The following is a 997,341-nucleotide window of genomic DNA, read 5'->3' on the forward strand; positions in this document are numbered from 1 at the left end:
AATTCAAATATTGCGCCAGTTGAAACTCCTCTACAGGAGAAAGCCTGAACTTTAGCAAACTGTATTAACTCACCAGTTTTTCCGAAGATGGCTCTGTGTGAATTTTGATGTGTTTGGTGGGTAACTGATCAAGAAGTGTGGACGTTCTCTACCAGATGTCTCTACTAAAAACTATGATTACGCACTCTGGTGCGAAGGAATGAACTTTCTTGAATAAATTTCGAATTCATAAGTTTTGTTTTTACTATATTTTGTTCTGTGGTTCGTGGGTTGGCAATATAAATCCTTTCGTTCCGCCTGTTTTGAATTTAGCCAATCCCAAATTTCTTTAATTTATTTCCAACCAATCATGTATGTCTTCTCCGACATAGATATGTTGCTCTAAGGTATCCAATAAAGAGGAGGGGGTGTGTCTACTCATTCTTGAAAGGTCTCGAATGTTCCACGAGGGTATATAAACTGCTGATTTTCTTGTCTTGGTGCCACTTCAGTAACATCTCTCTTACCTTTTAAAATGTAAATTCTCTTCTGTGTATGTAAAATATGTAAATTTCTTTTGCTGTAAAGCGGGGATAGAGAGTGCTTTACCCTCTCGAACTCCCCTTCATTTGGAAATTGAGGTGACTACGTTCTCATAACCGTTTTTTTCTCTTCCTTAAAATATTAAAGTTTTCTCATACGTGTCACCTCCCTAGCTTGAGATTAGCCCTTGTATGATCGGCCTAGTGCCTCTTAGGTTTTAATAACTTTGTGTAGGAGTGCAGGTTGTCGCCTCCTTTCAATTTGGGATTTTGGGCCATTTAATTAACCCAGTGTTTTGTTTTCTTCATGTGAAGACCCTGTAGGTTGGGTACAAGATACCCCTGTTTCACTGTATGTGTGCCTTGAGGGCAGTTAGGAGTGAAGTTTGTTGTGGCCTTTGATAGGCTTGTAAAATTGAGAGCGGGACTGCTCTTTCCTAATTTTATCTCTGCGTGCCTCTAGGAAGCTTAACCTTGTAAGTGCTCCTTGGTATGAAGGGGTTTTCTGCCCTTTGGTAATTTGTGGTTGTGAGCTGAGGGCTCCAGGAATGTAAAACGGGGCTCGAAGCCTAAAACTCGTAACGACTGTAATCTATAATTTCTTAATTTGTTGATTTGCTACTTGGTACCTGTTACACTTTTGTTATTTGTTGTCATTTGTTGATTTTGAAAAGAAAATATAACCTTTGTTAAAGTTTTAAATTAACTTTAATTTGGTAGTTGAGACCTATTCCAGCCCGCACCTTCTTTTACCTCTGCTGTTCCACAGATACCTCGGAATAATAATAATAAATAATAATAAATAATAATAATTCTTCATGAGCTATGTAGCTGAAATTAGTTGCTGACAAATAACTTATCTTAAAATTACACTATATAAATTCCTAAGCATCAAACAAATTGGTTTTCCATAGAAGAAGAAAAAAGAAGGTCTCAAGATTGCTTATTACCGAGCTCGATAGCTGCAGTCGCTTAAGTGCGGCCAGTATCCAGTAATCGGGAGATAGTGGGTTCGAGCCCCACTGTCGGCAGCCCAGAAGAGGGTTTTCCGTGGTTTCCCATTTTCATCCTTCCAATTCCTAGGCCTTTCCTATCCCATCGTCGCCGTAAAGCATATCGGTGTCGGTGCGACGTAAAGCAAAAAAAAAAAAAAAAAAAAAAAAAAAAAAGATAGATTGCTTATCGTTCACTACGTCTGCTTTCAATTCCACATTTTGGCTTAAGTGGCCTCTACTTTCCACAAAACGGCATTCATATTCTTGGAAAATATCTAGGATCTTCCTGTTCTCGTGTATCAAAATTTAAACGCTAACATCAAAATGAAAATTAATCCTTAAACTTAGTCAATATATATCGTGGTGAAAAATCCAAGTCGTATTCTAAGAGAATAAAACTAGTGAAGGACGGTATTTCTCATGATGGAAGTGTGAGAGGATGTTCACGCAGAGTCTTTCTGTTCCAAGCACTGTTCTTAGTATGAAGAGTTTTCACTGACGTAATGAACAACTCAGAGAGGAGAACTTTGCACAGCGTCACTAAATAACATGCAGCCTCCTCTGAAGAAGACCGAAAGAACTAATAGCCGTGTTTTCCGTGTCGCTCCACCACGCTATCTTTAATTGCTCTAAATGGCAGCTCTTGGCAGAGAATTCTGAAAGACCTCCATGTTCTTAATGCAGGTTAAGGTCCTAGCATGCAATTTAAGGAGATAATTGGAGCCAGATGTCTTTCTCTAGTTAAATTTAGACTGTGACTTCCACTGCAAAACGTTCTGGGAACCTCACGGAGTCAGTTTGTTCTATTATTATTATTATTATTATTATTATTATTATTATTAAATGCTATTCTGTTTTCCAAGTAGAGAAAGCTTTCCGAACACGAGTTACAGTATACAGAGTGTCTCAAGCTGTCTTTCTTTGCGTGTACGTACAACTGAAAGTGTCTTGCAAAGGACTGTGCTCTTTAGTTAGATCAAATATCGGAACGATTCAGCCCACAATGCCAACATTCACCTTTTTTTTAATCATTAGCACGTGAAATGGCAAATGAAGTCTAGCACACACCAACCTACAGTATCAAAAAGTCCTCCCATCTCGGGCAATAGAACAGTGTTATGGGACTAAGCGACACACACACACACACACACACACACACACACGCGCGCGCGCCTTGAAACACGTGTAGATGAGACTAATCAGCAATCCTCCTTCGCACTATTTTTCTGTTATGCGACCAATTGCATTGCGGACTGGTTAGGCGCTCGCCATCTGTACTCACAGGTGCAAGACTGAATCTTTGTGCAATCGGTTGGAGTTTCTTTCCTGGTTTCTCAGTCCGAGGAATGGCGGGCAATGATTTTTTTAACAATTAATTATTAATGTTATTTGATTTACGTCCCACCAACTACTTTTGCGGTTTTCGGAGACGCCGAGGTGCCGAAATTTCGTCCCGCGGGAGATCTTTTACGTGCCAGTAAATCTACCGACACGAGGCTGACGTATTTGAGCACCTTCAAATACCACCGGACTGAGCCAGGATCGAACCTGCCAAGTTGGGGTCAGAGGGCCTGCGCCTCAACAGTCTGAGCCACTCAGCCCGGCCAGTGATTTCCCCCCCCCCCACTTTCTTTCTTTCTTTCTTCTAGTTTCATTATTCCCACATGCGATTTCACGTTCATTTCTTCAATGATTTGATTATTGAATTGTAATTTTTGGCCTTCCTCCTCCCCGTCTCCTTTTTTACTCTCCAAAACATTAGCAAAGGCATTGTACCTGTACAAGGGCCCAATAAAACAAACTAATTATCAGCTTTTATCGACGGACCTGAATACTGTATGTCAACAGCAACCTCAAGAAGAATTTTAATACCAAGTTTTACTGTATCATCTCATGCGTATAATTTTAAGTTTGTTCATCAACAACTTTTGAATGTTTGTGCTCGGAACAATCTAGAACAGCCTCACTATTTTAATTGACGTATTCGGCAACCCAATTTATTTCAATGTGTTATTCTGTCCTTGTCTTTTTTGTGCTTTTTCTTGAATATTTTACGGCTGATGATGTCTACAAGTTAGACGAAACATGTCCCGTCATTTTTTTAAATAATGTTGTTATATAATTAGACAATAAACTTTTGGTATTGTAAAGGTGGATTATTGACTTACCCTTAAAGTATACGCACGACAATACGGACATTACGATGAAATTTATTTTATGTAAAACTCTGAAGAGTCTTCCAAAAACTTCTCTTCACCAACTCTAGTACGCAAATCCTCAATAAGTTTTGCCATTAAGGGCATTCTTCCCGTAGGTTTTTGGTGGTTATAATGGTAGTTTTGTTTAGTATCACCTTGGCTTGGGTTTCTGTTCTTTATATAAATTATGTTGTAATATTTTTGCGTCCTAGATATATAGACTATAAGTTTCCTTGCGGACTATAAATATACTGTATACACGGTCTCACTTGTTTTAGTCCTTTCGAGTACTTGAATACCAGCGAAGCGTGTTAATAAACCTGACAACTGACTGAATTGCCCTTTTAGAGACAAAAATTCTAGCGTTCTGACCCCTGTTAAAATCAAGAGCAATTGGGAGACATTAAATTCATAACCTTATTATATTTCTGTTTGTAGCGTACTGAGTGATTATTCTACGAATGTAATATTGTACTATACGGAGAGTATGCAAAATATCACAAATTTGCTGTGATTTTATGTCGCAGTGGCTACTGAAAGTCTAAACGACGCTGGGGTATCAGAATGTTTCTTTAAAATATGTCGGAAAATCTACAGGCACATATCTCTCATAAAAACATCTATTATCGATCGTTTTTATAAAGGTACAATATCACAATTACACTGGCAATGAGAGTCCGAAACCAGTTTGATTAAAAAACGTAATGAATTGCCAACTTTCCGATACTTCCGTACTAAAACTGTGGCTGATGCGTTCGAGCGACATGAAACAACTGTAAGACGACACCCATTACGTGCACATTCCTCGAGTTCACATTCCACGTTCACTCTCTATTGTGCAAACACGGACAAGGCCGTGTAAATCTTCTCTGCGTGGCCTCATGAAAGGCAGAGTCACGGAAACCATTTCGACAGGCTTACCGGGCTGAACCAATGTTAAATGTATGACATATAAAATGAACATATTTCCTTTCCCGTATACTTTATTTGGTGTGTGTGTCTAGCCTGTGTAAGCGGTATGTTTACCAGTGCATTCGTTTTTAATGGGCGTTAGGAATGGAACAGAAGTGCCCATGGGACTGCCTTGCTCATCCTAAGTTGAAGTAGAAAACTCCATGAAAAGTACTTCTAGGATGGCAAAAAGCGAGATTTTAACCCACTTCTACAATCATTTTAAACGTACAATTGTAAATGAACTTTAACTTTTAATTTTTATTAAGCGATGAAACGGGGAATAGAAGTAGCGGGGAGCTAAAGCAAAACTATGTAATATTAAAGGAATGAGGGGGAAAATCTAGGGAAGGGGAAAACTGAAAAGATGCATCTATAATAGAATAAATTTTCTAGCATTTTGTTAGTTGGAATATCTTGGTATTTTTTGTATTATTGACTTCCTCTTACTATTTGTTTTACGCTGCATCGTCACAGACAGGTCTTATGGCAACGATGGAATAGCACAGGACTAGATCTGAGAAGAAAGCGACCGTGGCCTTAAGGTACAGCCCCGGTGCTGGCCTGGTGTGAAAGCAGGAAACCTTAGAAAACCATATTCAGGGCAACCGACAGTGGTGTTCAAACCCTTTATCTTCCGCATGCAAGCTGACAGCATTGCCTCAAATTGTGTAGGTAACTCGCATGGTTGTATTATAAACAGGTAACTGCATGTTGCCTGTTAGTAATGATTATAATAAATGCATACTCTCTCCCCAATTTCTGTTCATACGTAACAGAGGGAAGAGAATTCTATTCATTCATTCACTGCAAAAAGTGTGACCGGATTCTGAGTGCAGCTCGCTCTTTTCTTGCAAGTCAGTCTCAAATCCGTGGGACTGGGAAAATAATATATGGATCAAAGTAAGGGTGTATTCTTCCCGAACGCAGGTCCGAACCTCCGCAGAGGCGTGCCTGAGCCGGAGTGTACGTACTGTACGGTGGCCAGTTCCTTTCCGCTTCTCCATTCCCTTACCTCCCACCAACAGCGCGTGGCAACCCATCGAAATCTTGACCACACCCAATGTTGCTTAACTTCGGAGATCTCACGGGATCCGGTGTTTCAACACGGCTACGGCCGTTGGCATATATGGATCAAGCAGGCAATAATTGCGTATGGCCTCTGGAAAGGCCTGCTGCGGATATCTCCAGTTGACAGCCGTGCGACCTCCACGTCTGTGAGGATGGGGCCTGTAGGCAGAAGACAACAGGAGATTCAAATTCCCACCCGGTCCGGAATCGAACCCGGTAACCCTTGGACCAAATGCCAGCATGCTAACCAGTCAGTCATGAAACCGGACACCAAGCGAATGAGAAAGGAGAATGTGAACACCTAGACAATAGAGGTGGAAACGAGGGTCTGAATATCTTTAACCGAGATAAAAGAAAACATAATCCGATAACTGCGATGCTACATGCCATAAAACTGCCAAAGCAGCGATACTGGGTGGGCAAAATGAAAATGGTCCGCAACCGATTCTTGTTAATGAACGTCACAGAAGATGCTGGAAATGGCTTCGTCTGAAGAAATTAAAAACTGAGGATCCCGAAGTCCTTACTCCACTTGACTCAAAAACCACCGGCAGAACTCAACACGCGAAGATTCGTTTGGACGGTTTAACGCATGTACAACAGTATATTTGTAAGGATACAGATGCAGTTCCTTTTTCATAATGCATCAACACGACAATCTCTTAATTCCCACTTGCACAGATAAATGGCGTTGAGAATTTGTCGGACTTCGTTCCAGGCTTTCCTTCACTCGAGCAACGTTTTCTGATGTTCGAACTCTCGTCGAACAGTTACGGTCTTTATTCGCTACAGAGCCCGCTTCAGGGCATTTTACTAAACTTTAGTGGAGGTTTTCCAAAATACTTCCAGTCTTAAACTTATAAGCAAACAGTTCCTCACAGCTTTTCCACGAATCGTGCTTTCCATAACAGTCGAGCAATGAATACGCGCCGTTTCATCTCGAGAACCATTTTGTGTTGCATTCAACTGGTCGCTAAACACGTCTGTTCCCCTCACTCACTCGCTCATGATGACACGTGCTCGGGAGATGCGCACGCGCACACATGTGACAGCAACCGATTTGTGCATCGAAATCACGGTTTCCAGCATTTCCTCTTCAATAACAAGGCTCAAATCCACGTCAGTCTTACAAATATTTTCTGGGCCAGTTTTATCTTGCCTACCTTGTAAATCACAAAGAAAAAGTTTACTGGAGCTTTAATTACACCAGTAAAACGTAACTGTGAAGCTGTTTTAATCAGTAAAGCCAAATTCCAAAAAAACGTCACACCCAGTATCCGATAATGGATTCCAAACATATCTCATTAAGTACGGTACATGTTAGGAGGACACCGGCCGGGGAAAACCCACACTCTATGGCACTACAATACTGTAGTAGGGACCTAAGTACTGTATTCTACGTCTTAATTCAGAGACTAATTAAAGATAAATTTGAGAACAAATTAACTTCAGGACTCTAAAGTTGATTAAAAAAAATGTTCTGCGTCATCATGAGCAGCATTATGATGACTTGAAAAGCATCACAGTTCTTCAAGGTCAGTCGGAATATTTACCATCATTTAAAGGTGTTTGACATGACTTTGAAATTTGAAAACCCTGCCCGAAACCTCACTGACGGAAGAATAATTTTTCACTGGAGACAGGAGAAGCAATATATTTTTCGATTTCTTCTTCCTGACAGCTGGCGGGCTTTAGGTCTTGTTTACTCAACGAGGTCTAAGCCTGAACATTAAAATAGGCCACCATCAAATGACAGCAAGCTCCAGAAATATGGCTTCAAAGAATAATGCTCAGAATCTTGTGGGTTGAACGAGCTTCTAATCAACAGGCATTTGCGTTTGACGAGAATTCGCGGCAGCTTGTAGTTTCGGCAGGAGTAACAGATACTTGGCTACAAACATCAGTCGTGACAGACAATACGAGCTCTCTGAATCAATGCGTGTTCATTATTTAACTGTTCATTATGCAGTATATAAAATAAATGTGTAATTAAGGCACAATTGCTCTACCACTTTGAAACTTCACGACAGCAGCTCAATTCTCATGAGTCATCGCGGACGAACAGATGTCTATTGTCAGGCCTTGAGACTAGAGATAGGCGCATGTGCGTCAGCCATACTTACCTCTCACACCTCTTACCCTGCATCCACTAGTCTTATCGTCAGACGACCGTAGTATTATAGAGACCAGACTGGAAAAGAACTGCTGGTAGCCGTCAAATGCAGAAAATTGCATATCTGGGGCATATGGTCAAATATATGCAGTTTTATCAATAGTAATTCTGAAGGCAAAATTGAAGAGTGCAGAGGAGTGGCTTCAGAATATTCATGACTGGACGAGCATGAAAGCGCTGAAAAACTGCAGTATATCACGTTAATGAAGATCGAAGAAGACACTCCATATCGATCGATGACGTCCGGACGATTGGACAAGCAGGTAGAAGAAATGGAGAAAATGGAGATTTGAGACAATCAATTATCTACTGTCAATTGTTGTAATATATTACTAGCGTGAATAACCAGACCACATGACCTCAACGAGAAAATGCTGTTATCAAGTATGAATGGAAACGCACTTTGAACAGCAATCTTGTAGTCGTGATATACTCAAGCCTTGAGTACTAGAGCGGAAAGAAACTATCAAGTGAAAGTTCGAAAAATGAGAAGTTACTGTGATTTCTAGTATAAATGTTCTTAAGAGGCCCTTTATTCGTATGATCGAAGGTGAAGATAAAAAAATCAAACACTTCTGAAAACAATCGACGAAAAGACATACGTCTAGTAACAATCACATTTTGAAAGCTCCCTCTGTGGATCAGTGGTGGAGTATCGGCATCTGTATCCTAAAATCGCGGGTTCAAACCCGGCAGAGGTAAAACGATTCTTGCAGAGAAGAAAAAAATCCATTTGGCACTCCATGTCGTATGATGCTGTTCTTGCGGGCCTTTCCCTCTAATAATTAGGATGGGCAATTGATGATTTGGACCAGTTTTACGACCGGAGGCCCTTCATGGGTCCTACCCTATGTGGAGGGATAAATTCACGAGCCCCTGTCCTGGCTGGCAGTGTGATGTATTTGTATGTATAGTTCCCTCAATGTCCTTGCTCGTTAACGACCGGCGACTCGAACGTTAAGCCGTACCACCCCCGACAGTAATCAGATTTATGACTGTCTTACATTCGCCTCTGCTGTGACCAATAGCAAATGCCTCTTAACGAACAACATGCTTCCTTTGTCAGTGACAGTCCACGTGGAGTACTTCAAAAGCGTGCCGGTCCTGAAGCCGGCTTGCTTGTCAGGTCTCCAGTGTTGCACAGCTGCACGCAGTTCTGTCCAGTCTTACTGCTCGCTCTCACTGGCTATTTAGTTAAAACGGAGAGTTGACAACGTTGTGTCTCGAGTTGGGGAAATATTGGCACTTCGCAGACAAGGATGTAAACACAGCCAGCTAGCTATGTTTCAAAAGCGTGCCGGTCGTTAACGACGAAATTGCAAAAACTATACGTAGGAGATGAGCCGTAGGAATTAAACATATGCAGTTAAAATCGCCGGCCCGGCCGGAAACCAAAGTCACGGTCCACTGAACCTCAAGTGCGCTGACCATTCAGCCAAAGAGCTGGACACTTCACGTCGTACATGTCAGCATGTTAAACATCTCTGGTGACACATTTGGCGTGTACACGACAAAATTAATTAAAACTAAGCCATAAATTACCTAACAGATTAGTTTCTTCGCCATCTGGTAGAGTAAAACGGGGAGTCTAAATTGACATGCAGGCAGCCTAAATGACGCCAAATCAGAATGCTTGCACACAGTAAGTAGCTGAGGTCATGCTAGTATTATTTACCACATTTACGCGTAGGCTACATTTATATCTTCAAACTATGCATCGGTTCACGGGCTGAAACTCACTGGCTATTGCTCATTTTGTTTGAAAGGAATTTGAATCAAGCCATCAATTCTGTAGGAGAGTAACATATACTGACCTTGGAAAGGTCAGAGCACGGCTCTTCGTGAGAACCGCCTATCAGGCGTATTCTTGCACTTTAGTGAGTAGATTAATGAACGATTGTATTGATTCCCGCCAATTACCACAGAGCACTACAGTATGACACGACATAGCTCAATTTCTGAACCAGAAAGCTGATTTCAGAAGGAAAACATGAACTCAATACAGGGCAGAAGGCAATACCAGTTAGAGGCTGCAATATCCAGAAAAAACTAGTGTACAATTTTAGTTTTATTTACCATCAAATATACAGGTTGTAAAAATATCACCGAACGAGTAAGCCACGTGGTTAGGGGCGCGCAGCTGAGAGCTTGCATAGTGAGTTCGTACCTATCTGTGTCGGCGAGACGTAAAGTCAATTGGAAATATTGTAAAAATAAATAAAAAACATTTTAAAACATTATTGTGGTCGGGTCTTTCTCAAAGAATCCTAGGATGTTGGCTAACTCAAGAACTGAATTCGGTTGTAGAAATCAAAATCAAAGTTGGCATTGGAAGAAGTTGCTGTTGTTTCTTCTTCTTCTGCTGACACTTTTCCCACTGCGTCGCACATGTGGATTTGGTCCTGTTTTACGGCAGGATGCCCTTCCTCGCGCCAAACCTATGTGGAGGGATGTAATCACTATTGCGTGTTTCTGTGGTGGTTGGTAGTGTGCTATGTTGTCTGAAAATGATGATGAGAGTGTTGGAACGGACACATACACCCAGCCCCCGAGCCAGAATAATTAATCAGAAGCGATATAAAACCCCAACCCAGCCGGGAATCGAACCCGAGACCCTCTGAATCGAAGGCCAGTACGCTGACCATTCAGTCAACGAGTCGGACTTAAACTATACACGGTGGTTGGAAACAACGTGAACCCAGCACATCAGCACTAAAGAGCTGGTCATGCTGATAGATAATCTGAAAGACATAATTCGATACCCCCCCCCCCCCCACGGGTGTTATTTCATCAGCTACTGAAGTTAGCCAATCAGATCACTTCGCGGATGAATTCATATGGGCTTTGCGCGACTCTGTTGCTAATGTTCACGTGACCCAAGACCGGTTTGGGAGCCGTATTTGCTTCGGCGCGATCTTAGCTCGGAGGTCTGGGGAAGTTTTATTCTTCAACTCGTCTTCTCATGCCGGTCTTAAGCCACATGCAGATTTAGCAACAGCGCCTCACAAAGCAAATTTGAATTCACCCGCGAAGTGATCTGATTGGCTAACTTCAACAGCTGATAAAATGACAACGGTGCGTGGTATCTAATTATTTCTTTCAAATTATTTATCAGCATGGCCAACTTTGAACGCTGATATACCCGGTTCAAGTTATTTCCGACCGTGACTAAACTAATTGATGACAAGTTTATTAATTTTACGTCCCTCTAACTTACTACTTTTCGGAGGCACTAAAGTGCCGAAATTTTGTCCCGCGTGAGTTCTTTTACGAATCGAAACTCATTGGTGTGTCGTTATATGTTTCCGGTTTTACATGAACAATGCCGAAACACGGGCGCTTAATGGCTTCGTCACGGGCGCTTAATGGCTTCGTCAACAGACCGACAACAAGCCTTTGAAATGTACATTAATAACTGAATGTCGAAGATTCTTGAGTACTCGACGCCACCAACAAGGAGTTTCCGTAGTTCCGGGAAATACTGCTAACTCCTAACCCTTGTAAACGCAGGAAAACAGCCTATTTCGACGGCATCTTCCAAAATGAGAAATCAGCCTGACTTTACAAAGGTGAAAAATGAGAGTATCCTCCTAATTCAATACAATAAATATTCCGTCATTAGACGGAGTAAACAAATTCAAACATGTTTCGGCTCGTTTGCGCCATCTTCAGTGAAAAATGAGGGAAGTTTGAAATAATTTACATAATATAAGTTGAAAAAATGCTAAAAAAATGAAGGAGCAAATGAAAAAACAAACAAAAGATAATATCTTGTAATAATAATAAATCAGCTTGATGTAAATGATCGCAGAAGGCAAGGTAGAGGAGATTATATTGTTTGTTTGAAGAGACAAAGTGGTGGTATTAGATGCTAATAACGGCCATTTAGAGTAAACGCGAACCAAGAAAAACATTCGTAATTCCTAAAAGGAACCAACAACAAACAGTTCATGGGCGTGTGATTGCCGAGGTATCCTCCCATCACTTGTGTTGATTACCAAGAGTTCGCGTGTTCCAAATGAGGTCGTTGAGAAGTACAGTGTCTGAGGACATGTGACATAAGGATTGGTGACGCACCTTGACGGGGCCGGAAGGAGGAAGGGCGTCATCGCCAGTCAGCTAGTCGCGTGGAAAATTAAACTCGTCTCGGTTTGCGCAAATAAACTCCGAGAAAGGGGCTAACGTGGGCGCGAACAACATACAGATACAGGAGAGGGACATGGTTTCTCTCATCGACCCGACGGAACTCGCACTGCTTATTTTTGAGACAGTAAACATGATAGTACCTATAACGTGCTTCCAACTCGAAAAATAAATGTAATTTCGAATCTGAACAAATTTCAAGATGTTCCCATGTGCATGTAAACATTACAAACATAATGGAACCTCGATATCTCGATATTTCGAGTTATCGAAATTTCGAGATAGAGAATACCCTTTCTGAGCATGTATAGCACATAATTGAATAATACCTATCTACGGGCTTATGCAGTATTTCCAAAAGTATTTGAAAATATAAAAACGAACTTATTTTACGGCATCACTTACAGTAACTCCATTCGAATGAATGAGACAAACGAATAGTGAATGCTTTCGAAATAATCGAATGAAAAGTGATGTTATTAAGCGAGTTAATTCACTCGCTTATTTTCAACATTTGAAGATACGTTTGGAAAAGGGCGTATTTCTATTTTTAGCTTATTTCAATCGATTATCCATCCGACACACTTAAACCGAAAAACTGATTCATGACACATCCGAATCTTCTACGCGATACAACTGAATGATATTTGAAACTCATTCGATTATTTAAGTAATCGGATCGAGGTTATTCGATTATTGAAAGTATTCGATTATCCCATCACTAGTCTGGATGTTATGTCATAGGAATGGTCGTGCTGCAAAATCACTTTCTGACTCAGTGAGGAAAGTAGTGGCATACTATCTCACTCCTCATGGCTTGTACGCCTCATTATGGTATCGCCATCACTTTTTTGCGGTTATGTTTGAGGTTCCAACGAGCCTTTGCGCTTAAGACTTATCAGAATTATTCAATGAAAACTTTCACTAATTTTGTCTTTCAGGGTTAGCATATCGGAGAAAGGAGAGAAAAATACGGATGCTCGCATAATAACATGCAAAATTTCCCTCACAGTTACACCGTAGGGCCAGAGGAATGTCCTCTAGTACCATGGTGACTGCAACGGGTTTAGGAACAGAGCTGTCTTTCACCATTTCAGCATAGCTGCTCTCGTCACGGGATATTACCCGTGTCAACAAAGCAATTTCCAAGTTTACAAGAGCGTACCGGGTAGTGTTTACTTTATCTGTGGATATCCTGAGGTTCTTATACGGTACATACGGTAGCATCACATCTCCACGTCAAAGTCTGGTTCCCACACAATATTGAGCTAGGAAATGGCTCGTTACCCTTTTCTGTAATAGTAATGTTTCATGAACTGATTGACCTACACAATCGCTTGCATGTTGTTACATTAAGACCAATTATCTTACTATGTTACGGCTGTTTAGCTGCCATCATTTTATGAAGTTACTTCAGTGCTATACAGAGTTGACTTCGCTTTACAATCTACAGTCATTTACCTAATTTATCGTTCTACTTGCAATGCATCCAAGGCTATGGGACTGGAGCATGACCGGAGTGATTGATACAGGCATAATACAAATGGAAAGAACGGTACCGAACCTCATTTTAACGTACTTATCGAGAGCACAAAGTGTGTCTCACCAAACTATTTTGTGTATATATATGGAAAAGTAAGACTACCGGTATTCCAAAATATTTCCATACATCACTGATGAAATTGACTTCAGATAGCTCATTGGTAACTTTGGCTTAGCTGCAGAAGACAGCTGAGTCAGTTAACCAGGATCCGAGAGAAGGAACCAAACGGCGATTATGAAAAGCAGCTTAACACGCCGGGCCCATTTTAATAAACATACTGATTCTGTATTGACCCATGTAGATTCAAGTTTAAATTATTTCTGGTGAAGGCTACAGTCTATAGTCTACGCATAACCTACCCACATCTTGGCACGCGGATTATTATTATTATTATTATTATTATTATTATTATTATTATTATTATTATTATTACAATAATTTGTTGTACGTCGCACCGACACACACAGGTCTTATGGTGAAGATGGGACAGGAAAGGACTAGAAGTGTGAAGGAAGCATCCGTGGCCTAAAGGTACAGCCCGGGCGTTTGCTTTGTGTGAAAATGGGAAACATGGAAAACCATCTTCAAGGTTGCCGACAGTGGGGATCGAAACCACTATCTCCTGAATGAATTCTCACGGCTGCGCGACACTAACTGCACGGCCAACTCGCTACGTGGATTTTGTTGCTTACTTTTAGTAACTTCAACTGCTCAAGAATGAATTTTAATGAGACACCATTCTACAGCACTGTACTCATTTTTATCAACATCTCTGGACTCCAATTTGTGTAGAAGATAGTAAAAAGCAGACTAGGGGATTCCAGCTGGCGACCCGCGAGATCTTTTGTGGCTTGAGAAGTATTTTTTAAACATCTAGTTTAATATATATATGTCGTTGCTGAAGAAACAGCAAGTTCAGATTAGAGAAAGTAAAATTATGAATTGATTTGATTTTGGAGCCAGTAATACAATCAACTGAATTATGTTTCTGGAATACTTGGTATCATCGCATTATCCCTGTATCAGTCCACTTCATCGCTAGGTACACCCTCGCTATGGAATTCCTTTTTATTGTTTAAATTTTATGCATATTTTCCATAATGCTATTCGCTACTTTACTGAAATAAATTTTAAGTTTCCAATTTTAATTTGAATTGCAAGTTTTTCTACATAATTCCTATTGACTTAATAATTTTAGGAATTTGGGTCAAGCTAAAATTGTCACCCCCAGTTTAGAAAACGTGAACAGTGATACTATCTTGGGAAAACTGACTGTACATGATGAATGCAAAACTAATTACTATACTTCCAATTTTTTAAAGGTGTTGAATTGATAAATGTGTTTATACATTTTCAGTTTAAGTTTTGTTCATAATTTTACCATAATTTCTCAGTTTTTAAAAGTTACTTTACGTCGCACCGACACAGACAGGTTTATGGCAACGATGGGATAGGGAAGGATTAGGAGGCCCTAACCGCACGATCAACTCGCTCGTATATTATTATTATTATTATTATTATTATTATTATTATTATTAGAGGAGCAAAAAGTTGCGGCATGGAAGAGAGATTCAAACGTACTCAGTTCCCTCCTGAGTGATTTTGCTGTAGTATAGAATGGTAACTATTTACTGCAAAAACTCAGTCATGCACTCGCGGCACTGTCAACGCCCTAAAGACGCCGGCGGAACCACGGGTCAGCGCGGTCAATGCGTCACGCTTCGTATCCCACCCAAGACGTCGCGTGATCTCCACTTTCAGGCGATAATGAAGCTATCATCTTCATTAATGCCTGGGCAATCCGAGTTAATAACTCCTAAGGCGAGATAATCCTAGTTATTTTATGAACCTCTGCGTATCATATTATCCCCCTGGGCTCCATTATTTAGCAACCAGACCACACTATTAAGTTAGGACACAAACAAAACGTTCAGTGTAGTATTTTAAGACCAGTATCAGGCGTAACTAATAAACGGTCAGCTGGAAATGCTAGAGGACAAACTGTAGGAGGTGAAAAGAAATGATTCTGAATTGTTAGTTTCTGGTCAGTGGAACATTCTGAACACAGTGGAGATGAAAATTAAAACCACACCAAAAGCTCGATCCGCAACTCTTCCTGGTGACATGACAGGTGCGATGGTAAAGTCACTTTTTCAGCCGATTGATTGTTAATAATGCTGAAGGTTTTGCGTCCCATTAACTACTCTTTCGGTTTTCGAAGATACCCCTACGTCGGTTCTTTTACATTTTGGTGCATCTGCCGACTCAAGGCTAGCGCATTTGAACTCATTTAAATACCGCTGGATCAAAGATGATGAAGATCAAACCAGCACTCTAACGTCTAAGCCACTCACAGCCTGGCATGAAGATGCCGATTGTGATTGTTATCTTCATGGTCTCTCAGTATGTATTGATATTTTAGTTCCGAAGGTCACACTTTCGATTCCTAGGCCTGACAGAGATTTAAAATCTTACTTGGAAGTATTTCTCCTTATATTATAATAAAATAATAATGACCGGGCGAGTTGGCCGTGCGCGTAGAGGCGCGCGGCTGTGAGCGTGCATCCGGGAGATAGGTTCGAGTCCCACTATCGGCAGCCCTGAAAATGGTTTTCCGTGGTTTCCCATTTTCACACCAGGCAAATGCTGGGGCTGTACCTTAATTAAGGCCACGGCCGCTTCCTTCCAACTCCTAAGCCTTTCCTATCCCATCGTCGCCATAAGACCTATCTGTGTCGGTGCGACGTAAAGCCCCTAGCAAAAAAAAATAATAATAATGGAAATCCTCAGCTATTCCCAGTCATTCCAGGAATGGAATGAAGCCCTCATCCAGCGGCGAGGATAGGAATTGTGCCGCTTGACTAGACGTGAATTGAAATCCTCATCCTTGGATTGGTGTGCCTCCCCCACACCCCTCCAGGAAAATACTGGGAAGGTACCTAATTTTAAGCCACAACCGCTTCCTTCAAACTCACATACCTGTCCTTTCCTGATTTTCGTCCATGGACGGTTCCCATTCGATCTTAAGGGCTGAGTCACTTGCGTGAAGGGACAATCCCACCTCCCAAGTGACCCCTGCCCCTATGAATCCGGGAGGAGGGGGTGTCAGAATCCGAAGGGAAGAAGACTAATTGTATTTTAGGGACTTAGCATACATTCTGCAATTTTGCAAGATTGGAAAATCGGAACAGATGACACCGTGATACTTGCTGAATATTTAAACGATCTCCAATTCCTTCTGCATGGCATCAAAAAAGCAAGCAGGGAGCTCAGCATTAATATAAACTGTATCGGGCGGTACACCTCTACGACGCAAGTTCAAATCTTGCGCCAATTGAAACTCCTCTACAGGAGAAGCTCTGAACTTTAAAAACTGAACTAACTCTACTGGTTATCAGAAGATGTCACTGTGTTTTTGATTTGCTTTTGTCTTTCATTGATCAAGAAGTGTGGACATTCTCTAACAGATGTCTCGACCAAAAACTATGATAATGCGCTCTGGTGTCAAGGAATGAACCTTCTTGGAGAAATTTTGTGTTCATAAGTTTTCTCTTTACTAAATTTTGTTCTGTCATTTGTGGGTTGGCAATATTAATCCTCTCTTTCCGCCTATTTTGAATGTAGCCAATCAGGAATTTCTGTAATTAATTTTCGGCCAATCAGGGCTTTCTTCTCCAATTTTGTATGTAACTGTGTACTGTAGCCATTAAAAGTTTGAGGGCGGGTTGTTATCATTCTTGAAAGGTCTCGAATTTTCCACGAGGGTATAAAAACTGCTGATTTTCTTGTCTCGGGGCCACTAGTATAACATCTAACTCAGTGCGTGAATATGTAGCAGGGGGCGGGAAGCGCCTCGTTCTTCAGACAGCAGATCTCCAAGAAGGTAATGGCCTTTTAACATCTTTATTTCGCGCTAGCTCAGCAGTTTAACTCTCGGGGAGGGTTCGAAACCTTTCATATGTAAACCATTAAACATGTAAACCTTTTTTTTTTGGTAAACTTCAGTTTTCTTGAACTTTAATTCGGGGATAGAGAGTGCTTTACCCTCTCGAGCTCCCCTTCATTTGAAATTGAGTTGACTACGTTTTCATAACCTTTTCTTCTCTTCCTTAAATGTATTAAAGTTTTCTCATACGAGTCACCTCCCTAGCTTGGGATTAGCCCCTGTGTATCGGCCTAGCGCCACTTAGGTTTTAAAATGTAGATTCAGGAGGGCAAATTCACGCCTCCATCCTTTTGTTTTGGGCCATTTAAATTAACCTGGTTTTTGCACACTAAGGCCCAGTAGATTGGGTACGAGATACCCCTGTTTCTTTATTATACCTTGATGGCAGTTTGCGTAAAAGTTTGTTATTGCCTTTATAGGCTTGAAAGTTCGAGAGCGGGTCAGCTCTTTATGGTGTTGTGGTAAAAGTGCCTTAGAGAGGCTTGAAATGTAAAGTTGGGAGCTAATGTTCCATGTTATTAAGGGTTTTCTGCCCTTTGGTGTTTTGTGATTCTGAGCTGAGAGCTCAAGGATTGATGAATTTGGGCCCGTAGCCCGGAATTTGTAAAGACCACTTAACTGGTGCTTTCTTGTAAAGCGGCATTGTACCTGATCTTGTTATTTCCCCCTAGTGGAAACTGTTTAAATTTTTCTCTTGGTTATGTACCTGATTTAACTTCTTGTTATTTGTTGTACGCCCAAAAGTCTATGTCACCATTGTTAAGTTTTGAAAATATAACCTTGTTGAAATTTTAATTCATTTTTCGAACTTGTAGTTAGACCCATTCCAGCCCGCACCTTCTTTCACCACTGACTTCCACGGATAACTCCGTAACATAAGCATTCATAAAAAACCATTGAAAAGGTGTCACATGTGAACTTTTGAAGTTCTTAGCATGCCAATATAAGAATAAGATCCGGATGTAGAAATCAAAACCACTATAGGTATCACGCGAAATCAGTTTCTGAAATTAAAATATCTTACGTGACCATCGGTTCGAAACACGCTGATTTGTGGAAGTATTGTGTATTATAGGCGTTACTTGACGGTATCGAAGGCTGACCATCAAGGATTAAGTCTGTGAAACGGCTGCGAACTTCTTCAAATGTGGATGTTATGTAGTGCAGAGTGTTCAAGATTCCAGGGTGACTATGTGACCATCAAGAAGGTACTCCGTCGGACAGGGAAATCATAGGAAGTCTTAACCTTCGCAAAACGCAGGAGAGCAACCTATTTCGCTCAAATCTTTCGAAATGACAAATACAGTCTGATACAAGTGATCGCAGAAGGAAAGGCAGAAGAGGGACATGAACAAGACTGAGAAGATTTTTCTTCAACTAGTTCGTTATCCACGATGTGACAACCTTGATACGGAAAACGCAAATAGGGGGAAGAATCCTCCATGATAGTCGCCAACGTTTTGTGAGAATAATAATAATAATAATAATAATAATAATAATAATAATAATAATAATAATAATAATAATAATAATAATAAAACTCCACTGTCAGCAACCCTGAATATCGTTTTCCATGGTTTCCCGTTCTCACACCAGAAAAATGCTGGACCTGTATCTTAAGGCTAAAACTGATTCCTTTCCTGCACTAAGCCGATCGTCCTCCTGTAGGTGGGAGAGGTAGAATACTATCCACGGCATACAATGCCTATCGTAAGAGGCGATTAAAAGGGGCTCTTAACTTGGGAGAGTGGCATGGTGTCCACGTGGACCTTAGCTGAGTCATGGCATGGCTTCCACTTCTGTCAGACTCCTCACTTTCATCTATCCTATCCGACCTCTCTTGGTCAATACTTCTTTTTTTCAGACCCGACGGTGTTAGGTTACGAGGCCTAGGGAATCTTTCTTTTTCACGCCCTTCGTGGCTCTTTTCTTTCTGTGACTGGTAACTTCATTTTTTGAGGTGTTCATGAAGGATGGTTACCTAGTTGTACTTTCTCTTAAAACCATGATCTGTGCGATAAAATAAAATGAAGCGAACTGGCCATGCGGTTAGGGTCGCGTAACTGTGAGATTGCATTCGGGAGATAAGGTATTCGAATCCTACCGTCAGCAGCTCTGAAGATGGTTTTCCGTGGTTTCCCATTTTCGTACCAGGCAAATGCTGCGGCTGTACCTTTAAGGCCACGAATGCTTCCTTCCCACTCCAAGCCCTTTCCTATCCCATCGTCACCATGAGAACTGTGTGTCGGTGCGACGTACAACAAAACGTAATAATAATAATAATAATAATAATAATAATAATAATAATAATAATAATAATAATAATAAGTGGGTTATGTGTGGACTTACTTCCCAACGTATCCATTCCTAAAGCCTTGCGTCGCTGAAAATCTTAGATGTGTTAATGCGACGTTAAACCACTAGCAAATAAATAATAATGTAATAATTGGTATATTTTATAAGAACGCAATAATGGGAACACTATATATAAAAAGAATACCACTTACATTACCTTAGTCTCACTTGAGGCAATTCTCTGAGCATTCTTAATCCCTGCGCAGTCAGAAGGTATCCCACCCCGTTAACACTTCACAAGAATGAACGTTCAGTGTTAGGAATACAAGGATCCTCCTCTCTCCATGTTTTTGTCACTGTCAAGATGACAAAATCATGTTTGCAGCAGCTGCCCGAGTTGCCCTCGAGACTTGTATTTGAATGCCACGGCCGTGCTCTGAAGGTAGCTCCTCCCCTTCGTGGTAGTAAACTGTAATTTGCTCATGCTCGCAATGAATGTCACGGCGCAGTGCGAATAAATTAAATGGAGATACGGACCTCGCCGTGTTGATCTCTGAACTCGCAGAATACTAATAAGGTAGTTCTTTTATTTCATTCTGTCTGGGCATGTCTGATGTTCTTAGAAATGATCGATATGATATAGGAACATTCAAATTTTACTTTTTACAAAGTAATACGTATTTGGTTGAATGATCTACGTCATAGCCTTCTGTTCCGATGACCAAAGGACCGATTCCCACTGAACCGGACGAACCGGAGAATTTAGCCGCATCTACTCTAGCTCAGGGACTGGGTGTTTATGTTAGTCTTAAGAGGGGAAGCCGCCACAACCCGATTATCCCAGAAACTTCGCTCAGCGAAGGAGGGGTCGAAATTAGCGAGTACATGTTTCGACTTATCCGTAGACACTCGATCATTTCCGAGAAAATGACGGTTGAAGTTTCCAGTGTGCTTTATGTGCCTTTTAGAGCGTAACGAGTTGAACTAACGGGGTGGCGCAGCGGCTATCGCCGTGACTTCACATGTTTACACTCCGCGTTCAAATCCCGATGATTTTTTCGTTTCATTTTTCTATTATGTCCATTGACGATTACTACACGAAATGTTATCAAATTAGGAAGTCACCAGTGCTATATTTTAAAAGATAAAACTGTCTAGATCAGGGCCTCTCAGGGTGCATGCGCTCATGCACTGTGCACGGTGCAAAAGACGTCTTCGCTTGGTTGACCAGAGTGCAGACCCCCACTTCTCGATTTGGAGCTATAGCGCGGTCTCTCTCTTTCCCCACGCCTGTCTCGCTCGCTCCCCCTGTCTCCCTCTTCCTCACTTGCTGCGTAGCGCTCCAAATCCGAGACGAATCGATCCGAGTTGAGCCGAGCTTAGCCGAGTAGCCCAGAGACGAAGCATTGGTACGAGCCGTGCCGAGCGGGAGCGATGCACAGTGCACGGAGCTCTTGCACCTCGATTTGCACGCGTGAGATTTTGGGCGTTTGAGAGGCCCTGGTTTAGATGAAATATCTTCCGAGGGCTCTTCTTGTTCACGTCTATTTATGTTGCAAACAGAGCGCTTAAATAACCTCGATTTCGTTTCAAGACTGCATGGAGTTTCTTAGAAACTTTGACCAATGAATGGCACCTAGCCATCCCAGATTAGGATTAGTTCTTTTTTATGCAGTTGAGATACCTACTCGGAACGAATTTGACAGACAAAGCGCTAGAAATTGCTATTTTAAAGGAATGATAAAGCCACCTTTAGCAATTAAAATATCTTCTGTATGAGATGAATTGGGCCAATTATTTTAGTATAGTCCAAAAATTAACTTATCAAACGAATCCCTCAAGCTAGAGCCCAGACTTAACAGATCGCAGCGTGGCAACTGCTCTGCCGAGTACAACACCCCACCCGGTACCTAAGTCACTGTTTGGAGCCTTTCGACTCACGGGACTCACCGAGAGACACCGTTACCAACATTGGCTAGAAAGGATTCGACCTTAGAGGCATTCAGGCTTAATTCCATGGATGGTAGCTTAGCATCACCGGCCGTTCGACAGAGTGCGTGAACCAAATGTCCGAACCTGCGGTTCCTCTCGTACTGAGCAGGATTACTATAGCAACGACCAGTCAGTCATCAGTAGCGTTAAACTAATCCGTACAAGGGCGTTTTGTTGATTGTGAAATTACAACTGAGTTTCACAGTAAGTGTTATGCATTTACTATATATGGGGTCTATATGGTATTTTTCAGGGATTATAATGTTTTATAAGTTCACTCTCATATTAACGTTTCAGGGTGATACTGTTCATTCCCTTGGATACCGATCGTAGAAACATTCGAATCATAAATTTCGCATGCCACGAGCATCGCGCGAATGCATGTTTGCCACACTTACATTTTTGGGTGGGAATGTCATTCCTGAAAGAAACGTCGTTAACATTATTGAAGATTTCACGTGTTATTAAATAGGTTGCGACAAACCACGCACGAAGGATCATCTTTCCAAGAACTGGCGCTTGCAATTTATTATGAATAAATGCGTAGATTTTTATTGTGTAGCGTCTAGTCGTGATATCCGTCTGCTATGCAATGTGTGTAGAACAACTGAGGTTTTAGAATTCATTTCCCAGGCAGAACATTAATAGACGAAAAAAGCATAACGACATTTCAAAATGAATTGAACAAAACCATTCGTGTAGTAATAGTCAATGAACAAAAATAAATAAGTGGAAAAACCCCACGATTCATCGGGATTTGAAGACAGGGCGCAACAGTGTAAAGATGCGGCGATTGTGCCATCGCGTCGGTTGAATTTACTGCGCGCTAATAGGCACATGAAGCACATCGGAAATTTCGACAGTCATTTTCTCGGAAACGGTTGAGTGTCTATGGAGAAGTCGCAACATTCCCCTCCTTCACTGAGCGAAGTTTCTGGCAAATGTGGCTGTAACACTTGTTGGGTTCCCCTTGTATGTAAATGAAGAGTACTAACAACATCTCACACTACCGACCACGCCATACATACGAAACAGCGAATATATCCCTCCGCAACCTCACTTTCGGCAGCCCCGAAGGTAATTTTCAGTGGTTTCACATTTTCAAGCCAGGCAAAAGCTGGGGCTGTATCAATGAAGGCCATAGCCGTCACCTTCTCACTCCTAGCCTTTGTAATCCCACCGTCGCCGTAAGACCTATCTGAGTCGTGAAGCAATTTTTAAAAAATAAGACCTCCGTGCTGGTCTCGCGGTCTACAGGTAGCGAACTTTACTCTTACCCATAAGATCCCGGTTTAGTTCCCGACCAGGTCAGGGATTCTAATAATATAATGCTACTTGCTTTACGTCCCACTAACTACTTTTACGGTTTTCGGAGACGCCGAGGTGCCGGAATTTTGTCCTGCAGAAGTTCTTTTACGTGCCAGTAAATCTACCGACACGAGGCTGACATATTTGAACACCTTCAAATATCACCGGACTGAGCCAGGATCGAACCTGCCAAGTTGGGGTCAGAAGGCCAGCGCCTCAACCGTCTGAGCCACTCAGCCCGGCGGTCAGGGATTCTTACCTAGATGTGAATGTTAGTTCGAGGTCCACTTTAAGACTACGTGAGGACAAATGAGAAGCTTTCTGACGGTGAGGTCGCAACTTCGGTCAAGAAAGCCAAGAATAACGGCCTAGAAAAATCGTCGGGCTATCAAAAGTCTGTTGCATCTGTCTCTTGGTAAAGACCAGAGCAAAAAATGTACCTTCCACCAAAGTCCCAGTCTCATCCCTGGCTGTGACAATATGGAAGCTGCTGGGGTATGGGTGATGCTGAGTAATGACATTCGGAGCACGATCACTGCGTCCGATTGTTATGAAAAGTGTTGCTCATAGGGTCAGTCGTGCTGAAATAGCACTTTCTGGCGCAGTGAGGAAGGCAATAGCAAACTACCTATAACCTCAAACTTCGGTCGTGCAATCTGATGATCCAGCCAGCCTTTGGGGTGATGACCTAATCATGAGCCATTTTATTTACAATTTGCTTCACGTCGCACCGACACACCGGCGACGAGGGGATAGTAAAGGGAAGGAAGTGACCGTGGCTTTAATAAGGTACAGCACCAGCATTTGCCTGGTGTGAAAATGGGGCCGAGCAGAAGTTGCTTTGTAGCTAAGGCTCATCAAGGCTGTAACGCGATATTCGTGGTTTTTTGTGAATATATCCCTCCACATACGGTTGGCGTCAGGAAATGTATTTGGGAGTGAAATTGGGCTTAATTAACAGCTAATGTCGATTCCAAGCTATTGGGAAAAGGCCAGGAATAATAATATTAATATTAATAATTTTTATGTTATTGCATCATGAACTAATAACGTTATTTGCTTTACGTCCCACTAACTACTTTTACGGAGACGCTAAGGTGCCGGAATTTAGTCCAGCAGGAATTTTTACGTGCTAGTAAATCTACCGATACGAGGCTGACGTATTTGAGCACCTTCAAATACCACCGGAATGAGCCAGGATCGAACCTGCCAAGTCTAAATGCAAGTCTGCGTAGGATAGTAAAATTTGATGAATGACACGTTTATCTATATTGTTTATATTTAAATTATTTATATCGGTAAGTTATTGGCACTAATAGGTCAGAATGCAAACGTATTAAACGAAGGCGCAAGTATGTACTACCCGCACAACGGTTCTGCAATGAGATTTGCCTAAATATTAGCGATCTGAAGTATCAGAACCCCTAACATTTATGCAACTCACCTACATAACTGTAGAGCGGCCATATAATACTTGCGCCTTGTTCAAATACGTTTGCATTCTAACCTATTAGTGCCTAAAAATCCTTTCCCTAGCTATAATTTAGATCAAAAGTGTGAGTTGTTCAGTTTTATTTTGTTAACCCCTTCAATCACGAAAAATATGTACCAATTTTAAAAGACATCTCTTACAAGATTATTGAAATAGCCATAGGGGAGTGTTCCTCAAACATTTTTGATGAAATCCGATGGCTTACTTCTGACATACGGAGTAACTCTAAAAATGAAAAAAATGAAATGGCGCATTGCTTTTAGTGCCAGGAGTGTCCGTGGAAATGTTCGGCTCGCCAGGTGCAGGTCTTTCGATTTGACTCCCGTAGGCGATCTGCGCGTCATGAGGATGAAATGATGATGAAGACGACACATACACCCAGTCCCCGTGTCAGAGAAATTAACCAATGATGGTTAAAATTCCTGACCCTGCCGGGAATCGAACCCGAGACTCCTGTGACCAAAGGCCAGCACGCTAACCATTTAGCCATGGAGCCGGACACTCTAAAAATGATATAATGCATTTCATTTTGATATTTCCCCTGAACATACCACTACGCGAACTATTTTGTACATGTATATTTACTGTATGTATCTTAATGTAATATTACAATATAGTCGAACTTACCACTATTGAATAACAATGTCCATGATCATCGACATTACGTATCTCAGAAGAGTTTATTCAAAAATTTAAGGATACTTTTTCCTATGACTATTTCAATAGTCCTGCAAGATATTTTTTGAATTTACACAAATTAATTCGCGACTGAAAGGCTATCTGTTCTACGTTTATTTATCATGTTCAATCACAAATTAATTTAGGCTATTTCTAAAGCAGCTCATAAGGTCCCTCTGTGGATCAATGATAGAGTGTCTGTCTCCGTATCCCAAGATACCGCGTCCAAATCCGGCAGAGGTAGTCGGATTTTTGAAGGGCGGAAAGGAAGTCCACTTGACACTCCATGTCGTCCGATGTCGGCATGTGAAAGATCTCTGGTGACACATTTGGTGTGTACCCAACAAATTCGTTAAAACAGCCATACATGCCCAAAACAATTCGATTTACTTTGACATCTAGTAGAACTGGAGTAAAATGGAACGTCGAATTTGATGAACCGGTAGCCGCTAGATTGCGTCTAGTATGCTTAAACACGGTAGCTGAGCCCACACTATTCTTCTCGTTACGTATAGGCCGACTAATGAACATGATGTTCAACTATTGCGTTAGGGGTGCGTTTCGATGTTTGCCAAGAAATTGCGCATCCTCTGGCTGTGTTGTTCTGTTGAAAACTGTGTTACAACCTAATCGTGTTACTACCGAGGTTGTCAGCTCCAGTAACTTTGATTTCAGGGTTTACTCCCTTAAATTAGTTGCCTTCGCGGGCTGGTGAGACCAATCTTCCCCATAGTGGTTCTTCCGCCTTCCTTACCGTTGATATTATATTTTATAGGATTATTGAAATAGAGTCTGAAGAAATCCTAAGGTTCATTTCTGAGATACGTTTGGGAAATATGTCAATCATGGTGAACATGAAGAAGAGGGTTGACCAAGACCTGTCGTTAACTTTGTAGACTCCACTGACAACATTACAAAAGAAACTATGGTTGACATTCCTTTTTAAGGCCAGACTGTTTCTTCATTCCAGTTTTGAACAGGATTTGTTACAGAGACAAGGAAATTAAGTTATCATTGGAGAACGAGTTTCCCAATCCGTCTGTTCATCACTTACCTACCTAGTGGTCCAGAATTCTTGATATCCAGAGAAGCCAACTTAAATCTAGTCACTCATGCACAGAAGCTGACACAAAATAATTTCTACCCATGATCAATAGAAGGAAGGAAGGAAGGAAGGAAGGAAGGAAGGAAGGAAGGAAGGAAGGAAGGAACTTAACAGAACAACATCTCTGGTCTCAGCTGAATTCAAACCGAGTTTGACTTGACTAGAAGAACTTTGTCCATCCTTAATAGGATTCGTTGTAGGCAAAGTTTCTGCACTTCTGTTCTGTTAAAGTGGGGGTAAGATACAGGTTCCCCAAGTTTGACCTTTTCAAGCTATCGAACACATTGTGTTCATCTATTCAGAAAGGATTTTGAAATTAAAACAGCTTAATTTTTTAACATTTACAATTGATGAAATTAAATTATGTTTCCTTCTGCTAACTACATTTTTGAAGTAATTACCATATACTACAAGAATATTCCAGGGAACAGATTATCCAAGACGTGACTGTGGGCGGAGAAGAATATCGTGACTATAATTTAAGCCAATGGTTTGAACTAAATACGGTTTCATTGCTTGGAACAACAGCGAATAAGAAACTTCCCATGCTAGTGATCGCCAACGTTCATGGAGGACAAGTCACGTGAAGATGATTACAGTAATAACAAAGTTCTAATTGCATGTGAGAAAATTTGCTAAATAAGCTCACCGGACAAAAAATTAGTCACCCCAGAGCGCACGTACAGATGGATGAATGAGTCCTGTGATCAACCGCACGCGCACTGCCTCTACGCGAGTGTAAGGCAGTAGCGATCGGTGAGACAGTTGACAGCGGACAGTGTACGTCAACATGGGTAGGTGTAAGGATGAGACAGAGTGGCGAAAAGAAACATTCGCGTTTGGACGTGCCCATTTCTATACGGAGCTTGAACTTGCTGGATTTGTTGGACTGTTCAAAAATCAGTGGTGTTCTACACGTGGCCACGAAACATGACGTTATAAATGTTTTCGGGAAAAGATCCTGACAGACGGACCGGTGACGCGTTTCACGACTTGGGAAGCAAAATCACTTCCAAACCCGACAGGAATTGCTGCAGTCATTTAATGAAGGTCCATCCCAACCTGTTAGCGAGAGAACATTACGATGGGAACTGCATGCAATGAACATTTGGAGCCAGTCACCTCGCAGGAGGCTATTGATCACACAGGCACATAAAGCTGCGCGTCTTCAATGGGCTAGAAATCATCGAACATGGACAGTGGTCTGAGGAATCACGTTTTTGCCTGTATACCAATGATGCACGTCGTCGAGTGAACCCAAGACCAAATGAAGCATTTCATCCTGGATGTGTGCAAATTCAGGTTCAAGTCGGAGGCGGGTCTGTGATGTTTTAGGGGTGATTTTCGCTCACTGAGGCAACCAATAACATGAACCAGCATGTTAATTTAAACATTCTGGATGATTAGGTGTTGCCTTTCAGTCAACATCTGCATGATGAGTGTGCTATTGAAACACCGATTTTTCAAGAAGATAACAGAACGTTCATCGGACTAGACGCATATGCGACTGGTTTTATGAACACTCCACCAACCCTATTACATCTCGACTGGCCTCCAAAATCACCTGACTTGAACACCATTGAAAATCTGTGAGACATGTTGGAACAGAGAGTAAAACGCCGACATCAGCTTCCCCGCTATTTGGAAGTGCGTGATTAAATCCTCTGCGTGTGGCTTAACCTGGATGCGACGTACCTTTACAACCTTGTAGACTCGCTTCCTAACCGAATCCAGGCGGTTTTCAAGTCCGGAGGCGTAGTTACACGGTATTAAACGAAGCTTGTAATGTTTTCTCCAGGGGTGAGTAATATTTTGTCCGGTGAGCTTATGTTGTTGTATTCCTTTGTTTTATATTCGTCAGTGGGCATTACGGAGGAGCAACAACTCTCTCCTCTAAACAGCGTAGGCAAAACTAAAACGGGGCAAGTGTTTAATAAAGGTATGGACTGTATTTCTGGAGATGAAGAAAGCCTTGAAGCCTAAAGGTTCTTTCAGTAAAACAGAGCTGTCCGAGATGAAACACAGAATTGACGTACGTTATCTTTACCCTTGCCCGTAAGAGCTCCTGGTTTCTGTTTGAGTAACAAGCCACGCTGCATACACAGATATGCCAGACACTGGACAGGATTCGTAGAAAGACGCCAGGCATCGTGCATAAAGTAACCTTGAGACTCAAGAGGCGCTTGAAGTGATTGTACATGTAACTTTTTACCCACGCTCCAGGATAAAAGTTAACAGGTCAGATAGAGTATCTCAAGGTTACTTTTATTGGCATGATTAGAATATTCAGGCAACCTTACTGTATGCAATAAATGCACTTAAAACACCGAGTAAAAACGTTTTGTGCACCTAATTACCTAATTACTTAAGTAGCTCGCTCTGTGGGTCAGTGGTAGTGTGTCGACATCCTGAGTTCATATTCGCGGGTTTGAACCCGGCAGAGGTAGTATGAATTTTCAAGGGCAGGAAAGTGTGTCTCTGGTAAGACCCCAACTAGAGTATGGTTCCAGTGTGTGCGTAGGATCAGTCAATCAATACTGATCTGCATTTAGGACAGTCGCCCAGGTGGCAGATTCCGTACTTGTTGTTTTCCTAGCCATTTCCTAAATGATTTCAAAGAAATTGGAAATTTATTGAACGTCTCCCTTCGTAAGTTATTCCAATCCCTAACTCCCCTTCCTACAAATGAATATTTGCCCCAGTTTGTCCTCTTGAATTCCAACTTTATATTCATATTGTGATCTTTCCTACTTTTATAAACGCCACTCAAACTTATTCGTCTACTAATGTCATTCCACGCCATCTCTCCGCTGACAGCTCGGAACATACCACTTAGTCGAGCAGCTCTCCTTCTTTCTCTCAATTCTACCAAGCCCAAACTTTGCAACATTTTTGTAACACTACTCTTTTGTCGCAAATCACCCAGAACAAATCGAGCTGATTTTCTTTGGATTTTTCCATTTCTTGAATCAGGTATCCTGGTGAGGGTCCCATACACTGGAACCATACTCTAGTTGGGGGTCTTACCAGAGATTTATATGCCCTCTCCCTTACATCCTTACTGCAACCCCTAAATACCCTCATAACCATGTTCAGAGATCCGTACCCTTTATTTACAATCCAATGTATGTGATTACCTCAATGAAGATATTTCCTTATATTAACACCTAGATACTTACAATGATCCCCAAAACGAACTTTCACCCCATCAACGCAGTAATTAAAACTGAGAGGACTTTTCCTATTTGTGATACTCACAACCTGACTTTTAACCCCGTTTATCAACATTGCCTGCTGTCCATCTCAACATTTTCGAGATCACGTTGCAGTTGCTCACAATCTTGTAACTTATTTATTACTCTATAGAGAATATCATCCGCACAAAGCCTTACCTCTGATTCCACTCCTTTACTCATATCATTTACATATATATATAAGAAAACAAAGGTCCGATAATACTCCATTGAGTAATTCCCCTCGTAATTATTACAGGGTTAGATAAAGCTTCACCTACTCTAATTCTCCGAGATCTATTTTCTAGAAATATAGCAACCCATTCAGCCACTTTTGTCTAGTCCAATTGCACTCATTTTTGCCAGTAGTCTCCCATGATCCACCCTATCAAATGCTTTAGACAGGTCAATCGCGATACAGTAAATTTGACCTCCTGAATCCAAGATATCTGCTATATCTTGCTGGAATCCTACAAGTTGAGCTTCAGTGGAATAACCTTTCCTAAATCCGAACTGCCTTCTATAGAACCAGCTATTAATTTCACGAACATGTCTAATATAATCAGAAAGAATGCCTTCCCAAAGCTTACATACAATGCATGCCAAACTTACTGGCCTGTAATTTTCAGCTTTATGTCTATCACCCTTTCCTTTATACACAGGGGCTACTATAGCAATTCTCCATTCATCTGGTTTAGCTCCTCCGACCAAACAATAATCAAATAAGTACTTCAGATATGGTACTATATCCCAACCCGTTGTCTTTAGTATATCCCCAGAAATCTTATCAATTCCAGCCGCTTTTCTAGTTTTCAACTTTTGTATCTTATTGTAAATGTCATTGTTATCATATGCAAATTGTAATACTTCTTTAGCCTTAGTCTCCCCCTCTATCTGGAAATTATTCTTGTAACCAACAATGTTTACATACTGCTGACTGAATACTTCTGCCTTTTGAAGATCCTCACATACACACTCCCCTTGTTCAATAATTATTCCTGGAATGTCCTTCTTGGAACCTGTTTCTGCCTTAAAATACCTATACATACCCTTCAATTTTCACTAAAATTTGTATGACTGCCAATTATGCTTGCCATCATGTTATCCTTAGCTGCTTTCTTTGCTAGATTCAATTTTCTATTAAGTTCCTTCAATTTCTCCTTATTTCCACAGCCATTTCTAACTATCTCTTTCCAGTCTGCACCTCCTTCTTAGTCTCTTTATAATTCTGAATCCGTGTCAGTGCTACCCTTTCCCGGTCTGTACACTCCAAATATATCAGGTTGCCTATTATCTTTAGAAATGAGCCTTACACCTAGAATTTCATGTGTCTCATCTTTAACTTTTTCGTAGCTAACAAATTCTTCTTTCACCAGAATGAATACTACCCCTCCCACCATTCCTATCCTATCTCTACGATACACACTCCAGTGCCGTGAGAAAATTTCTGTATCCATTACATCAGTTCTCAGTCATGATTCAACTCCTATTACAATATCTGGTAAATATATATCTATTAAATTACTTAATTCTATTCGTTTCTTTACAATACTTCTATAGTTCAACACTAACAATTTTATGTCATCCCTACTTGATTTCCAGTTCCCTGTTCTCTTATCACCGCTCCCTAGGCAACCCCGTTTCCCTGAATGTACCTCCCTATTACCATTCCAAACAAATTTCCTAACTTATACGTACCACTGCGGTTTAAGTGAAGGCTATCTGAGCGCAGATTCCTATCTCCTACCCACCCATTAGGATCTAGAAATTCCACTCCAGTTCCCCACGTACATACTCCATAGTCTCATTTAAATCCCCAATCACCCTCCAGTCAGTATCCCTCCTTTTGAAGGCACCGATTGTTTCGACGGTCACTAGTCCCTCATTTACATTTCTTGTGGCAATATGAGCTGTGTTATAACATTGTTCTGTTGGGGAGTTGGGATTTTTAATAGGTGTAAGGAGGAAGGATTTACACGGATAACCTCCATCTCGCAAAAGATAACCATTAGCTACTTCTTTCGTCTCGAGACTCTCTCTCAGCTGAGACTCGTGAAATATAGTGCTATCGTGAGTAGAATCTGGGCATCTCGCTACTACCTCTTATCACGAGGTTCGAATCGCTCACAGTTTGCACGTTTAGAGAGAAATAAACTTCCCCGTTTCTAAATGCCTCCCCATTTTCACCTCCGGGAGAATGTTCTCACATGAGTGCAGTCCAGTGCACTTATTACACCAGAGAACCCAGCTATTCTGTGAAAGCCTTCCATATTCTCTCTTTGTTCCCGTTGCGTAAGTGGGTGGGAGTTGAATTAACTTTGCGATAACGAGGAAACTAGATCAGAAATCTTATGTATTATGCGGCATGCTGCTATTCTGTTAACTTAACAAACGTCACCGATCACTCCCTGAAATGTTCCAGTTACATACAACAGAAGTGTTATTAGGTGATTTCTGCGCGATATCGGACATTTTCTCCCAGTAGTGAATTCCAATTGTTCACCTATTATATCTAAAATATAACTCGCTTTTTCCTTTCGTAATCGAAATAATCTCTGAAACGAAGCATCACCGAGTTCTTCAAATAAATCCCGCCTCTTCTATAACTCTCCTTTCATACCTTTCAAACTGATTAAGATACTGGAGATATAACCATTAGTTGTTAAGCTCCATTTTGGAATCTTTACCACAGAACACAAATAAACGAAACTTTACCACGGTTTTCTTAGATAACCGCTCCTTGATAGGCGGTAAACATTATACCGCGGTAAAACGTCGATAAACTCGAAATCGAGTTTGGTGCAACAGAAATAAGACTTTATTCTGGTATATTATGAAGTTTACCGCGGTATTCTCTTTACCGAGGTTGGTGCACTCGGGTCTGAGGGTATTCGGCACTCCATGTCGTACGATGTATGCATGTAATGTATCTTCAGTGATGTATTTGGCGCTTAACCGATACAATTAAAACTCAACCATAGATCACCCAGCAGAGTTCACTTTCTCTGCTATCTGGTGGAGTAAACCAGTACGTCGAAATTGACACGCAGGCAGCCAAGGATGTGCTAAATAGAAATGCGTGCACACAGCAGCTGAGTAGTAGTAATAGTAGTAGTACATTTTTACTTTTCGAATTCTCAGGTAAATTCCCACCCGTCACAGTGCAAAGGGGAAAAAAAGCAAAAGGGAATCAAGACGTAAGTGTGAAGACTGCGACATAGCTTACTTTAATGTATATAAGACGACAACAAACATTTGAAAAGTGATTTATGCAGATCCACGACAGAAAACCTCATTTTTCATAAAATATTTAAATTATAAAATATATTTTATCGTTGTAATTTTTATCAGAATCACTAAACATTTTTGATGATCATTTATTGTGCACGAAATATTTACTGCTGAAAGCAATTTACAGAATTTAGACTTTACTTTAACACCATCGAATAGTATTCGAGCTGTAGAGGTTTAACAAAAACCGAACATTTGTGAATGATTTTTGAAGATTATGATTTTCCTTGATCTACATTTATAGTAATTAAATTTTACCACCTGTTGCCATTTCTTGATGGATGCAGTACTTTTGTATCAGTCTTTTGGCACAGGCCAGAGCAAATCCCAGTCTCATCCATGGCTGTGACAATATGGAAGTTGCTGAGGTATGAGTGGTGCTGAATAATGACATTCGGAGCACAAACAGTGTCTGAGTGTTTTGAAAGGTGTTGCTCATAGGGTCAGTCGTGCTGCAGTGGCACTTTCTGGCCCAGTGAGGAAAGCAATGGTGAACTACCTCACTCCTCATCTTGCCTAGTACGCCTCATTTGGGCTCTAACATTGGTTTTTGCTGTTTTGCTATAACTGCATAAACTTTGGTGGTGCTATTTGAGGATCCAACCAGCCTCTGGGCTGATGACCTAACAGATTAAATTTTAGCAAAAAAGATGGAAATGACCAAATCAACATACATTAAGATATTCAATAAAGAATAAATGTGCGTAGGCCTATGTATCTTTAGCTTAATTATCTGCGTTGCGGATTGTATTCCTGACCGATCCGCGGATTTTAGTCGCGTCTGATATAATAATAATAATAATAATAATAATAATGGCGTGTGGCCTTCGGAGATGCCGAGGTGACGCTCTATAGACGAGCTGCGCGTCTGTGAGGATAGGGCCCTACCGATGATGAATTCTCATGATGAACACAGCACGAATATCCAAGCACCCGAGCCAAAGCATCCCTGTCACTAAGCTGGTGCTGAGTTTATTTTCTGAAAATACGGTAAGCTAAAATTGTCAATTATCACACTAGAAATTATAAAGAATTTCCAGCGAGTAGATTGAGAATCCATACTGAAATGAAATGTCGTATGGCTTTTAGTGCCGGTTTATCCCACGACGGGTTCGGCTCGCCAGTTGCAGGTCTTTCTATTTGACTCCAGTAGGCGACCTGCGCGTCGTGATGAGGATGAAATGATGATGAATACAACACATACAACCAGCCCCCGTGCCGTAGGAATTAACCAATTAAGGTTAAAATCCCCGACCCGGCCGGGAATCGAACCCGGGACCCTCTGAACCGAAGGCCAGTATGCTGACCGTTCAGCCAACGAGTCGGACGTACTGAAATTCATTGTAATAAAAAATGGCCTCTGGTAACAAAACTTTCGGCCCATCAAGGGTTGATTTCATTGAAATAAACCATATTTGTGTTCATAGCACTTTTTCCTTTCTCAAAGAAAGCCGCAAGTAATATTGGGACTTCAGTGAGCTAAAATTCAGCAAAAAGAAATCCACGCCCATCTTCACTTCAAAGTAACGAACACGGGGAGAATTCTAAATAAGGTTTCCATAAATAAATTTTTATAAAAGTTCACTTGTATACCTAAGATTCCATTACTTAATGTATGAAAACGGATTAGTGCATTCATTTTGCTATCTGTCACTTCATATTGTTGAAGATTTCTCACCCACTATTGTAACACCTTTCAGTCTGTCTTCCATCTCTGATTAATGTACCGATATTTGGTATTGTAACAAATTTGACAGTCAAGTCCCACAGAAATTGAAATTAACTCCATATGCAATTATCGCTAACTAGTACAGACGTTACAACTAATTACATTCCTTTGTCCATATATATTTATATAGTTAAGCGGAAATTCAGAATTGTTGAAGCTACCCTCCCCGTATGAATCTTAAAATGCTAGTGCTGATTTTGATCTTACATTAACTCAATATATATGGAATTACAAAGTCCTTAGTGGGAATGTGGAGACAGTAACAAATTTTAATATCAATGGTGTACACGGGATGGGATCAAAGGTTTTGCAAACATGTTTACAAGTGCGACTGAACTCTACTGTATACAAAAGCTACATTTGTCTTGTTAGAAATGAAAAGGAAGTAAGACTGATAGTAGCCGTTGTTAACATATTATGAAACACTTCTAAACATTCTAGTTTTAAAAAGTAAATATATTTCTTTTCCACATTTTCTGTAATCCTTCTTGGGTACATCCATCAAATTAAGGAACATATACATATCTTGAATTAGAGCAGATTTAAGTTCATTGAAGAGGACATTGCAATACAACATTTTTGAAAATAGATAATAATTATCAAGTCATTCAGAATAATTCAACACAAATGTAAATCATTAAGGTGAAAGAAAGCATATATAGAGTCACACACCACAAAGCAGGAGAGAAAGTCCATTAAGATCACCAAAGATCTAAAATTAATCGTGCACAAATCAAACAGATATTGTGATCGTAAACACAAGAGCAAAGAAGCGGGAGCAGTTTGTAGTGAATAAAACAGAACAGGGAGAACGCTTGCTTGGTCGACACACAAACAGGGAACCACGCCAAAGCCAGTTCCTCCAATAGCTCATGGTAACATCGCTATGGGCGTTATGGATTTTAGTAATTACATGTAACCTACTCAGATATATTCATAACCGATAAAACAATATAAAACTCTGCAGTTCATGCCCTTCAGGCAAGCAACTTGATGTAGAAAACATCCCAGGGATACGAGCTACGAATTTTAGGTAAATAAAATATAATAACAAATGAGAATATATTCTTACTTCTAAAAGTTACAATCCTTTTCTTAATCATCGTTATCTGCTCGATTAGATTATCAGTTAGCTTTTTTCTACCACTACGAGCGCTAATGTGAGTCAATGCATTGTTTCACTTAAACCCTTGTAACTACACAGTTCAAAAAATTAGGGAAACATGTTTTTGAACGTATGCCATGCTACACAAAACAATACCTCAAACCCACCTATATTACCAAATAAACCTTTATTCTTTACCGTTGAAGTATACAAAAGAACATAGATGGATTCGCGTTCATTTTCAGGAAACAAATAGGGGCGAAAACAAAGTGAAAGCAGTCCTCCAGGGTGGATTTTTATCACACTTGGAGAGCTTCAGTACGGTGTATATCCTCTACGAGCATTTATCAGAACTTGGCATATACGTGGCATGCTCCGTATAAATTGATGGAGGTCACGTTGCGGTATCAGGCCCCATTCTTCAATGAGAGTCTGTTCGACATCTTGGAGAGTCTGTGGTGGAACAGGATTCCCGCGAACACTTCTGTCAAGCCTAATCACACACATGCTTGATGGAATTAAGGTTGAGACTCACTGAATGTCCAGTTCTCGCAAAACAGCTACATGAGCCCTGGCACTGTCGTGCATGAGTAGGAATTCAGGGCCAACACCGTATGCAGCAACCAACACATGCTGTAGCAGTATTTGCTCGATGTAGTCCGCAGCGGTAAGATTAGCACGGACTACGACAGGATCCGTACGGCCATCAATACTGATGCCACCCCACATCACAGAACCTTGTCCGAATCGGTCGCCTTCCTGGACAAATTTGGCATGTACTGCTCACCACGGCGTCTCCACACATTTGATGTCCATCACGCTGTGTCAGGGGAAATCTGGACTCGTCTGAACAACACAGGTCACCATTAGCGAAGGTGCCAGTTGACGTGGGTACGAGCAAACAGAAGGCGAGCTGCGCGATGTTGCTGCGTTAAACGGGGCACTCGAATAGGGCGTCTGGGTCGTAAGGACACTTCTCTTATCCTGTTCCTTACTGTCTCGTCAGACACCATGATTCTAGTGACCCTCCTGAAGTCTTGTTGCAGTTGCTGAACGACACCGCAACGCACAGATGGTCAGATATCGGTCATCTTGTGGGGTTGTCATGCGTCCACGACCTTTTCTAACCATTCTTGTGAACTGGCCTCTCTCAGTGTAGCGATTTCACAAGCGTTAAATACGTAGGTGCTTTGAAAAGTTCTCGGAATGTACTAGAATTAAGTATCTTACCTCGGTGGAACTGCTTTTATTTTTCAACATAGTCTTCCTGTAGACTAATGCATTTGGTCCAGCGATGTTCCAATGCCTTGATCCCATCTCGAAAATGAGATTCCTCCAGGCCTGCAAAATACCTCTCCAGTTCGGCTGTCAGTTCCTCCCTTGTAGAAAATCTCCGTCCACCGAGGAACATTTTCAGCTTGGGGAATAGATGAAAGTCTGATGGTGCCAAATCAGGTGAATAAGGTGGATGTGGCAACAATTCGTACCCCAGTTCATAAAGTTTTGCCATGGCAGTAACACTTGTGTGTGGCGGAGCGTTGTCCTGATGAAAGATGACCTTTTTCCTTGCCAAACCAGGCCTTGTTTCGCGTTATCTTTTCCTGTAGTTGGTCTAGGAGGTTTGCATAGTATTTCCCCGTAATTGTTTGGCCAGTATGAAAATAATCTATCAGTAGAATGCCTTTTGCATCCCAGAAAACTGAGGCCATGACCTTTCCGGCCGAACGCACTGCTTTTGCTTTCTTTGGTGGTGGTGAATCAGCATGTTTCCACTGCTCTGACTGCTGTTTTGTCTCTGGGGTATAGTAGTGGACCCAAGTTTCATCTGTAGTTACAAACCGACGCAATAAATCTTGTTGGTTGCACTGAAAACGGGCCAGACTTTGTTCGGACATTTCCAATCGGGTGCGTTTATAGTCCAATGTCAAGAGCCGCGGCACCCATCTTGCGGATAATTTTTTCATACCCAATTCTTCGCTTAAAATATAATATACCCGTTCAGAATATATCCCTACAGCTTTAGCAATCTCCCGTACTTTCAGTCGACGGTCCTCTATGACCTTTTCATGCACTTTTGCGATTAATTCTGGGGTCGTAACACTTTTTGGCCGTTCACTACGCGGATCATCATCCAAGCTCTCCCGACCGAATTTAAACTCGCTGGTCCACTTAGCAACAGTTGAAAATGAAGGAGCAGAGTCCCCGTGTGTTCTGAAAGTCGGCAAGAATTTCCTTTGCTTTCATACCTTTCTTTACAAAGTATTTAATCACTGCTCGAATCTCAGTTTTTTCCATTGTCACAAATCATTTCGCGGGAACAACAGAGAGTCGTCACTACCACACTCCTGCAGCTAGAGCACTGACGCGCCACGTGTTCACTCACAAAGGATGTGTGATTATTGCGCGGGAACCTCGTTGCTCTAGCACTGACATCTAGCGGTGATTCAACTTTTCAAACCGTCCTCGTAACTGACGGAAAGACATTGAGATCCACAGCAACACGACGAAAAGTCCATCCTTCTTTGATGCGACTTGCACCTCGTTAAGATGTCTCATGGGATGTGCTGGTTTACGTACAACGTGCTTAAATGACCGCAGTAGTCTGTGTATTTTGAGGGATCACCTGACAGTTTAATGCATGGCTACGCCTACAGGTGGAGTATAACTTCGATTTGACATACCCTGAGTAGCTAAGGTCTCAAGGTATGCTATACAACCATTGGAACCCATCTACCAAATTAATGTTCACATACCAGACGTTACAAAACATGTTCCCCTCATTTTTTGAACTATGTACATTCGGCGAAGAAATTTTTCAAAAAATCAAAAAGCCAAGGAACGCATTACAGGAAGATTTGTGTAAATAAGTTATTTTGGCTAGGATTTGAATAAAAAAGGAAACGAGTAAAGAAAAACGCTATTTTAGCCTGTTTTTCTGAAACTGCATTTAGACCGGGTAGAGCTATCCGAGACTCTCAATTTGAAACATTTCCGGGCCATTCCGTCCTTCAACTTTCGGCATGACTGGGAAAATTGCTTAATTGTTATATTTTTCTTAGTATTGGGACCCCTACTTCGTCTGCTAAGAAATGTTTTCAACATTAAACCAATTTCTGAAACAACTGTTAAAATAACGCAACTTATTCAGTCTTGTTGCCTGCTGCCATTTCTTGATGGATACAGTACTTTTGTATCCATCTCTTGGCACAGGCCAGAGTAAAGTGTAGCTTTCACTGAAGTCCCAGTCTAATCCATGGCTGTGACAATATGGAAGCTGCTGGGGTATGGGTGGTGCTGAGTAATGGCATTCAGAGCACGACTAGTGCATCTGCGTGTTATGAAAGGTGTTGCTCATAGGGTCAGTTGTGCTGCAATAGCACTTTCTGACCCAGTGAGGAAAGCAATGGCAAACTACCTCGCTCCTCGTCTTGCCTAGTACGCCTCATTTTGGTGCTGCCATTGGTTTTTGCGGTTTCCTTATAACCGCATAACCTTTGGTGGTGCTATTTGAGGATCCAACCAGCCTCTGGGCTGATGACCTAACAGACAGACATTCAGTCTTGCTCAATTCTTAATACAAACGTAGTAGCGAATGTACAATAATAATTGTAAATAATACTGCACCGTCTATCAATATTACATCAGGGATATACTTTCCGATAGAGATTTTCAAATGCAGTAAGCTTATCCAATTTTCTTAACAACGGAACTAATAAACTCATTTTAGATGTTTAAAAAACTACGAGCATTAGAACATGCCGCATCTTAAAAATCGGACTTAACAAGAATTCAGTCTTGTCACGAGAACAGTCCAACGGTTTAGAGATTCAAATGTGAGCTGAAAAGTTTCCTAACAGCTACCAATTAATTAATGAAAAATTGTATAATGTAGTGTTACTATGTCACACGCACGGCAGTTTAGGTATGTTTTATATGGTTAATGTGTAATAGTGTATTATGTAAGAGTCCGACTAATTGGCTGAATGGACAGCGTTGAGCAATTAGGTTTATAGGGTCCCGGGTTCGATTCCCCCGGCCGGTTCGGGGATTTTAATCCCCTCTGAATTATTCTTCTGGACCGGGGACTGGGTGTTTGTGTTTGTCCCAACAACTTTCCTCTTCATACTCAGACAACACACACCACTACCAACCACCACAGAAACACGCAATAGTAATTGCATCCCTCAGCATAGGGTTGGCGTCAGGAAGGGCATCCGGCCGCAAAACAGGGCCAATCCCACATGTGTGACACTGTTCGCACCCGCGACCCCACAGGTATGGGAAATAACGGTAGAAAAAGATGAAAGAAGAGAGTAATGTGTAGGAAAATATCGAGGCAATTGTATTATCATGATATAATTAATTTCTAGCGTTATTACGTAAATATCTGCGTTATAAGCAAGGAGTTTCGTATAATTATACATTAAAACTATGTATGTATGTATGTATGTATGTATGTATGTATGTATGTGGTAAGAATCAGACCACTGTTTTCTAGGTTACGTCTCAAAACTCACGGGCTAAAATTAGTGACAAATAGTATCAAAAATAACGACTACAAACTGGTATCTAAAGTAAACATGCTAACGAGTCTCAAAATTCACGACTCCGGACAGCAGGTGCTTGCGATGACCGCAGGAGGGATGAGGCAGCAGCAGGACCGTCTCATTGGTGCAGGTAGGGCCTGCACCGTGAGTATTTTAGCCCATCAGCCTATTGAGGCTTTGAGTGCTATTTCATGAAAAAATATTGGTTTCGAACTGGATTGTTTTGGTTTTGATGGCCGGCTTATTTACATTAGTGACTGGTCAGGGTATGACCTGTGGGAGGGATGATGTGCGCTGTGACTCACGCTTCCCTTTATAGTTGCCTCTTACGACAGGCAGGGGATACTGTGGACGTTATTCTGCCACCCCAACCCACAGGGGAAAAATAATGGCTGATGAATGAAAGAGACGGAGGATTATTATTAGTCTTATTATTGTGTAAATATTTTGCTCTTGTGTTAAAGCAAATATAATGCATTTTTTACCTTTCACATAAATTTATAATAATGGCATATGGCCTTCGAGGAGGTCTGGTGCAGGTCTTTAGAGTAGACGCCGTAAAGGTGACCTGCACGTCTGTGAGGATGAGGCCCTACCTAACGTAAAGGCCAATGCTGAAGATGGCCTGTACACCCAGTTCCCAAGCCATAGAAATTAACTCATTAAAGTTAAAATCTCCGACCCAACCGGAAATCAAACCCGGGACCCCCTGGACCCCTTGGACGAAAGGCCAGCATTTTAACGATTTAGGCATGCAGCAGGACGGCATAAAATTAATGTAGGTATATTGCCCGCTGCTAGTTGAAAGAAATTGCCAGTTGGTGGTGCTGGGGCTTAGTTCCATTATGTGGCCAGAAGGCGGCATTTACTTGAATAAGGAATTGTTTTTATTTTTTTGCTAGTGGCTTTACATCGCACCGACACAGATAGGTCTTATGGCGACGATGGGATAGGAAAGGCCTAGGAGTTCGAAGGAAGCGGCTGTGGCCTTAAAGTACAGTCCCAGCATTTGCCTGGTGTGAATATGGGAAACCAAGGAAAACCATCTTCAGGGCTGCCGACGGTGGGATTCGAACCCACTATCTCCCGGATGCAAACTCACAGGCGCGCGGCCCTAACCGCATGGCCAACTCGCCCGGTGAATTTTATTTAGAGATATTTAAGATCAAGTCAGTTAATTCACTCATTTAGTTTCAACACTTGGAGATTCATTAAAAAAAAAAAAACGTATTTTTATTTTTCGTAAGAGTTCATCTATTCGCTTATTTCAATAGATTGGCAGATGCCGCCCACCCTCATCGGAGGGTCTGCCTTACAAAGGCTGCACTCAGCTAGAAATAGCCACACGAAATTATTATATTTCAATAGATTGTCTACCCGACACAATTAAACCGAAAAAAAAATATTCATGATGCATCCGATTATTCTGTGCGATATCTGAAACTCGTTCGATTATTTAAATAATCGGATGGAAGTTATTCATTTATAAAAATTATTCCATTATCCTATCACTAGAAGGGTAGAAATCCATTCAAAGAAGAACTGGCCCTGGTCGTAAGTTTTGAGACTGGCCCAGGTGGAGAAACCTGTTCTTACTAATCCTCTTCCTGGAATTCGTGAGTTTTGAGACGACACGGTTTTCTAGGACGTTTCTACTCAGCCTATTTGTGTTCAAAGGGGCTGGCTGTAATCTTCGGAAAAACCATGGTCAAGAAAATCCAGGTAAACACATTGGAGTTCATGTGCACTGAGGTGAAAAGTAGATAGAAAAATGCGAAGATCCCCAGAACGGAAAGTTGTGAACCTGCGTTTATTCAAGTAACTGGGTAGGAAAACTTGGAATGATGGAATAGAACGGAAATTTCGATTTGAGTTAAGCCGGAAAGTGAATAAGAAAGAATGTTAGAACTTATACACGTAGGGTATTAGACGACCTTTTTTCTGATTCAGAGGACTCATGATGTTACTTATTATGTTTGGTTATGGATTATGTGGATACTTATTCTGATTGAGACTCTCATACTGTACTCATACTGACTGGACTATGTCCATGACTTGTCAGTGTGTCGTGCTGCCAGTCCTATATTTCTGAAGTTTGAGCGAATATATTTTATTGTGCTAGTGGTATAAGTGAAGGATAGACTGAATTTTCAGTTCGGTCGCACACGAACTATCGTCAGTCTTTTGGGCTGGGTTGATATACCTCTAATTATCATAAAGTGAATTGGGTTGGACGGCACTTTGCAACAGCAGAGACTATGCTTATAACGCACGGAAAAGTGCAACGTGCTACTATATGAGAGAGATGGTTATATGCGCGCTGGCATAACAGCACGAGTTGGGACATAAGTCGTCCACAAGGAGGTCAAACCTAGGACAGCTCTGGAGTTCCAGGATGTGAGGCTTCAAATTCAATTACTGAAGTACTTTTTTTTTTTTTTTTTTTTTTTTTTTTTTTTTTTTTTTTTTTTTGCTAGCTGCTTTACGTCGCACCGACACAGATAGGTCTTATGGCGACGATAGGACAGGGAAGGGCTAGGAGTGGGAAGGAAGCGGCCGTGGCCTTAATTAAGGTACAGCCCCAGCATTTGCCTGGTGTGAAAATGATTACGGAAGTACTAGTCTACCAGAGCGAGTAACAATCCATCACAAAGGTGGGAAGTAAATGGAAATTAATGTGTGTTTGTGATTCACAAATATTGTAAATTCTAATTGGTAAAATGTTCATATGTTTCTGTTTTGTTGATATATATATATATATATATTCCAGTCAAGTATTTAAAGTTATTTATGGAAGCCCTGTTAGCATGCTCCTACCATTTTCTAATGTTTGCAGGGGTTATTACGTAACGCCCAGTCAACACAGTACGACCCGACACTAATATTTTATGCTCTACCATTAATAATAATAATAATAATAATAATAATAATGATAATAATAATAATAATAATAATAATAATAATAATAATAATAATAATAATAATCTAAATTGCGGTATCTTATGGCGACCTCTGGCGCCCATTTACCTGCATTTTCGGCAAATTAAAAATAAGATATAATACGAATATATAATACGATATTATTATTACATATTTTTAATGTAGGCTACACATTGACGCTCAATAGTGGAGCAAGAATTTTTTAATTAAGTTACAATTGTTCCATGTAAAATTACGAAAAAAGGAAATAAATGAGAAAATTCACTTTCGTCTTATATGATCATATAGAAACACTGGTGTGTGTGTGTGTAAAATAGTATTCATTCAATAAAATATCAAATATATACCTATCTAAGAATTTCACTGGTTCCATGAAAAAAAAAAAAAAAAAAAGCCATTTATATTCTGAAATAATCTGAGAGCAAAAGAAACTGCTTGTACAAGCAAATTGTTACTTATATCATCAGCCACTTTCTCATTACAACGTAGTTCTGAACGAACATGCTATCGTATTCTGAATTTTTAATTCAACTAAAATATTGTCAAGCTTTATGTAGGCCTAGCAACGTGCGCCCATAGCGAAGTTTACTGTAAGCCGGAGGAACGGCTCGAGCTACCTGGTGGCTTTCGCTGCAACTGCTTGCTGAGGCGCACTTTACTGGTGGAGAGATTTTGCACTTGAAGGGATCGTGCCTGTTGCCTCTTCGGGCCGCTTGGAGCAGCACCAGCCTTCCCTTGTTCTCGGATACGCTCCCTCACGTAGTAGCCTGAAGTTACGAGAAGAGACTGTCAGAGTCTGGTGGCGCTAAAGGTGGGAATAGGGGAAACTATGTTGTCTCTTGAAATCTGGAGCCGTTTCACCTGCAAGGATCCTCCTAAGGGAAGGATTTAGGGAGCAGTGCTGTGGTACGGCTATTCTCGAAAAGAATGGGTGGGTGAGGGAAGTGCATCGAAGGAACAAATAAACAAAATGTGTAACATAAAGAATAAATAATAAAACACTGAAAAATTACAAAAATAAAGCATTAAGATCAAACTGAAAGATAAACAAGCAGAAAATATAAAAATAAGCAACAGTGGCAGTAGAAGTTTCCTTCCAGGTTATTGACGATTCATATTCAATAACTGTTTTTAAATCCCGTATAACTTCTTGACAAGAACAATAAATATGCATTTTTTATATCCGCTTCAGATTGTAGTTTGTTACATCTGATTGGTGTAACTGTACTAGTTAGCTTTGTAGATGTTTGAAGTTTAACGAGGCACGTACCTATTCTTTGGCGGTGAGCGATGAAAACCGATTTAATTCCTTCACCACCGTTATCAAACTAGCGAACCGTACTACTACTACTACTACTACTACTTTTTTTTTTTGCTAGGGGCTTTACGTCGCACCGACACAGATAGGTCTTATGGCGACGAACTACTACTACTACTACTACTACTACTACTACTACTACTACTACTACTACTATCACCACCTTTGAAATAGCTAAATATGGTAGCAATTATGTTCTTAAAAATGTGAATACATGGCTCAATAACTGATAGAAATATCCCAAATATTACTGTCAATGGTTATGCTTCAATTCAAGGAAATAACTTAATTTCCGACACACAGTCGAAACCGTTTATTGCGACATCGGTTTTAACGACGTACTGGCTGTTACGGCGATCTCTAACGGTCCCGTCTAAATCCTATCCTATAAATCGCTTAGAACGACGTCGCTTACTTAGACATATTTTGACCACATTTTTTGATAAATGTATCGGCTATTACGTCCAACGTTGATTTTTGTTTGTTACGTATTTGGGCACTGCCTTCGTGATGTACAGGCCGTATTGTAGCTACATCCGACTCGTTGGCTGAACGGTCAGCATACTGGCCATCGGTTCAGAGGGTCCCGGGTTCGATTCCCGGCCGAGTCGGGGATTTTAACCTTAATTGGTTAATTCCAATGGCACGGGGGCTGGGTGTATGTGTTGTCTTCATCATAATTTCATCCTCATCACGACGCGCAGGTCGCCTACGGGAGTCAAATAGAAAGACCTGCATCTGGCGAGCCGAACCCGTCCTGGGATATCCCGGCACTATAAAAGCCATACGACGTTTCATTTTCATTGTAGCTACGATGACGTCACGCAAAGAGGCGAACTGTTTCCTCCGTCCGTCCCGTGCAATGCAAGGACATGATGCCTCTGTACCTTGTAATTATGAAATATTAACAAATGTTGTATTAATATTACAAGCGAGATAACTAACAACTGTAACTGCATCGTAACTCGTAAGTCAGGTCTATGTCATTTTAGGAGAAGCAGGTTGAAGTGCGATCTACGCGGTCAAAACTTTAGTGTTTTAATCGTCAATGTACCCAACACATAATTATGCTTTGAAACAAATATGGGAGACAACAAACTATTATTATTATTATTATTATTATTATTATTATTATTATTATTATTATTACTATTATTATTATTATTATTATTTCCTTCACAAAAACAGATGAACACGCACAGGAATTATGTGCAGAGAGCAATGAAGACGAAATATGGCGAAGTAAAGGTCACAAAGCAGTTTAAATACCTGGGAGAGGTAATCAGCAGCAAGGGGATGGATGAAAAGACCATAGAAAATAGGAGACTTAAGTTGGAAAGGCTAAATACTGCCAGCGAAGCCATTTACAACAAAAAGAATCTTTCCATTAATGCCAAATTAAGACATTATGTTGCTGTGGTAAAACCAGTGATTCTGTATGGGGTGGAAACAGCAACACTAACGAACCTGGAAAAAACTACTAAAGATTGAAACGAGAATATTGAGGACGATTTACGGCCCAAGGGTGGTAGAGGGAAACTACAGATTACGATCAAATAAGGAGATATACAAAAGAACAGAAGACCTGGAAACAACAATAAGGAAAAGACAGCTGCGATTCTATGGACACATGGTCAGAATGAATCCAGCAAGGTTAAATAAATTTTTAATAAAATATACTACTTGAAGAGCCAGGGGGGATATGAGAAGCAGATTAATGAAGAAGTCATGAGGTTAGGAATTGCAGATGAAGAATGTCGTGATAGAGACCAATTCAGGAAAAGACTTTCCAAGATAAAAAATCTTCTCGAAGAAAAGAAAGAGCGCAGAGGGGAAAGATGGACTGCAGAGAGAAAAGCGCAACATTCTGAAATAACGAAGGCTCTGTGTAGAAAGAGGAAGGAAGAAGGGGTGTTAAGAAGGAAGTGAAGTGGTATTGGCGTGGTCCTAAGTTTGGCCGGTTCGCAAGAAATAATAATAATAATAATAATAATAATAATAATAATAATAATAATAATAATAATAATAATAATAATAATAATAATAGACTCTCCGTGCCTCTCGATTGAAATAAATACAGTAGCTTTTTTTCTGGACACTTCTGGCACTATTTTTCGAAGACTTTCTTGAGACCCTTTTCTTCCACACAAACATTTGTATCACTTTTTGTTTAGAAATAGCCCATGTTTCCCCGAATATTAATGCACTGACCAGCAGATCTGCTAGTTCTTTCCCACATTCACGGAAACTGCCGAGGAATGTTTTTACTCGCATTAATTTTGAACAGAAAAGGCAGCGCGTACTCAAAATTACTAACCGAAGAAATAACCACATGCGTGTTCAATTGGTTACTGTCCACTTTTATGATTGTTCTGTATGAACAATAAAACGTCCTGCTGTAAATCTTTGTAACAAGAAAGTCAAAAGCAGAACTCATGATCAGCTCTGGAAAATACTCCTTTATTCTTCATAACAGGTATTTTTTCGGTTGGATTTTCGTTTTCCATGTAGGTAACTTACCCTTATACGAAGGAAATGAAAATATTAATGTGTACTTACTTGTATAGTTGTATTTTTGCCGTGGTACGCGCAAGTTATTAGCACTGTGGCAATTGCAAACTTTCACACGCTGTATTTAAATTTGCAGCAAATTATATTTCCACAAAAACGTGTTATACTATAACAATTACATGAATGAATTCCACGAGAAGTATTACGTCCCTTGAATTTATATTACTCGCCACGTGAAGATACAATACCTAACCTAAACTATGAGGTCTCATTATCTTAGTAACAGCTGTTTGCGAAAATTCTGATGTGATACATTTGAAGAACAAATATGCAGTATACTTAAACAAATTTCTGTCTTTCCACAGCCAAAATTCTGTTCGTTAAATAGTCAAGGTAAGCATCGCTGCGAGGATGTCGCAAAAGAGAGGGAAAGTGTTTAATATTGAAGAAAAGTCACACATAATATGGCGATTAGAATATGAAGAAATATGAGAGAAGGAATTGGGAGCATCACACTAAACGATTTCTGAAATTTACAAGGACAGAGAGAAAATACAGTCTCTCTACGAAGAAAATTCTTGAAAAATCAAGCGGGACATATCATCTGAGCACAAAGATATTGAAGAATCTTTACTTAGATGGTTTAACCAGCAAAAAAACGAACAGTGTGCCGCCCATTGGACCTATTCTTCAAGCGAAAGCCAATGAAATTACTCGCAGTCCCACTTCAGTAATACTATACCGTAAATACAGTACTTATTTCAGTTACGTTTCCTAAGTTTAAACTTAATTATTTTAATTGACCACGTAAGTGTGCAGCCTAAAACATACAAATTACATTTTTTTGCAAAAAAAAAAAATTACAATAAAACATAGAAGTAATCGGTTTGTACAACTAAAAAACGACCATTGATTGACGGTCCCTTCGGGGTCGTTATAACCTATGTCGGTTGTATTTTAATTTCGTGATCTGATGATATTTTTGCCGAGCAATTAAACTGATGATAGCCTTAATCAGCCTCAGTATATCCTAGTTCGAAGCGAAAAATATGAATAAATGAAAAGAGAGAGAGAGAATCCACAAAGGATAGCTGCCGTAGAACAAGGGGCACCGTATGGTAACAGTATCAGATTCATAGTATTCTTTGCATCGGACGAGTTGGCCGTGAGGTTAGGGGCGCGCAGCTGTGAGTTTACATCCGGGAGATAGTGGGTTCGAACCCCACTGTCGGCAGCCCTGACAATGGTTTTCCTTAGTTTCCCATTTTCTCACCAGGCAAATTCTGGGGCTGTGCCTTAAGGTCACGATCACTTTCCTCCCACTCCTAGCCCTTTCCTATCCCGTCGTCGGTTTGTATTCTTTGCATATACTGTATAAATGGTGATGTACTATTTACAATGAATTACGTAAAATATCTGAAAGAAATACCTTTTAGAAACAAAAGAGGAATAGCAAAACGAAGGAAGAAATTAACTGAACATTTTTATGATAGATCCTCGCGCACCGAAGAGCAACTCAATCACCTCCCAGCACGGATTACCAACTCGGGAAGGAGTATTCCTTTATTATAATCGTGAATGATACATGCGCTTTGTTTATAATATAAAATACGAAAGTTATGTAAGGAAAATTACAAGGAGTAACTAAAGCATAATTTTTTAACAAACGCACTTTCTAGCCCAGTGAGGAAAGCAGTGGAAAAATACCAATCTCCTCATCCTGCCTCTAACACCTCAATTTTAGCGCCGCATAACCTTTGGTGGTGCCGTTGAAGGATCCAACCAGGTTTCGGGATGATGACCTACCAGACAATATATATCGTCTATTATAATCTAACGATAACACTGTTCAGACTCCTGACACAGAGACTTGTACTACTACGAATTAATAGGGGTGAGATACATGTTATCCAAGACTATATAACAATGTTAACGTCCAGGACAAAAATAAATAATAAACATCTTAGAAACTACAATTTAGGCATGAAGTGTAAGTAGTGAGTACGCGTAATTGTAATATTTAAGGTATCAACAAATTAATTAGTTGTAACAAAATCATGCCTGTATCAAAATAATTTGGACTGCAATAAATTATTACTCTCTCCCCAGTTCCTGGCGTTTCAGAACTAGGAGATGGGAGTATTCTTTTCTAATATATCGCATAAATACTACTTCGATGTAGCTAATTATTGGACAAACTTAGACCTTAAGTTACAGGTCCTACGATACCACATACCTTCATTATTTTATGCATTCATATTTTTCGTTTCAAACTACGATATGCTTAAGCAGATTGAAGTTATCATCAACAGTTTAATCACTCGGTAAAAGTGATCAGATGAACAAATTAAAATATGCAGGAAATAACTATTTCCTTGAACTGAAGCACATTTTGAATAATCACATTTTTTACTTTCTTAAGATTATTTTTCGCTGATATTATGTAATTTTACTGTTCTTTCTAGTTTCTTTCATTCTGTAACAGTTTAACGAGGGTGTAAAGTTCAGGTTCTTTTTCAATATTAATTATTTTTTACCCATACAAACAAGAAATATCTTTTCACACCAGGCAAATGCTGGGCGTACAATATATAATTATATATATGACATTTGTTTTCTATATATATATAATGATTCGTCCTTAATATCACTGGGTTTGATTATTTTACTAATACTATTATTGTTAACATGTTTTTTTTCATCTTGTCATCATTTTCTGCATCAAGAGTATACGAAAGGGAGTACATCCCTAATTTTGTCCGAACAAACAAACAAACAAACAAACAAACAAATAAATAATATTTCTTGAAGAGAGATTACCATACAAATTCAGGGAAGATGAAGAGCGTATAGAATTTCTCTCGAAATGCCTGGGTTCGTCGAAATTTAAGATGATACCAAGGTTATACTTTTTTGTCCTGTGACATGAACTAGCATCAAAGAAGAAGAAAGAAACCAGTTCCTCGTAACTTAGGGACTGATAACTACCTCAATCAGTTCAGCATGTCGGAATGTCTGTGGGATAATGAGAAGAAAGATACCATGGAAGCACTTCGGCATGCCTGGTAGTGAAGTAGAGAAATTCCTCAGAGCATCTACGTAGATGGCATTTTGTTTCAACGACTAATGAGGAGGCAACCCTACCAGTCAAACTGTGGACAAATGAGTGAATTTAAGTCCATCATCATTCAGTCTTCAAATCGGCGGCTTTTGACCGAGGTATTCCATTGTAAAGTAGTGAATCTTTCTTAACATACTGGGGCAGTTTCTGAACGAACGGATGCCTGAATCGAGACCGCCAAGTGCTGAAGGGCGTTAGTTCGTATGCTCTAGCTGGTGCAGGCTATTTCTCATACGAAGACATTTATTCCATATCAATCAATCAATCAATCAATCAATCAATCAATCAATCAATCAATCAATCAATCAATCAATCAATCAATCAATCAATCAATCAATCAATCAATCAATCAATCAATCAATCAATCAATCAATCAATCAATCAATCAATCAATCAATCAATCGCCGTCGCCCAGGTGGCAGATTCCCATATCAATTGTTTACTTAACTTTCTCTTAAATTTATCAATAAAGTTGGAAATGTATCTCACATTTCCCTTGATGATTTATTCCTGTAAATTAACATTTTCCCCCCAATTTGTCCCCTTGAGTTCTTTGTATTATGCTCATACCTACTTTTAAAAGCTCCGCTCAAGCTTATTGGCCTACTAATATCATTCCAAGCCTTTACATCCTTACTACAAACCCTAAATACTTTCATAACCATGTGAAGATATCTGTAACCGTTCTTAAACTCCCCAACGAAGATCATTCCTTATATTAACACATAGGTACTTGCACCAGTGTTTCCCATGAGGCAGACAGTAATTAAAACAGAGGACGGTTTCCTGTTGGTGAAACTTACAGCTTTACTTTTCATTCCATTTACTCTCATGCCATTGTCCGCTGTCCATCGCAGAACATTGCTCAGGTCCCTCTGCATTCACACACAATCGTGCAAGTCATTTACTACTCTGTATCATCTGAGATTCCAGATATGAGTAAGTATCATTTAGGTATACAATGAAGACCAAGATCCAATAACACTGCCCTACATCACCTCTCATTCATTACAGGATCAGATAACACTTCACTTACTCTAATTCTCCGAGTACTATTTTCTAAAAATTTAGCCACCCATTTAACCACTCTTCTATTTAGTCCAATAGCCCTCGTTTTTGTTGGAGACCCAAGGAGGGCAAATGACACGATTGTGCATATGCCTTTCTTCGTTTTTCGACGGGAATTATAGATACTGTACAGGCACCTGACAACACCCAAAATAAACTTTTTGAGCAGTTGGAAAAAATCTTAGTTTGAGTTGGAACAAATTCAGAGTGTTGCTAACGAATGTTAATTTACTTTGGAAAGACATGTATCTTTTCCTCAATATCTCGCCGCTTCAATACTCTGCTCAATAGTTATTATCGACTCCCTTGAGTTAGCGGGATAAAATACATCCACGGTATCCTTGCCTCTCGTAAAAAGCAGTTGAAAGGAGCAGCCCGACAGAGGCTCTAAACTTGGAAGTTTGCTCAAAATTCTCCAGGTTTTCGATAGTCAACTGATCTAGAATACAGTATGACGTCTTCGACAATGTGTGCGACTTAATATCGTCATTACAGCAGGTAGCAGCAGCCAGCACGCTTATCGCGGTGTATTCTTTCCAGCCGAAACTCTACTCTGTAAAGTGTAAAAGGCAGCAGAGCTAAAGCAATCCTCAACGTAAATGACGAGTCAAGGAAAGTGGGAACATCAATTCAATAGCGAACGGCCTTGACAAGCAGCATGCACGTTCAATTAGGGGAATTTCCTCGCTGAATCCGAATAATACATTACGTAAGAAGAAAAAAACTATTATAGGTTATCTGTTATTTCGGGAGATGCCATCATGTTTATGCAAAAAGCATACATATAATCAGACACGCTAAGAAAGAGTGAAACCATCAATTTCAGAATAATTTTATTTGCATAGACCAAGTGGTTCATCGTGCATTGTGAGAGGTCTGTAAGCCAAATGCTAAGTGGAAAATATTTGGTTCATTTTCAATATTTTTCGTACAGGTCTTGGCATCTTGGTCAGTTCGATCATTTGATTACATCGCCCTGTTTATTTTAATAAAGAACTCTCAAGCAGAAAGCTTTCTTATAGTATTCTTAGTAGCTCCCTCAAATAACTTCTTAGAAGCCAGGAATAAGATGAGAAAATAGTAACTAAAGCTATTTAAGAGAGAGAGAAAGAGAGAGAAATATTAGGACTTTCATTAGCAACAATCCATCCCAACTTTTATTTTATAGAAAACTAGCAGTCACCCACGGCTTCGCTTGCGTGGATTTCGTAATTTGATAACAAAAGTAATTTGAGTAAGTGAGGCATCATCTGAAAATCCCTAAAGTATAAAAACTCACCGAAAAATTTGAGTTTCATTTACGCCACAAACTCTTTGTAAACCACGTTTGTGGTAGTGCCTTTTGGGCTAAGATGACCATGCGACATAGAACTGTACATGTGAGAAACAGTCTTCTCTCAAGTCGAAAAAAAAGTTTTATTTTTAAAGGAGATTCCAAATACCAATTTTCACGCCTGTAGCATCTTCAGTTTGAGATATCAGTATCCTAAGAATTAAACACGCTTTTCAGTCCTTTTTAACCCCCTTAAGTGTTTTCTTCCGAACATATAAAAAAATCATATTTTTACAAGACTGAAAATACCAATTTTCACGTCTGTAACATGTGAAGTTTGAGATATACTGTAGATATGCTCATTTTAAAAATTCACCCCATTTTGTCACTCCTGTTCATCCCCCATGAATTGAATTTTCCAAGAAAAAAAGGAGCTTTTCTTCATTTTTGAAGGATATTCCAAATACGAATTATCACGTCTGTAAACTTTAAAGTTTTGAGATATGGTACTCATTTAAACAATCCATCCCCTCAGTGGCGGAATATCCAAAAATCCTCCCTTAGTGAGCACCTACATTCTAATGTAAATGTATTCCAAAAATTTCATTTCGTTATGTCCAGTAGTTTTGGCTCGGCGATGATGAATCAGTCAGTCAGTCACTCAGGACACGTTATTATACATATAGATGATCTGATACAGGACTTCAGACGTCAGCTTCTAGATTTGTGATATCACCATTAAGAGTGTGCACCCGCTTATCTCCCCACTAACATATTTCACCCAAGGGTTGCATAATTTCCTTAATTAACATGTGGGAAGAGGGGAGGGACTAACCTGGGGCGTGAATGAGAACTGCTGTGGCACGCGAGAGGACGTGTTTAAAAGTGCACGTAAATTAATATCTTCTAGAAACTCTCCGGTTACTTATAATACGAGACTGAACACTCCAATACTGTATCTGAATGGAAATACGACCCACTCCGTCAAAAGGAAAACAATACAGTCAAGGGAGGGGCGTGATATTTGGTCATCGTCGCTTACTTCTCACCGAGGTGGCCACGGTTCTAATCCTATCCAGCAAGTGAGAGATTTTTGAAATTCCCGATAAAGTCGAGATTCCATGGCGTTATCAACAGTTTCGAAAAACATCTTATCCACCTGCGCTAATGAGATATCTAACTAGAAAACTGAGAGCAGTAGCTTTAGGGAGTTAATTTCTTGCGGCAGTTTCACCAGCTTCGCGAGAACCAATTCTGTTTTGATATAGGCTATAGGATGTACACAAAATGCCAACCATTAATCAAAACAATGTTCATTACTGGTGAAATGCCGGGAACTCCATCCAATGGTTCGAGACTATCTGCTGCATCCCATTGCACACGAGACTTGCTACGATATTAAGATAGTTTCCAGGACGATTATTAGCTACGGAAAAGAGACTGTCAGCTGAACAAGCATCCGGAGTTTTTTTTTTTTGCTATGGGCTTTACGTCTTATGGCCTAGGAGTTGGAAGGAAGCGGCCGTGGCCTTAATTAAGGTACAGCCCCAGCATTTGCCTGGTGTGAAAATGGGAAACCACGGAAAACCATCTTCAGGGCTGCCGATAGTGGGATTCGAACCTACTCTCTCCCGGATGCCAGCTCACAGCCGCGCGCCTCTACGCGCACGGCCAACTCGCCCGGTAGCATCCGGAGTAATATTGCCGAATGTCATGACTGAGTTCAAAGAGGAACTGCCATATCATCAATTACTCTCCTTTGAACTCTGTTGAAAGCACTTCTTATTTCAACACTGCTTAGTTACGGAAGTTAAACCTTCATAAAAAATGACACCTTTTACACGTGGAACTACACGATGTTTCTCAAGTACACGGAAGCTAACAGACCAATGATTACAGATTCCCTTTAAAGTGAATATCCAGATCATAAGCCTCATGGTTGAATGAGAAGGAAGAAACTTTCCAAAATCTGAAACAATGGAAAATGGAAGGTTTCTGAAAGGACTGAATATGAGATATAACCAATTTCTCGCCAGATAAATACTGTAAGAGTTTGAAAAGAACGAAATATAGGCAAGAAAAGTCAGAAGAAACTTTGCCGAACTTGGCTGGGATTTACGATTGCATTATGCGACTTACAGGCTTCGAGTATCTGAAAGCACATACGAGTTCCGACGAGTTTAACTGATTTTTCAGTTCGATGGTCAACTGTCCTTAACTGAAAAAGGCAGATATATTACCCACCGAAGAAGAAAGCATTTGTTTAAAAAAGGGAAATGCCGTGAGAGGTTGGATTGTGAAGGATTAGTTCACACACGCTCACGGCGTGAAGTCACAGATTGGACAGTAACACCGCAAGTAATTGAAAGTGAAGCTAGACACGATCAAGATTTAATTTAATTGCTTTACCTATGAAACTCAGTAAACATCTCGGTAACTAACCACGTATAGTAGCTATTTCTTCTAACATATTTTCAGGAATTATAATAGAAATAAACATGCATACATACAGCACAATATCGTCGCTGCCGGGGCAAAACCTATGTGAAATATTTTAGCTTAGAACTTTGGCCAGTAAGGTTCTGTCATCTAAGGTGCAATATTGTGTGAATATTGTCAAGGCATTCTCGCTCTTCATAATGTATGTGCTGCGGGTCAGTATATCTCCAAAAATGTTATCACATAGAAGGTTTTGTCCCGGCAACGACGGTATGCTATAATATTATTATAGTTTTCGCTATAGCTATGAAACATTGACTCGGAAGAAAGCTGACAGGAGAAGGGTCGATCCATTTGCCACATCTGCTGATAATACCATGGGCAGCCAGAATTAGTAATAAAATTATCTTGGACCAGGTCAAGCCAAATCTCTCTGTGGAGTGTAGTGCGACCAAAGCTATCAAACTTTAGTCACGTAATAGAGCTACCTGTCTGGCAAAGGATGTTAGGCTCGGAAAGGTGGGTGGTAAAAGAGGAACTGGAAGGCCAGGATCACATTGGTTAGATGGCGTCTAAGGAGATACTGGTAAGGGCATCGCTAAACTGAAAGCAGTTTCCTGGAATAGAGCTGTATGGAGACCAATAAAATGACCGAAAGCCGTACTCGATAGAAGGGATGAAGAGAAAGGGATACAGTATTAGTACACTCATACTTTTCAGTGTCTCTTTAAAGCTGACACGAAAGAGCGAAGGCGAAAAGAGTCATTAATGGAGAATGCCAGTAGTGAACATAGTGAATTACATATTTATTTATTTAAACCATCCTCAGGGCTAATGATGGTTGCGGTTCGAACCCACCATTTCCCGAATGTAAGCTTACATCTGGGAGTACCTGAAAGACTCTCATTGTGACCACTTAGCTCTGTCTCTCATGATCATGGACGAGGGCGAATGCCTGTCGCCTAAAAGCGAGATTAAAGTACAGTCCTTATTCCTGCAAGTTGAGCGTAAGGCCAAGAATTGTTCCCCAAACATGTACGTAATAAATATGCCGAGTGGAAATATCTGATCTTCACACGTGACAGTGAACGACAATCAACGAGGCAATCAACTGTAATTTAAACTTCTTTTAACTGAATTAAAGTAGCTTAAAGCGCAGCGCGCGAGCGTACTTTTCACACCATGGACTGTTTTTCATCTTCTCTTCTTTCCCCTCTTTCTACTATTATAAAGGGTGCAGGTGGTAAGAACAAACACAAGCACAGTTTACGACGAGCTACATCCTGGTTTTAATTTGGAGACACGCATTTTATTTTCGTACCTCATTTTACACCCAGCCACGCTCCTACACTTGGTGGAGGTCAACAACCGGTTAGAAAAATATCGCCCACCTCCCAAGAAGAGCTACTGAAATTTATGTCTCCAACCGCGTTGTCAAAACGAATGGTTTAAATCTCATTTAAGTCACCCATATGCAGGGATTAAATCTTTACCTACTTCTGCGATGTTCTAAAACGCCTCGGTCGTACTTTAGACACTTCACATGCATCTTTGACTGCTGTTAGCTAGGCTTAGTGTTTAAGATGTTTGGGCGATAATGAAGATCCTCGAGGAAGACGTTTCAGTTTCTGATGGAAGCAAAGTAAACTCCCGATTATTCTTACGCAGGCTTGCGGGTTACTCGCTCAGCCGAAAACATAATTAAAACGAAAAGCATATAAGTAATGAAAGATTTACTGAAGAAGTGTAGGCCTACATTATTATTTCCCGTTTTGAACTAGAATTTATGTAGTCGAGTTAAGAAATGTAACATATAATAGCAATAATCCCCGCACTTCTAAGTTTTCTATCATTAATGTACTGTATATCGTCTTCAGGTTTCTCTCGTCACGGCAAAAAAAGAGAGGCTAGAAAACTGTTGTCGCCATAAAACAAAAGTTGTGGAAAAGAAAATTTAAAAAAATGGGGAATTAAGTGTCCGCTGCTAAGTTGACGGCAAATTATGGGATAATTTAGTGTGGAACTGTGATAATGACGGTGGATCTTCAAAATGTAAAACAATCCTAAAAAAAATGAGTTAGATGACGCACTTCTACAATGGTTCAGCCAAGAAAAAAAACTGATTTATCACCACCACCACCACCACCACCACCACCACCACCACCACCACCACCAACATGTGTACAGAGAAAGCCAAAATGCTTCACGATTTTTTATTGAATATAATATCCGGATCCCTCGCTAAGTGGTTAACATGCTGGCCTTTGGCAAAAGGGGTCCCGGGTTCAATTACTGGGTGGTTAGGGGGATTTTAACTATCATTATTAAATTCCCATGGCTCGGGGGATAGCTGTTTGTGTCGCCTTCAGCATTGGTGTTCATCTTAGGTAAGGCTCACTCTTCACAGATGCGCAGGTCGCCTATACCGCGTTAACTCGAAAGATTGCAGCAGGCCTCTAATGCAGGCTACACGCCATTAATTGTATCAAAGTGGATTATTTGATTTTTTCATTTTCGGTTCATGTTTTCCCCTTCATTAGCCCGAATAACAAGTAGGTTACTGTACAATTAAACTGCGAAGGAATTATTCATAAAAAGTTTTACATCTAGCATTGCGATTATTAACAGTTAATGCCAATTTTCGTTCCGAATGCCAGTGCAACTAGATAAAGAAGGCTGAAGGAGGGCACAATTTCGAAGCTCAGAGGATTTATTCCTGAAAAGGAGCATTTATAATATAAATCTCTTTTCATTACCAACCAAGGGAGGTCAGCATTTTCAGAAGCTCGTGCCATGAACTTCCAGTGAGTTTAAACTCCACGGCCACTGAGTATTTTCCGTAGTTTCGTCATTTCAAAGGACAAGAAAATACCATGTAAGAAATAATTAACAGATCACAACCTTCCAATCCTAACCCCCAATTAGTTGGGAAAACAGTAACACAGAATATCATGCGGTAACCATTACAGAAGAATTCCAGAGATAGAAGAAATTCATCTTATTTCCATACTTAATTTGCATTTATTGCCCTATACGTTACTGTTACAGACTTTACGGCATCGAGTTGAACACAAGTTTAGCAAGAAATTCTGCAGTGTTTATAATTTTACGAGCTATTTTTTGGCGGTTTTTGTTTAATAAATACAAATCGTGCAGTCAGCAGTATAGAAGTAAGGAAGCTGTCTCACTTATTTGGCAGAACGCTATCGTCACCCAGGAGCCTACCGCTTGAAGAAGAGCTTCTCTGAACATGTCTAACTTTCACTTCAAGGTGAAGAGGCCAAATATCCGGAAACGCTGATCAACTCACGGGCTCGTAGAACCTACGCTCCTACGCGACAACATCCACTAGAGGACCTTTACTTTGTAGACATCAATACAGCAACGGACTGTTGAACATATTAAGCTTCATATGTTCAAAAACGTTTTGCATATTCTGGTTTAGAGTAATTTTCATTTTGCTATGTTATGCAACAACATGCCGTCAACAAAAGCACGAAGCTGGCCGTTGGGATTTTGGACATAAAATTATCGTTCACTGTCTGGCACTGGCAGAACAGTACCGTGTATAGCCACGTCGGGCGCTGAGGTGTGCTTGAGATAATCCCACTCTTGGATAGCATCAGTCACTTGTTGAATGTTAACAGGAGGATTAGGACGTCTTGAGTTCGCGCCATGCATATTCAACACAGTTCATATCCGCACAATATGTCGACCACACTATTCGCTGTATGCCATGCGTCTCAGGGAAGTGATTGATCACTGGCTCTAAGGGCACGAGCACTATCATTCTCTCGCCCACAGTGGCAGCAGATCCCGTCAGTACAGGTTGATGGATGTCTCTGTATGCCAGACCAATCGTGTTACCCTGGATAGGAATTAGAGGCGTACGTCCACCAGACATGATCCCACCCCAAAACATGACGGAACGCCCTTGTTTTTGATGGCGCTCCAGGAGGAAGGGCTCGTTCCATCTCTCATCGGATCGTCTCTATACTCTTAAGACCGGGCGCACATTGGAACGCAGGCGAAGCGTGTTACGGCATCATGGTGTCTTTGGTTGGGAAAATGTTCCCAGTACATTCATCCTGCCCTTGTTCTGTTCTATTACCTTTTGCCTCTCCATAAATTAAAATTATATCATACATTCCATGATTTAATAAAGCCATTTCACATGTACTCAGAGCTTGTCTGCAGGTCGCAGTCAATTGACCTACATTGCACAGCCTTGGACGGGAGGGTGACCTGGAAGATCACAGCTGTGTTGACGTTCTGTTAAGCAGAGTAGAAATTCCAGTACCTATTGACTGCTCAAAAACATTGACTGAATTTTTAAAATTTATTTTGCCCTACACTATTTAAGACAGAAGTAACATTTTTGTTGAAGATGTTTGCTTAGAATATCATCTTTCACCAGTGGTTCAAATGATGTACCTTATTTCATCCTGTATAGTATGAAATCTTGGTCATTTATATAAAAATATGCATACTACTACCATGGCAATTTACTAGCACAAACACTGAAAGAGTTGACTGGGTCACATAGCTGTGAGCTGTGAGCTTGCATTCATGAGATGGTGGGTTTGAATCCCACTGTCGGCAGCCCTGATAGTGGTTTTCCATATTTTATAAAGGAACAAGGAAGTGTGCTGTCACTACTCTGATTCATAACTTATGGATGAAATTGTGAAGGCAGATGTTATTGTTATTGTTATTGTGGTGTGGGGAGCAAACAGAAGAAGTACAGTACAATTAGACATGTTGAGAGATTATTTATGGAATGAAAATTAGAGTGGAAAAGAGTATGGTGTTGACTACAGGAGAAAAGGAAGGGAAAGAAATTATAAAAATAAAAGGATAAAACATTGAAATTGTGGAGAGCTTTGAGTACTTGGGAAGTGAACTGATGCAGGGTTAGACATGGAGATCATCCAAAGGATTCAACAGGGAAATGCATTCTACCAGAATGTGGAAAACCTGGTGTGGAGGAAGTACCAATGAAGTGTAAAGAGATGATGTATAAGATGTACTACTACCCAATACTGACGTACAGTATATGGCAGAGACTTCAACACTGACAAAAGGATAGGAGAATAAAATGCAGGCCAGTGAAATGAAATTTTAAAGAAGTATGATAGGAAAAACAAGAAAATACAGAGTAAGAAATGTGGACATAAGGAAGGAAATCATAGTGGAAAAGCTTTATAACAATGTTGCTGTTGCCCACATCACACAAGTTGCCCTACGGTGTCGTGCACAGGCCTCCTTGATATCAGTCCTCCATCGCGCAGCCGATTTCACACAGTCTGATCTTACGAAGAGCTGAGAGCAACAAATACCGATCCTTCCTGCGAATTGTTTCGCATTGGCATTCCGTCCGTTGTAGCAACTGTGTGAGTCATCCTGAACTTCTTTCAAACTCTGGAGACATTCCTGCAACAATGTTACGATTCGAATCCGGCCAATAGCAGAAATGAGTTCTCTTGTCGTTTACCTCAGTCTTACACGTGCTATCTATACACCGTCGACCTTACAAGTGGTGAAAAACTGACCGACACGACAAATGCCTCTTATCGGACAAATACAGAACTTGATCTGGGTTCAGCGTCACTATATGTGCGAGACATTGGCCAATAGTATACTGCAAACGTGTTCGGGGTACCGTGAAATGGTAATATGCGAAACTAATTTTGAGCCCTGAAAATAAAATAAGAATTGAGCGTGTACTTTGGTCGGAATTCGAAAGAAAATATGTATGTCAGTAAAGACCAGAATATGCCAGAAATGCAACTTGTAAATTTTAATCAGACCTGTGTCTGTCTGAACGGTACATACATCACAAGAAAACAGACAGAATTGAATGAAAAATCGGCATTTGAGATTCCGGGAGAGGCTCTTCAGTCTAGCCTACAAATAATTTTATTCAAGCTGGGTGAAAGTAGTTCAGGGGAAGGCCTAAAAGTTACATTCTCAGATATGTCTTAATACTGTTCCTTTCGATCAATGGCGACTTCTTGTAGTGCTTTCTCCATTACTGAAGGTTGGCCACAATCACAGCGAAGTCTGTACGATGTTCGGCTGTCTTCGTTCGTCTACCAGTAGACTGATCAATGAAGCGTAACAAAAATTATTGAAAATACAATTTTCTGACCTTAAACGCAATACAAATTTACCCTACGACAAATGTTTACGGTTTTATTTTTTTACTCATTTCTTTTCTGTTAATGCTTGTCTCGCCGAACAATCCTTTGCAAGAAAAAGAGGAGTAGTAAATTCTGATCTTCTGTGCTTCACACATTAATATTGTCCTATAAAGGTTATTGGTCTCGACTCGAATGCATTGTCTGACCCAAAGCGGGCCGTGAGCTGACGTCCGCATGCATCTTTATTTTACTGATTTATCGTCCGGCTCCATGGCTAAATGGTTAGCATGCTGGCCTTTGGTCACAGGGATCCCGGGTTCGATTCCCGGCAGGGTCGGGAATTTTAACCTTAATTGGTTCATTTCTCTGGCACGGGGACTGGGTGTGTGTGTCGTCTTCTTCTTCATCATTTCATCCTCATCATGACGCGCAGGTCGCCTACGGGAATCAAATCAAAAGATCTGCACCTGGCGAGCCGAACATGTCCTCTGACACTCCCGGCACTAAAAGCCATACGCCATTTCATTTTTTTAAACTGATTTATTTTAATTGTTAACGAATTTCAAGAGGCCGGTGTGTCGAAGTTTACTTCCAGCCGAGTTCTCCGTGAGAAGCCAACAACACGGAGTTATCATATGGGAAATCCCTCAAAATACCAACTACGTTAGCTGTTTACACATTTTTCACAGACAATATTGCACCATTGAAGATTTTGTATTACGTTCAGATTGTTCTCGTGACCAGTTCACCAACTGTAAAGATCTCTTCAGTCTCTGATGTCTCGTGTGATTTCTGTTCATTTACGTTCGTTTATTAATTTCACCGATCCATTTCATAATATTCACGTTTTCATGAATGCTTTAAAATAAAATTTAACGAAGTAACTGAACCAAAATCACAGTAACATTTTTTCGCTAAATTGAATATATTACTATTTTTTTGCACCTAAAATTAATGTAGGTAAAAATATCAAATCATGTTCAAAATTCACTTGCGGCCATTTCAGTGAACTTTTAGTAGATACCGAAAGAAGATCAATAAAGGCAAAAGTTCTGGTTGCAGAAGATTCAGAGATTCACGAATATAAATTTAGCAATTTTAATTTTGACGAGAAAGAACACTACAAATAAAGGCCATGAAAGCCCTTGGAGGGGTGGAAGGTACAGATTAGTTCTTCGTCCAGCCAGTTTTGCCCCTAAGAATCAACCTGGTACTCATTTTTGGTGTAGGCTGAGAACCTCAGGACCATATGCACCTCCGGAATCGAACCCACGTCCTTTCATGTGAACTGAGCACGTCTTTACCGCCTCGGCAACGCAGCGCCTACAACTAACCTTAACGAACGTGATTTAGATCCGTATTCACCAACAACATTATCTCGGTATAAAACTTTACCGGGGAAAGGTTGGCCAATAAAACGGGAAATCTTCAAGGTGGCAGCTCGTAGAGAGCTGGAATATTTAACTGAAAGAGAAAATCACACAGCGACTAGGAATATGATGAAGATAAAAATAACGCGTTACATACTTTGAGGAGTACTATGACACTGATTTTGAAACACGTTTTAGTTTATGTAAAACTTCGACATTGTCAGTGTTATCCATGAACGAACATAACCTGGAATTTCAAACACATAGGTAAGCCTAATACGAATTCTCCATTATATCTTGTACGGTACACTATATGATTTAATGAAGAATCAAGGAATACTGACCGTTTTATTTTTTATTTTGAGTGAAATATACAATGTGTTGACTATCATTTGTTTTCTTAATCTCTATTATGTTAATGGGTTCTGCCACCAAATTCAGTGACAATTCATTTTGTTGGAAAGACATAAGGCTTCTTTCCCCGGATGGAATTAAACGAGTTTTCGGGCATCAGTATGAAAAACTTAAGTTTCAAATTCAGATTGAAACGAAAACTTAGTTTTGATAAACAGAGATGATACATTCTGTGGTTATTACAGAAGTGAGCGTTATCGGAGATAATGACATTATGCGAGTTATGGAAATATAAGAGAGCAGTTAAAGTAACTGACGCTGGTGAATACGGGCCTTAGAAGTGAATGATCTGTGAGGTAAGGATGTGCATTAATCACTGAAAACTATCTTATACATTACAGGAAAGCTATAATTTCGAAGTCATTCTCTTGGTCTCGTAGGGGTAATTTTCATTATGTCATCGCCAGTGTCGTAAATTAAAGGTAAATTGGGCCAACTTCCGTTGAGGATTCTTTCAACTGGAGTGTTAAATGTAGTCTCTAAGCAACATATGGGGTTGGGGTGGAGATATTTTTGTTCTCCCTCTGCACAGTATTTTGAAGTGATGAACCATTTACCAGATAGAGACATTGAAGAATCACACAATTCTACCAGTAATAGACTATGCTAATTAGAGCTTTATGGATTCAGAATTCTTCTAGCTCTAAATTTAGCTAGTAGGTTGAAACAATTCTGAGTACCTTCATGACTTCCCTCGATTATAATAATTCGATCCGGCTGGGAATCAAACGCAGGGCCCGCGGAACGAAGGCCAAGATGCTGACCACTCCAACACGGAACGAGACAGTATGTGTAGATTTAAACGGAAATAGACAACAATGGTTTTCATGGTTTAAGGCACATCATGTTACTCTAGAGGTTCAGGGAAACGCTTTGAATACCTTCCCTTTACAATCTAAAACTTATCTTTGTAATTTTACGTGATTTTACAAGACAGTGATTATAACGAACGAGATTTTAAGTTCAATGTTATTTTTGAACCATACAAGGGTGATTTCTCATTTCGAAATAAAAAATGATTATGTAGAAGATTTTAAAGGAAGCTGTTGGATGTTCATTCAGAGCTACGGTGTTTCTCACATTTATCATGAGCAAAGCATCAACGCATTTATATAACATGTAATACGGCATTCCTTCCCACTGTTCCCATCATTGAAATTCAGTAACTCTGCTATGATGAATTACCCAGACGTGAAGAAGGTTAGCCGATTGATGATGTGTGTACGAACCCTGTTCTTTGTTCACAGATTCCTCCCATTGGAAATTGTCTATCCTTATCCCATCTGTAGTACAGAAGAAATATCCAAGGAGAAAACGTTATGCTCGAGAATAAATCATATTCTACTTCGTCTCGGACACATTTTTCACGGAGACGAACTAAAGGGCTAACTACGGGAAACATATCTTCGCTAAATTAAATATAATGTAGATCTAAATCATTCCTAGTCACGTTACTTCCTATAGTGCCTATGATATACTACTCCCTTTACCAAGAAGAATTCAACTGCAGCGTCTCGCACAAATATTTTGCTTAGTTTTTACTGCTAGCTTGGTTTCCTGCAGCAAAAAACAGAGACACGCACATGCAGGGACTTGGGCGGGATTCTAACATTTACGAATGGGAACTCCCAACACCCTTGTGCTCCCAGTTACATTCTGGAGAAATATTCTAAAGAAACAATACATTCTTAGATTGAGAGAATCCTACTTGTTTTGAGTCCCTTTCATAGGTATAGATTTTAGACATCAGTGTGAGATTTCGGCCCTCCGGAGTTCTCGATACTAACGATACGGAGTTCTCGTATTTAAACATCCTAAGACAGTACCGACCTCAGCTAGGATCGCACCCGCTATCTTGGGAACTAAGGAACACCGACTAACCGACTCTCACAGAGGTCTGTCGAAGTGACAAGAATGGGTTAAGGATTCCAGTAACCTTTATTACGCGAGTGTGGAGTATTTTTATTTTTAACAGCTTTTCATGGTTACAAAAATTATTATTAATAATATTATTGTACCGGGAGGTACACCCCAACGCCGCGCATTCAAATTCAGCGCCTAAAGAACTCCTCTATCGGTAAAACTGTGAAACTGAAACTACAAAAACTTAGAACTTTACTCAGAAGATTTTGTTATTGTGAAGTTTCCTGAACTGACTGTATTTCTACTAGTTTTGTTTGCTATCCATCAAGAAGTTTGGACATTCTTACACAGATGTCACTACTAACAACTGTGATCATGCACCCTGATGCGAGGTATAAGAACTTATTATACAATGAAGTTTTGTATTCATAAGTTGTTTTTTTACTGATTGATGTTCATTTATTTTTGGCTTGGCAATATTTCCTTTTTATTTCCGCCAGTTTTGAATCTAGCCAATCCCTAATTTCTGTAATTAATTGTCTACCAATCACAGGCTGCTTCTCCGATTCTGAGTGTTACTTTTGAAACCTACCAATAATATTCTGTGGATGTGTCTTGATTATTCATGAATGATCTCGAACCTTCCCTGAGGGTTTATAAACTGCGGCTTTGCACGTCTCTTGGCCTATTGATCGTCATCTTACTGAGTGTGTGTATCAAGCAGGAGGCGGGCGGCCTCTTCGTCAGCTGCTAGAACTTCTACAAGGTAATAGCCACGTAACACCTTTCTTTCCTGCTAACTTCATATCCACTGATTGTCATTCTTATTCTTGTAAACATGATTACAAATTTGTTTTGCGAGTCTGGCATTATCTGTCCTCATTACGTGACCAAAGAAATTAACTCGCATCTTCCTGATCGTATTCAGACATTCTTTCAGTTTCTTTATTTTTGTAGAGGTCAGCGTCATTCTTATATGTCTGAACTTCCCATTTTCAATTTTTAATGAGCCTCAGATTTTTCTTAGAATTTGTCTTTCCTTTCTAGCTCTTCTATTTCTTCTGTTTTCATGGAGAACATACACTCTAAAGCATAAATGAATTCTGGTTTACTTACCTGTGCCTGATTTTGGTTTTTATGGCGACTTCTTATTATAGGTATTCTTGGTCAGTTGGTAAGCTTGTTTTAATTTCCTTGCTCTTTATTTATTTGCTTTTTGTCTAGACCATTAATTTCTGCCCTGCCAATTTTTCCATATTTTGTTATTATCACTATACGTTAGGGCCTCTCAAACGCCCAACATCTCACGCGTGCAAATTGAGGCGCAGATTTCCTTTGCACAGTGCATCGGTCCCATTCGGCTCGGCTCGGAACAACGCTTCGTCTCTGGGCTACTCAGCTAAGCTCGGCTCAACTCGGCTCAGATTTGGAGCGCTACGGAGCAAGTGAGGAAGAGGGAGAGAGGCGAAGCGAGCGAGACAGGCGTGGAGAAAGAGAGAGACAGCGCTATTGCTCCAAATCGAGGAGTGGGGTTCTGCACTCTGGTCAACCAAGCGAAGTCGTCTTTTGCACCGTGCACAGTGCATGCACTCTGAGAGGCCCTGCTGTACGTGAATCTCCAGTGTTAGAGATAAATTTGGTCTTCGCAAGAGATATCTGCAGTCCAACTTTTTTTGCAATTTCTCTCAATAGGTTTACCTACAAAGTGCTGTTTGTAAATTCTCAGAAAGGATTGCAATATAGACATTATCATCATCTACATCATCATCATCATCATCATCAATATATGCATATTTTACCTTCATATCAAACTTCAACAGTTGTACAATTTCAGTCCACTTGAAGCTCTTTCCGTTGTTGCAAATTGGAGTTACGTTCAGCAATTAAGTTTTATAGCCCTAAGCTGAGAGTCAACCGTAGTTAGAAGTGTGAAGTGAAGATGTCTCTGTATATGGAACGGGAATGGGTCTAATCACAGAAGAGTGGGAGGGACGCTCTCACTATCTGACAACGCGTCATTTCCCACGACAGAGCTTAGAGTGCGTGTTCGGAGGGAGAGAAGTTTGGATAGAGGACGCTTCAAGTTTCTAAGAATGTTGTTTCCTTTATCTCTGTTTACATTCTTAGCAGTGCATTGCTAAGGTGTTACGTTACACTAGGAAACAAAAAAAAAAGGATAGTTTGCATTTTTACATGATAACGACATGATAAAAAGCAACAGCAAACGCTATAGTTTTGCGTAAACTCCGAACCACAAGGACTTAAGTTTTCATTTCAAAAGACCCAGGATTTGAACCATGTCCAATCTTGTGAAGAGCAAGTAACGATATCCCGCATAAAGATGCATTTTTCTACCCTCATAGATTACAGGTTCCCGACTGAATCCGGCACATATCCTTTATCGTCACCAACTTTCATTCGTCTGCTCTTTCCTTCCGATCCCAAAATATGAGGTTTATGAGGGATAGACAGTCCCTACCTCTCCCGTCTATGTTAGGCTCATAAAGTAACTGGAATATTATTCTTCGATAGGTCGAAGCTTATTTATTGCTATAGGCGGTTGTTAATATTAAAATAAAAACATCCACAACTAGCACAACAGACATTTCAGGATACCTAGCCTCAATCTCTAGAAATTACTCCTGAAGGATAATTCACATCATACATTTATTTTCTTACATTAATTATTTCCTTTCTTTTCTAACCGTTCCTCAGAGTGTTTTAATAATATTGTTTCATTGTGAAAACAATCTTAAATGTACAATATGCTTACAGCCAACTTAATAGTTGTAATTAGCAGTTACATAATTAATAATACAAAAGTATTTGACAGTAGGGAGAATGATTTCTGGTACATACAAGTGAGAATGACTGAAGGGTGCTCAGTGTCAGGAGATACATTTTATGGATGAAGCTGTACGCACAGACCGGTGTGTGTGTGGTAGGGTCATGTGAGGCGAATGGAGGAGAATAGGTATCTAGGAGAAAAATGGACTGTCATGGACAGTAAGAGAAGTAGCTGGGGACCAAAGTAGCGATAGGTAAAAGTTTGTTTATTTATTTATTTATTTATTTATTTATTTATTTAATGATAAAGAGGTGGGGAAAACTAAACGGGACCACAGAACTAGTTACACACAGAATATTGTTAAGGTCCTCGGTTAATTCGCTGAGGCGTGTAGACGGAACACTGAAAGGCGTAATCGTTTATAGCAGAGACGTAGGGCTATGTATGAATACTATTTATTCATTTGTTTAATTTCATTTATCTGATCAAAGCGAGTTTACTGAAGTGAAATGGAGTAACTAGTAAGTGATTTGTAATAATAATAATAATAATAATAATAATAATAATAATAATTGCTCTACGTCCCATTACCTAATACGGTTTTCAGAGACGCCGAGATGCCGGAATTTAGTCCAGCTGGAGTTATTTTACATGCCAGTAAATCTACCGACACGAGGCTGACGTATTTGAGCACCTTCAAATACTACCGGACTGAACCAGGATCGAACCTGCCAAGTTTGTTTTACCATATAAAACCATTACTAGATTTCGTTCTAAGAAACTCGTATAAATGATTTCTAAAAATGGCTACGGAAAAAGATGAAATGTCGTATGGCTTTTAGTGCCGTAGGCGACCTGCGCGTCGTGATGAGGATGAAATGATGAAGACAACACATACACTCAGCCCCCCTGCCATTGGAATTAACCAATTAAGGTTAAAATCCCCGACCCGGCCGGGAATCGAACCCGGGACCCTCCGAACCGAAGGCCAGTACGCTGACCGTTCAGCCAACGAGTCGGACACAGAAAATATTATAATGTTATGATAATGTCTTGAACACATATCTAATTTATAGAATATTCTCCAGCTTAAAAATAATCTGAAGTTTTTTTCTTCGAGAAGAGAAGTAGACCAGTCACCATGAAAGTATACGGTTCTATTACTGAGCGGTTAGGGTCTTTGCCTTCGCTCTTAGTGTCTGGTTCGATTTCCGGTCGGGTCAATTATATTTAATCTTGAAACGGGACTGTGTGTTTGTTCTGTCCCAAATATTTCTCTTTCTCTCTCCTTACCCGACAGAAGCCACCCACCCTCGTTGGAGGGTTTGCTTTGTAATGACTAACTGGCAATAACCACATTTCTGGAAACCTGATTATATTTCGAGCCAATGACATGTAGTTTACAGACCGAGTTGAATAGACGCATTCGTGCTGAATGTGGGCCAGTATTGATAGAGCACATGGTGGTAATAGGCCCGGAGCCAAGTATTGTTTGTTTGGTCCTCTGCTTGCTTCGTATTTATAGCAGCGTATAACCGGACACACACTCGCAGCTGCAATGCGTGCTGCCCCTTCCTCTTCCTACCTCGTGCTGAATCATATAAATGAGGTGGTTTGAGTCAGCTGTTTGAGAGTGAATCATGAAGAGACGTACACGAGGGCACTTACCTGGCCACTGAAAGGGAAACACGGTAAACACTGCATCAAGTCATCCTCACTAATGTACGTATGTCCGACGCGAGGCGACGGCCTAAATTTTAATATATCCCCTGGTCAAAACGATATAAATATGTAAATGAATAAATGAACGAATGAAATAATAATAATAACAACGTTTTTACGTCTCACTAACTCATTTTACGGTTTTCGGAGACTGCCGAGGTGCCGGAATTTAGTCCAGCAGAAGTTCTTTTACGTGCCAGTAAATTTACCGACACGAGGCTGACGTATTTGAGCACCTTCAAACATTACCGGACTGAGCCAGGATCGAACCTGCCAAGTTGGGGTCAGAAGGCCAGCGCCCCACCCGTCTGAGCCACTCAGCCCGATAAATAAATAAATAAATAAATAAATAAATAAATAAATAAATAAATAAATAAATAAATAAATAAATAAATAAAGCGAAGGTCAAGACCTCCCATTAATTTCCCGGCTCGACGGAGTGCTCCTCGTTGGTTGCATGGTCTACCCATGGATCTTTAACATTCTACATACAACCACATTTCAAAGACCTACAGCCGGTTAATTGACGAAGGCATAGTTTGACACTGTAAAGCAGCACCGGGGTTAACACTAATACTTTATTACACGTCAACGAGTTTCGAATCTGAAATTACGGTTGAACACACGATGTTTTATTTTCAGGACTTTTTTTTTTTTTTTTTTTTTTTTTTTTACAAGTTGCTTTACGTCGCACCGACACATAGGTCTTGTGGTGACGATGGGATAGAAAAGGGCTAGGAGTGGGAAGGAAACGACTGAGGCCTTAATTAAGGTACAGCCCCAGCATTTGCCTGGTGTGAAAATGGAAAACCACGTAAAAACATCAGGGCTACCGACAGTGGGGTACGAACCCTATATCTCCATAATACTGGATACTGGCCGCACTTAAGCGACTGTAGCTCTTGAGCTCGGTCAGAAGAACACCTCTCGCAAAGAAAATTCTGGTTTTAAATTCTGCATCCAGATCCCATACTTGTGTTGGGCAGCATCGTAGGTACTTCAAATGTGACACCCTTTCAAAACGATGCATAAATACGTAGGAAAGTGAGAAGTAATGGTGTATTTATTTATATATTTATACCCCCTTTGAAATACTACAGATTTTAAAGAAGACCAGGGTATCGGGGCTTCGATTCACAAGAGTTCATTAATGTGGAACGCAAAAACACAGTTGTCACTTTTAAGTACCTTTAAATGCCCTGATCTAAGCTCGAGATCCGTTCCTGAACCTAGGAAACAGAAGACCAATGATTGGGAATGTCAAGAAGTAGAAGACATATTTAATTATTTCTAAAGCAAGGCACGAACTTCTCTGCTAGCGTAGACAGACCTTCAGTTCAGAGGGTGTCGAGTTCCATTCCCGGCCGGCCTCTACCTCGGGAGCTGGGTATTTTTGTATACGACTTAATACACATCTTCAAATACACACGACAAACCGTCATAGAAACATGCAATACATCCCTCTATATAGGGTTAGTATCTGGAAAGGCATTCGGCCGTAGAACTAGGCTAAATCCATTCAAAGTTAATTGAAAAAAAGCCAGGAAGAAGGAAAGTGTAGATGGTATTGTGTACAGCAAATGCCAAGAATCGTGCGATTACCCTGATGAGAGGAACGGAGCATAACCGTAGAAAAATAATTTCCCAAGTTTTTAATAAATGCTCGAATCAAGTTTCTATAGCTAAACAAACATTGCAATAGGAAGACAGCTCAGCTGTATTCATTAGCAACTTTTCATTGTTGAGATCTTTAAATATTGAAGCATTTCTGTATGGTGATAGGAGAAAAAGTCATCGTCTGTTACTGGTGGTGTTATCTGGCAGAGTATTAGTACTGATACGTGGGAGAGGAAATGTGTGTTTGATTATAAGCGTTATATGAAGTTCACATCATCCCTATAGATCTGATTGGACCAGACAGAGACTTGTACGGCAGAACGCTCGCCTTCTCACCTCAAGTTGGTGGGATTCTATCTCTACTCAGTCCAATTGTATTTGAGGTGCTCAAGTATGCCGGTCTCGTACAGGTTGATTTACCGGCGTATAAAAGAACTCCTGTGGGAGAAAATTCCGGCACCTCAGTATCTTTAAAAACCGTAAATAGTGGGGCGTAAAACAAATATCGTTAGTATATTAATTGTATGTCTTGCACAATTTAGTGTATAGCTGCCTTTATATGGTGAGCATGGTTGGAGGCCATGGAGTTAACAACAATGTAATTAAGAAAGCAATTAATGAGCTTATGAAAGTAATTATGTATTGCGTAATGCTTCCTTAGAGATAATGAGATATTACGATATAATTTTATAATGGAATGTTTTTGAAATCTCAGTTTAACTCTTGTTACTAAGCGATAAGGAAGGGCCTCAAACTTGATTCCGTGTATTGTGAGCTCAGTATTTCAGTCACTGCGTGGATTCTTGCGATATGTTCCTTTTTTGATGATACAGGAGTCTCGTACACTATACCCTTGATAACAATAAGGTGTTTGACCATTTGCAGCGATCTCTTCACTGACGATCTGGAAGTCGACAGTTCGAGCCTATTTCGTAACTTAATGCGCGTTCTGACACTCTTGTCGGGTTAGTGGAAGTTCGTTGACAAAATACAGGGTCACCGAGAAAATTAACAATTCTTAATGTGTGTTTTTATTCATGACATATCACATTAAGTGATCAAATAATTCCAATTTTAGCTTAAGATGACCACAAAAGGACAGAAACGTATCCTAGATGTTTAAGATGATTTTTTAAAATTATAATCATTTGATTAAGTATTCCATAGGTGGAACTTTATTATAAATTCTTTTTCAAGAACGTAATTCATCAAGGTTATACGTTAATACTGAACGAAAAATGAAATTTACAAGCCGCAATATTTACGTAATATTAATCCCTCTGAGTCTGATAAAGTTCCTCTAAAAAGGAGTGAATGAAGTCTTATCTTCTTCCTGGCCTTTTTCTAGTAACCCGGGGTCGGCACTATAAAGTTACATTACATATATACTATAAATAAACATTTACATATTAGTTTTTTTTGTTTTCTTATTTGCTAGTGGCTGTACGTCGCGCCGACACATATAGGTCTTATGGCGACGATGGGACAGGAAGGAGCTAGGAGTGGGAAGGAAGCGGCCGTGGCCTTAATTAAGGTACAGCCCCAGCATTTGTCTGGTGTGAAAATGGGAAACCACGGAAAACCAACTTCAGGGCTGCCGACAGTGGGATTCGAATCCACTATCTCCCGGATGCAAGCTCACAGCCGTGCGCCTCTAACCGCACGGCCAACTCGCCCGGTAATAATTATTAACAAAAGCGTTCTTCACATTATGTTTTCACGAAAACTCTTTAAAAATTCTCCGGTACACAAGAGAAAAAGTTTAATAAAAATCCCTCTTGCGATGAACGGAGAAAAACCCGCTAATTCTAAACGGTCACGAAAGTTTGTGTTACAACTGAGGACCGTATTTACCAACAGCAGTTACTTTTGCTGTTATCTTAGATTTCCAAAACTGTGATAATGTCATCTCGGACAACACTCACTTCTGTATTCTAGGTTATGTTCGATCGTGGATAACAGTGACAGTGTCGAAGATTTAGATAACCTAAAATGTGTTTCAAAATCAGTGTCATCGTAGTCTTCACGTTCTTTTTATCAGCCTTGGACGCTTTATAGCATAATCTTGGTTATATTCCTCGTAGCTGTGATTTTCTCTTTCAGTTGAATTTTCCAGGTGTCTACAAGCTGCCATGTTGAAAGGTTTCCTGTTTTACCAGCCAAACTTTCTCCGGTAAAATTTTAAACCGAGATAATACCCGTGTCCGTCTCTTTGGTGTAGTGGTTAGTGCGATTAGCTGCCATCCCCGGAGGCCCGGGTTTGATTCCCGGCTCTGCCACGAAATTTGAAAATTTGTACGAGGGCTGAAACAAGGTCCACTCAGCCTCACGAGGTCAACTGAGTAGAGGGGGGGGGGGAGGGGTCGATATCCACCTCAGCCATCCTCGAAGGGGTTTTCTGTGGTTTCCCCACTTTTCCAGGCTAATACCGGGATGATATCTAACTTAAGGCTACGGCCGCTTTCTTCCCTTTTCCTCGTCTATCCCTTGCAATATCCCCCCTCCCCCACAAGGCAAGGCCCCTGTTCATCATACATGAGACCGCCGGGGCGAGGTACTGGTCCTCCTTCCCAGTTTATCCCCCGACCCAAAGTCTCACGCTCCAGGAGCGTAAACGGATTAAGAAAGAAAGAAAGAAAGAAAGAAAGAAAGAAAGAAAGAAAGATATAATGTTGAAAAGATTACAAATATAACTGTAATCTTGGTTTTCTTAGCTTTGAACCAAGATAAAAGCTTTTACTCGTGTTGGTGAATAGGAGCCTTAGTCTTGCCTAATCACTGGTCGGATACAAGCCACGGAGGATAATCTATCCTTTCTCTGACTCCATTCTATTCTCTCGTATATCCTAGTTAATGCTCTGCAGTCCACCACCTTGTACTTTCATTTACTACGAGCAATTGCTAAGCTTATAGCTCGAGTTCTCTTATATTTTCATTCACCCTACGATATAATTATAGAAATAAATATTAGTTACACCCCCGTGGTCAATGTGGCAGCCACGCCAAGCTAGATCGTGCCAAGCAGACAGCCAGGAATCCTGGGTGCAGAACGAATAACAAAGCAAGGTCCTCCGTAGTAGGGTTGGCGAGCTCGCGCCATATGACTCGAGGCTGAAAGGGGGAACATTTTTTATTACCAGTTCCCCTTCCCTGTTCCTTGCTTTTTACAGCTCACTTGTTTGTGAATGAGTTTACCGTAGGGCGCTGAGTTTTGTTAGCAATACAGAAGGCGCGAGACAAAAGGCGGAAACTTCCATTATACTGTATATGGTAGAGGTTTTCAAGCCTTCCTCGATTGTAATAAGTTATTGTGGTAAAACTTCAAAAACGAATAAAACGTAGAACATTCTATCAACGGAATTCAACAACCACTACTTCTCACACAACCACCCAATTAATTTCAACGTTTTAACTTTAACTAGCGTTCAGTGTTTTAGATTTACCAACACTTCTTAAGTGGGGCTAATAACTGAATTGTATGTGATGTGATTTGCTATAATGGAACATCTATACCATTTGTCGCGATTTTACGCTAAGCTTTTAACATTCAAAGACCGATCATGGCTTACTGGTCGTGGGTACGGAAAATAAACGTGGTTGGTACGCGTGGATGTTGACGGGGTGGAAGAAGTACCTTTGGTTGTAGGGCTGTTTTGTCGGGTGTTACGTAACAAAAAAAAAAAAAAAAAAAAAGAGAGAGGGGCGCCACTAGCATATGTCTTTGACTATACAATTGAAGCTGTGCCGCAAAATTACTTCTAGGCAGTAACAGGTTAAAGCAGCAAGCTAGATTAAAATATGAAATACTATGCACTTTGGGGCTAAATATAAATCAATATAAAATCAACAATTGGATGCAGGCAAGAAAAGCTGTTTTAAATTTTAGCCTCACATTCTCTTGAGCTTCATAACAAGCCGAATTTTTTACGACTATGATCACCCAGTAATGCAAAAATGTTTGAAAAGTTTACAACAACATTTCCCCCAAATATCAGATGAAATAACTTGGTATACAGATCAATGAATCAATACTTTTGAAGTGAGTGCTCCGTTGGAAATTGTTAATTGTTTAACCTGCGTTAAAATGTTGAACTGTGTAAGATAAACATTTATACTCCACATAATTAAACGTAGAATAAAATAAGCTACATTTTGTTGCAGCTTTTTCCTGTGTGGGACAAAGGATAAACATTTTAATAACGTATTAATTCGGGTGTCCATACTTTTTTTCCACGACATCAAATCGAAGTGGCGTTGAAGGCGAAGTCCCTTAGTAGACCCTGCGAGATTGTGGGTATAAATGAAGTGTTAGATTAATCTCAATTTTTTTTTTGGAGATTTTACCTACCGTACAGTTCATTCCTGTTCCTTTTTCGTTTGTTTGTAAGGGAATTGGGATATCGTAGCTAATAGACCTAGACAGAAATACAGAATGAAATATTGGACGGGAGAAATAGCGTCAGACTTTGTACATCTCGACATCTCGTCTTTTGTAATCAAATATTTCTGATATGTTACTTTTTTCATAGGCATTTGTCCAAAACCCACTTCGCCAACACATTTGCATAGTTCGTTTTGTTGAGAAAGTGCCGAGTAGCGATTAAGATCATTTTTAGCAAATTTCCTCATTTAAAATCTTGCTAAAAGCATAATTAAGTGTAGAAAACTCCCGTGTTTTATCCAGCCAAGAAATCTCTATGATAATGTGATCTTTCCTTTCTGTCGTGCCTGTACTCAAGGACTTAGCCATCTTCACCCGATCAGTTTTTGTTCAGTAAGTGTAGGGTACTTCATGATCGTGAAGCCTAAAGGCAGGCAAACCAGATTTTAGTTTTACATGATCGTGAGTAACGTGGTCATAGACACGAGGCAGATACGTCGAATCCGAACTAATGTTGTGTGAATTTTCATTTCAGAAATGTATTGGTCGGATGTGAACCACGGCTGCGCCCTGAGAAGCCAGTGACGATGTAAACCGGTAATCACACTCCCCAGCTCAGAATAGAACCCACAAAGTTTATTGGAAGATAGACAGACTACGTCATCTCCACGTAGCCATTCAGTTCTCTTAATTGTACTTGCTCGGAATAACAATCATCAGACACGTATAGGAAAAAACACGCTGTGTATGTGGAAAATTACTTTACGAGCTTGCAATATCTTAGGTCATCAGTTATGGCCACTAGCTAGTACATAGAAACTGAGTAAAAACCTGTGTTATTATTGGTAAGAATCAATAAGACATTACTACGTAGTAAGTGTTGATGAAAAGGAGGTCTCTTTAAAAGCAGTTTTTTTGAGAAAGTATCAGACACTTTTAGAAAAAGACGACTGAAATTTTATGGCCATATTCAAAGAATGGGCAATGAAAACTTACTAAAAGGATATTTAATTATGCCTCCTGATTAAAATTCAAAAGTAATTAGATAATATAAATTGAAAAAGACCTTCAAGAAATCAGCATAACACGTGGAATTATATGGGACAGGCCTAGCTTTAGAACATTGGTGAACGAACATTTTGCTGAAAACCCCAAGATGAGAACGACCGCTGCATCGATGGAAGAATGGAAGAAAAAGCATAGCGAGAGAATGAAGAGATTCCAGGAAGAGAAGAAAGTAAATTCATCTGCTAAGTAAGTTCAATCGCGCTCCTTAGTTGGGCAGAACTCAGTACAATGCTTTTATTTTCTTCCCAATTCCTGTTCAGTCGTTCACTGAGTGGGATTATGCGTTCTTTTGTCCATTCTGTACATTTTTTAAATATGTTTCAGTGCAAATTTATGTTTGTTTACCAAGCTTCTAAATTTTGATCTATCTTGAATAGTTTCCTCTGCAATACCGATTTCTTCTAGTTCGTTGTTTATGTATTTTAACTAACCAACTGTTGCGGTTTTTCAGGGATAGTGCTAGGTTTAGAAGTTCCTTTGTCAGCCTGTTATCCATTTTATGTAGGTGCCCATGGAATTTGAATCGCCTTTTTATAATTGTATCTGATTTTTTCGGCGAAGTAATACTTTTCCTGTGATAATTTTTTTTTCAACTTGCTTTACGTCGTACCGACATAGATAGGTCTTATGGCGACGAATTTCTTTTCACTCAAATTCCATTTTTGTATTTTGGTCAGCTGTTAGTTTTTCGTTACATAGGTGTTTTGTGTATCAATTCTAACACTTCATTCTCGCTAATAGATTGTGCCATGCTATGGAACTTCCCCTTCTTCAAACTTTCACCAACTTTGGCCAGGTTTGAATCCAGGATATTATGTACAAGAAGTTAGAATGCTATCCATTCTGAGCATCCACGTACAATTGTTTGACGAAATGTAGACGTAGATTTGTTGTTGAAGCTGTATGTACAATACCTATTGCAATAAGTATGGTCACATGGACTTGTTACTATGTATAACTTCGTATTGTATTGTCCACGGGTGTTCAAGTAGCACAAAAACTGTTCTTATGGAGCGATTCTAAGATTAACGGAATCTCGTATGACCTTCTGTCCTTTATCACAACCGCCACTCGCCTCATAAAACAGTATGCCAAACAGAGGTGCGGAGAGAGGGGGATTTTATTTTTTACGACTTTGCCAGAATGACTTAGCTTTCCACGAGCTTCTAGAATAACAGGCAAGTTTATATCAAAGAGTGAAAGCATATGACGAGGGAAATTTCGTTACTCATGGACTATAAATAAGCTACTCCTTGGCTACGTGTGGACCGAGGATTCAACTGTCGTAAACCAACACAGCGGGGATGACTTGGAAGGGGAGATAAAGACCTGAGGAAATATTCATAACGAAGAAAGTAACTCAAAATCATGTACCTATCTGTTTCTGAGGTAAGCGTGGCTATAGATCGGCATTTTAATTATGTGATTTGTTTTACATCCCGAGTACCAAAGTTTGTACCGAAGGAGTTCTTTTACGTGCCAGTAAATCTACCGACACGAGGCTGGCGTATATAAGCACGTTGAAATATCACCTTACTGACCTGGGATCGAACCCACCAACGCAATAAACAAACCAGAAAACTGCACTGGTAGTAGACAGGCTTCAACCCGTATCTCCTTGAACTGGCTATTTCATATTTAATTGTTTGGAAGCATTCACTGTATGGCCTTAAACAAAGCAAACAAGCTTATGTATTTACATGACTGTTCATACCGTGATCATAACAACGGGCCTTCCAGTTTTACGTGGAATCTGAACCACAAGGATGTGACTGTTCGTTTCAAAAATCCCAATGCATTGGCCGGGATTCAAACCACAGCCGCCTCTGTGAAAAGCCAGTCTAGTTAACTACAATTAGTTAATACATTTTAATGTTTTTTAACGTCTCACTAACTACATACTTTTGACGGTTTTCGGAGACTCCGAAATGCCAGAATTTTGTCCCCCAAGAGTTATTTTGCATGCCAATAAATCTACCGACACGAAGAGGAAGTATTTGAGCAGCTTCAAATATCACCGGAATGAGCCAGGAACGAACCTGCCACGTTGGGGTTAGAAGGCCAGCACCTCAACCGTCCGAGCCACTCAGCCAGGCTACATTTGGTTAACTGCTCTGGTTCGGGGACTGTGCATTTGTATTCGTTTTAGTATACCTTTATTGTCGCACAGCACATCATACTACGAACGCAGAAACGTACAATAGGGAATACACCCCTCCTCATAGTGCTGGAGCCAGGAAGGAAATATGATCTTAAAACTAGACAAAATTCACATCCAATGCCGATCCTGATAAATTGAGAAAAAAGGAGGAAGACGATAGCACGGCAGTACATGGGGCTATCTGACAATTCACACACACATCGGGACTCTGAAACATGATACACTTCGGGTCCAACCAAAAAGCAAAAAGAGAAAAAGGAAATATAATCACATTGATGGTGTAGACTGTTCGATGTAATTTATTTAACTTAATGAATTATTGCAAAAGGTTGGGTGGACTTGGCTGTCCCTTACTTAAGTTTCGAGGAAATGGATAATGGCCACACGTGTTGCCAATTGTCCAGTACATCATAGGCACGGTCTTCGCAAACGTATTCACCTGGCATTGAAATAATCATGTTTTACTTCCGTTAAGTGCAATGAAAATAACTGAACATTGAAAAAAATACCAAATTTACATTCTGACAAGTTGCCTTAAAAAAATTAAAAGTACGCATCATTTACAGTAAACTGAATATCGGATTGATATCAAGAGAATACTTTCTTTCATGCAGTTCTGGAAGCAGTTTGTCTTGCTTTACGTCGCATCGACACAGGTACTATAGCGACGATGGAATAGGAAGGGGGTAGGAGTGGGAATGAAACGGCCGCGGCCTTATTAAGGTATAGCCCCAGCATTTTGCCTGGTATGAAAATGGGAAACTACGGAAAACCACATTCAGGGTTGGGTTCGAACCTACTATCTCCCGGAGGCAAACCCACTATTTGTTATTTTAGATACCGTTGAACAGTTTTTTATACAAGTTAAGCCATATTTTTGGGTCATTGACCCTCCCTACACACACCATAGAAAGTTGTGTAATCATTTTTGTTTTTACGTTCCACTAATTACTTTTACGGTTTACGGAGACGGCGAGGTGCCGGAATTTATTCCCCCAGGAGTTCTTTTACGTTCCAGTAAATCTACCGACATGAGGTTGACGTATTTTAGCATCTTTAAATACCACTGGACTGAGCCGGGATCGTTCATGCCAAGTAGGAGTCAGAAGGCCAGTGTCTCAACCGCCTGAGCCACTCAGCCCAGCAGGAAGAAGTTTTATGGACAACGGTCAGATCGATACCTGCGTTAACCGGTATTTCTGGTATTTTAGTATTTTCAGTTTTGAACTGAAACAGTAACTTCTACATACTTAGTCCCATGGCCAAAGCCAACCAGAAAGACACTAGTCCAGGAAAGGTGGTTATTTTCCACTGTGGAACATGAAATTAATTTATAATGTTTTAGATTGCCCTTACTCGACTTGTACGTAATTGGACTTACGTGTGCCTTGTCTATGGAGTTAACAGGAATCACTAAAAGTCGATTCCATTGCTCACTGGGAGCAACCAAGCTGCCGAGTTGTGCACTTGTAGGATTGGTGCAGAGGTTACGAATTTAATAAATTTAACAAGCTTGGGAGAACTCTAATCTGGAATAGAAGCAATGAGTGGTAACTAGTTCTGCAATTTTCAATCCACGGTCAGCAACAATGAACTGAAAAGTTGTAATTAGTTAGCCTGGATGTTCGCACGGTGTACACGCATAGCGCATATCAACCAGATGGCGGGCGCCATCGGAACCTTATTTTCTTAACCAGTGACCAAGAACCTCGTCTGCTGTTGCAACGCGGCCATCCGTAAACAATACAAGTCTTGGCGCCGCATTCGTCTTGTGGATGAACCGTGAAAAAAACCGTTCCACATCGTTAATAAGCTGATCACAGGACGTACCACTTCGTCTACAGATAAATAATCACTGGACTCTTACTGGAAATATAGAACTGATGTTAACGATTGTGATATCACAGATAACCCTGAGGTATGCATTATTTATTTCATATGTTAAGTTGAAAGGTTTTCTGTACTGAATATTGTTTGTATATATGTGTACTGTACTCTGAAATCGAAATTATTTATGGATATTAACGGAACATTCACTGAATCACCAGTGATGACAACACCGAGAAATTGGGCGAACAAAGTCTTGGGGAAGGAGTACAAGATGAAAAATAAGTTCAAAACGAAAGTAATGGATTGCAATCCAAGAAAGTTAGGTGACGCAGGAAATATTAGATTAGGAATTGACATTTTAAATAAAGTACATGAATATTGTTACTTGGATAGTAAACTAACTCTTGTATGGAAGTAAAACATGGGCGATAACTCAAAGAAAGAGAATATAAGCGTTTGAAATATGATATTACAGAAGAATGCTGAAGGTGAGATTGGTAGGTCGAATCACAAATGAAGAGGTACTGAATCGAATTGAGAGAGGAGACAGACTTGGCTATTTGACGATAAGAAGGGAAAGAATGATAGGACGTATCTTGAGACACCCAGAACTTGTTCAGTCAGTTTTTGAAGGGAGTGTAGGCGGTAAAATGTGTAGGGGAAGACCAAGGTGTGAATATGACCAACAGATTAGAGCAGTTGTAGAATGTAGTAGTTACGCAGAAATGAAAAGACTAACACAATATAGGACGATATGGAAGCTGCATCAAACAAGTCTATGGACTAATGAATAAACCAACAAAAAATCTACATAAAGGAGCGAGGCTATGTGATTGGATGACTATGAAAGGTTATCCACTAGGCATTGGTTAAGCGCAGGAAGCTGCCTGTTGTCCAGTGTCTACAGGAACTTACTGTCTATGGTCCAATAGTGTTTGTCTATTGTCGACTGCACGTGAACAGCAGTGTTAACACCTGTTTGTTCTCAAGAATGTGTTCTTGGACTGCTATGCTTCTTAAAAATATAGGTCTGCTTTTATGGCCAAGACGAGATCTGAGGAAAATAAAACTTATGTTCTGCAAAGTAAACAATACTTAAACCAGTGTTTATATCAGTGTTGTGACGGAAAGGTACAGTATTGGAGAAATTTTATCGATCAGGATACAGTGCACCAGTCTCTCAGACTTTTGTATGGTTGCACAAATTCAGGGAAGTGCGTCACTTTTGAACTATAATGCAGTTTTGTAACCACAGTTTAGCAAGTTGGAGTATTCCCAGTCGTTCTGCTTTGTCTGTGAAACAATCACTAAAAGGGGCTCTCAACTTGGGAGCGTGGTTTAGCGATCTCACGGCCCTAATCTGAGTCCTAGCATTGCTTCCACTTACTTGTGCCAAGCTCCTCCCATCTATACAATCGGACCTCCCTTGGTCAACTCTTGTTTTTCTTTTCGATCCCAACGGAAGCTCCCTTATACAAAGTGGACCTACCAAGATTTTTTAAGGGCGGAAGAAGTCCAGTCGACACTACGTCGAACGATATCGGCACGTAAAAGGTTTCTGGCAACGAATTTGGTGTTTACCCAATAAAATCAATGAAACTCGACCAGAGAAGTAAGAGAAAACCATTTCTCCGCCATCTGGTGGAGTGAAATTGATGGGCAGGCATCCTAAATGGTGTCAGGTATGTCTTCACATGTCCGGCCCCGTGGAGAAGGCCGGGTGACAGGCGGACGCGGGTTCGATTCCTGGCAGGGTCAGAGTTTTTAATTGTAATGATTAATATCCCTGGCCTGGGGACTGGGTGTTTGTGACGTCCTTAATATGTCATAAATTTAGTTTTTTCTCATGAGATTTTAAGTCCTATTTTTTCTGCTTGCTCTACCAGTATAGCAATCTGCTTCTATGCATCAGAGATGTCTTTGGCAATTAGTGCCATATCAGCAGACGCTAGATAGTCTATTGTTTATTTACTTATTTATACTTTCCTTCACCGAAGGATTGTAAATTACATTCTTCTTCAGAATATTACCTATTAAATTCGTGACCGTTTTTCACGAAGTACGGACTTTCATATAGAAATCCATTCTGCTCATGCATGGCAGATAACGAGAGTATTAGAAAACAGTGAAATACATTTCTACTCTCATTCACTTTTTTATTATCTTCTATACTCTTCTCGAAAGATTGCAATAACGTTGATAAAAGGTTTCGTTGAAAACTCGACCGACTTTCATTTCCTAGCTAAATAAATATACGACAGAATTTGATGGGTTCATAAGATCCTTGACCGCAGAAAACTCTTATTTTCTGAGCCAGAAATACACTCCAGTGTTTACGTTATTATTGCATAGAGTAACAGAAATACATCCACACAGAGAACTTCGAAGATTTCTAAATGTAAACTCGATCTTTGCTCCGCTAACTTCGAAGAAACATCCAGATATCGGATTCTGCATTTGAAGTTACATGGCATAGTTACGCGTATCAACGTTTCACAGCAGACTTAGATAACTGAAGCGTTTTACGTAAAAGAAAAAATGAAATAGGCTATGTGAATACGCCAAAATATAGTAGTTTCTATCAATTACGTATAATTTCAATATCATAGTATTACATTATTTGTCCAGTTTTAATACATAAACTTTGAGTTCTGCTTGTATAGCCTAGATTCGTCATATACCTCTATATTGTCGACCACAAAATGACTTATTTTACTTAAATCGGTTAAGGTGTATATTTACTATGCACGAACGTTCGAGAAGAGCGTCGATTCATCATGGCCTAGAATATTTACCAAAACCGTTCTGATTGGTGGACACATAATTTTCTGCCCTACACTTGCGTGTACGCAACCAGACTGTTTGCGGTTTACATTTATAACGTTTTATTATTTTCATCAACAATCAGAAAATATGAATAGAATGGAGAGAGAGAGAGAGAGAGAGAGAGAGAGAGAGAGAGAGAGAGTTGGGGTGGGGATAAGATAGCCTCATCTGTTAAGGGGAGTTCGAATGCCCTATCTCACATATGTTAAAAGTGTCAAACTTACATAGTCCTCTAATTTTCTTCAGCTACACTTTTAAAATATTTATATTGCTTTTACCAGTTCGAATGAAATGTCATTTATAACTCTTATTACATTTGACAGGACATTTTCCGTCAACGGAAACCGTGAGGAAACGGCTGAAGGGATTTCAATGAGCGACCTCACTTTTTAAATTTTATAATATTAAGGTTCTGCGAAAAGAAGCAATTTTTATAGCATTGTCAATTTCATACGTAATTTTGCGATTTTCTTCAAGTAGCTTCATGGTCTTCCACTCTGTACCGTGCGGCACCTGGCGTACTTCCAATGCCCTACACAACGTACCGTGTGGCATCTGGTATCACGAGTAGTACTAGAGCGGGAGAATCGCCAGTTTGAAGCAGAAACGTGTTAGAATACTGCTAAGACAGTAGCTGTGGCTTGAGGCTTTAGTGTTAAAAACTTACGGATTTGTCTTCACTACAGACAAAATTTTCATAAATGTGTTAGGTTATTACCCTGATATTACTTTAAGTGCCATATTTCATTATATTGAAAGCAAGATTTTTCTAGTATTTGCTGCACTAGCTAGTGGACAATTTCAATTACATTATTATTATTATTATTATTATTATTATTATTATTATTATTATTATTATAAGGGCCTAATATCCAGGTCATCAGTCCATTTCCATTAAAGATAATTTTGAAAGGAACAAATATCAAATGCCAAAAACCGACAAAAATAACGTATAAATTATGCAATTAAGTACTGAATAACAAACTAAGCATCCCACTTTAGGCAGTCACATTTTTATGGCATCCTAACAAAGTAAATAACGACGTTGTTTCTACCAATTCCTGCAGACTGAAGCCTTCTCTATCACTTGTTTTCAGAATGGGACGTTTCAAGTGAAGCATAACGTATGAAAACCGGAGTAATATTGGTAGTCCAAAGGTTTATGAGATTTGTTAAGGGAACCAGATATATGGCTGCCTGGTAGTAGAAAGAAATTAGTCTTCACCGTAGACGGTTAATCAAAGAATTAACTGCAGGCATTTCAAATGTGGATGTATCGCAATAATTTTCCAAGATCCCATAGGTAGACCATGTCACTAACGAGGATGTACTCCGTCGTACTGGGAAAACGTGAGAAGTCTTACCCCTCCTTCAGCAGGCTATTTCGGAAGTCTAAGAAGAAGGGAAAGAAAAATAAGAAAAAGAAGGCCCAACGATTCACCCTAATAATATGGTGAAGATCCAGTCAACGATGACTTAATCACGAAACAGCGTCCTTACTAATATTTTTGAATTGAAGTCCACGCAGCATCTGACAACTGATTGCACTACATCTTTAATTTGTTATACAGTCGGAATGTACACTGTATTTATACAGAGAGAGTCTCTTAGAACGTGAAAGTACAAGAAGGTGATTCGGAAAGTGATATGGAGTATAACAAAGCCAAGATGTACAGTCTAATAAACAACAGATTTTGGGACCACAACTGTACGTTGTTAAGACAAATTGCGCATCCAGGTCTGAACCGAATGTCACTAGAGCAACTGCCAATCCTTAGGAACACTCGCAACACCCAGTTTAACCATAAACGCGAACAGCGAGTGTGTACGAGACCTCCGTACCGTAATCTGCGGGTAGACTTGAGTGTGCCTGTGTAGCGCTGAGAAACTGATCGAGGTAGCTTCCACCGTAGTCAACATTGAGTAGACCCACTTCGCTTGCCAGAGGCAACGCAACACGATACGCACTGTCCTCCAATTTTGATAAACTGTAATTAACAAACGGTAACAGTGCACTGGACCATACTTCTTACTTTACTATCCTCATCATCGCCCTAGCCAAATCCCTGCGTTTTGCCATGGAGGAGAGATTTTCCCTGTAGTATTCTGAAGCACTGGATACATTTACTTACATATCGCGAACTTCATACCTTGCAAAAGACTAAACATAATTCCCTATTTTGTACAGAGAAAAATGGTACGAAGCATAGTACCACTGATCTATGGCGTGTTATAGTGTCAACAACACGAGAAACTTTTCAGTTAATTGGAACAATTTGTGTAGTCTTTACCATGAAACACATTATCTCATTTCTACACTACACCATAGACTTATGGAGACAGGTCGTCAAGAGGCCAGCTACACTATGCCACTACATCCTTACGGAGAGTTAGAATAAGACACATGTTCCATCATAAGAAACACGCTAACCACGAATAACGCAAAGAGCAAAACTGGTACTTACGTCCGGACTGGTGAGGCAGGTGGTTGTTGACGGGGCGTGTCATTACGTGGGATGTGGCCGAGTTGGTCGAACCGTCACTCAAGGGACTAGCGGAACGGCCTGCATCCCGCTGCTTCTTTGAGGACCCTGCAATAAGAGAAACAATACATCGATACCATAGGCTTACCTAAAATATATTACATTAAAGTACAATACACTATCAAAGAAAAAGGGGTAGAAAAACTGAGCGATAGCATGGAGAAGAATCAATTGAGATGGTTTGGACATGTTATGAGGATGGAGGAGAGAAGGATACTAAATAGAAAGTGTTGGAGGCTAAATATAGAGGGACCGGGCGAGTTGGCCGTGCGCGTAGAGGCGCGCGGCTGTGAGCTTGCATCCGGGAGATAGTAGGTTCGAATCCCACTATCGGCAGCCCTGAAAATGGTTTTCCGTGGTTTCCCATTTTCACACCAGGCAAATGCTGGGGCTGTACCTTAATTAAGGCCACGGCCGCTTCCTTCCAACTCCTAGGCCTTTCCTATACCATCGTCGCCATAAGACCTATCTGTGTCGGTGCGACGTAAAGCCCCTAGCAAAAAAATATATATATAGAGGGAAAGAGGGCAAGAGGGAGACCCGGAGCAAGATGGATGGACACTGTCAAGAACAGTGCAAGAAAAAGAAGACTGAACTGGCATAAAATTACTAAAGAGGAGTGGTGGAAGAAAAGGCAGCGGTGGAGGAGTACCATAAACACCGCGACCTGACAGGAGGTGGACAAGGGGAAATAAAAATGATGAGGATGACAATATCAAAATTCAGATGCTTGTAACCTTTAAAACTGATATCAGATAAGGAAAGCGAGTTCCTAGGGAACATTCTTATATGAAAATCTGTAGTAAGTACCTCTTATACTCATGTTTTGAAAAATCTTGATCAAGAAGAGGAATCTGAACCGTATCATTACGTTGAAAACAAGCATTACTATAATTTAGCCAGCATGGTACAGTGTACAGAAATGCTGGATGACTGTTACCGAAAATAATTATGAATGTACACCGGATCATTATATGGAGTTGATCTTGGATTAGGATGAGAAGTTCAATAAGTAGAATTAATTATAGCCATAGTCGAATGGGAAGCAGTTCCAGTTGCGGTCCTTTTTTTTCTTAATGAAATACAAATGTTGGCTTGGCGCTAGTGATTTAACGCAGTGGAAATTTCCGCGGAGTGCAGCGCATCGAGTGGGCGGGATGCCATGACAACACAGTAGCCACTTTGTTGGACAATTCTGCGTAGCGTCTCGAAGCCAAAAACTTTTCCATTTGACACAGACTAATGGAGGAGTGCGTGTTCAAAATGCCCTATTTCCACCCTAAGAAAGTTGTGGAATAACTCAAGGAGACTTACAATAAAATGCACATGGAACGTACTCATGAGCGGGTAATATCCTATTCTGGTCTGGATTGCTCACGACATTCGATAGTATTCAACTACTGCAATGCATGTGGACGAAATACTATAAAAAATTGAAGTTGAAAAGCACCCTTTAAACAGACACTCCACTACTGTGTTTAAAGTTTCCCCAAACGTCATCTTACGGTAGTCCGACTCGTTGGCTGGTCGGTCAGAGGGCCATGGGTTCGATTTCCGGCCGGGTGGGGGATTTTAACCTTCATTGGTTAATTATAATCGCCCGGGGGCTGGGGTTTATGCTGTCCCCAACATCCCTGCAACTCACACACTACACATAACACTATCTTCCACCACAATAACACGCAGTTACCTACACACGGCAGATGCCGCCCACCCTCATCGGAGGGTCTGCCTTACAAGGACTGCACTCTGCTATAAATAGCCACACAAAATTATTATCTTATGGTAAACCAGAAGCCGATCGAACGTGATCACAGATGTATAGTCCGAAAATGAGTACATAGTATTCTGTGTTCCTCGTATTCAATACATCACAATTATGAAAATGCAGTCGAATCCCGATATCTCGAATCACCTCGGGAGCTAAATATTATTTCGAGTCATCGAAATTTCAAGATAAAGAATTCTCGGTTTTGAAAATACATAACCAAATTATCCGTATCTACGAGTTCATACAATATTATTTAACCACAATAAAAATGCACTCGAAGAATTTTAAGACTTGAATTACAACACTTATTATAGCAACTCGAAGACTCATTACATAAGAAACAAACATTCTACCATTAACACATTGAAAAAAAAGTTTGTTTTTTTCTTTTTTCTTTTTACGACAGCAGTTACTGTTACGGAAACAATTTAATTTACATTTGACTGTCTGTGTGTAGGTTTGATCAACCCACCAGGGGTGGACAGATGTAAACATGCAGAGGTCGGACGGAAGATGTACTATAGCCTGTAGTATGTTAAGGAATAATAACACAAACCTTAGATGTTGTATTGCACAGTCATTTTGGTACAACATTCGATTTGCTGAATATTTTCAGTTTTTGGGGAAGAAACCTTTGCTTCGGGAAATAGAGAAATTCGTAATACAGAAATGCACGGGAAGAATAGGACAAACTGTCAGGAAACTGAAGTTACTACGAGAAAGAAAATTTGAGAAATGGAGTTTCGAGATATCGAGGTTTGACTGTAAGTCTCCTATGTACATCTAAACCCTCTTGATACCCATAACAAACATCTATAGATTCAATTGTTCCTAAGGAAAGTGCACCTGCGAGGAACTTATACAATACCAAAAGATCTCACATATTTTGAGTGACTGTAGATAGACCTACTTCGGACACTGATAGAAGTATCATCTTCAAAAGCCATGTGATTATAATGAATACAAACGTGAGAATGCTTTGCTGTTATGTAGTCGCTGTTCGTCTTCCGTAGCGTTGAAACGTGGACATTTGAAAGAGGCAGTTAGCAAGATCTTCAGATATCACTGTTAATCACTGATTTGTCTGCCCCATCCAGATTCATCTGAGGACGTGTATAGATGACAAGAAGTGAACTTTTCTGATCCAAGAATGCCAATTATTTGCTTTATCCAGAGGTAATAACTCCTCCCAAGTTAAAATTCTGAGCCAGGTATCATGGAAGATTAATTTTGCAACAGTTCCTACTGGTTCAAAAAGTCCTGATGATCACAGAACTGGTATTGTGAGCCAACAATGTGAGCGAAATTCTACGGAGAATGAAGGAGACGAAGTATCGACCACTGTCAAGGTAACAAGATTAAGAGAAAAGAAAAAAGAAAATAAAGCTCAGATATATCGGTCGTATCATGAGGAATAGAAACATATTGGTTACTTTAGTCCATTCCGAAAGAAATTTGTTAGGAAGAGGATCCCATGGTTAAAATATCTGAGAATCTGGACATCGAAAACTACAGAAACTATTCAGAGCAGCGTCAGCAAGAAGGACACAGCTGGGACGGTTGCCAACATCTGGAATGGATAGGGATCGGAAGAAGGAAAGTTTCAGCAGAGCTTTGACTACATTCTCCTCTATGTCGCTCCTGAGTATATACTGACAATGAGTCTGCGTGAAAAATTATGGCTAGAATAGGAGAATGGTATCCTGAGACCTCCGGATATTCAGCATATTGTTCGTCTATAATGTGTAGAAATTAGCTGGGGAAAATATCAGTTCCCAGATATGAAACAACGTATTAAAATGAAACATCTCGCGCTCGCATTGTTCGGAACTTTTTCTGGTCAAAATGAGTACCTGCATATAAATTATCGTCCAAGTAAAGGCAACTTTTCTGTGAAAATACATTGCTTGAAGAAAAGGCACCCAAAATTTATCGTAATATTTTATGAACTAACATTATTGGGTAAATCTAATCAATACTTTACACAACAAAGTGAATCTGCAAATCATATGTATTTCTATGATATCTACAGCGAAGCATTTTTCTGCTATTTGGTTTAATGTCTCACTAACTCAGGTCAAATATTTGTAAAGATGGCATTGGAAAGGGCTAGGACTGGGAACAGCCGTGGTCTTAATTCATGGACCTTAAACTACATTTGCCTGGTGTGAAAATGTGAAAACAAGGAGATTCATCTACAGGGCTGTCAACTGATGGTTTCGAACCCAATATCTCGTATATGCAAGCTTACAGTTACGCGCGCTGTACCAGAGTCAGTTCAAAGTAATTATGTTAAAATTTAATATGCACAATAATAAGAATGTCGATTTCTTAGACATGACTAAAAGGTAGTTTTTACCGCACTGTAGCGGAATGTGACGAACTCATCCTACCTTAATCACAAAATTGCTCGAGGTAAACCGAAAAAGTAGCTAGTATTATTAGTAATATGAACAGGATGAAAGACAGTGGTGTATTCATCATAGGGTATGAAAGAAATTAATTAGGAATAAACACTTTGGGGAAGGGAGAAGAGGTTACAAAGGAGTCTAACAGAGAGACTCCTCTTAAAGTAAGCAGCAGGGAAGTAGCGGAGAATAAAGTGTTATGTGCTAACAAAGGATTACGGGGGAGCTTGGTTCATTCACGGAAGCTTGCATACTGATAGCGAAAAGTGTCTAAGATCCAGGATCTTGTGCGCCGTGACTTAAACTGGATAGTCAACTTGTCGAGCAGTGTTGTTTGGCGGGTTGCGTATTGTAAAATGCGCCGACGAGTGCACCATTGGACGTCGACCGAGCAGATCGATAGGGCTAATTCTGTGTAGTAGGTTATGGCGGAGAGAAGGGGAGTGACATGAATGAAGGAGGGGAAGTTAATGTAGGGGAGCGAATCGAAATCGTGGCGAAAGGGAGGAGAGTACAAGATAAGGAGTCTTGGAGACACTAGTTATGTTTCATTCTGAAATTATATTCGGAAAATGAGACTATTTAGACGAATCGGCACTTCTTTATGTTTGTTCATTGCTGTGTTCAGCAATATGAAATGGAGGAATTTTATAAATACTTTAACTTTTCTTTTGTAGTGATAAATAATTTAACTGGTTTTAAATCCTACTGAATACTACTCCGAATCTTGGAGAAGCCGACGTGCAGGGATTTTGTCCCGTAGATCTCTTACACGTGATAGCATACTGAAATATTTCAGCACTTGTAACTACTACCGGAATGAGTCAAGATAGAATCCGGTAAGTTAGGCTCAGAAGGCAGGGATTTAACGTGTTAGTCACTCAGCCCGGCATAGAAGTCAGTGAAGACCATGGATTTGTATGGACCTTGAATGAATTTTTTGTGCATTACCGTCTTTCACATTGATTCCTGCCCCTATTCTAATAGTCTTTCAATACATACATAGGAAGTGACAATGATTTTCCTAAATAAAGATCTTAATATCTTTCAGGATACTGTTTCTGGATTACTAACAGTTTTTGGAATTTGCTACACCAATGCTCTCCCAAATTGAAACCACAGACGAAATAAGACCTCTATGTGGACATGGATGTTTGTGAAAGGAACATTTTATGAGTTTTCGCGGTATTTTCTACAAATGAGACTTGAGAAAATGGTTCAGATTACACCTCAGAATACAGTACTTGGATTGTGGACTGGATAAGCCCTACATTCTTAAACTGTAATTCGTTTTTATATTATGTAGTTTCTAAATAGAAATTGCAGTCCGTTATTTTCATCATGAAGTAAACTACTGGATATTTTCAAATGCAAATTTTCCGAAAATATGAACCTGAATGTTGTGCATGCTAACTTTGTGTAATAAGTTAAACATACTAGAATACTCCGTACTTCGTTCATTGTTTCATTACGATAGGTTAAGGCACTATAACGAATATCCTGTTCTCTTCAACGCTTTCATCTTGAAAGAGGCAAGTGAAAACAAGAAGAAACTGATTTTTCAACCTCTACGTGGGGTCAGCTTTAAACTTTCTTCAGCTTATCCGAGTTATTTCTGGAATCATTGGAGTCACCCTGGCTCATTTATGGTTTGGCCGGGGGTTTAAAGCCGGATGCCCCTTCTGACGCCACGTGATCGAGATGGAAATCTCAACCTAGGATCGACGAGAATTCGACCTTCAGCTGTCGAGGTGGGAAGCCAGCAGCAAGTCACTGAGCTATCACGTCCCCAATAACAACTTACTTTCTCTAAATTGGCTGTACCAAGCAAGTTAATTGCTCTGAACTAACATTCTGGAGATAGTAGGGTAGTTTGTTTTGCTCATGGTTTAACGTCGCACTAATACATCCACGGTTTATCGGCAACGGAAGGATGGGAAAGGGCCAGGACTGACAAGATAGCGTCCGTGGCCTTTAAGGTACAACCCCAGAATTTACCTGGCAAGAGAATGGAAAGCCACGGAAAGTCATCTTAAGGGTTGTCATTGGTGTGACTCGAACCCACCATCTTCCGAATGTTAACAGAGAGTTGTAACCCTCCTTTCCCGTCCCATTGTCACCAGAAACCTGCGTACGTTATTGTTACGTTAAACTACGAGAGGAAAAGAACTTGCTGCGTAGAATAGTCAGGGGCTGTTCTATGCTCAAGGTTGTGAGATCGAGTTACCCTGCAGTTGATTGGCTTTTAAGAATTTTTAACAGTAAGAAACTCTTGCCAGTTTTGTAGCTCGTTAAAGAACTTCGTTGCTAGGCAAAATGAGGAGTAACTGAGAGGATATTAAAATTATAACATTATTACTTCTATTCTGAAGCCGGAAATATATAGCTTAAGAATCTGAGAAACCAGAACATTCTTTAAGAAAAGAGATCCGGTCAATTCAAAGACGAAGCATAACATCCCAAGTTAGACATATTATTCTCTAGAAAACGAAGAGAGATAAATCAGCTCTAGATCTACAATATAATTCCAATTATATAATAGAAACTAGAAATGCGAACTACGTTAGTTTTTTTAATCGTTTGAAAAGTTGAATTATTTAAATAGGGATTTTAATGGAATGTTTCTCCAATTTGAACACTGGATTCCTGAGCATCATCCTTCTTCAAGAAATTTAGACCATTTCATATTTCTTCTGCCATACAGCTCTTATCCTCTGTTTATTCACTTAGAACGGAGATATCACTTAATCTTCCGTAGTTAATATAGATTAGGTTAGTTTCAAATCAGTCCATGCGTATAATTCTATGAATATCCAATTCTCCTGCGTTTGTCATGGTATACAGAGCGCCGACTCTGATATGGAGACACAAGTAATCAATAACTCATCAGAGTCAGATCGCAATAAACACGGAAGCGTGCTTCTTATTTGATTGTATCTCAGGGTTCTCTTGGGAATCTCGCGATGTCTAAAGGATCGATGTTAACCATGGGTTATAAAGCATCACGACGACACAGGAAACAATGCTTTTACACAGATATTGTGCACATTCCTATAAAATACTAAATGGTAACCAAGGTAAAACTTTAATTTACCGTTTATGGAAACCTTCCAAAAGAAAATATACTGCGGCCTCTTTGAAATTACGTATGTATTCTATAGATTCGAAGCGTGTCAAATAATGAGAATCGCTGGTATTCCATATGAGATATTATTATTATTAATAATATTAATAATAATAATAATAATAATCATCATCATCATCATCATCATAATAATAATAATAATAATAATAATAATAATAATAATAATAATAATAATAATAATCATCATCATCATCATCATCATCATCATGATAGACCGTTGTGCCTTTCAGCGTTCGGTCTTCAAGCCTCTGAATTTAGTAAATTTCGCCACAATCCTCTACTTGCAAATAGTGCTGTGTTCCATTTAGTTCTATACCTCTTATATTTAAATCGTTAGAAACTGAGTAACCATCATCGTCTTGGTCTCCCTCTACTTCTATTACCCTCCATAACAGAGTCCATTATTCTCCTAGGTAACCTGTCCTCCTCGATTCTCCTCACATGACCCCACCACCGAAGCCGGTTTATGCGTACAGCCTCATTCATCGAGTTAATTCCTAACTTAGCCTTTATCTCCTAATTCCGAATACCCTCCTACTATTGTTCCCACCTGATTGTACCAGCAATAATTCTTGCTACATTCATGTCTGTTACTTGTAACTTATTCATAAGATATTCGGAGTCCACCCAGCCTTCGCTCAGGTAAAACAAAGTTGGTTTGAAAACAGACCGATGTAAAGCTAGCTTCGTCCGGAGCCAACTCCCTTCTTACAGAATACTGTTGATCGCAACTGTGAGCTCACTGTATTCTAATTACTACACCTTGATTCAATCTCACTGTATTACCATCCTGGGAGAACCCAACCTAAATACTTGAAATTATCTACCTCTTCCAGCTTTGTGTCACCTGACATTCAATTCTGTTGAACGTCTTACTTACCGACATCAATTTAGTCTTCGAAAGGCTAATTTTAACACCATACTTATTGCACCTATTTTCAAGTTCAAAGATATTAGACTACAAGCTTTCGGCACAATCTGCCACTAAGACAAGTCGTCAGCATAGGCCAGACTTATTACTACTACATTTCCACCTAACTGAATCCTTCCCTGTCACTTTATACCTTTCAGCAGATGATCCATGTAAACTACGAAAAGCACAGGTGAAAGATTACAGCTTTGTCTAACCCCTGTAAGTACCCTGAACCAAGAACTCAATCTACCATCAATTCTCACTGCAGCCCAATTGTTAACATAAATGCCTTTGATTGATTTTAATAATCTACCCGTAATTCCATAGTCCCACAGTATGGCGAACATCTTTCCCCTCGGTACCCTGTCATATGCATTCTCTAGATCTATGTAACAAAACACAACTGTCTATTCCTCTCGTAACTTTTTCAATAACCTGGTACATACTGAAAATCTGATCCTGACAGCCTCTCTGTGGTCTGAAACCACACTGGTTTTCATCCAACTTCCTCTCAACCACTGATCGCACCCTCCCTTCCAAGATGCCAGTGAATACTTTGCCTGATATACTAATCACTGATATACCTCGATATACCTCGATGATAATAATAATAACAATAATAATAATTTATTATTACATCATTGTTCTGCAAGGATGACGTGTGCGCCCAGACGAAATTATCCTTGTATCGGCCTGTTTTCAGATACTTCACTGTACGAGAGTGGAAGAAGGGTGGACTCAGGATAACTTAGTAGTTGGAATTAACAGATAAGAAAGTAGTGAAAAATAGTTCTGGCATAAAAAGGCGGGAAGAATGGCAGGACAGTATTTGTAATGAGGAGATAAAGGCTAAGTTAGAAATAAACTCAATGGATGAAGCTGTATGTATAAATCAGGATTCGGTGTGGAGTCATGTAAGGCGAATGTACGGGGATAGGTTACCTCGGAAAATAAGGGACTCGGCCCATCGAGAGGAAGACAAGTAGAGGAAGACCAAGCCGTCGATGGTCAGATTAGGTTTTTAATGATTTAGAGGTAGGAAGTATGTAAATGAACGACGCCACAAAGCTAGTTACAAATCTAGGACTGTGAAGACGCTTAGGTAATTCGCAGGAGCTTGCATAATAACGTAGAAAAGCATAACAGTCTATAACGAAAATTATTTCCTAGCGTTTAGTCCCGCATTGGTGCAGGGTCCACTTTTAAACATGCCATCCTGAACTTCCTGCGATCAAGGGCTCAGTTTTAGTGATATCTACAAGACGCACGTCTTCCTTGTTGCAGTCGAATCACCGCTTCTTGGGACGACCTCGGGTTCAAGAACCTCTGGATCAATTTCGAGGGCTGTGTGTATCACTGATCTGCAGGGCCTTAGACGACTTGACCATGACATCTAAGTCGTGCTTCTCGTATCTTCTCTAGGATAGGTGCCACTTCCAATCGCCTTCGGACGTCTTCATTTCTTGCATGGTCCAATATTGTAAGTCCCAGTGACCAACGTAACATTTTCATCTCCATACCTTGCAGAACCTGCTCATGCGTTTTAATTGTAGGCCAGCATTCCGACCCAAATTGTGCAACTGGTCGGACCAAGGATTTATTATTATTATTATTATTATTCTATTATTATTTCTGTTTAACGAGATCGGTCTTCAAGATAATTGGCCTCGTAACTTATTTAACTTCTCATTCACAGACAGTAAACACCCGTAGCCGATGCCTACTAAGTTCAAAGTCTCTAAAATCAAGTTATAGTAACCGTTTCATTTCTTTCGAATGAACAGCTTGCGGAACAGATATTCTGTAACACTATTCAAAAGCTTTGAATTAAAAACTGTGTTAATGAAATTTATTCTTTTTACTTTGGAGCTAATTTCAAAATTTCAAATTTATGGAAAGTTAGTATCATCTGCCACATACGAAGGAAACCAGCACGATTTGTTCCGACAAGAAAATAAGTGTTTCGGAAATGTTGCAAACTTTGGGCTGTGAAGCCTTAAAAGCAAGGAGACGAGCTGCTCGACTAAGCAGTATGTTACGAGCTTCAATGGAGAAATGGAGTGGAATGACATTAGAAGAAAAAAAAGCTTGAAGAGAGTTTTTAAAAATAGGAAAGTGCATAAAACGAAGGCAAAGTTGGAATAAAAAAGGACACACTGGGGCAAATATTTGTTTATAAGAAGAGGAATTAAGGATTGTAATAAATAATTTATCAATAATTAATTATTTCATTAATAATTATTAATAGCAATAACAAATAATTTATCAATTTATCGCTGAATTTCAGTATTTGAAATCATTTAAGAAAATACTAGGTGAATAATTGATAAGGAAAATGTCAGATGGAGAGTCCTAAATGCAGATCAGTGGTAATCGGTAGAGTAATATCAAACTACTGTTTGCAAAACTCTCCATAGCGTATTGATTACCGTTCCTTGCTACAGTGGAATACGTCATGCAGTACCATTGCCTACTACGTAACGTGCTGCATTAACCATTATTTATTTAGGTACTTCAATTATTCGTGCGGACTAACAGGGAGCGCTTGTACCGCAACCGAAACAGTGGAACGGGCTGAGATTTATAATGCACCGCTCCGTAACAGTCACCTCTCGTGTAGCAGTTTCAGATAGTTTACTACCGACCTAATCTTCCTCTTGCAGTCTTATATTTGCAATATTGAGTTAGGAAAGAAACTATGGATATTTCTAAATATCAGGAGAAATCAAAAGTTTTACATAATTCCTTTAAACGATCAGGTTCAAACTAACCAATAGTGTGTATGTTGAATTCTAAGGCTAATTGAATCTCCAACAAATCTACGAACAATAAGCTGTCAGCGGGGATGTTGTGATTTCTCTCTTGCTATTGGTTTTACGTCGTGCTAACTCAGGTAGGCTTCTGGCAGCCATGGCACAGGACAGTACTAAGACTGGAAAGGACGCAGCCGTGGTCTTCATTAAGGGTGCAGTCTCAAAATATCCGAACATCAAATTGACAGAAAACAATATCAAAATATCCGCAAGAAATATGTAGCCGATATAAATAACGCAATGAGTCTCAAAATATCGGAGAAGTGTATATAGCTGCATAGGTGACAGGGACTTAAAGAAAAAAGATTTTTAAGGTTACTAGCTGGGTGAACGTACTTTGCAACGTTGAGGGTGTATTTTGTATTATTATTCACTTTATTTTAAAGATTCTTTCAACTATTTCGACGACCAGTGGCTGGACAATCTACAAATGGCACTTCAACTGTGGAATCGTCATGAAAAACTACATCGAACAATCAATTCCGTTGAAGAATGGTATTCTGAGTTCAACCGTCTGATAAAATACCTCGTCCCGCTTCAGCGAGTTGATATCTTGTCTGAATTAAAAAAAATAATTGGAAAATATGATTTTCAAATAGGCAGGATGTACATGAATCTCGAAGGTTTGAGAGGAAGAAAGAAATTTTGCATTTTAGACAAAAATAAAAGGGCTGCAGTTAAATAGGAGCAAAGTGGGAACATCACTTTTTTCCAGAATAATCTCTTACGTCATCAAAATGGGCATTCGGACAAAACGTAAACATTTTCATAGTAAAATTTGTAAATGATCATTGTTGTTCATATCTAACAAAGCAATCGCTGCATTTAATAAAAAAGGGACTAGGGCTAACTTCGTGCGGATTCGTTGCGTCCGTGTGTCTACTGACCCGTGTCGTGCTTGTGTGACGTTATACGGCAGGCCCACCTCAAGATTGAGGTAGCAGTCCCGGCTGGGTTAACAATGAACATCTTCACACCTTTTTGTATTACTTTATGTTTATTATAATATTATATACGTGCAGAGAGTTTTGAAACAGTACCACTATTGGAAATTCGGATAATTTTAAGACTGATATTTTGAGACGAGGAGCCTCCGTGGCTCAGACGGCAGCGCGTCGGCCTCTCACCGCTGGATACCGTGGTTCAAATCCCGGTGACTCCATGTGAGATTTGTGCTGGACAAAGCGGAGGCGGGACAGGTTTTTCTCCGGGTACTCCGGTTTTCCCTGTCATCTTTCATTCCAGCAACACTCTCCATTATCATTTCATAGCATTTATCACTCATTAATAAATCACCTTGGGAGTGGCGACCCCATTGTAGTAACAACCTATATAGTTTCATTCATTACATCCCTGACCCGGTCAATGACTGGAAAACAGGTTGTAGGTTTTCATTTTCATTTTGAGACGACATGTTCATTAAGGCACAGCTTATTGTGAAAATGGGAATCCACAGAAAATTATCTTCAAGGCTGTCAACGTGGGGGGAGTGGGGGTGGGGTTTCGAACCCACCATATGCAAGCTTACAGCTACACGGCCTTACCACGCACCCAACTTTCTCGGGGTACTACGACAATAGGGTAATGAGGAGTGAGGTAGTTTCCCATTGTTCTCATCTTCCAGCAGTGTTACATATTGAAGTGCAAGCCCATTCTAATGTATACACCAACTGACCACATGAGCGAAATTTTCACACGATTTACCACAGAGACTGGGTGCCAAAGGAATCTTGTTTACTAGTATATTTCATGTTTTACTTGTGGTTTAACGTCGCACTATACGTCGAACGATTTTGGAGAGGCAAGGATGGGGAAGTAATAGGATTGGGAAGGTAACGGTCATCGCATTAATTACGGTACATCCCGGACATTTTTTGGCGTGAAAATTGAAAGCCATAGCAAACAATTCTCATGGCTGACGACGGTGGAATTCAAACCCACCATCTCCCGAATGCAAGCTCACAGCTGCGCTCCCCTAACGGCACGGCCAACTCTCTCGGAATTATTATTATTATTATTATTATTATTATTATTATTATTATTATTACGATTTTCCATAGATATATTTATAAAGGTTCACACTAGCAGAAAGTGAATAGGACAAACATTTGTAATAGTATGTATTTTAGTACAACTGGTATTCAGAGGTTATCTTTCTCTGATCAATCAATAGTAACAAAAGAAAGTTTCCTCTTTGCTATAGGAACTAACTTAATATAGTCAGCAGTACACAACTGTAAACGCGTTCTCCAATAAATACCACTAAAGTTTTTCCCACTCGTTCGTCTCTCATTACGCAGAAATTTTGAAATTTAAGTTTTTTATTGATAGCCTTTAAATTTACCAATTATAACTGGTCTCAGTAAATTGTATCAAATAGTAGTAATTATACGAAGGCTGGTGAGTTATTATGTACAGAGGAACTTAATATGTTCCTCAACAGTTTCGGAGAAGGTACGTGCACTCTCTCTTAAAGCGGTGTAATCATGTGGAGACCGCCCAAGAGGGGATATAATTGTGTGTGAATTACGAGGCTGAACACTTAATTTGTACTGATCGCCGTCGAAGGTCAACTCTGGACCAGCGTGGTTTATAGCCGCTTGTTTTGTTAGAAAATTACACACACGCCTGTTAAATGCATTTGTTTATTCTATAGTCAGGAAGCATCTTTGGAGGTCAAAGACAAAATTACAGTATTTTAGTCACTGACAAATTATCGACAGGCGTGGTTTCAGTGGAGTGTTCACCTTCCTATTGTTGGTGTTCCGGAAACTCTGAAAATGTCTATATTTTTACAATGATTTTTCAATTATATGAAAAATTCTGTCAACATGACAGTGGTAACTTGAAAATTATTTAAACGTTGACGTGACAAAGCCTCACTTTGCAGGCTTGCATGAACGGACGATAGTCGGCGTTACGAAAATCAGCCTGTTCATCACAGACTATAAGGGATACATTCTATATTTCGGTATGGCTAGGCCTCAGCTAATTGCCACAACAATAGAGACTTAATACTAATAACAGAAAAATGGGAGATTTACACCTTTTAGTCAGCTCTTATAACATGCAGGGTATATTGTAGATGTACTCTATGACCGCACCCAGAGAGGGAGGACAGTAAGAGACGCGAACGGAGACCTAGACGGTGCTTAGATTCATTTTGAAAATGACTTCAAGGTAAGAGGTGTAAAACTAGAGAAGGCCACAGTGCGTGTTGTGTGTATGTTCAGTCTTCAGCCCTAAGGCTGGTCGAATCCTCAATAGTTCCACCATCGGCTGTCATAGATGGCCTTGGCATCACTGAAGAGGCGTACTAGGGAAATGAGGAGTGAGGTAGTTTCCCGTTGTTTTCCTCATGCGTGTCGCAAAAATATAATTAGGAAATCAGGCTGTTTACTAACAGAGACGTGCAGAGTGAAAGTTGAAAGATCTGGCAGTCTGGAATGAAGATTACGCTATGTTCTAACATTGATCTCCTGAACTATGGGGTATATTAACCAAATTTTTTTTTTTTTTTTTTTTGCTATTTGTTTTACGTCGCACCGACACAGATAGGTCTTACGGCGACAACGGGACAGGATAGTGCTAGGAGTGGGAAAGAAGCGGCCGTGGCCTTAAGGTACAGCCCCAGCATTTGCCTGGTGTGAAAATGGGAAACCACGGAAAACCATTTTCAGGGCTGCCGGCAGTGAGATTCGAACCTACCATCGCCCGAATACTGGATACTGACCGCACTTAAGCGACTGCAGCTATCGAGCTCGGTAACCAAAATCTTCATCCGCCCCTTTTGTACACGATGAGTTATTATACCTGAGGATATTTTGGACTTACCTTGTAAACATAGCCACAGGACCGGTTATGCATGAAATGTAAACTGCAAGAAGTGACTTCTTTTTTCTAAAGTCTCAAATACTAGTTATACGAAAAATTACGTCCGATAATTTTAGGTCGCCATGAAGAACCAGATGTCGAATTTTTGCATGAATACCATATTCCTTTCACTCCATCGCTCGAAAGTGAAGAATCGAACTGAGGCAAAGTAGAACGACCGCGGAAATTACCACCTGATAAATTATGGTTGCAAAACATTCCTTGGTTTACTTGACTCTAGATGAAAATTGCGAGTTAGAGGGTCTAATCTCTTGTATCACCACCAGCGATTATTGGACAGCAGTGTTCCTACATACTGACGAATATCGACCTGGATTTGAACTGAGGCCGCATTGTCGAGAAGCTGGAATGACACCGCAGCTAACATGTTTCCGCACTGATCGTAAACTGTTTAAGGCCAATTCACATCGGAGATGGTGATGGAGGGAATAGGGAAAGCCGAATGGGGAAGATGAAGAGCGCGACCGGGCCTTTCAAGTCATCACAAAGGAAGATGTTTAAAATTCCACAAACGTGTCTCTCCCCCCGGCTGTATTCATTTACAGGCCCTAACGAGGCAGTGGAGCGAGGCGAGATGACAACGGTTAAGGGCCAAGGAAGACGCCACGCTTCAGAAACGCCGGCGCCCTTCGCTTGCACAACAGGCGGCGTCTCGTCTACCCTCCTCAGCATGCCAAAGGGGAGTGGAGCAAGCTAGAGAATAATAAACGGGCTATTTACAACCAGCACCGTAAGTGCCAACAGGATAATAATAATAATAATAATAATAATAATAATACCGGGAGATACACCCCAATGCCGCGCATTCAAATTCAGCGCCTAAATGAACTCCTCTATTGGTAAAACAGTGAAGCTGGAACTACACCAACTTAGAACTTTACTCAGAAGATGTCACCACAGAAATAGGATGTAATTTTGTTATTGTGCAGTTGCCAAAACTGACAATTTCTACTTGACATTTATCAAGAAGTTTGGACATTTTTTCACAGAGAACACCACTAAAAACTACGATCATGCACCCTGATGCGAGTTGTAAGAAGTTATAATTAAAAGAAGTTTTGTATTTCTAGGTTTTTGTAACTGAATGATGTCCATTTATTTTTGGGTTGGGAATATTTCCTTTTTCTTTCAGCCAGTTTTGAATCTAGCCAATTCCTAATTTCTGTAATTAATTTTCTACCTATCACAGGCCTTTTGTTCGATCCTGAAGTGTAACTTTGAATTTGACCAATTAAATTGAGAGGGTGTGGCTGCTTTATTACTGAATGATCTCGAACCTTCCCTGAGGGTTTATAAACTGCGGCTTTTCACGTTTCTTGGCCTATTGATCGTCATCTTACTGAGTGCGCGTGTCAAAGCAGGAGGCGGGCGGCCTCTTTCATCGGTCAAAAGAACATCTACAAGGTAATGGCCACATAACTTAATTAATGCGAAGGAAAGGTCCGAATCGTTAACTATGTAACCTTCTTTTCTAAAATGTAACTTTCTTCCGGCTGATGTAAAAATTTCATAAATCTTTAACTGTAAATCGAGGATAGAGAGTGATGTACCCTCTCGAGCTCCCCTTCATCTTGGTTTAAGGTGACTACGTTTCATAAATGTGGTAATTATAATTTCTATACGAGTCACCTCAGTAGTTCGGGAATAGCCCCTGTTTCGTCGGCCGAGAGCCCTTTAGGTTTTTAATGTTTATTATCTTGGAGTGCAGGGTACGCCTCCATTCATTTTGTGTTTGGGCCAGTGATTTAACCTGTTCCTTTTCTATGAAGGCCCCCGTAGGTTGGGTATTAAATACCCCTGTTAAATCAAATTTCATATCGCAAGTTGTGCCTTGAGAGGCCATTGTTTGTAAGTTGAGGTTGCCTTAAGTAAGCAGTAAGAAACAGAGCCTGTTGGCTCTTTTCCAAGTTTTGTAACTGTAAGATGTGCCTCTGGGAGGCTAGATATTGTGATTGAGGGAGCAAGTGCTCTTGAATTAGGGGATTTCTGCCCCTCATTAAATAATGGCTCGTCCTTTCGTAAAATTGTAAAATTAGGGGCTTAAAGCCCAAAGAGTTAAGGTTCTGAAACTTGGATTTTCCCTAATCTTGTTTAATGATTGCTACTTGTACCTGTATTATTGTCATAAAATATTGTTAAGTTTGAAGTTATGAAAATATAGCCTTCAGTTTAAGTTTTAAATTTGATTCTTGACATTGTGGTTAGACCCATTCACCCCGGCACCTTCTTTAACCTCTGCTTTCCACGGATACCCCGGAACAACAACAATAATAATAATAATAATAATAATAATAATAATAATAATAATAATAATAATATGGAACAAGAGTTCAACGACAGCCTTAAGTTATGAAGTAAAGGAAGATTTTGAAAGAAACAGTATACGGGAATAAGCAGCGAGAGAGAGAGAGAGAGAGAGAGAGAGAGTTAGATTTTTAGAAAAGTACCTCATCCAGAACTGGCGGAGCTACTGGTTGTGCTGTATTAGAATTGAAAAAGTTATAATTTATTTTTAAATATTTCTGCTTCCGCGCGAATTAGATCAATTATTAGAATGCTAACTACCGGTATTATTTTATTGCAAGAAGTAAATTAAGAGTAAAAATTACATTTTGTAAAAGGTAACGATTAGAAGTAAAAACTACTAGAAATGTAATCGTTACAAGTAATTCGATTAACCTTATTCAATTCCTTCCCCACTGTGCTCATTGTAAAGAGGATGGACCAAGATATCCAGCAACTAGTCTTTCTTACCTTGGTGATGCAGTATTGCGCCATCGTAAGGTACTAAGAATCGCCATGCCAGGCAGCTAACAATTAGTGTAGCTCTGGACTCCGGCCTTGAGGTGTCGTATGACTTTTCTCATACTTCTACAAGTGTACCATTAAAACGAATTGAACAGAGAATATCTGAGGAAACTGTGGTGCGAAGAATTGCGAAACGTTCCTTTCACTGAATGCCACAACGTATGGAGAATGAATTGTTTCAAAATGATCGAAAATGCATCCGAGAAAATGGAGTTCGAGAATTCCGAAAAGAGGCAAATAAATTCCGACCGTTGAAAGGCTTAGCGTACGAGTATCAAAATAAAGGCGGTCGAACGTCGTGAGACGATTTACGCGCTACCGGTACCTCATCCGAGCACATACTGCTTCACATGAGGCGATTTACGCGCTACCGTTACCTCAGCCGAGCACATACTGCTCTACGTGAGACGATTTACGCGCTACCGGTACCTCAGCCGAGCATATACTGCTCCACGTGAGACAATTCACGCTCTACCGGTACCTCATCCGAGCACATACTGCACTACGTGAGACGATTTACGCGCTACCGGTACCTCATCCGAGCATATACTGCTCCACGTGAGACAATTCACGCTCTACCGGTACCTCATCCGAGCACATACTGCTTCACATGAGGCAATTTACGCGCTACCGGTACCTCATCCGAGCACATACTGCTCCACTTGAGACAATTCACGCGCTACCGGTACCTCATCCGAGCACATACTGCTTCACATGAGGCGATTTACGCGCTACCGGTACCTCATCCGAGCACATACTGCACTACGTGAGACGATTTACGCGCTACCGGTACCTCATCCGAGCACATACTGCTCCACTGTGGAACGACTTGGTCTTTAAGATGTGTACATTTTGTTTGTCAGCAATAACATTCCAAACAAATACTGACTAGGTACTTCATTTCGACAATACCAATTACGAGGTACGTATTCTATGTCAAAACTTGACGTTGTGACTTAACACAGCCTCGTGGTGGAGGTTATGGTGATTGTTTTAAGAAGTACAACTAGGCAACCCATTCTCTATACAACACTAATAAGAGAAAAGACATGTAACAGATCCGATACTTCGAAAAATGAAGACTTCTACCAAAGAAAGACAAGAACCACAAAGGGGGTGAAAATGAAAGACTCCTTAGCCCTCGAATGCTCTAATAGCGTCAGGTCGGAAAAGAACAAGAGTTGACCGAAGGAGGTTGGATAGGATAAAGTGAGAAGCCTGGCACAAGTTAGAGGAAACAATGCCACGACTCAGCTAAGGGCCCCGTGGTCGTGGTCCCAAGTTAAGACAGGCAGGGGATACCGTTTGTAAAATAATATCCAAAAAGAATAACGCAATCACGGAATGCAGAGAAATTATTACGAAGACTCATTTTATCCAGGTCGGCTCCTAAAGATAAAAATTCTGTTACGCGGAGTGGAATTCTGTTATAGTTGAACTGGAGAGCTTTTAGGAGCTGACAAGAGTCTTGTGATCAATGGGGTTTTCAGCGAGATGTGTTCCGAATCTGAAATTGTCATTACTGAGAATAAAAATGGCTTTAAGGTTTTAGATATTTACTGAACCAAAGGGATAAAGCTCATTAGCACTCTGTAGGTGCGAAAAAGCGCTTTCGTATGCTCATGTAGACTCATTCGGACTATTAGTATGCTATATAAATTATTATTCACCATCATCGCCGACCATGGGAAAGAGGTTCGATTTCAGTAATTATATTACTATAACTAATCTTCGATCTACTTGGATGTCTTTAAAAAGATATTTTTACCTGAGGCCTGAATGCAGCCCTCCGTAGAAAGTTGGTGTCGTCTGCCGCGTGAGGTATTGTACGTACTGTAGTTGCGGTGGGAAATTTGTTATATGTGAGTCGACTGTACCAACTATCAGTTTCAAAGCTAATGGATTTGATCAAATCCACAATTCGGGCTTGAACAGAATTCACGCCTCCTCCGACCGAAGCCTAGCACACTACCACTCGGCCAGGGAGGTGAATATTTTAATTAAGAATTGTATTTTTTTACGAGTTTGAAAGATAAACTCAGATTTTTGAAATTATTTTTGCTAAGGGTTTAGCATAGCAGTACTTCAGCATACAGGTCGGCGGTGATATGATATTGGGGTGAGAAAATGCTAAGTTGAGAAGGTAGCGGCCGTGGGCTTTTTTAACGTATAGGTATGAAAATGGGGAATCAATGACAACCGTGTTGAGGACTGTCGACGAAGGTTGTCCATCTCCAACCTCAGCTATACGACCTGTACCATGCAGCTAATTCGCCCGGTTGCCATGAAGAAGCTATTGTAGGTACGTGCTTTTAAGTAGGTGAAATTAGTTTTTTACAGAGCGTTCATTTTTTAACGTTTAAAGCAAAATCACGAAACGGAAGTTTCATTTATTCCATTTACTGATTTTTTATGCGATACTTACCGTCTGACACTGTAACCCGAGATTCAGGTTGCAAAAATACAATATATAGCCTAGCATTTACGAATGCACCAAAGCGTATACCAGTTAGGTTTGGAATATCTCCAGCCGTTTTATGTTTCGGTGAAAGAAATCTATGAACGAACTTTGCTCCATCGAGCAAGTTAGTCACGTGGTTTGAAGCACATAGCTGTGAGCTTGCATTCGGGAGATGGCAGCCCTGAAGATGGCTTCCTGCGGTTTACAATTTTCACACCAGTCAAATGCTGGAGCGGCTAACTTACTTAAAGCTACGGTCGCTTCCTTCCCAATCCTAGGCCTGCCTTATTCCATCATACGACCTGTGTCAGTGCAACGTAAGACAAACACCTTCGCTCGCACTTGTTTTATTACAAATACAGATCAAAAAACTAATTTCACTCGTTGTCAACATGTTTAACACCCCATGAGTGAAATCACTCCAGATGAAAGTTTTAGAAATATTACTGGAATTAAGTAAAATATCAATGATTCCCTTTGACAGCTGAATACATCTTCGGCTCCACTATAACACGCAGGCTACTAATCACTTTGAATTCAAACCACATAGAGTTGTTTCTCCCCCTTATTCCCCTCCCCAAGAAGAAGCCCTTCCCCCATTTATATGCAAATTTGTGGATTTAACACTCGGTCGCCGAGCAGCATTATCCAAACCATCCCAACAGGCTGTTCTCACTCCGCCTGCTTCCTAGGGACTAATATACGATGGAGGACGGTGCTCTCTGATATCCGCCTTATGTGCTTCACACAAATAACTCCTATTTACTGTATACCATTGTTCTGCAGTTTCAGAAGAGCAGTTCTCCAACTTTATTAAATGATATAGTATTCCGCCATTATCTATATCCTCCATGTACTGCACTGCATACTTCCTGATACAGAAACTAAGTGGACGGAAGATTCAGCACCCAACTGTGTATATCTCACTGCTATGGTATTTTGTGATTAAATATTTATTGTCTCACTCTTTAATATACATTTTCCAACTATACAGTACACTTTTCCAGTGCGTAGCTCTATTTTTTTAATAAAAGAACTTAATTTGCAGCTAATGCCATCTAAACTCATTCTGAAAGCATAGAAGTACACGCTTTTATTGGCCAAGTGTAGGCAAATGTTTGTTTATTAACGAGTCAAGAAATGTATAAGATAATGTGCTCTTTCTTTCGGTTAATACCTGAAACAATTTTAGCTAGAAATAATAATAATAATAATAATAATAATAATAATAATAATAATAATAATTTAATTTTCTTGTTGCAATTTGTTTTACATCGCACCAACAGGCAGGTGTATGGTGACAATGCGATAGGAAAGGACTAAGAAAGGGAAGGAAGTAACCAAGGTCTTAAGGTACACCAGGTAGGCCTACATGGTGTGCAAATGGGGAAAAAAACGGAAAACCATCTTTAGGACTGCCGACAGTGGGTTTTTTAAATGCTATTTGTTCGGGGCGTCGACCTATAGAGAGAGACCTTTTGCCCCTACTTGCACCATATGATATGAACCTGCGTGTAATTGGAATTGCGGAAGTGTAGAAGGAAGACACAAACACCCAGTCCACAGGCCAGCGATATTAATCACAATTAAAAACCCCCTGACCCGGCCTGGAATCGAACCCGGGGCCGCCGGGTGACAGACAGACGCGTTGCCCCCTACACCGCGGGGCCGGACGACAGTGGGGTTAGAACACATTATCTTCCGTATGAAAGTTAGCTACGTGACCGAAACCGCGAGGTTTTTTGCCTTTGTTCACCTGCTTATAAGAATCGAGAGTTAGTTTTGGTATGTGCAAGTGCAGAAGTATGGGTCTAGAATTGGATAAGGTCTCCAAGAGTCTACACTAAGTAATATCCCACCATTTACTTGATGATACAGTGGCGTAGAACTTGTGGCGAACGAAACACCACTTAGATCAATCTATGTCTGCGCCCAGATTCGGAATAGCGCACCTTCCTCTTGCCTTTCCAGCCAATGAGTGAAGCGTATTTTCTTCCCCGCATCTCACGAGCTACTCGTTGTACACATCTCAACGAAAACTTGGAATATTCTATTCTGTTAAATGTGCTCGTTCGTATTTTTACAGAATTAAGATTAAGGCCTCTCTTCACCACTTACCAAAATATCAACTCCACTGATCAGAAAAAAACAAGCTAATGGGAATCGCTCAGTCTGAAAATGGTATTCAAAATTCTTGTTGAATTAAGTATAATTGACAACGTAAGAATGTTCTGTGAGTCAGCTTTCGTGAACTAGAGGTCAGCATACGAGCTACTTACGGGCTCCGCTTATTTTAAGGGTGGTTGTATAGTGAGTGCTTTCAGCAGCACGTAAGCCAAGAAAGAAGTGTGTTAAAAATCTCTGTCAGCGCCTTATCAGAGCCTTCCTGTTGATAACTCTTTTCATCTCTACGAGACTGTCAAGGTGATATTCATAGTGCAGACGGGGGTCGCTTCCTTTCAATTCCTTTGCTCAATTTATTACTAAATCACAACGCAAAGCCACCCAAGTTAGACATACCGTAAGTACTAAGTAGTTTATTTTATAATTTGCTGTACGTCGCACCGACACAGATAGGTCTTCTGGAGACATTAGGATAGGAAAGGCTTAGGAATGGGGAGGATGCGTCCGTGGCCTTAAGGCAATATCCCAGCATTTGCCTGGTGAGAAAATAGGCAACCACGGAAAATCACTTTCAAGGTTGCCGACAGTGGGGTTAGAACAGTAAATGGTATTTATCAATAGGCCTACTGAATTTTCACGACCACATTGTAATCGAAAAAGACTTTCAACCTCAGTACGTAATACGACCTAATAGGTTGAAAGTAGATTTCGAGTAAATGGTTTTATTGACCGCGGTATTTACTCATTCAGGACAAATATTTCAGGTTCCCTGTGAGAATCAGTACCTGTGCCATCTGATGGCCTAACCAGGCATCGATTTTTGTAAAAGGGACCAAGTGTCTCATATTGCATTGCCACTGCCTGTGGCTCCAAGTAACCTACGCAGTGGCCTCTTCTACCTGGCCAGAGAGAAGGCGTTACCTATGTACTATGTGGCCCGCACCTCCCCTTCAGGGAGGGGAATGAAACCTTTGATGATGCCTCCACTATATGAACTAGCCATACGACTTTGTAGGTATGCTAGTTACAAACTGATGGGCCCAAATTGGCACAATACGTTGCAACGCTGGCAACCAAGAATGACTTAGCTGGAACATATTTATAATTTCCAATAACGGACCATTTATATTGGAATTACGGTATTCTTGGGATGAAGTAGAATTTATTTTTTTCTAATTCCAACAAATCCTACATTTCCTGTATTCCACGCCAGACACCACCTATGAATGCCACTGATTTCCGAAACCCCCTTGCTATATCAAATCACAACGCAACTTACCAGCAGCTAAATTCGCCCCCTCGCCAGGTTTGTTCCCTATGACATCCCCACAGTATGCGGACGCTGTTCATAATAAATGCGAAGGGCTGGTGTAACCTCGCGAAACGTGAATTCACCCGTGCGCGTGCTCACGACAGTCACGGCACATCAAACAGCAGCTGCTTGCCGGTCCAACACACGCCACATTTGGGGTCTGTATTCTGAGCTAAGGTACTAAAGCTCCTCTTAAATTGAATGGATTAAGAGCACTTCCCCTTTAGAAAAAAATAATAAACGATGCTAGCGATTTTTGTCGTTCCATAGGAGGGTTTGGGACATATGAGTTGTAAATACAAAGGAGGAACTAAAAAAAAAATGCATGTTTTGAGAGGGAAAATATAAATTATTTCATTCAGGCGAAATCAAAAATGCTTATAAATGTTATGGATATTTTCAGATAAAAATATTTATTCAAAAAACGTACAAGGGAGTTATTTTCTATTTTAGGCATTGCATATTTTAAAAATACTTTTAAAAGGCCGAATATCTATCATCGAACAAATTAGGAAGCTACAATAGTTTCCTCCAGCCAAATAATCTATTATAAGAAACAAATGTCGCTTATTCGTAGCCAATTACGTCGTCAATCATGCTCTTTCTTCCCGTGTTATACGAGTTTGGGCGTCGATGATTTCGGCAAAGAGCTTATTCCACGCTAGAGATACATGCAAAAATAACTAACCTATTTTCTTTAGTTTTGTAGGAAGTGTGGTGATTAGATATACCGTACAATTTTTTTCAGATTATTTTCATTTGCTAAACAGAATTGTTGAGTCGTAATTTTTGTCGTTTCATTTTTGAAGTTTAACTGGGGTTTTCAGTTACAAAAGCTTACGTGGTCACGTGAACGAATCATACCCATGAAATTCCATAATTTGTCCTAAATGGAAGATAATTGCTTTTACGCATATCAAGAGTAAATTTACCGGTAAATTAATAATATCATTATAACTATCGAAATACGTACATACGTACTTTGTTACTTTACGACTATGAATTCTACCACGTCACAGCGCTTCAGTATGCCTTTTGTTCATGTAACACTTTCGTGTTAAGTCTTTGCTCATTTCTTCGAACTTTTTTGCTTTGTTTCGCTTGAATTTACAAGGTTGAGAGAGTTGTTGACTTGTTCCCAAAACTCGTTAATTAATATAATTAATATAATCATTTTTGTTTTACGATATAATTATCGTCTCCATTTTTCCGTTTGAACTGCCCGTGCTAGTCATGATGGACAAGGATATTAAGAATTCGCAGACATAGCACTCTTATTCGTCGCTGCTAGCCCTGGACCTAGAGAAGGAAACAAAAGCCCGCACGATGAGCTGGACCACACAATGCTTGGTGACATTAACGATGTTGGCAGTCGCTCCGCCGCGAGATTTAGAGCCCCATAATCACATTAACATGAATATCTTCCACAGGGTTCTAATTTTGAATAGCACTCTTATTCGTCAGTGCTAGCCATGGACCTCAGGAAGGAAACAATAGACGGCACGATGAAGCGGAAAGCTACAGAAAAGTCGTGTCTACAGCGAAACCGTCGCCGTAGGTACCTATGCATGTTTTCTAGTAATAATGGAATTTATTAATTTATCGCTAATTTTACTGTTGATTTGAGTGAAAGTGAACATTATCCTCAATTCAGTACAAAAATTACAAATAAATTTCATGGATACGATTGGTTCACGTAACCAGCTTACGTAAACAAGGAGAGCGGCTCTTGATTCGCCCGTCCTACTCGCAACTATATCGCTCATAATCTCTGCTCGGTTTTCTTCAATGCTTAATTATCAAAAAGGAAGAAATGTGAGACAACTTTATTAAATTTACATTACTGTTCTCCATGCCGCATTATGAACAAAATTAAATGAAGGGACTTCTCGCACCGTGTTGAGTTCATCCTTTATCTTCTCAGGGTCTCACTGTCAAGAACTTTGTGTAATATGTCTTATTACCTGTTGAGTCTGCTCTATACTGATATGTGTTTATGTATACTAAGAAATGGCAAGGAGTGAAAGGATAACAATTAAGAAAGCCAACAGACTTGCCTCTGCACATCTTCACTAGAGAGAAAATTGCTGGCAGATTCCAACTGCCGCGCACGATGTGGACGAGACTGAACAGGACCAGGATATGTGCAAGGATTCCCTCTACAAATGGAATATCGTGCCATCTCCATGAAGTGGTTGTTGGCCCCCTTCGGTAAACTATTCCCCACACTGCAAGCGAATGTCAACTTCAGGCTTATCCAGGTAGATAATAGACTCCCTACTTTAGTTGGATATCCAGATATAACGCACTAATGCCCCATGTGAATTCATGTTTGTTATTTTATACACTGCTCAAAGAAATTAGAGAGACAAGAAGTTGATCGCGTGCACCATGTAAGTAGTCCGTGATTAAGATGTATACTGTTGCTCTTATTCTTCCGAAGTGTTTTACGAATGAGAGGAATCCTCCGCCATGGTTTTGTGGCAATAGTCAAATGTATCGTGCTATGCCTGAGTTAAATAAAGGTTTCATTTTCCAAATAAAATATATGTTTCACTCCAACCATTCCTGAAAAAAAATCCAAGTGTTCAAAATGTCTCTACATTTTTTTTTTTGAGCAGTGTATACTGTATATAGTGCAAATAATGTCCTTACAATCAACATAACCATAATCGAAGTACACACAGCTAGGAAAGAAAAGAAAACTGACGAATTAATCAGGTTCCAGTGACCCTAGACAGTAAAAATTTGGAACGATAGAACTTGATGCCCTCTAAAGATCCGCAGAAAAATCGGAAATTCCCAGTACTCTCCGAGAAGATAGAGTTTGGGGTTCGAAATTAGGGCTCAGTCTAAGTACTGCAGTGCAAGCATTTTGTGAACAGTGCAACATATTTTTTTTCCAAAGTGATGACACAGATTTCCTGAAAGCCCAATTAAAAAATATACGCTGAGAAAGTGCTTAGGAAAAAATTGGAGGTATTATGTAGGTAAGGACACAATCTAATAATAAATGGAAGTCTAAATATAGCGATGCATGATCGTAGGTGAAAATAAGAAAATAGATTTGAGTTAATGAGATTTTTAGGCACCTTAGAAGCTTTTAATTCCTAGAAAAGTCCCGAATTCTCAGGAGGCAACCTAAGTAGTTCACAGCTGAGGTTCAGAAGCAAAACAGCATACAGTAAGTATAAAAGAATTTTCTTTTTCCAATGGTATAAGGTACATGGAAAACATCTTAGGAACTAGTGTATTTATACAGTAATACAAATGTTATAATACTTCTGTAAGAAATAAAGTATAAGCACATTTTACTGAATGTATGGTACTAATACAGAAGTTGAGATGCACAAGATTCACGGCACAATAATAAGGGGGACATCAGCATCTCTTAACAACGAAGAAAAATATAAATAATATCAAAAGAAAAAATGTGTGTCTCTCGTCGAAGAACGAAGGTTAAAAGAATATTACCATGAAATGCGGGAAAATGAAATATTCCTGAAGTCATACAAACCTGATAGAGTAGGAAGGTAACGAATAGACCAAAGGAGGTGGAAAAAAATATGGATTCCGTGATTCGAATCCCATGTGAGATTTTTGCTGGACAAAGCGGAGGCGGGACAGGATTTTCTCCGGATACTCCGGTTTCCCCTGTCATCTTACATTCCAGCAACACTCCAATATTATTTCATTTCACTTGTCAGAAAATCACTGCCCCAGAGGAGTAAGACACGCTTCGGCAGCCGGCACAATCCCTATCCTCGCCGCTAGATGGGACTTCATTTATTCCATTTCTGACTCGGTCAAATGACTGGAAACAGGCTAAGGATTTTCATTTTGATCATATTCTTCTGGAGTACCGCGGTTACGCACGTTTGAGAAAATTATGTGCCCCTGCAGGAGTCTTCTCAAATCTAGGAGCAATATAGGCCTACTAGTTTCCAAATAGTTCGTAGAACAGATGTATGACCAAATACGTTTTTAGTCGCTGAAGAGATTCAAAATTAACAGCCATCACACACTAAGTAGCACGTAAAGCATATTTCATTGTTACGTAGTGAGCAACTCATGTTTTGACGAGGTTTCGCAACTGTACGTAATCCACAAGGAAGGTAACCATGATCTTGAATGTAGCCTCCCCTATGCTTCACCATGCGGGTATGTTCAGGGACTGTTTGTATTCTCAAGACGAGGTGAGCTTAAAACAGAACGAACTTATGTAGTCCTGAATTCATTTACTTCGTTCACAATAATTCGAGAAAACTTGCTTCAAGCACTTGAGGTTTTGACATTAGCTCTGTGTGCGGGTGTGTGTGTGTGTGTTACACAGAGAGAGATTGATATTTATCTGATAACCCGTATGGCTACTGGGGGGGGTGTTATTAATTGGAACTAAACTCTGTAATAAAAGGGCTGTGACTTGTATGCAAGGTCCACTTCCTGACGGAGAAATTGAGCGCAGAGGAATTATCGTTAAATGAAAATCCTCAGCCTGTTTCAACGATGTCGGGAATAAAATGAATGGAGAAATCCCCATCTGGTGGCGAGGATAGAAATTGTGCCAGCTGCCGAAGCCTGTCGCACTGTTCTGGGGCAATGATTTATGTCTCGACAGATGAAATTATATTGTATTCGAGAGAGTCGCTAAAATGAAAGATGATAGGGAAAACCTGAGTTTTTTTGGTACAAGTTGCATTAGGTCGCACCGAGCTCGACAGCTGCAGTCGCTTAAGTGCGGCCAGTATCCAGTAATCGGGAGATAGTGGGTTCGAGCCCCACTGTCGGCAGCCCTGAAGATGGTTTTCCGTGGTTTCCCATTTTCACACCAGGCAAATGCTGGGGCTGTATCTTAATTAAGGCCACGGCCGCTTCCTCCCACTTCGTAGGCCTTTCCTATCCCATCGTCGCCATAAGACCTATCTGAGTCGGTGCGACGTAAAGCAAATAGCATTAGGTCGCACCGACACAGGTATGTCTTATGGCGACGATGGGACAGGAAAGGGCTAGGAGTTCAAAGGAAGCGCCCGTTGCCTTAAGATACAGCTCCAGCATTTGCCTGGTGCGAAAATGGGAAACTACAGGACACCATCTTCAGGGCTGCCGACAGTGGAGTTCGAACCCACTATCTCCCTAATACTGGAAACTTTCGGCACTTAAGCGACTGCAGCTATCGAGCTCAGTGAAAACCGAAGTATCCGGAGATAAACCTGTCCTGCCTCCGCTTTGTCTAGCGAAAATCTCACATGGAATGGCCGAGATTTGAACACGGGACACAGCGGTGAGAGGCCGCCGCGCTGTCGCCTGGGCCACGGACGTTCTAAAAGAATCAGCGTTAAATTTCTATAAATTATTTTTAAACACAAAGCCCAATCCCCAAGCTAGAGGGATTAACTAAACGCGGCTAAAATATTCGGCCTGACTGGAATCGAACTCGGGTCCCCATAAACAGATGGCCATTACGCATACCATTCAGCCACAGACAACGTCAGTCATTATATATTACTGTAAAATATACCCGTCTTATGCTTTAATATACAGTTGTTAGATTAACCTTTTTCAATGAAGTTGCGTCATGCATTTATGTTAGAAAAGTAACGAGCAGTGTTTAGAGCAATTTGCAGCGAAGGCTGTCTCAAAGTCGTCCTTATAACGTACACACGAGTCCTTTTATTGGTGAGTGTAAATAACCTCCATGTATTAAATAATCGAGAAATCTTTACGACAATTATGCTCCTTTTGTTGAGTCATGCCTGCAGCCAGGGATATTATATATTTTCATTTGATTACTTTTGTGTGTCAGAAAGTGAAATATCCCGGCAACCATCTGGAGTGAAATGAAAAGCACTGAATTATACTGCTAAGGTGGCAGAGATGAACATTTTTAACAACTTCTGTTCATACCAGCGTCAGCATGGAGTACGTGGGCTGCTTCACGGCTCATTCTCAATCTTACATGTCAGAGGACGACTGAAGTTATGTATGCTGCCGAGTGTTAAACAGTAGAGCAACACGTGATGTAACATACCACCTATAAGCAAGCGTGATCGTAATTTTAGATTACTTTTCATATCGTGATCAGAGGAGGGCTGTAAATAGTGGCAACGTAGTCCAGACACTCGCAGAAGATCGGGCAAGCGCAAATAAGATACCGGAGCGGTCAGGTGGCGCAGTTGTCGATGTCTAGTGTGCATTTGAAGGGCATCCAGCTGGGAGTGTACTGTAGTTGAGTGTTTATTTCTCCGCTCTAAAGCATGTTTTCAACCGGTGATCAGCGTTCAGTCGTTGACTTCCTGTTGTCGGCTGAGGTCTGTGGAATGTAAGAATGTTGGCAGCTCCATGATGTTTGCATCTGGCATTTTAAAGAACTGCCGAAGAACAAAATTTCGACATTTCGACATCTAGCTGGACGATTAATAGTTAGAATTAATGTATAATAATAATAATAATAATAATCATAATAATAATAATAATCATAATAATAATAATAATAATAATAATAATAATAATAATAGGGGGAGATAGTGGGTTCGAACCCCCCTGTCGGCATCCCTGGAGATGGTTTTCGGTGATTTCTCATTTTACACCAGGCACGCCTTAATTAAGGCTACGGACGTTTTCTTCCCACTCCTAGCCTTTTCCTATCCCATCGTCACCGTAAGACCTATCTGTGTTGGTGCGACGTAAAGCAAACTGAAAAAAAAAATCAAACAATTCCTATTCTTATAAACCTCCGATCGAACAGCATCACGGTTTGAACTTCGTTTTGTAGAGTATTTCAAACATTATATATTCTATGTAACAGTATTGGCCTTAAGAGTCTTACAAGACGTGCATGTTTTTAACTTCGAGTTTCTAAATATATTGATATTAGACAGCGCTGAAAAGCTTTGGCTTTTCTTTTTTCATTGTGTTGCAGTTTATATTTCACTAAAATGAACAAAGCATGCTTTGCTGCAAGAAATTATTTGACTAAAACCGACGAATACCTCAAGTTTTCTCCCCCATTTTCTAATTTATTAGACGATTCCTAGTTTTCTGCTATGTAAGTTGTTAAAAATTGATTTTCATATTACCATAAACAATCATAGTTTAGGGGTTAGAATACTAGCTTCTAACCCAGTAGATTAATTTTCAGTTCCTGACTCTGACATGGAAGATTTAGATCAGGGCCTCTCAAACGCCCAAAATCTCACGCGTGCAAACAGCGGCGCAGAGTTGCTGTGCACAGTGCATCGGTCCCGCTCGGCTCTGCTCGCACCAACGCTTCGTCTCAGGGCTACTCGGCTAAGCTCGGCTCAACTCAGCTCGGTTTTGGAGCGCTACGGAGCAAGTGAGAAAGAGGGAGACAGGGGGAGCGAGCGAGACAGGCATGGGGATAGAGAGAGATAGCGCTATTGCTTCAAATCGAGGAGTGGGGGTCTGCACTCTGGTCAACCAAGCGAAGTCGTCTTTTGCACCGTGCACAGTGCATGCACCAGGCGCATGCACCTTGAGAGGCCCTGATTTAGATCGTAGTAAGACAATTGGGAAAGGACGAGCTAAGACTCGCGAGGTCAACAGAAATTAGATGTGGGCTTTAATTCAAGTATTGGCAGCTCTCTTAAACTCATGACAGTTAAAGTGGTAGGTAGTTCTATATACGCCACAGTCGCGTTCTTCTCAATGCTATCGAAATTAAAGATATTCCAGAACATTCATTAGTCACAATTATATGGGAGCAACAGACAGACGACTGAGAGGAACTCATTTTGAGAACTAAAACGTTACCAGTATGTATTTATTTATTCGTATCAGTAGAATCATATGTAACATTTGTAAAAAAAAAAGTTAAACATATTTCCATTACGTCAGCTTAGTTCGTGGCCTATAATCAAAACAGTTGACTTCACTCGCCCACATGACTCAGTGTAGCTATCTGGTAGATATCTAAGTATCTCTTTTGTACGTAAATGAAAAAGGTTCTGATGGTCAGCTTTCACATTTGTAGTAAAGTGTCGTAACCAGAGTATGACAAAGATCCACTTTCAACATTAATTTGAAGAACACAAAACATACGAAATTCAACATAGTATGAAAATTGCTTAAGAGCCTCCGTGGCTCAGGCGGTAGCGCGCCGGCCTCTCACCGCTGGCTTCCGTGGTTCGAATCACGGTCACTATGTGAGATTTGTGCTGGACAAAGCTTAGGCGGGACAGATTTTTCTCTGAGTACTCCGGTTTTCCCTGTCATCTTTCATTGCAGCAACACACTCCAATATAATATTTCATCTGCCAGTCAATCATTACCCCAGAGGAGTCCGACAGGCTTCCGCAGCCGGCACAATTCCTATCCTCGCTGCTAGATGGAGACTTCATTCAATTCCTGACCGGTCGAATGACAAGAAACAGGCTGTGGATTTCCATTTCAAGAAAACTCCTTACGAAAGACTATAGCACAGGATGTATACCTGTAGCTGTGCATTAATTAGTTCTGAGGCTTTCTCGAATTTCAGCTTACATCTTAATTTAAACCAATGTCCACTCCTTTGTGATAGACACCTAATAACGCCGAAGGTCCACGTTATCGTTTATTATCGAAGCAACGACAAAGGTACGAAGAGAGTTTTACCTGCAGATATGATCTGGTACAAACTCTTACTGATAAGTAGGCCTACCTAGCTTATGTTATTGCCCATGCGTGCTTAAAACGGAGAGATGTCTTTGACAGGTGCTTCCAGATGAGATATCACGCTGAGAACTGAATGTGTAAATAGATGTGATTCCATGCGAACATGACACGTTCATACATTCCTTTACAACCTGGACGAACTGTGTTTTTCTCCAACTTCATTCTCGAGAATAGCGTCTACGGGGAGTTTGTGAAAGCTTAGCTTAGCGCGAGTTCATCGAAGGTTTTGCTACACAGTATATTTACAGGCTGACATGGATCCCATTTGTGCTTAATGCTGATTGGGGTGTGCATTCCCTCATTTATAGATGCAAAATATCGAATAATACGTTAGTTTCATCAGTATGAGCCAAAAACCAAGTGGAGTGGACATGCAGCATGCCTCGACGGCACATTCGACAAGCCTTTGACCAGCTAGACGAGTTTTAAAGAGGCCGTATCGTTGGGCTAAGAGCCAAGTTCTTCGCCGCTTGAACCGTCCTGACTGCACTGTGCGTCGATGCTGGACGCAGCGCATACACGCGTCGAGAAAGCTCCAGTCGACCCCGGCGAACTACCAGCAGGGAGGATCTTTTATCATGTAACAGGCTTTCAGCACTCCACAAGCGTCTCTGCTCATCATCTAGAGCAGGGCCTCTTATACTCCCAAAATCTCACGGGTGCAAACTGTTCTGTTTACCTGGCATCGGACCGACTCGGCTCGATTAGGACCAGCGTTTTGTCTCGGGGCGACTCGGCTGAACTCTGCTCAGATGATGGAGCGCTGCAGAGTAAGTGAGAGGAAGGGGGAGACAGGTGGAGTGAGCGAGACATGCCTATCTACGTACTTACGTGCACCTGCGGTGGCTCCTTCATGGTGTGCAATTTTTTTCAAAAATAGCACAGGCCATGGTGGCCCTTGGAGGTGTGGAAGGTAAATGTTTCCACTATCCGTAACCTCGGAACTAGATGGGATACAAAGGTTTGGCATGAATGCGGCCACCTTACCCCAAAAGAAGTTATCTGGTACTAGTTTCTGGTGTGAGCTGGGTAAACCTCTGGGTCATGTGGCACTCAAGAAGTAGAAATATCGTTTCTGAATGTTCCGACTTGCTGACGGGGAATCAAACCTACATCTTCCGTGTGAACTGAGCACGTCTTTAAGACTTCGGATAGGCAACCCCTCATACATATATTAGTTTAACAATATATTTTGCTTTACGTCCCACTAACTACTTTTACATTTTTTCGGAGACGCCGAGGTGCCGGAATTTAGTCCCGCAGGAGTTCTCTTACGTGCCAGTAAATCTACCGACACGGGGCAGAGTATTTGAGCACTTTCAAATACCACCGGACTGAGCTAGGATCGAATCTGCAAGTTGGAGTCAGAAGACTAGCCTCCTATGTTATAATAATAATTATTGAAGTTTAAGTGTTTGACAGTCTTCAGCAGTGAAGTTTGAGGCATTTATGCTTAATAGAAATAAAGAAAGTTAATATGAAGTTTTTGGACAAAATATTCAATATTAGACATTTTATGAGAGTTTAGCCAAGTCTCAAACTATGAAGTATCTATATTGATACAAATAAAATAAATAATAAAAGTCTTCTAGCGAGTTCTTGATAAAACTAATAGTTTAAACTATTGATGTGAAAACGTCGAGACTATTGTTCTATTAGAAATAAAACGAGTTCTTTCACTGATTTCTGCCACCTCATCAGCAGGATAAACCGCGGTTAACGATGGGGTACGAGTATTATAAGCATCATTCGTGGATCTAAACAGTTCTAAAAATAATAACTAGGACCGACTCTCAGAATGCAGTGATATTAAAAGCAGTACAGAATATAGTAGCGATCACCTAACTTAAAAACGTGTCAGCTTCAATAACAGGAAATATCACAATGCATGCTGAATACAGAGCCGGCGGTATAAATAGCGTCATTGTTCTCCACGTGACGCCATATACAATCAGAAAATAAACCCGCCTACAATCTTATCGCAAATTAAAACTTTATGAGGTGAAACAGTCATACCTGTACGATCTTTACGAGCATTCTCTTAATGTTCAGCGTGTTAGTTCGCTGCTGTAGCTCAGCCTATTGACAGCCGTCGCCAAGAATAGCAGTAAAGCAGCAGGGATGAAAAAACTCAACAGCAGTACGTTTACGAAGAAAGAAAATTAGTTCCTGGTATTTTTTCTAGACAACAGAATACGTATTTGGTTGGTACAATGATCAGAAAGAATATCTATAACTCTTGATCTACGCAGATTGCTGCTTTGTGTGACTGCATTGTATGTTTTATCTGCCAACATGCACGCCTGTGAAGTGTGCACAGCTTATTTGAAATGTATTTGGACTAGGGATGAAGAGCCTGCCTCTTACCTGTAGTCCCCGGGTTCGGTTCCCGCTCAGATCAGGTTTTCTAAAACCAGGATCCGAGGGCAGGTGAGGAACCATCTCAGTCTAGAAAGCGAAGTTTTTGGCTGAAAGAATTCGTCGCGTTAATCACGCGTTACCTCGTAATTAATAGGCCTCTGGGATAAGCAGCGGTCGCTTGGTACGCCAACGGCCATCACGGCTGTATCACAGTGGAGTTGGTTCGTTTTCTTTCCTGACTGAGACCTATCTACATTCGCCAAGAAATGAAGAGCAATGTCAGGGTAAAACACTTCTACGATGATCAAGAGAGACCTTTAACCCATTCCTCTCTTGAATAATACTGTACCATTTCCTAGACCGTGAAAGTACATACCTTCGAGGTACAAACAGCAAGTTTCTATTCGACAATTACGGTGGCTTTATTTAGGAAAATAAAATCACATTTACATATAACTTTACGTCTGCACACGTCTATTATTTGTAAATTGTCTTTCTGCCTGTATTACTCAGATATGATTTCAACGACATTTATATTCAGACCTACTAATAGAAGATCAGATTCAGATTGTTTCATTACTTCGGACTTCGAAATTTTTTCTTTAATTAAAGAAGTACGAGTATGGTACATATATGTATATCTCTTCATGAAACCGCAGTGCTGAATTCAAGCCTGGCTATATGCAACCGAATCTGAAACACTCACTCTCTCTCTCTCTACCTTTCACATGTATGCACATGTATGCCGATGACTTACAAGCTTACTTCCACTTTAATCATGACATCTCTCGATTGATAGAATGCAGCGCAAATCATAATCTCCAATTAAATGCGGTTAAGACCTAACTTATTTGCATAGGTTATACAAAACTCCTGAACACTGTTGATCTCAAACTCTCAGCAATATAGATTCTAGATACAGATATCCGTTACAGTTACACCGTTAACAATCAAGGTGTAATTTTCGACGATGGGATAGGAAAGGCCTAGGATTTGGAAGGAAGCGGCCGTTGCATGAATTAAGGTACATCCCAAGCATTTGCCTGGTGTGAAAACGGGAAACCACGGAAAAATATCTTCAGAGCTTCTAACCCACTATTTCCCGGATGCAAGTTCACAGCCACGCGCCCCTAACCGCACTGCCAACTCGCCCGGTAAATCCCTGAAATTAAAAAAAAATACCGAGCTCCGAGAATTTTCGGTCAGTCGTTTTCCCGTGATGTCTGTACAAACAAAAACTAACCGACAAAAAGTTAACCAAACCTAATTTAGACTTCTGTATACTTAATTTGATAGAAACAAAATATGAAGCAAAAGTAGGTAGTCAAATTCTTCTTGTTTGGTTCTTCCTAAAAATTGCTGATCTTGTGTCGAGTTGTGTAAGCAAGCGAGCTATACAGGTGATGAAATGTTAATGCAGTTGGGCGTTACATCATCAGATTAACAGGTAAGACACGGCAGAAGAGATGTAGAGAACTGATGCGGAACAGCAGACGCCGAGAGGCGGAAAGGTGACCTATTAGAACCGGTTCGCTCAGTCACGACGCAACAGATTGGTTAAATTCACAAGTCAATCATTTTGTTAAGCGTCAACAGTATTCTTCACAATGCTGCAGAACAAGCACCAAATCAAGTCATGAAATAGACAGTATTAAATTATGGGCACCTTAAACAGATTTTTTAAAAACAAACGTTATTACTTTTTGAAACTAAACATCCATATATGTTTTCAGTATTACACTTCGGAACCACTTTTCGACACTACATTTTAAGAATTATACAGTGATCCTCTGACCATATTTATCAAATGCTGCAGTCACATAAAACCTATCGGGGGGATAAAGGAGATATCATCCTTCGCATAAATAAGTTTCAAAGAACTGAACTCCGAGTCGGAAAATTACTGCTGGACTTTTCACGGGTTTACTGTCATTTTATGTGTTATGAGCCCAGATCAGTCTGATAATATGGGCTGTTCAGAGTGAACTACGTCTTCTGATAAAGGGTAAATTACACGTGTTCTTTCATTTATCCGTCCCAGTTTCATTCTTGGCTTTCACAATATGAAAATGACTGAGGTATGAGTGCAGTCAGTAGTCCCTATGTTGAATAACGTCGAAGTGTCACTCCTACGTTCGGCTAGTATATGTAGCCTGACCCGCAAAATTAATGGAACACTTGCATTTTCGAAGAAAAAAAACCACATTAAATTGTGAAATATTTGTTTAATTATTTGCACTGATTATTTTCATAAAAATAATGTTTAACCAAAGGTAGCAATAACAGATAGATCACTTCGATAATAAAACAAATGTTTCACAATTTAACATGTTATTTCCTCTGAAAATTCAAGTGATCCATTAATTTTGCCGGTCAGTGTATTTCAGCGAGCTTGACTCAGCATCTCCTGGCATGGTAACTAGGATGGATCTAATCAGCCTTTGAGCTAAGAACTCGAAGTACGAAGTACATAAAAAATGGGTTCGGTTTTTGTTTTTTGCTAGTGGTTTAACGTCGCTCTACGTTTTCGGCGTCGCAAAGATGGGGAAAAGGCTAGGATTGGGAAGGAAGCGGTCGTGCCTTAAGGTACAGCTCCAACATTTGCCTGGTGTGAAAATGAAAAACCACGGAAAACCATCTTCAGGGCTGCCTACGCAGGAATTTGAATCCACCATCTGCCGAATGCAAGCTCACAGCTATACGAGCCTAACCGCACGGCCAACTCGCTCTACATGGAGCCAGGGACCGAAACCTGGGCATACAATATTTCATAGGACACAAATTTGCTTCTTGGTAAAAAAAGAAAAAAGAAAAGAAGTATAGTTAAGGGAATTCAGAATATTCCTGGCAGGGTGGCCTACGCCAAGACATGAAAACTGACGCAGTCTGTTTCCAGTTATTCGACCGGGTCAGGAATGGAATTAATTAAGCCCCATCTAGCGGCGAGGATAAGAATTGTGCCAGCTGCCGAAGCATGTCGCACTCCTCTTGGGCAATGATTAATGACTGACAGATGAAACGAAATAATATGAGTGTCGCTGGTATGAAAGGAGACATGAAAAACCGGAGTACCCGGAGAAAAATCTGGCCCGCCTCCGCTTTGTCCAGCACAAATCTGACTTGGAGTGACAGGGAATTGAACTACGGAACCCAAGCGGTAAGAGGTAAGGGCGCTACCGCATGAGCCACGGAAGCTCTCCTAAAAACTTCTAACTCATGAAAAAACCTCTCCATATGTTTGGTATGTTCACACTATCTCTTACTAGCAAGAGAAAATTATTCCCTACTGTAGGCATTATTATTATTATTATTATTATTATTATTATTATTATTATTATTATTATTATTATTATATTTGTTTCACGTCATTGACTTCCATTCTTTTGCCGAGGTGGTGGAATTTTGTGCCGCAGGAATTTTTATCTACTAACAAGAGGGTACGAGATGTGGCATCTTCAAATACCACCACGGACCGAACACACCAACTTAGGCTCAGAAGCCTAGCGCTCTGAGCAACTTCGCCATGTAAAAACGATTTTCAAGATGTCTACTTTTGAAGACACAAGCTGCGAATGTTCACATCAACAGCTCATTATCTGAACTAAGGTAGTGGGCATAAAGAATTGCTGCTGCTAGTTCTTTGGCCAACTCATTCTTCCATTCCAGTACGGATACCGCCTTCTGCGGACTACAACATTCTATCGGCGATAAAGGAACTAGGGGACCTTCCTCTTCGGCTACTACATGTTAATATCTCCAAGACGCGCACATGACTAAGTAAATATTTCATCTCTGAATCTAGTGTTCACGACGGATGGCTGCCCCAAGCTCCTTGTTGTGGTATCTATTCTACGCAAAGCAGACTGACAAAAATCACACATAGAGTTTGAAGGGACCTAAACAAACTACTGGTTGCCAGACTGAACAAACAGCCATCTGTCAAGGGTTTCATAATAGGGAAGGAAAACAACTAAGGGATCCTACTGGAGGAAACTATAGACACAGTTCGACACACACCTTACAGTGACCTGGAGGAGTTCAGGTTGAGAGTTTTAGAACGGACGCACAGCCGAATATATTATACCTTATGTAATATCTAACAGTTGCACATGAACTGAAGTGCCATATACAGGTGTCGAAGTGCAACAACTTCCGAACAGGAATGTACAGTCTAACACGAAACTCTTCGTAAGGACAAGCCGGGAAATATCACGAACGACACAATGGACAATTTATTTTCCCTAAATACTGTCTAACTCTGAATGAGGAGATACATACTGTAAGGGAAAAACTTGATGAAGATGTGGGTATACATTTGTTTCGATGCTGGGGTCATGTGAGGGGAATGGAACAGGATTGATTGCCTAGGAGAATAATGGAATCGGCCATGAAGGTTAAGAGCAGTAGACGTAGAAACGAAGTCTTCGATGGGTGGACTTAGTTTTAAATGTTTTAATGATTAGCGTAGGGAAATAAACGTGACCACAAAGCTATTTGAAAACAGGATTATGGAGGTACTTAATTCACTGTGAATGTTGAAAATTATAATAGTGTATAATGAAGATTAAATAAAGGAACAATAGGAAAAATGAGATAGCTATTTTTTGGACATATCTATAGAATGGATAAGAGATTGACAAAACAGATATTGAGTACCTTTGGGAGAAAAAGTAAACAACGAGCTAGATAAAAGAGGTCAAGAATGATTTAGAAAGAAATAACATAAGAGGAAACTATGGAAATATATTTTTAAAAAGAAATTTTTAAGAATGGAAGGATTCTAAGGAAGAATGAAAAGAAAACCCGATCCAAAATGGTACGAGGAGAGAAGAATAAAGCATAGTGCAATGATGAAGGAATGCTGGAAAGAACGGAAGAGGAAACAAGGAAGGATGAATTGAAATTTACACGTGATCCCTAGCAGGCCTCATCGTAAAAACGAAGACGAATGTACAACATTTTCTACATTATGTTAATGGATAAACGAATGAATGGTCTTTGTTAGTGGTTTAATGTATTACTAAAACAAGGAATGAAAGGGACTAGCCGTGCGCTTAGGGTCGCGCAGTTGTGAGCTTGCATTCGGGAGATAGTGGGTTGGAACGCCACCGTCGGCAGCCCTGAAGATGGTTTTCTGTGGTTTCCCATTTTCACACCAGGCAAATGCTGCGGCTGTACCTTGATTAAGGCCAAGGCCGCTAACTTCACAGTAGCCTACTAGCCCTTTCCCATCCCTCCGTCGTCGGAAACCTTCGATGTGTTAGCGAGATGTTAAACAAGTAGCAAAAAGTAAATCAAATATGAAAGGGTCTAAAATTTTTTAAGGTAGCGGCCGTGGCCTTCATTAAGGTACAGCAACTGCATTTGTCTGGAGTGGAAATGGCAGACCCACCAACTCCCGAATGCAAGCTAACAGCTACACGTCTTGTACCACGCTGCGAACTCGCTCGGTTTACTGAATTTCAGGAAACAGAAGATGTACAGTACTTCCTCACTACTTGACGGGAACAACGTGTAAATCATCTGTGTTGCCAACAAATTTTCACCATCGTGTACCCCCACCGTCTGTTGTGCGCCAGTGAAGCGAAGAACTCGAGAGGTACTGATGTATGGATTGAACACAGGTTCCGCTTCACCGATTACTCTACTCTACAAATGGCTAATTGTTCTTTTATTTCCTATTCCTGAGGCAAGGTCAGGCCAATGAACTTGTCTGCCTGACGTGCTACAACCGGTTATCAACATCTCCAGATTGTAGATATCCGTGAGAAAGATGATGCGCCATATCCTCAGGAAAATTAACCGTTCGGTTTCGGAATAAACAACCTCTCTGGGTGCAGCATAGGGATTATAACTGTCGGAGTAACGAATTCGGACGTTAAAGAAAACAAGCCTGATGGACGTGTTAATTTTGTATGTTGGACCGTTAAGTTCAAAACATACTTTTTTTTAAAGGGTTAACATCACGACCGTCAGCAAAAATGATCATAAGTTCTAATAATATGTTTTTTACAATTGGCTTTACGTCGCACCGACACAGATAGGTCCTATGGCGACGAAGGAATAGGAAAGGCCTAGGAATGGGAAGGAAGCGGCCGCAGCCTTAATTAAGGTACAGGCCCAACATTTGCCTGGTGTGAAAATGGGAAATCACGGAAAACCATCTTCAGGGCTGCCGACAGTGGGGTTCGAACCCGCAATCTTCCGGATGCAAGCTCTCAGCCGCGCGCCCCTAACCGCATGGCCAACTCGCCCGGTGATATAATAATAATAATAATAATAATAATAATAATAATAATAATAATAATAATAATAATAATAATAATGTTTAGTATGTTCTGATAAATTTCGTTATTACTTCTTAATTTCCAAAATTCTGTAGTTTTTAGAGGGCCTAATATTTTTCTTATAATTCTTCTTTCTAGTATTTCCAATCTTTCAAGTTTATAATTGAGTCTTAAGCATTCACTGGCATATAAGCATTCTGGTTTCACAACTGTGCTGCAGTGCTTTATTTTAACATTTTTAGATAAACATTTTTTGTTATACCATATGCTCTTTCTATTTTGTGTATCCTTGCCTCTATAGCAGACTTTTGCAAAACAATTCTTGGATTGTTTCCCCCAAATATTTGAATTGTTTTACCTTTCGATTCAACCAACATCTGCTCCTAGCAATTTTTGAGCATTTTTTATATTCGTCATTAATTTTGTTTTCTCTGCCAAAATTCTTAACGCTGCATGTTGGCTGTCTCTTCCAGAAGACTTGGAAGGAAACATCAGAGGAGAAGAAGAAGTAATGGAAAGATAAATTTTCAGAAAGAAAGTTTTAAAGATGGAAGGATTCCAAGGGATGGAGGCAAAGAAAACCGGCGCAAAGTGATCTGAAGAAAGAAAAAGAAACAGTGGAACAATGAAGGAATATTGGAAGAAAATAAAGGAACGACAACAAAGGATGAAGAATTGAAATTGGAACGTGGTCCCTAGTAGGCCCTAACGCAAGAAGAGTAGCGGCGTCTGACATGAATGGTAAACTGCGTATTAATCGTGGTGGAGGGTATTGTGTATGGTGTGTGAGATGCAGAGGTGTTGGGGACTTCACTAACACTCACTCCCCGAGCTGAGGGAATTAACCGTTCAAGACTGAAAAAGAAAATATTAGTTGCTTTACGTTGCACCGATACAGACATGTCATATGGCGACGATGGGATAGGAAAGGGCTAGGAGTGGGAAAGAAGCGACCGTGACCTTAATTAAGGCACAGCCCCAACATTTGCCTGGAGTGTAAATGGGGAAACCACGGAAGACTTTCAAGGGCTGCCGACAGTGGGGTTCGAACCTACATTCTCGCGAATGGAAGCTCACAGCTGCGCGCCCCTAACCGCACGGCCACCTCACTCGGTCAATATTGAAATCCCACGACCGGCCAGGATTCAAACCCGGGGATCCAGGACGCAAAGGCCAAGAAACTAACCACTAACCTATTTAGGCTACTTTACTAACTGAGAATATTTTGCTATGATTTTTAGTGAATTAACTCATCAATCAGCTGATTCATTTATGAGATTTAAAGGAGAATAGTTCTAACACGGTCGAGGAATGAGGGTATACTTTTGAAAAAAATAGAGTGATAGTGGAAAGTTTATTAAGGCAAGCAAAACTATTTTTTTTTTTTCCGATTAGAAGAAAGGAGTTGATTTATGGAGGTCGAATAGCAATAATGAAATAGCCTGGTACAAGCAAATAGCAGCAATAGGCTACATTCTCATGATGTTCACCCTCACACTTAGAGCTAATATGGAAGAAAGAACTTTCGTAAGACGCAGGGTGTAGGATCTGAGCCTGTTAAATGGAGCGGAAGTAGTAAAAGTTCATGGTAGTTGCGGGTAAAGAAACCGTTACCACCTCATGTTACTGCGGCCTCTGTTGTGACGTGATGTCTCAGAAGGGAGGGAGATGTAAGGTAGCCGTTAACAACTGGAATTAGGAAGTACCCCATCACCCTACATTATAAGATAATTTAGTCTCTCCCTTCAAACGCGTGGGCTGTCCACGGCTGGTGGAGGTGAAACACATACAACCTTCTTTCAAGTTGTAAAATACGAGTGTGCTGTCAGCTAATATGGTGTCCTTGTATAGTCTTCGACAGGAAATAAAACATTAATTTTCATTTTGAGGAACTGAAAAGACTTATGAGGCACACACACTGTATACAATAGACTACTACTGCTACTACTACTAATAACAACGAAAACCAAACCCCATGATGCAACAGCCCCGAACGGCCATACCTACCAAGCGACCGCTACTCAGCTCGAAGGCCTGCAGATTACGAGGTGACGTTTGGTCGGCACGACGAATCCTCTCGGCCGTTATTCTTGGCTCTCTAGACTGGGGTCGATATCTCGCAGTCAGAAATTTCCTCAATTGTGATCATGTAGGCTGAGCGGACCTCGAACCAACCCTCAGATCCAGGTAAAAGTCCCTCACCTGGTCGGGAATCGAACCCGGGACTTTCAGATAAGAGGAAGTCACGTTATCCCTACACCGCGGGCCCGGCATTAAATAATAATAATAATAATAATAATAATAATAATAATAATAATAATAATAATATGAAACTTTTATGCCCTTGCTGCCGAAATGTAGTGTTTACAGTGCATTATGTCTTCTGTTATGGGCTAGAGCAATTTGTTACTTTCATTGACCTGTCTCAGTCTTATACTTGGCTTTGACAATATGAAAGTGACCGAGGTATGAGCGATGCTAGTAATACCATTTCTTATACAGCCAGTCCCTGTTATGAATGGTGTGAAAATATCGCTCATAGGGTCCGTTGGTGCATGCGTTTCAGTGGGCTTGGCAGACTGATGTGCAATAGCAACTTCTGGCTCGGTGAGGAAAGCAACGGGAAACTATCTCACTCTTCATTTCCCTAGCATGCCTCTTCAATGACGCCTGGGCTATCTGTCATAGTTTTTGATGGAGCTGTGGAGGATCTAATCAGCCTTCGGGCTGAATACCCAACATACAACATACAATAATAATAATTTGATGGCTTTTTCACCACTCTTACCGGTTTAAGAAAGAGAAAGTTGGCCGCGCGGTTACAGTCACGTAGCTGTGAGTTTGCATTCGGAGGATGGCGAGTTCGAATCCCACTGTCGGCAACCCTGAAGATGGTTTTCCGTGGTTTCCTTTTTCACACCAGGCTGTACCTTAATTAGGGCCGCTTCCTTCCCACTCCTAGCCCTTTCCAATCCCATCGTCTTAAGACCTGTGTGGGTGTGAAGTACAGCAAAATTAATTGTAAGGTTTTCAGAGACGTCGAGGTGCCGGAATTTCGTCCCATAATTATCTTTGTATGTCATTAAATCTACTCACGTGAGGCTGACGTATTTGAGCATCTTCAAATATTACTGGACTACGTCGGGATTGAAACCGCTTATTTGGGTTCAGAAAGAGCACTCTACAGTCTGAATCATACAGACCTACGAGGACAAGAGACAATAGTCTCGACTAAGTGACCGTCACAGCATTTACGCGAGTCTGAGAGGGCAATCATTATGAAGGTAGGTATTGTAACTTAACAGGACAATACGAAGCATAAGTACCGGTAACATGATAGTAGGCCACAGGCTATAAATTACATACATTGTGAGGTGCTATATAGAGCCAAAAATGTACTTCCGAGTTCTTAGCAGACAAATAGTTGTACCGCATACTAGTTCAACAGAAATTGAATTAGAAGGTTCTGTACAGTTTTGGATACGAAATTTATTCTGTAGAATAAGTCTTACTGACAGTTCAAGCAAGGTAATATTAATCGAAATGACTGTAGTAAGTCCGTGGTCCAAATCTCTAGCATACTGACAGCACCAACGTCCTCACCAACTGATGACTGTCGTTGAGTAAAGCTGCGAAATCTGTCCGAGTCTTGACCTACCCAACAGGCCAGGAACTCGCTACTAACAGAAAACACCGTACTGTCAACAGCTTGGTGAGTGTTGTGAAGTAGCCTATGGAATGAAATGGCGTATGGCTTTTAGTGCCGGGAGTGTCCGAGGACAAGTTCGGCTCGCCAGATGCAGGTCTTTTGATTTGACGCCCGTGGTGACCTGCGCGTCGTGATGAAGAGGAAATGACGATGAAGACGACACATACACCCCGCCCCAGTGTCAGCGAAATTAACCAATTATAGTTAAAATTCTCGACCCTGCCGGGAATCGGACCCGAGACCCCTGTGACCAAAGGTCAGTACGCTAACCATTTAGCCATGGAGTCGCCTATCAAAGTGGGATTTTAAACTGTTCTAGTACGGCTACTCAAGGTGTGATGTAGTATGGCATGAGACAAGTGATTTAAGTTCAGGTTCCTTCTACATGTACTAGTTTATCGTGGGGATAGTGTGTGCGTGTAAGCATAATGTTTCGGATAGTTTCGAGTTACAGAAACAGTTTTACATCTGGGCTTAAAATATTATTTGAGGTATCGAAAAATCGACTAATAGAACGTCGAGTTGTAGGAAGTATATAACAAGTAAAGCATACAAGATTTTGTTGGGAAACTTAAATCCTTTCGGGTTATGGATAATTCGATTTATAGGAGTTTGGCTGTACAACGTAGGAACCATAGCTCTGCGATGATTAGTTTCCGCTGTTTACGCGCTTGAAGATTTAAGACTGACTGTTCGAGCGTAAACCTTTTTGTGTACATTTCATTTGCAGACGACGAAGAGAGAAACGGACAGAAGAAAAGATCACGCGCACATCACCTCAGTAAAATTAGTATGGCTTATCTACGCTCGAGCGTCAGAAGATACGGAGCCGAAGCCAATCACCGCATACCTATGGTTCCTATGTTCTGGCATATTCACAATACTTGTACTTTATTTGCACCCAGCAACACTCCTTTAATTTACGAAATAAAGTTTTTCCGTATTCTGTATTTGGGAAAATATGTTTTGTGTCCATAAGTGTACTTTAAACGTGACAGAAGATTTTCACACCATTAGGTTATCTGAACATTCGCGCGAAGTGGAATCGTTAACTACAAAGTATGGTGGCGTACACAACTTTCTACTGGTTATCTGAATCTGCAGAACGTCTCTTTGGTGAAAGATTATGCAAACGTGATGTTGTAAAATGACTATTAACATAATAAGCAGAAAATTGCTTTTAACATCTTCCAATTTATATAACGGCGAATAATAACGCCCAAAGCTGCTTGGGCATTCTGTAGAGAAATAAGCTCGAGAAGAGAAACTATCCTGTAAAATCACTTCTCAATTTAAAACAAAACTAGTTCCTGGCATGGCCAATAGAAAGTACTTTTGATATCGTGAAGTAGTTCTTGACAGGCAAATTTCTCCATTTCAACATGAAAGAGTTGAGTGTGCTGCTGTCATGCATTGACAGTCCGAGTGGAATCCGTTAATGCTCTAATCTGGTGAGTGGGATTATTACTAAATGCATTACCAATTGGAGGTATCCTGGTGGATATGTCTGCTTACAGTAATTGTAACGAAATTAAACGAAAACAAAATATTGTTGAATGTTACAGGTTTTAAGTCTCACTAACTACTTTTACGGATTTCGCCGAGGTGTTGGGATTTTGTCCAGTAGAAGATCATTTTACGTGCCGGAAAGTCTACAGACACGAGGCTGTATTTGAGCACCTTCAAGAACCACCGGACTGAGCCGGAATCGAACTCGCGAACTTCGGCTTAGGAAGACAGCACTCTGACCATCTGAGTCACTTAGCCTTGCAAAACAAGAAATCATGCCAAAGCTAGATTACATAAGAAAGCACAACGAATGCGAAAAGAAGGACTTAACTCTTTAAAGCCCAGCCTAATTATACTGCAGTATAAAAATGTCTTTTTAAACTTCCTATAACCATAGCTTACTCTGTAATGACCACATGAATGTGCTTTTAACGGCCGATCCTTTACCAAACTATCCCCGGTTAATTAATAATGCAGACACCATATCCCGAAGGTTATATGAAAGTATTAACATAACTTAGCTCAGTGAGCTGATAACTGTGTTGTCCCAAGCACATATATGAAGTCACAACAAGTTCAAAGTCGCATCTGGTCAGTTCCTTCGGTTCGAGACAGAGCGCATGTCATCGTTTTAGTTCACGTCTCTTCATATACAAACGCCACATCATACCACCAACCACCACAGAAGCACAGAACAGTCAATACATTCCTCCAAATAGGGTGCGTCAATAAGGGCATCGGCCGTAAAACAGGGACAATTCCTCACGTGCGACACTGTTTGCGTCCGTGACACCCACCGGGATGTGAGAAAAACGGCAGAGGAAAAAGAAATGCTGGGATTTTAATAGTATTTACTATCAAAGCAGATTTTCAGGTTTACACGACTGTTGACATCGTGTTTTTAGTCACGGATCGTCCAGTTTAACGCGGATTGGTGATGGTAATTAATGTTTTAAGCGGAAGTATAACTGGGTAACCATCATCTATTAACACTAATTAGAGCGAAAATATAAGAGGCCCGACACTTCGAAAAATGAAGGTATCGGCAAAAGAAAGACGATGGCCACGAAAATGAAAGACTCACTAGCTCTCGAAATCCTAATTACGTCGGGGTCGGAAAAGAACAAGAGTTGGCGAAGGGAGGTTCAATAGGATAGATGAAAGTGAGGAGCCTGGCACAAGGAAGGGGAAGCAATGCCAGGACTCTGGTAAGTGCCCAGTGGTCGCCAACCCACGCTCCCCAAGTTAAAAGCCCATGGGGCCCCTTTTAGTCACCTCTAACGACAGGCGGGAGATACCGTGGATGCTATTCTACTGCTCCCACTCATTCATAGGGACGTGCCTTTTCATGACGAATCTTGCATGAATTAACCAAGATTCGAGCCATCGACGTCTTTGTAAGAAACTAGCGACGATCTCACTCTGCTATTACGCCCTCAGTACTCTTCCTGTCCTCCATGGTGTTATTTGAAGAGCTAACACCTTTAAGCTCGTGTGCTACAAATACCCATTGAGTACTCGAACCGCCCGGAAATGAATTGACATAGCAACATATCCAGTTACCATAGGAGAAACAATTTTATGACCTTGTAACACATTTCTACTAAAAGAGTTCCGCTTTGCGAAACATGCAGGCAGGTACTGTGCCTGGGAACTGTGTGAACAACTTCGTAACATTGCAATTCGTGATGAACATTGTTAGCCCAGGCTGTATATAAGCGTGCCTTCTACTTCTTTACATGAGCGTATTTTACAAAAAGTTCACTGGTCGAATTACTCTTCACATGTTCTCGGTTCGGAACAAAGGACAACGACTGCACCACTGAACTCGTAAATGAAAGAACAACTCTATAACTTGAACTTATTCTTAATAAAAATATGTGTGTCACCAAATCATTGCAGCTTTCCATTCACACAGTACACATGGAATTATTGGAGTTCTCTTCCCCCAAAATTGTTAAAAACATATTCAAAATAGTTTTTTTTTTCAGAAAACCATCCATGATACAATTTTCGATGATTATGTTGACCATGATATATTTTTACTACTCTCAGGAAACCGTACGTATAGTATCAGGAAGTAATTTTGAAGGCAGACCACACATTTCGACACACTAGTGCGTAGACTGTTGTAATCTGACCTCTTTCCTGAAATCTATTGGAGCCGTGGGTTTGTGCGAGCCTTCATATGGAATCGTTTGTGTGGTTCGTAGGTCACGAATTGCGTAAACTGGAAATGTGTTCCTAAATATTGCCACACCAATTCCATCCGGTATCAAGCCAAGTCTTCTCTGGAATTTCATTTTACATCTGGTGCCAGAAGAGTTTTCTTTCATTCTCAACTAGACATAGCTATTTTTTTCTCTTAATGACAACTGCAAACGTTCTCCAGCTGATCTGCATTTTTATTTCCATACAGAAGTTTCCGTGATCTATCAATGAACACACACATACTTTCCGTTCGGGTTGGACTGCGTGGAAAAGCAGGTATTTATGGCAAAGAATAATGTTTGCATCAATAAAAACGTGAACATAGAGTTCAGGAAAATTAAAATATTCTTTGAACAGAGCACACTGCTTTATGGAAGTGAAAGCTGGACAGCAGGAAATCAGGAGAGAAGAACCACCTTCAAGTGGTAGAAATGCAGGCATGGGGTAAATTTACAAGAAAGAGATGGACTGAGAGAAAAGCAAATCGAGAACTATTCAGAGAACTAAAGAAGGAAAGATGATCGTTGAAAGAAATGGAAAATAGGAAAATTAAATTTGTTGGGTGTATCACTAGACAGAACATCTTCGCCGGTAATATTTTACGAATGCAAAAGGTAAGGGAAGAGAGGTAGGGATCGGCCTAGGACAAGCTAACCGTAGGACATCAGAAGGTAAATGTGAGGTGAAATTACATGACGTAGAAACTAGCAGCAGAAAATAATCGAGTTGTATCGACAAGGCGTGGAATTTTCAAAATGAATGAATGAATGAATGAATGAATGAATGAATGAATAAGTTTTAGTTTTTTTACAAGTGGATTTAATCCGCACCGACACAGATAGGTCTGATGGCGACGATGGGATAGGAGAGGGCTAGGAGTGGGAAGGAAATGACCGTAGTCTTAATTAAGGTACAGCCCCAGCACTTGCTCGGTGTAAAACTGGGAAACTACACGGAAAACCATCTTCAGGGCTACCGACAGTGGGGTTCGAACCCACTATCTCCCGAATGCAAGCTCACAGCTGTGCGTCTCTAACCGCATGGCCAACTCGCTCGGTGTCGTTACGTCGATTGCGTATAATAATAATAATAATAATAATAATAATAATAATAATAATAATAATAATAATAATAATGTTTACGTCCAGATATCTACTTTGATCGTCAGAGATATCGAGGTGTCGGAATTTTGTCTCGCGGGGGTTCTTTCACGTGCCGGTGAATGTACCGGCACGAGGTGGCACCTTCAAATACCATCGGACTGAGCTGGGATTAAAGCCGCGAACTTAGGCGCAGAAGGCCAGTACTTCTACCATCTGAGCCAGTCAGACCAGTAGATACTACAGTAGGTCTGAAAATTATTCGCATTAATAATAGCCTACATTTTTTTTCCTAGTGAACCGTTCGATCATTATGTAAATTATACAACAGACCCAAAACGGAACCTTGTAACATCAACATTCTTTAAGCACGCCGAAAGTATCATGGAAAGACGCCTGTGTCCTTGGCTGATCCCACAACCAACCTGCTGCCACGCGAACAGCTGTTCACATATTAGGCTGCGTAAAATGTTTACTGCTCCACGCAAAGTGCGAGCTTCCGACGTAGGAAGTGGCTCGTATTTTAAATCAACAAACACTCACTGTGTGTGTTCTGAGCTCTTGTTCGTGTGTTGCTTCAGTTTCGGGTTTAGGTCATTGTTATCAACAGTTTAGTGAGAGTAGAATTCATCTGTACAAAGCCAAAACCAAACCCCACGGCGCAACAGCCTCGAAGTGTCATGGCCTACCAAACCACCACTGCTCAGCCCGAAGGCCTGCGTCGCGTGGTTAGTACGAATCCTCCCGGCCGTCACTCTTTGCTTTCTAGATCGGGGCCGCCATCTCACCGTCAGATAGTAGCTCCTCATTGTGATCTAGTAGGCTGAGTAAACCTAGAACCAGCCCTGAAATCCAGGTAAGAAACCCCGGCCTGGCCAAGAATCGAACCTGGGGCCTCCGGGTAAGAGCCAGGAACTACCCCTACACCGTGAGACCGTCAATTCGTCTGTACAATTGCGTGGAATTAGGGCTAGGACTGCGGTGGAAGAAACCTTGTAAATTTGTGGGGAAACCACGCAAGACTTTTTAGGATGGCCTAGAGGAATTCTTAATCCATTTTCCCTTCGATTATCCTCGCCAGTATGAGTTCGAAATTCCAACTCTCATGCTAGGGCTGAGAATTGAAGGCGGGTCAACAGGACAGATACGATCAATTTAATGTTTTAAAAGTAAAATACGTTCACACTTTCGGAAGCGTACTAGAACCGGTGAGCGTTACAAAGTCTATCTGGTACAGAGTGTCTTTACCTCAGTATGATGCAGTACCGCCATCTTACGATATTAAAATCGTCGTGCCGCGCGGATAAAAAATAATGTAGTTCTGGACTCCGGCGCAGTAGAACGTCATGTATGACAGATGGACAATGTGTGTGTGTGTGTGTGTGTGTGCGCGCGCGTCTCAAGGCTTTACGTTCCCATCCAGCGAACGCATCACGTCAACAGCGTCATATACCCTCACTCCATTTGAGCACTGTGGAGAGGTTTGGAATTTAATTCAGGCTTTTGGCACGCAGTGTAGAGATTCGAAGAGGCAGGCAGGCAGGCAGGCACGCACGCACAATTTTTCAACCTACAGGATTCGAACCGGCTAAACCACGCTATCATAATATGCGGAATTGACTCTTTAACGATCATGCCCACCAGACGGGTGGGCCTCCGGGAAAGAGACAGGGACGCTACCCCTACAACGCGGAGCCGGGAAAGATGAAAATATACCGCATCTATAAAGAAATATCAACAGACGAAACACCTGAGAGTAATGATCCAGAATGTTCCAGGCCTCGATTATGAATCCTCGTCATCTTTAACGTATTTCCACCTAATTTTTCGTTCAGGTGGACGTAAGGGATACAATAAGACTGTCTGCCGCAAATTTGAAACTTCGATCTTTTCTTCCTTTCTCTTCGTTTATTTTCTTTTTTCTTTCTTTGCATGAATCTTCGTTACTGCCAGCATCTTTTCTCCTAACAATAGGTTACTTTTTCGCGACGTACTCTGGAGCTAATTTAGCCTGTCCGGTTCTGGTGCGCAGCGAGCCTCAGCACTCCTTTTTTTAAATGTGGAGTGTCAGAGATACAAGACAGATTTACTGGAAGTCGATGACTTGCTGCTCACAACAGGCACACTGACTGTTAGCTGGTTCTCCTGTTGTTCAGATAACAATCGAACTCGTGTAAAACTACAAGTAACAGGGCTTTGTCATGTCACAGCATGTGTGTGTGAAGAGGCGACTGAACAATAGGTTTTGAACTAAGAAGTAGTGAGAAAATTAAAACCGCTACTCTCTGTAAAACCTAGCTCAGTGGTTGGTCCGACAAACCTCGTTCTCTTTGTCGCTCCGTTCAACATACAATAATATTGGAGTGTGGAGCAACGACTCCTTTTACAAAAGATTACTGAACACGCAAGCTTCACTAGAATTCCGGAACAGTACTTGCGGGAACTGGAGTCCCCCTCCTGAGTCGTTACATTCATGATCCTTTGAATCTGCGTCTTGTAAAATGAAATTTTGGCTTTGTATTTCACGAACCTTTTCCGAAACACTGAGAAAATATTAATGTCCGTTCAAACTGCTATGTCTTAGCAACCTGATCAAGAGTAAAAACAAATGTCATCGAACAGCTTTTCATGTCCATCAGGATTTCACTGTAGGATTAAGCGCCTGCATTCAAGATCGCCACCAGTTGAGGGGACTCAGATGTTCATCAACAGAAATTATAATAGAGCGGCAGAATGGAAATCTGAATGAGTGGCAGACATTAACAATCAGCATCCTGCTGGTTTTGATCGCCCGTGAAGAACTTGGGTTACCCTGAGCAGACTCCGGACTGCAGTGCAACGAATCGAACTATACCCAACATCGTAGCAGAATATTAGAGGAAAGAATACTCTCGATCACTGCAGGACTTCGTAGGGACATGTACACAAACCATACAGTGGCTATACAAATTCCGTCGTGTTAAGCTAATAGTTTCAATGGTTCGCTCCAATCCTTTTATGTATGTGTAAATAGTGTATCAATTTTGCGTATAATGCCCTACTACTACTCGCCAATATGTGTTTTTTTTGTCCCACAGGAGTTATTTTATGTACCAGGAAAAAAGAGACACGAAGCCGTCACATTTCCATACTTCTATAATGTTCACCAACGTCTGCCGAGGTCGAATTCGCCATTTTGAAAACAGAAGGACGAACCATTGATTCAGCCACAGCACTGCAGATTCTTGTTGCTACTGGTCTGGATTTGTACTTTAATAGGTGTAGGAATTGGGGTTGGACGCACCCTTGGGGCTAATGGCTTACGTTGCACCATTTCAGATAGGTTTTTGGCGATGGTAAGATGAGAAAGGGAGAAAATTGGGAAAGAAGTGGCCGTTTGTCTGGTACGACTACGGAAAACCACAAACCAGTCTTAAGGCTTTCCGATAACTAGGTTTGAACCCTCAATCTACCGATTGTAAGCTAACAGCCACACATCTCGAACCGTGTAGCAAACTCGCTCGATAGGTAGCCCACAGCCTAGTTGGATCCTCAAAAAGTTCTACCAAATTGCTATGCAGGTGCAAGGAAACCACAAAAGCCCATAGTGATGCCATAATGAGGACGAAGAGTAAGGTACCTGTAGTTTGCTATAAATTTCCTCACTGATCCATGAAGTGCTGTCGCAACATGACTGGCCATCTGAGCAACACCTTTCATAACATCTAGACGCACTCGTCGTGCTCTGAATGTGATTACTCAGCACCACCCATACCTGAGCAGCTTTACACTGCCACAGTCTTAAATGAAATAGAATTCAGAGGAAGCTAAGTTTTGTTCTGCTCTATGCTACGAAACAGTCAAAGATTGTACCTATCCATCAAGAAACAGTAAGTGGTACGGTGCATAAGGTACCAGTCAGATATTTGGTACTGAAGTAGGAAAAACAGGACACCGCTTATAAATTGACGAAGAGAGTTCCTGAGGATGAAAACGTTCACAACGGTCCCTACAACCAGTCTTGAATTTGTAGCGAAGCTAATATTTCACCGCGCTGAGAACAACACGTTCTCTGTACCGTTTAACTAATATTCTTGTGCAGCGATTAACCCTGTTTATAGGATATCATCACATGCCGATTAATATTTGGAACTTAATCAAAACATAGAATTTCCACCGTTCACGACGGAATTTTCCGCCCGAGACACGAAGTCAATGTCACCTTGTAATTGGTGACGACAGTAATAGTTTTGGAAGAGTACAATTGCCTAGGGAAAGCTGAAACATGCATCTGTCATTAATAGCGAGAACATACTGAACAATCTAAACTTGCGTGGGAGACAATTATTGAATACCCTACATTTCCAGGACGGAAACTTACCGGATTCTTGTACAGAAGAATCGAGTCAGTGTCAAACTGTGCATACATCATCCCGTACAATGGTATCTCTTAATAAAATATTTGTCTTCAGCGTTACTAATATATAAACCTGAATGTTGGTCATATTTTTCCTTCTGTCTTTCTTTTACTCAAAAACTACTAGAGCGCTCAAGTTAAAAATTTGACATTCCTCTCGCTGGCAAATTCAGTAGCATATAGGCTACTTACTACCACGCTTTCTCTTTTAAGGAGACCATTCACTGAAAGAAAATGTGCGCCTGGGACTTTTAAACGTGCATACGCTGCCTAAACGGTTAGTTCTATTGAAAATGGGCCTACCAAGTTTAACTAGCATTTAACTTTCAATTCAGTTTTCTTCCCAAGTCTACAGTTTTCGTATGCTTTTCTATGTTTCGGCGCAGGATCGTAATACGTGTCGCTTCCGCCAGATGCGCTCACACTGACAAGCTTAACATACCGTTAGCATGGAGCACTGAAGCGCTGCTGTTGTCCCACTAGAAAACAAGCGCAAGCTACTATTGACTGAAATTCCTATCAAACTGGAAAGTATTCAACATAGTGCAAAGCCGCGGGTAAACTAGTCCTGAATATACTTTTGTCGAATACACGTTTTAACAGTAAATTTCCTTACTTTAATTTTATTAAAAACCGTAAAGGCAGATACTACCTAGCTGATCATTTAAAATTTCTCTGAAACACAAAAATACGCCATTTGGCTAAGTGTAGATAAACCTTTGATCGTTAAGGTGCCTAGTCTATATTATATGATATCGTGATTCGAGTCGCGTTGGTCGAAAATATGTCACCATCAGAATGTTTGCCGACAGGGTAGAAGAGGTGATAGTATAAAATACAAAAGCCTGGATTAAATTCCAAACCTCTCCGCAGTGCTCATAAGGGGCGAGGACATGTGACGCCGTGATGGTGATTCGTCTGTCGGATGGAGACGTAAAGCTTTGAGCAGACCCCCTGGTGCTATTCGACAGGAGTCATTCATTTCACCTCATCAACGCCTCTGATGAGGTTGACGTCAAAAAGGGCTACGAAGATTCATCTCACTTATATCCGATCCCGTAGAGAAAAGAGACAAGGGTTTAACATACATACATTCATTCATTCGAAGAAATCTCTGATATATCCCCTTCTTTTGACTGTTTTAGTGATCGTGACTTTAGAAATTTTGCCTTTCAAACACCCTGCAATAAAAATATTAGCTAGTAGTGCAATTCCCATGGTTTAACATCAAGAATGAGAAATCCCCCCCCCCCCGCCGCCCCCTGTGTAATACACTCCTTCTCAAATCTGTTCTCAGTGCGTTTCACCATTTGAAGATTAGTTTCTCTTTCTGGTTCCTCTTCACCCGTGAAAGACCAAAACTTTGTTCCGGGCGCATTTTAACGTTAATTTAGAGAGGCACTCGGTTGATGATCATCAGCTAGCTCAATTTTAAATGAAATTAGAATGGGACGTAGCTTATTGATTGAAATTCTAGTATGAATTTCAGTTCTTGCTGTGTAGTATTTTGTAAACCTGTAAATAGTGGTTTGAAAAACTATACACCAGGACTGAACAGTTCAATTCATTACTGAATTTAATTAACAAGACTTTCTCGTGATGCGGAAGTAAATTTCATGAGGGTTGACCCATTTTATTTGAACTCCTGTATTGTTTCCAATATGTTAGTTCGTTTCAGATAACCAACCCATGAGATCTTAATACTGTATTATAATACAGATGTAACGTTCTGGAATTAAGCGGCTCATTAATATGAATGTCCCTGACACGATTTTACTTTGAGTGATGCTCTAAATTAATGCCTAATTTGTTATTGAAGAATTAATTCTATAGAATAAAACAAATGCCTCAAGTTTTATAAACGTTTCCTTCAAAAGAACTGTGCCAGTTTGTCTTATTTTTGGAACGACAAACATGAAATATGTCAAGACGATGGTGAGAAGATTGATCTTGGGTGTAAGACAAGGTAGGCTCTCATATAATTTTATAAATGGTGTTATAATTTACGGTATTCAGTATTTCACTTCTTAAGATATTTTTACAGAAAGTGAAGAAATCTGAAGAGAAATTACTATTTGCTGGAAATATTTCGTAGTATTTATCACGGTGCTACACGGAAGAGTACTTTGTCGTCTCAGGAAACTAAACAGTCTATAATAATAATAATAATAATAATAATAATAATAATAATAATAATAATAATAATAATAATAATAATTACATTTTCCAGCGAGTTTATTATCAGTCAGTAGGAATATACCGGATGATCTAGAGCCGATTCTAGTAATACTTTTATTCATCCTACATTTCTTCATCTTTCTGGAAGTCTTCTCTTGGAAAACAGCTGTTTCCTTGCAAGTATAATGCTGTTTAGGCTTGCCGGGGCCCGAATGTTGCGCTCTCCCAAACTTTCAATGCTCTCCTCTTTCTCAACCAGTTATTTCTTGAGCCATCATAAATTAAGGCCTACTCTAGTGGGATTTTCAAATTAAATTCCAACCACGTTATGAGAGAATGGTCAAGACATCGTTCCGGTCATTCGTTTGAAATGCTTTATGTAAGAAGAGAGCCGAGGAAGTACTGAATAACTTAGTATACTCTGTTAAAGCACTCTTCCATAATACAGCCGATTTAAGTTCGATTCTTGACTACTGTCACATGTAAAACTCCTTCCTCTTACATGACACCTTGAAGATTTTATCCTATTATCCTGTTAATGAGATTCTAAAATTGGCCGTGCGCGTAGAGCCGCGCGGCTGTGAGCTTGCATCCGGGAGATAGTAGGTTCGAATCCCACTATCGCCAGCCCTGAAGACGGTTTTCCGTGGTTTCCCATTTTCACACCAGGCAAATGCTGGGGTTGTACCTTAATTAAGGCCACGGCCACTTCCTTCCAACTCCTAGGCCTTTCCTATCCCATCGTCGCCATAAGACCTATCTGTGTCGGTGCGACGTAAAGCCCCTAGCAAAATTCTAAAATATTTTGTTTGTATCCGTGTCTTTGGCGCACCTATCTTCATACATTGTTTTCTATGATCAGTGTGTAGTACGGCAATACAATCGGTGAACAGGTAATTGCTGATGTAATAAGCTAGAAATATGGGCACGGCTCGAGACTGTCAGGGGCCTCAGCAAGGGCTACTTAGTGGCACACCCGCGCTTCGGTTCTGTGTAAGATATCCGTAATGTTGTAAGTTAATGTGTTGGCCTGCTGCCAAGTAGATATCCAAATAAAGTCCAGGATATTCTCTTATTAGCTAGAATTGGCTCTAGATGCTCTGGTACACTCCTATCGACCAGAGATCGTTTACATATCTACATCTTACGATATGGAGTGTCGAATGCCCTTTTCTACGTCCTTCAAAAATTCGACTACGTCTTCCGTGTTTGAACCCGTGAACATGGGATACGGATGCCTGCACTTTGCCACTAATCCGGTGGGTTTATTATTGTTATTATTGTGTGAATGGTCCCTTTCGGAACACACGAAGCTTTATTTATGATTTCGTTTGCGGAGGATCCAGGATGCTTTCATCTGTTGACTAAAGATCCTCTTCCTTTCTTCCGTCCACTTGGCACCTGCTCTTTTGGTACTTCATTCTCTGGAGTAATAATAATAATAATAATAATAATAATAATAATAATAATAATAATAATAATAATTGTTTGAATAAAGTGTTGGTTGCGTGTGAGATATCAATGATAACTCCCTAGCAATCTTTAATTATTATTTACACAGCATGGTATAATTTAGAAAGCTCAAAAAAACAACTGTTTTACTGATAGGTTCAATCAATCAGGGATATGCATTTAGGAGTACCACACACGTGGCAGATTTCAGTTTGTTTACCAAGTATTTTATGAAATGATATCAAAGAAGTTGGAAATTTATCAAACATTTCCCTCGGTAAATTATTCCAATACCTAAAAAACTAGCATTTCCCCAATCTGTCCTCTTGAATTTCAAATTTATCCTCATTTTTCTACATTATAACAACTGAATATAAAAGCAGTTAGTAAAATTACCCATCATCTGAAAGTTCTGAGAGGTTCTATTATTTAGACAAACTAGCAAGACGCAGAGAGGAATTAACTCTCTATTCTGATGTCCTTATCTTCGCCCAATAGCTTGATGACAAATACTTCTAATAATGAATGCTAATTGAAGTTCTTAACTGGTGTATAAATTACTCCTCTCCTTACATACACTAATCTAGGGAGTGGAGGTTTGATGCGTTAAAAGGCTTTATTCTAAATTGCTGGAATGAGATCATAGGGTCCTGTACGCCATACTCCTGTTTTGTAGAAATACATGATGGTGATGTAATGCTGGTGATGGCGGTAGATGTTGTTTTAAGGAGACGCTAACCATAACCACAACAGAATGAGGAAAAGATACGATCCTTCGAAGGAGGGAGATTTGAGCAAAGGAAGAAGTTTGCAGGCTTCCGTAAATGTACTGTAATACCGTCAAGGCCGGAAGTGAACACGAGGGCGTTAGGAGGTCGGAGGAGTGAGTGAGAAGCAATGCCAGACGACAGGGAGTGACCATCCCCTTAATTTACTGGAATGAAAATGTGAAATTACGGGCTTCAGGGCTGACAGTGGGGATTGAACCTACCATCTCCCAATGTAAACTTAAAAAGTTATTTTCGAAGAGCTTAAAACAGGTACGCCGTTCTTCATTAACGATTTCACCACCCTTCAAGTTTCTTCATACAACCTTTTCAATGTCAGTGCTAATCACTTATAGACTGAAGGTGAAAGGAGATCTAATATTAACTTATGTATAATGTACCATGCGAATAATGATCTCGATACCTCTAGTAAGGGCTAAATTATCTGATAGACTATACTCAGCTTAAAACAGGAAATTACTTATGGCTCTTTCGTGACGCTGGCTTTGTTCATTTTGTGAAGTGATGAGCTCTACACGGTCGTGCTAGAAGAACATGCAAAACACGTTACAGATTAGTCGTCTGATTTTGTTTGTTGGCTAGGGTGTCCTTCATGCTTCATCTAACACATCCAACAGATTTATTTAAAGAACAGGCCTACATGATCACTAGAATAAGAATGGAATCTAAGAAATGAGTTACTGAAATTTAAGTATCCTGTGTGCAACTGTGACTTCGGAATAAGAAATAGTTGGCGTTTGGTGAAGCGGTATTGATGTGCTCTACCGTGTCGTATGATTTAAAAATATCTAAAAGGTCCTCTAATTATTATTATGATGATTATAATGGCCTCAGCTACCGTGTGCAGGCTCTCTGCCCGTTAATTTCGACGCTCCGTTTTACTCTTTCAGATGGCAGAGTAAAGCGAATTTCGTCCGGCCCCGCGGTGTAGTGGGCAACGCGTCCCGTTCGATTCCCGGCCGGGTCAGGGGTTTTTAATTGTAAATGATTAATATCCCTGGGCTGGGAACTGGGTGTTTGTGTCGTCCTTAACGTTCCTTTCCTCATTTACAACACTTTACACTTCCGCAATTCCAATTACACGCAGGTTCATATCATATGGTGCAAGTAGGGGCAAAAAATCTCTATAGGTCGACGCCCCGAAGGAATAGCATTAAAAAAAAGCGGATCTCTTGGGCGATGTTTGACATTTAATGAATTTTGTCTATTAATAGTAAATGTCTCTCCAGAGCTCTTCAACATGCAGACAACGTACGACATGGAATGTCGAATCAACTTCTTTCCATCTTTCAAAAATACACCTACCTCTGCTGGGTTTGAACCCACCATATTGGGATTCAAAGGCAGACATTCTACCACTTATCCTCAGATGGAGCTAAAGTACACTGAATATTAAGTAAAATGTATACATTATAAGTACATTTACACAGTGCAGCAATGAACTTCAAGAAACATTTTCAAAAGGAAGTGACAACATGGCATTAACTCTCACTTGGCGGAGGCTTATGATTTAAAATTTCTTTTTGATTTAAAATTAAACGGAACGTTTCATATTATCTATGATTATCTTTGAATCACTGAAAACTGATTGAGAACTTATTTAACTGTCGTGGTAACTTTCGGCTGTGGGAACGAATGGAATGATATAGAATCGACTATAGTTTATTAGTTGTGCAGCTCCAATCACCACTCTATGCCTCCGTAATAACGGATTGTATCACCCATCCGTTGTAAAGCTAAGTCATCTTTTATCTCAACGCCCATGGAGGAGTTTATTTGCTTTCTTGGACTTAAAAAAAATATTGATTTACCACACGACAATATTATATACAAATTATAACAATTATTTGCACCGACATATGACAAGAAGAGCCTGAGACCGTTTCTTAATTATTCATGTTGTTATCTGTGTAGTTCTTCATTATTTAGTACAATAGCGGGTTATATTTCCCAAGATATTTAGGTTTTGAGGACGATAAAACTTCACCAATACCTACTATCTCGGATGTCCGGACACAAACTATGGTGTCGAGAGTTGGATATTCCATGGGATTTTAACACTTTCTGCACGTACACTGCAATCACTAATGCTGTCACGGGTGTAAAATGACCTGAAGTCGTCCCAAAAGTGGGGCGTACAATCCATCCCGGTGGTATTTTAAAGTGGCGGGATCGAGCAGTCCGTTTGATGATGTACGTCACGTATCGCCAGTCTTGTGTATTGGAAGATAAAGGATCCCACTGTCCGTAACCTCGGCACTAAATGTGATGGAGAGGTTAAATCTTTGCCCGACCACCTTTACCGCCAGGAATTAACCTGTTAGTTTTGATTCCGGCTAAGTGAATCTCAGGCCATTTACCGCCTCGGAAGCGGAAATCCTACTTTCTAAAATTTTCAGCTTTCTGACGGGTAATCGAACCCATGTCTTTTCAGGTGAACCGAGCACGCCATTACTGCCTCGGATAGGTAGCCCTATAACACATCACGTAATATTTTCGAGTCCACAAGTAATCCTCGAAGCAGTTTAATTGTTCGTCTCCGTTGACGAGATGGACTCCCCTGCTGTAGCGTGATTAGCTACGATACACCCACCTACTCCGACACTCCCACGAACAGTAAATTGTTAACTTTAAGAGCAGGAAGAGCAGCAAGGGAGTTCCGTAATTGGATGTCTAGGCATTTCACTGGTGATAGAGATTCAGATGGCGTCCTACCCGGTAATATTGTCCAGGTGTGTCTTGTGTGTGTCTCTCTCTCTCTCTCTCTCTCTCTGTCTAGAAGTCCAAATGACGCTGTGTAGGTTTTAAGAGAGCTCATTAAATCACCATGGCTTTACGAGGGAAAGTAACTTACAGGTGCAACTGTCCACTCGAAATCCTTTCTGTTCTTCTTGAAGCTTGTATCTGTAGTTTATGTGGTTCTCTTGGGTAGCCCTATCTCATTAAGAATGTTCCAATCGCTCTCCCAATATATCCGCTGAATGCTCCTGAGAGAATTTTTCACATAAAATGGAAGCTAGAACAGCTATTTTCTGTTGAAATGAAGTAGTCTCCTAGTAAGCTTTATTCTCAGCGTGACTAGTACAGTTCCAATCCCTTAGCTTAAGCAAAAGCGTGCAAAAATTAAAAGCCTAAATTCAGGCATGATATCTGGGTAAGAGTTTCTGCCACACCCATTTAAATATCCCTGGCATGTTTCGTATTAAATCACATGCGACTGAAATTCTGGCAACTAATTCCAAAAACAAAACTTAATTAACATAAAAATGAGCTGTAAATGAAATAACTGTAAATAATATGAATACTAAATGTAAATACGTATGTGTATAATTTAATGAGTAAATAACCTAAAAACTAAATGTAAAATGCATGTAAAATTAGCTGTAAATAATCCGAAAAACAGTAATGAGTGACATATGCTTCTCAGATCCTAGGTTTCCTGACTCAAAATGTTCAGTAGTGCATCCCTTATTTCCTGTACAGATTTGCGTGTTTTTACTGAAACAGCCTATATACAGTATGTATACTACCTGGGGCTACCAACATTGCCAAAAGTAATTTATATTCAATTATTCTGCATATCGATGTGCCGAAGTTTATATATTTTTTTAAACGCGAAGGAAGTGTACTGAGAAAATCTGTCCCAACTTTACATTGTCCAGTTCAAATTCCACATGACCTGGGGAGATATGAATTTGGCACACAGCGGTCAAGGACCGGTGATTAACCACCTCAACCATGGAGGGACTGGTAGTCGTGGTGTAGTCCTCAAATCCTGGTTACGGTAAATCAGGTCAACTCGTTGATCCAGTGACAAGGGTGGATATTCCGAACATGTACTGGTAAAAGCGCTTAGGGGTGCGCATGCAGAAACGCGCTGAAGGAGATATTAACCAATCAAGTGAGGACTGAGAATTTAGAAGGACCAACAGGCGGATAATTAGTCTCTCCTGATCACGTAATACTTAACGAGAAAATGAGATTCATGTTCTTAGGGAGGGGTGTGTGATACAAACGTCGTATATTGAAAGCGGCGTGTGCCTTAAAAAAGTGTTCATGTTCCTTTGGACTTCTGAGTTTGGTTTAGAGCGTCGAGATTCTCAGAGTAAGCTCTGTTCGGGCCTAAGCTCAATTAGCTACTTTCCTGTGCCGAGGAAACAGACAAGCAGCCGTGCTGAGTGTCAAACCGTCGAGCACTGGCTCCCTGAACCCAAATTGTCGTGTTCTATCACGGCTCAATCCAGTGGTAGTTCAAGGCGCTCAAATACGCCAGTCACGTGCTGGTAGTTTTACCGGCACTTAAAAAAACACTTCCGCGGGACATAATTTCCGGCACATTGACGTCTTCGAAAACCGTAAACATAGTTAGTGGGACGTAGAAACCATAACAATTATGACGCGTATCAGCCCCAACGAATGATAGTATCAGCACCGACTGGACTGGGAAGTCTAAAAATAGTCCATTTGGAACTTACGGAAAGCTGTACACTGTAACTCAGGAAATTGCTAACCTTTTAAGCTGAGTACGTGCTATCCACTAGGAGAAAGAAGAATAGGACACTCAACAAGCTGCAGACACTTTGTCAAGATAATTCAGATCAGTTAATTGTTTTATAGCCCTCGTGTTCCAAGTCCTGTAGTTTCACGCGATAATGGTATCCATTTCCATTTTTCGAGGTTTAATCAAATTGTTGGAAGTACGTCTCTCTAATTAAACAACGATCGTCATAAATAAATTATTGCTGTACACCGCAGTGAGAGCGCTTACACGTACCAGTTAAAGCAGTTTTCAAACTACAGTATGTTCGTATCCTAGCACTTCTACCAATTGCACGATTGATATTAATCCTGCCTCCGGCGTAATGCTTCAGCCCACCTAAAAAAATCGTTTTTATATACACTACCACCTACGCTCATTATAGGCCTCTGATCCTGGAGAGAATGCCAACGAAGTGCTGAATAGCTGTCACTGCTGTCCTTCCGTATGATCACTCGCAATGCTCTCATGTCGTCATGATGAGAAGTGCTAATAGTATTCTCACCTGTTTGTCCTGTAACTACACTTAACACTGCTTAGTACAGATTACTGAGCAAGTGGAACGACAAGCGAAGTTAGCAACTTTACACAGAGCTCACATTACACGTATGTTTCACACTTGTTAGGTGGTTGTGATACGTTGTTTCTAGCAGAACACCAGAATAAAGCTAATATAAGCAACAGGCAGAATGCACAATAACATATGTTATGATACGATTTGATAAAATAATAGGAGTATAGAGCATAATAGCCACATGTCCGACTCGTTGGCTGAATGGTCAGCGCACTGGCCCTAGGTTCAGAGGGTCCCGGGTTCGATTCCTAGCCGGGTCGGGGATTTTAACCGGCATTGGTTAATTCCAATGGCTCGGGGCTGGGTGTTTGTACTGTCCCCAACATTCCTGCAACCTACACACCATATATAACACCATCATCTACCACAATACCACGCAGTTACCTACACATGGCAGATGCCGCCCACCCTCATCGAAGGGTCTGCCTTACAAGGGCTGCACCCGGCTAGCAATAGCCACACGAAATTATTATTGTAGCCGGATAATAGTCGCTCCAGAACTAGCAGGAACCTCGCTCGAACTTGGCAAGCACGTTCTTGATTGTCTTCTTCCAATTCAATCTATTTTGAGCTGCTTTCTTCAGTTGTTCCATTGCTGACCTCAGGTGCTTGACCTCTGCTTCTACTTGGCCGCTCCAAGTTTTCCTCGCGTACAATTTTCCAACCGTAAGGACGGCAACGCTCCAACAACAATAATAATAATACTTATTTATTTCCCACAAATTGTAGGTACGACTTAGGGATAATGAATGGAGAAAGAGCATAGCCGCACATACACCAACGTGCCTCATCCCCACTTAAAATTACAATATTAAATTATACAATTATATTCAACATAGTGTACTTATATACAGTTACCGTATTTACATAGACACATTTACATAATATTCACCAGATCTGTTGAAAATTCAAGTACAGTAATTTGACTCTCTCTCTCTCTCTCTCTCTCTCGAATCCCTACTTGGTGATTTGGAAGTCGGAATTACTCCATTCTGCAGATGAGTCCAAACCAACGGAATTGTGACTAACTTTATCCTTGATGACCGGTTGAATAGAACATGTCTTTCTAATCTACGAGTTACACCAGCGGTCTAAATAAAAAATGTCAAGAATTTTACGTAAATATCACATTCGAAAACTTCCGGTTCGTGCAGGTCTGCACCTCACAATGTTCAGGTTCTGGAACGATACAGAAGATTTGGAAGAACTGCACCATTATAAACCGTAATTTTGGTTTTCAGGCGGATAGATTTATTTTTCCACAAGCACCACTTTAAGCTAGTAAATACTTTTAATTACGAATGAAATTGTTAGTATGATAAATTTGATGATACTGTACATTCACTCGCATTTATCATATTAATGTATTCCATTTACCGGGTATTATGAATAGCCAATTCCAGTCTCTTGATGGCTAGTACGATAAATGTGATTATTTATATGGTTACATCATATTCATTGGATATTAAGAATAACTGCTGTGTCTCTTTATGGTACAAATAGTTATAAGTAGATGTCATATTTTCCTTCATTTTGTCAGTTTTAGGCATATTTTCACTTATTTAAAATGTTTATTTTATACTGAAAGATTATAAGTTTATAAGATTATTAGTTATTATACTTTAAATGAGCCTTTCTTTTTATTATTTTCAACAAGACATGCATTAAATAAAACAAATTCATTTTGCAAATAATCATCGGTAAAAATGAATAGCTTATCTTTACAGTACTTATCAAACCTCAAAATATCACTGATGATTATATGTACTGTGCATAAATTTCAAACATATTTGCCATTGCGGCTAAAACCAGGTAGTTCTCCCAGAGCCATCGAAGCATGCAAGCAAGAATGCAGTAAAGGATGATCTCGTCTTCTGAGAGTGAAAGTTAACTCACGTGTTAGAGAGGAAGGGCCTCTTGCTTTGTTTGAAATTTCAGATTTTCACCCTCCCAACATCTGCTTTGCTGGAACCCGCGTGCTTATTTTTGGTTCAGAGGGTCTTGGGTTAGATTCCCGGAAGGCCCGGAGATTTTAGCCGTATCTAATTGATTTCTCTAGTTCACTAATCTCTTCATTTGATCACATCACACAACCAACCACGACAGAAAAACATAATAGTCGAATAAAATCTTCCATATAGAATTGGCATTATTAAGGGTCTTGCAGACCTTAAAACAGGGCTGTTTGCATGTTCAATTCAGATTACATTCACGAATCCATTACGGTAGGAAACAGCGACAGAGGAAGAAGATCGAATGACTAATAAAATGCAAACTGAACACCGAAGGTAAGAAGGCCTAACTCACGTTTATTAGCACTGACACACGCAGTATGTACAAGGAGATTATAAGAACATATTACAGTGAGTTTCAGGGGAATGTTTCTTTACTCTAGTCAAAAGTGATGTTCACCACGGCCATGTACGGCCTTCACCTTGCGACATTCTATCTGGCGTTAGTAACACTAGCCTACTTTCTCAGAAGAGTATCAAAGTCCACATCACAGACACAAAAGTCTTCATTCTGCGCTGATAAAGATGAGTCATACTGTTGTTTAAGCTAGTAGCGGCAACCTACTCGTTCGATAGCGAGTAATCTGTTATGTTTCTCTGCCTCTTAAAAGGATCACCAGTCTCATACCATGCATGTATGTACTTGTTAGTCCCATTTACTTATTTTTGCAATTTACTTCACGTCGCACCGACACAGATAGGTCTTATGGCGACGATGGTATGGGAAAGGGCTAGCGCTGGGAAGTAAGCGGCCATGGCTTTAATTACGGCACAGCCCCAGCATTTCCCTGGCGTGAAAATGGGAAACCACGGAAAACCATTTTCAGGGCTGCCGACAGTGGGATTCGAACTCGCTATCTCCTGGATGCAAGCTCAGAGCTCGCCAACTCGCCCGGTAGTCCAATTTATTGATACGGGGTTGGGGACGAGGTGGCTTGTTATTACGACCGAATGTCATTCATGACGCCAACCTTACTTGAAGAGTTAATGGGGATAAAGTGAATGATGGTGAATTAAACTGGATAAAGAGGTGGAAGGAATCGGCTGTGACCTATGAATAGAAACTGTCGCGGCATTTACTTGGAAGTGAATATTGGAAACCACATAAAACCTTTCTCAGAAAAGCCGACAGTGGGATTCGAACCACGCGTCCTCCGAACGCAGAGCTTTGCCCTGCAGCCGTAGCGCGGTAAAACGCATGCCACTCCGCCAGATCAATCTCATACCATAAATCTCTGCAATAAATGCAACATCGCTTAAGGGCGAAAGCACACGTTTCGTTAGTTTACATTTAGTAAAATTAATATTTTAGAGTTCAGAAACTACAAGTATTACTTACAAATGTTAAAATTAAAAAGAAAATGAAGTAGTAAGACGGACTAATTATCTCATTCTTTTTCCTTTTAGAACCACCACCTACCGGGAGAGTTGGCCATGCGGTTGGGGGCGCGCAGCTGTGTGCTTGCATCCGGCAGAAAGTGGGTTCGAACCCTTTATCCCCACTGTCGGTAGCTCTGAAAATGGTTTTCCGTGGTTTCCCATTTTCACACCAGTCAAATGCTGGGGCTGTACCTTAATTAAGGCTACGGGTGCTTCCTTCCCATTCGTAAGCCTTTCCTATCCCATCGTTGCCATATGACCTGTGTCGGAGCGACGTAAAGCAAAATAATAATAATAATAATAATAATAATAATAATAATAATAATAATAATAATGAACCACCACCGCCATAAGTTAGTAACAGTAATCGAATTATTTTTAACGATTACATTCTTAGCAATTTTTTTTTAAACGTCACTTTTTTACAAAAGTATTTCCTTTATTTGCAACTTACTACTTGAAGTAAAATTGTAATCCTTACATTGTAGTAATTGATATACATCGAGAAAGAAATGCATAATGATGACTATAACGTTTTCAGTTCTATTGCAGTGGAATCAGTAGTTCTGGATGAAATACTTTCATATCTCTTCAGGTTTTTCAAATACATCCAACTTATCCCAATGATGTTCTGAAAATTAAATACAGGTCTCCTAAAAGTGCTCCTGTAAATGCGAAGATGTATTCCCGCAAACAGCTCACAGCTTAACATTGAACATTTTAAGAATTATTTTACTTCAAATGTAAATTGGAATTATATGAAACGCCACAAGTCATTAAAGAAAATAAAAATGATGGGAAATGATCATTTCAAAAGTTGCAGGCTATTATGCTTAGTCTTATTTAGTGATGATAGCCACTTAATATCTCTATGTCAAACAAACGACACAAAATAATACGAGGGCAAGTCAAAAAGTATCTGAAATTTTGCTCTAATTGTATTTAGGTTGGCTCTATGGCGTTGTGTGCTCACCAGCCGCTAGATGGCACCGTTGTCTACGTCTGTGGTAGGTTTCAGCGTTATCAGATCAGTACAGCTTGCGCTGTTGCGAAATAAAGATGGCCGCGCCACACTCTGTTTGCACTGAGAAAGAACATCGTTCCGTAATCCGTTTTCTGTGGTCTGAGGGTGTAACAGGAGCGGAAATTCACAGAACAGTCACTTACCTGTTATTCAGGATCATATCACGCACTTGTTCAATATCGGCATCAGTTACGGTTGCTCATGGACGCCCGGACATTTCCTTATCCTTCACGCTCGTGTGACCCCTTTTGAACCGTTCAATCCACTGGTAAGCACTTCGCTGTGGCAAAACATTGTCCCATATTGTGCTGAAAGTCTTCTATGAATTTCAGCTCCTGGTACACCCTCAGACAATAAAAAGCAGATTACGGAACACTGCTCTTCCTTGATGCAAACAGAGAGTGGCGCGGCCATCTTTACGTCGCAACAGCGCAAGCTGTATTGATCTGACAACGCCGAAACCTACTACAGACGTAGACAACGGTACCATGTAGCGGCTGGTGAGCACACAACGCCATAGAGCGAATATAAAAGACAATTCGAGCAAAATTCCAGATACTCATTGACTTGCCTATAGTACGCGAACCTTTTCTTGTTACCAAGTTCCGATTCAGCACTAGGAAGCTCAGGTATCAAGAAAATGTTCGCGTACCTTACGTATATTTTCCTTGCAAATTCTGGCATTGTTACAGCCCCTTGTGAAAAAAATAATCGGGCGTTTCCTTGAGACTAGTGCTCTGTAAGGTACGAGGGGCTTTCAATATATGTGACATTTTGTTTCTCGGCCAATCTTAGTTTTAAAAAGTTTGAATTTTGTTTGGGACATCTTTGAATACTCCCGCTTCGTCTTGCAGAGATTCATTAATTTCAGACAGGAGGCCACGCAATAACTAACCTTCAAAATGCGTACCGAACAGAGTGCAGTTACTTTCTTTTGACGGAAAACAACGGCATCACAGATATTCATAGACACTTGGAGAATGCCTACGGAGACCTGGCAGTGGACAAAAGAACGGTGAGTCGTTGGGGGACGCGTGTTTCATCGTCATAACAACGTCGAGCAAACCTGTCTGATCTGGACTGTTCTTCCTCATCCACCTTACAGCCCGGATCTCGCGCCTGTTTACTTCCATCTGCTTGGCCCAAAGAAGGATGCACTCTGAGGGAAGCAGTACGTGGATGGTGGGGAAGTTATCGATGCAGCACGACGTTGGCTCCGACATCGACCAGTCGAGTGGTACCATGCAGGCATACAGACCCTCACATTACGGCGGCGTAAGGCCGTAGCATTAAACGGAGATTATGTTGAAAAATAGGATATTATATCAAAAGGATTGGGGAATAATATGGTGTATTTGAATCCTCAATAAAACTAACCTACTTTTAGAAAAAGTGCGTCATATATTGAACTTCCTTCGTAACTGTAATCATATTTTTACTGATTCCTAGTGGAAAAAGTAATTTGTAATTCTAAATTAGTACAATATTGTTATAACTGTAATTCAGCCCAGTTACCTTTTCCTTGTACTCTTCCCATCACTGGGGAGTACTTAGTAAGGGAAGGGATAGTTTATGAGAGGTAGGAAAGACTCTAGAGACTCACAAACTCTATACAGCTGCGTTCTGTAAAGAATACGGTTTGGGAGTTCAGCCAGGATGAAGAAAGAGAGGAACCAGGAAAAGGTAAGGGGAAGAGATTCGGGCCTCAATTAGGGCCCTCAGATCTTTATGCTTTTCTTGTACACTACTAGCTTTTTGCTCGCGGCTTCACATACGTAGAAATTAATTTTGTGGCCATTTATAGAACTGATTAACATTGAAAAATTCTCAATACCTTTTCAGTAATGCTGGGACATGCTAGTTTCTGTTGATTTATTGATAGAAGTTAAATAATTTCTAGACAGACGTGTCTAGAAACCACCAACCCATAGAAAAAAGCTGGAAGTAGGGATGAAACACAGTGATCTGTAAGAAAATGGCGTCTCCGAGTGGTACTCCCACTTTAAACCGAGGTCTCTAAATGACATGTGTGGTGCAAAAATAAAGTCATCCTGATGAATATCGATTCCACGCAGGGAGCAGAAGGTAGGAAAGTATACAAAAATCACAACAGCAAGATCCCATCCATGGTATCGATGCCCCGAGATGGAAGTCTGACTCACTGTTCGCTTGTCTCTAGTTGGAAGGCGGTATTCTCAAATTTAAATGTTATTTCTTAGCTCCTACTTAACGAATTGAGATTAACCAAAGAGCAAAAATTCGATGTTTACTTAAATACAACAGGACCGCGATAATCCGGCATGCATCAGAGATCAATTTTCCCTCGTGATTTTCCCGTAAACTCGTACCTCATGGGCTGACGGTTCGCAAACCTTCAACACCTTTGTGAAATTCGCAGAGAAGAGCCAACAATACGACGTTGATGAAATTACGAAGCTGATCATACAAAATACTTTTTGTCAAGAAAAGAGCTCAATCCAGTCAGACATGTTCCACGCCCTGGACATCGGGCACCTACGCAAGGGCCATAAACAGTGATTGGTATTTACATTTTTTATTTGATTTAACTTTTTTTTCCAAACCTCATTTGGCTATTCTGTTTCATAATAAGCCTACAAAACTTATTTACACTTAACTATGCTAAACTTTTAGCCTTAAAGGTTTTAACAGTGCAGGACATTATTTGATTAATTCAATTTGATTTGTACGGCTCAGTACTACATCCTTTTAATTTTAATACTATAATATCTTCTGTTGTGTTAAGTAAAAATTAGCCTGTTCGTTTTTGTACGTTAAAACTGTAGTTTAATTTATATCCCGTTGCTTAAACCAGGTTTTAAAAATGACCTTGAGATTCCGGCATATTTGATAATCCGGCATTGGCAGATCCCGAACATGCCGGATTATCGCCGTTCTACTGTACTGGTAAGTTCCATGAAAAATGGGTTGGCAGTTTTTGCATTTATTCAATCCAAACTGAATGACTGACGGACAGAGCTGAACAAATAGGACTGACTAGCGGCCAAACGAAAAAAAAGTCTATGGACAGACTATATTCTTACATAAGTAAGATGAACCCAGGACAGAGAGATCACTTTATTTACATATTGGTATTGTTCTCCTTCTAAAGTTTCTACATTTTCAATCCTACACACTTTTTACCCATTCTTTGTCTGCGTGGACGTTTGAAAACGTACAGTAGCTCAAGGAATGAGCGCATCACATTTTATGGAACTATCAGGCTTAATGATCAAAATACACTACAATTCACCTCACGTGCAGATATGAACCACAAACATATCTAAGTTCACTTCATTCACTACTGATCTGCATTTAGGGCAGTCGCCCAGGTGGCGGATTCCCTATCTGTTTTCCTAAACTTTTCTTAAACGGTTGCATAGACATTGGAAATTTATTAAACATCTCCCTTGTTAAATTATTCCAATCCATAACTACCCTTCCTATAAACTAATATTTGCCCCAGTTTGTCGCCTTGAATTCCGACTTTATCTTCATATTGTGATCTTTCGTACTTTTAAAGATACCACTCAAACTTATTCGTCTACTAATGTCATTCCACGACATCTCTCCACTGACAGCTCGGAACATACCACTTAGTCGAGCAACTCGTCTCCTTTCTCCCAAGTCTTCCCAGTCCAATCCTTGCAACATTTTTGTAACGCTACTCTTGTCGGAAATCTATGTTGGGAGTGTTTAAGCGAAAGATCTCATCGATATTAATCTACGGCCTGACACTAATCTGGGAGCAACTGCAAAAGAAAGAGATTTAAAAAAAAACTGAAAAGGTAAAAGATAGATTTCTGAAAAAGGCACTGGGGGTCTCTAAGTTTACCCCATCACGAGTGGTTTACCTGCTCGCCAGAGAACCCTTCTATATTGAAGATCTAAGGCTTGAATTATTTATCATTGCCCACGCCAGTAGCATGCCAGAGCCTATTACAGGAACTTCAGGACAAAAGAAAAGATATAGGGCTAGATTTCTTCTCCACAAGCGCGATGATCAACAGGGAATGGATAACGGCTAACTATGAACTGAGGCACACAATGGCTCACTTTGCGGTCCATGGTTTCCACTACAAAATCTGCAAGACACACCTACCAAGATCCAACTGAACTGTGCTAGTGTAAACTCTGTGGTGACCAATGTGATAGATACCACGTGATACAATGCAAACGCAGACAAATCTCGCTAACAAAATTCTGTAATAGTGAAGTGCTATATAAACTATGGAACTATACAATGACCATTATGACTGTAACTGTATTATTGTATGGCCATTGGCTGCATTAAATATTATTATTTTGTCGGAAATCACCCAGAACAAACCGAGCTGTTTCTCTTTGGAATTTTTCCGGTTCTTGAACTAAGTGATCCTGGTGAGGGTCCAATACACTGGAACCATACACTAGTTGGGGTTTTACCAGATACTTTTATGCCCTCTCCTTTACATCCTTACTAACCCCTAAATACCCTCATAACTATATGCGGAGATCTCTACCCGTTATTTACAATCCCATTTAGGCGATTGCCCCAATGAAGAACTTTCCTTATATTAACACCTAGGTACTTACAATGATCCCTATAAGGAACTCCCCTCCCCCCCATCAACCCAGTAATTAAAATTGAGAGGCCTTATGCTATTTGTGAAATTCACAAACTGACATTTAACCCCGTTTATCACCATACCGTTGTCTGCTGTCCATCTCAACATTATCGATGTCATTTTGCAGTTGCTCACAATCTTGTAACTTATTTATCATTCAGCACAGAAGAACATCTGCAAAAAACTTTATCTCTGATTCCACTTCTTAACTCATATCATTTGTATGTATAAGAAAACAAAAAGTCCAATAATTCTGCTTTGAGGAATTATCCTCTTAATTATTACAGGTTCAGATAAAGCTTCGCCTATTCTAAAACCGAGTTCTATTTTCTAGAAATATAGCCACCCATTCAATACTGAGAAAAGTGAACCTGTGAGGATCTTGCACAATAACATGCGTTCATTCTTATTTTCAGAGACTATACTTCTACTTTCGTGAGAAAAAATGTTATGAGCTTGGGAGGAGGGGATATGAAATTTCAATATACCAAAGTGAGTGTCGAGCTAAGTGTTCGCGGGTGAGTGCGGAGGTCAGTCTCACTGAGAAATGAGCGCCGCGACGGTTGTGGACGCTGATCAATATGTGAGACACGCCGTGTCTTGATCGTTACATTCCGTGGCCGACCCGCCCTGTTTGTTTTCTGCCGCATCCGCACAGGATTATAGCACTGCAGGCTGCGTGGCTCTCTGTCAACAATCGTGTACAACCTGTGCGGTGCAGTGAACACAGATACGATAGCTGTTGCCTGCCGAGATTAGCGATTTCCCTTGCATTTAGTCATTAGAAAAAAGTCCATCACAAAAGTTTCATAAGTGAGTGGTATGAAATTTGTCCAGGTGCAGTCGGAAAAATGCATACATACACAAAACCAAAGAAATCCCATGGCGCAACAGCCCGAAGGGCCATGGTCTACCAAGCAACCGCTGCTCAACCCGAAGGCCTGCAGATTATCAGGTGTCGTGTGGTCAGTATGACGAATCCTCTCGGCCGTTATTATTGGTTCCCTAGACCGGGGCCGCCATCTCATCGTCAGATTGCTCCTCGGTTGTAATCACGTAGGCTGAGTGGACCTCGAACCAGCCCTCAGATCCACGTAAAATTCCCTGACCTGGCCGGGAATCGAACCCGGGGCCCTGGGTAAGAGGCAGACAGGCACGCTACCCGTAAACTGCGGGGTGTAAGGAACCCGTGGTCTCCGATGGCTCATTACAGCGTAATAATGTAATTACAACTTATTCGGTTTGTTACCCTAGTCATCCTTGTTTCTGCGAAAATACCTTCATACTATCAGTGAAAAAATCTAACATGCAATTACCAAAAACTTACAACACGAAACACGGAATAACGCTAAGCCTGTAAAATGCAATAGCCAAACCGTATAACACAAAACACAGAGTGATGCAACAACCCTAAGATGAAACACATTTGTCACAGTGTGGTGTTCAATCTGTTTTGACAGTATATTGTGACGCAAGTGTGATGATTAGGTAACTTAAAAACAATATTCTCTCACCCATGGGTAACTAATGCAAATATAGAGCTCGAATTATTATTATTATTATTATTATTATTATTATTATTATTATTATTATTATTATTATTATTATTATTTGTATGTATGACTATGAAGTGATGTACATCCATTTAGTATAAGTATTTTTACGTAGTCGAATGATCGTATTGCGTGCGAGGTTATGTCACGAAACATGTGCTGTGCATAGACATTTATGTCAGATCGAACCTGTATACTGTATAATTCATTCTTACCTGTAATTATAATTTGTAATCCATAATTGTGAAACAAACTGTAACTTTCAGAATGGCAATAGGCACTAGAACGATGGAGAATATTCTGTACATTATAATCTATGTATTAGGCACACTAGAATTTTCAAGAAGGTAGTTTTTGGTAACGTAGCTTTCTGGAAGGCTGGCCAGGACATATATAAGGAGACGATCTTGACTGTGACAGGGGAGTTATTGGTTGACGAGTTATTGGTTAGAGAGTTATTGTTCTGTAGAGTTATGGTGTACCAAGAATATTTATCTCGTGTGACATGCATAGTTGCAGTCTCCATATTGAAGTGACAGTCAGTTGTTTTTAAAATGGCGACTTTGTGATGTGTTTGTGACAACAGTGATTAAGGTTGTGTGTGCGTTAATTTGTATATAGATGTGAATAAAATAATTGTACCAGCTGAAAGCATCTCGTGTGCGTCTTTGTGGATACGTTAACTGTACAGCACAGGGCGTAAAAATGCAGACCTTTTTCCATACTGGTATTGTTCAAATTATAGACCACCATGAACACGGCATCGTTTACTTCAGGAACGTTAAAGAATTCCTGCGGGATAGAATTTCGACACCCGGCGTTTGTCAAGAACTAATATGTTATCTGTGCAATTCAGGCAACAATGCAAACGAAATGCAATTACTCTGTAAGGAGCCACCGGACACCACGGGTCCGTTATACCAATATACTCGTTAGATAATGTTATTTGTTTGACATTCTTTCAATTTGTTCATATTTTAAAAGATGCCGGGATACCGAATTTCGACCATACGAGTTCCTGTTACTGTCTGTTTCGAAAATATGGATACCCGGGTTTAAACATCAAGAAACAAAAGGAACGGGTAAACGAAACCTAATCATACAAAATTACATCTGCATTCTATCTGCGTTTACCACCGTTCTTCAGCATATTTAGACTTTACTCCGACTTCCCATTGCAGAGAAACCCGTTCAACATTAAATTTTAGCAATGTAAATAAAAGTCAGTTATTTTGTAAACCTCTTAAGTACTCTTAGGCCTATAATATTAAAATGTTAACATTGATCATATGATTCGTTTTAATTTTAAGGAGTTTAAAATTCGAGGTTTGTTACAGAAGGCCAAATAGGTTATTTTACCGTTCCGATTAAGATAAGTACAGCAGTGAACATGCCGAAGAACAGAGTATGCCGTTCATTAATGCAGAAATAAAGCAGCTATAATTTGGTGTAATTAGACGAGATCAGTTCATTCGTTCGTTATGCACTGAGGTTTAAATTCAAGCAGCCACACTTTTGAACCCGACAATAAGGAGTTTTTTTCATTTAGACATTTTCAAATTACAGCTTCGGCCGGGATCGAACTCTATTTCAGGATAAGGCCGACAACTAATCGACTTACATTTTGACTATACATTTCAATATCAATCGAGTCAAGTTTTGTTACTATTTTTAGGAGTGATTTCATGCACATTGTGAGGTTAGTAACGTCAAGAATTACTGATGCAATACGACCTCTAAGTCTCGTACGCATACCACAGCGTATCGCTATTCCGAACAGGTTGCAGTCACCTGGCTGTGCAATGCACTGCCTACAGCGACCTCCATACACAGTTATTACGATACGGCACATACCTTCAAAGGTAACTTTACACTTCGACCTTTTCATACATCCTCGATTAAGAGTTCACAAGTGGAGGAATCTGGTAAAATGCAACGTTCGATTAATTTACAGTAGACCCTCGATTATCCTCAGGCGGATTATTCGCTTTGCGGATTAATCGAGGTGGTCAAGCACTAAAACTTGGTGGACTTGACTGAATCACAACATTGACCTTCAACCTTTTACCTCAAGAACAGTTGAATGGCCTTCACAGTGTTGTTCAATCCATTGTATCATCATTATTATCATTCGCTTTACGTCCCACTAACTACTTTTACGGTTTTCGGAGATGCCGAAATGCCGGAATTTAGTCTCACAGGAGTTCTTATCCGTGCCAGTAAATCTATCCACACGAGGCTGACGTTATTCGAGCACATTCAAATACCACCGGACTGAGCCAGGATTGAACCTGCCAAGTTGGAGTCAGAAAGCCAGCACCTCAACCGTCTGAGTGACTCAGTCCGGCAATAAGTGTGTCTATATAGTAGACCGAACTATTCAATGGTCTCAGTGCCGATTAATGTCCGAAAAACGTACACTTCAGTGTTAATTATACTAATGACATGACACTCCATATTTCCACGTTTCACTTATAATATTCCGAAATATCCAAGTCTCGTAAGTCCTCCTACAGCTGTATTTAATGGTTACCATCCTCATATTTTATATTACAAATATGTCCCTGTGTGGATAAGTGGTAGAGTGTCTGTTTCTGAATTCTAATACCGCGGATTCAAACCCGGCAAGGGTAGTTTTATTCTCGAAGTGTGGAAACAGTCCATTCGACACCCTACAGTATGTGGCATGCGAATTATTTCTGATAACAGATTTGGTGTCCACCCGACAACATTAATTAAAAACGAATCAATAGATCACTCAACGTCGAAACTGATACGCAGGTAGCCTAAATGGCGTTAAAAACTCCGCAGGTCTGTGGGGTTCGAACCTCACCGTCGGCTGTACTGAGAATTGTTTTCTGTGGTTTCCCATTTTCACTTTCAGGCAAATGCCTGAACAGTTCGTATTCTTTAGGCCACGGACGATTCCTTCCAACTCCTTACCAAATTCATCCACCTTTATTTATTTCATATTTAGTAATTCATCGCCTACCCCATATCACTTGACAGATACATTTCTGTAGATTGTGATTAACTCTGATGCTTTTCAGTCTCCTCTTCTTTTGCTATTTGTTTTTACGTCGCACCGACACAGACAGGTCTTACGGCTAGGATACGAAAGGGCTAGGGGTGAAAAAGAAGTGACCGTGGTCTTAGGATAAAGTCCCAGCATTTGCCTGATGTAGAAACCACGGAAAAGATCCTCAGGGCTGCCGACAGGGGGGTTCGAACCCACTCCCGAATGTAAGTCCTCAGCTGTGCGCCCCTAACCGCACGGCCAACTCACTCAGTCGGACGATTTAACATTTCTGCTACCTCTCTGACCCCCACCCCCTCACACACACACCTATGTTATCAGCTGCCATGTGGAAGCATTGTGATGTGAGCCATTTAGTCGAATTCTTTGTCAATATCGCTGTTTAGTCTTATTGTACTACATGGCAGTCCGGCTCCTTGGCTGAATGGTCCGCATTGTGGCTTTCGGTTTAGAGGGATCCAAGTTCGATCCATACTCGGGTTGGGCATTTTAAACTTACATGGTTAATTCCCTTGACGCGGGGACTGGGTGTTAGTGCTGTCCCCAACATCCGTACAACTGGTATACAAGAACAAAACTTCAATATTACGCAGTTTCCTCATACACGGCAAAGTGCCACCCGCCTCCGTTGCCGTGTCAGCATCACGAGGCCTGCACCAATCATATTGAATTATAACTACTAGTACCATAACAGAAAAAACGGTTTTTAATCCGAAGCCTATTCCCGAGCTTTTATTCATTTTGTCGCATACGGACCGAACGTGCCTCTACAGATGTCGACATCGTACGTATAGACTTTCTGTCCGTCAAAAGTCTGACTACTACCTTCGAGTTTGAACCAAAGATCGTGGGATCCACCAGACACCACTGAAATGAGAACGGAACTCTAGGAATCCTTATCAGTTGTATATTGCTACTATTACGAGATATGAAATATAGTCAATCACCACTGATCTGCATTTAGAGCAGTCGCCCAGGTGGGAGATTCCCTATCTGTTGTTTTCCTAGTCTTTTCTTAAATAACTACAAAGAATTTGGAAGTTTATTAAACATCTCCCTTGGTAAATTAAACTAATCCCTAACTCATATTCCTATAAACGAATATTTGCCCCATTTTGTCCTCATTTGTCACCATTAGTCTGCATTACCAACTCTGAATCCTTCAATTAATGCACGAAGGAAGTGGAAAAAAATAAATGAAATGTTCGATCCTCTACGAGCTCCAACTTAGGATCGTAAATATTTTGGTAGAGGTCTGTATCAATACGTTATTGTACGGCGAAATTAACGATACAGCTCATATGCTTTTATCATAACTTTTATAGATAGCAATTCTTGATTTTTTTTTGCTTAAGATGATATTCTTCTGCTTTTACAAGCAGGTTTATCTGGCACACTAAGTCTTACAAAGCAGGTCTCTGTCCTCCAGAATGGTGCCCTCTATCAACCTCTCTGCAGAAGAACGCCCACATTCTTCGCTCAAATGCCCCTGGGTGTTACGCTCCATCTCCCGTAAGAAGGCTACTGATGCAACCACTATCTGCATTCCTCGATAGGGCACGCCGTTAAAGCAACGCGTCACGTTATGCGAGGCAGAAATCTGCACCACCTTAAGTCAATACGTATCTCGAGATCTTAGGATCAGTGATAGGCGTGTGTACCTCCGGATCCCAATATGGCAGGTCAAACCCGGTAGAGTGTCTGATTTTTGAAGAGTATACAAACATTCTTTTTGGTCCTCCATGCCATAAAACTTCGGCGTATGCAAGGTCTCTGAGGAGTGGTGATACATTTGGAATTTCTTCTTATTCTTCTTCTTAGCATGCCTGTCCGCCTCGGACGTTGGCGATCAACATGGCTATTCTGGCTTTATCCATTGCAATTCGGAACAGTTCTGCAGATGTTTTGTTGAGCCAGGTTTTGAGGTTGTCGAGCCAGGAAATTCTTCGCCCAGGAGATCTTTTTTACACGACAAAATTAATTAAAAGCCGAAGATCACCCAATTTAACTGATTTACACAGAACGTCGCAATTGACATGCACACAGCCCTAATGGCGTCAACTTAAAATACCTACACACAGTACTGCCGTCCTAAACTAATTCATCGCATGCGAAAAACACTTTTTTTTTTGAGATCACTGACATTTTAATCTGTTTTTATCTCGCTGCTCTGTTGGATAATCTGTAATTTGTTCAGCACACGTATACTCGTATTCACCAACGCGAGTAAAAGCTTTTATCTTCGTTTTAAGCTAAGAAAATCGAGATAGCCGTTACATTTGTATTCAGCAACAATATCACCTCGGATTATGGTTACCACGATTTACATTTTTACCGAAAAACAATTGGCCGGTAAAAAATGACATCTAATATAATAGCTCTTCAAGACGGCAATTCGTAGAAGGCTGGAATATTTAACTGAAAGAGAAAAATCACAGCGACGAGGAATATAACCAAGATCATGCAATAAAAAGTCCCAGGTGGATAAAAAGAACGCGCTACATACTTCGAAGACAACGATGACACTGATTTTGAAACACATTTTAAAGCTTCGACACTCAGCGTTATCCTTGATCGAACATAGCCTAGAATACCGAACACATGGGTAGACCTGAGATGAATTCTCGATTATAGATTATAACTTGGAAGGTACACGAATGGATGTGTTAATGAATTAAGGAATACTGCCTTAATTTTTGAATGAAATATACAATGTGTAGGCTATAATTGGTTTTCTTTTCGATGATAATGATTTCCGTCACCAAATTCAATAACAGTTCATTCTCTTGGAAAGTCATATTAGGCTTCCTTCTTCGTTTCTGGTCAATAGCGGACATAATTTATGATGAATTATTTCAAACCCCAAATGAAATCAAAATTTGTTTACATTTCGATAGTGGCGGCAGCACGTAGTCATTTATTTTCTGTGCGTTAGTATGAAATATTTAAGGTTCAAATTCAGACTGAAACGAAAACTTAGTTTTGGTAAACCGAGATAATACATTTTGTGTTTAATACCCTGACCGTTATGCGAGATAACATTATCACAGTTTTGGAAATCTAAGATAAGAGCAAAATTAACCGACGTTGGTGAATACGGGCCTTACTGCATCTACCACATACGTTGGTTAACCCACACAAATGCAAGATATCCCATTTCGGCTGTAACATACGTCAAACGAAATAGGCTAATATTTCGAGTTTGGTTGTAGACACAATTTGGCTGTGAAAAGTCGTGGAAACCACGAACACACAGGGTACACTTACCTCAAAAACTGTAATTTTGCAGATACGGTGAATTCACTTAAGATGGCAGAGTAGCCGAGGGATGATTATTATTATTATTATTATTATTATTATTATTATTATTATTATTATTATTGTACCGGGAGGTACACCTCTACGCCGCACATTTAAATCTTGCGCCAATAAAACCTCCTCTACAGGAGAAGCACTGAACTTTAAACTAGACCTACTTAAACATTTACTCAGAAGATGTCACCACCTTAATTTTGTGATTGTGAAGTTTCCAGTACTGTATGAAATTCTACGTGTTTTGTTTACCATTTATCAAGAAGTTTGGACTTACTGCAACAGATGTCACTACAAAAACTATGATCATGCACCCTGGTGCGAAATGAAGGAACTTTATTTGAAGAAATTTTGTATTCATAAGTTTGTTCTTTACTAAATTATGTTCATTCAATTTTGGGTCGGCAATATTGACCTTTTCTTTCCGCCAGTTTTGAATTCCCTAATTTCTGTAATTAATTTTCGGCCTATCACAAGCTGCTTCTTCGATTTGGTGTGTAACCTTACGCTAGCCAATAAAAGTAAGAGGGTGTGGCTTGATTATTCATGAAAGGTCTCGAACTTTTCCCGAGGGTTTATAAAATGCGGATTTTCACGGCTCTTGGCCACTTGATCAACATCTGAGTGTGTGTATGTGAAGCAGGAGGCGGGAGGTGCCTCTCATCAGACAGCAGTCCTTCAGCAAGGTAATGGCCGCTTAACATCTTTATTTTTTGGTTGCTCTACAGTTTAATGTAAGTTTCTGCCGGCTAATGTGAAAATTTTCTAAAATCTGCAATTGTAATTCGGGGATAGAGAGTGATTTACCCTCTCGAGCTCCCCTCCATATTGGTTTGAGGTGACTACGTTTTGTAACTGGTTTTCTTCCTTTCCGTAATGTCGGAAATTATACTGATACGAGTCACCTCCGTAGTCTGGGAATAGCCCCTGTTTCATCGGCCTAGTGCCTTTTAGGTTTTAGAATGCATATCTAGGAGTGCAAGTACTCGCCTCCATTCAATTTGGTGTTCTTTTTCTGCTAAGGCCCAGTAGGTTGGGTACAAGATACCGCTGTTTCATTTCTGTAAGATATGCTTGATGGCAAGTAATTGTAAGGTTCTGATATTGCCTTGAATAAGCTTGAAAAACTGAGAGCGGGTCAGCTCTTTTCTAGTGTTGTAAAAGTGCCTCTGGGAGGCTCGATATTGTAATTAGGAGCAAGTGCTCCATGTTTTAGGGGATTTCTATCCTTTGAACAAATTAGTGTGTTGTAATGTCGAGCTAGGAGCTCAAAATTGTAAAACTAGGGGCTTGTAGCCCAAGAGTGTTAAAATTCTGAAATCTTGGATCCTTCTAAATCTTGTTTCCAAATTGTAATTTCACTCAGTGAAACGTTTTTATCATTCTGTTGTTTCTTCTGAAAATATAACCTTTGTTAAAATTTTTAAATTAACTTTGACCTTGTAGTTAGACCCATTCATCCCGGCACCTTCTTTCGCCTTTGCGTTCCACAGATACCACGGAACAATTATTATTATTATTATTATTATTATTATAATAATTATTATTATTATTATTACAGCTTCATTCCAATGGGGTTAATGTCTTCAATTAGCATTGTCCTAATTAGCATAAGCCCTGTATATATTTTTCGAAGAATGAACTATTTTACAATGGCCGTTTAACGGGGCAACACTATTCAGTGTCTTGAATCTTTAAGAACTGAAGGACGTGAATAATTGACAGCCATTTATACCGAGTGGTCCACCAGCCCCTTGCGATCCAGTTTTATGCATCCCTTCACATTTTCTACAAATCTGAAATACATCGGCCCCTCTCCCTAAGCGAGATGTGTGTTCACCGGCTAGAAGGCAGCAGGAATCGTGAGCGCAACTATTAATTCATTATGGGTACCTCGAATGAACTCGTAAAACGAATACAGATCTCCACATCCTCGTCCAACCCAGCACCATACCCAATGCAACTATACATACGGTACGATCTTTTACAGGGTCAAATAAACAAATCAGTCCTGGGAAGCTATCAAGTATGGAACCTTACCGCATCCCAGGCATCTGTGTGTTAAACATTTTTAAATGTGAGATTCGAACGTGCAACCTCGAGCACTGTCCACTATCACATATCTCCCCCCCCCCCGCTTGTGATGTGAGCTACTGAGCCACTTGACCTACTGTGCCCACTTCCCAGCCTGTACAGTACCGTGCTCCCGGTCTGTGTGTCCACCTCCTGTTTTAAAGTACGTGCTCGGCGTATCTGTACTAGTTTTACGGGTTCATTCGAGGTACGTATAATGAATTAATAGTGCACTCACGATTCCTGCTGTCTGCTAGCCCGTAAACAAACATCTCGTTATGTTACCCCAGTTTAGTGAGAGGGACCGGTGTCTTTCAGAATTGTAGTAAATGTGAAGGGATGCATAAAACTGGATTGCAAGGAGCTGGTGGACCACCCGGTATATAGGCAATAGGTTCTGAAAGATCAGTATATTGCTAGTACAATCACTTCAATGAGCAAGTGAAATACTGTATGTCATTAGTTTGTGGCGATACTATGCTTTGCATTAATATTCAACCCACCAGTCACCAAAGTCATGTTAATGAAGACAACAGAACATGCGATTTATACACAATGCACTTGGTAACAAATTCATCCCAGTAAAATAATTGAAGGAGTGCCGCAAATAATATCGGGCGTTCGTTCCGAGCTCTGTTTTCATTGATAGGCTCATGGAAAACAAAATGCGGGAATCCAGTATCATGCAAAACACGAAATTAAAATCACATTAAACATACTCTTATGGAACGGGTATTGCATCCCGACTATTATTACATATGACAACAGAAAAATGCACATTTTAATTCATCCCGAGTAAAAGACAGGAATAAAATTTATAGAAGCAAGAAAACACACAAGGTAACTGTAGATCAAGTCACTAAGATATTACGGTGAATGGAGGGCGTCATACGGAATGAACAAATACATCTTACGAACGAACCGCTAGCCACTGAAGAAAAGCAGAAACATCCCGAACAATTCTATTTATGTTTGACTCTTATTTGTGGAAAACGATTTTGTGGTTAGTTATACTGATTTTTCATCACATATCCTCAGTTCTCTTGTTACAGTCTCTATGTTAAATTAGTCACCGCTTTATAAATAAGACAAAAAATCTGTACAAGCTGCTGGTTCTGTTACCCGTAGAGTTTTAGACTGCTTCTGATTTACAAAAGGCCATTAAAGTGGCAAGGAGATCACTATCTGATTCTTCCGGCAAAGGAAATTACCGTACCTTATCTTGCCCCTGAAGAGCACGATTAAGAACAGAGTACCAGATGCAAATGGATTCTCCACTTATAGTACGAGTGGAACGAGATGGGAGATAAAGAAGAGAAAATTGAAGATTTCGAAATAATAAGCTCAACTGCTTGCTGGACCGCATCTTTTGCTACAAATTCACTGACATTTAATCATTTCTCTCTCTAGATCCATATTCTACCCTTAATTATTCATATTGTTTACTATTATCATATCACTTTTCTATTCGTTCTAAATTGGGAAATTTATTCTGACCTGTTTACTTCAAACATATATGAAGCTTTTATGTTAATTTATTCACGGTTAGGCAATTTAAGAAATTTTAAGATGTATGGATCCCCGAAGTTCCAAGTACACGACTTTCTTTTCGGATCGAGTGGAACAGTTTCAGATGCTGACCGTCAGTTATTTAAGAAATCTATGTATGAGAGAGAACTGGTACCGGTTTGTAAAGGTATGGATCAAAATTATCACCACATTTACTATAATTTATGTAATAACTTCCTTTTCGTTATAATTTTGTAACCGATGAGTAGAACAACATCTCCCGCATAAAAGAGCTTCGCGGTATTTGCTTATATTCTAAACAAAACTGTGTTCGATCTTTACGAAGATTTCCTAAACCGCATAGCGAAGTTCATTATTTCATCCTTCGATGAATCATAAGTGACTCTAATCGCTTTTGATTTTATATACCGCTTAGGCATGAGTAAATGCCGGAACAGTGTTGAATATGTTTCTGTTTGGAATCGCAGCATTATAAAAGAACAAGAATTTACTAATTATTGCTAATTATGAAACTTCCAGTTTTACTGGAGTCGAGAAGCAGGACTGGAGGTTGCGGGAAATATGGTTCTGAAGAAGAATGTCCAGGACAAGTTGGAGGGAGAGAAAGTCAAATGACCTCGTTTTAAAAGAAATAACGAAGTAAAACGTTGCCTAATGAACACGATCAAGTAGGAGAAAACTAAGTTTATTGGTCACATACTCAGGTTCAAACCCGGCAGAGGTAGTCGGATTTTTGAAGGGCGGAAAAAAGTCCAATCGACACTCCATGTCGTACGATGTCGGCATGTAAAAGATCTCTGGTGATACATTTGGTATTTACCCGACAAAATTAATTAAAATCTCAGCCATAGACGCCCAAGAGAGATCCGGTTTACTCTAGGTCCGCTAGATGGTAGACAGAGTAAACCGGAACGTCGAAATTGACGAGCAGACAGCCAGATGGCGTCAAATCGAAATGTCTGCAAACGGTAGCTGAGGCCATACGATTATTATTATTATTATTATTATTATTATTATTATTATTATTATTATTATTATTATTATTGAAGGTGAAGTTCTGGGGAAGAGTGCACATAGACGAACAGGAAAATCCTTTGTTAAGAACACCGGTTGCGATTCGTATTCCGATATGAAAAGGATGGCAGTGGAACGACAGATATAGTTGCAGCGACAAGATCTTCTTGCCTTTAGATGATGACGATGAAACTATTTCGAGATAGATTGTATCAGTAATTATGCTAATCACTAACTGAATAATCATCCTCATCTTCCGGTTTGTTGTTTAAGACTTAGCATCGTTGTTACCGGCAAAGGACACGTGGTTTTTACGAATAGTTTCCCCTAGAGATTTACCGACGACGTCGAATTCTCCACAACTTGCGACTGATTGGAAAATTCTGCACTCAGTATAAAACTGAACATTCTGAGCCGAATCCTCACTGTTCCTCCACTCACGAAACCACCAGTTGTGTACACGAGACTGAAAAAATCTGCACCTCACTGACCTAAAAAAAAAAATCAGTGAAGTTTCCTAATCAGCAGATTTTGCTCAAACATTCGTCACCGAATTTTCAGCAAGCAAGCAAGCAAGCAGCGAGGATCAGTGTCACGTAATATTACCTTTAAGGGTCGGTGGCAGAATGTCGATATGTATGTGTTGTGCAAGTGCAGCAAGCGTTGTACTTTCAGAGATTTTGAGGCGGAAGGCGGGGCCAATGAAAAGATGGACCAAGCCAAAGGAAATGCGCGCCTCGAATGGTGAAAAGAGAATAAAATACTTAATTCGTAAGAACTACACATTCTGGAAAAAGAAATTGTCGAGGGGAAATATGAAATTTTACTAAGGGCAGTAGCAGTGTTACTGGAATCTTCACTGTAGTTACCAACAGTGCAATAATCTACCTCTGACATCAACGCGGGCGGAGTAGCGGAAACTTAAGTTATTAACAATGTTATTTGTTAGAAGCCAGGTAACTTGCTATACATCATAACGAACGAGGATGTCAATGTTGTCTGGGAGTTTAACTTCTCGGAAGCAAACGACACGATTTTTTTTGCATTTAAATACTTTCAAATGTCTCCAAACTCGACCAGGATCTCACTGTCTTGGGAACAGAAGAACGAATAGTCATCGACTGTGCCCCTGCCATCACTATTTTTTTATTATTATTATTATTATTATTATTTTTTTTTTTTTACTATTTGACCTCTACTTCAGTATGTCAAATAAATGCGAAATACGAGAACAAGCTTGAAATTAAACATATTGGAGAACATCTGAGAAACCGGAAATATAGTTGAAATTTTTTGTTACGGTTGTGCAAGGACTTCTAAGAAATGGACTGATCTTTAACAGCCGAAACAAATATGAGTTCATGGAAAATACATCAAGAGCTCAGTGCAGTGTCAACACGTAACGCCGTACGCAAAGCATCTCCTGCCGTTTACGACCGGGGAGCAACCACCGTCCATAAACTGTACAGCAGATGAGTCCAGTCGTGCACAGATATACAAATGTGAGCAACATAGCTACAGCCAGAGTTCATTCAGTTCTCAGGGTAGAAATATACAAAATTAATGCTTCTTTCTAGTGGTCCACAAGGCTGATTTTAACAAATGTCGTTTAATATCTCTAGCCGAGTATACAGTTTTAAAATGGTATATTTCCATGAAAAACCCACCTCAAAATGAAAAATCCTGTATCTTCTTAACCATTAAAGATATCGAGCTGGGCCTTTTTAATTCGATTTTCCGATCCAGAAAACTTAAGAGAATTTTTGTGTCAAAACGTAAATTCTGTAAAATTTTTACCTCGTTGCTGTTTGAAAAACACAGTGGATCGATAATGGTCAATTTGAAGAAAGCTGCTAAACGCGCTCCTGTTGTCGGTTGGCAGTGGAGCAGGGCAGCACGAGAGTCGTGTCCAGTGACATAACATGTTTGTTAGGTAACATCACGTGCTAGCGACAAAAATGATTTAGTATGGTTTGAGCTGTGCTCAGGGGAGAATGCTACTTTCATGCGTTTAAGTTCAAAGAGTTGAGACAATAAAAAGTCATAAAAATCATGTAAACTACTTTAAAATTCGAAAAATGGAATATCACAAAGCTCGAAAGGTGATCTACACCGCTGTATTAGAAAAACCTATAACCTAACGCATTTTCTTTTTTTATTTAAATTGCCAAGAAGATTTCTTTCCAAAGCCCGTTGTTTTCCTCTTCCTAATGGCCCTTGTTGCTTGTAGTTACATAATACTTGATATGCTAATATGAGTAGGCTTGTGCTGGTTTCTCTGTCCAGTTCTCTCAATGAAGAAAGTTATACGTCCCACAAGCTACTCTTATGGACTTCAGAGGCCGAGGGGCGGAAATGTACTTATAGAGTTTTTATTTGCCGATAAATCTACCGATACAAGGCAGGCGTATTTGAGCACGTTTAAACACTTCTGGGCTGGACCTCCATCGAACCGCCGATTTGGGTTCAGAGAGTCAGTGCTTTACCATCACAGAAGAGGCGTTGGTGGTGACGATTACTGTTTGAGAGGAAGTACAACTGGGCAACCATCCTCTCAACACTAATCAGTGGAAAAGTAGGTCTTACCTTTCGAAAGCTCAGCGTATCGTCAAAAGGAAATGCCAAGAAGGGCGTGAAAATGACCGACACACACGCGGCAACGCACTGAAAGCGCACCAAAACCTACTAATGAGAAACGCACAAGATTTCAGGTCTGCACGTACACATTTCCTATCTTCCTACATGATGCTGCCAGTTCGTCAGAAAGGAGTTAATTAGTAAGAACGGTAACTAATGAAGGCAACGACTGAATCGCGTATTTCAGTTTATTCATACAGGAAGTTCTGTATGTTTGCTACTGGTGACATTTCATGGAGGCGCACTTCAAGAAAGTGGAGACGGATGATGATAATGCTTGTTTAAAGGACCCTAACATCTAGGTCACTGGCCCCTAATGGCACGAAGTGCAAAGAAAAGAAACGATAATTTAAACTTCAAAATGTATCCTTTGACAAATATAAAACGAATGATGAAAAAAATGACCATGAATCCAATGCAATCAGTGGATCCAATTCACTACCCCTTCTGAGATGATGCTTGTTATAAAAAAAGGGGGCTCTAAAATTCAGGTCAATGGCCCCTCATAATAGTACTAATCACTAGTACGTGTAATAATTTAGCCCCGGCCGTATAATCTAAATCAACTGCTTCTTATGATTAGATATCGAGAATGATTTACTCTTTGGCCAGTTTGCTTCCGACCGTGAAATTTTAGGGGACAATTGCACATGTAAAAACAAAACTGGGATTTCCTTCTATCATGTTTCAGTACTGCCAATTTCCACACCTAGTGCTAACGCTATACTCTGTTTAACACGCTATCGTACAGACTTTGTTACTTGAATTTTTCATTCTTTCGCTTGTAGTCTGTTGACAGTAGACAATCTTAAGTTTGTAAAACAGAGAAGGAAAAATTTAGTGAAGTGCATTTACAAAGTACTTCTTATAGTTATTCTGATGAACTTTCGATTGAAAAATGCAACTGTGTATGTGCTTTAAATATGCATTGAGCATCGCAAAACCTAATGCCGCCGGGGTCAGAAGAGAAGAGTTGATGAAGTAAGGTCTGCTACAAAACGTTACAGTAGACTTAGACAGGGTCTGTGACCCCCGTTAAGAGACAAAGAAGAAAAACAGAGTAACCCTCATTTAAGACTCAGAGCCTTCGGCGTTCCTTTTCACTCTTCCCTTACGACAGGTAGGGGATACCATGGATTTATTCAAACACCCACACTCACACGTTGCAAAAGAAAAGGTTATGGTTATCTACCATATAATAGTTTTATTTACATTTAAAGCAATAAACCGTCAGAACATTTTTACATTTATGACATTTTAGTGCAGTATTTTCTATGTTTCCACCTAATCAGCTACCCTCACAAAAGGATTGATTTGTGAAAGCACTACAAATATGGATTTAAAATAATATGGAGATCTCAATGCAGCGTTTACATCTTGCTTAACAAGCAAATCATTTCCTAACTTGGTTTTGTCAGAGGAATGTACGAAATATTAGGCTTAGCGACCAGAAGCTGTACAAAATTATTAGTTCATGCTGTATGCGCATTGCGGATATCGGTATTTACTACTTGTTTGCGAGCTTGCTTGTCCCGCCCCTCCTTTTGTACGCCACCCACATTAATGAAAAAACCGATTAGATAATGTTCTACGTTTTAATTGTAGCCTTGGTTTGACATCACCTATTGTAACAGATGAGCTAACTCGTTCGTCCCTGGTGAGGCCTACATGGGAGCCCACGGTTCGACTTGTTCTTTTTTTATTATTACATATGACCCATACGGGTCCTACGGGATTACGTCAGTAACACCTCATGGCTTATTTTTGGTCTGGTAATTGCATGCGAGTATTTCCAGATTAAAATGACAAATGTATGTGGTGACGTGAAGTGGGTGAGACATGTTATATATTCAGCAATATTTCACTATTGATCTCGGATGTAAACAATGCAGAGAACGGTTGTAAAACATACTTTAAAATGGAAATTTTGCCCACATAAAATGGAAACGTGTTTTCTAGTAAGGGAATTGTCACAAAATTAATGACAAAACCTACTTTCGAACATAACCGTTGTGCTATGAGAATAAAATATACGAAAAATTAAAAGTCTATTTTCACTGAAAGGCCCCGAAATATACTCCTGAATTACACATATAAGCAATTGAAAAGTCATACAGTTACCACTGACTGGATTGTATAGCCCTCACTGTGGGCAGGTCAGCAGTAGAGCGGGGAGCAGAAAACCGCGAGTTGAAGTTCGTACAGCTTACCTCTGCAACTGCACCGTGTGGCCACACAGGATTCTAGATTCGATTCTCCAATTGTGCGGGAACAGTTGAGACTCTCTGGCGGTGAAATATCAGTCCTCGTCTAGAAAGACACCTCCTTCCCACAAAAAGGCCAAGAAGATTCGTCACGCTGACCAGGCGTCAGCTCATAATATGCAGGTCTTCACTCTGACAGCGGCCAATTATTAGGCGGAGATCCATCAGAATCGTAGCACTACGGTTTTATGTAAAACAGTTACTTATTTACCAGATAGCTACACTACATCATCTTTTCGAGTCAATACATCCATCGACTGACTCTTCAATGATATAGATTGTTTAATGGATGACGTCGACTATTTCAATGGTGGACTCCGAACTGAGCGTAATGTGTACATCTTAGTATTATTTAAATAGAAACAGACATATGACATACTGTAAAATAAATTGCTGTATGTTGAGCACACGAAAGTGGTTCGCGTATTCGTTTCGCAACATCTGAACTCATACGTAAAACAAAACAAAAAAAAAACACCTCACATTCGGTCTGTGTGATATAAATTATCATTACATGAATGTAAAACTCTTCAGTCATTCAGATAGCCTCGTGGTGTGGCGTTACTTAGATGCTCTGGGTTCGATTCTTGGCTAGTCCAAGGCATTTTTATCTTTATCTGAAGGCTGGGACAGAGTCCAGCTGTCTGATAATTAGGGGCAAAGAGGACCCGATCAAGAGAGCCAAACAATAAGGTCGACATAACGACCACGTGGCTCCAATAATCTGCTTGACATCTCAATGGAAAGTAGTCGTGTTGGCAGACCAAAGCCCTTAATGAGCTGTATACGCCATAAAGTCAAGGGTCTAAGACTTAAGTCTTGTACTAGCTCTCCAGAAATTGAGTGGCTCAGAGTTTAGCGCTGGCTTTCTAAGGCCCTGTTGGCGAGTCTGGCCCTGGCTCAGATCAGTGGTATTTGAAGGTGCTCAAGCAGGCTATGCCACGGTCGTGCCGGTATTATCAGCAGGTAAAGTAACTTCGGTATAAAATTCCTGCCATTGACGCAGGAGGTGAATGTCAGCTACCAAGGTGCATAAAGGGCTGATCGACGGTTCAATGGAGCAGCTCACCTTCAAAATGAACCAGTTATACGAAGGTGCCAACCTACCACCACGTTAGTTACTCCAGCCCGTCTAACTGTTCTCTCTGCTGTACTTAGACACACGGCGGTTTACTCTCAATATTACCTGGTGGTCCATACTAGTGTGAGTCAGTTGTGTAATAATCTCGAGGTTTACCTCCCTAAAATAACAACCACAGCCATGGCTGAGAGCATCCAAATTCAGATTCTGGAACCAGTCATCCTAGGACCAACCGGATACTACCACAGTGCCGGTTAAATATTTTAACGTAGTCTAAAGTCTATTGCTCACGGTAAAATGTTTCGTAAAATTTGTTGCACAATTAATTTTATAAAAATTTGGTGAAAACAAGTTGTGTTGCTCACGGTAAAATTATTTTATAAAATCCACTGAAGAATCAGGATGGCTATCTATCGATAAACTTTTAAACCAAGAATCAGCTGTTCAACTTACAGTGTGTTTGAGAGTATTGCTCCAACAAACAAAACAAAACTTGCTGCTTTAGTTGCAATTATATGTTGTACAGTGGTAAAAATGAAGAAAAGAAATGCCAGGAAATGCTGGACTTGGGTTGGATCAAAAGAAGAGAAGGTAGAGGACTGCTGTCCTTGGTCGAAAATTAGTTGAGGTTAGAAGACCAGCATTCATATAAGAATTCGGCGCTTGTGTTTTCTGCCCCTCTTCTTGCATTTCTGTTGTGGTAAAGTGGCGTTTTAACTTCGCACAAACAAGGATATTTCTGGTATTCGTCCAGTAAAACACTAACAGCTTCCTTAGTCCACACGGATCCTGCCATTTTAGAAAGAAGTGTTCGTTTACAATCGAGCTTCACAATCTTCTCACGACGTAGCGCCAGTATCATCGTGATGTCAGCGTCGCTGATTGGTTCGTTTCATAAAATTAATTTTACGGAATAGAACATGTCTTATGTTACTAAAAGTTTTATGAAAGGTTTTTATAAAACTTAAATTTGACCGTGAGCAACAGAAAATTTATAAAATTAAATTATTGTACAATAAATTTGACAGAAAATTTTACAGTGAGCAACAGGCATTACATTCCTCGACAACGAGTACATGGAAATAAACAAATTAAGACGCTTTTAATGTTTGAGTAGACGTGTATATCGCCGAGAGTATTTAACTTACGATTATGTTTAATGTCTCAGTTGACAGATAAAAGAGGAGGCTACCCGTTAAAAAAAATTTACATCTGAAACGTAGTTTTCATGAAATTAGGTAAAATTTGTGCTAAATATGTGAAGTCACATGCAAACCCTGTTATACATGGCGCTGTGTTGACTTGCGCGTTTGCGAATACATAGTCGTCAGTTGTATAGAACACATTCAATAATATTTTTTTACAAGTTGTTTTACGTCGCACCGACACAGATAGGTCTTATGGCGACGATAGGACAGGAAAGGACCAGTAGTTGGAAGGAAGCTGCCGTGGCCTTTAGGTTACAGCCCCAGCATTTGCCTGGCGTGAAAAAGGGAAACCACGGAAAACCATCTTCAGGGCTGCCGACAGTGGGGTTCGAACCTACTATCTCCCGAATACTGGCCGCACTTAAGCGATTGCAACTATTGAGCTCGGTCATTCAATAATAGAAAAGTAAGATTTGATTAGGATTCGGTAAAAACGTGCAAAAGAAAGGGCTGAAACAAGAAAAGTGAATGAAGAACGAATAGCAGAAATGAAACGAAGAGAGGGTAATGAGAGTTACTATGAGAAATTTAAACAGCGAAAACAATTTACAATAAGTAACTGCTTGGAAGTAAATGAAGGTGCATCTACATTTCTAAAAAGTATGTCTACGAAATCCTCAAAACCCTGTGGCCGTTACATTAGTGAACTTACCGCCAATTTTGTAACACATTCGAGAACCATGATAAGTCACTTAAAAACTAGGGACGCTTGTTTTTTTTTTTTAACATACAGTAAATGTGTTATGTCCGCAAATTTGTGTAACGTGTCACGACAAAATGTGCGACGGAATTTTAACCATGGCAACCGTCTTATGGCTGGTTGCCACCTGCAATTAGCGGCCGTTGATGGATATATATGACCGAGAGCAATATTTATGATCATTTGATTTTCGGGAAGGGAAAAGTGATTTGAGTCCGAATACAGTTTCTTAACTGTTTCTCTAAGGACATATCACCGGATTTCATTGGTTTTGGCCTTATATTGTTGGAGATATGAATTTTTAAGTACTAGCGAAAAGCAAAGCCATGATGGACCTCGGAGGAGCGGAAAGTAAATGCTTCCGCTATCCGTAACCTCGGCACTAAGTGGCATAGAGTGGTTAGTTTTATACCCCCATGAATTAACCTAGTCCTCATTTGTCATGTAGGCAGAGTATATGCCGCTCCAGAAGTAGAAATCTCGTTTCTTCAGTTTCTGAACTTTTTCGCAAGGAATCTAATCAACGACCTTCCGTGTGAACCGAACATACCTTTACCGCCTGACCTAGGCAGCTCCTAAAACCAAACCCCATGGCGCAAGAGCCCCATAGGGTCATGATCTACCAAGAGACCGCTCCTCAGCCCGAAGACCTGCAGATTACGAGGTGTCGTGTGGTCAGCACGTCGGATCCTCTCGGCCGTTATTCTTGGCTTTCTAGACCGGGGCCGCCATCTCACTATCAGGTAGTTCCTCAATTGTAATCACGTAGGCTGAGTGGACCTCGAACCAGTCCTCAGATGCAGGTAAAAATCCCTGACATGGCCATGAATCGAACCCGGGTACGCTACCCGAACACCACGCGACCGGCTAGGCAGCTCCTAAGCTTCTCCACAACATTGGCATTTTAGAGAGGAATTTTATTTTGTGTTGTAAGTCTTAAGTATTATCACCAAGAACTGTTCGCCACATGTACAAATGTACTGGACTCTCTTCGAGATAAATAAGCAAAAGTGGCGTACCAGATTTTCTTTGTGTTTTTATGTATTTCAAAGGTTGCCACAAATGGATTACTTTCCCTCGTCGTCCTCACATTAACTGTGAAGTCACTGAGTGAGTGTCGCTGCCGGCTTATTTCTCAAGTGTAATTCTAATTTTGCTCTCAAGAATAACATTAAAATTTCTCACTTAAGTCGCATTAGACTTAGTCTGGAGATTCATCGGTTGCCAACAGAGCATGACAACAAGAAAGTATTAAGTTCATTGTGTATACTTTGGGGGAAAAGAGTCTGTTAAAGATAATTGTGAAATCATGGCCGGTACCAAGAATTGTATTAGTCTCATGGAGGGCGATAGAACAGTGAAATGTGAATAAGTCGTTTTTCAAGTAAACCGCTGATAATAACACGGCATTCTTAGGTATCGCGAGAGCTACAAATCCATGCCCTATTTGAACCATTGTCATGATTTCTTAACGATATTACAGCTATTTTTTTTATTTATTTACACCAAAGGAAAATTATGGCAGTTAAGTACTGTGTAAATAAAATTTCGGTCATTTTACAATAGCTTTACATTCCACTAACTACTCTTTCATTGTTTACGGAGACACCCAGGTGCCAGAGTTTTGTCCCACGGGAGTTCATTTACGTCCCGATAAATCTATTGACACTAGGCTGACATCCTTGAGCACCTTTAAAAATCACCGAACTGAGCCAGGATCGAACCTGCCAACTTGTGCTCAGAAAGCCTGCGCCTTAATCAGCTGAGCCATTCGGCCCGGCTATGTAATTTAAAATTATAATCGGTACTATATGCCAAGCCCCGTTCACCGTGACTGACAAAATTCTGTGGGAAATTGTATTTACGCGTTTCTTGTTAGAATACAACACTAGAAGTGTGGAAATAAGCAAGCGAGGGAGTGGAAGAGAAAACAACAGTATCCCATCCGTAGGAGTCTTATCTAAAATTCAACAGTTCAACACAGAACAGGTCGGGAGATATGGTAATAGCTAATAGTGTGCTTCGTAATAATTAGGATCCACGCATTTCATCCTTGAAAGCCCTCATCCTGACGGAAGTAATTTACCGCCAACATCGATTAAAGATTAATTAGCATGAAAGTCGGCATCTGTCAAGTGAAAATCTGCGTCGGAACTAACCTCTTATTAAAGAGCAAGGTCAGAAAATCCTTGAACCTATGCACTTACACGACGGTAGTTATTAGCGTGGGAACGCTTCAGAACATCTGGATCTCCCACTTCTATAAACCTTGCCAACAACACTGTGTGAATGGCGTGGCTGTACTGATAGTTTACGGCTCCTTGGGCAAGGAGTCTTGAGCACATTCTGCACCAGCTTCCAGCCTTGAGTTATCGTGCACTGCGGGATCACTGAAAGGGAAGTTCGGGGTGGGGTTGAAAATCACGAATATTGGAACACGATACAGGCCAAGTAACTTTTCTAGGTTACGGTTCGGTTAGGTTTAGATTCTGCTAGACGCTGTTCTATTGTTAAATTGGGCGGAGCCGGTTCACGAATATAGCCTTTCCAAAATAACTCTTCAGCAATATGGATACTGTTTAATCTCTAACAACCAGAGCCAGATTGCAGAGGTCAAAATTCTTGAACCCATTACTCCTCAAATTGTATTTTATTACTTTATACGAAGTTTTTAATTAAAATATATCTATGGGCAACTCTTCAGAATGGTTGGAAAGTGATTGACAAAACGAATCTTTCAGATTTGTGACAGTGGACCTGAAGTTTCTGACGTGTGGTTCCAGGGGTTGAGAAAGGACTTCAACAAGGCTGGACTAAGGCGAGAGGACATCTAAAATCGAACACAGTACCGGTTACAAATCAACAACTTCAAGGGCTCCCACGAAGAACAAAAGCAGAACAGTGGTTGGCCGATTGAAACACTGCAGGCTGCCAATGAAAGAATGCAGCGATTCTGGGCTGCCCCAAACGGAAAAATATAAGTATAAAAATACAAAATATAAACAAAAAATGTAATATCCATGTAAGGGAACTGTTAGGGTTGGATTAAACTGACTACAATTAAACTACGTGGCAGGATGATGAATCAAGACATCACGAACTTAATAGTAGTCGTCATTCTGCTGTAAAATAAAATTCACGTACTTAAGTCATTTTTGGTGTAGTTTTGAATGGAAGGTGGTGAATCGAAGACATCGTTAGCAGCGAAATTTGGTACGGCGATCAATTAAGACATAATGCGTACTCTATACACGAGAACAGTAACTGAATTTGGGTTGAAAAAGCATTGGATAAGTAGCAGGGAAATGAACGGCACTATCTTATTAGCAAGTTTATAAAAAATATGAATACCGTACTTATAACAAACACTGTTTTTGATAAAGAGGCATTAGAACATTTTATGTTTTATGCTTCAGCAATACATTTTCGAATCGAGATCTTTATTCTTTGAAAATATGATAGCGCCGTCTACAGAACGAAACACAGGACTTAAAAGGGCAAAACAAAGTCTATATTCATGCGTATACCTGTACTGAAAGTATTTTTCTCAATTGTTAATGTACACAGTTCAAAAAATTAGAACATGTTTTGTAACGTCTCGTATGTGAACGTTTAGTAGATGGGGTTCCAATGGTCGTACAGCATACCTTGAGACCTTATGTACTCAAGGTATGTCAAATCGAAGTTATACTCCATCTGTAGGCGTAGCCATGCATTAAACTGTCAGGTGACCCCTCAAAACAAAGTGAATAGCGGTGCGTCCGTGTGTCGTCGTGAGGTACACAGACTACTGCGGTCATTTGAGCGCGTTGTACGTAAACAAGCACATCCCAGAAGACATCTTAACGAGGTTCCTGTCACAAGGGCCGTCACTTTGATCCAGGAAGGATGGACTTTTCGTCGTGTTGCTGTGGATCTCATTGTCTCTCCGTCAGTTATTTACCGCTTGTGGAATCGATACAATGAGACAGGCCAGTTCACAAGGAGGGTTGGACAAGTTCGTGGACGCATGACAACCCCACAGGATGACCAGTATCTGACCATCTGTGCGTTGCGGCGTCGTTCAGCAACTGCCAGAGAACTCCAACAAGGCCACAGCAGGGTCACTGGAGTCACAGTGTCTTGACCAGACAGTAAGGGACAGTTTAAGAGAAGTGTCCTTACGACCCAGACGTCCTGTTCGAGTGCCCCGGTTAACGCAGCAACGTCGCGCAGCTCTCCTGTTTGCCCATACCACGTCGACTGGCAACTTCGCCAAAGGATATCTTTGTTGTTCACAGACGAGTCCAGATTTCCCCAGATACAGTGTGATGGACGTCAACGTGTATGGAGACGGCGTGGTGAGCAGTAAATGCCAAATGTTGTCCTGTTCTCCATAGACTCACGAAGACCTCTAATAGGCTCTGATTGAAGAATGGGACATGATACCGCAACGTGACCTCCGTCGACTTATACGGAGCATGACACGTAAGTGCCAAGCTGTGATAAATGCTTTCAGAGGACATACACCATACTGCAGCTCTCCAAATGTGATAAAAGTTCACCCTGGACGACTTTAATCACTTTGTTTTCACCCCTATTTGTTTTCCGAAATAGAACGCGAATCCATCGATGTTATTTTGTATACTTCAACGGTAAAGAATAAAAGACCGAGCGAGTTGGCCGTGTGCGTAGAGGCGCGCGGCTGTGCGCTTGCATCCGGGAGATAGTAGGTTCGAATCCCACTGTCGGCAGCCCTGAAAATGGTTTTCCGTGGTTTCCCATTTTCACACCAGGCAAATGCTGGGGCTGTACCTTAATTAAGGCCACGGCCGCTTCCTTCCAACTCCTAGGCCTTTCCTATCCCATCGTCGCCATAAGACCTATCTGTGTCGGAGCGACGTAAAGCCCCTAGCAAAAAAAAAAAAAGTTTAGTTGGCAATATACCTGGGTGTGAGGTATTGTTTTGTGGAGCATGGCATATGTTCAAAAACATGTTTCCCTAATTTTTTTTTGAACTGTGTATAACATTCTCATTCTTTTGTATCTTCTATCGCTTAGTATGGCTAAGAGTCCTGGACGAGAAATGCTGCACATCTTAGGAGAATCGAGGCCTTCGAGATGACGTGCTATCGAAGAATGCTACGAATACTATGAGTATAATCGTTTCTATAGTCCTCATTCGAGTGTAAAGAACGATTTTCTTTTTACGTGTGGCTTCCGGAAAGGCCTGCTGTAAGCCTTACGAGTTTACGTCAATGGGCCACCTACGCATTTGTGAGGATGTGAGCCTACCTAAGATTACACTTCATACTGATGACTGAATAAATTTCCAATCCCCGAGCCAGAGGATATAACCAATGAAATTATAATCCCCGACACGGCTGAGACCCCTTGGATCAAGGCCAACATGTTACCCAAATAGCCACTTCCATACGATGGTTAATATAAAGGTAAGCCTATAAATATTGACAAAAATTACCGAGTTAACTGAAAATAGAACTTTCAGGACGAGCTGATGTTATATGTTAACGCGAAATATTAAAATAATCTTTTAAACAACATAATGGATATACCTTCAATTTACGTATTTATCAAAATGATCATTTTATAAAATAAAATCACGATTGTTTGTTGATCCCAAATTACTTCATATTCGTCCACAGTTCAACAACAATAAATGTTACTACATTTAGTACTCACCACAGTACAACCCGTCAGAGTCAGAAGTGGTACTTACCTGGAAAGAAAATAACAGTATTAGTGAATGAATGGAATATCGGATTGAGCAACAATTATGAACCTAATTCTAAATAAAGATAGAAAAAGTGGTTAAAAAAATCCATGCGTTCTCCTCAGAACGAACTTCTTAAAGATATTAGCAACCCTTATCGTAACTAGTCATTTGTTATGAATTACTTTACTATTAAAGCAGTAGTTATTAATTGGGAATAACTGGTAACTATTGATAACCTTAGGGGTCCTTGCTCGTCTGGAGCTTGTAATAATAGTTTCGCTAAATAGGCCTATTAGAGCGAAACTTAGCATAGACGAAATACTTGTAATTCCTAGAAAAATATACAAGCTTGGAGCTTTACGTTCCGGCCTAGAAAGCCAAAAATAACGGCCGAGAGGATTAGTCGTCGTGCGGACCACACGACATCTCAATCTGCAGGCCTTTGGGCTGAGCAGCAGTCGCGTGGTAGGACATTGGTGAATGTTGATACCGTGAGGTTTGGTTTCGTCAGAAGGGTCAGTTCCTTTCGTCAGCCAGTTTTCACAGAGCGTTCACTACATTTGAAATATAACTCAAGTCTCCTCCCTTGGTTGCCTGGTGTTCTAATGCATCAATACGACACAGTAATTCCAGTTGGTTTCTTCGGCCTTTGAAAGCGTTAATGTACTTCTTATGTGCAGAAGTCGCATCATACATCGCACCTCGACATTCGACCCTTCTTTCGCAAGTCGCGTCATCTTAAACACATGTTTAAAGAGATGAAGTGTCAAAAATTAATGCCATCTTGTAAACGGAATATGAATTTGTGTCAGTATACTGCAATATAATAATCTGAATAGTCAGTAAAATTAATATGCACCCAGCAAGTTCGCCGTGCGGTTAGGAGCGTGCTCCCGAGAGCTTGCATTCTGGAGATAGTGGTTTCGAACCCCACTGACGGCCGTTCTTAAGATTGTTTTCGTTGGTTTCCCATTTTTTCCACCAGTCAAATGCTGGAGCTGTACCTTAATTAAGGCCACGGCAGCTTCCTTCCCACTCCTAGCCCTTTCCCTTTCCATCGTCGCCGTAAGACCTGCCTGTGTCGGTGCGACGTAGAACGGATTGTAAAACAGATAAAAAATACAATTAACTCCTGTAAACTGTAGTTTGTTCATGGGGTCCACATCTTACTACTAAAGTACGCGGGCAGAGAAGGGGTGAGGGACGGAACTACAAATAAATCAGTGTTCACAATTGACATGGCCTACTACTGGTCCGGGTCGACTGGCTCAGCCAGTAGTATGCTAGCTTTTTAGTCTGAATTAGCGGGTTCGACCGCGGTTCAGTTCGGTAGTATTTGAAGGTGCTCAAATATGCCAGCCCCATGTCGATAGATAAACCGGCATAGTCCCGCGGGTTGTAAGCTCGGCATCTCAGTGTCTACGAAAATCGTTAAGGTAATAGGACGTACAAACAATAATATTATTCAATACCGCTTGATCTGGTCAATGACCCTAACTTTCTGTCGACAAGGAAAAGAATCTGTATCTTATTTTGGAAGTTTATGAGGCTAAGTACTCGCGAGAGAATGGTGAATGTCGATCCTGTTGTAAGGCACGGTATTCCATGCCTGTCGTCAGAGGCGATTGAAATTTCGACCCTTAGGGGCTCTCAACTTCGAAGCATGGGTTGACAATTGATCCCTAAGGAGAGACTTGCATTGCTTCCACTTGGGACAGGCTCCTAGCTTTAATATATTCTACGTCTCCTCCTTTGGTTAAATTGTTTTCCTCTGAATCCCTATGGCATTAGACTTTCGATTCCTAGGGAGCATTTGACGTCCTCTCCCTTCCCGTTCTTTTGCCACGTTATGTTCGAGGAGTTTGACTACTGCTTTTTAATTTTCAGAGTTAAACGGAGATAAAACAATCACCAAGATTTGTGGTTCGAGTCGCGTAGTTTTGAGTTTGCTTTCGGGAGATAGTGGGTTTGAATCCCACAATCGGCGTCCTGAAGGTCGTCTTCCGTAGTTTCCTATTTTCACACGAGGCAAATATTAGGATTGTACCTAAATTAAAGTCATGGCCTCTTAACTTTTCACTGAAAACCTTTGTTGTGTTAGTATACCGGTCCACTAGCAAATAAATGACCACTACGTGGAATGCTTTCGCAAGGTAGCCTATCGATGGCAGAGGGGATCTTATAATGATGGGAACATTTTACCTTGTTCAAGAAAACAGAACTTACTATAGATGTGGAAATTATTTTCTCAATTTCCGGAATAATTTTCGAAGTGTAATTAAGGGAGTGGTATGTCAGCCATATTTACCACCTGTGGGTGGGTGGGGGAGCGGTAGAATAACACCCACGGTATCCCCTGCCTCTTGTAAGAGTCTACTAATAGCAGCCCAAGGGGATTGCAACTTGGGAGCGTGGGTTGGCGACCACGGGGCCCTCAGATGAGTCCTCATTGCTTCCACTTGTGTCAGGCTCCTCACTTTCATCTGTCCTATCCGACCTCCCTTGGTCAATTTGTTCTTTCCCGATCCCGACGGTATTATTATGTATGGAGACCTAGGGACTCTCATTTTCACGCCCTTGTTAGCCCTTTTATTTCTTTGGCTAAAACGTTCATTTTTCGAAGTGTTGGATCCCTTCCATTCCCCCCACCCTCTCCCCGATTAGTATTGATAGAGGATGGTTGTCCAGTTGTACTTCTTTTTAACACAATAATCACCACCACTAGCCTTACTTATGACTTCACAAACCACGTAGTTAACATACGTATATGAAAGAATGGCAGCCATTTTGTTCTATGACGTTACACTTAAATTAGTAAAATGTTAATATTAAATACCGAATGTAACACAGGGTAAAGGCGTTTTAAAGCAATGAAATCTCGCACGTAACCCTCGCAAATAATATCGTGATATACAGAAATACTGAACACTTTCAAAACAGACCAATTTTTAGCATCTTCAATCATGGAACATTACTAATGATTTTCGTACGTAGCACACTCATACGTCTCGAGCTTAAGAATAACAATTCCAAATCACTTAGTAAAACGAATTAAACTGTAATACAATACTCAAATTTCAATGAACGTTTAAGTTCTTCCATACTTTGTGTTGAAAATAATATTGCCTAATTTTCGGCTCCCAGTAGAGAATCACACATGTAGCATTTATTTTAATTTCATATGCACTCTAAATAGATTATGTCACACGAAGATACGTATTTACACAGTTCTAAACACCGAACATCGACTAACTACGTCGTCGAACTGTTAAAGCTTGAAGTGACAAACTGGCATGCGTAAACGAGCATCGACAGTTACAGCGACAGTGCTCAACAACACACCACCGGTTTTCACCGTACTTCAGTGCTCGTTAACGACCCTGTTTACGACTCAAATACAACTTGCCAACTGCCGAGTTTGAAAAAGTTTGTAAAATGCTTATGATGTCAATAAGAGCTTTTCCTTTCTCAGCGAACTGCTAAATAACAAAATTTGACGCTTTTGCTCAGCAGCGAAAATTCCGACGTTTTTTGGACATTCTCTCTCTCTCTCTCTCTCTCGAAGACATTCTCTGTCTCTACCACTGTGACATCACTCCTAACTCACCCTGTGAACAAGGTTGAATGTACTCTTTGTGTAATGTAGGGCGCTCTATTGAACGTTTTGTATATGAGCTAATTATACAAGAACGCAGTATTTTCGCACCGTAACTCGTTCCTCCTACGTAATAAATATATAGCTTTCAAGAGCGCCTATTAGTAAATAGGCAACGATCTCCTTCTCTACCGAAACCCGTAGAATGTGAGCCTACGTAGATTGTCAAAAGTGAAAATTACATAATGCAGTTATTTACTGATGAAAATTTAAACCTTAATCGCTTGGGCTAAAAGAGGGTTCAAAATAAATCCTATGGCACTATATTCATAATGGGCCTTTGTTTCAGTTCTTAGGAATATTAATTTTCGGGTCCACCTTTCAATATTTGATAGACTAACACTCACAATTTAACAGGTAAATTACTGAGCTCGATAGCTGCAGTTGCTTAAGTGCGGCCAGTATCCAGTATTCGGGAGATAGTAGGTGCGAACCCCACTGTCGTCAGCCCTGAAAATGGTTTTCCGTGGTTTCCCATTTTCACACCAGGCAAATGCTGGGGCTGTACCTTAATTAAGGCCACGGCCGCTTCCTTCCCACTCCTAGCCCTTTCCTGTCCCATCGTCGCCGTAAGACCTATCTGTGTCGGTGCGACGTAAAACAACTAGCAAAACAAAACAAAACAAAAAAAAAAACAAATAGGTAAATTAAGTAATTTTCTCGGGTATATGTTTCAACCTATCATGATGAGTATAATTCTGTTACTATCATATGTTTTCCTTTTTCAGGTAGTTTATAAATGTATTTACTCAACATTAGTTTCGTCGGACTGAAGAAAATAATAATAATAATAATAATAATAATAATAATAATAATAATAATAATAATATCATCATTTATAAAACACTCAGTAAAGTGTATCAAAATCTTGCTTCTGTCCTCGTTGACGTAGTTTTAAACAACTACATTGTGAAATGTTTTCACCCGTGCATGATACTCGTTTTATTTATTCACAGATTTTAAGATGTTACTCCAATGTTTTTGTTAATTGTATTTGATAACAACAATAGATCGGAACATGTAACAAAGGGAATATGACTAAATTTGTCTCAAATTGTAGTGGTAGTCTATCAAGTATTGAAAGGTGGACCCGAAAATTAAAATTCTTAAGTATTAAAACCAAGAGTTCGTAACTCAATACGGAGCCGTAATGAATTTCATTGTTTGCAATAATTAGCCTTCGCCTACGAGATTCACGTGGTCATCGTAACGAATCCTCTCAGCCGTTATTGTTTGTTTTTAAACCGGGAACGCTATTTTAGCATAATATAGTTCCTCTATCGTTTTCACGAAGGATGAGTGAACCTTGAACCACCTCAGATCCAGGTAAAATCCATTACTTGGCCGGAAATCGATCCCAAAGCTTCCGATTAAGAGCTGGTCTCAAGTACTCAAGGATTTTACGAGGCTCAACCCTCTAATTTTCATCAATACTCCAGCTCACTATCTAAACGTTTATTAAATCGACAGTCTACGATTAACAGGAGCAATGAATAAGGATAAATAAATTGTCCCAGACAATAAAGAGGATTAAAACGCCTCTTGTATCACGAAGAATTTCCCAATGTAAAGTTCTCACGAACTCTTAATGGCAGAGCAAAGCTTCTTTAATGAAAATTTAGGGATTTCATCAAGTAGTCACCTGGTTTACGGTGGAATGTATTGAGCGCGAAGCTTGCCCTTGAACTCCTACAATCTGACCTCGAAGGCACATTTCCAACACGAACACCCGCAACTCTGTGTGTGTGTGTGTTACGGTGTCTGGTGCCAACACAGGTCATCACTTACATAATTTATATGTAAGTGGGAAGCACCGAACGAATTAAACACGCCGTGTGTAAGAAGAGACTAATAATAGGTACTAGAATAAAGTCCTGTCTGGGATTAAAGAGAGGTTTACCAGATCGGTCATGTGAAATGAAAGTATATTTTTCAACGATTCGCAGGAACATGATCAGATTTAAAACTGGAGGTTGGGTTGGGGGTGGTGGTGGTGGCATTAGTATAGGTCTAATCCTAATCATGTTATGAATAAGAAAAGAAAAGAAAATCATAAATAAAATGGCAAGCCCTACCCTCATACTATTAGCGATTTTCTAATCTTAATCTTATCTTTATTTGCATTTTTAACAACTTCTACTGTTATGAAGTAGCTCTTTGTCCTTTGAACAACATTTATAAACCTGGTTTTTGAAATTGAATGGAGTCAACGATACGTTTTCATTGAATCTGCTGATAACCTAGTATTTTTTGGCGCCCACTGTGTTTTCATTAAACTAAGAAAAATCTTTCCACCTCGAAAGCAGGTATAGCACAAAAAAACTCCTATCTTGAGAAATTCAGAACTAAGTGATATTTCAGTACCACTGAAATTGTTCACCCACTTCTCATTATACAATGCTTCATTGAACTCCTTTTATCATCATAATTTCCTCAGGAAAGATTTCAGGTTTCAAAATCGATCAAACAAAAAGGTTTCTTGAATAATAAGTATTTTCTACTGCATTAATTCTACCAACACTTCCCAGTATTTAAATGAACATGATGAAATGAGCCCCGTAAGAATGACTTACAAACAGTAACAACGCTAATTTTGCTGGCCGTGTGCTGGCTAAAGTTCCGACCTTAGAACTGTCCTACATCCTACTCATTTTTTTTTTTTTTAAAAATGCTTTTTGTTCTAGGCGTCGACCTATAGAGATCTTTTGCCCCTACTTGCACCATGTGATATGTACCTGCGTGTAATTGGAATGGAAGAAGTGTATAGTGTTGAACGTGAGGAAAGGAACGTTAGGGACGACACAAACACCCAGTCCCTATGCCAGGGGTATAAATCATTTACAATTAAAACCCCTGACCCAGCCGGGAATCGAACCCGGGGCCGCTAGGTGACAGGCGGACGCGTCGCCACCTACACCGCGGGGATGGACACTCAATTTTAATTTGTTGGTTAGTGAAAATGCTTAGTGCAACAAAACAGTACAAAGAAATACTCTATTGAAAAAAGAAAGGGAGTACAAAAGAAGACCACCCCAATAGAGTACGTGTAGGCCCACCCTTAAGAGAGTAGGTCCGGTATCCGAAGTACAGTTCTTTTACATTAGGGGTTTGAGACATCAAGATTAACAAGCTGTGTACTTTGGCCAGGCGATGTCAATCTGGTAACATGTGTATCTGTTGGGAGGAAGTTTCTCCTTCCTGATGAGTATCAGGCCCAGTGATATGTTTTGCCTTAAATCCGTCTTTTCCTTTTTCTTCGAACATATCTCTTGCCATACGGGCGGTACTGATACGCAGTTCTGACATGTCTGTCTGGGTTTACACGTTCTACATTATCTTTCCGTTTTATCCCATTTTTATCCAATTTACTCCAGTATAGGAGTTCTAACAGGATATCGTCATTCCACATCCTGTCTATTTGCGAACATCCCTTAATAATTCCTCGTAATAATTTTTTCGGATGATTTAATTTGTGTCTATTTTCAGAGCCCACGTTTCACATCAATAGAGCAGAATCGGTACGGCGAGGGTTTAGTTTGCACAGAATTTCCCGGGTCGGATTGCCGCCTCTTTGGTGACGCGATCTCGCCATGGGATCTTCGACATTCTGTATTCATTCACATTTCAAAATGTCTGCAGTCAGTTCATAGTGAAAGCCTTTTGTAGCCATCTTTCGACAGTGCAAAAGAACACTCAACACACCTCCACGCAACTGGTTTCGAATCTGAAGACACGTTTACATAGAAGTTTAAATTTCAGATACACATTTCTTGCAATTTTCGGATCCTGGATTTGATTTCTACATCCAGATCGCGTTCCTGCGTTACACACCACCATGTTTACTGCCTTTTCAGTAGGGTTTCCGTCTAGGGTTAGAACAGCGTTGTTGATTATTGTTTGCTGATAACTAGACCAGGATTTTTAGGCAGTATTAAGTTAGGTTAATAGTGAGTAGCAAGTATACACACGTGTACAACAGCCTGCACGGTCCGTCAGAACCCCTACATTTATGTTACTCTCGCTACATTTGGGATTAACGGGCTAGACGACACTCCCTAATCGAATTAGTTTACATCTAACCTATTACAACCTCAAAATCTGGGGTATACTGATAATTGATTGTTTCCGAATGTTTATTTTAACGCCAAATCCCTTGCTTACTTCGGTGATGATCAAATGGAACTGAAGGTCTTTTAAATATCAATTACTGTGCACCTACATAGCTCCGCCTTTGCTGGCAGGACCTAATGTTTACAGTGCACTATGTCTTTTGTCTATGTCTATGTCTTCTGTAGTTACGCAGAAATGAAAAGGTTAGCACAGCATAGGGTGGCATGGAGGCTGCATCAAACCAGTCTATGGACTGATGACTCAAACACAACAAAACATGTCTTCTGGTATAGGCTAGAGCAATTTTGTTACTTTCATAAATCTGTCTGTCTTCGTCTTATCCTTGGCTTTGACAATATGAAAGTGACTGATGTATGAGCGATGCTAGTAATGCCAATCCTTATGCAGCCAGTCCCTGCTATAAATGGTGTGAAAATGTTGCTTATATGGTCGGTTGCTGTATGCATTTCAGTGGGCTTGGCAGACTGATATGTAATAGCAACTCTGGCTTGGTGAGGAAAGCAACGGGAAACTACCTCACTCCTCATTTCCCTAGTACGCCTCTTCAGTGATGCCTAGGCCATCTATGACAGCTGATGGCAGAGCTATTGAGGATACCACCAGCGCCATCGCTGACGGACTGAACATACATACATACATACATACATAGCAGATGTTTATTTTCTCATCGTTGATATGATTCATTTACAACGTTTATCAACGGCAAGTCGAAAAACAGCTTTAGAGTATATATTAGCTAGTAGATCTACTGACACTAAACTCTCGCAGTCAAGCTTAAATCATAATAAACTGCAATGAGATTGGAACCAGTAACCTTGACTGAGCATTGCGATTTCTTTTCCAGGTTTTTTTTTTACGTCGCACCGACACACATAGGTCTTAGGGCGACTATGGGACAAGAAGGGGATAGCAGTGGGAAGGGAGCGTCCGTGGCCTTAAGGTACAGCTCCAGCATTTGCCTGGTGTGAAAATGGGAAACCACGGAAAACAATCTTCAGGGCTGCCGACAGTTGGGTTCGAACCCACTATCTCCCGAATACTGGACACTGGCCGCACTTAAGCGACTGCAGCTATCGAGCTCTGTAGCATTGCGATCCCCAAAATAAAATATTATCCAGGATTGGGCAAGCCAAAAATTTGTTCAACAGTATGAGGGCCCTATTCACCAGTAGAGATCTCAACTTTCAGCTCCGAGTTCGGATGTTACGATGCCACGATTTCCGTACGCTACTGTATGGTTTTGAAGGCTGGACGTTCAGTCCTTTGCTGGATAGACGGACTTTAGCTTTAGAGATGTACTTTTACTGGGTAGAAAAGAAGACCAATGAGGAAGTCCTCAACTTGTTAAATAAGAAAAAAAGCTAATAACTGTCAAAAAGCGAAAGCTCAGGTATATCATGAGACGAACTCATCATCGAGGGAAAAATTGAAGGAAAATTATCTGTGGGCAGAGGGAGAAATGTCTGGCTTAAGGACCTGCGCCGTTGGTTTGGACGAACTTCCATCGAAATCTTTCGAGTGCTGTTTCGCGAGTTATCACTTGGATCACCAACCATCGTAGGGAGACTGTGTCTTAAGAAGAACAATCTTGACGACAGGAAACTAGTACTTGGTTAACTAACTGTACTAAATAGCTAGTTCGGTGGGAAGTTATTATACAGCCGTAGCTGAATTTCAATCTTCTGAATAAATAAAATATGGTCAACTAAACCTAGAGGAGTTCCAATAAGGTTCCCTTTATACGGGGTGTAATCTCCCACGTCAGCGGTTTTATCTACTGGCATTATAAAAGTAAAGGTTAACACGGACGTTAAGAGGATAGCTACTACCACGATCTATTTAAACGCGTCGTAAGCGACACACCCAGTTCTACAAATGTAGAGAAAAATTACGAACTCTTCCATTAATCTGCTCTACAGGGAGTATTTTAAAAATCTCATCAACACAAGCATATTAAACTCCGAGCAATAAGCTGGCAGTGAGTGTTAATTCAGTTTCAGAGCCGTAGTATTAAATAGAAAATTAAAAAAAAAAGATTAACAAGATCCATAGTAAGGGAAACTATTCATACCACTTGATGAGCAATAATCATTATCTCTGGCCTCTCCTATACTGTACAGGCATTTTAATTTAACGCCATTTATGCCACCTGCGTGTCTGTTTCGACATTCCATTTTAGTTCGCCGAATGGCAGAGAAACGAATCTCAGTTGGATGATCAATGGCTGACATTTCATAAATTGTACCAGGCAAACGCCAAATATTTCAACAGAGTTCTGTTATGTGACGACATGGTACGACATTAACGAGTCAAATGTACTATTTAATTGTCCCCCTCGGTCAAATTTCAGTCCGCGATCTTGGGATCTGAAGGTCGACGCTACCACTGGTACAGAGAATTCTTGACATTTCTAGGAAAGAACAGCTGTAAATGTTGATATTAAACTTACTATGCTAGTGACCAAGACTCCCGTTGGTTTGTCCGGCTTCATGGCTAAATGGTTAGCGTGCTGGCCTTTGGTCACAAGGTCCCGGGTTCGATTTCCGGCAGGGTCGGGAATTTTAACCTTAATTGGTTAATTTCGCTGGCACGGGGGCTGGGTGTATGTGTCGTCTTCATCATCATCACGACGCGCGGGTCGCCTACGGGTGTCAAATCAAAAGACCTGCATCTGGCGAGCCGAACTTGTCCTCTGACACTCCCGGCACTAAAAGCCATACGCCATTTCATTTCATTTCATTTCATTTCCGTTGGTTTATGTAAGTAACTTGAGAACAAACATGTCTGACACATCTTATATTTCATTGGTGAATATCGCCTCTCAATTGTAAAAGTCTGTTAGAAAATGAAATGAAGTGGCATACCTCTAACAGTTCACTTGACACAAACTGAACATATTTTCTTTAACGATAAAGTCACTTTGTATACTTCGTCCCGTGTTATGGATTTTCGAATAAATACATTTATTTTCTTACTCTTTAATATACGTTTGACAAATACACACACTGCCAATCAAGGTGTGCAGTTCTATCATGTTAGGAAATTGACGAGTAGCGTCTAGGTCAATTTGTAGCAAATAGTATCTAAACTAACTATACAAGCTGCACAGCCAACTCACCCAGTGTGAGCTGTGAGCCCTCATCCGGGAGATAGTGGGTTCGAACCCCACTGTCGGCAGGCCTGAAGATGGTTTTCCGTGGTTTCCCCATTTTCACACCAGGCAAATGCTGGGACTGTACCTTAATTAAGGCCACGGCCTCTTCCTTTCCATTCCTAGGCCTTTCCTGTCCCATCGTCGCCATAAGACCCATCTGTGTCTGTGCGACGTAAAGCAAATAGAAAAAAAACCTATAAAAGCATATAAGTGCACCATTTTATCCTACACCTTATAAACCTACTCGGCATTATTCACACACTCCCATATGTGTATTTCCATTTGACTGGTAGCTCCCACATTCGTGCGAAAAAAAGTAATTATGATTATGCCACAACCATCGTAAATTTCCATGTGTTAAGATAGTGACTGGTGAGGAAGGATTACTCGACGCAACTTGGGAGAACCGACGGAGGATCTTGCAGTGAGGTGTCAGTATTATGCTTAAAATATCGTGAGGACCGGATTTTTCTTCATCTGGAACGCTCCGAGATGTATTCCGGTAAACTTTAAGACTTATTATTCCTGAACACATTTGTGCGTTTTCTAACGCTTAATATAAGCAATTTCCTGGCTCCTGCACGTAAGACATACAGAAATAGATACGAAGAGTACGGAACGATTTCGCCCAGATGGCAACACCAGTGTGATGAGCGCTGGTTGATAACCATTGTGAAAACTGACGCATTTTACAAAATTTTATCTTTGCATTCATGTATAATGTTTCATTTCAATTTCATATATACAATATCCAACTGTCAAAATTAAAAAGAATGAGAGATTCTTGCGTCATGAAATGACGTGGTAGAGTTCTGGTGAACTAATTTAGAAAGAAGGCCTGCTATGTACGATTGGAGAAACTTCACATAATATAAGGTGATGGAATATAGCTCATTGTATTAACATACATTTTACTTCGAACAGATGCATTCGCAGTTCTTGATCGCGACAAATTTATATTTTTAGTTGTTCTTGGATAATTTCATTTAAAGAAAAGTAAGGACATTCATACGGATTACTGGCGTCAAGTTATACTGAGTGTGAAGTCTATTCTCCAAGTATAAAGAAAATCAGAAAAAATCATTTGAATTTTAATCAGAACATCAAAAACATCTACTCGAGAATTGTGCTGGTAAAGACCTTACCAGTTACCCTTGTTATATACACAAATAAATTGACGATTCATTTTTATTGTATCCCTAGTCTTTTCTCATTGGAGTGTTTCCACAACGCTGAGTGCGACAAAGTTGCAATTGTTGCCTCCTCCTCTCCTGTATTCGTGCCAGCGTGAGGACGTGTTATCACACAAATCACTACGAAGTGTTTATAGTGTCCATCTCACGACACATTAGGATCAGCGGTACCGGTAGTTACTAGCTGCGAGTCAAAGGAGATTTACAATAGTATCATAATTAGAAGTGCGAAATTTAAATCAACTTGCGGATATGTAAAACAGATCAGTATAGACTAATTGGTAACTGGTAACATCAGTGATTTTCGATTAATATGACAAACACCTTAAAAGAAAAATGGAATGCATCTTGTTTATATATTAGAATTTATTTTGGTTTTTACGTCGCACCGACTCAAGACTTACGGCGACAATGGGAAAGGACAATGCTAGAATTAGAAAGGAAACGACCACGGTCTATTTCGTTACAGCCTCAGAATTTCCCCAGATGTGAAAGTGGGGAACCTCGGAAAACCATCCTCTGGGCTACCGGCAGGGGTGTTCGAAATCATTATCTCCCGAATACAAAAGTAGCTACACGGCCTTAACAGAGCAGCGAATTATCTCCATATCCGAATTGTATATCATTTTAAGCAATAATATACTCAGTGGCTTGATTGCTGGCCATTATTTTATCGGCGCTCATCCTGAATGAGGTTTTGTTTGATTTTACGACGTTGGAATCACAAATGGCACCCTATTTCATGTAAGAAGGCATTTTAGTAAAACTATTTCGAAATTATTTGCATATTCAGGAGAATGAATATACAACACCACACGGGTCAGAGAGAGAGAGAGAGAGAGAGAGAGAGAGAGAGAAAGCAGAATTTATAACCACAACACCCCAAGCATAAATGAAGCAACTAACATAGTATTTAACATATCATAATGAAAATCTTACTATCTACCGATACTTACCAGTTTTCAATTTTTGATTCGAACAGAGAAATCCAGAAAACAGATTTTTAAGTTTGTTCATGTTTACACGACCGCCTAACACCACCACCTGCTGGTACTCGCTAGTTCAATATGGATTTTACTACCCCCGACGATGTCTAGAAACAGAGTCATCACTTGTGCTATACACGTCGTCACTGTCGTCTAGAGACTTACATTGTCCGCTTTCAACCCCAGCTAGCACATGCGCACAATTCCCTCCGGTTCAACTCCACGAGATAGGAAGTAATCAACTTCCACCGGTACACGGTAATCTAGACACTACAGGCTGTATGAATCAATGTCAGGGTTAAGTACTACCAACTGAACCTTACGAGGAAGAATGAGTCCCAGTACACTAGGAACATTAATTCATTCCGCGCACACGATATATGGAAGTTACAGCAACTTGTAGATGGTTGACTAGCAAGACCAAAGTAAGCGTAATTTTAGACTAGTTTTAGTACAAAATTGGATGAAAATTGGATACGTATGTTTTAACGTATGCTACAGATGTTTCATATACTCGCAATTCTTATGTAACCTAATGGTACTTCACTAATACGGAGGCAACGCTCTAATAGATTTCTGGATGACCTTATTGACGAGAATAGTCACACCCAGCTGATGACAATAATAATAATAATAATAATAATAATAATAATAATAATAATAATAATAATAATAATAATGTCCGCCTCCATGGCTAAATGGTTAGCGTGATTACCTTTGGTCAGAGGGTTTCCGGGTTCGATCCCCGGCAGGGTCGAAAATTTTATCCATCATTCGTTAATTCCGCTGGCCCAGAGCTGGGTGTATGCGTCGTCTTCATAATTTCATCCTCAACACGACGCGCAGATCGCCTACGGGCGTCAAATAAAAATACCTGCACCTGGCGACCCGAACATGTCCTCTGACACTCCCGGCACTAAAAGCCATACGCCATTTCATTTCAATAATAATAATAATAATAATAATAATAATAATAATAATAATAATAATAATAATAATAATGGCTGTGCGGTTAGGGTCGCGCACCTGTAAGCTTGCATTCGGGAGATAGTAGGTTCGAATCCCACTATCGACAGCCCTGAAAATGGTTTTCCGTGGTTTCCCATTTTCACACCAGGCAAATGTTGGGGCTGTACCTTAACTAAGGCCACGGCCGCTTCCTTCCAACTCCTAGGCCTTTCCTATCCCATCGTCGCCATACGACCTATCTGTGTCTGTGTCGGTGCGACGTAAAGCAAATATTAAAAAAAAAAAACAACAGTCGACGCCCGGCAGATTGTTTTCCATAGTTTTCCATTTTCACACCTGGCAAATGCTAGGGCTGTACGTTAAAGCAAAGGACTCTTCTCTCCCACTCCTAGCCCTTTCGCATACCATCGACGCCATACGACGTATCTGTGTTGGTACGAAGTTAAGCCAATTGTAAAAAAATTAATAAATGCATAGCTTCAGTTGCCGAGTGCAGCAGTACAGTTTCCGCCATTTAGGCTATCCGGCGTTAATTTCGACGTTCGGTTTTTCCACTAGGAGGGGGAGTAAATCAAATCTCTATTGTGTGATCTATGACCACGTTTTGCCACAAACACCAAATGTATCGCCAGAGATGTTTTGCATGCCGACACGTACGCCATGGAGTATCGAATGGACGTTTTATTCCGCTCTTCAAAAATTTGAGTACGTCTGCCGGGTTTGAACCCGCTATTTGGGCACCAGATGTTAATTTTCAACCACTGATCTGCAGAGGGAGCTACAATAATAATCATAATAATTTTAAAGATATACCAGAATGCAAGAATTGTGCCTTGGATAGAGATTCATTAAGGTACCAGTAAACTAAGTTGGGTTGTACAAATTTACGTACTCAGTCTGATATGAAGAAAAGCCAAAACGATATCGCCAACTGGGAGGATACATGGCCTGAAAGGTCGATGTGACTATGTATTTTCTACTAGTGTTCAAAACATTTTGAGCAACATGGACGAAGATATGAGTCCAATAAAGGAGATCGTAGAATAGAAGGAAACTAGGAAAGAAACAGTCGGCAGTCTCTGCAACAAGGAGCTTTGGTAGATTTGATATACTAGCAGAGCTTGTGGTTGTACGGTTGGTCCCTTCAGCCAACGAAGAAACCATAATCCGCAACATGAATGCACTCTGAAGTCAATTTCTATACTTGTCAGCAAGTGAATGCCTATAATGGTCATGCCATTCTAACACTAAACAAACCTGAGCACAGGAGGGTGAAAACCTGACTACGCTACGGAGTAAAATTAAGTGACAAATTAACTGACAATTTTTTGTCGTTTGATAGAAATAGTGGGATGTTTTAATTCGAAGAGAAACCTAATATTTGGGCGGTCTACAGTTTATAATGAGTACAGCTTAAGGAAAATATTATTACAAGTTGGTTTCGGAACAAACTGCTTATTCTGTATAGTAAACATACTTTTTTCTCAAATCGTGGTTTAGAAACACTATTCCTCTCGAGAGGGTGTTGGAATTTTAAGATCTTATCAATTTTTTTAAATACTGTGATGTTTTACTAGCAAGTATGGCGACATCTGTCACGTAAAATGCTATCACAATAATTCGTGTATCAAACAAACGCTACTGGTACTTGGAACTCACTCAGAAATAATGGATCATCGTTTTGAAGATTGTACCACTGTACTCGCTGGGAAAACGTCAGTAAAATTAAAATTTTCTACGCACCATAACAACCCGAACACTCGCCCAAGGGATAACTTAGATGGCCACGAAAGCCAAAATTAACACAGAATGTAGGTCAACATGTAGAAGATAGATAGTAAAATTCTTCACTCAATATTAAGGGTGGAAGGTAAAGAGATGATACCGAAAAAATTCCAATCTATTGGCTTTGCGTTTACCAATTTGAAATGTCTTTTGTGTGGAAAGGTGGTCATTGCATACCACTTCACTGAGTGTGCATACTCAGGAAGACATCCCGTTTGTTTCCATGGCTCTAAATCTGGTGGGACCATCAGTTGCAACAGTAAGGTCTGAAGAGGTGATTAAGTCCATATATCATAGGGATAATAAGGTGGCGAGTTGCTAACTACGTACCTCAGGTGTTAATGGCTGAATACGCTCAAGTTCTCATGACACAGATGTAGAGTCAAATTACGTCTCGTCTTAGGAAGCTGTAGTCATCAGCCGAGCCTTTTACAAGAGAAATAAATCTGATATAGGCTACCATTCTATTAGTTCGTATTTAGTGTGTGTGCGATATACATTTATACCGGCTGTGGCTATTTCTTGATGGAAAAGTCTTTTTGCATCGGTCTCTTGCCACAGGCCAGAACAAGATGTGGCTTTCACTGGAGTCTCAATCTCATTTTTGGGTGTGACGACAGGGTGCTGAGAATCTCTCTGATAGTCCACGTGACCAATATCGTAGTCCTGCTGCGGATCGGGCACGATAAAGAGCTGATCTAAATCGCGAAGAAAGAGAAATTAGAATATTTCGGACACGTCTAGCGCAACGATGAGAAATATCAAAATAATGCAAGGCAAGATAATAGCGAAAAGAGGTACTGGATGCCGTCAGATCTGCTAGGTGAAAATTCTCCGCCAGTGGTTTGAACCGAGATCTGCAGACTTATTCCTAAGATCTATGAAGAAAACTACAATAAGCTTGTGATCGTCAACATCTGAACAAGATAAGGCACGAAAGAAAACAAATGCAGTATTGGAGGTGCTGAGTTATGATATTCATACACAACTTGAGCGACTGGATATTGTGAATGTTAGTCGTGTCTGGCCAAGTGAGGAAAGCAATGGAAAATATCTCCTCATCTTGCTTAGTACGCCTCATTATGTCACCGCCATCGGTTTTTGCGGTTTTCTTATAACTGCACACACATCCGTGGTGCTCTTTGAGGATTCAACCAGCCTCCAGGGTCATGGCACGACTGACAGATTTATTTATTTATTTATTTATTCTTTATTTATTTATCTATCTATTTATTTATTTATTTATTTATTTATTTTATCAACCGTGAGAGTTTCCTATAGTACCGGTAGTTGAAGGAATATCCAGAACATATTCCATTACTCAGTATCGTTCCTCTAAGAGGTGGTTCAGATAACTGGAGAAATGCGATATGATCTCCGGCTGTAAACTCTCATTCACATGAACACCTACGCAAAATGGATTGAATAGCTTGACTACTATGAGGGACCAGTGTTTGAAGTACCAGTATTTATCAGTATTATGCATGCTTTAGAGAAATGGTTAGAAGAAGAAAGTTATCTAACTCCCCAGTTACATCCTTCCGGTATTCAAAGCAAGCCTTTTTCACTGGCGAGGTAAGTATCCTAGATCGTGCTTCATGTTCACGACACGCTTTGGGACAGACAATGCACTCGAGTATCCGGACCGGTAACCATTCTACTACGGTAGAACTGTATGAAGCGTAAAGGATCCGAGTTTATTACTCTTCCTCTTTTTGTTACAAAAGATCAACATTAACAATCGTAGGACACAGAAAAGAATATAAAACATCGTAATTTTTGCTCATTCATCGTTGGATCAGCATTGGGAATTCCCTTACTAAACTATTATTTCACCCAGCATGAAGACAATTTCTTATGGCCTTCATTGCAGTGCCTTCACTCTTGGCTTTAAATTCTATTAAGCTGTTTTCTGGTAATGCGAGTACGTAATTTCCTTCTTATGCTGGACATAACTGGTAAACATATACCAATGTTTTAAAATTCTGACTTAAGTACAATTCTTATTTTTAACACATGAAACGGGGCCAGGATGTAGAAGAAAGCGGCCGTGGTCCATCATAGCATCGTGCAAATTTTTGAATCGGAGTTTATGGAAAAGGAATTGTTAACGATTGATTGAAAATTGTCTATCTCACAACACAAAGACGCCATCGACTATGGCTTCAGTCCTTATGTACTGAGCACCGTAATTGGTCTCCAGCCAACGAGGCGTCTATCAACAGGACGACGCGACGGCGTCAGTGAGAAAGAGGAAGAAATGAAGCATGACGAACTGACCAGAGTAGTTCATTAAGTTGAAGAGTGGTGGGTGGCATCCTATGACGTTGGGAGACACGGAGTGTTAATATTCTTTGAAACAATGTTTCCAAAATTTTCCACTTCATTTCCGGTTACTTTTAATTATAGAATATTTAAATCAATTCTCATACACTTAACTAACATGAGTTATCGAAATTCAAATATGCAGTTAGTACAAGAAGGCTTATGAGTATGAAATGTTCAGTCCTTAAATAAAGCTACGCCAGGATACGATGGATAAACGAAACGAAAGAACGATTGATTGCCAGGAAATGAAGTAAAAATGCCTTTCGGTAACCCTTAAATGTGTATCTCCTTAAATTTTAAAATTGAACAGGAAAATGGAAGGTTCATCTTCCAAAGAAACTGAAAATTGTCAACCGTCCAATAAGTTTTGTAGATAAACTGCTCTAAAGTCCGCCTTTCACCTTAAGTGATATGAAGCTAAGCCGTGAAAAACGTAGAGTTATTAGGCCCTATTCAAAATTTTCACTCTAACTCCAAGTCTAGTGTCCTATTTCGCTGTTGAGCAGTCTCTAGAATCCCAGTTGCGTCTTTTAATTTTAATTTTTCTATCATCCCCTTACAGAGATGTTATTAATACACAGGATTGTACTACCATTTGCTTTACGTCGCACCTACACAGATAGGTCTTATGGGGACGTTGGGATAGGAAAAGGGTAGGAGTGAGAAGTAGCGGCCGTGGGCTGAATTAAGGTACAGCCCCAGCATTTTCCTGGTGTGAAAATGCGGAACCATGGAAAAAGATCTTCAGGGTTGCCGACAGTGGGGTTCAAACCCGCTATTTCCCGAATGAAAGCTCAGAGCTGCGCGACCTTAATCGCACGGCAAACTTGCTCGGTCGGACTGAACTACTGAATCGAATTCATGTCCACTCAAATTTCCTTCCTGTCCGTATACCATATTGCAATGTCTCGAAATTTTAGTGTAAACACAGATTTTTTTTAAAAAAAATGTCAAATATATTAGTATTCTCGTAATGTCTCAATGTTCTAGTAGAAAAGATCCATGCAGATTGGATGCCTACCGTGTTGTGATGTAAGTCATCTCTTAACAGGTAAGTACACAACATGTTGCGAACTGCTCTACGTGTTATGATTCAGCTACCGAGCTAATTGGCCGTGCAGTTAGGGTCTCGTAGCTATGAGCATTCATTCGGCAAGTGGTAAGTTTCAAATCTCACCGTCAGCAGTTCTGAATGTTTTCCGTTATTTCCCATTTTCACACCAAGCTGACGCTGTACCCTAAGGCCACGGCCGCTTTCTTCCCAATCCTAACCCTTTCCTAACATTTCATCGCCGACAAACCTTCCGTACGTTGGTGCGACGTTAACTATTAACAAAACAAAAGTTGAGGCCACAGCGCTATGTGGCCTCAAAATTGAATGCGAGTCTATCATCAGACTGTCTGTTTCTTTAGATCTCTACGGTCGATTACATTACCTTCCTGGAAAACCTGTTTTCTATTCGTCCCACATCACAGCGTCATTCAAGCCGATTCATACATACCACTTCATTCAATATGTTCATTTTTTTTCTTTTTTGTACAAGTTGCTCTACGTCGCGCCGATACAGGTAAGTCTTATGGCGACGACGGGACAGGAAAGAACTGAAGTGGAAAGACGGATAGGCAGCGACCGTGGCATGATGGTACATTCAAAGCATTTGCCTGATCTGAAAATCGGATCGGAAACCACAGAAAATAATCTGCAGGGCTGCCGACAGTGGGGTTCATGATAATATTTTTACGTCCCACTAACTACCTTTTTAAAGTTTTCAGAGGCAGTGAGGTTCGAACCCACCATCTCCCGAATGCAAGCTCACTGCTGTGCGGCCCTAACCGCACGGACAACTCGCTCAGTATGTTTATTTCTGAATGTCCGGTTCCATGGCTAAATGGTTCGTGCTGGCCTTTGGTCACAGGGGTCCCGGGTTCGATTCCCGACAGGGTCGGGAATTTTAACCTTGATTGGTTAATTTCGCTGGCACGGGGGCTGGGTGTATGTGTCGTATTCATCATCATTTCATCCTCATCACGATGCGAAGGTCACTTACGGGTGTCAAATAGAAAGACCTGCATCTGGCGAGCCAAACTTGTCCTCGGACACTCCCGGCACTAAAAGCCATATTGTACGCCATTTCATTGCCATACGACATTTTTTTTAAATTCCAGAATGAAGTTTTATATTTCCAGTAGGGGAATAGCCCGTTCGCACGGATTTTTTTCTTAATACAGCTTTGGTTTCATTAAATATATAACAAAAGTCTTCGTTAGTTGTACCCCGTCAATACATACACAGCTCACAGTCACATTAATAAATAATGGAGTATCACATTTTTGTTTGGTGGGGGAAGATTAAAAACAAACAGATTCCTTAACTTTCAACAAAATAAGAAGCAGAAAAGCCGATCCCTTCATCTCATAATGCAGTGTCTCGCAACAAAAAAGCTACAGGAAGAGAGAGATACGTGCTTACAAGCAAAATTATAGCAGTCCTTGACCAAACTGTATAAAAGTTAACGATCATAGCAGCGTGCGACATACCGCTCCCGAATACTGCCTATTTTACCGAGCTCGATAGCTGCAGTCGCTTAAGTGCGGCCAGTATTCAGTATTCGGGAGATAGTGGGTTCGAACCCCACTGTCGACAGCCCTGAAGATGGTTTTCCGTGGTTTCCCATTTTCATACCACGCAAATGCCGGGGCTGTACCTTAATTAAGGCCGCGGCCACTTCCTTCCCACTCCTAGCCCTTCCCTGTCCCATCGTCGCCATAAGACCTATCTGTGTCGGTGCGACGTAAAGCAACTAGCAAAAAAGACCTAGGAATTGGAAGGAAGCGGCCGTGGCCTTAAGGTACAACCCCGGCATTTGCCTGGTGTGAAAATGGGGAAACCACGGAAAACCATCTTCAGGGCTACCGACAGTGGGGCTCGAACCCATTATCTCCCGTTTACTGGATACTGGCCGCACTTAAGCGACTGCAGCTATCGAGCTCGGTTCCGTCTTTTTTTGACGTCAGGAAGGGCATCCGGTCGTAAAATCTCGCTACGAATACTGATCTCGCTTCATACCTGATCCTGTAGAGAAACGGAACAAGGGTTGGTTACTTACGCCATGAATAGCCAACTGCCACCGTTTTGTTATGTATGAATGTATGTAGTCAGTCCGAAGGCTGAGATTATTTCCAGCTGAGGATTCAGCTGTCTAAGACCTTTTATTGCTAATGTTTTACGCAGCAATAACCCACCAAAGGTTTTTGACAACGCATGTATGGGAAAGGGCTAGTTGCTATACGTCTGTCAATACATGTTTTTTTGCGTTGCGGACAAGAGCACTACGTTCAGTTCAGACATGTTGAGAACAGAGTTAACTCAAGTAAAGTCTGTGAGGTTGGTAAGAATACTGTATTTTGAGATCAATATCCTAATGCCGTGCGAGGAGACGGAGTCTGGGAAGCCCCGTGACGAGATCTTCGTGCTGCGCCCTAGTTCGGTGCCCACGTGAGCGGACTGTCGTCGTTCGGCTTATAAAGCCGGCAAGCGAAGCGACTTAGCCTGTTCATTAGAACAAAGCCATGAGGCGTGATCCCTAGCTAATGTAGTTTGCAGTATCACAATACGCCCACGCGCTGTCCTGCTCTACGACTTCATAAACTGGCCGTAATCCAACCAATTGTAAAAGAGCAGCAGCAGCAGCAGCAGCAATATGGTATAACACTATACCTGCATAGTGTCATTTGTATCCAAATATCATGAAATATGAAATACACAAATGTTTCTCACGCACAAAAAGATAAAACTGAACATGTCAGAAACGCTTACACATTTATAGACATCAATTAACGGATTCTTAACACATACTCAATGACGAAATTGAGAATAATATTTGAGATTTGAGGATAACACTTAGTGACCGATATTGATCCAAAAAATCACCACTGATCTGCATTTAGGGCAGTCGCCTAGGTGGCAGATTCCCTACCTGTTTATCTAGTCTTTTCTTAAATAATTGCAAAGAAATTGGAAATGTATTTAATTTATTTATGGTAAATTATTCCAACCCGTAACTCCTCTTATTACAGAGAAATATTTGCCCATATTTGTCCTCTTGAATTCCAACTTAACCTTGATATTCTGATCTTTCCCACTTAAGCTTATTCGTCTACTAATGTAATTCCACGACAACTCTCCACTGACAACTCGGAACAAACCACTTAGTTCAGCAGCTCATCTCCTTTCTCCCAAGTCTTCCCAGTCCAAACGTAGGATCATTTTCATAACGCTAATTTTATGTCTGAAATTACCCAGAACAAATAGAGCTGCTCTTTTTTTTTCAGTTCTCGAATGAAGTAATCCTGGCGAGGGTCCCATCCCATACACTGGAACCATACTCCAGTTGAGATCTTTCCAGAGACTTATATGCTCTGTCCTGTACACCCTTACTACAACGCATAAATGCCCTCATTGTGCAGAGATCTGCACCCTGTATTTAGAATCCCGTTTATGTGATCACTCCAATGAAGATATTCCCTTATATTAACACCTAGGTACTTACAGTGATCCCCGTAAGGAACTTTCACCTTGTCAATGCAGTAATTAAAACAGGTCTGTTTCTATTAGTGAAACTCTCAACCTGGCTTAACCATTGTCTGTTGTCCATCACACAACACTGTCGATGTCTCTTTGCAGTCGTTCACAATCTTGTAACCTATTTATTATTCTATACAGTATATCAACCGCAAAAGCATTTCCAGTTCTTTTCATATCTTTGGCCGTCTATTAAGGAATTAAACAGTTTGATGTAGATACACAGTGCGAAGTCTTCTACATAGTGTATACAATGACTGTAACTGTACAAAATATTGTGGGTCATTCTCATTACCAATCCTACAATGCTATGCATTGCACATCTACATTAAATAACGGCGGCAGCAATCTGGAATAAACACCATAACGTACACAAGTACATACAAGGAAATGCACAAACATATATTACGCGCAATACGATAAAGTAGAACTGGCGACATAACGGAGATAAACCCTTATATCATAGAACAAACAACTCTTGAAATCTGGTTGAATATTTCTTCAGTAGGAAATGGACCAACACAAACTTCTGTGATAACTTGTGTAAATAATTTTCCATTTGTTTGTTCCCTACTTCAGTCTCATTCGGGTAATACAGATACGGACGTTTTAGGCTTTGTGTAGTTACTTTCCGATTTTCGAACTATGGTCAATTTTGAGGTCCACAGTTGTGCACAATTTTTAGGTAGAACTAATATTTCCAGATATACCGGTACCAGTATTAGTAAGTTCGTGAGAAAGAAAATCATCGCGAATATCTCCGTTGTTATTCTTCAGTATGGCATAAGCTCATAAAACATTAGAGTTCGGGAATTATATTTTTCTGAATTTTTATTATTTACAGTTTTTTGATACAGCTAATAATAGAGAAAAGTGACATTCCCTATTTCGGTCCCATTAATATTGCTATGCCACTGTATTAATGAAGTAGTGTAAAGTCTAGTGCTTAACTCGGTCAGCTCTGAATTTAAATACAGAGTTACGAGAAATTATATTCACCCGTTTTTCCGTGATGACAAAAAATTGAACATATTTTCGACTTCTGTATACCTAATTAGCTCAGAAAGGTACAATTGCAGAGGTGGTGATGAACGGACAACAGACCGCTCCAAGGGATCTTTGTGGAGATGAATCAAGCTTGTAACTTTCTATGAATACTCATGTTATCCATTAATTTGATCTGTATCTTACTCGACTGAAGAGTTCTCTTTATTGAGAATGGCATTGATACAGACACATTCTGCCTTTGTGTAGATAAACCCTGCACTCGCTCGAGGCAAGATCTGAGATTTATAACTCTGTATATGGTACAGTTCATGTCTGGGATTTTGTTCTCAGCTAGTTGCATTTTCTTGAAGCCATCGCCAGCTTTTCACACTTCGTTTGAGGTGAAAGTGAGCAAACCCTTAAGACAGAATTTGGTGAGTAGAATGTAGGGACAGAATGAGCGAGGGTTAGAGAACAAGGAGTCGAAGAGAAGAGGGAACAGCAGTCCGAGCAATGTCGTAGACGAGACTTAATTGCTTTCTTTAAGCGGTAAGGAATCTCTCATATCGGACACAGAAGTAAAAGAATGATCGGAATCACCGAACAGTGCGGCTGTGGATCCAACTCTGCATTGAACCCCACCATCGGTTGTCCTTGGAATGCTTTTCTGTGGATTTCCGATTCTCACTTCCAAGTAGACCCCAGAACAGTTCCTATTCACTGGCCAAAGCCGATCGCTTCCTAGCCTTCACCTCACCTGAAATAATTACCACACATCTCTTGGCCAGAGGAGGATTCAGTCTCTTAGGTATGGAGGGTATGGAATGTAAACTAGTAATACTGTATCTATGAATATGACATATTTCAAAGAACGGTATTTGAAGACAAATTAAGATGAAGGGAGGGAAAAGTAAGGGAAATGATTGCTAATGGTGGAGAACATATATGAATCACGGGGCGTACAATATTAAGGGTTATATGCTACTGGTTTAACATCGCACTAACGTGTCGAAGGATGGAAAAAGGCTAGGATAGACAAACTTACGGCTGTGGCCTTAAGATACTGCACCAGCGTTTATTTCAGGGATATGTAAGGCATATACAACTAAACCATGGCCCTTGACCTGCTAAGACTGCCTAGTCAAATGTCCCAGAGCTATCTGAGTGTCACGTGGTGAGCGAAACAACTTCATACGTACTGCTTGGCTTTCTTAACCGATACGCAGGCTCCCGTATCAAACAGCTCCTTGGTAGGTTCCATGGTGCTGAATGAACCCTATTCCAGCCCAGCCAGAATATGCCCAAAAATCGAAACCGAGGCCTTCGGGTAAGACATAGGCACACTACTCCAACAGCAATGGGGTTGGCTTCTTAAGCATATATGGTTAATCAAAATTCCTACTACACCCTTTGAGGGCGTGTAAGGGGAAACGAGTAGATAACGTTTTGAATAGAGACTGGTATCCAGAAACTTACAATTCCGCGCTTGCAGCATTATTATTTGCGCAAGATTATTTCCGGAAGAATCGGATTTACCAGACTCCGGCAGAGTATAAGAAAGATCTGCTTGCGCAGGTTATGGCAGCAGGTGTTTGTGAGCGAGTGTACGAGAATATGATACACAGGTACCATTGCAACAACGTACACTGCTCCACTCATTGACGCAGCAGACATGGGACATTTAAACGCGTAATGGTGTTTTGCTTACAGCGGGGAAATGGTACGTTTTCGGTTCCCCCCACAAGCACCTGAAGAACGTAAAAGGAATTCAGATATACCCTCATGACCAATTTATATACCCAATTACTGGAACTCTGAAATATTTGTATTTTAACGCATTCGGGCCGAAAAGTTCATGCAGGACATTGGTTCGATTTCACGTTACGATGCCGAAAAATTAATAACGAGACATCTACATCTGGAGAGGGACATGGCCCTGGGATTTAGTCAGCATACAACATACATTAATACCATCTTGATGTCTCGGGATACAGGCGGTTGAACATACGCTTAGTTATTCAATGTTACTCAGTACCAAATTTACGAATTGTGGGGGAATTCTATTCCTCTGCAGACTTTCATAACTTGTACAGGAATAACCACTTCTACCACATTGCTGCGCTAAGCCCTATGAAGTTTTCAGAACACTGTTTCAGCTGTTTCAGTAACATGGTATTGAATGTAGCAAGGATATAAAATGAGGGACCTAGAAGTTGAATTAACTAGTTACGTGCAACGATACTGAAATATTCGAACGAGCGCTTCATGAGCAAGACCAATTCTTACATTATTTTGTAGGAATAGTGGGATCCCCATTATAATTTCAAGTTTTCAAGAAAACGTAACTTTTGTTCCATATACGAGGAGAGAAGAGTATTTTTGTGTACAGTTCCGTCGTTAGAACAGGTTTTAAAGCTATTCATGAGGAGAGTTTATGTCTAGTTTTGGGCAACACTGAAAGTGGGACTCAAAATTAAATAATGAACCCCTCAATTTTAACAGTGTGTTTCAAAAATGCTGAGTCACTACGCCAAGAAAGTAACAACTAGCAGTTTCCCCACTGGCTCCGTCCGCAATGTACAAAGTATGGTGTTGTTCGTTACTATCCTCACGGATGTATTTACAAAGTTTCGAATTAATGATATTAAGTACATGATCTGATGTGGTGATATAATGTAATATTATGTCAACAAAACACTTGAAAATACATCACACAAAGAAATTGAATTAAACGTTCCTTAGAACAACACTACGTGCCAAACTGTTAAAAAGTCATTCAAAGATCTTCGTCATGGAGACAAATGTACTCATAACTTTTCTCAGAATCTACCCATTTAAGTAGTTATTATCTCAAATGAAAGCGCTGGATCCACTGACTGTTTTTAGACCAAAATGAACTGCGTATATCAATTAGAACGAAAGATATGATTGCTTTAATGAGAAAAAATGTTGAAGAAATGAGACGTCAAATTGAATGTGCACTCATAACTTTCCTCAGAATCAACCAATTTGAATAGTTAAGAGCTAAAATGAAAGAGCTTGATCCACTGAGTGCTCTTAGGCCAAAACAAACTCCATACCTTATTTAGAACCAAAGATATGATTGCTTCAAAGAGACAAAAAAATTGAAATAATAAAGTAATTTGAGGAAGGCGGAAGTTAAGTCATTTATAGTACCTGATGACAAATCTGTGCATAAATACCTTTCAGTTTTAAAAAAATGAAGGAAATCGACCGGATAGAATGGCCGGAGTGACTAACTTTAGTTTTTATAAATATTTTTATAAGTAACAATATCTGTCAGAAGTAAGACACTGCCTTAGGACCTACGTAATAAATAAACATTTACAAAGATCCTAAACGGTACAAAGCCAGTATAGCATTAAGAAAGCATTTGCAGTGCTGGTTATTGTTTTGAAATGAAGAACGAGACTAGCAACCTATCTCAACATCAACTGAATAAGGAATAATTACGAACCCTGACAAGAGTGTTTGTGGTGGTGGATTTCCTTTGCTTGTGGGTAACGTCGCACCGACAGACTTTTTTTTTTCAGTGACGATGGGAAAGGGAAGAACTAGGAGTGAGAAGGAAACCACCATAAATCGAAGTAAGGTAGAGTTTGTCTGGTGTGAAAATTAAAAAAACACTCAAAATCAACTTCAGGAAAAATTACAGCAAAGCTTGACCCCTGAATGCAAGCTAACAGTGGTGGTTATTGTTTTGAGGGGAACTAGAACTAGATAATCATCTCCTGCCTTGGGAGAATGGAATCATCCAGAACCCAAACGGAAAGGTCATGAAAGACGAGAAAGTAAAAAAGAGGATTCCCAAAAATTAGCAGTTAAAATGTGCTGACCATGAATTAATAGCTACCACTAACTTCGAAAGGTAAGTCCCTCCATTTCTTGGATTGATTTCTTAAACATAAATAGCTGAAAGAGTACGATATATCGTTGTTGTTCTTGTAAAATCCACGATGTTAAATATTTCAGCTTAGAGCTTTGGTCAGTAATATTCTGTCATCTAAGGTTCAATATAGTGCGACAAATTGTCAAGGAATTCTCGCTCTTCCTAGTATGTGCTGCGGGTCAGTAGTTTTCCAAAAATATTATCACATAGCGGTTTTCGCAGGCGCAACGACGATATATATATGGAATAAAATAGGATTTAGTCCCCTTGCAGGAGCTGCCTAGTCGAGGCGGTAAAGGCGTACTTGGTTCACTCGGTTCGATTCCCTGTCAAGAAAGCAAAACATAAAATAAAAATATCTCCCTGATGTTCACTCCCTGTGTGGGTGGAGGCTACCCCTGTGGTTGGGGACAGTAGAATAACACCCACTGTATCCCCTGCATGTCGTAAGACACTAAAAGGGGCCCCAGAGGCTCTTGGGAGCGCGGGTTGGCGACCTCGGGGTCCTTAGCTGAGATTTGGTATTGCTTCGACTTGTGCTAGGCCCCTCACTTTCATCTATCCTGTCCGACCTCCCTTTGAAAACTTTTGTTATTTTGCGACCCCGACGCAATTACAGCATTCGAGGGCTAGGGAGCCTTTCTTTAGCCGATACCTTCATTTCAATGTTTTCCTTTTGATTAGCATTAATAGAGGAGGGTTGCTCAAGTGTATTTTCTCTTAAAACGACCACCACCACCACCACCACCACCACCACCACACTCAGCCTACATTAGAAATAAGTACAGAGCTCGATAGCGGTAGACGCTTAAATGCGGCCAGTATCCAGTATTCGGGAGATAGTGAGTTCGAACCCCACTGTCGGCTGCCCTGAAAATGGTTTTCCGTGGTTTACCATTTCCACAATAGGAAAATGCTAGGGCTGTAGGCTACCCTAATTAAGGCCACGTACACTTCTTTCCCACTCCTAGCCCTTTCCTGCCGCATCGTCGCCATAAGACCTATTTGTGCCTGTGCGACATAAATCAGGTTATAAAAAATAAATAAAAAGTAAATAAATAAGCAGCAGGTTAATTCCTGAGGAAAAGGTGGCCGGACAGAGCTAAAGAACTCTATCCGCTGCCCAACCCAAGCATTTACCTTCCACTCCTTAAAAGGCCTTCATGCCCTGTACTGAGATTGCTTTGGTCTTTGCTACAGACCCCATAGTCCAAGTCAGGAATGTTCAGTTTGAAAGAGGAAATATGAATATTGTTTTAATCTCTATATGAGTATCGACATTAACAAAATAAATGTTGCAAACGGAACTAATTACCATCTGTTCCAGAAGATAACAGCTTTCGATTAGCTTATCTCCTGTTAGCACGTAAGACAAACTAGATGGTGAACAATGAGTAGTAAACACGTAGTGAGAAATGACCTCCACACACTATAATAGGTCAACACTACCAGGTTCTCACACCTCAAACTACGGTGGGAACCAACACCTGACGGAAGCCCCGTTAACTTCCTACAGAATGAACTTACTCGTTTTAATAGCCTTGCTCCGTATTACGACGAGTTATGAGGAAGGGAAATGGGTCGTTACAGATAGTGGCTTATACAAAAAGAAAGTATCATTTTGCCAAGTTACCCACTTGCCTCTTTTTAATAAAAAATGCATAGTTTTTACTTTTGGGCTACCTCTTGGTGATTTCTATATCACGAATGGATATTAGGGTGGGTAGTGGTTAACACCCTGTGGGTGGGGGAAGTAGTACATCCACGGTATTCTCTACCTGTCGTAAGATGTGACTAAAATTGGCAAGTGCAAGGTCTCAAGTTGAGAATGTAGGTCAGTAACAGGCTGGTCTCTAGTTGAGCCTGGCATTTCTTCCTAACCCGAAGGCATCGGGGAAACTCATTTTCATTCCTTTCGTGGCCCTTTTCTTTCTATTGCAGATGCCTTCATTCTTCCTTGGTTCGGCCCTGTTCTCTTCCGCCATACTCTCTCATAAATAATAATAATAATAATAATAATAATAATAATAATAATAATAACCTGGGTTTAAACAGATGCGACTGAAATCCCTGACCGGGCCAGGCATCAAACCCGGGACCTTCTGAACCGAAGACCTCAACGCTGACCATTCTTGCAAGGAATCTGACAATTTTGAGACATTGATTTCAAAGAAATTTGCATGGACCGGCCACGTTGCCCACGTGTCCAAAACTTTCGAAGCAAGCGACGTATCCACAACTGAAGAATAGGCTTCATAATCAGAGAGAACAAAAACGACAACTAAATTCTGAAATCTAACCTCAAGCAGTGCCCAATTTACATCGTCGATAGGGAGGATGCAACGTCTGATCGGCCGATGCGGCGACGTATTATGAATGAGAGCTCACATGTGTAACAGCTGTAACGAAGGCACGACAGGAGATGGTAGGCAAGAACAAGAAAATCAAAGAAATGAGTGCCAGGCTCTATATCAACAAGGAACTTTGTCGATTTTAACGTGCTACATTGCGACTGAGCTAGCGCTTACCTAAGAACCTTAATCGGCTAAACTGATGCAATCGAAAAACAACCGTTATATTCGTCAACGAGCAAATGCCTACAATGATGAAGCCTCGATTTAAAACACGTTAATATTCACATTGAAGAGTTACTGTATTAAGAGAAGAAACTTGTCAGAGTTAAATACTGTACACAAGATGCTCTCATTACTAGCAACGTATTAATTTACAAGTATCTGGTATTTTTACAGCTTTTTACATATAGAGGTAAATGTCGCTCTTGTCAGCATCTTCCCGTGTATAACTTACGTGATAATTTGAAATAAAAAATTATCATCAATATCCCAATTTTTGCTGGCAGTCAAATGGAAATTGCCAGTAACAAGGTGATCAATAGGCGACTTAAAGTATTGTAAGTATCATCGACCAGAGAGTCATTACCCATGTGAACGCAGAAATTTAAATCAGTTTCGTTATGCATACAATAAGGAAATAACCTTCAGTATTCTGAACTCTACTGATGATGACTAGAAATTTACTGTTGCGATCTCTATGCAATGAAAAACGAATAATGGAACGAGTATCATTGACTCTACTCAGTTGAAGAAAGAAGTAAATGTTAGTGTCCAGAATTTTAGTAAGTACTGTGGCATTGAAATACAGTATTACCGACTCTAATGTTTACCTGAAGAAAGCGTGTAACACTGCATAGAAAAATTACGGTAGAGGTAGTTGTTGAAAGTTGCTAAGACCCACTTCAGCACACTGTCTCCCAATTGCACCATAATCATTCTTATGAATAGCCCTGTGACTTCGTCGCTGTTGTCCTCAATGATGCTGCATTCCAATCTCAATCTAAGTATCCGAAATGTTTAACATCAAAATTCTGTTTACGTTTGAACTGGACGTGTGTTTTTCGAACAAGTTAATTACTGAAAATATTTAACACATGGCTAACCTATAAGTATCGGATATGCAAATTAAAATACACAATTATTCGAGGGGAGGAATATGAATAAATAATTATATAGTCTACTAAAAACTACGTACAAGGAAATAATAATGGAAATTAACGAAGTTATAGTGAGACCGATTCTCAGTCATGGTTATAAAGCTTAAACCATTAATGGAACTAGCTGAATAAAGATGAGAATTTTTAGGAGGATCACAGTACAGCTTACTAGATCGCAACAAAAATGAACTAATTTTTTAAGAACTGGAAATAGTTCTAACAGACTATAGGCTATGCATAATTTTCGGAAGAACTTTCTTCAGCATGTTCAGAATGGAGAAGTCCAGAATATCGTGTCAAATCATTTACTATACAAACAAACCCGTGGCACAACAACTCATTAGGGATTTTGTATTCCGGGACGACTGTTGCCCATCCAAATGGCCTTCAGGTACTAGAGTCCCACGTGATTAGCGTGACATCCTCGAACTTGTTGACCGGGCCCGCTATTTCTCGCATGAGACAGCTCCTCAAATGTGTGTCAAGAGACTGACTGAATACCCTTCCGGTTTTCGGTCCTGAATTAAAATTTCAGGACTGGCTGGGAATCGAATGCGGAGCCTCCGGGTAAGAGGCAGGCACCTACCCTTACGCCACGAGGCTTTCATTTACTATATAAAGGGGATAGATAACTATGGATATAACCACCAGCACGAATTATACCATAGAGACAGAAAGACGAAGGTGGTATGGTCATGCTCACCGCAGGGATGAAGATTGTTGGCCAGAGATGACGTGCGATATCGTAGGGACGAAAAAAATACATAAATGAAAGGCTAGAAGAACATTGATATCTACTAAGACATGGATTAAAGGAGACTGCAATAAGGAATAGCAACACTGCCAACTCTGGGAGCTGGGATGCGATAAATGACTATGTTATAACTGAACTGAATGCGATCCTTATAGACCTGCCACAAACCACGGAATAATTTTAACGTAGACTTACGTTCTTCGATAACAAGTAAATTATAAGAAGGTTTTAGTGTTTGGGTAGAACGCGTATATCGCCCGGAGTATTTAACTTATGATTATGTTTAATGTATCCTTTTTTTTAATTCTTTTTAATTTTGCAAGTTGCTTTACGTCGCACCGACACAGTTAGGTCTTATGGCGACGATGGGAGAGGAAAGGGCTAGGAATGGGAAGGAAGCGGCCGTGGCCTTAATTAGGGTACAGTCCCCAGCATTTTCCTGGTGTGAAAATGGTAAACCATGGAAAACCATCTTCAGGGCTGCCGACATTGGGGTTCGAACCCACTATCTCCCGAATACTGGATACTGGCCGCACTTAAGCGACTGCAGCTATCGAGCTCTGTGTTTAATGTATCAATAGCGCTTCAGAGTAAGGCTAAATATGTGACGTCATACGCATACACTCTTATAAGATGGCGCTATGTTGACTCGCGCGCTCCGTTGGATGTTAGCTGAAACAGCGAAAACAATTTAATAAGCAAGTCTACGAAACCCTGAAAAACCTTCGTCCTTTACATTCATGACAGCCTAGCGCCAATTTTTCTTTTAAATCTTTGGAAAGTCCTAGAAAAGGTTTGATGAGACCATACCAGTTCATTGGTACGACGGTCACATTTGCAGTTAGGATTTCACATCACACTGAAAGCCACCTCAGAGTTCCGGAAGTTTGTCAGCTTATAATGGGCTACCGACTAGCTCGCCTCTTCATCTCACTGTGAATAAATCATGAACTACACTCAAAGTTAACTTACAAGATTTAGTCCGCACCCGACAGCCTTAGAGAAGGGAATGGAATGCATCTCAATTACAAGCCCTAATTGGTTGTAACGACAAGAGGCGTGTTGCAATAATAGGAAAAATTGAAACTTCCATTCAGCCTCGGCATTATTCAAATTGTAGAAAATATATTTACATACAAAGTACACCATTTTAATAAACAAGCATACGAACCATTAACTTAGGTAATGAACTAGCGGGATATCGTATGTAGTAACAGCTGCGGACAATGCTGAGCGTTGGGTGGTCTACAAAGTACTGCATTTGTAATCTTACAGCCACCAATAGTGTACCGTACTCCGTGAAGAAAGGTTTGATTAAAAAACTAATGTATTGTTAGCTAAGTCTCATTACCCTATTATGTACTCTTATTCTAAATTATGTTAACTCCAATGGAAACAGATTACATTCATCGCCTTAGCAATCATACTCTCAAAGTCCATTCTCCATCGAGTCCACGCCTACATTTAAAGCAGGCTTCATAGATACAGCTTTCGAAATTTGGCTTCGACAATTGTAACTGTAGAGTAACTAGGTATAGGTAAATTACGAATTGATTCTACTTCTCTCTCCACTCAACCGTTCGTGTGTGATAAAATATTTTACACGATAAGAATCTGATTGTTAAAAATTGATATGCAGCACATATGATCGAACATTTAAGAGGAAATTGACTAGTAACGTAGGATATGAAACATATAGGTAACATAGAAATATTAGAAGTAAGTTTCCCATTTTCACACCAAGCTAATGTCAGGATTATACCTTAACAAAACCCATGGGCGAAATTGAAAATTGGCGGTGGAAAACACACACACACACACACACACACACACACACACACACACACACACACACACACACACACACACTCACACTCTCTCTCTCTCTCTCTCTCTCTCTCTCTCTCTCCACCAACTATTCAAAGCTTGCTTAATTTGAACTCACCAGGTAAGTGTAGTTTTAACCCGGGATGCAGGATGAAAAGTCACATTCCTCTGATTCGGATACCACAAAAATCTCAATATCGTGATCGTAGCCACGGGGTTTTAACAGTTACGTCAAACTACATTACTTCAGTTAAATGGACACGTGGGAGTTTAGTTTGACGAGTACTTAATTTTAGCATTAAAAATTGTAATACTGAACTACGTTCCTGATGAAAGATTTGATCGCTGTTGCCAATGGCAAATCATCTACTTCAGAAACTCTATACTTGTTAATGAATGTGCGCAGTAAGAACTATATTCCAAAAATGTAAGAGCTTTGTCTACGTGGAGTCTCATTTAAAAATCAATGAGTAGACAAATACATCGAAACGATGGTTGAATAATTCGTACCTTATTTGACTGTTAAGGAAAGTCAATTATTAATGAGTTTGTATTAGGCAAGAACCTTTTGGTACCTCTCTTTGATATATTTATAATTCTCTAAAGTTCGAATGCGCATATATTATTATATTCTGTATTGATTCCCAAGCATACACAGCAATAGCTGATGCAAGTTCCAGAGGCCTATTCAGAAAGTCTTGCAAGTCATTTCAGTGAAGATGAGATACCTAATATTAAGCGAAAGTGAAGTCAGCAAGCCAAGATGTGCATTCAGTTTCATATTTAACCATGAAGTAAACAACCCACAGTATCACAGCAGATCCGTAATGACTTAAGAAGAAAAACTACTTCATCACCCGTGTCTAATGTGCAACAATGCGAATAAGAAGTAATTTACGTGACTTTTTCATTACTTCTTATGTTCATTCTAGGAATTCCCCACCATAAACAACCTATTCAGGAACGGGAACTGCAGTGCTCTTGCATAATACAAACTCATTAATCTGACGCCAAATGTTGTCGCCTTGCCCCTGGCTACAGGAATGATGATAACACTACCAGACAGCCAAGACTGTTGGCGGCTTACAGAAAAACAAACACGTTTCATGAAAAATAATCTTCAAGGCCAAATATCTAAGATCAATGTTTTGGAAGCAGTTTAAGAAAATCGGGGAGAAAAGCATGCTTCGCTATATTTTCAGGGTGTGGAATAGGATGCATTCAACCTGTGAAACAAGTGGGAGGAGAAAGGGGTAAATCCACGAGGACGCATGGTTTTAAGTCAGACTACCGTAATCTCTGTTGAACTAGGTTTTTACGCACGGTATTTTCAAGACAAATACCAGAAACTGCGAGTAAATAGGAGCAAGAGTAAACTCAGATTCAGTTCGGCCCCGCGGAGTAGGGGGCAACGCATCCGCCTGTCACCCCGCGGCCCCGGGTTTGATTCCCGGCAGGGTCAGGGGTTTTAATTGTAAATCATTAATGTACCGGGCGGTACACCTCCACGCCGCTAATTTAAAAATTGCGCCAGGTAAAACTCCTCTGCTGGAGGAAGTCTGAACTTTATCTACGCTGTTAATTCTTTACCTTCTCAGAAGATGTCACCACGTGGAAAATTTTGAGTTTTTGAACTGTGTCATTTTTGATGTGTTTTTGTTTCGCTTGAAGTAAGAAGTGTAAACTTTCTCTCCTAGAGGACACTACTGAAGATCAACAATAGTGCACCCTAGTGCGGAGTCAAAGAACTATTTTGTTGGAGAAATTTTTATTTCAAATGTTTGTTTCTTGTTAAATTTCCTTCTGTTATTGTTTAAGTTGGCTGTATACCCCTCTTTTTCCCCTTGTTTTAGGTTTATCCAATCCCGAATTTCTTTTAGTAATTTCCGACCAATCCGATGTATTTTCCCCCAACTTGGATATGTTTCTGTACCCTAGCCAATAAAATTATTGTGGGCGGGTGTTTTCATTCCCCTAACGCCTAGAACCTTCCGCGAGAGGATATAAACTGCTGATTTTTGGGTCTCTGCGCCACTTCTGTTCCATCTTTCAGTGTATTAAGTACATAGCAGGGGGCGGGAAGCGCCTCTTTCTTCGGCAGCGGTCAACAACAAGGTAATGGCCGATTTATAACTTCTTTCTTTGCTAGCTCAGCAGTTTAACTTTCGGGGCGGGTTCTAAGCGTTCAACCATGTAACCTTTTCCTAAAATGTAACTACTCTTTTCATATATTCTCTTTTAAAGCTTCATACTGGGATAGAGAGTGCTAACCCTCTCGAGCTCCCACTCATATTGTTGTGAGGTGAACTTAGTTTTCTCAACCTATTCTTCGTTAACGTAAAACAAATTGTTCTCTTCTTAAGTCACCTCTTTAGTATGGGATTAGCCCTTGTATTAACGGCCTAGGGCCAAGTAGGTCTTAAGCAAAGTGTATTGGGAGTGCAAGTTCGCCTCCTCTCAAATTGTATTTTAGAGGTCATGCATTAACCTTCTTGTCATTTAACAGACCTCAGTAGGTTGGGTATTTTACCCCTGTGTATATGTCCTTGGAGGACAGCTTAAAGGTGGAGTTCGGAGTGGCCTATGATAGGCTTGTATTTTAGGGGGAAGTTGCCCTTTCTTGAAAATTGTGTTTCTGCCTCAAGGAGGTTTTTGGGTGTAATTGGAAGCAAATGTTTCTGGCATGTTTGGGGGTTTTCGGCCCCTTTGTTGTATGGTGTTCATTGTAAGGTTGGGCTCATTGCTCAAGAATTATGTTTCTGACTTTTGAAGCCCCAAATGGGGTACCTATGTAAATGTATTTTTCAATCGTGTTTCGGCTACTAAGTACCTGTTCTATTTGTTGTTACCTAATTTTGAAAAAAAAATATAACCTTGTTAAATTTTAAAATTAATTTCACTTTAGTAGCTTGAGACCTATTCACCACCCAGCACCTTCTTTCATGCATAACTACCACAAAAACACGGTAACAATTAATATCCCTGGCCTGGGGACTGGGTGTTTGTGTCGTCCCTAATGTTCCTCACATTCAGCACTTCACACTTCCGCCATTTACAAAATACACGCAGGTTCCTCCCATATTGTGCAAGTAGGGGCACAAGATCTTTCTAGGTCGACGCCCCGAATAAATAGCATTTAAAAAAACTTAGATTCATATTAATAAATTATTTTATTGGTCTTGCACCCCTCTTAACTACTTAACTACTTAATGACACCGTGGTGCAGGAATTTTGTTCAAGAATTCGTTTGCGTATTAGTATATCTATCGACACAAGAATGGAATATTTGAGAATTTTCAAATTCATCTGGAATGAGCCTGGATCGTACACCACAAATGTTCACAAGACCAGCGCGCTACCATGCAAGGCACTCAACACGCAGACTCTAAATTTACAACTATCTTCATCATCTTCATCGAAAAATTGTTTGCGATGAACACCAAATTCAAACTTAATCTTCATTGGATAACTTATGCTTTTCGACACTTCAGTAACTCTCCGATTCGTTCCTCCTCTCCAGATCGTTCATTTTACAAGTTAACTCTACATCAAGATGGTCACAAAGCAGAAAATCGTGAATTCTTTGACAGTACGCGCAAGCTGGAACGGACTGTACCAATGAACAATACCACTGTAATCGGACATGAAAGCAATTGTGTCCGGAGGTCAAATTCTTCAAAATCAACTTACAATAATTATAGCTATTAATAGCGGGTGAATTCACTGGAAGACGGTTATACCACAGATGAAACACCATTACGCAATAGTTGAAAGCTTACCGTACTCTGTTGACAGTGAGCTCAAGTGTCAACATCCCACTCTCACTCATATTAAAAGCAGCTTTCCGATTTCTCTGCTTCAGCTCTATACAATTATGGCACCTAATATATCAAGGCATGTTCGTTTCATTCCTAAACCTACTCGCACACATGTGAGTATCGCTGACTTTAGATACATTTGGAAACTAGTATTCTCAACGAAGTGTGAATAGCACGAAGTAAAGTATTTGGAATACCGATCTCGGTGGGTGTGCGGTACTCGAGTTACTTCGTCACTGCCTTCACATCAAGGTGGTCGAACCCTGACCAGTGGGTGTGAAATATCTAAATCAGAACTCTCTTCCCTTATTGTTTGCAAAACTCAGTCCCATGGCTAAGATAACTATATCAAATATCTTAAGACGAACTTGCTTACCATCCTCAGAGGTCATAAATTATTGGGGTCATGTTAGCCGAGTGACATTGTCGCTGGTTTCTCCTCAATGAACCTGCGTTTTTAATCCCGGCCAACACACGTGGGACTTAAAAAATGGAAATTCATGGCACAACGAAGAAATGGAGGTAACGGTATGAACGATATGAACAGTCACCCAAAACTACGTTTTCTAAAGAGACTTAAAATATTTTACTTTGTTGAATAATTAATTTAATAATGAATGTGTGTTAATACTGTAGGTAGATCCAGCTGTGTCTGGTGTTCCTTAATCAAAGAGACACTGGAAGAATATTCTGAATGCCTCGCTAACCGCATATGGTCTCCTTGGCCAAGATCCAAGTGTCCAACTACCCGTATACAATTTAAGACGCCATGAACGGATCATTCTGAATCATTTTATGAAAACTAAGGGAAGATTTGTCTACTTAATATATACATGGGTATTGGCCAATTCTCCAGCATGTGATTGTGGAGCAGCTCAGCAGGACGACTCGCAGAACTTTATTTTGTTACTTAAGGAGCTGAAGAATCTTGCAGCATTTCGTTACTGTACGACACCATTTTTTTTAATTACAAAATAACCACTCCTTTTCCGCACAGAACACTATACGCCTCATTTTTGCTTTTAATCGTTTCATTTCTTTGTACTTGTACGAAAATATTCGCTCACGTACAAATAAATTAAGAAATTGTAAACAAAAGTTTCTTCCACGATCGGGACGCGATCCCAGAGCAGCAAAAATCAAGGACGGAGGCAAGAACGTTATCACTAGACTCTCGTTGATGAGCTGGCTGTGAGTATTTTAAAACAATTGCTTCATGCCATTCACTTTTGACTATTTTAATTATTAATATCTTGCTAATGAAAGGGATGTACGATTTATTACTTAAACATCTCGCTATACACAATATCCGCTATTAATACACCACGCAGGAACCGAGCGAAGTGGCCACGCGGGTTAACGCGCTAGAGCTATGAGTCAAGCTCTGCTTTCGGGGGTTCCAACTTCACCATCGGATTTTCTGTGGTTTCCCCATTTTCACTTCCATGCAAATGCCGGGACGGTTATTATTCATGGGCCACATCCGATTCTTTACCAAATTTAATTCATCAACATTCATTTGATCATTAGCTCCTCAACTGAGATTGGCGTTAGGAAGGGCACCCGGTCGTAAAAAATGTCAATTTCATTTTTACCTCATCCCCGATCCGTAAACAGGACCGAATTAAATGGGAGTTTTATAGAAGGTTTTATTTAACCGGAGTTTCAAAACTATAATCGACAGACCTAAGTTTTCTTCAGCATTATTCCAAGTTAGTTTCCTCATGACATCTTCATAAGGAGGACTGAAAAATTGTTTGCTTTCTCTGTTTTACAAAAATAAAAATTCCCCACTGGAGCCATCCTGACAACGTCGCGTAACTTTGGGCGAAACGGAAGACACGTCAAGTAATCATTTCAATACTATTTTATTTTTCAAATGGCAGATAACTACAGTAGGCTGTGATCTTCTCTCTTGCGAAATAACTTAATTGTTAGTCACCTAGCAACATGGATGGTTAATTATACAGCCTGAGCATTTTGCGAACCATACCACTCCGCATCATTCCGTACCAGTCAACACGTGCAGTTATGTAAGTCTTACGAGCCCGTGCTGATATCACTTGAAAAATTGAAGTCAGAATAATGTCAAAGGGTTTTTTTTTTTTGCTTCACGTCGCACCGACACAGATAGGTCTTATGGCGATGATAAGTTCAATCCTATTCGAAGACACTTTTCCCTGTGATACCAAATACAGTAGTGTATGTCTACACCTTATTCCACTTTCCTGACATGGGGTTGGAGATTAGGTCGGTTGCACTTCCTGACGTCAGCCTCAACTGAGAAGCCAATGGAGGTTAAATGAATGTGAATTACATTTGGTGAGGAAGTGGAGGGAATCCGCTGTGGCCTATGAATAGGAACTGTTCCAGCATTTGTCCGTGGAAAACTACAGACAACTATTGTTAGTAGCGCGTCGACTCGCGCAGCCACTCCACTAGAAACCAAACACGGCAGTGCTTCAAACTATTAGGCAATTTTCGAAACTTTTTATACCATGTAGACTAACTTTTGCCCTACTTATGTCTACCGCAACGGTGCCGTCATGTCTGGCGATAATGTAAGTTGTGTGTCTGAATTCATAATCAAAAGTCAGTATGAAGTAAATTATGAAATTATCACATTTTCGACCCCCGCATAACTTCGTCTCTATGAATCACAAGGCAACTATTGTGACACGATCATCTAAGACTCACAAGAGTTTTGTAACGGTATCCATCATGGGTCTGAATTCATATTAACAGAGTCAATCGTCGATTTTTAAGAAAAAAAAACATTTCTAACTCACTTGCTGTGGCATTCTTTCGGTATTAGAATTATTTTGTTACGCAAATGTAAGACATATGTTCTATATTCGGACATCTTGATCCTCTTCGAATGTATTTTTTTAAAGTTTCAGAATTGTTAATCGCTTGCCTTTTCTGGCAAGACCTAGTGTTTACAATGCACTATGTCTTCTGGTATCGGGTAGAGCAATTTTGTTACTTTCATTGACCTGTATCCGTCCCATCCTTGGCTATGACACTGTGGAATTGACAGGTATGAGCGATGCTAGTAATACCATTCCTCATACAGCCAGAATGATGTGAAAATATTGCACATAGGATCGGTTTGTGGATGCATTTCAGTGGGCTTGGAAGATTGACATGTGACAGCAAATTCTGGCTCAATGACGAAAGAAACGGAAACTACTCATTTCCCTAGTACGCCTTTTCAGTGATGCCTAGGCCATCTATGGCAGAAAATGGTAGAGCTGTTGAGGATCCAACCAGCCCTCGGGCTGAGGACTGAACATGTACATTGTTAAATCTCAAATCAAATCATACACCTCAGAAACGTCCCTTTCTTTTAAACCTTCCTCAGTCCTCACCAACTATCCTTTCTTCCATATCCTACATTTCCAGTTAAATGGTACCTCAACAATTCGGATCAGCTCTTCAGTTTCTGAGCTCTAAGCTAGACGTATGCCGTTAAAATAAGCCTTATTTTAAGACTTTGTGTCGTCAAAAAAAGAATGTGAGCCCTCTAAAGAGTGGGTTCACCGTTACCTTAAAACGGTCCTGGTCCCAGCCTTTCACTTCTGCCATACATTGAGAAATGAATTATGACCAAATTAGAACTGAGGATAAGACATTCTCTCACACAGGGTTAATAAGTTTAATTATAGCGTATGACCTGTTAATTGTCGAGTACAGACGAGTTTTATCGTAGCAGAGGCGACACAGAGACGGCGACATATTGCATGCGGTTATATCCTAGTACCAGTGATTCACTTCCGTTCAAAGCCACTGACTGTGATAAGAAAGCTGGAATTTCCTTGTACTGAGACAGTGCCGTACCACTACAAACTACACCACGTCATAATCGATATTTCAGGAGTTTCAGGTGAGAAATTGCATGAAATGAGTTACTCTGCGCACACTGTAGGTCGAGTCATGAAAGAAGGGTTTTGACGTTTATGGGTTGCAGGAGCAAGGTCTTCGTAACAAGTCCTCATTTTGATAAAAATATTTGTCATTTATAATCTCTGCAACAGTAACTTTTCATTAAAAGTTTGAGGATTCCTTCCATTTATTTGCGCCAGGTTCTCCTATATTGAACCCCTGTGGGTGGGAGCGGTAGATTATCGCCCCTGCCTATCGTAAGAAGCGACTAAAAGGGGCTCCGGAGCTCTCAACTTTGGAGCGTGGGCTAGCGACCACGGGGCCCTTAGCCACTTGTGCCATCTATCCTGTCCCATCACCCTTGATCAACTCTTGTCCTTTTGCGACCCCGACGCTATTAGAGCATTCAAGTGCTAGAAAGTCATTATCACGCCCTTCGCGGTCCTCTTCTTTCTTTGGCCTATATGTTCATTTTTTGAAGTATCTTATCCCTTCCATTTTTTCACACTGATTAGTGTAATATATGTGACCTTGCCGCGGTGGGGAGGCTTGCGGGTCCCATTGATGCAGATAGCCGAGCCGCAGGTGCAACCATATCGGATGGGTATCTGTTGAGAGACCAGACTAACGAATGGTTCATCGAAAGGGGGGTAGCAGCCTTTCGGTTGTTGCAAGGGCGGCAGTCTAGATGATTGACTGATACGGCCTTGTAATAATACTCAACATGGCTTAGCTGTGTTGATACTGCTACACGGCTGAAAGCAACGGGAAACTACAGCCGTAACCACCTCCCGAGGACATGCAGCTCTCTCTGTATGAAAGATGTACTGATGATGGCTTCCTCCCGGGTAAAATATTCCGGAGGTAAACTAGTCCCCCATTCGGATCTCCGGGTGGGGACTACACGAGAGGGGGCGATCATCAGGAAGATGGATACTGACATTCTGCGAGTCGGAGCGTGGAATGTTAGGAGTTTGAATCGTTGTGGTAGGTTAGAGAATCTGAAAAGGGAGATGGATAGGCTAAAGTTAGATGTAGTTGGTATAAGTGAAGTACGTTGGCAGGAAGAACAGGATTTTTGGTCAGGCGACTACCGAATTATCAACACGAAATCAAACAGGGGTAATGCAGGAGTTGGTTTAATAATGAATAAGAAAATAGGGCAGCGGATAAGCTACTACGACCAGCATAGTGAAAGAATTATTGTCGCCAAGATAGACACCAAACCAATGCCCACCACAATAGTGCAGGTCTATATGCCTACTAGTTCAGCGGATGATGAAGAAATTGAAAGAATATATGAGGAGATAGAAGATTTAATACAATATGTCAAAGGTGACGAGAATCTAATTGTGATGGGAGACTGGAACGCAGTGGTAGGCCAAGGAAGAGAAGGTAGCACAGTAGGAGAATTTGGATTGGGACAAAGGAACGAAAGAGGAAGTCGGCTGGTTGAATTCTGCACTGACCATAATTTAGTCCTCGCCAATACTTGGTTCAAACACCACAAACGACGGCTGTATACGTGGACGAGACCTGGAGACACTGGAAGGTATCAAATAGACTTCATTATGATTAGGCAGAGATTCAGAAACCAGGTGTTGGATTGCAAAACTTTCCCAGGAGCAGACGTGGACTCTGACCACAATTTGTTGGTCATGAAATGCCATCTGAAGTTGAAGAAATTGAAGAAAGGAAAGAATGCAAAAAGATGGGATCTAGACAAGTTGAAAGAAAAGAGTGTGATGGATCGTTTCAAGGAACATGTTGCACAAGGACTAAATGAAAAGGCCGAAAGAAACCCAGTAGAGGAAGAGTGGAGAGTCATGAAAAATGAAGTCAGTAGGGCTGCTGAAGAAATGTTAGGAAGGAAGAAAAGATCAACTAAGAATCAGTGGATAACTCAGGAGATACTAGACCTGATTGATGAACGACGAAAATACAAGAATGCTAGAAATGAAGAGGGCAGAAAAGAATACAGGCGATTAAAGAATCAAGTGGATAGAAAGTGCAAGGTAGCTAAGGAAGAATGGCTGAAGGAGAAGTGCAAGGATGTCGAAGGCTGTATGGTCCTGGGAAAGGTAGATGCTGCATACAGGAAAATCAAGGAAACCTTTGGGGAAAGGAAATCTAGGTGCATGAATATTAAGAGCTCAGATGGAAAGCCACTTCTAGGGAAAGAAGACAAAGCAGAAAGATGGCAGGAGCATATCCAACAGTTGTATCAAGGTAACGATTTAGATAATTTCGTTCTGGAACATGAAGAGGCTGTTAATGCTGATGAAATGGGAGACCCAATTTTGAGGTCAGAGTTTAACAGAGCTGTGAGTGACCTAAATAGGAACAAGGCACCTGGAATTGATGATATTCCCTCTGAATTACTGACTGCCTTAGGAGAAACCAGCATGGTAAGGTTATTTCATTTAGTGTGCAAGATGTATGAGACAGGAGAAGTCCCATCCGATTTTCGGCAGAATGTTGTTATACCTATTCCCAAGAAAGCCGGTGCTGACAGGTGTGAAAACTACCGCACTATTAGTTTAGTATCTCATGCCTGCAAAATTTTAACACGTATTATTTACAGAAGAATGGAAAAACAAGTTGAAGCTGAGTTGGGGGAAGATCAATTTGGCTTCAGAAGAAATGTAGGAACACGTGAAGCAATCCTGACTTTACGTCTGATCTTAGAGGATCGAATCAAGGACAAGCCCACGTACATGGCATTTGTAGATCTAGAAAAGGCATTCGATAATGTTGATTGGACCAGGCTATTTATGATTCTGAAGATGATAGGGATCAGATACCGAGAACGAAGAATTATCTACAACCTGTATAAAAATCAGTCTGCAGTGATAAGAATCGAGGGCTTTGAAAAAGCAGCAATCCAGAAAGGAGTGAGGCAAGGCTGCAGTTTGTCCCCTCTCCTTTTCAATGTTTACATAGAACAGGCAGTAAAGGAAATCAAAGAGAAATTTGGAAAGGGAATCACAGTCCAAGGAGAGGAAATCAAAACCTTGAGATTTGCCGATGATATTGTTATTTTATCTGAGACTGCAGAAGATCTCGAGAAGTTGCTGAATGGTATGGATGAAGTCTTAGGTAAGGAGTACAAGATGAAAATAAGTAAGTCCAAAACAAAAGTAATGGAGTGCAGTCGAACGAAGGCAGGTGATATAGGAAATATTAGATTAGGAAACGAAGTCTTAAAGGAAGTAGATGAATATTGTTACTTGGGTAGTAAAATAACCAACGATGGCAGAAGTAAGGAGGACATAAAATGCAGACTAGCACAAGCAAGGAAGAGCTTTCTTAAGAAAAGAAATTTGCTCACTTCAAACATTGATATCGGAATTAGAAAGATGTTTTTGAAGACTTTTGTGTGGAGCGTGGCATTGTATGGAAGTGAAACATGGACGATAACTAGCTCAGAAAGAAAGAGAATAGAAGCTTTTGAAATGTGGTGTTATAGAAGAATGCTGAAGGTGAGATGGATAGATCGAATCACGAATGAAGAGATACTGAATCGAATTGGTGAGAGGAGATCGATTTGGCTAAATTTGACGAGAAGAAGAGATAGAATGATAGGACACATCTTAAGACACCCAGGACTTGTTCAGTTGGTTTTTGAAGGAAGTGTAGGTGGCAAGAACGGTAGGGGTAGACCAAGGTATGAATATGACAAACAGATTAGAGCAGATGTAGGATGCAATAGTTACGTAGAAATGAAAAGGTTAGCACAGGATAGGGTGGCATGGAGAGCTGCATCAAAACAGTCTATGGACTGATGACTCAAACAACACAAGAGGATAGTTAAGAACTAACCCGATGACACTACAGCCCTGAAGGGCCTTGGCTTACCTAGCGACCCCTGTTCAGTCCTAAGGCCTTCAGATTACGAGGTGTCGTTATTCTTGGCTTTCGAGACCGGGGCCGCTATCTCACTGTCAGATGGCTCCTCAATTCTAATCACGTAGGCTGAGTGGACGTCGAACGAGCCCTCACATGCAGGTAAACATCCCAGACCTGGCCGGGAATCGAACCCGGGGCCTCCGGGTAAGAGGCAGACACGCTCCCCTACACCGCGGGGCCGGCACAAAGGATAGATGCCTAGTAGTAATTACTCTTAAAACAATCACTACCACCACCTTTTATATCGTCTTTTCCTCTCATTTGGTCAATTATTGTTTTCGTTTCCTGCCCCGACTGCTGAGTTTCTTTTCCCGTCTTTCGTGGTCATTTCTTTCCTTCAGCCTGCACCGTCATTCGTTGGGAAGTTCTTTCCCCTCTCAATTACGATAAGTGTTGTAAGAGTCTTGCATTTTTCTCGCAATTACCTTCTCATCACCTCATCAGTCCCAAGGTCATTGCGGCCAATCGTCATTAACTTCTACGTAATGTCTAGTATTGGGATATTTGGACGTGCCGTAGGCAGAATGTAACTTGTTTGTCGTCCTCAGAAGTCCCAATGAAAAGGTGTAGTAGTTTCTGTACTGTTCCACATTTTGAATAGGACTGGGATTAATATGGAAAAGGCCATGATCTATAGGTTATGTAGCCTCTTGGCATTCACCTGGAGGAGAAGAGAGCAAGCATAAATAAACAACGTCAACATCACCCGAAGGAGATGTTTATCTACTTCTGTTTTCCCCCACGAGGCTGAAAGGTTTCCATTCCAACCTAATGCTAGGAAATGAACTTTCATAGACAGTTCAGTTCCCTAATGAGCACCATTTTTTTTTTTTTTTTTGCTAGTGGCTTTACGTCGCACCGACACGATGGATAGGAGGCCTAGGAGTTGGAAGGAATCGGCCGTGGCCTTAATTATGGTACAGCCTCAGCATTTGCCTGATGTGAAAACGGGAAACCACAGAAAACCATCTTAAGGGCTGCCGACAGTGGGATTCGAACCCCACTATCTCCCAGATGCAACTCCCAGCCGTGCGCCCCTAACCGCACGGCCACTCGCCCGGTATTATTTTTATCGGAACCAACTCGCCGAAGCGTCCAGCCAAACTCACTGGCGTAGTCGGTCAGCCGTTGACCTAATCACAAAAGTGTGTGAACCCGAGTAAGATCGGAGATGTTTAAACGCGGCAATTTCGTGTCGTTTGCTTCCGGCATGTTCAAAAAGCTCCTGCGAGACAAGAATCCCACTTTCAGGCGTCTGGTTTGACCGTTGGCAGTTATAAATGACGTCTGACAAATAGCATTAATCACCGTTATCAATAAAATTGACCACGCCATAGTTGTGCCGGTTAATAATGGATAGCAAGTGGATATGAAAGAAACAGTATGAAGATCGCCATTAGGCTAATGGGGAATTATTACGTCAGGAGATGCCTAGCCGAGGCCGTAAAGACATACTCTGTTCATTCGGAAAGACATTAATTCCGATTCTGCGTCAGGAAGTCAAAAGATTTAGAAACTGGTTTTCCCCTGGAGAGGTACACGCCCCAGAGTTCACTCAGCCTACACCCAGAATGAGTACCAGGTTAATTCCTGTAGGCAAAAGTACCCGGGCATAAAATTTACCACTATCAGAGTCGAGGTTATGAACTGTCATCTTCACTACTTCAAGCGCCTTCATGGCCTGTCATAGAGCATAACTACTTTCACATCGATTTTTCTACTTTAAGGGCTGGAGATGCATTTGATTCTATTAGTCCCATGCAGTGGCGGCGCGTTATGCATGTTCAGTGGTTCAGTGAACGCCTAGAAATATGGTAGACAACTTTTAGTAAAATCGTTAATCAAGAGCCTATTCCTTTAATTAGCTCATTATATTCGCTCCCGTAGCGGTGATTTCGACACCAGCATTGGTTGCTCTCCGGAACCAGCGAAGAGGTTCAATTTCAGTACTGTTGGCGCGGGGCTGTGGGATGTAAGGAGGGTGCGCTTGGCGAGGGGCTTTGAGGAGCGAGGAAAACATAGCCCAGGAACCGCTGGCGAGTGGACCAGCGATAGACACGAGCAGCCCCGAAATTAGCCGAAGCACTGTAACAGCGCGCGGTTAAAATTTGCAGTAAGTGGTAGGTTTTGAAGGGATTTTAAGGTCATGATTTTACGATTCTGAGGTAATTAACCGCAATGAGCCAGAATATTTTGGTAATAACGGTTTGTACAGCATCAACAGGCGTGCGTAGCCTAAGTTTGTACAATTCAATTAAACTTGATATTAGTAATACGCGTTTATTGAAAGGTAAATAGCAAAGCACGTTAACACACACATAACAGTAGTCTGCCTAACACACTCTTGAAGCAGTTATTCCTACGCAAGCAACTCTTCAAAATCAGAGGAATTTGGGTCAGCTTAAAGTAATTGCACCTTATATTCCCTGTCTTTCATTCTTCATTGTTTGGTAACTTCTTCGAGCTGAAGCTGTGTGCCTTCAAAGGAAAGTCGTGCTGCCAATCAAGCAATTTTATACCTGTGTAACTATCAAGTGACAATAAATCTGAACACGTTATTTTCCACAGCAGTGAACCCCCAGACGTTTCATCCACGCGCCGCCACTGCTCCCATGTAACTTTACGTGAGTGATAGGAACCAGCTAGCGTATGTAACTTCATTGACTTGGCTCTAGGCAAGGTGGTATATGTGGAGATTTGAAATAAATTACCAGCCCGCAATGTCTAGAATTAGCGTGGAAAAATAAATGACAATTTTCACTCAGTCTACCGAATGAACGAAAGGGGTTCGCATATTTTGAGAAGTGCTGCTGGGGCTACACTTCCAATTTTATCTTCTTTCCTTTATATCCAACCCCGCTTGGAACTCATACGGTACTTTTCCTATTTCGATGGAAAATAGTTTTTATGGTCCAGAGATATCATTTTTACCATTTCTTTACAGGGTTCCTTCATTTTTAGACGGATCGGGAATTTCATTCTTCCTTATACAGAATAAATATCTGGATGCTGATGACCCTTATGTACATGCCTCTTATAATCGAAAATCAACTGCTTTCGGAGTTTAGCTTTGGAATGTGTACGGGTCAGATTAAGGTGTGTGAACGACATTTGTGGTCCAGTACAAATTCTAAGCTATTAATACGACTCGTTTCGACGTGTGTTGACCACACTTAATGTCATGCGGAAGTGGCATTGTTATAAAACCGCTCACTGCAGAAAAATACGGAGAAAATCTCGCCCAAGTTCAACCGCTAGAAGAGTAGATCCTTTTATGGAATGGAATGAATGCAGAGCACCATTATTTAATCCACATCCGCGTGACTTGCTCGTACATTTTCTCACACTCTGTAGACCCAATAGTTGGTTTCTGCAGCATGTTAATATTTCTTCTTCTCACAGCTTGATGAAGTTAGTCACGATTCTTGTTTAAGAGGTTAGCGAATATTTAGTAGACATTTTGGCTTACTTCTAACACTTAAATTAATGACAAATTCTATCGAAAACGGACGAAATAATATTCAAGCACTTGGTAACGCTGAATTTCATATCATGCTTGATATAGTTCCTACCAAGTGTTGATTGGAAATAAACGTGAGAAGACAATGCCAGGGAGGGAATATGTCCCAGCAGGTGCGCCTTTTATTGTCTGTTTTATCCTAAGATGTAACAGGAAATAAATTAAACCTAGGTACAGCTAAGTCAATGCTGTGAGATTGTAGTAGCGATAAACATAATTCTGTTAGAAGGGAGCGAGTTCGTAGATGAAACTCCGCGGTATCTCAGACACTTCTGTACAATGAGGGCCAAGTTAGAGGCCTAACTTCAGAAGTTTTAGCATTTGTCAAAGATTGCTTAGGACTAGCAATCATCTTCCTCATAGTGGAGACTTGAAATCTGGAAAGGTATATGCCCAGAAATTCCACGTCCTTTCATCGAATGAGTTTTCTTTAGCTTCTGCTTCTGACCACAGGTTGAGAAATGTCATTCCACAAATCTTTGGAAGTTGCTGCTCCCTTTCACATATAGGAAGAGGATTACGTGAAGGTTACTGAGAATGATCCCAAGGCAGATCTATGGATGAGTGATAGGACAGATTCCTCGTTTTTGCCTCTACAATATATATCAGCAGTGAGTGCTGTTCTGGGGTTTCACAAACACGACGACTTAATCACTCAGTATGCGAAGAATTGTTGATTCTGCGTTGCGTTACTAGTCCAATGTTTTTATTGTTCTCGCGTGGACAAGATTTTCTATTAGCGAATATTTTGCAAGCAAACTAGGCGTTCTATGGGCCTTTCAACGACATCCACCATATTGTGAATCCTTGGCACTTAAACGGAATGGTGTCCTCTCAAGGAAGTATAAAACACGCATTCTAAACGCTTTTGAAAAATTTCGTAATTCTTGGTAATGATTTGTATTGTGTATCACGAATCTAGCATTCCAGTACAACTAACAGCTGTAATCTGAATGCTATTTCAGTTCGAAAGAAGCAAAGGAACTTTTCTTAGGACTGCGCTGGGGCATCGTTTGATAAGAAATGTAATTCACTTGACTCTTGTTAAACTCTGTGAATCTTAGGGAACCGATGTGAAAATGATTTTTTTCTGGTATATTATGTCGCCTAGCAGAAACAGCAAAGGCGTGCCCAATGCGAGCTCTACTCAAACGTAAACTTTTCACTGTTCTCGTGTGGACAAGATTTCCGGTTCAATCGCAAGGATGTGGGTTCGATTCACGGCCAGCAAGTCGAAAAAAATGTAAATACGCGATATCCACCCCTAGAGAAATACACGACACTCAGGGTCACTGAACTTACACCCAAAATGAGTACCAGGTTTGTTCCTGAAGAAGCAAAGGCAGTTGAGCTTAGAGCTAACGACTATCTCACTTTGTGTCAAAATTATTAAGTGGTAGAAGCCTTCATCTTCTACTCCTCCGAGGACCTTAATGATAATAACGTCTGCCAGGATGAGTGTTTCAGAGGTTAGAGTGCTGGTTTTCTGAGCCCAGGCTAGCAGTTTCGATCCCAGATTGTCAGTCTGGTTGTACAGGTAGACCTCATACGCGATAGTTACGGCCCGCAAAATTGCCGCGCATAAGAAATTCGCGTAATTCGAGAGTAATTTTATATGTAAAATATAGGGTTAAGTTTCCGTTTACTCACATATTAAGTTTAAAATATAAGAGATTCTTAGTATTTTACAAAAATAACCATTATCATGTTTCTGGAAGGAATTTAAATGCAAAATGTATACACTTACAAATGTAAAAATGAAACACACAATAATAATCTTAACTCTGCATACAAGCTCTTGGCTTTAGCTTGAATAGCAGCTCCAAAGAGACGCATCTGTTGGTTGTGATGCTCAGTCCAATGGCTTAGCATTTTTTTTTCTTTTTTCATTCTTTCCATCGCTTCCGAGCGAGATTTGGTCACTCTAGTCACATTTATGTTAGTAGACGATTAAGCTGTTTTTTGAATTGATTGCGCGTAGTCACGAATAGTTCTTGCAGTGGGTTCAGTAAGTCTCAAAGCACGCTGAATGTCAACAATACACTGGCCTTTCTCACAGCGATCCAAGACTGTGTTTTTAACGAATAGACTTTCATACACACTTCTTTCCTTTTATCCAGTATTTTAAATACGAAACCTGCCAAGTGTAACTTCACAGCTCCAAAGAGATTGAGTGCATGGGATTTGTGGTATCCTAGGGTGGCAGTATGTGATAATTATCAACCCTGTGTATTGTCAATGCAATCCATCACATTGTAGTAGAAATATACTCCAGTTGCCGAAAATATTTTTTGTAAACACAGCTCTACTGACCGGAACTGACGATTCACGTCTCGACAAACACGACAGAAGATGCGCGTGCCCCGTTTAACGTTGGCGCGCGACGGAGTGTACGTTACAGAGTTCGGAACGCATGTCTGTACCCGCCTTAAGGCATTACAGTTTTCACGTACTGTTAACAGATGGCAGCACTAGACTTAGAACCAAAATCGCGTATATGCGAAATCGCGGATAACGAATCCGCGTATAACGGAGTTTAGCTGTATTTGAAGGTATTCATATATGGCAGCCTGTGTCGGTAGATTTACTGACCCGCAAGGGTCCCAAAGACTTCCGGCACCTCGCGTCTCTTAAAATCGTTCAAGTACTTTGTAAGGTGTAAAATTACATTTATATTTTCTTCACATTCATCGCCTTCTAGCCGGCCCCGCCGTATAGGGGTAGCGTGCCTGCTTCTTACTTGGAGGCAGTGGGTACAATTCCCGGCCAGTTCAAGGAATTTTACCTGGATCAGAGGGCCGGTTCGAGGTCCACTCAGCCTACGTGATTACAATTGAACTATCTGGCGGTGAGATGGCGACCCCGGTCTAGGAAGCCAAAAATAACGATGATGGTGATTGTTGTTTAAAGGGGCTCTAAGAGCTAGATCATCGGCCCTTAATGGTACGAGGCGTAACGAAATGAAATTTAAAACTTCAAAATGTATCCACTGACTAGAATCTAAAATGAATGAAGAAATGATCGTAAAACAAAAACCATCATTGGTTCCAATTCACAATATCTTAATCATTGGGATGATTCTTATTATCTAAAGGGGTCAGCAATCCAGGTCACCGGCCCTTCATAATGGAAAATAATTACTGACAAAGCAGAACCATGGTGTTCCCCCTATAGTGGAACTAATCAGAGGCCTCATATACTCATGGTGTTGCTCACATAGTGGTACTAATCATATACAATGTAGGCCCCACGGTGTATTGCACATTATGGCACCATCCAGAAGCACACAGACCCATGGTGTTCTTCATAATATAATGGTAGTACTCCCGTAGTAATTCTCTACCGTTGATACTTATCACAGAACTAGCTGGAGGCCGTAACGGTCCGAGTTCCTCGGGTAGTAGTGATTATTGCTCTCAAAGGGAGTTTAAACAGGCACATGTAGCAGTGCTAATCGCAAGTCGATCCATGTTGTTAATTGCATAATGGTAGTAATCACAGATTGTCACATGGTTCCAAACGTATCATCTCTTGGTCACGCCTTACGACAGGCAGGAAATACCGTGGATGTATTCTTTATGTGCATCTCCCACCCAGAGGGAGCCAAAACTAACGGCCGAGAAGATTCGTGTTGCTGACCACAGGACACCTCAATCTGCAGGTCTTCGGGCTGACTAGCAGTCGCTTGGTAGACCATGGCCCTTCGGGTCTGTTGCGCGATGGGACTTTGTTTTTTAAATGCTCCTGTAACTCCTATGGGTTTTAAGACACGCTTCAGAATGAATCAAAAATGGCACTTTCACATAGTTTTGTAAATTAATTAGGCTGAGAATTGATCTAGGAGAATAACAACGTTTCTCGCGATGTCTGGACTTTCGCAAGCCATCTTTAAGATTCAGTCGATACCTTCCGACGAGTATCTAGTGGCTACTTCCGCTTTACGTTCTCGACTGGGCGGGGCCGGCAGTCAGTGACCAACGAGGCCAGGTCCTTCGCAGTACGGCGAGTGAAGGGGGTCTTTGAAACAAGATGATATCTGAACATTACAGCATGTGTTTGCACTGCACCGTTCCAGGCATCGGTATGTTATGGGACTACTAATTACATCCTGAAGCTTGACTGGCAAGATGCCAAACGTCTGATTGTTTTGGTGTTCTGTTTTATGTTTCAGATGCTGACGTGGTTCTATTGCAGTGCATATCATAACTCATCCCTCGACGGGTATTTTTGTCGATGGGTAATGGGTTACTTGCAGAAGATTTAAATTTGAAGTTACGAGTGTGGAACTGGATACTTACGAAAATAAAACCATGATTCAGACTAGCTTTCCTCAACCTTTCTATGCTTTAAGAACATTGAAATAATGTCTGGATATCAAGGAACTGATTTTAAAAAATGAGTCTTATATACAGAGTGACTTGAGAATTTACCGCCACTTACGGAGCTGATATGTGAAGACATTTTGGGCAAAACATTCGTAGGAGCTTTTTTACGATTTTCAGTACCAATATAGTTACAATTTGAAAGTTGCTCGTAAAACACATTTGTCCTATTTTGAACGGTAAAATGAAAATGAAATGAACACTTCACAAATGATTCTTTATTTAATTGGATAATATAATACTGGCTTTACGTCCCTCTAACTACATTTTGGGTTTTCGGAGACGCCGAGGTGCGGGAATTTTGTCCCGAACGAGTTTTTACATGCCAGTAAATGTACAGACACGAGGCTGACGTATTTGAGCACCTTCAAATGCCACCGGACTGATCCAGGATCGAACCTGCCAAGTTGGGGTCAGAAGGCCAGCACCTCAGCCGTCTGACCACTCACCCCGGCTTAATTGGCTCGCGTTCTGAACCTGAAAATGTGATGATTTCTTTAAGCGTGCCATAGGAGTATGGAAGTGCAAGGAGACATTTATAAAAATGTTATATAAACATGTACTGTAATTGTAAAATTGAAATGAAATATTTATGAAGCAGTAAAGGAATTCAGAATGCATGTTGAGTTTTATGTAACTTTAAAGTTGATCTGTCGAAAACTCAAATTATAACATACTTGTAAAAATACACAGGTATGTTTTAGTGTTGTGTGTTATAATTAGACTTCCAGTTACATTATTTAAGTCGACACTAAAAGTACGGCTTCCTTCTTAACAAAAAAATAAGTAAAATGTTAAGAAAATAGTTTAAGTAACTGTAAGCTTGCATCGTGAGAAGAGATTCCAACCTCACTATCGGCAACTACTTCAAATAGATTTCCGTTTCTAATTTTCACACCAGGAAAATTTCGGGGCGTTATGTTAAACAAGACCACGGACGCTTTCTTTCTAGTCCTAGTCCTTTCCCCGGGACGTAATTTGGGAGTGTGCGTTGGCAATCACGAGCCCACAGCTTAGTCTGGTATTGTTTCCACTTGTGCCAGGCTCTTCACTCTCGGATTTCCTATCCGACCTCCCTCGGTCAACTCTTGTTCTCTTCCAACCACGATGGTATTATGTTTGCGAGGCCTAGGGTGTCTCATTCGCATACCCTTCGTGGGCCTTCAACTTTCGTTTGCCAATACCCTCATTCTTCGAAGGGTCGGACCTCGCCCTTCCTTTCTGATTAGAAGGAAGAGGGAGGGGTATTTCCCATTAAAACAAGAAACATCAGCATATTCTGGCCCCCTCTCATCGTCGTGTCACCGAAAATGTACCTACGCCAGTGCAAGTGGGGAAAGACTGCAAAAAATATGGGATATTTTAAGAGACAATGCAGTAGCAATATTCCACCTTTTCAATTCTTTAATGAGCCGGCAAATCTACTGACTTGGTCTTGCACATTTTATTCTCAACCGACTGCACCAGGATTCGATCCCGCAATCTGGAGTACAGAGTGAATGTGATTAGCCAACTACGCAGGCGGTCGAAGAAGTTTTCTGGCGATTGCTCAGGACAGGCTAGGGACAAGGAAGACGACGTGCTGCGCTTTCCCTTCACGTGCCTGAACTTTCAGAGTAGGGGTGGCTGAATTATTCATTCGGTTGGGACGACCTTTCTCCGATCTCAACAACAGGATTGTGAAACTGCGTTATTCTGAGATTCAGGTTCACATCTAAGCGTTGACTATACTAGCTGTGATTCTTTATCCAGATATCCCACACTGTAAAGCAAAGATAGGGATGCGATGGTATCCTTTTTCCAAATGAAGACATTATCTCAATCGTGAACTTATTACAGTTACACCGTCATATAACTCACAAGACTTTTTTGTTCGTATACTGGTAAGTTTTTTTTTTTTGCTAGTTGTTTTACGTCGCACCGACACAGATAGGTCTTACGGCGACGATGGGACAGGAAAGGGCTAGGAGTGGGAAGGAAGCGGCCGTGGCCTTAAGGTACAGCCCCAGCATTTGCCTGGTGTGAAAATGGGAAACCACGAAAAATCATTTTCAGGGCTGCCGACAGTGGGGTTCGAACCTACTATCTCCCGAATACTGGATACTGGCCGCACTTAAGCGACTGCAGCTATCGAGCTCGGTATACTGGTAAGTACGGAGGGTTAAAATTGTACAAAGTACATAATAATAATAAGCAAGAACTATCGTAACAAGCGTCGAACGTAACAGATATTTGTTATCAAGCACGAGTCAGTAGATTACGTAGACCTACTGTGCAGTGTACCGATTGGTTTGAGATATTACGTGCACTACGTTATTAAAATAGTGAACTATAGTTCCACATTTCTTGTTAACAGCCTGGAATGGATTCTAGTGTTACATCGGCTTATAATTACCCGATTTTGCCTCCTGTCAGCTTTCCTGTCTCATCTTCTATGATCAACGCTCATGCTTTTCCGACTTACAAGGATTTCCAGGGAAATCCAGCTTTCATTCGCCCGTCTGTCATAGTATTTCCCTTCCCTTACGCCTTGGAGAAGTCAGACCTCTTCCTCTTAATGTCGAAAAGCTGATGCGTTATTTTCCTATGATAACAACGATAGGAAATACACACGATCCCCGGTTGACAGTTTCCAGTCGACTAAACAGACATGCATATTTTAGATTAAAGTGACTTAATATTTTGGCATTACCCTCGGTATCTCCAATTTTACGTGGTATCTAAACCACAAGGATGTGACGTGATTAGAAATCGCCATATGAATAGGCCGGGATAAGAACAGTGGCTCTCATAAAACGTGGGACGTAAACCAGTTTCATTACTGTCAAGAAGGTATGCGGTTACTTAGAATGGGAGCTGCCTCTGTGGATCCGTGGTCGAGTGTCGGCCTCCGGATCCCAAGATAGCGGGTTCAAACCCGGCAGAGGTAGTCGGATTTTTGAAGGGCGGAAAAAAGTCCATTCGACACTCCATGTCGTATGATGTCGGCATGTAAAAGATCTCTGGTGATACATTTGATGTTTACCCGACAAAATTAATTAAATCTCAGCCATAGACGCCCAAGAGAGATCCGGTTTAGTCTGTCTGCCATCTAACGGACCTAGAGGAAAACGGAACGTCAAAATTGACAAGCAGAGAGCCAGATGGCGTCAAATCGAAATGTCTGCACACGGTAGCTGAGGCCATACGATTATTATTATTATTATTATTATTACTTAGAATGGAAATGAAGACTTAACTATCTTCGTTTTGCGTTAAACGTTCCCTCAAAATCAGTCTGCCGGAATATTGTCACAATGAAGCCAGTAAACCTACACACAGGGGCTTTCCTCATTTAAAACGTCCTTATTCTATTAACAGATATCGTGATCAGACCTACACGACCTTCAGTTTTACATGGCATCAAAAACCACAGAAACGTTTTCAGTTTTTCACAATCTCTCGCGCACTGGTCGGGACACTGTGACACTGAGCCACTCTGCCGTTACCCCCTTAACCAAAGGAGAATGGAGCCATTTTATTAAGCACCTTCGTACTACGAGTAATGGGATTTTACGACCCTTCAGAATCAATCTTCAGAAACGCTGGTGTGTTCGAATCTTGCCTTGATAAGAGGTTTTCTAACGAGATAATATATCTACTGACACAAGTGTCTCATTAAGCACTAGGGATTCAGCACAGAAGCCGAGTGAGAAACCAATTTTCTTTGCTTGTTAAAACTACTGCATTATATCACAGTTCAAAATTATTCTATTATCTCGGCTACGTTTTAAAGCGCGAAAGATATTCAACAGATAGATAAATCTTGCTGTAGTGCACTTCTCTTATGGTGAGATATGAAACATTTATGGCACGGCGTGGCAGAGATATTTCCGGCCGCTAAAGCTCGGCAAGCTCCCGTTCCGCATGTCTCGAGCTTCATAGAAGGGTTAAAATATGTAAGAGGAGAGGATGTTCCTCTCCATCGACAAAATAAGTGATCGAGCTGAGAGATGCACGCGACACACGACCAATGTGAAGAGCGCTTGTTACTGGCAAATGAAAAGTGCAGCAAATCCGAAAGCCTTTCATATTTACCTACGACCTGACAGAGCTAAACCCTGTAAGGAAGAAACGAAAGTAAGATCGTAGGAGAGCGGCACATCCAACGTTCCTTTGTTTCCTTAATAGACTGTTGAGTAGTGGGGAATTTAATCCATTTATCTGTCTGAGCAGGTACAACATTGCATACTGTTCGTGACACTGGTTGATGAACACCAAGTTTTCTCTCACTCCTTTCTGGAAACAAGGATCAGCTAAATATCTTAAACATACCTCTATCTTGTGAACAGAAGAGAGAGAATAACCTAGTGCTTCGTTAGCAGTGCCAATAGTCGGTAGATGCAGAGTTGGTCTCGGCCCATAAGCGGTCACGGCTGGTCCGTGGTCCAACAGCTCTGCACTCTGACGGGCAACCGAGCAGAGGAGGGTTGGCCACGGCTGTACGCCTCTGCATTCGGGAGAAGGAACAGAGCTGGACCTCACGGCTGGCCCCAACCGTCGGCTGTCCTGAGAACGGTTTTCCGTGATTTTCCATTCTCCTGCACTAAGGCGAATGCCAGGAGAGTTCCTAATATACGCCACGGCCGTCAACCCCCTCACCTTCTCCGAGCATCTCCTTCACCGTAACAAATCTCCCGGCCTGAGAGACAGCGTCACCGCTTAAGAGGCCCGCTTCCCTCTTCAGGGGAGGCATGAAAACATTTTAGTAGTAGTAGTACCTAAGAAATGATTAACTAATCTAAATTTCCTTCCTCAAATGTGAATAAACATTTGAAGCACTAGTTTGTGATGATGAACGGGGGCCTATAAACTTTCCCAAAATGCACTGCTTCCCCCATTTTAAATGGATGAGTACTTATAAACACTGTACATACAACGCTTGATAATACCACAGCAAGCTTACTTCCCGCACGTGAGTCTAGTCCCTTTGATTGCATCCACTCACCAAGGCATTTATAAACTTATGGATACGGTTTATTGATCCATATTCGGTATTCAGTTGAGTCATGTTATCTTTGATGTTTTCTATTGCTTCCGTATTTTCAAAGGATGTGTTTATTTATTTATTTATTTATTTATTTATTTATTTATTTATTTATTTATTTATTTATTTATTTGCCAATTGGCCACTTAGGATCATGCTAAAATTATTTCTTTCTTTGTCTAAAGTGCAGTTTTTCGACTTGAAACCCTTCCAAACTTTGAATCATAGTCCGAAATATTTTTCTGTCAAACATCCTGGATGTTGGACTTCTCGAGATCTTCCTCAATCCATGCCGAAGTTGTCTTATTCAACTGGTAGTCGTATAACATTTTGGTTAGTATGGTTTTGTCCATTCTGTTCAAATGTTCGAGAAGTGACAACCTCCTTTTCATGGTTGAAATTTTGTCCAGATTTTTTTAGATTGCATAGTTGTTTCCGAGGGGAGCCTCCGTGGCTCAGACGGCAGCGCGTCGGCCTCTCACCGCTGGATACCGTGGTTCAAATCCCGGTCACTCCATGTGAGATTTGTGCTGGACAAAGCGGAGGCGGGACAGGTTTTTCTCCGGGTACTCCGGTTTTCCCTATCATCTACCATTCCAGCAACACTCTCCATTATCATTTCATTGCATCTATCAGTCGTTAATAATCACCTGGGAGTGGCGACCCCATTGTAATACTAGCCTATATATGTTTCATTCAGTACATTCCTGACCCGGTTTAAGACTGGAAAACAGGTTGTAGGTTTTCATTTTCAGTTGTTTCCGAAGTTCTCAGTTGGTTTCAATCTGAATTGAGCCCAAGATTTTCCGTAGTATTCTTAGTCTATTATTACTACTGAAAACAGGCATGAGTTACATTTGGGCAATCGTTATTAACACTGTTACTTGGACTGATATGTATGAGAAAGTTTAATGTATCTTGACGCTATAGTATCAATATTACAGAGCCACAGAAGATAATGAGATAAATTGCATTATTTTACGTATTGTGGTGCAAGAATAATAGCAATGCCGTACAGAGATGATCGAACTGTTCATGGCAGAACGAAAAGCAAGCATCATAGCACACACACACTTTGATACGTGGCAACAAGATTGAGAACACGCCCTGCAGCCGGAAGAAATCACAGCTCAACCGAAACCGATTAAACGGGTGGAGCGTGGTGAACACGACATGTACAGCAGAGAGGAAGAATATGGAATAAATGGAGGACGGGACCTGCAGTCTTATGTGAAGTCTAAATAACAAGGAGATTTGTAACTTCAATAATCTCATACATTGGCCAGGATTCTAACAAATACCACCTTGCTGGGAAGCTAGTGACAATTGGACTTTTTAGAAGAGCAGCAAATGACAGTATTTAATGTGATATTAAAATCCTAACAGACTCCGTAGACTATAGGAGAATATAATCCAACGTGTAGACCTTCAGAAATAGTGATGTCTTCTCCTACGAGGGATGATCAAAAAGTAAGGTTATAAGGTCGATGTTCCTGGAGATACTCTGTTATAGAGAAATTGGTAGTGCGCGGTAGTTTTAATGCATGCCGTTGGCAGATGTGCAGAGTTTCAGCCACCCACCACCTACAGCGCTAGTTCTAGGTAAACAAATGGCGACTCCTTTGGAAAACTGGTGTCGCGAGGAAATCCGCTCAGTTATACGATTTCCGTGGGCTCAACATGTTACAGCGGGTGAAATTCACCGGTGTAATGTATCAGCATGTCGCAGAAAGATGTCGATAGTTCGCGTCCGGTAGAGAAAGGACAGCGACAAGGATCGCAGTGGTCGACCCACCACGGCATCAACAGATTTTAACACAGCCGTCGTGGAGGAGCTGATTCAGGGCAACGGGAGGATCACGTTACGGCATATGACGAGGTGAAACACTGCGCGACAACGTGGCAAGGACAGGATACTTTGTCGCAAGGCAGCCTCTGCATGAGAAGAAGTATTTCATAAAATAAAAATATCGACAGGGAATATTCAAATTCATTCCACGAAGCGACAAGTGCGTTAACCGATATGGAGACTTACGTCGCAAAATAACCTAATGTATGTACCTGCCATCACTAACCTGTATTGGTTGCGTGAAAAATTGTACACGTTTCGCTGTAGGCTTTGCAACCTGAGTTTTTGATTAACCTTCGAATAACAGGCCTAAGTAGGGGTAGCTCAATTTGAAAGTATATGATTTAAATAAAGCTGGACCACTACATGCCTATTCGAATCCTAATCTTTTCTTTCCCCTCCTCTTATGTACTGTCGAAAAACAGTACGAACAATGGCTTTCTTGTTTTACAATACCTGCAAGAGATCGGAGGCCGAAAGATCCTTGAACTATGCTTCCTAAGTTTATCTTGAAGTCCCGCTAGGAAGCAAGGTTTAACAACACTAGCAGACTCAAATGTGAGGGTGGACAGAACAGAAATGCACCATAAAGTGCAGTGAATTTTAGCTCCTTGGCAGGACAAGAGATCACAGAAGGGGGACCGACCCCTCTTCCTGTAAGTCGCCATGGAGACCGCTCAACTCGAGAATCCACTCACTGAAGTTCCCTGTACCATTTCCGAATGGAATAATGCAGGAAAGACGCACAACACAACGGTGAAGTAATTTATTCACACAATAATGAAGGCGATTTTCTTCACTCTGAAGAGGTCTATTTAGAAACAGCTTACACCCGGCTAGAGTGAGGTAATTAGCAAAGTTCGTGAATGTTTGTCACTTTAATATAACCCAGCATCCTTAATCTCATGACAAAATCATCACCTACGTTCCTCAATCTGAAGATTGATGGATAGCGGTTCTTCTATACTCTTATCTTCTATTAGTAGTTTCATTTGAACACAAGATTTTGCATTCACATCCTTAATGAGTTAATGAACTGTATCTTGTGTAGCATCTCCCTCCTTTCCCTCCCGGAAACATTAACCATTAAGGCGTTGTGCCTGTACAAGTGTCAAACAAAACTACACCGAGCTCGATAGCTGCAGTCGCTGAAGTGCGGCCAGTATCCTGTAATCGGGAGATAGTGGGTTCGAGCCCCACTGTCGGCAGCCCTGAAGATGGTTTCCCGTGGTTTCCCATTTTCACACCAGGCAAATGCCGGGGCTGTACCTTAATTAAAGCCATGGCCGCTTCCTTACAATTCCTAGGCCTTTCCTATCCCATCGTCGCCGTAAGACATATCTGTGTCGGTGAACCGTAAAGCAAATAGCGAACAAAACTACCTGTTTAAAACATTGAAGTTCTTTCTGCCTTTTCAATCGTGAATTTACCAGCGTTTCGCCCCGGTGTAGCAGTGGGCTCATCACTGTATTGTCCTACATAAGACGCTTGTAGTAGTGTCTCAACGGCGCACTAGCCGCCAGCGTCTTGGAAAGGTGTAGCACAATCCAACTTATGAGCCCACTGCTGCACTGAGGCGAAACGCTGGTAATTTCACGATTGAAAAGGCCTAAGGATCTTAAATATTTTCAACATTTGCAATCGATGAAATTAAATTATTGTTTCCTTCTGAGAACTTAACTTTGAAAACCACCTCTTACTTTTACTAGCTCCTTCCAAAGGGTTCTCTTTTCTTGAACTCTGGCAAGCACGTTCTCAGTTATTTTTGCCATCCAGGGCATTCTTTCCGCTCTTTTCCAATCCCGTAGCTCGAATGCAGCTATTCTCCTCTGTTCACTTCTTCCAACGGTCTATGTTTCCGAGATATACAGAGCAACGACACTCCAGATATATCAAGAGAATATCAGGTAATGATTTAAGAGTGACATTTATAAAAACGTCCCTACCACATGAAGAGACACTTACCGAGTTGCACGATAATGCAAATGCTGAAAATCACAGATACGTTTTAAAGATCTGTAAAGAAAATATGAAATACCGGGAAGTATTTGGACAATATCTCATAGTTAACATATATTTTGCAGCTTTCCTGAACAATGTTTTCATTGTTAACCTGCTTTCAAACATAGGTTTACTTAGGATAGACTACTATTCAAGAAATGCGTTTCTCACAAACATGTCTCTACCATTTCAAATAGGAAGAGCATGGGGATGAAATGTGTTGACAGCTTTCCGATGCTTTCTTCATAGAGCAAGAAATTTTTGTATATCAGTCTGCCAAGCCCACTGAAATGCACACACAGCAACTGATCCTATACGCAATAACTTCACACCATTTATAGCAGGGGCTACTGTATAAGAATGACATTACTAGCATCGCTCATACCTCAGTCACTTCCATATCGTCAAAATCAAGGGCAAGACTAGGACAGGTCAATGAATGTAACATTTGTTCTAGCTCAGACTATAAGATATACAACAGAGCACTGTGAACTCTATCTCGCCACCAAAAGCATAGTTGCCGTTAAGCAGAGCATAAACTTGAACGATGAGAAAATACAGAATGTATCGAAAGTAATCGGCATCCTCTTTTTGATGTGCAAACATTCGATTAATTCATTAACAAAATTATGAATAATACTAAGTAATAATTGACAGTGAGGAAGTGCTGACACCAAAAACATGTTATAAAAAAAAAGCAGTCTCATAATGGTGTTATTTTACTTCTATGAAAGGGCAAGCAACAGAACTGGTTGTGAAAGTGAATTGGTAACTTATCTGACTAGCCTTGGATACGTACCACCTGGGTTTGGACTGGAGTCTGCCATAAGTGTTCTCAAGGTGACCTTAACGAACAACTACAGACCAGATCTAGACAACGGCAAGAGCTCAAAAAAAAAAAAAACTATTTTCCATGGAACAATTTTAGAATGGTAACATACGCACGTGAGCTTCACAAGGGAACATTTCGGGTTGGACCAAACTGATTTCAATGAAACTTGGCTGAACGATCATTTGACATACCCTATTAATATTGCCATAACATCAACGGTTGTGTTATAATTGCTGAAAAATAGCTGGGAGAATCGGAGCAGATAGCTGATGATTACCTTGCATACGCACAATAGAAATATATACAGATAGTTCTAAATTATAGAAAACACTTTATACCGAAAACGAGATTTTGATAATACGATAAGAATTTTACACTCTACTAACATATATTAGTAACACGTATAGTACTTGAATATATGCAAATATTAGGGTTTTAATACTTCAGTATCGTTTACAATGGAAGCTAAAGTAGTTTGTGTAATCTTTGTCATCCATATATAAACGTCTAGGGTATTAATTTAGCCTTTCATTACCACAAACGAAAAACTGCCGCATTCCTATTCGGAAACACTGTTGCTGCGGACCACCTACAGTATGAAACGAAGGCAGGAGTGCAGTGAAGTTTTGCTGTCGTAATTTATCATCCTGCAGAGTTTTACTGCAATAAGTACCCTCAATACACTACGTTCCATTTAAAACTAAAGAAAACAAAGCCACTGTTTAAGTACGTAATAATTATTTACTATATAAATACCTTAACGTTCATATTACAATACGAATATTTTAATAATAATCACACACACAGAGCCATTGGAATTAACCAATGAAGGTTAAAATCCCCGACCCGGGCGGGATTCGAACCCGGGACCCACTGCAGCAAAGGCCAGCACGCTAACCATTTAGCCATGGAGCTGGATTATTTTAATACGATTCTACGGTATTCATATCGTACAACGATTTATCTGCTTTGAAGACAGATGTGACAAAATTAAACACTGAAATGTCATTATATTTGAGTGCCAGCTGTGCTCTGTGTCCACGAATATGGCTGCTTTGTATTCATTAATGACAATTTGTTTTCCGATATGTGGTCTCTTGGTTACAAAAAATGACAGTGCTGTAAAGCAAGCAATTGTAGCATTTTTTGTCGTAATGCGTAACATTACGACATTAAAGTAGATACATAGTATTTTAAGGCAGATTGACGATTATTAACTTTATGATGTAAAAATTGATCATAATTACCTAGTGTCATTCTAATAGGTCTAGTCCAATCCAAACAGATGTTCCTTTGCCAGTCTGGCGGAATTTCACGTGAATATGTCCCAATGAAATACCTATCAATGAAGGAGTTCACGGAGATTGTAAAGGCTCTTTAGTACAGTTAAATGTATACATAGACGAAGTACTAGAAGATGGAAGTAAACTGTGCTTTTTAGGATAAACTACCTACATGATAATCTATAGTAATCTTATAAAGAGAGAAAATTTGCCAGTTTCTTCATTTGTGGAGGGTAATCTCAGAAATCACTAACGATTTCAGAAATTATTTCACTAATAGAACGCTTGATTCTTCCGGATTATTATAGGCTATACATTATACTAGGGGCTGCCTGGCCGAGGCGGTAAAGGCGTGCTCGGTTCGCCCGGAAGGACGCGGGTTCGAATCCGTCAGCAAGTAGCAAAATTTAAGAAACGAGATTTCCACTTCCGGAGGTGCATATGGCCCTACACCAAAAATGAGTACCAGGTTAATTCCTGGGGGCAAAGGCGGCCGGGCGTAGAGCTAACCACTCTGCCTCATCAAGTGCCGAGGTTAACAATGGTGGAAGCCTTTACCTTCCACTCCTCCAAGGGCCTTCATAGCCTGTACGGAAGTGACTTTGCTTTGCTTTGCTATATATTATACTACAGTAGCTTGTAAGGGAAACATATATATAATATTAAAAACTACAGGTAGTCACAAAACTGCGTGCCCGTGTCCCTTGAAAGTTAATAAGCTATTTGAATTATTTATTAGTCCTATCAAATAATGAAATCCACCCAGATCTATTTAGAAGTCAGTTGTAAAAAATGTAGTTCATTTTCTTCCTAAGTCTGGCAATTTTCCTTCAACAAAATACCGTTCTGTGTTTTGGTGAATACTTTATCCGATAAAAATAAATAACGAGTAAACTGTTGGTTATATTGAAAAAAAGGAGCATATATGCTGGATTTAGAAGTAAGCCATTCATCATACCAGCTGAGATTTTGCATGGTGTATATTAATAAACTGTACGCTATAACCAATTCTCATCTCGATATCTGAGGTGTGATTGGGAGGAGTTCCTTGTCAAATCAGATGTGTGTGTTTAAAAGGAGGGTGAGGTGTAAGAAGCCACTCCAAAATATCAATCTTTTTTTCGAACTATATAACATTTGAAATCTCTCAGCTTTGAAGAATAGGAAATCATGACAATATAACAATACGCATTGTGCTGGTATCTACCGAGATTACGTACATCTTAAAATTTCAAATTTCATATAAGAATCTTATTTTACAGACACTTATTATAATAAATAATATTATTCATTTTTAACTGGCATTATAATTTTTAACGATACAGACAGGTCTTATGGCGACGATGGTATAGGAAAGGGCTAGGAGTTGGAAGGAAGCAGCCATGGCCTTAAAGGTACAGCCCCAGCCTGGAGTGAGAATAAGAATACATCAGCTTATTTTCTAGTAAATTTATGAGCATGAGACTGTTGAACTTTTCTTCTTTCGTGCAGCAATAATCTGAAAACATTTGACGACACATTGCGTGGTAGTGCAGTATGTTTTTGTGTCATAGAAGCTGCTGCTGATTGAAAGAGAAAACCGTCTTACGTAACCCATTAAGGCTGTGTAGACAGTACACATACAAGCTGCGAGTCCTTGAAACCCAGTTCATCCATGCACATTTGTTACTGGGCTAACAGTTTAGCTTAGGAATGCAGTGAACAGGTACCTGTTCTCTAGGCCGCCGAGTTCGATCGTCCCTGAACCATCAATAGGCGCCATAGTAGCGATAAACAAGGCATACTGCGCACAAAACCTGAATATAGTTACGCAGTCCATACGAAAGGCTAAAAGCCGAAACAAGTTTTCTTACAAAGACTGGGATTCCGATACTCCCGAAGTCTTTAACTTAGAGGTGTAACACAAAAGGGATTAGACAGGTGAAATTAGAAGTGTGATAGCCGAGTGGCATTAGTAGCTTCTTATGGAGGTGGCCACCGTTCGAATCCAATGCATGTGTGGAATTCTTGAAATTAAATGCCAAACTCTTGTGGTTCGGTTCGGATATAAAATCGGCTACCGCAGCTACTAATATATCGACTATCTAAGACCAAGCTTGCTTGTTTACATACAGGGTGGTCGGTAACAATCTGGGTATATGAGCGTTCGAGGATTGGTCATGCTGATAAATAATTTGAAAGAAACAATTCGATATCTCTCACCGTTGTAATTTAATCAGCTGCTTAAATTAGCCAATCAGATCGCTTTACGGGCGAATTGAAATGGGCTTTGCGCAGTACTGTTTCTGAATCTGCACGTGATTTAAGAACGGCTTGAGAGAAATGCTGAGAAATCAGCATCAAACACACACACACACACACACACACACACACACACACACAGCCAGTGTCACCGGTGCGTAGTTACTTTGGCGCGATCCTGTGAGCTCGGAGGCCTGTACTCAAACCCACCCCTGACGAAGTTTTATCTTCGACTGGTGTTCTCATGTCGGTCTTAGGCTATGTACCGATTTAGCAACACCGCCGCGCAAAGACCATTTGAATTCGCCCGCGAAGTAATCTGGTTGGCTAACTCCAGCAGCTGATGAAATGACGTGCGAGTTATTATTTATACGTATGACCAATCTTCTGCCTCTCATATACCCGGTTCACATTGTTTCCGACCATCCGGTATAGCAATGAATAGAGACTCGAACATCACAAGGTTCTCCAGATGTGGCTCTGAAGATTCGCCTTGCTCCTCGAAGCGCCTTATCAGGATGTTTTGTCGACTGTATGGTTTTGTACGAAGACTCTCCTTTAATTTTGAATGTACAGTGTGTAAACTTAAACCGCATAAAAATTGGTCAGGAATGAAAATATTTTATCTGAATTAATTCTATACATTCCCGAAACGCGAGGATATTCGTAAACTGTACATACCCGGTGACCGAAGAGATGATAGTGGGAATCCTACGACCTGCACAATTAAGTTCATCCTATTTCAAACAAGATTTTGAAAGACTCTTCTGCGACGGCCAGTTTTTGTGCTGTTGAGTGCACATTGTTGAAGTTTAATGCCTCAATGAAATAATTCCCCTCAGCCTCACCTCAGAAGGCTGGTAAGGAGTAATTGTTCTAATCACATAATTTCCGTATCAGGTCACCGTATCGTGGATATTTAACTATTGACGGAGGCTCCCGTCTTTCTCGTCCTCTGTAAACAGTTGTATGGGGGCTCTGTTGGTCATTTTGGAACATATGACAGATTTTCTGCGTTTTGCGAGGTTTAATGCTTCTCGTGATTTCCCGGGACTAAGGTATGCATCTCGTTAGTGACGGGCTTCATCCATAAGATCAACATTCAGCAATGAACCCACATTTCCAAAGCAGTCATGGAATACAAGGTAAATAGCTAAGGTTCTTTAAAGGAATAAAACAAAATTAAAAGCACAACCAAATCCCCAGGAAAGAAAGAGAACCGACAAATATGATAACATAAGGTTAAGAAAAAATTCTTACATTTTGCGAAGTTACTATTACAGTTCGAGAGTAAACTTCGAAGTTTATGAGAGAAACACGCTCGAAAATCAAATGATATACAACGAAAATTTCTCCACATCCGTTAGTGTACTATAGGGGTCAGTCAAATTAAAACCCTTCAAATAGCTGCAAATATCAACACACCGCATGGCACTCTGTACAAACTCCATAAGTACAGAGGGAGAGAATAAATTATTGCTAAAATGCAGACCCGACACACGCGAGAAAATTATTATTATTATTATTATTATTATTATTATTATTATTATTATTATTATTATTATTATTATTATTATTATTATTATTATTATTCTCACCGCTGGATACCGTGGTTCAAATCCCGGTCGTTCCATGTGAGATTTGTGCTGGACAAAGTGGAGGCGGGACAGGTTTTTCTCCGGGTACTCCGGTTTTCCCCGTCATCTTTCATTCCAGCAACACTCTCCATTCTCATTTCATAGCATCTATCAGTCATTAATAAATCACTTTGGGAGTGGCGACCCCATCGTACTAATAGCCTACATCTGCTTCATTCATTCCATCCCTGGCCCGGTCAATGACTGGAAAACAGGTTGTAGGTTTTCATTTTCATTATTATTATTATTCTATAGATTTAACATCCCTTGAACTGAAGGTATTAAGAAATACGAACTGTAGCGGCATAATTTTATTCTGCTAAGTTTTTCAATAATCAGAAAATATAACAAATCTCTCATTTACACACTGAAATGCCGACTGAGCAGAGATTCAATTTAGCAACAAAAAGAATGGGTCACGATCTCATTCCAGACAATGATGCCGTAAGGATACCTTTAACCAAAGGAATTTCAATTGTGCTGGACAGATGGAATGCAGTTATTATATGAGCTACTTTCTATATAATGTTTCAGCAAGTTAGTGTCGTGACGATTGTGCCGACATCATATGTACAATACTGTAATGACCACACAGGTGCTCACCGTGTCCTCAATACGTGTTGTGAATTAACTAGCAAGCTGTTCTCGTAAGAAGACATTTACAATTCAAGTTCGACAAGTCGATGGAGCCCATCCCACATCTCTCCGGGCGAGGAGCAAGTGGGTGCTGCATTCCTATCAAGGTCTGGGTATCTGCACCATCTGCTGAAGTAGCATAACACACATTTCCTATTCCAAATACCTGCGGGGGGGGGGGGGAGTAGCTAACGTTCTTAACACGAACCCATATCCAAACGAATGGCAAGGTAACGAAGAAAAAAAAAGATCGTTGTAGGCTTCTGCTGGGTCTCAAAGATCTAGGTAAAAAGAAGACGTTCAATTTCTCAAAACTAATTCACGACATTTTTTAATGTGTGTTGATCCTGCAGGAGTGGTAGATTTAAATACTTTATTTTATTCTGTTTTATTTCTAGTATGACACGTTTCAAGCATGGTTTCTATTCAAAACTATCTCACAAGTGAACAGTTTGGATTAAACCAGACCGATTGCAATGAAGATTCGCATAATCAGTTTAAATACCACAATAGCGCTGCACGTTTGCCGCCGTTACATAGGCTCCCTGTCTCCTCTTCTTTGAGTAATTCAGTCTAAGGAATGGTTTGCCCCTGCGATGAGTCTTTAACTGGGTCGATCCTGTGCAGTAAGTATTGTGTCTGCATAGCTCCTGCATCCTGAGTTCATACAAAAAAGAAATCATCATGAATGTCTTTCTTGGTCTTCTACGAGGGCGTTTCCGTAGTATTTTACCTTCCAGAATTTCTATGAACACATTCCTACGTCGAAGTCCATGTCCCATCCAAGGAAGTCGTTTCTTCCTAACCTGACTCAACAGCTGTCTTTTCTTGGACAATGATCAGTACCGCAGTGTTGATCTCCACTCACCATATCCGTTGCAGCCGACGCCAACACCACACCTCAAAGGCCCCTTAATATATCACTCTTCGTTAACGTCCAGATCTCAGCTCAATACAGCACAACAGATCAAACATAAGATTTCATTGTTCTTGTACGTAAGGTGAGGGACATTGTTTTCTGACATAGAAGGGACTGTTTGGGTTTACCTCTGAAGGTTTCTTGTTATGATCTGCTAGCCAAGGTATTTTAACTATGCTACCTGCTGTACAAACTCACCACCTATCACGTGTAATGGACGTGGGTTCCTACTGAACATCATGACTTATTTTCATACCCAATTCCTTAGCTTTTTCATTCAGCTTTAGCAACATTTTGGATAAAGTTGTTGGACTACCCGCAACTACAGCTTGATCATCGGCAAATTTGATGGTCTGCATTAGTCTTCCTCTTATTTTCACCCCAGGCTTGTTTTTGTTATATATACATTGATTTTCTCAGCAAAGACACTAAACAGGATCGGTGAGAGCAGACAGCCTTGTCTCACTCCTCTCAGTATCTGTACAGGGGCTGTTAGTTCGTTGCCAAACCTGATAACTGGATTTTGATGTTCATGTAAATTGTATAACAGTTGTATCATGCGATGTGGGCAACCTATCTCGACGAGAAGTGGAAACAGTTTGCTCCATGTCTGTAGCATGACAAAATTGATAATTCTGAACAGGAATAAAACTGTTTCCTCGTTTGGGTTAGTAATACTAATAGCATGCACATTCATATACATAAATGACCAAGATTTCACAGTGCATAATATTTCAGCTTCCATTATCAACACTACACAAGTATCAAAACCTTAACACTTTAATGTCTTCATCCACTGTACCTATTACTGTAACACAGTAGGTTTGTAAATCGTGAAATTCAGTTCGTGTTGTCAAAATATTTTCATCATGGGGTTTTCTGCACTATAACTTTAAAAGATAACTATCTGTAGGCCTATATTTCTACAATGTACAAACGATGTCATTCTAAGTAGTCATCAGTTAACTGCTCTGAGTCGCCTAGTACTTTTCATAAATTGCTTGTACCACTGCCGTTGATTTCACGGCCAAATGATTTATTACCACTAAATTGTCTTTCGTAACGTAACGGTTAGCGCTATTAGCTGTCGTCCAGGGAGACCCAGTTTCGATTCCCGGTGCTGCTAGATATTTAAGAATGGCAGGGGGTCTGGAATATGGTTAAAATGGTACATGCAGCTCACCGCCTTTGGGAGTGTGTCAAAAGAGTACCACTACCTCGCGATGAGGATACGAGTTTACTTTGTCCTGCCTTACCACTAAATTTACGATAACACGTCGTGGGAGGTATCATTTGATTCGACTCACAAGGAAACCCTTTCATCTGTAAGTCTCCGATCTGATTGAGATTTGGTATGACGTCAAATCTTCGACACCCCGAAACAGGTGCTATATACACACGACTGAGCATCTAATTTTGACATGGCTATATAACAACATTCCTATTGAAGTCGTACCAAATCTCAATCAGATCAAAGACTTACAGATGAAAAGGATTCCCTTGTTAGGTTCTACACGCATACATAAAAATATAAAATAGTGAACACTTGAGGACTGTCTGGCGGAAATGAATCCGAAAAAACTCTCGTAAATTGTCGCGTCATGTGGCCAATAATCTGTTTCAAAATGATCGAAAACTCACTGAAAGAGCAAAGTCGCTTGTCAGAATTCCATTTAGTTCAAAATTACCCAAGTTTTTCCTGAAAAGCCTTATCGGGTGTGGATCAACGTTAAGGTAATGAAATGGCGAATGGCTTTTAGTGCCGGGAGTGTCCGAGAACATGTTCGGCTCGCCAGGTGCAGGTCTTTTGATTTGACTCCCGTAGGCGACCTGCGCGTCGTGATGATGAAATTATGATTAAGACTACACATACACCCAGCCTCCGTGCCAGCGAAATTAACCAATGATGGTTAAAGTTCCCGACCCTGCCGGGAATCGAACCCGGGACCCCTGTGACCAAAGTTAAGGTGGTGCATCGTGACACGAGTTTCGCGCAGATTTAGCCTCCAGCCGAGCACATCTGCTCCAGTGATGCAGAATGATTTGGAACTCATGGTCCTAAAGATGCAAATTTGTTAGGATTAGGAAACGAAATGTCAATAATAGAATTTCAAACCCACACCGACTAGGTATTTGACCGACAGTAACCCCTCACACGGTACCGGTATGTAGGCCTATTCCACGTCAAAACTTGCAGCCTGAACCCAACACAGCACCGTTCAGGGATAGATACCATACTTTCGGATAGTAGAAGTCTACTAGTGCGTATGTTCTTTTAAGGTGCACCGCACAGAACTGACTGAATAATATTCTCTGCTTGTGCAGTCCAGCTCTTCCGCTTAAAGACTTGCAAACGCACGACATTGCTACAATAGCGGAACTGATGGATGGCTTAATTGGTATGACCAGCTGGTTCACTACGTCATGCGTATTGATCGGCGCATGCTAGACGCGTCTTTCGATTGATGGCTTGGCCGCAGTGTCTGCACTCCATTCGGAAATCCAGCCATTCACTGCGGCTTGCGAACTCAGACGTGGAGGGAGCATCAATTATTTAATGCTTTCATGAATGCCAACATTACTATTATTATTATTATTATTATTATTATTAATACCATTTAACATCCCTTTAGTTGATATAGTGTTATATTTTTGCCGTCAATAGTTCTTCAGCGTAGCAGTTAACATTCTGACACAGCTCTCTCGCATGCATGCACTCAAATGCCAGAAAAATGCGGTTGGATTCGACCCCGCAACCTTGGTTATAGAAAGGGAAAGCCTAATCAATCACGCTACGAAGCCGATCTGTGAAAATTCATTCCAACGATTACGAAGCAATGTAGCCAACGTTCCTCGTGAAGTAGGGTCGTAGGGCCGAATTTCTCAATCTACCCAAAAAGTAGGGAGTTTTGGACAAATAATGAGCCCACAAATTATGATAAATAAAAAATAAACAAATAAGCACCTCACTGTACAAGTCCGACTACATTTTGTATTTCTCTGGGTAAGTTGGTAGAAATTAAATTTACAGAGATGTGTGCAAGACGAAACCTCTCGCTTTTTCTTCCTGCCAAAAGTCTTTACCATAATTATTGGCCTACCAGTCAGGAAGTAAATAAATACATAAATGGGAAAGGAAACAATTTAAATGGTGTATAATTAAATTCCTTAAATTCATTGTTTTACATGCTCCGTGTGTGTCACATTGGTGACCGGGTCAGAACGGAGGCTGCTACCCCCTGTTGACCGGACAGTTCAAGCCTGCAGGAACAAAACTGAATTGCTGCACTGAAACTAATGTAACGCGAAACGTATTCCAGATAATTACCTCAAACTTCTATATTACTAACTGGATTATCACTTGAAAATCCGCCAACTCTATCTGTACCTACTACGTACTACAAGTGCTATCTATACTTTACTTGTGTGGAACTGAGTCACTGCTGTACCGGCATTCTAAAACACGAGATTGTTGCCTACGATGTGACATAGGACCAAAATCATTGTAAGATTCACTCACATGATTAGAAATATCTAATTCACTGTCTCTAGGTACATCTGATGACTGGTCTACACATAATTCTTCACAAATATCCATATCTGTTAGCAACTGCATGCACCGCACCATGTTGACAGCTGCCCTGAAGAACCAAGGAACAACTCTACATTTTCCGATATTATTTTGTTAACTAGATGAAGGTTTAAAGAAAAGAAAATCCTGGAGCAATAGCTGCCTTATACCATTTATTCCATGACTGCACTGTTTAAAAATTTAATTTCTCTACCAGTTTGTAGCAGCGATCAAGGAAGTACGAGATCCACAAAAACGAGCATTCTTGTAGCCCGATACCAATATATTCAAGGCTTTTGCCTTCAAATGTATCAATTTCCTATGGGTAATTGCTCGATTTAATAATAATAATAATAATAATAATAATAATACCTAAAATTGCATTTTCTTGCATTTTTATTTTTACCTGAGAGGGGGCTTTTAGAGTGAATTTTTTTTAATGAGCTATAGGGACGAAGTGAAAAATGAGTTGGCAACACTGAAATGAAGGTGAAATTACCGTAATTAGCACTAATACATCTTACTCTCTGGGGTTTGATAGAGAAAGCTCGTTTCAAGCTCCTTGGAGAAGAGGTTGGTGTAAGTGATGCAATCCGATTCGACGAAACTGATCCCTTCAGAATAATTATTGTGAAAGGCAGCGGAAAGGTGTCTGCAGACGAGTGTAGTGTCAATAGTTCACGAAAGATTTTAATTGTTTAAGAAACTAGGCACGATAGGGAACATTTGAGCTTACTTCAAAAGGGAGAGAATTTAACGAGGCCTCCCCCACTTGTCTAAATAGTAGTTCAAAGCGATTGAGTCTGCAAACGTACGAATGATCCGCAATTAACAGAACGAAACTTTTCATAGAAAATGTATGTAAATGAAGGTTATTGAGTTCTTTAACAAGTGTATGTACACATTCACTGATGCTTGGGACCGATTACAACCTTATTGTGTATTTTAGATTAATAAGTTGGTCGGGAACTAAACGAGGAATCCAGGGAGAGCCGATTCCTTTATTTTTTTATTTTTTTTTGCTGTTTGCTTTACGTCGCGCCGGCACAGATAGGTCTTATGGCGACGGTGGAATAGGAAAGGGCTAGGAATGGGAAGGAAGCGGCCGTGGCCTTAAGGTGTGAAAATGGGAAACCACGGATAACCATCTTCAGGGCTGCCGACAGTGGGGTTCGAACCCACCCTCTCCCGGGTGCGAGATCACAGCCTTTCCAAACGCCTCAAACCTATCTTCAATTCGTGCCAGAGCCGGGAATTGAACCCAAAACAAGCAGGTATGTTAACAGACCTAGGCGGTCGAACACAATGTGACTAGGCTGAAATAAATGAAGGACTGTAAGTTACAAGATCAATGGATTCTTCATAGAAACTTTTATGATAGAGAGAATATTAATTCCTCTCTTGGAATGGTATTATTATAAGAGTACGAAAGTAATGCATCCTCTATTTTCCCTTTCAAACCTGGCATTTCCTCATGTTACGCATACTACTGTACATGTGTCTAGCTTCATCGTACAAAATGGCTATGTGACAGATCCCGTTTAATGTTCCCAGTAGTATTCCAAAATGACGAAAGTTTCAGTTACCCGTACAATTGCAAGAATAGCGATTGAATTCATCACAGAAATTAGTAAAACTCAAATCCACAGTCGATTTATTGTACATAACATGCTCGTTACTTTTGTTCTTCATCTTACTTGAGAGGTAACTTTCACCCTGAGTTATCCGATCTCACATGTAATAATATACAGCATTTCTACTGCATGTTGCTTTCACCGCAGCTATTGGAGATCGTGGTGATATGCATCATTTAGCCATCCACCAATATTTATTGGACAGTTAACATCCTTAAAGATATGTTGTTACAACTCTCTATAGATCTCAGCATGGCCATTACACTCCTGCATGCTACTCGAGAGTACAACATTTACCACGAAACGATGCATTGACATAGAAACATCCGATGAAACACATCGATAGGAGCGTGAGAATTTGAGTTGTTCTTCAAACTCGTAGTGCTATCTCCGTTACTACTGCAAAACAAATTGTGCCTCTAGCTCCAGAAAAACTTACCAGTTTCATAGTATAATCGTTTTCACAAACCACTTTAAATATTACTAAGGAAACCACTCTTACAGGAGAGAAAGGAAAGATTGTTAGTCAGGCTTAAGACATGCTGGGAACAAAAGCAGCATTGCCAACTCAGCGGATTTTCCGCTAAATTTGACGGAATTTTAAATGGAACGGCGGAGACATTTTCCATTTAGCGGACAGCGGATTTTTGACGGATTTTCAAACTTATATTGACGGATTTAAGCGGATTGGTTCTGTAACAGAATCACCTTTATTCGTAAGGAGAAAATTACTAACCCGTCAGTTAAATGAACTTATGCTGCATATATGCACTTAAGAAAAATATGACCGATGAGTCTTCTTTGCTCATCACTATCAACGACTGGCGGAAGACTTGCCAGCTTTGAAGAAAGCTGAAAGTTGTTCCGCCATGTTCTCTGGTGGCAGAAAGGAACAAATAATCGCTTATAAAACGATATATTTCTTCTTGTATTCCCTCTATTCGTGCATTTAATTGCAGAACACGTCCTAGGCGTGTTTCCTTGTTGACAACTAACAGCTGAAGAGTGCCCCCCAGGAAACATGGCGGACGTGCTGCAACTTTCCTCAGCTAGGAGCGCTGTATGAGCACTTCCAGTCAGTCTATGCAGTATAATATAGGTCGTTGGTCATTATTCATCACGAAAAGCCAGTGATGCTCCTCACCAGTTCTGAAACCGCAGGATCTCAACCCCGCATATCCGCTTCAGAGGACATAACTTACTACTGAAAGGAGAAGATGGTGTTGAATTTATTTTCCCTATAAAAATATGCTATTTTGTTTCAATTCGGAATTCAGCGGAATTTAGCGGATTTTCAACTAAAATTTAGTGGAGAAAAGATTTTTGGGTTGGCAACACTGAACAAAAGCGAAACTCCAAAAGGGACTAGTCATACGCGCTCCCTATTTTGCTTAAAATGATTTTAAATACCGAAGTAAAAATAAGTTAACTGAAATAAGAAAACCCTGTTGAAATGTTCAGGAAGTGGGGATTCTTTTCCTAACCAAACAATCTGTCTGTGGATAAACGTCGGGAATAGTGTGAATTAAATATACTTCCCGACATATTTTTCATGAGTTTTAGTTTACCCAGAAACTGACCATTAAATTTCACCGAGGTCGTTCTCATGCGCTAGCACAGGGCATGGTATTTTCCCTTTCCAACATACTCGGTATCAGTTTTATTGACGTATTGAAAGAACATGATTGTTTGAAGTGGCATAACAACGAGGTTTTCACGTCCTTGAGTTGGTTATTAAAATGGATTCAATTGAAGAATTAAGGCTAAAATGAGGTGACTCAAAAATGGTAGAGGACCCAACGATTATGAGATTCTTGCATACATTTAAAATTTATAAGCTTAAAAATGTGTTAAGTGAGGAAGTACCCTCTAGTGGCTACAGAACCTACTTAAGTACGCGTCAATATTTTTAGACAGACACGTATTCAAGCACGATCTCCGCACCGTACATCATCCCAACGCTGCGTTGCAACAGCTAGATGCAGAGGTAGCTGCCAAGATCTGTACTCTCCGCATATAGTAGAACCTGTGCGGATATACAAAGTATTATCCACATCCGCGAATGGTTATCCGCGGGTACTGCAACTATTTGACTATAATACACCGGAAGTATTGAAACGGATAGATCTGTTGACATAATACAATAGGCCTGATACCTGGCAACAGCCCTCTACAGTGACACGTTTATTAGGGATGAAATTAAATGGCGTATGTCTTAGTGCCGGGAGTGTCCGAGGACAAGTTCGGCTCGCCAGATGCAGGTCATTAGATTCGACTCCCGTAGGCGACCTGCACGTCGTGATGACGAAATTATGAAGACGATACATACACTGAGCCCCCGTACCAGCGGAATTAATTATGGTTAAAATTCCTTACCCTGCCGGGGATCGAACCCGGTACTCCTGTGACCAAAGGCCAGCATGAGAAACATTTAGCCATGAAACCGGACTTGAGGGATTTCCTTTTGCGACAACCTTGACATATTGAGTGGTTCTCTTTCGGAACCTTTGTCCATTCCTTTCACTAATTACAGGCAGGAGCCAATTAGGCTTAGGTCATATTTCGGGCGTTATGGTTCTTGATATATCACCATTTTTCCATATTGTCAGCAGTCTCCCCACCACAAGCAAAAATAACTGCATGAAATGTATGCAAGAGTCACTTCTCGAGATTTCTAGAACAAGCTAACCGAGTGAAAATCAGTGAACAATTATTTAGAAATTATCAGCGAAATTATCCTCACTTGCATCCGCCAAGACAGTAACTTCGCGGATATCCGCATTCGTGCAGAGCTATACTAACAGCTTCGCGAATTGTCTAAAGTCTTAACATCTACACATTCTAAATAATAATAATTTGTGAAGTTCCAAACTGGAACAGACTTTCGGCACTTAATTACAACGCGAAGCAATTCCGACCATTGAAAGTAATGGTGAGATCGCCGGATAACTGGTACGGATGTTCCTGTACACAACAACTTCTACAGTGAGCGCCTTGCCAGTAGATTCCATGTACCGCGCAAGTCGTAAGATGTAGACACTAACCATAAAATAGCCCTGGGAGGTTTATAAAGATTGGGTTGAGACTCCCAGACCACACTGGATAGAGTCAGGGCAAACCATGGAAAATTCAAGGACTCAAAGTCTAAGTGTGTTTCAGCACCCAGAATGGGACTGTGGCGCCCAACAACAAATTTCTCATCGTGAGAGACTACATTTATCCAGGTAGGTGCTTTCTCAGACCAACAAATTAAGCAATATGGTGGTCTTAATATGATGTGTCACTCACAGAGATTTATGTTTCTTGTTCATGTTTCTTCTTCTTTACGATGAGGCCTGCTAGGGACCTAATGTTAATTTAAATTCATCCTCTATTTCCTCTTCCATTCTTTCCAGTATTACTTCAACATTGCACTATGCCTTATTCTTCTCTCCTTAGATCACTTTGGTCCGGATTTCCTTTCCATTCTTCCTTGGAATCCTTCCATTCTTAAAACATTTGTAAAATCTCTCTTTCTATAGTTTTCTCTTCCCTTATAGCTGCCTCTGTGGATCAGTGGTAGTGTCGGCCTCCGGATCCCAAGATACTGGGTTCAAACCCGGCAGAGGAAGTCGGATTTTTGAAGGGCGGAAAATGGTCCATTCCACAATCCATGTCGAACAAAGTCAGCATGTACAAGATCTCGTGACCCATTTGGTGTTTACCCGACAAAATTCATTAAATCTTTGCCATAGACGCCCAAGAGAGTTTCGGTTTGCTCACTCTGCCATCTAGTAGGCCTAGAGTAAAACGGAACGTCGAAATTGACGAGCAGGCAGTCAGATGGCGTCAAATTGAAATGTCTGCAGACGGTAGCTGAGGTCATACAATTATTATTCCTCTTATTTCGTTTCTCTCTAAATCTTTCGTGACCTCTTGCTTGTTCATGTTTGTGATAAATATGTACAGTATTTATGTACCACACTTTGACATACGATAGATAAATGATAACGCGAGGTAGACCTTATCTAATGAAAACAACGGGCTACTGGTAATTACGAGCATCTTGTATGATACAGAGTTATTTTTACTAAAACAGAATGTTGATATCTTTACACATACCATGAGCAACGAGATCTAATGCAGAAAAGAAGGATGTACAGCTCGCTATGTTCTTGAAAGTACAGAGAACGCTCTGTTGTACTTGTGCACATTCAGGTTGCTCCCCATTATCGCAGTCCAGTTCTGCTAGTTATTACAGCAGAGCACACACTTTTTCATTTATCTCGAGGACTCTCATTCCTACTTTACTTGCCAAGTAATTGCGTTTCTCCTCTTTGACTAGCCTGCAATGGGCACTGCATTTCAACTCAACATACTTTATATTTACACTTTCACACAGCCTCGTTATGCAGGGTGAGAAAAAACTACCCACTGCATATAACCACCCACGTAGTATGCTTTATTATTATTATTATTATTATTATTATTATTTTTAACAATCTGCTTTACGTCACACCGACACGTAGGTCTTATGGCGACTATGGTATAGGAAAGGGTTAGGAGTGGAAAGGAAGCTACCGTCGCCTGACTTGTGGTACAGCACCAGCATTTGCCTAGTGTGAAAATGGGGAAAGCATGAAAATCATCTTCAGGGCTGCCGACAGTGGGGTTCGAACCCGCTATCTCCCGAATGCAAGCTGATAACTACGCGACTCAAACTACGTGGCCACTTGCTGCGTGCTTTTATTCATGAATGGGTGAAAGGAAATGCAGATAAACTTTAGTATTTGTTCAGTAATCACCTATATTTGGCGATAATCGTCTGGAATCACACAGTTATTGGGAAGGACTACAAGAATGTTCAAGAAATCACGACCATCAAATTTTAGCACTTCGGTTTTTGTTTATGAAAGTAATCTTATGTGCAAATCAGTCAATATTAATATATAATATTTTACGAATTTCTTCAGAAGATTCTTATCGCACTTAAGCATAACACAGAAAAAGGCTTTAAGAAGAAGAATTTTAATGAGGCTGTAGATATACTGAATATACACGGGACCTCCAGTTTATCGTGAAATTTGCGAGAGGATCTAATTTTCTTTTTCTTTTTTTAAATCAGACCCATACACCTCTCTCTCTCTCTCTCTCTCTCTCTCTGTGTGTGTGTGTGTGTGTGTGTGTGTGTGTGTGTGTGTGTGTGTGTGTGTGTGTTTTTCTGCTGCCGAGACACTTTGATACCAGCACAATGGTCATGCAGATTGCTTTCTTTATTTATTTATTCGTGTGCAGCATCTTTATAAAGGAGTTATTCCTTGTCTCAGATACGAAGATCACTACGTGAGTGTACGTGTTTTTAGGTGAAGGGTGATGACTGCATGTTGTAGAACTAGGTTGTATGTTGTGTACAGGGCTCGGGATTATCGGTGTACACGATTAAACGTGTTTACTTGCCATAAGCTACCCGTTTCTCTGTTACGTGTACCCGTATGATTTAGGGTATACGGATGTCAACGGTTTCATTGTTAGTTTTACACATGTAGTCGCGGTTTGAAAAACTTTTATCCATTAGACGTTTATACAGGTCTAACTGTTACTGAGCCCTTTTCTTCCTACACCTTTGTATTTAGGTTAGAACTAATCTTTCCAGAGTTTCTAATCTCTATAGTTGCTACAAAAATTAATCCAGGTCTGAAAAAAAAAATACTACGGTCGGTCATATCACGCTTTAAATGAGAGAAATAAGTATTCTAAATCAGGCTATTAGTGGGGTAGTCACAGCGAAGTGTTAAAGGTCTATGCTGAGATATCTATAGGTTCCCTGGAAGTCACCTGAAAGTCATCATTAGGTGCCAGTTTAATAGTTTCTCAAGAATTTCATTAATATAAAATTAAATTGTTCACGTATCCGATATTCTTCGTTCAGCTTCACTAACAGCTCGTCTTGTAATCTGATAAAATGAGACTTCGGCCCGTATTGTATTTAGCGAAGTCGAGAAAATGGCAGAATGTTCGAAAAATTAATTTATTTGGGAAAATCATTGCTGATAGCGGGAAACTAAGCCCCAGTCACCTGTCTAAGAAGTCTTTAGTGCCAGCTCGCATTTTCCGTATATACACGTTTGTAACTGCCTATGCGTAAGTTCAAAACGTATTGTTGTTCGCATTTACATGTTCACCGTATATCTGTGTTCATTCTTGTACACGCGTTTGAGCAACGGATTCCGTGTATTTGGGAATCAAAAACACTGGTCACATCCTGTGTAGTGTATGATAATGACGTAGGGAGAGAGAGAAATTCGGTATCGAATAAAACTAAGGGATCTACTCGAAGTCTAACATCCCCATCCAACGGACAAATCACCAACAGCGTCATATAGCCTCACTTCATTTGAGCACCGTGGAGAAGTCTGTAACTAAACCTAGGCTTTCGGCACTCAATCTAGTGATTAGAAGAGGGTGGTGGTATGAAATTCCTAAAGGTGGGGTACACACACGCGCCGAAAAGCGAATTCGCAAGTATGGACGAAGTTTCGTAACATGCTCACCCGTAGGCCGAGGCGCGGTATTATCCATGCTCGTGTCGGTTTTCTGCTGAAACATGACACGATGTTACGCCCTGCAATGGCAAAAGCAGTGGACGGGACTGTAAACATTCTACAGAGCACGCAGTTGACTGTTGGCCGCTTCTCATTGAACAATGGACTGGAAAGAAGGAAAGACCCTACAACTTGCTGAATTTTGTGGGAAGAAAGATTATTCCGGGTTCCTAATCATCCCATGCTCTACAAGTTTCACGAAAACGATGCCTGGCTTCTGAGATGGGAACCACGGTGGAAAAATACCCCAAGAAAATGAAGCGTCTATTCCTTAAAGGTCTCTATAACAAACTAACATACTTCTGGAACAACGGTACCGATTGCTTGCTTAGAAATATTGAAGACTGATATATGTATCCTTGGTCACCATAAAATCTTAACGTTACCGCTAGTCTTTCTTGGACTGAGACAGCTACTCTGCAAATGGTATTCACTTTGGTAATCTTAGGACTAATTAAATCTGTGAGTAGTTGATTAACCATGTTATGCATTTTGTTTGGCGTGACATTCAGCGCAAAGGTGTACCTACCGTAACTTGCTCTGCTGGCCAATGTACATTGCCCGAAATTCAAACCGTGACTACCTAGGTGAGAAGCCATTGACGATGTCTTTCGGCTGCAATGTTCACTTCAACAATATTCATTACCTTTATTGCATAGAAAAAAATTCATTTCGAGAAAGAGACGAGAAATAGTGTGTCTAAGAAGAGCGTTTGACTGAAAGCAGAAACTGTATCAGCGCTGCAACTGTTGAGACATACTAATACTCTGACGAACCTCAGGAACACAAAAAAACGCATGCAACATGTGAAAGTACAATACGCAGAGTGAGAAGTTCCCCGTCGCATGATTTAAAGCTATTACTAACGACCTGCTACTTCAAGAAACTTCTGCAGTTTCTATCACGACATCCCCCAAGGTTCGTTCATTACCAAGTCCATTAATGTAATACATAATTAGCGTAACAGTGGCATTGAGCATAATTTACTACTGTGTCCACATCATAGCTACACAATATTTTATCTTCAATGCTCGGCATTTATTTCCTGACGAAGAGACTATATTGGTATTAATAATTCTGGACCTCAGACATAAGTAATATTCCTCTAAATTTACAAGAGAACAGAAAGAAGCTGCTAAGCAGCATATTTTGCTGCCTTATAAAGGAGGTCGAATCCACAGTCCTGACCTTGGTAAGAGCCAATACGATAAGGAGTGTGGCGGACGGCATTAAGTTGAACTGTTGTATGATGACGTATCATTGTTTGGTGCCGAGTTCAGCTTGCACATACGATAGAAACACAGAGCTTATCTTTATTTACGAAACATACATAATACAATAGTGTACTCATAACATGAGACGACCAAAACAAGTCACATACGATAAATACATTAAAATCGGCGTTTCTGTATTTGACGTTCAGAACTGTATTTTCAGTCTGTGACTGAATACTATGATGTCATTAATAACTGTTGGGCGATATTCTAAACGCACAAATTAATCTTTAACTGTAAGTTGTCGTTTTTTTCGTAAAATGTGCTATTTTAACATGTGATGGACAGGGTGGGAGGAGAAAGAATAAAAACCATCAAATACGCTGATGACATGTCTGTGCTAGCAAAAACGGAAGAAGAGCTCCAGGTAATGGAGAATATTAAAAATGTGGGTAAAGAATTTGAAATGAAACTGAACATTGGCAAGACCGAAATGATGAATATAGGAAAAAGAGACGACAACTAATATATCAACAGATGGAACAGTATTAGAACGGGCTCAATCATTCCAGTATTTGGGAAGTCATACAGAGGAAGCGAGACGCAGAATATCCACGAGAAAGAGGGCTTTTGGGAGAGTGAAAGGTTTGCTGACAGCTAGAAGCACACCAATCAAACTTAGCAAGAGGTTTGCCAAATTTTTGTGTGTGGAGTGTGGTGTCTTATGTTTCTGAAACTTTGTCAGCTAGAAAGAACAAAAAGTATTCAGAAAGTTTCGAAATGTGGTTATGGAGAAGAATGGAGAAAGTGAAATGGACCGATAGAGTGAGAAATGAGGAGGTGCTGAGCAGGGAGGAGAGGAGAGGAGAGGAGAGGAGAGGAGAGGAACTTCATGATTATTATATTATTATTATTATTATTATTATTATTATTCAGAAGAGGAAAACATCTTGGATTGGCCACATATTGCGTAGAAATTGTCTACTACGGAGAATCAAGGTAGCAAAATTTGAAGGAAAAAGAGGGAGAAGACGCAGAAAGTTTGGAATGCTGACAGATGTGAAGAGAGGAAAAAAGTTACAAGCACATGAAGGAAGATGTTCAGGACAGAGATAAATAGAGGACATCCAGTTGATACCTATCTAAGGAGAGATTAATGCAAGAAGAAGGAAAGGGTTATTCATATGCATTTAAGTACACTATGTACAGTGACTGAGCAAATGTCATGGGATAGCGGAGCACTGATGCGCAGGTGTGTTTTCTGCGCACCACACGCCCCCTGTGCCAGCGGCAGTTGTATAGGAGACCTTGCGAGCAGTGGCTGTGCATGTGACAGGTGTAACATGGAACGTCGTCGTGAGCTGACTCCGTTCGAACGGAGTATGATGGTCGGTGCCCGACGGATGGGAAGTGCGATTTCGGAAGTGGTGCGGGGATTCGGCTTCACACGATCAACCGTGTCCAGAGTGTATCGTGAATGGTTGAATGCGGGTGTCACCATCCAACAACAGACGAACGACCGGCCGTCCAGCCACTCTCGATGACCGTGACCGGCGACATCTGAAACGGATTGTCAATAGTGACAGACGGGTAACCGTGCAATAAATCACCACTCAATTCAACACAGGCCGTGCTAGACACGTCTCCAAGTGGACAATCCGTAGGAACATGGGTTCTATGGGGTATGGGAGCCGGCGCCGCACACGGGTGCCACTGTTAACCCAACGTCATCGGGCACAACGACGCGCATTTGTCGCCAGTCACCAGGGATGGACCCTGGAACAATGGCATAACGTGATATGGTCGGACGAATCACGATTTCAACTGCACCATGCCAATGGGAGGCACCGTGTATGGCGCAGACCACATGAAGCGATGGATCCCGCCTGCCTTGAAGGTGTGGTCCAGAGCGCTGGTGTCTCTGAATTTTCCTGGTATGGAATGGGGCCCCTAGTTGTTCTGGAAGGGACTTTGAATGGTACGCGGTATGTTGAGCTGCTCGGAGACCATCTCCACCCATTTTTGGCCTTCAAGCGCCCAGACGGTTCTGCGGTGTTTCAAGATGATAACGCGCCGCCACATCGCTCCCACGTCACCCGGGAATGGTTCCAGGAACATGCAGCGGAAGTCCAACGACTGCCATGGCCACCCAGGAGTCCCGATATGAACCCTATCGAGCATATCTGGGATGTTCTGGAACGCAGGCTCCGTGCCATGGATCATGCACCCACGAACAGACCAGCATTGGCGGCCGCTCTGCAAACGACTTGGTGTCAGCTGCGTCCAGAGGACTACCAGGGACTTGTCAACTCACTTCCACGTCGTCTCACTGCAGTTCGCAGGGCCAGAGGAGGTCCCACACGCTATTATGTGACTATCCCATGACATTTGCTAAGTCAGTGTAGGTTCTACAAACTCGAACAACCGAACGAGTTGGCCGTGTGGTGAGGAGCGCGTAGCTGTGAGTTTGCATTCCAGAGATACTGGATTCGAAACGATGCCTGGGAGGAAGTGGCTTCTGAAATGGAAACCACGTTGCAAAAATTGCCACAAGAAAAGCGACCGTGGCCTTAAGGTACAGCCCCAGCATTTGCCTGGTGTGAAAATGGGAAACTACGGAAAACCATCATCTGTCGACAGTCCTAAAGATGGTTTTCCGTGGTTTGACATTTTCATACCAGGCAAATTCTGGAGCTGTGCCTTTATTAAGGCCACGGTTGCTTCCTTTCCACTTCTAGTCCTTTCCTGCCCCATCGTCACTGTAAGACCAATCTGTGTCGGTGCGACGTAAAGCCAATTGTAAAAAGTAACCCTAATATTTTAGGTGAAAAGATAAACATAGAATATATACACTTGTCAACATAACGCATACCATATTTGAAAAGTTGGTGGTAGGCTGTCACTACTCTTACGACGGCAGGGTTTTGAGGGTTTCGTAGACTTATTAGAAACTGACCACAATGTATTCACAACGATAGCTACCCTTCCACCATCTGAGCGCGCGAGTCAACACAGCGCCATCTTGTAACAGTATGCGTGTGACGTCACATTTAGCACTAATTTTGCCGTAATTTGCAGGGCTATTTAATGAAAACTACGTTTCAGATTTTTTCGCAACAGATAGCCTACTCTTATCTTGCAACTGAGACGAAAATAATTGTAAATTAAATACTCTCGGCGAGCTGCGCATTCTACCCAAACCTAAAAGCGTCTTAACATTTTTTCCCATGTGCCCATTGTCAAGGAACGTAAATCTACGTAAAAAATACAATTAACTGACTCGTAAAAAGGGGATCCCAATATTAGTTCACATCAGTTGGGGGTAATCTAAGTTAGCACCAAATCAGAGTTCCCCATGAGAGAAAATGAAGCTCCTAGATTATATGAATTAGTCTGACGCCCAGCTATATCGGCAAATACGCCAAACGTTTCCTTTATAAACTATAGTACGATTTGAGTACGACATACCTGACGGAGTATGCTTACAGTATGTTCGGTCATGTCTGTGTGTGAAATTTGCCCCTTCTGGTTTTCCTTAACTGAAGTAATTATGTTTGTAAACACAAGGAGAATCCTATGAGAACACGAAATACTGTATTTAAACCATGCAGAACAAGAATAGATCCCCTGCTTATACCATTAATCTTACGGTTATGGGATTCAAAGTGCAACTGCCTGTGGATACAATCTATATCGCCACTTAGGAATCGGTAGCACTTAAGGATAAAATCCAATTTTTACACCAGAAGGAAAAGAAAACAACATAAACCACATACAAAATTGTAAAAATGATCCAGACGTCTTAGGGATTGGTTTCTTACAATGAAATACCTTGGCTAATGTTTGAGTAAGATAAAGTACATAATGCCTGAACCGCTGCATTTTACTACTGTATTGTATTCGCTACGCGGTGCTGTTTTTCAAGATACGGTACTCGAAGGGGCAAGATCGGTCAGCTATGAAATTTCGGCCAAGTACAATCGTCGCATCATGTTCGCAGGGCGGTCGAAGTATAAGTCAAAGCCATTTTCTGAACGACTATGAGCCTTCAAGCAGTAAACACCTTTCCTTAGCGTGGGAGCATCCTCAAATCAAGCGCAAGTATAGATTTGGAAATCCAATTTAAAATCAACAATGCTGGAGCATCCTTTGCCAAACTACGACCCCGAGTATTTGACAATCATGATGTGAATGTTGTAACAAAGATCCTCGTATACAATTCAGTTGTAGTTCCCATCTTACTATATGGATTTGAATCCCGGACATTTTACAGATTGCATATTAAAATGTTGGAACAATAACACCAGCGATGTTTAAGGAGAATTATGCATATAATAAAATATAATAAACGCACAAATGTCAGCGTACTTTAAGGGGCACACACCATCAATACAGAAGCCATGGTTTTCAGACGTCAGCTACGATGGACAAAATACGCATGCCCGATAATCGCATTCCCAAGCAAGTGTTTTACTCGGAGTTAACAGTGGGTAAACGTTGTTTGGGAAGTCAAGAAAGCGATTTAAGTATATAATTAAGGCAACATGAAGATGTGCCACATTTATGTCAACAACTGGGAGATTAGTTGATCGCGGCACACTACTTTTTGAATAAAACCATACGCGAATAACGAACGATAAGAGGCAACTTAGAAAGGAGAAAAACAAAACTAAATAGGACAATGGCTGCTCCACCTAGGATTACCTGCCATCTCTGCGGGATATTGTGTGCCTCTCGTATTGGGCTGTACAGTCACCTACGGACTCACAGATGAAGAGGAGTTCTGTTTGGAAGAAGAAACTACTCGCTTTCGAGTGTTTGCTATTGTCTGTATTGTATTACCAATACGCATGTCTTGATAGCCAGTAATCAAACTATTTTTCTTTATCTTTTTTTTTCACAAGAAAATCAGCACACATTCTGTGTGTAACCGAAAGGATCATGAATTTTACAAAAAAACTCTTGTAGACTTAATATTATAACTTAAATAAAGAAAAAAATCGTCTGTACAAATAAAAAATACTGCTTGGACTCTTCCCTTACGAAAGGAATATGCAACATATTCATAGGGAATTATCACATGAAGTGGGCTAGATTGACAAAAGATGGTAGTGCGGACTACTTAACGAGTCATTGATAGTACCTATTATGATGTTTGATGTACTTCTGTGATACCTAACCCTTTCAAAATGTTCCAGGAGTATATTGTACTTCCCCTGATACCAAACAACAATCCTTTAACTGACCAATGTTCAAGTCGGATGTTGTAATATTCGCTTAAATATGAGAGGCATGGTTCATACATCTCTTATCTGTGTCAACCTCAATCGCCTGCTCAATGTCTCTTCCAAAACGTATATAGTGGGATCCAGCACTAAAGTAGCGTGCTTTTTTTTTATTTTTATGAATGGCAATGGTTCTTCGAAACAAAAATCGTAGCCACTTTCATTGTTGTCCACACTAAGTGGCATTTGTGTGCAGACTATAGCTAATTGCAACACGATTTAGTATTCATGTTATAGTAGAACGTAAATAAGTTTCTAAGCGGGGAAGTACACGAACACGCCTGTTTCACAGCTTGAATACCCTGAAAAGAACAGTTTTAGAAGGGTATCCGCAATTTAAACTAATGATCCTTCTAAGCTCATCTCGCAGAAAGTAAGCAATGCGTCTTTAATGTAGACTATACTTTTACTCTTCAGGAACCATTTCAACTCTGAATATGCAGATGCTATGTCTGTCTCCGGATATAACCGGAGATAACCACAGTCACCCTTCTGTAACATTTTCCAACGCAGTTAGTGCAGCAGTGCAAGTGCAGAGTGCTAGCTCAACATTGTTTCAACCTATCACTCTGTATCTCCATTTAACGATCCTCAATAACTGAAAAGCCTTACCTCCTTGCTCGATGTAAGCATGCATTCCGTTCCATTACATGCTTTGTTTTAAGAGTTTGTGATTCATCCAATCTACATTTAGCACTACAGAAGAAATGAAATATCGATATGACAAGACGTAGAAAATTACTGGGTGGGGAAGATTCCACCTGTGCCCTCTCCACCCCTCTAACGACACCGGCGATCATTCCTATATTACATCTGATCTGCACTAAATCTTTCATGATGGAATTTTCGTACTAGAACATGTGAAAGCACAGGACACTGATAGTAATGCTACTACGCGGTTAATAACCCTTGCTATCTGTCCTAAGGGACGTCGGAGTGCGGGGATAATTTCCTGCCGCTGCCGGTCAACGACCATCCTCATAGTATCTTTTCAACTCTATGTATTTGTCCATCGGTACAATAGCATCACGTATAACATTTCAGGATATTTAAAGTTATAGCTAATTTGAGGGACTTGGGACGGTTGGTAAAAGGGTAGCCTCATGATGAAGAATCTAAAAGGCAAAGTAACGAAAAACGAAGTATACTTAACAGTGAAAGAATAGTATGGGCTAGGAAGGGAGGAAATTTCTTTAGAACTTTAAAAACGTACAGTAGATCAAAAAGTACCAAGTAAGAAAGAGATTAGAGGTGGTGGTGGTGGTTATCGGTTTAAGAGTGCAAATAGACACTCGCCCTCTGTTGGTGCTGGGTACAACTAGACAACCGTCTTCTATTAACACTAATCAGAAGCAAAATGTCCAACACTTCGAAAAATGAAGGTGTCGACAAAAGAAAGACAAGGTCCACGTGAAAACGAAAGACTCCCTAGGCCTCGAAAACCCAATACCGTAGTGATCGGAGAAGAACCAGAGTTGACCAAGGGAGGTCGCATAGGATAGATGAAAGTAAGGAACCCGGAAGAAGTGGAAGCAATGCCAATAATCAGGTAAGGGCCTCGTGGTCACCCAAGTTAAGAGCCCTGGGGACCCTTTCAGTTCTCTTACGACACGAAGGGGATACCATGGATGTTATTTTACCACCCTCATCCACGGTATTACAGGTTCAGTCGGTAAGTCATTGAAACAGATATGTAATCCGCCGTGATAGGGAGTTCATATTAAAAGGAGTAGAGTTTTATCTAGAATGCATCATATGGAGGCAAGTTAAAAGCAATTGCCCTCTCAAGTCACCCATAGCAAGTAGGAGATAATATACTCTATGTATTTAGCCAGGAGTGTAAAAAGGCTGCACAGTAGCATGCCTTGACTAACGTGGTTCATACTCGAGAGAGCAGGCCACCCTGTGCTGTACTGATTACATGCTAACTACTTTCCTACTTTCGAAACGAAATTTCTTTCACTTTAGAAACCAACGTAGCGCTATAGGCTATAAATTAAATATTAACTACTGAATAAAAATATATTCACAAAATAGTATTTTAAGCACATTACTATTGCTGCGTGTGCAGTTTTTGAAACTATTTTCCGGAGTCCTGATTTGTAATTATTGTACTTATCAATAAATTCCGTGAATATTTCGAGCCTTCGTTACCAAGAGACAAAGCAAGAGCACTGTAAAACTGTTCTTTAGGTTCAATAATTCAATGTATTTCCAGTTTGCCTGAACGAATACTGCGAAAAGGAAGGGAAAATGACCGTCAAATGTGCGTATGGTGAGGCTTCCTCTGAATCTCGCAGAGTGTCTAATCAATATCATTCAAGCAACATGTATTGAACTTACAATATAAGAAACTGAAAACTCGAAACATTCTTCAGAAACTGTGCGGGACAACTTTAGGATCTACTGCAAGCATTCGACATTCTTCCCTTGGTCTATTTTTTTTGTTTGCTATTTGTTTTACGTCGCACCGACACAGATAGGTCATATTGCGACGATGGGATAGGAAAGGCCTAGGAAGTGGAAGGAAGCGGCCGTGGCCTTAATTAAGGTACAGCCCCGGCATTTGTCTGGTGTGAAAATGAGAAACCACGGAAAACCATCTTCAGGGCTGCCGACAGTGGGGCTCGAACCCACTATCTCCCGATTACTGGATACTGGCCGCACTTAAGCGACTGCAGCTGTCGAGCTCGGTTGGTCTGGTTTATTCCAGCGTAGAGTGTTGTTCTCATGCATGGCTTCAATAGCCCATATAGCCGATATGTTGATGCTGAACAACAGCATGCGCCTTATTTCGGGCACAATCAGATGCACGCCAATCTATTGGCTCCAGTTGCTCACGGTAATAATGCCACCTGATCTGCGCAGATCGAACGCTCTCTTAAGAGAGTACTGTAAAATCTGCATAAACCCCGAACTACCGGTACAAGAAGACATCCCTGCGTTCAATCTTCAAAGGTTGAAGTCACGCCATCCACCTTTCCGTGATGCTGCTGACATAGCTCGCAACAACTTTAACGCTGTGAAAGTTTGGAAAGACCGCTGGGAATCTTCAATTGACTTGTCCCTTCACAACATGTTTTCTGGTGCGCAAGTTGCTAGTGGATCACTCTTTAAACAGTTCGGACAGGCCATGGAAGATGCAGGGACTCAGTCTACAAGTGGAACTGCATAACGTCACCGGAATGCGACGGTGGTGTCCCACGGCAAACTATTGCTCACACCATCGGCAGCTGCAAGCTGCGTGCTAACCCGGGTAGCTGGGCTGATTCCTTGATTCCATCAGAGGCAGTGTTAGAGTGGATGGAAGGGCTGGACATCCTGATATGATTTTTTTCTTGTTATTGTAATATATTCAATTGTAATGTACATTTTATGCTATACGCTAAATAATACATTTCCTGGACTCCACATCTCAGCGCCAATGTCTTACTTTCTTCTGCACAGAGGAGTGTACATGTCTAATAGCACAGGCTTTACTATCTCATAAAAAAAAAAAAAATTGGTGATATTGGACTTGGGATGTCGTGTTCAACAAACCGGTGCTTCTCTGCATTGCTTAGCAATGTGTACGATTGTAACATTTTGGGTCAATAGTTTGAATAAAAGCCACGAAAACTGAAGCAAGATTTTTGACTGGAGTATAGATGAACTGGCCGAAAACTACACCCAACAGAAGCATTACTCTAGAGATTTTAGATTCGAACCGTATCGACAGTAGACCTAGATCTGGTTTTTCAATTCTCACAAAAAACAAATCTGGAGTTTTAGTTTAATTAAAACCACGGCCGCTAACTTCCTTCTTTTCAGCTCTTCCCTTCGCGATCATTGATGAAATCCCACATAACTTATAAGTCATTTGACACATAGGGAAGGGAAGCAGCAGCGCGATCCCAACAGTGGATTTTCGAAGAGTGTACAGTTTACTACTACTACTACTACTACTACTACTACTAAAGTGAACTCATTCGCATCTCGGCAGAAATACGTTAATAAAATTTACTTTTCTACACTAAAGAGCCCGCTCGTACTGCTACTTCTTCATGGATGCAGTACTTTTGCTTCTATCTTTTTGCACAGGCCAGAGCAAGATGTAGCTTTCACCGAAGTCCCAGTGTCATCCCTGGCTGTGTCAATATGGGAAGGATCGTAGTGAGTAATGACATTAAGGGCACGAGAATTGCGTCTGATTGTTATAAAAGGTGTTGCTCATAGGAGTCATTCTGCAATAACACTTTCTGGCCCAGTGAGGAGAGCAATGGCAAACTACCTCACTCACCTTGCCTAGTACGCCTCATTTCGGCGCTGTCATGGGTTGGTGCAGTTTATCCCGTAACTGCATAACCTTTGGTGGTGCTATTTGAGGATCCAACCAGCCTCTGGTCTGATGACCTAACGGACAGAGCAAAGAGTAGGTAGAATTACAAATGCATATGATTGTATAATTGCTACACCTGACTCTTGGGTTATTAGTATTGGAGGAGTGCGTATTCTAAGCTATACATTAATTTACCAAATGTAAGCGCTAGAACTTTTGATCGAAATACAGCTTTGATCATGTCAGTCTAAACATAAAATACCGTTTCGTATTTGAATCCCTAGGGAGACTCATTTGCAATATAATATTTTATAAACCATATTGCGTAAGTGCTTTATTTTCATACCTAATTGCCCTAAACACTTAAACAATTTCAGGAATGTTCCCCTGGAGGGTTCTCACAGCAGACGGTGACTCCCACACAACGCTGCAGTATTTTACTACCCACCCACAGTACCGCACAAAGGATCATAAACTATTCTCCACACCGACTCAGACGCTGTGAGATCTCTCCAAATGGCCATAGTCAGTCTGTTAATCATGAAGAATATAAACACTAGAATTCTCACATCTAGGGTGGAAATGTTGCTGTGAATGAGCTCCCGCTTTGTGTATTCCCTCAGGAAAATAGCGCCCATCATTAGCGCTCAAATCTCGTGTTGAGCCGTAGTGAGTAGTAGTCTCACTTACAAAGACAGAAATAATTATAGCTCTCAACATTTCTTTGTCAGGTACACTGGCACGCGAACATGGGTAGTCATGACAGCACCAAAAGCTACCAACGATGGGAAAAAAGTGGAGAAATTTCTGATTGCGGTACACAGTATCCACGATGGAAAATAACAATTGAAAACAAAGTAACTTTCCTCCAAGTAAACAAGAATTCAATTCCTGGCTGTAACAGTTCAATGCATTAATCTGAAGAATTAATTTAATAAGTTCAGGTTCATTTTCGATTTTAACCATCTCCTTCTCACCTATATATTTCTCCGATCTTTCTTGTTTCATTAAAGTCTATTTGCAGGGCCACCACTTCCATATCTATTGCAGAAAATACATAGATTTTATTTTATTTGTCTTACAGATGTATTCTTATATACTCACATCAGCCTCCAAATTGAAACGGGCGGTCTAATCACTTCCGGTTGAAATTACTGGAAACTGAAGATGACAGTAGTCATAATAAGGCAAGATAGAAATGAAACTTGGACGGTGAAGAAGATTAGGCACTGTAAAATACGACTAATTACTTCACGATATTCACCAGCCTTAGAAGAAAATAGTCGAGATCTCAGTCTTATGCCTAGAATAAGAACTGTTCGTTCAAGATGTAAAGCGTAGTGGTCACTGGAACTTTAGAGGAGCCAGCAGTCCAAACCCTCCTCGGACTGAAAAATATTGATTCAGATCAGCTTTTGGAATAGTGAATTTAGTATTTTCACTGAACAGTTTAGTAATGGATGGAGACGAGAAAAGAGGGGAAAATGTGGTTGCTACGGAAGTTTGAAGGAAACTTCTTTATTTCTCTCCTAAAACAGAGACCTTGCTTAACTGGAAATATTGTGGCGTATAGATAGTAAGAAGAGAGGGGGATAGCCTAAACTACAAACTTACGCCTACATAAAAAGGAATATCTATTCAATGACCTTCGAACGTGGAAGTGTGATACCGAGACATTTTCTTTCGCCTTTAATCTTCAGTATATTCTCTTTCAGCTAATACACTTAAAATTTGTCTTATGTAAATAACGTGGATGTTCCAGTTAATATTTAGGACTTTCAAAAAAAAAAAAAAAATTTGGAGAGTGGACTTCTAGAACGGTTCAGGGACGACCGCAGTCAGCTTGCTTTCATTCATTGTGTTTACTATTGAAGGATGATATCCGTTACCGTTCATAAATTGAAAATATTCGATACCCTATTGAAAATATTGAAAATTTTGGAAATTTCCTATTATCCTCCTAATCGATTTCTAAGGTGACAAGTCTACTGACATGCATACAACAGCAGAACCTGCATAAAAAACTTTACGCCATTCATTACAGGGACCGTCTGATTAAGACTGGTAATACCTTGGTTACTTGTTAAAGACGAAGAGCACAACGTGGAAGAAGAAAAAGTGCTCTGTGAAAACTAAGAGATAGATCTGGAGGAAACATATCAGGGTAGCAGCCGAAAAGTAACTGGGGCCCCATGATCGAACCACATCTTCGATTTCAAGGTCTTATAAAATAGAGTTATTCTTTGAACGCAGGAAGGATAACGATACACCCAACAGGTACCAGTTAAAAATCATGCTCCTTATTAAGTCACCGCACGCACTGCGGCTAGACGATGTCAAGGAGTACTGTATACATAGCCAAGAGTGAGGAATGCCGATAAACGTGAAGAGAATCCGTTTATTTCTCTTCTGCCCTCCCACGGCGAGGTCAAAAGGTGTCTCTCAAACGATGTTCTTAATGAACCTCCCGGGAAGGTAAAAAAAAAAAAAAAAAAAAAAAGTATGTTCACCTTGTCTCGTCTTTCTCCAGTAGTTCTTTCAAGGAATTATTTCTGTTATTTGTGAATTATCTGGACAAGTTAATGGGCAGACACTGTGCTGTGTTCCAGCAATCATTAACGTTTTCTACGAGATTCGCTTCCTCGCTAACCAACCAAGGATTAGATTTTTGTCTCTGTAAATCTGCTGAGGTCAACACTTCGCTTTCCCAAACATCCTGAAAGGATGAAGTACTATTCGGAGCAACACTAAGAACTAAAGGCTACGAAGAACGAAAGAAAATAATAATAATAATAATAATAATAATAATAATAATAATAATAATAATAAAGCGCCAGAGAGCCTGTGCATGAATCGAAAAGGCAAAGTCAATCAGCTGCTTAGAGAACGCAGGCTACTACGGAAGATCTCGGGCAACAGACGAGTTGACGGGCAGGTTCGACTGAAATGCAGTAAAGAAATATACAGCAAGATGGAACAGAAAACAATTAGAGAAGATTTTTTGCTGTTTTATGGGAACATCTTCCATATGAATAATGACCGGCTCAGAAAGAAAATCTGGAATTTTCTAAAACCAAAGGCATCTACGTTGAGATGGACCCACGAGTGTAGGAAAGATCTCAGAGAGGTGGGCATTAAAATCAGTGACGGGATTAGTTTCAGAAAGATGGTGGAAAGCTATCGGAGTGTTATGGTTGAGACAGAACCCCGAGGACGGACAGACACTTTACCAGAGGAGCGGAAAAAAGCTCCGATCGACTGGTTCAAGAGATACTGGCAGGATGTTAAAGGCGGCAGACGAACAAGACACAGACACTGAAAACGACATTAGTTAACACGCAGTCCATAGAGGCTCAATTCTAAAAACAACAACAGTGATCTTATAGCCTCAGCCATCATATGCAGGAATTTCAACTGGACGCCATTTAATCTGCCTGCACGTCAATTTTGACGTTCCGTTTCACTCGACCGGACGGCAGGGTACACCGGATTTCTCTTGGCCGACCTATGGTCGAATTTTGATTTAATTTTGTCGGGCGAAACCCAATGTATCATCAGAGGTATTTTACATGCCAGTATCATACGACATGGAGTGTCTGAGTTTTTCCTGCACTTCAAAATTCTGGGTATGAACCCGCGATGTTGGAATCTACACTACCAAAGGCACGTACAGAGCATTTCCAATATAAAACTTCAAGTTTTGAGACAATGACGACGTGACCCAGTATAGGTACATGTTATTCAACAGTACACACCTACACGTTCCTGGCATCACAATGTAGGGCACGTGAACTATAATTACGTACGAAGAAAGCGGTCCTCAGCAGGTGACTAGTACAACGACATGACTTTTAGACTCTTGACTGACAGTCGTAAGCAAAATTCACATGGTGCAAGAGGACGCCTTATGAAGTCTTTAATAGATGTTCAACCGAACGAGTTGGCCGTGCAGGTAGGGTCGCGTGGCTGTGAGCTTGCATTCAGGAGATAGTGGGTTCGAACCCCACTGTTGGCAGCCGTGAAGATGATTTCCCATGTTTTCCCAATTTCACACCTTAAGGACACGGTCGCTTTCTTCCTACTCCTAGCCCTTTCATATCTATCGCCGCCGCAAGACCTATCTGTTTCGGTGTGACGTTTAAAAAAATTATGTTCAGGAAATAACCAGTCTGAAGGGCTCAGTCGGTGGAGCGCTGGACTCTAGTAACGCCAGTAACACTCAGCTTTGATGAGCGACATTTGTTTGTAACGTCACGTTACTACTTTCGACTTTTTTTTTACTAGTTTTACGTCGCACCGACACAGATAGGTCTTATGCCGAGGATGCAATAGGAAAGGCTAGGACTGGAAAGGAAGTGGAAGTGGCCTTAAGGTACAGCCCCAGCATTTGCCTAGTGCGAAAATGGTAAACCACGGAAAACCGCTATTGCTATTTGCTTTACGGCGCACCGACACAGATATGTCTTACGGTGACGATGGGATAGGAAAGGCCTAGGAAATGGAAGGAAGCGGCCGTGGCCTTAAGGTACAGCCCCGGCATTTGACTGGTGTGAAAATGGGAAACCACGGAAAACCATCTTCACGGCTGCCGACAGTGGGGTTCGAACACACCATCTCCCGAATACTCGATACCGGCCGCACTTAAGCGACTGAAGCTAACGAGTTCGGTGGTTTCGACTTTGAGACCAAATTTCAGCACAACATGGAGTTTTATGAATTAATCTACCGACAGAGTTCTTCTGCATCAAGCACGATGTTTGGATGCAATTCCACAACCCTGACACTCCAGTATCTGTTGGCAGTCATCTTCGAAGATCAAGGTCTTTAATGATTAGTTAGTGTTCGGCTCAATGGCTAAATGGTTAGCGTGCTGGCCTTTGGTCCATGGGATACCGGGTTCGATTATTGGTCGGGTCGGGTATTTTAATCTTCATTGGTTAATTCCAATGGCTCGGAGGTTGAGTGTGTGTGTGCCATCCTCGTCATTAAAATCCATCTTCACAGGTGCTCAGGTTGTCTAAGGCGTCAACTCGAAAGATCTGCACCAAGCCTATCCGAGGACTACATGCCACCATTATTATTATTATTATTATTATTATTATTATTATTATTATTATTATTATTAGTCAACACAAGCGGAGCTAATTCGCCTGCAAGAAAGATCAAACGTCAATCACAGGATATGGAACGCCCATGTCGAATCAGGAACCTGAAAGCTGGCTGGATTACTATAAAACATTGGTAAGGGGTATACTGTTACACAAATTCCTAACCGAGCGAGTTAGCTATGTGGTATGCGCTATGTAGCTATAAGCTTGCATTCGGGAGATGGTGGGTTTGAACCCCACCATCGGCAGCTCTAAGGATAGTTTTCCATAGTTTCTCATTTTTTCACTTCAGACAAATGTTGGGGATGTACCATGTCCACTTACCGCTCAGTCCTACCTCTTCCTTACTCTATCGTCGCCGTAAACCTATTCGAGTTAGTGGGACGTTGAATGGTTAGCAAAAAATTAGGCCGTGCTAAAAACGCGTACTAAACGAATTAAGTGATGGAAAGTTCCTCTTCCACTCTATTGTACACAGTACTCAAGTAATAGTTAAGAAATGCAAATCAATATAATAAATAAGTACAACTAAAATTAGGCAGTTAATAACAAAATCTCCTGGCGCAACAGCCCATTAAGGACCTTAGCCTGCTAAGACCTCTACAGCGCAGTCAGATACTGGAGACTTCGTGGTGGGTGTAAATAAATCTTCCATGTATTGACATAAATGAACTAAGTGGATTAAAGCCACTTATATATACTTAAAGCCAAGCTTTCCGCCAAATTGTATTGGCCCTGATAAAGGACAATGCGTCTCCAGGTAAGATGCAGGCACGGATAAACCACTGAGTTATCAATTGGACATTTGTTCTCGAGCAATGTTTACGTAACATGCTGTAGGAGACATACGCCTGATAAATCAATAGAAGTGGAACTGGGTAATTTTCTCATTTGCATTAATTCAAAGTGCATTTACCGAACCTATTTGCATTAACTGAAAGTGAATTTACCGAACTGAAACTAACTTGCCTTTGATAACAATGAGAAGGATGAATTTAAATCTCTAGATTAGGGTCAATTAGGATCCATGTAAGGTCCTTTGACATTGTGATTAATAGTCTTTCACGTGACTTTTTAACTACTTCATAATATCATCCATTCATAATGAGTGACAAGATTACACAACGTATGCATTCTTCTACATATACGAGTGAAACTCGCACCCCAAATATTTCTGAAATTGAAGGTGCTGTTGAGTTGATGTGTTCACAGAAATTATAGATAGATAGATAGATATATAAATGTCTTTATTGGCGTACTTAAGGCCATTAGGCCTTCTCTTACACTAAACTGAAGTGTATCCACGGGTTTATAATTGTAGTCCATACACAGATTTTAATAATTATTAGAACGTGTATTATTTTGGAAAGAATAGCGAACAATGCCTATTGGTATTAACCAAATCAGAGTAAATTAACGTGTCAATGGTATTCTTTTTAGGACTCTAGTACAAGTAATTAACGAGCTACCGTCGTTTTAAAATTGTAAAGGCAGATAGCCATGAAGCTATTATGTTCTTATGTTAGTTTCATTTACAGTACACTGACTGCATTGTCACTTATCAGCTGTTTTAAGATAGTTCTAGAAGTGGAACGTGGGAGAAGATGGTATTTACAAAAACTGAAAATGCCGACATGTTGATAGTGTATGGAGAATGCTATTTGTTCTTGTGTCCTGTAGGCGGAACGATATTCCAATAGGCGTCACCAATCTGTACTTTTCCTTGGTCAACTCGTTCCCCATATTTGACCCATTTAGATTTTTTTCTGGGGAGAGCTAAGAGGCACTGTTTATAAGGACATACCGACTACACCAGATATGAAACGACGTATTATTGATGCCTGCGCTGTAATTTCTGATGAAATGCTAGAACATGTGCATCAGTATTAACATGGCAGACTGGAAACTTGAAAGTGGTAGTCATTCTGAACACCATATTTTAAGGCCAATTCTTTTTCACAATCCAAATAAATTGTTAATTCATTTTTTCTTAAGTTAATGCTGGCACATAGAGTAGACAATCAATGAATCAATAGGATCAATCAATATGGATCTGCATTTATGACGGTCACGCAGGTGACAGATTCCCTATCTGTTGTTTTCTTAGCCTTTTCTTAAATGATTGCAAATAAATCGGGAATTTATTGAACATCTCCCTTGGTAAGTTATTCCAATACATAACTCCCCTTCCTATAAACGGATATTTGCCCTAATTTTTCGTCTTGAATTCCAACTTTATCTTCATATTGTGACCTTTCCTACTTTCCAAGACACCACTCAAACTTATTCGTCTACGAATGTCATTCCATGCCACTCTCCACAGACTCTCTACAGCTCGTCTTCTTTCTCCCAACTTAGCAACATTTTTGTAACGCTACTCTTTTGTCGGAAATCACCCAGAACAAATCGAGCTGCTTTTCTTTGGATTTTTTTCCAGTTCCTGAATCAAGTAATCCTGGTGAGGGGATTCCACACACTGGAACTATACTCTAGTTGGAATCTTACCAGAGACTTATATGCCCTCTCCTTTACATCTTTACAACCACCACTAAACAACCGTATAACCATGTGCAGAGATCTGTACCCTTTATTTACAATCCGACTTATGTGATTACTCCAATGAAGATCTTTCCTTATATTAACACCTAGGTACTTTCAGTGATCCCCATGAGGAACTTTCAACCTATCAACGCAGTAATTAAAACCGAGAGGCCTTTTCCTATTTGTGAAACTCACAACCTGCCTTTTTAACCCCATTTATCATTATACCACTGCCTGATGTACATTTTACAACATTATCCAGGTCATTTTGCAGTTGCTCACAATCTTGTAACTTATTTATTATTCTGTACAGAATAACATCGTCTGCAAAGAGCCTTATCTCTGATTCCACTTCTTTACTCTTATTTATATATATGAGAAAACAAAGGTCTAATAATACTGCCTTGAGGAATTCCCCTTTTAATTATTACAGGGTCAGAAAGCTTCGCCTACCGTAATTCTCCGAGATCTCTTTTCTAGAAATATGGCAACTCATTCAGTCACTCTTGTCTAGCCCAATTGCACTCATTTTTTTGCCAGTAGTCTCCATGATCCACCCTATCAAATGCTTTAGACAGGTCAACCGTGATACAGTCCATTTGACCTCCTGAATCCACGATATCTGCACCTTCCGGTATTTACAGTTTTCAAATTAAGATGGCTCGAAAACTATGTCTACAGTACTAGAATCCTGAAAAAAAAAAGAAAAAATCGATATTCTAATTTATTTTGTTAATGTCAGTAGGGCCTATGTATTGTTCATTTTGAAAATTGTAACTGTCTAAAATAAACACTATTAACATCTGCGCATAGGCTACAATTACGAGTCCTTGGTTACACTCTGTTTATGTGAAAACTGCACAGCATTAGCACCTTCCATTTCAGAAATATTTGGGGTGCAAGTTTTAGGCGATTCACTCTGTATACGCATTCAATGCAAGTTAATGGCAAGTACCTGAGGATGATCTTATAGAATGAGACGTATGATTGTCCCATCGGTAAGCTCTACGTTTTCCAGGTATGAACTACTGTAGTGTTATATAAATATTCATATTCTATTCGACCAAACTATGCCTGTAATATTAAAAGAAACATTGACAGTTAGGGCTGTATCAGGAGCATTGCACGTGCCATTGCACGGTGTTGCTACATTCCTGCATTCCATTCTCCTTCCCCTCGTTTCTGGCTCGTTTGATCGTCAGACCGCTCAGAAGTGAGAGGTTTGGCAACTCCAAGCAACTCGACCCCTGCCAGCAGGCCTATCTGTTGTTTTCTTAGCCTTTTCTTAAATGATTGCAAATAAATTGGGAATTTATTAAACATCTCCCTTGAACATCTCTCCATGACAACCGCAGTTGGCACGCTCACGTTTCCATGGCAACCATGGCAGAGGAGGGGGTACTCTCTTCTTCCCACCCAGGTAGGCAGTGAACTGACCTCTCTCCAAGAACAGTCAGAACGCATCTTTCGATATTACGATCATAAACACAAAGGTTATTTTATTTTAACTATGTGGATACAGAAAAAGGCATAATTTCCACCTTATAAAAATGAAAATGGCCCTTATTCATGAAATGAACTTGTTTCATAAACATCGCTTTACCTCTCCATGTTCATACGGATATTTATAACTATAAGGAATTACTACATTGCACCACGTTTCAAATTATATTTAAGGGAATTATGACTTAAGTGCTGAACACAACGAATATAATAATACGTCCAATGAACAATAATTGTGTTCTCTCAATGCAAGCTCTAGGATCTGCATTCGTGTTGAACACCGCAGCGCGTTACCGGTAATAGCTTTGCGACCTAATAGTTCCTGTATTTGCAACTGAATATTAACACAATTAAAGAGAGAGAGAGTGTTTAAGTGAGCAATGAGAAACAGTTCTTCACATGCTTGTCATTCTATGGAGACTTCCTTCGGAAGTGGTAGATTTCAATGCACTCAACCATCATGTCATGAAATCAATGTCTTCTGATAAGAAGTAAAACTTTACAGCTGTTAAATTAAAACTAGAATATCGAATTCACGACAGTGAGCGAACTCAAAACTTTCGTTTTAATTAGGTCCAAACGACACCGTAATCATAAGAATTGTTCACCCACCGTGTATCCGATATCAATTCGATATCCTGTATTTTTATTTAAAAAATTACATAAACGGCGAATGTGTCGGTCACACGAGGAAATTAGTAGTAACGCGGAGGTGGATTATAACAAAGACAATACCAGCAGGAAAGTGAAATCGGAAACGGTAGAAAACACGACTTCGAAGATGACGATGAAGAAATAAAGATATATCACAAGAAGAAATAAAAGCTGAACTTCGTTAATTTCGAAAATAAAATTTTACGATGGACCATAAACACTAAACAATTCTTCTTCTTCTCCTACCGCTTTGCGCACATCTGCGGGGTCGCGGGTGCGAACTGTGTCGCACATGTGGATTTGGCCGTGTTTTACGTTCGGATGCCCTTCCTGACGCAACCCTATATGGAGGGATGTTATCACTATTGCGTGTTTCTGTGGTGGTAGTGTAGTGCGTTGTCTGAATATGAAGATGAAAGTGTTGGGACAAACACAAACACCAAGTCCCCAAGCCAGAAGAATTAATCACACGCTCCGAACCGGCCGGGAATCGAACCCGGGACCCTTAACCGAAGGTCTCAATGCTGAACATTCAGCCAGCGAGTCGGACAAACACAAAACAATGTATACAGTATATTTGCCAGGATTTACATCGCAGTATCTTTGGCGAGAAGCCAAGAGCGAGTATTATTCCACAAGGAAGCAAAATAATGTGTTGAACTACGAAATATACTTTTGCATTTTTTCTTTCATAATCATCAGTAACTATATTCACGAAAAAGAAAATGGTTCTTTAGTCTCCTACAATTCAACTTGAAACATATTCTTTTCCTTTTAAGTCTACCGTCCGCCTCCTATGGATGCCTTTGGATCGCAAACTAACTTTGAGTGAACATATTGCTTACATCCAGACACGGGCACCTGCGTGCACTGAACGTCTTTCGTTTCTTAATCCGCACTTGGTTGGGCGCTGCTACAGCCTCTTTGCCAATTCTTTACCGCTCCTTGGTACGGACCGTTACTGACTATGAGAGTATGTTGTACAGCAACGCTCGGAAGTATGTTCTGGAGAAACTGAATATCCTGCAATTTTGTGCTCTCAGTATGTCTTGGTGCTATGTCGTCAACGACTACAAACGCTTTACAGGTCGAAGCTCATGAACTATCCCTGCACTTCAGAAGGAATCTAATGGCAACAAAATTGCTCCTTCAACATTCTACTCTGGAGGATCACCCGTTATTCAAGAGCCTACACCTTCTGCATAACCAGTCCAGAGAACACCATGGAAAACATCCACTTCTACTTCTAGAATGTTTCAGAGAACTGAAGTTCTGTATACCCTCGACTTTGAAGTCCCACACAACTCCGACATTCCAGTTTAGCTACGTCTGTTCGATATCTCCAGCTCCCACATATGTCCCGAGGTACCTACCAGAAAAAACTGCTCCAAATCAACACGTAATTGATTTTATTTAATCTACCTGATCAGACTACATCCACATTTATACTGACGGTGCTAAGTTTACAGTTTCAGTTGGTTTTGCATATTTTTGCGTGCAAACACAGGAATATGGTCATTTTTCTATTCCTGTTGAAGCATCCGCCTACACTGCTGAACTTGTCACCAGCCGGGAGACGCTGTATTACTCACCATCAAGAAATTTTGATAAAGATACTTACTTCAGATTCTCAAAGTGCTATTAAGAAATTGGGACATTCTCGAAGAAACAACACTCCTGCATCTATGAAATATTATAATTACGGTCTGTCATGAAATCGCGCGGAAAATGTATCTGTTATGGGTGAAAGGACACTCAGGATTTCCATACCATGATCTGGTTAACAGTCTGGCCAAACAAGGCGCACCCACTGGCTTATTTCATTACGCTTTCCCGGTACTGATTTTTATGTAACTAGCAGAAGGAAAACGTATGTTGAATGGACAGCTCTGTGGAGCAGGACTACTCAACATAGGGCGATGCTATGCCTGCATTCAGCCAGCTATCCCACACAAACCATGGTATCAAGACGTCAGATGGGCCAGAGGTCACGTAACTACCATCATTTGGATGAGATTTAACCATGATTCATTCCCCGCTCACCTCAACAGGATTGGAGTCCTCCAATCAGCACAATGTCCGTGAAGCGCAAGAAACGCGGGAGATGTGAACCACATAATCTCGGAGTGCAGTAGAACTGTATCCTTTCGCAGAGAATTGTTCACTGCCCTTGTGTACCTTCGCATTCCCTTACCCACACATATTCAGCTATTACTGTCAAATGGAGACTTACGTGTGTACAGTGCCTTTGGAACATACTTTACAAAAACTGGTATAAACATCTAAAGAAACAAGCGTCTTTATTTCAAGTGTGTTTTGATTTCTTTTTTTACTCTGGTCTAGGTCCTTTGTTATTTTGTATGTCTCAACTTCTTGTCCGTTTTTTCGTTCCATTTTCTGTAACATTTCATCATTGTACATTGTTGATAATAAATAAATAAATAAATAAATAAATAAATAAGTAAATAAATAAATAAGTAAATAAATAAGTAAATAAATAAGTAAATAAATAAGTAAATAAATAAATAAATATACTTTCCAGGATGGCTGATGTTAAAGAAGTTATTTAACAATAAAATTAATCCTTGTTTGCCACCTTATGAATCGATTGCTCAGGGAAAGTTCTAAAAATATTTGTAAGATACTCAAAATGCTCTCAGATCCTAGGAAGTATGGCAGCGTGAATAGGTGCATTGTCCAAAGTGATCCACAGTAATTCTGTTCTTGTCAGTTGGGGCATTTACCTACTTAGACACTACTACTGAACGGTATCGAGGAAGTGGCTACGCGATTGAGGTCACGTAGCAATCACCTTGCATTCATGAGATAGTGGGTTCGAATCCTACTGTCGGCAGTCTTGAAAATAGTTTTCCGTGCCCACCAGGCACATTAAGGCCACCGTCGCTTCTCACTCCTAGCCGTTTCCTATCCCATTGTTGCCATAAGACCTCTATGTGTCGGTACGACGTAAATCAAATTGTAAAAAAAACTTCTTTCACAAAGAACAACTCTGTCACAACTCTTACAGCAAAAGTTACATGTAATTAAATATCAGAAACTATAATATCCCTCTCAATTACGCAGTTCGTTCCTATAAGAAATATTGTAGATAGAATTATTGTGAAGTTTTCTAAGACAGTGCCTAACGCAACAATCACTGTACTTCTCCCGACGATACACGATCGATTCAAGGTGTAGACGATTAGAATTTTTAAAAAGCGCCAGACACCCGTGTCCTGGCACGTAAAGAAATCCATTTCGTGTCAAAATTCCGGCATTCCTATGTTTAAAAACCGAAAGCAATTGAAGTACGGAGTATGTTTACTATTAATGGAATTTAATAATAATTTGTTAATCTGTTGTTATTGAAATACTAAATTCATACGACATAGCCAAGTTTCTTTTCAAAGTTTTAGTCCTGGCTTATGTAAGACTATAGAGTCGCGAGGCTCCACATATAGAACCGGAACATATGTAATATCTTGTGCACTGTGACGTAGTACTTCCGATGATTTGCTGCAAACGAGGCAGTTGGTTGCACAGTCCAGGAACATCGCGTCAATGTGCGATATTATCAAGGAAAGTCAGCTAATGCAGGAATATGGAAAATAACGTAGGATTATTCATTCCCTTTCTCAGCGAGTTATAACGCCCATTCCTCACCTACAACACGTCTACACAGGCTTACTAAAACGGAGATTACTTTTATCGTAAGTAGGGTTTTGTACGAATTTGCTTCGTTCTTACTAGTCCAGATCTACACTAGTATTCGTCTCGGGAACCATTCCATCGATTTCAGTTATTTTCCACCAGTAGAAAGCTTACTTATTCTAGATTATCAGATAATCAGAGGAGCAGGTACTTTTTCAAGAACCGAACAAGTCGGAAAAATTATTCGTTCAGGACCATTAAAAGTGAATTTACTACCTGAACGATTAGTCATTAAAAAGTCCGCTTAAATTTCAACTATCTAAAATAAAGTTTCTATACATACAAACTGTTTTCTGGAAAAGATACCGTCCTCCGTTTTGGCACAATTTGTCCGTTAAAAATCAAAATAATAGGATAACTGGTAAACGTACTGAAAAAAGGAACAAACAGAGGATTTAAAATTAAACCATATGCGTTTCCTTCGTAACAGTTTTCCAGATGCTTTGCGTTTTCGTGTTAAAGGAGCATTGTGAGTCGAGTGTGATGCAGATGGGTAATTGAGGGTTAGAATCGTTAATGGTATCCGTTAGCGGTGTAAGTTCAACAGTCTTTATACTCTGTGAGGTAAACATTGTTAAGGTTGATGTTGGGAGTCGATGAAACACAATGTGGAGGAATCTGAAGTAAATTTACGTTTGATTGTCTTAAGAGAACTAACTGCCTAATCTGATAAAAGTATAAGTAATGCGAGAATTGAGGGCAACTGATGAGTTTGAGGAGGCAGATGAATCGTGACAAGAAATTTTGGTCAGGGGTACAGTAAGTTATCCGACCAACAGTGTTCAAAACCAGATTTCTAATTCTGACTTAAATTCAAACAAAACCGCTGCAACTGTTCGTATCATTAAAAAAATCTAAATAATGAACGAATTATTAATTTGCTACAGTGGTCCATTCATTTTTCATATTATCTCTATCGAATGATAAATTAATATTCGCGAAATTCATATTAAATTGTTTAATAACATTCTTGACCCAACAATAGGATATGAAACGATCTCTCAAGCTGAAAATGTCCAGGGAAAAAGAGACGTCTGTGAAAGCTGTATCCGTTTTTGAAGGAGAAATGTCGTGGAAGTTACGGTTAATTCGGTGCGAGGGTAATATTTATCGATTGGTGAGAAACTGACTTCAGTTTACACCTTAGCGGAAAATACTATCGCTTAAACTATAGCGATTACTCATCATCATATTTATATAAAGAATTAATAAATTTTAGGATTTGGTAAGCTGTGTCTGGTATCTTGTAGCAAAACAAGCAGCAGCATTTTACAATGTATGTATTCTTTTTTTATTATTATTATTATTATTATTATTATTATTATCATCATCATCATTTCTTTACAATGTTTTTCTACACTAGTTATGATTGTTTTGGCATAAAATCGAGCTACATAGCACTGGTGTCTGTACACGGAAGAGTTCAAAATATAATTAATCATATGTTTCTTTGAAAACAACTGACTGAAGATTGTTTTGTACCCAAGGGAGAGGTGATACAAGAAAATGGTCAATTCAATTTTGGAGCATGAATTAAAACTTATTACACAGCAGTTATTACAATATTTTGTTTGGAAGACCGACATTTATGTGTGTTCGTGTACGAGTTTCCTTTGAGGAGGATTGTAATACGGGGTAATTCATGTTTGGACTGAGAATCAATCCAGGAAAATATTCCTTTTAAAATGGCCACGTGCAATCATCGACGTATCACGATTTGAAATACAAATCAGGAGATTAGCACTAGAAGCCATTGCTGCAGAGCTGTATCCAAGGCAGAGCAGCTGAAACTCGTTAAAAGTCTGCTTCGGATCAGTTCCACATTTTATGTCAGGGAAATGCAATTAAACTGTTAATGCAGGACGTGATAGTGTACGCGTCTGGCGTCGTTTATTGCAAGCTCGTTCTCGCGTATTTAAATATCAGGCTAAGTTCTCGTCCTCTGTAAAAGAAGGAAAATTACGTTAGAACGTGAAGAATAGATTTTCAATAGGTCGAATGTAATTTATAATATACTAACGGACAAGTTAAGGCATAAAAGACTAAACACAAAGCAAAGAAAAACACGTTTCATCAAATCAAGTGAATATCTGGTTCTTTAACCAGACATCTTGAACTGTAAACTTGTCACAGTGCTTGAAGACCAAACATGGGTTGTTAATTGATGTGATTCAAGGAATCAGTTGACGTCGAATTCAATGAACGAAACAAGTCAATCCTTAAGAACATTTAAGCTCTTTAGCCTTTTTAATCGTGAAATTATCAACGTTTCGCCCCAGTGTAGCAGTGGGCTCACCAGTTGGATTGCTACACCTGCATTTACAATCGATGAAATTAAATTATGGTTTCCTTCTACGGACCTTATTTTTTTCACAAGTCCATCCTTGTATAGCATTTATGTTTCAGACGTAATAATATGTTTGGTGAATTATAAGTTGTGTTGGTGTTAGTGGATTTGAAAATCCTTCATGGGAGCCTTATTTCTAACTATTTCAAATTTCACATGTTTACGTTCTTCAAAATAATGTGAAAAATAGAATGTAACTAATTACTTAATGCACTCAATTTCAAATATGAAAAAAAAAAATCAAACGTTTTTCAGTACATGCAGAACTGTTACTTAGATACTTATCAGATGGTTACACTGTGCTGTGTCAAGTGGTCCAAGTCAGTACATCTATCGTCTGTTGTTTCTAAGATATCGATTCCATCATGGCGTTGTCTGTCTGTGTTCACATCAATATTATTTAAATAAAACTGAAGATATTGTACGTTACAAGAACGAAAGAACTTCAAGTAGTCTATGCATATTCTAGCAGAGTCGTTCCTCGCCCAGCACGTGAAAACTCATTTTCGGTCTTTATAATCAAAGTCACTCCTACATGCCCACATTCTATGGCATGTGTCAGATGAACCCTTCTTCACCTTCTAAAACTTCGACATGTGGGTTTCAAGACCAATACTACTGAACGGCTGGAGCTATTTGTAAATACAAAGTGAAAATAACATCTATTTAAGAATAGATGGTCGGTAAAAGTGTTTAAATGATTTGTTTCTCTAAGAACAAAATATAATTTATGGAGTCTGAATTCAAAACTGGTCGAACATCTAGGGATTTCCTAATCTGATCTTATACTGTATTGCATATAGAATTACTGCAAAACTAGAAGGTGCTTTATTGATATCAAGAGATATTCCATTACGAGTTACAATATAATTCTCCTTTCATATCAGTTTTCCGTGCCGATATATTCTACGGAATGACCTACAGAAATAGGCAGTAGGCCTATAAGCTATAGATGTCGTCAAGGACAATTATTCATACAGGATTTTAATTTGCATAATTACAAGATTAATAGCGTGAATGAAGGCGTCGTAAATTTAAGCGTTATATTGTAGCTATAAAAATGATTTAAGGTATATTTTTGTTGTCGGCAATCTTGTTCATCAAGGCAATCTTGCCTCCATAGAATACAAATGAAAGATTTTCTTTTCGTTGTTTTGTCTTCACTGGTAGTCAAGGAACAACGGACTGTAGTTCTTGTTTTAAATCAAGTGTACATTTACTATTTGTGTGTGTTCTTTTTAATCTGTGCGACACACTGGCGAAGAGGGTTTATTTTGCTAGTTGTTTAACGTCGTACTAATATATTGAAGGTTCTCGCGATTCAAGGATGGGAAAGGGGTAAGATTATGTTCCCATCATTTGGATTGTGTGACTATGTGGAAAGTACGGAAAAATCTTTAGGGCCGCAGACGGTGGGATCCGAACCCACCATTTTCTAAATGCAAGGTCACAGATTCGCGACAAACCTTCAGCTCCTTCGGTTTTATTTCTCTTTTCAGCTGTGTTCTCGAGGTTTTGTAATTATAATAGCCCGCCAGATGGCCATGATCGTTAAGGCGTCAAGTCTGACAACGTGGTTAGCCGGTTCGAGTCTAGTCGGTGGGGAAAATGTTCACCATCAGAATGTTAGCCGGTAGGCTAGGAGAGGTGGTGGGATGCAATTTCTAATCACTAGATTGTGTCCCAAAATCCTGGGTTCTATTTCAAACCTCCCAGCAGTCTTCATATGAACTGAAGGCTTTTGATGGTGATTTGTCCGCCGGATGGGGACGTTAAGCCTTCAGTAGACCTCTTGGTGCTATTCGAGAGGTGTAGGTTACGAACCGGCACCGGGTTTCACCCTCTCCCTACTATCATACGTCACGCGATTCCTTTCATCTCATTAACTCTTCTGATGAGGTTGACGCCAGGAAGGATCGTTAAAACTCACTAAGAGTATTCGCTTCATTTCATACCCTACCCCGTGGAGAAACGGGACAAGGGTTGGGCAGTAATAATAGCTGAAGGCAACGGGTAATGCTATCAAGGAGGCAAAAGCCTTAGAAGCCATAATTGCCACCAAATCGTGGTGATGGAGGTACTTGTTTTAAGGGGAAGTTCAACTGGATAATCGTCCCGATTTATTTAGAAGAGAAAAAATACAATCCGATCTTTCGAATAACGATGTTATGTGCAAACGAAACAGAAGGGCCTCGAATGGCGTGAAAATGAAAGACCACCCAGGCCACACATACCTAATACGATGGGAGTCTGAAGAGAATAGAGGTTTAAAAGAAGACTAGGTAAACAACTGATAAGAAATCTGCCACCTGGGCGAAAGTCCTAAATGCAGATCAGTGGCGACTGATAGATTGATGAAAGGGAGATGAGTGGCGTTAAGTGGAAACAATGCCAGATTCTTCTAGGGGCTCCGTCATTGGCTGACCACACTCCCATGTTGAGAGTCTCTGCTGAGTTACTCTCCTTTCAGTCGTGTCTTACAACAGGAAAGGGATACCGCGGACGTATTCTACGCTCCCAACGACAGGAGTATCTAAATTATAGGAACGTGCTGGCTGATTAGGCCTCACGCACACTCCGGAGGCGAGGGCAAGACTGCGAACTGACAAGGCAATGTCAGTTTCACATAGCGTTAGATTTAAATCCATAATCCAGCAGCAAAAGAGCAACAACTAATCGAGTAAGTCACGGAGCTATCAGTCTTCATTTATATAGACTTGTTACGAAGATCCACTTCGACCTTGACCAAGGTCATGGAAAGTGCAATAACACTTTCCCTCGTTCTCATTCTTTCACTAGTTGGCAGCTCGCAATAGGGAACATGCATGATCCGGGGTTTTAATTAAAAATATGCCAATCTGATTCAAAATTTCGTGCAGAATTCAAAAATGTGATCAGAATGTACAAATAATAACTCCAAACATGATAAAAATCTACGAAAATGTCACGTCACGCAAGTACGCGATCTCATTGGTCTGACGTCATCGTACAGGTTGACTGAATTAGCAGACGAAATAACACATAGTGCGCTGTGAGAAGCAGGATACACTTCGCGTATTTCTACTTTACGTTAGTGTCTAGTATGATTAAATTCGAGGTCTATACATCGGATAATAATCTGAGTGGTATATTTTAGACTTAAAATGAATCCTGCGCAGACAGTGAGGCAGAAAACTTATAAATGGTGTAGCGTTCCGATGTGCAATAGCACATCGCATACCATACCAAACAAATTGTTTATACATGTTCCAAAGACGCTAAAACTAGGGAGAAATGGATTTTGGCGAGCCGGAAAAATGCTGGTGATATATCGGAAAAGTCTACAGTTTATTTTTTTTGAAGATTTTAACGTAAGATGAATTTGTTTGAATTTTCAAATCATTTTTCCATGTCAGCTGTTCTAGTGGTAAAACTTTAAATTTTAATGTATGATGCTTTATTTAAATGCTTCAATTACATCTTGGAATATGAAAGTAATAAACAGTGCATTAAATAATGCTGATTATTAAAGTATTCTCCAAACCTAACCTATGTTTTGGGTGATCCATGTCAAGATAATAAATCAAAGGGGTTATGAACCATTTTGACAGCTCTAATTCTACCAATATATCTTGGCATGGGACAGTTATGTATGTCTTTATTGAAGAGCTTAATTGGTAAAGAACCGGGCGAGTTGGCCGTGCGCGTAGAGGCGCGCGGCTGTGAGCTTGCATCCGGGAGATAGTAGGTTCGAATTCCACTATCGGCAGCCCTGAAGATGGTTTTCCGTGGTTTCCCATTTTCACACCAGGCAAATGCTGAGGCTGTACCTAAGGCCACGGCCGCTTTGTTCCCATTCCTAGGCCTTTCCTGTCCCATCGTCGCCATAAGACCTATATGTGACGGTGTGACGTAAAGCAAACAGCAAAAACAAAACAAAAGTAAAAGTCACAGCACCCAAAGTCATTCCTGTATTTAGCGACTAAAATGTCACCAGGACACTTTTCTTTCCTGATATGCTCAGCTTGTTAAAAGCCAAATGTAATTAATGTTATTGGCTTCACGCCCCGCTAACTACTTCCACGATTTTCGGAGACGCCGATGTGCAGGAATTTAGTCCTGCAAGAGTTCTTTTACGTGCCAGTAAATCTACCGACACGAGGCTGACGTATTTGAGCACCTTCAACTACTACCGGACTGAACCAGGATCGAACCTGCCAAGTTGGGGTCAGAAGGCCAGCACCTCAACCGTCTGAACCACTCAGCCCAACTTGTGAAAACTAGATGAAGTCATATTTATCTTTATCATGTTTAACTTTTTCCCTCCACAAAGATATTTAATTCTCTTTCATGGGCCCCGGAAGTGGGTAGGCCAGTTGCCCCAACCATAAATATATATTTTTTTAGAAATGATAGGTTATAGACCTATAGTACTATGATCTTTCTTTCTTTCTTTCTTTCTTTCTTTCTTTCTTTCTTTCTTAATCAGTTTATCCTTCAGGGCTGGTTTTCTCTCGGACTCAGCGAGGGATTTCACCTCTACCACTTCAAGGGCAGTGTCCTGGAACGTGAGACTTTGAGTATGGTGATGAAACTGGTGAGGAGGGCCATTACCTCGCCCAGGCGGCCTCACCTGTTATGCTCAACAGGGGCCTTGTTGGAGGATGGGAGGATCGCAAGGGATAGACAAGGAAGAGGGAAGGAAACGGCCGTGGCCTTAGGTGCCTGGAGGAGAAGTAGGAAAATACGAAAAACCACTTCGAGGATGGCTGAGGTGGGATTCGAAACCCTTCTACTCAGTTGACCTCCCGAGGCTGAGTAGACCCCGTTCCAGCCCTCGTACTATTTGTTTTCAACTTTCATGGCAGAGCCGGGAATCGAAACAGGGCCTCCGGAAGTGGCACACATTAACCACTACACCACAGAAGCGGACTAGTACTATAATGCTACCTATATGTTTATGTTAGTGCTGAAATCTGATTTCTTACTTTACTAATGCTGAAAGCCCGAAAATGTAATGTTATTCTTTAATAGGGGAATCAGTCCAGAAGGAAATATTGAAAGTGATGTGATATCTATCCAGGTTCGTTGTTATCCTAATACTATGGGTTACAGTACATTGCACATATATAAAAGACGCCACTTACAAACTTGCTTGTTATCCGCTAATTTCTGCGGCCACAAAAGTCACATTTTTCAAGAATGATGACATCTACACATGATACATTGTCTGACTGCGCTGTTTTGAACCTTTCTTCTGTCATTTCGAAGTTATTCGCGATCATGAATAATAAACGATCGGCTTTTAGCAACGGCTGATGCACAACGGCTGGTAGAGCTCCATGCGGTACTGGATCGTGACGTCACAGCGCGCCGCTTACGTCAGAGGCCGTTTCACTCGCCTTGCGGAAAGGCACTATTAAATATTTTTTTAATGGTAGAAAACAAGGCAACATACCACAATGTAATACGTTTACGTACTATTTCATTGGTGTACTTTTCAAAAAAAATATTTTTGAAAATGATGCATGTTCCCAATTCTGTACTGCCTATCGTTACGTAAGTCAGTTGTTATTGTTTTCTTTTGCATTTTAGGACCTCTGGGCGCGAGTGAGTGACAATAATACGATAACTTGATTTATTGTGAAGTCTCTAGCAGCAAACGTACTGTAATTAGTTTATCAGTTGCCGGATACGAGTTTTCTTGTCTTAAAACTATCTTAGCATTTGTATTGATTTACCGAGCGGTTTGGCTTCTTGATATGAACTGTGTGGCTGTAAGCTAACATTCGGGAGATTGAGAGTTCGAGCCCCGCCATCCACATCCCTACAGATGGTTTTCAGTAGTTTCTAATTTTTTTCACTCGGAAAATGCTGGGGCTGTACATTAAGACCACAGCCTACCGAGCTCGCTAGTGCGGTCAGTATCCAGTATTCGGGAGCTAGTGGGTTCGAACCCCACTGACGGCAGCCCTGAAGATGGTTTTCCGTGGTTTCCCATTTTCACACCAGGCAAATGTTGTGGCTGTACCTTAATTAAGGCCACGGCCGTTTCCTTTCCACTCCTAGCCCTTTCCTGGCCCTTTGTATATCGGGGGGACGTAAAGCAACTTGTAAAAAAGACCGCGGCCGCTTTTTACTCCCAGCCCTAGCTCTTTTCTAACCCACCGTCGAGGAAAAATTATCCTGGTCAGTGTGATATTAAACCGCTAGCAAAAACAATTTTTAGAATTGTATGACGAACTAGAGAAGAGATGAGGGTTGCTTTCATTCCTTGAAAGAATAGAAACTCAGTATTACGTTAGTGTTTTAGTCATCATTGTCACGATACCGTCTGTTTCACGTGCAATCCGAAACTACAGCAACATGAATAATAGGGTTATTGACTATGTCCCGCTAACTATTTTTACAGTTTTCAGAGACTCAGATGCAGGAATTTTGTTCCACTGGAGTTCTTTACCTATCGATAAGACTAACACGAGACTGGTGTATTTGAGCATCTTCAAATACAGTACTACCGGAATGAATGAGAACTGAACCCGCTAACATGAGCTCAGAAGGCCAGTGTCCTACAGTCTGAACAACGTATCCCGGGTGCCTTGAACAAAAGCCTGCTAATATACTGTTGTTGTTGTTGTTGTTGTTGTTGTTGTTGTTAGTCGTTTAGTCGCTTTCGACTCTCCGTGACCCCATAGACCAAAGTGCGCCATTTCTTCCTGTCGTATACAATTTTCCGAAGTCTTTCTAAATTGAGAGCCGTGGCTTCCTTGATGTCATCAATCCACCTCATCCGTTGTCGCCCTCTTCTCCTGTTACCATCAGTCTTCCCCAGCATTAAGGTCTTTTCCAGTGAATCATGTTTTCTCATGATATGACCGAAGTACTTTAGTTTTTGCCTGAGTATTTGACCTTCCAGTGAACAGCCTGGGTTGATTTCCTGTAATATGGACTTATTAGATCTCTTCGCAGTCCACGGAACTCTAAAGAGTTTTCTCCAACACCATAGTTCAAATGCATCTATTCTTCGGCGCTCAGCCTTTCTTACTGTCCAGGTTTCGCTTCCGTACATTGCTACTGGGAAGACCATAGCCTTCACTATACGAATCTTCGTTCTTAAAGTTACGTCTCTACTCTTGAAAACGTTACCAAGGTTGGCCATTGCCTTCCTCCCAAGGAGCAAGCGTCTCTTAATTTCATGGCTGCAATCGCCATCAGCAGTTATTTTGGAGCCCAAGTAGATGAAACTAGGAACAACCTCCATTGTTTCACCATTTATATGCCAGGAGGTGATAGGTTTAGTTGCCATGATCTTTCTTTTCTTGACATTCAACCTTAGTCCAGCTTTTGCACTTTCTTCTTTCACCTTCATTAGTAGATACTTAAGTTGTTCTTCACTTTCTGCCAACAGGGTGGTGTCATCAGCATATCTAAGGTTATTTATGTGTATCCCACCAATTTTAGCTCCAGTTTCTGTTTCATCTAATTTGGCATTCCTCATCACATACTCTGCATATAAGTTGAATAAGTAAGGTGACAATATGCAGCCTTGACGTACACCTTTCTCAATCTTGACCCATTCAGTTGTTCCATATAGGGTTCTCACCGTAGCTTCCTGATCAGAGTAGAGATTTCTCATAAGGCAAATAAGATGATCTGGTACTCCCATAGTCTTGAGTACTTGCCACAATTTATTGTGGTCGACACAGTCAAAGGCTTGAGCATAGTCAATAAAGCATAAGTACAGGTCTTTCTGGAATTCTCTTGCTTTTTCCATAATCCAGCGAATATTAGCAATTTGATCTCTGGTTCCTCTGCCTTTGCGGAAACCGGCTTGTTCTTCAGGTAGTTCTCGATCTACATACTGCCGAAGCCTATTTTGCAGGATCTTGAGCATAACCTTACTAGCATGCGATATAAGTGCGATTGTTCGGTAGTTTGAACATTCTTTAGCGCTGCCCTTCTTTGGAATTGGGATGAACACTGAGTTTTTCCAATCTTTTGGCCACTGCTGGGTTTTCCATATTTGCTGACATATTGAATGTAGCACTTTCACAGCATCCTCTCCTAGGATTTTGAACAGTTCTGCAGGGATTCCGTCATAACCACTTGCCTTATTGTTTGCAATACTCTCTAGGGCCCACTTGACCTCACTTTCTAAGATATCTGGTTCTGGCTCTGACAACAGAGTAACTTCATCATCAGGAGTATTCCCATCTTTCCTATACAAATTGCCTACATATTCCCTCCACCTTTCTTTAATCTCCTCTGCTTCAGTAAGATCTTTTCCATTTTTATCTTTTATCATTCCAATCTTAGCCTGGAATTTCCCTCTGATGTCTCCAATTCTTATGTAAAGATCTCTTGTCTTACCCAGTCTGTTATTTTCCTCAACTTCCTTGCACTGTTCATTCAAAAAGGCATTCTTATCTCTTCTAGCTAGTTTCTGAAACTCTGCATTTAATTTAGACATTTTCGATCTTTCCCCTTTGATTTTTGCATTCCTTCTTTCTTCTGCTATTTGTAGTGCTTCACCCGATAACCATGTGGCCTTCTTCTTTTTCTTTTTCTTGGGAATATGCTTTTCCGCTGTCTCCTTAACAACACAACGTACTTCTGACCATAGCTCTTCTGGGACTCTATCTCTTAAATCTAATCCATTAAATCTGTTTCTAACCTTTACTGTATATTCAAGAGGTATGCTATTTAGGTCATATCTGCTTGATGGTTTAGCTCTGTCAATCCTCTTTAATTTGAGCCGGAATTTGGAAATTAAGAGCTCGTGATCTGATCCACAATCAGCACCACGCCCCATAACATTGCATGCATTTAAATCTCGGATTTTTCTACAGTGCATTGCGAATTGACAAGTAATACGAGTGTTCAAGAAAACTTGTAGTTACAGGTAACAGTTAATCTTGCGACATTAAACACGGGACATACAGTTTTACACAGAATTTGCATCACGCAGACGTAACATTAATTTTGGAAATCTCGCTTGTGATGACAAAATAAAACCGCGGCAATCTTGCTGAGAAGTCTGTGGCAATCCCGTTAAATCATTACGTCTGCGATATTCGTGACTTCGACTTCTAGAGGTAGAATAAAATAGAGTAGAATTTCAATAATGGGAATGCTTAAGTGTTTGCGATTTACCTTGCAAACTGTGGAGGTAAGTTGCACCGGGGTCACCAACGCCAAAGTTGGACCGGGAGGATGTTCATGGAAGGTCCATAAAAAGGAGATTTTGGGACGGGTTACATAGCGAAATCTAGAGGATCATTAGGAGGTACGCAATGCATTATTCATTCTAGCGGCACGAGGCTGGCAATTGACAGACAGAGGGACATTACCACATAATAGAATAGCTAAGGCCCCACAACTATGCTAGCAAGAATTGTAGAAGGGGAGTTAAATCTCTGCAGGGTCAGGTTACAGGGCTGTCAGCTGCAGACGAAATGCCCTCCCACGTTTAAATCAAAAGCCCTAATCCAATATGGACCCTACGTGGAGTCTGTATTTTATGAGCATTCCCTGGTAACTTCCAGAGTCCTACCCCACATCATTCGATATTATTTCTGTCTCAATGTATCTTTTAATCCGCTTATCCTTTGAAGAGAATTCGTTATAACATATGAGGCGTTCCAGCTAGTGGCCCCGTCAGAGTTAACTCCTCAAAGGTTTGTTTGAAGGAAACTCAATTTGAAATATTTTTGTGTATTGGCCGAACTCTACTCAAGTTCCATTATTATTATTATTATTATTATTATTATTATTATTATTATTATTATTTGATACCTTAATGTACTGTTCCTTGGCTGAATGGTCAGCGGTATAGCCTTCGGTTCATAGGGTCCGGGCATTTTAAATGCGTATGGTTAACTCCTCCAGCTCGGGGAATTTGTTTATGCTCGTCTTAATTCGGATACAATGTTATTTGCTTAAAGCCCCACTAACTACTTTTACTGTTTTCGGAGACAAAGAGATGCCGGAATTTAGTCCCGCAGGAGTTTTTACGAGCCAGTAAGTCTACTGCCACGAGCCTGGCGTATTTGAGCACCTTCAAATACCACCGGACTGAGCCAGGATTGAACCTGCCAGGATGGGTCAGAAGGTCAGCGCCGCAATCGTCAACCACACAGCAAGGCTCTTAATTCAGAGTAACTTCATCTACAGACATCACGTCACATTGCTAACCACCAAAGAAACATGTAATAGTGAATATGCCACTAAAGAATGTCAAAGAGCATCCAGTCGTAAAACTGGACCAAATTTAGAGGAAGTACCGACCCTAATTAGGAAAAAGCAAGCAAAAAGAAAATTCCTAGAGGTTTCAATCTACGATAAACGAGAGAGATTTGGAATTAACATAAAGGAACCTGAGACACCTTTTGTTTGAAAATTGACACATCCAAATCTCGAGAGAATTTCCAGATAAGTATTGATTTTGCACCTATGTTGACAAAATTTGAGTTCGAGAATCCCCTTGTTTTTGCTGGAGTTGCGGATAGTGGAAGCCTTTAACTTCTACTCCTCAACGACCTTTCATGGTCTGAGACTTTGTGATTAAAACTTGACAGGAAGCTGACACACATTCCGATTTCTATGCAGTCCAGGAAGTCAAATCACGAACAGTAAATCATGTTAACACAGCGGCTCTTTCAAGTCAAAGTGCTAATGATGCAGGTGAGACACGTGGCGTTTGGAATATCTCCATTTCTATGTTTATCCCAGACGCTCTTCCGAAGCCTGTTAGTTGTTCCATCTTTCGATTTCTCGCCTCTTAACGCCATCTGCTAGGTGTTCATAGCGGTTGTTAAATTTATTTCCTGAAGCTTTAAAAAGAGCCGGACTTCAAATGTTTCAGATATCTCGTAAGCTGCTAACAGATCACACGGTGAATCTACAGTATGTTTGTTTTACGGGCCATCTAAGAAAAGATGTAATCAGGATCCTTTATATCCGAATACAACACGAAGTTTTGACTGAAATGTGATTTTGAATTAAATTTACGATGATACATCAATCTTAAGCAGAGTCCGACGCACATCCAGCAAACACTGAAAATTCAATATACACTGCCTACAATCAGAGGCGTGGTCAGGTACGAACTGCATCATACGTGGTCTAGGCAAGTTGCACTTCCCGACGCCAATGCTAACTGAAGGGATGATTTTACAATTGCATGTTACTATGGGGTTGGTAGGGTGGGATGTTGTGAGTAAATTGAGAGGTGTTTAACGTGACAAAACACAAACACCCAGTTCGCCGCGAGCCACAGGAATGAACCACACACGGCTAAAATCTCGACACGACCAATAATCGAGTCTACGACCCTCTGAACATACAGCCGCGATGATGAACATTGAGCTAAGAAATAGGAAAACATCCCTTTTTTATAATAAATTTTAGGGACAGAGATCGAAATTTTGCTGTGAGAAGGGGATCTTTTAATGTGCTAATAAATTTACTGACCGACTGTCTTGCAATTTAACAGAAATAATTGCAACATAATTGCATGTCCGGCTCTGTGGTTAACTTGTTAGAGTGCTGGCTTTTGGTCCAAGAGCCCCCAGTTCGATTCTCGATGGGGTCGGGGATTTTCATCTTCACTGATTATCCCCTCAGGCTAGGGGACTGGGTATTTGTGCCGCTTCCAATATTAGAATTCATCCTAGGTAGGGCCTTATCCTAACACACGATGAAGTCAACCATGTTTCTCAAGTGGACACACGCCATTATTATTATTATTATTATTATTATTATTATTATTATTATTATTATTATTATTATTATTATTATTATTATACCAGAATTTGATCTCGCTAATTTGATCATTGAAGGGGAGTGCTCCAGCCAACTACAATAGGCAGCCGGTCACTGATAAGGGAAATATTTAGTATTAGCACCTAGTCTTTAACGTAAATACCACGCCAAATGCATTCGCGTGTGGCTGATGATAAAAGAAAAATCTGACTTCTTTCAGAATTAATGAAGTAGTAAATACTGTATGAAAGCTACTCCTACCGAACACAGAGCAACGTGAATCAGAAAGACGCTTTGCAATGTAAATCGTGTCTAACCAGAAACATTATCAATTCAGTGAAAGGGTTTTAAAACCTTTCCCTTCAGAACCTCGTATTCATGAGCTGCCAATATATTAACAGAAACTACACCTGGTGTCCTACTTAGAACACTTTCCTTCCTCCTAGACACGGTTCTAGCATCGAGGATCGATCCACGACCTCAAATGCCTTCTCCACCCTGAAGCAACACGGGATGGGCGTTACCCAAGCCAGGCGAGACGGATTGGATCTATTGCATCAGAGATGGGATTTTATACGTAGAATGCAGAGAGATTCTATGAAGCTCTCGAAAATCCATAATGCTAGATTACCACAATGAGGTTCTACACGGGCATAATAAGAACTTTTTTAGAAACTCCACAAAATAACAATATACCGGTAATGTATGAGTCATATACTTGATCAATATCACCATAACAAAACCTATTTCGATATTGTGTTCCCTATTAGTTACAGTCAATAAAATATTGGTAAGAAGGAAGACGAGCGTCTCAAGTGAAATAACGTCCTAGTGTTGGAAGAATAGAAGATTATTCGAGTTCGACTTCGGATAGTCTTCCTATCTTCAAATTTTCTTTGTTTTGAAACGAATGAACTTTATTTTCCTTAAAGTGATTTAATGTTGCACTAAAATTGAATAGAATACCCCATCCCCTAGGAACTGGGTAGAGAGTAATTATTTATTGTAGTCCTAATTATTTTTGGATACATACATAATTTTCCTTGCTGCAATTAGTTTATCTACTTCGAGCTGTTTGCTAGGTCTGCTTGGAACAAACCTCTCCGTCTCCCTTTGTCTTCGCACTTCACTCTTTCCCTGTCCTCTCCTCTTCCCTGTACACACTCTACCAATCCCTTTATCCACCTGTCTTGGTCTTTCTCTTGGTCGTTTTCCTCCATTTCATGCATCCTCCTAGTTAACCTTACCTCTAATTCTCATCATGTGTTCATACCATCTAAGTATAGATGCCTCTATCCCATTCTGTAGCGGCTCTTCTTTTATCATATCTCTAACCTTCTCATTTCTCATCTTATCCATTCTTGTCACTCCTATTCTTGTCCGACTCGTTGGCTGAATGGTCAGCGTACTGGCCTTCGGTTCAGAGGGTCCCGGGTTCGATTCCCGGCCGGGTCGGGGATTTTAACCTTAATTGATTAATTCCAGTGGCCCGGGGGCTGGGTGTTTGTGCTGTCCCCAACATCCCTGCAACTCACACACCACACATAACACTATCCTCCACCACAATAACACGTAGTTACTTACACATGGCAGATGCCGCCCACCCTCATCGGAGGGTCTGCCTTACAAGGGCTGCACTCGGCTAGTAATAGCCACTCGAAATTATTATACTCCTATTCTGCTTCTCAGAAATTTCATTTCACTTCGCTTGCCTGTCACTACCTCATTACATTTTTTTTGCTAGGGGCTTTACGTCGCACCGACACAGATAGGTCTTATGGCGACGATGGGATAGGAAAGGCCTAGGAGTTGGAAGGAAGCGGCCGTGGCCTTAATTAAGGTACAGCCCCAGCATTTGCCTGGTGTGAAAATAGGAAACCACGGAAAACCATCTTCAGGGCTGCCGATAGTGGGATTCGAACCTACTATCTCCCGGATGCAAGCTCACAGCCACGCGCCTCTACGCGCACGGCCAACTCGCCCGGTACCTCATTACTAGAGCCCGGATTATATGTAATATAAACGTGAGAAATATGTAACTAAAATTGACAAAATATGTAATAAATAAAATATGTAATTTAATATCTAAGATTTATTTAATGTATTCTTATACACACAAAAAAGGAAACAAAACCGAAAAATGTTAGAAGTGCAGATATTATTTAACCTCTAATTTCCATTTGGAGGTGCAATTAATAACTAAATATTTTTCCAAATTTTCTGCGGTCATCGAATGCCTTCTGCCTGTTAGGATGTTATTATATATAGAAAAAGAACTTTCAACTTCACATGAAGTCAGTGTGTCAAATTGCCACCAAAGCAATATTTGATTGTAGACTTGCTCAAGCAAGGAAGAAGAAATTTGATCTCATGGAAAACGGATATAATTATTAGAAAAAAGTTTCTGAAGACTTGTGTTTGGAGTGTAGCCCTTTATGGAAGTGAAACATGAGCAATAACTGAAGAAAGAAAGAAAGAAAGAAAGAAAGAGAAAAGGTGCTTTTGACGCATGGCATTAAAGCGATGATTGCCGGAAAGGTCACAAAGATGAGTCACTAAATCTGAGGGGAGAACAATGTGACAATTTGAACAAGGGAAGACTCATAGTCACAGCTCGACACACGGAAGACTTGCACCGTCAACATAACTAAGGAATGCGATTCTTTGACAGAATACCTCACTTTAAATTATTATATTTTTGGATGTTAGAGTTGCACAGGCTTTTTAAACTATGTTCAAATGTTTAATTCTTCTTTTAGCGCCTTCTCCACTACTGAAGGTTAACCACAATCACAGCGAAGTAAAATTGGCGAAGAAAAGAATCGTTTTTTCTTTCAAATGCGTAACATCCTTCAACATATTTGAAATATGTGCTATTTATCAAAATATTTATTATGCGTCGAAATATGTAAAAATGTGCAACTTTCAACTCCTGGAATAATGGCTTTTTTAGTGTGATGCGCCGACATTTCAGCTTTTCTTTCAGCTACATGCATGGGAACAGAATATGTAATTACATATAATCCGGGCTCTACTCATTACCCAAGTTTCTGCTACATACCTCAGAATAGGTACATATTACGTCGTGTATATCACACTTTTGCTTCTCTTGAGGGACATCATTGCTCCAGACAAGGCTTCTGACACGTCAGAGACGCTCCTGCATGTCTTCCACGCAGAATTATTTCCTTATTTCTTCCATTTTCCTCTGTGATACAATCTCCGAATTGTAATTTATAACATTTTATTTATTTTTGTCCTAGACGTTAACAGCGTTCGTTATATAGTCTACTACTACGTCTATCTTAGCCTTATTAAGTCGTATTAGTACAAGTATTTATTTATGTCAAGTCTGAACAAAATTATCCTCGACTTGTAATAGGCATTATGAATGAACTAAATTACAGCATAAATGAATAATGCATGAATGACTGAACGAATGAACACTCATCTCTCCCAGTCACGGATAATCACCACCCAGGGAGAGATAATTCATGATTGAATGAGTGATTGAATGATTGAATGGACTGAATGCTTTCAGTCTACATCTACGGAACCCTAATGTCGGACCAGCACATCGAAACATCGAAGATTTTCGGCAGCGCAAGGACTGGGAAGGAAGCGGCCGTGGCCTTAACTAAGGCACAGCTCCAGCATTTACCGTGAAAATGAGAAACCACCGAAAACTATCTTCAGGGCTGCCAACATAGGAGTTCGAACCCATTATCTCCCGAATACAATCTTACAGCTCGGTGACGCAAACCGCGTAATCAACTCGCTCCGTGCGAAAAGGTTTTGTTTGAAACTAAAAAAGAGGAATTCAAGTTGCCTAATCCCCATTCATTCGTAACGTATTTCAGAAGGACATTTAAGGAGTTAAGTTTCGAAAACTCAAGGAGTATAACTGAGCCGGTCATAATTAAGTCCTGTATGTTAAATCAGCGATAAATCGCTTAACACAGATATGGTTCCTCTGACATCTGGAAGACCTAGAGAAAACTTCAAAATCTACATGCAGTCAGCCTAAATAACTTTAAATCAAAATACCTAGACACGGTAGCTGAAACATTATTATTATTATTATTATTATTATTATTATTATTATTATTATTATTATTATTATTATTATTAGCTTATTATTAGCTATAACGTTGATCATTACTGGTGTTCGCACGCGCAGTTTGCCGGAAGTTGAATGTATCGAGTAGCATAGGTGTAACTATGAGGATTGTAACATACATTCCATTTAAGAAAGACTTCTGCCAAGCCAGAGGCCTGCAGTTAAACGAGTGGCACGTTATCCGCGTACGATATTCTCAACCTTACTGCTAAGATTCCATGAGCTGGTTCGCTGCCTCTAATATCAGTTAGCCCTTGCGTTGTCTTCAGGAGACTGCATGAAGAAATATTATTATTATTATTATTATTATTATTATTATTATTATTATTATTATTAATACTCATCCAAGGTCAATTCCGTGAAGGAGTAGCGTGTCTACCTCCTACCTGGCGACCCTGGGTTCAATTCCTAACCAGTCTAAGAATTTCAATTCCGGACTGCGGGGTGGAACGAGTTTCCTTCAGCCTTGCGAGGCCAACAGAAGAGATACAGACACAAAAAGCCGTGAACATGGTCGAAGAAGCCAAGGAACACAGCTGAGAATGTCACGCTGATCAGGTGACTCCAATACCTGCAGGCTATCTGCATGGGCAGCAGTTTCTTTGGAAGATCAAGGGCCATAACGGACTGTACTGTACAACGGAATGGATGAATAAGAAAACTAAATAAAAGGATCTAGTGGCTGATTTCCTTGTTCCATGCCACGATTTCACTATACCAGAAGAATATCACGAGCTCGCACTGAAAGAACTTTCTGGCCTATGAGAAACTGCTGTTGTGCTTTACGAAGGAACCACCTGCCGCTTGCCTGCCAGGCTTCCCGTCACATTCAAGTCTCCACACAAACATACGGTATCGTCTGCTCTGCAGTACGGTCTAACGAGGGGAAACGTTCCCATTCCTTATGTTAATGGTATATTATTTACAGTCTAGATCATCCCTAAGTTCCCACAGCATTCATGGGAAACAAAGTTTTGAATAATTTACTTCCTTCGTACCTGATCTTCGAGCTAAATAGCTGCCTCGGTAGATCAGTAATAAGTATGTCCGATTCATGATCCAAAATTCGTGGGTTCAGCCCCGAACGAAGTAGTGTACGTTTGAAGGACGGTCAAAAGTATTGACGCACTGTGTCACCCGACAAAACTGAATTAATTTAACCATACAGCAGAATCCGTTCCAATAAAAATCCGTTTTCCTTGCTAGATAACAGCACGATCGGAATGTCGAAATTGGTAGCAGGCACCACTTCAGAAGACCTGCACCGCAGTAGTCAAGGCATTAATTATCATCATTATCATAAACATAATAATAATAATAATAATAATAATAATAATAATAATAATAATAATAGACTACGTCCGATTCGTCCATGTACGCCTACAATTTTTTGCTGAAATGGCAATTATAGGGAGGCTCCTTTCATATTTTCTGTAATACTCCATTATTTTACAATTATGTAATGTTAAAATTCGTATAGCTTATGGCTCAAGTAATTTTTTCTTTATTATTTCGGTCATACATCCCTCCACATACGGTTCGCGTCAGGAAGGGCACGTGGCCATAAAACACGGCCAAATCCACATGTGCGACACATTTCGCACCCACGACCCCACTAGTGTGGGAAAAGCGTTTTAAATACGGTACACGTAAAGTAACTTCATATTTTTGTCTCCTTTCTTGATTTTCCGTCTCTCCAGTACTATTACATCCTTTCCTTATGTTATTTCCTTCTTTCATCCGTCCAGACAGTTGCTCTCTTTCTGCTGTTTCCTGAAAACCCACGGACTTTCTGACCCTGTTGCGAAATGTAAGTCTATCTAGAATTTCAGCTTTCGTAATCCTTATTTCTGCCAAACCCATTTTCACTTCAACGACCCAATTTGTGTTTTGAGATTTTTGTCAAAATGGTCAAATAGTTTTTGTCTGTCTTTCTGGGTTCTTTCGGAACAAGTGAAAATAAAAATGAACTTCACTTTTCCTAGTGGCAATTTTTTTCAGTTTGGCTATACATTTCTGATTACTACTTCTCATCCAAATACTTCCACCGTTTCTTTGTCCAAGTACCTTCCTTAGTTATTATTATTATTATTATTATTGTTATTATTAGAGCTAAATTAATCGGTAATCATTTTCAGTGCTGCTCTGTAAGTCCTCAAATGTTTTCCTGCTATCTTAACCGAATACTACGCCACAGACTGTCTGTTGCTATTTCTTGATGGATACTGTATTTTTGCATCTGTTTCTTGGTTCAGGGCAGAGAAAAATATAACTCCCACTAAAGTCCCAGTCTCATTTATGGCTGTGACACTACGGAATCTGCTGAATTATGAGTGGGCGGGGTAGTGATATTCAGAGCACAATATTTGCGTGTCAGTGTTATTAAAGATGAGAGAGAGAGAGAGAGAGAGAGAGAGAGAGAGAGAGAGAGAGAGAGAGAGAGAGAGAGAGAGAGTGTGTGTAAAGCAATGGCGAACTACCTCACCTCATCTTGCCTGGTTTGCCTGATTTTAACCGCCACCATCGGTTTTTGCCGTTTCTCACAGCCACATAACCTCTGATGCTGCTATTTGATAATCCAACCAGCCTCTGGGCTGATAACCCAACAGACCGACTCCAAAGATGGACAGTGAGGCAGGGGATGACCTTCAACAGAATGGTGTATTAACTTGAGGCGGGATGTGGGATGAGTTTGGGTGGGTAAGGCCTGCATGTGACAGACTAATCTGGAAAGAGTTGGATTAGTCCTTTGCCTCAGGACGGGACTGGATAAGCTATAAGCAGCTTCCACCTTCGGTGGCCCGAGTTCAATTCTGGCTCTACACGGGAGGATTCAAAATATGGTGTCTGTGTTGGAAGAACAAGTCTTAAGTCAGGTATGATCAAGCTTGATTCATTCATGACCCTGAAACTATGACGTGAAGCGTCCGTCACATAGCGCGTGGAATACCTGTCTGTATTTAGTTGTGTTCACTGCCTCAGCGTCGGAATGTACTCAACGTTAATCATGGCACAGCCAAGCTCTGACTCCGTCTTTTCGCTGGAAGACGTGGAGAGGATTCTGACGATATTTAACGAAGTGGCCCACCCTTTCTTTTACAGATACCTTCATTCTTCGAAATGTCGTGCCTCTTCCATTTTCCTTCTGATTACTGTTAATTGAGGACGGTTCCCTAGTTGTACTTTCACTTGAAACAATAATCACCACAACCTTTACGTAACAAGTGTGGTTACGTAGATGCAACTTTAAAAATAAAATCGTATCACCTCTCGCAAAGCAAAATTTTCCAAATCTATTAAAACTTAATTTCGTTTTAAATTCGTTTCCCTTCTACGTAGAGGTGCAACTTTGAACTATATTACCGTATAGTACTATACATGATGGGCTATTAGTGACAGCTTTTTCTGTAGAAATTTACGTTTGTTAGTAGAAATATTATGTTTGCAACCCATTGCAATAAGCGAAACAAGTTTACTACACTTTAAGATTACTGCCCAACTTCATAAAAAGGTCAACATTTTCGTAACGAATTAGGGAAGCGAGTTCTAGCAAAATGTCACCTGACTATTTTCCTTTCTAGTTGTGGAGCCCCAAGGGCTCTTAACTTGGAAGCGAAGGATGGCGACCACGAGGCCCTTAGCTGAGTCTTGGCACTGCTTACACTTACTCGTGCCAGGCTCCTCACTTTCACCTATCATATTCGACCCCCTTTCTCAAATTTTTCTTTACCGACCCCAACGTTATTAGGTCTTTCATCTTCATGCCCTTCGTGGTGCTTGTCTTTCTTTGGCCGAATCTTTATTTTTCGAAGTGTCGGACCCCTTCCTTTTTTTCTGTTTGATTAGTATTAACAAGGGATGGTTGATCAGTTGTACTTACTCTTAAAACTATAATCACCACCACCACCACCACCACCACCACCACCACCACTGTTGCCGTTTTCAAATTCTTAAGTAATCGACTGAATTTGAAGAAAAATGTTAAATTATTTACAGTGTCTAATTATGCGAAATTAGGCAAGTTTCAGGTTGTATTTTGCGAATGCTTTCATTGTTTACTGAAATGAAATCCAATTACTTTGTTAGTCCTTTATACGAGAAGCATTGCCACTAATACCTTCTCGAAAGTGACAGGTATGAGCAATGCTAGTAACACCACATCTTAGGCAGCCAGTCTGATACGTAACAACACTTTCTGGCGCAGTGAGAAAAGCAACGATGAAGCTACCTCACTCCTAAATTCTCTAGTATACCTCTTCAGTGACACACAGGCTATTTACGCCAGCCAACTGTGGAGCTGCTGGGGATCCAACCAACCTTTAGGGTGACGACTCAACATACACACACAGATTTAGCTGGGTTGATAGAAATTCACTCATTTATATCTAAAGCAAAACAGAAACTGAAATTTCTTCAAACAAAATATTTAATCTACTATTATTTACTAATAAAGTAAAGATCAACGAATAATTACCAAATTGCCATTGTGCTGATGGTTGTAGAAAAATTATATCAAGTAAAGGAATTCAAATATCCAGACAGACTGATAACATCTGACGGAAAGTGTACGAGAGGAGTTAACGCCAGGATTGCATAGGCGAAAAAAAGGCTAGTAACATCTAAAACCATCTGCACAGAGGTACGAGAACACTTAGTGAAAAGTTTTGTATGGAGCGTTGTAAGATATGGCTCAGAAACATGGACCCTGCTAAAAGCTGAAGAGATGAAACTCAAGGCCTTTGAGATGTGGTGCTGGCATTGACTTTAAAATACCTTGGACTGATAGAGTCAAACTAGAACGTTATCAAAAGAGCTTCGTTTGTCACTTGTTTTGTTATTCTTAATGAAGCAGGGAAAATGGAAAGTAGGACACAAGGAAGACCTAGAGTGTAATTTATCGAGAATATTAAAGGTAGGCACACCTATTGCCACTTCAAGCTGCTGGCCAAAGAACGGAATCGCTTGGAAAGCATTTATGTTACCCACCAACCTCAGGGAGGAGGAGAATTGACTCTCATTGAAGGCATGAAAGTCGGCAATGAAAACTTATATTGGATGGTTTTAACGCATCAGAGAATTTAAATGATCTCAAAATTCCTATGAACAGAAAAAAACGGGATTGGGGCATTTGAAGCTCTACCGTTTTAACTTCATCACGAGAAGATCTTCAAAGAGATTACTTATGCCTTGCGGCCTTATGATATTACAATTCATTAATATGCTGAGTTCATAAGAGAAATTGTAGATGAGATAGATACCGGTAGTCAGGGGACCTTTAGCACGAATAATTCATTAGTATTCTACTCACCTCGCCTGAAGCTGGAGAGCTTCATCCTGCCGTTCGGAGTGTTGACCCCCGCGAGGGCAGGGCGCTCTTTCGACCCGTGAGCACCCATTTCTCCCCTTCTTTATGGAATGCTCAAAAGAATGAAAACATATTCTTTCTCTTGGCTAAAAGAAACCAACACTCGTTGTGTCCGCACTGAAACACTATTACATCACTCAACACGGAACAGAAATAACTGTCACTGCTGAAGAACGTCTAAAATAAACAATGCACCACTCTCGCACTATAAATTTTCAGCGTCAAATTACATTCAGAAAGAAAACTTTAGGCATTAACACAAGTGTTTAATTTTACCCTGTCACCATTCTTAATAACACCAGGCACTTTCTCAACTCTTCGACAAATTTGTGATCCAAGGAATAACCTTAATTTTTTCCTTTTTTGCACTGAAGAAAAAGTCATAATATTGGCTGGAATTTATTAGTCATTACTTCAATATTTGCTCTGGATCCAGTTATGAAGCAATTAACTGGATTTGAAGAAAAATACTAATTATTTAGACTAATCAGGCTTTCCTTTGCGAATATTTGCTTTCTTTACCAATATCTAGTTTGTGTCCTAAATGTGAAGAACACTCACTAATAATTTGATTATATAGTCTAATCTAATGTTTTTAATAACTAATGTTTAGTCTCGCAGTAGTTTGATAAGACACCAGAGTTATCTTGACAAACTGATTTATTAGGAACCTGCAATTTGAAGAAAGTAATCCATAATATATGTGGAGATAAATTTTAACACTAGAACCATTCACCGTTTTGAAAGAAGAATAAAACTTGTATTTTGAAATTCACTATTCTTATCTCTATATCCAGTAAGCCTTAATGGAACAGTACTGTTAAAAATTACAGACCATTACTTCATGTGCTTATGTAATGTGGTTAAACTTTGTATTTCGGATCACTATTCACAATTAAAAACAGAATAGAGATTATGTTCGGAGAATCAGCTGTTTCTATCCTTGACCGTGGAAGTGCATCACACGACTTGTCTTGCCATGTCCATAACAGGAACAACTGTTCGCCTTGACCCACAACAACTTCACTAGCAAGAGCATGAACTCTGACGTAATAAAACACACTATCAGATAGTTCACGCATATAGTATTTACAGTGTAAACGTTCCGATGATTGAACTATTAAGGGAAGAAACTGGAATGTAGTTCACTTGCGGCCACTATTACAGCAGACAAAATTTACTACGGCGTACGGGAGCAGATCTGCCGGTAGTAACTCAATCCGACACGTGTTTATTTTAACACGTCGGAGATTCTCAGTGTCACGTGCCTCGCTGCCTCGTAATGTCTTTAGTGTGTTTCTACACGAGGCTGGAAATAGTCGACTCCGGAACCAGACTTTTGCTTCGTCGTTGGAAACTCATTAACAGCGAAACAATAACTTCAGACAAAAACAGCTTCAGTTCTTCCCATATGTTTCGCTAGCGAATCATTTAGAAATTACTTTCACCGTTATGATAGTTAAATGTTGTTATTTAAATGTAAGACACTTCTCTTCAGTCTTCAAAATTACCAATATTTTTTTTAAAATTAAGAAATATGAAGTGATCTCACACTAAAATTATTTTTAAAAAATTATATAGTGAGATTCACACGCAGGTTGCTGGTGGTAAACACGTCTAACAATTTCATTTGTGTAAATGAAACTGTAGAGTGGTGGCTTGTGGTTCTCTTCGGACTGCGGTCTAGGGTAAGCTATAACGAGGCAAGAAGCCCCTTCGCGCGTTGAGAGTTCATGCCGCACTGAGCTGCTGTCTGTGCAAGTCTGTCACTACCACACACTTGCCGAGCGTTAGTTCGCCAGCTTCTCACCGGGAGCGCCTAGGAAGCCGGCAACAGCTGCAGTAGCAACCTGAGCTCACGAGAGATCTCCTAAGATGAAGAGAGATCCTCCATGCAAAAACTCAGCACAACCATTACTATTCCAAGCCACTGAAGGAATGGGAAGTAAATATTCCTTTTATTCATAACCTGGGACGGAGTAAATAGTACTATACCCGCATTCGACCCCAGTAGTTAACCTCGTACTTCTTTTCGTGTTAAGACGGGCGAATTTAGCCATTTGGCGACCCTAGGCAGATAAATATATATCTGTCCCTTGTTTTGATATGAATGTACCACCAAATAAACTACATCACTACTACAACAAATAATAATAATAATAATAATAATAATAATAATAATAATAATAATAATAACAAAAAGTCCCTCTAGAACGGTAAATTCTGACACTATACTACTGTAATCAAACTCCAAGATCCCTGCGCATCAGAAACTCTCATTTTCCAACACAAAACACTATAAATAACGTAAAATAATGAGAAAAATCCCAGGAATGAGAATTAAAGATGGAGTAGGCTACGTTTTCCGAAATCAGATGCGGAATTATATTAAAAGAAACTTCAAAACTGTAGACAATGCGCATGTGAAGAATACATACAATTCATGGGGCACTTAGAATGGACTCAGACTGACTCGAATTTACACATTCTTAAAGAATAAGACCACCAGATCAAATTGGTACTAACAGACTGAGAAAGATCTGAAGGAATTAGGATCCCCAAATCTATTGGGCCGAGATATCAGAAAAATCACACTCGCATGGGGTTTTGAGGATGTGAAGAAGACTAATCGACATGTAGCCTACAATCCCTGAAACGAAAACACACCCATTCACTACTTATTAAGGAATACTGAGGTAAAAGAAAAAACCAACAGAGGTTGATTCTGCGTGGTCCTAAGTGACCCATTCGCAAAGATGAAGAAATATACTCATATTGAACTCTCCGTCAGTCGGGCAACGAGTTGTTGACGGCATGCTTTCTTTGTTGTGAATTCGTTGACCAAATCTTCATTTAGTGGCTGAGTAATGTCATACTGTTTTTCATGGAGAGGACGGCAAGAGTGTAGACGATCGCAAATAATTCTTTAGAATTTAGAAGGCTGAGAAAGGGTGCTCGGACGAACAATAGGTTGCAGCAGTCGACAAGAATAATTATAATGCAGCTTGCAATGTAGGAAACAGTTCCTGGATGTGGTATCCAAGCAATAATCATCTCATTTCTCAAAGATTGTTCCAAGTCTTACTTTTTTAATGCTCTTTGGTGTCATGGCAAAACTCTGATTTGCTATAAAACTCTTCTAATGTTTTCTTTTCTTTTCTCTAAATCAGAGATCAATTTGTCTATAATAACCAGAAATGTATTCACCCGAAAATCTTCCTTTTCTTCAATGGTCCTGTCATGGTTTTTTCATCCAGTTTCAGTGGCTTCTTGTGGCTGTTTTGTACAGCCTTACCTTACATTTTGATTGATGTGATTGTTGCGACTAAGTATGTTTCAAATATGTTATTCACAGCCACTCCATTGTGTGTTATTATTCGTATTCTCCTTTTAAACAGCTTGAAAGCCACTCTTTCAAATATGCCGTCCTAGGGAGCTGCCTAGTCTGCCCAGGGCTAAATAGCCGCTGTGTTAGGGTAAGTGAATTCCGGGGCCCACATTGTTGCTCACGTTCTCGACAACCCGCTGTGTGGATGAGTAGTATAGAGTGCCAGCCTCCGGACCAAATGATCGCGAGTTCAAACCTAGCAGAGGTAGTCCGATTTTTTAAAGGCGGATGGAAGCCTAGTCACCACTCGCATGTCTTACGATGTCAACATGTATAACAGATCTGGGGACACATTCGGTTTTTACCTTTTTAAATTAATTATAACTCAGCAATAGATTGCCTGGCAGAGATCCGATTTAGTCTGCCATCTGATTGAGTAAATCGGAATGTGGAAATTGTCACGCAGGCAGGCTAGATGGTATAATATCAAATGCCTGCTGGTCTGAGTGGCTCAGACGGTAGAGCACAGGCTTCATAGGCCCCAGTTGTCAGTTTCGATCCTGGTTCAGTCTTGTGGTATTTGAGGTGCTCAAGTACATTAGTCTTGTATCACTATATTTACTGGCATGGACAAAATTTCGGTACACCGGCGTCTCCGAAAACCGTGAAAGTAGTTATTCGGACGTGAAACTACTACTACTACTACTACTACTACAATCAACAATTTATTTTTCTAGCAATAATAGTGTGTCCTTAAAGTCGCTTCAACTGAGAGATGTTACATACTGTAGTGTTTTTCTTCTATTTGCTTTGCGTCGCACCGACACGGATAGGTCTTACGGCGACGATAGGACATGGAAGGGATAGGAGTAGGAATGAAGCGTCCGTGGCCTTAAGGTACAGCCCCGGCATCTACCTGGTGTGAAAATGGGAAACCACGGAATACCATCTTTGGGGCTGCCGACAGTGAGGATCGAACCCACTATCTTCTGAATGCGAGCTCACACCTGCGCGCCACTAACCGTACGGGCAACTCGCTCGGTCTCTACTACAGTTGTACTTCAAAGCATCACTTCTATGTCAATCAACTTAACCAATATTTAATTTCACTGCTTTGAGCATAGAAGATGAGCTCTTAACCAACTACGCTACGCAGCTGTCTTCCTCATTACTTCGTGAAAAATTTTGAGGCATCATGAACAATAATTCTGTTTACATTTGTAGTCTATAGTGTGGCGGACGCCGATTTTGTCGAATTTTGGTTAGAGTTCTTGAACAGATTTCTGAATTAAGGTATCCTGTGATAATATTTGGCTTTATTTGGATGGATATTTTTTGCAAATTATGACCGTTTACGAAGAAGAAATTAATTCTGCCTCTTCTGTTGAATTTCGTTTATTATGAAGCGGTGAAGAAATAGACGTTGTATGAAAGAATAATGTAAGACACGTAAAAATCACAATGTAGAAATTTCTTCCGTAATACCATATCATACAGATGTATTTTATCGTTGAAATGAAGTGGCCTTAAATAAATAAGAATGTTACTGGTTTTACGATTACAGTTTCCGGAGACTCCGAAGTGCCAGAATTTTGTGCATAAGTTTTTTTATGTCCTTAACTTGAGCTCAGAAGACCAACGCTTATATCGACCGAGCCTCTCAGCCCGGCTCACTTAATCTAGTTCTCAGTTTACGTTTTCTGAACACTCACACTTCAGGTTTCCTTAACTAAAATAAAATACACAATACGTGTTAAAAGTAAATTACGTGTGGAATAACGCAAAATTTCTTTCTGGGATAATCTTATCAGAACTATTTATTTTTTGTATTACGAGGGAAATATTACCCTTGAAGTACAGCACTGAATTATACATAAAATCACCTCCACTTTTTGCATCATTGCTGATCAGAGTACTCTCTTGAAATTAAAATAGATTTATACCTGAGGAGTGTTTTAACTTGATGTACGAAGAAAGTTGCTTAGTTTATGCCAAGAGGATCATAATCTGAGCACTAAAAGACAAAGTCCAAAATTAAAATATACGTCATAATGCTTTATGGGTGTAACTGAAAATTAAGTTTTCGCCGTTACTGTCTAATGGTTCTACAAGGATTTTCCTACTACTGTAATAATAATAATAATAATAATAATAATAATAATAATAATAATAATAATAATAATAATAATAATAATAATAATAATAATAATAATAATAATAATAATCTTATAGCCTCAGCTATCGCGTGAAAGCACATATTTGATGTTATCGAGGTTGCCTGCGTGTCAATTTCGACTTTCGTTTTACTCTGCCAGGTGGTTGAGTTTTTATTGTGTCGGGCAAATACAAAATGTATCGCCAGACATCTTTTACATGCCCTCATCGCATGGGAGCGATTGCCGAACCGACTTTTTCCGCCCTTCAAAAATTCGACTACCGCTGCCAGGTTTCAAACCGTGCACTTGGGATTCGGAATCTAGCACTATCAACAATACACGAAGGAGCAAGCAACATAATACAAAACCTTAAAACGCTTTTCAAATTTGCGTCTGTAGATTCCACCATTCTCTACGTTTCGTATTTTCAAGCACAGTGGAAAGTCGTTCATATTTGTAAGTAATCCTGAACACGGAAAATACTCGACAGTTTTTGACAGTGTTGCGGAAAGTCTCACTTGAGGAAATTACGAGATTCAGACAAGCTCCGTGGTGTGTGAAATACCTATCTTTTGTTACCAAGTGTTACACTTCAAGTCTATGAGTCCCACTTGCAGATTTCCCGGCACATTTTCTGTAGTTGGGAAAAATGGCGTTGTACAGCAAAGTACGCTTATAAGCAGAACATATTTTCCCTATCCTTGCCCTGGCAGCCCCATACTGGCAGAATGGTTGACACGTGTGCACAATTTGAGCAGCCCTGTGTAATGGATGATCCACGGTGGTAAGAAGTGCATTCGTACCCGATGCTTTTACAGAATTTTCCTGTCGAATACGATGATTTGATTGTGAAACACATGGCCTGTGCTAAGACGTAAAGATTGTCTGTTAACCTTCTCATAATAGCTGTCACTTCGTAAGGTGTAATGTCGAAAGAAGTACGCAGCAAAATATAAAGTCAACAGAGTATCTTAACAGCTGTGTATGTAACAGGTACCGAATGCGAGTGTTTCATGCACACGATTTCATAATCGAATCATACATCTAGTGCGTGACACTTTTCGGACTCTTAGCATAAACAGTTTTCTAAAGAGCCGAGATATACTGTTTATTTCAGCGAAGACAACTTATCAGTTTTTGTTCCGAAGTTATTAAAATAGAAACGTTTCTAATGAAAACTGTTACGATGGACTCGGTGGTTGTGGTTTTACGAGAAGTGCAAGTGGGCAACAATGCTCTGGACTTGTTTTGAGTAAACTGATGTGTTTAGTGCTCTTACTATTCAAACTTAAGCTTGATGATTGTCATTTAAAGTACCCTAACGGGTAGGTCATCGGCCCCTAATGGTACGAGGTGTAATAAAATGAAACCGTAATTATAACTTCAAAATATATCCAGTGATTAGAATCTAAAACGAATGATGAAAAATGATCATGACTCCAAAACATTCAGTGGATCCAATTCGCAATGCCTTATTTTTTGAGATGCTCGTCCAAACACTAATCACAGACCCATGGTCGTACTAATCGCAAGTAACTTCGACCCATGGTGTTCTTCACGTAATGGTACTAATCACAGGTAATCTCATGGTTCCGAATCCATCATCCCTTGGTCGCTCCCTTTACGCCTCTTACGACAGTCAATGGATACCGTGGGTGTGTTCATCTGCGTCCTCCACCCACAGGGGGTCAACTTAAGCTTGTACGAAGACAAAGAAATATGAAGATTGTTGCTTGTTGTTAAATGGGCCTAACGTCTTAGTCATCGGCCCAATATGAAGATTCTGATGAATAACGAGGGAATCCGGAAAGTTCGCTATAGTTGTAAGCAAGAGTACATAACATAATTTACGCACTAAGTAGTAATCGAATCACAGTAACCGAAGATAAAACAGACGAAGTCACGAATTTTGAGCAAGACTTTTGTTTCAATTCTTCCATTTCCCTATAGCCACAGCCTTGATAAGTTTTGGAACTTGGGGTTATTCCCTTGCACAGCTAGCACCCCAGGGGGGAGGAATATAGATTTATGATTAGTGGGTGGAGCGGAACAAGGGGGATCCCTAGCGCTATCGTCAGCTTCATGAATGATAAAAAAAGATATTTATGGGCGAGGGAAGCTTAAATTTCACACATTAGAAAATTTATGATTTTAGGAAATTAATCGGTAACAAATGAAAATAGTAAATTTGGACGCCAATGCATATACCGTCAATTATATAGCAACCAACATAACTGCTGTAAGCTCACTGTAGGGGAGTGTATAGTTGTACTCCCTCATCTCTCTAAACTGTAACTAAAACGAACTGGAAAGCTCTACGTAACAAATTATTTATTGAAAAACGAAACAAGGTACCACAAATTATGAAGTATTTTATTGTAATACAGACTTCCCAGAATATCGTGGTAACGAATGGTAGTGTTCAGCAGTTCATATTCGCTGGTAAGTGATATTAATAACACAAAGGAACTGGCCACTGCAATGCTTTACATATATTTACATAGAAGCTTTTGTACGGTGAGCACAGTATTCGCTGTCAATGCTGCGATTTGGGGCAAGTAGGAGAGAGTGATATTCCAAGAATATTTAATGTAAAAATGTGAATATTGAACAATGGGTAATATGTAAATTGGAATGGAGACGAAAATGATTCGACTGGAAAAAAAAAAAACCCGTTCACACTTATCTTTATGTCCTGACTTCCCATCGAATATGCAAGCCAGTCCTAATTTCTGTATAATCCAATACAAGCAGAATCATTCATCTCAAACCATCGCCAACACATGAATGGACCAACAGTAAATGCTTAGTGTCAGTCTTGCAATTGAGCTGCACACAATATAACTTCACATTTCTCGGCCTTTTCCTTTCACCAATTCGTCACCACAAAGTCTTGTAATGTAGACATCCTTGTAACTTCCAATTAGCCTCCTTTAAAACTTCTAGTGTCATTCAGTCCTATTTTTAACTTTCCACTTCAAAATAATGATTACCGTACTACTATTATCTTAGACCCGTTCGAGAACCGAGGCTTCAGATGGCATGTATAGTTCTCGGGCTGTGGATGTTTCCGGGAACAGTACGTCGAGATCCATGGGAGGAACCTCGTGTCGAAGCAATCAAGCTTGTAGTTAACGAGGCTATTGACACAGACCACAGTGACAACCTCATTATACTGAGAAACAGGAGGTAATATGATCCGCCTTGTCAATACTATACAAAAGCTGTTTAATGGATACTATTTAATGGAACATTTTTTGAGAAAAATGTTCGGTGAAAAGAAATTACCATAATAAAATGACTTGATTTGAATGACAGTCGGATTCAATTAATTTTCATTCAAATCAAGTCATTGGAATATGGTAAATATTTTTCCGCTTAAGAGAATGTTTTTACAAAAAAACTGTGATTAAATAGTACGTATTAAAAAAAATTTGTTTAGTATTAACAAGGCGGAGCCTCCGTTGCTCAGGCCGCAGCGCGCTGGCCACTCAACTCTGGGTTCCGTGGTTCAAATCTAAGTCACTCCATGCGAGATGTGTGCTGGACAAAGCGAAGGTGGGACTGGTTTTCTTCGGGTACTCCGGTTTTCCCTGTCATTCTCACTCTCCGGCAGCCGGCAGAGTTCCTATCCTCGCCGCTGGATGGGAGCTTCACTCATTCATTCAATTCCTGACCCTGTCGAATGACTAGAAACAGGCTGTGGATTTTCATTTTCAACGCGGATCATATCTCCTGTCTTTTCAGTGTAGTGAGATTAACAGTAACTAGTCAATACGGACTATTATAGGTCATTAATATGGGGTTTATAGATCTAGACCACAGTCACAAAACCTCTAGTTTTGGATTCAATCCGAGTCACAGACACGACTTCTCCGCGTTTCGTCATTGAATTCATTTGTTTAGGCCTCGTACCTGATATAACAAAGTTAATAAGTTAATAAATGAACAGATTGAACATGTTAAACGAATTAATGACGGAAGAGACCATTTCAGTGGCGTAGCTTATCAGTCCTCATCCTTCAGTCCCAAGATGGCGAGTTTGATCTCAGATAAGGTCTGTGGCATCTGAAGGCGCTAAATGCGACAACTCGTCTCTTAAAATTTATAGCAATTCAAAGGAGGTTATCCAAGTATTATTATAATGTTTCCAGTTTTACGACCTAATTAATTTTAAGGTTTAAGAGATACCGATATGCCGGGATTTTGTCCCACAAGAATTCATGTATTATTCGCACACGTTTTAGTGATAGAGTTTTGTACCGGGTTGAGTACGGAGGGAGCGCTGCCGGTTCCGGTAATACTGCCAACTGAATGGAGATGAAATCTGAATTGAAACGATAATTATGATCGATCGATATTAATTTTCTAAACCTTTATTATCTTACGCCAACAACTGTGCCCCACACACAGTATATAATATTATATAACATTTCTCGATGCGAAACTTGTTCCTAGCATGAATTCTATAGTTTGACTTTGCTGTGTAAGCAACAACAGTACGAGTACGTGAAGTGTACGCCAGATGTCGCACAGCGATCATAAGTGGTTCTTAGTTTGTGTTTGAAAGGCTGCCAATACGATTCTCGATGATAACCGAGGTCGACCCATTCATCACTAGGGTGTAAATCTATCACTGAAAAGTGCGCGTACAATACATACTATTAGAACTACAGACATGAGGTTGGCATATCTGAGCAATTCTGAAAACCTCCGCACTAAGCTGGGGTCGAACGCGCCAACTTTGACTCAGAAGGTCAGCACTCTAGGGTATGAACCAATCATCCCAGACGAGATTAAACAATTGATATAATAAAATTTAGAAATCAAATTATGTAATCATAGATGAAAGAAATGGAGACCGAAGAAATCCCGGATTTTGAGAGACCATCTTTGTTAAGAACAACGAAACCAGGACTAGAAAGAGTAGTTGGTAATTTTGTCGTGGTCTGCCTACATCTGGATAAGGAAAAAGTACTACTATTATTAGCCAACACCTTGCAAAATAACGCTGTATTTAACATACTTAAAAATCTTCAAGTACTATCCCGCCACCACACGATATTTTTTTCGAGACTCTCTCGTCACCCACCCAAGAACCTTGAATTATTGCTACAATCAATTTTAGATAGTCCGTCCAGTTTTATTTCTAAGAGCTAGATTATACATATACAAGGTGCTAGTGTTATAAGATAAGGCTCAATCACATCCTCTCGCGTTCTACACGCATGGTTCTAGTGAATTCAACTATTAAGTTATGGATACAAGAGATTAGTTTTGTTTTCATCGAAGTCCTTCGTCGCAGTAGTTCTTAGGCTCGTACAATATGATTTATTTCTCACAGACAGGACCTAGAGAGAAAATCGGACTGAGTCCATAAAAATGCATTTTTTCGTGTAACGCTTATAATGACGCAACTTTAATTTCTTAATCTCGTTGGGGCTAGGGAAGCAAAATATTAAGTTACTCATGTGAATACACACATTACTTATATTTGCTTTCTGCAGAATTTATTAAAAAACTAAAGAAAGAACCCTTCCCCTATAACTGTACTTGCTTCTATCAATCTCACGGGAGGGATTAAAATGTATCCATCCCTTTAAAGGAATACATTTCAGTCATTCTCTCCCAAGAGTTCTGTAACTTCATGAAGCTTCTATAAATGCCGTTTCAAAGGCCAGCTGTATGAGGGGAGGATATTCGTAATATTTTCTCAAGTGAAGTAAGATGTATGCCATTATACGCAATAGAAAAATTCAGTTTACAAGAGACCTGTGTAAGATTTTTCATATGAAATATAAACGAAACTGAATGATGGGTTTTGACCGTAGCTTTTATTACTAATTACTCCATTTTAGTAACTCTCGTTTCAACTGTAATTGTAAGTCACCTTCAGCCCATAAATCAACAGAAATAACAAGGTAGATTTCGATAAAAAAAAAAACTTCAGGTTAAAGAAAGTGTTGTGAATAACGATTGCAGGATGAACCTCATTGGCAAATGAGCAACACGAAAACCGAAGAAATTAAACATGATTTCAGTGTACTCATCATTCCAAGAAAAGAAATCAAGGGCAGTTCTACTATACTACATCCCAGCTTCTGGTAAACTAGGAACTCTGCTAAGAAAAGACGAGGTTATTCTGTAGCATTTAAATGTAGTTCTGATGCGTATTTTTGAAAATTATCGAAAATAGTAAATAAAATAAAAGTGATGTAGGCCTATATAAATTACAGTGTGATGACCAACTCATTTTACGTCGGTCAAATAGGTCGAAACTATTATTATTATTATTATTATTATTATTACTTTACAAGTTGCTTTACATAGCACCGACACAGATAGGTGTTATGGCGGTGATAGGAGAGGCAAGGGCTAGGAGTGGAAAGTAAGCGTCCGTGGCCTTAATTAAGGAACAGCTCCAGCATGTGTCTGGTGTGAAAATGGAAAACCACGGAGAACCACCTTCAGGGCTGCCGAGAGTAGGATTCGAACCCACGAAACTTTAAAATAAGGACATAACGTATCAGATCATGAAAATTACGTAAGCCCATAGAGTTGCAGTTCTCTAAACACTTCATAACAATCATTCCTTCAATCCAGATCAGCATGTCAAAACTCTTCACATTGAAACCAAGGGCTTCGTATTAAATCATTTGGAAATTATAAAAGTACAGAAAAAGTATGTCACAAGTAATTAAAAGACACGCATAAATTAACAAACTTTATTCTCTGAACACACTGTTATTAATAAATTTAACAGTTCTGCCCTAGAACTTATTTCCGTTACCCGATTCTGATTTGTCTGTAACTTGAGTTTGCGTCTAACGTTCACACCACAGAAGGTTTGTCCAGCGGTTTAAAAAAAATACGTTTCATAACTTATGCTTAATATTTATATGCACCTTAGTTCTACGACAGACCTATACAGTGTGTACTTACGTAACAAATCTTAGCATATTATTTCTTTTATTTTTTATTTTTTTTATTAGGGTTGTTTATAGTCGCTTGAACTCCAAGGTCTTATCGCGACTCTTACATATATTTCTGTTTTATTTATAGCATGACGGTGACTTTGAATAAAGCTGAAACTCTAGTTCCTAAAATAGAGTAATTATCTCTGAAAAATACATCTGAAACCCAACACTATGAATATATTCCAAAACATCCCGACTACAACCATTAAGTATTTAAGCCAGACTGTTTAGACTGTCTCGGAAGGAGAGTTGGAATGACAATAATACGCCTTTCTGTGTCATGCTCTACACAATATTTCACTCTCATTTCCTAACCAAAATCAGTAACTGGAACACACGAAAGGAAAAGGACATCTTAGGTATAATGAACAGTGTTTTTGACGCCATTAAAGACGTAAAGCGTTGCACATGTCGTGGATCAAAAGTCACGTTGGCGTGGTTAATAACGACACGGTCCTTAGCGAAACGAAGTGTAACACAGAGCCTATATCAAGTACTCCAACTTCCATTCACAGACTTCACCCGTGCCAGCGGAGAGCACTTTCAACTCAGAACGGAAAACATCACAACTCATGAAAAGCAAACATTACATCACTATTCAGCCCACCAACACTCAGAAACCGTGCTACATCAATGTCTCGGACCAGACGACATGTAACATCCATCATCAGAATGAAACTCGGGCACAGTTGTTACCCAAGTCACTTGCACAGGACTGAAGATCTTGAATCACCAACCTTCACCGTTGACCTTGGTAAGGCAGCAGACTTTAATCACTTGCTAATTAACTGCGGAAAGTATACTCAGTATTAGACGCAGTTTTACGGAACACTCCTAGTTAAACACCTCTCTACCAATCAGAAAGGGAACTTTATTAGCGTACTAGGATAATCGAACACATCTAGCCATAATGCATTTTCTATCCGCGACCAATATAATTATACGAACATATCCGTTCTGCTTATTTTGAAGAGCCGTGGACATCACCTTGCTTTTCTCTTCCGAAGCCTACCAGCCAGTAAGAAGCATGCCATTACGGGCCCCACGGCGAGAAGATACAGTACTCCACCCCTCCCACAATCACAGACAGAGCTGGCTGTATGGTCTGTCGGGTCGAATACAACAACAAACATCCTTTCTTAACCGAGCAGACGAGTAGTATTGGAAGAGGTTTGACCCTTTCTGAAGGTACTGGAAAAATCTGAAGGTTCACCAAATGCGCGAAAATGAAAGATTCTCTATCCCTCAAACATAACAGCATATGGCTAGGAAGAGGATAATGAGATGACCAAGAGCGGTTAGATTGGGAAGAGGAAATTAAGGAGATTAGCACAAGTAAGAAGAACCAATTGCAGACTCAGCTATAGGCCCAGGGGTTTTACAAATTGCACATATAGTCGTACTGTAGAATGATAATCTTAACAGATCTCATGAACAGCAGTCTCTGACTACGCAGAAATCCCAGCATCACACAAATCTCATATCCTTTATCCTCATGTTGGACGTTCGGCTTTAAATAAAAACCAAACCCCATGGTGCAACAACCCCGAGGGGCCATTACCTACCATGCGACCGCTGCTCAGCCCGAAGATCTGCAGATTATGAGGTATCGTGTGGTCAGAACTAGTACTCTCAGTCGTTAGCCTTCAATTTCTAGGCCTGTGTCCGCTTTAAATGGCGGGAGTAATATAGATATGCAAAGTACAACGTTATGAACTGACGCCTGTAATTCATCACATCTACTCAACCTTGTATTACTTACTACTTTTATTTGACGCCCTAACTCTAATCCTCCTTCGTTATTCTCAAAGAATTGTGGACTCTATTCTTTACTGCCATTTATATAAGATTCCTAGCACAGTTGATTGTTTTAGGAGTGTATATACCTAGACTGTCACCGCTAGTGATTAGGATTGTGAAATCTGATCCTGGTGGAGTTGACAGGCATTTAAGTGCATAAATGTGTGACGTGTCTCAGCCGATTTACTAGTACGTAAAATAGAACTTTTCACGCCAATATTCCTGCACTCTCGAGTCTGAAATTATATATAAATTAACAATGCATTAAGTAAATATCACCATAATGTTAATCTCAGGCTTGCGAAGTGTATCTGATATCCTGTGGCGTGCATGTAGAAATATACGTATATTTTTGTGAATTATTCTGACATAATGTGCCATCCATCATGGAGACAGTGTACCGTGACACGAGATGATTATCGTACATTAAATTCAACATTCACAGATTAACACTGAGGTATGGGCAATTGTTGTATTTCGAACAATGTGTAATGATACCACAGCATGTAGGAGTTTTATCTGAACGTTCTGATAAGAGTACCTCCGTACATTCGTTTTAATGTAAATCAAACTCGTTGGAGAAATCAACCGGTTTGCAGAAGTTCTCAAATAAGGAATGGTCCTTCTGGTACCAATCAAACCGAATATCTTAATAGTTTTCAGATGGAATTTTCAGTTTTTTTTTCTATTTGCTTTACGTCGCACCGACACAGATATGTCTTATGGCGACGATGGGATTGGAAAAAGCTAGGAAGTGGAAGGAAGCGGCCGTGGCCTTAATTAAGGTACAGCCCCGGCATTTGCCTGGTGTGAAAATGGGAAACCACGGAAAATCATCTTCAGGGCTGACGACAGTGGGGCTCGAACCCACTATCTCCCGATTACTGGATACTGGCCGCACTTAAGCGACTGCAGCTATCGAGTTCGGTAATTTTCCTTTTCTATCGTTGACAGAGTTCACATATGTTCCTATTTTCTCCTGACAACCCATCAAACAGGCCTGATCAAAGTAGCACAGTGAAAATTGGACTTCATCCTTTCGGAGAGTACAGGTGCTGATCCCAGTACAACAGGAGTTTCTTTCTAGTGTACTTGGAAGTGGTTTTAACTTCAACTTACTGCAATTTCCCGTACAGTACTGTCATTTCCAGGCCAGTTACACGGACATGACTAATTTTTCATGAAAGTGGCATTCCTTTCACAACAAGAGAACTACGTAACTACTTACAATCGAAGACATATATGGCCCGTAACTCTCTACTTTGATGATAAATGGTCCATAACCAGAAACAGAAAAAGTTGTAAAAATGTCGAACTTCGCTATAACTCAGTAAAACGTTATTCCCATTTTCACAGAATGGTAATATTACAACGCGTCTCGAGTATATTTACTTGTTCTGTGCTTCAGATTGCACGGTATTTGTGGAGAAACATATCACCGTTTGGTCCTGCTTGTCCATGACAAAGAATGAGATGCACTACTGCAAATATTGAGGAAAGATAAGATTTGAAACATGCAGTCAAAGTAAATGGAACAGTGAGCAGTAATAATTAACAGTGTGTGCTCTGGGAATGCGTATGCTGTGCGTGGCACAGAAATAGAGAGTACTAGAAAGAAGAGCAAAACAGTCTCTCGTGTGTTAACATGGTAAGGTAAGGGTGTATTGTGCCCGAAGGCAGGTCCGAACCTCCGAAGAGGTGTGCCTGAGCCGGAGTTTACGTACGGTAGGGTGGCCGGTTTCTTTCCGCTCCTCCATTCCCTTAACCCCCACCAACAGCGCGTGGCAACCCATCCAAATCTTGACCACGCCCAATGTTGCTTAACTTCTGAGATCTCACGGGATACGGTGTTTCAACACGGCTACGGCCGTTGGCGGTGTTAACATGCGAAGTAACAAAAAAAAGTTACAAAAACTGTTATTTCTTCTTGTTCCTGGTTCGTTTAGCACAACTAAGGAGCGCGTTTGTACTTATCACTTTTTCTTCCCAATATATTTTCAGCCTATCACTGTGTTCCTTTTTTACGTTGTTCAATCCATCCTGTATTTAGTCGGGTGGTCTTTACAGAGCATTTGGATTGGTGAATTAAGTTTTTCTTAACAAGTTGTTTTACGTCGCACCGACACATATGTCTTATGGCGACGATCGGACAGGAAAGCGGTAGGGGTGGGAAGGACGTGGCCGTGCCTTAATTAAGATACAGCCCCAGCATTTGTCTGGTGTAAAAATAGGAAACCACGGAAAGCCATTTTCAGGGCTGCCAACAGTGGGGTTCGAACCCACTATTTCCCGGATGCAAGCTCACAGCTGCACACCCCTAACCACACAGCCAACTCGCCTGGTAAATGGTACGATAAAGAGGCGAGTAACAACTGTATAATCTACCACGGACAACAGTTTTGCTATGAGGACTGCATAGGGTCCGGTTTGTTAGAGCCCCTGTAAGTTATGTTACTCTCCCTAGAATACGAAAGAGCGGGCTTCTAACATGCTAATATCTATACATCGGGACTCCTCACACGTACTACAGTAATTCTTGAACCACCTGTGTAACAATTAAATTGTTCTGCTGATATTATTAACTGCTATTAATCTTAAAGAGTAGTATAATTCTTATATAAGGGGAAAGTGCCTCGAACATCGGAACGATTTTTTTCCTTTAAATTTCGGTGAATGCAGAAAATAAATAAATTTCGCAATTCAGCTAAAAACCATTAAGGTTAATTGTGAATGAAATTTTACTACGCAACTCGGCGATGTTCATGATAAAATGCTACCAATGATAGTCATGTGAATTTGTGAACTCCGAGTATTCGGAGCCAGTCTAGAATTTGTGACGTTGAAATCAAATGCAGGGCTTTCCAAATAAAAGCTTGAAAACTTAACCGCCTGATCCTAGAGGTGATCAGTTAAAGTGAATATGGACTATTAAATAAAGCCTTGGGCAATAGTAGGAGTGCTTAAGGTTTGTTTCTGGAAGATTATGATTGAAATTTGTAATTTTAAAAGGGACAAGCACAATATTATTAGACTCTCTCAGCATTAACTAGACGGAAAAGTGCCGACTCCTCGAACAATCAGAGTATGGGATAAGGAAGAGAAAAGAAAGGAACGGAAGAGCCATTTAAGGCCAAAAAGAAGTAAAAGTAGATCAAACGAGGATGGACAGGAGAAACAGAAAAAAGGAGAAATGCCAGATTTATCTGTGTACCTTTAGTTACCATCCACGTCTCACAATGGTGAACGAAACGAAAGTAACTTTAAGACGTACGGATATCTTCCTTATCACTTTCGAGTATTTACTGCACCTAAATGGTTACGTATCTTTCATATTAGTCTTTTGGTGAGAACCATTACAAATATTAATAGTCTTTTTTTTTTTTTTTTTTTTGCTAGGGGCTTTACGTCGCACCGACACAGATAGGTCTTATGGCGACGATGGGATGGGAAAGGCCTAGGAGTTGGAAGGAAGCGGCCGTGGCCTTAAGGTACAGCCCCAGCATTTGCCTCGTGTGAAAATGGGAAACCACGGAAAGCCATCTTCAGGGCTGCCGATAGTGGGATTCGAACCTACTATCTCCCGGATGCACGCTCACAGCCGCGCGCCTCTACGCGCACGGCCAACTCGCCCGGTAATAGTCATTTTAGCGTCCATTCAACTATCATTAACCTCAAGAGTACTTTATTACTCTTAAGGTTAGTGGGCGAACTAGTAATTCACGTCTCTTACAAAATAATACGTCTAGCCACTGAAAGCCAGTTCTTCATAAAAGTAATTAACTGAGAAAAACAATTGTTTGGAATATATTTGGTGGTCGTGGTTTTTGTTTTAAGAGGAAGTACACCAATACTACTCAAAAAGTAATAAATTGGCCACGCCTTTAGACGTTCCTGACTACATTGCACTGTATGAATGTATAGTGCGATGGGATTAGACTATTACGGCAATAACATGTTTTATTTACATAACAAAGGGCTCCACTGTTATCCGGATGTTTGGGAGGTGTGATTGTCACTTGAAAGTGTATGTGCCTCAATTCAAAATGTGCGAACTTTTGTGTGGCGTGCGGTGTTTACAAGCCATGGACCGAGGTAGGCAGCAGTTGTGGAATGAAGCCACTCATGCTTTCAACAAGGCTACACGTAGAACAAACGCCTGAAATCTCACGCGTGCAAACAGCGGCGCAGAGTTCCTGTGCACAGTACATCGGTCCGCTCGGCTTGGGTCGGACCAACGCTTCGTCTCTGGGCTGCTCGGCTCAACTCAGCTCGGATTGGAGCGCTACGGAGCAAGTGAGGAGACGGAGACAGAGGGAGCGAGCGAGATAGGCGTGGGAAAAGAGAGAGACAGCGCTACTGCTCCAAATCGACGAGTGGGGGGTCTGCACTCTGGTCAACCAAGCGAAGTCGTCTTTTGCACCGTGCACAGTGCATGCACCCTGAGAGGCCCTGACGTAGAGGCACGTTGCCAGAATGCTAGAGGTTACTCAGAATAAGATTTGGTATCTGTGGAAAAGTTTACGGGAGCCTGGAAGTTTTACCAGGCGCCTTGGCACGGGCTATCAAAGTAGAATCAGCCCAGGACCAGATCGGTTTTTTGTGTCTAGAAGTTTTCCGAAACCACCGAGTTACAGCACGAGCACATCAGGTGACCAGATGTCATGCTTCTGGAGTACGGGTTAGTGATCCGAGAGTCAGAGAGAGCCTTCGAGAGGCCAATTTAAGATCTCAACGACCCTCTCAAGTATCTGCACTGGCAACTAAGACACTGAAGTCCTGTGCTGTTCTTAGATGAATCCCGTTTCACATTATATCGTTCAGATGGTCGTCTGCGAGTTTGAAGACGACGTGGGGAGCAATTTCATCGACTTTACTTAAGGAGGTGGATATGTTATGGTGTGGGCAGACATTAAGTCTTAACATGGAAACCGCTCTCCTAATCATTCGCAATGGATCGTTAACCGCTCGACGAGATCTTAGTGCCACATGTGATTCCTCACGTGAGGCAACTTGGAGAAAACTCTGTATTCATGGATGATAATGGTAGAGCGCACGATGCTAATATCGTTTGAAGATTGCAGCAAGAGCACCAGGTGCAAAGAATGGAGTAGCCATCCAGAAATACAGTCTTTAATCCGATCGAACATGTCTGGGACCAAGTTGAGCAAGGCATCGCAACGAGGAATCCACCACCCCGAATATTACAAGCCCTTTCAGATACCTGTGCGGAAGAGTGGCGACTGTCTCAACAACGTGCGGTGCCTTATCAGAAGCATAAAAAGAATAATTTTGAAGCTGTTATACATGCGAAAGGTGACACTACTCGTTATTAAGACGCTCAATTAGCACGTAGACATTTTGGTGTGTGATCAGGGATAACTTTGTTTATGCCACGTTGTGCATTGACGTGTATTTAGTGTCGAAAGGACGCCTTTCATTTTAATTCGTAATTGTTGCAAAGGAGGTAGCTTGTTTCACTGCACGTGTTTTTATGTAAATATGTTTGCGTATCATGTAGGTATAAACATATACAAAGTGAAAAAAAAATCCCTTTTCGAGCAGTGTACTTCAGAAGAGGAAATTTTATGAACTTACTTTTACACCAACTGAAAGATCATTTTCTAACCCTGGTTGCTGGAGATACCCGTTTCGAACTGATCTATCTATAGAGTGTTACGGAGAAGAGCACAAATTACCTTATGGATGGCAAGGGTGAATGCCCACAATTCGTAAAATATGATTCAGAAATAAGCAGATTGTTTGTCCGAGGGACGGGCTAAAAATAACCTCCTGAGACCCGGGACTTGGATTTTTGCAAGATTTGACTTAAACTAGGTTCTGGGGTTAAGGAAAGAGTTAAAGCATATTCTGATTTTTTCTGCACTGATAGTTCCCACAGACGTCACCATGTGCTAGAAATGCAGCAAGTGACAATACAAGAGGCCACATCATGCCTCAAACCTAAGGTATAGTATACTATACCGGGGGTCTCAGGAGGGTAACGTACTATGTTTGTGAATTACGTACTAGCTTCGTTTGCACAGCGTCATATACCACCCGCCGTACAATGCTTCAGGCAATCTGCAGGCGTAAAGTTGTGTTAAAGCGTTCTACACTGTAATTGCTTTCGTTGACGTAAATTGTCCAAGTAATGCTAATAGAATATCTCTTGACTGGTGATAAAGCACGTCACCGCATGCTGCCCATTCTGTCACATGCGACGCCAATGCAAAAGGATGAACGAGATAATTTAGTTGTGTGTTGTAAGCGAATTTGATAATTTGATAGTTTTAAAAATAACAGGACATCTTATTTCCAAAATTCTACAGATGACTTTTTAAAAATTGTATAGGTAGTACATAGGAATGGAATACACATCTCACTAAAATGATGCGTGTGCACTAACCGCTCATTTACAGCGGTTTCTGGAATTTACAGTGCGTTCAATAACACCGGGGAATTGTCACAAACAGATACTCTACGGGCAAAGCCGTGCCACGTTGTTAGTCTATGTGTGTTTTCATAATAGAGCAACTCGTCTAACAAATAATAATTTTTCTTTTATAAGTCTTTGGCAGAAGTACTGAGCGGTTGGGTTCTTTTCACACAGTTCATTAGATGGTATCGTGAACAGGGCATACCACAGAGTTGGCAGATAGTCCTTCCTCGGAGCGTGGAATCTGCTAGTTTGATAGTACCAAATATAATTATATATATTTGGTATATAATTATATATATAATTATATATATTTGGTATATAATTATATATATAATTATATATATTTGGTATCTGTTGGAGTTTGTCTCTCCTGTCTTTCAGAACAGCAATCGATGCGGCAGTATCAGGTAGTACAAATGTAGACTTCATGTCCAAGAAAAGCGGCTCATTGGTAGTTATGTACAGTATGTCATTGGGTTATCTGTACATTTTAAAATGTGGGGGATTTGTATCAGGTATCTAGCCTCAATGTTTTCCAGTTTTCTTTGGTTTGCTACAGACCGTACTAATTACTTGCAAATGAGACCGTGTATATAAGATAATGTTAGCAGTGATAATATCTTGCATGACAAGATAAGTTCTGCGAATAAAGCAATCAGTGGTATCCGCTAGACTAGTTGAAATCGATTGGACGCAGGGTCTGACCCATCCTTGTAAAATCTGTAAGTAACTGCTGCACTGGAGAGATTGGTAAGTTGCAATCTGTTGGAAACTAACCTATATCGTCTAGTAGGTACCTTGTTCAATATGGCTTCGGTAATTAGGAATCTTTCTTCTGACAACTCTAAAAGGTCGTTATTTCTTAGTATGGGTCGTCCTTTGCCTTCTTCAGTTTATAAATAGTCCTCATACAGCAGTAAAGCTTCAAACTTACGTCTTCTACATGTCTCCATTTTGAAATTTTAGCAACTGTTAAGAGGTTTAACACAGGGGTCTGCTAGGTTAATTTAACCGTTGCCTACGTGATCGTAGGCAACAATTTAACACAAGATTTAACATTGTTAGAGTTAACAATTCTTGATGAGACGACCAATTTGTTAAATTGTGTGTTAAGTCTCCTTAACAGCAGTGTTAACACTTAACATTCGTTTAAGAAACAGGGCCTCAGCGTAGACAACCAGTAGTATTGTCTATTTGGCTTAGTTCAAGACAGTACCTATCTCAGTGTTGACCGACATGCAATCACTACTCGCCAACACTGGGCGATATTCACTTCTATTGGCTTGCGATGGAACACACTTCTGTGTAGATTAGAAGGCTGGTCTTGCATGACTAGAGACAGAAGGGAAGGAGAGAGTTATCCGAAGTGCACATTATTTGCGGGGTTTCAGTTTGAGTTGCCGGGCTATACGTAGGGCCTACAGCCTTTATGGTGAGCGACCCAGCAGTAGAACGGCGAACAGAAAACCCTTGAGCCAACAACTCCACTTAGCTCGCCAAGAATTTCGAAAACTAGTAGTTGCCGGCTAATTTCTTTGCCCTTTAACAAGCGCGGCAAAACTCAATCTATTTATGAGATGGCAAAGACAATGGTTTCATAAAATGTCAATTTCGTATAGTTGTTTCAATCTTCTTAAATGTTCGTAATCTTTTGAAGTATATATAAAGACCAGTTTATATCTTATTTGTGTGAAATCTTGCTTATCTTAAAGAGATCAGTCCTCTTTATTCAGGTTAATGAACTAGCATTGAATACATTTTGAGTAATACATTGTTTACTTCAAAAAATGCGATGAAAATGAAGTTGATTCCCGGGGAATCTACACTTATTACTTTTGATCTAAATGTCTTAATTATTTTCGTTCAGTTCTATTCTTTTTGTTAGGAGTCGACTTGTATTTTTGTGGTGGGTGGTAATAGGAATTAATTCTTTTGTCAATATCTAATTCAAAGTATACATGAACACTGAATTATTTTGAATTTTAGAATTAGTTAAACTAAAAACTAAGAGAATATGTAGACTATTAAGAAATACTACTAATTTTTATGAGTTGACTATATTACCCTACCGAATTTTCAATTATGGAAAGTAAGATCTCGCAAACGTGTAAAGCTAGAAGTGGTGGGATTTTGTTAATGAAATGAAAGGAAGAAGTCCCAGTTTTGAAATGTACATATTCTTATCCATACATAATTCATAACTACGGCATTCTTTAATACAGTACATTATTTACACAGTCTATATCAAAAGGAATTTCTATTACACCATATGTAGATTTCAGTAACACTCGCACAGATGCGTACGCAAAATCCAGTGCATCAACGCTTGGAACTCAATGTTGTTCTACAGCTTTTCCCATACCTGTGGGATTGCACATGTGGATCTGTCCCTATTTTACGGCTGTATGCGTGTTCTGACGCCAACCATGTGAGGAGGAATGTAATCACTATTGCGTGTTTCTATGGCATTTGGTAGTGAGGTGTGTTGTCTGAATATGAATGTGTTGGGACAAACTAACGTCCAATCGCCGAGCTAGATTTTTTTTTTACAATTTGCTTTACGTTGCACTGACACAGATAGGTCTTATGGCGACGATGGGATATGAAAGGCCTGGGAGTGCGAAGGAAGAGGCCGTGCCCTTAAGGCACAGCCCCAACATTTGTCTGGTATGAAAACTGGAAACCACGGAAAACCATTATCAGGGCCGCCGACAGTGGGGTTCGAACCCACTATCTCTCGGATGAAAGCTCACAGCTGCGCGCCCCTAACCGCACGGCCATCTCCCTCGGACCAGAAGAATTAAATGCGATTAAAATCCTCCTCCTGGCCGGGAATCGAACCCGCGACTCTCTAAATCGAAATCCTCAACGCTGACCATTCAGCGAAGGTTGGAACTCATTACGACAGTTTAAATAAAAATTGGTTAACTTTCGGTTTTGTCTGTAATGTGGTACGGAAATTAGCATTGCAAAATAGTTACCAAGGATTTATGACAGATATATAGTGTGGTAAAAGGAAAAAGAAAGTCCTTGGAAGAATGGAGTATTGATTATAGGTGTAGCATAACATATGGAACCCTTTAAATATAGTTTACAAGATGATCTTCACACTTTCGCCTTGATGTTATGACTGGACGTATATGAAAGAGCATATCGACAGAGGGTATTGAAAATGCATTGTCACACGTCAACATACTTCAACTGACTGTTCCGCTTGGCTGTTGAGTGCTTTAGTACCAACTGCTAACAGCTATTGAATAGCACTGCGCGGCGAAGAGATGGGATAAAGATCCTTGCCGAAGACCTGCACAGCAGCGCGTTCATGCGGCCATGCACTGCATTAATATACGAACGAGTTCACATATACACCACTAGATCGCAGTACTACACAAGACCGTTTCAATACAGTTACAGTTCTTTGAGTTACGTATGGAGAACGCAAGGTATACTGTAGGGAAGAGTAGCAACCGGACACGTCCGCTTCTGTGGTGTAGTGGTTAAGTGTGATTAGCTGCCACCCCCGGAGGCCCGGTTTCGATTCCCGGCTCTGCCACGAAATTTGAAAAAGTGGTACGAGGGCTGGAACGGGGTCCACTCAGCCTCGGGAGGTCAACTGAGTAGAGATGGGTTCGATTCCCACCTCAGCCATCCCCGAAGTAGTTTTTCGTGTTTTCCCACTTCTCCTCCAGGCAAATGCCGGGATGGTACCTAACTTAAGGCCACGGCCGCTTCCTTCCCTCTTCCTTGTCTATCCCTTCCAGTCTTCCCATCCACCCCCCCCCCCCCCCGCAAGGCCCATGTTCAGAATAGCAGGCGAGGCCGCCTGGGCAAGGTACTGCTCATCCTTCCCAGTTGTATCCCCCGACCCAATGTCTCACGCTCCAGGACACTGCCCTTGAGGCGGTAGAGTTGGGATCCCTCGTTGAGTCCGAGGAGAAAAGCCAAACCTGGAGGGTTAGCAGATTAAGTAAGTAACCGGACAATATTTATAGTTACTGGACTATTTTCACTTTAAAAAAATTGGACAAATTAAGAGTTTTCCCTCGCAGCTGCTCACGAAAACCATAGTTACAGTAAATCTATTTTAAATGAAAGACGAACATGTTATTGTCAGACTCATCTGTAAGATTCCATCATGATAATTCCGCTGAGTTTCGGACTTGAATGCTGTTTATTTTTAGGCATGTCCAAAGTAAGTTTATTAATTTCATCAATCTGTCTGTTTCATATTTAACTTCGACAACATAAAATATATCAGCTATGATAGTAACGTTCTAGTCTGCGATAACTGATCTGAAAGTATAGCTAGTAGGGTCAGTTGTATTTTCGTATCAGTGAGCTCTGTAGACATATGCACTTGTCTGGTGAGAAAACAATGTGAAATTAACTGCCTTTTCATTTTCATAAACGCCCAGTCTTTCTATGAAACTAACGAGGGATTCAACCAGCCTTTGAACTAATCAGAGTTAACCATTACACCGAATTAATAATATAAAAAATCAAACGTTATCAAATGTTGGATTCATTGTAAGTATTCTAGACGGACCATTCCCTGGTCCTAGCTATGCGACTGCAGAGAAAAGAACCCTAAATTACTGGCCCAAACGCATGGAAACCACTTTTCACCTCAATGAACTCGCTTAAACAGTCCAGGTACATTTCATGATAAACCGAATACCGTAACAACACAGTAGAATGTTCTGAAACCTTACATGCTGCCATCGTAGGTTGAAGAGGATTTAAATACAATTAATTCCTACGAAAGACCGTCGGCCCACGTAAAAGTTGCGAGGGTGAATATCGGCTGAAAGCTAATACAGAGTTGTATTTGGCAGGCTCTCACTTTCTGCGATATTTTACGATCATCTCTCTCGATGAACTAACACCACAGCATCACAGAAAATTCTTGATTTTTTTCATGAGTTAGAATTGTACCACTCCATCGGAAACTGCAATGAAAGAGGATCTGGCCGATGTATCCGAACCAATGGTTCAAGACAGAAGTAAGTTCACATCGTGGGTACAAAAGTGATAAGATTTTTCCGCAAAGAGGGAGAAACGGAGCGAGGTGGTCTGAAGAGCGAAGGACGATATTCTGCACTAACAGGAAGGAGTAGTGGAAATCTAGAAAGGCTCACAAGTGTTAAACAAACAAACAAACAAACAAACAAACAAAGTAAACTTTATTATAGTAGATGGCTATGTATCTTACCGTTATACTAAATCATATTTCAGTACATGGTCCTAATGTTGAGTTCAAGAGGCCTGAAGATCACGGCACTAGATCAAGACAGATTCATGTTATTCGTTTTTTGTATTACGTGAATAGAAAGATATCATTTGTTTATAAATATCTTACGTAAATCCACCGTTTTAAAGCATTACTAGCAATTTAGATAATATTCATTTCGCAATAATAAACGCGTCGTATCTTCTGTGATTTAAAACTAATACCACTCCACTTTAAAACTGTTCGGTTCTTCAATCTGCCGAAAATAATGTTGAGTAATAAATTTATGAACTACCTGAAAAAAATATTAAAACAGTAATATACTTAAAGTAACGAACAAGAAACAGAAAAAGAATTCCACTCCAGACACATTCTTTGAAATATATTCGGGTTGCTTATGTCTCACTTTCAGCTAAAATTACATTTCAAGAACGTACTGTATGGTGGTACATACAAATGATTTGTTGTATGTGCTACTGTGATGAATGAAAACTTGAAGGGTGAGGCAATGGTCGTCGTCTGAGCAAGACGTCCAGCATCATCAAATTAATCGCTCTTCTACTGATACAGGTACATGTTTCCTGAACAGTGCTACAGACGTATTTAGTGTACATTTTGGTTTAGAGATAAATTACCAAACTAATGGTAATCCATCGATGAATTAGGGTTTGTAAAGGGCTTGTAAGCAGTCACAGTGAGTTTGGGAGTGTTTACGACGTAACAGATCCGACAAAGGCTGCCTGACTGAAGTGGAGATCCTTGTCGCGTGTACTCAGCAATCCCAAAATGTCAATAACTAAAAAAAGGTTTATAAAACCACATTTAGACCTGTTATGATGTGGAGCAGAATGCTGGATCACTAGAAAGGTGCGTGCACAGTGAATGTACGTAAATTAAATGGTAATTCTTAGATGGGCAGGATATGTCAGACTCTATAAGATCCGGAATGAATTCATAGAAGGTTCCTTTAAAGTCACCTAGATTACAGAAAAACTCAATAGCATTTCAATTTGACGCATTATAGGCAGCCTGTACGTCAATTTCGACGTTCCGTAGCAGATGTCAGAATAAAACAGATCTCTAAAACTGAGTTTTAATTAATTTTGTCGGGTAATCACCAAACACCAATCACCAAACACCAGAGATCCTGAACATACGAACATCGTATGATATATAAAGTTTCCGATGGACTTTTTCTCTCTTGAAAAATTCAACTACCTCTGTCGGATTTGAATCCACGATCTTGGGATCCACAGAAATACTGCATGAAATGGTATGGTCACATAATGAGGAAGGAAGATCCATACATGTCAAAGAAGTACTTAGCATACCGCACCAAATGCACACCGCTGAGCAGTGAGCATAACGACTGACAATTAACGTCTAGATTCAGTCTCACTGCTTGCTTACGGAACATACTATACCTCTACGTACATGTTATTTCACTGGAATATTCGAAACAAAACAAAAAACTTTAAGTCTCGTTCCTCGCTCGATGGGAGCCACAGATATACGTAATGCGCCTGAAAGTTATCGCTGGGGGAAGGATAGAGAGTTAAAATGATCAAAACTGTCCTCTAGGGAGGGGGCCAGAGGATTCAATTGAGTGTAGGGCGTGGCGTCTCAGGTGGTCCATTTAATGCGAGCTCCCACTTCTCCCAAGACACACATTCATGAAGTACCATAAAACGCAATGCCTACTGGCACTGAGGGTTCCAGAACAGTGATTTGTGTGCCTAAATTGAAACGTATATCTCTAAGTAGCCGCATCTTTAAACCTCCAGTTACAATGGGTAATGTTTTAATAATGAAATAGTAGTATCATGGGGCGCTAACCTATTACCTCTGGGGTTGTCATATGACCGTGGTACACATCCTTACGGAGTGCGCGAACCTGGCCGATCTGCGCCATCGGTTGGGAACATTTTCGTAACACTTCTCCTTTGTCAGTAACCACCCAGAACAGATCGTGCTGCTTTCCTTTTGGATCTTTTTCAGTTCTCGTATCAAGTAATCATGGCAAGAGTTCTATATACTGGAACCAATTCTAATTGGGTCTATACGAGAGACTTACAAGCCATATAGTGATGATGACTGGCAACAGAAGGGGTACAAAGCACACATTAACTACAATAGTAATACTAGTCTGCCAGGGCAATATTTTTTGTTGAAAACGTTTAGGGCCGTAATACATCGTAGACCAGCTAGGCTTTCACTCATTCGAGAGATTGTTCCTTCACGTTCTTCCCACTTCGGTGGTCATCTTTATTATCTTCCTGATAAACAGAAGTAAATGACCACGCTGTGGTTTTTCTCATACATAAAGTCACAACAACCACTACCATCATCAACAAGCTTGTTACCATGACGACTCAACAATACTTCTACGTCAGCTATAAGGCTGATGACTTATGATACACGGAGCGGTTACTGCCGAGTCGACGCATGTTTCTATTGTATTAGATGGGATGAAACAGACACAGCGGTGCTCGCCGGCAGGCGGCAGACTCTGGGGCCGACTCGGTCTGTCGTTTGCTGACGGTGCAGCGAGTGTTGTGAAGACTTGGTGCATGCTCTAGCGCCATATATTGAATACATACATTCAGCTGAATTTATGTGGCATCATTGGTAAGTTTCAATTATACATAACTAGGTTACTCCTCGTCAGTTTTGGCGCGGTATGGCAGCCATATTTTTTTTGTAGAGTGGTCTGAAAAATGTAGTTTTCTGGCCTCATCTAACGTCGCGCTCGCTCGTGTGTTTTGTCACAGTCGGAAGAAACCGCTGTGTGTATCAGTCACAGGCGGCGGCAGACTCGGCGGCCGACTCGACCAAAACCGCTCAGTGTGTGATCAGCCTGATTGCCGTTGGCAGACTTGATAAATACAAACCTACGTTTGTGAACAACAAGTTAAAAGTATACTTTAAAGTCTTTGATTACACTATTTGGATAGGAAACCTGCTTTACCATCGCGGACAAAGCATGTAGGCTACGACCACGATACAAACAGGCTCGTAAAATTGCATGCTTGCTTATTTTTCCACATACAAGAAAACCCTTCCAACTGTAAGTCTCCGATTTGAGATTTGGTACAACGACTTCAATACGAATGCTTTGTTCAGTCATATCAAAATTAGATGCCCAGTCGTATATTTAGTAATGTGTGTGTGCGAACGAGAAAGAGTGAGCTTGACATGAACTGGCCGGCCGCCCCGTCTCTACCTGCTTCCCACTGCTCACTCCTGTCTGTGCTTAAATAAGCAAATTATGACACCTCAAAACAGGTGCTAAATAGACGACCGGGCATCTAATTTTGATATGAATGAATAAAGCAGTCCTACTGAAGTCATTGAACCAAATCTAAATCAGGTCGGAGACTTACAGTCGAAAGAGTTTCCTTGTTAGTCATAATTGTCAAGTATTAAGACAACTTCTGGGGGGTCGTAACCTGAATTTTGTTTGCAAAGAGGAAAGCTAATGGGGTGGTGCTCAGACAAATTGTTGTATGTTGGAGAGTCTGTAAAATGTACTTACAGGATTTGACTAAAAAATAAAATTTCTTCTCAGGACAGCTCCCTTTGGGTTTCTCATAACTAACCAATATTTTATGTATGTTTGTTTCCCTTTTAACTAATTATTGGACTATATCTCATCACGGTGCTTTAATAAAGGCAGTTGCTCTTCAAGGATTCTCTCTTGCCATCTAAAAACAGTTTTCCTCACCGCAACATCGCACTTTATTATCCTGCGTTTGCAGTGGTGGACCTAAATTACTACTGTGTACGTAAGACAGCTTTAAGATCACAAGCACTCTGCTGTTTGTAATCTTAGTGGTCTGTTCCCGGAAGCGATTCGCGAATAGGAAATGGGTCAACTGGTCGATGAGAGAGAGAGAGAGAGAGAGAGAGAGAGAGAGAGAGAGAGAGAGAGATATTACAGTGTACACATTCCTTCACATAGGACTGGCGTCAGGAAAGGTATTTGGCCGAAAAATAGCGTCTTATCCACATGTGCGACGCAGTTGCACCCGCGACCCTACCAGAGCGTGAGGAATGCGGCGAAAGAAGATTAATATCATTATCGTGATATTAAAAACTCAGCTGTCTAGTTTTTTAAAACATTCCTGTTTTCAATAATTTTTTACATCTATGAAAACAACTTGTTCCATACATAAGCCTGTACTACATATGCAATAACGGAATTGATTGTGTTTATTGGGAAACAGACTGCCGGAAGGTATTTACTGCGCTCGAAGCTTCCCTAATTAATCTTCATCAGCGTTACGTCAATCTAGCCAACAGCGGCACGGTTGATGCACACCCCATAGGGTGTGTCCAGCTCAACAAACCAAAACACAATTTACGCTTATAACACACTCGCTTTTATTCAGAGTTTTACCTGAAATAGGATTATTATGTGACCATTCAGTCGGTGAAAAATGAAATGGCGTATGGCTTTTAGTGCCGGGAGTGTCCGAGGACAAGTTCGGCACGCCAGATGCACGTCTTTTGATTTGATTCCCGTAGGCGACCTGCGCGTAGTGATCAGGATGAAATTACGAAGACGACACATACAACCAGCCCCATGCCAGCGAAATGAACCAATTATGGTTAAAATTCCCGACCCCACCTGGAATCGAACCCGGGGCTCCTGTGACCAAAGGCCAGCACGCTAACCATTTAGCCATGGAGCCGAACATTCATTCAGTAAGATAAGGACACAAAATAATGCTATAAATGAAACCTAATACCATTGTTTTCTTCATGTCGTCTCAAAAATTACGTACACAAGAACTCAAAATGATCACCTCTTAACTGAAAGTCCAGCTTCTTGGTTGAATGGTCAGTGTAGTGGCCTTCAGTTCAGAGGGGCATGTGTTCGATTTCCGGCCGGATCGGGGATTTTACCCTTGGTTTATTCTTCATGCTCGGGGAGTGGGCGTTTGTGTTGGTCTTAATACGTATCTTCATTTACATACAACGCATCGCACTACAAACCACCTCAGGAACACGTAATAGTGAAAACATCCCTCCATATAGGATTCAATCAATCAATCAACCAACCAACCAATCAATCAATCTGCATTCAGGGCTGGCACTCATATGGCAGGGTACTTATCGTATGGGGTCAGGGAAGGCATTCGGCTGTAAAAATGGCCTAAATCTATACAAAATGCTGACCGCAGGTAACTGGGGAAAAGGCGAAGAAGAAGAAGAAGAAGAAGAAGAAGAAGAAGAAGAAGAAGAAGAAGAAGAAGACGAACTCCAACTTGGAAGAATAGAGATTTCATCATCCTGTCTCTTCCTGGATAACGTAGAAAGGTCTATATCAGCGTTCTATGACGATTTCCTGCGATTAGAATCGTCTATTCCTCATTCATACGTAACTAGCTGACCAGCTGCATGAAAAATTGCCTATCTTCCACTTTCCTGCATTCAACTGTAATGCTTGTACTACGCAGAGCATTTGGTTGTTCGCTAGCTTTTTATTCGCGAGATCGTGGTTCAGTACGTGTCTAGATGCGTAGTATTTTAAACGCAGTACCGGTATCTCCCCTTCGTCGACTTTCAGAAGTTTTAAGAACTACAAGGCAAGATTCCGACACCCGTACGAATATAGGCTCATTTACGTACATTCCAGTTCTACCACGGGGTATACCCCTGTATTTCATTTATGTTTATAACATTAATGCACTATTGTACACCTTGACAAGTGGCAACGTGAATAGATTTCCGCAAAGATCAGGCCATTAATATCTTGGTCCTGGAGACAGGGTGAGGTTCCACCTTAAAGCCATTCCATGGAAAGGTATCATTAAAGAATCCTACATATCTTCCAGTCCATTTCGATTCTGTGTTCTATTGGTGGTGGTCCTTTTGGAGTAACTGGAGTGTTTAGAGAAATCCAGATTTTTATAATAATAATAATAATAATAATAATAATAATAATAATAATAATAATAATAATAATAATAATAATAATTTGCTTTACGGCGCACTAACTACATTTACGGTTTTTGGAAACGCCGAGGTGCCAGAATTTCGTCCCGCGGGATTTCTTTTACATGCCAGGAAACCCACCGACACGAGGCTGACGTATTTGAGAACCTTCAAATACCACCGAACTAAGCCAGGATCGAACCTGCCAAGTTGGGGTCAGAAGGCCAGCGCCTCAAACATATTAGCCACTCAACCCGGCCAGAATTTTTCAAATTTGGGAAGTCTACGCTGTAACGAGGTGACGAGATCTGGAAAAGAAATCGGACAGTGTGAATAGCGGTTTCCCTTTCCTGATTCGAAGGTCGGATCGACTTCTGTTGAGCCCTTAAGTGGTTGAAAAGTGTTTTTCCTTTTAAATTTGCATGCTTAAATAGGTTGCATATTTTAATTCCAAGTATCGTATGGCCTGAGAATTATACGGGAGAACATTCGATACAGATTACTATATCGGAGCTAACCCTGCGTCTTATGTAAAAATTTCTACGGGAGTTAAGGTAGTAGTGTTGAGTTATGGGCACGGCGAGCACAAATCCTCCTGTGAATGACATGTGGCGCGAGCGTCTCTCTCGGTTCAATCAATACCCACCCGCACCGCGCAGACGGGATGACTCATCTGGTACAGTCTGCTGTGCTGGACCACTGATGCTGCTGTGTACTCCATGCATAGTGAAACGCAACCCCTCAATTAGATTCTTCCACGTGGAAATACCGATGGTGCAGAATGCAAACCATGTCAAAAGCGTCAGCTTCATTGTAGACAGGAAAAACAGATCATATATTGTATACAGTGGCATAGGAATTTTGAAATAAATATCTAGTATGAGACAGTATTAATCTCCTATTGTGGATCAGTGGTAGAGTGTCTGCCTTTGCATTCCAAGATTGTGAGATCAAATCTAGTAAAGGTAGTTGAATTTTTGAAGGGCGGAAAGAAGCGCATTGCCACTCGATGCCGTACGATGTCACCATGTAAAATATCTCTGGTGACATTTAGTGCTTATTCTGCCCATGTGGCCTTTGGGCGACTATCCCAGAGTCTTCAGGAATAAAAACCTTACAATTCGCACAAAACTAATGGTGTACCAGGCTGTAGTCTGTTCTACACTTCTCTATGGCTGCGAAACGTGGACCTAATATCGCCGTGACATCAACAAGCTGGAGCACTTTCACCAGCAAAAACTACGCTCCATCATGAACATCAAGTGGGAAAACTACGTCTCTAATGTTGAAGTTCTCGAGAAAGCATGTGCTAAGATTGTAGATGCATTGGTCGTTGACCATTGCCTCAGTTGGGGAGGACATGTGAGCCGTATGAATGACACCAGACTACCGCACCAGATCCTCTATGGCGAACTTAGCTCCGGTTCAAGACCACAGGGTGCACCCTCCCCCCCCCCCCCCGATAAGTTTCAAAGACCAACTGAAACAAACCTTAAAGATGGCAGAAATAAACCCACAAATCTGGGAAACACTTGCCGAGGACCGTTTACTTTGGTGGCAAAGTGTCTGTGCCTCAGTTCAATACTTCGAAGAAGAATGCCGCAGACATGAAGATATTAAGCGACAGGAACGCAAACTTCGGCAAACCCAACCAAGATCTCCCCCGTCCCTCAGCTGCGCGATATGTGGACGTATGTTCTACCCGAGAATTGACCTGTACAGTCACCGGAAAAACAAACTGCTGCGAATTGAAGTGAGCTATTAGCCAGGAAATCTGTAAACTCGGAAACAAGTAACTGCTGACGATAACGACGACAACAACGACAAAATTAAATCTTATCCATAGGTGGCCAACAGAGATCCGTTTATCTGCCATCCCGTGCAGAAATGAAACTTCGAAATTGACGCGCAGCCAGCCAGATGACATCGAATCAAAGGGCATGCACATTGAAGCTAAAGCCAAGCGATTATTATTATTATTATTATTATTATTATTATTATTATTATTATTATTCCGGGACGTACACCTCAACGCCGCGTATTCAAATAAGCGCCTTAATTAACTACTCTATCGGTCAAAAAGTGAAACTGATAACACAACAAGTTGGAACTTAATCAGAAGATGTCAACACTGAAATATTAAGTAACTTTCGCTGTGAAGTTTCCTAAACTGACTGAATTTCTCTTTGTTTTGTTTTGATATACATAAAGAAGTCTGGAAATTTTCTACAGATGACACTACTAAAAACTATGATCATGCACTCTGGTTCAAGGTGGAAGAACTTGAAATTTAAAAAGTTTCATATTCCTAGGTTTTCCATAACTGATCTATGTTCATTTATTTTTGGGTTGGCAATACTTCCTTTTCTTTCCGCCAGTTTTGAATCTAGCCAATCACGAATTTTGGTAATTAATTTTCAACCAATCCCGCATTTCTTGTTCACTTTGAATCTGCCAATGAAAATTAAGAGGGTGTGTCCTGATTAATCTTGAACGATCTCGAACCTTCCCTAAGGGTATATAAACTGCGGCTTTTCATGTTTCCTTGTCATTGATCTCCGTCTTGATAAGTGTGTGTGGCCGCCTCTTTCTTCAGTCAGCAGAACATCTATAAGGTAATGGCCACATAACTTCATTCTTTTTTGCTACCTCCGCAGCTTTATTTGAGGGGAAGGTCCGAATCTTTAATTATCTAAACATACTTTTCTAAAATGTAACTTTTCTTTCGGCTAATGTAAAAATTTCATAAAATCTTTAACTGTAAATCGGTGATAGAGAGTGAGTTACCCTCTCGAGCTCCCCTTAATCTTGCTTTGAGGTGACTACGTTTTGCAACATTTCTGTAATATGTTAAAGTAATTTATATGCGAGCCGCCTCAGTAGTTTGGGAATAGCCCCTGCTTCATCGGCCGAGAGCCCTATACTTTTAATATTTCATTATCTGGAGCGCAGTGTATGCCTCCATTCAGTTTGTGTTCGGGCCGTTTATTTAACCTGTTCTTTTGCGCAAAGGCCCTGTAGGTTGGGTACTAGATACCCCTGCATTAAACTATTGCTATTTGTAATTAAGAGAGTAACATTTTGAGGTAATATTGCCTTGTGCGGGCTGAAAGAAACTGAGAGCCTGTTTGCTCTTTTTAAGGTTTTTGGAATAGTAGAGAGTGCCTCTGGGAGTCTTGATATTGTATTTAGGGAGCAACTGCTCTTGAATTAAGGGGATTTCTGCCCTTGAATAAATGATTCCTTAATATGAATTAAAGTTTTCGTAAACTGGATCCGGTATCTCTGACATTGTAAAACTAGGGGCTTGAAGCCCAAAAAAGGTTGAAGTTCTGAATCTTGGATTTCTCCTTGTTTCAAGATTGCTAAGTGTACCTGTTATTTGTCGAGTTGTTTCTTGAAGAAATATAACCTTCAGTTCAAGTTTTAAATTACTTTTGATAGTGTAGATAGACCCATTCACCCCGGCACCTACTTTAACCTCTTTTTGCTCCACGGGTATCCCCGGAATAATAATAATAATAATAATAATAATAATATGACTTAATTATGCCGACAGGGAACTAAATACCCTCTTATGATTATGAGTAATGGAAAATGAACCTTAAATATACTATACTGTAGGAGTGCTTAAATAGGTCATGCACACATACATTCCTCCAGTGTGGTACGGTAAGGTTCATTGTCCTTTACGTGAGCATAGGAAAATGAACACAACGAAAATTGTTCTGATGGACTGCAATATCCATATGTGGCTGGGAGGCGTGACCAGTCTTTAAGGAAAATAATGGAAAGGAAGAGCATTGTCAGATACGTATTAGAACTAGGCTATCAACATGCAAACATTTTCCTCCAATGAGAAGGTTAGATAGCAAATGTCTGAGATCATGATCTTCGCCGACGTATCCCCAAGAAGAGGGGGCAGAAATGTCTAAGGTTCATATACTTACCATAAGACTCAAGTAGAACTGATGCGATTTTGGCAGATATCAGCTCGAAAAAGTGATTGAATGGGGGAATCATTTAGCTGAGTAGTTTTAAGTTATGCTCTAGGAGAATCTCTATACTCCGGCCGAGCACTATTTCTTTAGATGTTCAAAATATATATTTAAATACAGAGTATTACATCCTGAAGAACTCTTCCTACTGATTAATGGAGGAAATAATATACGAGTCTTGCGATATAAAAACCAAGAGTCGAGATGAATTTGTCAGAATTTACAGTTGAACTTACTGTAGAATATGCATGAAATTAGTATTTTTGTAAACAATTTGTACTTTTTTGACGATCTTACTGTCGAAGTGAATAATATTACAGATCTACGTCAAATTCGCAACAGTTACTACATAATTTTCTCTTCTACTTCGTGGGATACAAAGAAAACGCAAGGTCATCATACTCTGATGGTATCTTCCTATAAGCATCAAAAAATAACATTTCACAAATCCTCTGTAACATACTTGAAAAAATACTAACTTTTGTCTGTGGTGTTCTTTGACAATACTCTAATACCCACTTCTTGGTAATCCCTCATTAGACTCTTCCTCCAGAGAGCAAGCTGAGTGCAAACAAACGTGACAGCAAAGAAATACAGTGTGCAGGCTTTACAAACAAAATTCTCACTTAAGAAACTACAATTCTATTATTGCACTACTTATATTGACAGTTTCCAACTATATGTTTGTTCAAGATAACATATGAACAGGGAGTATATGAGATCCCTTTACTTATGTTTAATATTAATGTTTATATAATTTGAAAATAAATTTGACAACGAAGCAAATAAATACTAAGCGCATATACTGTATATATACTGATCCGAATGTTAATCTTCCCTTCACGTTATACGACGAGTTCAGTCGACAGTTGAGATATGAGGCAGTTTTAATTAAATGTTTGGCGATTTCTACTTTTCTTTAATATTAACTGTTTGCTGCAATGTCTAACAGTACGTATAGTTTAGTACTCACGAGGTGTTGATAGCGGTTGGTTCTGCGGCGCACTCGTGCTCACGTCACTCATGGAACTCCGAGGAGTACTGTTCGGTGATCCTGCAGTCCCAGTTTGTTGCTGCTGCTGTTGCTGCTTCTGTTGTTGCTGCAGCGAAGATGAAGATGTCCTTGTGCGTGTTCTTCGGCTGTAAAACACATACAAAAAATCAAATATAAAACCTAGGATGCAAAGGAAAAAATATATCTAACACCTATCCAGTTACTCTACCTGGATCTATTATTGCTTTCACTTTAGTTAAACTCCTACTGCTGGACTGATAACCAGTAAAAAAACGAAAATGAGCTTACTATTTTATGACTACCAGATGGAAAATATTAACTCTTTGTATCTTGGCAACATTGTCACCACAGATCAAGAGGCAGAGGAAGAGAGTAAGGAAAGGAAACAGCATTTGTTCAGCTGCACCTTGCGAGGAGGTATCGAAATATACAGAAGAAAATCAAACTAACTTTCAATAAAAATATGAACTCAGTACTTCTTTAAGACGGCAACATATTTAAAGTTACCCATGAACAAAGCAACTACAATCTTCATAAACCGCTGTCTACGACAAATTATCAGCAGAGGATGGCTGGATTTAAATCTAATGAACTATGGTTACAGAACGAAAGCCTATGTAAGTCGAAATAAAGGACAGAAAAAGGCAATGGATGGAGAACATTCCAAGAAAGCCCATGGGAGCCGTCGAAAGATGGCCATTCCATTAGAACCCGCAGGTACTTTAAGACCTGGAATAGAACTGTAGAGAAAGAATGCCATTTGCTTTACGTCCCAGTAACTACTTTTACGGTATTTGGAGACAGGAAGAATGAAAACGGAAAGACCTAAAGCGAGGTAAATAAATTGGCCAGGAATAGAACTCTATGGAGGTGCTTCACGGTTGCCCTTTACTCCGATATAAGTAACAGGAAGAAAGTTAACTACCTTGACGAGCTGTTACTTCTTCGGCTCTGGCGGTTTTAGGTTTGCAAGAGTATGAGCGCGGTTGGCGCAAGGGTATGAGCGCAGTTGGCTAGATGTTCGCGTCTTGTGCTTGCGAGTGAAAGCGGACATTTAAAAGTGCCTAAATTGAAGAAACTTCTAGACTGATTTACTGGCACATTAAAGAACCCTTTTTTCTGGGAAAAAATACGGATTTCCACCTTTACATCGAAAGCAGTTCGAAGAACAGCAGCAGCAGCAGCAGCAGCAGCAGCAGCAGCAGCAGCAGCAACAACAACAAACAGGCACTGCAGGATCATCTAACAATCCTCTTCGGAGATCTGTCGTAATCATAAAAGCTTTTCTCGCAGCCGAAAATCGCTGCATTCGTTCTCTGCCAGTGTATTTCATTCCTGTGTCCATCTGCTGCGGTGTTTTTGTTCTTCATGGAAGCCGTTGCAGTCATTAGTCTGATTTCTTAAAATTTTAAACGTCTTCAGATCTTAACCCTTTTCTCTTAAGGTCTTTGTCCTCCTTGAAACACTTATCACTGGGTTGAGTGGCTCAGACAGTTGAGGCAATAGCCTTCTGACCTCAACTCGCAGGTTCGTCTTGGCTCAGTCTGGTGGTATTTGAAGCTGCTCAAAAACATCAGCCTCGTGCCGGTAGATTTACTGGCACGTAGAAGAACTCCTGTGGGACTAATATACGGCACCTCGGCGTCTCAATAAACCGTACAAGTAGTTAGTGGGACGTAAAGCCAATAACATTATTATTATTACTATTATTATTATTATTATTATTAATCACTTGTATGAAACCTTAAATATATTGCCTACTATTTTTTTTAAAAAAATTCGGTATGATGTTTATCATTTACAGCCTGCGTGGCTCAGGCGGCAGCGCGTCGGCCTCTCACCGCTGGGTTCCGTGTTTCAAATGGCGGTGACTCCATGTGAGATTTGTGCTGGACAAAGTGGAGGTGGGACAGGTTTTTCTCCGGGTACTCCGGTTTTCCCCGTCATATTTCATTCCAGCAACATTCTCCAATATAATTTCATTTGTCATTCATTAATCATTGCCCCAGAGGAGTGAGACAGGCTTCAGCAGCCGGCACAATTCCTATCCTCGCCGCTAGATGGGGGCTTCATTCATTCCATTCCTGACCCGGTCGAATGACTGGAAACAGGATGTGGATTTTCATTTTCTTTTTTGATCATTTATGAACAGATGCTCGTCGAATTTATCATCAACTATCAGTCGTTTCTCATTAAATGCTTTCTCTCCCTACTAAACTTATACTGTCCATCCACAATTATTGGGGCAATATTTTGTGAGGGATCTTTCTTTCTCTCAAATCACTTCATTATTAATTTACTAAATTAATTCCATTAACAATTACAATTAATCCTTAAAATAACTCTATACATATATTATAACGAGTACTCTAGCTGCGAATATTTCGAATGAAATAATTCAGAGAAGAAGATTGTTAAAGATTTTAACTAGTTAATTTACAATTTGATTTATGTCGCACCGGCATTGATAGGTCTCATGGCGACGATGGGATAGGAAAGGGCTAGGAGCGCTAAGGAAGCAACCGTGTCCTTAAGTACAGCCCCAGTATTTACCTGGTGTGGAAATGAACTACAGAAAATCTTCAGGACTGCTGACAATGGGGTTCGAACCCACCATCTCCCGAATGCAAGCTGATAGCTACGTGACTCAAACCGCGTAGCCACTCGCTCGGTGTGTACGTAAAATTAGTATTTACTGTATTCATTTCTATTTTATGATCTCAGTTTTATTCATTAGGTACAGTATACTGTACACACAGTATATACAGTAAACATTTTTATAAGTTACTGAAAAAAGGAAACCTAACATGACCACCTCTATTACGTTGACGACGTTCGACCGGAATGAAAGGTCAACTTACACGGATTTTATTCTATATGGATTTGAAAGCAGTAGTATAGCATTTTCATTTATTTATGTATCCTATGGTTTTTACTGCCGGAAGTGTCCGAGGACAAGTTCGGCTCGCCTTGTGAGGGTTTGTCTACTTTAAGTCTATGAACGATCTGCGCGTCTGAATGCAGGATGATTATTATGGTAGTGATATATGGAGAGGGTGAAAAGCAGTGTCGGCACTTAGTCTACTCCGGCCGAATAACACCAAGGAATCTGCTCAAGGCTTACCGTCTCCATCCGACAAACGAACATCAACAGTCTCATATGCCCCCACACCGTATGAGCACTGCTGAAAGGTTTGGAATTTAATACTGGCTTTTGGCATGCAATCTCGTTATTAGAAATATTGTAACACCATCTCTCCTACCCTGCCGGCCAACATTCTGCTGGTGACAATTTTTCAACCAACAGGACTCGAACCACGCTGCCAGACCATAAACACTTAACGCGTTAAAGATCATGGTCACCAGGCGGGCATATGTTTCACAAGGATGTTGCTCTGAGGCAAATCTCAGTCATATTACACTGCACCTAGAATCATATTTTGAAGACCATCCTGTAACAGCGTAGCCTCGTATGACACTGCAACTGATGACATTTTATTTACCACTACCACTCACCTTTTAGTTTTGTTGATTGTCGCGTTGCTAACAGTGCTCGAGGATCTACGTGGCATATCTATCTGCTGATTCGTCTGACTTCCTCCAGACCCGATGTTTGTATACACTTTGCTCTTCACTTCCTTCAGGCGACTGGGTTTCAGCTTCTGTTCCGCCTGGCCTTGTGCGATTTTGTTCATCACAGCATCCCATTTCCCCATTTTGCGCGCTGGTTTTGGTGGACGCGTTGGCCGCCAGTTCTCTTGATTCTCATCCTCTGTGCTGGCATTTCCACCGCCACCACCACCTGCAGTCCTATTGAGTGTACTGCTCGAAGATTCAATCATTGTTTTTATTTTGGACACCACATTACGTTTCGGCATCTTATACTTCTTCAGTTGGTGGTGATTTTCGTCTTTGTTCGTAGGCGTCTTAAGTGAAGAAGTTGTTAAATTATGATTAGTTTTACCCGAGGTTTTCATTGCACTCCGGATCTTTTGATCTGGAAGACTTTGTTTCGATAAATTCAACTCTATGATTTCTGAAGGAGAATTGGTTACAAGAGTCGGACCATCGACTGGAGAGGCAGACAAATTCTGTTGCTGGTTCTTGAGGTTGTTTTCCTCTTCATTTACAGTTGAGTCTGGTTCTTGCATGTCATTTTCATTGTTGTTATTGTTATTATTAATAATATTGTTTGACAGTTCTGCTTCTTTGACTTGGCTCTGTTCTGATTTTGAAGAGAGTGTTTTAGTGGAGCCATCAGGTGAGAAGTCTCCTGCAAGAGTGACTACCTCTTCTTCCGGAAAATTCTTTCCTCCATCAGAGGAGGTCGCCTCTTCAGTACGCCTTTCCAGATCCGAGTACACGCCGCTGGACACCATCTCTTCATTGATAGAAGCAGTAAAACTAGGACATCGCTGATGCTGGTTGGTGGGCATGCTGCTACCGTACAAAGTGCCGTCGATCACTTGCGCTCGACGGTCTCCTCCACGACGTACTGCTGCAGGAACTTCTTCGTGAGGGTCTGCGTCGCTTTCGGTGAAGAAATCAGAGTCTGTCATGGGGTCCACAGGGATCGGCGCTGGGGGTGGAGCAGTCTTAGCGTGAGGTGCGCTGCCCGTTGGGGACTGATCTGCTCCACGACTTGCCGGCCGACTCCACTCGCCGTCTCCTTGGTAGCCGTTATCCAGGCTAGTGATGCTCGTCACGCTGGTTACGAAACTGCTCGGTGGTGGCAGTGGTAGCTGCGGAACAGGAGCAGTTGAAGACCTTGAAGATGGACCAGCGGACGATGAACCTGCAAACAGTAACACCATTAAATTTCTGTGTAGCAGGACACTTCCAGAGGGAATACAACAACGACAAGACAAAATCATTTGAAAAGTTAAAAGTAAGCAAGCTCGTGTTTTTTAGTGAGGGCTATAATAATAATTTCGTGTGGCTATTTCTAGCCGAGTGCAGCCCTTGTAAGGTAGACCCTCCTATGAGAGTGGGCGGCATCTGCCATGTGTAGGTAACTGCGTGTTATTGTGGTGGAGGATAGTGTTATGTTGGGTGTGTGAGTAGCAGGGATGTTGGAGACAGCACGAACACCCAGCCCCCGGGCCACTAGAATTAACGAATGAAGGTTAAAATCCCTGACCCGGCCGGGAATCGAACCCGGGACCCTCTGAACCGAAGGCCAGTACGTTGACCATTCAGCCAACGAGTCGGACTTCGTGAGGGCTGATGTGATCTTAGCCACGGGTCCTTCAGTTGTGTGAACTACAGCTACATGAATTTTCATGTTTAAAAATCATTAGTATGGATTCGAGCCGCGGCAACCTTGGTGATAAACTAGTGAACATGCCACTTGGTTAGCACATGCCCGAATTGAAGTATATTCCTCACTATCTACAAAATAGCTATACTTACTGGTCATACGGAACACCCTGTGTTTACAAAACGTTTTCATATGTCATGTATTTTTGTATGCTCTTTATCTGATGTAAATAGTCTTCGCAGTTTTGTCTTTTAGAAATTTCCCCCTTCCTAATTTAACCTCCAGAATAAAATATTTTTCTTACTCCATTTGTATGCAATTCTTGGAAATTCTATGAACGTGTATGATAAAATTTACTGGCACTGAAGATATACTATATTGGTAATGTTTTACATTTTACATAATGATATATCTGCTGTACCTTATTTAGACCGTTTAGTTTCCTGGTTGCTGAAAACTTCCCAGCCCTAACAAGCAAACTCCATTTCAACGCAAGACTCCAAGTATTCGTTGTTTAACGACATCCAGTTAAAAGGAATCTATGTTTCATTCGAAGGTGCAGAATTCTTTTACGGATCTGAGAAAAACCATGAGTGAAAACTCAAACAGAGGCTTCTATATATCTAATTTCTCCTGTATACCTCTTTACCGTGCACTTATTACATCAGTCCACCTGTGATTTGTTGTATATATATATATATCATGGTTACTGTAAATACGAATAGCTCGTAACTGCCTGCAATACCCTTGACTCTACTGTAATTACATCACTCTTCTGTTTAGTGTCAAATTTGATTCTATTTCTGAGTTCGCAGCAGAGACATAAAAAATAATTTTGCTACTTGTTTTACGTCGCACCGACACAGATAGGTCTTATGGCGACGATGGGACAGGTGAGGGCTAGGAGTGGGAAGGAAGCAGCCGGGGCCTTAATTAAGGTACAGCCCCAGCATTTGCCTGGTGTGAAAATGGGAAACCACGGAAAACCATTTTCAGGGCTGCCGACAGTGGGGTTCGAACCTACTATCTCCCGAATACTGGACACTGGCCGCACTTAAGCGACTGCAGCTATCAAGCTCGGTCATAAAAAATAAAAGCTCAAATAATTATTTGATGAAGTACATGCATTAGCTGCCGTGATACGAAGAATATTAGAATGAATTAAACATAAACATATCCGAATAAGGAGAAATATGCACCATCAAAGAACGTTCTTCTTAGAGTAATTCAGTCTAATAACTGGTTTGCCCCTGCGACGAGTGTTCAACTGGGTCGATCCTGTGCAGTGCGTTTTGCGTCTGCATAGCTCCTGCATCGTGAGTTTACAAAAAATATTATGAATGTCTTCCACGTTATGAATACAAAAAAGGAAGTAACGCATTTAAGAACTAGCATTAGATGTAAACGACAAAGGAAATTTGTATTAACGTAGGGAAATAACGGTTCACACAGTACAGAAGCGACTTGAGAACTGATCACCAAAACGTCCATTAATTTCTAGATGAATTTTGGACATCGTAGACGTTTGCCTCATTTATGTGTTTTAAAATGAGCAAATCAGACTGCTGTTGGGTCATCAGTCCATGGACTGGTTTGATGCAGCTGAAACGGCTCAAAACGTTGTTTTTATTTATTTATTTATTTTATTTTTAATAACTTTGGTTCTATTGAGTGCATTGCTTGGAACAAGATGAAAATAGCGAATATCTTCTTGAAGGCGGTGAAGCGTTTCTTAGGCAGATCACGAGGCCTATTTCCAGATGATGTGATGCAAAGTGCCGTCTTTACAATAGAAGTACCTTCTCTATGTATTACGTGGCTATACCACCAAAAATAGGGCTTAAGCATCTCAAAATTGTGATAATTTGTGAAGCAGGTGTGTTAGATGACTTGCATGGGATTTGTGACCTCAAGAGGTATACATGTTGCCAATCTATATATAGGGCGGAAATTTTTAAATGCACTAGAAAGAAAATTCTTCTATTACCTCCTTTCAGTTCCAATTTCCAAAACACTAAACCCCCAAAAGGTTAAGTTCATATTTTAAATTACTCTCCATTACTTGCATTGAAGTACCCTTCGTATGATCTCTTAAAAACATCCCGTTTTCGAACTGTTAAGTTTATTGTTTCAAGAAGCAATGTGCAATTATAAGTTTCTTCCTAAAATTTTGAAAGTAATAACTTTTGAGCTATTTCACAATTACAGTATCCCCCTTGTATCAAAATAATTTTACTGTAAAGTAAATTATTACCTAATTAACAGAAAAATGAAATAGAAAGTATGACAGGCAGCAAATAAAAGTGACTGAAAACTGTAATCTTAAAATTTTTCTGACACTAAGTGATCAGGAATCAGTTTTTATCGTAGTTATAAAAATGCGATAGAAAATAAAGTTGTGAAAATTAGAATATTAGACAATACGATAGGTTTGATAAGAGAGGCTTAGAATAGTTTAAAAAGTAATTATCAGTGAAAATATGTGGGTAATCTTAACCTATGGGATGGATTTAAAGCAATCTTTGAGGAATGTGAAAACCGGCATGTATCTCTTAAGGTGGTAGGTAATGGGAAAGACTCACTACAGTATAGCAGAAATAGAGATATTAAGGAGGTGTGCAGGTTAGAGAGAAACTGAGTTAGGGATGGTTGTATAAGTAAGGAAACATTTGAGAAACTTACTAGGGAAGTTTAGAAAAAAAAATGTCAGCTGAAGATAACATGATGGCAAGCATTTAGTGAAAAATGGAAGGGTATGTACGAGTATTTTCAGGCAAAAAGAGATTCCAGAAATGACATGAACAAGGTGAGTGTATTTGCGAGAATTTTCCGAAGGCAAAAGTATCTAGTCAACAGTGTGTAAAGATATTTGGACAGAAGGTGGAGGAGGTGAATAATACCTATGATATTTACAAAACAATGCTACATTTGAAAGCTAGGAAAGTATAGTAGCTGGAATTGATAAGATTTCTGGGGATATCCTCAAGATAATGGGCTGGGATACAGTACCATATCTGAAGTACTTACCGGGTTACCGTTTGCATGAAGGTGATTTACCAAATGATAATTGCTATAGTAGCCCCTCTGTGTCGTAGCCCCTCTGTGTCAAAGGAAGGGTAAAAAAATAAAGCGGATAATTGCAGGCCAGTCAGATTGACATGTGTTGCGTACAAGCTCTGGGAAAGCATTTTCTGATTACATTAGACATGTTTGTAGAAGTAAGTAGTTTGATAGAAGGCAGTTCGGGTTTAGGGAAAGTTATTTTAGTGGGAATCAACTTGCAGAATTCTATGAAGTCAAATACACTATATCGCTACTGACCTATCCCAAGGCTTTTGATAGAGTAGAGTATGGGAGGCTACTGACGAAATGAGCGCTATTGGATTAGACAAAGAGTGATTAACTGGGTGGCTACATTTCTAGAACATGTGACTCCGAGATTTAGAGAAGGTAAAACATTATCTGATTGAAGGAACTTACTAGAGAAGTAAAGAATTGAAATCACATAAGTCTTTTGTGAAATATACTGTATAGAGAAGGGCCTCTCAAACGCCCTGAAATCTGACGCGTGCAAACATAGGCGCAGAGGCTCCGTGCACTGTACATCGGTCCCACTCGGCTCAAATCGGCTTGACTCGGATGGTATAGTGTGCTGAAAGCCACGAAGCGTTCGGTGATAGACGGCTTGTGAATCAGTGAAATAGATACCCGCAAGACAAACATATTAATGGAGCAACCCATTTCGAAGAAAGCAAAGACTTCCGAAAATTCATTTCAATCGAACTGGGAACCTGCGTATTTTTTTCTCAAACATGACGATAATGCGAAATGCTTAACATGTGGGACAATAATTACGTGATCATCAAAAAGATCTGTTTTTCAATACAAAACCTTGCTCGTATTCTACGATTATTTGTCGAAGGTAGATTTTTTGTAAGCTGCATCGAGAAGCAGCTAAGATTATCTGTATGTTTGATTCCACATGCATATGTGAAAGCTTCTTTTTCTGTTTTGAATAGTACGAAAACTAGATTTCGTGCGAGTATTTCTGATTGTAATTTAAGAAAACGCTCTCAGAATTGCTCTCACTCGACCCCTTTTTCGAGATATTACTGGTATAATTGCAAAGAAACAGAAGAGCTAAAGAAGATAAATTGCGTGCTCAAACCAAACTGAAAGTGTTTAAACCCCTGTAACAATGCCCCATACAACAGACTGCCTCCGCTCACCGCACATAAACATTTCGCAGTGAAGGAAGAATCAGCGAGGAAGGTGAAGGCAGAGACAGGCCGAACGGGTGAGACAGATGTAGGGAAAGAGGAGTGGGGGTTTGCACTCTGGTCAACCTAGCGAAGTCGTCGTCTCCACCTTGCGCCGTGCAGTGCACTGGCGCATGCACGCTGAGAGGCCCTGGTATAGAGTAATGAACAAGTTACAGGACTGTAAGCAATTCCAAAAAGACCTCAACAAAGTTGTGAGATGAACGGCAGAAAATTGTATGCTGATAAATGGGATGAACAGTCCCTTCAGTTTTAATTACTGTACTGGAATAAATGTACCTCACGAAAACTGCTTTAATATAACAAAATATTTTCATTGGGGTAATCACATTGAGGTTGTAAATACAGATTATAGATCTCTATATGGTTATAATGGTATTTAGTGGGGTGGTTGTTGTAAGGATGAAAAGGAGAAGGCGTATAATTCACTGCTAAGACTCCAATTAGGGTATGACTCCAGTATGTGGGACCTATCACCAGGATTACTCAATTTGAGAACTGGAAACAATCCAAAGTAAATAATCATGATATTTTTTCTGAGCAATTTCAGACAAACTAGTAGAGTTATGAAAATGTTACAGACTTTGGGCTAGAAAATTTGGGAGTAAAGAGACAAAATGCCAGAATATGTGGTATGTTCTGGGCTGTCAGTGGAGGGATCACTTGGAATGACATTACATGAATAAGCTTGTGTATAGCTTTTAAAAGTAGGAGGGATCATAGAAGATAAAGCTGAAATTCAGGGCCTAATGTTCGTTCAAAGGAAGAGGAATTAGGGATTGGAATAATTTATGAAGGGAGATGTTCGATGAAATTCCAACTTCTTCTAAATCATTTAAGAATATACTACTTAAACGACAGACAGGGAATCTGCCACTTGAGCAACAACACTAAAAACATATCAGTCTTTAAACATATTTTATATACATGGAGTAATTTCGAAGCTGCAATAAAAATCTTTACACTTTAAATGTTAAAAGAGTGCGCAAAATTTCATACCTCTGCAGTATACGTGTACCTAAAAGTGAAGAAAATTAGTTTGTGGGGAACTGAACTTCGCGTGTGTTTTATGCTCATCCGAATCTCAGAACGATGATTCATATTTTCTTAATATTTATTGAATTGTCATGTACAGGTAACTACTTATAGAAATCTATATACTTGTTCAACGAGGCAGGCTTTCCAAAATAAAAGGCAAAAACACCTAAATTTCAGTCTTTTCACGAACATTTGCCCTTAAAACAATAGTTGGCATCATCTGTTCGATATTGGGTAAGCTTAGTCAGAACAACGCCACGTGAATTTAATTAGCAAGATATTTTTAACATAGTTATTCAACTTGCCTGTCATTTCCGAAACTTCATCGGTCTTCTCGGCGTCTGTCAGCGGACGAGCGTCTTCCTGGAGTGGAGTATCAACAGGCAGGTCCTCAGGTGAGAGGGTACGTTCCGAGAAGTCCATTCTTGGGCTAGGAGGAGTGTAATCTGGCTCTGATCCCGCCTTGACGACAGCCACATCAATGAGATCGGGAGACTTCAGCCCGTAGCTGTCATCAACCAGGGAGTCGAGTAGGTTAGCCTCCAAACCAGAGAAGGAGATCTGGTCCAGAAGAGTTGCTTCGCTTGCCATTGCGAGATACTTCGCCTTCCACTCTGCGTCACTCATAGCTGAAGAACGAACACAACAATCGTTTATTAACTACATTTAATAAAGATAAAGTATTAATGCACAGAAATTTTTGTCTGCCACCTGGACAGACTCATAATTTAATTTAATCGACTCTCCTGAACATGAAGATGAGTAAAAACTTTGTGAGACATAATGCAAGCAAGCCTCTGTGAATTTATAAAATGTCGCCACAAACCTCTAACTAGCGCTGTGGCCTCATTTGATGATAATTGGTGTTGTTTAAAGGGGCCTAACAGCTAGGTCATCGGCCCCTGATGGTACGATGTGCAACGAAATGAAAATTAAAACTTCAAAATATATCCACTGAATAGAATCTAAAACGAATAATGAAAAAAATTGATCGTGAAACAAAAACAATCAGTGGACTCAATTTACAATATCTTATTACTAGGATCATACTTATTGTATAATGGGGTCCAAAATTCAGGTTACCGGCCCCTCATACCGGTCCTAATCACTAGTAAAGCAGAACCACGGTGTTCTTTTTATAGTGATACTAATCACAGGTAACGAATTTATGCTGCTTCTCGCATGGTGGTAATCACAGGTAATGTAGACCTATGGTATGTCAAACAAAAGGGCACCACTCACATGCAACGCAGACCCATGGTGTTCCTCATATAATGGGACTACTCAGGTAACGTAGGGCTATGGTTTTCCTCACATTGTGGTATAAATCACAGACAAAGTAGACCCATGAAATTTCTTAACACAGACCCATTGTGAACACAGAGGAACCAACACATTCCAGCGCAGCGTACGGCACCTTTTCTTGCATGGACATTAGTCCGCGCAGCCGAGTGCCCACTCCCCTCCACCCCCCTCGGTAGGATACACACGATGGAACTAACCACAAACAACGCCCAAACCCGTGGCGTTCTTCATAAAATGGCACTGTTCCTAGGTAACGTAGATCCATGGTGTTCCTCACATGGCGGTACTTATCGTAAGTAACGCCGACACACGGTGTTCCGCACGTAATGATACTAATCACAAGTAGTCTCAAGGTTCTAATTTCATCATCCCTTGGTCACCCCTTTTAGTCTCATCTTACGACAGTCAGAAGATACCGTGGGAGTATTCTTCGTCTGTATCCTCCACTCACAGGGGGTGTGGCCTGATTTAGTTCCATACCGCTTATATTTAAATAATTAGAATCTGAGTAACCATCGTCTCCTTGGTATACTACTGCTTCTCTTACCCTTCACGGCCGAGTCCATTATTCTCCAAGGAAACCTACCCTCCTCCGTTCGCCTCACATGACCCCGCCATCGAAGCTGGTTATTGCGTACAGATTCAGTAAATGAGTTTATTCCTAACAGTCTCTCTCTTCATTCCGAGTACCCTCCTACTATTGTTCCCAACTTTTTGTATCAGCTATTATTTTCACTCCTTTTGTGTCTTACTTCCAGCTTATGAGTAAGATATCTGGAGTCCACCCAGCTTTCACTCCCGTATATCAAAGTTCTGCAAAATCCAAACCAAATCTCATGGCATAACATGCTCCAAGAGCCATGTCCTACCAAGCGACCGCTGCTCAGCTCGAAGGCCTGCAGATTACGAGGCGTCTTGTGGTCAGAACGACGAATCTCCTCTGACGTTTTTCTTAGCTTTCTTGACCGTCATATAGCTTAATTGTAATTGCGTAGGATGATTGGACCTCAAACCACCACTCAGATCCAGGTAAAAATCCCTGACCTGGCCGGGAATCGAACCCAGGGCGTCCAGGTAAGAAGCAGACATGCTGCCTCTACACCGCGGGGCTGGGTGGTCTGAAAACAGACCGGTGTAAAGGTAGCGTCATTCGGGAGCTGACTTCTTTCTTACAGAATACTGTTGATCGCAACTGCGAGCTCAACCTCACTTACTATAGTGTCATCCTGAGGGAACACAATCCTAAATACTTGAAATTATCTATTTGTTCCAGCTTCGTATTCCCGACCTGGCATTAAATTGTCTTAGGTTTCTTGCCTACTCACATGAAAATCAGCCTTTCCCAAATTAAAGTGATATTTTGAAGTACTAAGATATTAGACTGCAGGCTTTCAGTACGAGTACAATCTGCCATTAACACCTAGTTATCGGCAGAGGTTAAACTGCTCAGTACATTTCCAGCTAATTCCTGCCACTTTACACCTTTCAATGGATCATTTATGTAATCTATGAACAACGAAGGTGAAAAATGACGCTTGTTTAAAGGGGCCTAATATCTGGTCATCGGCTCCTAAAGGTAAGAAATGAGACGAAATATGACAATTTAAAAAACCAGAATCATCCACTGACCAGAATTCAAAACGTAATGATGAAGAATGAATGGATGAATATGAATTTAAAACTATCAGTGGATCCGACCCGCAATGCCCAACATTCCCAGAAACTAACGGTAAATTATAGTATTACCGACCATGGGACTGCATCTAAAGCACAATCTTGAATTGATGATGCTTGTAGTCTCTAGGAGTCCAATATCCAGGTCATCGGCCCCTCATAATTTTAGTTATCGCTAGGAAAGTAGAACCATGGTATTTGTCATTTTGCAGTAATAATCAAAAGTAGCGTAGACTCGCGATATTCCACACATTATGGTACTGCTCACAGGTAACGTAATGCGAACATGTAACACAGACCTATGGTGTTTCTCACATTGCGGCGCCATTTACAGGCATCGCAAACCTATGGTGCTTCTCACCTACGTGTACTAAACACAGGGACTCTTACTATCCCGTGGTGTTCCTCGCATAGTGGGTATTAATCACAAGTACTGTAAAACGCACGCGGGTTCACACACTGTTGCTACTGATCATACACCTATTGTATACCTAAAATAGTGGTACTGCGCGCAAGTAAAAGCGACCTATGGTATTCCCTGCGTCATAGTACAAATTACAAGTAGTCACATGGTTCTAATTCGATCATCCCTTGGTCGCCTCTTTTACTCTCCTCTTACGACAGGCAGGGGATGCCGTGGGCGTATTTTTCGTCTGCATCCCCCACCGAAATGGGGTGAAGGAGAAAAACAATTCTGGTAATAGCGACAAAATACCAATAGAGTAACAAGGGATTTTTTTGGGTGGGATCGATCAGACTGATTACAATGGAACTTCGTAGCATGATAAATTGGAACATAATAAACTTGATGGCAACAGCCACTTTGGTGTAAAAATATTTACCTACTTAAACATAGCATTTTTGGTACTGATATAAATGGAGCGTTGTTTATTGAGAATCTCTTCCTACGAACCCTGAGAAGATTATCAATTAAGATATCGGAACATCGCTGCACACCGGTCGTTTTCAGGTAGGCTATTCACAGCATGACAGAAGTGCGAGATTCTAAATACAGGGTCTCTCGTATAAACTCAGACCGAACGCACGGTGCTTGTACTCTGCGTTACGGCAGCTGTCGTATGGGAGGTGCGGGCATAGTTCTTGACCTTGCAAGCATCAGTCGCCAGTCAATCTCAGCTGTTAACATGGTGCCCAAGGCTTAACGTCTCCATCCGATGGACGAATCCCCATGAACAGCATCACATGCTCACACTCCATATAAACACTGCGGGGAGGTTTGGAATTAAATCCAGGCTTTTGGCACGCAATCTGGTGATTAGACCTTTTATACCACCACCTCGCTTACCCTGCCGACCATGCGATTGTGAAAATGTTTTGACCAACGGTGTTCGAACCGGCTAACCACGGGGTCAGACCATACAGAATTGATACGTTAAGGATTATAGCCAACAGGCGGACTGCTGATGAACTCAAATATGCAGCTCTAATACAATATATTTAAAAATGAGGAATATTTCTAAGACTTACATTTGTTTTCTTTTTGTTGTAGTGCAATTTTGTATTTACTTTTTCAGAATTTTCAGTATATTTACATTTTGTTAAAAGACAGAAGATGAAGGAATATTTTCTAGTCTATATTCGTTAATTTACATAAATATGAGGTTTGTCTGTACTTTAGTCAGAATTGTTAAAAATAGACACTTGTATTAAGTCCAGAATAAGGAGGAAATACAATTTTTAAATTTTTGAAGTCACGGGGGCGTGGAAGACACTGAAGTCTGGGTTCTATTTGATTTTATTCAAGGTGGGTGAAATAGTTTAGGAGCAGGTATACTGTAGAAATTCTCAAATATTTCCGTAAATACGGGTCCTTTCACCGTATGTTGCGTAACATTACAATCTTAGGCGTAGCATAAATTGGTCTTAAGACAAATAATGGATATTTACGACTTGATATTCTTATTTCATGCTTACTACTATTATTAATGTAAATCTTACCAAAGAATCCTTTCTAACAAAGGAGGAACAGTTTTCCATGTCTCACATATGTTACTATAGCGGCCACCGAGCGGAGAGACGGCACTATTATGGAGCTATTAGGCGAAGCTTTATCTGACGGTGTAATAATTAAGAGAGGAATTTCTCAAGGCAGTATTGTTCCTTTATGTTTTCTTATATATATATAATTTATTTATTATTATTTACATATTTTACGCCCACATTGGAGCACTGAAATCAATACATTTGAGTTAATTTCTTCTTCTTCTTCTCCCAGAACTTTTTCATCCTCTCCGACCTGGAAGCCCTTTGTGTGTCCGATATAGTATATTGTTTCCGTTCAACTGCTTTTAGTTTGAGACTTATGCTTTTGTTCTTCAAAATCCTCTTCTCTTTTCTGTCTTTGATTTGTTGCCGAGTTATACCCAATTCTTCCAAATCGTCCTGAACTTCTTTGAACCAATTATTATTGATTTTATTCTTCAAAAAGTAATCGAACAGTTGTTTCAATATCCTGGTGTCTGCTAATCTTGATATGTGACAGAAAAAGGAAATTCTTCTTTTACGCATTGTAGATATTATTGATTCACATTCACGATAGACAATGTTGTTAGGCAACAATCTCCACTGTCCATCAACTTGGTGTTTTTTATTAATAATTGTTCTAAGAATTCTTCTCTCAGTTTTCTGTAATTTGTCTGTTGTAGATTTTACATTTAATTTGAATAAAGTTTCACTAGCATAGGTTGCCTCTGGTTTAACTATGGAATTATAGTGTTTCAGCTTAGCGTTTATCGAAAGAGATTTTTTTTTATAGGTTGGCCAGGTAAGTCTTTGTGCTTGTTTAAATTTAGTTGTTCTGTGTTCTATTGCTTCTTTTTCATTTGTGTTCCATGTTATTATTTCCCCAAGATATTTGAATTTCTGAACAATTTTAATCTCTTTATTACTGTTCAGCTGAATAACTGGTAAATCAACTTTAAAAGTTGGCATCATTTCTGTTTTTTCAAATGAAATTTGTAATCCCATTTTTTTAGCTATAATTTCTAGTTGTTCAATTTGAAATTTAGCCTCTTCTATTGTATTTGCAAGTAATGCTAAATCGTCCGCAAAAGCAAGGCAGTTGAGTTTAATATTTCTACCTATCTTGATAGTTGGTTGGCATTTCTTGTTCCATTCACGCATAACCTTCTCCAATGCACAATTAAATAACAATGGTGAAAGTCCGTCTCCTTGTCGAAGTCCAGTTCTTATAGTGAATGATTCTGATAATTCACCTCTAAATTTAACTTTTGCCTTCGTATTTTTAAAAGTCATATTAATGAGGTTAACAAGTTTTTGATGTAAGCCAAATTCTTTAAGGCTTTTTAATAATGAGTCACGATGAATACTGTCGTATGCTTTTTTAAAATCTACAAACGTGATGACCAGACCCTTACTTCGAACTCTTTGGTGCTTCATTATCCATTTTAAACTAATGATTTGATCTGGACAGCTTCTACCTGGTCGAAATCCTCCCTGATATTCTCCAAGTTCTTGGTCGAGTTGTTCTTGGATTCTTGTGTATATAATCTTGGATAAAATCTTGTATGTAATATCAAGTAAGGATATCCCCCGATAATTATTTGGATCGGAGCGATCACCTTTCTTGTGCAGCGGGTGGATTATCGCTGTATTCCATTCCTCAGGAAGCTTCTCCGTGTTCCAAATATCAATGATGTATTTATGTAGGTTTTGAATAGTCTGATCATTAGCATTCTTCCATATTTCTGCTACTATTTGATTCTCTCCTGCTGCTTTGTAGTTTTTAAGTGCATTAATTGCCGTTTTCACTTCATTGTAAACTGGTGGTATAATCTTTTGTAATGGAGTTTTATTTTTTGGGTTAGGATCAAATTCTAAATGTTCCACAGGATCCTCACAATTAAGTAACTCTTTAAAGTATTCTGCAAGAATGTTAGCATTATCCTGATTATTGTGTGCCATTTTACCATTTTTATTTCTTAACATAAGTGTGGGAGGGGTAAATTTAGATTGATATTGCTTGAATGTTTTGTAATAGTCTCTTGTTTTATGCTGATTGAATGTTTCTTCTATAGTGCTAAGCATTTCCTTTTGATAATTCCTTTTAATTGTCCTAATTTCTTTAGCTGTTTGTCTTCTGGCATTAATTAGTTCTTCTCGAGATTTTTCCGTTTTCCTCTGTTGATCATTTATCCATGCCTTGTGTCTTGCTTGAATTGCTTTGTCACATTCCTCGTTCCACCACGCATGTTTCTTTCTCCTTTTGATTGGGGCAATTTCTTCAGCTATGGTTTTAAGTTTGTTGATCATTGTCTCTAATTTGTCATTTAAAGGTGTTTTGGATCTCTCTAAATATATTTTATTATTTATTAAGTAACTGGGATCATAATTTCTCCTTGCTTTGAGATGATTATGTTTGTGTTTCCTTTTTGGTGTTAACTTGATTTTTATTTTTGAGATATAATGATCCGAGTCAATGTCTACCCCACGGAGGACTCTGACATTATAAATTTCTTTATGATATAAGTAAAGAAGTGGAATCAGAGATAAGACCTTTTGCGGATGATATCTATATACATATAAAATAACATGTCCCGACTGACATTCATCATCGCCGAGCCAAAACTACTAGACATAAAGAAATAAAATTTTGGGGGGTACATTTATATCGCAATGCACGTTCTCAATAAGGGAGGATTTTTGAATATTCCATGGTTAAGGAGATGAAAAGGTGGGGTGAGCGAATATTTAAAATGAGTGCATCTCCTTCGCAAAATTTAAGAGTTTTAAGACGTGAAAATTGGTATTTGTAATCTCCTTTAAAAATAAGCACGTATTTTTTGTTTTTGGAAAAGGTACTTATGTGGGGTGGCGGTGAACAGGAGTGACAAAGGGGGTGAATTTTAAAATTATATCTACAGTATTTCTAAAAAACTTAGTATGTTGCAGACGTGAAAATTGAATAACACATTTTGTTTTCGGGAAAAACGATTAAGGGGAGGGTTAATGAATTGAAGAACGAGTTGAATTCTTTGTATGTGGATACTTATATCTGAATAATTAGGTGTGTTACAGACGTGAAAATTGGTTTTCGGAATCTCCCTTCAAAGACGCACGTATTTGATTTGAGGGGGGAATCAATTTAAGGGGTTGTAGAGGATTTGAATTATTTTTACGAGGGTACAAATAAGTAGTGGACTTAAAATATATACCCCAAAGGGGGTTTTGGTTGGGGGGAGGTGAAGAATGACAAAAATATTCATTTATATGAAACCGTTTGAATTACGAAGTTAAAATTTCAAGTGATATCTGATATCCTAGATGTTAAATAACAGAATGTTTGAAACGAATTTAACCCCTCAGAGGGTTAAGATCCGAAAACGAATATATTCATTCCTTCCTCCGAAACAGAAGAAAAATTCCGGATAGCGGTATATATTTTAAATCCTAGGTGTGAAATAGGAATTTTTTTTAAACGTTCCGCCCTTAAAGTGTTAAATGAGGTTAGCTCCGTAAACGAAATTATTCATCCTTCCAAAACCATTTGCCGTACTAAGTTGTAATTTTACGAGAAGTTCTATTATGTCCTAGGTATAAAATATCGTAAACTTCAAAATATTTCTGCCCTAAGGGTTTAGATGGCGGCTGACTCTCAAGGACACACTATCCATTGTTCCGAAACCGTTTCAGGCACGAATTTAGGGTGGTCTTCTATATCCGAGATGTTAAATAAATATTCACCCCTTAAAAAGTCTTCATTCCTCCATTACTGTTCGACGTACAAAATCAAAATTTCACAGGTTGGTCGCTTTTACATCCTAGACGCTAAATATGATAGGGTTTTAAACATTCAAATTATTCCATATGGAGTGCAAATGAGTGTTAGATCAGAAAATAAATAATCATTCCCCTAAAACTGTTTGTTGTACGAACTGAGGGCGTATTTTACAGGACCGAGCGAGTTGGCCGTGCGATTAGAGGCGCGCGGCTGTGAGCTTGCATGCGGGAGATAGTGGGTTCCAATCCCACAGTCGACAGCCCTGAAGATGGTTTTCCGTGGTTTCTCCACTTTCACACCAGGCAAATGCTGGGGATGTACCTTAATTAAGGCCACGGCCACTTCCAACTGCTAGGCCCTTCCTATCCCATCGTCGCCATAAGACCTATCTGTGTCGGTGTGACGTAAAGCCACTAGCAAAACAAAAAAACAAAAAAAAAAAAGAGTATTTTACAGACTCAGCTGACAGTGGACTCTCCAAAATGTAACATTTTAAATAATAACTCTCAGTTTAAAACCGTAGCGAAGCACGGGTACCTTGCTAGTTCTGTATAAAGTTACAAGATTGTGAGCAACTGCAAAATGACCTCTGTACTGTTGTGAGATGGACAGCAGGCAATGGTATGACGATAAACGGGGTTGAAAATCAGGTTACGAGTTTCTCAAATAGGAGAAGTCCTCCCAGTTTTAATTACTGCGTTGGTTGGGGTAAAAGTTCCTTATAGGGATCACTAAATACCTAGGTGTTAATATAAGCAAAGATCTTCACTGGGGTAATCACATAAATGAGATTTTAAATAAAGGGTACAGATCTCTGCACATGGTTATGAGGGTGTTTAGTGGTTGTGGTAAGGATTAAAGGAGAGGACATGCACGTCTCTGGTAAGACCCCAAATAGAGTATGATGCCGGTGTATGGGACCCTCACTACTAGGATTACTTGATTCAAGAACTACAAAAAAAAATAATTTAAAAAAATCCAAAAAGCAGCTCCATTTGTTCTGGGTGATTTCCGACAAAAGAGTAGCGTTACAAAAATGTTGCTAAGTTTGGGCTGGGGAAGACTTAGGAGAAAGGAGACAAGCTATCAACTAAGTAGTATGTTCCGAGCTGTCAGTGGAGAGATGGCGTGGAATGACATTTGTAGACGAATAAGTTTGAGTGGTGTCTTTGAAAGTAGGAAAGATCACAATATGAAGATAGTTGGAATTCAATAGGACAAATTGGCGCAAATATTCGTTTATAGGATGAGAAGTTAGGGATTGGAATAACTTACGAAGGGATACGTTCAATAAAGTTTCAATTTCTTTGCGATCATTTAAGAAAAGGCTAGGAGAAAAACAGATAGGGCATCTGCCACCTGGGCGATTGCCCTATATACAGATCAGTAGTGATTGATTGTGATTGAGCCAAACTGTGCAATTCGGTGTGGGTTAGAACCCCGTCGTCGGCTGTTCTGGTTTCCCATTTTCACTTTCAGGCAAATGCCGGGACAGTTCCAATTCACAGGCCATAGGAAAAATCCTTCTAGGGTTTTACCAAATTTCACTCACCATCATTGATCTTTATTAGCTCATCTCCCTGTTTCCGCCTTGTATCTATCTACAACATACATATTCTGACTACTAACAGTATTTGACACGATCCATCACAGTATTCGAGCAATTCCATCCATGCTATGGATGAAGTCGATAGGGGAATTTATACACTGAACGGAACAAAGCGGAGTAGGTTTCCGTCTGTGGGCAGGTCATTTCAACTCAAACTCAGCATTGGTAGATCGTAGGTAAGTTACTCAGTAGGAACCAGAACTTATTTCGCAACTTCTACACGATTATCATGTTAAAGTTTTGGCTTTCTAACCGAGAAGCCTGTCCTATTACAGTCAGTTCGCCATATTCATACCTTAACTCCAGCAACGAATCAGATGAGTTTTCTATATTTACCTAAACCATCAACATGGCTGACCTGTTGAAAACTGGTAAAAATTGTCAGTAGCTCATGAAACTTGACTAATTGTGCATATCGTAACATACGTGGCAAAAGTCTCGTTAGTGTAATATGGCACTTCTTTAATCATTTTCTTACCTTTAACAGCATCCAGTTTTGCAACGGGAGGAGGAAAGTCTCTTTCTGTACCTGCCCTAACAGGAGGTTCATCAGTTAAATCAGGGGACTTCAATCCATGGAAATCATCTAGAAGAGGATCCTGCATTGCATTCTCAAAACCAGAGAATGTGATGTGGTCCAAAAAGGTCACATCATTTCCCATCGTAATGTATTTCTCCAAGGCAGCTAAAAGAAGAACATACAGATTATGTATTAATATACCGATATTCTTTTTGCTTGAATCTGTAACTATTTGAAAACTACTCCTTCCCAGTACAACATTCAGCCTCGTACTGGAGTTAATGATCAACCAGTAAACGCTCATACACATTTTTATTTCAGAGAGAAAAATATCGTATTACTTTCCAGATACAAATATCCTTAAGACAATAATTCGGAAACTATAGTACTCCTGAAGTAAGGACAAAATGACTAGTATTAACGATTTAAAATGGCATGTACTTGGTATATCTTGTCAATACACTTTTATAATTGAAAATCATTTATTCAGACATTTTTCAGGAACATAGTACATTTCCTTCATCAGTGAAGTCCAAGTACTGACATGTTCCTGAAACATGTCTGAATAAATGATTTTCAATTATAAAAGTGTACTGATAAGGTGTTACAAGTACATACTATTTTAAATAGTTAGCTTTAGACAAGTCAGTACACGAAAAAATGCAAGTACCTATTACGGTTAAATTTATCAGCAGTGTTAACGAATCATTATCTCTAGTTACTTTATTGGAACCTACATACATTATCGAGAAAGATATTACTTTTTTCAGCGTTCAGTTATTTTTTTATTTACAAAACTGCTTTCCCAGGGAGGTAGTCCCAAAGAACTCAGTATACGCAAATGAAAATAATAAATAATATTACAGTTATAAACACAGTATTAAAATAAAATGATATATATTTCAAACGACACCGACAGGTTTGGATTAAGATGGGGATTCATAATGTGCAAATTTGCATAACTGTCTCCACAAGCCCTTATTTACAGCTAATTTCACACTACTACATCATCTGAACTTTCCAGCTGTTGGCCAGGTCTGCTTGGAACATAAGCCTCTCCATCTCCTCTTGTCTTGCAACCACTTCTCCCTCTTCACTCCCGCCCAGTCCTCTCGTTCTCTGTATACCCTCTTCAGTCCCGAGCTTGTTTTTGCATTCGATGGATAATATTTTTCTCAAATGAATTTAAAAAATTCACCAAAGAACGTAGTATGTTTCACTAAGTTCTTTAATGACGTGTAGCATATATGCTACATCAGGACTCAGAGTTGACTTTCCTACCATTATTATTTTTGCTTTAAATTGTTTTGTATTATTATAAGTAAAGAAAACCACATGTAGAGCATACGCTACATACGGACGTTTTTTACAGGGTTGTTTTATGTCGCACTGACACAGGTCTTATGGCGACGATAGGGCAGGAAAAGGCTAGGAGTGGGAAGGAAGCGGCAGTGGCCTTAAGGTACATCCCCAGAATTTGCCTGGTGTAAAAATGGGAAACAGCGGAAAACCATTTTCAGGGCTGCCGACAGTGGGGTTCGAACCCATTCTCTCCCAAATACTAGATACTGGCCTCACTTCGACTGCAGTTAACAAGCTCGGTACTCCTTTTATCCACCTGTCTCTTGGTCGTTTTCCTGTTATCTCCATTTCGTGCATCCTCCTGGTATCCTTTCCTCTGTCATTCTCTTCATGTATTCATACTGTCTAAGTCTAAATGCATCTATCCTGTTCTGCAGTGGCTTTTCTTTTACTATATATCTCAAACTTTTTCATTTCTCATCTCATCCTTTGTCACTCCTATCCTGCTTCTCAGAAATTTCATTTCACTTGCCTGTATCCTAATCACAGTTCTTTACCTCATTGCCAAACTTTCTGCTGCATACGTCAGAACAGGTACAAAGTAGTCTTGTATATCACTTTTGTTTCTCTTACTTTTAAATCATCAAATCCCGAGTATACCCATCGTCGCCTTTTGTCTTCCTCTTCTCTTCTTACCTTCTACTATTCTCGTAGGTAACTTATCCTCCTCCATTCATCCCGCAGGACTCCAAGATCGAGGCCCGTCCAGACTCACTGCCTCATCGATCATGTGACTTGACATCTATTTCTTCAGGTCGAGTACCCTCCTGCTATTGTCCCACCAGGAATCATTATTGCTACCTTCGTGTCTGTAACTTTCCGAAGTCTACTCAGCTTTCACTCTCATACAACGAAGTATGTCTGACAACAGAGCGATATGAAGATATTTTCACCCGAGACCTAGCTCATTCCTTACAGAACGCAGTTGATCACCACTACGGGCTCATTGTATTTCCTATTTGCCACTAGCTGAATCATCCTTAGTTCCACACCCCCACCCTGTTTTTTTTGTTTTTTTTAGTAATTAAATATGTGTAACGTGTAAAGTATACGTTTATTTATCTACCTGAAACCAGTATTTCAAAAGAGAATAATCTCTAGGCACTACACACCACGAATGATCTAACAGCACTGAATAACATAATTAGTCCACCGCTGATACTCTTCTATACTGAGTGGTAGAACACAGGTGCCCAGTGCGGTCGGGCAGGCCTGACGTAAAAATGTGAACAGCTTACGTAGCATGCATACATCACAGTGAAGCGAAAGAGCGAACACACTTGGCAAGAAAGTGAAGCAGTGCCGTTCTCTTACCTCCATGGCAGTGTCCATTATTCCCCTAGACAACCTATCCTCCGTTGTATCACATAACCCCATCACCGCAGCCGGTTTATGCGTACAACTTCAACCTTCGAGTTGATTCCCAAATTAGCCTTTATCTCCTCATTCTGAGTACCTTCCTAGTAATTTTCCCGTCCCTTTCTATCGACAATCATTCTCGCTTGTGTCTTAACTTTAACTTTTGAATAATATATACTGAATCCATTCAACTTTAACCCGTACAGAAAAGTTGGTCTGAAAACAGATCGATGTTAAGATAATTTTGTCTAAGAAATTACTTCTTTCTTGCAGAACACTGTTGATTGCAACTGCGAACTCGCTGCTTATGAATTCAATTTCACTTACCATACTAACATCCGGGAAGAACGTACACATCCTGAATACATCAGTTCCAGTTTTCTATTCTCGGCCTGACATTGTTTTATTTTGAAGTTCTAAGGTAATAGATTTCAGGCTTTCAGGATAGCTGTAACTGGGACAAAGTCGTTGGCATGGGCCAAACTGCCAAATGCATTTTTACCCAACTGAATCTGTCATCTTATACCTTTCGGTAAATGTTCCATGCATTGTCGCAAAATGTCACAATGTAATTACTTGCAGTGAATACTACCCGAACGACACAGAATGAATTCTAGGTGGGGATCGTTGGTCGTCGTGTACACGCAGGCACAGAAATGGTGTCCAGACAAACAGACAGACAATCAGCATTGCCCTACTTCAGTACTGAAAAGGAGGAGGGGGAGTGAAGGGGGTAGTGTTGAGGGCCTCTCCAGTATCAAAAGGAGGGAAAGGGAGTGAACGGGTAGTGCTGAAGGTACACCGTGTCTTGCTATACATCTACCACTGTGTCCATTTTAGTCACAATAGACTTGTAGCGGGCTATCTATCTGCAGCAATGCGTTAAGCGAGGAGGTGGGGGGACGTCATGCTTTGTTTATATTGGAACACCATTTCAGTGCTTGCGAGTACGAGAACGCAAAGATGGACACTAGCGGTGTTCGCAACGAAGAAATAAGAGAAAGAAGTAGCTGACATCTATTTAGTACTAGGTCTATTCGTTTCACGTGTGCTAATTTTTTTTCATGTAATTTTCTAATTACAGTCATTCTCTCACTGGAAAATGATTACTTCACAAAGCTTCCGGGATTAGTAGTTCGCTCATAAGAAGACACAGCATTAATTGCGCATGAAGGCCGACATCTATTAAGCGCGTTCTCCTTCATGATTTTAGGATTTCCTTCTTTGAAAATTACTCCTCAAATGCAAATCGACCCGAAGAAAACAGCGATTCTAGCAGCAAGTTACTTGAGAAGTAGGCATTTAGAAGTCAATATTTCAGAAAAATAGAATATTTATACTTTCCTTACACAGATGTAGTTTTTCAGGCGAACAGTTACAATAGTATGTTAAGTCAAAATTTACTATGCTTGTAATAAAAATATTCGCAAAATGCAAGAAGTTATTCTCCATTTGATTTAAGTCACTATATCGTCCAAGTTCTGTAACTAAACTTTCCAGGAAGTCCAAGTATACGTTTATTTATCTACCTGAAACCAGTATTTCAAAAGAGAATAATCTCTAGGCACTACACACCACGAATGATCTAACAGCACTGAATAACATAATTAGTCCACCGCTGATACTCTTCTATACTGAGTGGTAGAACACAGGTGCCCAGTGCGGTCGGGCAGGCCTGACGTAAAAATGTGAACAGCTTACGTAGCATGGATACATCACAGTGAAGCGAAAGAGCGAACACACTTGGCAAGAAAGTGAAGCAGTGCCGTTCGATTGTGACTGCGAAAGTCTCCACTACTCAACGTAATGTTGATTCGGGTCCTTCTTTTCCTACCGCTTTCCCCACATCTAAGGGGTCGCAGGTGCGAGCTGCGTGGCAGATGTGGATTTGAGGCTGTTTTACGGCCGGATGCCCTTCCTGACGCCAACCCTATATGGAGGGATGTAATCACTATTGCGTGTTTCTGTGGTGGTTTGTTGTCTGCATATGATGAGAGTGTTGGGACGGACACATACACCAAATCCACGCGCCAAAAGAATTAATCAGAAGAGATTAAAATCCCCGACCCGGCCGCGAATCGATCCCGGGACCTTCTGATCCGAAGACCAGTACGCTGACCATTCAGCCGGACGAAATGTTGATTCAGGTACAATATTAAGAATAAATAACACGCTATAATCGCAAGAAAACAGACCTTTTCAACATTTTCGGTCTGATTTATACTCCGTTTGATATTAACAGTTCATTTTATTTTCTCGTATTTATACATTCAAAGAAAACTTACACGTTATCATTTCTGTGTTACTAATTACATAGATACAACACCTCTTAAATGTAATATTGAAAATAGTAATTTATTACGTACAGTACAAAAATATTTGAGTTTGTTGGCCTACCTCTTCATTGTATCCGCACAAAATACGTAAACTGCAAAGAACATAAAGAACTTATTTCTTACAACGTAAAGTGAAAACGACGTGGATTTCTGCCCTCTTTCTTTCATTATTTTCTGCCTCCATTTCAAACTCTGTTATCGCAGCAGTGACAGAGTGACCAGAAGAACTTCCCTCAACCTTCACGGCTTGTCACGGAACTACAACGCCACTGTGTGAAAAGCATACGATCATCGCCTGCCTCCCCGCCCATTTACAGTGCTGTGTGCCGGCGGGACGAAATGGCCAGCATGAGCACCTCAGTAGTAAATCAATCAATCAATCAATCAATCAATCAATCAATCAATCAATCAATCAATCAATCAATCAATCAATCAATCAATCAATCAATCAATCAATCAATATCTGCATTTAGGGGAGTCGCCCAGGTGGCAGATTCCCTATACGTTGTTTCCCTAGCCTTTTCTTAAATTATTTCAAAGAAACTGGATATTTGAAATCCAAACAGACTTTCAACGTATTAGGTCGTGTTACGTATATGTAGTACGTGTTGAAGAGATGTTAAGTACAGAACAAAAATGGCCAGCCGGACACCAGTGGGATCCGAACCTACAACCTCCCGATTTCGCGTCGGTTGCTCTACCAATTGAGCTATAGTGGCCTAGGCCATCTTTGTCCTGTTTGAAAGGATCTGAGCTACAGATCTGGCACTGCTGCTAGCACACTGTAGAGTGCGTTTAAGTCGCCCGTTTTGGGGCATGTCAATGAATATTGAATTTTCACGACCGCATTGTAATCGAAACAGACTTTCAACGTAGAGCAACCGACGCCAAATCGGGAGGTTGTGGGTTCGGATCCCACTGGTGTCCGGCTGGCCATTTTTGTTCTGTACTTAACATCTCTTCAACACGTACTACATTTGCGTAACACGACCTAATACGTTGAAAGTCTGTTTCGATTACAATGCGGTCGTGAAAATTCAATATTCATAAACTGGATATTTATTGAACATCTCCCTTGGTAAGTTATTCCAATCTCTAACTCCCCTTCCTATAAACGAATATTTGTCCCAATTTGTCCTCTTGAATTCCAACTTTATCTTCATATTTTGATCTCTCCTTATTTTAAAGACGCCACTCGAACTTATTCGTCTACTTATGTCATTCCACGCCATCTCTCCGCTGACAGCTCGGAACATAACACTTAATCGAGCAGTTCGTCTTCTTTCTCCTAAGTCTTCCCAACCCAAACTTGGGAACATTTTTGTAACGCTACTCTTTTATCGGAAATCAACCAGAACAAATCGAGCTGCTTTTCTTTGGATATTTTACAGTTCTTGAATCAAGTAATTTTGTGAGGGTCCCATACACTGAAACCATACTCTAGTTGGGGTCTTACCAGAGACTTACATGCCCTCTCTTTTACATCCTTACTACAACCTCTAAACACCCTCATAATCATGCGCAGAAATCTATACCCTTTATTTACAAACCCATTTATGTGATTACCCCAATGAAGATCTTTCCTTATATTAACACCTAGATACTTACAATGATCCCCAAAAAGGAACTTTCACCCCATCAACGCAGTAATTAAAACTGAGGACTTTTCCTATTTTTGAAACTCACAACCTGGCTTTTAACCACGTTTATCATCATACCATTGTCTGCTGTCCATCTCACAACATTATCGAGGTCATGTTGCAGTTGCTCACCATCTTGTAACTTATTTATTACTCTATAGAGAATAGCATCATCCGCAAAAAGCCGTACCTCGGATTCCACGTCTTTACTTATATCATTTATATATATATATATATATATATATATATATATATATATACACACACGCACACATCATATATCATTATGGAAGGGTATGTAGTGACGTAGTGATTTGTGTACAGAGTCGTCTTTTGGTAGACCACATTTTACGACCGCTGATGTTCACCATGCACAATTGAAGTGAAAACTTACGGTAAGTAAATCTAGACGGCAATCCTTCACAGAAAAGAAATCCTAAAATAATTTCACAATATATCATTAAACTATTACCTCCTGGGCCTATGGCTTGAGCCCCAGTGTCTCCTCTCTCATTTCCTGTTCCACTGCGGTTAAGGACAGACTCGTGTGAGGTGCCATTCGACACCAGAGTATCTCCAGCAGCACCGTCCTGATCTAGTCCGGCAAACAGAGTCTTGGGACTGCAGTTGTACCCAGTGAAGTCCATGGTCATTTGATCTGGAGTGAGGATCCCCAGACTCTCGTCCTGCTCGATGGAACTCTGCTTGCTAAGCTGCGGATCAGCCCAGTCAGTCATCGTCTGAGCGCTACCCGGCGTCTGCACCTGAAAATAAATTTTCATTAACGTATTTGCCACATTTACTGTATGATCATTAAAAGCATTAGTCATCAGTGAGCCACAGCTTCCAACAACTGAAGAGAATTTTTTTTTTTTACAATTTCCTTTACGTCGTCATACAGACACAGACAAACCTTATGGCAACGATGGGATAGGAAAGGTCGAAGTGGGAAGGAAGCGGCCGTGGCCTTAAGGTACAGCGCCAGCATTTACATGGTGTGAAAATAGGAAACCATGGAATGCCATCTTCAGGGCTTCTTAAGCGCTGACAGTGGACACTTAATAAACATATAAAGAAATGTGTGTTCCGCAGCACCGCACGCACACACATCACTTTCAAGACATTTCTCGCTTTTACATCATACAGCGGCGATGCCTGCCGTGGTGTGTTCCGATCTGGTTGAGTTTTGATCATTCGTGTCGAAGATTGAAACCCGGCACTTTATTTAATGGACCCTTGATCAGAAAGTCGCTGTCTCCATTCTGCTGTTAGATTGAGTTCACGTTTTGGAACAGACGATACGAAGTAGGAACAGTCACAAAAACAATGGCTTGTTAAGAATTGCCATTTTACATATCTTTTACATAATTATAAGCAATAACACTTATTATCCAAAAATAGTGTTACATGGTGTACTTTATGCTATCTTATTGACAGTGAGGCTGGTTAGATGCTGGACATCAGAAAGTTGTGATAAGTTTTGTTAAACAAGTGCAAAGTAGTCTGTGTACTCTAACGGATTACCTCGTAGTCTGCGCACTAATTTCTATGCAAGTTACGAGTGAGAATCCTTGTCCAATAGTTAAGTCATGTTCGTGCTGTAGACTCTCCTCACTTAGTCACGACCAGTTGGGAGTGTGAATGATCACGACAGTGTAGAACTAGTTTAATCAGAGTGACCAGCGGTCGTGTTTCACAATGATTACCTCTTAATTAACAACAGGCTGCACATTTCAAACACCGCTACATTTAGTCTCTGCTAATGTTGTTCCATAATAATACTCCAAAATTCTCCCGGGTCTCATTCGAAGTGACGGAAGACTTAATGCGCGATTTCACTTCAGTAGATGGTTAACCCAATGGCTTTACGGTAGTTATTGAAGACGTATCGTTGAATGCAGTTATTTGTTATATTTGATATTATGAATATTGCAATGAACAACATTGGATTTGCATATGAGACTCCTATCTTGAACTGAACTCTTAGAATTACGATGCACTTTTGACCACTGACAATTTAAAGGAAAGATAATTCGTGATATATCTCGAGGGCTAACGCGTCCTGAACTCCCTTTGTCTCATGAACAAAATAGTGAAAACAAGTGTTAGGATATGACAAGTTTTGGAAACAACTCTGAATATCGCGCGTTAATAGTTTGTTTTTTGTAAAATAAAAGTTTTGTGTAGCCGAGTTTCAGGTGGATAAGGATGGTTTTCTATTTCAACTTCAGGATAGTCCGGAGATACCTTTCTCAAGGTGATCGTGGTGGTGGTGGTGGTGGTAATTGTTTTCAGAGGAAGTAAAACTATGCAACGATCCTCTATATATCACTAATCAGACCAATCTCGATAATTTCAGCCACTTAAATGCGGCCAATATCCATTATTCGGGAGATAGTTGATTTTAGCACCAATGTCGGCAACCCTGAAGATTGTTTTCCGTGGTTTCCAATTTTCACTCCGGGAAAATGCTAGGCTGTACCTTAAATAACGCCAAGGCCGCTATCCTTCTCACTCCTACCCCTTTCCTGACCCATCATCGCCATAAGACCTATCTGTGGCGGTGTGACGTAAAAAAATCTAATCAGAGAGAAAATTATGGAAGGGATCCGGCACTTCGAAAAACGAAGTTATCTGCCAAAGAAAGACAAGGGCCACGGCTGGCGTGAAAATGAAAGACTCCCTAAGCCTCGAATGCTGTTATACCGTCGGCGTCGTAAAGGAACAAGAGTTCACCAAGGGATGTCGGATAGGATAGATGAAAGTTAGGAGCCTAGCACAAGCAAGTGGAAGCAATGCCAGGACTCAGCCAAGGACCCCGTGGTGACTAACCCACGCTCCGAAGTTAAGAGCCCTTGGGCAGGGAATACTGTGGGTGTTATTCTACCGCTCACAACCACAGGGGGTCCTTTTCCAAAGCCACGACCGCTTCCTTTCAATTTATATCTCGTACAAATCCATCTACAGTAAACCCACAGACAACACCCTCACACAGCGGTACATGTAGCTCACCGCCGGTGGGGTGTACCATTAAAAGCAGCTACAGAACTCGCGAACTAAACATGTTCTCTGACACTCCCGGCGCTAAAAAGCATACGCTGAGAAAGAAAAAAAAAAAGGAAAAAGAAAAAAAAAGGTGGATTGAGCAAGATTTACTGTTAATCTATGACTGGATAAGACAGTTTCTGCAACTAAGCGTGATTTTTAAATCTAAAAATCTAATTTTAATGGATATTTGAAACTAACCCCATGGCACTACAGTCCTGAAGAGCCTTGGCCTACCAAACGACCTCCGTTTAGCCCGAAAGCCTGCAGATTACGAGGGGTCGTGTGGTCAGCACGACGAATCCTCTCAGCCGTTATTCTTGGCTTTCTAGACCGATAGAAACATTTGCCAAAGAATATTAGAACTACAGGAAGGAGTACAGACTTTATTAAATACAGCACCATTTCAAATTTTGTTACTTTTGGATAAGGAAGATTTTTATCTCAGCACCTCACTTAAATCCAATCATATGCGTATGTATGCAAGGTGATTATGCAGAAAATGAAGTTTTCTACATTCTTAAACAATTCAGAACTGATGGCATCTCCAAAACCCGTAAAAGTAGTCAGTGCAATGTAAAGCCAATAACATTATTAATATTGCACCCATAAGCGAATTTGCCTAATTTAATTCACAATTAAGATTGAATATTTCGCATATGAGATACTACAGTGAGGCTGTGAAACTAGCAGTCACAAAGGAACTTTCTGGCGCCAGCCTGACGGCGAGGAGAATCCATGAAACTCTTCTCTAAGCACGACCAACTTGTAAACCATCCTTAGGGTTCCTTCCAATAAATTTTATGACACCGCCTAGGAGCGGCGACTTGCTGTTCGTTCTCACGAGAAAAGCACGCGTTGAAGCCTGACCTACTTAGCTAGGACAATAGGGGACAACGACAATAACCGCCAATCCTTGGGAGGAAATGGAAGCACCACGTTTGGATGGGCGCGAAAGTCTCAGCGAATCAGAAAATTCTAAATTTGAATGAACTGTCACAGCGGGAAATCTACAGTCAGTATCTCGCGATCTGGAGCCCGGTGTGGTAGTGGAAAACAGTGTCCTGATTTCTTTATAATATTTGGTGAATTATCAGTGCCCATCTGTGGTAAATTAGTGCCTAATTGATAAAATTTAACTTCACACGGAGGAGTAATAGGACCCGGAAGGAGGAGCTGTCATGGCGGGATAGAGCCATCCACCGGAAGAAAATAACACCAGAGACGCGCGCCGTCGTGTGGATTATCCTGTGATCATTTCCCGCGGCGCATTATCACATGTGAGTCGGACAAAATTTAGGAAGTTTTGCATATGAATTTTGAAAACTATAACCTACGGATGTACGAGAAAGCGCTCCCGAGGACTAGATCATTACGCCACATCCCTTCCACGGAACTATTTTCCAGGTGGTGGGAGGAATCTTTACAAGAACCAGCGACCAGAGGGTCGAATTCTCAGTTGTTTTGAGTATTCTCAGTCGTTCTCAGTGTCTTCAGAGTTCTCAGTTGTTTTGTTGAGTCTTGGCAGTGATTCTGTAAGTCTCAGTGTTTATGAATTCTCAGTTGTTGGCTTGAGTATTGACAGTGTGTCTTGACTAATTCGCAGTGATTCTGTAATAATCTCAGTGTATCTACGTTTGACAGAGTGACAGAGTGTGTCAGCTAATTTTATCAGTTAGATTTGCTTTTGGCTGGTAAGAAAGCGATTAGACACTTGTAGGCACTTTAGAAAGCCTTGTATTATTTACTTGGGAGAGTAGCATTTTCAGAAAATGAACACTTTAACAGACTTTTACTGTAAATGCAGGGAGAGTAGGCAAGAGCTACACTTTCAACTTAAATGAACTCACATTACTAGTCGAGAGGAACAAGTCCATGTTTTCAGCATATTTACATAAAAACATTTCTAACCAACTGGTAGTTTCACATGTGTTATCAGCATAAAGTTTCCTCCACAACATAAACTGTATTTTAGCTTGCTTCTACCATTCTATAAACTGTTTTGGCAAGCGAGATATTTACGGGCAGAAACTAGTAAAGACAGACAGGGAAGAGAGTGGCTTTTCTTCAATGAAGGCCGCAGTAGTCAACCTTGAGGAAACAGTTATGTCCCGTGGGGTTAATGTTCTGTAAGCTGGCAAGGTAAACAAAGCCGAGAGAGGCGAGCAGACCAACAGGTGATTTCCAGGTAGATAGCGAGGCGACCGTCCAGCTTCACGGCAGGAGTCTGCAGTGGCATCTTCTAACTTTCACTGGAGTGAGAGAAATGAGTGTGTTTTGTGCTAATATAAACGTGTGTCACGGCATGGCAAGAATGTGTCAAATTTGCGTGTGTAAAAATCTGGAATACCACATCAGCTTGAAGATGGAATTCTAATTTCCAACATGACCGGGGCCGGAGGGTGAGCCGACCTGCCTCCACCACACAGGTATGAGCATCATTAAATAATGTAAATAAATATGTAGGACCGTGGCAAATCGATGATCAATGTAGTTTAGAGTACTAGGTAGGGTTGTAAATAATTCACAGTTTTATAATACTGCTAATAATAATAATAATAATAATAATAATAATAATAATAATAATATTTATGTTGCACTTTCAGATAGGCTTATTTGTGCACTGTGTTTAGGTAGATGTTTGTTTGCGTGTTTTTATGGTTATTTCTGTAGTATGTCATTTTGACAGATAGGCAGCTATGATATTTGATCTACGAGTGTAATGCCGTTTTATTATTATTATTCAGCATGTTTTTAGATCGTTGGTTTTTTCTGTGAGTCATAAATTGTTGGAATTTTGATGTTGTAGACGCCGCCGCGATGTTTTCAATGTTTATTTCACTATTTTTGCGCATTCAGTTTGTTTTGTGTCGCGGAATCATCCTTCAGATGACCGGTTTTGATGGTACTGATCCCGCGTATTTTTGCGACGATTTTGGGTAGACGCGAGTATTTAGTTCTGTGTAGTTGCGGTTACGCATGTTTCAACATCTGTGTTTTGAGAGGCAATCTCGTCATTTTTTTTTTTAGAAACAGTGAGCGCCATTGATGAGTCAGCTCTGAGATTTTTGTGATATGTTAAGCAGTGAATGATCGAGAGATCGAGCTAGAGGATTAATATCCCTGATGATCTACGTTGATGATGGAAATATGATATTTGGACCATGTCTTGAATTGTCGTAAGAAGCCTTAAGGTGCACGACAGATACTTTTGCTCGCCGGATACGAGCGAGGCTGATTGTGAGAATAATGAATAATAATGACGTCGAGAATTAATGAGTAAATAGAATTGTGAAATGAAGAATTTAACCACGAGTGTTAAATGTGTTACGACATGGGTTATGATAGTAGGCAGAAGCCTGTATTTGTTTAAATAATTCCAGGGAAAGTAGATGCTCGGCAAATAATGCTAGCCAGTGTACAATGTGAACAGAGCGACGAGTCAATGTGTTTTGAATAATTATGTAGAGTCACGGATGACGTGAAATAACAGTAATTTGTCCATCAAGGTTAAATAGTATCATGTCCAGACATTTATCGTCTGAGGTGAGAGATTGCCGTCAAATTCGCAATATTTTGCTACTCGCAGCGGGGTATATTTTTCTGGAGACTCCGAGTTCATTTTTGCGCATTCCATCCTTATTAATTTCCAGTAGGCCGCGATGGTGGGATCTAGTTTTGCTTAATTGTTTTCCTTTCTGATTGTATTTTCTTACCGTTTATTTGTAGGACTTAAGCGTATGTGAATTATTTATATTTGATTTGTTGTAAATAGATAGGAATAGTTAGGCTAGTTTGTTTTGATCCCTGTATTTTCTTTGTCGGAGCAGTGTTTCTCCGTTAATTAATGTAATGTTGTTAATAAGATTTCAGATGTTAGGTTTATGAATCATCGATTATGTCACGGTCGAAACAATAGTAGTGGTATGCTCATACCAGGCATTTAAGTCATTACCAAACTTTCCTTTTTAAAATCCACTACATTTTTATTTTGAAATGAAGCGATCTTTAAATAAACCAATTGTATAAAACTGCCGCAATGAATGGTAAACAAGATAGTGTCTGCCTCCATCTAGTGGTGGTACCACAAAATCTATGAGTTGATAATGAAATGCAGTTAGCGGCAAAGTCAATAGAAATTTTATTGTACAAGGATCGCTATCATTCGATAATGTTAACATCAGGCACTTGGCCTAATTTTTGGTTTAGTCTTAAGAAGTCCAGTCTATCACAGACATGCAAATGAAGTTTAAAATTTAGATGAGTGGTTGGATACACTCAGAGTGATGTTTCGATAATTAACTTTGTTTAACCATAGGTGTTTGAACAAGACAATGGTTATGTCGGAAATGAAGTGTGATGTTCATGGCTGTTCTGTTTTCTTCGAATTATTCTTTATGTGATACACTTGCTTAGTGCAGTCCATGATTATTTAAATTTGGGTATTTTACCAAATGACCTACATGTGATAAACGTTTGATAACTCCTATGAGTCAGTGGTTTGATGGCATAACAATTTAATTTACTTTATTGTGATTCAACTACTTTAAATTTATTTTGAGAGATAGTTTCTCCGTAATGTAATTCTGTATTTCAAGAAGGTGGTCTTCCTGACCAGAGTTTTAAACTGAGTCATGTTATTTAACTTGAAGACAGTGTCATGATAGTCTGGTATATTTTAATTAAGGTGTTTGACTTTCAGTCAGTTATTTAGGCAGATTATGATTGTTTTGTAAGGCAGATCCTCAATCTTAATTTTATTAGTCTCATTTATTTATTTCATCTTGTTTACATTTTTCACTAGTTCAGTTTACGTTTTTTTTTTTGCATTTTGCATTTTATTTAATAAATCAGTCCTTTATTTTAAATTTTAATTCAGTCTTGGGTACCGTCATTTTAGTTAGTTTACCCCTTTCTTTTCATTTCCTCACTCCTTGATCAGCGGGTGGCCTCTCCGGGGATAACGGACGGGCACGACTGAGAAAGAAGAGTCTACATGCAGCGGTGAGTATGATTTACATGTCATTTATTACAGGAGCAGCCGGCGCACAGAAGAAAGAAGAGATCACCGCAGTTCTCGCCTTGAAAAGGGCACAATACTGATAATTATCAATATGATTATCATTTGTGCACACACCGAAGTTTCACATTAAATGTTATTCACAAAGCCAGTTTGAATTGTCACCCACACGACATTCCCCATGTTCCCCAAACGCAGAGATTTCCGTCATAGACTATCCGTTCCTATTCGAAGGTTGTCAACCTTCTACGAGCTACTTCTGTTTCTGCGCAACTTATTGAATCTCCCAGTATATCTGAATAAATAGATCTGCCATTATCATATTTAGTAATATTTCGAACTATTGAATATCCAATGGCCCCAAACAGCGTCCTGCAAGACGCTGATGAAAGTAGTAATATTGGCAATCCCCTATATACATACAAACACATATCTTAGTACCTCTCCTATAAGACCAATGCCTGGCTAGCAAGTGCCAGACCTAGAATTATCAGTGCGAAAGTAGAGCCAAACCACGCTGTGCAAAGTGAGGTATCTACCTGCACCTCTCCAAGGAAACCGACTATTTTAAGCTATTACACACACGTATGTGATGTGGAAAACATTAAATGAAACTTCTGATGAATCTCATATATACAAATTGCTCATATTGTGTGGAAAAGTACAACCTGTCAATGGTATAATTTACAGTCATTATTTGGTATTCTATTCCGAAGGAAATTGTTACGAGACGTTTAGAATATATTTAAAGTTAAAAACTTCATGATTGTTCCGTATTGAATAGAGAAATAAGAAGATGTACAACCAACTAGTTTAAGCCGTTATAAATTTATCTATGAATCGAACAGAATATCTTCATAGTCTACACTTATGTCTGGCCCGGCCCCATGGCTAGTATGCTGACCGGTCCAGGGGATCCCGGGTTCGATTCTAGGCCACGCCGGGGATTTTAACCTCCAATGGTTAATTCTGGTGACTCAGGGCCTGGGTTTGTGTGCAGTCTTCATATGTAGATTTCACCATAATAGGGCCCCATCCTCACAGACACGCAGGTCACCTGTACGGCGTCAGCTCGGAAGACCTGTACTAGGCCTCTTCGGAGGGCATACGCCATTATTATCCCAATGTCTGTATAATAAGCTAGCTAGTATTCTCGATTTGAGAGAGAATTGTCTAGAACTTACAAGAGTATGAACAGGTAGCTTGACCTTGATGATGACAGGAAAACATGAAGTCACTAGACTAGTGGTAGTTCCCAAAGGTACAGCTCTACCTTTTTTTTTTCAAGTATAGCATAGATAGTTGGAGTAGTACTCGAAACTAGTTCAAACTTATGAGGAACCCTACGTTTGTTTAATGGAACTTCATCATATATTAAACATGATATTGCTCTCGTATTACCATAAACTAAGTTACAAGTGCAACTACATTCTCCATGTGAATAATGCCAGTTTTAAATTGAGAGTCCGATATGTACTCCGGCACTGAGCTCTATATCTTAAGAATTTATATACAACATAGACTAGTCATTTATCTCAACGTAATTAAAAAATTAATTCTAGAAAACTGAAAATGTAAAACTAAATACTTCAAAAAATGACCGTATAGCTGTAGGAATCATTTTGAAGTTCATAAATTTCTCTTACACCTGCGAGCAGCTTAAATGCACACATTTATACGGGAATGCTATGCTGGTTGTATACGTCGCAGGCGATAGCAATTGTATTAGCTTTTCGTTTCGACGGAAGTGAAGAGTGAAGTAAAGAGTGTACGAAAAAGGACGTAACATGGCTTCCATCTCACTTGGTTTGTTTGTGGGAAATAATTAACCAAACTTAAGTATTTCTTTGTAAGTAAGCAAGCAAGCAAGCAAGCAAGCGAGTGGCCCCTCAGCTTACTAGACTAAGGATCAAGATCGGAGAACGGTTCATTATGCCTTGTGTTCACCGTGCAACTGTGAGTACTACAGTTCAGTTCTTTTGAGTTTCGACTTGATATTCCAGCGCTGCCTTTTGGCGAAAGCTAAGTGACTTAACAACCCGCCAATCATAGGCAGCCGATCACTCCGATAGAGCGCGTTAGACTAATTCCGGATGCCAGTGTTGTCTATTTGTTTACTGAAACCACGTGCTATCAGCTGTGTGTTGCATTGTGCTCAATTCTTTCCGCACCGAGCTCCATAACTGCAGTCTCTTAGGTGCGGCCAGTATCTAGTATTTGGGAGACAGTGGGTTCAAACCCCCACTCTCGGCAGCCCTGAAGATGGTTTTCTGTGGTTTCCCATTTTCACACCACGCAAATGCTGGGGTTGTACCTTAGAGCCACGGCCGCTTCCTTCCCACTCCTAGCCTCTTTCTCTCCCATCGTCGCCATAAAACTTATCAGTGCCGGTGCGACGTAAAGCAACTTGTAAAAAAAATAGAAGTTCTTTCCGCGGTCTTTGTCAGTTCACTAGGTCACTCTTGAAAAAGCACCAATACTGACGGCTAGAAATATTGAGTTGATTGAGTGGTTGAAGGAGCTCATTATTTCGGTTCGCGATAAAGGGCGAACTCACGCACCTAGTGAAACAAAAAGCCCTAGTACCCAGTTTACCAGTTTACGCGGTGGATGAAATAGCTAGGAGAGTGAAATCTCAATAGACGATGGCAGTGCCGATAGTGACTCGGAAATGAGTAGTGTATCCCCTTTGTAGGAATTTTTTCCTTCCTTAGGAGAAATTGAATCTACCAGCAACGCGAACTCTTCTAGATAGCGAGTAGAAATTTAATTTCAATTTCTCGCGTTTCGTCTGTTGCTGCAAGTATGCAAGAGTAAGAAGGAAGCTGAAGCTTGAGAAGGCTGGTCTATTGAACATTTCATTTTTTTCTTATGGCGACGATGGGACAGGGAAGGGCTAGGAGTGGGAAGGAAGCGGCCGTGGCCTTAAGTAAGGTACAGCCCCAGCATTTGCCTGGTGTGAAAATGGGAAACCACGGAAAACCATTTTCAGGGCTGCCGACAGTGGAGTTCGAACCTACTATCTCCCGAATACTGGATACTGACCGCACTTAAGCTCGGTAAACATTTCATTACCAACTAAGTAGCCTTTTCTGTGTAGGCCATATTTCCTGCACGCAAGTGCACATAAAACCACCATATTCAATCCAAATAACTGTAAATTCCAGTTTACCTAATATGATTTTTAAAAGTCAATTCGATACATCGTAACTATTTTTACTAATGATACTCTATATCAATGAAGCTGTAGTGGGCCCGCTGTCTCGTTTAGTTTATTTTGCTAATTTTTCAGATAGGCTATTTATCCATTTTAGGTCAACTCAAGTACGTATCAGTGGGTTTTCAGATTTCGTGTCTGTTCCACCATCACGGCAAAACGGCTGGACAGATCTCGACCAAACTTCATATTTAGAGTATACTTATCCAGGAGCAGGTTTTGATGTGCATATATAATTTAAAAATAACGGAAAAGACTGAGGTTAATAGGGAGATCAAACGATTTATTTGATATTTTCTCATACACTTTGCTGCAAAATCTGTAGATTATACGTGAAACGTCGCTTCATTTAAAATACTTTATTACATAATTTCGCTTACTCTTCGAATGACGGAGAGAATTACTATTTTCTGCGGGTTTGGTTCTCTCCGTTGGATGACAGACATCTTCGCAGACCACATACCGGTTACTATGGCAACGTCTCTGGCTGCTTGCCAGCACGGAAGTAGCGTAATGACATTTTCGTCATCAATCCTGTAAACTGGTGGTTGGTTGTTAGTTGGGTAGGAGGCGAGAGAGAAGACAAGCTGCCATTCTGCGGGATATTTGCGGAATACCGTTGGAGCTTACAATCGTCTTCGAATAGCTTTAAGGGTGCCTGACAATATTTCAAGAGAATCGCAGAGTGTAGCCCATTATTTCACACCGTAATGTGTTTTCTGGCATTTGCTACAGTTTTCAGTGTATTTCTATTCTAGTTCCGTTTTCTGCTTTAATTTCTTGCCTCTGTCTTGCCTCTTTAGGCTTACATAATAACAGCTAAGTCGTCATACCTGATTACCTAAGAATCACTGCGCCTAAAATGTTCCTGTTACCGCTTTCTTAAATCGATAACTCAAAAACAATTCAGTGAGGAGCATTTCATTTTCCAGTACATCCACTTGATATTAACGAATTTGTCCTATCCGTCTGTCCTCAGTTATTATTCTATCTCCAATTAATGTCGTCTTTCTCAACTGTCTTACTTTTTTCCTTAATTTCTCAGTATACGAGTGCTAATCCTGAAACCTGAATACTTTACTTTGAGGAAACATTCCAAGATGGTCAAATGTGTAACTTATTTGACCCCGAAAAATGTCGAAATATGGAGGCAATTTTAATGACTGTGCAGACGTTCGTTTCGGGGTAATTGGTGGCTAAACAGTAAGTCGAATCACAAAAAAGACTGCACAATCGACGCTCAATTTGGAGAGATCCTGTAACTTTTTGTCGTATCTCGTTGTTCGTGCTCTTACTCGCACTAAACACTACAGGTCTAGGATTATACGGGAAGCTGTGGAAATACGTCAAAATCTTAACTATTTCAGCAGGGACACTGGCTATGAAATAATACATGGTTGCCAGCGATTAAGGATTGCAAGCCATTAAGTTCTTTTCCCTCTCCTTTCACTATTGTTATTCATTTTCAGTGTTTGCCAAATTCGTACTCGCCTCGTCACGAGATGGTTCACAGTGCATACAGGGAGCCATCTAGTGACGGACAAGAGTACCACTTACTATAGACCAACAATAAAGTCATCTCTGTACAGATCATGAAAGCCTTGGGAGTGCTGGAAGGTACAGGCATCCGCTATTCGTAACCTTGGCACTTAATGGGGGTAGAGTGGTTAGCTTTACGCCCGAAGACCAACAATAAAGCATTCTTAAATTCAAAACGTTGTTATTACAGAAGTATTGCTCGTGAAGAGATTAGAGTTTATTCTGAAGCCGCGGAAAAAAGTTCACTGCGAAACGTAAAGTGTTTTACATTGTTTTCTGACAAGGTAAAAGCTTATTATCATATCTACAAAAAGCTATTATTACCTAGGTTATGTCATCATTGATTGTGCAAAATTTGTATCACCAGTACATTCCACGGAAAGTATGTTTTTGGTGGTTACACTAAGACGTGTATTTCATACACATCACCCTTTAGTTGGCCAGTTTCATTTATAAATGGAAGGAATGTAGGTTATCAAGTTCCTATTGTTTAAACAGAAAGTGCAACTGAGCAACCATCCTCTATTAGAACTAAGCAGAGGGAAAATTAGAAGAGGTTCGACAACTCTACGAATGAAGGTATCGACCAAAGAAAGACAAAGGATACAGAGCATTAAAATTAAGAGACTACCTACGCCTCAAATGCTCTAATACCGCTGGGGCCGGGAAAGAATAAGAGTTGACCAAGAGAGGTCGGATATGAAAGACGAAGGCGAGGGGCCCGACACAAATTGAAGCAATGCCAGGCTCAGCTAAAGCACCTGTGGTCGCCAACCCCTGCTCCTAAAATGAGAGCCCCTGGGTCCCGTTTTATTTCACCTTTTATGACAGGCTTTGGATACCGCAAATGCATTCTACCGACCCACCCACAGTGGGGAAGTAACATAATAATAAATTATTATTATTATTATTATTATTATTATTATTATTATTATTATTATTATTATTATATTAACTTTTACACTCACTGTGATGGTTCACCGATCAGGAGACGGACTGTTAAGTTCTCTAGACCTCTACTGCTGTGATAGGAGGGTTCTCGCCATGCGGCAGGTGTTCAGAATGACAGACTTCAGCATTTGTACAAGTACAAAGGCGATGTCCAGATTAAAACTACTGGGCAATTCGGAAAGAAAACTTATCGAAGAAATACCAGAAAACGATTGAAGTAGTCCAATGACATAATAATCTATCTATAGGCTATAAATAATATCGTAACGACCGTGTGTCTGTACATTGACTATTCGGCGAAATTTTCATTCAGTTGTCCGTTTCAGGTGTAATTATGACCATCTACATATTTTTTAGCTTTGGTGACCGTTGGTCTGACATCTTATAACTTGAAAACTACTGGATATATTTCCACCAAACTTCATATATAGAATCCACCTGTCATTGGGTAATTTTTAGAACAAATATTGTTTCTAAATCTCTGAATTGACTGGGGGTTTATACGAAACCGAAACCTTGATATTGCACTCCCACAAAATATACAAAACCAAGCTTTATGGAAATCTACCTGCCTTAATGGAAATCAATTTCTAAAACTTCTTTTTAATGTGCATCATTTCGATACAAGGATTAATAAGAGAGAGAGATCATTAACGGACCGTTTTTCTGTCTAACTTCGTGCGACTTTTTTTCTTTTTCTCAAGCTTTTCTGTCGATTTGTCTGTTCATCCGTTTGTTGAGTTCTTTTAACTGGGAAACTGCTGTATATATTTCTACTAAACTTTATGTCCGTCCTTGGGTAGGTATTAGGGTCAATAAGATTTTTAAATCCCGGATTACTTTGGGGATTTATTGTTAGTCGAAACAGTGATTTTACTCTCCCACAACTTATACATGACTAATCTTAATGGAGAACTGCCAGACTAAAGGGAAATACACTTCTAAAATGTTTTTTTCTCATGTGCACGTTTTCTACAGAGGGAAAACAGAGTTATCATTAATGGACTGTTTTATAAGCTGTCATGTAATTTCAAGTTAGGTTAAATAGTTTAACTTAAGAGCCATTTTACTCTGTTCGATAGAACAGGTAAGGGAGGTTATCGTCAACGATTAGTTTCATGATTCTTCAGCCACAGTGCCACTCCCGGTTTCAGATGAACAACAATATGTAACTGAGAAACAGGGAGAATTACGCACAACTTCGGACCAGGAACTGTATCGTTCAATAAACTCTGATCTTCCCCATTCTGTCCCCACTTTGCTCAGCTTTATCGTACTTCACGTTACCGCAACGTGCTTTCGTACATGAGTATCAGTTAAACATGCCGTATTAGTTTGAATACAGGCATGTAACTTCACATAAATTCATTAAGGAATCGTGAAATCGATTACTAATTCCCGTGCGAAAAACGGGTACATATGGCAATAATAATAATAATAATAATAATAATAATAATAATAATACCACGAAAAGCAAATAGTATGAAACAATGTATTTCTCTATAATTTCTACATTTTTTCTCCAACCTGTCTCTTTTCCTTCTCCTGTGGTAGACTATTTTTATTTATTTATTTATTTATTTATTTATTTATTTATTTATTTATTTATTTATTTATTTATTAGTAATTAGATACAGGTCCGAACTACATTTTACACTTGACTATGTAACTATGTAAAATATTGACAGTAAGAGAACAAAATTTAACTAAGAGGGGACTTAATTTTAAACAAATTCTTTAGAAAATAAGTAAAAGAAAAAAGGGAAAAAACCAGATGTAATCTTGTCCATGTCATTATTCGTCTGGCCGAGTTATCAACGGGGAATCGAGAGCTTATTCTTGTAGAATAAATTTAAGTTTGTTTTGAAGAGAAGATACGGAATGAAGATTTCAGTTTTTTGCTGTTATATTTGCTGTTATGGGAAGGCCATAATATGGAGCATAGATGCAGTGTTAGACGCATACGAAGAACATGGAATAGTGGTCTATTTCGGATCATAAGCCGGCTTAAAAGCCGAAAGATTAAATAATCATAGGATCGTTCTCTCTGGGAAGGTTCTCTTTGAAATGTACCATTTAAATAATAAGAACTAACACCGTATTTAGAAATGCATAAAAAATCTTTGGAATGAGCTGGAATCACCGAACTTGCACTCGCCACGTAGTACAGGCTTTGCTCAACAGATCGCAGTGGTCGTTATGTTGCATATTGATAATTATCGCGGATTGGCGTCTTATCTTTGAGGTTACAGCGACCATCCACACTGGGAAGCGAGTGTCGTGAAAAATGTAGAAAAACGACCTTTTGATACATTTATCTTTCGGATTTTACGAAAATATACACTACTGGAAGGGTATTTCGAAAAAGAAGGTGGCCATAATACCTGCTGTAGTTTAGTGAAGAGGATTGTTTCTACACTAAAATATGGGGTACTTTTATATATTTTCAAGATGTTTCAAAAATTATAACTCAAACTTCACTAGATATGTCAATGGTTCTTTTTCGTAAGTTGTATGTCAACACATAAGCAAAAAAAACATTTGCACACCAATTCGAATATATGACAAGGAGTTCATTAACTGATTTTCGCTGGTGGTCTTTAACTTCTGTTAGGTACTGTCGTAGGGTTTGATGATGATAATTGTGATGATTGTTGTTTAAATGGGCCTAACAGCTAGGTTATCGTCCCCTAATGGTACGAGGTGCAACGAAATTAAAACTTAAACTTCAAAATTTATCCACCGACTAGAATCTAAACGAATAATGAAATAAATTGTTGTCAAACATAAACAATTAGTGGATCCAATTCACAATGCCTTCATTACTGGGATTATGCTTATTACTCAAAGGGTCCAAAATTCATGTCACCGGTCCCTCATAATGGTACTAATCACTGGTAAAGCAGAACCATGGCGTTCCCCCTGCAGTGGTACTAAACACACGGAACGTAGACTCAGTGTTTCTTGCATGGTGGTACTAATCACAGGTAATGTATACCCATGGTATGGCACACACAATAGTAGAGTTTTGTTTAGTGTGGATAAAATGATGGGTTTGGTAGGTATAACAAAATGTTGATGACGCTCCTGCTTTAGAAGTAATTGAAGACAGAGGACCTACCTTATTTTCATCGTCAGTCTCTGTACTAGTAGACAGCGAGCCAGGCTGCTGCTGTTGTTGTTGTTGCAGCCCAGCTAGTAGGCTGAAAGGTCCCGAGTTGACTGTGTGTGATACCGTGAATGTACCCCGTCGCAGACTTCGGCGAGTGTTTCGGGCAGGTGTTATTTTGGCGATGGGAGCGAACACCCCGTGCTGGGCCCGACACTGGAAATAGCGAGTTCCTCTCACCGACCCGTCATTGAGTCCTGCGGGCTCGTCCAATTCGACCCCGCACCACACACCCGGCTCCCCATGGAGTGGGCCCAGGTACCGCAATACTCCCACCTTGGCCTGGCCCACACATACTTTCTGGCCCAGGTGCAGAGAAGACGAGTGATCCTCATTCATCTCTGGGGTAGATGTCTCCTTTGGCTTCCACAAGTCGAGTTCCTGCAATACACAATACATGTCACAGACCACTCCAATAATTTTCCTATAACCTAGTAACAGGTCGGTGTGGTGATATTTCGCTAGAGATATTAAGCGAAATTCTTTTAAAGGTTGTACTTTGGCATTTTCATTTATCACATTCTATTAACTAATTTTTAAGGTATTTTCAAGGGGAAACGTGCACGAAAATTCTTGATTTTCCAAATTCTCTGCAACCTGGACAGTCAGAATCATGAAACTTTGCACACTGATTTGAAGTACATTGGTATTAGCTGTAAACAATCAGTTAATTTAGATAAAATATTTTTGAAAAAAAGATTTCTTAAAAATTTACATTTTTGTCATATTGATGTACCTTTTCCTCAGCAACGCCGAGGTCCTGGAGCTTGTATTTTTTAAAAAGTGACTTATAAGAATTTGATGATTTAATTGTTGCATGCATTTTTAATTCAATGCTTATTCAAATTTTTTAAATAAATTAAATTTCTAATTTGAAAACTTCACAAACATTATATACATTACATTCGTAAGTCCATAAAATGACATTTTGTAATTTCCTTGCAGAAAAATGTGTGGAAGTATTTAGGTTACCTATCCAACTTAGAGATTGATACCTTCAGTAGCTCCAGAGAAAGGTACATTTGTCACGGAAAAGGAAGTCTAGGCAATTGGAAAGGATTCAATTTCACAACATGAAACCTCGCACTGTACGTTTCAAATCAAAATTTCTGCGGTGATCGCCGTGGTTGACCAACAGGAAATGACGCTTCACAGCCTTCTTCAATACTCCTAAATGTGATACCATCAACTGCTTGTCAAAACAGACTTAAAGAGTTCAGTGAAGATGAAAAGCAATGCATGAATAAATGGGGCGTTAAACCAGACGCGCATGTGTTAGGAATTTCGTGCAATTAGGTACTGAATGTTCAACTAAATCCGTTTGGGACTAGATTTCTTACATAATAAGCTAGCAATTTCAGCAACAAAAAATCTTTAAGGTTTGAAGGATTTCGTTCACGTGTCCCCTTAAAGAGAGATAAAATATGAGATGTACGCAAAGAGCGAAATTTATATATATAAAAAAAAGCTGTATAAATCGCTCGTGGGCTACAATAGTGGCAGAAATAAAAAAAAGTTCTGAAATAAATGAATAAAGTTTCTGACTGACCTCAGACAATGACATTCTTCTGCAGCACTGGCACAACATACAATGTGTCACTATTGATTAACATAATACACTCCGCGACTGCAGAGCTCCAGATGCAAACAGAGGCGCCAGTAATGCAGGTAATGTAAAAAACGAAGCAGAGAATGCAACAGCGGCACTTATGCCATTTGTTGGTGGAATATATTGAACTGTAAAATATACCGGTGTTGCTGCCGGAAGGTAGAGAAATATTCAATCCTGGAGAGTGCATTAACTCCAAATTCGTACTTTTTGAGTCCTGCCACTATTGCACAAGCGAAATGTGAAGCAGACTTGTTTTTCAAAAATGTCTTATTCTTCTCGAAACTCAAACCGAGGAGTTAGTGCCGTCCCAAAACATCCGAGTCTCAAAACATCCGAATTCCAAAGTATAGTTCAACAAACCAGTTTGCTACCTAGACGAGTCTCAAAATATCCGAATTTCCAATGGTGGTACTCCTTCAGAACATCCTGCAAATATACAGTATTACAAGTATATAGTAATACAAAAAGGAGCGTAAAGGATCATTGTTAGCACAAGATGGGACTACGTGCACTCTTCTAACAATGGTACCTCAATTTCAGGTGTGCCTGACGTATAGCCTCTCACAAACACATACGACAGGGGTCAATAGAGCCACGGACGCCATGAACCCGCGCAAAGTTAGACTTAGTCCAATTGTTTAAAATGCAACTATTGCTTTGTCAGATATGGACAAACGTGACAATTTACAAATTTTACTATGATTCGTCAGAATGTTGCCACAGGTTTTAGTCCATTTTGATGATGTAAGACGAGATTATTGAAAAATCGATGTCTCCATTTTCCTCATAGCTCTTGATTCTTTCGTCTAAAATGCAGTATTTCTTTCTTCTCTTCGACCCTTCGAGATTCATATCCGTACTGGCTGTTTGAAAATCAGATGTTCCAGATTCTTTTTTTGCAAACAAGGTACCAACTCCTTGAAGTGGGGTTGAGGTACTTTTATCAGACGGTTGAACTTAGAATACCATCCTTCAACGACATTGTTTGTTCAGTGTCGTTTTCAATGACAATTCCACAGCTCAAGTGGCATTTGTAGGTAGTCCAGCCACTGGTCATCGGAGAAGTCGAAAAAAATGTTTCAAATAACGTGAAAAATAAATTCACCCTCAACGTAAGAAAGTACGACACCCAACTAGTAAGCTTAGGAACTTTGTTTCAAGACCCTGTCACTTGTGCAGCTGCCTGAACTTCTTGGAATTTTTGGGACTCATAGCTTATTTATCTTGGCTGCATATTTCTTGCGGATACTTCGAGACTTATCTGCCAATTTCAAGTTAGGATATTTTGAGACTGCACCAGTGCACCTTGAACTGCGCGTAAAATGCTGTTGTCTGTTAAGATGAGACACCCAAAATTTTCCCACGCAGCTCTGGAATGTGCCGGGTGGTTAAAATTAAACTTTCCCTACTTAATCGTCTGCATGTGGGAAACGAGCCATATCCTGAACAGGAAGATCAAAATGAACATTGCCAAGGACACGAAGAGAAGCAATGAATAAGAAGTTCCAATAAAACACCCAGTCCCTGGTTTTTGTGATAGCGTCCGTCACGGTACAAAAGCGTACTCGAAATGGTTGTGTTCGGGACAGTATGAAAGCGTAGGGCAGTCTCCTGCATGGCTGCACGAAGCATCTCCATGGGTATGTGAACCTTTCAATTCTCCCTGTCCGGAGTGGGTTGTTAAGTAAGGAAAGTTTAACTGTAAACACCCGACACTTGGGATTGAACCCAAGATTGCAGATGTTTGAAAAATATTTCAATGAACACAATTATGAAAGGCGTAACAGTCAATTTATATACGTATGGATGTAGGAAGTGTGTGTCCAGGTTTATTTTACATTCTGTGAATAAATCTTGAGGAAGAAAAAGTATCTATGCTATGAAAACCATTAAGTTTAGAAGGACAATAAAGAAGAAGAGGACCAACAAGATAAGCAGAAGGGGAATAAATGTGGACGGAATTTTCAAAATTTCCTCTCCACAAACTTCACACTGGAAGGAAGATCGAATTGCTGCTGCTCTTAGCAATGAAAAATATCGTTCTGAGTCCTGTAGTTTTATATTACTTTCCTGCTCACACTACCAAACCTTGCCATCCTGAAGTACCTAACTTAAAATATAATCTTAGTGAAATGATAACTAAAGCACTATTTTAACAAGAAATGATTACCAAAGAACAAAAAAAAAAAAAAAAAAAAAAATTAACACTACGCGCCAACAGCCACGCTCTTCTGTAATAGATCAAAGCAAGCCTGTCGAATAAGTAAACATGACAGCCATCTCGAATCTGCTGAATAGCAGTCCACCTGTCCAATTCTCCTAAAAATTTAACGAAGGGAAATGGCATTTCACGGTACAGGGACATGGCTCCTGCAAGACCTAGACTATTAATCCGTAAATATTTTAGGCATGAACTTTGAAAATGTGTCCTCTAAGGATAGACCCTCCATTGACAGGTTTTCCTAGCGCGGTTACGGCGCGTAATTGCAAGGCCCGCTTTTCTGCACTTCACATTCCATAATTTTGGATCTTTCGCGCCAACTGGAGTGATGCGCACCAAGTACGCGTCTAGAGTGCGACAAGCTATCTTCTCGGGACGCAATATGGTCGAAGCCCTCGGGGTTAAAATCCAGCGCCATCTTCGCAACTGAGATACTGCAACTGCGTAGTACATGGCCATACCATCTCAAGCGAATTTTCCGCATTTTATCAGTAACTGGAACCACTTAAAATGTCGTTCTGACGTCCTGAAAGGAATCTCTCATACGGCTACACCTTAATCAGTAGCTGTCTGTTGCAGTCTACAAATATTCATAATCCCTGTCATGCATCCTCCATTTGCAAGAAATTTTCAACAGATCTGAAGTTTCTTTGAAGCGAGAACTTTTATAAGCTTTAAGCTATGGGTACACCATTAAATAAAGTATATGCCAAAATGGATTGCAAGAATGTTGAAAGAAAATATGCTATCTTCTACCGCTAAGCTGTTATCTTGACATTTATCGAGAAAAATGTTTGTCATTGATAATACAAAGTTCCAGATATAGTCATGTGTGTACATCATAAATAACTATATAATTCTTTCCACTTCGACTATAGAAGGTATGCTTTTATTACATTCTTTCTAGGGAAGCTAGTCTGTTTTTAATCATATGTTTTGGTTGCTATAGACGACGGGCCTCCTAGAGAAGCAGGTAACAAAGATGGTTTAAAATCAATAATGTCTGTTTCATACAAACAAACCAATACGGAAACTGCTCGTATTCACCGATAATAACTTATGTAAAATTCAAGGTCATTTTTTTAAAAGTTAACTTTTGTTACATGGAATGTGGAAGTGGAAAGATATACGCAACTCATGACGTAAGGGGAATTGACCAATAAAGGGAACATTGTGCCAAATCATCCTCGACTGATATCTCACTTATGGCATAATTATAATCCAAGTCTAGAACAGAGTTTAGGGATCTCAATGGCTCGAAAATGCTTACTTATCTAATTATATGCATGTATTACTTACCTCAATTGGACTGTTTATTGTACTAGGTGTTCTCGGTCGTTGGGTTGTCACTTGTTTGACACCCTTCGGATTCGGCGACTCATTTTCACTGAAGAGAATTAAATTTCTAGGTCGTTTTTGTGTCTCATGTGGCGAAATTAAAACTCTACGAGGTTTCATACAAGAATACCTCTGAGGCGTGCCCCACGTGTGTATTTCTGAAGTCCGTTGTTCATTGTGGGAAGAAAGATCTGCAATATTATACGAGGCATTGTTTATTTTTGCATCATCACTTGTACTGTTGTATCCCGATTTCGTTGGCCGGTACACGCGAGATAATACACAAGATTCGTTTGCATTATTTGGTTCACACTGACCAGATAGAGACTCTATGACGGGAATTTGGTGACCAGCAACCGAGTCACCAGTCACAGAGTCATCATTAGCGTCCAACTCGGCTTTGTGACCATGTTGGACGCCATAAGTTATATTATGTGCTTGCAATATTGTGTTTGGTGTGCTAGACACGGAAGAATCACTTCCAGGTATTACTGTTGTATCACTGGGAACACTTTTTGATTTTGGTGTGCGAGACACGATAGAATCATTTCGAAGTATTACCGTTGTATCACTGGGAACACTTTTTGATTTTGGTGTGCGAGACACGATAGAATCATTTCCAAGTATTACCGTTGTATCACTGGGAACACTTTTCGATTTTGGTGTGCGAGACACGGCAGAATTACTTCCAATTATTACTGTTGTATCGCTGGGTACACTTTGACCAGAGTGTAATGTGAAACCAGTCCCTCCAATGCCACAGGCTATGATCGTAGAATCACACTGATCAGCGTCACACGAATCATTCGCAGATGCTCGCCCATGGAGTACAGACCGATCAGCAATTTCGTAAGTGATATTGTAACTGGGTTGGCTAAGGACTACGGTAGTGTTCGAAGAACCCTGAGTACTCTGCTGGGGGTTTTGTTGCACACTCTCATTGTTGTCTGATGCAACTGTAAACGTTCTATTTTCAATGTCGAATTTACTCTCAGGTTCGGGGAGTTTCTGCTGACAAGAACCATCTCTGCTTGCGTCGACTTCTCGATGTTTGGCGTTTCTGGAACTTTGAATCTTTGCAGGGATCCTCAGGCCCGTTCGTGACGTTGGTAATTCCCTTTGAGATGTAACTCCTGGCCTGATCGAGAACACAGGAATGCGGCTTTGGCCCGACGACTGAAACAAACAAAATTACATATTTAGAATGCTACAACGTTAAACTAATAAGTTGAGTTAACATCTTGATAAATGTATTTTTGGAGCGGAAGAATCTATGAGTTACAAAGAATGTCCTATGAAATGCAAAGAAAAACTGTACAATCAGTATTATGCACCAACACGGTTATACACTAAAGAAGATACAGACATTTACAGAAGGACAAAAGAGCAATATCCATGCTGTAGCAATGAGGTTTCTCGGAAGCATGGTGGATAAAACAAGGAGAGAGTATTTAGAATGAAGTCAGGAATGCTATAGGAGTGCAAATAATTCAAAACATGATAGATTTAACCGAACTAAGATGGCTGATGATTCCAGAAGCGACTACAAAATAGAACCTTAACTGAGAAGATAGGATAGATGCCCAGAAAGGGCTGCAAAACCTCAGCTGTGGCGAGTATTTATGAGTTACAGAGATGCACATGGAGTCCTCGAAGGTGAGTGGCGGGGAGACAGGCGTATATGGAGAGTCCTGATACACCACCCAACTCAGAATAAACCTGGAAATGGGATTTGAAGATGTAAATTAAAATGTTAACATGAAACAGAATGGCATGTTTTAAAAATATTTTGTCACATATCAGCTGCGATATTCTACTAATTTTACGTTTGATGAAGTTTCCTTCCACTTTCATAACGAAATGCTTATATACATAGGTCTACTGCCACCTGTCTTTCCGATTCTAATCCCAACGTAAAAAAAAAGTTTATGACAGTTCAATTCAACACAAGATGTTCAGTGAAAAGTGGAGATCCCCGCAGGACCTTCCTGTAATAAATTAACTGTGTTAATGTAATTGTGTGCGTGATCTAGGCTACGTTTACGCCAATGCTTTGAAACTTATTTCTACATTAAGAAAATAATACTACAGTGTAATAATGACATCACAAAAGAGTACTTACGGTAAGCTTTTGCGTTTATGAATATGCCGTATTTTTTTTGGAAATAAATATTTTGCAATCAGACGATAAAATTTCTAAGTGCGTTTAACATCATAGTTTTTTCCCTTCCATTTTATGAGTAATTATCTGTGGCATTCGTCACTGACATGTTATGTTGATGAAATGAGCATTACGTTTGGTAATAAACTGTTCATTCCATTCTATTCCTGACCCAGTCAAATGACTGGAAACAGGCTGTGGATTTTCATTTTCAATAAACAGTTTGGCAATTAGAAACGCGCATAGGAACAATTTCCCAGCAATTCGAAGCTATTAACCTCAATTGTTCACCGAGGCGAAGTAAATCAAATCAAAATAACTATTTGCAAATGGAGTGTACTGGGCGAGTTGGCCGTGCAGTTAGGGTCGCGCAGCTATGAGCTTGCATCCGGAAGATAGTGTGTTTGAACCCCACTGACGGCAGCCCTAAATATGGCTTCCCGTGGTTTCCCATTTTCACATCAGGTGAATGCTGGGGATGTACCTCAATTAAAGGCACGGTCTCTTCCTTCCCACTCCTAAGCCTTACGTATCCCAATGTCACCATAAGACCTATCTGTGTCCGTGCGACGTAAAGCAAATAGTAAAGCCAAACCCCATGGCACTACAGCTCTTTACGGGCCTTGGCCTACCCAGCGACCGCTGCTCAGCCCGAAGGCATGCAGATAATGAGGTGTCGTGTGGTCAGCACGACGAATCCTCTGGGCCGTTATTCTTGGCTTCCTAGACCAGGGCCGCTATCTCACCGTCAGATAGCTTCTCAGTTCGAATCATGTAGGCTGAGTGGACCTCGAACCTGCCTTCAGATCCAGGTAAAAATCCCTAACCTGGCCGGGATTTGAACCCGGGGCCTCCGGGTAAGAGGCTGGCACACTACCCCTACACCACGAGGCCGGCACGTAAATCGTAAAAAAAAAATGAGGTGCCTACCTCGGTGGCAAATGATTCACAAAAATAGATTATTGTCGCTAAAATTTAAATTTAAAAGGAAAAGAATAATATTTCCTAAAATACAGTACTATACAATTTACACCAACAATTTTTCTATTAAACACACAGCTCCTCCTTAATAAATTTATCTTATGTACAAAATTCTATTCATATCTTCGGTACTTACACAATCATCTCGTTGCCACTGTATTTCTTCCCTACAGGCAGTCCCCTACTTCCCCTGTTCAATCTCCATACTAGGTGTATGATAAGTTTTTCCGGTTTTTGTGGTATTGAAAACGCGTAAATTTCAAGGGAAATGTATTTTTTAAAATTCGAAATACTGGCCATCGGCTTCTACACTCTTCGCTCATTTTTCAGGTAAGTTATAAATATCATGCCATAAAAACTGCTTCTCTTTTGCGGCAAACCATTCGTCGAGCCATTTTCCAACTTCCTCAAAATTGCTGAAGTGCTACTCCGCGAGAGCGTGCCCCCTTGTTGCGAAGAGGCGCCAGGTCGGGGAAGTACGGCGGGTGCGGAAGCACGTCGCATCCAAGCGATTTCAAGGTGTCTCACTGGTTTTGCAGTGTGAGACGCCGCATTGTCGTGTAACAAAATTACTTTGCCATATCTTCTGGCCCATTCCGATCGTCTTTCGATCAATGCATGATTTAAATTAATCATTTGTTGGCGATAGCGTTGTGGATTAACGGTTTCGCCGGACTTCATGAGTTCAAAATATCATGTGGTCTACCAGAGCGCGCATTATCTCACACTGAAATCACCACGTTGAAATTGTAGAAACCAAGTCTCACATGCTCTAATCGTTGAAGCGTGTTCACCATATGTTTCTATGGGCAAACGATGACTTCCCACAGCCTTTTCCTTTCGATTAAATAAGAAAAGCAATGCATTCCGCAAAATGTTATTTTTCAGGCACAAACGTCGATATGATCACTGAACGATACAACGCAGACGCTAGTGTTTGCCTGACTTGGGTGTGATGGTAGGTTGTCAGACGAACAAATTGACGTATGTGTCAAATTCATACGCTGCGTACCGTTCACGGGCGCCATCTTTTAGTAAAATCGGGAAAGACGTATGCATACACCTGGTAGACAAGTGGATGGAATTACTTTATTCGCACACATTATTTGTATACAATAGCACAGGTCGAATGCCCTGTATTTCATTTCTTCTCTCTGTTGCTGTTTATTTTTTCTACAAAATCTGTACGGATTTTGGAAAAGGCCCAGACACTTACCCTAGAAAACTGATCCTCTCCTTCACGCCCTTTCCAATGAATGAAAATTTACTGCTAACATCCTGTCTAATTTTAGACTTGAGGTTAGCCCTGCCGATATAATTATTTTACAACTTAAGTTTCTCACGGACCCCCCCTCTCCCCATGCTTCCTCTCCTGTGTAGGCTCTATATAATATTGTAAGTCTAATTTTCTCCCTTCTCTTACTTAAGGGGAGTATCTAAGGCCTATCCTGGTAATGTTAAATTGAACATATTTACATCCCGGTTTCTCTGGGACTGTCCAAGCTAACAAAGAAATTTTGACAGGATACAGATTCATATCAAATATTTACTGATCTACTATTTTGGTTCTACCTTTATTACAAATCAAGATATGGCATTTTTAAATCAAGTTCTTAATTTTTAATGTTATTTTTTAAAAATATTTATGATCAAACTATGTGTGGTACCTCTACGATTGTAGATCCATATAAAAACAATAGCGCTGTGCATGAGAGGTAAAAATTTCAGAGCTCTACCTCAAGTCGTTTCTGAGAAAAGGGAACAAAAAGTATGTAGTTTTTCACAAATCACACTTGAAACAAGTGTAATTTCATTTACAAAACGAGGCTACTACCGTGTATCTTACTACATACAGTATATACAAGATAGGAAGTGTGAAGATAAAGTTGGAATTCAAGAGGACGAATTGGGCCAAGTATTCATTTATAGGAAGGGGAGTTAGGGATTGGAATAACTTGCCAACGGAGATGTTCAATAAATTTCCAATTTCTTTGAAATCATTTAAGAAAAGGCTAGGAAAACAGAAGATAGGGAATCTACCACCTGGGCGACTGCCCTAAATGCAGATCAGTATTGATGGATTGATTGATTGATTGATTGATATAGCAACCAATGTAGCCAACTTATGCAGCAGGATGTTTACTATAAATCAACATAAATCACTGCCTTATAGAGCAAATAGTTCCCGAGATATCTTGTCATAATTGAACAAGTGTTCACGCAATCTGGAGAAAAGGCTTGTGTAGTAAATTTTGTTTAAATTTATGAATACTTTCAGTCGTTCAAAACCAATGAAACATACATAAAATTAAAGAGAAAGCTCCAAATAATAGTTTTCCACACACACACACACACACAAAAAAACTAAAAATAGACTTTTAAAAATCAATACCAACTTTTGTACTCCCCTTAAAGCTTCCCACAGAAGTTCCTCTAACATTTCCGATACACTACTTGTTCTCCTGAAATCCCCTATTTGGCCTACAAATCTTGCTGCTTTCCTCTGCACACCATCTCTACTCATGTTCATATAAACCAGAACACCATGAAAGACTAGGAAGTTCACATTCACAGGACATGTTCATTAGTATGTTCTGCAGAAAAGATAAGCATTTCAGTCACCTAGGATCAGCATGTGTCCTCTTGCCTAGTAGGCAATGGGTCCTCCATGGGCACTGATAACTTGTTCTATGCTTGATTACATCGACGCGTATAGCGTCCTGGGGGTATAGCCATCCGTGCTGCATTCACCTGGTTCAACAGTTCGTCTCTGGTGGCTGGCATTGGGTCACAGCGCCACATCCGTCGTGTCGCCATATCCCACACATTTTTGATTGGCGACAAGCCCGATGATCGGGCGGGCCAGGGCGACAATCTGACATCCTGTGACAAGAAGGCACGTGTTCGTGCAGCAACATGTAGTTGCGCATGGTCCTGCTGAAATATGGCGTCCGGGGTGTCGTGCAGAATGGTTATGGCTACGGGTCACAGGATATCATTCACGTACAGCGGCTCAAAAAAGTATTGGTCTGTCGAGATATGTTACATGTGAGGAGGAATCGAAGGGAATGATTATAAAAATTGACATATACTATAATCCTTTATTATTTATCATCTTCTGTAACATGTACATTATAAAAAGAACATAACATAATTCTTCCAGCTCCATATAACTAAAAAAATAATTTAAAACAATCATTTTCCCTTGTCCCCCAAAAAGTATTGGTCTGAATTAACACAATGCAGTTTCTTGATCATTCGTGAACGTTTCAGTACTTGATAGGTCCTCCTTTCCTCTTTATAATCTCATCTAACCTATTCGGCATCGATCGTACCAAGGTTTCCGTTGTTTCCTTTGGTATGTTATTCCATTCGGTAAGTAAGGCTTCTTTAAGGTCAGCTTTGTTTGATATTTCATGTTTTCTCAAGTTTTTCTCCAAATAATGCCACCAAATTCTCGATGGGGGTTGATGTCGGGAGATGGTTGTGGAGTTTCCATCCAACGCGGTATATTATTCAACAGCCATAACTTCATGTTCAGGGCTGTGAGTCTGGGTAGTTATCTTGCGTAAACTTATACTTTGCTGAGAATCATATTTTTTGTACACTTGATGCGAGATGTGTCTTGAGGATGCTTATCTACGCTTTGTGATCCATAGCTCCTTCAATAAACGCTAATTCACCTACACCATTCGCACTCATGCAACCCCAGACCATCAGGGAACCGCCTTTATGCTTCACAGTAACTGCAGGTTCTTCTCTAAGTTCAGAATTCGTCTTTCTTCATACAGTCACTCGTCTGTCTGGCCTGAAGAGGGTAAATTTACTCTCATCGATAAAAACGACTCTCTTCCCATCCTCATAGTTGCCATGTCTGTGCTCTTTAGCGTATGCAAGTCTCTTTTTTCTGTTAGCCTTACTGATGTACGCCTTTCTACGGGCTATTCTGCACCATATCCTCTTTCGCGTAGCACATTTAGAATGATTTCAGATGACACTTGCACTCCATCTTGTTGTAATGCAGCTGCTATCTTCGGCGCACTTACATGAAGATTTTGGACCACTTTATGCACAATTTGCCGTTTGTCTTGTACTGGTAACTTTGAGGGGCGGACACTTCTTGGTCTATTTTCTAGGGGCCGCCACGTCTTGGTCTATTTTCTATTATATTTGATTTTTGTACTTGTACACAATATTTTTAACAGTTGTAACAGCTCTTCCAATAATTTTACTTATATCCTTGAAAGTTTACCTCTTTGAAATAGTCTCACTGCAATCCTCCTTTCTTTCACGATTGTTTCTTTCATTTTCCTACCGATTGCTGGATGAGCACGGAAACTTTGTTGAATATTACCTTCCAAAGTGTCAGCAGAGACACAATGAGCCCGAGTTGCGACAGACAGCAGGATGTCACGATGATATAGTTTACTAGACCAATACTTGTTTGGCATGTAATGACGCACACCGTTGTTTTACGGGTCCGTTTGCAAACATGAATCCCCTTGGCTCCATATTAAATCTACCTATGTACTTGACTGTCCTGCATATCTACATACGTGTAATTCCATTACATCCACCATTATTTGTACTATGCTGTTCCGTTCATACCACGGCTATGGGCCGACCAATACTTTTTTGAGCCCCAGTGGGTCAAACTCGTCACAATGCCCTGGACACGCACCAACACTGATGCGTGGTTGTACCCAATAGCATCCCACACCATAACGCCTTGAGTTGGTGCTGTATGTCTTGTGCGAATGCAGTGAATGTGATGCCTCTCCCCCTGTCTGCGGCGAACTAAAATGCGGCCATCATTGCCAAATAAACAGAACCTGGATTCGTCCGAAAACACTATCTGCTGCCATTCCTGTCCCCAGCGACGTCGTTTCATACACCACTGCAGTCCAGCATGTTTATGCATATAAATCTACATTAGACTGAAGTGGACGACGCGCCGGTAACCCAGACCTTAATAAACGGCGAAGGACTCGCTCCTGATAGTGTACGATGTGTTACACTGTTTCACTCTTGCGCCAGAGCCGAGGAGGACGCAGATCTGTCCTGCAATGCCATTCGGATGAGGTCTTCTCGGTAGTGGGGAAGTGGGTGGGGGGAGGGTCTGGGTGGTGCGACCAGACCCATCTCGTCGTGTTCTACGGCCTTCTGTGAACCATTCTGTACACACCCGTTGCACTGCCGACACACTTTGTCCAACACGAGCAGCAATTTCCCAGATGGATGCATCACGTTCTGTCATGCCAATAATGCGCCCTCTTTCAAACTCACTCATCTGGCGGTAAGGTTCTCGCATACGTCTGCGAGACATCTTGCAGGTCTGCTAAAGTCACACTGATCCATTACCTTCGGTTTATAGCGATAACGAGAGCCACAGGCACATTTTACCAGTCGGTGGTGGTGCGCCGAGATGGTCCTTGAACCTGAGGGTCAGCATGGTTCAAATGCCAATCATTTCTTCAGAACATACTAATGCACACGTCCTGTGAATATGAACTTCCTATAGCTAGTCTTTCAAGATGTTATGGTTTTTATGAACAGAAGTGTATTTATTGTATTAGGTAATTCCTGGTGCGGATCCCAAACACTCTTTGCATATTCCAATAATGGACGAACCATACTGATTCCATACTGGTGTGAAAAATATGCGATATTTACAACGATCCAGTCCAAAATAATATTTTATCCTAAATCGAACCTGATACCGTTAAGTTACTGTAAAGAATCATTACATTTATAACAGCCTCAGTTCTGTCCATACTTGATTCTCAGGACGACGTTAATCGTAACCTACTCCTACATCGGGGCTTCCCCGTTCCCTTTAATATCGTCGTTACACCTGCAAAAACCGCTATATGATAATATTTTTGGAGAAGTACTGACCCGCAACACAATTACGAAGAGCGAGAATTCCTTGACAATATCCGTACAACATTGAACATTAGGCGACGGGTCGTTACCGGCCAAAGTTCTAAGCTTAAATATTTCAGGCGCAACTACAATTTGTTTGTAACCTCTAGAATTAAACAATAGTTCAAATTTAGAGCTAAAACTCCTGGAATACAAAAACTGGACAGAACTAAATACCTAAAATTATAAGTATAACCATCGTACGTTACACCAATATAGAATGACAGATGGAAAATTACTCATACTCTACAGCCGAGATGAATTATGTTAATGGTTTTACGCTTCGCAAACTACTTCACGGTTTTCAGAGTCGCTGAGTAACCAGAATTATTTCTCGCAGTATTTCTTTACGTACCAGTAAATCTTCCAGTACGAGAAGTCAGCTTATTGACCACTTTCAAATATCAAACCCGCTAATTAGAAGCCCAGAAGGCTAGCACTTCTACCATCTAAGCTACTATCATGGTTTTACCAGGACTATCGGCGGGTTCAAGGTAACTTATTCAGCTATGAAGAAGGCAAAATAATTCTTAATACCTCCGTCTACTGCTGACCGTTTGCTTTGTACTTATAAATCACGCGTAATTAATAGTTTTCACTTTGTGACAATCTCTCTTCCCAAGTGATGTGATTCACACCTTAATGGCAAGCAATTATCACTCATTCTAAACGATGATGATTATGATGATGATGGTGGTCGTTGTTTTAAGGAGCCTAACATCGAAGGTCATCGGCCCCCAATGGAACAAATTGAAATGACAAATTAAAAGTTCAAAATCATCCAATGACCAAAATAAAAAATGTCATGAAGAATGAATGGATGGATATGAATTCAAAACAATCAGTGGATCCGACCGCAAAACTATCATACAAATAGTATTACTGACCAAGGAACCACTTCTAAAGCAGAATCCTGATGATTATGATGATGACGCTTGTTGTCTAAAGGGGTCCAAAATCCAGGTCAACGACCCCTCATAATGGTACATGTCGCTAGTAAAGCAGAACCATGGTATTCGTCATGTTGGGGTACTAATCAAAAGTAGCGTAGACTCACGATGTTCCACATATGATGGTACAACTCACAAGTATTGTACGTCGCACAGGTAACGCGGACATATGGTTTTTCTCACATAATGGCGCCACTCACAGGCAACGCAAACCGATGATGTTCCTCACCTACGTGCACTAATCACGGGCGCCGGTTTTTGCGTGGTGTTCCTCACATAGTGTGTACTAATCGCAGGCAACGCCCAGACCCGAAGTTTTTCCCACAATGGTACTAATCACGGGTACTGAAAACCTGCAGTGAACCACTCTCTGCTGCTACCAACCACAAACCTATTGTGTTCCTAATATAGTGGTACTACTCGCAAGTAAAGGCGACCCATGGTGTTCCCCGCGTGACGGTACTAATCAAAAGTAGTTTCATGGTACTAGTTTGATCATCCCTTGGTCGCCCCTTTTAGTCACCTCTTACGACAGGCAGGGGATACTGTGCGTGTATTCGTCTGCGTCCCCCACCCACAGGGGGTCATTCTAAGCGGGCATATCCTTGACCTATGGTCACACACATGGCCGTGACATGTAATCTCCCCACATCTACATAACACAAAGTTGTGGCCAATGTGACAAAGACCGTGAGCCCCACGACTGGAATTTGGCCAAACGCCAGATTATCAAGACTAGCTCGATCGTCCCTCTATCGCTATCCTCTCTCGAAAAGATCTTCAATCATATTCTCAATCAGATTCTCGCCAAGTGGTCTGTTCAGAAACAGCTGGTATGGAGGTATAGGATCTTACAGATCGACGAGGACTATTGCACATTCTAGAATGAACAGTAGTAGATGATGGAAACCACGATATTTTTCGTATCTTTGTTTGATATTTACGGGCAATACGTGATTACAGCCTTAGAGGGACAAAACGGATGAACAACAGTAGGTGGTAGGAAAGGTTCACCGATGAAACATTTCTTATTGCGGTATCTTAGACCGCGGTACCAGCTTGTAAATGTAAGGCTTGAGATACAGTCCGAAGTGTACAACACTGAACAGGGCCTGTAAGACTGTAAAATACATTCATGCATTCTATGATGAAGGAAAAGTAAGGGTCGTGAAAGAGTACTATATTTTAATCTATTTAATTTGTAAGATCTTTGACTTAAGCGGACCTCCATACAACCCTATCCTGAAATAAAATGTCCATCACATCTACAGTTCCTCTACGTGATTTCCCGAGAAACTAAGAGTCCTGCATTTCTCAAGACATGGTCAATTACCATAGATCTCACATTCTGGCTAATTGTTCACTTGTTAGAGACTGACATTAAGAGATAAGTTAAAAATAAGGCTAGACGCGTTTGAGATGTGCATGCGAATGGAGAGAATAAGCTGGATGGAAAGAATGAGAAATTGAAGTATTAGGAAGTGTTGGTGATAAGGGAAGATTGGTGCAAATTATAAGAGAAAGAAGAACTGGATGGAACACTTGTTGAGGTGGGAGTGTTTTAACGGGAGCACTGGAAGTATTAGTTTGCGGAAGGAGACAGGGGAAGGAGAAGGTACAAGACGACATATGACATTAAGGAAGGACGAACTCGCGAGATTCTGAAGAGGATTGCAGAAGACAGCAGAGCATCGATAGCTGCTGCATGAAAACCTGCCTGTGGGCAGAACACATGAACATTTTACTACTCCCATTTATGAACCGATCTGCCTATTATTCCGTCAGCTGACTTCAATTACACATTTCAAAGGCTCTTATTATCCGTGTATCTTACATTAAAACAATACACCATATACCAGGCAGCCTCTTACACAATGATTTCTTTGTGTGTGTAGGAATGTTTGAAGTGAGAAAATCTCTCATTTCGAGAAAGCTTTTTTTTCTTGATCTAGCCTACATTGTGTCATACGACGGGAACCCGCGAAATCTAACAACACGATTTGTCAGAAACTTTGCTCATTGAAAGATGGGGAGAAATAAGCGAATACTTGTTTCGGCTTATCCGTAGACACTATAGTTTCCGACAAAACGGCGGTCCAAGTTTCCATCGTGCTTTACATGCCTTTTAGAGTGTAACAAGTTCAACCGACACGGTGGCGCAGCGGCTATAGCCGCAGCTTCAAACGTTTGTGTTTGTTTGTTTCATTTTTCCACTTATGTCTATTGACGATTACTACATTCGTGTTTATCAAGTTAGTGGATACAAGGGCGTTATGCTGATTGTAAAATTACAACTGTGCTCCATATCTGGTCACTCTGGACAGTAGCAAGACTGTTGTCAAACAGACATTAAGACGTTTACATGAAGTAGTGATCTGATAACTCATTACGGAACGCATAGCTAAAGGAGGACATCCACATGTAAAGTATGTCAGAGAATTTCCAACGGAGGATAAGCTCAAGAACTTAAAAGAAGCGTCTACAACATTCGGAGGAGAAGCTATGGAAGAACTAAGCGTGCAAGCAAGAAGCTATGTCAATCCTCCCTGGGGAAAAAGTGTACACGTGTTGACAATCTAACAGTGCTTTTTCGCGAATTGTTGATCTCGACAAACACAATTGCACCCACTCGGAGGTGAGACTATACAAATGCACAATATGCAGTAGTAAGTTTTCTCGAAACAAACTAGAAAATAATCAATATAATAATGCTCTTCAGGACCGGCTCACCTGATGATTTAAACTGAGCACTGTCCCTGCATTGCAGGAGGCCATAGCCTTTAGGGGATTCTCAAGGCTATTTATTTTATTTACTTACTTATATATACTATATATACGAGGCGTGTTTAAGTAAGGGCCGTTTGAAAATAACTACACAACGGAAGACGATTTCAAACACCACATTTCTTTGCAGATTCTACGAACTTTACTCCATTTTTGAACATAGCCGCCAAGTTTGTTTAAACACTTTTCATACCTTACACCCAAGTTTCGAATACCCTCTTCGAAGACACTTGCCGCCTGCTCCGATAACCAGGAGTTCTTGATCTTGCTTTTGCGCTCGGACAGAGTCTGTTTGGCCTAATGTGTGTGTCTCCATTCCATGCTCTGTTGCTTCAATTCGGGCGTGATAAGCGAAACCCATGTTTCGTCCCTCGTTACGATCTGACTCAACAGGTCGTCTTCTTCGGCATAACGAGTGTTAAACGTCATCGAACACTCAAATCTGTCGTCTTTTGTTATGTAGTTATTTGCAAACGGCCCTTATTTTAAAAACACGCCTGGTATATGGTATTTTTTGGGGATTACAATGTTTTGTAAATTCATCAGTACATTAAAGCTTCATGAAGATAGGGTGCATTCGCTTGGATGATACCGATCGTAGAGACGGTCAAAACATAGAACATTCGCACACCACGAGCATCGCGCGAAAGCAGGGTTGCCACAATTATATATCTGGGTGGGAATGTCACTCGGGAAAGAAACTTCGTTAACATTAGTAAAGATTTCATGCGTTGGCAGTAAGTTCCGTAATTTATAAGCTTTCACAACCATGAAAGTGTTCTATGCATATGTTGCTTTATCTCATGTATACTTATAAGTTACTTTTAATTTTAATAATATTCACTTTTCTCAGATGCATAATTTGACGAATGCCCTACTCATGTTACCATCACAAGACATTCCTTTCTAAATAGGGTAATGTTTAGAACTGTACGATAAGTATGTCCAGCTGAAGATGACCCGTTAGGGACGAAACCGGTCCTGTATTATTAATAATAAGTATTGATTAGGTGGAGTTCTTATCCTCTTTACATTTGTTTGGCAGTAAGTTTGCAAAAACCACACAAAACTGATCATTTTTCCATAAACTGGCGCTTGCAGTTGATTATGAATGCGTGGATTTTTATTGCATTCCATCTACTCGTGACATCCCCTTGCTGTGGAATAAGTATAGAACAATTGGCGTTTTAAAATTCATTTAACAGACAGAACATTAATAGATGAAAAAGGTGGATATTTCAAAATACACTGAACAAAACCATTCGTGTAGTCATCGTCAATGGACAAAAGTAAATAAATGAAACAAAAAACCAATTAATCGGGATTTGATATTAGCTTTACGTCCCACTAACTAATTTTAAGGTTTCCGGAGCATCGGGATTTGACCACGGGGCGCAAATGTGAGAGGTCGCGACGAGAGCCACTCCGCCACCGTGTCGATTAAACTTTTTACTCGCTAACAGGCACGTAAAGCACGACGGAAATTTCGCAGTCATTTTCGCGGAAACCGTCGGGTGTCTACGGATAAGCCGAAACAAGTGTTCGCTTATTTCGACCCCTATTTCAGTGACCGAAATTTCTGGCAAATCGGGTTGTTATACTTGGTGGGTTTCTCTTGTTAGTTCTGCTACTGCAGGTATTTTTGACAAAATACTGAGAAACATTTTTTTTCTTCAGGTAGACCTATTTCTTCAAATGATGCAGACTTTCATGCCACCGTCGCGCTCTAGGGGTAGCGAGCCTGCCCTTACCCGCAGGCCCCGGGTTCGATTCTTGTATCTGGGAGCTGGTTCGAGATCCACAACTGAGGAGGTAGCGGTGCCGGTCTAGAAAGCCAAGACTAACGCACGAGAGGATTAGTCTCCCTAACCACGTAATCTGTAGGCCTTCGTGGTGAGCAGCGATCGTTTGGTAAGACAAGGCCCTTCAGTGTATGGGACCCTCATCAGGATGACTTGATTCAAGAACTGGAAAAAATCCAAAGAAAAGCGGCTTGATTTGTTCTGGGTGATTTCCGGAAAAATTGTAGCGTTACAAAAATGTTGCAAAGTTTGGGGTGGGAAGACTTGTGAGAAAGGAGACGAGCTGCTCGACTAAGTGGTATGTTCCGAGATGTCAGTGGAGGGATGGTGTGTAATGACATCAGTAGACGAATACGTTCGAGTGGTGTATTTAAAAGCAGGAATATCACAATATGAAGGTAAAGCTGGAATTTAAGAGGACAAATTAGGGCAAATATTCGTTTTTAGGAAGGGGAGTTAAAGATTGAAATCACTTACCAAAGGAGATGTTCAGTAAATTTCCAATTTCTTTGCAGTCATTAGAAACGGCTAGGAAAATAAACAGTAGGGAATCAGCTACCCGGGCAACTAACCTAAATGCAGGTCAGTAGTGACTGATTGGCTCCTTCACCATGGGGTTTGGTGTAATGTAGACTTACTCTTCACCCGACTCTCTATTTCATTGAAAATACGAAGACTGTTTCCAGTCATTCGACTGGGTCACGAATGGAATGAATGAAGCCGACATTTAGCGGCGAGGATAGGAATTGTGTCGGCTGCCAAAGCCTTTCGCACTCCTCTGAGGTAATGATTAATGAATGACTGATGACATGATATTGGAGAGTTGTTAAAATGAAATATGACAGGGAAAACCGGAGTCCCGGGAGAAAAACTTGTCCCACCTCCGCTTTGTCCAGCACAAATCTCACGTGGAGTGAACCACGGAACCCAGCGCACAGTGGGTAATTTCTAGCATCCAGCCGGCCAAAAATAAGATTTTCAACCCTTGTCTTCGGTGCGCATTTTCTGTGAGTCGTGTTTATAAGACTCTTGGGTACAGTAATTATTGAAAAGTCGTGCTGTCTGATTATCTAATCTCACCGAAGGCCTAAAGTGGCTCTCCTCCGTTAGGGCATCCTATTCTGGCGAGGCGAGCGCGCAGTTATTATTATGTGAGGGCTCAGTAAGGACGTCAGAACTAAATATTTCTTTAGTTTGCAATGTGATTACGTTAAATGAAGGTATGCATTTTATATAGTATGTAGCATTTTCTGAAAGTTACTATAATTTTGTCCGGAATATGCACTTAAAATTCAGGTACAGGATGTCCAGTAGCTATCTAATCATATAAATTTGAGCTGACTTTCAAAATGGATTGCCTTTGATTTCCGCAATGAAAGTATTTGGAGGAGTTATCTATACTTTAATGAATAGAAAACTGTGACTTTTTGCTGCGACCAGGCGCGACCATGAGAGTAATTAACTTTTTTCAGAAGCCATGTACTCTCTAACCCGGAGGTCGATTTTCGAGCTGTTGAGGAACAGCAGGGAATATAAGCGGAACGAAGATATTGCGAATGTTGTAATTGAACATGTAGGCTTTGAGGATTGTTGCGAGGATATATCCAAATCAATAAGGAAGTTTATCAATATTTTGTGTGCTAAAATTCGATCACGCTGGACAAAATATAGTAGAAAAAGGGACAAATTGCTGAAGTACAATAAAAGTTGGTTCGACCGGAGAATCAGCTTTGCAGAAGGACGTGCACCACAGCAATGTCAGGATGAGCCTGCCACTACTATAGCTCATTCCATGTTAAGAAAACAGTATTGCTCTTATGACAACAGGGTTGCCATATAAAAAGGCTTTTTTTCAACGCCATCACGGGAAAACGGCAGCACATAAATTTGTGAAATTCGGTATTTAAGTTCAAGACAAAAAGCTGAAGAACCTACGTTACAAATTATTTTTATGAACTAAAGGGGACGCGGGGTTTACAGGGACCACTTTTGGTTTGTACAGAATCAGACGAAAACTACGGCACATAAGAAACCTCAGCACTGAAATATAAGGCAAATTGAGGGAGAAAATAGACAAATAATTTTATGGGCTCGAGGAACGGGGGAAGTATTTAATTGCATTTAATAAATGTATCCAGACAATAAAAGCTAGAAGAAAGACGCAATAAATAAATAAATACTGCAGATGACTATAAAAGATATCAGTATTAATATTAAAGAAAGAAATCGTACACGTAGGCTTATCGCATAACTCTCAACACAATACAATTACGCACTGATTTAAATCCTAAAATACACACGCAATGCATAAATACTGTAGATGACTTCACTACAGAAGTGAGCTGTCAGCGGTTCACAGGGCGGTTGAACAGGAGCTACATTTCACTGTGGTGGAAGGAAAAGTCTGCAGTGCATTGTCTTCCTATCAGTCTTATCAAAGGTGCTAGATATGTGGCGCGTCCCCGAAAGGGATGAACAATATTCCTGAAGTGACTGAAAGAGTAATTAACCCAACACCACTTATGTTTGGGTTATGACCACTTCATGCATGGATTCGAAGTTTCGAAAGCCTTTTACATACAGCGTACACACTTGACGTAAGAAAGTAGCAAATAAGAGATGGCGAGGAGAAGAAACTGGTTGAAGAAAGAAGAATATACAGGTTCGGTTCAGGGAGGAAACGGGTCTATTAGTTGATATCCGAAGCAAAGTGCTGGCAATACTAATGATGGAAACCGCTAGAATATTCTTCAGAGAGGCATCCACTGCTGCGGATATTATTGGAGTAGATTAACTTTAATGAACCATCTACGTGTCATCTTAGAAACTCTTTCGTGTGGGTATGCCATTGATAAAGTGACATTTGGAATGTACTAAAGGAAACTATACAATTTTACTTACAAAAATACAAATCGCACTACATGCCTGTAACTTTGCACAAACTCTTGGTTCATGGAGATGAGGTAATTAGGCACTGTATTATACCTATTGGACAACTCTCCGTGGAAGCCCGGGAGACCAGGAATAAAGATAACAGTAAACCTTCCAGAAAGGACACAAGTACTGACCTTTTCCATAGGCTGCTTATATCATCGGACCCTATTTACCAGATTAAGGAAATCAGGGAGGAGGAAGTTGATTCCGCTTTCACGAGATGTGCTCAACTTACTGAGTCCCCTGTATCTGGTTCTGCCGAAGGAGATAATGACAGTGAAGTTAGCGATTCTGATGTTACTGCATCTAATAACTATGTACATGTATTCCTATATCTGTTTTTAAACATTCTAAACAGCATGTCCCATCTGTTTAATTTCTTAAAGCTATAACGAAAAATGATTAAAATTACAAAGATTACTAATTCTATTCCTGGCGTAGTAATTTGTTCTTTGTACTTGATTGACCGCACACTTAATTATCTCCAATAATAGCAGTTACATACTAAGTTTCGTGTAAATCGGTCCATTAGTTTCCGAGATACGATTTTTGGCTGGCTAGATTCCTGAAATTACACACTGTGCAGCGGTGAGCTGCCGCCTGAGCCACGGGGTTCTACAGTCTACATTCTCGATTTCGTTACGTTCTTCAAATCCTTTAGACCTGCAGACCTCACAGAGAAATATAAGACCAGACTTAGCCCGTTACCAAAGTTCGAAAGTTCGAAGAACAAGATGAGAATAGTATAGCCACTTCTAAGGCGTATAGTCTCGTGTACTCAACTCTAAGCATACATTAATATACGTTCACAAAGCCAGCAATAAAAGCCGCTTTTACCGCGAGGTTGCTTGGTACTTAGGTCTGAAGTCTTGCCTTCAGTGCCATGAATTATATAAACATTTGCGAGCTGAAAGTACTCATGAACGGATATCTTAACGATTGCAAGAACTGTTTTTTAAATGATTAACGCTTTGCTTTCTGGCCTCCATGACTCGTGATAGGAATGCAAGGAAGCGTAATTGCTCATAAACTACATGATAGTTCTCTCCCGCTACCGTAGACCTACCTTCATCACCACGGTGGCATGTCTCCAGGCGACCAATTAAAGAAGAAACGAACTTCCCGATACAGTATGCAGCAATGAGTTATTACTCTGAGGAATTCTTGCTCGCTGGCAAGGGATCGATTCTGTCCTCGGTCAGTCTAGGGTCGGCGGCCGTTCCATGGCCTCGAGAGGTCAATCGATAGTACCTTGTGACTTGTAAAAGAGCTCGGCTTGAGCAATGAACTCTTAGTTTAATTGTTATATTCACGAGAGATGATCTGATTTTCTTCCGATATGGATTCTTCAAATCCCTTCAATTTCCCCACAGTGCTATAGGTTTCTGAAACCACTATCTCTTACAGCATAGTGGAAATGTCCTTGAAGTATATGTATAGGCCTATACTAATCATAGTGAAGGAATCTTCAGGTTTTGTTAAAAGTTAAAAGTACAGGTGGTGGTAGTGATTGCTGTTTAAAAGGGCCTAACATGTAGGTCATCGGCCCCTAATGGTACGAGACGAGATGTAATACATTCCAAAATTCATCTACCGATCAGAATTCAAAACATCGTGCGGGAAGAAGGAATGAATATGAACTTAAAATTATCAGCGGGTGCAAATAATAATAATAATAATAATAATAATAATAATAATAATAATAATAATAATAATAATAATAATAATAATAATAATAATAAAATCCACCGTCTAGAATTCAAAAATACGACGAGCAATGATTATGAACTTAAAACAATAGTGGATCCAACCTGCAATGCCCCACCTTCTCATAAAACAAAGGTATAAGATAAACACAATATCCTAAATCGATGATGCTTGTTTAAAATGGTCCAAAATCCAGATCACCTGCCACTCAATATTACTAATTGCTGGTAAAGTAGAACCATGACGTTCTTCATAGCGACGTGATTCTTCACTTCAAATGCGTTGGAATTCGAGCTCTTATAGCACTTAAAGAGGAGTCCACACGCAACGACTTGTCTGTGCAAACCAGATTGTTGCAAACAAGACTGTGCTAACCAAATTTTTGTTCATTTGGCACAGTTTTCAGCAGTCCGGATCGTCGGCTGAATGGTCAGCGTACTGGCCTTCGGTTCAGAGGGTCCCGGGTTCGATTCCCGGCCAGGTCGGGGATTTTAACCTTAATTGGTTAATTCCAATGGCTCGGGGGCTGGGTGTGTGTGGCGCATTCAACACTAGAAATCATCCTAGGTAGGGCAATCATTTTCATAGACATGCAGGCAGGGCTGGATTAAAGGGGGGGCTAAAGGGGCTGCAGCCCCGGGCCCCGCGTGCCAAGGGGCCCCGGCCCTTGGCCGAACCTAAAATTGTATAAAAAGGTCTGCTGCTCCACCTCCGTGCATGTTTATGAATATTTACGCTCGCAAAATATCGAACACGCACTCTTCCTTCCTTCTTATCAGCTGTCCGCGTTAGTATTTCATCACTGCTAGGATCAGTTACCGTCCGGAGATACGAATCCTCGCTATTTACGCACTGTAATTATTGTAAAGGTTACTGTTGACGAAAATTTAAATCTGGCTGCTTGGCTTACGGGCAGAGGGGGAAGGGGGGGGGGAGAGGTTTAGGAAGTGAGCGGGAGGGGACAGGGGAAGCACTAGTCTATTTTAAATTTATCGGAATAACAGAAAATGACCTGTGTTCCTTTAGACGTCATTGCGAACTGTACAATCATTCATTTCATTTCAATACCCGCCACAAGCGAAGATTCATGCGTCACTGACGGCAACGGCAGTATTGTTAACTACGTCGGAGTAAAAAAAATAGGTAAGATTTGGATGAAAAGAGTTATGCCTGTTACTCACGGTAAAATTTTCTGTCAAATTTATTGTACAATAATTTAATTTTATGAAATTTATGTTGCTCACGGTCAAATTCAAGTTTTATAAAACCTTTTAATAAAACTTTTCATAAAATAGGACATGTTCTATTCCGTAAAATTAATTTTACGAAACGAACCAATCAGCGAAGCTGACATCACGATGATGCTGGCGCTACGTCGTGAGAAGATTGTGAAGCTCGATTGTAAACAAACACTTCTTTCTAACATGGCAGGATCCGGGTGGACTAAGGAAGCTGTTAGTATTTTACTGGATGAATACCAGAAATAACCTTGTTTGTACGAAGTTACGAAGTTATCACAACAGAAATGCAAGAAGAGAGGCAGAAAACACAATCGCCGAATTCCAATATGAATGCTGGTCTAACCTCAACTAATTTTCGACCAAGGACAGCAATCCTCCACCTTCTTCTCTTCTTTTGACCCAAGCCTGAGTCCAGCATTTCCTGGCATTTCTTTTCTTCCAGTTTACCACTGTACAACATAAAATTGCAGCTAAAGCAGAAAGTTCTGCTTTGTTTGTTGGAGCCATACTCTCAAATACACTATAAGTTGAACAGCTGATTCTTGGTTTAAAAGTTTATCGATAGATGGCAGCACAGACAAACCTTAGTTCAAAAGTGAGTTCATAGATGGCCATCCTGATGCTTCCACGGATTTTATAAAATAATTTTACCGTGAGGAACACAACTTGTTTTCACCAAATTTTTATAAAATTAATTGTACAACAAATTTGACGAAACATTTTACCGTGAGCAATGGCCATTACAATTGGCTGAAATGGACCTAGATTACAATTATAATATATTTTAACGATATTTCTGCATTTTTGGATGCGAGGCTACTGACGTAGGAAGGAGAAAACGTTACTTTGTCACAGCACTTGCGGATATACATAACGCAGATATTTCAATCTCCTGACTGGGACACTTTCTTTTAGCCGATATTTCTATTGATCGACATTCGGATAATCGATACTTTACTGCAGGCAGGAATGAGTTTGCCAATGAGATAACGAAGGACATTGTAGTATTATGACTTGTAAAGAAGTAGTACAAGTCATAATATTACAATGTCCTTCGTTATCTCATAATACCACTTGTGCTAGCTTTTTACATGTTGATTTAGTTTTAAATTTTAGATTTTAAATTCATGTAATGCCAATAAGATATTGGGAATGAGAACGTAGTAAGTTCCGTTTTGTATGCCGATTTGATAGTGATGAGACAAATGTAAAATATGTTTCGGCATTATGAAATATTAACATGAAAAATAGAGAAAAATTGTAGTATATTCCAGCACTTCCGTATTCATCAATTTAAGTGGAAGTAGTTCTATAACGACTCCAGTATGCTAGTCTTACGTGATGTTATTAAGAAGGGGCCCCACATTTTTAAATAGCCCAGGGCCCCCAAACACCTTAATCCGGCACTGCATGCAGGTCACCTAATAGGCCGTCTACTACAAAAGACCTGCACCAGGCCTCTCCGGTGGCCATACGCGATTTATTTTAGTTACAGTTTTCAGCACAAATTTTGCCACTCAGTTTCGTGGAAATAATCGTGGAGGAAGTTTTACTGTGGTCAATTTTCGCAGTTTGTTTTGCAAGAAAACGGCGAATTAAACTTCATCCATAGTATTGTAGACTCCCTTTGAGTTTAATGATCACATAATCGAAATACCAAAAGGTCGGCTGGTAAACTTCCTCGTTTCCAGCGAATTTACTTATTTAATTTTCCCAATCCTTTTCGGTGGACAGTCCTTTTTTCGTGACAGTTTCTGTTGGCCGCTTGGTCACTTTGTACCTTAGTACGAAAGCGTCATACACCTGATTCTTTATGTCCCTGTCAATCTATTCTTTTGATTTAACACGCCACAAGCATGGAAATATATTGTATAAATCAATGTATTCAGAAATAAACCCACGTGTATAACGAAGAACTGCCACAGTTAAACTGTAATGTGACAGTATTAATAAAAATTAAAAAAAAAAAAAAAAAGGCAAAGTGAACAAGGTTTGTGGCGATGTTTGAAATGGAGCGTCTACATGCGACATGTAGATATTTATGCTCTTCGTCTCCAACTTCAAACCTCTACTCCAATCTGTGACCTGTTCTCGGTTTTCTGATCCACACACAAGGACTGTCTGCAACGATTTAATTTGCAGCAGACATTTGCAGAGAGAAGTCGTTGCATGTGGACCGGCCTTTTAAGAAAATCACGAGCAATGAGCATCAGCGTTTGTAATGACGGCAAAGACACGAGACAGGGGATTTTAATAAAACCGCTAGAACTGTCAAAACCGGGGTGGTTAGGGGAGCGCAGCTGTGTGCTTTTATCCGGGAGACAGTGGGTTCGAACCCCACTGCCTGCAGCCCTGAAGGTGCTTTTCCGTGGTTTCTGATTTTCACACCAGACAAATGCTGGGGCTGTACATTAAGGACATGGCTGTTTCCTTCCCACTCCTAGGCCTTTCCTATCCCATCGTCGCCATAAGACCTGTATCGGTGTGACGTAAAACAAATTGTACAAAAACTGTCAAACGATCGATATACTGTACCTGTAGCATAGTAATGCTATCAGTATACCACGATTTACTGGAAACCTAGGAATGTAATCATGTCGAACTGGTATGAATTCCATTAGTCTATGGTCTCATGGGGTTGTCGCATTCTTTTGTTCGAAGGTCATTTAAATAACTCTACACAACCACGTAAAATTAATAAAGCAATCAGAGTTGTATAACTGTTTATTTAGTGATCATAGCCATGGGATCTTCAGCTTGCGGTGGAATCCAAACTGCACGGACCTGACCCTTCATTGAGATGAGCTGGGATTTAAACTGCAGCACCTTTGTGCGAAGCGCAGCCGCAATTCTCAACGGTGCCGTGAGGTCCCTGTACCATATGAGTAATTCTAGCCCGTCGATACAATTAGGGCCTTGAGTGCTTGATGCTTAATAATTTTCTAATTAGGAACTGCAATACTGTGGATAGTTTGTGGATTGTTACTATAGAATCGCACTGACCAGGATATGGCCTGCACCTCCTACAGAGGGGTGGGGGTGGGGGTTATTTTACAAGAGGATATCCTTAGTTCTCCGGTATCGAAGACCTATGGTATCGCAATTGCCTATTTTCATGACCAGTGGATTTAAAGGTGCGATGCCAGTGAACATGTTACCCTTTTATCACTCCACCTTCCGAAGCGAATGGGTGAATTTACTTTCTCAATTTATGGTAGCTGTCTTAAGGAGACAAACATCGAGGTCATCAGCCCTTGTTTCCCTTTATGAACTGCATATTAGTACACTGAACTGAATTCAACATTTAGTGCCCCATTTCGGAGTAACGAGAAATCGGGTGAAAAGGATTGGTCAATAAGTGTATACTACCGTCAATATACCCCCCCCCAACCCTCTCATTTCAATAAAGTATTATGTAATATAAGGGCTCACGTTTACTGCATAACGGGATTCATAACGGAGAACCAGGACATCTTGAGATCTCATGCGATCTACTAGGCTTCAAAGATAACTTATATTTTGCATGGAAATAGACCGGCTACTGTAGTTACTTCAGATTAAATAAATCGTTAATGCCAAACTCCATGGCACTCCAGTTTGCCTACCAAGTGACGGCTACACAGCCCGAAAACCAGCAGATTACGGGGCGACGCGAGGTTAATGCGATGAATCCCCTCGGCCGTTATTCTTGGCTTTCTAAACTTGGGTGTATCTCACAATCAGATAGCTCCTCAATATTTCTCACGTAGGCCCAGTGGATTCGAACGAGCCCTCATATCCAGATAGGCACGCTACCCGTATAACGATGGTGTCTCCTTTCCTACCCGTCGAAGACGCACTAAAAATTTTTATTTTCGTGACGACCACAATTTTTCGCGATTTTGAGAATTATTACTACTATTTCTACTATTATTATTATCATCATTATTAAAAAAAAATACTACACTTCGGCTCAGTAGAGAAGTGTGATGTGTGTGAACTAACGAGATCAACTTATTGCGAAATAATAATAATAATAATCATCATAATAATCATAATAATCATAATAATCATAATAATCATACAAAAATAAAATACAGATTAGATAAAGTTGAGGTACTAGAAAGGAGAATCATGATAAAAATCTTTGGCCCTGTGAAAACAACAGAAGTATGGAAATTAAGATTTAATGATGAAATATACAGGAACACAGAAAACATAACAGAAACCATAACGAAAAGTTGATTGCAATTTTTGGACATATCTACGGAGTGGGTTATTCCAGATATAAGAGAAGAAACTATGGACAGATATTTTTAGAAAGAGCGTAGTAAGTATGGAAGGATTCCAAAGAAGACTGAAAAAGAAACATGGTGCGAATTAGTCTGAGGACAGAAAGAAACAGCTTTGTGAAAGGATGAAAGAATATTGTAAGGAACTGAAGAGAAAACTAAGTATGAAGAATTGAATTGAAATTGGCACGTGGTCTTTAGCAGACCTCATCGGAAATAACAATAATAATAACAATAATAATAATAAGGAAAAATGAAAATGGCGTATGGATTTTAGTGCCTGGAGTGTCCGAGGATGTCTGGCTCGGCAGGTACAGGCCTCTTGATTTAATAGCCGTGGGCGAGCTGCGCGTCGTGATGATGATTATGATGATTAAGACGACACGAACACCCAGCCTCCGTGCCAGCGGAATTAAGCAATGATGGTTAAAATTTCCTACCCTGCCGGGAATCGAACCCGTGACCCCTGTGACCAAAGGCCAGCACGCTAACCATTTAGCCATGGAGCCGGACAGGGAAACTAAATATTCCTGAGATCTTGAAAACATCATACCATCAGAGTTTGGAAAAGAGCACGAGTTGACCTATAGACGTAAGACTGGAAATATGAGGGGAGAGGTGGTGGGTGGTGGTGGTTGTTACGATGTATAACCTCCGGAGCGACCTGGTTCAGGTCCTTCAGTTAGACGCCAAATGGGTGACCTGCGCGTCTGTGAGGATAAAGTCCCAAGAACATTTGTAATGTTGAAGATAGCACTAACACCCAAACTAAGCAATTAAGGTTAAAATCCTCTACCTTGCTGCCGGGAACCCTTGGCTAGCATGCTAACCGTTTAACCATGGAGCCGAAGAGCCTGCTTACTATTTTTTTTTATTTTTTTTTATGTCAGCTTGTAATACTTGTAATGAATTGTTTTGTTTCAGCTCCTTGTCCAATAGTGTTATCATATGATATAGTTTCTAATGATCATTGCTACCAGTACAAAGGTACCCATGCAGAAAGCACCGGTAACTACGTCCTAGAAACAGGCAGGAAGTAATGCTTATTTCAGTGCAGCGTGACCTTTCACCCAGTTGAACGTGGAAACAATGGCGTTATTGCGTTATATTCCACTGCAGCACGCAAATTGCGAACATGCTACAGAAATGCTGTAGCACGTCATTAGGTTAAGTATACGCAATGAACAGTATTAAAAATGTACTAATTCTATCATTAGAATCCACACAAACGGTAGAGATGAAAGCGCTTCCCTTAAGGCTAAGTAATCTGCCTGGTAAAGCAGAACCATGGTGTTCCTCTTATAGTGATACTAATCACAGGTAACGTAGACTCTTGGCGCTCTTGGAATGGTGGTACTAAACACAGGTAATGTAGACCCATGGTATGTCACACACAATGGCACCACTCACTCACAGGTAAAACAAACCCATGGTAGCCTATTTGGTACATAAGGGTAATCCCAAGCAACGCAGACCCGTGGTGTTCCTCACATCGTGGGATTAATCGCGGGCCACGTATACTCATGGTGTTGCTGACGTTGTGGTACTAATCATAGGCAATGCACGCGCACGGTGTATCACACATTATGGTAACACTCACAGGCGACACATACCATGGTGTTCCTCACATAATGGTACTAACCATAGGCAACGCGGACCCTTGGTGTTGCTCATGAAATGGCGTATGGCTTTTTTCTTTTAATTTTTTTTACGTCGCACCGACACAGATAGGTCTTATGGCGACGATGGGACAGGAAAGGCCTAAGAATGGGAAGGAAGCGGCCGTGGCCTTAAGGTACAGCCCGAGCATTTGCCGAATGACTTAGTGCCGGGATGTGTCAGCGGACTTCGGCTTGCCAGGTGCATGGAATTATCTTTAACTCGCAGTATTGCGAGTTGGAACCGCTAATTATTTTAAATTCATACATTCATTCCTCATCATCTAGTTTTGAATTCTGGTCAGTTGATGAGTTTTGGACCTTTAAATTGACATTACATTTCGTCTCATTTAGTACCATTAGAGGTCGATGACCTAGATGTTAGGCCCCTTTAAACAAGCATCATCAGCATTCTGATTATGAAAATTACTTCGACCAACGGGACTCGAGCCGGTTAACCACGGCCTCTGACCATATAGACGTTACGCCTTAATTATCATGACGACCAGCTGGGTTCAAGTTCCCACGAGGCCATAGTTAAATTTCACCGGTTGTGAATAGAAACTCGTTGGGATTTTTCAATCGTGAAATTACCAAGAGTCTTATTTAGATTTGTTTATATAATACCATAGGAACAGGCCTTTGCTAACTGTCCTGTCGGCAGAGTAGGATAGATGGTTGCGTGCCAAAAACCTGGATTCATTTCCACACTTTTCCGCATATTTCATACGGAGCGAGGGCACATGACGCTGCTGATGATTGTGATTCGTCCGCCGGGTGGAGTTGTTAAGCATTCAGGAGACCCTTTTGTGCTATTCGACACGAATAGGTTATGTACCGGCACTGGGTTTCATCCTTGCCTTTTCTACCATCATATATCCCGTCATTTATTTAATCTCATCCTATTAACTCCTCTGATGAATACATCAGGAAGGGGCACCTGGCTGTAAAAAAATCACTACGAAATTTCATTTCAATTCACACTCGACTCCGTACAGAAACCGCACAAGAGTTGGACACACTTCTGATGATTTTTGTTTAAAGGGGCCTAACAGCTAGGTCATCGGACCCTAATAGTAAGAGATGGAACAGAAGGACATGATAATTTAAAATTTAAAATATATCAACCGACTGGAGTTTAAAATAAATGATGAAAAATGATATCAGACAATTAGTGGATCTAATTAGCAATGCCTTACACTTCTGGTAACGTAATTTTTGAAATAAACGCGCTTAAAATTATTGATCATTAGTCTCTTAGGGATGCAATCATTGCCGGTGAGCGATAACTTGCGCAGCTGCCGTATTTGTAGTATTGTGTGTGATTAAGCACCTAAACTTGAAACCAGCTATTATCCTGGCCGTTTTCCGAGAAAGAGGTGAAGCTACTTCCAGGATAGTCTCCATCGATTAAAAAAAAACCATTTGAATTTCAGATCTTCAGACAGAGCGGGCATAAACATTTCGGCTAGGACATAAGATAAATCAAGGAACGTTTTTGATAAATGCTATGGAATTTTGAGGATGGATAGAAGAAAAGCTAAACAACAAACTATTCTATGTACGAACGATTTTAGGAACTCGTCCTCCTACTCTTTCTCAATTATAGGTATCGGCAAACGATTTGAACATCTAGGTCTGTACATTTCAGGATCACATACCTTTGTTCAGCACCTGCGAGTTCTAGAATGTTCAGGAATACCGAAGTCTTTTTTTACAACTGTCTTCGCGTCGCACCGACACAGGTCTTACGGCGACGATGGGATAGGAAAGGGCTAGGAGTGTGAAGGAAGCGGCCAATGCCTTAAGGTACAGCCCCAGCATTTACCCGGTGTGAAAAATGGGAAACCACGGAAAATCATCTTCAGGGCTGCCGACAGTGGGGTACGAACCCACGATCTCCCGTGATTGTTTTAGATCTTTTCAACTCAACGGTGCATTTTGGTGGTTGCCCTGACGTCCAGTTTCAAGAATTTGGGCAGGGAGGTTGTCAGTCCTGTGATCTTATTATTCAAACTCGGGATATCACAGTATTTGTCCTTTAATACGCATTAGTTCGTAAGTGGGAGAGGGGAGAGGAAAGGAGATGAAGGCTGAGAAAATACCGCCCGAAAAATTGAGAAATGCACCATCGCTGAAGTTCCTGGAGCTGAAAGGGTGAGAAAACCACGAACAAAGTTTCGAGGATGGCCACGTTGGAATAAAGGTTCCCTATCACCTCCAGGTGAGATCGAGCGTGAAAGTACAGTTATGTTCTGTCTTCGCGGACTTTATTAGATATTCCTGGGCTGTAGCTGGATGTAATTTTACCGACAGACCAGAGAGGTTTCAGACACCATCCGAGTGGTGGTTTGACGCTGAAAAGCACTATGATTCGGAAGACTGCCCGCAGCAAGTGTTCATGAAGTTCATCTACTGTGATTGGGAACTACTTTTAGGATTCTATACTGCTTGGATATATGCAGTCTCATCTTTTTTATAAGCCAACAGCAACCCATTTTTTAACTTTGCGAGTAAACATGCATATTCTTTTGAAGTACTTCGTAATTGACGATTACACATTATGTACGCATATTCATCATCTAAACGCTAATATTGTCCTCGTAAACAGCAACAACTTCGCAAATCACGATCACAACTTGCACTAACTCCCTCGTATGTTCAAGATTGATAATCACCTTGCTTTACCCTTTTAAACAAAATACGTCCCCAGCAATCACATTCATCACGATTCTGTACGTAGGCGACTGCATGCATATGGAAATGTTGAAGTTTTTACACTATCTTACAGTTGTGAGAATGAATGGCAAAAGGAGGATCAAAAGTGTGCCGGTGGGCAGAGTAACGCGAGCTTGCATTGTGTGCTAATGATAAGACGTATTTTTCTCTCTGTCAAGAACATTGAACTTTAGATTCGTGTTAGCATTAACACACCTTCCTGAAGTACTACTAAAGATAATCGATACTAGAAGAGTCGTAAGATTTAGCGTGCTTTATCTTTTTAGTTTTAATAATTAAAAAGAGACCATTCCCCCATATCCCCCATATCTGTGAAGTCAAGGGTGCGAACTGTATTGAATTTATTGATTTGGCTCTGTTTTACGGCCAGATGCCCTTCCTAACGCCAACCCTACGTGGAGGAATGTAATCACAATTGCGTGTTTCTATAATGGTTGGTGGTATGGTGTGTTGTATGAATATGAAGAGGAAAATGTTGGAACAAACACCAACTCTTGGTCCGCGAGCCAGAAGAATCAGCCGCGATTAAAATCCCCAACTCTGCCGGGAACCGCACTCGGGACCCTCTGAACTAAAGGCCTCAACGCTGACAATTCAGCCTAGGAGTCGTAAACACGTCATTAAACCCGAAAAATCTAACGCAGTGTCTCTTGGAATACTCAAGGTCCATTGTATGAAACGTGAATAACAATTAGTTCTCAGGAGAGTAATATTACGTGTTGATTGCTCGACTCTAAACCTTACACCGTATAATCCTCCTCATCCAGTACTACATCGCTGACGGGTTATTGGTATTCTGACAAAGTAGAATGCAGGGCGGCCGGCAATAATGCCAGCGACAATATGAACGGAGCCAGCAGGCAGGAAAATAGCGATGGCGACTTGAGGCTCGCGATAAGGAAGCCCCTAGAAGAAGCTGGAAGCTGATTACAGGGCTTGGATTCTGATGACATGTCATCTTCTAAAATGGTTCACCACAGACATTGTTAACTTACATACAAATCCTGTCCATGGCCCCCATATTACAGAAATGCATATTTATTCATTTTTCGTCATTTTTCTAAGTATTTTATTTTTAGATCATTTTCTCTTTTTTCTCGTCATTATTATGTCATTTTATGGAATTTATTTTCTCACATTCTTAATGGTTTATGATGCATATTTTGCGTATGGTACTGAATATTAACGGAACTGAAAGTGAAGATGAATACGAAACATGAGAATCTTAACTTTGTTCAACCCTTATTTCTTGGAATACCACATTCCAAGAGACACGCCTGCGCTTGCAGCTAATCCGGAAGCGATGTTGAAATCGAGGGGGAGGAAGACAGACAATAGAATATAATATATTTATCACCTACAGGATGTTCCAATTACAGATGATGTAATAGAAAAATTAAATAAAAAATTAAATTAAATAATGAAAAAAAAATATACATACAAATATACACATATATACAAGCAGATTTAAATCTTCACATGTTTTATACAGATTATTCACATAATTTACAAAATTATCACGTTCCTTCCTTGAGAAGAACATTACGAATTGCAGTGGAAGGGTGGTGAAAAATGTCGAGTGACCCTTCCAGCTGATTTATTGTCCTAAAAGCTTGCATGAGTCAAGAATTTTCATGCGCAATCGTCCTACATTTGGGTAGGTGGAATGTACAGTTCTGCCTTGTTCGTCTGCTTGGAACATGAAGTGGGATCAACCCCAGTATAGCCGGACTGTCCACTTTACTTTTCAAGCATTTAATCGCTAACATTGCGTTCGCACACTTTCGGCGCGTTGCTAGCGTATTAATTCCAAGAATGTTTACAAACTCTTCATACCTGCTTGAAGAGAGTGGCATGCACAGGAATACGAAACTAATCCACTTCATGAACCTTATCTGTACTCTTTCGAGATGGTGTATGTGGCCTTTCTGATACGGGAGCCACACCTCACAATCATACTAGAGACAGGGTCTCACCAGGGAACAAAACAGTGTTTTGACACATGAAAAATTAGTGAAATCTTTACAATTCCTCTTAAACCCCAGGAGTCTGAAAGATTTCTTTATAATACCATCGATGAGTTTCTCGAAGGATAAGCCATTCCTGTTACTAAGAAATACACCTAGACAACAGTAGACCTAGTAATGCCAGTCTGATTAAGTACCTCAGTGCAACCATACGTGTGCTAAGTGGATTTGTGTTACCGGCCGCGATTGTTTTTTCGAGTGTATTTAAAGTGCCAAAGTTAAAGCAATCTAGGGTTGTTCATTTCAAACAAATAATTTCGGAATTTGGCGAGGATACTTTTACCACCGATGGTGAAATTCTTTTCTGCAAAATATGTGAAGTGAAAGTGGCAGGAAATAGATTTACCGTTCAGCAACATATCGGTCGAGAGCACATACGTGGAGTCCAAAATAGTAGCAAATGGAAAGTTTCTCAACTGTTACTCTCACAGTCATCCTCCGATGACGGTACTTCCTCTGTGTTTTGTAAAGACTAGTGTGAAACTTCGGTTTCTTCGAAGATTCCACCCTGGAAACTGAACAATACAAACAGATTTGTCAGAATGGTATACGGGCCGTGTAATTCCGGATGAGTCTAACCCTGAGAACGAACCATGTATCCCAATGCCCTGACGACACAATAAGGAATATCAGAGAAGTCTGCGGAAACAAAATATTCGTTTCAATCGATGAACTCAGTGGCGTAGAGGGCCGTTACATTGCCAATGTTATCGTGGGTACGTTATAAGTAGATAGGCCTGGAAAAATATTCTTGCTCACGACCGAAGTTTTGCAATCTGTGAACCATTCTATGATATATATCCTCTTCGATAAATCGATGGGACTGCTATGGCCTGAGGGTATAAGGTATGACGTTCTGCTCTTTGTGACTGATGCAGAGCCTTACATAGTTAAAGCTACCAATGTAATCAAAACATTTTACTAAAAAATAGCACATAACCTGACTAGCTCACGCTTTTCACAGAGTGGCCGAAGAAGTCGGATCAAATTTCACTGAAGTTGACAAGCTTGTGTCCCTAGCTAAGAAGGTATTTACTAAGAGTAAATCACGCAGGAAACTTTTCAGATCCCAAGCACCCAACATTCCATTACCACACGGTGGGGTACGTGGATCGACGCCTGTATTTAGTATTTACTTTCAGACAGTTAAGTATGCAGATTCTTTCGACGTACAAGATGCCAAACCATTCAGATGGCTCAAGAATTGTTTTCGGATACGGAAATGGAGGGAAAACTAGCGTGCATCAAAGCAAATTTCAGTTCCTTGTCAATTATTACAAGTCTCCAGGAGAGAGGCGCGGCTCTAAAAAATAATTATCAATTTAGTCAGAACGGCCACAGACGAATTAAAATGCATTCTGGCGTGGCAGTGTCGACAAAATGAAGTGTTCTTGACAAGAAATCTAGTTTTAATGTTTTGTGCTCCATCTCTCGGATTTTGGCGGGTGCTGATGTCAGCATTATTGGCAGAGAAGAACTTACATCCAGTGATTTAGTGCACATCAGTTATTCTCCAAAAGAATCCGTTGACGTTGAAAGGAGCTCTTCAAAGTACAAAAACGTGATGGTCGACAATCTTAGTCGTTTTTCCAGTGAGAATCTACGAATGGTCACATTCATCTACGGTAACGTGTAGTGAGGTAAGCCTGTATAGCCAGTCATGATTTTAAGTGCATATTTGTCTTATCTCCAATACGATAAAGAATTCTAGTACCCATCTGCTAAATTCTGCTTTTTGTTCTTCAGATGTTGCAGCCTTAAAGTTCCACATACCATGAAGTGTTATTTTTCTTGAAGAAAATAACACAGAACTTAGAGTGCCAAACAATAGACTGAAATAATAACCAGTATGTGTGCAAATAATTCATATTTGTCAAATAAGAATTAAATTATTATATTAGGTACCCATTAAAATCATTTCAGCATATAATGACGTAGTCTTATTTTTGTGTGATGAAATTATGTCAGTTTCATTCAAATTTTAGGTCATTTTTTAAACAATTTTAGGTCATCAAAATCCGGGACCTGCTGATTAACAACGGACCAAGCAGAAATGGGAACTATTTGAATCTACAGACTTTCATAAGGAGTGCAACTGGCCTAGAAGCTGAGCAGGTGTAAAACCCGAGAATATTGCACAAGTCTCCTTTAAGATGAATAGTGACAGTTTAGAGGTATGAAAATAGTATTTCTAATTACATTAGAACACATTATTACATAAAGAAACGCTATAATATTAAGATTATTCGTATGTAGATCAGTGATAGAAAAGTAAACATTGTTCACAAGATCTAAATTTAGAGGAACTGCGGTTATTAAACGATTCTCTCGACCTTCTCGACAGTCTGGGCAGTTTATAATCGAATGAAGTCGGATTCAAATTTGTATTGGATGACGTTCTGGCATGGTTTCATAGTAAACCAATCTTCAGAAGGTTGAGAAGTGGCGTAGTCACCGGCTCTTCACCAAGATAGTCCTGGATCGAATCTCTGATAATGCGTACGAAACTTATGAAATAAAGTCACTTCCCTGTGGTGGCGAACCAACGTAAATTCGGAGGTTCCATCGTTTGGATCACTGTATCAACAGTCATGTAAAACTATAACCTTGCTTTTTAATCCAGACTTTGTCCAGCAGATGTTTCTCAAGACAGTCATTTCAACACCAAAGAGGAGAGCGTGTCGTTCTTATGCGTTTGATCGTCGTAGTGCAAACAATGTACCCGACCAAAGAACGAGGGATTTAGATTCGAGTCCCAATAGTGTCTAAGAATAATTCTGTGCCTGATGTGCATTTAATTGCTAATGAACTTCAGGTACGTCGAGTTTAGTTAATGGACAACACGCTGGCTCTCACGGCAAGCTTGGCAGCTATAGCCGTCATAATGTGACGAAAGTGTATTGAAGTGTCAGATATATATTTCAATGGAACAATCCCATGTCATACGCTAACTGGGCATTGTGGGTTGAGAGGAGAGTATCTCTAGAACGGAGAACACAAGGTGAATTGTGGTAGATAATGGGCCCAAACATGCCACGCAGTCCGTGCTAATTTCCGGGGAAGCTGAGCTCTGTTCCCTTGTGGCGTGCAGAGAGGAAGCCTGCACGAAGTGTACATAACAGAATGACGAATAGAAGAAACCGCCCATAATTTTAGGAGTGTGTCACTGCCATAAATAATGAAGAACATTCGGGAAGTGTTTTTCGTTCAGGATTAACAAGTAAATTTCAATTCCCATTCGTTTTGGCACGAAAAATAGTATAAAGCGAGGTGACGCTACAAAGACTTAAGACTGGGACAGAGAGTCGTTTAAGATCAAACTTTCAAAATAAAGAACAAAAATGTTATCAGTTTCTCTGCCTTATAACAGAAGGATTTGCGTTCGAGTTCTGCCCCATCTGAGTATAAGAATGTCGATTTAGGTCTACCGATATGTTCTCAGGTGCGTTCCACCCAGGAAGTCTTCGGGACATTTACGTCCCGAGATGGGTAGTGGTGGAATTCCGCCCCTACAACCCCCGCACCCAAAACCACCTCCCCTACCCGCATTTTGCAGACTGAGTAGTATCTGCATCTTATTGTGTAAATTACTTTAATTTTATTCTTACGAACAAGAAATACATAGGTGAATCACCTAAAATTTGCGTCCCATATATGTCTGAAGTGGAAGGTGCTACTGAAGTGATGTTTGAATAGAAATGAAGCATAACAAAGGGCTCATAATTGTAGCCCACACACAGATTTTAATAATTATTCGAAAATTTAATTTATTTTAGAAAGTTACACTTTTCAAATGGAAAAATGCCTATTGACATTAGTGAAATGAAACTAGATTAAATTATAATGCCAATGGTGCTTTTTTCTTTAGCATATATCAGAAGAAAACGGACGTAAATATTTAATTTAAATAGATTCTTCACCGTTGTAAGTTACATATACATCGAGCTGTAGTACCATATTACACATTTAATTTGAAAACTAATCCAATATGAGAAAAAATAAATAGAAGAGGCTCGACACTTCAAAGAATGATGGTTATTTGCTTTACGTCCCACAAACTACTTTTACGGTTTTTGGAGACGCGGAGGAGCCGGAATTTTGTCCCGCAGGAGTTCTTTTACTTGATAGTAAATCTACCGGCACGAGGATGACGTATTTGAGCACCTTCAAATACCACCGGACTGAGCCAGGATCGAACCTGCCAAGTTGTGGTCAGAAGGCCAGCGCTTCAACCGTCTGAGCCACTCAGCCCAGCTCGCAAAAAAAAAAGTGAAGGGTCATGAAGAGCATGAAGATGAAATAAAACATCGCAAACCTGGTACTTTCGGGGTTCGAAGACAGTAGGAGTTAAGCAAGGGATATTCGATGGAAAAAAAGAAGATAAGGAGCCTGACAAGCAAGTGAAAGCAAGTGCTTCACTCAGCTAGGGAATCTATGGTCATCAACCCACGCTCCCATGTTGAAAGCCCCTAGCGGTGTGGTGGTGTTTAATTCCCGTTTCAGTTACCTCTTAAGACTGGCAGGAAATACCGTGAATGCATTGTAAGTCGTCTTCTCCACCCCGAGAACACATTACCAGTTTACAAGGAAGCATGCCTCTTGTTTGTAGGTCTTGTTGTAGGGACTCCGCAGAAGGTGAACGACAATAAGACTACTCCAAATCAAAGTATGATCTACACTGTTCCACATACCAGGCCGTTATCCTATCATAAACTGATGATTTTTCTTTAAAGGGACTAACAACTAGGTCATCGGCCCCTAATGGTACGAGATGCAACGAAATGAAACTTCAAAAAGGAATCCACTGACTAGAATCTAACACTAATGATGAAAAGACGGCTATGAATCCAAAACGATCAGTGGATCCAATTCACAATGTCTTATTTTTTGAGATGATGCTTGTTCAAAGGGATCCAAAAGCCAGGCCACCGGCCCTTCGTAATAGTACTAATCACAGGCAACACTCAAACCCGTAGTGTTCCTCACGTATCGGTACGCACACCCATTCTGAAGACAGTGGAACCAACGCATTCGAGCACAGCGCTCGGCACCTCGTGCTAGACACTAGCCTTTGTAGCCGAGTGCCGCTTTCCTGCACTGCTCCTAGGTAACGTACACTCATGGTGTTCCTCACGTAGCCTAATGGTACTAATCACAAGTAGTCTCATGGTTCTAAGTCCATCCCTTCGTCGTCCCTTTAGTCGCCTCTTACAACAGGCAGGGGATACCATGGGTGTATTCGTATGCATCCCCCACCTACAGGATGTCTACCAGAAACTGGGAGAATCATTACTGAGGAACTTATGGAAGCTATCTTTTAATTAAAAAAGGAAATAAAACAAGAATTAAAATCATCTTAGGCCTACTAGTATTTCTCTTAATCACCAGGGGTCGGCACCAATGTGGACTAGGACCAGTCTTACGGTCGGATGCCCTTGAGGGATGTTTTCATTGGTGCGTGTTTCCATGGGGGTTTGTAGTGTGAAGGGCAGTACGAAAATGAAGACTTCTAAACACGATCAACACCCAGCCCTCGAGCTACAGATATGACAATTCCCGGCCTGGCCGGAAATCGAACTCTGGGCTTTCTGAACTGTTCGCCACAATGCTAACTATTTATGTACGAAACTCGTACCCGCGTTAATTTCTAAAATAAATATGCGCACACTTTCCATGTGATTTATGAATCATGTAGCAAGCTGACTGCCAATCTTGTCGTAGATCGACAGCTGAAAACTTGACTACACAATGCCGCGTCATCAGTGCATATGAAATATTTATCAATGTTGTTTGAACGAAGTCTCAAGTTACACGATGTATGTATTTAAGCACAATGAGAATGATAGTCTGTAACGAATGTAGGCCGTCTCCAAGTCCTCTGCCACTTGCCAACCCAATAATTACTAGACAATGTGCGAGTGTTTGACCTCATTGAGCGGCTTGTAGCCTATATCCTTGGTAACGCGCAGTGAACAGACATTACTTCTGCCAAATCATGAATATTCATTCTCTTTGATTTCCGTTTTACATAATAATGGAGAATGACTACAATACTCGACTTGCTCATCTCACTGGTTTTGTTGGTGACCACACGACTTTACAGGAAATTAAAAAAAGGGGGAAAATGATCCAAATAATAGCTGGACTTTCCTATTCCATTCAACACCACACGGATACTTTGTGTATTATCGATCCATTTTAGGAACTCTTAATTGCTTTGCTTTTGAGCCCCATGTACTAATTTGTATCCATTATAGCGGTGATAGTGATGATTGGCAGATAGTATATATATTCACGATATTCCTCACAATTCGTAATCCCCCCTGTGGGTGGGGGCGGTAGAATAAAACCCACGGTATCCCCTACCTGTGGTGAGAGGAGACTAAAAGGGGCTCCAGGGGCTCTTAACTCGGGAGCGTGGGTTGCGACCGCGGTGGGTGGTGGTGGTGATTGTTGTAACAGGAAATACAACTAGGCAACCATCGTCCATAACCGAAACAGAAAAATATGGAAGGGACCCTATACTTCGAAATACGATGATATCGGCCAACGACAAGAAGCACAAAGGGCGTGAAAATTAAAGACTCCCTAGCCCTCGAATGCTCTAAGAGCGTCGGGGTCGGAAAAGAACAAGAGTTGACCAACGGAGGTCGGAGAGGATAGATGAAAGTGAGGAGACTGGCACAAGTGGAAACAATGTCAGGACTCTGCTAAAGGCCGCGTGGTCAACAGCCCACGCTCCCAAGTTGAGCCCCCCTTGGGACCCTTTTAGTCGTCTCTTACGACAGACAAGGGATACCGTGGGTGTCATTCTACCGCCTCCAACCACAATGACTGAGCTCTTAGCTGCTTGAACTTTTGCTAGCCTCCTCCTCTTTTTTTTTAAAAAAAATGCTATTTGTTCGGGGCGTCGACCTTTGTGGATCTTTTGCCCTTACTGGCAACATGTTGTATGGACCTGTATGTTATTGGAATGGCGGAAGTGTGGAGTGTTGTCTGTGAGGAAGGAAACATTAAATACGACACAAACACGCAGTCCCCAGGCGAGGGATATTAATCATTACAATTGAAAACCCCTGACCCGGCCGGGAATTGAACCCGGTGCCGCCGGGTGACAGGCGGACGCGTTGCCCCCTATACCGCGTGGCCGGAGAGCCTCCTCCGTACTTCCATCCTTTATATATCTAATCTCCCTTTATCGACACTTATTATTATTATTATTATTATTATTATTATTATTATTATTATTATTATTATTATTATTATTAGTATTATTATTATTATTTTTAAAACGCAAGAGTCTAATTTTTATGTCTTTAGTTGTTCTTATTTATTTTCTAATACCTTAATTATTTTTCCTTTTCTTCCTATTGCAGCTCTAAAAAAACGTGTTGATGGGGTGGTAGAATACTTGTATAATTTTTCCTACTTGTAGTAAAAGGCAACACTACGACGGAACCTCGACCTGCAGGAGACACGAACTCATACTAGTCGATGACGAAATAATGCTGATCGTTATTCGCTTTGTGTGTTAGGGTGGATAAATCAAGAGCGCATACATTTCAATAATCATGTTACTCAGGGAACTTAGAAACTCTTGATGAGTATTTCTTTCAGCTTAAAATGTTTTCTTAAATTCTGAAATTCATTTTCCAATTCCAGTTGAACAATGTGTTTATCTATTATTTTACTTTAATTTTTGTTTCTGTTTAATTGCTTCAGAGATTTGCTCTCCTAGTTGTACTTCCTGTTAAAACACAATCGTAAGAGGAGACTAAAAGACGATCCCATACGCTCTCGACTCGAAAATTGGGTGGGAACTACGGGGTGCCCTAGTTGAAATTCTCACCGTTTCTCGTTGCTTGTGGCAGGTTCCTCACTGCCGTCCTGCTTTGGTCAACTCGCGTTCTCTTCCGACACATTGTTAGGTTTCAACCTTTCATTCTCACCCACTTCCCGTGACCGTTCCGTTTCTTTTTCTGATCACTTCATTTTTCGAAGAGTGTGACATCATCTAGTCTTTCCTATGATTAATGTTGAGGTGGGATGGTCACCCAGTTAAAATTCCTCTTATAACCATCGCGTCAGTACCCGGATGGTTATCGTCTATATTATCCTTTATAGTCAAATTTCTCTTTTAAAATTAGAACAATATAGAAACTACGTGGCAGTATTAAACTTTCGAATATCCGACGAGAATATCCCATACTACTTATCTTCATGACTACTTTCTTATCCTCTTTCCACCAGCGTAACACTCGCTGCGGTAGCAGCCTTTCTGTTCATCTCAGCAAATCAGCAGCATATAGTCGTTCCTTTGTTGTGAATGGAGCTAGAATATGGAACTCTCCCCCATAACATTCAGGCCATAAAAAGCTTAAATTCCGTTAAGTCGTCTTGACGTTAGCATCTTCTCGATGTGCGTCTCCAGAAGAATGAATCGTGGAGACAGAGAGAGAGAGAGAGAGAGAGAGAGAGAGAGAGAGAGAGAGAGAGAGAGAGAGAGAGAGAGAGAGAGAGAGAGAGAGAGAGAGAGAGAGAGATAGTACCGTAGTTAGTAACCATTGTTTTTAAGATAAGACTATGAATATTTTTCTCAGATGAACACTGCTGAAGTGTGGTTAAGTGTAGGAGAGAACCACGAGTGCTAACTTTGCCATTTATACTATAAGCAGGAGCGTAACTTTAGGGCCTGCAAAGTAGGCGGGCCCGGGCTTTCATGGGGGCCCGCAGACTCTTGGAATTTTTTTTTTTTTTGAAAAGTATCTAGCCTAATGTCACTCTGCAGGGATATGGTCAGGCTACTTTTGTAGAGTGAGTCGAAATAGTTTGCTTCACAATTTTTACGTAGAGGAATTGCCATTTGGCTCCACGTAACGGCAGTTATTATAATTTTGTTGAGTGAAACACGCCACAGCCGCAAACAGTGCTTGCCCTTGCCGTCTCTCGCAACACCGTGGCACGTCCTGAACCAAATTATTTAAAAATAATTACAGCTATGAAAATTGATACCAAAATTATACTTGATGTGTAGTGCACCTAAGATCGTATCATGCACAAATTTTCCTGAACTTATTTTTTCGACAACGATGTATAATGCTAATGAGAAGTCAGTAAAGTCAGGTGTACTCAGTCAATTCAGTTTCGAAAGCTTATAAGTTGTGCCGTTTGATATTATTCAAACTTCATTTGAACAGTTTTTGAATTAATTTTGTTTGTGTATTTTTCTGTGTTGTAATCGAATAAATTGTTTTAAAAGACTTCGGTATCTGTTACAGAGTATAGTTGCGTAGTTACTAGAAAATGAAACCAATTTTAAGTACGAAGAACTAAGTGGTGTACAGCGCAGCTGCACGGAGGCGGCCAAATAAAACATTTTACACGTTTTGTTAAATAAGCTTACAATCAGTGGCAAAGCGTGAACTCAGTAAGGACGACGTGCCACGGTGTTGCGAGAGACGTGTTTCACTCAACACAATTATAATAACTGCAGTTACGTGGAAACACATGGCAATTCCTCTACGTACAAATTGTGAAGCAAACTATTTTAATCATATTATATATTGAATTTTGTTTTCGACGCATACTGATCGATATTTAATATTATATTAATGACAAACTAAGACAAATCCGATAACAAATTATAACCCTACGTGCACTCGTTTTATTTTAAACAGACTAAATAGGCAGCGGTAGTTGTCAAATAACATACTTTTAGAATAAAAAATGGCAATACATTTCATTGCTATGGAGATTAAGTAAGAGAACTAAAAAATAAATAGGTTTTCGTATAAGTCACCTTAAACAATATTCTTGTAAATTAGTTCAATCCGTCTGTCCCTCATTTCAGCAAATGTATCTATTACTCTAGTTTTGAAGTCAGACGTCTTGCTAAGATGCTACAGCAGATCCTTCTCCATATATAAAGAGAGTTTTCAAGTTAGACAGTCTCTGGTTGGTCATCAAATTCCCTAAATAGGTTTTAATTCGTTTGAAGGCACTCTTAGCGCGATCGCTAGAAACTGACGCCAACGGAATGTACGGCATCAAATTAAGCAATTTTGTTGTTTCCGTATGTACACTCTGGAGTTCATTATTGAGAATGTAAGCCAATAGTTACTGGGGTTATAATACCGTAACTAATATTTGCGGGCAAGGAAACTAATGCACTTGAAAGGTTTTCATTCTGTCTGTCATTTATTAGCTGTAAGTTTGCTATAACTTATTTAGTATTTGAATATTTTTATTTTATTTTGAGACGTGTCTTATAGTTCAGTAGGCCTACATTCAAATTAATTACATTAAAAGCATGTCTTAGATGGTAGCCAATAAGAGCACCTTTATATCAGAGATCCAAATACTAGCCAATGAGAACAAGAAGAGACCCTGGTTTGTCTACTGGGCGGAGAAATCTCGCTATAGGAAAGTCACAGTTGCACAGTCAGCGCCTACAGATAGCGTTAGTGTTTCTCTATCTGAAAACTGAAAATCAAAGGGAACATTCACAGAATGGATAGCGTCTACTTTCGCCTTCGTGCAACTGACGCGAGCCCTAGTACTGCCGAAGTTTGACGAAAATAAGTAAAGCGGGGAATAAAATAATGTCATGAATGTGGAAATAATTATTCTAAAAAAATAACTAGACAATATTTCGTTCACAAAATGGTAAGGGTACACGCTGTCTACCCTGTCTCCCTTAACGCTTCGCCCCTGCTTACAATAGTGAATAATCCGCTTGTTTACGCTATACAATTTGATAATATATTGCATATTAACTACCTGCTGTAATTAAATTTACATTACTTTGTTATTCGTAGATTTTGCCTGTTACTTGACGGGCCCGAACGTTTATTTTGGCAGACGGGCCCGTATCACATTATTTACGCCCCTGATTATTAGCTGGGGGTACGGATCGGGAAAGAAGAGGCCATCCTATGGCACATAGCCTAATGAAAGCTTCCTTGCAAGTGACATCCCGAAAGAGTCAGTTGTGATATGGACCGAGTCGTGCAATGGTGATTTTGTTTGAGGTCACTGTAACAGGCAGTGGCGGAGAAGTAATGAATGTGACAAAGCGTTATCCCGAGTCAAGAAACTGTGTAATTAGAACTGACAGTCGACGCTGAAGGACAAGCTTTCAGAAACCAGCAGCATCTGCTGTAGACAGTGACTGATGGGGATAATCTTCTCGACGTCTTTATTGAGAACGCTCCCTTTAAAAGTTTCAGAGTAACTCTAAAAGGAAAAAACAACAAAAATATACAACACACGAAAGACATGCACAATTAGAATTATCTTTATTGGCAAACTTCCTTTTTATCCACTGAATTTGTAATCACGTGGTTAAAGGCTTCGGACATAATTTAATTTCACTTCACTTCGCTTGAAAATGAATTCTTTTATTTATTTTGCTGTTTGCTTTACGTCGCACCGACACAGATATGTCTTATGGCGATGATGGGATAAGAAAGGCCTAGGAATTGGAAGGAAGCGGCCGTGGCCTTAAGGTACAGCCACGGCATTTGCCTGGTGTGAAAATGGGAAAGCACGGAAAACCATCTTCAGGGCTGCCGACAGTGGGGCTCAAACCCACTATCTCCCGATTACTGGACAATGACTGCACTTAAGCGACTGCAGCTATCGAGCTCGGTTGAATTCTTTTAAAACGTTATTGCTTTAAAATTCAAAGTACTCTCGAATATTAGAGTAATAGACGATAGACATAAGAGAAACTCTTAAGTAAATTAAGCTTACAAATAAATTAAATCTGTACATATTTAATTGCTATAGCCTACTGGATACTTGATCTGAGGGTGGGGGACAGTAAATATGTTCATGAGATCCCGAGCCTGCCGAACGAGGCGACTAAACGGGATATATCGTAGGGGCTCCCCTACTGGTGAGGGTAGTAGAAACAGTAACCTCATCCTGTGGTAAGAGGCGACTAAAAGGGAGCCCTGTCCCTCAACTTGCGAGCGTGGGTTAGCGGCCACTGTTTCACCTATCACAGTCTGGCATTGCTTCCAGTTTCTTGTGCCAGTCTCGTAGTTGGCATCTTTCCTATCTGACCTCTCTTGGTCAAATTCTTTTCTCTTCCGACCCCGACGGCACTTTGTTTGCGAGGCCTAGTTAGTCTAACCATTTTCACGCCCTTCGTGGCTCTTTCCTTTCTTCCATTTTCCCTCTCATTAGCGTTAATAGATTATGATTGCAATTCCCCTTAACAATCACCAATACCACGTCCGTCACGGTGTACGCATTCGATGTTATTGTTGAACATCTCTATACCCGCACTCTATGCGTGAGACAAGGTTAAAAATGTGCATGTTTTTAAAACCCCCATTGTATCTCCTTCACATGAGTACTTACTAGATCTATTACAAAGCATCGTTCTCCTACGCCAATGAATACTGGAACGTCCTCGGCCACATCCTGATTGCTTCAACTCCACTCTTGTGTAGAGTGTCTAGTGTATCATGGGTGGAGGCTGTCGCTTAACAGTTGCGACCGGACAAAAGGCTAACAACAAAGGCCAACAGATAGCATCCGTAAGCACTACACTCACGAAGAGACAAAGTTAAAAAGAAAGAAAGAAAGTCCATCTTCTTAGACCGTGTACCCATGGAATAGAGGAACAGCCGGACTGAGTATCACATGGGGTAAAGCGCCGGCCTTCTGAGCTGAAGTTCCTGGGTTCCATTCCGGCTCAGTCCCATGGTATTTGAAGGTAATCAAGTACGCTATCCTCCTTTCTGTAGATTAAGTGGCTTGCTTTTTACAACTCCTTTAAGACAAAATTCCGGCACCTCGCAGTCTCCGAAAATCATAGATTTTTATGATTAATAGTGGAAGACAAAGGCTCTTATTCCCCTAATTACTCTGAAAGAGGTAGAATAGCGACGTTTTACATACGGCTGCCTTTGTTTCTAGGAATTAATCTCTGGTGCTCATTTCTGTTGTAAATCTGTAGGTTGAGATGGCAGAATACATCCACGGAATCCACTGCCTAGAAAAAGAGGTGACTAAATTGGGTAACTTTAAGCAGCTCTCAATTTGCGAGAATGGAGGAGCGAATACTGGACCCCTAGCAGAGCAACTTTATACACATCGGAACCTCTGTGAGTGGGAACGGTAGAATAACACCCCTGGTATCTCCTGCTTGTAGTAATAGGCGACTAAAAGAGGCCCCAAGAACTCTTAACATGGGAGCGTAGGTTGGCGATCACAGGGCCCTTAGCTGAGTCCTGGAATTGCTTCCACGTGTGCCAGGTCCCTCACTTTCACCTATCCTATCCGACCTCCTTGGTTAACTCTTGTTTTATTTCGACGCCAATGGTATTAGTGCATTCGAGGCCTAGGGAGTCTCATTTTCACGCCCTTCATGGCCCTTGTCTTTCCTTGGCCGATACCTTCATATTTCGAAGTGTCGGACCTCTTCCATTTTCTCTCTCTGATTGGTCTTAATAGAGGATGGTTGTCCACTGGTACTACCTCTTAAAACTATGATCACCACCACCACTAAATACACCGGACCGAGACGGGATCTAACACACAAACCTGTGTTCGATAAGCCAACGCTGCACCATCTGAGTCACTCAAACCTGCAAACTGATGGAATACTGTGGACTGGAGAGAAGGAGAAATAGAAGCTAACTCAGGAAACTTTGTTGAAAGACGAGATGCCAACAGCCAATTAGCTGGAAATATAGCACGAATCGAAAGGTTTCGTTCCCCAACCTCAAAGGGGTGGGGCGGGCAACCAGCATGGGAACACACTCTCTGGCCAGGATATTTGGGAGTGTTGTGGAAGAGGTGATGATAGAAATTTTTAATAAAAGTGAAATCTGGAGAGGGTGAGATTGTCTTGGCCAAGTTTATTCTCTTATTTTAGGACTGCACGCTGAACTATGTAGCCTATACTTCCTCCTTCATGTACGGGGCTTTGGACTATTAATTATCAGTCTCGTGTATCGAGCTCAGACATTGGCCGGCAGTGTATACCAGTGGTTATCAAACTGTGGTACTCGTAAGCTACGCCTAGGTGTATGCCTGGGAAAAAAAAAATGAAGAAAAATAGAAATATGGTAATAAATAAGTTAAATGTGTATACACAGCCACGCTTTGCTTGAAAGTTTCATCTGAACTACGACACATCAGAAAACTGTCACGCCATTCAGGCAATCGTTCCATTGACATTTTGGTAGTTCGCAGTATCAATTCCAGAATTAAGATCGAAAAAATTATCATCGTTATTTGATATTCAGGCTAAAATCTAGAGTTTTGTGAAACTTTCATACAAACAGGGTATCTTGGGTTACTCTATTATCACTGTATTACACTTGATAGACAAACTATTTTTTGTTTATAATGAATTAAACATGCCTTAATAATTAACCAGGTACTAATTTTTTAAACCTATCATTTAGGAATGTTTTCGTGGAGGTACACTGAACTTTTAGCCATGAGTGAGGGTTACAATCTCCTAGTAGTTTGACTTTGGTGTATACTGTAAAGCTTTTTGAGGTGCCACACACGTTTTGAGTACTGTATTAACGCATTACTATGTTTAACTTAAAACATTGATGAGTATTATCGACAAGGTTGTGGTGAATGTGTTAAGAAGTATCACTGGGCAACTATCCTCTAACACTGGTCATAATGGAAAACAAAGGAAGATGCCCGAACCTTCAAAGAATGATTGGCATCGCCAGAAAAAGAGAGAAGGGCCACGGGTGGCATGAAAAATACTCGCAAAAGATGGTAGTGTACAATGGCAATTATAATTTTATTTATAGACGTATGCTGTAAACCTTGCTACAACTTTTCTGAATAGGTTCTAAATTACGTCACTTTGATATTTGCTACTCTTAAAATCTAGGCTAACCAAAAATCTTTGCGGCAAGTGAACCTCGGTGTTCGTAACAGCTCTATCTGTTGTTTGCAATACGTGGTAACAGTAAAATACAGTAGCTGTGGAGAACTCTTGGGGACTTGTGAGAAATACCTGAAGGATGAGTTTACCTCCTGAAAGATGCATGACGGAGTAAATATTCAACACACAGGCGTGAACACTTCGCGGAGAGATTCGTTTCCACACAAGCAGTAGGTTGGAGATTGATATTCAAAGTAATATCTCATCAGCAGAGTGCGTTGAATGTGTGCACTATCTTCTCTCCCCCGACATCCTTTATTGTATTCCAACTGAAGATAATCTAACACCAGAGCGAGCTGGCTTGCGCGGTACGGGTCACGTAGCTGCGAGTTTCGCATTCAGGAGGAGATGGTGAGTTTGAAATCCACTGTCGACAGCTCTGGAACTGGTTTTCCGTGGTTACCCATTTTCACACTAGGCTGTACCTTAATTATGGCCTTAGTCGCTCCTTGCTTAGTACTGTCCCTTTTTCTAACCCATCGTCGCCGCAAGACCCGAATCAGTAAGACATACAACCAATAGAAAAAAAGGGAGTCCTCCTTGGTGTTGTGGTTAGTGAGATTAGCTGCCACCCCCGGAGGCCCGGGTTCGATTCCAGGCTCTGCCACAAAATTTCAAAAGTGGTAACAGGGCTGAAACGGGGTACACTCAGCCTCGGGAAGTCAACCGAGTAGTGGCGGTGGGAGGGGGGGGGGGTTGGATTTTATTTTTGTGATTAGATTCTTATTCGTATAATTTCTTTTGTGTTTATAGCCTAGTCTTTTTTAAGGATAACAGCAACGTACCCCTTGTCTGCTTTTGTTACAAGCAAATTTTTAAGTTTTAGATTTAAGGTTAGTTATTGATATTTTTCTGTACCGTTTTCCTTGTTTACTTTGGTTGATTAATTTTTAATTCTCGATTTCATTTGCTAGTAAGTTTTACCTTTTGTTGTCAGGTATTTTTAGGATTGCTGTTCCACTTTCTGTTAACTGTTTTAGTGTAATATTACATTTGTGTTTGAAATTGTGTTTGGGGCCTAGTTTCAGTAGGTTGGTTTCACCTTGATTTAATGATTTGTCCGAAATATGGACGATAGTTTCACAAAATCTTTATCCTACTAAATTTTCAAAATTATCACAATTTTGTTCGTTCCTAAGTTTAGTTAATTTATTTTGAATAATTTCTTATATATTTATGAATATGAGTACTAAGTCCATTCTAGTTTGTTGTATGTATCCTCCACAAGCTATACTTGAAGGTGGAAAAGCTTCCCTATTTAACAGGTCCTTTTTGGCGTGTAGGGCATCTTTATTTCTCACTTAACCAAGTTGTTCATGATGTTTTTACAGGACGTTGAATATTTAGCCGGCCCCGTGGTGTAGGGGTAGCGTGCTTGCCTCTTATCCGGAGGTCCCGGGTTAGATTCCCGGCCAGGACAGGGATTTTTACCTGGACCTGGGGGCAAGTTCGAGGTCCACTCAGCCTACGTGATTAGAATTGAGGAGCTATCTGACGGTGAGATGGCGGCCCCGGTCTAAAAAGCCAAGAATAACGGCCGAGAGGATTCGTCGTGCTGACCACACGACACCTCGTAATCTGCAGGCCTTCGGGCTGAGCAGCGGTCGCTTGGTAGGCCAAGGCCCTTCAAGGGCTGTAGTGCCATTGGGTTTGGTTTGGTTTACGTTTTAAATTAATGAAATTGAGATGTAAATTATACTTTAAATATTCGTGATTGAATCCGATATCTTCATGAACAGTATTTTCAGTTCTACGTTCCTAAATGTGAAGGCTTTGGATGTTTCTCGACCTATATAAGTCGAGTTATAACCATAAATTATCAAAGCTATAATTTTAAAACAGTTCTAATTGTATTATCTAATTATATTATTATTTTGATTATTATTATTATTATTAATATTATTATTAAAATCAAGCGGTAATGTTAGCACACAAACTTTTAGTTTATAACTGGTGGTTTAACCACTAAAATCCACCATAGTGTTAAAGCATTTAAAGCATGTTAATCCACACGGGTGTGTCGTTCAGAAAAATGCAGCCCATATGAAACAAACATAAAAGGGAAAAACGAATGACAGAACATAAGAACCTAACCACTAGACCTCAAAAATTGATGTTTCATGATGTAACACACCTTTACAAGGATTGTCTGCTTCGACATGTTCTTACGGCCGTTCAGCTGGTACTGAACCACACGTTCAGCTTTGAACCTAATGTGCTAGAAGCACGTGACACTGCGTCACCTCAAGGTTGAAAACAATATATTACTAATAGCAGTTTCAGTCAAAATCTTATGACGTTCAATATTTAAATAAATCTAAACATAGTTACCTCTAAAAATTAACTTCTCAATGTTTGAATATTATGGTTATTATTGTAAACATGTTCTGCGAAATGTGTGTTCTACTAAATTTCCAAAATTAAAATTTTGTTCATTATTAAGTTTTCTTAATTTCTTTTGAATAGTTTTTCGTTTTTTTGCAAGACTTATTCTTAAGTCCTCATGAACGTGTGTTCCAAAATAAATGATTCTAGTTTGTTTTATGAATCCATAAGGTGTCCTTGAAGGTGGAAAGCTTCTCTATTTAACAGGTCCTGTTTGGCGTGTAGGCTCTTGATTTCGCTCTTTAGCAAAGTTGTTCGTGATATATTCAGAGCACATTGACTGGATATTGAAATTGAGTTAAATTATACTCTAAACATTCGTGATTGAATCTGATGTTCTCATTAATAGTATCTTCAGTTTCACATATCTGAATTTGAAGACTTTGGATTTCTAGACCTGTTAAAGTTGCGTTATAATAATAAAATATAAGGCTATAATACTTAAAACTGTTCTCATGCTTTTATTATTATTACTATTACTATTATTATTATTATTATTATTATTATTAAAATCAAACTGACTTATCAGCACACAAATTTTAGATCATAACCGGTTTTTAGACTTTAAGATCCATCATCAGCAATTAAAATGAAAATGAAAACCTAAAGCCTGTTTTACAGTCATTGACCGGGTCAGGGATGTAATGCATGAATCATATATAGGCTATTAGTACGATGGGGTCGCCACTCCCAAAGCGATTTATTAATGACTGATAGATGCTATGAAATGAGAATGGAGAGTGTTGCCATCAGCAATTAAAATAGCATGAAAATCATGTTAATCCATATGGGTGTGTCATGGAGATAAAATGCAGCCTATTGAAGTAAACTTTCAAATAAATGAAAAAAAAAAAAAACGAATGAGGGAACATATAAACCTAACACTGGACCTCAAAAATTGTTTTATGATGTAACATACCTCTACGAGGACTGTCTGCTTTGACATGTTCTTACGGCCGTTCGGCTAGTACTGAACCAGACGTTTAGTTTGAACCGGAATGTGCTAGTAACACGTGACAATACGTCATCTCAAGTTTGAAAACCATATATATAACTAATAGCAGTTTCATTCAAAATCTTATCAGATTATTTTTCTGTGCCGTAAGTACTGCAATACTTTTACAGGTATTTAAATATAAACCGTAGTGACCTTTACAAATTAACACCATGTCTTTTTTGCTAGTTGTTTTACGTCGCACCGACACAGATAGGTCTTATGGCGACGATGGGACAGGAAAGGGCTAGGAGTGGGAAGGAAGTGGCCGTGGTCTTAAGGTACAGCATTTGCCTGGTGTGAAAACGGGAAAGCCGGCCCCGTGGTGTAGGGGTAGCGTGCCTGCCTCTTACCCGGAGGCCTCGGGTTCGATTCCCGGCCAGGACAGGGATTTTTACCTGTACCTGAGGGCTGGTTCGAGGTCCACTCAGCCTACGTGATTAGAATTGAGGAGCTATCTGACGGTGAGATGGCGGTCCCGGTCTAGAAAGCCAAGAATAACGGCCGAGAGGATTCGTCGTGCTGACCACACGACCCCTCGTAATCTGCAGGCCTTCGGGCTGAGCAGCGGTCGCTTGGTAGGCCAAGGCCCTTCAAGGGCTGTAGTGCCATGGGGTTTGGTTTGATTTGGTTTGGAAAACGGGAAACCACGGAAAAACATTTTCAGGGCTGCCGACAGTGGGGTTCGAACCTACTATCTCCCGAATACTGGATACTGGCCGCACTTAAGCGACTGCAGCTATCGAGCTCGGTACTCCATGTCTTTCTCACAGCCTTAAAAGTTATGGTTATTATTGTAAATACGTTTAATTCTGAAACATATGAATGTTACGTAATGATTAGAATCAATTTTTTTCTTATTTTCATAATTTTCTTTACATCTTTTTCTGTTTTACAAATATCTTCAAGACATTTAAGTTAAAACAAAAACAAACATGTTTATACCAATTCGGGCATAAATAGGCTCACAACGATTGTAAAATGATTTACATAGGAAGGACTGGGCGGACACTAATTCAGCGGTACGAAGAACATTTCAACCAGGTGAGTTGGCCGTGCAGTTCGGGGCGTGGAGCTATGAGCTTGCATCCGGGAGATACTGGGTTCAAACCACATTGTCGGCAGCCCTAAAGATGGTTTAAGTGGTTTCCAATTTTCACACCAGGAAAATGCTGGGGCTATACCTTCATTAAGGACACGGCCGCTTCCTTCCCACTCTTAGGCCTTTCCTATCCCATCGTCGCAATAAGACCTGTCAGTGCGACTTAAAGCAAATTTAAATTAATTAAGCATATTTTAAGGCTATAAAATACATCAGATATTCAGTTCTTGCGTTTATTTCCTCTGGGCTGCAATTTACCTTGACGACACACCCATGTGGATTAAACTGTTTTAAATAATATTGTTATAACTGATGATGGACCTTTGTGACTGAAAACTGGTTGAATGAAAAATGAAAATGTGTGATATGTTACGACTGTTTAATTATAATAATAATAATAATAATAATAATAATAATAATACAATCAGGACTGTTTTAATATTATGGCCTTGATATTTTGTGATTTTTATACTTATTGTAACTTCCTATAACGATTTAAAATTTAATTAAAAACTGTAACTGTTCTGAATACAATATCCCTCTATGAGTTATTTATAAGTTTACGTCAGGTATTGTGACCAAGAACATTCGTTTTACTATTATTTTATATCCAATGCTTTCGAGGTGTAAAATATTTTATCAATTGCTGTAATTTCAATTAAAATGTATCTTCTACTGCCCACTTTTCAGTTGTGTGTCATCTAACACGATGCTGAAGATAACATCAGTCTTCCAAGGGTCTGTATCTTACAGCCCTGTGTAGCCCTGATTGTGCCCCAAGTGAGTGTTCCAGTAATTACTTCTGTTATTCATTTCAAGACCGGTGGTGGTTGAGGAGGAGGTGGTGGTGGTGGAGATGATTATTGTTCTAAGAGTACGAGCAACTAGGCAAGCATCCTCGATATAACACTAACCAGAGAGAAAAATGGAAGGTATTCGACACTTCGAAAAATCAAGCTGTCTGCCCAAGGTAGTTTAGAGTAAGAGGTAGGAATCACGCGCAGGTCTCTCCATCACGCTTGGCAGTCTGTGACGTCATCGAGCACCCTAAGCACCTTGTTTTCTGTATGAGGTAATGCACTGCTGTGAGCTATTCTGTTTCAGCCACAAGTTAGAGATGAGATAACTTAATTTATATTTTAATATCTTCTCAGGAAAGACATTTCACTTCACTATTCCATTAGAATAATAATAGAAGATCAAGTACAGAATAATAATAGAAGATCAAGTACAGTGTGAATCAAGCAGTGTTTCCGAAGTTTTTCGATCTGTATAAAAGGTTGTAACAATGCTAAGACTGTGATCGCAGTGGAATGGCCATTCCATGTGTTCAATAACAAGGGGACTCTAATTATTACAGACTCGAACATTAAAACTTGGTGACTGCAAGAAGTATGTCCGTTGTTACAAACAATATTAGGAAACTATATACACTGTCAACAACACAAACAGCAAATTTTAGGAACTATAGCCCTGCGCGGATATACAAAATATCCGCATCCGCGAATGGTTAATCGCATCCGCAAAGTGGTTATCCGTGGATATTGTAAATATTGAACTACAGTATATTAACACAAGATGTTGAAACAGATAGACCTGTTAACTAAATACAAGAGGCCTGACACCTGGCACTAGAACCCCTACAGTCTAGGTTCTTGAGGGACTTCCTCTTGCGAAAACTACCGACGTATCGACATTTGTTCCTTACTTCCATTAATTGAGGACAGGAGCCAGCTAGGATTAGGTCAGATCTTCGGCTTCATGGTCCCAAGGTTATTTATATATCACCATTCTCCCATACCACTGTCAAGGGTTGCCTAACCACAAGCAGAAATAAGAGTATACCAGAGTGAAAAATCAGTAAACGTCATTATTTAGAAATTATCAACAAAATTATCCGCACTGCCATACAGTGTGTATCCGCCAAGACACTAACTTCGAGGGCTCTAACTATAACTGTCCACAACACAAACAGTACAGTAAATGTTCTCCTCCAAGTGCCAGGAAATGGCAAATTCCACGTTAACATTAGATAGGCTGTATAACAATGAGCCTGTATGTTAACATTCTTAGCACTGGTTTCATATACAACATAATAAACTGCCCTTTATTAAAAATTAACAAGTGTGTTACCGGTATACACGAAGAATAATGCTGATATTTTAAGCGTATTATCAAACATGATTATCTATACCATCAGTGGAATTCCTTTTTGTTTTTCTTTCTCGTTATTTTCTTAACTGAAACCCGGTCTCATGAATGTCTTTTGTTTAAAGTGTTCATTCGAATAGAAGAACGGCTTCTCACGACACTCATAAATTTCGGGGAATTTCTTCTTCAGGATATATGTAAGATTTGTGGTGATTTTAGAACCCTCTTTCAGTTCTCTCCCGTGGTAAAATTTGAACTCTTTTTCCATCTGCACTACCGTGGTGTAGGCTGCACCAAACTGTCCCTAGACGTCCTCGAAATCTAATTTCCACCCCTTGTAGGTTAACGTAATCGCTTTCTATTTCGAAGCTATATAGCCAGTGAAGTCTTCAAGCAGCTCATCACGATACTTGGTTTCGCGACTGTCCCCGAGCTGTTCCACTAAGCTCTTCAAAGGCTTTAACGAACCCTTACTCATCCTCCGGTAAAGAATAGGCAGTGATTTAGTTGGAACGAAATATTTACAGGAACTCACCTTAGCAATTTACAAATGGACTCGTATTGGGTGTCAAAATCAGCGGCCTCATGTTTCCGACAAGTTGTTTCATCAGCTGAACGTCTCCCCTTTCGTAGCCATGACTTGACATATGGATGTGGGTTAAATATATGCACAGGAGGTCCAACGCTGCTTATGAAAATAAGTCCGCTTGATCTTGCATCCAGCAGCCTATTTCTCTTTTCGGTGAGGATCTCATTCATGGTACTGAAAGCTCCTTCAGCTTCTGTTGAAGATATGGGAATGGTCTGTACAGTCCTGATTAAAGGCATCAGCTCCACTGGAATTTCCTTGGTCTCGACATACTTTCTAAAAGCATTAATGTACCTCGTCTTGTCAAACACGTGGAAAAAGTCACAAAGGTTGCCAACACGCTCATCACCATAGTATATATCCAAAGTAGAAGTGGAGGGCCAGTTATTTTTGTATAGTATCTTTGAATCACTGATACCTTTTGTCATTCTCGCATGGCTCTGCTGACTAGAGCTGGAACCAAGATGAGATGATGTGGACACATTTCCCATAAGCCTGTTGTTTAAATTGTTCACAAGACTTCTGAAAAACTGCTTTCTGTCAATTTTTACAACTTTTTTTTAGAATCATGTAATCTTATGTTTCTAAACATTTTGTTTTCTGCTGCTTTAAGAACTGTTCTGTAGTATTCTCCAGGAGCTGAGTTACACATAGATTCAAACACTTTTATAGCGTGCTTGATTGCATTTTGAGCCTCTGTCAGACTTGTCTCTCTTTTCTGCAACTCTAATGACAAATCAGCTAACTCAACAAGAGCATCACACATAACTGCCATATTTTCTAGGAATTCTACACATATTAACATATTTTCTAGGCCTTGGAATTTTGCCCTTTCTTTGGAGTCTCTCTGGTGGTCACTTTTGGGCTCACTAAAATGTTTTAATAGTGCACTATAGTTTTCCCAGACAGCTTTTACAGTTCTCTGGCTCGATGCGACCCATCTTGTTGTAAATATTCTGGATTCACTTGGATTCACACAAACATAACAAGTGGAAGAAGGTTGTTGTGCTTACTTCCCACTCTCCGAATCCAATAGCAGTGTATCCAACATTAGAGAACCAGAAAACCACCCAGGAGTGTAAAATCGACCTATCTTATGAACATAAAACCGTAAGTCTCGAGATTAGTCCGCTGAAGTGCACTCATGACGTTTCAGTGCTATGTATAGATTATAAGATTTTCTTACTGAATGTAAAAATCTTATGACATTGTAAAGCGGGAAAATATTTTCCGGAACGGCGTTCCGGCCCGTTCCGGTCCAACTAAACCACTGAGAATAGGATGCAGTAGGCTAATCGCTGGCCTTAAACTGGTACACGATATCCGAGTTTTATCGACTTTATCCAGACGTAATGTTTCATAATCTTCCAGAGAACAGTTGGAATTAATTATCGCCTCGGAAACATTGAGGCTGAGAAGCAATGATTTCACCCTTTGCGTCACAGCTGTCGGAAGAGGATGGTCATAACATTTTCCGAACCCTCGAATCTTTCAATAATGTCCTGATTACTTCTTACCGCCACATTTTATTTAGGTCAGTGGCTTTAGGGAATACATGAAAGTGTATGTTTCGTTCCTTCACGTGCCTGGTATGATTTGTGCAGCCTGCAGTGACACAACAAACCATGCTGAAAAGTGTACACTATTACTGCTTTTTACGTTTTATCACATAAAATAAACACGCACGGTTTCTTATACACCACAGGTATGTTACTACCGTGCATTATTAGCTCCTAGCTTCTGCGTGCACAGCGATTTTTATTCAAAGAACCTCTACCTCATTCTGAGCAGCTTCAACGCGAGGGTCCTGCGTGACGTCACAGCTCTGCTTTGCTACTGCGCATCTCTCCCGTGATCCCTACCTTGTATTCTACGTACCTTGCTATCGGCCAAAGAAAGACGAGGGCCACGAAGGGCGTGAAAATGGAAGATTCCCTAGGCTTCGAATGCTCCAATACCGTCGGGGTCGTAAAAGAACAAGAGCTGACCAAGGAAGGTCTGATAGGATAGACGAAAGTGAGAAACCTGGCACAAATAAGTGGAAGTACTGCGAAAACTCAGCTAAGAGCCCCTTGGTCGCCAATCCACACTCCAAAGTTAAGAGCCCCTGGGGCTCTCATTTCAAGATGTTCCTATGATACGTCACCGTAAACTCTAGAACCCTTTGTTCAACTTTGTTCACTTCCGACATTCGTTGTATTGGATTTAGAAGGTCTGGTGCAGTTCTTTCTATTTGAGCCCCATCGGCAACCTGCGTGTGAGATGAGGTAGAGATGTTTGTTGTTTTAAGGGAGCTAACATCGAAGGTGTTGGCACATAGCCTACTCCTGTCGAATAACACCAATGGGATATGCTCAAGACTTAACGTTTCCATTCGACGGACGAATCACCATACGTGATATGCCCTCACTCCATGTCAACACTGCGGAAAGGTCACACCAGAATTGAGTAGCACATTCATCTCTGGGACAGAGGCAGTCAGGCATAGCGTTAACCACTCTACCGCACGTAAGTGTCAAGTTTGCGGTTAGTGGAAGTCTTTACCTGCCCCTCCTCCAAGGACCTTCATGGTCTGTATGGAGATGGCTTTGCTTCATTCTTGGAAGAATCGGACCTCTTCGTTTCATCATTCCTGCGTGTATCTAAGAAAGGATGGTTGAATAATAATAATAATAATAATAATACTAATAATACTAATAATAATAATACTAATAATACTAATAATAATAATAATACTAATAATAATAATAATAATAGTACTAATAACGCCCATCAACTATTTTACGGTTTTCGGAAACGCCAAGGTGCCGGAATCTAGTTCCACAGAAGGTTTTACATGCCAGTAAATCTACCGACACGAGGCTGACGTATTTGAGCACCTTCAAATACCACCGGACTGAGCCAGGATCCAACTTGCCAAGATGGGGTCGGAAGATCAGCGCCTCAACCGTCTGAACCACTCAGCCCGGCATTAATTAGTTTGCCTTTCTCACAGCTTAATTTTGGTACGAAATGCTAGCTGGATAGTGGTGGTTGTTACCATATGCTCCATTACCCTACATCATTTTAGTTGGTGGAGTATTGACCTGAGTCACCAGGACTGTCTCCAATCACAGGCCCACTCAATTATTTACATCTCCCTCCATCTCACTCCATCTTCATTAGGCTCCTTATCTTCTCTGAGCGTACATTACACTCTCCAAACTCAAGAATAAAAATTACCTTCTTTATTTCCCCCGTGAGACTACATAATTTACGCCAGGTCTATAATTACACGACGGTAGAAGTTAAAAAAATGTGTTGGCACGTCATCAAGCGAGATAACAATATTTCGGTTCCTGCCTCGCACGATACTCAGAGATGCCTGTACGGTATCAAAGATTTAAAAAAAAAAAAATTAGTTTTGCGTGGACCTCCAGTTTTAAATATGATTGAACTGCAGAGATGTGATTTTTCTTTCAAAAATTCCACATGTATTGGGCAGACGCAAAGAGAGTTCTTTCTGTTCTCTTGTATTATGAGTCGTTCTAAGGGATTCGAGTGGGGTTTGGAAGATTTTTTATTTTATAATTTTGCTTTACGTTTCAGCGACGCAGATAGGTCTCATGGCGACGATATGATAGGAAAGGGCTAGGAGAGGGAAGGAAGCGATAGTGGCCTGGTGTGAAAATGGGAAACCATGGAAAACCACAATCAGGGCTGCTGGCAGTGGGATTCGAACCCAGTATCTTCTGAATTCAAGGTGATAGCTACGTGACCGAAACAGCGCGGCCACTTGCTCAGTGAGTTTGGAAGACGGCCATATTTCAAATCCTTTTTAGAACATCAGGTAACGACTACAATGTTTGTTAGTTTGTCCAACCCTTGTCCCGTTTCTCTATGGGGTCTGGTATGACGTGAGATGAATCTGTCATAGCGGGGTTTTATGACCGGATGCCCTTCCTGACGCAAACCTCATCAGAGGAGTTAATGAGATGAATGTGATATATGATATTAGGGAGAGGTTGAAACCCGGTGTCGGCACATAGTCTCCTGTTGAATAGCACCAAGGGGTCTACTCAAAGCTTAACGTCCCCATCTGACGGACGAATCAGCATCCAACGGCACCATACGTTCTCACTCCGTATGAGCACTGCTGAGAGGTTTGGAATTCAATCCAGAGTTTTGGCACACAATCTAGTGATTAGAAATTGTATACCACCACCACCACTACCCTGCCGGCCAACATTCTTTTTTCGATCAATGGGACTCAAACCGGTTAACCACGGTGTCAGACCGTTTATGATGATGATGATGATGATGATAATGATGTTTTTTGTTTAAAGGGGCCTAACATGTAGGTCATAGACCCCTAATGGTACGAAATGAGACGAAATGTAATAATTTAAAAGCCCAGAATTCAAAGTGTGATGAAGAAGAATGAATGGATGGATATGAATTTAAAACAATCAGTAGATCCGACCCGCAATGCCTCACATTCACAGAAACTAGCGCTAAACAACAGTATTACTGACCAAGGGACTGCTTCTAAAGCACAATCCTGAATTGATTATGCTTATAGTGTAAAGGGGTCCAAAATCCAGGTCATCGGCCTCTCATAATGGCACTGATCGCCAGGAAAGTAGAACCATGGCATTTGTCATGTTGTGGTACTAATAAAAAGTAGCATAGACTCGGGGCATTCCACACATTATGGTACTATTCACAGGTAACATAATGCGCACATGAAACACAGACTTAGGGCGTTTCTCACATTGCGGCGCCAATTACAGGCAACTCAAACGTATGGTGTTCCTCACGTACAGTAGGTGTACTAATCACAGGAACTCGTACTATCCCGTGGTGTTCCTCGCATAGTGGGTACTAATCACAGGTACTGTATAACCCACCCTGTACACACACTCTCTCTACTAATGAAAAACCGATTGTGTACGTAACATAGTGGTACTACTCGCAAGTAAAGGTGTTCCCCGCGTAATGGTACTAACTACAAGTAGTCTCATGGTTCTAACTGGATCATCCCTTTGTCGCCGCTTTTAGTTGCCTCTTACGACAGGCAGAGGATACCGTGGGTGTATTCTTTACCTGCGTCCCCCAGCCACAGGGGGATCAGACCGTTTGGACTTCAGCGCCGTAACGATCATGGCCACCAGGCGGGCTAGGTAATACAGCTCCATTAATTAAACTATATCCGCTACAACGTTGCAGAAACTCAAAGAATTTTCACAAAGTTGTTACGAAATCAATATTTCTTTTAATTTCTGACATTGTTATAATTAGAGGCTGGATGTTGATGACCTAAAAGAATCACTGAAAATTATCAATAAATGCCCTTATATTTATGGAGAATTGCTGTGAAGTAAATTAAATATGACTTAAATCTTTGACCGAACTGAATTTTGGTGACTCTGCAGCAATGGTTTTACAATAAATATATCTCTGTTCTATTCACTGCACAGTTCTTGTTTTAACAGAACTAATTGTCTGCTCATTTACTGTACAATTCATCTATTGTAAACACGTCCATTCCAAATTCATTCACTAGCTGAATTAAAAATATACTTTGCGGTGGTTTCACTTTTGACGTTTGTCTGCACAGAGCACTTGGGAAGATAATTATGTACGGAAACGGAAAGTTAACTGTTTCCTAGCCGTCCTTCACCTTTCCATTCTTTCTAGGCCTTGATATACGCGGGGATGAATGACTGGCTGTAGGGGCGGATGCGAAGGCTGGCGAATAGCTTGAGACTAACGAATATTCTCCTTATCGGAATTTTATAATGTGTTCCTGCACATATCTCGGAAACACAAGACTATTGTAGGTATATAAATACTTTCGTTATTTCTTAGTTCACCAACCACTGCTGGTCAGTTTTCTTGGCGTGAAAAATATTTACCAACAACTTCAATCACATGCAAGAAAAATGTATAATTTTATAGTTTTTGAGGGATTTTATGACTGACAAAGAATGCATGCATGAATTTATAAAAACATATTTAATGATAAAAAATACTCCAAAATACTATATATTGAACTAAAACCACATCAAGTCGGCAAAAATGCACACAAGGAAAGCAAAATTAAAACATGTGATTTCTTGCGTTATATCGTAGAATGAATTTCTATCTAACTGAGCAACGTTCTAATGGAAATGGGAAATAAAACGTAATATTTCAACAATTTCCGCCCCATAGTAATAATCCTCGTCTACTTTTCACACGTATTCGTAGAGAATCGCACAACAGGCTCGACACATCTCAGATTCATACATTTGATGAGTTAAAACAAAATTCAAGTTATATCGTATCTCAGAAGTTTCCGTTTGCTTCGCTGGCGAATTCCAGTTAGTACAGATTCTTGTTTTGGTATGGTAAGTGAACATAACTAAGTAAAAATTGTCATGAGCGATGTTCCTGTAAAACTAACCGTACGATAGATACATCGAGTTTTATGTCTGATTCCCCTTCAGGAGGGGGCCTTGCACCAAGTGCTTCGTTACCGAATGGCGAAATGTAGTGAAATAGACAATTCTCAATAGTAACAATGTCCTTGGTGAATATGGTTCTTAAACTACAATAGAATGAATTAAAAAATACTACTTATTATACTTGAAGGCGTCTGTTCGGTTACTTGTTTGAATGGTCAGCGCATTCCTTCGTTTCATAACACCCCGGGCTCAATTCCCGGACGGTTATTTTCTGACTCTGGAGCTGAGTGTTCATTTTAAGTGTTCATTTTAATGCATACATCTTCACAGACATACAACACATCGCACTATCACAAAATCTCAATAATAAACACATCCCTCCATATAGCGTTAACGTCAGGAGGAGTACATGGTCGTAAATCTGTGTCAATAATAATATATAATAGTAACATATAATTTAATTCAACATGACGTAAATTTCACGAATTTTTGCTAACGGAAAGTTTGCGAACTTGTCGTGTAGCTTGTACGTAGCTGCACGGCACGTTAAACGATGTGTAGGAAGGTCCGTGTCATTCAGGACACGTGCGTGACAGCGGCGTTGTTTGTCCTGCACGCCAGGTCAAGTCAGTGGGACGTGCTTCTTATTGCTAATTACATCATCTCACATCACACATCCGCATCTAAAACGCAGTGTTATTTATCCACCACATTCTGAACATACGTTTCTTCTACTTCCTGCAAGAGATTAGGCCTATTGACCTGTTCCAGTTTGAATCCATCTTTTCCTCGGACTTGTGGTGGCTCCATCTACATCAAAACAACTCCAAAGACTTAGTGACCAATCTTTACATTCTCTCTTTGCTCCTTTTAAGTTTGTATAACCTCCTTGTGGAATGTATGTTTATGTGGATTTGTTTATATCTGGTTGTTAATTTGTGTGGTGCTGTGTTAACAATAAATCACTGCTTTTTACAGTTTTCATTCTTGAATAGCATTTTAAGAGCACAAATCAAGTTAGCTTAGTCTAACAGACTTCTCATGTCTCTTTGCTAGAAGAGCAGTACTACTGACATGTAGTGTTACCGTATCTACTAGTAGGCTATTCTTACATTCTACACGGTTCGCCTTCTGAAAAAATTTGAAAGACAACCTAGCGAGTGAACTGTTCCGCGATTTAACTCTTTATAGGTCTTTGGTATATTATCTTCCCACCTCGTATGTACATAACGTGTTGTAACGGTTCAAATCCCGTTACAAGATGATATCTGTATTTTTATTATTGTATGATTTTATCTGTATTTTATTATTATTATTATTATTATTATTATTATTATTATTATTATGTCAGTATTATTATTTTATCTGTGATATTATTACTATTATTGTAATTATCAGTCTTATTCAATTCTATTTTGCAATGCCTGTTGCTTGCAAGATTGTACTTAGATGTATGCTTATTTACGTATGTGTAGAATAACACTCAATACCTGTACAGTGAGAATTGTTGTATATATCAGAGATTGGAAGTGACGTTGTTATATTGCTATACCACTGGCGATTCTGCCAAGTCATCGCCGCGCCATGGCTACGTCATCGTATTTATTTTGCAATGCGCTCACGGAGTCAGCCGCCTCCGGGCTATTTCACCACTGGATGTAATATCTGTCGCGTAGGTGGGAGTATGTCATTGTTATTTCTGGAGATTACGTAGCTGTGTCAACCAACGTCTATATAAGGTGGATGCACATTGTAGCGTCAGTCATTAGTAATACGGATGCAGTACAGTGAAGAAGTCTACTAGATCAAGAGGCCTTAGTTGGTCAGTCAACCAGTGTGAACGAGAGATGGTGAAGACTCAGTGAGCCAGTAATTATTGGTCATTGAGAGAGTGAGACCAAATGGTTGGTCCGTCACTTAGTGGAAGACACGGACGCAAGGGCTTACCATGAAGTCAGAGAGGGCAACCCAGGACCTACCAAGAGGTAATACCATATTGACTTACAAAGAAGTCAGATGATATGGAGAAGAAGCAGTCACAAGGATGTATCACCAAGTTAGGCGTGACACATCTACAGTAAACACCAGATCAAAGGAATACGTCGTAATTACACTAAAAGTGTTGAAGGTACAGTCAAGTGAATCAGTGAGGGAAGTATTTTGTATAAATTGTTAAATGTCCGGTCAAGAAGAATTCGAATTCATGCCTAGTTTCTTTCAGTTGCAATGTCATAATTTCATATTCTCATCTGTTTTATCGCAACAAGACTCACTATTTTTTGATATATTATTTAAAGAATATATATTGTTCTATCAAACGAATTCATAGTTTTATTTCAATGACAGTAAAATATCTTAACCTCAAAATTAATGGGAAACCGAACGCCAATGTCCTTTTCCCAGAACTTATATGGTATGTTGTCAAAAGTAAGCTTATTACCCCATACCCTAGAGATAGTCAAGAGTCTCATTCTATTATTGCTGTACTGAGTGACAGCTGGCGCCCTTCAAATAACGTATGTGTAAGTAAGCAGGTAACAAGTAAGTGTGAGTACAAGGTTCGACGAGTGTGTATTTTATTTAATGAATGTTAATTTTCATAATTTCCATTTTAAATGCAGATATTCAGATTTTTCAAGTTAAATGCAGTTTTATATGTTTGTAAATTTAGTCAGTGAGTTAGGAAAATAACAATGTTTAGGGAGATTATCTCTCCAGTTGTTTCAGAGCATGCAGTTCCACTTGCTAGTGTAAGAAGGCTTCACAGTTTCATTTCAAACTTAATAACCTGATCGCTACTGCGACCTAATCACTAGGTGGGAAGTATATATCCCAGTGGTTCCTAACAAGCGTACAGTGGCAGTCACTTTGTGTTCAGCTGCAGTAAAACGGTGTTAGTAGGAAGAAGGTATGGAATACTCAAGACAGAAGATTTCTAAAGGTTAGTATATACTTCAGAGATACAGTTTATTATGTTTTATTCAAGGAGCAAATATATTTGTGCCACGAATATGATCATGATCCATGCGTTGTGTCATTCGGAATACGAATAACAGAATCAATGATAAATTCATAGTTTCTCTGCAACTTAGTAAGATGCTATTTCAAAATTATTTACATATTTTTCAAACTTACTGCAATTCGTTATTCTAAAACTGTTTTAAGTTTCCCCTTATGACGACAGACAAAGATGTTATAGTAATTTGCACTTAGTCAGTACTTGGATTTTATGCATGATCTAGGCCTAATTTTGATTGGACTGTATTTGTACCATTTAGTTCTTCTAATAAATGGTTTTAAATCATGAACATAGGTAAAGCATGTTTCCTCTAATACTAGCTTGGTAATAATAATAATAATAATAATAATAATAATAATAATAATAATACATTTTAATACATTTTAATACAGTATTATATTGGAACTAATTGTGGGCTGATTACTACTCCTCTGAATATGGAAGTAAAGATTGAAGTCTGGCTGGATGAAATATTGGAAGAACAAGCTGTGGACTCGGAGGAAGGTGGAGACTCTGATGCTGAAGATCGTGTCCAGTACTCTGGTAAGAAAAAACAATGTTCAACCCACGCAACCTACTATGATTGGAATTCCTATACATAGTGTCTTATAGGTTCATGTTATCTTTTATTGGCAGATCAAGAAGTCGAGAAGATTGTGGCTCAAGATTTTTATACTTCCTGGAGAGTATGATTGTCAATTCATACATCGTGTACAAAGCGGAAATGAGAGAAGACAAAAGGCACGTCACACCTGAAGTTTAGGTCACAACTAATAAATGAACTGGTACAGTCATTTTCGAGCAAGGATCGAATATACGATGAGATTATCAGATATCGGCAGCCATCCACCTGAGCTAATAAAAACATATCGTCGCTTTGTACAGTGTAGTATCGAGCAGAAGGAGTAATATGAAATGTAATGTTGCATTATGTAAATCATGCTTTGAACCATTTCACAAATCATAGACAGAATTTTCAAATTTTTCTACAACCGAAGTAAATTAGGTTTGAGAGATTTCATTATCATTTTTTAATCCATAGGCCATGAAGTATGTCATGTTATTGTATTATATTGATGCCAATAAAGTAATTAATACTTAATGAGCGCATTATCATAAATATTTTTAAGTGGGAAATTATTATCCCACTGCCCACACACAGACATCACCTATCTGGAACGGCCAGTGGGATAATAATTTCCCACCCCATATTTTATGAAATAAGGTGTAAATCCATAAACTAGTTGTACATCCATAGTCATACATATATTTCATTTACAAATTAACCATAAAATATACTTTTTAATAACCCCAGTCTTTTGCCCTATAAAGGGTATATAAGATTTACCCTCTGGCAAAGTCTCGCATCTGCAGCCCGTTCTGTATGGCTGGCGCACTAAGTCGAGCACTTTTTTACCACCTCGAGTAGCCAGCCCCTTAAATGGGCATGGATGCTCGAATTTCGCGCTGAAATCCTCGTACATGAAGAAAAGAGTATCTATTCATATCTTAATTAAGTCTTAGTGTTTGGTGTAACTTAGTTGTTCCACATCTAAACACTGAAGTGGAATGTTGTGTTTTCATTGATAATAAAATATTGTTTTAGGCAGAAAGAAGCATTTATTTATTTATTTATTTTGAAGAAGATTAATGTCAATAAACTATTTCCTGAAAGAGCATAAAGCTTCCGTGGCTCAGGCGGCAGCGCGCCGGCCTCTCACCGCTGGGTTCCGCGGTTCAAATCCCGGCCACTCGACGTGAGATTTATGCTGGACAAAGCGGAGGCGGGACAGGTTTATTTCCGGATCTCCAATTTTCCCTATCATCTTTCATTCCAGCAACACACTCCAATATGATTTCATTTCATCTGTCCGTCATTAACCATTGCCCCAAAGGAGTGTGACAGGCTTCGGCAGCCGGCACAATTCCTATCCTCGCCGTTAGATGGGGGCTTCATTCATTCCATTCCTGACCCGGTAAAATGACTGGAAACAGGCTGTGGATTTTCATTTTCTCCTCAAAGAACTCGTGATCTGAGGGAGGCTGCCATATTTTACGAGAGATTTTTAAATTGTAAACGTAAATATCACAGCGCGACGAATTATACGTTATTTATTTTCAGATCCGGTCAGGTCATCATTAAACAGCAGTGCACATTTGTTAAAATTCAGAACAAATTTAGCTGCTCCAATCGAACTCCTATTAATGTCTCCATCCGACGGACGAGTCACCATTAATAGGGTCATGTCATCCTTCCGAGTGAACACTGTGGAGAGGTTTCTAATCGAATTCAGGTTTCTGGCACGCAATCTAGTGATCAGAAATTGTAAACCACCATCTCAGACCCCTTTACGCCCTCAGGGGTTCTAAATATTGGAGTGTAAGCTGCCATTCACTTTCTTGTGCCAGGCTCCTCACTTGTCTTTCCTATCTAAACTCCTTTCGTCATTTTTCCCTTTTCCGACCCCGACTATTTTATTTTTACGAGGGCTACTGAATTTTATTTCCACGCACACTTTAGCGTTTCCCTTTTTCTCCGGCACCTTCCCTACTGGAAAGGTTGGACCTCTTCCATTTTTCTTCTATGATTAGTGCCCAGGTGTACTTGCTCTAAAAAAAACCACCACCACAACCACAACCATCATCATCATCATCGTCGTCACTTCCATAAATGAGATGGAGAATTCAGTCCAAACTACTTTTTGCCCTGAACTTGACCAAGAAAAAGACGCAAAAATAATGTATTCATCAAGAAATAGAAGCAGGCGAAGATGACTCGATAGGTCTTATATTTTAGTTTTGATTTTTGTTGGGTTTAATATATTTACTGTAAACTATACTAGAAAAAATAAGCGTTATAATATTCGAAGGTGGAGGGCAGCAGAGTATTGCGAGTATATAATCTACTCCAAGGTCTAGAAATCTTCAGCAATGAGAGTTCGGGATAAAGCATGAAATCATTGATATTTCTAGTCATCAAGGACTTAAAACAATCACTTTTACAGTGACGAAAGACAAACTGGCATTTCAAGTATCAACAGGTAATTATCCTTCAAAAGAGAGCGTAATGTTGCCTCACTAAATGAACATTGTAGATGACCCTACAACAGAACAGATATTTTATATTGAAACACGCAGTTCATTTCGTAACTCTGAACTTATTAGTTGAAGAAAATTGTCTTAATGTCACAGAATAATCTGTAAATAAGACAGAAAAAAAAAAATGCTTTGTAGAAGAAATCGATACTCTGAATTGCTACAAAAACACAACTTAGAGACCTAGACTGCAAAATTTAAATTTAACATATCAATTTCTCTTATCCATTGCCAAACATATAGTTATTATGAACGTACAATAACATCCACAGTATCCCCTGCCTGCCGTAAGAGATGACCAAAAGGGGCCCCAGGGGATCCTAACTTGATAATGTTATTGGCTTTACGTCCCACTAACTACATTTACGGTTTTCGAAGAAGCCGAGGTGCCGGAATTTAGTCCCGCAGGAGTTGTTTTACGTGCGAATAAATATACCAACACGAAGCTGACGCATTTGAGCACCTTCGAAGACCACCGGACTGAGCCAAGTTGGGGTCAGAAGGCCAGAGCCTCAACCGTCTGAGCCACTCAGCCCGGCGATCCTAACTTGACAGCGTGGGTTGGCGACTACGGGATCCTTATCTGAGTCCTGGCATTGCTTCCATCTTCCCTATCCGATCTCACTTTGTCAACTCTTGTTTTCTTCTGACCCGACTGTATTGGGGCCCCGAGGCCTACGGAGGTTTTCATTTTCATGCCCTTCGGGGTCCTTGACTTTCTTTGGCCGATACCTTCATTTTTAGTAGTGTTGCATTTCTTCCACTTTGTCTCCTCTGAGTAGTGTTAAGAGGATGTTTGCCCAGTTGTCCTTCCTCTAAAACAGTAACATCAATCACCACCACCATAATAAATGATAATTACCACTGCCATTCAATGACTGGCTCTTTGGCTGAATGATCAGCCTAAAGGACTTCGGTTTAGAGAGCCCCACGTTCTATCCCTGGGCGGATCAGAGATTTTAACCGTATATGGTTAACTTCCTCTTACTCGGAAACTCTGTTTTTGTGCTTATCTCAACCATCTGTTCTTCATATTACACAACACATCATACCACCGACAGCACAGTGGCATGCAATAGTTAACAGTTTCCCTGGCACAGGGGAAAGGGCATCAGGAAGGGCATCCGGCCGCAGAACAGGGCCAAATTTACATGTGCAACAGTTTGCAGCCGCGATCCGACTAGGTTGAGGTAAAAGCGAATTAATAATAATAATAATAATAATAATAATAATAATAATAATAATAATAATAATAATAATAATAATAATAATAATAATAATTAAAAATCAATGAAAGTCAAGAACAACTGGTTTAGTGAAATAGAAAAGGATCTTCAGGAAATTGGCACCCCACAGGAAATTATTCAAGATCTACTCCAATTCAAAAAAGCAGTCAACAAGAAACATTTTGCTGAGAAAATGAATACCAGGACCAATTAATCATAGTTCGAAGATCGGAGGATAACGTTCAGTGCCCAGATGAAGAGATTTTGGGAGAAGAAAAAATCAACATCATCTAAGTAAGTCCTATCACGCTCCACAGAGGGGCATAACCTGTAAAAAAAAAGTAATCCGAATGTATTTATGGGTCATAAACGCTAATTTTGAACAGAATAGCAGACATTGAAAACATTGAGAAAATGCAAAGTCATAAGAAAATTCTAGGCCCAAAACTCGCCGACAGACAAAACCGATTCAGAGGCAGACAGGAAATCAAACAATTCACAAATACTCAGTGACATTAGAAAACGCAGTTTAAAATTCTATGGACATACTAAAAGAATGCATCAGTAGAATTCTACGTAAACAGGAGTAGAAACAAAAAAAGATTATGTAATGGATTGGCGAAATCAAAACTGATTTGAAACAGGCAGGAGTTACATCAGCAGGTGTCCAAAACAGGGTAATCTTCAGATCCAAAATTCACAAAGGGCAAATTGACCAAGAGGAAAGGTCGAAGATGACTGCAACAACATGGTCTGAAGGTTCACAATAAAATAATGAAAGAAATTTAGGCACAAAGGAAGGCAAATGCACTCCTCTTAGTACTTTGCGTAGTCCCAATGAGTTTACTCGCATATAATAATAATAATAATAATAATAATAATAATAATAATAATAATAATAATAATAATAATAATAATAATAATCATAATCATTTGTCATTCAATATCATTGTCAAATAGCAAATTTCATGGCAGATGATGCTGTTGCAACTGCTGCTGCTGCTATTCTTCAGGAAGTTAGATTAAGTGAGAAATCGTTCTCCCCCCCCCCACAGTTTTCCGAACTTCGACGGCAGATTTTCTGAAAATTGTAGTGCATATTTGTTAGTAGATTGTTTCTAAACGGGAGGATGGAAATTTATTGAACTTCCTGTCGCCAGAAGTTCCCAGTAGACAAAGCATGATAATACTTACCACACATTGCAAGTATAAATTGCAACATTAAGCAGCGTGATGATTCCTCGCTAATGTCGGTGTAAGTGGTATGATATCGAACCTTTCATTGTAGTCTTATTTATATCTGATATTAAATTTACCGTAGATTAATTTTGTACAGTTTAAAAGTATCCACTAAAGGTTTCGGAATAGTCCCTCTGGTACCTATCTCGATATTCCTATTGACACCGTATTTTAAACATTTGTAGCTCCGTTCTTTAACCGCCAATTTGTACTTCATATATTAATTACAATAATTAATAATGTGTGATTATTACTATCATGCAGTAGTTCAGGCTGTAAGATTGAATTCCGGGAAGTCTGTTGGTATTAACGGTCTTTCACTGCTTGACGCCAGAGCCTTCGTGGCTCAGGCGGTAGCGTGCCGGTCTTTCACCGCTAGGTTCCGTGGCTCAAATCCCAGTCACTCCATGTGAGATTTGTGGTGGACAAAGTGGAAGCGGGACAGGTTTTTCTCCGGGTACTCCGGTATTTCCTGTCGTCTCTCGTTCCAAGAACAATTAATTTCATTTCATCTTTCAGTCAATCATTGCCCCTGAGGTGTGCGACAGGATCAGGCAGCCGGCACTATTCCTATCCTGACCGCTAGATGGGGGCTTCATTCATTCCATTCCTGACCCGGTCGAATGACTGGAAACAGGCTATGGATTATTATCATCATGAATTGCATGACATCCATTTATGTACATTTTATGCGGTGTCAGTACCTTTTTAAAGAACAAGAATCTTTATTGTAACATCTGTCGAAATTAACAGCATTTTTTAGATGTTGCCCAAGTAATGACTATAGTGCTTGTACTTCCTTGGATATTAAATGTATCTAGTGAACCAAAATGTGACCACTTCTCGCAGTAGTCCCTCACTTTGTAAACATCAGAGCTGTACTGTACTGTACTATATTGTACAGTAGAATCACATCTGTGAAGCCGAGTCCATTATTCCTCTGTACCAAACTACAGCCTCCATTATCCATATCGTAACTCGAGCCAGGTCCTTATTCTGCGGCATGCTTTTCCCCTCTCTCACTCTTCCCTCCGGAATGCAATTTAATGCCTATATCACAAAGCCATATTAATAATTCATATCGGAAGAAAGGCCGTGAAGGCGCTCTTGATGGGACAATAAATATTCCATGGTGTAAAGCTCGGTAGAATTGAATGCATGCGAAATGTAGTCTACAGTAACCGAGTCCTATTTCATTTATGTTTCCTTGTCTGATTTTCCGGGCCTGAGATGGAAAGCTGATATGAAAGTAAAAGCTACCTTTTACAGACTTTAGAATGCTAATTTCAGTACAAGTAATTTTAAGATGTATATGATTCACCATTCTTTACGCAAAATATTTGTAATTTTAGTATCCGTCGGATCCCTGAGTAATGTTAACGAAGCAAAATGTTACTACATCCACTTCAAATATTTTAAACATTTGGAACAGTGTATTATTTAGATATATTAATGGCATTAGTACAGCAATATTTAGGGTACGTCACAATCCTTTGGTAGAATACACAGATATACATGATGCTTGCTGATTCTTGTCGTTTAAAGGGGCCTAATATCTAAGTCATCGGTCCCTTAAAGATATACTTCACTGAGAAACAAACCCCCCGGAAGTTTTTTCTCTCATGTTACTGGCAGCCCTTCACTTTCTGTTTTCCTAACAATGAAAGAGTCGATCTCAACCTACAACAAAATGGATTAAAGGAACAATTAGAAATTATAGAACGAAAAATCACGAAAAAAAATCTTAAGACCAAGAATCATAAACGGAACTCATTACCTTAAACCTAATAGTGAAATATACAGGCACATTTCCAAAATTACAGATGCAATTCGAATGCAACGAATCCAATTTGCACGGCATTTGGAACGAATGAACCCTACCAGACTTTCACATCAAATTCACAAATTTCTACAAAACAAGTGCACTAGACCAAAGTGGTACAAATTATTAGAGAAAGGCCTCACTCTATTAGGATCTCCAAATCTACAAGATCGAAAGGAAATACAAAACATCACTAACACACGGGGATTTGAGGAACAAGAAAGGAAACCCACACGATCAGCATGGTCGGAGGACCGGAGACGTGCACAATCAATGAAGATGAACTACTGTGTAAAAAAAAAGAAGGCCGAAAAATATTGATTCCGCGTGGTCCTAGGTGACCCGTTAGATAAGAAGAATAAGAAGTAGTAGTAATAGAAGAAGAAAAAGAAGAAGGCGACGAAAGAGTCGATACTTTGTATACTGCATTGTTGCTTTACATCTTCAGTTTCATATTTTAGGTTTAATTAGACTTAAAACATTGCAATGTACATGTCTCAGGGAGTGATTTTTTTCCGTTTCCAAGAAAGCTACAAGGGGTTTTCATAATTTGAAATAATAATGTTAACTAATGAAAGAGAAGCTCGAAGGACTTTCTTATACGCTGTGCAGTAATTTTCTTAGGGATTTCTGGTACCCGAATTCCAAGAGTAGGTAGAAAACATGCTAGTATGATATGAAGATTTGAGTGGTTCAATGACACTGAATATATATTACTTGAATTCGTAGAAAGACAATCTCCCAATAAATCATGGTGTTGTCAATGAAGAAAGAGCAGGGTGAAAGATTTCACCAAGGCGTCAAGGAATGGGAATACAGTTATCAGGGCATATGGAACGTCTGCGTGATTGCAGGCTACTCTTGGATGCTACACGAGGGACTGCCACAGGATACTTACAAGAAGATAAATACGAGGAGCATTGAGAAGAAAAAAAGAGGACATTATTGCGACTTATAAAAAAGCAAAGCAAAGCCACCTCCGCACAGGCCATGAAGGCCCTTGGAGGAGTGGAAGGTAAAGGCTTCCACCATTGTTAATCTCGGCATGTGATTGGGTAGAGTGGTTAGCTGTACGCCCGGCCGCCTTTGCCCCCAGGAATTAACCAGGTACTCATTTTTGGTGTAGGCTGAGTGAACCTCAGGGCCATCTGCACCTCCGGAAGTGGAAATCTCGTTTCTTAAATTATACGATTTCCTGACGGGGATTCGAACCCACGTCCTTCCGAGCGAACCGAGCACGCCTTTACCGCCTCGGCCAGGCATTGAGACTTATAAAGGTAATTAAATGTGAGGGATGGTTTTCTGCCAAGAAAAATGGACACAACAATCAATTTTGTGTTTGATTTTAGGCTTGTGGCCACCTTAGAATGTGTATACTATGAGTATGTAATATTGCAGTCCTTTCCCATACTTTCATATTAAGTTTTGTTATACATTTCTGTCTAATGGAGAATATTTTTGAACATATTTGAAATTAATCATCAAGTTATGTAAAATTCGAAATACTTCTCTCATACCTGGAATGGTACCGCCACCAGGGTCCAAAGTCATATTACCCATTCGTATTCCTACAGTAACCGAGTGACTCAAAGGTGTACGATTTAAGTCATATAAAAAAGTACATTCCCGAAATATCTTTTTACATAACATTTTATAACTTGCCGAAGGATTTGACCATGATGTTTGTTGGGAAACAATAATTCTTCGTAACAGATATCCATAGTCATTAGAAGTCGTCAAGTTAGACATAAATCTGTAGCGAAAGTGGAGTGTATTGCATACGGCAACGGTAAATGTAAGCTTAGCCTCTATCACTCCAGCTAAATACTATATAAGTAAATAAAAACCCAAACGTATTCCTTCCGGTTGAAATCTACTGAGTTGGAACTGATTAAGGGAAATTACTAGGTAAACATCCTCCCAATTGCAGGCCCAACGATGAAGGACAAGCTACGTACACTAGTCTCTCTTGTTGCTTTTTTTAATGACTATAAAATTTTTGGCTGCCTCTCGGCACAGATCAGAGTAAAATGTAACTTTCCACCAAAGTCTCAGTCTCATTTATGTCTGCCAGTATGGAAGCTGCTGAGCTATGGATGGTGCTGAGCCCAAGTGACCGACCGACCGACCGACCGACCGACATTTTTGTCTCTTTCTACGTATTTACGGTATATCGGATCAGGGATACATAATTTTATAGTGGTTCACTACGTGAACAGGGTTCGTGTTGTCAGTATCTGAAGTAGAACCACTGTACTGATTAAAATGCAGTCAACATATTATGGAAACGTGTGTGGCGCTATAAATTGTCGGCACGTAGAACTCCCGTGGGACGAAATTACGGCACCTCGAGTCTCAGAAAACCGTAAATGTTAGCGAGACGTAAAACAAATAACATTTTTATTATTTTGCATATTATAAAGACAATAACGACAACAAGCACCATAGCCAGTTAGTTTGCTACTGTGACGGCATAACAATACTTCCTCGTATTGCTTGGTTGTTGACACACTTTGTAATAAATTCTTGAATATTTCCATTATAGAGCTCGTACGGTTAAAATGTGTCAGATATAAATGACAATGAAACTGAGTAGCAACTCAAATGGTAGAGCGCTGGCCTTTTTAGCCGAACTTGGCAGGTTCGATCCTGTCTTAGTCCGGTGGTGAGGTGTTCAATTACATAGTGGGACGTAAAATCCAATAATATTAACATTATTATGTGCTAATAACTTATATTTCTGAATATATTTCGAAGCTCGTGAAATAATACAGTATCCGTGATTCGATATACAGTAAATACGAAGAAATAGACAAAAATGACGTGCGAGAAGAGACCTGTTACTGGATCTCGGTTATTTCAAAGGGGGGCCTCACACATCCCAGTCATGAGTGGTTTAAAAACACAGCCCAGTTCGAAATTTCATTTGGTGTGTTTCACGGTAAGACTGTATCCAGATGTAAAAACGTAATGGAAACTCTTATTTCTATTATTAAGTTAAAATTTCCAGTATTCCATGACAAAATAATTTGTCTCTACGTAAGGACCAGGACATTTATTAGGATATGGCATTTTAATGCAAAGAGTAAGGAGCTAGCACTGAGAAAATACGCCAATAAGAAGGCTAAGATTTGGGCTGGTTCATCAAGTAATTATAAGTCTCCTGACACGTACGTTTTAATAATTTAATAGAATTCCATGAAGATGTCGATATGATGTATATTTTCCTATGCCATTTGATATAAATATTTACTTCATCAGGAAATAAATTAATTATTTTGAGTTGCATGGCAATATTTTATTTCTTATCGTATTATATGTCATGTATTTGATAGTTGATGCTCAGCATGTGAAGAAATATAACGCATTTTCACGTTTTTAAATCTATTGGAAGTGCCGTTACTTATCGAATCGGACTAAACCAAACTGTTATTTGATGAAAGATTGAAAAGATGTTTCACAGGCTCGCTATCGTTCATATCGCGTGACGTCATGGCGCTCCAGCCAATGGAAGCTTCAACCGCCGGAGTAGCCTACATTTTATTCTAGTTACCTTGGTGCTGAGCAGTGACATTCGGAGCAGGGATAGTGCGTCTGAATATTATGAAAGGTGCCATTCATACGACCGGTCTTGCTATGGTAGAATTTCTGATACAGCGAGGAAAGCAACAGCATAGTACCTTACACCTTAACATACCGCGTACGCCTTGTAATTGCACTACCATCGGTTTTTGTGGTTGCCTTATAACGACATACAAACTTTTGGTGCTTCTATTTGAGGACAAAACCAGGCTGCAGACTTGCCAAGCTTACATGCAATAGTAAAAAAAAAAAAAAAAAAAAGAACCTTTCATACTCCTCTCCTAAGTCTGCTCTGTCATTTTTTCTTTTTTTTCCCTACAGGTTAAACGTCGCACGAACACAAAAGTTTTCGGCTACTTAAGGATGAGAAAGGGCTAGAATTGGGAAGGTAACTGTCGTGGCCTTAAGGTACAGCCCCAGCATTTTTCTGATGTGGAGATAGGAAACCACGGATTATTAGCTTCAGGGCTGCTGAGGGTGAGATTCCAGGCCCCCATCTCCCGAATGCAAGCTCACAGCTGCGCAACCCTAACCGCACGGCCAACTCGGTACTTACTATGTTTATCCTAAGCTATGATTGAGTTCATTCTTACCCTTATTAAAACCCATTCTTAAGTCAGTTTCATTTCGGTACTTCAACGCACTGTGATCTCTCAGTTGGGATGAAAATATTCTCTTATCTCCGCACAGTCCACATGATTCCGGATTGGGCATAAATATTGCAGATTGGGTTTCGGACGGCTGAGAGATTTCAGCAGTGTAATTGCTCCATCGGCAGTAATTGCTCTGCAGTAATGCAACCTCCCCAGGCAAGCTTTCACACGAATCGATTAAAATCAGCAGATGTGACAGCATTTACCACAGCAGTCAATGCCGCACACACTGCTCTCATGTCTAGATAAATAAACAATGTGTTGTCATGAGAATATAAGCAAATGAGGACAATGCGATCACCCTGTCTATTATCAGACACGTAATGTTGTGTTGCATATTGCAAAACACACTAGTGTTTTCCATTTATTAGTTCATCATAAAAGAAAATAAATACTGAAACCAGAAAATAAATAAATGATAACATGTTTGAAGTACTGTAGTAGAGTAATGGGTAATGTGCATACATAACTAACGGGGACGTGCTATGGTCATGAAAACATTTCATTTAGAACAGAATACTCCCTTCCACTGGTTTCCCATCATTAGAAACCCAAATTGTTGTTATCAATGAGGCTCATTATGAATTGTATCTCACTAGTGTTGTAGTGTTTTATATCTTCCGGAAGACACACATCCCACCTTTCATTAGTGAATGTTCTCTTTTCATTAGACTAAATTGTATTGTCCTTCCGGTTCCGATACGCCTTTTTCGTTAAGTAACAATCACGTGGAATACATTCTTTTTCTCTATTATGATTTTGTATTCACCACCAATATATTTGATTTTAAATGATTCCGTCTCCCTACAGACTCTAACAGATGTGCCTCTTATTGTTTCATCTCTTAGCAAAGAACGATTGCTCTCTTTGATAAAAAGAGGAAATTTTATTTGCCATATCACAGATTTAAAGAGAAAAGTCACTTTCCTGACCAAAATCAGGCTCGGGATGTGGACCTAGAAGACCAAGAAGCTATTTATGTACCGTGCTTGCCTTACCTGTCAGCAAAATATAAAATACCTATCGATCGGTGGATTGTCAAGAGGACTGCTCTTTTCGGAGCAAGAGGCACTTTCCCTAGTCAGACATCGACCTCACTACAAAATTTGAAAGTTCCATTCTACGTAATAGAAAAAGTAGTAAGCCTAATACAGATACTGAGGGACTGACTACAAATCATTAATTTCCATCTATACTTGAGAACGTGACGGACATTCCTTTCCCACTTCCCCTGGAATAAAGAAGAGCACAGCATTAACAATTAAAATTTTAGTTTTTTTAAATGTTTAAACTCTATTGAGATTGTAACCTGACTGTATTCTGTATCTGAATGGTCACCCTCACTGGAGGACGGACGATTTATTTTTTAAATAAACCTCTATCACTGCTTTATAAACAATGAGAATGACTAGTCTCATTTCATAATAATTTCTCCGTTCTCATGGGCTGTTTTAGAGAAGAAGACCACCAAGAAGCTGATTTCGAATTAACGTGATCCTGAATCGGCCAAAACGATAATACTAATAATAATAATAATAATAATAATAATAATAATAATATCATAAGTAGATCTTAAGGCTCAGTATCCGTGGTCTCTCATATAAATTCAGACCGAACTCACGGTGTTTGTTCTCTGCGCTACGACAGCTGCAGTACGGGAGGCGCGTGTGTAGTTTTTGACCTCGCAAGCAGCCTGCACGTGTTCGACCAGGCAAGCATGAATCGCCAGTCTGAATCTTAGCTGTTTTCATGGTGAGACAGTTATACTTTCAACACCGTATTTTCGTATGTAAAAGTTCTGGTTTCATCTTAATGGTCGTGTGAACAGAGATTACTCTTAATGAATCTTTCATTATGATAGGAAGATTGGTGTTTGGTGTGCTGTTAGTGCAAGACGGATAATTGGGCCTATTTTTTCGAGACGACAGTAAATGCAGAGAGGTATCAAGATCACCTTTTGACGCCGTTCTTCCATCAGTTAACGGAAGAAGATTCAGCCCCTGCTCATAAAGCAGAAGATTCCCTTCTTATAGTCTCGGAAGTGTTTGCAGACAGAGTAATCAGTGCTGGTCTATTTACCCCTCCTTCTTCAGATCTGACAGTGTGTAATTTTGACTTGTGGAGTAAACGGAAAGAAAAGGTTTATCGAACAAATCCTCACACATTGGAGGAACTGAAATAAAACATTACGAATGAAATCGGAAAGATTACAGTGGCAGGAATCACTCGCGAGAGCCAGAAGGCGATTACCAGAAGAAATACCTGTATAACCCAAGATGTACGACACTTCCAGCAACTTTTATAAGGCAAGATGTCATATGAGACTGTATACACGCTTAAAGCAGGGCGGCCGCGCGCGACATAACTTCGGCTGAGTCAGCTGCCGTAGCGCAGAGTACAAACACCGTGCATTCGGTCTGAGTTTATAAGAGACCCTGTTCTTGCGTCCATACTGTTAACCGCATTTACAACAATGATAAACAAAGTGCCTTGTGCAAACCTGTGCCCCGCTGCTAGACATAGAGCCAGTGATTAGGCACCCGGGCCGGGGTTAACCAGATGTAGGATGGCCAGTTGCCTTCCGCTTCTCCTCAAGCCAACAACAGGTGGCTACCCATGCAAGGGCCGATCACATCCACTATTGCTTAACCTATTTGATCCACGAGATCTAGTGTTTCAACAAGGCCACGCCGTTGACACAATAATGATGACGCGGTTAAACGTACGTACAATGAAGAGTGAATAGCTCAGCGAGATGTCGTTTGTGGGTGGGAACCGAAGTGATTGAAAAATCTGTCAAAACCCAAAGAAATCTTATAGTATTTTGTTCCCGATATGTTTATATAACCTCATGCGGTTAGAGGTGCACAGCTGTGAGCTTGCATTCGGGAGATAGTGGTTTCAAACCCAACTGTCGGAAGCCCCAAAGGTAATTTTCGGCGATTTTACATTTACACACCAGGCAAATATTGGGACTGTACCTTAATTAAGGCTTCCTCCCCACTCCTAGCTCTTTCCTATCCCATCGTCTTCGTAAGACCTATTGTGTCTGTACGACGTAAACAAACTTGTGATATATATATAAGCGCGCACTTATTGAAATGTTGATGCAATTAGTCTTGCAGTATTCGGTTTTATTCTGGAGAGGGATATAGTGAACCAAAATGTTTTGACACCTCTGTTATATTTATCTCTACCACCCCCTTAACCCTGTTTCTTGATACGGTCGGGGACGAGGCGAGATTAAATACATGTCATGTTTTTTTTGATAGCCGGATGCCATTTCTGACGCGAACCTCAGTTGAGGAGCTAATGGAGATGAAATTAATAACTGTGAATGAAACTGGATAAGAATGGGGAAGTAATCGGCTGTGGCGTATGAATAGGAACTGTCCCGATATTTGCCTGGAAGAGAAAATCGGAAAACACATAAAACTATTCTCAGTATAGCCGACGATGAGGTTCTAACCCACTCGTATTCCCAATGCAGAGTTTAGCTCCGTTGATACTCCGCTCAAACACCTCTATGATATTAAAAACATTAAATGGCAAAGAGGAAGAATGCATCAGGAATACCCCGTATGCAAGCGACGACCAATCACAGATATGAATGGATTTAAAGAAAAAGATAATATAGAAGACAGCAAGCCTGTCATTTTATGTGACTGCCGATATTGTGACCACCAATTTTACATAGAATCCGGACGTGACTTAGATTCAAATTATCCTTTGCCGCACTTATAGGACACGACCACCAGATGCAGCTGTCTCTCCTGTCCTTCGATTTTGGAATTAAAATTTAGTCCGCTTTTAGATTTCTGACTGATGCACGTTGGCCAAAAGTGTACATCATTTACGATAGTGAACAGAACTAGTAAAGCACAGCGCCTCGCTTTTTTGCAGCTAAACACATCCTTCAAAGGAACAAAGAAAGAAAGAAAGAAAGAAAGAAAGAAAGAAATACACTTTTTTTACTAGTGGCTTTACGTCGCACCGACATAGATAGGTCTTACGGCGACGTTGGGATAGGCAAGGGCTAGGAGTTGGAAGGAAGCGGCCGTAGCCTTAATTAATTGGGAGTGGCGACTATCCCAGAGAAGATGCGAGAAGCACGACTTACATGGTATGGTCATGTCGTCCGAATTGCTGCGAACTCAATAATACATATAGCATTTGCCTGGTGTGAAAATGGGAAACCACGGAAAACCATCTCCAGGGCTGCCGACAGTGGGATTCGAACCCACTATCTCCCGGATGCAAGCTCACAGCAGCGCGCAGCACATACACTTTTAAGGATCGTCGTGTTTATGGTATGGGGCCTTCAATTTAATTTAGAATACAAACATAGGGAAGTGACTTTACATTCTAAATATCCCACGTGACCAAGATTCGAACCAAAGTTTCGTAAAAAGAAGTCAGTGACTATAACGATCAACTACTATTACGGACAGCAATGACGATATGGAAAACGTATCCACCATTTTCTAGTGACCACTGGATCAAGATTCGTTGTTTTCCCGTTCTTTCACTGCACTTGTGTATGAAAGGCATTTTAAATGCCGGATAGAGCTGGTGCTATATTAAAATAATTGGCTAGCAAACCTGACTAACAATGATGTGAATTCAGGAGGCTAACACTGAATAATTTTCATATTTATGAATATGTAAAAGTAGAAGCTACAGCTCAATTAAAATAGTTTGAAATATCATGAGGTTATATTCTTACACAATCGAGATGAAAATGTTGCGTTGGTCACTAAGTCTTACAAGATTGGACCATGTCAGAAATGAAGATGTCCGAAGACTATTGGGAGTGGCGAGAAGCACGACTTAGATGGTATAGTCATGCGTCCGGATCGCTGCGGACTCAATGGTACATATAGCTCTCCAGTTTGATGCTGGAGATTCTCGATCCCGAGGTCGTCCCAAGAAGCGATGGTTCGACTGCATCAAGGGAGACATGCGTCTAGTAGGCATCATTGAAGCTGACGCCCTTGACCGCAGAAAGTGGAGGATGGCATGTTTAAAAGCGGACCCTGCACCAATGCGGGACTAAACGCTAGGAAAGAAAAAAACATTCTGACAAATCATCTTAACGTATTTGAAAATCTTCATTAAAGTTCGAAGAGAAAATGGAACTATACAATGTTAGAATACCTTTAAAATATCTATCTAGCCGGTGTTTATAAAATCGACATCACATTTTTATTATTGAAATTTTGGGACATGTCTGGAGGTAAATCATAGCACTGCATAAATTAGCGCCGAAATATGAAGACAAATATGCCTTGTCCAGAGATTAGGCGTTCCGCACAAAGTGGCCGCCTGTGCTCCTGGAAGTGGACAATGATATTTTGTAGATATATAGTTGTATACTCCATATTTATTGGTATAATGTCCGCCTCGTTGGCTGAATGGTCAGCGTACTGGCCTTCGGTTCAGAGGGTCCCGGGTTCGATTCCCGGCCGGGTCGGGGATTTTAACCTTCATTGGTTAATTCCAATGGCCCGGGGGCTGGGTGTTTGTGCTGTCCCCAACATCCCTGCAACTCACACATCACACATAACACTATCCTTCCCCACAATAATACGCAGTTACCTACACATGGCAAGATGCCGCCCACTCTCATCGGAGGGTCTGCCTTACAAGGGCTGCACTCGGCTAGAAACAGCCAGACGAAATTATATTGGTATAATGTTGTAGTGAAATGCAAGGAATGCATTTCTTCTGAAGGCTCAACAGTTTTCTTCGTAATCCTAGACTGTAAACAATATTGATCTCATGACAGACAACGCAGTAACGCAGGTCATCGGACAATTGATACATTCAGAAAGTGAAGTATGAGAAAACCACTACTATTCCTCTTAAAGAACACAATAATAATTCTAAGAACCTTGGAAAGAAAAGAGGAAGTGTTTGAATACTACATCCTACACACGGGCTGAACGCCAAAATATGGCCTGTCTAGTAGGGTCAAGTCCTTCGGCCTCGGTGGACCGAGCCATTGGCCCTCGTCCAGAACTGTAATATACAATGTGTGTAAAATTTAGGAGTGTTCAGATACTGCAACCCGGTGCCAACAATTTAGGTGCGTGTAGACATGTAACATGGTTGTCCTTCCAATAGTGCCCTTAAATCAGAAGCAAATACGCAACACACCCACACTTCAGGACAATGCTACCGTTTCTCTTATGCTGGGTGTTCTTCACTGGCTCGGGACATCACGGTCATTGGTATAAGAGAATATACTTCGTGTGGTACTTTCTTTTCACCTATATCAAGCAAGGCGTGCAGGTATCAGAACAGGGTCGATGACCTAGATGCTAGGCCTCTGTAAGTGATCATCATCATAAGAAGAAAACATACCGCACATTCTGCATGTTTGTGGCTACCGCCGTAATAACAACGTATGACCACAGCCATAGAGCAAAGAAATGTTGATTTTACGCTATTTAGGCTGCCTGCGAGACAATCTCGACGTTTCAGTGTACTATGCAGATGGCAGAGAAACCAGAACTCTGTTGGTTGATCTACGGATGAATTGTAACTGCTAAATACTGTAAATACGAAATGTGTCAGCACAGGTCTTTTACATGCAACATCGTACGGCATGAATGTGGAACGGACTTTTCTTTCAAAAATCGGACACTCTGCTTTGTTTATGACCCATCTTCTTGGAAACCGCGGGAGCCGGAGGCCGAACATTTCCACTTATCTACAAAGGGAGGTAAAATGTGAGTATTGCAAAGCAACTATTAAAACCATACTCGAGTATCTGAAATGAGGTTTCCATGAGGCGTTAAGGGATGCTCGGAAATAGACAGGATTCGCAAGGAGAGCTTTCCCCTAGAAGTACAGGTATAATCTACGTATATCTGCTCCTCAACCCCGTTTCTTGATACGAGGTCGAGGATGAGGTGAAATGAAATTATATGGCGTGTTTTTATGGCCGGATACCCTTCTTGACGCCAACCTCAGTTGTGGAGTTAATGAAGATAACAGGAATTATTATGAATACATCTGGGTAAGGAGATCTCAATAGGTGGGGCTATCTTGTGGCATGGCATGGGAATGTTGTTTGCTGGATCAGCTGTCTTACTGTTGGACGTAGATGATGATCCTACGTATTTCTTTCGATTTATTGGAACTTATGGGTGGAATGAAAGGATGCGTTATCTGTACCCCATACATGTCGTAAGAGGCTACTAAGAGGGGAACTCGCTCTCTCGGCTCCTAAGCCCAAAGACATATCTATGATTTTATGCTTTTCCGTGTAGCGGACAAATTTACATATATATCTGTAAGTAGTTAACTTTCTCACTTTTTAAAAATAACCAGATTTTAATACTTGAATATTACTGTTTATTTCTGGACGCAGAAATGAAGAAAGAGATAGTGTTATTTGCTGTACGTCCCACTAACTACTTTCATGATTTTCGGAGACGCCGAGGTACCGGAATTGAATCCCGCAGGAGTCCTTTTACCTGCCAGTAAATCTACCGACACGAAGCTGATGTATTTGAGCACTTTCAAATACCACCGGACTGAACCAGGATCGAACCTACCAAGTTGGAGTCAGAAGGCCAGCGCCTCAACCGTCTGAGCCACTCAGTCCGGTAAAAAAAAATCAGCATGACAAGAAGTGCGTTACAACAGAACTAGTGGGAGAAAACCTTTACTTCCCAATTTGTTCGTTGGAGATATGCAGTCCTTGAACATATTTTAAAAATGTACTGTACAGAAAATAGGAAGTGATTCAATTATACTTTTTCTGAATAGAGATTGAATCTGAAAAAGTGCATACAATTTATAAATCCTCTTGCCGAGTTTACCGCAATGAAATAATTTCAAATGGCTTTTCCCGAAAACTTGCATTTATTGAGTTCGCCCTCTTTATTCACTACGTCTCGTATGTTCTTTCTTTCTTTCTAAACGATTTTTAATAAACTTCGTGAACTGGAGATACAGTTTGAAGGAGAACACAATGTTGTTCACAGATAGACTATCTAAAACCAAACAAACCCAATGGTACTACAGCCCTGATGGACCTTGGCCTACCAAGCGACCGCTGCTCAGCCCGAAGGCCTGCAGATTACAAAGTGACGCGTGGTCAGTGTGACGAATGCTCTCGGTCGTTATTCTTGGCCTTCTAGGCCGGGTCCACAACGTCACCGTCAGATAGTTTCTCATTTGTCATCATGTAGGCTGAGTACACCTCAAACCGACCTGACCAGCGTACGAGAGGCAATCATGCTACCCCTAGACCACGGGGCCAGCTATGAGATAGTGTATCTTGGACTTACTATCTTCATTTACGATAATCGTTTTACTAGTATGGTTTGATACACATTGAGCCCATAACATAAAAGCGCCTGCAGAAACCTTTCACCCCAGAACCAATGGCTTTCCAACTGATCCACGCTCGGTCATAGTACCCAATACAGTATTTATGGCGACTAGGGATTTGCTTCCCCTGCTACTGTCGGCCCTGTATCCTGCATTGTTCACCAGCTCGTTGGAGCTTGCTAGGCCAGGTATACTAGATTACAGTGCATTTCCGTGTAATATTACACACAGCCATTCTGGAACAAAATAATCTTTCCCATGCTCCATATACTACCCTCAACTCAGGTCAATGTCTGTTGTTTCTGTAATAAATTCAAACTTTACCAGTTAGCTGGCAAAATATTTCTAGCTCTTCGTTGTAAGCACAAATAAGGTAGTGTTGGTGTTGAGGGGTATCTTGGTCACCTACCTCGTGAACTTCTGTGCTCGATCTTAAAATTACCATCATCAGCAGCACCGCCGCCGCAATTTAATAATAATAATAATAATAATAATAATAATAATAATAATAATAATAATAATAATAATAATTGTACCGGGAGGTACACCTCCATGCCGCAAGTTTAAATATTGCGCCAATTGGAACTCAATCTACAGGAGAAACTCTGAACTTTAAAAACTGTATCAACTCATAAGTTTTCTCAGAAGATGTCACTACCGTAAATGTTGTGATTACGAAGTTGTCAGTACTGTGTGGAGTTCAACTTGTTTTGTTTTCTATTGATAAAGAAGTGTGGACATTCTCTGATAGATGTCTACACAAAAAACTATGATCATGCACCCTGGTGCGAAGTTAAGGAACCTTTTGAAGAAATTTTGTATTCATAAGTTTTCTCTTTACTAAATTTCGTTCTTTCATTTGTGGGTTGGCAATATTAATATTTTCTTTCCGCCAGTTTTGAATTGAGCCAATCCAGAATTTCTGTAATTATTTTTTTTCCAATCATGTATTTCTTCTTCGACTTTGAGTGTATTTTCAAGACGGACCAATAAAGAAAGAGGGTGTGGCTTGATTATTCATGAAAGGTCTCGAATCTTCCACGAGGGTATAAAAACTGCTGATTTTCTTGTCTCTCGGCCACTTCATCAACATTTAACTTAGTGTATGGACATGCAGCAGGAGGCGGGAAGCGCCCCTTTCATCAGGCAGCAGCTCTTCAATAATGTAATGGCCATCTTTATTTCTTGCTAGCTCAGCAGTTTAACCCGCGGGGAAGGTCCGAAACCTTTTACAAATGTAACCTATCTTTTCAAAATGTAAATTCTGCCGGCTTATGTAAAACTTAAATCTGTAACTGTAATTCGGGGATAGAAGAGTGCTTTACCCTCTCGAGCTCCCCTTCATTTTTCCTTGAGGCGACTACGTTTTATACGAGTCACGTCCATAGTTTGGGAATAGCCCCTGGTTCATCGGCCTAGTGCTTCTTAGGTTTTAAAAAGCTTTCATGTAGGAGTGCAAGTATACGCCTCTATTCTACTTGGTGTTGCGGGCCATTTACTTAACCTTTTCTTGTCGGCTAAGGCCCAGTAGGTTGGGTACAAGATACCCCTGTTTCATTGTAAGTTGTGCCTTGATGGCAATCATGTGTATAAATCTGGTATTGTCTTTAATAAGCTTGAAAAAGTGAGAACGGGTCAGCTCTTTCTAGTATTTGGATATGTGCCTCTAGGAGGGCTGACATTGCTACGTGGGAGCAAGTGCTCCATGTTATTAGGGGTTTTCTGCCCTTTGGTAAATATGTGGTTGTGAGCTGAGAGCTCAGAAATTGTAAAAAGTGGGGCTTGAAGCCCAGATCGTTAATTTGTCTCTAAATCTTGACTTTCCTGGTCTTGTACCTGATTATTTGTTGACTTCTTGTTATTTGTTGAATGTTCAAATTCTAGGTGAAAATTGTTAAGTTTTGCTATTTTCGAAAATATAACCTTAATGAAATTTTAATTCATATCTCGGCTTTGTGGATAGACCCATTCCAGCCCCCACATTCTTTCACCTCTGCATTCCACGGGTAGCACGGTAATAATAATAATAATAACAATAACAATAACAATAACAATAACAATATTATTATTATTATTATTATTATTATTATTATTATTATTATTTCACGTGTCTTTAATTGCTGCATCTTGTAACAGATTCCAGTTTTCGAAATATCTTCTCACATGAATTCGACATTCACGTGGCAACAACAGTTTGAATCAAATGTTAAGAAAATAAAATGAAAGAATTTTGAATGTATTCTAGTTTCTTTGTAGGGTACGGGGTTATGCAGTAATTTACATCATACATAGCAATTAGCTTACTAGAATGTGTTTTCACTTAACGGGCTTAATATCAAGTTCGAAAGACATGTACCCTCTAAATTTTCCGCGTGGGCGAGATTTGTACAATCCTATGTTTCTAAACAATTGTTTAGGTACTGTACATGAATTTGTAGTCAACAAGAGGAGCCGATTGGAGAAGATGGGGCTGTATCCTTGAGGAATGTATTAAAGAAAACAACGAAGTAAGCAGTATTTTGCATTTGAAATCTTGTTGCCGTGTCACTTCAACATGAATTTTCAAATTAAAGAGACTGCTTATTTCGTGATCATAGTAAGGAAAGTCTAGTTTTACATGGAATCAAAACTACTATACAGGAACGGGACATTTCACTTCCCCACTCTCGGCAGCCCTGAAGATGGTTTTCCGTGGTTTCCCCATTTTCACACCAGGCAAAAACTGGGGCTGTACCTTAATTAAGGCCACGGCCGCTTCCTTCCAATATCTAGACCTTTCCTATCCCATCGTCGCCATAAGACCTGTGTCAGTGCGACGTAAAGCAAGTAGCAAAAAAAAAAAAACCAACCAAAAAACAAACATTTCACTTCAAATAAAAAAAATTCTACATGCATTTATAAGAATCACATAGACACTGGTCATGATTAAAAACAATGGCCACCCTCTCTGGGTGGGGGTGGTAGAATACATCCACGATATTACCAGCCTGTCGTAAGAGGTGACTCAAAGGGGAACCCAGGAACTGTCAACTTGGAAACGTTGTATAGTGAACACGTCGGCCCTGGCTAAGTCTTGTTTCCACTTGTGCATGGATCCCCACTTTCATCTTTCCTAACTAGCCTTTCCTAGTCAACTCTTGCGCCTTTCAGACACAGGTTGGTATTAGGTTCCCGAGGTATATAGAGTCCATTTTCAAGCTCTTCGTGGCCCTTTTCTTTCTTTGGCCGAAACCTTCATTTTTCGAAGTGTCGGACCCCTCCCATTTTTTTCTTTCTGATTAGTGTTATATAGAGGATGGTTGCCTAGTCGTACTTCCTCTTAAAACAATAACCACCACTACCAGTGAACCAGGATCGAACCTGCCAAGTTAGGGTCAGAAGGCCAGCGCCTCAACTGTCTGAGCCACTCAGCCCGGCTAATTCGAACATGTTCCAGAATATAATACGCCATGGTATATATATTGCTGGAGGTTTAACGTCGCACGCAAGGATAGGGAAGGGCTAGGATTGGAGAGGTGGAGGCTGTGGCTTTATTTAAAGGCATGATTCTGGTGTGAAAATGAGAAGCTGCAGATAACCATATTCAGGGCTGCCGATATCATTTGGTTTTACGTCGCACTAAGCAGACAGGTCTTACGGTTACGATGGGATAGAAAGGGCAAGGACTGGGAAGGAAGCGACAATGATCTTAATTAAGGTGTGAAATTGGGAAACCACGCAAAACCATTTTTAAGGCGGTGTCGTCCCATTTGCGATCAGTCTCATTTGCGATCAGTCCCACTTGCGTCAGGTAGAATACAAGACTAATTTATTTTTGACGGGTTAAGCATTGTCCCATTTGCGATCACTCTTATCACCCTTATCAGTGACATACAGTCAGGTTGCTGTGAGGGAATTTCCTACCGAAGGACTGGTACAGGAAGACATCCCTGGAGTAACTGGCAAAACGAATCGTATGTCGAAACTCATTAAATTACTTATATTTACCGTTTGAGACTGATGAGTTAATATCGGGACTGACAGAACAAACAGGACTCAAATGAACTTTTATTTAGAGTTACTACATGGTTGTGGGTGTAAAGGCGGTTAAATGATTTTTTAGAAGTAGGACAAAAGATGGGCGTATTAAAACCGTTGAATTTTACACTTTCCAATTTCAAAACAAAGGATTTTGCTGTAACACTTTGCTTCTTCGATAATGCTACCCTTTTTGAAGCAATTGTTGCTGATCTCAAACTTAACAGTTAACCTACACTTTCTTATACAATAGGGGACACTATTAAATTACTGATTAAATAATGCTCACACTGTTCAAACATTCATAGTGACACGTTCAGTAAGCAGCTGCTCAAACAGGGTTGCCAATCTGGTGATTTTGTCACCAGATCTGGTGTTTTCAGGAAGGCGTATGGTGACAAAATTTGAATTTTGCGACAAGTCGAAAATATGGTGTTTTTCTTTAAAATTTGGTGACATATTTGGTAATTTTAATAAAATGTCAATTTAAAAAAGAACTACGGTCATGAGACGTATAACTTAGTAAAATATTATGACCTATCATATAAAATATGATCTTAACATGTTTACGTAAGCGACTCCCTTAAATAAAACCAGCGCCATTGTCGCGCGTGAGCAAGAGCGCTGGATTTTTAACAGCATCAATGTTGTATCTTAATTTATGTTAAATGTGTTAATTACAGAGTTAGTGTAGTTGGGAACCATGGGGAAGCCTCAGTATAAACAGCGATTTAGAGACGAATGGCTTAAGGATGATAGGTATAATAAGTGGTTACTAAAAGTAGAAGGAAATGACACAAAAGGCTTTTGCAAATACTGTAAAACTCAACTAGCTGCTAAATTAGGAGATATTGAAAAACATAGGAACACTGCTAAACACCTCAAGGCAGCCGAACCCTTTAGTTCTAATAGGCAGGAAACTTTAAATTTTAAACCAGTTAATATTGAGACAAATTTAGTGGAAGGAAGAACGGCACTTTTCATAGCAGAACATTGCTCGGTTCAAGTGGTTGACCATCTTAGCGAGTTGTGTAAAGTGAATTTTCCCGATAGCAAAGGGATTAATAATTTGAAGTTGCATCGTACAAAATGCACTGTTATAATACAAAACGTGTTAGCTCCTCATTTTGAAAAAGACTTGATAGATGATTTACGTGAAAGTGAAAACGGTTATAGTTTGTTGTTGGATGAAACGAATGATATTTCAGTTACCAAGTTACTAGGCATTGTTATAAGATACTATTCAAAAAGAAAAAGAGAGATTGTCGTGACATATCTACAGTTAGTAGAGTTGTCAGAATGTACAGCTGATGCTATAGTTGAGGCTTTGGAGAAATGTCTGTGTAATAAAGGTTTGGATTTGACTAAATTAAAAGCAATATGAACAGACAATGCGTCTGTTATGGTAGGCATAAATCATGGCGTGTATGTAAAGTTAAAGGCTAAAGTGCCAAATCTACAATTAATCAGATGCGTTTGTCACTCTCTACAATTGGCAGTTTCACATGCATCAGGGTGTTTACCGAGGAACTTAGATTTCCTCATAAGGGAAAGTTATAGTTGGTTTTCACAATCATCTCTACGGCAGGTTGTATACAAAGAACTATACGAGACAATAAATGAAGGCGACTCTTCCCTGAAATTAGTACAGTTAAGCCAAACTCGGTGGCTGTCCATCGGAAGTGCAGTGACAAGAATAATGCAACAGTGGACCGAGTTAAAAACACACTTTGAAATCGCTCGTCTTAAAGATCGCTGTTATACAGCCGATATTTTATATTCAATGTATAGCGACCCTCAGAATTACTTGTACTTGTCTTTTCTGAAGCCAATTTTGGTTGAAGTGCAGACCGTAAATAAGAAGTTCGAAAGTCGAAACCAAGATCCTACAAAATTATTAGGTGACCTAATCCTTCTCATTAAGTCATTATGCACCAAGGTTCTACTGCCCACTGTCAAAGTATATGTCCTGAAAACAGAAATTAATAATCATCTGGACCCAAAGCCCTATCTAGGTTATGATTTCGAAACTAAAGTATCATCGTCCTCGCTTTCTGAAGACCAACAGAAACAACTACGCGATAGATGCGTGCAATTCAATGCTGAACTTATCCAACAATTGAGGCAAAGATTACCTGAAAATATAGGGATCCTTGAAAAAATGTCTCTCTTTTCACCCGAAAATTGTTTAAGGCATTTTAAGTTGCAAATTATTGATATAGCACAACTCTTTTATGCTGACAATAATGTTATTGCGAAAGTAGAAAACCAGTGGAGAAATCTGCATCATATCCAGTGGACTGAAGTTAAGGACACTGTGAAATTTTGGGTAGAAGTTGATATGTATAGGGATTCAACTGGTGAAAACCCTTTCAGCGAACTTGCAAATTTAGCTATATCGACTCTCGTACTTCCTCATTCTAATGCGGATGTACAACGAGTGTTCAGCCAAGTCAATATAACTAAAAATAAACTGAGACATAGAATGTCAGTACAAACTCTCCAGTTTGCAATTAAATACACTTATGTTAGGATTACGACAATTGATAACACGCAGTGAACATTTTATTATTATAATAGTGCTAGTGTTTGAGTGTGACTTGTATTCAATTGATCATATGGCTATAATATAGGCTAGACCTAACTTTACAACAGGACACCATTAGACTTACTAAACTTTAGAGGCAGAACAGCACAACTGAAAGGAGGTAAGTGTAAATTTAATGCATTATCTTACTACATCTGGAGAATTTATAGTTTTCAAATCCAGATCTGGAGATTTCTGGTGTTTTTCAAATCCATATCTGGTGATAATGAGTATCTAGGAGTTGGCAACCCTGTGCTCAAAATATAATTAGTCTACTTTCATCTTTCTGTATGTATGTCTACCCCTTAGTCTCGTTTCTTGATACGGGCTCGGGATGAGATGAGATTGATTTATACGGGATGTTTCTACGGCCGGATGCCCTTCCTGGCACCAACCTCAATCGAGGAGCTAATGAAGATGAAATGTGTTATGGTGAATGAAATTGGGTAAGGGGTGGGAGGACTCAGTTCTGGCATATGAATAGGAACTGTACCGGCATTTGCCTGGAAGTGAAATTATTAAAACACTCTGAGAACATCCGACGGTGGGGTTCGAAATCAGAGAGCTTGGCTCCATAGCCGTAGCGCGTTAAAACGCTCGGCCACTCAGCCTACTTTCACCTATATCTATATAAATAAAATTGTTTCTGTTTGTCTGTTTGTCTGTCTGTTTGTCTGTTCCACCATCACGTCGAAACGGCTGGATAGATCTCAACCAAACTTCATATTTAGGGTATACTCATCCCGGAGAAGGTTTTGATATGCATATCATTTTAAAATCCTTGAATAGACAGGGGGTTTATAGGAAAACCAGAATGGTTTTTCCACCATCACGTCGAAACGGCTGGATAGATCTCAACCAAACTTCATATTTAGAGGATACTCATCGCGGGGAAGTTTTCCATATGCATATCATTTTAAAATATTTGAATATATGGGGGGTTTATAGGAAAATCAGAATGGTTTTTCCACCATCACGTCGAAACGGCTGGATGGATCTCAACCAAACATTGTATTTAGAGTATACTAATCCCGGGGAAGGTTTAGATATGCATATCATTTTAAAATCCTTGAATAGACGGGGTGTTTATAGGAAAACCACAGTGGTTTTCCCCTATTTTCTCTTATACTATTGATTTTCTGTAAACTTCGTTTACCGTACGTGAAACGTCTCTTCATTATAAACAACTTTCGTTATGTTCATAATTTACCTTACTCTTCACATGACGGAGAAATTTACAATTTTCTGCTGGTATCATGCTCTGCATTTAGTGACCGACAGACCGACAACGAACCTACAGGTTACCATGGCAACGTCTCTGACTGCATGCCAGTAGGGAAGTAACGTATTGCCATTTTCCTCATCATGCTTTTAAATTCGTGGTTGTTCCTTGGGTAGATGGCAAGAGAGGCGTCAATCGGCTCATCTGCGGGATATTGGCGGAATATCGTTGGAGGTTATAACCGCCCTCGAATAGATTAAGTAATAACACCATTAGTCATCTTCATATTTGTTTACCTAAGAATCACTGAACCTAAATTTCTCCTCTGTTAGCGCTTTATTATATCCATAACTCACGGCATTTATTTATTTGTCGTTATCCGGCTGTCCTCAGTTATAATCCATTTTCTATTAGTTTCAACATTCTTAACTGTATTATTTTCTTCCTTAATTACGCCGTATGTACGTGAATGCTAGAAACTACTGGATGCATTTCCACCAAGATTCGTATTTAGAATACACCTGTCCTTGATAGGTTTCAGGGCAAATATTGTTTCTAAATCCCTGAACTAACTGGGGGTTTATACGAAACCGAAACAGTGATTTTGCACTTCCAAAAAATATACACAACAAAAGTTTATGGAAGTCTACCTACCTTGGTAGAAATTAATGTCTAAATCTTTTTTTCTCATGTGCATCATTTCGATACGAGGATCAATAAGGGAGATATCATTAAAGGACCGTTTTTCTGTACAAGTCCCATCGGACTTAACTCACGAGCGGGTGCGTGTAAAGCGTATTCCTTACAACTTGAAAACTACTGAAGACATTCGAAACAAAATTTATATTTAGCATCCACCTGTCCAAAGGTAGGTTTTAAACGTAAATAACATTTCATGTTCCGGAATGGACTGGCGGTCTATAAGGAACCGAAATGGTGATTTTACTCTTCCACAATATATACAGAACAAGACCAACCTGACTGGAAATCGACCAAACCTGATGGAATTCCACCTCTAAACCTTTTTTTTTCATGTGCATTTTTTCGTCAGGAGGATTAATAAGGGAGATATCATGAATGGTCACTTTTGCAGGTTAAGTCCAGCGGACATAGCCCAAAAGGTGTTTTACATGGAGCAGATTCCTTATCTATATAAATCAAATCGTAACGACTGTGTACCTCTACACTGACTATTTTGGCGAAATTTTCGTACAGCTTTCCGTTTAAGGGGTAATAATAACAATCTCCATAATTTTTGATTTCCTGAAAGTCCTAATTTTTACCCGCCTCGCCCAAAATCCACATTGTGGCATAATCTGCCAGAAGAATAAGAAGATAATTGAAATTTGACAAAATTATACGTTTTAGCCTGTAACGAATGAAAAATCCTATATCATTAAATTTTTCATTTTTTATCCCCGAAGAATATCGAAATATGCAGGCAATTTTAATGATGGTGCAGACCTTCGGAAATTCCTATCACGTAACGGATTGCACAATCTCCGTTCAATTTGGAATGATCTACAACCTTGGTCTTATGACTTTATGCCGTATCTGTATCCCTTTTACGTTTGATTTTTCTCTATTAATCGATGTTAAGTCAATTTGGAATTTTCACATGCATTATTCATACTTTCAATTACTTATATGAAATACAGAATCATCAAACTCTTCACGAAAATTGGCCCACTCAGTAGCCATATGTGAGCCAAATGCTACGTATGTAGCTGTCACATTATTATCCGAAAAGTAATGTAATGAGAGATGATCTTACAAAACCTTTACCCTGTTCCACGTTTCTAAATCTGACCCAAGAATAGATGACATATCATTGGACCAGCCATTTAGGCCACTAAATCCGGCGTGTCTTATGGTATAATCCTTTGTCGATATGACGTACGTTTAGTAGCAGTTAATCTGTAAATGAAGGTCTTCAATATTGTAAACACGCATATACTTTCGTATGTCGATCTATATATATTCACTGATGTCGATTTAGCGATCGAGAAAGGGTCGGTCTGCTATTGTAATCAGTACTCCCCACACCGACTTTGACTGGCAGTAGGAAAGGGTTCCTTCTCCAACTCCTGTGTAACTGTCATTAGTAAGGAAGGCCTACAATTGTAATGAATAGTTCCCTTCTCGATTTGACTTGCAGAAGGTAAGTGAGCATGCAGTTTTGTTTAAAACTCCCCTACCAGATTGTGTTTGGCAGTAGGCAAGGGTGCCCGCCATTATAAAGAAATGTACTCATCTAAAATGTGACTGGCATTAGGCATAGTGGCCTGCTATTTTGATGGAAACTCACCAACTTGGTGTGACTGGCAGTACGCTGGCTGGCAGTAGGAAAAGGGGCCTGTCATTATAATGATAACTGCACAACTCAATTTCGAGTGATAGTAGGGTAATTGCCTGCTATTATAATAAAAACTGTAATCTGTCTGGAGGTAGGAAAGGGGGGCTGCCATTTTAACGAAAACTCCCCAAATCGATTCTGTCCGCATAGTAGGCAATGGGGCCTGCAATTATAATGTAAACTTCCCAACCTGATTGTGAATGCCAGTAGGCAAGTGAGCCTGCCGTTATATCACAAATCCGTAACAAACACTTTACATTGGAAACGTACGGGGACCTCCCCATGCTCTTTCTCGGATAACGCTAAGAGACATGCAATTTTAAAACTATCTTATTTACTGCATGTACACTATTTACTTCGATATTCGAATACAATGTAGAATACCGTTGCGAAGCACGGGTACATTCGCTAGTAAATAAAATAATCATTTTTGTCTGTACGCTTGGATTAGATGTACAAGATTCTAGAACTTATTGTCAAGAAAATATTTAGATTAAAATTAGTTGAAGAAATGATAATTCTATAATGATTGCGCTAGAAGATGAAATTGCATTCGGGAAATAGTGGGTTCGAATCCCATTGTCAGTAGCCCTGAAGATGGTTTTCCGCGGGGCTGTACCTTAATTAAGGCCACGGCCGCTTCCTTCCCACTCCTAGCCATTTCGTATCCAATTGTCGCCGTAAGACCTATTTGTATCGGTGCGATGTGAAGCCGGCGATGAAAAATTTCACTAAATATCCCTGACTTTTCCGTAAATTTCTGTAAGAGTATCCATTATATAATGCACAAGGCTTGCCATTATTCGTCTCAATGACCTGCATGTCGTAAGCAAGCACGCAGATAACATAACAAAAGCTACATCAACGATGGATGTCTACAGCTGGAATAATTACAGTATGTTAAAAACTATAGAGTAATATTTCAAAAAACCTTCATGAGAGAGGTTGTGTGAAGTACGCCCTAATTAGCAGTTCCCCTGCTGCATGGACGTTGGAAAACGCTGATAGGCTGCTGATAATTTTACAGTGGTCGCAAATGAGACACAAACTGGTCTTTCTTCACATTCTTGTTTTCCACTGCAATGGGACTGATCGCAAATGGGACACAACCTTTAAGGCTGCCATCAGCGGGGTTATAACCCACCATCTCCCGAATGCAAACTCGCAGTACATGATCCAAACCACGTAGCCATCTCGCTCTGTATGGAATTTATTACACTCCCCAGTTTTCACCACACATTCAAAAAGAAAAAGGAGGCGCGTGTTATGATCGTGTAAATATGGTACAGAATATGAATTGTTTTATTATTCGACAAACTTGTCTGAATTAGGGTTAATTGATAAACGCAAGAATTTCAATTTTCAGCCAGAATATCTCCAGCACCGATATTGAGCTATGAATAACTACTATATAGAAATTGCAAGTAGTAAACATAGAAGTTATTTGCAAGTTAGACATATGCGTGAAAAACCTTCGGAAGTCATGTTGCATAATATTCACTGAAACTAGTATCATCTAAAGGAAATTCTTAATTTAATTTTTTCTCGTTAACAATGCACAACAGCGCAATAATTGTATTGAGAACAAGTTTCCTGAACGGGTTTGCGTGTTAATGGTACAAGTTTCCAATTACAGAGGAGTTTAGAGGTTAAGGTTACTCGCTCGATATTACATGTAAGTTAAAATAAATTGCATACGGATTTGAATACTAAGCATTTACAATTAGATCATTTCGAAAAATTGTGTCAATCTGATCCTAACATTGAATACATTCATGTCATAGCAGGTATTTGAGTTTCAGGCCAAAAGCCGCCTGGTCGTCAGCTCTATACAGTCTGTGCAGAATCTTAAATGAGTGGAAGTTAAAGATTTGAATTGTAGTACAGCTATCAAGTGGAACGGTTACTGCTCTGTCTGGCCAACTTTCACTGGCAATAGATCCCTCTGTGGAACAGTGGAAGTGTCTGTTCCATTGAAATTGAAGATCGCGGGTTCAAAGGTGGTGGTGGTGGTGGTGGTGGTAATTGTTTTAAGAGGAAGTACAACTAAGCAACCATCCTCGATATAACACTAATCAGAAAGAAAAAAATGGGAGGGGTCCGACACTTCGAAAAATGAAGGTTTCGGCCAACGGAAGACAAGGGCATGAAAATGAAAGACTCCCTGTGCGTCCATACGTAATACCGTCGGGGTCTGAAAAGAACAAGAATTGACCAAGGGAGGACGGATAGGATAGATGAAAGTGAGGAGCCTGGCACAGGTAAGTGGAAGCAATACCAGGATTCAGCTTAGGGCCCCGTGGTCACCAACCCACGCTCCAAAGTTCAGAGCCCCTGAGGCCCCTTTTAGTCGCCTCTTACGACAGGCAGGGGATACCGTGGGTGTTATTCTACCGCCCCCACCCACAGGGGGTTGTGGGTTCAAACCCGACAGAGGAAGTCGACTTTTTGAAGGGCAGGGAAAGAAGTCTAGTCGACGCCCTACGTTGTTCGATTTCGGCATGTAAATTATTTATGGGGACAAAAGATAGTTAATAACTTAGCAATAGGTCGCCGTAGAGAGATCCGCTTTACTGTGCCATCTGGTAGAGTAAAACGGAACGTCAAAACTGAGGTGCAGGCAGCCTCAAATGCTGTGACATCAAAATTACTGCACACGGTAACTGAGGCCATATCATTATTATTATTATTATTATTATTATTATTATTATTATTATTATTATTATTATTATCATCACCTAAACGTTTACGGCCATAAGAGACCACAATAAATAACATTTACACATTTTTAGAGGCTTTCTTTGCAGCTCAGTGTCGTTGCATTCTCTCCCTGGCAGCCTGTCTCTTCTGCAGTCCACCCGCTGTTCTGATGTTCTGCACGAAAGCCCTTGAAGTTATTGATCTGGTGTCGTTACTTTCTTCTGTTAACAATGTCTTCAAGGTTTAGACCAATTTCTTTTTCCAGATCCTCCTGCCCTCCCTGAACCACTTGTCACACGTGTTGGGTCTAATATCGAGTATGGTAAATATCATCTTAGTCAACCGCTTGTCTTCCATTCTAAATAGGTGGTCATAGAACTTGAGTCGTCGCTTCTTGATGAATTCCATCAGACGTTCGGTTTTCTGATATAGTTCCTCCCGTCCTCGCAACCTGTATTGTCCGGCCACGATCTTTGGACCCATTATCTTCCGAAGGATCATCCTCTCAAGCTTCTCAGCTTCTCTCAGGCCAGCCTTTCCAGTAACTCGGAGGCGTTCACTTCCATAGTGGCATTGGAATTGCCTTTTTTTTTTTATAGGTAGTGTGTTCTGCGAAACACTGCGCCCATCCTATTTCGTTTACTGTTGCTAGATTCTCTTTAATTAGATCCCATCTGCACAAACTGTTAACTCTTTCAATCTTACCATACTTTGTGTCCGGCTCCATGGCTAAGTGGTTAGCGTGCTGGCCTTTGGTCACAGGGGTCCCGGGTTCGATTCCCAGCAGGGTCGGGAACTTAAACCACCATTGGTTAATTTCTCTGGCACGGGGGCTGGGTGTATGTGTCGTCTTCATCATCATTTCATCCTCATCATGATGCACAGGTCACCTAAGGGCGTCAGATCGAAAGACCTGCACCTGCCGAGCCGAACCTGTCCTCAGACACTCCCGGCACTAAAAGCCATACGCCATTTCATTCACCATACTTTGTCGTAAGTTGTTGGGGAGCTGTGGAGATATTAGTCAAGTACTTTGTTTTCTCAAAGGAGATCCTAAATCCAGCCTTTTCAGCTTGTTTCAAAAGATTTATCTGTTCTACAGCTGTATCTGTGTTTCTAAAAAGGATAGCTAAATCATCAGCAAAAGCTAGACAGTTGATCTTGGCACCGTTCTTTGAACCTTCAATGTATACATGGTTCAGTAAACCTTTCTTGTTAAGTCCCTTTTCTCATTCACGTAAAATCTTCTCCAACACGCAGTTAAAGAGCGTTGGTGACAGTCCATCACCCTGCCTCACTCCTGCTTTACTTTCAAACTCCTTGGAAAATTCACCCATGAATTTTGCTTTAGAGCGGATGAGAATTAGGGTCTGCCTAATCATTTTCGTCAGTGTATGTTCAGTGTTTAGGCCTGATTCAGATAAGACTTTTTCACCAATATTATCGCACTTTTTCATCCAGGTCGTGGTGCTCTTCCTTTTTTTTTTTACTGTAATCTCAGATCATCTTAGACAATCTATCGTTACGCATCCGATGGGTGTGCCCAGCGAACTTCAGACACCTTTTTCTCATTTCTTCGGTCATTTCATTCATCTGTGTCTAAAATTCTTATTTCCTTCTTTCCTTCCTTCCAGATGTCACTTACACGCAAATGTAAGAAGGCATTTTACGCCAGAGGGTTAGTAGTGATTTACAGCAGTCCGTTTCCACGTTTCCATGACATAGAGACTGTTCATGTTGGCAACTACATACACAATTTTGTTTGCTTTCTGCATTTTGCCAGAGTCATTAAATTGCGCGTCTGCCTGAGTGAAGGTGGTTTATCTGGCCAGAAAACTGGTAGTTTCACTGCTACGCTATTGACATCGTACTAACCTGTGTAGATGCTGACAGAGGTCTTGGCCGGAGGTTTAAGACCGGATGGCCTTCCTGACGCCATGTTATTCTCGAGATAAAAAAATCTCAAACCTGAATCGATTGCGATTTGAACCTTAGCCTTCTGGGTGGAAACCGGCAGTTAAGCTACTGAGGTAATCACGCCCCCGTTATCTGTAATAGTAGTAATACGACCTCAGGTACTTTAATTTGATGCCCTTCAGACTGCCTGTTCGTCAGTTTCGAAGTTCCGCTTTAATCTATCAGGGTAACACTGATCTCTCTTGAGTGACCTATGTCTGAGTCTTAGGATTAATTTCATTTGGTGATCACCAAATGCACTAACAGAGATCTTTTACATGCCGACAGCTTACAACACTGAGTATCGAAAAAGACTTCTTAGCGCCTTTCAAAATCTGACTACCTCGCCTAGACTGGGTTTGAACTCGTGTGAAGTTGGGATGAGAAGACCGATACTCCACCTCTGATCCATAGAGGCAGCTTGTGACTTGAATGATAGATACATTTTAATAAGAAATGGGATCGGTTTCAAAATTTACCATATATAATGACAACTGGGCAAGAGTTAAACTTCAATCAGGAGATCTGTAAGATTTAATGCACACAGTAGGTTGAAATACACAGAATATTACTCATTAAAGGTTCATTTAATAATAATAATAATAATAATAATAATAATAATAATAATAATAATAATAATAATAATAATAATAATAATGTAGCAGTTTTGATGTGCCAGCATTCCAGCAGAGCTCGTGGTTCTGGAATTAGTTTTTCAACCATCTAAGAATCCACAGTCAGCGACCTTGGTGCACTCGGGATGATACACTAAATCTGCTAGCGAGTGAACACCGACGATGATTATGGTGATGGTATCAGAATGACAGTACCGAACAGGTTAGCTCAGTGAGTTACGGAATGACCAGTTATGTCTGCTAGCTCTGTACTCGGGAGACAGGTAGGTTAGAGTGCCTCGTCCTCGGAAAGGTTTTCCGTGGTTTACCATTATCAACTCCAGGTACATGCCGGGATACTCATTTTCTTTCCATTCCCAGCCCATAAAATTACATCCTCACACATGTAGTTTCCGTCACCATCCGCTTCAGGACAAGAGTGTAATGTACCTAGTTAGCGTCAACCTCTAGCAGTTCCAGGACTGAAAAAATTGGTCAAGAGTGTTAGAGGAATGGCTAGCACCATCGTAACTTGGCAGGAAAGTTAAGGCAAAGGTGAATTCCCTCAAAGACAGAGCATTCATGTCCGCACTAAATCGATGCCTGGCAATCGCTTAAGACTGCCAACATCCATCTTCACCGTTCAAAGACAGGAACAATGGGGCACGGCGTGAGACTGGAACTCTCCCGTAAATTGAAGTCTAAATAAACGAAAGAGAAAGAAGTAGGTTTCACTATCAATGGAAGATTCATTTTATTTCCTGCTTCATTGTTCGTTACCAGGGAACAGAACGTGCGGGGAGGCAACATCAGTCACTACGAACTAAAACTTCCTATAGTTGATCACTTCACTTGTGAGAAGAAGTGAGAATTACCTCTATAATCACTTTGTCTCGCAATTAGTGTAAAATGGCGCTGTTACCGAGGTTCTGAGTTCAATCCTTTTTTGTTCTTATTTTTCAAGTTGCTTTACGTCGCACCGATACGGATAGGTCTTATGGCAACGATGGGATAGAACTTGGAAAAGAGGTGGCCAGGTATAGCCTGCTGTGAAAATGCGAAACCTCGAAAAGCTTTGAAGACCAGTTACATTCTACCACTACACATGTTTAATGTGACAATTATCAGTTGAGCACTTCGTCTTATCTTGCTCGTGTTTCACGAAGTTTTACGAGCCGCAGCGAGTAACGTCGTCACGAGGCACGTGGCTCCACGTATTCAACACAACTAGCAATCCCTTCACCTTGACAATATCCAGACAACTCGTAAAATTATTGTTCTTCATTACTGAATGTAACGCAGAAACTGGCCGAGAAAACGACCCCTATGTTCGGTATAGCAAAAAAGAGACATGCCAGTTATTAGCCATAGTATCAAGTTTTTTTTTTTTTTTTTTTTTTTTTTGCAAGTTGCTTTACGTCGTACCGACACAGACAGGTCTTATGGCGACGATGGGACAGGAAGGAGCTAGGAGTGGGAAGGAAGCGGCCGTGACCTTAATTAGGTACAGCCCCAGCATTTGCCTGGTGTGAAAATGGGAAACCACGGAAAACCATCTTCAGGGCTGCCGACAGTGGGGCTCGAACCCACTATCTCCCGAATACTGGATACTAGCCGCAATTAAGCGACTGCAGCTATCGAGCTCGGTTCAAAAAGATTTAATCGCGTTACAATATTGATAACACTCAACCACGATTACGTTCTAATAATTTCTAGAGTGTCAGTTTCGATTTACTCAGCATCGCTAAGAAATATCAGAAACTAATTATTGTTTTACACTCTTCTTGTCCAACTCATTGGATGAATGGTCAGCGTTGAGACCCTTCGGTTCAGAGAGTCCCGGGGTTCGATTCTCGGGTGGGTCGGGGATTTTAATCCCGTCTGATTAATTCTTCTGGCACGGGGAATGGGTGTTTGTGTTTGTCCCAACACACTCCTCTTCATGTTCACATAACACACCACACTACCAACCACCACAGAAACACGCAGTAGTGACTACATCCCTCTATATAGGGTTGGCGTCAGGAAGGGCATCCAGTCGTAAAACATTGCCAAATTCACGTGTGGACACAGTTCACACCTGCGACCCCACAAGGTGTGGGAAAAGCGGTAGAAGAAGAAGACTATTCTATAATGCACTTCTTTCTCTCCTGTTATCTTGTTATGTTAATTTTAAGTTGTGTTTCACTATCAACTTGTCTACATCAGTCGTGTAGTGTGTTAGTAGTTGTCTTTTAGTTCTCAAGGTCCAAATTCGATCCTGGCTGAGTGAAAAAATTCCGACATCCTAATGTCGGAAAATTCACAGTAACTGACATTGAATTATTTTTATTATTATTATTATTATTATTATTATTATTATTATTCAGCAACACTTCCTTAATTTATAGGTCGTCTAAAAGGCATAGTATAGGCTACTTAATAGCAACTAATATTGCGTAATGGAAAAGTAAACATAAGTCTATTGAATTTTTGAAGAAAATCACCGAAGATGGTTTCTTGAAATACCTATTGACGATTTCAAGATAGAAAGCGCAACGTCATTAATAGAAGAGTTTTCCAGGTAGAATGTCTTGCAGAACTCAACGAATTTTTCAGGTATCGTGCCCCTACGTCCGATTAGCAACCGGATTGCTTCGATAAGGGTCTGGTCTGGTGTTATCTCCTGATCGATCGATCAATCAATCAATCAATCAATCAATCAATCCAAAATTGATCTGCATTTAGGGCAGTCGCCCAGGTAACAGATTTCCTATCTGTTGTTTACCTAGTCTTATCTTAAATAATTGCAAATAATGTGTAAATTTATTGAACATCTCCATTGGTAAATTATTCCAATTCCTAACTCCTAGTCTTATATTCGAATATTATCTCAAATTTGTCCTCTTAAATTGCAACTTTATCTTCACAGAAGGTTGGCAAATATCATTGAGACCGGGCGAGTTAGTCGTGCGGTTAGGGGCGCGCAGCTGTGAGCCTGCATCCGGGAGATAGTGGGTTCGAACCCCACAGTCGGCAGCCCCTAAAAGGGTTTTCCGTGGTTTCCCATTTTCACACCAGACAAATGCTGGGGCTGTAGCTTAATTAAGGCCACGGCCGCTTCCTTCCCACTCCTAGCCCTTTCCTATCCCATCGTCGCCATAAGACCTATCTGTGTCGGTGCGACGTAAAGCAACTAGCAATATATATATATAGGGTGTACCAGAACTCGATGGCAAAACTTTAGGAATGGATTCCTCACATAGAGAGAAGAAAAGAAGTTTATGACAACATGGGTCCGGAGACGTATACTTACAGATTTATTCAAACTTTTGTACATTTACACCGTACGTCTGTAACGGCAGCTGAAACACTTTGAGCACGTATCAGAGTAAATGTTCAAAGCGACGACTTTCAGCTTGAATACAAGCCTCCTCTCGTCGTCGCACAGAGTTACACACGCGATCAAAAAATCCTGGTGTAGCGAGTACTGCCTGAGAGGTTGTCACAATGCGCTCACATAAAGTTGCTTCATCAGGGACAGGAGTCGCATACACGAGAGACTTAACGTGTCCCCACCGGTAAAAGTCCAAGGGGTTCAAGTCAGGAGAGCGTGCTGGTGGCCAAGCAATCGGTCCTCCTCTACATATCCAGCGCTCAGGAAAATGGGTACTCAGGTATCTGCGGGCAGCAGACTGAAATGTGCGGGAGCACATCATGCATGAAAAACATTTGTCGACGGGATGCAAGTGGCATGTCTTCCAAGTAATCAGGCAATGCAGTAAGCAAGAAATTCGTATAGTTCTGTCCAGTAAGCCTATTCGGAAGAACCTAGGGTCACAAAAAGGAATTGCCAACAATGACTGCCCAGATGTTAATGGCGAACCTCTGTTGATGGGACGATTGAATGATTGCATGAGGACATGTAAATTATTACTAAAATTAACTTGTGTCACAAAGTTTGAATAAATCTGTAAGTATAGGTTTCCGGACACATGTTGTCATACCCTTTTTTTCTTTTCTCTATGTGAGGAATCCATTCCTAAATTTTTGCCGTCGAGTTTTGGTACATCCTGTATATATCATTGAGTATTTTTTCGTATTTTGTAGTTCCCTAGTTGTCCTATCGTGGATGTCAAACCACTGCCGGAGGTTTCACGACCGGGATAATCTCTGCTCACGTCCACGTTTCATTTCTGTGATCAGTTGTATCAGGATGTATTTGTCATTTCAGGAGACTAGACCGAAATAGGCTGTTTTCTTGCGTTTTACGACAATTAAGCTCTTATGTTATATTCCGGCACGACAGAACACCTCTTTGTTGCTGCCGTGGTCTTCCCATGGGATCTTGAGCATTCTGAAACATCCAAATCTCAAAGACCTGCAGACTGTTTACTGACGAAGTCTTTATGTCATGGGTGTATAACCTTCTCCAACGTAAGGACAGTACCCGTGCTAGAAATACCTGTACATGTCGACGAAAAATCTCTTCCCCTCAGTCGGCTTGTATATCTCCACGTTGTTGACTCAGGGTTGTGCACGCCTACTAGGCTCGACTTACCCGTTTTGGTCTACAACTAATGGTTGTAACATTCAGCTACATAAACTGAGGCATAAAGATTGACACAGTAACTTGTTAGTGTGTTTCAATTTGTGTACTTTTGTATCAACGCGGTTACTTAGGGAGATGCTAGTTTTATCGGAACCCATTTTCCTTTGTTTAAGTTTATAAAAACATGACTTTTGCTATAGAAACGATAAAGAAACGGCATAGTATTCGGCATTATTCTGCTTCATAATTAATTGATCGTAGGAGAGTTCAGTATGTTAAGCTCAAAAAAGAAGTAAATGCCTTTTATTTTGCACTTCACACTTTATGACAACCTTTGAAGTAATTGTTTATTTTCCTAGTACACGGTGATTACAAAGCATGGTGTTTCACGGATTTTATGCAAACGTCGTGCTGAACATATTTAATTATGTAAGTCCTTATATGAAAGAATATATACAGGTGGCCCAAACAAATGTTCTCGCTCTTCGACTGTCAGTAACTCATGTCTCCCTTCTTACTGACAAACACAATGTCCTCTAGCGTATATGGAATGATTTCAATTGAAGAACACAAATTAACTGCACCGCTCTTCTTCGCAAACGTTCAGACTGATTCACCATCATTATCCAGACGGAGCTGATAACGTGCAGGAATGGAATCAAACTGTTTAAAGACATTGTCTCTCTCTATAATAATGTGATCATGAAAGTTCCGTTCAGTAATATTCTAGGTTCCTTTTAAGATAACGTGAAATCACTGATTCACTTGAGAAGTTTTAATGTTTTCCTAACATTCTAGTTCCAATTGAGAAAATACAAGTCCTGATGCACCGTTTAAGATTTTAAGTTTGCTATCAGCAGAAATACTTCAATCAGCATGAGATATTTAAAGTATAGCACTTCTCGATTTTTCGACTGATTTCTCATATTGTCTTTTAATTTCCTGTTGCAATACACGGAGTGTAGCTGGTTTTATGACAAAACTTATATTTGACGTTGCCTCATAAGAGGAAGTCCTTGGGCATCAAGTCGGGTGAACGCGGGGGGTATTCGACACCGGAAAAGTTGCGTCGAGTTAGGCCTGTACTAGATTATGGTAGTGGGGAGGTGCTCCATCTTGATGGAGTTACTGAGAGTCGAACAGTGAGTACTTTTTCTGGGATACCCTGTGCATGTATTGCACGGAGTACCGTAGTAATGAAAGTGTAATGTACACCCATCCAGGCTTGCGCTATCTGATAACGTCCTGGGCTAGCGCTCGTAACAGCTGTTTCTCATGCACGCTTCACGAGAATTAGTTTCCAATCAGAGTGGATTGACGCAAGACTCATACTGGTACTGATTTTAACATCCAGATCCCATTCTTGTGTTAGCCATCCCAAGTACCTGCAATTTTCCAATTTTGGTTGTGATAACCATGAATTTTGTTTTGACAAAAAATGTTTTATAGCAGGGTTTCAACTGAAAAGTTACGTGACGAAATTAGCGATACAAAATGTGTGTCACGGTGTTACTTAGCAACCGTGTAGAGACATATGGCTCTTATCAAAGAGGCCTGATCTCATCATGCTCTACAGAACTGACTATTTCATTCGTTGTAGTTTGATAAGTCCTGCGTCAGTTCACCCATTTCGATGCACTGAATACTACGCCAAATTCCATACAGATGTCTCTCTCTCGAAAACAATTCGTTAGATGTAAATTAATCTTCATCAATTTGAGATTCATTTACTTAAAGACATATTTACATTATTTTATTTTTCCCAAGGGAAATTTAAAACCAAGGACGTGTTGAAAGGTTTCGATCTCACTGTGGTAACACCGACAATGGTTACCGTCCACACTTCTCCCCGGCACAGTTCGGTCTGAAGCAACACTACACGTAATTTTGATGGCACCCTTCCATTCAGAGCAACGTTGTGGCGCCAGATGCAACCTGTACAGTTACCATACTGCCACAGCTTTGGTGGAAGTTACATTTTTCCTAGCCTGTCCCAAGAGACCGATGCAATAATCCATTAAGGCATAGCTTCAGGCGGCTACTAGACATATTGAATTGAAATGAGAAAGTTATGCCTTCTGACTTTTAGAGCCTGGAATATTTGATTTTTGCTAGAGGTTTAACGACGCACTGAGAAACAGGCAAGCCACTCGAAAGTTGAAGATATTACGGTCAGGGATCGAACTGGAACACTGCGACACTCCAAAATATCTAGGAGGGACGCTCGACAGATCTCTTACTTTCAAGAAGCACTGCATGAACTGCAAGTCAAAGCTGTCCAGCAGGAACAATCTCCTCAAGAAATTAGTCGCATCACAATGGGGAAGTCATCCTGATAGTATCCTAACTTCTGCAATGGCGCTATGTTAATTTGCAGCAGAGTATGCCTGTCCTGTTTGGTACAGTTTCACGCAAGCCAAACAGGTAGATGTAGCTGTTAACATTTTTTTTTTTTTTGCTTTACGTAACACCGACACAGATAGGTCTTATGGCACAGGAAATGCCTAAGAGTGGGGAGGAAGCGGCCGTGGCCTTTAAGGTACAGCCCCAGCATTTGCCTGGTGTGAAAATGGGAAACCACGGAAAACCATCTTCAGGGCTGCCGACAGCGGGGTTCGAACCCACTATCTTCCGGATGCAAGCTCACAACTGCGCGACCATAACCGCACGGCCAACTCGCCAGCTCTTAACGAAACATGTAGAATTATAACAGGCTGCTTGAAATCCAACTTTTTCACGGGTACAAACCACATCCGCAACGACTGAAATCAAGAGCATCAAAGGAACTTGCAACCACCGCCGAAAAAACTAGACTATAACTATGGAAGAACCATCTTCCCACTGGTTGGAGATTTTCAGAAACTTTGCATGATGAGGAACGGATGCTCTGGAAGTCCTTGAATAGACTGACATCTGAAGTGGGCATATCAAAGGTTAATTTAGCCAGAAGAGGCTACTGTGGTAAGAATGCTCTTCAGTGTGAATGTGCATCTGCTGCAATGTCCACTGTGTCCAGCCTCCTGTACTCAAGAAGACCTTCATTACTCTGCAGTAAATGCACTGGAAGTAGCCAAGTTTTGGTCACAAATATAATATTTGAACTGTGCCTGATATGTATATGTTTGACATGAGAATAAATAAATAAACCGAAGGATGTAAGAATGGGAAAGTAGCGGCTGTGGCATTAGCCTGGTGTGATAACTGGGAAATCATGGAGCCCTGGAATAAAAATAAACAAAAGCTTGTATATAATACAGGAGCTTATTTAGGCCACAAGTATTTTATATGATGTTTGTTTGAAGAACAATGAATTCAAGGGAATGATATAAACCACAGCGCGTGTGAACGGTTCCCGCCCGGCTCTTAGCCCCGGCAGTAAACTGTCACCGAGCAGCGGATCGATCTATGGAACTTTTGGGGAGGGAGCAGTCTGCGGCTTAATCAATGAGCCTAGCAGTCTGCTCTGGACGGTAGCACACAGCTGTCGGGCCTCGCCTTGCTTCGCTGGTAATTGTGTTTTGATTACTTTTTAACAAATGAATGAATATATCTAGGTTCGATTGTTGACGGGCCTCCTCGGAGGTTCCAAACTCTATTCCCGGCCAGGTCAGGAATTTTTGCCTAGATCTGAGGAATGCTTCGAGGTCCACACAGCCTAGATGAAAATAATTTAGGACAAAGACGGGCACAATACGGTTCAATGAGCTGCGCTCTGACGGAAGGCGCAGCCTAGCAGCTGCTTACACGGCTCTCAGTTACAACTAGTGAAGGGGCGCCTGCCAACAGATTTAAACTTTCACAGTCTTATTTTGCCCATTGTCTCGTCCTATACAGCGCATTAGATTACAGTGAGGAAACAAAAAGTTATTTTGTATACAAATACCGTATGCTTTAAATGAGTTTAATTATATTCATTTCGTAAGGTTATGCGTACGAAACAAAATTAATTAGCAGGGCTGAGTGGCTCATGCAGTTAAGGCGTTGGCTTCCTGAGCCCAATTTGGCAGTTGGCTCAATGCGGTGGTATTTGTAGGTCCTGAAATATGTCAGCCTCGAGTCGATATATTTACCGGCACGTAGAAGAACTGTGGGACACAGTTTCGGCATCTCGGCGTACAAGAAAACAGTAAAAGTAGTTAGTGGGACGTAAAAAACAACAACAACAACAACCATCATCATCATCATCATCATCATCATCATCCGTGGTAGAGTGTCGGCTTCCGGATCCCAAGATAGCGGGTTCAAACCCGGCAGAGGTAGTCGGATTTTTGAAGGGCGGAAAAAAGTCCATTCGACACTCCATGTCGTACGATGTCGGCATGTAAAAGATCTCTGGTGATACATTTGGTATTTACCCGACAAAATTAATTAAATCTCAGCCATAGACGCCCAAGAGAGATCCGGTTTACTCTGTCTGCCATCTAGCGGACCTAGAGTAAAACGGAACGTCGAAATTGACGAGCAGACAGCCAGATGGCGTCAAATCGAAATGTCTGCACACGGTAGCTGAGGCCATACGATTATTATTATTATTATTTATTTTATTATCATTATTATAAGGGCCTAACATCCAGGTTATCGGCCCCTTCGACAGTTCGAATAGCTTTCGTAAACAACCTTCTCAGTCCAGTGCCTTTCTCCACTGTGTGCACAAACGACTGGATTGTTTAGCTACAGTATGTAGAGAATTTTGAAAAAATATACCAGTTTGGATTCGTTCACGACCTGTGATGTACTTCATACGCTAGCCTACTGTATGAAAAATCTTACATCTTCACATGTAATCAGATCAGATAAAATCAGATCAGATCAGGAGAATGTCTATCACAGCGTTACTGGATATATTTCTTAGGCCGTCCTTTGGGAGCAAAACATAAGAGATGTATGAGAGTATGGAAGTCAAATTCTTCCATGTCCAGTCAATATGGAGAGCGTAGTTCGATACTCCAGACAGTATCGTTTAACTGTTTAAGGATGACAGAAGACATCCCTTGTGGAAAATAATTTTCCAATCGTCGATTTGAATCTGTTCTGCGGCGATTTCTTCAAAAAATCCGTATTTCTGCAAAACACCTCCGAATTGATCGTGTGAAAGTAGTTAATACCCATCTCAAAATAAGGTGTGACGGCCCCTGAAGTATTGAAAGGTAAAGCCTTCTTATCTCGAAACTAGTGAAGGGTTAGCCTTACACCCAACCACACTTGTCAGGTTATTAATATGGGATTCATTTCTGTTGTAGGCTGAGTGGATCCCACGCCCGGTAACGTGAACAGAGAACGTATTTATACATCATACAGAGCCCCGAGGCTTTTTAAATCTTATCAGTCAATATTTTGGCAATGTATCGAAGTAGGCAGACAAATTATGGGAAGACAATGGATGACGTTCCTGAGAAGAGAACAATTCAGTAAAAAATTAATCAGAAGAGACAAGCTAACAAGTATCTTTGGGCGTTAGGGATTCGCTCTATTACTTCTGAAGAAAATTGAGAGATCATATTGCAATCAGAAGATAATGGGTTCGAACCCCACTGTCAGCAGCCTTGAACATGGTTTGTCGTGGTTTCCAAATTTCACACCATGAAGATGCTGGAGATGTGCCTTAATTAAGGCCACTGTTTCCTTCACCCTCTGAGACTTTTCCTATTCCATTGCTGCCATAAGACCTATCTGCAGACTATAAAAAAAGTGAGAGAGTTGAAAATGGAAGTTTGCAGTCCAAGAAACCACATTGAGTACACCAATATTTACGAGATCGGAAGTTACATGCATTCTTATCTGTCGAAGAATACAAAATCTGCCATTTCTCGAACCTGTCGAGGGGGACAATTTTTCTTCTGTAAGATTCTGTCACGTTCTACAAAGGACACATTTGCGTATGCCAAGCTGAACAGCTCATACGGTAGAACGCTGGCCTTCCGAGTCTTCAATCAGGTGGTGTTCGTAGATGCTGAAATACATCACCCTCGTGTCGGTCGATTTACTGGCACGTAAAATAACTGGTGCGGGACACAATTCCGGAACATCGTCGCCTCTCAAAGTAATCGGCTCCTAGTTGTCGGAACTGGCGACAAAAGTGGGGACTCTCAGGGACATTCAATTTGGGACTGTGGATTGCGATTGCGAGACCCATAGCCAGGGTCCGACATTGCTTACACTTGTGCCACTTGACATCCCTCCGTCAAATCTTGCTCTCTTCCATCCGCGGCGGTATTAGGTTTTCGAGGCATAGAGAGTCTCATTTTGAAGTCCTTGGCACCCTTTCCTCCTCCTTACCAATTCATTCATTGTTTGAATGCTCAGTACTCATCCATTTTTTCCTCTGATTAGTGTAAAAAAAAAAAAAAAAAGCTGGTTTCCTAAATGCACTTCCTCTTAAAACAATAATCACCACGACCAGCAACATTTCGAAATATTTCGCAGTGGAGCTCTGGCAGAAGCTGAAAGACCTAAGAAGCTAAAGATTTCGTCTTACTCTAGCAAGCGCTCCAAACACAGCCGTCTACATCATGACTTGGAAGTGTGATATGATGGCAGTTATGATAAAATTAATAGCATAGCGCCTGTGTATAAAACGAAGTTCAAATTCCTAGGATACGCAAATGTGTAACTTGCCTTTACGTGGGAATGCAGAAACATTGTGTATGTACAGAGTGAGATGGCTGTGTTTGTTAAAATTTGTTCGACCATACAATAACACACTCATCACATATGACGTCACCGTATCTTATTAACATATTCTGTAAAGTAGGCCTATTGTTATTCCAGGAATCTGTTTCCAATTACCCATATCTGATACCGATTAATATTGTACGCGGAACAACGCTCAAGCTTGAAAGCAGAAATCGTAGCAATCCAAAATGGCATGCAGTAATTTTTAACTGACACTGATGTCAAATAAAGAACACCGCCGGAAATTGTGACAGAAGCGATGAATGTTAATAATTTACTGGCACAAAAGTCGAAGAGCATGCGTGAAACATATGCGCAGATGAAGGACTGCAGGGAAAATAGAGTTCATTTCCTGTGTTTTAATGTTTGTTGCTTTAAGGTTAAATCTCCAAACCAAAGTCCTGCTTCATACATGCCATCTGTTGAACTAGTCGGGAATACCCATGGTCAATACATATGCCTGCGATCTGTCGTAATAGTCGAGAACACGTTCTGTGGTCACCGTTTGATTATCAATATCGTAACAAGGTAAAAACTAAAAATGTTGGCATTTTCTATTATGGCCGAAGAGAAACAGGCATATGCGTCTTGCCTATAATAGTAATAAAGACCCTCGAATAAAAGTTACTAAACTCGCTTACGCTCGTTTCATATACATACTCGCGTCTTAATGCCATTATATGCTCCTTGCATAATGTATGTACTGTTATACTGTATGTTAGCTATGAGAAATAAATCACTGTCCACATTTAAATAAGTGGTGCATCAGCATAGTGAAGAGTCTTCACTGAAAAGGCAAAAAGAACACCCAACATTTAATATTTTCTAGGATAGTAAAAAGGAAGAACAAACAAATGAGCTTTCAAAATTACAAACTATGTGTAAAGATAAGCTCTTCCTTAATAAGCCTTTTCTTCACTACTCTCTGCCGTAGAAGTGGGAAGGAAATAAAACTCGAGCTCCCGGTCATTAGACATTCAGAGCGAGAACACTGCAGAGTTCAAGTTCGTTTCAACTTCATTTACAGTAAAGTTTCTCGTGTCTTCACGAACAAAAAGCTGTTGAAAATGGAGAATAGAATTATTTTGTATGCCGCAGCGTAAAGTAATTGGAGTTTTACTCAGAGCAGCTAGCTGCTCAGGAATCTACAATAGTTCTGCGACAGGTGATAGATGGTGGTGGATCGTCGTGTTTCTAAATCAAGCATCTCTCTGTGTAGGCAAATGACATTCTTAACTAGACGTATGAAGTTTATCCACCGTATATTTTGTTGTAACTTCTTATTCAGGGATTCAAGGATCTTCATTCCTGTGTCCTGTATAGCACTGAGTGAAGAAACTGCCTGATGGATAATCAGTATCGTATGAAAAAGTAACAATCCAGAAAGCAGTGAGGCAAGGCTACAGTTTGTGCCTTCGCTCTCCTTTTAAATGTTTATATATAACAGGTGGTACAGGAAATCAAAGAGGAAGGTAATCACAATCCAAGGAGAAGAAATCAAAACTCTGAGAGGTGCCGATGTTAATTATTTTATCTGAGTCTACAGAAGATCTGCTGAAATTGCTTGTTAGCATGGAGACAGGCCTGGAGAAGAAGTGCAAAATGAAAACAAATACATCCAGAACAAAAGTAATTGAGTGCAGTCGGACGTAGTCAGGTGATGCAGGGAATATTAGATTAGGAAATGAAGTCTTAAAATAAGTAGATTAATATTGTCATAGAATAACTAACGATGGCAAAAGTAAGGAGGACCTAAAATGCAGACCAGCACAAGCAAGGAAGGTCTTTCATTGGAAAAGAAATTTGCTCACTTCTAACATTGATATAGGAATTAGTAAGATATTTTTGAAGACTTTCATCAGAGGTGTGGCACTGTAACGAAGTGAAGCATGGACAGTAACTAGCTCAGAAATAAATAAAATAGAAACTTTTGAAATGTGGTGTTACAGAACAATGCTGAAAATGAGATGGTGGATCGAATCACGAATGGAGAGATACTAAATCGAATTGGTGAGAGAAGAACGATTTAGCAAAATTTGACTATAAGAAGAGATTTATTTATGTATTTATTTATTTATTTATTTAGGGCATGGCTTAAAGTACGGGAGGACATGTTTGGCTCGCCTGGTGCAAGTCTCTCTATTTGATGTCCATGGGTAAACCTGTGCACCTGGATGAGAGATGATTAAATGAGTTAGGGAGAGTATGGATCGCGGTGTCTGCACATACCATATAACGCCAAGGTATCTGCTTAACCTGCTTAACGGACATATCACCATCAACAGCGTCCTATCTCTCCACTCCACATAAACACTGCGGAGAGCTTTGGAATTGAATCCCGATTTCCGGCACGCAATCTAGCGATTTGAAATAATTGTTGTATAGGGCTACCACCACCCCTCCTACTACCCTGAACCGGCTAACCTCGGTGTCAGACCATACATGGACAATGAAATGGCGTATGGCGTTTACTGCCGGGAGTGTACGAGGACAAATTCGGCTCGCCAGATGCAGGTCGTTTGATTTGACTCCCGTAGGCAACCTGCGCGTCTTAATGAAGATGAAATGATGAACACATACACCGAGCTCCCGTCCCAGCAGAATTAACCAATTACGGTTAAAATTCCCGACTATGCCGGGAATCGACCCCGGGTCCGCTGTGACCAAAGGCCAGTACACAAACCATTTAACCATGGAGCCGGACTCAGACCATATAGACTTGACGCCGTAACGATCATGACCATCAGGCAGGCTAGAAGACGAGATATAATGATAAATGTCTTAGGACGCCCGGGGCTTGTTCGGGTAGTTTTTGAGGGAAGTATAGGCAGTAAGATTGACAGGGGTAGACCAAGGCATGAACAAGACAACAACAACAACATAAAAGTAGATCTAGGGTGTAGTAGTTAAATAGACATGGAAAGGTTAGCACAGAATTTGGTGGCATGGAGAGTTTCATCAAACCGATGACCCCAAACAACAACTATTATTGTTGCCGTTTCATTTTAAGAGCTACTTGAATGTAGGTCTGACAAATAAAGAAAGATTTTGCTTCGAACAGCTATTAAATTATTTCAATCCAAAGTCATACCCGTCATACGTATGAGTTACAGTTAATTTAGAAATGCCTCACGAAATCGAACTTGAAGGACATCGTGAAAATTAAGACCACATACAGTACATGAAGCGAGTCCTCGGCGTCTCCAAATTCTCCTCATCCAGATTGAGCTATGAGTTGTGTAACTTATGGAAGATCTTCGTCTACAGTTCGGACTGCAATCCACGCCAGTCTACAAAGAAATAGTTTCCGAACACCAGAGGAAAAAGAAAGGCATATGGATTGAATTCTAGAGTACAGATGCAATGCTGACAAATGACTGGAAGGAAGCGAACTATGAGCTAAGGCACCTCGCGATTCACGGCTTTCATTTCAAAGTCTGTCGTACCGTCCGATTCCATGAACCATGCGAAGACTGTGTATGCTCCTTGTATGCAAGTTCATGCAATCGATACCACGTGCTCTTCTGTGTGAACCGCCGTATGTCGCTCAAGATACTTTGCTTGAACAAGGATACAGATTACGAACTGAGAACTGTCTAATTGAACGTTTTACGTTTTTATCTTTTAATGTTCAGTATGTGAGTTTATCTATGGCCATTGGCTGCAATAACCTTTATTATTATTATTATTATTATTATTATTATTATTATTACAAATACAGAAGAATTTTACCGGGCTTGTAGGCTAGCGGTTGAGTTTCTAGCTCAGAGTGTTTAACCGTAGATTGCGCCTGGCATTGGCAAAAATTTGACCATGGTGTGTACAACCCAAGAAAATGTTTTTTAGGTTAATCGAGAAGCCGCCTGTGAAAACCTAACGTGCTATGTCAATATGATAATTTGATTGGTTATGGTGAGAATATTTTTGTGAATTTTCATTTAAATGTTCTGGAGTATAGGCTTACCTAGCCTACACCAGAAATATGCACCAGGATGATTCCTGGTAGCACAGAAGGCCTGATATAGAGCTGGGCACTATCCCATTAACCACCGACGTTATGAATAGTTAAGGATTGTATCTTCTACTCTTCGAAGAGCCTTCATGATTTGCGTGGACATCAAATATATTTATTTAACTGGGCTAGAATTACGTATGAAGCTACCGTGGCGTGGCCTGAGTATTAGGACCAATCCCAAGCATCCCCGTGAGTAATTTTAATTGAGGTTGGAACTGAAGGACAACAGATGGTGATCCGTGTCCTAAGCTTCATCTCAGCCTTCGTGGCTGAGATTTAATGAATTTTGTCGGGTAAACACCAAATGTGTCCCCAGAGATCTTTTGCATGCCGACATCGTACGACATGGTGTCAAATGGACTTTTTTCCGCCCTTCAAAAATCCGCCTTCCTCTGCCGGGTTTGAACCCGCTATCTTGGGATCCGGAGGCCGACACTCTACCGCTGATCCACAGAGGCAGCTATGCAGTGTGGTAATAGGTTGGATAAATCAACCAGAAGAAAGTACAAAGTCATTTGAACCGCACAACGCCGATGTTTAGTGTGTTGCATAACCGTTAGCAGGATGACTTCTTAAACCCCTGCTATGTAGGCAACTATACCTACAGAATTAACATGCGGGATAGGGGACCATTCGAATCGTACGAACGTGACTGCACATCTATCGCTGCATAGAAATCCATCACCAAACGATGACTTTCCATCCTAGTCCTAGACTCAAGTAATTATAACCTACACTGTCATATTTTCTGCGTTACATGGTGTATTGACATTGCCTTTGCAACGTATGGGTTACCATAGTAGCAATTTTCCAAGCTTTTTATTATTATTATTATTTATTATTATTATTATTATTATTATTATTATTATAATTTACCATTTATGCGGGGCCTGTCTTATAGAGTTTCTCCCATTTCAATCAACTCATAGCGTCCCTGGAGCTACCGTGAGCGGGTATTTTTTTATTTGACGCCATTTCGGCAGCCTCCGTGTCAATTCAACGTTTCATTCCACTCGGCCAGATAGCAGAGTACACTGAATTTCTCTTTGGCTGAGTTTTAATAAATTTTGTCGGATATACACAAAAAGGACACCGGCGATCTTTTGCATGCCGGCATTTTACGACATGGAGTGTGGATTGGACTTTTTCCCGCCCTTCATAAATTAGACTATCTCTACCGTATTTGATATCGCGATCCGGAGGCTGGTGGTACTCTATGATGCATTGGTCTTGTAAACCAATATTAGGATATTTCTTACAAAACTCAGAGGAAAGGATACTCTTCTTATTCATCCAAAAAATTAATATTTAACACTAAACTACCCTCTGAATTTTAAATATAAGAATCCTTATCTTAATTTTTCTTAATAGTTTAATTTCGCCCAAGCTAGTAATCTTCTTGCTATAACCCTAATTACTATTGTACAAACATGTCCTATTTCTATTACTGTAGGAATAATATGATCTTTTTGGTTTTCTTATATTTTGTTCGCAGTTTTCCTAGGAGGAATGTTAGTACTTTTTATTTAAATCGCTAGCCTAGCTTCTAATGAACTATTTTATGCCTCTATAAAAAATTCGCCATGATTTTGTTATAATTTACTTTAATTTTAGTAATTTCATCAATTACAGATCCATATTTTTGAAATATGTTTACAAACATATATCTATATCTATTGATTTAACAACCAGTATTTCAATACAGAGACTACACCTCACCTTATTAAACTTTATAATAGGCCTAATCACTTAATTACTTTAATATTAGTAAACTACTTATTTCTCACTTTAATCGTAATTGTAAAAATCAAAAACATCTTCCAAGGGCCTTTACGACAGCTTGTAGTCGCTCAGGTTGATACCCCCAACCTAATCCACAATGGATTACTTCAAATGCCAACTTTGACACATCCTGGTAAGACAGTTCACTCGCCCCTAGAGCCTCTGAGAAGTAAATTTGGCCTAGAATGAAGTTAGAACCTACTTTACCTACTAGCTGTAGTCAATGAGTGTTTTGGTTATACGTTCCACTTTTGGTGCATCTATGCTGAAGGCTGTCCTGTTTTCTTGAGCGACGATATATTCCATATATATGATATGATTTTGAAAATCTAATTTTCGATTTTAGGATTTGGGTATTTCTGTGATAATTTATTGGGGATTCAAACGTCTTCTATTTGCTTGACGTATGTGGGCTCACAGAAGATTATTCCAGGAAATCTGTACAGCTTGTGTGGGAGCTTTTCCTCTGTGCCAGCGTGCTTGCTTCTCACGCCATAAATTGGGGTTTGAATATCAGTAATTTCACACAGACGTTTTTCCTGGCAGAACGCGGTGAACGATTAACAGAATCAGAACAAATCATAGTAGATATGCCGACCAGACGTACAAGTGGGCGAAAATTCCGAGTCCAAGATGCAACTGAGGATTTCCCAGACAAAACATACAACATTGTTGAATGTCCCCTGTGTTCCTAATCTGGGAGATTTCTGGATTTCTTGGATGTTACCCCAGGGACTCTGCAATTCACAAACTATTTAAAAACGAATTTGTAGCTCTTTTTGTTTTTCTTTCTTTATAATGGCGTGTTAGTTATTTCTGTAATGCCATACAAAAGTAAATAAATACATAAGTAAACACGTACACAAACAAGTGCATCTTTTCTCATCCCCAATGCTTGATTTCGAGAATATTTAACTGTTGACTACTCACATTATCGATAAATCCTGTTCTACATAGCTTACTCCTGATGATCAATTTGTATACATTTCATTCTGTAAGATATTTAGTCTATATTAAACCAGTCAATAACCTGGTGAAAATGTACTTCCTTTGTAGACTCGAAGTACACACGATGCGGGTGATCTGCAGGTGATGGTAACTGTATGGGATCAATGGTTACAGATATAGGCGACGCACTGAGAAAATCAGAAGAATGAAAACTGCGAACACCGTAACAATGTTGACAAAAATGTAGAAGAGCCAATACAGCAGAATCTGAGAATTGCTAATGATAGAAATATGTGGCACTCGTTAATGACTGTACTTGAAAAGTAATCCATTTCACAATAACTGAAACAGCTATGACAAAACAGACAATTCTATAATTTGAAGTTTTTGTGCCTATCCTCGACGTCAGCTAGAAGTGTTGTGGTAAGCAAGTTTCAATAGCCTATCAAAAATTATTCGTACAATGAGAAATATGCAAAAATAACCTTCCCGTGAGGCTCTTGTTCTATTTGTTAATCTTAAAGCTCAATAATAGGACTAAATATCTTACAGAATGAAATGTATACAAATTCATCATCAGGAGTAAGCTAAATACAACAGAATTTGTTTGTTCGGAGAGAAATTCGAAGGAGGTTAAGGTACCAGAAATTTAACGTTACGCATGATTAATATTTCTGCATACATGCATGAAATAAATCTAGCAAGTAACATTTCAGGTTACCAAATTCTCGTTATATAGGGTATTTCAAAACTCGACGGCAACACTGTATGGTTGAGAATACAAAACAATTATTTAAACATGGGTTCAGAAATTATTAATTACCGAGGAATCAGAACCAAATATCGTGAGCAGAAATGAGGAAAAGTTACGGATGTATAGGACGGTACACTTTCTGGTCCGTACTTGTGGCGAAAATGCCGGTGCTTCTCACTTGCAAACTGTAGTCTCACAGGACTTGGACTGAACATCAAAATTTCGTTAATACATCAGTTATTGTACGGTAAAGATGTATACGGTGTAAACGATCGGAAATGAAATTTCCTACAACTTTTCGATAGACTTAAATTTAACTTATACAGGGTGAAGCGTAATTCGCGCACTCGGGCGTCGCAGCGCGACTCCTCACATGCCAGCAATAAAAAAATGTCTCTCACAAAACTTCGTCCTGCGAGTATATCCGGCAGAAAAAGGACGTTGAAGTGTGGCAATCTGGCAACACTGTAACCACATGTAGAGTAACTACCTCTGTCAGCACATATTAGTCGTGCTGTACAGTTAGTGCAGTGGGTAGAGTTTTTGGTTGGCATGCAGGAGGTCGATGGTTCGATCCTGGGTTGAGGCGCATTTTTTATTTGCTAATTTCCATCTGACATTACCTACTGTAATACAGTAAGACACCGTTTCTGAGGTCATATGTATCCTACATTTACAACAACAACAACAACAACAACATAATAATAATAATAATAATAATAATAATAATAATAATAATAATAATAATAATAATAATAATAATAATAATGCATTGAGATACGTACTAAACAGCATGCGGTTACCAGACGCAATGTTGAAAGGCAGAATTATTGGGACCGTGGTGATAACACATACAAGTTGTAACCGAGTTTGGACATTATTCGCAGAGCACGTTGCTAGGCCTACTGGTAACGTAAGGCCCTAACGAAATGTAATGGACCTGAACGAGGCAAGAATAATAGTTGGTACTAATCTATGGGATCATTGGAGGAGGGTACAAAGAAAACAGGTTTCACATCTAGTAGATGAAGTGGTGCGAATAAATTCACGCCCACAACGTGGAAAGGGCGCCTTTCAAAGCTGACCAATGAAAATGATTGTTCATCCATTTCTAGGATCGTAGTATGTAAGTGCAAATGGTTTCTAGAGGACCCACTGCAATCGCTGTTGACGATTAAGATGCCAGGTACCATACCACCTGGACTACATTTACGAAATAAAAAACATACGCCTGAAACCAGGATCGAACACTCGACCTCCTGCATGCTAACCCAAAACTCTATCCACTGCACCAACTGTACAGTACGACTAACTTCTGCTGACAGAGGTAGTTACCCTACATGTGGTTACAGTGTTGCCAGATTGTTACTTTTCAACGTCGTTTTTCTGCCGGATATACTCGCAAGACGAAATTTTGTAAGAGACATTTTTTTATTGCTGGCATGTGAGGAGTCGCGCTGCGACGCCCGAGTGCGCGAATTACGCTTCACTCTGTATATTTAAGAATAACTTTTCTGATCGTCCTATAAGAACCTACTCCGTCTGGTAACTCTGAAGTCATATTATGCACCTGATAACACAACCCAAAATGGGTTGATTCCGTATACGGTGTTTAGCTGGCATGAAGTCAGAAGTTTCCCAGTTTCCGAAAAAAACAAAGCACACAAGCCAAAAGTAAAAGAAAGAAAAACACCTCATTTAATCAGTATTATGTATGAAAAATTATACAGAACTTCGGCTGAAATAAAAATGTATAGACACGCGACCCTTATGTTATTTTTATAAGCGGTTCACAGATATGTTTCGAATGCTCGTACCTTTAGAAGCTGAGCAGAGAGCGATATCAAGACTACAAGACCACTGCGCAGGTAAGCACTGTGAAATCGCAGTTCATCCCCCCCCCCCTCACCACGCGCCAACCCAGTAACCACAATACACGGCGGTGCATTTCACTGTCACGAATACTGTCAAAGCGACGGTCTGGTTGGCATTATGACCCCGCGTTGGAGAATAAACAACCTGTTCACGGAGATAAGATATGTAGAGCAGTCAAAAACGGCAGAAAATAAATTAAATACTGAACGATACTACAAGACCCCCCCCCCCCTCCACACACAGCAGCAGGCGAACGTCGAAGGTTATTGTCGTTCTGGAGGCTACTTATCAGGCAAATGAGTGATTAAAGTCGAGACGGGAACATACGGGCATGATTGTTAACATTCACAGAAACAAACTCTTCCTCCAGACATTGATTACTATTTCGCACTGGCTTTATTGACACTCGAGTGAATTAAGGACCGATTTCTTCACAGATTACCGAGCAAGTTGGCCCCGTGCAGCTGCGAGTTGGCATTGGAGAGACTGAGTTCGAATCCCACCGTCGGCAGCTCTTAAGATGACCGTCTGTGGTTTCCCATTTTCACATCAGGCAAATGCTGGGGCTGTACCTTAAAGCCACGGCCGCTACCTTTCCAATCCTAGCGCTTTCCCATTCTCCCGTCGCCGAAAACATTCGGTGTGTTGGTGCGACGTTGAAAACACTCTTCACAGATTCTATGAAATGTTTTCAGTTTCTTTTTGTATTCTTCATCTCTTGTACATATTTTAAATTCTGTTCATTAAGACTATTGACGACACTAATTTTGAATTTGTCTGATACTTTTTTTTTTGGTAGAGTGTTAGTTACTCAACAGGAAATTATTTCATTATTACCTGAAGTAGTTGTAATAGAGAAAAGTATTATTTTATTCAGCTTGCATGGTGTCAACCAAAAACATGCACAGCCCTTGCACTACGTCCGTCAACCACCCCTCCTGTCTTCTCTTCTCTAATCACCCTGCTCAAAGCTGAGCTCCCAGACTCCTCCCAACGCTGATGTGCTCTGAGTCTTCCTCAGGGAGGGCTTAGCTCTGCAGGACTGATTTATATACATTATGAAAATAAATTTCAGTGGTAGATTTTCGGCCTTTGGATCTCAAGATCATCGGTTCAAGCGCAGCAGTAGTAGACGGATATGTTAAGGGCAAAGAAAATTCCATTCGGTACTCGTGTCGTACGATGTCGGTCTCTGGTGACACAAACTGTACAGCAGACAAATGTAATTACAACGCGGCCATAGACCGCAGAACGGAGTCCTGATTGTTGTACCATTTGGCAGAGTAAAATGGAACGTTAACATTCACATTCAGACTAATCGGCGTGAAATAAAATATCTGCAACTCCGTACCTGCTACCATACGATGGTTGTTATACAGTATTATAGAAAATTAATATCGTTAAAGTATATTTTAGACAGAAAAATTAAAAAAGGAACAAATAGTTTTTTCGAACGTGTGACGATGTAAGAAGATCAGTTCCATCTTCTGCTGATGTCTAGATAAAATATCGAGTGAAAAATGAAACCTAGCAAAAATTAAATATGAAAAAGCATTTATAAATAATTCGTACACAATGTTATAGCATAATATTGATTGAGTTTCTTGCACGATAAAAGTCTGATTGCCGGGCTGAGTAGCTCAGACTGTTACCGGCGCTGGCTTTCTGAGTCCAACTTGACAGGTTCGATCCTGGCTCAGTCTGCTGGTTTTTGAAGGTAATCAGATACGTGAGGCCCGTGCCGGCAGATTTACTGGCACGTAAAAGAACTCCTGCAGAACAACATTCCGGCAAAGTAGTTAGTCGGACGTAAAACCAGTAAAATAATATTTCTTTCTTTCTTTCTTTCTTTCTTTCTCTTTCTTTCTTTCTTTCTTTCTTTCTTTCTTTCTTTCTTTCTTTCTTAATCTGTTTACCCTCCAGGTTTTGTTTTTCCCCCTGTGACTCAGCGAGGGATCCCACCACTACCGCCTCAAGGGCAGTGTCCTGGAGCGTGAGACTTTGGGTCACGGGGATACAACTGGAAAGGAGGACCAGATGGCCTCACCTGCTATGCTGAACAGGGCCCTTGTGGGATGAGGGGAAGATTGCAAGGGATAGACGAGGAAGAGGGAAGGAAGCGGCCGTAGCCTTAAGAAGTTAGGTACCATCTCAGCATTTACCTGGAGGAGATTTGGGGAAATCACGGAAAACCAATTCGTGGATGGGTGAGGTGGGAATCGACACCCCCTCCCCTTCCCTTTCTACTCAGTTGACCTACCGAGGCTGAGTGGACTCTGTTCGGGCCCTCGTAGGCCTACCACTTTTCAAATTTCGTGGCAGAGCCGGGAATCGAACCTGGGCCTCCGGGGGTGGCAGCTAATCATGATAACCACTACACCACAGAGGCGGACATATAATAATAATAATAATAATAATAATAATAATAATAATAATAATAATAATAATAATTGAAAATATCTAGTTAATTTGAAATTATGTCTGCCTTTTACTAAAACACTTCCTTTTTGGCTTTCTAGAACATGAATAATCTAGTGCAATACAGTACTTTGAAGCTCCCTGTTGCTAATTAGCTTTCCTTGCCATCGTAAAGAATACAATGTACGGTATTGAGTTATGTAATCACTCCACTCAATATTCACAGGCAGTTGCCAAGTCTCAAAGTTGCACAAGAAGCGTACTAGTACGAGTTACATCGTAAATTACATTAAATGACTTTTAAATTATAGGCCTATTTATTTTCGCTGCAGGAATTTATTTACTTCAGGTACCCATGTATATATTACCCTACGAGCAAACCAATCGACATTTCTCGAGTGGAAGGATTTAGGAAAGGCAAACGCTTTGATGAATTAGACAGTCAGATACAATACCTAACGGAAGGACTTAGAGGAAATTCTGAACACAGTGAGAGATAACAAATAATCCAGCTGAGAATTTCGTTATTTAATTTCGTTAAACATGAAAAACAAAAAGGTGATTTATTTGCTCTGTTGTCCTTTCAAGTACTAAAAGAAAGGGCGAATTAATACAGAATATGTTTTGCAGGAGGTCTTTTATCTGTTGAGAAATGGGCTTCAGACAGTGGTTATTAGTCCTCTGTACTTACTATTTAAAGGGTGTATAGCCTTGTTTTTGCAACTACAATTAGCTGAGGCTGTAAGTTAATGGTCGTAGCCTATTTCTTAGGTACCATTAGGTACTACCAGGCATTCGCGTAGAGTTGATATAGAAAAATGTGGAAAATTATTTGTAGGGTAGCCTGGAGATATGCTCTCCTGGCTGAGCAAACTTATTTCCAATCCCTAAAGTCTTAAACTTTGGTAACAGGGTGGAAGTACAGTACCGTGTTAACCCGTGAGACGACGGCGGTAACCTTTCAAAATATCCTCATTAATAAAATAGCTGATGGTAACATTTTTCAGTGACTCTACAAAACCTAGTTATCTAGTCAGAAGATCCCTTAAATTCCAGTAAATGTACTGCCACATTAAACACGTTGTCATCGATATGTCCAGCTCAAATTACGCTTTTTTAGCATTTCCTGATTAATCTCATAGTTAAGTTTGCATACAACCGGACATGCAAGCTGATCGAAGAAGCTTGAAAAGGTACGAAAATATGGTGGAGATTCAATATCGGAGACGAATTGTATGGTGAAAATTTTATAGTAAACTATGAAAGGAAGCACTGAAGTTAGTTTTCCTTTACTAAAATGCGATTAATGTTGTATGAAATACGTATAAATGAAATTCAAAGCGGACGTTGAGAGGTATTTCAGCGAGTGCCAGACCGTCTATTGCTCGAACCCTGTGACTAGTCATTGGTTCGGGTAAACAGTTCTTTCTGAAGTCTCAAGAAAGTACAGAAATACATTGAGATACCCCCATAATATTATTTCCATCGTTTTTTACGTTGTCCCTGGAGAACACATATCGAAATCAATAAGTTGTTGCCAACATTGTAAAACTCTTACACATTAGACGTATGTAATGTATTTTTACTGATTTTATAAAGGAATCTTCCTTCACCGTACACCTAGAACCCCAGAATCCAAATTTTTATATGTTTGTACTTTTTTAATTCAATAAATTAAATGGATACATTCAATGAATATTATTTTTAAGTAAAAGAAATAAATGACTTACTGACTTCTCCATAACCAAACAAGCAGTGTACTTACCTGAAAGAAAAATAAACAGCGATATAATATTGAAATAAAGTGCTTACGACACCTACTATTCTACCTTAAAATGATTACAAAAATAAAACTGAAACACATTTTGTTAACAGAAATAATAAAATGGCGTACGATTACTTTGAACAAGTTTACGTTCGAGAGTTCCATATTCTGCTTTACATTTTTTTGAATATTCATTCAAATGCAGAAAACGTAGCCCTCGTACGAGCCTTCCCAGGCAGATCCAAAGATCTCACAGCAGGAGATGCGGGCATGGGATTTATACTCTATTCGTCTATCCGATTCGAGGCTTACCAGGAACAACCAGATGAAATAGACGCGGAAAATTAAACATACACCTCTTATGTTCCATACTACCTAGAGAAATATGACTTCTTAAACACAGAAATCATTGGACTTATACTGGGAGCGAGGGGTGCCATTCCTAAGAAATTGGTGAGCACCACGAGAAGATTCTACCTAACGAACGATACAATCGTCAGCTGGGGAGATCTTACATCATCTCTACGTTCTTTTCACATGGTTTTTTCGAAGTACACAATCCTTTTTTCCCTATTCCACCTGCAGCACCACTTGAAGGTTTCCTTTTGTTCGATTTCACCCTCTCTGTGTTCATACAATAACCACGTAGGCCTAATTTATTTGAAACTAAAATGCTTCCTTTGTGATTTTCTTTGTCATTCCTGGCTACCTCTCTGGTGTGAGGATTATAAAAATTATATCTTTCAAGGTATGCTGTGTATGACTGCACCACTGTGTAAATTTCGGCATCGGTTTATGAAGAATAATTTTCCTAAATAATTAATTTTCATACCTGGATAAGCATAAGCTGTAGTTTCGGCATTTGACACAATTCTTCAACAAATACGCTAGTAGGAAAATTCTGAATAGACCAAGATAAAAAATAGTGAGTTTTATTGATAAATGAGCGTTTAGAAAATGATTTGAGAAATATTCTGAAGAATATTCATGCCCTGAATCTTTTGGAATTTCAAAAGGAATTCTGTACCATGAGCCGGCACAAGAGAATCAATCCGATATGTACTGCAGCCAGTTGGAGAAATTATATTAAAGTATTCTACTGAAGAGACCAAAAACTAGTGAACAAACGGTGTTGTATTTTACATCAAGCCAATAACAGATCTGTAGTAGTTAGTCATTAAGTTTTGGGAGTCCGCAATTAAACTGACGATGTTCAGGGTGGCGCAGCACGGGCTGTGATGATCATAGAAGTCTGAAATTTCGTAGATATTCTAACTAAGCAATACGCTCGCTAATTGTGCCACAAAAATAATTAGTTCCTGTCTTGACACCAGGCGAAAATGACGCTGCAAACAGAACTCTGACGTCAGAATGTCCTTCTGGTGGATTTGCGTTGTGCCAGTTCCTTGGTTGTTGCAGGAACAACCATTGCATTCAGCTTACGTGACTGTTGGTGTGGTTTTTCACGTTCATGATCCGGCCCCTAGTTGGCCTAGTAGATGTTCAGTGACTCTGCACGTTATAGGGAATTCATTGTGTGAAACACGTGATTCCAGCTGTGTAAGAACGCAACTGTGACCGAAGATGGAGAAACACCACATGTCCTTCGCCTGGTGAAAGATTTACTGCGAGAAACCTTCGTTAACGACCTCATCATCTCTGGGCATTTTCCAGATGCGTGATGTTCAATATCCCCCAATCTAAATCCACGTGACTTCTGGTTGTGGGGATATGAGGGACCTATCCGGTATGTGCTGATCTAAAGACTAGCATACAACGACATATCACTCTGATTTCACGAGATATGCTGCTGACTGGAAAAAAATATGTCATTGCCAGGAGATCCTGTGGATAGTCTGGCTGCCTGTTTTCACTGTTGCTCAGTTAGCACCACCCAGGAGGCGCGTGTAGGGCAATTAGAGGTTAAACCTACGGACGTGAGCAACGCTACCTCCCTGCTGACTGGAGAGGCCGTGTCTAACAGTCTTTGAAACCATAAATCCTAATGAGCGTACCAGAATCACCGTTATCATGTGTTTGATTTTTCCTGCGTTTCTTCTGCGACACTACCATTGCTTACAGCGCCATATTTTCGCCTGGTGACAGTGTGGCTCGACCTTAAACGAGGCGCACTGTTTTTGTTTATGCACTGTCCGAGTGTCTTTCCGTCTGCTGTTATCACTCTTGCACATCGTGTCCGAGAAGTGCCGAGAATTTTCCAAAGAATACGCGAGTCATTGTTGTTTCGATGAGAATTATGCGGCCAGTTTGGAGGGGGATATTTCGAACGTTTGCTCTGAGGTACTGTGAAACTAAAATGCGAACAAAAAACTAACAGCCTTACTGTACGTTTACACTCGAGCGTCTGGGAGGTTGGCAGCCGATCTGAAATCTTTAAGAGCGTGTAGCCCCGAAACTAATCACTGCAGATCTTTTGCTCCTATGTTCACAATGCTTGTATTTATACCATCCAACACTCCTTCAAATTACGAAACGACGTTTTTCTGCACCCTGTACAATCTTACTACAATATGCCATTACGTTGTGGTTGAGAACAAATATTTATATGTCGAAGTTACGGTCCTGAAGTTAAAGAGCACTTTTATAGCTCCGAGATACGATGAGACTTTGACCACATTCTTGGACTAAATTAACACATTCTGAGCTCTGAATGGTCGAGATGAATCTTGCGCGACGAATTCCATTCTGCCCACTTTGAATGCTTCCTCTAAATTTGCTTAAATGCATATCACAATGACCTATTTCAGAGAGAAATGAAACTGTCCATTCAATGGCAAAATCTTTTCCTAGTCCACTCATCAAAGAGAGAGAGCGAGAGAGAGAGAGAGAGAGAGAGAGAGAGAGAGATGCAGACAGACAGAAAAATTGGATGTTACTTGAAGTTTTCCGAGTACATTTTTTTTGAAATTTATTTTACTTCGCACCGACACAGATTGGTCTTATGGCGACGATAGAATAGGGCAGGCCTAGGAGTGGGAAGAAAGTGGCCGTGGACTTAAGTGAGGTACATCCCCAGCATTTGCCTGGTGTGAAAATGGGAAACCATGGAAAATTCGAGTACATCAAGGTCGCCAAGTTTTTGTTCTTAGATGTTGAATAAATCCATTCTAGAACCACAGTGAATGAGTTGCCAGCGTGTCGCGTAGCTGTGAGCTTGTATTCGAGAGATGGTCGGTTCGAACCCCATGATCGGCAGCCCTGAAGATGCTTTTCCGTATTTTGGCAACCCTGAGGATGTTTTTCCGAATTTCCCCGTTTCCAGATCACGCAAATTCTCGGTCTGTACTTTCAGGCCACGACTGCAAACCTATATTATATGCGTTATTAAGACTTTTTTGCCTGCTGCCATTTCTTGATGGATACAGTACTTTTGTATCCATCCCTTGGCACAGGCCAGAGTGAAGTGTAGCTTTCACCGAAGTCCCTGTCTCATCCATGGCTGTGACAATATGGAAGCTGCTGGGGTATGAGTGGTCCTGAGTAATGACATTCAGAACACCACTAGTGCATCTGAGTGTTATGAAAGGTGTTGCTCATAGGGTCAGTCGTGCTGCAATAGTACTTTCTGACCCAGTGAGGAAAGCAATGGGAAACTACCTCACTCCTCGTCTTGCCTAGTACGCCTCATTTTAGTGCTGCTATTGGTTTTTGCGGTTTCCTTATAACCACATAACCTTTGGTGGTGCTATTTGAGGATCCAACCAGCCTCTGGGCTGATGACCTAACAGACAGACATTAAGACTTTAAATCGCTAGAAGAACAAAAAAGATCTAAAACCATAAGCTCTGACGCATGTAGGCTGATCTTATCTGCCAAAGCTCCTTGTTGTTGTTGTTGTTGTTTTTGTTTATCCTGAGGGTAATTTATTCCATGATATTCTCACCATTTTTCACAATCTCCTTTATCGCACCTTTGCCTTCGTCGTTATAGTTGTTAATGAAGATGCTTTGGGCTCTCGTGGATCATACGTTGCCACACCGGCTGACGAGAATGTGAATGTTCCCAATTGCCGAAGTCAGTTTGACACTACTTCACATTAAACTGTAGAATTTCCTTGTTTCACTTTCGCTTTCCTCCCTAAATGCTTCACTTGTTTTAGGAGTATTTCAGGTGTACGGGCGACGTGGCCGGCCCAACGAAGTTTATGTTTGAAAATCATAGCCTCAATGGCTCTTCCAACACACCGGTTTCGACGGTCCTACCTTCTCATTCTTATAATTCTTTTAAGACAAAGCTCCTGATATTTTTTCTACACGTTTATGATGTAACAAGAGGTGGATGTCAAGGTCAGAAAAGTGTTCGACATTGTGCAGAGTTTGCTGTTGATCATGATGGAAGGAGTTGCCTCTCTTGAGTTTGGTGCTGGTTTGCAAAGAATTTATTTTTAATGAGAAGTTCCAAATCAATACTAGTTTATGCTTGGTTAAATGCTTCCTTTAGAACATCCGTGGTAAAAATTCTATATTTTGGGTAATCTATGTAGTCAAAAATAGACTTTACTCTCATTTTCAATAATTCTGCGTGGAAGCTTCCACAAGTATGCTATTTCGAGTCACGGAGCACCACTAACAAATCGTATGTAACCGAAAATAAGTCTTATAGGTATGGTATGTTCTCTAAATGTCACAAGTTTGTCTTGAGAAATAATACGCTAAATATCATTTTTAGATATTTTTTGTTATAGTGGAAGCCATTTCCTTTCAGTTGGACTTAACCAAACCAAACCCTATAGCTCAATATTCCGAAAGGCCATGGCCTGCCAAGTGACCGCTGCTCAGCTCCAAGGCCTGTAGATGAGGTGTCATGTGGTCTGTATGATGAATCCTCTCGGCCGCTATTCTTGGCTTTCTAGACCGCGGCCGCCATCTCACCGCAAGATACCTCCTCAATTGTAATCACGTAAGCTGAATGAACTTCGAAGCAGCCCTCAGATCCGCAGGCGCGCTACCTATACACTGCGGGGCCGCCTCTTCTGTTGGACTTGATTAATCTGTAACTGTCAGGTTCATCAGTGTGACGAAATAAATAAAATTAAGAAATTACCTGGGACATTATAATAATAATAATAGGTTCCCTAACTATTTTTACGGTTTTCGGAGATGCCGAGGTACCGGAATTTAGTCCCGCAGGAATTCTTTTACGTCTACCGAGACAAGACTGACGCATTTGAGCACCTTCAAATACCATCGGACTGAGCCAGGATTGAATCTGCCAAGTTGGAGCAGGTCCTCAACCGTCTGAGCCACTCAGCCCGGCAAGTTGTTCCTTTTCCAGACATAATATTCTGTTAAATGTATTGTTTATCAGGTATTTTCTAAATGTTATTTAGTCTTAAATTGGTTCTGGAGACTGAAGAACCTGACCGTTCTGTATTTTACAGTATTTCAAGCTCGCTGATAAACCTACATAAAGATGAGTAGCGCAACTTATGTCTAGTTCTATGACGTGTATTCATTTAAAATTACATACGGATCAGCTGTAACAGTGTGCTGCTTGGTAAAGGAAGTGAGAATGAGGAGATAGTGGCATGTGCTGCCATGAGTGAAGACCAACTTTTACTAACATACCGGTGTATATATGCATATTTATGACGCAACGAGTGGAGTTCCCCTGGCTGTGAGCGAGATCGCAGCAGGTGGGCTGCAGGTGCGCGCACGGGAACTTTCTCTCGCGAACAGCATCACGACCTGGCCCAAGGTACAACTTAACCTGCAGCTTCATGCTACAGCACAATAATTATCGTTCTCTCAATGAATAGCGCTCCGCCGTGGTTAAAAACGTATTCTCCTGTTGCAGTCTGAAAATCTCAGAATCTCAAAATATCGGAACATGAAACTGACAGAAAACAGTATCAAAATAAATTTGTATCCGAAATAAATGTCTCAAAATATCCGAAAAGTGTAGGTAGTTGCATAGGTGACAGGGACTTTAAAACAAACAATTCTTAAGTTTGCTAGCTGGATGTCTGCACTTCGCTACGATGAGGGCGAATTCGTTATTATTATTATTCTTATTATTTGAAATACTGTTTTCGACGATTACTACGGGCGACCAGCGACCGGACAACCTAAAAATGTCACTTGAGCTGTAGAATTGTCATGGGAAACGACACCGAACAACCAATGCCTTTTAAGGATGGTATTCTAAGGTCAACCGTCTGATAAAAAGACCTCTTCCCCGCTTCAAGGAGTTCATATCTTGTTTGGAAAACGAAGCTGGAATGTCTCATTTTCAAATAGCCAGGATGGATATGAATCTCAAATGTTTCAAAGAGAAGAAATATTGTATTTTAGACCAAAGAATCGAAAGTGCTACAGCTAAATACGAGGCAAGTGGAGACCTGGAACTTTTCAGAATAATCTCTTATGTCATCAAAATGGGCTGAAACCTGTGGCAACATTTCGACGAAAATATTGTAAATATTTTCATGGTAATATTTGTAAATGATCAAGATTGTTCATATCTGACAAAGTAATAGCTGTATATATATATATATATATATATATATATATATTTAAATTTAATGGGACTAGACGAAACTGCTAGTTTCTTGAAAGTGGTAATGTACCCTTCTCCAGCAGGGTAGGCATACTCCCCTTCTACGACTGAAGGGTGAGAGTATAAAAAAATATGACCAAGAAAAAAGGAAAGAATATTGCTTGCAGTCTAATGTTCCCTTTAAGTGTTTGTGGTGCTATTTGAGGATTCGAAAGGCACCTGGAATAGAGATATAAAGCAGTGCAAGTCATTATCATTGGCTTTACATAAATATTTTAGTAAGGCCTTAAAGAACACGGTCACACTTTTTCCACATCGCAGCTGTTTGTTACTTTTATCAGGCTACTCGAGTTACGCAAATAATCAGTTTTTACAATTTTTCCATACATCAGTTGGGTGTGAACATCTCCAAATGATATGACAAAATGCGCGCACATTAAAACAGCGTCCCATTTCGTCTGTTTTTTGTTTTCTACGAGGTTTGTATTATATACCGATGGGTCTAAAACATATCGAAGATTTTTGGAGTTACTGGCAACAATACATTATTAGTTTTTGTTGCTATCACAAGATGCCACTCTTCTTTCAACCGTATATGGTGCCATGGAATCATGCACCTCGTTTCAAATGAAGCAAATAATGCATTTGTGAACGATTTTATGCTAACCATCAGAAATGCCATAGATTTGAGAATAGTTGGAAGACAATTAAATTGGATAACACAGTTTTTCCACCATAATATATGCGCTTTATAATCTCGAGTTTTTGACAGAACAAACAATTCTTCTGAAACTTTGCACTTACAATTCAATGGCGCTTTCAACAATGAAATATTTACCTTCGCAAATGTTTTCACATCATTCCAAACAGAATTAATATAAAGATTCGATCATCTTAGAAACAAACCCTGCCCGCCCATCCCCCACAAAAAACATCCAGAAGAATTATAAAAATAAAATAAATATTTTGACGCAAGCACTAAGTGAAAAAGATAAGCGGAATTAATTACATATAAGGCTGCCTATCACATCAAACATTGTTTTAAAAGATTACATACATTTTAGGTTGTTTTTAAATAAATGTGTGTAAAAATTATAGCAATCTTTAAACTGCTAGTTTCTTGAACATTTGTATTTTACATGAAACTGCTTATGCTAAGCCGAAAAGATCAAAGTACACTTTTATACATAAATCGCTTCTTCGTAAGTGTGAAGGAGCAATTGCTTAAGTTTTCCTTTTCAGAGTCTGTAGCCACTTCGCGCAATTCATGAGCATATTTTCATCCAATTCACGCTCAGCTCTCAACGAAACTCTCATCCAGACTCCGAATACAACCGGCAACTCTGGCGTCCCTACTCTTATCTTAACGAAAGCAATATTAACTTATTAAGTGTAACGATTATTATGATTAACAAGACCAGAAAATTAAAATGAACATGTGCGAGCGATCTGTTCCATGTAACACAGATTTTTTCCCCCTCGTTAATAACCTACTGACTTAAAATAAATTAACGATAGGTGAGTGATCACCAAATAGTTAACCTTGAATGATACGTAGCGTAAAATAGGACTACCTTATCGCGTCAACGGAAAAGACAGTTTGTTTAGAATTACTGTAAAATTAATATCTACCTAGAAACAAAGCTTTGCAAACTGTAATAGAGTTCTTAAGTAAATATTACGAGAGTTTTGAGAACCTGCTTTATTTATCATGCAGTCACAGTTTTTCCTATTAGTAGAAATCTCCCCGTCTCTTTTTGTTTTCGTTTTGCTTGTATTTTAACGTGGTACTAGTACATTTAGATCATCGGCAATGATGAGAAAGGACTAAGGCAAGGAACGGAATGGCCGTGACTTAGCGTAAAAATACGAAATCACAGGAAAACAATTTGAAGTCTGCATCGTAGGGTTTCGAACCTACCACCTCTCAAATACAAGCCTAGTATTACACGAAGAGCAATAATGTTAGCTCTCCAGTCATTATTTAAGATCCTTCGATTATGTGCATGTTTAGGTCATCAGCTCATAGCCTGGTTTGATGCAGCTCTCCATGCCCTCTTATCCTGTGTTAACATTTTCATTTCTACATAACTACTACGTCCTACATCTACTCTGAATCTTTATCATAGCCATGCCTTGTCCATCCCTACCATTTTTACCACTTACCCTTCCCTAAAAAAACCCAACTGAACAAGCCCTGGGTGTCTGAAGATATGCCCTCTCATTCTATCTCTTCTTCTGGTCAAACTCCGCCAAATCGTTCCTCCTCTCACCAGTTCGATTCAGCATCTCTTTATTCGTGATTCGATCTACCGTCTCACCTTGAGAATTATTTTGTAACACCACATTTCAAAAGCTTCTATTCTGTTCCTCTGAGCTAGTTATTGTCCATATTTTACTTCCATACAATGCTACGCTCCAGATGAAAGTCTTGAAGACCATCTTTCTAAAATCACTACTGTATGTTTTCACGCTTCCTTTCAACAATTTCTCTCGACATAGGCGTTCTCATTTTCAACGGGCAAACCTTAGCACAGATTTAAGGTTTTATTAACTTAAATCAGCAGCTATGTCTGGTATTCGAATTCAAATATGATACTATTGGACGGTGGAAAGCCTGTTTATCTGCTGAAAACTATATCGGCCCGACAATCTACTTTGCTGGAACAACGCGTACTTGCCATCCTATACGAAGTCGTCAAGGAAATTAATCTAGTTCAGATTAAATATTCCCTACGATCTTCAGTTCTCGAATTCCTAGACATTCAGCTTCTTCATAAGGGCTTCTTTCTCATTTTGAAGCCGCGACGTTAGGTTTCTGTTTGGCTAGTCTGTGGATTAAGTGGAAATAATCCAGCTGTGCCCGCTGCGAATTCTCATATTTACTGCAAAAACACTATACATTACTTCATTAACCGAAATTTTTAATTAGAATACTTTTCGAGCAGAAGAGAAAAGAATCACTACGAAAGCTACGTTAAATGTGTCGAAATTATTATCCTTATATAGAGAATGAATAAAACATGTCATGAAATAAGCGATTCCCATTATACCTCAAGTGGCTTTTTTTATTGCTTTCACTTCTCAGGCTTTCTGTAAGTTATGCACGTTACATAATATAACGCTATAGGTTTTACGTCCCTTGAACTGCCATTTTTACGACTTTCTGAGACGCCTAGGTGCTGGAACTTAATCCCGCAGATTTTACGTGCCAGCAAATCCACCGATAGGAGGTTAGCCATATTTCAGCAACTTATTATCTATGAAATTTCATAAAATTATTCTTGTAATGAACAAAGTTCAATAATATTAAAAATATTAAAAACCACGTGCTTGACAAATTAGGCGATTCTTCAAGAAATGAATTCTGCTAAGACCTGCAACCCAACATATTGCATAGATTAAGACAAATAACTATCACTGATAGTATCTGGTAAACTTATCGCTTACACATTCCTTGCCTTCAATAAACAGCTAACAGGTAGAAAACCGATAATTTCAATAGTGAAACAATAAATGAAGGACTATGAACTCACAACGGAATAAATATTTTAGACCTTAGTAAAAGAAACTCACAATTCAATAAGTACTTAAGTAAAATAAGGTAAAATGGAATTTTCGGCGATTTTATTTAATATAGGACAGTATGTAATTCTAAGTTGATAAATTATAGATATCAGAGCGAGGGACAGTTGCTCTCAATTTTCACGCCACTAGTATAAACCACAAATCAAGTTAGTTATTTAATTATTCATTATAGTCCTTAGTATTTCAGCAATTGCTGTGAATGAATTCGATGTCTCAAACAACGTCTCTGTACTGTAAGCATTGCAGCTGCCTGTGCTTCAAAACATTTCTTACTTCGGATAAATTAACCCTGTAAATGCAAGGTTAAACTGTGTGGTACCTAAATAAGAGTTCTAAAATTAAACCCTACTTCATTACAGTATATGGCGTTATTCATGTCATTAGTAATTAATATTGGCATTTGATTCAATCAAGAGAGGAAAGATCAATGCTAAATTACTGGAAATCATAGATTATTACACGACAGCCAGAGAAAGTATATCTTGAGTAAAGGAACATCTACGAACTGAGAATCTCTACATGCAGAAGTACTATCTTGACAATATTGAAGTCATCGGATTGATGGTTAGAGCACGTTGTAACATTCCAAACTGTAAAAAGCGTCGATAATATTTGTCATCGCTGTGATTTGAGGATCTGTGAACATACTCCTATCTCATTTATACGAAACTACTTGATTACGTGATATACATAATCATAGCATATTCACTCTAAAAGATACACCTATACATGTAATGTATTACTTTGTCAGTTTGGCAACCCATTCATATAGAGAAGGAGATGCATGGAGAAGGTAAGGGGGTTCATGGCCGTGGCCTATACTAGGAACTGTCCCCGCATTCGCCTTAGTGCAGGAGAATGGAAAACCACGGAAAACCATTCTCAGGCCAGCCGACGGTTGGGGTCAGCCATGAGGTCCAGCCCTGTCCCGTCTCCCGAATGCAGAGGCGTAGAGCCACGGTAGAGCTGTGGCCACCCCTCCTCTGCTCGGTTGGCCGGTCAGAGTGCAGAGCTGTTGGACAACGGACCAGCCGTGGCCACATGAAGGCCGAGACCCACTCTGCATCTTCCGACCAATGCCTATACGCGAGTGGATGTTCAGTACTGAATTAAAAACTGTCAATTAGAAGTACTGGAAACAAAAACGGTACGGAAAATACTCGGTTCGCTAAGAACTACAGAACTTTGGAAATCAAGAAGTAATGATGAAATATACCGGAACATAGAAAAATGCGGAAGAGGCGATTGATATTTTTTGGACATTTATACAGAATGGATGACAACAAGTTGACCAAACGATCTTCATATATCTTTGGAACAAGAGGTCAAGAACAACTTAGATTCATGAAGTCAAGAAGGATTTGTAAAGAAACAATATAAGAGAAGTAGCAGCAACAGAGAGGGAGAGATTTTTAGAAATAGAGAGTTTAAAATGGAACGTTTCCAAGGTCGGAAGGGAAAGAAATCAGGCTCAAAATGCCACCGAGAGGAAAAGGAGACATAGTGAGCAGATGAAAGAGTATTGGAAAAAGAAGGAACAAGAAAGGATAGATGAACCATTAAAATTGGCACGTAGGCAGTAGGAGACCATAACGGAGAAAGAGAGAATGAAAAAGAAAAAAAAATAATATGTAGTTTTACGTCTAACTTGAAAGAAGACCGGACTGATAAGATATTACCAGAATAATATCTGTAAAATACACCGCTTTGAACGAATTTTTTTTCTCCTACTTGCGTTCCAACTATATCAAATATATTTTTGCTCTTTTAGTAAAATCTCTTGTTCTCGTTATTTTCACGATTGAAATCTCATCTAACGGAATGTCTTTATCATTGTCAAAACTTACGCCTGTCATTCTCCGTTACCCTGGCCCGGAGTACGCCGTGGAGCATGAGCACAACCCAAGCGATTATTTATATATATCTGTAATTGAAGACCTGAGTGCAAGAACTAGATAATAACGGAAAGTTAAGTAATGTGGAAAGAAAAGAAAAACATTTTAACTCGTCATAAATCTTACTGTTCACGCAATGCTTAAGTTTGGTGGGGTAGTATAGTTGAATGCCGGCCCCGCGGTGCAGGGGTAGCATGCCTGCCTAATACCCGGAGGCCCCAGATTCGATTCCGGCCAAGCCAGGGATTTTTACCTGGTTCTGAGGGCTGGTTAGAGGTCCACTCAGCCTACCTGATTAGAATTCAGGAGCTGTCTGACGGTACAATAGCGGCCTCTGTCTAGAAAGCCAAGAATAACGCCGAGAGGATTCGTCGTACTGTCCACAAGATACCTCGTAATCTGCAGACCTTCAGGTTGAGCAGCGGTCGCTTGGTAGGCCAAGGCCCTTCGGGGCTGTTGTGCCATGAGGTTTAGTTTGGTTTAGTATAGTTGAATGTACAATCATATTTCAAGTTTTAAGCTGATTGCTCATCCAGAAATAACGAGGGGAAATATGTGACTGAATTGGCCATTTCTTGCACTCATATTTTAAAGAATATATTGAAGAGTGTACAATAAGATAACTAATTGCCATTTGATGTGATCATTTTCCGATGTTAAATTAATTTTAGAAAACTCAGTGCGTGGCATACGTTATCAAGCAATAGTATTTATAAAGACAGTCTTTAGAACTCGGGTATAATGCCTCTCTTTCATAACCAGAGCCTGTATCTTCGCTTTTACTTCCGAGATCTGAATACTATTCCATACAGTATGCACACATGAAAGTATTCCTGTGGCAATTTCATCACATAATTTATTTTATTTCCGTTCAAAGACAATGAAGCTTTGTATAAATTTGATGTATTTAATGTTGAAATATGTTCCGTCTTAGAAGAATGTTGACTCCCCCAAAGAAACTAACACTTATGAACCTTCATAAACAGATTTATGGTACCAACTTATTCTGAATAATACAGTTCCGTTACTTTTTCTTTAAAAATAATGTTAAGTGACGTTTAAAATGGAATATTATATCCTGGTGTACTTGCACCACAGACTGAGAAGTTTACGCGCTTGTCCTTCAGGAATGGTAAGATATAGTATCATTTTTCTTCTTTCCTGGCGTTATTTCCTTTGATGGTGACAGGCGACGGGTCCCAAAATAAACGATTTTCTCGGTTTTCTGACAGGTACTGTAGTTTTCAGAGTTATTCTGTAAACGTCTTCTCCCTGAACCAGCAGTTTCCATTCTTATTTCTTGTGAGAAGTATCCTTTTGCAGTTATTGGTGTCGAAGTTCCATTTTCCCGCAGGCTTTGAGACTTAAGCCGTTTTCCAGTCATAGTTCCCACAGCCATTTCCTAGCATCAGGACGTCTGTGTGTCTTAATTAAACCAATGTACTATTCAGAATCATGAATCACTTCTAATTTTCTATCCCTTTCTATGAAGCCAAGCACTTAACCAGCTGGTTGAAAATTATGACTAGTGATTGAAACGATTAGCTGTATCTCTGTAAGGTTTAATGATGCAACTTTAAAGCTTTCCATTCTGCTGAAACACTAATTTTAACACTATTTATTTATTTATTTATTTATTTATTTATTTTACGAGATTTCCACTTCCAGAGGTGCATATGGCTTTGAGGTTCACACAGCCTACACCAAAAATGAGTATCAGGTTAATTCTTGGGAGCAAAGGCGGCCGGGCTTAGAGCTAACCACTCTACCCCATCAAGTGCCAAGGTTAACAATGGTGGAAGCCTTTACCTTCCAGTCCTCCAAGGGCCTTCATTGCCTGTACGGAGGTGACTGCTTTGCTTTTATTTATTTATTTATTTATTTATTTATTTATTTATTGAGAAACTCCACGACTTTCCAGACATTGTGGATTGCCACAAGGACAAAGTTTAATTACTTAAAAATAACAATTTGAACATTTAATATTAAACAATGTGGTAAATAACGCTAAACATTCAAAGACGTAATAACACAACATATAGTCTACAGCATTAAACCATTAGGAAATACAAAAACAATTAAAGAACAGTAAATTCGGTATTAGGACATTAACGGGAATATAAAGGGAACAACTGTAAATGTAGATGCGCTTTTAAAAAAAAGAGAGCCCCATAAAATTGCTACTACCAAAAGGATGGATTCTGGACTTTTGAAAGTCCAATCTGTTCCAGGAATTCATAAACCTACTTATAGTTCCACGTGCTCTTACCATTGAGCCCAATATTTGCACCTCTTCTAAATGCCCTCCTGTAAAATTCGATTATGTTGTGTATGTTCTACATTTCAACAGTAACCTCATCAGGCTGGCCATTTTGAGTGTCGAGCCGATTGTACAAACTTTCTTGCTGTTATGTTTAAAGGCTATCATGTCGACCCTACATACCTGTAAAAAGAAACGCTAACGGTTATTTGTTTATTAATGTTTTTCGGATATGTTATAGTGTTGTGTATGCTATAATTCGTGTTTATACAGTCTGAAACGCTTTACAGTAGCATTAACTGCGTCGACACTATAAAGCACGGCTTTATTATGAACAAAATGTCTAATAAAGCAAACCATTCTGTACTGACTCATGTCAATTTTATTTAGAGCATGATGCAGTTTCTATTGAACTAACTCCTTTTCATGCGGAAATTCTGCCTTCTTAATGCTGGAATTGATAATGTGCAATTAGTAGTATTCTGTTCTGAGGATGTGTCCTTTTTTTTTAAAAAAAAAACCGCAATATCTAGCCCCCAACTGAATGGGGATAATTGCATTTTTCACACAAAATACACCTTCCAGACGGTGAAGATTTACATCCATAATAAGGTAACACAAATAATTGATAACATAGGGCATAAAAAGTGTATAATGTCCCTTTTGGATCTATACCATTCATAATTCCTGAGCTCAAGTCAAAAATAATCGGAATGGAGCTCCTTCACTTCATACCACATCCACTTGTTGCAAACCCTCGAAAGTTCAGAGGCCATCTGCTTTTGCTCAAGATGGTCCCAAGAGAAAGATAACTTGCGTTACACTCACTCCATCCCATTTAGACTATATGATGCGAGGAAATGTAAAGACACATCTTCTGCTCGTCTGACAAAGTGCTTCATATTCTGTTTTATTCTTGGATGTGGTAGGAACGATACTATTATACCTCACCAGGACAATTCAGATGAAGTTTGACACAATCTATGCAAAAATGTTTGACATCATAATCAGTACTATCCCAAAGGTAACGGTATGACTTATCAATACACGAAGGAACATCGGTAGCTATTTTAGGCAGTGGTTTAAGAAACATTGTGAAGATAGTCTATTATTTAAAAAAAATAAAAAATCTACCAGTAGGGAGCCTATAAAACCTATCGAGGATAAAAAGTTTTGTATTATAGTAATATGTGCAATACTTTAAAGCAATTGCACGTAACGTTTATAGTTGCCCACTCCTGGTGTCACTTTTGTCTCCAGCTTGTAATTAATTGCAAGTTACGAATGTACTGTAGGTCGTTGACTCAATGGATAGAGGAAGGATTCTTTCTGCGAACATGAATCAATCCATTTGTGTCACAAGAAGGATCAAAGCAGTTGCACGCAACCTGTTTTATCCAGTGCACTTCACACCACAGAATTGATCATACAATTCATTTATTTCCCACTTTTTTGCTAATACCAACCTTGTTTCTTATTTTCTAGTAGTAGTTTCTGCGATTTGCAAGACGTCACGAGAAAAAAAAGTCGAAGGAAGATTAAAGATTAAAATAAGAGTAAACAGATTCCTTTAGGAGAAGCCTTTCCTTTCATCAAAAATTAAAGAACCTAAATAAACCGTGGATCAGTGGTAGGATGTCTGCCTACGGATCCCTGGAACTCTGGTTCATAACCGGCAGATGTCGGATTTTTGAAGAGTGGAAGTAAGTCTATTTTTACACTACGTCGTAATGTAAAATATATCTGGTGATACATTTGGTGTTCACCCGATAAAATTAATATTCAGGCACACACCCAAAACTATTCGAGTTTATTCTTCCATCTGGCAGGCTTTTGAAAGCGGAAAGTCGAAACTGATGCGCAGGCAGCCAGACGGTGTGAAATTAAAACGTCAGCACACAGTAGCTGAGGCCATGGATTATTATTATTAATATTAATACCGTGCACTTTTTTAAAAAGGAATGGTTTAGTCAGTTTGAAAATGACTGACTAAACCATTCCTTTTAAAAATGGCGATGGGTAGGAGACACGGTTCCGTCCCACCAGTTCCATTCCCGTGAGTTCCGAAAACAAATTGGTTAGGGAAAACGTCCCATGAGTTCCTACCGCGTATTCACGCCTGAGTAAGTAAGGTAATGAGTACGACTAGTTCCGAATGTTTCTGGAAAACCCTGCTGTCAGTCAGTTCTGAGATTTGATCGACTAATAATAATAATACGACGCGACCTCGAAGAGTTAATGGCCTTACCACCAGGTATCTAAGGGCTATTTTCAAGTAATTTGTGTTTGTGTCTTTGAGTAGAGCAGATAAGTATGGAGTTCAAAACTAGCATTAAAGGAAACCAAATTTTGATATTTAATGGTTACCGTTTGTATAAGAAACGCAACAACAAATCAAGCGAAGTGTGGATTTGTGCTGCAAAATCATGTGCCGGAAAAGTGATTTTAAAAAATCGGGAAATGATTAAAGAAGCGGACATTGGTATTGTTCCTGATATGGCCAGCGTTGAAGTGTTCAAAGCAGCTTCCATGGACAGGAAAAGAGCTCGCGAGGAGAATACCACTTCACTCTCACAGGTAAGGATGATTCATATTGCTTTCTTATTGCTTCTCTTTATTTATTTTTTACAAACTATTTTATTAATCAAATACAGAAAATGGACACAGGGTTGTTGGACTTTTGAGCCACTTTAAATTATTATATTAAATATAAGGCTAAGATTAAAATATGAATTATTAAATAATATAATATTTACCTTCATCTAATATGCTTAGGAATAATATCATACATAAGGGATCTAATATGATTGATGTGATATGCTTACTGATTTAACAATTATTGTAATTTAACAATATTGTAATAATGAATTACATAATTACAAGCGGTAAAGTAAACCATTCTAACGCCATGTATTTTTTTCCAGATATACGACGAAGATTTCGGACACTTGCATCAGACGGGATACGAGTTAGTGACTCGAATGCCTCAGTTCCAAAGTTTAAAGAGTTCATTGTACAGGCAACGGAGTAAAGCATAAGAAGTGCAAAAAGAACCAATGCATGGAGATGAAGTAAATTTAGCTGAGGAAACTCTATGTAGGCTATGCCCGATGGCACAAACTTATTTTCTGACGTCTGTGAAGGCGATAGATTATCGATATTTGCGAGCCCAAGAGGCAAGGAAATATTAAAACAAAACAAAAACACTTCTTAATGGACGGGACATTTAAGAGTGTCAGTAGCAAAGTGTACGCCATTCATGTAGACTTGGGAAGCCTGTGTTTTCGTACTGCTTCCAAACAAGAGCAAAGCCACTTATGTTCGCCTCTTCAAAAAAATCCTTAATGTAATACCTGAATGGTCACCTGAAATAGTAAATAGTAAACATGGATTTTGAGGTTGGAGCTATCAAAGTGATAGAAGAAGTATTTCCAAGAGTCCAAGTGCAAGGTTGTTTTTTCCACTTAAGCCAAAGTATTTGGAGAAAAGTGCAAGAAATTGGGCTTTCGGGTATGCATAAAACTAGCCAGGAAATCAGAAACACCATCAGACAGTGTGCTGCACTTGTGTTCCTCAAACTAGAAAAAGTAGAAGACGGTTGGCCACACATTCATAGCACGGTCCCGGACAATGAAAAGTCAATCGAGTTTTTTGATTACTTTGTCGAGCAATGGCTTAAAACGTGCATATTCAGATTGAAATATGGAATTGCCATGGGAAGAGGCATAGAACAAATAACTCTGTACAAGGTTGGAACCATAAGCTGAATTTGAAATGCGGAAAACCACAACCGCGTGCATGAGACTTGGTGTTGTGTTTGAAGGAGTCTCAAAATTCAGACGAAAAAAAATATGCGGGCAGAGTTGAATTTGCAAGCTACAAAATGGAAAAGAAAATATGTTGCAATGGATGATAAAATCCAGAGAACAACTTAACAGTTTGAAGAGACCGGTGATTTAACAGTATTTTTAAGAAATGTTTCTTTTGCTGTACATATTGATTAGAGTATAAAGAGAAGAATAATTCAGTTAAAAGATCAATTTGACGAAGCTACGTGCTGATTACGAAGTGACTTGTAAGCAAGATAAAAAAAAACCAGTTCAAAGACGAAGCGACATGCCGGTAATATTTTAAGAAGTTCGTAAATATAACTCAAAACTGATTATTTTGACGAAGGCACATGCTGATACATATAATGACAAGGCAAAAGCTGCTTATGGGAGCTACCGGTCCATGGCGTCCGCCCCCCTCTCTTAGAGGAGCCAATGCATTAAAGAGGGCACGCTGGCGCTAACAATGGACCTTATTTGTTTCAGTAATAGACAAATTAATACAATTTTGCTGTAGAAAACTGAACTGAAACTCGCTCAGGTAGTGTTCGGAACTGACGGGATTCGCTCAAGTAGTGTATTTGGCAGATAGCCAATTCGCGAAAGAATTCGGAACTGGCGTGAATCGGGGAACTCATGGGAATCGGAACTAATGGGAGGACACGGGAGACACAGCTCGACAAGACTACAGCAGGTGGAACTCTAGGATTATTCACTGGAGACCATGGGGACACAAGAAAGGCATTGGAAGACCCAAGAAGAGATGGCTCGATGACATAAACCTGTTGGCTGGAACATACAGGTTCCAAGTGGCTCAAGACGGAAGCACATGGAAGAGGCCTACATCCAGCAGTGGACTGAAATAGACTAGAGAAAAAGAAAAAGAAGAATGTTCAGTCAGTATACAAATATGTCTTAAAACAATAAATTGAGGGTGATGGCCCGTTTGTCTCAGAAGTTTTTAGCACAACTTAAGTTATAAAATTTAATTGGAGAAAAATGATAAGATCTCGACGTATCTCACAATAAACGTATAAATAAAATGACTGGTCTGAAGCACGGTAGAACTATCAAAACCAATCTCGTTGTCTTCCAGTTTTGACGGTGGCTGTATCATGGAAAAAGCCGTTTATATTTAAGGAGCAAGCGTTTATATAATTTCAACAACTTTTGAGGAAATACACCTCCAGTTACGAAATACGGCGTCAATTAGTTTATATTAGGATGCTAAATCACACTTTCGTATTTCCATTATTATATCAACATATCAGCTAATTTCGAACAACTCTGAATAAGAAAATATCTGTTTTAATCACTTCAGGCCAAATCTGTCAAACAAGTGTAGTGAAACTTAATAAACCATGTACATTGTTTATTTTCAGTCCATTTACCGTAACAAATTTGGTTTTGACCTCTGCGTTAAGATCAAGACCATACTCTTATTTATTTTAGCTGATCTGACTGATAACATACCATTTCCTACCAAGGAAGCTTTTAATTTTCCAGACTATTGATATCGTGAGATATCGGAGAATCCGAAGCACACAAACGTTTCTTAATTCAAAATTCCCACAAGCATCGTCCGAAAATCAAACCGTGGTCGACGGTATCACGTTCTCTTATTCTCTTCCAAATACTCATATTCCGAATTGAACGCCAATAACATTGTGAATGCTACTGGACCTCGATTTCCTTCGTTTTATGAACCTCCTACGATTTTTAACCCAATATATCGATATTCTTTGAGGGGTAGAAATCATCCTTCAACGTAATTTACGTTACGGTGAAATGTCCTTATTTCGCCCATTAAAAGAACGAAAACCTCCGTTAGTGCCTTGAGGCTACTCCAACCACTACTCTTATACTTACATCTCCTTCACACAATATACATAACATTTGTTTGAGCGCCAGTTGCTTTTTTAAGAAAAACAACAAAATTCGGTAGAGCATACCTCTTATATCAATTATCTCAAGGCGTGAGGTGATAAACTCACATATTTGGCAATATACAGGGATATGGATCAGGACAATATTAAATTACTGTTGCATTTCCACAATTGAAGATTGTACATGGAACTGGAATCACTTATTATAATTAAAATAAAACTGAGTTTATGACTATAATTTACGTCACAATGAACAATCATTGACGTCTTTTAATTTAACAAAAGAAATATATCGTGAGATTTGCGGTACTAAATAAAAGGAAAATTTAATCTAAACAAAAAAAGCTATTGGCATGAACTTGAAGTGAGATGTGATATCGCCGCTGATTACACTCTTCTTCATGTTATGAATGCATAACATGTCTGATGCTTTAATTACCTGTTGTCTGCATACACCGCTGTTGAACTTGAAATTCTTGGGAAAACCTGTGAGCTGAAGTCGGGAGCCGTCTGTTGTAGTCTTCTTATATAAGAAGGAGTTGGCCTACATTCCATGTACGCGTGTGGGGAGCTCCAATGTAATTACGTCCACTCAATATATTTTAAATAATTGGAAAATATTATTGAAACATCTTGTGAAGTCCATCCTCACAAGAAGATGATGTTTCTTTATCAGCATAGTACCCGTCTCTGCTCGGATACAAGCACCACTTGTAGACCTCCTCGATTATTACCGGACCTCTTGAAAACACAACTCTTAGCTCTTACCATCACACTAAGACCACTTCTTCCATTTGATACATCTGGCTGTTACATATGATCTGCACGATATCAACTGCTTATGAACTGAGTAAGAACAGAATACCTCTCCCCACCGTCGCCTTGACTTTATATAACCTCGCGATGACGACTCATCTCCCCACTCACTGTTCATCCCTTCCACTTCCACATACAGTAGCTGGCGAATACTGACACTTGGTCGCAATCACGTGTCCACGCACTGATGTCAGTCACGCGCTGTCTAAGCGTACCCAAGCGGACCAAGAATGACTATACCGAATGCGTCACCGGGAAATCTCCTTGTACACAACATTCCCAGTTAAACATAGCCTCGATTGCAAAATACTATGCCAGCTCATCTAGCCAAAGTTACAAGCCACAGCATGACAATATGAAACCAACAAATCTCACTTACTACAATACAGAATAATTACAAACATATTCACTTAACCTATGATTAAATCCAATAATATACGCGATACCTAATTATTACAGTCTAAATGATGAGAAACAGAATATATAAAATCCAATGAATCAGGTTAATAATAATAATAATAATAATAATAATAATAATAATAATAATAATAATAATAATAATAAATACAGAATGGAGTCTGTAACCCTGTTGTACGGTTACAGCCTTAGAGCTATATGCCCTCTTAATATGGGGCACAGATGAATACGATAATGTGTCTTCCTGAACACCAAAGGTACTGTGAAGGAACGTATTTATCCTTTGATAAAGACGAGGTTCGTAACGGTTTAGTCAGGAATCAGGAAGGGAATAGTCGGAGGGGACACGAAATGCATCATTCTATTTTTTTACGTTTAATTTACAAAGGGATTAATCCTGGCATAACTACAGCAAATGCCAAATATTACTTTATACGAAGGTAGATACAGAATTAAGTTCTCTTAGTGCTTTGTACGGGTTTCCTTGACGATAAAAATGGCGTGCTGTTCGTTGAATAATTCCAATTCAGCGTTACAAATTTGCTTTCCTCCGCATGTAACGCAGAATACATCCACAGTATTCCCTGTCTGTTGTAAGAGGTTACTGAAATATGACCCCAGAAGATCTAAACATGTGAGGTTGGGTTGGCAACCACGGCCCCTAGCTGAGTCCGGCACTGCCTCCATTTATGCCAAGTTTATTTTCCCTATCTGATTTCCCTCCATCTACTCTTGTCTCTTCCGACCCCGACAGTGTAAAGTTTGCGAGGCCTAGACTGTCATTTCCATGCTTTTCATAGCCCTTTCCTTTGTTTAGTTCTTCGAAGGGTCGAAACTCTGATCAGTATTAGTTACCCTAGTTGCACGTTCTCTTAAAACAATAATAATCACCACCACCACCATTTGTTTTCCTGTAATGTTTCATCAAGGAGCTTAGTATTTGGAAGAGATAAGAGAACGGGATACCCTCGACCACGGTTCGATTCCCGGACAATGCTTGTGGGATTTTTGCATTGAGAAGTTACGTTTGTGTGTTTCGTGTTCTCCTAAGTCTGATGTTGATTGACGGCCACTCTGCACTTCGTCTTCCACAGTTGTTCGATCCTTTGCAAATTCACAGCACCACTCCCGCACCCGTTGGACAGACTTCACTTTCCCTCTGTTTACAGAACGGTTTCCGTGTGTTCGCCTGCAGAAAATAGTTCATTACATGGAGCTCCTGGCGAGACCACTCGTTCAGTAACTGCCCCATTTTGCAACGGCAGTTGTGCCGAGGTTCTACTTCACTGACTTCGGCACATGTGCACAATCTATCGGTATAACTACAAACTATAGGATACACAAGTTTATTCGCTACTCAGCAATAAAATAGAGAAAGTCACTTTTCTTCTTGACTTACCCTCGTTTATCTGAATAAAACTGGAACGTATATTAAATCTCAAATCAGTCCGGCTTCTTGACTGGAATGGTCAGCATAGTAGCCTTTGGTTCAGATGTTCGATTTCCGGCTGGACTGGGGACTTAAGCCACGTGTAGTTAGTTTCTCCAGCTCGGAGGCTGGGTATTTGTGTTGGTCTAATACGCATTTGCATACTGTAAGTTAGAACACATTATTCTACCAAGCAACATATAAACGCACAATAAAGAATAGTTTCTTCCACGTAGAACTGGCGTCAGGAAAGGCATTCTGCCGTAAAACTGGGCTTAATCTTCATGAATGTGCCGATTCTGACAAGGGGGAAGGGCAAGAAGAATGAGAAGATTATTAATTTCCAAGCCAAAAATATCAGGAGAATGTGAAGTAATTTCCTCAGAGCAATGCTCTCATACTGTCCAATTGGAAAGAGACCACTAGGGCCCTCTACGGTAGGAAAGTTTATTTTATACTTCCTGACGCAAACAATAAGCGGACTCCTGTACAAAAGAATCTGCGCCGAACTTAAATGTACCTCACCCCGGTCTGTGGTCTTTGGCAATATAATATTTCTCGTATTACTCTGCCATATTCATTTGCCTAATGCACACTTTGTCAATAAAGTTGTCAATACACTGTTATGTTAGGAAATTGGCAAGGAGTGCTTGAGGAAATTTGCAGAAATGCCATAAAAGCATCCGTGTGCCAGCCGTTTATTGTCAAAGTGTAGATATACCTCCGCATATTACCTAACCAAGAAATCGCTGATATCTGTTCCTTCCTCTGACCGTGTTTGTATTCCTGAGGTATTGGACATTTTCAGCCAATCGTTTTTCCAGTGACGAAGTAACAGGCCTTGAGACATAATACGGAGGATAAGGACGGCTTGCTCGATGACAGAATATGGGAAACCTTATTTGACTCCAACCCAAATGTTCGATACTCTTGGAGAGTGACTTTATGTATGTAGCGCTTAACAGTGCTAAGCTACTGTACTCTCGTCATTGCAAGCAACCAATGTTATACAAGAAATATTTGGGCGTGTTAGACATTTCCGTCTGTCAACCAACCTTAAGCAAAAACATTAATAATTCAAAACATTTATTTACCACAAGCTCTTACCTCTTCACAATGGAAGTGTAAAGAAAAGTTAAAAGTTAAGACACTTTGTTCTTGAGAATGGGATGATATTTATCTGCAAATCCCTTTGGAACGGCCCATTACTCGCAGGGGATCTCGGGGAGAGCAGCACTTGAGAACCCACGGCACCGTCTACTCTATCTTCTAGCAGCCTACATGACTGATGGAGTTTATAGTAACACTGACATAGCATAATAAACAGTAGAGGGAAATATTTCTCGGAATACCGAGCACTTCTCTTCCTGCGAGCAACAGCACGTGGCCACTAAAACAACCAATTATTTCACTTCATTCTACAGGAAAATGTTTGTACCATATAAAAACCAGCGTTCGTATCGAGCGCGCTACGGATTATTCCTAAAAAGTGTAAAGCAAACTGAACTAAATCGATCCCATGTTACGGTGATTTTATCACCCAACTAAACATAGTTTCAAATGTCATTTTCCTCATACTATTTTACGAAGGCAGATATGCCGTACAGAGATTACATAACATAGCACCAAAGGGAGGCGTCCAGTTTGTTCTCAGTCTACTCCTGGAGACAATCGATTACTTGGGCAATTGTCAGGGCAAATGCCTAGACAACTGGACCGATGTTTTCACACGTAGCCGATAATTGTAAGCCAGTCAACTGTCGTCTGACAATTGTTCCATAAACTGACATCGTGTAAACTAGGCATAACCGACAGGTCCACTGATACCATTCGTAAGAGACGCCTGAAATTCTATGGCAATATCTATACAAAGGACAGCGACAGATTCACCAAAAGGTTATTTACCGAGCGAGTTGGCCACGCGGTTAGGGGCGCGCAGCTGTGAGCTTGGATCCGGGAGATAGTGGGTTCAAACCCCACAGTCGGCAGCCCTGAAGATGGTTTTCCGTGGTTTCCCATTTTCACACCAGGCAAATGCTGGGGCTGTACTTAATTAAGGCCACGGCCGCCTCCTTCCAACTCCTAGGCCTTTCCTATCCCTTCGTCGCCATAAGACCTATCTGTGTCGGTGCGACGTACAGCAAGTAGAGAAAAACATATTTGAAATAATCAACTCAAAGAAGGTCAATATTAATTAGTTAGAAGAAACTAAGGCGGGCCTACAAGAAATGAATATCACGGACGACATCATAGAAGATCGTGGAACCTTCAGTACAATAGTAGCCAAGCACACATTTGTGGAAAAACCCAAAAGAAAACTAGTAGGAAGTGGTTTACAAAACGCAAGATGCAAAACAGTGCATTCATGAAGAGATTTCAGGAGGATAATTAGCCGAAAATCATCAGGCCAACGAACAAGCTCAAACGCGCTCTTTGAAAGGGCAAAACGAAGAAATAATAACAAGAGAGTATGACCGTCACAATCACACTACAGCTAACCTAAGTCATTGTATCACTAGAGTTTGAAATAGATGATACAAGAATCTACACTGAATACAGGATGACCGGGCGAGTTGGCCGTGTGCGTAGAGGCGCGCGGCTGTGAGCTTGCATCCGGGAGATAGTAGGTTCGAATCCCACTATCGGCAGCCCTGAAAATGGTTTTCTGTGGTTTCCCATTTTCACACCAGGCAAATGCTGGGGCTGTACCTTAATTAAGGCCACGGCCGCTTCCTTCCGACTCCTAGGCCTTTCCTAGCCCATCGTCGCCATAAGACCTATTTGTGTCGGTGCGACGTAAAGCCCCTAGCAAAAAAAAATACAGGGTGTTTGGAAATAACGTGGACCGAGTATATGAGCGTTAGAGAGTTGGCCATACTGATATGCAATTTGAAAAAAAATTATGTCGATATCTCGCGTCATTACCTTTTTATCAGCTGTTGAAGTGAACCAATCAGATCGCTTCGCGGGCGAATTCTAATGGGCTTTACGAGGTGATGTTACTAAATCTGCACGTGGCTTGGTCGGACTTGACAGCCGTGGCGAGAAATAAGCATCAAACGCTAACACACCGTGGGTTTCAGCCAATGCCACCGTAGTGTGCTTGCTATGGGCCGAGCCTATCAGCAGGGAGGTCCTTGTTAATGTTCCCCCTCTGGAGAAGTTTTATTTCTTCTATTGGCGTTCTCAAGGCGGTCATAAACCACGTGCAGATTTAACAACGCTGCCTGGCAAAATCCATCTGTAGTTGCCCACGAAGCGACCTGATTGGCTAACTTCAGCAGCTGATTTAATGACAACGCCACGAGATATCCAATTATATTTTTCCAATTACTTAACGGTATGACCAACTTTCTAACGCTCATACACCCGGTTCAAGTTGTTTCCGACCACTCTCTATACGCACATCTAGATTATTTATATTATTTATCGTCCTACCTAGCGCTGTCAGAAAGCGACTTAATTCTCCACGGTATTTCCGTTCTAAATGCTAGTGAACTTAACAACCACCGGAGTATCATAATTCGTCCCGCAGGAGATTTTCAGCATGCAAAAGAAAAAGGAAACAACACGGAATTATCACAGTACTTTCATGCCACGTAATTCAGCTGGAATCGATTCCACTATCTTGAGAACAAAAAATCAACGACAAAATAACTTTACCACTGAGATCGGCTGAAAATGAAAGATTCAACGCTTCGCAAAGCTAACACAGTTCACTGACGAAAGGAAATCGGACTGGAAAGACGGCTGGAATATGGGACAAGAAAATGCATGCAGTGACACTCGTTCAGGACGTTGTGGTTTTCACAGCCCCCTGAGGGCGGCAGTATTTCAAGGACAATATTGTGTCGCAACCCTCAACAGCCTAAATTTATGTCGGGTGAAAAAGAAAATTCTTGAAAAATCTCCAAATAGGTATGAAGAGAGTTTGTGTGAAAATTTCAGGATGATGTTTCAGGGGGCCTAACATGTAGGTCATCGGTCCCTAACACAATTTAAGGAAAAGTGATGAAAATATAACAGTAATTCCAAGTGAAATCATTACTTAGCAAATTCACAGAAAACATGAAATTTAGTTACACAATTGGAATCAATGGCCTGCAGAGGGTTTTCCCTGTATTGCATTTTGAAAATACTTTCCCGTGCAATACTCCAGTTGACAACGTATCGTTGGCGCTAATGGCGTGTATTACACATGATAATGTACACTCAAAGGCACAAAAACTGACCGTCGCAGAAGAAGACTCTTTCAAAATTCTCTTGTTTGAAATAAGTTGAAGATACTGTGCAGGTGGTAGGAGTCCAATTATCATCTCTTCGGCCACCGGCTAATCTTAGTTTACGATTTTTTTTTGCGTGGTTAATTGTACTAACATTGAGTGGTAACTGTACCGGTTGTCCACAATTAAACTGAAGGTGTTCGGCACGTCGTAGTAGTCTGAAATTTCGTAGATATGATAAATTAGGAATGACCTCCCAAATTATGGCACAAAAATTAGTTCCAAGTCTTCCCACCAGACGAAAACATGGCGCTGCAAGCAGAACGTCTAATTTTTCCGTAACTCTGACGTCAAATTGTCAGAATTGGGTCGTGTCAGTTCCTTGGTTGTTGCAGGAGTCGCCATTGCATTCAGCTTACGTGACTGGTAGTGTTTTACAAGCTCCATTTTCGGTCCGTTTTTCTTTGAGGAGATGACCTCGTTGTGAGCCTTTTAGGTGTACACTGACATATGTACGTTATAGGGACCTCCTTATAAAACATGTAATTCCAATTTTGCAAGTACGGAACTGTGACCACACCGTTATTTTCATACAAGATGAGGAAACACTACATGTCGCTTGCCAGATGAAAGATGTGCTGCGAAAAACGTTCACTAACGACCGCATTATCTCTGGTCGTTTTCCAGACGCGTAACCTACAATATCCCCGATCTAAATTCATGTGACTTTTGGTTGTAGTGGATATTTGAAGGATCGTGACTATCCAGGACATATCCGGTCTCAGCCTGATCTAAAGGCTAGCTATACGACATTCCGTTCTGATGTCACCCAAGATGCTGCAGGCCACTGCCGACCATGCCGTGTTGCTGAGTTGGGAGGTCATATCGAACAGTGTTTGTAACCATAAATCCTAATAAACGTACCAGAACCACCGTTATCATGAGTTTGATCTTGCCTGCTTTTCTCTGCGATCCTATCACTACTTACAGCGCCATATTTTCGCCTGGTGGTAAGGCGTGAAACTAATATTTTTAAAAAAATATGAATTCGCGAGCACATTACTGAGCTGGCATAACTGCGAGATTTCAGACTCCTACGGTCATTAGACCATGCTGTGCCGCGCTGAACACCGTCAGTTTAGTTGTGGACACCCGGTATTACATTTGTCACATAAGCAAGTGGCCTGCTTTGAAATGCCTGTAGCTCACATTAGAGGTGGTGGAATGTACATAGGATATCGATCCCCTGTACCCTATCGCAAGAGGGCGGCGTAGCTATAATTTGTCACGTGACCCCTAGGACACGCCTCCATTTCCCTTTCCCTTATCGGGGTACACTGGCGGATGGTATGCTAAACAAGCTGTCTGCAGGACAGATTATACCGCTCGCAGGGTTAACAACGAGCCGCGGCTATTTGAATGTTGTTTTTTTTTCAATTGTATCTGTACAGTCTCCCTCACGAAATGCTTAAGGAGATTACTACTCCTTTCCTCTCCATTATACCACTTTCAAGTTAAATCCGTAACTCGTCAGTCGTTCGATCGTCTTCAGACAAAAGAATCCACCAAACCAATCCTATTGTCTTTGAAGATAATCGTAATTGAGTTCTTTTGAAAACAGCAGGGAAGTTAAAAGAAGAGTGCTTCAAGACGAACACTTCAATACAATTTCTGATGAAGACATTTCGCCTCGTTCTTCATCAAGAGGGTGACCATTTTACCTGCGAGATTTAATCCTTAGATGATTGTAATGTATTAGTGGTTGGTTTTGAAAAGAGTATACAAAGATGCTTCAAACTAAGTATGTAATCGTCTCTCAGATGCTGTATTCAATGAAAACAATTTATCGGGAAACATTGGAACCCTTCTAACGACCATGTACCATAATAATAGAAAATCAACTGCACTGTTCGGAGGTCTGAACTCGATTCCAAGTCTATTATCGACACGATGTAAGTTTCATTTAAAGGGTTTTAAGACTCATTCCAGGTAATCGTTGAAGTCTAGCGTACTTACCGTGATAGGTTCAGCATACCAGCATTTGTCAAATTTTATAAGGAAATGGGGTACGACAATGTGGTCGTGGAAGTTTTTATTCTTAAATGTGATTCTAGGCTGAGAAACAGATATGGGTACGTCCTCTTATACCATTTTCCTGAATGAGAATCTTCTACAGATAACTGTCCACAGAACAGCCACAGTGATCACGTCGTTTATAATTTATGTTACCCTGAACAGTTTCATCCCTCAGTCTGGCACTCATTAACCTTTTGAATCAATGAGAGAGGTTGACAGTAAATTTATTATTTATTTATTTATCGTATGGCAAGTATACGAAAGAAAAAGAAAATTTACACTATATACAAGGACGAGAATGTTGGTAGGGTACACATTTACAAATCAATGTCCAGCTGCTGTAGCCATTCTAAGACGGGGGGTGTAGCACTGATGACATCTTAGGCTGGTCCACCATACTTCCTCAGAGGGCACTCTTCAATAATATGCTGCACTGACTGGAAAGGGGCTCCGCAATCACAGGCAGGGGATTCTCGAAGTTCCCACTTATGTAGCATGGCATTATATCTAGCGTGGCCTGTTCTTAAACGGTTGAGTTTAGACCATTGGTGTCTCTTCAGGTGAAATCCTGGGAGTCCAGTTGTGGGGTCTTGGATGCTTTGGTGTTTCACACATGCAGAGCTCCAGCGTTGACGTCATTTTTCCTGGATATTGAAGCCAGTTATGTCATCAAAGTTACATCAGAAGATGAAATCAAAGATGAAATCTACGAAAGGCACTTATCAGTAAATGTGTTTATCAAATACTCGGCAAATCAAGTATACATTTCGAAGGAGTACTTCCACTCCGTAAATATATCCCCTTTTCTTGTAAGATAATGTAAGATGTTCGTAAGTAATTCAACATACAAAATATCCTTAGTAATCTTGTAAATCGATTCTCAATATTACGTCAAAGTTATTGATCTAGGTCGTAGTCCAATCTGGTATGGGAGTAGAGAACTAGATGAAACATCACATGCGTGCGCACTTTAGCAGCGTTTTCTTCCCGTTTTTAATCTCTGTGGACCTAGATCAAAGCTTGTCTTCCCTGAACAGTTTGTTCATCGCAAGAATGTGTCCCATCTATACACCAGAGGTAAGCTGCACTTAATATTCCTAAAATGGCATATACAACCAAGCGCTCTCACACTACGATACGTTCACGGCAACTATACGCAGCACACCAATCTGGTTCTGCTTCCACTTTTGCTAAATGTTGCTCAAATATCCTGTCAAGACATCCTTGATCAACTCTTATCTTCTTACAATATCGACGATATGTTTTCAAGGCGACAATCTCTCTGTAATCTTCTAATAAATTAAAAGTACGTATATACAATAGTTAATTTTAATTTAATAACACCACACAATATACACGGTCTTAAGAATTCCTTATTTCATGATTCTATTGTTTTAAACACTGTGCCGGTAACAAATAAATGGTGAACTAATTTATTGCGTCGAAGATCGTGAGTTCGAACCCGTCAGGTACTTCTCAAGACTGAAAAATATTGATTGTTTCCCCACGAGATAACAGGTTCAAAACCTGCTTATGTCAGTGGCATTTGAGGGCGTTTCATTACGGCAAGTTTACAAACTCGCATGGGTCAACATTCCGACACTTTGCGACCTTTAAAATCAATACCATAAGTATAACTGAAGACAAATTAAACATATTCTAATTTAATTTCGGGGATTCCCTATTTTAGGTAGTAAATGTGTGCTCGATTCGCACGGAAGGATGTGGGTTCGATTTCCAGTTGGGAAGTTCAACATTTAGAAATGAGACTCCCATTTGTAGAGAGGCTGCCCTTGGGTTCACTCAGCTTACATGAGAACTGAGAACCAGGTTAATTCCAGGAGGCAAGGGAAGTCAGGTAGGCTTCCGGATAACCACTCCATCCTATTTACACTGGCGGAAAAATTATCTATAAACACCAAGAAGGGGTTGTACTAGAAAGAACGTTGGTAGGCGCGTTTATACATCTGAAAGATGACGTTGATTCAAACTTCCCGAAAATCGCATTAGTGTGGCGCTGGTAGCGGCTCCATGACGTAGCACATCGGGTTTGCTTTAAACACGGGCTGTACTGTGCCAGAGCATTAGTTACCTGTGAGATTGGACGGAGTGACTGAGTGGGTTAAGAATGCTTTTACGACAACGAAGCGGCCAGTAACACTAGCTCAGTGCGGTTGAACGAGGCCGTATAATAGGGCAACGTGAAGGTGGATTTTCCTTCCGCGCTCTTGCAGAACGACTTGGCAGGAATGTCTCCACTGTGGATGCGTGCTGGCAGCAGTGGTCGCGAGAAGGTACGCTCGCAAGAAGACCGGGCTCCGGACGTCCCCGTGGCATCTCCGAGAGGGAGGATCGCCGTACTCGGCGTATGGCTGTGACGCAGCGGACTGCGTCTGCAGCAGCAATTCGTTAGGCAGTTGGCACCACAGTGACGCAACGAACTGCTCAAAATCTGTTACTTGAAGGACAGCGCCGAGCCAGACGCGCTGCGGCGTGCATTCCACTTACCCCAAACCATCGCCATCTGAGACTTCAGTAGTGTCGAGCGAAGGTCATTAGAGGATGGAGTGGAGGTCCGTTGTGTTTTCCGATGAAAGCTGGTTCTGACTTGGTGCCAGTCATGGCCGTGTGTTGGTTAGTAGGAGGCCAGGTGAGCACCTGCATTCCACCTGTCTGCGGCGTCGACACACTGGACCTACACCGGGAGTTCTGGTCTGGGGAGCAATTTCCTATGACAGCAGGAGCACTCTCGTGGTTATCCCACGCACCCACACTGCAGATGTGTACGTCCGTCTGGTGATTCGACCTGTTGTGCTGCCATTCATGAACAGCATTCCTGGGGGTCTTCAACAGGATAAAGCACGCCCCCATGCCGGCGTTGTAACCCAACGTGTTCTACAGAGTGTCGTTACGTGGCCTTGGCCTGCTCGATTCCCCGATCTATCCCACAATCGAACACGTATGGGATATAATCGGACTAGAACGCCAGCGTCATCCGTAAACGGCATTAACTGTCCCTGTACTGATCGACCAAGTGCAACAGGAATGGAATTCCATCCCACAAGCTGACATCCGACACCTGTGCGACACAATGCAAGCAAGTTTGCATGCCTACATTTAACAGTCAAGCGATTACACCGGTTATTAATGGTCCAGTATGGCACATTTGTGATGGCTTTTCTCGCGCGGATATTAACCTGTAGTCTTGTACCTTTAATCAATTAAATGTGTTACCTCGACATATATATTGCCAAAATTTCCGTATTCTACATTCCTTATTTCATTGAGTTTGGCTATTTTTTCCGACAGTGTAGTTTCAAGCACTCCTCCAAGGGATATGATGACCTGTAGGGAGATAGCTTTGCTTCTCTTTTTTAAATAATGTATTATAATTAATAATGATGATATTGGTCCTACGTTCGACGAACTACTACCTTCGCGTTCTTAAGAGACGCCGACGTTTCGGAATTTTGTTCCATAGAAGTTATTTTACATGTCGATGTACCTACCGACACGAGGTTGACATATTTGAGTACCCTGAAATATCACTAATCTGAGCCAGTATCGAACCTGCTATATTCGACCCAGGAAGTCAACGGTCTGTCTGAGCTATTTAACCTCGCCTATTTAAGTTCGTACATACTGTATTTTCAGGGAGACTTATACATTCGAATGTTTCCATTTGTTTTACGTCGCACCGACACAGATAGGTTTTATGGCAACGGTGGAATATAGTAAGTAAGCCCTGGGAAGGAAGCGACCGTGGCCTTAATATGAGGTAGAGCCTCAGCATTTACCTGGAGTAAAAACTGAAAACCATTCCCAGCGCTGCCTACAGTGGAGTTATGTCCTCCGTGTGCAAACTGACAGCTACGTGACACAAATCGCGTAGCCAACTCTCCCGGTCACGTTACCTTTCTGCCAGAGGTGAGGGATCTAATTTCGACAGAACTGATCAGCATTTTTCTGTATATTATGCTGGAGACATTCCAATAGATTTACTGGCACCTTCTGGAAAAGATCTGTTACCTATAAGACCGTTAGCAGTTACGGAGACTTTACTCGCATGCCACTAAATTGCCTTCAGGAACTTTTAATTGTCGTCCATACACCAATGAAACTTATCTTTACAACCATCAATAAAACTTTGCCATTTAATTTTATTATGCATGATGAATGTAAGGGCAGCGAGTTGTCCAGACACATCTAGAAGATCTAAAACAATGCAGCTGGACAGCATAAATATTCTAGCTCGGTATAACTATTGTAAGCCATTTAGTAATGTGGCCATAGCATGATATTCATTCCCATTCCATGGCTGTTCCGGATAGACTGCGCAGCCAAGCATGAATGATATGACAACAGCACACCTGGTCTGCATTGCCCCCTCTATATAGCAGAATGTCACGCTAGTAAACATAACCCTGAAAGTTATCGTAGCATGCAACCAAACAGCAGATTTTGTTCAATCGTAATTGTGACTTTTAATTCTTTTCAGTGTTATTTCACTTCGTAACACTTAAACACAAGGTTTAATTGCGTTTCCTACATAATTATGAACATCAATTTACTACTAAAACGGCGTCAAGACATACAATTGTATCAAAAGTTCTAATATTCCTGCCACAGCAAAAGGATATGTAAATAACGGGTTCTATCTTGCGTGTTTTATTTACCTACACAGTACTTTGTACTGTACTACTTTAGAATGTACATAATTTTTTTTAAGTTGCTTTACGTCGCACTGTGTACATAATTCGTACAACAAAGTTACTGTAACGAAATTCTCTTATTTTCATCCCTCTTGATAGCAGTGCAAATAGCATTCTGCCTGTCGCATTGTAGTACGGCAATCATATCGCGAGTAAGAGGACCGTGAGATTCGTGCTTGACTCTCGGGATGTTTATCTCAAGCGTCAACTTCACGTTGCAATATCTCGGGATGTACTTGACCTATTGCGATGAAACAAATGCCATTACTTATGTAATTTTTCATATTAACGATTGCTTACGAAATAATACAGGGTGTCCATTAAAAAAAAACGTAAGTTGATGTTGAAAATACGTTTTAGATTGGCTCATAGTATTTACTTTAATTAGCCCCTTCGTGCCCGTGAGAGTCATTTTTCAATATCTCTTGTTGTTCCAGATATATGTGCGGTGAAACGTTTAAGTGGGCCACCCTGTATATTATATTATTTTAATTATAATTTTAACAAGGGGTCTAGGGTTGATTCCTAAGAGATCTATTTACTTTAAATGCTTAGTTTATTCTACTAAACAAATACAAATACGTACAGCACGTCTTCCACTTCTTCGAATTAACATTGTTTTCTGTATACGCAAGAATTTCAAATTTTAAACTAATGACTCCAGTGATTTAGAACTCTTCTGAATCAACGGTCAGATCAAAATAAAACTGTATGGGTGCACAGCTGCAAACTTGCATTCAGGGTCTGAATCCCACTGTCGGCAGTCTTGAAGATATTTTTTTTGTGGTTTCCAATTTTCACACCAGGAAAAATGCTGGGGCTGTACCTTAAGTAACTCCATGGCCGCTTACTTTCCCTATCCTAGCTCTTTTCCATCCTTCCGTTACCAAAATCTTTCGATGTGTTACTGCGACGTTAAACAAGTAGCAAAAATTAAGAAAATAAATAGAACTTCTAGGGAGAAATATGAAAAAAAATTACACTCGAGTCATGGTCAGGACACAATTACGCATTGAATCTATCACCTGGAGCATTACAGGTACGCAAGACAGAATGTACGAACTGTTTAGACTATTACAGTATAAGTTGTGAAAAAATGTAAGCTCTTGAATAACTCTATAGCTTCTCGGTATAATAACCGCCACATACTCTTCCAGTTCCAAATTACCAGAGTTAAAAAGCAAGATCCATAAAAATGCTAAAAATAGGAATCAGAATTACAGCCTTTCGGAAATACTCGACATTGCGACATAATTCTGCTTTCATTTCTTTAGTATTATATATTTGCACATATTTCATAAAGGAGCTTATGATCGAGAACTCTGTTCATGGTGTTAAAATCCAATAAGTAAGGAATACTATGGTATATTAGCACTAATTACTTCTAGCATTGTCTCCACAAGTATGAATCCAAGAAGAGGACATCGATTGAAGAAAGGTTTCTCCACAGAGAGAGAGAGAGAGAGAGAGAGAGAGAAATTGGTGGTAATGGTAGGCTGATAAATGTCGTTTGCTTTCTTCAATGGTCACCTTGATGGTACCGGGGGCTGAAGAGATTTTGAAGCAAGGATAGCTAACTTTGGAGCTTTTTTGAAAGTTCATATTACTGTTATGCGACAGTTTCAGTAAAACAATGCAGCAAGACAAGGCGTTGCCCTTGTACAGATCGCAGAGCAATTTTTAAACAATGAAACGAACACACTTGGTTAACCACAAAGAGCTGAGAACATGATTGCACTGTGGTTATGTTCAAGAAATAAGCATAGGGAAAAGAAGACCTAGAGATTTTGATGCTGTAGGGATCAACAAATGAACGAAGTACGGTGAGCTAAATCTTCCTTTAAATCCACACGCTTACGATACTAAATAGTTTAATTGCCAACTAATATCAAGTATAACTAGGGAGTATATCAAAGAGTAAAAATATTAATTACATAATAATCACATGAAGTCAACGAGATTTAGTGTCGCACTACGTATTGTATTTTGGGAAATATGTAATTCCAGATCAAAATTTCGATTCAGGATGTACATAAACAGCAGACTGTTTATGTTTTCTAACGGTACGGCTCTTTCATACCCCGATGTTGTCTTTTAATTACTTAGACTTAAAATGAAATTCCTTAATCTAAATCGATAGTTGTCAAAAATATAATACATGGAGGGTGAAAGGATTTAACCCGAATGCAATTTTCGTAATTTTGGAATGAAGGCTTAAGTACACACTAAACAACCTGCTAATTAAAAGACAGTTATGTTCTACATTTAGTACACCAACTACTGTCTCAGTGCGCTGGTAAATGTATTGAAACAGTCATCAGAAAAGAGGAATATTTAAACAACTGCGTCACACTACCTTAAAATGAGGTAAAACCTAGTGAAAAATATTCAGAATACATTTAAGATAAGTTTAGCCAATATTATTCCAATTTTGTGAGAGTAAATGATGAACGGCAGAATGGTCAGTAAGTAGACGTCGGTTCAGGTTACTCTGATTTCGATTCTCAGCTGGGTAGGGAATTTTAACAGATTAATTCCTCAGGAAGGGCATCTGGCCATGAAACTGAACCAAATCCAATAAAGGTCAGGAGTACGTAATAAACCAAATAAATAATTTATTGGTTTTACGTCCCACTAATTACATTTACGGTTTTGTATCACGTGATTAGATATGCGTGCTGGTAAATCTACCGACCTAAGGATAGTGTGTATCAACACCTTCAAATACCATTGGACTGAGGCGGAACAGGGCCCTTCCGACTTGGAACAACTCAATCCGACAAACTGCATGAAAAGTAATGAGGTGGAGAGTTCTGTAAGTTCGTAAGATTCCATTTTAAACTCTGTAATTTTAATGGATCTCTTTGAGGACGTTCTTTGTGAAATAGCCGATATTTGTGCAGTTTACTTATCTTTAGTTTTCTTCTCCTTATAGCCTGGATGGTTTACGCTTCAAGATATGAGTACATGATATAAAACTCTCTCCAATAATGATTCCCTGTTCCTTTACTGCCCTTTGAGTTTAGTCTAGAACTCCTCATAATCGACGCCTTTCTCTGTAGTCTTCCATCGACTCTTTCCATCTTCTTCAGAACGTTCTCCACATTATCAATCTGTTATTGTCTGGACCTTTCTCTGTCTCTAGAAACGTTATGGAAGTAGAGAAGGCGGCCCAAGCAACGATGGTTGGTTAGTGCAAAGGCAGATTTGAAGATGCTCTGACAAAGAAGACCGAGTGTGCAGAGTGCCGGTGCAGCGACGACAGTGTGGGCGCGCTAGCGATGAGCGAAATAGTAGCCCCGGGGAATGCATTTCATTTTTCCTTTTAACAATTTGCTTTACGTCACACCGACGTAGATAGGTCTTAGGTCGACGATGGGATAGGAAAGTGCTTGGGGTGGGAAGGAAGCGTCCGTGGCCTTAATGTAAGACACCTGTATTTGCCTCGTGTGAAAATGGACAACCACGAAAACCCATTTTCAGGGCTGCCAACAGTGAGGTTTGAACCCAGTATATCCCGAATGCAAGCTCACAGCTGCGCGCTCCTTATCGCACGACCGACTCGCTCGGTAGTGGGGAATTGTTGGCTGAGCTCCTTAGAAGATGCATGTTAGAAGCTGGCTAACAATAGAAAAGGCACCCGGAATAACTTGGAACCAGAAATTTCGCGGGCCTATATAAAGGGCGAAACTGGGATCACAAGTCAGTCTTAAGTCAGTCACGATTGAGCGCGAGGCATGTACGAGACAGGGTCCAGTCACGAGTCATTCAGGATAGGTTCAGCAAAGATTCACTCAGACGGTTACGCTGAGTTCAGTGTGGCGTACTGGCTGTCGTGTGAACTTCTCTGGGAATGAGCGACACTTCGCTGAGAGAGGCCCTGTTGGGTAACAGAAGTTCGACGTGCCGGGGTGTTCTGTGTTCGGCTACGGTAGTTCAGTAACATTTAATAAGTTTATTAGATAATAACCACGCGACCTCCTGAGCAGTCTTTAGTTTTAAGGGCTTCGAAAATCCACCACGATACTTCGGGAGGCTGAAAAATAGAGCCTTGAATAGGAATAAATGAAACAATATTTTAGATGGTGCCAAGGCTACAGTAGAAGAGAAAAGAGAAAGAAAAATAAATTAATAAAAACGATTAAAGAAAAAACTTACTTTGCATATCCACTTCATTTTGCAAGTTCTGCAGTGTTATTTTAACCAATCCATTCAATTTGGAAAACCATTTTCATTCATAATTTCTATATAATATTTTCATTTGATACTGGTGTGTATATATATATATATATTTATAAATCAATGAAATCAGTCGTATTCATTTGCTTGTAATTCGCTCTATTCATGAGAAAATATTTTATTTCAAATGTGAACCACTTTGTGTTTAATTTTAACTAGACAACTGCTATGACACGGTAAAATGAGGTTACGTTGTAAATATAGCAATAGTATTGGAATAGATGGGATTTTACTCTACACTAGTTATATGAACGTTAACACACAGCTGCCGAGTTTAAATGTACTGTACACTCAAACTCAACACACACTGCGGTCAACCTAATCCACTTTGCAACCAGATTAAAAACATTAAAAATTCAATTATGAATTAAGTGGATTTAACATGATGTGTTTTATTACAGCAAAACAGAAAAAAGGTAAAGTATAGGAATAGTAGCAGAGTGTTTGATGAATAACACAACTCAGATTTTCAACAGTAAAGACAACACTGAACACTATATTACCTCGTTTCAGCAGCTGATTGAAGCGAAAATAGTACGGTGTGTAAAATAGAGCATGGACAAACTAAATAAATTTATTTTTACACTATTTTTTTAACGACTTGCAATTTTGCTTACTGTCACGCACTTTTAAATTGGTATGTTCTATAATTGAGGAAATCTATTAAATATCAATTACACAGGTTAGAAGTTTACCCGTCTGAATCACCTGCACCTACTTTCATATGTAGTTAAGAAATAGAGTTCCTAATTTTAAATTTAAATGGAAGATATTTGAAAACTATTGGTCATAAGATCTGTGAGGGTGCGACAATTTTGTCACGGAGGGCACTATTAAATGCCTATTGACACAGCGATCATTTGAAAAAATACAGCAAGCTAGAAGTTTTGCCTAATTGTTGACGTGTTCATAGCCATAGGTCCTCCAGCAGTAGGCGATTGAACTTTAACTTTAAAAGCAGTAATATGAAGATAAATTTGGAATTCAAGAAGAGGATGAATTGGGGCAAATTTTAGTTTATAGTGAATAGGGATTGGAAAAATTTACAGAGGGAGATGGGAACGGATTACAATAGATCTCCACAAAGGACGATATTATGCTTCGCTTCTAATCAAAATTCCAACTAAACCATGGTTACTCATCAACCTCACCAGATGCCAACTTACATTACTAATGAGTATGATACTCGGACACGGATGTTATGAGTACCATCTTCGTCGGATTTAATTGATGGACTCCTCCATCGTATAATATTTGTTCTTCGTTGAAAGCAGTGTAGTTGGTTCACAAAACCGATGAACACCTTTACTGGGAGGATATTCCCAAATCTACTAGGCAGTTCGACAACCTTCGAGATTGCTGCCTGGGAGACTGATTACCTCGGATAGAGTAGGGTTATTTCAGTCGCCTTGACAAAGAATACTGCAATGTATTCGAAACATCGACAAACTGTACGTAATGTACAGAAAACAACAACACGGTTCAACCCGGAAAATAAACTAAATAATATGAATTTCACTTCCTACAACCGTTTAATTTTTACATTCAACCATTTTGTAACTGAAGCTCACTTACGAACAATCCCAGCCCCTCTCGCAGATTTCGCCCCATTATCCGCACGAAAGCTCAAGAAAAACTGTCAGCAGAATGGACTACAATGGATATGCACAAAGGATAATGATATGCTGCATTTCAAGCTAATATTCGTAAGAAACCATGGTTCGACAGCATCAAACTCGCCAGACGTCACCCCACTAATACGCATGACATTCAAGACACGGATGTTATGCCAACTATCTCCACCGTACTGAAGTGTTGGACTTCCTCAAGTTTGAGTATGACTTCCCCCCCCCCCGGGTCACAAATTTGAACCATGTTGTATTTATTTGTTCAAAGTACAGTGCAGCACGAACAGCAATGCTCAAAAAACGCATTTAACTTCACTTCCTACAAGCGTGCCAGTTTTAGTTTCTCCTGTAAACCAGAGTGTATACATAATTTTAGCCGAATTCCCCAGAAAAAAACTTAAAATATAATTTATATTGTTCTTAAATTTTACCTCACATATCTAAACAAACATTCGTATTGATTTTCTAACACGAGAGAATACAAAATCATGAACTGTGAATGCCAGAGCATTCAGGGAATGTATGTTTTGAAAGAGACTGCCGCAGTGATGCTTTCTATCTACTGTACTTTCTTCAACAGTCGAATAGAACTATCATTTCTTTCAGGGGTCTGTCATATGTAGGCCCTATATTTGCATTGTTGTGTGAATTGTAAAATATACTTAATAGCTTGCTGGCCGTATGGCTGATAGAGCTAAAAGCCAAATTAAAAGAAGGCCAGTCTTAGTATGGACACAACTTTAGCCGATTTCCCAAAAACAGTAACATAAAAATACACATCTTGTTCATAATGTGTATTTATTTTATTGCCCAGATCCATGGCTGAGTGGTCGGGTTCGAGGGATTTAATCTTAATGGTGAATTCCTTTGGCTTGGGGAATGGCTGTTTGTGCTGTCCCCGACATTCCTGAAACTCTCACACGAAACAACATTGACCTCCACCACACTAACACGCTGTTTCCTTTACACAGCAGACGCCGTCCAATCTCGCCGCAGAGAGTGACTTGCAAGGTCAGCACAAGGTCAGCACTAGCGACAATATTTATTTTATTTTATTTTATTTTTTATTTTATTTTATTTTATTTTGATCAGAATTTTTATTGTATAAAATTATTTTCTGAATGAAATGGCTAATGAAATGGCGTATGGCTTTTAGTACCGGGAGTGTTCGGGGACAAGTTAGACTCGCCAGATGCAGGTCTTCTGATTTGACTCCCGTAGGCGACCTGCGCGTCGGGATAAGGATGAAATTATGATGAAGATGACACACATACCCAGCCTCCGTGCCAGCGAATTTAACCAATTAAGGTTAAAATTCCTGATCCTGCCGCGAATCGAACCCAGGACCCCTGTGACCAAAGGCCAGCACGCTAAACATTTAGTCATGGATCCGGATAATACGAAATAACATAAAAGATAAACTATGTGTATCTGAACACTTAGCAAAGGACTGTTTTATTTTTAATTATTTTTTTAGGGTAGTTTATAGTTTATGTAACTCAAAGGTCTTATCGCGACTCTTACAGATGATTACAGAGTAATAATATTGCAATTATAACGAAAAAATATAAATAAGTATAATGTAAGTAAATTTACCAGACTTCGGAGTCCTTGAGGAAGTTGGTGACTTGACTGTGCTGGAGAAGCCAGTGCCACTTCCATGGTGATGCAGTTGACATTCTGAGGTGATATTCTTGACAGTGAGAGAACAGTTACATTTACAGTAGGTGGGATGTTTCTTTTCAAGGAGATAGTTGTGTGTCCTGTCCTTAGTCGGGAGATTCAGACTTGTTCATGTCTGGTGAGGTTTTGGAGAGGGTGTCTTCTCGTAGATATCATTTCAATTTTTTGGAGGTTGCTAGTGGAAGTTTTAGGCCATTGTTTCTTTCATCAACCATTATTATGCCATCTTTTTTGTTTTTCAGGTATGTGTCCTGTTACTCTATTTTCAAGCGTTCTGATGGATGGATGTATGTATGGTTAATATGGCTGAATACGTATTGGCCTTCGGTTCAGAGGGTCCCGGGTTCGATTCCCGGCCGGGTCGGGGATTTTAACCTTCATTGGTTAATTCCAGTGGCCCGGGGGCTGGGTGTTCGTGCTGTCCCCAACATCCATGCAACTCACACACAACACATAACACTATCATCCACCACAATAACACGCAGTTACCTACACATGGCAGATGCCGCCCACCCTCATCGGAGGGTCTGCCTTACAAGGGCTGCACTCGGCTACAAATAGCCACACGAAAAAAATGGCTGAATAAATACATACATAAATTAATTAATAAATTTTTAAAAGTAGATTTAATATCAATACTTTATGACTAGTAATATTATAATAAACTAGGCTCTTTAAACATACTGAAATAAAATAATGTTTATTTCACAGCTTACTAAGTTTACGATCTAATCAAGTCATTGGTTTTCGGAAGATGATATTTTCGCTAAAGAGAATTAGGATTCTCGAAACATGTACGTACCATGTGGTATGAACATAATGTTTATTTTAATATAGTATATTTAATACTGACAAGGCGGATTCAAATTCAATTCATTGATAGTCATATACGCAAGCTATTATTTTTAATCTCAGATGTACTAACCCTCTGCACAAATTATACATTCACACATTTTAAAATGGAGTTCGTGTTCTTCCTCACAACGGGTCGAACCGCTCTAGCAATATGCGTGAATTAATCACACACAGCTTCAGTCGCCCTTACCCCCTCGCACTCTCAGCGTCCGGTCGTAACGATGTTATGGTAAAATGAATTGAAATGCTCCTCTGAAACCCAATCAAATTACAGAGATATGGTTATTGTTACTGGGGAGTTTCATATTCCTGGATGGATGAACAATAAGCCCCGAGCAAGTTTGTGATTATATTGGTATCGATGCCCATAGCCCCGGCATATTTGTTTGTTGAAATCTAGTGTATCATAACGCCTTTTATGTGTTGTGCATCAATGAGACACAGTTAATGGTAGCACAATGAACAGCAAGTTTAGCGAATTAGCAAGGCCAATGTTGTTTATCAATCACTAAAACGAATGGCCAATTATTCCACTGCTTGAATTCCTCATCAGATAGAACCAGAGATGGTCAACACTTTGGAGTGGGGAACGAGGGAGTGATTCTGTTAAGTAAGGCACGTCACATAATTTATGTTCCCTATCCGCCTTCATTTTGTTTATACTAGTTAACAAACTTCTTTAAGAAGTAATAATGTAAAGTCATGCCTTTGCTGGCAAGATGTAGTGTTTACAGTGCACTATGTCTTCTGGTATGGGCTAGAGCAATTTTGTTACTTTCATTGATCTGTCTCAGCTTTATCCTTGGCTTTGACAAAATGAAAGTGACTGAGGTATGAGTGATGCTAGTAATGCCATTCCTTCTGCAGCCAGTCCCTGCTATGAATGGTGTGAAAATATTGCTCATAGGGTCGGTTGGTGCATGCATTCCAGTGGGCTTGGCAGACTGATATGTAATAGCAACTTCTGGCTCGGTGAGGAAAGCAACGGGAAACTACCTCACTCCTCATTTCCCTAGTACGCCTCTTCAGTGATGCCCAGGCCATCTATGACAGCTGATGGCGGAGCTGTTGAGGTTCCAACCAGCCTTCGGGCTGAGGACTAAACATACATACAATGTAAAGTCATTGACAGTGCTCTGAGACACACTATTCAGAGCAGCCGTACTCTCTGCTCGACACACTCCGAGTACGGACTTGCGAAATCGAGAGTAAGGACTGATTTCAACGGAAAAGGTGCACTTGCAGAAAGCGCTCGATTCTTCTGAAATAGTAGTAGTAGTAGTAGTAGTAGTAGTAGTAGTAGTAGTGGTGGTGGTGGTGGTGGTGCCCTTATCGAACTGCGCTCCACGCGTCTTCATCTACAGTCAACACGGCAGAGTGCAGCGCTGGATAATGACGTCACGCTAATTTTCAGTACAACTTTGCATGCAGGATCAGCTACCACACATCTCCATCAGGTCACATTCTGACCATTCATTATCTTTTACAAAACCGACCACACAAACACAGTCCAGTCACTAGACAAATTCTACATGAAATAGAACCCAAGGCCTCAATAGGCCGACGGGCTACATTTCTCACCAACGAGACGGTCCCTGCTGCCACCCATCTCTACGGTGGCTGTAAATTAAGACCACGGCCGCTTTCTTCCAGTCCTAGGCCTTTCCTATCCCTTCGTCGCCATAACTCCTATCTGTGTTGGTGCGACGCAAAGCCAGTTGGAAAAATTTTTTTTACTACAATGAGCTTTACGTCGCACCGACACGGATAAGGACAGAAAAGTGCTAGGTGTGGGAAAGAAGCGGCCCAGCACTTGCCTGATAAGAAAATAGAAAACACTGAAAAACCAACCTCTGGGCTGCTAACAATGGAGTTCGAACGCACTATCTCTCCAATGCAAGCTCCCAGCTGCCGGCCCCTAACCCACACGGCCAGGACAAAACTTACTCGTAGGTTTAAAAATATCCTCTCAGTAAAGTACTGTACTGTCTTAACATAACGCCAAATAAAATATATAAAAGAAATGGGAATTGCATTGTGTAGACTACAATGTCTCGTTTTTTAACACATTATTTATATTGCTCAGATTTGATGAAATTCCTCAAATAAGTAAGGGGTTATAGAAATGGTTTAAGGGAATATTCTCCAAGTAACACTTAAATGATGTGCCGAAGATGTGGCTTGGCTCGCGGTGGTTCAAGGAATTAGCTCGCTTGGTCGGACAGTAGGAGATTCTGGTCTGAATCCCAACTGCAGTCACATTTTTCAAGTCCTACTCAGCAGATACTCAACAGTAAGGGGTTATCAGTAGACTGAGCATTATTTTAAATAAAATCTATGTACCTTGAGTATAAAGATGTTGAAATTTGGAGAGAAGGTACAATCTATTATCCTGTATCACCAGGAGTACCATACTTCGCAAAATCATGTTTGATTGAATTTACGCACCAACCAAAAGTTAAACGCGAAGACATCGAAAGGAACTTCTGGCGCACGAGAGAAAATCATATTCGCAATAGCGCTAACAAGCATCGGATTTCGAATCTTGGAAGTCCGAACAGTGCAATTTTCTTGTCTCAGCATGAAGCAGAAAAGCTCCCTTGGCTGTAAAGGGAAGTGCACCGGATTAATCATTAAAAAAAGAAACGAGTATAAGATTATAGCAATGAATAAGAAAACATTGCGGAAATAATAACTGCGGACGCCCCGTGAGTGTTGGTGGTGGTGATGGTGGGGAGCGGAGTGAGGAGTAGAATACTGCCTTTGAGACGACTAAAAGGGGTAATCCCCAAAGAGCTGTGAAATTTGGAGCGAGTGTTTGTGACCACGCCAAGTCTGGCATTGCTTTCATTTGTGCCAGGCATCTTTATTTGCTCTCCCTTGGTCAACGTATATTCTCTTCCGACCATCAAGGTATTGGTGTTTGCGAGGGTCTAGGGAGTCATTCGTTTTCACGCCCTTTGAGAACTTTCTCTTTCCTTTGTCGATACCTTCATTTTTCGAAGGATTGGACCTCGTATATCCCCCCCCCCCTCCAATCTGATTAGTGCTACGGCAGAAATTTTACCTAGTTGTACTTCCCCTTAAAGCAATGGTTACCACCAGTGATCAGGCCTGCTTGCTTACGATCGCTTGCTCCTGCAGATTGTCCGTAAGACATACCTAGCTGTGTCAGCAGACATCTTAATAGAAGGATATTATGTCAGAAATGCTTCGTCTTATTTCTTTAATTTTAATGATTATAAATAGACCGACAAAGGCTATTCGTAAAGTGTAATCAATCAAACTATATCCTCGGCGATCTTTATTTCTGGTCTCAGCACGGTTCCTTCTTTGGCTGGACGCACAAATCACTTGCCGTCGTAGATTTAAGTATCAAATTCTGTCCGGCCTAATTAGTTCTCCCACCCGTGTCGTCAGTTAACAGCATTCTTTAGTTACGACAGGTTAAGTGTAGCATCGCCATAAACAAGTAACAAAGTTCTCCCTTGTACGGTTAAAACTAGGGCCTTGGCCTCGTAATGCGACAACACCTGTCTGAAAGGTTGGAATAATTAACAACCGCTGAAATAACAGGGGGCTCTCCGATATACTGGTAGTGTCACGGTCCAATGCACACAACAGGAGATTGGATCAAGACAAGTGCTCCCTGCAGGAACTATTACGTAAGAGCTCTGCCTTAAAAAAAGAAGTATTCTTGGTTTCAAATTTAAGGAATGCAGTCTCTCAAATCACTGTTTCACAGTAACAAATCCTTTAATCCTACAACTGTTTTCCTGGAAGACTGAGCGTTATTACATCCAAATGCGAGTCTCTCGTACTGTGTCGATTCTCAAATGAATGCTTTTTGTTTTTTGTTTTCATAATTTGCCGAACGCCGCACCGACACAGATAGGTCTTACGGCGACGATAAGATAGGAAAGCATTTTCATGGTGTGAACATGGGAAACCACGGAAGGCCACCTTCAGGACTGACGACAGTAGGGTTCGAACCCACTTTATCCTCAACTTAAGCCGACAGCAGCGTGACCCAAATAGCGCAGCCATTCGCACGGTCAAATGTAGTTATGGAGCCATTTATCAAAATGACACCCAAAGGCACAGATTTCAAATTGTGGTGACTATGGAGAGATTTGTCTTTGGTTCAGAATTTATTTCAGAACAAAATTATTGCTTTCAGGAGGTTCTATACATAGATAAGTGGAAGTACTTTTGTCCCTTCTGATGGCCGGGAAACAATGAAAATGAAAACCTACAACCTGTTTTCCAGTCATTGACCGGGTTAGGGATGTAATGAATGAAGCAGATATAGGCTGTTAGTACGATGGGGTCGCCACTCCCAGAGTGATTTATTAATGAATGATAGATGCTATGAAATGAGACTGGAGAGTGTTGCTGGAATGAAAGATAAGAGGGAAAACCGGAGTTCCAGGAGAAAAACCTGTCCCGCCTCCGCTTTGTCCAGCACAAATCTCACATGGAGTTACCGGGATTTGAACCACGGTATCCAGCGGTGAGAGGCCGACGCGCTGCCGTCTGAGCCACGGAGGCTTCCGGGAAACAAAATGGCTGATAATTTCGTTGACAAATCTGTAACTGATAGTTTGATTTTCGAACAGCTGCTGAAAATTATCTCCGGTTTCGTTTATGCAGACACGAAATAAATTTTGTGACACACTTCGTAATTAGTCTTCTGTTATCTCCATTATCACTCTCCTAATTTCGTTTTCTATAATGCCTTTTTTTCTGTTTGTGGCAAACTCACTTTTTTAAAAGATATATTTCAAAAACAAGCACTCGTCGCTCAGTAGTGTACTTAACCATGATGGATAATTGTTTATGTCAACTTCGTAATTAAAAACACTGAGTGCAGCACACGTACAGAGCTTTACTAACGGCCGAGTCTTACAAGGCAAAGGATAGAACAAAGAAACTGGTGTTGCCCATCTCTTAAGTGTGACGTAAACTCTTGTTTGGTGGTCATTGCAGGTTGGGATTAACAGGACTGTATGTTCATACAATATTTTATATTATCTAGTGCACTGAGGAATTATTGTACAATCTTCCCGCAACAGCTACAGGTTACCCAAGAACGAAGAGTACCTCAACAACAATAATAGATATAGCTGAACGAATTAGCCCTACACAAGAAAGCATGAAGTTATAGTTGGGACAGGCAACCGTTCCTCAGTCAGGAGCAAAGGAAACGGCATACGTTTGATCTCCTGGCCTCTCACTTGCACAACAATGGTAGTGGACTTTAAAATGGAAGTTCTCATTCCCCAACAGAAATCTCCACAGCTGTTACCTCTTAAGAATTAACTAAATGCTAACATGTTTAAATAATCGACGCAAAATTTGACAACCATGCTCTTGACAGCGCTCACTTGCCTTTCAAACGACACGCGCCCCATGTGTCCAGACTGACAACCATCATTATCACTATGGCGGACCAAGTTTTGGGATCAGAAGCTGCCGCCTGGATATTCGTTCGCTGACAAAACTTTACATAAGAGCAGGCAAAATAGTGAAGTACATCACAAAAATTTATCCGAGGTCCGCAAGCATGCTTCTTGAAGATCATGGACTGCAGCACTTCTCAGTTCATCCTGCGGCGGTTCAAGAGTTAAATTAGTAGTCCGCTGTCGTTTGATGAAAAACCTTGTTGTAAAACTAAAATATAATAGTCACTTTACTTTCTTTCGCACTAAATATTTGTACAGTTTAGCTTTGTGATCGGTTTAATGCGACAGTAACACACATAATGTAAGTTATCGGCGATGTTTGAATGGGAAAAGGTTAGGACTAACAAAGAAGCAGTCGAACTCAATTAAGGTACAGCTCTTGTATTTTCCTGTTGTAAAATGGGAAACGAGAGCTGTCTTAAATCTGCCGAGTGCTGGTTTTAAATCCACCATATTCCAAATGCAAGTTTGATGCACGTGTGTAATGGACTAGTATAACTTGAAAAAATTATCTAAATCCATGGGTGAATAGTGAAAAAAATCAAATTGGATTAGTAGGTATTAATAATAATAATAATAATAATAATAATATCTACGTAGTTATCTATGACAGACTGTCAGTACAGACTATTTGGTATAGGCTAAATCGTAGTCGAATCATTTGTGTGTTGTATGATTGTCTTGTGTAACAAAACGTGTGAGGTTATGCCACGATATGTCTGCTGTATATATCTTGATAAGACTTTATTTACTGTAAGAACACGTAATTGATAGTGTTACGGGATTACCCGTGGAACGCAGAGGTGAAAGAAGGTGCCGGGGTGAATGGGTCTAACTACAATGTCAGGAATTGAATTTAAAACGTAAACTGAAGGTTATATTTTTGAAAAACAACAACTTAAATTTTCACTTAGTGAGATAACAATGACATTTCAGGTACAAAATAGCAATTTGGAAACAAGACATAGAAAATCCAAGATTTCAGAATTTCAACACTCTTGGGCTTCAAGTCCCTAGTTTTACCATTTTTGAGCTCCCAGCTCAAATTTACAGATGACCACCGATTTGTTCAAAGGGCAGAAATCCCGTAATTCACGGAGCACTTGCTCCCCGAAATTACAACACCTAGCCTTCAAGAGGCATTCATTAATCTTACAAAAACTTTCAGAAAGAGCTAACAGGCTCTCAGTTTTCCAAGCCTACTCAAGGCAACATCAACTTACAAATTCTGGCCTCTGAAGGCACAACTTACAATAGGAAAATGATTATACTGGGATATTTAATACCCAACCTACTGGGCCTTCATGTAAAAGGAAAAACGGTTAAATAAATGGGCCGAACACAAAATGAATGGAGGCGAATGCTTGCACTCCTAGATATGAGCACTTAAAACCTAAAGGGCACTAGGCCGGAGATACAGGGGTTATTCCCAAACTACTGAGGTGACTCGTATAAGGACAAATTAATGCATTACGGAAAGGAAGAAAGCCAATTACAAACGTAGTCACCTCAAACCAAGATGAAGGGGAGCTCGAAGGGTACATCACTCTCTATCCCCCATTTACAGTTAAGATTTACGAAGTTTCTACATTAGCCGGCAGAAAGTTACATTTTTAGGAAAACTAGGTTACATAGTTAATGATTCGGACCTTTCCCTCAGGTTAAACTGCGGAGCTAGCAAGAAATAAAGATGTTGTGGCCATTACCTTGTCGGTGTACTGCTGCCTGATGAAAGAGGCGCCGCCCGCCTCCTGCTTTGACACACACCCTAGTTCAGATGACGATCAATTGGCCAAGAGACGTGAAAATCCGCAGTTTATAAACCCTCGGGGAAAGTTTGAGATCATTCAAGATGAAACTAGCCACACCATCTCACTTTATTGGTGAATTTAAAAATTACACTGAAAATCGAAGAAGAAGAAGAAGAAGAAGAAGAAGAAGAAGACTGATTGGTAGAAAATTAATTACAGAAATTAGGGATTGGCTGGATTCAAAACTGGCGGAAAGAAAAGAAAAATATTGCCACCCCAAAAATAAATGATCAATTAGTTAAAAAAACTTATGAACACAAAATTTCTTTAAAATATAAGTTCTTATACCACCCACCAGGGTGCATGATCATAGTTTTTTGGTAGTGTCATCCATGAGAGAATGTCCAAACTTCTTGATGAAAGGAAAACAGAACAAGTAGAAATTCACACAGTTCAGGAAACTTCACAATAATAAAATTATATCATATTTTAGTGGTGACATCTTCTGAGTAAGTTTATAAGTTTGTCTAGTTTCAATTTCACGGTTTCGCCAGTAGAGGAGTTCTTTTAGGCGCTTGATTTAAATGCGCGGCGTTGGGGTGTACCTCCCGGTACAAATAGTATATAATTTATTATTATGTAAATATGATGTATAAATTAAATGTAATGTTGTGCAACACAGGGTAATAGTCTGGAACAACGCACCTTTGTCACTCCAGTTTTACAAAATGTTCTATCCATTTGTACATAGGTTACTGGAGATTCCAGTAGATACGAGAAAGCATGTTGTGTCATGCTTTTCTAGAAGCCTGGCCAGGCAAGGTGTATAAAGGATCGTCCTGGGAGTTGAGTTGTTGTGAGTGCGAGTCGTTAGTCGAATTAAGTGTGTGAACTCATGCTGTAATTTGTTGACATGCTAATGTGACAGTCAAGTGTTTTGTTCAAGATGGTGGTTCATTACTGTGTGCGTATAATGTGTATATAATTTGTAAACAAAACAGTGTACACAACTGACAGCATCTCGTGTGTGCGCCTTTGTGAATACGATACGTTTACGGGTGCGCAACCTGCAGCGCATAACGAACTACCAACTCCCGGAAACGTGCAAACTCTTAACACTCCATTTTATCAGTGCTCTTGTCTAACTGTGGAAATAATTGCACAGCTGTTTGTGGCTGCCTAATTTACCACCAATTGTGTATGTGACAAACGAGTGCAGGTCCTTTAAAAATAAACTTTAAATTGCTGCCTCTGTGATTAAGGAGACATGACTTAAATGCTGCGATTTTTGACCAAGAATTGGATTTTTAATTTTAACCTCAAAAATCCCCTGTTTCTCCTCTTTCAACTACCGTTATCAGATTTTCCCTAATGCTGTTTTTAATGGTCTAAATGCCGGAATTAAAGGGTAGCGGCACGGCGTATAAAGAGCGAGGTCCAAACACCTTTCTCTCACGCTGTCAGATAATAGTGGCTTCGAAGTCCTTTCGGACTTTCATTTCAATAACCACGCTGGAAAATATTTACCTTGTAGTTGGCCTACGCTGTGCATAAGAGGGGACAGAAGTCTGAGGGAGGAACATAGTCTAGAGCACTGCGTTTCTTGAAACTTTCAATTGCAGTTTTCTAGCTTTAAATATTTTCAGCTCTTTGCCATGTACAAAAATGCTCCTTGCGACATAGTTTTTATTAGATTCACCTGACAGTTTCAGAAAATGTTTCAATACGTACAGGAATTAAAATTAATTCTGCATTTTATTGTTAGTTGAATATTACCTTCATATTTCTGCACATAAAATAGCATCAAACTAGATTTTTTCCTATTGTATGAATAATGAAAAACTGAAATAAGTATATCTCCAATAGTACATACCTGGCCGCAAAACCCAGTTATTACTAAGCATACGAGTATTTTTGACAGGTTTTTCAAATTATATCCCATGTAACATATAAATATTATTTTTTAAGACTTTGCAATAAATCAACTAATCAACTTCAAATTTTGCGTGGTGCTACGTTTTATTAACATATGATTGTGCTTTAAATTTGATTGTGTTAAGTGGTCAATTGTCACGACTCCCCTTAAGCACATAACCCACATTGCACGTTCATTAATGCCCTTTGTTGTAATTCACTCGATTATCTTGTGCTAGTCAGGAGATGCTTGAGGTGATAAACTTACGTGGAGCACATTTCATATATGCTGGTATATAAAGGACTTCGTTAATACATTTCTCACGAAGTAGCCGTGCTGAGAATGAATATTGGAATACATCACAACACATGAGGAGCAAGGTTCTTGCCCTTCTATGCTGCCATAAATTCTTCTGTGAGAATAGCTTATTGTAAGCTATCGTGAGCAAGCGTAGATCGTTAATCTTGGCTCACAAGCAACGACGTCGTTGTTCCAACAAGTTGGAGAGACTCGCACGCAAAGTAACACTTTGGCACATGAAGTACCACAACGAGAAGGAAAGAAGTGAATGTAGACCCCTCACCTGCTTCGGAGTGTAAGCTTCTGTAGCAAGGCTGCGCAGGCGTTAACGAGATGATGCGCGAAAAGATTAGCTACAGGCTATGTCAAAAAAATCTCGTAAGCCAATATTCACTTACACAAGGCAAATATATTTCATCTTCTTTGTCAACAATGTGACTGTTAAAGTCTTGTTCCTTGTGCTTAAGGGTGACAGAAAAATCTCTAAATATTTGATTATATGACAGACTACGCATTTTTAGAATTTAAATTTCTTTCCTGACCATTGGCCAGTTACTTGGGATTGATACTACACGTGGATTACGTCCAGATTTACAATTGGATGTCCATAACGCCAACTCTTAGCGGGATGCATTCACTAACGCGCGATTCTGCAATGGGTTTTATGTATAAGCGTATTAAGACGAACATGAACACCCAGTCCCTGAGAGAAAAACCAAACGAGGCTAAGACTTCCATACCCGGTTTAGGATCTAATGCAAGCTTTTTTAAAAATATTTTATTTACAATCTGCTTTACATGGGTCGAACCGACGGGATAGGAATGGGCTAGAAGTGGTAGGAGTGGGAAGGGAGGGACCGTATCCTTAAGGTACAGCCTCCATTTGCTTGGTGTGAAAATGGAAACCACGGAAAACCACTATCTTCGGAATGCAAGCTGACCAAAACCGCACAGCCACTTACTCGATGAAGCACGTTAAGCTGACCGTTCAGCCAATGAGTCAAATGTTTAAATCTGACTAGGTGTGATGAAATGAAATGGCTTTTAGCTTTTAGTGCCAGGAGTGTCCGGGAGGTCTTTTGATGTGACGCTCATGGGCGACCTGCGCATCTTGATGAGGATGAAATGATGATGAAGACACATACACCCACTCCTCGTGCAATGATGGTTAAAATTTCCGAACCCAGAACCCCTGTGACCAAAAGTCAGCGCGCTACCCATTTAGCCATAGAGCCAGACATTCGGTGTGATTTACTTAACACATAAAATAATCTGTGGCTTTGGAGGTTGAGTGATTCTGCCCTTAGCCGAAGAGTATGTGGTAACTGTGTTTGAGGGAAGAAAACATTTGTGTAGAACTACATTTGATTGAAATATATTTATAAAATTATTATTATTATTATTATTATTATTATTATTATTATTATTATTATTATTATTATTATTATTATTATTATTATTCCTGGGTGCGTGACATTTTCCTGTAAAGGTGCTCCTTAAAGCAGAGGTGGGACAGGTTTTTCTCCAGGTACTCCGGTTTTCTCTGTCATCTTTCATTTCAGCAACACACTCCAATACCATTTCATTTCGACTGTCAGTCATTAATCATTGCCCCAGAGGAGTGCGACAACCCTCAGCAGCCGGCACAATTCCTATTCTCGCCGCAAGCTTGCATCCCTGCCCCGGTCAATGACTGGAGAACATGTACGTTTTTCTTGATCGCGAAAGTTGACTAACCATCTACGCTACACTAACACTGAACTTTTCATTTAAGTTTAGCCCAAAATACCTCTTTCTTTCGATACGTAAACTAATTCTAGCATTACAAATGCTATTTGATAGTCTGTACGATAAATGTAGAGGAAAGGCATTTAAGTCATGTTGAACGAGAACAGTCTATATGTCACCACGAAGAACTGAATGACGAATTGCTCCATATAATTGAGAGTACGGTTCGGGAGTTTATGACCTAAAGATGCACAAAATTTGCAAGTACAGTAAATATGCCTTAAGAACTAGCTAAATATGACCTAAAAAATCAAATATGGCGGAAGCAGTTTAGGGATAGGTAACAAGTACTGGAATATTACTAATATTAAACGTCTGAAGTGCCAAAAAGTAATTAGCGATAATAACTGGCTTTACGTCGCACCGACACGGATAGGTCTTATCGCGACAATAGGATAAGAAAGGGCTAGGAATGGGAAGGAAGAGGCTGTGGCCTTAATTAAGGTACAGCTCCAGCATTTGCCTGGTCTGAAAATGGGAAACCACGGAAAACCATCTTCAGGGTTCAAACCCCACTATCTCCCGAAGGCAAGTTCACAGCACGGCTAGTGATAATAGAGTAGACAATTATGTAAACTGGCTGTACGTTAAAGCGTTATACATACATTCATTCGTTCATTTATTCATTATAATAGCGTAGAAACGCAGTTATCACTGTTTTATTTTCAAAAAAAGTATTAGCCTGCATTTTGTTATCTGTTGGCGTACGTCCGTACAGCATCTCTTTCTCGGAATCATATCTTCTAAACCTGCTACGTATCTATTTCGGGGAGAGACAGAAAAATATATCTTCTACAGTATTTTAAAGCACTGTGTTTGAAACTCTACGTAGATAACAAGCACCTTGTTCAAAACGACGCCTCAATTTAAGCAATAATGCTCAAAATGTAGCCAACTAAGACCGTATATCACTCAAATAAGCAAAATGTGACCAAAACAATAAACTAGCCCGAAATATTAATTTAATTGCGATATATAATTGCTTTAGACGAGATCGGGGGACTCATCATTCATCCTTATTTTTCAGATTTCGGGTAAAGTGAGATCAGGGAAAAAAATTATTTACCATCCGAACTTTTACCAAGTTCATATTGCAGATAATGTGGAACCTGTAATCAAGATTAACGAACGGAAGGAAGAGCATACGCAGATGGAGTTCACTGTTGATTGAAAGAGGCCGGATTTATGAACCTACCATCTTATAAATGGTGTCCGGACATTGCGTACCATGGTCATTCCGTACCACTTGATTTTTTAGGACATTTCGTACCACCTAGGTCGTTATCTACCTGCGAACAGTTTTCCCGTAACCCCGAAATATTTACACCAGGACAATCCATACTACTTGATGTAAAACTGGAATTCCTTTTCCACGCCAGCTTAATGAGCCTGATAGACACTTTAGAAATCAGAAACAAAAATAATTTACAACATTTGCTGAAGAAAACGTCTACTGTATATTATTTTATGAACTGCCCCTTAAACTATACTTATCACTTATGTTTACGTAGACATCATTAAAAAAGTAGATTTTTTTAACTATAAAGCCTGAAAGAAAACAAGACAATAGAAATATAAATTCTGTTCGGGCACAATGTGGGTGACGAGCTCAAGGAAGGATATATTTGGGAATATTTATAAACTACTGCATTATTTCATTATCAAGTAAGGAAAATAAAAGATTCTGATTAACTGGCCGACGTGAGCTTGAAGGTCACGCGGAAACAGGGAACTATTGAAAGGTGGAAGTTGCTAGGTCCCCGCGAATGACTAATAATAGATAAGAATTAACACGTGTGCCGATCAGATCAGTTGCTCCGGACAAAGGATTAACATCAGTAGTGGTCATACCGTGGGAGACTTCTGTGCCAGTAGTGGACAATGGATATATAAATGAATACATTCATTAGGAAATCGTTTTTACTTCGTAATACTTCCCTTCTTTTTCAAATGGTACGGAATATCCTCTCTTAAATATTTTAAAGTCATTAGCTGGCACTTCACAGGTAATCAGCCGGTCAAGAGGTACGAAATGTCCTAGAACCCTTATAAATAGTGACTTACTGGTCTGGCCGTTGGTACAGAGAAATAGGGCTGTACATTTTGCAAGTAAGATAGCGCATAAATGCGTTCAGCATAGGTATCCTAGGCACATATACGGATTTGACAAGGCTATCCCTGTTTGAAAGGCTCTAATAATAATAATAATAATAATAATAATAATAATAATAATAATAATAATAATAATAATATAATAGTATCCAGCTAAATACACAGTTCGTTCAGTCACTTACCCTCAGGAATCTTGTCTCGTACGAAGTTATTTTCTCTATTGCATTGTTCTCTCACAACTATCCAGATTTAAAAGCCTAATTACTGCTTAGGAAAACAATATCGCTGCCACACTGCAAGCGCCATGTAGTCGATCAGTTAAGTATTATATTTTATGAGTTTTAAATTAAAGCTGACTTGTTCAAATATCTTTATCATTTAGCGAATTATTTAGCAAAATTTATGAGGGAGAGCTGAACTACAGTACCTTCATTCACGGACTGATTCACCCTCCTTATCAATAAAAACCTTTTATTTCCCTCCGAACAAGATTCCTATTTTTCTCTATCCCTTCCCTTTCCTCTGATATTCATGTTCTCTGAGCGAAACGGTAAAAAGTTGTTTTCATAGAGCTTCCATTTCCTTGCAGTTTGTTTTGATGCTAGCTGGTACAAGAAGCCCTGCCCAGGATGAATGTATTGTCATCATTCACACTTTAAAATCTTCAGAAGTTCATTAGCACATGCACTATTTCCTACTGATAAATCACCCAACGTGGTCATTACTCTTGAGTTTCCACGCTTAGCCTGAAAAACAGCCGTCCATTTTTAAAAGAGTTTGAAAACAGGTATGTCAGCAGTGGATGTGAACATGTATGTCGCGGCATACAGAGGTGTGATGGAATTGCATGGTTGTATAAATTAAACGAAAAAATGTCCTTAAATATGGTGAGTATGGACATATTCAAAATAAGTTAGATGAATATTTGAATAATGCCATTAAAGAACTGTAGAAGACAATGAACCATATGCGGCAAAACAAACGACACTGAAATGTTTGTACAGTTGGTACAGTATGTTTTCAGTATGAAGAGGAATCGCAGAAATATCTGCAATACTCTGTCTACGGTAATCCCTCTCGTTTCTTATTAATGTTGGCCAATGAAGAAAACCCCTGCTCGTACAAGTGGTTGTTACAAGCTGCGGTGGTGGCGATAGAATATATTATGAAAATATTGGTTGGGAAAACTTTCTTTATTGCGAAAAATCAGTAACTGAACGAGTGTTGTTTCCTGAAGGCTGAGCTAAGATTGATCAGTGTAAAATTCACCCTGTTTAACACATATTTCAGTATCCAGGTATTTTGTGTCCTACATAACTGACCTAAGATGTTGCGACTTTATAAACGAACTGTAAAGTATTCTCAGCTAACACATAACCATTACTGTTTTAGAGTGTATACATGAATTAGTCTTTACTAACAAGTAAGATAGGTAAGTATGTATATGTGGTAGGAAATATGGTGATGAATCTTCATCTTCCAATTTGAGATGAATAGGTACCAATTTTAGGCATCTAAACATGTTTCTTTCCCATAAACAACAAACAATTTCAAGCAACCTAGGAAGCTTTTTTACATGATTTTAAAACTTGCTTTTGTAAGCCACAGAACTCACCAGTTTTGCACGCAATTCAAATGCCAAAGATGTGACTTAATTTTTTAAAAAATCATCTACAATTAACAGGGTACGGATCATAGTCGCAACATTAATTCATCATCGGCCCTAACACACGTAATTTCAAATTTTATTAGTAAGAATTAATGACGATGTTTCGCGTCCCATTACTCTTTAGAGATACTCGTAAGTGTTGGAATTTCTCCCCACAGGCGTTCATCTACCGATACGAGGCTGGTATATTTGGGCATCTTCAAATAAAATCAGACTGAGAAGGGATCGAATCCGTGAACTTGGGTCTAGGAGGCCAGCGGCTACCCCCTAAACCACCCAGCCTGGCTCATATTCTAAAAGAACTCTTGTAGTTTTAGATAATTTACTAGGAAGAAATCAGCATGATGGATGCTCAAAAGTGACATTATGACAGACTGTTCAAACCTACAAGAATTAAAGTGAAAAGAGGCTTGACCCTCCTGAAAGACTGGTAGATCTGGAAGTGACAAACGCAATTATAAACACTTCATTAAATCGGGGGACGATACCTGGATGCTTCCGAGCTCAGGCCCGAGGCATGGCCACTTGACCAACGCACAGCGACCTATTAATTTGATATATCAAGGTTAACTTCTTGTCGGTATGTCAACTATTTAGAAAACCAGCATTTATGTATAGCTTTAAAGCTGCTTGTAAGCTGAGACCTTTAAACACGATATAAATCTACTTTCAGAACCCTTCACTGCTATTATAATCCAGTCTGTTAACATCACCACGCAACCAGCGAGGAACAGGAAAGAATTCGGCTAGGTTTTCTCGAAATTCGCGTAATAAATAAGTTACAAGAATGTGAGCAACTGCAAAATGACCTCGGTAATGTTGTGAGATGGACAGCAGGCAGTGGTATGATAAACGGGGTTAAAAGGCAGGTTGTTTGTTTCACAAATAGGAAAAGTCCTCTCAGTTTTAATTATTGTGTTGCTGGGGTGAAAGTTCCTTATGGGGATCACTGTAAGTACCTGGGTGTCAAGATAAGGGAAGATCTTCTGCACATGGTTATGAGGGTATTTAGGAGTTTTAGTAAGGATGTAAAGGAGAGGGCATGTAAGTCTCTGGTAAGAACTCAAATAGAGTATGGTTCCAGTGTATGAGACCCTGACCAGGATTACTTGATTCGATTTGTTCTATGTGATTTCCGACAAAAGACAAAAGAGTAGCGTTACAAAAATGTTGCAATATTTGGGCTGGGAAGACCTGGGAGAAAGGAGACGAGCTGCTCGACTACGTGGTATGTTCCGAGCTGTCAGTGGAGAGATGGCCTGGAATGACATTAGTAGACGAATAAGTTTGAGTGGTGTCTTTAAAAGGAGTAAAGATCACAATATGAAGATAAAGTTGGAATTCAAGAGGACAAATTGGGGCAAACATTCATTTATAGGAAGGGGAGTTAGGGATAGGAATAACTTGTCAAGGGAGATGTTCAATGAATTTCGAATTTCTTTGAAATCATTTAAGAAAAGGCAAAATGGGTGACGGCCCTAAATGCAGATCAGTAGTGGTCAATTGACTGACTGATTCATTGACTGATTGATTGATTGATGACTTCACCGACCGTGCAAGTCCCTACGTCGATTTTTGTCTGATTTTATAATGAGTAGAAAACTAGAATCTTATTTGTATTGTAACTTAATTAATGAATCTTTAAAATTCCTAAATGTTAAAGTTAAAATATAATTTAAGGATTAACAGAGAGCCACACACTTCCTCGCTCATTCCTTCACTGTTGAACTTTTTAATAAACGAATGGCCTCAAACAACAGTGTTCGTCTGCCTACCGGATGACTGATTGAATATTGTAATATATTAATTTGACCAACGAAACTGAATAAATAGTGTGGAAAAAATACTTCTCAGATTTGAAACTGAAGGCAGCAATTGATTGAAGCAAAAACATGCTTGGAAGACGCAACACAATTAGAATCAGGCCTAACGCAATTAGCCACAGTACACAGTTCTCTTTATATTGAAGAATATTTCGACACCCTTACTCCTGTCAATATCATATGTAACATGCATAATCGCCTGAGTGGAAACAATGTTACAATGATCTTTCCTAGTATTATTTTGAAGTACAAAGAAAATATTGGAATTCCATTTTTCTGAAGTTGAAATTGCCGGCTCGGCCATTAGTTATTTGCAAAATGTTCTTAAAATGTTGTCGGCCTCTTACATCTCGAAGTACATGGCATAATCTTGCTGGTTTTCGACTAACTACACCCCTCCACTCATTAAGCTCTTCAGTACTCGAGTAACAGAGAAATCACTGCCAGCAAGAAGAACCATATAATCATGTAATTCAGCTTGCGAACTGGGTTGTTAGACTCACTGTCTGAATACTTTTGGGTTTCAACTACAAACCGCAACTATTAAGAACGCAGGAACAAAACACTTCACATCCGCGAGGACACTTTCCAATATCACTTACTTAAAAAACCTGTATGTTTTTTATTTTTTCTTCGTTTATAAACAAAAATGTCGAGTTTTAAGCATTTTCGCACACGTGTTTGAGGAATCGAATGAGATATTTCACATCATGGGTGCTGCAGCTTTTAATGATTTCGCGTGAGCAACAGAATTAGGTATATAGATAATTCTACTTCAGTATTTCGTCGCTTGATTTCGTGTGTGGTAATTCCTCTTCCTATAAATGATTATTTGCCCGAATTTGTCCTCCTTGAATTCCAACTTCATATTCGTATTATGATCTTTCCTAGCTTTGAAAGCCCCAAGCGTATTCTTCTACTGCTGTCATTCCACGCCATTCCTCCACTGACAACTCGGAACATACCGCTTAGTCGACCAGCTTGTCTCCTTATTCCCAAGTCTCCCAGCCAACAATTTGCAACATTTTCCTATCACTGATCTTTCGTCGGACATCACCCAGAACAACTCGCGCTGCTTTCCTTTGGATCTTCTCCAGTTCTCGTATCGAAGAATCCTGGTGTAGGTTCCATGCACTAGAACCATATTTTAAAAATTGAGGTCTTACCACCAGAGACTTATACGTTATCTTCTTTACATCCTTACTACAACCCCTAAATACTCTCGATCATATAGAAAGATCTGAGCACCTTAATTACAATCCTGTTTATGTGAGTAGCCCTATGAGGCTCTTTCCTTGTATCAACACGTAAGTGCTTACAGTGATAAAAAAAAAACATGACACTACAGCCCTTGAAGGGCCTTGGCCCACCAAGCGACCACTGCTCGGCCCGAAGGCTTGCAGATTACGAGATGTCGTGTGGTCAGCACGACGAATCCTCTCGGCCGTTATTCTTGGCTTTCTAGACCGGAGCCGCTATCTCACCGACAGATAGCTCCTCAATTCTAATCACGTAGGCTGAGTGGACCTCGAACCAGCCCTCAGGTCCAGGTAAAAATCCCTGACCTGGCCGGGAATCGAACCCGGGGCCTCCGGGTAAGAGGCAGGCACGCTACCCCTACACCACGGGGCCGGTTACAGTGATCCCAGTAAGGTATTTTCACCCTATCAACGCAGTAATTAAAACTGAGGACTTTTCGTGTCGTTTACCATCACACCATTGCTGTCCATCTCGCAACATTGTCGAGGTCATTTTGAAGTCTCTCACAATCCTGTAACTTACTTATTACTCCATACAGTATGACGGACCTGTAGCTTATATCCTTTCCAACAGATTAAGTATGATATAGTCCACCATAGTTCAATTGGTATGAGCATCCGACGCGAAATGTGAGGGTTGTGGGTTCGGATTCCAGTGCTGTTCGGCTTGCCAGTAGTCATGCATCACCTCGCCAAGACCCGAAACTTGTGATTGGGGAAGGATAAAACCTCCGTACTAACCTATTCTACCCGAGGCAGAGAGGGTGGTCAGACAGGAAGAGGAATGACATTTAAGAAGGTGATAATAGAAGGGTAGAAATAGTGATTAAGAATAAAGAGCATAGACACCTCTCACGCTACTCGAGGGAAACCTTGTTAGTCTGGCTCTACATCGAGGCCAATCCAGCCTGGATAAAGCTAGCCATACACGTACAGGAAATCCTCAAGGAAAGCGCCTCCGGGATTTCCTTGGGGATTTCCTTAACCGAACCCTCGCCCACACACGAAGAGGATTTCCTCGAGGAAATCCTCACGGAAAAGACCTTGGAGATTTTCTCAAGGTTCAACTCCAGGTCAACACAACAGTTATGTTGAATGGTCGTGGTTGGTTATTCACGTGGTGTTGCAAATAGTTTTCATCGTGGTATTTTTTTTTTTTTTTTTACTCAGTTGCCACAAGCAAGGTTCATTCTTGTATATTTGCATAAATTCTGTTACAAGTTCTCGAGACATGACGATATAGGACACTCCCGACAGTCACTTCACTTCACAAATCCTCAAGGCCTACTGCCGTTAACAATACACGCAGCAAGAGACTCGGAAAATCCGGCCTGCTTGGCCTCAAGGCGGAAAAAAATTGAATTTTGTTCGGGATTTTTGGATTTCTCGCACCCAGCGCGGCCTCAAGGACGCCGCCACACACGTTGCGTAATTCCTCAAGGATTGGACTGTTCAGGCCGAACCTTGAGGAAATCCCGCTCGTGTATGGCCGCCTTAACACTGAGCTGGCACAGCCCTCGGGATCAACAGACACACAAGCCCCCACACCGACGTCAAGGTATTGGTGTCCCTAGAGCGGGTTTGTTCTGTACTTTACATTTCTTCGGTATGTAGCGAACATTGCCATTAAGTTGAAAGTGCATTTCGCGTACAATGCGGTCGTAAAAATGAATAATTAATAATAAATAATAATAATAAATAATAATTCATAATGAACAGCGAAATTCGCAAGTAGCTAAAAAAATTAATTGGTGGGCACTGTGGATATTATCAACATTTCAGCGCTTAAACCTCGTACTGAGAAAGATTTTTTCCAATTTACATTACGTCGCACCGACATTGATTGACAGTGTCTTATGGCGACGACGGGCTAGGAAAGCGCTAGGAGTGAAAAGGAAACGATCGTGACCTTAAGGTGCATCCCCAAACTTTGCCTGGTGTGAAAATGGGAAACTGGGAAACTATTACAAACCATCTTCAGGGTTGCCGAGAGTGGGTTTCGAATTCATTATCTCCCGAATGCAATCTGTTAGCTAGGTGACCCGAGCCGCGCAGTCAATTGCTCGGTGAAAGAATTTCCTCCCCATCAAGTTGAATTCTCAGTATAATTTAAGCACACAGCCTACTTTGCCCGACTATTTAAAGGTCAAGGGCCATAGAAAGCAGGTGCCACACTGGAAACAATTGTCAGCCGTCTAATTACAGTAATTCACAAGTTTTAATGTAAAGAACAATAGAAACTTGTGGTTGAATGCCAGTAGTACCATAATTAATGCAAAAATGTTACCTTCTTTGTAAAATGAAGTCTCGGAAGACAGTTGTCAATTCTAAAATAGTTATCTAAAATAAGGCAAACCCAACGAAAAAAATGTCTTCAAATAAAAGATAAATGACAGTTTACATTTTATCAGTTCCAATAATTCACAAATAATTTCACACCCCTTACAAAGCAACTTGTTAGTTTACGTTCAGAAATTACTCTTATATAATTTTTCTTTCTCCGTGGTTAGTATTTTTATTTGTGTTCTATGTAAAGGAAAATCTAGGGCGTTACTTCACGTCTTTAGGCATGTGTTGAAAAGCCAGTGACTATGCCACTCGGCTATCATGCCGTACATCGTAGGACCCTGTCATGGTGAATGTCTAAGGAATTCATGACGCCGTAGTATCCAGTCTCCTATGACCGATGATCCATGAGAAAAGGAGTACGCAGTGCACAACTAAGTCCACGGTCTAGCATTTGACTGTGGAATGATAAAAATCTTCACGATTGTCTCTAAAGTTTGTGGTAAGAAGGACTTCATTCTCGCATCATTGATACAACTATAAAATTCGAGACTGAAGCACAAGAGTTCACAAAGTGGATGAACAGGAGTGAGGGAAATGTGCGCCAACCATACTTTATTACCTGGACCTGTACGAAAACATCAAGGCCATAGGATTCATGCTGAGAGTGAGGGGAACTGTTCCCCAACTGCCGGTCATGACGCTTTGGAGTACGGAATGAAATTACAAATGAGACATCTGGACACAAGGATTCATTTTAATCTTAAAGCATTGTCTTCATATAGTCTTAAGCAATTTTCGTTTTTCAGAGCAATGCTGCAGAGCGCTTAACTTAATATTCTTCGTCATTGTCAGCAAACACAATAGTTTGTGGAAGAATAAATTAAAAGTAATCATAGTTAATTATATTAATCGTCAAAGAGCATAGTATACACATTAGGCTCTAAAGATAGAAGTTTAACAACTTAATTTAGCAGTGAAGAGATGGCTATGAAAAACACACATATAGAAAGTTTGCATCACCTCTGTGAGTCCGGCTCCATGGCTAAACGGTTAGCGTGCTGGCCTTTGGTCACAGGAGTGCCGGGTTCGACTCTCGGCAGGGTCGGGAATTTTAACAATCATGGGTTAATTTCGCTGGCACATGGGCTCTGTGTGTGTGTGTGTGTGTGTGTGTCGTCTTTATCATTTCACCCTCATCACGACGTGCAGGTCGCCTTCGGTAGTCAAATCAAAAGACCTGCACCTGGCGAGCTGAACATGTCCTCTGACACTCCCGACACTAAAAGCCATACGCCATTTCATATATCACCTCTGTGTAACATTTAACTTTGTTTCCCTCTTGGCCTGGCCTATACAAACCGTAAAGACGCAACTTAATACGTTTGTGAACTTACAAGTGCACGTACCCCAACCCACAGGCAGAAGTCCACGCTCAAATGGGAGGCAGTATTTCAGTTGAAGTTTTAACACTAGCGTGTTTTTAGCAATGCGCGAGTAGTGAGCGTCTAGGATGGCACGACGTGCAATGTTGACATGTGAACAAGTGCACATAATCAAATTGTGACAAGAAGAATGATCAACAAAGGCAATCTCCCTACGTGTCGGCCTGAATCAAAGTTGTACGAACATGGAAGCAGTACAGGGAGACCTGCCTTGCACAGGTCGCCCAAGGGCTACGACTTCAGTCGAATTTCAGCTCGGTGAAACCCTGAACTCAATGCTACTATGCTGAATAATAATGATTCTATCCTAGTATTCTCAAATGACTAAAGCGGCCCAGTATGACGCAGCCACAATAGCTTTATCACCGAGTGCAATTAAGTATTCGAACTGGGTTTCCACAGGGCAGTTTGGACAATGAAAGGGTGGCAAGGTCTTTAATTACACTACACTCCCAATAATAATTCTGTGTATAACCCGATCTTTTGAGTGTATCCTGGTTTCTAGACATTCAAGTTCTTATCCTATTAAGGGTCTTTCAAACAGGCCAATATTGCAAAGTACACTGACTGACAGAGCAAATGCAACACCAAGAAGGAGTGGTTCGAAAGTGATGAAAGTTGGGGAAAAAACAGAGACGGCACGGACGAATAATTGATGTTTATTTCAAACCGATATGCAGGTTACACAATGCGCACGGCATCGACTCAGTAGGATGTAGGACCACCGCGAGCGGCGATGCACGCAGAAACACGTCGAGGTACAGAGTCAATAAGAGTGCGGATGGTGTCCTGAGGGATGGTTCTCCATTCTCTGTCAACCATTTGCCACAGTTGGTCGTCCGTACGAGGCTGGGGCAGAGTTTGCAAACGGCGTCCAATGAGATCCCACACGTGTTCGATTGGTGACAGATCCGGAGAGTACGCTGGCCACGGAAGCATCTGTACACCTCGTAGAGCCTGTTGGGAGATGCGAGCAGTGTGTGGGCGGGCATTATCCTGCTGAAACAGAGCATTGGGCAGCCCCTGAAGGTACGGGAGTGCCACCGGCCGCAGCACATGCTGCACGTAGCGGTGGGCATTTAACGTGCCTTGAATACGCACTAGAGGTGACGTGGAATCATACGCAATAGCGCCCCAAACCATGATGCCGCGTTGTCTAGCGGTAGGGCGCTCCACAGTTACTGCCGGATTTGACCTTTCTCCACGCCGACGCCACACTCGTCTGCGGTGACTATCACTGACAGAACAGAAGCGTGACTCATCGGAGAACACGACGTTCCGCCATTCCCTCATCCAAGTCGCTCTAGCCCGGCACCATGCCAGGCGTGCACGTCTATGCTGTGGAGTCAATGATAGTCTTCTGAGCGGACGCCGGGAGTGCAGGCCTCCTTCAACCAATCGACGGGAAATTGTTCTGGTCGATATTGGAACAGCCAGGGTGTCTTGCACATGCTGAAGAATGGCGGTTGACGTGGCGTGCGGGGCTGCCACCGCTTGGCGGCGGATGCGCCGATCCTCGCGTGCTGACGTCACTCGGGCTGCGCCTGGACCCCTCGCACGTGCCACATGTCCCTGCGCCAACCATCTTCGCCACAGGCGCTGCACCGTGGACACATCCCTATGGGTATCGGCTGCGATTTGACGAAGCGACCAACCTGCCCTTCTCAGCCCGATCACCATACCCCTCGTAAAGTCGTCTGTCTGCTGGAAATGCCTCCGTTGACGGCGGCCTGGCATTCTTAGCTATACACGTGTCCTGTGGCACACGACAACACGTTCTACAATGACTGTCGGCTGAGAAATCACGGTACGAAGTGGGGCATTCGCCAACGCCGTGTCCCATTTATCGTTCGCTACGTGCGCAGCACAGCGGCGCATTTCACATCATGAGCATACCTCAGTGACGTCATTCTACCCTGCAATTGGCATAAAGTTCTGACCACTCCTTCTTGGTGTTGCATTTGCTCTGTCAGTGTATGTGTTGATGCTCCTTCTGTTGGTCGGCTCTAGTCTGATAGTGCGGGCTGTTGCTGCCAGTTTTATCCATAGAATTCTTCGTGTGGCTGGTGTTATTAATGAAACTACTCCGTGACCTGAGATGCTGCTGTACTATTTCGTGACAATACTCAGGATGACTGTTGTCGACCTCTAGTGTGATTTTCTGAGTTTCAGTTGGTACTTGCTGTAGGAGTACGTGAGAAAGTCCTTCCCGTGGCGTATTCTGGGCAACGTTCTTTAGCAGATTGAGTAACTTTCTCGATACTGAGCATCCTAAAATCTCTTTAATGTTGAATAATAATATTCGGGTAATTACATATCGCCGCGTTTCAACTCAAAGTGTGCGAAATAGATTTCACGAAGCACAACTTCTCTCCCGACGACCAGATTTCAAACCTAGACGTCACTGGGCGTGGCACAGATGGGCCTAGTATTATACTGAACAGTCTCTTAAGAAATGGCAGAAGGTCCTTTTCGCCGATGAAAATTAAATGAAAATGCGTATGGCTTTTAGTGTTTAGAGGCAGGCTGGTCAGTCTACACCTCTCAGACACTTTATCCAGCACGTGCAGCAAAGTGGTGGTTTCTACGATGTTTTGGGGTGGCATTAGGTGTGGCCACCGTACGTCATTACAAGTCACGCAGGGGAATGTCACAGCTGTACGATACAGAGATGACATCGTATCGCCAGCATTTTGGAGGAGAATTCGTCGGAATGGACATAACGCGCGCATCAATCGTGCATTTTTCGTTAAGGACTTTGTTCATCATTACAAAATTACTCGAGCAGAGTGGCCACCACGTTTTCCAGACATGTATCCCATCGAACATGCCCGGGGTCATTTAAAGTAGGCTGTTTATGGACGTCATGTCCTACCAGCCACTCTGCGAAATCTACGCCGAATCAATTTGGACTTTCATTATCTTGTTAAGGTAGTGGGCAGCATGCCAAGACGAATTCAGGTGTGCATCAATGTAAAGAGACTTATTGCTCTGTATTGAAAGTACTGTTGTGGGCTGTATTCAGCAACAAGTTGTGAGAGCAAAGCTGTATTCTTGTAAGGTTGCTGGTTGGGCAATAAAAAACGCTAATTTGGCACCTCTCCTTCGTTTCTTTGTGAAGGAACTCTTTGATCAGAGGTGATGCAGAACTTGTTTCGTTATGTGTACATCCTCCCCCACCCCCCCGAACTGCTTGAGTGCGCATGCAGTCGGACTGATGAAGATATTAGGTAGCAATTTTTTTATTAAGTAGGATCGCTTTTGTCCGTCATAAACGGGGCCGGGTACGATCTGGATGACAACTCTGGATAATCCAGAAAATACGTTAAATGAATAAGTAACACCATTTATTTAAATTTTATTCCACATTTTATATTCTTTTATAACACTATCAACAGTGCAAACCAATGGGTTTAAATATATCAACGATAAAGGTAAATACAGCACATGCAGTATAAATTCGACATCGGTATACATCATCTCAATAAATCCGAGTGAATGAGAGTTCTTGTCTACACTTACGGAACATATGCAGTAACAAAAACCTATTCAGTTCAGTCAAATAGATTTTCCCCCAGAAGGACATGTTATTTTGTTTGAAATTAAACCTGGGTTCATGTACCCATTCCTATTATTATAGATGAGCGTAAAGTAACATTCTTAAGACCAATATTGTACATCAAGAGGATTTGATCGACAAAACAAATATTCCAAAGTGATTTATTTTAATTACAACTATTTCAGAATATTTGCCCTAGATAATTTTCGATTATCAATGAAATGTTATCTTTAAGAGCAAGTTTAAGGCAAAAATATTATCTACATCATCATTCCTAATAAAAAGAGTTTTACAGTATTATAACCTACTGTGAGGTGTATTTTAAGCGCATTGGCTTAACTTCTACCTTCTTCCATTACCGAGGGTGGAATTTTCACCTGATTGAAGAAGAGAAATAATCCGTCATGTCAGGATTGCAAGACCGTGGGCATTTTTAATGCACTATGAACCCATTTTCTCGTAGTGTACAAGTCATGGATCAAGAAGAAACCCCCGTTCGAAGCCTGAAAGGAATCTAAGTAGCTCCTATAACACCAGAAGTAAATGGGATACGCTAAGGGTCATTTTATTCATCGTGGAACTAATAAAATAATTTTATAGATTCCTTCTAAGTTCTACTTACTCAGATCATGAGCCATGAAATCAAGTCATACTCGATTGAAGGGCACTTACCTGAAATGAAAAAAATATAATTAGAGAATATAATATATCATACTGACTTCATATTATTCTTTACATTTGTACAGAAAAACTACAATCACATTCTTTTAAAAGCAGATTTTAGATGAGTGACTAGAAGGATAGATTATGAAATCCTCAATATTGATCTCTCTCACTATATGATCCGATGACAGTATTTTAAAAGAGCGATGAATGTTGCAATCATTCATCATTCAAAGAAATGTGACTTTCCACGTTATTCCTCTCGTCCAGTAACAATGTATAACTCTGCCTGGATGTGACGTTAACTGGGTGACTTTCTCGTTAATTTCGACTTCGTTCTCCCCAACAAGTTACTGACCAAAGGGCATGTTATATTATAGTAGCGAAACCAGAAAATATGTTAGCACGCCGATGTACTAAAAGGATCTGTTGATTTCTTAGGCAATTGATAATTTTCGTAACAAGAAGAATAGCTGACACTGGCTACAGCTTAAACAATCCGTTGAGAGATCCACTGTGGTCATAAAATGGGTGTAGTAAGTATAATTTCGGTCAAATATAATCGAGATAAAAATGTTCTAAATCACTCATTCAAGTGAGATTCGAAAATACAATTAAAAAATTGAAATTACTGTTTTAATTCCAGTCCAGAAGTGTACACCCGTAATAGCAATTCCAATCAAAATTCCCGCTACTGATCGCAAAATGTGACCACGACCACCACGTTCAGATTTGTTAATTGCTTCCCCAGTCGATCTCTAAGCGGGTGTTTGAATGGTGCTTCGCTAACACTGCTGTCTTCTTCTAAATATACACTCTTATTACCAATCTAGGCACCAAATCGAAATGGATAAAGCGTACCACCTCAGAGAAGAGCAATACTTAAGAAAACAATATTGAATATTGTATCTCTTACGGTATGTTAAAAGCGAACATAATGATTTACTTTGACCAATTTATCTTTTGAAGTACAGTACCAGCGTTCCAACACGAAGAAATGGAATGAGTATCACGCCCTTTCCTCACGAACTCCTGCGGCCGAGCGGCCGAAGAAGTGTTCCTCACAGTGAAAAAAAAATTCAAGACCATCGAGAACAAAGTTCTGTTTCGACATCCCTTGGAGGAAGAAAGGAAGTACAGAATCTCTAGTCAATGCAAAGAAAGAAAAAAGGCAAACTGTGACGGTGAACTGAGATTAAACTAGGACTCTTGAATACTTTGAAAGCTTTCCACTTCGTCGCTCGGACATTTCATACACGGATGACTGTAGCTCAGTATATTTTACTGCTTGTGTTGAGGTGAGATGTTGTAGAGGATTCCGGTGGTGTAGCCAGGAGGTGGGTGGAGAGAGGGAGGGGGGGGGGTTATATTCGGGGTCAAAACTCCTACTGGAATATTTACAAAAATAAAATAAACAGAAGGTAACAATAAACTATAAACTAAATAAATAATGAGAGACAAAATTGTAGAGCAAACACATCTGTTGAATCTATTTTGTAAGAAGGCTCAAAAGTTGGAGTTTAGATTGTAAACTGAACATACCATTCACTGTAAAACTGTTGACTTATCATATTGTTTATGTAATGTATTTTAGTGTAAGAGTTTGCAGTGCACTGCAATCTGAATATCAACTAATTCACTTGTATCAGTGTCCTTATAATAGCAAGTCTTGCATGCACGCACAAGCCGCTTCATTATATCCTATCATCATTATGTAACTATAACCTTCATACTCGTCATCGGCAGATCCTGGTTACGCTACTGGAGGATCCTATACTTTGCATGTTTAACGATGAGTTCAAATTGATGTTAATGCTCGTATTACGTCAGTTATGGTCCTCGCATGGGCATGAACCCGATGTGTTAATATTTACAATGCCTGCAGCCCTATTTTTCAATTTCAGTAGATATTTATATATTACGATTCTGTTTTAAATCACAGGGTATAAAAGTGTCCGGAGCACGAATAGGTGAAGAAGACTCACTTTCGCATATTAGGCTCCCGATGGCATCTCAAGAGGACGCAGCTAATGAAGTACAGGCGTAAGAGTATTCTGGCGTTCTTCCAGTGCGAAATAAGTTTCGTGCCAGAATCACGAAGATGGAACGTGAAACTTTCAACTAAACATTCCATTTCCTTTGGATTTCAGATGTAGCACATGCAAAGCATGGGAATGATTACAATATACTTTCCTAACTGTAATGGAGCATTCATTCAAGTAAGTTGTAGATGCACGTGGCAGTCGATATCGCGATTGTATACACAGGAATTCCAGTTTTTCGTGCAATCCGAACAGTGAGGATACATGTTTCAATTTCAAAATTATCACATGAATGGCCAGGGTTCGAATCTCTGTTGTCTTGGCGAAAAGCCAGTGAAGATAAATATTCGTCATACTTAAAAGAAACATGATTGAATTTTGCTCCAAATATGCCTGTTTACGAGATTTCCAGCAGGCATGAAGCTAGGACAGGGCCTCTCAAACGCCCAAAATCTCACGCGTGCAGAGCAAGGCGCAAGAGCTCCGTGCACTGTGCATCGGTGCCGCTCGGTATCAACGCTTCGTCTCTTGGCTACTCGGCTAAGCTCGGCTCTACTCGGTTATACTCGGCTCAACTCAGCCCGGATTTGGAGCGCTACGGCGCAAGTGGGGCAGAGGGAGACAGGCGGAGCGAGCGAGAGAGGCGTGAGGAAAGAGAGAGTAAGCGCTATTGCTCCAAATCGAGGAGTGGGGGGTCTGTACTCTGGTCAACCAAGCCAAGTCGTCTTTTGCACCGTGCACAGTGCATGCACCACGCGCATGCACCCTGAGAGGCCCTGAGCTAGGATGATCTTCGGTCTGAGTGTCGATGAAGAAATTTTGTGGGCGTTATTGTACGGAACAAGTTCAATGGATAAAGGATTCATTTGTGCAGTTTGGAGTTGATTAGTTCAAAATTTCAGTCTTTTTGATACTTAATAATGTGAGGAGCATTCAACTGGAAATAAGAGTTTTCTTCATGTGTTCTTGACCATGTTAATCAACCGCTGCACTGATTACGGACATGTGCATGAAAGTTGATAGCATTACGACTTTGAATATTGGTAAATCCATAATCCACACTACTACTTCCACTGACGCACTGCAAGCAAGGTGCTATAATACGAGTCCTATCTGCATAAGTGCAATTTATTCTCCTAGTTTGTACAGACATTTTCCCCGTCCTAAATTTCTCCATTTCTATGAGAGAAAACAGGTCCATTTTCAAAATACCCAATGTGTTTTGTTCTATTATTTTGAAACTTAGTTATATATATTAGAGAAGTTAAAGGAATAAGTTATGAATTTATTTATGGTATCAGTGAATTGCTTGTATTTATAAATTACTTATTAATATGTGATATTCCACAGAAAACTTTTCATTTTTGCTGATAAACACAAAACATTTCTGAAATGTACCAACAGCTTTTTAAATGGATAAAAAGTAATGGATGCTAACCGAGTGAAAATGTGTGCCAAATTTGAAGTCAATCAGATTACAACTGTTGCGTAGGAAGTATTTGGAAATCTACAGCAAGTTACTTCCGAGTAATTTACACTAACAGCAGGCCCCTACTGACATCAATTCTGATTCATAATTAAGACTTTTTAATCTAGATGCATCATCTCAATATTTCTCAATGTCTGAACAAGCACGTTCACTTCTTTTAGCTGTTCTTTCTTTATAAATCCTTCCGCGATTATTATTATTATTATTATTATTATTATTATTATTATTATTATTATTATGCTTAATCGTATTATAACATTGAAAGCTTTGAAAACCACAGGCATGATCTAGCTTTTAAAATGACTGCAATAAATAAATAAATAAATTAAATAACTCACCGTGTGCTCCATCGTTTGGAATATCTATTATCATCGAAGTCCCATTTTCATTTTTGGGCCATTTCTGGACCAATATTTCGGTAGGGTACTCCTTTAAGTGACGCCATCAAAAAACATGAGAGATATTGAGCAGATCCCGAATTACGATTATCACTCTAGATTAATTACTAAACTGTACGCTGGATTCCATTTATATCGATGATCCATACTCGTTCCGCCGACACACTGCAGGCAAGGAGATTCAGTACGAACCCTAATATTAGTATCGCTGCAATTTATTCTCGTAATGGTTTTATTTTTTTTTATTTTTTTTTTTATTCTACTCGAAGGACGGACCCCCTTCCACCTCGCCAATGGTTGAGACAGTGGGAAAGGAAAGTAGGAGAATTCCTATTTACCGAGACTAAGGAGCTGGATGGCATAAATAGAATCTAGTGTGCCACATTTCGTCCCCGGCCACTTACTCTAATCCTAGCGAGGAAATAACTACGTGAACGTGTAGCATTAGAGCCAGCAATTTCGGTATCTGTTTGACCATGAAATGAAGACTCAGTTCAATACTAATGGAGTTTGAAAATCTATGTCTAGAAAGAGATGGCATAAAAGCAATTCATGAATAAATCTGTAGCTGTCGTCACTGTAGGTACCGTACCACAGACGGGTCAATGATTTTAGATAAAACTCTCCAACAGAGAATGATTTTATCGCACGTATGTTCTTTTCTACAGTGGGATAAACGACCATGAATAAAAAGTTAGATTTCACAGAACGGAATCGATAAATTAGTTGACCAAAAGCAGAAAGTAATCAGAAGTAATGTACCTCAAAATTTAGCGCGCACAAGAACACCTCTTTAAGTTAATAACAACGGAACTTGCTTAACTTGTTACTGTCAATTATATAGAAGAAACATGATTAACAGCAAGGTGATTTATGAAATCACGTGTTTATAATTGTACAACTGAACTCTTTAGAGTTTATAGGTAAGATTAAGTTTTAACATTCAGGGCTAAACATTTTCAAGAATTAACACTAGAGATGAGCATTTTGCTAGACTTCATAGAATAATTCATACAATGTAATTTCATAATGGTACAACTTTTAAAGTAAATTCAAGAACTGATCGCTTATTGATCAAAAAACAAGGTTTTTGCGTGATAAAATAATGACTATGAATAAATCCGTAATAATTAAAACAACAGTGTACGAATCCATGTCAAATCTTCAACAGTCTCTACCTTTTCCCTGAAAAGAGCATTTAGTATCTTCAGAGATTCGTCCTTTTCAGCTCATTCGGTTAAGTGATGGCAGTTTCACAGTATCATTTATTACTGTATATCAGGATGTCAATAACGCGCGTTTACAGCTCGATGGAGTGCAAAATTGACATTATGTACTAGGCAAACATAAACCTTGTTATTCTCTATCAACAGTTAAATGCGACTGGAAATGTCTGTATCGAGTGGCAGAAAATATCGATGAATCATTTTATAACACACACTTTTCTCATAGTTTGCTTTACGTCTCACGGACACAACATTCAGCAATTTCGAGGTAGTTGGAAAATGGCTCGACGAATGGTTTGCCGCAAAAGACAAGCAGTTTTTCTGGCATGGTATTCATAACTTACCTGAAAGATGGGCGAAATGTGTAGAAACCGATGGGCAATATTTGAATAAACAAAAAATAAATTTCCCTTGAAAATTACGGGTTTTCTCTACTAGAAAAAACGACAAAAATATTATGCATACACCTGGTACAGGCAAAAGCTAAGTTGATTCGCATATGCATGTCGTAATAACGCATGAAGCAACACTGAATGCGTAGAGGAGAAGCCAGCTAACTGGTTTACTGCATTCAGTTACGTACGTACAATAATGAACAAATAAGGAGAAAGTTGAATGGCAGCCGACATTTCATTACGAACGTAGAAAGTTTAGGTCTCATCTACATCCTAATTTAAATAAACAATACACTCGCTGACAGGATATTTTTTATCACTGGTCATAGGAGGGGAGTTCGAATACCGCCGTTGGCTAAAGTTGAAGTGGTAATTTATAATCTCAAGAAACGCTGGAACGGTCTCTTCAATCCCATTTCCAAGACTCCGTTGCATTTACGTGCATACAACTACTTATCATAACACACATGTTATTACATCTTAAAGCTTGACATCATGGACATCAGGGCCACATACATAAGACGTCCGGTCCGTGAGAGTGTGATGTTGGTGAAAGTGATTGTTTTATAAGAAAGTACAATTAGATAACCATTCCATCTTAAATCTGATCAGAAGATAAAAACGAAGATGCCCGGTCTTTTGAAGAATTTCCCCTGTGGGAGGGGACGGCAGAATAACACCCACGGTAACCCCTGCCTGTCGTAAGAGGCGACTACAAGGGTCCCCAGGGGCTCTTCACTTGGGAGCGTGGGTTGGGGACCACCCTCAGCTGAGTCCTGGGATTGCTTCCACTTGTGTCAGGCTCCTCACTTCCCTCCATCCTATCCGACCTCTTTTAGTCAACTCTTGATTTATTTCCCACCCTGACGGTATTAGATCATTCGAGGCCTAGAGGGTCTGTGATTTTCACGCCCTTCGTGGCCTTCGTCTTTCTTTGGCCGATACCTTCACTTTTCGAAGTATCGTATCCCTTCTATTTTTGCTCTCTGATTATTGTCATATAGAGGATAGCTGCCTAATTGTACTTACTCTTAAAACAATAATCACCACCATCCTTCGAAGAATGAAGGTTTCTGAAATATAAAGAGTAGCACAATAAAGGCCGTGTTAATGAAGATTCCCTAAGCCTCAAAACTTATACCATGGTGTTCAGAAGAAAATAAGAGAAAGTTTTAACATAATATATAAAAACACACTTGGCTAATGTTATGCACTAGGCTGTATATTACCCAGTGGCGAATATAGAATATATTTTTTGGGGGGGCCAAGATTGACGTAAGGTTAGATTAAGTAATTTTTAAGAGGTCAGACGATTTAAAACACTTTAGAACGGAAAAAGGAAACATTGATTTGGGTTGATACATACAGTACATACATACATACATATATACATACATACATACATACATACATACATACAGTACACCAATGGTTACAAAACGAAGTCCAGGTTTCTTGGGACACTTGCAAACTTATCAAGAACTTCTTCATCACTAACTATAATGTCTCTGTGGATAGAGAGTAAAGCAAGCCCGTTAAGCCTACTTTCAGATGTGCTGTTCCTTAAGTAAGTCTTCAGTCTCCTTAGGCTAGAGAAAGTTCTTTCTACGGTTGCGATAGAAACAGGAAGAACGGCGAGTAATTTGAGAAGGGTATAAATGTTGGGGAAGAAAGTCTTGTCACATTTTTCTAGAGAACTTACAGCAATTTTGGGAAGATTTGAAGGATTTTCCTGACTCCACTTTTCTTTCCACAACATAAACTCACTTTGCACAATCTCTTTATGTGACAGATCTTCTTCGTAGAAGCTAAAAGCAGCCTCCAGTGAACCGAAATCTGTTACGATACACAATTGTGGAAGGATGTTTTGTAAGGATGCAACTATTTCCTTGTGAGATTCAAAGCATTATTTTAGTGAGTTACAAAAATCGTCCAGGTATGGCACATAAACTGCTAACTGTTGGCTCGGAATCTCAACAACGATCGAAAATTCCCATCATTTTGGTCCGGTTCTTCAAGGCTTATACACTTTTTCGGGGGGGGCCCAGGCCCCCTGGGCCCCCCCCTTATATACGCCCCTGATATTACCTGATTAGTGTACAGTGTGTAGCAATATTGAGGGCAGGACTTAAAACCGGAATTGTTACAAATCCGCGTTAACATCAGTTGTGCTGAACAAAAATGCGCATAATGACAGTTGAATAAGAATTCTGGTCTTGTATGTTCTATACGCTTTTATCACACGAAGATTAATACGGGTGTTATTAGGGAATTTAAATGTTTATTGTTTAGTCTGTCAACGGCGAGCATAAGTGACATGGAAATATTATTCAGTCCTCATGGCAACTGACGATTGTCTTGGTTGTTGACGTAATTGATTTTATGAGGTATAACACTGAGTGAACATACCTTTCAGATGATCTAATATCACGGATGGGGAAAGAAAACAAAACTCCACGTGGAAGGATATAATAATAATAATAATAATAATAATAATAATAATAATAATAATAATAATAATAATATGGCCTTAGCTAACGTGGGCAAGCATTTTAATTTTTTTTTTTTTTTTTTTTTTGCTAGTTGCTTTACGTCGCACCGACACAGATAGGTCTTATGGCGACGACGGGACAGGACAGGGCTAGGAGTGGGAAGGAAGTGGCCGTGGCCTTAATTAAGGTACAGCCCCAGCATTTGCCTGGTGTGAAAATGGGAAACCACGGAAAACCATTTTCAGGGCTGCCGACAGTGGGATTCGAACCTACTATCTCCCGAATACTGGATACTGGCCGCACTTAAGCGACTGCAGCTATCGAGCTCGGTGCATTTTAATTTGACGCCATCTGAACACTTGGAAGGTTGATAAGAGATGATATAGAATGACAAGCAACACGTGCTGATAAGGTTTTAGCAACCCCTGATCGGCAGTAGAATTACACTGACTGTTGTTAGTTGAGGTACACAGCTCCTTTGCTGAATGGTCAGCGTGCTGGCCTTCAGTTTGGAGAGCCTCGTGTTCGTTGACTTCAGGAAAGGCATCCGGGCGTAAAACTGGGCTGATCCCATACCAAGCGTCGACCCCAAGACATTGAGGTAAGGCCAAAAAGAAGAATTAACTAAGGTGTTTCATCACTTCTCGTGCGATTCATATTCGTAAGACGGCATTACTACTGCTGTAGTACAAAAATCAATCCATCAATTACAGGTATAACAACTAGCCTGTGATAAACTTGGTTTAGGTAGAGTCATGTTACTTTTTATCCACTATTCACCTTATTTGAAGACGAAGCCACTTTTACGCTGGACCAAGATGGTCGATGTGGAACTCTTTCAAACTGAGTTAATTATGGCCGAGTGCAACTAGTTCTTTTATCACGGTACTGGAACCTTCAAACAGCAATCATCTTCACCGTCATCTGGATTCTTGAACCACCACATAGTTCAAAGCAGATAGATCCGTCAAGAAAAGAATTTTGTATTTATCTGCGAATGCCGATGTTAACATACCTACGGGATATACAGTTTTAAAATGAATCCGAACCGATCAGTCAAATTTATTCCAATGGGAGTTCAACAGTTGTGCTCAATAAATTTGACATCTGAATCGAACTCTGCAGCTGCGCTCAGTGGTCAAATCTGGGTACACAACTGTGGCCGGCGGCCAATTTCTGTGCGCCACCAGTTTCTTTCCCATCTTAGAGAGACTTGGAACTTTACATCCAGCAGTTTGGTACCATCATATATGGTTAAAAATGCTGTTTAAAATAATTGTACCGATAGATCTGTACTCGTCAAAGTTCATAAAATAACTGGAACAGAAGGACTTAAAAATTGGTTTTACGTCGCACGACGCCCATTCAAATTATATACTCGTTTGCTTTTGAATGAGAGCGTCTAAAATAAGTAAATATATGGACGTGCTCTGTTTAAATAATTACGTATGAAAGCTCTTTGAAATGCCACATATGGGTTTGTAGTTTTTCATAGGTGATTGTATTTTAGGCCCAAACCTCGATACGAAGTAATACACTAGTTGGATGATGACCAATTCAACAAAAAATTGAAGCTTCTGCATGTTCGAAATGTCAATCCAAGCGTTCACTAACCACTTTCCAATTCCTATGCGCTAATAATGTACTCGGCGATAATCAATGCTTGATATTAGCATTTATTGGCAATATATCCTCCTAGTAAAACTGAGGTGTTTACAACGAAATGATCAGAGTGCAACTGATGTGTTTATTTGAAGGGTATTCGAGCGCAACCTGTTCAATCAAGCTGGAAGCGGTTGTACCAAAAACTATACTACAGCGCAGTAAAGTAACATATTCATCACGCCGATGTGAAAAGCTTCATGGACAAATTGTATCCGTAGTGATCTATATTTAAGAAGAAATATCAGAAGTAGATTACCTTCCATTGTAAAATTAAGACTATATTTTGTCTCAAACACCTCGCATCTGAAAGCTGTAGCTTGTTAACACGATACCTCAGAAGCTGACGACTATCTGTTTAAGTGTCTACGCTAACTATTAATCATTCTTGAAGTATAGTACACGAAGTTCCTGCAACAGGTATCATATAGCTGGAGTGTCCTTCAGGTCAGTTCAAAGTACGTAGAAGGGTAGCGTGACGACATGCGATGCGTTCTTAAACACAATCTCAACAACAGTATCGACCACGCAACAGTATCAGAACACAACGCATGTCGTGACATTAGAGATGGTGTAAACATGAGCTCGATATCGTATACAGACTTGAAGGGGAATGGTTTAAATAATTATTGGAATCGTGATGGAGAGCAATGCTGATAGGAGGCAAGTCTAAGAGTGATGGGAAACTTTAAATTCCCAAAAGAAAACATGGACGTTTGAAACCGAGACTTCTCATTTTTACGATGTGATGGACAGCAAAATATACATCAGTGAGGTAAATGAGGATCATGACTTAATTTCAATCAATGATTCTTCATCTGATGGTGGCGATTTGGTTTAGAAGGAAAGTACAACCAGCAAACATCTCCTCTGTGTCAGGGGACAAATACCAAAGATCCGACCCTTCGAAGAAGGGAAGAAAAATGGAGGGTCACGAAGGGCGTAAAAAGGAAAAACTTCCAAAGCCTCGCAAACGTAATAGCGTCGGAGTAGGAAGAAACCGAAAGTTAGCCAAGGGAGGTCAGATAAAGTGTAAGAGATTTCTTACGCAAGTAATTAGAAGCAATGACGAATTCAGCTTCGTGCTCCCATAATGCAGACGCATATTCCATTACGACCACTGACATACTTAGTACAGCGTTTTCTCCTTTCTGCAGAGTTTTCCCCTTGACCTGGTGGGGTCGTGCTGTTTGGCATATTTGGACACGGCCCTATTTTATGGCTAGATCCCCTTCCTGGCGGCAATTCTGTTAGGTTCTGTTCCTGTTGATGTTGGTGGTGTGATGTGTTTACAGATAGGTATGTACTGAGACAAAAATCCAATTCGCGAGTCAGAGGAATTAAGCAGTCGTGGCCGAAGAATCAAATGAAGTTGCGATCGAACCCGGGACCCTCATGAAACAAAAGTTGCGACTTTGACCATATAGCCAAGGAGCCGGACGTAGTTAGTACACTATATCATTAATTTCATAACGTGATTACGGGACATAGCATTTCTTTATTCTTTCAGAGTATATTCTGAATTTGAAAAGTTGCACTTGAAATGAGCTCACGAACGCAAAGATATGATTATTTTAGTATCTACAGCAAAGAATATAACACACAATTAATACAAGAAATGAACATACGAAAATGAAAAAGTTGACCAGAAGGTAGCAGTGTCAAATGTACTGAGTATCAATTTGATCAGCTCTTTCATGAAGCATGTCGTTTCAGATATATTTTACTCCAGCAGACGAGATGTAGTACAAACTTCACCTCTGGAGAAGTGAACCTCGTCAATCGCGATTGCATCCTGAAAGAGACTTCAAAAGCACCCATTTCTGAAGACGAAGACTCGAGAGGTAGTCTATAAATATCTACTGTATGCTATTCGGGGAAACAACTTCTGAAAACCTGAGACTACTCTAGTTCTGGGCCTTTTTAAGATAATTTTCAATCAGAGCTGTAAGAAAATTGAACATTTGAAACTGTTCCTTTGAACATACTATACCTGGTAAATATGTTTCTTGAGGTATTCTCCAATATGTCAAGGTTTTACAATGAAGCAGAACTGATGACACGCTTGATTTGAGAATACTACTTGATCATATTGCTACTTTGAGAAACTTGCAGGAGAACACACAGTGGTGTCCAAACATTGTACTCCAACTAAGTTTAAGTGAAAAAAGAAAACTGGCAATTCTGTACTACGTTATTTACAAAACCGACAAATTAAATATCAGATTTCCAGATGATGAACCTGAAAGTACTCGTGCTCATAAGATCGCACAATTAAGTAGTTCTGCCTAACATTTTGTGTGAAATAAAGTTAGTGGAGACAGGAGTGGACCACCATTCACATCGCAGTTACCAGTACCCTAGGGCAGCGCCTCTCAGACGCCCAAAGTCTCACGCGTGCAAACCGAGGCGCAGAGGTTCTGTGCATAGTGAATTGGTCCGACTCGGCTCTGTTCCGACCAGAGTTTTGCTCGGGGCGACTCTGCTAATCTCGGCTCAACCCTGCTCGGGTGGTGGAGCGCTGCAGAGCAAGTAAGGACGGGGGAGATAGGCGAAGCGAGCGATATAGACATACGGAAAGAGAGAGACAGCGCTATTGCTCAAAATCGGCCTGCACTCTGGTCAACGTAGCCAAGTCGTCCTTTGCATCTTTTGCCACGCAATTCACCGGTGCATGTACTCTGAGAGGCCCTGGACTAGGGACTAAAAGAGGTGGGGGACGGGTTGTATCTGTGGAATAAGTTCAGAGCCCGGGTTAAAAATCAGGTTTATTTGAAGGTTATTCATGGTCAATACAATATTTGTTATTGGTGCATGGCTTAATTGAAAGACTTCTGTCCTTTATTCTGATTGTGTAAGGTACAGGCGCATCCTATGGAGAGTATTCGTTGTTTACTGCATTATACGTTCCTGAATATGCTCTATAAACAATGTGGATACCTGATGTTTGACACTGACGGGAAGTAAACAAGAAATTTCTTTTCAAAGAGAAATAAGTTTTAGAAACAATATGAACAAAAACGGATCTAAAATTTACATCGTTCAGTTAAAAAACATTTTCAATTCAGCTAACCTAAGATTTTCAATGACAAAAATAGAAACAAATTTAGAAAAATTTCGTGCCTAAAACTTATTTTCCAATTATGTAGCGTTCTAAAAAATTAGTATCTTGTGTTCGATGGGCTAAAAGACTGCACGGTTATAATTTAAAAATCCGTAATTGTACTGTAGGTCATGGTCTAATTGGGTTTACAAATCAACTTTTCATCGGATTCAGAGACCGGAACTTTCAAGGAAATTCTCTCTCTCTCTCTCTCTCTCTCTCTCTCTCTCTCTCTCTCTCTCTCTCAGTAGCAGCGGCCTACCACACAATTACACTACGGCCACAAGAAAGGGAAACACTATCATCGTGATTTTGTCCCTGAAAGCCTAAGCTGTTATGGTAGCCGTGTTTATTTACCTGAATAAGCTGCATTACCCGAAAAGAAGAAACCTGGGTGTTAGTTTATTTCAGGACAAGATGGATGCAACAAAGCGACGACGACGACGGTGGTGGTGAACTTAAGGACAACGTTCTATTCTATCCCCATTCAGGAGAGAAATTGTTCGACCATATGATGAAAATGCAGAACGATTGAGAGGACCAGAGAATGGTTTAGGACTAAATGGAAGGACACTAGGATAGCGTATTAAACGAAGAAAAATTAGCTTCAGCAGAGTGATGCACAACGAATCGTATCACAATATCAGAGTACTGTATTATGTATGTGTATGTTTAGTCCTCAGCCCGAAGGCTGGTTGGATCCTCAACAGTTCCGCCATCAGCTGTCATAGATGGCCTAGGCATCACTGAAGAGGCGTACTAGGGAAATGAGGAGTGAGGTAGTTTCCCGTTGCTTTCCTCACCGAGCCACAAGTTGCTATTACACATCAGTCTGCCAAGCCCACTGAAATGCATGCACCAACTGACCCTATGAGCAATATTTTCACACCATTCATAGCAGGGACTGGCTGCAGAAGGAATGGCATTACTAGCATTACTCATACCTCAGTGACTTTCATTTTGTCAAAGCTAAGGATAAAGCTGAGACAGGTCAATGAAAGTAACAAAATTGCTCTAGCCCATACCAGAAGACATAGTGCACTGTAAACACTAGGTCCTGCCAGCAAAGGCACTACTGTATTATAACCCGAAAAAAATAATGTACCTGCGAATTTCATGCACTATCATCACCACCATCCGCGAAAGATCTGTACAGGACGAATTTGATTACTGATCAGTTCGGTTAGATCCTTCAATATTCACCAGACCTATTACCTGAAACTCCTTTTCGGATAAGCCGAAGTTAGGGAATAGTGACATAGATGATCTATGTTTCAGTAATGGATATTTATCAAGCAAGATAAAGGTGAAGTGAAAGGGTCTTGACCCATCAACATTTATCAGCGCGCACAAGATAAAGGCAATGATGAAATTGGAAGATGCCATACAGCTTAGATTTTAACGAGGAAAGGAGAAAAAATCACAGATTTAAGCAGCAAAATAGGGAAAGAATGTATAGAAGCTTTGAATGGTTAACTAAATGATGAGCAATTTTTCTTTAAAGCACAGATATATCCTGAGTGTTACTGTCAATATGCCGGCCCCGTGTTGTAGGGATAGCGTGCCTGCCTCTTACCGGCGGCCCCGGGTTCGATTCATGGCCAGGTCAGTGATTTTTACCTGGACCTGAGAGCTGGTTCGCGGTCCACTCAGCCTACGTGATTAGAATTATCTGACGGTGAGATAGCGGCCCCGGTCTAGAAAGCCAAGAATAACGGCCGAGAGGATTTGTTGTGCTGCGACTGGTGAGCAGCGGTCGCTTGGTAGGCCACGGCCCTTCATGGGCTGTAGTGCCATGGGGTTTGGTTACTGTCAATTTATGGTAATTAACGAATCAGCACATTTCTATGCACCTGCAAATATGTATTTGCGTATTTGTATACAACAGTAGCGTAGCCAGGATCGGCCGATGGGGGAGAGGGTTATAGTTACAAAATGCTGATAGAACATAAGGGACGTGTGTGTGTGTGTGTGTGTGTGTGTGTGCATGCATGCATGCATGCATGCATGCATGCATGACTTGTCTATATAAGGACACTGATAAAAGTGATGATATTCAGATTTCAGTGCACTGCAAAATCTTACATTAAACTACAAAACAAGGACAATACGATAAAGGTCAATAGTTTTACAGCGAATTGTATGTTCTGTTTACAATCTAAAATCCAATTTTCGAGGCTTGTTAGAAAATAGATTCAACAAATGTGTTGGCTTTACAATTTACAATTATGTCTTATTATTTGTTTGTAGTTCATTGTCGGTTTCCGTTTATTTTATTTTTTGTAAAAATTCTATGGTGGGGGGTTCTAAACCCCAGTTTCCCCCCCCCCCTGGCTTCACCCCTGGTATACAATAATCTGAATGACCATAGTGGTGACTGTTGTTTTAAGGAGAAACATAACTATATAAATATTTTGTTTCATTCAATTAGCAGGGAAAGAGGGCGAGATCCAGTTCTCCGAAAAATGAAGGTATCGTCACGATTTAAATTCTTTCTCAGTACAGTACCTGTATTTTTTCATGAAGGATTGAGTTACAAGTGGACCGAATATTTTCGTATATGGATGAATGTTCGCCTTGGCTGGCGGGATGTAGTGTTTACAGTGCACTATGTCTTCTGGTATGAGCTAGAATAAATTTGTTACTCAGTCTCATCCATGGCTTTGACAATAAGAAAGTGACTGAGGTATGAGTGATGCTAGTAATACCATTCCTTATGCAGCCAGTCCCTGTTATTAATGGTGTGAAAATATCGCTCATAGGGTCGGTTGGTTCATGCATTTCAGTGGGCTTGGCAGACTGATATGCAATAGCAACTTCTGGCTTGGTGAGGAAAGCAACGGGAAACTACCTCACTCCTCATTTCCCTAGTACGTCTCTTCAGTGATGCCTAAGCTCTTTGTGGCAGCTGTTGGCGGAACTGTGGAGGATCAAACCAGCTTTCGGGCTGAAGACCCCAACATACAACATGGATGAATGTATCGTCGTGATTTCAAATGTGGATACAGCACTGAATACACCGTTGAACAATGAATATGTTAATTTCATTAACATTCTTACCGGATTATTTTGTGCCGATCAAGAATGCCGAAGTGAATTTAAAATTATCTCTAAATTTCAGTTCACATTACTTAGTTTGCGGTAATAATAATCGCATATGGCCTCCGGAGAGGCCTGGTGCGGGTGTTTTCCTCGTTGACGGCCTATTAGGCGACCTCTATGTCTGAAGATGAGGGCCCTACCTAGGATGATTTCTAATACTGAACACACCACACACATCCAGCTCCGAGCTATTGGAATTAACCAATTAGGGTTAAAATCCCCGTCCCGGCCGGGAAACGAACTCGGGACCCTCTGGGCCAAAGGCCAGCAGGCTAACCATTTAGCCATGGAGCCAGACTTCGCTTACGGTAAGATCATTTTATAACGATTGTATATAGAGTTTCAAAATGTAAAATAATTATGTGGCAAGTGTATGAGAACTTTCAACAATGATTTATTTTCAGTGTTAGTTCTCAAAGCTCGTACATTAAAAGCACCAAGCCAAGCGTGAACATTGAAAATGAGATTATGTGAGAGCACATTCTACAATAAAAGTTATATAAATATGGACTAAACAATTTCAGATTATTTATGCATTTGCATTTCTTATCTATTGATTTAGTCTAATAGTGTGTGGCACATCAGTATATTATTTATTTATCGAATACTTTGATAGTAAGATGCAGATTCCTCACTTCAAAAACTAGAGCTAAGTATTTTTTGTGAATGAATGTACCAAAACAAATCATGGCGCAATAGTCCCAAAGGGCCTTGGCCTACCAAGCGACCTCTGTTCAGCCTGAAGGCCTGCAGATTCCGAGGTGTCGTGTGGTCAGCACGACGAATCCTCGCGATCGGGGCCGCCATCTGGCCGTCAGATAGCTCAATTGTAATCACATATACTGAGTGGACTTCGAACCAGCCCTCAGATCAAGGTAAAAATCCCTGTCCTGCCCTGGAATCGAACCCGGGGTCTCCGGATAAGAGGCAGGCACGCTACCCCTAGGCCACGGGGCCGGCGAATGAATATACAGTATTTTATTATATTATGCTTTAATGATCATAATTGCAGATTAACTTGCTAAAAGCTGATTGTTGGTGGAAAGCAGCTACAGTTCACTGGCTGGTGGACTTTCAATGGCTGAATGAGTGTTTGCCCTCGGCTCTCTCGAGTGATAGTGGAAGTTATGAACAAGAAATAAAAGGAATAACATCCGAAAGCACAGCGATGGATAAACCGAAGTTTATTTGGAGCGATAGATGTATATAGCATAATACAAAAAATACATTTAGGCCATTCTCCTGAATTTGGATTTTCTAACTGATGAGGATTATCAGGAGTAGGGAAAAATCAACGTATCGACGACTTCGAGACGTGGTGCTGGAGAAGGATTCTACGGATACCATTCATACAGAAAAGAATAAATGAGTCAATCAGAAATGAGGTGGGAATTCAAAGACCACTTTCGACTATATGTTTTCAGGGAATATTACAGTTCTTTGGTCACATAAGAGGACCAGGTGATAACACGAAAAACTGATAGTCCAAGGACCTAGTGAACGAAAACTGACCCAGGAGATGGATAGAGATCATCCTGATGTCTATAAGACAGCGGAGGATTATTTTATGGTGACAGTCTCCTGGGAATTCTAGCCTACTATAACGGCGGTCACGAATTAAAAGACAGGTGTTCTAATGAAGCTCAAAAGCAAAATCTATGACATTTACACACTTTCAATGATGTTTTCATCAATCTTTTCAAGAGTTACTTCACGAAATTATTGCAACATTCCCATGTTGCTCTTGATATGTTAAATTGTGCAAACTGTACAGATAATCTAATGTCTTCTGAGAAGTGTGCTGCTTGGGTTTGTAGAGCCTCTGTTCTGCCAGACTAGTGGCTAAGGAACCCGAGACATTCTGAGACAGTCTTTTATTACAGAAGAATATATGTGACGATTTTCCTCTCCAGTGGTTCATACACGAGGACTGTGCTGTCATAACCCGCCGGTGCCCCACAGTTTGGGATGAGACTGATGTAAAAGGAAAAGAATCTACTATGAAACTTGGACTGTGCATGCCAGAGTTAATCAACCGCGCCGTAGGACGATGTTATCATGGAGCGAGAATGAAGTGTTACTTGAGGGAGTAGGCTTACGTCCATAGAAGGCAATTTAAATGCATACTGACCAGAATCTTGAAGGCAGAGTGTGTCCTGTCCGTGTCATCAACCTCAGAATAATAATGTCAGCTTGCTCATAGGACTGTTGCTCTTGCGTGTCGTGCCAAGAAACTTCAGTGGGCGCCCACAGTATGATGTGGTGGATGGTCACACCAAACCCAGGAATGTGGGGCCATCTCAAAATTATTATACGTCTGTCCTAGCCAAAAAGAACCTCACTTGCCAACTTCAAGCAAAATATTACATTAGTACGATATTCGGCTTCAACGGAGAGACTAAGGATACGAACAGATGAGAAACTGAATTAATTTGGTTTCAGAACGGGCTGTACACTTATTGCGTGTGGAAGCTTGTAATCTATGTTTGGTACACATATGTACAGTCGCTCAAAAATAAAATGAGGGTAAGGTATTGTGTAAGTTTCTCGCATGTACGCATTTATCAGGAAAACCCACCTATATAATGTTTGTTATTGGTATTTACAGGATTTGCATCTACATGGGAGGTGAATCATATTTTGACAATAGAAGAGCGGGGGGAAAACTGTACGAGTGCCAAAATTTAAAATTTCACTTTTGTCATTGAAGAAGATACACTAATGAGCAATTGAATGACGAGACGCCTGACTAGTTGCGTCTATTACCCTGATGACTATGGCAATGCGCGTAACAGGGACTTCACAAGCCGGAGGCGTGGAAGTCCTACTGTCCCACGATCACTGCACAGCCGCCCGTAATGCACAGATATGGTTCGGAGCAGGGTCAACGGCGAGCAAATCTGTCTCGACAGCATACTAGATGTGATCAATACAACTGAGGTTGGTGACCTATTATTTTTGTTTTTACGTCCCACTAACTACTGTTACGGTTTTCGGAGACCCCTAGGTGCCGGAATTTAGTTCCGCAAAATTGTTTAACGTGCCGGTGAATGTACCGACTGGAGGCTGACGTATTGGAGCACATCAACTACTAATGGACTCACCCAGGATCGAACCTGCCAAATTGGGGTCAGAAGGCCAACGCCTCAACCGTCTGAGCCACTCAGACCGCCTGACCTTAGAAATCAGGGAAGTATCCTCAATGCATTTCAACTGACCTCCAGTAAGTCATTTTCTATCCAACTTTTACTCGTGATACTGTAATGTGTTTTATTCGAGACAACTTTCAAATCATTTCTGCATTCATGTGGGTGATACCGGAAACAACTTCATGTGCATATGGCATGAAATTATAGTTTCTAGCGACAGAAATGAAATTGATTTTTTGTTTTTTCGAAGCTATTTATAGTTATATTACTAAGGAGCAAATCCACGTATGATGCGACAGCTGTGCGGCTCAAACCAAAACCCGCATGTTGCCGAATTTTCTAGTACAGGAAGTCGCTCGTTCATTGCCTGGCCGCACTTGCGGGAAGAAGACTCTTGCGGTATTGTGTTCTTGTTTCAGTACTGTGCGTGGTCCATCTACGTTCGGTTTTCTTTCGTAGCAATGCATTCGCTTGTGTTTCTTTTGCTGATAGCATTTTTCAACAAACAGAAAAGCATTTCAAATGAGATCACGGACATTCTGAAAGAGTCAAAAAAGTTCTCTTGGTCGTTTTTAATTTATTGTGTAGGAGCACAAATTGCTCACTTGATGAGCTGTCACTTATAGGAAGGATTTTTTTTTTTTACGACGACGATGACGAACAACCAACGCATCTCGTAACGCAACAACGGAGTTATTTAATGGAATCCTTTCCACATGCAGAGTAATGACTAATAAAATCACGCCATGCAAACACGCTAGTGTAGCCACGCGCCCTGTCATCCAGCTGCGTGAAAAAGACGCAGAAATCCAGCGTGACAACATGAAAGTGTGGTCACTCTCCTCGCAGGTCGTCCAGCTGCTTGAAAAACACGCAGTAACGCAACCCGATATCTAAATCCCTGCGCGGGTATACAAAATAATATCCGCACTTCATTCTTCCGTACCCACATCCGCGAATGGTTATCCGCACCCGCAAAATGGTTATCCGCGGATAATTTAAATCTTTAACTACAGTAGATCACACCCAAGTTATTGAAACGGATAGATATGTTAACATTATACACCTGACACCAGAACCCCTACAGTCGCAGGTTCATGAGGGATTTTCTCTTGCGACAACTGCCGACGTATTGACCTTTGTCCCTTCCTTCCTTCCAGTAAGTGCGGGTAGGAGCCAGTTAGGCTTAGGTCAGATTTACGGTTTTATGGTCTCAATGCTCTTTAGATATCACTATTTTCTCGTGCCAGTGTCAAGAGTCGCCTAACCACAAGCAAAAACAAGAGTATACCTGAGTGAAAATCAATAATGTCATTTAGAAATTATCGGCAAAATTATCCGCACTGCCATACAGTCTGTATCCGCCAAGACACTAACTTCGCGGATATCCGCGGATCCCCGCATCCGTGCAGGACTACCGATAACACGCCAAGTGTGGCCATAGCCTTACGAGGAACAAACGCTGCGAACTGCTACGGTCCGTTGTCCTATAGATTTGCAGATAAGGCAGCTCCATACCTCTCGGCGACTCCGAGCGTGCAAGGAGAGCCGGTTATTTGTGCATTCCTCACCTATTGTTTTACATGCGCCGTTTCTCTATTCCATTGTTTGTCATTAAATATAGTCTATTTACAGTTTCCTTTCAAAGTGATTGTAGTGTAATGTTACGTAAGGAAGCAGTACTGTTCCTCGTGTATAATATTTCATTCCTTGTTAGGAAACGTTTTAAACCATTCGAGCTACTAGACCTCCATTTCTATTCATGCCATTTTCAGCTCCCGTCGTACAGATCGCCGGTCTGAGTAACTTTATAGTTCCGGGCTCACTGAATATGATTGTGGCATCTCTCATTAGCAATCATTTCTCTCCGTCTTCCACGACTAATATGGTTACAATGGACGACTGGTACTATCGATCACAAGGAGATCTCTCAGTTGCTTTGCGGTCTTGCAGAATGAAATCACCCGAGTCCCTTTCGTCACGCTTCATAGGGCAGGTAATTAAATAAGGTGCCATTATTCGAGCTATTATTGAAGCTATTATTGGAACCAGCTCGCCACATCAGTAAAGTGGCCGGAACAAGATTGTCCTGGAAGAACGACAGAATGTGGTGAAGGGAGACAAAGGGGTATCCCACCGCATGCACCCTGCTGGACGAGAGTCCGAACGAAACTAGGGCAGTGTAAAATAAAGCAACAGGACACATTTCTAATGTATTTAAATATGATCCATGAACAGAACTATGTTTCGACCTAATTAGTGATTGGTTGAAACCATTCTCTTAAGGGGAAAGATTGTTGTCTACTGATTCGTGTCACTGTGGATAAGGTAGGAAGTTGAGTGTTAGTAGTTGTTTGTAGAAATTACAACACGCCTTTCCTCCTGTTCACTACTGAAGTGTCTTTTCTATTTATAGATCACTGATACTGTTTTGGCTTCCATGTCCAAAAATCTCGGTTCAAACCTGGGAGCATTAGTCTGATTTTCGAAGGGCGCGGAAAAGTCATTTGGCAACCCATGTTGTGCGATATCAGCATATGAAAAGATCTAGTGACACGTTCGATGTTCAGACAAAATTGATCTATTAATAAATTTTAATTAAGTTACATTATATTCTATACTTCTTTCCCATATTTTTGCTTCAGAAATGATTTTTACATTTCATAAACTTTTTTTTTTTTTTTTTTAGTTTGTGAAATAGTCTTCGCGACAGACTTTCAGATTGTTACCAGAATGGCTGACTGTTTTTGAAGGTGGTGAATTTTCCTTTAAGCGCATTCTTCTTTTTCTTCTTAGATTGGATGTTCAGCAAGACAATATTTGAGAATAAATGCGTCTTGCTTTCTGTTTTCAGGGATGGAGTAAAAGGCGACGTGAAAATCTTTTATATCAGGTATCGCAAATTGTGAGCACTGAACCCTGTGATTACATGAAGAGTACTCGGGAAGACCTTTAGGGGAATACCTGGACATATGAAATTAAAATATATATGGTCATACAAGAACAGTTTTTTTTTTTTTTTTTTTTTTTTTTGCTATTTTGCTTTACGTCGCACCGACACAGATAGGTCTTATGGCGACGATGGGAGAGGAAAGGTCTAGGAAGTGGAAGGAAGCGGCCGTGGCCTTAATTAAGGTACAGCCCCGGCATTTGCCTGGTGTAAAAATTGGAAACCACGGAAAACCATCTTCAGGGCTGCCGACAGTGGGGCTCGAACCCACTATCTCCCGATTACAAGAATAGCAAGCACACTGTAATGGTAGAGGAAATTATACACAATAGATGCAAAACCTGTTAACAAAACAAGTAGTAAACATCTTTGTTGTTCCAGTAACATGAAGTTGGAAACAATATTTCTCATCAGCAATGATGTTTACACGTTTACATTGTTGGTTCTACTTGTTGGAATTTATTATTTCTTTTTAAACATACGCATACTTAACAGTCTCTAGAAGTCTCCTATTTACAGAAAACATCCCTTCCAGCCAGGAATCGAACCGGGACCCCTGGTGTTTTAGTTCATTAACTACTAGAACGGCAAAAGCAGTCAGTATTGATTAATGAATTTGTATCTCTAAGTCAGTATGATGACCTTGTACAAAATTTCAGTCCCTGATATCTCGGAAATATCTTAATATATGACCATCATATTCTTTACAATTATACTCATATACATTTGTATGCGACATTAAAATTCGCTCCATTAATCAATAGGCTACTTAGTCTTATATCATGAAAACGTACAGAATAAATGAGGATTTTGAATCTCACACGGGTGAAGTAAACACCTTTTAACAAAAATCGGAGTATTTGGCAAAAACGAGAATGAAAATTGAACCATACCATCAACAAAGTGTGTATCAACCTGTTTCTTCAAATACAGTACAAAGTGTTGGCCTAAATAAATTTTTAAGTAAGTATGTAACTAAATTAATTCTAATCACAAGAATTTTCCTGAAACAAATAAAAGACGAGGATTTTCCTTTAAAATTGGACATGGACAGTCAGAGACAGAAGTGGGAGAGACATAAGGAGATGGACAAGAGGAAGATTACGAAACAAACCATACAATGCTGTATGAGACAGCCGATGAAAGGATTAACTGAGATCGTAACGGACCACATGGCCTGATACGTGGGTGGTGACGATGATTAATTAAAATGTGCAGGAATAACTCTTTTCACTCTTATGAGCCATTTGTTTTGCTCTTAATCCCATTAAGGATACAAAACATGAATGGAATGGATGACATGGTTTGTTCTCAGCAAGTTGTCTGATCCCCTTTGCACTGTCAATCTATCACGCCCCCACCCCCCACCCGTAAAGGCATCTAGGAATCATTGACTGTTTGCGAGGAGCAGAAAATTGCTTCGCTCTTTTCTACTCAGTCTGTTGGTCTCGAAATTTGTTATTCCTTTTTCTTCTTTTCTCAGCATCATCATTAAATCGTTGCGGTTAAGTTTCAACCTTATTAACTTTACACTTCTAACTTCATAATATGGCACAGTTAACTAAGCTTGCTTCCACCCCCATTTAAAAGAATTTCTAACTCCAGATCTCAATGCCAGTTTCCATTGTCTTGTGATTACACAAGTCGACCTGCTTCTCGAGGTAAGTTATATCTCACCGGTATAGGTTCTCTTAATGTCACCGTAGACGGCGCAAGTGAATTAACTTTACGATTAATGTGGGTTCATTGACCACCAAGTCAGTCTCCGAGCGACATGCTAGATGAAATGCCGTGAGACTAAGACAAGCTCCTTAGCTTCCACTTACAGCATACGAAGCAATGCTGAAGAGACATCCAGTTTACAATACACACACCGCGCGCGCGCGCGCGCGCGCGCGCGTTTGAAGACGAACCCGTATATTGTAGAGTTCATAGCTGGTAAAATATAATCAGGGCCATGTAGTACAGTTAGTAAACTATTCCCGTTAGAGATAACAGTAGTAGATAGCATTAATGGAGAACCACCATTTGAGACAGCCAACCGTAAATATGAAAGTTGATGGCAAGTTTATCTGTTAATTTTCCACAATAATAAAGAAGGTTTACGATACTAGTAACCGAAGCGACGCTGACAATAATATGATAGATTCTTACAACAGTTTTAATGTCAGTTGTATGTAGATCGTAGACGTAATTAAAACCTGATAACTATATTACAGAGTAGTCCCCGATTGGTGTGTAGTTATGATATTGCTAATAGGGGCCTAATAATAATAATAATAATAATAATAATAATAATAATTGATTTTAAATGTCTTTGGAGTCAAATATTATGCTCTGAAAACAGATTCCTTAATATTATTAAATATATTAATTTTGAAAAGATTATTGATCTCTTGTCATTTAAGTAACGCAATTCATTTTCATATAATTATGTATTTCGTTAGTTGAAAATTAATAGATTGAGAGCAGTGAATTCCTTTCCATGCTTTGTGATTTAGTTGCGACAGTGTTGTTACTTATTTCACACTTTTCACAGATTACTACCAATATGCATCCATTTTGGTATCGCAGATTTTCCATACCAATTATTTGGAGAGATACCAGTATTTCTCAAAAATAAGAGATCTAAAAATTGATCGCTTTCCTGAGAGGAGAATGCGGAAAACCAGGTTCTTTAAATGGAAGAATTGTTAAATAACCATGGAACTAAATATTTAAACTGTGATAGCTATTCGAACTTTAAAGCTTAGTTCCATAGTGATTGTGCTAATTACTCCGGGTAAGATCATTTCCACTCTTAGAAAATAATTAAAATTCGGAGAACTTTCACGAATCACGCGCTCATCACTGCCTCAGCATTCACTCGCTGGCGAATATGACGATTGTCTTGCAAAATGCATTAATGTTGTCGATTGTGTGTTCTCAGATGGGCGAAGGGCCCGATTTTAGTACCACGAACTCTGGCGTAAAGTTCACATGTCGAATCCACCAAAACTCCTTTTTCTTCCACGAAACACCTGATGAAGGTGAAAATAATGTGTTATTGCCATCAAAATTCTTACGCGCGACTGAAAGCAGCTCATATGTCTAACTGCTTTACCGTAAGAAATACGCTAACCTTCGAGAAACTTTAACACAGACTGCAGGAACAGAAGTACGATTACAGCTACTGGACTAAAATACGTTCGAATGTACTGATATTGAGTAATGCGTGTGTTTCCTTTTAAAGTCTACAATGATTGCAAGGTTCCAAATTGCTCGAAAAGTAGGCGAGAAGATGGCAACAATTGTGTATGAAACGTAGTTTACCGGAATTAGGGATTGGAATAATGTACCAAGGGAGATCGTTCGATAAATTTCCAAAATATTTGGAATCATTAAATAAAAAATAGGTTAAAACTGTTGGGGAATGTGCCATTTGGGCGACAGGCTTAAATGCAGATCAATTTTGACTGATTGACTAATTGACTAATTGATTTGTTTGATTGAAAAACGTCATTACAAACTTCTAACCTCCAAGATATAGTAGAAATTAAGGTATTGAGATTTTCCGCGACTCCTACACTTTGTATCCAGAGCCCAGTCCTTCAAAATTAGCTTATTTACCTCAAGATATAATTTTTGGTTGATGTTGCGTAGCCTTATATTGATAATAGTTTTTGATGGAGTTTCGAGGTGTATTCTGTATTGTAACTGCTCTTCGCACCTGACTGTTCTGCAGAAAATATTATAGGATTGGACGACCATGAAAACAGAACTACGACAATTAATCCTTCATTTATTTTTATTACCATTCTCAATTACGACGATGTATGAAAACCTAACCGTGGTTAAATGTTCATCCCTACACCTATCCCCGGAATTAGCATGCAAAATGATGTTCGTTATTCGCACTGAATTAGTGGGTATACCAAAGTAGCAATGTCTGTGCAGGTGCATGGGATTTCTGGTCAAGATTTCCCTGCTCACATGCCGAGAGAGACTGTAGGTTTGATTTGATTTCAGGATGTAGAATTAACAGAAAGCCTAATTCTCTCAGCATAGGCACTAGAAAATTTTCTGGGTAAATTCGCATTAATTCGCGGAAACGCAAAATATTAAACTATCCCTCCACAAAATTTCGCTGCGTGCAATCCGTTATGTTCTTATGCACGGCATATATGGATTTCAACTGTTGAGAATGTGAGAAAGTTTCGACATTTGTATGTACACCAAATGATGAACATTTCTTTTAGCAGAATGAAAGGAAGTTCTAATTTTTGGCCATTTATGTAACGGTAGTTAGAATATCAAATTGTAAGCTTTGAGTGTGATATGACAAGACTGCGAATTTTCCCTCACGTTTTATATCAGTCTACCGGGCGAGTTGGCCGTGCGGTTAGGGGCTCGCAGCTGTGAGCTCTCATCCGGGAGATAGTGGATTCGAATCCCACTGTCGGCAGCCCTGAAGATGGTTTTATGTGGTTTACCATTTTCACACCAGCTGTACCTTAAATAAGGCCACGGACGCTTCCTTCCCATTCCTAGGCCTTTCCTGCTCCATCGTCGCCATAAGACCTATCTGTGTCGGTGCGACGTAAAGCAAATAGCAAATGCAAAATAAATCAGTCTATCCTGAGCGACTGTACATACTTTACACTTGTCGGCTTAGTAGCTGAAGACAACAGGGTGCTAAAATTTTGAGCTGAAGGGGAGTAGTTCGATTCCTGTTCAGTTGAGAAGGTACTCAAATACGTTACCCTCGTACCTGTAGATTTATATAAAATAACTCCCGCGAGAAAAAATACCTGCCCCTCGGCTCATCCGAAAGCCGTGAAAGTAGTTCGACGTAAAACTAATCGAAACTAACACCTAGATCTCGGTGGCAGACTCGCAAATTTGTCTTCTGACACCGAGATAGATTTCCGTTCTTTTTAATGCAAATAATACTTTTGTTACTGCCGGGCTGAGTAGCTCAGACGGTAGAGTGCTGGCCTTCCGACTACAAGTTGGCAGGTTCTAAAAGTCTGTGGTATTTGAAGGTCTTCAAATACGCCAGCCTCGCATCGGTTGATTTACCATCCCGTAAAATAACTCCAAACCAAACCCCATGGCACAACAGCCCCAAAGTGCCATGGCCTACCAAGCGACCGCTGCTCAGCCCGAAGCCCTGCAGATTCCGAGGTGGCGTGTGGTCAACACGAAGAATCCTTTCGGCTGTTAATCTTGGCTTTCTAGACCGGAGCCGCCAATTCACCGTCGGATAACACCTTAATTGTAATCACGTAGGCTGACTAGACCTCGAACCAGCCCTCAGACCAAGGTAAAAATCTCTAACCTGACTGGGAATCGAACACGGGACCTCCGGATAAGAGGCAGGCACGATACCTCTACACCGCGGGGCCGGCTAAAAGGACTCCTGTTGGACAAAATTCCAGCACCTCCGCGTCTTCGAAAACATAAGAGTAATTAGTGGGATGTAAACCTATTATTATTATTATTATTATTATTATTATTATTATTATTATTATTATTATTATTATTATTATTTGGTTTTATTACGTGATCTTAGTTTATAACTGTTGGGTTCTTCAGTCTGCCAAAACTAATTTTGAATACATAAATTTATAAAATTCTATTTTATTCGATTTTAGAATTCCATTTTAATTAAGATTTGTAGGTATTTTTTTGTTCCATAGGTTTCAGATACCGGTAGTTTATAAATGTATTTATTCAAATTTAGTTTTGGCAGACTGAATAATGGAACAGTTATAAATTAACTCAGCCGAAACTGAAGAATTAATGATTGCTTCATATACTACAAACTTTATTTTAGCTCATTTTTAAATTATCGCTTTTGGAAACTACCACAGGCTGGGCTAGACCTATCTCTGCTTTGCCTAGTCTCGATTTAATGATTTCTCTTCTTGACTAAGCCCTGAAATAAACATCTACAAAACAGTGCATGGTGTAGAAGGGAGCATTGAATTGTGTTTTGAGCGTTAGGCATGTGGTTTCATTCATATTAACGAGCCACAGTTCCATGCCAACAGACTGCTCGGTAAGCGAGTGAGCGATGCGTGAAGTCCAATGAATTCTTGACTCCCACCTTGCATCACTACTCGTTATGTTCGGTGATCTCACCTCTACCAAGACATTATAATTCCTGCGGGAATGTGGACTGCTCTGTGAAAAGTGAAGGCCTCCGTGAGAAGTAGTTCCGCCCATGGAATCTATCAAGCTTTGGAATAGGTCACGACTTCACATACGTCATCAAGCCGAAAAACAAGTATGCATCGATAAGAGCGATGTAATATACTGGCACTCACAAGAAAATTGCTGATATGCATTATAAAATATCAGGAAGACCGTTACATAATATTTTATTTAATTTATGGAATTTATGGAATGAACAGTGGCCGTTTAAATCGAATCACAGGATTGCGCATAAATGACCTCTTTAGCAGTAATAATATTAGGACAGTGCTATTAGAAATCCCCACAAATAATACGTAACATCGAGCACTGGCGTGTATATGTTCGGTGCAGGTCCGATGACCTTCGATGTTAGGCCCCTTTAAACAACAAGCATCATCATGTTAGGTGCAAAACGTGTAACTGCCCATTTCATGAACTACTGTACGTGCATTTTTGTACAGTCTGCGAAATGTACAGTCACATGAAAGCACGGTATTGTTTGTTCTCCATATTTAAATGTTTATCACACTTACTTCAATTATTTTTTAAAATATAATTTCCTTCTTATGTAGAACCAAACTCTATGAATACGCAAAGCTTACCTATAGGTTCAACTGTTTCCGAGAAAATTGAACCTGCAAGACCTTGTCCAATACCACGACCTCATTTTTTAAGTATCTTTAAAACCGTATTGCAGAAATTTACGGGGAAATATTGTATATTCATTCACTAGTGTTCAACTGGTTTAAACAATGCAGCTAGTGAGTATCCATTCTGATCACGGAATCACTGACTGAGTGATCAGATATATTTCGTTGCGGAGTTTTCTGAAGAATGTATTGTGTAGCTGTACCGATTGCTTTGGGAATCTTACACGTGTCTCTTCGATGCAGTGAAAACAAACATACAGTATGTACATGTAACGTTATCAGTGCAAGCTATTTCCAGGTCACGAAACAGAAAGCTTGTGTTTACTCGAAGCTTTCCTTTACACTGTTGCGTGAGCTGGGGTGGATTACAAATGGAGCTCTCCTCACGCACCGTTCAAGGTAGCCTCACGTAACATACCTGAATTATACAGAATGCGTAATGCATCAGTCACGCAGGATAAATTTTGAACATACCACAGCACACGATCAAATGCATTACCAGCCGCTTTTAAAACTACAGTCGACACTTTCAACGCTTCAACCTTTGATACGCTCCGCATGTTTAGACTTTTCCAAAGCGACCAGTCTTCCTACCATGAGGTATATGCATTTCTTTCTGATATTGGATTGCGGATTTAGAACCTTCACCTAGCATCGAACTTACCCTACCACATCTGCTCCACTTCTATTTCCTCCTGTTCTATTGCATACTCGTGTACACCTGAGAAAGTCATACAGGGCCTTACGACAAGAAGGTAAACCCATTTCTCCTGTATCCCAGTAACAAATAAAATACATAATTCAATGGCTGAGTAGGCTTTGTCCTGGATGCCAATATAATAAAAATATTCTTTTTACAATTTGCTTTACGTCACGCCGACACATATAGATCATGCGGCGACAATGGGATAGGAAAGTGCTCGGAGTGGAAAGGAAGCGACCGTGGCCTTAAGGTACAGCCCCAGCATTTGCCAGGTGTGAAAATGGAAAACCAGGGAAAACCGTCTTCAGGGCTGGCGACAGTGGGGTTCGAACCCACTATATCCCGAATACTGGATACTGGCCGTACTTACGTGACTGCAACTATCGATCTCGGTAAATAAAACAATCGATATTTAGTAATAAAATTATATGATGGATAATTAGTAAACTATGTTTTACTACAAAGAACCCCGCTCTTAGAATACGACAGGAGATAGACTAAAGGCAGATTCGTAAGCAGTAACGATTAAATATAAGTTTTTTTATTATTATACGAATAACATTAAGTGAATTAACTGACCTGCGATTTGCTAGCAGAATTGATCCGAGAAATGAGCAACGATTTATTTGAGTATTAAATATGTCCATCATAACTGTCTTAAAATTCAGCATTAAGGATGACAATCGTCGATATTGAAAGTAGCTGTATGCTATTGTGGAACAATGTACCTATGCTACTTTCGTGCCAAACCATACCCCCAAATGATCTATCTCTTGTTCAGAAAGGAGCCATTCTTTTTTACAGTGTTGACTCCGTTACTATAACATTCAGTCCGTAGAAGCACGAAATATAACACGTCGCACACCGTAACATACATTTAAAAGGACATTTAAAGGTTATTAAGCAAATGAATTAGTGAGGTAAGAACGCGACAAGGCCTAACAATACATTGATCAGCTGGGCGGGCTGTCCATTGTGGTAACAGTCCTGGCAGAGAGGTTGTGGGGAGGACATGCCAATTAACAGTTTTCACGGCAGGTAACGTTTTGCGATCCATTTCACGGTAGTTGAGTAACTTGTTATTTTCCTGTTCAGCACCAAATGCGGATACTCCATTAAAAGGTCCAGACTTTACTAGGACCTATCGTATAGGAGGTAGGACTATGCAAAGAAGCAGATACCATCGAAATATCAGTGTAACAATCGCTGCCGCCCCCCCCCCTCTTTTCAGACATGCACGAAAGGACGACAGCGATCTGTTACTTTGTTTTCGAGTGGTGAAGGTGCGAAACCTATTGAAATCCATCGACGAAGGGCAATCCAGTATAGTGATGCACGTTTCTCACAGCAAAATGACATACTGCCCGTGCAACAGTAGACATTATCCAAGATCTGCATGTTGAGAGTCTTTCATGTCCACCACAATCACCAGACCTTGCCATCTTTCTCTTCTTTTTCTTTCTTTGCCTTTTTGCAATTATGTCGTGTCAGTGGCTGACCTCACCATTAGTGATTACCAATCTTCTGGGCCATTCAAGGATATTCTAGGAGGAAAGGAGCTCCGATTGGTTTGAGATGGAGGTAGTTTACGAGTGGCTACGCAGATAACCAAGTAGTTTTAATCCAGAGGAATCAATGCACTTTGAAAGCGCTGAAGACTTCACTGAAAGCAATGGAGATTACGTATAAAAAATTATATAAATTTGCGAGGCACTTTGCTCAGTAAAATACCAATTGAAATAAATATTTGATCATTTCAATTGACTCGCTCTTGTCGAAGACCATTCTTTAGGTAGGTAACACGTGTGTTAGGCAACGAAGAAGAACCAATATTGGAACCGAACTCTGAACAATGAGGCTACTAATTGATTAACCTAATGCAGAGGTCGTTTTATCGTTTTCAGCATCTCGTGCTTCCTAATTATTTGGTGTAATAAATCAGTGTGATAGCAGTTTGGACATGTCTATGAATAGCTCGATCGATCAGTCTGTTACAGTAATGTGCTGGTCAATCCATTAGTAGACCTGTGCTTCTAGAATTGGGCTACCCTATCTTCAGCGGCAAAATAATTTTTTCCTACTCCATTAAGCGGCAATTGCTTGACTTTTAACAATATTGCAAATTAAATATTGTTATAGTTGTCTGTCATAGTTTAACTTTACGGTGCTAAAATAGATTTTCCATTTTTCTGCTTTTAGAAATCCACCAAACAAAGAGAATAGTTTGTTAGCAAAAGGTACCAAACGAATATATATTAAAGTACAAAGTTTCTGTGAAAGCGCCTGTAAACCTAAAATTTTTCTTGGAAGTATGAAGTAGTCTGACGATCTATACTTCAAGATAGAACACGTAGCAGGGCCAATATTGTAGAAAAATTTCTTGTTTCTCTTTTCTGGTCCTGAAATCTGGCAACATTATCCTCAGGTGACGGGGACATATTAGGAAAGACTAGTTAAAGAAACTAAATCGGAAATGTCTAAATTATATTGGTTAGGGTAATGCCATGAATGACTAAGAGACTGTATCTCTCTAAAAGGATTCTTAATAACCACGCAAGATCAAAGTGGAATGGAAGGATTTCTCCAAACGTTTCTCTTTCACCCCAGCGCGAAATTTCTTTTAGCAGTTATGACATTTTCAATAAAGTACTTTAAATATACCACACGTCCCGGTTTGAAGTTTATTACTCAAAATAAATATGACGGGAGAATTGGAACGGAGAACAGCATGCGGCTTCAGTGTTGATAATTTAACCACTTTTTACAAACTAAGAGTTTTGTCAGCAAAATGAAACTGCTCTATTATTTAAAATAAATATAAATAACTGGAAAATCAATCAATGAAATTGTGGAGAAAATGCGTTTAACTGTTCAGTCATTTCAAAATCTAAATATTTCACTGGGTAATTTCATCCTAGTTGCAAGAACATTTTTGTCTGTCCGACTCTTCTGCGTCTGTTGAAAGTGTACTTTCAGTTATGACCAATTTATGGTCTGAATAAAAAGGTAAAATGGCAAATATAGGCCTTCTAGGAAAGGCGTATTGACCTGAAAATTAAACGCTGCAATGTATTTTATGACTAAACTACGGATTACAAACCATTTTCAACCAAGGTCTATACCAGTATCAAACACGAATGATTTCAATCGCACTCAGACAACTAGGTTTCTTCAGTAAGGTTGTTTCTCATGTAGTAAAATATGTACCCATTTTGTAATTGCATGAGTTGACTTAACATTCTTTATTAATATGTTCCCACGTACGTCACGCTTAATGGTATAATACTGAGGCACAGAAAGCGGCAGAGGGCTATGCTAGAGTTTTTATGAAGTATCCCGGTCCGAAAAGAAAATATTATGGTAAGCTTAACTATTAAGCCAATTGGGTACATTTGGAAATATATACTAAAGGTCACACTTAATATGCATTTGCTGGCAAAACCGAGTGTTTACAGTGCATTATGTCTTCTGGTATGGGCTAGAGCAATTTTGTTGCTTTCATTAGCGTGTCTTCATTTCTATTCTTGGTTTTGACAACACGAAAGTAACTGAGGTATGAGCGATACTAGTAATGTCATTCATTATGCAGCCAGGCCCAGTTATGAATGGCGTCAAAATGTTTGCTCATAGGGTCGGTTGGAACATGCATGTCAGTGGGCTTAGCTTACCGACATGTTATAACTTCTGGCTCAGTGAGGAATGCAATGGGAAACTACCAGTATCTCACTAATTTCCCTAGTAGGCCTCTTGCGTGATGCCCAGGCCATCTATGACAACTAATGGTGGAGCTGTTGAGGATCCAACCAGCTTTAGGACTGAGGAGTGAACATATATACGCACTTAATAGGAAATGATAATAAATAGTTAACATGGGGACGTGATATAGGACTCCTTTCCCGAAATACTATAATAGAAAAGTCGGGTGATCTACTGAACCCGGGAAGCAACTGTGAGAAATGGGATTTGAAACGTCCTATTTTATTTTATTTTATTTTATTTTATTTTATTTTATTTTATTTTATTTTATTTTATTGTAGAATAAGAGTTAATCCTCTTAGCTACGAGTATGACCTCCCATTCTACGGCATCTTTAGCGAGTATAAAAAGCACGTTATTTTGACTTGGAGCATATCGCCTGAAATTGTTTTATCAGTTGATCAGCTTTTCAAGTCTGGTTCCTTGGCTGAATGGTCATCGTAGTGGCCTTCTGTCCAGAGGTCTCAGAGTTCGATTACCGACCGGGCCGGGGATTTGAATCTTAAATGATTAAACTCTTAGTTCGGGGACTGTTTTTTGTGCTGTCCCCAACATCCATGAAACTCATACACCACACACAACACAATAATACGCAGTTTTCCCCATACACGGCATATGCCGCCCACCCTTGTAGGAGCATCTGCCTTACGAAAACTGCACCAGGCTAGAAATAGTCATACGAAATTATTAGCTTTTTGAAACTGCATTTCGAAAGGCTGGGACTTCTTGAGCCAACATTCCAGTAGCGTGATTAAAATCCAAACAGATAAACCCCACCCAATCCCACAATCACTGGCCGAAACTCTGACCGAAGCCGTTTTTATGGGAAGCCTGCAACGATGTTAGCTATCACACTTCCTATCCTCTTCGGCTTTCTGGTCCCAGTATGGGAAATTTCTTACTACGTTTTGGTGTGAGCATGGTGTCAGAATAAACTTACTCTAACAGTCTCTTCGATGAGAGACAGGTAAAAGATCGAGAAGCTCTCCGGATGCTATGAGCATAAGAAACAAACTACATTAAAGTCTTACTGACAGAATGCTTTAGAGACATCAACCGACAGATAAACATCCTAAGAGCAGAACGTGAAAACGTACGTGCTATATTTAACTACCCGCTTTCTTGAAAACAGATGACAACAAGCTACTGTGCGCCACAGAGGTCAGTTTATCGAGTACGTGTGTACCTGTACTTTTTAGGCCCAGGATAAGGTTACGTGACCCACACTGAAACAAGGTGCTCTATAGTCTAGATATTTGAAGCACTAACCATCGGCTCGGTTTGCATGGTAACACGTGAACAGCCTGCTCGCACCAAGCCGTAGCTTCGAACCAATAACGACGTCTCGTGCATGCCCGTATGTTCTGGATCCTTTCCACTACTGTATTTCCGCTGGTTCGTGGTACAGCCAAAATATAGTCGTTCGCTTCACGTGTAATATTTCTCCCGAGGTCTCTACATTTTTGTTCACGAAGAGGTAATTACATAAAATACCCAACATTTAAAACGGTAACTTAACTGTAGGCAGGCACAGAATAAGAGATATTTAATACATTTATTTAATTATTGATTATTTATGGATTGCATACTTAGGGTTACGAAGCCCTATTTAATATAGATAATCCGCTCTCAAATTCTAGGTGGCAAAAAATTATACAATGCAACGACTTGTTTTTACGTCGCCGATGGGATAGGAAAGACCTAAGGGTTGGAAGGAAGAGGTGGCGGTGGTGATTATTGTTTTAATAGGAAGTACAACTAGGCAACCATCCTCTATAAAACACTAATCAAAGAGAAAAATTGGAAGGGATCCGACACTTCGAAAAATGAAGGTATCGGCCAAAGAAAGACAAGGGCCACGAAGCCCTCGGAAACCTAACAGCGTCGGGGTCAGAAAAGAACAAGAGTTGACCAAGGGAGGTCGGATAGGATGGACGAAAGTGAGGAGCCTGACAAATAAGTGGAAGCAATGCCAGGACTCAGTTGAGGGCCCCGTGGTCGCCAACCCACGCTCCAAAGTTCAGAGCCCCTGGGGCCCCTTTCAGTCACCTCTTGCGACAGACAGGGGATACCGTGGGTGTTATTCTACCGCCCCCATCCACAGGGGTGGAGTTGGAAGGAAGAGGCCGTGGCCTTAAGTTACAGCCCCAGCATTTGCCTTGTCTGAAAATGGGAAACCGCGGAAAGCTATCTTTAGGGCTGAGGACAATGGGGTTCGAACCCACTACCTCCCGAATTCAAGCTAACAGCTGCGCGACCCTATCAGCACGGCCAACTTGCTTGGTGACATTGTACAATGCAATACAACATAATAAGAGTTCAATGCAGTACAGCCTAGCATGATATTCTGGACTGGAGCAAACTGAATATAACGATTATATACTCCATGATGTACTATTAACTATCTTAGTGTCCGGTTCCATGGCTAAATGGTTAGCGTGCTGGCCTTTGGGTGCCTAGTTCGATTCCAGGCAGGGTCGGGAAATTTAACCATAATTGGTTCATTTCGCTGACATGGGGGCTGGATATATGTGCCGTCTTCATCATCATTTCATCATCACGACGCGCAGGTCGCCTACGGGAATCAAATAAAAAGAAGACCTGCATCTGGCGAGCCGAACTTGTCCTCGGACACTCCCGGCACTAAAAACCATACGCCATTTCATTTCATTTTCATTTTTTTTCAACTATCTTAGTAAATCTATAAATATTTTGCACTTTGCTTTATGTTGCACTGACACAGATAGGTCTTATGTCGACGATGGGATAGGAATGACCTAGGAGTGGAAAGGAAACGATCGTGGCCTTAATGTGCAGTACCAACATTTGCCTGGTGTGAAAAATGGAAACCATAGAAAACCATTTTCAGGGCTGCCGGCAGTGGAGAGTCAATAATTTGCATCCCAACAGGAAGGGAGAGGGAGGAAGGGTATCACAACCTGCGGTAAGTCATGCATGTGTAGTCTCACATATTCTCATAACAAATACATACATATTCAGTAGGCCAATACAGATATTTATATACTGGTGTAACGTAGGATATAAAATAAGGGAAAGAGAAAAATACAATAAAAATCACAGCCATACCACTAAAAATGTATTTTATTTGCTGTATCATGTATGTCCTGAGATGAGAACAATATTAAAGTGACTCCTCACTAAACGGCGTAAGCTTTGATAACTATATAAATTGTAGATATTTTATATGCGTGATGTACATCAACTAAGGGATTTGTTTTACTTGAGCGTTCGATGGTGCGGTATCTGCATTATGTTCCTTGTGAATCTGTTACGTCGGTCATGAATATTTTACACTAGAGAGACTGCAAAATATAGGCTAGTAGGGGGACGGAACGGTTGTTTTATAATATTTATAGTAGATATTCCCATTGTCAGTATTATTTGTTTTAATTTAGGCCACTGGAGTTTAACAATATGGTGTTACATGATCATCAATATGGATGTCAGGAATTAATCTAACAAGCATTCTGTGTAAGTTGAATTTTTAATGTTAAGGACTTCCGAAGATCATTACGGACAGCTGAGCCATACTCCAACACAGGAAGTACGAGCAACTGTACAGGCAGCTTTTGTATATTTTGGCATGCACGAGAAATTTCTACTAAGTTGATGAATAAGAGAGACAGCTTTGTTAGTAATCCATGTGCATTCAGTCCAAAGCAGTGTGTTATCCATCGTCATGTTCAGGTTATTGACCGATAGCAATATTATTGATTAAAACGGGAGATAAGATTCGCATAACAACAGAACTGAGTAATCTTGTTTGGCCAATCAAAATAAGTTGCGTTTTCGAGGTATTAAGAGTCAGATAGTGATCAGCTGTCCATTTTAACGACCTTTCAACATCATCTTTCGAGCAGTATCACAAGTGTGTGTTGCAGGAGAATGTATATAAGCTGCTTGTAGATCACCTGCAAACATACGATATTTGGCAAACTTAAGTTATGTTATGATTTCACTATAATATATATATTTTAAAAAATGTTCCCTTTTTGCTACTGATATATCGCACTAACACATCGAAGATTTTGGACGATGTGATGATGGGAAAGGGCTAGGCTTGAGAGGTTGCGGCCGTGGCCTAAATTACGGTACAGCCCCAGGATTTGCCTGTTGTGAAAATGGGAAACCACGGGGAAAACATATTCAAGGTTTCCGGGGTAGGATTCGAACCAACAGCTCCCAAATGAAAGCTCACAGCTTCAGGATCCTGATCGCACGACGAACTCGCTCGGTACATCAAAAGTAGAAGTAGCGTGGTACACCAGATTCAACCAATGCCTAGTCGGCACAACTGTTTATCATTGTTAAGGATTGTTTGATATTACGACTTTAGATAATTCTGAAAACATTGAATAACACTGTTAGAAAACCTAATATGGTACAGCATAGGGAGGAGCAGCTCATGACAAACACAGTCAAATGCCTTGCTGAAATCAAAGAGGCACAAGAATTAATTTCCTTTGGCTCATGGCAAGATGAATTTTATCAGTAACACCTAAGAATGCTGTGACTATACTACATATAAACAGTTCCGAACATGAATAAACCCTTTAAGACCTTTACTTAGAACACAGAATATATTTATAGGATGTATATCACTATTTCTGTGGTGTTGATAAGGAAGTGCTTTAACGTTTGCATGTTTCCACTGGATTAGAAATACACCATTGTGGAGGGAGTATTATAAGTGTGTTCAGTAAATGGTAGTAGAATATTGAGACATTTAGTTATCCAACACGCGCGCGAGAGAGAGAATACCTTTGCTCTGCATGTAAAGGGCATTTATTTACCTGTTAACTGACACCCACGTCGCTTTTATCTTTAGAGCGCTGCTTATGCCGGCTTCCCTTTCATGTCAGAGGTTAATACTATAAACGACGAGTACTCCAACTAGCATGAAGTTAGGAGATTGGAACATTAGGTTTGAAATTAATAATGATTTTTAAAATATTGAAATATTTAAGTAACTTCTTAGATTGGTGATGGTAATTGTTTTAAGATGAATTGCAATAATTTAAAAATAAAGAAGAGAAGAAATTCTTCGAAGAATCAAAGTAACGTCAAAATAAATATTAAAAAAAAGAGCATGAACGGCGTGAACATATGTTTCGCAAAACCACCGTCGAAGTTCGAAGAGAACACGAGTTGACCAAGGGAAATCAGATAAGGAAGATGGGACATCTACGTAGAGACTGCCCGACTCCGCCAGGATAGCAGTAGGCGACACGCCACACTGTCAAGTCGAGAACCCGTATGAGGAAAGTAATATTGCTCTATGTAATGGGCTTTTAACCCTCGGACTGCACACTGGGGTCCCACAGACCCAGCGAAAATTTTAATTGCATAAGGTGTTTTTATTTGTGACTGAATGATTTTCTTTCCCACTTCTAAACTCAGTTGGCATCCCTGCGACACCCTTACCAAGGTATGTCAAGGTCATTGAACATTAGCGAGGGAGTGAAAGCAGTTAGAAGTAGAGTTCGGGTGAGCTAGAACCCAGTGTGCAGTCCGTGTTATGAAATTGTACATCTTGTGATCTGTGTTTCTTTAGTTATACTCAACAGACTTATTACTGTGTTCTGAGGACATTATATGCTAAGTAGTGGTAACCTAGTATGGCTTCAACATCTAAACTTTTAACGACAGAAGAAGAAATATGCGATGCTCTAAACAGTGTGTTATTAGATGAAAATTCAGACAGAGTGTACTTTGATGAAGAAGGAGGAGAGGAGGAGGAAGAAGAGAATAATGTAGAGACTCATGAACAAAGTGCAGAGGAGGAGGAGGCGGGGGAAGAAGACGATAATCACGAAGCTGTAAGACGGAACATTCAAACTCTAAAAGGGAAGAATGGATACGTTTGGAGCACCGTCCCTCGAAAACGAACTGGGAGAACCTCTGCTCGAGACTTAGTCAAACGCTTCCCTGGACCTATAGGACCAGTGAAAACAGCTAAGACTCCGTTAGAATCTTGGTCTCTTCTTATAAATGCCCAGATTATTGACACTATTGTTCAACATACTAATGAGGAGATTGAGCAAAGGCGCTCTGAATGTCGACAGCCACTCAGCTACCACACGAATACCAGTTCTAATGAAATAAAGGCCTGCATTGGACTACTATATCTTGGCGGTGTTCAGAAGTCAGCCCACTTATGTCCAGAAGAGTTATGGTCTGACAAATTCGGACACTCTCTGTTTAGAGCTACTATGCCCATGCGGCGCTTTCAGTTTTTGCTATCGTGCCTTCGGTTCGATGATAGGACAACTCGCAACGAAAGACGGGAATCTGATAAGTTTGCACCCATCAGAGATATCTGGGAGATTTTTATTAGTAATTGTAAGGCATTTTATACTCCCTTTGAATACTGTACGATAGATGAACAGCTGCTAAACTTCAGAGGAAACTGCCCATTTCGTGTTTATATTGCATCAAAACCAGGGAAATACGGATTAAAAATAGTCATGATGAATGACTCAAAAACATTTTATATGCTCAATGCAATTCCGTATGTAGGGAAGGTACCAATGGAAAGAAAAGAGAGTGTTCCTTCTTACTATGTGAGGAAACTCTCCGAACCAATACACAGCACGGGAAGAAATATCACCGTGGATAATTGGTTTTCATCCTTACCGTTGTTTGACACAATGGCCCGGGACTTCAACTTGACAATGCTGGGTACCTTGAGAAAAAACAAACCTGAGATACCACCTAATTTCCTGCAAGGGAAAACTGTAGGAGAATCCCTGTTTGCATTCGACAACAACAAAACTCTAGTGTCCTTTACACCAAAAAAGAAAAAAGTAGTTCTCATCTTGTCAACCATGCATGATTCCGGCACCCTTGACAACACCACGGAAAAACCCGAAATGGTAATGGACTACAATAATACAAAAGGAGGTACGGGTACATTTGATCAGCTATGTGGAAATTACAGTACAGCCCGAGCGACAAGAAGATGGCCTCTGAGAGTACTATTTGGAATGCTTGATCAGGCAAGTGTAAATGGTATGGTACTCTTTTTCCTTGCAAACCCACAGTTGAAAACACCTCGGCGGAACTTCATCCATGAACTAGCATGGGGTCTCATCGAGCCCTACCTCCAAACCAGAGTGGAAATTCCTACACTGAGAAGACCTTTGAGAGTCGCGCTTCAAGAATTACTGGGAATCGAACCGAGACCACAACCACAGGAAGGACTTTTGAGGAAACAGAGATGTTCATTTTGCCCAAGAAGTAAGGACAGGAAAACTAAATTGACCTGCCGTTCCTGCAAGAGGCCAATGTGTGATGAACACCGTGCACAGATCTGCGAGGAGTGTGTGTGAAAAAGTGACAAGTTCAAAGTGCTGTGTAAGATGAAGTACTGTGATTTTCATGTCCATATTTGCTCTTGATTTTCATCAAAGTCTATTATACACTATTTTATATCTTATCAATTACAGAACTTATTACTTGTTTCTAACAAAAGTCATAACTTTTCCTGTGTGTTTTCAATCAGAAAATTTATACTATGTTAGTTTTTGTGTGTTAATAAATCCGTATTTAATTCAAACTCTTCTTTTCGATATCATTCCTAAAGGAGAATCTTCAAAAAGATAACTAGTGAGTAAAGGAATATTACAAAATTAAATATACATGCATATTTTAATATTTTAATAATTGGGTCCAGCAGACCCCAGTGTGCAGTCCGCGTCACATTAAAATCAGTGTGCACTGGGAGGGTTAAAATCGGAGTCAACAACAGCAAGTAATTAATAAGTGAAGCGTCTGTGTAGCAATGTGTGTGTCTGCATTTGTAATGATCTTCGACTAGGATTGGAAAGGAATCTGCTCTGGCTAATATTAATGGTGAGAAACTACGGTAAGAACACACACAGGGTGATCAAGAGCGGGTTTATTGCCTATTTATGTTCTCAACTATGTTACGTGAAACTGAATTCTACACCCACAGACCGGTGCCATTGTCAGGAATCAAACCCAAACTATCGGACGGAAGCTACAATGCAAACTGCCGAAGAGCCACTCATTGAAGAGGAACATACCATTAACAATACTGTCTAGGCACTGGCAGTGGTGATAGTGATTATTGTTTTAAGAGGAAGTACAACTAGGCAACCATCCTCTATATAACACTAAATCAGAGAGAAAACATAGAAGAGATCCGATCCGTCACTTCAAAAAAATGAAGGTGTCAGCCAAAGAAAGACAAGGGCTACGAAGGGCGTGAAAATTAAAGACTCCCCAGGCGTCGAATTCTCTTATATCGTCGGGGTAGGAAAAGAACAAAAGTGGATCAGGGGAGGTCAAATAAGATAGATGAAAGTGAGGAGGCTGGCAGAAATAAGTAAGCAAAGCCAGGACTCGGCTGAGGCACCCGTGGTCGCCAACCCACGCTCCAAAGTTAAGAGCCCCTGGGGACCCTCTTAGTTACCTCTTACGACAGGTAGGGGATATCGTGGGTGCTATTCTACCGCCTCACCCGTAGGGGAATATAGGTACTGGTTAATAAGTTTAAAAATATGAAGCAATCAGTAAGGTTCTGATTTTATGCGATTGCTGATATCGTGATTAGAGTTACAGGAATCCGAACCACAAGGACGCACATTTTCACTTAAAAAATTCTACATACATTGGCCGGGATACGAACGACGGCTACCTTAGTGAGAAGCTAGTGACGATGCCACTCAGCTATCATGCCCCAAGCAACTGAACGAATGTAGCTCTCCCTTGATTGACGTGAGAAAGCAAAATGCTTGTTATGAAGTAGCAACATAACTTTCCCATTAAATCTGTGTTTCGTCGGGTAAACACGCAAGCAGTTAACGGCTGTTCACCAAGTACGCAGTTATTAAATGTGAACTAGAGAGGAAAATGAACATCAAAAAGGATGACGTTCTGCACGCCCACAAAGAAAGTGTTTTCGCTCTGCTCGTGACAGCACTGATTCGCGTGCGACACTTCATTAACATGGATTATCTAACTGGCGCACGATCTTCGTCAACGACACACATTCGTAAGGACAACTCTGCTTCTTGTATTCTGGATATGTTGAAATATTTTACGCAGAGAACCCAGGCTGGTTTCTTCCAGCGGAAATTTGACTTGGTATGACAGCAAAATTTATGACTGCACATATCCGTTAAATAAATCTCAAAAGATCTGTTGTTGTCGTTTTGGAGTTATCATTCCACAGCCTGATTTGATGCAGCTCTCAATGCCAGCCTATGCTATGAAATGTGTTACATAAGAGTGCTCAAGGTGAGATGTGTAGATCGAATCACGAATTCAGACCCTAACCTTTCCATTTCTATTTAACTATTACATCCTACATCTATGCACTCTAATCTGTTTGTTATATTCATACATTGGTCTACCCCTGCCGTTCTTACCACCCACACTTCCCTCCAAACTAAATGAACAAGTCCTGGGTGTCTTAAGATGTGTCCGATCATTCTTCTGCTCAAATTTCGCCAAATCGTTCTCTCATCAATTACATGAAGAGGGTCTGAATTCGTGATTCGATCTACACATCTCACCTTGAGCACTCTTACGTAACACATTTCAAAACCTCCTACTGTCTTTCTTTCTGAGCTAGTTATCGTCGATATGTCACTTCCATTCAATGCCACGCTGCAGAAGGAAGTCTTCAAAAACGTTTTTTCCAATTCCTATATCAATATTCGAAGAGAGCAAATTGCTTTTCTTAAGAAAGGCCTTCCTAGCTTGTGCTAGTCTGCATTTTATGTCGTCCTTACTTCTGCCATCGTAAGTTATTCTAATACCCAAGTAACAATATTCATCTACTTCCTTTAAGACTTCATTCCCTAATGTAATATTTCCTGCATCACATGACTTAATTCGACTGCACTCCATTACTTTTGTTTTGGACTTATTTATTTTCATCTTGTCCTCCTTCTCGAGTACTACGTCCATACCTTTCAGCAATTTCTCCAGTTCTTCTGCAGACTCAAATAGAATAACGGTATCATCGAGAAATCTCAGAGTTTTGATTTCCTCTCCTTGGATTGTGATTCCTTTTCCAAATTCGTATTTGATTTCCTTTATCGCCTGTTCTATATAAACAATGAAAAGGAGAGGGGACAAACTGCAGCCTTGTCTCACTCCTTTCTGGATTGCTGCTTCATGATCATAGCCTTCGATTCTTATCACTGCAGACCGATTTTTGTACAAATTGGAGATCAAAAGATCTAGAATGTAGTTTTCTGCACCTCAGTAACACACTATATTCATGATGTAACTTTGGACCGACAAGAGTAATTCCCTAGTAGGACGAGCTTCCGCAGTTTCCATTACGCGGGTAGGTTCGAACCCTACTGTCTGTTATCCCTACCAATGAAATGTTGGCATCACTGAACAAGCCCGACTTACTCCTTCATACAGAAACATATCCGTGTAATAGAGCTGTTAGACAAATAACCCACTGAAGAAGTATACTGAACCACATCGCAAGGTCGAAAACCCACAAAATTACTTGATCACCGTGTACAAGTCCATTACCGAGCAAGTTGGCCCTGCGATTAGGTTCGCGAAGCTGTGAGCTTGCAATCGGAAGACTAGGTTTGAACCCCACTGTCGGCAGGCCTGAAGATGGTTTTCCGTGGTTTTCCATTTTCACACCAGGCAAATGATGTGGCTGCGCCTTATTAAGACCAAGGGCGCTTCCTTCCCACTCCTAGCCCTTTCCTATCCGATCGTCGCCATAAGACCTATCTGTGTTGGTGCGACGTAAAACACACTGTATGTACAGATCCATTAAGTTGAAAATATTGATTGCTACCTGTGCGAAGAATCCGAACAAGTCTGATTAACCGGAAAGTACAGGCCGAGCTACTAGCAAAACTTGATCATCTTTGCAGTGAAACCTCGTAATTTTTTATAAGATACTTTTACAGTAATTCTAACAAAGTTACAAGGATTCGCTTAGGTGTAGATTGTATGATGATAGTGGTGATTATTGTTTTAATGCGAAGTACAACTGGGCAACTATCCTCTAATATTGTGTGCTTTCGAAGTCCCATGCACATGCACCAAAATTGTTCAACAGTGGCTTTGGCTATTGAAAATCCAATCACGATTGTACTAAGTACTCCATAGCCCCTTCCAGCAATCTAGGCGGAAAATTATGTTCTGCTAACTACGACAATTCGTCCATCCGCCAGCTCGCCTAATACGAGGCAATTCGTTGGAACCGAGCTGACACGAGGTTGAAGAGCGCGATGCATGCCTCTGGCTGCGACGCCATGGTCGTCACCTTTGGGAGAATATTAACATAACCGAACAGGTTAGCTCAGCCCGTTGTGACACGGCCAGTTATGGTTGTCAACTCTCTGCTCGGACGAGAGGTGTATATGAATTCCCCGTCGGCCATCCTCGAAATAGTTTTCCGTTGTTTCCCATTTCAGATGTAGGCAAATGCCGAGATGGTGTCATTCTCAAGGTCACATCCGCTTCGTCTTTCTAGCCCGTACAATTATATTCGCAACCATACGCAACGCCTTCACTCAGCGGTACATGTAGCTCATCTTCATGGGGTGAACCGGCCGTTACATCTAACTAGACTGAGTATTACGAACGACAAGTCTAATATCATACAATACTTCAGGAATGTAATGCATGCAAATAATTCAGGAAAATTAAAAAAACAATACATTTAATGAAATAAATATACTGTATACAACAAGAAATAATCATTTATATGCAATATGAATTTGTATGTGTGAATCTAACATGAGTCAGTGAGCAACCATGTGACCTTTCATAAATCAACCCCCCTCTGGGAAGATGGTGGTCGTGGAATAACACCCACGGTATCCCTTGTCTGTCGTAAAAGGCGACTAAAAGGGGCCCCGGGGCTTCCAACTGGGTGCGTGGGATGGCGACCACGCAGCCCTAAGCTGAGTCCTGGCATTGCTTCCACTTGTGACAGACTCCTCACTTGCATCTATCCTATCCGAACTCCCTTGGCCAACTCTTATTCTTTTCCGACCCCGACGGCATTAGGTTTCCAAGACCTAGGGAGTCTTTCATTTTCACGCCCTTCGTGGTCCTTGTCTTCCTTTGGCCGATATCTTCATTTTTCGAAGTATCTGATTCCTTCCAATTTTTCTCTCTGATTAGTGTTAATAGAAGATGGTTTCCCAGTTGTGCTTCGTCTTAAAACATTTTCTCACTCGCCGTACAAGCTCTTGCTTCGCTAGCCAGAGTACAACTGCGTCTTGTCTTGACACCGTGGTTACCTCCTTCAAGTCCCGTTGATCGAAAATAATTTTACAATCAGAATGTTGGCCGACAGGATTGGAGAGGTGGTGGTATACAATTTATAATCACTGGATTGCGTGTCAAAATCCTGGATTCAAATCCAAACCTCTCCGCAGTGTTCATATGGATGGTGAGTTGTGACCGGAGTAGTAGTGTTGTCTACACTGGGGCTAGATCTACGAAGAGGCAGCCGTGGTCAGAATGATGATAATGCTTGTTGTTTAAAGGGGCCTAACATCTAGGTCATCTTCCCCTAATGGTACGAAATGAGACGAAATGCAATGACAATTTATACGTCGAAAATCCTCCACTGACCAGAAAGTAAAACGTGAGGACAAAGAAAGAATGAATGAATGAATGAATGAATTAATGAATGAATATGAATTTAAAACAGGCAGTGGATCCGACCCGCAATGCTCCACATTCCCAGAAATTAGCGTTAAACAGTAGTATTACTGACCAAGAGACTGCTCCTAAAGCACAATACTGAAACGATGATGCTTTTAGTCTAAAGGGGTCCAAAATCCAGGTCATCGGCCCCTCATAATGGTACTTATTGCTAGGAAAGTAGAACCATGGTATTTGTCATGTAGTGGTACTAATCGAAAGTAGCCTAGACTCGCGGTATTCCACACTTTATGGTACTAACCACACGTAATGGAATGCGCACATGTAACACAGACCTATGGTGTTTCTCACAGTTTGGCGCCATTTACAGGCAATGCAAACCTATGGTGTTCTTCACATAGGTGTACTAATCACAGGAACTCTTACTATCCCGTGGTGTTCCTCAAATAGTGGGTACTAATCATAGGCAAAGCAGGTCAATGGTGTCTTACCCATGGTGTCGCTCATATAGTGGGTACTAATCAAAGGTACTGTAGAACCCAGCCAGAAGCACACACTGTCGCTACTGATCATAAACCTATTTTGTACCCAACATAGTGGTACTATGCGCGACTAAAAGCGAGCCATGGTGTTCCCTACGTGATGGTACTAATTATAGGTAGTCTCATGATTCTAATTCGATCATCCCTTGGTCGCCCCTTTTAGTCGCCTCTTACGACAGCCAGGGGATACCGTGGGTGGGTCAGAATGTTAGATGCTATACTGGCATATGACGCTGTTGATAGTGATTCGTCCGTTAGATGGGAGTATTAAGCCTTGAGCAGACCCTATGTGGCTATTCGACAGGAGTAGGATGCCGACAACGGGTTTCACCCTTTCCCTTACACCTATCATAACAAGCCAGTCATTTCTTCTCATTAACTCCTCTGATGAGGTTGACGTCAGCAAGGGCACCGGGTCCTTAAAACTCGCTACGAAGATTCATTTCATTTCATTTCATTTCATACTTGTCCCCGTAGAGAAACGTGACATGGGTTGGACACATATTGTACGACTTGGTCAATTATTTTCAATGTTTCCTGTTTTTTCAATATAGGTACACAATAATTTGGAGATACCGTGGTGGCAAAGCGTTCATGCTAAAGTAAAGGTCACACGCAGTAATTTTGAATGATTGTAATTCCGAGGCATGAGATCTGCAGCAGCTATATTTCTAGAATAAATCATGATTTTTCAAATCCCTGTATATCGATTTAAAGTTTCGAAATTACCAAGTATTTTACAATTTTCTTTACATCGCACGGACACAGATAGGTCTTATAGCGACGAAGGGATAAGAAAGGGCTAGGAGTGGGAAAGAAGCGACCGTGACCTTAATTAAGGTACAACTCCAGCATTTTCCTGGTGTTAAAATGGGAAACCACGGTAAACCAAGGCTGCCGACAGTCAGGTTTGAACTCTATATCCCGAATGCAAGCTAAATTGTCAAGCATGTAGAACGGAGAAGCTACTCGGGGTTGTAGTTGACCTGACGTTATTTTCCACTTAACCTACTTGAGTTTAACCAAACACAACGTGTCATAATCAAGTTGAAGGTTACAAAGAACAAACAAGGCTATTGGGCCAAATTTTCTTTCATCATTTTAATTAGGGCTTGCTTGACCTCTGTTGCTCCCTTCTAGTTAGAGACACATTAATCATCTGTTAGTCGAACATATTATAGCGAAGTGTCACAAAACATTTCTGAAGTAGTTTAACAGTAATTGATAAATGTTCTGGCAACCTTCCATGAAGGAGTGCTTGTACGATCTCTTATTTTCTACCAACATGGAGATCTTTGTAGTTTCTAAACATCTCATCTGAAGTTACCTAATATTATTCCTTAACTGTTCTTATCGTTAACGTCTGGGACGACTTGTATGCACTTACCCATTTCTAACACTTGTTTTCCTTTTAATTATAATTTTCTTCTTTTTCTTCGTATTTATCCCGCTTGATTGCATAATTACAGGGCCTGCTGTTCTGCACTTCGTTTTTCACTTGACGTGATCTTGTGCATCTACAGGAAAGACTTTCGCCACACGCATGTCCTCCCGCAGAGTGTCAAGCCCGCGCTTCTTTGAACGCCCCCATGGTCTGCAGCCCTCAGGACTTAAGTTTAATGCACTTCTCGAAACTGAAGAACTGTTTTACCGTAGCACGTGGCCACACCATCGCAAATGATTCTCTCGCATTTTCTCAGGGATCAGGGCCACACCAAATTTCATCCGAACATCCTCATTTCCGATTTGATCCAATCTAGTGAATCGTATTAGCCAGCGAAGCAGCTTCATTTCCGTGACATGCAGTTGTTCGTGTCTCGTTGAGACTGGCCTACACTCTGTTCCACACAGTGCCACTGGTCTAATGATACATAAATATCATTTCTGATACATTGGCACCCTCCGATCAAAAAGGTTTCCTGTAACTTGGCGCCACGTCATCCAGGCGGAGTTGATTATTCTTTGAGCATCTGGGAGGGTGTCATCATCCGATTAGATAAGTGATCCCAGATAATGAACCTTACATGCATTGTACACTAGGAGTGGGTAAATACGTAATGCAAACGTACATTCCTACAGTACGGTACTGTAAGGTTCATTTTTCTTTACACATTGGCATAGGAAAATGAACACAACAAAATTTGTTCTGATGGACTGCATATTCATACGTGGCTGGAGGCGTGACCAGTCTTAGGGAGAATAATTGATAGGAAGAGCTTTGTGGAATACAACCTTTTACCGGTCGAGCGACGATATTATATAGGGTCCATTCCAATGAGGATTAGGCTTAGTTTTATGGCCGGATACCCTTCCCTTTCTGTTAAATGTGAGACACTCGTGTGTGTACATTTCCTTGGATGCTGAGAAAAATATATTTTGAAAGCCAAAAATTCGGTATCCGTAAGATACACTAAAACAAGGAACTTAGAACGTATTATATTATTATTATTATTATTACAAGCTGCTTTACGTCGCACCGACACAGATAGGTCTTATGGCGACGATGAGATTAAATGTGATTAAAGTGAGTACTTTTAGGAGGGACATAAACCGCCCCCATTCACATCTGTCGCTATTATCGTATTTAATGACTGCTAATAAAATCGCGACAGCCATTTCGTTTTAATTACGAGATCTTTACTACAGAGCGCAGTCTAATCTATTTCGTCAAGATTGTGTAATATGAGTGCCATTAATAGTTTTCGTATTCCATGTTATTACCGCTCACTAATGCTTGAATTTCATACTGCATTAAAAATAATAACAATTCTTATAATAGTATGAATTTTGTTCTGATAAGGTTTTTAATGTCCTCGTAAATATGGCAATGGCATCTCACATTAAACATGTAAAACCTATGGTATAGCGTGCTCAGGAGAAAAGCGACTGGGGCAACAGCATTACAAAGCACGCTAGAGTACAGCAAGTTGAAGTAAGACCATGGAAGCCAAACGATATGAGCGCTATAGTTCCGTCAGCTGGTGTGTCAGAGACAGCAGGGCGAGTATGAGAGAGAAGACTGAACGCTTGGTAGCTGGCGTAGCGAGGCATAAAAGCCATCTGGCAGCACTGGCTGTTTAGGCCTGGTTCCCGCCAGCACATACCTCGGTGTTGCCAAGCCGTGAACAGTGAGCAGAATAGCGCGCTTCACGCTGACTTAACAGAAACTTCTCCCATGAGAGCTGGGTGAACACTGTCCTGCAGTCACTATTCTGCAACATTAAACATTCTTCACTTCTATTGGATCGTGACAGAACAGTCCCCTGTACAGATTAGAAGGCTATTGGTCTTTCATGACCGAGGCGAGAAAAGCAGGACGGAGTTATCCGAAAACCACATTTCTGGCGGGGTTTCAGTTGGAGTTGCCGAGCTATAGTTCACTATGGAAAAGGGGACTATTCTGCTACACATGAGTTTATTTGTTGTAGCCCATACTTGGTGACACAAAACATGATTTGCTGAAGAGCTCGACCGAAAGGAATAAGAACATTTTAAAAAATCCATAGCTGTTTCCATTCATTCGACCAGGTCAGGAATGGAATGAATGAAGCCTCCACATCTAGCGACGAGGATAGGAACTGTGCCGGCTGCCAAATCCTGTCGTACTCCTCTGAGGCAATGATTAATGACCGACAGATGAAATGAAATGATATTGGAGTGTGTTGTTGGAATGCAAGATGACAGGTAAAACCGGTGTACCCGGAGAAAAACCCTGTCGCGCCTCCGCTTTCTCCAGCACAAATCTCACATAAAGTGACAAGAATTTGAACCGCGGAACCCAGCGATGAGAGGCCGGCGCGCTGCCTGAACTACGGAGGCAATGCGTACATAATCAGACAGATTTCATGGCTGGTTAATACACTGACGTATAAGACAATAAGACGTGCATTTCTATGCTGTCAGAAAGAATTTAAATGACGACGTGCGTTGCGAACTACCCTAAATGATGCTAGTCATTTTCCTAACTAAACAGAACTATGCACGTTTATTGATCAAGTGTGAATTGGACAATATATTAAATAGGAAGCAATAGTATAATACGAAGACCACAGCACGGGACGAGAGCAGAAAGTTTAATACTGATTTACAAGAATGTATTCAGTTTTTCAGTCAATGACTGTATTAATGCACTGCTGTTTGTAGAAAGTGAAACACCAAGACCGAGAGCTGTGATCACAATGCAAATTATTCCACATATTAGGAACATGACAAGACACAAATGATTACAATTACAGAACTGTACATGCACGGTGAACGTGGACATTCAGTACGGCGTAGCGCCACCACGCGCTGCAATGAGAACCACTAGACGTCGTGGCATGGAATCAAAGAGCGCCTGAATATGCTGCTGGGGAATACTCTGCCACGCGGTCTGTAGGCGCATTCATAAATCATCAACAGTTTCTGCAGAAGGACCTGAAAGAACAAGGTGCCGACCGACCATAACCCAGACAGGTTCAATGGGTGACATATCCGGCAAACGGGCAGGCCATAGAAGCAGTGGTATCTGTCGTTCTTCGAAGAAGGCTTTCACATTCCTCGCCACATGCGGCTGGGCATTGTCCTGCTGGAACATGGCGTTTGGAACGGCCTGCACGACGGGCAGTGCCTCAGGCTGTAAAACTTCCCTGATGTAGCGATAGCTGTTCAGATTGCCCTCAAGATGTAGGAGGCGAGATCGCATGTTATAGGCAATTGCGCCCCAAACCATCACACTTGGCGTTTGTCTGCTATGCCGCTCAACAATACAGTCTGCCCGATGGCGTTCACCACCGCGGCGTCTAACGCGTATGCTGCCACCACTCTAGGACAAGTTGAAGCGGGACTCGTCCGAAAACACTACATTTTGCCACTCAATACGCCAGTGTCTGTGTTCACGTGCCCATTTCAGTCTGCGGCGTTGGTGGTTGCTGGTCAATGGAAGCCGGCGCAATGGCATGCGTGCCACCAGTCCGGCCCTCAGAAGACGGCGTCGAACCATCGATGCAGACATTCCCACACCCGTTGCAGTGCTCCAACGTCGAGCCAACACCGTGGACGAAGCTGTTCTGTCCGTTACGGCCAAGCGGACAAGATGGTGGTCATCTCGAGCTGTGGTCACATTGTGTCGTCCAGTACCCTGTCGGCGCTGTGTACGGCCCTCTTCTCTCCACTGAAATGAAATGGTGTATGGCTTTTAGTGTCGGGAGTGTCCGAGGACATGGTCGGCTCGCCAGGTGCAGGTCTTTCGATTTGACACTCGTAGGTGACCTGCGCGTCGTGATGAGGATGAAATGATTAAGACGACATATACACCCACCCCCAGTGCCAGTGAAATTAACCAATGATGGTTAAAATTCCCGACCCTGCCGGGAATCGAACCCGGGACCCCTGTGACCAAAGGCCAGCACGCTAACCATTTAGCCATGGAGCCGGACTGATTCCACATAACGCCTCACTGTTGAAGCAGCGTACCCTGTACCAGCCGCAATGTCACGGAACGACAGATCCATCTCCCGGAGCCCTATCATTCTGCCCCGTTCGAACGCACTCACATGCTGATGTTCTTTCCTGTGATGTTGGCGAGGCATAGTGGCACTTAGGTACACGCTTCCACTTCGTATGACGGCTCCGCACTGACTGAGCGTTTCGTAACACTGCCCTGGCCGGTCACACGCAGCAGGGCACTGCTGGGCCTATGTGCACGCCATCTCACTGTAATTTAAAGCAATTATTATGGTTACACTGTTCTACACGTCCTCTGATTTTGGCGTGTTTCAGACCATTGCTTCTGAGTGTTTCACTTTCTACTAATAGTAGTGTAGTTTTCCTCTCTTGCACGCGTCGCATGAATGTCTTGGATGGTTGGTCTTTTTTTTTTTTTTGGTCTTGTTTTTGTAATAATGTGCACAGGAATTAATTTAATCTATAACCGATCTTACATGACGCCCGTGTTAGAATTTTACCTGTTGGCTTTCCTGTGACCGTAAATCTACCACGAGGTAACTCCCGTATTTACACTTCCTTAAATGTAAACCCAAGATTCGATCCCATTGCTTGGAGTATTAGAGGCGAATGCTTGAAGCTGCACAGCTAACAATGAGTAAACCCCTGTAGTATAATTGCTGGTTCATTTGTATTTTCAAAAGAAAGCAAGCTAGTAGTATTTTGCGACTGTTCATATCATGAACACAGTTATGGACTCCCACTTTTACGAAGAATCCAAACCATAAGGACATTAATTTTCACTAAAAATCCTACTTGCACTGACCGTGATTGAGCCGCGGCTGCCTTTGTGAGGAAGCAGTGACAACGCTCCAACTGTATTTCCTTCAGCGTACAGTTATTTTATTTAGATGCAGAATTATACTTAGTGAATGGGGACTTTAAAAATAATACACCATCCCAGAATCTAATACAGTCCATACAGTAAATCTAGGTGAAAGAAAAACACACTCAGAATGGACGATGACAACATAGAGACTATGCACTCGATTGGTCTTCTCAGCTGAGTTATGGTAGAGGAAAACTTCGTGTTAAACTTTACTGAAATTTTATGTCCATTTCAGTACAATAAGTAAAATATCAGCAATTAGCCTAATTTACACACTAATGGACCCTCTCTTCCCGATACAATAAAGTAGCGGCCTCTTGTAGAGAAGAATCAATGTCAGTATTGGTAAATCATACCTCGTTCCGCGCTTTGTTCATCCGAAAGAAAATATTCCTTATCTTACTCCTTCAAATACATTTGTCCAACAGTACGGTGTTGATTGTATTAAGAGTAATTACAACTGGGTAACCAACCTCTATTAACACTACTCAGAGGAGAAAATGAAAGAGTGAAGATAACGGCAAAAACAAGGAAAGAGCCAGGAAGCGCGTGAAATGGAAAGACTCCCTTGGTCTCGACAACCTAGGCCTAATACCGTCAGACTGGGAAAAGAAGAGTTGACCACAAGAGAGGTCGAAGAGGAAAGATGGAAGCCTGCCACAAGTAGGTGGAAACAATGCCAGAAGCAACTGGAGCAACCGTGGTCGCCAACCCACGCTCCCAAGTCCAATAAACTTCCGTAGTTCTATTATGATAGAGAACACTGCTTTCAAGCAATTTGTAACATTTGATAATATTTAAATTCGTTCTAAAGACACGAAAGTGCATCCTTTTATCGGCGAAGTACAGTATAACATTAACTAGGTGAGAAATCTATGGCAATCGTACTGGAACTTATACATTTTCAGGTGATCACTTTTTGTGCCACGAAGTGTTCTGAATCATATGAACCACGATTTTAAATTGCTGAATTGTACTCTCAATTATTTATTTTCATAGCACGAGCATAATAGTTTCCGGGATGTGGATTTAAATAATAATAATAATAATAATAATAATAATAATAATAATAATAATAATAATAATAATTAGAAGAACCGTGAGAGTTTGCCATGCGGTTAAGGGCGTGCAGCTGTAAGCTTGCATCCGGGAGATAGTGGGTTCGAACCCCAATGTCGACAACCCTTAAGATAGTTTTCCGTGATTTCCCATTTTCTTACCAGGCAAATGCTGGGGCTGTACCTTAAGACCACGGCCGCTTCATTCCCGTTAGTAGCTGTTTCCTGTCCCCATCATCGCCATAAGACCTACGAAAATTGCAAAAATTAATAGTAAGCTTTAAGAGCTTTAGGTATTTGGGAGAAACATTACAACAGAATGGGTCGGAAAAGAATGCCGTTGAAGAACAGGCGAGAAAAATTGAAATCACATTTCAACTGATGAACAACTACAAAAAGGTTCGATTTTATGGCGCTAAATTGAGACATCTATACTGCTAATAATAAGAGTTGGTGTCTGACATTTCTTAGAGGGAGGTCCGTTTACTGCCTGCCGGGGCGAGATAAAGGGAGTGGCTGAGTGGTTGCCATGGAAACGAGGGTGGGGCGACTGCGGTTGCCATGGAGATAAAACTTCAGGGCAGCTCGTCTTGCTGGGAGTTGCCAAACCTGTCACTGTCACTGATAAGAACCTGATTGTATAAGAGTGATCGCAAATGGGACGACACCGCCTGGCCAGGTAGTCTACAACAGATCATAGCGGTCAGAATGAAGGAGGGAACAATTGAGCCGGAAGCGAGGGGTAAGAGCATGTAGAAAGGAATGCTGGAATGTGGCAACATCGTGAAATGGCACGTGCAGTGCTCCTCCCTCCAACCTTACCTGTCAGACGCCAACTTTAGTTAAGTCTAGTATAGACACTGTTGTTAAATCTGAGTGCCTGTGTTCAGCAGAAACATTGGATATGATTGGAAAAGGTGGGCTTGAAGGCACGCGGAAAAAAGAAAAGTGTTAAGACAAATGGAATGAGGACACACAAATTTAACAAAGAACTGTATCAAAGAACAGAAAGAAAGGTTGAACTGATGAAGAGAAAATAACAGTTCTATGGACACTTGTTGAGGACTGCTAGTAACAGACTAACGAAGATAATCTTTTAATTATTCAGGAAGAGGAAGACAGAGCTGAAGTGTTTTCGAGAAGTGAGGTTGGAGTTGAAGATGAGGGTTCCGGAAAATTATATCTTGGACAGGAATCGATTTAGACAATTCGTCAAAAAGTTCCGTGGCTGGGGAGACTGGGGAAACGTTAGTGAGAAAAGGGACATCCTCTACAGAAGAACAGCAGAAGGAAATAGGAGAAAGAATGAAAATATAATGGCAGAGAGTGAAGGCAGAGAAGGCTAATATGGTGATGATTGTGATTGCCGTTTAAAGGGGCCTAACAGCTATTTCATCGGCCCCTAATGGCACGAGGTGAACGAAACGAAAATTAAAACTTCAAAATGTATCCACTGACCAGAATATAAACAGGACGATGATGAAAAAGTTATAGTGAAACAAAAACCATCAATGGATCAAATTCACAAAGCTTCAATTACTGGGATGACACTCATTACCTAAAGGGATTAAAAATCCAGGCCACTGGCACCTCATGATGGTACTAATCACTGGTAAAGCAGAACCATGGTGTTCCTCCCACAGTGGTACTAATCACAGGTAATGCAGACCCATTCTGAACACAGTGCAACCGACCTGTGCAATACAGACATTACCATTATCACAAATAATGCCCAGACCTGTAGTGTTTCTCGTATAATGGCATTGCTCCTACGTAACGTAGTTCTATGGTTTTCCTCGCGAGGTGGTACAAGTCGCAAGTAACGTCGACCCATGATGTTCCGCACGTAATGGTACTAATCACAAGTATTCTTACGGTTCTAATGTCGTCATCCCTTGGTCACCCCATTTAGTTGCCTCTTACGACAGGCGGGGGATACCGTGAGAGTATTCATCTGCATCCCCCACCCACAGAGGGTCAGAGAAGGCTAAAAATAGTGCAAAGATTGTCAAACGTGGTCCACAGATGGCCGAAAACAAAGATAATAATAATAATAATAATAATAATAATAATAATAATAATAATAATAATAATAATAATAATAAATGAAAACCTCTAGCAAATTCTATTTAGAGACAATGTCTAGGAGAATGGAACTCCGTACTGAAAGCCGTACGAGCTACTGTAATAACGGAGAATGCGTGTTGGCGGAAGGGACGCTGCGTGTGCAAACGTTCTCTACAGGAAGGAGGGCAAGGACGAGTTGATCGACCGTACGCCGTGTTATGTCATACAATGCACTGTTTTTTCCCAGCGGCAGTCCCCGGAGGTATCCTAATGTTTCTATTAGGCAAACATTACTCTTAAAATTTAGTAACATTTATTGTTAATAATATTGTATTTACGTTATAAAGAATGGCAAAATCTCAATCCAACTCCCACGCCCCAAATTCCACGGTCTCAGTCTCTAGGCTCAACATGCTCTCTTCAATATCCATTTTAATATTTAATGAGGAAGATTTTGCATTGTATAAATAATAATAATAATAATAATAATAATAATAATAATAATAATAATAATAATAATAATAAGCTGGTAAAACGTGCAAGGCGATCACGAAGTCACAGACGAATCTGGCCAGAGTCTTCTTATCTTTAACGTGTAACCTTCAATCTATATATATAAAATAACTTGTCCTGACTGACTGACTGACTGACTGACTGACTGATTCATCATCGCCGAGACAAAGCTACTGGACATAAAGAAATGAAATTTTGGGGATATATTCATATTAAGATGTAGGCGCTCGCTAAGAGAGGATTTTTTGATATTCCGTCGCTAAGGGGGTGAAAAAGGGGGTGAAATTTTAAAAAGAGTGAATCTATATCTCAAAACTTTAAAAGTTTACAGATGTAAAAATTGGTATTTAGAATCTTCTTTTAAAATAAGGATACACGTATTTTTTTGTTTTCTGAAAACCCCAATAGGAGGGGTGAAAAAGGGTGAAAATGGGGAAAAATGGGTTGAATGCCTTCAATCAGGATACCGGTACTTATATCTCAGAAACTGAAGATATTACAGACCTGAAAATCGGTGTTTGGGACCTCCTTTAAAAATAAAGTGTACCGGGCGGTACACCTCCACGCCGCTAATTTAAAAATTGCGCCAGTTGAAACTCCTCTGCTGGAGGAAGTCTGAACTTTATCTACGCTATTAATTCTTTACCTTCTCAGAAGATGTCACCACGTGGAAAATTTTGAGTTTTTGAACTGTGTCATTTTTGATGTGTTTTTGTTTCGCTTGAAGTAAGAAGTGTGAACTTTCTCTTCTAGAGGACACTACTGAAGATCAACAATAGTGCACCCTAGTGCGGAGTCAAAGAACTATTTTGTTGGAGAAATTTTTATTCCAAATGTTTGTCTTTGCTAAATTTTTTTCAGTTATTGGTTAAGTTGGCTGTATACCCCTCTCTTTCCCCTTGTTTTGCATTTAACCAATCCCGAATTTCTGTTATTAATTTCTGACCAATCGTATGTATCTTCCCCCAACTTGGATATGTTTCTGTACCCTAGCCAATAAAGTAATTGTGGGCGGGTGTTTTCATTCCCCTAACGCCTAGAACCTTCCGCGAGAGGATATAAACTGCTGATGTTTGGGTCTCTGCGCCACTTCTGTTCCATCTTTCAGTGTATTAAGTACATAGCAGGAGGCGGGAAGCGCCTCTTTCCTCGGCAGCGGTCAACAACAAGGTAATGGCCGATTAATAACTTCTTTCTTTGCTTGCTCAGCAGTTTAACTCTCGGGGCGGGTTCTAAGCATTCCACCATGTAACCTTTTCCTAAATGTAACTACTCTTTTCATATATTCTCTTTTAAAGCTACATACTGGGATAGAGAGTGCTAACCCTCTCGAGCTCCCACTCATATCGTTTTGAGGTGAACTTATTTTTCTCAACCTATTCTCGTTAACGTTAAACAAATTGTTCTTTTCTTAAGTCACCTCTTTAGTATGGGATTAGCCCTGGTATTATCGGCCTAGTGCCAAGTAGGTCTTAATCAAAGTGTATTAGGAGTGCAAGTTCGCCTCCTCTCAAATTGTTCCCTTAGAGGTCATTTAATTAACCTTCTTTTCATTTTATAGACCTCAGTAGATTGGGTATTTTACCCCTGTGTTTATGTCCGTTGAGGACAACTTGAAGGTGGAGTTTGGTGTGGCCTGGGAGAGGCTTAAATTTGAGAGCGAGTGGCTCTTTTGCAAATTAAGTGTTGTACGCCTCGTGGAGGCTTTTCTATGTAATTTGGAGCTAGGGCTCCTAGGCATGAATGGGGTTTTCTGCCCCTCTGTTGAAACTTGTGTTTGGAGGTAAAACTGCGCTGATTGCCCAAGCATTGTGTTTTCCGGGCTCGAAGCCCAAATCCTGTAAATATTGTAACTACCCCTTTGACTTGCTACTTTGTACCTGCCATGCTTGTTATTTCTTTGTTTTTGAAAAGAAAATATAACCTGGTTAAATTTTAATTAATTTTACTTTAGTAGCTTGAGACCCGTTCACCACCCCGCACCTTCTTTCACGCATAACTACCACAAAAACACGGTAACATAAAGAAACACGTATTTTTTTGTTTCTGGAAAATCCAATTAAGGGAGGGGGTGAAAAGGGGGTAATATTTTAAAATGAGTGTATCTATATCTCAAAATTTTTAAAGGTTATAGATGTGAAAATTGGTATTTAGAATCTCCTTTAAAAATAAAGAAACACGTATATTTTGTTTTCGGAAAATCCAATTAATGGCGGTTAAACAGGAGTGACAAATTGGGGTGAATTTTTGAAAGACTATATCTACAGAATATCTTGGAAACGTAAAATGTTACAGACGTAAAAAGTGGGTGTTTGGAATCTCCTGTAAATGTAAAGAAACATAGGTGATTTGTTTTTGGAAACTCCACTTAAGGGGAACTCAAAAGGGGTGAAATTTTGAAATGAGAATTTTTACAGTATATCTAAAAAACTCAACATATTACAGAAGTGAAAAATGGTATTTTTTATCTCTATTAAACATAAAGAAACGTGTATTTTTAGTTTTCGGAAATATCACCTGGGTGGAGGGGGGGGGTTAAAGTGACTGAAAATGGTGTTGAATTCTTTTAATTAGGCTACTGATATATCAAAAATGAAGATTTTACAGACGTGAAATTTGATATTTGCAATCTGCTTTAAAAGTAAAAATACACGTATTCTCTTAAAATCCAATGAAGCGGGAGGGGGGGGGGGTGAAAGAATTGAAAAATAAATTGGCTTAATTGTATGAGAATACATACATCTAACAAAAACTAAAGTTATTACAGATGTGAAAATTCGTATTTGGATCTCCTTTAAAAACAAAGAAAAACGCGGTTTGGTCGGGAAACCATCTCGGAGGGCGGGAGTGTAAAGGAGTTGAATTCCTTTCATGAGGACACATAAATCAAAAACTGAAGAAGTTAGAGTCGTGATAATTGGTATTTAGAAGATCCTTTACTATTAAAGAAACAAGTATTTTTTTCGGGAAAGTTCATTTAGGGGGGGGGGGGGGGTAGTGTGAAATGAAGTGAAAAAAGTAAATTACTTTTATGGGGATACTTATATCTCAAAACTGAAGGTAAGAGACGTGAATATTGGTGTTTGGAATCTCCCTTAAACATAAAGAAACAAGCCTTCTTTTCATTTCTTTTTGTGGGGGGGGGGGGGGGTTGGCGGTAAATAAACTTAACGGCAGTGGGGTGTAGAAGGAGGTGAGACCAATTGATTTTACTGTTATTAATGTACTTACGAGGATCCTCCGTTGCTCAGGCGGCACCGCGCCGGCCTCTCAAAGCTGGGTTCCGTGGCTCAAATCCCGGTCACTCCATGTGACATTCGTGCTGGACAAAACGGAGGCGGGACAGGTTTTTCTCCGGATGCTCCGGTTTTCCCTGTCATCAGCCATTCCAGCAACAAATAATAATAATAATAATAATAATAATAATAATAATAATAATAATAATAATAATAATAATAATAATAATAATAATAATAATAATGTTCCGGACCGTCGTCAAATGTGCGGACCGCGCTGGCAACGGCTCCTGGACGGGTAATTACTAAGAATGCAGTCCGGCCGCGGGTTCAGTGCCGCCATATCACCCAATATGACACCACGCCGGATCTCCTGAAGGATTTTATCCATATTAAAAATGATTAAAGGAAAAGATGGCAAAGATTTACGGATTCAACTGACCAGGAGGAATACCTGAGCCTAGCCCGGGAAGTACGAAATCGATTGCTGGAAAGGAATATTGAAAAATGCGAGGAAACGTGCTGTAAAATAATAGAAAACGAGTCAGATCGCGAATTTCGGCGGATTATATATCTAAAACAATAAGCATTCAATTATAAATTTCAGTATAATACCGTAGCGAAGCACGGGTATCTTGCTAGTAAATTGATATTTTCCAACCAGATTACATTATGTGTAAGGCCATGGAGAATATTTTATTTTACGGCCTTCTGTTATATTCCTCTTTCTTCCTGCGATGTGCGAGAATGGCCAGTCGTCCTCTTTTGCCTCTTGGTGCGAGATCCAGGAATATCGCAAAAAGTCCTATTTTCAAAATCTCAAATGATCTGCTTAAGTGATCACTTTATAAACCACTAATCAGTAGATGCGAGCAGTTAATGAATTTAGTAAAGTGTTAGAAGCAATTGCTGTTTTTCGTTTCATGGACACTTTCAGTTATTTAATTCCTTCTCCTCCACTGTTTTCTGATTGTTCACGTGATTTTAACATCGTTCCGTCAGTTCGTCAGCTACGAGCTTTTTGAAATTCATTTCAACACTGTTGCTGATTGGTTGGCCTATTTTAAAATATCACAACGTCCATGCGAATTTACGATCGATTTTGCAAACTAAGAATAAGGAGTGTCACCTGAAATGGTGTTTTCGAACCACCAGTCAGTTCACGTATCAATCAAGTAACTACCTCAGGAGACTCAGACTAGAGGGATAGTCCAGCTACCGGTGAAGTGGTGGTGGTGGTGATTGTTTTTTAAGAGGAAGTACAACTGGGTAACCATCCTCTGTTAAACACTAATAAGAGAGGAATCAAGAAGAGGTTCAATCCTTCGAAAAATGACGGAATCGTTGAACTATTCGTAATAAATAAAAATATAAATTTTAGTCTGGTTCCTTGGCATAATGGTTTACAGTTCAGAGGGCCCCAGATTCGATTCTCGGTTTGGGGATTTTAACTGGGTGTGGTTGGGGTCTGAGCGTGTGTGTTGATCTTAAAGCACATCATCTACGTACAACACAACACACTACACTACCAACCACCACGAAACTCGCAATAGTTAACACATCCTTTCACTTAGGGTTGATGTCAGGAAGGGCATCCAACCGTGAAACTGGATCAAATCTATTCGATCTGCCAACGCCAAGAAATTAGGAAAAAAGTCCAGAAAGAAGAATTAAAACAGAATTCATGAGTAAAAGTTACTTCGCCTGTTTTATTTACTCTATAAAGGGTGGGCGAAAACAACGTAAACCGGGTATATGTGCGTTAGAGTATTGGTCATAGTGATAAATAATTTGAAAACAAATTAATTTTATATCTCGCATCATTGTTATTTTATCAGTGTCCAAAATTAGCCCATCAGATCGCTTCGCGGGCGAATTCAAATGGGCTTTGCGTTTCGATGTTGCTAAATCTGCGCGCGACTTAAAAGCCATGCGTGAAGTCAGCATCAAGCACAAATACACCGTGGACTTCAGCCGGTATCACCGTAGCGTACTTGCTATGGCGCGATCGTATCAGCTCGGAGGTCCGTGCTTAAATCCCTTCTCGAGCGAAGACTTTTCTTCGATTGGTGCTCTTAAGCCGGTCAAGCGAAGTTCAGATTCAGCAACAGCGCCTCACAAAGCCCATTTGAATTTGCCCGCGAAGCGATCTGATTGGCTAACTTCAGCAGCTGATAAAACGAAAACGTTGCGAGATATCGCTTTTTTTAACGTAATTTATCAGTATGACCGCCCCTATAAAGCACATATACCATGTTTACGTTGTCTCCGACCACCCCTGTATAAATAGGCCCACTTTTCACGAACAGTTCATGGCAACTATGACCACAGCTAAGTAATGAATGCACTGTACGGCTGTTGATAACCGTTTCCAATGACGCTTTTTGAAAATGCTCATACTAAAAATAAAAGATAAATAATGATATGGTAATTTTCTTATGCAAGCTTGAAGACACAAATAACATTGTATCCATTAGGATAAGCTTAACATTTTACAGAAGAACGCAGGACAGGGAGTTCTGGATATTATAAGCTAACATTCCGGGCGTTCGAGACTTCAGTAAACCAGGTCTGCTTTGTAGAGCTCTCCACGTGGTCTAGCAACCCAACACTGACAGCTCTCTTCACATGAGTGAACCCGGCGGATCAAATAACCCCAGTGTAACCCTTAGGCTAAGACAACAACAGTTCTACTTACGGTAATGCTTCGTCTCTCCATGTTGTATGGACAGCATGACCTTGCACTAAGAATTCACAGCGGGCAGCATCTCATCTCGAAGCATTCGTCGTGGAATGTCTTCGCATGTCCACCCAATAACATCGCACTACACCCCTCTTTCCTCACCTATCTTTCGCTCGCATAGTTTGTAATTTGTTACCTTAAGATACACTTAGCATTTACCAACCACGTAAAACACCAACAGGTCCGAATGGAACAACATTTTAATCATATTTCACTAGATAGTTCGACGAGATTACTGAATTTACCCTTACACCAATTCGAATCTGCCCGGAGAGGAAAATAAAATACGCAGATGATATACAGTATAGTGGTTTAACGTGACGTCACGAGGTGTGCACTTCAAGACTGTGTTAGTCCAGTCCATCAGCTTCCAAAAGTCGCAAACTAAATTATGCTCTTCAGAATAAAATATCGCTAAGTGGCAATGTTAGCGGTTGTGAGACGAAGAAAACCAGAGGACGTAAGATGAAGGACAGTGGAAAAGACAGACCGGTCCAAAGCCTAATCATTTGCTATCACCCATCCTAATTCACGGGGAAATGTGTTATGGGATTTACAGTCATGTGCCTGCTATTTGTGATAAAATAACTGTACTCACAAAGAGGCCAACAATGCAGTTTTCCTTGTAACCCTATGCATTTACCTAAAGCTTTAGGGATCCAAGGAATACTTCAACTACACATTTTGGTACCGAATATTGTGTATAAATATGCATTGTTCTAAAACGTTGAATATTATAATATCTATACTTATTCATAGTTTTATTTTAAATAATAAGAAAATCTGTTGTATTATCAACAAAAACATTAGGATATAACATACGAGCATATCATGCGTACAGATGTCTTTAAAATGTCAGACCTTAATTTGGGCCGTAAGTAACAGCTGAGAAAAATGTACATTTTGCGCACTCAGCAGACCCACATGACTAAAATATCACAACTGTTCCAAAAAGTATGAAAAAAGTAAATCCGGGAAGATGAGCCTGATGTGAAAATGGAAACCATGGAAAACTATCTTCAGGGCTGTCGACGATGGGATATGAAAACACTGTCTCCCGAACGCAAGCTCAAAGCTGCGTGACCCTAACTGCAAGGCCAGTTCGCTCGATAGAGGATTTATTATGCAATTACAAAATTCCTTTGACTGTTATAACAAACGACGTGCATGATCCTTCATGAGCCGTGACCTCTTTATTTACAATTATCCTTGCGACTGTTATGGAGCATTTGGTTATGGTTGTTTCAATCCGATTATAAGGTTTCTTTTTTCTAATGAAATGATCCATAGTAAAGTGCCTATTAGTGCCTATTATTGTCGTCCACTTCAGGTATATTTAGTGGATAGAAATTTACTTACAGTATGCAAAGGCATCACTGAAAGAAAAAACATAGTTTCTTCCTGCGTATTTCACGCGTTAGTTCTTTCCTGAAACGAATTATTTCGGTCGGCATAGCGCGTCTAAAATGGCATTCATTATGACACAGTTTTCTAGTTTAGTATTTCAAGACCTCTTCATCAGAGCATTAGAGTATGCATTCGTAAGGCGGTACACACACTTCAAAAATAACAATTTCCTGATTATCACAATGTCTTCAGCAGTACACCGGGAGAAAGAACAACCTTGAAATAGAATTATGACATCGTTTTCAGAAATTCTGTCAATGTAAGATATCCTCAGCCATTTTCTCCTTTGTTTTCAGACTAGTTATTATGAAACAGTGTCACACAGCCATGTCTATTTTAATAAATTTATGAAAGTGAGAAAATATAATCTTGTGTGTTACATAGACTATTTGCGCCTCCGGTTTAGTCCTGTGAGGACAGTAGACTTCACCTCGTGTAATGTTCACATCTCGAATGACCTTAAAACCGAGACCAACAGTGCATATTTTTCTTCCTTTACAAACCAGCAGAAGCTTTCACACACTGTAACACCGCCATTTAAACGCCACATAATCATCTACAGAACAGAACAACCACATCTCCGTACTTCGCAAACACGAGATCACACATGACTTGTGCTCTACACGAAAATACGGACTGGACTATCATGACTCTCCTCCAGTGGACAGGAATAAACATAGGCGCCGACGCTTTGCCTTCCAAGAGAGCGGGTCTAAAAACGTACCCGATCGTTCTGCTTCTCTTGAGATTTCTGCAAGCAAGCACCAACAGCTAAAAGGTCATTATTCAAAGACTTGACATACGATGGAGAACCTTCCACCTCACTAATTCAGTCACCTGATTACCTGCTGCCAGCACACTGCTAACAAGCACTTAGCACAAGCGTGCTCTCTATAATAACTATCCATTGCTCGTATCGTATCATGATATAAGTATAGATTAAAATGTAACTTACAAGCTTTTCACTCTGTCGACCACACAGCATACCTCTAAAAAAACACTATTAAACAAGGAACAAAACATTTAAATTTTACTATTAAATTATAAAATATTTCTTGTTTAATAGTGTTAGGTATGTTAGTAGTGTTGTATTTATACTGAACGTGTGTGTTCGATGGACTGAAAAGCTTCTAAGTTACATTTAAGTGAGGGGACAGTGGAAAGTGTGGCTTCCTTCTTCTTCTTAATCTGTTTTCCCTCCAGGGTCGATTTTTCCCTCGGACTCAGCGAGGGATCCCACCTCTACCGCCGCAAGGGCAGTGCCCTGGAGCTTCAGACTCTGGGTCGGGGGATACAACTGGGGAGGATGAGCAGTATCTCGCCCAGGCGGCCTCACCTGCTATGCTGAACAGGGGCCTTGTGAAGGGATGAGAAGATTGGATGGGACAGGCAAGGAAGAGGGAAGGAAGCGGCCGTGGCCTTAAGTTAGGTACCATCCCGACATTTGCCTGGAGGAGAAGTGGGAAACGACGGAAAACCACTTCCAGGATGGCTGAGGTGGGAATCGAACCCACCTCTACTCAGTTGACCTCCCGAGGCTGAGTGGACCCCGTTCCAGCCCTCGTACCACTTTTCAAATTTCGTGGCAGAGCCGGGAATCGAACCCGGACCTCCGGGGATGGCAGCTAATCACGCTAACCACTACACCAGAGGCGGACGGCTTCCTTCTTAACAAAATAAATACTGATTCAAACAATTCTCTTCTTTCTTCATAAACCAGCAGTGGCTTTACCAGGTACATACCTGCCAACTTTTAGAAATAAAGAATAGGAAGATTTTTAATTCTTGGATTTCGTCACATATATTACTCTACGGTCTAGGTGAAAAAAAGGGCAGGATAGAAGGCAAACGTATCTACAGTTAAATATGAATTGACCATTAAATTTAAAATCTTATATTAAGGAAACATAAAAATGTTTACAAGAAAATGTACCTAATCATCCTCATTTATGACACATACATACGAGTAATGATATTTATATCACACCGTCACACACAACAAAATGCATAATAGTTCTTTTATTAGACTGTAAAATGAACGGAAATTTAACTTTGTAGATATCTCTGAACACTTGGAGACAACGCCTGTTATGTTTCTAGGTCATAACGTGAAGAGAAAATACCAGAAACTGTCACTGACACAACTCCCTGAAATACGTGCAACTCCTTAAAATTATGAAGAAAGAATGATTGAACACAAATGGACAGAAATACGCGAAACTACCACATACAAAACAGATTAATGTGTCTCATACACTATTAACATACGACTTTGACAGGGGGAAAAGCACAAAACCGCAAGAAAAAACACGTGGCCTACAACTCCAACGAAACTACGCGCAGAAACGATGTTTAACAGTGCGCGAACCACGCAATAAACTCATTCCTTCGTCTCGATTGAGTCCCTAGCGCGCGGTAGCCTCTCTTGCTTGTAGGACGATTTCCGTCCGGAATCCCCAGCTGTAATGCACACACGATACTCTCGCGAAATAAAGCACCAAACAAATACTCTTAAAAATGGGGTTGCGTAAATTACACAAGCACATAAAAATGTATCCTTTATACTAGGGGAAGATTATCGACCACACTCGAGGTTGTATTGGTCAAAAATAGGAAGAAGTAAGAAGTAAGAATGCATCGGAAAATCGGAAGAAGAGTTTAAAAAACTGGAAAGTTTGCGGGTAAATCGGAGGGGTTGGCAGGTACGCAAGTAATATAGCATGGTTCACTAGTTAAACTAATACTAAAAAAAAGTATCACCATCATCTTACCAGACCATAACACCACCATTTGAACTCCTCATTATCTCTTCGGCCACCGAATATACTGGCGTTTCGAGAACGTATAAAATATATTCAGAACAGAATCAGCATTCTTCCATAATGTAATTATTATTAGTTTTCATTTTGCTATCAAATTTTCCGTAACACTTAGACGTCTAGCCAGTCAACGCATAGCACGCAGAAGGCAAGTGGATCGTCCGTATGAAAAGCATCGGCAGCTATTATCAAGTACGGTCATTCCAGTTACCGTTTGAAGCACGGTGTATATGTAGACTGGAAAACAAGAGCGGACATGCACTCAATTACTTGTACGTGTTTGTCAGTGGTAACATAGCAGTCGTAAAACTGAATCGGCCTTTCCCAAGTTCGATTCTGTGTTTCCTTAAAATGTATAAACAATGACGCATTTGTAAAGTGTAGGATGTCAATCCAATTTAAAAACTTATTGTCTGTATACAGTGCCATCACACAAGCACCGAGTAACTAACGCACTAAACTTTCTTTTAATTTCATAAGTCTTAAGAGTACTCCGAGTTTCACGTTAGAGGATTGTTTTCAGTACCAATGTGCCACTACGATCCCACGAACTTGATGGTATTTATAGACTATAACACAATCTGAATCGCGGTTACTTTTGATAATTGAAAATAGTGCCCAATTCAATAGTATTTAAAAAAATGTTATTTTACTAACTGTCATAGCCATCGTTGAAGGGGCTACGCTACCGAGATAGTGAGAACAAGCAAGCGTATAATTTTTTGCGACTGTTGATTTAATCACAACCACGGGATCTCCAGTTTTGCGTGGAATCCGGATCACAAGAATGGAACTGCGTTTCAAGAATTTCACATGCATTGGCCAGAGTTAGAACCATGGTGCCTAATGATAAGCCACTACCGATGTCACTTTGCTATCGCGCCCCCCTATGAGATAGATCACTTTACTAAATATGCGCAGCTGATTACAGGTACTCTCAACCGATCAAAAATTTATTTTATAAGTTCTCGAAACGCCAGTACATTCGGAGGCCGAAGATATAATACTTTGGATTCTGAAAATATGTTCATGTTTGTGGGTTACTGTAGTCACGTCCTAGTTCGTGAACCGTGGGCAACGGCTGAGTGGCCTAGTAAGTGGTCCTGAGAGTCGGGATACCAGTTGCTATGGAATGGGAGTGGGCATCTCGGACATATTCTGAGTAGTGACCCTTCTTGTGCTCAGGCGGCTAGGACTATACAATTCACCGGTGGTCCATAACCCGTTAGAGGAGAGATCCTCACTTGGACTATGTGCAAGTAGGGCAGCATCCTGCTTCATGAATTTACCGAGCTCAGAACACTTTAAGCAAGCCTCGGACCTATGGGGAGTAATGGAGTCCCACTCCCATTTGACAGGCGAGGGACTCCTTGGAAACAACTTGGCGAACGAAATGGAATTCGATGGGGAGCTATCAATATTAATGGGGCTTATGGAAGAAAGAAGGTAAAACTTGCTGAGTCAGCAAAGAGGATGCATCTGGATGTGCTAGGAGTAAGTGATATTCGGGTAAGGGGAGATAAGGAGGAAGAGATAGGAGATTATAATGTCCCCGTGAAAATTGGCGATCTTACGAATATTTTAACAAGTGGAAAGCAAAAATTTTATTGTCTGCTTGAAGCCGCAACACATCACTTGGGAAGTCGTGGCGAGCCGAGAACGAGTTTTTTTTGTCGTTCAGAGGGGTGCGATACGTCATCGGCGAGACTGTGCCAAGGTTATAGCAAACCACGTGACTGCCTTCGCACGCGCGACCCAGCTTGTTTCTGGAATAGTCTGCGCAAATTAAAGGAGATCATCAGCCAATTACCGTTCTCGCTGAAGAACACACCTCCCTGGGCTAATTAGATAAAAGGCCTTGTTTCGAGTGAATCGCTCTCTTAATGCTTAATGCTTTATGCTCTTCTTAATGCTTGTTCGCTGCGTGAGACATCACATTACCGGACCACGTGGAAGGAAAATTTTCAAGTCAAGTCGACGTCCGTTCTACCAGAATTTAGTCTGATGATTAGTGAATTCTGTGGAATAAAAAAACCTAGGAGCCAAGTTAAGTGTGACAGTGTAGACGAGCTGTTTATATTCTGCGTGTGCTTGTGCAAAATACTTAATTTTGTCATCTTAGTTACAGCTTGTGACCAGCAATCAACGGAAGACGTCTTGGAATTGAACACCTCAAGATGAAGAATTCCGCAATTACCAACATCATTTCATCGAGGGACATCCATCGCAGAGCCTCCATGGAGCTGTAAAAATGTAAGGCGTCTCTGGTAATGGGAAGGAGACTGGCCGGAGTATGCTGAAATAACTGACTGTCGACGGGAATCGAACTCTACAAAAACTTGAGTACCCTTCTAATTTAATTTATCTGTCTTATCTTTTGTACAACTAGAGATCTTTCTTCTTAAGTCGTAGATCTATCAGTTTGCTGTAGTTAGAAATGTTTCATTTTCCTACTTCTTAAGGTGTCGTGGTAGACTAGGTACGTGTGAATGAAATTTTGGAATCTATTAGAGTAGACATGTAGGTTGTCTTTGAATGACTTCCCATGCTTAAGGAGCTTAAGTTTAATAATCACTGCCCACACGATAAATCTACTTTATTTGTAATATTGAAAGTTACCGGACGGAAAATTTGCGTGTACATCTTGAGTGAATAGGGTCGAACCCAGTGTCTTTTAAAATCACTTGTTGTTTTTATGATGAAGTCATCTAATTTTACGACATTCCAGGAGAATCAGTAGATGTAATAATCACTTAAATAATAATAATATTGACTAAAGATCGGGTAAAACAGATGTAAACGCTCGTGAGCCATAAAACTACTGTAGAGTTCCTAAATGTGAGATGGAATGTGCTCTGTTCATGAAGGGTCTGGAATATGGCCTATCCTGAGGGATATTTGTTGCATAATTGAGTAAATGATGAATTAGTGGTGATATTGATTTATTCTTGTGTATTTGGAGCGCAAGATAGATTATAATTAGTGGAGCACGTGTTTGCGAGTGTATTTCACAGGTAGGAAGTAAAAATAATGCGAGTAAGGCTCACGCGTGCGGTAAATTCAACCTGTAGCCCACATGATGGTAGTGCTTATGGATTTTACTAGAATCTTCCATTATAATCTCATGAATTAGATGAACTTGCGCTGATATGTGAAATGTGTTTCTACCAAGTGATACCCATGACTTCGATCACTAGCCACCATTAATGTAGGAGAATTTCTGTACACGGATTATTTCTGCGAGACATTACGCGTCCCGACCATCGATAAAAATCATAAATAAAATTGCCAAATCAGGATTCGATGTAAATAGTGTACATAAACGTGTTTCCCTAGTGTGAATGTGTGTGTGTGTAAATGTGTATATTTCTCTTGTGCCATGTTGATTTCATTTAATTTTGATCTGGTCGCGCACTCGCTGTGACGCGGATCACATTCATCGTTGTGTGTTGCCTTAAGAAATAATTTCATGCCCTTAAGGGAAAGTTTAATTAAATTAAGTCAAGGAAGACTAGGAAGGAATTTAATTTTTTAATTAGCGAGATTTAAAAGGAAAGATCATCTCGTTACTTTGTGAAGGCACTCGATTTGTAAACAGAATTTATTTAACTAGCTCACACGTTGGTAATGTAAATTTCTAAAAATCTGAAATACTTTAAGATTAATTTGAATAGAAATGAAATGCAAAGATCAAAGGTAGAAATTTTGTCAGCCGCATGATTGCTTTGAAACATTGTGAAAGTAAGTCATTAATAATTAATTAAAAATCATTACTCTGAAATGCTAATGATGAACATTAGGTAAATGATGCGGTGGAGAATTAATAAGAACACGATCGTGTGACAATGAAACAGGTTAACTGAATGATAAAATAATAATAATAATAATCAAGATAATAATTAATTAATTTTGAGAGTTTTGGAAACAGTTTTTCTTTGCTACTGAAGTTCATGTTAGTGTCATTGATCAACATTAAATACTGTAAATGACTAATTCAGTTGTGTACGTCGTAAGAAAAACCACGTGTTGAGATTACTTTAAATTGGTGAAACTTTGAACACATGTTTATTTAGTTCTTTCAGTCAAATGTTTGGTTTGAGAAGGCAAGTGGCCTAATTACTTCTTTGGTTTCATTTACAGCACAGTAGAGCTGGAGATATGAACACGTGTCACTCTAAATCAAGGAAGAAATCCGATATTATGAAAGCTCTGTTATGTTAAAAGAAAAATATCATCAAGAATATTTTGTTATTTATCTGCTTATGTGAATAAATGTCAGAGTGTTGTTTTAATATTTCTTTTTATCCTGCTTGGTCATCAATCCTTAACAACCCTTAAATGCCTCTAGAAAGTGATAGCCAACGATCGAACGGTCCACCTTGGGATTCCTCGCTCGATGGCTGGGCTTAGCTCGGGAAAAATGGGGGCAATAAAGTGTACTTGACGGGTGTTAGAAAGGGAAGGGCAGAGTCTGGGGTAGGGCTCTTTATCAGGAATACCATTGCACGCAACATAGTTTCTGTTAGACACGTAAGTGAGCGAATGATGTGGGTAGATTTGTCAGTGGGAGGAATTAGGACAAGAATTGTGCACCATGTGAGGGTGCAGATGAGGATGAAGTTGACAAGTTTTATGAAGCATTGAGTGACATCGTGGTCAGGGTCAACAGCAAGGATAGAATAGTGCTAATGGGCGATTTCAATGCGAGAGTTGGGAATAGAACTGAAGGATACGAAAGGGTGATTGGTAAATGTGGGGAAGATATGGAAGCTAATGGGAATGGGAAGCGTTTGCTGGACTTCTGTGCTAGTATGGGTTTAGCTGTTACGAATACATTCTTCAAGCATAAGGCTATTCACCGCTACACATGGGAGGCTAGGGGTACCAGATCCATAATAGACTATATCTTAACAGACTTTGAATTCAGGAAATCTTTTAGGAATGTACGAGTTTTTCGGGGATTTTTCGATGATACAGACCATTATCTGATCTGTAGTGAACTAAGTATCTCTAGGCCTAGGGTAGAGAAAGTGAAATCTGTCTGCAAACGAATAAGGGTAGAAAATCTCCAGGACGAGGAAATTAGAAGTACATGGATATGATTAGTGAGAAGTTTCGAACAGTAGACAGTAAGCAAGTTCAGGATATAGAAAGTGAATGGGTGGCATACAGGGAGCTGTAGCAGAAACAGCAAGGGAATGCCTAGGAAACTGTGTGTAAAGATGGGAAAAGGCGAACATCTTGGTGGAATGATGAAGTGAGAGCAGCCTGTAAACGTAAAAAGAAGGCTTATCAGAAATGGCTCCAAACAAGGGCCGAGGCAGACAGGGATTTGTACGTAGATGAAAGAAACAGAGCGAAACAAATAGTTGTTGAATCCAAAAAGAAGTCATGAGAAGATTTTGGTAATAACCTGGAAAGGCTAGGTCAAGCAGCAGGGAAACCTTTCTGGACAGTAATAAAGAATCTTAGGAAGGGAGGAAAAAAGGAAATGAACAGTGTTTTGAGTAATTCAGGTGAACTCATAACAGATCCCAGGGAATCACTGGAGAGGTGGAGGGAATATTTTGAACATCATCTCAATGTAAAAGGAAATCATCATGGTGGTGTTGCAAACAGTCAAGCTCATGGGGAGGAGGAAAATGATGTTGGTTAAATTATGCTTGAGGAAGTGGAAAGGATAGTAAATAAACTCCATTGTCATAAGGCAGCAGGAAAAGATGAAATTAGACCTGAAATGGTGAAGTATAGTGGGAAGGCAGGGATGAAATGGCTTCATAGAGTAGTCAAATTAGCGTGGAGTGTTGGTAACGTACCTTCAGATTGGACAAAAGCAGTAATTGCACCTATCTATAAGCAAGGGAACAGGAAGGATTGCAACAACTATCGATGTATCTCATTGATTAGTATACCAGGCAAAGTATTCACAGGCATCTTGGAAGGGAGGGTGCGATCAGTCGTTGAGAGGAAGTTGGATGAAAACCAGTGTGGTTTCAGACCACAGAGAGGCTGTCAGGATCAGATTTTCAGTATGCGCCAGGTAATTGAAAAATGCTACGAGAGGAATAGGCAGTTGTGTTTATGTTTCGTAGATCTAGAGAAAGCATATGACAGGGTACCGAGGGAAAAGATGTTCGCTATACTGGGGGACTATGGAATTAAAGGTAGATTATTAAAGTCAATCAAAGGCATTTATGTTGACAATTTGGCTTCAGTGAGAATTGATGGTAGAATGAGTTCTTGTTTCAGGGTACTTACAGGAGTTAGACAAGGCTGTAACCTTTCACCTTTGCTGTTTGTAGTTTACATGGATCGTATGCTGAAAGGTATAAAATGGCAGGGAGGGATTCAGTTAGGTGGAAATGTAGTAAGCAGCCTGGCCTATGCTGACGACTTGTTCTTAATGGCAGACTGTGCCGAAAGCCTGCAGTCTAGCATCTTGGAACTTGAAAATAGGTGCAATGAGTATGGTATGAAAATTAGCCTCTCGAAGACTAAATTGATGTCAGTAGGTAAGAAATCCAACAGAATTGAATGTCAGATTGGTGATACAAAGCTAGAACAGGTCGATAATTTCAAGTATTTAGGTTGTGTGTTTTCCCAGGATGGTAATATAGTAAGTGAGATTGAATCAAGGTGTAGTAAGGCTAATGCAGTGAGCTCGCAGTTGCGATCAGCAGTATTCTGTAAGAAGGAAGTCAGCTCCCAGACGAAACTATCTTTACATCGGTCTGTTTTCAGACCAACTTTGCTTTATGGGAGCGAAAGCTGGGTGGACTCAGGATATCTTATTCATAAGTTAGAAGTAACAGACATGAAAGTAGCAAGAATGATTGCTGGTACAAACAGGTGGGAACAATGGCAGGAGGGAACTCGGAATGAGGAGATAAAGGCTAATTTAGGAATGAACTCGATGGATGAAGCTGTACGCATAAACCGGCTTCGGTGGTGGGGTCATGTGAGGCGAATGGAGGAGGATAGGTTACCTAGGAGAATAATGGACTCTGTTATGGAGGGTAAGAGAAGTAGAGGGAGACCAAGACGACGATGGTTTAGACTCTGTTTCTAACGATTTAAAGATAAGAGGTATAGAACTAAATGAGGCCACAACACTAGTTGCAAATCGAGGATTGTGGCTACGTTTAGTAAATTCTCAGAGGCTTGCAGACTGAACGCTGAAAGGCATAACAGTCTATAATGATAATGTATGTATGTATGTATTTTAAACGAGAGGATTTTGAAAGAAAGTCGTCACCTGCGATGACCAATTTTTGCGCGGTTGAGTACATAATCTCAGAAACTCAAAACAAAGTCAATCGATTTCAAATGCCCATATCGATCTAAATTAAAAATCAAGATTTTCGACTTTATTCGTATTTAAACCGAGGTATGTTGACAGGTCTGTTTCAGTGACAGTTTATTAGAATAAATTATTAATTCGACACATACGAACTAAAATCAATCACCTTATTGGTCTAAACTAAGTTTCTCTTCGGTATTTTGACGAAAATATTCTCACGTCATTGATACACACACTACCAATAGCGTGCGTTACATTACCCACTTACCACCAATATCCCATTTCACCGAGCAATGACGCAATGAATGACGAAGATATTACTAGGAAAATTGAGGTTGTGTGTTACAAAAGGTCTTGCTGAAATATTTAGGAATGCTGGGTATCTGAGCAACGACACCTGTCCTAGGACCTTGCGATGTATTTATAACTAATTACAAAAAGAAAATGTAAAAACTAATCTTAAGGTTATCATTGATGCTTTCACGGCCCGTAATTGTAAACATGATAATATAGGCTTTTCATGCTGTGTCAAGGAAAGAATGTGAAATTGTTTACGTTTCGCAGAGAACTTTGCACCGCGTTTTCAGAAGAAAATCTTGACTGTTCTCGAGGAAGAATTCTCTTCTGAAGACACGGTGCAAAGTTCTCTGCGAAACGTGAAGAATTTCACCTTATTTTCTTGAAACGCCATAAGCCAAAAAAAAAGTCTGTATCATGTCTACAATTTAAGGTGTTGCTTGCTTAAAACACGTATGTTCTGCTACACTGACAACTTTGTATGCCCGAAGATAAGAAGCCGTGATACCCTAAACATGAAACAATATCAATATCAAAGGCCCTAACTGATACTTACTTCGTATATAGCCAAGTAATGTCACCGACCTGACGCTATTTTAGAAGAAAATTAATATTTTTACATACACATCACTTCTGCTCACTGTTACACAATACAGATGAAGAAGAAAGGGAAGTGGACTTTTTTCTTCTTAACGTCCCACCGACACAAGGAAGTGGACAGATTTTATGTTTATTAAGTAAAACCCGTCAGCAATGATCGTTTATCCTCCAATATATTATGGAATTTTCTGGCTCCATGGTTAAATTGTTAGCGTGCTGGCCTTTGGTCACAGGAGTCCCGGGTTCGATTCCCGGCTGGGTCGGGAATTTTAACCATAATTGGTTAATTTCTGACACAGGGGCTGGTGTATGTGTCGTCTTCATCATCATTATTTCATCCCCATCACGACGCGCAGGTCTCCTACGGGAGTCAAATCGTAAGACCTGCATCCGGCGAGCCGCACTTGTCCTCGGACACACTCGGTACTAAAAGCCATACGCCATTTCATTTTCATTTTTTCATTGTGGAATTCCTAATACGCATGTTTTCATGTAATAAAATATGAATTTCCGTTGCACTGCTATTATCTGTATTAATTTAATGCTAGTAAATGCAATGTAACATAACCTCTGCAAATGATGTATGGCAGTAAATACATTGCAAAAATTATGTTGAAGATAACCACATTAATATCTTCCCCACGTAAATTATGGTTCATCGCGTGTTTCTCTTCTTTTTAAGAAGAATGTATCCCACTGCTGGTCCAAGAACCACAACTAATGTTTGCCTTTCCTCCATGTTCAAACACAAAGCTATCAAACCATGCAAAATATTTTCAAATCTTGTCGAACCTTCAGCAATGTTGAACAGTTTTTGACAAGATTTGACAACTTTTCTTGTGAAGTATTGAACTGAAAGAAAACTTTGATGGTGTACAACAGGCATTAGACGTCTTCTCAGAATGAAGATCCAGCGAATAACGAGAGTCAACAGTGAAAACGTTCTAGCCCAAATTTGTGTACGAATACATTTATTGTAGTTGTGTGATTACTGTATCTGTAAATTTAGTCCACGCTACAGCAGAGTCAATCCAGGAACTGTATCTGTTTTATCCGTGAAAAGAAGACACGGCGTGTGTAGAAATTTTGTCTCGCAAGATGTTCTTTAACGTGCCGGAAGCTAATGACAGAGAGTTGTTAGGTGCCACCAACCTCAGCCAGGATCGATTCCACAATCTTTTGAAGAGAATGGCTACAACTAACCGACTTGTTTTGTGAAGTTCGACAACAACGAATACTGACCACTGCGAAATACATTATCGATCAGTCAATCACATGGCTTCCTGCGGAGTCATTAAGGCGGACTCATTTCACGGACCGACTAACTTGTTTATTTGTCAAACAATTACTGAAAACAGGGTGGACAACAGATAGATTGAAACCTACGCCCTAATGTGGGTATTTTTAGACGCGGATAATCGCCGTGATATCCGTGTTGGAATCATTAATGCTACCTGAACAAATAAAGGCCAGGAAGGTCGTGCAGTGTGTTGGTTGCCTGAAGATTTTATTTGCAGAGGCACATTTTCTGATTATAACTATCTCCAACTGAGATTTTATTCTCAAGTCGACTAATTAAGTATGGGAATGCATTCCGTCAAAATGGTAGAAATATTTCTTTGACATAAAAACCGAAGGCAGGTATTTATGCAAATGGAGGTGAATTTAACTCTTAGTACTCCGTCACTACATTGTCCTACAAAAGGAATCTTGCAGTGGTGTCTCAACGACGCACTAACCGCCAGCGTCTTTTAAAGACGTGGCTATCCAATTGACGAGCCCACTATCACACCGGGACGAAACGCTGGGAACATTGCGAACGAAAAATCTTAAAGAGCTTGAATACTTGAATACTTTACAGAGGCTGAAAACTCCTAACTGACGAGGATGGAGTGATAAATGAAGTCGAGGCCTATTCTCTTCTCATGACCATTCTGTTCTTTAGTTTGTTTTCTGAGGTTTGACCTCTTCCTCTCTCACGATTAATGTCAAGAAGTTATAATATTGTTGGATTTCTCCGTAAAACTACAAACTCACTATAATCATCAACTATCACCTTTTACAAAATACACAATTTTCAGTAAATATCTTACTAATCAGTTCAAAATATATGAAGACATGTTTGAAATGATATTACGAATTCAATATGCGGAAAGGAGAAGTCTTTATATTTTCAATCAAATTCCACAGATTGTTCTTCGGAGGTAAAGTAAACGGATGTAGCCTATATCTGAATACTGTATATGTAATCGTGTAGTTTTCCAGGAAGTCTCAGATGAGTGATACAAAGAGTATTTGAGCCGAGCGAGTTTGCTGTGTATCTGCATTCGGGAGGTACTGGATTCTAACCCTACCATCGAGAGCTCTTAGGATCACAAAGAGAAGACGGAAAGGTAGTCTAGTACAAGTGAGAGCTATGCCAGAAACATCTGGAGCCCCATGCCTCCCATTGAAGAGCCAAAACGTAACTGCTCCTGGACGACGGGTAATGTCCTAATACCAGCTGAATTGGTGTGTGTTCAGAGTGACACCCTCAGCTGTATTAGTTGGTCCTCATGACCAAACCGATTACATCAATTTACAACCTTCATGGGCCTTTGTTATATGAAGACGTAGGGATCTTCTGACAGACACAGAGAGTACTATCATCACTATTTTCAGTTTACTATCGCAGAGTGACAGACCAGACCTACCACCTCCTGAACGTTAAAACAAATTATAAAAGAAATATGTAATAGTGAATACATCCCCCAATACAGGGTTTACTTCAGGAAGGGCATCCAGCTTAAACCACGTAAGTGCCGACCCCAGATAATTGAGAAAAAGATCAGGAAAGACAATTATTCAGTGACTTAGGTAAGAATACTCTTCACATTCGTATCTTCCCCATTGCATTCCAATATGGCCTGAATAATTACTGGCAGTCGCTCTAAAATGCCTTTCAGAGTGGCGCCCCCATCGTAACAATAGCCTAAAAATGAGTGGTGGTATACCATCAACACCCCGACCTGGCAGGAAATGGACAAGGGGAAATGAAAATGATGATGATGATGATGATGATCACGTGACAGCAGATTAAGTACTCCTCTGCTTCACCTCATGATCATTAGATTGAATCTCACATCAGTCATACTGTCCCAACATCATTCGTAAGATGACGGGGCTGGTGGAAAAATTGTCAAACATTGAGTTGAATAATATGATCAGATTTCTGCATGTAAAGAGCACATCAACACCAGACAAAAATGTGGATGACGACGCGGGTTGCTGTGAACAGATTTCGTGTTCTTGCACTGTAAGATGAGGCCGCACTAGGCCGTCCCCCTCCGCATGTTTTGCTACTCCACTACGTTTGGGAAATACTTGACTGTTCTGACCTGGCACCGATTAATATCCGTATCTTTAGAATAATAAAGAAGCATCTAGGTAATAAACCTAGTCTGAACTAAAACTGAAGCAAACATGTCTTCATGTTAGATGATCCACTCCACTATTTCTACGTCGCGGCAAGGCAAGACTATTTACTCAATCATAATTCCTATCACCTTACTTAATCACCCTTGCATGTCCAAAATCTGCTTTATAAGTTATTGAAACAACAGAAGAATCCAGTTCACGCGTTGATGTGGCATCTGATAAAATGGGAAGGAAATTCTACTCTTAGCTAGAAATAACATTCAACCTTCATTCAAAGTTCGGAGTTGTTGAAGCGAAGTGGGAGAGGCATTGTAGTGCGGCCTTCGGACGTGACTATACAATAATACACTACAGTACATATTCACGACGCACCTGACAGGACATGGCCTTGTTTGTCTTGCCTACTGTAGAATAGTTATTACTTCTGGAAATCCTGAAGGATCGGACCGAAAGCCAACCTAACTGGTGATGTAGCAAGATTATTCTCATGTAGCCAAAGAAGCAAGCAAGGATAGTAGTCTAAAATTTGACCTTCATTTCCGTATTAGTTCATCAGGCAATTTAATGATATGAACCAGAATACATATATATGAAAATATATGTTCACCTATATCATCCATCCATCCATCCATCCATCCATCCATCCATCCATCCATCCATCCACAAAACACAATGGATACTTCTCGTTCATACTGTCAATAGAAGAATTAAAGAACGCAAAACTTCGATAAAAATAACAAACAAAAGAATCGAGTAACAAAATTCGGTGCATAGAAACAAATTTTCAAATTTAAATCCATGGGAATATCCACGTTCATAGCCAAGTTGCCGTAGGACAAAATGTCTAGAAGACACTTCACATTAGCTTATTCTTAACATTTTTTTAAAAGTAGGGGTTTAATGTTACACTAACACATCGAAAGTTTTCAACGACACCGATAGCAAATGGCTAGGATTGTGAAGGTATCGGCATTGGGCTTAAGGTAGAGCCCCAGTATTTGCCTGGTGTGACAGTAGGAAACCACGGAAAAACATTTATGGCTGCCGACAGTGGGATTCGAACCCACTATCCTCCGAATGCATTATCAGAGTTACACGTCCCGTACTGGCAGCCAGCTCTCTCGGTAGAGGTTAATTTATCCTGCTCTTGAATATACCTTTAATTGATAGGTCCACTTACTTTCAAATCATGTATGTAGCATGATCAATGCCTTCCTTTTTAATATTGGTAGTCAAATTGGTACTCAGGTAATTATTTCCATTACGATATTTCATTGTAGCTCGTATCAGAGGTTACATGTAAGAGAACTACTGTCAGAAGAAAGGATTGTCAATAAATCATTTTTGACACGCAAATGAAATCACACATACCATTGCCCTGGACTGGGCTCAAACCAGCAGCCGGGCGCGTGTTCAATTACAAGGCCATCGCTATGGCTGTAGAGCTACACCAGCCATCTGACGTAAAAGATGTGAAGGAGTCTGCAGAACCAATCTGGTTTGATAAGCGCAATTATGGCGCTGGACATGGGAGACCTTGAGAGTGAAGGCGAGTAGTTTCCTTTTCAGTCACAGCCTATCAACAGAATAGTTTTCAGCAATTTCTCCATTTCAAATCTAGGAAAATGTTGGGTCGTTTATTTCTTTTAGACTAAAGCGATTTTCACTAATACAATACTAGTAGTGATTATAAACACGTACTTTTTACATGTATTGTAGCTAAAATAGAACTATGTCGGAAAGAGTTTTCACCCCATCCACAAATTTCAAGGTTTTCGGAGACGCCGACGTAACAGAACTGGCTGCCGGAAAGTATACGTCCCTAATGATTACGTAAAGTGAACTCTTTGCTACAAAGTTGGGTGAAAACAGATAACTGCTTTACCACACCTAGTGTGTAAGCGCTCGAGGATATTGGTAGACCTAACATTACCTTGTAGATGTGGGCGTTTATGCGAAGGTCTATTAGATCACTGTCCGAAAATAGTGGCAATACAGATTCCTTCGTGGAGAAACGCAGCGCAGGATAAATTATTCTACCACTTCCCCGAGCGTGTTTGAAAACTGCCCTAACTACCAACAACGGAATAAAAACAGTTTGGAATAAGAACGTTTCTCTTGTACAATTTGCTTTACGTCGCACCGACACAGATAGGCCTTATGGAAAAGCCGGGATATGAAAGGGCTAGGAGTGAGAAGGAAGCGACCGTGGCCTTAATTAAGGTACAGTCCTAGCAGTTGTGGGTGTGCATACGGGAAACCACGGAAAACCATATTCATGGCTGTCAACAGTGGGGTTCGAACCCACTATCTTCCTCATGCAAACTGATAGCTACTTGACCTAAACCGCGCAGCCACTTGCTCGGTTTATTACGAACGTTTATCATGTACTAAATGAATTATTTCGCAAAACAACACGATATAGCGCATAAGACCCAACTCCAAGGAACATCTAAATCCAAGATGGTCTCACACATAACATTTCAATTTCGGAGCCTAGTCTCAACTTCGTGCGCGTGAAGTCTGATAACGCAGTTGGTAGTGATATTTATGCTGGCACCTTTTAAAATGATTAACTGAAAATAAGATTGATAAAGTGGGACTAGTCTACAAACTATGTCGATATTCGGCTGCAGTTTAATGGTAAATGTATTGCAAGGGTAGTGGAGAATAGAAATCAAACCACATCTATTTGCGATTTAAATCCTCCAGATCTATACTCTGGTCAGCCGGATGGGAAGTTTTCACAAGAGGACTCTAGAAGAATGTGTTCTTACTTCGACACTCACGAAGAACCATGAAGGACGCGAAAAGCACTTGTATACCCCGAAACTTAATATTGACAAACTGTTCTCAGTTATTTTCAGAATTCGGGTGTGAAACCTATTAGTGTCGAATTCCTAGTCGTACGATTATGTAGTAGTAGTAGTAGTAGTAGTAGTAGTAGTAGTAGTAGTAGTAGTCACCGTGAAAGGGCTTCGATAACTTAGAAACATAGTTGTATTGAATTTTTAAGGCTAAGGCAACGCGCGCGCGCGCGCGCGTGTGTGTGTGTGTGTGTGTGTGTGTGTATGTGTGTGTGTGTGTAGGCAACGTTGAAACACTTTACGAAGCTACACGTGCGGAAACCATTTCTAGGACGGCTGGCTGTGAGCTTTTCAGAAATTTATCTTCTCAGTATGTTACTTCAGGTTCAATGTGTCATTTCAGCCCGTTATGGCGGAAGGTACACTATTATGGCTCAATTAAATTTATTTTCGTCATAGAAAATTTGCTGAAAAAGTTCATTACCTTAATTACATGAAAAGGTATCTTTATAAATGGCTATGTAAGTCACTCTCTACATCTCACTTGTTATAACTCACTTTTGGTGGAGGTGGTAGAATAACACCCGTACTAACCCTTGTCTATCGTAAGAGGTGATTAAAAGGAACCCGAGGGCCTCTTAACTTGGGAGCGTGGGTTGGCGACAACGGGGCTCTTAGCTGAGTCGTGGTACTGTTTCCACTTATGCCACGCTCCTCACTTTCATTTATCCTATCCGACACTTGTCGAAACTTCGTCATCTCTTGTTGTTTTCCGACCCCGATGGTACGAGAGCAATCGAGGCTTAGGAGTCTCAGTTTTACGCCCTTCGTGGCCCTTGTCTTTCTTTGGCCGATACATTCATTTTTCGAAGCATCGGACGCCTTGAAAATTTTCCCCTCTGATTAGTGTTAATAAACGATGGTTGCCAAGTTGTACTTTCTCTTAGAACAATCACCACCACAACCCTGTTATTTCTTGTTCATTTTTACATTGATTTTCATCATAATTCAAAAACTATTGAAGATATTTGCAAGAAATTGTGTATGGTAGTGCATTTTATTTATATAAACAGCATGCTCTAAGTTTCTTTCTCACAAGTAGTTTATCTTTAAAAATAATTGGCAATCCACTAATTAGAAAAATCAGAAAAGTATTTTCTGAAAAAAAAAAGTCTTCGATTTCTACAGTATGATGTTGGCAGGAGTCCTAATTTTAGTATTTATAGTGAAAATTCCCTTTAGCTGCAAAGAAGTAACAAGAAAATTTGATCAAATTCTTACAAAAATTAGTAGACGTCTTGAAATAATAACGAATGAATCATAGGCGAAAATTTGTAGATGCTCAGACAAATAATAATAATAATAATAATAATAATAATAATAATAATAATAATTCTTTGAATTAACAATGTACCATCACAATCCCTACTTCGAAGTAGCTCTGTGACCTCTTAGTTAAAGCTTGACAGAAGCCAAGGACGCTTTTAAACTGACTGTCCTTTCATTGAACGTTATGCGAATAAATTCATGTTGTGTATAGGTGTACTTCCAAATGTGTACTTACTCAGATCACGAAGTACGAAATGAGAATGAAGGACACTTACCTGAAATTAAAAAAAGAAAGGAGTCAGAACTAGAGAATATATTAAAAATACAGACAACATTAATTATACACATACAGGGAAACTATGGTTATAAGTGTTATAACCTTTAAAAGCCGGAAGAACTGAAAGGGTCAAATTATTTCATGGGTGATTAATACTGTATTTTTAGCAATGACAAAGATAGCCTATGTATTTGGCCGATTTTGTTTTTGAAAGATAATTGTGTTCAAATTCCATGGATGTTTATATTTAAAATTGTGTCCCCGTTAGGTTACCAACGGGATGCTGAAGAGATCTCAATGTCGGTACCTCCTTCCCAGTATACACTACTCATTACAAATCACGTCTGCAGTATATAGACGTCAAATCGAAACATAAATCAGAGTTGGCAAATTGGATTTTAGGTTGTTTATTTGGCTTGATTTCTTTTTGATTTAAAAACGTACGATTCGTTCGAATCAGACGATCTAATTTTCTACTCTTCATTGACTGACTTTATTTAAGTATGTGTGGTGTGGATCATACGTATTTTTACTCTTTGTTAACGTATCCTATAAGTAAACTGAACTAACTTACAGTGGTTTTTTATCATACCTACATACGGAAAACAGATTCGAGTACCACTTGTGTACTTGACATAACAACAACAACATTACTATTATATTACATCACTATATTGTCTAACGTAAACTAAGTTTTGCTTATCAAATTATATGTTCACATGATACTGAGGGAGATTATCTTAAATTAGTATGTTAGGAACACGTGTCGTCGTAAGTTTGAATGTTATCTCCGTTCATAGGTTTCGTTAGAAATAAGAGTATTATGAGCTGGATTAGAAAACGTTATCTCAGGTTTTGATTTAGTGTGTTCACACTGCCTGAAAATGCAATCATCTTTTCGTATCGGAGTTAGTCAATTCGGAAGATGTGACCCAAATAGGCTGCTGTTAAGAATTCACAGGATTTCCCGGTTCGATGGACTACCTCCTCGTTGGAGACGTGGTCTACCCATGGGATGTTGAACATTCTGCAGTACATCCACATTTCACAGGTCTGTAGATGGTTCACTGACAAAGCCTTCAGTGTCCAACATTCGATACCATCGAGAAGCACCGATTACACCCAACACTTCACGACATCTGGTTCAGATTTGGAGGTCATGGTTGTACATGTGATGCTCTAATTTCAGTAACATACTTCTCATTTTGATTTTTACATCTGGATACCGTTTTTGTGTTAGCCATCATCATCATCATCATCATCGTGTTCTGCCTATTGACAGGTTCCTGACAGAGCTCACTCCATCTGCTCCTGTCCCAGGTCAACTGTTTGGTAGTCTGCTATTTTCCCCTTTTCACTTAGTTGAACATTGTGATTCTTCTCCTTCCTAGTTTCTTTTCCTCTTTTCCACTGAATCTTCAAGAACAGTTACTAGAAGTCATTTTTCTCTCAATGTATGTCCAATCATGTTGTCCGGCTCCATGGCTAAATGGTTAGCATGCTGGTGTTTGGCCACAGGGATCTCGGGTTCGATTCCCGGCAGGGTGTATGTGTTGTCTTCATCATCATTTCATTCTTCACGACGCTCAGGTCGCCTACGTGAGTCAAATGAAAAGTCCTGCACCTGGCGAGCCGAACCCGTCCTAGGGTCTCCCGGCACTAAAAGCCATACGCCATTTCATTTCATTCCCATCAAGTTTGCTTTCCTCTTTTTAATCAGGATTAGGAGAGATTTGGTCATTGATTGTTGTACAGTACTGCACTGTTCTTCGCTTTATCCACTTATTATAGTCTCCATTCTCCTCCAACCCCACATCTCGAATGCTTCAATTCTGTCTCTCTCTCTTTCCTTCAACATCCAGGCTTCACAGCCCCGTTTACCCAAACGTTTTCTTAATTCCATCCCCATTTTGCTGCATAATTATTTTTCTTGAATGCTTGTTTTGTCATTGCTATTCTTGTTTGTATCTCTTTAGCCAGCATCCTAGATACTTGCAATGTGACTCTTTCAATGGCGTTTTCATCCAGGGTAATAACTTTGAAATTTACAAAATTTAAGCTAGAGAAAGTTGTAGGGCCTCCCCTCTTAAATTCGTGACACAGCTGAGGATCTAACCCTGCGTCATTCGAGGAAGAAGCTGTTGTGTTAATTCCTATGCCTCTGAGACTTTCTAGACGATAAACAATCCGTTTAGATGCTCAGATTTGTCTGTGCAGGCCATGTTTGCACTGTTCAAGGCATACGTTCTGACCACGTGTGCACAGTTTTCACAATCCTAAATTCTTAGTTCGAAAGTGCAGACCAGTGAAGGCTGCTCTTCATTAGAGCGGAAAGGCTGCATATCTGGCTAACACAGGGAGAGCTACATATATTAGCCGAGGTTTCGTAATGGCATATATTTGTAAGAGAAGACCCATGTATGTTCTCAGTAGTGTAGCATAGCAAATATCTGCGTACACCCCTTCATAAGCCATTCGGACAGCGGTTGCTGGTGCACGGTATTTTCTAGACAATTCGTCTGTCTAATGCTATTTTTTTATTTCATTAGGGCCATTTATGGACCATGGTGTTTGTGTTTTAACTGTTTCTTGATGTCATCGTCGTCGTTTGCCACAATTCGTGTTCTTAGCGGTTGGTTTGGCAGCTGTTTTCTTGTTGGTACCTCGAGCTTTCCTGATGGCCCAGTAGTCCATCTTCCGGCTAAATTCAATCTTACGTTCCTCAGACCATTTCCTGGTCTCGTCTTTTGGTCTGTGAGTAACTTCTGTGAGGGATGTTACAAAGGATTTAGTTTTAACAGTTGTATGATAGTTACTCCGATCAGCTATGTCGTCTTGATTTATATGAAGTTCCGAAAGGTCCTTCACTTGCTTCATCCACACGAATCCAGTAGCTTTGCCCTTGTTAGCAGCCTTGAAGATCCTATGAGATAACCTACGAGTCCATTCAGAAGTTGAAAACAGAAAGAGATCGAAACAGCGATTCCTATATTCCAGCCACTACATTCTTTGATTTTAACTTTTCAAACACGAGGCAATGATTTGTGCATTTCTATGACTTCAATCACAAATTCACATGAATCATTATGTGAATCACCTATACCTGTACTTCTAAAGGAAAAACAACTCAGCAGCACTATTACACCGCCACTAACTAAAGGACTGATTTGTCAGCAGCACAGTCTGTGTAGCATTTACATGTTCAGACCTGTCTACATTAATTCAAGACCCACCGAATTTTGCAGAGGCCAAACACAGACTAACTTCTCCGACGGCGATCTATTTACACTCTAGCACTGTCCGATTTGTCTACACAAACACGGTCTGTAAAGATAAATTTGTTTAAATATAGTCGAACCTCGATATCTCGAACCTCCCATTACTCGAATTTTCAGTATCTCGAAGTAACAAATTTCCCGGTCGTTTTTCCTATTCTTCACGTGTATTTATTTATATATTACTCGAAAATCGGTTACACGATTTCTCGAAGCAAACATTTGCTCCCTTGAAGAAAAAAATACTCTAACTCGAATTTTGTACAATTAACTGTGCGATACGGCATTAGTAGTTTGTGAGGAACTAGTTAGCAAGTACATAAAGGTTTACAGTAATGCTGGGAGCTAATATGACGGGAACCGACAAACAAACTTCTAATGATCGGAAAATCGGCGGAGCTTCGCAGTTTCTCGGGTGTACGTACGAAAGCAACCCCGGAAGTCGCGGATGACAAGCTCCATTTACGAATCTCGGCTGCGTGGTATTGACTAGAAGTTTCAACGTGAAGGGAGGAAAGGTTAACCGTAACAAACAGAAGAGATTAAAGGATTTCTTTCCAAAGGTTTTTACCGAGGTATGTTTCTTGTTTCACTAATGTTTGTACCGTACCCTGTCTTCTAAATGTTACTATGAAATGTCGTATGGCTTTTAGTGCCGGGATATCCCAAGACGGGTTCGGCTCGCCAGGTCTTTCTATTTGACTCCCGTAGGCGACCTGCGCGTCGTGATGAGGATGAAATGAGGATGAAGACAACACATACACCCAGCCCCGTGCCAGTGGAATTAACGAATTAAGGTTAAAATCCCCGACCCGGCCGGGAATCGAACCCGGGACCCTCTGAACCGAAGGCCAGTACGCTGACCGTTCAGCCAACGAGTCGGACAATGTTACTATAATAAGGGTTATAATTAAAGTGATGCCGTAAAATAGAGTTAGTATATTTTTAATTACTGTTAAAAATGATGTATTCTGTGTAAGCCCGAAGATACATATGAGTCAATGATGTGCCGTACATGCTCAAAAACGATATTCTCTATATCTCGAAATTTCGGTTAACTCGAAATAAAATTTAGCTGTCGAGATGATTCGAGATATCGAGGTTCCACTGTATTTGAGCGTATAACGGCGTCTTAAGCCGCGTTTACACCGGTGTCGCAAACTCATTTTACCAACAAATGTCGATAACATTTCAGAAACGCTCGTTAATTTGTTATCAACATCTCATGTTGGTAACACATATATCGTGCTGCGAACAGGAAGTTTGTTATCCAGAAGTCTGTAATGCTGTTGGCAAAATGTGTTACCACCACATGTTAAGGCGTGTTTACCAGCACAGAACAATGCGATCGCATTCGCTGATTGGCTGGCTATCTGTCACTGGCGGGTGATAACGTGGTCGCGCGATGAGTTGCGGTGAGTGAAAGGGAAATGTTTTTAAAAGCGGTGGTGGTGATCATTGTTTTAGGAGGAAGAACATCTTGTCAATCATCCTCTATTTACACTAATCAGAAGGGAAACGGAAGAGGTCCGACACTTCGAAGAATGAAGGAACCTATAAAAGAAAGACGAGGGCCACGAAGAGAGTGAAAATAAAAGACTCCCTAAGCGCCAAATGCTCTAATACCGTCGGGGTAGGAAAAGAACAAGAGTTGACAAGGGGAGGTCGGATAGGATAGATGAAAGTGAGGAGCCTGGCACAGGTAAGGAAATGTTGCCAATATCAAAGCTAAAAGTCGGACTGGTGTTCTGTTACCAAAATTTGTTGTGAACATCTGTTATTGAAACGTGTTGGTAATAAAAAGTTTTAAACATATGCTGAAAACATTCGGTATAAATGCGGTTTTAAGATTGTGAAATGCCGTAAACGTTATTGGTGAACAACAAGATCGTTAACAATGACTAACAACACAGGCAATAACCATGTATAGTGGTGGTTTGTTTCAGTTAATAGATTGTTAAGCAGTACGTCTTCATGCAGTATATTAGCTACTTTGGTCAGTTCAATCACTTGAGCAGTGCATTGGGACAGCACAACAAATTTCACACGAATTCGAGGAAGCCTGCTGGTACATGGCGTTTAGAATTCCCATTAAGGACGATAACGAAATGGTTTCGCTTGGACCATACACTAAATACAAACATTATGCTTAGATTTGCCAATTGGAAGCTAGAGATATTTCGAAGTATTAGTTTTAAGTGACATCCTTGAGTGGTAAAATAAAAAAGAATGGATATGAAAATGATAAATATTCAGTATTATATTAATTTTACTGCAGTTTTACACAAGATATTCTCTTGCTGCACAAGTTCCCGTTAACGATTAGGCTACGTACTTCTGAAGTCACTGGCAAGTAAACTTTAAATTTCACTAGGGCTAACAGTCAGAATCTCATAAAATTTTCAAATTACCTTGAACTCCCATTTAGGCTTCGAATACGACCATCTTGTATGCTGTGTCACAGAAATCACACGACCCAACTCATATGAACAATAAGAGAAATCTCCACCTTAAGGCAAAGTGTAATTAAACACTATTTGACAAAATGAAAAATCTACTATTAGATCCTTTAACAATACTGGTGCACATTGTCGAGCTAGGAAAAATGTAAGAATTTTCATTAACATGTAATACTAAATTTCCCGAATCACACATCGAGATCTTTACATCGAAAACTCGTAAATAACAAGTTCAACGGAACAAACCGAAGAAAACGACCTGAATAATTTGTACCAAAGAGTGAAATGAAGGTCACCGCAAGAGAATGAAAGCAATATAGGCACAAAGAAAGAAAAACTCCTCTAAGGACATTACGTAGTTATGAATGGGCTTATGCGCGTAAAATAATAATAATAATAATAATAATAATAATAATAATAATAATAATAATAATAACTGGTTTTACGTTTTACAGAGACTGCTAGGTACAGAGCATTTTGTCCCGCAGGAGTTTTTACCAATTCGAAGCTGACGTTGAGCATTTTCAAATACCACCGGACTGAACAGGGATCGAACCGATCTTCCCGGACTCTCAAAACCGGTGATCTAGCGTCTGAAACTCAAATAATACAATAATAAATAGTAATAATAAATATATTGGCCTGACATTCCACTGATTATATTTATACGGTTTTCGGAGACGCCGAGGTGCCGAAATTTTGTCTCGCAGGAATCCTTTAACGTCCCAGTAAATCTACCGACACGAGGCTGACGTATTTGATCACCGTCAAATTTCACCGAATTGAGCAAGGATCGAACCTGCCAAGTTGAGGTCAGAAAATGTGCTAACGCAGTGTTCACAATACAGTACATATAGTTTTATTATGGATCGGATTTAGCATAAATTTTATTCTGTCGCGGTATGTCCTGTAATTATAATTTGAATGATATCCGTCAGGATGCGTTAAAATGAATTTAACTGCGTAAATCGAAGCGAAGTGTGAATTTCTTCCCCAGGTCGTTGTGTTTATTTTGTTAATATTTTCATTTTGAAACGGGACATTGCCCGTCTTTTGTGACTTCTAATAATTAATGATATTTATGTGCTCGGCGCATATTAAATTTTTGGCATTTATTTGAGCCAGATTCTAATCGTTTTTTCACATTTTTGTTTATTTTGAATTTCAATAGTGTTTATTAGTCAATAAATCCATCTTACCCCTTATTTTGAATTTTATTTCGGAAATTTATACTGTTTCCCGTTCATATACCCATGGTATTTATTTTATCCTGAGATTTTGAATTTATTTTAGCCCGATCAAATTTTTAAGAACCGAACACGCAGCTCTCCGATTGGCGCCAGTAGACTGTATTTCAGACGGGAACGGTATAGTACAATGCATAACAAATAGAACAGAGTGTCCGGAGCTGCTGCAGCTAATAGCACTTAATGTTCCGGTGCGAAACACAAGACACAGAGTCACCTTTCATGAGATCAAGTGTAGAACTGCCACTTTGTTTACACTACTTGCCTACTATCAAATTTATTGTCATTGGGATACCAATTATATTACCACCTATTCTTACGTCAATTCTCCACAGAGGTGACCAATCTACCTACTTTGAGTTATATGCAGTTCTTTCTGACATTGGACTGCGAATCTAAAACCTTCACCTAGCATCGATATTACCATACCAGAACTACAACACTCCTACCTACTTCTGTTCCATGGTGTACTCACGTGTACCACTGGAAGTCAAATGGTCTTATGATGAGAATATGAGTCCATCTCTCCTGTATCCGAGCAACAAATAAAATAAATACGTGAATTCCTATAAATCCCTTCCTTACATAATTCACTGTCCGAGTGGGCTTCGTCCCGAATGCCCTCCCCACCAAAAGTGTACAACTGAACACCACAGGAGCTAGTGGTTAGTACAGTCACTGCGGACACTGAATGGTATGTGAATCTGTCGATTGCTTCTGTTCTGATATAAAGACAATTAGAAAGGCAGTATTACATTTGGAAAAATAATAGATCTGTATGCAGTATGTTACTTTTTGAAGATTATAGTTTGTGATTATTTGTAAAGACCGGTACAAGTTAGCTGTAGGAAATAGATTATATGTATAGTATACCATCTGCAATTGGTAGTAGCTTGTTGGTGGTTAGTAAATCTATCTATGTATCTATCGATGGCAAGCGCTCCACCGTCTGAGCTACTCAACTCGGCTCATTCAACAGGGACTGGCTGCAAAAGAAATAGATTGGTTATACCTCAGACCTTTTCAAATTTTCATGGCTAAGAATGAAACAAGTCAGTGAAAGTAACAAATTTGTTCTAACTCAGAGAAGACACTGAATAGGCCTATGTATATGTAATGAATTGAACCCAAGTTTGGGAAAAAGTCTGCTTCGCTAGAAACACGGCATTTACCTAAATGTACACAGTCGGTACAATTATCGAAATCAGAATCAATTTCATATTTCCACTGTTACTTGGAGGATACCACTTACTGCTCGAGGTGGTGGAACACTTTTCAGGCACTTTCCTAATGGAGGTAAGTTGCATGTACATTTTTAACCGCACACCTGCAATTTTAAATCGTTGGTACTACTGGCAATTCGAATCTAGGCCTCCGAGGAAAACAGCAAATAATGCTAACCGTTACACTGCGGAAGTGGAAACAGAGTTCACGAGTATCGAGATTGGTCTCTCGGAATTTTCAGTAGAGTAATAAAGAACGATAGGGTATGTGTTTTAACATCTAAACTACTATTGGAGATGTTGCAGTGCTTGGGTTTTCTAGTCAAAACGGGGTGCTCTTATCGTATAATGGAGGACGCACAAGTTTAAGTGTCAATCGACTGCGTCCTGTAATCGAACCCGTGACGTCGAAAACAGTAAGAGAGTGCCCAACCAACTGAGCTACGCAGACAGTCTATTTTCCAGTAGGTGGTTGTGATTTGAGATCAAGAAGGTCATTTCCTCCGGTTTACTGTGAAACATGCAACGATACGCTCCGAGAAGTCCTTCATGGAAAGTTTGGCTTGATAACTATCATTAGCTGAACTGCAGAGGTTTGCGACCTCTCCTGAAGCTTATTAGCAACATCCTCTTTTTTCATTTCTCTGAATTTACATCGGATGAATTGGGAAAACTAACGGGAAGTACCTGCGATAACTGCGTTCCGCAAACGGAGCCATTGTTAAGGCCAAGCAGCTGATAACGCTGAAGGTCTTAGCAGACCGATAACATTACTACGCCTACACTCGCAATCTACAGGACCAGCTACAGAATGCACAGAGCAGAGTTCTTCGTCTCCCAGTAATTGAGTCTTATTTAAAGTTTTTGACCCTTGACGTCATAAAGACGCCGCAGGGCGTACCGCTATTCAGTCCTACGATAACACAATTTAGTCTAAGAAAGGGATTCCTGAGATTGCGCAGTATACGACTACTAGACACCGAGAAAGATGTCCAGGGATATCGATGCTTACTTAATCGATCGAGTTATAAGGGCTTACGTTATCCACCTCAAAAGAATTGACCAATTGACGATTCATATTAACAGATATACATAAAATCGTCTTTGTGTTTGTACTTCTTGAATATAAACCTCCCACTGTCGGCAGCCCTGAAGATGGTTTTCCGTGGTTTCCCATTCTCACACCAGGGTAGAACCTTAAGGTACGGCCGCTTCCTTTCCACTCCTAGCCCTTTCCTATCCCATCGTCACCGTAAGACCTATCTGTGTCGGTGCGAAATAAAGCAAGTTGTAATATATATACCCCTAATCCTTAGTTTTTATACCAAAGTGTACAAATTGTAGCCTATGCCGGGTTTAGATTACTTTTTGTCTGTTACAGCATAGCGGAGACGCGGATACGGACGTTTTAATGAAACTTCGTAGGAAGTTGAATACACGCTGTTCAAATTAGATCAGCAGGAGGAGCGCTTCAAAGAAGGCCTAAAACAAATGAAATGGATCTCTTACGGTAGGTTTTACAGGAAAATTACTGCAAAATTCCTTTAGAATCTCATTTACAAACCTTTTGTTCCAAACTTTTTCCGATACAGTGAGAAATAAGGGAAATTTCGGTGGTGCTCGTGTGAAAGTTAAGTCCAAGAACCAGTAACTATGGAAAGTTACTATGTACATTATATTGGCAACATTTTAAAGGTTTGTATATCCAAATCGAAATAAACGTTCAACCTTTAAGATCATGTTCAATACATACAGTACGTATTGAAGAGATGTGAAGTACAGAACAAAAGCGGCCTACCGGACACAACTGGGATCCGAACCCTCACACAACCTCCTTATTTCGCGTCGGTTGCTCTACCATAGAGCTATGGTGACCTAGATCATATTTGTTCTGTTGGAAAGGATCTAAGCTACGTATCTGGCATAACTGCCATCGCACTTGTAGAGCGCGTGCAATTCTCTCGTTTTGGGCCAATTCAATATTCATTCTTTGCATATCTGTCTTTACTTTTTTCAAAAAATAGCCTGATACGTACTTTTTATACCGGAGGGAAGAGATCGAATCAAAAGGAGCAATAATTCAAAAACGATGAAACTGCAAAGGGTCACCGAGAGATAGAAAGCGAGTATATCACGACAAATCGCTGACAGGGAGAGACATGCATGCCCATCTACTTTAACTCAGACCCTCAGAAATAGCGTAAGGAGTCGACAAAAATGTTTATGATGATGTTTGTTGTTTAAAAGGGCCTAACATCGAAGGTCATCGGCCCCCGACAAAAATGTAAGCATGCACATGCTAAATGGGTGTCCCATCAACGACGTGTACAACAGCAAGTCATATATAAGAACTGGTTTAGTATATGCAGAAAATCAAAATATTGAAAGAATGAGGTGATCTATTAACGACCAGGAAGGCAATGGAAGGTTGAAAAATTCAAGACCAGCGAGGCCTAGCAAAATAATTCTTTCAGAGTTGAAAATTAACTATATTTTAATGGGGAGGGGGGGGGGCGGACAGGAAATAATTTCGCAACGGAGAAATACGTAGGAGAAAAATAGATGCCATATATATCGAAGGTAAGAAGACAAGTAACGGACTTTGAATATTACGGCATTCCTGCTGCTTGTTTTCATTCGACCAGCAGATTGAGTATGGAGGATCGTTCCGTTTACTTAGATAATACCCTCCTACAACACAATGGACATCCCATGTATTTGGTTGTGACACGTGATATACACTGCCATTCAATTAATACCTGAAAAAAGACGGAATAAGGTCCTCTGGAAGCTTTGCGATACCATTTGGGGTTCCAGCGCTACTACTCTCCACTGTTCAGCCATTTGTTTAGTTTACTCTGTTGCTGAATACTGTACTCCAGTTTGGATAAACAGTCTTTACGTGAAGAGAATAGATGTTCGGCTTAGCAACACCATGCACTTAAGTTCGGGACAAACGGATCAACTCACTCCGTGGCTTCCAGTATTAAGCAGTATTCCTCCATCATACCTGCGTAGATGAAGAAATACTTAAAGACCCTAGATAATCACGAGCTGTCCATTTAATCAGATATCGATCTACAAATAAATATGCTTCGATCAAGACATTTGTATGGCAGAGAATCTTGTAGCTATCAATTTCTGTCTCAGCGAGCAGTTGTCACGTGATTGGAGACAGTTTGAGCCCGAAGTGTGTTCTGAAATACCATCAATCACTACAAGGGTGTCTGACTTGATGAACCTCGAGAGATCTGGAACAAATTGAATCGGATACGAATAAACCATGGGGTTTGTGGAGATCTGTGTAAATATACAAGAAAATCTTCACCATACAACGTCTGCGTCACTGAAAAGCAGAACTTAAGTCATAAGATCCTACAAGGGAGGAAAGAAAGGTCTATATTTAGGAACACCAAATCATTTGTTTATATTTTTAATTTAGGTATTGCATCGTATTTTTCTATGTAAATGTCGTATGATAAATACTATTACTTTCGGAGAAAATACTTCCCGAATACATTCACAATTTCTCATCCGAGTCGAACAATGCGAACACAATTTGCGGTTTGCAATGCCTGTGAAACACTATTTTACTTTCCTAAATATTTAATGAATAGTTTTCGTAGGAAACATAAGTTTCCCCTGCAAGACCAAACCACAAACAAGAATACGTACTAAACCAAACAGATCTCTCTGCAGCTTCCTGTTGAATGAAGCAGCTGGAAGCTCTGTGATACACTGTCTATAAACTTTCGGCTGGAGCTCATTGGCAAGCCCCGCACGTAACATTGTTTTGCGACAATAGTACAGTAGGAAGTGTGTACTGAGATCAGGTTATAGTAGCATACTAAACATATGTATTCTCGTTCTGAACTGGTTCATTCTATAAATGGCTTGTTTTTAGTTGTTCCACAAAAGGAAATGGCATATCAGTGGGGAAGTGGGATTGATGCAGTTGAAATCACTAATGTTCTTGATGTTAAGCTGGTGGTCCTGTTGTATTATTGTGAACTCCTGACCGTTGTTCAAATTTTTGTACGGTCTACGAAGTTTCTTTTAAACTTGTGAATTTTATTTCCAAGAACTCTCTCTATGGGGATACGAAACGTAACATCTGCACTTGACACACGATACTTATAATATTTTTTGGCTTACCAGATATATTCGGCACGCTTCTCTTTTATCCTAACTGTGAACATCAGCATTCCTATATTATTAAACTACTTGAACATTTGTTATTTTAAATATAGTTCAATTTAAAAATTGTACAGTTGTACATTAACCCATTCATACTTCAATGATTCTCGACATAAAATTAATTTGTACAAATAGTACGTCGGCCAACCCCAGGGGGGAACCGGAGCCATTACCCCCAGCTGTAATACAGGGGGGACGCTATGTCGGTTTGTTTAAAAATAGTTCGTTGACCCCTGATGTGCGGGTTGCCCACCTCACAGGCGCTAACCCCATTTTCAATTCAGCCCTTGAACAACTTCCCTTACTCGTATCGTCTTTCTTCTCGACCATTTCCTGGACATGTGTTTTTTTCAGAATTCCCTCAATATGAGAACCATCCATTAAATAAATAAAAATAAGTGAGGGACGCCATGAAATATTTAGAGAAGAACAGTAAAATGCCAGCATCTTATTTACGGCTTATTTTCAGAATAAAATGTGTATTTTGTATTATTATGTAAATTATCGTCGCCATAAGACCTATCTGTGTCAGTGCGACGTAAAGCAACTAGTAAAAAAAACAGTAAATTCTATTGAAAATTTACTACATATTGTAGAAGAGTTGAAGATAACAGTTCTATGAAATTAAATCAAATGCATTTACTCATAAAAGCGACCTGATTAAGATTGATTTAACTAATGTTTGTTCAGCCATGAGTAATTACACACACACACACACACACACACACACACACACACATGTATGTTCTCTTTTAATTACGTTCTAACTGATGGCATTATGTTGGCAGACATACGTCAATAAACACAGAGTTTAGAAAGTTCTAAACGGAAATGAAGCATTAGAAATAATTACAACAGTGATTTTACGTCTCACTAACTACATTTACGGTTTTCGGAGACAAGGTGCCGGAATTTTGTTCCGCAGGAGTTTTTACGTGCCGATAAATTTACCGACACGGGACCAACGTATTTGACCACCTTTAAATATCACCCGCCTGAACCAGGATCAAACCTGCCAACTTGGCTCAGAAAACCAGCGCCGTAACCGCCTGAGCCACTCATCTCGGCCCGCTCTTTCTACACTATTCAGATGGAAAATGGAAGAGGTCCGACACTTCGAAGATTGAAGGTATCGGAAAAGGAAAAAGAAAGACCACGGAGGGCGGCAAAGTGACAGATTCCTCAGGCCTCGCGAACATAAGACCGTCGGGATCGGAAGAGAACAAGAGTAGACCAAGGGAGGTCGGACAGAATATATTAAATTGAGGAGCCTGACACAAGTAAGAGGAAGTAATGCCAGAGCTCAGCTCAAGGGTCACCGTGTTCGCCAACTCTATTCCCAAGTACAGAGTCCTTGCAATTTTTCCGAGGATTTTGGCGAGCAACAAAAGGTTGTGAGTACAAATAATGCTTTGGATAGAAGAAGAAACCTATCTGAAAATAAGAAAGCAAGGCGAGTGATGCCAGACGAGGCTTGACAGCGATAACATACACACATTTCATACATATTTTACCCGGATTTCTTTCACATTTAGCGCTGGAAAATCTGAAATATCAGAGTAGTGGGTTTGAGGAGCCCCTCTCCCCTTGGACTTCCTAGGGTTTTAAGAAAGGATAATTGCCTAGTTGTCCTTCCTACCATATTTTTATATTCGTCATGCACCTACTACCTCTTTATCCGTTCATTGTCTTATGTCTGTGAAACCTATCTGATTGATTGTGTTACTATTGTACCTGACCCAGTATGTGCTCCGCTTCTGGCAGTGAACTGGATCACTTCCATCAATAGTGGACAGTTCTGTCGGTGGCAATTACAACTGCATTATGCAACCCGTACAACATGCAAAGCGTGAGGAGTGGTAGAATGGAGGGGGGGTTTAGCAGGCATTCCACACGAGGCAGGTTGCTAGTATGTAAGCATTTAATTTCCTAACACTAGTAGACGTTTAGTATGGAGGGAAGTCATAGTGGAAGATAAAGAGTTCCAGCCACAGTGCTTCGAATTCATTGAATGCGAGTGTAACTGTGAATCAGCTTATGCTCATCTAGACGTAGGCAATATAAAAGGCCAAGAGAAATTTTCCGAACAAATCCAAAGACAACCTGGTGTAGTTCCTTACTATCACACGAACTGATGCCGTCATCTTGGATACAGTGTCAATTGTATCAACTTTACGATAATACCGTATCCCCCGCGGTTGAAGAACCACCACGTTTCTTTGTGGATCAGTGGTAGTGTGTATCGGCCTCCGGATCCCATAACCGTGTATTCAAACCGGGCTAGTAGACGGACTTAAGGAAGACAGAAGGTCCATAAGATACTCCATTTCGTAGGATGTCGGCATGTGAAAGATCTCTGGCGACACATTTGGCCTTTACACGACAGAATTTAACTCGGCTATAGATCACCAGCAGAGTTTTAGTTTTTCTTCAGCCCGGCACAATAGAACGGTACGTCGAAAATGGCATGCAGGTAGCCTAAACGGCGTCAAGTCAAAATGTCTACCTGTAGTTGGTAGCTAAGGTCAAGGGATTCTTTGTTTGTTTGTTCATTTGTTTGTTCCCAATGATGCTTGTTGTTTAAAGGGGCCTAACATAGAGGTCATCGGCCCCTAATGGTACGAAATGAAATAACAAAAAATTCAAATTCATCCACTGACCAAAATAAAATGTCATGAAGAATGAATGGATGGACATGAACCCTACAAAAAACAAAAACAAACAAACAAACAAACAAACAAACAAACAAAAACAGTGGATCAGACTCAAAAAGAAGGTAGTTAGAGTATTACCGACCAAGGGACCATTTATAAAGCACAATGATGCTCGATGTCTGAAGGGGTGCTAAATTCACGTCTAAGGCCCCACAGAATGGTATATGTCGCGAGTAAAGTAGAACCATGGTATTTGTCATTTTGGGGTACTGATCGAAAGTAGCGAAGACTCACGGTGGTCCACACAAGATGGTAATACTCACAAGTATTGCAATTCGTACAGGGAACGCAGACCTATGGTGTTTCGCATACAATGGCGCCACTCATAGCCAACGCAAACCGGTAATGTTCCTCACCTAGGTGTACTAGTCATGGGCGCCGGTATTCCCGTGGTGTTTCTCACATAGTGGGTACCAATCACAGGCAACGCTGACCCACGGTGCCGCTCATATAGCGGTATAACTCACAGGCTACGCCCAGACCCGCGGTGTTGTTCACATGGGTACAACACACGGGTACTGGAATCCACCAGGCCAGGCTTTTTACTGCAACTAATCACAAACCTATTTCGTACCAATTTAGTGATACTACTCGCAAGTACATGCAACCCATGGTGTTCCCCGCATGGTGGTACGAATCAAGAGTAGGTTCATGGTTCTAATTCAATCATCCCTTGGTCGCCCCTTGTAGTCGCCTCTTACGACAGGCAGGGGATACCGCGGGTGTATTCTACATGTGCGTCCCCCACTCGCAGGGGCTAGTGTGTTTGGGCCGGTTAGGACCCCCCTGTCCGCCACCTGGAACGCGCCACCTGGGAGTATCACCTCTCCCCCTGCTATGCCTGCGTAGCAGGTTCGTGGTTGTTCCCAATGAAAGAGCACGTTTGAGCTTATTAGCTTGGTTTGATGGCTTCCCGCTCTTTATATCTTTGCCTTCTTCCAAAGTCTCTATGAAGTTCCTATGTTGTTGCTATGTTGTTGCTTGCATTCTTCTGTCCATTGTTTTCCAGTGGTCTTGTTGGATTTCTTCACAAATGTGTGATTTGCAATCAGAGTTCCAAAGGCTTTACGATTCTTTATGGTATCATCTATAGCTTTTAATTTTTTGTTTTTTTGTAATTCTTGCTTAATTTCTAACAAGTTTATCTTGCCCTCCTTTGAATTGAGTTTTTAAGTTATCTGTTATTGCCCATTCTACAGATATGACCATAGAATTTCAAGCGTCCCTTACGTACGACATCAGTAAACTTACATGCCTCTGTGTAAAGATGGTCGTTTTTCTTTTAATTCACATGCCATTTACATGAGTGGGATCATATATTGTCCTACGAATTTTCCGTTCTTGCTCCGCAATTTAATCAAGTTTAGAGTGGTCTCCTAGAGACGTAGTTTCTGAGGCATATAATGCTTCCGGCAAAGCAACTGCCTTGTAATGCCGAAGTTTCGCATTACGCGGTATCACTCTTATTGTAATGGTTCTATGTTGTTCTGTACGCTTTTGGAGTTTGGTGGCTCTTTCTAATTTGGCTTGTGGCCGATGTCCTTCGATGTTAGGCCTCTTAAAACAACAATCTTCATCATCTAAATTGGCTTTATTGTCTAGTCCAGATGGTAGTATGATTTCTCCGAGATATTTGAAGGAAAACGCACACGAAATTGTCCCATATTTCGTCTATAGTGGCATTTGGAAACACATAAGGTGCAAGAAAAAACAAAAGCACTGTACACTCTTTTTTCACAGCAAATAGTTCATTAACAGCATGAATATGGTAATTGGGCATTCATGAAATACCTAGTACTTCTAAAACAAAATTTGGTGTTCCGAGTAGAATACTGGTTCGTCCTTTCGATACGCAGATGCATATCCGTGCGAAGATAACAGATGCAACGAAGTGGAAATTGGTATATACGCCATTCCGACGCTTATTATAATAATCTACGCGATAACGCCCTTACATAATGGTACACACGCTCAGTTTTTTCTCCAGAAAGTCTTTGTAACAAGGTTCCGATTGTCGGAGATGGAACGTTAAATGTTAATCAATCGTACAGTAATAATTTGTGATCACCTTTCGAGCTTACGATCTTTAATTTAAACGAGACTTACGTTTCATTAAAATTAAATAGCTGGAAGACCTTAAAACAGAACGGAATGAACATTTAAACCTGTTTAGTTATTACATAATGTACCTTACTTCTGACGTACGTGTTCAGGTAAAAGCCGAACGATGTGTTGTAAATTGAGACCAAAACATTTAACTTATCTCTGAGTATAACGAAGGAGAAGTGATAGTAGCATTACAATTTTTTTCTGTAATGCTTTCGTTTCCTTCTCACGCCTTATCCGTGCTTTTAAATGACGTTTCCGTGTCTTGCAAACAGAGAGCAATTTTATCGGAGGTAATAAATCTTCAGGTGACTGAGGTACATCATAACACCAAGATTTCGTCAAGGAAGTAGATTCCAACTTGCCATTAAGAACAATGGTCCAGGTAGAATGTCCTTGAGAGATTTAAGGTATTCAATATTTCACGCTTCCTTCAGATGGTACTGAAATTGCCTCAACTCTGCCAATTCGATCACCAGTTTGATATGCAAAATACTTTCCTAAATTATTTGCGAGCTCTGCCTGTAGATCAGTGACAGAGTAAATGCCTTCGAATCCCGACAGTGGGGATTAAACTCGACGGAGGAAGTCTGAATGAAATCCACTGGAAACTCCGTAACAGATAATGTGGGCATATGAAAAGATCTATGGTGACATTCTTTATGTTTCCCCGAAAGAACCAATTAAAACTGACAGGTTATCACACAGAAGAGTAGAACTAAACGTCGGCACTGATACGCAGGCAGCATAAATTGCGTCCAATCCAAACGGCTACGATGAGGTATTATTATTATTATTATTATTATTATTATTATTATTATTATTATTATTATTTACAGAATTAACATCTAGTCCAGTGACTCGTAACCTGGGGGTAAATTGATCCCTTCGGGATTAGGAGGGTTCACAAAAGGCAAAAACTGAGATATTTTAACGTGAACAGCAGGACGATATCTGAAACAAAAATGTTTTTAGGAATGCATAGTAATGACCGCAATCACAGTTTAACTACATCTGTCACTACAGTAAATATCTTTGTGATAACAGTTTCTCAGCTCTTGTTTTTATCAAAACAATAGATTAAAATCGACTGGAAGTCAAATATGACCTCACTGATGCTTTACCGAAGCTCATTCCACAGTTTCACCTTGTTCAGGCCAAACAACAAAACTTTCTTACTAAAATGAACTTTAAACCAGAATTATAGATTCATTTTGTTTTGTTCAATTTGCATTTCATTGTTTTATTTCATTTTTGTATGGAATGGTCACTTTTTCATAATTAACACTAAAAACGTATTTTTTGGTTAAGATTGTTAACTTTATTCATACTTCGTGCACGTCATACACTGTATGAGGCGAACAGTTTCCAATAAAATAAAGTGCTCATTGCCTGCAAAGTTGTATTTGTGATTATGGTCATTTTTATAGGTTCAACCAGGTTATCAAAGAGGTCCGTGACACAAAGAAAGTTAAGACTAGGCAATTAAACGATATAAATAATCAACGAGAAGAAAGAAAAAGAGTGAAAGAACAAATACCGCAGTCTATGCTTTGCAATAACAACAGTTGGTCCAATGGCATTAGAAAGTATTGTAGGAATAATCTGTTCACAATTAAGTAGAAACAAATTCTTGACTCAGCGAGAGAGAGACAGAGGAGAGAGAGAGATTGACCCCTCGTAGTAAGAAAGATTCATTTTTACCTAAGTAACGGCATAGCAGCACATCATGCAGAGAGTCTAATGTCAGGCCAGTGATAGCTTACACAGCAGCACCAGACAGTAGTGATGGATACACAGCAAACAATTTGATCCGACAGACCGAGATAGAATAGTGCACTGTGGAGGACTTCCTTGTACTGAAGCCGTCTAGTTGTTAAAAATACGTAAATAGAGTTCCTACGAAAAGCACGCTATGGTAAGCATGAAAAGCTCTTGAAATTTCGTATTTATCCACTATCCACGATGAAATGGAAAGCAGCTCTCTAGCAGTGGCTATTCTAGGAATTAGCACTGCACTAGTCTAGAAAACCATGAACATTTTCTATTAAGTTCAGAAAGTGTGTGCCTTTCAAGCTTGTTCTTGTTTGTCGATTTGTACAACTTTTAACAAAGGGTGTATGTAACTACACGATTAGTTATTCCCGATGACCCTTGGTGTAAGGCAAGAAAAATGAGTCATTATGTGATATGTACATGGCGATCAGCTTAGTGATGGGATAATCGAATACAAAATCACTTATTCAATTATTTCATTTTATTTGATTATTCGATTGTATTTCCCATTCGATTACTTTTCGATTATTCATTCGAATGAATGAGGCAACTGAACAGTGAATACTTTTAAAATAATCGAATGTAAAGTGATATTAAGACAGTTAATTTACCCCTTTAGTTTCAAAATTTGGAGACGCGTTTGGAATAATGCGTATTTATATTTTTCATAAGAGTTCGTCTATTCGTTTATTTCAATCGATCATCCATCCGACACACTTAAACTGAAAAATTGATTCATGACGCATCCGAATATTTTATGCGGTAAAACTGAATTATATTTGAAACTAGCAAATGTTCCCGTGATTCGCTACGGTATTCTACATTGTATACAGATACCGTATTATATTACTGTAGATGCAGTGGAGAAGTTTTTTTTTATTTATTGCATGTCTCTTAGCTTTATCCGAGAAACTGCATGGGCAGGTTCCCATACGTTGTTTGCAATGTAAAGTGTGAGTTGCGGAGTTGTGATGATAACCTCGTCTGGCAGGTTGTGCCGCCATCTTGATTTGGGGGGACGGGGGGTAAAATTAGGAAATTCCTGAACCTTTTTTAAGCCTACGAAACGTATAGGTTGTCGCTCTGGATAAATTATACGATTGCGTTCTTATGCCGAGTCCAAAATTCGAAGCCCCCCAGCGTGCCCCTTCAGGGAATTGAGAATTTTTGATTTTACTAGAGATGTTGGGATCATCAGCTTCTCCGGTACCAAGTTTCAAATTTCTTAGATTTCTGCAAGTGCCTCATTAATTCACATCTATTTTCATTTTTATACCTTATATATAGATCGCTCCAGACCTACTTATATAGTATTCACTCGATTATTTTAATAATCGGATGGAAGTTATTCGAATACTTCAAGTGTTCGATTATGCTATCACTATAACCGAGTGATATTTGAAACTCATTCGATTATTAAAAGTATTCGATTATGCCATCACTAGATCAGCTAGGGGATAGTTTTGTACGCTTAGATGCGAATTCAAAAAATCTGCTACGCATAGAACTGAGAGTCTAGCATTAAGATAGTAAGGACATTTTCGACGTACGGAAAAATAGCGATGACCATAGGGCGTCCTCACTAAGTCACCTCGTGGGATAATAAATACAGGAGGATCCAGAGCGGTTTGGAAAAATTCATCGCTGTCTTAAGTCTTAAGCCCGGAGGCTGGTTAGATCCATAAATAACACCACCAAAGTTTTATGTCGTAATGAACTTTACACACCATAATGGCCACCGAGATAATTTCCTTATTAAACAAGAAAGTATCATTGCAGCATGACTGGCCCTGTGAGTAGCACCTTTTATAACGAGATGGACTAGTCGTGCTCTGAATATCAAGTCAGCACCACCCACGCCTCAGCAGTTTGATGATGATAGTGATTGTTTACCACTATTACCACTAATCAGAGAAAAAAAAAACAGAAATCCGACCTTTCGAGGAATGAAAACATCGACAAATTAAAGGAAGGATCATGAAGGGCAATAATAATAATAATAATAATAATAATAATAATAATAATAATAATAATAATAATAATAATAATTTTACGTCCCGCTAACTACTTTTGACGGTTTTCGGGTGCCGGAATGTTGTCCCGCAGGAGTTCTTTTACGTGCCAGTAATCCTACCGACACATGGCTGAATTATTTGAGCACCTTCAAATACCACCGGACTGAGCCAGGATCGAACCTGCCATTTTGGGGTCAGAAGGCCAGCGCCTCAACCATCTGAGCCACTCAGCCCGGCCTGAAAATGCAAGATTCCTTTGGTGGTGGTGATGGTGGTGGTGGTGATTGTTGTTTTAAGAGGAAGTAAAACTGGACTACCATCTCTATTAACAATAACAAGAGGAAAAAAAAGAGCCTCCGTGGCTCAGACGGCAACGCGTCGGCCTCTCACCGCTGGATACCGTGGTTCAAATCCCGGTCCCTCCATGTGAGATTTTTGCTGGACAAAGAGGAGGCGGGACAGGTTTTTCTCCGGGTACTCTGGTTTTCCCTGTCATCTTTCATTGGAGCAACACACTCCATTGTCATTTCATCGCATTTATCAGTCATTAATAATAATCACCTTGGGAGTGGCGACCCCATTGTAATAACAGCCTATACATGGTTCATTCATAACATCCCTGACCCGGTCAAAGACTGGACAACCAGGTTGTAGATTTTCAAGAGGAAAAAAAGGAAGGGGGGCCAACACTTCGAAAAATGAAGGTATCAACCAAAGACAGACAAGGGCCATGAAGGGCATGAAAATGAAAGACTAATAGGCCTCACGACCTAATACCGTCGAGTCAGAAAAGAACAAGAGGGAGGTCGGATAGGATAGATGAAAGTGAGGAGCCTAGCACAAGTAAGGGAAAGCAATGCCAGGTCATGGCTAAAAGGGCCCCGTAGTCGCTAACCCACGCTTCCAAGTTAAGAACCCCTGGGGGTCTGTTTTAGTCGCCTGTTACGACAGGCAGGAGATACCGTGGGCGTTATTCAACTGCCCCCACCCACAGCGAGAATAATCCCTAGGCCCCGTAAAACTAGCACCGGCGGCGTCGAAAGATAACTAGAATTACCCAAAGGAGGTCAGATATGAAAGATGCAAGTGAGGCTGGCAAAAGGAACAGGAAGCAATGCCAAACTTAGCTAGAGGCCTTTTGATAACTAACCCTCTCTCGCAAGATGAACGCTTTTGTCGGTTCCTCTTTCAGTCGACTCTTACAACAGGCAGGGGACACTGTAAATGTATTCTACTCGCCCAATCCGAAGGAGGACCTCAGCAGCTTCAATACTGTCACAGTCCTGAATGAAAGACTTCAGCGAAAGCTACAGAAGGAAGTGTCCGTGGGCTTTACGTACAGCCCCAGCATTTGACTAGTGTGATAGCGGGAAACCATGGAAAACCATCTTTAGGGCTGTCGACAGTGGGGTTCGAACCCACTATCTCCCGAATGCAAGCTCACAGCTGCGCACCCCTAACCGCACGGCTTGGTGATACAAAGATAGTGTGATACTGCATCCATCAAGTGGAAGGATGGAAAACATAGAAATCAACCAGTATTGAGTGGAAACTACTAGAATAGTGAGGAAAGCAATTGCATGGTTATCTATCATTACACTTCAAGTCAGCTAGGTTATAAATGAGACAAAGTTCAGAGAGAAAACAAACACCACTTGGTACACTTACTTGTACATCGCGTGCGGCACATACGAACTAGATCTTAAAATATACATTAATAATGCTGGCATCATTATTTTCTCACTAAAAGCAGTTCTTACAACCAAGACACGTGCAGTAGAAAGTAACCAAGACATTTGTCACTTTCTGTTCTTTAATACTGACCTCGTCGGTGCAGAACTGTTCTGGAAACAACACGACAGGCGATGTTTAGACGACCTACTTCTTCATTGATTTCTTCAGCGAGTTCTGTTACAAGTAAAAGTGTACCTAAAATACACAATTCAAGCAAAAATATTTGTTCACATGGTGGATACTTTATTGCAATAATGTAACGCCAAGTTGTGATGGAGTATAGAGCAGTGTTAAAAGTGTTAAAAGAGAGAAAGAGAATTGTAAGCATCCCACGCACAATTCTTGTTTTCTTTGGAATCTGGATGATATTCTGTTTTCGATAACAAGAGGGTTTATTTCATTTTCACGTCCATCGCGGCCATTTCCTTTCCTTCGCCAGTTACTTCCTTCTTTGAAAGATAGAACCACTTCCTAATTATCTTCTGAGTATTATGAAGGGATTGTTGCCTATATATATTCATTCTAACGGAAGCACAAATTTTTACCTCACCGTGAAGTAGATCGATGAAATATCGGTGTTTAAAATTAGGTCAAATTATTAACTTTGCTGCACAAATGTGTGTCTATCAAGCATCCCTACAGGAATCAGCAGGTAGTAGAGGAAATATTTGGAGAAGAGGAATGTAACATGAAGCCAAGAAATTCCATTATCTATCCCTTCAATAATAGTACATATAGTACTTTCACTTTAAAACGTATATGTTTGACAATTTGATTTAGAAATCATTACAATCAAGAGTAGTTGTAGAAACTAAATAAATAAGAGTGCTGGATAATGGCGGGATAGGTCCATGAAACGCGGAAAACTTAAAGCATACTTAGGTTCGGAAAACAAATTCCATGTGGATTGGGTGGCATTTTATTTTACAACTGGTTTTACGTCGCCCCAACACAGATAGGTGTTATGGCAACGATGGGATAGGAAAGGGCTAAGTGTGGGAAGGAAGCGGCCGTGGCCTTAAGGTACAGCCCCAGCATTTGTCTGGTTTGAAAATGGAAAACCACGGAAAACCATCTTCAGCGTTGCAGACAGTGCGGCTCGAAGCCATTATCTCCCGAATGTAAGCTCACAGCTGCAAACCCATCACCGCACGGCCAACTCGCTCGGTGGATGACTAAAGAAAGTGACAGGACAGATTAGAGACTGGAGCTCAGCAGAAGTAAGTGGAAGCAATACCAAAATCAGATGAACCACATCTCAAGCTGCCAGCTCCTGGAGAAAATTAGCAACATTGTCTGATCGCCATTAGTGGGGTTATCCTACTACTTTCTCCACATATTGTAACATTCAGAGTTTATCAAGCAGGGGTCGGCACGAAGAGGACAGCATTATGAAAGCATTATTCAATAACAAGTCAATAAGAATGGGAAGTAACATCTTAATGCATTAACTTCTTCACTTCCTATAAACTATCCAACTACTGAATAATGCTGCAATAGCTTGGCTCGGAAGAACCTTGTTTAGCTTGAAGTCGTGGAAGAGAGAATCTTATAAATTCAAGGAAATATACATTATCTAGTTAGTTCCTCTCTCCATTGTATGTTGAACAGGTGGCAATTCATTCACTCACTTATCACGTTCGGAAAACAGCTTGAAACTATAACAGTAACCAATACATCAGTTGTAGCCTTTGAACGAAGGCTTCTGTAAACTAGAGCAACTGAGTAGTACAATTGTTCAGGGAATTTGCTTCTATGCCTATAATTAAAGTTGAGGGATCGAGTCTTGTTATATGAAGAGTGGTTACATGTAGTTTATCATTCGTTAAAGATACAAAGTAAATTTCTGGAACTTCAGTGTCTTATTAACAGAGAGTACAGCGAATAATTAATAATTAGGTCTAACATTCATTGCAAATGGTGTTTTCCATGATAAGCAGGTCAGATTTTTTTTTTTTTTTTTTTTTTTTTTTTTTTACAATCTGCTTTACATCGCACCGACACAGATAGGTCTTACAACGAAGGTGGGATAGGACAGGACTAGGAATGGGAAGGAAGTGACCGTGGCATTACGGTACAGCCGCACCATTTGCCTGGTGTGGAAATGGGGAACCACGGGAAACCATCTTCAGGGCTACCGACAGTGGGGGTCGAACCCACTATCTTCCGAATGCAAGCGGATAGCTACGTGACCCAAACCACAAATTCACTTTCTCGGTGTGAAAACATTTTCAGGATAAGCTATTCCAAGTTCGCTTCATTTTATGGTAACATACCGTAATGACTAAAAGGACCTATCTCTGAGCAACGTGTCTCAGTGTACGACGTGACTTGGAACGACAATTTTAAGTCGTCCTGTCACGATAATACGTCGGTGGCACGATGACATGGCTTAGTCTCTGGCTTTTATCAGTTTCAAGTTGGCATTGAAGGTAACCGTCAACAGTACTCAAACTCGCCATTAATATAGAGACATTCAATAGGAAAATGTGATCATTGTCAGAGAGACCATAAGGTATAAAATCGTAGCTTCAGATTGACAGAGAGCTGAAAACTCTTCAACACTTAAGTTAATACCGGGCATGCTCAAGAAAAGTGCCAGTAAGAAGACAAGCGCTTAATCCGGTCATGCAGTTGTAATGACTGAGGCGTTTGTAGAATTTTCCCTTAATTTATAATTAAGATTTGTGTAAGACTAAGACAAGCGCGTCTGCTTCTTATTAGGAGGCCCCGAGTTCGAATTCCGTCCAGGTCAGAGACTTTTACCTAGATCTCAGGGCTCGTTCGTGATTACTATTGAGGATCTGTTCGAGATATAACTCCTGTTCTAGAAAGCCATGAATAAAGCCGAGAGGATTCGTTGTGCCGACCACATGCCACCTCATAATCTGCATGCCTTCGAGCTGAGCATCGGCCGCTTGACAATGGTCCTTCGGGGCTGTTTCGCCATGAGGTTAGAAGAATATTTTATTTACAAGTTTGTTTACACAGATTGGTCTTATGGTGATGATGAGATAGGAAGGGACTAGGAATGGGAAGGAAGCAACCATGGCCTTACGGTACAGCCCTAGCATTTGCTTGGTATGGAAATGGGAAACCACGGAAAACCATCTTCAAGGACTGCCGACAGTGGGATTGGAATCCAGTATCTCCCAAATGCAAGCTCACAGCTGAGCGCCTCTAAACGCACGACCAACTCGCTCGGTAGGTTAGAAAATCATGCCTCCAAATGTTGAGAAGACACTTTACCACACATAATCGGAAAAAAGACATTCTGCGTAAAAATGGTAATTTTAGGTTTATTCCATTGATGAAATATCGTCGCATAAGGGTAGAGAACAAAATATTAATGAGCATTATAATCAAAATATTAACCTGAGTGGTTCCAAATAGCCTACGTTGGCTAATACGTAATGTTATTGTTTCTACTTTTTGACGGTTTTCGGAGACGCCGAGGTGCCAGACATTTTCCCCCCATAGGAGTTCTTTTACGTGCCAGTAAATCTATCGACACGAGGCTGTACTGAGCCAGGATGCGGTTCGAAGGCCAGCGTCTCAACCGTCTGAACCACTTAGTCCGTCAAGTTAGTATTTTTCTACAAAATTCTTTTAATTAAAAATAAATTAATACATAAATAATTGTCCTTTTGGATCAGCACCGAAGACGCACATTTATTATCGCCAAATTATCACCAAGGCGGCCGCGAATAGATTTCTGGGCAGTGCAAGTGAGATTTTCAAATGACATCACTCCCCTATGGTTAGGATTCCACGCAAGACTGGAGATCCTGTGGATGCAACAATGCTATTAATAGTGAAGTAAAACCACGAGCTTGTTTTGCTGACTAAAACTGATTTTCTTTCCATTACTGCATAAGGTAGTGTCTAATGGTAACCTAAACAATGGGATCAATCAATCAATACGGATCTGCATTTAGGGCAGTCGCCCAGGTGGCAGATTCCCTATCTGTTGCTTTCCTAGCCTTTTCCTAAATGATTTCAAAGAAAATGGAAATGTATTGAACGTCTCCCTTGGTAAGTTATTCCAATCCCTAACTCCCCTTCCTATAAATGAATATTTGCCCCAGTTTGTCCTCTTGAATTCCAACTTTATCTTCATATTGTGATCTTTCCTACTTTTATAAACGCCATTCAAACTTATTCGTCTACTAATGTCATTCCACGCCATCTCTCCGCTGACAGCTCGGAACATACCACTTAGTCAAGCAGCTCTTCTTTCTCTCATTTCTTCCCAACCCAAACTTTTCAACATTTTTGTAACGCTACTCTTTTCTCGGAAATCACCCAGAAATCATCTATAACAGTGAATCAAAAAATAACATGTGTTAAAGACTAATTCACACCTAAAATATTACAAATTAAATCAAAACAATTGTATTTTGAGTAATATAGCTACTCATTTCTGATATTAAATTTGAAATTAATATTCGCACCACTGGAATAAACTTACAAGTAAGAAAAAAAAGGAATATCGCGAAAGTAGAGTAAAATGACTATTCACTCGTGAAAATTATTCCTAATTTGCTTTAAATTACAACTTAAATAACGTATCTGAAATATAAATATTATCTGAAATGATCTATTTTAGTAGAGTCATCAATGCATCAGCCTTCACACTAATATACAGTATCCTGAAATTAGCGAATCCTATTAACTGATCTTTCTTTACTCCGTTCCGTACGATCATAGTAGGCAGCACGCCACCTAATGGCACAGCAAAGCGAAGTTGCCCGTTGTTCGTAATTTATAGGTCTATTACAAGAAAGTCAATCGAAACTGAATTACAATTGTATTCAATTCACTTCCCTGAAGGCTTCAGAGGTACAGAGGTACACAGTAGGAATAGAACAAACGAACGATTAAATTACATTGCCACCACAAACTGTTGTCAAATTTGTGTTAAGACTTTTTCTAAGTTTCTACCTAACATTCTCGCATTTACTGTAGGTTACTGGAAAATACAAGCAGGGATCTCATTATACCAATCCCAATCACAAATCTACTTAAATTCCTATAAGCAGAGCAGTCATTTCACCGGATCAGGAATAGAGTGAATGAAGCCCCATCTAGCAGCGATAATAGGAATTGTGCCGGCTGCCGAAGCCTGTCACTCGTCTGGGGCAATGATTAATGACTGACAGACGAAATGAAATAATAGTGGAGCGTTACGACAGGAAAAACCGGAGTACCCGGAGAAAAACCTATCCCGCCTCCGCTTTGTCCAACACATGGAGTAGCCGGGAATTGAACCACGGAACCCAGCGGTGAGAAGCCGGCGGCCTGCCGCCTGAGCCACAGAGGCTCAGACTGAATAAAACAACACGGCTTATTTCATATTTACGTGCTAAACAAATCCAGAAGTAGGAAGAAAGCGTCATTTGGTTAGCAAGATATAAATTCCCAGAATATCAAAATCGATATAGTCCAGTAATTTTTTTTAATCTGCGGTGGTTCTGAGAGCATACAGTCAGGGATATGTCAAAAGAGAACTGAAGAGGATAAGAGAAACACAACTGTTCTATTTAATATTTAAGATTCTTACAAAGTGATTGGACATCGTCTGTTTTCATTCCACTACACAACAAAAGCTCAGTCAGAAACTGTTCTAACTATCGCATTATTAAAGTGATACTAGCACATGCCGGTAAAATTTTCTTGTACATATTAAATTAGCACCTAAAACCTTCCAAACAACCTCAGACATCCAAGGAACAAGCCGGCTTTGTTTCGTGTAAAGGATCACGTGAACAGTATCTCAATCTGAGGCAAATATATTAAACTCGAGAGTTTTGTATCACTGTCTTCGTCTGCTTCCTCGACTACAAAAGGCCTTCGATCGCGTTGATTTCGAAATGTTGCGACACGTGCTAGATGAATTTGGTGTCTCACCTCCTATCACTGATGAAAGGTCTATATGACTGCAACACTGCAACTATATAGGTAGGTGATGAGATCTCAGAAAAATTCAGTGTGTCTCGTGGTATCGGGCAAGCTGCATCTTCTCCCCTCAACCGTACAACATCTACGGTTCTTATACCACCAGGAAGGTACTTTATAATTGGATTGAAGGCATCTCAATTGGTGGGAGAAGAATTAACAACTTGCGGTTTGCTGATGACACCATCCTCCTTGCCTGCAGCGAGGAAGAGGTTTCAGATATGTTAACAAGAGTGAAGAATGTCAGTCTTGAGTATGGACTGGAGCTCAACCTCAGTAAATCCAAACTCATGGTGATTGATACAGCAGCACAGGTCGTTTGAACGAGTTTGATCGAGTACACGGCTTCGTATGCCTTGCGTCACCTATCAGTGAGACTGGAAGTACCGCGAAGGATTTTGCTAGAACGAGTCGCTAAGATGAAGTTAAGATCTGGAAGAACAGGGGAATTGCTAATACTAAGATCCGTCTCGTTGAAACCCTCGTATTCTGTTTTCTCATCTGTATGTGAGAACTGGACCGTAAAGGCTTTGGACAAAAAGACAACACCAATGTCTTTGAAATATGGTGCTGGCGTCGAATGCTACGTGTCTTTTTGACCGCACGAATAACCAATTCGTACATTCTTCAGAAGCTGAAGATTTTTAAAATTCCTTTCTTCCCGTGTCAATGAAATACTTCAGTTTTTGGACACATTGTAAGACGACCTGGAGAAAATATAGAGTAGTTAATCATGGAAAGGGTAGTTGAGGGCAGTAGACCACGGGGAAAGACTGCAACCAGATGGACGGAACAAGTGAAGACTATCACCGGTTCATCTTTCCAAAGTGGCCTGAGGAAAACCGAGGATCGTCCATGATGGCGACGCTACGGCAGAAATATGACAAGTTAAGACAAAGGCAGTGGGGTCACGAGACGCAAAAATATGTAATTCGATTAGTAATGATTGTGATCTTCTTACAACGCACATACGAACAGGTTTGAGAAATATGGCGCAATTAATTTAGTAGATCGTGCCAGTACCTTCAGAAGAACGAAAATACAAGTTGGAGCCGAATTAAGAGATCTGTTTGGTTTCAGAAAGAATGTAGAAACATGTTAAGACCGAATAAAGAAGTGAAAGTATGTGTAAATGACTTCAATACACCTAGGAATGACACGCAATAACGTTTACTAGTCGACGCTCCTCGATTTTCCGATGATTGGAATCAAGTACAGAGAATGAACATAACCTTTATTTATACAAGAATTAAACTGTAGTGATAGAATCGAGGTATATGAAAGAAGCAACTCTCTAGAAAGTAATATAGTAAGGTTGTAGACTGCCACTATTCTTTTTAAGGTAATTAATTATCAATAGTACACAAAGAATAATTTTGAAGAATCTGAGTCCACGGAGAAGAAATTAAGACTAAGGTTGCCGACGATATTGTCAGTTTATTAGAATCTGCGGAGGATTTGCCACATGATGTGGACATAATCTCGTAGAAGATAAAATAAAACACATTTATGAGAGAAGTTACTGAGAAAGTAATCGCATGAAGTCCACTTACGAGGGAAACGTCAAATTAGGAAATGAAATAATGTAGAAAATGGGTGAATGTTTTTAAACAGGTAGTTAGAAGCAACAAATGATTGCAAAATACATGATGAAAAGAATTCAAGCACAGGATGTTTTTCTTGTGAACAGAAATGTGTTCAACTGAAACATACTCATTAAAAGGACGTATAGTGTCACAGTATGGACGTGAAACATGAACAATACCGGTGAAGGAAGAGAATAGATTTTTACCAGAATAATATTGAAGAGAAGATCGGATCAAAATATAAGCTCTAATGAATATGGTTACAGGAGAACTATTTGGGTACAGTTTCCCCAAAGTCGGAAAATTTACAAACGAAAATTCCACTTCTGGAGGTTCACTCATCTTGCGTAAGAAAATATTCCAGGTTAATCCTGGGGAGAGGGCCAACAACACGATGCCACTTGCTCCAAGTTACGAATAGTGAAATCAAGCCTATACCTTCCACCGTCCACTCCTGAAATGGTTTCCAGGATCTGAACGGAAATTCCTTTGTATATCCACTGTGGAGATGATGCGTGCTCTAACCAGATATTCATAACCACCGTTCTGCATTTGATTCTTGTTTACTCAATGCAGGGAAATATACATTATTTGCCTTGGAGATTATTTCCCAGTACTAGTCACCTTAAACTTACACCCAAGCTACGAAAGTTTCTTCCAAACTTGGAAACGACGTGAATAAAAAGGAGAAAAAAAAAGACCTGTTCTAGATACTAGCGAAAGTGAATGTGAAGAATGGCCATGTAGCAAGAACCAAATTCATCCTCACTCTTCAGTTTGCGAGAATGGTCTCCCATGTCGGTCTACTTTGAATTTAGGCTTCCAACCGTTACGAAATATTTATCACGCACGTTCAAAACTATTTAATATTTCAGTCCCTAAAAAAATAAAATATCTACGTTGATAATGATATAATTAATATTACTGTTAATCTAATGAAGCCTCCGTGGCTTAGATGGCAGCGCACCGGCCTCTCACTGCTGAGTTCCGTGGTTCCCCATATGTGAGATTTGTGCTGGACAAAGCGGAAGCCGACAGGTTTTTCTCCGGGTAGTCCGGTTTTCCGTCATCTTTCTTTCGAAAAACACTCTCCAATAGAATTTCATTTCATCCGTCAGACATTAATCATTGCCCCAGAAGAGTGAGACAGGCTTCGGCAGCCGGAATAATTCTTATCGTCGCCGTTAGATGAGGGCTTCATTCAATTCCAGATCCGGTCGAATGACTGGAAACGGGCCGAGGATTTTCATTTTCACTACTTATCTAATGAGTGTTAGATTGGTTTAAATAGTAACAGGCGCTAGGGGTGTTGAACATTTATCTCGCAGAGTTCTTGAATGTGCCAAAAGCCAACGAGGTGGAGTTGTCAGACTTACTCCCCTTCAAATACCACCAATCTCAGCCAGGATCGAACCCGCTCTCCTGGGAACAAAATGATAATGACCACCCTCTGCACCTCTGAGGTGAGCTCTCCTCATCGACTCACGTACGTGGTCCTTTCTGCTAAATAGGTTTTATTGGATATTTTAAACATTATGCGGCACTGAAGACCGAGACTGCAGAAGGAGCCGGCGAGAGGAGACACATTGCGGAACAGAATAAAGATGACTGGACCAGCAGCGCGGAAAGCAAAAGTACCAGCGAATTGTTAAGATTTGCGACAAAGCAGCAGCTTGAAATCGATTAATAATGAAGAATGTGCCTAGAATGATGGTCTGGAAGAGGAAACTACAAAAACTAACTACTGTAGAACTACTGTAGTGAACCAAAACTTTTAGTTATGCGGCGTGCGATGAACGTGAAGTTAAATTTCCTGGAACGAATGCAAGCTGTGAGAACTACTACCACTGCCTTCGTAATATACAGGCCGTACTGTAGAAAGCGCCAAGGCCATCAGCTGATCAACTGAGGCAAGCTAAGCGAATGTTACAAGTTGTACTTTTGAATGTAATTCATAAGGATTGGGAGAATACTTTAGATAATTGCGACTGTTGAAAGACAGAACTTACATTGCATGTTTTTTTTTTAATGTATCACATCAGGATTGACGTAAACAGTTGTTACTAAGATAATGAGATCTCATAGTTTAGGTTAGGCATGGTATCTTCACGTGGTGAATAATGTAAATTTAATGGACGTAATACTTCTCGTGGAATTTATTAATTTCATTGTTATCGTATAACATGTTTTTGTGGAAATATAATGTGTTGCGAATTTAAATACAGTGTGTGAAATTTCGCAGTTGTCACAATGCTAGGAACTTGTGCGTACCAACGCGAAAATACAATTATACAAGTAAATATACACCAGTATTTTCATTTCCTTCGTATGAGGGTCCGGTCCAGAAAGCCAAGAATAACGGCCGAGAGGATTCGTCGTGCTGACCAAACGACACCTTGTAATCTGCAGGCCTTCGGGCTGTGCAGCGGTCACTTGGCAGGCCAAGGCCCTTCAAGGGCTGGAGTGCCATGGGGTTTGGTTTGGTTTGGTTCGTATGAGGGCGGGTTACTTTTAAGAAAAACCAAAATCCCAACCGAGAATGTACCTGTTGCGAACTGATGATGATTTCTGTTTTTGACATTCTTGTTACACAGATTTACAGCAGGGCGTTTTATTGTTGATACAGAACGAGCATAAATGTGGACAGTAACCAATCGAACATACATATGGTTATTTCTTAGGTTAGTAATATTGAGTACGCGCTGCCTTTTCTCTCCGAAAATTAATGCGAGTAAAAACAAAATCCAGTCTAAAAATGTACAACTAATTGTTATTTTTTAAACCTAACCTTCTGCTAAATGATTACGGGATGTTTATGCACACATTTTAAAATTAAACTATTGTTGGTAGATAACATTTAGATGCTGGAAGCAATGGACATTAATACTTAAGCAATGATTAAAGAATCATACCTCGGCAATTTCCGTGAATGAGGTGAAGTAACTAACAGATCTTGCTGGTCAGTGCATTGTTATTTGGGAAAACGTAGGCTATTCCTAAACAAAATATGATACAAATGTTTGTGTGGAAGAAAGGGTCTCAAGAAAGTGTTCGAAGGACAATGCCAGAAGTGTCGAGAAAGAAAAAACAAGAAAGCCACTGTATTTATGACCATCTAGAATTAGAGGTACAGTCTATTATTATTATTATTATTATTATTATTATTATTATTATTAAATACGGTCGTTGTCTCCATATTTGTATCAATGCATCCTGACTTACGAATTACGATGCGACTACAGGTGTTAGTGATCTCACCTGCTATATTAATACAACATTTGTGAATATTTCATATTTACAAGGTACAGACGTATCAAGTCTTTGCATTGCCAGGGTCGGACGGAGGAAACAGTTCGCCTATTTGAGTCACGTCATCGGAGCTACATTACGGCCTGTAAATAACGAAGGCAGTGATACTACGGAATTGTTTTTATCCTTCCCCTGAAGGAGGAGGGGGGTCTCTTAGACGGTGACGCCGTCTTTCAGACCAGGAGATTTGTGGTGGCGATTGGGTTGAGTGGAGAAGGTGAGGGGGTTGGGGGCCGTGGCCTATACTATAGGAACTTTCCCGTCATTCGCCTTAGTGCAGAAGAATGGAAAAAACGCGGAAAACCATTCTCAGGACAGCCGACGGTGGGGACCAGCCGCTCTCAGTCTTCCGAATGCAGAGGTGTAGAGCCACGGTAGAGCCGTGGCCAACCGTCCTCTATTCAGTCGGAGTGAAGAGCTGTCGGACCACGGACCAGCCGTGGCTAATTGTAGGCCGAAGCCTACTTTGCAGTCGCGGACCCGCCGACCCCTATTACAAGCCGTGTTGGAGAACAGAAGTTCGACGCACCGCTGTGCACTACCGCGAGTACAAACCGTGTCGAATGGAAAACTCGAACGCAAGTGAAGTTTTAAATAACTGTAAATATGAGTTCAATAACGTTTAATGGATAGTAAAACAAGCCACCCCTCTATGTGGTGATTTCTAATTTTAATAACCCTGAAATACCACCACAATTCTTTTGAATAGAATTCTCACACTGGTAAATAAATCTTGGCAATAATGCCCATTACCCGCGCTGAAGTTATAAAACTTTGCAAATATCGCATACCGTCAACATTTTCTTAGCCATATATTTTCAATTAAAATGTATAAAAGCTATTTTAATGAATGTTAGGCCAATATTCGGAAAGCAATCTTATATCTGGAAATGCATTAAAATGTTTTCTTTATTAAAAGGAAAAATGGATATGTAATCGTGTACTCGTTTACAGACTAATGAACCTAGATTTCATTACTGTATTCGATTAGTACGAGAAAAACAAGAATGAATGAATGAATGAATGAATTAATTAATTAAGAAAACAAGAAACGCACTAACAAGATATCAGTGCAGGTCAATCCATAATGCGAAAGCATGTGAAGAGTACTTGGAACACTACCAATATTACGCCAATTAACAGAAGAGTTTCAATTTATCCTGTGATATGGATGCTGCATTTGGAGAATATACCAGTGTAAATAGGGAACGATGCAAATGTTTATTTCTCAATATCACGGCAGAAATTAAATATAACAACGTTTAGTGAAACAAAGATGGTTCTAGATGAGCCACGAAAACCCGTTACCATGACTTCATGAGAGCAATACAATAAAGATTAGATTCACCTTGACATCTGCGTAAGCGGGTACAAAAATTATGGAGATGATAAATACATGTCTTACGGAGTTCCAGACCAAGATAGGCTAGCGAGTCAAGCGCTCTTACTGGTGGCAATATTTTTGAAACTAGAAGAGGTGGATCCGAAACGTTACTATGAAGAAGCATCCTTTCGTTTGCTCTTTACGTTAAAGAAAAGAAATAGTAAATATCTCAAATGTATACTTTTGTTATATCGTAATTTTGGACAGAAGCATGTTTGGTTACATTTATAAAGAATAGTCTCAAATTTATTCAAAAATTTGAAAAAATATCTCACAAATACTATGTAGATAATTGTCATGTTAATGATGTATACGAATGTATATATCCTAGTTTACCTCCCTACTCAAATTCAAAATAAGCTAGCAGGGAGAAAGAAAGAAAGAAAGAAAGAAAGAAAGAAAGAAAGAAAGAAAGAAAGAAAGAGTGGAAATTACCGAGAGAGTTATCTTTATGTATTGCTCTTATGCTTATCTCAAGCGTCGTGATTTATTACCAATTTCTAAGAGGCAGAACGATTATGCTCTTTCTCCTTGAACGAGAAGTTATTTAGACCATAAGTTTTACGTCTATTTCTTCGAGTACTTACCCTCCACAAATGCGCTCGGTATTCATGAATGTGCGAAATAAATGTTCGACCTTCCGCAGGTTACAATTACTCATACGCCACTGGACAGTCGTGTTGCAATCAATATCCTGAAGATCAGGATGCCAGTAACACAATGTCATACAGTAGACCGACCGACAGATCTGTGGAATATTCTATATTTATGCATGACGAAAAGTCACTTATCTCCTTGCAGAAAGTAGTTTAGTGATAGACATTGATCAAATCAAAAAGGCTAAATTTCATCTACATCTTGTTGCGTGGCATTATAACTTTTACTGTAACTTTCAGCTGCGAAAATACTAAAAACGCACTTATTTGTTCTGAACCTCTTTACCGACGCATGAAAAGCTTCTGAGGGGCAAAATTCTGCCACATCAGCGCCTCTGAAAACTGTACATTATCCTATGCCTAGTCGCTTGATCATAAGTATCTATATTTATATTAATGTTATCGTAGGGAGAGTTTTTTATGGTTGGGCAAATTATCCTCTTAGTTACGTTATATTTTTTTAATATTTTGGAAGATGTTTATCCTACCTTATTTGATTGATATGCAACATATTATAATCAAAGATTTTTGACGGTACTGCGATAGGAAAAATGGACGGCCTTACGAAGAATGCAGTAAGAGAAGGTTCTGCTTTGAACGATAAATCAAATAAATATATACAAAGTTATGGAAGTGCGCTGCCTATCGTACTTCAGAAGTGGAAGTAGACGAAGCACATTTTCTGAATTGTGCTCTGTGACAGTCAATATATAGGCTAAGTCGGCCGTTTCCTCGTTAAGACGACAAACGATCTTTCTGCCAAGTCTTGAGTCAGATATGCCCTGTCTACTCACAGTAATGGAAAGATTCAAAAAACTATTCTTTAATTCCCATACCACCAAGTTAACGTATTTTATCACTGTACGCTTCGTAACATAAAAGCTGAGCGGAGGAGGAAGAAACGAGACTGCCCTCGTTTCGTGCTGTCTTTCGAAATGAAATATTTCTCTTCGTACTTCCTAATTTACATTCGTCCAATTCACACCTTTCCTAAACATTTGTGTAGCTGCGCTGTGACAAGAAAGTGACAAGCTGTGTTTAAGGCACTTCGTACTGAATACTACTAACAATAACAGGAGCTTGATTAGCTCAATGACTTGGCTGCAGGATTCCCATCCGGAAGGCTGAGGTTCGATTCCCGGTAGATTCTGGATTGAGATTTTTATCTCAAAAATCACTGGCATCAGAAATTATATCCAGTCTTAAATCGCCGGTTAAAACCATACATTAGAATGGGTGCCTCCAGCGACCCCAGAGTTAAGTGGGATAAGCTGCAGAAAGAAAATTCGTAAAAATGTTATTGGTTTTATGACCCACTAACTTCTTTTCCGTACTCTGAAATCTACCGACACTAGGGTAGCTTTCTCAAGCACTTTCAGATACCATCCAACTGAGGCAGATCCGAACAATTACTTACACTTCCATATACGTATTTAACAGGTGGTGGTGGTGGTGGTGGTGATTATGGTTTTAAGAGGAAGTGAAAATGGGCAACCATCGTCTATTAGCACTAATTAGAGGGAAAAATGGAAGGGGTCTGACACTTCAAAAAACGAAGAGTGTGAAAATGAAAGACTCTAGGATTCGTAAACCTGATACTGTCGGGGTCGCAAAAGAACAGCAGTTGACCAAGGCAGATCGGACAATACAGGACAGTGAGGAGTCTGGCACAAGAAAGTGTATATTTAATAGGTTGTGGTGGTGGTGATTACTGTTTTAACAGGAAGTAAAACTAGGCAACCGTCCTCTATATAACACTAATCAGAGAGAAAAAGTGGAAGGGATCCGACACGTCGAAAAATGAAGGTATCGACCAAATAAAGACAAGCGACACGAAGGGCGTGATAATAAAACTCCCTTAGCACTCGGAAACCTAATAGAGTCAGCGTCGGAAAAGAACAAGAGTTGACCAAGGAAGGTCGGATAGGATAGATGAAAGTGAGGAGCCTGGTATAAGTGGAAGAACTGGCACAAGCCAGCTAAGGGCCCCGTGGTCTCTAACCCACGTTCCCAAGTTGCGAGCCCCGGGCGCCCTTTAAGTTGCCTTTTGCGACAGACAGAAGATACCGTGGGTGTTATTCTACCGCCCCCCATCCACAGGGGATTGTATACTTAACAAACCAAGAAATATCCATTATAATGAGCCTTCTTTTGGATCATGTCTGTACACTCGGGAGCTCTTTCAGGCGATCACTTTTTGTCAGGAAGTGTTCCGCATCACGCTTCTGTAACTCCAAACGTATACAAGTAGCAAACTGAATTTTAAATCCCCCAACATCCTCTTTCATGCACGAGTTCTATACGTGAGTAGTAAGTTTACAAAAGTATTTCTGGCAGAACGTAAATTTGTGTTATTCAACTCTATCTTCTTTGAACTATCCATTTACAGATCTTACAGTTCCAGGACGTAATGCTTCTGATTTATAATTTTCTTCCAAAGTCCTAGTTTACGAATTATATACAGCTTGAACGCGAACTCCACCGACAAACTTTCGAAGGTTTTTCTGGGATACTTTCCGAGTATATTGGTAAAAGGGACTCGTGGTCGCCGGTGGCTCGTTACGGAGTGATTGAATTTCGTTTGGTTTGTTGCCCCAATTAGCTGCGTATCTGTACTGCACTGAACAATACCTGAAAGGGAACAGTTCTGCGTTTGTTACGTACTGTACTGCACTGTACTGTACGCTAACAGAACAGACTGAACACAGATATATCATTTAATTTACGCCGCACCGACGCAGATTTTTTGCGACAATGAGGTAGCAAAGGGCTAGGAGTTGGAAGGAAGTGGTTGTGGCCTTAATTAAAGTACAGTCTAAGTATTTGCCTGGTGTGAAAAGAGAAAACCACGGAAAAACCATCTTCAGGGCTGCCGATAGTGGGGTTCGGACCTAGTATATCCCGAATGCAAGCTCAATCAACTCGCTCGGTGAATGTGATAAAAGTGAACGTGTTTCGTCTGAGGGGTGTTGTATTATTCCGTGTTTTGTCTTGTACGTTTTCATTATTGGATATAGGCCTACACTCTTTCTCTGTTGTGAAGGCATTTTCTCAGGAACAAGGATAATAGGGGTAAGAAACTAAATAAATCATAATTACATTATTATTCTGTAAGGAGGCACCGCAGACCACGGGTCATTTATAGCCGTATACTCGGAAGGTATCCTTGCACAACCTCCGAACATTTGTCCGTGGAGTTCAGGTTCACCCTACATTATACACGTAAAGTCCGTGGAGTGCAAACATACAACGGGCCGTAGTATAAAACATGTTGATAATTTTTTTTTTTTTTTTTTTTTTTTTTACCGAAAACCGAAAATGCGCAAGTATTTTTAGTTTCCCCAACACAGAAAGAAGCACGAATCACCTTTCGAGCATCCTCCACTAAGTTTTGTAATTTACAAAATCGAGTACGTTTAGCATCTTTCTACAAATCAGCCATTCAAGATGCCTTTTAAAGAAAAGTACGTGGCAAAGTCAAAAAATGTATATTTGGACAAACAAGTCTAGTTTTCTGGGTCAGAGAATCGATATAGTAAGAGTAAAGGCGTTTGTAGTTTTTCCACTATTCTGGTGGTTTTTGCAAAGAAAATCACCACTTTAAGACATTGTTGGAAACCACTTACCGATAGCTTTAAAACAACATTAAAAAATTGTTAAAACCGGTCCAGTGAAACCCGAAATGAGCTGTAACGTGTGAAACCTCGACCTCTTATACATACACAATGACACGCAATAGACTACTAATATAAATATTATGTCATTTTCATTAACACACTCATTTTTATGTGTGTGTGTGATTCAACTTTCATCGAAACTTAAATTTCTGATCAACATGAATGCCGAGTCAATGGACCCCAGAGACAGGAAGTGGTATGAAGAACAAGGAATTTTTTATTAAGATATCCCACAGGTGCTGTTCAACCAAAGTGACATGGAATCGATCCGTAACTTTAATTAAAATTCTCCTGCCTGTAGAATGAAAAACTCGCTGAACACTAAGTCTGCTGTTTTATTGGAAGCGTTGAACTTTTCGAATCTCGCAAAAGTCGAAGTACGCTGGAAAAATTTCAAGGACAGGATTTCAACCGTAGCGATTTGTTCCTTTATTTGTTGCAAGACATTACCATGCCCTGCTTGTAATTCGCGTCTAAAGTTGCAGTAAATAACAGCATCCCTCTTTGGTGAAGAAAATAATACAATATGTGGCGTATCTTGTGGGGTTGGTCACTTACCCAATTTTTACGATCATAGCTCCATCACATGTCTCATTATCCTGTTACCACTTGTCATCACACAGAATCCCACAGACAGACACACGCACAGCACATGTTCGAGACACAAATCACGCGGTTACATTATTCCTTCCTAGATCCACTTCTCTTGAGCGCAAGAATGGGACTGGCCAGCCTGCTGGTTGGCTGGTGCACGCTGTCTGCCATGGCAACAACATGCGTGCGCATATTGTGACGTAAGGCAGGTAAGGCAAGGCGCGCGACGGGAAAGTGACTGGGATTCTCACAAGTAACATCACAGTTCAATGTCGTGCACCAGATGCCGTGGAATCCAGTCGGGCTGTATGCTTACAGAATTGATTGGGACTTTAAAGATGCTATCTCTACGAAGAATTATTCTTCGTTACGCCCCTCATTTTCTCAAGGTCAACCAAATCATCTGTTACCGAACAGCAAGAGGTATGGAGAGTGAATTCCTAGCAAGGGTCACGTTCTATCCATCTAATTGTTACCCACCCACCAAAAGTAATCTCATACTTCTAATCTGCTAAGCATCTTAGGAAGTTCGTAAAGGTTTTTTTTGTAACGATGGGACTTAATAATTTATGTATTTAAAAAAATTGATGTAGCAATGAACCATTTTCTTATTCTTACATTTATATTACCTCGTATTTTATCTATTATTGAAAGCTATATGTTAATATTGACTATTGGTATGTATTTATAGAAGTGTGAGACTCGTTGGCTGAATGGTCAGCGAATTGCCCTCCGGTTAAGAGGGTCCCGAGTTCGATTCCTGGCCGGGTCTGGGATTTTAATCGCTTCTGATTAATTCTTTTGGCTCGGGGACTAGATGTTTGTGTCTGTCCCAACACTCTCCTCTTCACACTCAGACAACACGCCACACTACCACCCACCACAGAAAGACGCAATAGCGATTACATCCTTTCATATAGGTTTGGCGTCAGGAAGGGCATCCGGCCGTAAAACGTGACCTGCAGTTCGCACCAGCAACCCCACAGGTGTGGGGAAAAGCGGTAGGAAGAGTTACATATTTATAAAAGTGGTTTCAGATTTATGGACTAGTTCGAACCTCTCCATTCGCCTCCCCACCCCACCCTCAACATATTTGTGTTGACCCTATTCATCACGAACTTTAACTTTACCACCCTATAATAACTCTAATCAGAAAAGAAACAGAAAGAAGTCTGAGCGTTTGAAAATGTATTATAGCGACAAAACAAGGGGGGAGGGATCAACCCCTACGCCTTGTAAACCTAATATCGCTGGAACGAGATAGAATACGAGTTGAATAAGGCAGGCTGGATGGAGAAGAAGAAAGTTAAGAAAACCAAGCATAAATAAGTGGAAGAATGTTCAGACTCACTTTGGGGACTACTGGTCACAATTCCACTATTCTAAGGTGATTGATTTTACGTTCCACTAGTTACTTCAAAAATTTCGGAGGTGCTGAAAATTCTGTCTCACAAGAATTATTTTACTATTTTACGTCTACCGACACGACGCTGGCATATTCATTCAAATGCTACCGAACTAAACCGGGTTCTAAGCTGCCAATTTTGGGCTTAGAAAGCCAACACTATCACCTGATCTAATCAGTCCGTCTCCAAGTAGATGACCCCTGGAGAGCCGACCCTCTTACTATCAGTTACCTCTTACGACAGGCAGGGTATACTGTCGATGCATCTCATGTCCCCATTCATTGTAGGGATATTGGTAGTAAAATCCACAAAAATATGCCTAAAATTATGCCTTAAAAGGTCTAGGTACAGCGTACGAGTGCCATACATTCAAAGAAATTCGCTGTAGTTATATCATGATATAAATGAAGCTCGAAACTGTATTAGAAATCTGCACATCCGAGGGATAGTGGGTTCGAGCCCCACTGTCGGCAGCGCTGAAGATGCTTTTCCGTGGCTTCCCATTTTCACACATGGCAAATGCTGAGGCTGTACCTTAATGCCACGGTCACTTCCTTACCACTCCCAGCCATTTCCTATTCCATCGTCGCTATAAAACTTATCTGTGTCGGTGCGACGTAAAGCAGATTGTAAAAAAAACAAAAAAACAAAACAAAAAAAACCCAAGAACTCTGTAGTGGTGGTTGTGATTAATTTAAAACTTGATAGGAGGAAGCAGGAAATTTTTGAAATCTTAAAGACTGAAAGTGTCAGTTAAAGAATGGGAACGATCATGAAAGCTGGGCTACGTCTCTCCGACCTAGTAACATCAAGGGAGAAAAATAACAAGTATTCATCAAAGGAGACGGAAAAGGTAAACGAAGAGATCAGAGCGCAAGAAGTCGAAGCAACGTCCGACTGATTTGGGATCACACGTCAGAATGCCTTACAACGGCTATGAATAAATATCAGTAGCTTGCACTAAACCCCATCTACCCCAGCGCTGCTGCAGTAAAGAACTTTGTATTAACATTTTCTAATTATTCCTGAGAACGCTTTTTATTATGTTTAAAGATTTGCGAACATCTAAGCGAAGCCAAACCAAGTACAGCTGTCTCGACAATCCGCTCGCACTACCACACTTCAGCTTCTCCAGTGACCTGGGTTTCCTTGCCGGCGCAAAAGAGAGCTACCCAGCGAAATGTAAGGTCGCTTGGGTGACGCATGCAGTTGAAACTTCCTTGTCCTCGGAACTGTAGACCCTCCCCCAACAGCAATATACGGCGACAGGCCAGCTAGCTTAGGTAAGGCATGTTAGTTTTAATACTTGGCACTCGAAGTGTTCAGCGCCACCCACTAGAGACTGAAAGAAAAATATCAACATCTTAACAGTATAGCCACTTTTACATCGTCTTGGTAATAAAAACAGAGCCAGTATATGAAATCAATTGTAATACAGAAGAATATATTTTAGTCTTGAATTTCGGCATGTATACAGTTTTTCGAGCAATTCATTGAGGCACGTGTAGAGTATGAGTTCCGATAGCCGCAGAAAAATATTTAGGTTGCCCAGCATGAACACAGTTGAGCGCGAACGGTTGTCTGTGATGGTGGTATATAGTGAATTTTTGTAGTGTTCCTCTTGGATTATAGGTGACTGTTCCGTGAGTTCCGTGGCATTCTTCATGAATATAACGTGTGTTACACGTCGAGACACATATTTTCCTTCGTTTGGCGTTGATGCACGTACACTCAGTATGCGAGTGAAACTATAAAACTTCAGCGACGGAAAATTATCAGTTAAATTTTGCTGATTAGCAGGGAACGGATTTATATGTCAATACGTATCTCTTTAGGAAGATAAAATTATATTTTGCATTATCTTTACGAATCATGACGTGTGGAGTTGAAAAATGGAGTATTCAGTTTCCATATTTTGGAGTTTAGCACATAATTATGTTCCATATTCTTCGTCATGAAAATAAATATAGTCCATATTTCGGCTAAAAAGTATTAAATTATATTAAATTAGCAGTCCTCTCAATAATGGAGAAATAAATTAAAAATCTATATTCGAAAATTTAATATTTTAACTGGTGTGCAGGTCATTATCACGCCTGTCCACGTCTGGGCTGGTAAGATAAGCTGATAAGCTGTGCGAAGAAAGAGAGGGGTTGAGCCCAGAAGTGGTGGAGATCAGCCGGTCAATACCGTGACTATCTGAATCACACTTACAGCACTGATCAGCTGCATTACATAACGTCGACTGTGTCTGTGCCATAATTTCGTAACTAGGGAAATCTCATACATCGGCGATGTGCTAGTGGTTATGGTTTCCGGATTAGTTCGTAATTCGGGCATTCCCTTTGATTGCTTCATAACTCCATCCAGTTCACTACCAGTCATTCACAGTTTGAATTAGCAGTGAGACGGATCATAGTGTTCTTGTACGTCCAGTGTATGCAGTTGTATATTGATATTCGTTGAGGACATTAACGTTGTTACAATATGCCTAAAGTAGCTCAGTCAACCAGTTTATAATTGAAAAAAGATGGTTTATCAACTGACAGTAAGATATTATTTTGTAATTTGTGTCATTGTACAGTGACATCTACTCAAAGGTTCCTTGTGCAACAGCACGTTTCAACCAGTAAACACCAGGCTAACGAACAACGAGGTTCCAAGCGTTTCTGACACAACCAGCAACTTCCAGTGTAACGTCCGAGTTCAACACCGATCTCTGCCGTGCTCTCATCTCTGCTGACATACCTCACTTCAAACTGAATTCCTCGAGAAATATACCAATCGATTCATCCCGGATGAGTCAATGTTCAGAAAAACGTACTGTTCAGCCATATACGATGAAACTGTTCGGAAAATAAAGCAAGAGATTAAAGACTGTAATTTGGGTTTCCATTAATTAGACAACAGACAAAGGCAGGCTAATTGGCAACGTAATCACTGGTTTGTTAAGCGAAGATTATTGTAAACGGATTCTCTTACACTGTGACGTTCTAGAAAAGTGCGATAACAAAACTATAGCAAAACTGTTCAATGAGGCTATGGGTATCCTCTGGCCACAGGGCTTAACAAAGTGTTACTTTTTATTAGCGATGCAGCACCTTATATGATAAAAGCCAGAGAAACATTGTGTGTTGTATATCCTAAGATGCCTCATTTAACACGTGTAGCACATGCCTTTCATCGCGTGGCAGAAGTGGTAAGAGGCAGTTACTCCAAAGTAGATTTATTGATTTCCTCCGTGAAAAAAGTTTCTCTTAAAGCCCACAGAAGCGTTAATCTTTTGAAAGGAATGTACCCAGAGATTCCATTGCCGCCTAAGCCGATTGTAACTAGGTGGAATACGTGGCGGCAAGCGGTTGAATATTATGTAGAATATATAGACTGTATTAAGAACGTTCTGCATGCCATAGAGTCTGAAGATGCAGCCTCAATTGAAGCCGCGAAAACAGTTGTCTGCGATACAAGTGTGAGAAATGACTTATGTTACATTCACCATAATTTTTCATGCATCACAACAACACTAAAAAGGCTCCAAAACTCGCATCTCTCGCTTTCTGAATGTTGTGAAATTGTGAATAAAACCGTGGAACAACTAAATCGTGGTACAGGTAAAGTTGCAGATGTAGCAAACATGAAGATGGGCACTGTACTTTCAAAGAACCCTGGATATGAAGAAATGACAAAGGTTGCTGCAATGCTGTGTGGAGATTTAAGTGTAAAATTTAACATTGGATTTAACCCCAGCAAATATTGTGAAGTTGAATTATAACCCCATTACCTCTTCCAATGTTGAACGTAGTTTCAGTCAATATGAATCCGCCCTTACAGATAATAGAAGATTCACTTACCAGCACTTAAAACAACAGTTTGTAATCCATTGTTTTGGTTACAGAGAATAAAAGATTGTATGTTCTTCAAATATATTAAAATGAGAAGTGCAACATCATCTTGCATGTAGATCTACTTTGTTTACCTTCTTTGAACTGATATTAAATAGAAATTAATACTGTATGTGTAATTTTAAGTCCATATATAATTCCATATTTCAATAGAAATAACTAAATATGTATGTACATATTTAAATAATTATTAGTGCATATAAATCCGTTCCCTGCTTATTAGTTTAGATTAGACTTTTTACGTAAAAACAAATAGATAGTCCCAGTGTAAATTTGTGAAAACCATGACTGTACTATCATGAAGCGTCACCGGATGAAACTAAGTACATTGTTTAAAATCTGCTATTGATGAAGTTATGATGGTGTTGTCACTGCCGTGAATATCAATTTGGTAGTATGTGCGAGCGTGTGGTTGAAAATATTCTTGAAATATCTTTTTCAGGTAGCCCTTTCTACGAAAAATGCAGCCTTATAAAATGGTAATGTTGACTTTAAAGTGTGTAGTGGGGCTACGATTGTTTATATTTAAAAAACATTCTTGCAGCTGGGGTAATGAATATGCTCACCGCACGCCACTGATAAATATACAGGAGAAATTCGCAATGACCAAAGGAACTACCTCGTCGCCAAACACTCGCGACTCGCAAGAAAGGTAAACACATTCTGCAGTTAGCTAATCTGAAGTAGATTCCTGTGTCTTCTCAATATTTCTTCATATACGCATAGCCTCTTTCCTGCAAGCAGCCACAGTTTAAGAACACATTAGTATAGACACCACCTTCAGACCGGTTAAAACATTATTTGACGGACGTAGAAGTACTTGTAGCAGATTAGCACGTCCCCGATAGCCTCTAATGCAAGCTAGTGCAGCACCTACTTATACACCGATTGATCTTCACGATTTTACGAAGTATAATGAACATCAATTGATAGGTCATTACTGTCATGCAGAGATAATGAACTCCAGTGGGAGAGCGAGAACAAACGCTTTAAAGAACAAACATATGCTTTTCTGAGATCTAATCTTATCACTTCTTTTTTTGTGTGTGTCTTATCATCCACTTCCAACCGAGCATTAGACGGACCGTCTAGTTCACACCATTCTTTGACGTCATCAGCTGAATAACTGAAGTGCTTTCTGGTCTGAATCCCTGTTGTGCCTCAACAAATTATGTGCATTCACTGAGAGATAAGAACTTTTAGTGCTCTCTAATACGCTGAAAGACACTGGCTAGCTATGAAATGTAATTCTTAGATGCATTGACCTAGAAGAGAACGGTTTGTAATTTCAGACAGTTGTCTAGTACCTGTGGTACGGTTCCGGTAGCTAACATGATGCGATGCGATATAATTGCGTATTTTGTCAAATGAGATAGGAACATGATCCGTATCTTTTGATAACGAGCAAGTGACAGACTGTTTGGTTCACGTAGCTATCAGCTTGCATTAGGGACATAGGGGGTTCGAACCCCACTGTCGACACCCTTGATTATTTTCCGTGGTTTTCCCATTTTCACATCAGGTAAATGCCGGGACTGTACGTTAATCAAGGCCACGGTCGATTCCTTCCCACTCCTAATCCCTTCATGTCGCATCGTCGCCTAAGACATAAGCCTATCCGTGCCGGTGAGAAAACAAATAGACCAAATGCTGCCTTTATCTGGCAAAGAAACTACCTACAAGAGTGTACACAATGATGTCTCGAGAATGATTCAAGGAGTTACATTTCCGCCCATTCCTCACGAGCAGTTGCAGTTACAATAATGAGCTGAGAAGTCAAGGGAATAATGATGTCATGATGATATACGAGAGTTAATTTACCAGCACAAGCTCTTCCCATTACATGAAGGGGAAGAAGTAACCTTCCGGCCATCTGTCTCAATACACATCCATTATTAGTTAAACGACTATAAAACATGTACTATAAATATTAGGAATATTGCTGTAATCATCCACGTATACATACTGCCTGTTGCCTTCGGAATTATCATGCGAATGCACCGGTACTCAATAATAATAATAATAATAATAATAATAATAATAATAATAATAATAATAATAATAGCACCGGGAGGTACGCCTCAAAACCGCTTATTTAAAAGAAGCGCCTCAACGAAAGCTATCTCTCTAACAAAACGTGAAATACCTACGGCATGAAGTTGGGACATTGACCTGAAGATGTCACCATTGAAGTATTGAGTAACTTATTGTTAAGTTGCCTAAACTGACTGGATTTATTTGCTTTGTGTTTGCTTACTTCAAACTTTTCTCCATAGATGTCATTACAAAAAACCGAGGTAATGCACTCTGGTGCAAAGTAAAAGAATTAATAAATTAAGGAAGTTTTGGATTATTATGTTATGTTTTATCAACTAAATTAACTTTCATTTATTTTGTTATTTCAAGGTTTGCAACACTTCGTCTTCATTCCGCCAGTTTTGAATCTGGCCAATAAGGAATTTTCTGTAATTATATTTCAGCCTATCACAGTCTTGTTGGTTTTTGGGAGTAACTTTTGATTCTGCCAATAAAATTGAGAGGGTGTGTCCGGACTAGTCCATAACCCTCTAGAACCGTCCCCTTGGGTATATAAGCTGCAGTTTTTCTGGCTACCTTGTCCTTTCATCACCGTATTTCTGTGTGTGTGTGTGTGTGTGTGTGTGTGTGTGTGTGTGTGTGTGTGTGTGTTTGTTGAGACAGGAGGCGGGGCGCCTCATTCTTCGCCAGGCAGTCCATCAGCCAAGGTAAAGACCACCAGTCTTATTTTTCTGTAGCTACCTCCGCAGACTTACACGATGAGAAGATTCAGATTTCGAATTATGTAACCTCCTGGTTTCTAAAATGTAAACCTTCTTTCGGCTAATGTAAAATTTCATAGTCTTAAAACTGTAAATCGGGGATAGAGAGTGCGTTACCCTATTAAGTTCCCCTTCATTTTAATTTGAGGTAACTATGATTTTGTCGATAAAAATCTTCCGTGCTGCCATGTAATCATAATCAATTGGATCGCCAACCTTCGAAGGGAGACGGCGTCATAAGAAGATGATTTTGTAACCTTTTTCTTTTCTGTAAAGTGTTAGATTAATCTCCATGCTAGTCACCTCAGTAGTTTGGGATTAGCCTCTGCATCATCGGGCCGAGAACCCAATTATAGTTTTTAATTTTCTAGGAGTGCAAGTGTACGCCTCCATTCTTTTTGTGTTCAGGCCAGTAATTTAACCTGTTCTTCTTCCTACGAAGGCCCAGTAGTTTGGGTTATTGATACCCCTGTGTAAACATTTTTAATTGTAAATTGTGCCTAGAGAGGCCAGAGATTGTAAGGTTTTGTGTAATGTTGCCTTAAGCGGGCTGTAAGAAATTCGTTGAAGTGGGAGAGCACGTAAGCTCTTTGCTGTGATTTCTAAATTCAACTGTAATATTGAGGGGGTGCCTCTGGAAGGGTGTAAATTTGTTGGAGCAAAGTGCTCTTGTTTTGGGAGATTTCTCCTTGTTTATGTAAACACTAATTGGCGATATTGTAAAGTGGAAATTGGGGGCTTGAAGCCCAAACCTGTTTTATTCTCATCTTGGCTTTTCCAATTCTTGTTTCAAGATTGCTATTTGTACCTGTCACTTTATTATTTCACCCAGTGAAAAGTTGTTAAGTTTATTTTTTGAAAAGAAAAATAACCTTGAATGTTTTAATTTAATTTTTGATATCGTAGATGACCCATTCCACCAAGCACCTTCTTTCACCTCTTTCAGCGATCCATAAAAACACGGTAGTAATAATAATAATAATAATAATAATAATAATAATAATAATTGTAGTTGTACGTCCAATTAACTACTTCTATGAACTCTGGAGACGTAAAGGTATAGAATTTTTCTCCTGCTGAAGTGCTTTCACGTACCAGTAAATATTTCGTTAGGAGAACGGCGTATTCGAGCACCTTCTATTATCGATCTATACAGAGATAGGTAAGGAGCGTTTTTTAGCCCATCTCTCTCTCTCTCTCTCTCTCTCTCTCTCTCTCTCTCTCTCTCTTTTACATATTTGAATCCGGAAGCAGCTTGAGCTATAATTATGTAATTCTCTCCACATCTTCTAGTAAGTCAAGTTTGATCCGAAACAGAGAAACGGCAACCAACCATAAATTCAAGCTACTTTTCTATTGGAATTTTTAATATCTTCACGAATGCGAAAGGAGGTTTTCGTTCTACAAGTTGCTTTACGTCGTACCTACACAGATAGGTCTTATGGCGACGATGGGATAGGAAAGGCGTAGGAGTGGGAAGGAAGCGGCCGTGGCCTTAAGGTACAGCTCTAGTGTTTGCCTAGTGTGGAAATAGGAAACCACGGAAAAACATCTTCAGGGTGCCGACAGTAGGGTTCGAACCAAATATCTCCCGAATGCAGGGTTACAGTTGCGCGACTCTAACCGCACGGCCAACTAGCTTTGTAGAAGATTTTCTGTTAGCGTCAGTGCAAGAATAATCACGCTACGCTAATACAACTCATTTCATTCGCTGTAAAAGTTTTCAAACCACAAGCTATTTTAGTAAATTTTATTATTATTATTATTATTATTATTATTATTATTATTATTGAATACAATGCACAAAAACGTTTTGCATTTATTGCGATATCTCAATTATGTATACATTATGCACTGTAGGCCAATGTTTGAGACACAGTGACGCCAACTGGCATCAGATTCGGCGTTGTCCGGCGGGAGGCATTTGTCGTATCAGCAGGTTTAACAACGCAACTAAGGTCAGCTGTGTACAGACAGCACGTGTAGGACCGAGGCAGACAACAAGAGTAGACCTACCCATTTCTGCTACTACGGATCCCATTTGAATAGTATTTTGTTTAGGAAGCCATGCTGTCCACAGTGTCAACTCAGTTAATGTGGATGGGGCCAGAAGAATAACACTCACGGTATCCCCCGCCTGTCGTAAGAAGTGAAAAAGAGGCCCCAGGTGCTCTTAACAAGGGCGTGGGTTAGTGACCACAGGACCCTTGTACCAGGCTCTTCACTTCTTATCTATCCTATCCAACCTCCCTTGTTCCACTCTTGTTTTTCTCCGACCCCGACGGTATTAGAGCATTCCAGGCCTAGGGAGTGTTTTCACTTTAACCCCTCCTCGTGGCCTTTGCCCTTCTTTGGCCGATATCTTCATTTTTCGAAGTGTCTGACCCATTCACTTTTTTTCCTTCTGAGTAGGCCTAGTATTAATAGAGGATGGTTGCCCAGTTGAACTTCGTCGTAAAAGAATAATCATCACCAGTTAATGTAACGTTAAAAGTTTTCAGTCTGTCGAAAACACCAAGGTAGGGCCTAAGTGTATTTCTCCGAGGATTTTGTTTTCCTACAGGTATGTTATAGTCTTATGAAAAAGAAAATACACAGCTTATTCCCAGTCATTCAACCGGGTCAGGAATGGAAAGAATAAAGTGAGGATAGGAACTGTGCCGGCTGCCGAAGCCTGTTGCATTCCGCTAAGGCAATGATTGATGACAGAGATGAAATGGAATATTGGATAGTGTTTCTGGAATAAAAGATAACAGATAAAACTGGAGTACCGAGAGGAAACCTGTCCTGCCTCCGCTTTGTCCAGCACAAATCTCACACGGGTGACTGGGATTTGTACCACGAAACCCAGCGGTGAAAGGCCGCCGCCTGGTCCATGGAGGATCTATGTTATAATGTTATATTAGTTACAATTAGTTTTCAACAGACTGAAAAGTTTTCAAGTTATATTTTAATTGCGACATCGCTGCAAGAAGGGCGGAGACAACTGGATGACACTACTGTCAGAATGAGTCAGAGTGATGTCTACAGAGTTTGGAAAAAGTTCAGACATATATGAACAATTGCTGATCGACCAAGGATTGGATAGTCACGCAAAACAGCTAGCAGGAAGGATCGGTATTTGTTGCCTTCAGCATGTCGTCGGTTCATTGCTCCTGCCACTTCGTTCCGCCAGGATCTTCGGAGAGCCACCAGGGTGAATGTGTCAGACAAGACAGTGCAAAATCGACTGCACGACGGAAGACATATCAAGGAGACCTGGGCCAAAAGCTCCTCAAACTACATACGACGCACTTTGGCACCATAAGCGTCCCTACTCGCGCCAGTTCATCAGAGCAATCGCAAGAATGAAATATCATGGATGTTTCCCTGAGCACCTGCACAAAATCCAAGTACTACGATCTCCCATCTGTTCATGTTCAGCTGACTCAGTTTGAGATCTTAATCACATATTCTTTGTTCGCACTACTTGTCTACTACAGAAATTGAAATTGGGAAACCAATTACCAACTATTATTTCGTCAATTCTCCACAAAAGTGACCAATCTGCCTACCTTGAGTTATATGCGTGCTTTCTGATATTGGATTGCGGATCTAAAACCTTCATCAAGCATCAGTCTTACCCTACCAGAACTATATCACTCCTATCTACTCCAGTTCCATGACCTACTCCTCTTCTTCTTTCGGTGCCTATCCGTTTCGGATGTTGGTGATCATGATGGCTATTTTCGTCTTGTTTGTGGCAGAGCGGAACAGTTCAACTGATGACATATTGCACCAGCCTCTAAGATTGTCAAGCCGAGATATTCTTCTTCTTCCAGGACCTCTTTTGCTGTTGATTTTCCCCTGGAGTATTTTTTGGAGTAGGTTGTATCTATCTGTGTTGCGCATTATATGTCCCAGATACTGCAGCTTTCGGCATTTCACTATCTTGATCAACTGAGGTGTTGTGTTCATCCTTCTCATTATTTCCACGTTTGTAATTCTCTGGGTCCAAGATATTCTCAGGATCCGCCTATAAAGCCATGTTTCAAAGGCCTCCAGCTTCTTCTCTGTGTTTTTATTTAAGGTCCATGTCTCTACACCATATAAAAGAACAGAAAATACATAACAGTGCAGAAGTCTGACTTTAGTCCCTAAAGTTAGATTGGGGCTTTTAAACACATTACTCATTTTCTGGAACACACTTCTTGCTTTACCAATGCGTACCTTGACTTCTTGTGAGCAATCCCAGTCTTCATTTATTATGGTTCCAAGGTACCGGTATGTATATTGTTTTACCCTTTCTATACTCTTTTGATTTATAACTAAGTTTATTCCGGAAATATTTTCCTTACTTATAACCATGAGTTTTGTCTTTGCGGTGTTTATTTCAAGCCCGTATTGGCTGCTGACTCTTACAATTCTATCCATTAGTGATTGTAGCACTTGGATAGTATCAGCAAATACAATTGTATCATCAGCATACCGGATGTTGTTTAATCTCACTCCATTTATCAAAATTCCTTCTTCTATATCTTCCAAGGCTTCTCTAAATATGTATTCTGAATACAAATTAAATAGTATAGGTGACAAGATACATCCTTGCCTCACTCCTCTCAGGATTTTGACGCACGGTTAAAACTCACTTAAAAACGGGTACTTTCTGAGTTCCACCTGCGATAAAAAGTATTAAAATATAAACCTACATGACCTAACGTGAAATGAAACGATAAAAATGATATTTGATTTTCTGTGGACCTATCGTTAATTGCATAGAAAACCTCCAAACTCGAGTACGCATAATATTTTGGGCGACAGCAGTGGTTACTAAACGTCTTATAATTGAACCAAATCATTTTCAAAATGTACAGACTAAAAGGTATTTTCTTTATGTGGCTGAAATTACAAATATGGCACTCAATTAGATAATGTATGAATTAGTGCGGAGAAATTAAGTAGGGTTTAGCGATGATTTACAGTGTTTGGGATGTGCTTCTCAGGATACGTGATGCTACGCAGGATTATACAATACATTGTATCAGTACCAATGTATATTAGGCTTAACTTATGATGGCTACTGCAGCCTGCACAGAGTAGTAAACAAAGGCAGTATAGCTGCGGGGGACACAATGGAAGAGCTAAGAGACGCAGTAAATGGACGGCGCCGTAAATCGTGGCACCCTACTGCGTCGTCGAGCACGAAACGATCACGTAACAGAGATTAATTGTCCAGCGTTCATAATACCAAGGTCGAGCGGAGACTGGACCACCTCAAGGGATTTGCTCTTACCAACAGTTTACGAAGAGATGAACCCTATGATTATTTATTTATTTATTTTTTTTTTTTGCTATTTGTTTAACGCCTCACTAACACATCGAAGGTTTTAGGCGACGGAAGGGTGGGGGACTGGGAAGGTAGCGGCCGTGGCCTTCATTAAGGTACAGCCCCAGCATTTGCCTGGTGTGAAAATAGGAAACCACGGAAAACAATCTTCAGGGCTGCCGACAGTGGGTTCGAACCCACTATCTCCCGAATGCAAGCTCACAGCTGTGCGACCCTAACCGCACGGCCACTTGCTCGGTAACACTAAGATTAGCACTAGAAGAATATAAAAGGAAACTCGTACAAAAGTTACTTGAAACAAGAAGTCTGGAACTGAACAAACTGCAGACTTCAAGTCTAAATGCACATATGTTTCACTAATGACAAATTGTCATTTTTCGGGAATTAGTTGAGAAAGGTTCATGTACTCTTTCCAATATGCTTTTCTAGTTGTTTTTCTAGAATCGGAGAAGCGTTTCAAATTCAGGTACTAACGTAACCTGGAAAACCAACGCATTTATATAATAATAATAATAATAATAATAATAATAATAATAATAATAATAATAATAATATACATGGGGGGGGGGGGTCAGCCTGTTCCTCTATCGGGCGCGTCCCAGGTGGCGGATCGGGAGGCTCGCCGGACTTGTTCGGAGGGTTTGAGGGAAATAAAATAGGCTACCTCTCGCGGACCAAAACCAGGCACAGCTCGCCTACATATTTAGCAACCTCTGAAGCTCACTACTTCAGTTGTAACCATGACACCGACATAGATCGACGTCCCCAATACTTTTAACTTGATAGCATGATGGAATCAACCAACAATATAACTACCCCAGGCCCTAGTAGACATACTAGTTTTTCTCGGTCATCGGATTCTGAGGGACCGAGAACATCATGCGGGAATGTTCGGAGCTTCCCAAATCTCTTCGCCCAAAATGCAAAACTTCATTTGATAGTCTAAACATCAACACACTTCGAAAAACTGGGAAGTTAAAACAATTAACAGACATGTTAGATAACTTAAACATCCAAATTTTAGCACTTCAGGAAACCAGATACACAGATGAAAATCATTTTGACTCGGCAAATTATAGAATTTCCAAAGGCAAGCCAGCAGTCTCCCCGCATAAGAGACCATTACAATTTGGCACAGGAGTCGCTGCAAGAAGAAATATTGTAAACTCAGGACTTAACTTTTCTTCGCCTTCTGAAAGAATTTCAACACTATCCATTAAATCAGGAAAAGCTTATACATTACTTAATGCGCATGCACCCACCAATATCTACAATCAAAAAGATCCACAAATGGTGGAAGACTTCTGGGAACTTCTAGAAGAAACTACAGCCACAATTCCAAATCATCACAAAAAGTCTATTAGATTTCAATGCCTAAATTGGTAGAGAAAAGAAATTCAGGACAACTGTAGGACTATACTCAGAGCACAATAGAACTAATAAGAATGGAGAAAGATTAATTAATTTTTGAAATAATTTTGATCTCAAATTAATGTCAACACATTTCCAGGCGCTTCCACACAAGAAAACAACTTGGAGATCCCAAAATTTTCACTTGCGAGAATTTCAACTAGATCATGTGGCTATTTCCAAGAAAAATCAAAAAGATATTATGAATGTTAAAGTTTAAAAAGGGATCATTGACTGACCACCATCTATCCTTAATCTAGGTCAAATTTCAACCAAACGGGTCCAAACCCAGAATAATAAAAAACCTGCGTAGCAATCCGGAATTTCTTAAACAGAACACTAGTACTTTCCTTGAAACTATTCCTACTCAAAATCCTTCGAAATGGTTAGAACTCGAAGACATACTTTTGAAGGCTTCTCGATATGTTGGCACACCACCCAGGAAACTCCAACATAGGTGGTGGAATGAAACCTGCGACATAAACTTTAGAACTAAAGCCGGGCAGAATTGGAATTCTCATAAAACTGAACAAACCTGGCAGGAATTCACCAAAATACAGAAACAAACATAAAAAATTATCAGGCCTGAAAAACGCAAATACGAACACTACAGATTGGCAGAAATTGAACAAGATTTTAGAAAAAACAATACACGAAACTTCTACAAAACTTTCAGAGAAGAATGATCAAATTATCAGGCACCTGGTCTTTGCTTCAAACGCCATATGGGACATTGGAAATGAATAATCAAGAGAACTGCAAGCTTTTAGCAGTTTATTTCCAGGATTTTTTAAACTGTGAATCCCCTAAAGAACAACTCACCTTTAAAAGCCCTAATCTAACCAAGGTTCAGAACCCTCAACACTGGACTCAAAAATAAGATGGTATAATTTCCGAAATGCTGAAGATAGGTGACAGCGTAGCCCGAAAAATCCACTCGATTCTTGAGAACATCTGGATCACTGAAGAAATCCCGGAAGATTGGAAATGTGCGCTAATCCATCCACTACACAAGAAAGGAGATAAACGAACATTAATAATTATAGAGGAATTAGCTTGATACCAGTTGCTTACAAATTTTTTTCCAAAGCCCTGCTCACTAGACTTGAGAAACAAATAGACCATCTAATTGGTGAATACCAGGCAGGTTTCCGAAAAGGAAGATCTTGTACATAACAAATCCTTAGTCGCAAAACTATCCTCCAAACGCGCAAAACCAGACAAACAGTCATTACTTTTGTAGATTTCAGAAAAGCATATGACTCTATAGACCGTCAAACACTTTTCAGTACTCTAGAAGAATTTCAAGTAGATAAACAAGAGAATTAAACAAACATTAACTGGCACTACTTCAAAAGTTAAATTCCTAGGCGAAATATCTGAGCCTTTTCCTGTTAACACCGGGGTCCGTCAAGGGGATGGTTTATCGCCGTTACTGTTTAACTTGGTACTTGAAAAAGTAATCAGGACCTGGAAAAAGGAAACTAAAGGAATAACCCTTGGAAGACTACGTAAAAACAGAATTCACGTGCAATGTCTGGCCTTTACTGATGACATAACAATCCTTTCCAATAATAGGCATGAAGCAATTCATTCCATTGAAAAACTAGATGAAATGGCCATCAAAACGGGACTTCAAATTTCGTATGAGAAAACTCAGTACACGGAAGGAGCCTCACGGTACTTAGATGGACAACCTATGATAAATTCGGCAAAATTGTTCAAGTGAATCAATTTAAACATTTGGGAGAAATTATTCAGCCATCTGGTTTAAACCGCGAAGCAAATAAAGAAAGAATTTACAAATTACAGAAAGCATACAGGATCACTTGGAACAGGTATAATAAAAAATCAATATCTCGGAATGCAAAACTTAGACACTATAATACAGTGATCAAACCTGAAGCGTTATATGCCTCAGAAACTTTAATCATTGGTGGCAGATCTTTAACCAAAGACATTGAGAAACAAGAAAGGACAATTTTACGAAAATTTTTTGACCCATTTTGTATAGATGGAATATGGAAAAAAAATTATCCCAGTAGATGTGTCATTCTGAAGAAAATCTCATGCTTTTCGAAAAAGACGATTGAAATTTTATGGACACATCAGAATGAACACTAACAGGCTAACTAAATGAATTCTCAACCTGGCCCTTTCATTAAAAACCAAGAACAGCTGGCTTCGTGAAATTGAAACAGATCTCCAGGAAATCAACATCACAGAAGACATTGTACAGGACAGATGTAAATTCAGAACCAAAATCGAAAATCACCACTTTGAAGACAAACCCAACACCAGAGCTACTATAACTTGAACAGAAGAACGAAGGAAGAAACTCAGCGAGAGGATGAAGAGATTTTGGGAGGAAAAGAAGGCCAACACATCAGCTAAGCAATTTCGGCCGTGCTCCTGAGTAGGGCATAACAATGTAAAAAAATAATATGCATGGTTAAGACTCGCTTAAAAACTGGCACGTTGAGTTCCACCTGCGATAAAAAGTATTAAAATATAAACCTGCATGACCTAACGTGAAATCGACTGCAGAAATCAAGAAGATATGAGGGAACTGCAAAGTACAATAGAAGAGTTAAAAAACAAAACAGATTAAATCTACACACTCACAAACAAATCAGACTACACACCAAGATCGACAAACTGACAATGGGACGGGTGATATGAGACGAAGAAACTTCAGTTTCCAGAGAATGAAGAAATACTGTGCCGACAGGAAACTTAAATTGCATTAAGTAATCCAATGAAGATCACAAAACGAAAACCACTGCTTTTTACGGTTTTTAGAGATACCGAAGTGCTAAAATTTGAATTGAGATGAATTTGTAAGGCATATCTTGCGGCCGGGTGCCCTTCCTGGCGCCAACCTCAGTTGAGAAGCTAGTGAAGATGAAATTAATGATAGTGAATGAAATTGGGTAAGAAGATGGAAAAAATCGGCTGTAGCCTATGAAGAGGAAGTGAACGTGGGAAACCACAGATATCCATTCTAAGGGCAGCCGACGGCGGGATTCGAACCCAGAGCTTTGGCGCCATAGACAGCGCGTTAACACGCACGGTCACTCCGCTCGGTAACTTACGTTAGAAGATTAATTAAAATAGTCTACAGTAATAGAAAAAAATGTTTAAAATATACCAAAATATTATTTAAAAACGATTGAAGATTACTATTAATTGGCCAAAGCAAAGTGTAGCTTCCACTGAAGTCTCAGCCTCATCCATGGCTGGGACAATATGTAAGCTGCTGGGGTATGGCTGGAGCTGAGTAATGACATACAGAGCACAACTAGTGCATCGGAGTGTTATGAAAGGTGTTGCTCATAGGTTTAGTTGTGCTACAATAGCACTATCTGGTCCAGTGGGGAAAGCAATGGCAAACTACCTCACTCCTCGTCTTGCCTAGTACGCCTCATTTTGGTATTGCCATTGGTTTTTGTGGTTTTCCTGTAACTTCATAGTCTTTGGTGGTGCTATTTGAGGATCCAACCAGTCTCTTGGCTGATGATCTAACAGACAGATTCTTCATAAAACTGATGAGGTCTATCGACCGCTCGTCATATCGCAGTCTGAAGGAAGAGACATTAGGTTATTTTAGATTACGGTGGAGATCGGCGTGTCGAAAAAGCATACCAGGTTGAAGCCCCAATGAAAGATAAACAAAATGACTATTTGTAGGAACGTCTGTATAAAACCAATTCGCCTGATGTCCTTCAAGATGGACTAGCTGACTTTTGCCACAAGGAGTTCTATAGCTTTCAAGTTTTGCACCCAAATTTATCATACTCTACACCTGTACCAAATATGAATACCAGAAATGATTGCAACTTTGAACTACTTTTTTGGTTGAAACGGATGAGGGAATCTGTGCTTGTAGAAAGGAGTTCCGCTGGGCTTGGCGTATGTTTGCGGCAATATAGCATGACAGAAAGTCACACTATGTACTATCAATACCTCATTACACTCAGTAATATGACCATCCAGAAAGGCAAGATACTGCAACAGTACCCTCGGATGAGTCAAGTTTCCTCGAATTTCATGACAACTTACTTCCTGGTCTGTATGTGACGTCTCAAATTAACACTATTTTTGCGGAATAAATTTACTGTGCTTTTTTTAAACGGAAATATCATGCACTATTCTGTCCAAAAAATCTATCTTTATTTTTACGTCGCAGTGTGGCAGATATGTTTTACGGTGACGATGCGATAGGAAAAGGCTAGCACTAGGAAAGAGGCGACGGTCGCCTTAAAATAACATGAAACATAACTCTTAGAAAGAGGAAATGGAAGAGCTAAAACGCTATCTTCTGACCATTTGGACTATAGCATTTGCTTAGCGTAAAATTGGGAAACCACGGAAAACCATCATCAGGGCTGCCGATAGTAGGATTAGAACTTCCAAATACAAGCTCACAGCCACGTGACCTACATCCCGTAGCCAGTTCGCTCGGTATGGTGAAGACGTGATTATTTATTAAACAATTTCTACATTATGAACAATGGAAACTAATCAGCGGTCTTGATTTTATGACTAGTAATTCCATATGTACTACGATATGCCTTCATTAGACGGGATTTTTTGTTTCTCGAGGCAACTGGACCGGGGTCTAATTTTTTTCTCAGAATAACTTGTTTTCTTAGTTGGTCACTACATATGAGTGGAAAGAACGAGTTATTTTAAATTTTAGATAGTCAACAGTGAAGATAAATCTAACACTGTTTGAAATCATTTATTCTTTCCATCTGGTCCATTCATCATCCCTCACATCTTGGACGATAATTTTCTCCAGGTTATCTTGTAGTCAGAGGACAACGTGCCTAGAATACTCCAAAATCCGTTAGTAATGTGTAAACAACAATCTCGTTTATTCATAACTGACCGATTCCTTGTTTATTTCTGATTTATGGATATCACGATTCCCCTTTACTTTCTATGAAATCGTTAGCATTTTCATCTAAAAAGCTATCTCAAACGCATCGATTTATTATCGACCTCTCCTGAATTTCCCTCGTTTCTATCACAAAGTAGAAATCCTGAGGACATCGGAGTGTTAATTGTGCTTGCATTTTTCATGAAACCATATTACAAAATGTGTCACTGACATAAGTCATCTGTACATAGTATTTATATATAATAATAATAATAATAATAATAATAATAATAATAATAATAATTTAATTCAATAGATGGTAAATTTCAGTCACCAGGGAGAAGAAGTAGACTGTGATATGATTTATTTATTTATCTATTTATTTATTAACAGATCATGAGTCCCATTTACAATGTTCACAAAATTGTTACATACTGTATATGTAAAATAAACACATCCACATCCTATTAATGAACGTAGGTTTTCGTGAGTCATTGTATATTAACATAAAGAAATAAATGAACTGGATTAAAGCACCTGTAAAAAACTTCTATGCTCGACCTGTGAGGGAAGCCAAAGAGATAGAGCTTCGCCCAAATAACATCAACAGGGAAGTCGGCTTCAAGATATCAAATACATGGAGACCTGTACTGCAGAAATACATGCATAACACCACCATGGCACATTGGGACCCACTCAAGAAACGGTCGACAGCGGACGGTGAGTCAGTAACATCCCTCCCGACCTCCACTGCACAGCGCGACGATCCATTAGTCCAGTTAGTGGGGTAGGCCGTGGATAGTACGGTCATGACTTCCACGTTCTTTCGAAGAATTTCTTTCCTCACGGTCGGGGGCAGAACTTAACATACCCTGATGAGGGCCAATGCAATTTGGCTGAAAGCTCGGCTTTATTTTAAATAAAATAGTGGCTTTAATCCAGTTGATTTATTTCTTTGTGTTAAATCTATCCTATTCTTTAAACTACTTTTCAGTGACACACAAAGAAGATTAAAGACAACATTAAACGTAACTCTTAGAGACAATGGGAGGGCCAACACCCTGTCTTCAGGCAATTTGGGCTAACTATATCAGCGTTTCTTGGAACTGTGTGCTGATAGAACCTTGTGATGAAGTTAGAGATTCCTTCAATAATGTTTTATTCATCACTTTGAAAGGAGTTACATTACTACTATGACTTTATTTACGGGGGTATTGGAAAATCACTAGTCTTTAGCTGAGCATCTTTGAAGTCTTTCCTAAGACTCGCTATATGCCGGGCTGAGTGGCTCAGACGGTTAAGGCGCTGGCCTTCTGACCCCAACGTGGCAGGTTCGATCTTGGCTCAGTCCGGTGGTATTTGAAGGTGCTCAAATACGTCAGCCTCGTGTCGGTAGATTTACTGGCACGTAAAAGAACTCCCGCGGGACTAAATTCCGGCACCTCGGCGTCTCCGAAGACCGAAAAAGTAGTTAATGGGACGTAAAGCAAATAACATTATTATATATTATTAAGACTCGCTATAATTTGCCAACGTTTTAATTTAGTAAGGAGCTCGTTAATGTCTTCCGAATAGTTAATACTTCAGTGAAACGAGGAGATCTGATGCAATGCAAAATGTTATCCTTATGATGTGAATTGTGTCTAATCTGTCCTAATATTGGACTTCTGACCACCGAGCTCGATAGCTGCAGCCGCGTAAGTGCGGCCAGTATCCAGTAATCGGGAGATAGTGGGTTCGAGCCCCACTGTCGGCAGCACTGAAGATGGTTTTCCGTGGTTTCCCATTTTCACACCAGGCAAATGCAGGGGCTGTATCCTAAGTAAGGCACGGCCGCTTCCATCCAATTCCTAGGCCTTTCCTATCCCATCGTCGCCGTAAGACATATGTGTCTGTGCGACGTAAAGCAAAAAAAAAAAAAAAAAGACTTCTGACCTTTCAGCCGGTCAACGCGGTTACCCAGTTAACTTGTTAACTTGAACGAGTAACATTGGTTCATTTTATTTATTGGTAATTGATGTTATTCAACGTCATTTTAGTGTTAATTGTCCATACAAGATACTGTTCCGTTACATCAAAATATCTAGCATGTCCCTACACACACTTAAAACCATCGGAGTTGGGAAGTAATTCATTAAAAGTAATGTGATTACACCGCACGGAAGCATAAATGTGAAAAAAAAATGAAGATAACTTTCAGTTCTTCTACAGCAGAACCAGTAGCTTTAACTAGTTCTGGATGAGGAACTTTCTTACCTCTATAGTACTTCCAAAAGGAGTACTCCTTCAAGTGCCCCTGTAGGGCGCGTTTTCAGTACATGCAAAGATGTAGGGTCTACTTTCCCCCCTTACGACGTCGAGGACTAGCGATGAGAACTTTTAGAACCAATTGATTTACTTGCAAAGTAAATAGAAAAAATTCAAAACGCTAGAAAATAAAAATGATGCAACATTATTATTTTCATTTTCAATGTTTTGCCTACCTAGCGAGTGCCACCTTAATGCCTCCATGGTAGAAAAACAACAAAACCCAGGTTTTGTATTATTGCAGCCCCAAGCGAAAAAAAAAGAACTAACATTCTGTAATGTTAATTTTACAGATTACTTCTTGAAAAGGTAATTTGTAATCGTAATTGAGTAAAATATTTCCCAAGGAACTGTAATAGAGCCCAATTACTTTTTTCCTTCTACTCTTACCATAACCGAAAACCATACTAAAGTAACGTTAAATAAATAAATAAATAAATAAATAAAAATAAAAAAGTAAATAAATAAAACAGTGTATGTAACGTTTCTTCAATTATTGTAAGTCTTTAGACGCACTGGAGGGCCGGACGTTTGCCCTGAAAAAAGTTCTCTAACGCTAGCCGAACCCGCTATCTCCTGCAACATTTTTCATGTTTCCGGACCAGTCATAACGTAGTAGGAAAGATAATGGAGTCCACTCGGAATGGGAACATACTGTGCCAGCCTTTAAACTAGGGCAGCAACGAGGCAAGTTTCACTGCATGTACGATATTGCTCGGCAAACCCAGTTGAAATAGGAGCATTTACTTCATATATTTCTTCCAAGTCAAACAGAATCATACAATTTATAAACATGCTCGCTCTGTCTGTTCACAAACAACGTATGTTCCTCCTGAAGGACTAGTTCTTAATTTATATTTATACTACGGCAAGTTTTCTTTAGCTGAAGACGTGCAGATAAAATTAGTCTCTTTTTTCCCTGCTCTAACGTTTGGTAAAAGAAGAGTTGGAGGCATGTGCTTCCGAACAGGAAGGAAGACGTGACAAGTAAAATTACGGAACGGAATATCACCAAATCTCAGACTTGAACTTCATTGCTTCCTGTCACTCAGTATATTTCACGGTTCGTGATCTTACTTGCAACGTTTGCCAAGTGTGAAAGAAAACTAATGACAAATTTTCTTGTAGAACAATATTGACACGGAAGATGTGTCTGAAGTACTTCACCGAAGTTCGTAAATGGATAAAGGAAGTTAAATCATGCTGTGATTAAACTGAACATAATTTAAGGAGACAAACTGTAATTCCAATGCTTCTCAATGCTTCTCAATGCTTAGACGTACAAAAACAAAATTAAGTCTCAAAGAAAAATAAATTAACATTGGTAACAGTTCTCGTTCGCTAGTAACGATCAAGTTTGGAATAGTGCTTGGTACGATTAAATAAGAACGAGTTAGGACTGAGAAATAAGCACCCGTAGAGCACCCGTAGACTTACGGAGAGAAAATAAAGAAATTACCTAAAACTATCTTTAGAGCTTCCGATGAGGAGATTCAAATCCACCACCCGATGAATACAAGTTTACAGCTACGCGACCCGTACCGTCATTCTTGCAGAGGTTACCTTCAATTCGAAAAGGCATATGATCAAAATGATTCCTTGACTGTGTGTCTGTATTACAGAAGTTTTGCAACGGTATTTACAATTTCTTGATAACATCGTTTAAGAAACATTGTCCAAGGTTTATCATGGTGACAGAATAGATGAAAGTTGAAGAAAATAATGTTACCGTGTTAAAAAAAAAAGACGTTATCCCTCTTTTTATTAGGGTTGTTTATAGCCGCTCTAACTCCAAGGTCTTATCGCGACTCTTACATATGATTACAGAATAATCACTATCAGCCATATTCAATCGTTTTTACGATGTGGCCTCTTTAAGTCTCTCCATCTGGGACGGTCTTGAGCGATGTTCTGCCAATTGATTCCAGTAATCTTACGGATGTCTTTATCCCATCTGTCCGGTGGTCTTCCCCTAGGTCTCAGATGATCTTTCGGACTCCACTCAAGCACAACCTTTGTCCACCTACCATCAGTTCTCCGAGCAACATGGCCTGCCCACTGCCATTTTGGGGTAAACACCCTTTCTAAAATGTCACTGACCTTTGTGACTGACCTGATGTAATCTGCTCTCTTCCTGTCTTTCTTGGTGAAGCCTAGCATGAACCGTTCCATAGCTCTTTGGGTTGTTCTGAGCTTTTGCTTAACAAACTCGCTTAATGTCCAGGTTTCACAAACGTAAATCAGTACAGGGAGGACAATCTGGTCAAAGACTATCTTCTTCAGGTGGGTTGGCATGTTGGATTTGAAGATTGAAGAATTTCTTCCGTAAGAATAATAGTAATGATAATAATATTGTAATTATACAAAATATAAGGAAAAGATAAATAACTAATGTAAGTAGATTTTGGAGTGCAAGCCAGTGTCCTTGAGGAAGCTGATGACTTGATGACTCAATGCTGGAGAAGCCAGTGTCACTTCCATTTCTTTAGGTATGTTGTGTTGGCGTCAATGGTGATACAGTTGACATTCTAAGATAATTGCTTGACAGTGAGAGAGCAGTTACATTTACTGCAGGTGGGAGGTTGTTTCTTTTCTAGGAGATAGTTGTGGGTAATCGTGTGTCCTATCTTTAGTCGGGATGAAACTGTTTTTCGTGTAATTGTACATATTTGTAAATATCCAAATTGTAACAATGTATCCTCATGCCATACGAAATATATATAGTCGGGAGATAAAGACTTGTTCATGTCGGGTGAGGTTTTGGAGAGGATATATTTTCGTAGATATCATTTTAATTTTTTGGAGGTTGCTAGTTGGAAGTTTTAAGCCAATTCATTTTCCATTGTTCGTCTTGTTTGATTTTGATATAAGCAATATATCAGAATGTGGCGTGGTAATTTGATGGTCGTTGATTGGAAGACTAGTAGCCTCTTTCTGCTTGATCAGCTGAGTCGTTGCGTGGTATTCCTCTTTGAGATGGTATCCACATAAAAATAACATTTTTTCCCGCAATCTTGATCTTGTAGCACAGCATTTGAATTTCTTTAACAAAGAGGTGTGTTGCTGATGGCTTTTGTATTGAAGTTAATGCACTTTTGAGATCAGAGAATATTATGAACGAGTTATTGTAGCTTGCTTTTGAAATATAAATCATGGCATGTTTAAGAACACACAGTTCACTGTGAAAAGATCTGGTAATCTATATAGCTTACTATAGTCTTTATATTTCACCGCACAACCATTTCTCTCATTGAATTTTGATCTATCAGCATAAATTGCACTATTTCATGAGTAGCTATTGCAAATTTCATGAAATAACTGTTGGGATTTCGCTGAGTCATTTTGAGCTTTAAGATTGTTGTTCAATTACCAGTTGATTGGAGGCAAATGAGCTTTCCGTGGAGGGGTATCTAGGGAGTTGTGTGGAAGTAAAATGGGTGGAAGGCTGAGCTTTAGTTCTTGGAGAAGATTGCATATTCTGACTTAAAGAGTTGGGGTTGAGGTACAGTTTTCCTTTATGTGTCTTTGAAAATAGGTGAGATTTTAAGTATAGGTTACTTGTGCCAGCTATCTTGAGTGCGTATGTCAAACTCGGCTGTTGTTACGTCTGATTTCAAGTGGAGATTCGTTGGCTTCAGTCTCTATACCAGCTATGGGACTGGTGCGTTGGGATCCTAGGGCAATTGGAAGAGCTGAGGATTGGAAGGTATCAAGGATCTTCAGAGTAGATGGTCTGGCAGAACAATATACTATACTGCCATAATCCAGTTTGGCTCATTGTGGCTCTGTATGTGTTCATTAGGACTTTGTAGTCTGCTCCCCAGTTTTTTTTTTCTGAGAGAATTTTCATGATATTCATTCTTCTTTGACACTCGTCTTTAAGACTTTTAAGGTATGGGGTCCAGGTGAGCTTTGTTATCGAATAGAAGTCCTAGAATTTTAATAGTTTTAACTGATTCAATTTTATGGTATTCCATATATAACTCAGGGTTAGGATGGTATATTTATTTCTGCTCTGAACATGGAAATCCTACCACTTAACGCTACGAATCATGTCTACTACCCTGACCACTCGACTCACACTTTAATTGACCTTATAATTTCAAATCAACCCCAGAAAGTCGTTAAGCACGGACAGATCCCAGCTCCTGGGATTTCAACTCACGACTTATTGTACTTATGTTACTCTATCAGAGGACCGAAGTATAAAGCACGCTACGTTATTTTAAGAGACATAAAACATATTGAATTAGATGACCTACGTAATGACGCATATAACTTACCGTGGGATGACATACGTAATTTTCATGACATTGACTCAACAGTCAACAGATTCAACTCATTAGTGCTGAACTTGTATGACAAACATGCTCCGGAGAGGCAGGTAAGATTTACCCGCCTCCCTTCTCCCTGGCTGACGACCGAGATAAGATCTGTTATGGCCAGCCGTGACCGTTGGTACAGACAATTCAGACGAACACGTGACAAAGCTGACTTTGAGCAATACAGGATACTTAGAAACAAAGTTAAACAGCTAATTAGAAACAGAAAATGCCGCTACTTTCAACAGTTAGCGGGAAATAATAATTTAAACCAAACCTGAAAGAAGTTACGATCTCTGGGCATAGGCAAAGCCGTAGAAGAGCACATTCCCACCATATCTCTAGATACCTTAAATGATTACTTTTCTCAGCCTAAAGTCGGACCAGTTCCATTACCAGCTAATCCCACAAACTTAGCACGCTCTTCCGAGTGCGACCAGTTCTCTTTCCACACCGTTAGCGCAAATGATGTTAAACGTGTGCTGTACTCTCACTTCCGATGCGACAGATAATGACGGTATCTCTATAAAATTAATTAAAAACATCATCGGGGCTGTACTACCAATACTGACTCACATATTCAACTACTGCCTGACCAATGGAGTATTCCCTAACGTTTGGAAAGACGCACTAATAAGGCCTATCCCGAAAAACAATACCTTGGATTCTCCATCAGATTACCGCCCTGTGTCCATCCTGCCACCCCTCGCAAAAGCACTCGAACGTCTGATTCATGCACAAATCACTGTATACCTGACCCAAAATTCCCTCCTTGACCCTTTTCAATCCGGCTTTAAAAAAGGACATAGTACCGCGACAGCATTACTGCGAGTTACGGACGACATCAGACAAGCGATAGACCAACGATATGTGGCTGTAGCAACACTACTAGACCTAAGCAGCGCCTTTGACACAGTTAGCCCTGGGTTACTATTGCTGAAACTCCGTAGTCTCAACTTTAATATGACATCTCTTAAATTTTTTAGCTCCTACCTCACTGACCGTCGGCAACGAGTATCAGTAGGAACAATGTACTCAGGATGGCACAACAAATCCATAGGTGTCCCGCAGGGGTCGGTTTTGGGCCCACTTTTATTTGTTAGTGTGAACGACATAGGGGACGCATTGAAATATAGCAAGTACCATATCTATGCAGATGATCTTCAGATTTATTATCACTCATATCCACAAGACATAGATGTAGCCATTGACAGAGTAAATTTTGACTTACGACGACTGAATGACTATGCAAAAAATAACAGCTTGTTAATAAATCCTAACAAAACTCAGGCTATTATATTTGGTACCAAAATAAACCTCAACTTGTTAAAAAGTAGACATGTACCCCCAATTATTTTAAATAACATTGTCGTGCCCTATTGTACGTCAGTAAGAAACTTAGGCGTTATAATGACTGAGACCCTCAACTGGACTGAACAAGTGACAAATACATGCCGTAAAGTGCAGAAATCCCTTTTTCCACTCAAACGCTACTCTACTATATTTCCAAAAAATCTTAAAATACAACTGGTAAAATCCCTAATCTTACCAATTCTAGACTACTGCGACACTGTACTTACGGACATATCTCAAGACAGTAACAAGATGCTTGAACGGAGTTTGAACACCTGTATTCGATTCATATTTAAGCTGCAATATGGTTCTCACATTTCACCTTATTACAGGGAGTTGTCATGGCTTCGTGTTCATGAGCGTCGCAGTCTCCACATGTTGTCTCTTCTGCATGGAGTTCTAAACACAGGTGTACCGAATTATCTCTCTTCAAAATTTAATTACCTCTCCTCCTATCATAACCACGATACACGATCTGGCTCCTGTTTAACAATATCTCTTAGTCACTCCAGTATCTACAACCGCTCCTTTGTAGTCACTGCCGCGAGGCTGTGGAATACCCTACCTGCTACCATTAGGGATTTGCGTTCTCGTAGGAGATTTAAGATGGATTGCCAAAATCACTTTCTGAATACCTCTAGCTGACTTTTCGATGTGTGTAGTGTGAATGAGTGCGTGAATGAGCATATATTCATAAAAATTAGAAATATATTTGCCAGTTATAGGTTTTTTTTCTGTGTTTCCGTCTCTTATTATCACTAGTGTTAGTTTTATATTTATTATCATGTACACTTAGATTATAGTGTTGTACATTCTATAATAGTTTTTTATTACAATCTCCAAATTTTCTATTAGTACCATATTATTTTAAAAGATCTGTTGTATTTAAATATTATATGTACTTTAATCATTTTAAATATTGTGGTTAAGTGTAAGAGAGGGCCTTGAGCCCTAACTTCGCCACGAATAAAGACGAATTACTTACTTACTTACATTTGGTTTCAGTTTTAGAAAATTTGAACCCTGTGGTTTTAGTCCAGTTCTGAATATTTACAATTGATTCTTGTAATAGAAGCTGAGTCGTCGTAATGTTTTTCCCTGGGCAGAGGATTATCAAATCGTCAGCAAAAAGGCAACACTTAAGTAGTGAGTGGATGTTAGAGACTATAACATTAATTGCCACAAGAAACTGTGTTACACTGATAACTGATCCTTGTGGGACTCCATTGTTGATTACTACTTCCTCTGACAGCATTCCATTTACTCTAACTTGAATTCAGCACATTTGGAGAAAATTATAAACGAAATATAAGATATTGTGTTATTAATACTTTACGTAATCTTTCCATACCATGACATATGCCTTAATATCAAAACTGACTACTATTAGGTGTTGGTTATTGAGGAACGCTTCCTGTATATCAGATTCCATACTTATCAAACTGCCTGTTGATGAGTGTGATTTACAGAACCCGTTTTGATGTTGATGATGCTTGTTTTTTAATGTGGCCTAACATCTAGGTCATCGGCCCCTAATTGTATGAAATGAGACGAAATAAAATGACAAATTAAAAGTCCAAAACCCTCCATTGACCAGAATTCAAAACGTGACCACGAAGAATGAATGGATGGATGGATGGATGGATGGATGGATGGATGGATGGATGGATGGATGGATGGATGGATGGATGGATATGAATTTAAAACGATCAGTGGAACCGACCCACAGTGCCGCACATGCACAGAAGCTGGCGTAAAAAAACAGTATTACTGACCAAGGGACTGCTTTTATAGCACGATACTGTATCGATGATGCTTGTAGTCGAATGGAGTCCAAAATCCAAGTCATCGGCCCCTCATAATGATAATTATCACTAGAAAAGTAGAACCATGTCATTTGTCATGTTGCGGTACTAATCAAAAGTAGCGTAGACTCGCGGTATTCCACACGTTATGGTACTACTCAGAGGTAATGGAATTCGCACATGTATTGCAGACCTACAGTGTTTCGCACGTTGCGGCGTCATTTACAGGCAACGCACACCTATGGTGTTCATCACGTAAGTGTACTTACCACAGGGACTCTTACTATCCCGTGCTGTTCCTCATTTAGTGGGTGCTAATCATAGGCAAGCTAGAAGCATGGGGTCCCTCATCCCATGGTATCGCTCATATAGTGCTACGAATCACAGGTACTGTAAAAAACCGTCGCGCACTCGTTTGCTACTAAACACAAACCTATTTGGTACCTAACATAGTGGTACTATGCGCAAGTAAAAGCGACCCATGGTGTTCCCCGCGTGGTGGTACTAATCACAAGTAGTTTCATGGTTCCAATATAATCATCCCTTGGTCGCCCCTTTTAGTCGCCTCTTACGACAGGTAGGGGATACCGTGGGTGTATTCTTCGTCTGCGTCCCCCATCCACACGGGGTTGTGTGTTTGGTCCGCGAGAGGTATTTTATTTCCTTCAAGTCCGCCGGCAAGCCGGTTAGGACCCCTCTATCGGCCACCTGGGACGCACCACGTGGGAGTAGCACCTCTCCCCCTGCGACGCCAGCGTAGTAGATTCGTGGAAAACCCGTTTTGCACATTACTAAAGAAGTTTGTGTGTTCGAGATACGAGCGTAATTTTTTTGTTGACCATTTTCTCCCTAAGTTTACACATCGCATTCGTTAAATCAATAGGACGACAATTTTCTGCAATTGAGTTGTCTTTCCCTGGTTTGGGTATTGGAACTATAATGGCATTGCGCCATTGATCAGGATAAGTCTTAGAACTCCGTATGTGGTTGAAAATGGCCAGAAGATAATTTATTGTATTTAGTGGAAGCTGTTTTAGAAATTCATAAGGGACCGTATCTGGGCCAGGACTAGATTTGCCACATTTGTCAAGTTCAATCATTATTTCCTGTAGTTGAAAAGCATTGTTTAGGTTATAGTTGGGGGTAAGAGATGGCTTTCCTTAGATCAATGGATTCACTGGATTTCTTTGTATGGAGAAATTCGGGATCATAATTGTTGTCACTAGAGAATTCGGCAAATGTGTCGACTAATTTATCAGCGATGTTTTGAGGTTTGTTTATGAAGGTTCCATCAACCGATTTTCTGAGGGAAGTAATATAGAAGTGATTATATTTTCATTTATTCTTTGAAGTTTATTTCACATTTCCTTTTGTGGGGTTTGGTAACTTAAGCGAGGAGACAAATGATAGCCATGAATTCTTTTTGCTGAGTTTTCTTTTCGAGCGATTGCTCTACATTTCTGAAACTGGGCTTTATTTTCAGATGCGGGTTTCCGTTTTGTGCAGGTAGAAAGCATGATTCTTATTCTTAATAGCCTCCTTACAAGTGTCGTTCCACTGTTTTCTTAAAAGAATTTGAGATTACTTTTGGAACGCTCATGTCCGCAGATTTAACGAGAACTTCTGTGAAGCAATGGTATTTATGTGCTTAGAAGGGAAATCATTTGGAGAGGTTAAGTCATTTGAGTGATTGACTGTCTGTCTAAATTTCGTCCAATCTGCCTTATTTAAGTTCCATTTAGGATTGTTAATAAACGAGGAGTTGACAGAAGAATTGTCATTATTGATTAGTATAGGGAAGTGGTCACTATTTCCTTGGAGTGTTGAATAAACAGACCAGTTGAAAAGGGTTGCTATGTCCGGTGTGCGGATGGTTAGTTCTATACTACTACAGGTGCCGTGGGCTATGTCAAAGCGAGTTGGAGCAGTAGAGTTCATTAGCATTAAGTCAAATTCATCAAGTATCTTTTCTATCTCTTTTCCTCTTGCATCAGAACTATGACTACCCCATAAAGTGTTGTGGCTGTTGAATCAATCAATCAATACTGATCTGCATTTAGGGCAGTCGCCCAGGTGGCAGATTCCCTATCTGTTGCTTTCCTAGCCTTTTCCTAAATGATTTCAAAGAAATTGGAAATTTATTGAACATCTCCCTTGGTAAGTTATTCCAATCCCCAACTCCCCTTCCTATAAATGAATATTTGCCCCAGTTTGTCCTCTTGAATTCCAACTTTATCTTCATATTGTGATCTTTCCTACTTTTATAAACGCCATTCAAACTTATTCGTCTACTAATGTCATTCCACGCCATCTCTCCGCTGACAGCTCGGAACATACCACTTAGTCGAGCAGCTCTTCTTCTTTCTCTCAATTCTTCCCAACCCAAACATTGTAACATTTTTGTAACGCTACTCTTTTGTCGGAAATCACCCAGAACAAATCGAGCTGCTTTTCTTTGGATTTTTTCCAGTTCTTGAATCAGGTAATCCTGGTGAGGGTCCCATACACTGGAACCATACTCTAGTTGGGGTCTTACCAGAGACTTATATGCACTCTCCTTTACATCCTTACTACAACCCCTAAACACCCTCATAACCATGTGCAGAGATCTGTACCCTTTATTTACAATCCCATTTATGTGATTACCCCCAATGAAGAACTTTCCTTATATTAACACCTAGGTAAGTCACCTACTAGGATGAATGGTTTAGGTAGTTGGTGGATAAGGTTTCGTAGATCGTCGCCTTGAAACAAACAACTGTTTGGAATGTAAACATTGCAGATACATAGAGTAGGTGGTAGATTGACTGAAATTGCTACACCTTCCAAATTTGTGTTAACAGTATAATTTCTTTGGCATAGATATTGTTTTTGATATAAGCAGCTACTCCTCCTCCCGCATGATTCACATTAGTTCTATTTTTGTGGTAGACACTGTAGAGAGTCTTCGATTGGCAGCAAAGTCGTTCTGAAAGTTTGTTTCTTGGAAACAGATAAGGGATAATTGGTGTTTATTTATTAGGAGTTGTAGATATTCTGTGATCGATAACTGTTAAGATTCCATTGGAGTAATGTTGTCATAATGATCAAAAGCAGAACGAGATTATCTGCATGATTATACTAGGAAGGAATTGTCGTCACTGGAATAGTCTGGCGTTACATTGATATGCATTGGGTCTTTACTTTGACTGGCGGATTTCAGTAGGTTTTTACTATTCGAGTGCTTTTGTTTTAGATGAATATATCGGCGTATTAAGCAGAGTTTTTGTAGGGCCTTATCAAGACCTATGTCTTGTGTGTAGTTAGAAGCAATTGCTGGTATGTCCTTGGCACCAACTGTATTTTCGAAGGAGGATTGGAGCTGTAGGTAGCTGAGGGGGGATAGTGATGGGTCGGCTTCCAGAACTTGTTTTACTGGCAGGAGCATATCACTTGTCTCTATTTGAAATCCGGAGAAGAGAGGAGCATTACAGACTTGGCTAAGTGCTAAGTCAGGGTTTGTCAGCAAAGTGGCTTCTTGAATAGGCCTGTCTTTTGGGAGGGAGCTGGAAGTACCGATGACAGTTGAGATTTACTATCTCTGACTTTTGTGAATTATTTTGAAGCTGAAGAAAATGATTGGAAGAGGATTAATTTTTTGGAAGTGAAACGTTATTAGGACAATCTTTGGCCAGATGTATTTCGGTATGGCAAGAAAAACAAGTGGGTGAGTCGGATGATAGATAAATGCAGTAGTTAGTACCATCGTATTCAATATGGAGAGTTTCGGGGAGTTTATCAAAGTCTTCATTTTGGATGTACATTTATCTTCGAAAGCTTAAAATGTGGGAGAATCGTGGAATTGACATGCCTGTTCTAATTGGGGTAATCCTAGACATGATTTTCAAACCGAGTTTTAACAATTCCTCTTCGATAACATAGTTTGGGATCACAGAACAGACGTTGGATAGTATAAGCAGCTTGTTTTTGGTTAGAAGGGGCCATATTTCCAGTGATACATTGTTTAAGATCTTAGGGTTTGTCAATATCAGATCTTCAACAGTTTTCTTACTACAGAGAAAAATGCATATCCTTCCGTTCGATATACGTGAAACAGACCTAATGTTGCTAGGGGTTGTAAGTTTCCCTATAGCTAGCACAGAATCCGTTATACTGATCCGAGATTCGATTACAATAGCTTGTTCTTTGGAGGGGGTCGACTGTGTTGAAGCAGAATATCTGAACCTTGAATTACGTTCGTTATTAGGCCTAGTTGTGATGGTTGTCATTTGGTAACCTGATGCACTGTTAGGATGGGGAGGGTTATTTACGGTGTTAATTTTTGTTGGCTTACTTGGTGTCTGTTGAGGAAAAATCTGATTTCTTCATTTATTGAATTCGATAGATGCCGATCTCTATTAACAGAGGTGGCCATTTTGAGTGGGTCAACAAAGGGTTTTAGGTCATCTGTATAGGGTCCGTGCGCTGATGGGAGAAATGCACCGCTGCGCTGCGAGTGGCGAACATTGCAAGTTAATGCGTTTCACCGCGCACATATCCGCTGTCGTCTCACCGCGTGCTGCCATGGCCGACTAAATAATAACAGTGGGATTTCAGAGTGTTTTATGCAACAACAATTGGCCACATTATTCCAAACTTGCAGAAAGTGGTCATGCAATAAATTTACAAGAAAAAGTTCGCAGGAAATAGCAACAGGGCAATAATTTCAAATGTGATGAAATGAGATTCCGTGTGCCCTGCAGATCTTTTGATCCGACTCCCGTAGGCGACCTGCGCGTCGTGATGAGGACGAAATGATGATGAAGACTGCACATACACCCAGCCCCCGTGCCAGGGGAATTAGCCAATTATGGATAAAATTCCCGACCCTGCCGGGAATCGAACTCGGGGCCCCTGTGACGAAAGACCAGCACGCTAACCACTTAGCCATGGAGCCGGACTGGAAAAGTGACCAGAAAGAAACATTGGTTCACTAGATATCCTACCATTTCAAGATAAGGCAACGTAGTAATTTATGTTTTAGTAGTGGTGATAACGAGATAAGTGTTCATACACACATTCAACAATGCTGTCTTCAGAAAAATATCCTTGGTCTATTTCTAATATGATATGTTAGTGTAGGTTAATGCTGCTAGGGAGGCGATTAATTTTTAATTTTAATTAATTTTAAACATATGTTTTCTAAGGAAGGCCTTGGAATCATTATTTCATGAAGGCGAATGATTGCTTCCATGATATGTACACATATTTCAGCTGCTCTTTATGCAATTTGTTCAAGAACAGGTCACTTCGCGTACAGATCGACCGTGTGAATGGGCTCGACCTCGCATCTCAAAAGTAGGGAGAGAGAACTACAACGAGGGCAAGAGAGTAGATGTACTTTTTCTGATAAAGAGGCTCAGGCTTGATGTTGTACCTATTGGAATTCCTGATATCGAAACCGCAAGTACACTATCAAAAATGATGCATGACAAGAAAAGTTCAGAATCACTTAAAGTAGCCAATAACTGATTATGTTGTGTGTCTGTATTTACTTAGTGGTCTGTAATATAACGGTTGGCGCTACTAGCTGCCTTCCTCCAGGGCTCGAGTTTGAATCCTGACACTGCCAGAAACTTAAGAATGGCATAAGGGTTGGTATGTGGTTAAAAAGGTGCATGCAGCTAATTTCCATTAGGGGTGTGCTTGAAAAGAAATGCACCACCTCGGGACGAGGGCATGAATTTACGGATGTAAAATACGGTATTTCTGCGAGCATTGATATTGCGTAATGGACGCCTATTTGTATTTGTCTGCTGCCTTTCCAAATCAATTTCGTTAGGTTGTAACGGAATACTATAAAATGTCACACTTTGGTCTGTAGTACGGTATATTATTATTATTATTATTATTATTATTATTATTATTATTATTATTATTTACTACTCTGCTGGCTATAATTAAGACTATGGCAATGCAATACAATACAATACAATACAATATGTATCTATTATGATGTATGCTCTTAAAAGATGGCTTACTGCAGCTTGCTTTGCAGATAAAACATTGCTATAATAATTTGTTTCTAATTGTTAACCTATTTGTAAAATGCTGTAAAGAGTTATTTTGTATTAATTAAAATGTATAAATCCCGAATTACTGCTATGATCCACCGTCTTTCCAAATGCATTTCATGAGGTCTTGAAGAAAAACTTTGTATCACAGTACCTATTAATGCAGCCAACAACCAGGACAATTCTGCCCGAAAGTTGAAAATGAAAACCTACAACCTGTTTTCCAGTCATTGACCGGGTCAGGGATGTAATGAATGAAGCAGATATAGGCTGTTAGTACGATGGGGTCGCCACTCCCAAAGTGATATTAATGAATGATAGATGCTATGAAATGAGAATGGAGAAAGTTATGAAATTAAAAAATTAAAAAAATAATTATCTGAAGACAGCATTGTAAAATGATTCTTCTTCTTTTTTTCTTAATTTCGCGTTATACCCAGCCACTAGCCGTTTTATCGGGTAAAGCCAAAACTATGAAGGATGATATATTAATTGTAAGGGGGGAGGGGAGATAAGAAATTAGCTGAAAAAACATACGTAGGTATCAAACTTTCACAAAAGCAAAAAAAAAAAAACTTGCTACAGAGAATGTACATGGACATAAGGTTCTAGGGACACAAGGTTCTACTCTTCACGTCAGTGTGACCGATCACGGCGGCTATCTGCATCACAAACATGACCGGATCAACACATAGGGAATGTGGTTTTAGATTCTATTAATGGCTTTAGACAAAAACAAAAAGTGATTCAGCGACAGAGAGCCACTGTAAAATGATTGAATATATGTATGTATCACACATACTGCAGCTTCTTATGGTCAGCTGTTGATGAAGGTGCCCCTAAAGTAGTTCTCGTAATTTCCATCCGCAGCAGCACATTGCTATACGCACGGAGCCTATAGTTTCTCACTTCTCACAAAGACCACGGATATAATGTCAAGTGTCTTACTTACAAGAATGTAGTAGGTGATCCAAGTATTTACTTCTGATCACTCACACTACTGTAACGATTACGAACCTCTACTATATAGCAAAAATTGAGCAAGAGAATTACTCGCCAACATCATCAATCCCTGCCTTCCTTTCTTTCCTTATCCCTCTTGTAAGCGTTTTGAATCTAGATACGTCGTTTGGTTCTGTCATCTAAGGTTCAATATTTCATGAACTACTGTATATTAATGATTTTTTCGTTGTAAGTGTTGAATGTGTTGCGGGTCAGTATTTCTCCCTTGAACATTGTCACATACCGGTATTTCGTGACGCAAAGACGATATACTCCGCTAAAGAAAGGAATGACTCAGCAGAAGGCGAGCCTGCGCTGGGACTACCAAAATTCAATTGATAGCTCGAGTCATTAAGAATCTGGAGGAACCACAAAGTCCCAGGGATAACGTCCAAGATAGGAGATATTGGAGGAGAGCGACCAGGAAAGCCGACTCTAGCTGATAGGGAAGAAGAAAAAGAGGATAAAATGTACAAAATATGTGTCTTAAATAACCTATCATATTTTCGTGATGATTTGTCTACCTTATACTCAACCACTCTAACACAATTGTAGTTTCTGGTGTTAATAGTAGTATCCTGTATATTTAACTGATTCAAAAGGTTTACGGCACTCAGTGGAATATTTATTTCGATCTGAGAACTGAAGAACAAACGCGAGATGAAATAGTGGCATTCCTTGAAATTAACAGAGTTACTGTTCAGAGGCATGTACTAACCTTTGTCTAATCTGAAGCACCGTATTCGGATCTTACCACGCACCATCTAGAGCGTACAGCAGTGAGATCGTATCTGACAAGTGTTGTTTACGGAACTCCGTGTTTATTACAGTTGTAACCTAGCTTTGCTTGTTCTTGGAGTAACTGACATGTACACAGCAAATTTAAAAAAGAAAAAACAGCCTTATCTACAACCTAAATCCTGGAAGAAAACAAGAACCTTACATAGCAGTAGAATTGGAGCAGATATGACGATAGGTGTAACCAACAAACTACAGTCAGTGGTTAGAAAACTTCTTTGAACACAAAATTTAAAGCATTATCTGTTGATCTTTCTTCACAGGATCTAACGCTATCCTAGTCTGTCCGATAGGTTTATTTTTGAAAGCCTCAGGTGTACGATACCGCCCCGTTGTGTAGTGGTAGCGTGCCTGCCTCTTTCCCGGAGGCCCCGGGTTCGATTCCCGGCCAGGTCAGAGACTTTTGCCGGGACCTGAGGGCTGGCTCGAGGTCCACTCAGCCTGCGTGATTACAATTGAAAAGCTATCTGACGGTGAGATAGCGGCCCCGGTTTAGAAAGCCGAGAATAACGACCGAGAGGATTCGTCGTACTGACCACACGACACGTCGTAATCTGCAGGCCTTCGGGCTGAGCAGCGGTCGCTTGGCAGGCCATGGCCCTTCAAGGGCTGTAGTGCCATGGGGTTTGGTTTGGTTTGGTTTTTCAGGTGTACGATTGCATTCTAGATAAGGTTTCTCCAGACCTCCTAGTTAAGTCAAGTTTTACCATCAGTATGTTAATAGGATGTGTACAAGAGAATCTCTGCCTTAGGAGCATGGGCTTGCGATCACAGGTCCGCTAGGCGAGACTAGCATTGCTTCTACGTATTTCTGCCATCCTCCTCCCATTCAACTCTTCTATCAGACCTCCTTTGCTTTCGTCTTTCCTATCAAACCCCTCTTGTTCTCCTCCACAGTATTAAGTTTGCGAGGCCTACTAATGCTTTTCTTTTCTCGATACCTACATTCATCCATTTTTTACTCTCTGGTTGAAATTAACTTACCATGTCAATGTTAAATCTTCTCTAGTTAAAGCTTTTAACACTGTACAGCTGATTTTGTACCCCATGTAAATTCACAGTTACAGAGTAGATTCTTATTGTTTTAATGAGGTGATTTCCTTTTTTTAAGTAGTTTTAGAAAATAATAGATTATATGTGTACCGGGAGGTACTAATACAAGCAGTTTGAACTTTTCTCTACAGATGTCTCTACTAAAAACTTATGTTACGTCCTCTGGTGTGAAGAGAAACGATTAAAAATCCAAGGTAACTTTTTATTATAAGGTTTACTGCACAAAATTGGTCATTCTTTGTTTTTGGTGTGTTAAAGTTTACTACACTTTTCTCTGTTCCCGCCAACTTAAGATGTTGGCGAATCGAAAATTTTGTATGTTTATTTTTCTGCCAGTCAACAATGTCTTGTACTTATTTAGTTACCCATTCAAAATTGGGGGTGTGTCGGGCCTTATCCTAGTTTTCCGGAACCTTCCTCTCGGGTATAAAAGCTGGCACATTTTCGACCAGGTTGTCTTATTTCATCGTTCCAGCCTAGTGTGTGTTTATAAAGGAGGCGGGGTGCCTCGTCCATCATCGAGTAGTCCATCAGTTCAAGTTAATGGCAGTCCTGGTTTAACTAAGTGATAGTTTTTGACAGCTAGCTCGAGGGGAAGCTTTCCAATCTTTAATAATGTAACTTCGATTTTCTAAAATGTAACTTTCAAACTTCTGAATTTCAGACTTCTAATGTATATCTCGAAAAAACCAAAGGAACGTAAACGTAATCAGGGAATAGAGAGTGAAATACCCTCTCGTGTTCCCTGTTTACATAATTTTTAGGTAACTATGATTTTGTAACCGTTTGTATTCTCTGTAACGTAAGTATTTTCTCCATCTAGTCACCTCAGTAGTATAGGATTAGCCTCTTAACTTCGGGCCATAAGTCCAAATAGGGTTTTAGTGTCCGCTTCCACACCATTTTGATTTTTTTTTTTTTTTTTTTTTTTTGGCCAGTTACTTTAACCCATTGTCTTTCACAAAGGCCCGGTAGAATGGGTTTTCAATATCCCTGTGGAATTCTATGTAATTCCTTTTATGTTAAGATGATAGACTGGAGCATACTAGACAGTGAATACTGCTCGAATTTGTAAAATTTAGGTTGTGCTTTTGAAAGGCCTGGAAGTTAAAGGTAAATTTTATAGAGCATGGATGCTCTTTCTACTAATGAAGAGATGTTTATGTAAATATTGAATGGTGCCTTTGGAGGGCTAGAAAGGTGTAATGTTTGGAGATCAGTCTCCTAGACAAACTTGTAGAGCAAGCAGGCACTTACTATGGTGTAAAAGGGAACTGGGAGATCCGTATCCTTGACTTTTTAAGGAGCCGCAGCTCTTGGAGAATGTATAATTAGGGAGCTTCAAACTCAAAGTGGTTAATTGTTATTCGATTTTCTAAAATTGTTACCCAATCCTATGGACTTTTGTACTTAAATTGTTAAAATCTAACATACGAAAAAACAAAAATAGCAAAAAGAAAATACAGCTATAATTTTAAAGTTTTAAATTAATCTTCTGATTGCCTTATATCGACCTATTCATGCCCGCACCTTTTTCACCTCTCTATTCCACGCAACCCTGGTAACAATATATATTTTCCTATTTTAGACTATGAATTTGGATCAGTTACTTTTCGAAATTGTTTCATTCTTCCAAGCATCAGACATCTTCCATTTTACTCTCTGGTTAAAATTAAGTTTAAAATCTCAGTCTTCTTACGTTTTGCTTGCAAGACATGCGAACGAATGTGATATCCATTAGACACTGATCGAATAAGACATCTAGCTCTTCAGGAAAAACAAGCAGACTCGTGGCTTAACGCTTTTCCATCTGTCAGTGTGGGCACACTTCTGGACAATACACCGTTTAAAATCGCGATCCGTTTACGTTTTGGTTGCAAGATACGTCAGGCATAAATAATCAGGGGCGAAGCGTCAGGGGAGACAGGGTAGACAGCGTGTACCCTTAACATTTTGTGAAAGAAATATTGTCTAGTTAATGCAATTAGTTTTTAGAACATTAATTATTTCCACATTCGTAACGTTATTGTATTCCCCGCTTTACTTATTTTCTTCTCACTTCGGCTCGCGTTAGTTACACGAAGCACGTAGGCGAAAGTAGACGCTGTCCATTCTGTGTATTTTCCCTTTGATTTTCAAAGCTTTCAGATAGAGCAACACTAACGCTATCTGTAGGCACTGACTGTGGAACTATGACTTTCCTATAGCGAGATGTCTCCGCCCAGTAGACAGACTTACCAGCGTCTCTTCTTGCTCTCATTGGCTAGTATTTGGATCTCTCTTGTAAAGGTGCTCTTATTGGCTACCATCTCAGACATGCTTTTAATGTAATTAATTTGAATTTACTTTATTATAAGACACGTCTAAAAATAAATTAATAAAATTCAAATACAAAGTATAGTAAACTTACACCTAATAAATGAATGACAGCATCAAAACCCTTCAGTACGTGCATTTTCTTGCCCGCCAATGTTAGTTGCGATATTATAACCCCAACGACTTTTGGCTTCCAGTCTTAATAAGGTATTCTAGAGTACACATACGAAAAAATTGCTGAACTTGATGCTGTATATTCCGTTAAAGTCAGTTTCTATTGAACGCGCTATGAGTGCCTTCCAACGAATTAAAACGTATTTAAGGAATTAGATGACCAACCAGAGACTGTCTAACTTGGAAACTCTAGCTATAGAGAAGGAATTTCTGTGGAATCTTTGCAAGACGCCTGACTTCAAGACGAAAGTAATAGATATATTTGCCGAAATGAAGGACAGGCGGATTAAACTCATTTACAAGAATGTTGTTTAAGGTGACTTGTACGAACAACTATTTATTTCTTATTTCTCTTATTAAACCTACATAACAATGAAATATATTGCTATTTTTTATTTTTAAAATATGTTATTTGACAACTCGCGCGGCACATTTCGTCTATATTTAAAAATAAATCAAGTGCACGTAGGGTTATAGGTTGTTATACGGTTTGTCTTATTTTCAGTCATTAATATAGGCCTACCACTGAATACAGATGTATGCGTCGAAAACAAAATTCCTTATAATAATAATAATAATAATAATATGCTTGAAACGTTTAAATAAAATAAATCTCTGTCTACCCCCTTACTTAGTTCACGCTTCGCCACTGTAAATAATAATTGTAATATCCCACAGGAGAGACCTGTTCATGAGACTGAAGTTAGACCATCAGGGCGTTTTCCATTTACAAGACTATCACTATGTTCCACATGGTTGGATGTAACCTTTTATATCATTAATTGAGAATTGTATTAAAAATCGCACAGCAAGACCCTAGTTTCCAGATGAAAATCGTAGAACAATAAGGATTTTCATTTTGTTTATTCATTTGAACTCCCACACATCCCAGACTCGCAAGAACACATTTCACACCAACACCTACAGAACCTACTTTTTGAGCACTATGCGGCAAAACAAACGGCACATATTATTGCTCATCTGCACTGCGCGTTTCCCTAGCAACGATCTATTTATACATTTAATTAATTAATTTACTGAGCTCGGTAATTGTAATCTCTTAAGTGTCGCCAGTATCCAGTATTCGGGAGATAGTGGATTCGATCCCCACTGTCGGCAACCCTGAATATGGATTCCCGTGGTTTCCCATTTTTACACCAGGAAAATGCTGGGGCTGTACCTTTTTAATGTTATTTGTTCGGGGCGTCGACCCATGTGAATCTTTTGCCCGTACTGGCACCATATTTTATGAACCTGAGTGTAATTGGAATGGCGGTAGTGTGGAATGTTGTTGAGTGAGAAAAGGGAGATTAAAGACGTCACAAATACCCAGTCCCTAGGCCAGGGATATTAGTCATTACATTTAAAAAACCCTGACCCGGCCAGGAATCAAACCGGAGGCCGCCGGGTGACAGGCAAACGCGTTTCCCCCTACACCGCGGGGCCGGACGGGCTGTACCTTACTTAAGGCCACAGCCACTTCCTTCCCTCTCCTAGCCTTGCCCTGTCCTATCATGGTCATAATACCCATCTGTGCCGGTGCAACGTAAAGCAACTTACAAAAGAAAAGAAAATATTTATTTATTTATTTATTTATTTAAGGTAACTTAGGGAGATCCCGACATGAGGGAGAACTCGACACTTTTAAGCTTAGCGCCCCTGGTAACCACAGTACTCTACAGGTCGAACTAGTAACTACATGTATTGGAGCCGTAGGGTGTTGTGCTCATGGTGATCCTGGTAGCAGACGATTATCACTATAAATACAAGACATCTGAATAGTTGAAGGTGAGTATGTAAGTGATATATGATGTAAAAGTAACGTACTATAAGATAATGAGTAGGTTGTAGAACGAAATACGTAGATATGCGATATTTTTAAGGCAATGTTTGAGGTTAGGCGCACAAAGCACGTTTTGGAGAAGCGGCCATGTCATTTCCAAATCGCCAATCATTCAGCGTGGTAAGTGCTGCCATCTCTTGCCTGCCAATGTAACTCGGGAAGATGTCGACATGACAAGCGTGGGACATCTCGACACTGTCATTTATCCGTACAATCCCGATATCCTCCAAGAAGACATTTTTGAATACGACCTTGTGCAAGACGAAAATGGTTCAAATCACGTACATGTTGGAGAAGATATTGCTGTCGAAACTAAGGCCAGTAGTCCTACATTATCACAGGAACATGAAGCCTCACTTGCATTTACACCTCCGAGTTGCTCAGTCCAGGAGTTATCTCCTGTTCCGATATTAACACTCCTATCTGGAAAAGGAAGAGGAAGAAGAGTGCAAGAATCCGCCATGGTGACTTCTCAGGATTACCGACAAAAGTTAAGGAAGAGGAAACGCGGAAATGAACAGAATCCCTCAAATCTAAACAAAACAACGAAAACTCGGCGTGTTGGTAGTGGGGAAGCTAGTTCCTCAAGCAGTCTTAATTGCTCTGAGAATTACTGCGCAGTATGTGATGGCTATTTCTATGACGACAATAGCTGTGTAACTCTTCCGAGGTCCTACCTAGTGTCAGGTTCTCCCTAAGTGCGGGAGAAGTGGACATTTTTGCATCGTTTATTTATTTTCTAATTTACAATGATATGAAGTTTTATTTTTGGCCATAAATAATAGAAAACATACACTAACTGTCTACAAATTCACCAGGTAAAAATTGAACTATTTTGCAAATAAAGCATTATCAAAATTACAGGTTTTTGCTTAGCGTGTCGAGATATCCCTAAATTACTATATTTCTTTGTTTATTTATTTATTTATTTATTTATTTATTTATTTATTTATTTATTTATTTATTTATTTATGTATATAACAGTTTGATATATTGAAAATTCAGTGTTGTTTATTTCTTTCGAATGATCAGCGTTGAGGCCTCCGGTTCAGAGGGTCCCGGGTTCGATTTCCGGTCGGGTCGGGGATTTTAATCGCCTCTGATTGATCCTTCTGGCCCGGGGACTCGGTGTTTGTTTGTGTTTGTCCCAACACTTTCCTCTTCATATTCAGACAACACACCACACTACCACAGCAATACGCAATAGTGATTACATCCCTCCATATACGGTTAACGTCAGGAAGGACATCCAGCCGTAAAACAGGACCAAATCCACATGTGCGACACAGTTTGCACCTGCGACCCCACAGGTGTGGGAAAAGTGGTAGAAAAGCAAAAGGAACAAGTAGGGAATTTTTCCGAGTTAGGTAGTCATGAAAATGAAAACGGGAACGTTAGTACCATCAAATGATGTTCCACCTCCATTGAGAAAGCCAGCTCCCAAAGATGTATGCAGAACTCTGAACCTTTGCAAATATGAGTGTGTCGATACTAAATCAACGGTTTTTTATTTTCGTTTCTTGTTATTTATATCGTCAATGTTCCTCGAAACTGGGGTCTTACAACTTGAGATGTACGTCTACCTGTATTTTTTCTGTACATTTTCGGGAATTTTCCGCGGAGTTGGAGGACGGGTGCACACGAGCTCAGTTGGCACTTCCTGCATGCAATACGAATTTAGATGTATATTACACTTACTGCATGGGACGGGGTGTCAGAGAGCAGAACCATCAACATAATTCAGCACGAGCCGCCACAGTTCAATAATCTTCGAAAACGTTTTGAACAATGTGTGGCACGTGATGGTACACAGTTTGACCTCAGACGACAGCGCGCAGCCTCTCATCGCTGGGTTCCGTGGTACAAATCCCGGTCACTCCATAAGAGATTTGTGCTGGACAAAGCGGAGGCGGGATAGGTTTTTCTCCGGGCACGCCGGTTTTCTCCGTCATATTTCATTCCAGCAACACTCGCCAATATCATTTCATTTCACCTGCCAATCATTAATACATTGCCCCAGAGCAGTGCGATGGGCTTCGGCAGCCGGCACAATTATTATCCTCGCCCCAAGATGGGAGCCTCATTCATTCCATTCTTGACCCGGTCCAATGACTGGAAACAAGCTGCGGATTTTCATTTCTCAGTGTCGTTGCCGCATTCGGTATTTTTATATCACCGAAACGCATTTTCCTCTTGGTCCCATGCTATTAATATAAATTTCCATCATTTGCATCTTTTCATGTAAAAGGAATTATTCGCGAGTAGCTGCACACCCGCAGTACTGATAACACTATTCATTCGCGCATTCCTCTACTCGTGCACTTTCCACTATCCCCTTCATACAAATAAAGAATAGGGAGCATTCGCCGTAAACTAAATGGAGAAATGTAAAGATCCCAAAAACCTCGCTCACGAAGACAAGGACAAATAGGAAATCCAATGAGGCGTGTGTGGCGGTCTGGATGGTAAATAGGATCATCAACTGCGTGGTATGGCGCCGGCATTTGCTGGGGAGTCGAGACGGTGTCTTGACTGATGTTCTGTGATCCGCGATCAGATTAAGCTAGACAGTCACATCAGAGCAGCTCCGTAATCCTCACAACGGGCCCTTGGAGACTAATGGAAATATTTCAAGATGGTGACTAATATGGATTGTACGCTATAGTGCAAATAATTCAAGAATGATTAATGAGTCGAGCACGGTCAAGATCTAAAATGTTAGACGGCGCTGAAGAACATGCTGCTTACAAGTCTAATTAATCATACACTGAAGGCCACCCATCGTTCATCCTTCTCTTGTTGGTAAAACCTCCAACCATCCGCTGTCAGTGCGAAGAAGACTTCGTCAAATTTGAACCTTGTTCCATTTATGAACAATTCTGTGGGTCGCTATCTTTTAGTAAAGGTATATATGAGGTGTTTAAAAAGGATAGGTACAAACTGGAGGGGTGTGTACAAGGCAATAAAAGCAAGGAAAATATCGTAATGCGCATGGGTCCAGAAACCAACAGTTTCCGAGAAATAACGTATAACATACTGTACTTATGAAATACTCCGTAGGTAGAAAGTTGGACTTATGGTGGTTAAACGAAAAAATGCAGCACTGCCTGCGTGTTACCTTTGACGTTCCGTTTTACACTACTAGATGGCAGGTGAATGTATCTGAAGGATAACACCGAGTGTCACCAGAGATCTTTTACATGCCAGGTGTTGGTGGCGACTGTTTCAAGAGGAAGTACAACGTGGAACCATGCTCTATTAAACACAAATCACAGGGAAAAACTGGAAGGGATCCGACACTTCGAATGGGAAGAGCCACCAAGAGCGTGAATATGAAAGGCTCCCTAGGCCTCGCAAACCTAATAGCGTCGGGATAGGAAGAGAACAAGAGATGACCAAGGGAGGTGGGACATAGGCAACTGAAGCAACATCAAACCCAGAGGACCAAAGACTTTGGGTACCCATTCAATCGCTTTTTAAGACTGGCAGGCGAAACCGTGGATGTATTCTACCACCCGCACGGACATTCGGTTCACCGAAGCTATTGATACTTTGTATATTAATAGATATTAAGTTATAACGAAATGTTGAAATAATAAAACGTACTACTAACATTCGCAAGAACTTCGTAATTAAAATTAGCACAGTGAGTGGTATGAGGTAACAGTATTCTTGTTTTACTCCCACAACCAGCTTGTCTGTGGTAGCGTTCATGCCTACGGATCTGAAGTTTAATGCATCTGGATTTCTTTGTATGTAGGAATAGTAAACGAGCATTTCTTCCACAGCCGGGACGTGATCCCGGTGCCGCAGATGCCTTAGTCTGTATGCTAGCTATCGTTGACTAGTGGACTGTTGAAGTATAATAAGAATACAACTAACTCATACCATTTATTTTGTCAATTTTAGTTCTTTTGTTCTAAATGGTAGAGTACTTTTTAGTATTTCACTATACCTAATTTCTGCTATTAACACATGAAATATGAATAAAATCGGTGGCCGAACGCCTAAGTGTCTTGTTGTAAGGGTGATATCCCTACATGTTCACAGTGAGATATTATATTATATTATATTATATTATATTATATTATATTATATTATATTATATTATATTATATTATATTATATTATATTATATTATATTATATTATATTATATTATATTATATTATATTATATTATATTATATTATATTATATTATATTTGGTATTTAGAAAGAACGCCGTAGTTTGGAGAACGGCATAGTTCTACCATTTTCCTAAAGCCAGGAAGATCATTTGAAGAACGATTAATAATATCTGAATCCATAAACGATTCGTAGGCCTATAGATACGCATTCAAGAACAGAATTATTTTATACATTATAAAATATTGGTTAAATATAACTACATACAACAACTTGAGGGTACCTGGACTTCAAAAGTCATCAATATTTCGCATTTTTCTTTCATTTTGAATAGAGAAAGGTTTCCTAAAATCAAAAAATGTATAACATATTTATGTTACTGCAACAAATGTATTTTAAATGGCTAAAATAAGGCGGTATCACAGCAGTCCCCTCAGCTGTCAGCTATCGTCACATTTCCAGAAGCGTTAATTTTTTCTAATATTTAGGCATTCATCTCGCATAAACCGTAAGAGCTATACCAATTGAACTCAATGCAGTTGTATAATTGCTTAAACATTATAAAAAAGACGTAAAAAGTATATTTTGATCTAAAATGTAAGTAGTATGGCATTAAACAACTCCCAGTTTCTTAGGGGGAAAATATTTTATTTTTGAGAGCCCATTTGAATACAGTAAAGTACTTTTTGTATATACTTTCAAGTCTTGATTGTACGTGCTGATGTTGTAAACTTCAACAAAAAGAATTATGACTCAATCTAACTTCCTCCGTGAAATTTGAACCCTTAAATGAGATTTGTTTCCATTTGCACCCCGGTTGATGAGATAAGGGTGATGATAAGCATTATGAATATAATTTTCCCTGGTTGACTAAAAAGCAAGTGAAATTTGATAGTCTTGCAACAAATAGTTTTATTAGATATGAAACTAGAAAGCGGACTTAAAAAGATGCAAGTTTTTCGTCCGTGTACCCGGAAGTCATTTGGGTCGAAGTCAACCAGGGAAAATTACATTCATAATACCAAATCATCTCCCTGATCTCATTAACTGGGGTGGAAATGGTAACAAATCATATTTAAAGATTAAAATTTCTGCCACAACTTGAAGTAGAATTTTCACGAAAGAGCATATTTGTTATTAAAGTTTACAACACTAATGGACTTAAAGACTTAAACATATATACAAAATCCTAATTATCCTTATTTTTATTTATTTATTTATTTATTTATAAACTGTTCACTTTTCACGACGTTTTAACGTCGCTGTAATAAGATAGAAATGGGCTACGTATGGGAAAACTAGCCACAGAGAGAAACGAATGAAAAACCATCCCTGGGTTGCCGATAGTGGAATTCAAACCTAATATCTCCCGCAGGCAAGAGTACAGTGGGCGACATTAGCTTATCATGAGCATTTGGAGAGAATGCCCTCATGCCTTGTCTTAGTTTTATTTCCTTGTCTAAATATTTACCACGTATCGTTGTGACCGCAAGAACTCTCTTAAACGGAAGTGTTATCACGGTGGCGTAAAGCTCTCTCCACAGATTCTTACTCATGAATTTATAATGTATTTCCTTACGGCGCTCCACTTCTTGTTCCTTACGGTGGCAGTTAAGAAAAAATGGCGCAGTATACAATACAAGCAATATACATTTTGTTAGAGCACAACCTAGATTCTGCATAGCTCAAACATCAAATCAGAAAACGCACCTGAATGGAGAATATGGTCATTTTGAAACAAGTAAAGTGGAACAGCTGCCAGCACATACAATAGATCCTAAACTCTAAAAGGGAATAAAACTATCGGGCTGTGCTACGAACATTTATCGTTGTAAAAACAACTTACCAAGTGGTGTAGAAGTAAATCACAAACTGTTGTTGACGACGATTAGTAATTGTAGAGAGGCCTCTATTTCTGATCATCAGTCCTGCTTGAATGACAAAAGTGATTATAATAATCTAGGGATCAAACGGGCAGAATGATCAAATTCTCTGAACATTAATCGGCTTCTGTCAGTCAGTTGTAGTGTGTCTGCCTTCGGACCCAGTAGAGAAAGCCGGTTTTTTGAAGGGCGGAGGGAGTCCATTCACTATTACATGCCAAACGATGTCGGTAAGAAAAAATCTTCTGTTGACACATTTCGTGTTTACCCGAATAAATTCATTCAAACTCAGTCGTAGATCACACAATAGAGGCAACTTACATTTCTGTTTCTCTGCCATCTGGTAAGGTAAATCAGAAGGCCGATTTTGACACAGAGGAGGCAGCCTACGTTGAATCAAATCAGAATGCTTGCACATGGTAGTTGAGGCCATGAATTCCAATTATTATTATTATTATTATTATTATTATTATTATTATTATTATTATTATAGCCGGGGCACCAGAATCTTTTAGAAATGAGAATGGACTAAAACAAGGACGTGTTTTGTCACAATTACTGCTCTTAATGGTGATAAATGACATCATGAAGGCAGCAATGAAATATTACAGTAGGAAGAAGATGAAGGTGGTGATGTTTGCAGATGATATGATTATTTGGGGTGAGGATGAAGTGGAGGTTCAAGAACAGTTAGACGCAATATATAAAAATATTGAAAAATGGGGATTGAAGATAAATGGGTAGAAGAGGCGAGAAAGAAGAAGGAATTATCAAAGTGGGAGTTAAGAAATTGGAAGTAGTAAAACATTTCAAATAATTGGGAAGTGTACTGTCTGAAGATGGAAGAATAGGTTTGGAAATTAACAGAAGAATACAAGTGCTTCCTATCAACAGGTGAGACTACTAGTATGGAACAAGGATATACCAAGGAAGGCTAATGAAGTTATGTGTAAAGCTTACGCAGCAGAAACGTGGACAATGACTCAGCGGTATGAGAACAGAGTACAAGCAGCTGAAATGAAATTCCTGAGAAGTATGTACAAAAAACGAGGCGAGACAAGAGTAAGACACGAAGATATACGGAAAGAACTGGGAATACAGAAATTAAAGGACAAACTGGAGCAAAACAGATTGAAATGGTTTGGACGTGTCAAACGGATGAATGAAGTAAGACTACCAAAACGAGCACTGGAAGGACGGATCACAGGGAAGAAAGGACGAGGAACACCAAGAATGCGGTGGATGGACTTTGTGAAGAGTAGCATTAGAAAATGAAACATGGATTGAAACATCGTGTCAGAAGAATGATGGAGCGACAAAACAAAGTGGAAAGAAATCATACTTGCTCCCACGCGGTGTCAAACATCAAACATCTTCATTATGGACTGTTATACCTTTCACTCTGCAATCCTCTGAATTTACTGAACACCGCCACAATCCTATATTTATAACAAGTTCTGTGTACTCGTTTAGTTCTATGCCTCTTTAAATCGTTAAAAACTGAGTAACTATCGTCGTTTAGGTCTCCCTCTACTTCTCTTACCCTCCGTAACAGAGTCAATTATTCTCCTACGTAACCTATCATCCTCCATTCGCCTCACATCACCCCACCACCGATGCCGTTTAATGCGTACAGTTACATCAACTGAGATCATTCCTAACATCCTTCATCTCCTCATTTCGAGTACCCTCCTGCCATTCTTTCCACCTGTTTGCATCAGCTGTCATTCTCGCTACTTTCAAATCTGTTATGTCTAACTAATGAATAAGATATCCTGAGTCCACCAACCTTTCATTCCTGTAAAGCAAAGTTGGTCTGAAATCAGACCGATGTATAGATAGTTCCGTCCGGGAATCGACTTCCTTCTTACAGAATACAGATTGCAACTGCGAGCTTACTGCATTAGCTTTGCTGTACCTTCCAATCTCACTCGCTATACGACCATTCCGGGAGAACACATTATCATCATCATCATCATCATAAGAGAGATTTGCAAGTTTACCTTTCAACTGGTACGGAAATGAGGCCTCATTGCGTATATTGACGGGATCGGAAGAGGAAAGATGTAAACAGCGGAGGTCAGATAGGAAGTATAAGATTCAGAATCCTGACAAGCAGGTGGGAGCAATATCAAATTTAACTCCCTATACATTGCGGCGAAGAATAAACCCACGCTGTCCCTTGAGTGTCGTAAGGGGCAACTAAAAGGGTCTCTGGAGCCTCTGACAGGCGAACAAGTGTACAGTAGGAAACAAGGGCCCTAGCAGAGTCTGACAGCACTTTCACTTGTGCCACTTCATCTGCAATATCCGACCTCCCTCGGTCAACTAATTCTTTTACGGTTTCAATGATACCAGGTTCGAAAGACCTAGGCAAATCATTGTCAGACTTCGAACACGTCTCACAATTTTGAATCTTCAGGAAATTACAGTTGAATAAACAAGCAAATGTTGACATGCTCAGCTACAGAGCTTCGTTTTGTGCGAAGTGCTTGCAAAGGATTAAACTTTTCTATTTTAATTCACAAGCAATAAACCCGTTTTAACGCGATATGAAAACTAGATAAAATGTAACATTTACTTTTTTTTTTTTACAATTCGCTTTAAGGCGCACCGACACAGATAAGTCTTGGGGCGACGATGGGATATGAAAGGGCTGGGATAGGGAAGGAAGCGGCCGTAGCCCTAAGATACAGCCCCAGCATTTGCCTTGTATGAAAATGGAAAACCACGGAAAACCATCTTCAGGGCTGCCCACAGTAGGGTTCGAACCTACTGTCTCCCAAACGCAAGCTCACAGCTGCGCGACCTTAACAGCACGACCAAGGCGCTCGGTGAACATTTACTTGAAAAACGAAATTTATACCAAAAATTAATGCAAATAAACAGGCGGTTTTTTTTTTAAATATTAACGTCTCATGGTTTCATTTTACATTATTTCTTCTGAAAACTAAAACCAGCAGTTTGTGCAACCTAGACTGTTACTCTCAAAAGCCCAGAGTTCCCAAGCAGTACTACAATATATGTGCGGTCCTACCAAGATTGTAGACGCTGAAAGACGTTCCATTACATACTATATAAATAAAGGATAGAAGAACGAAAGGTTCTGACATGTTTTAGTTTTGTATACTTTATTCTAGTTATTCTGATTTTACATTAGTATAATTTTTTCTACATGTATGTTACGTTTCAGCCTTTATCAGTTTAAAATTTTACTATACTGCTCTGTGCAAATGTGATTTTCATTTTGCATTAATGGCAGTAAGCCGCTTAAAAGCGGTCCGCTGCACGCGTGAGCTAAGCGAGCCGCCTTTCGATCGTGTTTCTTGTAAAATGTGTCTTATCACACTCGACGAAGAAAGCGAGTCTCTTACACTTTTAAGATATACCACAGAGGTAGCTACTCAAGTGCACTAGCTAGGATTGGGAAATCGTAGTAATCTGCCCTAATCTTATGTATCTAATAAACAACACCCTGATATACTACTGACGTTCTAGCTAGAATATTTTGAAGTTTGTATTCTCTTGTTAAGAAACACTACAGTCTTACTTTTAATCTTTAGTGAAATTTTAAAAAGCGATTTATCTTGCGGAAACTGAGCACTCTCTTGCATAAAACGAGCATGCAAAGTGTTGATTAGCACGTCTCGAGGGAGAAGCGCGTTGTTATGAGATACGTTAGTGGTAAGACAGACTATGAAAGACAAGATACCAGGCAGATCTCTCTACGGAGCATTTTTAAAGTAAACATTAAAGATTAATACTGTTACGGAGTTATCCGTGGTAGTTAGAGGTGAAAGAAGGTGCGGGCGGGAATAGGTCTCAACTTTCGAAATTAAAGTTAATTTAAAACTTTAACAAAGGTTATATTTTCTTTTCAAAATCAACAAATGACAACAAATAACAAAGATGTAACAGGTACCAAGTAGCAGGTTAACAATTTAAGAATTTACAGAGCCCCAAGATTAATTTCTGAGCTCTCAGCTCACCACCACAATAGTTACAGGGCAGAAAACCCCTAAGTACAAGGAGCACTTGCTCCTAATTACAATGTTAAGATGAAAAGAGCAGACCCGCTCTCAATTTTACCAGCCTGTCAAAGGCTACAACAACCTTTATTCCTAACTGCCCTTAAGGCACACATACCGTGAAACAGGGGTATCTTGTACCCAACCTACAGGGCCTTCACATGAAGAAAACAAACACTGGGTTAATTAAATGGCCCAACAAACCAACTTGACTGGAGCCGTAGCTTGCACTCCTACATGAAACTTCTTAAAACCTAGGTGGCACTCGGCCAGTTATACAGGGGCTAATCCCATACTATGGAGGTGACACGATAAGAAAATATTATTACATTGCGAAGAGAAGAAAAACGGTTATGAAAACGTAGTCACCTCAAAACAATATGAGTGGGAGCTCGAGAGGGTTAGGCACTCTCTATCCCAATTTGTAGTTAAAGAGACGAAATTTTACCAAATGTCTATTACATTTTAAAGCTAGGTTACATGAGAAAAGTTTCGAACCTGCCCCGAGGGTTAAACTGCTAAGCTAGCAAGAAATAAAGTTATTAAACGGCCATTATCTTGTGGAACTGCTGCCCGAAGAAAGAGGCGCTTCCCGCCCCCTGCTATATATGTTCACACACTGCGAAAAATGTTACTGAAGTGGCCCCGAGACAAGAAAATCAGCAGTTTATATACCCTCGTGGAACATTCGAGGCCTTTCATGAATGATAACAACCCGCCCGTAAATTTTTATTGGTCGGCTAAAGATTACAAGTCAAAACTGAAGAAGACATCTAGGATTGGTGGAAAATTAATTACAGAAATTACTCATTGGTCAAATTCAAAACTGGCGGAAAGAGAAGGGTTATACTGCCAACCCAAAAAATGAATGAAAGAAATTTAACAAAGAACAAACTTATGAATACCTATTATTTAATTTATTTTCCGGGTTGAACCGTGTTGTACTTGTACGCATATCACGTACAGTTTGCCGACGTTTCGAATACATTGCAGTATTCATTGTCAAGGCGACTGAAATACCCCTACTCGATCCGAGGTAATCAGTCTCCCAGGCCGAATTACACTACTAGAGTGGCCTTGATCTTGGCCTTGGCCGCAGCTACATTCAATGTGATACACTCAGGAGCTTGTTATGTAGGTGAGACAAAACGTCGGATCTCCACCCGCCTAAAAGAACATATCCGTCACACCAAGAACCAAAACACAGATATTTCAGCAGTAGCCAAGCATTCCTACGAAACTAGGCACGGAATATCATTTGACAAGACCAAGATCCTAGCAGCTATCCCTTGGAATCTGGAAAGAAAAATCCGCGAGGCTATCGAAATCAAGAAACATCCGAATAACATAAATTTAGAAGAAGGATACAAAATCAGTAATTCTTGGATGCCCATCATTCATAGTTTAAGACATACAGACCACAACATAAACACACGGGCCGCAACCCCATTACATAACAGCGCGGGCAAGCCCCCACTACCTGGCTGTGACATAAACTTTCCAGAAGCCTCGCGAGACAGCCAGGGCTTACGTCAGCCAGATAGGCTAGGATATAAAAGGCCAAGATCAAGGCCACTCTAGTAGTGTAATTCGGCCTGGGAGACTGATTACCTCGGATCGAGTAGGGGTATTTCAGTCGCCTTGACAATGAATACTGCAATGTATTCGAAACGTCGGCAAACTGTACGTGATATGCGTACAAGTACAACACGGTTCAACCCGGAAAATAAATTAAATAATTCTTCACACCGTGGAAGCTTCACTTCTAAGATTATGAATACCTAATTTCTTCAAAAAAAAAAAAAAAAAAAGTTCCTTCACTTCGCACTAGGGTGCACAATTATCGTTCTTAAGTAGTGCCATCTAGAAGAGAATGTCCACACTTCTTGCTACAGAGCAAACAAATACAAATCGAAATAGACATAGTTCAAAACACTTCAAAATTTACAGCAGAGACATCTTCCGTGAAACCTTTGATTTAATACAGATTTTAAAGTTCAGAGTTTCTCCTGTAGAGAGGTTTCAACTGGCGCAATATTTGAATTAGCGGCGTGGAGGTGTACCGCCCGGTACAAATACAATTACAGCTTAAAACAAAGATGCATCACCTTACTTTTCAACTGCCCTTCAACCTAAGCGTTTTAATTCATTCATTCCAGCCATAATTTCTAGAAAATTTAGGGTCACTTTTCTACATTTTGAAAATTGACGTTCCTACTAAATAGAACTTACGTGCAACAGAACAAAATATCTTCGATCACGTGTTAACACGAATACTTACTCGAAACTATTTGTCTCCGCGACATGAAAATATTCTCGCTTACTACTAGAATCTGACTTTACGCAAGAACCTATTTTGTTCCTGAAAAGAACTTAAAATTCACACGTTTCACGTCCAGTATTAATAAGGTTAAACACTGTGGTCCTACAGCGCCTAAAATGCCTAAATTAACGTTAGATTCTACATTGCCAGAAAAAAAGGATGCAACATCCTCAAGGACTGTGTTCAGTGTACCAGAGTATAATATGTGCATACTGAGGGGTTGTTGTGTTAGTGATTCATTGGTTATGGACATCGGCGATCAGATGTCGCTCAACAGGCAATAACTTTGCGGAGGTTAGAGGTGAACACTATACCCCGCCGACGAGTACGTGCTCCTGTTGAACAACTGCATTGTGGGCCTCCGCGAAGCTGAATGAACGTATCGACGGAATGTTGCACATGTTGGGCACAATGAATCGATGGTGTCTCGCTGCTTTCAGCAATGGTCTGTGGAATATTCCCACAACCATAAACCCGGTTCCGGACGTCCGCGTAGAACAGACGCACGTCAAGATCGACGCATTCTGTGAGCAGCGGTGGCCGACCTTGCATCACCCAGGAATGAAATCCAGTCGCATGTTGCACCTGCTGAGTCACCGAGGACCATTGTAACCGTCCTCGGGCCGATGACCTAGATGTTAGGCCACTATAACAACAAGCATCAAACCGTCCTCTGCTTGCAGCAGAATTACTATCATATGTGCCTCTGGCCAGACTACCACTGACGCAACGACACCGCCAAGCACGGATACTCTGACATCGTGAAAGAGTCGACTGGTGAGAGGAATGGCGTTCTATTGTCCTTAATGACGAGTAAGTACTGTCTGTACGCAGATGATTGACGTACGCGTGTACGGCGTAGACCTAGTGAGCAGCCTATTACAGAGTGCATTCGTCCACGATACCCGGGTCGCACCCCAGGCTTTATGGCGCGCGCGCGCGCGCGCGTGCGTGTGCGTGTGTGTGTGTGTAGAGGGGTGGGGAGGCATCAGTTACAGCTCGCGGTCACAGTGTTCCTACACGGTAACGTACCCAGTGCCCGCTACATTGCATAGGATGTTGTCCCCGTGCTACTGTCTTATCTTCTACAGGAAAGTGATGTGCTTTTTCAGCAGGACACTGCACGTCCACATACAGCTGCTGCGACGCAACGTGCTCTACATAGTGTACAACAACTGCCCTGGCCATCAAGATCACCGGATCTCTCGCCAATTGAACACGTATGGGACAAGATGGAAAGGGAACTTAGGCGTTCTCCTGAGCCTGCAAGAACCATCGCGGAATTGCATCAAAAGGTGCTAGATGCTTGGGACAATCTATCGCCCGATGCCATGAGGCACCTTTACGATGGTTTGCATGCGCGAATACACGCCTGCAATGCCGCCAGAGGGACGTACACTGTGTATTGATGAGATGTTTGGGCACCCTTTACTGTGACATGTGTACTTAATTTCGCCTAAATTTGTAATCATATACTCCTGCAGTCAGGGGCGTATTCTCCTTGAATGCAAGGCATTCATTGCATGCGTTACGATAACGCAAAGAACTGTCTGAAGTATGATGTTAGGTTGTTTCAAGTCAAATATTAACGATTTCATCTCTCAGAAGTTCAAAAGTTCCGCGCAACTGTACTAGTTCCGTTGCTTGACTACGTGTGGTGCTGGTGTAGTCTCGCCATCTATTCCACTCTTGAAAGAAAGATACAGCAAATGGAGGAGTTAAGGATGTAAGGCATTCAATCTTAAAATTGCATTCGGTGGCAGACATAGTTCTGAAACCTTCCGAATGATGTCGCTGCAATTGAAACTTTGTCACACTGTCACCCCATACAAGTGCTACTCTCTGCCATCTGTTAGCAATTTGGAGAAAGTCGGAATGTCCAAGCTTACTGCGAACGGGACCCACGGATTACCCCCTAGCGAGAACCCAACCTGACGAAAGTGACAAATGCCACTGGGGTGACTTACCTCCAGTGCTTGAGTTGTGGCTGACTAGTGAGTTCATTCATTGTGTTTTGCTGATTAGTGAGTTCATTCTGTGTGTGCTGTCAGTAGCGGCGACTAAGGGGGGCGAGGGGGAAGTCGCCCCCCCCCCCCACTTTGTAGAGAAAACATTACATGGTTATTCCATTTTAGCCGACTGAAACCAGGAATTATTAAAAGAACAATTTGTGCAAATTTTTAATTGTTAACAAAATTACTATCGAAAACACGCACAAAATTTCGTTCGTCGCGGTTAACCGATTTGTATAGCGCCACAGCAAGTATTGGAGACTTCGCAAATGCCGAGAGGAAGGGTAACAGGAGTATAATTTTTGCCAAGGTCGTGGACACTGGCGTATGATTCACCTGCTTGCCGCGTGCATTCATCAGTCTGGCAATCTCTTTAATATTGTCTGTTAGTTTCTTAGAGTGTAGTCAAATACTAAATGATTTTTTTAATTTTTTTAATCACGCCGCACTTCTATTTAATTGTAATACGTGTGTAATATTGTTTCTTTGGTGAAAGTTGTATTGTATAGCATTGAATCAAAATATCAAAAAACTATTATTGCCGCACTTAAGTTAGTAAACTGTCAACTTTTACCTCTCTGTCGAAATTCGCTCAAAGAACATCAAACACTTACCATTTTGTAGCTTTTTTGTTCACTTTTGATGTGTATAACCCCCCACCCCAGGCCCTATATCCCTCAAACCGGCTACTTTCCGTTGTTAGTATATTTTTTGCCCCCGCACTTCTAATTCCCAGTCGCCGCTACTGTGTGCTGCCCCTATGCTATTCGTCGTTTTTTGTGTTTTTTTTATATTCTCTGCATGTGTGGTATTAACGATGGATGAGTCTAAAACGGATATAATTGTAAATCTGTTTGAAAAGCCATTTACTGGCCGTTCGTTTGATGAAAAGATTCCAATACTTAATTTCCCTCGCAAATTTAAATAAATTTAAATAAAAAATTTAAAAACAGAAAACAAAAATTGTGTTTGCACGTTCAGTGCAGAAACTTACAGTAAAACTATTTAGCTCTCTGGCTCTGAGTCACTAAACAAATTATTCTGTTGGCCTTGCTTATTGTTTGTTGCTGAAAATTCCCCTTGGAACATAAAGAAACGATTGTCATATCCACACATGGATATCCTTAGGTACCTTTGGTAAAACTAGGATAGATTTGCAGTTGGTTTTTTTTGCTTTACGTCGCACCGACACAGATAAGTCTTACGGCGACAATGGGATAGTAAAGGCCTAGGAAATGGAAGGAAGCTGCCGTGGCCTTAATTAAGGTACAGCCCCGGCATTTGCCTGGTGTGAAAATGGGAAATCACGGAAAACCATCTTCAGGGCTGCCGACAGTGGGGCTCGAACCCACTATCTCTCGAATACTGGATACTGACCACACTTAAGCGACTGCAGCTATCGAGCTCGGTGATTTGCAGTTGTATAAGCAGAAGCAGGAAAATGTTCTAAGGCACAACGAAGCCGTTAAGAAAAACAGGAAAATTCTGAAACAGCTGATTGAGGTGACATGCTTTTTGGGGAAGCAACAGTTACCATTCCGTGGGCACAATGAGGCTAGTGAATCCAACAACAGAGGGAATTACATAGAACTAATTTCTTAGAGTCACTTCACTCATTCAGAACAATTTGTCCGGCTCCATGGCTAAATGGTTAGCGTGCTGGCCTTTGGCCACAGGGGTCCCGGGTTCGATTCCCGGCAGGGTCGAAAATTTTAACTATAAATGGTTAATTTCGCCTGCACGAGGGCTGGGTGTATTTCATTCTCATCACGATGCGCAGGTCGTCTACGGGTGTCAATTCAAAAGACCTGCACCTGGCGAGCCGAACTTGTCCTCGGACACTCCCGGCACTAAAAGCCATACGCTATTTCATTTCAGAACGATTTAATTTAAAGCATCTGCATCGTAATGACCGCTGAAATAAAGATTCAGGTTGGGGAAGCTAAATTCGTAGGAATTATGATCGATGAGACTTCTGATGTTTCGAACTTTTCACAGTTATCTATTGTCCTCGGATACGTTCATAATGGTGATGTTGAAAGATTTGTTGGTTTCTATAATTTGAGTTCTGATAGGGCAGCGAATGCATTGGTGAGACTTGCGATTGAGTGTCTGGATAACTTTGACTGCCGAAAAAAAATTAGTTGCGCAGACTATCGATGGAGCGGCGGTGCTTGCAGGTCAGCTGAATGGTATGCAAGCTAAATTAAAAGTAGTTCCTGAGGCTGTATTCACCCACTGCTACGCTCACAAGCTTAATTTAGTCTTCTCTCAAGCCGTTTCATGACAAAAGAATGTCGTATATTCTTCGCAACGATGAGTGGTTTTGCGACATTTTTTAGCAATTCTTCTAAGAGAACTAACCTGCTGGACAGTATCCTCAAGAAAAGGCTTCCTAAACTTGCTCCAACAAGGTGGAACTATTCCAGCTGTTTAGTACAGACCATCGCGGAATATCGTGCTCCTCCCCAAGATCTTTTCGAAAGTATTTTGGAGGAACCTGGGAACTGGGATAACAATACAATTAATGAGGCAAGCGGGTTTCTCGCGAAAATAGAATTTCCGTTCAATTTTTTTCTGAACGTTTTTAATGAAATATTTTCATTGACTGATGTTACATATATCATCCTTAAATATAAGACCCTAGACATTGCATATTGCACCAGAGAAGTGAATTCCTTAGAAACTGAAGTACCCTATAATGCGAAACAGTGGATTTGATAACATGTGGGGTAGAACAGAAGAGAAATTTGATCCACTAAGGAAGAGAATAAAGGATGAAACTTCATTTTAGATTAAATATGAGTATATGAGGGTTTACCTGGAAATCCATGATATTATTCTAGCACAGTTAAAAAATCGCTTCTGTTCATTAGGAGATCTGTCCTTCATTGAAATGCTTGATTGTAAGAAATTCATTTTTTCTGGCGATTTTCCTGAAGAGCAATTCAGTAAATTGATTGAAGTTTATGGAAAATATTTTGATATAGTACGATTTAAATCCGAATTGAGGGCAATGCTCGCTTCTGAACACTTCAAAGATAAGACTGTGGCTCAAATCCAGAAATTCCTATTGACCAGCGGTCTCCCCGAGCTTTATAAGTTGTGCACATTGATTACTACTATTCCCGCTTCATCATCTGTAGAACACTTTATCGGCCCCAAAGCGAATAAAATCTTTCGTCCGCAATTCTCAAAGTCAAACTCGTCTCTCTGCATTAGGAATGATGTCTGTAGAGAAAGATCTTCTTGTTGAGATGAAAACACGTGAGAACTTATACAGTGACGTTGCCGAGGAATTTCGCAAAAAGAATCGCAGGGTCTTGTTCACCTACATGTAATTAGGGTGAGTAGAATTGAAATTTACTTAATACATTGTGTTACTAGTTGCATGCCTCAGTGGAGATTCCAGGATACGCCATTGCCTGCAGTGATGAACTACCTGTCACATCGCTCGAGAATAAAATCACATTGTGCTTGAGGATATTCCTTTTTAAAAATTGAACTTAAATAAATTAGTACACTATACCTAAAAATAGTAATTTACAGTAACAGGAAGTACGTAATTTTTATCCCTACGCATATATATTTCATTAAATATAACTGAATTCGTGGTTACCCATTTTCACGTCAGGCAAACGCTGCGGCTGTACCTTAAGGACACGCCCACTTCCTTCCCACTGCTAGCCCATTCCTATCTCATCGCCACCATAAGACCTATCTCTGTAGTGCGACGTAAAGCAAACTGTAAAAAAAAAAAAAAAAAAAATGATTAGTTAGTAGACAGAGCCAGGGAGAAGGAATATACTGCCATAAATGTGACATCTTTCTTGAAACAAATGGTGAAATTGAAATAAGCAAAATGTGATTGCCTAAAATCTCAAATATGACTTATTTCCATTATCTATTTTATCTTTGTAATGAAATGTACGGTAACAATGTCTTCGAGGAAGAAATGCCGAAGTATAAATAAAATATTAAACATATCGGTTGTGAGATTTATTTTAGGATCTATAATGTACGCGGTTTTGTCGTCTGAGAAATAATTTGAAGTACGATTGGATACCAGACTGAGGAGGAGAGTTTCGAAACACTGTGAAACATACATTTCCAAAGCAGTATGCAAACGTACCTTGAGCTTAGGACAATAAAAGTTCCACCTTTAAAGGAACGATGAACTCATTTTAACAGTATTTGTCTGTTAAAAAGTAAGGTCAGCAACCCATCGCGCATGTTCTTACATCACGATATCCGCCGCGACAGAGAGTGAGCGTCCGCCCAAGGCAGAGAGGGGGCAGAGTCAGGACTCCCAAACCCTCAAACGCGGAGTTAGAATAGCCTGCAATACGGGTACATCCGTCGCCTTGAAAAAGAATATTGTGGATAGCCAGTGGCCGAAGAGATCATACTTGGAATCCTACCACCTGATCAATATATAGATTTTATTTCAAGCAAGAGGATTTTGAAAGAAAAAGTAGTAATCTGTATCGGCCCATTTTTGTATTGTAGAGTGTACATAGAACGGCTTTCAATGTAGGAGTTTTACTTATGAAGCAGATAGGTCAGACTCAGGTTGTTTTAAAAAAAGACTCACACCTCACTCTTGGAAAATAAACCTGTTCAGCCACGTTATTTGCACTGAATTGCACATCTACAATCTTGCCACGAACAAAAAAGGAATGAAATATTCCTGCCATTTTATAAGCAAAAGCTTAAATTGATAACTGATGTTTAATATATATGCAAAAAATATAAATCTTTCTGATTGAAGGCAGTTTTGAAACTGTGTTTGCCCACCAGATGTCAACAATAATATTCTTTTTAAGTATTCATTTATATAAAATTGGCATATTTCTAAGAACTATGAACAAAATCTGTTTCAATGTGCCGAATGAAATAGAGGAGCTTTTGTTGCATTGGTTCGTCCTTTCATTTCATGGTTACTCATCTTTTATTGATCCACCCGGTAGGTAACACGGTAGCATCCGATAAAAAGGACACACACTGGGAGTCTTAATCTAATAGTCTTCCCCTTTAAATAACACGCTGTTAGAACACGCAGTAAAATATTAGTCACGAACGTCTGTACAAATAATGTTGAAAAGCCTGATAATCTGGATGGCAAAGTTTTACATTCTAAGCTCAAGTTACGTTTGTATACTGCTTTGGAAATTTATGTTTCACGGTGTTCCGAATTGATGGTACGGTATACAGCTTGTGCAATTGTGATTCGAAGAGACATTTTTGGTTAGGTTCTGTGTTTAAAATATAAGAACCTCCTGTATTTTTGTTTTTTTCTTTCGAAACTAACCTCCTTAATCTGGTATACAATCGTACTTCAAATTATTTCTCAGAAGACATAACTGCTTACATTATACATATAATAAATCTCACAACCGATATGCTTAATATTTTATACTCCGTTATTTCTTCCTCGTAGACATTGTTTCAGTACATTTTATTATCAAGATAAAATAGATCATGGAAATGAAAGTCATATTGGAGATTTTAGGCAATCACATTTTGCTCATTTCAGTTTCACCATTTCTTTCACGAAAGGTATTACATTTATGGAATTATATTCCTTTTCCCTGGCTCTGTCCAGAAACTGTACACAAAATTTAAAATTCCTTTTTTTTTTTTTTTTTTTTACAATTTGCTTTACGTCGCACCTACAGATATAGGTCTTATGGTGGCGATGGGATAGGAATGGGCTAGGAGTGGGAAGGAAGTGGGCGTGTCCTTAAGGTACAGCCGCAGCGTTTGCCTGACGTGAAAATGGAAAACCACGAATTCAGTTATATTTAATAAAATATACATGCGTAGGGATAAAAAGTACTTTTTGTTACTCTAAATTACTATTTTTACGTATAGTGAACATATTTATTTAAATTCAATTTTTAACAAACGCTGTATTTCCACTTCTGATGGCCATGGTCGTTAAGGCGTTTAAGTCTTAACTGTCTGACACCGTAGTTAGCCAGTTCGAGTCCCGTTGGTCGAAAACATGTTCACGATCAGAATGTTGGTCGGCAGGGGTAGGGGAGGTGGTGGTGTACAATTTCTAATAACTAGATTGCGTGCCAGAAGCCTGGATTAAATTTCAAACCTCTCCGGAGTGTTCATATGGAGTGAGGGCATACGACGCTCTTGATGGCGATTCGTACGTCGGATGGGGACGTTAAGTCTTGATCAGACCCCCTGGTTCTATTCGACAGGATTAGGCTATGTGCCGGCACCGGGTTTCACCCTCTCCCTTCCTACTAACATATCACGTCATTCATTCCAACTCATTAACTCCTCTGAAGTAGCCGTCATGAAGGGCAACCGGTTATAAAACCCCGCCACGACAGATTCATCTCACCTCATACCAGACCCCGTAGAGAAACGAGACAAGGGTTGGACAAACTGTATTTCACATTCGAAGTTTATTTATTTATTTATTTATTTATTTATTTATTTATGTATTTATTTATTTATTTATTTGCCGTTTTGCTTTACGTCGCACCGACACAGATAGGTCTTATGGCGACGATGGGACGGGAAAGGCCTAGGAATGGGAAGGAAGCGGCCGTCGCCTTAATTAAGGTACAGCCCCAGCATTTGCCTGGTGTGAAACTAGGAAACCGTAGAAAACCATCTTCAGGGCTGCCGACAGTGGGATTCGAACCCACTATCTCCCGAATGCGAGCTCACAGCTGCACGCTCCTAACCGCACGGCCAACTCGTCCGATCATTCCAAGTTTACCATTAAAGAGAAACGTATACAAATTACGGTAACATTTAAAAAATTATCTCTCTAAATTAATTGTGATACTATTTATTGACGATTGAGTTAGCGTTTTTAAAACCTCGTAATGAACTATGCTATTCTGGGCCGGTAGTACTGTTTGCAGAAATTGTTATAATTATTGTCTGAAGTCAGAACTCGTTCTCTGACATATTGTTTCTAATTTTTATTACTAGATCTACTTACTTTATTTCACAGAAGGAAGACCGAGAACTGAAGTAGGAACTCACCTGTAAAGGAAGCAGAAATACAATTATATTAGCCGTACGTAGTGAAACATTCCTATGAAACACATCATAATACAAGTACTGATGTTATTAATCATTTTTGACACAAATAACTTTACAGTAAATTGAACAAGTAGTTTTGCGCAAAAGGATATTACATATTGACTATATAGTACTTGCGTTAAGATACCAATGTCAGTTGTAGGGAATATGTACCTAATATTTTCAAATAATTTATTGTAATTTTTGATAGGTTTTACAACTCACCGTGCGAGATGGCCGTGCGGTTAGGGGCGTACAGCTGTGAGTTGCATCCGGGAGATAGTGGGTTCGAACACCACTGTCGGCAGCCCTGCAGATGGTTTTCCGTCGTTTCCCATTTTCACACCAGGCAAATTCTGGGGCTGTACTTTAAGACTACGGCCGCTTCTTTCCCACTCCCATGCCTTTCCTATCCCATCGTCGCCGTAAGACCTATCTGTGTTGGTGCGACGTAAAAAATAGTTTTACAACTCAACCTATGAATACGGCGGTATATCAGCAGTAATCGCCAATGTGTCGTCTGCTGCTTAGATAATGTTCATCAAAGCTATATACCAGACTTCATGGAGCCAACACTCGCATAGTCTACACTGACTTGGCAAATGTCATGAGATAGTCACCCAACAGCGTGGCCCTGCGAACTGTAGTGAGACTCCGTGAAAGGGAGTCGACAAGTCCCTGGTAGCCCTCTGGACGCAGCTGACACCAAATCGTTTGCAGAGCGGCCGCCAATGCTGGTCTGTTCGTGGGTGCAGGATCCATGGCACGGAGCCTGCGTTCCAGGACATCCCAGATATGCTCGATAGGGTACATATCGGGGCTCCTGGGTGGCCATGGCAGTCGTTGGACCTCCGCTGCATGTTCCTGGAACCATTCCCGGGCGACGTGGGAGCGATGTGGCGGTGCGTTATCATCTTGAAACACCGCAGAACCGTCTGGGCGCTGGAAGGCCCAAAATGGGTGGAGATGATCTCCGAGCAGCTCAACGTACCGCGCACCATTCAAAGTCTCTTCCAGAACAACCAGGGGGCCCATTCCATACCATGAAAATGCACCCCAGACAATAACAGAGACACCAGCGCCCTGGACCACACCTTCGAGGCGGGATCCATCGCTTCATGTGGTCTGCGCCATACACGGTGCCTCCCATCGGCATGGTGCAGTTGAAATCGTGATTCGTCCGACCATATCACGTTACCCCATTGTTCCAGTGTCCATCCCTGGTGACTGGCGACATATGCGCATCGTTGTGCCCGATGACGTTGGGTTAACAGTGGCACCCGTGTGCGTCGCCAGTTCCCATACCCCGTAGAACCCATGTTCCTACGGATTGTCCACTGGGAGACGTGTTTAGCACGGCCTGTGTTGAATTGAGTCGTGATTTGTTGCACGGTTGCCCGTCTGTCACTATTGACAATCCGTCTCAGATGTCGCCGGTCACGGTCATCGAGGGTGGCTGGACAGCCGGTCGTTCGTCTGTTATGGACGGTGTCACCCGCATTCAGCCATTCACGATACACCCTGGACACGGTTGATCGTGTTAAGCCGAATTCCCGCACCACTTCCGAAATCGCACTTCCCATCCGTCGGTCACCGACGACCATACCCGTTCGAACGGTGTCAGCTCACGACGACGTTCCATGTTACACCAGTCACATGCACAGCCACTGCTCACAAGGTCTCCTATACAACTGCCGCTGGCACAGGGGGCGTGTGGTGCGCAGATAACACGTCCGCATCAGTGCTCCGCTATCCCATGACATTTGCTCAGTCACTGTACAACACCGTGATGTAGAGTATTTGCATCGCGCTGCATAATAGACGGTCAAAAAGCTACCCGTAAAACAATTGAATGAATTCATTAAATTAGTCTCTAGCAGGCCTACAACTCTTAACTCTATGGCTGTATTTACCGCAGTGTCAGGTGTATAGCAACTGGACGTTAGCCGTTGGGGTGTCGTGGTAGAAGAAAAGGAACAATTCCCTGAACAATAATGCCATTTGCTGTACGTCCCACCAACTACTTTTACGGTTTTCTGGGACGCCGAGGTGCCGCAATTTAGTCCCGCTGCAGTTCTTTTTATGTGCCAGTAAATCTACCGACACGAGGCTTACATATTTGAGCACCTTCAAGTACCTCCGGACTGAGCTGGGATTGAACCCTCCAACTCGGTTCTACCGTCTGAGTTACACAGCCCGGCTTGTGTTAAATACGTGTTTAGAATATACTCAGTGCACAGCACACGACTAATTGCTGAAAAAAACGAGATACAATTAGTTTTAAAAAAGAAAAAACGTGTATCGCATGGATATCGATAGTGTGTATGGGGAATGTAATAAAATAAAGGAGAGGCCCGGCTGAGTAGCTCAGACGGTAGAACGCCGGCCTTCTAACTCCAGGTTGACAGGTTTGATCCCGGCTCAGCCCGGTGCTATTTGAAGGCCTCCAAATCTAGATTTGACATGTAGCACTCAACGAGACCTGCCGCATTATTACTGGAAGTTTGAGACCTACACCTTTGGAAAAAGTAGGTATAGCAGGTATAGCACCTCCCGATATCCGCCGTGAACTGACAGCCAAGAAAGAAAAGAGAAAGATGTTGACATCTGAAGCCCATCCTTTGGATAAGAGCCACCACGCCAGCGCCTGAAGTCTAGGAAAAGCTTCTTGAGAGTAACCGAAACACTTGCAGGAACAGCGCAGCAAGCAGGAATTCAAGAATGGCGCGCTAGGAGTCAACATATGAGTGTCAGTCAATGGATGACCCCAGAAGAGGAACTCCCTCCTGGCCATGTTACAGATTGGGTGAACTCAAGAGCACTGAATAGAGTGCGCGCTGGTGTTACGCGGTGCAGGGTCAACCAGAAGAAATGGCGTTTCGAAGTGGACAGTATGTATTGTGACCGTTCACCATCATGCCATGGAGATGTTAGGAGGTCTGGCTAATTATATATGCCGTTTTCCGCAACATCCTATGACATATAACGCAGTAGTTAGCATTCTGTATGCTTAACCGGGGTATGATCCGCGACGCGCCAGTCCGGAGGGAGCAGTTTCCCTACGCTGTGACGAGAAGAAGACAGCGCAGTATGGTTAACCTTGAAACCGCGCTCTCTTTCTGAGCGAGTGAGGAGAGATGATGACGCTACGCACGGAGATGGAGGTTTGTTGAGACCGGGCCGAATTAAGGTGTGTTAACCGTTGAAAAATAAATGCCCACTATAAATTCAACACCGCATTCATTAGTACCACTTCACCATAATTTATGAAAAAGAGGAAGAAGAATACTTCTACATGAAATAAATTTCCTAAATTTATAAATCAGGTCCTATTCGAACCAGTGTATTTTATGCTGACTGTCAATGCATATAAACACAATACTTTAAATATGGATCAGTAATGACGCCTATTATACAGTAGTACGCAGATCAGAGGCGACTACTGAAATCCGGCAACATGTGGAAAAAAGTGGGAGATATTGCATGATGAAACATGACGCATGATTTTCCAAAAGGACGCTTTGGAAATTATGAATAACCTACTGATCGCTTTGGTTTCACAGATGTTCAGTAGAAAGTAGAGGTCATGAGCTTTAATTCGATTGTTATCACGTCGCTCAAAAGCTTCGATTACCGGACCCATATTTTCAGCAGTGACATATTTCACTTCCCCCCTGACCATTTTTCCGAAGGTTATAAATATAGCCTGGACCGAGACACTGTATCTCATTCTCATCCGAGTAGCTGCAGTGGTAACACGTTACTTAATTGTCGTCTGTATAGTGGCAGCTCAACATATCAGAAGCGGACTTGGATATCAGTTACTTGGATATCAGTGTATCAAGTGTTGTGCCATTGAAGAAACACATCAATGTGATTTAATATTTTTACGGAATAAGCCGTGTGGTACAAGTTAATGTACATAATCGCCGAATAGAAGCCTTAATTTGGCATTTTCAATATCACAATCGTCGAAGTTAGTTAATTATGACTTATGGTGCAATCACCAACGGATGGGCAAACACTTCAGGTTATTTAGCGTGGTGAGACAGTTAATATATGCAGGGGCTAATTATCACCGCTCTTGAGCATTTAAGAACGAGTGACATCTAGCAAAAATTAAATAACCGCTCTTGACAAAATTAACATTCGCATCCTCCAGGGACATTCGTTGTGATAGTCTGTGTGACGGTCAGGGAATGAACAGTGATTTTTACAAACGTATTACTACTTATGTTAATCTGTTTGAACTTAAGAGTGGATCTTGTTACAAGTAGACCCCCTTTGAAAGTGCATAAAACAGTATTTGATAACTCATTCTCCATTTTTCTGTATGTTCGTGAGTGGTCGTCGAACCCAAGACTCGGAGCCTACAAGAGTCGCGCCTCAGTGCCTGCAATCAGCTTTACAAGGATCATCCCGAAATTCAACTGAGAAAACAGCAGTTCGAGTCATGGATTGTCGTATGAAGAAAAACCAAGGACTGCTAGGAACAATAATATTCATGATGTTCGTGTAAAGATCTAAGATGTACCCCAGATGACAGCAAGCCTTACTCACCAAATGTTAAGTACATACTTCAATATACCCTAAACACGAGATATGCATGCCAACAAATATAATATTTGTAAATATTATGTTATAATTAAATATTAAATATGTAGGGAACATTATGCGCGTATAATTGGGAAAGATTTATTACTATTAGTTAGGATCATCAAATGATTTTTAAGATAATCATTGATATTTAACAAAATTCATTTGCATGAATTATTATATAGATTTCAAAGTTCTTAGCTTATATGAATTATCTTTGGGAAGAACGGCAAGTTAGCTAGATTTATATTTCTTCGTCTGGTAAAGATCTTCAGAGTAGTTTGGATATAAATGATACTTGGAGATTCGGGTAGTTGTAATCCCGGATAATATTAGATAATGATTGGAGTTGATCTAAATCGAGGCGTAATTAATTTATAATCATATATGAAATTGTGAGAATAATTAACCTGAAATAATGGGTTTTCTCTGTGAATTAATTGAACGGATTGAGATACGATGCCAAGACATGAGAGGGCGAAGCTATAACATGTTTTGTTGTTGGAGTGATAAGGAAGAATAAATAATTATAGCTGTTGAGAGATATAAAATTGGGCTGAATATATAGCCAGATAACGAGTAATAAGAAATAATGGCCTTCAAGTGAATGCATACTTGACAATGAGCCGAGAGGATATGTAAGAGAATTGAAAGGGAGAGTGATGGGTGATTGATTTATGGTATCTTACCCAGGACTAGTCACAGCTGTTATTGTGATGAAAAGGTAAATGCTGGCCGACCGTACGCCAAGCGAAATCTGCAGTCTCTAGCAAACGATGTTAATGTGCCAAGCTCTTTTCATTTACCAGAGTAATCTCAATCCCATTCTAATTATACGTTGCAAGTGACACGGATAATTTCCGGATTTTGTGAAGGATAGATCCCTTCTCGTACTAAGTATTAATTTAGCCTCTGATTGGAGTCCAAAAAGTTGTACCTTGGAAGCAGAAGCCCGTCGGTTCGAATGATGCTGGAGCGAAGATTTAACCAGATATTATGGCTTGGTTTAGCCATATCTTCAAGATGTGTTGTGTAAATATATTTGATATTTATATATATATATATATGTTTCTGTGTGTTTTATTATTTCCCAGTGATATGGTGATGGGTTTGATTCCAGCTTTGACTGATTTTCTTTAAATGTTAACTTGTTAGGTAAACCCAGGATACGCACATATATGTTCAGAGTGTATGTTCATCGTAGTGTTCAATGTAAATATACATTTGTAGTGGTCAAATGGATCACATGTTCGATACACGGCAATGCAATCTCGTGTGTATATCAGATGTGCTTATATTGTGTTATAACTTCTTTTCTCCAAATCATGACGGTAGACAAAGGACACTATTTAATATCCAGTTATGATTAACATATGAAGGATATCTGGTTCTCACCCAGGAATCTCGAGTTCGATCCTCGGTACCGGAACCATATTTAATATCCATTTGTGACGAGAGCTTAACAAATGAATTCAGTATCCATTCTTTTTAATATCATGTATCAGTGTATGTTGATCGAATGGTGTACATCAAGAATTAAGTATGCCAAGACAATTTCAAGAAAAGAAGGCATACAGTGTATATAATGTTATCAGTTTATTTGTTTCTTTTATTCATATGTTGAGATACAACATTATTTGTGTGGTTCGTATCATTATAATAAATAAGTTTAGAATGCAAGCATTGAACGGAGATTCTTCTCATTTAACAAATATTAGCATATTCCTCTCATATTATAGAATCCTACTTTCATTATTTTAGATAGTGCCTATTTTATTTCTTTATCGGACATTCCATTACCCATATTGCTCTACGAATTCAGCCGGTGATCTTATGAAAGTAGGGAGGATGAGACTTCAAGCCTGGTAAGTGACTTCTGGCGGTTCTCATCGGAATGTTCCATCTGTACGTCTGTTTGTGAAACCAAATTAAGTAATATTGCCTTGATATACCTAATGTAAGCCTTATTTTTGTTGCCCAATTTTTGGGGCCAGTTTCATTTTGTCGCCCGATGTGCTCAGAGCTGGTTCATACTTAATTTGGTGCGACGACTATGCCCATGGCACGGTTGCATTTTTTTAACGCCCTAACGGTTGCAGTATGTATGTATGTATGTATGTATGTATAGAAGAGCAGACCACAGCCCATTTGCTGCAATGTAATTCATGCCCATTCAGTTGCACAACAGAAGACCTGGTTAAAGCGAAGCCAAATGCACTTGATGTCGCAAGGTTTTGGGCTCACATAGTTTAATGTGGCTCCGTCACTGAAGATTTTGTATTATGTTTTATGTTCTCTCCTCATATTTAATTTAAAACTTACGTATGCTTTTGACACGATATAAATAAATAACTATTATTATTATTATTATTATTATTATTATTAAATATTTTTTACAATTTGTTTTACGTCGCACCGACACAGATAGCTGTAATGGCGACAATGGGATAGGAAAGGCCTAGGAGTGTGAAGGAAGCGGCTGTGGCCTTAAGGTACAGTCCCAGCATTTGCCTGGTGTGAAAATGGGAAACCATGGAAAACCATCTTCAGTGCTTCCGACAGTGGAGGGGGGTCGAACCCGGTATCTCCCGAATACAAGCTCACAGCTCTGCGCCCCTAATAGCAGAGCCAAAGTCGCTCGGTCAGCATTTCATTCTTGGGCAGATTGTACCCAAAATCTTTGTTTATTCGAGTCCATTAAAATTTCTAAGAGATTTGCCCAGTCAGCGTTATCAGATCTACGAATGCCATGCATATACCTTTGATCTCCATTGTTCGTTAAGTCAATATTACCTCAAACGTTCCCCAATTCCTTAGGAAATCAAACGGCTCGTTCTCCAAGTTATCTCTAATCTTCCTTTTTACTCATTTTAAAAATTTGTAACATACTAAGAATGAGAAAAATTTTCACATCTCTGAGGATAAAATAATGAGAATAAAATTCACAGTTCTAGCTCTTCAGACAAGCAACTATATGTTGAAAACATCCTGGGGATAGGAGCTACGAATTTTAGGTAAATAAAATGTAATTGAGTATGAGAATATATGATTTATATATTATTTATTCCTGATAATTACAATCCTCCTGTTAATCATAGTTATTCGGTGGAATAGATTAGCATTTTGCCTTTTTTTCTACCACTAGAGCGCTTATGTGAGTCAAAAAATCTAAGATCGCCTGAGGGTACTGAACCAGGAAACACATTACAGAAAGAATCATGTAATTTAGTTAATTTGGCTAGGATTTGAATAAAAGAGAAAACTAGTAAGGAAGCAAGCGATTTTAGGCTGTTTTCCAAAACAGCATTTAGGCCGGAAGTGATTTTAGAATTTTTTTAGTTTGATAGAGCTATCTAAGACTCACAATTTGAAACTTTTCCGGGCGCTGTAGCCCTTTAACTTTCGGCACAATTGAGAAAATTGCTTAATTTTTCGTAGAATGGGGACCTCTACTTTGTCTGCTAAGAAGCGTTTTCAACATTATAAAGCAAGTTTCTTAAATTACATATTGTTTGTCTTAAGTGCTGCATTTAATACATTTTAAATGAAATAACTTCGTTATGATAGCTGCTGCCAAAGCTGACATTTAAACAAGAGAACATGTTATAAAATGAATGTACTTTCTTACTTTAATGCTGTATCAAATTCTTATTTTATAATCGCTTTTTAGTTGATATACGTATACTATACAGCAAGATAATCGTCTTTTCTTAATTCTAATTAAAGGAGAAAAAGTAAGGTTCATCTCTTGGACGAAAGAAGGAAAGGGAGGATCAAGAAAGGATAGACTTCTTAGAGCTTCGTAAACTAATATCGCCGAAATTAAGACATGAAGTATTGATCGGGCGAGGTTAGATAGTAAAGATTCAAGTGAGGATCCTGACAAGCAAGCAGAAGCGATGTCGAACGAGGGTAGAAGTACCGTGGTCACCACTCCACGCTTCCAAGTTATGAGCACTTGGAAGTAAAGAATGGGATGGGGAGTTAGAGTATGTTTATCTCAAAGAAATAAGAATTAAACGTACTTACTCCCACCTATACAAGTACGTAACAGATCAAGGTTTAAGGTAACAACATATCGTTTAAAGAATGGAGATCGGGCCCCTTTTTTTTTTCTTTCGAAAGACGTGTCAAGAAAGCGGAAGCTGAATATTTGTCCGTAGTATATAGATCAGAGGCAGAGCACAGGAAGTGTGAGTAAAAACTGAGACATAAGCGCCTAGCTTCAGTTCGTAAAATGTAAAGCGATGCAGACCCAGCAACTGGCATGAGGTCGCAATTCAAACATCACTAATCGTTAAGAACACAGATCATCATCGACATTCACTGACTGGCGAGAATAATGATACCTTCCTATACACCAAGTTCGCAGATTACGGTTTCTTCAACTGGAAGAGGAAGTTCGTACAGTAAGGGGCTCTTATTATTGCAGACATTTAGACATTCGGTATTTACTGAAAAGATGAGGAAAGACGTAAAAATAGTAGTATTAATTGCAGGAGTAAAATCTGAAACCACGACACCGTACGTATATACGAGGGTAATCCATTCTACCGTGGAAAGTACTCTAAACTCAAACAAGTAAAACCAAACGGCCACAAGAGTAGGCCATGAACTTCTCTTGACATTCACAATATTATCGATCATGTTTATAAAACTGAACTGTTCTGCAAAATAAGTTGTGTAACAAATGCGCATCGAAAATAAATCAGCGCACCTGCACTGCTGTACTCACTGCAGCGATAATCCATCAGCGTGTTTTTTCTTTTTTTTTTTTTTTTTTTGCTTTACGTCGCACCGACACATGTCTTCTGGCGACGATAGGATAGGAAAGGCCTAGGAATTGGAAGGAAACGGCCGTGGCCTCAAGGTACAGCCCCGGCATTTGCCTGATGTAAAAATGGGAAACCACGGAAAACCATCTTCAGGGCTGCCGACAGTGGGGCTCGAACCAACTATCTCCCGATTACAGGATACTGGCCGCACTTAAACGACTGCAGCTATCGAGCTCGGTCAGCGTGTTTCCCTCTAGTCAAACTGAGCGCAGCAGGATCACAATGAATGTGAGGGAATATATGGCATCAATTTCTTGCTATATTTTGCTGAAGCATGTGGATTGCGGACATCTTTGTTTTACAGACCTTACATTTAAACATTTCCACGCCATTGTCACGTATTATAATTTACAGTATACGATAAAATATTAAAAGTGTAGAAGGCACCATTTATTTATCTATATGCAATAGTTTGGAAGTAAATCATACCAGAAATCCTGATCACTCTATATATAAGAGAAGAATTTTGAATCCAAATTGAGCCTTCCATACATGATGTGTGATTTTAGCCGCATAACGTTAACAAAATGTTTAGTGCGGTACTTTTATACATTTCTAAAATAGGCGCGTTTCAATAAAGGTCTTATTGTTGTGCAATATACCCTTAACTAAATCATATAATTCTATATATTACAGATGTAATGCGACTCTTTTGTGGCGTCACCTTCCGTCTCTCGCGCAATCTTACAGCACTGTTACCAAAGCCTACGTGAAAGAGCAGACGACAGATAAATCCTTGCATATAGTTTAAGGAAAGGTACCTTACTTGGAAATGACAACCACTTAGAATATAATGTTACAAGCCATGTTGAGGAAAACTTGTTTCGGCAGACAAGTTGCAGGTAAGGTGTTCGAAATTTCTATGGACGGTATTTTACACGTACTCCGGAACCATGGTATTTTATATAACTAACAGGTGACGTAGACGAAATATTGAGTGTAAAGGATATTAAAATCAATGTTATTAGCACCAATAACTGAAGAAGGAAGAGTTTATATACCCGAAGATTAAAAAAATTGAAGTACAGTAAATGAATGAGATTTTAGGTCTTGTGAAGCTACTACCACAAAGGTCGGAAAATCATCATCATCATCATCATCACTCGGACGTAAAACAACAATTTTAATTAGGGTTATTTTCGGTCCCATCTGATTCGCATTAATGCTGTTTCTTTAATTCTGTACATGTGACGGTGCGTCATTGGAGAATCTTGACCACATGTTCTTCCAATAAAAGATTTCACCTACAGCAATTGAAGAATTTCACGATCCAAGAAACTCTCCGACCTAGAATATCTACATTACTAGCTACGAAATGTAATTCAATCTATTCAATCATCCAGAAATTTCTAAAATATACAGACCCATCTATAAAATAAAAATAAAAAAACATTCTTCAAAGCCATTGATTTAATTATCAAATGTGAAAAATTTTCGTTAATACATTAAAAAGTGATATATTCACCGTGTTTGTAAAAGGATTCAGGTCATGTACGGTTGAAGTTGAATGTATAGTTCACACGAGACCAGAACATAACATTGCAGAATGATGCCTGAAGTCTGTAAGAACTGTACCTTCTCGAATACCTAAAGGGGATGTTCAAAATCTCAAAAGACTACGATTATATATTAACTTGCATCAACGCCTATCTTCTCAGAACTTTAAAATACACATTTATAACAATGAAAGGACTAAGAACTGAACAGGATTCTTCACTGTTTGCTGTTCTGGAGTAATGAGGAATTTAAAAGAGTACCGACTTAGTATGCTGCAACATTAGTACTATGTATTCCATTTTTTCGTCAAATGACAGACTGGCCATTCTATTACAGGAGAGATTAATACGGCAATAATAGGTTCATAAGAATGATACACACACACCTTTAATCCCTTTCATCTCCTTGATGAACTTAATGAACAGCACGGCTACGTTGAGCACTATTCTCCGACAAGAGGAATAAGGTAGTCAAGCTTCATATCCTCCTCATTAAACACCTCAGGCAGAGCATTTGCGAAGTGTCACGTATTTCCCCTGTTCTTAGCTCAACTGTTGGGAACCTAGCCTCAGGAACTGGGTCATCCGAGGGTTCGTACAGGGCTTGGATAATGTGAAGAGAGTCTGTGAAACCGAGGTTTCTCCGAACAGTTTAGTCGAGCTTGTACGTGGAGATGAGCGAACACCGTCTCATGCGTAGCCTTCCAGAGCACTGACCACGCTCCAAGGTATCTGATACTGACGAGACAAATGCGTATGTGGCCGCACTGCACTGGGCAAAGATTTTCGGCTTTTGATTGTGTTCCACTCCAGTTTTCTTCCCGTGTATTGTAACAGTCTTGTGAATAACTCAATGTTTTATATTAAGAAGGTCTTCTCTTTTCAGTTTCTATAATGTAAAACTTCAGCTGCGGAGTCGGTAAAAAGCTTAAGCGTTTAAGTCTCTTGAGGAAAATCCTAATTGAAAAAAGTAGCTTCGTAAACCTCGTAACACATCACTAGCAACACGTTTACGTTGATTTCCTCATTTCAGCTTTATGTGAATATTGCGAAAGATGCTGACCATTCAGTACAGACCTCTGCCACTTTCTAGTTTTCTCCCAATACATTCCTTAGGACGGAAATTATTGAAACATGTTTACAGGCAGATTTCTCATACAGTTAACGCACTGGGGTGTTTATATCGCTGGCCCTCTACATGAAGCAATATAACCAATTTACTTTTATTTACATTCATTCTTTCTGGGCTGTCTTGCCTACATAAACTCTGGCGGTACGAGCCAACGAACTATACGCTTGTATTTGGGACACGGTAGGTCCGATCCCCACCACCGACATCCACGAAGACGTTCTTCAATGGTCTCTCAGTATCACATCAGGCGAATGATGATACTGTACCCTAATTACGGCCATCGTTGCTTGCTTCACAGTCGACCTATCGCCACCGAAAATCTGAGTTACAACGACGTTAAGACACTAGAAATAAAATCTTAGTAACAGTAACCAAGAAGTTTCACGGAATATTTTATCATAATCTACTTGACCCAGTTTTATGTGAAATGTAAATCAGATTGCGCACCTCTCGACTAGTCTGTAAATCAGAACCTTCGTACCGCAGCAGTTGCAAAATGTGGAGTGATAACGAGAAGAGATCCTCATAGGAATGAATTTCCCGAGGAAGAAAACATGGGGCCTGTCAAAATTTATAGGTGGTTTGTGTCTCTATTGAGAGAGAATGCGATAGGTGTCCAATTGCGGAGTTGGTGCAGTGAATCTGCAGCGGGTCAAAGTACTGGTGTGGATGTCTACCTCGAACACACGCATTAATGTAACTGATGAAACTGAAGGGGAGAGCAGACGTGTAATCAGTTTTCTATAGTTAAGGAAATGAGACTTCCATTTTACGCTACGATACATATTGAAACAGCTCCTTCTGCGGATGAGTGGTAGAGTGTGGGCCTCGGGATCCTTAGCTACTGGGTTCAAACACTGCAGAGGTGGTAGAATTTTTAAGGGCGGAAGATATGCCCATTCGACGCTCCACGTCGTACGATATCGGCATGTAAAACATCTGATAGGAGATTTGGTGTTTACCCAACAAAAATTAATCAAAACTCAGCCATCGACGCCCAAGAGAGATTCGGTTTACTCTGCCATCTAGTAAGCCTACAGTTAAACGGAACGTCGAAACTGACGAGTAAGCACCCAGATGGCATCAGATTAAAATGCTTGCACACGGTAGCGGAGGAATTATTGTTATTAATTATTATTATTATTATTATTATTATTATTATTATTATTCACATCATTGTGCCCAACTAAGAAGCGTGATTGACATTATTTAGCAGATGAATTTCCTTCTCTTCCCAGAATCACTTCATCCTTTCGCTGAGTTTCTTCTTTCGTGCTGTGTTGTTTCCCCATCTTCAGTTTTTAAGCAAAATAATAATAATAATAACAATAACACTTGAAATTGTGATTATATTGAAAAATACAGAAGTGATTAAAAATAAAACAGTTGTTTACACTTAAAACATTAGGAAAACTAATTTAGCCGCACACATGCAACTTGGATATATCACGAAGCTATCAGACTTGTTCGAGACAAATCAGAAAGAAATCCGAATTCTACCAGATTTATTCTTAAACTTTAGATCATGATAACGGAGAACTTTGCCCCGCAGGAGTTTTCACGTGTCAGTTGATCTTCGATTCACGTTTGTCATACTTGAGCACCTTTCTGCTATCTTCGACTCTTCCATCTGACACTCTCAGTCCGGATTATTTATTTTCTTTAATTACAAAAGTTGTGCAGGAAAAATCAATTACGGAAACAACAAACAGCTAGAAAGTGTAATAGGTACTGTAGAAACGTTTTAGCGTCCATAAATTTGTCATGTTTGAACGATACATCATGGGAAGTTTATTTCCCGAAACAGGTAATTATTATTTTTAAAACGTCTTTAAATTTCTCCGAACCTATAAGCTATGTAAAGTGAATGATTTACCGTTATATCATATGAAAATCTCAAGAAAAATATATTGGCATGTTCTGCGAGTTCTCAGCGGACGGGGATTGAGGTGATGTCTGGTAACACCTGCGTTGATCCTGTACCGTGCATAAAATACAAAATGATGTGCCATTTATCTACATTACAAGCGATAACGAACAACTATAACCAGTATTTATTACCTATGATATGGCCCATACTTCTCTATTAACCACAATTCCGAACGTCAACTCCTACGCAACAGTTGGCCCAACCAAACTGACTTTGCCAGTATTGTTATTGAAGGCCGTTATAATAATTAGTATTTGTACTCTCTCCAATCGTTCCGACAATGGTTCGTAGAGTTAAACAGGACCGTATTTGGGGCAGACATGACATGACATAGCAATATCCATAGTTAACTCGTCATTTTAATTTGAAGAGGATTTCAATGTCAAGAGATTGATAGACAACATCAACGAATTAGATAAAACTCAAAGGGGAGAGTTCACTGAAAAGCGCTTCCTTATTAAGACAGCAAGTAAATGTAAATCCACAGCCTGTTTCCAGTCATTCGACCGGGTCAGGAATGGAATGAATGAAGGCCCCATCTAGCGGCGATGATAGGAATTGTGCCGACTGCTGAAGCCCGTCGCACTCCTCTAGGGCAATGATTAATTACAGACAGATGAAATGACGTTGGGAAGTGTTGCTGGAAAGAAAACCGGAGTACCCGCATAAAAACCCGTCTCAACTCCGTTTTGTCCAGGACAAATCTCATATGGAGTGACTGGGATTTGAACCACGGAACCCAGAGGTGAGAGGCAGGCGCGCTGCCGCATCAGCCTCAGCGGCTCCTAGGACAGCAAGATTGAAGTTAAACAAAAGCAAACCCCACGGCGCAACAGCCCCGAAGGGCCATGACCTATCAAGCGACCGCTGCTCAGCCAGAAGGCCTGCAGATTACGAGGTGCCGTGTGGTCAGCACGACGAATGTATTGTCTGCAACAGAGAGAGAATGGGGGGGGCTGGAGAAGTTTTCTTTTAGGATGAAAGCTGTATTTGTCTATCGTTCTGTTTAAGTCAAATAAATGCAGAAAAAACTGTTGACCAATTTTCAATGAAATTTGCCAATATTAAAGTAGGGACATCCAGGATTCCCCTACTCTTGGTTTTGTCTCAATTTTTGAAATATAATCTGTAAAATAATACGTTCAAACTAAAAGTGTAGCACCTCTTAACCGCCGAGAAGCGAAGAATAACAGTTCGGCGAACTCCTTTGCGGGCTATCGAGAATACACCCAGTTCCACTGTTCGTTTCTTACCAACAATAGCGGTTGCATTTGGTAGTTTCTTGCCTTCTGCTCGCTCTGTAGAATCGAAAGACATCTGACAAGGGAACATCCACAATGGTGAAGTCACCGATCGCGATGAAACTTAGCAAACACATTGAGGTACATGTAAAAACAATGCCAGCATCAATTTTAGGCGCCAACATTCATTAGCGCGTTAACTAAGGGGCCTAAAAGTTGCGACATTTCAAGTTCCGCGCGATCAGCGATGAATACCTGCTGGCCAATGCTAAGCCGGCACACACACTTCCCGTCTGGAGACACACCTTCTGCACCGCCTTTTACCCTCCAAGCGGTTCTCCCCGGCACGTTCCCCTCCCTTCTCCTCGCGCTTGCCGGCTGCTTGGCTGTGGAACGTGACCGGCGCTATATTTTGCTTCTTTACGTACTATAATTATTGAAATCCTTTAAATCACGTTCCGTTTCACACATAATGATAATAAATAACCTAAACGTATTTACTCATATTTTATGCAAATGTTATATTTTCATTCCTGCTAATTCCGGTGGGTTGTCAATTCGTGGGTACAACCCCGAGTTAAGCACCATCGGGCGTGGACAAACGTGGTATAAAGTACCGCGTCCGACCTAGGCTTAAATTATTTACGTCTGAAATACCTTGAAGCTGTCGGTAGTGTCATTTAGAGTGGACATACATATGAAATTTATTAAAATAAATCACCCACCTTGAAACAACGTTAAATATCCTTTTATTTAAAGAAATTACGTGTCCGGGTAGAGGATCTCAATGAATGTAATGAGATGTTATACCTCGGGATATCAAAATATGGTTACAGGTCCAGACCTCTTTTCATGTCCACTCCCCTACCCCCATTTTGTGTACGCTATCAGTTGTGTCATAACGAAACGAAATCGCGAACAACAGCGATTATAAACTCTGAGTTAGAAACTGCTGGTATTTCCCGTATTACGTACTCTGGTATAAGGAATCTAGATAGAATGTTTTTATTTGTGCTTGTATTGAACGATGTATTTATGTTTTGCAGTGAAAGGCACAACGCATTTCAATTGCAGCCATGGTTGTCGAACATAAATCAATTAAATGCATAGACAACTTTGATATGAGTATGACATGGAATGATTGACGTAATAAGCAAAGTCTTTAAAAAGAAATAAAGATGTGCATTTATATAATACGCAGTAGATATACCGTAATCACAGGCAGAGCTGTAGTCCTACTTACTCGTACTTTTGCGCTATAGCTGACAGAGGTCTATGTATTCAACAAGTAGCCATATTAAAGTATCACACTACAGTCTTCTGGGTACAATGGCAGTTACATACGTAAAAGTGTACATGGCTATTGTACGAACTGGTACAACAATGTAAACTGCCTATACAATGTGGAAATTCCAAGGGAGAGCTATGAGGAAGGCTGATAACGTATGCAGTGTAGCACAGGTTCTGTTCGACAGCTAAGCAGACGGCAGCGCGGGGAGAGGGAAACGAGTGGTGCTGAACCAGGCGGGGCGGAGGGGAGGAGGAGCAGAGGTGTGGCACAAAGCAGTGTTCCGGCTAAGCATTGGTCAGGCGAAACTTGAAATGTCGCAACTTTTAGGCCCCTTAGTTAACGCGCTAATGAATGTTGGCGCCTAAAATTGATGCTGGCATTGTTTTTACATGTACCTCAATGTGTTTGCTAAGTTTCTTCGCGATCGGCGACTTCACCATTGTGGATGTTCCCTTGTGAGTATCTTACACTATCAGCACACATGTTTTGTGCACTCAGGTTTAGTGGTGAATCCTCTGGAGGCGCCAGTGCTACAGTTTCTTGCCGATCGTAGTGTTATATGACACTTTCACCGAGCTCGATAACTGCAGTTGCTTAAGTGCGGCCAGTATCCAGTATTCGGGAGATAGTAGGTTCGAACCCCACTGTCGGCAGCCCTGAAAATGGTTTTCCGTGGTTTCCCATTTTCACACCAGGCAAATGCTGGGGCTGTACGTTAATTAAGGCCACGGCCGCTTCCTTCCTACTCCTAGCCCTTTCCTGTCCCATCGTCGCCATAACACCTATCTGTGTCTGTGCGACGTAAAACAACTTGCAAATATATATATATATATATATATATATATATATATATATATATATATATATATATATATTACACTTTCAGCAATTTTCTAAGATTTGATGGTTTCTCTACACTCCTACTCCTATTGCTGAAAATTTTACGGAATCAACAAGCCAACCTGTTTCACCGTTACTCAAAAGATGTTGAACGATTTTTTATTCAGTTTCCAGTGGTCCTCAGTTCTATTAAGGACCACTCATTTGAAGCCACGGGTAAATGCTAGTTATTTCAACACAAAGTCGAAGGCCGTATACTGTACGGGCTGTGTCATTTATTGCAGAGAAGGGACCGTACGGCGTACGTCATCTGATTTGCATCGTTGTTACTAGGAAACAAACGTACTACGTGCGTTGATCGTCCCTGCATTATAAGATTTGGTTCATACATTTCTTGAAAAAAGAAAAAAGAAAGTATGGCAGCAAACTACAGCTCTACAAGTCAATCTTTCTTTCATATCGTGTCAAAGCTGTGTCGACTCAACAGTAGTGTGCACGAGCATAGAATGAACAACAGTGATTTATACCAACTGAACAGATCTTTCTTTCTTTTTTTTTTCTTTTTTTTCTTTTGCTACGGGCTTTACGTCGCACCGACACAGATAGGTCTTATGGCGACAATGGGATAGGAAAGGCCTAGGAGTTGGAAGGAAGCGACCGTGGCCTTAAGGTACAGCCCCAGCATTTGCCTGGTGTGAAAATGGGAAACCACGGAAAACCATCTTCAGGCGTGGCACTGTATGGAAGTGAAACATGGTCCAGAAAGAAAGAATAGAAGTTTTCAAAATGTGGTGTTACAGAAGAATGCTGAAGGTCGAATCACGAATGAAGAGATACTGAATCTAATTGGTGAGAGGAGATAGATTTGGCTGAATTTGACGAGAAGAGATAGAATGATAGGACACATCTTAAGACACCCAGGACTTGTACATTTGGTTTTTGATGGAAGTGTAGGGGGTAAGAACGTTAGGGGTAGAGCGATGTATGAATATGACAAGCAGATTAGAGCAGATGTACATTGCAGCAGAAATGAAAAGCTTAGCACAGGATATGGTGGCATGGAAAGCTGCCTCAAACCAGTCTTTGGACTGATGACCCAAACAACAACAGGTTTTTCAGGTTACCGAAACTACTTTTTAATTAATACAGGTATAAACTACATGAAAATGGAAAGTAACTATACCCAAAAAGTAGAGAGAAGAAACATAAAATAGAATTCTATTGTAATTATTTTAATTAAGTTGTTTTCTTTTTCAGGTAGTTCATAGATGTATGTAATCAAAATCAGTTTCGGCAGACTGAAGAACAGTTATAAACAAACTTTTTGAATTAATTAGAACGCTTATCTTTTGTGACAATATCCCTCCTATAAGTAAACCTATAACCACGCCATCTGTGTGTTTTAAGCTCAGAGCAGTTCCGATTCAGTAAGGAAGCTCTGTGTGTTTATTGTTAAGGGTTAAACTTGTACGAGTTTCGCCTTACACACAAGCAACCCAGCTTCATTTCGATGACCTTTCCAACAGCGTCCTTGGATTTTATCGCTAGCTTCCCGTGGCTGAGAATCACGAAGACTCTCAAATAGGAAATGGAATAGGTGATAGGTTAGAAGACGTTAATGAGGAGTCGCCGACAAGCAGGCCATTTATGACGCACATAAGGTCACGGTAATTACGGTTGGTTGTTGGGGGGCCATGCAGTTATTTACCTCACCAGTCCATTTCCATGTACGAGTCTGTATTACATCTGCAATTAAATCTCTCCATACAAGTACAGTCGAACTTCGGTATCTCGAAGTGCTTGTGGAGGCTGGAAAGACAGTTATCGAATATTCGAGATATGGAATAACGTGCATACTACTTCGGCTCCACCAAATACCATTATATTTTCTCTACATCTACAAGTTGGTGTTTTAAAGGGGTACAAAAGGTGGTATTGGTAAAAAAAAAAGTGTTGATTTTTAGTTGTTTAGCCTATAGAAAATTATTATTTTGAGTTTTCTCTTAAATTTGATGGATTTTTCATTGATTTTAGATTCAAGTAATCATACATTTTTAAAAATATGTTACTCCACAAGCCATTTCTCCAGGTTTCCTGAGCACTTGTTCAGTTAATACAAGATGTCTCGGGAACTATTTGCTCTAGAAGGTAGTAATTTATGTTGATTTATAATCAGCATCCTGTTGACTAAGTTGGCTGCTATGATATTACTTCCTATCTGGGGTTATATGGTTAAGATACATGATAGTATCCACGTTTTGTAAGCGACATTACACTTTCAAGTGTGATTTCTGAAAAACTTTTGTGCGACTTTTCTCTTTTTCTCAGAAACGATTCAAATTACGGCTCTGAAATGTTTAACCATCATTAACAACATTGTTCATGTATGGATCTACAACGGTAAAGATACGACACATAGTTTGACCATAAATATGTTTTTAAATAAATGGATTTAAAAATTTAAGAACTTTGTTTTAGAAGTCATATTTTGACTTCTAATAAAGGTAGAAGCAAAAACTTATACCAGTAAATGTACCAAATATTAATCTATACGTTATTAGAATTTCGTTTTATTACCTTGGATAGTCCCAGAGAAACCGGGATGTAAATCTGTTAAATTTAACGTTACCAGGATAGGACGATGCTCCCCTTAAAACAAGCTTTATTAAGCCTTAATAGGGAACATTCTCATTTTGAATACAATTTTTTTTTAAAGAAGACCGTAATTTTCCCTTCTTTACTTTGTAACACTGTACTCTACAAATTCCTCTAGCATACTGACAGCATCAAACATGTCCTCACTAACTGATGACTTGTCCTTGAATCAAGCTGCGAAATCTGGCCAGGGCTTGACCAAGCCAACAGGCCAGGAACTCTCAACTAGCACATCACCCCCGTCTTGTCAACAGCTTGCAGAGTGTTGCGAAGTAGCCTAAAGTAGGATTTTGAACTGCTATGGTATACGTGGCTACTAGAGGTTGCAATGTGCAATACTATTAAAATGCTGTGGCACGCGACTAGTCAAATAATAAACTCTGATTAAAATGGTCGAGATTCCTTATACTATCATAAAGAAACGGCTTGAGTTCAGGTTCCATCCAGATGAGCTAGTTTTTCATGGGGATAATATGTACGTATAAACGCAATGTTTTATAATTTCGAGTTATATAAACACATTTTACATCTGGGCTTAAGATGTCCTTCGAGGTATCGAAAAATTCGAGTAATAGAATGTCGAGTTATATAAATTATATAAAACGCAAAACATAAGATTCCATCGGTAAAAAAATCCGTTCGAGATATCGAAAATTCGAGTTATAGAAGTTTTACTGTATATTATTTAATTCTACAGAACAGGCATAAAGAACCGAGCCTTGCAAGTACTGGTCAGATCTGGACAGACTGCTCTGCCGTCGTTGGCTTGAGAAGCATCTTTCCTGTATTCCGCACAACGCCTTAAATCGAGCTTTTCTGTTAAGAAAAGGTTGAAATAATACTGAGAAATATTAAAATGAGCATTTCCTTTACTATAAAACCAAATATTTAAAGAAATGTGGAGTCGGGTAGACTCCTTAATTGTTATTACGTAGGCTGAGTGGACTTCGAATCAGCGCTCAGATCCAGGTAAAATTCCCTGATCTAGCCGGAAATCGAACCCAGATCATCAGGGTAATCAACGAATTTGAAAATTTATCGAAAATTTCCCTTGGAACAAATTATCAAAGGAAATGTTGGAAAATTTCCAAGTTCGTTGAAAATATTTTTAAAAAAGCTAGGTAAACAATTATAAATAAATACAAATATGAGGTAAGCAATTGATAGGTAATCTGCCATTTGGGCGACCGCCTAAATTTAGATCATTGATGATGGATTGATCGAACAAACTGATTTGTAATAGTAAATTAATCAACACAAGGATAACGTACCTTAGAACATTCCAATACTACCCGACTGACTCGCACGCCACTACTTATGAGTGTAAAATACTGTGTTTAACCTCACATCAATATTTCCCCTCCTATAATTGTTATAATTACATAGAGAACGGTATGACGGTGGGATGGGAAATTCAGTGAAGAAATGCAAAACTCTTTAATCACATGTGGCTAAATGCCCGAGCAAGTGTGTATTTGATTGTTTAGAGCTGTTATTTGGGAATGGGAAAGTCTCCGAATAGGCCTACCACTTCTACCATGCGCGTCTCTCCTTTGTTCTATTCTCGAGACACTGTACTCCCTGTGGTCTTAAATTTGTAACAGAACCTTGAATATAACCCGAGTCAATAATATGGGAAGATGGATCAATAGAATAAAAAGGTGCTTCAATTCTACGAATGAGCCACAAACCTGGCCACAGCTTGAGATCGAATAATTTGACTAAAGTTTGTTCATGTACTTCAACGCATAAGTTAAGTTATTTAACATGAAATTGTATTATTATTATTATTATTATTATTATTATTATTATTATTATTATTATTATTATTATTATTATTATTATTATTATTATATCCAAAATTAACAAATTAGCAAGTTGAGTAAGAGGACAGGCTAAAGAGAGAAATGAAGCCAACATCAAAAGAATGTAATAAATATAGGCACAGAGGAAGGAAAACGTATTCCTTCACGTACTTTGCTAAATCTAAATAAGCTTATTTTCAACTAATAAATACACAATATTGGTTTTAGTTCCCATGAACTACTTTTAGGTTTTCAGAGACGTCGAGGAGTCAAAATGTTGGCCTTCATAAGCGCTCTTACCTGACTTGGGACTGTCTTACTTGGGCACGGAAGGAAAACTATGTTGATAAACTTAAGTGGAAGAAACCTTACTCCCTGCTAAGGATTTGAATTCTTATTGGATTGAAAGATATTTTCAGTAACGAACATATTGTTAAAATAGCATGTAAATTAATTTGTTTGAAACCTAAAAGTACTTCATTCATACGATATGTAACTATAAATCTCTTCTGAAATTCCCTTCATTACTGGAATAATCTTACTATTTCTGACGATCTACTTCAAAATATTTTTCAGCAGTTAAAAGTTCCTCCTCGTTACGTGGGGATGGATTATTCAGAAGTTCCGCTTGCAGTAATTTCCTCCAACTCATCTTGACGAAATTAGCTTTCTCATCTAACTCCTCAGCATCATATTTAGCAATCTGAAGTACAATCAAATTAAACGCTTTGAGTTTAATTGCTTGCTATGAACAAAGTTGATTTTAATTTTTTTTTCCTTTACGACTACGTTCTTCTACCTTAATTTAAAAATGGAAGCATGAAGTCTAATTTAACAATTAATGCAAGTACGATGTCCTAATTTGTAAATTTAACTTGTATGTATGCATGCATGTATGTACAGTATGTACAGTCCTCAGCAGCTCTGCCATCAGCTGTCATAAAAGGCCTAGTCTTCACTGAAGAGGCGTACTAGGGAAATGAGTTAGGTAGTTTCCCGTTGATTTCCTCACATATCCAGAAGTTGCTATTACATATCAGTCCACCAAACCGACTAAAATGCATGCATCAACCGACCCTATAAGTAAAAGTTTCACACCATTCATAGCAGGGTCTGGCTGCATAAGGAATGGCATTACTAGCATCGTTCATACTTCAGTCACGTTCATATTGTCAACGCGAAGGGTAAGTCAGACAGGTTAATGAAAGTAACAAAATTACTCCAGCCTATACCAGAATACATAGAGCACTGTAAACATTAGGTTCCGCCAGCAAAGGCGTAAAATTTAACTTAAACCATTTAATTGTAATTGTATAAGTTGATCGAAAGGGAATGCATAGATTTTTTAAGAGCTTTCTCTAGACACATTTATGACTTTGCTGGCAAGATGTAGTGTTTACAGTGCACTAGTCTTCTGGTATGGGCTAGAATATATCCGTTACGTTCATTGACCTGTCTCAGTCTCATCCTTGGCTTTGACAATATGAAAGGTCTGCCCGTTCGCCTGAAATTAAACTTTAGATTTCTGGCTTTGGGGACATGTGAAGACCATGGTGTATGCCGTCCCCATAAATGATGTGGTTACACTACAAGAACGCAGGTTCAATGCCCATGATGCAATCCGCCAACAGCCAGGGGTGTTCCAACGAATGCGTGATTCAATGCGACGGAGGGTGGAAGGTTGCATTGGAATGGATGGCAGTCACATCGAGCACACGTTGTGGAGAGTCGATCAAGCAAGTTGCTTTATGTCGCACGGACAGATAGGTCTTATGGCGACTATGGGACAGGAAAGGGCTAGAAGTGGGAAGGAATCGACCGTGGCCTTATTTAAAGTACAGCCCCAGCATTTGCCTAGTGTGAAAATGAGAAACCACGGAAAACCTCCTTCAGGGCTGCCGAAAGTGGGGCTCGAACCCATTATCTTCCGAATACTGGATACTGGCCTCAATCGACTGCAGCTATTGAGCTCTGTAAGAGTAGAGCAAAGACGTGGTGGTCATCGATTATAGTGGTAATGGACCGTAACTCCGAAGATATTGGGTTTCCGACCAATGTTCATACGACCTTCGTTCCTTCCTTCTTTCCTTCGTTTGTTGAGTGTTACCTCCTTTGTAATTATTTGAACCTTTTTCGAAGACACCCTGTATATATACATATTGACAGGAGGAATGAAATGAAAACGTTTTGTGACACCCCATCTGAGCGTTTCGCTGTCTATAGTTTATAACCTTTACCAATACGAAGACTATCATAACCACAACATGGTTAAATTAGTTTAAAATCCTTAACCGTTTTGTTTTTCAAATGTTATTAAATTTTATCTACTACCTCTTTTTTTGTATGTAGGATATTAGATGTAAGAATGTTTCCTTTCATTGTATCTAATTTATTTCATCCTAATTTAATCTCATTACTCACCATTCTTGTATTATTTTTTATTTGTTTTGTATTTAATATAATTAGTGTAAAGTAATACAATGTAAGATAAGTATATTTCAGTGCCTGGTTAGATGGAAAAGAAGGCATGAAGGCTTTACTCTTGCCAGGTAAAAGAAAACTAAACTTCATACACATTCAACCGCACACAAAAAATGCCCGACGCAGAGAAATTACTTTCTTTCAAAATCTCTTGTTAGGGTGATTACATTGTGCAGGTGGTGGGATTTCACTTCTTCGGCCATCAGTTATCCACAGTTTACGAATATTCTCGCGTTTCGGTAATGAATAAAATTAAATATTTCTTCGCAGGCCAGTTTTAGTGCGGTTGAGTGTACGCATCAGGTTACGGTAACATTCTCTAGAGGTTCAACACACCTGACCTCTGGGATGCTGCAACAAATATTAAGTAGTCATTTACGAGCGGTACACATTCTCCCATTCGTCTCGCGCGGTCTTTTAGTGGAAATAAACTGTGGTGAAGGGTGACGTTAACAATCAAACATCCCTACTTTCTACAGCATGTGGTCACAATATTTAGGTCAACTCCATGCTATACGGTATTGAAACTACTATTACGAGGAAGCCAACAAGTGAACCCAAACTTTAGCTTTGTACTGTACACTGCAACGTGCAATTTACTCTTGAAACAAAAGACTGCTAGACTGCTCTTTCCGGGAAGAGAGTAACGACATGAGACGGAATAACTGCACAATGTCACGACCTGAAAACTGATATACTGCTACTCATAAACAGGGAGTGTTAAAATTATATGGCAGGAGCCATAACGTCTGCACAACCATTACGGATTACTGGAGCAAGTTTGGAGAAAATAATGTAAACGCAATGAAATATCTAGTGCAAAGAAGGAATCTCCTTTATTCTAAATTCAAGAAAGAACAGCTTGCAATTAAAAGATGATTTCATTTAAGATGCGAGGTGTTTATTTCAATTCAAGTAAGGTGGTTATTTCAAGCGGTAAAGAAACGAAATTCAGTCCCAAATTGAAAGTCTTTCGGAACGAAAAATTGTGTCTGTTCTAGTAAAAATGAAAGACTTGTTAGGATATTTAAACCTAATGCAGACATATTTGTAGGAGGAGTATAGTTATCTACGAGTGAAAATGGTTCCGTTTCTTTTTAGTTATCGAAAGAACAATAATGTTGATATCGTTGTGCACAATTGTAGTTTGTTTCTTTCTTTCTTTCTTTCTTTCTTAATCCGTATACCCTCCAGGGTTGATTTTTCCCTCGGAGTCAGCGAGGGATCCCGCCTATACCGTCTCAAGGGCAGCGTCCTGGAACGTGAGACTGAGTCGGGGATACAACTGAGGAGGACCAGTACTTCTCCCAGGAGTCCGCATCTGCTATGATTAACAGGGTCCTTGTGAGGGATGGGAAGATTGGAAAGGATAGGTAAGGAAGTGGCCCTGACCTCAAGTTAGGTACCATCCCGGCATTTGCCTGCAGAAGAGAAGGGAAGGGAAGCCACAGAAAAGCACTTCAAGGATGGCTGAGGTAAGAATCGATCTCTGTCCTCTCATTTGACCTTCTGAGGCTGAATGGGCCCCGTTTCAGTCCTCGTACCACATTTTTTCAAATTTCGTGGCAGAGCCTGGAATCGAACCCCGACCTCCGGGGGTGGCAGCTAATCACACTAACCACTACACCACAGAGGTGGACAACGTCTAGTTCCGTGGAGAACAGCGGACAGTTTAACTTTGGGTGATGCGAAAGGTGTATGTCTATGAAATGCATGAGAGGCCTACATATGAAATCGTGATCCCAACCACACTTAGTTTGCGTCTGATAATTTCAATCTTCAATCATCCTCAACATTTCGAGTATTATATATATATTTCAAATACGACAGTTAAGAGAAAATAGATTTGTGCAATAAGAAGTAGAAAACATGGTTCAGCATCTCGTAGCTTCCTTGAACGTCAGAATAGTCTGTCATTTCAAGACTTAACACCATAGGTAATTAGAAATAAGCTTTGCAATTGAAATGAGTTGGAAGTAAACATAAAATGCTATTATGTTCTACTAGTTACTTCAGTTCCTTCAGATATATTTACTTTGCACCCAACAGCGTAGCCATGTTGACACACAAGATCCGAAGTTAAGCAATATTGGTTGTGGTCAACATCTTGGATGAGTAGCTCACGTGTTGTTGACTAGAAGAGTGGGCAGGAACTGGCTACCCTACAGCAAGTGATCTACGGTTCAGGATGCCAACAGCGAGATCAACCCTAGTCCTACTTCATCATCACCACATCATCATCCCACATCCAGATATGCGGGTCGCCTATAGGCATCATGTCCTCCGACACTTCCGGCATTAAAGCCATACGATAAATAAATATTAGTAACATTTCACAAAGTAGTATTCGTTCGATTGCACAAAATGATCCGAGGAATAACCACATTGATCAGTAATTTTCGGGGCCGAAGACCTTAGAGTTAGGCCCCTTTAAACAACAAGCATCATCATCAGCATGGACTAATTTTCACTGCATTAAAATCACAAGGAATCTCCTTCAGTGTGGTATACATTTCAGGAAGATACTTCTATAGCTTTTTGATTCAATGTGTACCAGAAAGAGAATTGCAATGAAAGACGCGAGAGGAGAAACTCCTAAGGTTTTATAACCTAATACAGCCGTGATCCGAAGAGAATAGTTAACCAACATCTGAATTCTTGAATTCCAACTGAAAATTATTTGGATTATACAGAAAAATACGAGTATAATAAATCGGGAAATGCGCTTTTTTATAGTTATAAAGAGAGGGATAAATAATTTGTTAACACAAGTATAGTTCACTTTATCTTGCTTCACAGTGCAATCCAACAATCCCGAGAATTTGGAAAATAATTACCTTGCTGCATAAAAAAGGTCGATTTGATATAAAACGGATGAAATAATAGCATTGTCTGTTTGGGTGCGCTTCAGCGAGTGTACGGGTTGACAATTGTCACCTATTTCTACGTCAATAATTTATATATTTCAAACATGAGCGATTGATACCAGAACTTGTTCGTTGCTAATCAGTGCTGAGAAGAAAATAGCCTCCTTCCTAATCATCTCCGATTTGCTGTGACAGTAACAACAGTGTTAGGTTCTTAATTCACTTTTACCTGCAATTGATGAAGATTCAGGAGAGAGCCGAAAGTTTGCCATCTCGCATGAAGTATTCTGAAATGTGCCGGAATTTTATTCCACAACCCAAAGTGCAACAGACAAGCAATTATCTAGTCGCAGATTTTATGCTCTCACCGGACAGTAACACACATATACTACTATGTAGCAGGATTTCGTATGTATTTCCTGAAGGTGGTTTTGTATTTACATCCCATGAAGGAATGGACGGGTCGATGGAAACAACAACAGAATTGCTCCCTGCACGAGATTTATTCTCGGGCGTAAATTACTAGCGGTTTCCAGCTGCGCCAGAAGATTTGGACTGCATTTAACAGAATTAGAACAAGCAATGGCACGCGCTAGGGAAGAATTCTAATGAACGAAGCTACCAACACTCACTGAGGCTACGGAACTTCACCAACACTTCTCCTTCCCATTGTGAGAACGCCAAGTCGCGGTATTACAGAAGAATCTCAAGAGATTTTCCTTCTCGAGCACAATGAACTCGCCAGAAGATGCAGAACAAACATTCAGTCACGGTTTAAAAACCTGTAATTCATTATCACGTTTTTCGAAATATGCGTTTATCATGAATTCAAACTAAACATTTCAGCAAACACGCTAACAGTTTCAACCTCTTAAACCTTAGGAGTAACTTTAAAGAATAGAATATCTACCATATTAAAGACAAAGTAAAAATGGAAGAGTCGCACTTTCAATGCCCGAAACCTGCATTGAAACAATATGTATGCTACGATAAGACCACATGCAAAAAATCCACAACTACCCAGAGTGCTCTATATTGGATTGTGTAAAATGGTGGTTTCCAAAGACTGCCAATTCATGAGTTCGAATTCCAAAGGTCACATTTTCAGCTCCTTCGTCTTTCTTTGCTTGTTAATCTACCGGTAGTATTTACAGGTTACTACGATTACGAAGTACCTAAAGACATGCAGTTAGTTTCTATGCATAATTACATATTGGTACTAAGAAATCATGCTAAATGAAACAATCTGGTTGAAGACAATGAAACGTGTTAAGGTCCATAAGCAAGGTCCCTAAATGTGTAGATGGAACCCTTAAGCACTCCAATGGGAAGTATTTGTGAATGTGTTCTACAGTTTGAACAGTTTCCAAAAGTCAGCTCCCACCATTAAGCAAATCGCAGTCATTTATTGAAGATGGTACTTTCCTCGAAAGAAATCTACAGTCTGCACGTAAATGCGCTTTTCGGTGACTTCGACTTTCTCGGACTGGATTAAATCAATCATTAAATTATTTCATTGCTCTAAATCTCACTGTTTAATAATATTGTTCTTCTAAAGTGTAGGTTGAATAATTCAAACTAGGGCCATTGTGTTGCTTGTCTATATTAGTTTTACCTACTCCCGGCACGGGGAGGTAGTGACGAAAAATAACAGACGTAAGCACCACATTGAATATATCTACGATATGCCTTGCCAGAGAGTAAATCACTCACTATCCCCGAATCACAATTGCAGATTTCAGGAAATTTTCACATTAGCCGGCAGAAACTTCCATTTTAGAGAAGTAGGTTACATATTCAAGTTTCGGACCTATCCCGCGGGTTAAACTGCAGAGTGAGCAAGAAATAAAGATGTTAAACGGCCATTACCTTGCCAGTCGTATGGAGTGACAGAAAGGGGAACCCCCCAACTGTGTCTCGGCTTGGGAGTGTGATGTGGCATCCGGAAGGGCTGGGGGAGAAGAGTGGAAGCCGAGACTGACATCGCATGTACCATACGTATTTTTGTGAGCAATGGAAACGGTAAGAGCAGATACGTTTGTTACTTTTGTCAGGCTGTAATTTTCATATTTCCTACTAGTTCCTTTCATCAACTCTAGTTCTCTTCTGACCTACATGGTGTTATGTTTACGAGGCCTATGGATTCTTTCGTTTCCCGCATTTCATAGTCGATACCTTCATTATCAGGAACCTCACGCGAATTAACCACGGCGGCCGCGCCCTTTCGACTCGCCGCCACCGGCAGGACGTCCCATGAACCATGCCAGTTAGACACCGACAAGCGAAGAACCGACAGCGTGCGGCACAAATCCAACTACGAGCTTTTTAACCGCATAAACTTTAATATACGCTATTGGAATTACCGCGGCTGCTGGCATCGAACTTTCCCTCCAATGGATAGTATTTAAAGGACTTAAAGTGTACTTATTCCGATTATGGGGCCTCGGATGAGTCCCGTATCGTTATCGTTACCTTGCTGAAGGACTGCTACCTGATGAAAGAGGCACCTCCCACCTCCTGCTTCACATACGCACACTTAGTTAGATGTTGATCAAGTGGCCAAGAGACGTGAAAATCCGCAGTTTATAAACCCTCGGGGAAAGTTCGAAACCTTTCATGAATAATCAAGCCACACCCTCTCACTTTTATTGGCTAGCGTAAAGTTACACGCCAAATCGAAGAAGCAGCCTGTGATAGGCCGAAAATTAATTACAGAAATTAGGGATTGGCTGAATTCAAAACTGGCGGAAAGAAAAGATCATTATTGCCAACCCAAAAATGAATGAACATAATTTAGTAAAGAACAAACTCATGAATACAAAATTTCTTCAAATAAAGTTCCTTCACTTCGCACCAGGGTGCATGATCATAGTTTTTGTAGTGACATCTGTTGCTGAAAGTCCAAACTTCTTGATAAATGGTAAACAAAACACGTAGAATTTCATACATTACTGGAAACTTCAAAATAACCAAAATACTCGGTAGTGACATCTTCTGAGGAAAAGTTTAAGTAGGTCTAGTTTCAAGTTCAGCGTTTCTCCTGTAGGAGGAGGTTTTATTAGGCGCAACATTTAAATGTGCGGCGTAGAGGTGTACCTCCCGGTACAATCATTATTATTATTATTATTATTATCATTATTATTATTATTATTTGTACCGAGAGGTGCACCCCCAACGCCGCGCATTCAAATTCTGCGCCTAAATGAACTCCTCTATTGGTAAAACAGTGAAAATGAAACTACACCAACTTAGAAATTTACTCAGAAGATGCCGCCACAGAAATATGATTTAATTTTGTTCTTGTGAAGTTTCCTGAACTGACTGAATTTCTACTAGTTTTGTTTGCACCGAGCTCGATAGCTGCAGTCGCTTAAGTGCGGCCAGTATCCAGTATTTGGGAGATAGTAGGTTCGAACCCCACTGTCGGCAGCTCTGAAAAATGGTTTTCCGTGGTTTCCCATTTTCACACCAGGCAAATGCTGGGGCTGTACCTTAAGGCCACGACCGCTTCCTTCCCACTCCTAGCCCTCTCCTGTCCCATCGTCGTCATAAGACCTATCTTTGTCGGTCCGACGTAAAGCAACTAGCAAAAAAAAAGTTTTGTATGCTATTCATCAAGAAGTTTGGACATTCTTCCACAGATGACACTATGATCATGCACCCTGGTGCGCGGTGTAAGAACTTGCAATTCAAAAAAAATTTTTTTTTACTGATTGATGTTCATTTATTTTTGGGTTGGCAATATTTCCTTTTCCTTTGCGCCAGTTTTAAATCTGGCCAATGAACATTTTCTGTAATTAATTTTCCACCTATCACAGGCTTCTTGTTCGATTTTGTGTGTTACTTTTGAATTTCACCAATAAAATTAAGAGGGTGTGTCCTGATTCATCTTGAATTATCTCGAACCTTCCCTGAGGGTTTTTAAACTGCGGCTTTTCACGTTTCTTGGCCAATTGATCGTCATCTTTCTGAGTGTGTGTGTGTTAAGCAGTAGGCGGGCGGCCTCTTCGTCGGCAGCTAGAACATCTACAAGGTAATGGCCACGTAACTTTGTTCTTTCTTGCTACCTCCGCAGTTTAACCCGAAGGAAAGGTCCAAATCTTTAATTATGTAACCAACTTTTCTGGAGTGTAAATCTTCTTTCGACTAATGTAAAATTTCATAAATCTAACTGTAAATCGGGGATAGAGAGTGAAGTACCCTCTCGAGCTCCCCTTCATCTGGTTTGAGGTGCCACGTTTTTGTAACCTTTCGTTTCTGCAATGTATTGAAGTGATTTCTATGCGTGCTACCTCAGTAGTTTGGGAATAGCCCCTGTTTTATTGGCCAAGCACCCTATAGGTTTAAAATTTTTGGAGCTCAGTCTTCGCCTCCATTCAAATTGTACTCGGATAGTTTATTTAACCTGTTCTTTTTCGCTAAGGGCCTGTAGGTTGGGTACTAGATACCTCTGTGTAATAAGATTTCTCTTTGTAAATAGTGCCTTGTAAGGCCAAAAATTATCAGATTTCCATGCAATGTTGCCTCAGGTAGGCTTGAGAAACTGAAAGACTGTTAGCTCTTTTCAGCTTTTGATAATTGTAAAGAGTGCCTCTTGAAGGCTAGATGTTATTTAGGGAGCAAGTGCTCTTGAATTACGGGATTTCTGCCTCTCATTAAATAATACCTTTTTCCTTTTGTAAAGTTGTAAAAGTAGGGGCTTAAAGCCCAAGGTGTTAAGGTTCTGAATCTTGGATTTTTCCCAATCTTCTTTAATGATTGCTATTTGTACCTGTAATATCATTATGAAAAAATTGTTAAGTTTGAAGTTCTAAAAGAAATATAACCTCTGTTAAAGTTTTAAATCAATTCTTGATATCGTAGAAAGACCCATTCACCCCGGCACCTTCTTTCCCCTCTTTCTGCTCCACGGGTAACCCCGGAACATTATTATTATTATTATTATTATTATTATTATTATTATTATTTTTATTATCATTAAAGAAGAGGAGGCTCTTACATATGGATAAATCAGGGAAATGGATTGCTGATTTGCTAAGTTCAGCAAGGTAGTTTCGTCCACTATTCGATGCTGAACTTCTGCATGGTTACCTTCCCAACTGTCCTTTAGAAGAAAGCAAAAGAAATAAAGAAAGAAAATTAATGATTGACGTACTTTCTTTCTTTCTTTCTTTTCCCTGTCCATTTCTCAATTATCTGTGATTAAGGCCACGACCGCTTCCTTCCTACTCCTAATCCTTTCCTATCCGTTTCGGTTCTACGTGAAGTAAATTGTAAGATAAATAAATTAAATAAATAAATAAATAAATAAATAAATAAATAAATAAATAAATACTACTTTGAGTCGGCACCTATTTGGTGACGTTTTACGGTAGGATGTCCTTGATGCCAACACTATGTGGAGGGATATTTTCATAATGCGTATTTATGGTGATTGTTAATGTGGTACTCTTTGTAGGTTATATAGTAAGATGAACGCGAATGCCCAGACCGAGATAGAGGAATTAACTCTACACTGTTGAAATTCCCAACCCAGCTGAGAATCGAACCCGGAGCTCTCTGAACCGGAGGCTACTAGGCCGACCATTCAAGAAAAATGTAAGGACAAAAAGACTCATTTCAACCCATACGTGACCTGTGGGCCATCCTGTATGTAGTCGTCGTGTTCATTTCTTTGTCTCAGTGGTACCAAGATAAAAGCAGAAAGTGCTATTTGACGTCCCTCCTATTGCTATAGATTTTAAAAGACCGGGGTTCAATTTCGTGCCGCAGGAGAGATGAATGGCGTCACATGATCCATAGGATGACCTAAAACAGTGGTATTCAAACTTTTTCGTTGGCGTAACCTCAAAATCTAATTGTTTTACCTTCGTACCTTCACAGTACGTGTATAATGCGATTATACCAGAAACAACAAATGATATTACTATAATCATCATCATCATCCTCCTCCTCCGCAGCTTATCCCACTTGCTCAGGGTCCCTGCATGCACTGAGGCATGAACGAGTCGTGGCCGGGGATTGAAAGTCGCATGTCCTTCCCGAAACCACGAAATTTTAAACTGAAAATCCCACCGCAGGAACGCCAGGAAATCAAACCACGGTAACCGGGATGACAGGCAAGCAGCTAAACCGCTGCACCACCCTGTTCTCCAATGATAATTATGTCGTTTTTTGCTACCGCATTCCCCCCCCCCCCACACACACACACACATATGGGGTCGCGGGTGCGAACTGCGTAGCACATATGGATTTGCCCCTGTTTTACGGCCGGATGCCCTTCCTGATGCAACCCTATATGGAGGGATGTAATCACTACTGCTTGTTTCTGTGGCATGTTGTCTGAATATGATGACCGACCGGGAATCGAACCCGGGACCCTCTGAACCGAAGGCCAGTACGCAATAATTATGTATTGTATATATCTGTCGCTGGGCAAGGGAACCTCGTAACTCCTGCGGAGTAAAGTTTAAGTCGGAAACTGAGCGGTCAGTAACGGCCAGAGAACTTTTTCTAGCATTTTCATTGCTTAACGACAGCCCAATTATTCGACCATTGGAGGCTTGTGTTCCCTTCTCAGGAGACAGGGTAAGCCTTCAAAAGACATGTAGAAACTTGGTTTTTTCTTGAATGGAATTACGAGGTTTTCATTGCCTAGCAACGATATACACTGGCAGAAAAAATATATCCAAATACCAAAAAGGGGTTGTGCTAGTTTAACGAACGTTGGTAGGCGTGTTTATATATCTGAAACATGACGTTGTTTCAAATTTCCCGCAAATCCCATTAGCGTGGCGCTAGTAGCGGCCCCATGACGTTGCACATCAGGTTTGCTTTTAAATAAGGGCTGTACTGTGCGAGAGCGTTAGTTACCTGTGAAATTGAACGGAGTGACTGTGAGCGAGTCAAGAATGCCTTTCAGACGAAGAGGCCAGTATCAACAGCCCACTGCGGTTGAACAAGGCCGGATAATAGGGCTGCGTGAAGGTGGATTTTCCTTCCGCAGAACGACTTGACAGGAATGCAGGAATGTCTCCACTGTGCATGCGTGCTGGCAGCAGTGGTCACGAGAAGGTACGCTCGCAAGAAGACCGGGCTCCGGACGTCCCCATGGCACCACTGAGAGGGAGGACCGCCGTATTCGGCGCATGACTGTGGCGCAGCGGACTGCGTCTGCAGCAGCAATTCGAGCGGCAGTTGACACCACAGTGGTTCAACGAACTGTTCGAAATCGGTTACTTGAAGGACAGCTCCCAGGCAGACGTCCTGCGGCGTGCATTCGACTTACCTCAAACCACAGCCATCTGCGACTTCAGTGGTGTCAAGCGAGAGCTCATTGGAGGATGGAGTAGATGTCTTGTGTTTTCCAATGAAAGCCGGTTTTGCTTTGGTACCAGTGATGGCCGTGTGTTGGTTAGGAGGCCAGGTGAGCTCCTGCATTCCACCTGTCTGCAGCATCGACATACTGCACCTACACCGGAAGTTCTGGTCTGGGGAGCAATGATAGCAGGAGCACTCTCGATGTTATCCCACGCATCGTGATTGTAGATCTGTACGTCCATCTGGTGATTCGACTTCTTGTGCTTTCATTCATGAACAGCATTCCCGGCGGTGTTTTCCAACAGGATAATACACGCCTCCATGCCGCTGTTGTAACCCAACGTGCTCTACAGAGTGTCGTACAGGTTGCCTTGGTCTGCTCGATCCCCCGATCTGCCCTCAATCGAGCACGTATGAGAAATCACTGGACGAGAACTTCAACGTCATCCACAACTGGCATTAACAGTCCCTGTATTGACCCACCAAGTGCAACAGGCACGGAATTCAATCCCACAAGCTGACATCCGGTACCTGTACAACGCAATGCATGCACGTTTGCATGCCTGCATTCAACAGTCAGGCGATTACACCGCTTATTAACAGACCAGGATGGCACATTTACGATGGCTTTTCTCGCACGGATATTAATCTGTATGTAGTCCTGTATCTTTAATCAAATATGTTACCTCGACAAATATATTGCCAAAATATCCGAATTCTACATTGATTATTTCATGGTGTTTGGAAAATTTTTCGCAATGTATACACACACACACACACACACACACACACACACACACACACACGCGCGCGCGCGCGCGCGCGCGCATTATTAATGCAACAATTAATATTTTACTGTATACACTGCTACAAACAAAATTGAAGTGAATGAGTGGATTCCTAAACCAAACAATAAAATTGAAACAAGAGAAATGCAGCATAAGTAAGCATTTTTACATACCAAGTCAATGGGAGGTACAAACTGACACATATTTTAGAATGAATACACTGTAGATAAATTCACTAAATACACTAAATAAAAACAAGATTTGGTTTAAAATAAGCAGTGAGCCATTTGATTCTTGTGTCATTTCGGTTTCGTCCCGAGCTGGGTGTATTTGCCTAAATGTCGTTACTACTTCACGTGGGACGATCCCGTCACTTCCGTGATTGTACGAAAGATGACAGTCTCTGTTTTCTGTCACGGATGGTCTAACTTTCTACCGGATTGTATTCTTCTTATCTCTCTGACTAGAGGAATGTGTGTCGGTTTTAATAAGATATAAGACGGACTCCATGCATCTTGATGCAGCATTTTTAATGTACCGAAACATTTTTGAACGTTTCAAATGGATTTTCTACTTCCCATCGCCTCCTTTCATTGCACGTTGATATTACTTTAGGTAACGATATCTTTAATCAACTTTCCTTTATGTCATCATAGTTGTTGATATCCTTTGTTTACCCCACATTATGGAAACGTGATTCTCTGTGCTTGGTGTGGTTATGTTTATTCTCTATGTTATGGTCCTCAAATTACTACGTGCGTGTATTATTTTGAGTCTATCTTCCATCTACTCTGTATGGCTATTTGTCACCGCGAGGCTTCACTCTCTCTGTACGAATCGAAATCTTGATGGTTTTTGATGTAAATAAGAGACTTTATGATCCCACTGCTAAATTTATGATTATGTATACACATGACTAATAATTTGGTACCCCTTTCTACCGACCGTGTTATTTACGGATTTGAATCTTTGATGGACACTCAACACCGCTCTTCGCTCTTATTGTTTTGTTGCCTATGTGTGTACGGGCGTGAGTGTAAATGGGTAGGGTATCAAGAAGGAATATCTTTGTTTGAATGTTATTTTCTTGTTTTTTTTTAATTTTATTTCTCTACATTCTCCTTTCGGCCTTTGCACCTATCTAAGCCTCTTGCTTCGTTTCCGGCCGACATGTTTTATCTTTCTTTCATGTATGCACTGCGCATGTTTTTTGGCCCTTGGCATTATTTTCTTTTTTTGTGGTTTGTGTTCGTCGTCCTCTTTAATCTATTCCGAGAGTTCTACGAATACTTATTTCCTTTAGTCTGCTCTTTGATGCGCGGGAGTATAGTTTTTTGGGGGGAACGGATTGTTGTGAGCAAAGAAAAAAAAAAGTCGTATATACGGAAGTGGAGATAAGTTGAGTTGGTGAAATTAATAGCTATTGGAAAGTTAGACCAGCTTTTAATGAACTGTGTGGTTTGCGTCGCGTTTGTGGTGGGGATAATCCGAATGCAATCGCACGCTAATAAGTGGTTCGTCTGATTGTAACATAATGCGATTCTTAATGACGGTATGCATGTGTATTTTAATTTCGATTATCTTTGTTTTCTTAATCCATTTACTTTCTCCTAATTTTCATTTTCTTAATTCAATAAATGTTTCTTTGTTATTTGTTGTATTTCATTGTAGTTTTGTTTTGAAAACTAGTCTCTTGGTATTTTCTGCCGGGAGGCTCATCTTTAGCTTAAGGCTTGTAACTTGTGGCCTTTCCCAGTCGTGATCCGGGTCTCAATTTTTAGCTTATGATATATTATGCACGGTGAGTAGGACTCTGTGCGTGCGGGGTGTGGCTCAGCAGACTTCACTTTTTTTCAACTGCTTACTGTAAACAGAGTTTGCATACCCCTTGAGACGACCCCGCGTACCCTGAGTGGTACGCGTACCACACTTTGAATACCACTGACCTAGAGCCGTACTCGACAGAACGGATGAAAAAGAAATACAACTTGTAGAACATCCTGTACTGCTGCACAGTTGTGTGTTATCTGTTTAGAGTTTAAAGTTTAGAAGGTGGTGTTGGTGTTGTCACCAGAGCAGTGTGCTATTGAACATTGCGGCAGCGCTGTAGGTGATGTGGTAGTGTGGGTTCGGATTACGCTGCGAGCAAGGCTGCCAATTACCACACAATGTCACGGCCGAGTACACAAATCCATTCTCCTGTGCACCTGCGAACTGCAGTCTACCTACTAAGCTCGTTTTATTGCTCTTCTTTATACATGCAGTTTACGGCCAACCAATAACAGAAAACCATACTCAAATTCCTTCGTCAGCACCTGGAATTATTTCATTGTACACGATGAGAGATTGAAAATAATTCATCAGTGCGGGTAAGTGTTCAGTTGTCCGACTCGTTGGCTGAATGGTCAGCGTACTGGCCTTCTGTTCAGAGGGTCCCGGGTTCGATTCCCGGCCGGGTCGGGGATTTTAACCTTCATTGGTTAATTCCAATGGCCCGGGGACTGGGTATTTGTGCTGTCCAACATCCCTGAAACTCTCACACCACACATAACACTATCCTCCACCACAATAACACGCAGTTACCGGCACATGGCAGATGCCGCACACCCTCATCGGAGGGTCCGCCTTACAAGGGCTGCCACTCTGCTAGAAATAGGCACACGAAATTATTATTATTATTATTATTATTATTATTATTATTATTATTATTATTATTATTCAGTTCACTTCTTTGAGGTCAAAAAGACTAGGTTAATATCACTGGATACATGCCAGCCTTCGCTAAGCAAAGGAACAGGTAATTGTGGAAACTTCGCTTTTCCTGTTATGCGAAGTCGAAAAAGGAAAAAAAAAAACATTCTTCCCTTTGCGAAAATCAAATGATCATAAATATGTCTCCCGGTCATGGTCATCCACCGACGGCTGCTAATTTCAGAATTATTTAATTAATTGTGTTGTTGAGTCACCAGTCCGTAGACTGGTTTGATGCAGCTCTCCATGCCACCCGATCATGTGCTAACCTTTTCATTTCTACGTTAACTATTGCATCCTACATCTGCTCCAATCTGTTTGTCATATTCATACCTTGGTCTACGCTTACCTTTCTTACCGTCTACACTTCCTTCAAAAACCAACTGAAGAAGTCCTGGGTGTCTTAAGATGTGTCCTTATCATTCTATCTCCTCTTCAAATTTAGCCAAATCGATTTCCTCTCACCAATTCGATTCAGTATCTCTTCATTCGTGATTCTATCTATCCATCTCACCTTCAGCATTCTTCTGTAACACCACATTTCAAAAGCTTCTCTTCACGTTCTTTCTGAGCTAGTTGTCCAGTTTTCATTTCTATACAATGCCAGGCTCCAGATGAAAGTCTTCAGAAACATCTTTCTAATTCCTACATCAATGTTTGAAGTGATCAAATTTATTTTCTTAAGAAAGCTCTTCCTTGCTTGTGTTAGTCTACATTTTATATCCTCCTTACTTCTGCCATCGTTAATTATTTTACTACCCAAGTAACAATAATCAAATACAATACTTAAATACTAGTAGACTAAGGATAAATGAGTAACCAAAGTAATAGAAAGTAACTAATTATGAAGAAAGAAAAAATAAAATTGGTACAAGACAACCTGTCATAAAAAGTAGCCTGCATGGTTGCTAGGTAACACTGACCATCCATCCATCAATCCATGCCCTCACGGTTGTTATGGTTACATTTATGTCACATTTTTTCGCGTCACATTACACACATTTTCAAATGACTCTCGGCAATAAGGTATGTTGCTGTCAAATTCACACCGGCAAATAGAACAAAATACTAAGTATGAACCTCGATTCAGTAATACATGAGTACCGTTTCGAAAGCTTTTATACTTGGCATTTTCCCATTTTCTAGAGGTTGCCATTTTGTGGAGATTCAGCCTAGTTTTACAGCCGCATGCCCAATCTGACGCCGAACTAATGTGGAGGGCCTTATTCACTATTGCACTGTTTTGTAGTAGTTTGTGCACGGTTTCGTAAACCTTCGGAGAAAAAGATTAATATTTCATAATAAAACTTCAAATCATGAACACAACCTGCCATGTAATGACAACAAATGGCGTAAATTGAACTCGCTCCTAAGCAAAAATTAACACTGCATCTAGCGCCATCACATGAACAAAGAATATATTAAATACAAAAATTGGTATGAACATCTGATCACAATAAGTTAACTCATTCAGTTCCCACAGATCAAACACTGGACCACTACACCAATTACAGTACGGTAAATAAAAAGGATTAGAAGTAAATGGAAAAATTCATACCTCAACATCAGCCCTCAGGTTACTGACTGTATAAGAGACCAGTGTCAGAATAGTCTGAATTGAGTTCTGGACACCAGTCCAACCTGCACATTGCACTCAAACAGCTGGTCACGGGAGTTTCCAAGAGTGATAACAGCCCTGCCTCAACTTTGCAAGTATCCCAGACTTAAGCTATCTGCACTCTCAAATTTCTATTCTCCCGCACCCCTTTAGAGAGCTGCCCGGCTAGAGCATTGACTGACCTTCACTCAGACCTTCCCGGGGTGTAATGGTAACTAGTACCCAGAATGTGTACCCCTGGTGCAAGCTTGCCACTGGTCTTCAAATTACAGATTCAAATCATCATTGGGCTATACAAACGAGGACCTTCCTAGCCGCTAGCGATTGTAGTATTGAGGAAACAGAACATAGTCTGCAGATTTTTTTAAAAAAACAATGGTGTTAAATTCTCATAAAGATGTCTCTGAATAAATGAAACTCAAACTGACAACTATTAATTTATTTGCATCTAACGAATCGTTTTTCAGAGACATCTGTATGTAATTTGGAGTCTACTAGTGTAAGATTCAATGCATCCAATGGGGGAAATTAACTCAGGGTCTATGAAGCTACCACGAATGAAATAATCAGTTATCTAGAGCAGGGCCTTTCAAATGCCCAAAACCTCACGCGTGCAAATCGAGGCGCAAGAGCTACGTGCGCTGTGCATTGGTCCGTCTCGGCTCAAGTCTGCTTGACTCGGAGGGTGTAGTGTGCTGAGGGGGACGAAGCGTTCGGTGATAAATGGCTTGTTTATCAGTGAAATAGATAAGCGCAAGACAATGACATAATAATGGAGCAACCTGTTTCGAAGAAAGCAACCACTTCCGAAAATCCATTTCAATCGAACTGGGAACTTCCGTATTTTTTTTCCTCAGTCGTGACGATAAAGCCAAATGCTTAATCTGTGGACGATAATTATGTGGTAAGTTAATCAAAAAGATCTATTTTCCAATACAAAGGGTTTGTTCAAATTCTACGAGAATTTGTCGAAGAAAGATTTTCCTAAGCTTCATCGAGAAGCAGCTAAGATTATTTCTATGTTTGGTTTCACGTGCATATGTGAAAGGTATTTTTTCCTGTTTTGACTTTTACGAAAACTAGATTGCGTGCGAGTAGAACTAATTCTGAATGTAATTTAAAGAAGGCTCTCAGAATTGCTGTCAGCCGGTCCCTTGTTCCAGGCATAACTGGTATCATTGGAAAGGTAAAGGAAAAGAAGAGTTAGAAAAGATAAATTGTCTGCTCAAACCAAATTGAAAGGAGGGTGTTTTAACACCGGTAACATTGTCCCATACAACAGTGCCACCGCTCACCGCACATAAACATTTCGCAGTGAGGGGAGAATCAGCGGGGAAGGTGAAGAAGGCGAAGACAGGCCAAACGGGTGAGACAGGTGTAGGGGAAGTGGAGTAGGGGTTGCACTCTGGTCAACCTAGTGAAGTCGTCTCCTACACCTTGCGCCGTGCAGTGCACGGGCGCATGCACTCTAGAGTATGGTGACATGAGGCGTCCTTGATTTTTAAAAAGTCGCTTACTATACGCCTCATCAATACGGCACATCACAGCCTGCACGGTTGCTAGGTAACATCGAGTCATACATTTTATATCGCTAATTTCGTGGCGCATATTTACAGATGGCCGCTAGCCGTAAAAAGATGTAACGCAAAGCAGAAAAAAACCGCACTAGATTTGAGTATCACGAATTCACTTATAAGGCTGTCATTCAGAACAGGACTTCCGGTCACATGGCAGCTATTACGATACGTACCATCAGCCACTCAAGCCACCACTGACATTAAAAAAGAAATGCAGCGTTCACAGTGGCCAATAAGAGAAAAAAAGGCACTTCTGAAGCATAGGTAGTTTTAAGTATTCTTAATACAGATTGATCCTTTACCTTGCACTTAGAACAGGTTAGAATACAGGTAAGGAATGACATGACGTACGAAAGCAGATTTGGAAAGGGAGTTAAACAATACTGCTACATCTTTACTACTGTTCAATGTATACTGGAAAAGACTAAGGTGGTGGTGGTGGTGATTATTGTTTTAAGAGGAAGTACAACTAGGCAACCATCCTCTATATAACACTAATCAGAGAGAAAAAATGGAAGGGGTCCAACACTTCGAAAAATGAAGGTATCGGCCAAAGAAAGACAAGGGCCACGAAGGGCGTGAAAATGAAAGACTCCCTAGCCCTCGCAAACCTAATAGCGTCGGGGTCGGAAAAGAACAAGAGTTGACCAAGAGAGGTCGGATAGGATAGATGAAAGTGAGGAGCCTGGCACAAGTAAGTGGAAGAAATACCAGGACTCAGCTGGGGGCCCCGTGGTCGCCAACCCACTGGAAAAAGACTAAGGAAATGTCTCGATGGAATGAGAAGAGTACTTACGGACGGCAGGAGATTAGAGTCTAGAGCATGGTGTTAGCAGATCTGAATGTAGATTGTGAGCAACATGGGATGCGAATTAATTAGAGAAAGTAGGGCAAACGTCAAGGTAGACTAGGAAAGACGTCGAGGAAACGTTACCCTTCAAACATGTTTAAATAAAAACAGAAGGCATGACAAAGATTCATGGCCATTTCAACAGAAATAATTCGCATTTCGAGGGATGCTTGGGCATACGTCTGGGGAACACACGAACCAAACTTACCAAACCCCATGGAGAAATATCCTCGAAGGGCCTTGACTTACCAAGTAACCGCCACACAGCATGAAGGCCTGCAGATTACGAGGTGAGCTGTGGTCAGCACGACGAATCCTCTCGGCTGTTATTTTTGGATTTCTAGACAGGGGACGCTATCACACTATCAGTTAGCTCCTCAACTGTAATCACGTAGGTTGAGTGGACGTCGAACCTGCCCACAGATCCAGGTAAAATTCTCTGGCTTGGCCGTGAATCTAACCCGGAGCCTCCGGGTAAGATACAAGCGCCCTACCTCCAAGGAAGACCTGGTGAAGTATTCTGTTAAGAGCTGCTTGATGATAATGATGCTTGTTGTTTTAAGGGGCCTAACATCAATGGTCATCGGCCCCTAATGGTACGAAATGAAAGACCAAAAATTGCAAAGCCATCCACTGACCAAAATAAAAATAAAATATGGCAGGAAGAATGAATGGATGGACAGGAACTCAACAAAACACAAAACAAACAAACAAAAACCAGTGGATCGGACTCAATACAGATCGAAAATAACATTATTACCGACCAAGGAACCACTTATAAAGCACAATGATGCTTGGTGTCTAAAGGGGGTGCAAAATCCACGTCTAAGGCCCCACAGAATGGTACATGTCGCGAGTAAAATAGAACCATGGTATGTGTCATGTTGGGGTATTAATCAGAAGTAGCGAAGACTCACGGTGTTCCACAAAAGATGGTACTACTCACAAGTATTGCAGACCTATGGTGTGTCTCACACAATGGCCCAACTCAGAGTCAACGCAAACCGAGAAGGTTCCCCACCTAGGTGTACTAAACACGAGCGCCGGTATTCCCGTGGTGTTCCTCACATAGTGGGTACTAATCACAGGCAACGCAGACCCACGGTGCTGCTCATTTAGTGGTACAACTCACAGGCTACGCCCAGATCCGCGGTGTTGCACACATGGGTACGACGCACGGGTACTGGAATCCACCAGGCCAGGCTTTTACTGCTACTAATCACAAACCTATTTCGTACCGAATTTAGTGGTACTACTCGCAAGTACAGGCAACCTATGGTGTTCCCCGCGTGATGGTACAATTCAAAATTAGTTTCATGGTTCTAATTCAGTCAGCCCTTGGTCGCCCCTTTTAGTCGCCTCTTACGACAGGCAGGGGATACCGCGGGTGTATTCTACATGTGCGTCTCCCACCCGCAGGGGGTCCTGTTAAGAGCATAGCGCTGAATAAAGCTGAGAACAGGACGCTGAGGAGGGAGTACTAAAGGAGACTGGCAGCATTTGAGATGCGGAGGACAATGGACATGGGAATATGAGTGGCAAGGGTAAAGAATAAAGAGGCGTTGGATGGAGTTAGAGAAAAGCGAAAGCATTCAATGACAATAAATAGGGTAAACTGAACTAGCTCTTACACGAAAATTAGCACCGTCCCTAGCTCTGTCACAAACGGACACTCATTACCACTTTTTCTTTATTATAACTCCATTAACAGATGATCACAATGATTTAAGATATTCAAACCACACAGATCAACCTCTTGAACACCACAACAATCACGGTAAATAAAAGGATTAAAATTAAATGGAAAAGGTCATACCTCAATATCAGCCCTCAGGTGACTGTATAAGGGACCAGTGACAGAATAGTCTGAATTGAGTTCTGGACACCAGTCCAACCTGCACATTGCACTCAAACAGCTGGTCACGGGAGTGTCCAAGAGTGTCAGCAGCCCTGCCTCAACTATGTAAGTATCCCAGACTAAGCTGTCTGCACTCTCCCATTTCTATTCTCCCGCACCCCTTTAGAGAGCTGCCCGGCTAGAGCATTGACCGACCTTTACTCAGACCTTCCCGGGATATAATGGTAACTAGTACCCAGAATGTGTACCCCTGGTGCAAGCTTATCACTGGTCTTCAAATTACAGGTTAAATTCATCATTGGGCTAGTGACTGTAGTATTGAGGAAGAAACAGACACAGCCCACAGTAGATCTATTTAAAAAATTGTGTCAAGATTCTCTGTAGGAAAAGTAAATGATCGTGAATGTCTTTGAACAAATGAAATTCAAATTGATATAGGTTGATTTATTTGCGTCCGAAGAATCGTTTTCGAGAGACGTGTGTATGAAATTTGGAGTCGACAAGTAAGATTCATTGCACCCAACAGGGGAAATTAACTCAGGGTCTATGAATCTACCACGAACAAAATACTCAGTTCTCTATTCTCCGGACCACCTTTTGAGCAGACTAAAGCGGAAGTGAGTGTATAGACCAGGGGATGGCGCGGGCGACAGGGGCAGCGCCTACGGTGTTGTCACACGGTTGGTGAGGGGGCAAGGGGGGTGCGCTACTCAGAGCTAGTTTTGGCAATGGTGCAGTCAATGCGGAGCTGCCATGCTTACTCACTCTGTGGATGTCTTGAACACGTGGGATTAGTTCCAATCATAGTCTGTTTAAAGCAGCAGTGAGGGAATTTTATCAGTGTGCTTTGCTTTTACAGAAATAATGTATGTGCGTAATGTGTGCTAATTCATAATTCTTGTAGTTTGTAGGTTTGTAGGTTTCTTCTTACTCGTTATTGGATATTATTGTGCAATGCATCCGAACAAAACTTCAAACTGTTATCAGCCGAACAAGAAACGCAAGATTTTTACGTCCGGCGAGAGAAACATGATTCTGTCTGTTTATAAACATTTCCGAGCAAATAGTATTGACGGCGGGATTAGTTTACCTTGTGTGCTGAACCCGGCTCTGATTCCGACTTGGATGTGCAGCCACTCGATAGTGACACAGATTAATTACTGCGGCACAAGGTAAGCTGACGCTGAAACCTCCTGCATGATGGTGGTAATAATAATAATAATAATAATAATAATAATAATAATAATAATAATAATAGTATAATATGTAATAATATGTTTATAAAAATATATTTGTAATAATAATTTATTGAAATTGGGCCGGACAAAGCGGAGGTGGGACAGGTTTTCACCTGGATCCCTAACTTCATCTGTCAGTTTCAAGTTAATTCCAGTACAAGTACATAATCCTCACTTCTCCCGCTTATTCATAAATCGCTCGTGAGTAGCAGCTCATTTCAATCAGGAATCAGGCCATATATTTAGATAATAATAGTGAATAATAAATAATAAAATATTAAGTTATATGCAGTATATATATTGATAATAGAATAATTTAATGAATGCAATGCTTACTGTTTATGTCAAAAGAATTCGTTCGCAGTGCTTTAAGGGTGAAATTGTAGTTAGTACATTAAAATTGTGAAAGCCCTATGGCTCTGGTGGCAGCGCGTCGGCCTCTAAACGCAGGGTTTCGTGGTTCAAATCCCGATCACTCCATGTGAGATTTGTGGTGGACAAAGCGGAGGCGGGGCAGGTTTATCTTCGGGTACTCCGATTTTCCCTGTCATCTTTCATTCCAGCATCACTCTCCAGTATCATTTAATTTTATCTGTCAGTCAATCATTGCCCCAGAGGAGCAAGACAGGCTTCGGCAGCCGGCTCAATTCCTATCCTCGCCGCAGGATGGGGCTTCATTTATTCCACCCCTGACCCGGTCATTGACTGGAAAATAGATTGTAGGTTTTCACGTTTAAAATGTAATTCAGTAAATTAATTGTTTAAAGATGTAAGCCCTTAAAAAACTATGGGATTCTAACACGCATACGTTAATGTATTAATTATTTTAAATTCATTCGAGGTTCAATCCGTGTGCTGTGCTGTATTATAGTGGTGGAGTACAACTTTGAATCGTGCGCCGGCTTATTTGGCAACCACGGCGAGTGTGACGACACAATGACGTCACTTCCGCTTTAGTCTGCTCAAAAGGTGGTCCGGAGAATAGAGTATGGTGAGATGAGGTCTCTTTGATAAAAAAAAGAAAAAGCTTTCTGTAAGTCTATCATCAATACTTCACATTACAGCCTGCACGGTTGTTAGGTTAAAATTGTCATACTTTTTGTATAGCTTATTTCGTGACGCAAATTGTCAGATGTCCTCCAGCCATAACAAGATGCAACGCAAAGGAGAAAATTAACCCACTAGATTTGAACATCATGACATTGAGACCGGGAATTCCGATCACATGGCAGGTATTAAAAGACGCACCTTCAGCCACTCAAAGCGACCCCTAACAATAAGATAGAATTGCGGCGATCACAGCGGTCAATAAGAGAAGAACTGTCACTACTGAAGCATAGCAAGTGTTAGGTGTTCTTAATACAGATTGATAATAGATCTGTACTTACAACAGATCAGAATACAGGTAAGGAATAACGACAGACGAAAGCAGATTCAGCGAGGGAGTTAGACTAGGCTGCTACCTCTCTCCTATTGTTCAATGTAAACTGCAAAAGACAAAGGGAATGTCTGGATGAAAGAAGATTACTTGCTGGCGGCAGGAAATTTGTGGATAGCACGGTTTTAAAAAATCTGAACGTAACCTAGAGCACGACGCGATGAGAATTAGGAAGAGGAAATAGGGCAAACGTCAAGGAAGGCCAGGAAGATATCAAGGAAACGTTACCACTTATCGCCATGGCTACGGTGGTCTTCAACAGAAATAACTCTTACTTCCGAGGAATGCTTGAACACAGGTCTGAGGAAAACACTAAACCAAACCTTACTAAACCACATCGCACAACAGCCCCGAAGGGCCTTCGCCTACCAAGTAACCGCTGCTCAGCCCCAAGGCCTGCAGATTATGAGGTGTCGTGTGGTCAGCACGCCGAAACTTCTCAGCCGTTATTCTCCGCTTTCTAGACCGGGGCAGCTATCTCACCGTCAGACAGCTTTTCAAATGTAACCACGTAGGCTGAGTGGACATCGAAATAGCCCTCAAATCCAGGTAAAATTCCCTGACGTGGCCGGGAATCAAACTCGGGGCCTCCGGGTAAGAGGCAAGCGCGCTACCCGTACCTCGCGAGGCCGTCTCTGAAGAAGACACTGACGATATATTTTGTTAAGAGTACAGCGCTGCATAAAGCCGAGAAAAGGACGCTGAGGAGGGAGTAGTAACCGAGACAGACAGCATTTCAGATGTGGAGGGGAATGGAGAGGTTAACGTGAGTAGCAAGGGCATAACAAAGAACCATTGCATAGAGTTAGAGAAAAGAGGAAACTGATGTCAATGACAAATGAGGTAAAGTTTACTCGCTCTTATACACGAAAATTAGTATTATCTCTAGCTCTCACATTCATTAACAGCTGATCACAATAATTTAACTTATTTAATCAACCCAGAGAACCTCAGATCATACCTTACTATTAGCCCTCAGCTGACTGTGTAAGAGACCAGTGACAGAATAGTCTGAATTGAGTTCTGGACAATAGTCCAACCTGCACATTGCACTCAAACAGCTGATCACGGGAGTTTCCAAGAGTGCCAGCAGCCCTGCCTCAACTTGGCAAGTATCCCAGACTTAAGCTGTCTGCACTCTCCCATTTCTATTCTCCCGCACCCCTTTAGAGAGTTGCCCGGCTAGAGCATTGACCGACCTTTACTCAGACCTTCCCGGGGTATAATGGTAACTAGTACCCAGAATGTGTACCCCTGGTGCAAGCTTGTCACTGGTCTTCAAATTACAGGTTAAATTCATCATTGGGCTATACAAAAGAGGACAAGCCTTGAAGCTGGTGATTATAGTAATGAGAAAGAGAAGATAGCCTGCAGAATATCTGTTTATAAAATGGTGTCAAATTTATCTGAGGGACATTCGAGTGATCATAAATATCTTTCAGAAATTAAACACCAATTCATAACGATTAATTTGTGTCTAACGAAACGTTTTCGAGTCATCTGTATGGAATTTGGAGTTAACAAGTTAAGATTCAGTGCATCCAAAGCGAGAAACTAACTCAGGGTCTATGAATCTACCACGAATGAAATAATCGGTTCTCAGGTGTATGATGAGATGACGCCTCTTCGATTTTTTTTAGAAAAATCTTTCTATATGTCTCTCTTGACGTAAAATCGAGTTGTACATTTTGTATCGTTAATATCGTGAGGCAAATTTTTGGATGATCGCCAGCCATAACACGATGTAACGCAAAGGAGAAACACAAAACTAGATTTGAGCATCACGATATTCGCTTTTGATTCAAGGGCGACAGTCAGAACAGGACTTCTGGTCTTATGGCAGCTATTAAGAGATGCCACCGTCAGCCACACAAAGCGACCACTAAATATAAGAAAGAATTTCGGTAATCACAGGAGCCTCTAAGAAACGAACTTTCACTACTGAAGCATAGCTAATTTAGGTATTCTTAATAGAGATAGATAACAGATCTGCACTTACAGGAGATGAGGAATAACATGATGGACGAAAGCAGATTTGGACAGTGAGATGGACAAGGCTGCTCCTATTGTTAAATGTATACTGGAAAAGACTAAGGAAATATCTGGATGTAAGAAAATTACTGTGAATTCGATTTGTGCATAGTACGGTGTTAGCAGGTCTGAACGTAGCTTGTGAGCATAACGAGATGAGAATTAGTAAGAGGAAATAAGGCAAACGCCTAGGCAGGACAGGAAGACATCGAGTGAAACGTTACCCTTCAAACATGTTGAAATCATAGCAAGGTACGAGTTTAAGACTTATCGCTATGGCTAAAGTGGCGTTCGATAGAAATAAATCGCTCTTCGAGGGATGCTTGAACAGAGGTCTGGGGAAGACACTAAACCAAACCTTACCAAACACCATGGCGCAACAACCCCGAAGGGCCTTGGCCTACCAAGTAACCGATGCTCTGCCCGAAGGTATGCAGATTACGAGGTGTCGTGAAGTCAGCACGACGAATCCGTTATTCTTGGCTTTCTAGACTGGGGCCGCCACCTCTTCGTCAAATAGCTCCTCGATTTTAATCGTGTAGGGTGAGTACACGTCGAAGCAGCCCGCAGATCCAGGTAAAAATCCCTGACCTGAACGGGAATCGAACGCCACGCCTCCGGATAAGAGGTACGTGGTAAGACAAGGGCGATACCCATCCACCGCGAGGCCGGCTCTGAGGAAGGCACTGGTGAAATGCTTTGTTAAGAACATAGCGCTTCATCAAGCCGAAAAATGGACGCTGAGGAGGGAGCACTTAAGGAGACCGGCAGCATTTCAGACGTGGAGGACAATGGGGACGATAAAGTGAGTAGCAACGGTAAAGAATAAACGGGCGTTGGATAGAGTTAGAGAAAAAAGGAAAATTGTTAAATGTCAGTGATAATAAAAAGGGTAAACTGTACTCGCCCCAACATGAAAATTAACACTATCTCCAGCTCTATCACATGAACGAACACTTAAAACAATTAACTACATTAACAGCTGATCACAATAATTCAACTTATTCAGGCCACGCTGATCAACCTCTTGAGCACCACAACAACCACGATTACGGTAAATAAAAGGATTACAAGTAAATAGCAAAGATCATACCTCAATATCAGCCCTCATGTGACTGTATAAGAGACCAGTAACAGAATAGTCTGAATTGAGTTCTGGACAAAAGTCCAACATGCACATTGCACTCAAACAGCTGGTCACGGGGGTTCCCAAGAGTGCCAGCAGCCCTGCCTCAACTTGGCAAGTATCCCAGACTTAAGCTGTCTTCACTCTCCCATTTCTATTCTCCCGCACCCCTTTAGAGAGCTGCCCGGCTAGAGCATTGACTGACCTTTACTAAGACCTTCCCGGGGTATAATGGTAACTAGTACCCAGATTGTGTACCCCTGATGCAAGCTTGTCACTGGTCTGCAAATTACAGGTTAAATTCATCATTGGGTTATACAGAAACGAGGACCATCCTTGAAGCTAGTGATTGTAGTATTGACGAAGAAACTGATGATAGCCTGCAGAAGATATATTTAAAAACTGTGTCCAGATTCTCTGTAGGAAAATTGAACGATCATGAATGACTTTGAATAAATGAAACTAAAATTGATAAAGGTTGATTTATTTGCGTCTAACGAATCGTTTTCGAGGGACATGTTTATGGATTTTGGTGTGGACAAGTGTAGGATTTAGAGCATCCAAAGGTAGAAACAGATTCAGAGCCTACGAAACTACCACGAATGTAATACTCAACTATCTGGAGTATGATGAGATAGGGCCTCTTTGATAAAACAAATAAAAAAAGCATTCTATATGTCTCATCAATACTTCACACCACAGCTTGCACGGTTGTAAGGTTAACATTGTGTCATACACTTTGTATAGCTAATTTTGCGACACTAATTTTCAGATGACCTCCAGGCATAACAAGATGCAACGCAAAGGAGGAAATTAACCCACTATATTTGAGCATCACGACATTCAGAACAAGACTTCTGGTCACATGGCAGGTATTAAAAGACGCACCTTCAGCCACTCAAAGGGACCACTTACAATAAGATAGAATTTCGGCGATCACAGCGGTCAATAACAGAAGGACGGTCACTACTGTAGCATAGCAAGTTTCAGGTATTCTTAATACAGATTGATAAAATATCTGTACTTACAGCAGATCGGAATACTTTTTTTTTTCTATTTGTTTTACGTCGCATCGACACAGATAGGTCTTATGGCGACGATGGGATAGGAAGGGCCTAGGAAGTGGAAGGAAGCGGCGGTGGCCTTAAGTAAGGTACATCCCTGGCATTTGCCTGGTGTGAAAATGGGAAACCACGGAAAACCATCTTCAGGGCTGCCGACAGTGGGGCTCGAACCCACTATCTCCCGATTACTGGATACTGGCCGCACTTAAGCGACTGTAGCTATCGAGCTCGGTGATCCAGTGATTCCGAAGGGAGGAACTGACTCATTGCCTTCGAAACTAGAGCATGATGAGATACGGTCTCTTAAATAAAAAGAGCTTTCTATTTCTTATCAATACATCACATACCATCGTGCGCGGTTGCTAGGCAACATCGTGTCACACAATTTGAATCGTTAATTTCGTGAAGGAGATTTTCAGATGACCCCAAGCCATAAAAAAGATGCAACGCAAAGGAGAAAATTTCACTTTTCTTTTAAGGCCACCGTTCAGAACAGGACTTTTAGCCGGGCTGAGTGGTTCAGACGGTTGAGGCGCTGGACTTCCGACCCCAACTTGGCAGGTTCGACCATGACTTAGTCCGTTGAAATGTTAAGGTGCTCAAGTATGTCAGCATCGTGTCGGCAGATTTACTGGCACATAAAAACTCATGCGGGACGAAATTCCGGCACTTCGGAGGCTCCGAAAACCGTGAGAAAGTAGTTAGTGGGACGTAGAAACAATATTATAACAGGACTTCCGGTCACATAGCAGCGATTAAGAGACACTCCACCGAGCTGCAGTCGCTTAAGTGCGGCCGGTATCCAGTATTCGAGAGATAGTAGGTTCGAACCCCACTGTCGGCAGCCCTGAAGATGGTTTTCCGTGGTTTCCCATTTTCACACCAGGCAAATGCTGAGGCTGTACCTTAATTAACGCCACGGCCGCTTCCTTCCCAGTCCTAGCCCTTTCCTGTCCCATCGTCGCTATAAGTCATATCCGTGTCTGTGCGACGTAAAGCCAATAACAGAAAAAAAATAAAAAATAAAAGAGACGCTCCTTTAGTCACTCGAAGCGACCACTGACAATAAGAAAATTTCGGCAATCACAACGGCCAGTAAGAACTGTCACCACTGAAGCATAGCTAGTTTTATGCATTCTTATTACAGATTGCTAACTGATCTGCACTTCCAGCAAATTAGAATAAGATAAGGCATAACATGACGGACAAAAGCAGATTGATAAGGGAGTTAGATAAGGCTGCAACCTCTCCTGTTTTTCAATGTCTACTGGAAAACACGGTAAGGAAATATCTGGATGTAAGGAAAAAATAAATTTCTGTCGGCAGGAGATCGGGAAATTAGAGTGTGTTCGATTTGTGGATGGTGTGGTGTTAACAGTGTGATGTTTGGGACATCACTGAATGTTTTTAATTATTGAACTATATATTTAATTGATAAGATGTATATATTTAATCACTGATAGGTCATTTTAAATTAATATGTATATATATAGGGCTTTTATCATCCATTTCAATCATCATTTCATTTCTTTGCATCGCGGCTATAACGTATTCTGAACGAACAAATTATTGGGTAAAGTATTTCAACATCACGCATATTTATAACTTGCAGTAAATTTTCCAATAGCCGTTGTGAGGTGACCAGAGTCAGCAGGCTAATTTCAGCCCAGTTCCAGGAAAAGTACGTCATCGAGGTTACGTGAGATATTACCCTCTCCACCTCATGAAAGGACAGTTGATACATTATTAACACCCACTTTTCAAACTCAGCTTCGAGACGCTTTATTTCAGCGGGAAAGTTCAGCCTATGTGAATGAACGTAATGAAGCAACGTGATGGATGCACAGCTATACAAGGGAGAAGGGATGAGACCTCGAATCTTACTGGAACATGTGATATGGCTGATGGAAGGAGACTTTTGAACCAATATATACCACCGACAAGGGCTGGAGAGGACACTAACACTCTCATTCATTCTCACATTCGGAGATTCGGACGTTCTGATTCTGATTCTCACGCTTGGAAGATACTCTTACTACGATTTTACGTCTACACATCGGAGAAGATTTTAACTTAGATCACTTCGCATCTGAGTATATTCTACTCAAAAGTTACTCTCATTGGGACTTGTTATCTCAATGACGAGAGGTAGTCAACGGGAGACCGGTTCTAACTGGTATAGGGCAGGAGAGCTTTTATTATGAGTTTAGCTACGCTACTGTTCCGTAATTCGGAAGAATACAAGTGTATTCTCTCCATGAACATAACCCATGGTGGTTTTGCACCTAAAATTAGGACTCATTACGACTTTATGTAAGGAGTACAATAGGAAGTATTAAAGACAGGAAATGTGGATGTAGGACTGGAATCCAACAACAGATGAGGCAGCCTGTACGAGAGATCCACCCATCTTCAGCTTCAAGACAACAGAGTCTACATTTGGTGAGCTTATGGCATAAGTTACTGCAAGTCTTCGCGCAACAGTTCATTTTCTTAAAGTTAATTTCATTCACTTTTTCTTTTGCTTCCGTAAGTTCAGATTTCGTTAATACGCCGTTACGTCACGTTTTCATCTTAATAAATAGCTGTTTTAATTTGTATTTTATGAAATGATTATTAATGATCCTTAAATTCCAAGTTAGTGTACTTAATGATTTGTGTTCCGTTCACCCCACCCCTGGGAGTTTTTTGAGTCTCATTACGTATTTTTATTTATTATTATTATTATTATTTATTATTATTAATTATCTATTGTTTTCAAGCCATAAGCTTGAAGACTGGCGCCCTTGGGATACTGTTTCTGGAGAAACAATGACATATCATTTATTTATTTTAATATTAAAGTGACCCGCCACGTTATAAATTTGTCATACATCTGTGGGCAAAGCGGGTACGTCACAACAGGTCTGAATGTAGAGAATTAGTAAGAGAAATTGAGCAAGGTCAAGATAGGCCAGGAAGACATTAAGGAAACGTTGTAACCGTCCAGGCTTCTCCAGCCCTACTAATTTAATATAATATTTTACGCGATATCATTTGATATCAAGTTTATCCGCCATCGACAATTATTTGTAATAACATATTTATTCAACGTTAATCATTTGTAATCAAGGCTTTTTGGAATCATCTTGTATATATGATAACATCGTTTTATTATTTAAATTATTATATTATGTAGGATAAGAATTCATTATGTTGTAAATACTGTCAATATGTTGTGACATAGTTGTTTTCATTTCATCTCATGTTTGTGTATACGGAGGGTTATCCTTGAAGCTTGGGATTTTGCGTTAGTCATGGGTTTATTTTATGACCAAGGCTAGTAAACAGCGACCCGTGCGCGAGGCTTGCAAGCTAGTCAGCAATATCTTCGCGACGCCTTCTGGACTTGTCGAGGAGGAAGAGAAGGGGAGTTGATGCATCGATCTATCGAATCAGATAATTCGTTGTATATGAGTTTTGAGATTGAACTGTTACCAAGAGTGGGGGTGAGCCCGGATATATACTGATTCTCAACACGAGAACGGGATCTAACGATCTTAGGACCTAACTAAGTACAACTTCTGCTGTGAAGCTAACTACTCCATCACTACTACTTCTACTGTGAACATCTACTTTGAACGACGTTATTTGATTTTGAAACAGTGTGTGGTCGTTCCGCGACATAGTCATTTTTGTACAATGTGTTGTCGCTTCGATACAGTACTTAGGTGCTGTAATGTTATCGGATCTGCGTGAGACAAAACAAGCTTACGGCTTGTTTTATTTTCAGTAAATATTGTGGACGAAGAACTATGTTTAGTTCAAGTCTACGGAATTTTGGTACAAATCTGTACCGTATAAATAGTATAGCTCAGTTGGTTTGAGATTTCTACTAATATGGAAAAATTCATATCTCTGAATTTTCTCCTCATACGATCAACGCTGATCAGTTATTACAAGTATAGGGCCAATGTCTAATTTAAAGACTAGGCAAGTAGGGAGTGTTAGTCAAGATAGCCCGTACCATATCAGAGAAGGAAGGAAGGATGTCCATGGAGCAAAGTCTACATCAAGAAGAGAACGAGTAACCACGGAAACCAGATGACGTCAACGAAAGCTGCAATTGGTGAGCTTCAATTAGATAAAGCAAGCAATAGTAAATTCAGTAAATTCTAAATCCCTCCACGCTTTAAGGAAACTTTTCCGATTCATCTCATTTTTTTGTATAATAAATTCATTTGTATGTTATATTGCGTTAATTTTCTTAAGCGATACTTAATGGTTAATTATTTAAAATCCTACCCCTGTGATTTAAGTATAAGTCTCTATGCTAGTAAATACACTGACTGACAGAGCAAATGCAACACCAAGAAGGAGTGGTTCGAAAGGGATGAAAGTTGGGGAAAAAACAGAGACGGCACGGACGAATAATTGATGTTTATTTCAAACCGATATGCAGGTTACACAATGCGCACGGCATCGACTCAGTAGGATGTAGGACCACCGCGAGCGGCGATGCACGCAGAAACACGTCGAGGTACAGAGTCAATAAGAGTGCGGATCGTGTCCTGAGGGATGGTTCTCCATTCTCTGTCAACCATTTGCCACAGTTGGTCGTCCGTACGAGGCTGGGGCAGAGTTTGCAAACGGCGTCCAATGAGATCCCACACGTGTTCCATTGGTGAGAGATCCGGAGAGTACGCTGGCCACGGAAGCATCTGTACACCTCGTAGAGCCTGTTGGGAGATGCGAGCAGTGTGTGGGCGGGCATTATCCTGCTGAAACAGAGCATTGGGCAGCCCCTGAAGGTACGGGAGTGCCACCGGCCGCAGCACATGCTGCACGTAGCGGTGGGCATTTAACATGCCTTGAATACGCACTAGAGGTGACGTGGAATCATACGCAATAGCGCCCCAAACCATGATGCCGCGTTGTCTAGCGGTAGGGCGCTCCACAGTTACTGCCGGATTTGACCTTTCTCCACGCCGACGCCACACTCGTCTGCGGTGACTATCACTGACAGAACAGAAGCGTGACTCATCGGAGAACACGAAGTTCCGCCATTCCCTCATCCAAGTCTCTCTAGCCCGTCACCATGCCAGGCGTGCACGTCTATGCTGTGGAGTCAATGGTAGTCTTCTGAGCGGACGCCGGGAGTGCAGGCCTCCTTCAACCAATCGACGGGAAATTGTTCTGGTCGATATTGGAACAGCCAGGGTGTCTTGCACATGCTGAAGAATGGCGGTTGACGTGGCGTGCGGGGCTGCCACCGCTTGGCGGCGGATGCGCCGATCCTCGCGTGCTGACGTCACTCGGGCTGCGCCTGGACCCCTCGCACGTGCCACATGTACCTGCGCCAACCATCTTCGCCACAGGCGCTGCACCGTGGACACATCCCTATGGGTATCGGCTGCGATTTGACGAAGCGACCAACCTGCCCTTCTCAGCCCGATCACCATACCCCTTGTAAAGTCGTCTGTCTGCTGGAAATGCCTCCGTTGACGGCGGCCTGGCATTCTTAGCTATACACGTGTCCTGTGGCACACGACAACACGTTCTACAATGACTGTCGCCTGAGAAATCACGGTACGAAGTGGGCCATTCGCCAAAGCCGTGTCCCATTTATCGTTCGCTACGTGCGCAGCACAGCGGCGCATTTCACATCATGAGCATACCTCAGTGACGTCAGTCTACCCTGCAATTGGCATAAAGTTCTGACCACTCCTTCTTGGTGTTGCATTTGCTCTGTCAATCAGTGTATAAATTTTGGTTAAAACTGTAACCATGGCGCCCAAACATTACATAGAGAAATGGGGAACCGTGGAATGTTAATTGTTTCTATTTGCGTGGCAATTTGCGGGCAAGTCACAAATAGTTTATTTAATATTCATGTGTCCCAAGATAATAACTTTCATCTCTCCAAGTGTTTTGACGAGGTGGAACAGTTACAACGTTAACCATCAAAAATGTTGAAATCAAAACAGAAGGTATGACATAGACTTACCGCCATGGCTAATGTGGACTTCGACAGAAATAATTCGCACTTCGAGGGTTGCTTGGACATAGGTCTGAGAAAGACATTAAACCAAACCTTACCAAACACCATGGAGCAACAGCCCTGAAGGGAAGTGGCCTACCAAGCAACCGCTGCTCAGCCCGAAGGCCTGCAGAATACGAAGTATCGTGTGGTCAGCACGACGAATCCTCTCGGCCGTTATTCATGGCTTTCTATTTCGAGGCCGCTATCTCACCGTCATTGAGCGTCAGATAGCTCGACAAATATAATCACGTAGTCTGAGTGGACCTCCAACCATTCCTCAGATCCAGGAAAAATTCCCTGAATTGGCCGGGAATGGAAACCGGAGGGTCCGGGTAAGAAGCAAGCGCGCTACCCCTACACCGCGCGGCGGGCTCTAAAGAAGACACTGGTGAAGTATTTTGTTACGAGCATAGCGCTGTATAAATCCGAAATTAGGACCCTGAGGAGGGAGTACTGAAGGAGAGGGTCAGCATTTGAGATGTGGAGGACGATGGAGAGGATAACATAAGTAACAAGTGTAAGGAATACAGAGGCGCTGGATAGTTATAGAAAAAGGAAAACTCAAATGTCAATGACAACAAATGGGAAAAACTGCACTTTGACACAAAAATTAACCACTGTCCTTAGCTCTATCACATGAACGAAGACTTCATACCACCTTTCTTATAATTGCATTAAAAGCTTATCGCAAAATTTGAACTTATTCAAGTCACACAGATCAAACTCTTGAACACAAGAACAACCACGATCACTGTAAATAAGAAGGATTAGAAGTAAATGGAAAAGTTCATACATCAATATCAGCCCTCAGCTGACTGTATAAAAGACCAGTGACAGAATAGTCTGAATTGAGTTCTGGACACGAGTCCAACCTGCACATTGCACTCAAACAGCTGATCACGGGAGTTTCCAAGAGTACCAGCAGCCCTGCATCAACTTTGCAAGTATCCCAGACTTCAGCTAGCTGCACTCTCTCATTTCTATTCTCCCGCACCCCTTTAGAGAGCTGCCCGGCTAGAGCATTAACTGACCTTCACTCAGACCTTCCCGGGGTGTAATGGTAACTAGTACCCAGAATGTGTACCCCTGGTGCAAGCTTGCCACTGGTCTTCAATTTACAGGTTAAATTAATCATTGGGCCATACAAAAGAGAACAAACATTGAAGCCAGTGATTATAGTAATGAGAAAGAGACAGACAGCCTGCAGATGATCTATTTATAAAATGGTGTCAAATCTGAGGGAAATTCAAGTGCTCGTAAATATCTTTCAGCTGAAAATGGTTTTCCGTGGTTTCCCATTTTCACACTAGGCAAATGCTGGGGCTGTACCTTAATTAAGGCCACGACCGCTTCCTTCCCACTCCTAGTCCTTCCCTGTCCCATCGTCGCCGTAAGACCTATCTGTGTCGGTGCGACGTAAAGCAACTAGCAAAAAAAAATTATATATTATATATATATATATATATATATATCTTTCAGATATCAAAAACCAATTCACAACTCCTGTTCTCACGACAGCGAAGTTGAATGGACCTTCAGCCACTCAAAGCGAGCACTAAAAAAAGATAGAATTTCGGCGATCACAGCAGCCTATAAGAAAAATTGTCACTACTGAAGCATAGCTAATTTATGTATTCTTAATACAGGTGGGTAACAGATCTTCACGTACAGCAGATTAGAATACAGATGAGGAATGACATGGACCAAAGCAGATTTAGAAAGTGAGAGACACGGCTGCGACCTCTCTCCTATTGTTAAATGTATACTGGAAAAGACTAAGGAAATGTCTAGATGGAAGGAGATTCGAGTGAATTCGATTTGTGCATAGCATGGTGTTAGCAAATCTGAACGGAGCTTGTGAGCAAAACGGTATGAGAATTAGTGAGAAAAGATGAGGCAAACGTCTAGGCATGCCAGGAAGACATCGAGGAAACCTTCCTCTTTAAACATGTTGAAATTATAACGAGGTATGGGATAAGGACTTCTCGCCGAGGCTAAAGTGGCGTTCGACAGAAATAACTCGCACTTCGAGGGATGCTTGAACATAGGTCTGGGGAAGACACTAAACCAAACCTTACCAAACAACATGGCGCAACAGCCCGGAAGGCCCTTGGCCTACCAAGTAACCGCTGCTCAGCCCGAAGGCCTTCAGAATGCGAAGTGTCGTGTAGTCAGCACGACGAATCCTCTCGGCCGTTTTCTTTGCTTTCTAGACCGCCTCACCGTCAGATAGTTCCTAAATTATAACCACGCAGACTGAGTGGGCCACGAACCAGTCCTCAAATCCAGGTCAAGATCCCTGGCTGGGAATCGAACCCGGGGTCTTCGTGTAAGAGGCGAGCACGCGAGCCCTACAGCGCTTGTCTGAGTACGACACTGGTGACGTATTTTCGTAAGAGCATATCACTCTATAAAGCCAAGAACAGGACGCTAAGAATGGGAGTACTAAAGGAGACGGGCAGCACTGAGATGTGGAGGACAATGGAGAGAATAACGTGAGTAGCAAGGGTAAAGAATGAAGAAGCGTTGGAAAGAGTTAGGGAAAAAAGGAATACTGAAATGTCAATGACAAAAAAGGGTAAATTGAATTCCTTCATGTGATAGATATAGAGAGAACACTTATAACCATTTTTTTAAAACTGCAATAACAGCTGATCAAATAATTGAACTTATTCAATCCACACAGATCTTGAACACAACAATCATGGTCACGGTAAATAAAAGGATTACAAGTAAATGGAAAAGTTCATATCTCATTATTAGCCCTCAGGTGACTGTATACGAGACCAGTGACAGAATAGTCTGAATTGAGTTATGGACAATAGTCCAACCTGCACATTGCACTCAAATAGCTGGTCACGGGAGTTTCCAAGAGTGCCAGCAGCCCTGCCTCAACTTTAAGTATCCCAGACTAAGGCTGTCTGCACTCTCCCATTTCTATTCTCCCGCACCCCTTTAGAGAGCTGCCCGGCTAGAGCATTGACTGACCTTTACTCAGACCTTCCCGGGGTGTAATGGTAACTAGTACCCAGAATGTGTACCCCTGGTGCAAGCTTGTCACTGGTCTTCAAATTACGGATTAAAATCATCATTGGGCTTGTGACTGTAGTATTGAGGAAGAAACAGAACATAGCCTGCATACGATCCATTTTTTTTAAATAGTGCCAAATTTCGTTGTGTGAAAATCAAATGATGTTAATAAGTGTTTCCATAAATTAAACATTAATAACGATTAATTTATTTGCATCTAACGAACTTTTTTCGAGATATATATGTATGGAATTTGGAGTCGACAAGTGTAGGATTCAGTGCATCCAAATGGAGAAACTGACTCAGGGCTTTTAAAACTACCACGAACGTAATACTCAAGTTCTTTTCTGCTAGGGGCTTTACGTCGCACCAACAGATAGGTCTTATGGCGACGATGGGATAAAAAAGGCCTAGGAGTTGGAAGGAAGCGGCCGTGGCCTTAAGGTACAGCATTTGCCTGGTGTGAAAATGGGAAACCACGGAAAACCATCTTCTGGGCTGCCGATAGTGGGATTCGAACCTACTATCTCCCGGATGCAAGCTCACAGCCGCGCGCCTCTACGCGCACGGCCAACTCGAATACTCAAGTTCTCTAGAGTCTGGTGAGACGAGGCATTTTTTATTTAAGAAAAAAGCTTTCTATACGCCTCTCATCGAGACTTCACATCACAGTCTGCACGCGTGCTAGGTAACGTCGGCTAATTTCGTGACGTAAATTATCGGACGACCCGCAGACATAATATGTCACGCAAAGGAGAACAAGAACCCCGTAAATTTGAGCATCACGACATTCGCTTTTCATTTAAGGTCACAATCGCCATTCAGAATGAAACTTCCGGTCATATAGAAGCTTTTAGCTTTCACAGCGGCCAGTTAGATGGGAACTGTTGCTACTGAAGCAGAGCTAGTTTTAGGTATTCTTAACATAGATTGATAACTGATCTGCACTTACAACATATTAGTATATAGATAAGGAATGAGGATGTATATGAAAGCAGGATTGGGAACGGAGGAAGACAAGATCGCTACCTCTCGTATTGTTTAGTGTATACTGGGAGAGATTTTAAGGAAATATCTGAATGGAAATAGAAGATTACTTTAAGCAGCAAAAGATTAAAGTATTCGTTTTGTGGGTTACTATTTATTTACTTATTTATTTATTTTTCTTAAATTGTATATGTACATTTTAGTGGTGGTAGATGGAAAAAGGGCAAGACCCACATATAGGGACGTGCCTCCACAGTGTTAGCAGAGACTGAACAGGCTATAAGTACCAGGTGAATGCGTAAGTTTTTGCCGTATTTTGTGGTTTAAAAAAAGAAGTAATTTTCAAGCGAATAATTTTTTAAATTCAAAATATTGGCATTTGCCTTCTACACACTTCACCCATCTTTCAGGTACATTATGAGTACCATGCCAGAAAAAACTGCTTGTCTTTTGCGGCAAACCATTCGTCAAGCCATTTTCCAACTTCCTCGAAATTGCTGAAATGCTGCTCTGCGAGCGCGTTCCCCATTGATACGAAGAGGTGATAGATGGCGCCAGGTCGGGGCAATACGGCGGATGCGGAAGGATGTCCCATTTCACTGGTTTTGCTGTGAGACGACGTATTACCGGGTAACGAAATCACTTTGCCATGTCTCCTGGCCCATTCCGGTCGTCTTTCGATCAATGCGTGATTTAAATTAATCATTTGTTGGCGATAGCGTTGAGTTTGAATATTGGGTCATTGTCTAGTAACGCCTGCAATTGCTCGTCTTCGCACTTCCGTGGTCTGCCAGAGCGCGCACTGTCTTTCACATTTAAATCACAACGTTTAAATTGTCGAAACTATGCCTCACATGTTCTAGTCGATGGAGCGTGTTCACCGTATGTTTCTACCAGCAAACTATGAATTTCCACAGCCTTTTTTCATTTCATTAAATGAGAAAATCAATGCGTGCCGCATATGTTCTTTTACGGGCACGAACGTCGACATGATCACTGAAAAATACTGACGCTAGTATTTGGCGGACTCAACTTATGTATGTTTGTAGGTTAATGTCAGACGAACAAACTGAGATATGTGTCAAATTCATGCACACACTTCGAAGGATGGTTGACATAGTTCTGAGGGAGACACTGGTGAAGTATTTTGTTAAGAACAGAGACTAGAATATGGAGCCGATGACCTTAGATGTTAGGCCCCTTTAAACAAGCATCATCATCATCACGCTAGGATGCTGAGCAGGGAGGATTAAAGGAGTCTGACACCATATTATATGTGCATATGGGAGACAATGGAAAGGATAGCCGAGTAGCGAGAGTACGGAATTAGGAAGCGTTGGACAGAGTCAGGAAAAAGTTCAAACTTAGATGTCACGGAATGAGGAAGAGAAACTCTCTTAAGCACAGGCTACGAAGAGAATGCTTGTTGTTGGACGCACTAGAAGGAACGGTGAACAGAAGGTGAGGAAGAGGACTAAGAAGATACCACATGGCCAACATTGTAAGGATAGCAGGAAGTTACCAGCCAATGTCGAGGATGGCTGAAGACACGATTGTATGGCGACCAGTCGTAAGTCAGAACATTGTATATTAATAGAGGTACAATATATTTCATTTTAGAAAAAGCAATCATTCTAAACCACAGGATTAGGTGCATACACGAATTCAATATTTGTTCGATTTGGGGAGTGAAATCGCGAATAGTGTCCCCACCATTGCGCCTACGGTTGTAATATTATGGAATTTTGAGTTTTAAAAAATGAAGAGTCACGTCTCTCTGGTTTCGATTCTATGTAAAATGGAAATCGTATGGCTCTTACAACGACGTGATCAGTCACGTAAAATTAGGAGCGTTTATTTTATTACAGCCAGAAAATAAAGTCATGAACTTTAAAGAGCCACTGCATACCACAGCACTCGTGTGTTGGCGCAGAAACTCATCCTTGACCTAGAGGAGTTCTGATGTAACACAGCTTGTCCCACGCACTACCAGACAACCTGTTCTCAACAAACATTCCCACACATTCCTCTCCATGATGTAAACACGGTAGTCTCTCTAAGACTCACCGAACTAGTAATTACACTGCAGGCTATGCAGCGCCTACCAGCATCCGATACAGGCTCGAAGATTCTGGAATTCCACAATATTCATACTTTTTCTTTTATGCTATTTGCTGTACGTCGCGCCGACACAGATAGGTCTTAAGGCGACGATGGGATTGGAAAGGCCTAGGAGTGGGAAGGAAGCGGCCGTGGCCTTAAGGTACAGCCCCAGCATTTTACTGATATGAAAAATGGGAGATAACAGGAAACCATCTTCAGGGCTGCCGACAGAGGGGTTCGAACCCACTGCATCTCGAATAAAATCTCACAGATGCGTGACTGTTTCTCTACCATGTGACAAAGTAACATACTGAACTTCAAAATTTACGCGTAGGCAGTCTAAATGCCGTCAAATTAAAATGTATCCAAGACTATAGCTAATGCCAAAGATTATCCTCAAGATCGAGTAAGTATAACGAAAAATTGTATGGAGGACCCGACTCAGAATATGAACCCCGATACTAAGCAATGTTCCAAGAATCTCAACAAGGAGTTTATAGTCCCTCGTCATCTCGTTAATAGTGAGCCAGTGACTAGTAATTCTTGGAGAAGAACAGAAGAAGAATGCCCTTAAAACTCTCGTAACGAGGTCTTCATGAGATCTAAATAATAAGAGTGGAAATAGGAGCTACAGGAAGGGGATAAAGATTACTTCCGTCTCCAGAACACTGAAAAGTGAAACAGATGTAGTTCGTTGCCTTCAAGACTGCTAATTACTGTACCTACCAGCCAAGAGACCTTACAAGGGTCAGACCTGTTAAGTGATTTTGCAGAGCTCTCTGCTGAGACAGGTCGTAAGTTGTCCGCTGTATTAGTAACCTGTTACAGTAGACAAGGATATACCGTGAATGAAACTAAGTCTGCACCGAAATAGGACTATAAATATTGAACATTAACACCAATGATTCCTACATTCGGAAAAGATGGAAAACATTACGGCAATGTCGGTTAATGAGTCGAGTCACAACTATTCACGGCTGTATACAGCTTAATAACACTCGGCAGCCAACAGTTAAACGATTAAGTTACATCGAACTTAAAGACTGCTGAAGAATCCACTTGTCCTTATCGTTTATACAACAGCGAAGCAAATGTGAACATTATATAGCACAGAATTAAAGTAACTGTACATATTTCACCTCTACACCACATGGGTCATCTACGGACTGCCTTAATAGCCAACCCTTTCCGTAAAGTATAGTCTTAGTCTTTCATTGCGTTCATGGATAGGTTACCGATACATTATTGCGTTTTATTGTAATAATAATAATAATAATAATAATAATAATAATAATAATAATAATAATAATAATAATAATAATAATAATAATAATAATAATGTATGCTCTATGGGGGAAACCCAACTAAAACACAGTTTAAAAAGTCTTCTCGTAAAACAAGTTATAGGTTAAAGCTAATTCCTTGTCTTCATCCTGGCAATTGTAGTTTAGTACGTGCACTCAACTAGGCTAGTCGTTATTAAGGCCAGAATTTACTTGCGGTAGTGTGGCTCTTTCTTTTCGCTTCTTCAGCCAACAACACGTGGTCTGCCAGTACAAGTTATCACTACTAAAACTGCTTTTCTTCTGAGGTCTTACAGGATCTGGTGTTTCATTATGGCCACGTCACCGACAGTTTGTCGGTTTGAATGTAGTAAATCAGCTCAGACCCATCTCTGGTGAGATATGGTGTTTACAGTGAGCTGTATCTTTTGGTACGAGCTACAACAACAACAGTCTTATCTGGATTTGACAGTATGAAAGTGACTGACGTATGAGGGATGTAAGTGACTATTCCTGATCTATTTATCACAGGGACTGGTTGGAAGAGTTTTTACAAGTTGCTTTACGTCGCACCGACATAGGGAGGTCTGATGGCGACAATGGGATAGGAAAGGGCTAGGAGTGGGAAGGAAGCGGCCGTGGCCTTAAGATTTTACTGGTGTGAATATGGGAAACCACGAAAAATCCATCTTATGGGCAGCCGACAGTGGGGTTCGAACCCACTATCTCCGGAATGCAAGCTCGCAGATGCGCATCCCTAACCGGAAGACCAACTCGCTCGGTGAAAAACACAACGGCCATACCATATTGAATACACCGGTTCTCATCCGATCACCGCAGTTAAGCAATATTGGGCATGGTCAGTACTTAGATGGGTGACCGCTTGGCTAAATTCCCTTTTGAGGGCTGCCTGGCGTCAAAGGAGTCAAAGGCGTGCTCGGTTTACCCAGAAGGAATTTAAGAAACGAGGTTTCCACCGAGCGAGTTGGTCTTCCGGTTAGGGACGCGCATCTGCGAGCTTGCATTCGGGAGATAGTGGGTTCGAACACCACTGTCGGCAGCCCGGAAGATGGGTTTTCCGTGGTTTCCCATATTCACACCAGTAAAATCTTAAGGCCACGGCCGCTTCCTTCCCCCTCCTAGCCCTTCCCTATCCCACTGTAGCCATAAGACCTCTCTTTGTCGGTGCGAGGTTCACACGGGCCTGAAGTTCACTCAGTCTACACCAAAAATGAGTATAAATGTAATTCCTGGGGAAAAGGCGCCCAGACGTAGAGTTAACCACTCTATTCCACCAAATGCCGAGGTACATTCGGAACAGGGAGTGTGAACAACCAAGCACGAAGCGGAAGACCCGTTAATAAGGAGCGAAACATGCCTCGACGTGCAGATTAGAGATGGGCTGCGAACGGAGTCGCTAAGAGTCGGCTCCAAGGCGACAAGCAGAGTATACGAGGAAATTGTATGCCGATGTCGTCCACACTTTAGAAGTTTATCCTCGTCAAAAATAAACAGATGTAATATGTGTTGGAAGGTATTTGCCATTGACTCTTATTAACAAGAAAGACCCTTTAAATATGACTATACATGCTGGCAGTTTTCTAGTGAAGGTACGGATCACCGTTGGGCTAGTGGTTAAAGTTCCTGACTATCACGCAGGCGCCTCGAGTTCGAGGCGGGCCAGCGCCATTCCTTTTTTTACTTCTTTATTTATTCCTTACCCCTTTCATTCACTGTCCATATGCATTGTGAAATGTGTCGATAAGCTGTGGTTTGTCAAATCTTCGCTTTTCCGTTTCTTTCATAACCATTGATGTAATTATGAAAATAGATTGATTTACAGCAAAAAAACAGTAAAAGTAAAACAAGAAAACCAAACCCGATCGCACAACAGCCCCGAAGGGCCATGGCCTACCAAGCGACCGCTGCTCAGCCCGAAGACCTGCAGATTACGAGGTGCTATGTGGTCAGCACGACGGGTCCTCTCGGCCGTTATCCTTGGCTTTCTAGACCTGGGCCGTCATCTCACCGTCAGATAACTCCTCAACTGTAATCACGTAGGCTGAGTGGACCTCGAACCAGCCCCCAGATGCAGGTAAAAGTCCCTGGCCTGGCCAGGAATCAAACCCGGGGCCTCTGGGTAAGAGGCAGGCACGCAACCCCTACACCGCGGGGCCGCCTAAAAGTAAAACAACAAAAAATATATAAAGAGAAAAGTAAACAAACAATAGGCCTTGGTGAACTTCAAACACGAAAGGCTAGCGTGGAATTCTGGAATGCTTGCCGGTAGACGTGCGGGTCAGTTTCTAGTTAAGTAAGGGTCAGTCGCAGAAACCCTCTGACACCTATCGATCTATTTTTGACACTTCTATATTCATTTCAGGCACGTCTCCTTCCGTCCTGTGCAAAGGGAGACAGATTCCCGATGTGTTCCGCTACGCGAATATCATATGAAGAAAGTATATTTGGGAATGTAAGTGCTTACTACGGCATGCGTCATTTTCTTCCTTTCTCTGTTATGGCAATAAGAGAATACCACATTCCCCTGCTAGAATTGGGAAGGAAACAAATGACCTTAATTTAGGTACAGCCCCAGCGAATGTCAGGCATGAAAATAGAAAACTACGGAAAACCACCTTCAATGCAACCGGCAGTGGGGCACGAATACACTACATCCCAAATGCAAGCTCACGCGCTACGCTCACATTCAAATGACACTGTAGGAGCTCGGAGTCGACTCTTCGCATGCGAACCGACTCTCGTTTTGGAGGCGAGGAAGTCGGCTTTCGTAACTGCGGTCTAGTGCAGACATCTGTGGAGTAATCGCCGAACTTTGCATACCACGGACAATAACGGGGTGTCATCGGACAAACGATTTAGGCCCAAAACCGTTTCCATCACTGAGTGACGCTAATATGAATGCTCAAGTCGACGCCTGTGCTGCTCTTCTCTGAAGATGTTGCTCGGGACGTGATCGTATTGTCATTATCACATACGCGTACGCAATGTACGGAAGTTTCAAGAAACCGCAACTTCGTATTTTGGACTCAGGACAATACTCGTTTCTCACAGAAACTGGAGAAAAGTCCACCGCATGTTATAATTTGGGCCAGCATGACTGCGAACCGCATTTTTGGATCACATTCCTTTAATGGTCCAGTTAACGAAGAGACGCTCCGCAGCTCTCCTAAGGCAGAAGAGCAGATACCGTAATCCTCCAACATGACTAAGTCCCTGCGCATTTTGCTATCAGTATTAAGAGAATGCCTTAATGACCGAGCTCGATAGCTGCAGTCGCTTAAGTACGGCTAGTATCCAGTATTCGGGAGATAGTGAGTTCTAACCCCACCGTCGGTAGCCCTGAAGACTGTTTTCCGTGGTTCCCCACTTTCATACCAGGCTGTACATTAATTAAGACCACGGTCGCTTCCTTCCTACTCCTAGCCCCTTTCTGCCCCATCGTTGCCATAAGACCTATCGGTGTCGGCGCGACGTAAAAGCTACCTGTATAAAAAAAGAATGCCTTAATGAACTGTTTTCAGACTGGTGGATTGGGCTCGAATCGGAGGTTACACGGGTCCCCCTGACCTGGCCAACAAGAAGCCGTGACTTTCTCTGCAGTCACGGCTTTGTGGGGTTTCATAACGGAAAATGTCAGGCAGCAGCGCTACCGAACATCGGACGAACTGCGGGCTACACAGATGACTGTTAGATATAAATTCAGAAAATCAGTGGACAATCACCGCTTTAAACACCATCCAAACACTACCGCCAACAAAACCTGGACAAAAGATCGCAAGAAAAGTCACGAGAAGATGAGATTTTGGGAGAAGAAAAAAATCAACGACCTCAGCTAAGTAAGTTCAATCGCACTCCTTAAGCATAAAGAGAAACTATATCATTATAATATTTATTATTATTATTATTATTACAGTATTATTACGTCCCGCGGATTACTTTTACAGCTTTCGGAGATGATGGTGCCGGAATTTTTTCTTGTACCGAGTTCTTTTCCGTACCAGTAAATCCACTAATACGAGGCTGACGTATTTGAGCACCTTCAAACACCACCGGACTGAGCCAGGATCGAACCTGCCAAGTTGGATTCAGAAGGCCAGCGCCTTAACCGTTTGAGCCACTCAGCCTGGCACGGACTATCCGAGTCGATTATTAAAATTACTGCAGGTGATGGTATTACTAAAGACCCGCATGAGTGCGATGTCCTGGGATAACCCTTAACAGTTGCCGACCACACAAAACACGCCATGGAAGGCTCATATGTCTATTGTCCTGAAAGTCAATGCAATCTAGCTCAACAAAAGAGCTATACATAGCCATCTCAATTGTCACTGATAGTGACCTGGGCACAAGGTCGATACCGAGCACAAAGACGAGAGTAATGTTTCGCAAGGGTCAACCTCAAGGGAATGTTCCCAGGCCACGAAGTTCAAAGAGAAACTTGGAATTTAAAAAAGGGATTTCGGGGCCGAAAATATTTAAATCTCTGATGGATTAACGAAAAGCAAGTTCTTTGAAGTATGTGTACAGTTTCTTCCCAGATGAATCTCAGAGGAATAATATGAACCATTTTTGTGATACAATACCAATATAAAATACAGTTAGCGAGATTCGTACGTTAACTTAAAACCTAACTTATTCCATCCAGTCACAGTTTTCAACAAGTTAAAGCTTACAAATATGAGAGAGTCAAGAAATAACGGGAAGCGTGAGCATAATTTCGTTAGAAGATCTTTACTGTGTAGGTTCGAGCAATATTATTGATCACATCCTGTGATATACTCAGATTGGTTAAGTGAAGTTTATTCAGACGTAGGCCTACTACTATGCTTTCTAGTTTCAAGTGCGTTATAACGTATTAGAGTTACTTGCAGTGGAGTTCCGAGAAAGCATGAGAAGGCGGGCGTAGTCTGTAAAAGCAAGAAGCCAGTGGCGATACCAATATGCTATCGACCTCCCCCCCCCCCCCCACACACACACACACAAAAAGCGTAGTTAGTGAAGGTTGATATCCTTTTAAAGTATTGTGGGGTAAATTTGAGAATAGCAACAGCATCATAATTACGCTATTTCTGTTAAGAGCAAAGTTATTTTTCCTCGGGTGGATACGGCTTCTCTAGTATTTCAAATGCTCTCTCCTGTCATTTGCTTTAGTGTAATTTTGTCCTGCATTTAGGTTCCTGAATAATGGTGAACCTTATTCAGGCACAAGTCATTTTTAATTAATATTTACTCGTGAACTAGCTGCACAAGTTTTCTTTATAAATCGAAACCTAATTTCCTGGCATACTTTCACTTCCCTACTCCTTTCCGAATTAACAAAATAAAATCGTCCACAAAATACACTTCCTAGAATTTCTCTGCTTATTATTTCTGCAACATTTTCGAAGCAGTTACTATATTTCGTCAAATCCCTCAATGTTCTTGGCCTTTTATCGTGCAACATAGCTAAGGTGGTGGTGGTGGTGGTTGTGGTGGTGGTGATTGTTGTACCAGTGGCTAACAAAAGTTCCGAGCCTTCGAAGCAAGAAGGCATCGGCAGAAAAAAAAAAAAACAGCGAAGGGCACGAAATTCAAGGACGCCCTAGGCCTCTCAAACCTAACACCGTCGGGGCCGGGAGAGATCAAGAAGTTGACCGACGGAGATCAGCCAGAAAATATGAAATTAAGGATTCTGGCACAACTGAGTGGAAGCAATGTAAGACTCGGGTACGAGAATCGTGGTCGCCAAAACTACGCTCCCAAGTTAGGAGTCCCTAGTCACTATTTTCGTCGTCTTCTTCGACAGGCAGGGCATACGGAGGATGTATCCTACTGCCTCCACCCACAGGGGAACAGCATAGCTAAGGCCTTTCACAGAAATGGTGTACTCCACGCTATACCGCTCTATCCTAATATTCAGTTTACAAACGGTTAAGTTAGCAGAATATGGGAGGAGTCCAGGAAGTCTTATTTTAATAATATTGTATAAAAGTGACGCCAATAAAACGCGTTAGTGTAAGAGGTGTCCAAATTACTGTACGATCTATTTTCCGAACAGGCTAGTAATTCAAGAGAAGTTTAAATGAATATATTAATTACTTTCAGACCAACGCGAGATTATCTGACTGTACCGTGAAAAAGAAAAACATTGGAAAAATATAAATGCACAAAAATTACTTGTTTGTGAAATATTTCAGTAATATTTATTCAACTGCTAAGACGTAATGGAAACTGAAAAGAAAACTGTTATTGTTGCAACTGAAAATAGTTCAACGGAAGGAAGAATCACAAACACACCCATAACTTTTCATCTACAGAAATTTGTATCTTCCATTTCTTATTTTTGTGTTTGTCAGTGCCGAAAATCCCTGTTCGCACAGGTACGTTGTTCAAAACGTTAAGTTGCATGCATAGGGCACGAATGATCGACATGTTTGCCGAGCGTTACAGTGGTTTAGATACTTTTTGCTAGGGTTCGTGATCTATTGAGCCTGATCTCTAGCGTTTGAAATATTTCTGAAACAGGTAGAATGTGCTGCATTATTCCACGAGCTCAAACATAGCATCGCGTACCAGGAATATTAGAAAGACAGTCTTCTATCAAACAAAAATCGTTGCCTATTAAGACGGACTATTATTATTATTATTATTAAGCGCCCAACTGCTATAGATTTAAAGGGATGTCGGATTACCAAAATTCTGCCCTGAAAATCGTACCAGAAAATCAACGAATATGAATCTAAAATGTATGCATTATTAAATGCGTCAAGATTAGATCTCGCAACATTGAACTAAAAAACGCGAACAGCTCAACCAATTAGAAATATTACATTTCACTTTTGTTTATTTTATCAGAGAGAGAAGCCTTTTTACAGCTCTTGAGGTGATTCTAACACAGTACAATGGTGGAGAGAAACTAGTTACTAACATCCTCGCTACGCCAGGCAGAAAATGCTAACACTGTTACAAGTATTTAATTTTTTGCCATAAAAGCGTTACATTGGGTTTTAAAGTATGTAATGAAATCATTAGAAGAAATTTAGTGGGAGAGAGAATCGTTTAAACCTTATTTGCACTTCTATCGTAATGAAAATCCGATAATCAGCCGTAAAAGAATTTTATAAAGTTATAAATTTCGAGGTTTAATGAATGAGAATTCCATCCAGTTAATCGTTGTAAAGAGAATTAGCAATCTATGACAATAAAGAGAACAAAAGGTTTCCATTATACTGGAAAGTGAATCAGTTTCCTGCATGATTCAGTACCATACAGGCAGCATCGCTACAGAAAATATCCATTGAGTCGAGTGCTATAATAAGAATTAATTAATTTATTTATACACTCGTTTCTGCCAACTAACGACACGTCACTTGAACGGTTTTCATCTTTGTGTTCGCCCAGTACTCCCAAAAACGTATTTAAAGATTTTCTTTCTTTCCTCGTCTTAAGTTCTGTTTTTTTTTTTTTTTTTTTTTTTTTTTAACTCTGGTGTGGTTGAAGTTTCTCCGTTAAAAGGATCCGCTTCTGAATATCTACTTCTAGGTCCCTCTCCACCTTGGTACAGTTCTTGCAATTTCTTTGTTAACGACCAGCACGCTTCTGAAGCCTAGCCGGAAGACTGTTTATATTCCTTGACCGCAGGGTGCCAGGATTTCCCGAACTCCAGACACAAGTGTTATCAACTCTCCGTTGCAACTACTTAGCCTCTGGGAGTGAGCGGCGGGACGCTGAACTGCGTTGCGTGCAGCTGTGCAACACTGGAGGCCTGACAAGCGAGCCGGCTTCAGGACCGACACGCTTTTGAAATACTCCACGTGGACTGCCACTGACAAAGTAAGTATGCTATTAGTCAAGAGTCATCTGCTGTTGGTCACAGAGGCGGCTGTAGACAGTCGCCAATCTGGTTACTGGCGGGGAGTGGTGGGATGACAGTGCGTAACGTTCGAGTCGCCTGTCGTTAACGAGCGAGGAAATTGAGAGAACTCTAAACCAGGGTTTCCTGGTTTCTTTAAATCTAGAAAACAGATGCATGTCCTGTTAGTATACATTAGGGTCAGTGACCGTAAAATAATATTTTTCAAATTGCGTCAGTAACTTTCCACTTGCGTCTATAGTTATCTTGAATTCTCCACATTATTTTATTCATATATTGCTTGTGTATGCCTTTGCTGGCGAGACCTTGTGTTTACAGTGTACTATGTCTTCTGGTATGGGCTAGAGCAATCTTGTTACTTTCATTGAACTGTCTCAGCTTTATCCTTGGCTTTGACAAAATGAAAGTGACTGTTGTATGAGTGATGCTAGTAATGCCATCCCTTCTGCAGCAAGTCCCTGCTATGAATGGTGTGAAAATATTGCTCATATGGTCAGTTGGTGCATGCATTTCAGTGGGCTTGGCAGACTGATTAATAGCAAATTACGGCTCGGTGAGGAAAGCAACGGGAAACTACCCCACGCCTCATTTCCCTAGTACGCCTCTTCAGTGATGCCTAGGCCATCTATGACAGCTGATGGCGGAGCTGTTGAAGACCCAACCAGCCTTCGGGCTGAGGACTAAACATACACATTGCTTGTGTTTTAACGTCACGCAAACGCATTGAAGATTTTCAGCCTCCAAGAATGGTAAATGACTAGGATAGGGAAGATATTGACTATGGCTGAAAGTAAGGTACAATTCCAGGATTTGGCTGGATTGGAATTGAGAAAACACGGAATACAATCTAAGGGTTACCGACATTTGGGTTCGAAATCATCTTTTCAGTGCAAGCTTACAACTACACGACCCATACAACGGAATCAACTCTATCGGTAAACACGTATAAAGATAGTCTGTCGATTATGTGTTATAAATAACCCATTGGAAGGTCACAGGAAACTAGTCACAGAATATCAGACCTCTTGATACCTCATTGAAAAATCTTGAGCACCCTTGATTCTCTCTTCAATTTTAGGGTCAGCTATTCGATTTGAATGAACAGTGCCTCCTAGTCCATGTCTATATACTCTTAATTATAACGGAAACTGTAAATGCAGTAGTGGAAATACTGTGCAACGATAATCGCAGCATTGTCTGAATGAAATGCTAGAAAGTGTCGAAAATGCCAATCTCTGAATTCCCACCGTTATTGCCAGGATTAGAATCGTGACCTGCAGAATTCTTGTTCAAATAACTTGAGCTTTCCCATGTAACACCCTTTTTAAATGTAATGTAAAATCCAGTTCGCTTGAAATTTCGGCCTAGAAATACAGAATTTATGAATTATTGCAAGAAAGGAAACTGCATTTACCGTACATTGATCAGTCTATTAGTCTAATGCTAAGTGGCTTCAGAACAATGCACGGTATGAAAGGATTATCCTTTAATCAGCCACTGTAGATTACATATGAAGAACGTGAAGCTTCGATTGTCAACGAACTTTTTCACTGAATGTATTCAAGTCATCCTCAGTCATCCATAGAACACTTTCTTCTTCGTCCAGTATCAATACACAATATTCAAACTAGATCATTACTGTTCCTCATCACGACGCGCAGGTCACCTACGGGTGTCAAATAGAAAGACCTGCACCTGGCGAGCCGAACCCGTCCTGGGATATCCCGGCACTAAAAGCCATACGACATTTCATTTCATTACTGTTTCTGTGATGGAGTTTGCAATGTTCTGTAACTCATATCTTCTTTCCACCACATCTAGTCCATACCACCTGAAGTTTATCGGAAGTAGCCTATATTTGTATTTCTGAGCGGAGACTAGACTTATTGAAATGCCTGCAACACCTACGTAAATCATCCTTTGGGAGAGAAATCCTAGAAATCCCTAACTGATTCGATCCTACGATGCGGTATTAGTAGTAACGAAACGAGACACACATTGTATTTGAATACTATATACATACAGTATAATGAAAGGATGTATGTAATACAGTGTGGCATTACCTAACAGTTCGCGCTTTCTGTTGAACCATCAATAATCGCAGCTTCGGGGTCTACAGATGAGGCAAGACAGCGCCTTATGTCTTATTAATGGAAACTTCAAGTTAAGGATTCGACGGGGAGGTAGAGAGAAGCAGCTTATCAGGAAGACTGCGCTCGAATGACGAGGCGCCTTCTGCATGCAATCAATAAAACGAGGACTAAGACTCCTCCAACGTCTCGTCCCAGAATCGATTAGGTTCTGTCAATATCTACTTTCTCCCAGCAGGGTAACCCTGCCAGCAAAATGAGCTAGAAGATTGTTCTTATTTCCCTCCTGAACTAAGTAGAGAATTAGTCTATCAACGCTTAAGCAGGTTTAAGACTCCTAAACACGATCGGAATTTAACGGAAATGGAAATGAGACGTCACCGTACGTACGAACAGCCCTTTCAACATTAAATTAATTCCAAGACAACATGAAACGAAAATTGATATGGCCCTATGCAAGTAAAAACTGATAAGTTATCTAAGTTATCTTCTGCGACAAGCTGAAGTAGTACCCCTTTCGTCTGACATTGGACGGGGGGTGAATATACAAATGACGGTTTGTGATACTAAACACAGAAGATGCCTGGAATGATCCTGACTGTATCACAACCAATAACAATTTTTTGACACTAGGTCCTCTTCTAATTCAACTAATGTATTGTAAACAAGGTTTGTAAGATGACCCCCACGAGAAAAGTATATTGGATCTAAATCTTACGATAACAGAGAAGCTACAGAAATCAAAATGTGTTCTACTTCTGAAATGAGCACTACGTAACAGTTTGAGCTTTCTGTTGAACCATCAATAATCGCAGCTTCGGGGTCTCGAGATAAGGCAGGACAGCGCCTTATGTTTTATTAATGGGAACTTCAAGTTAATAATTCGACGGGGAGGTAGAGAGAAGTGTATCTTAATTAGGATCACACTTCCTTCCTCTCCAGCCCAAACTCTTGTATATCCCGTCGTTGCCGGAAATACTTGTCTGAGATGGAGCAATGGAAACACAACTAGTATAATCCAAATAGTTTCCCATAACATTTATGATTATCAGCAGTCTTTACACTGGCCTAATCACCAAAACATGTTTCATTGAAATATCCACTCAAAGTTGGAAAGGTACCTAGAAATGAAATCCTCTTATCAGACACATGTGACCCATGGAAATCAGATTGCCATAAGAACTAAAATCGAAATCCATGTCCTCTTGAGACACCACTGGAAACAAAACTATAAAGCAGCTGCTGCGGCCCGGAAAATGTATAGCGGAAAGTGAAAGGTTCTTCAATGAGCGGATGGTTCCAATGATCCAGGAATGGGGATCTTAACATTAAAGACTTACAAGCATCTGCGAGGATGGGCGCCCACCTAAGATGCCCACGGCATAACACTAGCCCCCGAGCCGGAGGAATTAACCAATGAAACTTTAAAAACCTCGACTCGGGCGGGAATTGAACCCGAGACCTCTTGGACCAAAGGCCGACATGCTAATATGCTTACCATTTAGCCATGGACCCGCACAATAAATACACTACACACAAACGTTGAGTTTTATATAATGTATGTGGAAATGATGACACGTTTGTAATCCTTTGCAAAGAGCAAACGTTTGACGATAACCATACCAGTATGTGGAAGCTTTCCCCAAAATTGAAGGTTGACTGTTTAGTAAACATACAGGGCAGCAATTTTCAGTTTGATTGGTGGGTAAACAATACAAGCAGTACAGTACCTGCAGGCCTCGGCTCGCATGCCTGTGTTGTGCTGAATCAGCTCCAAAAGGAGCTTCGTTTGCTACTATTGTACTCACCCTCCCTAACTCCAGGGTAGCCACGAGGGAAAAGCAGGTGTACAAGTGGTCTATTAAGCATGTGATTACGAGCTACGAAATGCTCTCACTCTCACTCTCCCTCATGGGGGAAAAATTGCTAAGAGTATGAAATTGTGTATCAAGGATATTCAAAGTGTGTGTGAGTAACGTATTACGCATCTGTGTTAGAGGAGCTTTGCCACTGAATTACTAGGGTTCGAATTTCTACGACGAAATAATTCGTTATATATTGTAACCCTAAAAGTTTGTTTTGATGGCTAACTGAACACAAGACTCGGCCCAGGGGTGACCGGTCACTATCTGAATTGTTACAGAAGAGAGGGAAGTCCGATAAGTATAATGGAACACTAATTGTTAAAAAAAAGTTTATTCATAAAATAAAGTCAGTCCAGGTGGCAGCCTCAAAAGGAAATCCACCACTGCTACAAGCAGTGCACTTGGGCCATCGGATTCTGGAGAGCCCAAACCACCATGCATAGATGAGTCGGAGCATCTAGGAAACCCATTGCCATCACACGCATCCAAACTGAATACACTAAATTTAAGACCTAAACGGAAACACTTTTTGGCACGCAGAAGATAAATTCACTCCTAAAAACAGGAAAACTTAAACAACTTACAGACCTAATGGACCAGCAAAATATTCTGATCATGGCACTTCAAGAAACAAGATTCACGGATGACATCGCGATGGAATCAAGCAAGTATAGAATCCTGAAAGGCAAGGTTGGTATAAGGATCATGAATATGCCACACTTAGGAACAGCATTTGTAATCAATAAAAAGATTCTAAATTCGGTTATAGACTTCCGATCTCCAAATGGAAGGCTCTCACTACTAACCATTAAGTGTGCAAAGAAAATATACACCCTCATTAATGCTCATGCACCAATTAATGATGACAATCGAACTAACCCACAAAAGGTAGACGACTTTTGGGAAGAATTAGAATTGGTGACATCAAATATTCCTGATAATCATCTGAAAATACTACTTGGGGATTTCAACGCACAGCTAAGACGAGAAAAAGTCTACAAGAGAATAGTGGGGGATTTCCCAGCTCACAGAAGAACCAACAGAAATGGGCAATGACTTATAGAGTTCTGTAGGAACTTTAATTTGAAACTGATGTCCACTCATTTCAAGAAGCTTCCTAGGAAACAAACGACATGGGAATCACCAAAAAACTATTAGGAGAATATCAAATTGATCACGTTGCAATCTCCCATAGAAGTCGAAAAGAAATCATGAATGTTAAAGTTAAGAAAGGAGCCAACATAGAAACAGATCACTATTTAACAATCATAAAGATAAAGTTTATTCCCAGCAGCAAGAAGAAACGCACAAACAACAGAGTACTAAGATTCGACACTCAAAAACTAAAACAGAACAGCAGCAAGTACCAAGAACTGACGAACATTGAAACAACTGAATGGAAGCAAATGCAGCAGACCATGATAGGAGCAGCCAAAGAAACGGCATTACTCAAGAAATCACGAAAACATCCATGGTGGAATGAAAGATGTGAACAGGCAATATCACTCAGACTAAAAAGATGGAAGAAGTGGTACTCATCAAAGAAAGAGGAAGATTACAACAGCTTCAAAGAACAAAGAAGATCAACCGCAAAAGTCATAAGAGAAAAAAGAAAATTCGAGAAAGAACAACTGGCTGCAATAGAACAAAACTTCCAAAAGAATAACACGAGGGACTTTTACAAGACATTTAAGAGGATCCTTTCTAAATACCAACCACCTAGCTTGTGTTTCAAGAAAGAGGATGGCACCATCGCAACAAACAATGAAGAAAATTGCCAACTGTTAGCAGAATACTTTAAACAGCTACTTAACTGCCGAATTCCAGAGGAGAAGCTCGCCACAGAACATACGCAACAGAACCCAGACTCCACACCGCCAGATGAAACAGAAATCACAAATCTAATCAAGAAGCTTAAGAATAACAAAGCAGCTGGTGAAGAGTCAATAACGAGTGAACTATGGAAACATGTGAGCCCCCAAATGATCAAGAACCTATGCCAGTTAATGCAAGAAATCTGGATCACTTGTAAGATTCCTGATGATTGGAAATTAGCCTTAATACACCCACTACACAAGAAAGGGGACAGAACAGATGTCAACAATTACAGAGGCATCTCTCTCCTTCAAGAGACATACAAGATACTATCTATGGCATTACTATCAAGATTAGAGCAACAAGTTGAACACAAAATCGGCGAATACCAGGGAGGCTTTCGGAAGGGACGATCATGTGTGGAACAAATTTGGAACCTCAAGACAATACTGAAGGACAGAGTTGCCAGGGGCAATAAGTATGTAGCAGTTTGTGTTGACTTTCGAAAAGCATATGATTCAGTTGATAGGAGCACATTGTTTAACATCCTTAGAGAAATGGGTACAGATAACAAGACATTACAGCTAATAAAGGAGACCTTAACAAACACATACTCAAATGTTAAGTTTATGGGAGAGATATCTGAACCCTTTGAAATCAAGACAGGCGTTAGGCAAGGAGATTGCCTATCCCCACTGCTGTTCAATTGTGTCCTGGATAAAGTCATCAAAGAGTGGGAAAAAGAACTCGCAGAAAAAGGCATTAAAGACCAAATAAGGACAGGATACAAGAAAGAGAACATCACTATCAACTGCTTAGCATTTGCTGACGATCTTGTACTGCTATCAGAAAATATTGAATCGGCGATAATACAAGTTAACACTTTAAAAGAGGTAGCAATGAAAACTGGCCTGCAGATATCATTTGAAAAGACACATTTCATGACCAACATTAAAGAAGCCCCAAGATACATAGTAACAAACAATGATAAGATAGATAAAGTTGTTAAATTCAAATACCTTGGTGAGATTATACAACCTAATGGGCTTGATAAAGAAGCAAACCGCGAGAGAGGCAGAAAAATGGAGCTTGCATTCCACCTTACAAAAAACACATACAACAAGAAAGCGATCTCTATTAGGACAAAACTACACCACTATCAGGCAGTAATTCAACCAGAATGCTTGTATGCTTCAGAATGCCTGGGATTAACAACCAGGAAAGACATTGAAGAAATTGAGAAGAAGGAAAGAAAGATCCTAAGAAAAATCCTCGGTCCAAAGAAATGTACTGACACATATCGATTACGCAGTAACAAAGAAATATATAAAACATGCAGTAGGATTTCAGATGTCATTCGAAAACCAAGAGTTAAATTTTTTGGACATATTTCAAGAATGCCTGATGACAGACTTACCAAGAAAATCTTTAACCACTTCAATAAGCCCAATAGGAAAGGCAGCTCTTATGAAAAATGGTTTGTTAACACGAAGAAGGATTTGCAGGAAACGAACATCACACAGCAAGACATCCGCAATAGAACCACCTTCAGAAAAAAGCTACACTCATTTAAGGGTTTCCTAGAGCCAGAAACAGCGACCAAGAAGAAACAACAATGGACGGCTGAAAGAAAAGAAGCAGCAAGCAGGAGGATGAAGGAGTACTGGCGCCAAAGAAAGTTTAAATCATGAGGAGTTATTTACGTGGTCCACAGCTGGCCAAAATCGATGAAAGGAAGGAAAGTCAGATTTCAACATAACCTCAGCATGGTCTAGGATGGTCTAGGAGCATTCGTAGTCACGGTTGTAACGAGTCACTGGGCATGAAATAGATCCAAAATAACTGGTCTGCACAAATGAGATAACAGTTAGTAGTGGTCTGCACTCAATTGTCTTCACAGTGGAATTTCACTAATGAACACAGTTATTGCTGATGACTTGAATTGAACTCAAAATAAATCTGCGATGTATCAGCCACGGAAAATAAATAAGTCACTTTATCAAACTTAAATATGAGAACTTCGGCTGAATAGTGACGTAGAAAATAAAATATTCCACTTCCAAACTTTACACAGTTCAAGTCTGAATTAATTCTAGAAATAAATGAAACCAAAGAATTTGTTCTGCGGTGAATTTAGTCCCGTTCACGATTAAATAAAGAAAACACTGTCCTTTCAAGAACCGTCCTGGGTTCAACACAAGAAATGTTAACTGTACCAGTTTATTTAACCACAGTTCTAAGGCTATGTTCTATCGTGAATATGGTCACTTGGAAAATTAAAAGTTCGATAGCACTGTTAAATTCAACTACTTGTGTCAGTAGCTTGTAACATAAACGCATAGTTTGTCGAAATGTTCTAACACCTTTGTAGAGTAACACTGTCACAAAATTCAATCACCTGTACAGTTTGAAATACTGAATTACGTCTCGCTATTAGCACAGGTTTGTCACTTGTTAGGGTTAAATACAAAATTATGTGCAGTTTTGAAGTTCCACTAACGACAAGGTTCTATCACTTTTAGCATTCAATGTTAAATCACTTTGTGAAGTTTAAACACTGTCATTCAAATCCTATCACCTCTTGTAATTTAAACATCAAATTACATTTAAGTACTTGGTAGCGTAGTATCGTACTAGTTCAATTCACACTGTTCCTATAAATATTTAAACACCTTAACTGTCCACGTCTCAACTCATACACAACTTTTATTACCACACGCAAACGATGCTGTAATACTTCTAAGTCTTGTAGATGCGTTGTAGAATCAGAGTTCAATAGTACGCGAACTTAAACTTCCATCGGAGAGTCGAACTGGCGACCAACATCACGGCAGCAGAATGACCAACAGCCGACCGATCGGCCTCGACTGTGGCACAAGGTAGACTGGCTTGACAAGCGAAATGCCTGCCTATTTATTCAGTATCCCCTGGGAATTATAATTGCTGATATATTTCGTACATTTTAACGGATCTCCATGAAACTTAATTATTATGACTATAAAAAAATTAGCCTACACAGTGATGTGGTTCATTTCTTCATATCATTAATCCATCTGGAAGAAATTAACGATGGAAAAGAATGGAACACTCCGTCTGACATAATACAACCTTGGCCAAGTTACCCAGTTGTGACGTCTCACTTCCCCGCTGCTCTCAGCTGACATGTTCGCAGGGGAAGCGTGTTCGGCGGGTAGCATAACTCCGCATACATCGGGGACTTTGATTTAGAGCCGTGTTACGGGTATAATATGTATACAGTTCATCCCTAAAAATACCGGAATAAGACTTTAAAACGTAGAAATGCGACGCAAAAAATTTAATACTGTCCAAAAAATATTTAGAAAAGTTACTTCATTCAGACAGCAGACCAGCAGTAAATTGATAGCAAATTTTTTTTCAAAATTCATTTAACCTCAAATTTTTTATAAGAAAGGAAATCCAAGATTAACAAAGCGCAAACAAAATTACTTAGTATTCTAGGCGCATAACATGGCATGCCATTAAATCCAGTTCCTATAAATTATGTATATTACACTTTGGGGAAGACCAAACATTTGCCCAGTTGTGAAAAAATGCAGCGGAATCAATTAGAGAATCACTTCACCAATGCTTGGTAAAAATGTGGAATGATGAAAAATTACCGGACCATAGTACAAATGCAGTAAACCACCCTTTACACAAAAAGGAGAAAGAACGAATCCTGATAACTATAGAGGAATATCACTCCTGGATTGTACTTATGAAATATTCTCGAGAATAATCTGCAATCGGTGCAAATATCAACTGGAAAAAGAATTAGGGGAGTACCAGGGAGGATTTCGACCATGGCGTAGTTGTCCAGATCAAATCATAACACTAATATTATTAATGGACGTCTACAAATGATGACAAACGAATGGTTATCACTTTCATAGACTTTTGGAAAGCTTACGATTGCATTCACCGACCTTCAGTATTAAAAATATTAGGAAATTTTGGATTACACCCTAAATTAGTTAAAATAATAAGCTCAACGTTAACGAATACTGAATCAATGGTGAGTTTAGAGGAGAATTATCCGAAGCATTCACAATCAGATCAGGACTAAGACAAGGTGATGTTGCTTGCTGATGATGTTTGTTGTTTTAAGGCGCCTAACATCGAAGGTCATCGGCCCCACAAGGTGATGTATTATCACCACTTTTGTTTAATTGTACTCTGGAATACTTGAGAGAATGGTATAAAGAGAATATCAAAAATACAAAAATTGGATACACTGAAGATTAAATTAGCCGAAATTGTTTAGGATTTGTAGATGATCAGTAATAGGGATTTGAACGTTAAAGACTTACAAGCATCTGCGAGGATGTGTGCCCCCTAAGATGAATTCTAATGATGAAGATGGCCTAACATCTAGCGCCGAGCCGAAGGAATTAACTAATGAAACTTAAAATCCTCGACTCGGGCGGGAATTGAACCCGGGACCTTGCTGAAGTTCGGAATCAAATCATGTCTCCAAACAAAAATATTGGCAATATATCCCCTTTTAATAAGCAGTATTCTTATAGGTGGGAATGGAATAGAAATTGTAAAACAATTTAAATACCTGGGAGAAACTAACATGCAACTTAAATGAAAACATTTCTCCGACAGAAGAAAGAAGTGAATATCATTCCTTGGTCATCTGTTGAGAACACCTCAAGACAGAATAATACGCAGAATTTTGGAGAAGCTTTGGAAACTAAAACAACAACCTGTCTGGATAAAAGAAATAAAAGACCTGAAATATTTGGACATAACACTGGAGGATTTAAAAAATAAATCAATTTAAATAAATTGAAGAATAGGAAAATGAAATTCCAAAAATTGATAAAAGAGAAAAATCTAAAAGGGTATTTTCAGAAGAAGAACGACAACAAATATCATATAGAATGAAGAAATACTGGGAGAACAGAAAGGAAGGAACCATAAAAACCATAAATCACACAAGATCGGACAGAAATTGACTACAGTGGTCCAATGCGGCCGTAAAAGCGCCATAATAACACTGAACTGACAAGACCCCAGATTATTTGGCCGTGCTGTTAGGGTCGCGTAGCTGTGAGCTTGCATTTGGGAGAGTGCGAGTTCGAATCCCACCATCGGCAGCCTTGAAGATTATTTTCCGTGGTTTCCGTATTTTATACCAGGTAAATGCTGGGATTAAGGCCACGGTCACTTCCTTCCCAACCCTAACCCTTTCCTCAAAAACAGTGATTTAACTATATAATGTGGTGTTTTACTTCTCTTATTTAATCAAATTTTAAAAATTGCATTTATGACACGAAAAAAGGTATAAATTATGAACTGTTAATGTCGGAGCATCCATGTAGTGTGTGTTCTGAAAGAGACTATCTCAAGTGATACTTTCTTTCAAATGTGTCATATCCATATGTATATATTCATTGCTGTGTGACTTACATTTTTAATGGTTTGCTAGCTGCATGGCTGATGGGGCTAATACCCAAATAATTTTTAAAAAAGCACCTTTCCTATCCTTACGTCATTGTTCAACGTGTTAGTGCGACGTTTAACCACTAATCAGATTACTCCTGTATTTATTTCACCTACTTGGCCTCCCTTGTTCGACTATTATCTTCCGATAGCGACTGTATGAATTTTGTGAGGGTTATATTTTCACTAGTATAGACTTAAAGTGTTTGCATCTTACTTGGAGGCGCCGGGTTCGATTTCTGGCTCATCTAACCTTTTTTTACGATTTGCTTTAGGTCGCACCGACACAGGTCTTATTGCGACGATGGGATAGGAAAGGCCTAGAAGTCGGTACGAAGCTGCCGTTGCTTTGTTTAAGGTACGGCCCCACCATTTGCCTGGTCCGAAAATGGGAAACCACGGAAAACCATCTTCAGGGCTGCCAACAATGGGGTTCGAACCCACTATCTCCCGGATGCGAGCTCACAGCTGCACGTTCCTAACCGCTCGGCCAACTCGCCGGGTCATCTAAGTTTATAATTCTGGAACGAGGGTGAGCCGCGTGAGACCAGCTGAGGAGCTACTTCATGAGAGAGGCAGAGGACCCGGTCGTAGAAGTTTAGTGATACGCTTGGCGATGTAGTCACGCTTATCACGTGAGTGCGCAGTTGTCTTGACAATAAAGAAAATTTCCTGCTGGGCGAAGGAAAAGCTAACGCTTGTGTACATGAGCAGTTTTGTTTCTCAGCTCCAATCTTAACTCCTGCCAAACTTTAGACTTGGGATTTTAGGAGTATCACGTTCTCTGGTACCTAGTTTCTAGGATGCTAATTCATGTCTATTTTATTTTTATACAAACTCCGTATACATCAGTACATCCCCCACTTCCATCTGTTAGTATACATTATCTCCTTATTTTATCGAAAATTTCTCAGCGTTTGAAGTAAAATTTAATTTGAACTTTCAGGAACCGTTAAACCCACGGAAACTATAAATAATTTCTCTGGAAACAGTTCGCCATTAGGGGAGAGAGAAATGGATATTCTCGATTTTTGTAAGGGTCTTGGGAATAGCCTATCAGATTCACTGAAACGAAATTTTAAACTTCTAGGGTGTCTGAAAGTGTCTTTAATCCACATCCATTTTCATTTCGCAGACGTGCCAACTTTCAGAAGTCAAAAATCAGGAGATTAATTTTGCGGCATATCCCTACGTTTTACGACACATCTTTGACAACGTAAGTTTTGAAGACTACTTACTTACTTACTTATAAATACTGAAATATTGCTTGTTGAACGGGTTTTAAGGTTAACTTTTTTGCAGGATTTTTTTTCGGGAATCTTTGACCTGAATTGAGTTTTATCCTTTTAAATATGGAAAAAAATAGTCTCCCAGTCGGCATTGTTATGTGGAAATGATCAAATAAAAAGAATTTCGTTATCAATTCTGTCGTATTTAAGAACACCACCAGCTGATTGCATCCGTCTTGCCAGCGCCCACTGAACATCAATTCGCTCCACCTACTTTAAGAACGAGGAAAAACCTGGGATTTTCAAAAAATTCAGGAATACTAAATCTGTTCTATATATCGGGAGATAAGTACCTGCGATCAGGAGAAAGGGAGGAAGGGCCAATATAGGGAGTATCCGACTTAGATAGGAGTTGGTACGTCTGCATTTGTATACCTGCATCGCCATACTTCAACTTCCATTATTAGAATAGATGAATCAACAAATCTTTATTTAACGTGACATGAAATATTAGAAGATGTAGAATGTTAATTAAAATAAACTGTCAGAACTAATTCCAGTTGAGACCATGACATTATACAGTACTTATAATTAGAAGTTAAAAGTTGAAGCGGAGTTTATTTACTCGGAGACAGCAACTTCGCAACATTACTATGACAGAGAAAAGAGCAAAACAGTAGCACGATGTAGAGCCTCCCCAACAGAGAAGTTGGGCGGGCTCACGCTTCACCGACAAAGCATTCAACTGTTTTTGTTCTGCGTCAGTTGCATCACATCGTCCCGCGACCATTTCACTACTGTTCCTGCAGATGACAAATACCACTGCTTCCTTTTAGATTTCCGAGAAAAAACAACTAACGAAAAATCAGACCTTTCTATTACAAACAATAGGAGGTCTTTGAAAACCCGCAGTCCTCACGTCAAAGCGAACATTTCTGACGATGGCAAATAATTGAAAGAAATATCTGAATGACGAATGGGTGTAGTATTCCATTATAGTTGAGTAAATTGAGTTCTACTTTCAAGCCTTCGTTTGAAGTTAGGAATTTCGCCCTAATGAGGACTTGCTTAACGAATCAGTAACTCTGCTAACACCAAGTATTTAAATATCTTACATGAGCAACCTTTTGTGCTGGAATTAGACCTCGTAACTTTGTATAAAGAAGATACACGTTTTGACAACAGCAAATATTTGCTCTACAGTCAACATTTTTGTATTGCTTTCAACTGGCTTTACGTAGCACCGACACAGATTGGTCTTATGGAGACGATGGGATAGGAAAGGGCTAGGAGTGGGAAATGGCTGTGGCCGGCCTTAATTAAGTTACAGCCGCAGCCTCGCGTAAAGATGGGAAACCACGGAAAATCATCCAGGACTGTCGATAGTGAGGTTAGAACCCACTATCTCCCGAATACAAGCTGACAGCTATGTGATCTATGTGTCTATACTCACCTGTCCACAAATTCCATGACTAGGCGATTTAATAATAATAATAATAATAATAATAATAATAATAATAATAATAATAATAATAATAATAATAATGGAGTGTAGTCTCCGGCGAGGCCTGGTACTGGTCTTTCTAGATGATGTACATGGGTGACCTGCGCGTGTATGTGGATTGAGCCCTACCCAGGATGAAATCTGATTACACAAACACCCAGTCCCCGAGCCAGAGAAGATAACTAATGAAGTTTCAAATCCTCTATCCCGCAGGAAATAGAACTTGGGACTCCTTGGACCAATGAACAGTTAGCCTCAGGGCCGAACGCCATTTTGATGGTAGCCCTGTTCTTTCCTATCGTCACCGTAAGACCTGTCAGTCGATGAGATGTTAAACCAACAGAAAAGGAAGGGGTTTATTTTAATAACTAATTCTATACCAGAACCTCTAATTCCATGGCTATTTACAGTAAGTGATACACCATTCAGTCGTTTAGGGCACATTGTGAAGAGTTTCACAGTCTAACGATTTTTTCTCTGGTTAAAATTGACCTATGTGAACTTAAACCTTGAACCTGGTGATACCTCTAGACGATCTGTAAAAAAAATACTACAAATCCTGTTGACAAATACTTGTAAGGTGAAACCTGTGTTACTGAGCAAGGCAGCTAGTTTATATGCTCAAGTGAATTTATTTTCCTCGTCAGACAAGGCGGTCATTATATTTTAATTAATTAATTAATTAATTATTTTATTTATTTATTTATTTATTTATTTATTTATTTATTTATTTATTTATTTATTTTTGCAGTACTTTAATATCACACTAACACATCGAAGAATTTTTGGTGAAAAGTATGGGAAAGGGCTAGTACTGAGAGGGTAGCGGCCGTGGCCTTATTTAAGGTATTTCCCTGGTGTGGAAATGGGAAACCAATGAAAAAATATTTTTCAGGGCTGCCCACTATCTCCCGAATGCAATCTTACAATTGCTCGATAGATAAGGCATTCTAAGAATTATTTTAACTTATTCATACTTTTAGTTTTTACAACTGGCTTTACTTGGCACCGACAGAGGTCTTACGGCGACGATGGGACAGGAAAGGGCTAGGAGTAGGAAGAAAGCGAGCGTGGCTGTGGCCTTAAGGTACAGCCCTAGCATTTGTCCTGTATGAACATGGGAAACGACGGTAAACCATCTTCAGGCTGGGGTTCGAACCCACTATCTCCCGAATGCAAGCTCGTAGCTCCGCGCGCCTACCCCAACTCTCTCCGTTTATTCTGATTCACCCAGACGTTACTTATAATAGTTTTATAAGATTATAATGTTCCTCGTCATTCTGCGGAAAGTGTAGCTTACGATAAAGAAATCTTGCCGTCTTCGCTGTTTTGTGCTTTCTGCATTTTGCTAACTAAGTTAGAAACTAGCTAGTCTGTAGACTATGGATTATTTACTCCTGAACTCGCACGCAACGTGTCCTGCGATCGACCACTGGAGTTATCGTCACATTAGCAAGAAATCGAACTGACCTCCTGTAGAACCGGAGAATACGTATCGCAGTCCATGCACTTCAACCAGGTAATCTCTCGTCTCTCAGGAACTTTTTATAAATATAGTAGTCTTATATAGGGCATTTGAGTGGATACCAATTTAAATGCATTTATTTCTTCTTCCCGCATTTGGAGGCTGTCAAAAAGACAAAGCTTACATTAAAAAGTGTTTATGACAGCTACAAAGATAGTGTAAAATATATTGTCTATAAAGGAGTAATATTCCCTTGCTGGCAGGACCTAGTGTTTACAGTGCACTATGTCTTATGGTATTGCCTAGAGCAACTTTATTACTTTCATCGATCTGTCTCTGTCTTATCCCTGGCTTGGACAATGTGAAAGTGACTGAGGTATGAGCGATGCTAGTAATGTCATTCCTTCTGCAGCCAGTCCCTGCTATGAATGGTATCAAAATGTTGTTCATAGAGTCGGTTGGTGCATGCATTTCAGCAACTGTGGCTCAGTGAGGAAAGCAACGGGAAACTACATCGCTCCTCATTTCCCTAGTACGCCTGTTCAGTGATGCCTAGTCCATCTATGGTGGCTGATGGCGGAGCTGTTGAGGATCCAACCAGCTTTAGGGCTGAAGACTGAACATATAAAGGATTAGTATACTGTATTTCTACTGCTCAGTAAAAATAGTCTCAATCATTATTGTAAAACTCAAGAGGAACTCCTTATAGGACAAAGATGTAGCTAAGAGAGACTGTAAGGAGTAGAAATGATTTCTGACTATTATTAACGAGCCTTTCAGGGCTGCTAGCCTGATGTCTTCAATAAACTGGTTATCAAAATTAAATTTCTTGCAAAAGTCGTGAAATATGTCAGTAATGGTGCCTCTTGCTTCTATCATCAATCCTATTACTACTTCTATAGAGTCCATTCTGATAGTTACCTGATCACAACAATTTTATGCAAAAATATATTCAAGAGAGTGCTTTCCAATTATTTGAGATCTGGGTATGAACTTAAATCTTTATAGGCTTACTGTGACGTTTCCTTTGTGGATTTCTGATTTTTAATGAGGGAATACCACCCTGTAATGAAACTAAATGTATAATAAAATATGTCGTAAAATAGGTCCTACTACAGTCGTGGAAAAAATTTATAGAGATTATTTTAATGTTAAGAATTTAGACCCACTAGCACGGTTATGACTCACAATGCACTATATGCTTACTCAGAACGAACTTTATTCCCCTGGATTTATTTTCATGCGGTATTCAAAGAACTGTCCTAGTACGTTAAGACTTAATACCAAAGTAACAACTATTTGCTTCGATCACTAAAAACATTCATTCCCTCTAAATCAATACAACGGCAACTTCTTTTTTAGCAGCCCATGCTGGCAATCTTCGTTTTACAGGGGCTATATTTAAGTTATGAATTCTAAAAGTAGATGTATCGTATTCCGATAACAATACGGTTTTTATGACGTTCGTGCTTTCGTGAACACAAAACGGGTCTACCAGTAAGGATGTCTGATAAAAAATGAGAAGTTCATCTTTCACTATAGGGAAAAATAATTTTCAATACATTCAGGTAATGTGTCCATTTATTTCTCAGCAATGCCACTGAAATCACTGGTCATTTATTTCCCTAACGTTAGCTGAGGGAGGTCGCAACATCTTTTGACAGACTGCATTCTTTACTTAACGTCCACTGAGACGACGACGACTACTACTACTTTTTTTGTTATTGGCTTTACGTCGCACCGACACAGATAGGTCTTATGGCGACGATGGGACAGGAAAGGGCTAGGAGTGGGAAGGAAGCGGCCGTGGCCTTAAGGTACAGCCCCAGCATTTTCCTGGTGTGAAAATGGGAAACCACGAAAAACCATCTTCAGGGCTGCCAACAGTGGGGTTCGAACCTACGATCTCCCAAATACTGGATACTGGCCGCACTTAAAACTACTACTACTACTACTACTACTACTAATAATAATAATAATAATAATAATGATACACTAGTGTCCAGAAGTTAAGCATAATCACTAAACGAGGGCATACCGCCTGATAGGAATGTCAGACGGATTGCTGAACAAACGGAAGCTGAATCACACACCATTTGTCACACAACTTGTCCAAAAAAGAAAACTGTGTCAGAAAGGTTCTGATAGCTAAGGTAAACCTTTGACAACAACTAACAAAACTCGGCAATGTCTTCCACAACAAGATAAGCTTTAAATAGGGTGTATGGTTACCCTTACCGGCCACACATGCTTCGCGTGTCTATCAGATGGTCCAAGAGCTCTTGTGGCAGTCTATCCCATTCCTCCAAAAGGGCAATGCGAATATCTTGGAGGGTCCTTGGTGGAGGCTGACGGGATGCAAATCGCGTCCCCAATGCATCCCAGGTATGTTCTGTAGGATTCAGATCCGCAGACCTCGCTGGCCAGTCCATGTGATGAATGTCTTCCCAGCCAGAAATTCATCCACCACAGTAGCGCGGTGCAGACGGGCGTTATCGTCCATTAAGAGAAAGTCTAGACCAATCGCACCTCTGAAGAGTCGAACATGTGGTCTCAGTACCTCATCCCTGTATCTCCGAGCGTTAACAGTGTTCCCAGGACCACCCATGAAGATGTGCAGGTCCGTACGCCATTCAACATGCCGCCCCACACCATAATGCCACCACCACCGCCACCATCATACTGGTTCCGTTCCCCGATGCTCCTTTGGTTGTATCGGCTACCAGGTTGTCTCCAGATTAATGTGCGACGGGAATCTTTCTGCAAACTGAAGCGGGGTTCATCTGTGAAGAGCACATGCCTCCATTAATTCATGTTCCAGGTTCGATGTTGACAGTTCTACAGTAAACGGGCCCGTCTCTATGCTGGAGTGAGCGGGACGCACACCGCTGGACGTCGAGCAAACAGCCTCGCTGTTCCGAACCTCCGGTACACAGTTTGCCGGGAAACGGCAACCCCTGATACGGCTGCAAGCTCCGCCGACAATTGTCTTGCAGGTGTACTCCGATTTCGTCGGGCGGTTAAGGCCACAGATATCGGTCCTGATGTGAGGTGGTTACCCTTTATCGATAGGGTACTGGCCTACGCCTAACATCTCATGTGTCTCTAAATTGTCTCCAAAGCTTGAAAATGACACTTTGTGGCACATTAAAGGATACGGCGACTTCGGTCTGTGTCTGGCCTTATTCCAGGCGGCCGAGTATTCTACCCTGCAAAACGGTCCAAGTGGCGTCGTTGTGCCATAATGTTGTCACGTTCACCCGAGGCTACACTCCGCATACTATAAGAGGGCAAACACGACTGCGGGAATATGGGGCGCGGGCACTGGCTGTGTTTACCTTGCGATTACGCCGCTAGTCAAAGCAGGGAACACTCCTTTCCCATACAGAGCGAACACGTAAGGTTGGTAGGTGCATATGTCGTGCGATTTGCGGTCTATTTCCTCTTGCCCTGCTTACTCGTAACTCATGCTTAACTTTTGGACACTGGTGCAATAATAATAATAATAATAATAATAATAATAATAATAATAATAATAATAATAATAGTAATAAGAAGAAGAAGAAGAAATACATACATACATACATACATAATCATAGACTGTTATGCCTTTCAGCGTTCAGTCTGCAAGCCTCTGAGAATTTACTAAACGTCGCCACAATCCTCGATTTGCAACTAGTGTTGTGGCCTCATTTAGTTCTATACCTCTTATCTTTAAATCGTTAGAAACAGAGTCTAACCATCGTCGTCTTGGTCTCCCTCTACTTCTCTTACCCTCCATAACAGAGTCCATTATTCTCCTAGGTAACCTATCCTCCTCCATTCGCCTCACATGACCCCGCCACCGAAGCCGGTTTATGCGTACAGCTTCATCCATCGAGTTCATTCCTAAATTAGCCTTTATCTCCTCATTCCGAGTACCCTCCTGCCATTGTTCCCACTTGTTTGTACCAACAATAATTCTTGCTACTTTCATGTCTCTTACTTCTAACTTATTCATAAGATATCCTGAGTCCACCCAGCTTTCGCTCCCATAAAGCAAAGTTGGTCTGAAAACAGACAGATGTAAAGATAGTTTCGTCTGGGAGCTGACTTCCTTCTTACAGAATACTGCTGATCGCAACTGCGAGCTCACTACATTAGCTTTACTACACCTTGATTCAATCTCACTTACTATATTACCATCCTGGGAAAAAACACAACCTAAATACTTGAAATTATCGACCTGTTCTAGCTTTGTATCACCAATCTGACATTCAATTCTGTTGGATTTCTTACCTACTGACATCAATTTAGTCTTCGAGAGGTTAATTTTCATACCATACTCATTGCACCTATTTTCAAGTTCCAAGATGTTAGACTGCAGGCTTTCGGCACAGTCTGCCATTAAGACCAAGTCGTCAGCATAGGCCAGGCTGCTTACTACATTTCCACCTAACTGAATCCCTCCCTGCCATTTTATACCTTTCAGCATATGATCCATGTAAACTACAAACAGCAAAGGTGAAAGATTACAGCCTTGTCTAACTCCTGTAAGTACCCTGAACCAAGAACTCATTCTACCATCAATTCTCACTGAAGCCCAATTGTCAACATAAATGCCTTTGATTGATTTTAATAATCTACCTTTAATTCCATAGTCCCCCAGTATAGCGAACATCTTTTCCCTCGGTACCCTGTCATATGCTTTCTCTAGATCTACGAAAGAAACACAACTGCCTATTCCTCTCGTAGCAATAATAATAATAATAATAATAATAATAATAATAATAATAATAATAATAATGTGCATGTAGCGTCGAACATTGGTTGTTGTAGACAGGCTGATAACATTCAAGATATATGGAAACCGTAAAAGTAGTTAGTGGGTGGCAAAACAATATTAATTATATCACACAGGAGAGCGCATTCTTCTAAATGCAAGCAGAATATTGTACTGCATCGGAGAAAGATAAAAGTAAGTGCTCCTGTTTCGACTTATTTACACTGGATATCCGACAAAGTAATTTTATTATTGTTTTTGAACAAATCTCTTCTATGAATATTAATGTTAACTTTGCGCTAGGTGGATTCTACCAAACTGATAGAGCTTGTCTTTCGAATCAGTAATTTATCCACGATAAAACTGAAATACAGTAAATCACTTTCGTAAAATGACACTGTCATCCGCTGCTATTTATAAACGAACTGGAAGGAGAACAAGAAAAATAAGAACAACTTCGCCATGATATTACTGTCTAGAATCTTGAATAATGTCTACGGAATTTCTTACTTATTCTGAATTACAGTATAGTAGCACTGATTACAGTTAGAAATGTTATGTTAATGTATTGCTCGGTCTTGTAAATACCGAAAAGTAATCGTTCTAGTAAGTTTCTTCGTCTTACATGGAAACTTATTTTTCCACAGCGATATTCTTCTCTCCCCTGCCCCATCCCCCTCAAACCCCCACAATTGCTCTCGTCGAGTGCTAAAGGAAATGATGCATTATTTCCAGATTTGTGATACGAAGATTTTTGTTACGAATTTCGTAATGGTAAATACTTTAGTACAAGGACGAAAGTTTTGTAGAAAACCAAAACAAGTTCAGAGTAAAATTGTTACATGGATTAAGTTTGCGAACTTAGTCGGAAATCACAAGGTGTAGCTGCGACTGAGGCGTGAACGCTAACCTTCATCCACTTCTCAAATCGAACTATTATGTTCATAGAACCCGTATGTCGTTAACCATTAGTAAGGCTTAGAAACATACGTCATTACAACAACGTCACAGCTGCTTGTGCGCTTAATGTGAACGCTTTTGTCTTGAAGTCTTTATTTCTGCATTCTCAATACAGCGCTTTAGTCATTGCTTGACGTAGACTCTAAACATACTAACAACAAACTGCAAATGAAATTCCTAATGCTCACATCAACGTTGAATGGTAATTAGTAATGAATTAATAATTGTCAGTGCTAGGTTTCGTATTAAGATGTAAGAGAGCAATGGCATTAACAGAACAGTTTCCTGTTAAATTGGCGCTGTCACAGGCCAATTATGAAGTACAAGTTCACAAATAAGACAGTACGTGTATTAGTCGTAAGCCACTTCCAGAAGTTGCAGTATTATGTTTATTTCTATCCTCAGTGAGAATACGGTGCACTGATTATTAACACTTTGGTTGGTGAAAGACCAAGTCTCAGTCAATTTAATATTCTACAATGAGCATTGTAGATGTAATTTAGGTACAGAATATATCTGGGCTAAAAATATACCGCTTTGAAGAGCATAAACAATACAAATTATCACCGCTTCTTGTTCTTGGTCGTCGGAGGCCCTTCCTGACGCCAACCCTATGTGTAAGGATGTAATCACCAAGTTATTTTATTGCGTGTTTCTGTGGTGGTTGGTATTTTCTGAATATAAAATAATAATATTGGATAATATTGGGACATAACCAACCCGAGCCAGAAGAATTAATCAGACGCGATTAAAATTCCCAACCACAATACCCTCTGCACCGAAGGCCTGAACGCTGACCTTCAGCCAAGGACTCAGAGATTAAAATTATTTTGCTTTTATGTCCTAGTAAGTATGTCTTCGGAGACGCTGAGGTGACATTTTTGCCACGCAGAAGTTCTTTTCACGTGCCGGTAAATCTATCGACACGAGGCTGACATATTTGAACTCGTTAAAATATCACCGTACTGAGCCGAAATCGAATCCGACAACTTAAGCTCAGAGGGCCAGAGATACATCCCTGCAGTTCGAATAAAGTACTGTAGCCATTGAGTGTAGTGAGAATTGGTGACAAAGTTTCGGATGTCAACACCGAGTCCACCGCTGCAGTCTTCGTGTTTGCATAGCCGATATCTGTACAATTCGAGAAACTGGAACGAACTCTACACAGTCTTAGGTAAAGCTAAAGAGAAGAGAAGCAGATTAAAATCCCAACGAGTCGTGAACTTTGTAGTTTCCAAATTCAGCTCCATGCAAATGTATGGATTGCATGTAATATAGGCCACAATTGCTTCATCCCCAATCAAAATGAATAAGAAATACCAACCAGTAAAATATGTGGAAATACCCTAATATACACACAAAATAGACGCATCTACCGATCACAATAGCTGCTCATACAATATTACTAGAGGCTTTGGATGAGACAGGGACATTCTCGGTCATACTTTCGGTTAGTGAACCAGTACATGTGTATTTTCCCCGTCCCAGACCAAACGTACCCGCCTGCAACAGGCTTTGACTCGCAATAGCCCAAACATTAATGGTCTCTGACTGGCAACATAGTGCTGTCAGAACGGTTATTCGCTTTTTGCTACAGGAATGTTTGACCAAATTTGGCTCCATAGCTGTAGTGTGTAAACACGCGTGATCACTCCACTCCGTAGTTAATTAATATAGTAATTTTATTTTTAACGAATCGCAAGATTTGGAGAACGAAATAACCGAATTCCACATTTTTGAAGCACTTCTCACATTTTGAGTTCGTACCTTATTTTAATCTCTTAACTTTTATTTTCAATATTTTATAACTTTCTATACACACAACTGCTTTTCTTTTTCTGATGTTTATGTTCCGAATATTTGTATAATATATTTTGTTTTACGTCACATCGACACATAGGTCTTATGGCAACAATAGGATAGGAAAGGGCTAGGAGTGGGAGGGCATGATCCTGGCCTTAATTGAGGTACAGCCCCAGCATTTTCCTTGTGGAAAAATTGTAAACAACGGAAAACCAACTTCTGGACTGCCGACAGTGGGGCTCTAAAGCACTATCTCCCGAATGCAAGCTCACAGTTATCACACCCTAAACTCAGGCCAATTCACTCGGTCCCAATATTTTGCACTCAATACTTGCAACATACTGAAAATCCACTTCAACGTGCGGGTGTATTTGACCGGTTTGCAACATTTACACATAGGCCTAGTACTAGCCAGTCACAGGAAACTACTGCTTCGCCTGTTGCTTTATTTTTCAAGCACATCAGATGCATGTACCATTTTAACCACATACCAACCACCCTGTCGTTCTTAACTCTCTGGCAGTAGCGGGAACCGAACCAAGACCTTCGAGGACGACAGCTAATATCGTTAACAGTTACGCTATCGATACGCACAGGCCAGTCCCGTGAGGCTAAGCCTGCTAACAATACTGCTAATCTAATGTCAGTAGCCTACATGTCACGACGAAATTATCATAGGCTGTCCCTATTCCTTAAGGCCTAATGGAAAGCGTCTTAGCGTCCTGAGCTATGAGAGTACGTTCAATAATCTTAGGAAGCTAAATTCTACTTTCAAATACTGTACATCTCCTATTACGCTTACAACATTTCAAATGTAAGGCATTACAATGAAATGAAACAAGACATTTATCAGAGCTCTTCAGCTACACAGGGGCAATTTGTTCTCTTAGCTAATCCCTTAAGAATTCCGGTAGAAGGAAGAGATAGAAACTGAAAGTGACAGCTCACCGGAGGAACTCTTGCTTTATCCAATCAAGAGGAAAGACTCGCAAGCAACCATGTAGCGCGTCAGGTTTCCTTCCAAAGTTGTTTACTATCGACTAAGCCGGTCACTAGGCCTTGACACATCCAAGTCTGCATCGATAATATTCAATCGGCTGGCTTAACGTTGTACCTCTGAGGCCAACAAACAAACACGCTGTGGGATAGTAAATTAAAGCCTCATGCTTTGAGAGTCTGATATATTTCATAGTTGTTAGTTTATTCCAGATACAAGAACGATATATCTTTTATATTCATTTCGTAACAACGGTTAGTATTTATTTCTTTAGGAGTATTTGAAATGCTGTAACTCGCGCGTGTTGAAATTGCCGAATTTGTATGCACCCCTTGACACATTGAGTAAAAAATGTATTAGGACACCTAACAAAAATAGCATTTTCAGAATTAAGTAGAATACATTTCGTAATATTTTCTATTAGGCGCATGCAGTTTGGTGGTGGTTGTGTTGGTTATTGTTTTAAGAAGGCGTAGAACTAGGGAACCATCCTCTATCTAACAGTAATGAGAGACAAATGGAAGGGATTCGACACTTCGAAAAATCAAGGTATCGGGCAAAGAAAGGCAAGAGCCACGAAGAGCGTGAAAATGAAGGACTTCCCAGGCCTCGAGTGTTCTAATACCGTCGGGGCCGGGAAAGAACAAGAGTTGACCAAGGAAGGTCGAATAGGATAGATGAAAGTGAGGAGCTTAGCACAAGTAAGTGGAAGAAATGTCAAGACTCATTTAAGGTCCCCGTGGTTGCCAACTTACGCTCCCAAGTTTAGAGCACCTGGTGTTTAATAATATAGTATATCCGGAATAAAATAAACCGAAGATGCAAACTTTTTCCAACTAATAAAGTATCTGTACACAAACAGCCATGGACAGCACAAATGTCCACGTCGATCCCTGGTCTGATAGCCTTTGGCTGCAGTTACGACTAGAAGGAGTTTGTGGCAAATGCAGATCACCTTTTGGACGCACGGAATCAATTCTCTTCTGCTGGAGGGTTGGCGTATACGTACTACTTTCTATACTTCACAAGAGGTTCCCTGTCGCAATAAATCGTGTGACTGAGGTGGAGGTTCGATGTATTTGGGAGGTTGATAGAGGATCCACTATAACAAGTTCTATGTTTGGAATAGTTATCTTGTTGGAACATCCAAAATGTCATCGAATCCAAGTTTCTGTGCCATTTTCTTCAACTGTAAGGCCTGAGCGAGTGAAATAAGCATCTCTAATTAACACTTACCGTTTTTTGAATAGAGGATGGTTTCCCAGTTGTACCTCTTATAACAATCACCTACCGATGAATATTCTGTTTTATGTTCTTTTATATACCGAACGCAAGAAGACTAATTTATCGGCAACTCTTAGCTCCAATGTGCAATTTTATGATTAAAATTCTTTCTTCGACTGTAGTTTCTCTACTTTTCCATTCCGCTCGATTAGTTAAAGGATGTATTACACTGCGCTGACTGCCACAAGCAACTCTAGCAAGCATAATACAACCCGAGTCATTCGTTAACAGGTTCGATCAGAGTTACCGAAGTAGTTATTTTGTGCTCAACTTCCGTTAACATAATGTATTATTTCTGTAGTATAGATCCCTTTTGCGGCGCACACAAGTAACTGATCGTGACAAATGAGCATTCAAAAGACAGAATAGACATTAGCAGTGACAAATTGCACTCATTTCATAAATATTGATAATTTCTTTAAAAATGATTTTTAAAAGTGTACGAAGTGTGCGATTTGCAAACACTGTTGCTGTGGGAAAACATGCGCCATCATTGCTGTCCACTTCACATTTTGGCCGCTGGGACGCCTGTTTTACGTCATTACAATATGCTGTAATTAGCAGTTAAGGAAAGAAGGATCGTAAAACCAAAAATTACTTCCGAAACATTCGTCATTTATGCACTTGCATTTGCTTCCGTTCATGTGGATACCATAAATGTGAAAATATCAAAGATTACATTAAGTGGCAAATAATATTATCAAATATTGTACTGATTTGTATATTCCTTAGTTCACCGGGGTTCTATTCCACTACATACTTTATGAACATGCGAGACTTCTCGCACGGGTCCCCTAGTGTGATAAATTGATGATGATGCTTGTTTAAAGGGGCCTAACATCTAAGTCATCGGCCCCTAATGGTACGAAATGAGACGAAATGTAATGACAAATCAAAAGTCCAAAATCCTCCACTGACCAGAATTCAAAACGTGAGGACGATGGATGGATGGATGGATGGATGGATGGATGGATAGATGGATGGATGGATGGATGGATGGATGGATGGAAATTTAAAACAATCAGTGGATCCGACCCGCAATGCCTCACATTCACAGAAACTGACGTATAACAATAGTATTACTGACTAAGGGACTACTTCTACAGCACAATACTGAATATGATACTTTTAGTCTAAAGGGGTCCAAAATCCAAGTCATCGGCCCCTCATAATGGTACTTATCGCTAGGAAAGTAGAACCATGTTATTTGTCATGTTGCGGTTCTAATCAAAAGTAGCGTACACTCGCGACATTCCAGACATGGTACTACTCACATGTAATTAAATTCACACATGGAACACAGACCTATGGTGTTTCGCACATGCGGCACCATTTACAGGCAACGCAAACCTATGGTGTTCATCACGTAAGTGTACTAACTACAGGAGCTCTTACTATCCCGTGGTGTTCCTCACATAATGGGTACTAATCATAGGCAAGCCAGAACCCTGGTGTCGCTCATATAGTGGTACTAATCACAGGTACTGTAAAAGCCCACAGCGCACACTGTTGCTACTAATCACAAACCTATTTTATACCTAACCAAGTGGTACTACGCGCTAGTAAAAGCGACCCATAGTGTTCCCCGCGTGGTGGTACTAATTACAAGTAGCCTCATGGTTCTAATTCGATTATCCCTTGATCGCCCCTTTTAGTCGCCTCTTAGACAGGCATGGGATACCATGGGTGTATTCTTCGTCTGCGCCTCCCACCCACAGAGGGTAGAGAGAGAAAAAAGGGATCGCCACTTCGAAAAATTAAGTAACGGACGAAGAAAGGCAAGGGCCACGAAGGGCGGGAAAATGAAAGACTCCCTTGGCCTCGAATGCTCTAATAGCGTCGAGATCGGAAAAGAACAAGAGTTGACCAAGGGAGTTCGGACAGGATAGATTAAACTGAAGAGCCTGGCACAAGTGGAAGCAAAGCCAGGACTGAGCTAAGGGCCCCGTGGTCGCCAACCCACGCTCCTATGTTGAGTTCACCTGGGGCCAGTTTGATAAATTCTACTTACACTTGAAATGTGAGTAAAGAAAACTACACAGAATAAATAAACAGTAATCAACGCCATCAAAATAAAGGAAAATTTTCCTGCAGGGGGTACACTTTACGTGTGATAAAGATCTGCTTGAGGAGTGAGACAGGCTTCGGCAGCCGGCACAATTCCCCTCCTCGTCGCTAGATGGGGACTTCATTCCATTCTTGACCCGGTCGAATGACGAAACAGGCTGTGGATTTCAAAGATCTGCTTATCTTTTCGTTGGACATGTCCAGTTACATTTTACTTACTGTAAATGATCGGTGAAAATTTCTCAGTTCCCGAGTAATGTTATAATCGAAAGGAATCAGTACATTCTCATAAAAATTTCTTGACCTTTAATAACATTTTGTTATTGAAAGGTGCACTTATATGCTTTTAGAACAAATTCCAAAACGCTGATTGTCACCTTCGTAACAAATCAATCTATTGGAATGCGACAAAAGCATATTAAGGAGTAAAATAGGAAATATATTACGAAAGATCATATCACGAGATGAAATATATAAAGTTTGGGAATGTATCAGATATCTGTCTAGACAGAGCTGCAAATTACTTTCATTGTTCGATTAAAATGTCTAATTTCCTTTCATTAACAGCATTAAAGTTCCGAGAAAGAGAAAAAGGATTTAGCTCGGACGAGTAGCTATGATGAAATTAAGATCTGAAAGAACGCGGGGGAAATACAAAAATCCATCATCTCGTTGAAATCCTTGTATTCCCTAGTTTCACACATGGCTGTGAGACCCGGACCGTAAAGGCTTTGGATAGAGAACGCATCAATGCCTTCGAAATGTGCTTGCATACAATGCTACGTGTGCCTTGGACCGCAAGAAGAACCAATGCATCCATTCTTCAGGAGCTGAAGATTTTCAAACGCCTTTCTACTCGTAGCAATGAAAGAACACTGCAGTTCTTTGGACACATTGCGAAACGACCTGGAGATAAGCTAGAAGTTCATCGTGGAAGGGAAGGTTGAGGCCAATAGACCACGGGGAAGGATTCCAACGGGATGGATAGGACAAGTGAAGACTATCACCGGGTTATCCCACCAATGTGATCTGAGGAATACTGAAGATCGCCCGGGATAGCGAAGCTAAAGCAGAGATGTGACCAGCGAAGCCAGTGAGGTCACGGTACTCAGAAATGAGTAAATCTATTTGTGACGATTATGATGAACCGCATTTTGGGTCAGCACACATAAACGTGCCTAACTCCGGTATTTCTGTATCCCTTCGTGTGGGACTAGTGACCCTACCTCTTGAGCGATGCCGCTTGTTCGAGTTCCAACCAGTCCAAGGGTTAGACTGGGATTCATTCAACCGAAGAGCAGTTTGAGATACGAGATTCTGACACATTTACAACACACTATCTCTTTTGGTTCATTATTCCCATCTATATGTCTGGTCTTCAGCTTTGAGGGTCGGTGGTGACTACGATGCAGTGAGCTTGGCAGATTGACATGTAGGCCTAATCGTAACGTCTGGCTGACCGAGAATAAAAAACAGTAACTACCTCACACCTCGTTTCTCGAGAACAACTCTTCAGAGAAGCCTGAGCTTTCTATTAAAACTAATTGTGAAACCGTTAGTGATTTAACCATACCTCGGACTGAAGACATAATCAACATACATTACATATATTCTGCTTCAAGGTTTTAACATTATTTATTTCTTAGACTTTTTCCAGTGTTGGTATTGGAATATCGGACTTCTAACTATGGTGACTGTCATTTGAGAATAATTTATACCGTGGCTAGGCGGTAAATTAAAAGCAGAGGTCCACTCGTGAAGCAAGTCTATTTCCAGTAAGCTAAGAGGCGAAATGTCAATTTGTACTTTCATTGTACACTCTTTAAGATAATTTATGTCCTATATCTGTCATGAGTCATAAGAAATTAAAATGCAATGTATTCCTTCTCTCTAATAAAATTTTATTTCTCTAGTTTCGATTGAACGAAAATATGTAGCAAGAGTACTCTCTTGAATATAAATGTCTCAATATTTCTCGAGAGGGCTCTATAGATTAAAAAGAACCCTCTTTAACGAATATTAGCATATACACACTACAATGAATTCCCCATCATGCCCGTATTACCATCTATCGCATAACCCTGCACTGTATGCAGGGTATGCGTAATAATATGGTGTAAACACTTTTCCCCCTTGAATATTCATTATTCACTCCCCACTAACTCCCTCCAGTCATGATATGGTCTGCTGGAGTCCATCAAGATTCTGCTCCTGCAAGGGCATGAATGTTAAGTTGACAGAGTACTGCATACATTCAAAGAAATATAAACTGAAGATTTATAACCTGAGCTAGGCTGATATAAAATACTGAACCGAGCAGGGATAACCAAAAATATGTCATAGACATTGTTGTGCATTTAATTTTGGTTAAAGAAGCGCAAACACGATAGGGTAATGTAGCAAACTCACAATGGAGAAAAGTGCACTTCCCAACACAAAAATTGAGCAGAGCTGATGCGGGATTTACCATTGTTAATGAACATCGCAGAAGATGCTAGAAATGGCCTCATCTTAAGAAATGAAAAACTGAGTATCCAAAAGACCAGAGTCCACTACACTCTGACACCACCGGCAGAACTCAGCATGCGTAGGTTCGTCTGGACGCTTTAGCGCATGTACAACAATAAATTTGTAAGGATTCAGATGCATGTACTTTTTTATAATGTTTCCACACGACGATGTCTTAATTCCCATTTGTACAGATAAAACGGCGTGGAGATTTAATCGGACTTCGTTCCAGGCTTTCCTTCACCCGAGTAATGTTTCCTGTGGTGTTCGAACTCTCTTCGTATAGTTACGGATTTTATTCGCTACAAAGCCCGTTTCACGCCATTTTGCCAGTAAGTTTTGTATTGCAGACTTTGCTGGATGTTTTGCCAATCACTTCCTGGCTTAAACTCGTGCGCAAACAGTTCAGCACAGGATTTCGCACAACACTAGATAATCAACACGCGATGTTTTATCGTGACCACCATTTTGCATTGCATTCAACTGGTCACTGAACACGTCTGCACCTCTCACTCACTCACACGTAATGACACACGACGTACTCTGAGATGCGCACGCGCAGACAAGCGACAGCAATCTATTGGTGCATCGAAATCATGGTTTCCAGATTCCTGTGATGGACAGTTCATTTGCTCATTAGCAAGGGTCAATTCCGCATCAGTCTTATAAATATTTTCCGGGCAATTTTATTTTGCCCACCCTGTATAGGGGAGAATCAAGGTCGAATTTGATTAACCTCGTCTGTCACTGAAGTTCCTTACTTCATCCAACCTTGACTTTCTAGCTACTCTTTTCCAGAAACCCGCCTGTGTAGCTAGTAATTTGTTCGCTCGTTTTCCGTTCATTGCCCATGTTTCTGCACCATACAAACAACTTCTGAACAACGGGATTGTTGTAAAGTTTCTTTATGCTTTTTAAAATGTACCTAGTCCATAATTTAGTGTTCTGATTGTTTTCCCGCCCTCGCTTTCTCTCCTCTCAATATAAAACGAACTTCTCACCAGCCTCTACTATTTATCCCAAATATCTGAATTTACCGTTTTAATATCCTAATTTCGGATCTGCATCATTCTGTCAGCGATTGTCCCAAATATTCACGAATTATGCAGAAACTTAGTTTTGTGTAATCGAAATTCGCATTGAGTCACATTTCCCGGACTCTTTCCGTAAACGCACTTCTAACTAAATTTTTAAAAGCATGGAAGATATACAACCACCCTGTAGCAAATATTTAGTTTTATAGAATTCCCTGAGCAGATAATTTCCAACTTTAGCCCGGCACTTATCACTTGAGTGTGTACTGCATATTCTAACATATCGACTGTATCTTCACTCACCGATGCTCCTCTTCCGGTAAAACTGTCATAAGCTTTCTCGAGATCAATGAAAGTTACTAATAATATTATTTGCTTTACGGCCCACTAAATGCTCTTACGGTTTTCGGAGACACCGAGGTGCCGGAATTTAGTCCCGTAGTTTTTTTATGTGCCAGTAAATCTACCGACACAAGACTGACGTATTTGAGCACCTTCAAATACCACCGGACTGAGTCAGGATCGAACCTGCCAAGTTGGGGGTCAGAAGACTAACGCCTCAACCGTCTGACCCAATCAGCCCACTATGAACATCACTCCCATTTCTTTAGATCTATTTTTAGAACAACCCAGAGAGTCTTAATGTGTATTATTATCATTATTATTATTATTATTATTATTATTATTATTATTATTATTATTATTATTATTATTATTATTATTATTATTACGTGAAAACTTGTATGAATGATATAAATCACTATTAGTCCATTACATTTCAGCATGAAGTGTAGATGATACGTGTCTCAAGTAATGATCCGTCATTTGCTGTACTTTTAGTAACACAAGGAAATCCATTGCAGTAAAAATTGTTGAAACTGGTTTACAACTACTAGCTCAGATCGTTGATAAGGAGATCTTAATATTAGCCTACTGTTCTCTAACGAGCATACTCGATATGAAAGTGCTGTTGTTCCATGAGAATTTTGACGTGCAGCAGGAATATACGTCACTAAGAATTGCTCAACTTCACCTTTATACTCTCGAGAGATAAATTGTGAGAATTTTCCAACAAGTTATATAAGGAAGAACAATTGGTATACTGTGATATTTCCCAGATGCAAGTTTCAGGAAGTAGACAATGGATTAGGGTGAGTGTGAAACAATATTCGCTAGCAGAAGCAATTCACTTGATGGATCTCACGTCTTAGCTCGAACGTCCAGTGATGGCGAGTTAGAAAGTTGTTCTACAACTGGACTAAACAGAGTTCTGGTGAGTTTATGTTGAAGCCCTCCATCATGGCGACCCTATCAGAAGAGTAGTTGAATCAACTGTTGCTGGCACTAGTAAGTGGTAGGCATATCCGCCTTTCGGTAACTTAAATTTAGAAAAATTGAAATATGTATAGTTCACTAACACTACTTATCCCTTTACAAGGCAGTCAATGGCACCGACTTCAAATAAGCTAAATTTACTATTTTGCCGATTGTTGTTCATAAATGATAAATAAAAACTACTGTCCTGTACAGCGGAGTGCTTACATGATGCGGTAGGAACTTCGTTGAAAAGTAATTCTCGTTGTATGATTAGTAGTAAAATAAGTACCAACTGTTCGGAAGGTAAGTCAGGAGAGTAATCTTGGGCACTGATGGAAAAGGTGAGATAAAAATGATTACACTTAGTCAACATATTAATACAGTTTTCCCATAATTTGCATCAAAATATTAAACATATATACTTTCATTGTTAGAACCATAAGAAATACGCATTTTGGAAGATTATTTGGAAAATCTTTCATCAATTTTTGGATGTCTACGGAATCATTTCATTAATGTTATTTTTTTTACGTCCCACTAACTACGTTTACGGTTTTCGGAGACGCCGAGGTGCCGGAATTTCGTTTCAAAGTAGCCTTATGTGCCAGTAAATTAACCGACTCGAGGCTGACTTATTTCAGTACCTTCAAATACCACGGGACTGAGCCAGGATCGAACCTGCCAGGTTGGAGTCAGAAGGCCAGAGCCTTAACTGTTTGAGCCACTCAGCCCGGCTCTATGGAATCTATTTTCATGAAAATACTCTTAAATATTCATCTAATTATCTCTGTTAAATTAAAAATCTTTCATACAGTTTCACGAAAGGAACCTGTTTTTTTAATCAATTTCGCAAAATAACAGATAAGGGTGGGAAATCATTCCCCCATCGGTCTATAAAGGGTTAAATCAATTTGTGCGTAACATGTGAAGCCTGATCAGAAACACTAACTTTGAACATCAACAGCGAGCTTACCTGCAGCCTTCTTAGCTTTGTATCGTTTGTATCCCCTTTTCCATTAAAACAACGCTCCCAACGCCCTTTCCACTTACTGGAGCAGCCCTGGTAGACAGTTTGGTGGATCACACGCAGTTCCGTTTGCGATTTCAATTTGATCTTTTCAATTCACTGAAATCGTCATCCTTTCATGGTGAATTTCAGTTTAAGGAATAGAAAAAGAGGCTGCTGAGGCCAGGTCAGGTGAGTAAAATTGGTGGAGAAGCAAAATTGCCTTCGTTAAAAAGGTGACAATGATGCACGAGTCTGTGAGTTGTTATAGTAGGAGCTCCAGAAGTTGTTTCTCGAAGTCATTTTCTCCTGGTATTTTCCCCTCAGTCGTCTCATGACATCGAGATAATACCAGCAGTCCACCGCTTGACTCAAGTAGGAGTTCATTTTCTTACATAGGTATCATAATTCATAAAAGTGTCCGACTCGTTGGCTGAACGGTCAGCGTACTGGCCTTCGGTTCAGAGGGTCCCGGGTTCGATTCCCGTCCGGGTCGGGGACTTGAACCTTAATTGGTTAATTCCAATGGCACGGGTGCTGGGTGTATGTGTTATCTTCGTCATTTCATCCTCATCACGACGCGCAGGTCGCCTACGGGAGTCAAATAGAAAGACCTGCACCTGGCGAGCCGAACCTGTCCTGGGATTTCCCGGCACTAAAAGCCATACGACATTTCATTTTTTCATTCATAAAAGTCACAGAAAATTAGCAACAGATATGTAACAGAGTAGGAAGTACCAAGTGGCATAAAGGGGCATTTACAAACATTCTTTGAAGTACAGTGGTAGAGAGAATTACGATATAGTCAGCAACACTCGTATTCAATCTGACCTGCTACGCTATCTTTGGTTTCTGAGAACTTCTTCCTCATCGCTGTGAGTCCTTGTAAATGTTTTACCCAGTTAGAAGAAGCAGTGAATGTTTACACCTTGCTCGTAAGAGTCAGACATCTCAAACGACCGCAACTCACATTCTACACATTCGCAGACAAACAGCTGCTGAGCGATAACAGTTTCAGGAAAGCGCGGTAAGTGGCTACTTACTGTGAAAGAATATAACTATACAGCGTCACGTCACTTACTGGAAAGCGTTCAGACTTTGCATTTGCTCAGAATTTTCAAAGTTCAGTTATTTTTTTTAACATTAATTGCAATTAATGAACTAAAATGCAAATTTATAAAAGCTTAGTAACCAGCTGTAATTATTAAAATTAAATTTTCACATTCATATTTTTGCAACTGGCGTAAGTGGAGTCTGTTCTGTACGTATTGCAGTTCAATGAATATTTAAAGGATTCTTTTGCATAAACGATTTAAAGCCGTGTAATTTTCCAATTTTTTTTGGTTTGAAAAATCATTTATGCCAAAGATAGGATACAAGAGCAAGTATGCACAGCATGCAATAATTCAAGCAAATATCAATAGATGTCTATTATGAAAACCATGTAAAAAAAATAATGTTACAGTACGGAAAATGAGCAATAAACTTATGACGGTGAAACGTAGCAAGTGACATAAATGAACATTTGTAAAAATAGATCTTGAAGTAGTGGAGGTTTTAAAAAAAAGTTTCACCAGCTTAAAGACGAAAGTAGAATAACGAGACCAATAAATTTGAAGTTCAACGTTTCTACCCATAGTTACACCTCCCATTAATATATTACTGAAATGTAAATTAAATGGTAATATCCCATAGCTGCGGCTGCCAAAATGGAAATTTTTTGATTAATGCTAACTGCCCAATTCACGCATCAATTTCGATATTCAGTTTTTGCTAACAGGCCACGTTGTTTAAGTTAACCGCAGTTACTAGTGAAACCGGAAACTCTACGTAGATGGACGATATGGCATGGTCTTAAAAAAATCCACCAACATGTTCTGAAATTTAACAGATCTTTAGTACAGGAAGATAGCATGCTAATCACTCTCCCACAGTTGCCAGAAAAAAAAACGTATAAAGTTAACCGCTGATATTTTGCATATGTTCATTCGTTTCACAGCTAAATTTCACAACATTTTGTAGTAATAGGTCGAGTTCAGAAATATCTAGCAACTCAAATTCTGGAATCTGCTAATTTCTTCTACAAGACATTGACTAATTTGCCACCGAGCAGAGACAGACAGAGCTAGTTGTTTTTAAGGGAAAATTGAATCAGACCTCTTAATGTCCATAGAAGGAAGAGGAAACATTACGACTTTTCGAAACTTGCAGATAAATTAAAGGAACCAGGAAAGGTATGAAACCGGGCGAGTTGGCCGTGCGCGTAGAGGCGCGCGGCTGTGAGCTTGCATCCGGGAGATAGGTTCGAATCCCACTATCGGCAGCCTTGAAAATGGTTTTCCGTCGTTTCTCATTTTCACACCAGGCAAATGCTGGGGCTGTACCTTAATTAAGGCCACGGCCGCTTCCTTCCAACTCCTAGGCCTTTCCTATCCCATCGTCGCCATAAGACCTATCTGTGTCGGTGCAACGTAAAGCAACTAGCAAAAAAAAAAAAAAAAAAATCTTCTGTAAGATTGATCATTTCAGCATGAAGGGGTGGAGTTCTTAAGAAGCCAGACCAAGTACCCCATTGTGGAATAAAAAGGATAGAATTGCATTTTGTTCAGCATATGACATTACTTGTATATCAAATTATATCATTTACAAATATAAAAAATCAAAAAGCTAATAAAAGAACACAAACTTTCTTTTTACAAGTTGCTTTACGTCGCACCAACTCAGATAGGTCTTATGGCGACGATGGGATAGGAAAGGCCTAGGAATGGAAAGAAAGCAGCCCCAGTATTTCCCTGGTGTGAAAATTGGAACCATGGAAAACCATCTTCAGGGCTGCCGCAAGTGGGGTACGAACCCATCTCCCGAATGCAAGCTCACGCCTGCGCGCCTCTAACCACACGACCGACTCGTCCGGTAAACAAAAACAAACCTGGCACAACCACCCGTTAAGGAACTTTGCCCGCAAAGAACACTGCCGCCCAACCAGATGGCCTGCAGATTTTGGAGTGCCACGTGGTCAGCGTAACATCCTCAGCCGTACTGCTTGGCTTTTGCGAGGCTGAGTGAACCTCGTTCTAGCCCTTAGTCCAGAATTAAAATCATCCTTTGACTCGTCGGGAATCGAACCCAGGACCTCGGAGTATGAGACAGCCATGCTACACCTACACCTCGGAGCTGGCGTTACACAAATTCATAGATCTCAAATTTTCAATTACATTTACTACTCAAATCTAATTGGTTTCACTTCTGAATAGCTTCGTCAGTCACGAGACAGAGGTCTGTCCTATTATTCTGGAAGCTCCGCGAGGACATTAACGCGATCCGTAGTTCACAGTTTGTCACCACAGTCACAGCTTGGAAATGATCACCAAAACAGAACCAAATATAGCATACTGTATGCATTCTGGCCAGGAACGGAGGCTACATTTACAACTTCATTGTTCCTTCATGTTACATTTTGTAGTGCTGGATACTTTTGATACATCAAATTAGGGCAGTATCCTTCAACCTTGACACGAATAATATGGACAGAAATTGCCTCATCTGATTTCGATCGCCCTTGGCAGTATTGTCATGTACCGGATATGAAAGTGCGGAATTTCAGACCGGATGAGACCAGTCCTCATGCAGAACACACTGAATGGTGATGAAGACTATCAGTTTTTAAGGTTGTCCACGATTTCGGTACTCGATGAGGTTGTTGACATGTTAAAGATCGCTGATGCTGCAAGTAGTGTCACCCAACCAAATTAAATTAACTCAACCATAGGAGTAGTCCAGTAGAATTCCGCTTTCACGCTTAGTCTGTAGTACAATCGGAAGGCAACCTACAAGAAATGGAGGTGAGGCAGACATGACGTGACAGAAAGAGGAGTGACACTAGCGGATGGAGTGTGGTCGTTCCATATTGAAGAAATGAACTGTGAGAGAGAAGGCAGCCGATATCCCGATAGTCGACAAGAACAAGAAAGATTTGCCGCATTTAAACATCCGCAAGTGCCATCCACTTCTGTTGGGAGTGAACCTGCTAACTTGGGAACAGAAGGATGACTAAACAATTGGCCAGTATCAAATTTCCAGCTGAACCGGAAATCTAGCCAAAGCCAACAAGACAAGAATATACAGAGTGGTCGAAAACGTGAACCACGTATTTGAGCGTTAGAGGGTTGGTCTAACTGATAAATAATTTTAAAACAAATCTGTATCTGGTGCAGTTATTTTATCAGCTGCTGAAGTAAGCCAATCAGATCGCTTTGTAGGCGAATTCAAATGGGATTTTCAAGGGGGTATTGCCAAATCTGCACTTTGCTTAATACCGGCTTGAAAGCCATGCCTAAAAATTAGCGTCAAACCCGAACACACCACAGGTTTCAGCCTCTCACCGTAGCGTACTTGCTATGGCGTGATTCTGTCAGCTCAGAAGTCCGTGTTCAAATCCTTCCCCGGCGAAGTTTTTGTTCTTCCATTGATGCTTTCAAGCTTGTCTTGAGCTACATGCAGATAAGTAACACCGGTTCACAAAGCCCATTTGAATTCACCCGAGAAGCGATCTGATTTACTTCTTCAGCTGATAAAATGACAGTGGCGTGATACAATAAATAGTTTTTTAAAAAGTATCAGTATGACAATCCTCTGACACCCATAAACTCTGCTCACGTTGTTTCCGACTATCCTGTATATCACCTCAACATGATGATGCCCTCATCAAGTGTGTAGTTACTTTATCTTCCCTCCAACAACTTGCAGATCCATTTATTGACGAGAAACAACAGACTCATTGCGTAACATTTTGTTATTAACGGCCAATTACTTTTAATAATATCACCGGAAATTTTCTTCATGGCACCAAACAGACATATTTCGGGGTTCGCACATCTACCAGCAAAGTTCACGAGTCTTTTCTATCAGAACACACATTTGCATTTAGAGCTGGTGCACTTAGCCTCGTGAATGAAAAATGAAGGACGTCCTGACTAATAAATGTAACTTTCTCCAGCATATCGCAGGGATTTGTAAGATCCATGAAGCCAACTTCAGACCATTTTAGAATTTCTCTATGGATATACGTTAGGATACTATTTACGAGGTCACGCAAATTTTCAGGTGAACTTTCCAGCCCAAGATTTACCGGGATTCGAACCTCAATTGTTCGGACGGAAAGCCAGCACCAAAATATCTGTGCCCACCATGACGTCAATGTAGTACCTCACGTCTACAACTTCCGGATATTTCACGTAAGAAATGAGAATATAACTTACAACTTCTATCCATCCCATCGTGAATTATTTTAATGTAGGCTATATCCCCTGCGTAAATAGTGGAATTTTAGAAATTATGAAATGTTCTTCTCACAAAAATCGGAGCTGATCAATATTCCTCTAGATCTGCCATGCAATCCTACTTCTAAGCAAATATTTTATTTAAGTCCTATCAGAATCACGATCGCTTTACCCCTTACACTGGATCTAGTTAACAGAATAAATACTTCAGTACAGACTACAAAACCAGAGGTTCCAAGAAGCGTCGCACACGCACCAAGTACGCAAGTTATTACCCACAATGGTCCTAGTCCCTTACATATAGTAAAAACTTGCGAAAATATCAAAAAGATAGCTAAAGTGGATCTTAACTGATGCCTTTCTTACCTAATTATGAATTGGTCTGAGAGAGGACGTACGTAATGAACGTGAACGCAATTTAAAATCCGTAAGCAGGTACAAAGAAAGATTTCCATCGATCAGATGTCTAGAATGCCAGTTTGCCACACTGACGGCTTACGGGTTCAGAGGAAATCTATTTAGTTATAACTGCGACACAGACTTCCGTTACAAGCTATTAAAATTAGAATTACATTTAAATTGACAAGCACTACACAGGATTCAAAATCAATATATGCCAGCTGTAATCCAATCAAGCTGTAATTCCTTTGTGAGCCAGATAGACTACACGGAAGATCTACGTAAGTTTATAACATATTCTGTATAATAATAATAATAATAATAATAATAATAATAATAATAATAATAATTCCACTGAACAGGAAGGGCTTACTAGAAAACATTGAAAAGACAGAAAGGAAGATCTTGAGGAAGATACTAGGGCCCAGGAAAGTGGGTCAAGAATTTAGACTGTGACCAAATGAGGAACTATACAAAAGGACCGAAAAAATCACAACATCCTTCAAGAAGAGAAGACTCTGCTTCTACGGACACATTAAAAGAATGCCACCAGAGAGAACAGCCAAGCGAATTCTGGAATACATGGAGAACAGGAAGACACACTAGCTGGCTTAAAGGGGTCAAGGAGGATATGGAGGAAAATAATATATCACAGCAGGTAGTATACAACAGACAGGAATACAGAAAAATCATCAACAAAATTAAGGGATTCCAAGATCAAAGTAGCAAAAAAACGGACCGGCAACAACTGGTCACGAGAACGTAAAGAAGCCCACTCCGAAAGGATGAAGAAGTACTGGGCCGATCGAAAGAGGAAGAACCGTAAATGAATGATGCTTAACGTGGTCCATAGTAGACCCATTCGAAAACAAGAAAAAGAAGAAGAATCTGGTTCGATGTTCATTCAATTGCTTAAAAATTTAAGAAATCGCAAAAGGTAATCATTTTGTTCTGAATTAGTTCCTTTGCGTGCTTAAAACCCAAGACACCAAGCTTTTGTAATTTGACACCCTGAAATGCTAACTACCTTGGTGGCAAAGGGACGAGTAAGTTACAATCTTGTTTTTCCTTACTTAGTTTTATTTTACATTTAAGGGCCTAACTGAATCACCTTCGGCTCTTAAACGGATATTATTTTTAATAAAGGTAAAATAAAAATTTTTCTTCATTCTCGGACAAATAATCTAAATGTTAAGTGAAGCTTTTCTTGAATAATTATTTTTAAATAATAAGTTCCATGATTTCGAGAACATTGGGTAAAGAAAATGAAGGACCATCAGAGGTGAGGAAAGGAGAAATTACAAACGTCGAAAGCCTATTATTGATGTAGTTGAAAAGGAGAGAGAGTATGTTCTAATTTCCAGAAACCCGGATATACCAAGAGAGTTGGCCACGTAGTTCTTTAGGTCGCGCAGCTGAGATCTTGTTTTTTGGGAGATTACGGATTTAAATAGCACTGACGGCAACCCTACAGTAGTTCTCCTTGGTCGCTCATTTTCACAGCAGGAAAATGCTGGGGCTGTACCTTCCCAATCCTAACCCTTTTCCTCCAGTGCGTCGCCTAAAACCGATGTGTTAGTGTGATGTTTAGAAACTTAGGTACAGTCCAATCGTCGTGATGATGGGCGGTTTAAGATCTGTATTTAGTTGTGTTCACAATCTGTGGTCAGTGAGTGAGTTAGTCCTTACCTCCGAGGTAAAGATCATTAGGAACATAATACGTATCCATGTCCTGCATGATGGCTACGTTTCACGATGGTAACCGTATGACCTCAGCTACCGCGTGTAGATATTTTAATTCGACGCCGTTTAGGCTGCCTGTGTCCGGCTCCATGGCTAAATGATTAGCGTGCTGGCCTTTGGTCACAGGGGTCCCGGGTTCGATTCCCGGCAGGGTCGGGAATTTTAACCTTAATTGGTTAATTTCGCTGGCACGGGGGCTGGGTGTATGTGTTGTCTTCATCATCATTCCATCCACACCACGACGCGCAGGTCGCCTACGGGAGTCAAATCAAAAGACCTGCATCCAACGAGCCGAACTTGTCCTCGGACACTCCCGGCACTAAAAGCCATACGCCATTTTTTTAGGCTGCCTGTGCGTCATTTTCGACGTTCGTGTCTCCTCTGCCACATGGCAGAGTCAACTGGATATCTGCTGGGTTATATATGGCTAAGTTTTACAGTAATTCTGTCACGTAAACGCCAAATGTATCACCAGAGTTACTTTACACCCCCTGTGGGTGGGAGACGAAGACGAAGAATACACCCACGGTATACCCTGCCTGTCGTAAGAGGCTACTAAAAGGAGTGACCAACGGACGATGGACATTGAACTATGAGACTACTTGTGATTAATACCAGATCATTAATACAGATCATTTGAGAAAAGTTAAAAATAGGTGAACTAACCAAAATCGAAAAAGTGAAGGCAATATACATAAAAAGAACAACGGAAGTAGAGAAGATCGCATCTTCACGACTTATATACAAGATGAGAGAAACCTACTACATAGAGGATATCAAGTTCCCGTATCACCTACCATCAACAGGACTATATGAAGAGTTACTGACGAAACGAAATATGAAGGGAGAATAAATACAGCTGGAATTCTATAGCTCGCTGACTATGGTGGAGAAGTCCTGGACCAAAGAATATCAGGAGCACAGACATCTAATAACCAGACTATCAGCGCACGGCTTCCACTACAAACTGTGTATTAACAAGAGATTACACAAACCAGACAGATTGCGTGTGTGCACTGTGCGGTAAAAATTATTACACATATCACATACTAACGTGCAAGAAAAGAATGAAGTCAGTCACAGAATTTAGCAGTAAAATGCTCAATGTGAGCAATCCACCTTCTAATTAATTAGACCATCATGCGAGGAACACCATGAGTCTACATTACCTGTAATTAGTACCACTATAGGAGGAACACCATGGTTCTGCTTTACCAGTGATTAGTATTATAATAAGGGACCAGTGGCCTGAATTTTTGACCCCTTTGGACAACAAGCATCATCTCAGAAAATGAGGCATTGTGAATTGGATCCACTGATTGTTTTGGATTCATTGTCAGTTTTCATCATAATTCGTTTCAGACTCTAGTCAGTGGATATTTTTTGAAGTTTCAATTATCGTTTCATTTCGTTGCACCTCCCCATTAGGATCCGATGACCTAGCTGTTATATCCTTTTAAACAACAAATATCATCATCATCATCATCATTTTCTTTTATATGCAGACATCGTACGACATGGAGTGCCGAATGGACTGCCTTGCGTCCTTCAAAAACCTCTTCTGGGTATGAACCCAGAGTCTCAGGATCTATCTGCGGACTATCAGAGGCGAAACAAGAGGACTGCAGATATTAAAGTCTAATACAGTTAGAACTGAAAAAGGAATAAAACATTATGGAAATTTCAATACTTTTATTTGTCATTGTTTTCTAGATTCTCCGTAAGCTATATCTCAAGTATTCAGTTTGATAAGTTACACACGTTACTTCCCGTTCTCGAATGCATCTGTGAAACTTCCAGGGACGACATGGAGCTTTGCTTGAGCCATTCAGACCGACATTTTAAGTGATGAAGTGCAATAACAGTTGAAGTGGTCGATGGGCGTTTTCCTGCATATCTTCCGAGAGGAGAGATGATCCCGAAGAGTGCAGTGCTTGTCAAATGTACTATTGATCTGAACCCTGGCTAGACTGGTCACATTTTCTTTTACGACACAATCTAACAATTCCATGCTTTTAGATCCGAGAAAAATATTACTGCCATTACTCCCGAGTATTATCCGTAGAGCACGTGACAGAGCCAACGATCGAGCAATTCCCAAGACAGTTTGTAGCATGCAATGCTTCGTAACTCATGAACAATGGCACATTTTAGTTCACCATATTTCAACTAGGCTAGGCGTAATTAAATAATAATAATAATAATAATAATAATAATAATAATAATAATAATAATAATAATAATAATAATAATAATAATAATAATAATTTGACCGGGCGAGTTGGCCGTGCGTGTAGAGGCGCGCGGCTGTGAGCTTGCATCCCGGAGATAGTAGGTTCGAATCCCACTATCGGCAGCCCTGAAAATGGTTTTCCGTGGTTTCCCATTTTCACACCAGGCAAATGCTGGGGCTGTACCTTAATTAAGGCCACGGCCGCTTCCTTCCAACTCCTAGGCCTTTCCTATCCCATCGTCGCCATAAGACCTATCTGTGTCGGTGCGACGTAAAGCCCCTAGCAAAAAAAAAATAATAATTTGAAGTTCTTTCAAAAGTCTGTAATTTTAAAAAGGAATTATGTCACAGATCTCCATCGTTGTATTATTCTTAAATAGTGCTACACTGACCAGATCAATTATTTTTATATTTAATACTGTTATTGATTTCACGTTCCACTACCTACATATGAGGTTTCTGAGACGCCGAGGTGCCAGAATTTTGTGCAGCAGGGGTTCTTTCATGTAACATTAAGTCTACCGATACAAGGCTGACAGATTTGAGCACCTTCAAATACTACCGGACTGAACCAGGATCTAACCTGCCAAGTTTGGGCTCAGAAAACCAGTGCTATGCCAACTGAGCTACTCAGTCCGGCTTTTAATATTCTAATTTCACACTCCAGGAGAACATTTTTACAGAAAAATTAGTTGGAGAATATTCTATAATAACATATTTTAATTAACGAATTGAAAATTCATAGATTTGACTATTTTTTAAGACAGCTGAACAGACAGTATAGCTTGGGGTCATAAAAACTCAGTTTTACACAGTAAAATTACGGTAGCCTGCCTGGTTTCGATTCCCGGCTCTGCCAAAAAATTTGACAAGTAGTGCGAGGATTAGAGCGGGGTTCACTCAGTCTCTGGATGTCAACGGAGTAGAGGGGGTTCGATTCCCACCTCAGCCATCTTCGAAGTAGTTTTCCGAGGTTCCAACTTCTCCATGCAAATGCCGGAACGGTACCTAACTTAAAGGCTACGGCCACTTCCTTCCCTTCCCCTTGCCTATCCCTTCCAATCTTCCCATCCCCAACAAGGCTCCCGTTCAGCATAGCAGGTGAGGCCGCCTGGGCGAGGTACTGGTCCTCTATTCCAGTTGTATCCCCGACCAAATGTCCCACGCTTCATGACACTGCCCTTGAGGCGGTAGGGATGGGATCCCTCACCGAGTCCAGGCGAGGAGGGTTAACGGATTAAATAATACATAATATAACATTGCGGGATCTTGTAACAAACAATACCACGAGCATTGAGGCAATGATTATTAAACGTCATCTTCGGTGGGGGGGGGGGGGGGGGTAAATCCCTCCCTCATCCGCATGCCTTATAAACTTTCTTCAGCTTATGCCAGCTATTTCCGGGGTAGCTGGAGCCACCTAGGACAGAGAATCAGAAGAAATGACCAGCAGGCTCTACACTCTAAAACAGAATGGCCGGGCTTATGATTCAAGAACAAGACACCGTAGTCGAACCGGAGGCCCCCTTAACAGATGACACTACGTTGACCACTCAGTCAAGGAGTCTGACGTGAAAGGTAAGCAAGCGCATGTGAGTAAATACCATCGTATTTAAAAAGTCATTTTCATGTACGCCTACTGAAGGCAACTGACAGACTGTTTCATGTTTATCACTCCCTTACTAGCGAACACCCCAAGCTTCGAATATGAAACCCCACTACTTCGTAACGGTGTTTACTCGTGCATGATCAAAGGCGGCGTTACGGATTTAATGGCACTCCTACGATATCAACGTAACCTGCAATTTAACTAATTAAGCTACCGTTATGAACTCTAGCAGATGAAGCATTCAGCAAACCAGGCAGTACTGTTACACGTATTGCGACGAGTTTTCATTCAATTTACTCCTCTTGTTTTGTAAGGTTCAACAGTGTTTTAATTAATTACGTATGTTCAATAGGTAAATCGCTACAAGTTATTAAATATTAATTGATTAAATAACAAATTTAAAAAATTAAATACTGAATTCCCACAGTGAGCTTAGTCAACCTGTGGTCTATGTAGTGACAAAAACATTTAACATAGTACTGTGCAGTATAATACATCGTTTGTAGTAAGATTATGTTTTTTAAGGAGTGTAACATGTAGGTCATCCGACACGAATGGCATGATATTGAATGATTTCCCACCTGAGCAAGATCAATATATACATTAAGTTGAGAAGTATCTGATTCACACTGCCTTATATTCCGAATAAGGATTCAAACATGAACAAAATGTTATAAAATTACAAAACGCATTGATAGTAGCCCATTTTAAATTCCACCTTACCCCAATGGGGCAACAGCAATCGCTGCTAATATTGGAGGCCTGCAGGAAGAGGAATTCCAGGTGGGAATCATTTACCTGTTGGCCGAAAAATTCACCATCAGAATGTTGGCAGGCAGGGTAGGATAGATGGTGGTATATAATTTCTAATCACTAGAAAGCGTTCCAGAAGACTGCATTCAACAGGAAACCTCTCTGCAGTGTTCATTTGGAGTGAGGGCATATGACGCTGTTGGTTGTTATTCGCCCGTCGGATGGAGGCGTTTGTACTTGGTGCTATTAGATAGGAGTAAGATATGTACCGGCAAGGTGTTTCACCCTCTTCCTTCCTATCATATCGCATCATTCATTTATTCTCATTAACTCTTCTCATGAGGCTGTCTGCAGGAAGGGCAGCCGGTCGTAAATCTCCACGAAAATCCATGTCGCTTCATGCCCGACTCCGTAGAGAACGGGACAAGAGTTGAACTCTGCCATTGCTATTTTTTATCGACTTCCCCTTTCAACTTGAACCTCACCGTGATCTAGTAATCCGCAACACATCAAACAGAGCAGTGTTGCGGGTAATCTACCCGTACTCTCTTACGACGGTGTGGATTTCATTCTAACACGAAGTGTTTAGAGATAGCTGTGGTTTAAGTTCTCGACTCTATCATTAACACACCTCAGCAATATCTCGTCACCTCCGTAATGTGACAGTTAACACTACTAGTTGCAGTCGTCGGAGGCAGCAGTTCTATTCCCGGTACTGTCTGAAATTTAATATTGGCAGGACGGCTGGTAAGTGGTTATAAAGATACATGCAGCCCTATGATAAAAAAAAAATGAAAATTTTCAGGTTTAATGTTTACTGCTAATATATCGTTAATACATTCTTAAAATGTTAAAAGTGTTATCCATTGGTCATCAAAACACTGTAAAACAATCTGGTGTAATTTGTACCGGGGGGGGGGGGGGCTGAAAAGAGCTGCACAACTTCCGGACGAAGACACATTTACATTACCATAATCCCGAGTTACAGAACTAAACAGACTCTCAGTATGGTGGACATTCTGACAAGGTCCATATTTCAACTCATATTTTTGATTCAAAAGTAATTGTAAAATAAAAGCTACGGTGCGGGAAAATGTTGAAACAACTTTTTGAGCCAGAACTTGACGAGTGATTAGCATGGGTTGGAACACGAATGAATGATCAGAATTCCAGAACCATTTCAAGATGTCTTTGTCATCATCCGTGAGGAATGCTTGAAAGTGAAGTGAAAAATCCATAGCCACTTTCCAGTCATAAAACCGGGTCAGGAATGGAATGAAGCCCCCCATATAGCGGCGAGGATAGGAACTGTGCCAGCTACCAAAGTCTGTCGCACTCTGGGGCAATGATTAATGACTGACAGATGAAATTAAATTATATTGGCGAGTGTTGCTGGAATGAAAGATGACAGGGAAAACCTGAGAAAAATTTGCCACGCCCCCGATTTGTCCAGTATAAATCTCACATGGAGTGACCGGGGTTGAACCACGGAACCCAGCGGTGAGAGGCCGGCGTGCTGCCGCCTGAGTCACCGAGGCGTTATTAAGCAAAGTACGCAATTAGTATGTATATTCTACTCTATGAACAGAATATGGTACGTTGATTCGTCGAAGTAAGTGTTCGTCTAACTAAAATTACGATTTCAAGTAAGATACTTAACATTCTGTCCAGCAAATATGTGTGTGCCATTCTCGTGATAACTTTCTCAATCCTTGGGACTGGTGTGTGTAGTTCTAATGAACTCTAGTTAAGCTTTGCACAGTGAAACATGTTTAGTACTTCCTGGTATTTGTCACTGAGGAAATCACAGAATAAAAAGTTGTGTTTTATCTCCTCTCCTAGTTGCGTTCTCAAAGCAAATAGAACAGAGAGAGATAAAAGGATAAAAGGATGAGGTGCGTGCAGTAACAGTCACCGACTTCTCACAAAGGTGGCCACGATTCAAATCCCAGTCATTGGATTTTGGATTTTTGAATTGAAAATGAGGTTAGGATTCGAATTTACAATTTGTTTTACGTCGCATAGACACAGGTCTTACGGTCAAATATACGACAGGAAATACCTAGGAGTGGGAAGGAAGTGGCCGTGGTCTTAAGGTACAGCCCCAGCATTTGCTTGGTATGAAAATGGGTTCGAACCCACTATCTCCCGGATGCAAGTTCACAGCTGCGTGGACCCAACAACACGGCCAACTCGCCCGGTGTTAGGATTGCATGTGAGAGTTCCCGGGCCTGTGTTTATATAAACAGTCTCTGTAATGTTTGTAACAAGGAGCGAGAGGACGTTGTGGAATAATGTTCTGAAATTTTAAACTTCTAGTAAGTACCACATTTGTTACCTTTAGTCACGCTGCAGATTCCAAAATAGTTATTCAAAATAAAACATGATAATCACTTATATTACTAAGGAGTAATACGATCAGCTAACCAAGTCAATAATGCGACCAGGCGATCGTGTGCATGCAATAATGTCAACACTTCCAAAAAAAGCAAACTACAGTTCGGTGAAGAGGCAATGAATGGCATAGTCTAGTATGTAATATCATGAGCTACCAGAGTGTGAATTGATATAGGTATGCTGTGCAGCAGAAGCTGGAGCAATTTTCGACATCAAAATGCAACGTGATTGGACAGTCATTTAACGAGCGAATGAAAGAGATTCGCGTGCATTTTCGATCAGATGCATTTAACAACCAACGGTAGTATAATGGCTGATAGTCAATAAATGGCTTTAATAACATGAACGGATATGAGTTCCAGAATATTATCATCTACAACAGCAAAACTAATTTTGAATTTAAAAGGACGTGACGAGATTGTAAATAAATATTTACCCAGAATCGAACAGAGACTGTGTTCTCAATATTTTTAGTCTGTCAACTCGAAAATTAGTTGTAAATAGCCACTAGAAAATAAATAGGTGGAATGGCCAGTTGTAGCTTAAGTGTTTCAGATAAAAAGTCAAAGATCAGGATGCTTAAGTGCTTGTCATACGCCCAGCAAACTCTGTAAATAGCTGTAGTCTCGGTATTCGCATGGAAGAATAGATTTAGCGGGATAAATAAAATGGTCGTTCATTTGAGTCCTATAGGCTGTTAGGTGACACGAGTTGCCAGAGCGTATTACTGGCATTGCATGGCCTCTTCGTTGTTACAATGTTACTATTGAAGTAAGTGCGGTAATAAAATGTAACTACTGTCTGTTTGGAAGGAAATTCCGTCAGTTATTCGTTTCAAGTATCCATTTATTATTATTATTATTATTATTAATTATTATTATTATTATTATTATTACATAAAACATGTTCTAGATTTAATAATTAATATACCGTATTTGCTCGCATATTTCTAGCAGTTTCTTTTTGGATTAAATACCCGCCTCGTAAGGAGGGAGCGTAAATTGTACGGGGAAGCAATTCACAATACACTATGTATTACAGTAATGATTTTTATTGCAAAACATATGGTACTGTACTTTTAAAAACGGTTGAAACTCAAAAGCATCGTCGACACACTCACAATGTTCGGTTATTATTTAAACAGATTACATTCATGTTGCTTCTTACGAATATCGAACTACGATAGTCAACAGAACGTTTGAGCACACCTCTTTGATATTTTTACTAACCAAGTTGCTTCTGCTATTGATTTCCTGAGTTAGCGATCGAGCTCGGTAGATATTTGAAGAGTGGAAAATCTCCTTGCTCATTCGTCGTCTATTTAGTTTTAGCCCTGGGAAATAATACGATTCTAGGAAGCAAGTCCTAAAAACTACCAAGGAGTTAGGACTGAAGTCATCCGTCGGCGTGGATTTACGTAATCTCTTACATCTGATTGAGAAGTCATGAAATGACTTCCATAACGACTCTGCCTTACTCTGCAAAGTAAGACATGTCACTATAAACTATTTCAATCATGCAATTACAAATATCAAAGTAATACTTCAACATGGTACAAAATTAAGAGCAGTCAGCAAATTCACTGACACTTCCGTCAGAACATTCTGTAGGCGTAGTGTGCATGCCTCTTACCCAGATGCCTCGGATTTCATTCCCAGCCAGGTCAGGGAATTTTCCCTGGATCAGGGGCAAAACGTGTTTGCCTTTCTCTGCGAAGTAAGCCCTGCAATTTCGACGCTCCGTTTTACTATAACAGATGGCAGAATAAATTGGAGCTCTGTTAGGTGAGCAAAGGCAGAGTTTTTATTTATTAATTTCATTAAACGTCCAGTGACGAAGAAATATGAGCAGACATACCATACAAATGCTGAGGTTACCTAATACTGTTATTTTAAGAGATCAAGCTAAGAACGAACGCGTTCGCAAAATATTTGGATTGTGTCTATTCGACGAGAATAAGCGAGAGTAGAGTCTGAGCTGGTAGGGTCATATTCTGCGCAGCGATCACAAGTCTGTTGCAAAATCTGAGACAAATGTGTTTGTATCCGGTTGTAGGCCGAGAGGATGCTCAAAGACGAGATGGAATTAAATACTGAACGACGATATGAGGCGGTCGAATCTTTATCTCCAGAAATACACTGGACCGTTTTAAGTGGAGCAAGCAATTCCGTCGAGTGGACCCAACAACTGAGAGAGATAAACAAGAAGCAGACCAAATGTGTCGCCACAGATCTCTTACAAAATGTCAATATCGTACGATATGGACGTTATTCCACCCTTCAAAAAGCATCTGCCAAACAATAGCGACGATACATGTGTCTATTAGTGCATAAAGTATAGTGTTAGTTTATAGTTTGAGGAGAATACAACCATCCCCTCATAACTCTAATTAGAAGTGAAAAAGGAAGAGCTTAGACTCTTCGAAGAATGGACGTATCGGTAAAAAGGGAAGGGCCATGAAGGCCGTGATATTGAAAGACTTCCTAGGCCTCTTATACAGTCGATGTCAAAAGAGAACTGTATTTGACCGAGGGAGATCAGAAAGGGAAGAATTTCGGCTGCTACAAAATGTTAAGGGACAAAAGTAATGTCAGACTGCCAGGGGACGTGTAGTCTATAATTTGCCTTTTACGGCAGGCAAGAGATATCGTGGATGTATTATATGCTCCGAACCGAAGGGAGTGCCCAAAATCTCTTTTTAAACGTAACATGTCACGAACATAAAACAAATTTTCAAATTGTAAATATTGGTATTGAATAGTGGGAAATAATACAATAGCACCACAGTGGGAAAGATGCGTACTTCACGTTCTTGGGATACTTGAGTGTGCCGTATGTGGTAAATCGAACGACGCTGAAGTGGTATTTTTGCGATGATACAGTACGAGTTCAAACTGTGCACCAGCACATGCCACATTTTGATCATGACGTTTCTGAAATACAAGTTGCTGTAAGGACAAAATAAATGACGTTATTTCCTCGTGTAATTCCGGAATATTTGTAGGTGGGTCATCTCCCTTGAAAATGATTCTTGGAACGCGCTCCGTGGTTTAGCGGAAGCGCACCGGCCTCTCACCGCTGGGTTCCGTGGTTGAAATTCCGGTCACTCCATGCAAGAGTTGTGGTGGACAGAGCGAAGGTGGGACGAGTTTTTCTCCGGTAACTCCGGTTTTTCACGTCACCTTTCATCCAAGCAACACACTCCAATATCATTTTATTTCATCTGTCAGTCATTAATCATTGCCTCAGAGTTGTACGACAGGCTTCGACTGCTGGCACGTTCCTATCTTCGCCGCTAGATGAGGGCTTCATTCATTCCATTGCTGACCCGGTCGAGTGACGGGGAAGAGGCTGAGGATTTTTTCACTAGGAAAACGCAGACAGCAGATGAGCAATAATTTAAACGTCATTTTTTCTTCCTCAAACCGTATTATCGAGAAAAACTACCCTGATGGAATATGAAGGTAGGAAGATGTGTTTATGGGCAATGATCCCGTAAACGTAATTTATCCAAGCAGAACTATACTACTCCAGCATCTTTCTGGAGTTCCGTCGGCGGTTGTAGAGTATAGTTTGGTGTACAAGTGGCCACGGCTGGTCCGTGGTCCGACAGCTCTGCACTCCGACCGACTAACCGAGCAGAGGAAGGGTGGTCATTGCTCTACACCTCTGCATTCGGGAGACGTAGATGGGCCAGACCTCATCGTCGGCTGTCCCTGAGAACGGTTTTCCGTATTTTTGCATTATATTTTACTAAGACGAATGCCGAGACAGTTCCGAGTAGGCTATAGGCCACGGCCGCTAGCCCTCTCACCTGCTCTGAACATTCCTTCACCATATCGTATCTCCCTGGCCTGAGAGACGGCATTACCGCCTAGGAGGTCTGTCTGCCCATTCGGGGATGGAATGAAAAAGTAGTAGTAGTAGTAGTAGTAGTAGTAGTAGTAGTAGTAGTACCTGGAGTTCTAAGAATGGTCAATGTTATCCACTAGATTGTGAAGCCAGTTTAACAAGGTAGGTCTCCAAGGTGAGTAGGAAGAGTTCTCAGTGCAATGTGCAAGTACATAACCACATGGCTATACAAAGCATTCACTTCAACAATGTTCGTAATTTGTTTGTATGCTGAGCACACTAGATATTCATGACACGAGAGCTATTCTGTACACAGTCACTCAGTACTTGACAAACACCAGTTACCACAAACAGTATGCATTACATTATCAAAGATAATACGACGTCTGCCATTGGTTGACAAATGAGCAAAGGAAACTTAATGAGGTCGGTCTGAGAGATGATGGTGATCATTATTATTTTATGAGAAAGTGCAAGCAACCATCCTCTAGGAGACTGTGCAATAATTCATCTGGAGTTGCAATAGTTTGAATAACTGAAGAATATTTAAATAATATTACACATTTTTAATATTATTCAACACTACAAAATTATTCATTTCAACCACTTTCATTTCATTCTACATTCTAGAATCCGCATGTTGAAACCAAAGTCACTTCATCTTAATTGTATATTCCTAGCTTTGTATGTCGAAACTGAAACAAATCACAAAAAAATGAATAACTTTTTTGGCTAACTTTCTTCAGTACCTAGCATATTGTACATAATATTATTCTGCCATGAAGAAAAATATTTTTAAACTAGCAAGATACCCGTGCTTCGCTGCGGCATTATACTGAAACTTAGAATTGAATGCTTATTGTTTTATATGTAATCCGCCGAAATTCGCGATCTGACTCGTTTTCCAATAGATTACGGCAAGTTTCCTCCCATTTTTCAATCTTTCTTTCCAGCAATCGATTTCGTACTTCCCGGGCTAGGTCCAAGTATTCCACCCGGTCAGTTGGGTCACTAAACCTTTGCCATCTTTTCCTATAAGCATTTTTAATATGGATCAAATCCGTGAGGAGATCCAGCGTGGTGTCGTCTTGGGTGCCTTGGCGATACTGAACCCGCGGCCGAACTGCATTCTTAGTCGTTACCCGTCCAGGACCAGTTTCCAGCGCGGTCCGCACATTTGACGACGGTCCAGAACATTATTATTATTATTATTATTATTATTATTATTATTATTATTAGATGCTCTGGACCCCACAGCAAGATGCAAGACCGCTACATGGCGGTAAATTATACCTGCTGCCATTGTCATTGTTGAGAATGTGACCAGCACCATTGTCGCGCGTAGGCAAGTGTGCGGGATTTCTGGCCATACGAATGACATACTTCCGTGCATTATTGACCTTATTATGGAGGTGAAAAATTGGACGGTCAATCTCATTCCTATCGTTTATTTCAAATGTGTTTAAATTTTTTATTTATATGCCAGGAGAATCTACTGTAATCTAAGAACGTTCTCCGAAGGAAAAGATGGCTCTTGAAAACGAACCCAGGAAAGATTTAAAATGATCGGTTTATGATCAGAATAAGTACATCGAAAATCTACCGCCTGTTTCCAGTCATTCGACAGGGTCAGGAATGGAATGAATAAAGCCCCATCTAGCGGCGACAATAGGAATTGTGCCGGCAGCCGAAACCTGTCGCACTCCTCTGGGGCAATGATTAATGGATGACAAATGAAATGATATTGGGCAGTGTTGCTGGAATGAATGATGACAGGGAAAACCGGAGTATCCGGAGAAAAACCTGTCCCGCCTCCGTTTTGTCCAGCACGAATGTCACGTGGGGAGACCGGGATTTGAACCACGGAACCCAGCTGTGAGAGGCCAGCGCGCTGCCGCCTGAGCAACGGAGGCTCCTTATAAATACATTATGAACAGTAAAATCAATTGGTCTCACCTCCTTTTACACCCCACCACCGTTAAGTTTATTTAACCAACCCCCCCCCCCCCAAAAAAAAAAAAAAAAGAAGGCGTGTTTCTTTATGTTAAAGGAGATTCCTAACACTAATGTTCACGTCTATTACCTTCAGTTTTGAGATTAAATAATTCACTTTTTTCACTTTCACGCTACCCCCCCCCCTCCACCCTAAGTGAATTTTCCGACAAAAATACTTGTTTCTTTAATAGTAAATGATCTTCTAAATACCAATTATCACGACTGTAACTCTGTAACTTCTTCAGTTTTTGATTTATGTGTCCTCATGAAATGAATTCAACTCCTTTTCACTCCCACCCTCCAAGATGATTTGCCCCCAAAACGCGTTTTTCTTTGTTTTTAAAGGAGGTCCAAATACCAATTTTCACGTCTGTAGGCCCTAACAACTTTAGTTTTTAATAGATGTATTATCATACAATTAAGTCAATTTTTCAGTTCTTTCATCTCCCCCCCACCCTTCATTGGATTTTCCGAGAATACGTGTTTCTTTACTTTTAAAGCAGATTCCAAATATCAAATTTCACGTCTGTAACATCTTCATTTTTGAGATAACAATAGCCTAATTAAAAGAATTCACCATTTTCAGTCCCTTTTACCCCCCCCCCACTCAATCCACCCAAGTGGTATTTCCGAAAACTGAAAATACACGTTTCTTTATTTTTAATAGAGATAAAAATACCATTTTTTCACTTCTGTAACATGTTCAGTTTTTTAGATATACTGTAGAAATTCTCATTTTAAAATTTCACCCCGTTTTTAGTTCCCCTTGAGAGGAGTTTCCAAAAACAAATCACCTATGTTTCTTTACATTTACAGGAGATTCCAAATACCACTCTTTACGTCTGCATCATTCTACGTTTCTCAGACATTCTGTAGATATAGTCTTTCAAAAAATTCACCCCAACATGTCACTCCTGTTTAACCACCATTAATTGGAATTTCCAAATCAAACAAATACGTGTTTCATTATTATTATTATTATTATTATTATTATTATTATTATTAAAAAAGGAGATCCCACATACAAATTTTCAGTTCTGTAACATCTTCAGTTTCTGAGATATATGTATCCTCATTAAAGGCATTCAACCCATGATTCACCCTTTTACACCCCTCCTATTCGGATTTACAGAAAACAAAAAAATACGTGTTCCTTTATTTTTAAAGGAAATTTTAAATATCAGCTTTTACATGTGCAAACTTTCAAAGTTTTGAGATACAGATACACTCATTTTAAAATTTCAACCCCCTTTTCACCCCTTCACGGAATATCCAAAAATCCTCTCTTAGCGAGCACTTACATCTTAATATGAATGTGTCACCAAAATTTCATTTCATTATGTCCAGTAATTTTGGCTCGGCGATGATGAATCAGTCAGTCAGTCAGTCAGTCAGGACAAGCTATTTTATATATATAGATAAGTTGAATATAGTGATCTTAAGTGAACCGAATTTGATGTTTTGGATGTATTTAAGATTCCATGAATACACCACGTCACTAGATGTTTCACCGGGAAATCAGGTGTAGTGAAATGAAATGGCGTATGGCTTTTAGTACCGGGAGTGTCCGAGAACATATTCGGCTCGCCTGGTGCAGGACCTGCGCCTAGCCCTCGAGCCAGCGAAATTAACCAATGATGGTTAAAATTCCCAACCCTGCAAGAAATCGAACCCGGAACTCCTGTGACCAAAGGCCAGCACGCTAACCATTCAACCATGGAGCCAGAAATCAGGTGTAGTCCTAACCCTCGATAAACGCTTTAAAGTAGCCTATTCCGGTCTCATTCTTCGAATTCACAAATACAGCCTGATACAACTGATCGTAGATGGCAAGATAGAAGGGAAACTCGGACATGGGTGGAGAAGGATATTCCGGATGCCAACCCTCCGAAAGTGATTCTAAGGCTACAAAAAAGAAAAAAAAACCTTTATGATGGTCGACAACTTTCTATCACGAAGAGGAGGAGACTGTGAAATATGTATTTCAGCAAAGAGTGAAACTGAAGTAAACCATATAACCTCTTCTGTTTGCAGCTGCCAAGTCGGGCGGAATACATTGCAGACCTGTCTGGCAAGGCACGATTTCCTTCCGACCTGTTCTCCTTACTGCATCGTACATTGTGTAGAATATTAGGTCAAGACCTGCGAACTATATTTATAGCACACAAAGTAGGACTTCTAGTCCAGGATGGTCACCCAAAATTGACTTCCTGGTAGCCTTAAAGACGTAAAATCAAAATGCCTGCAACATTATAGCAGAGACCACAGATTATTATTATTATTATTATTATTATTATTATTATTATTATTATTATTATTATTATTATTGATCCGGAGTATCTGTGGAACGCAGAGGTAATGAAAGAACGTGCGGGCTTCAATGGGTCTAACTACAATATCAAAATTAAAAAACTTAAACTGAAGGTTATATTTTCAGAACTTCAAACTTAATTTTTTTGACAATATTACAGGTACAAGTAGCAATCATTAAACAAGATTGGGAAAAATCCAAGATACAGAACATTAACAATTTTGGGCTTCAAACACCTATTTTACAATGTCAGTGATATCCGATTCAGTTTACCAAAACTTTAATTCACACCAAGGAATCATTTAGCTAAGGGCAGAAATCCCCTTGAATCAAGAGCACATGCTCCCTCAATTACAATATCTAGCCTTCCAGAGGCACTCTCTGATCTTACAAAAACTTTGAAAAAGAGCAAACAGGCTCTCAGTATTTTCTAGCCTATTCAAGGTAATATCTGAAAATTACAAACACTCGCCCGTCAAGGCACGACTTACAAATTGAAAGACAATGTTATACAGAGGTATCTAGTATCCAACCCACAGGGCCTTGACGAAAAAGAACAGGTTATATAAACGTTCCGAACACAAACTGAGTGGAGGCGTACACTGCACTCCCAGATAACGAAACATTAAAACCTATAGGGCTCTCGGCCGATAAAGCAGGGGCTATTCCCAAACTACTTGAGGTGGCACGGATGGAAATAACTAACACATTACGGAAGGAAAAACAGTTACAACGTAGTCACCTCAAACCAAGATGATGGGGAGCTCGAGAGGGTACATCACTCTCTATCCCCGATTTAAAGTCAAAGCTTTATGAAATTTTTACATTAGCCGAAGATGATTTACATTTTAGAAAAGTTTGTTACATAACAAAATAGTCGGACCTTTCCGTCGGGTTAAACTGTGGAGGTGGCAAGAAAGAAAGAAGTTATGTGGCCATTACCTTGTAGATGTTCAGTTGATCGATGAAAGAGGCCGCCCGCCTCCTGCGTTGACACACACGCTCAGTAAGATGACTATCAATTGGCAAAGAAACAAGAAAATCCGCAGTTTACAAACCCTCAGGGAAGGTTCGAGATCATTCAAGACTAAACTAGCCACACCCTCTCAATTTTATTGAATGAATTTCAAAGTTACACTTAGAATCGAACAAGAAGCCTGTGATAGGTTGAAAATTAAATACAGAAATTAGGGATTGGCTAGATTCAAAATTGGCGGAAAGAAAAAGGAAATATTGCCAACCCAAAAATAAATGAACATCAATCAGTTACAAAAACCTAGAAATACAAAACTTCTTTAAATTATAACTTCTTATAACTCGCACCAGGGTGCATGATCATAGGTTTTAGTAGCGTCCTCTGTGGAAAAAGTCCAAACTTCTCGATGAATGTCAAACAAAACGAGTAGAAATTCACTCAGGTTAGGAAATTGCACAATAACAAAATTACTCAATATTTTAGTGGTGACATCTTCTGAGTAAAGTTCTAAGTTGGTGTAGTTTAAGTTTCACTGTTTTACCAATAGAGGAGTTAATTTAGGCGCTGAATTTGAATGCGCGGCTTTGAGGTGTACCTCCCGGTACAATTATTATTATTATTATTAATATTATTATTATTATTATTATTACGCTTTTCCCACAACTGTGGAGCCATGGGTGCGAACTGTGTCGCACATGTGGATATGTCCTGTTTTACGAGCGGATGCCCTTTCTGACGCCAACCCTATGTAGAGGGATGTAAAAACTATTGCGTGTTTCTGTGGTGATTAGTAGTGTGGTGTGTAGTCTGTATATGAAGATAAGTGTTGGAACAAACACAGACACGCAGTTCCAGAGCCAGAAGAACTAAGCAGATGAGAAAATCACCGACCCGGCCGGGAATCGAACCAAACCGAAGGCATCAACGCTGACCGTTCAGCCAAGGAGTCGGACATGCAAATTAAATTGTACGGATCCAGATACTATTGTTTTGTCCAATAATGTCAAAACGTTGCTATGGCGGTTAGCGTTCCCTTAAAGACCACCACCATCTAAATTATATCCCACAAAAAGGGTCACTGAAGGGAATCTGTCTCTTTACACCCTGTAAACTAAATTTCATTTTTATAATATATTACGAATCAATCAATCAAAGGCGGCTGAACTACAAAATATGAAAAGAGGAGCAGTCTTGCTCTCAGCTGGTATTCCGTGATCGTTCCATTCTCCTGAGATTAATTCGCTACGTCTCCTCTTACCTTATAACGCGGAATCGCTTGTATTTGGAGACCCCTGCACAGGACCGGGTCTCGAGTTACACCACTAAAAGCCTTCCCTCACAATACGCTCCTGGTCGTAGATCAATAACGTCTCGTCTTGAGTAGTTTGTTATTCTGGATGGTTCGGAGAAAGAAAAGAAATAAACGTTGCTGATGCAGGAATAACGAAATAGAGAGATCAAGCAACTTTGTTAATATAGCATTATACAATAAGTACAGTACTGCTGGCATTCCTATCTAGGAAATAGACTGTTTCATATTCTGGAATTATATCTGCAAGTTCAACGCCGCTCTTGAGTGGATTATATTCTAGATTATATTCTCTTCATAGACATTTTCAGTATTGAGTACACCGATAGCGCAATGTCTGGTCATGGAAACCAAACTGTACGGCTGCTGATCCCGTCACACACTCTACGTAGCATTCTAATATTTACGGGTCGTCTGGCTGGGCATCTGTCATGTTTCCAAGCCAAGGCTCGTATTAGGCTGTATGTACCTTGAGGAAAGGGGCTTAATGGCCTTAGCCTCCGAACCTGTCAAGAGGCATAACTTTATCCTTCGTCGAACCCCGTCATTTTTCAACTGATGCTTTGTATACATTTTGTATGTTTAATATCAGACTTAAGAGAAGTAATCGTACCGGAATTGTGCAAGGAAAGATGAGTTCTGTAACTTCGCAATAAATCTACTAACAAGAGTTCATCGAAATGAAGCAATCTTAAGGGGGGTGGGGGAGTCATAACTTTCACAAACTTTAATTAAGTTACACATGTTTATAGGACCGCGACTACAAAACTCTAATGAACAGAAATTTGCATACTTAAAATCCTGCCTCAACTGAATGTGTGGCGCCTGGTCAAAAGCATGCGAGGGGTAGCAACACTTCTGATTAAGACGCTTCATTACGACGTAGTCATGTTTGTGTGCGACTACAGTTGGGTCCACGAGAGTTGAAGTGTGACATTTGAGCGGTGAAAGCGGTAACTACGAAGTACGCTGCGTTGACAGTTACCTTCATCTGCAGCATATCACCCTTTCATACAGGCTGAATATTTAATCAACTATGTTGCCCTAATGCAATTCAAAGAACTTGACCCGTTCCTAAGCTCGTGCTAATAATTCCGGCATTTAAGACAAAACACGCCATTGCCGATAAATATAAGATTTCATATTCACTAAACTGACAATAACCTCAACAAATGCACATGTTAACTAGAGCATAGAACTGTACAACTAGCCACTGATTAACTTACAAAAAATAAACCAACAACGAAAATAATATTCAGGAAACAAACACTTAAATTATTACATAAACCAGCAACAACTAACACAGCTAACACAGTAAGCACAGTACTATTCCTAACAATATCACAAAAGCAACTGAGCGCAAGCCATCCCCCGTGGCGATAGCGTTCTTAAATATGGCATATCTCTTATCGTTGCCATAGTAACAGATTATTTTCTAGCAGTGTTAGTCAAATTTCTCTCGCCGGTGGCGCTAAACGTCAGACTTCAACTCTCGTGGGCCCAACTATAGGGAGCACCACAGAACACTAATAGGGAGCAGTTTCTTTACGACACGTTGCGCAATACTGTTCAAGAGAAGAGGGTTTGTTAACAATGTATGTGTTTTCATTTCAATATGTGTGCTTATCATGGAGGTATGAACATATTAAAATGTGACCATGTTTATATTTTGAGCAATGTATCTTCAAAAGGTTTTGAGTTATGATTGAAACCATACGTACAATGAAAGTTATGGGAAAGGTGGGATATAGCAAGTGGCACAGGCCCTATATGAATGTTTACAAACATCTCTTAACGTACCGGTAGATAGTGGAGGCAATATTCTTCCCGTTACAAGGGTAAGTATTCTGTAGTCTAAGGGAAAATAAGTTGAAAAATGCAATTCTTCATCCATTAAGGTGTACCTCACCCGGTAAGTGCCAACCAATTGTGTTGAGGTTTCGTCACCCCATTACAGTCTTTAGGCAACTAAGCTACTTGTTGGTCGGATCTACGTATTGTGAAAACGAATGCAGGAGGAATTTACTCCAGTTGAGTATTCCTTGTAGTTGTATGTACAAAATGGCCGCGTAGCTGTGATCTTGCATACGGGAGATAAAGGGTTCGAACTCCACCGTCGGCAACGCTGAAGATGGTTTTCCGTGGTTTCCCATTTTCACACTCAGGGCTGTACCTTAACTAAGGCCACGGTCACTTCTTTCCCACTCATATACCATCTCGCCATAAGACCTATGTCGGTGCGACGTAAAGCAAAATTGTACATAATAATAATAATAATAATAATAATAATAATAATAATAATAATACGAGGCTCCTACACGTGGTTAAATCAGGAAAATGGATTGTTGAGTTTCAAAGTTCAACAAGTTTCGTCCACTATTCGATGCTCAACTTCTGCATAGTTACCTTCCCAACTGTCTTTTAGGACAAAGCAAAAGGAATAGAAGAAGTCATTCATCAATTCTTTCTTTCTTTTCTTTCCCCTGGCCATTTCCCAATTACTTGGGATTAAGGCCACGACCGCTTCCTTCCCACTCCTATCCCTTTCCTATACCATCGTCACTAGAAGACCTACCTGTGTCGGTGCGACGTAAAAGCCAATTGAAAAAAGTATAAAATTCCCGCCTGGCTGAGTAGCTCAGACGATAGAGCGCTGGCCTAAGCTAAAGTTGGCGGGTTAGATCCCGACCCAGTTCGGTGGTTTGTGAAGGTGCTCAGTTACTTCAGCCGTAAAACCATTATTATTATTATTATTATTATTATTATTATTATTATTATTATTATTAAATGACCGGTCCCTGTTTACCAGCCTCTACAATGGAGTATACAGAGCCAAAATTGCTTCACAACCACCGTTATCCAGAGAAGACATTTTAGTTTTACCTTTCCATTATTGGTTGACCGGACAGAGCAGTTTATTAAGCATTCTACTGCTGTACGTAGAGTTAAAGGTTCGAATCCTGAGCCAAGCTATTGGCTTAAATTCGAAAGAATCGGTTAGTAGACGTATTGTTGGTACATTGAATCCCTTTACATGTCGAGATTCCAGTCAATACAGATGTAACTGTGAGGGCGCCATGGAGAAAGTTTACACTTCACCGCCAATGAGAAAGAGGGACATTATCTGAAGTTTTGAAAGTTCACGGGTGGAATCGCTGACGACTGGACTGCTAGCAACGCGCCAGGTCGGTCAGTTATTTTATCAAGGTCCTCTTCCCCTGCCGAATGTGACAGAAGTACGTGGTACATCACTACGTACACAATTTTAAGTATTCGACGATATACGATTAAGTCAATTGAAAATTAAGAAAGTTACTATTTATACCATGTTTAAAATATATTTAAATTATCATCAGGTTAATCTTGTTCACAAGATGAGTTAAACATATTGATACCCTTAGCCGCCCCTGAACCCCTGCTTTTTTTCATCATCCCTTTAAGGTTTTCCTGCATTATTGATACAAGTTCCCCCTTTAAAAATTCCCTTAGACCTTTGAGTGCCTCGGGATTTCTTGTGCATACGCTATACTTCATGGGTCGCCAAAGATTAAATTCTCATAGTGTCACGTGCAGTGATTTTGGAAATCATTAACCGCCTATGACTAGCCGACCTTCGAATAAATCATGGATAATTTAAAAAGTATTGGCATATCCTTGAAGTAACATAACACCGCTCTTATTTCTGAGTAAAAGGGGAGTAAAAATGTTGTGCCTATCACTTGGTTGTAAAATAGTCACACTTATTCAGTTTTCCATTGATGGTGAACATTTCCGTTCAATGGAGTTTGTTTTCTTTACTCCAAATCTTCTGTTATGGTGTCCGACTCGTTGGCTGAACGGTCAGCGTACTGGCCTTCGGTTCAGAGGGTCCCGGGTTCGATTCCCGGCCGGGTCGGGGATTTTAACCTTAATTGGTTAATTCCAATGGCACGAGGGCTGGGTGTATGTGTTGTCTTCGTCATCATTTCATCCTCATCACGACGCGCAAGTCGCCTACGGGAGTCAAATAGTAAGACCTGCACCTGGCGAGCCGAACCCTCCTGGGATATCCCGGCACTAAAAGCCATACGACATATCATTTCATTTCTGTTATGGTAATTTTAATTGAAAGCGAAACCAGGGATAGTTTAATTTACACCTCAGCGAAGCAATCTGCTCATTTTGGTGTTGTGAATTGTAACCATTTGCTGTATTTTTGTTGTTGTCGTTATGTAATTTACGTCTTAATTTAGTTTCGTTGTTACGCTACTGTGAATTAATCTTTGCCACCTAAGTACCTGACAACTGCAATGTATTTGCTAATAACAATATAATAACTTTAGAACCAGGACTGGGCGAACTTCTTGTGTCCCACACTATAACTTTGAATGGTTTCAGTTTTAATGTTTTTCTGACTTTTGGCAGACGATTTTGAAAACTCGTATTTACTGCGCAAACGTCAAAGTGAGTGACAGTCGTTACGACTACAGGTTTTCACTCAGGTTTTATTCCGTACGAACAACATAAGACAGTTTCACACACTCACTGCATTTTCCACCAAACAAGTTCAATATTTTCAGATGTGTTATCTTTGGATACAAAGTATCGGGTCTATTTACAAAGCTATACTTGGTGGTTAATGGGGGTACACAAAAATAAAGCATACAGACAGAATAGGAATGATAAATGTTTACTATGTTCTAAATAATAATAATAATAATAATAATAATAATAATAATAATAATAATAATAATAATAATAATAATAATAGACTTTACGTCCTACTGACTGCTGTTACGGTTTTCGGAGACGCCGATGTCTCGGGATTTAGGTCCGTAGGAGTTATTACGTGCCAGTAAATCTATGTTCTAAAGAAATGGGATGGGGCATCTAATAAAAGACTGTTTAGAGAAAAATGTATGCATGACGAGGGTATCAGGAAAATTAATAATCAAACTCGGTTGGACACGATTGTAATATTTCATAAGAGTGGATGTGCCCGGCGAGAATTACAAAATTATTCAGCATTACCAAGGGAATGTGGGAAAGTGAAGTGGCTATTTTACATGCTAGTTAGTGACAATTGTGCCTAGAGCAACCTAGACAATATAACATTGTTGAATTCTAGAGCAATTAGGTACGCATATTACTGTTATAGTATATAATTTACGGTCATATTCTAATTAAATAGCATTTTTTGATAATTGCATGTTTTGAGATGTCGGGACGTGGTATGGAGGGTCCGAGGATAACTACTATGGTGATCCTCACTTTGGGGAGTCTTGTTTCCGGTGTATCCAATGGACCTCTGTAGCATGTCCAAGAAATTTCATTATGTTTCTAACACTCCTTTCAGGCCATTATTTCCCTGTTAAATTTTGGTTAATAATGTTTTTTGGACACTTCTTTATTTTTGTTTTTGCTGCATGTTTTTCAATTATGTTATAGGATATCAACTTTTGTAAACTGCATGCATCAAAAATAAGAAAAGATGATAATATAAACCACCCTCTCCAATACCTCTAGTTTCTAAGACTATGGGAGACTGGCATTATCTGTAAACCATACTAATAAATAAATAAATAAATAAATAAATAAATAAATAAATAAATAAAAGTTTCTTCTTAAGCCTATGGATCCTGTCCCGAACATAGACCTCCCGTCTTTTCCATGTTCTTTGCTGGGCATTCTGCATCCCGTTTACTCCGGCGCATATCTCCGTATTATCGTGCCAACGGAGTTTGGGAGAGTTCACTCTTCCTCTAAACTTCTGGGCACATACCACACGCCCACGAGCAGAAAACTCGCGGAGCTGCAGATCAAATAGCGTTATCTACACCATCCAATGTGATTAAGAGTTATATCTATTTTTCGCTTATGCTGTAATATTTACACTAGATATGGTAAAGTAAACAGACCTGCAGTCTCTCAACTATTATCCTGCTCCAACATCATTCACTTTACAAGGTTGCTGAGAAAAGGTGGAGTTATAATCATTCTAAAGCGTGTGTAACTGTTGTGAAATATACGCTGATTTAAGAACATACCTTCCAAGAGTCAGTGAGCTCATTATTACAAGAAATTATTATACATATACGAACCAATCTATATATATATATAAAATAACTTGTCCTGACTGACTGACTGACTGACTGACTGACTGACTGATTAATCAACGCCGAGCCAAAACTACTGGACATAAAGAAATGGAATTTTGTGGATACATTCATATTAAGATGTAGGTGCTCGCTAAGAGAGGATTTTTGGATATTCCGTCGCTAAGGGGGTGAAAAGGGGGTTGAAATATTAAAATGAGTGTACCTATATCTCAAAACTTGAGAAGTTTACAGATGTAAAAATTGGTATTTAGGATCTTCTCTAAAAATAAGGAAACACGTATTTTTTTGTTTTCAGAAAAACCCAATAGGAGGGGTGAAAAACGGTGAAAAATGGGTTGAATGCCTTTAATCAGGATACCGGTACTTATATCTCAGAAACTGAAGATATTACAGACCTGAAAATTGGTACACTTGATCTCTTTTAAAAATAAAGAAACACGTATTTTTTTGTTTTAGGAAAATCCAATTAATGGAAGGGGAAAAGGGGGGTAAATTATTAAAATGAGTGTATCAATATCTCAAAACTTTGAAAGTTTACAGATGTAAAAATTGGTATTTAGAATTTTCATTATAAATAAAGAAACACGTATTTTTTTGTTTTCGGAAAATCCCAATAGGAGGGGTGAAAAGTGTGAATAAGGGGTTGAATGTCTTTAATGAGGATACTTATATCTCAGAAACTGAAGATATTACAGGCCAGATAGTTAGTATATGGAATCTCTTTGAAAATACAGAAACATTTATTTTTTACTTTTTGGAAAATCTAATTAATGGGGGTTAAACAGGAGTGAAATTGGGGTGAATTTTTAGAAGGACTATATCTACAGTATATCTCAGAAACGTAAAATGTTGTAGACGTAAAAATTGGTATTTGGAATCTCCTTTTAAAGTAAAGAAACAGGTATTCTCGGAAAATCCAATGAAGGTTGGAAGGGGGGGGGGGTTGAAAAATTGAAAAATTTATTGAATTAATTGTATAAGGATACTTACATCTAATAAAAACTAAAGTTGTTACAGACGTGAAAATTGGTATTTAGATCTTCTCTAAAAATAAAACGACGCGTTTTGGGGGGAGGGGGGGCGGGGGCGAGAATCATTTTTGGGGGCGAGTGTGAAAAGGAGTTGAATTCGTTTCATGAGGACACCTATCTCAAAAACTGAAGATAATAGGTATTTCAAAGATCCTTTACTATTAAAGAAAGTAGTATTTTTGCCGCAAAATTCACTTAAGGGGGGCGGGGAGTGTGAAAGTAAGTGAAAAAAGTGAATTATTTTTATGGGTATACTTATATCTCAAAACTGAAGGTAACACACGTGATCATTGCTATTTGGAATCCCCTTTAAACATAAAGGAACACGTTTTCTTTTTTTTTTGGGGTGGGGGGAGGTAAATCAACTTAACCGCGGTGGGGTGAAAACGGAGGTAAGACCAATTGATTTTACTCTTCCTAATGTACTTATAAGGAGCCTCCGTGGCTCAGGCGGCAGCGCGCTGGCTTCTCACCGCTGGGTTTCGTGATTCAAATCTCGGTCACTCCATGTGAGATTTGTGCTGGACAAAGCGGAGGCGGGACAGGTTTTTCTCCGGGTACTCCGGTTTTCCCCGTCATCATTCATTCCAGCAACACTCTCCAATATCATTTCATTTCATTTGTCATTCATTTAATCATTGACCCAGTGGAGTGCGACAGGCGGACTACGATTGCAGTCCGGCCGCAGGTTCATTACCGCCAAGGCACCCAAGACGACACCACGCCGGATCTCCTCAAGGATTTGAACCACATTAAAAATGCTTATAGGAAAACATGGCAATGATTTAGGGACCCAACTGACCGGGTGAAATACCTGGACCTAGCCCGGGAAGTACGAAATCGATTGCTGGAAAAAAGATTGAAAAAAAAAATGGGAGGAATGTTGCCGTAATCTCTCAGAAAACGAGTCAGATCGCGAATTTTGGCGGAATCTCTCAGAAAACAAGTCAGATCGCGAATAAGGGCGGGTTATATATAAAACGATAAGCATTCAATTATCAATTTCAGTATAAAACCGTAGCGAAGCACGGGTATCTTGCTAGTTATTGTATATTCTGATTAGAAGTTTCAAAACGAGAATACACACCGAAGATTAAGAAATTTCTGAGCGCTTTTATACCGTAGACGTAGTTTCTGCTTGGTTGTCTCTGGTTGCATATAAGTTAGCAATCTTATGTTTGTGTAGTCTGAATTCATCATTCTTACAACTCCGATCTTCATTGATGATTCAGTTTTTAACTTTTTAATCATCTTGTCAAGAAACATTTTAGTCTATGTCTAGTATATCAGTTTCCAACTACAAATCAGCATATCCTTAATTCAAAGGTTTTAAATCAATACGATTTTGACAACAATAGAAGTTAGTGTACAGTATAAACAATTTTAAGTCGAGGAGATGTGAATATTTTATTTAGTAAATCTGTTCAGAAATAGACAAATTTATTGCTTAAGAAAATTAGCGTAATATATATATGCACTACGGATTATTTCTATTTCCATGGCATGGTAAATCCCTAATAAATCTAAATCTTGAAAGTGTTTGGATGCTTATTGAACAACCGCGTCTGAAGGACATGATGCACCAGGATTAATTTCACGTACAATTAGAATATGACCTGGAATAACATAAAAGCTACTTGCCAACATGCTGTATCTTAAATGGGTTATTCAGGGAAAGAATATGAAAAGGAATTCTAAGGAAAAAATAACGCCCGTAAGATGTATTTATTTATTTATTTATTTATTTATTTATTTATTTATTTGATTGATTGAGTTATTTAATTATTTAAGTTTGCTGGCCAATCAATAGGCACACTACATTATTACCATATTTGGGCGTTCACTGGTATATTTCTGCACTGTACAGTGTAAAGCTTTTAATGACAATGTTTCCTGGTTAAAGTCTCTCCAATTGCTATTGATTTTCATATGCATCGGGGTCCTGGAATGCTACACCACGGGAGTTCTGTAACGTGCCTAGAAGTCAACGACAGGGAGCCGTCTCATCTAAACGCCCTCACATGGTACAGAGTACTGACCTTAGCCAATGTCTAACCATTGGTCTTGGAAGTAGAAGGCCAACTGTCCCCTTCACCTGGTGATGAACCTTTTAGATCAGGAATGAACATTTTCCATTTGTGTAAATATTTAAAAAAATATGATTTCATGACTGAATGAGAATTCTAATATTTAGAAATAAATTAGATATCTGCTGACTTCTGAAAAAAATGCTCCTTTGAGCAGCGGTTGTCAATGGGGAAGCTTCGAAATTGTCCGACTGTACCGCAAAAAAAAAGTACATTAGTAAAATGTAAACCCATAAAAACTGGTACATGTATTAAATATTTTATGAATGTTCTTTAGTAATCTAAGGAAACTTCACGTATGTAATAGAAACTAAAATAAATAAGAACATTCGGTTGTAATTAATTCTGTAATCAATTAGGAAATGTGGGGTTGTTTACTTTTGCACAGTTCAATGCAGGAAAGACTCAGACAAACGCACCCATAATTCTTAATCTATAGAAATAAATATTATCAGTTTCTTATTGTAATATTGGTCAGTGCCAAAAATACCTGTTCACGGGTCTATTTTTGAAAACTGAAGTAGTGTACACAGTGCATGAGTGATGAACTATTTCTCGAGCGTTACAATTGTTTATATACTTTCCGCTAGGGTTTGCATTCATTCGAAATTGTTCCTTAACGTTTGAAATGCTTCTGGAGTAGGTAGAATGTGCAGCAATATTCCACAGGACGAAATAGTGTCCCGCGAACCAAGAAAATTAAAAAATTCCTGCCTTACGGTCTCCTCGCAAGTCTATTATCAGAAAATATGTATTACCGTAGTCAAAGGAGGTAGGACAGAAGAGGTGACAGCAGATGTGCAAGTATTTGAAGAAATAATTTCAGAATCAGCTGAGCTGTGTGGACACCAGCAAGTCTCCGAAGCTGCGATCCCTTATCTTATACCCTTGTATCTGATGTATTACGAATACAATAGACACGAAAATGACATCTCGCGCTAACAGAGGAAGACGAATTGCCCATGTCTTATGGTATGAGGGCGAGCTCAAACCTCGTGCTACACCCCACGACGCTGTGGTAAGCGCGCGCCAACACGATCGATAGGGACGCCCACCGCAACTCGTCGCGATGCCACACCGAGTTCCACCGAACAGAACCGAGCCGACAGAATCCTTGTCCTTGCTGAACAATTAGCACTCTCGCATGCTCTTCACCAGGGAGCAAAATGGTACCGGACAGTGATATTACTAATCTCGTAAATCAGCTTAATCCTCTAGCTCCCATTGTGGACTCTACCAGTAAATGTAGAATATTTCACACAATGATCTGCTTGTTAAGCAGAGGCTGGATGAAGTACCTGCCGGTAATTTACCTAAAATAAAATGCATATTCATTAACATCTAATAATAATAATAATAATAATAATAATAATAATAATAATAATAATAATAATAATAATAATAATAATAATGGCTTGACGTCCCACTGACTACTTTCACGGTTTCTGGAGACGCCGAGGTACCGAAATGTAGTACTGCAGGAGTTCTTGTACATTCCAGTAAATATACTGACACGAGGCTGACGTATTTGAGCACCTTCAAATACCACCGTACTGAGCCAGGATCGAACTTACCAACTGGGGGTCAGAAGGCCAGTGCCTCAACCGTCTGAGCCACTCAGCCCGGTTATTAACCACTAAACTATGAAAATGGGGAAACCGCGGAAATCCATCTTCAGGGCTACTGACAGTGGAGTTCGAACCCACTATCTCCCGAACGCAAGAGTACAGATGTACGTCCCTAATCGCACGGCCAACTTGCTCGGTTCCGGGAAAAGAATTCACGTTTTAATCGGTAAGGTCTTGTGAGCCAAATCAAATATCTCCTCTTCGGAAAATGGTGCAACCTGGGAACATTTCTCCCAGTACGTTCATTACAGTCGCCGATTGCGAGATGATGTCCCACCTTGGTGGTAAGACACATTCTGTACAACTAAATATTGAATAGTTCTCCACACTATAATCTTTACATTACGTAGCAAAGATATTTCGGTGGAGGAGATGCTTATTTAACGTATCTAGTAAATCTTTGGACTGTAGGTGTATATTATTTATTTCACAACTTTATTGTTGGTAATATAGCACGTATTTCGATAGTTGACATAAGAAATTATTATCATGTATTATTAAATAATACATAAATAATTTTATTTGCTTTACGTCGCACTAACTACACTTACGGTATTCGGAGAAGCCGAAGTGCCAAAATTTAGTCCCGCAGGAGTTATTTTACGTACCAGTAAATCTGGCGATAGGAGGCTGACGTATTTGAACACCTTCAAATACCACCAGATTGAGCCAGGATCAAACCTGCCAAGTTCGGGTCAGAACGCCACTGTCTCAGCCCGGCGTTATTATTATTATTATTATTATTATTATTATTATTATTATTATTATTATTATTATTATTATTATTATTATTATTATTATTGTTGTATTAAGTGGGTATAACGTCTTTATAAAAATGCTAATTCCTTAGAATATTTAGACGACCTTTAACATAGGGAAGGAAATTGCAGTCTATTCTGCACCATTCTAATATTCGTCGTTGCGTCTGAATAAACTGCTGTGTGATAGATTTTCAGGAGAAATACTGATCCGCAGCATATGTTATCAAAAGCGAGAATTCTGCGACATAATTCACACAATACTGAACCTTAGACGACAGAACCCTTCTGGCCAAAGTTACGTATAAGCGAACATATTTCGCACAGAGTGGTTTTCGCAGGCGCAACGGCGATAAGCATTTCTAAATCTGGCACTGGCATTGGATATAATTAAAGAGAGCACCAGGAACGCAACAATTAAACAGATCATACGTATTCCTAACTAAGTGTACACAACGTGATCGCTTAGTAACATTATTGTGGTTCTGATTTCATTTAAGCGAGGTCCCATGACCTATGGCCGGCCACGTGGTGTAGAGTGAGCGTGCCGTCTCATACCCGGAGGCCTGGGTTCGATTATCGGCCAGGTCAGGGAATTTTACCTGGATCTGACGGCTGGTTCGAGGTCCACTCAGCCTATACGTGATTACAATTGAGGAGTTATCTGACTGAGATGGCGGCCCCGATCTAAAAATCCAAGAATAACGGTTGAGGATTCATCGTGCTGACCACACGACACCTCGCAATCTACAGGCCTTCGGGCTGAGCAGCGGTCGCTTGGTAGGCCATGGCACTTTGGGACCGTTGAACTATGGGGTTAGGTTTACTTTTTCTCCACGATCTATGATTACATGATTAACACGTGGCGGTTGTGATGTTTCTAGTTTTAAACAAAGGAAAAGGAATGGTCAGGAAGAGGAAGATTGTGAAACAACAAAGACTAAAAATTCGTAACAATCTAGCAGACACGTGCAACAAATGACACATGACGCCGTTCCCTTCACCTCACATAATACCGTCGGGATCGGAAGAGGACCAGAGTTGACCAAGTCAGTTTACGCAAGTTGAAGCAATGATATACTTATGTTGGGAGTGTGAGTACGTGACCATGGTTCTCGCAGCTGAAAACTCTTGGGTATAAGGTTGTTCTAGTACAGACACCAAAGAAACCCGTGGCACAACTTCCCATTAGGGACTTCTGCCCAGCCAGATGACCTGCAGACACTGAAGTTCCAGATGTTAGCGTGACGAAAACATCAGCTATTGATCTGCTTTCTTGACCGGCCCACTGCCATTTGTACCAGACAATTCCTCAATTGCTCTCACGAGGCTGAGTGAACCACATCCGGAATTAAAATCCCTGCAATGGCTGCAGTGGTGGTGGTGGTGATTTTTTAAGAGGAAATACAACTAGGCATCCATCCTCTATGAACACTAATCAGAGGGGGGAAAATGGAAGGGATTCGACACTTCGAAAAATGAAGGTATCGGCCAAAGGAAGAAGAGGGCCGCGAAGGGCGTGAAAATAGAAGACTCCCTAGGCTTCGATACCTAACCCCGTCGGAAAAGAACAAGAGTTGACCAAAGGAGGATGGACAGGATAGCTGAAAGCGAAGAGCCTGGAAGAAGTGGAAGCAATGGCAGGACTCAGCTAAGGGCCCCGCGGTCGCCAACCCACGCTCTTAAGTTAAGAATCCCAGGGGCTCCTCTCAGTCACCTCTTACGACAGGCAAGGGATTACAGTTGGTGTTATTCAACGCCCCCACACACAGGGAGTTGGAATGGTCGGAAATCGAACCCAGGACATCTGGAGGTAGAAGCAGGTACGTTACCCCCTGCACCATGAGCTTGAATTTTCTGTTAACCTAAGTTATACCAATTTAAATTTTGGTATAAGACATAAGCCTGTCTGTCATTCAAGGACACCTGTTTCATAAAATATGAGACATGCGTACAGTAAAATAGAGTACAATTGTGAAACAGCTCAGATAACAAAAACAAAGACTCTCCAAAACACGAGCAGCAAATGATGCGTGACGCTCCCTTCGCTTGTGTATCTTATCGTTTCACTTGGCTGAGTTTTTAAATTCAACCCCGTTTTACAAATGTGAGGAGTAAAAATGGAAGTCAAATCCAAATGCTTTCAGGTAAAGTTTTCAGGTGCTGAAAGTAAGTATAGAAGATATTTCAAATGTCAGTTGCAAGTAGGCAGCGCTAAAACAATATTCTCGACTAGATCGCAGTACCTTGTCGGGATTCTTCGAAGTTCCCTTCCACTGGTTTCTGAACTGTATTGCTCTCCACAATAAATGAAAATAGCCTCTTAAATAATAACGATATTTAAGGCGGCCGACTGAGTTTGTTGCGTGGTACGGGCTATGTAACCGTCAGATTGCATTCGGAAGATAGTGGGTTCAAACCCCAACATCAGCAACTACGAAGATGGTTTTCCGTGGTTTATCCATTTGCAAATCAGGAAAATGCTACCTACGGTTGCACTATAACTAAGGCCACGGACGCTTCTTTCCCGGTCATAGACCTTCCCTTTCTCATCGTCGTGAGACGTTGAACTACAAAAAGGGTGTTTTTTTGACTACCGAATCCTGGAGCGATCGAAGAAGATCCTAATCCTTGATGTCACAGCTTTCAGACTTCATGATTCATGTACATTTTCTGGTAAAATTAGAACTAGGCTGACACTCGCACGTAAAATATAAGTGTTGGACTTCACATACTTCGCTTTGTGTTACGATTTTTTCGTTATATTTATCCTCTCTTTACTATAATTCACCTGCGGGTAAGGGCGGTAGAATACATCTTCGGTATCCCCTGTCTGTTTTAAGAGGCTACTTAGTGAAAAGAGAACCTAGGAGTTCCAAAACTAGGAGCGTAAGTTAGCGACCGCTGATCCCCTAGTTGAGTCTGATAGTTTGCATTTGTATTATGCGGACATCAACTGGGTGTTTCCCATCACTGAATTATATATATATTGACACAGTGCGCCACCAGCGATCTTCAACATGCCAATAATAATAATAATAATAATAATAATAATAATAATAATAATAATAATAATAATAATAATAATAATAATAATAATAATAATAATAATAATAATAATTTCCAACTGAAGAACGCCATCGGGGCACGAGAAAGCCAAGCAGACATGAAGCCAAACGTTCAGAGAAGACCTACGAACAATGAATATCAGGTGAGACAGTATTGAGGATACCTCTTCGAATAGAACTCGTTGGCGAAAGCTTACTATCCTGTGCGCTTCGCGCGGAATGAACCGATGATGATTATGTTAGTCATGGTTAAATCCTGTAACACTGACAGTGGTTGGCAGGAGTCTACAGAGCTGGGCTTCAAAAGAAGACAAATACATTTTCGAAAATAAATGTCTTACGAAGTATTACAGTCAATCAAGAAACTGTCTAAATCCAACCGGTCCCAGTCAGATGATAGACTATGCACAAGAGATGGTTGAAACCCGTAACTACCACCCTAACTCATAAGTCGTCATCGTCGCTTCAATTTACTTGAAAACATGATCTACGATCCCGTCAGATCCTCTGTACACAATTTTATACATTAATTTTTCCCCCATTTTATATTTTACTTTAAATATATATAAAAAAAAGACTTATTTAGGTATTTACGAATATTTGAAATGCTTAGTCAGCATTAGCGATCTGATCGCAGAAACGCAAACTGAAAACAGCGTGCCGTAGCTGTTATATTTTCAGAAGAACGCTGTCATTTGTTCGATTTTATTGTTTCGTTTTGAAACAGTCTCAGTGCTAATATTGTGCATGTGCCTCAGTACAGAACTGTTTTATACACTACAGTGACAATATCGCTTCATTGCTAATTTCAGAACCGTTACAGGAGTAATAATACGAATTGTGTACGAACAGTACTTTTGCAACTGGTGACCGAATTTCATTTTTTTTTAAATGTTCTATACATCCTTCTTGACTGTTAAACCGAGAAAAATGTCGTTAATCTAGAGACAAATCTGGTCTCAAAGGGTGTATGTGAAGTCTAATAACGTGTGTTGCTGTTCCTGTACTGGTGAGTAGTCCGTCTGTTGGTCATGATCGTTAGGGAGACAAATCTATGGTCTGATACCGCGGTGAGGCTGTTCGAATCCCGTTGGTGTAAAACATGTTCACCATCAATGTTAGCCAGCAGGGTAGGAGAGGTGGTGGTATACAATTTACAATTGCTAGATTGCGTGCCTGGATTCAGTACTAAATCTCTCCGCTGTGTTCATATGAAGTGAGGGAATATGATGTTGCTCTTGGTGATACGTCAGTCGGATGGAGACGTTAATCCTTGAGCAGACAACTTTATGTTATTCGACAGGAGTACGTCATGTGTCAACGCTGCGTTTCACCCTCTTCCTATCATCAGACATCCAGAGGTGCAGGCTGCCTATGAACGACAAAAACAGAAAGACCTTCACCAGGTGAGCCAAACATGTCATCGGATACTCCAGGTACTAAAAGCCATACGATAAATAAAAATAAATAATGCTATTCTAATTGTGACCAGCATTGGAAAGGAAGTAGCCATAGCCTCTGCATTAGGAATTCCCCGAAAGCTGAAGCATGAAAAACACGGAAGATTATCTCCCTTACGGTCTGCTTCTCTTTCCAATTGTCGCCAAGAGGCTGGGTATATTAATTCTTCCACATATTGTATCTGCATATAAATCTTTGCAAAGCCGAAAATGAAACCTGGCTCAACTGTGTAGGAACTTGTTAAAAGGTTATTTCGTTCTCTCAATTCTGTGGACTGTTTAAGTTTAAATCCATTTCTGTTAAGATATATGTGCTAGAACAAGTTTGTTAATTTCGTAGTTTTGCCTCAGTCTCAGTCTTTAGAAATTTCGAAGTGATCGAGATAAGAGTGATGTTATGACCATTCCTTATACAGCCCAATTCTTTTGATCGCTAATACTGAAGTTCCCTCGTAAGGTCAGTAAATGTGCACATTTCAGTACACTTTGTAGATATGTAATAGCAATTTCAAGCTCGGTGAGGAGAACAGCAGGAAACTACATCGGTCCCCATTTCTGGAGTACGCCTCTTCGGTACTTTATATCCTTCGTTAGTTGATAATTGAGCTGTTGCCAATTCAGTCAAACTTCGGACTGCGGACTCAACATACAGGGGCATTCACATATTAGGCTTGACTGAATTTAAGATTTTAATTTAAATTCTAGTTTAACACTTCATTATCTGCTTTTAAACATCTTGAACATTTTTAAAACTTTATTTATGCCTTCTTCATCCTTACTATTTTCATTCTTGAACCATGTTATTAGCAAAATCTCGTTACAGGGATGTGGTATAAAACTTATTTTAGATTGTCACAGGAAGTGAATCACATAAAACTCTCATTCTCTGTGCCAAAACAAGGGACCCAACTCGCCCTTCCCCGTCAGCGTGCCATCCCTCAATCTGTTCATCTCCCGCAATGTTTTATTTTCAGAGCAGCTTTCAGGCATTGCGTCAGACTGCTACGTTCAAGGAAGAATTATGACTCAGAGTATTTAACCCTCAACAATGCGTTATTAGTGGGCACCCCACTGGTATCCTGAATATGTCAATAGAATTCCTTAGAACGTTATGAACTGGACGAGCTGGCCGTGCGGTTAGGGGCGCGCAGCCTTTATCTCATCGGGGAGATAGTGGGTTCGAGCCCCACTGTCGGCAGACCTGAAAATAGTTTTCCGTCGTTTCTCAATTTCACACCAGGCTGTACCTTAAGGCCACGGCCGCTTCCTTCCCAGTCCTAGCCCTTTCCTGTCCCATCGTCGCCATAAGACCTGTCTGAGTCGGTGCGACGTAAAGCAAGTTGTAAAAAAAGGAGATAATAATTTATTTATTTTTTGCTATTGGCTTTACGTCGCACCGACACAGATAGGTCTTATGGCGACGATGGGACAGGAAAGCGCTAGGACTGGGAAGGAAGCGGCCGTGGCCTTAAGGTACAGCCCCAGCATTTGCCTGGTGTGAAAATGGGAAACCATGGAAAACTATCTTCAGGGCTGCCGACAGTGGGGTTCGAACCTACCATCTCCCGAATACTGGATACTGGCCGCACTTAAGCGACTGCAGCTAACGAGCTCGGTAACATAAATAACGAGATTACGGTTTCTAAGACGTGTGAAGTATAGCGCGTTTAGTAGACTTCAACAGACGGAAGAATTATGTGACCGATAGACAAAAATAACGTTATTAAGTCTAGAACAAAACTACCAAGAACAGTGGCAGTGATTACTGAAATGTGTCATTCCGACCGCAATAATTTCAGACTTTCTCCGAAGACTTGTCCTCAGAACATGCAAGAAATGATTCACCTGCATATTCCAGTTAGGCTTATTGGAGACAGAAAAAAACTGATGGATCATTTTTCTATCCTACTGTAACGTATTTAAAACGTTTCAGGCATCAAACATTAATCAAAGTAATGGTAGTGGGAAATATTTTGGGGTTCAAAAGTTACTTTCGGAACGAGTATGGTACACGGCGTTCCATTTGTTTAAAGCATAGGAGAACCTATCCTAAAATGACGTACCATAAAATAAAAAACACTGCTGTTAAACATCATTCTTGTGATAAATATTTTTTGCACTTTAATAACCACCGAACTCGATAGCTGCAGTCGCTTAAGTGCGGCCAGTATCCAGTATTCGGGAGATCATGGGTTCGAGCCCCACTGTCGGCAGCCCTGAAGATGGTTTTCCGTGGTTTCCCCATTTTCACACCAGGCAAATGCTGGGGCTGTACCTTAATTAAGGCCACGGCCGCTTCCTTCCCACTCCTAGCCCCTTCCTGTCTCATCGTCGCCATAAGACCTATCTGTGTCGGCGCGACGTAAAGCAAATAACAAAAAAAGAAAAAAACTTTAATAACCCTAGGAAGGAACGCTATTGTGGCATAACTAAAGTATTAATATAATTTTCTGCCTCTCTATTTGAATATTTTTAAATTTTTAAAAACAATACCATATCACTTTATCTGAGGTACTTGGATAAAATGACATATTTGCTAAATATCTCAAGTAAAAAGATTCCTTACTCGCACAATTCGTAAATAAAATAATGCTTTCGGTGTTTTTTGAGAGTCCAGCACACTCATTGTCTGCCCACATTGCACACTTAGTACACTTTGACCATGTCTGCCCTGGTTTAGAGTTACAGAACAAGTTATTACAGTAAAGGCACAGTACATCATTACCATCAGCATTAATATCCACATCTTCATCAATGTCAGCAGCTAAAGAAACCTTTCTTGCCTGTTGAGCAGCGCTTCTTGATACCAGCTGCTTCTATGCACCCTTACTTTTTATTTCATTGAGGTACGAACTGCTCGTCAGGATTCGAGACCCTTCGTGTTTCCTTTCTCTTGATACACATCCAGTTTGTGATGCAGAAGGAACTGAAGATATCTGAACTGGTCCAATATGAGGACAATGAACAGTTAAGAGATGTACTCTCAATTGGATAAGACCTAGAAAATGACTGTTGCACACGAGGAATTGGAGAGGATTATAGAACACTGAGGAGGCGGGAGGGATGCTGATTCAGTCTCCTCCAATGTTTCACCGTTTGTACTGCTTTGGTTTTCCTGACGTTTCTCGCAATGCATAGATCTTTCAGCAACTGTTGCTGCGCAGAAGACATTATCTAGAAGCACATCACGATCTAACGGCCGGATGCCAGATTTGGCAAACCCACTGGTGGCATTGTGAATTGAGGCTGCTTTCCCAATGACAAATGATAAACCAGCCATTTGGAGCAGGGTAACAACTTTTTCAGGGCGATCTTAAGGCCATTTCGACACTACTTGATTATAATATGTCTTCAGTGGTCCATAGAATTCCACATCCAGAGGCTGAAGCCGATGGGTGCACTGAAGAGGAAATGAGAGAATGATTATACCATTGTCCGTGGCATATGCTAGCACATCAACAGGCTTATGAATAGCATGGCCATTTGGTCTTTCGATGAATTGACACGTTGAAAGTGTTCCAACCATTGAAGAAATAGTTCCCCTGCCATCCAACCCGCTTCGTTTATAAAAGCCAATGATCCTGTAGGTGCTCCATAGAAAAAAGTTCGTTTTTGAACATTTTCCTCGCAAATATTATTGCAGGTGGCATGAAAATTCCAGCAGAGCTCATACATCATACCATTGTCTGATGCTGACCCCTTTCAGAACTCTTCATAGAACCAACTTGCTTCTTGCTTTTAGAAGCTATAATCTTCTGGGGCCTCTTGAACTTTGGAGAGAGCCGATTCATCTGCGTTGTAAATGCTTGTTGGATGGATTTCATTATCAGCAAGAACAAGTTCTAGTTTGTCAAACAACATCGAGACTTGTGGCTTATTGAATGTTCGGGCTCATCCTGCAGAAGTTGCTTCTGGTCGCCTCAATAAAAGCTCGAAGTGCCTCTTTCGAAAACCACGTAACCAATCCCAGCCTAGAAAAGATCGACGAATTTGTGATAAATTAGTTTCGCTGTCCTACAGTCATTTAACACAGTTTACAATTTATGAGAAATATGCTAACCTGCCATCTTCTCTCTTTGCTAAAACGATGATCTAATCCATTACTTTCAGCTAATTGCCAGGCTAGCATTCGAACATCATCCAGTGTTAAACCAAAAGGACTAGATTGAAGATCAACCTCCAAGAACAAAGAAAGTAGTTAAACGACGGTCCAGTCCCTTCTCAGCACCAGTTTCTTTTTTATTTTTCCCAGAACTCTTCTTCTCAGCGTAGCTTGAGAAACATTTAAGGTCTAGGATGCCAGATCTCAGCCCATTTCCTTCTTTTTTAACGGCACTTACGGATTGCCCCATACTTTTATCCCATGATTGTCGAGCACTACTTCTCTGGTGACTCCAACCATTACCTCTAATAATAATAATAATAATAATAATAATAATAATAATAATAATAATAATAATAATAATAATAAACTTGATTGTCCAAACACCTCCAGTCTGCAAACAAGAATAGCCACAAAGATATCAAAATACACAGAACTGGCAGTAGAAATGCTGTACAACGCCTGTGGAAACTAGAATCAGTAATCACAGTTCAGTAGTAATATCATGTAGGGCCTACTGGTGTTATTCCGAAAAGCTTGCACAGCTCTCTGGCTACATTAAACCTGCATCATCACACCTACGTTGAACTACAGAAAGCCAACCTCTTGAGCACCTGCCACATTGTGAGGAAGTTTCTAGGAACGACTTTTCCGATGAGTTACACCAAACAGCATGAAGTTCCAGGCCGCAGTTCCGGTAATACTGAAGGACAGATTCCCAAAATGGGGAAGTTGTTTAGGGACACCATCTGTGCACATTTATTATATATGTGTGTGTGTGTGTTTTAATTATTTCTGTTGTAAATATTTGTAGATATCTGTATAGTTTCAAAATCAAGAGGGTAACTCCTTGCTTAGGCCGAGTCAGCGGCACAAGCCGAGCCTTCCTAAATGGATGTAACAATAATAAATGTCCAGTTCTCCGTAAATCGTGTGCCTTATGCTTCCATGAAAAACTAAACGCTATTGCTGAGTAATACAGTCGCTGAACGTCTAATTCTAAAAGAAATGCACTTGGAAGAATACCGTTAAAGCCTGCCTAAGTAGCGCAGTCGGTTAGTCGCTACCTCTCCAAGATCGCAGTTCGGTATGTGCTCAGTCAGTGGTGTTTGGGGGTATTTAAATGGCATAGCTCCGTGTCGTCAGCTTTCAGCATGTTACAGAATTGCAGAACAAAATTTCACAACACTGAAATTGTTAGGGATCTTGGAGAAATCCTACTGTGTAAACTACGTTTCGGTATTTAGTTTCCCTTCTGCTAACCTAATTTTTAACATTCCGTTACCTCTTACGAGAGATGGCTGCGCAGAGGAAGTGCGTGGAGCACGAGAAGACTCTTCCTACATTGCTTGGGGGGGGGGGGCAATGTAGAATGCGTTCTAGTAGACACTGCACGGAGTCGCAGAAGAATGAAACCTGCAATTTCCTCTTCAATTTGAAAATATATAGTCATATAGATTCCTTTTAAAGATACACTGCCAATGTTCAGAAGACGAGCTTCACCTTCAGATCACTCCGAGTTTTATCTGCTTTTCCAGACGAGCTCTTAAAAGAATTACTGCTCTATTAATATATCGATGAATATTCCAAACAGAAACGAGCTGAAAATGTATAAAACCTTCGGTACTTTCAAAAGAATTCTAGAAGTGAGATTTTTTCAGAAAGTTCAACACCGACTAGATATATAATGTGATTTCTGGACAATATTGTTTGTATTATAATATTATAAAATATTAGCGCTAATATTTCCCCATTTCGTATGTCAAAGGACTTTAAAATCTATAATCATAACAAATTAACTGTTCAAGGTATTCAATTCCAATCCATAGAAGTGGTTTTGTGCTGGTGTGTTAATATCCAGAAGAGAATACCTGAATCTAGTTGATATGTATATATATTCGTCGGAATTGCTACTCGACAATATTGAAGTGAATGATTCAAGAAATGCTTGGCATTTTCATTACTGGCATACCACGTGCCAGTAAGATAGGCGCGGAAAGTAAAAGGGGGGAATGTTAAGTTATTGCGAACTGTCAGGCAATGCTAGTGGCTAAAGAGCGGACATCCGACGTACAGGGACTCGTTAGCTACACGCAAGAAGAGCGGCACGTTCCGCCACGCCGATAGTGTGAAAGAGGGGAATGAAGTAGCAACCACCACCACCACCACCACCACCACCACCAATGATTTTCTCATGACATTTTTTAGATTTGTTTGTGGTTTTTGATTAATTCAAGTCAATTTTGTGCGGTTTTACGGGAATTCCAGGTTTTTCTGGGCTTTAATTCGAAGTTCCGTCGCCTTGTCGCAGGTTTCATCTATCTGCGTTTGCGTTTTCTGTGGGGTATACCGATGCTTTGGATGAAGCTTTCAAGGGTGTGTCCCTAGTTGTAGTCAGTTGGAAAGATTTTAATTGGGAGTATTGGCAAGAAAAGTGCTTGCGTTTTGGTTAAGAAATTGATTTGCGGTTTTCTAATTGATTTGGTTTTGGTTCTGTTGGATTGAAACTTTACTTTGATTAGAGATAGGTAGTGATAGAAGTCAATTTCTTTTTCACTTTAACATTCATAATTTCATTTCGGTTTCTGTAAATGGCCCCACGATCCCTTTGACATTCTTCTATATAAAAACTTGCTATATCACCTGTGAAGGCCAGACAATACAGGTGAATTGTATTCTTTCAGCAGTATACCAATGGTTATCGCTTTTACTTCCTCCCCTCATCCCCATCCCCACCAAATTCTTGATTACCGATGATTCTTATTGTTTAAAGAAGCCAAATATCTAGGTCATCAGCCTCTGATGGAATGGCATGAGGCGAAATGAAATGATAGATTAAAATTTACCCACTGACTAGGATTTTTAAAATGAAGAAATTGATTATTAATTTAAAATAATCAGTGTATGAAATTCACAATACCTTATTTTCCTATAAAATGACTAAAAATAAATTAAAATGTAATAAAATTGAATAAGGCACTGCCTTAGAAGTGAAATTATGTATTTTATTCAATTTAAAAGTTCAAAACGTTAAAACATACAGAAGCTAGATAAAAACAGAGTCAAAAATAAAAACGGAGTTTAAATTACAAGAAAAATTAAAAAATAAATAAAACTTAAAAAAGATAAAACAGTCCACTACCCCGCATAAAAGGGATGGCGAGTTTTACAGTCTGCTTGTCAAGTCGTAGAATGAGTGAGTTGGTAATCTACGCACTCAGTAAGGATGTATACTACGGTAGGTGACCACGGTGGTGGGTGGGGGACTTCTCCCGACAGTAAGTAGACCTGCGTTGCTATACCATGGCTGATCCCACCACTTCGCTCTGAGAGACCCGAAGGGAAGTCTTCCATACCTTCGTTGCCCCTTTAATCGTTCTCAGCTTATTGACATAAATATGTCGTATGGTTGGTTGCCATCTGAAATTAGCAGCCGTTGATGAAATGAAATGTCGTATGACTTTTGGTGCCGGGATATCCCAGGACGGGTTCGGCTCGCCAGGTGCAGGTCTTTCTATTTGACACCTATAGGCAACCTGCACGTCGTGATGAGGATGAAATGATGATGAAGACAACACATACACCCAGCCCCCGTGCCATTGGAATTAACCAATTAAGGTTAAAATCCCCGACCCGGCCGGGAATCGAACCCGGGACCCTCTGAACCGAAGGCCAGTACGCTGACCGTTCAGCCAACGAGTTGGACAGCAGCCTTTGATGAATGGCCATGACTGGGTGACATATTTATGATCATTTTATTTTCGCAAAGGAAAAAGTGGTTTCATTTTAAAGGAAGAGTTGCCTACCGCTCTCTCTTCCAATGGGTTATTACCAAATCTATCAGCTGAGAATGAATATCACTGGCTGCAATCTTGTTAAGATAACTGGGACAATGTGACTGCCTCGTTGGCAGCACTACCAGCTAACTCGTTTCCCACTACGCCCGTGTGGCTTGGGAGCCACAGAAAATTCTGGTGCTAACTCTCCACAATCCGGCCAGCAGGTCCTGGACCCGCTGCACCAGAGGGTGTCGCGAGAAACATATCAATAGACTAACGAGCTCCAGGAGTCTCTCTTACTTTTACTAGTATAAGATCAAAGAATAATTATGCAATTACCACGCACAGATTCTCGGATGGTGCTCTGGAAACTAGTAACTAATACAAATGCAGAGGTTTTGGGAAAAATAAGAAAAACACATCAGCTAATTCAATCGTACTTCGCACTTAGGCATAACGATGTCAAAAATAATATATCTATAGAGTTTATGGCCCTGAAGAAATTGCAAAGAAGAGGTAATAAGACTAACTGCACTGTTCAGTCAGCCAAACAAAACACCAGAAGACACAAGGTGCGTAATATACTAACTGTACTATTTAGTCAGTCAGTCAAACAAGGACCTTAAACACACAAGGCAGGCAATAAAACCAACTGCACTCTTCAGTCATTCAAACAAAACCAGAACAACAAGGTGCGTAATAAACCAACTGCACTATTCAGTCAAACGAAAAAGAAAGCACAAGCTGGTTAAACCAACTGTTCTATCCAGCCAGCCCAACAAAACCAGAACCATGGACACAGTGCGGATAATAAACCAATTCCATTATTCAGCCAGCCAAACAAACCTGTAACGTCAAGCGGAGAAGATAATTAATAAACCAAAAATGCTATTAAGCCAGCCAAAAAAAAACAATAAAAGATCATGATATAATGGAAGTATTGATTGCAGATGGCGCCATGGTAACCTGGTTCAACATCACGGAGCTAAATGATTCCCTCATGTATCGACCTCTGCAGTAGAGTAGGTTAACGTACGCCTTCGGAGAGAAAAGTCGAATTCTTAGACTATACGGTACGTAACCAATTTTTACGTTTTTCACCTTACGTAAGACTGGGCATCGGCATCACTATGCCATCTGATGTATGACATCTTTGATTTAGGTCACTTTTCAGAAAACCATGTGTTTTGGGGCAAAATGTCGCCAATTATACAGTGTATTAGGAACTGAAATTTAATTTATTATTAAGTTATTTGAGAAGAAAGTCAATGTTTCGGGTGACCGTCTTATTCTGCAACTGTCTAATTTCAGCTCGGAGCACTATATGGCTGCATACTTTAGCACAAAACATAGAAGTTGGTTTCTGATGTTAAATGACCACACCGTGAACTGTGCAGGACTATAAATGATGAGTTGCCGGTAGACAACTGTGTCTGTGCAAGGAGGCAACCCACTGTTTACACGTTGGCGCAGAACAAGGGACTGGTTATTCGCTGTAAGTCGATCGTTATCGTATTCATCATTTCATCCACGTGTAAAATCCGAACGTTTATCGTAACAACGAACGCTAAACAGATCACATGTCGTGAAAGCAGTCAAAGCAACGTCTTATTTGAGAGGGAGACAATGACAATACACGTATGATTGCAAGCGAGTGTCCAATTGGCACAGTGGCAGCGTGGCCGAAGGTTCCAACTTCGTTGCGACGATATGTCTGTCTGTTGGGTCATCAGCCCAGACTCTGGTTGGATCCTCGAATAGCATCGCCAAAGGCGAAAACCACAAAAACAAATAGCAGCACCAAAATGAGGCGTAATAGGCAAGGTGAGGAGTGAGGTAGTTTGCCAGTGCTTTTCTCACTGGGCCAGGCAGTGCTATTGCAGCACTAACCCGGTGAGCAACACCTTCCATAACAATCAGACGCACTGGTTGTGCTCCAAATGTCATTACTTAGCACCACCCATACCCCAGCAGCTTCCATATTGTCACAGCCATGGATGAGACTTCGGTGGAAGCTATACTTCGATCTGGTCTGTGCCAAGAGATGGATGCAGAAGGACTGAGACGGTATATGTTGTTCCTTTTCATGTAAAATCATTCTACTTAACTATTACTGATATTAAATCACTCTCGTTCCTTTTACCATGTGCATTTACATACGAGTGATATTCGTACGGCCTCAGCAACAGCGTGCACACATTTTGATTTTAACGCCATATAGGCTGCCTGCATGTCTATTTAGACATTTTACTCTAATAGGTAGCACAGGATCTCTCTCGGACGATTTTAAATTATTTTTGTCGGATAAGCGTGAAATATGTTACTACAGATATTTTACATGCTGACATCGCATGACATGGAACGTCGAATACACATTCCTACGCCTTTCAAAAATCCGACCCCCTCTGCCGGGTTTTAACCCTCGACCTTGGGATTCGAGGCAGATATCTACCCCTGTTCCACAGAGGAAACAACCGTCTGAGTCGTCGTAATCTTCGTAGTCGGAAGGCTTTGGGAAGAAGGCCATTACAGAGGAGTTTGCTGTTGAACACGAAGTATCTGTTATCAGTTCAGAAAATAAATATCGGGGAAGAGTCATCTCCGACGAGACATGCATCCCAATTGACTGGCAAGGACTTATCTTGCATGTTACCAATGCAACTGAACATGTGATTATAACTGCGATAAATTCACGCATAATTCAACTTGCTGTAACATGAGAAATCTGATATTGCGACAGGGCAATAATTACTATTATTTCCAACTGGCAATGGTTGTTCTTGTTTCTTACCAGGGCAAAACAGTGAAATTATCAGCCACTCTAAATATTACAAGAGATACGGGAAGAATTCCAAAAGAGAAGGGCTATGAAAGGCTTGAAGAATTCTCCCAAGTCCACACAAACGTAATTTCATTACAGTTGCAAAGGTAATGGTGATAGTTACTTTAGGCGTAAAACAAAATGAACCGAGAAGTGGTGGTGGTGGTGGGAGGGGGGGAGATAATGGAAATTGAAAAAAGAAAAGGAATATCAAGATCCCTGAGTTACAAAACAACTCAAACGAAGATGTACGCCTGCTTTACGAGCCACTCTCACACGTAGGTTTAAAGCGAATGATGAGATCAGCGGTAGTCTCATAGTTTCCGGCAAGCCGAGATTCCGTCTGAGGCCAGTGAGATCCACACACTCGCAAGAAGTCACGGTGAAACAGGCACCACATGAACACGTCGGGATGGGAAGGGAGGGGGGGGGGAGGTTTGTCACTCCTTAAGAGATGAAGAGTGTAGATCTTCCATGACCTGTCCTCAGTACACAAAATTACGACATCTCCACGATAGCCGGAAACAAGATAGTCACATCGCAGTTGTCTTCTTAATTGCCCTCAGCTTGTTGGGATCACAGTTTGAAAAGAGCACGAGTTGATTAAGGGATGCCTGTTAGCGAAGGTGAAGGATATCTTAACACGATTAAGTAGAAACAGAAACCAAGGAAGCCCCTCCACGCTCACAAATTATGGGCGAATAGGGGAACATTTCCACCAGCTATGAAACAGAAAACAAATACTATAAACCAGGTAGACCTATGGACATTACAATGGATGATGCAAACACTTGCTCTTTTGGGAGAGTTTATTTTTATTTTTAAGGAAGGATGGGATATAACTTCTGTCCAGCAGTGAAATACCATTTAATTTGAGATTAGATTGAGAACTAGAAAAACTTATTTTGGATATTTTTAAGAATTAAAAAACTGATGGCAAGACCAGCGGACTTCAAAGCCTGAATCCCACCGAGTAAAATAAATAAATAAAGTCTCAATGGTTCAGGCGGCAGCGCGCCGGCCTCACCGCTGGGTTACGTGGTTCAAATCTCGGTCACTCCATGCGAGTTTTTTCTCCAGGTACTCCGGTTTTCTCTGCCATCTTTCATTCCAGACACACACTCCAATAACATTTCATCCGTCAGTCATTAATCATTGGCCCAGAAGAGTGCAACAAGCTTCGGCAGCCGGAAAAATACCTATCCTCACCACTTTATTAATTGCATTCCTGACCCGATCGAATGACTGGAAACAAGCCGAGGATTTTCATTTTCAAGTAAAAATAAATAGACTAAGTAAATAGCCTAAAAAGAGTTGAATCAAACATATGTAAGACTATCTGTTGTACCCGTCGTTACGGGTTACTCCTTTTACATTAGGAGAAAAAAGAACGCAGAGATGGCCGGTCCAAATAGGACAGGGTTTCTTTCTACTGTACCGAAGACTCACATTGGCGTTCTTTTACACCTTGAGTAAACACCAGCATACGTATTTAGTTTCAACACTATTTTGTCATAGAAACTTCAGCACTTCTGATTGCTAGCAGCCAGCACAGAGAACGTATTCTTACAATCCCTTCATCACTAATGCTTTCTGGGTGAAATGAATAGCAGCACAAAGGGCAGAGCACATGTCAATTAACTGTAGTCGGTCAGTACATTGTCAGTGTTTATTAGCGTTCGGGGCTCAGGACATAGGTCAGTTTGTAGACCCATAATAAACAGTTGAAATTTAAGTATGGTACATCACATAATTAGTTGATGTATAATCAAGGTATTTCATGAAAGATGGTATAAATCAGTCAATCAAAAAAAAATTCGCAATTATGTCAGTCAGGATTGGCTCTATCAAGCAAGCTGTCATGACAAAATGAAAAGCTCAGCACCCTCTAAAATGAAAACATGCAGCTTGTTTCCAGTTATTTTAACAGGAGCGGCGCTGTGACCCAATGCCAACAACCAAAAATGAACTGTGGAACCGAGTGAATGCAGCATGAATGGCTATACCCCAGGACGCCATACCCGCCTTATATGCGTCGATGCCATCACGCACGGAACAAGATATCAGTGCCCATGGAGGACCCAGTGCCTACTAGGCAACATGACATGCCGAACCTAGGTGACTGTAATGCTAATCGTTTCTGCAGAACATACTAATGAACATGTTCTGTAAATATGAGCTTGCTATCTCTAGTCTTTCAAGGTGTTCTGTTTTTTATGAACGTGGAGTGTAGTTCGAAAAACTTTTTGCTGGGACTATGTCTAACGTAAAAACCAGCCTTTTTCCTGATTCATAGAAAAAAAAATCACGAATTTCTCTCTTGGGATTAGTCGCAGGACGTTTTTGGCAATTTCCTCCATTACGTTTATGATGAGTTTAGCTAGATTTGCAAGTGGAAGACTCATTTCCCAGTAAAGCGGACCGTTTTCAAAATTTTAGCAAGGAACGATTCCTAATCCTTCTTAGTCCCCTTCCTCCTTTGGATATCGTTATGCCAATTACCCCATCGTCTAAGTTAAGACAATAATTGTATTGGTGTAAAATATATGCCGAGTACCGTATCGTAAAAGTATACCCTGCCAATTTAACATACAGTACACACACAAATACATACGGATGGAAATAATAGTGACATCTGAGTTCATTCAGCTGCAGCTACGATTTGTAAAATAAAACCGAACATCTCTAATTCGAACTGGATAAACGATGATCTAATAATAAAGTGGAACATCTACCAATTGAAGCACTTGAATCAATTCAAACATAGGCAATGAAGGAAAATATCCCGCAGGAAAATAAGGTATTCACTAACGGCGAAACGCATAGACAACCTTATTCACCAAATCAAAGATGAAAATGAAGACGCTCGGTAGTAACAAAAGGATATTCGAGTTCTCCTGGGAACCGCGGTACCGAGCTGGCGAATCATCTAGCCAAGGAAGCAGAGCACGACAGTGAATTTAGTACATATTCACCAAAATACCAAATAATTTTGACTAAAGAATTGAGAAATGATGGCTTTCGAAATTGGCAGAATTAATAGGATCGAACAACAAAGGGTTCAGTTCCCTAGTGTGACAACAGATTTCCCAAAGAATTTCCTAAAGCCAAATTTCACCGCAATGATAACAGGGCATGGAAAGCTCAAAGACTATTTCCACAGTTTCATGACTGCAGATTGTCCAGCATATCCAGATAATGTCAATGATCAAACAATGAACCATTTATTATTTCCAGTATGACTTGGTTGAAAGGGAAAGAAGGATTTTAATTAAATTATATTTTAATTAAACCGAGACATGGCCAGTGAGAAAAGTTAGACAAAGATTATTTCAAACTATTCTTACGTTCCACGTACTCAAATTTTGGAAAAGGCATACCATTTTGTTCACGCATTTTCATTTAAATGTGCATTATCACAACCATCAAATTATGAATGCGTCTATCATGTAATCAGTAGTTGGTATTTGTAATATTACTCAATGCATATAGTTTTGCTGTCTTAATGGAGTACTCTGGGAATAAAGAGTTAACTTTCTCTTAAAGAACACACACAGAAATTGAACCGGTGATCTCGAAGGTCTTTATATGACATGAAAAGACTATTTAGTCAAACAAAATCATAAGGTACAGAACAGGAAAAAGTAATTTTTGTTTAGAGAGACAGTCAACACATCTGTGGATCTACTTTGAACTTTAAGTCGTCTGCAATCTTGAAATAGTCAGATAAAAGTCTGTCAGTACTGCCTAATCATAAGAGAAAGCGGATCGACAGCTCAGATAATTTAACTGTTGACTAAAGTAAGCTGCAAAATGAACGTTCCCGAAGACATCGTAATACTATAACCTGATTTGGAAGAAATACGAGAAATCGAAGAAATTTGTCCAAGAGAGGTCAGTTAGGAAATATGGAAATGAGTGTAGCACAAGTAATCGAAAGCGATGTCAAACTTGGCAAGACGTCCCGTGATCACTACTCTATGCTCCCAGATTCAGAACTCCATGGTTACTCCATGACATAGGATGCGGAAGCAGAAGGAGAACTTCAATCAAAGGTATTGAAGTTGATTACTGAGGCGCAGCGATAGCTAGCGAATTAGCTCTTAATGCAAGGTAATTACAGCAGTCAGGCGAAGTTGTAATCTTTCACAGTCATTGTTCATTTTCTACATGGACCGCTAACCAGAAGCCCTGCACTGGCGGGGTGGGGTACTGTGTACAATGATAGATCTGTTAATTATTACGGGCATTTGTGCGTGAAGCCTACATGTTTTAAGACCAATAGATTCATATCTACGAACCTATCCGTTCCATAACTAGCAAACACTGCTCACATTTTAACAAAAATTCTCAACTAAATCTCCCTAGTTTGTTAACAGGGATGTAAAGAGCAACAGTAACATTTTAAAATTCACATTTCTACCACGATTTTATGTGCAATTTTCATGGAATATATTACTTTATGTGTCGTAAATCTTTTCTCGAAGTTATCAACAATGAAGACAAGTGCATATAAAAATCTAATTTACCCTCAAAAAGAAAACTCTTTTCCCTAAAATCTTAGGAGGTATTTGGTGGCATACTCCTCGTTTCCGAATTTGGCCGCCTATGGACCGCATTGAACAACTTAAGGCTTTCTTTTTCTCCTTCTTCTTCTGATCTTCCTTTCTTTCTCAGATATGACCATTTTGGGTCCACATTTTGGTGGTTTCTCCTGGAATATTTTGATGCTGTCAACTCGACTTCTAAATTCTTTTCTGTTGTGAACCATATCCACTGTAAGTCCACTTTCTATTGCATCTCTTTTTACCTCTTCCACCCACTTCGAAGCTTTTATTCCAGTGATGTACTTGAATATTTTCTTAGTTAGCCGTTTCTCATCCATTCTTTCTAGATGCTCATAGAATGTTAGCCTTCGCTTTCGCATGGTGACAGTGATTTTTTCGGTGTATTTGTAGAAGTCATTTTTCCTATTCCTCCACTTCCCATCAGCATTTTTCTGTGGTCCTAAAATTTTCCTTAAGATTCTCCTCTCCTTTTTTTCGAGATCTTGAAGCTCACACTTTTTATTCATTGTCAGGCTCTCTGAAGCGTAGAGACCGTCTGGCTTTACCACTGAGCTGTAGTGTCCAAGTTTAGCCTTGTAAGATATTGTTCTTTTGTTGTATCTGTTCTGGGTTAAACTGTAAGCCAATTCTAGTTTTCTAATTCTTGCCCCAATCGCCTCTTTATCCAATCCATTAGGTTCTATCCATTCCCCTAGATATTTAAATTTCTCAGTTCTTTTTACAGTCCCATGCTTCACTTCTAAGTGTCTCTCCCCTTGATGTCCATATTCCATGTATTCAGTCTTCTCATATGACACTTTGAGACCCGTTTTCTCAGCGATCTCATGTAGAGTATTCAGCATACTCATATTTTAGAGAATATTATTTTTTTACAAGTCTTTCTTGTATCTTTGAGGCAATTAAAGCAGTGGTTATCACACTGCGGTACGTGTACCGTTAGGTGTACCCATCAGGCTTTTAGTGGGATACGCGAGCAGCCTTCAGAGGAAAAAATGAAGAAAAATTGAAATATGGAAATAAATAGGAAGAAAGTGAAATATGTATATATGGAGCCACGTTGCGCTTGAAAACTTCAAGTGGACTATGACGAATAAGAAAACTGTAACGCCTTCCAGGCACACCCATCCCATTGAAGTTTTGATGGTTCGAGGTCTGAATTCCAGAATTAAGATCGAAAATGTTTCATCCTTATTTATAAATTTTATATTGTGCTAAAATCTTGCATTTTGTGAAACTTTCATATAAACAAGATATTATCCTATGTTACTTTATTCTCATTGTATTATGTTTGATACAGATACAAACTCTAAATTTTCTTGTGATGTGTTATAAAAATGCTTTTAATTTCACAATCTCTTCTAATTTACGATGTGTATTTAAAAGAATGGTTGCTAATCAATTAAAAACGCCTTAATAATTAGCCAGGTACTTACGTTTTTTAAACCTATCATTTAGGGCTTTTTTCGTGAGGGTACATTGAACTTTCAGTCTGAGTGAGGGGTACACTCTCATAATAATTTGGGAACCCTGAAAAGAAGACTTACACCGAATTTGATTGATTTAGCTCTTTTCTTAGAATATTCCAATATACACCCAGAATGAGAGAAATAATAACAATAATGTTGGTTCGTTTACTGCATCATCACAATCATTGAAATACTCTTTCAAAATTACAATTCCTCAGAACATCATGCCTAAAGTTTTAAAAATGTCGCTTTTGGAAATGGAATGTTAGATGACAGCTGAGGGATGTTGGCAATGGTGCCGCCATATTTAAATAGGGATTTAAAATACACTGTTACTGTAGGAACACACACAAACACACACATTATGTGTGCACATATAAGTCATAGGCGAATTTAAAAGGATCAAGGTACAGATACTTAACGTTGTACTACAAGATAAAGCTCGAACGTAGACTACTCAAATGACCTCAACAATTCCTGTTTGTGGTTCGCTATGGCGGGCAAATAAGTGAGGATATGCTGACCCGGGAGCAGGGGACGGAACTGTTCATGGGAGAATCACCACCACCACCACCACCATAAAATTTTTCATTCCCCTCCCTGAAGGAGATGGGCCATCTAGAAGGTTACACCTTCTTTCTGGCCTGGTGAATGGGAGAACCAGTTCGACGCCTGCAACATGAAGAGTCTGCCCTTGAGATACGTTGATAGGCATCGTGAAGTAGGTATTTTCTGGAAACTGCAGTATATTTACGGACACGCAAAAGAACTGCAGGACACCCGCCACCTCGACCCGTCCGAAAACAGCCAAAGCAGTTACGTGGGGGTTATAGAGGTGGTTACTATTTGAAGAGAAAATATAACTGAGTAACCACCTCTCTTAATACAAATCAGAGGAAACCATGGAAGAGGTCCGACCCTTCTAAGAATGAAGGTATCGGTAAGAGAAAGGGAAAGGGCTCGAACGGCGAGAAAATAAGGAACATCCCTAGACCTCGCGAACTTAATACCTTCGGGCTCGGAAAAGAACAAGAATTGATCAAGGTAGGTCAGATAGGAAATATAAGCGCAAGGATGCTGGCACAAGAAGTGGAAATAATACCAGATTCAGCTTGAGGACCCGCGGTTGCGAATCCACGATCCGAAGTTCAAGATTCCCTGGTGTTAACCACCTTTTAATCGCTTCTTGCAACAAGCAGAGGATACCGTGAATGTTTTCTATCGCCCCCACCTACTGAGGGAGTCAAAGTAACTAGTGAAACGTTAAATGAAGGAAATTAAAATAAGTATTATTAACACCATCCTCATCATCAGTGCTTGAAATAAGGACCAAGGAACTTCTAGCCAACTCTAGCATTGTTTCCACTCGTGTGAGGCTCCTCGCTTTCATCCTTCGCATCGACCTCCCTTCACCAACTCCGATGTTCTTCCAACCATGACAGCATAAGGTTTCCGAGGCCCTGAGAGTTTCATTTTCAGGCATTTCAGGGTCCTTTCATTTCTTTTCTTCCGATATCTTCGACCTACTTGGTCTGATAGCCTTTGGCTGCAATTACGGCTTCGAGGAGTTTGTGGCAAAAACAGACCATCTCTCGGGCGCACGCATTCAATTCTCTTCTGCTGGAGAGTTGACGTGTACGTGCTACTATCTCCACCTCACACCAGAGGTTCCCTGTCGGAATTCAATCGTGTGACTGAGGCGGAGTTTCGACGTATTTAGATGTTTGATAGAGGATCCACTGGAACATAAACTCTATGTTTGGAATAATATGGAAGGGTTAGAATCCGAAGGAAGAACTAAGAAGACCTGAAGAAGTTGGGACAGAAGAACAACGGAAGCAGGCCAGCGAACGCATGAGGGAGTATTGGACACACAGAAAAAGAAATAAAGTTGTAACGTGATCTTAAGTGGTGAGTTCGCTAATAATTTTTTTCCGAGACGCCGAGGTGCCTTAATTGTCCCACAAATTCCTCAAAGTCCAAGTAAATCTACCGACACGAGGCTGACGTATTCGAGGACCTTCAAATACCACTGGCCTGAGCCGGAATCGAATCCGCCAACTTTAGTCCAGAAAGCCAGAGCTCAACTGCCCGAGCTACTCGGGCCGGCGTATTTCTGATGAGCATGATAACTCAAGAACATATCAATAATTAATTATTTCGTGAATATTTACCTTGGCGTCTGTGTCAATGATCTATATATTAAAAGAGTTTACTGAAAACAGTTTTGGCAAATCCATCCGTTCTAATGGACCGATCTGATTCATTTTTGTTTTATTCTCTGCAGAATTACCTGCGGTAAATCATGAGGCATTGAAAGGTCTCGAAGTTCAGCCAACTTTGTATGTTTAGTCCTCAGCCCGAAGGCTGGTTGGATCCTCAACAGTTCCGCCATCAGCTGTCATAGATGGCCTAGGCATCACTGAAGAGGCGTACTAGGGATATGAGGAGTGAGGTAGTTTCCCGTTGCTTTCCTCGCCGAGCCAGAAAGTTGCTATTAGATATCAGTCTGCCAAGCCCACTGAAATACATGCACCAACTGACCCTATGAGCAATATTTTCACACTATTCATAGCAGGGACTGGCTGCAGAAGGAATGGCATTACTAGCATCACTCATACCTCAGTCACTTTCGTATTGTCAAAGCCAAGGATAAAGCTGAGACAGATCATGAAAGTAACAAAATTGCTCTAGCCCATACCAGAAGACATAGAGCACTGTAAACACTAGGTCCCACCAGCAAAGGCATCAGCCAACTTTGGGTTATCAAAATTTCAAATCATTACTTATATGATCACTCCAATAATTGCGGGCGAAGGCTTACCCTAACCCGCAATACATTCTGTACTTAGCAGGTTGCTAAGCGACTAGCACTTTCATTAATATTCTGACATATGATTTTCATCTTTAGTAACGTCATTGCATGCAGCCATGATTGATTACTGCCTGCCAAGCCAGACAGTATACACTTCCCCTGATTACGGAAGAATACTATTCCCTGCTAGATACTCTTTGATTCCATAACCTTTACCAGCTTCCAAATATATTCAACAGATGGCAGAGCGTTCCTAGTAACTTACACGCTGCTAAGAGAAACAGACTCCATCATGAGATACGCCTTAGACATTATCTGGGAACACCTATCGAAGGAAAACCTAGCTGCATTAGAAAGAATGAAGGCCATGTATCTTAAACAAGTTCTCTGCGTGGCAAAATATTCGCTCCTTCGAGACTGACCCATGAGCTCGCAAGACAAACGTTCTCTATAGAAGAACTGCGATTTAAAATACCATAGCCTTCTACGACAAAATACCAAAAACTGCAGGATAAACAAACTAATATATGGATACATTTTTACCAAACAGACGGCGTGATGGCGTCAGAATGGGTGTATTCTGACTACGAACTGAGGCATACCACAACGCGCTTATTAAATATTCATAAAATCATTGAAAAGGGCAGTCAAAACAATATGACTACGGCAGGCATATCAAGACGAGTTATCTGACCTATCTATAGCGAATCCTGCAGAGCAGCATGGGTCCTCTACTACAGTATTATTTTTGTTCGCAGCATCACTTACGGCAGCTAATTGACACTTTCCTTGAAGGAGAGTAACAAGAAAGCACAACTGCTGTTTTACGAGCATGACGATAGTGAACTTTTTGGAAGCGTTAAAAGTATAGTCTGCAATTAGTAGCAAAAAAAAAAAAAAAAAAAAAAGAGAGAAAGGCAAGAGGAACCATTTCCGGAGCAAGCAGAGCGGCACGGCGAGCCAGTCAACTCGCCCTTCGGAGTGAAATAATAGCAGAGCAAATCGACAAGGCCACCCCATCAACACGGTCTGGCGGGCTCTGCTTTGGTTATTGCGATTGAGTTTTAAGCTAGAGCAAACACAAGGAAAGTCTTACAATCTCTGGATGAAGCCAGTAATTACGAAGCAGTACATACATTACATTACTTTATGTCTTTAAGCGTTTAGCCTCCAACCTCTGGATTAACGAACTGCACCACAATCTCTTATTAGCAAATAGCCCTGTGGCCTCGTTTAGCTCCACATCTCTCATAATTAAAAACAGAGTCTAACCAGCGCCACTCTGGTCTCCCTCTACTTCTCTTACCCTCCATGGCCGAGCCCATTATTCTCCCAGGCAACTTACCCTCCTCCATTCGTTGGATATGAGACTACCACTGAAACTGGTTTATATCTAAAGCTTCGAGTCCGTTCCTAACCTGGCCTTTATCTCCTCGTTCCGAGCTCTCTCCTACCATTGTTCCCTCCTGCTTGTACCAGCAATCATCCGTGACTGGGAGAGAGGAGTATTCATCCACTCGCGAAATCCAATCCAATCAGGCAATTCATTCATTCATTCATAATGCCTATTGTAAGCTAAGGATAATATTGTTCAGACTAAAGACAAATAAATACTTGTACTAACAATTAATAGGGGTAAGATACATGTTGTCCTAGACTATGACAATGCTAACGTCTAGGAAAAGCTAAATTTAAAAAAAAAATCTTAGAAACTACAATTTAGAGATCGGGTGTAATTAGTGAGTAGGCGTAAATGTAATATTAAGGTAGTAATAGATAAATTTGTAACAAAATTATACATGTATCAAATAACTTTGTTTGCAATCAATGATTACTCTCCCACCAGTTCCTGGCGATCCGGAACTAGACGGAGTATTTATTCTTGTACCTGCAATTATTTTCTTACTTTCATGCCAGATACTTCCATCTTATGAATAAGATATTCTGAGTCCACGTAAATTTCATTCTCATGCGGAAAAATATGTCTGAAAACACACCGAAGTAAAGATAGTTTGTTCGAGAATCCCTCCTCTATTGCAGAATACCGTTGTTCGCAACTGTGAATGTGAGCTCGCTGTATTAGCTTTGCTGCAGCTTGTTTCAATTTCACTCAGTATTGTAACGTGTAGACGGGTAGCAGGTAAATACACGATTGGTAGCGTTTACACTTAAGATTTATTAGCTAACGTTAACTGCTAACAGAACTGTCCATACGGCGAAACACTGCGACTTACTGGACACTATGCCATACGAAGCTCCGTCGCTCAGTCTTTGCGAGATGCTGGTTACACACTTCACGAAGTGGTCCACGTATTATCGGAGAACGGCTGTACCTGTAGGATTGATATGATAGCCATCAAAAATAACACCAATGGATATATTATTGACCCTACGGTTCGGTTTGAATCGCACGCTAATCAGCCCAGTGAAGTACACGAGGGAAAGAAAAGCATTTACGAACCAACTATCCCCTTCTACTGACGTAAATACGGACTGGATAACATCGAGGTTATAGGCCTCATGATCGCTGCGGGAGGAACAATTCCCAAGTTCTTCGAAGAATTCCGATCAAGGTTCAATCTATCAGAGTCGTTAAAAAAAAAAAAAGTGGTTCTCATAGCCTTGAAAAGCTTATTATCCATACTCAGAAAACACTTGTATAGTCATAAATGTATATGGTATACTTTGTCCTCAAGGGCCACCTCCTTATGGAGGTTTTTATTCTTTACGAATAAATGTATATATAGGATCAAATCACTAGTCTCAATCTTCAGAAACAGAAGTTATCCGCTCGGAAACTTACGAACTAAAACTGTTACTCTACGGTCACTTCTGAAACTGTATTTGAGGAAGGAACTGAGTAAGATACTCTAAAAAGTCTGAATTTGATATCTTGCCAGCGCTGCTATGGCCACACTCTGGGGAGTTTGCTTTCGATGTCGAAACGGAGGAGGGAGTTGGCAATAAATTACACCAAACGCTTAAGGGGAGTACGAATGGCCTACCCCGCCAATGTTAAATTTGCTTATTTCATGACCCATTTTCTCAGGAACTACTTCATGAAATGTAATTAAACTTTTACAGATTATTTATACATGCTTTATGTACTTATTCCTCTAGTTTCATTGAAGTACATTTTCTAGGAGGTGGGATAAAAAAATTCTGTGTTTCTTACAACTTTTTTTTGTCAAATGTTTTTAAATTTTTCTTCAAATGTACAACCTATCTCTACCATTCTAGAGGTGTGGTATTACTAGGATATTATACATTAACAGTGAAAATATCAAGAGTTTCTTCTATAGATGCGGAGATAACGGGTCATTTGTCTGAAAAAAATGAGTTTTTCAGAAATTGCAATTGAAAATTAATTTAGATTGTAACTCGCTTTTCAATAGCAACAAGAGTAAAAAATCACCGGCATTGCAGTCTTCATCTCCTGCATTGTCCGAGTGTATCCTCTTCTTCTTCCTCCTCAAAGATATTGCCTCCTTGGACACTTTGGGCCTGTAGCTCTGCCTTGTCTACTCATTCCTTGTCCAGTTTTTTAGTATGGCTCATGTATTCCAACCAGTCTTCACACCCAGCTCCTCCAAGACTTTCAGTCTACCAGTACTGCCATCATTAAATGTGATGACAGTAACATACATACCAATCTTCAATGTATGCTACCCCACATATACATTTTTAGGTACCCTTGTCCACACTACATTGTTGAATGACTCATTTACGTTTTTTGTGATTTCCCTGTCAGACATTTCTTCAGTAGATCTGGATTTGCCAAATCTCTATTAACTGGCTTTATAGCCAACATAACAGCCTCAAGTATAAAGTTCATATGGGTTAACTTATCTTTTGTGGGTATTTACAGCACCGAGCTTGATAGCTGCAGTCGCTTAAGTGCGGCCAGTATCCAGTATTCGGGAGATAGTAGGTTCGAACCCCACTATCGGCAGCCCTGAAGATGGCTTTCCGTGGTTTCCCATTTTCACACAAGGCAAATGCTGGGGCTGTCCCTTAATTAAGGCCACGGCCGCTTCCTTTCCACTCCTAGCCCTTCCCTGTCCCATCGTCGCCATAAGACCTATCTGTGTCGGTGCGACGTAAAGCAACTTTTAAAAATGTTATTTACAGCACTCGCCAGAATGAAGGTTGTGAATTGGATTGTCATCCGTTGATATTTTATGGAAAAATGTTGCCCACACAGCCTTTTTCATATCACCTAGATTATTTTCATTGCTTCATATTGCCTGACCATAGTAATCTGATAGTTTATTGATGGCATTGTCTAGCATACGACCCCTTTTGGTCTTGTCATGATCAAATGTACTCAAGATCAATAACACGCTAGCACAACAGCACAAAGAATGAAAAAATATGCACGTTATACAAAGAATATGTATGTAAACAATAAATTGCAAATGTTATGTCAATCCCACCAACTTACGCAGCAATGTTCTCACTATAATTTAAATCAAACCACAGCCTCCTAAACCGTATGGTTCTTGAGATATTAAGTGTTTACTGAAAAATGGTTTATGAAATCGTGAAAATGCCCTGCGCAACTAATTAAATTAAATTACATTAAATTAAATTAAATATACTTCTAATCAAGCAAATTTAATAAATCATACACCAAACTGATCAACAAACTCCAAATAATGTTTTGGCATAAAAATCAAAAAAACAAAATGGTCATTTATACTCCCCTTAACGCTGGACGTACCTGTACCATCGGTGGCGCTTCTCTCTTTTTGCTACAATTAGCGCAATATCCTTTTGTTGCCGTTTTGTGTCGTTCCTCACATGGTCGGTAAGGGATATGTCTATCGCCCAGCGGAGCATTCCCACTTGCATGTAATATGTTGTTTGTTTGTCCAACCCTTTTCCCGTTTCCTACGGGGTCGTGTATGAGGCGGGATGAATGCCCTTCCTGACGTCAACTTCATCAGAGGAGTTAATGAGATGAAATGAATAACGTGATATATGATAGTAGAGAGAGGGTGAAACCCGGTGCCGGTAGATAGCCTACTCCTGTCGAATAGCACCAAGGGGTCTGCTCAAGGCTTAACGTCTCCATCCGACGGACGAATCACCAACAGCGTCATACGCCCTCACTCCATATGAGCACTGCGGAGAGTTTTGGAATTTAATCCAGGCTTTTGGCACGCAATCTAGTGATTAGAAATTGTGTACCACCACCTCCCCTACCGGCCAACATTCTGATGGTGAATTTTTTTCGACCAACGGGACTCGAACCGGCTAACCTCGGTGTCAGACCACTTAGACTTCAGCGCCTTAACGATCATGGCCACCAGGCCATGTAAATTGTGGGTAAGCCTAACCATTTCTTTCCGTCAAACCACGTGCCTGGATGACCAAAGAGCACAAATACGGAGCATTATGAGACATCCAGTCATTCTAAAATAGAGATTATCTATATACACGAAAAATCAAACTATGCGGTGTACCTTGAGAGTTTAAAGGATATTTTCAATGGTTATTTTTGTAATGCATGCCTGTATTATGTCACATTAGCGCCTCAATTCATTAAATCTAATATCCCACTCTGCAAGGAATGCTTTTTAGCTCCTGTATAATATTTCCAATGAAACGAAAAGTTATGTAACTTCGATAAGAGTAAGTTCACATTTCTTTCTGATTAGGTGACCGTATCGAGAGAAAGATTAGCACTCTTATTTCCATGGTTCCAGCTTAAAATTGCCATTTACGTAAAAGCTTACAATACTATGTAAACAAAAAGAGGTGACTCGAAGCAGTTCAGTCCGTGCATCAGATTATCACGAATGCCGACTACGAAAACGATAAGATTCCAGCAATCACGAATGTAAACAAAAGAACAGATAAAATTATGTCAGAGCGCTAGGGTACACTAACAGTTTATGGTTATTCCAATATTCGAGCTGTGCGACAATTTCAGGAACTGAAATTTGTCTGAATGTTCCATATGTCTATATTTTTCCACATTCAACTGCGATGCATGTTTTCTGTACTGAAACTGTACCACAATTTGAATTATTCTAAGAACTGTCTACATTTAAGTAAAATTTATATTATTGTATAGAAAAATGACAAAATAGGTACAAATTTACATGTTCATTCTAATATGAAATGATCTGAAACAAAAACAGCCAAGAAATAATTTGAAGATAATAATAATAATACCTCAGCTAGCGTGTGAAGGCATTTTTATTTTACACTCATCTGGCTGCCTGCTCGTCATTTTCGACGTTGCGTTTTACACTCGAGACCTACAGAGTCTGCCGGGGTTGTACCTATAGTCCGCACACTTTATGTTGGTGCATTTGTGTACAGGGGTGAGGAGTAAGGAGGGAGGTGTCCCGGTATCGATACTGCTGCCAACCGAAGGAAAATGAAATCTGAATTGAATCGAGAATATGATCGATCGATACGAAGTTTCTAAACCGTTATCATCTTAAGCCAACAACTATGTCACATACACATTATATAACATTATAAAACATTTCTCGATGCGAATCTTGTTCCTAGCATGAATTCTATACTTTGGATTTGTTGTGTAAACAACAACAGTACTAGTACGTAAAGTGTACGCCAGATGTCGCACAACGATGCTTAAGCGATTCATAGTTTGTGTTTCAAAGGTTGCCAGTACGAATCTCGAAGATCGCCGAGGTCGACCGATTCAGCACTAGGGTGTAAATGCACCAACATAAAGTGTGCGGATAATACTATCTTGCGATCCGGAGGCCAACAATCTACCAGTAATCCACTGATCGAACCATGTGGGTAGCTGAACAGAACCACACTTATTAATATCCTTAAGAAAAAATTATTTATTTAGGTAATCAAGTCATAGATCAGTTTGAGCAGATCTACACGTCATCTTACCTTATGCATCTGTACGTAAGAACTGTCCAAAAGCCTACTATTAACATTCATATGAAATTTATTAAGTTGTTCTCACTAACTAGATTCAATTTGCCTTATTTTATGCCTTTATCTACCGTTTGCTGAATAAATTATTTCAAAAAAAATTCTTGTACACATGAATAACATCACAAAAGTGCACCGTTGTTTATTGGCCTTTGGATAGCGGTGTACTAAATTTACGTTCTCGTACCTCGATTGGATTGGAAATGATTAGGACTTGCAACCAACCGTAGATTATTTTCTAAGTAACTGGTTTTCCATCTGCTGTGGACACTCTTCAAATTCGTCCTCAACATCATCGTATCCAGCCGTTACATCTTCATCGTCACTATCAGCTATTTAATCACTGTATTAATCAAAATCACGCAACGCACTGTACATTTTGATATTTCATGTCCTACTTGATCACTCATTATTTTGTAAATTTCGTCTGCGGGAAGACCACTGCTTGAACAAGCCATTTCTACTGTTCATTGTCTCAAGTGGCGTTATTCAACGAAATATGACATTCATGTAATGTTAAAGGAAATCTAACATCAAAAGTATTGCTACGCAAACCACATTGTTGGGTCGTATGTGGTCCAAACGCTCAAGTAACCTGCAAGAAGTAAAGAAAAGTGTTTGACTATTGTTGAACCTCCAATTATCACCCAAACAACATCGAGCTAATGCAATTTGGTGCGTTTGCAGAGATGATCTTAGGATGGTGGGGCCATGGGCGAACCCCCACCCCCACAATGGGGTTCTAAGGTTAATATCGGTATTAATGTCAACATCATGCAGTAGTCTGTTTATACCTCGCGACTTAAGTTTTACGAGAGCGAGAGATTTTTGAGTTTCCTCCTGAGCGCTACTCTAACGAATGAGGTATTACACGATAGAACCCTGCAAGCAGCTGGTATCATAAACTTGTTCTAACGTTGTTACTGTAACTGGCGATTAAGGCAAGGTAGTGAATCAGTGCAGGATTAGAGCAAAGCTACTCCGAGCTCTCACACTTCTCCCTAGGGGAAGAGAAGGAAGCCCTTCAAGCAAAGGCTCTCCGTGGGAAATAGACGACCAGATCTGATACCCGCTACGTATGTGCCGCCTGAACTAATTCCACACACGAAAATTTAACTCCCTACTCAATCTATATTCCCCGAAGAATAATAAACATACTTCGATGTTGTTCTACATTCTCGATCAGATAAGCGTTGCCAGACGAATGCATGTTGTTTGAGTCATCAATCCATAGACTTGGGTGCATCTACTCTAATCTGCTTCTCATATTCGTACCTAGGTCTACCCCTACCGTTCTTATCATCTACACTTCCCTCAGAAACCAACTGTACAAGACCTGGGTGTCTTAAGATATGGCCTATCATTCTATCTCTTCTGGTCAAATTTAGCCAAATCTATCTCCTCTCACCAATTCGATTCAGGATCTCGCTTCCTTCCAACTCCTAGGCCTTTCCTATCCCATCGTCCCTATCCCATAAGAACTATCTGTGTCGGTACCACCAGCAAAAAACTGTTTTGATGTTGATGCAGAATTTATTGATTAACGTGTTATTGGTAGATTAGCGTAGTTGTGAAGTAGATCTTACCACAAAGTCAGTCTGAGGAACGTAGCTGTCACTGGGATCATTGGTAACTGATATGAAATGGCCATATGCTTCGAGTATGGAGCTACCTCGCATCTTTTTTAAAGACGGCCAATGAGGGAACAGGTCATAAATGATACACTTAGTAGCCTATATTCACTCTTACCTGAGGGAATGTTTTTTGTCTGAAAGGCAAATCAAAATGTAACCAGAACAGACGTGCAAAATAAAGTAGGGAATGTCATTAGCAATCCAGACCAGAAAGATTTAATAATTCCATTTAAAAATTACCATACCCAATGATAGGTACCGTCCATTTTCCTTGCATTGTACTTTTTTTGAGTTTTCTCACAACCTTCTGATCGTGGAAATAGCTCCTTTTGAACAGACACTTCTCGCTTCTGAAGGGAAAATTCTAGCTAAGACCAATATGGAAAACCATGCTATGTACTCTTCCTCCTCCTCCTCCGATAGTAAATTCAGCGGATCAGTGATAGCGTCGGCCTCCGGATTCCAAGATTACGGCTTCAAATCCTACAGAGGTAATCAGATTTTTGAAAGGTGGGAAAAATCCCATTCGACACAATGTCGTACGACGTTGGCATGTAAAGGACCTCTGGTGACACACTTGGTGTTTCTCCGACAAAATTATTAAAATGCGGCTGTTGAGTCTTAGAAAGGTTGTTTACTCTGCCATCTGATAGTTAAACGAAATGTAAAAATTGACGCGTATGCAGCCTAAATGGCGTCAAACTGAAATATTTGCACACGTTAGCAGAGGCCATAGATTCTTCTTTTTATTGTTATTATAGTCACCTGTTTACTGTACTTCAGTATGTACTAAAAGATATACTAAAAGACACAAGCGAGTTGGAGGGGAAATACAGAGTAAGAACCACAATATATTTGTGCTGCTATCAGAGGATGTTTACAGTTCTTGACTTACTCAGTCTACTCTACGTGGATCAGTGCATTCGTGCTGTTCTAGCAGGCCGCGCAGTGAACAATAGGAACATAGGTCTATTGCTAACACACATTTCACTCTCCATTCTAGCTTCTACACGAAACAAGGGATCGTAGAATCGTCAGACTTGCAGACTGAACAATAACGACTGGTGACTAATGGCGTGTACTGTACTGATAAGAGCTAAACTTCCAAGCACAATCGCAATTTCGACCTCACCTCATGTTCAAGGCCTTTTCGAAGGACGTTTAAAGGAACACTTTTGTCATTAAATTTAACGCCAAGTAAGAAACTTTGTGAGCTATATTTCGGTACTGAATATTTCGAAGGGCATTGGCAGTCATCGATTCGTTGACATTTGTCGCCGGGCGCTAATATTCAAATGAATGAAACCAATCCAACCTTGACTCAAATAATTAAGAAAGCTCTATCTTGGATTTAAATCTGTTTTTTTTCCTTTTTTTTCTATTTGCTTAACGTCGCACTGACACAGATAAGTCTTATGGGGACGATAAAATCTGTTTAGTGAAATATATTTTAATATAGGGATATTCCTTATAAGTTATGTTTAGTTCTGACGTCTGCAATTATAGGCTAAAGTTTATTAATTTAGAGATATATTTATGATTAGGAAGTGAATATAGATGATTTGCATTTCGTTAAACGTTCGATTAATCCAAAAATACACCTCTACATCTTTAATATTACATGTATACTAAAGAAATAACTTCGGAGGTGAGTATTATAGCACTTCAAATTTTATTCAAAAAGGTGTACACAAATTTCGCGACAAGTCTTCGCTGATGAATTACATTACGGAAGTCATTTCTTGCATCTTACACGTATTTTCTTTTGGTTTGTGATTGCATGAGCCAACAATACGTCTGAAAGAATAGTTCGAAATTAAATACAGGATCTTCTGTGTTACCAGTTCTCATTACAACTCTTTACAACCATAGACACCATGTATGAATGAATGAAAACCTACAACCTGTTCTCCAGTCTTCGACCGGGTCAGGGATGTAATGAAATGAAATGGCGTGTGGCTTTTAGTGCCAGTTATTGTTAACTATTGTATTTCGTCACGTTATCACATTGTTGACACGGTGAAATTCTAAATTATTTCGAATTAGTATTCTTTGTTTACATAATTTAATGAACTGAAATGTGTACCAGAATGCATCATTTCAGTATTAAAAAGAGTAAAAGTAAAAAAGGTAATTGTTTCCTACGTCTCAGTCCTCACAGCTTCTACTCTCGTAATGGAGACTAAAATATTGAACCTGACACTCCCTACTTTATTTTGCACGTCTGTTCCGGTTACATTTTGATTTGCCTTTCAGACAAAAAACATTCCCTCAGGTAAGAGTGAATATAGGCTACTAAGTGTATCATTTATGACCTGTTCCCTCATTGGCCGTCTTTAAAAAAGATGCGAGGTAGCTCCATACTCAAAGCATATGACCATTTCATATCAGTTACCAATGATCCCAGTGACAGCTACGTTCCTCAGACTGACTTTGTGGTAAGATCTACTTCACAACTACGCTCATCTACCAATAACACGTTAATCAATAAATTCTGTTCGTAAGAATCTCCGAACTGCATCAACAACATCAAAACAGTTTTTTTTTTTTTTTTTTTTTTTTTGCTAGTGGTACCGACACAGATAGTTCTTATGGGATAGGGACGACGGGATAGGAAAGGCCTAGGAGTTGGAAGGAAGCGACCGTCGCCTTAAGATACAGCCGCAACATTTGCCAGGTGTGAAAATGGGAAACCACGGAAAACCATCTTCAGGGCTGCCGACAGTAGGATTCGAACCCACTATCTCCCGAATCCATGCCCACAGCCACGCACCCCTGACCGCACGGCCAACTCGCCCGGTTTTGCAAACAAACTGTCTCGAAACATCTCTTAGCTGGGCGTCCAATAGAGAGATTTCGTCTGGGCTGGTATCGTAGTATCTGCTTTAGGATTCTTTTTCATTTGCATTCTGTTCACATGGTTCTTCCAATTCTTTCGATATTTTCCTACGAATTTTAACATGGGTTCTACCTTCAGTTCTTCCATCACTACCTCCTTCCTCTTTTAGTCCCATCGTGTGTATCTTGCTGTACGTCACATGAATTAAAATATACGATTTTGCGAGGGCTATGTTGTCTACTATAATCATAGCGCAGCTATTGTTCGTAGTAGTCTAATGATGGATCAGTGTGCGGCAGCGTCCAGAATACAATTCTGTCCAAACCTAATTTTAAAAAGCAATGTAAATCACGAACCTTTTTTTTTTTTTTTTTTTTTGTTGCAAGTTGCTTTACGTCGCATCGACACAGATAGGTCTTACGGCGACGATGGAATAGGAAGGGGCTAGGAGTGGGAAGGAAGCGTCCGTGCAGGACTGCCGACAATCACGAATTACAAGAATCGAGAATAGTTGTTTTGTTCGTTAAAAAAAATCAAAACATCGAAACGATATTACACTGTGAAACAACCAACTAGGCTATACGGATATTCGATGGAGACTAAGGTAAATATTCAGCAAAACTTCTTTTGAACCTCACCACTTTTGACGCTTTACGTCATATACAGATTGTATGGAAAATCCAGGATGACATTTTTTGTATTTACAAGTTGCTTTACATCGCACGCACACACACACACACACACACACACACACACACAGTTCTTATGCTGACGATGGGATAGGATTAGGAATGTGAAGAAAGCGGCCGGCCTTAAGGTACAGCCCCAGCATTTGCCTGGTGTGAAAATGGGAAACCTCGAGAAACCACCTTCAGGGCTGTCGACAAGAGAATTCAAACCCACCATCTCCCGAATGCAAGCTCACAGCTGCGCGCCGCTAACGGCATGACCAACTCGCTCGGTGAGAATCCAGGAAGGTATCGTCCTCAATTCAAAAAAAGCAGGTAAGATAATGTATAAACGCAGCCTTGTTTCCATGAATGCCAGAGCGCCAGTCAAGGTTATACATCATGTCTACGCCCCCGCCTGCACCGGCATTATATTTGTGCTTAGGCCTACTTTCCTCCCTCGCTATTCTGATAGTATATTGGTCATGGTGACAAAGGTAGCATGGAATGCGTCCTAAATAGTGTTCGTAAAATTATAAAGTCCTCTTCTATGTGTTTTGGAGGCGACCTTACATCGGCGATCTCTATTAGGAATTGAGAATTTATCGCAAAAGGTTCTGTCATTGACATATCCTCTTCATCCACACTGGTTGCTTTTAGTGAACATTCGCGCACTTCTTTAGTTTATGCTGTATTGAACACGACCGTTAAGATGATAGACTACATTCGATACACAGTTTAAAGTAGGCCTATTCTATGAAACATCTGAGTCTTTCCCAAAAGTCAGTTTATAAATATGTCGTTACTGTTATACTACAGTGAATTCTTCTGCTCCTCTCCTAAACTCAAATATCTTACGTGATTTTCCTATTTATTTCCCTTACCTCTCAAATGAGTGCAACCTGTACAGATAAGTCTAGCATTTTAATGAATGCATACCCACGACCCACGACTCTCCCACAGAAATATGTATGGTGCAAATCTCAGGTTACCAACCAAGACTTACGCAACGAATTGGTAATTAGACTAGACACTTTTTCAGAGTATAAGATTTACAGTATATTGGGCAATTAATACGGCATTATGTTCATCGACATACCGGTATTCTGTCATTCAGGGGTCAATGAAAGCTTTAATTTTTTGAAGACCTGTACCGTATCAAATTATCCTCGTCTGTAAACACATGCAATTAATATGCCATTTCAAATTTATGATGATTAGTAACTTGAAATTTTCTTAACAGATTCCATTTGTGTCACATTTTAATCATTAATAAAACAAATTTCCGAGTCCAGAATTTCAGCAGGCGAGTAGAGAGGTAAAGACGAGTTCAAGCCAGATAGCCACTAACAGTGTTTACAGATATTTTCAGAATTAAATTAGGTAAACTCCTTGTCCATCGACTGAGTGGAAACTTTGTCTCTCACAACGATGATGTAAAAAGAAAATTCTTACTTGTGAAGGAATTTTGTTATAGGTTACAGTAAAAGATAATTTTCGTGCGAGATTACTTAGACTCGCAAGAATACACGAGCTTTAAACGAAAAGTTTACACTGACTAATTGCTTATCAGCATATTGTACTGCTAATCTATACTGTTTATATAATGAAACTATAAAACATAACTGATAGGTACCGAGCAAACAAGCATATCTTCAAAAACCGAACAGAATCACACACAATATAGATAAATATAATGAATTCGTTAACACTGGAAACGTTTTTATACAACAGTTCAGCTTACCTTATCCATGATTTGTGTAAATTGAAGAATGTGCTTCCTACACTTATCACCTCGCTAAATTCTCTTACCCCATTCGATTCCGTCCAGGCAGATACTGACAGTGCGAAACACTTCTCAGTTTTTCCTTAGTAACATAGAACGTAAACGATGCGCAGCCGCACAACACGTGAGCTACGGATTTGATCAATACCATGTAGTTTGAATAAGCCGCGCACTGTCAATTGGCGCAGGGTAGTCCCTTGCGGAGCGCCAGGAAGCTTTATTCCTTGGTAATGCGCACACACTTTCACGCCTTCACGCTGTAATTAAATAAGATGCACGTTGTTGTTTATAATTGTTGAGCTGAAATAAACAGTTTCTCGCAACAGGAGTTTATCCTGTCTTTATAACATGAGAATATTTATTAAACACAGAGAAATACCCCTGAATATGTCCTAGTGTAGTCTGTCGGGAATACATTCTTTGCATTATTTCTCGTTCTCTCTCTCGAAGTTGTGTAGTTCGTTCCTCTTCTCTTTGGTGTACTTCGTTTCGTATACTTCTTTGCGTGTAATGAACAAGCAGGGATGTTTGAATTAGAACGTTTGTGGTGAAGAATAATTTTTATGCTTTAAGTCGTATAAATTATAATTATTATAGGAATGTTTGCTAGTCTCTTCTGTAATCATTATTATAAAGTAGGCCTATTGTCACGTTATCGTCTTCACTTTGTAAAATATGACTTGACATTCATGAATACAAGTTATAGGTTATGTTTCGTGTGAGGTGTACTGTAGTATGGGCCTTATTTACAACCCCTGAAAGTTGATATACAAAACGAGATGAGCCTATAGAAACTATCTTACCTCATAGAATGAAATAATGCGAGATACCGTATGTTTCATTACAGCACAAATAATTCTCTCATCCACTATTAACTTGCAGCTATAAATACTGTTAGAGATCTTAGTTAATTTGTGAAACTATTGCATCTTTATCAATTTCTTGCTCTCTGAAGGACTTGCAAAAAGCTTTCACATGTGATTTATGCCCCCTTCCAAAGCTGAACCTGTTTTTGTTCCCGACTTCTCTCTTACCTGATTTTCCTTCATCAGCTCCTGTAACTCAGTGTCCCACTGATATTGGTTTGCGAAGTCGAGAATGTAGCTTAGGCCTAATTAATTTCCCTGGCCATCATTTCTCTTTAATGGATACCCCTTTTTTTTTTTTTTTTTTTTTTTTTTTGAGGGGCTCTTCCATTCTCCTGTGAATTATATTGGAATATGATATTTGCTGTTCTCTTGGTCCTAGGTTCCTTGTGCATTTCTACATCCACAATGGCTCGCAAGTTTTGAGACATTATAAAACTTAGTGACCCTACTTCCACCTTTATGTACCGTAATAGATTTCTTGCTTTCATCTTTCACAACTGCCCTCCCTTGTTCAATTCTTATTCCTGATAAACTCTTCAGGATGCTACTGGTATCTCAATCAGTGGTATTTAAATGCGCGCACACGCACGCACACGCACGCACACACACACACACCGTAACAATGGACCAATGAACTGGCACCCATTATCCAAGAGAACTTGTAATTTTAGGTCTCAAAAGGTCTGGGGAATCTAAATTTTCAGTCCTCTCCTTTGATGAAACCTTAATTTTTCCAAGAGACTATGCTGTCATTTCTCATGCACTCCAGTGGTTGAGGGTTGAGAAAGCAATTTGAGCTTTTTTCCAACTGTTTCTTATATGGAAGAGCAAAATTATAACCATTCTCCTTCTTCTGCCTCCTCCTGGTGCCATCTTTTCACAGTAGGTTGGGGATCATTATGGATTAAGAACAGTTATTTTATATTCCCCATCTCAGAGTTGCCGTATCATGGATGTTGAACCACTGTTGGAGGTTCCGTGTCCAGAACAAGTTTCTACATCCACATTACCTTTTTTCTTGCCTTGCTGTGTTGATCAGGTGAATTCACTAATAGATTGCAAGTTTTACGAATAGGTGTCTCACTCAGAAGAATATTAGATATGTACTGGCCAGAGAAGAATTATTAGCATGAGCATCGGAACATCAGATCAAAATCAAATTATAAGTAGACTTGGATAGGATACACACTCAGGAAGGCAGACATAATTGAGAAACAAGTATTGGGTTGGAATCCCCAGGGTGCTAGGAGAAGAAGGCCTAAATACTAATGGGTAGAGATGATAATTATAGGCACTAAAAACAGTTAAAATAGGCAGGCATATAGGCTCTTAAATTAACCAAAATAGGCATGTAAGTAAGCACTAACGTGTAAAATAGGCATGAAGTAAATACTTATAATTTAATAACACACTCAATTACTATAACATAAATTTACAACAAGCAACTTTTTAAGTTTTCCGGTAACAGTCTTATTCTCCTGTCGGGCAGAATGTTTTGTACTGAGAGAAAGATCTCTCAACATTACAGGAAGTGATTGGACAAAACTTCAATGAAGCCAGTTCATCTGGTTTTATTTCAGCTGCTTCATCTACCTCACCTTGTAGCAGCCTGGCTACTTTTACTGTCACTTTCCATCATCGATTCTGCTGCAGGACTCATATGGAACTTTTTGCTTTCAACGACTACCTTCCCAGAGGTTCGGTCAAAACTTTCCCTGACTTCTTCCACAACCCTAAATGACTCCATCAGGGGAAAGCCACTCTTCTCCAACTCGGTGATTGCTTCCAGCAGCTTGTTGAAGTTTGAAGATGCTCCAGTTTATGCAGGGGGATATTAGCTCCACATTGCAGTTCACAGGTCTATAGAAAATTGTTGTTGGTCGCTGTTCACAGTGGACTAGTAGAAAAGCTGCGATGACAACGCTTTCTGTACTCGTGTCGAATGCATTGCAGTATTTCTATGTTGATCCATATGGTATCTTTCCACATTTGATCTGAAAAATAACAAAATTGACTTAAATCACAACGTTCTTATATCTTAAATTTCTATAGCTGGGCTAATTGGCAATAATGCTTAGGATAACCATGCATTTGTTTCATAAAAGAAGAGAAAGACTATTAGAGGTGATATTTCTAGAAGTACAAAACTTTTAAAGTAGGAACAAGAGAATTCATAATGTACATGGAAATATGTTCTCAAAAATGTTCATTTATAATCTGGCAGTTTCCTATCGAGTTCACCGGGTGAAAAAATAATGAAAATGATGTGAAACGATACCTGAGTAGCGTAGAGGAGTGATCCTTCCTACGTGCTTGCCAGGGACTCACCAAGCTGCCCCTAGCAGTATTCTTACTTATAAAGAAGAATTAAAATGGAAGCACTATAAATCTCAGATTTGTGAACATATTATATGTTGCTATTCGCCGGCTTTGGTCAGCCGGGTCAGCTGTCATGAAGACTATTTTCTGTTGCCTGCAATAGATCATGTGTGCCCACAAGGCTGCCACCCTCATTGAGAATTAGAAAACCGCGTGATTTGAAATTTGATACAGATGTTGATTCCCATTGGGAATCTGAAATATTTGTTCCGAATGAGTAAATTTATAGTACCAATATAAATGTCCGTTATTGGACATAATAATAATTTTTTTTTTTTTTTTTTTTAGGTAACTCATACCTGGTTGCCAGCGTTTTGCCCCCGTGTGCTAGGCTGGGCTCATCAGTTGGTACCTAGCACACCTACCAAGACGCGTGGCTAGTACATACCGTGGAGGCTACTGCGTAGGCTAATTGTAGCCACCGGCAGTGCCAATGCACATGGGGGTGAAACGCTGGCAAGCAGGAACGAGTTAGCTGGAAAATTTATAATGTCCAATAACGGACCATTTATATTGGTATTATAAATTTACTCATTTGGAACAAATATTTCAGATTCCCTATGGGAATCAACATCTGTATCAGCTGATGGCCAAGCAGGCATCAATTTTTGGTAATAAGACAGAATCTCTCATAGTGCATTGGCACTGCCGGTGGCTAAATTAGCCTACGCAGTGGCCTGAACAGTATGCATTAGCCATGCGTCTTGGTAGGTGTGCTAGGTACCAAATGATGAGCCCAGCCTAGCACACAAGGGCGAAACGCTGGCAACCAGGAATGAGTTAGCTGGAAAATTTACAATGTCCAATAACGGACCATTTATATTGGTATGATTTGAAATTGTTGTGGCATGCGCCCATAACCTTACTTTTTTCACAATTCAGCAAGACTAGATGCGATGCTAGAGTTTACACACCCCAGACACTCTTTGCTTGCCTCCACCAAGCACAACGGTTACTAACCGAACCTCATCAGTCCAGACCAATGGTCTTTTCACTGGCCTGGTCTTGTAAATGTAGTCTTTGCAGCCTCGTAAAACATGCTGTGACATCGTCCAAGCCATGCCGTGTTGTATGTCTAGCCTCTGTGACATCACCCTAGCTGCACCACATTCGATATTCAACCTATGTTTTGCGAAGGCTTAGCGGAAGCGAGAGTTAACAAGAGCCTACACATAGCGCTGGTGAAAGTTACTCACGATTTTTAAAAATTACATTTCAGTTGCAGTCCGCTTCTGTGGTATAGTAGTTAGCGTGATTAGCTGCCACCTACGGAGGCCCGGGTTCAATCCCCGGCTCTGCCACATAATTTGAAAAGAGGCACGAGGACTGGAACGGGTTCCACTCAGCCTTGAGAGGTCAGCTGAGTAGAGGTGGGTTCGATTCCCACCTCAGCCATCCTCAAAGTGGTTTTCTGTGGTTTTCCACTCCTCTTCCAGGAAAATGCCGGGATGGTACCTAACTTAAGGACATGGCCACTTCCTTCCCTCTTCTTTGCCTCTCCCTTTCAATCTTCCCATGCCTTCACAAGGCCGCTGTTCAGCATAGAAGGTGAGGCTGTCAGGGCAAAGTACAGTCCTCCTCCCCAGTTCTATCCCCCGACCCAAAATCTCACGCTCCAGGACACCGCCTTTGAGACAGTAGAGGTGGGATTCTTCGATGAGTCTGAGGGAAAAACCTGCCGTGGAGAGTAAACAGATTAAGAAAGAAAGAAAATATTTCCGTTGTAAATATTTTCACAGGAAATGAATCAGAATTCAAAATACAGATTTTTAATTTTCATCCACTCTGTGAAAAGAGACTACTGGTGTTCTAATTCCTCGTTCAGTAATTAAATGATTATTTACATTTTAGCAATATAGATTATTGAAAGTTCACAACTAATACAGCATTGCAACAATACAACTTTCCACAATACGTAAATTAATAGGCCTATAAATGCTAGAAAGAAATGTGATCGTACTTCAGTCACAAAAAAAGGATAAAAGGAACAAACGAGCTTACCTTCTTACAGCAAGCTTGGCAGAAGACTAACCTTCCATCCGTAGTGAAATTGGGATCCTTGTGATCCACTGCTTCAGCCAGTAAGACGATTTTTCTTTGCAATTACAATTTTTTTTAAATGTCACGCTGACACAGATAAGACTTATGGCGACGATGGGATGGGAAAGGCCTAGGAGTGGGAAGGAAGTGACCATCACCTTAATTAAGGTACACCACCCCAGAATTTGCCTGGTGTGAAAATGGGAAACCACGGAAAACCATCTTCAGGGCTGCCTACAGTGGGGCTCCAACCCAATATCTCCCGGATGCCAGCTCAGAGCTGTGGGGCCCTAAGCGTACAGCCAACTTGCGCAGTGATTTTTCTTTGGGCATTGCCACAGACACACTTCTTCACAATAAATCGCAACATGCTCTGAAGATAAAGCGTACGCGTACAATAGTTCACATCGAGAAGGAGGTATAAGGGATATGGATTGTGCAACGTAGTTCAACGTTGATTGGTTCTCCCATATGCCATAAAAGGTTGGAGGGGTTGAAGGCTTCGAGGTCAAATTGTTCCTTGTTTCTCGTGATGGAAATTTCCCAAGAACTATTTCTGGCGACTTCTGAGAATTCCCATTTCTGTTCGTGGGGTAAACAGATCTTGAGAAATGAGGAGAAAATACTGTCAAGCACATCAGTTACAATATAATATGCTGGAAAAAAATCGACTTCTTTAAAATAGATTCAAATAAGCAATTATAATCCATATAGGCACAAACACCTGAAATAGGCATTTATAGGCACACTAAAACCGACAAAATCTAGCTTAAAGGACCCTGAAACGGTTTTATATCTCAAAAGTCTACGTTTCTGAACACAGGAATCAAATAGGCAAATTCCCATCTCTACTAATGGGACATCCATAGAGGATGAGGGTTTACATCAGGGAAAGAGCTGGAGAAGGGTGAAGGAGATTACATGAGATGGTGCGGTTTCATGAATGCCCTATACTCGTCTGGGTGTTGAAAGAAATAAATGCATTAGTGTGTGTTTCAAAATTTTGAAGAATTTCAGTGGGATAAAATTTCAACACCTTGGTGATTGTGAATCAGTAGAAGAGATATTAAATGACATTCATTATTATTAAAGATGGAGTCAAAACTACCTTTTATCAGTGTTTGATACCAGCATGTTTTTCGTCTCGATACTTTGATACCTTTGTTCTTGAAATAAATTAGTAAAACATACATTTCTAATTACAACATTATTTATTAAATAGGCATTTTCACATTAACACTTCAATATCTGTATAATTGTAAATTAAACTGAAATATACTGTGTGGTATGTTGTTCTAGTTAATAGTGTATACGGTACATAAATATTTCACAACTAGTTTTCACAGCTTGTGAAACTTCGTACTCATTTTCCAATAATCATAAATACTTGACGGGATAACAGATCATCTTTCAGGTATTTGGTGATTTCAGCTTCAGAAGTATTAACAATGAAGTTACTGTGCCATTTTCTTGCAAAATACTGCTGTACAAGTACCACTTACCAGGCAGTTTTGCTGGATCCAAAGAATGGATCATCTGAAATAAAAATTAAAAACCAGTATCTTTACTATACTATATTTAGCAAATATTTCAGTGCAGCCTGTAATTTCGCTGAAGATTTGAATACAATTTGGAGTTTACAAGCTAACCTCTTCAGTGTACATTCAGGAACCTCCTGTTGATAGCAAGTCACAGCAGGTTGTCTGTAGCAGCACTGTGAAAAACTCTTCTTTTTGAGCAGGGGTCCAACAGCATTTTGATGGAAAATATTTTGTTCTGTTCATTGCCTTTGTAAGTTACTGCATCCAGGAATGACTGTCCTACCGTTACAATTCCTGATCCACTGTGTGATGGCTTCTGAAGATGAAATATGGTACTGTTCACAATGGGGATTGTCTTGTACACTGTCACTGTATAAGATCTTTGGGAGGTGTGACTTGATCAAGAATGTTTAATGTATTGATCAAGAGATCAATATGTTCCCATTGTGATAAACTGTAATATTTATTGGAAGGTTAAGATTGGCAGTTGCAAATACAATGGCTCTCTTCTGTTCATTAAGTCTACCATGTGAAGAGTTGAATTCCATCATGTAGGTTTATCTTGAATCAGTATTCTTTGAACTGTGAAGCCCCTCTTTCAGAACAAGTTGTAGTGTATGAGCTACACTTGACAAATTGGGATTTTGCCTAAGTCATGGCACCTACTATTTGTCTTGAATTACAGTCACTATTTTATCCAGTAAACTCCAAGTTTCTAATTTCTTCTTCAAGGAATGTGCAATATTTTCACCTGTGTACTTCAAAATGTAAGAGAGTCATATATGAAACTTATTACGTACCAATCCTGACCTATGGTTGCGAAACATGGACCATGAGAAACAAAGATGTTAGTAGAATCCAGGCAGCAGAAATGAAATTTGTCCGTAGCATGATCGGCAAAACACAGAGGGACAGAGTCCGTAATGAGGAAATCCGCAAGCAGGCTCAAGTTGTAAGACTGCAGGACAAAATAACAGTGCAGCAACTGAGATGGTATGGACATATGCGACGCATGGGTGATAACGGATTACCAAAAAAAATGTACGATCTAAAACTTGAAGACAAAAGACCAAGAGGGCGACCAAGACTCAGGTACAAGGACATGGTGAAGATTAATGTTCAACAGAGAGGACATACTTTGGAAAGCATTGAAGAAGGAGAGAAGTTCAGGGACCGCAACTGGTGGAGAAGACTCGTTTGCCGACCCATCGCTTAAGATGGAACGACGTGGGATATGTGTGTATGTGTACTTCAAGTGGTATCACTTCAGTGCATATATGCTGAAGTTTGTAGTCCTGGTCTACAAAGTGACAGTCGTTGATTGCTGTTGATGTTTATAGATCCATCATAACAGTCATGGTATCTGCTTTTTGGAACTCATCTTTTACTCTTGTTTCTCATTCTTGATATAGTTCTGAGAGGATGTCATTTGATATGTGCTTACAAGTAGGCATAGTGTATCTAGGTTCAAGGTGTTGAATCAACTGCTTAAATCTCTTATTGTCTTCAATGTAAAATGGCTAGTTGTCTTTGCATATCATGTAAGCTATTTTCTTGATAATTACCTTTGATCGATTATCTCCCAGTTTAAATTTAGATTTACCGTTCCAATAGATGTGACTATGTTGATAGTAGTATCGAGGACATCATCATCCATTTCCATCGTCCAACTCCTGCCCGGACATCAAAATGAAATGAACAGACATAGGCTCTTCAATTGCTGTTTCTTCACTTGTTTGTCTTGTTACACTTTCACTGTTCAAAATTTTGTTTTGTTGCAATGTTTAGGTTCAGTAAAAATAATTTTATGGAACAGAGAAACTTTCTTTTACAAATATGGCAAATGGCACACTTATCACCGACAGGATCCAATTGGAAATAGTTCTGCACTTCATTCATATTATCTAAACGTGGTAGGCTTCTGGCACTTCAAAATAACAACTGACTTGAAATTTTAAAATAGTAATCTAATATCAAAACTCAGGTTTCATGCTAAAGGTGCAAGTTGCTTCCTTGCTTGTGATTTGATCATTTAAATAGACTTCAGGATTTGTTTGCTGAATGTGTCTGTTATTGGTTACTCTCAGAACTAAGTTATTTTTTAGGCAGAGTATTGTTTTTTTTCCACAGCTGTCCAAATTCAAAATAAATAATACTATAAATTATAGCAATATCACATTCGAAAATAACTTCCGTAACCTTCAGTTCAGCAGATTTTATTGCCATGGTACATGACTTAAAGAAATTTGAACATCAGATATGCTGGCATCAGATCATCTGCAGAAATTCAGCAGAAGGTCTCTTTTATTATGGAATCAATAGAGTTATAAATGATCCCAATTTTTTGTTATACCTGCTATTTTGAAACTTACGAGTTGAGACATTTGCTCCTTGTGACTACTTCCTGGCTGTTAATTAAAAATGTTAGTATTATGTTTAGTATGTTAAACATAGAATTGAGAAAGTATAAAGCTCATCTCTTGTTGTATCGTTCAATATCGATACCTCTTGAGTATTACATGTAATAAATATCATTTTTGGTCCGTATTGATGATATTTGATTGAAATAATAACATTAAGTTATTTATTAGACCACCTAATCAATACAAAATCGTCTTGGATGATTTACATAAATTTGTTAGCTAATAGTGGTACATGTTTCGCCTTCCCTGAAGGCATCATCAGCCATAGTCTTAACCTTAAATTAAAAATAAGCGTCTAAATAACATGTAGTAATGAAATGAATTTTAAAAATCTTGAAGAGATTTGAAGTGAAATAACATTAAAAATAACAATGATGGTTTGAAAATACAATGTGATGAGACACAATAGTGGAAGTATTAACAAAATTAACATTAGAAGGCTGCTAAAATAAGTACAATGGATAAAACAACAGATTGTTATACAACAAGTAGTAAGATTGCATAAAAGTAAAGTTGATAGTCTGGCGGTTATAATTAGATGATGGCGAAAAATCTTATATAATCAAAGTAAAGAAGAGAGAATAAAAGTCAAAGTTAGTCGAGAGATCCGAAGTTAATCATGATCTAAAGATAAAAGACGAAAGTCAGATGCATATGGTGAAGTTGTAGAACACTTTTTTGTTGAGGATATGAAGTTGATGAATAGAAGTTGAAGAACAGTTTCAAATAGGATCACTATGGACCATCTCAAAATTTGAAGTGATGTTCAAAATGTTGTAAATTGTGAGTTTGTAGATATTCTAGTTGAAGAAGCATATAGAAGTGGAATCTGTAAATGGAAGCAAGAAAAGTAGGGTTAATTGTGTGAAAAGATATTTGAAAAATTTTGAAGTAGAATCGTATGCACTTACTATTTGACGGTGACAAAGATAGCTTGTAATATTATGAGTTAGAAGTATTTGCAACAGTAGACTTCTTGCTACGTGTGTTATAACTGAAGTTTTGTGCTGGAGGGGGATCTGTTTGCGTTGACGTAACTATTGGAGGGGGGCTGCTATTGGTGGGGGGGAAGGAAGAGAGTGTATTACTGCGCGTGTTGTAACGGTGTAAGGCTATTGGAGGGAGCGATGTTACGGTGGGTGTGGCTATGGGTTTATTGGTTGTATTTGAATTAGAGGTACTAGCGGCGGGGGGAAGGGAGGGGGGTATATTAGCTGTAGGGGAGGTGGGAACTCTAATTGATGTGAGGTTGAAGATTTTTAAGAATTTGTTGGTGAGGGAAGTTGATTCTCGTAATAAAATAAGAATCTGTTCAAACAAGGGGCTTTTTTTATCAATAGTGTCATTTAGATTTTTATCTTTATTAAAATGTTGGTCGAGGAAAATAAATAAGTTTTCATATTCTGTCATGAGTTTGCTTTTATCGACTCTTTTTAGGATATGGAGGTCTTGTTCTATTGTGGTGAATTTATGCCCGGTGTCCCTCATATGGTTGGCCATTGCGGAGAATTTGTTGTGTCTTTGGGCATTGTAATGCTCGGCGTATCTGGTAGAGAAGCTGCGGCCAGTTTGGCCAACATAAGAAAAATTACATGTAGAGCATTTCAATCTGTATATTCCTGATCCAGAGTAACTATTGTCTGTGATGTTAATAGAGTTGTGATTGAAGAATAAATTACGATTAGTGTTTTTTGTTGTGTAGGCTATTTTTATTTCGTGCTTCATTAATGAATTGGTTATCGGGTAAATGCTATGGTTAGTGAACGTGAATTTAGCGTATTTTGGTTTGACGGGTTTTAATGGAGTTAAATTGGTAGCTAGTTTCAGTTTGGTTTTATTGATGATTTTATCAATCATACTGGTGTTAAATCCATTGAATTTAGCTATTTCCTTGATGAATAGTAATTCTTAATAGTAATAACTTAATGTTATTATTTCAACCTCTTGAGTATCCACGTATTCAAATTATTGAGAACCCATCTCTAATTATTACTGAAGATTTATCATATTATTTGACTGTATGACTGTGGCTGTCCATGTACTTGTGCAATGATACCTAGCAGCCATTAAACTCCTATGAGTGGGAGACAGAATACATCATTAGTATTTCCTCCTTTATAGGAGGTAACAGCCCGAGTTAACCCTAAACTTGAAAGTATAAACCAGTGATCACAAGACTTGTTACTGAATCTGGCATTGTTTTCACTTCCTCCTGTCAGTAGTACTTCTGGAACCCCTGCCTGTTGTAAGAGACGATTTAACTGTCTGATGCTCTCGTTTTGGGAGTGTGAGTTGATAACTACATGTCACTAGCTTAATTCTAAATGTACCAGGCGAGTTGGCCGCTCAGTTAAGGGTGTGCAGCTGTGAGCTTGCATCTGGGAGATAGTGGGCTTGAATCCCTCTGCCGGCAGTCCTAAAGATGGTTTTCAGGGGTTTCCCATTTTCACACCAGGCAAATCCTGGGGCTGTACCTTAATTAAGGCCACGGCCGCTTCCTTCCAACTCCTAGCCCTTTCCTATCCCATCGTCGCCATAAGACCTATCTGTGTCAGTGCGACGTAAAGCCACTAGCAAAAAAAAATAAATCTAAATGTAACTTAAAAGCTTTCCAGTCTGTCAAACTCACACGTTAAATATGAATATTACACTATAACATACCTGTAAAAAAACACGTTATTAAACAAATAATAATAATACACACTTCTTCTTCTTCTTCTTCTTATGTTATGACCGCATAGTCAGTCCATTGGTCAGGTCTCTTTGAAGGGATTGTTCAGGCTTTGCAGTCCTCCCAGTACTTCTTCAGACGCTCTGATTTTCGTGCCCTTTCCTTGGTTGAAAATATGTGTGTTGTTGGTTTGTTTCGTGTAAGGGTAAAGCAGAGGTTTGTATTCTTGAGTTTTGTAATTCAATTTTATCTTATTTGTGGTGTCTTCTGTTGTAAGGTCTATTTCCTTCAGATCCTCTCTTACTTCTGATCCATTTACATCCTGTTGTGGTATTTTTTGAGACAAGATTGTGTTGTACTAGTTGTTTCAGAAGTCTAGAATCCTGCATCCTCATGATATGTCCAAAGAATCCCAGTCTTCTCTTATGCATAGTATCGGTAATGGTTTCTAGCTCTTTGTACACGACTTTGTTAGGTGTTATCCGCCACTGTTCATCTTTCTGGTATTTTTTGTCGATGCATGTTCTTCCAATCCTCCTTTCAATTTTCTGAAGTCTGTCAGTCTTTGATTGTTTATTCAGGTGAAAAAGTGTTTTTGCTGCACATGTACGGTAGCTTCCGGTTTTATAACTGTGTTGTTGTGTTTTATTTTTGCATGTATTGATAAACATTTCTTTTTGCAGATATCCCATGTTAATTTTTGTGCTTTGGCCAATCTATTTGTTCTTGTTTGGATTGATATATTTTCATTTAGGTTATGTGTTATTACTTCTCCCAAGTTTTTTAAATTGAGTTACTATTTTGATTTTAAAACCATTTATGGTAACTTCTTTTAATTGTGTATGTTTTTGGGGCATATTTTCTGTTTTTTCAAATTTTATTTTGAGGCCAGTTTTATTTGCAATGTTTTGAAGTTCTGATATCTGGGTTTTTGCTTCTTTTATGACCACTGCTAGTAATGCTAAATCACCGGCGATACCTAGGCAATTTGTTTTGATTTTTCGGCCAGTCTTTATTTTTCGGGGACATTTCCTAAACCATTCCCTCATTACCATTTCTAGAGCACAGTTAAATAATAGTGGTGAGAGCCCATCTCCCTGCCGTAGTCCAGTTTTAATTTCAAATGACTCTGATGTTCCACCCCTAAACTTCACTTTTGATTTGGTGTTGGTGAGAGTCAATTTTATCATGTTTATTAAGGTGTCTTCAAATTTTAAAAAGAGATTCTCTATGGATGCAATCGTAAGCTTTCTTGAAATCTACAAATGTTATCACCATATCTCTGTTTCTTATCCTATTATAGTCCATTATCAACTTAAGACTCATGATGTGATCAGGACAGTTCCTCCAGAGTCTGAAACCTCCTTGATATTCTCCTAGTTCTTTCTCAAGTTGTAAACTTATCCTATTAAGGATGATTATTGAAAATATTTTGTATGTTATGTCTAGGAGTGAGATTCCCCTGTAGTTATTAAGGTCAGTTTTGTCTCCTTTTTTTGTGGAGTGGGTGAATGAGGGCTGTTGTCCAGTGTTCTGGCAGTTCTTCTTTAATCCATATGGAGACAAGTTGTTGATAGAGGGCAACTTTTGCTGATCTTCCTGCATATTCCAGATTTCCGCAAAGGTCTGTTCTTAGTTTTTAATTTATTCAGTGGTTGGTAGACTTCCTTTATTGTGGGGGGGGATTGATGTTTTCTGATGGTGTTTTTATTGGGGTGTTGGTGTCTAAGTGAAGGAGTTCTGTAGGTTCCTCACAATTTAGAAGCTTGTTGAAATATTTGGCCAGAATTTCTGTATTGTATTAAATTTTAACTACGTAGTAATCTGAACCTGTGTCTATTCCTCGGAGGTCTTTGACGTTATAGATCTCTTTGTGGTGGTATTTGTCCATGCAGTTGCCATTCTCCTTTAGTGTAGTCAGTGTGTTTCCATGTTTTGAGTTTTTGAGGTTTTCTCGTAAAACGTAGATTTTGAGATTAAGTTATGGTTTCTACACAGTTCAACTAGTCTCTCTCCATTTTTATTTATTTTCTTGTGTGCTGGCCATTTTCCGATGATGTCATGGTATTTTCTTTCTCTGCCTACTTGAGCGTTGAAGTCACCTATTAATAATTTTACATTGTCTATGGTTTGGTCCAATAGGTCCCAAAATTCTTCTTTATCCTCATGATGTTTTGAGTTGTTTTTATCATTAGTGGGAGCATGGGCATTTATTATAGTATAGATTTTATTAGATGCCTTTAAGGTGAGCATTGAGAGTCATGGAAACTGTGTTTTGAGTTTTTGAACTGAGTTTGTTATTTTAAGGCTGACCAAAAATCCTGTTCCAAATTGTGAGACATTCTTCATCACTCTCTTCCCGGGTATACTGTTATAAAGTCTGTACCCTTGAGATTCCAAGGCATCCTGGTCAGTGTTTCTAATTTCCTGTAATCCCATGATAAGAATTTTGTGTTGGTCCATTATGTCAGTGATCACTTTTAGTTTACCGGTTTGCATGAGTGAGTTTATATTGTGTGTAGAGAGGTCGGTTATCTGCTTTGGTTTGATTCTTGACTTTGTCTCGTGCTTGTATGTGGTACTGGGGTATATCCGTACCTCCGAATTTCTGTATCTTTTAAGTGGTTTCCTTCTTTGAACTCTTGGTTCAGCCGGTGGAGTATTTCTTAAAAGACATTCCATTGTTGACTGTCAAGGTGTCACTTGTGTGAGACTAGATCCCGAATAACAACTCTGAATGTGATCCAGTGAGGTGATAATGAGGCCGCTCCTCTGGAGTACAGACGCCATGTGCAGCCGCCCCTAACCTGGAGAACAGACACTGCATAATGGATTCCAGTGGCATTTCCTCCACTAAGGGGCTCATTCGCCCGAAGCCGTTGGCCCCCTTAGGAAGTCAGGTTATCTCCCGCCGCCCAACAGTCAGCATTGGCAGTTTTACGGCTGGGTGCCAGACTGTCAAACCCGCCTCCTTTCTCATTCCGGACTTGGGACTGGACAGTGGTGGACACACTGTTAAACAAAGAATGACATGTTTCGTTCTTGAAAGGCAGGAAATGCTGGAGTAGAGATAAAAGGACATCATTGAGATAAGTTCCAGATTTCAAGTTCCTAAGTATTAAACAGAAATATTCTAAAGTGTGACTTGATAGAATCTGATGATGCTATGGTGACACTGGTGGCTGAAACACACACTGTGTTTCTGTTTGATGCTGATTTCTCAAGCTGGTCTTAAGCCATGTGCAGATTTAGCAATATCGCCTCACAAACCCCATTTTAATTTGCCCGTGAAGTGATCTGATTGCTTCACTTCAGCAGCTGATAAAATGACAACGGCGCGAGATATCATTTTTTTTTCAAATTATACAGTATATCAATCTGACAAACCCTCTAATGCTGGTTTACATTGTTTCTGACCATCCTGTATATGGTTAATTTTATTTTTAAGTGTAAAATTGTATAGTATTCTCAGTATTCATCTACAGGGCAGAATCATGGACTCTTCAGTGCCAGGCTCCTCACTTTCATCTATCCTATCCGACCTCCCTTGGTCAACTCTTGTTCTTTTCCGACCCCGATGCTATTAGGTTTGCGAGGGCTAGGGAGTCTTTCATTTTCACACCCTTCGTGGCCCTTGTCTTCCTTTGATCGATATCTTCATTTTTCGAAGTGTCGGATCCCTTCCATTTTTCCCTCTGATTAGTGTTATATGGAGGATGGTTGCCTAGTTGTACTTCCTCTTAAAACAATAATCACCACCACCACCAATCATGGACTCTTCATGCACTGATTTGAAGAGAACTGCCTTCTTTGAAATCTGGTTTTGGTGAAGAATGCTCCATATAAAGAACATTGGACTGCATTCCACACAGATAATTCTATTCTGGAGAAGCTTAACATCAAAACCAGACTGCTGATAATATGAAAACAAGGAATCCTCTCAGTTCTTTGGCCGCATCATCCGACGTGGAAAGGAGAGCTTGAGAAGCTTGTGATCCAAGGAAATGTTCCTGGCAAGAGATAGCATAAAACAAGCAAGTTGGCCGTGTGGTTAGAATGGCACAGCTGTAAGGTTGCATTTGAGAGAGAGTGGTTTTGAATCCCACCTTCGGCAGCCCTGAAGATGGCTTCCCGCTTTCACACCAGACTAATGCTGGAGCTGTATCCTAGTTAAAGCCACGGTCGCTACCTTCCTAACTCTAGCCCTTTCCCAACCTTCCATTGCTGAAAACATCCGACATTAAACAAGAGAAGAAAAAAAGAGAAAACAAGAAACTATTACATCCCTGGGAAGGCTGTGTATGCCATATAACTGGAAACAATGGTAAAATATACACAACAATCTGCATGAAGATTGCATTCCTCAGTATAGAGGAAATGATCAGAGAAAAAAAGGTATTAATAAAACATACTTATCATAAGACAACAGAAGCTGCATGGGTTATGCTGCAACCTGTACTCATTGCCGCACAGCAACACGAGTCCACACTTGGCTACACGAAAACTTCAAATCTACTCACTGGCTCATAGTATTACAAAAGAAGAAATTGCTTATGGAGTCGTACTCATTTGTGTCGCACTTTCCTTCATTTTCTACGAATTTCTGGCTTTGACTAATGAAGTTATCCATCGCTCTTCCCAATTTTCTCTGAGAAATTGAAGTTATTTCATGATCGATGATAGTTTTTAGTTTCTGTAAGTTGATGATCACAAGTATAAAGATTGGACTTTCCACCTAATCGACACTATTATTTATTACAAGGTACTTAAAACATTTTACAGTACAGCACAGGTTTCGGCCGTATGTATGGGCCATCTTCAGCTGTTAAAGAACCGTGATCTTTTTTAAAATAACATATAATATTAAAACACTACTTACTCTAATAGGGCCGAAACCGGTACTGTACTGTAAAATGTTTTAAATAATTTGGTGCAGTGACAGAAACATTCATGAGGATGAAAGATTCATGATAACCACTCTCTCAGTGGATTTTCCTCATCTGTCTAGGTCTCTGACATGTGGTTCAGAACAAATGACTCGGCATGCTGACAAAGGGAATTTTGCTCCTTCACGATAGTGCAAGGCCTCACACTGCTGTTCAGACTAGGGAACTGATTGATACTTTCAGGTGAGAAGTTTTGGATCACCTGCCGTATAGCCCTGACCTTGCTCCAAGCGATTTCCACCTTTTATGGCAGCTGAAATGTTATCTTGGTGGGAAGCGCTTCAACGACGATGAAGAAGTGAAAACGGTCGTGAACTCTTGGCTGTCAGAGCAGGCGACAGACTTCTTTGAAGAGGAGTTTTGAAACTTAGGCATTTATCATACCTTATAACTAAGTAAATAAGGCAACTATGTAGAAAATAGAGAAACATATGTAGAACCTAAAAATAAATGTGGTTTGAAAATAAAATGTTTGGTTATTTTTATTAACATATGGCCCTTAATTAAAAAACAGTCCTCGTAAACACTTGTTCTAAAATAGAAAACTTGGCCTATTATTAGCCATAGCTTCCTTAGTACACCACTATACAGTTCTGTGCCAACTTGTTTAACTAAGTCTGATAATTACAAGTAATGAAATTCAGTCCATGCTATACATTTATTAACAAGTGGCACTTCACTAATCTATGAGCTTCTCTTACATACCACACTACAACCTCTGCACAAATATCAACATCCAGCATTCATGTTCTGTATTTTACGTCACATCATCCACCGTGAAAGAGGGTACATAGGCCTATAACCTTTTTTATACAGGATTTCAAAAATAGTGGGCATAATTTCAAGTATAAATTCCTCACATATGGACAATAAAAAGTCCATTACCACCTGTGTCCAGATATACTGTACTTGGTTTCCCGGTTATGGCCATCCAATCAGTGACATTAACGTGAACGTTTTTCTTCCTGCAGGTGGTTTGTTGTTACAGCAGACAGTTACTTCAGAGGTGAAGGATACATTGAGTGTTGTATTTGAAGTTGTACTGCCCAGCACTCCCTCTAGGGACACCATGACCTTGACGTCGGTTTGGGGGCTTGTGTGCTTGTTGATCCTGAGGGCTGTGCCAGCTCAGGGTTACCCATGCTGGATTGGCCTCCGTGTAGGGCCAGACTAACAAGGTGTTAGTTGCCTGAGAGGTGTCTGTGCTCTTTATTCTTCATCACTATTTCTACCCTTCTATTCTCACCTTATTAAATTTCATACCTCTTCCTGTCTGGCCACCCTCTCTGCCTCGAGTAGAATAGGTTAGTATGGAGGTTTTATCCTCCCCCAGTCACATGTTTCGGGTCATGGTGAGGTGATGCATGGCTACTGGGAGAGTAGTTCTTAGCGGCCCCCTCCAGATACCGGGCGCCCTCTGGAGTATATAGCCTTGCCTTCGGTACAACTCCTTGGCTCTGCCCAAGGTCGACTTCATATTACCGGAGTACTCGTGGGATCAAAAACGGAACCCCTCTCTTCTCTTCCTTCCTTTTCAAAGGTGTCACCCTTCAAAAACAACGCCCAAGATAGGTTAAAAAACGTAAGCGGTATACTCCGGTTCCAGTGGATTATATAAGTGACGAACGTCTTCCTCGATTCCTGGTTGCTTCCAGAGTCGATGGTAAAAGTTTCCTTGATGAATGTCCTTTCATGATAAGCAATTCAATCGAAGAAATTGTTGCTGGTGAAGTCGACGAGATGCGCAAGCTCCGTGATGGATCTGTACTTATCAAGACATCTACAGCTGAACAGTCCAGACAGATAGTTAAAGCCAAGTTATTCAGAAAGGTAGAGGTGAAAATCAAGAAGCACCAAACCCTTAACTCTTGCAAGGGAGTTATATTCCACAGGGATTTGGTTAAGTTTTCCAATGATCCTATGATCCAGTACCTAGCACGTCGGGGTGCAACCGACCTGAAGAGGTTGAAGAGGCGTGTGGGTGATAAGCTACTTGATATGGGTGCTTTCATTCTTACCTTCGAAGCCGAGACCTTACCTGAACGGATAAAAGTGGCAATGTATCGTCTGACTGTTCGTCTATATATTCTGGCTCCAATGATGTGCTATAACTGTCAAACGTTTCGACCTGCAAAATGTGTAGGAAATGCGAGGATGCTGGGGTTGATTGCGCACCACCACTTGCATGCATCAACTGCCCGGGTGCCCATGCTCCAAACTCCAAGGATTGCCCCACATTCAAGCAGGAGAAGAAGATCCAGGAAATAAAAATGCTGGATAAGCAAGCTTATCCAGATGCCCAGAGGAAGTTCAAGTCCATGGCTGCTACGGAGTTCTCCATCTCCTTTGCTGAAAAGGTTGTATATATGCGGATCAGTCCACAGAGTTTTGTACAGAACACCAGTACTGAAAATGCATCGAAAAGTCAAAGCCAGGAACAACATGTAATAACTAAAGAAACTGGAGTTTCACTACGTGAAGCATCGAAAAGTGCGTTATTGCCGACGTTAAGCTGGGAAGTCCTCCCCCAATAGGGCGGGGGGGGAAAGACTTCCCCAAATAGGGCTGGAAAGTCCAGCCCTCCTTCCAAAGCCCAGACCACAAAGGAGGAGAAGGTGAAGCCACAGAGCTCCTTTAAGAAATTGAAGAAGAAGCCTTCTCCAACTCACTCAGGAGTCACAGGATCCCCGAAGAAATCCGGCAAGCCATCGGTCGGTTCTCCTCCAAAAAGACAGAAACGGTGGGCAAGAGCGAGAGGCCCCAATATCTTCTTGTTCGATCACTTTCTGGAGAACCTAGTTCTCCCAGAAAGAAGGCCCACTGTTCCCGATCCATGAGATCACCGTTGCGGAGTGCCCAGTCACCGTGTCTCCTTCTTCTGAGGAGACAATGGAGACTGAACCACTCATTGTTGTGGATGGTGATGATGACAAAAAAGATACTGGCAAAGACGGCAGAACCTGGGAGGTAATGAACCGAACAAAGAGCAAGAAATTGCTCTGAATTCAAAGTTTTACTATCCACACAATTGCACTGTTGCAATGGAACTGCAGTAGTTATCACTGCCGCTTAGCTGAGTTACATCAGTTGATACCCGTCTATGCAGCCTCCATGGTCTGCCTACAGGAATCTCTTTTGAGACCTGGACACGACATGACTATGAGAGGATATTGTCTTTATTCCAAAGACAGAGTCGCTGTGGATGGCACGGCAACTGGGGGCATTTGTACCCTTAGTTCGCTCCGGCATCTTCAGCGAAGAAGTACCGCTCCGTACTCAGGTAGATGCAGTTGCAGTTCGCTCTCCATTGCCAGTAATGGCAACAGTGTGCAATGTGTACCTTCCACCGGACTACGATCTGGAAATGCATGCACTACAAGATTTGATCGCTCAGTTGCTTCCTTCTTTCCTCATGCTGGGAGACGTGAACGCTTGTAACACACTATGGGGTTCTCCGTCTTCCTGTGCTAGGGGGAGGATGCTCGAGCGACTGATCAACCTGTTTGATCTATGCGTGCTTAATACAGGGAAACCGACACATTTCAGCTGCGCACATCGCACATTCTCACACCTGGATGTCACTTTGTGCAGCCATTCACTAGTTCCCCTGCTACGGTGGCAAGTATACGACGACCTCTGTGATAGTGACCTCTTCCTGATAATTCTATCTCTCTTGAATCAAAGACAGTCCGAAGTACCCAAGCGCTGGTTTCTTCGGCGGGCAAATTGGCCAGAATTATCGAAACGCGCAGTGATGGGTGAAGATATGCACAAGTCTGTTGACGACCACGTTTCTTCCATTACTACTGGAATTTTGACTGCTGCAGAAGAAACAATTCCATCCTCGTCCGGTATTCGTCGCCAGAAACAGGTCCCAGGGTAGAGGGCGAAATTGCAGCAGCCATACGTGATCGCCGATAGGCTTTAAAGCACTATCATCGGAATCCAGTGACGGCCAATCATATCACATATAAGCGTCTGCGTGCGAAGGCCTGTTTATTGTGGGAAAAGTATGTGTCTTCCATGACGGTACATACGCCATCATCACAAGTGTGGACTAAACTCCACCGTATTGTCGGTGTACAGAATGTGCCCTCAGTCCCTGGTATCTTCATTAATGGAGATATTGTTACGATTCCTTCAGTCATTGCCGACCACATTGCGTCATATTTTGCAGATACATCCAGCTGTGGGAGATACGACCCTGCATTTCTACCAATTAAGCGTGAAGCAGAGGCACACCATCTCTCTTTCGCCTCTAGTGCTTCACATCCCTACAGCGTGCCTCTCACGGAGTGGGAGTTGCAGAGTGCACTCGCGCTATGCAGAGACACGGCTCCTGGACCGGATGAAATCCATAATCAAATGCTTAAGCATTTAAGTGACAGATGTCAGGTAAAGATCCAAAACTCCTGGATAGTTATAGGCCAATATGCGTTACAAATGACCTTTGTAAGCTATTTGAAAGGATGGTTAACCGGCATCTTGTGTGGACCATGGAAAAGGAAGGTCTCTTTCCTAACTACCAGTGTGGTTTACGCTCTCATTGGTCTGCCACTGATCATCTGGTCTGACTGGAAAGCGCCATTCAGGAGGCCTTTCTCCGGAAGGAACACCTAGTCGCCGTGTTTTGTGACCTAGAGAAAGCTTACGATACTACCTGGCGATATGGAATTCTCTCCACTCTACACCAGTGGGGATTTTGGGGAAATTTGCCAACGTTTATTGAGATCTTCAAGTCCCTCCGGCTCTTTCAAGTCCGAGTAGGGAATGCATTTTCTCAATATTACGTTCAGGAAAATGGAGTACCTGAGGGATCTGTACTGTCACACTGTTCGCAATTGCCATCAACGGCACAATTGCCGCTGCTGGGCCCGCAGTCGTTTCATTGCTGTATGTAGACAACTTAGCTCTACATTACAGCTCCGGAAGGGTGGCGTTTGCTGAGAGACAGCTATAGCAAGCTATTAACCGAGTCGACAGATGGGCCCTGCAACATGGTTTCCAATTTTCAGCGGCGAAAACCTCAGTTGTACACTTCTGTCAGCGTCAGCTTGTACATCCTGAACCAGAGCTCCACTTGCAAAACAGTGTCTTACCAGTGGTAGACACCTGCAGATTCCTGGGTCTCCATTTTGATAAGAGACTAACTTGGCAGCCCCCCATCCGTCAGTTGAAGGTTGCCTGCATAAAGAGACTTAAACATGCTTAAGTTTCTCAGCGGCACTTCATGGGGGGCTGACCGTGCGGTGCTGCTACGATTTTATACGGCGACAGTCCTCTCCCGAATTGACTATGAAAGTGCGGCTTATGGCTCAGCATCAAAATCTACTCTGAGCCTTTTAGACAGTATTCACCATAGTGGAGTTAGGCTGGCAGCGGGAGCTTTCTATACTAGCCCCATTCCCAGCCTACAGCAGCTACTGCTCACGTACGCTGCCAAAATTTGTGAAATGCCGTTACATCCAAGCTATCAATGCATGTTTAGTATCCAATACCACCAGAGGTACCAAAACCGGCCGAAAGCCACACGGCCAGTTGGGTTTCGAATTGATAGCTTGTTTCGTGAGCTGAATATCAATATCGGTGGTTGTCTTGAACAAACTTCCAGCGAGGTACCTCCATTGTTTCGTTCCGCGACTGGATATACATCTAGATCTACTTCGTGGACCCAAGGTGAAGACGGATTTCTCTGTTTATCGGAGGTATTTCCAAGACTTCGTTCACCAATATCCAGCCACAAAACATATCTTCACGGATGGTTCTAAAATCGGTGATAATGTTGGTTGCTCTTTCATGATCGATGATATGAGCACGAAGATCTCGCTTCCTGGTGTACGTAGCGTGTATACTGCAGAGCTTTACGCCATCTTAGAGGCTCTGCAGTTTGCACTGCGAGACGAAAGAAGCCACTTTCTTATGTGTACCGACTCGTTAAGCTCTCTGCAGTCTATTGAAGCCTGTTTCTCGCAACACCCACCGGTGCAGCAGATTCATGACCTTCTAGCCAGGTTAAGTGATACTGGCACCCGAATCACTTTTGCGTGGCTTCCAAGCCACGCTGGGATCGCGCGAAACGAACTTGCGGATGAAGCTGCAAAGGAAGTGGTACTTTTACCTCCAAGAGCTGTCAATGTACCTGCTAAAGATATTTGTTCTCAGTTACGTCGAACCATCTTGGCGTCCTGGGAATTTTAGCGGCTAGCTATCCGAACGCCCAACAAACTGAGATCAATTAAGAAGACAACTATGATGTGGCGGTCCTCTTTCTGGCCTTCACGGAGAGAGGCCATAGTATTGTGTAGACTGAGGATAGGTCATTTACGATCTACGCACTCTTATCTCCTAAAGAGGGAAGAGCCCCCCCCCCCCACTGTGTTCTTGTGGTGCCAACTTCACCGTGGCCCACATCCTCACAGAGTGCGCTGATCTCTCTGGCCTAAGACGGAGCCTCGGCCTGTAGGAAACACTTGAACGCATACTAGCCGATGACGCGACTACTGCTGATCTCGTCTTCCGCTTTATGTGCGACAGTGCGCTAATGAGGGGTCTATAAATTACAAGTGTACTGTTACTCAGGGAACGCAGGTTCCCTTTTGATTCGTTAGTAAATTTTTGGCCTAATTCAATAATTTTTTTGTTTTATTTTGCACTGCGTTTCCAAATTACTTTGTTGAATAAATAATTTTGTTTTTATTTTAAATTTCTTTTCCACTAATTTGTTCATTTACTATACTATCATCCTGGGATAATGCACATCCTAAATAGTTGAAATTTACCACCTGTTCCAGCTCTGTATTATGTTTCTTACCTGCTGACACCACTTTAGTCTTGGAAAGGCTAATTTTTATATCAAACTCGTTGCACTTATTTTCAAGTTCCAAAATATTAGACTGTAGGCTTTCAGCAAAATCTGCCAATAAGACCAACTCGTCGGCATAAGCCAAATTGCATTTCCACCTAACTTAATCCCTTCCCTCAACTTCATACTTTTCAATAGATGATCCATGTAAACTATAAACAGCAAAGATGAAACTGATTTACAACCTTGCCTAACCCAAGAAGTAATTCTACCATCAGTTCTCACTGCAGCCCAGTTGTCAACACAAATGCCTTTGATTGGTTTTAATAACCCTTAATTCCATAGTCCCCCAGTACAGCAAACATCTGTTCTCTTGACACTCTGTCATATGCCTTCTCTAGATCTATGAAACATAAACACAACTCTTTATTCCTCTTGTAGCGTTTTTCAATTATGTAGCGCATACTGAAAACCTGATCCTGTCTGCCATTCAGTGGTCTGAAACCACTATGATTTTTATCCAGCGTACATTCAACCACTGATCGCACCCTCCCTTCCAAAATGCCATTGAACACCTTGCCTGGTATACTGATCCATGAAATATCTCAATAGTTGATGCAATCCTTCCTGTTCCCTTGCTTATAGATAGGTGCAATTACTGTTTTCTTCCAATCAGTAGGCACCGTACGAACATTCCATGCTAATACTCTACTAATACTCCTGCCTTCCCACTAAATTTTACCATTTCATGTCTGATTTCATCTATTCCTGCAGCTTTATGAAAATGGAGTTTATTTACCATCCTTTCCACTTCTTCAAGTGTAATTTCACCAAGATCATTGTCCTCATCGTCCTCCTTACAAGCAACGACTCCAGAAAATTTTCATTTTACTTTGAGAAGACTTTCAGAATATTCCTACTGTCTCTTCAGTGATTCCCTGGGATCTATTATGAGTTCATCTGCTTTGCCCAAAACATTATTCATTACCATTTTTCCTCTCTTTCTATGATCGTTTATTGCAGTCCAGAAAGGTTTCCAGGTTATTATCGAAATCTTCCCACGATTCAACAATTATTTGTTTTGCTCGATTTCATCTATGTTCATTCCCTGTCTGCTTCAGACCTTGTTTGGAGTCATTTCTTATATGCCTCCTTTTTATGTTAACAAGCTGTTCTCACTTCATCATTCCACCAAGATGTTCACTTTTTCCCATCTTTACACACAGTTTTTCCTAGACATTCCCATGCTCTTTCTACTACAGCTTCTGTGAGTGCTACCCATTCTCTTTCTATATCTTGAACCTGCTTACTGTCTATTGTTTGGAACTTTTCACTAATCATATCCATGTACATGTGTCTAATTTCCTTGTCCTGGAAATTCTCTACCCTTATTCATCTGCAGAACGATTTCACTTTCTCTGTCCTAGGCCTAGATATACTTAGGTAGTTCACTACAGATCAGATAGTTGCCTGTATCATTAAAAAATCCCTGTAATACCCACAGATTCCTAACAAATTTCTTGAATTCAAAATCAGGTATGATATAGCCTATTATGGATCTGGTGCCCTTACCCTCCCATGTATAGCAGTGAATAGCCTTATGCTGGATAAATGTATTCATAACTGCTAATCCCATAGTAGCACAGAAATCCAGTAAATGCTTCCCATTCCTATTAACTTCCATATCTTCTCCACATTTACCCATCATCCTCTCATATCCATTAGTTCTATTTCCAACTCTCGCATTGAAATAGCCCATTAGCAATATCCTGTCCTTGCTGATGACCCGGATTATGATGTCACTCAGTGCTTCACAAAATTTGTCAACTCATCTGCACCCTCGCATGGCGAGTAGATTGAGACGGTTCTCATCCTAATTCCTCCAAGAGCTCAATCTACCCACATCATTCGCTCATTTATTTTCCCGACAGAAACTCTGTTGCATGCAATGGTATTCCCAATGAACGGTCTTATCTCACACTCTGCCCTTCCCTTTTTAACACTTGTTAAGAATATTTTATAATCTTCTATCTCTTCCTAGTTATCTCTCCTTACACGAATATCATTAATCCTTAACACATCCAGATGCATCCTCTTTGCTGACTCAGCCAGTTCTACTTTCTTTTGTAAGCCCCATTAATAATTACAGCTCCCCATCGAATTCCATTTCATTCACGGAGTTGTTTCCAAGGAGTCCCTTGCATGTCAAATGGAAGTTACAGTTAATGTTCTGAACTTAGTAAATTCTGTGATACAGGCCGCTACCCTGATGGGTTAGGGACCATCAGTGGATTGTATAGTCCTAGCCGCCTGAGCACAATGATGAGTGGCTGAGTGCCTAGTAAGTGGTCCTGAGAGTCAGAATACCAATTGATATGGAATAGGTGTGGGCATTTTCGACATATTCTGAGTCATGGCCCTCCTAGTGGGGTAGTGCAGAACCACGATTCATTTTGTCGTGATATGGGAATTTGCATGCTTAAGTGATCCTGAGAGCTATGTCGGCGGGAGCATAAGTTCCTGGCAGGGCCTCCCAAGCCAGGCAGGTCAAATGTGATGGGTTAAACTAATAGGGAACCTCCAGGTTGGGGATTGATCATGGGGCTAACAATCCTACATTGGAAAAATAAATTGTTACAAGACTCAAAGACAAGAATAGTCAGACTGATGATAAGGTAAACAACCCATGCAAGGAAATGGAAGATGCAAATGGAATTGTGATATGTATATAGCAACTTGGAATGTATGTACAAACCTTGAATAAACCAGGAGCACTAAACAGTCTAAAACGAGAAATGGAGAAATAGTATATTGAAACAGCAGTGATTCTGGAAGTCAAGTGGAACAGATATGGTGTTTTAAGAAGTGTTAAATATATGTTTCTGCATAGAGGAGGAGCTAGAAGTGCAATAGGTGGCACAGGTTTTCTTGTGGATAACAGATATAGTATACTGTTACTCAGCAGGTTTGAATTTCAAGCCTGTAAATGAAAAAACATGTACTCTAAGGTTGAAGGCCCATTTTTTCAATATCATCCTTGTGCATACCTACAGAAGATGCTGAGGATGAAGAGAAAGATATGTTCTACGGACAATTGGAACAAGAAATGGAATGCGTCCCAATACAAGATGTAAGAATCATACTTGGAGATTTCAGTGCCAAAGTAGGCAAAGAAGCAGCCTATATTTTGACAGTTGGGAAGGAAAGCTTGCCTGTTGTGCCAAGTAAGAATGGACAGAGGCTGATTAATTTTGCCATGGTATCTATGGTAGTGAAAAGTACGTGGTTTCAGAGAAAGAATATTAGGAAAGCCACTTAATGCTCACCAGATGGTAGCACCCTTAACCTGTAGCTTGCATGGTGAAAAAATATTACGTTGCTTACATCCATGGGTCCAAGAGACCCAAGTGTAAATAAGTTTTTCTACCACATATTGTATCAGGTTTGGAAACTTTTCTGAAATTGCACGAGCTTTAACTGCTCATTTTCAACGAAAATACATATTTAATTGACAGTTCCTCTTCTACAATATTCTTCAAATTTATTTATTTGAACAATTTACAATTCCAAAAACACTTATTTTTAATATCCTCTAACCATACTCAAATTTTGATTTATATTATTAATAGTTATATGGTTCTGTCATGAAGAATAGGATTTACATAGGGATTTTCTCAAAATAGTCACATTTGCACAGATTTACAATGGCAAAAATCTCTGTATCGATCTGTTCTAATATAGTTGAAGCAAACAGTTATGGATCAAACCTTCAAAGAAGGAGAAAATTACTCTTTTAATCAACATAAGGAAGCTTTAAGCCTTTATAATTCAGCACACTTCAAGCAAATAACAGTTCCACAAGACCTGCACAGTGGAAATTGACACTTAGTACTCCTCACTTTCACTGGTACTTGAATTATGTTCTCTAATTTCAAACTCACTTTCTGCATCCGATATATCACTTAAATCTTCTAACAAAGCTCTCACATTATCACTACTTAGTGACATATTATTCCAAAAATAACATTTTAGGGCACACACAAATTAGTTACTTTCCTTACATACATGGGTCCCAGAGACCCAAACGCTGTAATTACAGACAAAAGGAAACCTCAGCGTGTCAGCACCTGCCAAGATCATGTAGAGGACGAACGGAAAGGAGAGTAAGCGCAGTGCGGCCAACGTGTGAAAAAATACTTACAAAAGAAAACACTGATGGGTCCTAGGGACCCAACCGTGTAAGTTACAGGTTAATCAAATAGTCCATGTAGTAATCGATAAGACACATGCATTTGATATCCTGCAAGTTGACAGTTGTAGAAGGGCTGACTGTGATTTGGGTGGCTAGTCGTGGTAGTGAGGATAGAAGTAGACGGGGGAGGATTGGCAGAAGTGGTGATGGTGGTGGTAGTAGTAGTGATGGGTGTGGACGGGGATGTACGAGATGGAGGAATGTAAACAAAGGGCAGTTGGCTTATGATGGACTCAGAAGTGGGGACCACCTCATGGAACTGGCCGTTGATGGTTACGCCTCTGTTGTGGCAGGCTACTTGGTCGGCAGCGTCTCGGAAGGTGACTAGGACCAGCGGTGCAGGCCCGGAGATGGAGTATTTCCAGAGGCGGATGACATTTTTCACATGCTCTATTGGTGAAAACTATCTAATTCCCTCCATGGGAATTTAGAATTTTCCATTTGGAATTGCTAGGCGGGCAATAATTCCATTGTGGAGATTTATCTCCTGTATGCAGTTATCAGACTGTGCCTCTTATAAGGGCTTCTGATAAGTTTGCCTGCTACACACATCTCACGAGAGATCCTCAAGCCTAGTACGGGGGACACATGCACAGGCTTTTCTTCTCCAAATTGGACTATACTTACATCCACGCATCCCTCGTCTTTTTTTACGGCTGGGTGGCCATCATCTATAGTTGCTACCCAGCCGACCCCCGAAAACAAAGGTTGATACCTCATTGGCTGTCACCATGTACACCTGCGCCATCCTAGACATTGCTCCAGCCATCTCCGAAGATGATATCTACACCGCCATCCGCTCCGCTGGCTTCCACATACATGACGCCTACCGGCTATTGGACGGCACCAGTTCATTGCCATCTCCACTGATTCTTCTCTACATACCAACATTGGACGACCAGCAGCGCCTCATCGACTCCGGCGTATCCGTGCATAACCGCTTCTACCCCGTGGAATCTACTCCTCCATCTATACTTGCCCAACTCTTTGCCGACCCTACCACCCTTCCCATCGTCCACATGCCGTCAACCTTAACCTCGCAGCAGCCCACATCAACTTCCTCTTCCCTTTCCCCTACAACAACTATCACCACCACGACTTCTGCCACGATGCATTTGTCCTCCTCTCACATCCCGGCTACATTTGTCACGACTAGCCACCCATTGCCCATTATGACCCCCTCCCTCCTCCTAACAACACTTTGGCATCCTCCGACTCAACGCCGCCATCACCTCAATCATCGCTTCAAGACAACGTTGCAGCAGCACCACCGTCATCAACGCCCACGCAGCAATCCACATCTCATCATGGTCTCCCCAGCTGTGTGATCCGTGGAATCGACCCTTCCATCTCCAGCCAGGACATCCTACAAGAACTTCACGCCACCAGAATCTCCGCCTGTTGTGCGTTTCGCATTCAGACCAGTTCAGGACCAACATATATGGTACGTCTCCTCCTCCCGACTGTCGCCGACGTCCAGCGCCTCATTGCCACCGGAGCCCCCATCTATGGTCATCGATATAGAGTGGAGCCTTCTTGTTCACCACCAGCACACTCTCAAACCTACACCATCCGTTGTCGCCCCCGGCCGACCCCTCGTCCCGTTCCACCTCCTCAATCTGTTAGTCCACCCCCTCCTCCAACTAATTTCTTCTTTTCGCCACCACCATCCCCCGCTGACCTTTTCTGACTCTTACTTCTCTTGTAACCTTCTCATCGGTGTTTCATCTCCTTGCTCTTCAACTCCGTCATCACCCCCTTGCTTAAAACTTCTCTTCCTTCAGTTCCGTCATGTCTCTCTTAAGTCATATATTAAAACCATCCACATGCACCTCCCTATTCTACAATTCTACTTCCCATCTATCTAACTTTTCCTCTTTGAACACATACCCTATCATTTCTCACTTCGTTTACCGACCTTCCCTTTTCCACACATCTCCTTGACCCGCCCGCATCTCTTGGCCAGAGCAAGGGCGTAACCCTCTAGGTGAATGGAAACGAGAGTAGTAGTAGTAGTTCGCCTTCATATACCCCAGCATCAGTGGGTAGGGTCTGACACATCCCACTCTGATGAGTCTAGCGTCAGACCTAAGACGAAACGCTGGTTAATTGAGCAAACGCCTGAAAAGCCTTACATCTGATATATTTTTGACATGCTCCATTGATGAAAAATATCTAATTCCCTCCATGGGAATTTAGAATTTTCCGTTCGGAATTGCTAGGCGGGCAATAATTCTATAGTGGAGATTTATCTCCTGAATGCAGTTATCAGACTGTGCCTCTTATAAGGGCTTCTGATAAGTTCACCTGCATACACCCCAGCGTCAGTGGGTAGGGTCTGACACATCCTACTCTGATGAGTCTAGTGTCAGACCTAAGACAAAACGCTGGTTAATAGAGCAAACGCCTGAAAAGTCTTATATCTGATATGTTTTTGACATTTTTGACATGCTCTATTGGTGAAAAATATCTAATTCCCTCAATGGGAATTTAGAATTTTCCACATGGATATATTTCAAAATCTTGCTCTACTTCTCGTTCGGGAAACTACTATCGATCACCTCACTGGCAATAAGTGTATTTTAGGTCTAAATCTGCCAGATATTCATCACCATTTTTCTTTTTTAGTATTCCTCATACTTTCTCAATTATTATATTAATTCAGAATGTTCATACTCTAGCATTATTCAGTATGGGAGCTAATATGTGCCTAATTAATCAATTAATTAATTTTTTTACTCTTACTTGAATTGTATCCTGATCTTAAGGTTTCTCCTTTGGTGAAACATTGTTCCTTAGCATCTAATGACACCTTAAATATTTTACGTATGGTTAAACTTAAAAATTCAACACCACTTTGCCTTATAAATTCCATATTATTAAGGATTTACCTCACCCCGTGATCTTGGAATATGCCTTCTTTTTCCATACTGGGTTATTTTATGGTACCACTAATCTATCTGTATCTCTTCATTTCAGTCCTACTACTCGAGTTCCTTTGGTAAACCATTGTGATTTTCTACATTCTAATTCTAAGTCTATAATTATGTACTCTATACCAGTTCATTCTGAAAGAGATGATCTTAATCAGTTAACTGAAGCACATCACCAAACAATGCTGTATGGAACTTTTATCAAAATGTACAGGAACAAAGAAAAAATTTCTTCTTCGCACATATACCTTGTATTAGATTTCTATTTTAAAACAATTATACATAATTATTGGTGAATAACAAATCATGTTCCACGACCAGTCATCATAATGCTGCTCCAATGACAGTGCAACACCTATTTGAAATCTCAGTATAGTGGAACAGTGCTGTATACGACTGCCATAGAGCATTGTTTCGGAGAAAACACAACATACGTGAACATAATATATATATCAGAAATAATTTTCTAATGTACTTCATTACACAGAAAATACATTTATTACATCAACATAACCCACATTACGCTATATTTATCAGTTAATATTAAACATATCTGGTATAATTATTGGCATTACTTTGAAAATAATTGAAAATATCAACATATTTCAAACGGAGAGTCTGACTAAAATGAAAAATCAGATAGATGTGGACTATTAAACCATTAAACTGGCATTAAAAATTGAGAAAAACAAATAAAAATTATATAATGCAACCATTTCAAGGTGTACAATACTCCACGAAGTCAAAACAGCAAAGCTAGTCTTCAGAAGGAGATTTTCTAAACATTCTTGTATTCTGTGCTCATATACTTGCACATGTCTAGTAAATCCTTTTTCTTTTCTTTGGTGATGGGTAGTGGTCTTGAATATAAGGCAGGAAGATTCTGTGGCAGAGTACCTGTTACACACTGATCATTGATGTTGCCTTGTTTCTTGTTTAATATAGTGTATGTTATGCATGGACGAAGAATTTTATACGACTTACGAGCACTCGGTGCAGTTGGATCAGCACTATACAGTTTTAAATACATAACCTTTGTGATTTTTTAGATCACAGTCTCTGTTTATGGATGCTTTAATCTCACTCAAATCCTTAAAAATCAGTTTGTTGGAGTTCATTCACTGTGAATGGTTTGTTCAGAGATGCTTCTCCTATCATGTATTTTCACTGCATAGCAACCATTACTTGAGAAACCATACAGCATTGTTCCACTTAGTTTGGAGGCTGTTTAGCAGGGATATTCCTCCATTGTCAATTTGTATATGCCTTCCCCTGATCCCTCAATATTTTCATAAGAAATAAACTTCATGTTTTTATCCATATTGAATTGTGATCACAATAATAACAAAGATTATGTCAGAAACGGTCCACATTTGCAGTACTATATTACGTAATGTTTACATTAAATTTTTTAGGCGAGGAACTAGTTTTGGCCTTGGCTGGCCATCATCAGCCAGAATATAAATCTGTACAAACACATCTAATAACTAAAACAAATGTACAAACATACACCAATATTTAAAATACACTGAAGAAAATGGAAATTGCAACACCCAGAAGGAGTTGTGCTACATTATTGCAATTGAACATGCAGGACAAGTGTCCAGTTGTGATTCGATGATTACACTTTCAGGTCCCTCTGACTGCAAGTTTGGACAACAATCTATGCAGGATGTGCCCACCACGAGCTGCATTATATTGATGAATTCATCGAGGCATGGAGTCAATAAGGCCCTGGATCACTTCCTGAGGAATTGTGGCCCATGCTTGCTGCACTGCATGGGTCAGTTGTTCCAGAGTTGTGGGTGGCTGAGGACGGTTGGCCAGCTGTCGACCCATCATGTCCCACACATGCTCAATAGGACTGAGGTCTGGGGATCGGGCAGGCCATTCTAAGGTTGTGATGTCGTGGAGAGCTTCTCTGGAGATGCATGCAGTGTGAACCTGGGCATTGTCCTGCTGAAACATCCCATTAGCAATGTTCACCATCATAGGGACAACCACTGGATTGAGTACCTATCAACATACTGTCGAGCAGTCATAGTGCCCTCAATAAGCACTAATTGTAATTTCACCTTAAAGCTAATAGCTCCCAAGACCATAATGCTTGGTGTTGGCCCTGTGTGCCTCTCGACAGTAAGATCTGGGCGGCCCCTCTCCCCGGTACGTCGGCGCACACGATTCCGGCGATCACTGCGGGCAAGACAGAAGCGCGATTCATCACTAAAGACGACCCTATGCCATTCGTCGACCCTCGTCGATCTTTCTCGACACCAGGCAGCCTTACACGTCGCTGTTGTGGGGTCAATGGAACACCTTCTGCAGGGACACGGGCTCATAAGCCAGCTGCATGCAGGCGATTACCAACTGTTTGTTGTGTAACATGGTGTGCCACAGCTGCTCGAATTTGCGCTGCTGTTGCATGAGGTTCCATCCGAGCCATCCAAATGATGCGGCGATCCTCTCTCACAGTTGTCTGTCGCGCTGGGCCTGTGCCAGGTCTACGAGTGTGGGTACCTTCATTTGACCACTGCTGCCATACATGTTGTACCGTAGATGCCTGTCGGCCAACACGTGCAGCGACAGTCCTTAGCGATAATCCAGCCTCACACAGCCCAATGATCTGAGCCCTCTCAAATGGCGACAGTTGTTGATAACGTGCTCTTCTCTGTCATCGAGGCATGTTTGACGGCGAACACTTCACTGCACAGACTGCAAGTCAACTACGCTACACCAGAGTCCGTATACTGGAGTTTATTCCTCTGCTACCAATCACATGGGGAGACCTGTAGCAACAATCCAATGGGTCTGAAACTTTGATCATTTACATACCTATATGGCATCATTCCATATCTTGAAAATCAACACAAACGACCAATGCCTTCATGGTGTTGCAATTTCCATTTTCTTAAGTGTAGCATAGTTCTAACGAAGGAAGTGTGCTCCAGTCAACACTGGAAGAAGAAACATATCTCTCTCTCTCTCATTTTCTTCTCTACACACATTTCTGCAATACAAACTGTAGTGGGTGATGTCACGGTTGTCATAGCAACCATCAACCTAAGCTCTGTTCCCTGGAGGTTGAGCAGCATGGAAGGAAGTTTATTTCACTTCTCCAGTCATCGTGGCCAAAGTTGCACTGTGCTCATTGCCAGATTGGTAAGAGTAAGGTATCATACAAAATGGCAGAAATATGTTTCTGTTAAAACAAACATACGTGATAATGAAAATAAATTTTAAAAATAATTAGTGTAGGGAAGTGGAAGTGTCACTTCACCTACTGCCCCTCAATAGCCACACCTGGGAGTTTGAGAAATTACCCACTGTCTTCCTTTTTGTAAAAATGTTCTTATTTCACCATTTTGTCCTCCAAAGACATTTTATTATATAGTGTTTAAGGAAGATGTGCAAGCTGTTACAGTTCGAATACTGATACAGTCTCTCAGCTTACTGATGATAGTAAGAAAAAGAAGACCATATATGAACCTTATATCCTCCCCTGCTTACCTGTTTCCTTCAATCATATAATCTAAGGCAGAATGCTGTAATGAGTCTCTTCTTTGGTGCGAGGGGCACAATTCCGACATCATTAGTAAACTGGTGGCAGAAATATAGATTGGACAAAAAACTCCAAGATGAAATCGTGATGTGCATTGTTAAATATTCTGTCTCCATAATGTGATACCATCAGTATAATGTTCACAGTATGTAATTTGTAGCCTGTTGCTTGCTTTAGCAGCCTGCATGTGTTTGTAGATTGATTCAGTGTAATTAATTGTTCTCTTTAATGGTTCATGTATTTTTTTTAAACACAAATCCATTGTGTACTATTCTATGTCAGTCAACAGACCCAAGTATTATAGGTTAGATAAATAAATAAATAAATAAATAAATAAATAAATAAATAAATAAATAAATAAATAAGGAAATAAGGAAATAATTCAGTCTGAATCCTGAAGATGTCAGCAATAGAGAGAAATTGAGATGGTATTGTAGAACAGTAGGCCCTCATGAAAATCACAGCCTGTTTCCAGTAATTTGACCAGGTCAGGAATGAAATGAAGCTAGCAGTGGTTTTGTTTTATACTTCTGTCAGTGCATGATGCCTGTACTAATGCATGCTTCAGTGCACGAAAATGCAATTCATAGATTATGAAGAAATTACTTTAGTTATTATTGTAGAAATCCCCTTGATATATGAAATGAAGTGAACTTTGGAACTTTGAATGCCAACTTTCACATAAATTTTGCTGGTTGGCAAACCTGTCACACTCCTCTAGGGCAATGATTAATGACTGACAGATGAAATAAAATGATATTGGAGAGTATTTCTGGAATGAAAGATGACAGGGAAAACCGGAGTACCCGGAGAAAAACCTGTACTGCGTCCGCTTTGTCCCGCACAAATCTCACATGCAGTGTCCGAGATTTGAACCACGGAACCCAGCAGTGAGAGGCTGGTGTGTTACCACCTCAGCCACAGAGGCTCCAGAACAGCAGGCTCTCATAAGGCAGGAAAAAGATTAGGAAAGAAAGATAGAATGACATTTCCTTACATCTTCCTATTCCAGTTCTTGAGTGTATTGTAGGTTTTGTTCTGTTTGGAGGCTGTCAGTGAATGTGTGGTCATAACCATTAGTTACTGTCTGGTTTCTGATGGTGTGTAATTGTTCAGTATAATCTTGATATTATTCTGTGTATTGTTATCATCAGTATATAGTAGACTTCTTTTTTTTCTTCTTTTTACAGATTTCATTCCACATCCTGAAGGGATATTGTGAGCCTCCTAGAGGGCAATACCCTATCTCAGGCCAGGGGGTGTGTTGCGGTGATCTGAGATGCAGAGAAGAGTGAAAGGGGAGCAGCTGTGACCGACGAAAGGAAATTTTCTGGCATTTGCCTTAGTGAGGAGAGTGGGAAACCACAGAAAACCATACTCAGGACAGCTGATGGTGGGGACCAGCCCACTACCTACCAAATGCAGAGCTGTAGAGCCAAAGCCATTGAGAAATGTGCTGTTAAATCTGTGTAATGTGCTTTATTGGGTGGTTTGAATGTTAGTCACAGCAGATATTCATACAGTATATCTTGCATTTGTTTCTGGTTGTTGTCTTTTGTGATAGTAAAGTCAAGGAACTGTTACAGTAATTTTCTTCTGTGTATTATTATCGACACTATATAAATCACTTGATGTTGAAAGGGGACTTCTGAAAATTTCTAAAGTTTACAGGAGAAGGATAAAAACTGTGTAGGTGATGGAAAAAGGTCGATCTATGTTTTACACTTCTGCCAGTGCATGATGCCTGTACTAATGCATGCTTCAGTGCATGAAAATGCAATTAATAGATTATGAAAAAATTACTTTAGTTATTATTGTAGAAATCCCCTTGATACATCAAATGGAGTGAACTTTGGAACTTTGAATGCCAACTTTCACATAAAACCCACAAATATTTTTTATTTTGTATGGCAAAAAAATAATGATATGCAGGAAACATAAAATAAACTTATATAAAAGTTTGTATGAATGCCAGGAGGACATCGTCATGTGCATAAGGAAAAGGCGCCTGATCTTTTATGGACACTTGGCCCGCCTGGATTCCGAAAGACTCACCAACAGGATATTCACAGTAACAGGAAGAGGCAAGGCTTCTAAGAACTAATGGATAAGTCAGTTAAGTCGGATATGGAACAACTATGTATCCCACTGGGACAAACTCATGACCGAATACTGTTTCGTCAAGCCATCCGACACAGTGTTTTTCCAACGCCCCTTACAAGTAAGAAGATTACAGGAACTAAGTGGACTAAGTGGCTCATAGTCAGCAAATGAAGGAGTATTGGAAGAAGAAGAAAGCAACAACTTTACCAAAGAGTAGATACAAGCTCCGTGGTCCTCAGTAGGCCTAATCGACAAAGAAGAAGAAACTTATATAAAATATTTACATGTCAGACTGTAGGTAATATTGGTTTGTTAAAATTCAATGTCCAGTGTACGCAGCCAGGTCACTACTTCTTCAGTGGCTCTATGTATTTCTTGGATAGATCCATGGAACCTTCTTCTTGGACACTCCATAGTGATGTGTTGCATGGGCTGAGGCACGTTATCACAGTCACTCAGTGGGCTTATATTTTTTCCCCATTTGAAGAGCCAGAATTTACATCTTCCATGATTTGTTCTGATTCTTTTTAAAGATGTCCATTCCTTTCTCGGTAAGTTGAAACCAGGCGGAGCTCTGCATGGATTATTAATTAAATCCAGGTGGTCAGGGTTTGATGAATTCCATTCTTCACACCAGACTTGATCAGCATCGAAATGTGAGTTGATGAGCTTTTCACCAAGCTTCCATGATGGGTTCCTGGATTTCAAATACTGTCATGTCTGAAGTTTGTAGTCCTGATGTAAGAGCAATTGACGATCACTGCGACATTTCTGCCATTCATTTAGCAGAGCTGCTTTTCTTTGTATGTGAGGGGGATGGATGTTGGATAACACTGGCAGCCATTTCAGAGGTGTTGATTTGATGGTGCCTGATATTGTCCTCATTGTGTCATTCAGCTGGACATCAACTTTTGCATTATGTGCATTGTTAAGCCATACAGGGCAGCAGTATTCTGCAACTGGGTAGACCAAGGCAAGGGCTGATGTTCGCAGAACTCTTGCGTTTGCTCGCCAGCCAGTTCCGCTGAGCTTGTGCATGATGTTATTCCTCATTTTTAGCTTTGCAATGGTATTTAAGAGGTGTTGTTTATACGACCTTGTGGTGGACCATCATTTAGTACGTAAGGCTTGCTTATTTTGCCATTTAGATGTACTTCAAATACTCTGTTGCATAACATGCTGTTGAGAAGTGTCTCAAGGGTTTTACAAGGAATAATCTTTAAGAATTTCAGTACAATTCCTAGTCGCCACACCGTGTCATAAGCCAATGTTAGGTCCACAAACACTGCGATGGTTTTCTTCTGCTCCTGAAATCCATTCTCAGTGTGGCTGGTGAGTGCCAATACTTGGTCACAGCAGCTTCTGTTCGGTCAGAATCCAGCCTTGTTCGGCTGGTATGTATTGAAAGGCTGAGGCTGAGATTCTGTTGTAGACCATTCTCTCGATTAGCTTGTAGTATATGCGATGGGTCGGTAATCTTCTGGACTGTTTCCGCTTTTCCCAGGCTTCAGGATGGCAACTATTTTTGTTCTCTTGAGCAGGGATGGGAGCTTACCATTCATTAAGATGTCACTACAGAATTTAACTAGCCAGTCCAGAGTTCTAAGACCACAGTGTTTCAGGAACTCTGGATATATTCCATCTAATCCAACTGCTTTACCTGTTTTTATTTCTTTCAGAGCTGCTAAAATCTCTGCAACACTGAAGTCTCCCAAAAATTGTGTGGTTGGTTCAGTCAGGGATAGTTTGTTTCTTAGCTCCTGCTTAAGTTTCTTAGTTTCAACTTTGTTGACATGGGGAGGTCTCTTAGAAAGACTGACAATTCTATTGGCTACATCTGCTGGAGATATGTTTGAGCTCTTATTAACATATCTTGGAGTGCTACTTCCGAGTTTACCCATAAATAAGTACAAAATGTATTGCTATTGCTTTTGAAATGCATAAATTCAATTCTCAGTATGAAAACTGAAGTAATATTGCCAACTTAGTAGTAATATGAAATTGAAGTATATCATTGCAAGATTCATTGAAACACAGAAAATAATTTCAATAACAACAGTTCAAGGTAATAGAATAATGCCTAAACAATACTGATATTATGCACTTCTACAGCAGATGTCTCTATTTAACACAATGCAGAGATTTCAAAAGCATGGCATAGCCTTGGTTTGAACTGCAGAGGTCTCCTTTCAACACCATACGGTGACCCTACCTATCATCTATAGTATCGCATCAAAACTGAACATTTGTAAAACCTGCAGACATCCCCTTTCAACATCAAGTGGTTTATATGATAAACTTCAACAGTGAAAACTATATGAAAGTGTTGTAATGAATTTAGATATATAGTCTACACAAAATTCTTAGTTCTGGTCTGGTTGTCATCATTGTCAATTATGTTTTCTCACAATCATTTAAAAAATAAAGGACCAGCTCATATTAACACATTCACTCTCATATCTG

The 997,341-nt window shown here is 40.3% G+C and overlaps 2 protein-coding genes across 2 annotated transcripts; both read right to left on the reverse strand.

The window, feature by feature from the left end:
• Positions 1 to 43,841: 43,841 nt before the first annotated feature.
• On the reverse strand, positions 43,842 to 356,005 carry LOC136880893 (putative uncharacterized protein DDB_G0282129). The gene is made up of 5 exons (XM_067153424.2): positions 355,999 to 356,005; positions 354,103 to 355,381; positions 350,545 to 350,711; positions 85,635 to 85,760; positions 43,842 to 44,023 (listed from the first exon to the last, which is right to left on the reverse strand). The coding sequence occupies exons 1-5, from the start codon at positions 356,003 to 356,005 to the stop codon at positions 43,842 to 43,844; spliced, it is 1,761 nt and encodes a 586-aa protein (XP_067009525.2).
• A 4,066-nt stretch (positions 356,006 to 360,071) lies between these two features.
• On the reverse strand, positions 360,072 to 958,401 carry LOC136880894 (uncharacterized). Its single transcript, XM_068229167.1, has 7 exons — positions 958,319 to 958,401; positions 400,804 to 402,018; positions 395,624 to 396,052; positions 379,203 to 379,494; positions 371,992 to 372,198; positions 361,470 to 361,793; positions 360,072 to 360,256 (listed from the first exon to the last, which is right to left on the reverse strand). The coding sequence occupies exons 1-7, from the start codon at positions 958,325 to 958,327 to the stop codon at positions 360,072 to 360,074; spliced, it is 2,661 nt and encodes an 886-aa protein (XP_068085268.1). The 5' UTR covers positions 958,328 to 958,401.
• Between the last annotated feature and the right edge of the window lie 38,940 nt (positions 958,402 to 997,341).

Source organism: Anabrus simplex, chromosome 9, assembly GCF_040414725.1.
Source record: "Anabrus simplex isolate iqAnaSimp1 chromosome 9, ASM4041472v1, whole genome shotgun sequence".
In the NCBI taxonomy this organism is placed as follows: Eukaryota; Metazoa; Arthropoda; class Insecta; order Orthoptera; family Tettigoniidae; genus Anabrus; species Anabrus simplex.

Coding starts and splice junctions, on each gene's coding strand:
- LOC136880893 (XM_067153424.2), bottom strand. Junction 350,712..354,102: donor ACAATCAACAAAACTAAAAG/GTGAGTGGTAGT, acceptor TGTGTTTTACAG/CCGAAGAACACGCACAAGGA. Junction 85,761..350,544: donor CCAACCGCTATCAACACCTC/GTGAGTACTAAA, acceptor CTCTTATTGCAG/GGTCCTCAAAGAAGCAGCGG.
- LOC136880894 (XM_068229167.1), bottom strand. Junction 361,794..371,991: donor AAAACTGGATGCTGTTAAAG/GTAAGAAAATGA, acceptor TTCGTTCTTCAG/CTATGAGTGACGCAGAGTGG. Junction 360,257..361,469: donor TGAAGTTTCGGAAATGACAG/GCAAGTTGAATA, acceptor ACTCTATACCAG/GGCCTCTCAGCGTGCATGCG.